General features: G+C 49.0%; 6 protein-coding genes, 1 long non-coding RNA gene, 1 other non-coding gene and 5 pseudogenes across 21 annotated transcripts; 4 read left to right on the top strand and 9 right to left on the bottom strand.

Annotated features, from left to right (window-relative positions):
* Nucleotides 1-39,881: 39,881 nt before the first annotated feature.
* Nucleotides 39,882-41,765, bottom strand: LOC133750461 (serine/threonine-protein kinase MARK2-like). Its single transcript, XM_062180063.1, has one exon. It carries the CDS (start codon nt 41,763-41,765, stop codon nt 39,882-39,884), a length of 1,884 nt encoding a protein of 627 aa, XP_062036047.1.
* A 159,057-nt stretch (nt 41,766-200,822) lies between these two features.
* On the bottom strand, nt 200,823-202,160 carry LOC133750460 (atlastin-2-like; annotated as a pseudogene).
* Nucleotides 202,161-206,567: 4,407 nt separating this feature from the next.
* Nucleotides 206,568-207,641, bottom strand: LOC133750459 (transcription factor SOX-4-like; annotated as a pseudogene).
* A 34,060-nt stretch (nt 207,642-241,701) lies between these two features.
* On the bottom strand, nt 241,702-328,251 carry LOC133750298 (general transcription factor 3C polypeptide 1-like). 4 transcript variants are annotated; one of them, XM_062179835.1, is made up of 17 exons: nt 327,963-328,250; nt 322,609-322,818; nt 320,519-320,695; nt 320,127-320,270; nt 318,488-318,584; nt 314,125-314,248; nt 298,725-298,886; nt 297,249-297,364; nt 296,014-296,323; nt 295,335-295,546; nt 292,807-292,943; nt 291,706-291,859; nt 288,880-289,028; nt 288,295-288,479; nt 286,926-287,183; nt 286,246-286,391; nt 241,702-241,731 (listed from the first exon to the last, which is right to left on the bottom strand). In XM_062179835.1, the coding sequence occupies exons 1-17, from the start codon at nt 328,181-328,183 to the stop codon at nt 241,717-241,719; spliced, it is 2,817 nt and encodes a 938-aa protein (XP_062035819.1). In that variant the 5' UTR covers nt 328,184-328,250; the 3' UTR covers nt 241,702-241,716. The 4 variants fall into 4 exon arrangements, with proteins under 4 accessions (XP_062035819.1, XP_062035817.1, XP_062035816.1 ...); XM_062179834.1 differs by lacking the exon at nt 241,702-241,731 and adding an exon at nt 276,403-278,742; XM_062179833.1 differs by lacking the exon at nt 241,702-241,731 and having other exon boundaries at nt 276,390-286,391; nt 288,925-289,028; nt 327,963-328,251.
* A 136-nt stretch (nt 328,252-328,387) lies between these two features.
* Nucleotides 328,388-518,062, top strand: LOC133750191 (katanin-interacting protein-like). Of its 9 annotated transcripts, none has more exons than XM_062179614.1 (28): nt 328,388-328,490; nt 351,115-351,170; nt 390,025-390,101; nt 399,007-399,176; nt 401,409-401,506; nt 414,011-414,142; nt 441,994-442,243; nt 444,812-444,943; nt 454,997-455,169; nt 456,033-456,110; nt 457,771-457,877; nt 459,420-459,522; nt 464,414-464,629; nt 476,245-476,382; nt 491,616-492,438; nt 497,533-498,255; nt 499,029-499,234; nt 500,945-501,023; nt 505,032-505,209; nt 509,955-510,120; nt 512,329-512,489; nt 513,346-513,410; nt 514,046-514,156; nt 514,853-514,992; nt 515,878-515,979; nt 516,497-516,657; nt 516,754-516,842; nt 517,390-518,062. In XM_062179614.1, the coding sequence occupies exons 1-28, from the start codon at nt 328,484-328,486 to the stop codon at nt 517,446-517,448; spliced, it is 4,800 nt and encodes a 1,599-aa protein (XP_062035598.1). In that variant the 5' UTR covers nt 328,388-328,483; the 3' UTR covers nt 517,449-518,062. The 9 variants fall into 9 exon arrangements, with proteins under 9 accessions (XP_062035598.1, XP_062035597.1, XP_062035599.1 ...); XM_062179613.1 differs by having other exon boundaries at nt 517,324-518,062; XM_062179622.1 differs by lacking the exon at nt 328,388-328,490 and adding an exon at nt 343,220-343,276 and having other exon boundaries at nt 517,324-518,062.
* LOC133751130 (U6 spliceosomal RNA) lies at nt 361,766-361,871 on the top strand. The gene has a single exon (XR_009864764.1). It is a non-coding gene; the product is annotated as a U6 spliceosomal RNA (small nuclear RNA).
* LOC133750193 (uncharacterized) lies at nt 439,095-441,997 on the bottom strand. Its single transcript, XR_009864679.1, has 2 exons — nt 441,454-441,997; nt 439,095-439,346 (listed from the first exon to the last, which is right to left on the bottom strand). It is a non-coding gene; the product is annotated as an uncharacterized LOC133750193 (long non-coding RNA).
* Nucleotides 518,063-522,964: 4,902 nt separating the features above from the next.
* On the bottom strand, nt 522,965-709,607 carry LOC133750192 (germ cell-specific gene 1-like protein). 3 transcript variants are annotated; one of them, XM_062179623.1, is made up of 7 exons: nt 709,283-709,607; nt 633,409-633,456; nt 581,088-581,240; nt 552,874-552,985; nt 540,415-540,582; nt 533,739-533,809; nt 522,965-523,422 (listed from the first exon to the last, which is right to left on the bottom strand). In XM_062179623.1, exons 1-7 carry the CDS (start codon nt 709,605-709,607, stop codon nt 523,325-523,327), a joined length of 975 nt encoding a protein of 324 aa, XP_062035607.1. In that variant the 3' UTR covers nt 522,965-523,324. The 3 variants fall into 3 exon arrangements, with proteins under 3 accessions (XP_062035607.1, XP_062035609.1, XP_062035608.1); XM_062179625.1 differs by lacking the exon at nt 581,088-581,240; XM_062179624.1 differs by lacking the exon at nt 633,409-633,456.
* Nucleotides 709,608-730,555: 20,948 nt separating this feature from the next.
* Nucleotides 730,556-747,141, bottom strand: LOC133750458 (exportin-6-like). Its single transcript, XM_062180062.1, has 10 exons — nt 747,108-747,141; nt 745,549-745,708; nt 740,008-740,152; nt 738,228-738,374; nt 737,260-737,449; nt 736,363-736,421; nt 735,692-735,853; nt 733,544-733,642; nt 733,207-733,437; nt 730,556-730,838 (listed from the first exon to the last, which is right to left on the bottom strand). Exons 1-10 carry the CDS (start codon nt 747,139-747,141, stop codon nt 730,746-730,748), a joined length of 1,320 nt encoding a protein of 439 aa, XP_062036046.1. The 3' UTR covers nt 730,556-730,745.
* A 2,224-nt stretch (nt 747,142-749,365) lies between these two features.
* On the bottom strand, nt 749,366-750,854 carry LOC133750920 (kelch-like protein 26; annotated as a pseudogene).
* A 41,940-nt stretch (nt 750,855-792,794) lies between these two features.
* Nucleotides 792,795-794,681, top strand: LOC133750457 (sperm motility kinase 2A-like). Its single transcript, XM_062180061.1, has one exon. It carries the CDS (start codon nt 792,795-792,797, stop codon nt 794,679-794,681), a length of 1,887 nt encoding a protein of 628 aa, XP_062036045.1.
* Nucleotides 794,682-868,109: 73,428 nt separating this feature from the next.
* On the top strand, nt 868,110-868,260 carry LOC133751115 (U2 spliceosomal RNA; annotated as a pseudogene).
* A 50,771-nt stretch (nt 868,261-919,031) lies between these two features.
* On the bottom strand, nt 919,032-920,495 carry LOC133750456 (potassium voltage-gated channel subfamily D member 3-like; annotated as a pseudogene).
* Nucleotides 920,496-1,153,433: the final 232,938 nt, after the last annotated feature.

Genomic DNA, 1,153,433 nt, shown 5'->3' with positions numbered 1-1,153,433 from the left:
GACTCAGGCCTCAGGACATGGGCTACAAAACACAGTCTACACAACATAGGACACAGGCCACAGGACAAAGGCTACAGGAGACAGGCTAAAAGAAACAGTTCAGTGGACACGGGACACAGATTACAGGACACAGGACACAGGTTAAAGGACACAGGCCCAGGACACAGGCTACAGAAAATAGGAACAGGCTAGGGGACACAAGCTACAATACAGAGGCCACAGGCCAGAGGACACTGGCCACAGGTTACAGGACACATGCTACATGACATAGGACAATAACTACAGGATACAGGCTACACAACATAGGACAAAAGACACAGGACAAAGGCTACAGGACACAGGCAAAAGGAAACAGCCAGTGGACACAGGACACATACTACAGGACACAGGACACAGGTTAAAGGATACAGGCTACAAGACACAGGACACAGGCTACAGGTCACAGGACAAAAGCTACATGAATAGGCAAAAGGATGAGGATGCAGGATATAGAACACAGGCTACAGGACACATAGGACAATGACTACAGGACACAGGTTACAGGACAGAGGCTAAGGGACACAGGATGTAGGACACAGGACACAGGTTACATGACTTAGGACAATGACTACAGGGCACAGGCTATAGGACACAGGACAGAGTCCATAGAACACACCACACTGGCCAAAGGACAAAGGCCACAGGCTATAGGACACAGGGTACAGGACACAGGCTACAAAACACAGGATACACAACATAGGATACAGGCTAAAAGAGACAGGCCATTGGACACAGGACACAGGCATCAGGACACAGGCTACATGAACAGGCTAAATACAAGGATACAGGATATAGGACACAGGCTACAGGACACAGGACACACCACACTGGCCACAGGACAAAGGCCACAGGCTACAAGACATTGGCCACAAGCTACAGGACAAAGGACACAGATTAAGGGATACAGGATACAGGCTAAAAGAAACAGGCCATTGGATGCAGGACACAGATTGCACAAACCAGGAAACAGTTTAAAGGACACAGGCCCAGGACATAGGACACAGCCTACAGGACACAGGGACAAGCTACAGGACACAGGCTACACAACATAGGACACAGGACACAGGGCATAGGCTAAAAGAAACAGGCCAGTGGACACAACACAGGTTAAAGGACACAGGACACAGGCAACAGGACAGAGGCTACAGGACAAATTTTTCAGGACACAGGACACAGACTACATGATATAGTCTACAGGCTACAAGAAACTGGCTTCAGGAATCAGGACAAAGACTATAGGAAACAGGACACAAGCTATAGGACAGAGGCCCTAGACACGGGACACAGGCTACAGGACAAAGGCTAAAGGACACAGGCTAAAAGAAACAGGCCAGAGGACACAGGACACAGATTAGAGGACGCAAGTTAAAGGACACAGGCTACAGGACACAGGCAACAGGACACACCACACCGGGCATAAGACAAACACCACAGACTACAGAACATAGGACATGGGCTACAAGAAAGTGGCTTCAGGACACAGGACACAGGATACAGGAAACAGGACATGAGATACAGGAAGAAGGCCACAGGACACTGGCTATAGGACAGGGGCCACAGGCTTCAGGACACAAACTACAGGACACAGGATACAGGACACAGGCTACACAACATAGGACAGAGTCCACAGGACACAGGACACAGTTTAAAGGACACAAGCTACAGGACACAGGCAAATGCTAAATGACATAGTCCATAGGCTATGAGAAACTGGCTTCAGGACACAGGCTACAGGACACAGGACACAGTTTAAAGGACACAAGCTATAGGACACAGGACACATGCTAAATGACATAGTCATTTAATGCTAATGGCTATTAAATTTTACCAAACCCTTTGTGGAATGTATTCTGTTGCTTTTATGGTATTTTCTATTAATCACCTTAGTTGGTGAACAATGAGGAACTCTTAAAACTTCTGGTGAATATTCCTTTTGATAGTATATCTCTTGAATATATATAGTATATCTTTTTCATAAATGTGTTCTTGAATATATTCTTTGAATGTACATGTGAATTCCTGCGAAACTTTTTTTTAATATTCACTGTGGAGTTCTCACAACTTTTGAATTGGGTATATTATCAATATTTGATGTTTGTCAATACAATTGTATATGATATGGCCTACTATGCAAGCATGAGATAAAGAAGAGTTATAATATTAGAAAAGTGGACTTTAATACATTAAACATTTTTATTTTTTTTATTTTTTGACTGAGTGGACAGTGAGAGAGACAGACAGAAAGGTCTTCCTTTTCCATTGATTCACCCCTCAATGGCCACCGTGGCCAGCGTGCTGTGACCAGTGCACTGCGCTGATCCGAAGCCAGGAACCAGGTGCTTCCTCCTGGTCTCCCATGCGGGTGCAGGGCCCAAGGGCCTGGGCCATCCTCCACTGCACCCCTGGGCACAGCAGAGAGCTGAACTGGAAGAGGGGCAACTGGGACAGAAGCCGGTGTCCTGACCAGGACTAGAACCCAGTGTGCTGGCACCGCAGGTGGAAGATAAGTCTATTGAGCCGCAGCGCCAGCCCATTAACCATTTTTAAAAGGAAGAACAGGGGCCAACATCATGGCATAGCAGGTAAAGCCACTGCCTGAAATGCTGGCATCCCACGTGAGTGCCAGTTAATATCCTGGCTGCTCCATTTCCACTGCAATTCCCTGCCAATGGCCTGAGAAAAGAATAGAGGGCATCCCAAGTGTTTGTGCCCCTGTCACCCACCTGACAGACCCAAATGAATCTCTTGTTCCCGGTACTGGTTTCGCCATCTGGGGAGTGATCTAGTGGGTGAATGATCTCCCTCTCTGTCTACCCCCTTACTGTTTCTCTCTTCCTGTAACTCTGCCTTTAAAATAAATAAATAAATCTTTAACAAAAAAAGGAAGAACATTTGATGAGTGAACAAGGGTAAATACAGATGATAACAAAACGAGCATGTGCAAACCTAACTAATGAATTAACGATAAATCAATAAATCCAAAATCCTATTAGAGAGTGTCTTGTATGTCTTTCGACCCCTGCTAAAATAAGGATACATCTCTGTTACACAGATACAGGAGATCTGAACAATAACACTGAAAAATCTTACCTAATTTGCAAATGAAGAATAACTGTACATCTTAGTGAGTAAACTTACATTATTTTCCAGGGCATAGAGATTACCTGACAAAATGATAATAAAATAAAGTTATTTTTAAAATTCTTAAAAATGCTAGTATTTCAGAGTCTAATCTCTCACAGCAAATAAATTATTTGGAAAAATATTAAAAAATTGATAACTAGTAAAAAAAGATGGTTGTATGGACAAAACTTTCATTAATCCATCATCAAAAAAGGTATCCAAATAGACATTACAAAGTGTTTAATCTGAATGACAATAAAAATTCTGGACTCATGGATATATATTTTGATGCTCATGAAAATGGCTTTAAAATATTTACTAAAAACTGTAAGTTAGGTTTGTATTACAATCTTTTGATTCCGATAGCATTATCATGTACAGACCTCCACTACTGGAATAGAATAGCCATGAACAAATATCTCACATGGCTTTCTTTTTTTTTATTTTATTTTATTTTATTTTATTTTTTTTGACAGGCAGAGTGGACAGTGAGAGAGAGATAGAGAGAAAGGTCTTCCTTTTTTTGCCGTTGGTTCACCCTCCAATGGCCGCCGCGGTTGGCGTGCTGCGGCCGGCGCACCGCACTGATCCGATGGCAGGAGCCAGGTGCTTCTCCTGGTCTCCCATGCGGGTGCAGGGCCCAAGGACTTTGGGTCATCCTCCACTGCACTCCCTGGCCACAGCAGAGAGCTGGCCTGGAAGAGGGGCAACCGGGACAGGATCGGTGCCCCGACCGGGACTAGAACCCGGTGTGCCGGCGCCGCAAGGCGGAGGATTAGCCTAGTGAGCCGCGGCGCCGGCCCTCACATGGCTTTCTACTGCACTCCACTAATCAATTGGTATTGTCATACCTTATTAGTCTTTCTAATCCTATCACCAAGAAGAGTACCATAGAAGGTAGAAACTTGATAAGTATCAGTGGCTGTGGCTAGAAAGAAACCAGAGACAAAAGAATACAAGCAACATATGTAGTCATGAAAAGTAGGTGCAGAAGACTTGAGAGGCTAGGCACTTAGATGTTTTAAATTCTGCATAATATTTCCATAGCTTTTTCCAGGAATTCAAATATACTTATTCATAATGTAATTCAAGTAGGTAATTGGGTTTATCCTCCAGAAATGTAATATTGCTGAATTGCTCTGTGCTCTGTTCCAGGCTTCTAACACTTCACAGTAAGTACTAGTTCTTTTTTTTTTCTTTCTCTGTTTAAAGATTGGTTTGAAAGGCAGAGCTATCCCTAAGGCGGTGCGGGAGAGATCTTCAATGTATGAGTTCTCTCCCCAGGTGGCTACAATGGCCAGAGCTGGGCCAGGACAAAGCAGAAGCCAGGGACTTTACCAGTACTCCAGTGTGAGTTCAGGGGCCCAAGCCCTTGGGCCGCTTCCTCTGTTTTCCCTGGCATGTTAGCAGACAGCTGGATCACAAGTGGAACAAAAGGGAAGGGGGGGGGGGTGCGCAGAGCAGATGAAGCCACCACCTCCAGTACGAGCATCCCATATGGGTGTCGGTTCACGTCCCAGCTGCTCCACTTCCGTTCCAGCTCTCTGCTAGGGCCTGACAAAGCAGTAGAAGGTGGCCCAAGTCCTTTTGGGCCCCTGCACCTGTGTGGGAGTCCTGGAGGAAGCTCCTGGCTCCTGGTTTCAAATCAGCTTAGCTCTGGCTCTTGCGTCCATTTAGGGAGTGGACCTGCAGATGGAAGACTTTTCTCTATCTCTCTTTCCCTCTGCCTCTCTGTAATTCTACTTTTTAAATGAATAAGTAAGTCTTTAAAAAAAGTGTAACAGGCAGGAATCCAGTTGGCATCTATATGGAATGACATTGTTCCAGGCAGTGTCACAACCTGCCATGCCACAAGGCAGGTCCCTGTAAGTACTTTTCTGCCCACTGCATCTTTTTAGCTGAACAAAAACAGGATGTGTGAATTTAATCACTAATATATATTTAATAATTTTCATTATACTTTATGTTTCTGTAGTTATTATAAATTATAACATTTAGTAATTATGGAAGCATTGAAGTTTTTTGTTTCTCTTTGTGTGAATTTTGGCATATTCTACTTTTCAAGGAATTCACACAGTTCATTTATCTTATGAAATTTTTGGTCCTAGAGTTGTTCGTATTCTTCCTTTACATTATCTTGATCATGGGGTCATGGTGTCACCGTTTCATTATTAATATTGGTAATTTGCACCCTTTTTTTCTTGGTTGGTCCTGATAAGAAGTTCACGAATTTTGTTGATGTTTTCAAAGAAACACATTTCAGTTTTGTTGATCTTTGTCTGCAGTTGTACTTTTTACAGTTCCATTAACTAGTACCGCTAACTTTCATGATTTATTTTCTTCACCTTGCTTTTTGTGGTTAAGTTGCTTTTCTTCCTCTCACTTCTAGGGTGAAAGTGTAGCTCATTGATCTTGGTTCTTCTTTTCTAAAATATGCATCCATTCATATAAATTGGCAGGATACAGTTTCAATTTAGTTTGAAATATTTTTTATTTGAGATCTATAAACGTGTTATTTTGAGGTTTGTTGATTTTTCTCCAAGTTTTTGATATTTTCCAGCTTTTTTGTACTGATTTCTCAGGTAGTTGCATTGTGATCTGAGAGCTTACATTGTGTGGCACCTCTTCCTTAGGAGTTGAGGTCTGCTCTACACCTACAAACGTGGTCAGAGTGGATGTGCCGTGTGGGTCTGAGAAGTGTGTCGTGTTCTGTTGCTGTGAACGGAGCATCCTCTAAGGATCCATTTGGCACATGGTTGATTTAGGTGCTTGTCTAACTGCAGATCTGTTAACGAAAGAGATGTATTGATGTCTGTGAGTGTGATAGTGCATTCGTTTATTTCTCTTTGTAGTTTAACAATTGTTGTTTATGTATTTTGGCATGAGGTTTGTTTTTGGACTCTGAATCATACTCCATTGAAATGTGTATCTTCTGTTCTTTCACGAATCCCAAACCATCTTGGTTGTTGTAAGTCTTGAGATGCAGTATTGTGATTTCACCCAGTTCATTGTTAACATTGTGGACATGATAGTCAATTGTATGAGGTTTTCCTGATTACAGTCAGGTTTGTTTTTTTCTCAAAAACCTCTTGCTGGAATTTTTATTTAGAGTATCTTAAACCTATAGAACCATTTTACAAGATGTGGTATCTTAATAATATTCAACCTTCCAATGCTAAGCACAGCGAATTTACTTAGATCTTCTTTAGTTTCCTTCATCAGCATTTTAATCTTCAGCCAAAGTATTTTGTATTTTATTCATAGAGTTATGAGTTTTCATTTTATTATGCTATTTTAATTTTTATATCAGTATCTACCTGTGCACTGATGGTAGTATACAATTGATTTTCTAATAAGTACTTTTTTAGATATTTTATTTATTTGAAAGGCAGAGCTAGAGGTGCTTTTCACTGATGGTAGTATACACTTGATTTTCTAATAAGTAATTGTTTTTTAAGATATTTTATTTATTTGAAAGGCAGAGCTAGAGGTAGAGGCAGAGGGAAAAAGAGACAAATAGAGGTCTTCCAGGTTCACTCCCCAGATTGCTGCAGTGGCCACAGCTGAGCAAATCAGAAACCAGGAACCAGGAGTTTCTTCTGGGTCTTACAGGGAGGTGCAGGGGCCCAAGGACTTGGTCCATCTTCCACTGCTTTCCCAAATCATAGCAGAGAATAGGATCAGAAGTGGAGCATCCAGGACTCGAGCAGGTGCCCATGTTGGGTGCCAGCACTGCAGGTGATGGTTTTACCTGATGGGCCATAGTGCTGGCTCTGCAATTGATATTTTTACATTACCCTTCTACTCTTCATGGTCTTGCTAAAATGATTTATTATTCCTAGTAGCTCTTTAGAAAATGCTTTTGGAAGTATTTGTAGATAATTTGTCTTCCTGGTTTTTTTTAATGGCTTAAATAACAAATGGCTGTGGCCTCATTGTGACCAATGCAAATGGCCCAGAAGTATGTGGAGTAAAAGTCCCTTGCACCTTCTGCACAGTTAGCACCAGTTGCTGCGGGTACACACATATGCTGTATGGATGCACCTGCTTTCTGGATTCTCCAAGCAGAGCACCCTGCCATGAGCCCCATTTTCCTATCTGTGTTTCATAGTGGAGCTGGAAGGTGCAGCTGGAGGTTCTGGGTTGGCTCCAGACTGTGCCCTGTACTGAGTGACTAATTTATTTTCCATGCCTCAGTGTCCCCAATGGGTCCATGGGGTTAACAGCAGTACAACCCCATGAGACTTCAGTGGAACTCTGAGGAATTTTATGGGACAGTGATTTGTGTTATTACTGTTCTTTACTATTATTTATATTATTTGTATCATTATTATTTCATTCTCATGAGTCTTTTGTTTGTACCTTGTTGCTTTCTTCTGTTGGCTTGTTTTAATTTTGAAGGACTGGCATTGAGACAGAGCAGGTTAAGCTGCTGCCCATGCTGGCATCCCATATGAGTGCCAGTTCAAGTCCTAATTGCTCCACTTGCAATCCAGCCCCCTGCACATGCACGCTGAAGGCAGTGGAGAATGGCACACACACTTGGACCACTTACACCCACATGTCTTCAGCCTGGCCCATCCCTGGTTATTGAGGCTATTTTGAGGATGAAACAGCAGATGGAAGAGATATTTCTCTTTTTTCCTCCCCATTCTCTCTCTCTGTATAATGTTGCATTTAAAAATTTTTATTTATATCAAGGGAACAAATTTCATGTACTTCATATACACACTTACAAGAACATAATGATACTTCCCACTACATCCTTCCTCTCTCCCTCACTCCCCCCCTGCTCCTCCTTCCTTTTTTTCTTTTAATTTTTACAATGAAATACTTTAAATTTACTTTACTTAGTGGAGGGTTAAGCTTGTGATTATGAAGAATTCCACAAGTAGTAAGTAGAAAAACTATTCCTCCAGAGTATAGACAAGGGCTATAAACAATAATCAAATCTCAGAATGCCAGTTTTGCTCATAGACATCATGTTCCTTTGGATTATGTTAGTTACCACAAATCAGGGAAAACATATTTGTCATTTTGGGACTGGCTATTTTCAGTAAGCATAATGGTCTGCAGTTGCATCCATTTTATTGTGAAAGACTGGATTTCATTCTTTTTTATGGCTAGGTAGTATTTTATCATGCATATACACCATAATATCTAGTCATCAGTTGTTGGATATTTGAGTTGATTTCCTATCTTACCTATTGTTAGTTGAGGTGCAATAAACATCAGGTTACAGCATCTTTCATATGCTGATTTCATTTCTTTTGAGTTAATTCCCAGGATTAGGATAGCTGGGTCATATGGTAGGTCTATTTTCAGATTTCTGAGGAATCTCCATACTGTCTTCCATGATGATTGTACTACTTTACATTCCCACCAACAATATATTAGGGTGCCTTTTCCCCTACATCCTCACCAGCATTTTTTGATATTTTTATGATAGCAATTCTAATTGGGGTGAGGTGAAACCTCATTGTGGTTTTTTATTTGTATTTCCCTCATGGCCAGTGATCTTGAGCATTTTTTCCTCTGTCTATTGCCATTTGTATCTCATCCTTTGAAACATGCCTGTTCCTATCCTCAGCTCATTTCTTGACTGGATTGCTTGTCTTATTGTTGGTTTTCTTGAGCTCAATATTAATCCTTTATCAGGCGTATAGTTTGCAAATATTGTCTCCCATTCTGTAGGTTACCTCTTTACTTTGTTGAGTATTTCCATTGCAGTGCAGAAACTTCTTGGCTTGATGTAAACCCATTTGTCCTTTTTTGCCTTTATTGCCTGTGTTTCTGAGGTTTTTTCCAAGATGTTTTTGCCTTGGCCAATGTCTTACAGTCTCCCTTATTTATCCCTCTAATAATTTGATGATTTCAAGTCTTAGTTTTAGATCTCTGATCCATTGTGAGTGGATGTTTGCATCAGGTGTATGGTATGATGGGTCTGGTTTCATACTTCCGCATGAAGCAATCCACTTTTTCTAGAATCATTTGTTGAAGATACTGTCCTTTCTTCAGATAGTGATTTTAGCTTATTTGTCAAAGGTTATTGGTTGTAGATGTTATGGATAAAAACTTCTGGGGACCCTAATCTGTTCCATTGGTCTAGACATCTATACTAGTGCAAGTACCAGGGTCTTCTGATTGTAAGTATCATGTCATATGTACTGAAAATGGTGTTCTGATGCCTTCAGGTTTATTTTGTTGTTGTTGTTTAGTATTGCTTTAGCAATTTGCAGTCTCTTGTGATTCCATATGGGTTTTAGGGCCATTTATTCCAGATCTAAGAAGAATGTCTTTGGTGTTTTGATTGGAATCACATTGAATCTTAATTGCTTTGGACAGGGTAGACATTTTGATTATAGTAATTCTTCCATGAACATAAAGATATTTCCATTTGGGGTGGGGTCTTCTATATCTTTCCTTGATGTTCCACAATTTTTCTGTAGAGATCGTTCACATTCTTGGTTACCCAAGCTATTTAAATATTTTTATAGCTATTGTCAAAGGGACTGTTCTTACAAGTTCTTTCTCAGCCATGGGATTTTTTGTGTATACAAAAGTTATTGCTTTTTGTGTGTTGGTTTTGTATCCTGCAACTTTGCCAAACTCTCTTATGAGTTCCAATAATCTTGCTGGTTTTTTGGTTCCCCTATATGTAGGATAACATCATCTGCAGGAATAATTTTATTTCCTCCTTTCCAATTTGTATCCCTTTGATTTCCTTTTTTTGCCTAATGTTTCTAGCTAGAACTTACAGACTATATTGAATCTTGGAAATGCTTCCAGCTTTTCCCCATTAAATATGATGCTGAATGTGGGTTTGCCTTATATTTCCTTGATTGTGTTGAATTATATTTCTTTTTTTTAAATATTTTTTTATTTTTTTTATTTTTGACAGGCAGAGTGGACAGTAGAGAGAGAGACAGAGAGAAAGGTCTTCCTTTTGCCGTTGGTTCACCCTCCAATGGCTGCCGCGGTAGGCGTGCTGCGGCCGGCGCACCGCGCTGATCCGAAGGCAGGAGCCAGGTGCTTCTCCTGGTCTCCCATGGGGTGCAGGGCCCAAGCACTTGGGCCATCCTCCACTGCACTCCCTGGCCACAGCAGAGAGCTGGCCTGGAAGAGGGGCAACCGGGACAGGATCGGTGCCCCGACCGGGACTAGAACCCGGTGTGCCGGCGCCGCTAGGTGGAGGATTAGCCTGTTGAGCCACGGCGCCGGCCGAATTGTATTTCTTGTATATCCAATTTGCTTTAGTTTTCTTAATCATGAAAGGATGCTGTATTGTATTAAATGCTTGCTTTGCATCTGTTGTGATAATAGTATGGTTTTTATTCTTCAATTTGTTAATGTATATTATACTTCATTATTTGCATATGTTGAGTGATCCCTGAATACCAGGGATAAATCCCATTTGGTTGGGTTGAATGCTCTTTCGGATGTGTTCTGGGATTCAGTTAGCTAGGATTTTGTTGAGGATTTTTGTATCTATGTTCATCAGGGATATTGGTCTATGGTTCTTTGTTGTATCATTTTCTGGTTTTGGAGTTAATGCGATGCTGACCTCATAGAAGAAGTTTGAGAGGATTCCCTCCATTGCAGTTGTTTGAAGTAGTTAAAGAAATATGGGGATTAGTTCTTCTTGGTAGAATTCAGCAATGCAGTCATCTTTTCTTTGTTGGCTTTTTTTGTTGGGAGGGTCACTATTACTGATTGAATCTCTGTCTTGGTGATTGGGTCATTTAGGTTTTCTATAAATTTATGACTCAAATTTGGTACATTTTAAGTTTCCAGAAATCTATCCATTTTTTCTAGATTTTCCAATTTGTTGGCAAATATGAATGCTTGTGGTAATTCCTGACAGCTACATGGTGTCCATTGTAACATCTCAATTTTCATCTCTGATTTATGAGAGATTGTTTTATGGCCTATAGTATAGTCTACCCTAGAGCAACTTTCATGCACTGATAAAAACATGTGGGTTCTTCAACTTTGAGATGACATGTTCTGTCAGTATCAATTAGGTCCACTTGGTTGGTCAGTAGTGTAGATTAGCTCTGTTGTTTCTTTGGTTGATCTGTCCACTGATTAAAGTGTAGAATGGCATGTTGGCTTGTTTCAAACTTTTTAAGCATTTAAATATGGAAACCCTAGGAATTCAGATTGAGTTTAGGTGAGAAACTTCCATGGTGTCCCCCCCCACACACACACACGTGTTCTCCAAACATGTGCTCACGCCCAGCTATTGTTTTGGGCCAAGGGCCACAGTGGTCACCAGACAGGCTTGGGCAAGGGAAGGCTTTTCTGGACCAGGATACTGAGTACAGTGGCCATGACCTGTCCCAACGAAGCTGGGCGAGATCCCACTTTGCCTGAGCCTTGGTTCCAAGCACTTACCCCACCATCCTGTTTGACTTTACTTAAAAGACACAAATTCTAGTTAAATTCACTAAGAATGTCAACAGCAAACAGGGTGTTAATCCTCAACCATGAGGCTTCTCTCCTGAGTTTAGAACAGGAACAACTGGACATGCTCATGAAGCAGGCCCTGCATTTTCAGTTCCATAGTTTAAATGGGTTAATTCTGCACTTATCTACAAAACACAACTATGTATATGCACAATGGGGTGTACGCATGTTGATGGCAGTACAGCATGTACTAGTTTATAATTCTCATTTCAATTTTCATTTCCCAGTTTCTGTCAAATGCACATCCTTTCATTTTCTATTTCTGAGCAGTGAGTTTGATTAGGGCAGGGTAACCATGTAATTTGTTACTTGGATATTGTCTTACATATTCTCTAGACAGGCTTCCCACTGTCTTTAACCTTCCAGGATACAAAACTTTTGAAGTTTTAGGTTAGTGAAGTTTATGAATTTTTTAAAAAAATATTTCTTCCCCTGAAAACTCTCAGGTCCCCAAAACATAAACTTAATTTCCTTAATTTTGTTTTATATTTTACAGGTAGGAATCTATGCTTGTTTTATTTTCCAGGCTTATTGCAGTATAACTAACATAAATTGTATGTTATTATATCGCAGCATGTGTTTTGATATGAGGTTACTTAAAAATTCATTGAAATTTCACATTACCTCCATTGTATTTCCACACAAACTTTCTGGAGTCTCCTCATACTTATAATACACTATAAAAGGATAAGCACAATAAAGCTAATTAATCTATCACTTTCGTGGTGTTTTTAAAAGACTCCTGGTCTTAGCAGATCCCATGTATACAATATAGTACGTCAACTGTGGTTTCTGTACTGTATATATTAGATGTCCAAAGCTTTATCTCCTAACTGTAAATATGTATTGTTTGACTGACATCTCCTCATTTCCTTGCTCCCAGCCCATGACAAACACCATCCTCCTCTCTGGTTGTTTGACTTCAATGCATTCCAAATCTAAGTGTGTTCATGTAGTAGTTCCTGTTTCTGTGTCTTATTTCACCCAGTGAAATATCTTCTGGTTCCACACTTTTGGTTCCATGTTATAATTAATATAAAGATTTTGTTCCTTTTTAAGATTTGGAAAGGGTGCCACTGTGTTTCTTAAGCATCTGTAAACAGACCCTTGAGTTATTTTCCGATCTTGCAATTATAATGTTTGATACAGCAGCAGCAGAAGCTGATGGCTTAAGTAGTTGTTTCCTGCTACCACATTGGAGACCAGTATTGAATCCAGCTTCTTCCTGGCTCAGGTCAGCCCTAGGTGTTGTTGGTATGTGGGCAATGGACTGCTGGATGTTTGGGTATCTCTTTGTGGCTCTGGTTCTCTATGCCTTCCACTCAACACTCTCTCCCTATCTCTCTCTCTCTCTCTCTCTCTCTCTCTCTCTCTCTCTCTCCCTCCCTCCCTCCCTCTCCCTCCCTCTCTCTTTCTGTATATGTGTGTGTGTGTGTATATATATATATATATATATATACATACATACATACATACATATATATGTTTTCACCTTTGAAACTGTGGGAAAGTGTTATGGACAATGGTGCCCGACCAGTTAGACTAATCAGATTCCCTGGTGTCACACAATATGATTGGGTGACTATTGTTCACAGTAATCTATTATGTATTAGAAAATGGAAGAAAGGAGCTCGGGGTTCCAACCATAAAATGGTGTCACAAGATAAATGTGCATTTGATCGGTTCAATTTGTATACATATATTGAAATGTCACACTGTAGCCCATAAATATTACAGCTGTTAACAAAAAATGAAAATACCAACATTTTATTTGGTGTATAAAGTTAAGGGGTGATAAAATGTTTAATATCACAACTAATATTGCAGTATTTAGAAACATTTCATTAATACTGGGACAAACATAATCTGGAAGAAATTGGTCTTACCAAGATGAGTGGAAAGGCTACCATGGTTTATTTTAAGTTGGTGGTAAAAATTTATTATAGATTGTTCCCTTCAGTTAAGAAAAATGTAATTAGAGCAATACAAAAATGTGAAATCAAATGATAGACTATTTTTTTAAAGTTAAGATTTTACTGGTGTTGAGAATCAATACACAGACATTTTGATGTGTACACAATTCTTAATATACACACCAAAAATCCTAAAAAGTCATGAATTTTTATTCTTCATAAATTTGATATTATTTTATTTTGAAGATACATATTTTTAATTTATTTTATACTTAAAGGCTTAATGTCCCACAAAAGCACAGTAGAGTTAGAAAGGAAGAATGTATGCAAGGACAATAAAGATTAATCAAATTTAAAAATATCAACTATAGTCATCCACAAGAAATTCACAGTTTTCAGGCTCCTCTCAGGAATGGTGTACCCAGGAGTGTCTGCCCAGCTATAACTGCCACATGTTTTTATGTTTATTTCATGCTTTGGAGAGTTATGTGATCACCACAGAATAAAATCAGCATATTTACATTGATGAAAAGATTTCCTCATTCTCCACCAACACAGATAACTGGTGATTTAAACTTTTCTTAAGAGATTTGCCTTGTCTTACCTGTCTGTATAATTGGATTCATACAGTAGAACAGTGTTTAGTCTTTTGATTCTGATTTCTTTTTTTAAAGATTTATTTATTTTACTTGAAAGTCAGGGTTACACAGAGAGAGAAGGAGAGGCAGAGAGAGAAGTCTTCCATCCACTGGTTCACTCCCTATTTGGCCACAACAGTTGTAGCTGCACTGACCTGAAGCCAGGAGTTTCTTCCAGGTCTCACACGCGAGTGCAGGGGCTCAAGGCCTTCTTCTACTGCTTTCCCAGGCCATAGCAGCAAGCTGGATAGGAAGTGGAGCAGCCGGGACCTGAACTGGCTCCCCTATGGGATGTTGGCACTGCAGTCAGTGCCTTTACCCACTATGCCACAGCGTGGGCCCCTGATTCTGATTTCTGTATGTGTGTTTTTTTTTAGTTTGTTTCTTTAGTGATATGTTTTCTCTTAACTTCATTTTTGACTGCCACATAGAATTAATTGTGAAGATAACACAACTCATTTTTCTCCTTATACATAGACATTTGATGTTTTCCCGTTTGGCTTTCATGAATAGTGCTGGGGCAAAACTGTGAGCAGAATTGCAGGTCAATAACAGTAACTTCATCTAAAACACTTTGAGAAACTACTAAACTGTTTTTCAAAGTGTCTGCACCATTGTAGTGGAATTGCATGAAGTCCTCATGATCCTGAGTCAGATCTGTCAGCACTCATCTCTTGCTGAACCATAGTCATTTTACTGGCTGTGAAGTGGTATCTTCTTGAGGTTTTGATTTGTGATTTCCTGGTGACTAATATTAAGCATATTTTTACATGGTTACTGGAGAATGCATAATTTAATTCATTAAGTGATTTAAAAATTGTTTATCTCGCCGGCGCCGTGGCTTAACAGGCTAATCCTCTGCCTTGCGGCGCTGGCACACCGGGTTCTAGTCCTGGTTGGGGCGCCGGATCCTATCCCGGTTGCCCCTCTTCCAGGCCAGTTCTCTGCTATGGCCCGGGAAGGCAGTGGAGGATGGCCCAAGTGCTTGGGCCCTGCACCCGCATGGGAGACCAGGAGAAGCACCTGGCTCCTGGCTCCGGATCAGCGCGATGCGCCGGCTGCAGCGGCCATTGGAGGGTGAACCAATAGCAAAAAGGAAGACCTTTCTCTCTGTCTCTATCTCTCACTATCCACTCTGCCTGTCAAAAAAAAAATTATCTCCATTGTATTTTGTATTTTTGTATAGTATTAGGGTATTCTTAAAATTTGTATTTCTATTCTTCTTTCTTTTCATGCTATTTTGAATGCTGTTGTTTTTTCAGAGTATTCATTGTTGTACAGAAATACAATTTTTACTTTTATATGTGTTCTATGCCCTGAAAGATTACTGGATTTTACTTTGAATATATACTGAATTCATCAGTATTTCTTTTGTAGGCAGGATTATGTCTTGAGCAATGCAAAGCAATTTTACTGTTTCCATTTGAAATCTGAAGACTTTTTTCTTTTTCTTTTCATGATTTATTTAGTAAAGTTTTCCATTACCATGCTGAATAGAAGTGGTAACAGTATTTGTTTCTTGCTCCCAGTCCCAGCATTTGTAGATTTTCCATGGGTGGCCTTTCCCTGCCAGAAGTTCTCTTCAATTCCTAATTTGTTTATGGTTTTCCTATAAGATAGATTTAGAAAAAAAGAAACCACAAAACTTGTATTTATGGGGTTATCATATCTTGACTTTCCTTTATTTTACTAGTGAGTATAATATTAACTGAATTTTTAAATTTTATTTTTTTTAATTGGAGAGGTTGGGACTGAGAGCTCCTGCATGCATACTTACTGCCCAGATGCCTGCAATGACCAAATCTGAGCTTGCACAATAAGAAGCCCTCAGAAACAGAATCCATGTTCCCAGTGTTGGTGGCAGGAACCCAATTATTTGAGCTATCACCACTGTCTCCAGGGATGTGCATTGGCAGGGAGCTGGAGTCAGGAGCCCAGGCTGGGATTTCATTGTGGGAATCTTAACCAGCATCTTAACTGCTAGACCAAATGCCTACCAGTTCTCTCTTTATTCTATGCCTTTGGTCTGTGTGTCTGATCTTATGTCAATATCACCCTATTTTGATTGCTGTTGATTTGTAGAGAGTTTTGAATTCAGGAAATGTGAGACCTCCAACTTTGTAATTCATTTTCAAACGTATTTTGGTTGTTTGGGGTCCTCTTACATTCTATATGAATTCTAAGTTGTGTTTAAAATTTCTGCTAAAATTAAATGTTGATGTGTTTATAAGAATTACTTTGAATATGTAGATCACTTAGTGTGGTACTAACTTCTTAAAAAGTTTTTATTTGTGTCATGTTCAATTCATTTCATTAACACTATAGTTTTTGGTGTTTAAATATTTTATTTCTTCAGTTAAGTTTATTCCTAAGTAATTCATTCCTGTTGATGCTATTGCAAATCCAGCTGTTCTCTATATTTTCCTTCAAGGTTGTTCAGTTTTGCATATAAAAGCAACCACTTTTTCTGTGTTTATTTTGTATCGTACAGCTTCACTGAATTCAGTTTTTGTACCAGTTTTATTGAAGAATCTTGCATGTTCTCTACATACAAGATCATGTGAAGAAGGCAAAGATAAAGCTTACCTGCAGAAAGTATCTGTTGTTTTCCATATGGGAATTAGAATAACATCTAGTAGACTTATGGACTAGCACTGCTAAAGGAGTCCACTGATTCACCCATTGGTGTATCACTGCTATCTATGTCCCTACACAGACTCCCCAGGAGACTTCTTAAGGAAGGGCCTACACTGACGGATGCCTGTTGGGTGTTGCTGGCAGCTGCATATAAGAAATACGATTGGGGCCAGCACCATGGCTCATTTGGTTAATCCTCTGCCTGTGGCACCAGCATCCCATATGGGCACCGTGTTCTAGTCCCAGTTGCTCCTTTTCCAGTCCTGCTCTCCGCTGTGGCCCCGGAGGGCAGTGGAGGATGGCCCAAGTGCTTGGGCTCCTGCACCCACATGGGAGATGAAGAAGAAGCACCTGGCTCCTGGCTTTGGATCAGTGCAGCGCGAGCTGTGGTGGCCATTTGAGGAGTGAACCAACGGAGAGAAGACCTTTCTCTCTGTCTCTCTCTCTCACTGTCTGTAACTCTACCTGTCAAAATAAATAAATAAAAATCTTTAAAAAAAAGAAAAAAAAGAAACATGATTGATCTCATGTGCTCATTTCAGACATTGGTACCTCCACTGGGTGATCCAGAGCCTTGTGTGCCATGGGATGGTGAGTCTGTGTGCACCACATGATGGCTTGCTGCAACTCAGGTGCTGCTGATATTGGAAATGACCCCCTAAAATTATATCAAAATGTGGCCCTTTCAATTTCCCTATATGCACCATCTGGGATGCCACATATGGTATCTAAATTTGGGGTGCCATATGGTATCACCATATGCTTATTAAAAAATCCCCAATATTAATAATCCCGAGAGGGATCTTGCCTAATATTTAAAGAATTCTAAATACCAGCATAAATAAATGAGGCAGTGTGGTACATTTTAAGCTTTTGTTTAGTGTGAAAGATTCATAGGAGAGTGGGAGCTTTATCTAAGAGAGAGAGGTAAATCTGGGTTCATACTGAGTACCAGCAACCAGCCAAATGGAGGAGCATCTAGGCCAGGAAGCCTAGGGCAGGTGGCCCGAAGGCCACGTGCCCTGGAGATGCAGGGCTACAGCCAGGCCCCTCCTGGCCAACAGGCCTGGGCAAAGAAGAAGGGACGGACACACCATGTCCCAGGCTTTTAACCCACTTCCAAAGGGGAGTAGTTAATTAACCTGATTGGCACTTAGGTGTGGCCAGGTAAGGGTATGAGGGCACACAGAGGTATGGCAAAGGTATCAGGTACGGCGTGAGGTCACACAGGGGTGTGGTGAAGGCGTGGTCTTCCAGCTCACAAACCTAATTTTTTTTAACCTGTATGCCTGCCTACTTCATTCCCCCCTCAGAGACTCCATCCCTTAATCCTAAGGGAAGTTGATGAGCATCAAATCATCTTTTCTGTAACTGCTTCCTGCTTATGAGGGGCATAGTGCAGGCCCTGCCTATACAGGGTCTGGAAGTCTCTGTCTAATCCTATCTAATGAATTTGTTTTGTGAGCTGGAGCAGTTTCGGTCATTGCCAACATCTGTGTCCCACATGGTTAGTTGCTCCCGGAAGTTAAGTTTTGAAACATATAAGTTGTTAATTAGCAAAATCAAAACTGGAGCAAAACCATTTATAGGTAGGGTGCCCCTTTAAACGAAAATAACAAATGGGGACAGGGAAGATCCACTCTGAAGATGAAAATAACAGACTAAAATAATGAAAATATGATTTAATCCCACTTCAGAGGTGAAAATAACAGAGACAAGGATGATCCGCTCTGAAGATTAAAATAACAGACTAAAATAATGAAAATATGATTTAAAATACATAGCTAATGAAGATCGGCTCTGGAAATGAAAAATAACAAACCAAAATAATGAAAATATGATTTAAAATACATAGCTCTATTAACCATTCATGTAGCATGTGGTGGGCCATGTGGACGGCCATCTTGGGGTGGGGTCTGTTGCTCAACTTTATGTGAGGGTGGACATTCCCATAGTGGGCCACCATCTTGAGGCAGAGTCTATTTCCCATCTTCCTGTGAGTGCGGAATTTCCCATGGTGGGCCGCCATCTTGGGGCAGAAGTCCCACCCTCATTGACAGGAAGTAGAGCATCTGCCATGTTTAAAGTTCCTCCTCCCTGACTCTAACGTGTTTCTAAGCAACCAGACCAATTCTCCAACTTGAAATTAGCAATTAAATTCTTGTACAATAAGGCCCAGGGACAAAGCAAAATCTTTCTGAACTTTAGCTGCTGGTACTAGTTAAAAATGTAACCTTAGAAAAGCACGTAAATCGTCTTTGAAACACACCACAACCACTCTGGAATCCTTAGGAGTTTGTCCTCCGTGGAAATCTGTTTTATCTCTCTTTGTACTAGCAATGACACCAAAAGTCCTTAAAGCCAGAAACAGCGAACAAAACCCCATCAATGCCTTCCTTTTTTGAAAACTACTAGCAAAACAAAAGAAAAGAGAAAGAAATAAAAAGAAAAAAATCTCGCTTATCTTTTGTGTGAGCGAGCTGCTCTTCTCCCTCAGGGCAGGGTGGCTCTACTAGGACTACATGTGGTCTACTAGGACACTAGGCTCCTCTTCCCACACCAATATCAGCCTTCTTTGAGTGTGTCCTGGCTGCCACCTTAACACTCTGAACAGTGCACTGGCCACCCAGGTGGGCTATCAAGCGCTCATGTAGGCAGAGCTAGCTCATGCCTCTGCTGAGCCACTGCAGGCCAAACTGGCCTTGGGAAACTCCGCATGGGTCTGCGCTGTCAACACACACAACTTGCGCTCCCACTGAGCCACTACAGGCAGAACCAGCCTTGGGGAACTTGGCATGGGTCTGTACACTGTCTGCACATGCGCGTGCACTCCTGCTGAGCCGCTGTGGGCCAAAACAGACTTGGAGAACTCGGTGTAGCCCCAAGCTCTCATGCAGAGTAGGGACAACATGAGTCTCCACCAGAGGGGCAGCTCCCTGCAGGTAGCCTCCCGGTGGACCTGAGGCTGAGAGCCCAGATCCAGGGTGCCCGCGGTGCCCAGATTTGGCGCTGAGCCTGTGGCAACCTCAGGCTGCAGGCCGGGCCATTGTACCCCTGTCTTGTGACCAGTGCCAAGGCCGAAGAAAGCCATGCACCCCTCCCCTACAAAGGCCGTGCGTGCATCCCCACCTGGGTGTTGCTTTGGACCCCTGTATTCCCATGGACAGGTGCACAGCGAAAACACCAACCCAGATGGGAGAGGGAGAGGGTGCAGGCAGAGAGATAGGGTCAGAAGCCACCATGCTGCCTAGTTTTAAAATTTCTTAAAAATGAGTCCCATTGGTGCTGGTGTATTCTCTTAGGTAGGAAAATGTTTATTTTTGAAAAGTGTTCTTTTAGGATGAGAAAGAATGTTAAACTCCAGTTGGCTGAAGGAGGTTGCATGTATTTTGCTGTGTCTCTTAAGTTTCTCCTTGAATATTTACTATGCTAGAGGTGCAAGTGTGTTTAGCCGACTGTTCTTGAGAGGCCTGGTAGAGAAGATAGGCCAAATTAAGAGCACAGGGGTTCATGGGTGCTACCCACTTCCACTATGCCCCTCCTCAAGAGGGAAGGGAGTATGGCCCCACCCTCTATGTCAAGTGCAGTGTCAGAAAACTTTCGCCAGTCACAAAGGGTCATGACTGAGTGTGTGTGACAAGGTCCTTATTCTTAGCCTGCAGATGAGGTGGTTTGGGCTTGGAAGGTTTACCTGTCCTTTCCAAGGTCATAGGAAGTAAACAGCATGGCCAGGCTTCAAACCCAGGTCCTTCAGGCTACCCAGTCTATGATCTTGTATTTTTAAAAAATTGTTTATATTACTGTTTGATTCACAAAATACAAGCACATTATGTACAAGTGCTATTTATGATTCAATAGTAAAATGAACCCAATATCCCTACAAAACCCCATTTTTTTTCTAAAAGGGACTTAGATATTTTTGGGTGTTATTCTTTAATTTTTTTTTACTTTATTTGAAAGGGAGAGAGAAGATAGGATGTGAGAGAGAGAGAGAGAGAGAGATTGAGAGATTTTCTCATTGACTCATTCTCCAAATACCTGCCACAACACCCAGGGATGAGCAAAAGCCAGAAGTCTGGAACTCACTCAGGTCTCCATTGTGGGCAGGGACCCAAGTACTTGAGCCATCATGTGCTGCCTCCCTGGGTGTACATCAGCAGGAAGCTGGATCAGAAGTGGGGGAATCAAACCATATAGAAGGCAGACAATTCAAGCAGTGATTCAACAGCTGTGCCAAATGCCTGCTCCTCTTTGCAAGTTTTAAAATAAGCTTTTCAAGTTATTCAGAATGCACTGATGAGATTTTTAAAATTGAAATTGCCTTGAATCAATCTTTTTGAAGTGTTTGAAGAATTGAAACCTTTGTCATAATGTATGGGTTGGGCCGGTGCTGTGGCCACTGTCTGCAGTGCCGGCATCCCATGTGAGTGCCGGTTTGCCACCTGGCTGCTCCACTTCTGATCCACTCTCTGCTATGGCCTGGAAAAGCAGTACAAGATGGTCTAAGTCCTTGGGCCCCTGCACCTGCTTGGCAGGCCTGGAAGAAGCTCCTGGCTCCTAGCTTTGGATCATCCCAGCTCGCTCATTGTGGCCATTTAGGGTGTGAACCAGCGAATGGAAGACCCCTCTTTCTTTCTCTGCCTCTGCCTCTCTATAACTCTGCTTTTCAAATAAATACATAAATCTTTAAAAAAAGAATGGTTTTCTATTGATGAAAATGATGTAGCTCTCTGTTTTTGTTGAATTGTTTCTAATGTCCTTCAATAAAATTTTATAATCTTTTTAAAAAAAATCAGTCCCATCTTAAAATCCACATGTTAAATGTCCCTTCGTGGTCACCATATGATATTGGAAATGAGCCCCTAAAATTATATCAAAATGTGGCCCTTTCAAGTTCCCCAGAAGCACCATCTGGGATGCCACATATGGTATCAAAATTTGGGGTGCCATCTGATATCACCACATGTTTATTAAAAATCCCCAATATTAATAAGCCTGAGAGGGTTCTTGCCTAATATTTAGAGAAGAATCCTAAATACCAGCATAAATAAATGAGGCAGTGTGGTACATTTTAAGTTTTTATTTAGCTTCTGCAGTCTTAACCAAAAAGTCATTGCCCCACCTCGTTTAAGAGACGTCTCTCTATGTTTTATTCCAGCAATTTCGTATTTTCAGATCTCAGATTTAGGTCTTTGATCCATCTGAGTTGATTTTTATGTGTGGCAAAAGGTAGACGTTTAATTTCATTCTTCTATATATGTATATCTAGTGTTGTCAGCACCATTTATTGAAAAGACTATGGGATTTTCATCAAAAATCAGCTGTTATATATGCATGTTTGTATTTATGTATTTTTTCTCTGTTTTCATTGATCTTTGTATCCATCTTCATGCCAGTTTCATTCTATTTTAATTACTATACCTTTGTGAAATCAAGTATTGTTATGCCCCCAGCTTTATATGTTTTTTTGTGTGTGTGTGTAGGATCACTTTGGCTGCTCTGGGTGTTCTGTGGCTCCATATGAATGTTAGATTTTTTTTCCTAACTGAATAAATAATGTCATTGGTATTTTGATAGGACTTGCATTGAATCTGTAGATTTCCTAAGGAATATGGACATTTTAATGTTAATTCTTCTAATTGACGAACAGGGATGTCTTTCTATTTGCATGTGTTTTTGATGATTTATTTCATCAGTGCTTTATAATTTTATTGTGATCTTTCACTTATTTGGTTAAATTTATTACTAAACATTTTTGTAGCTACTGTGAATTCTTTTTTCATGTTTTATACTTTTTATTTTATTTAGGATACACAAGTTTCATGTATTTCAAATATACAGATTCAGGAACATGGTCATACTTTCCTCCCTAACCTCCCTCCTGCCCGTACTCCCACCCTTCTCCCTCTTCCCTCTCCTATTCCCATTCTTACTTTTTACAAAGATCTTAAACTTACCTTTACAGGAGGTCATTATTGGTGTATAAGAATACAACTTTTTTGTACATTGATTTTGTATCCTGTGACTTATTGGTTTATCACTTCCAACATACTTTTACTGCAGTGTTTGAAGATTTTCTGTCTAAAATCATGTCTTCTGAAAAAAAAAAGATATTTTTCTTCCTCCTTCCCAATTTTCATCCCCTGTATTTCTTTACCTGAGTATTCTTGTGAGTCCTTGAGATACTGTATTGACTAAGAATGGTTTATGGGATGTCCTTATCTTGTTCCAGAACTCAGAAGAAATGTTTTTAGCTTTTTCCCATTCAGTATGATAGTGGCTATTAGTTTATCATATAGCTCTGATAATTTTGAGCTATGTTTCTCCTGTACTTCGTTAGTTGAATTTTTTTTATCATGAAGGGATGTTGAATATTTCTATGGAAGCATTCTCTGCATCTATTGAGATGTTCATTTTTCTGTTCTTCATTCTGCTGATGTGATTTCATTGATCTTTTTATAGATGTTGAACCACATTTGCATTCCTGTGATAAAACCCACTTCATCACATTACATGTTGTTGTGTGTGTATATATATATCATATATATATATATATCTTTTTGATGTATTATTGCATTCATAATGTTTCCAAAGCCTCACAGCCTAGAAATTGTTTGCAATAAGAGAGCTTGAACTCACTACCCATGCTTTTTTAATCCCAGAAAGTTCAAAACATTTTCCCAAGGTCACAGAACAACAGAATGTGCTAAAGAAAATATTCAAAACCTAATTCCATCAGATGAAAGACCTCTCTCTCTCTCTCTCTGCCTCTGCTCTGTCTGTGTAACTCTGACTTTCAGATAAATACATCTTTAAAAAAATCGTAATCTTCATTCTCAGCTGATACAATTCCACATCTGAGTCTTGATGAAATGGGATAGGGTTTCCAGCCTTGTTGGTTTTGGTGTTTGGGCTGGATTATTCCATGCTGTGGGGGGCATCCTGGACACTCATTTTGTCTCAGAGAACTGCAGCTGGAATTACCCTAAAAATGGCAGCAGGGGAGCCACAAACCTTCCTGAAATAGGGCTGGCTGAGATTCCAAAGACAAGAGTGCTAAATGCCAGGGTAACTCCTGCAAGGCACTTATTAGTCTCACTCTCAGATAAGGCTGCAGCTTCCTTGTGTGGACAGCAAGCAGGGTTCCCAGAGAGGGATATATCATGTGAGGCTCCTGGTTCCTGGCTTTGGTCTGCCCAGACTTGGACATTGTGGCCATTTGGAGAACGATCTTCCTTCCCCTTCTTTCCCTTCTTCTTCCCCCTCATTCTCCTCCCCCTTCCTCTCCCTCTCCTTCTCTCTTCCCCATTTCAAATACATAAATATATAGACCTTTAAAAAAAAGCTGTTCAGGCATAGGGGAGGAACCCCCTGTGGAGGCCAAGATGAATCACTAGAAAAGCCAGCATAGAACCAGGAGAGTCTGGTCATGGAGGCTGGAGAGCAAGAACTTGGAGGCAAGGAGCAGCAGTCTCTGTGGGTGCTTCCCCATGCTGGAGGACAGTGCCATCTCACAGGGAGAGCAGGGGAGGGAGCTCAGATCTCAGGAATTTACCCAGCAGGGAGTCCCTGTATCCCTGGAAGAGCTGAGGATGGCTGGAGGTGGAAAGCAGGGAGTCTGAGCAGCACAGCCCTGGGTTGTAGGGGTGGGTGGTGCTAGAAGGGGAACCCTGGTCTCAGAGGGAAGGCTTCAGTGCAGAGGAGGCTGAGAGAAAGCGTTTGTTCTGACTTCAGCCTTGTGTGTAGGCAGGGGAAAAGCACACAGGTATATCAGGCTGCAGAGGGGCCAGCCAGGGGCTTGGATGGAGTACATGCAGGAAGGCACTATGGTGTATGAGCCAGCCCAAGGCCAGCAGTGTGGGTGCGGGTGTGACAGTTTCCGTGTCCTGTGCCATATGTGTGTAAGGCTGAGAGGCCAGTGGCCTGGGGGTCACGGAAGAGAAGGGCATTGATGAGGGCTGCACCTCCTCAACAGTTTTTCTAAAGTTTTAGAATCACTTTCTCCTTCACAAAGCAATTTTTTCTCCCATTTTGTTTTGGAAACCTGCATCACTTCCATTTTGTCTTTTCTTTTGATTTAATATTGTCTATGTTTGATGGAGACCAAAGGCCTCTATCAGGCAGATTTTTCTGGCCCTCCTGGGAGCAGAGAGAGCAGGTTGTAGCAGCCTGCTGATGAGAGCTGCTGTAAGGCAGTGCCGCTCTGCAGCCCCAGCCGGTCCTGCCAGCTTTCCCATGAGCCTCACCCAACTTTGAAATTAGTGACTCATATTTTATCTACAAACTGTGTGCATGCATTTCCACAACACGCAGACCAAAAGAAGTGTTTGCAGTGGGGTCTGACCAGTTGGCCTCAGACATGGCCCTGCCCCCAGTTTTCCTGATGCTCAAGGGCCAGAGGAAGAGGAGGCGTATCTGAGGTCACTGGCATTGATTTGATATTACAAACTCCTTAGTATCATTGTTGTTCCATGCTACATTTAAGGCCATGTTGGAAACTGCCTAGTCTTGTTTATTTCCTAGGATGTGAGAAGTAACTTGCTGAGTATGCTCTCCAGATGTTTCCTGAGGGGCCAGGGGGTGTTCCCAGGTTTATCTCCTTCCTTCCCTCCCAGCACTTCCCTGGGTTTATGGGTGTTAAATACCTGGAGTAGGTGCCACCCCTGGTGAACTTGCAGGGAAACCTAGAAATGACATTGGCCTCATGGCTCTCCAGGGCCGTAAGATGAACCCTGTGCATCTGCAGCCACCCACAGGATGGTGATGAATGCGTTCCCACCACTGCTCTCCTTGCCGTGATGGCAGCAAGTGGGCTACACTTTTAGAAAAGATAGGAGAGGTAGCTCCTATCTGGAGGTGCCATGAGTGCCCCCCCCCATTCCTCCTCCTGTTTGTCCATCAACAGACAGGACAGTGGCTAGGATGACAAGCCCAGTCTCAGATGCCCTTAGTTTCTGCTTTCTCCTGAGTGTCAGCTGTTGGTGCATGTCCCTTTGCTTCCCCCTCAAGACTGTATGCTGTTCTGTAGGCACCCCACCCCAGCCCTCTGGATCCTGACCCAGCTCCTGTACACAGACACACAGCCGCCTAGTGAGCAATGCGAGCCTAAGAGAGGGCCTCATAGAGGAGCCAGGCAGAGTTTGAATCTGTGGCCATCCCTGAATGGCTCTCTTCCCCAGACAGCTCCTTGGCTGTCCTGTCCCTGGGTGTCCTTGCTGGCTTGTTCCAGCACAGTTCTCAGTGTGGCCAGCTCCCCCAACCATTCCCTGCCATCCTTCGGGTTGAAATTTTCTTGTGCTGTTCTGTGAGATGCTTTCTTCTGTGCTCTCACACCCACATGCCATCCAAGGAACTGAGTGAGGGATGGCATTGCCGATGAAGGGCAGAGGGGGAGGGGAGAGGCGCTTGGCTCTTCAGTTGGAGAGGGGTGAGTTTGGGAACTTCAGAGGCCCCAGAGATGTGCAGGCCCTGATCCCTCAGACCTGCGCTAATGACCTCTCAGGGAGAAGGGTCTTTGCAGACATGCTTAAGGACAGAGGGATAGGCACATCCCTTGGATCATCTCAGCGGGCCCCATGTGGTCACAGGACCTTCATAAAGGGGAGGCAGGTGGAAGAGCTAAGGGAAGGTGGTGGAAGCAGAGCTGGAGTCAGGAGATGCTGGAGCCCTGGCCTTGAAGTGCAGGAAGGGCTGGAAAGGGTGAGGAAACAGCTCTTCCCCCAGGGCTCCACAGGGAACCAGTTCTGCCTGCGCCTGGTTTGGGCCTCCCCAAGTTCTTTCGGATTCCTGTGTGCTGAACTATAAGATGGAAGATTTCTGTTCCTTTAAGTGACTAAATTTTTTCACAACAGCAAGAGAGGAGGACATTGAAGTGTTTTAAGCACACCTATACACATAGGCACATACATATGCACATTTGTGCAGGACCATTTTGGTCATTGGGAGGGGAAGTTTTGGTGGAATCTGTGCTAACAAAGTTTCAGGTATCGCTACATTTTTATTTCATAATACTTAATGCTTGCATTCAAAACTTACTTTTATTTACTTGAAAAGCAGAGATTTCCCATCCACTGGTTGACTCCCCACATTCCTGCAACAGTGAAAGCTGTGCTAGGCCAAAGCCAGGAGCTAGGAATTTAGTTGAGTCTCCTCCAAGGGTGGCAGGAACCTCATTATTCAAACCATTATATCCTGCATCCCAGAGTGAACGTTGGCTGGAAGTTGCAACCAGGAGCAGAGCTAGGACTTGAACACAGGCACCCCAATATGCAATGAGGGTGTCCCAAAGAAAATCTTAACCATTGTTCCAGCGTTTGCATTTTGAGCACTTCATCTGCAATGCTATCTCAGGGTTGTAATGTTTTAAAATCATAAAACATGGGAGGAAAAATGAACTCAATATAATTTATGGCAGTGGTCTGGAAAGGAGACCAGCCATATTATCACAGTGGGGCTTTGAGTACCTATTCCTCATGACTTTAATCCTTTTATTAAGGTGTAAATTAGTGCAATAAAAACTCCTCAGATCAAATATCTACCAAATATCTACCTCTGTGCTACTCTGACCCATGTGGAGATGCAGAGTGTTTCCATCTCCCTGGGAGGTTGCCCCCCTCTCCAGATTCTGACTCCACACCTGAGTGGACAATGGGGCTGTGCCTTGACCCTCCAATGTTGCTTTTCCACCTTTAGTCCCTGGCACCCTCCCTTTCCTCTGTCCAGAGCCTGACCTCCAAGTTTGGCCCTGGGCTTCCATATTGTTGTTTCCTAGAGGAGTCTTTGCGCCTCAGGAGCTCATCCCCACTCAAACACATGTTGGGCCTGATTTCCCTGGTTTATGTTTTTCATAGCACACAGTTTGAAATAGCTTTAGTGTTCCTGCTAACTGGATTCTTGTTTGTCTCCATCTGCTGTGAAATGTCAGCTCCTTGAGGGGGAGGGGAATGATGGTCTTTACCTGTTAGAACATGCCTGCCTCATTCAAGTTGCTCAGGAAACACCTTAAAAGTACATGAATGGCCGGTGCCATGGCTCAATAGGCTAATCCTCTGCCTTGTGGTGCTGGCACACTGGGTTCTAGTCCCAGTCGGGGCGCTGGATTCTGTCCCAGTTGCCCCTCTTCCAGGCCAGCTCTCTGCTGTGGCCCAGGAGTGCAGTGGAGGATGACCCAAGTGCTTGGGCCTGCACCCCATGGGAGACCAGGAGAAGCACCTGGCTCCTGCCTTTGGATCAGCATGGTGCACCGGCCACAGCACACTGCATAGCATGTGCACATGCACACTGTATGGTGCACAGTCATCTTTGGGGGTTGAGAGAAGTGGATGCAGGGTCCCACCCCTGCACTCTGGGGGTGCTTTCGAAGAGCTCACATGATCTTTGGCTGGAGCTGGGTGTCAGTGAGGATGGGACAAATGGAATTGTACCATTACCTGCCTTGGGGTGCTCTTCAGCATCTGTCTGCTGAGTGTCCAGTGGGCTGATATCCCTAGTGGGCCTGGGGTTTCTGTGGGCCAACTACACAGGCATCACTGGGCAAATCCAAGAGGCTACTGCTTGCTACTCTGGGGCAGTTTCTAATCTCCCTGAGTTTGTGGCATTTTCAGTTGTAGCAAGTTTTTGACCCCAAAGGGCAGGGATAGGGGAATCAAAAACTGTCTTGAGCTGCAGAAGCTTAGAGCTTTGGAGAAGGAAGGGTGGAAGTCAGCCTGGACAGATGTCCAGGGAGCTGGGATCTGGCATGGCTGTGTGTACTTCCCTGACAGCCTCAGGAAGGGCTAAACAACCAAAGATGCAATGGAAAGGGAAACAGGCAAACCCACCAGCAAGGCCCAGGGAAGGGCCTTGTATTGCAGCCTAGTATTGCAGAGGGCCCTGGGGCTGGTGATTGGCAGCAGGTCTGTGTGGCACTTCAGGAGACCAAGAGGAGGGCTTGGGCACAGGAAAGTACATGTAAGGGTCAACTCCTAGCCATTGCATGTGTTCAGAGCCAAGTTTCAGGCCTTACCTTGATCTGTTTTGTGCTGCCTTAATAATATACTTGAGGCTGAGCACCTTATGAAGGAAAGGCTTATTTGGTTCATAATTCTGGTGTCTGCCATGTCCACAGAGCATGGCATCAGGTGAGGGCCCCCTGGCTATATAAGAACATGGAAGCAAGAGTAGAGGCTGGCGCCGTGGCTCAATAGGCTAATCCTCCACCTAGCGGCGCCGGCACACCAGGTTCTAGTCCCGGTCGGGGCGCCGGATTCTGTCCCGGTTGCCCCTCTTCCAGGCCAGCTCTCTGCCATGGCCCGGGAGTGTAGTGGAGGATGGCCCAAGTGCTTGGGCCCTGCACCCCATGGGAGACCAGGAGAAGCACCTGGATCCTGCCTTCAGATCAGTGTGGTGCACCAGCCACAGCACGCTGGCCACAGTGGCCATTGGAGGGTGAACCAATGGCAAAGGAAGACCTTTCTCTCTGTCTGTCTCTCTCACTGTCCACTTTGCCTGTCAAAAAATAAAGAAATAAAATAATAATAATAATAATAATAATAAAGAGTAGAGGCAGTGGCCATCTGGGTTTTTTAAAATATACTTTTATTTTTAATGGACATAGTAACTTTCATATTTATGAGAATACAGTATAATTTCATACCATGCCTAAAAAGTGTAATGATCAGATCAGGATAATGTGCATGTGTATTGCACAGGCAATTGCACACATGCACACGTTATTGGCATATTTTATACCTGTATCATTTTTTGTGTTGAGAACATTGAAAATTGTTTTAGTAGCTATTTGGAAATACTCAGCTGTGGTCATCCACAGTTACCTTGTTGTGCTGTAGAACACTAGTAGTTATTCCCTCTATTCAGATGCACCCCTCTACCCACTAACCCTCACCTCTGCTTCCCTCCCACCCTGCACCCTCTGCAGGCTCTGATAACCACTGTTGTATTCCCCACATATCTGTGACCAACTTTTCCACTTCCACATATAGTGAGAACTGTGGTATTTGTCTTTCTCTGTGACAGGCTTATTTCATTGAACACATTGCCTGAAAGTTCCATCAGGTTACAGCAAAAGATAGAATTTCATTCCCTTTTAACATTCCTTTGCATGTGTATATCACATTTGGTATATCCATTCTCCAGCTGACGAGCACCTGATTCTACATCGTGGTTACTGTGAATAGTACAACACTAAACATGAGTGCACATGTCTCTTCAACATACTTTCAGCTCATAGATACATGCCCAGTAGTAGGATAGCTGGAGCATATAGCAGTTCCGTTTCTGGGTTTCTCAGGATTGGCCACATTATTTTCCAAAATAGTGACAGTCATTTCGATTCCTACGAAGAGATCCCCTTTCTCCACACCCTTACCAGCATTTGTTATTTTTATTTTTTTGATCAAACTGTTCTAACTAGAATGAGATGTTGATTTTGATTTGCAGTTCCCTGATGATTAGTGACATATCTTTTTCCATATTCTTGTAGGTTGTTTGTGAATCCTGATTTCAGAATATCTGTACAGGTAATTTCCCCATTTTATAATCAGATAATTTTTTGTATTTCGATTCTTGAGTTTCTTCTTCATTATGGATATTCAAAAATATTCTCAAAAAGAAAGTTCCCTAAGGTGCACTTCTGTGTTTTTCAGTCATTTTAGAAGAGTCATCTTGGGAGCTTCCAGCTCTCTCATTCCCTCTGTTCACTCAGTTGGGTCTGTGACCTAGACTCCAGGTCTTTATCACTTCAGGGCCTCTTAGTGGCTCCAGCCTTGAAGAGGTTTTACCTATAGGTTCTGCATTAACATCCCAAGAGGAACTTTCCTAAACCACAAACTTCATTGTATCATTCCCTAGCCCCTCAATTTATTGAATCCTTAAAGTACACATAGAGAGATGCTGGCAGCAGAGGGATGCTGGCATCGCAGAGTGCAGCTTAACCCAGTGCCCCTCAACATGAGACCCAGGATGAGGGACTTTCTGCAAGGACTTTGGAGGGGTCCATTCACTTCTTCCACCGTGTGAGGACACTTCAAAAGGGGGCCATCTTTTTCCTAATGTTTGGATGTTGAACTGTCATACTGGTGTATTTAAAGGGATACAATGCTCCCTTTCAACTCTTACACATATGGTAAACAGCAGCCTTCCCTTTCATTATCAATTTTTTGAAGAGGGCACCAACATAGAAGCAGAAAGTGAGCCCTTTCAAGTTACTCGATCTGCTGGTCCTCAGTTTTACTCTCCCCAGCCTTGATTACAGTGTGAAAACTTTCAAACCAAGACAAGGTCTTGTTACAATAGCAAAAAAGCACTGAAATCTCTGGGAACGTCTTGCTCTTCTCCCTACTATTTGAAGCATAGGTTTGCGGGCTACAGATTCCTCAGTTTGTGCTTTTTTTTTTTGCCTTCTGCACTGGACCACATCAGCCCACTGCCTTGTGGTCCTCCAGGGATTCCGATGAGCAATCTGTGCATGAACATAGGGGAAATGATGGAAGACACCTCCCTCTCAGCTCTACAAATATGAACAATCCACCGAGCTGTCATGGGCAACAGAACATTTTGTGGTAGTGTCATGATGCCAGGAAAGTGATCCCATCATGCTGAGACCTATCATTCAGATGTTAAAGAGGAAGGAAAGGCTATTTAGGGTGTAGACTTTAGGAGGCAATTGGAACATTCTACATGTGCTAATTTTGCACAAAAAATATCAATTTCTATCACTAACCTAAGCAAAGATCTTTTGGAGGTACTTTCTCTTTAATCAAATGGACAGATACTTCTGGAAACTGCCGTGGAGTATCCCCAGCTGTGATTGGTCCATTTCTGATGTTGGAAGGAACACTGTGATGTCATTCCAACTGCCTGTTGGAATCCCTGGCTGGGCAGAGGATTTTGTCTGTTTTTTCCAGGAAGCAGTTGGATGCTGACCAGTGAGACTTGGACAAAGCTACGTGTTTTTCCATATTTTGTTGTTTTTGCTCTTTTGTCTATTTCTTGTTAGTGTGTTGTTTATTTTGTTCTTTTATTGTTCTGTTCATTTTGTCCTCTCCCTTCCCCCACAATCTTTTACTTCTTATCTGTGCATTTTTATTTTATTTAAATATATCCTCTTTTCTCTTTTGATTTCTCTTGTCATTTCTTCTATTTCTTTTCCATTTTCATTTTCTAATTTTTGAATTCTTGTGTATCTCACCTTCTTTTTCTCATCTGTAATCACTTTCTTTACATAGGAGGATTAGTATTGTAAGTTTAGGTATAAGAGTTGGTGTTTTACTTTCTGTTACAGTTTTCCATGTTTCTGTTTTGTCACTTTTGATTATTTTGTTTGAATCACTGATTAGTGTAATTCATATATAGTGTTTGTTCAAAATATTAGCATAGTGAATAGAATTAATCTTAATAATTAGTGTACTTCATATACTGTTGTTTTTGTTATGCCTAGATGAGTAGATTCCCCAAGAACTTATCAGCGACCCAATCAAAGTGAAATCCGAAAGCAAGGTTTTTATTAAAAGGTACAAGCCGCGACAGGGACCTCATCCAACCAACCGGCGCAGCGAGGAAGGAGGAAAGGCCCAGGTCTTTGTTTGGGGACACTTTTAAAGGGGAGAACATCAGGAAGGGCTTAAGGTAAGGGGCCTTTTGTGATTGGGCAGGGTGGGGGGGTCTCCATTTGGCTTGGGTTCAGGAAGTTACCTCATTTGGTAGTCTCTACTGAGCTACCCTTGGTCTGCTGAGGCCTAGCTGTCCTTGCTAAGCTTTGATACCTCCGGAATGCCTGAATGCCTGCTTCTACAAGGACTCAGGTCTGCTATGGGAAACAGAGGCTGATTTTTATTGTTTCAAAATAGAGTCATGGCTGGCGCCGTGGCTTAACAGGCTAATCCTCTGCCTTGCGGCACTGGCACACCGGGTTCTAGTCTGGTTGGGGTGCCGGATTCTATCCCGGTTGCCCCTCTTCCAGGCCAGCTCTCTGCTGTGGCCCGGGAAGGCAGTGGAGGATGGCCCAAGTGCTTGGGCCCTGCACCCCATGGGAGACCAGGAGAAGCACCTGGCTCCTGGCTTCGGATCAGCGAGATGCGCCGGCCGCGGCGGCCATTGGAGGGTGAACCAACAGCAAAAAGGAAGACCTTTCTCTCTGTCTCTCTCTCTCTCACTATCCACTCTGCCTGTCCAAAAAAAAAAAAAAAAACTAAAAAAAAAAAGAAACAAAATAGAGTCACTTTGGCTCTGCAGTTTTGTCTGTTCTTTTTAGTGCTGTTTCTTTTATTCTTTTTTTAAATTTTGTTTTCCCTCTTTTCTTCCCCATTCCCCACAAATTTTGTTTTTTTTATGTGTGTATTTTATTTAAAAATTTCATTTCTTTTTTGATTTCTCTTGTTGTTTTCATAAAATCACATAGTGAATTAGAATTGGTCTTATTGATTAGTACAGTGAAGTTCATATACAGTTATTTTTGTCTATTTGTTCTTTAAGAGCTTTATTTTTTATTTTTTATTGTTAGTTTTCTTCCCCCTGCTCAATTTTTTTCTTTTTAGCTCTGTGTATTTAATTTAAATATCTTTTCTTTTTCTCTTTTTCTTGTTATATTAGTAATATAATATAGTGAATAGAATTAGTCTGTAGTATAGTAAATGTAGTGTTACCTGTTAGTTGAATTATTCATTTGTTTCTGTCATTTTATTTATTTATTTATTTATTATCATGTTTATTTCATTCATTTGTTTTTGTTTTGTCACTTTTGATTATTTTGTTTGAATTAATGATTAGTATAGTGTAATTCATATATAGTGTTTGTTCAAAATATTAGCATAGTGAATAGAATTAATCTTAATAATTAGTGTAGTTCATATCCTGTTGTTTTGTCTGTTCCTTTTAGTGCTGTTTATTTTGTTTTTGTTTTTTGTTTTTCCTCTTTTCTCCCCCACAAATTTTTGCTTTTTTATCTGTGTGTATTTTATTTAAAAATCTCATTTCTTTTTTATTTCTCTTGTCGTTTCTTCTATTTATTTTCTGTTTCCATTTTCTAATTGTTTCATTCCTGTGTATCTCACCTTTTTAATTTTTTTCTCATCTGTAATCACTTTCTTTACATAGAAGGATTAGTATTGTAAGTTTAGTTATAAGAGTTGGTGTTTTACTTTCTGTTATGGTTTTCCATGTTCTTGTTTTGTCGCTTGATTATTTTGTTTGAATCATTGAGCAGTATAGTGTAATTCATATATACTGTCTGCTCACAATATTAGCATAGTAAATAGAATTAATCTTAATAATTAGTGTACTTCATATACTGTTTTTTCTCTGTTCTTTTCAGTGCTGTTTATTTTGTTCTGTTTTTTTTTCCTCTTTTCTGCCCCTCAAGTTTTTGTTTTATCTGTGTGGATTTTATTTAAAAATCTCATTTCTTTTTTGATTTCTCTCGTTGTGTTCATAATATCACATAGTAAATTAGAATTGGTTTTATTGATTAGTACAGTGAAGTTCATATACAGTTTTTTGTCTATTTGTTCTTTAAGAGCTTTAATTTTTTATCTTCCAAAACAGTGAGTCATATATTAATAATCCTCCATTCAGCACATGGCCTTATGACTGAATGCCTACCTCCACTGGCATCCTTCATGTAGCCTGGTTGAGGAGATGATTCTATGACAGGGCTCATGCAGTGAGGATATTTAGTGACCAAAAAGCTCAGGTAGTAAAGCTATTTCTAGAACCTGCTGTGCAGCAGCGACTTTTGCTGCCTTATCTGCTAGCACATTTCCCTGAATAGCATGGCTATCAGGCTTTCTTGTGTCCCCTGCAGTGAATGACAACCACTTTCTGAAGACTCCAGTGTTACTGAAGGACAGCTAACATCTCTTCTCCTTATTTAATGGGAGAGTTCTTTGCAGTCAGGAGGGTTCTTCCTTTCCAAATTGCTCCATGTGCATGGAACCCAAGGAAAACAAACTGGAGCCCATACATATTAACTCATTAGCTCTTCCCTCATTGCAAGGCTCTAGTTAAAGCAGTAAGTTTGGCCTTTTGCAATCAAGTGCTAATTGGCAATGTCTGAGATTGTATGACCTGAGGAAGACCCACCATGGCATAACCTGCCTTTTAACTCTGTACTTCATGTAACTACTGCCGTCAGTAAACCACTCAGTATCTCAATTTTCTAGAGGTTTTTGAAACTGTACCCTTAGGAGTGAGTCCACAGGGACGAATGAGGAATCACATACAGCTGAAGTTTCTGTAGAACCTGAGAAGACAAACCTTGTTACGCTTATACATGTGATTCAGATCCCTTGTATTAGTTGTATTGGATTCATTACAAAGTTTTTATACCCCAATTTGAGGTTTTCAGTTTTAAGCAGCCTGCCTCCAGGGCTCCCTGTGGGTTGATTTATATCTAAGGGTATCTTCATTGCCCAATGCCCCTGTTAAATTGTCTGAATGAGCATGCCTTACATAATCTGGCCATTTGAAGAGTGCTGCTGCTTTCACAAAGGTGCCAACCCACTCGGGAGCAAACGCATGTATAACTGGGGCATTTTCCCAGCATCCAACATGAGCTTATGGGATGTCATCTCTGTAAGAAACCGATCTCTAGTGGGGCACTGTTCCACATGCCAGGAGGAAAAGCTCCTGGGTTGTAAAAATAACACAGCCTAAGCCTGAGGACCAGCTGCTAGAGTTTGTAAGCCCTGAAGTTTCTGTGCCCTGAACATTCTCTGGGGCTAGGACCAGCATATCTAGAGCTTGTGACCTCAGGTAGCATTGAAACCCGTACCTGGATGTGTATTCCAGGGCAGCAGAAACCAGCATAAAGCTAAGATAAATTGTAGTGCTGCTGACTAGGTACATGGCTTGCACTAGCTATGGGGTCCACCATGGTCAAGTGGGGTCCATTTCCAGCTTCCACTGAAAAACTGAAGCCACACTTGAGGCTTCCATGGTTGGGCAAAGTCCCTCCCTCGGCTCCTGATGAGGAACTCCTGCCTTGTTAGGAAGTACCACCTGCTGACAGGGGGTGTGGCACATATACATTGCACACCTGTTTTGAGGACCACTCCAGTCAGATGAAGAGACGTTTGCTAGCGAAAGGTGAGTTGCTTGGCCCAACTGTCCATCTTAATAAGGAAAACACCATGATTCAAAATCTTAAGACAGAACTTTTCAGCCAGGTGTATTGCATCCAGTAGAAACTAAATGCTGAGTTCCAGGTTTTTCAGCAGCGAGAATGAATTTTAAAAACACTACAAGCTAGAAACACAGATTTTGGGCACATGGCCACAAACTGGCTGACTCTCATCCCGTTTCTCTGTCCAGATCCTCCTTACAAACACATTTCATAGTCACCTTTCATCCTCTACAGCTACGAACTTAGGAAAAAGGTGCCCCCAACTGCATCTTAACAGATGCCTGAGATCAAGAGCAGTGAGACTGAGGGAGACACTTTTGAATTTTCACAAGGAGGTAAAGGCTTAGTACAGCTGAGACAGAGACAAATTGAATTTTACTTACCACTGTTGCCTTTTCAGTTCACTGTTGGGCTTTCTCAGACACCTGGCTGGCTCATCCATAAGAAGTGGAGTAAGTGGGGCTGAATGTGTATTCCAGGTCTGTGCCTTCTTTTAGAGAGGCATTCTAAGTACAGGCACATATACACTGCCCAGTATGAGGAAGTTTATTAGAAAGGTGAAAGAACACATTTGCATGGGCATACTGGGGAGTGGCCAGCAGCATAAACAGCTGGGGGAGGGGAATAGGAGTGGTAGCACCTCCTTCTGTCCTGGTCTCCAGCTGAAGAGCTTGTTTTTCCCAGTGTTGCTGGTGTGTGAGGTTGGAAGGAAAGTGGCTACTCACTTGGCCTCTCACCCTCAGATCACAGGGAAAGGAGATGTGTCCCAGGAAGGGTTGTTTGGTGGACAAGTAGGCTAGAACTGCATGGGGCAGGGGCTCAGTGACTTCCAGCTCCATGGTCTGAACCTAGCTACCTGCTTTGTCCCATGACTTTTTCAACACCCTACCCTTGAGTTTGTAGGACCTGGGATGTGCTCCTAACAAATATAAAACAGAAAACTATGGGATACAGTTCAGCAAATAAACATTGTGGCAGCCAAATGGGCCGAGCAGCTAGAATGCTACTTGGGAGGTCTGCATCCATATTCAAGTGCCTGGACTCTAGACTAAGTTAAGGTTCCCATTCCATCTTCCTGCTCATGTGTGCCCTGGAAGGCATCAGGTGATGGCTCAAATACTTGAGTTCTTTCCACTCCCTTGGGAGACCAGGATGGCGCTCCAAGTTCTGGGCATCAGCCTGGCCCAGCCGTGGCTGTTGTGAGCATTTGGGGAGTGAAGCAGAAGATGGAAGATTCTCTCTCTCTCTCTCTCTCTCTCTCTCTCTCTCTCTCTCTCTCTTTCACTCTCTGCTTCTGCCTCTGTACATTTGCCTTTCAAATTAATAAATATTTTTTAAAAATTAAAAATAAATATCAAGCTATTTTCTTAATTTCCTTATAACCAAAAAAAGATTTATTGATTTGAAAGGCAAAGTCTGTGGCAGGGAGTGGGAAGAGAGAGACAGAGGCAGAGACAGAGGCAGAGACTCCTCCATCTACTGCTTCACCTCCCAAATGACCAGAACAAACAAGCTGGGCCAGGCCAGAGGCAGGAACTTCTTCTGGGTTTCCCATGTAGGTGGCAGGGGCCCAAGTACTTGAGACAACCTTCATGTCTTTCCCAGATGCATTAGCGGGGAGCTGGATTGGAAGTAGAGCAGCTGGAACATGAACTGACTCCAATATGGAGTGTGGGTGTTCCAAGTGGTGACTTAACCTGCTACACCACAAAAGAGAACTGCCACCAAATTTTTAAACATTGAATTATCAAGTAATCCATCTAGGTATATATACATCTAGGTGTATATATATCTAGGTATATGACTCCAAGAATTGGAAACAGGGTGGGTGTTGTGGTGCAGCCAATTAAACTGCCGCTTGGGAGGTCCACATCCCATACTGGAGTGTCTGGTTCCAGTCTTGGTTAATTTGCTTTCAATTCAGCTTCCTGCTAATACTCATGGGAAGGCAACAGATTTTGGCTCCAGTTCTTGGGCCTCTGTCAACTATGTGGGAGACCTAGATGGAGCGCAGGGCTCCTGGCTTTATCCTGGCCTGCCTTCACTGTTGTGGCCATCTGGGGAGTGAGGCAGAGCTCTCTCTCAGTCACGGTGTCTTTCAAATACATGAGTACATACATAATAAAAGAATTGAAGACAGGGTCTCAAGGAGTAATTTGTACCCATGTTCACAGCAGCATTATTCACATTACCCCAATATGCCAACAACCCATGGGACCATCAAAAGAAAGTGAGTGTGGGAAAACAATGTGGTCCAACTGAACCACGGAGTATTATTCAGCCTTTTAAAGGCAGGATATTTTGACACTTGCTACTGCAGGCATGAACCCTGAGGACTGGATAATACAAGGCAGCCACAGAAAGACAAACACCAAGGGCAGGCAGGTAAGATGCCTGTGTACCCTGTCAGAGTTACTGGGTTTCACTCTCAGCTCTGGCTCCTGACTCCAACTTTCTTCTGTTGCAGACAGGGAAGTAGCAGCTGATGTTTCATAAGATTGGGTTCATTCCATGCACATGAGAGGCCTGAATTGAGTTCCCAGCTCCTGGCTTCAGCCCAGTCCAGTACTTGGCATTACAGGCCTGCAAGGAGTGAACCAGCTGATGGGAGCTCTGCCTGTCTCTCTGCCTCTCAAAGAGCAAATACAATGAAATTTTAAAGAGAGCAAATACTGCATAATGCTTGAGACAGAGTTGTCCTATTCATTGAGACAGGAGTAGACCTGGGGGTGCCAGAGGCTGGGGAGGGGGATGGGGAGTGTTTCATGTGGAGGAGAGGAGTGGTGGTGATGTGAATGCTCTTCATGCCACTACTGCATATTTAAAAAGGGTTAAAATAGTAACATTTGTGCTTTGTATTATTAGCATAATTTAAAAGGTAAAAGAATCCCCCCAATATCTATCAATGTAGACCAAAGTTACTCAATTTGACTATAGCTGTCAATACTAGGCTGGACTTGACAGTGACCCCAGACATCACATACCTCAGTGGGCCACTGGGGCCAGCAGCTGCCAATCATCCCCCAAGCAGCCAGCGGCCCCTGCACACATCCCAAAACAGGATGGGGGACTATTTGAGTATAACCTGAGAGTCCAGTGCATTCATGCTAGAAGGAAGGCTTATCTTCCACACGTACCTGGGGATGGATGCATCCAAGCAGGGTTTCCCTGAGCAAGCACATGGCTGGATTTGTCATCCCAGAAACTCCATCCCAAACATCCAGTAACTAACTGTCACAAGGACTTTTCAGAGCCTTCTCCCCAACTTTTTTAGTGGTAACCAGGGCTCAGAATATGGGAGTTACTTGCCCTGTGCTGCACACACCTTGTAGACGTGAAGGCAGGGTTTGTACAGCTCTTGGAAGTCCCAGGGCCTGGTCTCTTTGTTCCTTTTTCTACTTTTTATAGATCGGGGAGATGTTTATGCATACAGTTCTGTAAGTTCTGCTGAATGCACACAGTGTGGCTCTGTCCTCAGAATCCAAATAGAGAAAGGCACCTGAGGCTGGCACTGTGCCCCAGTATGTTATGCCTCTTATAAAGGAGCTTCTATAGTAAGTCCTTATAAATAGATGCATTCCCTACAGCGTTTCAATGTCAGGTGTCTGTTTTTCTGATGGCTAGCAAATGGTCATGGATGCTAACCAATAAAAGTGTTATTCTGCTGACTACTTGAACCATGTGACAACCGAGAAATGTACTGACCTGACACTGAAATGAGGTTTTGCTCACCTGATCAGCTGCTAAGCACATGAGACACAGGACCTGGTGGTGTGGTCTGGTCTGACGCCTGATCCTAGTTCCTCCTATGAGACCCATTGCCTTCACTCCCTGCCTGTTATTTCTTACTGCCTCCCCACAATCCTTCCTCCCAGACAGGGATCATAACTTCCTCTTGGGCATTTCCAGTGCATGAAGCTATGGGGCCACCTTTCTCCTCTGAATTCAGAGGTCTTCCTCTGGGTCTGGCAGGATACAGCACACCCGCAGAAGGCAGTTCAGGATCCTCCTGCAGACCCCCCGGCGGCCCTTGCTCTTGGCAGCTTTAATAGGCGAGGTCCCCGCCTCCTCATCCTGTTGGTTTTCTGGGAGGCTCTCATTCTCTGCCACTCCCTGGGAACAGCTCCTGTCTGCTAAGTAGCCCTCACTGCTGCTGGAGCTGAGAGTGGATATGGAGGACACAGGGCTGTTGTACCTGAGGACTGGCCACGGAATGTAGGTCTTCCTCCTTATCCCAGGTTGGGGACCATCTGTCCTCTCAGCCTCACTGCTGGTGACGCTGATAGTGGCTATGGAGGACAAGGAGCTGTTGTAGCTGAGGACTGGCCCAAGAATGTAGGTCCTCCTCCTTATGACAGGGTGGGGACTATCTGACCTGCAGGTCTCACTGTTGCTGGTGCTGAGAGTGGACACAGAGGACACAGCGCTGTTGTACCTGAGGACTGGGTGAGGAGTGTGGATCATCATCATGCCAGGTGGGGAACCGTCCATCCTGCAGGCTCCATGGCAGGCATTTAGCCCTGACGACTGGTCACCTTCGGGCAGCACTAGGGACATGACGCTGGCTTGGAGACTGGGTGTCAGGGAGGCTGCTTTATGGCTCAGCTGAAAGCCCAGCTCCACCAGGTAGTTTTGGGCCTCAGCATCCTCCGGAGGTGCTAGAAGCTCCACTTCAGTGAGCTCAGGTCTTCCTGCTCCACTGAAGCCCTCTTGGGATTTCCCCCAGCTCAGAGCAGGGCACCAGCAGCCATCCTCCTCCTCACGGCCCAGCTGGAAGAGGCCTGAGAGGTACTTTGGACCTTCAGTAACATGTGAAGGACCTGGGAGCCCCATGTACATTTCACTTACTTCTCCTCTGAGGGAAGCCTTTAGCTGGGCTTGTCCCCACAGGGGGCCGTCCTGTTCTCTGAGGCCCTCCTGAGAGCTCAGGCTCTCCACACTTCCACTGAGGTCCTCGTCCTCGGTTGAACTCAGAGAGTGTTCGGCTGCGTCTTCACTCAGTTTGGGCCCTTTCTGCTCCATGCGGAGCCACTTGTGGCCCATAGCATCTGCCACCGTGGGCCTCTCAGCAGGGTCACAGGTCATCAGCCAGTCCAGCAGCTGCTCCAGTTCTCCGCTTATAGAGGAGGGGATTACGTAAGAGCCAGCCAGGATGGCTTCCTTCAGGCACACAAAGCTCTCTCCTTCAAAGGGCAGCCACCCTTTCACCATGGTGTATAGGAGCACACCCAGGCTCCACACGTCGGCCTTATATCCATCGAATTCTTTTCCTAAGAATTCTTCTGGGGCACAGTATTCAAGGCTGCCACACAATGAATTGAGTTGTTGGCCTTCAGTCAGCCTCTTGCTTAAGCCAAAGTCAATTAGTTTAATGCACATGTTTCTGTCCACAAGGAGATTTTCTAATTTTATATCTCTGTGGACAATGTGCTGCTTATGGCAGTACTCCATAGCTTCTAGGGTCTGACTGAAATACCAACACGCTTCTTGTTCCTGAAGGTGGCCACGCACTGCCACTAACTTTCCAAGGTCTCCCACGCTAATATACTCCATGAACAGGTAGGCTTTTTCTGCAGTGTAGTCTACCTGCATTAGTTTCACGATGTGAGGGTGATGCAGAGAATTCATAATCTCTGCTTCTACCCTTGCCTGTGGGGACTCGGAGGAATCCCCGTGCCCTCTGGCAATGATCTTCACAGCCAACATGGTCCCACTCTCCATATGGCGGGCCAGCTTCACCCTGCTGAAGCTGCCCTTGCCAAGGGTTCTGAGGACCTCATATCCCCGGAACACCTCTTCCTCTGTGTGGGAGGATCTGTCACCACTCATTGTTGGGATATCTTTGTATCTAGTGTACTGGGATTAACACTGGCTAGTCTCCTACAGCACCTACGGTGACCTGGCAATCCAATGAGAAAGAAACAAAGGAATAAGTCAATATGCTAATACTACTAACAGGTAACACTACATTTACTATACTACAGACTAATTCTATTCACTATACGCATATTACTAATATAAGAAAAAGAGAAGAAAATATATTTAAATTAAATACACAAGGATAAAAAGAAAAAAAATTGAGTTGGGGAGAAAACTAACAATAAAAAATTTGGCAGTTTAATGCCAGGAGTTCCTTGGGTATTTGGAGGGTAAAGGCTGCATACTTTCATAAAAACAATACTTCAGCATGTGGTTTAGGTTGCCAAGAGACCTCAGAAACATGCCTTAAATTCTTACCTATTGCCCTCAGGATGAAAGTGGCACCTAAGGCTGTTTAACTAAAATGCTCCATAAAAAGGTCGTCTTCACCTCTGACATTCTCTTTGACTCAGGGATACAGGATCAGATAACAGTTTATTATTAATCCTTTTCCTGTACAAGAGGCTAATGGACTGTGGTAATAAACTTCTCACAGTGCCAGGTCCCAAAAGTCATGAACAGCCTGTCCCCAGGAGACCAAGGCATAAGAGACACTTGGAGCAAAGACTCTTCCTCTGATCCACAGCAGCCTAAATGAAAGGGATCCTACCAGGTGCTCCTCAGCACTCCTACTGAAGTCAAATTCGGGGCATCCCAAGCTGGGTACATTTGTCAAGGGTCTCAGTTCTACCTCTTTAGTCTTCGCAGGTGCACACAGAGAACAAGTCTGCTCACTCTTGTGAATGCATCGATGATCTCGAATACATCTTCAAAGGGCAAAAGGGTGAGTAAAATCTTTGCTTTTATCATATTGAACCTGCTACACTTAATGGCACACATGTTTTACCTATCTTTTATTCTCTCAGGAGGCTCTGTTGTGAGGAAAACTCCATAGTTCTTGTAGTATGATAGTAGGAGGTCCTGCTAGGCCATAGAAAACTATTTAAAAATCTGTTTATTGTGTGGGCCAAACTAGAGCCTACACTTCAGGCCAGATTGAATGGCAATTGCTTGAGTCCATGGGTGCTCTAAGACAGTCATGGACAACTAGCTAGCCATAAAATGCATACTGGCAAAACCAGGAGCATGTGCAGCGATTAATGGAATCTGTGGCATCTACTCTTAACAGTTGTATATTCACTGAAAAGGATCCTACCAGTCTTTATGCCTATGCTAGATGGTTTTATAATCTGGGCAAAGACAATCTATCAATGCCCATGTTTTGGGAAACAGTGGAATATACTCCTCCTATCTTGAAGGGGATTCAACTTGCAATTTATCTTTTTTCCACTTATGTTCATCCTGATTGACAAACTTTTCTGTTTCCAAATTCGACAGCTTCTCAAAATGATGATGACCATGCGGGGCAACAGCGATTGGCCGTGACAGATGAAAATTTCCCAGCTCATGAGATGGATCGATTAGATGAGATAAGGAGAGGTTTCCGAACCCTGGATAGGTAGGGACAACGCCCCTGGCCAGCAGGAAGTAGCTACAGAAGACGGATCATCATCCTTCAGCACCCCCTTAAGATGAAGGGTCGGAAATCTCTGCGGGGGGATGAGATGGGATAAGGCAGGTAGCTAGCTTAGGGCCACAGAGCTGGAAGTCCCAAGTCCCAAGCCCTCGCCCCATGTAATTCTATCCTACTTGCCCAATGAACTGCCCCTTACTGGGGCATGTTTCCTTCTGGGTGGGGCATGTACCATGTGAATAGCCACCACACTTCTACCTGAAAAGCAGCCAGCACTGGAAGAAGTGTGTCCTGCTCTTGGGAGATGGATGCTGAGGTGCTCTCTCTCCACTTCTCCTCTCACATCCGTTTTCTCCTTCTGGCCAACTCCTCACCCACACTCATGTTTCCTTGCTTTATCACCCCTTAAATAAATGTTATCGTTTTGTGTACTGTACATGTTTCTGTGCTTCAAATGCTTCTCTCAGTAGAAGGCAAGGATCTGGAATAAAATTAGACTCCACTTCAGGGTTAAGGTTCTGTTTACAACAGAAGGATCCCATATCAGAGGGCCAGTTCAGGTCCTGGCTACTCCACTTTCTATGCAGTTCCCTATTTAAGCACACTCTGAGAAGGTAGCAGGTGATGGCCAAAGAGCTTGGGCCCCTACCATGTGGGAAAGACAGATGGAATTCTGGGATCTTGGCTTCATCTTGGCCAAGCTTCAGCCATTGTGTCTATGTGGGGAGTGAACTAGTGAATGGAAAATGTGTTTGTGTGTTTGTGTGTGTGTTAGAGAGAGAGAGAGAGAGAGAGAGAGAGAGACTCTGCCTTTCATATAAAGAACAACAAACATTTTTAGAAAACAGATTGTACCAGGAGGTGGGGATCAGCGTTGGCTATCTAAGAGCCTGCCTTCACAATTCAGGCCATGAATGAACCTAGAATGTTCTGTGTGGCACCTGAAACATGTAAACCATAGAAGCAGGAACAAACTCTATGAACAAGGTGCCCTCCAATAGGTTTTCTACCTAATTTAATGGGAGGAGTGAGGCTCAGTGGTGAAGTGAGTTGACATCGATAAGATGCTACTACCAGGGGAGCAAAATTGAGAATCTGGGCCCTTCTCACTCTAAACACAGGCTTTTTCCTTTGCATTTCCCTTTTCTGATTCTCATTAGAGTGGTGTAAGAGACAAACTTGAGGGTGGGCATTTGGCTTAGAGGTTAAGATGCTCCTTGGGACTTCCATGTCCTATATTGAAGTCCTTGGATTGAATCCTGGCTCTGCCTCCAACCCTAGGTTCCTGCTAGTGCACACCCCAGCAAGCAGCAGATGATGGCTCAACAACGTGGGAGACCAAGATGGAGTTCCAGGCTCCTGGGTGTTGCCTGCCATGGCCTGGCTCTTACAGGCATTGGAGATTGAGCCAGCAGTTGGAAAATATCTATGTCTCTCTTTCTTATAGTAATAATAATGATAAATGAATAACATAATAAAAAGCCTAAACCCTGACACTGAGCAGGTGTTGGCAAAAGTTCATTCCAAGAATTTCAGCAAACAGTACAGATACAGGCAATTGCACCTATGCTTACATTGTCATCTCTTCTCAAAACTGGCCTGGAGGCATCTGGGAAATGTCCCAGCTCAGTTAGTGGAGGAAATGAGCACCCAGTTGAGCCTGGAAAAGCCAGCTGGGTGGTTAAAGTGAAGGCAAAGACAGGATGTTGAATCTGCCTCCTCTACTTCCATCACTTGGCATGTCACACATGGTGTGATCACACTGGCCCTGCCAACTCCACAGGCCATTTAGGTTTACCTATGGGGCAGGTGTTTACTTGGAGTTTAAAAAGCCCATGTCCCATTCTGGAGTGCTTGAGTAAAGTCTTTGGATTGGCTCTTGACTCCAGCTTCCTGCCAATACACAGCCTGGGAACCAACAGTGATGGCTCAAGTGATTGGATCCCTGAACAGAGTTCTTGGCTCCTGGTTTTGGCTTGGCCGAGCCCTGGTTGTGGCTGGTATTTGGATAGTGAACCATCAGATGAAAGCTTGCTGGCACTCTGCTGTTCAAATAAATACCTACATGCAAGATTTAAGTAAAAAAATTTTCCCATAATGCTAGTAGGCACTTGCTTTAACCCAGGGATACAGTAACAAGCAAGATGTGTTTAATTAGGGGCTTCTGTTGTGAAGCAGCAGGTTAAAGCGCCACCTGTAATGCCAGCATCCCATGTCAGAGCACTGCTTCAAGTTCTGATGCTCTGTGTCTGATCCAGCTGGTGTATATCTGGGAGAGCAGTGAGGTATGGCCTGAGTGCTTGGTTCCCTACCACCTACATGGGAGACCACAGTGGAGTTCCTGGCTCCAGGCCTAGTTCAGCCCTGTTTCAGCCATTTGAGGAGTGAAACAACCAATGGAAGACCTTTCTCTCTCTCTCTCCCTCTCTCTCTCTCTCTCCCTCCCCCAAATCCCTCTTTCTCCCTCTCTCTACATTTTAAGTAAATAATCTTTTTTTTAAAAAGATTCAGTGATCCAACCATCATCCCCAGACATGCATGTTGATTGCTAAGCATTTACCACCAACTACAGCTAGTGGAGCTGTGTGATTTGGCAAGCTTGCAGCCTTGCAAAATAAAAGTCATCACCCCCACTTTACAGAGAGGGAAAAAGGACAGTCTGACATTTGCCATAGGTGAAATTGGTATAGAGAAGGCCCTACATCCAAGTTTAGCCTGATAGGGCTGCCAGAGTTAGCCAAGAAAAAAACAGAAGTACCTGAAACAATAACACCCAAATGCCCAGTTCCATTTGCATGCTACATAAACATTGAATGACCCCTTAGTGTAATCATATCCCAAATGTTCCATGGAATGCAGTATATTTGTTGTAAGTTTCTTATCCAACCATCTGGCATGTGAATTGATCTGGGTTGATCAGAAATGCAAATACATCTAAATATTGCATAGAATGTTAAATAAACTCACAAATTATGCATTGGTCAACTGTTGTGAAAATTCATCTTGGAGTCCTGTATTTTCTTTTAAAAGATATTTTAAAGATCTATATATTTATTTGAAAGGCAGAGTGACAGCACAGGAGGGAAAGACAAAGATATGTTCCATCCACTGATAGGCTCCTGAAATTCTTGCAACAGATGGGGCAGGGCCAGGCTTGAGCAGCGAGCCAGGGACTCATTCCAGGCCTCCCATGTGGGTGGCAGGAACCCAATTACTTGAGCCCTTGGCGTTGCCTCCCAGGGTCTGCATTAACAGGAAGCTGGAGTCAGGAGCAGAGCCGGGCATCAAACACAGGCACTCTGATGCGAAACAGAGGCAGGGAAACTCCACTTTTTGAATAAGTTATCCTTTCTTTTTTGAATTCCCTGTGGTACTGAGTAAAAAAAATTCAATTTGGCATATTTGTGTGGTCTATTTGGGTTCTCTGTTCTGTCTATGTCCTTTTTCTAGTGTCAAATTCTTGATTACTGCCTCTACATAGTGAGACTTGACATTGACTGCAGTGAATCTTCCCACTTTGTTCTTCCCACTCTCTCAAGACTGTTTTAACTATCCATATGAATTTTAGAATAAGTTCACCTAGACCTGCAAAAATCTTGCTGGGATAATGATGGAATTGCATTAGAGTTATTTACTAATTTGGGAAAATCAGTACCTTTATTACATTTACCCTGTAATCCATGGGGCACAGTACGGTTTCCAGTTCTTTAGATGTACTTCACGTTTTTAAAATCAGTATTTTGTTATTTAGAGTGTACAATATTATACATAGTTTGTTAATACTATCCATAAGCATTTCATTTTCTCAGATGAGTTGAAAATGCTATAGTTAATTTCAGGTTCTAGATCTCCATTGTTAGTATTCAGAGAGAGAATCAAATTTTTCATGTTTTGAAGCTGGAAAACTTGCTAGGGAGAGAGAGGGAGAGAGAGAGAGGAAGAGAGAGAGAGAGAGGAAGAGAGAGAGAGAGAGAGAGAGAGAGAGAGAGAGAGACTCAGGTAGCATGGCCCTTTGCAGTAGCCAGGAGAGGCCAGGCCCACACAGCTGGGACAACCTGTCCCCAAATCATCATGATATGAAGAGAGCAAGTCCCACTCACCTGGACCTGAATCCATCCACGTCTCCTGAAGTTGCTTCCTGCCTAGAAAACACACTCCAGCTCAGCCGGTCACTTGACACAGGAGTGGCCTCTAACTGCTGTAGAATATGGAAGGAGCAGTGCTTGGCAATGGTGACATCATGGAGTGCAGTCACAATGGTACTCTCCTAGATCAGCAGGTCTCAGGGTCAGGGTTCCCAAACCCTGGGGAATCAGAATCCCCCAGCAGTGGGGCCTGTGGTCTCTCCTGGAATCAAGAGAAAAGGGCAGATGTGTGGGAGGTGTGTCATGGGCTCAGATGTCCCGGTGCCCTCTGTCACCCGCTGGACAAGGTCCCGGGTCCCTGCCATACTCCATCCTCCTTTTCCCCCTCTACAATTATATTTTGCATTGACTTTTGAGCATTTGCATTTTGGACTAATATGAGTGCAATGGGTGCCCTCACAATTGGCATACAACTACCTGAGGTCCCCATACTTTGCCCACGCTTGCAATAACCAGAACTGGGGACTCCCAGTGGCCACAACCTCCTGCCACACGACAGGCCTACCCTAGCACTGCTGATCCAGGCTGTGCCTCTTGCCCTCCTCCTGGCTTCTCCTTGCTGCTGCTGTTGCTGTTGGGTATCAGAGTCCAGGGAATAGGGGGAGGGGGAGGCAGGCTGCCTGCCACCTGCCTGGGACCTTGAGCCAGCAGGGACCAGACTCTCTGCAGGAGAGACAAGAACTCTGTCCTGGACACAGGCAAGAGGTTAAGGATTGAGTCACTGTGACTTCACCACCAGGCCCTGACACTGGTGCTGACCACACAGAGGCTGATGGTGTCAGTAAGCATGTGGGAGTCAGGAGCACCCACAATCTCTAGGGCTCCCAGAAGAGGGACATCAATGTCTGGGGACACCTTCACTGTCAGCACCATTAAGCCCCTTCCAGCTCCTCTGCCAGGCATGGTTACCTCTGGCTCCTGCAGGGGCAGTGAATGCCTTGCAGGATTTGTGGAGCCTCCTGGGTCCTGCTGTGGCCAAGCTCCTCACTACTCTCCCTGTCCTGGGGGCCTGAGCTGTAATATCCCACTGGGGACAAGTATGAGCCTGTGTGTGCATGTGCATGTACATGTGCACAAGCCCATGTGTGTTCCCAGCTATGCAGGTTCCATTGCTGCTGTTGTATTCACCAGTCTCCTCACCACCCTTGTCTGGTCTTTCCTGAGATGAGGATGGAGGGAGGCCAAAGGCATGGTCCTGTGAGGAAGCTGGGCCCTGGCTGGAGGAGGTGAGTGTGGTGTGGTGCTGGGTGTGCTCTGCAGAGCAGGGATCCATACCCCACCCCAGACATCACCACATTCAGGGGCTCCAAGGATGAACCACTTCCCAAGGTCTCAGGCAGCTGGGTTACCAGGAGCTGCTGACCAGGCCATGGGTTGAATAATACAAGAAAGATGGGAGAACTCACTTCAGGGACATTGCTTCTGTCACTCAGGGGGTCATACGGGGGCACCTCTGATCTGTCATCCCCTCCTCTGCCATCCACCATCATCATTGGAGACTAAATAGTGCAGAGTCATGGTGAACATGTCCCTGCAGCCTGTCCTACCCTCCTGAGGCCCCACAGGGTCCCACCCCCTGCTCCTTAACCCTGACTCACGTTGTGATAACCCCACACCATTGCTGGCCTGGCCATGGCATGTGGCCACCAGGGTTAAAGAAATGACACAGCTCCTCCCACACAGAGGAGCCTGAAGCCTCCCAGCCCTGCTCCTGCCAGGACAGTCATTCAGGCCTCACCTAACCTGTGCTTAGTCTTGGATCTCACTACACTCCTGCCTGGCAATTCCACATCATTCCCTCACGGTCCTCCTTGTGCTGACCTCCTGTGAGCTCACAGCTTGCCCAGGAATGAACCCACAGTGTCCGGTGTCTCCATGGACTGCACTTCCAGTGTCTGCTCAGGACAGGCCACCAGTGTCCTTGTCCCAAGGAGATCTTCATGTCCATGAACTCACCAGTTGTCACCATCACCCACTGGTCCACTTCTTCTGTTGTCAAATTATAGTATATATAGTAATTATTCTTAGTCAATTTGTATCTGGTTGTATCTAGGTTGAATCCAAGATTTTGTTCAAACAATTAAAAGAAGCAATATTTATAGAAGATAATTCACACTTCCCATTTCTAATGCTTATGTGTCTTTCAACAAACACCGTGTCTTTCCTGTGAATCCATAAAGCGTCTTGTGGTTTTTGGTCCATAACATGAAGCATTTATTGAATGAATGAGTTCTTTTGAAACTACCAAGTGTCTGTTGCAAGATAAAACAATGTAAAAAAGCTCAAATACAAAAATGTTTAATACTTTGTGAAATATACAGTTATAGAATTCTCTAAATATTACCTACAGAATTAGTTTCTCATTTGAAATTATTCTATTAAAACACAAATAACACATTGACAATAACCCTTGTGGTCCAAGAATAGTCCCCATCAATACTAGAAATCCCAAACACATAAAAATCCTACAGATATTATTTAGATATTTAAACCAAACTATGATCACAGTAAACACATTCATTGATCAAGTACAATACATTAGAATTGTGGCTTAGAGACACTAAGAACACAATTATAGGTGTAGTTTCGCCGATTTTCATAAATCTTCTAGCATAGCCCCTTAGCACTGTCTTTGTGCACCCATTCCATATATATGACAGTGTGGCACACATCATACTGAAGACTACTTCCCTTCATTACTTAGCTATTTATATATGTTACTTAAAAATGGGCCAAAATTTAATGCCAGTGAAGACAAAAATTTAAAATTAAAACAAAATCTTGAAAATACATTCTAACTTTTTAAATTGCATGAACACTATTTCATCTAAGCTAGCATCAAAATAAGCAGAAAGAATTTAAATATCAACAAAAAAGGTGAAGGTTTGACTGTTCCTAAAATATTCATAAATATTTTCAATAAAAAAGCACTTTGTCAGTAAAGAAATAATGTCATATCTCTTGCCAATTTTAGAATGCCAGAGATGTGAAGATAAGTGTGCAGTATAAAATACTTGTACCATATTGTAAAATGCAGTTTAAAAATTGTAATTTTCCTGTGACTATATAAGGGAATTTTTTCACAGTGCTATTATGTTAATATTTTAAAGGGATCATCCAGGTAAACGTAGTGTAAACAGCAATATACTTGAATGACTAAGGTTTGTTCCCACTGTATAAACTACAGCTTGTACTCACACGGTTTACCTGGCACTGCTGCTCTTCATTATGGTCGGTCCCTCCATTAGAGAGACTGCAGCAGAGGATTCAATCGTCTAAAACACTTTGAAGCACGCAGTGAGGTCCTTTAATCCATAAGCACTGCCCTCAGCTACTTCTCTGCTGGGAAACACATGAGCCAAACCTGTGATTCCCTCGCAGACTTGTGCAATGGCAACCAGAAGGAAGACGGCAGACAATCTTCTGGCAGGGAAAGTAAGATTCTGTGCTAGCCTTCCTGTGACATATTTGCATGTTATGTGACCTAAACTATGACAACTGTATTTTAAGGACATATTTTCTTTCTAGAGGAATGTTTAAAAGTGGAGTCTAGAATTAAAAATTGTCATCCTATAATTCAGTAGTCTACCATCTGGGTTAAGTTTTCACACATGAGAACGTGCATTCCACAGGCAGAGCAAAAGTTAAACAGTTTCAGTCAAACTCCTTAACTGGCTTCCCTCTTCCTGTTGAGTTCTACTTCACTAGGGCTGGAGGGGAAAGAGAGGGGTGCTCCTCCAATCCACCCCCACCAGCTCCCATCAGGAGCAAGGGCTTTGTAAAGAGAAAGCTACACTCCACCCTGCAAACATGAACCTGCAGCAAGAACGTATCCTTTCTCTAAGGGAAGCCAGGCTGGGGACAACCGCAGGGAGGGAACCAGATGCAAATGCACAGCCCTGCTCCTCCTGGGTGGGGGCTCCCATTGGGGTTGCTCAGTGCTCCTGAGATTACGGTGTCAGGCGCAAGCAAGTCAAAGCAGCTTCCACAACACACATCTCCTATCAGACCAGTGTTGGGGAGAAAGGCGTTTCAAAGGGTGTTTCGTGAAAAGTCCAAGTGGTTGCCAAAATTATACTCCAGTATGTATAAGGGAAATCAGCTAAAATCTTGAATTGTTTAAAAAAAAAAACAAACAAACAGTATTTCAGTTAAGCCCTGCAGTTACACAACATATGTTTTCAAGATCAATGCAAAACTGGAAAATTAGATGCCACTGAAACAATAATGAATCCCCTCAGGAACCCGAGCTGTGCCCTCCGGGAAGCTGACAGGCCTCACCAGACTAGTCAGGATCGAGGCTCTTCATTGAGCCTCTGGGGTCGAACCCATTCCCTGTAGATCTGAAAGCAAGGGATGCATCGCCAGCAGGGGGCACCATGGAGTCTGCTGCCCAGGAGTTGTCCCACCCCCTCCCCTGGTGAAGTGGTGCTAACACTACCAGCTGTCACCCAAAGGCAGCCCTTAGCGGGTTTAACCACCCTAGCATCCCCCAAACAGGCCCAGGTGACTTCTGCTGTGTGCAGCACTTCCTGTTGTTGCATGCTTGCTGAATTCCAAGCCATGTTAGAAGACAGTGCCCCACACAAGCCCTCTTTGAAAACTTGTTTTCTCTCCTGCCTGCACTGCACTTTTCATTTTTTTAAATAGGATTTGTTTATATTTTTGAGACACAGGGTGAGAGGGAGACAAGAGAGAGCATCAGTGCTTAGCGGCTCCAAGAGTTAATTGTATGCCTCCCCTCCCCCACATTCTACATTCACTCCTGTCACCCATATGAAGCCGAGATTTACAGAGTTTATTAGAAATCAAGACTTGGGGTAGAAATAAAGCATGATTCAATCCAGAGGAAGAGCACGAATCCTCATTTTGGTGCTGGCAGGAATGATGGTTATGGTACGTAGAGGTGTGTGCAAAGATTTAATTTTAATCTTTTGCCAAGTTGTCTTTTCTAGTTGAGGAAATTTAAATCGGGTAATTCAGCTACTGCATTTGACAACATTTTCTTTATCTCTGTAGCAATTTTTAAAATGCAAAGTGATTCCTACTGTTTTTCAAATTTTATCTGACAGAAAGACATACACAATGGACAGACACATGCCCACAGAGACAGAACAAGAGCTGCCCTCTGCTGCATTACTCCCCAAAGCCTGCCTCCAGCCAAGGGCTGAAACTGGGAGCTGGAAGTTCAATCCAGGTCTCTCATGTGGGTGGCAGGAACCCAAGCACCTGAGCCATCACCACAGCCTCCCTGGGTCCATATTAGCTGGAAGCTGGCCTCATGGGCTGCTACTCGGAATCCAGCAATGCAGTTTTTTTTTATTTTTTTAAATATTTGTATGTATTTGAGGCAGAGTTACACTCAAAAGAGAGGGAGAGACAGAGAGAAAGGTCTCCCATCCACTGATTCACTCCTTAAATGGCCATAATGGTTGGAGCTGGGCTGATCCAAAGCCAGAAGCCAGGAGCTTCTTCTGGGTCTCCCCTATAGTTGTAGGGGCCCAAGCACTTGGACCATCTTCCACTGCTTTCTCAGGCCATTAGCAGAGAGGCTGATGGGAAGAGGAGCAGCCAAGGCACAATTGGCGCTCTTATAGAATGTGGGTGCCACAGGCAGAGGCTTAGCCTACCACGCCATGGCGCTGGCCCCAAACCCAGGCAGTTTAGTGAGTGTCCTAACCAGTGACTTAACTGCTGGGCCAGATGTCCACCACATGATTCCTGCTTTAAGATGGAGAAGATCCCCAGTCCTGCATGAGACTGAGGTACAGGAGCTAGAGAGCCCATGCATTATTGAAATGGGTAAAGAAATGTTTCTATTACTTTAGATGGAATCACAGATACATTAGATAATTACTGCTCAAGGCTACCAATATGAAATATTGGATCTTTAGCAAAACATTGAAATCAATACTGGCATTAGCCATCCTTGTGTCTAATTGCAAATAGGTGGTTGACTAGATCCAGCAAAAATAATTTATATCTCTTCATGGAATTTTGCTAAGAAGCATTAAAAACCTGTGAAAGATTTGTTTTAGAGGTAATATCCACTAATTCACTAGTGTGAGAAAAAAGTCACATCCAGCACAGACCATAACGATTGTAATATGCACATAAACTGTATTTTAACCTCCAATCTGCACCCGTCACTACCTAATTTTAGTCAATGTATGATTCATTTAAATTATCTCCATCAAAAGGACTACAGCTCACTTCCTGGTGGCCACGCTGCAAAGGCTGAGCACATGGATCTACCCTTCACCATGACTGACATCAATGCGAAGACTCCAGCCTTCCCTTCCTCCTTCCCTTCCTTTGTTCCTTCCCTCCTTCCTCTCACTCTCTCTCTCTCTTCTATCTACCTTCCAAATGAAGTAAAAGTAAATAATTTTGAAAATGATTGTATAAAATTGAGATTTATGAGGCAAATTATTCCAGTAGATAAGTTCCTATCTTATTAAACTTTAAAGAATTATATTTTCTTATGTTCAAATAAAAGAAATATGTATTTTTCAGAAATTACATTTCTTTTGATTCAAAATCCACCACAATGTAAGATTTAGATAGCTTTACAAGTATCTTGTTCTTTCATTTTTCACTTCACAACTTCTCACAGAAAATTTTTCTTTTTTTAACATTCATACTGTAGAACTATCCATAAGTAATCAAATCTTTTTTTTCATTTATTAATCTTTTATTTAATGAATATAAATTTCCAAAGTACAGCTTATGGATTACATAAGTAATCAAATATTTTTTTAAAGATTTATTTATTTACTTTGAAAGTCAAAGTTACACACAGAGAGGAGAGGCAGAGAGAGAGAAAGAGAGAGAGAGAAAGCCTTCCATTCACTGGTTCACTCCCCAGATGGCCACAATCGCCAGAGCTGCGCCAATCCAAATCCAGGAGCCAGGACCTTCTTCTGGGACTCCCACGCGGGACAGGGGTCCAAGGACTTGGACCATCTTCTACTGCTTTCCCAGACCATATCAGAGAGGTGGAATGGAAATGGAGCAACCAAGACTTGAACCGGCACCCACATGAGATGCCGATACTGCAGGTGGCAGCTTTGCCTGCTATGCCACAGCGCTGGCCCCAGTAATCAAATCTTTTATGACTTCTTTTTAAAATATATCACTTTACTCTTAAAAATTAAAGCTAGGCAAATTTCAAGTGTAGCTTGGACATTAATTTCTGTCAGCAATATTACCTTTTAATATCTTTCTTTTGTAGTTTAGTAGATGGTATTGTCACTGTTTTTTTTTGTTGTTGTTTGTTTTGTTTTTTTTTTTTTTTGACAGGCAGAGTGGACAGTGTGAGAGAGAGAGAGACAGAGAGAAAGGTCTTCCTTTTTGCCTTTGGTTCACCCTCCAATGGCCGCTGCGGCCTGCGCATCTCGCTGATCCAAAGCCAGGAGCCAGGTGCTTCTCCTGGTCTCCCATGTGGGTGCAGGGCCCAAGCACTTGGGCCATCCTCCACTGCCTTCCCGGGCTATAGCAGAGAGCTGGCCTGGAAGAGGGGCAACCGGGACAGGATCCGGCTCCCCAACCGGGACTAGAACCCAGTGTGCCGGCGCCACAAGGCGGAGGATTGGCCTGTTAAGCCACGGCACCGGCCAAGTATTGTCACTGTTTTAAGGTGTATTTCTTTTTCTCTCTCTTCTCAATTTTTGCATCAAAGTGGGTAATGCGATTTGACATTTTTATGTTTAATGATCCAAATAAATATTTTTATTTATTTATTCTCATTCTTCTTTTCATATAACTCTGTATTTTTTATTTTCTTGTCCCTTTGTAATGTAGTTTTACAGCACAATACTCCATTTCATTAATACAGTCATCATTTGCCTTTAATGTTTAAACTGCGTGTTGTGTATTTGCTTTTTTGTATTTTTAAAATATTTAGTTTATTTGTTTTCCAAATATCACTACTCAACTTTATCTTAGTATTTCTCATTTTCATTCTTATATAAGTTTTCATTTGATATGTATTTAAATATATAATTCAAATGTCTAATTTCTGTGAACGTTCATTTTCACAGATATTTCTGTGTATGCTCCATTATATCCATTTTGGTTCTCATATTTGCTCTGCAAACTCTGCTTTGTTACTTGCAAAAAGTTAAATAGTTCCTTGCTTCTTAAATTTGACCACAGGGAAAGTTAAATGACCCACACAGGATTGAGGCCCAGGTGGTCAGATAGTGTCCTGAAGGCAACACTTTCTCTCAGTTTAATTTCTCCTCTCAGTCCTGAAGTTGATTGATGTTTAATTGTGGGAAAGTCTCCAATTTTCCCTTTGATGCCCTTGGACATTCTAAGGATTTTTGTAACTCCCTGCATATATTTTGTTGCTCTATTAGAAGTGTTGTGTGTACATGTCATATATGTTTTACCACCTGTATGTATACACCAAATGCACACAAGAGTAGAATATTTCACATCTAGTGTTTGTGGCAGTCGATAGACTCATAAGAAATACTAATTTCTTATTTTTGAACCTCTGAGGACCAAATGATACACTAAACACTAATAATGATTTCTAGATTGTAATTTATTTTAATGTTTTATAAATAATTTACTTTATATAAATTGTAAAATTCTAATTCTTTACATAATTGATTAGCACTAGATTATGGTCACAATTAATATTTTTTATACATAAAAATAATTTTGTGGATATTTGTTACCTGAATTCCTTTTTTTAAAGAAGATTTATTTATTTATTTGAAAGACAGTGCTACAGAAATGCCGAGGCAGAGAGAGTCTTCCACATGCTGATTCACTTCCAAGATGGCCCTACAGTCTGGAGCTGAGCCTATCCAAAGCCAGGAGCCAGGAACTTCCTCTGGGTCCCCCATGTAGCTGTAGGGGCCCAAGCACTTGGGCCATCTTCCACTGCCCTCACAGGCCAAAGCAGAGAGCTGGATCAGAAGCAGAGCAGCTTGGATAGGAGCCAGCGCCCATATGGGATGTCAGCACTTCAGGCTGTGGCTTTACCTTCTATGCCACAGCACTGGATCCCTGAATTCTGTTTTTGATGCAATCATCACAATTCCTATTCTGCAATTTTTGATCCCTTGAAAATAATTTGGATGTTTAATTTGATGCTATTGTTTAATAAAATAACCTTGAATAAAATATGCATGGGTGTAATGCTACCCATAAACACTTTTATTGTAGTTCTCCTGTCATTTCACAATTGATAGAATACAGGATTTGTAGATATATGCTTTTATGATATTATTGGATGCTAAAACTTGAAATTTTCAAAATTATCTGCTAGTGTTGGGAATCAGATTCACTCTCTTGTTTTCATGTTAAAATGCTGTCTATGTATATATTTAATAACCTGTGAATTTTTGCTATAAAATATTTGATATTCATTATAATTATTTATTTATTACATACCAAATAATTTGTTTTGAGATAGTTTTTAATTTTATTTATTAACAAACAATAATTGTCCATGTCCATAGGATATAATGCAACATTTCAATACATGCATATATTTTAATGATCTAATTAGAATAATTAGCATCCATCACTTTATATCTTCAATAGTTTTGAGTTAGTTTGATTTCACCTATGATAACTTAAAATGTGCTAACTGCTAACTCATATTTCATTGAATTTTAATTTTGTATATTTTGAAATGTTTTTAACATTTTCTAAAATTATTTATTTAGTTGAAAGGCAGTTTGACACAGTGGAAGTGAGACACACACACACAGAGACACAGAGACACAGAGAGAGACACACAGAGAATTTTCTATGTATCTCTTGGTTCAGTTCCTAAATGTCCACAAAAGAAGGGGTTGGGCGTGGCAGAAACCAGAAACTAGGATCTCCATCTGAGTCCTCCATGTGGGAGGCATGGACATACATAACTGAGCCACCATCTTCTAATGCACATCTATAAATGTGTGCATTAGCAAGGAAGTGGATGAGAAACAGAAGACATAAGTGTCCCAAGCAGTGGCTTAAACTGGTGCATCTGTTCATTTTACATATTTAAAAACATGATACCTTATGGATATATACATTGATGGCGTTATGCATGTGACATATTAGCATTAAAGACTCTGATTCTTCAAATTTCCATATGCTCAAATAGTTCTTCATCTACAATATTATATTTTTCACTTATTCTGTTTCATTTTCTGAACATTGACGTAAGAGAGGATATAGGTTCAGTTTGTCATCTCAGTAAAATCCAAGGTCAAATGGAACCAATACATTGATTTATATTAGGCAAAGCATTGCATTTTTCTCATAAAGTAAGTCTGAGTAGCATATAGAGCATTTACAAACATTTTCTCCTTACAACAGAGTAAACTGTAACAGAGAGTATTTACAGATTACCTAATGGTTCCTTATTTCACTTTATATTTATTACATTAGCTTCCATGAAATTTAGACATGTGGGATACTACAAAATATAAAAAGTCCATAATAATAAAATTATACTTGACTCAAGGAGAAATATATTAATTGACCATTGAGTATGCATTACTAATTAGCAATCATCATGCAAATAACATAATAATGTAAAATTTCATTTATTAGAGGTCTTCAAAAGTCATGAAGAATGTATATTATGAACAACCTAGGCCCAAATTTCTAAATTTTTGTACCAAAATGTTAATTATATTTTCTATGAACTTTTTGAAGTAACTTGAACATAGCTTGTTTAACATCTGAACAACAATGAGCATAAATATCATGTTATGAACATTAAGGGAAATTAATATTTTATCATCTTAACAGAAAATGCACCTGATTAAATCCATCACGTATTTATGGTTAAAATTCTACACAAAATAAGAATTGAATGGAACTTCCACAAGTTGATTAACAGCAGTTATGGGGAGCAGGCATTTATCCTAGTAGTTACCGCACACATTAGGAAACCTAGGTCCCATATCAAAATGTTGGGTTTTTATTTCTGGTTCTGTCTCCTGACTCCTTATTAATTCAGACACTTGGAAGCAGTGGTGATGGTGCAAGTAGCTGAATTCCAGGCACATATATGAGAGATCTGGCTTGAGTTCCTAGAGCCTAGATCTGACCCTAATCCAACCTTGGCTGTTGCAAGCATTTGTCAGTTAAACCAGCATTTAAGAGATATTTCTGTGCATATATCTGTTTTTAGTCTGTCCCTTTGTCTCTTCCCATGCCTCTTTTTTTCCTTCCCAAACATATAATAAAAATGCAAAAATGGCACCCAAAAAGTCCTAGAGTAAACACCACACTTAATGAAGGGACTAAATGTTTTTCACAGATGAACTGGCACAAAACATACATATTCTATTTTGTGCTTCTATTAAATATCATATTGGAGGTTTTTGCTAAAAATATCCGGTTATAAAATTGAGGTTAGGGAATCTGGATGGTAAAAAGAAAAGTAAAACTTGTTTTTCATGCCGACAGTAAAAGATAATACTGTGTATAAAATATTTAAGAATTCATTAAGAACACACTCTAATTGATAAGTTCAACAAAGTTGCAGTATGTGAGATAAGTATATGAGAATCAATTGCATTTCTGAAAAACAATAGTGAACATCATGAGACAGTACTTAAGAATGTGGTGCCATTCTGAGTTGGACATTGTACAGGAGAGTAGTCTGCTGTTTGGGATGCGAACATCCCATAGGGAAGGGCCTTGGGGAGAGAGCTACCATGCTTCTGATCAAGCTTACAGTAATGTGCCTGGCAGGAAGCAGACGAAGGTCCACGTGGTGGGTTCCCATTAGCCACATAGGAGATGTGGATGGAGTCTAGCTCCTGGCTTTGGTCTGGCCAATCATTACCAGTTGGGAGTAATTAGGGAGTAAGCTAACAGCTGAAAGATCTCTTTCACTCCTTCTCTTCCTCTCTCTCTCTTTCTCCATTTGTCAGTGTATGTTTCAAATAAATAAATATATAGCATTCAGAAAGCAACAAATTTAATGTATGACTTCACATATTTTAAGAAAATTAATCCTAATTTTATAATGAGCTCTACCAAATAAAATGAAAGACCTGGTTTTTAAAAAACAGTGGTTTGAATTGACATATTGCCACAAAATACAGAAAATTTCAATAATTGTGCAATAAGTCCTCAGTAGCATGAATTATTTGAGAACAGTAAATAAAAATTTGAAAAAAAAAAACAGGCTTCCCCTGCTTCATAATAGCTCTAATCCAACGATAGTAAAAGGCAAGTGTTTTCAGGGATATGCAGAATATAATATCATCAAATATTTCTCCTTGGAACATAAAACAGTACAGCCACTTTACTGATGAAATCCTTACTTAGTATATACTGAATCAATCTTCTGTATATAAAGATAATTGAAAATGAAAAAAAAAACTTGGTTTTAAATTGGAAATTGCATACAAAATTAATCAATTTTTTAAAAATATCACATAGGATCTCTGTCCTTAGTGTGCTGTACATTGTGATTTAATGCTATAACTAGTACTCCAACAGTATTTTTCACTTTATGTTGCTATGTGGGTGCAAACTGTTGAAATCTTTACTTAATATATACTAAACTGATCTCCTGTATATAAAGAGAATTGAAAATGAATCTTGATGTGAATGGAAGGGGAGAGGGAGCAGGAAAGGGGAGGCTTGTGGGTGGGAGGGAAATTATGGGGGGGGGGAAGCCATTGTAATCCATAAGATGTACTTTGGAAATTTATATTCATTAAATAAATATTTAAGCACTCACTGCCAAACTGGTGGAGCTAAGCTCTGTGAACATTCTGGGCCCTGAAAATTGTCCAAGTCATGAGTCATTCTTTGTTCAAAAACACAATTAATTTCAATTTCTCAAAACTTTCTTTTCTGGATCTGGTGTTATAGTGTAGTGCACTAAGCCCCAACCTAGGATGGCAGCATCACATCAATGTTTGTGTCTTGGCTGCTGCACTTCAGATCCTACTCCCTCTTAATGTCATGGAAAAGCAGAGAAAGATGGATGAACTATTTGGGCCACTTTCCCATGGGGGTGGTTGGGAGTAAGCTCCCAGCTCCTGGCTTTGGCCGGTCTCAGTCCTGCCCCTTGTGGCCATTTACGGAAAGAACTAGTAGAACTAGGTGGAAGATCTCTGCCTCACTCTCTGTGTAAATCTGCCTCCCAAATAAATATATCCTTAAAAATAAAAATGTTTCACTTCTAGTACAAGTTGTTATACTGTGATTACAATCACATAATCCATTTATATCAACATGCATTAATTTAAAAATGCATGAAGTGTTCACTTACAATGTATGACTGTTGTTATGCTGTTATGGTTTTTAAAATAAATATGTCAAAATGCAAAAGTGATTCAATTACTTTAATACCCAAATTTCAAAACTAGAAAACTGTTTTCATTTTAATAGAGATAGAGATATCTCCCAACTACTGGTTCACTTACCAAATGACTGCCCCTGGCAGGGATTTGGCCAGGTTAAAGCCAGGAGCCAAGTGCTCAATTCATGATTTCCATGTAAGTGGGAGGGTTGAGGTGTGTTAGCCATTGCATATTGCCTTCCAGATTGCACATTAGCAAGAATCTGTGATCAGAAGTAGAACTGGTACACAAACCCAGGCACTCTGAAAGGGGATGTGAGTGTCTCAAAAGACATCTTAACTGCTGCACAAACTATCTGCTGTTTCTAAGTTGTTTGCTTTATTGGTGTGTGTTTCTATATATATTTGTATTTCTATATATATGAGAGAGATATTAATATCATGACTGGTTTTAAATAAATATGAGAGGAAAGGGTGGTTGAAAAGGCAGAGACATGCCATGAGAGATTTTTCAGTGGTGAAATATGTAAAGTGAGCAGAATACTGTAAGGAGTATGAGTGAATAGGAATCATGTGGCTAATTTGACCAGCCAAATGGAATTGGAAGTAAATGGTATCAACACATAAAGTACACGCTGCTGTAATTCAGAATGTTAGTGAAGTGGAGGAAAATATAATGATATTTTCAGGGTAACAATACCCCTTAACAAATAGAGCTCAGAGAAAAAAAAGTTACATAAATGTTTTTGACCACACCCCTGTCCATACAAGGAGTATCTTTTATACTGCTCTCTTCCCAGTGCTGATGCTGCTCTGGTAAACACACATTCCCCAACAATTGTGCCACCTAAAAGTGCTAATATAAAAATTCATTACTGCTACATGTAGACATATATTGTCATGTCTTCAGTATGCAATTGGCTGCTCTGTCATACATTACATATTTTTAGAAAATATTTTATTTAAAAATAATTAGGAAAAATCCATAATTGTATATATAAACTAGCAAAAAAATGTAACTAGCACTTGTCGAAAGGCTTCAATAATTTTGATAGTTTTGCCATAATTTTTAACTGTCAGTCTTAGAGGTAGTTTAAAGCAGATATGACATACTATATCATTTATTATATAAGTTTTTAATACTTACTTCTAATGTAGGAAGACTCCTAACAGAATTCCACATTCATACACAAAACAACGTTTCTTAAGGCTGACACTATGGTGTAGTGGGTCAAGCCACCGTCTGCAGTGTCAGCATCCCATGTGGACACTGGTTCAAGTCCCAGTGGCTCCATTTCTGATCCAGCTCCCTCTTAATGCATCTAGGAAAGCAATGGAAGGTGGCAAAACTACCAGGGTCCCTGCAGCCATGTAGGAGAACCAGAGGAAGCTCCCACCTCCTGGCTTTGGATCAGCCTAGTTCTGGCTGTTATGGCCATTTGGGAAGTGAACCAGTGGATGGAAAATGCTCTCTTGGATGTGCGTGCTGCTCTTACTCTCTCACTCTCACTTTCCCTTGGTCTGTATCTCTTTCAAATAAATAAATAAATCTTTAAAAAATCACATTTCTCTAATATCTTATTGTAACTGAATTCCAGGTGCAAATATTTGGTCTCTCTCTCAAACTCTCAATAAAAATCAAACAATTTATTAAAATAAGAAATAAGCATACGAAAATGTTACCTGAATCCCCATGCTTATTGAAGCTCAATTTGCAATAGCTAAGTTATGGAATCAACCAGATGCACATGAACTGATGACTGAATAAAAATTATGGCTTATATAGAGTATGGAATACAATTCAGCAATAAAATGAATGAAATCCAATCTTTTACAACAAAATGGATGCAATAATTATCCTTTGTGACATGTGCCATACCCCTAAAGTCAAATATAATGGTTTCTCTGATATGTGGCAATTAATACAGAATACAAAAATATATAAAAGTGAAACAGATATATTGTGATATGATTGTTGTCTTTAGCTCTTTGTTATACATATACCTGAGGAATTTCTGTCTACTTCCTGCTTGTTGAGTATTATGGTTAGTGGTGATTTTAGAGTGGATTAAAAGTCTGTTGATGCAAGATTTAAACAAAGAAAGGACAGGGATTGAGGGAGGGGCAAGGGAGGTAGGGAATAATGGTTATCTTCTTAGAATGGTAACTATAAGTTGCATAAAATCTGTTTTCTTTTTAGTAATAAAACCCTAATATAAAATTTAGCTCCAGTTGTTTTTATTATTAAAATTGTAGAAAGTTAAAACTTTTTGAGATTTGATATGGCACACCTTTGCATTGTGTATAAGTTATTTTTCATGGCTTTTCAAAATGAAAGCACTGAATGTACATACTGGAGTTGGTGGCACATAGGCTATGAAAGTTTCAAATGAATAGATGGGTTTTCCAGAGAACTTTATAGCTGCTACAGAATAGAACATATTCAATCTTGGTAGTATTGGAAGATTAATGTATTTTTCAGTTTTCAGATGAAGAGGAGATAGCATTTAACAAAAGTGGCATAAATCTGATGTTTAGGAAAATATTCCAAAAATGAATGAGGAAAAGTTACATGAAGAATGACATTCCCTCAAGTTGTGAGAATAAACTTTAATTTGAAAATTTTAGCAAAAAGTCAAAAACAGTGTTCCAGGAGTTGATGATCAATGTAAGTGTATCCTGTAGTAGAGGATTCTTAGGATGATGAGAATAAAACACACTGAATGAAAAGACACACGGCATTAGGAAGTAGACTCTGCATGTGGCTCAGGATATCATGGAAAAAATGTAGAGAGAATATGTAATAGCCAGTCCCCGTAATGGAGCAAACATTGAGTAGCAAAGGATTAAACTGTGAATTCAGAACTTGAACAATGGTCATTTTACACAAACTGGACTTCACAGGACCACGTAGCTACATTTCCTCCTTGCCTGAAAACTAGAGCCATGCTCTTTTCCTCTGCATATCACATTGATAAGACTTTATTTTCCTCAATTTAGATAACAAATATTTCTTCTAATTTGGGGTATTATTATTTAATAGGACTGAATATACAGAGAATTCAGTGTAGCCTAGGGAGGAGGAGAGTGTGGGCATCTCAGTAAGACACACAGTTAATCAGACAACTGATCCCAGTTGAAGAATTGGAAGTGGTCAAAAATTGTGCATACTCTGCAATATTTTCTATGAAGTTCATCATAGGGACACAATAATTCTTCCCACTGTATCTACCCTCCCACCTACTCTCCCACACTGCTTCCTCGTCCCTCTCTTGTTCCTGCTTTTTTTTTAAGATTTATTTTCATACAACTTTATATATAAAATCTTTTAAAGAATTATTTTATTTATTGGAAAAACAGAGTTACAGAGAGAGGTAACACACAGAGAGAGGTCTTTCATCCGCTGGTTCACTCTGCAGATGTTCCCAATGGCGGGAGCTGTGCCGATCCAAAGCCAGCAGCCAGGAGCTTCTTCCAGGTCTCCCATACTGGTGCAGGGGCCCAAGGACTTGGGCCATCTTCTACCGATTTTCCAGGCCACAACAGAGAGCTGGATCAGGAGAGGGGCAGCCGGGACTAGAACCGGCACTCATATGGGATGCCGGTGCTTCAGGCCAGGGCTTTAACCTACTGCACCCACAGCATCAGCTCCATATACAAAATTTTAACTCTCTTCTAGGTAAAAAGTTTAATGATTTGTATGAGGAAAAATAGAAAAAATGAAAAACAAAAATGAAAACAAAACAAAAAACTGTTCTTCAACAGTCCATTCAAGGGCTGTTCACAGTTACTGCATCTCTATGGTAATCTCTCTTTTCACTTCTTTTACCCTCTTTCTTCTTTTTTGTCCTTCTTTTTCCTATTTCTTCCCCTTTAGAAATGTAATTATCTTTAAAGAAGAACTCAAGAATGATACATCTCTTGTGAGCACTTAGACATAACTATAACTTATGAGATATAAGGATATACTCCACTTAATACACTAACAGGAAATAAAATATGTGTCTGCATATTTTGTAGAGATTTTGAGTAGTTAATTTGAAGCTTCATTGCATTGTGGTCAGAAAAGGTGTATGATATAATTTCATTTTTTTTTAATTTGTTGAGATTTGTTTTATGGTCTATCCTAGAGAAAGTTAAATGCATTGGGGAAAAAATGTGTATTCTGCAACTGTGGGATGTAAGTTTATGTAGATGTCAGTTTGGTTCATCTGGATCATATTGTAGATTAGCTCTATTGTTTCATTTTTATTTTCTTTCTGGTTGTTCTATACATTGATTATAGTGGGGAGGTGAAGTTCCCCATCACTGTTGTACTGGCATCTATGTCTACCTTTAGATACATTAACATTTGTTTTTAAATGGTGTGTTACCCCAGCATTGGGTGCATCCATATTATTATAGCCACATCTTCTTGTTGAATTGACCCCTTAATCTTCACATAATCCCCTCTTTGTCTCTTAACAGTTTTTGTGTTTAAGTCTATTTTGTCTCATATTAGCATGGGGCTATAGCTGCTCCTTTTTGCTTACCATTAGCATAGAATATCTTTTTCCACCCTTTCACTTTCAATATGCACGTATCTTTGTTGGTCAGGTATGCTTCTATTAGACAGCCAATAGATGGATCTTGTTTTTTAATCCATTCATCCAGTTTCTATATATTAATTGGATAATTCAGACTATTTACATTCAAGATTATTATTGATAAGTAGCTATTTGGTCCTACTATTTCCCATTAGTATCCCTATTGTTTGCTTTGAATTTCCTTTGTACTTTCTAAAATATTTAGTAATTTACTTGAGAGCCAGTGTTAGAGATGGAGAGGAGACACACAAAAACACACACACACAGAGGTCTCCCAAGCACCGATTCAATCCCTAAATGACCACATTGGCTAGAGCAGGGCCCATCCGGAGCCAGGAGTAGAGAACTTCTGGATCTCCCACATGGGTGCAGAGGCCCAAACACTTGGTCCATTTTCCAGTGCCTTCCAAGGTCATTAACAGAGGGTTGGACTGAATGAGAAGCAACTGGGATGTAAACTTGTGCCCCGATGGGATGCTGGCACTGCATGAAGATGCTTGACCTACTATACCACAGCACCAGCCCCCTCATCTATACTTTTACTGGGAGAGTTCTGCCTTCACATTGTTTCATAATGATGACTATCTTTCTGAGTTTCTGTGTATAACACATCCTTAAGCATCTTTTGTAATGGTGGATGAGTGGCAACAAATTCTTTCAACTTTTTTTTTTTTTGAATGAATGTCTTCATGTCATTTTCAATAATAAATGAAAGCTTTGCAGGGTAAAGTATTCTAGATTTACAGTTTTTTTAAGCCTTGGAGTACATATCTCCATTTCCTCCTAGCCTATAAGGTTTCTGATGATAAATCATCTGTGAGACTTATTGGAGATACTTGAAATTTATCTGGGGTTTTTCTCATGAATATTTTTTAATCTTTTTCTAGGTTTTAGCATAGAGAGTTTGACTACAATGTGTCATGGTGAAAATCTTATCTGGTCATGTCTTTTAGGATTTCTATGTGTCTCATGAACTTGTCCATTCTTTTATCTCCACATTAGTGATGTCTTCTGTAATTATTTCATTGAATAGGTCTTCTAATGTTTCATTGAATAGGTCTCTCTTTCTATACTTTCAGGAACTCCTAAGTCTCACATGTTGGGATGTTTGATATTTTCTTATGAATCTCCAACAATCTCCACTTGTTTTTAATTTTTCTATTTTTTCTTTTTCTTTTTTTTTGGGGGGGGGGTCAGTCTCATTGAGCCATTTCCAAAGATTTGTCTTCTAGCTCAGTTATGCTTCCTTATGCCTTACCAAACCTGTGACTAAGACTTTCCAATGTATTTATTTGATATATTGAATTCATTTCTATTATTTCAGTGTGAATTCTCTTCAAAATCTCAGTCCCATGAGGAAATATTTTATCCGTGTCATGTATGTATTTTTTAACTAGTAAATTTGCTCCTCAATGATACTGAGTAATCCTATGATCAATCTTTGATTCCTATTCAGAGATTTAATCAGTCTCTTCATCTTCACTTTCTAATATTGAAGGGTTGCTATGCTCCTTTGGAGGACTCATGTTGTCTTCATTATTCTTGTGTCTTGAATTTACACATTAATTTTTAGGCATTTCTGGAAATACTGTTGGTTTTCTCCTCTGATGGCACTTATCTTTGAAATATGCTTCTGTGTCTATGTCTGCCCTTTCAGTGAATACCCAGAGGCATGTGCTGGATGTGACCAGGGAGCTATGATCAGTGCTCCAGAGTGGGGCAATTTTCAGGCTAACACCCAAGGTGGGCATGGCAGATCTCTATTGTCAGCAGAGGGAGGTTATTATCACCTCTGTTGGCATAATCACACCCTCACCTCCTGTCTTCCATGGTGATCAATGCCCAGGGTTAGCCCTATTGGGTGCAAAACTTACCCATGATGGCTCATGAATCCCACAAAAGATCTGTGCAGAACTCAGTGTGAGCACAGATCCTGATGCAATGACCCACCCTGAGCAATCAGGGAGCTTTCACCCTCTGGTGCTGCACAGGGTGATTGCCCAGAGACCCAGCTAAAGCCTTCAGCAACAGAGTTCCCACAATACCAGTACACAATACCAGTACCACAGTCATGGTGTGTGGAAGATCTGATCTGCCTACTAGCCTGTCCTGTCCATGGAGAGAGACAAAAAATTCTGAGAGCCAGCTGCTTGTGAGTACCCCACCTTGCGGTTTGAGCTCTAGAGACTGTGCTATGTTGAGAGTCTTGGGACACTTCACAATCCTCCATGGTTATCCCAGCCAGATTCAAAGTTAGTAGGTAATATCCCCCCCTGTGGTAAAATCCCTGGGTCACACAGGAGATGCTGTAACCACTACTGGTGTCAAAATGTGCCTTTTCTCTGGCAGTTCACTCTCCAAATGATCAAAATGTCTTGGGATGGGTTAGGCTGAAACAAGGAGCCAAGAAATCCATAAGTACCTCCCAGATGAAAGACAGGGACCCAAGCATTGAGGGCACCACCTGCTGGTTTCTGATGTGCATTAGCAAGGAGCTGGATTGGAATTGTAGCAACCAGGAATTGAATCAGTGCTGATATGGGATACTGGCATTGCAGCTGGTGGTTTATCCCATTGTTCCAATCAGTATACAAGAGTTTTTGTGGAAAAAAACAGAAAATATAAATTCCTTTGGGGGAGGAAATAAGATAGAAGTAATCAGCTATTTAGTAGATATTCATATTCATTATATTTTCTGTACTCAAATAATTGAGTCTGGTCCAGAGAACATCAACTGAAACTAAAGGGTTACACTGGCTTGAGAGGAAATCCATGCTATGGAGGAAAGAGACATTAATTGGACCAAAAAATAACACAGTAGAAGCCAGAGAAGGAAACACATCATAGTGAGATGTTTTGGAAAATAATAAAGGACTTTGAAAGTTCCCACATGTCCCTGGAAATCTAGAAAGCCACACTCATTCTCAGGAAGGGGTACATGTTCATCGACGTCCTGAAAAAGGCTAAGCTCCTAAATCTGGCTGAGCTCCATTTCATATAAACTGGAAATGAAGGGGAAAAAAACTGAGTTACAAACTGGTTGACTCAGTGTCACAGGCATGACTCATCACAAAGACTGATAACAGCTGTGAAATGGCAATTATTTTCTTCAGGCATTACGGTTTCAAATTAAGAGATATCAACCAAACTAATATAACAGGAATATCAGTGATGCCCTTAACAAAGACTAGAACCTTAAAAATGCAATATAGTCATCACTCATCTAATATTTGCTACACAAACAAACAGCAATAATAAGTCCTACATTGGGGAGAGAATAAGATTAGCAGAGTTACCACATTGTAATGTTCTGGATATCTAATTTTTAACAATGAAAATTCTGGTTTATATGAAAAATAAGAAAATTTATGACACTCAGATAATAACAAAAATTTAGAAGAAGTTGTCTGAGGAAATACAGACCTTGTACCCATAAGGAGCTAAAGGAAAGCACAGACAAAATTAAAATGAGAAGAAAATGGTTCAGCAACCCCAGCACATCAATAAACAATAAAATTGTATTTTAAAATGAAATTAATAGAAATTGTGGAGTTAAAATGTATAAGAACTGAAATTTTATAAATCTATACAGAAGTTTAAAAGCACATTTGAGTAGGAAGAAGAAATAATGAACTTAAAATTAGGTAATAAAGGAAGCAATGTAAGGGATGAACAATGAAACTTATAGAATCCTTACAATCCTCATGCCACAATTATTTTAATTATTCCAGGCATTGAGTACTTATTTGTGACACAAATTCAGGCCTTGCACTAATTGCTGTGTTGACATCTGAAACCAGAAGGCCTCCAACACTGTAATGTCAAGTCCATCGGATTTCCTTCCAGATACTTATCCTGAGACAGTAGCGTCTGCTATAGCTTCCTCAGTTTTTTGTCCTGCTAACAGTTCAGCCATAATGATGATCTATTAGCCCAAAATATCAAGAAGGTGCTATTTTGACAGCATCAAGATTTTTATTATATTGAGTAGGAAAGTAAACCCAGGGTCATCAGAAGGGAGAGAGTCCTCCAGCTTGTCTGGTACAATTTCTTGGAAATGATTTAAGCAACATTGGAGTACCTGAGCATTGGTGCTGTTTGTTTACTACTTTGACCTGCATGGCTTTGACTTCCCACAACTGGAGGAGACCCCAGGTGAGCAGCTCCATGCTAACAAGCTCTATGCCCCTCTATTTATATTGCACAACTTTTTTCTGCCATTAAGAAAATGGAGGGGCTGGTGTTGGTGGTGTATTTGCTAAAGCCACCTCCTGCAGTGCCAGCACCCCATATGGATGCTGGCTCAAGTCACAGTTGCTTCATTTCTGATCCAGCTCTCTGCTAAGGCCTGGAAAATCAGTGGAAGATGGCCCAAGTCCTTGGGCCCCTGCACCCATGTGGGATACCCAGAAGAAGCTCCTGGCTCCTGGCTCCTGGCTCCTGGCTTCAGTTCAGCACAGCTCCAGCTGGTGCAGCCATCTGGGGAGTGACCAGTGGAGGGAAGACCCCACCCCCTGCTCTGTTTCTGTCTCTCACCCTGCCTCTCTGTAACTCTGCCTTTCAAATAAATAAATCTTTAAAGCAATAATAATGGAAATATCCATCCAAGACAAGATCTGGCCCAAATCCCTAAAGTCAATGAATTTAGCAATTACCTCTTTCAGTGCATAATTTACTCAGATGAGTTTGTGTGGGCCCTGGTATTTTTCACCTTGGCCGTCATATGGGTAGTGACATCCATACCTAGAGGAGGAAAGGAGTGCTTCTCATTTGACACTGTAGATGCAACCTGCATTGGAGCTCAGCTAAGAGAGACTGTATTACCACAAGGATTGAGGTTCAGAATTTTTTCTGATGATTTTTTGCCAACTATCTTACAAAGGACTGTGCAAAGGACTTAATTTTCAAAACTTAATATGAGAGCTTTCTCAGATATCTGAAATGGCTAGAGCTCCCACAGATCCTTCTTTTGTTATATATATATAGATATAGATATAGATATAGATATAGATATAGATAGATAGATAGGTAGCAAGGACCTAGATAGCAAGGACCAATCTGGTTGAATGTGAAATCTGCTTTATAAATAGAGAAATTGGTTGCATTCTGTGACCTTTTCCAAATCTAAGAGGATGTGGGCTATTGGGACACAAAGAGAGAGTGTCTTTGTTGAAGACACAGAGAAAAATGATAAGCAGCTACATCCAGCCACATTGTACACAGATCAAAGTACCTGGGACCTGCTTGTCATATTTTATACCACTTATTTTCTACAAAATCAAGGGGAGTTTATTTTTGCACCATCCCACTCTTCAGAGGATCATAGTAATGCTCAGAGGGCTATAGTGACATTCCCAAATCATAGCTAGTGAGGGCAGTCACCATCATGCCATGGAGTGGACAGATACATATCTGGATGGCTGATACAGAAAATAGGGGTGGTGAAGTCACCACAAGAGCCTACAAAGGTAGAAAAGTACCAGATGGTTCTTCCTGGAATAATGTAACCAGAGACCCCACCAACTTCTCTCTAGTGCAAAAATACTGGAGATTTCATATTTTAAAGATACACATATGTAGAGTACACTCACTTTTGCTCCAAGGTAGACCAAGACTGAAAATAAGTCAGTGTAATTACCAGAAATCACCAGAGAATTGGATTTCTAGGGTGAGAGAAAGCAGATCAAATCACATGGTTAAGAGCATGAGAAGATGACTCATGGATGAGAAAGTCTTTTGAGAGGCATAGAGAGAGAACAAAATTGATAATGAGCAAGGGAGAGAAAGAGAGAGAATGAGCTGGTCCACTAGTTCACTGGGTAACTCCCCCAAATATCCACAATATCCTGTTTGGGGCCATGTCAAGGCCATGAATGAGAACCTCAACTTTTGTTTCTCCCACACTGGTGATGGAAAACCCTGCCACAGTGTGATGGCTTTCCATGTCTGAATTACTCTCATGGGGTTTTTAGCCAGATCAGAATTCCTTAATGGCTGATTCTGAGGTCAGAATCAAAATCACTATTGTCTTTTTCCAGTTGCCAGTGGCCTTCATGACAATGTGCTCATCTTGCATCTGTAGCACTTTGCCCACCTTGTCCAGGTCTGGCATCTAGAGACAGACAGAAGCAGCTAGGGTGCATTGCATTCTGGAATGCAATGTTGGGTGAGGTTCAGGCCTTAAGAATTCACTTAAATGAAGTGAGAAGTATTCTTTATTTGCAATCCATGTGGAAAGGAATTTCTGTTCGTGAACTGTTCTTTTTCAATTTTATTTAAGTTATAAAAGAGTCATGTATTTCATATATACAGATTTGGGAACATGATGTAACTTCCAACCCTCCCACCAATCTTCCGAACTTTCTTCCTCCAACATCTCTTATTCCCACTCTTTTTCCAAAAATCTGCTTTCAGTAGATTTATCAGTTTAGATAAGGAACATAAGGTTATCACTATACTAAGTAAAAGATTTTAACATAGAATAAAAAAATCACTGTTCCTCAACATAAGATAGGGAGGCTGGACAGGAGCCCTTAGACCTACAGCCCCCTGGAATGCCTGTATTCTTGGTACACAGGCTTGTGCTTTGTCATGGGAGAGTTGACATTTCGTATATACAGAGAAAAAAAGATAAGTTATAAAAGGGGTGGGGTTTGGGGAGTTTAGTGGGACAAGGCCCTCCGGAGATGGCACACAGGCATTCAGAGACACAACCTGGGCTCCTAATAAACGAAAAGTTTTTTTTTTTTTTCATAAAGATAGCAGACACTGGCTTGAGCTCAGCTTGACTTTCTGACACATGACCAGGATCTAAAAATTATTTTTAAATTTTGTGGTTAAATTGTAAAAATTGCACATTTTAAGAGGCACAATGCAACTTTTAAACCCACAGATATTGCTTAAACTGACCATACTGGGCACCTAGCCTTCCTACTTCCTTATATTGTCTTAGATTTTGGAGCCTACCAATCTTCTCCTCCAGTTATTTATAGGGAATATATGCATCATCAGGTTTCATATTCACCCTGTCTGGCTGCTGCATACCAGAACATTTTTAATATCTGCATAAGCATTTTGTTATTAAGGCCTCCCTATTAGGACAACTCAATCCCACATGACAGTGTTTGTAAGCAAGTGACCCTGAGACCATGCATCTGAGGACCTCATGGTTCAGACTGCATCAGACCAGCAAGCAAGAAGGGGTTTTTCTTTGTCAAGGAATAAGCCCCTCTATCCTAGAACAGACTTCTGTTATTCCTCAGAACCCAGCCATGGAGGAGAGGCCACAGTGGGCCTGTGAGAATGACTGAATGTCTTCACATATTTGTTACACACTGTATATTTTGGAAACTAATTCAAAATATAATTTTAAACATTTCTTCCCATTCAGTTATTTTTATTGATTATTATTTTAAATAAGCAAATACAGGTTATATAGGTTCATAGTATGCAGTGTGATGTTATGTAAATATACATTTTGTACATCATGACTTATGTTTTCACATTCTTTATAGCATTTGCAGAACAAACATTTTAAATTTGATGAAGTATGTTTTACAAAATTTTCTGTTCTCGACTGTACTTTTGATGTGATGTCTAAGTATTGTTCTCTATGCCAAGATTACAGAAACTTATTCTATTACTTCTCCTGAGAGTTTTTTTAGATTTAGAAATTTTTAAGTTTCTGATCTATATTGAGGATTTTTTTATGCTTAATTTATGTTAGAGGTCTAATGTTATTCTTTTTCAATTGAATATCTGTTTTTTCCAGGATAATTTGTTGTAAGTTCTCTTCTTTCTATACTGAATGTTTTAGAGACAGAGATATAGACACAGTAAAGAGAGTGAGAGGCAAGCAGTCTTCTGCTCTTTCACTCCTCAAATCCTTGAAATGGCTGTGGTGCTCTGGGCTGAGATCTCAGTCCCAGTAGAACTCAACTACTTGAGCCACAACTGAGGCATCAGGGGCTGAATCTGGAATCAAACCCAAGCAACTTAATGGAGAACTTGGATAGTCTAAGTGGATTCTATTTCCTAGGCTAAATATCCACCCAGCCCCAAACATATTTCTTGAGTTAACTTTAAGAATCAATGCGAGTCGCAATACATTTTCTAATTTGTAATATACCATAGTAATGCATTTTCTAGGAAGTTGAATTGTAGAAACTGAGAACAATAATAAAAAAAGAAAAAAAAAACAAGGTTGTAGCCCTATTAATGAGTTACTCAAAATGTTCTGTTGCAGGACAGAAAATATGCCTACAATTAAGGTCCTTGATATTTATTGTGCAAACAAGTGAGTTGTTGAATATAACTTAAATTGGCAAAATTGTCATTTGTATTTGTGTTTTATACAGAGGGCACTGTTTTTCCATGTTATATTTAACTATATTTAAATAAGACAGAAAGTTTATTTTAATGACATAAAAATACAAAATAATAGTGTAATTAAAGAATGCTATGAACAAAAGACAATTTGATGAACCTATGGTTGTTAGTATGTATAATGTGTTCAGCACTGTTCCACACCATGACACATTCATCAGCCCAATTTCTGAGTTCAAAATAAAGAAACCAAATATTCACTGAAAGTCAGTTGGCACATTTTGAATAATGGTGACATATATATGATAGTGAAATTAGCATTTTGATACACAATGAATAAATTAAAATAAATAAACATAAGGAACAAGTTTTATTTTGTGGAATGAATCATATTTAATTCTAGAATCATAAAACAAAGTCAGTTGTAGAAATAAATGACCAGCTTTTTTGGTCAGTAGAGAAAATAACATTTTTTAAAAATAAAGATAAAATATAGTGAGTGGAAAAATGCACCCTTGAAGTGATGACAACAGAAAATGAACAGATTCTATTTCTCTAGGTATTGCAAAATAACAAAGGAAATCATAAAATAAGTGTAACAAACAAGTACTATGTAGCCACAGTCAAATTTTTGAAAGGCCATTTAATTATGTTCTGAACTAAGAGAAAAAAATCCAAATTCAGATATTTTATATTTTTTACTGTCAAGGAAGTGCTGATAAGAAAGTGTGGTAACAAAGATGAAAGACTTGAACTCAGGTAAACAATTCTACCAACAAGAGCTTAGTGTTTTAGAAAAAGAAATATCTTCACTACATATTGTTGCTATTCTCTGCATGGAGTGTTGTGACTTACCAATTTTGAGCAAATATAAAATAAAATTCAAGCAATAATTTTCTAAGCACTTTCTACAATTATTTCATAATACAAAATGTTGTGGTGTTTCAAATGAAGAAACTTGGGATTTTTAACAATATTCTAATGTACATCCCAAAATAACTGCGTAAAATGCTTTGCTCAATGTACAGTGCTTATATTTGTGTTTTTGGGAAAATATTATCCATTCTGAAAATTTAGTGTAGACAGGTAAAATCCTCAGGATGATACAAGAATCCTTAAAATGCAATCAGACATGAAAGTGACATATGTGAACTTTGCAGATATGGGCGTGAAACAAGGGAATGACCCAGAGAAGCAACCAAGAAGCCAGTGTGCAGTCACATATGAGTGACCACAGGGCATCAGTCCCATGTGCCTTTTTCAGTATTGCTGGAAGTAAGTGAAATAAAAAATAGAAATAAAGTGATTACAGAATCTCAGTTGTGGCATGCGCCCCCATCAGCACAAAAGCATACTTAATTTTTCCCTCTGGAAATAAGATATGAGCATTTGGGCTGAGAAGATTTCCATTTGCATAACTCTACATGTAGGAATTATCCTTAAAGTATTTAAGTCATTACAAGATGAAATTTAAGAAACCCAAATAATGTGGAATGAGCAATAAATTATGACTATTAAGCCATATTTGGAAAAGTACCAAAGAGAATGTAAACAAATGAAAACATGATAAATCAAATTAATATAAAACATGGTCTAAAACCTAAGCTGTACAGAGCTGGTGACAGAGCTGGTGAGCTGGGATATTGAGAACAGTGAATCTAGTCAAATATAGTGCAGGGTTACAAAGTCATAAAAAATATGTGCAGAGTTACATAAACAAGAAGCTTTTTGTGTTTACAATTGAAACATTCAATTTTGTCCCTAGAACATACAAAAAGAAACAACATTGACATGCAATTAAAGGCTGATTTAAAAAACTCTGAATTTGTAAATCAGATGTAAATCTTTGGACTACAAAATGCAGTGTGTCAAAAAGACAAATATATATATATATATTAAAAGAAATAATAATCACAGGGCATTACATCAGGAAGATGAGAAATATAAGTGAGTAAGATAAAAATAGAGATCACCCACAGAAATAGAGAAAGAAGACTTCCACTACTTCTATGGAACCACAAAAGACAGATATAAAATTAGTCACGTTGAGAGCCATTATTCAACCCACAGTTGGCTACCGAGTTAAGATATATTAATTGCATAAAGTGAGCAAAACTTTTTTCAAAAATATGCACAGAGATGTTAATACCTACAGATTTTAGAGGTATATATCAAGAAGAAATAAATGCATTCTTAAAATAAAAAATGAAATGAAATATGATGAGATAGGATATGTGAATATCAAACCATGGTACCCATTAGAGTAAAGAAAATACAATCCTTGTTGCATCAAATTTTTAAAAAGTATTTAGATATAATAACATAATTAGACATTATTTAAATCTGATAGAAAAACTTACGCTACTGAATAGTGTAAATGTTGTTAGATTAACACATTTTTCAGGAAAAATATCACATTACCAACTTAATGAAATTAACCAGCCCCACATCACCCTGTTTTTGTAGAACACGGCTTTACATATGAGTCCATTCCAAAAATTCAGGTCCATAAAAGACAAAGGAGCATGATATGAGGAGCATCACTTCATGGACAAGGGCCAAGTGGCAGGTGGTGCATTTGAAGGGCTTAGACCTGGGATCTTGGTGGAGTGTGAAGATGTGAAAGAAAAATAGGAAGGAATTGGTTGAGATTCCAATGACAACTTGGACTGAAAAGTATCTGTTTATGACAACAAATGGAGGATGTGTTCATTTCAACGGCATGTAGGAAATATTTTTACACCTGTAAGGAGAATCAACATTCTCATCGCCAATATTCTTCATAATTTTTGCTTGAGACATATTTACTTCATATAACAAAGCATTTTGATTCAGATTCTTAATAATCCAGCCCTTGAATTATATTATCCTACAAACAATTTATAAATGTAAAACCCTAACATATCCACTCTAGTGATCTTACAGGTTGCACACTGTCTAAATTCCTATTTTATCTGAGCTCATTTTGAGAAATCATATTTATTTATCCTGTATGCACTCACTTATAATTAGCAATAAAATAGTGATAAGAATACAAAATTTCATAGAGGTATCTGTCCAGGGAAATATTTGTAATTTAACACAAACAGAAAAGTAATCACTGAAAGAATAATTTAAAAAGTAATATCTGGCTGTCTGTCAAATGCCATCATTTTGGCAACTTCAAGTGTCTTTCTCTACCTTTTCATCCTCTCATAATTATACTGTACACTCTTATTAATTCAGGTTAATAGCTTAATCTGTAATTAGTATATTAACAGCTTTGACCCTATAGGCAACCATATTTTTCCTTTGTCATGAAATTTCATATACTCATGGTATGTGGAACATCCTTGGGGGAATCATTCTGTTCTCAAAAACCTTACTTAATGTACTATCTAAAATGTTTCATGTTCTCATAGCTTGGTTAGTGTCAAAATATTTTACATGAACTCAAACCATCACAGATAATTCGTCACTATTGCAATGGAACAACAAAACTTTCTTTAGGAATACATGTTAAAAATTCATTGTTGTTTATATGAGTTGTTCATGTTTGACAACGCCCTGGATTACATCACTCTGGTGAGCCATAAAAACGGACACTCACCAGGGTGAGTCTCCAGTGTGATTCCATGTGAAGCAAGGCCCCAACAATGTGGTTATAGGGAAGGGATAGCATCAGCTGCTCTCCCACCAGGCCCATAATTGTCGCACATTTATACAAGCAGGACAACCCTGTGCTTGGGATCATTAGGAATGAGAAGCACCACAGGGAAAACTGAACTTTCCTGGTTCTTGAAGACAGTGGAGCAGGAGCAGCTGGGATCCACAATTACCTTTGAATGAGCTCATTTCCCTAAGCCATGCATGTCTAGGAAGTTTGTCTGCTCACAATCCTTATCAACTGGCAGAAGGAAAACAGGAACCTCACTTTGAAAAAAGAATAATCAAATTGGATTTCTAAAGGTATCCCCAACAAATCATGGGTCTCCTGGTGGGCTCCACATTTGTTTCCCAGTGGTATCAGGATCTCAGCAAGATGATGCACCACCCCTCTGTGAATAGGGAAGATACTTCCTTCTCAGGACATACTCAGGAAAAGTGATCTTTAATTCATGGGAAAAGACCATGAGCCAGAGAACCTGCACTGGAACCATAGTGCAGGTTGCATTTCTCCTTCCCCTGATTAACTTTTTTTATAACAATTTAATACGTTTGTATTTTATTGGTATTTTCATTTTTTATCACCTATTTCATTTAACTTTTTATTAAACTTCTTAAATTTAGTCGATGTTTTCATTTTTAAGTATATATTTCAATCATTTTTATCACATTTTAATAACTTTTCTCACTTTCACTTACAATTCACCTTTTGTGAAATTTTAAGTTTTGAAAATTTGAATCATAATATTCACTTCTGCTTTTTTAAATTTAAGATATGTTTAATATTTTAAAATCAAATAGATAAGTCCCGGTCGGGGCACCGATCCTGTCCCGGTTGCCCCTCTTCCAGGCCAGCTCTCTGCTGTGGCCAGGGAGTGCAGTGGAGGATGGCCCAAGTGCTTGGGCCCTGCACCCCATGGGAGACCAGGATAAGCACCTGGCTCCTGCCTTGGGATCAGCGCGGTGCACCGGCCACAGCACGCTGGCCAAGGCAGCCATTGGAGGGTGAACCAATGGCAAAAGGAAGACCTTTCTCTCTATCTCTCTCTCTCACTGTCCACTCTGCCTGTCAAAAATTTTTTAAAAAATCAAATAGATAAATTTAAATAAAATTAAATTTATTTACATAAAATTAATTTTAATTTACATAAAAATAATTTTAATTTATTAAAATAAATTTTATTTAAATAAAGTTAAATTTAATTTAAATAAGTAAATTTAAATAAAATCAAATTTTATCAGGTTACCATGAGGTTTATTTTTCTTTCATGATAATTATTGTCAGTACAGTGATTTTTCTTTTCTGGATAAGAAACCAGTATCTGGAAATACTACATTCTGTTCATCATTATACACTTATAAAGTTAATGACTGTCCTGAGTTACATTTACCATTAGCATTTTAGATTTTCTACATAAACTCATGTTTATAACAATGCTGTATAATTTGCTGAGATTTGTTTTATGATCAAAGACAAAATACAAATTTCAAAAATATAATTTTGCTTTTTTATAAAAGAATCCTTTAATTTTAATAATTTTGCTCTTTAGTTTTAAGCTTAAATTCTTTATTTGATTTTAACGATGTTTTCTGTGGCCAGCACTGTGGCACCAGCTGCTCCATTTCCAATCCAGCTGCCTGCTAATGTGCCTGTGAAAGCAGAGGAGAATGGCCCAAGTCCTCAGGCCCCTGCACCCACATGGGAACCTGGAAGAAGCTCTTGGATCCTGGCTTCAGATTGGCTCACTTCTTACAGTAAAGGATACAATGTGCATTCACATTTTATATTTTTAATAAGTCAAAATGAGAGTTTCTTTACAACCTGACCAAGCTCTGTTTGACTTCTAAGAATCTGACCATTATTGCCTTCTATATCCTTTCTATTATAATCAGCGCCATGTTTTTCCAAGTTTTATGTTGAAATCCATGTTAGAATTTGCAAATACATTAAATTCAAATACTAGACACCTAATTACCATTAAATTCCAGATAAACAGGAGATGATTTTTCAGGAAAAAATATTTGGTGTATGTCTATTTTCTTCCAATAGCATGGAATTATATTATACTTTTGCTGTAAATGTATTAGAAATTCATATTGAAAGGGTGTCCTGTATTTTATCCAGCTCTCTGCGATGGCCTGGGAAGGCAGTGGAGGATGGCCCAAGTCCTTGGGCCCCTGCACCCATATGGGACAGCCGGAAAAACTCCTGGCTCCCGACTTCAGATTGGCCCAGATCTGGCTGATGTGACCAACAGGGGAGTGAACCAGCAGATGGAAGACCTCTCTACCTCTGTCTCTGCCTCTCCTTCTCTCTCTGTGTAACTCTGACTTTCAAGTAAATAAATAAATCTTTTTAAAAAAGTAATTTGCTTGGATATTTCATTTAGTTACAAATGTTAAGTAAATAATCCTTAACAAAATATGCATATGTCAGAATAAATTCACAGTAACACTTTAATTGGTAGTCCTGCTACTTCATAATTGATAGAATATAATATTTGTAGATTTATGATTTCATGATATTATTAGATCTTAAAACCTTGACATTTTCTAAATTGCTTGTATGTGGAAACTATGTTCACTCTCTGTTTACTATTTATAATATTGTCTATGTGTGTCTTCAAAATCTGTCATCTTTTGTTGTATTTAACATTCATTAAAATTATATATTTTTTCACACCAAAGCAATTGGTTCTGAAATTGTTTTAATGTCACCTATTATAATTTTAAATGTATTAATTTATCTTTTTTCAATGAATTTTTATCATATATAAAATACTGTTAACATTTTCTTAGATTATTTATTTAATAGAAAATAGAACAACACAGAGGATTAGAACATGGAAGACACACTCCCATAGGATGGAGGGTGTGAGAGAGAGATTGAGATCTTACATCTCCTGGTACATTACCCAAATATCCACAACAGCTAGTACTGGCAAGGTAGAAGCCAGAACCTAGCAACTACATAGATGTCCACCACGTGGGACAGAAGGGTCCACATGCCTCAGTCATATTCAGCCTAACAGGGTGTACATTAGCAACAAACTGGATGAGAAGCAGAAATGGAATATGATCTGAGGTATTCCAATATGGAATGCAAGTGCCCAAGAAGTAGCTGCACCTTTAAACATATTATGGCTTATGGATATAAACATAAATGGATATTACGCATTTGACATATTAGTATTAGGAACTCTGATTCATCAAACTGTTGTGTGTTTATACTGTTCTTAATCTCCAATTATACATCTATATATACACACAAATATGTGTGTGCTTTTCTAATTCAAGATTCATTATCTGAACTTCGATATAAAAAAGAATATAGGCTTAACTTGTTATCTTGATAAAACCCAAAGTCAGATATGACAAAGGGAAGTCATAAAATGCTTCTTTTAGTTGAAAATGTAAAAGTACAATACATTATTTTAAGAGAGAGACAGAGACAAACAGACTTCACTGGTATACCTTTTATTATAAAGCATTGTTAGAATTGCTATATTTTGTTCTTTGTTCATGTTGTACTGTGTCTCATTTATAAGTTAAATTTTATCATAGATATGTATTTATGTATAAGAAAAACATACCATCATGTGTCAGTTTCCTCTTTTTCAGACATTAACCTGGACTATCAGAATATAACCCTTGGGAGTAAATTTGAACTATTGTATTTAAAATTATCTACTCTTGTAAACTGCCATTCTATCTCTTTGAGTATTTTTTCTCTGTTCACACCCCTGTGCTCCATCCCACTGAAATAAATGGCTACAGTTAGTGTCATAATGACAAAAAAAAAGTCAAATGACAAAATTTGTTAGTTTATGTTATGCACAATTTTCCTTTGTTCTCATAATATACATCTGAGTGGGATTCAGAGAAATTATTTATTTTGTCCTTCCTACATCAGAGTAAATTGTACAGAGGGTATTCATAGATTGCCTAATGCTTCCTTCTTTTTTATTTTTATTGCATCAACTTCCATGAAAATTAAGGAATGGGAATACTACAAATTATAAAAAGTCTATAATGATAAAATAATCAAACTTGTTGCAAAAAATTAATTGGCACATAACAAAAATACGTTATTAATTAAGATAAAGTTCAGACAAAATAATATAATATAAAATGGCACTTATGAGGGGACTTAAAAAAACTAAAGAATAATGCATATTATTAAAATAATTAGATCTGAAACTCAAAAAACTTGCAGCAAAATGCTAATTATATTTTCCATAAACTGTTTGAAGTGCTCTTGAACACAGCTTGTTTGACTTCTGGAAAACAATGATCATACAATATTATGTTATGAACACTATGAAAACTAACATAATCATCTTATCAGAAAACATACCTGTTGAAATCCATCCCCCAAATATGATTAAAATTCTAGATAAACTAAGAATTCAAAGGAAGTTCTAAATTTTGATAAACAGCACCTGTTGGGAGTAGGAATTAATCCTAGTGGTTAACACATAGATTGAGATTTCCAGGTCCCATATCACAGGGCCTGGGTTCAATTTCTGATTCTATCTCCTGACTCCTTCCTTTAAGCAGTGGTAATGGCTCCAGTAGCTGAGTTCCTGCTACCTATCTGGGAGATCTGAATTAAGTTCTCAACTCATTGGCTCTAACTCTGACCAACCCCAGCTGTTGCAAGCATTTGTCACATAAACCAGCTTTTGGGGGACAATGCTGATGTAAGTCCTTTTTAGTCTGTCCCTCTGTACCTCCTTGTGTCACTTTCTTTGACTCTCAAATTTAAAACAATGAAAAACAGGACGTATAAGAATCCTACAGTAAACACCACACTTAATGATGAATGACTAAATGTTTTCCAAAAATGGAAGGGCATAAAACATAAATATTTTCTTGTAGATTTCTTTCAAACATCATACTGGAGGTTTTTATCAGATGATAAAAATGAGTAAAATGGCCGGCGCCACTGCTCACTAGGCTAATCCTCCACCTGCGGCACCAGTACCCCGGGTTCTAGTCCCAGTCGGGGCACCAGATTCTGTCCTGGTTGCTCCTCTTCCATTCCAGCTCTCTGCTGTGGTCCAGGAGTGCAGTGGAGGATGGCCCAGGTCCTTGGGCCCTGCAACCACATGGGAGACAAGGAGGAAGCACCTGGCTCCTGGCTTCGGATCAACCACTTGGGGGGGGGTGTGTGAATCAACGGAAAAAGGAAGACCATTTTCTCTGTCTCTCTCTCTCACTGTCTAACTCTGCCTGTCAAAAAAATGAAACAAAACAAAACAAAAAACAAAACAAAACAAAACAAAAAACGAGTAAAAGGAATCTGAGCTGCAAAGTAAAGAATAAAACTTAATTTTCATTCCAACTATACAATACTGCTCATAAGGGAAGTACTGAAGAATTCACCACAAGTCCACTCCAATTAATATGTTCCCAAAGTTGCAGTAATGAGATCAACATATATCAAACAATTATATTTCAATTACATTCTGAAACATTACTAAAGAATGAATCATATCCAAGTGTTCACAAAAGATGTATCGTTCTTGGGTGCTTCTTTAAAATTAAGTAATTTTTTAAAAAGATTTATTTATTTATTTGAAAGAGTTAAACAGAGAGAGAAGGAGAGGCAGAGAGAGAGAGAGAGAGAGAGAGAATCTTCCATCTGCCGGTTCACTCCCCAATTGGCTGCATCTTCCACTGCGTTCCCAGGCCACAGCAGAGAGCTGGATAAGTAGAGCAGCCGGGTCTCAAACCAGCGCCCGTATGGGGTGCTTGCACAGCAGGCAGCGGCTTTACCCACTATGCCACAGAGCCGGCCCCTTTCACTCATTCTTTACTTTGAAGCTCTGAAGCAGAACATAGTAAATAGCTACAGTAACATTCTGAAGGGTTGGGGATTTCTATTTTTGTTCTTAGAGGAATGGTCAATGAGATATTTCCTCTCATCTTTCTCTCTTCACTGTTATAATGTGAATGGTAAAATGTAATCTGCCTGTGAGAGGCAGTAATCTGGCTCTGTTTTTGGTCTGTGTTAGCAAATCGAGACGTGTGAATCCAGCTTGACAATTTCTGTGAGCAATAGGAAACTCTGAAAGCAATGTCAGGCTCCAGATCCAGCCAGTGAAAGGTGTTTCCAAAGCTCCTCCAGGAGGTCCTGGGGTGTTTGGCTGCCACTTCACCATCCATCTGAGCTCCACTGAGACTGAGTGCTGCTGAAGGAAACAATGTCTTCACAGGTTGCTTAGTTTTAATTATTATTCAACGAATGAACAAATAAATGAGATGGACTGAACAACACACCAAAGCTCCTTGTCATTCAACCTCATGAGGCCCTTCCTTGATGAGCGTTTTCTTCTTTATGTAGAGGTGCACAACACTCTTTCACATCAGTGGGTACAATTATAATAAGTAGTGAAAAAAAGATGGTTCATTGTCAGGTGGTACTTGGTAATATGAAATTAATAAAGAAATGCAAATGAAAATGAAAGTATTTGAAATGTACGGTCAGAGAAGGCTTCTATGAATGATTTGAGCAGAGCACAAAAGGATGTGAGGTAGGGACACAGTACAAATGTGTTGGAATAGCATCCCACTTGGAGGGAATAGCAACCCTGAAAATAGAAGGGGTGCATTACGTTCAATGACTAGTTTACAGACCCTCTGTTAGAGTAGTGTGAACTAAAGGGCAGTGACAGGAAATGAAGACTTAGATATAAATAATGATTAAATAATATAGGACACTAGTAGGCATGCTCTTTTCTTCGCAATTTGTTGTACATATGAAAAGCATAACCCAGTTTAGGTTGTATAAGTTGTCTAGGAAATCAATAACTCACATTTCTTGGTGTTTTTTCCAAAATGTACAGCATGGGGTTACATTAGGGGTAGGTGCTTTCTTTCTACTTCTTTACACATGGACTTGAATAGTAATTTAAATGCATGACTGTCTCCTTGTTGGCAGTTTTGTTTAAGTTACAACTGATGTTTAATGTTACATTTACAAACTACCAAGAGTAATTACCCCTCTGGTGTCTCCATTTCCTGTTTTCTCATTTTGTTCTTTCCTTTGCAAGGCATAAGGGTCAAGGTCCACTCTATAGCATTATGCTGTGCAGCTACATTTTCTCATTCTTTTGATTTTTGCTTTATATCACTCCTAAATCTAAAACATCTATAGAAAGGAAGTTTGGGGAATGGAAGCAATGCTATCCAGTAGAGAGAGGTCTTCCATTTCAAATTAATTTGTGTTAAAAAGCAGAGAGGAAATCAGTCAACAGTTAACGGAAATACAATAGAAGGGATTACATCATTGGAGGTGGCACTGGGACAGATGACCCTAATGCTCATTCCAACCCTGAGATTCAGTCATTCCCCATAAGATGGAGTCAAATAATAAAGATTTCAAGTATAAAACATGGCTATTTTATTTTCAGTTAGACAAAATCTGAATATTTCGTCTATTATGTTCCTGAGAAGTAGTAAATTTAGTGACTTTTAAATCTGACCCATGTTTCTTCAAATATCTTGTGCTTCTTCTAATGAATTAAAAACTTTTTAAATGTTACATCAATACCCAGAGAAAACTAGAGAGCTCCTCCTAAGTTTCACTTAAGAAGTAATTAGCTGTTTCATGAAAAGCTCTAATAGAGCTTCTTAATAGTCATGTTTGAGTGTTTTCTGTGACAAAACTATGAAAGAAATATATCACCAGTCTTCATTAAAATGAATTTTTGTTGTTTACATTATACTGATATCTGCAAAAATTATAAAATCCATGTGGTCAAATCTTTCTGTGTTTTTGTTAATCTATAGTCATTTTCACAAATGTTTCTATTTTTTAAAAATTAGGAGTAATATTAAATACTGCTTGGAACATCCACATCCCATTTTAAAGTTCCTTGGATTTGAGTCTCATGTCCGATTCAAATCCAATTTCTTGATAATGTTTTAAATTTAAGTAACATTTTAAATTTGACAAACATTTAATAATTTTGCAGTAATTTCTGAAGGTTATTTTCTACTATTCACTGTTTGACATATATGTTTTTTATAAATAAGTATGTGAAATAAGAAAAAGTAGACTTGAAATGTATCAAATTAAAAACAAAGTTAAGAAATAAAATTAAAAAACAAAACTGATAACATCAAGGATAACATTAAATAAAAATATTTTGTAATTATATGAATAATGTAAATATTCTACACTGATTTATAGTTTAGAAAGTTATTTTTTATTTTATAAAACCATCAATGATATCAACATTTTTATTCTCTACTTTTTATAGATTAAAAGGGAAAAAAATGGTCCAGCTAAGATATTGCCATGAAGCTCCATGAAATCATATTTAAATATAAATTTTCTGATTCTATGATAATGCATTCATTAAAACAATCCATTGATGGAGCACCAGTGATAGGACAGACATTGGACTAAGTGAGTGATTGTACAAGAACATCAGACCTCTTATACTATGGAAACAAAAGAAGGTTCTGAATAAACCATAAAGAGATATCTTCAAAAATGAAATAATGTGAGAATGAATTCATCCCATTGTTCCCGTGGCCAAGGTATCAGCCATTCACATTATCTGATAAATAGACTCCCATTTAATTAATTGTCTCTTTTCCCCTGTAAGTTCAATCTTTACTCACAACTGAGTTGTTTGTAGGAATATTTTCCAATTATTTCACACTTCTATCCTTTTTATCATCCATTTTATTCAAGATAAGCCTCACTTTCATTAGCAGAGCACATTTTAAAGTCACTGTAATCTAATTCAACTCAATCTTCCCATACATTTCTTACAAAATTGAAGCTGATTTAAGTGATATGTGAGTCTATTCCTGAATACAATGGCAGTGGATGAGCCCTAATATCCTCCTTTCTTCTCTTTGTCCAAACAAAAACACATTTTAGATTAGGAATTGCTCTTAAAGGCTTTCAAAAGCTATTCAAGTGGCCAGTTCTGTGGCATAGCAGGTAAAACAGCCACCTGCAGTGCCAGCATCCCATATAGGCACCAGTTCAAGCCCTGGCTGCCCCACTTCTGATCCGTCTCTCTGGCCTGGGAAAGTAGTAGAGGATGGCCAAAGTCCTTGGGTCCCTGCACCCACACAGTAGACCCAGAGGAGACTTCTGACTCCTAGCTTCAGATTGGTGCAGCTCTGGCCTTTGTGGCCAATTGAGGGGTGAATCAGAAGATGGAAGACCTATCTCTCTCTCTCTCTCTCTCTCTCTCTCTCTCTGCCTCTTCTCTCTCTGTGTAACTCTGACTTTCAAATAAATAAATAAACACTTAAAAAGAAAAGTGCTATTGAAGTAATTTCTCCTTACCCTATTTATACTGTCTAAAGATTAAATATAAAACATTTAGATTTACACTAATTTATTTTTAAAGATTTTTAAAAATTTATTTGAAAGAGAGTTACAGAGAGAAAGGGAGAGAGGGACTGAGATCCACTATATGCTGGTTCACTCCCCAAATGGCTGCAACATTGGGGCTGTACCAGAAAAAAGCAGGAACTTGCGTCCTCTTCTGGATCTCCCATGTGGGCACAGTGACACAAGCACTTGGGCCATTTTCTACTGCTTTTCCAGGTGCATTAGCAGGAAACTGGATCAAAAGTGAGCAGCCAGGTCTGGAACTGGCATCCATATTGAATGGCAGCTTATCCTGCTTATGCTACATCACTGGTGCCAATTTTGCTTATTTTTATATTACATTTTAAAAAATTATTACATGCCTTAGTAATAACCTACAGGTGAGTAAAGATCACTTTCTATGTATTTGTAATATTACACATTTAATTTAGATACAAGGGGGCTAATGCTGTAGTGTAGTGGGTTAAGTCTCTGCTGGGAACACTGGCATCCCATATGGGCTCCAGATCTAGCCCCAGCTTTGCCTCTTCTGGTCCAGCTCTCTGCTATGACCTGGGAAAGCAGTAGAAGATGGCCCATGTGCTGGAGCCACTGCACCTGTGTGGGAGACACAGAAGTTCTTGGCTGCTTGCTTGGGATCAGCCCAGCTCTGGCCCTTGTAGGCATTTGGGGAGTGAACCAGTAGATGGAAGACTTTCTCTCTCTCTCTCTCTCTCTCTCTCTCTCTCTCTCTCTCTCTCTCTCTCTTTCTGAACTCTCTGCCTCTCTACCTCTCAAATAAATAAAATCTTTAAAGAATTAGATATAAAAGAGATTAAAAATGAATTAAAGTATCTGATTTGTGATATAAATGTATCACAATACCAAGTTAGGGGCCTAAGATCTTTGTTTTTCAAGGGAATCATTGGCTAAACAGGAAACTCTCACTTTAAGAGTATCACTCCGAGGGGGTGAATAATGTCATAAAACTGTAATGAACTTATGCTCCCAGAGGCTACCAAGAGCATGCAGGGAAAGTTTAAGGTTTCGTGCACTGAGACCTACAGGTGTTGATGATTAAGAACATTTCTCCCTGAGATTCCACCTGGCATCTCCTGAATGATCCAGGTAACATTCGCATGAAGGTAGCACTGACTTATTTTGAAACTGAGGTTATCGCAAAACTCCTGTGTTGTTGACAAAGGGCTATGACTATACAGCCCCTTCAGGACATTGAAGGCTAGGAAAATGTGTTCACACGTGAGCAAGTTTGCATCCCAGGTGTTCTTGCTTCCTGATTTTACACTTTTCCCTGTAGTGTCTCCTGTGTGTGTCAATCCCAAAGTCAGGTGACATGGCAATTGTGGGCCAGCTGGGAGATGAGCTCATTGAATCCTTTGCATACAGCCACATGGAGCAAGTCTCATCTCACAACCATAGGCTCTCTGCAGCTTCAGCTAAGTGAGTGCATGCTTGTCAGCTCTGTCAGTGGTGGTGAGTGCTCCACAGGGAAGTAGGTTGCATGGATGTTGTAGGAAAATCTCGATGACATGTAAGGAAAGTACTGCTCTCATTATATCAGCCTTGATTCTTAGAGGTTCACAAGTGAAACCAGAAGATAGCTTCAAACACGAACATCAATTTTATAAGGTTATACATTTTGCAATAAAGAACATTTATAATTAACTGATTCAATGTTTGAACTGGAATTTATTTTTATTACACTTTAATACTTTTTCTCGCTTTCATTTACTATATGGATAATGTGAAATTTTATATTTCACAAAACATCAAGTCTGGCTTAATTCAGAATGCTTGACTTTAGCCATCAGTCCTTTTACAATTAGAATACTTTAAGATACTTTAGGTATTTTGAAATAATTTAAGTCTTTATTTCATAAAATATTAGATTTTTAACTTGAAAATAATTAAATTTTAGGAAGTCACCCAAGAGATTATTTTTCTGCCATTAAAATAATTATCAGTAGAGAGATTTTATTTTCATTACCACAAAACTATTTAGAAATATAACAGCCTGCTCATTATCAAATTTTGGTAAAGCTAATAACAAACTCAGTGCATGTACCACGAGTTAAATGAGTACCATAAATTATATTCACTGTTATTATTTTAGGTTTTCAAATAAACTCTGATTTCTAACAATGCTATGTATATTAATTTGGGTGAAGTCCTTTGTGATGAGAGAAAAATAACAATTTTAAGAACACAGTTTTCTATTTAAAAAAGTAACTTTTGTACATGTGGTGTTCATTTTTAAAGTTTCAAATTTGGATTGATCTTTGAAATATGCTTTAAAATGATCAGTTGATTCCAGTCTTGTTATTGAAACATTCTAAGTTTTATGCTAATGTCTGAATTCAGCAGTTCTCCTGTGTGTCTTTAAATGTCGCAGCATAAAGTGCAGAGTCTCAGAGAGGAGAAAAGCACTGTAGTGATCTGCTGCATAGCACGGAGACTGTGTGTGTAGACACTAGGGGTGGCTCAGTGTCTCAGCAGCCTTCGTGTAGTCCCTGCATTTTGGCAGGGGAATAATAGATGGGGCACCCGCAGCAGGGAGAACAGGTTCCCTGTTCCCTTTCACCCTCTCCTGATTGTGATGCACAGGGAAGCCTCGGTGAAATACTTTGAAGCCTTCGGAAAAAGTGTTATACTTTGCACATTTCCTACCAAATTCTCAAAATTTCTTTGAATTGTGAACAATGCTATTCATAGAATATGGGCAGATTCTTGAGACAAATGTTTTTTATTTGTATAATTTAACAATGAAGCAAAATACTATTTGTAATATATGCTATATTTTCATAGGTTATATCTAACCCAGGCAGAGTTTAATAATTTCTATAGAAATGATATCATATCTAAAGTAACATTTCTTTTTTTTTTAACTTTTATTTAATGAATATAAATTTCCAGTGTACAGCTTATGGATTACAATGGCTTCCCCCCCCCCATAACTTCCCTCCCACCTGCAACCCTCCCCCCTCCCGCTCCCTCTCCCCTTCCATTTGCATCAAGATTCATTTTCAATTCTCTTTATATACAGAAGATCAATTTAGTATAAAGATTTCAACAGTTTGCACCCACATAGAAACACAAAGTGAAACATACTGTTGGAGTACTAGTTATAGCATTAAATCACAATGTACAGCACATTCAGGACAGAGATCCCACATGAGGAGCAAGTGCACAGTGGCTCCTGTTGTTGACCCAACAAATTGACACTCTAGTTTATGGCGCCAGTAACCATCCTACGCTGTCGTCATGAGTTGCCAAGGCTACGGAAGCCTTCCAAGTTTGCCGACTCTGATCATATTTAGACAAGGTCATAAAAGACAGAGTGAGGATAGTAACCAATGATCCTAAGAGTGGCATTTACCAGGTTTGAACAATTATACAGCATTAAGTGGGGAAGAGGACCATCAGTACACACATGTTGGGAGTAGAGCCATTGGTGGTAGAGTAGAGGTTATGATTACAAAGGAATGAGGCCCAAGTGCACTAGACAGGGCCTAGAACAAAGGACAGAGTCATTATTAGAGGAGCTAAGAAAGGTGCTGTCTAAGCTACAATTAAGTTTTCTGATTGAGAGGCAAATAGAACCTGATAGAAGGGGCTTGATAATAATCTGGTGGGCTTTAGGCCTTGTAAGTTAAGAGGCCCAGACCTATCTATCTCTTCACATGGGGTATATCCTAAGGGAGGTGTGAACCTCCTAGGGGAAGGCACTCTGTTGACTCTCATTACTTGGCTGGCCTGGGAGGAGAGCTGGCCAGGTAAAGGCAGGTGGCATCTCTAACAAGAAATTTACAGTTCTGCCTACAATGTTGCTGACCCTACTTGACCATCCCCTCAGCTGCAGTGGTCACTTTGGAAGTTGGGCTGAGTGAAGGGCTTTTCAGCTTAGAGCCAATAAGATCTGTGGCTCTGACCTGGGCATCCTTCGACTCCAGGGCAGGTCCATTTCCAGTGATCCAACTCTTGGCAGAGCTGCCAGGTCTCTTCACAAGCTGACTTCTGCTGAAGCCCAGGCTTACCACATTGAAAGCCACTGCAGTGGACTGGCCTGTTGGGTCTCCTTGAGGGCAGATCACTGTACAGATCAGCCATTAATAGGCCTGCCACCCATTGCTTCTGATGCCGAGCTTTCTTTTCCTCCTGGTTTGTGTTAAAGCAGACCAGAGGATGCAAGTCAAGGGAGTGCCCGTGTCCCATCTCTAATCTTCAGTGGCCTGAACTACAAGTCTATAGTCACAGGCATGTTCTGTAGTAGTTTTTCTAAGGTAGACAATGCCCATGAGGAAAATTATATTCTCACTTTAAAACTTTCTTTCCCTTTGGTCTGAAAGGGAGGTTTTTTCTACTTACTGTATACTTCGCTGATGGCGAAGTGAATCTAGCTATGAGATTATTATTTGAGTTCTTATTTTGGCTATGCTATTGCAGAAAAATGTTAGCCATCTCTTTTATAAGGTCTAAAGATTAAATTGTGCATCCTACAGATTCCTTCATAATAGAATTAGTTTCCTACCTTGAAGAGAATAGAGAAATGAAAGAACAAGTTGGGCTTAGAATAGAGAAATGAGGGAGCAAGTCCTAGATCGCTTGCTGACAATAGCAATATCACATGAATACTTAGCAAACCGTTTCAACCATTAGATAACAACTTAAGAAAACATTTACCAGAAGGTCCAATGCCTTCTATAAATTTTAAGAATCATGTATTTGAAAACACCTCTTAAATATCTAACATGGTGTAGTTTGTTTAACCAGTAAACTTAAGCACAACCATATAAAATGTTTCTAGTTTCTTTCAACCAACAAGTCTAAAACATATGATACACAGATTCAGGTCCCACAAATTAAAATGTATCTATGATTGATTTTAGCAGCTTAAATTTATGGACAATCTTATCTATAAGCCATTTAAAATAAAACTCTTAATAAAATTTCCCCATGTGGACATACAATATGTACACACATATAATATAGCATAATAGACCAATATATCAATTTTAATAATAGCTTTTAAAATCTTTAACTCTTTTTGTAGATTGCCAATTGATTTGAATTGCTTTTTCTTTTTAGTAACCTCAGTTAACCATACTTTCTCTCAGATGGTACTGTTAATACATTATTGGCTTCATCTGTTTACAGAGCCATCCCAAAGTACTGAATACAATAAAAGTGGCTGGAAAAAGTCCATAGGAACCTATAGGAGGACAGCTAAACACAGAACCAACAATGCTTTAGTTTTATGAGCAGCAGATCATATATAACTGTGGATGACAAAAGACTTTAAGTCGCCATGTTTAAAATTATAAACTCATCAACCAACAAGAGGCACTTGCTTACTTCACAGTATTTTTGAAGGCACCTGTAGGATTTTACAAGTATTTAACCCTTTAGGCCTCTGGGGCTTTCTCATTAAGATAACTATCATGTCTAGTAACACAAGATCATTAGATTTTTTAATTCTCAAACATTTGTATTAATAGCATTTTCCATTACAGAAACTTAAAGTCTGGTACCACATCACATCTTGACAGTACTTCTAATATACTCCAAATAGACTGATTAGTTGGTGTCTCTATAAGATGAGAGACATAGGTCCTTCGATTTTTTCAGTTGGGCCCAAACTGGAAAAACCAAAGTCCAGGATTTACTGGAAATTTTAGAGACCAGATTGTTTGAAACTTTGATTTTTTGAATGCCTGTCAAGAATGCCAAGAAGGCTCAAAATCCAAAATATCTGGTTGAAATAAGATTTCTTAAAATCATGACATAACATAGACCAAATCTGATCATTGTTACAAGGTGATTATTCAAATTTTTGAAAAAAGCACATATTTAAATAACCCATAGCTCTTAATAAAAATTCAGCTGTTTTTGAACAATTAGAATTTAACAGACATCAAGAGAACATAATAGATTACTTTAACACATTGCTTTAACAGAGCATCAGAGTTTAATTCTATGTCAAAGAGAAATTGAGCTTCCTGTGATCTTTTGCTGTGAGGTTTCCTTCCTTTACCTTCTTTCATATTGGTGACCATGTTTCTGTGTTTCTGTGTGTAAGACATCTTTAAGCATCTTTTGCAGGGCAGGATGAGTGGCAACAAATTCTTTCAGTTTCTGTTTGCTATGAAAAGTCTTAATTTCACCTTCATTCACAAATGAGAGCTTTGCAGGATATAATATTCTGGGCTGGCAGTTTTTCTCTCTTAGTACCTGGGCTATGTCTCGCCATTCCCTTCTAGCTTGTAGGGTTTCTGATGAGAAGTCTGCTGTGAGTCTAATTGGAGATCCTTTAAGAGTAATCTGACGTTTCTCTCTTGCACATTTTAGGATCTTTTCTTTGTGTTTCACTGTGGTGAGTTTGATTACAACATGTCGTGGTGAGGATCTCTTTTGGTCATGTTTATTAGGGGTTCTATAAGCTTCCTGTACTAAGATGCCTCTGTCCTTCTCCAAACCTGGGAAATTTTCTGCTAGTATCTCACTGAAAATGCCTTCTAATCCTTTCTCCCTCTCCATGCCTTCAGGAACTCCTAGAACCCGAATGTTGGGTTTTTTAATAGTATCCTGTAGATTCCCGACAATATTTTTTAGATTTCTAATTTCTTCTTCTTTTCTTTGGTTTGCCTGTTTCCTTTCCTGTTCTCTGTCTTCTAAGTCTGATATTCTCTCTTCTGCTTCGCCCATTCTGTTTTTAAGGCTCTCTAATGTGTTTGTCATTTGATCTATTGAACTCTTCATTTCATTATGATTTCTAGTCACTATCAGAGTTTCTTGTTCCACTAGTTGTTTCATTTCATTTTGATTCCTCCTTAATATTTCACTTTCACGAGAGAGATTTTCTATCTTGTCCATGAAGGATTTCTGTAGTTCAAGAATTTGTTTTTGAGAACTTCTTAATATTCTTATCAATTTTTTGAGATCCGCTTCTTGCATTTCTCTGATCTCATCATCTTCATAATCTTGAATTGGGGTGTCTTTTTCATTTGGGGGCGTCATAGTTTCTTCCTTGTTCTTGTTAGCTTGGTTTTTGCGTTTGTTGTTTGGCATGTTGGAGATATTTGGTTTCTTCACTGTGGTGTTTTTTCTTGTTACACTATGGCTCTATATTAAGTGGACTGTCTGCTTTCAGTGGAGCCTTAGAGGCTTGAGATGAGTGTGGACTGAGAGCTGTGTTTGGTTCCTCAGGGTTGAGGGTGTGTCAAGGATGACACTCCCAGGTTAGGTGTGGTAAATCTCTTTCTTTTTTTGATTTAAAAGGGAAGTAATTCCGCACAGCTGAACGTAATTGGAGGTAGTTAGCAGGCAAATGATATACCCACAGGAGCCAGAGATTGGAAGCTCTTTCCCAAGGACCACACAGGGAATCTCTGCTGTCCTCAGTGTGGGCTCCAATTCTCCTGCAGTCTCCCACTGGGTTGCCAAGTTAGATGCTAATCTCCTGTTATTTCATCCCTCCCCCCAGAGTCAGGTTTTTCTGCTAGGCTCAGGGCTGGTGCAGACCTGAGGTCACCCTGCTTATGACGTATGTCCAAAATGGCGCCTGCTCTGTCTTGCTCGCCTGTGAGAGGTGAGCGGAGAGAGAGAAACTTGTGTCCGTATCAGTCACTTTTTTTATTTTTTTTTCTCTCTCTTCTAGTTAGCCTGGTGAACTTTTCCCCACGGAGTTTCAAGCCTCGTTCCCTCTAGCCTCCTCTTTCCGCTTGCCTGCTGGTATCTCGGGCTATGGAGGTTCGGCTCACCTCGCGTTCCAGCGCTGGTGCGTTGAGTCTGCCGCTGGTGTCCCGAATCTGGGCTCCCACGCTCTCCACGCAGGTCCACTGTGAATCACTAGTTCCGGAAGAGTTTCCTCTGCTGTTTCATCCCCTACTCTTCCTTGACCCTGCAGTATCTCCACTTATATTAAACTTTCTCTCCCCCTGGACTAAGTGTGCTTCCTGCCTATTCCGCCATCTTGCCGCCTCCTCTCTAAAGTAACATTTCTTTGAAAATTAGATATTATAGAGATCTTAAAAATGACAAAATGTTGTATTTAAAGGTAACCCATTTATTCTTATAAAAGGTTTCTTTATTTTATTGCACTCTCTCTGCGTCCGATCTAAGCTCACAGATGTAGTGGTCAATCTTTGTTCCTGGTATGACTAATTGTGCTATTTTCTCCACTGTAATCCTCAACTATGTATAATCTTGGGGAATTCAAATGTTAAGAATAAAGAAAGAAACAATACAATGGCAATGGACATGACGTACATTATCTGTTTTCTAAAAATTTTCTTAGAGATCATCCTCAGCCCCAGAACAAACTAGTGATTGCTTCTCAAAGTAAAGGCTAAGCCGTGCATTCGCACTTATATAATTTAATGAGGTTGGAACCCACTCTCCTTTACACGTAAAGCAACCTATATTTGTTCTCTTTGGGGATTTGGTCTGTGCGTTGACTTATTTCCTTTCTTCTATTGTATACACCAAGTTATTCCAAAACCCATAATAGTTTGCAGGTTAGTGTTTGCAAATTCAACAAATTAAATTAAAGAAAACCCAAATAAATTTAAATTTCAAGTAACTAATGACTGATATTTTAGGAAAACCATACAATGTGTATCTCTTTATTGTGATAGGAGGGAATTGGGATGTACATTTGATAAAATATGTCTGAAATTCATAGTTAATGGGTACCCTGAATTTTGTCTGGCAATCTCTACTCCAAGGAACCATGGTTCTCTGAAGTCTAGCATCAGCACCAATGCCCTTATAGTTTGACTGAAATAGAGTACATGCACTTCTGTAGAGGAATGCTTGCAAGCAGTGGTAGGCACGCATCAGAAACAATCAGGCAGATATAATGTTGGGTCAGAGAACAAATGCCAAAATTGTTGCCTATAATATTTTCCTAATATCATTTATGATCTCTTTATTTTGTGGTCATTATACACGAATTACCTTAATAAAATAATTCAGGTATATATTTTTAAAACAATACTTCAAATATTAGTGACCTGTGCGTTACTATTTTTGTACTGCTACTGAAGAGGGACCTTTAAAACTTGGAAACCATAGTGTTTGTATCATTAAGTTAATATGATTTCTATGCTTCTCCTGGATTCAACCTGGGAGCAGAACCATGTTTGCTGATGGTAATTTGTTGGAAGTATCAAAATGTTGATTAACTGACAATTCAGATATGCATGTCTGAGGCCAACATTGTGGTTCAGGGAGATAAACTGCCCAGTTACAATGCTGACATCCCAGATCAGAATGCCAATTTGATTCCTGCATGCTTCACTTCTAATCCAGCTCTCTGCCATTTTATCTGGAAAGGCAGCATATGATGACAAAAGTTCATGACCTCCCACCCCATATCCCTGTGGAAGACTGGAAGGAGTTCCTGGCTTCTGTATTCAGTTCAAAAAACTACTGTCTGTTGGGGCCATTTGTAGAGTGAACCAGTAAAGAGAAGATTCTTTCCCGCTCCTTTCCAAATTAATAAATAAATAAATTTAAAAGTTGCATATGTCTATTTAGGAGAAAAAGCTTTGTGATGGTAGAGTAACAGATAACCAAATCCATGGACTTTTCATTATAGATCTGTTTGAACACAGCTACAAATGTCTAAATATGAGCCATTTCTATTTTAATTTACATATTTATACTGATGGGTCTACAGTGCTTAAAGTGGCCCTAAAACATAATTGCACATTCATCCTCCTTATCATATGCTAAATTTTTCTAAATCCTCAGTATGATTTAAATGCCCCCTCTGAAACTCATGTTGAAATTTAACCTGAGTTAAGTTTAAATGTATTGCCCCTCACTCTGTACCTACACTTTTTTCCATGGAACAAACAACAAGGCCATCATCATTTGGTAGTCCCTCCATCTTAGGTTTTTCAACCTATGGAATGCTGAGGGAACACTTTTCTGCTGTTTGTAAATTATTATCTTGTAGCACCATAAAATCAAATGACATCTCCTAGAATAAATTATTTAGTTAACATAATTATTCCCGTAACCAAGGCAAGAACATGCTAAAGTAACTGTGAAATTGTAACATTGCAGCTGCTTAAATAAAACCAGAAAGGATGGCCGGCGCCGTGGCTCACTAGGCTAATCCTCCGCCTGCGGCGCCAGCACGCCGGGTTCTAGTCCCGGTTGGGGTGCCGGATTCTGTCCCGGTTGCCCCTCTTCCAGGCCAGCTCTCTGCTGTGGCCAGGGAGTGCAGTGGAGGATGGCCCAAGTGCTTGGGCCCTGCACCCCATGGGAGACCAGGAGAAGCACCGGGCTCCTGCCTTCGGATCAGCGCAGTGCGCCGGCCGTAGCACGCCAGCCGCGGCGGCCATTGGAGGGTGAATCAACGGTAAAGGAAGACCTTTCTCTCTGTCTCTCTCTCTCACTGTCCACTATGCCTGTCAAAAAAATTTAAAAAAATAAAAATAAAAATAAAAATAAAAAATGAGAAAGGAATTAATTTAAGTATTGTGGATCCAAGAAATTTTAGAAGATAGAGTATCTGTATATTAATTAAATTCCCTGTAGTAGTTAGATTAGCAATAATAATGCACCATGTGATAGTTTTGATGCAATTTCATGTATAATTCACAGTGAAGAATTTATGATGTTTTCCTATTGATGATTGAAAGCTAGACTTTGACAATACCTTCTTGAATAGAAGAAAATTCAAAGAAGGGATTTCTGGGATGGAAACTGAAACCAAGAGAGCTCCAGGACCATTGTGAAGATAGGAAGTTAGAAAGCAAACTTCTGGTAGGCAAAATAATTCTTTCTGATGACATGAGACCTATAATTTTGTGTGTTTACTTTTCAGATATGCATGATATTAAGATGAGCATTCTTGATGTTCCTGTTGCTGTTGATAAATATCTTCTTTTTCAAGCTGGCATTGGAATCTCAGCCAACACCTTCCTCCTCCTCTCTCACATCTTCACACTCCTGTGGGATCACAGGCATAAGCCCATTGACCTGACCAGTTGTCACCTGGCCTTCACCCACGTAGTGTTGCTCCTTACTCTGCTGTTTTTGTTCTCAGTGGACCTATAATTGTATTTTCTTTTCTTTTTATTTATTTATTTTTGTTTGCATGCATGTCATAAATACACATTAGGAACATAGTAAAACATTGTTGTTCAGTACTGTAGTTTGGCAGCTCACTCTTTCAGTTCATTAATCCTCTAGGTACCTGAGTTTAAGTCACTGTTTTAAGTGTGCATTGTGTACTTGCTTACTTTGTTACATTTTGTACTTTCCAAACACAGCTGATCAAATTTATCTTTCCTAGCTATTATTTTACATTATTTTTATTATTTTAATTCTTTCATTTTTCAGTTGATATTTATTCAGATATTTGAAAAGAAATTCCAATAACTAATCTCTTTGAGCATTCATCCAATGCTTATTTATTTGAGTGCTTCACTTTTTCTTTTTTTGACAGGCAGAGTTAGTGAGAGAGAGAGACAGAGAGAAAGATATTCCTCTCCTTGGTTCACCCCCCAAATGGCCACTACGGCCGGCGCTGTGCCAAACCGTAGCCAGGGGCCAGCTGCTTCCTCCTGGTCTCCCACGCAGGTGCAGGGTCCAAGCACTTGGGCCATCCTCCACTGCCCTCCTGGGCCACAGCAGAGAGCTGGACTGGAAGAGGAGCAACTGGGACAGAATCGGGCACCCCAACCAGGACTAGAACCCTGGGTGCCAGTGCCGTAGGCGGAGGATTAGCCAAGTGAGCTGCAGCGCTGGCCTTCATTTTTTCCAATTTGATTTTCCTCTTTGATATCATAAGTCCTTATTTATTCCTGTTGATGAGAAGGCAGTTTACGTGACACACACAGGTTTTAGTATCAAATGAGCAGCCAGTATCCAGAGGGCAGTACTTGCCTCAAAATTTGATTTTTCTCAGTTCTGCTGTTGATTTTTGTTTGATCCTAGGAAATGTTGTATTTTTTCTTTGGGTTCTCTTGAACATTTTAAAGATTTTTATAACTTCCTGAGAGCATTTAGTTGTATTGGAAGAGTTTTGGAAACAATGAGGTAGATGTTTTAGCATATGCACTTGCACACCAAATGCACACACATGTGAGTATAATATTTTAAATGGATTGTGGCAGACAATAGGATCATATGAGAAACAACAGGTTTTGGGCTGATGCTGTGGCACAGCAGGTAAAGGTGCTACTTGTTACATCAGTGTCACAACTGGGCTGCTCCACTTTTTTTTAGGATTTATTTGAAAGTCAGAGTTAGAAAGAGAGAAGAGAGATCTCCCATCTACTTATTCACTACCTAAATGGCCACAATGGCTGGGGCTGGGCCAGGCCAAATCCAGGAGCCAGGGTTCTCTTTGAGGTCTCCTCAGCACAAGGGCTTGGGCCATCTTACATTGCTTTCCCAGTCATGCTAGCAGGGAGCCGAGGTGGAACAACAAGGCAGGATTGGAATTGGCTCCCATACTCAATGCCAACACTGTAGACAATGGCTTAACCTACTACGTCACAGCACTGCCCCCCACCCCCCGCCCCCGGCTTCTGTGCTTTTCATCCAGCTACCTGCTAATGCTCCTGAGAAGGCAGTAGAAGGCCAAGGTACTTGGGACCCTGTAACTCATGTGAGAGACTTGTATGATGCTCCTGGGTCCCAGCTTCAGCCTGGCCCATCCCTGGCTGGTACAGCCATTTGAAACTAATCCAGTTGGGGCCAATGCTGTGGGATAATTAGTTAAACCTCTGCCTGCAGAGCTAGAATCCCATATTACTGCTGGTTTGTGTCACAGCTGCTCCACTTCTGAACCAGCTCTCTGCTAATGGACTAGGAAAGCAGTGGAGGATGGTCCAAGTGTTTGAGTCCCTGAACCCACATGGCAGACCTAGAAGCAGCTACTGGCTCCTGGTTTTATATTGGCTCAGCTCTAGCCATTGCAGACATGTGGGAGAATAAACCAGTAGATGGAAGACCTCTTTCACTTCTTCTCCATAGCTTTTCCTGTATCTCTGGCTCTCAAATAAATAAATAAATCTTAAAAAAATAAAGTGAACCAGTAGATGGAAAATCTCACTCTCTCCCACAATCTCTTTCTCTTTCTATACTCTTTCAAATATATAAATATTTAAAAAGGAAATATCAGCTTACTTATTAAGGAATATTTCATGACTACAATACATACATGAATTATTTGTAGGTTGAAGTGTATTTTAAATGTTTTGTGAATTGAATTTGCACTAATAGATTTGTAATTCTCTATATTAGTTATCACTATAATATAGTCACATTTAATACTTAAAAGCATTCCATTATTTTATAAAGTTACTGACCAGAATTTGTTAATGAATTGAGGTGTAGAGTCCAATAATGCTAATTCCCACATAGCACTTTTTCTTATTCCTGAATCTTTACATGAATGGAAGGGGAAAGGGAGCGGGAAAGGGGAGGGTTGCGGGCGGGAGGGAAGTTATGGGAGGGGGGAAGCCATTGTAACCCATAAGCTATACTTTGGAAATTTATATTCATTAAATAAAAGTTTAATAAAAAAATAATTTGTGTGGATGTTTCATTTGACACAACTGTTAAATATGATAATCTTAAATAAAATCTGCTTGTGTCTAAAAGACTTGTCAGTGGCTCTTTGGTTTGCAGTTCTGTTATTTCATAGTTGATAGAAAATAGGATTTGTAGATGTATTGTATATGACATTATTGCCTCCTAAGCCTTGAAATTTTAGGAATGTATTCCTAGTTTGTGGAAGTAACATTCACTCTCGGTTTGTAGCAGAAACTCATACAAAGAGGCATGACACACTAAAGCTGTTAAGAAAAAACAGCTTTATTCTTCTGCCAGTTGGCTTAGAGGAGAGTTTGGTCTCCAAACTTCTGGGCCCAGAACTAAGCAGAGCTTTGTCTTATATACCCTAGCACAAACAACGATAAGTCTCCTAATACATATTCAGTTATAGAACTTTTAATCAGATATTTTAGTACTATTGCACTGCCCACACAATTGTTACAAAAAGTCACACCTGTGTGCACCTCTGCTGCTTAATAGGTTGGGTGTTAACAGGAATTTGCATCAGAACCAGAGGCAAAACCTGATATGAGGCATTCCAATATGGGATGCAGGTATCCCTAATGCAGCAAAATTTGCTGTAGTGCTTCTTGTTAAACATAAAACAGTAGTATATAACTATCTAGATCTATGTCTATATATCTATGTGAATCTGTGTGTAAAGGATATGTTCTATGTGACATATTAGTACTATTCACTATGATTTGTTAAATTGTCACATATTCAAACTGTTCTTCATCTACAAATTTTTTTACATTTTTTTCTTACTTGTTTCACTATCTAACTTTTGACACAAAAAGGATGTTACATCAATTTGCCTTCTTTAAGGTACAAAGTCAAAAAGGCACAATTTATCAGTTTACATTATACACAATAATTTGTTTGTCTCATCCAGGAAATTTCAGAAGCACATGGAGCAGTTATAGTTACGTTCTCCATCCTATGGCAGGATAAAAAGAAACAAGTTATTCATAGAAGACATAATTCTTCCTTCTTTTACTGTATGTTTATTGTATCAACCTGCAAGAAAATTTAGAAGAGCAAACATTAGAAATTATAAGAAAATCTATAAAGTTATCAGAATTAATTCATAAAGAAACATATTAATTGACCTATAACATGGAAAAAATTAATTAATTTCCAAATCTTCATGGAAAGACTGTGGAATCACATATATAAGGAGTCTTCAGAAAGTTATTGGTAAATGCATATTACAAAAAACCTACACATGATTTAAAAATGTACTACAATGAATTTCTCTTTTTTTAAAAATGGATCTATTTTATATGAAAGACAGAGCTACAGAAAAATGGCCACAATGGTTTGGTCTGGACCAGGCCAAAGACAGAATCCTGTGAAAGGAAGAGCTGATTTTTTTTTCCAAAAATAAACAAAATTGATACTCCTTCAGCTCAGCTAACCAAAAGGAGAGGGAGAAGACCAAAAATCAATAGATTCAGAGATGGAAAAAAATGCAACAATGGATACCACAGCACTAAAAGGACCCTCAAATTTCTACAAAGAGCTGTTTGACAATAGATTGGAAAACCTAGAGGAAGTGGATAGATTCTTGGACACATACAGTCCAGCAAATTTGATTCAGAAAAACAGAAAAATCTAAACAGACTAATATGGGCCACACTTTGGTGCAACAGGTTAAAGCCCTGGCCGGAAGTGCTGGCATCCCATATGGGTGCCGGTTCTAGTCCTGGCTGTCCCTCTTCTGATTCATTAAATGACTAAATATACAGATTATAGGCATTCCTGAAGGAGAAGAGAAGTAAAAAGATGTTTATAACCTGCTTAAACGAAATAATACTTGAAAATTCCCTAGGACTTGAAAGAGACTTTGATATCCAGATACAAGATATTTAAAGAAACCCAGGTAGACTCAACCAAAAAGGCATATGTTCATTAAATTGTCAAAGTTAAACTCAAAGAAAGAATCCTAATGACAGAAATAGAAAAGTGTAACATATATATATATATATATATATATGAAAACTAGATTAATATCAGACTTCTCTGTGGAAACCCTACACACTAGAAAAGAGTGGGGTGACATATTCAAGGTCTTAAAAGAAAAAATAATCAAACCAAGCATATTATATCCAACAAAGCTATCTTTTAAAAGTGAAGGAGAAATGAAGTGTTTTCAAACAAGCAAGAACTGAGACCAGCCTTACAAGAAATTTTGTAGGACATCCTGCATTAGAAATAAACATTATGAAAACACATGATGCCACAAAATTCCTAACAGAGCAGGTTGAATCATTATCCAATCAAGAACATGACAGGTTTTAGTTGTTATCTATCAATACTAACCTTTTTTAAAAGATTTATTTATTTATTTGAAAGTCAGAGTTACACAGAGAAAGGAGAGGCAGAAAGAGAAAGAGAGAGTGGTCTTCTATCCGCTGGTTCACTCCTCAATTGGAGCTGCGCCTATCCAAAGCCAGGAGCCAGGAGCTTCTTCTGGGTCTCCCAGTTGGGTGCAGAGGCCTTAGGACTTGGGCCATCCCCTAATGCTTTCCCAGGCCATAGCAGAGAGCTAGATTGGAAGTGGAGCAGCCGAGTCTCGAACCAGTGCCCATATGGGATGCTAGCACTTCAGGCCAGGGCATTAACACCGCTGCACTACAGCTGGCCGCAAGGGAATTGTGTTTTAAGTGTTATTAGGCTTATTCTATCATTAGAAAAACACAATAAAACACCTTAAATTAAATCATATAGTATGTCACATCTGCTTTTTTATTTCATTTTTTTACATTTTATTTAAGTTTTTACAAATTTCATGCTTTCCATATATCTGTAAATCTGTACATAAATCTGTAGATTTAGTAATATAGTGATTCTTCCAACTATACCCTCCTTCCAATCTATGCTGTCACCTTTCTCTCTTCTCTTTCTCTCCTATTCCCACTCTTAATATTTACAAGTATCTATTTTCATTTCACTGTACACTCATAGGATTAGCAGTGCACTAAGTAAAGAATTCAACAAATGGTATGAGGGGAAAACACAGTTCTTCAGCAGTAGAGACATAGGATATAAAGAATCATTAAATCTCAAAAAGTCAATTTCACTCCTGTACATTACATTATAGATATTCTTTTAGTTACCACAGATCAGGAGAAACATATAGCATTTTTTTTTTTTTGAACTGACTTATTTCACTTAGTATAGATGTTAGGATCATTGGACTTGGTAGTTGAAAATTATTGCAAAATAATGAAAATTATTGAAGTCTTTTGTTGAGTACTAGTCATATTTTGTAATTTGATTATCCATACTATTATTAATTTTTCATTTGCCTAATTATATTTAGATAATGAATGTATACAATTTTATAAAATATGTAATGCACGACACACAAGCCAATTCCATAATGAAAACATGTTCTTTAATGTTTCAGTCATGAATTTTGATATTTAGTCCCAGTTCTAGGTGGCACAATTTCTGGAGGAAAACTGTATGACAATGAAGCATTAGCACAGGAAAAAAAGCACTGTAAAAGTTCTTTTTTTTTATATAGACCGAGGTGCTGTCAAAAACTTTATGCAGCATTGTTCTGTAAAGTTTATTTGAGAAGGGATATTCTTCCCTGGATGATCTCATTATATGTTTCCTCCACTTCACTAAAAGTTTGTGAGTTACAGCAATGTTTTCCTTTTTTAAAAAAAAAATATTTATGAGTTTACCTGATTCACATCAATATTTATGTCATCTTATCTATTCTTTTTTTGAAAGATGTATTTATTTATTTAAAAGGCAGCATTACAGAGAGGCAGAATAAGAGAGAGAGGTCTTCCATCCATTGGTTCACTCCCCAAATGGCCTGAACAGCTGCAGCTGAGCCAATATTAAGCCAGAAGTCTGGAGTTTCTTCCAGGTCCCCCAGGTGGGAGCAGTGGCCCAAGGACTTGGGCCATCCTCTGCCAATTTTCCAGGCACATTAGCAGGGAGCTGGATTGGAAGTAGAGAAGCCAGCAGCAACTCAAACCAGCACCCCTATGGGATGCCAGCAATGCAAGTGGCAGCTTCACGCACTACACCACAGTGCCGGCCCAGCAGTGTAGTCTTGATATGTTCATATTGTTAATATCATTTACTTCCATTTTTATTGGCTGGTCAGATTAGCCACACAGTTCTTGTACACTTGTAATTCTTAAAGGCTTCTGCTCTCTCTGCATACTGAACCACTGAAATAACATTTATGTCATGTCTGTGCCTTTTCCACAACTTTCCTCTTATATCCCTTCATTACCAGATGAGAATCTCTCTCTCTCTAATCTGTCTCCTCAAATATACAATAAATATATTTGGTATATTTGGTGAAGCATTTAAGATGCCACTTGAAACTCATACCGTATTTCACAATACCTGGATTTGAGTCCCTGCTCTGCTTTTGATTCCAGCTTCTGTTACTGTGCTTCCTGGAAGACAGTAGGTTATGGCTACATGACATGGTAATGGCTAGCTTCATCCTGGGAAAAGCAGTGGAAATGAAACAGTGGTTGGAGATCTCTCCCTCCCTCTTTCTTTCTCTCTCTCTCTCCCTCTCTCTCTCTCTCTCTGGGTTTTTGTCTTCTACTCTCTCATTCTTTGTGACACTCTGCCTTTCAACTAAATAAATGAGCATAGAAGTATTAACATTTAAAAATATCTAAGATGAAGATTCATGGAAAAAAGATAAATTATTTAAATCACAATCGGCAATATTAAACTATGAAAAATCAATAAATTTGGGTGTAATAAATATGATTGTAATGAATGTTAAATATTTTATAAGAAATATGGACAAGTTAGTAAAATGCACACATGAACAGCATTTTAATTAGTAAACAGAGAGCAAATATAATTTCCAAATGCAATCAAATAATTTTGACAATTTCAAGGTTCTGTATCCAATAATATAATGAAAGCATAAATCTACAAATCCTATATCCTATTAATTTTGAAATGATAGTAGAACTACTAACTAAAGTGTTACAGATTGCTAAGAAACCTGAATATAGCCCTACCATACAACCCAACCATCCCACTCCTTGGAAATTTACCCAGAAAAAATAACATTGGCAAATAAAAGAGCTGTCTGCACCTCAATGTTTATTTTAGCTCAATTCACAATAGCTAAGGCATAGAATCAACCTAAATGCCCATCAACAGAAGACTGGATAAAGCAATTATGGGATATGTACTCCATAGAATACTATACAGCAGTAAAAAACAATGAAATCCGGTCATTTGCAACAAAAATGGAGGAATCTGGGAAACATCATGCTGAGTGAAACAAGCCAGTCCCAAAGGGACAAATATCATATGTTCTCCCTGATCGGTGACAACTAACTGAGCACCTAAAAGGAAAACTGTTGAAGTGAAATGGACACTACGAGAAACAATGACTTGATCAGCTCTTGCCCTGACTGTCGAGGAACAACTTACTATTTTATTTCTTTTCGTGTTTTTTGTTCTACTTAATACCATTGGCTGAACTCTTTAATTAACACATAATTATTTTTAGTTGTTTAAATTTAACTGAAAAGTGATCCCTGTTAAATATAAGAGTGGGAATGAGAGATGGAGGAGATATACAGTTCGGCACATGCTCACTCGGACTTACCCCTAATGGTAGTGCTAGATACATGCCAGGGGATTCCAATTCAATCCCATCAAGGTGGCATGTACCAATGCCATCTTACTTGTTAAAGGTATCAGTTTAAATTCATAATTGATCAAAAAGATAGGATTGTCAAAGGGATTACATAAATAAGACCAGAGTCTGCAAATAATTGATAGAATTAAAAAGGAGAGAATGATCCTACATGGGAAGCAGGATACACAGCAGACTTATAGAATGGAAAATGCCCTAAACAGCACTCTGGCCTCAGAATCAGCCCTTAAGACATTCGGATCTGGCTAAAAAGCCCATGAGAGTTTCACAGGCATGGAAAGCCAAGACATTGTGGGAAAAAATGACCTAAATAAAGATTTTTTTTACATTTTTTTACATTTTATATTTTTTCTTTGATCATAAAACAAATATCATACAAATTAGTATAATTTTATAAATTAGTAAATTGTTATAAATTTGAGTTTATATAGAAAACTTAAAGTGTTAATATGAATGCAACTCAGGACAATTCTTAACTCATGGTGAATGCGCTTAGATAATGATTAGCTTTACATGTATGTGATAAACAATAGGTTTCATTTCCAGAGAGTACTGTGGTATACAGAAAACAAAAATTCCTGCACTGACAATGATTATAATGGAGGAAAAATAAACTTCTTGTTGACTTGCTATATTTAATTATTTTTAAGTTTTAAAATCTAATACTATAATTAAAAAATTTTAAACAGCTCTGAAACACTTTAAAATCTAAACATAATCCTAAGTTTAAAAAAAAAAAACTAAAAGCAGAAGTGAAGCATATGAACTAGCTCAGACTTGACATTTTTCAAAACATAAAATTTCACATTCTGCATATAGTAAGTGAAAGTGAGAAAAGCTATTGAAAGGTGATCAAAACAACTGAAGTGAAATAAATATTATAAAAATGAAAATGTCAACAAAATAAATACATATCAAATGCAACAAAACAATTGAAATCAATTAAACAAGATGAAAGTACCATCAAAATGAAGCAAAATGGGGCTGAATTTGTGGTACAGCAGGTTAATATGCCTGAAACACCAGCAACACATATGGGTGCCAGTTGGAGTCCCCACTGCTGTGCTTCTGATCCTACTCCCTGCTAATGTACCTGGGAATTCACTGTAATAGGGCCCAAGTGCACAGGCCCCTCTGCACACGTGGGTGACCTATAAGAAGCTCCTGACTCCTGGATTTTTTCTGGCTCATCCCTGGCTGTTGCAGTCACTTGGGGTTTGAACCAGTGGGTGGAGGATCCTTCTCTCTCTCTCCCCCTCTCCCTCCCTCCCTCTCTTCTTTCCTCCCTCTCTGTCACTTGTCTCATCTCTCTGTAACCATACCTTTTAAATAAATGAATAATTCTCAAAAAAGGAAAAAAAGATGAATATGATAAAATCAATTTTAATTTAATATAAAATTATGTAACTATTAATGTCCTCTTGGATCTCTTGGCTACATCATAGCCTCAAAGGACAAGAAACTAATTCATGTCTGAAACCATGTACAAATTTCACTCTTGATTTTGTAAGAAACATGGGTAAACTTATGAGAACAGTCCTTTATTCCCATGTCATTGAGATCTTCCTATATCTACCAGCCCACTTTCCTGTGGAGCACTCACCAACACTGATAGAGCTGAGAAGTATGTACTCACCCATTCATCCAACTGAGTCTCTATACAGAGCCCATAGAGATGATATGAGGCTCCCTCTGTAATCTCATAGCTAGATTCACTTCGCCATCAGCGAAGTATACAGTAAGTAGAAAAAAACCTCCCTTTCAGACCAAAGGGAAAGAAAGTTTTAAAGTGAGAATATAATTTTCCTCATGGGCATTGTCTACCTTAGAAAAACTACTACAGAACATGCCTGTGACTATAGACTTGTAGTTCAGGCCACTGAAGATTAGAGATGGGACTTGGGCACTCCCTTGACTTGCATCCTCTGGTCTGCTTTAACACAAACCAGGAGGAAAAGAAAGCTCGGCATCAGAAGCAATGGGTGGCAGGCCTATTAATGGCTGATCTGTACAGTGATCTGCCCTCAAGGAGACCCAACAGGCCAGTCCACTGCAGTGGCTTTCAATGTGGTAAGCCTGGGCTTCAGCAGAAGTCAGCTTGTGAAGAGACCTGGCAGCTCTGCCAAGAGTTGGATCACTGGAAATGGACCTGCCCTGGAGTCGAAGGATGCCCAGGTCAGAGCCACAGATCGTATTGGCTCTAAGCTGAAAAGCCCTTCACTCAGCCCAACTTCCAAAGTGACCACTGCAGCTGAGGGGATGGTCAAGTAGGGTCAGCAACATTGCAGGCAGAACTGTAAATTTCTTGTTGGAGATGCCCCCTGCCTTTACCTGGCCAGCTCTCCTCCCAGGCCAGCCAAGTAATGAAAGTCAACAGAGTGCCTTCCCCTAGGAGGTTCACACCTCCCTTAGGATATACCCCAAGTGAAGAGATAGATAGGTCTGGGCCTCTGAATTTACAAGGCCTAAAGCCCACCAGATTATTATCAAGCCCCTTCTATCAGTTTCTATTTGCCTCTCAATCAGAAAACTTAATTGTAGCTTAGACAGCACCTTTCTTAGCTCCTCTAATAATGACTCTGTCCTTTGTTCTAGACCCTGTCTAGTGCACTTGGGCCTCATTCCTTTGTAATCATAACCTCTACTCTACCACCAATGGCTCTACTCCCAACCTGTGTGTACTGATGGTCCTCTTCCCCACTTAATGCTGTATAATTGTTCAAACCTGGTAAATTACACTCTTAGGATCATTGGTTACTATCCTCACTCTGTCTTTTCTGACCTTGTCTAAATATGATCAGAGTCGGCAAACTTGGAAGGCTTCCGTAGCCTTGGCAACTCATGACGACAGCGTAGGATGGTTACTGGCGCCATAAACTAGAGTGTCAATTTGTTGGGTCAACAACAGGAGCCACTGTGCACTTGCTCCTCATGTGGGATCTCTGTCCTGAATGTGCTGTACATTGTGATTTAATGCTATAACTAGTACTCCAACAGTATGTTTCACTTTGTGTTTCTATGTGGGTGCAAACTGTTGAAATCTTTATACTTAATTGATCTTCTGTATATAAAGAGAATTGAAAATGAATCTTGATGCAAATGGAAGGGGAGAGGGAGCAGGAGAGGGGAGGGTTGCGGGTGGGAGGGAAGTTATGGGAGGGGGAAGCCATTGTACTCCATAAGCTGTACACTGGAAATTTATATTCATTAAATAAAAGTTAAAAAAAAAAGAAACAAAATGCAATCAGCTCATCTCCCACCTGGCCTGCAATTGCCATGTCACCTGTGAAACACAGGAGTCTCTGGCTTTGAGACTGGAACAAACAGGAGACAGTGTGTGGGAAAAGTGGGAAATTTCAGGCAGGGACAGCTGGGTTCCACATTTCCCCATGTATGATATGCTGTATAATGTCATCCCTTGTCAACAACAAAAGTGATTTGATTATTCTCTGGTTCAGAATAACTCAAATCCACAGCAGATTGCCAATGTCTCCTGCAGAGTCTGGTAAGTTCCCAGTGGCTCTATCATTAATGGAGTAGCCTCCATTATACATCATGTTGTACGCAATGAAAACATAAAATGCAACCTTTTACAAATTAAAACAAAAAGTATTTTCTTCCTCCTAGCTGATTAAATAAAATACACGGGACAGAGTACATGTGAGATAGTTTGTAAATCTGGCCCCATGACTTTCATTGGAAGCCTGGGCTGAAAAACACTTAGCTGAGCCTGTCATATCACTCAGACTTCAATGTTCAGTTGTTATTCATATTCCGACTCTAAGAAATTGTGATCCTGCAGATTTGGAGTGTAGTCCATGAATTGTTATTTAGCATTTCCCCCATTAATGCTGGTGTTCCTAGACCATTATAAGGAGCAGTGAGCTAGGGAATCAAGCTGAGCACAGAGACTGTGCACACAGCTCTGTCAACATGAGTACCATGGGTTCCCAGTGAAAATCTCCAATCATTTTTTGAAAGTCATATTCTTTGCTGGTGTTTTAAATACTGGAAAAGGGGGCCGATTCTCTGACATAGTGGGGAATGCCTCTGCCTGTAGTGCCAGCACCCCAAATGGGAGCTAATTCAAGTCCTTGAGAAAGTGTCTGGGAAAGCATCAGAGGATACATAAGTCCTTGGCCCCTGCACCTATGTGGGAGACCCAGAAGGAGCTTGAGTTCCTGGCTTCTGACTGGCCCAGCTCCGGACACTGTAGCCATTTAGGGAGTGAACCAGAAGATCGAAGTTCTACCTCTCCGTCTCTCCCTCTTTCTCTGTAACTCTGCCATTCAAATAAATAAATAAATAAATACATAAATATTTTTAAAAGACTGGAAAAGGCAGAGATGTCTGGTAAGTCTTTATTTAGGAACCCACATACTTATATTCATCCATGCAATGCTTATTAATCATAGACTACACGTGTATTGAGTAGCACTTGCTGAGGACCACACACATCATGTGAGATATGTTTCATAATGTACTGGGAATTGCATACTAAGAATACTTTAATTACCTTGAAGATTGTAAAGTTAGGAAATATCCACCTTTCTATTTCCTAACTTTCACTACATTGATGTTTATATTGCATATAAAACAGGCAAATAAATTAGTTGGGAAAGATGGAGTAAAAAAGGGTGCAGTAAAGGTGCAGAGTGATGTTTCTTTGCTGTGTAATAGAAAGTGGCTATTTAATCTTCAGGAATAAATAAAAAAAACAGGTAGCATTTCAGAAGCCAAATTTTAATGAAAAAGACATAATGAAACCACCAACATATCTACATCTTTTCCCCATTTCTGCTTCTGGACTTTTGGAGAAGTGGTAGGAGAAGCCACCAAGACTGTTAGCTCCCAATCTGCTCTGAGGGGAGATTCCATGGTGGGGCCCCACTGGAAACAAAGCCTCAGCAGAGAGTGAACTTGAGCATTGCAAATCCCATAATCACTAAGTGTATTTACATTCCCAAGAACAGTGTAAAAGTTCCTATGTCTCCATATCCTCAGCAGCATTTGTTACTTTTCCGCTTTTTGAAAATCAACAATCTTACTAAGGTGAGATGGCAACTCATTGTGGTTTGGATGTTCACTTCCTTAGAGGAGAGTGATATTAAGCAAATTTTCATGCAGATTTTAGCCATTTTAATTTTTTCTTTAAATAAATATATTTCATGCCCCTTCATTATTTTAATTGGATTGTTTATTTTTGATTATTCAGTCATTTAAGCTTTTAGTATTATCTTAGAGTCTGAGAATGAAAGAGAAGCTTTATCTACTTTTTTACTCCTCAGGTGTCCACAACAGCCATAATGGCCCCATGGCATGAACCACGAACATGAACCAGCTCTGCTTTGTGAAAGCCAACAACTTAATTACTTGAGCCATCACCAATATCTCTCAAACTGTTTATTGGTACAAAGTTGGAATCAGGGGGCAGAGCCAGAAACTAAACCCAGGCATTCTGATGTGGATCATGGATGTCTTAAACACTAAGGTAAACAAGATTCACTTTTCTGAGTTTTTTTAATATGAATGTTGACTGTTAATCTTTTCTCAGATTAGTAGTGTAAATTTTTTCCATTGTGTAGATTGCCAATTTATTCTGTCCATTTTTCTCTTTTCTGTAGGAAAGTTTTTTTTACATTCTTGAACTCTTTTTCTTGTTTTTGTCCAGTTGTTTTATAGCAGCAGGTCATGCCTTCAGGTTTTCAATTCATTTTGACTGGATTTTTGTATGAGATGAATAATAGGATTCAAAGTTCAGTTTTCTGCAAATGGAGATCCAGTTATCCCATCACCATTCTTGAGGAAACTGTTCTTTTCCCAGTGTTTGTTTTGGTGCCTCTGTCAAGAACTACATGGCCATTGATTCATGGATTCATTTCTGAGACCTCTAGCACATCTTGTTGTTTTATGTGTTTGTTTTTATGGAACAATATATTCTTTTCAACATATAACTGCATACTTTTTTCATTTGCTTTGTATATGCAAGGTCTTTTGTGTTTACATATGAATGTTGGGATTTTTTTCTAGTTATGAAAAAGTTTCATTGGTGTTTTGATGGAGACTGGTTTGCATCTGTATATTACTGTGGATAGTGTTAACATTTCAATAATACAAATTCTTCCAATTCATGAACATTGGGGATCTTCATATTTTTTCTTTACATTTCTTTTATCAACATTTTAAAATAGTCTCATAGATATATAGCACATCCTTGTTTAAGTTTATTACTATACACTTTGGGGTTTATTGGTAGATACTTTGAATAATACTACTTTCTGATTTCATCAGAGTGCTTGTTTTTATTTGCATATAGAATGCTAATGATTTATACATCTTGAATTTTTATCTTGTACCTTTATTTATGGGTTCTAATGGACTCATGGTGGAGTATTTAAGTATTTCTATAGAGAGAATCATGTCATCTCAAATAGGGATATGTTGGCTTTCTCCAATCCTGTGCATAGGTCTTTTATTATTTTTGTTGCCAAATTTCTAAAATTTTTCCTATATTTAAAGAGCACCGAGAGTATAAATTCTTGTTTTGTGCTAAGCAGTCAAAGAAATACTTTTGATGTTTCCTAATTTATCAGGATATCCACTGTGGTACTGTCAAATACTAGTATAGTATTATTATGTTGGTCGATATTACTACTATACACAATGTTTAACAGATTTTAATCATGAATGAAGGTTGAGCATTGTCAAATGCTTTTTATGCATATATTCAGTTGAGCATAAGATTTTTATCTTTTATTATTTTGTTGTGATGTATTGCATTTATTGATTTCATATGTTGAATTACCTTTGATTCCCTGGGAGAAATCTACCATGATCATGGCAAATTATCTTTTGATGTAATGTTTTATTTTATTTGCTAGTACTTTGTTGAGAATTTCTGAACCTATATTAATTGGTTTATAGTTTTCTTTTTGTTCTAGTTTTTGGTATTAGTCTAATGCTAGCTTTTTTGTTTGTTTGTTTGTTTGTTTGTTTTTTTTAAACTTTTATTTAATGAATATAAATTTCCAGTGTACAGCTTATGGATTACAGTGGCTTTCCCCTCCCATAACTTCCCTCCCACCCGCAACCCTCCCCTCTCCCGCTCCCTCTCCCCTTCCATTTGCATCAAGATTCATTTTCAATTCTCTTTATATACAGAAGATCAATTTAGTATAAAGGTTTCAACAGTTTGCACCCACATAGACACACAAAGTGAAACATACTGTTTGAGTACTAGTTATAGCATCAAATCAAAATGTACAGCACATTAAGGACAGAGATCCCACATGAGGAGCAAGTGCACAGTGGCTCCTGTTGTTGACCCAACAAATTGACACTCTAGTTTATGGCACCAGTAACCACCCTAGGCTGTCGTCATGAGTTGCCAAGGCTATGGAAGCCTTCCAAGTTTGCCGACTCTGATCATAATGCTAGCTTTTTAGAGAGCTTTTTGCAATCAGAGAGAATCTCCCTTATAAGCCTAGTGGAATTCACTAGCAAATCCATCTGGTGCTAGGTTTGTCGTGATTAAGTGATTTTTCTTACTGATTCAATTTCTACATTTGGCACAACTGCAAAAATAAAGGCTTTGGGGGAAATAAGTCTATTACCAGGATTTAGGTATGTGATAAAACGCAGCTGACACAAGCCCAATCCTTAAAATCCACCTTTACAACCACCACCACCACCACCACCTTACTGCCCAGTGCCCCCCACTTTTTATGAAAAGGGATTGAAGAAAAGGAGTGGAGAGGGAGAAAAGTGATCTTTGCTTTCCAAATACAAACAAAAGTAAAAACAAACATCACAACAGGGGTTGGAAATGAAACTGAAATATCCAATTGGAGTTTACACAGCCAGATTCATTGCTCTAGTGCCTAATTAATTCTCAGTTATTTCAGATTTCACTATTGCTATGTGTTGCCAGTGCTTGTTATTATACACGTGGTGATGAACAAAGACGAAGTGCAAAATCAGAGAAGGGAGTGCTGAGGCCCAGAATTTCCCTGCAATCAACTATAGTGTATACCAGGCGCAGACAGCCTGTGCACTCAAAGAGCCATGAGAAAAAAACAGCGGAGTCACTATCAGCTTCCCCGTCACCCTGGTTTTCACCCTCAGGGGCTGCTAGTGCTGCTACTAAAGAGAATCAAGATGGCAGAGGGAAAGGGGATAAGTGATGTGGTGTGAACATTTATTCTGGTGGTGGTCAGAGCAGATTAAGGCCTGGATCCTGACACCCCAGCCCTGCAGTGAGCCTTGCTTTCCCCAGGGGGAGCCTTCCCTGAGAGTGCATCCCTGTTCCAGGTGGTGGGGACTGCGGTGCACCTTTGCTTGAGCATCACCTGAGCAAAGGTGGTGGATTTGTCGCCCAAGTCCCAGGTGGCCCCGGGGACCCCTGGCTTCCAACGCCCAGGCTGCACCCCCACCCTCCCCTTAGGTGGCAGTGACTCACTCTTACTATGGGAGACACAGGATCACTCACTCGGGTCCCTACTCATTTCATTGTGAACACAACTCCTGCCAGGGTGGGAGGCAGGACAGAGTAGATGGGAAGGACCAGTGAGAAGACAAGAAAATAACCATGCTAATAGCAATTACTTTTAAAAGTAAGCCCGCCCACCATCCCCACTGCCTCCCCAAACAAACAAAAAACTCAGTTCCTGTACTCCAGGGTGCTCTGGTCTGTCTCCCAAGGGCGGCAGGCCTGACTCTCCAGCCTCTAGGCACAGCCCAGGGGCAGAGCAGCGGCGGCGGCAAAGTGGAGCGCTGCTGGCAGCTCAGACTGGCGCAGTCAGAACACCGGCAGCCAACTGGGCCACTCCGTGCGCGCAGCGGAGAGCGCTAAGCCCAGCCACTCGCCTTGCTGTGCCCCGCCTGGGACCCATAGTCTGGCTTGGCACAGGCTGAGGCGGCAGGAAGGAGAAGGAAAAGGAGGAGAAATAGGGGGAGGTCGGCGCTGGCGGAGAGGGAGCGGCCTGTCAGCCCAGGACACCCCGGGATAAAACTACTTCAGTGTCAGCCCCTGCTTGCGAATCGCTTCCTCTACAGGCGCTCTTAAGCTCTCTGGAGAGAAGGCAGAGGGGACCAGAGTGCTGAAGCCACAGAGAGGGCACAGGGTCTGCAACCACACAGCCTTGCTCCCCCTCTCCCACAACCTGCGGCTGTGCAAGCACGGGAGGCCTAGGCCACCCCCTCCCAGGTCTGGCACAGTCACATTTCCTATATTTTATACACTGTTTTAACAGCGTAATGATACCTGCCACCCTGCCCGCCCTCTCTCCGACCCTCCATCCTTCTTTTCTTATTTTTCTTTTAATTGTTACAATGACATATTTTCACTTTTCTCTAAATCACAAGCTCAACCCTCTACTAAGTACAAAATTCAACAAGTATTTAGAGAAAACATTGTTCCTCATGAGTGTAGCAAGGACTATAAACAATAATCATATCTCATGAGCAATGCTGCCCATATAAATTAATTTTTATACACATCAGGGAAAAGATGTATTTGTCTTTAAAGCTGGCTTATTTCACTAAGCATAATGAGTTCCAACTGCATCACTTTTGTTGGGAAAAAGCAGGATTTCGTTCTTTGTATGGCTGTGTAGTATTCTGTTGGGTTGTATGTATACACCATAAATTCTTTATCCACTCATCGATTGAAGGACATCTGAGTTGATTTAATATCTTACCTATTGTGAATTGAGCTGCTATAACCATGGTGGTAAAAATGACTTTCATATGCAGATTCCATTTTCTTTTGATAAATTACCAGTAATGGGATAGATCTATTAGCAGGTTTTTGAGAAATCTCCATACTGACTTCCATAATGTTTATTTGAGTTATATTCCCACCAACATGCACATCCTCTCCACCATTTGTAATTTTTTGATTTCTGTATGAGAGCCATTCTAACTGGAGTGAAGTGAAACCTCATTTTTTTAATTTAATAAAGTTTTATTTTTCCAATTTTTCCAGTTCATTGGACCTGCAGGTGCATCTCCACCCTTGGCATTACTGGTGTAAATTAACTGAGCTCTGTGCTTTGAAACCAGTTTGATAAGCCCTTTACTCAGAAGCTCCTACAGCGCTGCCCTGGCCAGAGACCCCTGGATCTTCAGTCTCTGAGACCACAGCAGGGTTTATGAGCTTGTAGTTGGGAACTTCTTAACAGAGCTTGTTTTAAGTAGCTATGTCAAACAAAATTAGGTTATTGAGCTTGTCCTGAACTTTATCTTTGTACCACTTCCTTTTGGCCTTGGCCTCCATTCTTGTTCATGGGGTCATAACTTTCTTGGCTGACTTTCGGCAACCTTTTTTTCTTTTTGTCCTTGGGCAGCATGGCGAGGTGCTGAGAGCAGCAGCAATCACCTCAACTTTGCAAGGTGACGAAAACACAAAACAAAACAAAACAAAAGCACCTCATTTAGTTTTTATTTGCATTTCGTTAATGGCTAGTGGTCCTGAGCATCTTTTCATGTGTCTATTGGCCATTTGTATTTTATCCTTTAAAAAATGCATGGTCATATCATTAGCTCATTTCTTTGCAGAATTGTTTGTTTTGTTGACTTTCTTCAGCTCTTTATAGATACTGGATATTAATCTTTTATTAGCTGAAGAGTTTGCAAATATGTTTTCCCATTCTTTGGGTTGCCTCTGCACTTTGTTGAATGTTATCTTTGCCCTACATAAGCTTCTTAGCTTTATGTAATCCCATTTGTCCATTTTTTTCTCTTTTATTGTCTGTGCTTTTGGGTCTTATCCAAGAAGTCTTGGCCTATGCCAATATCTTTCAGAGTTCTCTTCTCTTTATTTTATCTTTATCTAGTCTGGAATTAAGGTATTGGGGCCTCATAAAGTATTTGGGGAGATTTTCTTTTCAATTGTTTTGAATAGTATGAGATGAATTGGGATAAGTTCTTTACAAGTTTTGTAGAATTCAGTAGAAAAGCTTTCTTGTCCCATGCTTTTCTTTGTTAGGAGGATTTTTATTATTGACTCAATTGCCTTCTTGATTATTGGTCTGTCATATTTTCTATGTCTTCATAATTCAATTTTGATAGATTGTATGTGTCCAGAAAACTACTTCCTCTATATTTTCCAATTTGTTAATATAAAATTGTTTGTAATGATACCTGATGATTCTTTTATGTCTGTGGTATCAGTTGTAACATTCCATTTGCAACTCTGATTTTATTGACTTTGACTTTTTTTTTATTTTTTTTATTTTTTATTTATTTATTTATTTTTTTTTTTATTTTTTGACAGGCAGAGTGGATAGTGAGAGAGAGACAGAGAGAAAGGTCTTCCTTTTGCCGTTGGTTCACCCTCCAATGGCCGCCGCGGTAGCGCGCTGCGGCCGGCGCACCGCGCTGATCCGATGGCAGGAGCCAGGTGCTTCTCCTGGTCTCCCATGGGGTGCAGGGCCCAAGAACTTGGGCCATCCTCCACTGCACTCCCGGGCCACAGCAGAGAGCTGGCCTGGAAGAGGGGCAACCGGGACAGGATCGGTGCCCCGACCGGGACTAGAACCCGGTGTGCCGGCGCCGCAAGGCGGAGGATTAGCCTAGTGAGCCGCGGCACCGGCCTGACTTTTTTTTTTTGGTTGGTTGGAATCATGTCTCCTTTTAGAAACAATAATATTTGTTTGAAATATCCAGGCACCCTGACCTTGTGTGCATGTCCATTAATTAAAGTCACATCTTCCCATTGAATTGATCCTGTAATCATTACATAATGCCCTTTTTTGTGTCTTATAACAGAGTTTATCTTAAAATTATATTTTGTCTGGTATTAGGATCATTGCTTCTGCTCATTTTTGCTTTCCATTACTATTGGATTTTTTCCATTTTTTTTACTTCCATTCTTTCTGTATATTTGTTGATGAAGTGTATTTTTTTGTATGCAACAAATAGATGGATCTTCTTTTTTAATGTGCTAAGCGAATCATGTCATTTGTAATCAAGATTCATATTTTTCTCTTTCCTATTTCTTTTTATCAATATAAAGAGAACAGATTCCATGCATTCCATAGGTAATTATCACTTTGGTACTGCCATTTTTCATAAATATCCTGATTATTTGTTTTGGATTTCCTTTGTACATTTACTAGGAGATTTTCTGCCTTCACATTATTTCTGTTGATGTGTGCAGCACATCCACAAGTATTATTTGTAGAACTGGATGAGTGGTGACAAAGTCTTTCAATTTCTATTTATTTTGGAAGGTTTTTATTTAACCTTCATTTTCAATGAGAGCTTCACTGGGCACAGTGTTTCGTGTTGATAGGTTTTTTTAAATTTCTTTTAGAATTTGAACTATGTCTTTCTTTTTTTAATATTTATTTATTTATTTGAAGGTTGGAGTTACACAGAGAGAAGGAGAGGGAGAAAGAAAAAGAGAGAGAGAGTGTGAGAGAGAGAGGTCTTCCATTTCCTGATTCACTCTCCAATTGGCTGCAACAGCTGGCACTGCACCAATCTAAAGCCAGGAGCCAGAAACTTCTTCTGACTCTCCCATGTGGGTGCAGGGGCTCAAGGAATTGGGCCATCTTCTACTGCTTTCCCAGGCCACAGCAGAGAGCTGGATCAGAAGTGGAGCAGCCGGGACTTGAACCGGCACCCTTATGGGATGTTGGCACTGCAGGCAGCAGCTTTACCTGCTACACCACAGCGCCAGTCCCTGAACTATATCTTTTTATTGTCTCCTACACTGTATAGTTTCTGATGAGAAGTCAGCTGTCAATCACGTTGGAGATCCTTTGATGGTAATCTGGTGTTTCTCTCATGTATGTTTTAGGATCTTTTGTTTATGTTTTAATTTCAAAAGTTGTAGTTGAGTTCATTTCTGTTAATGATTGGAAGTTTTATGTACTTCCTGTGTTTGGATGCCCCTATGTTTCTCCAAATCAGGCAAGTTTTCTGCTGGTATTTCACTGAATGGGTCTTCTAATACACTGTCTATATCCACACCTTCAGGAAATCCTTAGACACATATGTTTGGTTACTTGATACTATCTCATCAACCTCAATCACTATTTTCATTTTTTTCTAATTTTCTTCTTCTTTTACTTCTTATATTTCTCAGATATTTCCAAGGATCTCTCTTCTGTATCTGGTAATTTTTTCTGCCTCATTTAGTCTGACAATAAAGTTTTCTAGTACATATATTATTTGACGTATTGAACAATTCCTTTCCAATATTTCATTTTGATTTCCCCTCAATAAATCCACCTACAAGCAGAATTTCTTTTTTTAAAACTTTTATTTAATGAACATAAATTTCCAATGTACAGCTTATGGATTACAATGGCTTCCCCCTCCCATAACTTCCCTCCCACCCACAACCCTCCCCTCTCCCGCTCCCTCTCCCCTTCCATTCACATCAAGATTCATTTTCAATTCTCTTTATATACAGAAGATCAATTTAGTATATATTAAGTAAAGATTTCAACAGTTTGCACCCACATAGAAATACAAAGTGAAACATACTGTTTGAGTACTAGTTATAGCATTAAATCACAATGTACAGCACATTAAGGACAGAGATCCCACATGAAGAGCTAGTGTACAGTGACTCCTGTTGTTGACCCAACAAATTGACACTCTAGTTTATGGCACCAGTAACCACCCTAGGCTCTCGTCATGAGTTGCCAAGGCTTCCAAGTTTGCCAACTCTTATCATATTTAGACAAGGTCATAAAAGACAGGGTGAGTGGCATTAACCAGGTCTGAACAATTATACAGCATTAAGTGGGGAAGAGGACCATCAGTACACACAGGTTGGGAGTAGAGCCATTGGTGGTAGAGTAGAGGTTATGATTACAAAGGAATGAGGCCCAAGTGCGCTAGACAGGGTCTAGAATAAAGGACAGAGTCATTATTAGAGGAGCTAAGAAAGGTGCTGTCTAAGCTACAAGTAAGTTTTCTGATTGAGAGGCAAATAGAACCTGACAGAAGGGGCTTGGTAATAATCTGTTGGGCTTTAGGCCTTGTAAGTTAATAGGCCCAGACCTATCTCTTCACATGGGGTACATCCTAAGGGAGGTGTGAACCACCTGAGGGAAAGCACCCTGTTGACTTTACCTAGCTGGCCTGGGAGGAGAGCTGGCTAGGTAAAGGCAGGTGGCATCTCTAACAAGAAATTTACAGTTCTGCCTGCAATGTTGCTCACCCTACTTGGCCGTCCCCTCAGCTGCAGGGGTCACTTTGGAAGCTGGGCTGAGTGAAGGGCTTTTCAGCTTAGAGCCAATACGATCTGTGGCTCTGACCTGGGCATCCTTCGACTCCAGGGCAGGTCCATTTCCAGTGATCCAACTCTTGGCAGAGCTGCCAGGGCTCTTCACAAGCTGACCTCTGCTGAAGCCCAGGCTTACCACGTTGAAAGCCACTGAAGTGGACTGGCCTGTTGGGTCTCCTTGAGGGCAGATCACTGTACAGAACAGCTATTAATAGGCCTGCCACCCACTGCTTCTGATGCCGAGCTTTCTTTTCCTCCTGGTTTGTGTTAAAGCAGACCAGAGAGTGCAAGTCAAGGGAGTGCCCATGTCCCATCTCTAATCTTCGGTGGCCTGAACTACAAGTCTATAGTCACAGGCATGTTCTGTAGTAGTTTTCCTAAGGTAGACAATGCCCATGAGGGAAATTATATTCTCACTTTAAAACTTTCTTTCCCTTTGGTCTGAAAGGGAGGTTTTTTCTACTTACTGTTTACTTCACTGATGGCGAAGTAAATCTAGCTATGAGATTATAATTTAAGCTCTTATTTTGGCTATGCTATTACAGAAAAATGTTAGCCATCTCTTTTATAAGGTCTAAAGATTAAATTGTGTGTCCTACAGATTCCTTCATAATAGAATTAGTTACCTACCTTGAAGAGAATAGAGAAACGAAAGAACAAGTTGGGCTTAGAATAGAGAAATGAGGGAGCAAGTCCTAGATCGCTTGCTGACAATAGCAACATCACATGAATACTTAGCAAACAGTTTCAACCATTCGATAACAACTTAAAAAAAAAACATCTACCAGAAGGTCCAATGCCTTCTATAAATTTTAAGAATCATGTATTTGAAAACACCTCTTAAATATCTAACATGGTGTAGTTTGTTTAACCAGTAAAGTTAAGCACAAACATATAAAATGTTTTTAGTTTCTTTCCACCAACAAGTATAAAACATATGATGCAGAGATTCAGGTCACATGAATTAAAATGTATCTTTGATTAAATTTAGCAGTTTAAACTTATGGACGATCTGATCTATAAGCCAATTAAAATAAAATTCTTAATAAAATTTTCCCATGTGGACATACAATATGTACACACATATAACATAGCATAATAGACCAATATAGCAATTTCAATAATAGCTTTTAAAATCTTTAACTCTTTTTGTAAATTGCCAATTGATTTGAATTGCTTTTTGTTTTTAGTAACCTCAGTTAACCATACTTTCTCTCAGTTGGTACTGTTAATACATTATTGGCTTCATCTTTTTACAGAGCCATCCCAAAGTACTGAATACAATAGAAGTGGCTGGTAAAAGTCCATAGGAACCTATAGGAGGACAGCTAAACACAGAACCAAAAACATCTTAGTTTTATGAGCAGCAAATCACATATAACTGTGGATGACAAAAGACTTTAAGTTGTCATGTTTAAAATTATAAACTCATCAACCAACAAGGCACTTGTACAAGCAGAATTTCTCACCCATGTCATGTAGGGATTTCTTTAGCTCCTGTAATGACTTCTCTGTGTCTTTGAGTAATGTTATGGTCATTCTTTTGAATTCCTTTTCAGAAATTGCCTCAATCTCTTTGCCTTCACATTCTAATATCGGTGTGCTGTTTTCCTTTTGTTGAGTCATATTTTCCTTCTTGTTCTTATTTCTTTTATTCATTTATTTTTAGGCACTTGTAGAAATAATTGTTGGTCTTCTCTGAGGGCTTTAATCATTGAAATATGCTTCTGTGTCTTAGTCAACTGTCTGCTGAGTCCAGAGATGTGTACTGAGTGGCACCAGTGTGCTCAGGACAGTGCCTGCTTCCATAAGCAAATGTGTTGAAATCTTTATTTCTTTGCTTTGGTGGTACTGCTCCATGTGCCCAGGGACACATGCAGAGGTTGTAGTGATAATGCAGTCCCCCTGGGAGAACCAGCATGACCTTGACCCTCAGGTGAGGAGCTAGGTGCTTAGGAGGGTGGGCAGTAGGCTTGAGGGTCAAGGGGTGATCACTGGATTCTATTTCTTTCATTAATTTTTTGGGTAATAAATATTTATTTTAGGAATTTAGGTTTCAGATAGTTCTTACTTTTCTGGGTTCTTGAGATGATTTGTTAGTTTTTTGGGTTTTTTTTTTTTTTGAAAATTTTTTTCCTTATGTCTTGGTGCTTATTGTTATAAATTTCCTGCATATTTTTGATTTTGTTTTACCCCAAAAGATTTGACATATTGCATTATCATTTTAAATGTTCTTTCTTTATTTTGAGATGGAAATGTACTTCATATACTTCATAAAAACAGTTTTAAGACTTAACGATAATTCCTACCATAATCTCCCTTCCTCCTTAATTCCTGCCCACTCTTCATATATATATATATATATATACACATATATATGTGTGTGTGTTTATATATATATATTTACATATATATATATATGTTTTTACAATGACATGCTTTCAATTTTCCTTAGAATCACAAGCTTAATCCCCATCCAAATAGAGATTTCAATAACTAGTAAGTTGAAAAACACTGTTCCTAAAGAGGGCGATAAACAAGGACTAATCAAATTTCAAAATGTCCAGTTTCATACATATACCTTACTTTTTTGTACTCTTTTGTACTCTTTTGTACTCTTTTTTGTACTTTTGTATATTATTTAAAACAAATCAGGAAAACATATATTTGTCTTTTTAGGACTGTCTTATTTTAAAATAGTGAACATAATGGCCTCCAGTTGCATCCATCTTGCTACAAAAGAGGATTTCATTAATTTCTATGGCTGAGTAGTATTCCATTGGGCATATATTGCATAATTTTTTTAGTGTAGCATTTTATTTCTTCTATGTAGCTAGGCATATTGTCAACACGTCTCCATGAAAGATGGCAATCAGACACACCGACAAGAAATAAACATCCCAAAATTAAAATTGGACTTTGTGTTAAGTGGCATAGAGGGCGTAAGCATTTTGCACTTGGCTCCAAAGAAGTACTTGCAGCCGTGGGAAATGGAGACAGGGCAAGGTGTTTTGCACTGGAGACTGCTTGGTTTTAACGCCGGAACGAAATACTGCACTGGCGTTCATAATTCCGCGGGAAATGTGCAAATCAAAAGGCTATGGAAGCTGCGACTGAAGGTGGGAAAAGAAAAGGCGAGACATACATCCTTCAAACATTGCCCTCACGTTGTCTTTAAAGGGTCTGCAGCTGATGCTCCTGTGATTTTTGCAAAGAACAAACACAGCGTTTGCCCCCGCTGTGGGATCCAGACACGCACATCCGGTCCTGGCTATGCTGAGTGGTGTGTGCCCTGTCTGAGGGCAATGAGAGCTGATCTGTGAGTCAGCTCCCCGCAGTCTCCAGGTGCGCCCTGCGGGGTCTGCAAGGGGGCAGCGGCTTGATCCTACTCAGAAGGCCTGGGAGGCCCCTTCTCCGCTGGAAGGAGTGGCTAGCGAGATCAGTTTGGAGCCTCCTCCGCGCGCTGACAGTCCAGCAGCCCCGTGGCTGCGGACAAGTGCTGGCCCAGCAGTGCGTTGTCGCTGGGAACTGAGCAGGCGGCACTGTTCTCTTCCTCCCGCTGCTGCTGAAAGGTCCACGCGGCCGCGTTGGCTGCCGGCACGTGCAACAAGGGGACAGCGGCCTGGGCGTGCACCAGGCACAACTGGCACTGCAGCAGGTGACAATAACTCCTCGGGGTCATCGGCAGAATGGGCACCCTCCCTGCACCCTAACCCCTCACCCCTTTCAGGATGCTGTAGTTGTTGAAGGAGGTGCATCCAGCCCTGCGATAGCCACCTGGGGCCTTTGCTCTCCTTCCCAGGCCTGGAACCCTGCGAAGTTTGCACCACCCTCAAAGCACAGGGGGCCGCCACCTTTGTGCCTCCAGTCTTCCTCAGATGGTCCATTTAGGCTTGAGCAGCTTTGATTATTTTCATATTTGCTATTGATATTGAGATTATTTTATTTACCTGTTGGCTATTTGTATGTCCTCTTAAGACAAATTGTCTAGTTAAGTCCTGTGTTCATCTTTAAATTGGCTCATTAGGCTTTGTGCTAATGAGTTGTAGATATTCCTTATATTTTGTTTGTTATCCACTTATCAGACATACTGGTCAAATATTTGTGCCCATTCAATAGGTCTCTTTTTGCCTCTGTGCACTGTTTCATTTGTTGTGCACCACCTCTTTTAAGTTTTATTTAGTTCTAAATAAAAAGGTAAAGTATACAGGACATGCATAAGCCTAAGAATGCATCATTTTTATATTGCACCTATATAGTAAACATAAGGAACAAGAATAGCTAAATCAACTTTAAACAACAAAACAAAGCCAGAGGAATCGCAATACAAGATTTCAAGGAATACTTTAGGGCAATTAAAATTAAAACAGCCTTATACTGGCATAAAAATAGACATGTACACCAGTGGAACAGAATAGGAACTCCAGAACTCAATCCACACATCAACAACCAACTAATCTTGGATATAGGAGCAAAAACCAATCCCTGAAGTAAGCAAGGACAGTCTCTTCAATAGTTGGTGCTGGAAAAATTGGATCTCCACATGCAGAAGCATGAAACAAAACCACTACCTTACACCTTAGGTAAAAATCAACTCAAAATGGAGCACATCTACAACAGATACCATGAAATTACTCGATGAGAACATCAGTGAAACTCTCCAAGATGTTGGCATGGACAAAGAGTTCTTGCAAAAGACCCCAGAAGCACAGACAATGAAATCTAAAACAGACAAGTGTGATTACTTAAAAGCTCAGAAGCTTCTACATTGCATAGAAAACACTGAGCAAAGTGAAGAGATAAATGATAGACTGCAGAAAATATTTGCGAACTATGAAACTGATACAGGATTAATATCCAGAATATATAAAGATCTCTCATACAAAAACCAACAAGTAATAATCGTTGGCAAGGATGTGGAGGGAAAAGGAATCCTAATTCACTGTTGGTGGGAATGTAAACTAGTAAAGACTTGTGGAAGACAGTAGGAAATTCCTCAGAAAGCTGAAAATGGATATATCACATGACCCAGCAATCCCACACCTGGGAATTTAACCAAGGGAAATGAAATCAGAATATGAAAGTGTTATCTATATCCCCATATTTATTGCATCTCAATTCCAAATAGCTAAGAAATAGAATCAACCTAGATATCCATCAAACAATGATGACTGGATAAATAAAGTGAGATATATATATATATATATATGTATGTATATATACTACTTTACATATATAATATATAATACTTTATAAATATACTAAATGGAATGCTACTCAGCATAAAAGAATGAAATCCTGTCTTTTTTAACAAAATGAATGCAACTGGAAACCATTATACTCAGTGAAATAACCCAGTCCCAAAGAGAAAAATACTATATGGTTTCCTTGATCTGTGGTAAATAATAGAGTACAAAAAATGTAATGTATAGGAGTGAAATTGACATTTTGAGATTGAATGAGTGTTTCAGCCCTTATCTCTACTGTTAAGGAACAGTGTTTTTTCTTCTTATATTTGTTGAACTCTTGACTTAGTGTGGAGTTAATCTTATGACTATTAAGTAAATTGAAAGTATATCATGGTAAAAATTAAGAAAGCAATGGAACTGGTACTGTGGCATTGTGGGTAAAGCTTCTGCCTGCAGTGCCAGCATTCCATATGGGCAATTGTTTGAGTCCCAGCTGCTCCACTTCAGATCCAGCTCTCTACTATGGCCTGGGAAAGCAGTGGGAGACGGCCCAAGTACTAGGCCCCTACAGCCACATGGGCGATCCCAAGGAAGCTCCTGGCTCCAGGGTTTGGATCAATACATCTCTGTTGTGGCCATCTTGGGAGTGAGCCATCTGCTGGAAGACCTCTCTCTCTCTCTTTCTTTCTCTCTCTCTCTCTCTCTCTCTCTCTTTGCCTCTCCCTCTCTATAACTCTGCTTTTAAAGTAAAATAAATAAATCTTTTTTTAAAAAATTGAAGGAATAAGAGAGGAAGGAGGATAAATTGTGGGATCATGGATGGACGAGAAAGTACAGTGGGAAATATCACATTGTTCCTAAATCTTATATGTGAAATACATGAAATTTGCTTACCTTAAAAATAAATAAATAAATAAATAAATAAATAAATAAATAAATAAAGCAGTAATGATACTTGAGTCTCATTCTGTTTTTAGACAATTTGTAATCCTATGGTTCTCTGCAGTGTAGATTATCAATATCTGTACTCTCCCATTCTCTCACTAATTTTTGCTGATAAGAAATCTGAGATTTTAGAAACTGAGCCAGAAGACAAAAGAATGATTCTTTACATTTTGATTGTCATTTCTTATAGAATGTTTAAACATATTGGCATAGGAAAATTAGATAAACCTTTTCTGCCTCAGTTTCCTGTTTTTAAACTAGTGATAGCATTTTCTCCAAAATTAATCTAAGAGATAAAATGATATGAGGCAAGGCATTTAATTCCTTAACATGGGTTTTACAAAATACTCAGGAATGTTAGTTCTCTATTCTTGTTACCTGTTTATCTTTCAGGACTTGGAACTAAAGAATGCTGTAAAATTATTTACAAATAACCAAAAACATCAATAAAACACTAAGAGACTATTTTCATGTCTGGACACTAAACTACATCTTCTTCACCCCTAGGAAAGCTGTAAGTCCTCATACTCATTTATTATTTGATTCTTATAGGCAAAAACCCAGAGATGCCTTCCATTACAAAGCAACAGGTAAGATTTTTCTGGAAGAAGGCAGAGTTTATAAAGGAGCCAGGGTATGATGGTCAGTTAGAAGCAGGGAGTGTAAATGTTAAAGATTTGGTTCAAGAAGAGAAGAATCACATCAAGCACACCTTTAGATTTTGGGAGGGAGAAGGAGGGAAAATGTGTAAACAAAAGCAAATGCTGTAGTTTCCATTTTGTATCTACCAGGCTAATGCTGTGGTTTTTTTTTCCTTTTCCTTTCATTTATTCTAAATTTTTCCTAGTATGAAGAAATCAGGTCCCATGTATTTCATAGGTACATTTCTAAGAAGATAACAGTACATCCCCCTTCATCTCTCCCTCTATTTATCCCCCACTTACTTCCATTTTTTTAATTCAAAAGTCATAATTTAAATCCACTGTAAAAATCACATGCTTAATTCACCATTAGCCATAATATTCAGCAAATAAAAAGTAACAAGAGCACAGTTCCACAGGAATATCAATAAGGGCTAAAATCAACAAACTTATCACAACATTCTGTTTCATTCCTATACATTTCTTTTGTGTGTTGATTATTGCAAAAGGTGTAAGGTAGGTGCTACATACTTCTTCATGAGGAGATCAGTTTTTCTTGCAACATTTGTTGAAAAAACAGTCCTTTTTCAAGGAATTGATTTCAATTCATTTGTCAAAGATTAGTTATTTGTGGGTGTATAGATTAATTTATGAGGTTTCTATTCTGTTACATTGGTCTACATGTTTATTTCCATGCCAGTATGAAGCTGTTCTGACTATAACTTTTGTTTCGATTATATCTGTCCTGTAGTATATCTTGAATTCTGGTATTGTGATGCCCAAAGCTTTTGTGGTTTATGATTGCTTTAACTCTTCAGGGTCTCTTCTGTTTCCATATGAATTTTAGTATTGTTTTTCAGATCTGAAAAGGATATATTTGGTATTTTGATGAGGACTACATTAAATCTGTAAATTACTTTTTGTGGTATCAATATTTTGATGACATTAACAGCTTCTCTATGTTTTGAGTAATCTTACAATTAATCTTTTGAATTCCTTTTCAGGCATTTCCTCAACCTCATCATGTATCATGTTCTTTTTTGGGAGTCATATTTTCTTCCTTGTGCATGTTTCCTGTGTTTCTGTGCTTATTTTACACAGCAGGAGAAACGTGTGTTGATATTTGTTCTGAAGTGTTTGCTCTTGGGAATGCACTTCTAGGTATAAAGGGAGGTTTTCGCCACCTTCAGAGGATATCCAGAGATGTGTGCTGGATGGGGTCAGAGAGCTCTCTTAAGAATTGTAGGTGGGGCAAAAGTCCAGAGTGACACCCAAATTATGCATGGTAGCTCTCCTCTCTAGGCTAAAAAGCAACAGCTCTATGTATCATGCACTTAACTTAGCAAATAAGATGCTTGCATGCCGTGTCATTAATTCCTTACCCCAGATCCTGACACCAGATTCCCGAAAATGCACACCCTATGGGGCACAGTGATTGCTGACGTTACTTGTTTTCTGCTACCCACATGTGAGAACTGGATTGAGTTCTGCTCCCCAGCTTTGGGTTACTTTGTTGTTACTAGAATTTTGAGAGTGAATCAGCCAATGGGAGCTCTTTTACTGTCTCTCTTTCCTACTCTCTTTCTCGCTCTCTCCCCTGCTCTACCTACACTCACATTTCTCTGTAATTATCGCTCTCAAAAATAGAATTTTAAAATAAAAAATATTACCACTTTAAATCAAAAGGTTAGGGATTACTAACCCAAGGCAGAGATTTGACTGTGTTCAGTGGAGTAAAGATTTGCCAGAGGTGGAATTATGGCAAAGAGATTTGTGGGTGTTACAGAAACAGAATTTGTTAGTTCATAAGATTCAATTTCTCTACAACCCAGTGTGTGAAATGAGCAATGCTGTGAGTGCATTGGAGATGACTATGTGAGTATGTAGGATGCACTGCCTTGGAAGCCTAGAAGGTCAAATCTGAGGAAGTGACCATGAGCAGGTCAGTGAATTTCTCAGCTCATTATGCTGCTAAAATTGGATGTATACATTCAGTCCTCCAGAAATGAATCTGCTCAATTAGGTGGTTGACAAGGGAAATGAAAACATCATTCAGGTCCCAGTGCAGGGGCTGGATATTGTCCCATGGAGGAAATATCACTTTTCCTGAGTAAGCTTTGTGAATGAAACATTTTCTTAATTCATACAGGAGTACTGCTGCATTTTACTGAGCTCCTAACACAACTGGAAAACAAGTGTGCAGCCCAGCTGGTGTCTCCTGAAGCAGTGGGAATACCTTGAGTGATCTGTTTTGGTTTCTCCTTATTTCAAAGGGAGGGTTACTGTTTTGCTTCTATCTGTCAGTAAGGACTTTGAGCAAGGCAATCCTAGAAACACATAGCTTAGGGAAAGGAGTCCACACATGGGAAATTGTGGAAACCAGCTGCTCCTAATGAGGGAGTTTTAGAGGGAATTTTAGTTTTCCTTGTGTGAATCTTACTCCCAGTGATCCCAAAGATCAGGCTACCTTGCTTCTATAAGTGATGCAACTGTTATGAGCCTGATGGGAAAAGAGCTGATGTCACCCCTTCTCTATAACCACAGCTTGTGGCCTCATCTCACATGGACTCACTTGGGATACTCACCTGGGTGAGTGTCTGTTTCTATGATTTCTCACAAGGAGAGCACCAGGCAGTGGTGGGAAGAAGCAGGATTCATTTATTAGAAGAATCCTCAGCTCAAACTTTCAATCTTAGTTCTTACTATATCATAACTATTCACAGTAGATGTATTCAGAAATATACATATAAGATTCATTAGTTGTGTCAACCATTAATTTAAAATGTATTGGATTATGAAATTTTTGGTGTATCTGGGTTGGAATTTTACTTATTTTTATTAATTTAATTTTATTCACCAAGTAACACATCAATTCTGAACTAATTCACAATGTGATAGAACTATTTGTTTGTTCTTTAAAATGTATAGCTCCCTGTGAAATATTTCATATTTCTCTGAGAATTTTAACCCAAGTTATTGTAAAACATGAGTTGTTTTTAACAACAAGAAATTTTTACATGTGTTCCTAAATAAATTTCTGCTTTTTTTCTATTACATTAGTGATTCCTAAATACAGTAGTATTTAGTAATCCCTAAACCATATAGTGTTCCTAAATAAATTTTTTTCTATTACAGTAGTGACAGTTCTTCTGCTATAATCATTGTAAATACACAAGGAATTTCTGAAACAGTAACTAAACTGTGAGAACCTGGATCATTTTAGGTAGTAAGTGTAATAAGGATTTTGTAACCATAATGATTCCCCCAAGGATGTTCCACATACTGGGAATATATGGGAGTACATTGCAGAAGAAAAATATGGTTGCCTATGAAGTCAGAATTGCTAATAAGATAATTAGAAACTATGATATAAAATACATGATTAAACAGGTGTTTTTATTTTTAAAGAAATAGAGTATGAGCTGGTGCTGTGGCATAGTGGATTAAAGCCCTGATCTGCAGCCCTGGCATCCCATATGGGCACCAGTTCAAGTCCTGGCTGCTCCACTTTCAATTCAGTTCTCTGCTATGGCCTAGCAAAGCAGCAGAAGATGGCTCAAGTCCTTGGGCCCCTGCACCCATGTCGGAGACCCAGAAGAAGCTCCTGGCTCCTGGCTTCGGCTCAGCACAGCTCTGGCCATTGTGAACCAGAGGATGGAAGACTTCTCTCTCTGCCTTTCCTTCTCTCTCTGTGTAACTCTGACTTTCAAATAAATTAATTGATTTAAAAAAAGAAATAGAGTGCATGGAGAAGCAAATACACATAGGAAAAATTTATAGTTAATAAACAATTAAATATTAAAGTATTTCTCCCCAAAATTTCAAAGTCAAATATTTAAATGGTGAATTTTAACATTTAATGAAAAAATTTAATAGCCATTTCTGTGCAAAAAAAGTATCCAAAAATAGAATAGCTTAGACTCCCTAATTCATTGTATTTGGCCAATATTACCAAGATAGCAAAGCTGGACAAAAGCATCACAAGTCACTTTATTGTGCAGCCAGTCAAGGTGCTGTGTGTGAGGCTAGCATTTCATATCAGAGTGCAAGTTCATGTTATAGCTTTTCTGATTCTGATTCAGCTCCTTGCTAGTGTACCTAGAATGTAGTGGATGATGTCTAAAGAACTTGGGCTTCTGAAATCTACATGAGAGACACAGATGGAATTCCAGACTCCTCATCTTGGCTTGACCCAGAACAGTCCATTGTAGCCATCTGGGGAGTGAACGAGTAGATAGAAGACTCTCTCTCTCTCTCTCTCTCTCTCTCTCTCTCTCTCTCTTTCTCTCTCTCCCACCTTTCAAATAAGTAAATACATTTTACAAAGCATTACAAGTCAAGAAGATATTGGACCAATATTCCACATGAACACACATAAGAACCTTACAGATGTTGACATACTGGATCCAGTAAAATATAAAAATTATTATACACTATGATGATCAAGTATTTTGTTTTGTTTTTCAAATTTCATGTTTCAGACTATCAAAGACAAAGTAATGAAAAATATCACTTAAATTAAGGAGCAAAATGATAATTTTATGAGTCAAAGAAAATCATCAGACATATTCATACACATTAGTGATAACATTCCAAGAAACTCATGAGATCTAATATGAAAATCTAATAGGAAAACCTACAGTCAAAATCATATGGGATAGTGAAAGATTCTAGACTTTATCTGTAAGTTTAGGAATAAGAAAACAATTTCCATTTTTTCTAGTCTACTCAATTTTCTTCTGAGATATTTACTGAGGGAACTACTCAAGAAAATTAAGTTAAATTCACACTGCAAAAAAAGAACTGGCTTTAATAGCACATGACATAAGTTAAAAAATGTAAAAAATATACTGGAGGGGGGCTGGTACTGTGGCATAATGGGTAAAGCTGCTGCCTTCTGTGCCAGCCTCCCATATGGGTGCCGGTTTGAGTGCCAGCTGCTCCACTTCTGATCCAGCTCTCTGCTGTGGCCTGGGAAATCAGTAGAACATGGACCAAGTCCTTGAGCCCCTGCACCCAAGTGGGAGACCTGGAAGAAGCTTTTGGCTCCTGGCTTCGGATTGGTGCAGCTCCAGCCATTGCAGCCAATTTGGGAGTGAACGTACAGATGGAAGACCTTTCTCTCTCTCTCTCTCTCTCTCTCTCTCTCTCTCTCTCTCTAACTCACTAACTCTACCTGTCAAATAAAAAGAGAGAGAGAGAGAAAGGTCTTCCTTCTGTTGGTTCACTCCCCAAATGGCCACCATGGCCAGTGCTGCGCTGATCTGAAGCCAGGAGCCTGGAGCCAGGTGCCTCTTCCTGGTCTCCCATGTGGGTGCAGGGACCTAAGCACTTGGGCCATCCTCCACTGCACTCCTGGGCCACAGCAGAGAGCTGGACTGGAAGAGGGGCAACTGGGACTAGAACCCAGTGCCCCTATGGGATGCTGGTGCCACAGGCAGAGGACCAACCAAGTAAGCCACAGTGCCGGGCCCAAGACCTTTCTCTCTCTCTCTCTCTCTCTCTCTCTCTCTCTCTGTGTGTGTGTAAAACTCTGACTTTCAAGTTTTGAAAAATATACTGGAGGACCAACAAATCTGAGGGGAATCACCACATTTACATGAGAACACGGATTTTTCACAAGTGAGCTGGTTACAAAATAGTGAATCCCTGAATGCTTTCCATCCATCATCTAAATGAGAGCCCTGGAAAACTGTTCAGGTGAAAATAATCTATTGAATGTATAGAAGACCTACTTTCATCATCTGAATCAAATCCAATGCAGTCTGACATTTATTTTGTTCAAGGAAAACAAGGAGATTCCAATATGGCTGAATAGGGAAATGTGCTGACTTTGACAAGGAGAAAATGACAGAAGTAAAGCAAAGGACATGCATTCTCCGGGAGAGGTTGAAAGAAGTTTTCAGTGGAAATTTTGCAGAAAGGAGAGAGATGCCATGGAGCATTGTGGACAGCAAAAACAGGCAGCAGTGAACAGGAACACCACACACAACTCTTGCAGCTGGGAGCTAGTGATCTTGTGAAAGAAAAGCCTCCCTTCACGAGGATTTCCTATGACCAGAAGGGAGAAAGCACGTCACAAATCCAGAAGAGACTTTAGCAGATCCGGCACATGGACTAGGGGATTTTATCTGAGGGATAAATCTGTGTTCCCCATTGATGCTGAGTCTGGTCTAGAGGTTTAGCAGTGGGTGGTGCACCCACTTAGGGTAGTAAGGCACTCACACCCCACCTTGCTATCACAGGCTGTGGTGTTCAGATTTTCAAGGAGGAGCAGTCAAATGCATCTGGCTTTGGGAATGCCTTTATTTTCTCCATGGACAGGATGGCACATGGGACTGAAAGTAAATCCCTAGCACCCTGTGACCATGGGAGATTGCATGTTAAGACTGTGAGAATTCTGTTACTACATGATAGGGCATGGGGTGTATCTGAGTCTCTGGCCATCATTGCACCTTGCCTCAGAGACTCAGAACTCCTTAACTGCCTGGAGAGGGTCTTTGCCAAGGGTTCCATGCTCACACTGAGGACACCATAGATCTTTTGTGCAGTTCATGCACCTGCATAGCTGAGGGTTGTAGCCACGATGGGCTAACCACAGGCATTAATCACCATGGAACAGAGGAGGAGACACTGTGCTTATGCCATAAGAGATTATCATACCCTCCCACTCAGCTGACAATAGAGGAGATCTAGCCTTCCTGACTTGGGTGTCACCCTGTAATCTCACTCCACACTTGAGCACTGACCAGAGATCTGTGGCCCCACACAGCACATGCCTCTGGATATCCATGGAAGGAGCAAATTACCCACTCAGTAAAGAGACATAGTTCAAAGAGAAAAGCCATCAGAAGAGAAAACCAATTAAGTAGTTCCATAAATGTCTACACAGAAACTCAAGAAACAAGAACAAGAAGATAATGTGACTTTTCAGAAGAATTCAACAACACTTCACAAAGAGATTGATGAAATGCCAGAAAAATGAATTCAAAATAATGATTGTAAGATTACTCAGAACATGTAGAAACAAAATTTTGAGATAAATAAATCCATACACAATATGGTTGAAAAATTTGCCAAGGGATATATTGAAGACAAATTAAACTGAAATGTTAGAAATAATTAATTCAATATGACAACTAGAAAGTATTGAAGAAGCCTCAACACAAGACTTCATGAAGTAGAAGAGAGAATATCTGTGCTAGAACACAAATCTGTTAAAACAATTCAGTCAGAGAAAAAAATAGAAAAAATAGAACTGAAAATATTGTTTGACATTTATGGAAAAGTATTAAATGAACAAACATACATGTAGAGACTTCCTGAAGGCATTGAAAGGGAGAATAATTTAGAAGGCCTATTCAGTAAAGTAATAGAAAACATCTCTAATTTAGAGAAAGATGAGGCATCCAAGTATAGGAAGCACATAGAACTACTAATAGACATGGTCAGAATTATCTCATCATGAAACAGAGTGAAATTTCAAAACCTGAAGAAAAGATTCTAAAATGTCCATGAGAGAAATTTCAGGTTACTTTCAGAGGATCCCCAATAAGACTAACAGCTGATTTCTCATCAGGACCCCTACAGGGTAGGAGAGAATGGAGAGATGCAGTGCAACTTCTAAAAGAAAGAAACTGTCAACCCAGAATACTATACCCGGCAAATTTCTCATTTATAAATGAAAGTGAAATAAAGCCCTCCAAAACAAACAGAAATCAAATGAATTTGTCACCACTTGTCCTTACAAGTGCTTTACGAATGATTCTTAAGGATGTGCTACACAGAGAAACAGAGAATTATAGTCATCATTATGAAAGAATGTGAAGGCATAAAACCTCCTAGTAAAAGTGAAAAGAAAATCCAAAACAAATAATTGGTATATTTATGGAAAATGGTAAGAGCTAGTCATTACTTAATAATAATTGTGATTGTAAATTGCCTAATTCTAATTCTGTATCTGTAAAGATACAGATTGGGGGCTGGTGCCGTGGTGTAGTGGGCTAAGCCTCCTCCTGTAGCGCTGACTTCCCATATGGCCATTGGTTCTAGTCCCAGCTGCTCCTCTTCCAATCCAGTTCTCCATTATGGTATGGGGAATCAGGAGAAGATGGCCCAAGTGCTTGGGCCCTTGCATCCATTTAGGAGGCCCAGAAGAAGCTTCTGGCTTCTGGCTTCAGATTGGCTCAGCTCGAGCCATTGCACCCATATGGGGAGTGAACCAGAGGATGGAAGACCTTTCTCTCCGATTCTCCCTCTCTCTGTCTGTAACTCCACCTCTCAAAAAATAAATAAAACCACTAAAAAAGAAACAAGAAACAGATTGGCTGAATGGATTAAAAAATCAAGACCTATCTATTTGTTGCCTGCAAGAAACACATTTCACCAACAAATATACATACAGACTTAAAGTGAAAGGATAGAAAAAATATATTCTATGTTATTGGAAAGCAAAATCAAGCTGGTGTAGCCATTCCATAACAGACAAAATAGAATTTAACACATAACCTGTTAAAAGAGACAAAGGAGGTCAGTATGTAATGATTAAGGAATCAATTCAACAGGAAGATGTTGCTGTAGTAAATATATACCCAGTAGTCTCTTAGTGGAGTCCAGTTCCAGGCAGGTACAGATTTTCAATTTCAGATATTTTAGATTCTGACAGGGTTTTTTTCATCTTGATGATCTCTGTAACCCTGGCACCACGTGGCTGCTCCTTCTGAGGAACCACAAAATGGAACTGGTTCTACCAATATCTTGCTTTAGCCCAGTAAGACTCATTTTGGATTTGTGATCTTCAGAACTTGAAGAGAAAAAAAAAGTGTGCTTTCTTTTTTTCTGTATTTCATAAAAAATGAGCATTTTTATTATGTGAAATAAGTTTGATATAGAATGAAAAATAATATATTCAACTTGAGATGATATTTAAAAATCACCTATACATCAGAAGATTGGTATATATAATATACAAAGAATTCTCCAAAATCAGTGGTAAAAAAAGTGAAATCTTGACTTGTGCAACAAAATGTGTGCTTGCTTAAAGCCTGTAAGAGAGTGGTAATTGTTTAAAGTATTCATGATGTACTCATACATATGATCTCTGCATTTTCCTAATAGCTCAAAATGGAGCCCAATGCTTTCTTATTGCCCAAGGAGAATGGCTCAAGTCAGCATGTTGGTGAGTACAGAGAACACCTCTGCAGGGTTTACCCCCCAAGTCCTAAGTATGTGGTGGGTACACAGACAAGACTAATAGGTAACCTGATCACCAGGATTATGTTCCACAAGGGAGATAAATATGCCCAGAAACCATCATGGTAATAAGTGTGCCATGGTAGCTTAATGCCTTTTTACCTCACTTTATATATGAGTATGGTTAGAATTTAGCTCACATGGCAGGAAGTGGCCAAAAAAGTAAACAGAAACTCTAGCTTACCCCATTTAACAAACATAATTATGAAACATGGATATATGATTAAACAAAGTCAATTCAAAAAAAATATTGTTTACATTCCTGGTTGGTCCTTTATTCATTCACTGTGGCAAAGGTTATATAAGAAAACTATGAATTAAAATATTTATCTCTGTCTATATCTGTCTATCATATCATTGTTATCTGTCTATGATCATCATCATCATTATCATCATCATCATCACCATCATCATCTTCATGATCATCTGACTACACAAACACCAGTTCATCCCAGGGACTACCAAAGGTATTTTTCCAGTATGTGAGTGCCAATAACCCTTCTCTCCCATGGTACATTTCTTTCAAGGATAGATGTTAAGAAGTTTAAATTATGAATCTTATAGAAATTTAAAATAACTAAGTCTTATCTATTTTGATTACTGGTTATTAATGAAGGAACCATGAATATATTACTGGTAGTTTCAAGGAGAATCCTAAAGGATGGACACATATGTAACTAAGTGAAACAAAGAGTCAAAGTGCTGTCTTCTATATTGAGGGAAGAAAATCAACTGGTCATACACTGATTACACTTGTATGTGCCTTAAGAAGAATTATTCTGCATTGCTACAAATTGCAAAAAATAAAGTACAGTTATATAAAATATCTGCCAAACAACAAAAGACTGGAAAGTAAAATAGAAGATCCAACTATTGTAGGTAATGACATCTATTTTTCCATATTAGAATAAACTGATTCAGCAGATGGATAATAATTAGGGGAAACATAAAACAGCAATTCCATTCAAGAGATTATCATTGAGATCTGTAAACCTTTTCATTACAGCATTCTGGGGAAAATTACTTCCCAGAATAACAGAATAGTGAGGGAATCTGCCCGTTCTCTTTCTCCTTTCACTTTTTCAGTGCTATAGCTGACAACACTGTCAATATGTGAGTGTGGGTGGCCCTTGCAGGCCATGAGATCCAGAGCCATGGAAAATCTATAAGATCAGGAACTAGATCCCCTCTAATGAGTAGGTCACGCAGTAGAATGATGGGTCCAAGCCCCCAGCTCACTCTGCACTCTTTGGGTGTAGGTGGGTAGGGAGTCATCACTTCAGGTTCCAGGCAGGTGTCATATTAGAATCACTCAGGAGCTTACCTATCTTACACCAGCACCCTTGGTTCTGGGGTCTCAAGCAGCCAGTATCATGCAGAAGTGCTAGGAAGGGCCATTCTTCTACAGATAAGTGATCTTAGATTCCACCTTTTTTGAGTATGGCAAAGGCAGATGGAATACCCCCAGTGTTTTCCAGTTTAGCAAAGAGGAGATATTTCTTGTCATGATGACTGGAAACCATTAGCATCTTGGAGAGGAACTGCCCAGAAAAATTCAGGTTCTTCAAGACTTACACTGAAGCTTGTGCTTTTCCTGAAACACAAGCTCTGTATCCCACCTGTGAGCCTGGGGAGATAGATCCTCCCTTCAGAAAGAGCTGTGTGTGCCAGGTGTGGAATAGCTAAGCCAGACTTTCCAGGCAGTTCCAGAGTAGAGCACACCTGGTAGCCTTGGGCCTGAACATCTAGATTTGTGAGGAAACGTTGGCAAACTGTTTGTAACCAATTAGATCATTTCTGACAACTGTAAAAATAAAAATTGAAGTTCAGGGGATATAATCAGAGATCCTGAGCATAATAGAAGTCAGAGTAAACAGCTATGGCATTAAGACTACCTTAATCACTCTCTCAGCCTCTAGAACCAGATGACACAGCCTAGGCTTGGGATAATCAGAAAGAGTGAGCTCTCACCACTGTCATCATAGACGAATATCATTCTCTGTGTATGGAGGCAAATGTGCTTCCTCTGTCCACCACCACCTTTCTAAGCCATGTGTCTACAGTGTGAGTTGAGTGCCCACAATACACTATTGACCCTACAGGCATGAAACAAGTATTATCACTGTCTTACCCACACCCTAATTGGGAGCACTAGATTTTTCTACATGAAAGATGTACAGTGTTAGGTTTAGTTCAATGTTAGAAACCCATGTAGTGCTGTCTGTGGAGCTAGTGTACACATACTCTGCCTTTAGAATCAAGGAGAGGAGTTTAGACAGCGTATACTTGGATATTGTTTTAACCCATTCTGGCAGTCTGCCCTTTTAAGCTTAACTTTTAATCTATCTATATTCATAGTTACTACTGGCCTGAAGCGCCAGCATTCCATATGGGCGCCAGTTCTAGTCCCTGTTGCTCCTCTTCAGATCCAGCTCTCTGATATGGCTTGGGATACCAGTAGAAGATGGTCCAAGTCCTTGGGCCCCTGCACCCATGTGGGAGACCTAGAAGAAGCTTCTGGCTCCTAGCTTTGGATAGGCGTAGCTCCAATTGAGGAGTGAACCAGTGGATGGAAGACCACTCTCTCTGTCTCTACTTCTCTCTGCAACTCTGTCTTTCAAATAAATAAAATAAAAAAATAAAGTTACTACTGCAATATAGATAACTCATGTTATTTTACTTTTTGTATGATTGGTTTGATGTCTTATATTGGCTTTATTCCTTACTTCCTCCTTTATTATTTGCATTTGATTTTTGTACAGTGTCATTTTGATTATCTTCCAATATCCATTGTGGCATATTTTGTTATTTCATCAGTTCTTTGATTCAATTGTGTTAGTTTGGATGCTCATGACTTATTTTTAATTCTACATTTCAACTACAACCATGTTTTTATTGGATTTTTGTCTGGATTCCTGCTACTCCAAAAGTCAAGTGTCTGGTTCTTGTCATTGCATTATGATCTAGAACCTAGGAGAGAATAAGTGTTTAGTCCCCTTCCTACTCCATGAAAAACAGAGGTGTGAATGCAGTCCCATCATGTTGGAAAAACTTCAAATTCTTACAGAGAGACTTGATATTAGATCTTTGGATGCCTTCTGGTTACAGATGTTAAGGTAACAATTAATCCATGGGCTGACTTTGCGCTTCAAATAAGCATCCAGTGCCTCGAACTTTTAAAACATTCACGATAACATGACTTTTCTAGGGAGTCTAGAATTTCATTTCTCATTTCTTCCATAACTTAATTCATTACCTATTTAAATTCACTATTTCTTCTGCCTTCCCAAATGTGCTTTCTTTTTAAAACATATTTGTTTATTAATTTGAAAGGCAGAGTTAAACAAGGAGAGAGAGAGAGAAAGAGAGAAAGAGAGAGAGAGAATCTTCCACCTGCTTATTCATTAAAAAACTGGCCTCAGTAGCCAGAGATGGGCTTATCCAAAACCAGAGCCAGGAGCTTCTCCTACGTCTCCCACAATGGATCTGAGGCCCAGCCACTAAAGCCATCTTCCCCTTTCCCAGGCACACTGCAGGAAGCCAGATTGCAATTGGAACAGCCAGCACTTCAACCAGTATCCACATGGATGCCAGCACCGCATGCAGTGGCTTTATCTCTCACACCATGGTTCCAGCCCCTCAGATGTGCTTTTAAGCCTATGTACTAATTTTTAAAATTTCAGTTATTATACTGTGATGCTCCAGAATTTCCATGCAATTCATTTTAAAATAGTTTTACTATTTGTATAATCTATTAGGTTAACTTTTTCTACTTGTTTTCTTTTCGTCCATAGCTTCCTTTAACTCTTTATAAGTATGAATTCTGTATTACATGAAAGGCAGTTTCATCTGATTAATTTTTATTTTCTCTGAGTGGCACTTATTTTTCTTATTTCTTAGCATAGATCAGAATTTTTTTGTTGGAGTTTGAATGCTCAGATCTTTACAATATGGCGACTGGAAATCATATTCTCCCCCCAATCTTGTGTTTGTTGTTGCTGTTCACTTAAGTTGCAAATGCTAGTTTAGTGATTATCCTATTCCATTTTATAGGGCTCTATTCTTTGTGATGGGAGCACTGATTCTCTGGTTACATTAGTTTCGTTGCTTTCTCTTGACTTGAAACCTTAAATGTCTGGAGAAAACCACTGCTATATCACAGCTGTAATCTGTCTTTGTGACAAGTAATCCCTATGCCACTGATCCAATCAGTTTGTAATGCTGTTTTTTTTTCTATTCTGTTTCAGTTTATATGTAATAAAAATCAGTCAGATGTAGAAGCATAACCTTTGCATAGCCTTTGTTGAACATGTGCCCCATCCAGAGCATTCTAGATTTCTGGAGATATGAGGAGACATTCCAAAGCCCTTTCTTATTCTCCAAAGCATCTCAGTAGGCTGTGTTTCTTTCCCAGGATCCTAGTGTGTCCCTGTGGGCTCCAATTGAGGTCCTTTGCTCCAGGAGGCAGCAGGATCACACTTTTCCCCCAAAGCATGGATAGCCCAGCTTTTTACTCTGATAGTCTCCAGGTCAACCTCAATCCGTTGAAGTGTGAAAAAGATAACAAATGTGAAAACTGAAAATGATGTTGATTGTCTATCTTTCCATACTTACAAGATTGAGTATTCTCTCTTCTAGTGTGATGTTTTAAGAATAAAGTTGCTTGCCAAAATCCATCTATTCATTTGAAGCCTTGCTTTCCAATCATAGTCTATGTGCCTCTAATGTCAGTATGTGTACCCAATGTTTTCATTTTGATATCCATGCTAAATATCTTATGTATGGATTATATTTTTTTCCATTTCGTGCTAACAGAAAGCAAAAAACAGCAGGATATCCATCTTAATATCAGACAAAATAAGCTTTAACACAAAAAATTATTGAAAGAGACAATGCAGGGCATTATGTAATAAAAATGAAAAATGAATCCAACAAGAATATGTACCTATATTAAATACATATGCATCCATTACCAACTATTTAAAACAAAAATTAATACATCAAAAGGGAGAAATAGACTTCTATGCCCTAATAATGGGGATTTCAACAACATACTTTGATAAATGAACATATCAACTAGATAAAAAATCAAGAAAGAGGGCCGGCGCCACAGCTTACTAGGCTAATCCTCCATCTGCAGTGCCGGCACACCGGGTTCTAGTCCTGGTCAGGGTTCCGAATTCTGTCCCGCTTGTCCCTCTTCCAGGCCAGCTCTCTGCTGTGGCCCTGGAGTGCAGTGGAGGATGGCTCAAGTCCTTGGGCCCTGCACCCCATGGGAGACCAGGAGAAGCACCTGGATCCTGGCTTCGGATCAGAGAGATGTGCCGGCCGCAGCGCGCCAGCCGTGGCGGCCATTGGAGGGTGAACCAACGGCAAAGGAAGACCTTTCTCCCTGTCTCTCTCTCTCTCACTGTCCACTCTGCCTGTCAAAAAAAAAAAATCAAGAAAGAAACAGTAGAGGTATTTTACATGACAGACCAAATGAATTTAATTGATATCTACAGAACATTTAATCTCATGCCTGCAGAATATACCTTCTTTTTATCAGTGCATGGAACTTAATCTAGGGTAGACCAATTGCTGGATCATAAAGCAAGTCTAAACACATTAAACTTGGAAATCATACCATGTATCTTTTCTGACAACAAAGCAATGAAGCTAAAAGTTAACAACTTGAGAAAATAGAAAATACACAAACACATGGAGATTGAAAAACATGCTCCTGGATGAACAATGTGTCTTAGAAGAAATCAAAAGAAAGTAAAAAATTAATGGAAACAAATTAAGATGAGAAAAGACATGTCAAAACTTATGAATTACAACAAATTCAGTGGATGCAGGGAATTTTATACCAGTTAGTGTCTACATCAAGAGGTTGGAAAGCCGTAAATGACCTAACAATGTATCTCAAGGACCTAGAAAAATAAGAACAAAACCATCTCAAAAGTATTTGGAGGAAAAATAATTAAAACTAGAGAGTAACTTATCAAAACTGTAACAAAAAGGGATACAAAAATCAATGAAATAAAGATGTTGTTTCAAAAATTAGCAATATTGAAATACCATTGGCCCAAATAGCAACAAAAATGGGGAAGACGCCAATTAATAAAATCAGAGATGAAAAGAGAGATGTTGCAGAATATATCACAGAAATATAAATAACCATAAGGAATTACTACAAACAGCTAGATGCCAATGAATTGGAAAATCAAGAAGAAATAAATAGCTTTCAGGACACATTTAATCACCAAAATAAATCATAAAATAGACCAATAACCAAGATGGAGAATGAATGTAATAAACACCATTCCAACACGGAAAAGAGCAGATCTCAAAGGTTTCAATTCTGAATTCTTCTAAACTATTAAAGAAGAAACAACTTGAGAAAATGCTAGCTAATCAAATCCACCAATACATCAGAAAAATATTCATTTGGATCAAGTGTTATTTATCTCTGGTATGCTGAAATGGTTCAACATACACAAATCAGTAATCCATGATACATCACATTAACAAATTGAAGACTAAAAGCCAACTACTTCAATAGATACAGAGAAAGGAGCTAATAAAATAAAACATTTCTGTCAGAATCTTAAGTCTGAGACTGGCCCCTGACCATTAGGGGCCAGTACAGACACTCCCCAACAAGGCAAACGGGATAGATAAGGTTCGACGGGTCATGAACACACCACAAGCACCTGTGAGTTCTGTCGAAGCAGGAACCGATTTATTGAAGAAGTATGCAGGCTTATAAAGCTTACAAAAGATATGCACAGTAGGAGAGCCAATCAGCGAAAAGGTCATGCAGGCGTGGGTGGAGCACGCAGAGGGGCATCTTAAGTAAAGTATAGGGATCACACACTGTCCACGTGTCTGGAACTAAAGCGGACCTATCCCTGCTGGTGGTCTGATCATATGTAGCTTAACCGCAGGGGCCGCAGACACGCCCATCAGACATCCATCAAGCACCATACTGTAGTGGAGATTTTAGGCAATGCCCAAAACATTTCATGTTAAAAGCCATAAGCAAATGGAAAATAGAAGAAACATTTATTAACACACTCAAGGCAATATATGACAAACCCACTGCTGGCATCCTCTTGAATGTGAGAAAAAGTTGGAAGCATTTCCACTAATATACAGAACCACAAAAGGATGTCCACTTTCACCATTGCTATTCAGTGCAGTTCTGAAAGCTTTAGCCAGAGCTATTAGGCAAGAAACGGGATTCAAAAGGATACAAGTTGGAAAAGAGGAAGTCAGATTATCCCTATTTGCAGATGACATGATCCTATGTATAGTGGAAACAAAAACAAAAGATTACACTAAAAAACTATCAGGGCCAGCGCTGTGGCTTAACAGGCTAATCCTCCACCTTGCGGCACCAGCACACCGGGTTCTAGTCCCGGTTGGGCCACCAGATTCTATCCCGGTTGCCCCTCTTCCAAGCCAGCTCTCTGCTATGGCTCGGGAAGGCAGTGGAGGATGGCCCAAGTGCTTGGGCCCTGCACCCACATGGGAGACCAGGAGAAGCACCTGGCTCCTGGCTTCAGATCAGTGAGATGCACCAGCCGCAGTGGCCATTGGAGGGTGAACCAACGGCAAAAAGGAAGACCTTTCTCTCTGTCTCTCTCTCTCACTATCCACTCTGCCTGTCAAAAAAATTAAAAAATAAAATAAAGAAACTATCAGAACTCACAAGAGAGTTTGGTAAAGTTACAGGATATAAAACTAACCCATAATAATTAACAGACTTTGGTTACCCAGACAATGCCATGGCTGAGAAAAAATTTGTAAGATCAGTCCCATTCACAATAGCTACAAAACATTTAAATACCATGGAATAAATTTAACCAACCAGGTGAAACATCTCTATGATGAAAATTACAAAATATGAAAGAAGGAAATATAAGCTATAAAAACTGGAAGAATCTTCCATGCTTATAGATTGGAAGAATTAATATAATTAAAATATCCATAATACCCAAATAAATTCAGATTCAAAGCAATCCCAACAACATTTTTTTCAGATCTAGAAAAATGTTGCTAAAATTTATACTGAAACACAAAAGACTCTGAATAGGTACATCAATTAAACAACAACAACAAAGAAGGCATACTACATGGAAGTAAGAAACAGCCTGGTACTGGGTTAAATTGGCATTTTGAGATTTGATTTTTTTTATAGCTTTTGGCTGTACTCTGAGGAACAGTGATTGTTCCACTTCTTACATGTTCAATTGTTTATTTAGTACGGGGTTAAACTTGATTTTACAAAATAAATTGAAAGTGTGTCATTGTAAAAACTAAAAGAAAAAGCAATAAAAGAAGGAGGAGGGGGAAGAGAGCATGAGAGGGAAGACAGTATGGTGTGAAATACCATTATGGTCAAATCTGTATATATGAAAAACATGAAATTTGCTCACCCTATATAAATAAAAAATTAAAAACTCAGCAAAAATATGTTATGCAAAATATTAATATGTGTCACCTCAAATCCCTGGAAGTTTGGGATTTCTACAATATTAATGATAAAAGTGACTGAAACTGAACGTTTAGAAACATTATTTTATTGAACTGAGAAAGAGAGAAAGAGAGAGAGACTGAGTACTTCCATTGACTGGCTTACTTTCCATATGCCCACAGTGACTGTGGCTTTAACAGGCCTGGATTCAGGAGCTGGGAACTCAATCTAGATCTAAACACGAGTTATAGGGAGCAAAGTACTTGTGCCATCACTGCTGCCTCCCAGGGTGTTAATTAACAGGTAACTAGCATCAGAAATGAAGCTGATATTTATGTCTAGGCACTATGATACGGGATTCAGAGATCACAGTTGGTTTTATCCAGTAGGTCGAACATTTGTCCCTGGGACTAATTTACTATAGGATATTAGGAAATGGTGGTGGTTTTTTTTTTTTTCCTGACAGGCAGAGTGGACAGTGAGAGAGAGAGAGAGACAGAGAGAAAGGTCTTCCTTTACCATTGGTTCGCCCCACAATGGCCGCTGTGGCCGGCTTGTTGCGGCCGGCGCACTGCGCTGATCCGAAACCAGGAGCCAGGTGTTTCTCCTGGTCTCCCATGCGGGTGCAGGGCCCAAGCACTTGGGTCATCCTCCACTGCACTCCAGGGCCACAGTAGAGAGCTGGCCTGGAAGAGGGTTAACCGGGACAGAATCCAATGCCCTGACCGGGACTAGAACCCGGTGTGCTGGCGCCGCAGGTGGAGGATTAGCCTATTGAACTGCGGCACCGGCTGGCAATTGTGTTTTAAGTATGATTACTGTATTTTATTAGACTTATTCAGCCTTTAGAAGTAGGCACTAAAATATAGTTTACAAATTCAATGATATAGTGTGTAATGTTTGCATTAAAATATCTCTAGAGAACTGGAATTGGTAGCTGAAAATTAAGGCAAAATAAAGTTACTGAAGCCATTTCTTGAGTACCAGCCATTTTTTTAATTATTTGATTATCCATATTATTATGATTTTTTATTTTCCTAATTATATTTAAGTAAAGCAAATACATAGTACTATAAAAATTTTTAGTGTATAGCACAGTAGCCAACTCTATAATGAAAACTTGAAAATAAGTTCTTTCATGTTGCAGTAATGGAATTTGGTATTTATTATCAGTTCTAGATGGTAAAATTAGCACTGGGAAAGAGAGCACTGCAAAAGTCTTTGCAATTATGCAAAGAGGTGCTTCTAAAACATTTATGCAACATTGTTTCTGTGAAGTTCTTTTGAGAAAGGATGTTCTTACCTTGATATTATCTTTACATATTTCTTCTACCTAACTATCTGTGAGTTACAGTAGTGATAGTTCTATATGATAATATCAATTACTTCCTTCAGGTCAAATTAAACTTTAATTTATGTGCATTTCTACTGCTGGAAGTCTTCTGCAGTCTTTGCAGACTTAACATCACTCATGTCATGTCTGTGTCTATTCCACCACTGTTTCCTGCCATATTCCTTTAATACCAGATATAAATCATGACTATCTCTATCCCAATCTCTCTCTCTCTCTCTCTCTCTCTCTCTCTCTCTCTCTCCCCTCTACATGCTCCCATTTCTGAATGCCTGATCTTGAGTTCCAGTTCTGCTCCTGAATCCATCTTCCCATTAATGTGCATTGTGAGAGGCAGTAGGTGATGACTAAAGTATTTGAGTCCCACCACCCACATGGTAAACCTCGATTGTGTCCATCTTTCCTGACTCAGGTCTTGCCAAACCCCAGCTGTGGCAGGCATTTGGGAAATGAATCAGTGGTTGCTCTATCTCCGTCTCACTGTCTCTCAAATTAATAAAATGAATGCATAATTATACCATTAAAATGAGTGAATTTTTCTAGTTCTGAAACTTGATTGCCATGGGTTTAATTACTTGCCCCAGCTCCTGACTGCAGATTCTTAAAAATGCATACCCTGGGAGGCAAGGTGATAGCTGAAGTTATGGGGTTTCTGCTACTCACATAGGATAATTGGAGTGAGTTTCTGCTTCCTATCTTTGGGGCAATGTAACTCCTGTTATAACAGTTTTTTTAAGAGCTGGAGTTATAACAGGTTTTTTAAGAGCAGGTTGGATCTTTCACTGTGTCTCAGTGTATCTTTATATATATATATATATATATATATATATATATATATATATATATATATATCCAAATCTCTCTATCGTTATTCCTCTCAAAAATAAGTAAGTTCTTTAAAAAAATAAGAAAACAAATGTTATCACTTGAAAATCAGAAGATATGGAATTAATAAACTGGTCCACAATAGGAATTAATAAACTGAGGCAAAATGTTGCAGCCCTAATTGGGGTAAAGGTTCACTTAGTGTGAATAATAAAACAGGGGAGGCTGTGGGTGTTAGAGAAACAAGGGATTTTTTAGTTGGTATGCTTCTGTGCATCTGTATCTGAGTGTGTGAAATGAACAACCTGTGTGTGGAATTGGTGGATATGACTGTGGGAGGACGTAGCGTGCACTGCCATGGAAGCCTGACCACCACATCTGAATAGTTACCAGGAGCAGGTCCCCCACGCTCTCCTTACTGCTGAAAATGGAGATACACGCTCAGTCCTCAGAAATGAACCTGCTCAGTTAGGGGGGTAATAGGAAATGCAGCCTGCATTCTGGATCCAGTGCTGGTCGCTGGCTCAGGATCTTGAACCATGATGAATGATTACTTTTCCAGAGTATGTTTTGAGGAGGAAACATTTTCCTAATTCACACGTGTGTGTTGCATCCTCTTGCTGAGACCCTGGCATAAGAGAGAAGAAACAAGTGTGGAGCCAGCCTGGGGTCTTTCAAAGAAGTGGGGATATCTTGAGTAATCCGATGCAGTTTCTCCTTGTTTCACAGGGAATGTTATTGTTTTCCTTCAGTCTGTTGACGAGAACAGTGGGCAGGCAAACTAGACACATATAGCTCAGGGAAATGGGGCTGCATGTGGTGAATTGTGGAACCCAGGTGCTACTAATCTGTTGTCTCCAGAACCAGGAAAGTTCACTTTTCCCTTTGGTGGCTCTTGGTGCTAATCATTCCAAGCACAGGGCTGTCCTGTCTCTGTAAATGATGTGAAATTTATGGGTCTGGTGGGAGAAGAGCTGATGCCACTACCCTATAAGCACAGTTTGGGAGCCTCACCTCACATGGACTCACACTGGAGATTCACCTGCATGTCTGTTTCTATGGCTCATCGCATGGGGAGGGTAAGGCAATGGTGAAGCAGGATTGTTGTAAATGACATATTACAAGAATTCTCAGGTCAGGATTTTAGTGTTAGAACTCACTGTATCGTGACTAATCTTAGATGTGTAAGGCCATATATTTATTGGTTTATGAAATTTGCTCATTTACCCAAGTTGAAATTTTACTTCATTTCAGGGTCTAGTAAAACATAAACACTGAACTAATTCACAATATGATAGACATGCTTGTTTGTCCTTTAAAAATTACAGGTACTTGTAAAATATTTTATAGTTCTCTAATAGTGTTTCAACCCAGGACATTGTCAAACATGAGCTATATTCATAAATAACAGTCATTTTAAACATTTATTCCTAAACTAATTTTATTTGTTCCATTACAGTAGTGCTGAATTTTCAACTGAGATTATAAGCATTCAAACAAGAAATGTCTGAGACAATAACAATTGTGAGAGCCATGTACCTGGTGATGTACCATATATTGTGAGTATATACAACTTCGTGATAAACAAAAAATATGGTTGCATAAGGCATCAAAATTGTTAAAATACTTATTAGAAACTGGGATGTTAACTGGAGTAGAAGCAATACAAATCCAAGGGTCCAAAACATGTGAAAGAATGAATGAGGCCAGAAGTTGCCAGGGTGATTGCATGTGACAGCTACAGCCAGATACATTTGTTCAAATTTTGTTTTGGTGATTCTTTTCTTGCTTGCAAAAATTACAAATATTTCACCATACAAATATCACTGAGAAATGTTATATTCTTATCACTATTTGACTGCTACCTAGAAGTGAGTGTACACAGAATAAAAAGATATGAATTCTCAAAATGGAAATCAGAGAAAATAGGAATATAGACAGTGGGCCACTAGTGTGGATGTGCTGGGGTTTTACATGTATAAGTTATTTGTTGAAGAAGAAAATACAGGGGCTTAATCAGTAAGATTCTAAATCAAAATGGAATATTATATACAAGTGGTTAACATAAAGATGATAAAGAACACTGGTGATGTGAAAATGATTCTTTCTTACAGGTATAAAACTATTTCCTGTATGTCATTGAAATGAATTCTCATTCCACTTATGCTATCATAAATAGATGTTTTTTATTCCAACTTGGCATTGGGATAGTAGCCAACTCTTTCCTCCTTCTCTTTCACATATTCACACTCCACAAGGATCACAAGTCTCATCCCATCAAATTGATCACCTGTAATTTGGCCCTTGTCCATGAAGTGATGCTCTTCAAAGCACTGTCTTTTATTTTTATGGACCTGGCTGTGTCAGTGAATTTTTGGAATGAACTCATATGTAAAGCCTTATTCTTCACAAACCGGGTGATGAGGAATCTCTCCATCTGTTTCACCTGCATTCTGAGTGTCATCCAGGCTGTCACCATCAGCCCCAGCACTTTCTATTTTGTGAGATGTAAACATAAATTGACAAATTATATTGTTTATGTTTTAATCTTCTTTTGGTGTCTCAATTTGTCCGTCAGTAGTACCATAATCTTCCGTGTTGTGTCTCCTCCTAATGTGACCCCAAATGATCTTCTCCGAATTGGTAAACACTGCTCACTATCTCCAATGAATTCCATCTTTGAGAGGGTATTTTTCATTATGACAACATCCAGAGATGTCCTACTTGTAGGAGTCATGCTGCTCTCAAGTGTGTACATGGTGATTCTCTTGTCTAGGCATCAGAAGAGGTGTCAATATCTTCACAACACCAGCCTCTCTCCAAGATCATCCCTAGAGAAAAGGGCCACCCAGACTATCCTGTTGCTGGTGAGTGCCTTTGTGGTCACCTACTGCCTGAATCTCATCATCATGACTATCTCAGTCCATGTGTTGTGGACATATGATCAAGTCTTTTTAAGTATCCAGAAGATTGTACTTAATGTTTATGCCACAGTCAATCCACTGGTGTTTCTCAGTTCTGATAAAAGAATAATCAATGTTCTGAAAAATATGCAATGTAAGAGCCATTAATTTATACTGATTTAGCAATGGGATATTTTCTTTCTTTTTTAAAGGCTTTTATTTAATGAATACAAATTTCATAGATACAGCTTTATGAATTTAATGGTTCTTCCCCCCACATCTGCTCTCCCAACCTACTCCAATCCCACCTCCTACTTCCTCTTCTATCCCATTCATCATTAAGATTCATTTAAATAACTTTATATACAGAATATGAAAACTATACTAAGTAAAATTTTCAACAATTTGCACCCACAAACACATATACGAAATATAAGTTACTGTTTGTGAAAAGGTTTTACAATCAATTTTCATCGTATAACTCATTAAAGACAGAAGTTCTGTTTGAGGAGTAAGTGCACAGTGACTTCTGTTGTTGATGTAACATTTAACACTCTTATTTATGATGTCAGTGATCACCTGAGGCTCTTGACATGAGCTGCCAAGGTTATGGAAGTCTTTTGAGTTCACAAATTCTGTCACTATTTAGATAAGGCCATAAGCAAAGTAGAAATTCTCTCTTCCCTTCAGATAAAAGTACATACGTCTTTGATGGCCCCTTTGTTCCATTGGGGTCTCACTCACAGATATTTTATATGTAGAACATTTTTTTTGCACTGTGTCTTGGCTTCCACTGCTTGAAGTTCTCTCAGGGTCTTTTTAGCCAGATCCAAATGCTTTAAGGGCTGATTCTGAGGTCAGAGTGCTGTTTAGGGCATTTGTCATTCTATAGGTCTGTTGTGTGGACTGCTTACCATGGTGGAACATTCTCTCTTTTTTAATTCTATCTATTATTATTACCAGACATTGTTCTTATTTATGTGATCCTTTTGACACTTAATCCTATCTATATGATCAATTACAAACTTAATATGATCACTTTAGCATGCAAGATGGCATTAGTACCACCCAGCTTAATGGGATTTGGAGTCCCATGACAAATTTTTAACTTTACCCTTAGAGGTAAGTCCTTACAAATGTGTGATGAACTGTACAACTCCTCCCTCTCTTATTCCCACTCTCATTTTAATGAGATTTATTTTCAATTACTTTATGCACCTATGCTTAATTCTATGTTAAGTAAAGATTTCAACCAGTGGAATTAAGTAACAAACAATAATAAAAAATAAAATAATGAACTGTTCCTCAATAGCCACGTCAAGGGCTGTTCAAGTCATTGCTTCTCATAGTGTCTATTTCACTTCTACAGGTTTCCTTTTAGGTGATCTGTTAGTTATCACAGATCAGGGAGAACATATGGTATTGGTCCCTTTTGGACTGGCTTATTTCACTAAGTATAAGGTTTTCCAGATTCATCCATTTTGAGGCAAATGACCGGATTTCATTTTTAACTACTGTGTAGTATTTCATACAGTACATATCTCATAATTTTTTCTCCAGTCTTCCATTAATAGCATTTAGGTTGATTCTATGTCTTAGCTGCTATGAATTGAGGTGCAATAAGCATGGGGGTGCAGACAATTCTTTTATTTTTTTATTTCATTTTTTTCATTTTTTCAAGCTTTACAAAAACATGTTTTTCATTTTGTTTCATTTTTTATTTCATTTCCCTTTGGTAATTTATTCTATTAGCTCAATATTCTGAGTGGGATGGTTGGGTCAAATGGTGGGACTATATTCAGGTTTCTGAGGTATCTCCAAACTGTCTTCTATAGTGTTTTTAGCAGTTTGCATTACAACAAACAGTGGATTAGGGCACCTTTTTCTGTTCTGGTGAAATAATAACCAATATTTTGAAAAATATGCAATGTAGGAGCCATTAATTTCTACTGATTTATTAATGGGATACATTTATTTATTTTTTTCACTTTGTGTTGCTATATGGGGGCAAACTGTTGAAATCTTTACTTAATATATACTAAACTGATCTTCTGTATATAAAGAGAATTGAAAATGAATCATGATGTGAATGGAAGGGAAGAGGGAGCGGGAAAGGGGAGGGTTGCGGGTGGGAGGGAAGTTATGGGAGGGGAAAAGCTATTGTAATCTATAAACTGTATTTTGGAAATTTATATTCATTAAATAAAAGTTTAATAAATGAAAAAAAAGTTCTTCAAACAGTAGTTAAGTGATTCAATGTCGTAATATTTTCTTTTTTACTTATATAGGGCAAAAAGTTTCATATATATCATATACACAGTTTTAAAAGCCTAATGATACTTTGTCAGATTAAAATATAATGTGTAATTATCTTATTGTATATAAATTCTTTAAAATTTGATGCTTCAAGGGTTATGTTTTTTCTTTACTTCACTGTGAACCAGGGTTTGACATATATAATATCTCTTCTTATTTTATTTTCTTTAATGTAAGAAAATATTTATTTCTTCTTGACATGTATGCTTAAAAAGCTCCTATTGGTAATCATAACTCAGTGTGTATTTTTGAAAGTGTTTTACTCACCGTGGGTTAATAAACATGTTTTAGTTAAGGATCCAACTCTTGCTTGAATAATTGCTCTTGGCATGGTTAATTTGATGTTTCTGTTTTATTTTGCCATACTAGTTGTTGATTTTTTTTGTCTCAATCATATGGTGATGTCTATTTTTACCTTATTATTTAAAAAAAATTTTTTGGCATGAAGAGTTAGACAGTGAGAGAGAGAGAGAGAGGCAGAGAGAAAGGTCTTCCTTTTTCCATTGGTTCACCCCCAAGTGGCTGTTAAGGCCGGCACGTTGGGGCCAGAGCACTGCACCAATCTGAAGCCAGGAGCCAGGTGCTTCCTCCTGGTCTCCCATAAAGGTGCAAGGCCCAAGGACCTTGGCCATCCTCCACTGCCTTCCTGGGCCACAGCAGAGAACTGGACTGGAAAAGGAGCACCCGGGACAGATTCCAGCACCCCAACTGGGACCTGAACCCAGGGTGCCGGCGCCGCAGGCGGAGGATTAACCTAGTGAGCCTCAGTGCCGGCCTTAAATATTTTCATCTTCTTTGATGTTATGTAATGTACTTATTTCTTTATGTGCATTTCTACTTTTTTTCGCTTTTTGGCATACTGCATTTTATAATAGAAGGATTTGGATATGATTTTCAAATATAGTCTAAATCACCCTTTCTTTGATTATTGCTTTTGTGTGTGTTTTTTTAATGTTCTAGAGAAACAATTGGATGTTCAATCTTTCTCATGCTAACCTTCATATTTATGTAATTGTGACATATTTTCTATGATTTTGTATCCCTGCACTGTATTCATTGTTTTTAATATCTCAATTCACCAGCTCTCTCACCATCCCTGTGCAGTTTCTCCCATGTTTTATGTTTTTTTATTCATAATATTTCACCTCTTTTTTCTTTAGAACTTTCCCAAATATGACTTATCAATCTTATAGATTCTTGCTCTTTCCACATTATCTTTTCACATTATTTCCTATTTTTCCTATTGTTATTTGCTTGAATATTTTATGGATAATTCCTATATGTAGAGTTATGTGACTGGAAACTCTTTAGATACGGATTCTAGTATCTTTTTTCCTGAGTGCAAAATAAACTATGTTTTTGTTCTGATGCATGGGTATGTCACAACTGAGATTCTTCAGTCACCTTATTTCTATTGTTTATTTCACTTACCTGTGGCAATATTACATAAGGCGCATGGGTTTGATGTCCTTGCAGTCCTGCAAATCTGAATGGAGCACTAGTTTCTTGGTTGATTGCTCTTCTGTTTCATTCCCTTGGTTCATTCCCATATCTGTGATTTCTTCATGAGCTCCTTCCAAGTTTATTTGCCATTTTAAGTTCTCTTATATCTATCTGAGCATTGTATTTGTTTGCCTTGAAGATTTATACTGGATAATATTTTTTATTCAAAAAGCACAAATAACAACACACTTGTTAGTAAAACATTCTATGTGTTTATTTTTCACATAGATAAAAATCTTGTTAAAAATCTCATATTCTTTATTTGAAATACCCCAATATTCTGTTTTATAAAACAATTTAGGAAGTGCTTATTTATTGTTATTTGAATTTCATTTTATATTTGCTCAGATCTTTCAAATGATAATACCCTATGCAGAAAATAGTAACTATATGTAGCCTAGATAATTTTTTTCTAAAATTGGCAGAATTATATACCTGAGTCAAGTCTTTCATCTGTGTTTACCATGGTTCATTATCAGCAAACTCTGACAGTAAAAATTATCTGAATTTGGATTTTTTCATATAACTCAGAAGGTAATTAAGTGAGCCTTCAATTCAGTTTGCCCATAGTAGTGTCTACACAGCACTTGCTGGTTACTTATTTATGGTTTCTGTTGTTATTTTGGAGGCATAGACAAATATGTTCTGTTGAATTTCTGTTATCCTGCATTCAAGGGCACATCTTTCCATTCACACTATTCTTGTCGTTATTTTTTTAAAAAATCTGCATCGTGTCACCAAAAGTACTACTCATTAATTGTTTTCTTAAAGTATTTATTTATTTATTTATTTTAGAAATAGAATTTCAGATCAAGACAGGGGGAAAGAGGGAGAGGGAGAGAGAGAGAGAGAGAGAGAGAAACAGAGGGGAAGAGAGAGGGAGAGAGAGAGAGAGAGAGAGAAAGAGAATATCTTCCATCCTCTGGTTCATGTCCCAAATGGCCACAATGGCCAGAGCTGGGCAGATCCAAAGCCAGGATGCAGGAGACTTTTCCAGGTCTTCAGCACGGGTGCAGGGGTCCAAGGACTGGGCCATCACCCTGCTTCCCCAGGCCATAGCAGAGAGTTGGATCATAACAGAAGCAGCTGAGACAGAAAACAGTGCCCATGTGGGATGCTGAACGCCACAGACTAAGGTTTAGCCTACTATTCCACAGTGCTGCCCCCTCATTCATTTCTATAACTAATTATCCAACCTTTATGATAATGATATATATCATTCCTTATGCTCATTTAAAAATAATTAATTTACTCTGTTTTATGATTCTAGAAATGGATATGTCTTCACTCCATGAAACAGAATGTGTTTCCTATATCCATTTATTTACTGTGTGTCAAAAATGCTTATGTTATTGCCATGTAATGACACATGTTATGATTAAAAATGTGTCAACTTACTTTCAGTGAATCGTTGGGTTCTTTAAACACTTAGAAATTATGTTGATTACTGTGTCATGGCATGGAGCTGTGTTGAACACATTATGTGTGCTGTCTGATAAACACACTGATTCATCATATTTCCTTCATAATAGTATTCACGTACACTAGTATTTTGTATTTCCTGCCATTTGAGTACCTTTTATGTCTTATTTAAATATCATTGAAAACAGAATATAAACATAGTAGCCTCTATATTAAGTACAAATGCAAGTAGCAGCTGTGGCACTTCAATTTATTTTCAACAACTCACTTGGCTTGCACAATAAATATGGATATTAAGAACCTCAGTTATAGGCATAGTCTCTATCCTGCCACAGAAAATTTTGAGTCACTCTTTAGTCGGATATAGCCTCATGTTTTATTAAGGTTCCCAGTTTCTACAGTTCAACTTCCTGGAAAATACATTATCATTGAATGTTACCTATTGGAAAAAATACTGTGATTGACACAAATAACTAAAGTAAACTCAAGAAATTGAATGTGTGGGGGTGAGGAGGCATTTAGCCTAGCAAGTAAGAGTCTACACAGATTGCCCATGTCCTGCATTGTGGTACCTGGATTTGATCCTAAAACCAGCTCCCAACTCCTCAGTTATGGCTCAAGTTGTAGAGTTTACTTGGATTGTGTTCCTAGCTCAGGCTTCACAGGGATTTGAGGAGTGAACCAACAGATTGGAGATTGCCTCTCACTCTCACTCTCTGGCTCTAAAACAAATGTGTAAAATATTTTTTGATTTTTATTTTTTAAGAAAAAAATCTACCGAGAAACTTGTATGGGCAGAAAATATTTTTTTCAATTAACAATTAAATACAAATATTATTTTAAGTATTTTATGAAACAAAATTCCAAAGGCAAATGTTTTCATTGGAGAATTTTAACACTTCATGAAAAATTAATAGTCAAGTTTGCAAAGAATGTTCCCCAGAATAGAAAAGCTTAGACTTCCTAATTTATTCTATTAGCTCAATATTACCATGATACCAAAGCATGACAATAGCATAACAATGCAGTTTTTTGTGTAGTCTTTTAAGTTGCTGCCTGTGATACCAGGACCCTAATTCAGAATTCTGGCTTCAGTTTAGACTGCTCTGATTCTGATCAAGAGCCTTACTAATGTACCTAGAAGGTAGTGAATGATGCTGCAAGCATAATTTCTAATGGCCCCTGCAACCCACATGGGAAACATGAAAGGAATTCCAAGCTACTCACTTTGGCCTGGTCTGGTACAATCCATTGTAGCCACTGGGGAGTGAACCAGTAGATACATGATCTATTTCACTGTCTCCCCCCTTCCTCTCAGATAAATAATTAAAAATTTTTTAAAAGCAGTACTAATCAGGAGACAACAGAACATTATTCCGCATGACACAGACACAGGAATCTATAAAATACTGGATTCAGTAAAATACAAAAATTTTTATATACTGTGATGATCTATTGTTTGGTTTTGTTTTTCAAATTTCAAGTTAACAAGATATCAAAAAGTCAGCTGAGGTAATGCACAATATCACTTATGTGAAGGAGCAAAATGATAATTTTAATAGTCAAAAAAATTAGAAAAATTCAGTACCCATTAGTGATAATCCTCCAAGAAAATACTAATAGGAGGGACCTTGTGAAATCTCCTGATATTCTTCCATGAAAACCCACAGGCAACATCACATGCAATAGTGAGAGACTATAAGTTTCAGAACACAAATATGGTTTCCACTTTTTCCAACCTTGCTAATACTGACTGAGATATTAACTGGGGAAAGTATTCAAGAAAATGAAATTAAATTATTCAGAATATAAAAGAACTGGCTTATTTGTCATATATTGAATGTTATTGACATACATTAAAACTGTAAAGAATATATAAAAACTCATTATATTAATTTCTCAGTATCATAAGACAAAAGAATATAGACCAGTATTTAACAATGTGAAAATTAAATTAAGAAAATAAATCCATTCACAAAAGGATTACAAGGAATTTTCAGAAACAAATTCAGTAAAAAATCATAAAGACTTCAGACTGAAAACTGCTTTAAATGTGATAGAAGAAATCAAATAGTCAATGAATGAATTGAAAGCCCTCTGATGTTCCAGGTCAGTGATATTAACTACTGTTAAGGATACAACAACCCCACAAGTCGATCTGAAAATTCAGTGCAACCCCTTCCAATTCCATACGTAGTTTTGGAACTCGAAAAACTTGCACGAAACCCATATGGATTTGCAACAGAAACAAAAAATACAAAGTAATCTTTAAAAGGCATAATAAAATATTGTGATTAACTCAGATTGATATAAATTATTATAAAATAACACATCAAATGTGAGATACTAGCATTAAAGATAAATTTATGTAGGTCACTGCAACAGATTTTCATATTCAATAGAAACATTGATAGCAAATTGATTTTGACAAAGGTATGAAATAATTTAATATAAAAAGAAAAGTCTTTAGCAAATGATCCTGGGAAAAAAGTAGATATCCAACTGCAAAAGAATGACTTTGAATTCTCAAAATTGATTAGACACATAAAAATGATTTCTACATCTAAAAAATTCTTAGGGGAGTTAATGGAACAAATTTTTCTGCTCTTGGACTAAGGGAAATTATTCTTAGCTATTAAATCAAAAGCACAACCAAGAACAGAAAATTTGATGAAGCAGATTTCATCAAATTTAAAAACATTTTCCTCCAAATGCTTAAAAACAGGTTACTATTTTATATGTCAAAATGTACACATGAAGATATACAATTTTTGTTTGCTAATTTAAAAAAGAAATTGGTGGGGACCGAGACTGCTTCAGTTCACAAAATGAATTCGTTAGTTAAGATAGACTTAGACTTCCGGACGCAGGACAGGCAGGGCCTGCATTACGTCCCTCATAACCAGGAAGCATCTGTAGAAGATGTTTTAATTCTATGCCCTTCAATATCCCTTAGGATTAAGGGAATGGAGTCTCTGAGAGGTGAATGTTGTAGGCAGGCGTACAGAATAAAATTGGTTAGGTTTGTGAGCTGGAAGACCACACATTCACCATGTCCCTGTGTGACCTCATGCCCCTACCTGGCCACACCTGTGTGCCCACCTGCCAATCAGGATAATTAACCACTCCCCTTTGGAAGTGCATTAAAGGTCTGGGACATAGTGCGCCCAACTGTTTTGGCCTCCTTGCCTCTTTTGCCATTGTAGGCCCTTGCTGTCCCATGCCTTTGGGGGTGAGGCCTTAGGCCACCCCTATGCTTCCTGGCCTGCATGCTCCTCCACATGGCTGGCTCCCAGTGCTTGATATGAATCCAGGTTTCTCTCTCTTAGGGCTATCACTCTTCTATGCATTTCTCCCACTGAATAAAAAGCTTAAATCTTAAAAAAAAAAAAAAAAAACAACTGGGATTTGGAATTGCTAAACAGTAAATGTTCTCCCAGTCCTTTACAGGGTATTTCCATGGGAGGGCATATACAATGTTAGGAGCTAACCCTTACTTCCTGGAAATGTGTAACCGCAGGCATTCCTCCATAGCTTAACTAGCAGCTGGAGTTCTAGGGCCCCAGAAGTCACCATGCAGTGGGGATTGCTGCTGACCACGGAGCTATGGATGTTGATTTTTGCCACCGGACACCAGAGACTCTGCCCCTGTCCTCATTCCATGGCCAGGAACCAGAATCCATTTTTCTTGAGCTGAGGCTCTAATTATTCACAGCCATCAGGAGAAACTGAAGGCCTTGAATACTTTGAATTCCTCAGGTCCCAGGGAAGGACACCATTCTTGTTATGAGTCTATCCATGTGAACAGCATTTATATAATTGTTCTGAGCATATGCAAGGGGAAGCACAGTCATGTGGGTTTGGGACACTGGGACTCTCTGCACAAGCCAGAAAAGATAAATCCCATGCCTTGAGCCAATACCGTAACCTTGTTACATTCTTTCAAGGGCATAGCAGCACCCCTCCCTTTTTAAGGTTTATTTATTTATTGGAAAAGTGGAATTACAGAGAAGGAGAGGCAAGGCAGAGAGAAAGAAGTCTTCAATTCACTGGTTCACTCTTCAAATGGCCATGTTGGCTAGAATCTAGCCAGTTTAAGGCCAGGAGCCAAGAGCTTCTTCCAAGTCACCCACATAAGTGCAGGGGCCCAAGAACTTGGGCCATCTTTTACTGTTTTCTCAGTTGAGTTATCAGGAAGGTGAATTGGATGTGGAAGAGCTGGACCTTGAACCAGTGCCCATATAGTGTGACAATGCTGCAAGCTACATATTACATCATAGCACTCACCTCAAGAAGCCCCCCTCCTGAAACTGAATTCCACCAAGTTTTTAGTTGTCTTCAGGTTCATCACATATGTAAGACTATGGGATGATGCATCCCTATCTTCAGGAGACCAGGGTTTCAAATTGACATTCTGTGGATGTGGCCTGCTTTGAAGGTCTACCAGGAGAGTCTGACTCCCAGAGTACAATCAGGACCCAGGTTTTGGTGTTGCTTCTGTTCATTGAATTTTGCCAAGTGTCTGGAAAAGTAGCTGCACATAGTATGTGAATAATATTTGTTTAATCGATAAACTTCCACCAGAACCTTCAAAAAAATGTGTTTCTGGGGCCCATGTAAAGCTGCCTAGTTACTATTTTCTGTCTACATCAAGGATGAGGAGCTCCTGAGTGGGATCTCAAGCCTCCTTTACTGAAAGGAGAACAGGTTTTTGGCTTAGGGAAAGGCAGTGAGGTTTCCAACTCACAGCACATGTGTAGCAATTTTACCATTGCCATTTGCACAATGCAATCACTCACCTATTTAACAATTGGATCAGGAACTTGTAGGTGGCACCCAAGACCCAATATACAAATGCCCTAGGAAAAGTGTCTATCCTGGAAATTGGGCATAGTGTCTCCACTTATGTCTCAACAGAGGGGATTCCAATTCAATCCCATCAAGGTGGCATGTACCAATGCCATCCCACTAATCCAAGTGATCATCTTCAGTTCACAATTTATCACACTGATAGGACTAAGAATCAAACGGATCACATAAATAAGACTAGTGTCTGAAAATACTAACTGATAGAACAAAAAAGAGAGAGAACGATCCAACATGGGAAGCGGGATACACAGCAGACTCATAGAATGGTGGATGTCCTAAACAGCACTCTGGCCTCAGAATCAGCCCTTAAGGCATTCAGATCCAGCTGAAAAGCCCATGAGAGTATTTCAGGCATGGAAAGCCAAGACACTCTGTCAAAAAAAATGATCTAAATGAAAGATCTCCACAAGTGAGATCCCAGTGGAAAGAACAGGTCATCCAAGAAGGAGGTAACTTTCTCTGAAGGGAGGAGAGAACTTCCACTTTGACTATGACCTTGTCTAAATATAAGAGCCGGTGAACTCAAAAGGCTTCCATAGCTTTGGCAACTCATGATAAGAGCCTAGGGTGATTACTGATGCCATAAACAAGAGTGTCAATTTGTTAAGTCAACAACAGGAGTCACTGTGCACTTACTCCTCATGTTGCATCTCTGTCCTTAATGTGCTGTACATTGTGATTTAACGCTATAACTAGTACTCCAACAGTATTTTTTCACTTTGTGTTACTATGTGGGGGCAAACTGTTGAAATCTTTACCTAATATATACTAAACTGATCTTCTGTATATAAAGAGAATTGAAAATGAATCTTGCTGTGACTGGAAGGGGAGATGGAGCGGAAAAGGGGAGGGTTGCGGGTGGGAGGGAAGTTATGGTGGGGGAGCCATTGTAATCCATAAGTTGTACTTTGGAAATTTATATTCATTAAATAAAAGTTTAAAAAAAGATAAAGCAGCTACCCTGAGTTTCTGATCTCAGTGAATCACACTGAGTTCCTGAGCCTCATTTTTTTCTCAACCATGAGACATTGAGTCAATAGCAGAACCTACCACCCAGACTCCTTGTGAGAAGAGGTGTCACCCAGAGGCACCTCCTGCTTTTGTCCCCTTGGCAGCCCCCAGGGGAGATTGGGACTCACTGGGACTCATAAGCACCCTCTGCAGGTACTGTGGCATCGGGGAGATCTGGGGTTTCCTGAGTCCATGCATGAGGCAGGAGGAGAGGCCTGGGGGAGGAGATGGGTGAGGGAAGCAGAAAGGGAAGCAGGAGTGAATGGTCTAGAAAATGACAGAGTGTGAGGCAATAGCTAGGAAAAGCCATGAGAAGGGTCTTCAGAAAGTTCTGGGAGAGAGATAAGGAGGGGGCCGATGCTAAACTGATGCTTGAAATGCTGGTACATCACATAGCAGCACCAATTGAGTCCTGGCTTCTGATCCAGCTTCCTGCTCATGACCTGTTAATCTCTCTCTCTCTCTCTCTCTCTCTCTCTCTCTCTCTCTCCTGTCTTTCAAATAAATAAATATTTAAATAATAGATTTATCTCTAGGGACTGGAGCCTCCTATCTAATCAGCAGGATATTTCTTGAGTAATAAGAGGAATCAGGGATTTGTCTTCCATGCTTGCCCTTGAACCCACCATCCAGATTGCCTTCACATTCTAGGGGACATCCTCAAGATCTCGTGGCCATGGTGGACACCACACTTGTAGGAATCAGAGTAGGATGGGTGGTTGAGGTTGGGCCCAGCACTGATGATGAAAAGGAAGTGAGAATGGCCTTTTTTTGAAAAAAACTTATTTAGTTTTAATTTATTTGAGAAATAGAGATAGACATATGCAATACAGACAGAGAGAGAGAGAGAGAGAGAGAGAGAGAGAGACTCCAGTCTGTAGGCTCATGCCCCAAATACCCACAACAACCGAGGATGAGCCGAGCTGAAGCTGGGGCCTAGGAACTCATCACACTTGGAACTCAATCCAGATTTCAAAGATGAATGGCAGAGGGGCCGACGCTGTGGCATAGCCAGTAAAGCAACTGCCTGCACTGCCAGCATCCCATATGGGTGCCAGTTTGAGTCCCAGCTGCTTTACTTCCAATCCAGCTCTCTGCTATGGCCTGGGAGGGCAGTAGAAGATGGCCCAAGTCCTTGGACCCCTGCACCTGTGTGGGAGACCCAGAAGGGGCACCTGGCATCTGGATTCAGATCAGCACAGCTCTGGCCATTGTGGCCAATTGTGGAATCAACCAGTGGATAGAAGACGTGTCTCTCTCTCTGTTCTATAGACATCTGTTAGATCCAAAACAAATTATTAATACACAGTTTTAGAAATTCTAAGGGCTGGCACTGTGGTATGGCAAGTAAAGCAGCAGCCTGCAGTGCCGGCATCCCATATGTGCACCAATTCAAGTCCTGGCTGTTCCATTTCTGATCCAGCTCTCTGCTATGACCTGGGATATCAGTAGAAGATGAATCAAGTCCTTGGACCCCTGTACTGCATAGGAGACCCAGAAGAAGCTGCTGGCTCCTGGGTTCAGATTGGTATAGCTCCAGGCATTGTGGCCATTTGTGGAGTGAATCAGTGGATTAAAGACATCTCTCTCTCTCTCTCTCTCTCTCCCTCTCTCAAAAAAGAGGTATAAGTCCCAAATTAAGAGAATCAGAAATGAAAAAGGAAAGGTAACAACAGATACCATAGAAATAAAAAAGAATCATCAGGAATTACTACAAAAAGCTATCTGCCAACAAATTTAGAAGAAATGAGTAGATTCTTAGACAAATACAGTTCGCCAAAATTGAGTCATGAAGACAGAAAATGGAAAGAGACCAATAGCCAAGATGGGGATTGAATCAGTAATAAAGACTCCCCCAACAAAGAGAATCCCAGGACAGGATGGCTTCACGGCTGAATTCTATCAGTCATTTAAAGAAGAACTAATTCCACTTCTTCTCTAGCTATTCAAAACTATTGAAAGGGAAGGAATATTTTCAAACTCCTTCTATGAAGCCAGAATCACTCTAATCTCTAAATCAGAAAAAGAAACAGAAGAGAAAGAAGACAATAGACCAATAGCCTTGATGATCATAGATGCAAAAATCTTCAACCAAATACTAGTTAATCGGGTCCAGAAACACATCAGAAAGTTCAATTGGACCAACTTACCCCTGGTATGCACTGATGGTGCAACATTCACAAATTAGTAAATGTGATCACATTAACAAACTGAACAACAAATCCATATGATTATTTCATGAGAAGCACAGAAAACATTTGATAGAATAAAACATCCTTTTATGATGAACACCTTAAACAAATTGCATATAGAAATAATATTCTTAACACAATCAAGGCAATTTATGAAAAACCGACAGTTAGCATCTTATTCAATGTGGGGAGAATTCAAAACATTCCCACCATTCTTGTCCCAACCAGAGAAAAATGCCTGGTTCTATTGCTGTCACCATTCCTATTCAATAAACCTGGATATTTTAGACAGAACCATTAGGCAAGAAAAAATAAATCAAGGGATACACATTGGAAAGGAGAAGAAAAGCTACCCATATTTGCAGAAGACATAATTCTATATATTGGAGAAACAAAAGACTCCAGTAAAAGACTACTGGAACTTACAAAACTGTTTGGTAAAATGATAGGTATAAAACTAACACAAAAAAATCAGTAGCCTTTGAATACACGGAAAAATGTCATGGCTCGAAAAGAACTTCTTTTTTTTTTTTTTTTGACAGGCAGAGTGGACAGTGAGAGAGGGAGAGACAGAGAGAAAGGTCTTCTGTTTCCATTGGTTTACCCCTCCCAATGGCCGCTGCGGCCGGTGCACCGCGCTGATCTGAAGCTAGGAGCCAGGTGCTTCTGCTGGACTCCCATGCGGGTGCCGGGTGCAAGCACTGGGGCCATCCTCCACTGCACTCCCAGGCCACAGCAGAGAGCTGGCCTGGAAGAGGGGCAACCGGGACAGAATCCGGCACCCCGACCAGGACTAGAACCTGGGGTGCCAGCACTGCAGGAAGAGGATTAGCCTATTGAGCCACGGCACCAGCCTGAAAAGAACTTCTAAGATCAATCCTATTCACAATAGCTACCAAAAAATAAATACCTTGGAATAAATTTAACCAATGAAATCAAAGGCCAAAGATCTTTATGAAGAAAATTACAAAACATTAATAAAAGACACAAAAAATGAAAAAAAATCTTCCATGTTTGTTGATTGAATGAATTAATATCATCAACATGTCCCTATTACCAATGACAATATACAGTTTCAATGTGAACCAAATCAAAATACCAGTGGCATTCTTCTGAGATTTTTTTTAAAAATGATGCAAAGATTCATATGGAAACACAATATACCCTGAATCACAAAAGCAATCTTACACAAGAAAAACAAAGCCTGAGACATCAACAGAAATCAACAAACAAATACTAGCGAGGATGTGGAAAAAAAGGCACACTAATCCACTGTTGAAGGGAATGTCAACTGGTCCAGCCACTGTGGAAGACATTATGGAGATACCTCAGAAATCTTAACATAGATCTGCCATATGATACAGGCATCCCACTACTGGAAATTTACCCAAACAGAAAGAAATAAACATATGAAAGAGTTATCTGTACCCCCATGCGCACTGAAGCTCAATTCGCATTAGCTAAGATATGGAATCAACCCAGATGTTCATCAATTGATGAATGGATTAAGATGGTGTATATACACTATGGAGTATTACTCAGACATAAAAAAATGAAATTCTGTCTTTTGAAACAAAATGGACACAACTGGAAACCATTATACTTAATGAAATAAGCCAGTCCTCCTCCAAAACAAAACCATGCATTTTCCCTGATCTGTGGTAACTAATAGAGTATCAAAAATGTAATGCATGTGAGTAAAATTAACATTTTAAGATTCAATGATTGTTTCAGTACACAATTGATGACAGTCCTTGTTTCTCTGCATTAAAATTTATTTTCCCTCAAAATTATTTCTATTTAAATAACATAATAATGAGGGCCAGCACCGTGGCTCACTTGGTTAATCCTCCACTTGCGGTGCCAGCATCCCATATGGGCACCAGGTTCTAATCCTGGTTGCTCCTCTTCCAGCCCAGCTCTCTGCTATGACCCAGGAGGGCAGTGGAGGATGGCCCAAGTGCTTGGGTCCCTGCACCCGTGTGGGAGACCAGGAGGAAGCACCTAGCTCCTGGTTTTGGATTGGCGCAGCGCTGGCTGTAGCAACCATTTGGGGAGTGAACCAACAGAAGGAAGATCTTTCTCTATGCCTCTCTCTCTCACTGTCTATAACTATACCTGTCAAATAAATAAAAAAAAAACATATTAGCTTCCTTTAATAGAAAATAAAAATTTAATAATCCTTTCGTACATTTCACATTTCAACTTTGCAATAACTGTCAAATTCCTTAATTATCTACTTTGTAATAGTCTAGGAAAACATATGCACACATATAAATGTATATATGACATGAAAATATACATATGACTGTGTATGTGCTCTTTTAACCAAAAGGGAAGTTCTTACCTTTAATTCGAAGGTTTTCTGAATAATATGTTATCTATCTTTATATATAAGCATATAGATTTACCTAATTAATTTTAATGGCTTTTAATGTTTTATATTATTTTTAAACTTTCATCACTATAAAGCATTTTGTGAAATACACATGCATAATTTAACAGTTTCTTATTCATGAGCACTTAAGATATTTCTAGAAATCATTATTTTAGGGGCTGATGTGGCACGAGCTACCACTAGTAAAGCACCCATCCCATATGAATGCTGATTCATATCCCAATTGTTCTACATCAGATCCAGCTCCCTGCTACTAATCTGGGGAAAGCAGAGGAAAATTGTTCAAGTGCTTGGGCCCCTACTACTCAGGTTGGAGACCCCGATGAAGCTCCTAGTCCTGGCCTGGGCCTGGCCCAGCCCCCGCCATTGTAACCATCTAGAGAGTGATCCAGTGGATCAAATATCTCTCAATCAATGTCTCCTTCTTCTGTCTCTGTAACTCTTTCAAAAAATAAATCTTATGAGAAAAAAAAAATTTTGACAGGCAGAGTTAGACAGTGAGAGAGAGATACAGAGAGAAAGGTCTTCCTTTTTCCGTTGGTTCACCCCTGAATGGCCACTGTGGCCAGCCAGCATGTTGCAGCCGGCCTGCTGCACCAATCCGAAGCCAGGAGCCAGGTGCTTCCTCCTGGTCTCCCATGCGGGTGCAGGGCCCAAGGACTTGGGCCAACCTCCACTGCATTCCCGGGCCACAGCAGAGAGCTGGACTGGAAGAGGAGCAACTGGGACAGAATCCGGAGCCCCAACCAGGACTAGAACCCGGGGTGCAGCGCCGCAGGTGGAGGATTAGCCTAGTAAGCCGTGGTGCAGGCCAATGAGAAAAATTTTTTAAAATATTTTATAATGAGATATACAAAAAATGCCTTGTTAATTTTCTTGGCTTGGGAGGAGCATGTCTTTATTGTTCATTTGACTCCTTTTACATGTTTGCTAACTGCGTGCTCATGACTACAACTATTTTTATGATTAATCTTCCTTTGAGTTTTATAAGTTCCCCATTTATTTAGAATAACATTTTACAATGTAAGTGAACTTTATTTTGTCATTCATATTTTTGTTTTTATTTTAACATATAATTTGAATTTTTTACAAAGCAAATTAATATTTTTCATTAATTTTCTATTTTTATATTATGGTCATAAATATCTTCTCTACACAAAAGCTTACATAATAATCTATATTTTCTTAAAGTTCTATTATAAATTATTTACACAGTAATTAAATTTTGATATAAAGCCACTTTTGTTGGTTTCCATGAAATAATATAGCATTAGCTTGAATATCCCAGTGGCAAATCAATTGAAATAAATCAGAGATTTCACCCTATAATAGAGGCACTGAGAAGTCTGATACCAATCTTCTTTTCATTGCTATTTCCTTTTTAATGGATATAATCATTGAACAGGTCATGTAATTTTTAATGGGGTTTCCTATAGTCATGTCCAAATGTTATTTGAAGTGATGACATTCTGCTTATGAGCAGCAGCAGTACAATTTTAATTAGAATAGCATCAAATGGACAGATGTAAACCTAGGGGTTTGAAACCCATTCAGGTCCCTAGGAGATAAATGAGAGATGTGACTGGGGATATGCTCCAAGTTAAAATTAAGTTTCAGGTTATTCCTACTGGCTAAGAGTCAATGGCCTGCTTCCAAAACAGAGATCTGGGAAAGAATGGGATTCGGTTGGGGAGAAAAAGTGGTAAACTATTAAAAATATATGAAGGGATTTTAAAAAGTTTGTGGTACAATATAATTAAAAGATTTTGGGGGCTGGTCATGTGGCACAAAAGGTTAAGCCACTGTCTGCCACACCAGCATCCAGGATCAGAGTGCCAGTCGAAGTCCTGGCTGCTTTGCTTCCCATCCAGCTTCCTGCTAATGCACTTGGGAAAGTAGCAAAAGATGGCTCAAGTACCTGTGTCCCTGTTTCTGGCTTTGGCTTGGCCCATTCCAAGCCATTGCAGTTATTTGATGGAGTGGAAGAGTGGAAGGGAGATCTCTTTCTTTGTCTCTCCCTCTCTGTCACCCATTCAAATAAATAAAATCTATAAAAAGATGTTCATTTTGATGAAAACAAAAATTTGAAATGCATGCATAGCTTTATCTTAATGTGCATTGTTCATGAACTTTTGGATACTCCTTATATTATTGAGACCTATAAACAGCCATTCAAAGCTGGACGTTGTTCTGAGTATTTCACGTGTAGTAAATCATTGAATACCCATATCCACCTATGAGGTCAATGCTGCTATTGTCATAATATGGATGAAGAAAGGGAGAAAATTTAGTGATTAGAAAGATTAAGTTACTGCATATTGATTAAGAGGCAGAAGCAGCATTTGATCCTAGGCATTCTGGTTCAGTAGTCATCACCCTCCATTGAGTTTATTGTCTACAGAGACATGATTTTTCTCATATTTCTCAGTACAATCCTCAGGAAGAAGTTCTTGCAATTGGTCCATAATTTTCTAATCATGTCCTTGTTTGCTATGCTCCTCAATCAGCAGTCAAATGAGCTGTATAAAGTGCTTTACACTTTGTCACATAGTAAGCAGCACCTAAATGTTAATGAATAAAATGATCGAGTTCAATTATATACACTGAATGTTTATTTTGTCACAGGCACTCGGCCAGGTACTAGAAGCACAAAGTTGAACAGAAATATAAAATTTCTTTTACCTTTTACCTACAATTGACTATGGGAAAAAAAAGACACTTAGAATAAACTTCACAAATAAGTATTTCATAAGCTATAAAAAGGGCAAAATATAGAAATGCAATGTGTCTTAAGAGAATTTGGTAGGGAGACATAATATAGCATGGTCTCTCACACAAGATCCTAGGCATGGGGAAATGACCTGAGAACCAAGGTATGGTAAGGAGGTAGACAAAAGAAACCTTTGATGGGAGCCAGACAGAAGGCTTGAGGCAGAGATGAGACTGGCAAACCGGAAACTCCTATACGAAGAACATTGTAGTCAATTCATATAAAACAAAACCAGGGGAAACCAGGAAATCTTCAAATAGGCATCTCCTCTCTACTCAAGGTCTGTCCCTGCCTGTGCCTCACCTTTTATTTAAGTTTGCTTCTCGGCAACGTGTAATGCCATGGATCACTTACTCCCTTTCCCACTAGTCTTCCTTGATAAAGTGCTTTCCCAGTGCTCTGTGTGTGTAGATTATGACCACATGTCCCTCCATGTACATGCTGTGCATCCCGATGTGCCAATCTCAGTCTCCTTCTCTTATACTAGGTGAGCTCCTCCACTGTATCTGGTTCCTGGTGACACTCAAATGTGAACATACAGTTTGGTTCTTGTGCTGAATTCAGAATCTTTCTAGTGAATATTATCACTTCAACATTGCCTCAACATGTCAAAATCTGAACTACTTCATTTCTGCCAGGTTTTTTCCTCTCTCTTTCAATGTTTAGTTAATGGCATCTCTATTTACTCAATTTCCTAAGCCAGAAACCTAGAAATTGTATCTAATTCTTCCTCCCTTTCATACCCAGTAAGTAACTACATACAAACACTTGTAATTTCTTGATATCTTCCAAATCTCCTCACTTCTATGTGCCTTGTTTCTGGTACTTCTTATTTTTGACTCATATTTATAAATTAATAAACTGCATAATTTCCCTGTCATGTGCATTCGCTCACATGATTCATTCTCATAACACTGGCAGAGTGATTATTTAGATCTACAGTATGTTCACATCCCTGCTTTGGCTTAAATCCTTTCAAGACTCCATTGCCTAAAAAATCAAATCAGCACATATGGTTTCCATGATGTAAGTTCCACACTTAGCTTTCCATCCACATTTCTGACCACTGTTGCCCCTTCTGTCTACGGTTTTGTAATTCAAAAATACAACTGGCTTCTGGAATCAACTGATCTTCTTTCCCAAATCTTTTGCAAATGTCCTGTCTGCCTTTTCTCCCAACATTCAACAGGTTAATCCCTACTATTTCATTAGACCTTCTATGGACCAGTACAGGAGCATGATTTAATTCTTCACTTGGGTCACATATAGCTCAACTCTAGCAGGGGTTCCGTGATGAAACATTGAGTCTGCAACTATCAGTGCCAAGTAGGAACCATACGCAACAGTCTCAACGTGTCTAGTGTCCCCTTTTCCTAAGTGTAACAATGTAGGTGGTCAGAGTTGTCCTTGAGGGAGATGAAGAAAAATGAATATCCTGCACACTCATTTGGCAGGACTCTTCTTCACAGATACTTGACTTTCTTCCAGTCTATGGGTACTGAGCCAGAAAGCTGCCTATCTTGGGCACATAAACCGGGAAAGTGAAGAATGTGTGTATCAAGCTTCTGCATTTTCATTGTCTCTAATAGTTCAAAATATGGATAAAATTAATCATGTTACAAATAAGAAAATCATGTCTTAGTGAGGTTATGTAATTTTTCCAGTAAATGCAATTTACAAGTAGGCAGAAACACGGACAGAAAGATTGGCCTCATGGACAGTCCATTCTTTCAACATCCAAAGTTACCCCAATACAAACAAGTAATCCCACTGAAACATGACTTTGCCCTGGAAGTCCCTTTATATTCTCTAAATTCCCAAACTGCTCCATTTACACTGACACAGTAAAGCTCCTTGATTTCAAATTCTTGCTCTTCTCCTTATTACCTGTTTATATTAGGGTAAATAATGTTTAAATACATCAGTTTCCTTCCTTATAAAATACCAATAACAATGGTACATATAAGATACAGTTGTTGTAAGTTAGGTTTGCAGAGAATCAACAGAATAGGGGACTTGAAATGAGCATTCATGTAATGTAAGCTATTATCAATAATACCCAATAATACTATCGTTGTCACTACTAAGAATTAGAATATATATATGTATATATATAGTAACCAATGCAATACATGGCAGAAAGTTATAAACTATTGTTTTTTTAGGTAACATTTTATTAGCTACATGATTATTTTTTATTAGCTATAAATATATTTATTTTTATACTAACATCATTAAAGGTATATTGAATACTAATAGTTAAAAAATAGGTAATATAGATTGAAGTAGTACCTCTTCAACAGTCAGTTTTAAAAAATAGATGTTTTTTATTCCAACTTGGCATTGGGATAGTAGCCAACTCTTTCCTCCTTCTCTTTCACATATTCACACTCCACAAGGATCACAAGTCTCATCCCATCAAATTGATCACCTGTAATTTGGCCCTTGTCCATGAAGTGATGCTCTTCAAAGCACTGTCTTTTATTTTTATGGACCTGGCTGTGTCAGTGAATTTTTGGAATGAACTCATATGTAAAGCCTTATTCTTCACAAACTGGGTGATGAGGAATCTCTCCATCTGTTTCACCTGCATTCTGAGTGTCATCCAGGCTGTCACCATCAGCCCCAGCACTTTCTATTTTGTGAGATGTAAACATAAATTGACAAATTATATTGTTTATGTTTTAATCTTCTTTTGGTGTCTCAATTTGTCCGTCAGTAGTACCATAATCTTCCGTGTTGTGTCTCCTCCTAATGTGACCCCAAATGATCTTCTCCGAATTGGTAAACACTGCTCACTATCTCCAATGAATTCCATCTTTGAGAGGGTATTTTTCATTATGACAACATCCAGAGATGTCCTACTTGTAGGAGTCATGCTGCTCTCAAGTGTGTACATGGTGATTCTCTTGTCTAGGCATCAGAAGAGGTGTCAATATCTTCACAACACCAGCCTCTCTCCAAGATCCTCCCTAGAGAAAAGGGCCACCCAGACTATCCTGTTGCTGGTGAGTGCCTTTGTGGTCACCTACTGCCTGAATCTCATCATCATGACTATCTCAGTCCATGTGTTGTGGACATATGATCAAGTCTTTTTAAGTATCCAGAAGATTGTACTTAATGTTTATGCCACAGTCAATCCACTGGTGTTTCTCAGTTCTGATAAAAGAATAATCAATGTTCTGAAAAATATGCAATGTAAGAGCCATTAATTTATACTGATTTAGCAATGGGATATTTTCTTTCTTTTTTAAAGGCTTTTATTTAATGAATACAAATTTCATAGATACAGCTTTATGAATTTAATGGTTCTTCCCCCCACATCTGCTCTCCCAACCTACTCCAATCCCACCTCCTACTTCCTCTTCTATCCCATTCATCATTAAGATTCATTTAAATAACTTTATATACAGAATATGAAAACTATACTAAGTAAAATTTTCAACAATTTGCACCCACAAACACATATACGAAATATAAGTTACTGTTTGTGAAAAGGTTTTACAATCAATTTTCATCGTATAACTCATTAAAGACAGAAGTTCTGTTTGAGGAGTAAGTGCACAGTGACTTCTGTTGTTGATGTAACATTTAACACTCTTATTTATGATGTCAGTGATCACCTGAGGCTCTTGACATGAGCTGCCAAGGTTATGGAAGTCTTTTGAGTTCACAAATTCTGTCACTATTTAGATAAGGCCATAAGCAAAGTAGAAATTCTCTCTTCCCTTCAGATAAAAGTACATACGTCTTTGATGGCCCCTTTGTTCCATTGGGGTCTCACTCACAGATATTTTATATGTAGAACATTTTTTTTGCACTGTGTCTTGGCTTCCACTGCTTGAAGTTCTCTCAGGGTCTTTTTAGCCAGATCCAAATGCTTTAAGGGCTGATTCTGAGGTCAGAGTGCTGTTTAGGGCATTTGTCATTCTATAGGTCTGTTGTGTGGACTGCTTACCATGGTGGAACATTCTCTCTTTTTTAATTCTATCTATTATTATTACCAGACATTGTTCTTATTTATGTGATCCTTTTGACACTTAATCCTATCTATATGATCAATTACAAACTTAATATGATCACTTTAGCATGCAAGATGGCATTAGTACCACCCAGCTTAATGGGATTTGGAGTCCCATGACAAATTTTTAACTTTACCCTTAGAGGTAAGTCCTTACAAATGTGTGATGAACTGTACAACTCCTCCCTCTCTTATTCCCACTCTCATTTTAATGAGATTTATTTTCAATTACTTTATGCACCTATGCTTAATTCTATGTTAAGTAAAGATTTCAACCAGTGGAATTAAGTAACAAACAATAATAAAAAATAAAATAATGAACTGTTCCTCAATAGCCACGTCAAGGGCTGTTCAAGTCATTGCTTCTCATAGTGTCTATTTCACTTCTACAGGTTTCCTTTTAGGTGATCTGTTAGTTATCACAGATCAGGGAGAACATATGGTATTGGTCCCTTTTGGACTGGCTTATTTCACTAAGTATAAGGTTTTCCAGATTCATCCATTTTGAGGCAAATGACCGGATTTCATTTTTAACTACTGTGTAGTATTTCATACAGTACATATCTCATAATTTTTTCTCCAGTCTTCCATTAATAGCATTTAGGTTGATTCTATGTCTTAGCTGCTATGAATTGAGGTGCAATAAGCATGGGGGTGCAGACAATTCTTTTATTTTTTTATTTCATTTTTTTCATTTTTTCAAGCTTTACAAAAACATGTTTTTCATTTTGTTTCATTTTTTATTTCATTTCCCTTTGGTAATTTATTCTATTAGCTCAATATTCTGAGTGGGATGGTTGGGTCAAATGGTGGGACTATATTCAGGTTTCTGAGGTATCTCCAAACTGTCTTCTATAGTGTTTTTAGCAGTTTGCATTACAACAAACAGTGGATTAGGGCACCTTTTTCTGTTCTGGTGAAATAATAACCAATATTTTGAAAAATATGCAATGTAGGAGCCATTAATTTCTACTGATTTATTAATGGGATACATTTATTTATTTTTTTCACTTTGTGTTGCTATATGGGGGCAAACTGTTGAAATCTTTACTTAATATATACTAAACTGATCTTCTGTATATAAAGAGAATTGAAAATGAATCATGATGTGAATGGAAGGGAAGAGGGAGCGGGAAAGGGGAGGGTTGCGGGTGGGAGGGAAGTTATGGGAGGGGAAAAGCTATTGTAATCTATAAACTGTATTTTGGAAATTTATATTCATTAAATAAAAGTTTAATAAATGAAAAAAAAGTTCTTCAAACAGTAGTTAAGTGATTCAATGTCGTAATATTTTCTTTTTTACTTATATAGGGCAAAAAGTTTCATATATATCATATACACAGTTTTAAAAGCCTAATGATACTTTGTCAGATTAAAATATAATGTGTAATTATCTTATTGTATATAAATTCTTTAAAATTTGATGCTTCAAGGGTTATGTTTTTTCTTTACTTCACTGTGAACCAGGGTTTGACATATATAATATCTCTTCTTATTTTATTTTCTTTAATGTAAGAAAATATTTATTTCTTCTTGACATGTATGCTTAAAAAGCTCCTATTGGTAATCATAACTCAGTGTGTATTTTTGAAAGTGTTTTACTCACCGTGGGTTAATAAACATGTTTTAGTTAAGGATCCAACTCTTGCTTGAATAATTGCTCTTGGCATGGTTAATTTGATGTTTCTGTTTTATTTTGCCATACTAGTTGTTGATTTTTTTTGTCTCAATCATATGGTGATGTCTATTTTTACCTTATTATTTAAAAAAAATTTTTTGGCATGAAGAGTTAGACAGTGAGAGAGAGAGAGAGAGGCAGAGAGAAAGGTCTTCCTTTTTCCATTGGTTCACCCCCAAGTGGCTGTTAAGGCCGGCACGTTGGGGCCAGAGCACTGCACCAATCTGAAGCCAGGAGCCAGGTGCTTCCTCCTGGTCTCCCATAAAGGTGCAAGGCCCAAGGACCTTGGCCATCCTCCACTGCCTTCCTGGGCCACAGCAGAGAACTGGACTGGAAAAGGAGCACCCGGGACAGATTCCAGCACCCCAACTGGGACCTGAACCCAGGGTGCCGGCGCCGCAGGCGGAGGATTAACCTAGTGAGCCTCAGTGCCGGCCTTAAATATTTTCATCTTCTTTGATGTTATGTAATGTACTTATTTCTTTATGTGCATTTCTACTTTTTTTCGCTTTTTGGCATACTGCATTTTATAATAGAAGGATTTGGATATGATTTTCAAATATAGTCTAAATCACCCTTTCTTTGATTATTGCTTTTGTGTGTGTTTTTTTAATGTTCTAGAGAAACAATTGGATGTTCAATCTTTCTCATGCTAACCTTCATATTTATGTAATTGTGACATATTTTCTATGATTTTGTATCCCTGCACTGTATTCATTGTTTTTAATATCTCAATTCACCAGCTCTCTCACCATCCCTGTGCAGTTTCTCCCATGTTTTATGTTTTTTTATTCATAATATTTCACCTCTTTTTTCTTTAGAACTTTCCCAAATATGACTTATCAATCTTATAGATTCTTGCTCTTTCCACATTATCTTTTCACATTATTTCCTATTTTTCCTATTGTTATTTGCTTGAATATTTTATGGATAATTCCTATATGTAGAGTTATGTGACTGGAAACTCTTTAGATACGGATTCTAGTATCTTTTTTCCTGAGTGCAAAATAAACTATGTTTTTGTTCTGATGCATGGGTATGTCACAACTGAGATTCTTCAGTCACCTTATTTCTATTGTTTATTTCACTTACCTGTGGCAATATTACATAAGGCGCATGGGTTTGATGTCCTTGCAGTCCTGCAAATCTGAATGGAGCACTAGTTTCTTGGTTGATTGCTCTTCTGTTTCATTCCCTTGGTTCATTCCCATATCTGTGATTTCTTCATGAGCTCCTTCCAAGTTTATTTGCCATTTTAAGTTCTCTTATATCTATCTGAGCATTGTATTTGTTTGCCTTGAAGATTTATACTGGATAATATTTTTTATTCAAAAAGCACAAATAACAACACACTTGTTAGTAAAACATTCTATGTGTTTATTTTTCACATAGATAAAAATCTTGTTAAAAATCTCATATTCTTTATTTGAAATACCCCAATATTCTGTTTTATAAAACAATTTAGGAAGTGCTTATTTATTGTTATTTGAATTTCATTTTATATTTGCTCAGATCTTTCAAATGATAATACCCTATGCAGAAAATAGTAACTATATGTAGCCTAGATAATTTTTTTCTAAAATTGGCAGAATTATATACCTGAGTCAAGTCTTTCATCTGTGTTTACCATGGTTCATTATCAGCAAACTCTGACAGTAAAAATTATCTGAATTTGGATTTTTTCATATAACTCAGAAGGTAATTAAGTGAGCCTTCAATTCAGTTTGCCCATAGTAGTGTCTACACAGCACTTGCTGGTTACTTATTTATGGTTTCTGTTGTTATTTTGGAGGCATAGACAAATATGTTCTGTTGAATTTCTGTTATCCTGCATTCAAGGGCACATCTTTCCATTCACACTATTCTTGTCGTTATTTTTTTAAAAAATCTGCATCGTGTCACCAAAAGTACTACTCATTAATTGTTTTCTTAAAGTATTTATTTATTTATTTATTTTAGAAATAGAATTTCAGATCAAGACAGGGGGAAAGAGGGAGAGGGAGAGAGAGAGAGAGAGAGAGAGAAACAGAGGGGAAGAGAGAGGGAGAGAGAGAGAGAGAGAGAGAAAGAGAATATCTTCCATCCTCTGGTTCATGTCCCAAATGGCCACAATGGCCAGAGCTGGGCAGATCCAAAGCCAGGATGCAGGAGACTTTTCCAGGTCTTCAGCACGGGTGCAGGGGTCCAAGGACTGGGCCATCACCCTGCTTCCCCAGGCCATAGCAGAGAGTTGGATCATAACAGAAGCAGCTGAGACAGAAAACAGTGCCCATGTGGGATGCTGAACGCCACAGACTAAGGTTTAGCCTACTATTCCACAGTGCTGCCCCCTCATTCATTTCTATAACTAATTATCCAACCTTTATGATAATGATATATATCATTCCTTATGCTCATTTAAAAATAATTAATTTACTCTGTTTTATGATTCTAGAAATGGATATGTCTTCACTCCATGAAACAGAATGTGTTTCCTATATCCATTTATTTACTGTGTGTCAAAAATGCTTATGTTATTGCCATGTAATGACACATGTTATGATTAAAAATGTGTCAACTTACTTTCAGTGAATCGTTGGGTTCTTTAAACACTTAGAAATTATGTTGATTACTGTGTCATGGCATGGAGCTGTGTTGAACACATTATGTGTGCTGTCTGATAAACACACTGATTCATCATATTTCCTTCATAATAGTATTCACGTACACTAGTATTTTGTATTTCCTGCCATTTGAGTACCTTTTATGTCTTATTTAAATATCATTGAAAACAGAATATAAACATAGTAGCCTCTATATTAAGTACAAATGCAAGTAGCAGCTGTGGCACTTCAATTTATTTTCAACAACTCACTTGGCTTGCACAATAAATATGGATATTAAGAACCTCAGTTATAGGCATAGTCTCTATCCTGCCACAGAAAATTTTGAGTCACTCTTTAGTCGGATATAGCCTCATGTTTTATTAAGGTTCCCAGTTTCTACAGTTCAACTTCCTGGAAAATACATTATCATTGAATGTTACCTATTGGAAAAAATACTGTGATTGACACAAATAACTAAAGTAAACTCAAGAAATTGAATGTGTGGGGGTGAGGAGGCATTTAGCCTAGCAAGTAAGAGTCTACACAGATTGCCCATGTCCTGCATTGTGGTACCTGGATTTGATCCTAAAACCAGCTCCCAACTCCTCAGTTATGGCTCAAGTTGTAGAGTTTACTTGGATTGTGTTCCTAGCTCAGGCTTCACAGGGATTTGAGGAGTGAACCAACAGATTGGAGATTGCCTCTCACTCTCACTCTCTGGCTCTAAAACAAATGTGTAAAATATTTTTTGATTTTTATTTTTTAAGAAAAAAATCTACCGAGAAACTTGTATGGGCAGAAAATATTTTTTTCAATTAACAATTAAATACAAATATTATTTTAAGTATTTTATGAAACAAAATTCCAAAGGCAAATGTTTTCATTGGAGAATTTTAACACTTCATGAAAAATTAATAGTCAAGTTTGCAAAGAATGTTCCCCAGAATAGAAAAGCTTAGACTTCCTAATTTATTCTATTAGCTCAATATTACCATGATACCAAAGCATGACAATAGCATAACAATGCAGTTTTTTGTGTAGTCTTTTAAGTTGCTGCCTGTGATACCAGGACCCTAATTCAGAATTCTGGCTTCAGTTTAGACTGCTCTGATTCTGATCAAGAGCCTTACTAATGTACCTAGAAGGTAGTGAATGATGCTGCAAGCATAATTTCTAATGGCCCCTGCAACCCACATGGGAAACATGAAAGGAATTCCAAGCTACTCACTTTGGCCTGGTCTGGTACAATCCATTGTAGCCACTGGGGAGTGAACCAGTAGATACATGATCTATTTCACTGTCTCCCCCCTTCCTCTCAGATAAATAATTAAAAATTTTTTAAAAGCAGTACTAATCAGGAGACAACAGAACATTATTCCGCATGACACAGACACAGGAATCTATAAAATACTGGATTCAGTAAAATACAAAAATTTTTATATACTGTGATGATCTATTGTTTGGTTTTGTTTTTCAAATTTCAAGTTAACAAGATATCAAAAAGTCAGCTGAGGTAATGCACAATATCACTTATGTGAAGGAGCAAAATGATAATTTTAATAGTCAAAAAAATTAGAAAAATTCAGTACCCATTAGTGATAATCCTCCAAGAAAATACTAATAGGAGGGACCTTGTGAAATCTCCTGATATTCTTCCATGAAAACCCACAGGCAACATCACATGCAATAGTGAGAGACTATAAGTTTCAGAACACAAATATGGTTTCCACTTTTTCCAACCTTGCTAATACTGACTGAGATATTAACTGGGGAAAGTATTCAAGAAAATGAAATTAAATTATTCAGAATATAAAAGAACTGGCTTATTTGTCATATATTGAATGTTATTGACATACATTAAAACTGTAAAGAATATATAAAAACTCATTATATTAATTTCTCAGTATCATAAGACAAAAGAATATAGACCAGTATTTAACAATGTGAAAATTAAATTAAGAAAATAAATCCATTCACAAAAGGATTACAAGGAATTTTCAGAAACAAATTCAGTAAAAAATCATAAAGACTTCAGACTGAAAACTGCTTTAAATGTGATAGAAGAAATCAAATAGTCAATGAATGAATTGAAAGCCCTCTGATGTTCCAGGTCAGTGATATTAACTACTGTTAAGGATACAACAACCCCACAAGTCGATCTGAAAATTCAGTGCAACCCCTTCCAATTCCATACGTAGTTTTGGAACTCGAAAAACTTGCACGAAACCCATATGGATTTGCAACAGAAACAAAAAATACAAAGTAATCTTTAAAAGGCATAATAAAATATTGTGATTAACTCAGATTGATATAAATTATTATAAAATAACACATCAAATGTGAGATACTAGCATTAAAGATAAATTTATGTAGGTCACTGCAACAGATTTTCATATTCAATAGAAACATTGATAGCAAATTGATTTTGACAAAGGTATGAAATAATTTAATATAAAAAGAAAAGTCTTTAGCAAATGATCCTGGGAAAAAAGTAGATATCCAACTGCAAAAGAATGACTTTGAATTCTCAAAATTGATTAGACACATAAAAATGATTTCTACATCTAAAAAATTCTTAGGGGAGTTAATGGAACAAATTTTTCTGCTCTTGGACTAAGGGAAATTATTCTTAGCTATTAAATCAAAAGCACAACCAAGAACAGAAAATTTGATGAAGCAGATTTCATCAAATTTAAAAACATTTTCCTCCAAATGCTTAAAAACAGGTTACTATTTTATATGTCAAAATGTACACATGAAGATATACAATTTTTGTTTGCTAATTTAAAAAAGAAATTGGTGGGGACCGAGACTGCTTCAGTTCACAAAATGAATTCGTTAGTTAAGATAGACTTAGACTTCCGGACGCAGGACAGGCAGGGCCTGCATTACGTCCCTCATAACCAGGAAGCATCTGTAGAAGATGTTTTAATTCTATGCCCTTCAATATCCCTTAGGATTAAGGGAATGGAGTCTCTGAGAGGTGAATGTTGTAGGCAGGCGTACAGAATAAAATTGGTTAGGTTTGTGAGCTGGAAGACCACACATTCACCATGTCCCTGTGTGACCTCATGCCCCTACCTGGCCACACCTGTGTGCCCACCTGCCAATCAGGATAATTAACCACTCCCCTTTGGAAGTGCATTAAAGGTCTGGGACATAGTGCGCCCAACTGTTTTGGCCTCCTTGCCTCTTTTGCCATTGTAGGCCCTTGCTGTCCCATGCCTTTGGGGGTGAGGCCTTAGGCCACCCCTATGCTTCCTGGCCTGCATGCTCCTCCACATGGCTGGCTCCCAGTGCTTGATATGAATCCAGGTTTCTCTCTCTTAGGGCTATCACTCTTCTATGCATTTCTCCCACTGAATAAAAAGCTTAAATCTTAAAAAAAAAAAAAAAAAACAACTGGGATTTGGAATTGCTAAACAGTAAATGTTCTCCCAGTCCTTTACAGGGTATTTCCATGGGAGGGCATATACAATGTTAGGAGCTAACCCTTACTTCCTGGAAATGTGTAACCGCAGGCATTCCTCCATAGCTTAACTAGCAGCTGGAGTTCTAGGGCCCCAGAAGTCACCATGCAGTGGGGATTGCTGCTGACCACGGAGCTATGGATGTTGATTTTTGCCACCGGACACCAGAGACTCTGCCCCTGTCCTCATTCCATGGCCAGGAACCAGAATCCATTTTTCTTGAGCTGAGGCTCTAATTATTCACAGCCATCAGGAGAAACTGAAGGCCTTGAATACTTTGAATTCCTCAGGTCCCAGGGAAGGACACCATTCTTGTTATGAGTCTATCCATGTGAACAGCATTTATATAATTGTTCTGAGCATATGCAAGGGGAAGCACAGTCATGTGGGTTTGGGACACTGGGACTCTCTGCACAAGCCAGAAAAGATAAATCCCATGCCTTGAGCCAATACCGTAACCTTGTTACATTCTTTCAAGGGCATAGCAGCACCCCTCCCTTTTTAAGGTTTATTTATTTATTGGAAAAGTGGAATTACAGAGAAGGAGAGGCAAGGCAGAGAGAAAGAAGTCTTCAATTCACTGGTTCACTCTTCAAATGGCCATGTTGGCTAGAATCTAGCCAGTTTAAGGCCAGGAGCCAAGAGCTTCTTCCAAGTCACCCACATAAGTGCAGGGGCCCAAGAACTTGGGCCATCTTTTACTGTTTTCTCAGTTGAGTTATCAGGAAGGTGAATTGGATGTGGAAGAGCTGGACCTTGAACCAGTGCCCATATAGTGTGACAATGCTGCAAGCTACATATTACATCATAGCACTCACCTCAAGAAGCCCCCCTCCTGAAACTGAATTCCACCAAGTTTTTAGTTGTCTTCAGGTTCATCACATATGTAAGACTATGGGATGATGCATCCCTATCTTCAGGAGACCAGGGTTTCAAATTGACATTCTGTGGATGTGGCCTGCTTTGAAGGTCTACCAGGAGAGTCTGACTCCCAGAGTACAATCAGGACCCAGGTTTTGGTGTTGCTTCTGTTCATTGAATTTTGCCAAGTGTCTGGAAAAGTAGCTGCACATAGTATGTGAATAATATTTGTTTAATCGATAAACTTCCACCAGAACCTTCAAAAAAATGTGTTTCTGGGGCCCATGTAAAGCTGCCTAGTTACTATTTTCTGTCTACATCAAGGATGAGGAGCTCCTGAGTGGGATCTCAAGCCTCCTTTACTGAAAGGAGAACAGGTTTTTGGCTTAGGGAAAGGCAGTGAGGTTTCCAACTCACAGCACATGTGTAGCAATTTTACCATTGCCATTTGCACAATGCAATCACTCACCTATTTAACAATTGGATCAGGAACTTGTAGGTGGCACCCAAGACCCAATATACAAATGCCCTAGGAAAAGTGTCTATCCTGGAAATTGGGCATAGTGTCTCCACTTATGTCTCAACAGAGGGGATTCCAATTCAATCCCATCAAGGTGGCATGTACCAATGCCATCCCACTAATCCAAGTGATCATCTTCAGTTCACAATTTATCACACTGATAGGACTAAGAATCAAACGGATCACATAAATAAGACTAGTGTCTGAAAATACTAACTGATAGAACAAAAAAGAGAGAGAACGATCCAACATGGGAAGCGGGATACACAGCAGACTCATAGAATGGTGGATGTCCTAAACAGCACTCTGGCCTCAGAATCAGCCCTTAAGGCATTCAGATCCAGCTGAAAAGCCCATGAGAGTATTTCAGGCATGGAAAGCCAAGACACTCTGTCAAAAAAAATGATCTAAATGAAAGATCTCCACAAGTGAGATCCCAGTGGAAAGAACAGGTCATCCAAGAAGGAGGTAACTTTCTCTGAAGGGAGGAGAGAACTTCCACTTTGACTATGACCTTGTCTAAATATAAGAGCCGGTGAACTCAAAAGGCTTCCATAGCTTTGGCAACTCATGATAAGAGCCTAGGGTGATTACTGATGCCATAAACAAGAGTGTCAATTTGTTAAGTCAACAACAGGAGTCACTGTGCACTTACTCCTCATGTTGCATCTCTGTCCTTAATGTGCTGTACATTGTGATTTAACGCTATAACTAGTACTCCAACAGTATTTTTTCACTTTGTGTTACTATGTGGGGGCAAACTGTTGAAATCTTTACCTAATATATACTAAACTGATCTTCTGTATATAAAGAGAATTGAAAATGAATCTTGCTGTGACTGGAAGGGGAGATGGAGCGGAAAAGGGGAGGGTTGCGGGTGGGAGGGAAGTTATGGTGGGGGAGCCATTGTAATCCATAAGTTGTACTTTGGAAATTTATATTCATTAAATAAAAGTTTAAAAAAAGATAAAGCAGCTACCCTGAGTTTCTGATCTCAGTGAATCACACTGAGTTCCTGAGCCTCATTTTTTTCTCAACCATGAGACATTGAGTCAATAGCAGAACCTACCACCCAGACTCCTTGTGAGAAGAGGTGTCACCCAGAGGCACCTCCTGCTTTTGTCCCCTTGGCAGCCCCCAGGGGAGATTGGGACTCACTGGGACTCATAAGCACCCTCTGCAGGTACTGTGGCATCGGGGAGATCTGGGGTTTCCTGAGTCCATGCATGAGGCAGGAGGAGAGGCCTGGGGGAGGAGATGGGTGAGGGAAGCAGAAAGGGAAGCAGGAGTGAATGGTCTAGAAAATGACAGAGTGTGAGGCAATAGCTAGGAAAAGCCATGAGAAGGGTCTTCAGAAAGTTCTGGGAGAGAGATAAGGAGGGGGCCGATGCTAAACTGATGCTTGAAATGCTGGTACATCACATAGCAGCACCAATTGAGTCCTGGCTTCTGATCCAGCTTCCTGCTCATGACCTGTTAATCTCTCTCTCTCTCTCTCTCTCTCTCTCTCTCTCTCTCTCTCTCCTGTCTTTCAAATAAATAAATATTTAAATAATAGATTTATCTCTAGGGACTGGAGCCTCCTATCTAATCAGCAGGATATTTCTTGAGTAATAAGAGGAATCAGGGATTTGTCTTCCATGCTTGCCCTTGAACCCACCATCCAGATTGCCTTCACATTCTAGGGGACATCCTCAAGATCTCGTGGCCATGGTGGACACCACACTTGTAGGAATCAGAGTAGGATGGGTGGTTGAGGTTGGGCCCAGCACTGATGATGAAAAGGAAGTGAGAATGGCCTTTTTTTGAAAAAAACTTATTTAGTTTTAATTTATTTGAGAAATAGAGATAGACATATGCAATACAGACAGAGAGAGAGAGAGAGAGAGAGAGAGAGAGAGACTCCAGTCTGTAGGCTCATGCCCCAAATACCCACAACAACCGAGGATGAGCCGAGCTGAAGCTGGGGCCTAGGAACTCATCACACTTGGAACTCAATCCAGATTTCAAAGATGAATGGCAGAGGGGCCGACGCTGTGGCATAGCCAGTAAAGCAACTGCCTGCACTGCCAGCATCCCATATGGGTGCCAGTTTGAGTCCCAGCTGCTTTACTTCCAATCCAGCTCTCTGCTATGGCCTGGGAGGGCAGTAGAAGATGGCCCAAGTCCTTGGACCCCTGCACCTGTGTGGGAGACCCAGAAGGGGCACCTGGCATCTGGATTCAGATCAGCACAGCTCTGGCCATTGTGGCCAATTGTGGAATTAACCAGTGGATAGAAGACGTGTCTCTCTCTCTGTTCTATAGACATCTGTTAGATCCAAAACAAATTATTAATACACAGTTTTAGAAATTCTAAGGGCTGGCACTGTGGTATGGCAAGTAAAGCAGCAGCCTGCAGTGCCGGCATCCCATATGTGCACCAATTCAAGTCCTGGCTGTTCCATTTCTGATCCAGCTCTCTGCTATGACCTGGGATATCAGTAGAAGATGAATCAAGTCCTTGGACCCCTGTACTGCATAGGAGACCCAGAAGAAGCTGCTGGCTCCTGGGTTCAGATTGGTATAGCTCCAGGCATTGTGGCCATTTGTGGAGTGAATCAGTGGATTAAAGACATCTCTCTCTCTCTCTCTCTCTCTCTCCCTCTCTCAAAAAAGAGGTATAAGTCCCAAATTAAGAGAATCAGAAATGAAAAAGGAAAGGTAACAACAGATACCATAGAAATAAAAAAGAATCATCAGGAATTACTACAAAAAGCTATCTGCCAACAAATTTAGAAGAAATGAGTAGATTCTTAGACAAATACAGTTCGCCAAAATTGAGTCATGAAGACAGAAAATGGAAAGAGACCAATAGCCAAGATGGGGATTGAATCAGTAATAAAGACTCCCCCAACAAAGAGAATCCCAGGACAGGATGGCTTCACGGCTGAATTCTATCAGTCATTTAAAGAAGAACTAATTCCACTTCTTCTCTAGCTATTCAAAACTATTGAAAGGGAAGGAATATTTTCAAACTCCTTCTATGAAGCCAGAATCACTCTAATCTCTAAATCAGAAAAAGAAACAGAAGAGAAAGAAGACAATAGACCAATAGCCTTGATGATCATAGATGCAAAAATCTTCAACCAAATACTAGTTAATCGGGTCCAGAAACACATCAGAAAGTTCAATTGGACCAACTTACCCCTGGTATGCACTGATGGTGCAACATTCACAAATTAGTAAATGTGATCACATTAACAAACTGAACAACAAATCCATATGATTATTTCATGAGAAGCACAGAAAACATTTGATAGAATAAAACATCCTTTTATGATGAACACCTTAAACAAATTGCATATAGAAATAATATTCTTAACACAATCAAGGCAATTTATGAAAAACCGACAGTTAGCATCTTATTCAATGTGGGGAGAATTCAAAACATTCCCACCATTCTTGTCCCAACCAGAGAAAAATGCCTGGTTCTATTGCTGTCACCATTCCTATTCAATAAACCTGGATATTTTAGACAGAACCATTAGGCAAGAAAAAATAAATCAAGGGATACACATTGGAAAGGAGAAGAAAAGCTACCCATATTTGCAGAAGACATAATTCTATATATTGGAGAAACAAAAGACTCCAGTAAAAGACTACTGGAACTTACAAAACTGTTTGGTAAAATGATAGGTATAAAACTAACACAAAAAAATCAGTAGCCTTTGAATACACGGAAAAATGTCATGGCTCGAAAAGAACTTCTTTTTTTTTTTTTTTTGACAGGCAGAGTGGACAGTGAGAGAGGGAGAGACAGAGAGAAAGGTCTTCTGTTTCCATTGGTTTACCCCTCCCAATGGCCGCTGCGGCCGGTGCACCGCGCTGATCTGAAGCTAGGAGCCAGGTGCTTCTGCTGGACTCCCATGCGGGTGCCGGGTGCAAGCACTGGGGCCATCCTCCACTGCACTCCCAGGCCACAGCAGAGAGCTGGCCTGGAAGAGGGGCAACCGGGACAGAATCCGGCACCCCGACCAGGACTAGAACCTGGGGTGCCAGCACTGCAGGAAGAGGATTAGCCTATTGAGCCACGGCACCAGCCTGAAAAGAACTTCTAAGATCAATCCTATTCACAATAGCTACCAAAAAATAAATACCTTGGAATAAATTTAACCAATGAAATCAAAGGCCAAAGATCTTTATGAAGAAAATTACAAAACATTAATAAAAGACACAAAAAATGAAAAAAAATCTTCCATGTTTGTTGATTGAATGAATTAATATCATCAACATGTCCCTATTACCAATGACAATATACAGTTTCAATGTGAACCAAATCAAAATACCAGTGGCATTCTTCTGAGATTTTTTTTAAAAATGATGCAAAGATTCATATGGAAACACAATATACCCTGAATCACAAAAGCAATCTTACACAAGAAAAACAAAGCCTGAGACATCAACAGAAATCAACAAACAAATACTAGCGAGGATGTGGAAAAAAAGGCACACTAATCCACTGTTGAAGGGAATGTCAACTGGTCCAGCCACTGTGGAAGACATTATGGAGATACCTCAGAAATCTTAACATAGATCTGCCATATGATACAGGCATCCCACTACTGGAAATTTACCCAAACAGAAAGAAATAAACATATGAAAGAGTTATCTGTACCCCCATGCGCACTGAAGCTCAATTCGCATTAGCTAAGATATGGAATCAACCCAGATGTTCATCAATTGATGAATGGATTAAGATGGTGTATATACACTATGGAGTATTACTCAGACATAAAAAAATGAAATTCTGTCTTTTGAAACAAAATGGACACAACTGGAAACCATTATACTTAATGAAATAAGCCAGTCCTCCTCCAAAACAAAACCATGCATTTTCCCTGATCTGTGGTAACTAATAGAGTATCAAAAATGTAATGCATGTGAGTAAAATTAACATTTTAAGATTCAATGATTGTTTCAGTACACAATTGATGACAGTCCTTGTTTCTCTGCATTAAAATTTATTTTCCCTCAAAATTATTTCTATTTAAATAACATAATAATGAGGGCCAGCACCGTGGCTCACTTGGTTAATCCTCCACTTGCGGTGCCAGCATCCCATATGGGCACCAGGTTCTAATCCTGGTTGCTCCTCTTCCAGCCCAGCTCTCTGCTATGACCCAGGAGGGCAGTGGAGGATGGCCCAAGTGCTTGGGTCCCTGCACCCGTGTGGGAGACCAGGAGGAAGCACCTAGCTCCTGGTTTTGGATTGGCGCAGCGCTGGCTGTAGCAACCATTTGGGGAGTGAACCAACAGAAGGAAGATCTTTCTCTATGCCTCTCTCTCTCACTGTCTATAACTATACCTGTCAAATAAATAAAAAAAAAACATATTAGCTTCCTTTAATAGAAAATAAAAATTTAATAATCCTTTCGTACATTTCACATTTCAACTTTGCAATAACTGTCAAATTCCTTAATTATCTACTTTGTAATAGTCTAGGAAAACATATGCACACATATAAATGTATATATGACATGAAAATATACATATGACTGTGTATGTGCTCTTTTAACCAAAAGGGAAGTTCTTACCTTTAATTCGAAGGTTTTCTGAATAATATGTTATCTATCTTTATATATAAGCATATAGATTTACCTAATTAATTTTAATGGCTTTTAATGTTTTATATTATTTTTAAACTTTCATCACTATAAAGCATTTTGTGAAATACACATGCATAATTTAACAGTTTCTTATTCATGAGCACTTAAGATATTTCTAGAAATCATTATTTTAGGGGCTGATGTGGCACGAGCTACCACTAGTAAAGCACCCATCCCATATGAATGCTGATTCATATCCCAATTGTTCTACATCAGATCCAGCTCCCTGCTACTAATCTGGGGAAAGCAGAGGAAAATTGTTCAAGTGCTTGGGCCCCTACTACTCAGGTTGGAGACCCCGATGAAGCTCCTAGTCCTGGCCTGGGCCTGGCCCAGCCCCCGCCATTGTAACCATCTAGAGAGTGATCCAGTGGATCAAATATCTCTCAATCAATGTCTCCTTCTTCTGTCTCTGTAACTCTTTCAAAAAATAAATCTTATGAGAAAAAAAAAATTTTGACAGGCAGAGTTAGACAGTGAGAGAGAGATACAGAGAGAAAGGTCTTCCTTTTTCCGTTGGTTCACCCCTGAATGGCCACTGTGGCCAGCCAGCATGTTGCAGCCGGCCTGCTGCACCAATCCGAAGCCAGGAGCCAGGTGCTTCCTCCTGGTCTCCCATGCGGGTGCAGGGCCCAAGGACTTGGGCCAACCTCCACTGCATTCCCGGGCCACAGCAGAGAGCTGGACTGGAAGAGGAGCAACTGGGACAGAATCCGGAGCCCCAACCAGGACTAGAACCCGGGGTGCAGCGCCGCAGGTGGAGGATTAGCCTAGTAAGCCGTGGTGCAGGCCAATGAGAAAAATTTTTTAAAATATTTTATAATGAGATATACAAAAAATGCCTTGTTAATTTTCTTGGCTTGGGAGGAGCATGTCTTTATTGTTCATTTGACTCCTTTTACATGTTTGCTAACTGCGTGCTCATGACTACAACTATTTTTATGATTAATCTTCCTTTGAGTTTTATAAGTTCCCCATTTATTTAGAATAACATTTTACAATGTAAGTGAACTTTATTTTGTCATTCATATTTTTGTTTTTATTTTAACATATAATTTGAATTTTTTACAAAGCAAATTAATATTTTTCATTAATTTTCTATTTTTATATTATGGTCATAAATATCTTCTCTACACAAAAGCTTACATAATAATCTATATTTTCTTAAAGTTCTATTATAAATTATTTACACAGTAATTAAATTTTGATATAAAGCCACTTTTGTTGGTTTCCATGAAATAATATAGCATTAGCTTGAATATCCCAGTGGCAAATCAATTGAAATAAATCAGAGATTTCACCCTATAATAGAGGCACTGAGAAGTCTGATACCAATCTTCTTTTCATTGCTATTTCCTTTTTAATGGATATAATCATTGAACAGGTCATGTAATTTTTAATGGGGTTTCCTATAGTCATGTCCAAATGTTATTTGAAGTGATGACATTCTGCTTATGAGCAGCAGCAGTACAATTTTAATTAGAATAGCATCAAATGGACAGATGTAAACCTAGGGGTTTGAAACCCATTCAGGTCCCTAGGAGATAAATGAGAGATGTGACTGGGGATATGCTCCAAGTTAAAATTAAGTTTCAGGTTATTCCTACTGGCTAAGAGTCAATGGCCTGCTTCCAAAACAGAGATCTGGGAAAGAATGGGATTCGGTTGGGGAGAAAAAGTGGTAAACTATTAAAAATATATGAAGGGATTTTAAAAAGTTTGTGGTACAATATAATTAAAAGATTTTGGGGGCTGGTCATGTGGCACAAAAGGTTAAGCCACTGTCTGCCACACCAGCATCCAGGATCAGAGTGCCAGTCGAAGTCCTGGCTGCTTTGCTTCCCATCCAGCTTCCTGCTAATGCACTTGGGAAAGTAGCAAAAGATGGCTCAAGTACCTGTGTCCCTGTTTCTGGCTTTGGCTTGGCCCATTCCAAGCCATTGCAGTTATTTGATGGAGTGGAAGAGTGGAAGGGAGATCTCTTTCTTTGTCTCTCCCTCTCTGTCACCCATTCAAATAAATAAAATCTATAAAAAGATGTTCATTTTGATGAAAACAAAAATTTGAAATGCATGCATAGCTTTATCTTAATGTGCATTGTTCATGAACTTTTGGATACTCCTTATATTATTGAGACCTATAAACAGCCATTCAAAGCTGGACGTTGTTCTGAGTATTTCACGTGTAGTAAATCATTGAATACCCATATCCACCTATGAGGTCAATGCTGCTATTGTCATAATATGGATGAAGAAAGGGAGAAAATTTAGTGATTAGAAAGATTAAGTTACTGCATATTGATTAAGAGGCAGAAGCAGCATTTGATCCTAGGCATTCTGGTTCAGTAGTCATCACCCTCCATTGAGTTTATTGTCTACAGAGACATGATTTTTCTCATATTTCTCAGTACAATCCTCAGGAAGAAGTTCTTGCAATTGGTCCATAATTTTCTAATCATGTCCTTGTTTGCTATGCTCCTCAATCAGCAGTCAAATGAGCTGTATAAAGTGCTTTACACTTTGTCACATAGTAAGCAGCACCTAAATGTTAATGAATAAAATGATCGAGTTCAATTATATACACTGAATGTTTATTTTGTCACAGGCACTCGGCCAGGTACTAGAAGCACAAAGTTGAACAGAAATATAAAATTTCTTTTACCTTTTACCTACAATTGACTATGGGAAAAAAAAGACACTTAGAATAAACTTCACAAATAAGTATTTCATAAGCTATAAAAAGGGCAAAATATAGAAATGCAATGTGTCTTAAGAGAATTTGGTAGGGAGACATAATATAGCATGGTCTCTCACACAAGATCCTAGGCATGGGGAAATGACCTGAGAACCAAGGTATGGTAAGGAGGTAGACAAAAGAAACCTTTGATGGGAGCCAGACAGAAGGCTTGAGGCAGAGATGAGACTGGCAAACCGGAAACTCCTATACGAAGAACATTGTAGTCAATTCATATAAAACAAAACCAGGGGAAACCAGGAAATCTTCAAATAGGCATCTCCTCTCTACTCAAGGTCTGTCCCTGCCTGTGCCTCACCTTTTATTTAAGTTTGCTTCTCGGCAACGTGTAATGCCATGGATCACTTACTCCCTTTCCCACTAGTCTTCCTTGATAAAGTGCTTTCCCAGTGCTCTGTGTGTGTAGATTATGACCACATGTCCCTCCATGTACATGCTGTGCATCCCGATGTGCCAATCTCAGTCTCCTTCTCTTATACTAGGTGAGCTCCTCCACTGTATCTGGTTCCTGGTGACACTCAAATGTGAACATACAGTTTGGTTCTTGTGCTGAATTCAGAATCTTTCTAGTGAATATTATCACTTCAACATTGCCTCAACATGTCAAAATCTGAACTACTTCATTTCTGCCAGGTTTTTTCCTCTCTCTTTCAATGTTTAGTTAATGGCATCTCTATTTACTCAATTTCCTAAGCCAGAAACCTAGAAATTGTATCTAATTCTTCCTCCCTTTCATACCCAGTAAGTAACTACATACAAACACTTGTAATTTCTTGATATCTTCCAAATCTCCTCACTTCTATGTGCCTTGTTTCTGGTACTTCTTATTTTTGACTCATATTTATAAATTAATAAACTGCATAATTTCCCTGTCATGTGCATTCGCTCACATGATTCATTCTCATAACACTGGCAGAGTGATTATTTAGATCTACAGTATGTTCACATCCCTGCTTTGGCTTAAATCCTTTCAAGACTCCATTGCCTAAAAAATCAAATCAGCACATATGGTTTCCATGATGTAAGTTCCACACTTAGCTTTCCATCCACATTTCTGACCACTGTTGCCCCTTCTGTCTACGGTTTTGTAATTCAAAAATACAACTGGCTTCTGGAATCAACTGATCTTCTTTCCCAAATCTTTTGCAAATGTCCTGTCTGCCTTTTCTCCCAACATTCAACAGGTTAATCCCTACTATTTCATTAGACCTTCTATGGACCAGTACAGGAGCATGATTTAATTCTTCACTTGGGTCACATATAGCTCAACTCTAGCAGGGGTTCCGTGATGAAACATTGAGTCTGCAACTATCAGTGCCAAGTAGGAACCATACGCAACAGTCTCAACGTGTCTAGTGTCCCCTTTTCCTAAGTGTAACAATGTAGGTGGTCAGAGTTGTCCTTGAGGGAGATGAAGAAAAATGAATATCCTGCACACTCATTTGGCAGGACTCTTCTTCACAGATACTTGACTTTCTTCCAGTCTATGGGTACTGAGCCAGAAAGCTGCCTATCTTGGGCACATAAACCGGGAAAGTGAAGAATGTGTGTATCAAGCTTCTGCATTTTCATTGTCTCTAATAGTTCAAAATATGGATAAAATTAATCATGTTACAAATAAGAAAATCATGTCTTAGTGAGGTTATGTAATTTTTCCAGTAAATGCAATTTACAAGTAGGCAGAAACACGGACAGAAAGATTGGCCTCATGGACAGTCCATTCTTTCAACATCCAAAGTTACCCCAATACAAACAAGTAATCCCACTGAAACATGACTTTGCCCTGGAAGTCCCTTTATATTCTCTAAATTCCCAAACTGCTCCATTTACACTGACACAGTAAAGCTCCTTGATTTCAAATTCTTGCTCTTCTCCTTATTACCTGTTTATATTAGGGTAAATAATGTTTAAATACATCAGTTTCCTTCCTTATAAAATACCAATAACAATGGTACATATAAGATACAGTTGTTGTAAGTTAGGTTTGCAGAGAATCAACAGAATAGGGGACTTGAAATGAGCATTCATGTAATGTAAGCTATTATCAATAATACCCAATAATACTATCGTTGTCACTACTAAGAATTAGAATATATATATGTATATATATAGTAACCAATGCAATACATGGCAGAAAGTTATAAACTATTGTTTTTTTAGGTAACATTTTATTAGCTACATGATTATTTTTTATTAGCTATAAATATATTTATTTTTATACTAACATCATTAAAGGTATATTGAATACTAATAGTTAAAAAATAGGTAATATAGATTGAAGTAGTACCTCTTCAACAGTCAGTTTTAAAAAATGTTAAGATTTACTGGTGTATGGTAACTGTATGAACATTGTTGAAAATTGAATATGATTCTAAAAATACATAATTTGCGATTTCCATGGCCTTAACTGTGGAAGGATCATCAGTGTCCTACCTACTATTCTCAGACTTGGAGTAAAGAGAGGGAGCGGAGCCAGGTGCAGCGCTAGGTGGCGTTCCATCAGCCCCGCAGCCACAGCGAGGGCCTGGCCGAAGCTCGCCCGGAAGCCCGCGGTGTGCTCCTTCTGTGAACCGAGTGGAGGCGCCAGTACTGCTCTGATCTAACTCCAACATGTGCTTCCGTAGGAGAGGACGTGGGCTCGGTGGGGGTACCTCCACCGGATGCCACTCATGTTTATGTATCTTTTCCTCTTCTCAGATACTTTGTCTTGTAACTCTTTTGGTTCTCACACAATCCTGGGAGACAAGTCAAGGCAGGATTATCAAACCCACTTTATAGAGGGGAAGACTGAGGTTCGTGAAGGCTTAATGAATCAGCAAACCCTAGATATTTGTAAAATTACATTGGAGTGAAGATACTTTCATTCAATTCCCCTATCTGGGACCCCTCAAATCTATCACCCTAATAATTAAATCTGACATTGAAATGTAACATAATCTGGCTCCAAAGTTTGGGAAGAGCTCTACTTTAAGTAGTTTCACAGAAATTCTACCAGTGACATTCTTCTGTGACTTAGAATTAATAATATGCATGTCACGTTCTTAGACTCCCACCCTAGGAAATCTGAGGAAGAGTAAAATAAATACAAAGCAGTCATAAGAATAGGAAGAATAAACAGAAAACCACTGAAGCCTAATACCAAACTAAATAAATTGCTGAAATCAAAAGCTGGATCTTTGAAAAACTAACCAAAGAAGATAAACAGAAACTAACAATAAATAACCAACATCAGAAGGAAAGGGGGACATCATTGTAGATCCCATAAACATTAAAAGGATGATAAACATTATCAATAACTTTATGCTAATAAATTCAGAAGCATTAATGAACTGAAAAAGTCCTCTGAAAAACACAAAGTCCAATGCTCAACCAAGAAAAAAGAGAAGAGAGGAGCAGGTAATCATAGTGTGTCCCTACAATGGAATACACCTGAGAGTCCAAATGAGATGGATAGGTTTAGATGATGGTAGGAGGGAATTTATTTAGGAAAACTCAGTTTGAAGTTTGCATGCTCATTAACTGTATTGAGAAGATGTTAGTAGAATGAACTCATAAGCTATAATTGCTTATTGAGAAAATTCTTCATGAGTTGGCCAAACTCAATCATTTAAGATAAAGATATTCTATAGCTATAAATTAATAATAAACAGGATTTAATTAAATTCAGAGTCTATATTGTTAGAAACATAATTGGGAAAAATAAAATACCCACTGAGAAAGAAGTTGTTGAGAATGATGCCTAGACTTTGGTTTAAGTGACTCATGAAGCTAGTAAAAAAAATTGTAGACCAGACTCAGAGTAACTTGATGTGTTCCTTTGTTTTTAGAGGAGGAACTAAGATACTAGAAAAGAAAACAATGAGAAGCTAAAGGCAACAGGAAACATAAATCCATTCAAAGAATAATTAATAACTTAATACTTAAAAATGTTTTAATTATGTATTTGTGAAAATATCTATGAGTAGGCATGGGTATTGTGGCAGAGTGCATTAAGCTGCTGCTTGGGATGCCCAGATCGCACACCAAGGTGCTTAAGTTTCTTTCCCCACCTCTGTTTTCTATTCAGCTTCCTGTTAATACCTAACTTAAGTAGCAGCAGATGATGGCACAAGTACTTGGATCTCTACCTGCCATATGAGAGACATGGACGGAGATCATAGTTCCTGGCTTTGGCTCCTTGAATTAGCAGATACAAAATCTCTCAATCTCTCTCTATCCTCTCTCTCTCTCTCTCTCTCTCTCTCTCTCTCTTTTAAATATATAATCTTAAGAAGTATGTATCTATAAGCAGAGATTGAACAACTGCCAATAGCCATCATGTCCTATCTCTGACTCTCAATATGCAGTTTAAGCTGGAAAGGGAGGCTACAGGGTAGCCTGGTACATTAATTAGGAAGATAGTATAACAATGATACATCCTCCTCAAGATAAGATAAGGAGTAACTACTTGAAATTTGGGTATCCGACTCAGCTGTTTCAGGACCAATGGTCAAAGTCATTTAGGGCATCTTGGACCAGATACAATGCTCCAGAACAAACATCTGTTACATGTGAACAGTTGTTTTAAACTTACCTATCCATTTCTTAATTCAAAATAGTGATCAAAGTCCTACTGTGTGCCAGGTTCTCTTGCAGGTCCTGTCATTCCAAATTTGAAATTCAAGGCATCACCTCTAAATGCAAAATCTAATGAGATGGAGACATGCAAACAACTGTAATAAAATCACATCATTATTTAAGGAAGGTATTATTGAGAGTAAGATGAGGAACTATAACATTCCATTTTATCTTTAGCTGTCTAATATCAGTTTAACTAAAAGAACAGAAAATACTTATTCATGCATCTCCATTTCTTATGCTGTCTTCTGTAATTATGGCTTGTAGATGTTTTTGTTTCCTATAATATTTGTGGAGGGCAATGCTCTTCAGAACATGTTGAGCAATTCTGGAGTTTCCTGTCACCTTCCCAACAATCCCTGTTGAGGAAAGATGGGATTGAGGGCCACTTTAATCAGAGGAGACCATTTTTTATAGATATTAGATTTCATTTTAACATTGTAACAAATAGTTACATGACTGAAAATACAGGAATGAAAATTTTAACAGTATACATTATTATACATATGGATCCTTAATACAAATAAGGCATGTATCATCATTAGGTTCATATTGCTTGTACTTGGTGTAGGGTACCAAAGACATATTCCAAGAACTCTATAGAAGTCATGAAAACCCAAGGAGTTTCTATAACCAAAAAGCTAATGTGAACAGGTCCTACAATGTGAAGGAAAACTGTATTAATAGCAGGAAGAATCATAAAAATTTACTACATCATAAAACAAAACATTTTAAAGTATTTTTCTCCCTTCATAGCATTTATAACTGAAGGGAAGGTGAAAACAGTTTATGACTCTTGTATTCTGACTCATAATCCATAATACAACTAACTGAATGTGAATATCAATACATAAGAGTTAGGGAAATATCACATTTGTAGAGAAAGAAAGATATATGTGAGTTTAAAAATTTCTGCCTCTTAAAATTTAATTTAAATGGTGGATATAGTTAAGAAACTGCTTTAAAAATAGTTACAAATAAATTAAGTCAATAATTTAACAGTAACCCATTCTACCTTGCTCCTTCCAAGAATGACATCTACTTTCTCACTTTCTCTTTTGTGCCTCGGGTTAATGCAGCATATATAATACATGGGGCAACAGTGTATATTCTCTACTATAATGAGCTGAAGTGCCTAAATCTTGTAAAGACCTTGACTAGAAGCTGGAAACTAAAATTAGGATGGAATCATTTAAGACCAAATAATATAATTACCTCTAACATCTGTCAAAAACTTGGCTTTTAATATTACAATTGGAAACAGGTGTTGTCAATTGAAGAGAAACTTCCCAGTTAATTCGGTCACTGTTAGTACTAAAATAAATTTTATGGTGGTTTCATGGTACAATTTAAGTTAGTTCTTCTGTTGATCCCATCACACAGAACAAAGCAGATGCCTAAAAAGCATGACTTTTTTGTTTGTTTTCTTTGTATACTACTTTCTATCATCTTTGATTAGTTTTCAAAAGGAGGAGATGTTATTTCTGTCTTTTGCATGCAAGTATCTAAGTTCTCTGAAGTCACAGATGTCCTTTGAGGGGCTGCTGTGGTGGTGCAGTGGGTTAAGCCACCGCCAGCAACAATGGCATCGCATATGGGTGTGGTTCATGTCCCAGCTGCTCCACTTACAATCCAGCTTCCTGCTAATGGCCTGGGAAAAGCAGCCCAAGAAGGCCCACGTGTTAAGAGATCTTGCACCCATGTGGGACACCTCGATGAAGCCCCTTAGTCCAGACCAACTCAGCCCTGGCCATTGTGACCATCTGGGGAGGGAACTAGCAGATGGACAATCTTCTCTGTAGCTCTTTCCAATAAATAAATAAAACTTTATTATGAAAAAAACAGATGTCCTTTGATATCCAGCATTTTGTCATGGGAATCCCTAACTTATTGGATGCTACTCGCCTTATCTTTTCTCCTTATTCTGTATATTCTTTCTGCAATATTGGCCAAGTGAAGACCAATTACATGGGGGGGGGGACACTAAACACTGTTTCCTAACATTGAGAGATTAATTATAGAATGTATACTAAAATGCAAATTTCAGAAAAGATTATATATTTATTTATTTTATTTGAAAGGCAGTAGAGGAAGAGAGAGGAAGAAATAATCCAACTGGTTTAATCCCTAAATGTCCACAACAGCTAGGACAGGGCCAATGTGAAATCAGAACCAAGAAGTCAACCTATGCCTCCCACAAGGTGGCAGGGTTCCAAGCACTTGCACAATCATATGCTGCCTCCAAGGCTCATTGAAAGGAAGTTAGGTAAGAAGTGCAGGGTAGCCAGAACTCGAACCGACAATCTGATATGGGATGCAGGAGTCCCAAACAGCATCTTAAACTGTTGCTCCAGAGAGTTGGCCCTTTTAATTAGTTCTATTCGATAGCACAAAAATTATTTTTGATATATCATCAAGCTATAATTCAAAACCAGTGTATAATTTAGTGTATAATCAAATACTTTTTATAGTATTTCCAGTAATAAAATTAATACATTTGCTTTAATACAAAAATCCAGTTAAATACAATAAAAATTTTTGAGAACCTGTTGTGTGAAATATACTGAACTAAGTATCATGTCAGATTAAAAAATAAATGAATGTGTATCCCGCTTCCCATGTTGGATCCTTCTCTCCCTTTTTGATTCTATCAGTTAGTATTAGCAGACATTTGTCTTGTTTGTGTGATCCCTTTGACTCTTAGACCTATCAGAGCCATCAATTGTGAACTGAAGTTGATCACTTGGATTGGTGAGATGGCATTGGTACATGCCACCTTGATGGGATTGTATTGGAATCCCCTGGCACATTTCTAACTCCACCATTTGGGGCAAGTCCCATTGAGCATGTCCCAAATTGTACATCTCCTCCCTCTCTTTTTCCCACTCTTATATTTAACAGGGATCACTTTTCAGTTAAAATTTAAACACCTAAGAATAATTGTGTGTTAATTACAGAGTTCAAACAATAGTACTAGAACAAAAAAAAAATACTACAATGGATAAAGTATTGCATTGTACATCAACAGTCAGGACAAGAGCTGATCAAGTCTCTGTTTCTCATAGTGTCTAATGCACTTCAACAGGTTTCCCCTTTGGTGCTCAGTTAGTTGTGGCCGATCAGGGAGGACATATGATATTTGTCCCTTTGGGACTGGCTTAATTCACTCAGCATGATGTTTTCCAGATTCCTCCATCTTGTTGCAAATGACTGGGTTTCATTGTTTTTGACTGCTGTGTAGTATTCTATAGAGTACATGTCCCCTAATTCCTTTATCCAGTCTACTGTTGATGGGCATTTGGGTTGGTTCCAGGTCCCTTAAGGCATTCGGATCTGGCTGAAGAGCCCATGAGAGTATTTTAGGCATGGAAAGCCGAGACACTCTGGAAAAAAAAAAGAAGACCTAAATGAAAGATCTCTGTGAGTGAGATCCCAGTGGAAAGAACGAGGCCATCAAAGATGGAGGTGCCTTTCTCTGAAGGGAGGAGAGAACTTCCACTTTGACTATGACCCTGTCAGAATAAGATCAGAGTCGGCGAACCCTAAAGACTTCCATAGCCTTGGCAACTCATGACTAGAGCCTAGGGAGATTACTGACGCCATAAACAAGAGTGTCAAATTGTTAAGTCAACAACAGGAGTCACTGTGTACTTACGTCTCATGTGGGATCTGTCCTTAATGTGTTGTCCAATGTGAAGTAATGCTATAACTAGTACTGAAACAGTATGTTTACACTTTGTGTTTCTGTGTGGGTGCAAATTGATGAAATCTTTACTTAGTTTATACTGAATTGATCTTCTGTATATAAAGATAATTGAAAATGAAAAAAAAAACCTTGGTTTTAAATTGGAAATTGTATAGAAAATTAATCAATTTTTTAAAAATATCCTGTAGGATCTCTGTCCTTAATGTGCTGTACATTGTGATTTAATGCTATAACTAGTACTCTGACAGCATTTTTCACTTTGTGTTACTATGTGGGTGCAAACTGTTGACATCTTTACTTAATACATACTAAACTGATCTTCTGTATATAAAGAGAATTGAAAATTAATCTTGATGTGAAAGGAAGGGGAGAGGGAGCGGGAAAGGGGAGGCTTGCGGGTGGGAGGGAAGTTATGGGTGGGAGGAAAGCCATTGTAATCCATAAGCTGTACTTTGGAAATTTATATTCATTAAATAAAAGTTAAAAAAAATAAATGAATGAGGTTCAATTCTTTGTTCAAGAGTTTTACAATTTAACAAGGAAAATAAGGTAATCATGACATAACTAAAATACTATAAAACATAAGAATGTGGGCCGGCACCGTGGCTAAATAGGCTAATCCTCTGCCTGCGGCACTGGCACACCAGGTTCTAGTCCCGGTTGCGGCACCGTATTCAGTCCCGGTTGCTCCTCTTCCAGTCCAGCTCTCTGCTTTGGCCTGGGAGTGCAGTGGAGGATGGCCCAAATCCTTGGGCCCTGCACCTGCATTGGAGACCAGGGGAAGCACCTGGCTCTTGGCTTCGGATTGGCATAGTGCGCCAGCTGCAGTGCGCTGCCCGCAGCAGCCATTGGGGGATGAACCAACGGAAAAAGGATGATGTTTCTCTCTGTCTCTCTCTCACTGTCCACTCTGCCTGTCAAAAAAAAAAGAGGTAAGTATGTTAAGAAATGAAAAAATTAATTAGGTTTTCAATAAGGGTTGAGGAGAAAGTTTTTTTTTTTTAATTTATTTGACAGGTAGAGTTATAGACAGTGAGAGAGAGACAGAGAGAAAGGTCTTCCTTCCATTAGTTCACTCCCCAAATGGCTGCCACAGCTGGTGCTTTGCCAATCTGAAGCCAGGATCCAGGTGCTTCTTCCCAGTCTTCCATGTGAGCGCAGGGACCCAAGCACTTGGGCCATCTTAGGAGAAAGTTTTGAGGAAGAAGGTGTGTATTTAAAAGATGGATAACATTTAATTAGCCCTGACAGGAAAGGGATATGCAAAGGCAAAATGTCAAGGAGCATAAGGCACACTGAAGGAAGAGTACATTGTTCCATTTTGCCAATCATGTACCACGTACATAGGTGGGTGCACCTGGTTCCTTCTCCAGTATGCCTTCTCTAGTGAGGAATAGACCACACCAAGTTTGATTCAAAGATGTTCCAAGCACCAATGGAGTCATTTCCTTCCTAAATCTTGGCCAAACCCATTTCAGAGATATGATTTGAGTCAAGCCCTCCTTATAGACATACACATCAGTGTCTTCCCTCTCTTGCTGAGTATTTCCATTTTAATTTATCACTAACTGTGGAGTGAAAGGCTTAGTGAACTATTAAAGGCCTTTGGTTATTAACAAGCAGATGAAATAAGAGACAGGTTCCTACAGGAACAGTTCCATCTAAAGATCTCTGAAATCATAAAATTACATATTTTTATTGCACTATATATGTATACACAACAAATTTTCAATTCTGTACTGAAAATAAATTACAGGAAATAGCTTTAAAAACAACAGAGGACAAAGTCACGATAAACATTTCCATTGAATTCCCTTGGGGGTGAGATTGCAGTGCTCAAGATAAATATCAAGAACTTCCAATTGTCTATGCATTCACACACTGACATGAGCCACAAATATTCTTTTCACAGGGACTGTAGTTCTTAGCCTACCACGGAACCAGATTTTGCCATAAACTACAAAACTTTGAATACAAAATTGTATTTATAGATTTATAATTCATATACATGCCTTATCTGTGATTTTAGAAAATAAAAGCTGCACACTGCACAGACACTCTTAACTCACAGCTGTAGGCAACATTTTTGGATGGAATTTCTCCCCCAATAAAATTAATGGCATATTTTATGCACATGAAGGCTAAACTACAAAAAGGCAGTTCAGTTTCCCAGATATGCATCTCCTTTTAGGGCAGGTTTACGAACTTAAAAAGGCAAGACAAATGTACACCTCAGAATTGCTTCCTTAACTAGGAGAGTGGTCATGTAATTGCAATGGAGGTTCTGATACATGCATTTATGTAATACTGGTACTGAGGCAGTAAAGCAAATATACTGTTAATGTGGTGGCTCAATAAAGGCTTCATTTTCATTCCAATCCGATTCTTGATACAATGATTCATAAATGCTCTACAAATTAAATTTTCAATAGGACACACTATGTTAAAGAGACTCTAAATAGGTTTCATAAAATATTTCCATAAAATATCCTTTTACATAAAATTTTAAGAACATCAGAATAAGTAAAAGAAAACAAAAGAATTAAACAAAGCACAAATGTGCATGAGAAACTAATGCCCCTCAGTCAATTTCCATGTCACAGGAGCCATTAAAAGAATGCCTAAAACCAATAAACAGTTTCACACTCTGTGGCAGCCATCTGTGAAGCCAGTTACACTAAACTACCTCTACAGCTGATTGTAAACTTTGGTTTATTTCTGTTTGAGTTCTCATTGTATAACAAGCACGAACAAGAGGGAGAGTGGAGTCCATAAGTCTGTCTTTAATCGGGCATGGTGTGACACCTGGTCAGTCAGGCCTCCTTTGACAGAGTTTGTTACAGACTGCCTTATGTTTTCCATCTAATTGTCACCCAGGGGCTTCAATACCTGTTCCCAAACTGTTTCAGCAATCTGATCAATCATTGTTCCAATTTCCCTGAACTCCCCAGAGTATTTAACATACATCCAAGTACAGAGAGATGTCAATGCCAACACCATGACAAGGTTACACAAGCTGGCGATCAAGTTCAGGCCAATGAAGCCAGTCAGTCCTCAGATTACATACATTGCAAACATGACCACAAACAGCATGGCAGGAGTGAGAGCAGCATAGGAGATGTTTTTGGCATCCTTGTGCTTTATAAATTGTGCATAGATTTCTTCAATTTCAGCTTCAAGCTGGTCCTGATAACGATGGCAGAATTCATCTCCACCCATTTTTTTTTACAGAACAAAACTGTTTGATTGCCACTTCCTTGAGATCCAAGTGTTTTCGCTCCAGATCTGAAGGTGCAATATAAGGCTTATCCCCACCACAGATCTGTTCCCTACTTTTGCAAAAAAATGTCTTTTGTTCCTACTACTGCAGCAAGATTATTAGCTTCAGCTGTTTCCTGGATGTGGCAGTTCCTCTCCTTGATATATTTTAATGTAAGCCTTAAAATACTCTACGAGATCTCTACAAGTGACTTTAGATCCACTGATCTCTTTTTCTAGCAAGTTTTCAGGGGCAAGAAGCAAGGGAATCAAATGTAGAAGCTCTCATTTAAAGTCTTCATCAATATCTTTCAATTTCCCATCAAAACTAGGATTAGTTGCAACATTAAGACCAGGATGTGGCAAAAAGAAGCAACCAAGAATCGAGAAACAATCGTGAATATGCTTCCTTACATTCTGCTGCTCTTCATGTTGATTTTGTTTTATCCACAATCTTTTTTCAAGAAACTGTTTTTCACCTTCCAAACCATATGAATATTCACAAGGATAACTCCAACCTCAAATCAAAAACATTAACGTCTGAAATGGTTTCTGGTAGATTTCTTCCATTGCAAGTCTTCCATACTCTAAAATTGTGTTTAAGATCATCTTCTTGAATATTCTGAGATAAATTATACACCAGCACAGAGCTGGTCATGGTGCTTAAAGCAAACACTGTGGCACAGACTTTGATCCTTGACTGGCTATCAAAGACACCCTGGGTATCCATTAGCAGCACAGCCACTTTTGTTCCATTAGGTCTGTCAATCACAAATACTTCATTTCAAACTTGTATGCCTATTGTCTTTCTTTCACAACCACCCCGCCATGTAAAGTCAGTCAATGGTTCATTGATTCCACCAATTCAACTTGGATAATCCTTGGGAGGTCGTGGACGAGATGTGGTTAACCTTGGCGCTTGAGTCGCTGGTCCTCCACCGGCGCCAGGGGCCCCCAGTGCGGCTGCTACCTTCGCGCTGCCTCATCCCCCTCCGCCATCTTGTACCGATTTAAAATTAACTCCCCACTAACATAATTACGTCTTATGGCTAGATGTTAGCCCCATTGATAAAAATCAGAGTCAAACAAGGAATCAAAAGGGAATAGTTGAAAAAAACAAAACAAAACAAAAGAAAAACAAAAATAAATAAAAAAGGGAATAGTTTAATGGAAAAAGTGTCAGAATGAGGAGGAGTAGGAAAAAGGAGGAAGAGGCGAAAAAAATAAATTAACTGTGTTAGGAAAAAAGTATATCAACAAATACTTTTCTTTTTTAGCTTTGCAAAGAAAATCCTGCAAACATACTAATGGTCATATCAGTATTGATCCTTCTTCAAAAATGCCTCACTTTGTCTTAATAGAACACTTTAGGGGTGCACCTGCTTTCACAGGCTGGTGGTGTCTGCATCAAAGCAGTTGGTCTTGAGTGCTCAGTAATAGTGCATACATAAGTATGTCCTACCAGGATTTAAAAAAAAATTCATAGCAATGCTCTAGGTGTTTACCAGGCAACATTCCTATGAAATAGAAACAGCTTATAAAATATATAACAGATAGTGAAGTTTTGCCATTCAGAGGACATTATGTTAAGTGGTATCACTTAAGCCCTTCTTATGACCTTTTAAAATCACTGAAATGTCTCAACTACTCCATTCACCATTTGTTAATAAAAATAATTTTCAAAATTTACATGTGAATTGCAGTATCATTTTTAAACTGAGAAGAGGCATTGATATAAAACATGCTTCCAAATTAGACAGACCTGAGTTCTGCTCAATAAGTAACTGAATGAATTTAATAACATCACCAAGCTTCAACTTTGTCATATGCAGAATGTGGAAAATAATTCCTATATCATAGGTATATGGTTAGTACTATATTGTATATTAAATTTTATAAACTTTAATTAATAATCTAAGTGTTTATTATCAATGAGGCAAAGGCATATGAAACCCTTCATGGAAAAACAGCATTGAAAGAGTTTATTTTGTTGTGAAAAATGTTGAAATTTGTCTGAGTGGCCTTAAAAACTTTCATGGAAGGTGAGCATTATGAAAAACTCTGGATTTCAATTTTTTAACAAAATAAATTTATTTTGAATTCTATTTACAAAAACTTTTGGAGGTGTCCACATATTTCGAATGTACTTTACATGTTATATTAGTGAAATAATATTTTAAAAAACTACATTTCAAAGAGCAATAGCATCATTTCCAGAAAGGACAAGTTGTGTTTCTGTTATAGCTAACTCTTGCCATGCATTGTCACAAATATTTAAACCAGTGTCATACATGCCCTAAACCTCAGCTTGACATCCATTTCTGGAGAGCCCAGGCTTCATACACTACTGAATTTGAAAGGAGATTTCCAGTGAAAAAGGTTTTATATTGGCTTAGAAAGGGGTTGGCTAGTTTTTCAAAAACAAACTAAAAAAGGATTTTCTGTATGCAGCTTCTGAGTACTAAGTTTAACTTTTAAGCTGCCCAGTTCAAAGATAATTAAAAGTTATGTCCTTTCCCCTGATTTCCAAATTGGAAAACATACGTAGTGACACTTTGTAACAAAGGTTTTCAAAAATTTTGTAGGATACAAAAGATCAAGGTTGACATAGGCTGCTAATCCCATTGCATATCATACAAATATTTATGTAACAAGACCAGTCAAAAATGATTAAAGCTTTTCCTTTGGCTACACTTTTTCTTGCCCTCTGGCAAACAAAAAATAAGGATTTGGATGACTGATTTTATATCATAAAATCTATAACCACTACCCCAATTGATCCATGAAAAATGGATCCCTAGATTGCCCTTTAACCTGCTGTTCATGAAGTCTTGATAGCTCAGATGATAAGGTTTCTACCACTTCCCTTGCAGGTTAAATCCAAGAAATCATATGTTTGTCAGGAGATAGATCCTGATAGAAATCTTCATTAACCTTTCTTTGCTTTACATGAACTTCTGAACATATGAATAATGCATTCATTTGTCTAGGGATACATAGGTCACAATTTACTCTTTATTAAATGGAGCACTGCTCATATACATTCTGGAAGGTATTAGGGGGCATCAAATACCAGACACTGTTAGTTCAACATATGGATTTTTGACAGTTAAACCCCATTTCTCCAGAGGCCCTCAACATAAAAATCCACTAACAGTCAAGTCTTGGTGGAGCCAAGAAACATGTCTTCAGATGGAAAGGACTGTGGTCTTTTGAATCGTTTGTATAACTTTTTGTTAGCTAGTTAGGCAATAAAGTAACATTTTTAATTCAAAAAAGAGAGAGGGAGGGAGAGAGAAAAAGAGGGGGAGAGAGAGAGAGAATAAATAATCTCAATTCCATGGACCTTACAGTCCAGAAAGAGGCATTAAAGATTCACATCAATGTATTTAAAATTATTATTATACTGTTTCAAAAGGAAAGTAAAGGATACCTAAAAAAGGCATGGTTTGACAGAAATTTATTCAGTGTAGGATCTCCAGGAAGAATTTTGAAGGGAAGTGAAGCAAGAAGGACAAACAGCTGTTAACCAGGGAAACAGAGAAAAGACATAAGCATATCAATCAGAGATACAAATACATACAATCGCCCAGTGAATCTAGAGAGACAGAGTGTATCTGCAGTGCAGAGAGTATGGTATAAGACAGAAAGTACTGTAGCCAATACATTACACAGATGTTATAAAAGGGAAAACAAATTGATCAGACATTTTAAAGAGAATTTTTGACAATAGTACAAAATGAATTTGGGTTTGTGTGAGGGAGGGATAGGGAAAACAATTTAAGAGTATATTGCAATAGTTCATGTAACAATGACAGTAATTTGGATTAATTTAGTGACTAAGAAAAGAGGCAACAGTAATTACAGCTAAAAATTATTGAAACATACTCTGTAGCAGGGAGGGAAATAAGGTGCTTCAGAGTTTTTTTTTTTTTTTTTTTTTTTTTTTTTTTTTTTTTTTTTAGGGTTCAGTTCCAGCTGATTTTATTTCCTTCTCAAAAAAAGTTATTTACAGAAGGTATATATCAACAATCTGACAGGCAGTGAACTTGACATGATTAGCTGGCATTATTTTTTTTCTTTTTCTTTTTCCCCCAAACATTGTTTTGTGTGGCCTTGAATTTTAAGACAAATATTCTACACGGCATATTGCACAGGATGGATGGCAAAAAAAAAAAAAAAAAAAAAAAAAGTTTAAAAACAAAAAACCCTTAACGGAACTGCCTTAGAAGAGCAGACGTCCTAGTGCCTGTCATGTTATATTAAACATACATACACACAATCTTTTTGCTTATTATAATACAGACTTAAATGTACAAAGATGTTTTCCACTTTTTTTCAATCTTTAAACACAACAGCTATAAACCTGAACACATATGCTATCATCATGCCATAAGACTAAAACAATTATATTTAGCGACAAGTAGAAAGGATTAAATAGTCAAATACAAGAATGAAAAACGCAGTACATAGTGTCGCGAACTCAAATCGGCATTTAGATAGATCCAGTGGTTTAAACGGCACGTTTTTGCTTATAAAAAAAGTGCAAAAAAGATGTGGTTTACAAATTAAAGCTACAGGATCCCTTTTTGCTGTAAATGCACCAGTTTTAAAGCCTCTGGACAGAACAGTATTTCTTCTAGACAACTGGTTGTTTTCTGAAAAGCATACAGTGTTCAGCCAATTCTCCCTCCCCACCCCTCTTTTATTCTTTACGAGACTGGGGTTGAAGGGTGGATACTGGTGGCAGGTTAAGGGATACTGTCACTTTAAGAAGCCTGCAGATTGAAGTGTAAACATGGAGAAATTAGGGGCTGATTTTTAAACTGTGTGAGATATTAACCAGCCTCCCTATTATAAAATCAGGAAATCCAAACAGCGATTTACACCGATTAACACCCCCTTTATATATTTTTTACAAAAATACACTGAGAAAATAATCAAACGTTTTCATCTCTCTTGTCTTTTTGTTTTTTAAAAGTGTCAAAAGTCTACATTTAAATATAAAAAATTAAAAGTTAAAACTCTAGCCCTTCAGTGAAGGAGACGTAAAATGGCGTGGGTAACAACAACTACCAAAAAAAAAAAAAAAAAGGCAGAAAGAAAAAGGAAAAAAGAAAGTTTAACAAAAAAAAAAAAAAAAAGAAAGAAAAGAAAAGAAAAAAAAGTAACGAAAGCCCAAGAAGGGAAATAAAAAAGGGATTAAAATAAGAAAAAAAATACGTTTGGCCAGTATAAATACGTCCACATATAAAATGGCATCTGATTACATTTACAAGGAAAAAGAAAAGACGAGGATGGAGTATCGGTGAGGGAAAAAACACGTCTTCTCATTTACACCTCGGGCGTGCAGTAGTCCGGGAACTCGAAGTGCGAGCCGGAGCCCGGCTCGAAGTTAAAGTCCAGGTCCCGGTCGAGCGCCGACGACGAGCTGAAGCTGCCCAGGGACATGCTCTCAAAGTTTGAGCTGGGGTGCAGGTCGAGCAGGTCGTCCTCGAACTCGTCGTCGGAAGACGAGGAGCCCGAGGAGGAGGACGCGGACGACGACGACGACGACGACGCGTGCGAGGGCGCGCTGGACGGGGCGGGCGAGGCGGCGCGCAGGCTGGCGTAGCCGCGGTGGTCGGCGGGCGAGCGGCCGGCGGCCGGCGAGGACGCGGCGCTGCTGCGGCCGCTCAGGCTCGGCGCGTCGGGCGAGCAGCCCGCGCCGCCCTCCTCGTACAGGCCCAGCGGGTCGCTGGGGTCCGCGCCCGCGCCCACGCCGCCCACGGGGGACGCCGCGGCGCCCAGGCCGCCGAACAGGTAGACGCGCTTGACCTTCTTCTCAGCCAGGGGCTTGGCGGGCGCCGCCAGGGTGGCGGAGGCCGCGGCCGAGGCGCCGGGAGTCCGCGCCTTGTACAGCGCGTGGTGATGGTGGTGGTCGGCGGCGGCGCCCAGGGGCAGCAGGGCAGCGGCCCCCGCCTGCTCGGCCGCGAAGGAGGCGGCGGCGGCGGCGGCGGCCGCAGCTTTCCCGCCGCCGCCGCCGCCGCCCGCCAGGACGAGCTTGGCGTGCGGCTTGCTGGCCCCGCCGCCGGCGCTGCCGGCCACTTTGGAGCCGCAGCTCTTCTTCTGCGCCGGTTTGGAGTTGGCGCCGCCGCCGCCCGCGCCGCCGCCGCCTCCTCCCCCCGCGTTGTTGCCGCCGCCGCCGCCCCCGCTGCTGCCACCGACCTTGTCTCCCTTCTCCCCGGGCTTGGAGGCGGCGGCGGCGGCGGCGGCCGAGGAGCTGGCGTTGGCGTTGCCACTTCAGAGTTTTTTAAGAAGATAAGATGGGTGGATTTACTCGTGGGTTGATAATAATACTAAGCATCTGATTTGTAACTTCTATAATGATGGTAACCTTTATCAAACTAGGAACTGCCAGTATGATGGGTCCTCTGTCAATCTATTTGACAATAATCCTTAACATCAAATAGCATCAGATTTAAAAGATATTAGTAGAAAGATCCAGTGAGTTTTCACTTCATCAACATCAAAGCCACCCTCTGGTAAACTCAAAAAGTGACAGGAAGTTATAAGATGTAGAATTTCTAGGCAGCTGTCATTCAAGATGTTCCAATAGTAAAAAGTTAGTGCTAGCATTAATCAGATTTCCATTTATTTTCCAATGGTAATGATTTTTCTAAGACATCTTTTTTTCCTTAGCATGCTTACCATATGCTATCATCAGAATAAATATTTTTTAAGTCCAAGGCAACCAATAGTTCTAGAGTTTATAATTGCAGTAACTTAAAATCTTTTTTGGAATAAAAACAAATAAATAATGATTCTTTTCATTAATTTTCATGTGAATGTATACATTATCCCAGAGGCTATTCTAAGTCCATGGAAACAAGGTGATAAACCAAACTGGCATGGCAATTTTTCCCTTTTGGTAGACAGTGTGTGCGGAGATTAAGAGTTGTCTGAAGAACAGCCTGTACAATTCTAGGGTAGAAATTGGTGTGCCCACTGGGCCAGTTATTTACATTCACATCACAGGTTCTTCATCTGTCAAACAGGAATTGTTGATTTCACAATCAAGTAAGTTGGGGCCGGCACTGCAGCTCACTTGGGTAATCCTCTGCCTGTGGCGCTGGCACCCCAGGTTCTAGTCCCGGTTGGGGCGCCAGATTCTGTCCCGGTTGCTCCTCTTCCAGTCCAGCTCTCTGCTGTGGCCCGAGAGGGCAGTGGAGGATGGCCCAAGTGCTTGGGCCCTGCAACTGCATGGGAGACCAGGAGGAAGCACCCAGCTCCTGGCTTTGGATCAGCGCAGCAAGCTGGCTGTAGTGGCCATTTGGGGGGGGGGGTGAACCAATGGAAAAGGAAGACCTTTCTCTCTGTTTCTCTCTGTCACTGTCTAACTATACCTGTCAAAAAAAAAATCATGGAGGAGACCTGGAAGGATATCCTGCATACTGGCTTTGTAAACTGGCCATTTGGGGTGTGAACCAACATATGGAAGATTTCACTATCTTTGTCTCTCTGCCTTTCAAATAAACAAATAAATAAACATTTAAGAAAGTAAGTTCTGCTTCTCAAGATTTTGAGGAGTGTCTACAGAAATAATATGCAATTCTTAAGACAGAGTCTATGCAAAAACTGAATCTTTTTCTGTAATTTTTTATTTATATAAGGTGAACAAATTCCATGTATTTGATATATACAGATTTTGGAGCACAGTGATACTTCCTTCCCTATCCTCCCCTCCAGCCCATATTCGTACTCTCCCTCCTCCTTTCTTTCTTATTCTTCCTTTTGATTTTTACAATGATATATTTTATTTTACAACCATAATCTTAACCCTCCACTATTAAATAATCCAACAAAAAGTAAGAAGAAAAACACACTGTTCCACAACAGCAGAGATAAGGGCTGTAAACAATAATCAAATCTCAAAACATAAATTTCACTTATATATTTTAAAATTTTTGTACTCTATAAGCTACTACGGATCAGGGAAAACTTATTATATTTGTCTCTTAGGGACTAGATTATTTCACTAAGTTTAATGGTTTCCAGTTGCATCAGATAATGACTACTTCTGTCATTTGTATTGTCAAGCACCAAACAGTAAGCAGTTCAGAAGTAATAAAGTATGTTAAAGAGAAAAATGAATGAAGGGCATATCTGTCACACAGAAAACTCTTTGAACAGTTTGGGAAAAGAAACATGTCTTGCTTGTACATGTTTAGAGCCCATATCGGTACCTTGTATAGAAATGAAACAAAATAACCACTTACTAAGTAAAACCACCTACTTCCATTTGATATATATATATATCCATACTTCAAAAAATATTCTATATGAGCATTGTTTTGTTCCTAAAGACCTTTGGACAGCCTGAAAAACACAACCTACCCACAAACATCAAAAGAATCAATTTCAGTTCACAATTGATCATAATGATAGGACTAAGAGTCAAAGGGATCACATAAACAAGACTAGTGTCTGCTAATACTAACTGATAGAATCAAAAAGGGAGAGAATGATCCAACATGGGAAGCAGGATACACAGCAGACTCATAGAATGGTGGATGTCCTAAACAGCACTCTCGCCTCAGAATCAGCCCTTAAGGCATTCGGATCTGGCTGAAGAGCCCATGAGAGTATTTTAGGCATGGAAAGCCAATTGCAAGACACTCTGGTAAAAAAAAAAAAAAACACACCTAAATGAAAGATCTCTACAAGTTAGATCCCAGTGGAAAGAATGGACCATCAAAGAAGGAGGTACCTTTCTCTGAAGGGAGGAGAGAAGGAGAGAACTTCCACTTTGGTTATGAACTTATCTAAATAAGATCATAGTAGGCGAATTCAAATGGCTTCCAAAGAGCCTAGGGTGATTACTGATGCCATAAACAAGAATGTCAATTTGTTAAGTCAACAACAGGAGTCACTGTGTACTTACTCCTCATGTAGGATCTCTGTGCTTAATGTGTTGTACATTGTAAATTAATGGTATAACTAGTACTCAAAGAGTATTTTACACTTTGTATTCTGTGTGGGTGCAAACTGTTGAAATCTTTACTTAATATATGCTAAACTGATCTTCTGTATATAAAGATAATTAAAAATGAATCTTGATGTGAATGGAATGGGAGAGGGGTTGGGAGAGGGGAGGGTTGTGGGTGGGGGGGGAGTTTTTGGGAGGGGGAAAGCCATTGTAATCCATAAGCTGAACTTTGAAAGTTTATATTTATTAAATAAAAGTTAAAAAATAAAAATAAATAAATAAAAAGGGTTTTCCCCAAAAAAATAAAAAAAAATCAAAAGAAAGAAAAGTCTTTAATTTGGCTATTAGTTCAGTTTATAAAAGCTTTTGTGTGCTCATTTCCATTCATATTTCTAAAGCATCAAGAGAAATTTCACCATCATCACATTTTTCTGGTACAAATGTATCTGCCTGCAGAGGAACAGACTACCATTTCAGGACAAACTATACATTTCAGAGTATAAATACCTACATCCAAATTTGGGAACCAACTTAAATATTTTGTTTATCTCAGTTTTTAAAAATTAATCAACATAAATGAATTTCAACTGATAGGCTTTATATTTAAAATGTAGATTTCTTTTTTTATTAAACTTTTATTTAATGAATACAAATTTCCAAAGTACAGCTCATGGGTTACAATGGCTTCCCCCTCCCAAAACTTCCCTCCCACCCACAACCCTCCCCTTTCCCGCTCCCTCTCCCCTTCCAATCACATTATGGTTCATTTTCAATTCTCTTTATATACAAAAGATCAGTTTAGTATAAATTAGGTAACAATTTCAACAGTTTGCCCCCATATAGCAACACAAAGTGAAAAAAAATACTGTTGGAGTACTAGTTATAGCATTAAATAAGAGTGTACAGCACATTAAAGGCAGAGATCCTACATAGTATTTTTTTAAAAATTAATTAATTTTCTATGCAATTTCCAATTTAACACCAGGTTGCTTTTTTTTTGTTTTTTTCATTTCCAATTATCTTTATATACAGGAGATCGATTCAGTATATAATTATTAAAGATCTCATCAGTTTGTACCCACACAGAAACACAAAGTGTAAAAATACTGTTTCAGTACTAGTTATAGCATCACTGCACATTAGACAACACATTAAGGACAGATCCCACATGGGATGTAAGTACACAGTGATTCCTGTTGCTGACTTAACAATTTGACACTCCTGTTCATGGCGTCAGTAATCTCCCTAGGCTCTAGTCATGAGTTGCCAGGGCTATGGAAGCCTTTAGAGTTCACTGACTTTGATCTTATTCCGATATGGTCACAGTCAAAGTGGAAGTTCTCTCCTCCCTTCAGAGAAAGGTACCTCCTTCTTTGATGGCCCCGTTCTTTCCACTGGGATCTCACTCACAGAGATCTTTCATTTAGGTCTTCTTCTTTTTTTCTTTTCCATGGTATCTTGGCTTTCCATGCCTACAATGCTCTCATGGGCTCTTCAGCCAGATCCAAATGCCTTAAGGGCTGATTCTGAGGCCAGAGTGTTGTTTAGGACATCTGCCATTCTATGAGTCTGCTGTGTATCCCACTTCCCATGCTGGATCTTTCTCTCCCTTTTTGATTCTATCAGTTAGTATTAGCAGACACTTGTCTTGTTTGTGTGATCCCTTTGTTTCTTAGACCTATCCAAGCCATGGAATGTGAACTGAAATTGATCACTTGGACTAGTGAGATGGCATTGGTACATGCCACCTTGATGGGATTGTATTGGAATTCCCTGGCACATTACTAACTCCATAATTTGGGGCAAGACTGATTGTGCATGTCCCAAACTGTGCATCTCCTCCCTCTCTTTTTCCACTCTGAAATTTAACAGGGATTTCAACCTCCCTTGAAGAGGAAGATGTAGCTGCAATGGAACTGGATTTTAGCAGCCCCACTCATATCATCAGTACTGATTTCTGGCTTCCGCCCTCTTCAGAAAGGTTGGAGTTCTCCCTTGTTCTCTAGACATCACTTGACCACCCTCACACCATCACCTGAGATCTCTGATCAAAGGTCACTGAAGCAGATGCCACACACTATGAAAATAAACGAGAGTAACATAGATAGATGAGAGTATTATTTTATTAAAGAGTTCACAGAATGTCAGAAATAAAGATAAACCATTTGAGATATATATGAGTGCAGGCACTAAAATATAACACAAACTTGATGAACTGAGGATCTTTCTAGTTTTAAAATTCTGTAAATTTACATTTCATTAGAGGGAAGAGTTCATATTTAATGATTTTTTAAAATTTAGAACACATTTTCTTAAACATTTACAATATCACAAACAATTTATATTGCCTACTCAGTGTTATGAGATTAATATATGGGTTTCACATGCAGAAAATGTGCACAATGATTTTTGTGAGACTTTATGCCTACTTTAAAAGTGGTAAAATAAAATAATGCATGTATCTCCTTACCTGTTAGGAACTTCCTCATAATCATTTCTTAATATGCAGAAGGAAAAACACCGTAAAGAAAGATACTCCTCATGGATTTTCAAATGGCACTTTTCAGTTCTGGAGAAAGGTGTTGCAATCTAATGGGGTACATTTAGAAAATTTTACTCAGAATCTGATACTTTCTTTACTGAAATGACAGTGTTGGCAAATACTCATCAAAGTGTCTTTTAGGTTGTATTGACCTTGACCCTTAAAAATCATTGGCTACCATGTTGAAAGAAGTTTGACTCCTGAACTTTTACAATGTAGGTTATTAAAATTCAAACTGCAACTGTGGACTCTTGTAGGAAAAAGGTCAAGAATCAGAAAATACTCAAAATATGTCTGGGTTATTTTTGCTAGAGTACTAATAGCTAATGCTATAACATCATATCTGAGACATTATCAACTGTAAAATGAATCAGTACTGCAGAAAATCTGCTACCTATTAAACTATAGCAATACATTCTTTACTTAGAAATTTTATAATATCTACATGGAGATAGCGCTTTCAGACTTATACCGAAATGGAAGAAATTAATTCCAATCCTGTGACATTATGATGCATACTTAAAACAAAAATGCAATTAAAATAAATTCCTGCAATTGCTCTAAACTTCCTCAGGATCTGCATCATCAAATCACTTTAAACTTACAGTCATGATTCTGTTTCATGATAAAAGTGTCCCTAAGTACCGTAAAGAGCATTGGTAATAGGACATCTCTTTTTAAAAATTGCCTAAAACAACTAGATTATATAGAAGCTGATCTCCCAAGGTAGACATACAGTTATGCAAAGTCAAGCCATGTTTTTTTTTTTGTTGTTTTTTGGTTTTTTTTTTTTTTTTTGACAGGCAGAGTGGACAGTGAGAGAGAGAGACAGAGAGAAAGGTCTTCCTTTTTGCTGTTGGTGCACCCTCCAATGGCCACCGCGGTAGGTGCGCTGCGGCCGGCGCACCGCGCTGATCCAATGGCAGGAGCCAGGTGCTTCTCCTGGTCTCCCATGGGGTGCAGGGCCCAAGCACTTGGGCCATCCTCCACTGCACTCCCTGGCCACAGCAGAGAGCTGGCCTGGAAGAGGGGCAACCGGGACAGGATCGGTGCCCCGACCGGGACTAGAGCCCAGTGTGCCGGCGCCGCAAGGCGGAGGATTAGCCTACTGAGCTGCGGCGCCGGCCTCAAGCCATGTTTTGATACTGGCTTTGATATATTCTGAACCTGCCAAATTTACCCCCTCTCCTCTTTTTACCCCAACACTTTGTTTCCTAGCATTAACAACAAAATGCCCCACGAGTGTCTTATCAAACTGCTGACACCTGTTCTACAAGATTCAGCTGGCACTTTGGGAGTTGTTGATCTGACAGTCATTGTAAGATATTATCTACTAACAGAATGTCCTGATTTCTGAGGGTGAGGCTGTACATTACCAGTTTCCCAGCACTGCCTTAACAAAGTATCACAAACTGAGTGGCTTAAATTAGTAGAAGTGTATCTTCTCACAGTTCTGGAGATTATAAACCCCAAATCAAAGTGTTAAAAGCTCCAACTTAAAATATTCACAGGGTCATGCTCTCTCTAAAGACTCTAGGAATGAATTCTTCATTTCCTCTCTCCTGCCTTCCAGTGCCTACTCAAAACCTTTGGCATTCCTTAGCATCTAATCACATCGCATCCATCTCTTCCCTGTCATCATATGGTATTCTCCCTGGGTGTCTCACTGTGTCTTTGGATGGCCTTTTTATGAGGACATTTGTCATTTGATTCAGGGCCCACACTCATCCAGTATGACTTAATCTTAATTAATTACATCTTCAAATAATCTGTTTCCAAATAAAGTCACAGTCTGAGGTTCCAGGTTGATATGAGCTCTGGGTTGAGAGACAATATTCAACTGTATCCAGTATTAGGTTTAATGAAATACAGTCATCACCATGAATGTTAATATAGAGCTATTTAATTTAATAACCACAACAACCATACAAAGTAGATAATTTCACTGTCACAATTTTATATTTCAGATAAAAAGGAGGTTTGGAAAGGTTAAACAAATTTCCCAGAGTCTGGCTAATCACAGGTGAACCCTAGGTTCAAACACAATTTTGTTTGACATGAAAATCATGCATTATTGATTACTGTCCACATGCCATACTAAGGAGTAATAAGAGGGCCCTGCCTAGGGCCAGCATTGTGGCCTGTTAAAGCCTCCAACTGGTATGCCAGAATCCCATATGGGTGTTGGTCCCTGATCCAGCTGCTCTATTTACAGTTCAGCTCACTGTTAATGGCCTGGGAAAGCAGCAAAGGATAGCCCAAATGTTTGGGTCCATATCACCCATGTAGGAGACCTGGAAGAAGCTCCTTGCTCTTGGCTTCCATCTGACCCCGTGCTGGTCACTATGGCCATTTGAGAAGTGCACCAGCAGATGAAAAGCCTCTCTCTGTAAGTCTTTCAAATAAGTAAGTAATTCTTTATTTTAAAAAAATAGTGGTCCTCATTATTTTCCAGTTACCCACTAGCTCCTGCTTCTGCGACCTGCTCTGTGTGCCTGAAGTGGAGCTCTATATGCAGCACTACCCTGGGAGCCTCACCCTCACTTTCACTCTGTTGATGCCAGTGAGAGGCATCATCAGGAGACAGGGGAGTAAGAGCAAAAGGAAGGCTGGGAGGAAATCCTCAGGCACATTTTCTGCCATACCATGGGTTGCCTGTGACTTTCTATGTTGACCTAAGCCTCCTACTCAGTGGCCCATCTCCAAATGCAACATCAGTTTAGTTGCAGTGACTACTCCTTTCAAGCACCAGGAAGTCTCTGGGTGATTTGCCAGCCCTACTGGGTTTCCTAACACTTCCCACACTCATGTAAATAGTTCCTTGACTATATTTTCTTCAGTTATTCCCTAAGAGTTAAATATATTTTCTAATAAAGAAACCAGACTGGATCTAGTAGCATAACATGCCAGGGACAAAACACAAAGTGTAAAATACTGTTTGAGTACTAGTTATAGCATTACATCACAATGTACAGTACATTTAGGACAGAGATCCTACATGAGGAGTAAGTGCACAGTGACTCCTGTTGTTGACTTAATATATTCCAACAATGCTGCTAAGGGAATCAGCAAGGAAAGCTGTGCCCAGAGAACAACTTCAGAGTATACTGTAAGATAATTTGGAGGCCGGCGCCGTGGCTCACTAGGCTAATACTCCGACTTGCGGCGCCGGCACACCGGGTTCTAGTCCCGGTCGGGGTGCCGGATTCTGTCCCGGTTGCCCCTCTTCCAGGCCAGCTCTCTGCTGTGGCCAGGGAGTGCAGTGGAGGATGGCCCAAGTGCTTGGGCCCTGCACCCCATGGGAGACCAGGAGAAGCACCTGGCTCCTGCCATCGGATCAGCGCGGTGCGCCGGCCACAGCGCGCCAACCGCGGCAGCCATTGGAGGGTGAACCAACGGCAAAAGGAAGACCTTTCTCTCTTTCTCTCTCTCACTGTCCACTCTACCTGTCCAAAAAAAAAATTTGGAAAATTACCTTAGGTATAAATCATCCCTTTACAATTTCACTGACCAAGTGTCATAGTTTACTTTCCATTGCTATAACAGAATATATAAGACTGGGTAATTTATAAAGTGGTTGATTTGAGCTCAGAGTTCCTAAGTTGAAGAAGGTGAAGGGCATGACACCAATGAGGATCTTGTGCTACTTTAATTCATGGCAGAACATGGAAGGGCAAAGTGATAATGTAAAGAGGCATAGAGGAGGGATGATCTCACTTTATAAGAAATTTCTCCCCTCATAACTAGCCCTGTGCCTTGAAAGTGAGAACTTACTCCCCCTTAATGACTTAATCGCTTCCCAAAGGTCACACTGCCTGTCAGCATCATTACTTTTGTAATGAAATTTCAGCATGAGTTTTGGCAGGGAAAAAACACATCCAAATAATTGCATCAAGAAATAAAAGAAATTGAATTATTTTCTGGGGAGAATAAAAGGCAGAAATGTAAGGGCCAGTGGTTAAGCCTGCTTAAGGATGCTTGCAAACCATGTAAGAGTGACCTTTCAAGTCCTGGCTACTGTGCATCCAATCTAGCTTCCTGATAATGTGCCTGAGAAGACAGCAGATGATGGATCAAACATTTGAATTCCTTCCACTCACCTGGGGGATCCACATGGAGATCCTGGCTCCTGGCTGCTGCTTGGGCCAGCCCTGTTGTTGTGGCCATTTGGAAAGTGAACCAGGGAATTGAAGATTTCTCTCCTCTCCCCCTTCTTCTCTCTCAAACTACCTTTCAAATAAATAAATAAATCTTTTAAAAATGCAAGAGGAAAATGTGATGGTGTAAGAAGTAGTTGTCAGGGCTATAGTTGAGGGAGTGAGCCTAAACTTCAAAGACAGGATGTGTATCAATTTTTAGAACACCTTTTCCCTGTTACTGCTGAACAATAAAGCCTAATGCTTTGAAGATTTTATTTCAAGGGTACTAACATAATTTGCCATTCCATTAGCCAATCAATAACAGCAAACTCAGTGTTTATATTGCAAAGTGAAACAAAATCTAAATGTTTTAAAAGATTCCATGCACAGTGGGAAAAAAGAGTTGATAAAATTGCCCCCCATCTCCCTACCATTCCTGTTCTCTTTTAAATTATGTTTTATGTATTAGAGTCATCTTTCTAAGCTGTATCAAAACTGACCTCACAGCGACAGTCACTAAAAGAAGAAATAGGGCTTAAATATTTTTAATACTCAATCTTTCTGTGAAATTATAGACTCACTACGTACTAGATCAAAAACAATCATTTAAAATAATGCCAGCTACACATACATACAAATGCTCTGCCTGGGGTAGATAATATGGCTCCATGGAGAGGGAGATGAGACACCAGCTTCCAAAGTAAAATAATCTCATTGTTACTTTTGAGGAGAATGATTTAGAAAGGCTTTCCAATGCCACTCTTATTTTCCAAATTATCTTACAGTATACTCTGAAGTTGTTCTCTGGGCACATTGTTTTCCTTGCTGATTCCCTTAGCAGCATTGTTGGAATATATTAAGTCAACAACAAGAGTCACTGTGCACTTACTCCTCATGTAGGATCTCTGCCCTAAATGTGCTGTACATTGTGATATAATGCTATAACTAGTACTCAAACAATATTTTACACTTTGTGTTTCTGTGTGGGTTCAAATGGTTGAAATATCTACTTAATATATGCTAAATTGATCTTCTGTATATAAAGATAATTGAAAATGAATCTTGATGTGAATGGAAAGGGAGAGGAGTGGAAGAGGGGAGGGTTGCAGGTGGGAGGGAAGTTATGGGGGGGGGCATTGTAATCCATAAGCTGAATTTTGGGAATTTATATTCATTAAATAAAAGTTTAAAAAAAGAGTAAAAAAAGAAAAATGAAAGTCAAGACATTGTGGCAAAAAAAAAAAAACTATATGAAAGATCTCTGTGAGAGAGATCCCAGTGGAAAGAACAGGTACCTGAAGGAGGTACCTTTTTCTGAAGGGAGGAGAGAACTTCCACTTTGGCTATGACCTTGTCTAAATAAGATCAGAGTCGGCGAACTCAAAAGGCCTCCATAGCCTTGGCAACTCATGACAAGAGCCTAGGGTGATTACTGATGCCATAAACAAGAGTGTCAATTTGTTAAGTCAACAACAGGAGTCACTGTGCACTTACTCCTTATGTAGGATCTCAGTGCTTAATGTGTTGTACATTGAGAATTAATGCTATAACTAGTACTCAAACAGTATTTTACACTTTGTGTTTCTGTATGGGTGCAAACTGTTGAAATCTTTACTTAATATATGCTAAATTGATCTTCTGTACATAAAGATAATTGAAAATGAATCTTGATGGTCCAAGCCCTTGGGCCCCTGAAACCATGTGGGAGACCCAGAGGAAGCTCCTGGATGCTGGTTTCAGATTGGTACAGCTCCAGCTATTGCAGCCATCTGAGGAGTGAGTCAGTGGATGGTAGACCCCCTACCATCTCTCTCTCTTCTCTCTGTGACTCTGCCCTTCAAATAAATAATTTTTAAAAAATCCAATGTGGAACACAAGTAGAATAAAACAAATGATATAAAAACAAACCTGATTTGCAGGTGTTAGACAAGTATCTAAACTCAAGTATACATAGTCCCCACCCCACTGGGGGAACGCAAATTAAATTCTACAAAATAGGCAGAGAAAGTCCCTATAAGGCTTCACCATTTCCAATGAGGTCATCCAGTGCAGAGCTCAGTGTGAAAGGTTATGACCAGATAATATTATGCCTCTTGTATTTTTGCACAGTTACTGTGGAGAAATCTTACTGTCCAGAGATCATATTGAGCTTTCTCAAGAATCACTGCCCCCATCCCAAATTGGCATCATATAATTCCACCTAACCTACAAACAACAACCATCCCCTAAATACGAGGGCCTGGCCCTGGCAGTTGATCCTATGCTGGGCCTCTCATCAAGTGCGGGGTTTTCTCACTGTAAGCACCTGCATCTCCCTGGAAATTCTGGTTACAAGGTTATGTTAAAAATTAGGGTACTGAATGATTAACTGACTGAACCAAGGTGTACTTATCAATAACTTGTATAATTATATAAGGGTCTCTAAGGGATAGAAATCAAAGAAGAAACCATATAGCTCTTGCCACCTAGGAACTCAGGTCTTAGAAGATACTTTACATTTACGACTCTTGACTATAACTCTTGGTAGTTGCAGTTGTTTGTAGAACAATAACGTGTCAGGATGAAGTAGGCTAACACAACCAATTATATGTGTGATTTTTTCCTCCAATACAGAATAGAGATAGCCTGCAGATATAAAACTGGAGCAATGATATACTTTTGGTATTTCTACTTACAAGATCTCACACCACTCTCTGTTGCATTTCTGCTCATGTTAGTGTAGTGACTACAAAGAAAACGGTCATCTTTCTCAACCAATACCTTCCAGCACAAGAAATTTGTGTCATAATCAACAAAACATGAGCAGAGGATATCAACTTGCTAAGATTCCATTTTTTAATGTTTATTTGGCAACCATAGTGTGCAAAAGTGCAAATGAAATCTACACAGAATAAGCTTTCTTTTTTAAACTTTTATTTAATGAATATAAATTTCCGAAGTACAGCTTATGGATTACAATGGCTTCCCCCCACCCATAACTTCCCTCCCACCCGCAGCCCTCCCCTTTCCCACTTCCTCTCCCCTTCCTTTCACATCAAGATTCATTTTCAATTCTCTTTATATACAGATCAGTTTAGTATATATTAAGTAAATATTTCAACAGTTTGCACCCACATAGAAACACAAAGTGAAAAATACTGTTGGAGTACTACACAGAATAAGCTTTTACACCAATATATTTCTGGAGAGATAATTGCCCTCCATTAAATATACAACTTACACTGTCTATTTTTAAGAAACTGAACATTCATCAAAAGTCAACACATCCTCACTTGAGCATTCACTAGTAGTGACAGAGAAGATAGACAATACAGTGGTCTTCAAAAACTCATGGAAAGTGTATTGTATGAAAAAACTATGTGTGGATTTTAAAATATTACATGAAATTTATCTTTTTTTTTTGACAGGCAGAGTGGATTGTGAGAGAGAGAGAGACAGAGAGAAAGGTCTTCCTTTTTGCCATTGGTTCACCCTCCAATGGCCTCTGCGGCCGGCGCATCTCTGTGATCCAAAGCCAGGAGCCAGGTGCTTCTCCTGGTCTCCCATGGGGTGCAGGGCCCAAGGCCTTGGGCCATCCTCCACTGCACTCCCGCGCCATAGCAGAGAGCTGGCCTGGAAGAGGGGCAACCGGGATAGAATCCAGCACCTCAACCGCGACTAGAACCCAGTGTGCCGGCGCTGCAAGGTGGAGGATTAGCCTGTTAAGCCACAGCGCCTGCCATGAAATTTATCTTTTAACACCATTTTCAATGAACTTCTTAAAGTTTCCTCACAGCTTTGGTATAAATCAGATAGTTGGGTGGAGACTACACCATAGTTTCTCTTTAAGAAACTTTGAACCAGTTGTGTTTCAGAATTCAATTTATTGGTTTTTTTTTTTTGTTTGTGAATTTAAAAAATATGTACTTCCTGTGTATCACATGACAGAACAGAACAGGGACTAGGGCTAATAACCATTAATAAATATATTACTATTTATGTAGCTTTATATAGGAATATTCACACAGGGTCAGACCAAAATTCCGTAAATCTTCACATGAATTCTGTCAAATTTTCCCCAAAATCAGTTAATAAAAATTCTTTTACAAAGTGATGGATTTTAGAATTATGAAGGGGGAGGGTTTGGGATTTGTGATATTATCAGCAGCAGATATTTCAGTAACAATGTAGTAACTACCATTTTTATTTTTAGCATCTATTCTATGTAATGCAATTATGATAAACATACAGAATTAATAATTCTAAAAATCTTGCAAGATTGGCATGCTCATTTTACAAATGACAAAACTAAGAATCAGAGAATTAAGTTATTTATTTACCCAAAGTCAGCAACAATATTATTCAAATTGAACCTGGTTCATACCATTACTACAGTAATTTAAATAACTCAAGTTATAATCATGTCCAACTAGATACAACCACGACATGCACACAGTGTGTGACAGAGACCCAGAGGGTAGGCTTGAATTATTATTATTATATCCTTCCCCAAAATTCTCAGAACACTATCTGGTACATAATAGTCATTCATGTTTATTTAATATGTGAATTAATGAACTGATTAACTTTTCTTATAATTAAATCTTAATTCATAGTGCTACTTTTATTTTTTTAAATATTTATTTGAAAGTGTTACACAGAGAGAAGGAGAGGCAGAGAGAGAGAGAGAAAGAGACAGAGAGAGAGAGGTCTTCCATCCACTGGTTCACTCCCATTTGGCTGCAACTGCCGGAGCTGCGCCAATCTGAAGCTAGGAGCCAGGAGCTTCTTCCGGGTCTCCCACTCAGGTGCAAGGGCCCAAGGCCTTGGGCCATCCTCCACTGTTTTTCCAGACCATAGCAGAGAACTGGATCAGAAGTGGAGCAGCAGGGGCTTGAACCAGCACCCATGTGGGATGCTGGCACTGCAGGTGGTAGCTTTACCACTATACCACCATCCAGGCCCCCATGGTGCTACTTTTAAATGGCTTTCATTCATTAGTGCACTTACCATTAATATAACCCATCTGAGAAAAAATTTAAAAAAAAAAAAAACCCTCACCCAGGACCTACGCAGTGTGGATCTTACACTCCACAGTGCCTGTCTCAACGTTTTCTAGGTTCCCCTCTTGTGCCTGGAAATAGCCTAAGCAACTATATGATTAACCATATGCCATTTCATAGAATTTTATTCAGTCATTTTCTTTTCAGGAAATGTGTTTACTTAGAAATGTTGATAAATGCATTAATAATTGTATGGAGTGCAGTGCAAAATTTTAAGACATGTACACAATGTGTACTGATCAAATCAGTGTGATTAAGATTCCTCCTCTTTATCATTACTTTATGATTGGAGCCTTGGAGCACTTCTTCTATTTGCTCAGAAAATATGTAATATTTATAGTAAACAATAATCACCCCATTCAGCTGTGTAACTCTAGGAACTGTCTAATACTGATTTGGAAGCCATTAGCCCGCTTCCTTATTTTTTAAAAAAAATTTATTTATTTATTTGAAAGGCAGAGTTACAGAAGAGGCAGAGGCAGAGGCAAAAAGAGAAAGACAGAGAAAGAAAGAAAGAGAGAGAGAGAGAGAGAGAATCTTCCATCTGCTGGTTCACTCCCCAGATGGCAGCAATGGCCATAGCTGTGCTGATCTGAAGCCAGGAGCCAGGAGCTTCTTCTCTGTCTCCCACACGGGTGCAGAGGCCCAAGGACTTGGGCTGTTTTGTACTGCTTTTTCACGCCATGGCAGAGAGCTGGATCAGAGGTGGAGCAGCTGAGACTTGAACCGGTGCCCATATGGGATGCCAGCACTGCAGGCAGAGGCCTTACCTGCTATGCCACAGTGCCAGCCCCAGCCCACCTCCTTCTTATCCCACCACCCTTCCAAGCTTCTGGAAATTGCTGTTCTATATTCAGATTGAAGCTTTTTTTTTAGCTTATATTATGTATATGGTATGATTCAATGAAGTAATATTTATAACTTCATACTAAATTTTTAAAAAAAATTTATTGGAAAGTAGAGAAGGAATAAGGAAATGGGGAAAGAGGGAGGTCAGAGACAGAGACACAGAAACAGATACACAAAGGGAGGTCTCCCATCCACTGGTTCACAACCCAAATGCCAGCAATGTCCAGGGCTGGGCGAGGCCAAAGCCAGGAGCCAGGAGCTCAACATAGGTCTCCCACATGGGTAGTAAGGACACAATCACTTGAATGAGAACCTGCTGCTACACAAGGTATGCTAGAACTGGGAGCAGAGTTGGAACTTGACTCCAGGAACTCTGATTTGAGATGCAAGTACCCCTAATGGGCATCTTAACCACTACATCAAACACCCTAGCCACCTAGATTTTATTTTTAATGCTGTAATATAGTTCACTTCCAACCTATATATTGATATCTTTAGTTACAAATCTCAAACTTAATGTAATGTCCTTTAAAAATTATTTTTTGACAAATAATGCTTTATTTTACACACCTAAGACAAACCAAGTACAGTGTGCCAGAAATGAATGGAGAAAACAAAGAAATACATCTATGTAAGATGAACATTACATTACTAAATATTGCATTAAAGTGAATCTTAAAAAATTATCTGAGAATTCTGCTAATACTCAATAATTTTTATTTATTTATTTGAGAGGTAGAGTTACAGTGAGAGAAAGAGAAAGGTCTTCCTTCCGTTAGTTCACTCCCCAAATGGCCACAATGCCCGGAGCTGTGCTGATCTGAGGCCAGGGGCCAGGTGCTTCTTCCCAGTCTCCCACATGGGTACAGGGATCCAAGGACTTGGGCCATCTTCTACTGCTTTCCCAGGCCATAGGAGAGAGCTGGATTGGAAGAGGAGCAGCCGGGACTAGAACTGGTGCCCATATGGTATGACAGCAACACAGGCGGAAGATTAACCTATTGCACCATGGCACAAGCCCCTCAATAATTTTTAAAGATAATCAATTTTGGGGTCAAGCATTGTGCCAGTCCCATATTTGAGAGTTGGTTCATGTACTGGCTTCCCTGCTGTTGTGGCCATTTGGGGACTAAATCAATAAATCGAAAATCTCATTTCTGTCTCCATCTCCCACTCTCTCTTTCTGCCTTTCAAATAAACTTTTTTTTAGAAGATTGTATTTATTTATTTGAGAGGTAGAGTTACTAACAGTGAGAGGGAGAACCAGAGCTGGCTTCACACTCCTTCAACTGATCAAAGAAAGTGGAAGGGGAAACAGGAAGTGCAAGAAAGATGAGGAAGCTGAACTTGCTTTATAACAACCTGCCTTCCAGGGAAGTAATCCAGCACTGTGAGAGTGAGGACTCACAGGAGAAAGGCATTAGCCCACAGTCAGGCTCTGCCCCCGTGATCCAAACACCTGCCATCTGACCTCATCTCCTAACCTGCCTCATGGGGACCAAGCCACACATGAGTTTTTGCCAAGGTGAATGGTACTAAATTACAGTAGATCCCTCCCTCCTTTTTTTTTTTTTTTTTTTGACAAGCAGAGTTAGACAGTGAGAGAGAGAGAGAGGAGAGAAAGGTCTTCCTTTTGCCATTGATTGAAAGGTAATTCTGATTAACACCATTTTGCTGAGACCCTAAGGTGCAGTCTAGAAGAAACCACCTCCCGTCCCCCACCCCCACTCTGGACCTCTGGACTGTCTGGCTCTGTTAAGGTGTTGGGGTGGCACCGTGTAGCAAGGTGTCTGCAATGTCCTAGGGAGCCAGGCAGGGCTGACTTATGCAGCACCGGTCAGGGCCATGTCCACCAGGTCTTTCTAGGTCTGGTAAGTGACGGCATCCTGATTCCTGCAGGTTCCCTAGATGGTGGCCATCTGATCTGCAAATACGGAGACCCACCCTGGGAGCCCAACACCTGCGCAAGCCCACCGCTCTCCTTCAAGCCGGGGCCGTGCCCACTCTACACACGGCCCCACTCTGGTTTCACGCAGTGGGACCATACCTGGGGCCTTGTGCCATGGCGTCCAGCTGGAGAAAAGCCCTTGTTCCCACAGTCAACAGTGCCGGCCAGGGCGGCTACAGCGCCCACCAGGTGGGGACAGGAGGGGTCACCTGAGCGGCCCAGCTGTGCTGACCACGCGGGCCCGCCCACAGGCTGCAGCTGGCCCCCTCGCTGGCTCCACTGTGCTGTGAGGTGTGTGGGGCGTCCAGCACCTCCTCCACCTGGGACAGGTGAGGTGCGGCGCAGCGGGGTGTGGCGGCGGCGGCGACCGGGCCACGGGCCGGGCGGACAGACGCGGTGATGAGTGTTGGCAGGCACCGCCGTGTCCAGGTAGAGGCGCCGGGGCCCGAACGCCGGCTGCCGGCGGGCGGGGAGAAGCGCTCCTTCAACCAAGCAGCTGGTCCGGAGCAGCCGAGGGGGCGGTGTCGGCGCTGGGGGCCCTTGTTCCGCCGCGCCCTCCTCTGCGCGCTGGTGGGCAGCTTCCCGAGCCGCGTCCTCAAGAGGCTGTCCATGCTCTCGCACCTTAGCTCCGAGGGCGCCGCGCTGGACCGCGGCGGCCTCCGCAGCTGCCTCCCGCCGGGGGCCGGCCGAGCCGCCCTCCTGGGCCTCCGAGCCTGTGCTGGCGGCGGGGCTCTGCAGCCACGGCAACACATGCTTCATGGATGCCACACGGCAGTGCCTGAGCAACACCGAGCTGCTGGCTGAGTTCCTGGCCCTGGCCGGTTCCCGGCGGGCCTGCTGGAGACCTAGCCAGACCCCGAGCAGCCGGCGGGCCGCAGCGCAAAGGGCCAGGACGAGGTCACCGAGAAGCGGTGATGCAAGCCCTCAGGACCCTGGGTACACCTCACAGCACAGCTGCGGCTTCAAGGTGAGCGCATTTGGCACCGGGCCCTCGGGGGGGGGGGGGGGGGGCTCTCCGAGTCCCCATGGTGGTGGTGGAGGCATCGCCGAGCCGAGCCTTCCGCGAAGGGCCCACTTCCCTGCTTGCCCCTAGAGATCTGCCCCAACACCGAGACGGGTCCCGTTGGTTGTTAGGGGCATTCACTCATTCATTCATTCACCGTGTATGTATCCAGCACGCCAGTCCCTGTGATGGGCGTAGAGAAGGGATATTGCCGTGGACAAGACCACCTGCCCTCATAGAACTTGCCTTCTTGTGGGGTGGAGGTGGAAGTTTTGAGCCCGGTCTCAGATGCTGGCACTGCCACTAAGCCGCGGTTTGACCCTGGGTGAGTCACTCAGCCTTTGTGTGCCGGTCTTGCATCTGGTTTCTGACTCCCAAGTTGATGCAGTGCGTTGGACACTGTGAAACAACCTATTTCAGACCCAATAGACAGGCCCTTTTATGGTGTTGGACCTAGTTGGTAAAATGTTGCAACCGTGTCCAGTGTCTGTCGGGTGGATTTGCTCTTCTTTTTTTTTTTTTTTTTTTTTTTAATAGTTATACGCCTTAATAAGTTCAGGAGCTAGCAGCAGCTACAGGTTCAAGGAAGGTAGCACCTGGTGATGCAATCCTTGTGCCTGTGGCTTCTCAAAGCAGGAACTATGGCCCTGGGTGCTCTTTTACTGTTTGCTGGTGTAGCTGGAGGTGTGATGAGAGAGCCAGTGAGAGCCAGTGGTCAGACGGTGTACTAGGGAACTGGGCTGTTACTCCAAGCAGAAGGGGAAGGTGGTTTGAGATAGCAGAGGGGATGTTTTTAGGTGAGACATGGATATGGTACGGAATAAAATGAAATCCCAAAAGGAGAAAGTTAATGCCTCTACCATTCTCTTTCTGTCCAGATAGTGCCAAGAGAAGGCCTCAGCTCGATGTTAGCCGGTTTTCAACACCTCCATCTTATTTCCTCTCTCCCCATCCCTCCCTACCCCCCCCCTTTAAAAAAAGTTTCAAGTTGGCCAGAGCCAGGGCTCACTAGGCTAATCCTCTGCCTGCAGCACCAGCACACCGGGTTCTAGTCCTGGTTGGGGCGCCGGTTCTATCCCGGTTGCTCCTCTTCCAGTCCAGCTCTCTACTGTGGCCCGGGAAGGCAGTGGAGGATGGCCCAAGTGCTTGGGTCCTGCACCTCCTGGGAGACCAGGAGGAAGCACCTGGCTCCTGGCTTTGGATTGGCACAGTGCGCCAGCCGTAGCGGCCATTTGGGAGGTGAACCAACGGAAGGAAGGCCTTTCTCTCTGTCTCTCTCTCTGTCTGTCTAACTCTGCCTGTCAAAAAAAAGTTTCAAGTTGAGAGGCTTTGGCAGGCAGCAGAGCTGGAATTTAATAAGGTTATGTTTTCATTGGGTTTGATTTTTCATTTGTCTTCTATTTATGGCAAGTGGTATTGGTCTTCCATTTGGTGCTATCACGTCATTTTTGAAAATACATTCGTTTAAGGAGAAGATTTGATTAAATGTAAAATGGTTATGAGTGGAGAAGTCTGCACTTCGTCAAGGTTCTGCCCTCTTGGTGAGGAACATTCCTGCCAGCGTGCGTTCCTCCCCTTTTAGTTCTTTTTGCTTAGATTTTGTTTATATATTTTATGTTGCCAAACTGTGGTTTTCTCAAAAAGTAAAAGGATGGTTGATGTTTGATCTTGAAAAAGGAATGGAAATACTTGACTGAGAGAGGGAGATTTCCCAGTGAGAAAGTGGGGAAGCATGGCAGCTGTCTGTTGTGCAACTTTTTAAGAAAGTCTTTGCCTGTAGCTGCCTGGAAGTCACTGGTGCCAAGTGCAAACTTTTTGAGGTTAGAGTTGAGTGTTTGAGTTTAGTTTTCTATTATTTTCTAACACATGGAAGTGAATTTCCACAGCATTTTGTATGTGAACATTTCCATTGCATTTGTGAAGTTATTCTCACTTCTTTATCCACTAAGCTGTGAGATGAAATGGGTTCATAATTCTAGATGTGCAGAGCCTGATGGATAAGCATCCTTCGGCCAAGTTGGACAGATTCTTAGAGGTCATCGCCACTGCTTTGTATGAGGTTGTGCTCACTTTTTCATCCATTAAGCCATGAACAGAAGTGCATCAGTAATTCCAGAAGTGCAGAGACTGATTTACAGGCATCCTTTGGCAGATTCTTAGAGGCTCCTTTTTTTTTTTTTTTTTTAAGTGATCTTCTGAACCTGATTTCGCTGTGCATGTCAGCTGTGTGCACTCAGCCAGAGTTATTAACCTGACTGCATCGCTGCTTCAAGGGGCCTGTTTCTGGCCAATGGGCTTGTTGACCCCCAGGTTCTTTTGATGTCCAAACTCATTGAGTGGCCATGAAGTAGAGTCCAAAAGAATGGTCCAGTAATGCATGGACGTGTCAAGCACCAGAATAATGGTGGTGATCTAAGCTCATCCATCAACCCTGTGTACAAAATGGATCTTGGGGCAACAGTAGTAACTGCCCCACACATGCTGCCCAGGATTCCTGCAACTCCCCTGCCCCAAGGCTGTGAACAGCTCAACAGGCTGTCCCCCTGGCTGTCCTTGTCAATGTAGCTGCTGACACAGGTGAACATGCCAGCCCCTAAAGAGCTCCACAATACCCAGCTGTTGCAGCAGGCCACAGACTTCAGGTGCGAGAACAGCAGCTTGTATGCCTTCACCCTCTCGGGGTACACCTGAGCCATCTTCATGTGTAGACTGATTAGCTGTCAGGATCACGGACAAGTAAGAGTGTAAGGTTCCTCCTCACCTGTGTCCAGTTCCTACACAAGCCAGATGGTGGAAGATGGCTGCCCTGGACAGAAAGGCAGGAGGTGAGCTCCACACTCCATCAGAGAGTGGCTGATATCAGACACCAACTCAGCCCATTCTGCCTCCATTTTTTTTTCCTTCTGAAGAAGTTCTGGGAGTTGAAAAGGAAGTGCCTGACAGGGTTTATCTGCTTTGACAGCTGGTTCCTGCATGGCACTTGCTTCTGGAGTGGCTGTCTCCAGAGACAGGAGGTGGCAAAGGATTGGCACTCACTCACAGCTCTCTGTCCTGAGGGCTTTGGAGGGTCCTTATGATGCCATGTGGATGAGGCAAGGCCCCAGGGACCACTCTGTAGCCCCTGTCCCATAAACTGCATTTTATGATTCTTACACCTTTGCATTTCTCATTGAAATGCAGTCTCAATCTTTTGTGATTCTGCTTCCAAAGTGGCGAGCCAGACCTCAGATGGGTCCAGGGCAAGAAAGTCAGGATGTCAGAGATGCATGGCCAGCTACACTCCAGAAGGACAGCACTCACAACCCCTGTGAGGTCTGCATGAGAGCCGGGAGCCAGGCACCCCCCATGGAACCTTTGTGCCCACACTGGCCTTTCTAACTGTGGCAGCCCTGGCATTCTCAGTGGGGATGAATGGCAAGTGTCGGCTGGACCCAGAAGCTCCAAGTGGTCGGAGATGGCAGAGGCATCAGCATGGGGTTAAGAGAATGCCCCTCCATACCAAGGGATCTACTCTAGCGGCACCCAGGCCTTGTGCCCATGCTCTGGTCCCCTTTTTACTTTAACCTTTTAAAAAATATTATAGTACTGTTCTATGGGGCTGATGCACCAGTCCTTAACTTGGTGGCCTCCTGGCCTTCTGGGCTCTGTGCCTCAGCAGCCATGGAAGCTCAGATCTTGAGTGTCCTGTGGCTGGTAACAATGCAGGACCTTGGGGGACTGCCACCACCATCATTGCTGGAGCCAAAGATCTCAAAGAGGGACAATGTATTTATAAAGATCCAAAAGTAAATGCTGCTACACAAGAGCCAGTTCATTATAAATGCACCAATTCAAGAAACAAGAATAAAGAACACAACACAACATGGTGCCCCCCCCAAAAATACAACACTTCAAAACTAGAATGTGAAGATATTGAAGAAATGCTAGAAATGGAATTCAAAATCATAAGATTACTTAGAAGTAGTCAGAAGCAAAGGGACAAACTAATGAAATCTATACATTACATGAAAGAAATTCCTCCCACAAAATTGAGATCTTAAAGAGAAAACAAATTGAAATCTTGGAAATTAGAATTCAATAGAATAAAAAATGCAGTGGAAAGCCTTAATAACAGACTCGGTAAAGCAGAAGAAAGAATAACTGTCTTAGCAGGCAAATCATAGGAAATTATACAGTCAGACAAAAAACAACAAGAAGAAGAAATTAGAAAATTAAAAAAAAAAAAAACAAACACTGTTGGCAACCTACAGGCTACTATCAAACGACCCAAAATATGGGTTCTAGGAGTTCCTGAGGCATGGAAAGAGAGAAAGGATTAGAAGCCCAGAGCCAGCATTGTGGTGCAGTAGGTTAATCCTCTGCCTGTGGCATCCGCATCCCATATAGGTGCTGGTTCTGGTCCCAGCTGCCCATCTTCTGGTCCAGCTCTCCACTATGACCTGGGAGGGTAGTGGAGGACGGCCAAAGTCTTTGGCCCCTGCACTCATGTGGGAGGCCTGTGGGAGGCTCCTGGCTCCTGGCTTCAGGTCAGCACAGCTCTGGCGGTTGTGGCCACTTGGGGAGTGGACCAGCAGAGGGAAGATCTTTCTCTCTGTCTCTCCCTCTCACTGTCTGTAACTCTAACTCTCAAAATAAATTAAAAATGAAAGGATTAGAAGGCATTTTTAGTGAAATGATAACAGAAAACTTCCCTAATTTTGAGAAAGAGAGGGACGTTCAAGTACAGGAAGCACATTGAACTCCCAAGAGACATGACCAGAAAAGATATTCACCATGACACATTGTAATCAAACTCCCCACAGTAAAGTATAAAGAAAATATTCTAAAATGTGCACAAGAGAAATGCCAGGTTACTTTCAGAAGATCTCCAATTAGACTCATAGTGGACTTCTCATCAGAAACCCTGCAGGCTAGGAGAAAATGGCAAAATACATTCCAAGTCTTAAGAGACTAAAACTGCCGGCGCCACAGCTCACTAGGCTAATCCTCCACTTGCGGCGCCAGTACCCCAGGTTCTAGTCCCAGTTGGGGTGCCAGATTCTGTCCAGGTTGCTCCTCTTCCAGTCCAGCTCTCTACTGTGGCCCGGGAAGGCAGTGGAGGATGGCCCAAGTGCTTGGGTCCTGCACCTCCTGGGAGACCAGGAGGAAGCACCTGGCTCCTGGCTTCAGGTTGGTGCAGTGCACCAGCCATAGCAGCCATTTTGGGGGGTGAACCAACGGAAGGAAGACCTTTCTGTCTCTCTCTCTCTCACTTGTCTTCAACAAGAAGATGTAACTATTTTAATGTATATGCACCAAATTAGAGGACACCTGGTTATTTAAAATAAATGTTAAGGGATCTAAAGGGTGATATAGACTCAAATACAATAATAATGAGTGACTTCGATACCCCACGTTCAGCAATGGACAGATCAATCACACAGAAAAGCAGCAAGGAGACAACCGAGATATTTGACACTATAGACCAAATGGACCTAACACATATCTACAGAATTTTTAATCCTATAATTGCATAATACACATTCTTTTCACCAGTGCATGGAAATTTCTGTAGGATTGATCACATGCTAGGTCAAAAAACAAGTCTCAGCAAATTAAAAAAAAATCAGAATCATACCATGTGTCTTCTCACGCTGTGGTAAAGCAACTTAGCACAAAGTTTGCAGCCAGATCGCTGAAGTTCCAACCCCAGCTCCACTGCTTACCTCAGTCCTGTTTGGCTTGGGGCCTTGGTTTCTCCGTCTGTAAAATGGAGAGAGCAGAACCCTGCCCTGCTAGGGCTGTGGGATTAAAGGTGCTGGTGTCGTGAAGATGCAGCACGGAGCTCCCTAGAGGCCTGGCCCTGGCCGTGCTGCTGACCTGGCCACCCTGTGCACCCCAGTACTCCCCGTTATCACCTCTGGGGGCGCAGTCTGCTCGTCTGGAAAGTGGGCGTGAGGGGCCTCTGAGGCCTCATGGGGTCTCTCGGTGCCCGTTCGGGTTCTTTGGCCGCAGGGGCAGGAGGTGCAGGTGACCGGAGGCTGAGCCTGGCCGCAGCAGAGCTGGTCTTCCCCACCCTGTTTGGCCTCCCGGCCCGGCTCACCCTGAGCGTCTCAGCCGCTGTCAGCGTCGGTGGCCGAGGAAGCGCTGCATACCGGCAGTGCGTGGATCTCTGAGCGGCTATGTCAAGCCCAGGTAGCTGGCCTCGGGGCTGGGGGCCGGGGCGGGGGGACCCCTGCCCTGCACAGCCCATCCTCCTGTTGTGCTTTGGGGCCAAGAGACTGTGAGGAAATCCTGCATCTTGAGCCCACTTTGCAGGTGGGAAGACCGAGACTCAGAGATGGGGTCTCGTGCCCGAGGTCACACAGCAGAGCCAGGTGACTGGGCTTTCCGGCCCACAGCGCCGGCTGCCCCAGTGACTGCGCATGCACAGGTGCCCAGTGAGGTCGCCGTTGTTCCCGCTGTGGGTGGGGACACGGTCGTCCCGGAGCTCACTCTGGCCCCTGTCGGGCATCCATGCCCCCCAGGAGTGGCGCTGCCGTCTGGTTCTGGCTCTGTCGTAGGGGTGTCGGATGTCCTAGTCCAGCTGCGCTCCCAAGGGAGAGCACGGGTCTGGACCCGGACAACCGGAGTGTCCCCGCAGGGGCCCGAGCAGGCGATTTCACCATCCAGGCCTCCGTCCCCTGTGCCGAAGGGGCCGGCTGTCCAGAGCGGCCATGGCTCGAGGCTCCAGACTGCGGAGGACAGCCGGCAGGGGGGTGGGTGCCGAGACGCAGTGGCTCTGCCTTTCCCTCAGCGCCCTGCTCCGGATCTCGGCCCAGATGGGCACGGCAGGCGCCCTGGGGCAGGCCGGGCTGAGGTGGGTGAATGGTAACCGGCGCACTGCCGGCCTGGACGGCGGGACCCAGGCGAGGAAGGGCCAGGACCTCAAGGTGCAGCTGAACGCGCCCCAGGAGACCACGGAGCTTTCAGCTTCAGGTGTGAGCGTGGGGGGGGGGGGGGGGCTGAGGGTACGGGAGCTGGGACATGTGTGTGACCACGGGTGTTCAATGTGTGTGCATGAGGCTGTGCCAGGGATGAGGGATGGGTGGGGGAGGGGAACTCCCTGACTCATCAGCTCGGTTTTTGGTCCCTTTTTGCCTGTTGTCCCCACCGGTGAAGGAGGTGATTTCCTCGCCTGCTGCCCACCCCCTCAGTACCCACCTCCTTTCTCTGCACCTGAAGGTTTACTTTGGGGGTGGCATTCCAGATGGTCCATAATAAAACATGGACAAGGGTAAGATTGTGGCAGTGAGTTTAGCCACCAACTCCTATTGGAATGTTGGGGTTTGGGTCCTGGCTACTCAACACTTCTGACTCAGCCTCATGCTAATGCACCTGTGAGGCAGCAAATGACGGCACAAATACCTGGGTCCCTGACACCACATGAGAGACACAGATGGCAGACAGCACCCAGCATTTGGGGTGCAGAGCAAATATTTCATCAGGCTAAAAACAGACTGCGGCCATGCTCTCTGTCAGAACCATCTGAAGAATATCTTCTATTTGTGTGCATACTTTCTGTGAGAAAAAATATACTTACATATATTTTGTTTGAATTATAGGAAAACTTCTAGAAATCTCTTGTTAATAATAATTAAAAAAATTGGTCTACAACATGGCATAGCATGTGGAGTTGCTGCCTGCAATCCCAGCACCATATAAGGGCACCATTTCATGACTCACCTGCTCCATTCTAATCCAGCACCTCTCTAATGGTCCAGGGAAAGGAGTAGAAGATGCCCCAAGTCTTTGGGCCTGTTAGCCACATAGGAGACATGGATGAAACTCCTGGCTCCTGGACCTGGCTCAGCATTGCACATTGCAACGATTTGGACAGTATACCAGCAGATAGATCATCCTGTCTTTGTCTATCCTGCTTTCTGTAACTCTTTCAAAATAAATAAATATTTTTAAACATGAAAAATCATATTAAATATGTTATTACAAAAAAACTTTGAATTTCACTGAAATTCTTAGTGTGATATTCTTATTTTTCTGCGAAATAAACTACATAAGCTTTTTTTCTTTTTATTTATTTATTTTTTGCTATAACTGAGTACTTGAATTCCCCTTTGGGTTGAAGTTCCATCCCTTGCATTCAGAACCTTAATTCCTCCTGGTAAAGATGACGACCTTTGTTCTCCCCGGCCACTTTGTGCTCTCAGGAAGCTGGCTGCCTTGCCCTCTTCTCTCCATCTTAGGTACTTTCTCCTCCCTACTACAAGCAACGTAAAATACAAGCATTCTGATTCACACTGTCCTTGAAGCTTGCTCTAGGGTTAACTTACTTTCACAAAGATGCCAATAATATTTTATGGTTTTCACAACCACCAATCACATAATATCTACATTTTATACATAGTTTGATGTTGGGGTCCTAGAAATCCCCTTTCTTCAGGAATTTGGGTATGTCAGTTTGGGAAATAAATGTGCAGTGGGAACATAAAACAAAGATTGGAAATAAATATTCACTGAGTGACCCTGAGGCTGTCATTTTTCTCTGGAGAGGAGATCAGGTAGCCATGGCTAACATTATGGGGTTCAGGATTGTAGGCTGAAATCACAGGCACCCCAGGATGCTTTCTTTAAGATTTATTTAATTGAGGGGGTGGTGCTGTGGCACAGTAGGTTAATCCTCTGACTGCAGTGCCGGCATCCCATGTGGGCACCGGGTCTAGCCCCAGCTGTTCCTCTTCCAATCCAGCTCTCTGCTTTGGCCTGGGAAAGGAGGGGAAGATGGCCCAAGTCCTTGGGCCCCTGCACCCACATGGAAAACTGGGAAGAGACACCTGGCTCCTGGCTTCTGATCAGCACGGCTCCAGCTGCTGCAGCCATAGGGGAATGAATTGATGGATGGAGGACCTTTCTCTATGTCTCTCTCACTGTCTGCAACTCTGCCTCTCAAATAAATAAATAAAAATTCTGAAAAAAAGATTTATTTATTTGAAAACCAGAGTGACACAGAGTGAGAAGGAGAGGCAGAGACAGAGAGAGGTCTTCCATCTGCTTGTTCACTCCCCAATGGGCCTTATTTGCCTATATGAAATCTTCACACAAAGACAATTTCTTCTCTTTAAACATTTAAATTTTTTCTTCACTAATAAACTATTGTCTCTAATAAAATACCAATAAAAACTAAGTAAATATGGTACAGGATTTTATGTCTAGTAAAGGATAAGGGGCACATATGCAATTGTGGTGTTTCAAATACTAACTAATAATTAAGTTTAATTTTATAATAAAAAATTAGGGTTTCATAAAAATAACTTTGAGGTCTAGTAATAGTAAATATTTCAACTTCACTGGATAGAAAACAGACCATATATTTATTAAGTGAACTAAAAATGATTGAAGAAGTATATTTATCAAATTATCAATAGTAATATAATTGAAAATAATAATGAAATTCCCTGTATGAAGTTTAACAGCATAGGGAAAGATACAAGGACACAAAGGTATTCTTACTTTTTCCTGAACTTTAATCTTTGTTGATGTATTGTTGACAAAATGGCATGTTTTAAACATGAACATGGGCTGGCGCCTCAGCTCAATAGGCTAATCCTCTGCCTTGCGGTGCCAGCACACCAGGTTCTAGTCCTGGTTGGGGCGCTGGATTCTGTCCTGGTTGCCCCTCTTCCAGTCCAGCTCTCTGCTGTGGCCCAGGAAGGCAGTGGAGGATGGCCCAAGTCCTTGGGCCCTGCACCCCATGGGAGACTAGGAGAAGCACCTGGCTCCTGGCTTCAGATCAGCGTGGTGCGCCAGCCACGGCGGCCATTGGAGGGTGAACCAACGGCAAAAAGGAAGACCTTTCTCTCTATCTCTCTCTCTCACTCACTGTCCACTCTGCCTGTCAAAAAAAATGTACATGACCACTTTCTAATATATTTGCCACAGTCAAGCTAATCACCACATATATCACATCACATCACATCACATCACATCACATCACATCACATCATCACCTATTGATAACTGTAGTCACCATGTTGTACATTAGGTCCTCAGTACTTACTCATCACAAAACTGAAGGTTTATTTCCTTTTATCTACTGCCCTCCCAATTTCATATAATAATCCTTTACTCTTTTTTTTTTTTTTTTTGACAGGCAGAGTGGACAGTGAGAGAGAGAGACAGAGAGAAAGGTCTTCCTTTTGCTGTTCGTTCACCCTCCAATGGCCGCTGTGGCTGGCGCACTACGGCCGGCGCACCATGCTGATCCGAAGCCAGGAGCCAGGTGCTTCTCCTGGTCTCCCAGGTGGGTGCAGGGCCCAAGCTCTTAGGCCATCCTCCACTGCACTCCCGGGCCACAGCAGAGAGCTGGCCTGGAAGAGGGGCAACCAGGACAGAAAACGGAGCCCTGACCGGGACTAGAACCCAGTGTGCCGGTGCTGCAGGCGGAGGATTAGCCTATTGAGCCATGACACTGGCCCTTTTACTCTTTTATTATATGTTAGACTACTTAAAAAATCATCCCACAAAAAAACTGAAATCACGGGTATTTGTCTTTCTGTGTCTTCAGGGTTCATTCATATTTTTGCAAATGGCAAGAGCTTTTGTTCTATTTATGGCTAGATAACACTATTATATATCCATGTGTATATAATATATGCATGTGTATATAATGACATAAACATTATCGATACACATTTTCTCTAAATTTATCTGTCAGTTGAACACTTACATTTTTTCCATATTTTAGTTATTGTGAATTATACCACTATGAACCACAGAATTCAGGTGTGTCTTCAAAATACTGATTTCATTTACACTGTATAAATTTCCAGAAGTGGAAAGGCTAGACCATGTGGCAGTTCTATTGTTAGTATTTTGGGGAATCTCCATCTTGCTTTCCATAGTGCCTGTACCAATTTACATCCTCACTGATAGTACACAAGTGTTCCTTTTCCCACAAATCCTAGCCAAGACTTGTAATCTTGAATTTGTAATAAACTCATCCTAAGAGCTGTGAGGTGGTAACTCAGGATTGTTTTTTCTTTTCCCTCATGATGATTGATATCGGGTGCCCTTTCACATGCCTGCTCACTATTTTATTTGGAAAATGTCTATTTAGGCCCCTATCCATTTTCTAATCTGGTTTAAACACATACTCATTCTTATTGGTCTACCTCAAGTACACTTCCTCTGTAAAGGCCGTGCCATTCTGTCATGTCACTCTATCATTCCTCTGCTTTTAGAACATGTTTATCTTCCTCACTGCACTTTCTTTACTCTGCCTTGTACATTGGACCCATGTTGATACAACCTGAAATTATCTCCAAGGAATGTTGGGTAACAAGTAATTGTTACTCATCTTTGAACTTCAACTCCAAATGTCTAGCATAATATAGGGCCTTGGTAAATGATGCTTTAAATTATTTGAGTTTAGATGTTTATTTAAAATCCCTATAACCTTGCAAAGAGACAAACAGTACATATTTATGTAAGTTACAAATGTTTAGGAAGTGATTAGTCCTTTTTAGAGTGAATGATCCTTCCATGTGTTTCTATTGCACATATCTCATTTCCACTCACCCTGTTTCCTCCTTCTCTAGTATCTGCTTATCAATCCATACAAATGCCACAGTATCAGAATAGCCTTGAATTTCCTCTATTTGAAAAATTTAATGGGCACGTTAAATAATTAAAACAAGAGAATGACTTTTCTTCCATGGAAATGAGCTCTTTTGTGTAAGAAAACAGGAACTGTTTTTTCTAAATAACTATTGATATTCTGTGGTCTTTTTTTCCTCCAGAATTTATTTGGCTACCTATCTCAGTTTCTGCTAACACAATTTGCCACTTATATTTATTAGGGAAGAATTTCACTCTTAGGAAATTAAATCTTCCATATTGAACTTGGGGTAATTCCAAAAGTAGATCTTTGTGGCTACTTTTTAATAAAGATCTTAAGCTTGATAAAGTTTCCCCCAGCAACCTCTGTTTAATGTCTTCAAACAGTAATAAAAATTATTATAATTTTAAAGGTCTTATAGTTTTCTTGGCGGCGTACATAGAAAGTGTTTAAAATACTTTAACATTAAAATAATGTGAATTTACACAACACTTTTACAGACTCCTGCTTGTCTTGTTTCCAAGGAACTGTTTTATCGCTTTTTCAACTAATCTCCTTAAACTTGTTAAGTACTTTCCACCAAAATTTTCTTTTTATTAAGCACTGAAATAGGAACTGTTACATGAAAGGAAAGATGCATGATATTCAGAAAGACAATTAAAAACCAAAAAACACATTGTATCTACACCCACCATAAAAACCGACAAACCAAAAAATGCACTAGAAATATGAATTTTGTTTTTAATTTTGTTTTTAAAGAGAGTCATGAAGTAGGAATTTTGAAGGAGTCCTCCCACTACCAACAATGTCAAATAATGATCAATAGTTTCATAAAAAGTGATGGCAAATATGAGAAAACAAAATTCTCCACACAGAAAGTGAAGAACATTCCCCTCAGTGGATGGGAAAAGCTACCACAAAGCAGAAGAGTGTGAGAAACATTTCAATAAAAAATAATTTTAAAATAAACATAAGCGTATGAAAACCCACTTGAGATCAGAACTTAAAATACTAAGTTGAGACATGGACAACAGCTAGTAGCAAGTGAAAACAGAATTGGTCAGATACAAGAAATGAAAGAAAATCATAAATTACCTCAGAAATAAACTCAACGTTTCCAGGAGATCAGACATGAATAAAATATAAAAAGAACACAAAAAATTAATAAAACAAAGACAATGAAAACAAGATAAAGAAGTAAGCCAAGGTGCTGAAAAAGGCTAACAAAAACAGAATGCCCCCCCAAGAGGATTATCTTTGTTTTATTGGCTGTACTGATGAAGAAAAACTGTAAAAAATAAATGAATACTTGTAACTTTAAAATTCCAAACTCAATAAAAATATTGGAAAGTCCATCGGAGGCTTGGAAAAACAAAAAGAAAACAAGCACAAATGCATATATTGGTAAAATTAGCATATTGAAAAATATCCTAATAACTTTTATGTCCCCCCCATTAAACAATTTTAAAAGCAAAATATAAAAAATAAAATGAATCAGCAGAAGACAAATGGGCCTGGGTGAAGACATCAGCCAGCCACCTAAAACCCCAGAGGAGGCGCAGGGGGCAGAGCTGCGGCTTGGAGCCATCCAATGAATGCACCAAGAGGCTGCAGTTCCGCCGTCCCACACCTGGGGGCGCGGCTCCAGGTGGCCGCCCAGCGCACCGAGGCAGGTGCCTGGCGTGGTCCCCAAGACTGCAATGAGCCAGGAGCCCTCCGGACTGGAGGCTCAACCCCGGGCTCGCTGCGACCCCCGCCCGGCGCGGCGCGGCGACGGCCCCTTGCGTTTCCCCTTCAGGCCGCGAATCCTGACCAGGACCGGTGCGCACGCCGAGCTGCCCTTCCCAGCCCCAGGCCCTCAGCCTGCGCCCCGCGAAGCACCTGCCTGTCCGTCACTTCCTGCAAACGCGCGGAGGCCGCCAAGGACCTCACAGATTCCAGTAACGGGCGTGGCAGCTCCCGCTGTCAGACCCAGACCCAGCGAGCTGTGGCGTTCGCGCTCCTGCGGGACTGCTCTGTACCGCGCTCCAGCGGCCCGGGCGGCGCTTCCGCTCCGGGCTGAGGGGCGGGAGGCCGTGGCGGTAACTTGGGGCGCCGCACCAAGGAAGAGGACGTGGCGGGCAGAAGGGCTTCCGATGACCTGGATCCTCACTCCTCTGCGGGGCTCTCCTGAGCGTCGCCAAGGCTGCCGCTGCACCCCGCTCCTGCGGCCTCCGCGCCTCTGGGCCGCCCCCGCGGCTCCGCACCAGCCCTGGGCGAGCGCCCGGCGCCCCGCGCCCTCCTTCGCTGCCGCACCCAGCTCGCCGCGCAATGCCCGCCGTTTTCCCGCCTCGGAGGTCTGCGCGGTTTTCCTGGAGGCCGCCCCTGCGCCCTGACCGCCGGGGATCCGCTGTGGGCAGCCCAGTCCTCCATGGACGCCTGTGGCTGAACACCTGCCTGCCCCCTGAGGGCAAACCAGAGTCCGGGTCACCAATACCTCTTGGGTGATCCATTGCGGGGTGTGGTACTAAGGGGTCAAGTGTATCTTCCATATGGATATTCAATTGTAATAAGTGTAATACAATTAGTGTGTATGAATGTGAGGGTCTAGTTTTTCCCCCTATGCTGTTCCAAATATCTAATTTTTTAAAAAAACTTTTATTTAATGAATATAAATTTCCAAAGTACAGCTTATGGATTACAATGGCTACCCCCCCATAACTTCCCTCCCACCCGCAACCCTCCCCTTGCCCGCTCCCTCTCCCCTTCCATTCACATCAAGATTCATTTTCAATTCTATTTATATACAGAAGATCAGTTCAGTATATATTAAGTAAAGATTTCAACAGTTTGCCCCCACATAGCAACACAAAGTAAAAAAATACTGTTGGAGTACTAGTTATAGCATTAAATAATGGTGTACAGCACATTAAAGACAGAGATCCTACATGATATTTTTTAAAAATTAATTAATTTTCTATGCAATTTCCAATTTAACAACAGGGTTTTTTTTTTTCATTTCCAATTATCTTTATATACAGAAGATCGATTCTTCATATACTTAGTAAAGATTTCCTCAGTTTGCACCCACACAGAAACACAAAGTGTAAAAATACTGTTTCAGTACTAGTTATAGCATCACTGCACATTAGACAACACATTAAGGACAGATCCCACATGGGATGTAAGTACACAGTGACTCCTGTTGCTGACGTAACAATTTGACACTCTTGTTTATGGCGTCAGTAATATCCCTAGGCTCCAGTCATGAGTTGCCAAGGCTATGGAAGCCTTTAGAGTTCACCGACTTTGATCTTATTCCAATAGGGTCATAGTCAAAGTGGAAGTTCTCTCCTCCCTTCAGAGAAAGGTACCTCCTTCTTTGATGGCCCCATTCTTTCCACTGGGATCTCACTTGCAGAGATCTTTCATTTAGGTCTTCTTTTTTTTCTTTTCCATGGTATCTTGGCTTTCCATGCCTACAATACTCTCATGAGCTCTTCAGCCAGATCCAAATGCCTGAAGGGCTGATTCTGAGGCCAGAGTGCTATTTAGGACATCTGCCATTCTATGAGTCTGCTGTGTATCCCGCTTCCCATGTTGGACCTTTCTCTCCCTTTTTGATTCTATCAGTTAGTATTAGCAGACACTAGTCTTGTTTGTGTGATCCCTTTGACTCTTAGACTTATCAGTGTGATCAATTGTGAACAGAAATTGATCACTTGGGCTAGTGAGATGGCATTGGTATTACCACCTTGATGGGATTGTATTGGAATCCCCTGGCACATTTCTAACTCCATCATTTGGGGCAAGTCCGATTGAGCATGTCCCAAATTGTACATCTCCTCCCTCTCTTTTTCCCACTCTTATATTTAATAGGGATCTCTTTTCAGTTAAAATTTAAACACCTAAGAATAATTGTGTGTTAATTACAGAGTTCAAACAATAGTACTTGAACAACAACAACAACAAATACTAAAAAGGATAAAGTATTACATTGTACATCTAAAGTCAGGACAAGAGCTGATCAGGTCATTGTTTCTTATAGTGTCCATTTCACTTCCACAGGTTTCCCCTTTGGTGCTCAGTTAGTTGTCATCGATCAGGGAGAACAAATGATATTTGTCTCTTTGGGACTGGCTTAATTCACTCAGCATGATGTTTTCCAGATTCCTCCATCTTGTTGCAAATGACCGGGTTTCATTGTTTTTGACTGCTGTATAGTATTCTATGGAGTACATGTCCCATAATTTCTTTATCCAGTCTACTGTTGATGGGCATTTGGGTTGGTTCCAGGTCTTAGCTATTGTGAATTGAGCTGCAATAAACATTAATGTGCAGATGGCCTTTTTATTTGCCAAATTTATGCTTGTCCCAGTATTACACTGTTTTAAACACCTTTGCTTTATAATAAGTTGTGATATCCAACAGAGCTAGGGATTGATTCTCAACTAGGTGCAATTTTGCACCATAGGGGACATATCTTGAGAAATTTTTTTTTGGTTTTCACAAGTGTAGACTGCTATTGACATCTAGTGGGTGGTCCAAGACCACTGACTAACATCCCACAATGCACAGGATAGTCCTCCCTCCTTTCCCTACAAAGAATTATCTGGCCCAAGAGGTCAATGGTGCCAAAGTTCAGAAATCCTATATTAGAGGAAATCCTATTATCCTTCTTCAAGACATTTTTTTGCTATTCTTGGTTCTTTGCATAATTGGCTCACTAACTTCCACAATTACACACAATCCTTTGTGATTTTGACTAAAGTGGGACTGAATCTATAATCTGGTGTTGTCCCATAGAAATAAAATATGAGTCACAAACATGAGCCACACAGGTAATTTAAAATTTTTCTTGTGGTCAGACTGAAAAAGTAAAAAGTTAGGGGCTGGTGCTGTGCCATAGTAGGTCAGGCCTCTGCCTACAGTGGCGGCATCCCATGTGGGTACTGATTTGTGTCCCAGCTGCTCCTCTTTTGATTCAACTCCCTGCTTATGGCATGAGAAAGCAGTGGAAGATGGTCCAAGTGCTTGGGCCCCTGCACCCACGTGGGAGACCTGGAAGAAGCACCTGGCCATTGTGGCTATCTGGGGAACAAGCCAGAGGATGAAAGACCTTTCTCTCAGTCTCTCACTGCCTGTAACTCTGCCTCTCAAACAAATAAATAAAATCCTTAAAAAAAGAAAAAGTAAAACGATAATACAACTTTTTGTTCTTCTGGTAAAGAACAAGTGAAAAAATAACAAATTAACAGGTGGATGTAATTTATAAAAAACCTTTTAGGGGTGGGCATTTTAAGCAGTTAAGACAGCACTTAGGATGCTTGTGTCCCAAATCAGATATCTGACTTCCATATCTGGCTTCTGACTCCAGCTTCCTGGCAACACAGAGCCTTGGAGGCAACAGTGATTGCTCAAGTCACTGGGTTTCTGCTACCCAGGTGGGAGACCAATTATGTTCCAGGCTCCTGGCTTTGGCCCAGCCCAGCCCTGGCTGTTAAGGGAATTTGGGGAGCAAATAGCACATGGGATTCTGCTCTCTCTCTCTCTGAAAGAAATTTCCTGTATGTAACAACATATCCAAAATGCAAGTACTGCCATCTCAAGAAGCAATCAATATATAAAAACAAAACTACCAGGATATTTAATATTCTTTTCTCTGATACTCAATCTTTGAATTCAGCATACAACTCATATTTACAACATGGCTCAATTTGGAGCTACATTTCAAGTACTGAATACAATAGTCAAATGTATCCAGTGGGTACTATAATTGAAACCATCAGTTTATGGAGAAATGGTACATTTATAATTCTGGATCTGCCAAAGTCATGTCCTTTATTTGGATCCTTTAAAATTTCTTTTATTTTTTTATTTCTTTAAAGATTTATTTACTTATTTGAAATTCAGAATTACACAGAGAGAGAGAAGCAGAGAGAGAGAGAGGTCTTCCATTTGCTGGTTCATTCCCCAATTGGCCAAAACAGCTGGAGCTGCACTGATCCAAAGCCAGGAGCCAGGAGCCGGAAGCTTCCTCTGGGTCTCCCACGTGTGTGCAAGGGCCAAGGACTTGGGTCATTTTCTATTGCTTTCCCAGGCCATAGCAGAGAGCTGGATCAGAAGAGGAGCAGCCAGGACTAGAACTGGCACCCATATGAGATGCCAGCACTTCAGGCCAAGGTGTTAACCCACTGTGCCACAGTGCCGACCCCCCTTTAAAATTTCTTAATAGGCTCCAGCATTGTGGCACAGTGGCTCAAGCTCCTGCCTAGCCGGGTTCAAGTCCCGGCTGTTCCAGTAGGACCAGATGGAGTTCCAAGCTTGTGGTTTTGGACTAGATCAGCACTGGCTATTGTGGGCATTTTGAGAGTATCTCTGTTTCTCTGTCTTTCAAACACAATAAAAATAAATTTTTTTTTCAAATTTATCCTTTTTGGGCTTCTTAACTGTGCTTTCTGGTACTGCCTCAATTTTCTATGCTAAATGGGTAAAAGCTTTGCAATGGGAAAAACTAGCATATAAAAGTTAATCTGATAAGTGTGATGGTAGTGTGGTCATGATATTTCGTGAGTGTGAAGGAGGGTTCTGACAAGAGATAGCCCAAGTGTTTGGGTCCCTGCCACCCATGTGGGAAACCCAGATTGGGTTCTAGGCCACTGGCTTTAGCCTGGCCCAGTCCTGGCTGTTGCTGTGACTTGGAAAGAGGACCAGCAGATAGAAGATTTGTTTGTCTCTCTGCCTTCCAAATAAACACAAAAACCAATACACAAAAATCTTTAAAAAGACTAGAGGGAACCGGCCGCAGTGTGCCAGCCGCAGTGGCCACTGGGGGGTGAACCAACGGAAAAGGAAGACCTTTCTCTCTCTCTCACTGTCCACTCTGCCTGTCAAAAAAAAAAAAAAAAAGAGGGAGATTATTTTTTCCTCCTAAACAAACAACAAGAAAAAGAGAAAGTATGGATGACAATTGGGCAGAAGGATGGAGGAAAGCCAGTTAATTCAGAACCAATGGGAGGAAGCAAGACCTCTGGTGCAAGGCTGAGATCCACATTCTCCCTGGTTCTGGCATAGAGTTGTCCTCTGCAGGGTTGGCTATGTTATCCTGAAAGCTGGAAGAAGATGGTTGGAGAAGACTCTCGATGGACATGATAGCTAAACTTTACTAAAAGTGATTTTTTCATTTAGTTAAATATAAATTTCCAAAGTACAGTTTATGGATTACAATGGCTTTCCCCCTCATAACTTCCCTCCCACTTGCACCCCCCCATCTCCCGCTCCCTCTCCCATTCCATTCACATCAAAATTCATTTTCAATTATCTTTATATACAGAAGATCAATTTAGTATATATTAAGTAATTTCATCAGTTTGCACCCACACAGAAACACAAAGTGTAAAATACTGTTTCAGTACTAGTTATAGCATTACTTCACATTGGGCAACACATTAAGGACAGATCCCACACGTGAAGTAAGTACACAGTGACTCCTATTGTTGACTTAACAATTTGACACTCTTGTTTATGGCGTCAGTAATCTCCCTAGGCTCTAGTCATGAGCTGCCAAGTAATTTTTAAAGTAAAAATTTGTGGTATATTCTTCAGAACAAGTTTACACTGATGGCAAGGTGTGTTTAGGAATTTACCTGTGTGTTCAGGGTCCCTGGACCTTCTCTGTCAAAACTGTTTGTAATACCTTAACTCAGGGGAGGAGGAGAGCCAATCAAGTCTGAAGCATGAGCTAGAGATTCAAGTCAGTGGCAGAGAAACAAAAAAGCAAACTGTAGATTCCAATTTCCAATTTATTACTGACATACACTTTCAGGAAGAGAAGATAAGGTAAGTTAGAAATATGCAAGAGATGACGAAGAACAATATAGCTTGGTAATTTCTCTGCCAGAGGTCAGTCACATGATGTGACAGGCCTCCTACTGGGCACACTAGCCCAATGGAACACAAGTGGGGCTGGAACAGGGTAGGCCTCCCAGGCAGGGCCAGGCCAGGTGTTTGGGGCTGAGCACAGGGAGGCTGCACCCAGACAAGAACATACTCTGTTGAGCAGGAGCACGAGAGGCAAGCAGATGAGGCAAGCAAGGCACCATTTTCCTAAGCATCCTGAAACCAGGCTTAAGAGAGGTCAGATTCTCACCCAGTGCATGAGCATCCCAAAGAAAGGCAAGGACAGGAGGGCAAAACTTAGGAAGCAAGGTTAGGACCTCTCCCCAGTGCTTACTTGGGAGCCAATAGTTGCTTCTACAGAGGGAGAGGAGGAAAGGGACTCTCCTGAAAGGTGGGAATAGATCCTAATTCCTTTTTCCAATTTGAGTTACACATTCCCTGGTAAAGTGTATCTTCCCTGAGGAAGAAGAAATGCTTATAAATGCAATAATTTTCATGTCTGTCTGCAGTTTCAAGCATGGCTTGTCAGAGGATTATGCTTACACAATATTAAAACTGTTCACTGCGGAGCAAACTTTCATTGTGTAAGCCTGGAGGATTTCTGATTATACAGATGACCAGTCAATGATAAAATACAGGTAATGACATTAATTTCTTGTTGAATGTGAATTTTCCCTTTGGGGAGCTTGTTCAATGTAACAGTTCCAAAGACTTTATTTAAAATCTATTTAACATCAGTCAAAGCAGCTCCTAAAGTCGAAAGAAGAAAAGGTGCTGGACTTCTGTTAGATTCAAGTAAAACGGAAACTGGGTACAGGTGTCACGTGAAAGATGACAGTGGAATTGCCCCTGTGAAGGACACCTATCATTGTTATGTTGCCATCCATTTTTGTTAAAATAAAAGGAATACAAACTGGTTCACGTATGAATTTGAATAAAGCCTACTTTTTATTTGGAGATTCATTTTACTAGTAAATTTAATCTATTTTAAGTTGTTTATTACTGTGAGGTTTTCCAAATGCAGTATTGCATCTCGTGGAGACAGAAGTGGCACAATATTATGGACTGTATAATTGGAGGGGCAGGCATCTGGTGCAATGGCTTAGGATGTTGCTTGGGACACCCACATCCCATACTGGATTGCCTGGTTCTAGTCCCAGCAGCTCTGCTTCTGATCCAGCTTCCTGTTAATATGTACTCTGGGAGGCAGCATAGGATGACTCAAGTATTTGGGACCCTGTCACACACATAGGAGATCCAGATGGAGTTCCAGGCTCCTGGCTTCTTGGGTATTAAGGGCATTTGGGGAGTAAACCAGGAATGGGAGATCAATCTCTCTCCCAAATAAAAAGAAAACGAAAGTAAAAATAAATAGAATATGAGATGCAATTATTTAATTCAGGCAAACATTTTAGCTACTTGTTATTTGTGCCATAGTGAGGTTTGTCAAAATGTCAATAAATCAGTATGTTATGATTTCATATGCTTTCTATTTTAGTTTCAATTGAGAGTCAGCAACTTCCCTCCAGTAGTAGGCAGGAATCTACGACAGGGAGGCAGGTGAGAACTCAAAAGTAGCTTCACTCTGAATGTGCAACTGGAGTGTATGACAAGAGAGCCAGATATTCAGCTCTAAAGCTTAGGCCAGATCTTTGTGATAAAATTCCAGATTGGGTTTTAACGTTTGCTTTCTTTGAGAAGAAGGGTGCATGAATTGAAAACTTCAGTCCAAAGCCCAGATGTAAAGTGTAAGCTCTTATGAAAGGAATTTGGGGAGAAATGGAATAATTATAAACCAGAAAAGTTCTGAGTAGGTAGGAAGGATGGGTGAAAAGAAAAAAATATATAAGGTGAGGACAAGGGGACAGAGTGGCAATGAAAGTAAACCAGGCCTTGCACATAGTGCAATGCAAATAAATTTCAAGTATTGTCATCACGCCCCTCCCACAGCACTGATTCACTGGTCCATGCAAGCATTTGACTCAACCAAGAGTAACTGATTCTCATTAGGGGGATAAGGCTCAGTACAAAGCAGAGCCCTCTCTCCTGGAATTTGCATTCTATTTAGCAAAATATCAAACCCAGATTCAGAAAAGAGATGAACAACAATGGTTAACACGGAACCATCAGGCAGAGGTAGAACATACTACTCCTGCATTTTGCACTGTCTCTTCAATCCATGAAAGCCAAACTGAATACTGACCAAGTTGTATGCTTTTGAAAAAATTAAACCTGAAGTTATGCATGCCCAGACACAATACCTGTACTTTTAAAACAATCTGTCACTGATAACCATTGCTTCTAAAAGCAACAGAACAATGAAACAGGTACCACCACTACTAGACATTAAGTAATCTAACACTCTATAGAAACCATACCTCATCTTGGAATGACTTTAATCGACCAAGTTTTACACTTTTAATGGGAGAGAGAACAAATGGTGCCATTATGATAAATCAAATGAGGAAGAAAAACTAAATTCCAAGTTATAACTTGTGTGGCAGTCAAATGAAGTGTTCTTTTTTTAAAGATTTATTTATTTATTGGGAAGTCAGAGTTACACAGAGAGAGGAGAGGCTGAGAGAGGAGAGAGGTCTTCCATCCGATGGTTCACTCCCCAGATGGCTGCTCCAGCCGGAGCTGAGCCGATCCAAAGCCAGGAGCCAGGAGCTTCTTTCAGGTCTCCCATGTGGGTGCAGGGGCCCAAGGACTTGGGTCATCTTGTACTGCTTTCCCAGGCCATAGCAGAGAGCTGGATTGGAAGAGGAGCAGCCAGGACTAGAACCAGTGCCCATATGGGATGCCAGCACTTCAGGTCAGAGTGTTAACCTGCTGCACCACAGCACCGGCCCCCAAATGAAGCGTTCTTTCCAGTCAAAACAGCTGAGCAGGAAATCCGTTGTAGGATGATCCCCAAAACAGATCAATTAACCAACCGATTTAAACCTCATTTAACCACTGAAAATGTAGATGAAGCAACAAAACCAATCAGGAGCACAAACTGTGCTGCACAAATGCTCTAAGACTCAGTGAAGGAAATCTGGTCTGGCAGGAAAAGAGATCCTAAAAGGAAACCCAACAAGCATTTACAGTGCTTGCTTCTGGGGAACAGGAGGGAGTAAGAGGTGGGAAGTAGGTCTATTGCTGGCATTTCTTTTAAAACAAACCTAACCGTACCTTTAATAGAAAAAGATATTTTTACAAATTGTAAATCAAACAAAAACCTAACCAAACATATAGCTCAGAAGTATACTTGATTAAAACATCGACATATCAGACACCAGAGACTAAGACAACCTGATAAAAATGTGTAAGAGATATGAATGGACAATTCAAAGAAAAATGAATGCAAATCAATTTTAAACAGACGAAATGATACTCAATCTCCTTCATAGTAAAAACAAATACAAATTAAAGCTACAATGACATACCATTTCTAAACTTTGAGAGAAAAATTCCCCAAATTGACAACGCTGTTAGTGAGCTGGTAAGAAAATGGATCCATCCATGCTATCAGTGGGAACACAAAACAATACAAACCCTGTAAGAGGGTAATTCTTTTTAAAGATGTATTTATTTATTTGAAAAAGCACAATACACTGGAAAATAAGATTGAGCAGGTTTTCAGTGCAAAATGTAAGGAGTTTAGAACATTTCACTCTGTCTTAATAAACAAAAGGCCTAAATCAACAAAACATCAACAACTCTTCTTAGATGTGAGGTCACGGGGCCAACCGCTGACCCCACAACTGAGACCCCAGGGGCAGCAGCAGGCTCTGTGGGAATCCTGGCTGCAGCAGAGAGCCTGGAACTGTAACTGACCAGCAGCTGGAGGCCTAGTGTGTGCAAGTTTGAGAGTGAAAAACTCCAGAGGGGCCCAGTCCATAGGGACCTGTACACCTTTGTGTTTTGCTTCCTGGAATTTACCAGGTTCTCATACTGAATTATCAGAGAAAGAGCTTACACTTCCAGCAGGGGGAAGGGAAAAGAAGCCACTGTGAACTATGCAGAGCTTTCTATTCCTTTCAACAGATCTGTCCTCTCTAGAGAAACTATCTAACCAGAACCTAATCTGTGGAGGTTTGATCAGAGCCTAACTGAACTAGAAGAGGATCACTGCACTCAAATTCCCTCCAGCCATCCAGTCCCACCTATGAGGGTTGAGGGGCTGAGAAGCCTGGCGAAGTTTAGTCCAGAGGCACAGGCTCGACATAGCACACAGAGCTGGAGCCCTGTGAGATTAATCACAGGCTATAGAGCTGCTGTTAATAGGCTCTCAGCACTATAGTTCAATGGTGCAGGGTGAGGGGAAACACAGCACTAAAGTAATAAAGGCTTAATTACAGCAGTTCCTTTCAACCAGTACATCAAGGCTTGCTCGCAACAAAACATTACAAGACAGACTAAGACAAAAAATAAATAAATGAAGTTTAAATAGACTGAGCATACATGAGAACCCAAGTCAGATATGGCAGGAATGTTGGAGGCACTACATCAAGAATCTTACTTAGAAGCTATGATTAATATGAGAGAGTTTTAAAGGAACACATAGAAAACCTACAAGAGCAGATGGCTATTGTAAGCAGAAAGATGGAAATTTTAGGAAAAAAAATTAAAAATAAATGCTAGGTATGGAAAACATGGTAATAGAATGATGAATGTCTTTGATGGGATTATTAGTGTATCAACTGAGGAGAGAAATTCTGAGCTGGTAGATATATCAATAGGAACCTCCAAAATGAAAAGAGAAATAAGATTGAAAAATACAGAATAAAATAGCTGGGAATTGTGGAAAAGCTATAAAAGGTGAAGCATCTGTGTAATGAGAATTACAGAAGACACAGAACCAATATTTGAAGACTAATGATTGAGAATTTCCCCAGTTAATGTCAGACACCAAACCACAGATACAAGGAGCAAAGAGAACACCCAGAAGGATAAATGCCAAAAGAACTATACTGAGGTAGCAAATGGAAACTTTCTGTCTGTCTGTTGCTCTTTCCTTAGATACATAGATAGATAGATAGATAGATAGATAGATAGAGAGATAGATGATAGATACATAGATAGATAATTTAAAAAATCAATAAAGAAGTAGTTCTGAAAGAAGTCATATAAAGAAACATTTTATCTATAGAGAAGCAGAGATAAAAATTACATCAACTCAGAAACCATGCAAACATGGACAGCATTCAGTGAAATATTGAAAGTACTGAGAGAAATACATCATGATATAGAACTTGATCACAAATTTGATCTAGAACTATGAAATTATTCTTAAAGGCTGAAAGAGAAATATAAGACTTTCTCAAACAAAAATAAAGAGAATTTGTGGCCAGTAAACATGTTTTCAAGAATTCTCAAAAGTTCTTCAGAGATGCTAGGTATGAATCCAGAGTTACCTCTCTCTCTTCTAGATAGGACCCTCACTCTCCTATGCATCTTTCTCACTGGATAAAAGCTTAAAATGTAAAAAATAATTCTTCAGAGAGAAAGAAAATGATAAATAATAATTCAGATACAACGAGAGAAGGAAAAAATCACAGACTGAATAAGGTAAAATAAAAAGCTTTAATTTTTATTCTTAGTTAATTTAATGAGTAACAGATTGTTCAAAATAATATAAAGACATATTTGACTTCGTATACTTATGTGTGTGTTTTTGTGTGTGTGTATAAATGTTTAAACATATGATTACATGCAAGTTATATGAACACAGCAAGGGCATTCAGACAAGAGAGAGGAATTAGGAATACTTTGTCATAAGGTACTTGTGAAATAGTATATTGTTTTCTGAAAGTGGATTTGGATTAGTCACAAATGTATATTGCAAACTCTTGGGAAACCACTAAAAGAGGTACCAAGAGAACCATAACTGATATGGTAAGAAAGGAGAGAAAATGGATTTATATAAAATGTTCAGTAAAACCATGAAAGACAGAAAAAAGTGTAAAAGAAAAATAAAAACAAACAAGAACAACTTAAAGACAATATCAGCAAACACAGTAGATATTAATCCAGCTGTATCAATGACCACCTAAAGTGTCAGTGCTGTAAATGTGCCAATTAAAAGAATTTACAAAACAAAAGCAGTGGGGGATTTGGAAAGGGGAACAAAAAGAAAAGAAGTGGTGGGCATGTGGCCTGTTGGGACACAGGTCATTGCTGGGACCTCATCCCCTATCAGAGTGATATGGGTACCACAAGTGATACAGCAGTTCCTTTCCTACATTAATAGCCAATATAAATAAGTACATATGAGTACACAAACCAATGGATGTGAACAGGAATTTATTAGAAGAATTATTCATAATAGTCAAGAACTGTAAGCAATGTGAATATTCCTCAGTAACAGATGAATAAACGATGTCATATCATACACTGAAATATAACAATGAAAACAAATGCACTACAGCTACATACAGCATCATAGATGAATAACAAATACACATAAAGAAAACTGTATATCTTAATTAAAGAATATAAGCTGGTATGACTCTATTTCCACAAAGTTCAAAAACAAGCAAGGCTAGCTTATGATGTTAGCTGTTAAAACAGCAGTCATTTTAGAGAGAAGAATTGCTAATAATCAGCAAAAGATTTGAGGGTGCTACTAATATTCTACTTCTTGACCTATTTGCCGGCTATGTTCATTTTCTAAAATTTCACCCAGCTGTTCATGGAAAGTCTGTACACCTGTCTATGTGCATGACATACTCTGGCAAGAAACCCTATGGAAGATAAAGACAACATATGCAAAGAGCTGGGAGGGGACATTCACACTCTGAAGTCTTTACATGTTACATAAAGAAGTGTTCATGGCTAAACTGACATTTATGTCTATCATTGGGTTCAATGCATTCCACTGCCTCCCTCTCCTCCAAATGTAGATAGACAGGTAAAAAAACAAGAGCTGTGGAAAGCTGACAGTTGTCAAAGCTAAGATGGTGGTGGCAAAGAATTTGTTACATTAGTCTGTTATCCCATGGAATTATAAGCGTTCATAATAAAAAGTTTAAAAATGCACAGTTTTCAGTTAGAATTATGTTGCTTCTAATTAGGCAGCTTTCAGTGCTAGTTATTCTAGATGAATTTATTATATCCCAGGACTACAGTTTTAATTTCTTTTTTTTTTTTTTTTGTTTTTTTTTGACAGGCAGAGTGGATAGTGAGAGAGAGACAGAGAGAAAGGTCTTCCTTTTTGCCATTGGTTCACCCTCCAATGGCCTCTGTGGCCGGCGCATCTCGCTGATCCGAAGCCAGGAACCAGGTGCTTCTCCTGGTCTCCCAGGCGGGTGCAGGGTCCAAGGACTTGGGCCCTCCTCCACTGCCTTCCCGGGCCATAGCAGAGAGCTGGCCTGGAAGAGGGGCAACCGGGATAGAATCCGGCACCCTGACCAGGACTAGAACCTGGTGTGCCGGCACCGCAAGGCAGAGGATTAGCCTGTTAAGCCACGGCGCTGGCCTACAGTCTTAATTTCAATGATTTATCTTGACAGTTACAATTCGAGACAAACTGTAGTTGAGGCTGTGTCAAAACAAGATAAAATGGTCTCCTAAAATATAATATTGACTTACTAGTAATCAAAGAAATGCAAATTGAAGCAGTAATGAGGTGCTGCTTTGGCTTATCAAATTGGCAAAGATCTCTTTTTAAATAGAAATATTCAGTGTTGCCTAGAGTTCAGCATAATGGGCATATCCCTTCAAAATTTCGAACAAAAATTTCGGACAGTAAAATAGCAACATGATTAAGGAACCTGAAAAATATTCAGATATGTTGACCCAGAAATTATGTTTCTGAAAACTTAGCCTATGGAAATGCTAAAAATTGTGGACAAATACTGATGAATAAGAATGTTCATTCTAGCTTTATTTATAGTAATGAGATATTACAAACTCTCAAAGATGCTCAATCCTAAGGAACACTAGTTGATTTATGATACAGCCATTTAACTAATACTAATGATGATATGTCAGAGCAGGGAGTATGAATCTCAGCACATTCAAGGGATGTATTCCTGACAATCGCAGGGCTCAGTGCAGAGGTACTTCTCAGAATGAGAGAAGGAAGAGGGGAACTTGTTATTTGGTACTCATGTTCCCATTGAGAGTAGCCATTTTAGAAGAATGCTTAATGATATGGAGTAATTTTTTGTTATATTGTTGAATTTTTTGTTTTATTGTTGAAATTTTAAAAGCTAAAACCAAAATTTTTATATGCTAAAGAAAGAAAACATGCAGCATGACAATGACATAAATATATATCTACAGGGAAAAAGTCTTAGAAGGAAATACAACACAAGTGGTGGGATCAGAAAACATGCATACATACACACATACACACATACACACTCATGCTTTTTAACAGGAGTCTTTACATCCCTGTTCTCAGGTATACACTATAGCAAACACCTCACACAAAATTTTCCTGCTCAATATTGGAAAGTTGGTGAAAGGCGTAGAAAGAGTTGCCTTGGATTCAGCAGAGCCCGGAAAGACCACACGTATCAACTGGGCTGTAGGGTACTGCAGCCAGAGCTTGAATAGCCATGTACCTACATAAGAAACAGGGGAAACAGAGGAGAAACAAGCACTTGACATCCTCCTGGCAGCCGAGTTAGTGTTCAGGGTGATGCTACCAGGAAAGTGCCACCAGAAGAGATGAGCACAATAAAGCTGAAAAGCACAAAGTGCAAAGGCAAGCGAGGCTAAGAGCAATGGCAGTGGGATGAGACAAGGGGGGACTGCAAGGCAAGTGACACAGCAAGGGCAGAAATAAAATTCCCATTGGAGGTGAAAAAAAGAGCATTAATTACACTTCTGAAAAATGATGAGTAATGCAGAGCAGGGTCTGCCCACCTTTTGGAGGTTCAAAGAGATTGGAAGGGGTGACTTTGCAGACCTTTTTATTTTTAAAGATTTTACTTATTTATTTATTTGAGAGGTACAGTTACAGAGGGAGAGAGAGAGAGAGAGAGAGAGGTCTCCCATCCGCTGGTTCATTCCCCTAACAGCCACAATGGCCAGAGCGGTGCTGATCTGAAGCCAGGAGCCAGGAGCTTCTTCCAGGTTTCCCATGCAGGTTCAGGGGCCCAAGAACTTGGGCCATTTTCCACTAATTTCCCAGGCCATAGCAGAGAGTTGGGTCAGAAGAGGACAGCCAGGAACTTGAGCCCATGTTGGATGCCAGCACTGCGGGTGGAAGCTTAGTTTACTACAGCGCTGGCCTCTCTACTGACAATTTGAATAGGATAGCTTTTCATTGTTAAAATGGCGTGTGCTCTGTAAACTAGCAACACAAAAACTGACAACATGGAAATGCAAGGAAAGGACAAAGAAATGAGAGCACTCAAAGAAAGGGTGATTAATAAGGAAGAGACACTGTGAAAAGACCAAAACAAAATAACTGAAAGAAAAATATAAGAACATGTACAAGTATCACATGGTGAAGAAGAGAAGTATCCTAGCTATAGAATAGTAAATAGAAGTCAAACACACAATGTCATAAAAATCAATAAGAAGATCAAGTGGTAGCCTAAATCAGGATGCCAACTCCAATCACTTAAAGCAACATATAGGGAGCGGGAAAGGGGAGGGTTGCGGGTGGTAGGGAAGTTATGGGGGGGGGGGCATTGTAATCCATAAGCTGTACTTTGGAAATTTATATTCATTAAATAAAAGTTAAAAAATAAAGCAACATATTGACTTGGATGTCCAAGGATATTGACAAAAAGGGAAAATCTCTGGCAATGTCTCTGCAGGCAAAGTCTATCCATCATTCCTGCAGCAGACAGACATGAATAGAAACAGCTGGACCCAAAGTGAGAAGATGACAGGCTATGAGAAAGACATCTCAGCACAGCCAAAATATATTTCACAAAACCACTGATATCCAGTAAATTTGAAAGGAATGTGGCAGTCAAAACACGTATACATGCCCCAAATCAATAAAGCATATATTTCTTGTACCAATCTATAAGCTCAAGTCCAAAATATCATGGTAAAGAGTAACTTCCTGGAAAATTAATTATTCAGATGCCAAAACTTTATAGTCCAGGAATGTTCAGATTATTTTTAACACAGCTATGTACCTCCCTGTGCCTAAGTTTGGCTTTGCAAAAATACAAAAATAAATACCAAACTCATTAGCAGGTGACTCAGTCCTTGAAGTGAGCCTATGAAGTTTCCTCACTGGAAAACTTATTAATGACAACAGGTACCTAAGGGTACAACACTATTATTTCATGTCTGATACATAAGACCGTGAACCTGGAATAACAGCAAGAAGAGTCTGGAAGAAAGAGGAGATGGCAATTACTATCCATGTAATTAAATGCCAGTAATTAAGCCTTTCATCCAAAAATCCCTCTTTATCTAATTTGCATTATTTACTAGATAACACACACAATGGACATACTGTCAAAAGGATTAAATCTAAGTTCATCCTCTGAACCATGCTCACTGCAAAATAGATAAAATGAAAATGAAATAGATACAGCTGGATAAAACATACCATGGAGTAGACTCATGACCTTGGTAGCAAAATAACACTGATTCAAGATAAGCCTGCAAATCACAATTCCAAAACATGTGTAGTTACTGAACATTTCGTAAAGACAACTAACATATTCTATAATTACGTAACAGTGAGGGGTTGGCACTGTGGCATAGTGTGCTAAGCCTCTATCTGTGGTGCCAGCATTCCATACAGGCATCAGTTCAAGTCCTGGCTGTTCCTCTTCCATTCTAGCTCTCTTCTATTGTGTAGGAAAGCAGTGGAGGATGGCCCAAGTGCTTGGGCAACTGAACCTGCGTGGGAGAAAGGAAGAAGCTCCTGGCTCCTGGCTTCCAATCAGCCAGCTCCAGCCACTGTGGCCATCTGGGGGAGTGAACCAGAAGATAGAACACCATTCTCTCTGTCTTTCCCTCTCTGTGTCTGTAACTCTACCTCACAAATAAATAAATATTTAATATTTAAAAAAAGGAAAAATGTAAAAGAAAATTAAAATGATAGCACAGGAAAATTTATGAGATAAATGGAAAACACGACTTAATACAGATAGCAATTTCCCCAAATTTAATTACAAATTCAGTGCATTCTAATCAGTATCCCAAAGATATGTGGGTGAAAATTGAAAAATGTAAATAAAAACAAAAACATAGTAAAGGGCTAAGAAAGATAATTTTGTAGAAAAACAACTTTAAAGAAGACAGATATTTTTTTAAGTTAGATATCAAGGTTTATTACATAGCTAGACTAACTAGGTATGGTGCTATGGCAAAACAGAAAAATTAAGCAACAAAACAGAATAGAAAGCTCACAAACAGATCAATGAATACATGGAAACCTGATTCCATTAGGCAGCCATTTCAAATCACTAGGTGAGACCAGAGATGTGGGTTAAGCCACCCCTTGTGACACTGGCATCTCTCTCTCTCTCTCTCTCTCTCTCTGTCTCTTATTTATTTATTTACTTGAAAGTCAGAGTTACACAGAGAGAGGAAAAGAGGTGTGTGTGGGGGGAGGGTCTTCCAACCACTGGTTCACTCCCCAAGTGCCTGGAACAGCTGGAGCTGTGACGATCTGAAGCCAGGAGCCAGGAGCCAGGAGATTTTTCTGGGTCCCCCATGTGGGTGCAGGGACCCAAGGACTTAGGCCATCTTCTACTGCTTTCCCAGGCCATAGCAGAGAGGTGGATTTGAAGTGGAGCAGCCAGGATTTGAATTGGCACCCACATGGGATGCCGGCACTGCAGGCAGCAGCTTTACCTGCTACGCCACAGTGCCAGCCCCACTGGCATCACTTAACAGAGCACCAATTCTAGTCTCAGCTGTCCTGCTTCGAATCCAGCTTACTGCCAATGTACCTGATAAGGTAGTCGAAGATGGCCCAAGTACTTAGGCCCCTGCTACCCATATGTGAGACTAGGTTAGCTTTCCTGGTTCCTGGCTTCATCTTAACTCAGCTCTGGCTTTTACAGGTATTAGGTAATGAACCATTCTCTCTCTCTGCCTTTCAAGTAGATGTAAAAAATATTAAAGTATGCTTTACATCAATATTTTATATGATATACATGTGAACATCTGCAGAGACTTCAAAGCATACATGGAAAATGTACAACATCTTTTAATTTCATTTTTGGACAAACTTGAAAGAATGAACCCTTGTACATATCTGTATGTGTGTACATACATATTAGAGCTTCAGTCCTCATTAAGAGTCATTTGCAAGTCAATGAAATTATCTCTAAAGAAAAAATAGTAAAGAACCCAAACAGTAATAGAAAAGTAAACAGAAAAGTAATAGAAAGTACAAAATAGAAAATACAAAAGTAATAGAAAAAATAGAAATGGTAGCAAAAATATCACAAATTATTTTAATATCACAAATAACTGAATAAAACAATAGGAGCTTATAAAAATGTTCAGAGTAGTTAATGACATACAAATTGGAAACAATATCAAGGTCATGAACTGTTGAATTAATAGAAATTGTTTTGTGACATATTTACAATAGAATTGTAATGAATTAATCTATTGCTATATACAGAAACATTGATAAATTTGATAGATACAGTGGTATTAAAGAAGCCATATTAAAAATACACCTCTTGAATGATTCAGAATAGTGATTTCCTTTGTAGGTGGGGGATGATAGCAAGGAGACATGAGAGAGGTCCTTGGGGTGCTAGTCATAGAAGTGAAATGACTGTACAAATAAATCAAGCTGTACATTTAGAATTAGTATACTTTAGAGACTTATGTTACACTCCAGAAAAATTAACACTAAAATCAAGCCTAGGTGTAAGTTACTGCTTAGATGGAATATTATTATCCAGAGTTGTTAAGAAAGTGCAGACATGGCATGATCATGTGATATATCCTTACTAAAGGGAAGTTTGGTAACATGATGCAATCCTCCAGATACTAGGGAAAATCTTTTAGCACAATAAGGAATATCTAAAGAAAACCTAAAGCCAATATCAAACTTAACAGTGAGAAACTAGACACTTTTTCCCTAAGACTAGGAATTAAGCCATGATGTTCCTACAACTCTATTCAACATCATACTGTAAGACATAGCCAATGTATTAAAACAAGTAAAGGAAATAAAGGGTACATAAGTGAAAAGGAAGATCTAAAGTTTTAAATTATCTATATATAGGAAATCTCAACAACTGAACAAATAAACCACTAGAAAAAAAGTATTAGCTATAAAATATATGATTAATATATACAAAAGTAAATTGCTTTATTACATACCAACAATGCACACTGTAATCTGAAACTTTAAAAATGTCATTAATAATAGCCCCCAAGAAATCCCACTTCTATGTAAATCTAATAAAACTATGTACAGGAGTTACATGCAGAAAAGTAAAAAGATAAAGAAATCAGCAAAGATCCAAATAAAAGGAGAAACATTATTTGTAAATGAACTGGAAGACTGAGTACTTTTAAGATGTTATTTTTCCCCAGCCTGATCTATAGATTCAATGCAATCTCAATCAAAATCCTAGCCAGCTATTTTGCAGATTCTGGTAAAGTGATTCCAAAATGTATATGTAAAGATAAAAAGATCTATAACAACCGACACAATACTAAAAAAGATGACAGTTGGAGGACCCTCACACTCCCCAATCTGAAGGCTTACTGTAACTATAACAATTAAGACAGTAAGGTCCTGGCCAAAGAAGACAGAGATGAATGGAATAGGAAAGAAATCAATGCACACAAATACAGGCAGCTTATCTTTCACCAAAAAGCAAAGGCAATTCAATACTGAAAAGAGAGTCTTTTCAACAAAGGGTCCTAGAAAAATCAGGCAGTCAGAGTAATAATAATAAATCCAAACACAGAACTTACATCTGCCACAAAAATCAGCTCAAGAGGGATTATAGAGCTAAATTGAAAGACAAAACTCTAAAGCTTCTAGAGGAAAACACAAAAGAAAACCTATGTGACTGTGGATTTGGTAAAGCTTATAGATACAACACTAACAGTACAATCTAACTTCTGCTCTGAAAAAGATGTTATGAAGATGAAAGACAAATCTGACTGAGAGAGGTCTGAGAGAGGATACATATAAAGCTTTCCCTGTTAAGAAATGGGGGAAAGATTTGAACAGCTTACATAAAAAAGATATGCAGATGGCAAGTAAGTATATGAAAAGAGCTCAACATTATTTGCCACTGAAGAATTGCAAATCAAAGTAACAATGAAATACCACTAGCAACTGTGAGAATGGCTAACCACCAAACACCACACGGTACCAAATGCTGTCTCCAATGCAGAGCAACCGTAGCTCTACTTTACTGCTGACAGTAATGAAAGTGTTAACAGTACCTTGAATGCTGTGCAGCACCCTATAAAGCCAAGCATAGACTGAACTTCAATTTAACAATTGTATTACTAATTACTCATCCAACTAATTTGAAAGCTACATGCAAATGTTTAGACAGCTTTATTCATGATCACCAAAAACTAGAGACAATGAAGATGCATTTTTCTTTTTTTTTATTTATTTGAAAGGCAGAGAAGATAGAGACATCTGTTCACCCCTCAATGCCTGCATAGTCAGCCTATGCCAGGCTAAAGCAGGAGAGCCTGGAACTCGATCTAGGTCTCCCATATGGGTGGCAGGGTCCTAACCATATAAGCCATTACTACTACATCACGCTCCTCAGAGCCGCTTACAATTTAAAATGCACACATTGTGGAATTTTCTGGAATTTTCCATTGAGCATTTTTCTACTGCCTTTTTCCACAGGTACCTGAAACCACCAGAAGCAACCGCCTGGGTAAGGGGGGACCCCGGTGCATGCCGTCCAGCCTGGCACAAAGAACAAAGATGGGAGGGAGTGTGTGGGCGTGTCTGCCCCACCACAGGGGCTGTCTTTTCCCCCTCCCTGCATCCTGAGTTAGAGACGCGGCTCCCTCCTTCCCAGGAAAGCCCCGGGGTCTTCCCAGAGCAGGAGCTGCAACTTCACTCTGCAACTTCAGCCGCAGCAGGTAGGTGGGGACCCGGCAGGGCCGTGGGCAGAACCAAGGGAGGTGGCCACAGGCAGATGCCTGATGCTGGCAGAAGGTGTGCAGAGCATCCCGGGCTGGCCAAGCTGCCCTTGGCACAGACGTGCAGGAGCCCAGGTCTTGGCTGGCAGTGGAGGTGCCAGCAGCAGGAGAGAGGAGCACCGGGGAGCCCAGCTTCCTTGGCTGGGTCCCTGCATCCTGGGTCTGAGGACCGTGACTTCAACTGCACACTCACCAGATGGTGTAGCTGAGGTGTCTGCTCAGGGGAGGGCTGGGGGAGGCTGGGCAGGCAGGGACAACAGGGGAAGATGACAGCGCTGGTCTCGCAGTCAGCCAGCAAACAGCCTTTGCTAATGTAGATTGTTCACCTCTCTGTGCCAAGCCCTGTATGTTACGTAATTCACTGATTGCTACAGCGGCAGGTGCATCGCCACCCCCATTTTACAGATGAACAAACTAAGGTCCAGGAAGGTTGAGTCACCCAGCCAGGGGTGGAGCCAGGATTCAAAGCAAGATGGGTTGGCACACAGCCCTTGTTCTGGCCACCACCCTGTACAGCCTGTCTGCAGAGCAGACAGGTTCTAGAAGAATCTGTATTTCTTTAAAGGAAGTCCCGGATGCCCTCCAAAGAGGGCTCCCTGTGTGTCAGGAGGCACCAGCAGTCTTCTTTATGGGGCTGCTTTTCGAGACATGCAGCCAACAGGACCCAAATCTGTCTGGTTCCAGATTCCACAAGAAGCCCCGCCCCCCAGCAGGTGCACAGTGAACCTTCTCTATAACAGACACTTCTGACTTGCAGGGAGGGTGGTGGAGGTACCGGTCCTCGGGCCCCACAAATGGCACTGATGAGAGATGATCTTCACTGCTTGCCAAGGGCGAAAGTCCCCACACCTTGGCTGGCTGGATCCAAGGAATTCAGCAGTGGAAACCGGCAGGAAGGAGGAATGCCAAGGTCTGGCGTGAAGCTTCTCTCCCCATCCAGGCTGGCAGCAAAGCCTTGGCAAGAGCTCCCTTGGAGTCCTCAGAGGCCTCTGCCAGTTCAACTGACAGGGCAGCAGATGGCACGCACTTATCTGCTGATGATATTTTGATTTATTTATCTCCTACAGATGGTACCAGGCCTTGATTTCTGGCAGAAGTCCAACGTGTGGGTCAACATTCTGGGATGAGTCGTGTCTACAAGTGGATGAGATCCTGTAGCCCAAAACCCCGCCTGGCACCATGAATGCCTTACTGTGGCCTCCAGACACCCCTTCCTTGGGCATTTGGGACACTGCTGGCAAACAAAGGGAAGTATTTGTTCCAAAGGAATTTCAAAGCTGAAGAGTCTCAATGCAGATGGAAAACTGACATCCTTGGGGTTCAAAAAGGTAAGAGCTCTGAACCCATTGAGTCCTGAATTCAGGTTCAAGCTCCGCCACTTACAAGCTCCGTGACCCAAGCCCAGACCCTCTGGGTCTCAATTTCCACATCTGTGAAATAGGTACCATCATCATCTGCACCACATCCGCCGTGGCAGAAATGGCTCTCTGTCCCCCCAGATGTGTGCAGCTGTTTCTGGAACGTGCGGTTATGGCTAAGAAGTGGCTGCCTGGCCAGGCTTCATATCTCCCAGCATTCCCTGCCCTAGTCATGGTCAGGTGGCTGCTGCTTGCCTAAATGATGTCAGTGGTGCCAGGTGAGATCCCTCTGGGGAGGGCTCCCAGGAAGAGGAAGTGTCTGGGTCCCCAGATCTCTAGATGGAAGGGAACAGCCACCCACCAGGGTTCACCGTGACCCTGAGCAAGGAATAAACCTGTGTCCAGGTGTCCACATCTGGGAGTTCACAGGTACCAGCAGCACATGGGGTCACCCAAAACACAGGTCAGCTGGGCTCAAACAAGACTGTACGACAACACTGCAAAAAGTTCCTGGACAATGGAGTTGAAGGAGAAGTCTATTTTGGTGCAAAAAAAAAAAAAAAGCATTGAAGTCTACACACAATTTTTTTTTTATAATATGCATTTTCAGTGAACTTTCTCATGATCCCTTGTATGCACTGATTTCAAAATGATCTGCTCCTTTAATGCCATTTTCCATGAAGATTTTGGGGTTCCCTTCACACTTGATAAATGGTAAGGACTCAGTATGCATTGACTATTATTATCATCATCTTTTAAGGAGGCATAATAAATAAAGGATATTGTGATTTTTTTTATGCCACCCATATGTTGGGTTTGGTTACAGCAAGGCAAATCTCTTTCTCCAATATCTCAGTCTTATTTCTGCTCTTTTTAAAAAAACCATTTATTAATTAATTTATTTATTTGAAAGGCTGAGATAGAGAGGGAGACAGAGAGAGGTCTTGCATCTGCTGATTTGCTCCCCAGATGGCCACAACAGCCAGGGCTGGGCCAGGCTAAAGCCAGGGACCTGCAGCTCCATCTGAGTCTCCCTCGCGGGTGGCAGTGACCCAAGTGCTTGGGCCGTCATCTGCTGCCTCCCAGGGTGCACATGGGCAGGGAGCTGGACTCAGAAGCTAGACACCAACATGGGAGGCTCCGGGGCAGCGTCTTGGCCAGCACCCGCCTCTCCACCCCTTTCTGTCACTCTCAGGGATCCCTCCCGAGCCGTCCAGCCTCACTCTGTGAAAGCACTTTCTGCAATTACAAGGAGAGAGGACAGAGGGGGCCCTTGTCTAGTCCTTCTCAGATCTACTCTGGCAATGCCGTGAGATGACAGCCAGCAATGCCTCCCTGCTCTTTTCCCAGGGGACCCCCGCCCCAGCTCTGCTACAGGTGGTGGAGGGAGTGGCGATCATTGGGCCACCGCCCTCATTTCTGGTGGAGAAACCAAACAGCAGGGAGGCCTGCGTGTTCAGAGCTCACCCCATCAGGCGTCAAGCTGAAGCTGGCAGCCAAGTCCTGAGTCTTGTGATCTAGGGTAAGGGCCCCACAATTCCTGGCTACAAAAACACTAATAGTGGCCGAGACCAAGAGTGTACCATGGACCCAGTGCTGTTCCCGAGTTCCATGTGCATTCGCTGGTCTAATTCTCACAGCGGGTGCAGGACCTACTATTATTATTCCCATTGCACGAAAGGAGAAACTGAGGTGCGAGGAGGTTAAGGATTTTACTTGACAAACTGTTGAAATCGTTACCTAATATATACTAAACTGATCTTTTGTATATAAAGAGAATTGAAAATGAATCTTGATGTGATTGGAAGGGGAGAGGGAGCGGGAAAGGGGAGGGTTGTGGGTGGGAGGGAAGTTTTGGGAGGGGGAAGCCATTGTAACCCATAAGCTGTACTTTGGAAATTTGTATTCATTAGATAAAAGTTTAATTTAAAAAAAAAGGATTTTACTCGAGAGCACAGACATAGTACGTGATGGAGGCAGGCCCTCTAGCTCCAGGGCCCTCATGCTCTATCACAGAGTTTATAGAAAGGAAGCCATTGATTCTGCTTGGGCCCAGGAGGCAGCACCAAACCCCACAGACCTGTCCAAGCAATCGAAGAACAGCCCAGCCTCAGAAAAGCTCCTCTCGGTGGCATTCAACTTCCCAAGGGAGCAAGGCTAGGAAAGGCGTGGACCACCATGCGGAGCATGGGGATGGGCCAGGGTTTCCTCAGGTGCCTTGTTGGGAGAGGGGGGAATCATCCTGGGGGATTGTTGGCGTTCAGTTACGCTCACTGCCTTCCTGGGGTGCCAGTCACTGTCCTGTCCCTCCCAACCCTGCAGGTCACTTCCAGGAGAACCTGCAGCTCTGTGCCAGCCTGCCCCCGCCCTCACACCCATTGTAACAGGGGTGAGAAAAGGCCGACATAGCCAGCTAGACTTCGGTAGGATCATCTCTGCTTTACGTACACACGTGCACACGTGCACATGCACGCACACACAAGATGCGTGTTTCTATGTTTCTTTACTCAATGGCAACTTGTTCTGGTTTTCCACTTCAAATCGCGATATGAAGCTTCCCTCTCAAACGTCCTTACGTAAGGCAAACATGAGCCAATGGGGAGCAACAACAACCAAACAATCCTAGCAGAACAGGAATTAATTTCTGAAGGTGACATAAAAATGGCCGAAGTCTGGGCGAGGCTAGGGCTGGGTGAGTTCTCCGCTTCTGGGCTCCATTCCAAGCCAAGAGCTTGCAGGGTCCCCACTCCACACGGGAGCACAACTCACATCAAGGTTTCTACCAGTGACGTTCCCTGGAGTCGTGCAGTGCACAGCCTGCCCGAGTGTACACAGCAGCCATGGATATTTTTAGAGTTACAAGTATCCCAAACAGACACAGGAAGAGAGAGAGAGAATCTTCTGGCCGGCTGCCCTGGAATTGGCAGCCAAGGTTCCTCACTTCAAATTGTATTATTTTCTATTCAGGATCCTCCTGTAGCCTCTCCAAGCACAGGCACCACCAGGCAGCCCAAGCAGCACTGGTCCCCAGCCTGTCCTCGGGGAGAGGAAGGGACGAAACAGGCACAGGGGATCCTCTCGGGGAAGACTCACTCCCGGGGAGCCTTCCAGGAAAATGCACAGCCAGTGAGCCCCCATTCAGGTCCCAAGGCACAGGTGGCTGTTGACAGGAGAATAAGGAAGGCAGGAGCCATCCCTTAAAAAACCAGCTGACACTGACACCCTGGTGGCTCCAGGGGGCGTGAGTCAGCTTTCCATTACTTGAACTAAAATGCCTGCAAGGTGCTCCTTAGGAGGGAGGAAGGTTTATTTCAGCTTACGTTTTTGGAGGTTCACAGTACAAGATCAGACAGACCCATTCAGCTGGTGTCTGTGCAGACAGGGACCCAACAGCAAGCCAGGAAGCAGAGAGACACAGGGTTTCGATAACCAAGCCTCTTGGGGGAACTGCCTTCTCCCAGGGTAAGCCCCAATCACCTAAACATTTCCCAGGCACCATGATTAGATCAGCTGTCCACCCTCAAGTCATCCACCAACCGTTAACGTTAAACCATGACCCACTATCATAAGACTAAGGGGTTTATGTGTCTGTGGAGCTGAATCCTGATCAAATTCAGTAAAGAATAGAAACAATTCATGGTGTAAAAACACCATGGAGACTACATCAACACACTACCAAAATTAAGCCATTGGAGGCTTCGTGGTTGTAACATCTTCATGTAAAAACCACACAAGCAGCACAACTCAGATGGGCAGACGCCAATCACGGCGTGTTCCTTAGAAGAAATCTAATACTGGACACGCCCACTTAGAGACAGCGACAGCACAATCTCTTCCTCCTTCCAGAAAGCAGCAAAGTCCCTTAGCTAACCCAGCCAGAGCCAAAAGGACCAGACGGAACAAAATGGAGAGTAGAACTCAGGCCTGGCAGGTGAACCTAGACGTGGGACCCAGCCCCATGGGTGCTCTAACCCAGCACCACTGAAGAAGCAGCTCTCGTGCTGATTAGAATAAAGGCAACACCAGAAAATCAGCTTACACTCACCCATGCCGGCCAGTCCTGCACACCTTCCTGCCTCTCCTTGCCCCTTTCCCATCTCTTACTCCTTCTCTCACACATACACACACGCATGCACACATGCACACGCATGCACACACACTCACCTCTCTCTCCAGCTCCATGGCCCCAGCCTCTCACCAGCCTCCCTGCCTCCATCAGTGGCAGGAACATCTGCAGAGCTGAGATGTGCCACCTTCCATCCGGGAGCCTCCAGTCGCCTGCCTTCCCACTGGGACGCTCCTGCCTTAACACACAGACTCCTACAGGTGCCTGTTCTCTGTGACACCGCAGTTTCGTTTCTTGGAATTCATCTGCCACGTGCGCATAATGACACAAGGTCAAGATCATTCGTCACAGCCTGATTTTAATAGCAAAGGGTTGGAAATAACCTAAATTTCCATTAATTAAATCAGAAATGTACATTCAATTTTTGGAAGATTCACCCTCATTAAAATGAACAAGACAGCTCTCTCTCTCAGAATATTAACCCAGAATATGAATAGTTATACCGAATGCTAACTCTACACAAAAGACGGGGCCCCCTACTGAAACCCAAGGCCCTCGGCTGTGGTGGACTGAATGCCCCCAGGGCCCCTCCTGTCCAGGGTGGGCTCCTGACATTCCCCCACCAGACACTGTATCCGCTGTCCACTGCCACTGTAACAACTTGTCACCAACGTGATGGCTTTGCCAATACAAAGTTTGCATCTTCAAACTCTACCGCCTCACTGGCCAGCACCAAGGATTCAGCACCACCCTGTTCCCACATGGCCGCTCCAGGGCACGTGCCACCTCCTTGCCCTTTCTGGCCGCCCCAGGCCACCCCCATTCTTTGCCTTCCTGCCTCCCCTCTGGAAGCCACCCCTGCCCATCTCTCTTCTTCACAGATGCGCCTCTTGCTCTGACGACAGCTGGGAAAGTTCTCCATGAGACAAGGACGGAGCCCATTTGGATCAGCTGGGACGGCCTCTCCATCTCAACCCCTCCATGTGGTCACCTCTGAAAAGCATCCCTCTCAACCCCGGGCAAGCAACACGGTGCCAAGTCCTGGTGTTTATGATATGGACACGGTGGACAAGAGGGACGTCACTCCACCCATTACAGCTGCCCATGGCTCCAGCTACTGAAGCACCTCTCGCCTCCCATCAGACGGATCCATCCCTGTGCCCAATTCCTACCCAAACCTTCGAGGCTGACCTCCACAGCCCCCTCCTCCATGAAGTCCTCCCTGATTCTCCCAGGCAGATTCAGTGATGCTGAAGACCCTGCTTCATGACCCTTGTCACTCGGCATTTGAATTATGTGTCTCCGTACCCGTGGGGTCTTCAAAAAGTTCATGGAAAATGTGTGTTATGGAAAAACTATGCACAGGCTTCAAAACCTTTTTTGCACCAAAATAAACATTTTTAATTCCAGTTTTTGTCCCATGAACTTTTTAAAATTCCCTCATATATCTCTCAGTAGTTTGCAAACAATTTAAGAGTTAAGAACTGACTTTCTAAACCCTTCTTTCCTATCTTCAGTTGTATATCTTATAAGATGTGTTTACTTATTTGGAAGGTAGAGTGACACAGACAGAGAAACAGACAGAGAGATCTTTCATCTGCTCGTTCACTCCCCAAATGGTTGCAAACAGCCAGGGCTGAGCCAGGCCAAAGCTGGGAGCCACGAGCTCCATCCAGGTCTCCTGAGTGGGTTGCGAGAACTCAGGTACTAGGGCCTCTATGTCCTGCTTCCCAGGCACACGGCAGGCAACTGGATCGAAAGGAGAGTAGCTAGGGCCCAGTACAGCTTGCTGGCATCACAAGCAGCAGCTTACCCCACCGTGCCACAACCCCAGGCCTTATTTATTTTCATTTTTATTTGAAAGGCGGAGATAGAGATGAGAGACGGACAGACGGGCAAAGAAAGATCTTCTATCTGCCAGTTCCCTCCCCAAACACCCACAACAGTCAGGCCTGGGCCAGACCAAAGCCAGGAGCCCAGAACTCCATCATGGTCTCCTACATGGGTGACAGAGCCCCAAGCACTTGGGCCATCCTCTGCTGCTTTCCCTGGAGCATCAGCGGGGAGCTGGACTGGGTAACTAAACCTGCGGCACCCTAACGCCGGGCACATCCCCCCCCCCCATGCACCACGATGCCTGCTGCACACCAGGGTCTAACAAACACTGGTGGAGCGAATGATTGAGTCCTTTCTATCTGACTACAGTATGCACTGGGTGCAGTGCGCAGCCCCAAGTAGGCTTTCACAAGCACTGCTAACCATCATGGCTGGCCCACAATGCAGACTGCACAAGTCAACACATTCATCCGCCTAGCTGACATTAGCAAGCATTTTCTGTAGAAGCCCCGCCTCTCTCATTTCATTTTCCACAGTAACTCTGCAGGCAGTACTGCCGTATGTGTTTGGGTAGCTCACACTGGCTGCTGGGAGAAACAGCTCCACATCATGGAGGCTTCTTTGTCAGCTGACTCGTCAGCCTGCCTCTCCTCCATTCGGTGTCTCAGGGACCCAGGCCCTTTCCGTAGCATTAGCTGTGCCACACACAGGTTCCTCAAAAAGTTGGTGGGAAATGGAATTCCAAGAGACATTTATTTTGGTGCAAAGATGTTGAAACCCACAGAACTTTTTCATAATACTCATTTCCCATGGACTTTTTGGAGATCCCTCTATGCATGGATTTCAATTTTTTTCTGCACCATAATAAACTTATCTTTACATTCAATTTCCCAAGAATTGCTTAAAGTCCCTCAGATAGGAAAGCGATGCTGCAGACTCACTCACCCCAGCCCAGAAGTGACATCTATCTCTTCCTCTTGTACCCAACTGGTCAGTCTGGTCCAGTGGCCAATCCAAGGGCAAAGCAGCCTGGGAAACCAGAGCAATGAGTGGCTACTGTCACACAAAGCAGCCATAGCTGCAACGAGAATTTCCCCACCTTACAGCTGCAGAAACAGAGGTCGGAGGAACGGAGACCCCGCCCCAGGGCTTCCAGCTCGTGCATGCCAGGGGCAGAGTCAGCTCTCTCTCTCTCTCTCTTCTCTTCCCTCTCTTTCTCTATTTATTTATTTCATGTATTTGAAAGGCAGAGGAGAGAGACAGAGAAAGAGGAATCTCTCATCCACTCCCCCAAATGCTCTCAACAGCAGGGGCCTGGGCCAGGCTGAAGCCAGGAGCCTAGAACTCCATCAGGATCTCTCACGTGGGTGGCAGGGACCCAAGTACTGGAGCCATCACTTGCTGCCTTAGCAGGAAGCTGGAGCTGGGAGCAGAGCTGGGACTCGAACCGAGGCACCTAGCTAGGGGATATGGGCTTCCCGAACAGCTTCCTCATGGCGCTGCCCACCCTCACCCCGGCAAGGCAAGCTCCTGACCGCTGCTCTTGCACATCTGTGCGTACGATGCACTCACAAACTAGACCACCACGAAGACACAGCCTGGGGTCCCTGCAGCCTGGGGATGAGACAGCGCCCCCCAGCGGACAGCCCCCCCCCCCAGGAGGCAGCGTGGCTTCGGCTGGGTCTCGCCACCCCACCATCTGTTTGCTGAGCCCGGCCGCTGTCAGTTTGTTCACTGGCGGCTAAATGATGGCACGAGACAACTGCTGGGTGCTGATTCTTCCCTCCAGACTGCGGTGAGAGGGGAAACAAAACCTAATTTTTTTTAAGCAAGCATCAGATGAAGCCTGAACAAAACCAATAACTCTTTGAAGACAAGCAGCTCCGGAGCCTCCCACAGACGCTCTCTGGGTGTCATTTCTGGGGTTTATTCAGCACTTGTTTACTGTTGGGAGAGAAATATTGCTCCCCTCCGGCCGCCTCGCCTCCCCTGGCCGCCACCTTCCCTAGCCAGGGGATGCCTTGGCCCTTGTGGTTGAAAATGTCATAAAAACATCCCCAAGCCTCCCAGGCCCTCAGCCCAGCCTCGGTTCTGCAGATCCAGGGTCCTCTCTCCAAACCCTGCCAAGCCCTTCTGTCTGGGCCCTGCCTTCCAGCAGCGGCTGCTCCACACTGAGACTCTCGCAGTGACAAGTCAGTTCCTCAATTGTTCAGGGTTGATTACTCATGGAGTGAACTAGTCAGGCATTTTGCGTTTGCTTTCCCCGCACACCTCCTTTCTCTGTGGGCTTCCTGCCACTCTCCACCCCCTCCACTGGCTGGCCAGCATGGAAAAGAAGTTTGCATAACTCCAGGGCTTCAAGGCCAAGTTGCTGGTGCCCCAGGTGCTCGACCAGGCCGGGGCCTGGGACTCTGGATTGCCCGTGTCTGCGCAGCCTCTTCTCTTGGCAAGGAAGCAGAATTTCCCATCCGTCTTCCGCAAAAAGACAGGGACTTTTGCCCCCAGGGCTGCCCCTGTGTGCTCGACAACAGCCTGTGTGCACGCGTGAGCGTGTGTGCGCCAGGCAAGGATGTTGTCAGCCACCGAGTGAGGCTTGGTGGCAGGCGCTGTCTCTTCACAGCATGAAGCACGTCAAGGGACAGCCTGTGATGGCAGATCTAATAAATACAATGGCTTTTTTAAAAAACAAACCAGAGAGAGAGAGAGGAAGACGGAAGGCAAGTCACCACCCTCCCATGAAACAGTCTCCTCAATCGGCTTATCCAATGTGAGAATTGGCTTCAGACAAGGGGCCTCGTCCAGCCACAGCCCCCCACTCCCTGCAGGACTGTGAGAGCCACACACAGGCTCCTGGGCCCTCGGGACCAAGAACAGGCACTGGGCTGCTGGAAGGAGACCCGAGGGCAGCTCAGGCAGAAGCAGAGGGGCCCTGCTCTGGCCACCACCTGCTGCAGCCTGGAAGCCCGGTCCCCACCCCACTCAGCCTCCTTTAGCCTGAGACAACAGTAAGGGTCCTGGGGCCTGTGTTACCAGTGCAGTGGGTTAGGTTAAGTTGCTGCCTGCGATGCCCGTTTGACCCCTGGCTGCTCCCCTTCCCAGCCAGCTCCAGACTAATGCACCTGGGAGGGCAGCAGAACACGGTCCAAGTGCTTTGGGCCTCTGCCACCCATGTGGGAGACCTAGATGGTCCCCTGGCTTCCTCCTGGCCTAACCCTGGCTGTTGAGGCCAACTGGGGCATGAACCAGCAGAAGGGAGATCTCACCCCCACTTCCTGTAACTACGCCTTTCAGGTAAGTAAAGTCACTCTTTAAAAAAAAGAAACAGTCGGGGTCTTGCATGAGAGAATGACATCAGCTGAACTCCATGCTACCTAACCCCTTGACTTCCTTCTTGCATTCAATCAACAAACATTCATTCAGCACCACTTACAGGCTGGAGGCTCTGGGGAATCTGTAGTAAATCAGACATGAAGTTCTCATTCCAACGTGGCAGCTAGACAGTAAACAAGCAAACAGATAAACAGCAGATGGTGATGTGCACCCCGAATGAAACAACACAGCCTGCATGATGGAGTGCCCCAGCGGACGAGGTGTCCTCCGTGAGGACAAGGCGGCCATGTGAAGATCCAAGGGCAGAACCTCCCAGGCAGGAGGCAGGTCAGGTGCAAAGGCCCTGCAGCAGCCATGAGCAGCCCCTGCCCGAGGAGCCACAGGGGCCGTGTGGGCACTGGGGCAACTGGAGGGTGGGGCGGCACTCGAGGTCTGAGCAGGCCTGGAAGCGCTCATAGGCAGGGCCGAGGAGCAGAGACATCTGGGGGCAGGGCAGCGCCCCTCGCAGCCCAACTTCACACCTTGGTACCCAGCCAGGCCCTGTGCTGACTCCGCCCTGCAGTGCCTGATCTGCCTCAGTCCCAGGAGGAAGAAGCTCGGGTCACATATCCGGTTTGCGGGGCCAGTCAGAACGCCCAGAAGGGGCACGGCCAGAAAGAGCTGGGAAAAGAAAGCATGGCTGCCCGCAGTGGTGACGGCTTGAGTTGGGGAATCTGAGAAGCTAGATGGGGCTGGGAAGGGCCCTCCCAAGTGCCCGCTCCTCAGCTATGCCTTGGGGTGGTGGACAGTGCCCAGCTTTGCTCCTCCTGCAGCTCGGGCCTCCTCTCTCAGACTGGGAAGCCATCGAGGGCAGTTTGGGCATCCTAGAACCCCCGCGTGGCTGGGCCTCGGTCAGGTGCAAAGGCCCTGCAGCAGCCATGAGCAGCCCCTGCCCGAGGAGCCACAGGGGCCGTGTGGGCACTGGGGCAACTGGAGGGTGGGGCGGCACTCAAAGTCTGAGCAGGCCTGGAAGCGCTCATAGGCAGGGCCAAGGAGCAGAGACATCTGGGGCCAGGGCAGCGCCCCTCGCAGCCCAACTTCACACCTTGGTACCCAGCCAGGCCCTGTGCTGACTCCGCCCTGCAGTGCCTGACCTGCCTCAGAGTCCCAGAAGGGAGAAGCCAATTGGTTCAGCTCGGGTCACATATCCGGTTTGCGGGGCCAGTCAGAACGCCCAGAAGGGGCACGGCCAGAAAGAGCTGGGAAAAGAAAGCATGGCTGCCCGCAGTGGTGACGGCTTGAGTTGGGGAATCTGAGAAGCTAGATGGGGCTGGGAAGGGCCCTCCCAAGTGCCCGCTCCTCAGCTATGCCTTGGGGTGGTGGGCAGTGCCCAGCTTTGCTCCTCCTGCAGCTCGGGCCTCCTCTCTCAGACTGGGAAGCCATCGAGGGCAGTTTGGGCATCCTAGAACCCCCGCGTGGCTGGGCCTCGGTCAGGTGCAAAGGCCCTGCAGCAGCCATGAGCAGCCCCTGCCCGAGGAGCCACAGGGGCCGTGTGGGCACTGGGGCAACTGGAGGGTGGGGCGGCACTCAAAGTCTGAGCAGGCCTGGAAGCGCTCATAGGCAGGGCCAAGGAGCAGAGACATCTGGGGGCAGGGCAGCGCCCCTCGCAGCCCAACTTCACACCTTGGTACCCAGCCAGGCCCTGTGCTGACTCCGCCCTGCAGTGCCTGATCTGCCTCAGTCCCAGGAGGAAGAAGCTCGGGTCACATATCCGGTTTGCGGGGCCAGTCAGAACGCCCAGAAGGGGCATGGCCAGAAAGAGCTGGGAAAAGAAAGCATGGCTGCCCGCAGTGGTGACGGCTTGAGTTGGGGAATCTGAGAAGCTAGATGGGGCTGGGAAGGGCCCTCCCAAGTGCCCGCTCCTCAGCTATGCCTTGGGGTGGTGGGCAGTGCCCAGCTTTGCTCCTCCTGCAGCTCGGGCCTCCTCTCTCAGACTGGGAAGCCATCGAGGGCAGTTTGGGCATCCTAGAACCCCCGCGTGGCTGGGCCTCAGTCAGGTGCAAAGGCCCTGCAGCAGCCATGAGCAGCCCCTGCCCGAGGAGCCACAGGGGCCGTGTGGGCACTGGGGCAACTGGAGGGTGGGGCGGCACTCAAAGTCTGAGCAGGCCTGGAAGCGCTCATAGGCAGGGCCAAGGAGCAGAGACATCTGGGGCTGGGGCAGCGCCCCTCGCAGCCCAACTTCACACCTTGGTACCCAGCCAGGCCCTGTGCTGACTCCGCCCTGCAGTGCCTGACCTGCCTCAGAGTCCCAGAAGGGAGAAGCCAATTGGTTCAGCTCGGGTCACATATCCGGTTTGCGGGGCCAGTCAGAACGCCCAGAAGGGGCACGGCCAGAAAGAGCTGGGAAAAGAAAGCATGGCTGCCCGCAGTGGTGACGGCTTGAGTTGGGGAATCTGAGAAGCTAGATGGGGCTGGGAAGGGCCCTCCCAAGTGCCCGCTCCTCAGCTATGCCTTGGGGTGGTGGGCAGTGCCCAGCTTCGCTCCTCCTGCAGCTCGGGCCTCCTCTCTCACACTGGGAAGCCATCGAGGGCAGTTTGGGCATCCTAGAACCCCCGCGTGGCTGGGCCTCGGTCAGTGCGGGGGGTGCCCTGGGAGGAGCAGGGGCTGGAGGGGAAGGGGGCGCATAGGTGGAGGAGCAGGGGAGGGGTCCTCAGGCTGCAGGGGGGAAAAGGGGGCTGAGAGAGCTGGAGGGAGGGGCAGAGACAAAGAACCCACAAAGGAGAGAGCTGGAGACCAGGCAGAGAGGGAAACCGGCCATGAGCCAAGGAGGATTGGAATCCAGCTTCGGCAGCTCTAGCCTGCGGGTTGGATTGGCTCACCTGGGCTGTCCCATGATGGGCAGGGACCCAAGCACTTGGGCCATGATCTGCTGCATTCCCTGGTGCTTTAGCAGGGAGCTGGATTGAAGCAGAGCAGCAGGGACAAACTGGCTCTCGGATATGGGATGCAGGTGTCGTAGGCAGCGGCGTAACCCTCTGCAACACAACGCTGGCCCCTGGAATGACTTGGTTTTAACTCAATCGCTTGTGCAAAGACCCCATGTCCAAATAAGCCACATCTGGAGGCACTGAGGGCTAAGATTCCAGCATATAAATGGGGGGGTGGTAAACGCAATTCAACCCATCACATTACCTGCCTTCTCTGTGCCTCAGTTTCGACACCTATAAAATGGGCACAATAATAGCACCTTCCGTGGCGGATCCTTCTGGGGCATAGTAAGCCTTAGTGCATGATAGTTATTATGGCACTCTAATGCCCTCCAAAAATGTCCACGCTGTACTCCTAGGAACCTATGGATATGGATGTGTTACTCTACACGGCAGAAGGGACCTTGCAGACGTGACCGGGGCTGCAGATGGAAAGATCATTCCAGAATACCCAAGTGGGCCCCACGAAATCAGGAACTACAGAGAACATCCCCCGGACTGACCCGACAGTGGGAGACACAGCCATAGCAGGACGAGGGCTTCGCCCACTGGGGCTGGCTTGGAGGATGGATTAAGGTGAGGGCACCAGGGAGCCTGGAGAGCACCCCTCCCCCACCCCGTGCACAGCCAGCAGGGAAACAAGGACAGCAGGCCGAGCACCCCGGGGGCTGGGTGCTTCCCAGAGCCAGGAGGCAAAGACCCCGCCTCCAGCGCTGCCTGCCAGCACTTTGGCTTGGAGATTGCACCAGACCCATGGCCTGCAGAACTGTAGGGTGATTGACAACACGAGCTCAGGGTCGCTGGGGACAGCAGCCGCAGGAAATGGGCACATTCTGAAAACACTATTGAGGTGGGAGGGGGTGATCTGATTGACCAGATGGAGGCCAAGCTGCCATGGGGTCCCAGGGAGGGGCCTGCAGCACCTGGAGGACCCTTAGGGCCAGGGCTGGAGGCTGCACGCTGGCCTTCTCCTTAGGAGTCGGCACAGTATCTGAGCGTGGAGAGGAGGGCCAGGGTGTCTCTGTGCCCACACAGGGAGATGCCTGAGGGCCCCTAGGGATTGAGGGAGCTCCCCCACATCTCCACATCACAGACCCACCCCTGCAGTCATAACCCTGACCGTGGCAAGCTGTGCTTCCCCCAGATGCGATCCTTGGCCTTCCATGGTGAAAAGAACTCCGCAGGGGGCTGGTGCCATGGCACAGTAGGTTAATCCTCCGCCTTCAGCACCGGCATCCCATATGGGCGCCGGTTCTAGTCCTGGCTGCTCCTCTTCCAATCCAGTTCTCTGCTATGGCCTGGGAAAGCAGTAGAAGATGGCCCATGTCCTTAGGCCCCTGCACCCGTGCAGGAGACCCGGAGGAAGCTCCTAGGTCCTGGCTTTGGATCAGTTCAGCTCTGGCCATTGTGGCCATCTGGGTCATGAACCAGCGGACGGAAGACCTCTCTCTCTGTCTCTTCCTCTCACTTTCTGTAACTCTGCCTCTCAAATAAATTAAAAAATCTTGAAAGAGAGAGAGAGAAGAGAGAGAGAGAGAGAGAGAGAGAGAGAGAGAGAGAGAGAGAGAGAGAGAGAGATATCTGATTAAGTTAATGATAGAGAGCGGAGGAGATCAGCTTGGATTTTCCCAGGCAGGAGGGCGAGGGTCGGAGGGAAGCAGAAAACGGGGTAACAGAGCCAGGGGGTGCATGGAGGGGCTTTGTAGATGGAGGAGAGGACCCAAGGCCCGGAGTACAGTCAGCCCCTAGCAGTTGGGAAAGGTAAGTTAACAGATCCCCACCCCCACCCTGGAAGCTTCCAGAAGGAATGCAGCCCCTGGTGACACTTTGCTTTCCAACTGCTGACCACCAGAGCCAAGCCCGGTTCCCTTGCCAGCTGCCACTGCCCGGTCAGCGGGGGCGGGGTCTCCTGGGGCCTCCCTGCCTCCACTCTCATGCCCCTTCCGTCTGCCGCAGCCTGGCTGGCAGAGGACCCCCTAGAAAGGTAAACTGGATCACACCACTCCCCTGCCTGCCCCAAGGACTTCTCATTGCACTTACACAAAAATTCGAGTCCTCACCGTGGCTTGCGGGGGTCTTAGGCAGGAGGGGCCCATCCTTGCTGTGTCACCTGGGGAGCTCTGGCCAACCAGTGCCCCCCAGGGTTGGGGTCCAGGGGACCCTAACGTGCGGCCAGGCCTAAGCTGTTGGCCCCGCCCCACCCCTCTGCCTCATGTACTCCAGACCCCATAGCCACCTGGCAGCTCCCTGCACCTGTCACTTGCAGTCCAGGCTCAGGCACTGCACCTGCTTGTCCGGTTTCCCAGAGGTTTTCCCAACCCTCCGTTATCAAACAGCGTCCCCATGCCCTTGATGGCGCCATGTGTGTCCCGGCAGCCCTCACCCCGCCTGTGGTGTTGGACCTCTCAGTTGTAGAGATGCCCACTTGCTCGAGAGGACGCCCAAAAATCCAGACTCCAGACCAGTTGATGCAAAAAGCACGAGGTTTTTATTGAACGTTTGCGCAAATGGGCCCCCACCTCAGGCGGTGAGGAGCCCTGAGCGGCAGTTACTCACAGGTTATATAGGCAACGAATTAGCATATGGGAGAATGCTGGTAAAGAATGCTGGTGGAGAGTGCTGGTATAAAATGCAGAGGTGGCACGGGATTGGCTGGTTCAGAGGGACAATTAGCATACCGGAGAATGCTGAGGGAGAGTGCTGAGGGAGAGTGCTGAGGGAGAGTGCTGAGGTGTTACAGGATTGGCCGGTCGCAGTGACATCATAAGTGTGCGCCTAGAGACTCTCCGAAGGGAGGGGCAGCTCTGCTCTGGGCGCGCCCAGAGGTTTCCCGGAGGGGAGGGGCAGCTCTGCTCTGGGCATGCCTAGAGGTTCTCTGAAGGGGATTGACTTTTCCTTCCCAGAGAACATCCTGCCCGCTAGACTCTGGGGAACATCTAACCTCTTAAGAAGCCCCTGATATTTGCCCAGGCCTAGTTTCTTGTCCCTCTCCCCCATAAGGGTCCTTCATTCCCTCCTTTTCTTTTTGCAAAGATTTTAATCCTAAAATCTATTGGACCTCGGAGGTCTTTGAAGCTTGACACTGGTACTGTTGGGTCAGCACCAGGGTTTGGACAAGGAAAAGCCTCTCGCGGATAAACTGGAGCAACCTGTTAAGAACACATGGGCCGTCTCGTATAGTAACATTGTGGGTGACATTGCACAAGTGTCGGTGGGACAAGGGAGGATTTCCTACACAAGTACCTTGTCCCGACACCTCTGTAAGAGTGAGACGCGGCCGAAGGGGCAAGAGGCAATTATTTGCCTCTGTAGTGCCATTCCAGGTCCTGGGGACCGCGAGGCCCTCGTAATAAGGTGGACCTGGGGCTAGGCATAGCTAGCAGGACTCGGTCAGCTCCGGATTGGTCTGGTTGAGGGCCAGAAAGGCCCCTGTCAAAAGGTTAAACAGCCGCTATCCGGTTGTACGGGGGCTTGAGGCGTTAGGAGTTAAACTTGCCAAGCTAGGCGAAAGGGTGGCTGGTGGGAGGGTTTGGCCTGGGGAGAGCCTGCCTCACTGGAGGGAGGGAACTCTGTTCTTGCTGGACTGGGTTGGGTCCCACTGACTGGGGACTGGGAGCCATACACGCCCCAATAGTTAAGACTATTTCCAGGGATTTTTGTCAAATTATCCTGGTCAGGTACATCCCAGGTATCTAACCCAGTAACCAGTTGACATACGTCCGGGTATAAGGTGCGCCACCATGCCCCGGGGGTATGTAACCCACTAACAGACCAGGCCACCCGTCCTGTGGAGGAAATTACTTCCCACGTTAACAATTGTGGAGCATGGGAATTGGAAAAACAATGGGGAAAGGCCAGGAACATCACAAATATTCTTAGCTTGAGTGGGTTCTGAGTGCGCTGGAGCTTCCATTTGGCTAGTCTATCCGGATCCTCGGGGCCCTGGGGAGGTGGTGCTCGCTTCACGTGTGAGGCGTGGACCCAAGCAGCGATTCCGTCGACCTTGAGAGCGGTGGGAGTTGTCAACAGCACAGTGAAGGGGCCTTTCCACCGGGGCTCTAGAGTCTTAGATTGGGGCCTTCGGACATACACAGCATCACCGATTTGGAAAGGATGTGGGATGGTTGTCGTCTCGGGTTGGTAGGCTGCTGCAAGAGGTTTCCAGACCTGGTTCTGGATGATCTGGAGCGCTCTCAATCGGGCCTGTAATTTAGGGGCATCTGCAACAGAGTCACTGGCAAGGTCAAGCAAGCCTGCTACTGGTGGGGGCCCTCCATAAAGGATTTCGTATGGCGTCAGCCCGCAATGAGAGGGCGTGTTTTGGACCCGGAACAACACCATAGGGAGGAGTTGGACCCAGTCTTTAACGCCAGTCTCCAACGCTAATTTGGTCAAGGTCTCTTTCCTGAACTTTGGGGTCTATAGGCACAGTGCAATTTCCAATTTCTAGGAAGCCTGCCGGCGCTTCCTCAGCCCCCTGCACTACTGCACGTACCTTGGCCAAATTGGTGGGGCGCTTTCCAGCCCCTCTGAGACCCGCAAGGAGAATCTGGCGGTAAAGACGAAGTCGCTCCCTACCAGCAACGGTGGTGTAGTCCCAATCAGGACGGGTTAAAGGAAACGCCTCCTCGATTTCGTTTGGCAGTAGGGTCGGTCGGCCATCTGCTCCAGGGACGTTTTTCCGTGCCTCAAGGTAGACACGCTGCTTTTCCTCAGTAGTGAGGAGGGTCGGCAGAAGCTGCTGACAATCATCCCAGGTGGGCTGATGAGTCAATAAAGCCCAGTCAGAGCCTGGGGGTCTTGAGAGAAAGAGGGGTTATGGGTTTTCACCGAGCGAAGAGGAAAAGCCTGCGAAGTCCAGACGCTTCCCGAGCCCCCTGCCTGCCCCCGACGGAGGCGCAGGCGGCTGGAGGGCGGGGAAGGCGCTGAGACTTCTTCCCCTGCCCTTGTGGAATCAGGGGATGGTGCAGAAGGTTGCACATCCCGCTCTGGTTGTTGTGGGGGTTCCTGCGGGGGAGCAGGCTGGCCGGGAAGATAGGGTGGGGGAGAGTCAAAGAGCAGAAAGTCCTGATCAGCCGGAAGAACCGGTGGCTTGTCAGGTTTTGGATCTCGAATCTCCTTCAGAGGGTATAGGGAAGAGGTTGGCACAACCGGGATAGGAGGAGGGGGTATCGGGGTCCGTATGGGCTCCGTCGGGAAGGAGAAGGGTTCTATCCAGGGAGGGGGGATTACGTGAAAGATCCTCCCACGTGGTAATGTAGGGCACCTGATCAGGGTGTCCATTGGATCCTGGCTGAAAGACTCGCGCCTTAATCTGTAAAATAATATCAAGGTTAAAAGTGCTGTTCCTTGGCCAGCCGACCTCGAAGGCCGGCCATTCTGAGGAACAGAATTTTGCCCATCGTTTCCTTTTAACCTCCACTGAGAGGTGGTGCGCGCGTTCTCGAACGTCCTTCCAGTGATCTAGAGTGAGACTTAAAGGGGTGGTTATTTGTTGACCCATGGGTGCAAAGATTTCAGCCCAAAAAAAAGAACAGCAAATACACAGACACATACAGTAAACAAGACAAACCACATGGCTAGGACAAATCGAACGCTATTGCGCTATTTTTGGGAGCGGCTGCCTGACCAGCCCTCCCCGGGAAGGAGGGAGACTTGGTCTCCGACCCACCTCCAGACCACCCCGGGAGCGTCTTCCGGGGGAACAGACCGAGGGTTTCCCCTACTGGTCTCACAGACCGGAGCGTCCTCCGGGGAACGGACCAGGGGTTGCTGGGCACGCCTGCCTCCCCCACTGGTCTCACAGAGTCAGGTACTGGCCAGTCAGAACACTCAAGACGAAGAACAACAAACAGAAAACACTTAATCGTACCTCCAACTGGTCCGCAGAGAATGGGTCTGAGGGCGACCTCGAGCCCCACGTTGGGCGCCAAAATGTTGGACCTCTCAGTTGTAGAGATGCCCACTTGCTCGAGAGGACGCCCAAAAATCCAGACTCCAGACCAGTTGATGCAAAAAGCACGAGGTTTTTATTGAACGTTTGCGCAAACGGGCCCCCACCTCAGGCGGTGAGGAGCCCTGAGCGGCAGTTACTCACAGGTTATATAGGCAACGAATTAGCATATGGGAGAATGCTGGTAAAGAATGCTGGTGGAGAGTGCTGGTATAAAATGCAGAGGTGGCACGGGATTGGCTGGTTCAGAGGGACAATTAGCATACCGGAGAATGCTGAGGGAGAGTGCTGAGGGAGAGTGCTGAGGGAGAGTGCTGAGGTGTTACAGGATTGGCCGGTCGCAGTGACATCATAAGTGTGCGCCTAGAGACTCTCCGAAGGGAGGGGCAGCTCTGCTCTGGGCGCGCCCAGAGGTTTCCCGGAGGGGAGGGGCAGCTCTGCTCTGGGCATGCCTAGAGGTTCTCTGAAGGGGATTGACTTTTCCTTCCCAGAGAACATCCTGCCCGCTAGACTCTGGGGAACATCTAACCTCTTAAGAAGCCCCTGATATTTGCCCAGGCCTAGTTTCTTGTCCCTCTCCCCCATAAGGGTCCTTCAGTGGGAACAGATGCGTCTATGTGTGTGTGTTCATCACCTGTGTCCCCATTAGACCACCAGAAGGGCAGGTTTGTGGCTCAGCAGGTTAGACAGCTACTTGAGATGTCCACATGCCAACTGCCAGTGTGTGTCCTGGCTACTCCGCTTCTGGTCCAGCTCCCTGCTAAGGGAGAGGCAGCAGCTGATGGCTCAAGTACTTGAGCTTCTGCTTCCAACATGGGAGACCCGGATGGAGCGCCTGGCTCCTGGCTTCGGCTTGACACAGCCCTGGGGAGTGAACCAGCAAATGAAGGATCTCTCTCTTCATACCCCCCACCCTGTCATCTTCCTACCAAATAAATAAAATAAAAAACAGCTTGGAACTCATGCACACAGAGGTCTTCACAATTTCACAGAAAATGTGTTTTCTGGAAAACAATGCATGGATTTCCAAATTGTTTTTTGCACTCAAGCTCCTATTTGAATTCTGTTTCCACCACCTGTGTGAAGTCCCTCCTATCTGATTGCTGTTGTAAACCAGGGCTTTGCTGTTGCCCCCAGCCTCTGCCATCCCAGCCAGGCTCACCACAGAAGCAAACTCAAGGCCGAGCCCCAGCAAAGGATCTCTGAGGAGGCAGAGCTGCAGCAGGAAGGGGCCTGGCTGTGAAGTCGGCAGGGCTGCCCCCGAGGCTCAGGGCACACCTCCCCAGCGGGGGACCCTGGGGGAGTTGCTGCACTGCTCTCAGCCTCAGTTTCTTCATCTGTAAAATGGGCACAGTGGCCGACTTCTCAGCCCGCTACGCAGGGTGACTGAGTGAAGCGACTGTCTTGTCCTGGCTGCTGGCCCCAGGATTCCTCCCAGGGACAGAAATGACTCTGTTGAGAAAGTGTTCAATGATGTGCCTGCACCAGAGTATCCCAGTGTGTGTGCGGGCACACACATACACACACACCTGCACATGTCACACACCCCTGTGCACATGTACACACCTGTGCTCGTATACACACTATGCATGCCCACACTGCACATATACACACCTGTGCACACATACACACACCTGTGCACATACACACACTGCACGCACCTATACACAAACACACGTGTGCACATGTACACACCTGTGCTCGTATACACACTGCATGCCCACACCGCACATATACACACCTGTGCACATGTACACACACCTGTGCACATACACACACTGCACGCACCTATACACAAACACACGTGTGCACATGTACACACCTGTGCTCGTATACACACTGCATGCCCACACCGCACGTATACACACCTGTGCACATACACACACTGCACGCACCTATACACAAACACACGTGTGCACATGTACACACCTGTGCTCATATACACACTGCATGCCCACACTGCACATATACATACCTGTGCACACGTACACACACTTGTGCACATACACACACTGCACGCACCTATACACAAACACACGTGTGTACATGTACACATCTGTGCTCGTATACACACTGCATGCCCACACTGCACATATACACACCTGTGCACACATACACACACCTGTGCACATACACACACTGCACGCACCTATACACAAACACACGTGTGCACATGTACACACCTGTGCTCGTATACACACTGCATGCCCACACCACACATATACACACCTGTGCACATGTGCACATATACACACACCTGTACACATATACACACTGCACACACCTGTGTACACACACCTTTGCACGTATGCACATTTGTATACACACATACCCACACCTGCACTGAACATACACCAACCTGTGCATGTGTACACACATACCTGTGCACGTATACACACTGCACACACACACACACACCTGTGCCTATGGGGCTGCATGTCCACTGCCACAGGGAAGGCTTGGGGAGTGAGAGGGGGCTTTGCGTGAGTGAGGCAGGAACTCCTTGGGAAGCCCAGGCGGGAGGAGTGGGGCCAGCCAGGTGACAGATGCATAGTGGAGCCGGCGCTGTGCAGCGGGACCTCCCACGGACCTCCAGTGCAGTCAGCAGAATCCTCAGATGCTCTCTGAGAGGCCCTGTCACTATGGAAACCCAAAAGGGGGCAGCATCGTATTCTGATGCTCACTCCCCCGTCAGGAGGGGAGTCACCCATAAGCAACCCAGACCCCACATGCAAAGGAGGCCTCTGGGAAACCTGGGATTGGCAAGGAGGGCTGGGACTCCAGAGAGCCAGTAGTCAACAGGGAATGAGGCCACAGGTATGTGGCTCCCAGAGGCACAGAACCCATGATGGTAGCTGGGGCTCAGGTGGAGCAAACAAAATCAGAGTGCTATGGGGAAGTTTTGTACCACCACAGCCTTGAGGGTCTACCATCCCAATGCCATTTCCTGCCCACGGGGCTTCTGCGCCCGTGAGGAAGCAAGCTTGCCCATGCTCCAGGGGACTCACAGACACCTGCCCAGAACACAGACACCAGACACCCCTGTCCCACCTCACCCTGGGGTCAGAATAATGGAAATGACCACAGCGGCCAGTGCCCCTGTGCAGGAAACCATTCTTCAATGACTGGTCCCAGCAGGGATGGGGAGAACCCATGCCACAGCTCCCACGGGGCTGAAACACAAAACGCACCTGCAGCTGGGCAGGAGCATGGCTCCCTCATGCCTGCATCAGCCCCTTCTGGATGGCATCAGGGGTCTGAGAGCCCCACAGAGGACAGGCTGGGCACACTCCCTCCCCTCTGGGGATGCCCCAGGAAAGCAGGTGCACAAAAATCCCACCCCTATTTCCAAGAAGGTTTCCTTGCAGTCCCAGGATTCTGCAGGTGACTGCACGTGCCAGGGTGGAGGAAGGAAGTGACACTTCCATCCCAAGCCTGGGCTGAGACTGCCCTGAGCCAGTACTGCCTCGTGCCAGCCACTCTGCCTAAACGGGTCCCAGCTCCGTGGCCTCCAGGACATCCTTTGTTCAGGACGTGGCCGTGAACTCACGAGGGGCTGGTGTAGATGACTGATGCCAACCGCCACACAGGGTCAGGGACACAAAAGGTAGTGGCGGAGACTGCGGGAAATTGGAGAACAGCGGCCCACCCTGCGGGGCTGGAGTCCACTGTGGCCACATGCGACCAGTACTGCTGGGTTCTTCCTCCTGTCCCAGAGAAGGCAGAACCTCCTGAATTTGCAAGTTCGGCTGGGAGAAAGACTGTTCTCTGGGCACACTCAGCCCTTCTCTTTGGGGGACCGCCCATGACTTTGGCCACCTGAGACCATGTAGGCAAGGGAGATGCCTTTGGGCCGAGGTGCCTGGTTCCTTTAGATCATGCGAGAGAGAAAATCCATGCTCCTGTGTCGTGTAAGCCTCTGTGATGTTGGGTGTTTGGCTCAGCAACTGGCCTTAAATCCATGCTAATACACTTGGCCACAAATTCCATTTTAAGATCCTGAGTGAGCCCGGCCAAGCCTGCCTGCCTGCCTGCCAGCAAGTGCCAGTTTGCAGCCCGGACCTCAGGCAAGGATCTTGACAGAACCTTCTGCTTCGCCTCACTCCTCAGCTCGCAAGTGCCTGGGAGTTCTCTCCCATCAGCCCAGCTAAGTCCAAACCCCCTGGCACCCCAGAGCGGGGGTGTCCCAGCCAGCGCTGCCTCTGGTCTCATTTCTCACACTCCCACGCATTCCCTGTAGCTGTTCCAACTTGCCCACGGTTTCTGAGCCTTCAAGGTCGCCGCCTCCTCCAGGCAGCCATCGCTCCCCCAGCCTGAGTCAGTCACACCCTCCTCTGCCCTCCCACCACCCCTTAAACATACCCTATTAATACCTCGTGAGAGCATGCACCGTGTGCTGCTCTAATTGTGCAAAGCTGTGAAGGCAAAGGCGCTCACCGGAGGCAGGCAGGCAGAGGCCCCAGTGCCCAGGCTCAGGCCCTGTGTGGGCCAAGGCCAGGGACCCAGCGCCTCCGAGCCTCAGCCTTCTCAGCTGTGAGCTGGTGACAGCGCTGCTTGGAACTTTAACAAGCACAAGACACCGTGTCTCTTGCACCCAGGCATTCTGCTAGGGCTCTGAGCAACCAGAAATGCACCTGTCATCATGGAGCTTAGAAACTCAACAGTGGCAACTGACCTGAAATTAGATCGGATGCAGGGAAAACATTACTTCATGCAGCTGTGCTAACATTTACAAAGGAGGAGTATTTGCACGGGTGAAGGGAACAGTCTACCCTGTCCATGTCTCTTCCTAGGAAGAGACACAAAGTGGGTTCTGGCCAGGCAAGCAAAGAGGAGAGCTGTGGGGAGGGGATTCCAGGAAGCAGGAATGGCACATGCAAAGGCCCTGAGGCATTAAGGTAATTTCCTCCTCCATGAACCCAAAGAAGAAAAAGAATGTGTCAGGGCAGAGCAGCTGAGTGTGTCTTTGGGTCTCCATGGCCCAGAACAGAGCTTGGCACGTGGTAAATGTGACCAGATATTTGCCAGCTGAGTGAGGGACCCTGCTTGTGCCTCCACCCCTGTGCGCTGGCCCTGTGTCCGGTGCTGTACTGGACCAGGAGGAAGATGTGAGGCTGGACTTGTCCTGGATCGTGCTCTCTCAGCCTTTCCACTCCCAAAGCTGGAGACACATGCACGTGGACCCCAAACACCAGGTTAAGGCATCAGAGTTTGTGGCAAAGGCCAGCCGCAGTCACCCAAAACCTGGGCCCCTTCTTCCATAGGACAGAAGACATCTGGGCCTCCTGGGCAGTAACATGGCCCTGCACGGCTCTTGCAAATGGACAGTCCGAGTCAGGGCTGGAGACCCCGGGCAGGTCTCCTCCACCCTCCTTCCCAGCTGCCCCCAGGAACTGGGGCCCTGGAAAGACTGGTGGGGTGTGGCTGTGCCACCTAGGAGAGAAACAGCCCTCTGCTCTGCCTCCCTACTGCAGGGTTGCTTTGTCTGCAGCACAGCCCTACGTGCCTCACATGATGTCTAAGAAAGGGTCAGGGACCTTGGAGTTTGGAGCACTAAATGGCTGCATCGTGAGGCAGAATGGGGTGCGGCCTTGGCTTCTGGTGGCGCCAGGGATGGGTGGTGACTCAGAAAGGGGAGCTTGGGGCCGGCGTTCTGGCATAGCGGGTGAAGCCACCTCCTGCAATGCCGGTCACGTGCTTGGGTCCCTGCCGCCCACGTGGGAGACTCAGACTGAGTGCTGGGCTCCTGGCTTTGGCCTGACCCTGCCCTGGCTGTTGTGGGTATTTGGGGAAGTGAACAGAGGACACAGGATCTCTCTTCCCCCTCTCTCCCTAACTTTCAAATACAATGAAGATAAAGGTTACAAAGAGCAAATAAAATCTCAGCTCAGTTGAGAGAAAAGGGAGGTCACACAGCCAGACACACGAAGCACACAAACACGGCACAGCAAACAAGGACCAGAAGAAAAGGTACTGAAACCTTTAGCAGTGATCATCTCTAAGCGGTGAGGCTACAGTCATTTCTATTTCTTCCCTTTCCTATATTTCTAAAAACATCACACTTCATTGCTGCACTGTAAATTATTTTTTTTTTTACCTACCTGCCTACTGACAAAGAGATGTAGAATAATGATTTTTTATGCAGTTCCCCCGATTATCCACCCAATCACCTGATCGAGTCTACTTATAAGAACACATCCTTGATGCAGTTCCTCTCGATGGACCACCTGTCCATCCATTTACCCATTTGCCCATCCGCCCAGGCAACTCTCGGCCAGGTGAGTGTAGGTCCCCAGCCTGTAGCCGAGGGGCCAGCCCCAGGCTCTGCAGCGGCCCGAGTCGCCAGTACCTTGTAGCTGACTTGCACGATCTGGATGAAGATGGAGAGGGGCAGACAGAGGAGAATGTCGCTGACGAGAGCCCAGCCAAAGCCGAAGTCCCTGTGCACCGGGATAGGAGGGACGTAGCGCATCCATGAGACTTCATTCACGTACACTAGGAACAAAACCCGAGTCACTCCTCGGCAGCCAGGAGCCAGCCATCATGGCGACGGCGCCTAGCAGTGACTCCCTCACTGCCAGCTCGGACAAAGCCCTGCTTGTCCAGGAGGAAGCACGAGGAGATGGGCAGCCCAGGGGCTCTGGAAGACTGGATGGTGTCTTCATTTTGATCAGGGGACTCTGAGGGGATGCCGCCAGTTCAGACGCTGCTTAGACCCACATCTGAGTGGCTCCTGGGTCTAACTTCCAGCTAACATAGATTATGGGGTGCGGCGGTGATGACTCAAGTGCGTAGGTCCCTGTTACCGACACGGCATACCGGGATGGAATTCCCAGCTCCCAGCTTTGGCCTCATCTAGCCGCTCCCCCCACCCCCGCGCCCCCAGCAGTTGTGGGTATTTAGGGAGCAGATCAGCAGATGGGAGCTCTGTCTCTCAAATAAATGAATGAAAATCATTTTTCAACAGGATAAGGAATGTTAGCCATGTCTCGCCCTGGACCCCGCTGTGGGCGTGGCGGAGGCACCCACCGGTCTCCGTGTCGAGCTCCACTTCGGCCTCCCAGGTGACAGTCTCCCTGCCCTCCGAGGAGGCCTCCGCATGCCTTGCAGAGGCAGCCTGGGCCCTCATCCTGCTTGACTCCTGCCGTCGGGACCTCCTCTCGCCGCCGGGCTTGTGCGCCGTCTTGTTGGCAGGGTGCCCGTAGATCAGGTACCACAGAAACATGTGCACCACACGCAGGCGAGGCATCTTGGGCAGAAACCCCAGAGAGCGGCCGAGTCCTGGAACTGGGAGAGAGGGACATGGCTCTCATCTCTGAGAGTTTCGTCTCTCATGCACTAGGACAGGAGGAGGGCTGTCGTTCTAGAGAGAGGCCTGGGAGAGGCCTCCGAGGTGCTAACGGAGTGGACCACAGAGAAACCTATAGACACGCACCCAGGGCAAACTAAGGGGCCTGAGATGAGCGTGTGTCTGAAATGGGTGAGGAAGGGCCCCGAGGCCATAGGGATGGGGTGCAGCAGGAAGGAGTGCGTGGGAGGCCAGAGCACGGCGGAGAAGGGGCCCACCAGCTCAGCACACCTGGCTTCAAACAGACTGTGTCCAACATGCTCAGCCCTGGGCTCTTCTAAAGGAGCATGTTTCTCTGTGGACACAGACAACTTTCCCCTGCCTTTCCCTGGCAGAGAGGGAAGGAGTGAGACCAGGCAGGGTGACAAGGCCCAGCTCACGGAGGAACACACTCACTGCCCTTGGTGTGCTCAGGTGCACGTGGTCCTTGGCCGCACAGCAGCGTGCTTGGGTTTCGCTAGCAGAAGCCATGCTGTGCGACCAGCACCTTGGGAAAGGGAAGTCTTGCAAACCAGCTCTTCTGCTTGGCCTCCCTGGTCTCTGCTTCCCACACTGGACACTGGCTGGGCGGAGCCTGGCACCCTGCTCAGGTCGGGAGAGGAGCCGAGCTCCCCGCCAACCATGCCCTGAGCACCTGCACCGGCTCAGTGTGGGTTCACAGCGCAGTCGCCGTGCCCCGCCAGGACGCCAGGGGGCAGACGACATTGCCACCTCAGACCTGACTCTGGAAAAGCGATGTGAACACTCAAGGGTGACTCTCAAGGGCTTGCAGGACAGTCCAGCCCAAGAACGCTCGCCCGAAGGAACTGATATTTGTGAATACTTCCTCATGCTGGGATCTGACATAATTTTAGCTGCATCTCTGCAGGCTGTGAGAGGGAGAATTCTCCCCATTTGGTGGAGGGAAAGGGAGATGGGCAGAAACCATGGGACTGGCCCAGCACGCCTCAGCCAGTGACCACAGCCCAGGTGGGGAGCACAGGTGACGCACACATCATCCCACCAGCCACAGAGGGAACGCACGCGGCCCGCCCAGGAAGGGGCTGGTACCGATGACGGGGTTGTAGTTCTTCAGCTGGGTGATGCCCATCTTTTCATCTGTCTTTTTCACGCGTGCGCTCTCTACTTTATTGGAGGTGTTCAGCTGGGAGGCTCCCGATGCGCTGGGGGCCTCTGCCACTGGAGTTTCTTCTTCCACTTCCTCTTGGGGTGGCGGGGGTGGGGGAACTTTGGCCCTGTGGTGCAGATACAGGATGCTGTGACTGACGGATGGATGGACAGACAGACAGATGTGCAGCCCTCCACCCGCAGGGGCCATCTTGGGTTTACTCCTAGAAGGAACTTTCCTCCACTGCTGATTCATCTGGCGGCCACCAGTCAGTCTAGGAAGGAAACCACAGAACACCCCTGCAAGGCAACCACACTTGCTGGGAGCCCTTCTGAGACCCAGAGTGTTCCAGACACTGGAAGGCCCGATGGAGCAGAAGCAGCAGGGAGTTTGCTCCTCACAATCCAGACACCGACCCCTGCTTAGACTCGGGATTCGTGAACCACAGACCTAACCCACTGAACCCAGGCCTGCATGCAAAGGTAGACACCAGGGTTTTGTGAAGGGGGCATCGGGCTGGGACTCACGAGCCTGGTGGCCTTGCTGAGCGGTCCTTCCTGTCTGCCACTTGCCTATTGGCTGTGCTTGAGTTGGAGATCCGGAAGCGAACCTGCTCAATGGCACTTCTTACCAGAGGGTCGTTCTGGTCCATGGATGGGTGCACAACCAGATCAACCTGCAGAGAGAGGTCGGGCTGTCCCAGAGGGTCCTCGGGGGACCCTCGGTTCTATTTGATGTCACTGGCATTTCCAAAAGCAAAGAGGAGACGCCAGCAAAATCTGTCGCTCAACGCTCTGTTGTTATAGCAACTGGCACCAAAACCCCTCAAGTGACCAGCGATCAAATCCTGGACGGGAGCCATGGCCCTGTGGGCCCTCGCCGGGCTGTCACAGCCCACTGCTCCCTGCCACTTCCTGACAGGCGGCTCCCCATAGCCCACCCCTGAGAGCTGAGACTTTCCCAGTGCTGCTCGGGAGTCCTGAGGGCTTCCATCTGGAAAAGGTAAGCGGCTTTCATTAATCTGGCCTGGCTGAGAGCGCCACGGTGGGACCCGTGCCCAGCGTGCTCCCAGACAAACCGGGGGAGGATTCAGAGCTGCTTTTGTTGTTTTACCTTTTTGGAGGTACTGAAGCTGAACGGCTGAGGTGGTTCTCATTTTAGGAGAGCTACACGGCTGCAAAATGGAAACCATGGAGAAGGGCAACACTCGGAACACCAGTAGGAGAGGTGGAGCTGAGTGGAGTGGGGGGCGTGTGTCAGCGGTGTCATGGCCTGGGCACCCAGAAAACCAGGTTCCTCTCTCGGTCACTGCTCTGCCCAGAGTGTCAGCTCTGGCTAGCGGCTTCATGCCAAAAATGGGCTCAGATAGGCTGGGGACAAGGAACAGGAAGCAATACCTAGATGAGGAGTCTTAATGGCCATACCTGGCTTAGCCTCTCCCACTCCTCATTTGTGAAACAGGGACCCCTCTCTCCCAGCTGCCAACTCCCTTGTGGTTTTGTGAGACTTGTACAAGAGACAGGAGGCATCTCCAAGATTTAAAAGCACAGTAGAGGGGCTGGTGCTGTGGCATAGCAGGTATAGCTGCTGCCTGTGACACTGGCATCTCACATGGGTGCCTGTTTGATTCTCAGCTGCTCCACTTCCAATCCAGCTCCTTGTTAATGCACCTAGGAAAGCAGTGGAAGACGGCCAGGGTGCTTGGGCCCCTGCGTCCACGTAGGAGACCCGGATGAAGCTTCTGGGTCCTGGCTTCGACCTAGCTCAGCCCTGGCCATTGCAGCCATTTGGGGAGTGAACCCGCAGATGGAAGACCTCTCTCCATGCCACTCCTCTCCACCCCATCTCTCCTTTTCACGACCTCTGCCTTTCTAACAGATAAATAAATCCTTTAAAAAAATCTACAATACAAATCCACAGCGTTCCTGTTTCTACTTTCTATGACTGAATGGCCCAGCTACTTCCCAACGGCCCAATAGCCAGGGCTGGACGGGGGCGGGGGCAGAGGCTGGTGTGGGTGTGGTGACTCCAGCAATGTGGCTGCAGCATGAGCTATGGGTACTACAGAAAGGCTGGGTGAGAAACTGCAGCCCGCTCTGAGGGCACACATCCATACCATAGCCCTTTCCAGCACACATACGTACCACAGCCTTTTCCAGGCTACTGGACTGGCACCTCATGGCCCGGGGTGGGGGGAGGCAGAGCCACTACCGTGCACTTAGATTTTGGAGCTTATGGAATCCCCCAAGGTTCACCTGCTGCTCTCAGATCTCACCCTAGCCTCTCACTGGCTCCCTCTGGCACAGCCTGGTAGACGTGGCGCCAACAGAGCTGGACACACAGCAGGCGCCAGAGCTGGACACACAGCAGGCGCCTGAGCTGGACTGCGGCTCCCCACCCTGACCTGGGGGAGGTGTTCTGCCTTCTGGGACCGCTCTGTGAAGAGCAGCAGAACTCAAAGGCGCTGCTGCAGATGGGCGGGGGGCTTCCCCTGCCCTTCAGAGACAGTGAGAGAGAGTCAGTGCCGGGACCTAGTGCCCCTGCTGGAGGGAGGCAAGGCAGGCTGCCTGGGGGGCACCGCCGATATAAAACCGATGAGAGCGTCAGTGTACTGCCTCTTACGTCGTCTCGTCCCGCTCTGTACTGTTCAAACCCCCTCAAGACAAGCTCAAGTCCAAAAGCAGAAATGACCTTGCCGGCTTATTAAGGAGACAAAAGATCAAAGCAGAGCTTTCTTAAGGCAGAGATGGGAAAATGTCGCCAGGGAAAAAGGTCAGGCAAAGGAAGGGGCCTGTCCCGCTGTGCTGTCGCAAATTGCTCTGACCCCGAAAAACCTGAGCCTGAGATGGCAGAGCTGCCGGGCTGCAGTTGCTATGGGAATGGCCCCAAACTTGAAACTGTACAGAAACAGCCCAGCTGAGAGGAAGAGACGGCTCACTCCCCACTAGAAAACCCTGGCGGAGTGTGCCCACAGAGCCACTGCCACTGTTCTCTCTGGGGATACGTGGCCTCCCACCTCCGTGGAGAACGTTCGCGCTGCTGAGTCCACAGTTCCCACCGTGCCAGGGTTATTAAACATCTCCCAGCAGCACTCTGCCCAACTCGAGCCGCTCGCCTTCCTGCGTCTCCTCCACGGCTGGCCGCGGGGCTGGACGCCTGGCTCGAGACCCGAGCTTGTTACTGCTCTTCTCTCTTTCCAGCGGATACACAAAGTGGGGATGGAAGGCCTGCTTCCCACATCAGGAGGCGAGGTGGGAAACGCCGAGTCCCTGATAACCAGGGCGGGATAGGCAAGCCCGGCGTGCTTCGGGCAGTGTGAGGCTGCATGTGGGCGCCGCGAGGGCCCTGCTCACCTTCTTCTTGATCCCATCGTGGATAACCGTGGTCCGGTAGAGCCGCAGGAGCCCCTCCTCAGAGAGGTTCCGCACCAGGCGGACGATGGACTTCTTACAGCACTTGGTGGACACGCCTTCCCGCTTCTCCTGATCCATGATCATCTTCTGAATCCTGGGGCACCACAAAATAAGCAGCTCATGCTCTCCGCCCCAACAGGGAATGGAGACGCACTTAACGGAGCCAACCAGGCAAGGGGCGGGGCTGGCGCAGGTCTCCCCCACCCGGGCAGATGGCGTAGATCCTCTCTCTCTGGGGTGAATGAGCTGCTACACACAGCCGCTCCATGTGAGAGAGGACTTGCCGTGGGAGGGCGATGGCAGGGAAAGCCAGCACCGTGTGCAGAGCTGTCTTCACCAAGTGTGCGTGCTGGCTGGGCCTCCTGCTACGGAACGCTCCGGTGCGCCACCGTCCCCTCCTGACTGCTCCCTCTCTGGCCACGCCCCCAGTTGCGCTCTCATTGTGTCTCTACACTGGTATTTCTAGAGCACTGGGCACAGAGTGGCAGGGCCTCAAAGGACCTCGCAGACCGAGGTGTCCCCATCCCTCCCTAGCTGGAGCGTGCAGCCCCCATGACCTAGACTGGAGAGCGAAGCTCCTTCCCACTGAGTGGCCGGGAGGAACAGCGGCATGGCCGGTGGGGACAGGGAGTGCCACAGACCAATGGAGCAGAGGCCAGAGCCTCGACTGCAGCCCACACTGAAGTGCCACCTGTACTTGCTTCGGGTTAGCTTCAGGAACAGACTCCAAGCACAATTCTGTCAGTGACACTATCTCACCTGCCTGCTTCTTCCCATAGCCCTCTCTTACCAGCAATTTCCCAGGCATGGAGAAGGGCAAGCCCACTGCCCCTTGTCTCTGTTCTTGCTCCATCAGGGCCCCATTGTCTGGTGTACGGATGAGCCCTGCCGTCTACACTCTCCAAACAGCCACAAAAGGAGACCCAGGGCACAGGAGGCACTCAAATGTCCTTCGGTCATTTCTGTGGCTGGTGCTGACCACCTGGCCGAGAGGTGTGGCCAGTGCAAGAGAGACAGGCGGGCGGGCGAGAGCGAGCTTACGTGAACAAGCTCTCGATCAGACGCAGGTTGGTGACGGCCTCTATGATCAGATTCCTGCGTTTCAGCAGCCGGTAGGTTTCATGCGGCTTGTCCTGGCCGGGGCCATGCTTCCCGCTCTTCTGGGAACCGCTGCTCTCCTGGAACAGAGCAGAGCGCAAGGCACAGGGGTTCAGCAGCACCCGGGGCCTGGATACCACTCCCACGGGCTCTTTCTCCCTTCAGGGAACTCCCACGCCCGTGTTTCAAGCAGGAGGACCAAGGCGTCCATCTGGCCTCCTGTCCGCATCACTGCAGGCTTGGAAGGAGCCAAGGCGTGGGTCAGCAGAGGACGTGGGCCACACAGCTGAGTCCAGAACAGAACTCAGAGGCGTCTGCTACAGCGACCCCAGGCAGCTGAAAGGACCTGCTCCATGTCCCCTGGTTCTTCCACGTGACATCGGTGACAACTCTCCGCAACCTGAGGATGACGGCTCCCACTGTACAGACGTGGAAGCCAGGGTGAGGGGAGGCTAAGGCGCGGTCTGGAGCCACACAGGCTGCACACGTGTGCAAGCTCGGGGCTTCTGGCTGAAGAGGCGGGGAGCCAGGGGAGCACAGGCGGTCTTTGGAAGCCACAGATGTTTCTGAAAGTGATCAGGGTGACTGGTGACAGAGGAGAGGAGAAAAGCTGACCGGCATCTCCTCATTCATCCCTGCCAGAAGGCCCACGCCGTGCTCTGTGTGGCTCCTTCCTGCCTCCCCTTGAGCTTAAAATGCACTTGCTCCATCTGCCCTTGGATCAAAATATTGACAACCCCAACGTGAGGCCCGAACGGGAGGGAAACGCAAACTCTAACATGCTCCCTGCAGACCTCCCACACAGAGCAGGGCCATACGGCAGCCCTGGGCACGTTCCCCTCCACACCTGCTCGCTTGAAGCAGCGTTTTCAGAAAATGTCAGTGCACCCGGGAAGGCTACTCCATCCGACATGGTGGCACGCACAGAGCCTAGCTCCCGTCCCTGCCAACTGTGGACACGCCCGGCCTAGCACACTGCTTCTATGGGAGAAGGGCAGGAGGCAGTGTCCCTAGAGAGGCAGAATACCCCTTGTGCTGCCTTGCGTTTCGGCGCAGAACCTTTGCGGGAAAGCCACACGAGGGCAAAGCGAAACGCGCTCTGTCACCACTTGGCTGAGCAAGGGTGACAAAGTGGGACACAATGCTGCCAGGGACACTAGCGATGGACTTCCGCTGGGCTAGGAAAGAGCAGCTGGATTTCTGAGCCCTGGAGGGAGCAGATGCTGGAGTCACAGGACCTGCTGATGGGGCCCATAGGGTAAGGAAGGCAGGTAAGAAGCTGGGAGACCATCCATCTAGAGAGGAGACCAGTCAGACATGACAGAGTCACGGCAACCAAAGAAAGGGCTGAAAGGGTCTAGAAAAATCGACACCACACCCCATCGCTTCTGTGACAGGGACCCACCAGCACAGGCCTTCATTCCAGACAGGGACAAGTAGGATCAGGCTGGGGGTGCACACACACACTCTAACGTTCACAATACCACTCACCGAGCAGGTGGCTGACCACCTCCCCAGGGCCCCTGCCTTCCTCCTCCCAGAGGGCACCGGTGTTTATCTTGAAGGCTTGTGAAGCCCAAGGGACACAGCAGTGACAGCTTCCAAAACCCACCCCTGCCCCGCCCCATCAGAAGTCCATTCCACACTGAGCAGCTCCAAAGTGCTGGAGGCCCCCCTGGCAGAATCCGGGGCCCGACAAGTGACAAGGTACATGGCACTAAGTGAACCCAATCATATGAAGTCACTTCAAACAGTCAGTGGGAAATGGAGTTAAAAGACGGGTTTATTTTCATGCAAAAAAAATTGCAAAATCTATGCACAGTTTCTTGCTAAAGCACAGTTTGCACCACCCTTTAGAAGAGGTCTGTGTCAGGAGGAGGGAGTTTCTCCATCAACTGCCTTTTCATCCTCCTGATAACACTGACAGAAAGCACTCAGCTGATCCTGCCGCGTCTCTGACGCCGGGACCCAGCGCAGTGGCCAGAACGTGCTGACACGCGCTTGCTTTTTGGCAGTGTTGGTTCTGATTCCCTTCCTTTTTATGGTCAATGATACTGCCCTTTCATCTAAAGTAGGATTTCTCAGCCATGGCAGAGCTGATGTTTTGTTTTGGGCTAGAAAATTCTGGCATGAGGCATTGTCCAGGGTCTGTGTGGGGCTGTTTATCAGCATCCACGACTTGACCTGTGGATGCTGGTAGCATTCCCCTCCCTAAGCGTGACAATCGGAGATGTCTCCGCATTGCCAGATGTCCCTGGGGAACGAAATTCACCCAATAGCCGATCTAAATGAGCCTTACAAATGTTCCTCCTAAAAGGAACACAAGGGAAGAGAGCGAGTTAGCTATAGCCAATGGAAACACCAGGTAACCACTTTCGCACACGGAGAGGCGCCGGCCCACTGCTGGGAACACGTCTCATGTCAATCAGCTGTCCCTGCCAGGGACGCACGCCCTCCCTGCGAGCACTGACCTTGGGGTTTTCCAGCCGGACCTCCTCGATCAAGGCGATGTCGCCAGTGTCATTCTCCATGTGGTGCGAGCCGAAGCTGGGCTCTGAGGAGCTGCTGGTGTCCAGGAGGTTGTCGGTGCCAGCGCGGCTCCCACACGCGGCACCCTCGGCAGCTCCCGCCAAGGCAGGTGGCTGCCGCTTGAGAGGGTTCAGGTTCACGACTTTCCACCCACCTGCGCGAGGGGAGGAGCAGAGTGGGTCAGGGGCAAGCGAGAGGCCGTCTCGGCTGGGCTCGGCAGCCCGAGCAGACTCATGCAGGCCAGGAGACCCATGGAGGGTCGCGTTATAGGCAGCCCTGCCTTTACCTGGACTCCAGATGCCAAATTTGTCCCTGGCCCCCGCCCTCCATATATGCTTTAAAAAAAAAAAAAAAAAAAAAAAAAAAAAAAATCTCTAACTGAGCTAAAACCCTGAGGGATTCTTTAAAGTATTGTTAGAGGGAAGCTTCGAAAATTCAGCCCCTCTCATGATAAAACTACAGAACATTTGCAAAGGAGAGCCGCCTAGCAAGCCGCCGGGGTGGGCCACACAGCCATGTCCACCAAGCCTGTGCACCCCAGACTCAGCACCAGAGGGACCCTCAGGGGCTGCTTCCTAAGAAAGCCCACAGCCCCCGCCCTGCCTGCCCGAGCTCCCCTACCCTTGGTGGGGGTGGAGTGATGAGGCTGGGCCCCCAGCCCGAGGCTGCCGGAGGCCCTGGCGTCCCCCTGGGGCCCTCGGCCTTTCCGCTTGCTGCTGCCGCCCTCGTCCTCGCTGTCCGACTCCGAGAGGAAGGCGTCTTCGCCCTCGGGCGGGAGCGACTCCTCCTGCATGGAGGCCAGGCTCACGGTGGCCAGCAGCTCGCTGCGGGCCTTCTCCCGGGCATACTGGCGGCTCAGGTCGCTCTCCTCGGCGAACACGCAGGAGATGTACTTGGTGGTCCGCTGGCGGCCTTCATCTTCCATGAAGCCCTGGGGGGATAAGAAGTGCTGACCGCACTCCGAAGAGGGCCAGCGACCTGTTCCCCCCACAGTCTGGCTCTCACCAGCACCTTCCATCTCACTGCCTGGGCCACTGGTCAGGCCCATGCATGTGCCCCAGTGGGCCTTCCTGTCTCGTCATCCCTCAATGCCTGGTAGAGCACTCAGCCCCCAGGGAGCGGTCAGTGAGCAGTGAGTGCCTGGCACACAGAACTCAATCACGTCCCCAGGAGCCAGGCGTCAGCGAGAGGCAGCCAGGTGGGGGCTGTGCAGCCAGCAGGGCGCGGCTCTGTCTCCTGGGATGAGGACATAGCAGCCTCCAGCTGACTGTCCCCCTATGCTGCACTCATGTGGCCTGACTTTTCATGCTGACCATCCCTTTTTTTTTTTTTTTGACAGGCAGAGTGGACAGTGAGAGAGAGAGAGACAGAGAGAAAGGTCTTCCTTTGCCATTGGTTCACCCTCCAATGGCCGCCGTGGCCGGTGCGCTGATCCAAAGCCAGGAGCCAGGTGCTTCTCCTGGTCTTCCATGGGGTGCAGGGCCCAAACACCTGGGCCATCCTCCACTGCACTCCCGGGCCACAGCAGAGAGCTGGCCTGGAAGAGGAGCAACCGGGACAGAATCCGGTGCCCCAACTGGGACTAGAACCTGGTGTGCCGGCACCACAAGGCGGAGGATTAGCCTAGTGAGCCGCGGCGCTGGCCATCCCTTTGGTTTTTATCGAGTGCAAACCACAGCGAGGGGCAGACAGAACCTGCGGATGGCCTGCATGCAGCCTGTGTGCACTGGCTTGACGTACAGGGCAGCCGGTCTCATCTCCTGCCGGTCTGAGCCCACCCCCTGCTCCCTTCATAATCACACAGTGCACACCCCGAGACAGGGAACTGGGGCTGTGTGTGTGTGTGTGTGTGTTACCTTGACGACCTTGAACCTCTGGAGGAGCAGACACAGCATTCTTGCTTCCAGCTTCCCCACGTTCATGGCCACGCGAATCTCAGCCTGGGAGATGCCTTTTGTGCCTCTGCGTTCGACTGTGGGAAACAACACGCTTGAGTCCTGGCGTTGGCATGGGGCGGCTCCCACGGCCACAGCACAGCCACTAAACCCTCCCCTTCCTTCTGCACCCAGGACGCGGAGGCTAACAGCCTACTGTGCCAGCAAGAGCGCCAGCGGCCGGTCTCTAAGGCCTTGGCTGACTCCTCCATGGGAACGCACTTGGCGGAGGGAGACTGACCAATGGCCAGTGGACGACCCAGCCACATTGTCTGTGCCCAGGCCTCGCTGTGGGAAATGAGCTCTTTTGCACAAACGGACTTTTTCAGAGCAATGAAATCAGCCGCTTTATGAAGCGTCAAGGAAGGTGACGTTTAATGAAGGGCCTTCTTAAATGGGCTCTGCTCTTTGCTCTCTGCGGTTTGTCACCTCCTGCCCTGTCGCCAGCAGTGGCTCTCGGCCTTGCCGGTGAGGGGAGTGCCCCCGAGGGTCCCTTTCGGTCCCTTCTCCCAAATGGGGACTGAGGACTATGGCGCGGGCTCATTGCTGTCCTGCAGAGATTTGAGGGGGTCCAGAAGGGTGAGGAGGAGACAGATTTTTTTTGCCCTTCATCACCAGAATCCCCAGCCTGTGGTGACTCGGAACCAATCTTGGAAGGTGACAGGTGGCTGTGAAATCTCTGCACAGTAACACCAGCAGCTCACCGCACGGAGTGCTTTCTGTGCTGCAGGCCCTATCCTAGGGACTTGAATACTGTGCTGCTTATCTTTGGAATGTGCTCGAGTCAATTTCAGGCATCAAGTGACCAGGCGAAGAAATACCCAGCGTCTCGGTGCATCTGCAGGACACTGGGCTGTGAATCAGAGGCCTGAGTGGAGGAAGATTCGCTCTCGCTGTGGACAGTGCCATCCAAGCAGCTGGGGCCCACAGGGAGCAAACCCAGAGGAAAGACACAGCCTCCCTCTCTCCTGGAGCTGGGACGAGGGCTTTGCCCTTGGACATCAGAACTCCGGGTTCCTGGTCTTGAGTTGACTCCCCTGGTTCTGAGGCCTTTAGAGTTGGCCTGAGCCACACGGTGGTTTCCCAGGGTCTCAGCCTACAGACAGGCTCACATGGGACTTCTCAGCCTCCTCCATGGTTGCATGGGCCCATGGCCCCAGTTAATCCACTCCCATCTCTCTCCCCATTTTACAGATAAGCAAACTGAGGCTCAGAGATCTCACCAACGTCATTCAGCCTAGCAGCAGAGCATGGGTTCCAACCTGGAGCAAAGGCCTAAACCCTCCAAGGGAAGCCCGGCGTGTCTCGACAAGTCACACTCGGAGCACAGCCCTCTCTGTGTGCACAGACAGGCACCTCAGGTCTCTGGCAGGGAGCTGGCAGGCGGGCAGGACTCACTGAGCTCGTAGGTCTGCGTGAGCATGTCCCGCTCGTACACGATGTCCACCGGCGGCACCGCCTTGGAGATGACCTCCTCGTCCTCGTCATCGTCCTGGTCGTCGTGCATCTTCCGCTTGAACTCTTTCATCAGCTTAAGGCAGCGGACCATGACGTCAGTCCCTAGGAACACAAGTTCCCCGGCCCTGAGTCAGGATGGGGCTGTGCGGGGCGAGGTGACGGGTGCTCACTTGTCACCGCAGAGACTTGTGCAGACACAGAGACACCCCCCCAACCCCCCGCCCAGGAAGGTCACCCACACTGTCACGGCCGGAGTGTTTCAAAGCTGCACATTTGGGGGGATGAGACCTGAACCTTGACAGCGCAAAACCACTTTCCGTTTGGAATGGAATGCAGGAACCAAGAAAAGCAGAGGGGAAGGACTTAGATGCTGAATTGGTCCTGCTAAGCATACAGCAACCCCTTCCCGCTGGAGACGGGTTCCACAGCGACAGGAAACTGTCAGTCCCTTCACAAGGCCTCCGCAGTAATCCACACACAGCCCACACATGGGCAGTGTTTGCCGAGAGAATGAAAGCCACCTGCCTCGTCTTAGGCTGATACCTGCTGTCGGTAAGGTGAGGCAGGAGAGGACAGGGCACCTATACGCTTATAGGACGTTTCAAGGGGACTTCACAGCGATCCCAAGGTGCAAATGGATTCTCAGACTCAAGGGGACGTGCAGGCTACCTCCAGCAGTGATGGGTCCATTCTAGCACCTTGTAGCCTGAGCCCGGTTGAATAACACAAAGAGAGCACCACGGGGGACGACCAGAAGTCACAGGGACAAGCACCCTGCTCTCTGGGACTAGCGCCTGCCTTCACAGCATTGCACTGTTACAACAGCCCAGGCAGTTTCCCCACCAGCCTTAGTCAGCAGACTGATGTGTACACACAGGGATGCTACACCAAGGATGGGGCACTGAGACTGGGCCCTGTAACCCAACCCCTCTTGGCAAGCAGTAAAGTAGTTCAGGGTACTGAACATCAAGGCCACCTTCGGAGACCTCTGGGAGGGCTGGCCCAGGGCAAAGGGTTCACAGGAGAGTGGGGACGATGGCCTCGGGCATCAGCTTGGCACGGAACGCTTCCCTGCTCACAAAGACAGGAAGTCTCCCGTCCCCAGTTTTTGGCGGAAGAAACACAAAGCTCAGGGAGCCTTCATTCCTGCCATTCTTGCCTGGTCCTCCTGCTTTCCCTTCCCCAAGCTTTGCCCTTCGGCCCAGGCCCTGTCTCACCCTCTCCTGCCATTTCTCTCTCTGGATGGGAGCCTCAAGCAACCAGGAAGGGGGCCACGGGGATGAAGGGGCTCTCGGGTACCTGGGATTGGGTCCCCTGCCAGAGACATCCATGGGGAGGCACCTCCAACAGCTGGTGGCCAGCACAGCCAGCAGGCACTGACCACCACCCACCCAGCCATGCCCCATTGGCTCTTCCTCTGGTCAAACCCCTCCCAACCCCTTGTCCCTACCATGGCACTCACAGGGGTGACCGACTGCTCCTGATAACAATACTCGGACCACTCGTCAGCGTGAACCAGGTCCTGGGCACTGCCCCAGCTCTCTATGACCCACGATGACCATCCCACAACCCTAGGGAGGCGCTATCATGCCCATCGTCCACGGGGTGAACGTGACACCTAGGAGCAGTGGATCTGCCAAACCCACATCCCTGAGACGGTGAGGGGCTGGGGTTTACCGGGCTGTGTGGCTCTGCAGCCTCAGGTCTAAACCTTTGATGAGGTGCACCCTGGTTCCAGGAGGGCGAGGGCACTGGGGACAGCCAAGTGGCTCAGAGGCCAGGGGCTCCAGCCTCTGCCTGAGCAGTGGTATAAGACAGCACAGGGGGGGTGGGGGGGTGGGGGGCAGACCTGGGAGGTGCAGCCCGCAACAAGCATCATTCCTTCCTTGGGGGGCTGATGAGCCAGGAAAGGACACAGCCCCAAAGGAAACATGGGGGGAAGCGGAGCAGCGTGGCTGGCGGCTCCTGCTCTTCTCATGGTAAGGGAGCCAAGTTGCCTGCACCCTACGGCAGGCCCTAGCATCTGCCATCACTGCCATCCCGGAAGGGCGCCACAGCCTCCTCTACTGACAGCCGGGGTGGGTGTCTCAGGGGGTGCAGGGATAAACTGGGCTCTGGGGGCAGGCAGGCAGGGTTCTCAGCCCAGCTCTGCAGCCTCCTATTCCAGGGGCCCTGGGAGTCCCTGAGTGTAACACCCTTCACTTTCCGATCAGTAAACGGGCTGACAATGACAAATGTTAGGGGCTCAGAGAGAAGGTGTGGGCAGGGAGGAACCGAGTACCTGCTGTGGGCCAGGCACCATACCAGCGCAGTGCACAACTTAACCTCTCACAAGCCTGCGGCAGGCAGGACCCTCTAGGCTCCATTTTTACAGAAGTGGAAGCTGAGGCACAGAGTGGTAAGAGGATGGCTCAAGGTGGCAGAACTAGGATTTAAGCCCAGGCTCTCTGCCTCCAGACAAGCTTCTCAGCCACTATGAGCTCACCACACCTAGCATGGAATCGGTCCCATCTTTCTGTGGGCCAAGCTCCTTGCTGGACAGTAGTCACAGTGGCCTGGCTCCTGGACAGGAGTGGGACCTCACTCCTGCTCTGCTTCAGAGCATGGGGTTCAGGAAGACAAAGGTGGCTGAGGGTGACAGCTGAGAGCTATGAGCTGTTGCCAGCCTTCACCTCAGCCCAGGACTGACAAGGAGCACGCCACGCAGAAGAGAGCTGCGGGTGGGGCTGCTCATGCACATCCACACTGGGCCCAGTGAGGTGTGCTGATTCCGGGAGGCCTGGAGTGCTGTACCCATGGGGCAGCTGCTGAGCTTTTAAGGCCACGTGCTGTGTGGCTCTAACATGCTGCTGTTTCCGTCAGACAAGCAAGCCCTGTTTGACTTCCCAGGCTGTGTCTGTCTTGTCACGCTGACCACGGAGCTCTCTCCCGGGGCCTCGTCGTTTGGCATCCATGGCAGCAGAGCAGTTCACGGATTGGGGTGTGAGCCCTGCCTCTGTCAGAGAGCTTGGGAGGCTGGGGGACCTCCAGCAGCCTCCACCATCTTGCCTGCAAACTGGAGCTAGTGATGGCATATCCAGCCTCGTGGGGCTGCAGGGGGCACCAGGCGAGACAAAGCAGGTAAAGGAAGAACAGTGCCACCCACACGTCCTGAGTCCACAGGGCCATGCTCAGGGAGTTTCACAGCCCTCTCATCCTTCCCCACTGTCCAGAGTTGTACCAGCCTCGGGTTTTCCATTTTTATGGTGAACCATTCTCGTCTGGCTCATGGGCCTGTCACTCCGTCTGAGCTGCTCCGCCACTACAAGGTAGGCCCTGGGTGGAATTGGGGCCTGCCTGGTCCCTACACAAGGTAAGGCTGGAGGGGGCAGCCAGCCACCATGCATGCTCACAGACACCTGGGGCTTTTGGCAAGACAAAGGCAGGGCAGGCTACATCCAGACACTCCGAAGGTGCAGAGGGGGAGAGGGGATGCAGCAAATCCTTACCGAGCGCCCAGGAAGAACCAGGCATCATGCAAGGTGCTTTTAAAACCGATTTTACCTATCACACAAACTGTGCCATGACCGCCATTTTGGGAAAAAGATGAGGTTCTGAGGGGTCGTGGGGTCGGGCTCGGGTCTTGCAGGTGAGGCCACCTGGTGAGGCTACCATCTCAATTTCAGTTTCTGCCAGAAAGCACCGCTCAGCATCCAGGAAAAGCCAGTGTGGCTGTGAAGGGGACCCAGCAGCCAGCGCTTCTCACATTCCCAGCGAGCATGCGCATTGGGGTGCCTAGCCAAAGGGCGTGAGTAGCCCGGGGAAGAACCAGGGCCAGATGAGAACAGAGGGACTCCAGGGTCACAGGCAGAGGCAAGGTCTGACTGGTGAGCTAGGCAGATGCCCCGGAATACAGACAGTCATCCCCTTTTCCCTGCCCTGACACACACACACACACACACCCTGACCCAGGGCTCAGCTGGTTGGTGCTGGGAATCATTCTGACAGTCTGGGAAATGCCTACACGTGCTCCAGGGACAATCTGGAGGAGGTGACTGCTTTAGGTGACTGCACAGAGACCTGATCAGAGGCCGGGAGTCCAGAACTGAGGGTGGCACTGGAATAATGGAGGAGGGCAACACCCAAGTTAAAAGCCCGGACTCCAAGGTCAGTGTGTGGTGTGCACCTGCTTCTACCAGTCTTTGCTGGCTGTATAACCGTGGCCAAGTAAAAGCAGGCAAGAAAGTAGAACTGCAGGGTCTTATTTTCTGCATGCATAGAGCTTGGAAAGGATAAAGAGACAGGCTGGGGCCAGGCAGGGGAAGGGCGAGCAGGGAGACGACGTCTGGGTGGGATATTAAAGGACATGTAAGATCGGGCTAATGAGACAGAAGCAGATAGGCATTCTGGGCAGGAGGAACAGTCTGAGCAAAGGCTCAGAGGGGAAACGGCCAGGCCTCTTGGGAAGTGGGTGGTGGGGCAGAGGGGAGGAGAGAGAAGAACGAGGAGAAAGGCAGACAGCGGAAGTTGTGCGTGCCATGCAAAGGCCACCGTATTTTTATTTTGTAGGCTTGATGTTCAGGCCTGACTGGCAGCTGTCACTGTGGTGGATGAGGACAACGGGCCGGTGGGATGGAGGCTGAAGGGAGGCCCCGCCTGCAGACTCTCAGGCCCCTGGGAGCTGCCCTCAGCCTCTCTCAGACCCCAGGCACTCCCCTGCCTGACTCCCCCTTTCTCAGGAGTCCCGCCCAGTGTCCCAGGGAGGCAGCACAGGGTGTGGACAGCTGCCAGGCTCCAGACACACACTCCACCCTCTCTGCGGCCTTAGGCTACTGAACTGTGCCTCTGCCTTCTGAGCAGTGAGAGAAAAGAATAACCGGCAGGCTGGGCTGGTAGAAGGATTAGAGTAAAACAGAGAACACGCAGCGCAGGGCCTGCCGCAGGGTCTGCCACAGGGTCTTGATGGGCTTTCTATCCCCACTCCCTTGCCCGCCTGAGACGGAACACAGTAGAACAGAAGAATCTGCCATTATCTCACCTTGTCCCTTCCTCTTTTAAGCAATTATGTCCCATCGTCTTATATACAGGACACCTATAAAGACTTCCACTGGGCAACAAATGTACCACTTATGGTAACTTTGTGATTGCCCCTACAGTGAGCATGGCAATGCTAACCTCTATTCTGAGAGTTTTCACAGGAAGTCACAATTCAGAAACTAGTCCCCAAGTGATTCTTAGACCCAGACAGACTGGAGTCCACCTTTGCCGTCTCAAAGGAAAGCTGGCCCTCGTCGCTGACCAATGGAAGGCAGGCCAAGCGCACTGGGAGCTACCAGAGGCCCACACCCAAGCCTACCACACAGGGCTCAACCCAGCTTTGAATGGCAACACCCAACTGCCTTGACTCCCCCAGGGTGACTCCCCCAGACTGTGCACTGGCAGCTGACTCCTTGCCCTGCACCTTGCAATAAACACCTTTTTCCACCACCCCCCTGCCAGGCATTGCCTCACTTTGCGGTAGGCAAGTGGACCCAGTTTTGCGGTTCTAAGCCAACCCCGCCAACCAGTTTTGGGGATGTCTGACAGCAAGAATCTAAGGTTTTCTTCCTAATCACCTGAGCAAAGAAGGGTGCTGACAATAATCCACACGGGGGCTTGTGAAGGTTTAGGGACCCGTACGAGTCTGAATGTTTTTGGTCTAGCGTTTCAGTGTCACCAGGAGACACCCTGTGCGTCATCACTCCTCCAAATCCGGGGGCCGAGTTAGCGACTGACCCCAAGGACCATAGCAGACCTTTCTCAAGGGCTCGGAGTCAGGTGCTAAGAAGGTAACAGCAGCCGACCACACCTCTGCTGCCAGACCTGTCACCCTGGATGGACATCCATGTGCCCACAAGGGCCTGCACTTGCCTTTGGCTCCTCCTGTCTCAGGAAGCACCACTTCTCAATCCCCCTAAGCCATCAGCAGGCCACATCCTAGAAAGGTCCCTCCTGTCCCAGTCTGATCCCCGGGGATTCTTCCCAGTCCCTTCTGGCCTCCCACCTGCCCCCAGCAGGAGCTTTCCAAAGCAGTTTGGCCAAGCACGTTTTCCTGCTGAGAGGTGATAGCTCCCACTGAGGCAAGCAAGGAGGTAGCTAAGTAAGCAGCGAGGCACTAAGAGCCTGCCAGCAGCACCTGCGCTGTGGCCGCACACTGCACAGCCCCCGCCCCCTACCTGCTGATCCACACCCATTCCCCACCACGCACCAGACCCCATGACACCTTCCCTAGAGATGATGGCAGGTGTGCTCCAGCCCCTGCAGAGTTACCATGGATGCTCCTGAGATTCTCAAAGGGCCAGGGAAGTGAGCAGTACAAGCCCCACCCAAACCCCACCCCATCTGAATAGCTAATTAGGGCACACCCTCCTACCTACAGAAGCAGGATTAAGGAAGAGGAAGGAAAAGCCCAGTTCCTGACAGAGAGCTTCCCAGGTGCCCGGGCATCCTTGGGAGAGCAGGAGGGGAATGTTACACTTCCTGAGTTCCAGTTCTTACCTTTCTTTTACTTTTAAAAATGGTATTAAAATGTTCTTGTTTCTTTTACTCATTTAATTACTTACAGTAATTACTTTTTTTTTAAAGCTAATGCCACTTTTGTCACTTTTAACTTAAAGAAATTATGCTAATTTTAATTGTTTTAACCATTTCCCACTATCACCACTACTTTGAGAGGCTTTTAAAACTTCTGATCATTTTTCCCTATTCCTTTTATGTTTGTTTCACCTTTTATCCTTCTTGTTTGATTTTCAGTTTCTTTGGCTTCAAAGTGGTATAAGTCTTTACATTTTATTTCATTTCACTGTAGTCATTCATAATATGACTCATTTCTCTTTTTTCTCAGCTTGTACACTTTAATCCTATTACAGCTTTACAAATGTCCCCTTTTGCCATTTTAATGACTGTAATTTACTGCACCCTGTTCTTCACTTTGTTTTTACTTAAAAATTTAACAGTCTTATTGAATTTACCCATTTAAGGTGTACATGGCAATGGCTCTTAGTGCATTCTCAGGCTGCATTCTTCACCTGTCCCTTTTAGAACCTTTTCATTACTCCAACCCATTTAACTGTCAGTCCTCTACCCTTGAACTAGCAATCGGGGCCAGCGCTGTGGCGTAGTGGGTAAAGCCGCCACCTGCAGAGCCGGCATCCCACATGGGTGCCAATTCGAATCCCGGCTGCTCCACTTCTGATCCAGCTCTCTGCTGTGGCCTGGGAAAACAGCAGAAAATGGACCAAGTCCTTGCACCCCTGCACCTGCGTGGGAGACCTGGAAGAAACTCCTGGCTCCGGATCAGCACAGCTCTGGCCATTGCGGCCAACTGGGGAGTGAACCAGCAGATGGAAAACTTCTCTCTCTCCGCCTTTCCTTCTCTCTCTGTGTAACTCTTTCAAATAAATAAATAAATCTATAAAAACAAATAGCAATCACTAATTCCTTTCACATGTCCCTATTCTGGACTTGCCTGTAAAGTGGAACTGTTACAGAATTACCCCAAAACTAGCTGAGGGGTTGCCAAAGAACCCCCCAAACTGGGCCTGCACACCCAGAGTGCAGTAAACCAATCATGGGCATCGGGTGATTGGAAAAAAGGAGACATTTATTGCATAACACACAGCACAGTCAGGCAGCCAAGGCTCAACACTTGGGCTCCCCATGGGAGTCAAGGCAGTGAATCTTAGAGTTCCAAGCTGGGGAGGCACGGTGGGATCTGCTTGTGTGTGGGCCTCTGGTTGGTCCACAGTACATGTGGCCTTCCTTTGATTGGGCAGCCTGCTTCCTTTGGAATGGCAAAGGTAGACTGCAATCTATATGGCTCTAAGGGTAGACTGGATATTAGTTTGTTTGATCAGGGCTGTGAGTTCCCAAAAACATCTCGAAGTCTAACATCTGAAGTCTAACACCGGGATATCGGCTTTGGGAGAGACGGATGAACCTTAAGGCCTGCAATCCTGCCTGTGGGTTCTCGCAGAGGCTCTGATTTACAGAAGCAGCACTGAGACCTTCCTCAATCACGCCACTCCCTTAGCTTCCCAGTTAATCTTTCCAGGGGCACTGCGGGCTGAGGTTCTGGGCCTGATAAAATCCACATCAAAGGATACTAGCGACTCAGTACAGAATCTGAATGGCCCTTTGTGAGCCGTCATTCTTTCTCCAGGAAATGACCTTGCCACCCTGTGGAAATGAGCTGACTACAGACCAATGGGTTGATTTCTGGACTCTCGATTCTACTCCACTGATCTACATGTCTGTCCTTGAGCTAGACCGCACTGTTCTGCTTACTGTGACTTTACAGTGCGGGGTTGGGGAACAGTGAGCCCACAAGCCGTTTGCAGCCTGCAAGACCATTTGGTCTGGCCCCGCTAAGGCAACCATAGGCAGAACTCGAAATTCAATAAATCTACAGCAAGCTAATTTTAACAAAGCTGATAATTTTGAATGGCTGGCAAATGATGTCATAACTACCCAAATGGCCCGTGGCAGAAAAAGGCTCCCCATGTCTGCTGCAGTGAGCTGTGAAAGTGAGAAGTGTGAGTTCTGGTGTATTCTTTTTCAGGATTGTTTTACCTTTCTGGGTCCCTTATGATTTTCCTTATGAATTTTAATTTAGAAACAGTCTGACTGCTTCCAGAAAGGACTCAGCTTGAGATTCTGAAATGGACTGTGTGGAATCAGATTAATTTGGGGGAGAATTACCATCCTCATGATGTTAAGCCTTTCAACCTGGGAACATGAGATTTTTTCCATTGACTTCAATTGTAAATTTCTACTCACCACGTTCTGCGGTTTTCAAGGTATACATTTTGTTCTTCTTTCGTTAAATTTATTCTTAAGTTATGGGGAACAGAATTGTCTTCCAAATTTCATTTTCAGATTGCTCATTAGCAGTATTTAGGAATAAAGTGGATTTTCAAACATCTGGTGTCCTGAGATTTTGTTGAACTTGCTTATTTTTGAAGAGTCACGGTGATGTTGGCAAGGAGGAGCTGACACCACCAGCACCTCCCTGAAGCCTCCCCTGGGCTGTAGCCCCACCTGCGGCATGCAAACCCTCCACCCCGTCCACGTGGCAAAAAACAATGCAACTTCTGCAGTGTTTGCTGCTTAGAACTGGCACTGGCTAAAAGCATCCGATACAGCTACTGGCTGCATCCCTGTGCTAACCTTCTGCTCATTATACTAAAATGACCATGGCCGACACTCCCACTCCCATCAGGCACCTGACGCCATGATGCTTCGGCGATTTCTAGAAAAGGCTATACCCTAACCCTGCCCCAGACACACTCTGTATGCCTCTAGGTCAAATAAAGGGATAGACCCTGACCTGGTGCAGTGCAGCTGTCCTGTGAGCACGCCCACACTCCTTCCTGTTATGCCCACTTTGATTGTAAATCACTCTTTAAATCTTGCTTCCTTTCATCTAAGTTACATCCTTGAATTCCTTCTGACGATGCAGACAACAGCCCGGACCCAGCCATCCTCACAGCAAGGTAGAACTCCACGTCATCACCAGGGGAGTGCGGACACCTCACCGTCTGCCACGCACCTCGGTGCAGGACTCTCCTTGTCACCGAACGGAAGAGTCTACAAATGACAGCCGCAGGCCTCAGGCTGCAGGAGCACGATGCCTGTCAGTCACTCCTACCTGTGATCAACGCAGTTCTGCACTGCCTGATTCTACTGTGCTTCTGCAGGACTGTCAAGTTCACATCTATTTCCCTGCCTTCCTTCTCTACACAATTTAATAAACACAGGATGACTGGTAACACTTGCAGGGAAGAATCCCGATTTGCAAAACAGATCAGCTCAGGGTGCTTGTTTTCAAGACCAAGGTTTTTTAGCTTTGTGCAAAACCGAGCACTGCATCTCTTCACACAGTGAAATATGCATTTGGAAGGTGCCTAAACCCAAACTCTTTGTTTTAGGAATTTTCAAGCGAATTCGTGTGTATCCAGGCACACCTGCAAATTTACATGACGTGATGCATCATCTTTATTTATCACTTAAGCCTTTGCTACCCCACAATGCCTAGAAGGAAGGTTTTATGTTAATCTGCAAACCAGAATGACAAGGCTCAAGGCAAAACCCCCTGTAAACTGCAGCCAACCCTTCCACCTGTGCAGGAAAAGTAACTGAAGTGGTGCTTAATTAAATCACGCTGGCTGCGCACCGACTTAGTGCTTGAGCTGTGCCATGGAGATACTGCACAGGCCTTATGGTTAGAAAGTACATAGGGTGGGGCTACTACCCTCGAGAAGCTCACGTCCTAGCTGGGAAAAAGCCACACAGATAAGTAACTGAGACTCCGTGTGCCAGCAGGGGTGGGTGCTGGGACCACCTGGGAATGGGCGAGCCTCTGCTTGCACGTGTGTTACTCATTCTAACCGTAGGCCTGCCCTCTTCATCACGCGAGGAGACACAGCCCCCATTCCTGGTGCTCTCAGTCATGCTGACCCTTCTTCCAGAAGTCTCCTTCTCCCATTCCCATGGATAGGTTCTATGGACAGATACCCCTCCGGGGGCCAGGCAGAGAGCAAAGGGGGTGGTGCTTCTCTGCCCAGCCAATCGCTATTAACAAACTGTCACTCAAGGTTGCCTCATGTTATTTTTACAGAGCACTTCGGGGTCAGACTTTTTGGGTGAAAATTTTTCTTAAATACCAGCAACAAACTCCATGAAAGGAGACAGTGGGAGCCTCAACAAACACACTGGGACAGCTGGCCTGCGGGCGGCCAGTGTGCGGCCCCTGTTCTGTGTACGCCGTGGCCTGTAAGCCTCACAACACCCCTGGAATACGTGTACTGTGGGGAAACTGAGGTGCCGAAGGTCACCCTGACAGGAAGTGAGGAGACGAGATCTCTGCGCACAGGGCTCTAGTGTCAGTCTGCTCAGGCGCCTGTGACCTTCAAGGGGTTCCTTGCATCTCCAGGGGCCTGCAGTCACACAGCAGCCTTCCCTGGGGCCGACTGCCCAGCCAAAGGCTTCTCTAGGGAACTGAACTTGCTCCTTGCTTTCTTTCCACTTTCAAGCAAAACAAACAAACAAACAAACCAAAAAAAAAAAAAAAAAAACAAAACAAAGCCCAAACCAGTCTACACCGAACAACCTTCATCCTACAGGTCAGGGAATAAGACAGGCCCCAGTGGATCATCCCACCTCTGCGGCAGGCACTGGAGAATCCCTTAGCAGCCGTGTTCTCCAAGGCACCGCTTGGTTCCGGGAGCTTTTTCCTCCTCACCATGGGACCCAGCCCTCCCTCCTCACCTTCTCCCCACGTCAAGGCTAGCACCCTGCCCCCCGCGAGCCCGTCATTTAGTCAATCACATATCCTCGCGGCACTGAAGGGGGTGTGAACAACCAGGGATGAAGTTCCACTCCAGGATGGCTGCCCTACCTCCCAGAGGCTTCCTTCCGTGTGCCCACCCATGTGGCCTTGTACTACTGAGGCCCCACCATCTCCCCTACAAGACTGCTTAGCCCCAGGGAAGCTAGACAGGGTGGCCAGGAAACCAAGGGGCAGAGTTCCCATAGACCGGCACTCGCATTCTCTCAACAAATGGGGCTGCCGGCCCTGGCGAGGACACTGGTCTAAGTGTTGGGGACGCTGTGGGTTGGCCCTGGCTCAGTGCACATCCTACTGAGGAATTTGCTGGAACCAGTCTCCACCCACAAGGCCAAGCCCATGGGTCCAAAGCAGTTTTTTCTTGTATACCTTTTCCTTCTCCTTGGAGTCAGTGCCTTTGCTTTTTCATGTTTGCTTGGTTTCCTGCGTGCCATCCACTAATTCATGCTGACTCTGACAGACGAGTAGCTAACCCTAGACACACACACAGAGCCAGGCACCTGTCACTCAGGGCTTTGCTCTCCCCAGGGCCATCTCGCTGGCCACTCGCTGGCCTGGCTTCCTGCCCCTGCTTCTAGAACCCCACAGTTCCCCATCTCTTGGTGTCACCCATCGTTGCACAGTGTACATCCACCAGGAGCCTCTAACAGGAGGCCCTGAGTACAGACATGCCTGAACTTGTCCTGGTTCCTGACCGATGGCAAGGCTCAACACCTCGAACTTCCAATTCCCCCAGCTTCGGATACCCCAGGGCCCTCGGAGGTCTCCTCTCTGGAGGCTTCTTACTCTAGATTTTCTGAAGTTGCAGGGCGTGAATTTCTTTGTGTTCATTAGGACAGGCACTAACAGGCCTTGGGATCTGGAAACGTAGTTCTTTCAGAGCCGAGAAAACGCCTTGCGTCGTTTCTCATAACCTCCTCTTCAGTCCTAGGTGTGCTCCCTTCTCCCCACCCCCAATTATGTAGGTGGAGGGCCTCTAAGCTCAGTCTCTTCAACTTGCTTCTCCCATGTTCTATCTCTTCTGAGTTTTTGTTCTCTCTGGGAGATTTGACTTTATCTGATGGTTTTCTTCAGTAAATCTATCATTGCGATTAGTCCGAATTCTTTTATTTCCAAGTGTTCTTTCTTATTTTCTGCTCATAGCCCCTTGCTCTACTTTCATGGATGCTATACCTTCTCTTTTCTGAGGATCTTTTTCTTATTTGTAAATTTTCTTCTGCTCCCCACTTTGTTTCTACTTCCTGTTTGTTATTTTCTTTCTTTTTAGATTTATTTAATTAGAGGCAGATTGACAGAGAGGGATGAAGAGAGACAGAGCTCTTCCATCTGCTGGTTCACTCCCCAAATGGCCACAATAGCCAGAGATGGACCAGGCTGAAGTCAGGAGCCAGGAACTCCATGCAGGTCTCCTATGTGGGTGGCAGGGGCCCAAGCACTCGGGCCATCTCCCTCTGCCTTCCCAGGTGCATTAGCAGTGAGTTGGATTAGACGTAGAACAGCCCGGACTGGAACCAGCACCCATATGGAATACTGGCACGGCAGGCAGTAGCTTAACCTGCTATGCCCCAACACAGGCTCCCGCCACTCTTTTAATGTTAGTTTTCCTCAAATATTTGGTGAAGCATTAAGATGCTGCCTAGGGGTGGGCATTTTGTCAGGTGGTTAAGATGCCCATGGGGCCTGTGCTGTGGCGCAGTGGGTTAAAGCCCTGGTCTGAAGTGTCAGCATCCCGTATGGGCACCAGTTCTAGTCCCAGCTGCTCCTCTTCCAATCCAGCTCTCTGCCATGGCCTGGGAAAGCAGTAGAAGACGGCCCAAGTCCTTGGACCCCTGCACCTGCATGGGAGACCTGGAAGAAGCTCCTGGCTTCAGATCGGTGCAGCTCTGGCCGTTGTGGCCATCTGGGTAGTAAACCAGCAGATGGAAGACCTCTCTCTATGTCTCTACCTCTCTCTGTAACTTTTTCAAATAAATAAAAATAAATCTTTAAGATAAAAAAAGAAGATGCCCATATCCCACAGTAGAGTACCTGTTCCACCGCTCGCTGAGCCTAGCTTCCTGGGACTGCCCCTCACAGTGGAGTTCAACATCCGACTCTGACTCCAGTTTGCTGCTAATGCAGACCCTGGGAGGCAGCGAGATAGCTCAGTTAACTGAGCTCCTCCCACCCACACTGGGGACCTGGACTGCATTCCTGGCTCCCGGCCCCAGTGGTTGGGGCATTTAGGGAGTGAACTAGTGGCTGGGAGATACCTTTCTCTATTTCTTTCTCTTTCTGCCTCTCAAATAAGTAAAACTATATACATATATACATAAACTAAAACACTGCCGAGGTCCTGTGTTGTGGAGTGGGGGGAGCAGGAGGAGACAGGCTGTCATCGAGTGGGCACCAGTGTGGGCTAAGCCAGCACAGGTGGCTGTTTTGCTGGGAGACCCCCAGATTTCAGTATTGGGAGGACTCTTCTTTCAGAACAGCCAGCCTCCAGCCTTGGCCTAGGGGGCTGCAGTCTGCCTGTCAGTGTCCCAGGAGTCCACGTTCCCTCTTAGGAAGCTACCAGAGGATGTCACCATCAAACGACAGGAGAGACCAAGAGGCAGCGCCACTGGGAAAGGAGACTGAGGGAACTCTCACCAACAGAGACTGTCACTGTCCCCATTCTCTGCACCGCAGTGGCCCCGGCCTGGTCCTATGTCTGCCTTGGGATACCGCCAGACTTCTGTCTTTGTGGGAAAGGCTGAGCACTATAGGGAAGGGGGCCCAGGGGGACGTCTTCTCCCACAGATTGCCAACCAGTCTTCTCCCCGCCAGGCCCATCCACCCTTGCGCCTTCCAAGGTGCCTGCAACCTGCAGCTGTTCCATTTATTTCCGGTTCTGAGCCATCCATCCACACTGCCACCCTTCACAGGCGCCCAGCTCCCCCAGCTGCTCAGTCAGTCACCATCAGTCCACCTGTGTCTGACGTCAAAATCCTGTCACCAGCCCTCCCCCCGCCACTTCCTGTCCCATCTTCTCTTGCCAGCCCCCTCTCTTCACGACCGGGGTGTCCGGGTAGAGGGCAAATGAATGCATTTATTCCTCCTCTTTTACCAAAAGCTCTGACTCCCAGCTTTTAAAATGGTTCTGGCTCATCCGGACTGACAGTGATCAAGAAGGGACCCCAGGAGGTTTTAGGGCGTCCCGTCTTTCATTTCGTTGCTTTAGAAGCTTCAGATCCTATCTCTACCATACAGAGCACTTGACCCTCCTAAGTTACTCGGCATTTTCACTTGAATTTTCTGACATGTGAAACAGTGACAACAGCACTGACCTTACAGGGCCAGGCGACAAGGCCACGTGGCACAAAGAGAGGTTCTTGGAGAAGGCTGGCTGAAGAACAGAGAGGCTTAGTGGAGGCTGCACCCAGAGTAGCTGCAATGCTGCTTTCAATGACCTCTGGAGACTTGACCTAAATAGCAAAGAGTGGATCCGACCTTTGGCGTCAGATTCTGCTAATGCACACCCTGGGAGGCGGTGGTGATAAGCCAAATACTTGGATTCCTGCACCCACGTGGGAGACTGCATTGATTTCATGGTTACTAGCTTCCACCTGGCCCAGCCCTGGCTGTTGCAGGCATTTGGAAAGTGGACCAGCAGATGAAGAGATTTTTGTCTCTGCCTTTCAAATATGTAAAAATAAAATAGCATGTTTTTAAGTCCCCCCCCCCCAAAAAAAGGAGCAAAGGACACCACGAACTTGGCATGTTGGGGGGTGCAAGCCTGCCCCGCTTCCATTCGGCAAACATTCCCCACATGCTTCTTACAGGGAAGGACTTGAGCCAGGCACGGAGGGGTAAAGAGTTGCATAAATAAGTGAATCATCCCACTGCAGGGCAGAGGGTACCCGGAGAGAAAGGCTGGGCTGGGAAGACGGACAGGAGCCATAGGCCAGCCCAGCCCAGCCTACCCGGGACCCGAGCCGAGCCTTGGATCTTTACCTTTCTTGGTCTTACAGGGCCCACATTCAGGGTGAATCTCTTGCAAGGGAAGAGACACGACCTTGGCGAGTCCGGCATTCAGCATGTATTGGTACAGGCGCTTAAACGTCCTTTCACACAGCCCCTGCCAAGACAAAAGCAACTGTCAGGCGCAAGCGAGGAATCCGAAACCACTGGGAGCTGCGGACGTGAGCCAGTGCAGGACCTGAGCTACTGGGCTCTCGAGTGGAGAAACGCTGGAGGCACTGCCCAGCAAACACAGCCAAGGAATGCTCTCAAGGAATAAAATGAGGCCCAGAGCCCTGGTTTCCAAACACCACCTTCTGAGGCCAAGACGGGGACAGGTGTCTGCCTAATGAGATCCCCAAGGGGACCACAGGGTGGGAATGAGGCAGGTGGCCACAGAGATGGAAGCAGACTTTCCACATGGGCCCTTGCACAGTGTGTGGATCTTTTTAACCATGTAAGAATATTAATTAATCATTAATAAATACACACATACATCTCCTACAGGTAGGGGAACAAATAGGAGAAAATATATCTTAAAATGCCTTTTGGGATGTTTTTAAGAAAGTCGTTCAGCTATGAAGTTACAACAAAACGATGAGGGTACATCCAGGGTACTGCTCCTACTTCTGCCCAGGAGGAGAGGACCACAACGATCGCATTCACTGTCTCACCGCAGGGGCCGTCAAAGGCACGCCTTTCCCTCTACGTGTTTATGTATTGATTCGAAAGGCAGAGACAAAGAGGGAGCAAGTCAAAGACAGGGACAGAGGACGGTGCTCCTGTCCACTGATTCACTCCCCAAATGCCTGCAACAGATGGCGGCGGGGCCAGGCCAAAGCCAGGAGCCAGGAACCCCATCCAGATCTCCCATGTGGGCAGTAGAGCCCCAGGTACTGGAGCCATCCCCAGCTCAGGAAGCGGGAATTGATAGTGGCACTGGGATTTGAATCCAGGCCCTCCAATATGGGATGTGGACATCCTAACTAGCGTCTCACTTGCTCTGCCAAATGCCCACGGCTGCGTGTTTCTGAAAAAAGTAATTCACTTCCCAACATCAGGGTGGAAGATTTCATATCAGGGGGACAAAAAACCAGAAACCAGATTCTGGTTTCCCTTAAGATGTAAGATCTGGCAAGCAGTGCCAGAAGTGCAGCTGCCCGAGCCCCCACTGCCCCTGGAGTTGGCATGAGCTGAGGACCGGCTGCTTCCGTTCAGCAGGACATGCCGTCCCCAGGGCCGCGGCCTTCATGCTCCCTATCAGAACCGCGGATGGTGAAACCGAAGGTCAGCTGCTGTTTATTCCCATTTCTGGGCTGCTTTTCTGTAGCTGTCATTGAGAGGAAAGGGCATTTCCTAAGGCGACCGCTATCACAGCGTTGTCCTACACTGGGCCCATCTGGCTCCTGTGTCCCACCCTCCTGACCACTGCTGCTATTGGATTGTGTAGCACCTGGAAGAGAAAGGCAAGGTGCCACTGCTCTAAGGACAGACTGGACTGGAGGAGGCACGCAGGACTGAGGGCTGCTCTGTGCCTCTCCTAGGCTTCCTCTTACCCTCCAAGAGAGAGGCAGTGAGCAGACAGACGCCTGGGGTGGCTTCCTCCACACAGGTGGACGCTCAGCAGAACATATGGGCACCCAAAACCACAGATGACTCCCACGGGGCCCATTCAGACGCAGTGGCTTGTAAATGGCATCCATCGTTAATCTAGCCGGTCCCCCAGCATCACAGAAAGACCCTATGGAAACTTATCCATCAATCCCCCAGCCCTCAACATATGGCACGAGGCCTGGACCACCCTAAGTGAGCAAGGATGATGTAATCCTGCCTTCCAGGGGCTGTCATCAAGGACTCGTACCATCTGCCCAGCAAAGAGAGGGAGCAGCAGCAGGAGCCTCCTCACTCTTCAAGAGACAGCACCCAAGTTCATGGCCCCAGCCTCATCCCAGACTGACTCTTCACCAAACCCCTCTCAGCCTTCTCTGACTCCTGCTGCTGACAGCCATGGCCAGCAGAATGTCCCAGAAGATCTGCACACTCAATAAATCTTAAAATCAAAATTGTCAGGCCAGTGCTGTGGCGTAGCGGGTAAAGCCTCTGCCTGCAGTGCTGGCATCCCATATGGGCGCCGATTCGAGTCCCAGTTGCTCCACTTCTGATCCAGCTCTCTGCTGTGGCTGAAGAAAGCCATTGAAGATGGCCCAAGTCCTTGGGCCCCTGCACCCATGTGGGAGACCCGGAAGAAGTTCCTGGCTCCTGGCTTGGAATGAATCAGCCTAGATCCGCCCCTTGCGGCCTTTTGGGGATTGAACCAGCAGATGGAAGACCTCTCTCTCTCTCTCTCTCTCTGCCTCTCTGTAATGCTGCCTTTCAAATAAATAAATACATCTTTAAAAAAAAAAATCAAATCGTCCTGTGCCTCCTTCTCTCCCAACTGCTGTGTGCTTCATTCATGCATCCATCTGACAAACATCCACCAGGCCGCAACACGGCCAGGCACTGTCCTCTCCGAGGAGCTTCGGCCGAGACCAAACTCCCAGGCACCTTGGCCAGCAGCACCCGCTCTGACCATGGAAGCTACATGGACTTCATCTTCAGGTCCTTCTGCTTCCTGCGCCTCGACATCCTGGCTCAACCACTCACCGGTTCGTTTCACCCCTAAAATGCTTCTCAAAACAGTTCAGGCCTCCCTGGCCACGGCTGCCACCCCCACCCATTTCAATGGCCCTCCCTTGGCCTGTCCATCTTCCCTAAACACTCAGCAGTGCTTTGGCCCAAGGACCAGCATCATAGGTCCCCTTTCTTTTCCAGCCATCCCCCAGCACCCCAGCATCAGCCACCCCCAGTGACCTCTACAAACGTCCCATGGGCTCCCCAATTCCGGGCCTCTGCGTGAGCTGCTCTCCTCGGCTGAAATGCCAATGCACCTGTCCGCCTGGGCAAGGGCCCCCCTGGAGTGTCACTTGCCCTGTGAAGCTGTCCCCGGCCTCTGTCACTGAGCTCGGAGGCATTCTTCGCCTGCCCCTCCATTAGAACAGCTCTGTGACACAGACCCGTCACCCTGGTTCGCTGTTGCCCTCTTAGGGTGGAGCACGGTTCTGACTCAAAGGAGACACCTGCTACGGTGTTTGTTGAATGGATAAGTGAAAGAATGGCCTGCAGCAGTCAACTCTTGTCTCTCATGCAGTCCACAGTGCTGACCCCAGGGCACAGCAGCCCCAGCTCCCTGCCCCAGCGACTCCAGGGCAGAAGTCTCCAATCTCCGAAGTCAGCCAGGGCCAGTGTGGGGGGTCGGGACTTCCTTCACCTCTGCTAGGGTCTCCTGAGAGAGGCCTTCTCAAGCGGCCTTTTATTTCCTACTTTTGTTAGTCAGCTAGAAAGCACAGTGCACGTGATCACAGATGGCGCTGACGCTCGGCCTCGGGGTCTGAGGGTCACACAAAGGAGGGGGCTGGGGGCGGGGGCTGCCCAGTGCACACCTAGCTCCAGCTCACTGTTGTCAGGACAGGCTGCAGGCTCAGAGCTGCGGATTTTTCAAGAGAAGCTGGAGAAAGGAAAATGGAGGTTTTTTTTTCCCCAAATACACACCTAGGTGTGTATATGAAATCTCCATTTTCAAAAAAAAGAAAAAGCTAAGTCAAATTGATTTTTCACAAGCCAGGTGTGACCCACAAGCCTCTGGTTTATAACCTTGGCTTTGAAGAGACTTGGGCGTGCAGTGACCCTGCAGCGAGTTCTGATTTCCGAACGAGGAAATCGGAGACCAGAGCTGCACCAGTGTGGCACAGGAGGACCAGTGGCAACGACAGTCCTCGTGGCTGTGATATGTGACCACAGAGCAGGTCCCCACGAACCTTCACCTCACATGCAACGCTCTGTGCTCCAACCTCCAGGGCTGTCTTGGCGCCCTCCTGTTCCTGACGTGCACTCCTGCAAGGAGCAGCACCCCCCCCCTTCTGCTCTTCCTCTCGTGCTCACTCTGTGACTCAGTCACTGCTCCTGGACCAGAGATGAGGCAGGGCCGAGGTGCTCTGGGCCCTGTCCTCTCCTCTTCTGCTCCGTCATTGCAGCCTAAGCCCGCTGGGGACAATCACGGGAGGAAGTATAAACCTGAGGATTTACCACTCTCCGTGTGAACCTTGACAGCTGGGCCAAGAGCGACGGCTGGGAGGGCAGGGAAATCGGGCCCTGGCATTGAGCCTTTTCTCACCCTCCAAAAGGGAAGACAGCCCGATCCTTTGGGGTGCACCGCAGGGCTCAGGGCTGCAATTCCTTGTCTAGGCTGAGGCAGCTCGCCAGGCTGGGCACAGGTCAGGGTCAGCCTGGCACCCTGGGCCCCCCCCCCACAGCTCACCAGTTCCTCCCTCAGCCTGCCCAGTGTCTCGATGCGGTTACTCCGTGCGCTCAGCATCACCGACAGCTTCTCCATGAGGATGTCGTATTTGCTCCTCCTGCGAGAGACACCACACAGTTGACTTCCTCAAACTCACCGTCTGGCCCAGGCTCAAGGTCTCAACCATCATCCAGGTTGGAAGTGGAGCAGCCGGGACAAGAACCAGCACCCATATGGAACGCCAGTGTTCCAAGTGGTGGCTCAACATGCTCTATGCACCACAATGTGAGCCCTGAGCCCTGACATTTTTATAACACTTTGAAGTCTAGGAAGCTTTTCTTACAACATTTCCTTATAAATCACCCAGCAAAGAAAGATGGAGATAATTACATCGAGAAGTGAATCAGCTTTTTCCAAACTTCAGGTCCAAGACGCTAGCCTGAGTCTTCCTTCCCTAAACCCAGTGCTTACTTCACACCCTCCTGACACTTCGCTCAATCTGGAGCTGCTTTCCACCTGACTTCACAGCGTGCCCGATTCCACCTGTCAGCTCATTTCTATAATGAAGCGGATGTTACAATAAATACTTCCAAGCTCATGGTCACCAAAAGACTCAACTGAAGAGCTCAGGGCTCCTGGCTGCGTGTGCCCTGGGGAGCCCGGAGCAGGGACACAGGTCAGCCACATGAGGGCAGCTTGGCCTGACTCACATCCAAGGGGAAGGAAGAGCACACGGATGAGACCTCAACATTGCACCCACTTCTCAATCGGTGAAAGAATGGATGAAGGGGCAGATATGTACAGCACATGAACTACCATGCGTAGGAGCACTGAGTCATGGCCATCTTACACAGAAGAAACCACAGTCCATAGTGGTCAGCACCTTTGCCCAAGGGAAAGGCAGTAACTGGAGTACAGTGCCTGACTTCATCCGGAGCTTCCTCCCCTTCCCCAGGATTCTCACCCTACGTTCTTTGTAGATTACAGGCCGCCCACCAACTACAAGTGCAGTAACAGCATCATGTAACTAATGGATGGTGTGACTAATTAGAAATCAGAAACCAATTCACCAAACAGAATTCTCTTCAATGCAGGTTTCCAAAACAGAGACTGAAAGATAAACTAGGAGTCTGGGACATTTTGATGGTGGGTGTGCTTGAAGGCGAGTCAGGACTACCAGACACGTGACCGGAGCACAGGGGCAGCTTTTGTTCCTGGAGGTTTGGAGTCAGGACAAGCTGCACATAAGTATCACTTATCCCAGTGGGTGGATTATCACGGTTGTGTTGCAAAAACCTCCAATCTGAAATGGACATAATCCAACCACAACTCTGCCACCACAGCAACTCAAGTTTGATGTTTTTTTTTTTTTTACACCTTTGGTTCTCACCTTTAATGAGAACTAAAAAAGTTCTCACCAAAATGATAAAAGTTCCCATTGTTGAGCTACAGAGTAGCAGGCATTTTTTTTTTTTTTTGTCCTTTTCTAATTTCCAGGCTTTCTAAGTGAGCAGGACTTATTTTCAACAGAAACAGACAACTAAATGTCTTCTTTGGAAAGCCACAGTCATATTCTCATTTGGCCTCTAATGATTTTTGAAAGCATCATGCTCGTGGCTGCAGTACAAGTCGCCGAAGGCTTTGTTCCCTTCTAGCATACCTGTCCACGTGAAAGCGGTTGAGGAGGAGGAGGATCGAGTGCTGCTGGGCTCCAGTGGGCAGCCGGATCACGTGGGACTGCATTGTGATGAGCCCGTTTTTGTTCAGGATTTTCCTGTGATAGTGAAGCTTCCCAGCATCGACCCTGGAGGAGGAGGAGGGGGAAGGGGAGGAGGGTGTGGGTCACGTCGTTTTGGTTTGCTGGTAGTTTTAGCACCACAGTGTAGGGAGTCTCTCCCCCAGACGTACGCACCGACACACACTGACCCAGCCAACCCAAGAGAACAGTCAGAGATTTTTAAAAATCCCCAGGGAAGACAAGGCAGCAGCCCCTGCATTTGGGAGGCAGGTTGTGGTGGTCAGTGAGCCCCACATGCAAATCCTCCCCCTTACTTGAAGGCACTGCTGTGCAGGTCTCGCTGCAGCTCCCCCTGCCACCTGGACCGGCCCAGTCGCTCCAGGATGCAGTAGGAGAAGTCGGGGAGCTTCAGGTCAGGATCCCCCTCCTGGCCTATCAGGGCCCGGTAACGCATGGCCTGGGAGGCAACGATGATCAGCTTCTTCCCCCACCTGCAAGTCAGAAACACCCACGTGAAGAAACAGGTCGAAGCGATTTTATGAAAATGGAAATCTGAAAAAGCAGATTTAGAACTATCGTTTTCTGGGTTCCCAGAAGGCCATCATGTTCCGAAGTGGGTCTGCCATCCTAGAACCCCACAGTGTGCTGAATGAACAGGGCTGACCTGTTACTTCCTGGCTGATGCCCTGCAGGGCTCGCCAAGGCACTCAGACCAAATCCACACCTTCGCCCCGGCCTGGAAGGCCCCCCCTGCCTCGCTCACTTCATCTTCACCCACAGGGGCCTTCTTGTGCCAGTAAGAAGTGTCAGGGTCACTGTCCTGGCTCTTCCGTCTGCCTAGCTGCTGCCCTGTCCCCGATCCTAAGACAGCTGATTCCTTCCCATCACCCAGGCCTTCCAGAAAACGTCAGCCAGAGCTCCAGTCCCACTCAACCATTCCCAGGCTCTTCACAGCACCTAGCACTCACAAACAGCCAAGGGGGGAGAGGGGGGCGGGCAACATTCTCGTCCATCCTCCTTAATTCAAACACAGGCACACCCCCAACTTGTTCATAAGGATATCCTGAGTGCCTAGAATGAGCTGGGCACAGGGTGGGTGCTCAGCAAGTGTACTTAAGTGAATGACCATGCCAAGTGCACTGGACTGATAGACCTTCAGAGTCAGCAACACCCAACTGTGCTGTCAGTGACTTCTCTCTGCTGGACAACAGATCTGATGGGTCAAAGATAATGTCCAGAAAGAAGTAAAAAGTTTGCAAGCAAGGTGCTGCAAGACGCCTCATTCCCATGCAGGGGCCCACAGTCCAAGCTGTCCACCGCTCCCACTGATAGCTGAAGCTCTACCTCCAGCAGAGGCTGGCCTGAGTTAGGCTCATGCCTGGGGCAGAGCGACCCTCCCCATGCACACTCTAGGAGCCCAGCCCTGGCCCTGCATCAGGGAGTTGTACAGGAGGTGCTGTGGAGAGCACGCCCCTTGCTCACCACGTGGTATCATGTTACTGGACCAGAGGCCTCCCTTTCCTGGGTGAAGGAGTCACCAAGGGTCCACATGCCACAGCTCATGGGCTGCCAAGCCCTCGCCTCTCCCTTCTTCCTGGCCCTAGCCTGGCCACACCGCCCAGACCTGTCTAGCCTGATGGCTTTCCTTCCCCCTGATTCCACCACCACGCAGACAAAAAGAAAAAGGAAGAAGCTGTGTCAATACACTGTTTGGGCCTATAATGAGTTGTCTGTGTAAGTCAGCAAGGGCCGTATGGCCTGTCTTCCAAGTGGATGCTAACACATAGTAAACAGAGTCCACATGATGCTCAGGGTGACAAACTCAGGATCCTTTTTCTCAAAACCCTCACTAAGTTAAATTCTAAGAGGTCACTTGGGAGAAAGTTTGAACGCAGTGGAGTGGCTTTGCTGCTCTTTGTTTTCTTCCCCAGATGGCTTTCCTAGCCCACACCATTGTAATTCCAATGACTCTGGACATCATTGGCAATTATCTGGCTCAGTGACTCCTGCTGGTTCTGGTTTGCTGACTGTGACATCAGATACTGCCCAAGCATTGCGCCAAGTGCCAGAACGCTACGATAAACACAGCCGGTCTCTACCTTCAAGAGGCTGACCTCCTGAGGACTTGCACAGGGATGGCTCTGCGGCCCAGGGCCCAGCTAGGACAAGAGAACAAAAAGGCAACTTCCAAATGTCAGCTGCCTGCCGCAACCATGCACACAAACAGAGGGACAGATAGGAGCCCTGACCTCAATCAGCCCAGCTGCAGTGGGGTGAAGCGGGCTGAGAGCTGGCTTAGAGCAGGGTTGGCAACCTCCAAGAGACGCTGGGGCCAAAGACCCGAGCCGAGTGCTCTGACCACACCCCTGACGTGAGGGGTTCCTGACGGGGGTGAACCAGTTACCTGTCAAAGGCTTCCACCATCGTACAACGCGGCTGCAGAGACTTGGTCCTGATGTCGCTGGTGATGTTCTTCCTCTCCTTAAAGTACCGACACGAGCCCTGGATGCCATCCTTGTTCTCTAAGATCATGTGAATGGGGTAGACATCCTCCAGAGGGACCGGGTCCCTCCTGGACTCCAAAATGCCAGTTTCCAAGTCAATCTCCTCGTACCTAGGGGGAAAAGCACAGGCGGCAAACCCAGCTGAGCTTCGGCAATGACGCCTGCGCAGTGAGTGCCTCTGACAGGCTCTAGCCGAGATCAGAGAGAAAGAGCTGAGACTGCAGTGTCCCTACTGCAAGATGCAAACAGCCTTGACAAGCAGGGTCCTGCCTTTTAACAACAGAGAAGAGAGAATGCGGACCTTCCCAGGGTCTCCCAAGCTGGCCCCAGAAGTTGGGTGCTGGGGCCGGCGCCGTGGCTTAACAGGCTAATCCTCCGCCTTGCGGCGCCGGCACACCGGGTTCTAGTCCCGGTCGGGGCACCGATCCTGTCCCGGTTGTCCCTCTTCCAGGCCAGCTCTCTGCTGTGGCCAGGGAGTGCAGTGGAGGATGGCCCAAGTTCTTGGGCCCTGCACCCCATGGGAGACCAGGAGAAGCACCTGGCTCCTGCCATCGGATCAGCGCGGTGCGCTGGCCGCAGCGCGCCTACCGCGGCGGCCATTGGAGGGTGAACCAACGGCAAAGGAAGACCTTTCTCTCTGGCTCCCTCTACTGTCCACTCTGCCTGTCCAAAAAAAAAAAAAAAAAAAAGAAGTTGGGTGCTGGGACCCAAACTGCCTTACTGGCCCCAGTCACGGCCCCCTTTGGTTTCCCTCCAAACGTGGTTGTGGGACTCCAGGCCACCACATTGGGACTGAGCGATTCAGGGCATTCCTCCCCTAAGACATCATCTGTCCATCTCTTGGGTACCCTTATCTACTTCCATGGTGTTAACCATCACGCTCATGTGAACCATTCTCACCTCTGAACCCTCAGTCCTGTCTGTGCAATGTCTCCAGTTGTCTATCAAATCCAAGGTTGTGAGTGCCCCTCCCCCCTCCAATCAAGTACCTCCCTGGTGCGACACTGTCCCTTGGCCTCAGCATCTCTGACACGTGCTTTCTCTCCTAGCCAGTCAGCCCCGTAGAGTGAGCTTTCCTTTGAAATCTCATTCACACCCTGCACCAGTCTAGCTGAGGCTTGGTCCACATCCACTTTTCAAGCCTTTTCTTGCCCCCTCTGGGACCTTTGTGTTCTTCTATTTTTGTTGTTGTTGTTGTTTACTTTTATTTATTTGAAAGGTAGAGTTAGAGAGAGGGAGACAGAGAGAGAGGTCTTCCATCCGCTGGTCCATTCCCCAAACAGCTGCCAACAGCCGGGACTGGGCTAGGCCAAGACCAGGAGCCAGGAGCTTCCTCTAGGTCTCCCACGTGGCAGCAGGGGTCTAAGCACTTGGGCCACCCCCTGCAGAACCTCACAGCCGCACCAGCAGGTGGACACGAACCGGTGTCCATGCATGATGCCCTGCTACACCACAGCGCCGGCCCCCCTCTGCGTTCTCAAATCCCGACTTCTCCCCAGCTCCCAGGTAACCACTCTGGCCAGACTGCCCGGCCCCTCTGCAGTGACGCCTTTCTGTCTTCTGTTGAAGCTCCTCATCCTCCACTCTGTCTGCAATGTCCACGCACCTCAGAGCTCCGCTGAAGGCCGCCGACCAGGACACAGTCCCCACCACGTGCTGCTTTCACTTTTGACCTCGTGCAAAAGTCAACCCGCACACAACCACCCTGCTTGTCACTGCAGTACAGCATTCCATAAACGCCTTACTGCACACCGGGCTTGTGCTGATGATTCTGCCCAGTTGTAAGGTAAAGTGTCCTGAGCACGGTCAGGGTGGCTTGGCTAAGCCACGGTGCCAGGCCGGGTAAGTGGCCTGGATGCACTTCTAACCTAGCCTGGGTTCACTGGGACACAGACCTAACGCAAGCCCAGGAGCACTGGCCCCGCTCTCTCCTAGGGATCATCTCAGCCAACGGCTTTCATCACCAAGGACAGGGGATGACTCACCGATGTCTGGCTCGGTCCCTCCCTCTGACCTGCTTTAGCTCCCGTGAGGCCAGATGTTCACTAAACAGAGCTTGCACTTGGACAACCTGAAGGAGCCTCATCCCAACCCCCAGCCGTGTGCCCCCACCAGACGCACACCTCAAGGCTGCTCAGCTGTGTTCCCTGCCTCAGGGGAGGGTATCGGGATTCACTCAGGGGCCCAACATCCTCCTAGAATCCTGTCTCTCCTCACAGCCGATCAGCCACCAATCCTCTGGACTCCGCCGTCGTGGCTGTCTCGATCCTCTTTCCTTAGCCTCTGTTCCACACCTACGATGGCAAGCTGGCCCCTGCCTCGCTGCTATGACCAGACTGCAAAGAGGCTCTCAGCTTCACTCTTTGTCCGTGTCTGACCCTCCCTTGGGTGGCTTCCCACTGTCCTTTTGATAAGGGAGAAACTCTAGAAATGGGAATAAAGGATGGTTGATTAGCTTCTCCAGTGCAAGGCAGAGTGGATTCTGGACCTAGAATTTCTGCATTCAAATTCTGGGTTCTGTTCTTCCTTATTTATTTATTTATTTAAGAGGCAGAATTACAGCCAGAGAGAGGGAGAGATAGAGAGAGAGGTCTTCCATCCTCTGGTTCACTCCTGAAATGGCCACAACAGCCAGAGCTGGGCCAATGCGTAGCCAGGCACCAGTTCTTCTGGGTCTTCCATGTGGGTGCAGGGGCTCAAACACTTGGGCCATCTTCTGCTGCTTTCCTAGGCCATAGCAGAGAGTTGGATCGGAAGTGGAGCAGCCAGGACTTGAACCGATGCCATGTGGGATACAGGCACTGCAGGTGGATACTTAACCTACTACACCACAGCGCTGGCCCTGTGGGTTCTGCTCTTGCTAGTTGATGACCTTGAACAAGTCATTTTGTGCCTTGATGTTCTTTTCAGGAAAACAGGGGTAACATTACCCACCTCTTAAGGTTGTTGTAAAAATGAAACAACTTACTATATGTAAGAAACTTAGAACAGGGACTGGTATTGTGGTGCAGTGGGTTAAGGTGCTGTCTGTGACACTGGTAGATGCCAGCTCTACTTCCAATCCAGCTCCCCACTAATGCACCTGGGAAAACAATGGAAGATGACCAAGTGCTTAGGCCCCCCGCACCCACCAGATGAAGCTCCTGGCTTTGGCCTGGCCCAGTCCTGGCCGTTGTAGCCACTTGGAGTGTGAACCAGCAAATGGAACACCTCTCTGTCTCTCTATGTAATTCTGCCTTTCAAATAAATAAATACATCTTAAAAAAATAAATAAATAAAAGAATCTTAGGGGGTGAGCCCTGTGGCACAGTGGGTTAAGCCTGGGTCTGCAAACCAGCATCCCATATGGGTACCAACTGGAGTCTTGTCTGCCCCACTTTCCATCCAGCTCCCTGCTAATGCACCTGGGAAAGCAACAGAGGAGGGTCCAAGCCCTTGGGGCCCTGCACCTACATGGAAGACCTGGAAGAAGCTCCTGGCTCCTGGCTTTGGCCTGGCTCAGTCTTGGTTATTGTGGCCATTTGTGGGGAGTGAACCAGTGGATGGAAGACCTCTCTCTGTCTCTCCTTATCTCTCTATAACTCTGCCTTTCAAATAAATAAAAATTTTTTTAAAGAAAAGCAAAATTTATTTAAGACAGAAACCTCCAGCCAGAGTGGCCTGGAGGGGAGCCCCAAGAGAGGCAAAATTCCAATAAATATATCTTAAAAAAAAAAAAAGAATCGGGGCTAGCAGTGTGGCATAGCAGGTAAAGCCACTGCATGAAGTGCTGTTGCAGCCAATTGGGGAGCGAACCAGATGAAAGACCTCCCTTTCTCTCTCTGCCTCTCCTCCTCTCTCTAACTCTGACTTTCAAATAAATAAATAAATCTTTAAAACAAATTAAGCTTCTAAGGGCCGATGCCATGGTGCAGGGAGTTAAGCCTCTTGCCTGCAGCATCAGCATCCCATATGGGCACCAGTTTGAGTCCTGGCTGCTCCACTTCCAATCCAGCTCTCTGCTCTCTGGGAAAGCAGTAGGAGATGGCCCAAGTCCTTGGGCCCCTGCACCGATGTGGGAGACCTGGAAAAAAAATGTTCCTGGTTCGGATTGGCACAGCTCTGGCCATTGCCGCCAACTGGGGAGTGAACCAGCGGATGGAAGACCTCTCTCTCTCTCTGTGTAACTCTTTCAAATGAATAAATAAATCTTAAAAAAACAAAGAATCTTAGAACAGTACCAACTCCTAACATGCATCTGTGTGCCAACCCTTATTCCTTGTTCTGTCCTTCTACCCTACACTCCAGCCAAACTTAGTTCTCTTCCTTCGGCCTTTCACATTCCCGCTCTCTGTCCACCGTTCTCTTTGCCAACCGGCTGCCTAAATCCAACTTCCAAGCCTTGTCTTGGGTATCACCTCTGGGGACTGCCCCCACCCTCACAATATGGCAGAAGAGCACAGACTCTGGGGGCCGGCACTTGGTTCAGGGATAAAGACACCACCAGGCCTGCATTCCACATGGAAGTCCCCAGGGCTCCTGCTTGCCTCAGCTTCCAGTCCAGCTTCCTGCCAATGCACACCCTGGGAGGCAGCCGATGGCTCAAGTACTTGAGGCCCTGCCACCCACGTGGGAGATCCAGATGGAGTTCCAGGCTCTAGGCTTTGGCTAGCCCAGCAGGCCCAGCTGTTGCGGGCATTTGGGGAGTGAGCAAGCAGATGGCAGCCCGCTGTTTCTGTCTCTTGTCTTTCAAATCAATGAAAAGAAAGAAAAAAGACTCCGGAGACATACAGAGTTCAAATCAATGCTCCTTGCTTGTCCCCTGTGCACGCCTCAGTTTACACCCCTGTAAAGTGGGACAGACGACAGCACCTACTTCCAGGGGGTCACGGTGTGGACCGACCTCCCCAAGCTCCTAAAACGGAACTGCAGAGTCGTACCTGGTCCGTGCTCGGGTTATCAGCGCGATTCCTAAACTGGCTGCTGTGCGCACTTGCCCTGGTCCAACCCTGAGCGTTCCACAGGAACTGCCTTCCTGCTCCCGTCCTACGTCCAATTTCATGGAAATACTCTCTGAATGCAGCCCGCCCGGATATAACGGGGTTACCATCAGATGATCCCCAGCTCCTGGGCCCCACCTGGTCCCCACATCAGGTGCTGCCCACCACACTCCGGGTCTGGGTTTCTCCCGCCCCGGTTCGCTCCATTCCCTGCCCCCTCCCCAACCCTATCAGGACCCGGGCCCTGCGCCCGCCCGCAGGCCCAGGCCGCTCACCGATCCTGGAGCTGGAGGTCTGGTCGCTCCCGAGGCTCCTCATAGAAGCTGATTCCTGGGTGCGTGGCAAGGGCCCGCCACAGAAACTCCTGCGTGTAGGGCTCCAACGGCAAAGGGAAAGGCGGCACGCGCGTTTCCAGGCGGCTCCACAGCGCGGGCAGACATAGGCCATCGAGCCCCTCCAGGGCCACCTCGTCCAACAACGACTCCAAGGCGTCCATTGCCGCTTCACTTAGCAGCCCCCGCGGCGCCTGCGCACCGCGGCGCCAGGCGGCCTTTCCCAGCGCGCCTGCGCACAAGGATCTGTGGCCGCCGGAGGCGGGTCGCACCCCGGGATCTGAGGAGGCGTTCTAGCGCGCCTCCGTGACGTCACTCGCTTTGGAGGCGGGCTCAGCAAGCGGCGCTCCACCGCCGTTGGTCGGGAGCCCTGCAGTAACCAGGGGAACTGCAAACAGTGTAGGGGCAGCTTCCGGTTCGAGCACCCGTAACCGCCGTAACCGCCGTAACCGCCGCCTTTAAGGATGGACGGTGAGTGTCTAAGGGCCCCTCCGGGAGGGCGGGCAGTTACTCTTCAACATTCCTGAGTCTTCTTCAGACAAGGGCCTAGGCCGTAGACTCCTGGACCGCCAATTCCTGACTCAAGGCGGTCTCCGATCTGAGGGAAAGGGAGAGTTAGTGGTCCGGGTTGGGGAGAAGCGGCTGGGGGAGTGGTCAGCGGTACCGAACCTGTGGTCGTGTGGGAACCCAGGACTGGCCAGGGTCTCCGGGAAAGGAGAAGTAGAGGGCCGAGGAGGACCTTGCGTGTCCCGGGAGGTTGGAGCTGTGGGATCTGGGAGTTTGGGTAGAGGTAAGTGTGACTGTGGGTAGCTCAGTCGTCGCTCCTGGGAAGGGACTTAGCACGGGAGTGTGCAGTCTAGTGTTAGCAACAGCCCACGAGCACCTCTCTAAGCTTCCTAGCAGCCGTGTGAGGTCAAGGTTATCCCATTTTACAGCGAGGAAAACGGAGGCTCCCGGAAGTTCAGTAACTCCCGAAAGTTGGACAGCCAGCAAGCGGCAGAGTGAGCGGGGAACCCGGGCACTCTGACTCTGGAGCTGGATCACGGAGTCTGAGATGTGGTGTTGGACCTCTCAGTTGCAGAGATGCCCACTTGCTCGGGAGGACGCCCAAAGATCCAGACCAGTTGATGCAAAAAGCACGAGGTTTTTATTGAACGTTTGCGCAAACGGGCCCCCACCTCAGGCAGTGAGGAGCCCTGAGCGGCAGTTTCACACAGGTTATATAGGCAACGAATTAGCATATGGAATGCAGAGGTGGCACGGGATTGGCTGGTTCGGAGGGACAATTAGCATACCGGAGAGTGCTGAGGAGAGTGCTGAGGGAACCAGCTGAGGAGAGTGCTGAGGGAACCAGCTGAGGAGAGTGCTGAGGAGAGTGCTGAGGAGAGTGCTGAGGAGAGTGCTGAGGGAACCAGCTGAGGAGAGTGCTGAGGAGAGTGCTGAGGAGAGTGCTGAGGGAACCAGCTGAGGAGAGTGCTGAGGAGAGTGCTGAGACTCTCCGAAGGGGAGTGGCAACTCTGCTCTGGGCATGCCTAGAGGTTCTCTGAAGGGGATTGACTTTTCCTTCCCAGAGAACGTCCTGCCCGCTGGACTCTGGGGAACATCTAACCTCTTAAGAAGCCCCTGATATCTGCCCAGGCCTAGTTTCTTGTCCCTCTCCCCCATAAGGGTCCTTCAGTGGCAGGGTTTTCGGGGAGCCCTTGAGTCCAGAGGCTAACAAACGCGAGTGTCTGCAAGGACGAGGCTCCTGGGCTGGTTTGGGGCTGTGAACCGGAAGCTGGTCAGGCAGCTTCCAAGCCAGTTGTAGGGTGTTTCTCAAAATACCCAGTTGGCCCACCCGTCTGAAGGCCAGAGGTGGTCTGTGGGCCACCATTCAGGGATCCTTGATTGGAATCATGGCCTTGACCACGGGAAAGAACATGAATGTAAAGTGCAGTGTTATTTGACTTCGCAGATAGATGGGCCCGACTCATGCCTTAGAGTGAGCGCTAGATTCTTTTTATGCCACTGCCCCTGGCGTCTCTGGAATTTGTCCCTGAAGAAATTGCCTGCCTTTGATACACACTGAACACAGCCTGGAAGAGTGCTTTTACTGGAACGTTCTGGCTTGAGCTGTCAAGATACCTTTGCCCTTTGCCCTTTGCCCTTTGCCCTTCAGAGGTGCTCTAGAATGTCTCTCACCAGTTTGCTCCTTGGAAAGGACAACCCACTGTTGCTACCAAACAATACTCAATCCTTCCGGCCTCAGAAAGCCTTTATGCTCCTGCCTCCAAAGGGCTTTGCTTACATGTTTTACATCTGTGACATTTGCCATGTCAGAAATTGAAACAGAATCGCAACACGTTCATTTATGGATTCACTTAAACAGGTCAAGAATAAACCTGTTACATCCGAATATAGATACTATCTTTAATGGACAAGTAGTTGCATTTCCGCTAAAAATTTAGTAAGAAAAATGACTTTTTTTTTTCTTTTTTAAGATTTATTTATTTGAGAGGCAGAGTTACAGACAGAGGGAGAGAGAGAGAGAGAGAGAGAGAGGAGTTTTCCATCCACTGGTTCTCTCCCCAAATGGTTGCAGCATTTGGAGCTAAGTCTATCAAAAGCTTCTCTGGGTCTCCCACTTGGGTGCAAGAGCCCAAGCACTTGGGCCATTTTCCACCGCTTTCCCAGGCCATTACCAGGGAGCTGAGTCAGAAGTGGAGGAGCTGGGACTCAAACCAGAGCCCATAGGGGATGCTGGCACCGCAGGCGAAGGCTAACCTACTGCACCACAGTGCCACCCCTGACATTGTTTTGTATTTTCTCAAATCTCTGTGGTGTCTGGTTTAATAGTAAGGAGCTAGACTTGTGTCAGCTTCAGCATCCCAACTGTTTTGTCATGTTATTTGGGCTGATACAGATGAAGACATACATACGAAGAAATACACACACATATGAAGAAGTACACAAGCACTTGCACACACACATCGTCGATATATCATTGGACCAGGGAGGGATATTTTTAATTGCCTTTTTAGGTAACTGTAGACACTCTTTGATAATATAACAGAACTTAGCAAGTGGCAGTATGTTAAAGCTTAGTCACAATATCTAGACCCTTATCATTAAGCTTTTGTATTCTGTTTCAGTAAAATTTACTGTTCTATCTTGCCCTTTGAAGATTTTATTTATTTATTTGAGAGGTAGAGTTATAGTCAGTGAGAATGGTCTTCCATCTGCTGGTTCACTCCCCAACTGGCCGCAATGGCCAGAGCTGAGCTGATCCAAAGCCAGCAGTTTCTTCCAGGTCTCCCACCTGGGTGCAGGGACCAAGGACTTGGGCCATATTCAACTGCTTTCCCAGGCCACAGCAGAGAGCTGGATCGGAAGTGGAGCAGCCGGAACTAGAACCAGCGCCCATATAGGATGCTGGCACCGCACTCAGAGGATTAACCTACTGTGCCACAGCGCCGACTCCCACTCATAGGATTTTATAACATAAACTATTGGTCACTGGGAAAATGTTGGTTCACTGAAGCATGCAAATCTTCCACAAGTTAACTTTTGAAATGTCATTGCACGGAATCAAAGTCACACTTGTTAATATCATCACCTATCTCACTTTTTAAAAGAGTTTTAAGTATAGGGAAGCCATTGAACTCCTGTAATGAAAACAAGTTTTCCACTTGAATAGTTTTGATCATTGACATAGATACTGTTGTTACCTTGAAGGGACAGACTCATTTGGTTCATATTTGTGAAAATGTCTGCCCCATGCCCAGCTGTGAGTGACTGTAATTTGTGTGTTAGTTGTTCATTCAAGGAAGAATGGCATTCCATACTGAAGGTGGTTAGTTCAGCTGGCAACTCAACCACATGTCGGTTTTCTAGGATCAGCCATTGTTCTTGGCTTGTAACAGAAACGCTTTATGTGTACTTCCCATGTCTTTATGCAGAATCTCATGGGCCGAGGCTCAATAGAATCATTGCTGTTTCCTGAGGACATTCTGAAGTGAAAGTGATTTTTTGTTGTATTACGAGGTTGGGACAGTAAACAATATAATGGCTACAGGTGTAGTTTGGCTGTGCTGCCTTGATTCAAGCTACAAGCAGTTCTAACCCAGGTTACTTGGCTTTGCTTAGGGAAGAAGGATTAGAATTATGATGAGAGCAGTTTTCTCTTTGCATTCCTCTCCTCCTCCTAGGATCTGTGGAACACACTTTGAGAAACGTTGCTGTACCAGGGAAGGCCCAAGAAATTTGGTCTGTCCCCAGCAAGGTAGAACTTGAAATTTAGTAGATCTAAAGCAGGCTGCTTTAGTTGGTAATTTTGTGTGGCCCATGACTGATGTTATAAATGTCCAAATGGCCTTTGGTGGCAAAGGGTTCCCCAGCCCTGGAATAGACCATTTTCAAGAAGCCTGTCCTAGAATATGCCTGTGGCCCCGTGGAGGAATCTGTTGATTTTCAGATTGCTTACAAAGGGGAATAATTTATTCTAAGAAAGTATTTACCCTGAGATTAGCTATGACCTTCAAAGAATCCCATTTTCTTTCCCAATCTTTTTTTTTTTGTAAATAAATAATTTTTAAAAGATTTTATTTATTTATTTGAGAGGTAGAGTTAGAAAGGGAGAGACAGAGAAAGAGGTTTTTTCATTTTTTAAAGAAAGACTTATTTATTTATTTGAAAGTCAGAGTTACACAGAGAGAGAAGGAGAAGGAGAAGGAGAAGGAAAGAGAGTGAGAGAGAGAGAGAGAGAGAGAGAAAGAGAGAGAGAGTTCTCCCATTGCTGGTTCACTCCCCAATTGGCTGCAGTGACTGGAGCTGCGCCGATCCAAACCCAGGAGCTAGGGGCCTCTTCCAGGTCTCCCACAAAGGTGGAGGGTCCCAAAGACTTGAGCCATCTTCTACTGCTTTCCCAGGCCATAGCAGAGAGCTGTATGGGAAGTGGAGCAGCCGGGACTTGAACTGGCACCCATAAGGGATGCCAGCACTACAGGCTGTGGCTTTACACACTATGCCACAGCGCCGGCCCCTCCAAGTCTGTAAAATTGTGATTTATGCATAGTTGTATAGGCATGTATCTATTGGGTAAAGTGAAGCAGGCCTTAAGGAATTGTGATTCTAGCCACCCAGAGAAGCTAACCCTGGCCCTCTTAGAAAGATGTTTACTTCCGGCCGGCGCCGTGGCTCACTAGGCTAATCCTCCGCCTGTGGTGTGGGCACACTGGGTTCTAGTCCCGATTGGGGCGCCAGATTCTGTCCTGGTTGCTCCTTTTCCTCTCCAGCTCTCTGCTGTGGCCAGGGAGTGCAGTGGAGGGTGGCTCAAGTGCTTGGGCCCTGCACCTGCATGGGAGACCAGGAGAAGCACCTGGCTCCTGGCTTCGGATCAGCGCGGTGCACAGGCCGCAGGGCGCCACCGGAGCGGCCACTGGGGGGTGAACCAACGGAAAAAGGAAGACCTTTCTCTCTGTCTCTCTCTCTCTCTCTCACTGTCCACTCTGTCAAAAAAAAAAAAAAAAAAAGATGTTTACTTCCCAGACTGATGAAAGCCTCCCCATGTCTAGCAGGTGCCCCCATCCGGGTTATAGTCTGATTGATTCTGCATGCCAGGATCACTACAGCTTTCTAGGACATTCTCCCTGGCCCGTCGGATTTGACTTTGAGCAGCTCCCGCCTGTCTGTCTCGGTGACACAGTGTGTGATGCGCTGAGGTCTTAGGGGCCGTGCAGCCGTGGATTTGAATCCCAGACATGTCCTTTGTCCTCTTGGAGCCTCAGTTTTTCTGTCAGTGAAATGGGGATGATGAAGAAGACCCCCGTCAGTGAAGAGTGGATGAAAGAGCGTGCGGCCCCGTCTGGTGCATAAAAACACGGTTCTACATGGCGGCGGGTGCTGTGATTGTCTGCAGCTTCCCTCCGCCATGCTCAGAGGAGACGGAGGCACTTCTGAGGAAGGTCTCTAGCAATTAGTGACCTTTGTCATTAGCTCACTCTTTGCTTAAGTCAAAACCCCATGTTTGACATTTTTTTAAATTTACATAAAGGTAATTGGCAGGACTTGAGTCTTCTTTCTGAAAATGCTCACCTTTGTGTTAAAGTCAGGTTTTCCCCAGTGCTTTTAAAGTATGAGATGGTTTAGGGGGAAAAAAAGAAGTACTCGGTCTTTGAGGAACATAATAATTAGACAGCAGTTCAGCGCATCCGTGTAATTAGGGAGGATTTTAAAGCTGTGCATTTGCTTTTGCTGGCCCCAGAGCAAATACTCAACACTTGCCTGTTTGTACTGTTCATTTGCTTAGCAAACTTTCTCAGAGAATTAATAATACCAACATGAAATTTCACCCGGCTTGTCCAAATAATCCCAAACTATAAAAAAGGCGCTGGGTGATTGGTAAGGTTTGGATGCAAGTCTGTGTGTCTGGCCTGTTCTGTCTTGTGTGATATTTACCTGGGCTCCTGGTGATTTGTGTGTTTCTCTTGCTACTCAGAATAAACCAGGCAAAAACCAGACAGAATAAACCCAAGCAAACATTCAGTAGGCCAAATAAATGTGCGTTCCGCGTGGTCTGTGTGTCTGTCCTGTTGTCTTCATTGCTCCTGTCTGTCCATCTGATGCCTGTCTTTTCCTCTCGAAGTTTTTCAGCGTGCGTTCTGCCCCGCCACTTTAGCTTGCTGCTCGCCGGAACCTGGCACACTTCGTTTTGCTTGTTTTTCCCTGATGGTGTTTGTTCCGTGAGTGAATAGCATTTCAGTGCCTTCTGTGCACTGGAATCCAGAGATGCCAAAATGAGTCAGCCAGAGTCCAGGGGAAGGGGAGATAGCAGCTCGCTGTACTGTTCTTGGAACTTTTCTGTAGAGTGAATTTGTTTGAAGATACAAGTCTTTAAAAACTTTAGCCTTGGGGGCCAGGCGCTGTGGCATAATGGGTAAAGCCACCGCCTGCGGCGCTGGCATCCCATGTGGGCAGTGGTTCAAGTCCTGGCCACTCCACTTCCAGTCCAGCTCCCTGCTAATGCACCTGGGAAAGCAGTAGAAGATGGCACGAGTGCTTGGGCCCCTGCACCCGTGTGGGTGACCTGAAAGAAGCTCCTGGCTTCTGACTGGTCCAGCTCTGGCTGTTGTGGCCATTTGGGGAGTGAACCAGCAGATGGAAGATTTTTCTCTGTTTCTCCTTCTCTCTGCAACTCTGACTTTCAAATGAATAAAGAAATATTAAAAAAAAAAAAAACTTTAGCCTTAAAAATAGAGATGTAGCCAACTTGAAAATGAACCCTTTATCTCAGATTGCAAAATAGTCATCCATGGAAGTGTTTCCTTGGCCCGTGATGATTTTTTAAATTTTGAATTAGTTTTTTAAATTAGTTGTCAACATCGAAACAGTGGCAGATTTCTCGTAAGAATCTGATTATGAGGTTTTGTTGAAAATATCGGTAAAATCTGGGGCCAGCGCTGTGGCACAGTGGGTTAAAGCCCTAGCCTGCAGCACTGGCATCCCATAAGGGTGCTTGTTTGAGTCCCAGCTGCTCCACTTCCCATCCTGCTCTCTGCTATGGCCTGGGAAAGCAGTAGAAGATGGCCCAAGTTCTTGGGCCCCTGCACTCACGTGGGAGACCTGGAGAAGCTCCTGGCTCCTGGCTTCAGATCAGCTCAGCTCTGGCCATTGTGCTCATTTGGGGAGTGGGCTAGTAGATGGAAGACCTCTCTCTCTGGCTCTACCTCTCTCTGTAATTCTTTCAAATAAATAAATAAATCTTTAAAAAGAAAATATCAGTAAAGTCTATTAACAGAGAGTCAGAATTCTGCCCGGTAGCCACTCACCACCAGAGCTGAGCGGAGACCGCCCCCTTTAGAAGGCAGGCACTCTCTCCCAGCCCACGGCACGCCTCACTGGCCAGCTCCCTAGTCGCGACTCTGCCCTGCCTGGGCCTGCCGGCATTTGAAGTTACAAGCCTGCTGTAGTGGCAACTTTGAGAACCTTGGAAGTCCCGCTGGGCCTCGTTGTGTGCCACACTGTGCAAGGCCTGGTTTTTCTGGTCTGAAAGACAGACTGTCACTACTGCCTGTAAGAACTTCAGAATCGGGTGGGAAAAGCCAGGCATAGATAACTACAGCCCATCGTGGCAGTCCCTAGGAGATAACGTTCCTCAAGTCCCTTTATTTGTAAATAAAGCTGTACCCACTGGCATCTCGTGTCTATGGCTGTTTTCACGGCATGTTGGCCGAGGTGACTGTGGTGACAGAGACTGTCTGGCCCACGGGGCCAGAATGTTCGCTGGCTGGCCCTTTGCAAGATAAACCTGCTGACTGCTGCCATAGAGAATGTGAGTTGCATTCTTGAAACAGCTCAGTATGGTACCGTGATTGTGCCCGTTTCACACCACACGGTTAGCTAGTGGATGCAGAGCCAGGGCTCCACCCAGACAAGTGTGCACTCTGGAGTATGTCATCAAAGGCCAGTTTCTCACTCCCTGGAGGCTGTGCCCATGGGCAGGGCTTGCCCCGCGGGCTGCTGAATGAACTCCTTGACTTGCCTTGGCTCCTGCAGGGTCTGGCCCTGGGACCACTCCTCTGTTTCCAAGTAGGAGAGGCCTTACAAGGAGCAGTGGTGTTGGTTAGGAGGAGGAGCTTGGAGCTGTTTAGAGAGCACTTTATCAAAGAGTGAGAAAGTGCGGCTGCTGATGCCCCATGGGGTTTTGAACAGCCTGACCCTTGCAGTCTGAACACTTGCCCTGTGGACATAGCACCTTTCCCTGGAGACTGCTGTGGGGAAGCAGTTCCTCTTCAGCCTCCTCTTTAGACACCTGCTTCAAGCCCAGAAGTTTTATACCAGACTGCCCTGGGCCCAAAGGTGTATCTTCCCAGAGTCAGAAATAGTGCTTATAAAAATCTGAACTCTTGTGTCTCCTGATAAACAAGGTGCTTTGGCGAGTGGGCATTTAGTGTAGCAGTTAGGATGCCCATGTCCCATATCAGAGTACCTGAGTTTGATTCCTGGCTTCAGCTACCAATTCCAGCTTCCAGCTAACGCAGACCCTGGGAGGCAGCAGGTGATGGCTCAAGTAATTGGGTCCCTGCCACCCCCGTGGGAGACCTGGATTGTGTTCCTGGCATCTGGGGAGTGAACCGGTAGGTGGGAGCTCTCTGTCCCTCTGCCTTTCAGAAAAGCAAACAAGAAAGCAGAATGCTGGCCCTGAATATGTCAGTAGCCATACTTCCTCATTCTTTGATAAAGTGCTCTCTAAATAGCTCCAAGCTCCTCCTCCTAAGCAACTGGCCCTGCCGTGCCAGTATTGTCACCCAGACCTGATCCCCCAGGGCTGAACAGGGCTCACTCCTTTGACCTTGGAAACAGGCTGATGGTTTGACTCCTTGTGGCTCGTGGTGCCAGTCAGCAGGTGCTCACTTCCTGCATAAGCATACTGGCTTCCCCATAGGCCCCTGAAGCCACTTCTTGAGCACACTACATCCTTTCCCGCCTCCACACCTTGCCCAGGCTGTGTTATCTGCAAGCTGGGTCCTTCCTTGAAGTCACTCCCCCTGCCACCACCCCACCCCCTGGCTACAGATTACAGTGACCTGCGTCCCCTCCCTGACGGCAGGATCCCCTAGAATTGGACTCCATGCCCTGTTCCCTCTTTGAGGGTCAGGGCCTGCTCTTGTTCTTTTGTATGCCCGACATCTGGCACACAGCCTGGCACGTGTTTACTGGGTCGACATGGTAGCCAGGAAAGGGCTGTACCAGCTGGTCCCCTAGCACCTGGCTAGCCAGGCTCATGACAGCACACAGAAAAAAGGCCCATGCTGGCCAGCCCTGTGGCTCAATAGGTTAATCCTCCACCTGCGGCGCCGGCACCCCGGGTTCTAGTCCTGGTCGGGGCGCTGGATTCTGTCCCGGTTGCCCCTCTTCCAGTCCAGCTCTCTGTTGTGGCCCGGGAGTGCAGTGGAGGATGGCCCACGTGCTTGGGCCCTGCACCCACATAGGAGACCAGGAGAAGCACCTGGCTCCTGGCTTCGGATCAGCGCGGTGCGCTGGCCGCAGCGGCCATTGGGGGGTGAACCAACGGAAAAGGAAGACTTTCTCTCTGTCTCTCTCTCTCACTGTCCACTCTGCCTGTCAAAAAATAAATAAATAAATAAAAATAAATTTAAAAAAAGGCCCACGCTTCTGGAGACCTTTGCTGCTCCCTTTGTTTCCAGTGGACAACCGGGGTCCCCTAGATACTGTCCTTTGAATACTTGGAACCTGTCCTAGTACCACAGTCTGGCCCAGCTGCCTTTACTGAACCCACAGCCTCTCCCCCTACTTTCCAGGGGGAATTCTTACCCTCCCCCTGTTTCCAATCCCCGTGAAGTTAACTTTCACTCCCAGCTCCTGCCTCACTTTGGAACCCGCTGTGACCTTGACCACCCTTAGCTGATGGATTCCCAGACTTAATCATCTTCAGAGATGGGAAAGCTGTGGGTGAATGCAATCTGGCAGGAAATTGCCCACCTGCAGAGACTACAGCGCTTTGCTAAACTCTCTGCACTTGCCATGCATTCTCTGTGTGTTCCCTCTTCTAACAGGCCCAGGCTACCTAGATGTAGGAACACACCCATGTCCCATATTAGCGTACCTTGGTTTGATCCCAGCTTCCTGCTGTCGCATACTCTGGGAGACAGCAGGCGGTGGCTCAAGCACTTGGGTCCCTGCCACCCCCATGGGAGACCCAAATTGTGTTCCTGCCTCCTGGATTTTGGTCTTCACCCTGTAAAGGACTTAATAGTTATGGTCAGGCTCCCATTCTGGGGCCCCCAAGGTCTCTCAGAACCCTGAAGACCCCTGCAGGGATCACAATCACAACGTAGAGGCCTGCAGGGCCAGGTTGTATATGAATGACAGCCATAGCAAGGTTAATGTCATTATGCTGCTTCTGTTGGTTTTCTTCCAACACCTAATATACTTCGCATATCTAGGAATATTATTCAGTCTCATAAAGAAATCTGTTGTCTGCTCATTTCTTGAAGCATGTGGCCTCTTCCATTTTTTTCATGTGTAATTAGAGCATGAAATGTGTCAATAGATACAAAGCCCTTAGGTTTGGGCCTGGCACAGTTAGTGTTAGCTGTGGTGATGGTGGTGATAACGGTGATGGTGATGGTAGTGATAATAGTGATAGCGATGGTGATGGTGGTAATAGTAGTGATAATGGTGATGGTGACAATGATAGTGATGATGGTGATGGTGGTGGTGGTGATGATGGTGACAGTGATGGTGGTGATGGTGACAGTGATGGTGGGACTCATTTGTGCTGAAGATGTGGACACATGGATCTTCACTTTCATCTTCTCTTTGGGGGGCACCTCTCAGACTTGCTGGTAAATGGCACCCTGGACTTGACTTTGGTGGCAGGGAGACAACCAGAAGAGCTAGGTTTGGGAATCAGAGAGCACCATGCCAGCTGGTGGGCTGCCACTCTCGGTTCCCTGTGACGGGTGCCAGGCAGGAAGGCAGGCCTTGCACTGCCAGATCTTTTGATTTTTCAAGAAAATCCAGATCTCCAGATTTTAAAATGTGAGATAGTCCAAGTTTTAAATGTTGGCTGAAAAAATTAATTTTTTTTTTTTTGACATGGAGACCAGACAGATGTGTGTGGGCTGGATTCAGTCAGTAAGGGACTTTGGAGCAAGTCTGAACACTGTCATGTGGCAGATGCAGAGGCTCAGGCCCAGGGGAGTTGAGTAGCTGCCCATGGGCAGCCTGGGCTGTGGACACAAGGCCCTGATCAGTTTCAGTCTAGTGCCTTCCACGCTGTTCTCCCCTCCCCCCAACCCCCCCACCAGGGGCCTGTGCTGTGCAAGGCTCTGCCCCTGGCTTCCCTGCACATGGAAGTTTCATTTTTAGGCCTGAGGAAGGAAACTGAAAAACCAGGACAGCAGATGAGTTGATCCTTCTCTCCCTCTCTCCGTGGGCTTGCTGCCCAGCCCTAGCCCTCCTGGTGCTGGAGAGGAAAGGGTGGAGCTTGTGGATGGTTTGCATTCTGACTCCTCTGCCCAGCTCTGTGGCCTCAGGGATCAGTCACGCCCTCTCTCAATGTCTAGGCCCTTCCACTGCAAGTAGAGGTTGTCAAAAGGAGCCTCCTATGGGCGGCTGTAAGGATCACAGGACATCATCTGTCTGAAGCCCTTGGAGGGGTACTGGCGCTCAGTAGGCACACAGTGAACATCGGCGGGGCAGGAGCACATCTTTTCCCTTAGGATTCTGGGAGAGCTCATGACTATATCCCATATTACTCAAGGCAGTTTGACAGATCACTGTGGTGGGGGGGCAAAAAGGCACTTTAATTTGTATCTGTGTACACATGGGGGCTACAGAAAGCTTGTGAGGAAATGGACCTAATGGAGAACGTGAGTTTTTCATGAAGCCCCTCGTCCACACCCATTTTCACAAACCCACAGTCCTCACTTGTATCCTGTGGGGAGCTGGGGTGGGTGGACGGGGCTGGTTTGGAGCGCGGTGCAGGCATGGGTTTAGGTGCTTGTGTGATGGATACAGAAGCAGACGGAAATACATTTCCGCCTGGGAAGCAGTTGTCCCATAAGCCACTGACTCGATTACAGAAGTGTGACATTTACTTATCTTTACCGTTTCAAACAGAAAGAAATCAATACTTTCCAATTATCTCCAAGGGGGTATTAGACTTCCTCTGTCATATTTTGTTTCCACATCCCAGAGGGAGCAGGGGGAAAGGGGCAGGAGGGCACACCGTGAGAGAGCATGCAGTCTCTGTTGCAGCTCCTAGGCCCGCCCCCCGGCCCTTTCCGCAGCGTCCGTTCAGAAACCCCACCATTCACCCATTCGTGCCTGCACCTGTCCAAGCACTCTTCTGGGTGTGGGCCATTCAGTGATGATAAATTCAGGCAGCTGCCTCCGATTTTGTAGTGCTGATATTTAGTGGGGGAGACAGACCACAGACACATTAATAGGAAAGAGATCAGATAAGTGCTGTGCAGAAGATGCAAGTCGGAAGGACGAGTTCGCTGCAAGGAACCGAGTCCCTCTAGCTTGGATCTGATTGCTGAGACCGAGGGAAGCGAGGGCTCCTGAACAAGGGAAAGGAGAAGGCCAGGGCCGGGAGGCGGGGAGGAATCTTGGGTGGAAGGGGCCGAAGATGGGCAGGTGGGGCTGCAGGAGCGTGCCCTCGAGGAAGGAGAGGAGAAGTCTGGATTGTGCCCTGGGCCAGGCCATGCTGAGCCTGGGCAGCCAGGGCAAGCTGTGTGGGTGTTCACAGAGGGAAGCGTTGGAGAGTCAAGCCAGCAAGTGGTATGGTCTTACTGTGCTATGGCTGCTGGAGACCTACTAGATGCCCAGTGAAAAATTCCAAGGAGGGATTCTGGGGGCTTGGAGAGTGGGAGAATGGACACCCTCAGGATATATTTGGGAGCCCAAGTTGCCTAGAACTCACGGAGAGCCTCTGATGGTCGTTTCTGGAGGAGGGGATGAGCAGCTGAGCACCTGCACTACGTAGAGCCCTGTTCTAAGTGTTTGACATGCGCTGTCTTAACCCAGACAGCAGACTCCAGTGTTGGGTCTTAGAGGACTCCCAGGAGGGAATGAGTCCCCAGCCACACGACGTCTTCCCCAGGCTCTCATCCAATTACGAAGCCGGCCCAAGAATGCCCGGCTAAGCATTCCTCAACGAAGCAAATGCGAGGCGCAGTGCACAGGTTATAAATAACCGTTTCTAGCTGCCAGCTGCTGTTTGGGTTTGGAAAGGGAAAAAGGATCTTAGCATGACTTGTTTATCTCAGGTAATTTGGCAGTAAACCGGGCCCTGGGAATTCTGGTTACAGCAAAAATGCAAAGGAAGAGTGACAGGGATATTTTATTTATTTTGACAGGCAGAGTGGACAGTGAGAGAGAGAGAGAGACAGAGAGAAAGGTCTTCCTTTTTGCCGTTGGTTCACCCTCTAATGGCCGCCGCGGTAGCGCGCTGCAGCCGGCGCACCGCGCTGTTCCGATGGCAGGAGCCAGGTGCTTCTCCTGGTCTCCCATGGGGTGCAGGGCCCAAACACTTGGGCCATCCTCCACTGCACTCCCGGGCCAAGCAGAGAGCTGGCCTGGAAGAGGGGCAACCGGGACAGGATCGGTGCCCCGACCGGGACTAGAACCCGGTGTGCCGGCGCCGCAAGGCGGAGGATTAGCCTGTTGAGCCACGGCGCCGGCCGAGTGACAGGGATATTGTTTCAGGCTTTCAGCAGAAAGAATGGAAATTTGGGCTTGGAACCAGCCGGGAGGCGCACGTCGGCAGTGAAGGGAAAGGTTGTGCGGCAGAGCCAGTGTTCCAACAGCCCTGCCCTCTGTCCAGCAGACTTCTGTTCTTTTCATGGGATGGCCTTAAGGAGGTTAAGGAGGTGCCCTCAGAAGAGGCCCAGGGCATCCAGGTTTAATAAATACAGTTATTCCCGGAGTTGTGGGGAAGAGGGATAAGCCGCTGCCTCCAACACCTGCGTCCCATATTGGAGTGTCCGATTCAAGTCCCAGCTAGTCTGCTTCCTATCCAGCTTCCTGTTAATGCATCCTGGGAGGCAGCAGGTGGTGGTCCAAGTACTGGGGCCCCTGCCTTCTACATGGGAGACCCAGATGGAGTTCCTGGATCCTGGCTTGGCCTGTCCCGGCCCTGGATGTTGTGGACATTTGGCGAGTGAACCAGCGGATGGAAGATCTAAGATTGTTTTTGTCCATCTGACTTCCTCATTGTGCCTAGATGAAAATAAAATAAACATAAAAAATTAGTCATTTCCTGTTATCCATGGGGGACTGGTGCTAAGGCTTCCCCCTTCCCTATGCCACAATTCAAGGATGGCCAAGTGCCTTATATACCCTGGTGCTGTGCTAGCAGACCACCTAAACACATCTCCTACGCTTTAAATCACCTGCAGGCGACTTCCATTACTTCCTACGTGTAGATGCTGTGTGAATAGTGGTTAATACCAAGACTAGAAAGAAAGGCCGTATGTTCAGTACAGATGTAGTTTTCATCTGCATATTTTAACATTTATTTTCATTTAATTTAGGAGACAGAGAGACAGATATAGATTGTTCATCCACTGGTTCACTCCCCAAATGCCAGGCTGAAGCCAGGAGCCAGGAACTCCAGCCTCTGCCATGTGGGTGGTAGAGAACCCAAGTATTCGGGCCATCATCTGCTGCCTTCCAGGGTGTACATTAGCAGGAAACTGGATCAGTAGCTGGAGCCAAGACTGAAACCTGTCAATCCAGTGTGGGAGGTGAGCATCCTAACTGCTATGCCAAGCATCAGCCCCATCAGTATTTTCAGCCCAAGGTTCGTTAAATCAGTGGATGCAGAACCTGCAGATATCGAGGGCCGGCTGTCATGGTTTTGAAAAGTGGGATATTTTCTAATCTTTTGTCTTAATTGCCTACTAGATTGAAAATGAGAAGCCTATTTGTTGAGCTTTAAATTTTTTTTTAATTACTTGCCCACATTAAACATGAGAAGCCTCTACCAACGTTGGGACACAGTGGGTTAAGCCGCCACCTGTGACGCTGACATCCCATATGGTCCACAGTTCAAGTCCTGATTGCTTCACTTCCTGTCTAGCTCCCTACTAATGTCCAGGGAAGCAGGAGAAGATGGCCAAGTGCTTGAGCCCCTGCCATTCACACATGAGATCCAGGTGGAGTTCCAGGCTTCTGGCTTCAGTCTGATCCAGCCTGGCTGTTGTGGACATTTGGGTAGTGAACCAGCACATGGAAGATCCCTCTCTTCCTTTCTATCTCTCCTTCTCTCTCTCTCTCTCTCTCTGTCACTCTGCCATTTAAATAAATAATTATCTAAGCAAATAAATAACATTAGAAGCTTTCTCAGAAGACTGGATTTACAATTTATTAAGAAAAATTGAATTCACCAAGACCAAGTCTGTTTTGTCGGGGGGAAGCTGGCAGCTGAAACTAACCAGTTATTCCCTGGATAGGGTGGGCAGCTGCCTCCTCTCCAGGCAGTCCTGTTCCCACCCTGCCACTTCTGTCTGGCGGCTACAGACGTGAGTCTCAGTAAGTGCCAGAATCTTAGTTTCAGGGAGCTTGCAGGAAGTTGGGCTGGAGCTGAGGACGTGCTAGGGTGCGGGTAGTAAGGGCAGTGGGTCCAGGGCTGCTTTTGTTCATGAACTTGGTGTGCAGACAGGAAGCAGGGTGTAGTGAGTGTCCTGAGCACAGGGTAAACCCGTGTTCTTCCCGTTCCTTGCTCTGTAACCTTGAGCAAGTTGCTTTGCCTCTCCGAGCCTTGTGGCTTTGTTGTTGCCACAAACAGGTAGGAAAGCCCAGGAGCTGTGACCCAGGAAAGGACCCTGCAGTGGCAGGTGCACACGAAGCAATCATGAAACCTGACCCAGGTGAAATCACGATTTCCAGAAAGCCCATTTGGACAGATCTTGACTTTTTTTTTTGCCCTTTGTCTTTGTTCCTTTTTTCCTTTTTCATCTTTTCCAGCCATTTCGTAAGAACATGACCCTCACCAGTAGCAGATTGGCTTAGCGAAGAAACGGTTGTTTCAATTTCCAGAAACTGTATTTTGCCATCATTTTGTTCTTATCTCTCACACATTATAGATTGATCTCTTAAAAGAAGGCAATTTGTCCTCCAAAAATAAGGTTTTCTCTTTCTGGCAAGCTGCAGTGTCCTGGGGTTCAGGGAAGCCACTCCATTTCCCTGTGCCAGGCTGCCCACCCGCTCTGGGGTCTACAGCACCTCTTATTATCTTTTTTTTTTAAATTGAGTTCAGCTGTATTAGAGTTTTTCATCACTGTAACAGAACACCTGGGGCATGCTAACTTTATAGAGAAAAGAGGTTTAGTTAGGTCACAGTTTTGGTGGTCTAAGCAGCATGGTGCAGGCTCTGGTGAGGACACCCACCCTCTATTGTGCCCTTTGGCAAATTTTAGAGGCAGGTGTGTGTAGGTGAATCATGTGGCAAGAGAGGAATTAGGAGCCCACGTGGGGCTGGGAACACCAGCCAGAATTCCATGAGAAACACCTGAACCCCTTTTTATAGCATACTCCCAGTTGCCCTAAGGATTTTCTACTAGGCTCCAGCTCCCAAAGATCTACACCATCATCCAGTGCTGCCACCCTGGGAACCATGAACTTGGGGAAGGGAAGGATGCTCAAACCTTATCCAAACCATAGCATCAGCTTTTGGCTGTGTAATATTTTAAGTTTGAGTTTATGGAATAGGAAATAGATCCAAATAAGTCATTCAAAAATTTAAATAATATTAAAGTCTACATGGAGAAGTCACTTCCCGGGTAATTGTTTATACAAATAAAATCAATACGAGTATATATTCTTCCTCACCCGGTTTCTTGGAAAAGAGGTACATGCCCCATATACTTTCTGGCCCCCTCTTTTCTTCATTTAAAATATGGCCATCTCTTAAGGATTTATATGTGGTAGACTATAAGGAGCTTGCTTGGTTTTTCTTCCAGCTTCACGAGCTCCCATGCCATTGTGTGGATTCACCATATTTATTCAGCAGTTCCCTACGGGGATGGATTTCTGGTTTTTTCTGTCTTTGCTATTGCAAATTATGCTGCCGTGAACACCTTGTGCATGTGCGTCTTCCCGTTTGTGGAGGTGTTTCTTCACAGCACATTCCTGGTAGCAATTTAGCTGGCTCAAAGGGAAAATGCATTTGTGCTTTTGACAGTGTTGCCAAGATACCCTCCACAGGGCTGGGCCATTTTGTGCTCCACCAGACCTTGCCAAGAATATACTGGCAAATCTCTGGATTTTTACCAATCCATCTAGGTGAGAGAAAGCAGTCCCTCCATGGGATGTGTGTCATGTAAATTAAATTTCATAGATATATCAGGTGAGTGCAGCAGGAGCCCTCCAATGTGGCCAACAAAAGGACTAAGTTGCCTCGCGTTTTGGTAACCCAGTGGCAGCATTGTCACCCCACTGGAGAGAAGCATGTTCTTTGTGACCGGAAGGTTCCAGCCTAGGCTTTCTTTGCCTATAGGATTTCCTCTGAGCCACCTTTGTTCTCCCAAGTCCAGCCTTTGCTGCCACGGTGGGAGCCAGTGTGTAATGTCAAGCCCACCTCTCCGCATTTGGCTTTGCAGGCACCTTGCTGTCTTCTTTATTTTTATTTTATTTTATTTTTGACAGGCAGAGTGGACAGTGAGAGAGAGACAGAGAGAAAGGTCTTCCTTTGCCGTTGGCTCACCCTCCAATGGCCGCCGTGGCTGGCGCGCTGCGGCCAGCGCACCGCGCTGATCCGATGGCAGGAGCCAGGTGCTTCTCCTGGTCTCCCATGCAGGTGCAGGGCCCAAGCACTTGAGCCACCCTCCACTGCACTCCCTGGCCACAGCAGAGAGCTGGACAGAAAGAGGGGCAACCGGGACAGAATCCAGCGCCCCGATCGGGACTAGAACCCGGTGTGCCGCAAGGCGGAGGATTAGCCTGTTGAGCCTTGGCGCCGGCGGGCACCTTGCTGTCTTCTAGGGCTCCTCAGGGCACCATCTGGCTGGAAGGGAACCCCAACTCCGCTGGGGAGTCATTTTCCTCAACCCCCCTTATTAACTGCTCGGGGAATCAAAGCACAGTCAAAAGGTGCAGCACAGCAGAGTTCCTTCCCACGGGCTCCCTCTCCCCGTGAACTGTTGCGACTGACTTCGTTCTTGCACTGGTCTCAGGACCAGGCTGAGAGAAGTCTAGTCTGTGGTGGTTCGCAGTGCAGGCTCGGGCCGAATTGCCCAGATGGAAAGGGAAGCTCCTCCGCTTGCCAGCTGTGTGACACCGGGTAAGTGTCCTGAACTCTTTGGACTCACTGTGTGCCTCTGACAAGTAGAATAGAGAAGAGTGCCTGTTTCACAGGGTAGCTGTGGGGAGTCAATGAGTTGATGTATTGCTCAGCCTGGAGCCCGGGTGCCTGGCCCACTGTAGATCCAGACTAAAAGTGAACTCCCATGGTGACGGTGATGGCGGTGGTGGTGATGATGGCGGTGGTGATGAGGCTAACATAATGATGGTAATGACGGCAGTTAGCCGCATGCTGAGCCCTGAATCTGCATTTCTGTGACCTTCTACAAGCAGTTCAATCACTGGCCCTCAGCTTGATTCTCTCCCTCTTTGCTTTGTACCCATGAGAACAGAGCTGTGCATCTAAAACAAGAGTCGGCCAGCCACAGCCCTTGGGCCACATCTGATTTGCTGCTTGCTCTTATAAGTGAAGTTGTATTAGAACACAGCCACACCCGTTTGTTTACATGTTGCCTGTGGCTGCTTTTGGGCTCTGGTGGCAGAGCTGAGGAGTTGCATCAGAGACCTTATATCCTTATAGCCTTCACAGTCAAGAATATTTTCTATCCAGTCCTTTACAGAATAAGTGTGCTGAGTGCTGGTCTAAAGGAGTGGTGGTAAAGACGCAGGAGATGATGCCTCTGCATAGGTGCTGGCCGCAGAGTAGGTGCCCAGTATGTTGAAGCTGCATCCGCCAGGCATTCAACTTCTGTGAACTTGGTGCTGGGCCCTTGCCTGCACCCTCATCACTCTCCTCCCACCCGAAGAGGGAAGATGGAGTAGTTACAGTATGAATAGTTTAATTAAGAATACCATAAAATTATAGCTTGCATATGTATTTCTATCATGTACTATACATTTCCATATGCACCAAAATTACACATGCACATTCATCACAGCAATGGCTATAAAAAGCTGTATCCCGAAGGCTGTACTTTTCGGGAGGTGAAGGCTCTTTTTCAAAGGTAATTTTGACACTGATTTTTCCCTCGCCTGATGACTTCTGAAAGTCCTCCGAGGACGATGTGACTCCCCTCTAAATGGAAGCAGTGCTTATTACCTGTATCTACAGAATGTAAAACTGACGCATCACAGTCTTGGGACCATTGAAAGGAAATTCTGAGTGCAGATAAAACCCTTCTAAAACCGTACGTGGGAGAATAGGATTATATTTACAAAGATTCCATGCAGTCACTTTATTTTGTTCGTTCTCTTTTCCTGCAGGCATACATCTATTCTAGAAAGTATAGTACGCACGTATCATTTACATTCGATCTTATTTATTGCTTCCCAGCCCAAGCAGGCAGGTCACCTTGCAAAATGCAGAGGAACACCCCTTAATTTTGCAAGCGGCATATATTGATATTAATGTCACCTTCTTCCACTTCCCTGCCTGAATTGTTGTGAGAATAAATGAGATAGAAGGTAGGAAGATACTCAAAGAAGCTAAGTGCAACAGACAGGCGTAGTGTAACCTGGATGCAGCGTCTAGCTACCTGGAGCAGAGAGGCTCAGGGGTGTGGGGACTGGGCCAACCTGTCTTCCAGGGTGGTTAGGTAACAAATGCTCATAATTAGAGCGAATTATCTTCATTGGAAAGTAAGCGAATTATTTTCCAATTTCATGAGTAAAGAAGCTTCTAATGAACTCCAGTGGAGAGATTTGCGTTCAAATTTCAGTAGTTAAGCTCTGTGTTCTTTGTAGTAATATTTTGTTTTTATGGACCACCTTAATTTTTTTTTTACTGTTCTTTATTGGTGTAATAGAATTTTAGAGATGAAAAGCAAACCTAGAGATGATTCAGCCCAACTCTCATTTGAAAAAGAAAATAGGAGGAATCTATGGCCCTACAAGATCCTGTGACTTATCCAAGGTCCCACAGGGAGTCAGCTTCGGCCAGGACTGTATTCCTTGGAGCTGGTGTGATCAGGAAAGCAAGGGCATCGGCCAGACTGCAGGCGTGGCCACGTTCTTGCTTGGACTGGCTGTGTCCTTCCCACTCTCTGCCCTTGCTCTGGGCCCTGCCGGTGTCTTGCTTGCCCCTCAGCACTGCTGGAACTCTCTGGGCCACTAGCCACCCTGGCCTCCAGCCCACTTTGTCTCTGCCAGCTCAGGCCTATCTCTGGCTCCTGGCTCTGCATCGTATGGCCTATATATGGCTAGCCTGAGGACCCCCTCGGAATCCTGGGGCTGACAGCCAGAGCAGGTGTAGCCAGGGGGTTCTGGGAGCTGGCCATACTAGCTCCTGCCCATGAGCAGCAGGCGTTGGTAGGTCATGATCAAATACAACTACCAGATCTTCTGGGCCCTAAATCCTGGCCTCTTTTTTAAAAAAATTTATTTATTTCTGTTTTGTGTGTGTGTATGTGTGTGTGTACTTAATTGATGGACTGTGTTTTAGAACTTTCAGCAAAATGGAACAGAATGTTCAGAGCGCCCCCATGTACACCGTCCCCATATACAAACTCCCCCACCACCATGGCACGTCCTCCTGGGCTCTTTTCCTCCCCATATCCTAGGCTCTTTGTCTTAAGAGAAAAGAAAATGCATACAGAGAGAAAATAGTTTCCAGTGGGTGCTGTGAGACACAAAGGCAGGCATGCCATCCGTTTCAGATGACCCCATTCTGTGCCAGCATCCTGGCCTTCTCTGCTAATCTGCCCCGAGGCGGGAGGCCAGTGGCTGCTCACAGCATCAAAATTCCCCACGAGCCTGCCCTGCCTCTCTCTCTCTCTCTCTCTCTCTCTCAGAACCAAGTCCAAATTCCTGGGCTGGGATTCTGATCAGCTGCATTTGGGTCAGGTTTGGAGTGTGGGCTCACACACAGGGATAGCTGCCCAGGAGACCCCATCCTGTGTCTAGGGAGTCGAGGGCGAGAGAAGAGGTCTGTTTACATTGTCACTAGGAGCTGAGCAGATAACCCAACAGGTGTCTACCACACCATCATACTGTTTACCTCATGCTTTCTAAATTCTCCAGCTGCATCTTTTCTGAATCTTTTTTTTTTAAGGTTTGTTTGTTTATTTATTTATTTATTTATTTATTTGAAAGTCAGAGTTACAGAGAGAGATCTTGCATTCACTGGTTCACTCCCCAAATGGCCTCAATGGCCAAGGCTGGTCCAGGCCAAAACCAAGAGCCAGAAACTTCATGGGTGCCTCCCATATGGGTGCAGGGACCTGAGGACTTGGACCATCTTCTGCTGCTTTCCTAGGCGCATTAACAGGGAGCTGGAGGGGAAGTGGAGCAGCAAGGACTCAAACCAACACCCATATGAGATGCCAGCACTGCAGGCGGCAGCTTTACTTGCTGTGCCACAATGTTGGCCCCTTTTGAATCCTTTTCTAATTCGGCTCCAGAGTTTGGCCATTTCTAGAGGCCCATCCTTGGGTCTCTTGGAGAACGCTCATCCCTTGAGCTTGGTCATAAGCCATGCCTTCGCCTTGCCCCTCGCTCATATGTAGCCCCCTGTAAGTGACCACATCCAGAGATGAACATCTGCCTTGGGTCTTGGTCCCTACCTGTTGACTCTCATTAAGCTGTCTCTGCCTTCTGAGTGCGCTGACCCGGCGGGACACATGGTGTGGCAGTTTGGGAGATGCACTGATGACAAGCAAGTGACTCTTGTGTCGTATTTTAAAACCAAGGCTGGCCATCAATTTTCCACCCAGGAATCCTGTGTATAATGGACCCCTCCGTAACAGTTGGGAAAACTGCATTGGGAACAGCCTATTTAAACATGATGATATCTGGCCATTGAATTTATGCTCGCTACCTTCAAATGTTAGTCTTCTGAGTTTTCCAAGAAAGGCACCAATTGTCTCAGAAATTGCCCATTACGCAGACTGCCAGTGACGACCGCTCATTCGCGCCCGCACCAGCACGGAGGCGGGGCAGCGCCTCCGTACGCACTCATCAAAGGTTATGTGTATGCACATGGTGGAAGGCATTTTTGCAGAAGGCGTTTTGTGTAATTCCAAACAATTTAATAGAAACGTAATTCAGCTGGGAAAACTACAGTCCGTGGGCCCTTTCCGAGTGCAGATGATGTTCCAGATTAAAGGGCTGCAGGTTGGTTCATTATAGTCGAATCACATGAGTGTGTGAATTACCACTTTCCCTGCTGATGGCCCATTTCCAGAGTGTGCCATTTCCCCATTATAATAATAGGCTGCATTTTCTTAAAATCATTTGATTATGATTGGTCTCGTCTATTCAGTTTGCAAATAAAAAGCTTTCATGATCATAAACTAACGGTGGCCGCACAGTCTTCATCTCTGGTTCTGCTTTTGAACCGCTACAGGTCAGAGCCTGCGAAAGGCTGAGAGAGGCCGGTCCTGCTCCCAGGAGAAAAAGAAGGTAAATGAGTCCCTGGTGAGGGCTGGTGGGCGGCACCCCGTTTGAAAGCACCCAGGGGAGCAGGGTGGTGAGCAGATATTCCTGGGTCTCCCACTCTTTTTGTCCCTTGAGTCACGAGTTGGAATCCCAGACCTGATGGTAGTAGATAGCTTACCAACCTAGTGTCGCTTGTCCTAACAATCTCTCACTGAGTGTCTCAGTAAGCTTCGCCTCTGTGAGAAACCACTCCCAATTTGTAGTGACTTAAAACAACAGCCACGGAACATGGCTTCCAGTTCTGTGCGTCAGCACTTTGGGTTTCCCTGGCTGGTCCTCCTGGAAGTCTGGCTCTGCAGAGCTCAGCTGCAGCTCACCCACGCACATGCACTTGACCGACTGTCAGTTGGGGTGCCTCCGTGCCCCTGCACGTGTTCTCTCATCCTGCAGCAAGCTGGCCAGGGGTGGCCACATGGCCGTGTTTCAGAGGTGTACTGAGGGCGGCAGCCGCTTCTGAGGCCCAGGCCCGTGGCTGGCACAGTGTCACCTCTGGCTGCTTAGCTAAGCTTCACATTGCAAGGTCAGCCCTGATGCAAGGGCTGGGGAAGCAGGCCTCCTCTCCTGATGGGAAAGAGGACAGAATGTAGTGGCCATTCTTGAAACCTCGCCCGCTGAGTATGCCTGCTCCGGGGCCAGGCCCCCTGGGGACTGGAACTAAGGGCTGGAGTTGGAGGAGAGGTGTAGCAGGATGGTTAGAATCAGTGTGAGAAGTGCCATCACGGAAGGATGCACAAATCCGGGCACTGCGCTCTGCCAGCAATGTCAAGCAAGGCTGACAGAAACAGGGGTGTGTAGGCTGCCCCTCAAAGGGGAGTTTTCCAGGCCAAGGAAACAGCGTGGTCAAAGTCGGATGCCACTGAGCTGAGCGTTAAGAGTCAGGACCCACAGGTTGTTAAAGTGCCTTTTTTTTTTTTTGTAAAGATTTATTTATTTGAAAGGCAGAGTTACAGAGAGGCAGAGAGAAAGAGAGAGAGGGTTGGGGGGGGGGAGAGAGAGAGAGGTCTTCCATCTCGGTTCACTCCCCAGATGGCTCCAACAGCTGAAGCTGTGCTTATCCAAAGCCAGGAACCAGGAGTTTCCTCCGGGTCTCCCATGTGGGTGCAGGGGCCCAAGGACTTGGGCCATCTTCCACTGCTTTCTCAGGCCATAAGCAGAGAACTGGGTTGGAAGTGGAGCAGCTGGGACTCGAACCAGCGCACATACGGGATGCCAGCACTGCAGGTGGTGGCTTCAGCTGCTGTGCCACAGCGCCGTCCCCAAAGGGCCCTTTCAAAAAGTCCCAGGCTATTGGGGGTGTGAATTTGAGCCTTAGTGGCCCATCATAAATGTCCACCCACCAGACCTGAAATTCATCCACATCCACATACCGTTTTCATTGTGCAGTGACCTCTTCCCAGTGATTGACAAGGCAAAGGTGGCAGCAAGACTTGTTCCTTCTCTTTCTATCTCTTGGTTCCGCTTTCCTCGCCATTGCCTCCCAGGCAGCTCTGGGGAGGGACCTCGGGGTTGGACTGCGAAGTGCCTGGTGCCCTTGGCAGTGACTCTCGCCCTCCTGTTGTCTCCTTTCTTGACTGTAGCCAGAACAGCCAATGCAGGTTGAGGGCAGGGAGATCATTTTGGAACTTTAATGCTGCTGGAAAGATCCAAATAGTGGCCCAAGTGGACAATCCAGAGGCTGGGCCAGAGTAGACTCTCCCAGTCCCTTGTGGGAAGGTCTGCCTTCCTGGAGGCAGAAGCAGGTATCTGACTTCCTGCAGAGCCCTTCCCGGGGACTCTCAGGCCGAGAAGCTAGCATAGGAGTGAACACAGGCCAGAGGCACAGACCAGCCCCCAAGCCAGAGCGAATCGCGCAGGCCTGCCTGGGCCTTGGGCCCTTGAACAGCAGCAGCCTGTTCATCTGCGTCCAGAAATTCGCTGGGACACCAAGAAGCAGGGCAGGAGGGAACTCACTGAGATGCTTTTTCTTCTCCCCCAACCCGGGATATCCCTCCCCCTCCCCCCGCCCTCCTTGTAACAGGACTCCCCTAATTGTTGCTATCCTGGTCACCAGAGAGCATTTCACATCAGTCTTCTGAAAAGTGCTCAAAGTAAGGGAAAACGGAGGCTGCTTGTAACTCTACCCAGGTCTAACCTTGGAAGGTACTTAAAGCGGTTTCAAGCCCTCTGGAAAAGAGGATGCACTTGCTCTGTCTCTTTTGTTGGCTTTTGTTGGGTTAGAGAAACAAAAGAGAAAAGCCAATAGCGAGCTGCCAGCCCTCTCAGCCGAGAGATGGTAGCAGGCCTTTGCCACCCGCACCTCCCCTCTCGTCTTGGCATCTGGGCTTTTTGGCACGACACGCCTTCTGCAGGATGCCAGGTGTAGATCAAGCTGTGTCACGTAAAAAGCAAGGGAGGAGGCAGACTGTCTCTCCCAGAGAGGGTTGGAACAGCCAGCTGGGGACACACCACGCCTTGTGTTTCCTGGGAGATGAGGTTCTGTGGGCTGGGCCGGCCCATTCTCTGGCAGGTGAGTGTGCTGGTTCTAGCCTGGGGCAGGATTGGGTGCTTCTCTGCGGGGCTGAGGCCTGACCCACAGTGCAGGGAGGGTGGGAGTCTGCTCTAAAGACCTTGCCGAGGCCCAGCACCGTAGTGCAGTGGGTGAAGCCACTGCTTGGGACAATGGCATCCCATATTGGAGTGCCAGTTCGAGTCCCAGCTGCTCTGCTTCTGCTCCAGCTCCCTGCTAATGTGCCTGGGAAAGCAGCAGAGGATGAGCCAAGGGTTTGGGCCCCTGCCACCCACATGGGAGACCTGAATGGAGTTCTAGGCTCTTGGCTCTGGCCTAGCCCAGCTCTGGCTGTTGTGGCCATTTGGGGACTGAACCAATAGCCAGAAGATATTTTCCTTTCTCTGTCACTCTACGTTTCAAATAAATCTTTAAAAAAAGAGAAGAGACATGCAGTCCGGTGCTGTGGTGCAGTAGGTTAATCCTCCACCTGCGGCACCGGCATACCATAGGGGCACCAGTTCTAGTCCCGTCTGCTCCTCTTCCAATCCAGCTGTCTGCTATGGCCTGGGAAAGCGGCAGAAGATGGCCCAAGTGCTTGGGCCCCTGCACCCACATGGGAGACTGGAAAGAAGCTCCTAGCTCCTGGCTTCGGAATTGCGCAGCTCCAGCCATTGCGGCCATCTGGGGAGTGAACCAGCGGGAGAAAGACCTTTCTCTCTGTCTCTTCCTCTCACTATCTGTAACTCTACCTCTCAAATAAATAAATAAAATCTTAAAAAAAAAGGAGAAGAGAAGCAAGAAAAGAGAAAGAGAGAAAGACTGCCAGATCAAATTCAGCCCGAGGATTTGTTTCTAACCTGTATCCTATATAATCCTATAATTTTTTTTTTTTTTGTATTTTTGACAGGCAGAGTGGACAGTGAGAGAGAGAGACAGAGAGAAAGGTCTTCCTTTGCCGTTGGTTCACCCTCCAATGGCCGCCGCGGCTAGCGCGCTGCGGCCGGCACACCGCGCTGATCCGATGGCAGGAGCCAGGTGCTTCTCCTGGTCTCCCATGGGGTGCAGGACCCAAGGACTTGGGCCATCCTCCACTGCACTCCCGGGCCAAGCAGAGAGCTGGCCTGGAAGAGGGGCAACCGGGACAGAATCCGGTGCCCCGACCGGGACTAGAACCCGGTGTGCCGGCGCCGCAAGGCGGAAGATTAGCCTATTGAGCCGCGGCGCCGGCCTAATCCTATAATTTTTAAAAATTAGATGTTTGTATTTAAATGTTGGGAGATTTGTATAAAGCTGCATACTTCTGGCTTGTTTGGAAAATTGGGGGTTGCCACACTGAGTCCTTATTCCCATATGGCCACATGGATGACTGTCATTCGTAAGGCTACCCTCTTTAAACTTTGTTTTAAAATTTACTTTATTTGAAAGGCAGAGAGACGTGGAGAGCTTCTATCTACTGGCTCACTCCCCGAATTGCCCACAAAAGCCAGGGCTGGGCCAGCCATGGTCAGGAGCCTGGAACTCAATCTGGGTCTTCCACTTGGGTGGCAGAGTCTACTTGAGCCGTCATCTGCTATCTCCCAAGGGACACATTAACAGGAAAATGGGTGGGAAGTAGAGCCAGGACTTGAAGCAGGCACTCTGATGTGGGATGTGGGCATCCTAAGTGGCATCTTAATTGCACCAAACACCTGCCCCTGGCTGCCCCCTGTAGATGGGGCGGGTTGCCCTCCCTGCCCTGTGGCACATGCCTGCTTCGTAGGAAACAGGTATACAGTGAAGAGGCCTGTGCTGAGGTCACAAGCTCACGTTGGAATTCCACAGTGGCATTGCCTGTCCCAGTGGCCAGGCCCCTTTGCAAGGCAGCTAAGTCCAAATCTGTGGGGCTGTAACTCGGGCAGCAGGGTTTTTTCATCCTTTCCAAGAGGTTCCAAAGTGCACATGCAACCAGTGCTTTTCCATGTATTAAGTAGCCCTCGCTCTTGGTCAGCTGTTGACCATACACGCCCTGCCCGGCCCCAGGTGTGCCTCCCTGCCTCGTCCCTCTCAGATGCCAGTAGGCACAAATCAAAGAAAGATCAGGGAAAATCCCAGGTAGTGCCAGAGGAGGGAGGGAAGACTTCCTGGAAGAGGTGGACTGAATTGAAGCAATGGGGGAGTTATGGTCCTTGCTGAAAAATGGAGTTCTGATGGTTGGCGTGGAGTCCACAGGTACTTCCAGCTCAGCTGCTTAAAATATTCTCCGCCTCATCTCTTAGCAAGTATTCATGGTTCCTGCCTGTGGATATTGTATAGTGTTTATGGTCCTTGCTCATGAATTATTAATGATTTTGAAATTGTGGTCATTGTAGTTTGCTCAAAAATCATTAGGAAGTAAATTTATCATACAGTGTTTTTAGGAAAAGAGAGAGAGGAGAGAGAGCGGGAAAGAAAACAAATGAAATCACAGAGGAGGAAGAAATCTTATTCATTATCTAATTCATCCCGCCAGGATCCATGCTGGTGCGCAGGCCGCAGTGGTGCTCACGGACAGGGGACAGCGGGCTGCACAGGCCACAGAAGCCCCTGCGACTCTGAATTACCTAACGTAGAGCATCTAACACTTAGCAGAGAACAGCAGGCACTTCCCAGGCACCACTGCATATCCCAAGAGGGGTGCCTCCCTACCCGCCCGCTCCAGGCGCACTTCAGGCTGAACATAGCCCCTCTACTTCCTGGCTGTGTGTCCCCAGGCAAGTGGGCCAAGCAGGCCAGCTCCAGGGCCGCCATCCTTAACCACTCCGAGCGAGCGGTGATCGCCTGTCATCTTGTACAGTTTATTGGAAATTCCTCAAAATGCTGTGGACAGCCCACTCTTCTACAAAATTATTAACCTCCTCCACTTAGGAGAGGTTAAGGCTTCCCCTTGCCTGCATGCACAAGTGTGTACACACACACACACAGACGCGCAGACTCCCTGCTTTTAGCAGACTTGGTAGAAGACTAGTGACTAATTTCATTTTTCCCAAGCAAAGGAGTTGGGGGTCTCAGGACCACCACAGAGGTGGGGGACCAGGACCAAGGTGCTCTCTGGGGATCAGGTTATGTGGACAGCCGTGTCTGTCCCCGCCAAGCACCCCCATGAACAAACCTGGGCGCTGCTCTGAGTCTCTGTACCTTGTTGCCGTCTTGACACTCTTCTCTGAGCGGGGCCGATTCTTCTCTGGAAGCCCAGCTCCGAGGCCAGAGTCTGGTCAGAAGGATCTGGGGGCGTGCAGTGCCTCAGCCCTCAATTCTTCTCTGTGGTCAGTTTCTGTGTCCTTCCAGACATACTGCACAGCTCTGCAACTGTACAGAGCATGTAGTCTGTCTCCTGTGCCCACCCATTCACAGCCTCCCCCGCTCACCACTATGTGGCATGTGGCACACGTTGTTTTGTTCCTGGACACGCCTTGGAGAGCACTCCCTGGTGGGCCATGTGGGCAGATCTTTCCATGGCTACATAGCACTCCCTTGTGCATGTACAGGATCATGCTCCTTTATTTGGAACCAAGCAGATTTAATTTTCAGAAAGTAGCCTTATCCCAGAAGGACCTGGAGAAGCACCTTATGATCAAATACACTAATACAGGGGCTGGCCTTGTGGTGCAGTGGGCTGAGCTCTTGCTTGGTGTGCCCACATTCCACATTGGGGTGTCTGTTTCAAGTCCTGGCTACTCGGCTTTCAATCCAGCTTCCTGCTAATGCACACCCTGGGAGGCAGTAGGGGATGGCTCAAGTAGCTGGGTCCCTGTCAGCTCTGTGGGAGACCCAGATGGAGTTCTGGACTCCTGGCTTCGGCCTGTGAGTCAGCAGATGGAAGAGCAGACTGGGGAGTGAATCAGCAGATAGAAGAGCACACACTCTTTTTCTCTCTGTGTTTCTTTCTCATTGCCTTTCAAGGAGATAAAAAAAAACATCAAATATACTAAGATATGTACAGCAAAATATGAATATTCACACTAAGTGAGAGAAATAAAGGCTAACCAAGTGCATGTCATGTCTATTCGGATCAGACTTTGTACTAAACAATTGCATAAATGTATTACTGGTTCCCGCTTAATGACTATCTAAGCTGTTAATGGTCTTTTGCTACTACGAGAATACTTTAAAGAATATTCTAAAGCAGATATCTTTGTGCATTTGCAGGAATAGCCAAAGGTTAAGTTCTTAAAAGTGGAATTATTGGATCAAAGGTTATGGGCTGGATTTAAACAGATGTTTCCAGTTCGTCTCCTAATGATGCGTAAGAGGGGCAGAGTTTTGATCCAGGCTACCCTACAAAGAGCTGGCCAGATTCAAGTCCGACCGACCGTTTTAGCCGTCCCCTCCTGGGAACCATTCAGTGGCCACCCCTACAGTTCCCTAGTCTCCTCGTCTCCAAGAAGGTGGGAGGAGAGCGGTGCCCTCAGGGTCCTGGAAGTCACCTCAGGTGCTCCCAGCACCTGTCTTGGCTGATGGCAGGAGGCCCCAAGCGTGGCGACTCTTGGTGTACGTTTCCAACTTCACTCTCCAGCGAGCAAACCAGACTTCTGACTTCTCCCTCCTCTTTCTTCCTTTTCCTCAGTTGCGTCCTCAGGGTTCTCGCAACTAAAGCCTTCTGAGGAGTCAGGAGCTGCCCTTTCCGAATTTGCAGATCTCAAGTGCTTTGTTTAACACATTTTTTTTTTTTTAAGAAAATGCATGCTGATGAGGCTGTATTACAAGAGCCTGCTATGACAGTTGACATTCCAAAGTCTGTGCTTTTCCCAGAATTAGTTCATCCTTCTGGGCAGCAAAGAGCCAACGCCACTTCAGATCCAGTTGCCAAATGCTTTCCCAGTCGCGAACGCGTCATCCTTGGTCTTCCTGCTTTTGCGGGTCTTGATCTCTGGCTTTGAGAGCTCCGAGAGCGGGGCCACTGGTGACACTGACAGCTTCTGATTTATGCGGGGCGGATCAGTCCCACGGAAGGTTAAAAGCCGTGGAGCAGAGTATTGGAGCCTGTGGACCTTGGAACCAAACAGCCCGGATTCCTGGGCTGGCTGTGTCACTCAGGCAAGTGAGTTACACTCGTGTGACTCAACTTCACCCCGCTGTAAGGGAGAGAGAGCATAGAACCTGCATCACAGGGTTGTGGAAAGGGTTCGAGGAGTTCCCATGTGTTGTGGCCAGTCTTGTGGTGCAGTGGGTTATGATACCAGCATCTCATATCAGAGCACTGGTTCTAACCCCAGCTGCCACACATCCAACCCAGCTGCCCGGGAAAGCGGCAGAAGATGGTTCAACATGTGAAGTGCTTCAAACAATGCTAAGGGGAAGGCATGTGCCACAGTGTTAAGACCACTTGAGATGCACGTGTACCATATCAGAGGGCCTGGTGACAGACCTGGCTCCTCCAGTTCCAGCTTCCTGCTGCTGCACACCCTGGGAGGCAGCAGGTGTTTGCTCAAGTAGATGAGTCCAATGTGAGAGATCCAGATGCAGTTTCTGGCTCCTGGCTTTGGCCTGACCAAATGCATTTAGGGAATGAACTAGAGGATGGAAGATCTCTCTCTCTGTTGGTTTCTCTTTGTCTCTATGCCTTTCAAATAAAATGAAAATTTTTTTTTTTGAAATTTAGAACAGTGGCTATTATAAAAAAGATGAGTTTATTTTGGTACCAAATATGTATTTTAATATGTATTAATTATTTGAAAGACAGAATGACAGAGAGAGAGAGAGAGATATCTTTCATCCACCAGTTCATTCCCCAAATGATGGCAATAGCTGGGACTGGGCTAGGCTGGGGCCAGGCTGAAGCCAGGCTCCAGGAATTCCAGGCTGGTCTCCCATGTGAGTGGCAGGCACTAAAGCACTCGCGTCATCATCTGCTTTCTTCCAGGCGCCCTAGCAGGGAGCTGGATCAGAAGCCGAGTAGCCAGGTCTCTCACTGGCACTCTGGTATGGGACGGGGTTGTCACAGAGAGTGGCTCCACCTGCTGCCCCACAACGCCCACATCATGATGCCACATACTTAGAAATCTGTGTTTACAGGGAGGTCTTCAGAAAGTTCATGCAACCTGTGGATCAGGAATAAACAGCTTGCAGATTTCAAAATTTGGGGGGCTAAAGCAGACTTAGCTTTTCATTCCATTTTCCCTGAACGTTGTGAAGTACCCTCGTGCTGGGAGCTAGTAGCCTGCTTACTAATCCCTTCAAAGTCCGAAGGGGAGGAGAAGTCAGCGCAGGATGAGGCCTGGGCGGGCGTGCCTGCCCCTTCCTCTGTCGGAAGAATGGCCGGCTTTCCTTGCCGTTCCCTTGCCTCTGAATCCGTGGCCCAGATGTAATCCGGTTGGGAGCTGCAGGTGTGTCTGCAAACGTGGTGCCCAGACCCAGGGTTAACAATGGCCAGGCCTAGCCGCGTGCCTCGGAAAGCAAGGAGAATCAGTTTCTGATAAAATGCCAGGAAGGAGATTGACACGTCTAAAACCTTCCTGATATCAGCTTAGCTTCCTGCGTGAGATTAAACTCTAGGAAAAAAAAAAAAAAAACATCAGAGAGCTGCAGTTTGCGGCCGGAAAGAGAGAATGTTGACAGCTTCCCCTTCCCAAGTCTGCTGTGGATAAGCTGCGTGCCTTCAACGTAGCATCATCAAAGTTGCCTCTATCCTGAGATCTTGGGCCCGAAATTGCCTTTAAAATGTCTCCTTTTGCTTCCTCCCTCCTCGCCAAAAAAACACTCTGGGGAAGAAATACGGAACAAGTATAGAAAAGAGAACTGTGCAAAGAGAAGGCGATTGCTGCAGGTTCAACCAGCCTTGTGAGAACCGTCCCTCAGGGTGGGGTGGGGCGGCTCTGGGGGAGCAGGGCCAGGGCCACAGCAGTGCCATGGCACGCGGCCTCCAGTCCAGGCTGCCGCCCCCCACCCCAATGGCCCTCCTCTTCTCTGACGAGAGCCAGTGGTTCTATGGTGTTGACTCTGCGGAGAGTCACAGGCCACAACTCTCAGACTCTGCTCAGTAGACAGAAGCCTCCCTCGCAGCAGCTACAACCAGAAAGGGGAGATTTGTGGCCTTACCTAACTGAAAAGTGCAGGGACGGACAACATCAGGTGTGGCTGGATCCAGGTGCTCTGACCCAGTTCCTCTGGACTCTGCCTTCTTCTCCCCCAGCCTGTTCCTTGTCGGCGGCATGGTGACTGCCAGCAGCCCCAGGCTTACCCCACAGAGGCCAGATAGTGTAGAGGGACGAGCTGCATGGCCCAAGGAGGAGTCCCCTCTCATCACTTCCCCCCAAAGCATCCCTCCCACTGAGCTTCAGTCCCTTCAAATACAGAACAGGGATAGTGCCAGCCCCCGCCTCACTGGGGTGTCAGAGGTGCTTAGAAAATGTGCCTGGCACATCGAAAGCCCCTTTTCCCCCTCTCCTTCCTGTCATTGGTATCATCCTCTCAACAGCTGCTGCAGCACGAGAGCTCCTGGGCCAGGGCAGCTGTTGAGGCAAGCCTGCGAATTGAGACGCACTAGTTAGTGTCTGGCTGCACAGCCTCCCAGGGAGAAAGGGCGGCTGGGGTCAGTCTCGAAGTAAGCGCACGGTACCGAAGGGTGCTCTCCCAAGGGAGCAATCAGGAGCCCCGTTGCCAGGAGAAGGGAAGATGGATCGTGTGTAGGCAAAAAGCAACAGCTGTCAGCGTCCTGGCTGCTCCGCAGTGGGAGCGGTGCACCTGCCAGATGGCTGGTGGTTAAAAATGGCTTTCACGTCCATTGTCTCCCTCACTCCTCGTGGTCCCCTGGTGAGGTAAGCAGTGTTAGCCGCATCTTGCAAGGGAGGCCATCTAGGCTCAGCGCAGGGAGGTGCCTGCCTCGGTTGACACAGCCAGCGCCAGGCAGAACTGGTTCCGTGGATGCTGGCAAAATGGCAGGAGCGTGGATCGCTTTTGGAGGGCGGCAGCAGAACCTTAGGCAAGTTCCTTAACCAGCCTGGGGCTCAGGCTTTTTTATTTTTTTTTTAAACTTTTGAAAAAGATCTGTTTGCTAGTTCACTCCCCAATGCCCACAACAGCCAGGGCTGGGCCAGGCCAAAAACCAGGAGCCCCAGTGCTTGCTTTGGTAGCCCATGTACTAAAATTGGAACCATGCAGAGAGGATTAGCATGCCTCTGTGCAAGGATGACATGCAATCTCATGAAGCAGTCCATATTTTTCTGACAATATACTCTTCTTTCCCACAAAAAAAGAAAAGGAATGAAGAGGGGGAAATAGCGAGGACTCTAGGGGTACTAGTAATATTTTGTTTCTAATTTGGGTGTTGGTTATGAGTGTGAACAGGGAACAAAAAACTCATCTGTATACTTCCATGCATGTCTTCAGTATGTATACTGCATTTCAGTAAAATGCTTAAAAAAAAAAAAAGCCAGGAGCCCAGAACTCAGTCTGGGTCTCCCATGTGGGTGGCAGGGGTCCAAGCCTTTGAGCCATCATCACCTGCTGCCTCCCATGGTGTGCATTAGCAGGAAGCTGAAATTGGGGGAGAAGAGCCCCGACTCGACCCCAGGTGTTCCATTATGGGGTGAGAGCATCCCAAGTGGCATTTTGTCTGCCGTGCCCAATACGTGCTCTAGTTACTGTGTCTGTACAATGGCGCAGGGCAGTGCTTCCTCCCCGAGGTGTGTGAGGACCCTGCGCGGAAGAGGAGGGAGTTAAAGGTAGGAAGCCTAGCCCTGCTTGGGACGCTGGCTGGCTGTCCTCTTGCCAGGAGCCTGCCGAGGCTCCTAACCAGACAGGAGGATCTCACGCCTAGGACTTCAGGCTTGGACAGGTGACTAGGCAGGCAGGGATAATGGAATCGGGCACGGTCTGATGCTCACCGCCCCCAACTCAGTGCAGTTAACAAGACCTGGATCCGAACTAAAGAGACTGAATACCACCTCCCCACCTGCACTGAATAATTCAAACAAAACCCATGAAGTAAGGGTAGTGAGGTTTAGCAAAGTTCTGGGCTGCTTTTACTAGGATAACTGCTTCAACTTTTTTTCTTTTTTAATATATAAAAACAACTCAGAAAATTTTCTGGGAAGTGGGGGGTACAGATGGGCATTTGGCGCAGCACTTAAGATGCCTCTTGGGATGCCCACACCCCATATCCGAGTGCCAGTTTGAGTCCCAGTCCTGCTTTTAATTCCAGCTTCCTGCTAATGAGCACCCTGGGAGGCGGCACGTGTGTTGGTTCAAGTACTTAGGACCCTGCCACGAACACAGGAGACCCAGGTTGAGTTTTTGGCTCCTGGCTCTGGCCTGGCCCAGCCCTGGCTGTCATGGGCATGTGGGGACTGAAGCAGTAGATGGAAGATCTTTCTTTCTGTCTCTGTTTCTGCCTCCTGGCTTTTCAAATAAATAAAAATAGCTAAATCTTAAAATAAGTATCCTTTGGGCCACCCATGCTTTGTTTTTGCTCTGGGAGGTGACTGGGTACATAAGAGGTAGAACGGCAGAGTGGGCCAGGACAGGACTGGGGTCTGGGTTAGGCGGCCTATGTTTGCTTACTTTCCAGTGTTATTTTTAATTTATTAATTTATTGATATATAATTTATGTACAATAAAATGGACAATCCTAAGCATATACTTCTAGGATTTTTATAGATAAGTACCTCTGTGTTAGCACTGTCCACATAAAAAATAGAATATTTCTTTTTTTAAAAAAAGATGTATTTATTTTATTTGAAAGGCAGAGTTACAGAGAGGCAGAGGCAGAGAAAGAGAGGTCTTCCATCTGCTGGTTCACTCTCCAGATGGCCACAACTGCCAGAGCTGTGTCAATCCAAAGCCAGAAGCCAGAAGCATCTTCCAGGTCTCCCATGTGAGTGCAGGGGGCCAAGGGGTTAGGCCATCTTCTACTGCTTTCCCAGGCCATAGCAGAGAGCTGGATCAGAAGTGGAGCAGCCAAGACTTGAATCGGCGCCCTTATGGGATGCTGGCACTGCAAGCAGTGGCTTTACCCACTATGCCACAGTGCCAGTCCCTAGAATATTTCTTGCACCTCAGGGGCCTTCTGTATGTCTCTCCCAGTTAATATACCTCTTCAAAGATAACCACTATGTTTTATTTTTAAGATTTACTTATTTATTTGAAAGGCAGAGTGACAGAGAGGCAGAGGCAGAAAGAGAGAGAGAGAGAGGTCTTACATCTGCTGATTCACTCCCTAAAAGGCCACAACGACTGGAGCTGGACCAACCCAAAGCCAGGAGCCAGGAGCTTCTTCCAAGTCTCCCATGTGGGTGCAGGGGCCCAAGGACTTGGGCCATCTCCACTTCTTTCCCAGGCCATAGCAGAGAGCTGGATCAGAAGTGCAGCAGCCAAGACTTGAACTGGCGCCCACATGGGATGCTGGCACTGCAGGCGGTGCTTCACCTGCTTTGCCACAGCGCCAGCCCCAGTAACCACTATCTTGACTCAGGTTGCTATAAATGGAATCACAGAGTAAGTACTTTTTGTGTCTTTCTTTTGCTAAACATATCTTGAGATTCATTCACATTTTTAAATGCATCAGCAGTTTCTTCTTAGACCTGCAGTTCTTAGAAACATTAAATTGCAAATTAATTCAAGTTCATTGTCATTATTAGGTTTTCACATTTGCACATGTAAATAACCTCTCCCCTTCAAATTCTGCTCAGTCTCCTTCCTCTCCATAGAAATAACCTTTGTTACCAACTAGATGTTCATCCTTTTAGAGGTTTCTCTAGTCTTGCATCTCCATTCATTGTTTCAGTTAGGAGTCCAAGTATCAGAAAACCCAACCAATAATGGCCTAAACCAAGGGTCAGCAAGGTTTGTCTGTAAAGGACCAGATAGTAAATAGTTGAACATTTGCGAGGTACCCACTGTATCTCACAGGCACTCAACTCCACCACTGAGCGTGAAAGCAGCCAGAGACACTATGTGAATGAGTGGGCATGGCTGTGTCCCACTAACACTTTATTACAAAAGGAGGCAGCTGGCCAGATTTGGCCTGTAACCATCATTTGCTGACCCTTGCCTTAAAAATAGGGGTTGGTTGGGCTCCTACTGCAAGAAACCTGGAAATAGCCTCATGAGGAAAGCAATTTACATCTCTACCAAAAATATTCGAGAAAGCCTATTATCTAAACCTTGCCCATAGTGAATATGGACATCGTTCCCACTTTTTATCAGTCCTCTTTGCGTTTACTCCTGCATTTTGGGTAAATGCCTCCACCTTGTCTTCCAGAGCACCGATTTTCTCTCTATCTGTTTCTATTCAGTGTCTTTTGCTTTTTTTGTTTTGTTTTGTTATAATGATTAAATCTTTTATTTGTGATTTCTTTTTTCTTTTTTTTGACAGGCAGAGTGGACAGTGAGAGAGAGAGACAGAGAGAAAGGTCTTCCTTTGCCGTTGGTTCACCCTCCAATGGCCGCCGTGGCTGGCGCGCTATGGCCAGCGCACCGCGCTGATCCGATGGCAGGAGCCAGGTGCTTCTCCTGGTCTCCCATGGGGTGCAGGGCCCAAGCACTTGGGCCATCCTCCACTGCACTCCCTGGCCACAGCAGAGAGCTGGCCTGGAAGAGGGGCAACCGGGACAGAATCCGGCTCCCCAACCGGGACTAGAACCCGGTGTGCCGGTGCCACAAGGCGGAGGATTAGCCTAGTGAGCCACGGCGCCAGCTCTTATTTGTGATTTCTAATTCATCCTTTTCTGTAGTGGGCTCCTCCTGCTTCGTGGTCACGATGTCTTCTCCCATCCATTTGATCATACGTGATTGTTTTAAATGCCTCCACTTGCATTGTCACCTGTTGTGTGGTTGTTAGTTTTTATACAGGTTGAATATCCTATATCCCAATTGCTTGGGTCCAGAAGCGTTTCAGATTTCAAGGATTTTTGATTTTGGAATATTTGCATACACTTTACTGTTTAAGTGTATCTTATCTAAAAGCCTTGTTTTATTTTTATTTATTTATTTTTTAGTATTGTAACAAATGGTGGATACCTTGTAAGTGTTTGCCAAATTAAAAGCCTTGTTTTATAAAGACTTATTTATTTATTTGAAAGGCAGAGTTATATAGAGAGAAGAGGTGACAGAGAGGGAGAGAGAGATCTTATACCTTCTGGTTCACTCCTGAATGGCCACAACAGAGTAAAAAGGAGAGGGAGGGAGAGAGAGAGAGAGAGAGAGAGAGAGATATCTTCACCTGCTGGTTCATTTGCCAGGTCAAATCCAGGAGCCTGTGGCTCCATCTGGATATCCCACGTGGGTGACAGGAGCTTGGACCATCTTCTCTTGCTTTCCCAGGCACATTAGCAAGGAGCTGGATTGGAAGTGGAGCAGCTGGGACTTGAATCAGTTCTCTAATATGGGGTGCCAGTGTTACAGGTGGTGGCTTTACACTGGCTCCCAAATCTAAATATCTTTTTTTTTTAATTTTTATTTATTTATTTATTTTTAATTTTTGACTGGCAGAGTGGACAGTAGAGGGAGACAGAGAGAAAGGTCTTCCTTTTTGCCGTTGGTTCACCCTCCAATGGCCACTGCGGTAGGCGCGCTGCGGCCGGCGCACCGCGCTGATCCGATGGCAGGAGCCAGGTGCTTCTCCTGGTCTCCCGTGGGGTGCAGGGCCCAAGCACTTGGGCCATCCTCCACTGCACTCCCTGGCCACAGCAGAGAGCTGGCCTGGAAGAGGGGCAACCGGGACAGAATCCGGCTCCCCAACTGGGACTAGAACCCGGTGTGCCGGCGCCGCAAGGCGGAAGATTAGCCTAGTGAGCCGCGGCGCTGGCCTCCAAATCTAAATATCTTCGGTGCCCATGTGATGCTTAAAGAGTTTCAGCTTCTGGAACACTTTAGATTTGGGATTTCTGGTTAAGGCTGTTCAACCTGTATTTGTTAAATTGGGCCCTGTCTTCCATGGTGTTGGTAACCCTGGACCACCTGGAGCTCTTGTGTGTACTGTGACTTCCTGTTTCCTTGTCTGTGGATGGATTGTGTGCAGAGGACAGAACTAGGTAAAGAAGGGTGATGCCAGCCGTCCATCTTCGGAGCTTGCTGTCTTCCTTTTCCCCTGGCCACGTCCTGCCTTTCTGTCTCACAGCACCACAGTCAGAGCTGCAAGGGCTGGATGGACCTTAAAGAGCTTCCTGCTGGTATGCCCATGAGTTTCCAACGAATCTCTTTGACCTTCAGGCTGGACCTTGTCTCCCTGGGGAATGTGCTGTCTCCCTCCTGCCTTTGTAGCAGTCCTGCCTGGCTTCTGCTTCGGCCTGTGTTTCTTTTCATTAGTCCAGTCCTGTCTGCCGGCCATTTCCCAGGGCTTCTTCAGCAGTTTTCACCAGCTGGTGACACCACTGTATTTTCCGTGCTGTCATAGATGTTAAGTGGTGTCATTTCTGGGCACTCGGGTAGGAGAGGCTGAGGGGTGTCCTTGCTCTGGGTCTTCCCAGCTCAGCTTGGTCGCAAGGGGACTTCTTGATAGAGTTTTCACCTTCCCGGTCACCTTCATCTGGACAAGTTCATCCATCTCCAAAAGTACACTGTCTCAGGACCAAACAGAATATTCCAGCTGTGAACCGCTGAGCGCAGAATGCAGGGATGAAGGGCACATCCTAATGAGCACCGAGTTCGCAGTCTGTGCTCCCTCGGTCAGGTCTCCTCACCTCCCTGAGCCTCGCCAGCCTCACCTGTCAAGTGGGGAGGACGGTGATAACGCCCACATCACAGGGCTAGCAAGTGGATCGTCTGGAACAGTGGCTGTCAGGTGTTCAGTGCAGGGCCTGGCACACAGTAGGTGCTCAAGCATGTCTGTGCCCTTCCTCTCTCTCAGTGTGAGCAAGTAGTTGTGTTGGTAGGAGTTTCTGGCAGCCACACCAGCCTGTTGGCTCATACTGAGCAAGCCCAGGAACTGGAAAAACCATCTTGCGTGTCATGAACCTTTCCCGTGCTACCCACCCCTCCCAGCAGCTCCCCTTGTATGGAACCTTTATCTTGGCAGTGACACATTTTACCAAGCTGTTCTCACTCCATCTCCAGCCTGTAGAAGTTGATCTGAACTCAGATTCCGTCACCCAGTTTTTCCCATGTGTTTCTCATCTGAATATCATCCACAGACTTAATAAACAACCTTCCACAGCCAGACCCAGCCATTGATAAAATTACAGTGGTGTAGGACCAAGGACAGGGCCCCTTGGTATGCCCCGCCCCCCTTTCCAGGGAGGACTAATTTAGATGCCCGGGCGAAGTGATTCATCTGTCCCGTTCCTGCAATAGCGTGCCCTTGTGGCTTGCTTATCATAATAATATTAGAGACCGTGTATTGGTTGTTATTTACCAAGGCCAGACACTGAGGGAAGTGTTTTTCATACATTGCTTTCTTATTTCTTAGGGCCACTCTGCAAGGGATTTGTATTACTTAGGACTTGGTTAAAAAAATAATAATAATAAACTCCATCTAGTTTAGCAGAAAGGGAACTAAATTACTGCATCACAGGGCCCTGAAGAGGGGATGTGTCACAGGAGCCCAGAGCGAGGAAGCATCTGGGTGTTAAGAACAAGTGAAGGGGGCAGCACTGTGGCGTCCTACGCTAAGCCTCCACCTGTGGCGCTGGCATCTCATATGGGCACCGGTTCATGTCCTGGCTGCTTCTCTTCCAATCCAGCTCTCTGTTTATGGCCTGGGAAAGCAGTGGAGGATGGCCCAAGTGCTTAAGCCCCTGCTGTCATGTGGAAGACCCAGAAGAAGCTCCTGGCTCCTGGCTTCGGATCGGCTCACCTCCAGCCATTGCGGCTGTTTTGGGGGTGGACCAGTGGATGGAAGACCTTTCTCTCTGTCTGTCCCTCTCTCTGTAACTCTGCCTCTCAAATAAATGAATAATTTTTTTTTTTAAAGCAAAAAACAAGTCAAGGCTGGCATTGTGGCACAGCAGGTTAAGCCACCGCTTGCAGTGCTGGCATCCCATATCAGAGAGCCAGTTCAAGTCCTGGCTCCTCTGCTTCCAATCCAGCTTCCTACCAATGTGCTGGAAAGCAGCAGATGATGGCCCAGGTACTTGGGCCCCTGTCATCTATGCGAGAGACCTGGACAGTTCCTGGCTCTTGTTTTGACCTGGGCCCCAGGCCTGGCTGTTGCAGGCATTTGGGGAGTGAACTAGGAGATGGAAGATCTGTCTATCTCTTCCTCTCTCTCTCTGTCTCTCTCCCTCTCTGTGTCTGCCTTTCCCTCTCTCTGTTGTTCTGCTTTCAAATAAATAAGTCTTGTGTCACTGAGGGCTGGCCAGTGACTCAAGCCAGGGAGCCACCCTGTGTCATCACCATGGTTCAGTTCTGGATCAGGGCTCTGCGATCCGTGGTTGGTTGGTTGGTTGGCTGGTTTGCTTATTTCTTTGGTGGCTTGGCTCACCTCAGCCTGGCCAAGGGCTCAGAGCCAATTTCATGGAGGTATTGATACTAAAATTTACCAGCACAGACTCGAGTCCATCAGGGCTTGGTTCAGACACTAGCTCTGTCACCTGTCATCAGATGACGCTCTGTGCCTTGGTTTCCTTAACTGTGATATGGCGATAATAATGGCTACTTTGGCAGTTGTTGCAATGATTTAATGAAATAATGCCTGCAAGCCACTCAGCAGAATTGATGACTCAGCACAGAGCAATGGACTCTGTAAATAGTAGCATTTTAACAACTGCGCAACAACACAACGGAAAGCATGGGAGGCTAGAGGACAAAGACTTACACTTTAAAACTTATTTATTTCATTGATTTGAAAGGTAGCAAATGGTTCCCTTTCTAACTGCCTCAACAGCCAGGGCTGGGCCAGGCCAAAGCTGGGAGCTGGGAACACAGTCCTGGTCTCTCACACTGGTGGCAGGGACCCACATATTCAGTCATCACCTGCTGCCTGCCAGGCTGGACGTTAGCAGGAAGTTGGCTCAGACTCCAACCCAGGTACTCTGAAATGGGATGCAAGCACCCCAAGCATCTTGTTAAACATTGCACCAAACGCCTACTCCAAAGAGAACATCTTTAACTCAGCCCACAGGACAAGGGGTGGGAAGTGGAGTGGCCAGAAGGTCAGGAGGAAGTGACATTGAAGCTTGCTGGTCTGGAGCCTTGGGGTAAGGTTCAGAATGATGGATAAGAAGTGGGGTGGTGGGTGGGGATGGCATTGTGACACAATGGATTAGGCTACCACCTGCAACACCAGCATCCCTATGGGCACTGGTTCGAGTCCTGCCTGCTCTGTTTTCAATCCAGCTCCCTGCTAACGTGACTGGGAAAGCAGCACAAGATAGACCCAGTACTTGGATCCCAGCACCCAAGGGGGAGACCTGCCTCCTTGTTCCTGTCTTTGGCCTGGCCCAATCCTGCCCGTTATGGCAGATGCAGATCTCTCTCTCTCTCCCTCTCTCCCTCTCTCCCTCTCTCCCTCTCCCTCTCTCTCCTTTCAAATAAGCATATCTTTACACAAAAGAGAAGAGAGGTGGTTACATGAGCCTATGTGGGAGTTCACGGGACCCCTGGGTAGTTCACTGTGGTGGAATCCAGCACGTTTGGAGCAAACGGGTCACTGAAGCTGCCAGCATTCCTCTGGGCCCTATGAAGCAGGCTCTGCTCATCCACTCGGCAGCTGCCAGGTGCCAGGCACTTTGCCCACGCCTGGACATTCCCCATGAACAGCAGACAAAATGAAGCCACACCTTCATGGACTAAATGTGAGGTATCCAGAAAGCCCACGGGTCTTCAGGAAGGCCTCACTGCAAACCTGAGCAGAGACGGTAGGCAGATGAGAGCAGCCGTGCAGATCTCTGGGAAAAGAGTGTGTTGGCAGAGTCAACAGCAAGCGCCAAAGCCCTGGGGCCCTCGGCATCTGTGTGGCTAAAGCAGAGAGGACTAGGGACAGAGGGCTCAAGGGCAGGCCGTGGAGGGCCTCGTGGCCGTCTGTCAGGGCTTGGGCTTCTGCTCTGTGAGAGCTGGGAGCTGTGCTCCCCGCTGTGTGGGGGAACGGACGGGGCGGAGGGAGGGGTTCAAGGCAGACATTGCACAACCTGGGAGGGGTGATGGGGGCTTGTTCTGGGGGGGGGGGGGAAAGCAGGTGAGGTGTTGAAAAGGGGCGGGGCCGGGGCTTGTTGGGTGGGAGAGAACAAAGGAATTAAGAAGGTGCTGAGCTTGGTGTCTGAGCGGTGACAGATTTCTGGTGTCGTGAGATGCCAAGGATTGAGGGCAGGTTGGAGGGGATGTCAGGAATTTGGAGTAAAACCCACAAAGCCCTTGAGTGGGTGATGGATAAGGAACTGGATTCAGGGGAAAGCGTGTTGAGCCGAGATTGTCTGGAATGTGGAGCCACTGATTTTTTTCCCTTTTGGAGGAGAGACATGGGAGGGGCTGAAGTTATTACTCACACACGTGATACCAGAAAGCACCTTCCTCTGAGACGTTCTTTGTAGCCTTCTGCATAAAGCTAAAATCCCTCTGCCAATTCCCATCCCTTCCTGATCCCTTCCTGGAGGAACTGTTGCCATAAACTTGGCATGGATCCTCCCAGAACTTTCTCTGTGCATTTATATACCTGAGTATACCCATAAAATATACAAGGGAGTCTTCCAAAAGTTCATGGAAAATGTATGCTATGAAAAAATTTTGCACCAAAATAAGCATCTTTTAATTCTATTTTCCACAAACTTTTTGAAATTCTCATATATATATATATATATATATATATATTTAATGTGCATTTTCTTACTTTGTCATCACATTGAATGTGTTGTTTGGCAGTATGCTCCTGGAACTTGGAACTGGCCTATTCTTCTTAGACTGTGTGTCTTGAAGATTTGTCCTTGTTGTTATCTAGCCCTTTTAAAAGAACCTATTGCACAATATTCTCTGGTTGCACAGACTGTGGGTCACAGAGCTGTTCCCCACTTGGAGGACTTGGGGCTTATTTCCAGCTGGCATTTGGCACATTCTTGGCCAGGCACCAGTGTGACTCTTTCCTTAGGTTGGATTGCAAAGAGCGGCATGGCCGTGTCTGAGTAGGTTGAAGCTTTGCAGGGTTTGGTTTGGTTTTGTCTTGTTTTAGGGGAGACTGCATCATGGCTCCCCTGAGCACCTTTGTTAACTTACTTGCCCAGGCACGGGCAGGTTCTCAGTGAAGGAAGCCACCAAGCTCTGAGCAGAACACAGTGGCTGTGGGCTGGAAGGAGTGAGCAGGAAGCTGAGAGCACGTGGAATGTGTGGGCTGCTCTTCCACTCTTGGGGACCTGTGTTTGGCAGTGGGCATTTGGCACGGTGGTAAAGACCCAACTTGGGAAACTCACATCTCATATCACAGGGCCTGTATTCAAGTCCCAGCTTTGTACTGATTCCAGCTTCCTGCTAATGTGGACCCTGGGAGGGCACAGGTGATGGCTCTAGTCATTGGATCCCTGCCACCCACGTGGGAGAGCTGGATTGAGTTCCTGGCTTCTGGCTTTGGCCTGGCCTAACCCTGACTGTTATGTACCTTTGGGGGAGTGAACAGGTGGATAATAGAGCGCTTTCTGTCTCTCTGTGTGCCTTTCAAGTAAAATGAAAATAAAGGACTGGCATTGTGGCACAGCAGATTGAGCCATGCATGGCCTGCAGTGCTGGCATCCCATATGCACGCTGATTGGAGTCCTAGCTGCTCCACTTCCTATCCAGATCCCTGCTAATGCACCTGGGAAAGCAGCAGAAGATGGCCCAAGTGCTTGGACCCTGCACCCGTGTGGGAGACCTGGAAGAAGCTCCTGGCTCCTGGCTTAGCCTGGCCCAGCCCTGTTGTAGCCATTTGGGAAGTAAACCAGCAGTTGGAAGCGTGCACTCACTGTCTCTGTAACTCTGCCTTTCAAATAAATAAATCTTTTTTAAAAAAATAAAAATAAGTAAAAATGAACAGAAAATAAAGAACATGTATTTGGAGAGGACACAGGCCACCACGCTAGCTAAGGAGACTCTCCCAGTCCTTCGCTTCCCTCCTAAAAACAGCAGCACAGCCTGCGTGCCTGGCCTTCTTCCCCGCCTCACCAGCTTCAAGTCATCCCCTTTTGACAAACACTGGCAGAGACGTTGTCAGACTCTGTTTTCCTCAGAGTAGACCAAGCCTTCTGTCACCGGGCCCCTTACTCTGCCTTGGTGTCCTGGATCCTGCCTCGTGCCACCACCTGGTACCGTTCCTTGCCTGCCATCCGCGATGACACCTTCAAGGGCTGGTGCACTAGTGAAGTGGTGATTGTCACCGCCTGGTGCCTGTTCTGAGGGTGTGATTGCAACCCCTCTCCCGGAGCCAGGCCAAATCCTACAACCAGCTGCTCTCCCCAGAAACAGTTTAGCTCAGCCACTTCCTACACAGAGAAAGGGAAGTTACATCCTTAAAAAAAAGAGAGAGATGTCATTTTTTTTTTCTTTGCGTGAATTTCAGGTGGGTGTTGGCTTTGTGGTGAAAACTGCTTGCAGGGTTAGCTGAGGGAGCTGGTCTGGGATCACCTGTGAGTTTAGCATTCGCCATAATTAGAAATATTAAAATACCCTTGCTTGCTTTATTTAAGTGGCAGAGAGACAGTGACAGAGCCTAGAGCCCCTATCCACTGATTCACTCCCCTACATGCCCACAACAGCCAGGGCTGGGCTAGGCTGAAACTGGGAGCTGGGAATGCAGTCCTGGTCTCCTCCATGGGTAGCAGGGACTCAGGTACTTGGTGCCATCACCTGTTGACTCCCAGGGTCTGCACCAGCAGGAAATTGGAATCAGGACCTGGAGCTGGGAATCAAACCCAGGTGCTCCTATGTGGAACGTGAGCTTATTAACCAGTGCCTAAACCACGAGGCTGGGCACCTGCCCCTAGAAACATTTCAGTGTTTCCAGTCTAGTCGTTAACATTTAGCAGCCATACATTAGGGGCCAGTGCTGTGACATAGTGGGTGAAGCTGCTGCCTGCAGTGCCAGCATCCCATCCCATATGGGCTCCAGTTCAAGTTGCGGCTGTTCCACTTTCGATCCAGTTCTCTGCTATGGCCTGGGAAAGCAGTGGAAGATGGCCCGGGTCCTTGGGCCCCTGCACCTGTGTGGGAGACCCAGAAGAAGCTCCTGGCTCCTGGCTTTGGATCGGCGCAGCTCCAGCTGTTGCAGCCATCTAGGGAGTGAACCAGCAGATGGAAGACCTCTCTCTCTCTCTCTGCCTCTGCCTCTCTGTAACTCTGCCTTTCAAATAAGTAAATAAACCTTTTTTTTTTTTAAAAAAAATCATACATTATGTGCCAAAAACCATTTTATATTTATATAGTGGAGGTTTCTAATTATCATCCCATTACTTTTGCACATTTTTTTGAGATACAGTTCACATAACACAAAATTTACTTTAAAATGTACAATATTTAGTATATTCACAATGTTGTTCAGCCGTCGCCACCATCTGCTTCCAGAATGTTCTCGTCACTTCACACGGAAATCCTGTACCTATCAGCTGTCAGTCCCGATGCCTGCCTTCCCCATCCCTGGTGACCAGTGATCTCCTCTCTATCTCTATGGATTTGCTTGTTGTGGACATTTTGTAGAAATGCGATCATAAATATGTGACCTTCTGGGTCCCACTTCTTTCTCAGCATAACGCCTTCCATTCCCCCCGTGCTGTGGCTGATAGCAGTGCTCTCCCGCTCCCTGTGACTGCTGTGCACTGGATGTGGTTGGTTCCCAGCGTCTGTGTGGTGCTGAGAGACTGAGGGCCTAAGAGGCATCTGGATCATGAGCGAGCTGCCCCCAGGAAGGGGTTAATGCAGTTCCCATGAGAGCCGGTTGTTAGCAGAGCGAGTGTGGCTTCCTTGCCTTCCGGTCCTGCCAGGCACTCTCTCTTCTCTCCCACACACGCCTGCTTGCTCTTCTGCCCTCCGCCCCGAGGCTCTGACCAGAAGCCAAGCACATGCCATGCTCTCGGCCCTCCAGAGCCATGAGCCAGAATCAGCCTGTTTCCTTTGCACATGACCTAGCCTCAGGTGTTTTGTTATGGCAACAGAAAACAGAGCAAGACAGTGAGCAAGTAAGAGTCCACTGAATGGGCGTACCACAGCCTGTTCACCCAGTCACCTGCTGACCGACAGCTGGGGCCCTTGCACCTTTGTGGCTGTTGTGAATAGTGCTGCTATGCATCATCCTGTGGTTTTGTAATTCATTTTATTTGTTTATTTATAAAGTCAGAGAGAGAGGAAGAAAGAAAAGGGAAGTGAGAGATAGAGGAGAGAGCTGTCATCCACTGGTTCACTCCCTGAATGGCCAAGCACTGGGCCTTCTGTCCGGCTCTCCTCGCTGGGTAGCAGGGCCCACGTGGCTGAGCCAGCACCTGCTTCACCTGCTGGCCCCGAGGGTGCACAGCAGCAGGAAAGTGGCATTGGAAGCAGAGCTGGGACTTGAACCCTGGCCCTCCAGAATGAGATGCAGGGATCCATGCTACACGGCATCTTAACTATGCAGCCAACGCCCACTCCCGTCATCCCCGCTATGACAGTGCAAGTGCCATTTTCCATTCCTCCTGCCAGGCCAGGGTCCGCAGGCTGAGAGCCTTTGGCATCAGTGGACTCCTCTTCCAGGTGCCATTTCTAAAGGGGCCTCAGCATCCTGACCACCCCCTCGGCTGCTCAGCTGGCAAAGGAAGACCCGGTGATTGAGGGCCCTGTGTCCCACCCCTCTACGGTGACCATAGCTCAGAATTAAAACCCGGGGCTGTGACCTGAGGAATTCATGGTGTTTTTGAGACTTGAGTCTGGCCTCTCTGAATTCAGGACTGTGTAGCAAATCCTCGCTGAGTCACGACGATCTGTCCAGTTCACACGCAGCAAGTCTCAGCCCTGTCCTGGGAGCTCGTGGTCAGGGAGGAAAGATGCGCTGTCTCAGGTTCTGCAGGAGCTGTGCCTATGGGTTTCCTGGGGAGGGCTCTTGAGAATGACACCTGTAGAGAGTGAAGGGATGCCACAGGTGCTGGAGGGGATGGCTGGTTCTTCCCAGATATCCCCAGCTGAGGCAAGGAGCTGGGGTCTTTGTAACCTTGGCACCAGGCAGTATCCCACGGCAGGGATAACCCTGGGCATGACGGGTTTCCACCTGGGAAGGGGCCCAGCTGTGAGCCACCAGGTGCCATCCGTGCTCCGGCAGGTGGGGTGTGATGAGTCACCTGGGGCTGCACTCAGCTCAGTGCCTAAGGCCATGTCTGTGTGCCCTGGACAAGTGCTGAGCAGAGGGAGGTCTGGAAATACGTTGGGAACTCAGCTGAGGCAAGGCAGGACCCTGCCTGGGCTGGGTACTAGAAGAGAAGAAGCAGTGTGTCACTGTGCTGCAAAGGCCTGAACTCCAAACGTCCACATGGTGCCAGCCCATGGCTGCTCCCCTTGGGGGCTGTAAGGGCCCTCAGCATCAGTGGCGGCACTGCCTTCCAGTTCCACAGGCCAGAGCCAGACTCATCCGCATTACCTGCTTCCCTACCGCCACCTCTTCCCAGCCCGTCACTAGGCACTTGCCGTGGCCCTGAAAATCCCTTCTCCCTATCTCCTCCAGGCTGGGGACCCCTGTGGTCAGAGCACCTGAAGCAGCCTCCTGCCTGCTCCCAGCACCCACTCTTGGCCACCCCAACCCTTGTTCCAACTCCCACCCACCCCTCCAGTAACACAACGTAGCTTCCTTGGGGTCTGGGTGTCAGGCCAGTGCTCCCTGCCATGGCCACATGATTCTTGTGGTCATTGCCGGCTGCTCCCTTTGACTCCCGGGCTGCAACCCCGCTGGCCTTCCTGCGCCTACTCTGATTGCTCGGGCTGGTCCATGGCCTTCACGTGAGTTCCACTTTGCTGGGCTCACTCTCCTCTCTCTTCTACTTTACTTGTGCAGGCTGCGGTTTTGGTTGTGTTGTCATCCGTGGGGAGGCTTCATCTGTCCTCGTCAGGCATGCATAGTCAGGTCTCCCTTTTCATTCCTCTCATATAACATGCACCTCCACCTCCGTGACGTTGGCATCATGCATTTGATGGTTGGGGGCGTCGGGGGTGGACTTGTTTAAAATCTGCCTTGCTCACTCACTAGACCGCTGGCTCCATGAGGCCAGGGAGTGTGTCTTGGGACAGGATTGGAGGTGCGCCATCCGTCTGGGAGAAAGTAGGCAGCAAAGGAGCTGGGAAAAGGGAAAATTCCTTAGACCAATTAAATTCAGTAGTGTTTATTTGAGCAAAACCAAAACAATTTGAGTCAGGCAGCTCCCAGAACCAGAGCAGGTTCTGAGACACCAGCCCTGGGTGTGATCAGACAGCATTTGTAGAACAAAGAAGAGACTAGAAAACAATTTAATTGGCCACGGCTTAGTCGACCAGTTGGCTGGTTGCAGCTTAACTAGTTCATTGTTTATAGCTTAGTTAGTAGGCCACGGGCCCTCCTGCAACAGAGTAGAGCTCTGTGATTGCAATTAAACTCTGTACTGGCTTGGTCTGTTGGACCCATGCACAGTGCCAAGTCCAAATAAATCCATGGCCTCCTACAATAATCTTATTTAACAGAACAGAGTCCTAGACAGTCAGGGAGGGGACGGGGGCGGTGGTGAGAGGGAACTTACATTATATTTCACGATGGACCTTATCTCACATGGCCAAAATCGTGACTGTGGGGTGTGCAAGCATGAGTCCCATCTGGGACCCTTGAACCCCACCTAGCTGCCCTGGACTTGAGAGCGAGGTCTCCCTCAGCACCTTTGCCCTCACCGAGCCTAAAGTGGGCCCACGATGTCCAAAGCTGGGATCCAGCAGCGTTCTTTGAGCCCACTCCATCCCAGCCCCGAGCCAGGCTCCAGGGTCTCTTGCACGCTGCTTGTGCACATGCCGTTCCCTTCCTGTGTGTCTTCCTAGCCCCTCCCAGGGCCTCCCCACCCTCCAGGTGAGCCCCTTGGCACTTCAGCGCTCTGTCAGAATCCTGCACAGCCCCCGCAGAGTACAGCCAGACCCCTGAGCACAGCCACTGCCCATGTGGCTGGGCGCCTCCTTTCTGTAGCACCTCCCGCTCTGCCCTAGAGCACCAGCTTTCCCGTCTCCATGCTCTTTGAGGATGGTGACTTGGCCTTCCGCCCTGCCTTTCCTCGTGCTCCTCCTCCTTCCTTCCCATCAACAAATCCCTCATAAGCTCCTTGCAAATGCCAGGAACCCATGTGGTGCTGGGAGATGAGGAGCAAACAAGCTGGCACTGCCCGTGGCCCCGTGCATCTGGCATCCCCATGGGGGCTTGGGGAGACCACAGACAAAGGAGGAGAGATGCTCTCAGGGCTGGGGCAATCAGGAGAGGCTCCTGGAAGAGAAGGCCCTGGGCCAAACCTGCTCACTCTTGGGTGGGTGGGGGGGCATTGAAGGCTGGAGAAACAGCCTACTGGGATGGGGTCGGGGCCAGACTAAGTTCATCTCTGTCTGTAATCCTCGGCACAAGGCCCAACCAGGAGGAGCTGTAGAAAATCAGCAGGAGAAGTAGGCTCCTCCCTCTTCAGGGCCAGGGGCAACATGTGGGGATGGGCGCCATCTTGGGAAGGATATGCTGGTTGGGCAGTCCATTCCCTGAGAAGGAAAAGTTCCCTGATGCAAATCGGGTGGATGGAGACGGATTCAGCCATGGCCGCCACTCTGCCGGCAGGCGCCTGTCCTGTCCTGCAGGACTGACAGGCTGTGACAGGTGGCAGCTGCCCTCCGTCAGTGTTGCTGACAGCACCGGCCTGGCCTAGCAATGTGGAAGCAGTGCTGGCCTGCTCCGTCACTGTCACAGGCTGTGCAGTGCCGACCCGGACCCTCTCCCGGCTCTCCTAAGGAGCGGGGCGGCCTCAACCCTGCTGAGCTGCTCTGGCCTTGGCCTTGGCCTTGGCCTTAGCCTTCACCTTAGTAACTTCAGGACTTGCATGAGACTTAGGGGAGATGAGGTCAGCTCTACCCAAAGCCCCCAGCAGCTCCTGGGCTACCTCGGATGTGGCAGGAGTCCCAGCCCCTCTTCTGGCCACACTGGACTCTGAGTGCCTCCAAAGACACGCTGAGCACACCCCAACCTCAGCACCCTCCTAGAAACCCCCTGTGTCTGGATCCCCTCAGGGGTTCACCTCCTGCCTTCTCTGATGCCCCTGGCCGAAAACAGCCTCTCCCCTCCGTCCCACACTCCATAACACTTGGCCATGGACATGCTGTATTCACGGTACTTACTTCTTGAAGTGTTGAGTATTTGGGAAGCAGAGAGAGAGAGACAGACTTCTCCCATGTGCTGACTCCCTTCTCAGATCATCACTAGCACACACACCCATGACCTCAGAGACCTGTGCTCCTTGTTGTCTGCATTGTCCAGATCAGGGCCTGGCCAGAGCAGGTGCTCATTAAACACTGAACAACTGTGAGAATCCCCGCCCCCCCCCCCCCCAAGGTTGTGTGAACTCGGTCCCCTGCGTGTGCTTTGCTCAGGGGGCCTGGCGGCCTTCCCTGTCTTAGCAGCTCCGTATTTATGTCTGTACTTACCTTCTATTTATGGCACGCGCTAATGATTTTCCATTTACGGCGTTAATGGAAAGTTTCCTTTTTAACGTAAACTCATTCAGGATTTACAAAGTCTTCTCTATTTGCCAGGATAAGAGAGTTGATAATACACAATTGCAATCTCGCAAGAAAACTTCCCTGAGCATAAAAAGCAATGCTGATTATTTCCCATCAGATTTGTATTGAAAATGAGTTTTTCAGGGAGCTGTGGAAGAAAACATATTCCTAAAAATACAGTGTCTTTTGTCCTGGAATCTAAGAAATAGATTCTGGGCCTCCATGTATACATTGGTAGTGGTAAAGAGAGGAACATAGCAGGAAAGGTAGTAATAAGTGTGAGGCTAAGACACTCAGAGATAACGCAGACTCCGCCTCCGACGAGCCACCAGGCGTGTGCACAGCATGCAATATTTTGTTAGGACATAACCCACCCCCCAGACTCCGGGAATGCGAATGTTTGCTGCAGCGTTTTCTTGTCTTTCTTTCCACCTGAAGGGGGCAGTATCAGCCACCGCTTTAGGTCTCTGTTGCCTGGCTTTTGTTTGCAACATTAAGAACACTGGATACAAAGTGTTTGTGGTTGCTTTTGGGCGAAGTATTAGCAAATGTAGTGCAAATAGGCTTAGCCTAACAGCTTTTCATTGGACTAATATTCCCTATGGACTTAGCACCCAGCACTGGGACGCAACAGAATCGCCACAACAGAGGGGCTGTCTTTCAGGGCAGGTTTTGAAGGAAGAGTAGGGGTTTGTATTGGCAGGGACGTCTGTGTTGCCTTTTCCTGGGGGTAGGGCCACTGAGAGCATTCATTAAGGTGTCATTTAATCCTCTAGTAAATGCTTCTCTGATTCCTTGGATTCCTCTGATTCGTTTAGTTCAGACACTGCTGAGTATGAGCCCTACCTCTGTGCCTCCCAGGACTCAGGTCTCTCTCTCTCTCACACACACACACACACACACACACACGCACACGCACACATGATTCAAACCGGTTTGAGGGAAGAAATGAACATATTGGGCCATGCGCCTGAATAGTCCAGGCATGGCTGGATCCAAGTCCTGACCACTGTTGCGAGGATCGGGGTCCCTTCAGGTCTGTTTCTCACCATCCTTGACTCTGCCGCCTCTGTGTGGATGTCACTTGGGGCAATGTTTCCTCGTGGAACTAGTTATGTCAGAGGGAGACTTTACCAGCAAGCTCACCCGATGCCTGGGTTAGTCTGTTGGCTGGGCACGCACCTGGCCTGGCATGGGTCATGTGCCTGCCCTTGGAGCGTGGGCGTGTTCTCCGTGTGCGCTGTGTGGGTTGAGGATGGAGGACAGGGGTTTTCCAAAGGGAAACCAAGGTGATGTAACCAGGAGAAAAGGAACAGAAACTGAGCCAACAAAAATCATGCATCTGCTGTCTCCAGGCATGGCCTTCAGGCAATTTGCTGCAGCTTTGTAGGCCTCAGTTTTCTCCTCTGTGAAATGGGGGCGTGCTCCCAGAGCACAGGATTATTGTGGGACCTGACTAAGCACCCACAGAGAGCATATGGGCGGCCCAGAGAGCTGGGCCCCAGGAACCAGGAACATTCTCTTATTACTCATAAATCGTCCCTCAGCTAACGTGGAGCTATGTCACAGCAGATTAAGTCGCTGCTTTGGGACAGCGACATCCCACATCAGAACACTGGTTCAGGTCCCGGCTGCTCTGCTTCCGATCCAGCTCCTTGCTAATGTGACTGGGAAAGCAGTGGAGGTTGGCCCAAGGACTTAGGTCCCTGCCACCCATGATGGGAGACCAGGATGGAGTTCCTGGCTCCTGGCTTCAGCCTGACCCAGCCCTGGTTGTTGTGGCCATTTGGTTTGGGGAGTGAACCAGCAGATGGAAGACCTCTCTCTCACTCTTTGCCTTTCAAATAAATTAATTAATTTTAAAAAAAAAAGGTGTGGAGCTGGGGGAGGGGGTGGGGTTGCTGGAACCCAGGACTGTGAAGGGGCCCTGTGAACCCCGTCCTGGCTGCAGATGCTGCGTCTGGCAGCCTCCTTGTTAACGCACTCTGAGGTGCTGTTTTTCTCTGCCGGGGGCTGCTGCCTGCGAGGTGGAGCTACAGCGTCCGCAAGCCCTGGCTGCCGACTCTGTGCTCGCTCTCAACAACTCGTTAATGCAGCGCAGGCCTCCGCACTCACTAAATCAGCCACGTTTAGGAGAATTCCAATATTCTGGCCTCAGAGGAATACGTGATCCCTGAAATATGGAGTCTGTTGCGCGTCTTTAAGTATAACTGATTTATGATGTTTCTTTCCAATTCAGTTTTCCCTTTTTTTTTTCTTTTGCCCCCAGAGAGAATTAATAACATGGCCATTGATAAAATTCTACGCCTCTTCTAGGGCTAGCATTAGGGGTAACAATGACAAGGGTAGCAAGAGCGACAATGAGAATTTGCCTTCATGTCACATCTCAACTCCTTAGACTGTTCACTGGCCATAGCTCAGACCTGCTAATCCCTCCTTGGTGAAGTTGGGCACTGCCTCTGCCTGGTCGGTGAGCAGCTCATTCTGTGTCTGGTCCCCAAACCCATGCAGGTGCTCGTCCTGCTGCCCGGAGGCCCTGCCCCTTGCTTGCTGCCCAGGCAACCTTTTCCACTTTCAAATCCAAGTCTGCTTTCAGACAGTACTTATCAAAGGGCCCCCCTCGTGGTCAGGTACTGTTCTAGGGGCTTGGAACACACCAGGCACAAAACAGACAGAGCTCTCTGGCATCCAAGGATTTTCATTCTAGCATAGGAACCACGCGGAGGCCTCGTACATGGAAGGTAAATTGGACGTTGTGTCAGCAGGGTTTGAAAGGCAGGTGCTGTATGTGCACAGCTTACAGTGGTCAGGGAAGACCTCACTGAGCAGGAGGCCTTTTTGTTTCTTGTTGTGTGTGTGTGTGTGTGTTTGAAAGGCAGATTAACAGAGGCTGTTCATTTGCTGGTTCACTACCTCAAATTGCCACAAGCCACAAGCCAGGGCAAAGCCAGGAGCCAGAAACTCCATCCGGGTCTCCCACATGCATGGCAGGGGTCCAAGCACTTGGGCCATCTTCTGCTCCTTTCCCAGGCTCATTAGCAGAGAGCTGGATCAGAAGTGGAACAGCCGAGACTTGAACCCGTACTTCGAAATGGAATACTGGTGTCAACAGGAGGCGGCTTTACTCATTGTGTCACAACACCAGCAGGGCCAAGTTTTGAAGAAGGTCTGCAGGTGGGGCAGTTTCCTGGCAACAGAGCACTCCGAGTGGAGGGACTCATGGGTGCTGGCAGTATTGGGATGAGAGGAGGAGTGGAGCGGTGGCAGGCAGGCCAGAGGCGGGAATTGAGATCCTGTGTACAGGGCCCTGAGAGGGCCTTGTCCTTGACTCTGAGGGGGACGAGAATCCACGTGGAGTCCTGAGCTGGAGCCACATGATTCCGCTTTAAATCTTCTGGCCCCTGTGTGCAGTAAGGAGCGCTGACAGCAGGACGAAGGCGGTGCAGGCGGCCAGTGTGGGAGGGGAGGCAGGGAAATGGTAGATTTTGGATAGGGTAGTTTCCCCTTATCCACGGCTTCCCTTTCTGAGTTTTGGTGAGGACTGTAAACCCTACATGGAAAGCTCCAGGAGGTCGCTGAGTGGCAGGATGAAACCCCACACCCTCCTGTTCTGTCCTGCCCAGGACGTGAATCATTCCTTGTCCAGTGTGTCCACGCTGTGTAGGCTGCCCGCCCGTAAGCCATCTCATGTCTACTGTTGCAGTCTAGCAGGGCTTTTGTTCACAGAACCCTTATTTTACTTCATTTGGCCTCAGCGCGCAAGAGTGGTGATGCTGGCAATTCGGATAGGCCACGGAGAAGCTGCTCAGTGCGGTGTGTGTAGGGTTGGTACTCCCCCTGGGGTCTGGGAACGCGTCCTCTGTGGTTAAGGGCGGGGGTGGGGGCTGTATGCAGTAGTTTTCAGGTGGAGCTGATGGATGCAGTGTGGGGGGGGGGAGGGAGGGAGGCGTTGAGAATGGCTGCAAGGATTGGGGCCTGCCTGAGCCCTCAGAGACCTGCCTTGTCCTCTCATTCTGACCGTTGCTACATTTTGTGTGTTTTGTTAGAATTATTTCTCCCCTTTTCTGGGTCACAGGTGCCTTAAGTAGGCTGATGAAGGTTCTGGACCCTGAGACTCAAACACCCTTGTGCATACCTTTATTTATTTATTTATTTAAGATTTATTTATTTGGGGGCCAGTACTGTGGTGTACATTGCTAAGCCTCTGCCTGCAGCGCCAACATCCCATATGGGTGCTGGTTTGTGTCCCAGCTGCTCCTTTTCTGACCCAGTTCTCTGCTGTGGCCTGCAAATTCTGTGAAAAATGGCCCAAGTGCTTGGACCCCTGTACCTACGTGGGAAACCCAGAAGAAGCTCCTGATTCCTGGCTTCAGATCAGCCCAGCTCTGGCCATTGTGGCCATTTGGGGAGTGAACCAGCAGATGGAAGGCCTTTGTCTGTGTCTCTCCCTCTCTCTCTCTTTGACTCTACCTTTAAAAAAAATTATTTATTTATTTGCAAGGCAGAGTGAAAGAGGAAGAGACACAGAGAGAAGAGTGATCTTCCATCTACCGGTTAGCTCCCCAAATGATCACAACAGCCAGATCTAGGGCAGGCAGAACCAGGCCTAGAAACTCCATGAGTGGCAGGGGCTCAGTTACCATCTTCTGCTGCCTTCCTAGGAACATTAGCAGGGAGCTGGATCAGAAGTGGAGTGGCTGGGACTCAAGCCGGCATTCTGATGTGGGCTTCCTGGGTCGCCGACAGCGGCTTAGCTGTGTCACAATGCTGGCCCCTGTGCATTCCACTGAATGGGTGTTCTCAGCACTGGTGAGAGCTTGCATGCTCCATTGCAGTTGCAGCTTGCACATGCGCAGCAGAGGGAGCACTTTGCACACCATACCCGACGTGCCTGGGGGTCATGCAGTGTGGCCCTGGACCATGGACCATAGGTTAAGTACTGTCCACACAGGCAAGTTGGAATCTGAATATACACTAGCTCAGAGCTTCTGGTAAACCCTGCCTACATCCTTAAAGGGGTCGGCCATAGGGTATGCACTTGATAAACATTTGCTGAAAAGCAATGGTGATAAAGTTGGCATTTTGCAGAGCCGCCACCCCTCTGTTGGGTGCCTTGAATGTACATCCCTCCATTCTAGACAACAAACTAAAACCTCAGCAGAATGAAGTGTGCCAGGCTAGCGAGAGGCAGCGGCTGGTGTGTGACCTAGAGTTGTGCTGAGCATTCGCCAGGTTAGGTGTGGAAAGGGTTAGTGATGTTGACACACAGGGAATGCTTAGGCGCCCTATGCAGTTAGCATCAAGAAGCCGGGCAGCAGGGAAGCTAGGCCCAGAGCCCGGCTGTCCTGGCTCCCCGTGTCATGTCCTCTCCTTCCCCATGCTACAGTCTGCCCCCGGGAGTTTGTCATCCACCTGGAGACTCAAGAAGAAGAAGGAAAAAGACCCTGTATTACCTGCACTTGTCTCGTCGTAATCTCTGTAGCAGCCCTGTGGGGTAGAGCGGATTAAATACCCCCGTTTGACAGACGAGGACACTGAGTCTCAGGAGAGACTCACCCCCAGGCTCCAAATCCCCAGGTAATTAGGGAGCAATACAGACTGTAGTTAAGTGCTAGCAAGTTAGCACTTAATTACATACTATTTCACACCGTGTTGTATATAATTTAATACTAATTGCAGGGTTTCAGGAAGAACTGCAGTGAGTGGGGATGAGGGGAGGACTTCGTGGAGACTTTGGGGACTGAGCTGGGCCTTGGAGAGTCTGAGTGGAGAATGGAAGGGCATGGGGAGGGGTGGACTAGGACAGGGAATGGAATGGTGAAGGCACTGGGTTAGGAGCTGGCAAGGGGAAGGGCTCTAGGTAGTGCTGTTCCCATGATGGAATTCTGTAAGTGCAGCTGTAACTTTATAGGGCCAGGTACCACGCTAAGTCCTTTCCACCATCACTGCATCCAATCAACAGTTAGCCCCGGCCGGCGCCGCGGCTCAATAGGCTAATCCTCCGCCTTGCAGCGCCGGCACACTGGGTTCTAGTCCTGGTCGGGGCGCCGGATTCTGTCCCGGTTGCTCCTCTTCCAGTCCAGCTCTCTGCTGTGCCCCGGGAGTGCAGAGGAGGATGGCCCAGGTCCTTGGGCCCTGCACCTGCATGGGAGACCAGGAGGGGCACCTGGCTCCTGGCTTCGGATCAGCGCGGTGCGCCGGCCGCAGCGCACTGGCTGCAGCAGCCATTAGAGGGTGGACCAACGGTAAAGGAAGACCTTTCTCTCTGTCTCTCTCTCACTATCCACTCTGCCTGTCAAAAAACAAACAAACAAACAAAAAAAACAGTTATCCCCATCATGGAAACAAAAGTCCAACCGGACGGCTACTGCTGTTACTCCCATTTTACAGATAAGGAAGCTAAGTGGCGGCATTGTGCCTTGGAACCATGTCTAGACTCCATGTTCTTCCTGACTCAAGTTCAGAGACAGTCTGGCTAGAGGTGAGGGTATTATCAGTAGTGGGGAGTAAGGTCAGCTAGCTCAGGGGCCTTGCTACTCAAGTGAGCCTTACCCAGGAGCTCATTGGAAGTGCAGGTGTGGGGGGCAGACATTTAGCCTAGCAGTTAGGACTCCTGTGTCCCACTTCAGAGTTCCTGGGTTCCATACCCGGCTGTGGCTCCCGACTCCAGCTTCCTGCTAATGCCAACCCTGGGAGGCAGCAGCGTGGCTTGAATGGTTGAGTTTCTGCCACTGATGTGGGGGACCTGGATTGAGCTGTCCCAGCCCTGGCTGTTGCAGGCATTTGGGGTGTGGATGGGATCTCTCTCTCTCTCTCTCAAATAATATATATATATATATATATATATATATATATATATATATATATATAAATTCAGGCTTGGGCCCTCCCCAGAGCTACTGAGTCAGGTTCTGCATTTCCCTGCAATTCCAGGTGACTTGTATGCATGTCAGTGTTTAGGAGGCTTCTAGTCTTTCTGATGCTATCTCCATCCTGGCGGAGGAGAGATAATGCCTCCCGTGGAGGGTGACAGCCCTGAGTGGCCCCTTACTGACGGACATGTCTTTGAAGTCCTGCATTTCATCTAAAAATGTCACTGGAAGTCTCATTCCACACCTTAATACATCCGTGGTCATTTTCCTATTTCAAAATGGTTATGTAAATTGCCATGGAGTAGGCTCCGTGTTCCGGAAGGCTGCATGGATGGGTCTCCTTGTATCTCAAATGGGGTAATAATAACCACTTCAAGAGCTGCTGTGAAGATCAAAGGAGAAACGTGGATACGGAAATGCCACATAAAACCGTTTGCACAGTACACATGTTGTTGTTCTGGAAGGAACCGAGAATCCTCCCTGGACTCAGTAGCCTGCAAACCACTTCTTCCCCAGGGCCAAGGTCTCCTGTGCTTGCCACAGTGCGGGGTGAGGCAGGGCTCAGTCCCAGCAGGGCCCGAGTAATCTCCGTGGGCACCTCAGAAAGCCAGGGAAAGTCACTGCTAGCTTTTTTTTATACTTTCCTGTAATTTCATAGTACCCTCCTTCCGTATTATTGCTCATTTCCTAGTGGTCAGATCAGCCAGCAGGAAGCTCCGGGGAACTCAGGCTCCAGAGACATCAGGAGAGACAATGAGGGCACTGCATCCTGTTCCCAAAGGGAGTTAGGGTTTGAGCAGGCTTTGGTTCCCCAAACTCACGCTGACATGTAAACCCCCGTCTTAGGTTAACTGTCAGTGGTTAGTGGTCAGTGGATTAGGGTGGAGGCTTCATCCAATTACCGTGTCTGTAGGTGGGACCTTTGAGAAGTGACGGACTTGGATTCAGCTGCTAGGGTGGAGCCAGTGAGCAAATCGTGATGGCTTTGTTAGGAGAGACTAAGAGGTGGTAGATGTAGAGGGTGTTTCCTATGTCTCTGCTTGGATCGCCGTGGGGTCCTCTCTCCCTATCTTCTGTCCTCTCCAGATGCCTGAACCAATGAGGCTTGCCCAGTCTTGGACTGTGAACTTCCAAAATACAAGGTTCTTCCTTCCTAGGAAGCAACTCGGGCCCGGGAGGCGGCGGGCTGGGGTGGCGGGGAGGGCGCTGTGGCACATCCCCTATGGGCGCCAGTTCAAGTCCTGGCTGCTCCACTTCCCAAGCAGCTCCTGGCTTCAGCCCGGCCCAGCCCTGGTTTTTGCAACCATCTGGGGAGTGAACCAGCAGATGGACGACCTCCCTTTCTATAACTCTGCCTTTCAAAATCATAAAACTTAAAAAAAAAAAAAAAAAGCAGCAGCTACTCTGGGGTATTTTTTCCAGTAGTAAAAAGCTAACTAATGCATGGGGACAGAGAGGAAGAACTCAAGGAGGAGAAGTGGAGGTGACAGAGGAGGAGGGAAGCAGATGGCAACAAGCTGGGTTCATCTAGGAAACGGGAGGAGAAAGAGCAGGTTGGCTGTCCACACTGATGGCAGAGTGACCTCTGAGTGCCCCGTCCGCAGGGTCCTGTTTCCTGATCAGAGGGGAAAGCAGATAGGAAGAGACAGGCAGATGCTGACCGTCCTCACCTGGGGCAAGGATGCAAGGGCAGGCAGAGAGCTTGTGTAGTCCTGTAGACCGGGGAGGGTAAGAGGGCAGCCTGGGGAAGGGCGCCTCGGCAGTTCCCCCTGGCCTGGAAAGGGTGGAGAGAAGAGACAATGTATGTAGCTAAGGCGATCCTGATTCAGCCTTGGGGAGTGTTCTAGTGGAATACTGGGGTTAAAGACAGATTTGGAGAAGAAAAGAATGATGGGATTGTCTTCTCCCTCCCCCCCCCCCCCCGTGTGCTGTGATAGTCATTAGAATTCCCTCACAAATTGCATTTCCGTTACAGATGTCCTACCTATCAATTAAATCCTCACCTCTTTAATTTGTGGTAACTTGTGACCCCGTACCAAGGTGATACTGTATCTTCAATCCATTTCTTGGCCAAAAGTTATTTAAGAAACAGCAGATTGCAATGCATCATTTGTAGTCCGAGTTCGTTTTGTTTGAAAGCAGCTGTGTGTATTTGTGTGTAGCTGGGTATCTATGTATATTATGGATAGAAGGAAACATCCAGATGAGCCCCTATCATGTCAGTGGAGGGCTATCTTGGTGTGTGCCTGGGTCCCTTGAGATAGGCATAGTTGATTATATATATATATATATATAATATTTTATTTGATAGGTAGAGTTATAGACAGTGAGAGAGAGACAGAGAGAAAGGTCTTCCTTCTGTTGGTTCACTCCCCAAATGGCCGCCACGGCCAGCGCTGCACCGATCCGAAGCCGGGAGCCAGGTGCTCCTTCCTGGTCTCCCATGCGGGTGCAGGGGCCGAAGCACTTGGGCCATCCTCCACTGCCCTCCCAGGCCACAGCAGAGAGCTGGACTGGAAGAGGAGCAACCGGGAATAGAACTCGGAGCCTATATGGGATTCCGGCGCCACAGGCGGAGGATTAGCCAAGTGAGCCACAATGCCGGCCCCTTATAGTTGATTATATATTAATTATTCCTCCGTGAAGCTGTACTAAATCATAATAGGGGTTACGTCTGATGGTCAGATCTTGGCGTAGTTCCTAAAATCGTTGACTGTGGATAATAGAAACTCAGCTGAAACTTATCAAGCAATAGCTGAGGTGTCCAGATAACTAAAGGCATGGAGTCCCTCCAGGGGCTCAACTTACGTCATGAGGAATCTCTCTCGCCCTGTGTTGGATCTGCTATTTGTTTATGAAATGCAGAGAGAGAGAGAGAAAGAGGGATTGTCCATTCACTACTTCACTCCCCAAATGCCTGCAACTGTGGCCTGGCTTGCCAGGAAGTCAGTCCTATCTCCCACATGAGTAGCAAGGACCCAACAAGATGAACCATCGCCTGCTGCCTCTCAGGGTGTGCATTAGCAGGGAGCTGGGATTGGGAGCAGAGGCAGGACTTGAACCCTAGCACTGGTACAGAGTGTGAGCGTCCCAAGCGGTGCTTTAAACTGCTATGCCCAGTGCCTGCCTCTGCTGTCCTTTTCCCAGTTTCATTCTTGGGCAGTTCCAGGCCTGCAGCTCATCAGCTCAAGCTCCCCCAGGAGAAAGAGAGCATCTCTTTCCCAAGGGTATCCGCAGAGCCCTGGGGCTGACTTGGGTCTTGGTGGCTGGTGGGGGAGGAGTGTGTTGATTGGCAAGGCCAAGGCCATGGGGCTCCAGAGGAGAACAAAGGCACGTTCAAGGGCATGTCAGGAGGGCAGTGAGCTGCCAGAAGGTGTGGATGTTTCCTGCAGGCAATCCAGAGCCGGTGCCAGGGAACCACAAACATCCCCTCCATAGGAGCCTGTGCTCTGGGGGGCCATCTATTTCTGTAATGACTCCATGGTTTATAGTTAGCCTGAGGTTCTCTTGCAGCGGCCAGGAGAGAAGGAGCCCCCCTTTGAAACAACTGATTCAGGTCGCATCTGGTCATAATGATTGCCATCACCAAGTGAGAAAACCATGAAGCCCCCCTCTCGTCCGAGCCGCAGTTTTTCTGGGGCACCAGGAGGGACAAACAGTAGCGATGCTGGGGACTCAACTTTCTCCTCTGTGAAGATGATGAAAGCTGTGTGCGTGTGAGACCCGCTGGGCCATCAGCTGATCTCCGGGGCTCCAGGTCGCCAGAGCGACGCGCCCAGGGAGCTGGGCCTTCATCAAGGTCGCCACTGCCGCTGGGCGCGATGCACGGCGCCCTGGCTCCCAGCGAAGACTTCCCTGCATTCCGATGTCACACGGCTCTGTTTCTTCCTTTCAGGGTTACACTAAGGACATGGTGACAGACTTTGATGAGAAACATGATGAGTATTTAATATTGCTTCAGCAGAGAAACCGGTAAGATGAAGCCGCCCGTCGGCAGCCCTTGCTATTAGCCAAATAAAAAAAAATCTGTTTAGATTTATTAACAGCACGTAGGCTCTGCTTCACGTGGGAATGGGATGCAGGCCCACCCTCCCCTCAGAGGCTTGAGAGCATTGTCTGCCAGCCCGGCTCCGGCTCCTAGTTCCCCATTCACCGATTTAATTGCCTCTTTTGATTGAGCCATAGCAAACTGTGGGACGTGTAAGTACCACCCCCTGCCTCCCCGCCTCTGTTGGGGGAGAAGGTAAGATTGTCAGGAAAAGGAATTTGGCAGGGCCTGCACAATAGCCCAGCCTGGGATCTCACAGGCTTTGACAGTCCCTTGAAATCTGAGCCTGTAATCACGCCACCGTGTTATGTAAAGGCGGAGCCCTTTCACACCGGCATTTTGAGATAGGTGGAGATGGCATTAAAGTAAAGCGGGTGCTGGTGTTTGGAAGAGCTTGCAGCAGGTGCAGGGTGTGGTGATGGGAGGGGGGGAGGTCGCAGCAGCATCGTCTGGTTTTCCAAAGAGGCACCGTGAACATGAACGTGGTTCCTTGGCAGAGCAGAGAGAAAGCTCGTTTTCAGGCCGCCGTGGTTTGTCTGCAGGCCTGGAAACTTGCCGTAAGTTAGCCTTGCCGACCTGGGTGCTAGGAGGGGGCCAGGCGGCCAGCGAAGAGCTCCCACAGCAGGGCCTGATCGGCTCAGGTCAGCCGTTTGTGGGAACACGGGCCTCCAGGGGGCCGGATCCTCTGAGTTTGCCAGACAAGCTGCAAATCCAAACCTGTGTTGTGAAGCCTCTGGAGTTTTCAAATGTTGGTAATGAATTCCAGTGTAGGCACAAAATAAACAGAAGAACACCGCAGGCCCACAAGATGGATCTCCAGGAGGGGGAGGCTAATTTGGGCCTTTGCGCTAGGAACGTGGACTTGCGGGCTTGCAGGGAAGAGGGGAGGGCCGTCGTCCTGAGTGTGGATTCAGCTTGCCTGACTAATTGGACCGCTGGTAGTTGTCAGCAGCTGCTTTGGTGGCGCATGGTGCTAGGCACGTTTTATGGCTCTAGGTAGTCCTGTGCGGTGTAGTGGAGCCTCTTTACCCAATTCCACCCAGAGTCCTATGTCCATGGCAACATCTGCCCATATTGCCAGATGCCCCCTGGTGAGGTGGCACCACCTTCCAGGGACAAAATTCTGAATGGGTGAACTTCCCGGGACCGGCCTGAAATGGCAGGCACTGTCCTCTGTGCCTAGGGACCCACCCTGGGGCCAGCTTGGATGTTGATGAGCCCCACGTGAGATTTTCTCGGAGCAGGGCATTTTTATTCCATTCTGGCAGGCCGGGTGGTGCCACCGCACACTTGGGTGACAGCTGTAATCATGTGCATGTGACGCGTCTGGGGAGAGAGTGTCATTGTTCTTTAGGAGCAAATGGCTTCCCGTTAATGAGGGGATCGATAGATGTGCTAAAGAGGGACCCGCAGGTAGCATCCCGAGAATTTCCAGAGATGAGGTTGGAGCTCAAAGGCAATGAGAAATAAATCAAAACAGCTGCCATCAAATGGGATGGGGGTGGAGGTAGTTTGTGCTGTCTACAAGCAGGAACCATCTTTTTTTTTTTTTTTTAAGGTTTGTTTATTTATTTATTTGAAAAGCAGAATTAGAGAGAGAGATCTTCCGTCTGCTGGTTTACTCCTCAAATGGCTGAAGCCAGGAGCCAGGAACTTGATCCAGGTCTCCATGTGGCTAGAAGGGGTCTAAACACTTAGACCATCTTGCACTGCTTTCCCAGGCATATTAGCCAGGAACTGGATCGGAAGCAGAGCAGCCGGGACTTGAACTGGTGCGCTCCTGTGGGATACCGGTGTCATAAGCGGCAGCCTAACCTGCTGCACAATGCTAACTCCAAGTGGGTGCTGTCTTGGTGGCAGGAAATTAGAAGACAGAGCTGGAATGCAGGAACTTCAAATGGAGAGCTGTGAGAAATGGGCGTGCCCCTGAGCTCTGGTCAGGGAGAGCGTGGGCCAGACACCACAGCCCGGCTTTTTATTTTATCTCCACACTGCCCAGCAGGGCAAATAGTAATCATACCCATTGTACAGAAAGGAATTGGAGGCCTGGAGCAATGAGCAACTTGCCCACGGTCTTGCAACCAGGAAATAGAGGAGCTGTTTTATTTTCATGTTGTCAGAAATACCCAAGAGGACAGAATCCTGCACAGTTGCCAGAGGGCCTCAGTGCACTAAGGAGGCATTTATTGGGCAATAAGCTGCAGTCGACTTGGGAATGTGTAGAATCAGGCAGAAAACCAGTCTCTGAGCTTCACAGTGGGCGTCGAGGGGGCCGGAAACCCAGGCTGTGCAACCCCGGGAAAGGGTGTGCAATCACGGGGTGGGATCTTGGCAGAGGTCTGTCCATCAGGGCCGGTGACGTCAGTTCTTGATTCAGCAAGGTCTCACCGAGGGCCCCTAAGTTCTGGCATCCCATTCCATCTAGTGGGAAGAGGGGAGTGGTGCCAGCGAGGAGCGAGGAGCGAGGAGCGCACAGATTGCCTTATTTAGTGTTCCTTTGTTGTAAGACAGAAACCCAAAGCAAAGAACTTCAGCTGCTAGGAAACAGTTTACTGATTCTTTTTTTTTTTTTTTTAAGATTTTATTTACTTATTTGAGAGGTAGAGTTACAGACAGAAAGGGAGAGAGAGAGAGAGGTCTTCCACGCACTGGGTCACTCCCCAGATAGCCTCAATGGCCAGAGCTCTGCCAATCTAAAGCCAGGAGCCAGGAGCTTCTTCCAGGTCTCTGATGCAGGTGCAGGGACTCAAGGACTTGGGCCATCTTCCACTTCTTTCCCAGGCCATAGCAGAGAGCTGGATCGGAAGTGGAGCAGCCAGGACTTGAGCCAGCGCCCATATGGGATGCCGGCACCGCAGGAAAAAGCTTAGCCCACTATGGCACAGTGCCAGCCCTGTTTACTGGCTCTTGAAGTTAAGAAATGCAGCCTGAGACTGTGGCTTCAAGCATACCTGGATGTAAGTGCTGAAATTCCATCACCGAAGTCAGTCCTTCTGCATCTATCACCGGCGTTTTTCCAGGGGACAGGTGCTCCCCTCACAGTAGCCAGGGCAGCCAGTGGAAGCCTCTGCTTAGATCCTACCTCAGAGGGAAGGGAGTAGTTCCTCTAGTTCCTTCCTGTCGGCCGGGTGGGCTCTCACCCCGAGCCAGTCACTCCCTGAGTCCTGCTGGCTGCCCTGCTGAGTTGGGTGTTGGAGTGGGTTCCACCAAAGCATGGAGTTGGAGAAGGAGTGGCCGTGTTTCCAAAGGAGCCCTGAGCAGCTGTGTTTTGAGGGAGAGCTGCTGGGCAGCAGGGAGACCAGGTGCCCGTCACCCAGCACCTGTCCCTGGGGAGCACCCTGGCCACAAGGCCACCTCTAACTACCGGAGTGATGGTGACCCTGGGGGAACACAAGGGTGGGATGGGGCAGGGGGAGGCCCTGCCTCACCCCTGCACAGACCCTGCTGCGCCCTCCCCCCCCGCCCCCGCCACCAGCCACATATCCCTGCAGACTCTTAGTGACTCCAGTCACTCCACCACATGCAAGCTGCAGTCACACCCAAAGCGATGTTGAGGGCCACTGACAAGGTTAGGGCCCTTGCCCCCGAGGAGCTGGCGACACAGGGACCATCCCACCTCTCTCCAGGGAGTCAGTGCAGCAGGTCCAGGCACTCAGCAGTGGTCCTATCATTTGATCCTTGAGAAAGATCGATGGAGGGAAACCTATAGGGAAACATGTCCAGGAGCCGTGCCTGCTGGCCCAGAGGAAAGTACCAAGATCTTTGCCTGCTTCCCCTCGGCCAGCGTCTACTCTGGGGTCTTCACTCGCTGTCCTTTGTGTCCTCATGGCAGCCCGTGGAGGCACAGGCTGCCTCATGCCCTTCTCAGTCTCTTTTCTTTTCTTTTATTTAAAGATTTACTTATTTATTTGAAAGGAGAGTTAACAGAGAGGGGGAGGTAGACAGAGGTCTTCCATCCACTGGTTCATTCCCCAGATGGCTGGGGCTGAGCTCTGAAGCCAAGAGCTTCCTCCAGGTCTCCGACACGGATGCAGGGGCCCAAGGACTTGGGCCATCTTCTGCTGCTTTCCAGGCCATAGCAGAGAGCTGGATCAGAAGTGGAGCAGCCAGGATTTGAACCAGTGTCCATATGGGATGCTGGCACTGCAGGTGGTGGCTTTCCCCGCTACGCCACAGCACCAGCCCCAGCTGTCTCACTTGTCAAAGAGGACATGGGGTCTGGGGAGGGTTAGTGGCTCACCCAAGGTCATAGTCCTGAGCTCCGCCCTCCACATGATGCTCCCTTGGCCTCTCCAGGTGACTGCTAGAGGCTTTACGCTGCCTTCCCTCTCTTTGTCCTTCAAGGCTGGCTGGAAATGGCACCACCTCCAAGAAGTCTTCAGAGGGGAGTATTTGCTCCCTCGCATGAATTGCGCTTGTTTGGAGTCTCCGTGCAGTGATGCCTGGGGTTGGAGGCAAAAAAACGCCGAAGGGGCTAGGTGAGAGCACAGGCTCTGGAGTCCTGCAGGCCCGAACTCAGTTCCTGGCTCAGCTGACTGCTCTGGCCTTGGGGACGTTTATCTGTAAAGCGGGAAGAACCCATGTCTCCCGGCCACTGAAGGATGAAGTGAGACAGGTGCTGGAAGGCCGCCGGAAGCCCACTGCCAAGCCAGTGATTCCCATCACCGTCCCTCTCCTTCCACCCCCCACCCCAACCCTGAACTCTCCCATCTGCTGGCGGCTCTCTCCCCACCTGCCCGCAATAGCTAAAGCTGGGCCAGGCTGAAGCCAGGAGACAGGACCTTGATTGGGGTCTCTCACTTGGGTGGCAGGGACCCAAGTACTTTGAGCCATCACCTCCTACCTCCCAGGGTATGTGTTAGCAAGAAGCTGGGATTGGAAGCAGGGCCGTGACTCGAACCCAGGCACTGTCGTATATAGTGTGGGCACCCCAAGCCGCACTGTAACTGCTGTGCCAGGTGCCTGTCCCTCCTCTTGATATTGAACCTGACTTCTCCCTGAGAAGAATCCAGAGAATCCTTGGCCTTTGGCGAACTCTCAGCTGATCTTTGGGACAACTATGTCTCAAAAAACCATGTGCTGGTGTATGGTCCTGTGGCACCCACACCACCCAGAGCCCAGAGACAGCTCAGTTATGAAGGTGGTCACAAGTGGGCTGGCATCCCATGAGCAGCAAACACGCTGACCTGCCCTTTCAATCCCTAAGTCCTTTTCACCATCTCGAGTCCCTTCTTTGGTGGCCCGTGAGATGGGGAGTCCTCCCCAACCATCCCGGCCATGTCAGCTTGCCACCACATACCCTTATGACCCGAGGAACTCCTAAGTCAGCCTGCCTCCACTTCCCCCTCTGTGCAGCAAGAGCTCTCTGTCCAGGTAACCCCAGAGGCAACCCGGGGATCACAGGAAAGGGATGGCTGCGACGTCAGAGCCTTGGATACCCCTTCATGTTTCCTGCTAGACCTTGAGGTCCTTGGGGCCACTTGTTCCAGAAATGGGCCTCGAGGGCCTCTCCCCCTTGTCCCTCACCCTCAGCAGGCACCGTGGCTGGTGGGACAGATGCCCGTGCCCTGGGGCTCAGATTCCCGTGGGGACAGGAGGAGGAACAGCGAAGCCACAGATCAGTCGGCAGTGTAATAGCAGTCATCCGGGTGCCCTGGTGGCAGGCGCAGGCGGGCAGGGCCCCGCTTCACATAGGGCAGGGGCTGCGTCTGATTTATCTGAGTCTCCTCCACAGAGGACAACTTCTTATGCAAAGCAGGCCATCAATTAAAACAAAAACATTTTTCTTTGATGCCACCTGGATGCTACCGACAAGCTCAGCGGCTAGAGAGGAGTTCCTTTAGCAATTCTTTTCACAAGCTGAATAATTATCTCCTAATTTATCAGTTTCATAAATCCACATTTTCATAAATCACTCTGCTAAAGGCGAGGCACACATGGAGTGTCAGCCTCAGATCCTGGGTAAGGCTATGGCGTAACGGCTAGTGTGGCATCAGGAGACAGAGCAGACTCCCGGAGAAAAGTCGAGGCAGGCTCTCTTCCTGGGTGATCAGACTTCCCACCCCATCGCGGGGCCTCCGCGACCCCGGGCTCCTTCCCTCTCCATGGAGATGCCGGTGCCTTCCTTGTCCGTTGTTGGCTCCTGGGAGTGAGCTCAGCGGTTGTCGTGTTTAGAAATTGCCTCTTGGTTACTTGTGTTTTCCTGTTGTTGCCCAACAATCAGGCATCTCCCCAGCTCCTAAGGCTGGCAGGAGATAAGCAGGCTGTAATAAATGCTCCTGCCGCGATGGTGGGTAAGATGGATGGCCCAGTCGTGGAGAAACATTTAAAAGTAAACAAAGAAATCACCAACAGTGCCACCGCCGTGCTTCTCCCGCTGATTGTAGCTTTGCACTCAGCACCTTCCACTCTGGGACCACAAACGCCATTCTCCAGCTTTGCATTGACCGCACTGGTGCCCCCTTTATTCTGTCCCTTCAGCCCACCGCCCCCCAGAGCCAACCCATCTCCTGTTCACCTGCGGCTTTCACAATGACAGCCATGCACTGCCCGCTGATGTCTTGGCCAATGGTGGACCGCCTATATGACGGCGGTGCCATAAGATGGTCTCAGCTGGTGACACTGGAGCTGTCTTAGTAAGCGTGTCCCATGATGTCGACACAACAGACTTGCCGACGCATTGCTCAGGGACACACGACTGTGTAACACTGCATAACATCCCAGTCTCTGCTTCCCTGCTGTCAGATGTTGGGGTTACTGGCAGGGTTCTGTTATGACTGAATGCTGACCATCTTCTTTTTTTAAAAAAGAAAGAAAAAAACCCCCTACATATATATATTTGAAAGGCAAAGTGCAGAGAGAGAGAGATGTTCCGTCCCCTGGTTCACTCCCCAAATGCCTGCAACAGCCAGGTCTGGGCTGGGCTAAATCCAGGAACTCCATCCGGGTCTCCCACGCGGGTGGCAGGAAATCAAGGAGTTCCTCGAGCCATCATCTGCTACTTGCCAGGCACATTAGCAGGGAGCTGGATCGGAAGCAGAGTAGCCAGAATTCAAACCAGCACTCCGATACAAAATGCAGGCATCCCAAGCAGTGGCTTAATCTGCTGTGCCCCAACACCCACCTCCTGCTCGTCTTCTTGACCAGAGCTGATGCTTGGGAATGTGCTTACTGGACAGAGATGGAACACATGGCATTTTGTATGTTTTCATATTATTTCTGGGATGGGTCTGTGAGTTTCTGGCAGTGTCCAGCTTGCTGGATTCAGCATCATCTCATTACCATTAGAGGCTGTCTTTGTTGTGGTAATGCCTAACTTGGAGCCTTGCCCAGATGCCTAACTTGGCACCTTGCCCCGCTACTGTGTGACCTTGGACAACTTACCCACCCTCTCTGTGCCTCATCTGTAGGGTGGTTGTGAAAACTCATTGTCCTGACACAGTTGATCCTCCTGGGTCCCGGGTTCCCTATCTGTGACTTTGTCTGCTTGGTGGAACTTAACCTGTTACCTAGTAATCAATGTGGGCTGTGCTTTTGTGGTCACTCAGTAACCCGTGAAGAGTCCCTTGACACAGCCGAGGTGGTCCGAGGCAGTACCCTGCTCTCCTACTGTGAACAAGTGTTCTGTCTGTGCCCCGTGCTTCCCAGTTGGGGGCTGTTTGCTGGTGATCTCACTGTCTTGGCCAGCCCCCGGAAAGAGTGCCCACAGCCGTCCAGAATCCCTAAGCATGAGAAGGCTGCAGTGCGCCTGATGGAAACAAATATGTGCGTTGGGTAAGCTTTGCGCAGGCGTAGACCAGAGTGCTCTTGGCCGTGAGGTCAATGCGAATGAGCCGGCAAGGTCCCAAGGTTACGCATTGATTGCTTCATGAAAATGGAAGGAGACGCTTGCAAGAAGCCACCCTGTATTGGCCCCGGGAACAGCGGTTCTGCGTTGGCTAATTAAGCATTCCCAGTGAACTACCACGCATGATGAGACTGTCATACATGCACTGCAAACGGACTTTGTCGGGCCTGCCTTTTATGTGATTCCCGCCATTGAGACATTTTGTAATGTTGCCCGTTTGGTGGGTACTTACTTCGTGACTACAGAGGACGCACACCTGTCGCCAGGTTGTTTGGTTGTCCGTGAATCGAGTTGTAGCGGGGGTGGGTACAGGTGTTTGTTAAAGACACTGGCCCGTTTTGGGTGACAGGAAGCAGTTCTGGGGAGACTGGAGAGCCACGTCAGGAAGGTGGACAGGACCACGCTGCAGGCTTGAGGTTTGGGCTTTAGGGAAAGCTAAACCGCAGCCCTGGCCACGCTCACGCTCAGCCCCTCCCAGCCGGAGTGTGATAGTCGTAAATTACTCGCAAGCCAGGGCCTGCGCTGACGCGGGTTTTGACTGCATTAGAATACAAAATAATATGGCATTTGAGAAATCAAGAGTGAGCGTTTGAAACACATGTATTCACTGACGCAAAAACATTGGCTGCCCAGTCTGACAAGGGGTGTTTCCTGATTTGTAGATGTGTTGGGTGAAATTTCTTAGAACCTGGGGCCCTAAAGCCCCTGTTAGCTACACATCAAAGTGTCGCCAAGGCCACAAAGTTGCTTTATCTTGGAAAACCCAGCTGTGGGCTCGCAGGGCCCGCTTGCTACCTGTGCCCCAGCCCTCCCGGGGCAGGGACCACGTGCATTCCTGCTTGCTGATGTGCAACACCTTCCCTGCAGGGCTCTGTCCCCCGTGGGCATCGTGGGCCTGAGGAGAGACACTCAGCCATCACCACGGTGGTTCACTCCTCCCGGCTTGGGGGTGGCTTAGCAACAAGTGACGGTTTCTCTTCCAGGGTGCTGAAGCATTTGAAAGCCAAGGACCCCATGCAGCTACACCTGGAGCACTTGGAACAAGGGTTCTCTGTCTACGTCAACGGGGCCAATTCGGAACAGAAGCCATCGCCTCGGAAGGCCGTGCGCTCCGACTTCTCCAGGAGTGCCTCGCACGCCGAGGGGACCCACGGTGAGCGCAGCCCCTTCCCAGCCAAGCAGCAGCGCTGCTGCATGGAAGCAGTGAGGGGCTGTGGACCACCGCCTGTGTGCCGGTGACCCTGCCCGCAGAGAAGGCCTTACTGCGCACGCATGCACTACACCTACTTCACCAGAGAGGGCGTGAGAGCGAGGAAGCGAAATCCTTGTTATTTTTCAAGTGGGTCTTGGCCTCCGCTATCCTAGAGCAACACATTTCTAGCTTTTACATTTCCTGGTCTCCAGCGTCAGTCAGTTAAGGAAAAGTGTAGGGTCTTTTCAATTATTCCTGATGTTCGCTCGATCTGTCTTAACTTTAACCCAGATGTAATATTTGATTCATCATTCATTTTTGTATTTAGTTCATCCATACTGTGCACCCTGAAACAGATTTCACATGGCCTATAAAGAAAAACACAGGCATCCTACAGGTGTCGTAGGAAAGCTCCCAACTTAGTGTCTGGCCTAGTGTAGGCATCAGAAATGACTTGGGGGGGGGGGTGGGCGTTGTGGTGCGGTGGGTTAAACCGCCACTTGGGACACCCACATCCTGCAGAGGGCTGGGTTGAGTCCTGGCTCCTCTGCTTCCCATCCAGCTCCATGCTAATGTGTCATGGGAGGCAGCAGGTATTGGGTTAAGTACCTGGGCCCCTGCCCTCACGTGGGAGATTGGGATGGAGTTCTGGGCTCCTGGCTTTGACCTAGCCTAGTCCTGGCCATTGCAGGCATTTGGGGAGTGAGCCAGCAGATGGGAGGTTCCTCTCTCTCCCTCTCTCTCTCTCTCTCTGCCTTTCAAGTAGATAAAACTGAAACACTAAAACATTTTTTAAAATGATTGATAGTTGAATAAACAGAACAGCAGAGCACGTGGTATCAGGTCTTGATTGGGACATGTTACTGTGGGGAAGCCATTCAGTCTCCCTGTGCCTTTATTTGATTGTCTTTCAGAAAGATTTTTTATTTATTGAAAGGCAAAGGGGTGGGAGGAGGAGAGACAAAGAGAGGGGGGAGGGAGTAGATCTTACATCTGCTGGTTCACTCTCCAAATGCTTGCAACAGCCAAGACTGGCCCAGCCCAAAGCCTGGGGTCTGGAACTCCGTCCAGGTCTCCCACATGGGTGGCAGGAACCTGAACTCTTGCGTTACCACCTGCTGCCTCCCAGGGTTGTGCATTAGCAAGGAGCTGGATCGGCAGTAGAGCACTCCAAGCAGTGGCATCTCACCTGCTGTACCTGCCCAGCGTCCACTCTGTTTGCCCGTCTTTAAAATGGAAACTAAAGAGGGTGCCTGTTCCTGGGTGCCAGGGTCCTGTAAGACGATCCTCTTTGTCTGAGTTGCTAGCGTGCTACTGAGCCACAAGAGAAGCATCTGAAACAAGACAGAACGAGATGGGAATGGACCCCGTCACACCACGTTCTAGCTTGGACATCTCAGGCAGTCGGGTCCTGCCTGATCCTCAGTTTCCTCCCCTGGAAAATGGGAATAACTACACCCATGTTGCGGGCTGGCCAGGAAGAGGAAATGCTGTGAGAACCGTAAAGGGTGCGGCACATGGTGACCTCAGTGCGCGTTACTCTGATGCGCTGCTGCCTCACACACATGCAAGATCCCGCGCTGTTCAGAAACAGTGAAAATCACAGCCACACCAAGGGACAAGAAGAGGAAGTGGTGTTCCAGCCTGTTCCCCTGGGAGAACCAGGGCAGCTCAGCATGGCTTAGTCTGAGCTTCCTGGCTCCAAGGGCTGCAAGGGAAACCTGTGCCCCTCCTGGTCCAGGTTTCAGGGAGGAGCAGAGAGCAGGATTCGCCATCCTGGGCGTGCCAGCAATATATTCATTCATTCACCAGTTAAATCTATCCTGTTTCCCTGGCTAGTCCAGCTAGTGACCTGGTGCACAAGCAGTGCCTTCCCAGGCCCCTGTATCTTGGAGATACATGGTTTGCACATCTCCATCTGCCTGATGGGACAGCACATTTTGCTTGTCGCCCTGCAGTGCTGACGTGCTGTGGCTCAGTTCCCCTGGTCGCTGGGTGGTTAGCCTGCTTCCTAACCACACACTCACACACACACACACACACACCGCCACTGCACACAGCACTGCAGGGAGCGTCCTCCCATACAAGACTTTGGGGCACACTGACACGCACCTTAGATGCCTGTTACGAAACACCCCTGGGCGCGAGCGAGCCATCAGCGCCTCACCAGTGTCCTCGCTGCCTCTGCCGCAGATTGCGCACGAAGAACCCTGCTTCGAGAAGCCGAAGACGCCTTGCGACACGGTTCACAGACGGCCCCCAGCAGAGTGCAGCGCCGAGGATGGCACCAGGTCTGTGGCCCCGGCTCCTGCTTTAAAATAGGGCGTGGGACGGTCGAGGGGCTGGAAACAGATCAGAGCGTTTCAGATCCCCCAGGGCAGCCGGTGGGTGTGGCCGGGCACCCTAGTGGTGCCCGTTCTGGGCGCGCCGTCCTCTTTCTGCCGTGTGGTCCTCCCTTCTGGATAGGGTCATCCCGGCCCCACTCGGGAGCGTGGGGAGGTCAGACTCTGCTCCCTCGCAATGACTTAGTCTTACAGCAGATTTTTTATTGAGCACCTGCTGTATGCCATGCATGCTCCTAGACGCCAGGGGCACAGTGAGTGAGTGGCACAAAGCCCTTGCCTCAGAGGATCCAGAGGTCAGTTTGAGTTGCTGCGGATGCGGCTCAGGTCAGCAGCCTGCCTTTCTGAGCAGCTATCCCGGGGACCAGGCGGGACCAAGCTTAGACACCACGTGTGTCTCCTCTCCTCGATCCTGCCAAGAGACCTCCAGGGTGCAGCCCAGTGCCTTCCTGCATGGGAGCTGAGGGGACAGGTGCTCTGAGAAGTTCAGCGAGCTCTTCAAGGTCACAGCTAAGACGTGGCAGGGTCAAGACTCCAACCTAGACCTTTGATGCCAAGTTTCTCGCTCTTGCCCGTGTTGTCCTTGATACCATATCCTGCCGCCACTCGTTCCATACCTGGCCTCAAGGTGGTCCCTGCCTTGACTACCTATTTGAATCCCCTGGGCAGATTTTTCAAACGTGGGTACCCAGGGGCTGGTTGAGCCTTTGCCTGCAGCGTGGGCATCCCATGTGGGTGCCAGTTTGTGTCCCAGCTGCTCCTGTTCTGATCCAGCTCTCTGCTATGGCCTGGGAAGGCACTGGAGGATGGCGCAAGTCCTTGGGTCTCTGCACCCACATGGGAGACCTGGAAGAAGCTCCTGGTTCCTGGCTTCAGAGGGGCCCAGCTCCAGCCATTGTGGCCATCTGGGGAGTGAACCAGTGGATGGAAGGCTTTTCTCTCAGTCCCTCCCTCTCTCTGTAGCTCTACTTTTCAAATAAATAAATAAAATCTTAAAAAAAAATAATAAAAAAAAACACAGATACCCAAGCTCCCCTCCCAGAGACCTAACTTGGTGAGGCTTACACGGCAGGTTTTTAAATTATTATTATTGTTGTTGTTGTTATTGTTATGAACCTTGTGTTCACCAGCATTCAGAGCTGCATTTTGCCCTGTTGCAAAGGTAGGGGGCGATATAAAGGCATTCCTGGGCTTTCTGCACCCCTTTGTGCGGTTACCCTGAAGGTCATTGTGCTGCTGTCCAGACTCGGGTGCCTGGCTGGGATTGGAACCCTGGGCCGGGAACCCCAAAGCCGGTGTGATCTTTCTGCCTCCCGACAAGGGCACGCTCAAGTGTGTGCTTCCTGGGGGAAGGCTGTCCCTGCCTTATCTCCACACCGGTGCAGGCGGCCCTGAGGCCTGCTTCTGTCCCCAGCCATGAATGTTAATTTCTCATTAGCGAGGCCTTTTCTCCACCTCTCACTCCTGACAGTTCTTGGAGTGGTTCTGAGTGCCTTCTATTATCAGGAGCCATATTTGTGTCTTCCTGGCTGTGACTTCATGGCCGGCCCCAGACTCCGCGCCATTTAAAAGACTTGGCCTCGGATTAATTAGCGTCCTTCCCCAGCCTCTCCTTGAGGTCCTCGCTTCGCAGCACCTAATCATGCCTAATTTCCTGGCTTCCCGAGGCTCCGAGGGCTGTGATTGTCCTTCTGCACTCCATCAGTCGGGGTCACTCAGTGCCTGCCCGAAGAGACCACTCCGGCTATTTTAAGCAGAAAGGGCTGTGGTGCAGAGAATCCGGGTGCTGGCACAAGCCTTGGGCCAGCGTGAGGAGTGGGCTCTGAGCTGAGCCTGCGGGAATGATGATGGGAGGGAAGCCACTTAGCCGTCAGCTGCCTGGTGGGGACCAGAAGCAGAAGGTCTCCTGAGCTGCTGTCTGGGAATCAGGAAGCCAACCTTTGGCCTCAAGATGTCCCTGTGCCTGTTAGCACTGACCTGGAAGGAAGACCCTGCCCATGGCCTGGCCACCTGTGCTCAGCACTGAAACAGCCTGCGTCTGTCCCCTCCTTTCCTCACTTCTGCTTTCCCTGTCTTGTGAGGCCACCTGATTGGTGACCCTAAATCATACCCGGAGCCCAAGGGAAACTGAGAAGTACCGCGTTTGGCTCTCTGATCTCTACCAATCAGCCAGGCCCCCTAGGAGGAGAGTGGCACAAAGCCTAACGCCCTTCCCCTGCCATGGGCTCTAGGCCACCCAAATGTGGCTCCCAGAGATTTAGACAAATGGGGACTGGATGGAGGGAGCATTCATTTCGTGAACAAAATCATCGACTAATTTCACCTGCCAGGGCCCAGGCACCGTGCTAGGCTCTGGAGTTACAGAAAAAAATCAAAGAAGGCTCAGCTCCTGCCCTGGGAGTGCTGGCTGTGACCCCGTGGGGAGGCTGCCCAGCCGGGAGGAGGGTGTGACGGTTATGTCAAGCATATGGCCTGCTGGAGCCTGGAAGTCAGCAGCTTGAGGATGATGGGCACACTTGCCTCCAGATCATGCGTGGTGCCCGCAGTGTAACAAAGACCTCGGTTCCTGCCAACATTTATATTTCAAAGTTGTTGTTTAAGTTTTTTTTTTTTTTTTTTTTAACTTTGAAAGAGTTACAGCGAGAGAGGGAGAGACAGAGAGATCTTCCATCCGCTGGTTCCTAATTCCCCAGATGGCTGTAATGGTCAGTGGTGTCTAGGCTGAAGCCAGGAGCCAGGAGTTTCATCCAAGTCTCCCATGTGAGTGGCAGGGGCCCAAACACTTGGGCCATCCTCCGCTGCTTTTCCTAGGCCATTAGCAGGGAGCTGGATTGGAAGTAGAGCAGCTGGGACTAGACCGGTGCTCATATGGTATGCCAGTGTCTCAGGTCGTGGCTTTACCTGCTACACCACAACACTGGCCCCAAAAGATTTTGTATAGAAAATATCTGGAGTCCTATTTCCTTGGAAAAATGGAAGTTGTGGCTCCCAAGCTGGGCTGTCCTAGTGTTAGGCAGCCACCAGCAGTCGTCCCCTGGGAGCAGGGCACAAGGCCTCTTGTTGGCCGCAGGCCCCACCACTCCCTTAGTGCCCCAAAGCTGAGGCCTGTGGCCATTGCAGTTTATTCTCAGGCTTGGGCCGCTGCCTTTCTCCTTCCAGGTTTCCATTTCCCACTGGCTCATGGGGGCATTTGGGTTTTGGGGTCCCCAGACAGTGGGAGGGAATAGGCTTTGGACACTTATTAACTGTGTGTCCTGGAGCGGTAACACAGCATCTCTGAGCCATGCGCCTTGCTAACCCAGCTGTGCGCCCTGTTAGGCGACACAACCTCTCTCGGCTTTGGTCCCGTGGTTGCTGTGAAGGCTGTGTGCAGTGTGCAGTGTGGGAAAAGGGTGGTCCATCAGAGAGGGACTGTCTGCAGTCAGGGTGGGAGCACCTGGGGCAGGTGGCACGTACACCCGAGAAATTGTCAAGAGCAGCCTGGGTTCAAGGCCGTGGCTCCACCCCCCAGTAGTTGAGCGGTCTCAGGTAAGTTGTGTCACCTTGTGCTTTGTGGAGCAGAGTCGGTAACATCGCCTGCCCTGGGCAGAGTCGCTAAGGATCGGCTGGGCCAGTGCCTCGCCAGTGCCTTGTGAATAAGAGGCCTGACCACTGCTGGATTCCATCGGGTCTGGACGGGGAGGGCAGCTGGCCTGGAGACCCCGGGGCTCCTCGCTGCAGCAGGGCCCTGTACCCACTCGGCCCTTCCCTCCGGGCTTGTCCTGGTGCCCCTCCTAAGGTTGGGGCACAGGATGGGTGCTGGGGTCGCAGCAGGCAATGTGGCTGGCCTGGGCCCTGCGCCCCTGGAGCTCCTGCTACAGGGAGTTGGTAGGAGGCCAAGGGCAAGCACGTTGATACACAAGGAGAGAAAACACACGCGTCTGCCGCAGCTTCGTCCCCAGGGGCCCTGGCTGCGCGGAGACTGCGCGGCAGCCCGTGGCAGCCCCAGGGAGCTGCAGGGGAGTGTGCCCCAGGTAGAAGGCACAGTGGGGGGCGGGCAGTGGAAGGGGCTAGGGCAGGCAGCGGGCATGACCAGTACACTGCAGTGGAGAGGGCGCGGGGGGCTTTGGGGTCATAGATGGGCGGGGCTGGATCACACAGTACCTGGAAGACAACCACAAGGAGCTTGGATTTTAATCCAGATGTGAGGAGCTGCCCCAGAGGGTTGAAAGAGGAGGCCATGTCTGGGTGCTTCAGGGATGGTTCCCAGCTGCTGTGTGCACGAAGCACTTTGCAGAGGGCGCTGGGAGCCAAACGCAGCTCTCTTCTCTCCACCTCCCGGCGCAGCCCCCCACTCTCCGGCCTCTGTTCTCTGGCCCCCCGCACCTGCTCCATGTCAGGTTTTCACTCCCTCAATATGCGGTAGTTGACATTTTCCAAGAGCAAGACCACCTGACTCTGCCAGCCCCTCTTCGTTCCTCGGGCGCGCAGCCTGGGTGTGCTGCTCACTCCTGCGTCCGCGGCTGCAGCTGGAGCTGGGGCCAGGTCGTCCGAGGCAAAGCCCCCTGGCCCTCTAGCTGCCCGTGAAGCAGGCACTGTGGGCCCAGAGCTTCTCCTGGAGGAGACGAGAGCCAGGATGGCACAAATAGACTTGGTGTGCCCACCACGCCGATGTCACTGTCACGAGGGAGAGGAGGCTGGGCTGGTCCCTGAGAAGCAGGGTGCTGTGGGGCACATAGACAGTCTCTTTGTCCTAGCCCCTTCCTCATGGGCCCCACCATCCTCGGAGGCAGCCAGGGTGGGCGGAGTGGTTAAGCAGCAAAATCCCCAATGCCCGGTGACCAGTTCTCAAAAGCCACGCCCTCTGGAGAGAGACCACAGCCTTCTCCCAGTCTGGGGGCTTCTCCCAAATGACAGTGCCCACCAGGAGTACCAGCAGGACTGATCACTCCATTTAGGCACAGCTGGGATGACAAGGGACACAGTGGTATGACACAGTGGTCCCAATACACAGCAAGTGCCTGGAGTCGCAGCCGTATTTCCAGCCAGCCCTGTGTTACCCACCCCTCCCAGCTCACCCTCTTCCCTCCTCTACTGGCTCCCCAGAACTCTGTGGCACCCCACATCCCAGGGTCACGGACCACACACAGTACGTTAGCCTCTTCCTGTGGCGCAGGTTTCCCTTCTGATGGTCTTGCACAGCACTAAGGGAGCCCTCTGGGGTAGAGCTGCCTCACAGGTGCCCAGGCCTAAAGGTTCCCGGATCACCAAGTCATTCAGACACCCGTGCCGCTAACACCCTTTCCCAACACCCCGATGCCAGGGCTCTGGAGGTTAATGGTGGCGGCCGTGCAGGCTTCCAGGCTGCCACTTTGGCCGTGGAATAGGCTGTGGTGATAAATGGGCTCTTGCTCCTACTGTCCTTCCCCCCCACCCCCACCCCCACCCCCACTTCCAGGCCTTAGATCTTTCTGCTGCTATCAGTGGATTAAGATTTATGGCTTCCTCAGCCTTGTAATACTTGGGTGGACAGCGGCCTAATCAACACAGCCGTCGTTTACCAAAATGCTGTCAGATTTGATGAACGTCGGCGGCGCCCAGCATTAAATTGGTAGTGAAGGGATTGGCCTTCCACAATTTACTGTGGGGTGGGCTTTCCTTAAAGGTCTCAAAAGCAAGTTCATTGCGATGATTAAAGCAGAGGCTCTGCTCCCCCTCCTCTGCCACATCCGGTTTCTTGTTGTGGCCAAGGCAGCCGAAGTACCTTCTGGAAAGCTCGCCGGTGCAAATGTGAAGCAGTGGGGGCCCTTTCCTTTGCCATCCTCTTTCTCTTTCTGAGCTGCGAAACCCCCACAGTGAGGACAATAAGCGTCGGCCTTTCCCGTGACCTTGCCCAACACAGACCGTCCGCGCAGCAAGCGCTGTTACTTGGAGGAGATCAGACAAATACGGGAAGGACAGATCAAGCGAGGCGCTCCCCACCCCAGGCCTGCCTTGGTCCGCGGTGTCGGGACCCTTCTACCTCTAGAGGGAGCCATTGACATAGCGCACAACCTGCACAACCCTACAGGGCCGCCCCCAGCTTTGCTCTTTTTTTTTTTTTTTTTTTTTTTATGGTACTTGACAGTAAGCTTAGAGCCCGCTGCAGAGAGGGGGGGCAGATACAGATAACCCTGAGTGTGCACTGGGCCGAGCGTGGCCTTGGGCCGGCCAGCGGGGACGTGAGGATTTGGGTGGCAGGGTTCTGAAAGCCTCCCCCTTTGCAGACGTCTCAAGAGTCCGCCCAGGTCTGGGCGCTGCGAGTAGGCAGGAAAGAGCAGCCGCTTGGGAATGCCCACTCCTGGTGGAGCAGCGTGCCAGGCAGGGAGCCAGCCAGGATCATAGTCACCATGCCGTGCACGGGCGTGCAGGGGGTGGGAGGCAGGGAGAGCAGGCCTGCTCATGCGGGCCGAGCGAGAACCTGCCCGTCTCCTCCCAGGGCCTCCCCAGGGCTGGCGGCGGGCGAGCGGGCGAGCGGGCCAGATGGCGGCTCTACTCTTCCCTCCCTCCTCAGGCACCCACTCAGCATGAGACACTCTTTCTGGACCCTGGTCATTTTTTTATATGTCGCTTCATAAGCACATTCTTCCGTTGTGGGTCCAGGGCAGGGCCTCGGTGTTTAGGTGTTCTTCGCCGTCTTGCCATGCTTCCAGAAGCTTCTGTGCAGTCAGTGCTCAGTGAGGACTTTGCCGACTCTGGGCCTGAATGCCCACTGCAAACCTGCGTTTGCCCCTTGGTGATGTTGGTGAAACCAGGGTGTTGTTGAACCGCTGGGAGGCGAGGCTGGGAAAACTGCAGAAGCAAAAGATACCTGGGCCCTCTCCTGGAGTGCTGGAGCCCTTCCCTGTATTTTAAAATTCAAATCAGAGGCAAAGCTGTCTTCTTCCCAACTCTCTCTCTCTCAAATTTATTTTCATTTTAAGGGAAAGACAAACAGAGAGAGAGAAAAACAGAGATCATCCATCCCCTGATGCTGGGCCAGGCTGAAGACTGGAGCCTGGAACTCCATCCAGGTCTCCCACGTGGGTGGCAGGGACCCAAGCCCTTGAGTCCTCTCGAGCTGCCTGCCAGGGTGCGTGTTAGCAGGAAGCTGTGATGGGAAGTGGAGAGGCCTGGGCGCAAAGCAGGCGCTCTGACATGGGACGCGGGCTTCCCAGGCATTGTCTTAGCTGCACCCACTGCCTGGCCCCATCCCGGTTCCATGACTTGCTCTCCTACGTTCAGCTGTGGCTGGGCCCAGCGGCTCAGACCACGTCAGAGGACGCATTGCTTTCAGCTCTGCTTTTCCTCCTGTGCCCCGTGGAGTACCGGGAGTTACCAGAAGCTCCCGCTTCCGATCTGACGCCTGTTGTTGCCTTTCTTGGGTTCCCCTGAACCAGTCACCATGAACCATGCTCTGATTGACCAGGCCTGCGTCACAGCTCCGTCTGCCCCTGGGAGGGAACTCAGTTCCACTTGGATTAGCAGGCCAAGGAGTGAGGAGAGGATTTCCCAGAAGAGCAGGGTGTTTTGCTAGGACACAGGGCATTGCGTGCCAGACAGCCAGACACAGTGGTTCTATTGTTAAAATGCACCTGCTGACTCCTAAGGCGAGGGGCCAGGGGCACTGAAATTCTGCCATCTTCATAAGTCCCTAGGCCCTAGTCAAGGCTGCTCCCTTTCTAGACCAAAGATCAGAACCCCGCGGGAGGGGCTGGGCCCCACCCGAGGCACTGGCTGGTGCTGGGGAGTCAGGCTCCTCCTTAGACCTGGGCTCAAACCTACAGGTCCTCCCCCCTCTTCCTCACACTCTCTCCTCCCCGCCCAGAAGGCTCCTGGCATTTGGACATTACTAGGGGTTCCTGCAGAGGAGGGGGGGCGCTTGTTGAACATGTCCCAGGGAGTCCATCTCAGCAGTGAAGTCAGAGTCTTTACAGCCTCATCCTGGCTGAGGCAGGGGGCCTCCAGGAGTGTCCTGGCCTGGAAGCCTCCAGGGGACCTGCGCCCTGTGAGGTGCTTCCCTCCTCAGATCTTGCTGCTGGCACTTGCTCGGCTGAGAGCGAGTGGGCAGAGCCCGGGAGAAAGCCACGTGTCACTTGGTGCCAGAGCCCAGGGCAGCCAAGCACGTGGTCAGGAGGGCACAGCAGAGTGGGAGGAGGTGGAGGGAACGGCACAGGGCACTCAGAGTCCAGAGGGGCTTCTGGAAGGTTCTGGAAGCAAACAGTGGTACCTTCCTTCTGCACCTCTTCTCTCTGATCGCAAACAGAGACTTCCCAGCTGCTTTTCCAGCCCCTTGCACTCTCTCGTTCCAAGCTCTTTGCCCTGAGTCATCTGTGGCTTACCCGCTGCCTGCCTCCTGTACCTCAGATCTGCGCAGGCAATTCTCTAATCCCGCTTGGTCTCTGCTGTCGCCAGGTGGGGCACATTTATCCCTCTTGGGCCTGCTGAGGCAGTGTCCTGTGGTGGCTTAGAACAGGGATTGGTTGGCAAACTGCAGTCCCTGGGCCGAATCCGGCCTCAGCCTGTTCTTATAAACCAAGTGTGATTGGAACCTGGCCAGCCCATTTGTTTCGGCTTTGTCTGGGGCTGTGTTCGAGCTACAGTGGGACAGTTGAGTATTACAGCAGCGAGCACACACTGGCAGGGTGTGAGATGTGTACTCTCCAGCCGTTTACAGGAAAAGCTGGCCGGTCGCGGTGGGTTGTCTGGCCTCTGGAGCCACGCCACTGGGGTTTAACACTAGGCTCCGCGGCTTCTTAGCGGGGCGACCTTGGATGAGCACCTAATGTCCTTGGGCCTCATTTTCCCCTGGGGGTGTGTCGTGAGCGAATGCACCATGGAGTATTGGGTGACGTGGCAGCTGCAGTGGCAACACTGAGGGGAGCAGGAGGTGTGCCACAGCGTGAGCTTTGATCACTCCGTGGACGTTTGGCACAGGGGTTAAGCCACCAGCTGGGACGCTCACGTCCTGTGTTGCCATGTCTGGTTCAAGTCCCGACTCTGCTTCCCATCCAGCTTCCTCCTAATGTGCACCCTGGGTGGCAGCAGGTGTTGACCCAAGTACTTGGATCCCTGCCACTCATGTGAGAGACCCGGATGGAGTTCTGGGCTCCTGGCTGGCCCAGCCCTGGCTATTGTGGGCATTTGGGGATTAAATCAGCAGATAGGAGATCTTTTGCTGCCTACCTCTCTACCCCTCAAATAAGTAGATTAAATGAATGAATTTGAAGAAGAAGAGAGCCCTGGCCTGAGTTGCAGGTCGTGTGGGGCCATAAGGCTCCAACATGCTACATTTCCTAAGCATGTGGGGAAGCGGAACCTCACACGGGGTGGAAGGGTCTTGCCAGGGCCTCGGGGAAAGTAACGCCTGACTTGCCTTGAACTCGGGTTCTGGAGTCAGGACTCGGGCTCTGTGTCTTCTACCACTCAGCCACAGGACCAGGACAAGCACAGGCAAGGTGCCTCGCGCAGATCTGAGGGGGTCTCATAGTCAGATTTGCATACGTGCACGTTGGCACCCAAGAGTGAGGCCATTTCCAATAGTGCCCTGGGCACCACGCTCACCCCACACCAGTCTGGGCCCTGCTCACAGCCAGATCTGCCTCCAGCCTGGGAACACGCGGCAGTTTCTCCAGCTGATGAGTGGATGATGTTGTTGGCTTGCTTTTAGGGTCCATGTTGGAGGAAATGTGTCCCCTCCTTTGGTAGGGGGAGGTCCGGGCACCTGTGCAGAGCTGTTGGCACATGAGTGGGTGCCTCTCCAGCCCCAGCCTGCTCCCTTGTGTATCGTCCTCACAGCGTGAGTGCCGCTTTGGCACATGGGGAAGCTGGTGCCTGGGGTGTCAGGGGACGTGCCCTGCCTAGGTCATACAGGGAGTTAGCATCAGGGTTCCGGGAACTGAGCCAGTCTGCCTGAGGTTAGATCTCAGGCTGTTCACCACGCATGGCCCACTGTGATACAGCCACAGGAGTGTCACTGGGCTTGAGTTCCCCTGTAAGTAACCATGACGGCTCAGACTGCCGTGTGGAGGCAGGCAGCCTGTAGGAGACGGGTGGTTGGTGCCACCAGCAACCCAGGCTTCCTCTGTTTTTCCTCCGGGCCACCCTGAAATGTGGCTTTCTTCCTTGTCCTCAGGCATCTTGCCACCTCCACAGAATCAGGCAGTGGACAGCTGTTGTGTGGGCAGAGAGCGCTGTCTCCAAACTTACCTAGGATTTGGGTACGTGGAAGAGATTTGGGAGAAGGGCATTCAAATTGGGTGAACAGCATGAGCAAAGGCACAGGGGTCGGAGAGGTTAGGGCACAGGTGAGGGTCAAGACTGTCAGAAGGAACATAATTGCTATTTATGTTGGTCTAAGCCAAAGAGAAAGGGTCACTGGACTTGCTTCAGGTGCAGCTGGATCCAGGGCATCTACACAAATTCATCAGAACTCCACTTCAGCCTGTCAGCTCCTCTCCTCTCTGTGTTAGGACAGGACGGCCCTTAGCAGCTGCTGGCACACTTTACCACTCCTATAGCAGAGAGCTCCTCCCCGTGGCTCTAGCAGGAGTCCCAGGGCCATCCTCCTTGGCTGCCGTGGCTCCAGGCCCATCTCGGAATCTGCAGGCTAGGGCCTGTTGTGAGAGGTGGATGGGCTGATCAGCCAGACCTGACTCTCACTCCCATGCTTGGGCCACACATGTGTTCCGAGTCAGGAGGGGGAGGTGGAGGTATTTCCTGATGGGCGCTCCTCGGCTGCAGGTGGTTCTGTTTGACCCGATTGCCAGGCGTGCGAGTGCGTGCCCAGGAATCAGAAGTGGGGCCATGGGCTGCATCACAGAGGACTCTGCCTTTCTCCATGAGGGCACAGGCCTGGCTGCTCTCACAGCAGGGCCCCGGTCACGCAGGCTTGAGCAGCACAGAAGCTCATGTCTCTGGCAGGACACGGCTGAGGCAGGAGCAGGCAGCCCGGGGATCATGGGAGAAGCCAGGCACCAACTCTGTGCCGTGGCATCTTCCAGATGTCCCTCCCTCCCCACAGCCCCGGACAGCTCACTGCCTCCTCCACCCAGGGCCAGGGGAGCCCAGCTTCTTCCTTTTAAGGGCACAGCCTAGAACAGGCACCCATCCTGCCTCCCACCTGCACCTCGGGGCTCCTGCCCAGCCGCAGGGGATTCTGGGAACTCAGTGCAGGAGGAGAAGGGGACATGGATATTGGGTGTCAGCCCACAGCCTGCCACACCAGGTGTATTAATTCTGCTTTGTGTGGCTCTAAATAAAGCAGCCCAGAACAGTGTCTTGGGAAAGAGAAGGTTTATTTCAGCTTCTGGTTTGCAGGTTGTTGTTCAGGCTCAGGAGGCCCATGGGCTGGCATCCACGTAGGCTGCTCGTAGGAGGTGTGGACGATGATCATGGGGTGAGCCCGGAGTGGAGAGACAAAACCTAGGCTGATCTTGAACTCACAAAATGATCTTTTTTTTAAGATTATTTATTTATTTATTTGAAAGGCAGAATTACAGAAAAGCAGAGGCAGGAGAGAGAGAGAGAGAGAGAGAGAGAGAGAGAGAGAGAGAGAGAGAGGTCTTCTATCTGCTGGTTCACTCCCCAAATGACCATTAACAGCTGAGCTGATCCAAAGCCAGGAGCCAGGAGCTTCCTCGAGGTTTCCCATGTGGGTACAGGGGCCCAAGGCCACAGCAGAGAGCTGGATTGGAAGTGGAGCAGCAGGACTTGAACTGGCACCCATATGGGACGCTGGCACTGTAGGCGGCAGCCTTACCTGCTACGCCAAAGTGCCGCCCCCAAAAAATGATCAAAATCACTTGCTCACAAGGCCCTTTTTGAGAAGCTGAATACTTCCCAAAGGCCTGATCATCTCAAATGGAAAGGGTTTTTTTTTTTTTTTTAAGATTTATTTTATTTATTTGAAAGACAGAGTTACAGAGAGAGGTAGAGACAGAGAGAGAGTTCTTCCATCCACTGGTTCACTCCCCAGATGGCTGCAATGGCTGGAGCTGGGCCGATCTGAAGCCAGGAGCTTCTTCCAGGTCTTCCATGCAAGTGCAGGGGCCCAAGGACTTGGGCCATCCTCCACTTCCTTCCCAGACCATAGCAGAGAGCTGGATTGGAAGAGGAGCAGCTGGGACTAGAACCGGTGCCCATATGGGATACCAGCACTGCAGGCCAGGGCTTTAACCCACTGCGCCACAGCGCCACTGCACCACTGCGCCACAGCGCCAGCCCCAGAAAGGTTGTTTTTAAGAATTCTGTGGCACATACTTGGGAAGTTCCAATAAGAGGCAGTGAAGACTTCTGAGCCCAGGTGGCCCGACCCACGTGGTGCCGGCCTGTGTGAGACCCCCCAGCTGCGCCAGACTCCTGTGCTCAGCCCCTCCCGTGCTAGTCCATGTCCCTGGGAGGAACACAGACATTCACTACCCCCATCTCTGAAGCTGTCTCAATTTTTGTGCATAGAGATCGGTGCAGATCCGAACAGAAGCTGGCTCGAGGCTCCACATCGAACCCCCCGTGGACTACTCGGAAGATTTTGAGTCGACTGAGGATGACGATGCCAAGACCATGGATGTTTCTGGGGATCGTCCACAGGTAGGGATTGGCCGTGGCCTTGTGCCCTGAGCTCAGGGCTCCGGTGGCCCTTGGGACACTTTCCATCAGTTATTCATGCCATTGTCCTCACTCGCACCTGGGTCCCTCCCTCCTGTATTCATCTCAACACACTTTGATGAGCACGTGGGCTGGGTGCTAGATGCCGGTGTCCCCAGGTCAGTGAGGCTGGGGTCTGATACCCCACATAGCCCCTCGATGGCACAGAGCAGCTGAGGAGTGAGAACAAAGCATGGGGGGAAGGGAGGAGGGGACTGGCGTCCAGGAAGGCTCCCCAGAGGGAGTGACTTCGCCCTGGGTCAGAGTTTAGTGGGGAAAGGTAGGCGGGCAGAGCTGGCGCTCAGTCTGTCTACATATGTAGACGTGCACTGTTACTGCCGTAGGCAGCAGAGAATGCAAGCACAAACTGCTGTGGCTCAGGGTCCTCGTGGTCAGTGCGTGACTTTGCCAGCTGCTCACTCCCATCGTACTCAGACTGCCATATCCTCTCAGCTGCAGTAGTAGGAGGGAGTCTTCCTAAGTTCATGGGAACACAGAGTAGGAAAAAACATGCAAAAAATAAGCATCTTTCAATTCAATGTTTCCATGGACTTTAAACTTTTTAAAAATTATTATTTCCTTGAGAAGCAGAGAGAGAGAGAGCTCGCATCTGCTGGTTCACACCCCAAATGCCCACAATGGCTGGGACCAGGGCCCCACTGAAGCTAATCGTAGTCTGAAGCCACATGTGGGTGGCTTCACTTGAACCATCACCTGCTGCCCCCCGGGAAAGGTACTAGCAGGAAGCTTAGGGTCAGGAGCCAGAGGCAGGCTCAAACCCAGGCACTGCGACATGGAATGAGGGCCTCCTACGCTGTGCCTTAACCACTAGGCTAAATGCCCACCCCTCCCCAAACTTCTGCAAGTCCCCTCGTGTATCCCAGTCTTGCCTTGAGCAGGCATCTGTCGTGCACCTGTTATTGGGCTTCAGGCTCTGTCCCAGACACCAGAGACAGAGCAATGGACAGAACTGCTGAGACATTTATTCTTAAACAACTTACATTATTATTCTCCAAACGGGAGACAGACCATAAAGAAAACCAAAGGAACAAGCAGTGAGATCATTTCAGGTACTGATGTATTCTCAGGAAGGTAGGACAGTAAGATGGTATGGGAGAGAGGGAAGGAGGGCCTCTCCTAGGTATGACATTTCAGCTGAATGGTGATGGGTAAGCAGGCGCAGCTTGGGAAGCAGCAATGGGAAAAGCATTCCAGGCAGAGGGAACAGCAAGTGTAGTGGGTGTGAGGCTGGGCTTATTTGGGGAGCAGGCATAGGAGAGCAATGGGATGTGGAATGAGGTGAGGCTGGGCCCACCAGGGGTGCCTGAGGATGGTTACCTGGCATTTACCCCGAGAGCATTGCTTTTATAGTCAAGAGTGTGTGAGTAGATCGTCTACCTGGTTACGCACAGGTGGAATTCTCCAGAGATGGCAAGTGATGGTCAAGTTGGTAAGCTGGCCCCTGGGCAATGGGCAGATTGCACAGCCTCACCACAGGGCCCAAGCCTCACTTCCACCCGGCGATTCCATGCCCCAAAACTGCTTTTACAGAATGAAAGTGGGCATCCAGGCGAGTGGCCTGTGGTCCAGGGAACATGTGTCTGCTTTCCGTGGCGTGTCTGCACTGCCGTGTCTGCTGATGATGGAGGGCCAGGCGAGAAGCGGGCCTCACCTTGTTGTTCCACGTTGGGGGTCCCAGGGGGCTGGGAGTAAATTGTAAATTTTTGTCTTCCTCAAAAACAAAGAGTCCTTGTCCTTGCCTGTGGAACGACTCCGTGTCCTTGTTTCTCTGGCCCACCGGTGAAACGGGAATTAAGTAGTAGGAAAAGCTGTGGTCTTCGTCGACTTGAAAACTCGGGCCACACAACACACACATGCACACACACACAGTATGCTTTTGTCCTCTGCTCAGAATCAGAGTGAGCAAACGGAGCCGTGCGTTTGCCTTCGTCTGTTAGGGAGGCTGATCCTCAGCCACGTTGCACCTGTCGCAGGGCCGGCCTCGCGTCCATGCCCCAGTATGCGTGTGTGCCCTGCAGACAAGGGGCTGTAGCAGTCTGCCGTCGGCCAGGCATCCAGCACCTTCTGTGCGGTGAGCCCGCAGTCCCTCCTACGCAAGCTCCCAAGCTCCCTGCCCCATAAGGCTCCCTCACCTGCTCCTGGGTTCCGTTAGTGTTCCTCTGTGCACCTGCTCAGAATTGGCATGGCTGCTGCTCTGCCAGCATTTCATTTTCTTCCCTGTGAGTGCTTGATTGTATTTCTTTCTCTCCCTTTTTCCAAAAACCCCATCTTGAGGGGGCTCTCCTTAAGGCTTCACAGTCCATTTCCCCTTGGAAATTTCCTGCTAAATAAAAGAGGCAAATGGCAGCACTAGTTTTCCGGGGATGGCAGAAGCCTTCAAGGGATGCAGATGGAATAGGGGAAGAAAAAGAAAGCGTGGGCACACACACTCAGCCGCCTCTCACTGTTTGCAAGCGCAGCCCACAATGGAACAATAGGAAATGCGTGTCCGCGTAGGTACTTGTCTTCCGACCCTCGCTGTTGAAACACACCGGCCTCTTTGCCTTCAATCAGACCCTCCGTGAACTTCAATTTCCCCGTGGCTGTGCGTTCACAAACCTGCGTGCTGCAGACATGTTCTCCTGGCCTCCACCCTGCCGACCTGCACGGTGCTTTTCAAAGATGTGATTTCTCAGCTGACATTTAAGACTCAGGAGATGCCGTGTGAAAGCCTGAGCCAGGGGCTTGCGCTGAAAAATCAGAAGGCTTAGGAGCCACTTTCTTCTACGATAGCAATGAGTGGGGCTGGGGAGCGGGTGTCCCCTTGGACAGGTGTGTGTTCCCCGGTGTGCCGCAGTCCCCACCACCAAGTTCTCAACACTGCAGATAAGACGGATGATGGGGCAGGCATCTGGTACAGCTGTTAAAATGGGCACTTAGGAGGGGCTGGCACTGTGGCGTAGTGGGTAAAGCCACCGCCTGCAGTGCCGGCATCCCATATGGGCACTGGTTTGAGTCCTGGCTGCTCCACTCCTGATCCAGCTCTCTGCTATGGCCTGGGAAAGCAGAAGACGGCCCAAGTGCTTGGGCCCCTGCACCCACATGGGAGGCCCGGAAGAAGCTCCTGGCTCCTAGCTTCAGATCAGTGCAGCTCTGACTGTTGCGGTCATTTGGGGAGTAAACCAGCAGATGGAAGAACCCTCTCTCTCTCTGGCTTTGCCTTTCTTTGTAACTCTTTCAAATAAATAAAATAAAACTTCAAAAAAAAAAAAAATGCCACTTGACACCTGCATCCCACAGCAGAGTGCCTGGTCTTGAGTTCAAGCTCTGTTCCTGATTCTAGCTTTCTGCTGTCGAGCACCCTGGAAGGCAAGGGAGCAGGTGAGGACTCAAGTAGTTGGGTCCCTGCCACCCATGTGGAAGATCCAGGTGGAGTTCCTGGCTCCTGGCTTCTTTGGCCTGGCTCAGCCCCAGCTGTTGTGGGCATTGGTGTGTGTGTGTGTGTGTGTATGTCCATATCTTCTGGGTCTCTGCCTTTCAAAATAAAAGAATTATAAAAAGATGGTAAATGAGTATAGATCAGGAGGTGGTGGGGACTTCTAAGAAAGAGAGCTGAGGTGATATCATGGTAGAGACCATAAGAAGGGAGAGAGTGAGCCACGCAGAGCAGAGCATCCAGGCCCCTGGAGGAGCAGGTGCAGAGGCCCGAGGTGGAACGCTGGCAAGGAGGCCAGCGTGGTTACAGAGCGGGGGCACGGTGAGGAAGAGGAGGTGTGGCCAGGGAAGCAGGCATGGGTCAGGTTGCACAGGGCTTGAGGGCTGGGATGATGTGGGGCTCTCACTGACTGTGAGTCAGCTGGTTTAAACCCTCCAGACTAAAAATGAAAGGTGTCCTTGCACCTAAGGAAAGTCAACCAGGGATGTCCCGGTCCCGTGAAGTTCCCCCAGTGGAGTTATCCAAGAGCAAGAGAAATAAGGGGAAGGTGTGACCCCCGTCCCATGGACGTCTCCTGGAAACCTTCAGGAGTCTGTTCCCATCGTATGGGTTCTGGAGCTGGCGGCCCAGGGGTCTTCCCACGATCACCATTCAACATCATTACAGATGCATACAGCTCTCAGGGCCAAGCATCTGTCCCCTGTGATCAGCGCACCCCACCCCACAGGGCCCTGTAGCAAATCTCTGCAGTTGTCCTTCATCCATTTCAACAGCGATTCTTGAAAAATGCGGGATTGCTTTTTCATAATATTGTATTTATTCATCTATCTATTTAGTTTGATTTGAAAGGCAGAGACAAAGAGATCTTCCATTCACAGGTTCACTTTCCAAATGTCCACAACAGCCAGAGCTGGGCCAAGCTGAATCCAGGATCCCAGAACTCCCACCTGGGTTTCCCAGGTGGGTGTCAGGGATTGAGGTACTTGAGTCATCACCACTGCCTTCCAGGGTGCACATGAGCAGGAAGCTGGAATCAAAAGCAGAGTCAGGACTCGAACCCAGGACTCTGATATGGGAGGTGGGCATCCCAAGCAGCAGCTTAACCACTGTGCGGGACACCTACCCCTGAGGGACCACTTTTAAGGCAGTTCCATTGCTTGGATACTTCTGCCATTTGGGACTACCATGTAATAACTCTTAACTGGGTACCTTTGTAAAAAAAATATTACCATAATATAAAGGGATTGTACTATCCATGTCATTTGATGATTGTACTTTATTTACTTGACACCACCCCATAGCCATCTTTCCATGCCAGCACTCCCCCAACCATCATGCAGCTCATTGGGTCAGAGCGCTGTTTTGGGAGTTGGTAGCATGAGTTTGAATCCCGGTCCTGGTATTAGCTGTGCCTGCAATGGCGCAGGGACAGCAAGAGTGCAATCAGTTCACCTTTGGGAGTGAGAGCAGAGGGTGAGGAGACAGAGAGGGGAGGCAGGGGCCCCAAAAGAAGAATGATGCCTCCCTCATATCTTCAGGACTGTAGGCTGCTTCTACCATGCCTAGGTCTCTGTGCTTGTCTCTATGGCACCACACCCTGTGACTTTAATTTCTCCCTTCTGAACCTACAAGGGCCTAACCCTCCCAGCAGTACAGACAGAGAAAGAATCCTTTTAACTTCTCAGGGTGTAATGGTAAGGTGGAGTCCCAGCATCCTAAGCAGGAAGTTGCCAGCACCTTTCCCATAGCCAAGCTGCTGGGGCAGAAGATGGGCCCCACGAGAGCTTCTGTGACAACCACACAGATTAACAAAAGGATTTGGCTGTAACAGAAAAAACTCTGGCCTGCCCACCAGAAGACTTAAAACACATGATTTTTTTTTTTTTGGCAATGTTTTTTCCCCCCAGAAACCTTTGATTTAAAGAATACAAGCTTCATGCATTTCATAAATACAACTTTAGGAACATGGTGATCCTTCCAACCATACCCACCCTCCCAACCAACACTCCCACCTTTCTTCCTCATCCCTCTACTATTCCCATTCTTATTTTTTACTAAGATTTGTTTTCTTTTTTAAAAGATTTATTTATTTATTTGAAAGGCAGAGTTACAGAGAGAGAGAGAGGTGAGACAAAGAATCTTCCATCCATTGGTTCACTCTCCAAATGGCCTCAAGGAGCAGGGCAGGGCTGGGCTAGCAGAAGCCAGGAGCCAGGAGCTTCTTCCCAGTCTTCCATGTGAGTGCAGGGGTCCAAGGACTTGGGCCATCCTCTGCTGCTTTCTCGGGCATATTAGCAGGGAGCTGGATTGGAAGTGGAGCAGCCAGGACTCAAACTGGTGCCCATGTGGGATGCTGGTGCTGCAGGCAGCAGCTTTACCTGCTTATGCCACAGTGCCGGCCTCACTAAGATCTATTTTCAATTAACTTTACGCACATACGGTTAACTCTTTACTAAGTAGAGAGTTCGACAAATAGTATGAAAAAAACTGTTCATTAACAGTTGAGACAACGGCTATACAAAGTCATTGCATCTCAAAGTGTCAATTTCATTTCTATAGATTACCTTTTAGGTGCTCCATTAGTTATCACAGATCAGGGAGAACAGATGGAATTTGTCCTTTTAGCACTGGCTTATTTCACTAAGTATGATGTTTTCCAGTTGCATTCATTTTGTTGCAAATGACAGGATTTCTTTTTTTTTTTAACCATTGTGTAGTATTCCATGGTGTACATATCCCATAATTTCTTTATCTGATCTTCAATTGATAGGCATTTGGGTTGATTCCATGTCTTAGCTATTGCAAATTCAGCTGAAATTAACATGGGGGTACAGATCACTCTTTCATATGCTGATTTCATTTTCCTTGGGTAAATTCCCAGGAGTGGGATGGCTGGGTCATATGGTAGGTTGATATTCAGATTTCTGTGTTATCTCCATACTGTCTTCCATTGTGGCTATACCAGTTTATATTCCCACCAACAGTGGATTAGGGTACCTTTTTCCTGACATCCTCACCAGCATTTGTTGTTTGTTGATTTCTGTATGAAAGTCATTCTGACTGGGGTGAGGTGAAGCCTCATTGTGGTTTTGATTTGCATTTCCCTGATAGTTTGTGATCCTGAACCTTTTTTTCATGTGTCTGTTGGGCATTTGGATTTCCTCTTTTGAAAAATGCCTATTCAAGTCCTTTTCCCATTTCTTAACTGAGTTGTTTGCTTTATTGTTTTTGAGTTTCTTGATCTCTTTATATACTCTGATTATTAATCCTTTATCAGTTGTATAGTTTACAAATAATTTCTCCTGTCAGTTGCCTTTTCTTCATGATGGTTTTAAAAATGAGAGCAAGAGCTCACAGTACATGAACGTGTACTGAGTGCTAAGCACCACATTGAGGATGTACCATCCGTCACTACATCAGACCTGTGAGTTAAATGCTAACTATCAGGACAAGCATCGTGGCGTAGCAGGTTAAGCCGCTGGCCAGCGACGCTGGCATCCCATATGGGAGCTGGTTATGTCCTGGCTGCTCCACTTCTGATCCAGCTCCCTGCTAATGTGCCTGAGACAGCATTGGAGGATGGCCCAGGTACTTGGGTTCCTGTACCCACATGGGAGACCTAGAAGAAACTCCTGGCTCCTGGCTTTGACCTGCCTCTGCCTTGGCTGTTGTAGCCATTTAGGAAGTAAACCAGTGGATGGAGGTTTTCTCTTTCTCTTTCTCTCTCTCTCTGTAACTCTGGCTTTCAAATAGATAAATAAAAAAAATTTTTTTTAGAAAAAAAATGCTAGGTATCTTCATTGCCATGTTACAGTTTGAAAAAAATTGAAGAAGGGAGAAGTGATGTTGTTCACTCAGGCCTCAGAGAAACCCCGGGCGCCACGATTCCCTGTTCCTTGGAATGAGCAGTGACAGGCTGGGAACGACCCAGGCCTGCATTTGCTTGAGGTTGTGCCACAGTCTGTTGTGAATATTATCGATCTTCTGCCTGGGGGTGAGGTGCTCAGAGGTAGCCATCCATCAGTTAGGCTTCACAGTGTTTTATTTTATTTATTTATTTTTTTTGACAGGCAGAGTGGATAGTGAGAGAGAAAGACAGAGAGAAAGGTCTTCTTTTGCCGTTGGTTCACCCTCCAAAGGCCGCCGCGGCCAGCGCACTGCGGCCGGCGCACCGCGCTGATCCAATGGCAGGAGCCAGGTGTTTTCTCCTGGTCTCCCATGGGGTGCAGGGCCCAAGCACTTGGACCATCCTCCTCTGCACTCCCGGGCCACAGCAGAGAGCTGGCCTAGAAGAGGGGCAACCGTGACAGAATCCGGCGCCCCGACCGGGACTAGAACCCGGTATGCCGGCGCCACAAGGCGGAGGATTAACCTATTGAGCCGCGGCGCTGGCTTCACAGTGTTTTAAACCATAACAGAGGGAACCTCTCCTTAGCCAAATAGCTCCCCAGTGAAGCCATAGCTGATAACGTAGATGAGAAATGTTTTTCAAAAATGAAACCCGATGAGGAAACAACCAGACAGACCCAAGTTGAAGGACAGCTTACAAACCAACTGGCCTGGGGTCTTTGCAGACACCAATGGCCTGAGACCTGAGAAAGGCTTGGGGCCGCACCCGATGAAAGGTAGGTACAGCGAGTTCACCCTCCTGCAATGTGGTCAGAGGAATTGCTCCACTGAAGGGTGGTTTCCCGAAATTCACAAGGCCTTGAAAATGATACTGCATCAACATTACATTTCCTGCATGCATTCATGGTACCATGGCTATATTACTCAGCTTTTGTTACTACAACCTAGAGACGTGAGAGGAGCTACTCGGGAAGGAAGAAAGCTCACTTCAGCTTGCGGTTTGGGCCATTCACAGTCCAAGATCTCAGGGCCTCATTAGTGTGGCATCTGATAGTGGTGGGACACGTATGGAGGGGGGAGCCTGTGGGGAGTGAGGAAGAGAAAGAGAAGCTAGGCTGAAGTCAGCTGATAGCCAGGCCTCTCCCAAGGCCACACCTGAAGGACTTCCTAGAAGGCCCACCTTTGGACTCCAGAATTGTATCCAGTCTCCCCCCTTAATCCGTTGACCATTTACCTAAGGCTTTAGGGACCAAGCCTTCAACTCATGGGCTTCTAGGGGACCCCCAGGCTGTCGGCGAAGCCTAACGGTAGCCTTGTGACGAGTGAATGTCCTGTGCTTGGGACACTGAAGAGTGCAGGCATGAGGGGTTGTGTGGTCAGCAGCCATGCGTCAATGGATCAGAATGAAGGTTATGTATATAACACGGAAGAGGGGAAAGCAGGGGACGAATGTGGCAACATGGTAATTGGCGAACGCAGGCTAGGGGTATCTGGGTGTTAATTATACGATCATGATCAATTTTCTGTGCTTTTACATGGTTTCAAAATAGAAAGGGAAAAAAAAGCAGGTTAGGCATTTTGCAGAGCAGTTAGGACATAGGTGAGGTTGCCTGCCTGCATCCCATATTGTAACACCAAGAGGCGCAGCTCTGCTCTGGACTCAACTTCCTGCTAATGCAGACCTTGGGAGGCACCAGGGTGGCTCAGGTGACTGAGTTCCAGCCACCCACGTGGGACTGAATTCTTGGCTTCTGGCTTCAGCCCCTGGACTGTTTGGGATTTCTCTTTCTGGCTATCTCTCTCTCTCTCTGTCTCTCAAATAAATAAGTAAAATTAAACACAACACTAGCACATTAAAGAAATGAGGTATATCAGTAGAAGCAGAGGCACAAGGCAAGTGAGAGGAGAGACGTAGTTTAACCACCTACTAGGAATGTGTATCAATGCCAGTTTCCCAGTTGTGATGATGTACTACTGTTGTTACAAGACATCACCCTGACAAGAAACTGGGCCGAGGATAGATGGGACCTCTCCGGATTGCTCCTTACAAACTGAGCGTGAAATGCACAAGCAGCTCCAAATCTAGAGCAAAAAAACAATCACGGAAAACACGACCGTGCCGGGCCTGTCCCTTGGAGGTTCTGATTGGGACTCTGTCCTGTCCCTCCTACGAGACTGGCTTTGCAGCAGTGTTTGAGAACCACGGTTAGAAGGAAAGGAGAGCGGCGGTCCTCAAGATCTGACACACACAGGCACCACTTGGGATGTTTGCTAAAGACGAGATCTTAGGGCCTGGCGTTTGGCACAGTGCTTAAGATACTGCGTGGTACCCCCACAGCCCTTACCAGAGAGTTGTGGTTCCAGTCCTGCTGCCACATCCAGTTCCACCTTCCTGCTGGTGTGCACCTGGGAGGCACCGGATGGTGATCCCTGCCACCCCCCAGGGGAGACCTACATTGAGGTCCTGGCTCCTGGCTGTGGCCTGGCCCAACCCCAGCTTTTATAGGCACTTGGGGAGTAAACCCAAGTGGATGGAAGATCTCTATGTGTCTGCCTCTCTCTCTCTCTCTCTCTGCCTTCAAATGAAATAAAAATAAATAAAAATTTTAATGTTGCATATTTTAGGCTGGTTTTTGAGCTAACAGAATTGGCGTCTAAAAGGTAACACGTTTTTTGACAAAAGAACTGCCAGGGATTTTGATCCAGCAGCCTGAAGATTAGAGCACACCTCACATGGAAGGAACATTTTCTGAGTACTTTGAACTCTGTGGCTTGGATTTGGGGAACTACAGAAGAAAGATGTTTAAAAATCAAAGTTAACAACTCTTCTGCGTCATGCCAAATTAGGATGACTAAAAAGTGTGAAAACAACACAGATCCACAGAGGTTCACAGGGGAGGGTTGGGGGCAGGGTCTGCCCTGCTCTTTGGAACCATATCCTACACTTCTGGAAATTCAGGTGGGAGATGAAGTCACAGAAAAACATAGACAAGAAAAAAAAATTGCTGTTGACAACGTCTCACTATAGGTCAACTTCTACACAAATCACTGACCATTAGTATCAAGAAAAGACTAAATGACTTCAAGCTACAGCAATTTCCCTCTTATCTGTGGTTTCACTTTCCGTGGTTCCAGTTATCTGAGGTCAGCTGAGGTGTGAAAATAATACATGGAACATTCCAGAAATAAACAATTCATCAGTTTTCAGTTGCATGCTGTTCTGAGTAGCAGGACAAGAACTCACACTGTCCCCTTCTGTCCCGCCTGGTGGGTGGGTGGGGATCATCTCTTTGTCCACGCATCCACGCTGTCTGTGCTGCCCATCTGTTACTCCTTGGGGGCTGTCTCAGTTATCAGATTGACCATTGAGGTATAGCACATGCAAGAGAAAGCGCATTCATAGAACTGTTATTACAGCATATGGTTATAGTTGTTCTATTTGATTGTTGGCTGCTGTATTAATCTCTTATTTGTGCCTAATTTATAAATTATGCTTTATCTTGGGTATGTATGTATAAGGAGAAATATAGTATATGTAGAGTTTGGTGGTTTAAAGGGATCCACTGGGGGTCCTAGAACACATCGCCCGTGTATGGGGGAACTACAGAACTTTTAAAATTTACTTATTGGGTTAGTGCTGTGGTGTAGTAGGTTAAGCCTCCATCTGTGGTGCTAGCATCCCAAATGGGTGCCAGTTCGAGTCCTGGCTGATCTTCTTCTGATCCAGCACTCTGCTGTGGCCTGGGAAATCAGTAGAAGATGGCCCAAGTGCTTGGGCCCTGCCCCAGTGTGGGTGACCCAGAAGAAGCTCTTGCTCCTGGCTTTAAATCAGCCCAGCTCTGCCCATTGCGGCCATTTGGGGAATGAACCAGTAGATGGAAAAGACTTCTCTCTCTGACTCTCCCTCTCTCCCTATCTGTAACTCTGCCTTTCAAATAAATAAATACATCTTTTTAAAAGTTACTTATTTATTTAAATTTTATTTGAAAGTTAAAGAGATGGAAAGAGTGAGACAAAAATAGAGTTCTTCTATCCACTGGTTCATTCCCCCAAATGCCTACCACAGCCAGGGATGAACCAGGCCAAAGCTAGGAGCTTGTAGCTCCATCTGATTCTCTTTTGTAAGTGGCAGGGACCCAAGTACTTGAGCCATCGTCTGCTGCTTCCCAGGGTCCACATTAGCAGGGAGCTGGTCTGAAGCAGGGGAGGTGGGACACGAACCAGGCAGCATCCTAGCCACAATGCAAACACCCACCCTTACTGTACATTCTAGAAGGCAAGAAAGTCCTGAGATATTCCTGAGACATTTTCATATAAAATTAATCTATGTCTTTACTATTAAAAAGGGTAAACTTAGATAAATTAAAAAATTAATGTTGTGTCATGTGAAGGCATTAATGTGTCAGTTAAATTTTTTTTTCTTTTTTAACTTTGGTCACATTCAAAATATGGCTCAAACTTGAGGGAAAATAATCCGGAGAAAATAGAGGCATGTAGGAAAGCCTTTTTAAATTTTTTAAAAAATTCTTAGGGCTTGGAAAAGATATGCCGAAATACAGAAATGAGTGCTCAGTGGGAGGGGGTATGGCCACAGAGCAGGGCTCAGACCTGGACCTGGACTAACAGGGCCAGCCTCAGCCCCCAGACCTGTGAGCCATCCTGGCGGGGAGCTGAGCTCATCGCTGGTGCTGCTTTGTTGCGAATTAGGAAACTTATTCTGAGCACGCGTCTCAAGTTGTCCCTGGTCTCCACGCCGCCACTCCCCTGGATGTTTTATATCACCTTACATCTTCTGAAGGCATTGGACTTGCAGTTCCTACCTGGGGGAGTAGACAGCAAGTGGCCTAGACTCAGCAAGCCTGGAGACCTTGGCCAAGTCACACAGTCCTCTGGAGGTTTTGGGAGGTTAGGTTATGTTTCCTATGCCTGCCAGGTCTGAAGTCATAAATTCTGGGTCAAGTTTAAAGGAAAACCCTATTCCTGTATGATAATAGCCATAGAGTAGAGGATACATCATAGTTCATGGAACCCTTACCCAAGAGCTATTTTCTTTTTTATTTTATTTTATTTTTTTGACAGGCAGAGTGGATAGTGAGAGAGAGAGATAGAGAGAAAGGTCTTCCTTTGCCGTTGGTTCACCCTCCAATGGCCGCCGTGGTAGGCGCACTGCGGCCGGCGCACCGCGCTGATCCGAAGCCAGGAGCCAGGTGTTTCTCCTGGTCTCCCATGGGGTGCAGGGCCCAAGCACTTGGGCCATCCTCCACTGCACTCCCTGACCACAGCAGAGAGCTGGCCTGGAAGAGGGGCAACCGGGACAGGATTGGTGCCCCGACCGGGACTAGAACCCGGTATGCCGGCGCCGCAAGGCGGAGGATTAGCCTATTAAGCCGCGGCACTGGCCCCAAGAACTATTTTCTTTAAAAGATTATTTATTTCAAAGTCAGGAGAGGCAGGAGCAGAAAGAGAGAGAAAGAATCCTCCATATGCTGGTTCATTCCCCAAATGGCTGCAACAGTCAGGCTGGGCCAGGCCAAAGCCAGAAGCCAGGAGCTTCTTCCAGGTCCCCCACATGAGTGCAGGGACCCAAGCACTTGTGCCATCTTCCACTGCTTGCCTAGGCTATAGCAGAAAGTTGGATCAGAAGTAGAGCAGCCAGACTCAAACCAGTACCCACATAGGATGCCAACACTGCAAGAGGTGGCTTCACTCACTGTACCACCATGCCCATGCCGGCACCCTGTGGTCTATTTCTGTAGGTCATTTGTAAGGTATACATTTAGGGCCTGAAACATTCCTCCCCAATCCAGATCTAAGCTTTATAGAGAACAGAGATGAGCTGCCGTGTTTCTGGTCCCTAGAAAAGTGCCTGGCATAGAGGGAGTATGCAAATCTTTGTTAAGCAAATGAATTGAATAGTTGATTGATTGAATCAATGAGGGAGGGAGGGAGGGAGTTGTTGGTTAGACATCCTGGCCAGCCCACACAAGCCGAGTTCAATCATCACATCACTATGTTATAATTACGGTGACAGTATTTGCCAAACCATGAATCAGGACCCGTAAAACGACAAAGATTTTTGTGCTGCTTCTGGTAGAGGAGTCAGTTGAGAGATACATTTTGGATTCTGAAATATTGGAATTTGGGGCACATGATGATAATTTCAAAGAACCGTTTTAGGCATTTTCTTTCATTTACTTGAGAGACAGAGGGAGACAGACAGAAATCTCCCATCTGCTGGTGCATTCCCCAAATGCTGGCAACAACCAGGGCCGTGCCAGGCTGAAGCTGGCTGCTGGGAACTCATTCCGAGTCTCCTACGTGGGTGACCAGGGACCCAAGTACTCGGTCCTTAGCTGCTGCCTCCCAGGGTGTGTATTGTTAGCTGGAAGCTGGAATGGGGAGCAGTACCAGGCAACAAACCCAGGCCCTCCCATGTGGGATGTGGGGGTCGGAACTGCTAGATGGAATGTCTGCCCTAAAAGACTTTTAAATCACACGAGTGATGGGCCGGCGCTGTGGCGTAGTGGGTAAAGCCACCGCCTGCAGTGCCGGCATCCTATACGGGTGCTGATACGAGTCCCGGATGCTCCACTTCCGATCCAGCTCTCTGCTATGGTTTGGGAAAACAGTGGAAGATGGCCTGAGTCCTTGGGCCCCTGCACCCACGTGGGAGACCTGGAAGAAGCTCCTGGCTCCTGGCTTCGGATCGGCTCAGCTCTGGCCATTGTGGCCATCTGGGGAGTGAACTAGCAATGGAGTGAACTAGCAGATGGAAGACCTTTCTCTCTGTCTTTCCCTCTCTCCCTCTCTCTCTGTAACTACCTCTCAAATACATAAATAAAATCTTAAAAAAAAAAAAAAGCAGTTAGGTGTGTAACAAGTAACAAACCTGGCCCAGGGCATGGTCTGGTGGGCAGTGGAGAGGGCTGTGCAGGACAGTGGTAGCCAGCTGTCACCATGTAGAAATACAAGCCCCGCAGGATTAAGCGCGTTCTGGTCTTCATTAAACATTTGACTTCAGGAGCCAAGTTGCAAGGCTGAGGGTGGAGGAGAGGGTAAGGTAAAAGCAGAAATGACATGAGATAGAGCAATAGACACATGAATAAACGGATGATAAGTCATGAAGTGTGGAAAAACAGAAGGCCGGATCTGGTGGACCAGAGGGTGGAGAGAGCTTTCTGTATTTTGCTCAGTTTTCTTCTGAGTTGTTTGACTGTTTTTTTTTTTTTTAAAGATTTGTTTATTTTGAGAGAGGGGGAGAGAGAGAGAGAGAGAGAGAGAGAGAGAGAGAGAGAGAGAGGTCTTCCATCCGCTGGTTCACTCCCCAGATGGCTGCAACGGCCGGAGCTGCACTGATCTGAAGCCAGCAGCCAGGAGCTTCTTCCGGGTCTCCCATGTGGGTGCAGGGGCCCAAGCACTTGGGCCATCTTCTACTGCTTTCCCAGGCCATAGCAGAGAGCTGGATCAGAAGTGGAGCAGCCGGGACTAGAACCGGCGCCCATATGGGATGCTGGTGTCACAGGCAGCAGCTTTACCTGCTATGCCACAATACCAGTCCCTTGAATATTATTAATACTTTTGTATTAGATGTTATAAAAAAGGCTACAAAATAATGTGAAACTGCCTAACAAACTCTATGACATAATGACTTCTGAACTGATGTGAGAATGGAGCATCTTCTTTATGGCCTGCATGTGTAGTCTACTTAGAGTTCTTAGGCATTTTCACATCATTTTGTAGCCTTTTTAAAATAACACTCAATATGTAAATGCTTTCTTGTTAAACAATATTCACACGGCTCAGAGGAAAACTGAGTAAAATACGGGTTTAATTTCTGCTTTAATTTTAGGATTTTCCACCCTCACCCCTGTAATCCTGGTTCATAAATTATATTTATTTTCAGTCTCCTAGCGTATGAATTTTAAGGTTATACATTTTCCTCTTTGTATAGCTTTGTCCTTGCCTCACAAATTTTACTGTGTAGTGCTTTCATTGTCTTTTATTTCTAATTGGTTTGTGACTTCAGGGTTTGTTTTTCTTATCCATGTTTAGGGAAATTTTTCTAAACATTATAAGTAAATAGTTTTTTTTTAAATAATGATATTTATATTTATAGCATTTGTTATTTTCAGATTTTCGAATAATGTTCATTCTTTTTTTTTTTTAAATTTATTTTAGACAGGCAGAGTGGACAGTACAGGGAGACAGAGAGAAAGGTCTTCCTTTTTGCCGTTGGTTCACCCTCCAATGGCCGCCGCGGTAGGCGCGCTATGGCCGGCGCACCGCGCTGTTCCAAAGGCAGGAGCCAGGTGCTTCTCCTGGTCTCCCATGGGGTGCAGGGCCCAAGCACTTGGGCCATCCTCCACTGCACTCCTTGGCCACAGCAGAGAGCTGGCCTAGAAGAGGGGCAACCGGGACAGAATCCGGCACCCCGACCGGGACTAGAACCCGGTGTGCCGGCGCCGCAAGGCGGAGGATTAGCCTACTGAGCCATGGCGCCGGCCCAGTAAATAGTTTTTGTTTGATTTTTTACTATCCTTTTGTGTTAATTTCTCATTTTTACTACACTGTAATCAGAGAATGGCCTGTTTGTATCTTCCTGGAGTTTACTAAGGCTTTTTTTTTTTTTTAACTAATTTATTTATTTGAGAGGTAGAGTTACAGATAGAGACAGAGACAGAGAGAAAGGTCTTCCATCCACTGGTTCACTCCCCAAATGGCTGCAACGGCCAGAGCTATGCCATTCTGAAGCCAGGAGTCAGGTGCTTCTTCCGGGTCTCCCACACGGGTGCAGGGGCCCAAGCTCTCAGACCATCCTCTACTGCTCTCCCAGGCCATAGCAGAGAGTTGGATCGGAAGAGGAGCAGCCGGGACCCGAACTGGTGCCCACGTGGGATGCTGGCACTGCAGGTGGAGGATTAATGTACTGCACCACAGCGCTGGTCCCTTTCTTAAGGTTTTGTTTGTGGTCAACCAGATCATTTTTATGAATCCTCTATGATATTTTAAAAGAATAATCATTCTCTTTTGGGCACAAAGTTCTCAGCACATCTGCTAAATCAAGCCCTTAGTTATTGTTATCTAGCTTAGAGATTCTTAAAATACAGTTCCAGACCACCCATATCAGAATCGCTGGGGCTGCTTATTAAAAATGTAAATTCTCATACCCTACATACAGAAGTGGATCCGGAGGGGGCATAGAGTACTCATCTTAATCTACATTTTTAATCAGGCTCCTGCAAGTTCTTATCCTCCTTAGCAAACTACTGCAGTAGATCCTTAGCTATTTTTGTGTATGTGACCTGATCGACTCTTGTGATCTTACCCATGTTCCCTTTTTTTTTTTTTTTTTTTTTGACAGGCAGAGTGGATAGTGAGAGAGACAGAGAGAAAGGTCTTCCTTTTTGCCGTTGGTTCACCCTCCAATGGCCACTACGGCTGGTGCATCGCGCTGATCCAAAGCCAGGAGCCAGGTGCTTCTCCTGGTCTCCCATGCGGGTGCAGGGCCTAAGCACTTGGGCCATCCTCCTCTGCACTCCTGGGCCACAGCAGAGAGCTGGCCTGGAAGAGGGGCAACTGGGATAGAATCCGGTGCCCCGACCGAGACTAGAACCCGGTATGCCGGTGCCACAAGGCAGAGGATTAGCCTGTTGAGCCACGGCGCTGGCCACCCATGTTCCCTTATAGTTCTCCATTTGTGCTTCATCTATTTCCAATCTGATAGGGTGTACCTTTGATCCACATGAATCTCTCAGTATCAGTTTGTTTATTGGTTTTAGCCTGTGGGTGAGCAGCTCTGCTGCCTCTTACCTAACACAGCCAGGGAGGGTCAAGCCCTTTAGGGGCTCCCCTCCACCCTGCCACCAGGGGCTCCCCTCCACCCTGCCGCCGCTGCCATTGGACGCCTCTTCACGTGCTTCCTCTTCCTTGACCTCGACTCTGGGCTCAGTACCCCGCCCCGCCACGCACACACCCCGCACTCGATTGCAAATTGTCCTGCCCGTGTCCTGGTCTGGAGCTCCTCTACATTTGGTTCTTCATGGATGTGACCCCATCTGTCTTTCAGGGATTCCTCAGAATTTGTCGTGAGCCAGTGGCCTTCCTTGCTGTTGGGTCTCTGTCTTGCCTTCCCTGTCTAACTTCCTGCTGCGTGATCCTTCCTGCAGCGCACCTGCTCTGGGCAGGCTCGGGCCATAAGACAGGGTGGTCCTGAGGGGCCTGCCCAGGAGCCTGGCAGCCAGGAAACACACGGCAGATCCCTGTGCCTCTGCCTGCTTTGTCCCTGCTCTTTTCTCTTACGTCACTGCTTTCTCGAAGACAGGGATTGAATTTTTTTTTTTCTTCAGTGATGCACTTTAGAGACTGAACTCCAGAGTAATTTTGCTTCGAAAGAAAATTAGCTGGTGGGTAAAGTTGCGGCCATTTGGGGAATGAACCAGCGGATGGAAGACCTCTTTCTTTCTCTGCCTCTGCCTCTCTGTAACTCTGCCTTTCAGAAAAAAAAAAAAAAAAAGAAAGAAAAAAGAAAAAGAAAAAGAAGAAGAAAATTAGAAAAAGAAATTAGACAGTAAAAGGAATCAAAAAGCTAAAAGCATTTGCACAGGTGTTTGAAGCCTATGTGTAACTCAAATTTTCTTAGCCATAGTTCCATCAAAATTGATGTAGGAGACTATGATTTTATCCATTTATTTATTATAGATTAATTTTATTTATTTGAAAGACAGAATTACAAAGAGAGGTAGAGTCAGAGAGAGAGAGAGAGAGGTCTTCCAACTGTTGGTTCACTCCCCAAATGGCTGCAACAGCTGATCCGAAGCCAGCAGCCAGGAGCTTCTTCCAGGTCTCCCATGTGGCCCAAGCAGTTGGGCCATCTACTACTGCTTTCCCAGGCGCATTAGCAGGGAGCTGGATCAGAAGTGGAGCAGCCAGGACTCAAGCTGGCACCCATATGGGATGCTGGCATCGTAGGTGGCGTCTTACCCTGCTATACCACACAGCCCCGAGACAGTGAATTTAAAATACACAAGGGTTGCAAACAAGAACGTGGTCAGGCAATTTTCCCATGTTGAGGTGGGGGCCTGAGGCTCAGCACTTCACCTGCGGGTGAGGGTAGCTAGCGTCAGGGCCAGAACTTGAACCTGACCTGCTGTCCTTCCTAAGTGTAAGTAGAGGTCCAGTATTCCATCCACTGATGCTTACCACACGCTTTGACACATTCAGCGGTCTCGAGGCAGCTTTGAGTATGGATGGGCAGTTTCATCAGCTCCATGCCAGTCCGCGGCCCCGTGCACCTGACTTTCATCCCGCTCCGGAGACTGCTGATTACAAGTTGGTACCAGGCAGGGAAGAAACATGGTCACGAGGCTCAGGGCCCAGACTCTGGAGTCAGCCGTTCATTTATCCAAACCCCGGCCCTCCCATTGTGAGCCGAGTGACCTTGGACTTCCACTTCAGTGCTCTCAGGAGACCTCACCATGCGGTAGTGTGGGGTGCTGACTTGAGATAACGTTCCTGCAGAGGTTAGCTCAGTGGCTGATAGGTTTCAAAGGCCCGGCTGCTGGCAGCTGTCTCTGTTGCTATTGATGTTATCGTGGTTGTTATCATATCGCAAAAATGTCCTGTTTGATGGGCGCCCGGCTCTGCTCTTTGTCTAGCCTAGCACAGGGAAGATGGGGCATTCCAGGGACTAATCCCCTGATCACCAGCCACCTGCTGCTTCCTCCAGCAGCATCTTCCAGTCTCTGCCTGTGTCGGCCGTCCCTCCACAGCCTCCCTGGCTCTCAGCAAAGGGGCAGATCGGCACCCAGTCCTTGTCTTCTGCTCTGTTTGCAGCCGGCCGCCATGCAGAGGGCTTTTCTGTTGTGAGGGCTTGAACTTCACGTTTTAAACACTGAACACCGAAATTGAACATAACAGGGTTTTAAAGAACAGCCATAAAGGAAGTTTTCACAGAGAAAGTTCTGGATGACAACTTCAAAGCACCTGCTACATCTCACAGCACCGTGTCCCTTTGAAGTGTGGGCAGATTGGCTTTCAAAGCGACTAGCCCAAGGTCCTCATCTCCGCAGATGGACAGGTTTTGAGCGGCCTTCTCGAGAGGGTGTTGCTGCTGAGTTCGTCTGCCGTTTGCCTCCAGAGCAGGTGCCTTTACATCACGTGAGCCTCCCGGGAGCCTGGGTTCCTGCAGTTGGCTCATTCTTCCCCTTTGTGAAGGAGGTACCAGCCCTACAAAACCAAGCCTTCTCTCTTCTATGTATTTCCTAAAGACACATGGCATCAAGTTCACTTGAATTTTTTTGCATACATTTAATTGAAAAAAAAAAAAAGAAACCAAATCTGAAACAGGAGAGATTATGGACATTCAAATCTATTACAAGAAATGTTATTTAAAAAAAAATCTATTAGTTTAGTACACTGTGAAGTAATAGTAAGAGGCTGGAGTCGTCATCTTTTTTCAACTCTATTTGGATTTGACTGACTTGATGGCAAAGAAGTCCAGGAGGCATGTGTACTTATGATGCTCTCCTGGTTTTCCTGCCTAAACCGAGGGTTTAGGTTCATAACATGCATAACTTGGAGCCAACATTGTAGCACAGGAAGTTAAGCTGTCGCTGGCATCCCATTTCTGGGTGCTGATTCAAGTCCCAACTGGTCCACTTCTGACTCAGCTCCCAGTTAATGCACCTAGGAGAGCAACGGAAGATGGCCCAAATACTTGGGTCCCTGCTACCCACGTGGGAGACCCAGATGGAGTTCCTGGCTCTTGGCTTTGGCCTGGCCCAGCCTTGGCTGATGTGGCCATTTGTAGAGTGAACCAGCAGATAGAAAATCTCTCTCTAACTTCCTGTCTCTGTCATTCTGCTTTTCAAATAAATATTTTAAATAAGTAACCTAATGTGCATCCATACCTAGAATTTGTTCAGTCTCAGAATGGTGTTAGTGGTCACTTTTACTACAACTTCTCCATGGCTATATGTGTGTGTGTGTGTGTGTGATTTTACTTTATACAAATTTTCTTAAAATTTGTAAAAATTTTTTCAAAAAGAAAAATTCATTTTATTTGTAAGATGGGAGACAGAGAGGGAGAGAGGGAACACTCTTTGATTCCCTGGTTTACTCTCCAAAAGCCCAAAACAGTCAGGTCTGGGCCAGGCCAAAACCAGGAGGCAGGAATTCCATATGAGTCCCTCCTGTGGGTGCTGGGTGCCCAAGGACTTGAGCCATCATCTGCGGCCTTCCAGGGTGCGCGTGAGCAGGAAGCAGCAGGGACTCCGAGCAGACACTCCCACCTGGGACGCGGCGGGTGTTTCAAGCAGTATCAACCACGGACTTGTATCATAATTTTGATCTCTCCTTGTCTGGCCTTTCCCGCTTGGAACTTTTTTCAGGAGGGACTCATGGGAGCTATGTTTCCAGGGTTTCTTCCTCTTTGAGATTGGTGCCCTGCTGCTTTTGAACTTGAACGTGTTAGCTGGATATGCTGTTCAGGAGTTGGTGGCTGCCCTGTTGTCTCCCACCATCGAGTGTGGCTGCTCACTGCCATTGCAGTGACTTTTCTGGGAACCGGATGTGTTCCAAGGGCAGTGAGGCGGCATTTTGCAGACCCCTGGCTGCCCAGGGTCCTCCACACCTCCATTCCCCACCTCTCCTATGGAGAATGTATGTGTAGGAGTGAAAGAATTTAAACATATATGTAAATGCATCCCACTTTTCTAATTACCAAATTGTGTCCATGCTAGTTCAGGTTGAGTGGCCCTTGTGGAACAAGATTGCGAGCAGGAGGGTTTCCAGATGGTGGAACGTTTGCATGGATTCTGTCAGTTGAACATCCGTGAACTGAAATGCTCCAGGGTCTCACTTTGAGCCGACATGTATTGAATTTAGAATTTTGGAGATTTTGGATTTTAGGTTTGGGGAACCTATCAAAAAAAAAAAAAAAAAGTAAAGGAGCCAGCACTGTTGCACAGTGGGTAAAGCCATATGTGTGCCAGTTCAAGTCCCAGCTGCTCCAATTCCAAACCATCTCTCTGCTGTGGCCTGGGAAAGCAGTAGAAGATGGCCCAAGTGCTTGGGCCCCTGCACCGGCGTGAGAGACCCGGAAGAAGCTCCTGGCTCCTGGCTTCAGATCGGCACAGCTCTGGCCATTGTGGCCATTTGGAGAGTGAGACAGCAGACAGAACCCCTTTCTCTCTCTAACTCTGCCTTTCAAATAATTAAGTAAATCTTTAAAAAAAAAGTAAGGCAGAAAATGATGGTCCCCATAACGTGAACCTCTAAAAGAACCCTGTCACTGGCTGGTGTCTGTTTTCTCAGACTGTTTGCATGCAACTACACGCACATATGTGTGTTTTCTGACATGCTTCCTTTCCCTTAAACATGTTTCTTGATATTGACCCGAGGCAGTACGAAAGTTCTACCTCATACTTTGTAGGGGTTTCCTGGGGATCTATGAATGCCCATGCTATTTGTTATTTAATCCATTTATTGATCAACATTTGAATCATTCTCTCCTATAAAGGATGCCTGACTGATCTTTGCACACTTAAGAATAAAGCATAAATTCCTAAGATGGCTGGGTCCAAAGATGTCCATATTGTTAATTCCTTTTTTTTTAAAATGATTTTTTTAAAAAAATTTATTTGAGACACAGAAAGGAAGCTCCCATTCACTGGTTAACTCCCCCAAATGTCCACAATGGCCAGTCTGGGCACTCCATCCAGGTTTCCCACGTGGGCGGCGACTATTCACACCAGCCACCACTGCTTCCCAGGCTCTGCGTAAGCAGGGGGCTGGCGTCCAGCTCGGGTGCTCCAGTGTGGGATACAGGCATCCTTCCCGCTAGCCCAGATGCCTGCCCTCCCCTGTTCATTTCTAGCTAGCCATCACCTTCAGAGTACATCTTCAGGCCACCCCTGTCCCCACCTCTGCTGCCAGCACGGCCTCAGCCCAGCACACTTTCCACCCCGCCCACCTCCCACAGTGCACTGCGCATTCCAGGGCCAGCGCAGTCTCTGAAACAACAGAGATCAGAGAATGTTGGCTCTGCCTGGTCCCTCCGTGGCCTCTCATGGTGCACAGAACACAATCCAGACTGCTCCACGAAGCCAGCAGAGCCCTGTCCCGCACAGGCTCTCCCTCCTGCCCGCCTTTGTCATGGGGCACGTGTGCCCTCCAGCCACTTCTGCCTCCCGGCCCCTGCTCTGCTGTTCCTGCCTGGCATGCTCTTCCTCCCCACCCACCGATGCCCCACCTTCCTGAGCATCTTCCGCTGCGGCTCTGGCAGCCCAGTCACTCTGTCCCACCATCCAGGCTGGGGCCTGCCCTCCCAGTCCTGGCCACGTCTGGATGCCGCATTCATTTTTCTTTCTGCACCTTCTGCCAATCTCCCCCACCGCCCCGAGTGCTCTGAACAGGGCAGAGGGTCTTGCCGTCCCATCCCCCACACTGTTACCTCAGCCCTTAGCACATGTGCGTGCATGAGTGCATTCACAAGGGGTGGCCGCCACGTGGCGCTGCCATCGGTGGAGCTGTGACAGTATGCAGCGAGGGCCTCAGGCATCAGGGCTCTGCCACTTACTTACTGTGAGAAGCTGGACCGGCTTAAAGGCTCATGGCCTCTGTTCCTCAAGTTTTGGGGACCCCAGAAAATTCAGTCGCTGAAATGTGGGGTTGCAACATTGTGAAGGTAATGAGGAGGCCAGCTCAGGTGTAAGAGTCTGGATACTGCCCCCTCCAGTCCTGGAACTGGAACTGGCTGTGGTCAGGGGCTCTCCAAGGCCTTAGACATCAGTGGGGACTGTTCTGGGCTCTGGGAACACCTGGGGTTTCCTAGGCCGAGGCCGGAAGCCCCTGCAGGCTGGCACCCGTCTTCTGATTTCCCCCACCCACGTGACTCAGAGAAGAGTATGGAGATGCAGAGACAGAGACTGGCCCTCTGTGGCTTCTTCACGCAGGCTCGTCTGCCCCACCCCCACAGCCCAGCAGGACTGCAGCTGACTCTCTTTGAGAACGGGGCTGGGCTAAGAACAGGAGCCACAGGGTTGTCCTGTCTCACCAGAACTCAAGTTGTGGCGGGGATTTCTCTCCCGGTCTGTCGGGCTTATTGCAAGGATGAGACAGGCACCGGTCATGTGTTTACAGAGGACCAAGCTGTGGTCTCCTCTACAGGACTGCCAGTTCTGTAATCACTGAAAGCGAGGTTGAGCTGGCTTTCCCTGGGGAGGAACAGTCAGCATGTGGACCCTCCCTGCACCTACTCACTACAGTTGGACTTGGAAGGTGTGAGCCCTGACCTGAGTCTGGTTCTCATGAAGGTTTCTCGGGCCATCTCCTGCAGCCGGAACACCTCTGCTCCTCGTGGCTTTAACTAAAATAGCCGAGAGGAGCTTCTTGGGAAACAAAAGGTGTGTTTCAGCTTACGGGCCGGAGGCAGCAGTTCAGGAAAGATCGGGAAGCCCGAGAGTCCAGCACCCATGGAGGCTGGTCACTCGGCCGGTACGGGGGCGTGATCATGTGGTGAACCCCCAAGGACAGGACGAGAACCTAGGCCAGACTTGAACTCTGGTCATCAAGCTCTTGTGAGAAGCACCCTCCAAGGGCACATCGCCAAGTGACCTAAACACTTCCCACCCTGTCAGGTGTCCACCCTTATCCAGCAGCTGCTCACATAGGCATCAGAGTTTAAATGACTGCATGTGGTTTTATTTGAAAGGCAGAGTGACAGAGAGGGAGAGAGAGAGAAATCTTCCATCTAATGGTTCACTCCTCAAATGCACACAACAACCAGGGCTAGGCTAGACCAGGCTGAAGCCAGGAGCCCGGAACTCAATCTGGGTCTCCCTCGTGGGTGGCAGGGACCCACATACCTGATCCGTTACCTGCTGCTTGCCAGAGTGCACCATAAACAGGAAGCTGGAGTTGGAACGAGAGCCAGGACATGTACCAGGCACTCCAGTATGGGATGCCGGTGTCCCAAGCAACATCTTAACCACTGTGCCAACTGTCCATCCCTTGTGTTACCTTGTAAGTATCAAATGCTGGGTATGTGCTCCTTGTCATCCTGGGTGGCTTGGCCTCAGCGCACTTGATGTTTGGAGCAGATTCCCCCTTGTTGTGCAAAGCTGCTCTGTGCATTCCAGGATGCCTAGTGGCGTCCCTGGCTTCACCTGCTGGGTACTGAGAGCACTGCCACGGCAGTTGCCACCCTAAAGGTTTTTAGTCATTGCTGTCTCCTCCAGGGAGAGTTGCAGTCATCTCTGGATCAAGCCATTGCCTTAATAAAATTTTAAAAACAACTTTTTTAAAAATTTGCTTCTATGTATTTGAAAGGCAAAGAGAGAGACAAAGATTTTCCATTTGCTGGTTTACTCCCCAAATGCCCTCAACAGCCAGGACTGGGCCAGGCTGAAGCCAGGAACCCAGAACTCCATCCAGGTCTCCCAAGTATTAGAACCATCATCTGCTGCCCCCAAGGGACACGTTAGCAGGAAGCTGGAGTTGGATGTGGAGGCGGGATTCAAACCCAAGGACAGTGGTGTATGTGTTGCAGGTGCCCCAAACAGCATCTTAACTGCTGTGCCAAATGCATACCCCATTAATAAGACAATCCTGTGAGGCAGAGATTCAATTGCCCATGTTTAAGCACGTCCAAATGCATCTCAGAGACATGAAGTCACTTTGCAAGAGTCACTGCACTGATGCCGCCTCCAGGGCGTGTGGGTGCATTTCACCCGTGCTTGCAGCCACCACTCTGTTGCTGACAGTTGCTCGGTCGTTCAGCAAATATCTACTAAGCACCTGTTATGTGCCATCAGTGTCTTAGCTGCTCACTGCTACTTGCTCTGGGGGGTGGGAGGGAGAGAACTGTAAAAGGTAAACAGGTGTATTAGTTCTTCCTGCTGCTACAAAAACACTTACCATGACCGTGAACTCAAGTGGATTTTGCTGATCTAAAATCAGGTGTTGACATCTCTGTGTTCCTTTTTGAGGCTCTGGAGTAAATCCATTTTTTTTAAGCTTCTAGTCTGACCAGCTTCTTTAATTCCGTGCTTTCTTTCTCCCGGTTCAGTCCAAACCAGCGTTCTCAGTGGCCCTGTGTGACTCCTGTATCTGGCCCTCAGGTTCACCCTCTTAGACAAGAGGCTCCGCCCTGGATCACTTGGGACTGACCCAGCCTCTGTTCCTTGCATCTGCTTAGATGTCTAAGGAGATCGGTGGGCCCTGTCTATCTCTTGGACAAAGAGCCCACTATGCACTTGGACACTCTGAACTTTGGTCCCTCCTGGGGTTCTAGCCACAGGTAGTGCACCACCCACTTGATTTTCTGCCAGAGCACACTTTCTGACAGCGAAGCTCCTAATCATCACATCTTTTTGCAGCCTGGACCAGCTGAGAGTCGCCCAAATCGTCAAATCCTAGTTCCTCTTCCCTTAGCAGCTCTTCCTCCAGTCTCTCTGCTCTTGCCTCCTACTCTCAGCTGGTAGAAGCAACTTCAACACCTTCCGTGGAAACCTGCTGAGTCCATTTCCAGGCTCATCACTTACCAGTGTGCTTAGCCTGTAACTACAGGCACAGTTCCATGAGGGCTTTGCTGCCGCCTAGCAGGGTTCCCTCTCCCCCAGTTTCCGGTTCCCCGGACCTGAGCCCTCAACAGCGGCACCTTTGATGTCTGTATTTCAATTAATTATCTAATTAGTTTGAAAGGTAGAGTTACAGAGAAGCAGAGGCAGAGAGAGGGGTGGGGGAGAGAGGGAGGGAGGTCTCCCATCCACTGGTTCACTCCCCAGATGGCCACAACAGCCAGCGATGGGCAGAGCTGAAGCCAGGAGCCAGGAGCTTCATCTAGGTCACCCACATGAGTGTAGGGGTCCAAGCACTTGGGCCATCTTCTACTGCTTTCCAGGCCATAGCAGAGAGCTGGATCAGAAGTGGAGCAGCCGGGACTCAAAGCGGCACCCATATGGGAGGCTGGCACTGCAGGCAGCGGCTTTACCCACTATACCACAGTGCCGGCCCCAATGTCTGTCTTTCTATCAAGCAGTCGTTCTAGGATGATTTCCCTGACATATTTCAGGTTTTCTATATGGAGTTCACTTCCTCCTAAGCCTTCTCTGACTGACAAGTTCTAGAGATTAGAATCTAAGTATCTTTGAGGAGCCATTATTCAGCCTACCATAAACACAAAGGTTTATTGGTCAATCATCAAGCCTTCACCGATTGCTTCTCCTTTCTCCAGAAGTATGATAGATACGACAAGGGCTATAGGGCTAGTAGAGCTAGGGTGACTCCATGTACTGGCTCTCCCTGGCTGTTCAGTTTATCCTCTTTCATCTCATCACAAATTTAACCAAGCCTTATTTTCCCCTTTCAGAGAAATGTCCTGGTTTGGATGCTACATTTTTCTGGTCACTCTAAGTATAGCTCTTAATGCCTGACCTACAGTCTCAGGAAGAAAAAAGAAACATAAACATTTGTTTTATCCAGCAGTTAATAGTTAAGTTCTAAAGTAAAAATCTTAACGCTTGGCCTATAATCCCAAGAAGACAAAAGCATCGTTAAAAAAAAAAAAAATCCGCAGGCAGTTACAGTCAAGTGGGAAATGTTCTGACATTTCACATTTAGATGCTGTGCCGCACCCTGCTAGAGGCAGGACAGCCACCAGCAGCTCCCTGCCGGCGTCTCACCGGCTGCACTTTCAGGGTCGTTTGGAGGCCTTTGGGATTTCATTTGCAGAGCTGGCTTCTGGGACCAGCAGCCTGAGCATCATTGGCTTCTTAGAAATGTAAATTCTCAGGCCCCACTGAGTTACAGAATCTGAGGATAGGTCTCCACAATCTGTTTTGTATGAGTTTATGTTTGTATATATGTTTGTGTTTCTAAGTATGCATTTATCTAGTTATTTTCACTTTTATTTGAAAGACACAGCGAGGTCTTCCATCTACTGGTTCACTCCCCTAGATGCTCACCACACCTGTGGCTGGGCCAGGCCAAATCCAGGAGCTTGGAACTCCATCTGGGTCTCCTGTGTGGGCGGCAGGGATCCAAGTACTTGAGCCATCACCTGCTGCCTCCCAGGGTGTGCAGTACCAGGAAGCTGGAGCAGAAGCAGAGGAGCCGAGACTCGAACCAGGCACTCCAATAGGGGATGGAGGTGTCTCAAGCAATGATATAAGCTGAGTACCAAATGCAAAAGCCCTCCCCGACAGTCTGTTTTACCAAGCCTCAGGGTCATCCCTCTTTCTCTCTCTCTCTCTCTCTCTCTCTCTCTCTCTCTCTCTCTCTCTGACACACACACACACACACACACACAGCATCTCAGGTATACAAACACTGCCATTGGTACTGTGAGCACTGCTCTGGCCAGAGGGTCGCTGGCTTTCCTCTGCTCTTGGTTTTGACCTTGTGGAAGGTGAGTGTGCTGGAAACAGATCTTTGGTTCAAATGACTTTCAGAAGAACGGCCCGCCAAGTGCCTTATCTCACTGTGTATCTCTCTTCCTGGCTTTTGGCAGGAGCTGAGAAGAAGCCTGGAACTCAGTGCAAACACACAGAGGAGACAGGGGGATTGTCCCAGCGACGACTATGAGTCTATCGAAGAAGACATCACCTCTGAGCCCGAGCCTGAGCCCGAGGGCTGTCCTGGAGGTGACTGCCCTCTGTCCACTGGGGACAAGGATGCTCCTGAGGACCGGGAGGCAGGTGGACGTCCCCCGCAGGGCCCGGACACCCTCGTTGTGCTGGAATTTAACCCCGCTTCTCAAAGTGAGTTCTGTCTTCCGTGGCATTTCGTTGCCTGTGGCGTCGCTGGTTCTAGCAGGAGGGCTTCGGCTTGCAACGCTGTTTTGAGTTGCGCTTCCAGGGTGGAGTTGTCCATCAGGTCCCTGTTGACTATGGAAGGAAGACTCCCGGATGCTTCCTGAGGCGCCTGAAACTCCAGGTGGCAAATGTCTGGCGAGTACTTGCGGGCGCCGTCCCAAGCCTTGGAGGGAGTGTGGCCGTGTCTCCCTTCCAGTTGGCTCACGCCGGGAAGTTAAGCCAAGGGGACTGTTGCTGGCTCAGATGACAGTAGGGCTCGTTTCTCTTCCCTTCCCCTTCCTTCTCCCTCCTGGCTTTTCTCCCTCTCGTCTCTGCACCCCTCTGTGCTGCTCCCACTTCCCAGGCAGGCTTTCCACCATACAGAGGCACGACTGCCTTTAAGAGACATTGGCTCCGCAGCCCCATCCGAACGTGGACTTGTCTCTCCTAAAAGCTCCAGCATAAAAGTCCCAGGCCTGGCTCTGGAACCCGCCCTGGTCATGAGCTATCCTTGATCCCATCGCTGTGTGTATCCCCGATGGGCCAGGCCTGGCTCTGGAACCCGCCCCGGTCATGAGCTATCCCTGATCCCATCGCTGTGTGTATCCCCGATGGGCCAGATCCTGGCAGCAGCGTGCCCCCAACCCAACCACATGGACCACTGGTGCCACCAGGGTGACTCTGAGGAAGGAGGCAGGGGGCTTTTCAAGGAAGACCCTGCGAAGGAGGAGCCACACAGTAGGTGGGGTCTGGGAGGAAGAGGACCCAGGAGGCAGAAAGAGGCTGCTTCAGACAGTGCTTGCTCCTGTCCCCAAGCTGGGACCCAGCAGGCCTGGCCTCCGCTGCTCCTTCCGTCCACTCCAAGTGTGTCCTCCAGGCTGGCCGTGCCTGCAGAGAGAGACAGGAGGGCAGATCTGAAGCCAGGCTCTCTGTTGGCCTTCTGGCGTGGCCGTAGCTTCTGTCTCACAGCTCTGGAGGCTGGACGTCCGGGGCTGGTTTCTCCTGCCCCTTAGCTTCCTGTGTCCACATACGGTCTGCTTTCCACGGCTCTCTGTGTCCTCAGCACCACTTCTTCTCCTGAGGACACCAGTCAGATTGGATTGGGTCCCACATAACCTCATTTTAACGTCATCGCGTCTCTAAAGACCCTGTATCCAAATACAGTCACGTTCAGGTGGCTGAGGGTTGGGGGAGGAGAGACCAGTGCAGCCCTAGCAGCCAGCCCCAGAAATTCCCCACCCCATAGTGTTCATCTCCAGAGAAGACAACTCCTTCTTCTTTTTGTTTTGGGATGCCAGCACCACAGGCAGCGGCTTTACCTGCTACACCACAGCGCCAGGCCCCTAGTCATTGATTTTTAAAGATGTGTTTATTTATTTGAAAGGCAGAGTGACAGAGAGAGAGAGGGAGGGACAGAGCAAGAGATCTTCCATCCGCTGGGTCACTCCTCAGATGGCTACAACAGGTGAGGCTGGGCCAGGCCAAAGCCAGGAGCCAGGGGCTCCACCTGGGTCTCCCACGTGGCTGGCAGGAACCTGAGTACTCGACCTCCTCCGCTGCTTTCCCAGGCACATTAGCAGGGAGCTGGATTGGAAGCAAAGCAGCCAGGAGTCCTGCTGGCACTTGGATATGGGGCGCTGGAGCTGCCAGCAGCAGCTTAACCCACTGCACCACAATGCCCACCCGCATCTTTATTCTGGGGTGGTTTCCAGCACCGAGGCTTTGACACGCTAGTTAGCTGATCCTGTAGCCATACAGATGAAGATGGAAAACTGCATCCAAAATCTGCCCACTTTGCATCTAGAGTCATCCCCTGGCTCATTAGTGGCTCCGGTCTCCTCCACCGGAAATGCTGAGCTGGGGGAGGGCCAGCCTCTGTGGCGTGCTTGCCAACCCTGCCCTGTCCGCCCCAGCACCCCCTGTTACCATCCAGCCTCCCCATAGGCTCCTCCCTGTGTCTGGGCACTCCTGCCATGGTGCTGCTGGTAACGCCCACCCACCCCCAGAGTCTCTCTCCACTGCGGCCTCCGCACACACCTGCCAGTCACACCCTCCCGGCCATGTGCTGGTCCGTGACCCTGACACCTGCCCTTTCTTCTGTTGGCGCCATGGTCTCTCATGCCTTCAGCTGTGCTGTTTCTCAGCCACGCTGTGAGCTCCTGCAGGGCAGCAGTGCCCTGGTACTGAGTCTTTGAACTCCACTGCATCCTTGCGTGCACCATCACTGCAGGTGCCACGCCAGCCATGAACCCCGTGGACTGTACGATTGGCCCTGCTCAGAAGTGTGAAAATCTGAAAAGCTGGCTGCGCCCGGGCTGTCCCTTTCCTTCCCACACCGTGGTGCCGGGCTCTCAGCACACTTGTTTTGTCGCCTGCATTATTCACCTCGCTAATCCTGAACGAGCAAGGTAGCTGTTCAGTAAATATTTGGTGAACAAGTACGTGAATGAGCAATGAACAGAGGCCCGTACAGAAGGTCCCCGCTCTGCCTGTGCTCACGTCTGCCACGTGTCTGAAGCAGTTGTCTTCCTGCAGGTCACAAAAGGGAAAGGAATTTGTGTGCCAAGCGGAAGGACAACGCTGAGGTCTTCGTTCCCAGCAAACCTGAGCCCAGCCTGAACCCCCAGTCCCCCGCTGCAGGCACAGACCAGGACAGGATGTGCTCCAGTAAGAGATCGGGGACCCTGGGCAGGGGGCAGGTGCTGAGGGCAGGGTGGGGGGCGTGGCTTCATTACTGTCCTCACTGAGGCCCAGCTGTGTTAGCCAGGGTTCTCCAGAGCAGCCGAACCTAAACGATACACATATGTACATACAGAGAGAGAGAGAGAGAGAGAGAGAGAGAGAGAGAGCGAGCGAGCCCAGGATTCTGATTGGGAACGGGCTCCCACAGCTGTGCAGGCTGGCGTGGACAGGCTCAGGGTGGGTCAGCGGGCAGAACTCCCAGGAGGAGCCCATGTTCCAAGACAGAGCATCAGGCAGGAGGAACCTGTGACCGGAGGACCTCTGACTGCCGCCTGCTGGAGAATTCTCTCTTGCCTCGGGGCAGGGTGGGCCTTCTGGTTCTATTGCCTGATTCAAATGTCAGTCTCATCTCAGGATCTCATCACACCCACAGCTAAGCTTGACCAAGTATCCAGGCTCCCCCGGTCCAGTGCTGCATCACCGTGGTGTGTGCGCGCCCGCTGCTCCAGGTGACAGGCTCCTGTCTGCACTGCTGCCACTGTCTGCAGCCTGTGTGGCTCTTTGGAAGCTCCCCCAAAGCCTGTTGTTCAAAACATGAAACCCAGGGTCACGTGGTGCTGTGCGTGAGTCCTCCCGGAGCCCCCAGAAAGGTGGGAGCAGCACAGAGGGAACTGCCTTCCTTCCTTCCCAGCATGCTGCTGTGCCAGCTGGGACAGCCGTCTCTGCAGGCCTGGGCCACCATCACAGTCTCTTCCATATCCAGATAATAAAAGTGCGAGCCAGCAGCACTGCGCTACCTCCAGGCTGTGTGTTTGGCACCGCCTGCCATCCTGCACTTGACTGTCCGAGTCTGAGCAGCCTGATGGATACTGCTGTGATCAACACCATTGTACAGAGGAGACCGAGGCGCAGAGAGGCTGTGGGATGTGCCCGTGGTCCCGCGGCCAGGAAGTGGTGAGGCCCTCAGTCCTCTGCTCTTTGACACTCCACTCTATTAGACCATGTGGCAACTGCAGTCACCTTGAACGCTGGATTAATTTCTCAGGTCTGTCGTCACAAGGGACAGTGCCACACTCCGAGGGGCTTAAAGACCAGAGGTTTACTGGACTGGAAGTCCAAGATGGAGGGTTGGCAGGGCCTCCCTGTGAAGGCACAAGGGAAGGATCTGTTCCACGTGTCTCTCCGCACTTACTGTAGTTCCTTGTTGTATAGCACATAACTCCTACTATTCCTGCCATCCAGCCCGTGTGCATGTCCACCTCCTTGTCCAAACGTGCCTTTTCATAAAGACGCCCATCGTGCTGGGTCAAGACTGACCCTAATGACCTCATCATGACTTGGACGTCTGTGAAATCCTGTTTCTAATAAGATTACGTTCACAGGTACTAGGGTCAGGACCTCAACATCTTCTTAGGGGAACAGTTCAACCCACACCACACACCTTCATGTGTAGCACTTAGAGAAACCAAGCTTGACTGTAAATTGTTAATGTACAATCTGCCTTTCTCCACAAAGTTCTGACATGGTCTAACAAATTACAGATAGCGTGCAGTGCAAGACTTTAGACATTATGTGAGGAGGGTAGCCACTGTGGCTCAGCAAACTAAGCTGCCATGTTGGCATCCCATATCAGTTCAAGTCCTAGCTGCTCTACTTCCAATCCGACTCCCTACTAATGCTCCTGGGAAGCAGTGGAAGGTGGCCCGAGTGCTTGGGCCCCTGCCACCCACACAGGAGAGAAGGATGGAGTTTTTGGCTCCTGGCTTTGACCTGGCCCAACCCTGGCCAACTGGGGAGTGAGCCAGTGGAGGGAAGGTCTCTCACTCTTTGTTTCTCCCTCTCTCTCTGTAACTCTGCCTTTCTAATAAATAAATAACTCTTGAAAAATATTTAAGAAAATTATATAATATATATATATATATAAAATAAAAATATGTGAGGAACTAAAGTAACGATCAACAAGATTACGATTCAAAGCCAGGATGACGAAACATGAGTACTAACTTAAGGTAGCCACAGCTGGACTGAGTTTCCTGGTCTCCATGTCAGACAAGCATGCATCACATTAAAGAGGGGTGGGGGGCGGGTGTCCCTCTATCCATCAGATGAAAATCAAATTATCAGCTGTTTCTGGCATTTGGTTCTTAGAGTGAGTTTTCCCATCAGTATTTTTAGCAGGGATACTGTTTAAGGCAGTGAAATCTTCATTTTGAACAGGTTTGGTGCTTACCCTCTCTATTAAGTATAGGTGACCCCCATATATGCTAAATTAGAATAAATAGTCCTTTTTTTAAAAAAAAAAGATTATTTATTTATTTGGAAGACTGTTTTACACAGAGAGAGAGGGAGAGAGAGAGAGAGAGAGAGAGAGAGAGAGGTCTTCTCTCTGCTGGGGCTGGGTCAGACTGAAGCCAGAAACAAGGAACACCATCGGAGCCACCATGTGAGTGCAGGGACCCAAGCACTTGAACCGTCTTTTGCTGCTTTCCCAGATGCGTTAGCAGGGAGCTGGATCAGAAGTGGAGCAGCTGGGACTTGAACCTGTGCCCATATGGGATGATGGGATAAAAGGTGGTAGCTTAATCCCCTGTGTCATAGCACTGGCCCCTAGAAGGGTTGTGTCACTATAAGGCAAGTTGACAACCCTGGCATCGTCACTGCCCTCCCACTGACATGGCACTACGATGGCACCACAGCTCACCCAGATACCATGAGAAAGGCAGCAGAACGTGCAGGGGCCAAAGCCTACCTTGGAGATCCCCCACCTTGCTGCTACAAGGTCAGCTCTCAGGAAGCCCAGGAGAGGTCACGGGGGCAGAAACCACAGCCTCTTGGTGAGCCTCTGTGAAGCAGTCGGCTTTGGATAGGGTCTAGGTGGTAGAGATGAAACACTGGCAGCATTCCGAGGGCTCTGTGCTGTTTATACCCCCAGAGACACCAGGAACCTAAGACTACCTGAGAGGACAGTGGAATCCGAACCCGGCTCACCTCCTCCAGGCAGCGTCTGCAGGCTGGACTGCTCCCATGGTTTACTTTGTATGGAGGGAGATGGGTCCAAAATGAGTCTACTAAATTAGACTCCTGGGGGCCAGTCTTGTGGGCAGCAGGTTAAGCTGCTGCCTGCGATGCCAGCATCCCACACAAGTGCCAGTTGGTGTCTCGGCTGCTCCACTTACAGTTCAGCTCCCTATATTAGTAGGAACCAGTGGAAGTTCCTGGCTTCCGGCTTTACCCCGGCCCAGTCCCAGCCATTGTGGCCATTTAGGTAGCGAACCAGTGTATGGAAGATTTCTTTCTGTTCCTTTGTCTCTCTCTAACTCTGTCTTTCACATAGATAAATATTTTTTTTAAAAAAATTAGACTTCTGACATCTTGCTGTGAATGGAACTTTTTGTCATTGTGAGCTGCCTCTCTTTCTCCTTAGTGACGCTGTCCGCCTCAGAGCCTGTCTGACCCGGAGCTATTCCAACTTCATTTTGGTTAGTGTTCGTGTGCTGTATCTTTTATTTTATGCTTTGCATTCAAACCTTCTGCATCTTTATATTCAGGTTTGTCCCTAGTAAGCAGCATGTAATTGGTTTTTATTTTTCTCCTTTAACAATCTGTGCGTTTTAATGGGAACATTTAGTCCATTTACGTTTAATGTAACTGCTGATATATTTCTGTTTAAATCTACTTTCTCATTATTTGCTTTTTATTTGTTCTACCTGTTTTATGTTCCCCTTTTCTCCTTTCTTGCCTTGTTTTGAACGGATTGCTCTGCATCATTCTTTCTTCCTTTGTGTTAGCTTGTTAGTTATGTGTTCTTTTATTATTCTTTTAGCCATTACCAGAGATTACAGCATGCATTTCTGACTTCTTCAAGTCTGCTTTAAATGAGCCAGTTTACCATTTCCCTTTCAGTGGAAGGACCTGACGGGTGTTTACTGCCCTCCCGACTGAAATGCTATTGCCACACATTCTCATTCTCCTCTGGTTTAAACCCTACCAGACGTGCTTCTTCTAATTATTCCATATAGTCAGTAATAATTTGTGTTCACCCAAAGTGTCATCCTTTCTATGCCCTTTGCCCCTGGCTGTTTCACCCTGCCCCTCGGACCGTGGCCCCTGCATCTGTCGCGAGCCCTGCTCTGCTTCCCAGCCTCGTGCAGCTGCTGTAGGGATTGCAGCACCTCAGAGGGGAAGGTCTTACAGACGTCAGTTCACCTCCCTGGCTTGCTTTTTCCTGCTTGCCTTGGCCCTGTCATTCTTCACTGCCCTGTCCACTCTCCAGGGCTTCACACAGATTTCTTTTTAAAAAAAAAAAAAAGAGACAGAGAGAAAAGTACCAATTGATTGATTCAGTGGGCAGAGAGAGAGAGACAGCATGCACGAGAGAGAGAGAGAGTGAGAGAGAGAGAGATCTTCCATCCACTGGTTCACTCCCCAAATGCCTTCGACAGCTGGGCCCAGAACTCCATCTGGGTCTCCCACTTGGGTGTCAGGGGCCGAAGCACTGCTGCCTTCCCAGGCACCTTAGCAGGGAGCTGGTTCGGAAGTTGAGCAGGCAGGACTGGAACTGGCACTCCGATGTAGGATGCCAGCATCACAGGTAATGGTTTACTGTGCTGTGCCACAACGCAGGTCCTTCAAACTGACTGTTACAATATTCGGTCCAGATGTCCCAGCTGTGCTCCAGGGAAGGGTTGGGCCGAACGAGCTCGTCGACCATTCCAGAAGGGTAACTCTCTAAGGAGTCATTTCTCGCCTTGCCCCTTTGCCTCCTGCCAAGCTCATGCACCTGAATTTGTAGCAGGTACATGTGCACATGTTGTAACTCTGCGACAGGCCTCGCCCCTCTGTCTCCCTGCCATTGTCCCTACTTCCAATGAAAGGGCCCCGTGGCCTGGGGCACCCCGCAGCCTACCCGTAGCCTCCCGAGAAGCCAGGATAATCTCCCCCTGCAGGCCTGCTGTCTCCTCGAGGGGGAGAGCACATCTGTCTTTAATGCAGAAAGTTTACTGTCCAGGTTGTCAGCGCGCCCTGGCGAGGTGATGTATCTGAACCACTTTTCCCAGACAAGCTGCCAACCCTGGAAATAAAGTAACACCCCTCAGCGGGAGTGAATTAGCGAACCTGACAGCCCTGCAGTTAGCGTTCCTGCCAGGAAAACCTGCTCATTCTGCCTAAGCCCAGAGACTCGTAATGCCTGAGCGTTCGCTAGTAGCAAGTGATGGAAATTCAAGGCTGGGTTAAGCAACAAAGGAAAATGTACGATTGCTCACAGGCCGGCCGCTGTGGCCCCAGGCGTGGGGGGATCCAGGTGCCTGGATGCTGTCACCGGGGGACACTTTGCTCCGTTTTCCTCTGGCCCAGTGGTCCTCAAACTCGAGCGTGCATCAGAATTACTTACCAAGCCAATGAAATCACAGATGGGTGGGCCCAGCGCCAGAGCATGGCAGGGTGGAGCCTAATTCCTAACAGGTTCCCAGGTGATGCCGATGTTGCTGGTGGTCTAGGGGCCACACTTTGGGAACCTTGGTTCCTGGTCGCTGCCAGGCAGGCGTTCCACCTGTGCCCCCGACACGCCCTGCCATCCCCACAAGGTTCAAGACTCCATTTTCACCTGCTTTGCCACCGTGTGGGAAAGAGACCACTGCCTTCCTAATGTCCAAGAACCAGCTTTCCCCTGAGCCGGTCTCCAGGCTCTGTAATCAGGAACAAGTAGTCGTGGGCCAGGAGTGGGGTCAGATCACCCAAACCTGCTCCACACCGGGCCACTCAGCAGTGGGGTCAAATTTCCCCAAACGGCTGAGCGCGCCAGGGAAAGGGTGGCTTCCTGATGGAAAACCAAGGGTGCCGTGAAGTTCATGGTGCCGGGGAAGCAAGCGCTGCTCGCTTCATATAAAAGTCACCTCCGCCCCCGCCGGGACCCCCCGCTGCAGATTCTCCAGAGCAGGGTGTGGAGCAGAGGACTGGAACGTCGGAGAGGAAGGGGCCTCGCTCGCCGGACAGCCGCAAGCATCGCGTGCGTGAAGACCAACATGGCAGCGGCAGATGGGCCCCGTGACTGCAGACAGCACCTGCCATGGGGAGGCCCCAGAACGGGCTTTAGCGAGGAGAAAACGACGAGGCCTTGAGAAGCCAGGTGTGTCAGCCAGCCAGTGCCGCCTAACGGTCCATGGAAGGCTGCAGCTGTGCAGAGAAACGGCCGGTGGCTGGCTAGCTGGTCACAAGCGGTCTCTGGCATGTGTCCGGCAGACTGCTCTGGCCTGGCGACCTCAGCTGGGGTGACCCGTGTGCTCCTGTCCTCCAGCACTGGTGGTCTGCAGGCGGCAGGAGAGGCCCAAGCCCCACCGTGTGCGCGCTTTTTCTAGACTGCCTGGTCACCGTTGCTGACACCTGTCAGCAAAGGATGTTGCCGGGCCAAGCCCAGCAGGAAGAACAGACTCCATCTCACCACCTTCTGGAATTGCTGCCTGGTCACACTGCCGTGTGGTCGTGGACAGGGCTGGAGAGACCTATGGTCGCCTGGCCCAGTCTCCCACAGCGGGGAAGCAGGTGGTCTGGTGACAGCTGCATGGAGGTGGGGGGCACTCAGGTGCAGGTCATCATCTCAGGGTGCGCTTGGATTCCAAGGGTTGGTGAGGACATCTCAAGGCCAAATGAGGCCAAGTCAGCCGTTTGCGTGGACCTGTTGCCATCCAGTGCAGTGGGCGGCATCGTATGCATCAGGCACAACAGCAGGTAGGGGTGCGTGGTGGGAACTGGAACGTTCCTGCCCCACCTACGGGGGGAGGGGCACCACCACCCAGCTCACCCTATGTGGTCATGGGTCCCAGGGTTGCTAGGTTGTATGACTGCTCAAGAGATACCAGGAGTCCCCTCCCTGAAGCATTGCTTTTAAACCTTGGCATCTGTTTCCAATTTAAAAAGGAAGAAATTACACAGCACCGCATCTACAGGCAAGCTTCAGCTTCGTGACCACAATGATGGACACTTAATGTCTTTGGATTTAATATTTGTCATCTAGGTGGGTCCCCAGGGGACCTCCAAAGCCCCTCTGCCCAGACTCTGTGTGAGCTTCCTGGCTGGCGGCGAGCCGGCAGGGGCAGGCTTGCGGCTTCACGGCACACGACACGTGCTGCCTTCACGGTAAAGCTCCGGAACCGATCTGCATCTGGTTTCTCTGTGCAAGAGAAGGGCGGGCGGGCGCTGGCGAAGCGAAGGCAAAGTGAAGTTGCAGGAAGAGGGATGGCTCTCGAGCAAACAAGGGCAGTTTGGGATAAGTTAAAACGGGCAATTTGGCTTTTGCTGGTGGCACAAGTCTACCGTGTGAATAAATCCACATTCCCTAGATCTACGATGAGAATGAATCCGCCGTCCCGTGGCGTTCGGGTCAATGTTCGCCCAAGTGAGGGATGAGAGCGTCACTGAGAGTTTAACAGCGGGTGTTTGGCATGGCAGGTGGGACAGCACGGGAGCAGTGGGACCCGGGAGAGCAGGAGAGCCAGGTGGGAGTGCAGACAGGGCGGGGACAGCGCAGGGCCGACCTTGGCTGGGAGACAGGGCAGTCTGATTTTTTTAAGGCATCCGATCAGCATAACGTGACTCAAAGGGCACAGGCCTCCCCGATGATCATGCAGCTGAAAGAGCACCCTGCCCGCTCCTCTGTGAAAGGTGCTTGGGGGCAGGACTGGGCCCCACTGGGGACTGTCTTCTCAGAGAAGACAGGAAGGGAGGACTGCAGCGCTGGGGACGGAGTGCCTCCCCCATCGACAGGCGGCTTCATCATTACCCAGCGGCGCCCATCCCATCCCAGCCCCCGCCCAGGCCGCCTAGGCCCCAGAGGGACAGCTCTTGCCCATGAACTGGCAGTGAAAAGGTCCGGCAGCCATGCTGCTCTTGGGGAGATGGAGACGGAGCTCCTGGACTGCAGGTCCATGGCCCAGTGCTGCCAGAGCCTCCCGCCACTGCCGGCGTGCTGTCCCCAGATGTCAGGGTGATGTGGTGCACTTGCTTAGCCATAGTCCGTTATTTCTAGAAGCATCCGTAGGGCCTGTGCCTTCCTGCAGAGGATGAAGGGGGTGCTGTCCTTTGACACCAAGATTGACAAGGCTGGGGCTGACGTCATCTGCCAGCCATTCATCCGACAGGTGGCAGGGAAGGGCCAGAGAACAAGATGCACCTTCAGTAATTGCTGAGGCCTGTAGGCTTTACTGGCTCCGGGGCCCCTAACAACTGAGCCCACTGCCTCCCTTGTTCACCTTCCTGCCCTTTGCTCCCCGATTCCAGCCCCGTGCTATTCCTCAGAGTGCACAGCTCTGCTCACCCCAGGACCTTGGCACCTGCTGTTCCCTAGCCACCCTATGTGGCTCTTCACAAGCTCACTGCCTTTGGGTCACCACTCAGACGTCCACTTCCCTGAGCACCGCATAGCAACTAATGGGCGGCCCTTCCCAGCTCTGTACCTGCCTGCCCCATGTCTGTCTCTGGCCCGTGACCAGGGGCTTTGAGGGCAGGGGTGTGTCTGTTCCACCCGATCCCCAGACCCCGAGCAGCATCTCTCTCAGCCAAAGAAGCAGAGCGCAGGCCCGGAGCCTGTGTCCTGACACCCCTTGGCCTCACTGGTGAACCAGGTCTGCTTCTGCTGCCCTTGGGGCCAGGGTGTGTTTGCACGGCTGCAGCTGCAGCTGCTGAGCCATGACCTTGAGCTTCCCTCATTCTGTTTGCTCTGTCCAGGGACCTGATCCCTCTTACACAGAGTGAGGAGGATCTGGTGTGGTCCTCACCACCCTTCAGCTGCCCGCATTTCTGTGACAATCCAGGTATCCCCCTAAACCTCAGATGCTAGCTAGCTGTCCTTGCAAAAAGAGACAAAGAAACAGCATTTGGCAACAGCAAGAGCACAGTCCCTCGTGGCATTGTGGCAGTAGTGGGGGTGGCTCCTTATCCCGCGGCATTTGGCCCTGACATTTGCTGTCACTGCCTCTGCTCTTCCAGGTGTGTGCATTCACAGCCCCTCTTCCGGTGCCTGCTAGAAACTGGCATTCCCGCCTCTTAGCTGAGCTTTGCATCGACACCTGTAGTCCCCATCATCCCAGGACCTGGCTGTGCTGGGAGCCAGCCCAGTGGAGCTTCTGCATGCTTCCTGCCCTCTCCTGCAATGCCACTTTATTAAAAAGTGACTTACTAGGGAGACAGAGAAAGAAAGATAGCTGGCATCCGCTGGCCTGCTTCCCAAATGGCCCAGCAACAGACCAAAGCCGGGAGCCAGGAACTCCATCCGGGTCTCCCACGTGGGTGGCAGGGGCTGCTTTCCCGAGCTCATAGCAGGAAGGTGGATCTGAAGCGGAGTAGCTGAACTCCACCCAGGCCTCCCCTAGGCGGCAGCCATCGCCGCACATCCTTACCCCCATGCCCAGCTCCTGCCCTTGATCTTGCTGCTTGAACGGCCATCCCAACGCGATGCCCTAACAGGTGTGGCGGGAGTGTCAAGCGCATGAACCAGAAACCCTAACAACCAGCCGCATGTGGTTTGACCAGGGTCTCAGTAAGCCTCACACCAGATCAGGGGTCTGCAGCCGTCCCTCTTATCCGAGAGGGATCGGTCCTAAGACCGTGCCTGCCCCTCCCCCGCCCCCACCCCTCATTGCTACTGAAGTGACCGGAACAGTGACTTACAAACCACCAGGAAATGATGTGAAGCATACAAGGGAATGGGCATGGGTTATATGCAAATACTGCGCCATTTTACATAAGGGATTTGCACATCGTGGGCCCTGGAGCGCAGGCCACTGTTAGTTTGCTGCGATTTGGTTTTCCCACCCAGAACCTGGTCCCAGGGCTTGCCCGACACCGCCTTGCCATGCCCACCAGGTCTCCTTTAAGCCGGAACAACAGTTCTCCCGGCTTTCTCTGCCTTTCACGACCTTGACATTTGGGGGGAGGACAGGCTGGTGGTTTTGTAGAAGGTGTCTCCTTTCGAGTCTGATGGATGCCGAGCTGCACCCCGAGGACACAATCTCAAAGAGCACCCTCTGTTTTCTGCCCTCCCAGGACCTGCAATCCGGCGGGAGAGACCCCTCTATGCAACCCGCAAGCCCGTGTGTGAGGCTGAGGACAGGCAGGAAGACGTCTCGGCTGTGCTGAGAGCCATCCAGGTGGAGAACGCGGCCCTGGGGAGGGCGCTCCTCAGCAGGAAGACGGAGCCGCCCACCAGCCCACTGCAGGTGCCAGCAGGCGCAGGGAGGGGACGGAGGGCGCTGGCTCCACAGGGGGCAGGCGGGGTCTGGGCAGGGGTGGCAAGAGCCCGTGGGGAGAAGGGAGAGGCAGGGTGGGTGTCGCTGACCCCAGACTCACCTGCACTTCCTTGTTCAGGGACCTGCCAGGGTTCCCATTCTTTCCCCCTCCTTTCAGCTCTTGTTGACCTCTGAGGGCCCCCTCCTGGCTGCTCACGTGTCCCCAGTTCTGGCCGATTGCCTTGCAAACCCTGAATCCCTTGAGAGCAGGGACTGAGTGGAGTAGACAGCCAAGTCTGGCTGCCCCGGAAGGAGCTCAGGCCGCTGCAGTCCTCGCTGCTCCCCGTTGCCCTGCCCCTGGCTCTCCTCGCTTGTTCCAGGAGCTTCCCTGGCCCTGCAGCTGTTTGGCTTTGCACCTGCTGCCAGGAGGTGGGCGGGGCCAGTGCACTGGGGAGCTGGGGGCAGGGAGGGGTGGGCCTTGGATATGCCTGGGTGTAGGCATCCTTTCTCAGAAGCATGGCCCAGGACTCCCCTGTTGGGAGTAGCCCAGCTCACTCGATGCCCATGGTAACCCTGAAATGGGAAGGCCTGGTGGCATCAGCCTGTTTTGGAGATGTGGCCACAGGCACCTTAAAAGCCAGGTGACCTGCTCAGGCCGTGTCTTTGAAGTCAGCCTGCCTGCAAGCCTAGTCCCCATCCGTGCCACCCATGGTCCCCCAGGCCTTCTGGGGGTTGCTGGGGGCATTCAGAAAACACCTGGAGCTCTTGGGATGGTCCCTGTCCCTCCCTGTGCCCTTGAATACACAGTGGATGGCTTTCCTTCCACCTCACATCGTGTGACTGCACCTTTCCAGGCTGCCGAGGGACCACCAGCAAAACCCTGGGCCTGTCTGCTGACGGAGGAGGAGGTGGAGGAGGAGGAGAGCCTTGAGGTCAGTGGGAGGCCAAGAATGACACCACATCCCCCATGGGCTCCTGAGTTCTTCCCTTGCACGGTCCCCACCCAGTGCAGGTCCCCACCCAGTGTACTGAACCCTGGTATCGTTCTGCCCATTTCACGGCTAGGAAGCTGGGGGCTGGAGTGGCTTGCTCGAGGTTGCAAGTTCAAGCCAGAAGTCGCACAGGCCTGCTGACTCCAGTCCCTCCTTATGTTGCTAATTGCTGGCAAAAGCAACACAGAAGCAGACCTTAGTATCATGAAAAAGGGGGCTCACGCCTGTCTTTCGAGTTCAGGTTCAGGTAGACATGGCTCAGCCAAGGAGGCCAGCGGACAGATACGGACGAGAATGAACAAAGCGCCGAGCAGTGCATGTCTTACCCCACGCACAAGCCTGTGTCTCTGGCCACGATACAGAGGTGGCTGCGGCAGATAAGAACCCCTGGCCTCCTGGAACCTCCAGGCAGTGGGAAAGGAAGCCGGGGTCAGACCCCGGTCACAGTCCCGGCTGCTCCTGAGGGGTGGGGTGAGGGGGTCCCAGGTGTGTCCCAGAGCAGCCATTGTGGTGCAGCAACTTAAGCTGCTCCTTGGGACACTTGTGTCCCAGTTACTCCGCTTCCAGTCCAGCCCCCCGCTAATGTGCCTAGAAGGCAGCAGGTGCTGGCCCAAGTGCTTGCGTCCCTGCCACCCAGGTGGGAGACCCAGGGGGAGCTCCTGGTGCTTGCCTTTAGAAGGGCCCAGCTCTGGTTGTTGTGACTATGTGGGGAGTGAATCAGCAGATGGAAGATGTCTGTCTGTCTGTCTGTCTCTCCCTCTCTCTCTGTCGCTCTGCCCTTCAAATAAATAAATCTTTAAATAATAATAATAATAATAATAATAATAAAAAGGTGTGTCCTATTTGAGCGGAGCCCTGCCTTAAGAAGGCAGCAGCAGCGGGCAGCAGCATTCCAGGGGGAAGGGACACGGAGGAAGCTTTGGGGTGGGAATGCGCCTGGCTTAATCGAGGAACAGGAAGAAGACCTGTGCACGGGAGAGGAGGAGGCAGGCGCGCGCACCAGAGCGGGACGGGGTGGTGGGCGGGACAGCACCCCGGCACCGTCCTGCTGCTTTGCTTTCTGCCTGGGTCCTGCTCGGCCTGTCAGTTCCTGGTCTTCTGAAACTGTCACCAACCCTGCCCACCAGGACTGACCCCCAGGGTTGCTGGGCGACCCGAGCCTTGCCCCCCTCATGGTTTCCAATGAGTGAAATCCTCTGCAGACAGGCAGCAGGCACATTTCCAGTGTCGGTGACAGGGGCCACGGGAGGCAGGAGGCTTGGAGGACAGAGCGTGGAAGGGGCCAGGGGTGCTCCTGGGACCCTCCGTGGAGTCTGGCTGCCCATGAGCTCGTGGAACAGGGATGCCATCACAGCAGTGAGAGGTTTCGCAGAGAGAGAGAGAGAGAGATGGTCTGAGAGTGCACGGAGCCTGACCGTCTCCCAGGCCCTCTCGGATCGTGGGAAGCTGGAATTGCTTGAGAAGGTTCTGGATCTAATCAGCCTTGTATTCCTGGCCCTGGGCCCGACGAGGGGACTGAGGGCCAGGGACGTGCGTGCTGTCACTCTGGCCCGGGAGTGCTACCTCCGACCCCTGTTTAATAAGCATTTTCCATCCCCAGCCGCTTCCCAGCGCACCCATGACCGCCGCTCCAGAGCCGTCCAGGGCAGCAGAGGGAGCCAAAGGCATCGGGCAAGCTCCTGACAGAGTCTGCCTTCTGGGAAGCAGGTACTTCGCCACGCTGGCCCAAAACCCAAACACAGAGCCCAGCACGGCACAAGGAGGCTCTTATCAGCTCACGGTTCTTGTTGCTGCTCCATGTTATTCCAGACCATTCTAAACTGCTGCTTCAGGCCGTGCGCTCTCACCCCTTCCAGCCCTCAAGCACAAAATTCATTTGATTTCTTTCAGGCCAGCTGGCTCCTGGATTGTTCCGTTTGGTCCCAGCCTGGTAAAGTGCCAGGCTTCTGGAAGTTTCCACTGGCAGCACCCCACACAGCCCAAGGGTGGTGAACTTGCTCCCCAGCTGGCCTGGGAGTCGGGGAGGGGCCCAGCAGCACCTTTTACAGTTTCCCTGTTGAAGGCTCAACACCTGTTCCCTTCCTGTCCAGTGTCTGTCATTGCAACAGTCCAGTTTTGTTGTCAAAGGCAAAGCTTCCCCCTAGCCTTGAGGCAAAATTCACCTTCAGAAAGATGCACCGTGGCTGGGAAATCCCTCCCTCACCCGGCGGGCAAGCTCTATCCCCTTCCTGGGCTGAAGCGGCCCCTGCTCTGGCCTCCACTGTGATCCGTGTGCGGGCTGGCTCTGGGATGTGCTCGCCTCTCAGCCAGGCACGTGCACAATCCTGCAAAGCACCCAGCCCTGCACACAGCGGCCCTGGATGTGTGTGTGGGCGCCAAGCCACGCGTGAGCCTGCACCTGTGTGCTCAGAAATGAGATCGGCAGAGCAGACCTGGAGGCCAGCGGGCAGCACACTGTCTCAGACAGGGGCAGATAGCATACACTTCCCGTGTGGCACTTGTTTCTATTTCCACATGTTTGTTCTAGCAGTCTTTAAAAACATAAAGGCTGTTCTTGGCTCAAAGGTCATGCAGAGAGGGGGGCATCTGGCTCAGCAGCTCTGCTTGGGACCCCCATGTGCCTCGTTGGAGCACCTGGGTTCAAGGCCCGGCTCTGCTTCCTATCCCAGCTTCCTGCTAATGCGGCCGCTGGAGGCAGCAGCTGATGGCTCAAGTGCTTGCGTCCCTGCCACCCACGTGGGAGACCTCGATGGAGTTCTGAGCTCCTGACTTCCGCCTGGTCAGCCCAAGCTCTTGTGGGCATTTGAGGAGAAAACCAATGGATAGGAGCATTCCTCTTATTCTCTCTCTGTCTCTCTTCTCTGCCTTTCAAAGAAATAAAAATAAGCACCGTTTTTTAAATGTTTCATGCAAAAGGTGGGCTGGATTTGTCCTGCAGGCCTTATTTCAGCCGGGCCCTGCTCTTGGAGCGAGTTCTCCGTGGCTGAGGGAGGTGAGGGCTGGCTGGCCCCAGCAGCTTTGCTCCAGCTGGGCTCTGATCTCCTCCCTAATTGTCCAGCTGTTGACAAAGGGAGAAGCAGGCCTGCCTGCCTGTGTGAGCCTTGGAACCACGGGCAGGGTGCAGCCTTGCTTCCCACATTGCGACTTCTCCCCGAGGTAGGAAAGTCAGCAGGGGGGCCCTTGATGGGAAGGCCGCCTTTTGTTTATCATCTGTTACTGCCTGGTTGCTAACACGCAGTCCCATTTCAGACAGCAGCAGAAGCTTCTGGAAGTCCTGCAGGCCATGGAAAGCGCCCCTGCCCATCTCGGCGAGGTTGTGTCACCACCCCAGGAGCGCGCACTGGACCCTGAGGTGAGGGCCTTGACTTATGGGGGCTTCTAGATGGACTGCAGGTCCTGCCCGGAAGCCAGGAGTGGAAGCAGCCTCTGAACGCTCACTTCTGCCCTGGTCTCCATCTCCGCTCCTCCCCAGCACACAGACAGACACATAGCTGATGCAGCGGTAGAAAACAGGGAAAGAAAGATGGGGGCCAGAAATTTCTGGAGAGACATAGAACCCGAAGCCCTGAGGGAAAGGCCCCCGCCCCGCTCGCCATCAAAAAATGCAAAGTAAAACAACCCCAGCGTCCCATTTGGTGTGAGAGTTGACAGAGGACTTCTGATGGTGACCCCGAGCGCTGGCAGGGATATGGCCAAGCCGAGGCCGCCGCACCTTGCTGGCGGCTGAGCGAACAGGAAGGGCTCTTGAAAGGCCAGGCGCAGGCAGACAGAGCCCCAGAAATGCCTACGGCTCCTGCGCGGCCACCCCCTTTCTTACCCCGAGGACATCACTCAGCTGCGGGGAAGTAGGCGGAAATGAGGGGCGGGATGGAAAGAGAGGTAACCTAAATGTCTCGTGATAACGGACCTAGGCGGGGAAGTGTGCGATGTCAGCATGGCGCAGGAGTGCGAATGGCTGGAGTGGTCCTCGCGGAGACGCCGCACATAGAACTCCCAAGGGTGTAAGGTCCACTGCACAAGGCGACGTTGGTCTTCATTGAGGCCAAATGGTTGGGTCGGCCTTGCGAAGACTCAGCTGTTGAATGATTTTGTTTTGTTTTTCCAAGATTTTAGTTATTTATTTGAAAGGTACTTATAGAAAGAGAGAGACAGAGAGAGAGGTCTTCCATCTGCTGGTTCACTCCCCAGATGGCCCCACGGCTGGAGCTGCGTCAATCTGAAGTCAGGAGGCAGGAGCTTATTCCAAGTGCAGGGGCTTTCCCAGGCCATAGCAGAGCTGGATCGGAAGTGGAGCAGCCGGGACATGAACCAGCGCCCATATGGGATGCTGGAGCCACAGGCAGAGGCGTAGCCCACTGTGTCAGAGCGCCGGCCTCAGGTGCTGAGTATTGATGGGGCTGGGCACAAACTACAAAAGGCAGCAGTGCTGCATGACCAGGAGCTTTCATATTTTCGCACACTGATTTATTTGGAAGGCAGAGTGACAGAGAGATCCTCCATCAGCTGGCTCACTCCCCAGTGGCAGCAACAGCCAGTAATAGGCCAAGGCCAAAGCCAAGAGCCAGGAACTCCATCCTGGGTTCCCCCATAGAAGGCAGAGGCCCAAGGACTTGAGCCATCTTCTGCTGATTGCTTTTCCTGGTGCATTCGCAGGGAGCTGGATCAGAAGCAGAGCAGCTGGGGCTCTAGCTGGAGCTTATCTAGAATGCCAGCATCTCAAGCAGTGGCTTAACCTGCTGTGCTACAGTGCCGACACATATGGTTTATTTTTAAAATTTTTATTCATTCATTCTATTTGAAAGGCAGAGACAGAGGGAGAGAGCGATCCGTTGGTAATGCTCACACATGCTCCAAATGCTCACACCAGCCAGTGCTGAACCAGACCAAAGCCAGGAGCTAGGACTTCAATCTGGGTCCCTCATGTGGGTGGCACAGACGCAGATACTCGAGCCATCACCTGCTGCCTCCCCAGGTGAGCACTAGCAGGAAGCTGAGATCAGAAGCCGAGCCAGGACTTGAACCCAGGCACTCCTGTATGAGCTGCAGGTGTCCCAACCTCTGCACGCACTGCCTGCCCCTCATCCTGGCTTTAATCTGGTGCCATCACATGGAGATCGTGTGACCTTGGGTGGCTGTCACATAGGAGAAATAACCTACCCACCCTCCCCCCAGGACCCCGCGAGGATGTCACAGGTGTGGTTCAGGGCGGGGAGGAACTGGTACCAGCCTCTGAAAGTTTGCTATCTGCAGCAGTCGGCTCCTTGCTTGCCCTGCCTGGAACAGTTGCTTGCTTAGCTGTAGGGATTCTAAGCGTAGTGCAACTTCAGGCACACGAGAAAGAGCTTGGATCGTTCACATCCCTTTGTATTGTGGGAGACATCAGAAAACGCAGGGCAAACTGACTTAGGCAACAGAGAGGAGAAAGATTACCAACACGTGTCACCACCAGTTCCACGGAGGGGACCGGGTGGGGCTGGATCCGGCAGCTCACACCCTGTCTCTCTGCTGGGTCCCCGCAGCGTCAGCTGCACCCCGAGGCTCCAATCCCCAGTGCTCTCTGCCCAGGTGCCTGATAGTGGGCGGAGCTCCCAGCTTGTGCTGGGAGACTCTCAGACCCCACTGTTGGGAGAGAAGACCGCCCTCGCCCCCCCCACCCACACAAAGCAGAGATTAGGACAGGCCAGGACATCACCGAGCTGTGCCCTCCTGGTGGCCCAGGGACACACACAGGGTGCCCTCCTCGGGGTGGGAAGAGCTCGGTCCTCCTGTGTCTCATGGCTGAGAAGAGAGGAGTGACTTTGCCGCAGGGCAACCATGCGGTCTCAGGGAGAGAGGGGACAGTGGACGCTGGGGGCTTCCCAGCCCGCATTGCCTCCAGACCCCCAGGAGGGGCCTCCGACGGGCAATACAGAAAGCAGGTGGCGGTCCTGTGGCGAGTCGTGATGTCCTGGGTGAACGGGCCCGCAGCCCTCACAGAGCTCAGCTCAGGAGTTGGCACGCATGACGTGGAGCCGGGCAGCAGCCCCGGCAGCCCCCTCCTGCCGTGCAGCCCCTCTGCAGCCCCGCCGAGCCAGGTGAACAGCCTTGCCGCTTCTTCACGCCTCCCAGGCTGCCCACCAGCTCCTGGAGTGCGCCCCACAAGCAGGAGCTCATTACCCTGCCCCGCCTCCCCCACCCCAAGTCAGCCAGGCTGGTGTAAGTCTGTCAGCAGGCCCAGGGCAGCGGAGCACCTGGCGAGGGCCCCGTGAAGCCACAGAAAGGTGACGAGGAGAAGATAACTGTGGATTCTGCCAGCGGCCAAGTTAATCCAAACAGGCCCCCAGTTCCTCCGGGGAGCAGTGGGCTGACCTCTCTGCCGCCTCCCCATCCCTGTGGCCTGGCACTCAAGGCTCGTGCAAACACGCTGAGCGATAGCACGTCTCACTGGCTGTTAATTAAAAAAAAAATAAGTGGGGAACAGTTGCTGTGCATTTGCTCGGCTCCCTGCTCACAGAGCCATTGCAGATTCCCGGGGCTAATTAGCAGGGCAGGTGCACGCAGGGCGCGCGCCATTGTACGAGCGACTGATCCGTGGCGACCAGTGCTGTGCTGGGGCCCCGGAGGCCTCCAGAAAGCCATTCTGCATGGTTGCCATTTGCGTCTTCTCGGGCCACACAGCCTGCCTGGGAAGGTGGCGGGCATTAAAATCAGTGAAGGAGAGAAATGGGGAAAAAAAAATTAAAAGGACACGTAAGTGTGTGCAGGCAGGGCCAGGGCTCATACCTGCTGAATGTGCTTAATGGGAGTCTCGCAGAGGTGATGTCATCCCATCCTCCCTGGCCAGGCTGAAGCGGTACAGTGGCCCGTCCGAGCAAAGCGGCGGGGCCCTTGTTCCCTCCTGTGTTCCTTTGCTGGGGCTGCTATCACCCCACACATCTGTTTCCTCCAGGATTGGTTTCTCCTGAGGCCGCTCTCCTTGGTTTGTAGATGGCCGCGTCCTCACTCCATCCTCAAATGGTCTTTCTGATCATTTGTTTCACTGTTATTTAGCTGAGAGACAGAGAGACCGAAAAACTCGCCATCCGCTGGTTCCCCCCTCCAGATGTCCACAGTGGCTCAGGTTGGACCAGGCCAGAACTGGAAGCCAGGAACTCAGTCTGGGTGTCTCACACGAGGGCAGCAGGAACCCAACTACTTGAGCCATCTTCTGCTACCTCTAAGGCTGCACATTAAGAGGAAGCTCAGGGGCTGGCGCTGTGGCGCAGTGGGTTAAAGCCCCGGTCTGCAGTGTTGGCATCCAATTTGGGCGCCGGTTCGAATCCCGGCTGCTCCTCTTCCAATCCAGCTCTCTGCTATGGCCTGGGAAAGCAGTAGAAGACGGCCCAAATCCTTAGACCCCTGCACCTGCGTGGGAGACCCAGAAAAAGCTCCTGGCTCCAGATCAGCTCAGCCCTGGCCGTTGTGGTCATTTGGGGAGTGAACCAGCGGAATAGAAGAACTCTCTCTCTCTCTCAGGCTTTACCGCTCTGTAATTCTGTCTTTCAAATAAATAAAACAGGAAGCTGGAGTAGGAGGCAGAACCAGCACTTGGACTCCGGAATTCTAAAATGCAGGCATCCCAGGTGGCATCTTAACTGCTAGACCAAACACACTCCCCTAACATGTACTTTCTGTGTGTGTCCATGGTGTGTTCATGATGTGTCCCCGTGGGCCCAAATGTCTTGTCTTAAAAGAACACTGGTCAGATTGGATCGGCACCCACCCTTAGGGCCTCATTTAATCTCTTTAAAGGCATCGTCTCCAGATAAAGTCACCTGCTGAGATTTGGGGGGTTGATACTTCTATGGATGAAATTTGGGGGTACACAATGCGGCCCATGACTCCACCTAATTTGGCAGCAGTCCTGGCTTGCTGGGGACATGATCCCTGGGCAGTGAGGGGAAGAGAAGTACACTTTGTTGCATTGGCCAGGCAGAACCTGATTTTTTGCAAACATCTTTATTTGCAAACTCGTAAACAGAAGACCTGCTAAGCACCAGGGTACACAGTAACCGTGTGTTAAATGCTGTACAAATGCAGGTTTATTTGCTCTTCCTAATAACCACAGGGAGTGGGTGCTGCCCTTCCCCTTCCAGTACAACTGGGGAAACTGAGGCCCTATGTGGTTAGCCGAGCTGGCCAGAGGCCGTCCAGCCCGCCGTGGGCAGCGCAAGCCAAGCCGGCTGTGATTTTCATCCTCCTTGTCTGTTTTCTTTCCCTTTAAGGACGTGCGCAGAGGGAGAGCGGTGGAGGTCAGAGACGCCGTATACGTGACCATGGAGATCCTGTCCAACTGGGGCAGCCCGCGGTGGGTGGGCCTCACGGAGGTTGAGTTCTTTGACTTGAACAACAGCAAGTTGTACGTGTCGCCTCACGACGTGGACATCCGGCACGCCGACTCGCCGGGCGAGCTGGGCCGCCTGGTCAACAGGAACCTAGCTGTAAGTGGGGCGCTTGCGGGGAGCCCTTCCTTGCTAAGTGCGTCCGTGTGAAGTCCGGGTTAAGGGGTGCAGTTGCATGGCGGGGACCTGTCCCGTGGGTTAGGGCAGTGAGGGGGGCCTCCCAGCCTCCCCTCCCTGAGCCCTGGTTTGTGGGGTTCTCCTGGGAGAGACAGTTCACCCACTCTGGCCACCAGCAAACACAGGGCCCCTGGGGTCACTAAGACCCACACCCTCATTTTGTAGCAGAAGAAACTCAGGCTTGGTGAAGGGTGTGGACTTGAAGGGGGCACACAGTGGAAGTTAGTGGAGCGCCCTTCACGGCCATCCTGCAGCCTGGCCCGGGACCCAGGGCCACACCCTCTCGGGGTCCTGCTTCCCCCTACCAGCACCGAATGTTTCCCTTCCTTGAAATTATCTAGCAGGTTTTCACAACCTTGGCATTTTCCCTTCCTGCCACTTGCAAGTCAGACCAAGACAAAACGACCAGCCACAGGTCTTCACCGTGCACCCCTTCGGTTCATTCACAGTTACCTTCAGGGGGGCCTGAGGGACTGAGACGGGGCTGCCTGCAGGCCGGGGCCCAGGGCAAGATGAAGAGCGTTCCTCGGGTGCTCTCTTGTGCCTTTTAAATTCCCTGCCCTGTCCTTGTGGTATCTCTTCCAAAGAAGGGTGCAAAGAGTGTCTTCGGAGCTATAATCCAACTTTGACCTAACTGCATAGTCTCGAGAAGACCAAAGACCCGCTCCCAAAGCTGATGACCTGCAACTTCGGGGCCCCCAAGCCATTCTCCTAACTTCTACTGTAGTTCCCTCATCTGTAAAATGGGCACCAAAAAAAAAAAAAAAGAAAAAAGATTCTTACGTCAACGCAACACACAGGCTCCCGTGTGAGCAGCAGGAGTTTTGCGTGGTGCTTGGGTCTCCTCTGGGCTCCAGATACCAGATCTTGCTGATCACCAAGAGTGATAGCACCAAGGAGTAGACGTCACTAACCCCATTTCAAAGAGAAAACAAGGCTTTAAAACCCCCAGCTGTAGCTAGCCGCATTCTGGTCTTGACTCTGTGGACAGGTGAGAGATGAGGGGAGATAACCTGTTGCAGCTCTTAGACTATCATCAGCAAAACTCGAACCTGGCTCACTTTAGTGCATTTTTAAAAAATAAAGAAGAGAGAGGGGCCAGCGCTGTGGCGTAATAGGTGAAGCCTCCACCTGCAGTGCCTGCATCCCATATGGGCACAGGTTTGTCCCAGCTGCTCCACTTCTGATCCAGCTCTCTGCTAATGCGACTGAGAAAACAGCAAAAGATGGCTGGCCCAAGTGTTTGGGACCCTACACCCACATGGGAGACCCGGAAGAAGCTCCTGGCTTCTGGCTTTGGATCAGCCCAGCTCTGGCCATTGCGACCAGCTGGGGAGTGAACCAGTGAGTGGAAGACCTTTCTGTCTCTCTCTCTCCCTCTCTCTGTCTCTGTCTATAACTCTGCCTCTCAAATAAGTATATACATCTTAAAAAGAGAAACAGAGAAAGAGAGGGAAGGAGAGGAGAGAAAGAGAAAGAAGAGAAGGTGTTTCAAGTCTTTGCTGGGCTCACCACTGCAGCCAGCCCAGAAGGCCCCACGGTCATGGTGGAGTTGTAGTAGTATCCTGGGGTCTGGTCTTCTTTGCAGGGGGAGGGAACAGAGCGTGCCTTTTGGATGGCTGGTCAGTCTGTCCGTCAATCCGTCAGTCTGTTTGTTGGTTGGGTGATTTGTCGATCTTTTGCTCTGCTGGGGATGTACAGTCCCCAGAGAGGAACACTCATGCTCCCCCTGGCTCTGAGAGGGCACCCAGATGCTGGGGCCACCGGCACCCCAGGAGGGTAGGGAGGCATCCTCCTTGAAGAAATTCCAGATTGTTAGGACAGGAAAGGCAGCAGAGACGTGAGACAGCTGGGAACCAGCTGTGCCCAGGCTTGGACCAGGCGGATCTGAGCCCCTTTCCAGGTGAGCAGCCCTGGGAGCCCCACCTCTGAGAGAAACAGGCCCTGTGGGGTCATGGCTGTGTGGATGCCGTGGCCTGCACCTCTCTGCTGTGCCTGCGGATTGGAGTCTGTGGGCTTTGGTGTGTCCTGCTTGTACTCTATCCCCAGTACATAAGAGAGGGCAGTAGTCAGGCACCAAAGCTTGCTGTGGGGTGGCAGTGAGGACTTTGGCCTGTGGTTTGGGGATTTGGGGATTTGTGGCTTCTGTTTTTAGTTTTCTGTCCTGAGGTTGGGACATAAGCAGCTGTGTCTCCCAGGGCCTGCCAGGGGGTGGGCCGGGTTGGGTGCCCCCTGCCTCCTGGAGGGCCATCCTGCATGCCAGGCCTGGGACTCCCAGGACACAGAACCCATCAGAGCCATCAGGTCCACTGTGTGTGCCAGCCAGGGCCTGGCGCACCTCCTCATTCAACCCTCCCCCTGCGATGAGGCTCCCCGTTTTATCCCCGAGAAACCCAAGTCCCATGGCTTCCCCTAACTGTAGAGCACTGGCTGGGGCCCAGCTGACAGCTGAGCTGAGGTCCCCGGGAGTGGAGGCTGGGTTCAGAAGAGCAGGGGCTGCAATGGAGGCACTGGGGGCTCCACCAGACTTTCCTCCATCTATGCCCACCCCCTTTTCTCTCCCTGGCCACGCCCTGGCCTACGGCCTCAAGGTGACCCCTGATTTTATGCCCAGCCCTGCCTGCTCCTCAGAGTCCCCACCATGAATGTCAGCTTGGCCTTCAGAGATCTGAAACCAGAGCTGGAGTCCCACTGCCCCCCACCCACACGTGTCTTCTCCTCTAGGTATATCTGCTCACTGAGCGCTCTGCTGCCCGAGCCCACCCCTTGGAGTCTGTAGGAGTCTGTACCATCAGCGGTTCCCTGTGAGCCTGTGATTAGCTCCAAATCAAAAGTTAAAGTCTGTGCCACACACTTTTCTGTCCTGGAATGCAGTGTGGACAGGACACTGTCCCTACCACCTTCCTGCAGGCCGCCACATCCTATTGCTCCTGCCCCCACCATGGAGCCCGAATCTGGTCCCTTCTCCCTGTGTCTGCTGCCAACTCAGCTTCAGTCGCATGTGGATTATGAAACAGCCTCCATTTCTTACTTTCTTCTGTTCTCGTGCCGCCCACTGCGTTTTCCACTCTGTGTCCAAGGCGATCAGATTGTGCCCTTCCCCACCTAGAAGCCCCGCCGTCACTTCTCATTGCACTGAGGAATAAAACCCAGGTCCCTCTCCTGTGAGCAGGCCCCTCCTTCCTCTCTGCCCTCCTCTGACCTCCATCCCCTACTCGGCAAACACACCCCTTGCACACGGGGCTCCTGCAGCCACAGGCCTGCCTTCTGCTCCTCTGAGCTGCCAAGTTCATTACCACCTCTTCAGAATTTCTTCCCTCCAGATTTCCAAGTGGCTTCTTGACACTCAGATCTCAGCCCCAAATATCACTTTCTCAGCGAGACCTTCCCTGACCCAGCAACTTTGGAAGAGTCCTGGCCCCTCCCCCTATAGCCAATGTCACGTTGTCATTTGTCACTTTCTTCAGAGCACCCTCACTGTGAGACCTGTGTTGTTCACATGTTTACTCTCTGACTTCTCCATTGAGGGCTTAGGCTTTGATTTGTCCTAATTGTACTCTATCCCCAGCACAGAAAAGAGTGCAATACTCATGCAATCTCTTTTTTAACCTTTTTATTTGGAAAGAATTATAAATCCCCAGGAAATTGTAAAAAATAGTCCAGAAACAGAAAAACAATAGAGAAAAATCAATGAAATTAAAGTTAGTTGTTTGAAAGGATCAATAAAACTGACAAATCTAGCTAGGCTTGGGAAAGGGAAAAAAAAGAATGAAAAGATTCATATTAATAAAATCAGGATATTACTACTGATCTTACAGAAATGAAAAAAATTGTAAGAGTCTTATGAATAATTGGATGCCAACAAACTAGATATAGATAAAATGGAAAAATTCTTAGGAAGACGCAAATTACCAAAGCTGACTCAAGAAGAAATAGAAAACCTGAATAGACCTATAGGAAATAAAGAGACTGGGTTAATAATCAAAAGCACTTCCCACAAATAAAAGCCCAGGACCAGATGGCTTCACTGAATTCTACCAAAGTGTTAACCCCTAGTTGGGGCCAGCATTGTGTTGTAGTGGGTTCAGCTGCTGTTTGCAGCACTGGCATCCCTATCAGAGTGCTGGTTCAAGTCCCTGCTGCTGTATTTACAATCCAGCTTCCTGCTCCTGTGCCTGGGAGGGCAGTGAATGATGGCACAAGTACCTGGGCCCCTGCCACTCATGTAGGAGACCAGGATGGAGTTCCTGGCTCCTGGCCTAGGCCTAGCCCAGTCCTGTGTATTATACAACTATGTGAAGATGTGAACCAGTGAATGACAGCTCTCTCTCTCTCCCTCTCTCTACCTCTCTCTCTCTCTCATCTTTTGCTGTCACTCTTTCACACAAATAAATAAAATCTTTTTTAAAGAATGAACACCAATCCTTCATAAGCCCTTCTAAAATGAGGGTATGCTTTTCTTTGAGGCCAGGATTATCCTGATTGCAAAACCAAAGACATTGTAAGAAAGGCAGCTAGAAACCAATATCCCTCATGAAATTAGATGTAAACACTCTGAACAAAGCACTAGCAAATCGGATCTGGCAGTTGATAAGGAGAACTACACATCAAGACCAGGTGAAATTTATCCCAGTAATGCAAAGCTTGTGCAACATTAAAAAAGGTGTGTTACAACATATTAATACGACAAAGGGGGAAGTAGCCTGATGGCATCTCATAGGGGTAGACAAGGCGTTTGACCCTTCGAAGGAAAAGCCACCAGGAAGACAGCATCCTCAGCCTCCCCTTCAACCTTTGGCAAAGGACATCTCTGAAGCCACCACAGCTGACGTCAGACTTCGCAGTGGAAGACCGAAATATCAGGAGCGAAGCAGGAAGGCCTGCTTCCACCACTCCTCTTCCTTGGGCGGTTAAGTGAGCAAATAGAAAGGAAGATATGAAACTGTGTTTGCGGTTAATATGATCTCACATACAGAAAATATACCAGGAAGGCTGAAATTGAGCTCAAGTTTACAAGATAAGAAATCAATATACAAAAATCAGTTGCGTCTCTATGCACTAGCAATAACCAATCTAAAAAGAAAATTCAGAGAACAATGCTGTTTGTAATACTTATCAAAATAAAGAGTTAGGAATAAATTTCACCCAAGAAGTACCACACATGGACACACTGGAAAGTACAAAATATTGTCGACAGAAATCAAAGACCACCTAAATAAATGGGAAAGCGTTCATGTTTATGGACTCCCCAAATTGATCTACAGATTCAATGCAATCCAATCAACAGTCCAGCTGCCTTTTTTGAGGAATTTATAAGCCGATCCTAAATAGGCACATAGGAATTCAAGGGACCCGAGATAGCCAAAACAGTGTTGAAAAAGAAGGACAAGGACTCACACTACTCAGTTTTCAAAACTTACTGCTGAACTACAGTAATCAAAATTGCATGCTCCTGGCATGGATCCTCCGGTGGATCCGTGGAATAGAACTGAAAGTTCAGAAATAAACGCCTGCTTCTACGGCCAGTCGATTTCGACCACAGTGGCAAGGCCATGCAGTGAGGAAGCCATGATCTTTTCAACAAGTGCATTTCCACATCCAAAAGAATCAAGTTGGACTCCTGCTTCAAACCACATCCAAAACCAACTTAATGGATCAGAGACCTAAAGGTAAGAACTGAAGTTCTAAAACCCTTACAAGAAAACAAATGTAATTCTTTGAGCCTTGAATTTTCAGTGGAATCTTAGATCTGACACCCAAAGTACAAGCAACTAAAGAAAAAATTGACAGATCAAGTATTTAAAACGTGTTTGCTTCAGATGCACTATTAAGAAGGTAAAAGGATAACCATAAACTGAGAGAAGTGTTTCCAAACTCATGTGTCTGACAAGGACCTAGTATCCAGAATATATAAAGAGAAGAACTCTGAAATTCCACAGCAACAAAAACCCAATTCAAATGTGGCTAGAGGACTGTTAATAGCCATTCTTCCAAGAAGATATACTAATGGCTAACAAGCACATGCAAAGATCCTCAGCAGTGTTAATCATTAGGGAAATGCAAATCAGTATCACACCTCACACCCACAGTGATGGCTGTCATTCTTACAAATGAAAGAAAAGAGAAAGTGACAAGTGTTAGGACCAGCACCTGGAGAGCTTGGAGCCCCCGTACTTTGCTGTCAGAGATGTGAAAGTTCAGAGATGCAGCCACTGCGGGAAACAGCTTGGCCGTTCCTCAAAGTGCACTGTGGCGTTACCCCATGTCCTGACAACGCCACGCCTAGATCTGTACCCGAGAGAAATGAGAACACTGAGGTATATATTTGACAAGCTTGGGCATGCATGTTCATGGTGGCAGGCTTCATAGTAGCCCCAGTGTCCATCAGCTGCTGAGTGGTTAAGCTGTGTGGTGTAGGGTGTGGTGAGACATCACTCAGCCTTAGGAAGGAAGCACTGATGCCTGCGGCCACGCGCATGACGCCGCAGGAAAGCAGCCACCCAGGAGGCCACATATTGTATGTTCCCATTTGTAAGAGGCTCCCGGGACAGGCGAGTCTAGGGACAGAAGCAGATCAATGGTCGCCAGGGCTTGGAGTGGAGAGTGACCACTAATGGGGACATGGGTCTTTGTGGGCAGTGAACAGCGTTGGGAGAAGATAGTGGTGATAGTTATTAAACTGAAAAAAAAAAAAAAAAAGACAAAACCCTGAATTGTACATTTGAAAATGTTGGGTTTTATGGTATGTGAATCCTATCTCCTTTAAGACAAAAGGGATGGAGAGATGCCACAGGCCCCTGCTCAGCTTCCCTCACAGGTAACATCCTGTGTATGTGGTCAAAACCAGGACCTCAACATAGGTGCGAAGTCCAGACCTTCACGCCCTCACTTGCATGCGATGTGTGTGTGTGTGTACAGTTCCACGTGGCTCCCACCATATCGGTCCAGCCCAGACCCATCGCCGCAAAGGGCTCCCCGTACCTCCCTCTCCGCCGCCGACACTGCTCTCCGTCCCGTGCTCCCTGACGTTTTACGAATGCTGTAAATACGGCCTCCTACGGTGCGCGGTCTTGCCGAGGTGGTCTTTTCCTCTGCCTGCCTAGTGCCCTTGACCTCCTCCCAAGTTGTTAGGTATCTCAGTCATTCTTTCCTTCGTGATGTGATGATTCAGTAAGTTGGAGCTGGTTCTGAGGACAGCCCTGTGTCCCTGTGGGTGACAGATCCTATTAGGAAAAGCTGGACTGGAAAAGCCCCTTAGCTTAGGAGCTGCAGAGAGACTTCCCTGATCATTCATGCCACAGACCCAGAACATTTCTTATTTGCATCGTAGAGTTTAGGCCCCAAAAGAAACCCATGTCCCATTTTTAAAAAAGATTTATTTATTTATTTATTTGAAAGAGTTACACAGAGAGAGCAGGAGAGGCAGAGAGAGAGAGAGAGAGAGGTCTTCCATCTGCTGGTTCACTCCCCAGTTGGCCACAGCAGCCAGAGCTGCACTGATCCAAAGCCAGGAACTTCCTCTGGATCTTCCCACATGGGTGCAGGGTCCCAAGGACTTGGGCCATCTGCTACTGCTTTCCCAGGCCATAGCAGAGAGCTGGATCAGAAGTGGCGCAGCCAGGACTCGAACCAGTGCCCAAATGGGATGCCGGCACTGCAGGCAGTGGCTTTACCCACTACAATGCAGTGCCAGTTCCCCGTGTCCCCATTAATAACCATTCTCCACTCCACCCCGTTGGCAGCCATCAGCCTACTTTCTGTGTCTAGGTTTGCCTGCCCTGGACATCTCTTATAAATGAGATCGTACTGTGTCTGGCTGCTTCCACTCCGTGTCGTGTGCTCCAGGTCCATCCATGCTGCAGCGTGCATCAGCGCTTCCCTCCTTTTTATGGCTGAATGACACCCGTGGCACAGCCAGAGCACATTGGATCTGCCAGTCATCGGTTGCGTCCTGACCCCTGTCGGCTGTTAGGAACAATGCCGCTAGGCACATTCATAGACAAGCCTTTTTTTTTCCCCCTTCTTGGCAGTTGTACTAGTTTGCCCTCCCTGATGGCACTGAGTTGTTCGAACGTCTAATTCTGCTTCCCAGTCAAACTTGGCATTTGTAGGGCAAATGTGTAGCAGATGCTGTTGGTGCCACCCATACTGCTTCTCTCTGCCACTTCAGTGCATACTTGTCGCACCGGTTATCAGTCAGCTTTCGTTATAACAAAGCACCAGGGGCAGCCCGATCAAGAAAAGAGATCTATTTTGGCCTACAGTCTGAAGGCTCGAAATCCCACCACGATGATGCAGGCTCTGGCCAGAGTCCCCATGGGCTACATCTCATCATGGCAGGAGCAGTGTCTGTCTGGCTCTCTCCTTTTTATTTTCTTTTTTTTTCCCCCAAGATATATTTACTTATTTGAGAGGCAGAGTTAGAGAGAGGGAGAGGCAAAAATAGAGAAGAGAGGTCTTCTATCTGCTAGTTCACTCCCCAAATGACCGCAACAGCCAGAGCTGAGCTGATCTGAAGCCAAAAGCCAGGAGCTTCTTCCAGGGGTCCCACGTGGGTGCAGGGGCCCAAGGATTTGGGCCATCTTCTACTGCTTTCCCAGGCCATCAGCAGAGAGTGGAGCAGCTGGGTTTCTTACCAGTGCCCATATGGGATGCAGGCACTACTATGCCACAGCGCCGGCCCCTGTCTCCTTATAAAGCCACCAGGACTGACTCTTGGGGGCTCTGCCCCTACCACCTGGTCCAGTCTAAACACCCCTCAAAGGCCTCACCTCCCGATATTGCAATGCGATGCAGTGGCCGACCTCTGAGTAACCGTTAACATAGGACTTTGCGGCCGGGACTCCTGTGTGAACTAAGAGGCCAAATATTCAAACCCTTGTTCTTCCGACCACCAGCACTGCTGTTTGTCCCCTGGATTTGCTTGTGCTGGTCCGTGGAGTTGCTATGCTGGTTCCTGATTCCCTGCAGGCCTGAGCTCCTGTGCCCACCAGAGCAGCTGGCTTGCTCGCACACCTGTCGCGAGCTGCCTTCCCGGCTCTCTGGCTGGTGCTTCCTGCACTGCCTAAACAAACTGCTTAACGCTGGGCTCCTTGCCGCAGGCTCTGCCTCGGGGGAAAGTCCAAACTGAGGCCGAATGAATGAATGAATGAATGAATTTGTGAAGACTCAATCCGCCATCTTGAGCAGCCTTGGGCAAATCCCAGCCCTGCAGGAGCTCTGGTCTCTGGAACCGCAGCAGGGCCTGCTCCCAGCTTCAGAGAGAACCAGGGGTCTTTCTTAACCACCTGTGGTGGGGAGGGAGGGCACCGCCGGCGGCCGCTCTGCCTGCTGGCCTGGCACCTGGGGCTCAGCCCCCGGCCGCCTCCTGCCAGTGCTGCTCTCGGGGATTCTGTCTGTGGCCAGGAAACATCAGAAGCTCAGCTGCTAATGAGGCCCCGAGCCCCACACAGGTTAATGTTCTCTGACTTTGAACACCACGGCTCCCACTTAGGCTTCCTGCTGTTCCCCCCGCTGACAGCGACGTGAAGGGAAATCCATTACAGCCCACCTTGGAGGGTCAGCGTCCCGTCAAGCAGCCACAGGGACCCATTTTTGGCACCTGCGCAACCAGGGAAGGACACTCCCGCCCTGGATTCCGCACTGCCTTCGCCTCTCGACCCCTGGCAGCTGCCCAGAGCACTCTGAGTCCTTGCGGGGCTGGAGGCTTGGCGGACTTGCTGGAAGAAGTCAGAACCCCTGCGAACTCGTCTCTCCCCCTTAACAGAAGCCGCCTCCTCCCTCCTGACGGGCACTGTTGGCACCACAACAGACCTCCTTTGTCCTGGCCCGCAGCTGGGGCTTGAGCCTCTCCCTCCCATGCCCTGGGGGCCAGCACAACCCCAGCGGCTTTCCCTGGCTCCTGCTAGGAGCAGGCGCAGGAGTCGGTGGAGGTGTTCTCAGATGCAGGGCGAGGCTCCTTGTGCAGCAGGGTCACCACTAGGGCAGTGGCAGGGCTCAGCAGGTGCTCATGCTGCAGCCCCTGAGCGAGGACCCCAGACTCAGCCGCCTGCAGGGGCTGGGCGGGCAAATACAGAGGGAAGTGAGGCAGTAGGGAGTAGTGGGGACTGTGGCCCACTAGAGAGCCACCGCCCTGGCTCCAGGCTGTGGCATGGCAAGGGAGCTGCTGCTTGAGATGCCAGCATCCCGAATCCCAGTGCCTGCGTTCCAGGGCCAGCCCCACTCTCCATTCCAGCGTCTGCTCACGGCCTCCCAGAGTCAGCAGATGACGGCTCGGCACTTGGATGCCTGCCCTCCCAACAGGGATCGGGATTTGATTCCTGGCTCCTGGCTCAGGCCAGGCATCTGGGGAATGAAGCAGCAGTGGGAGATATCTCTCCCCACCTCCTATCTCTGCCTCTCAAGTAAATAAGTAAAATAAATAAGAAGACAGCTGTTAGCAGGTGCATTTCATTGATCCACTCCTTCAGTCATGTCTTCATCTTCCAAAGCTTCTGCTGTCCTTTGTGCATGGCCAGGGGACTGTGCTGAACCCTGAGGGTTCTGGGCTGAGTTCCATACGGGCAGGCACTTCCCTTAGGGGCCTCACAGCTGAGTGGGGAGTGAGGGGTCAGCATGCAAGCAGGTCACGTGGGCCAGAAAGGCACGTGGACATCGCAAGGTGCTGGGTGCAGCCGGGGGCCAGAGTAACCGGGTCAGAGGAAGAGGTGATCGTGCCAGCTGCATCCTGGATTTCCCAGGGCGGGAGGACTACTACAAGGAAGCAGAGGCCCAGCCCGTGCAAAGGCACGGCGGTCGAGCCGGCGTGGACACACCTGGGGACAGCTGTCGGCTTTCCCGGCGGAGAACAGGGAGCTATCTGAAAAGAGAAGCGAGGAGCTGGCTTCCTCCTGATGTGGCTTGCTCCAAAGCGCGTATGACACAGACTGTGGTTGGTGGGAATGAGAAATGACACAGAGGCCCCCTGCCCGCTCTGCCCCTCTAGTCTTGAAGAGTAGCCTTGGCTGCCACTCATGGAGGCGGAAGGCGGGGCGGAAGCTGCAACCCGAGACCTGCAGACTTGGAAACCCTGAAAGGGAACAGAATAAATCCCAAGGCTCAGTGCCATGGCCCCGTTCCCACTGAATGCCTAAGCCAGTTTTCTTTCTTTGCTATTTTTAAATTTGAGAAAACTCGGCAGGGTTTCACAAAAGAAAAGCATATGCTGTGTCTGCCAGGTTAATCAGACAAACAGCCCAAGCAAACGGTGGCTCTTGCCCACCCTCTCCCTGGCATCTCCCCCCAACCTGCACCCCCACCCCCAGGCTAGCGGGCAGATCAGAGGGGCCCACGCGCAGCTTTGCAGGGGGGGCGGGGTCATTAGCATACTGTGAGGCGCGGTCCAGGTGGGGGTGATCTGAGACCCCACCTGCGCTGGGTGGCCTGGAGTCCTGGCCTGGCCCCCTCCTGCTTCCGGTCAGCCAAAAGGTCCCCGCCATTTTCCTCTGGGGAGCAGCTGGAATGTGCCTAACCACCGCCCTCTCTCACTGGCCTTTCAGAGCGCAAAGGACGCCTCCCCGTGGGTGTGTCCCTTCCACCCTCCGCTGCAGCTCTTTTTCGTCATCCGCAACACCAGACAGCTGAGCGACTTCGGGCTGGCCGAGATCAAGGTGTGGAATTACTGGACGGCAGACGACGTGAGTATCTGGCCGGGCGGGTGGAGGCGCTCAGTGGTCAGCCAACAGCCCGATTCCTCCAGTGGCACAGGGGGTCCGAGGAGGCCCCGCTCTTTCACCTGGGTTTGTCAGAGCCCCCCAGGAACACAGCTGAGACTCGGTTAGCCAGACAAGACACAGAGAGGCCATGGAACTGGCCCCAGGTCACACAGCCAGTAAGTGTCAGAGAACCTGAACCCATCAATTGGACCCCAGGCCCAGTCTCTTAGTCATCACCTGTCACACGCGTAGCCGCAGTGACACCGCCACCCTGGGTCTTGCTAAACTGCAGGTTCTCATTCAGCAGCGTCGGTCAGGGCCCAGGATTCCACATCTCTTCGTAGCTCTCAGGCGCACAGTCCTCTGGTATGGGACCCCCCCCCCCCCACACACACACACACACTCTGTGCAGTGGGCCCTGGCCTACAGCTGCCGTGCGCCCCCCAGGTCCAGACCCCACCCTGAGCCCTTCGAGCCTCACACCGTCTCCCCTTCCCTGGCCTTCCCTCCACGCCGTGTTCATTTGTGTTGGCTCCTTCGTTTCGTGTGTATGAGTGAGCACGGACTAGGCGCCGTCGGGCTGCGTGAGAGATTCTGACGGTGCTGTGCTCCGAGCCCTGGAGGAACGCCTTGTCTCACAAGCCGAGCAGACAAGGAAATACAGAAATGTGATGTGCAGATGGCTCCCCCGGCTCCGCATGGCTCCATGCAGGATTTTTGGACCTGACTCTGGTTACAAAAGTGACAGACATTCGGTACAATCCATACTTTGAAGTTTGAGTCTGGATGTTCTACCCGGGCTAGTGACACGCAGTGCGTTCCTCTCTAGCGATGCTGGGTAGCAGTCAGCCCCGTGGTTGCGACAGGGAAACAGCCGGCGCTCCCCAGGGCACAGCGCCGCGGAACACGATGCACTAGGTGAGGCGGACTCTGTGCGTCTGACTTGACAAGTTCAAGCTACGATGGGTGTACCTGGAGTGTGACTAAGGACTCAATGAAAGGCAAAGTCAGACAGCCTGTGACCCGGCAGGTAGCCCAGTGAGGGAGGCGGACGGGGACGCACTCCGCCCACCTGGTTTCCTCTCTCAACAATGGACACAAGGTCGAGAATTGCCATACTGTCCGGTCACCAATAGTAGGAGCTGACCCTCATCCTCAGTATTGTTACAGACAAGAGGGCGTGGTGAGGACTGGCAAGCCCATCCCCCGGGTAAAGAGAAAGCCACTTTTCATCTTCAAGGAATGGTTACTAGGTAGGAGCATGGAGCCAGTGCAGCTACATCTGTTTGTGTTATTGTTCATTTTATCTAAAAGCAGAGCCAGAGACCAGCAATGGTCTCCCACCACTGGCTCACGCCTCAGATGCCCTCAGCAGCCAGGGCTGGGCCAGGCTGAAGCTGGGAGCTTGGAACTGGTTCCAGATCTCCCACAGGTGTGGCAGGGACCCAGCTACTTGAGCCATTACCTGCTGCCTCCTGGGTGTGCATCAGCAGGAAGCTGGATCAGAAGCAAAGGAGGGGCCGGCGCCGTGGCTCACGTGGTTAATCCTCCGCCTGCGACACCGGCATCCCATATGGGCACCGGGTTCTGTCCTGGTTGCCCCTCTTCCAGTCCAGCTCTCTGCTGTGGCCCGGGAGGGCAGTGGAGGATGGCCCCAAGTGCTTGGGCCCCTGTACCTGCATAGGAGACCAGGAAGAAGCTCCTGGCTCCTGGCTTCAGATCAGCTTGGTGCCGGCTGTAGCGGCCATTTGGGGAGTGAACCAGCTGAGGGAAGACCTTTCTCTTTCCTCTCTGTCTCTCTCTTTCTGTCTATAACTCTGCCTATCAAATAAATAAATAAATAAAAATTAAAAAAAAAAAAGAAGCAAAGGAGCTGGGACTCCCACCCAGGCACTCCAGGACGGGATACAGGCATCCCAACCGCACCCTAACCGCTCCTCGGCCAGATGCACACACACCCCCACCCCTGTCTTGTGAGCTTTGAAATATTCCCAGCAAGCGGGAATAGTTAATATTTTGATGTGAGCCTTCCTGTTTGTAAATATCAGTAGCTAATTTCAGTCCTCTTTTTAAACCCTCCTAAAGTTCAAAGAAAACTCATCTTCCAGTTTGCACTGGCCCCTCCCAGATTGCATGGAGCCAACTGCCTCTGACTGGAGGCAATCAGGGAAGGTTCTAGAAGGAGCACATGGCTGAGCAGGAGTGCACCAAGACAGCAGCAGTCAGTTGAGGCAGAGAGGGAGGCAGTATAGCCTGGGTAGCGGGAACCATGCGTGCAAAAGCAAGGAAGTGTGGAAGGAGAAGGCCAGCCCCGGGTCCAGCCTCCCCTCTCTCCAGCAGCTGCCGGGACGGCCTGACCCACTCCTCTGCTGCTTCCAATCCTCAGGGGCCCCTCTTGACCCAGGAGATCCAAGTCAAAGCCCTGAGGTTGCCATCAGAACCTCACCCCCACCCCCTGGCACCTCTCTCCTGCCTGTCCGTGCTGCCTACTCATGGCACCCTGCAGAGTGCCAGCTGCCCGCTGCTCTGTTGCCTGCCAGGCGGCCACGCCTTTCATCCCGGGCCCCTTGGGGCTCAGAATGGGCTTCTCTGCCTCCTAGTCCTGGGAAACCCAGGCCTCACATCCGCCCAGGAAGCTGGCCCTCATGGCTAAGGGGCATCCTCCCCTGCATCAGCACTTACACCTGTCCCCCTCACGGGGCTGTGCACACCTCGAGAGAGCAGGGTCGGAGTCATAAATAAAACCCGAAATAAGCGGTCGAGGAGTGAACGACGGAGCTGCTGCTCCCAGGAGCCCATGAGCAGTTGGGTCATCCTCTGACAGCCGGGTGAGGGCCCGAGAGGATGCGAGAGGTCGGCGGCTTGCACGGGTCACCCAGCAGGCTAGAGGTGGAGCTGGGGAGCCCGGCCGGGAGCCAGGCCGGGAGCCAGGCCTGCCGCCCTCCCTCCCTGCACTTCTCCCACATCCCCGCCCTCTGGCCATCTCCCTACTAACCGCATCCTGAGCCCTTGGCAACTGCTGGCCCCTGCAGCTCAGGAGCCGGCCAGCTCTGTTCACACATGAGGCTGCCCAGACGGATAACGGGAAGCTTTCTCTGATCTCTGTCTTGGTTTTTTTTTTTTTTTTTTTTTTTTTTGGAAGAATTATTTTATTTATTTGAAAGGCAGAGTTAACAGAGAGGGAGACACCGAAAGATCTGCCATTTGCTAGCTCACGCTCCAAATGGCCGCAACGGCCATAGCTGGCCTGGGCTGAAGGCAGGAGCCAAGAAATCCATCCCGTAGGTGGCAGGAGCTAGATCGGAAGTGGAGCAGCTGGGACTCGTATGGGATACAGGTATCACAAGCCGTGGCTTAACCTGTGTGCCACAGCGCTAGCCCCTTGGGTTTTTGTTTGTTTGTTTGTTTTGTTTTTAATAAGCATCTAAAGCTTGAATTTGAGGGAAAGAAGCCCAGGCTGCTGGCAGTTGCGAGGACGTCTTGGTGGGCACGGCAGCCCCCTCCCCCTCCCCTTCCCCCTCCAGGCCCTGGATGCAGCCCCCGCCAGGCCTCTGGGGCCATACGCTCCCTTCTCCTGCTCAGCACTTCCTGGCAGAGGCCCCAGCACCTTCTGGAAGGGGAGATGAAACAGTGCTGGCTGCCAAGCCCATGCCCCGTGGCCCGGCCCCTGCCGCTGAACGCGTAGCTCAGATTCTGTGTGCCGGATTACAAAGCAGATAAGCCTCACCCCTTTTGACCAAGGCCTGCCTTTCTTCTTTAACCTCTGTTCAGCCTGCCTCGTGTGTGTAGAATACAAAACAGGAGCAAGGCCCGGAGTTCTACAGGCACCCAGGGCAGAGCCGCAGTGCACAGGGCGGGGAGGAACTGGCGGCTGCAGGACCAGAGCCCTAAGGTCCTGGGCCCCCCCGCCCCCCCCGCCCCGGACTGGCTGCGGAGGACTGAAACCTGCAAACCTGCCGGCCGCTGCCGCCTGTGTCACGCACAGCCATCTGTTGCCACAACCCAGCAGGGAGTGAAAAGCACAAACAGATGCAGCCGCAGGTTGGCTGGCTTTGATATTCTCCAGAGAAGGCTATCACTGTGTGTTTTAGAGGAGATAAAAGGAGAGTTTATGGGAGACAGGGCTCGGCCTCCCAGACACGGCTTGTTAATACAGCTTCTTTGTGCGTGGGAATCCAGGAAGCAGAGTTCCGTGTGAGAGCTCATCCTGCGCAGGCTTATTTGGCCCAGAAGAGAAGGTGCTAGGAAAAGGGGGGTCTTGCCTGGAAAACGTGCCGCCGGTGAAGTCCTGAGGCTCCTCCCTGCCTCACTAGGCCACATGGTTGCCTGTGAGCCGGCCCCACGCAGAGGGGCTTGGGAGGGGAAGTGAGGACGTGCAGGCCACACTCCATCCACCGCCGTGCGCAGAAGATGGCATGCAGCCACCTCCGCTTGTGACAGCTGCCATTTGTTGAGCGCGGCGGGGAGGGGGGAGGGGCTGGTCACTCAGCGGCTCTCAGCAAGTCCTCCGTGGGAGAAGCGACCACTAAACAAGAGGCACCGGGGCTTGGAAGCCCCTGACCCTGCATGGTGGCTGGACTGTGTCTCCTGCCACCTTTGATTGGCAGTGCTGTCTCGAGCGGGATCTGGAACCTTCCTTCTGGTTCGTCAAGGGTGCCGTGATGGATCATGGCTCAGGAGGAGCATGTGATGACGGGTTTGTCCCCTCTTCTGATGTTCCCAGGTGAAGACCCCCCACCCCCGCCAGAGGGTGTAAGGGACAGGGCTGGGCAGGGACCCTGAGGTCTGTTGGTTTTTTCTCAACACCTGCTGGGAAGAGGGTTGCTACCATCCCACCAGTTTTCCTGTGTGACAGTCCTGGTGCCGCCATCTGCTGCAGTGACGACAGGCACATGGCTGGCACGGGCACTGGCCATGCCACCTCTTCCGTTTTTGTAACTGTGAGTGGGGCAGCTGAGAGGAGCCGGGCAGGACCGGCACCCGGGGTACAGCCACGGTGCTCGTTCCGTTTAGAGTGAATGGGTGAACAGTGTGATCCCCCAGTGTATACGTCTGTGATACATCATGTGGTCTCAGCCAGCACCGCCCATCGGAGTGTGCTCTACGTGTCCTATCCCATGGAGGAGACACGTGACACAGGTGGTGACTGGGAACTTGAAATGTGGCCAGGGCGCCCGACCTGCGAAGCTGCATTTCAAGTGGTGCTCAGCTCTAATTCATGTTGATTTAAGGAGCCCTGCCTGACTACATGTTGGGCCGCACAGCTCTTGGCGCTCAGGACATGGTGGTGAACCTGGTCTGCCCAGCCCTGCCCCTCTGGTGGGGATGGGGGGTGGGGGGAGAGAAACCAGGATGCAAGGGGATGACGAAATACCCGGTAGTGCTAAGAGTTCCTAAGATGATACAATAGCGCAGGGAGAAGCGGGTGCGGTGGGCAGGTGTCTCCGCTGGCCTAGAGGATGAGCTGGAGCCGCCATGGGTAAAGCGTTCTTCATTGGGCTCAGCTCCTGAGACAGGAACTTTGATGGGCCGGCTGTTGAGTCAGTGGCTGGAGGATGGAGAGCAAAGGAGTGTAAGGGCAGGTCCCAGGGGGAGGCAGAGACCAGGTTACGTGGATCTTAATTCGGAGAGAGAGAGAGAGAGAGAGCAGGCTGGGTGATCAGAGCACAGGTGTGCGGCAGGGCACCTACCCGAGGCAGGTCCGTGGGCAGGTTAGTCCATGTCCTGGTGCCCCGGCTGCATCTGTTGAATGGGGAATTGCTGCTCCCCGAAGGGGGGTGGAATGCCTGCCCTTTGTGCCCTCCGTGTGAGTGCCAGCCCTGGGGAGCTGTGAGTGGGGTGAGGAATTTCAAAGACCACTCAGACTTCTATTTTGAGAAGGGAGGACAGGGTGTGGGCGGCCCAGAGAGGAGGCTCATGATCAGGGCGTGGATGAGGACGGCAGTGCCCATGGGTTGTTCGAGGGAGACGCTGTCCCCACCATTTGCATATCAAGCCACGCCTTTGCCCAGGAGGAAGTTTCCAATCGGAAAGTGAGGAGGTTGGTTCCTTGATGGCCCGTGTTTCCATCCCTAGCTCCAGCCATGACCAGCATCCCTGCTGTTCTTGTCCCATTTGTCCCTGTAACATGGGAAGGTAAATAGTAGCTGTCATCCCATTTCAACCCTCAGTACCTTGTGTGTCTTTCTGTAAGCCTAGTGCCGCCAGGATTCTGAACATTTTGAACATTTTGTTCATCTAATATCCACTCTGTGTTTAAATAGCCCAAATCGTCTCAAAAATCATGTGTTTTTTTTTTTTTAACAGGTAGTTTATTTGTATCAGGTTATAAACCAAGGGCAAACATGGCAATGACCTTTAAGTCGGAGTTGTAACCTTCACATGGTCGGCTGAGTCAGTGCAGCCTGCCGAGGTGACTTAGCTTAGTAGGGTGGCCGGTGGAAATGGAACTGGCACCTCACTCCTGGGGTGTTGGCCTCGGGCTCGGGCTGGGCCACTGTGTGTAGCCAGAGGTTGCGCTCTGGTGTGTGGGCTGCAGCACTTAAAGTCCCTGGCTGAGTTCACACTCAGAAACAGGCGTGGTAGCCACAAGGGCCCCCACAGAGGGCTCAAGTTGGAAGCAGCTGAGGGGAATGGAAAGATGTTGGGTTTTAGAGGGAGGGGCCCAACGAGGCGTGCAGGCTCCACCCAGCAGGTTAGAACTCAGAGCTGAGCTGTGTCCCAGGGGCCAGGGCAGGCTGGGGAGCTGACGCCCCTGTGCTGCTGCCGGACCCAGGGCAGGCTGGGGAGCTGACGCCCCTGTGCTGCCCGGACCCAGAGCAGGCTGGGGAGCTGACGCCCCTGTGCTGCTGCCGGGGCCAGGGCAGGCTGGGGAGCTGACGCCCCTGTGCTGCTGCCGGGGCCAGGGCAGGCTGGGGAGCTGACGCCCCTGTGCTGCTGCCGGGGCCAGGGCAGGCTGGGGAGCTGACGCCGCTGTGCTGCTGCCGGGGCCAGGGCAGGCTGGGGAGCTGACACCCCTGTGCTGCTGCCGGGGCCAGGGCAGGCTGGGGAGCTGACGCCCCTGTGCTGCTGCCGGACCCAGGGCAGGCTGGGGAGCTGACGCCCCTGTGCTGGCCGGACCCAGGGCAGGCTGGGGAGCTGACGCCCCTGTGCTGCCCGGACCCAGGGCAGGCTGGGGAGCTGACGCCCCTGTGCTGCCCGGACCCAGGGCAGGCTGGGGAGCTGATGCCCCTGTGCTGCCCGGACCCAGGGCAGGCTGGGGAGCTGACACCCCTGTGCTGCTGCTGGGACCAGGCAGACGCCTGCGCAGAGAGAAATGCCCAAGTGCGCACAGACACAGGCCTGGGGCAGCAAGATGAACCCAGACCTGCTGGTGGACCGGGGGGCTCCGGGGGCCAGGAAGGCAAGGCCCTGAAGCCTCAGGCTACCTCAGGGAAGCAGCCCCGAGCCACTGGCCTCACCCGAATCCTAGGAAGAAAGCCGGGCCCCTGGGGCTGTGCTCGGGCTGGATACACATGGCCCACGGACTTCAGCTGGCTCCCACGGCGTTTTTCCAATTATTTGAATTAATTGCTAACATTTAAAAACGGGGTCCTTTTGCTTTTTTTACTTTTCTTGGGAGCCCAGAGGAGCTGGCAGCACCGGCCACATTCGCCATTCGCCCCTGGGAGCTCTGCTGAAGCTGAGTCATGGCGCCACAGTCGCCACCACTCCTGCTCGCCTCCCTAGCAGAGGGCACAGTGCTGTCCCTGTCCTGTGCAGTACTGGCCTGCACCCTGGATGCACTGGTGCTGGTGACCTCCTCCGCTCCGGGATCCCCAGATCTGCCCCCCACCCCGGCTTTCCCATCCCCCTGCAGCCCCTCTCTCTGGGCCCGTAAAGCTCTTCTTCCGGTGTGCCTTCGCCCCTGCCAACCCCTGCCTGGAGTGCTTGACTCAGCTCATTCCAGACCCTGCCTTCAGAAGCCCTAAGGCTCTGCTTAAACGTCTCTGCACATACGAGCCTCCCCCAGTGCCAGGCTGCCCTGCACCCCTCTGGTGGTCTTCCAGCCCCACGCCTCCCTAGGGTGTCCTCAGTGTCCTGAGCCTCAGGTGTCACAAGCCAGTGTCCCCTGGAAGATATGTTCTGTGTGGTCCTCACGGTGTTTTATGGCTCGGGCATCCTTTGACAGGATCAGGAAATTGGCTTTTGAAGAGCTGGCGGCATTCCCTCCACGCATCCCCTGGCTGGAGCCGAGTAGCCCCTGCTCCCCAGACCTGGGGGTGGGGGCATGCGTCCTGCAGCTCACAGACGCCCACCCCTGGGGCCCCCCTGGCATTGAGTTCACAGCCCCTTCATCTACAGCTGAACGCATGGAGGACAGGAGCTGTGCTTGCTTCTTTTGCCTCCCCCCGGGCCAGGACCCTGACAGCCCCCTCTGCAGTGTCCATTGGGTCAATTAAAATGGCAAGCATAGCACACGCCCAGGCCTTGCAGAGGCTGGCCCTAAGGTAACAAGAAAACGTCTACACCCTTAGAGTGGATGGGGCTTGTTCTGTGCCTGCTGCCAGATTGTGCCAGGAGCAAGACCACGGCACCTGGCCTTAGTGGAATAGGATGTCCCTGGACCCCGCTAGCCTAAGCAGCCAACTTAGCAGGTGCATACATCCAGGAAGCAGACCAGGCCCAAGGCATGATGACAGCTCGTGGTTCCTGAGCACACAGTACAGGGCAGGGGCAGGTAGTACCCCAAGCATGCGCGTCCTATACCAGCTCATTGATTCTGTGCAGCAGTCCTAGGAGGTGGGGACAGCTCGACTTTCCACATGGGGAAATTGAGGCACATAACACAGAGCAGCTTGTTGGTGATCACAGGACTGCCCCATGGCCCTGCCTCCCAACAGAGAGAAAACTGCCTCGCAGCCCGAGGGCGGCCATGACTCAGCACCTGTGTTGCCCGTTGGCCTAGGTTTTCCAGGATGGCCAGAAATGGACATCGTGTTTAAATATGAGCAGCTAGTTCTGAGATTGTTAAGTGTTCTGCGGGCCTTGCCAGCGGGGATTGAGATCTTAAGTGCCAGGTCCCAGCCACGCCCTCTGTCCTCAGAAACCATGACGTTGGCTGCGGTGCGGAGTGGTCAGCTCAGAGCCTGGCCCTGCTCAGTGCCACAAGGTCCCACCGACACCTCCTGCACTCTCAAAGCGCATCCAGTCACCAGAGTTGTGCCCCCAGATGGCTAGAAATGGGCCCCCGCCCTGACCTTGGCAGTCTCCCGTCCTGGCAAGGATAGGCACGCACATGGGGACCCCAGGCGAGGTCGTACATGCAGGGATCCAGGTTGCCAGCCAAACTCTGGGAGACCAGAGGAAGCCCCTTGACCCCACTGGAGTTGGGGGTGCCAGGGAGGGCCAAGAGTTCCTGGAGGAGCCCGCGCTTGAGCCAAGTGCTAAAGACGGGCCGTGGCTCCCTGGGCAGAAACAGCTCACTCCGTGAAGCCCACCACGGCCCCCCCCCCCAAGCCTACAGTGAGGGAGAGAACAGTGAGCCAAGGGGACAAGCCTGAGTCCCCCTGCAGTGTGCGAGTGTGGGACGCCCTCAGCGTGGGCCCCCAGGGCTGCACATGGCCCTAGCGCAGCCAGTGCGCATCTGGCCCAACTCCAGGCGCGGAGCTAACATTCCGTTTGCTTTAAAGGATTCGCCCAGGCATTCGGTATACAGGAGGCCCAGCAAGTGCTTTGCTCCATGGGTCTCTCTTCTGGTCACATAGGCTGCACTGAAGGCGGGCGCCCATCCCGGGAGAGTGATGGAGAGCGCCGAGGCCCCCAGCTCCGCTGTGGCTGTCGTGACCGGTGCCGCTATTAATCTCGACTGAGCAGTCGGTGCGCTCACTGGGAGACACGTGTCGCTCCATGCCAGGGCCAGGGAGGAAGGCAGCCTTGCCAAGTTAATTAAATTGCTTAGATTGAAACAATATTAATATTGTTATATTAAAAATGTGTTATGGTCTTAACACAGCTAGTTCTCATCAGATGCGGGGTGAAACGGGGGCAAGGAAAGGTGTTTTGTGGTTACCCGTGTGCCAGCTGGAGTTTCCAAATGTCCTTGTGAAAATCCGTTGGGAAAGGGATTTGAGGAAGCAGGCATAATGGAAAATGTGGAAAGTATTTGAGGAAGGTGTGATGGAAGGTATAAACATAACCCTAGTTAAACCAGGAAGAAAAGATTCGTTCCAAGGAAATTGGGACACACACACACACACACACAAGTGGCTGCAAAGATGGAGGTAGGCGGCAGGAGAAAGGCTCACCCTAGCCTTCCTAGAAGCAGGTGCAAAGGAGAGAGTGTGGGGTTAAATCCTTGGCTAGTGGATCACAGAAAGCAGGATCGTTCCTGGGGAGCAAACAGCTATTTTTTTAAGTGTGTTTATTTCATCTACTTGAAAGACAGAGCAGCAGAGAGAATCGTCCTCCGCTGGTTCACTCTCCACAAATGTCTATAAGAGCCAGGGCTGAGCCAGATTGAAGGCAGGAGGCTGGAACTCCATCCAGGTCTCCCATGTGGGTGGCAGGGGCTCAAACACTTGAGCCATCCTCCGCTGCCCCCAGGATGCATTAGCAAGGAGCTGGATCGGAAAAAGCAAAGTAGCCAGGACTCCAGCCGGCACTGCAGCTGGGAGATGTAGGCATCCTACGGGGCAGCTTACCCACCACGCCACAACACCTGCCCCGCTGGGATCCCGTCCTAATGACAGCCCTTGTCCAGAGATGTCTGGAGGGACCTGCCGTTCTCCCACCCCGTCTTCTCCAAGATGCCGATGTGGCGCTCAGACAGCTCCCAGGCGTGAGCCTCAAGGGGCAGTGACACTCCCCACCATTGTGGACACCGCCAGAGTCAGCCCCGATATCGGCGGCTTCCATGGCCATGGGCTCTGCACCTGCACATGGATTCAGCCAATCACAGACTGGAAATATTTTTCTTAAAACTGCATCCAGGAGCAGGCTTTGTCGCACAGGGGGCTACGCCACTGCTTGGGACATTGGCACCACACACTGGAGTGCTGGTCTGAGTTCCCAGCTACTCTGCTTCAGAGCCGTCTTCCTGCAGATGCAACCCGGGAAACACAGGTGATGGTTTGAGTGCATGGTTCCCTGCCACCCACCAGGGAGACCCAGAATGGAGTTCTGGGCTCCTGGCTTTGGCCTGGCCCAGCCCTGACTCTTGCAAGCATTTGGGAAGTGAACCAGCAGATGGAAGGTCTCTCTCTCTCTCTCTCTCTGTCTCTCAGTGTGAGTCAGTCTCTCTTTCCCTCCCTCCATCCCCCCCCCTTCTTCCTATTCCTCTCCCTCTCCCTTTCAAATGAATAAAAATAAATACTTTTTAAAAACCTGCATCCTTACTGAACAGGCACAGACTCATTTTCTTGTTGCTCCCTAACAACACAGTATAACCACTGTCTACACAGCACCGGCCATGCACTCTGTGTTCTAAGTCATCCGGAGATGATTTACAGCAGGCAGAGGGTGTGTGAAGCTCCTATGCAAATACCACTGCATTTTACCAAAGGGACTTGAGCATCTGCTGACTTGGTATCCACAGGGGTCCTGGAAACGTCTAGAAGGACCAGAGTGCGCTCTCTCTCTCTCTCTCTCTCTCACACACACACACACACACACACACACAGCACAAAACACTCTAGAAAGATAAGAGCGTGCACAAGCAGGCAGCACACAATACCCACAGTGATCACCTCTGGGGAGGAGGAGGGAGCTGAGATGGGTAGGAGAGAGCTGGCCTGTAGGGACTTAATTTTAAAACATGAGGGCTCCAGTGCCACCACACAGGCGATTCTGCCAGTGCCAGGCTAGCAGGAGCCAAGGCCGAGGCCCGGCTCTCAACGTCTGGCTTGGCCTGCAGGGAGGGGGGTGGCAGTTAAGGCCTCCACTGTGCCAGCCAGCGCGGCTTGCTGCGCCCCAGCCACCGTGTGAACCCCAGAGAAGGCACGAGGCTCAATTTCTTCTTCTGTAAACTGAGGCACGAGTGAACCCTTCGCTGAGGACTGTGTGGGACGCTGCAGCCCTTGGTTTTGTCCAGCGAGGTGACTGACACCTGTTCCCTCCGAGGGGCCTCCCACTCTGGTGACCCTCGGCTCAGACTCACCCGGAGAGGGGGCTGAATGGGACCTACAGGGTGCCGGAAACGTCTCGCATCTCCACGCCTCCCGCTCCCCAACACCACCCCCCCACCTGCCCGACCCCCCACTTTGATCCGCCCGCCTCCTCCTGTGTCCTCTGGGCCACCTTGGTGATCTGAGCAGATCAGATGGTGCTCCCGACTGTTGCCTGAAGGGAGCCGACAAGTGTGGCTAGGCAGACACCCCATCAGGAGAGCCTGGATGCTCACCCCGGGCTGCGCTGTGCATAAAGACCCGCGCTTTCCACCCCTTGCAGGGAGAGCGTTTCTGTCTTCCCTGGTGGTAATTTGGCGGAACCAGTCGCTGAAAGCCGCCCGTGCCGTCCTTGGCGAAGAGCTATTTCCTGATTAATTCTCAGCACGCGCTTGCTCTGTGTCTGCACTAAACAGAGAACACATCCGTATAAACATGTAAAAGAGTGCTTTGAGAATCGGCGTTTCTGACAGCCGGCAAATAGTAGCCTGCCGTCCCGCAATTGGGTGATTGAAGTCGGCTTCCCAGGGAGCTCCCCGGCCTCAAGCCTCTCGTGCTGAATTGAAACCTCTCTGATTCAGAGCACCCGACGTTTCGCCTGGCATTCAGGAGGGCCAGAGGGGTGCTCAGTATACGGTGGACATCTCTGGGGTCACAGAGCGGGCAGCTGGATCAGAAGTGGAGCAACCGGGACTTGAACCGGCGCCCATGTGGGATGCCGGTGTCACAAGCAGCAGCAGCTTAACCCACTGTACCAAAACGCAGCCCTGTAGTGGGACCCCTTTTAAGGTTTGAAAAGACGGAGTTTGGCCAAAATGAAGTAAGAATGCTGTCTGGGGCATGCAGAGGCTGCGAACCGTGACAGAGCGAAAAGCAGCCACGTGGCGCTTGGTGAAGAGGTCGGGATTGGAGATCCGAGTAATTGGGGGGTCGTGTATGAGACACGTAGTGAGGGGGTGCAGGAAGACTGGGAGCCCCGGGTGGAACCTGGCGACGGCGGCCCACTGGGTCAAGGCCCAGCCATAGGGCTTGGGGAGGGGCAGCCAGTGAGGCAGGAGCCAAACCTGGGGAGCTCAGAGCCACAGCAGCCAGAGGCAGGCAGTCGCCTGAGAGGGAGGAGTGGCTAGCGGCACACTGAGCTGCCGTGCCTCCCAAGCTCCCAAGCGCCGAGAATTTTCCACCAGCTTTGGCAGTCCGCTGGCCCCAGTAATGTATTGTCCCAGGCAGGACACTTGGGAGAGTGGAACGATTCCCCCAGGACGGCAGGCGTCCATCAGACCCATCCTGTCCGGGATAAACACTGGGCAGCATGTCGCCCTCCTTATCCCTGCCCTGGGCAGGCGGGGGCCGCAGAGCCCCAGGGACAGCAGCTGTGGGAGAGACCCTGGAGGGGGATGGGCAAACCTCGAGAGTGACTATGCTAAGTGGGAAAAGCCGGCCACACCCAGTACCTGGGGGCCTGAGTCCTTTCCTAGGAAATACTGGAAAATGCGGATGGTCCACCAGTCCACCATGATCCACCGTGATGCGAGGTGGCTGGGTGGTGCCCGCGGCTGGGGGCGCGGAGGCGGGGAGGGAGGGGCGGCGGGGGGTGCCGGGAAGCTTTGGGGGTGAAGGTGTGTGCTCAGTCTCTTGGATACGCACGTGGATGTGTGGGTGTGCATGCTTGTTAACGCTCACCAAGTTGCACACTTGAGACGATGCGTTTCCTGCACGAGGTACGTGTTCTCTTCCTCCATAAAGCTGTAAAACGGAGAGTTTTTCTGTGAAGAGGAAGAGACGAGCCAGGCCGTGACAGGAGGAGGTGGGGCTTCATTTTAGGCACTAACAGAGATGCCTAGAATTCCTGCGTGACACAGGGGCGCTGTGGTTGGGGGAGGAGACAGGAAGGCAAGGCAGGGACCCTTTCGTGAGCCATGTGCTGTGCTGATGGGTTGGGATTCACGTCCCTATGTGAAAGGAGTCCCCCGGAGACTGCCATCGTGGCCATGGTCTTGGTCCCTGTGCCCGGTCCCCATAGCTCGCCCCTGGCTGCAGCCACAGCTGAGCTGGGACAGAGCCAGGTATGGTGGCTGCTGTAGCTGCTTACCAGGCTCTCAGCTTAGCCCGTGCCCCCCGGGGGCAGCCTCCGGCAGCAGTGGGTACATGCCTCGGCCTCCCAGACTGGGGAGGGACAATCATGGGTGCCAACTAGGGGTTCCTCAGGGAGCCACAGTTGCCCACAGCCATGCCCAGCTCAAAAGCACGTTTTGGGGGCAGGCATGGCGGCACAGCAGATTAAGCCGCTGCTTGGGATGCCTGCATCCCATATCAGAGGGCCAGGGTTCCGGTCGCACCTCCACTTCTGAGCCAGCTTCCTGCTGATGAACTCCCAGGGAGGCAGCAAGTGCTCGGGTCCCTGCCACCTGCATGGGAGACCTGGAAGGAGTTCCCACTTCCCGGCTTCGGTCCAGCTCTGGCTGTTGTGGGCTTTTGGGGAGTGAACCAGAGGGTGGTGGAAGGTCTCTCTCTCTCTCTCTCTCTCTCTCTCTCTCTCTCTCTCTATCTGTGTGTGTGTGTGTGTGGCATCTGTTTTCAAATTTAGAATCAAAGGAAACATGTTTGGGGCTCTCTTTGGCCCCTGAGCTGCCAGGCAAGCCGCCCTGTTTGTGGGGTGCCCAAACAGGGACACACGTGGAGCCCAGCAGGTGTACGTCAGGCCTCCCTCATGCAGACGGCCCAGTAACACTGCCAGGGGCAGCGGGAAAGCACAAAGGGCTTCACCACGGGGCAGCGCTGAGGTTGATCTGGCTTAGAGAAAACGACCTTCCAGGCGGAGGCAGCGAGAGCCCTAAGCAGGCCGTCAGAGCTGCGCCGGCAGGAGGGGGCAGCCGAGCCCGGCACTCAGGGAGCCTGTAGCAGCCTGCGTAGAAATGAGACCGAGTCTTATTTAACATCCCCGGGGCCGCAGTTTTCCCAAAGCCCGTGTCTCTAGCGTGTCCCACTTTGCTTTTCTGCCGTCTTCCCCTTCTGTGTGTGCCATGTCCCAGTGAGGCCTCACATCTTCATTTTCTTACAATTTTGTGTCCCCAGGATCTGGACATCGGTGCCAAGGACGTGAGGCTTTATGTCAATGAGAGCCTCATCTTCGCCGGCGAATTGGACAGAGGTGACGGCGAGGCCCCGGCCGACCCTCGCAGCGTCCTGGTGGAGCTGAAGAGCGAGAGGGCAGAGGACACGGTGGCTCCCAGGGTGGCCGGCGCGGCAGGGGCCGGGGACCTCAGTGGCACCTGCTCACAGCCAGCCGAAGCAGCCATGGTGGGCGCCACCGCCTCTTCACAGGGACATTTATTTAGCCAAAGGACAGATTCTGCTGACGGCTGGAAAGAAGTTTTGCCCACCATGGGGGAGGATTCAGAGTCGTTGGCAGCCCCCGCGGGCACGAGCGACGCCCCCAGGGCCTCCTCACCCTCCCCGCCGGGGAAATGCCCTCCCCTGGATGCGGAGCCCTCGGGGATCCAGCAACTGGAGAATCTCACGGGCCGGAAGACACCTGTGCCGCCGGGGAAAATGCCGCCCTGGCTGCAGCCTTCTCCCAGCGGGCAGGGCAGGAGGCAGGGAGGCAGGAAGCCAAAACCCCCGTGGCTCAGTCCGGACAAGCCGCTCCCGGCACACAGCGAGGGCCCTGGAGAGACGGAGGCCGAGGAGAGAGGCCTCCAGCCGGAGCCAGGGCGGGTGACAAGCTGGAGCGTCCTCACCGGGGAGAGGCCCCCGCGGGGGCCCCCCAAAGGCTGCGGGGATGATCTCGACATCTTCGCCCAGCCCCCCATCAGGGAGCGCCCTGCCTGTGGGAGGAGGAGCGCGAGGAAGGAGGCCCTGGGCAGTGGTCACGGGGACGAGCAGCCGGCCAGCAGAGGTAAGCTTGGACCCGGCACCGTCACGTGCCAGTGCCCCCTGGTGGCTCCACGCTGCATGGCTCCCTGGACCCGGATCCCGGCGTGGGGTCACGAGGCCAGAGGCGGTGTTCAAGTGGAAGAAGTGGGCAGGAGGCAGTGTGCATGTTAAACTCCTAGGTGGCCCCGTCATTACCGAGATACATCCTTGTGCCCATTTTCTTATAAGACGTGCCCCACGCCCCATCTAGAGGCTGCTGTTCTGCCCTCGATAGATTCAGTGATCTCCAGTGCCCTGACTTTACTCTCAGCTGTGCTGTTAGAAAACTCACCTAAGCCCCATGAGAAATAGCAGCGGATTTCCTTGGGTGTCGGAAGCACTATAGGGAGTGGTGGGGACTGGGGCAAACTGGCGAGCGAAAGCCCAGCTGAAGGGGGCAGCCGCTGCACCACCCGGGCTTCCTGTGGGTTCCAGGAACGGCAGGCGAGTGCCAGGTCCCCCTGCCTTTGTTCAAGAGAAGCCAGAGATAAGGAAAATGTTGGCTGTTTCAACACTGGCAACTCACAGAGGTTATCTTTAAGCGAACGTGTGTCCACACGGAAAGGCACAAAGCTCCCTGAGGGCGTGCTGGGCATCCCCAGCTCTGGAGGGAGGGGACATCAAGGGCTGGGGGTCGGAGCAGCTGCCCTGAGGTTTCACTCCGGGGAGGAGTGTGGCCTTGTGGCTGAGGCAAACGCATCGGCTGTGTCCACGCGGGTCTGGAGCCTCTGCTTCTGCACCTGCATGACCCCCTGCGGCTTCCCGGGCCTTGGAGGAATGGGTGAGATGCTGGCATCAAGGGTGTAGCCTGCGGCGTGGGGCCCAGGGCGCGCAGTGCTGCCAGTGGTTCCTGCGTGCGGCCTTTCTCCGAGTGCTTGGGTTCATGTCCCGCTCCGCTCTCCGTTCCAGCTTCCTGCTTTGCCCCAATGAGGCAGCCAGTGATGGCCCAGGGCCTGGGTCAGGCCAAAGTCAGGAGCCAGGAACTCCATCCGGGTCTCCCGCATGGGTGGTGGGGACACGAGTACTTGGGCCCTTCTCTGCTGCCACCCAGGCCCATTGGCAGGGAGCCGGCTGGGAAGTGGAGCAGCCAGGACTTGAACTGGCGCTCTGATCGGGGAAGAGGACATTGTAAGCAGTGGCTCACCACGCTGTACCACTGTGCCCAGCCACAATGCTTGTTTTTAATGATCCTACCGGCATCTGCTGTATCAGGGAGTGTCTGGCAGGTGCGTAGATCCTGCCAGGGTCTGCCATTTAGGACATCAGAGCAAGGCCCTCAGATACTCCGTGCCCTCCCGCAGAGCCGACCCCTGTGGCTCCCCAGCCTCACTGAGTTCCGGGGCCCACCCCTGCTGAGATTTAGCCCCGAGACTGGGTGTTGGGGAGGAGAGCAGACTGGGAGAGAAAGACCAGGAGGCACTTGGAGGGCAGGTCCTCTGCAGTCTGGGGGAGGACGATGGGCGGGAGGAAATGCAGTGATTGGATGCCCGGCTGTGGCACAGGTGTGTTCCCCACATGAGTGCTACGCCTCACACGACAGCCCCATTCTACAGAGCAAGCCTGAAGTTCAAGTTGCTTCCCTCGGTGCACACAGCCAGTTAGGGCTAGAGCAGGATCTGAACCCAGGCAGGCCAGCCCTAGCCTCCATGCTTCATGCCTTCATCCTAAGGGGTCCTGGGAGAGCCAGACCAGTCCAAGCCCCCTGGGGAGCCTGTGGGAGTTGCAGGGTGACAGGCGTTGCCGTAAGATGCCTACGTTCTGAAGACTTGGTCTCGCCTGGTTTCTGCCCTGATTTTACTGCTTGGCTCAATGGCATGTTAAGAACCAAGCCCCTGGCCGGCGCCGTGGCTTAACAGGCTAATCCTCCGCCTTGCGGCGCCAGCACACCGGGTTCTAGTCCCGGTCGGGGCACCGATCCTGTCCCGGTTGCCCCTCTTCCAGGCCAGCTCTCTGCTGTGGCCAGGGAGTGCAGTGGAGGATGGCCCAAGTGTTTGGGCCCTGCACCCCATGGGAGACCAGGAGAAGCACCTGGCTCCTGGCTTTGGATCACAGAGATGCACCGGCCGCAGAGGCCATTGGAGGGTGAACCAACGGCAAAAAGGAAGACCTTTCTCTCTGTCTCTCTCTCTCACTGTCCACTCTGCCTGTCAAAAAAAAAAAAAACCAGCCCCTGAGATTCCATGCTCGTTAAGCAGGTCATGCTTAAAAAGGGAAGTTGTGTAGACATTTGGAGTTAACTCATTACCCAGAGCCAGATCCCTTGCCCGAGAGGAAAGGCACAGGGCAAGTCCTCCATCGACCCTCTGAGCCCCTCCCCGGGATCCTGGGTCCAACAGAACAGCCGCGGGGATGACACCTGCATCTCAAGAGGGGCCTCCGCCCCAGGGCCAGTTGATGACGAGTGAATGAAATCTCATCGGCCCAGTTGGGAAGCAGTGAGGGGCCTGTCACCCAAAGGATGCTCAAAGGGCACTCACCCCAAAGGCAGGAAAGATGCTGCCTGTCGCACAGGACTGGAGGGAGGAACCTCCTCCCCACATGGGCTATCTCTGCTCTAGCCCCACAGCAGGAAATGACCTCAGAGCCCTAGTGTGACGATGCCTGGGCTCCAGCTCCAAAGTCTCAGGGCAGAAGCTGATTGGTCCACTTGGGATCAGGTGTCCACTCCTTGTCCAATCAGCAAAGGCAATACCCTCAAAGTGCTTTTGCTCCTGTTTTAGCAGCAATTGAGGCACACCTCGCAGTGGTGCGGTCGACTTTTAGACGTTCAAATTCAGAGCTTGGTAGTTCATATTCATCTCGGCCTGGGAGGGTTTTGGAGTCTTGGATCCCATCTCCTCATAATCGGTGGCCCCTCTCAGACTGCGCTGGCTGCAGACTGATTGCCGCTGTCCGTCCCGATGTAGGAGGGAAGCCTTGGCACCAACAGGGCATGCAGTGACCCCAGCGGCTTCTCCACGCTGGTGGTGCAGGAGCAGAGACACGTGGGGCCCCAGGCCACTGTCTCGGCTCTGTGAGGTCCCGGGGAAACCCGGAGAGCACGAGGCAGGGAGAGTAGGTGAGGAAGCCGCTGCAGAAGGGAAGCCAGGGCCCTGCCTTTTCGCTGGTGCCCCGGGCAGAGAAACACGGGCCGAGTCACTGCCTCGTGAGTTTTGCTGCTGTCTCCTACAGCGCCTGCGAACCAGCCCAGGCTGCTCACGCAGTCTGGGGAAGTCAGGTCACGTCAGCGGAAGTCCTGGCGCTCCAGATGGGGAGTTCCTTCTGCCAGCTGTTAGGGCGCGTGCCTGGGAGGAGAGGATGGAGGAACTGCTGGGATCTTTCCGCTGCACACGAGAAGGGTTGGGGCAGGGGAGAAGACAGGTGCAGGAGGGCTGCCAGGTGGCGGGGAGTCCCTTGGCCCGCAGGCCTGAACCCATGGCGTGCAGAGAAGTGCTGCTAACCAGCCCTCTCTTTACCGACACACACTTGTGAAGCGCTTCTGTGCACCGGCAGTGTGCCAGGGTGAGGTGGCAGAGAGGGCCTCCCCGAGGACGTGGGTGACTAGAAGAGCCAGCCAAGTGGGCACCTGGAGGCAGAGGGCACGGCGGGGGCCAAGGTGCAGAGGCAAGATGGGACCGGCTGTGTCCCCGAACGGAAGGGAACGTGGCGGGAGCAGAGGGATCATGGGACAGGTGCCAGTGGGGTGAGGTCGCAAGAGTCAGCAGGCACCTCACTGAGGTCCCGCGGGCGTGGCGAGGCCGAGATGGCTCTACTCTCAGTGCCAGAGAGAGCGTGTCAGTTAGGTATGTGGGGCTGGGAGTGGCGGAGTGGACGCATCTGGACCTCCGAGTGGTCGCTGGAAATGGCAGAGGATCCAAGACTTGACACAGGAAGTTGAGCAGCACCTATGTGGGAGCCAAGAGCTGGAGGAGGGCGAGAGACAGAGCAGAGGGCTTGGGACACTCCCAGACCTTGGGACACTCCCAGACCTAGGGTGTGGGGCAGCGACCCAGTTGTCACAGACCGTGGGTAGGTGTGGGGGAGCAGCAAGGGATGGAGCCTCCCAAGCCAGTGGGGGGGGGGGGAGGGAAGAAATAGCACATGGCAGAGCCCTGCCTGGGGTACCAGCATGGAGTGAGGACTGAGAGAAGACCGTGGAGAGCTTGTGGGAATCGTGGGATGCCAGTGTACGCGGTGGACAGGAAGGCCCCCAGGGTTTGACTTCAGACACAGACAGATCTGGGAGCTCACATGATGTCATCAGGACTCTCCCAGCACTGTCCTCAGGCCCCGCCCTGCTACAGTGTGGCAGAGTAGCCCCCTGGCGACCCCATGTGACTTCCGGCCAGCCCAGTTGAAAGAGTCCTTCCTTGAGCCCAGCTTGGGAGGGGGCTGCCAGCCTGCACCTGGTGTGCAGGGCTTGCGCCAGGAGGAAGGGTAGTGGAGTTGGGGTAGACAGGACCCTGGCACCACAGGGAGGAAGCAGAGAGCCGGGCGGGGCGGAGGGAGGAAACAGGACAGCGGCCGGCCAGAGCCCAGGGACCGGGTCTGCTTCCCGTTCCTGTCTTCTCGCTTTGGGAGGAAAGATTTATGTGTGTCTGTGGGCAGGGAGGCAGCGGGTGTCGGGGGAAGGAATGATGGAGGATCCTGGAGAGAAGTAATTGATGGACTCGAGCGCCTTAGGAGACAGGCAGGAAACGGAGAGCAGGGCCCAGGGCAACACGAAAGGAGAGAAAACAGAACGTCAAGGCCGTCAGCCACTGCTTCACTCTCTCCAGAGTGACACCGTGGACAGCAGGTGCAGCAGGGCTGCCAGGACAGGCCGGGCATTGGGTGCCCCGGGCAGCGCCCTCTAGGGGCCGTACCCACCTGCTCCGCGTGCCATCCGCCTGGCTGATTGGCTTGCTTATAATAGTGTGGGTTCTTGATCATGAGACGTCCCTGGGAAAATGCCATTAGAAGCTGAGCACATTGTCCAAGGATGCTGCTCGAAGCTTCCTCGTCCGTGCAGGGAGCTTAGGAGATGAAGCAGTTGGAGGTCCCCGCTCCCCTGGGTTCCGTGGCCAGGCCTTCACCCCTCCCGCGACCTGTCTTCCAGGAGACACCTGGTCCACCAGGACCCCGCCGCGCTCCAGGTGGTGCAGTGAGCAGGAGCTCACGCTGCATGAGTCCTGGGACTCCCTCAGCGCCTTCGACCACTCCCACCGGGGCCGCATCTCCCACCCGGAGTTCCAGGGCGACATCCTGGATGAGTTCCTGCAGCAGCAACAGAAAGGCAGCCGGCAGGGGCCGGGCCAGGCCGGAGCGTCGCCAGGGCCGGACACGCGGGGCACAGGGAGCGATGCCCGCGCCGACGACAGCGACGGCGACTTCCAGATCCCTGTCCTGCCTTACGGGCAGCACCTGGTCATCAACATCCAGTCCACCTGGGGGGACAGACACTACGTGGGCCTGAACGGGATAGAGATCTTCAGCGCCCAGGGGCAGCCCGTGCAGATCGCGAGCATCAGGGCAGACCCGCCCGACCTCAACGTGTTGCCAGCCTACGGAAAGGACCCCCGCGTGGTGGGCAACCTCATCGACGGGGTAAACAGGACCCAGGACGACATGCACGTCTGGCTGGCCCCGTTCACACCAGGCAAACCCCACTACATCTGCATTGACTTCACGCACCCCTGCCAGGTCGCCCTCATCAGGATCTGGAACTACAACAAGTCCCGGATCCACTCGTTCCGCGGCGTGAAGGACGTCACCATGCTGCTGGACGCACAGTGCGTCTTCCAAGGCGAGATTGCCAAGGCCTCGGGAACCCTCATGGGAGGTACGGTGTGCCTGCAAGAATCTGCTCGAAGCCCCCTGCCCCCTGCCCCCCGCCCCAGGAAGAAAGATAAGCTCACGGGGCTGGCCGACAATAGATAGGTCTCCTCCCCTCCCACGGTATCTATGGGTGGGCTGGGACCCACCGCGCTTAAACACCTCCTCCAAGTCCCTGTCTTAGCAGGGTTCTTTGGCAAGAGAAACGCCTATGGTCAGGGCTGCAAGGGTTATGGGTGCGGGGAAAAGCTGGCCTCCGCTGACCCCAATTGCGCTCTAGAGAGTGAGCAGATGACCCCCGCCCTGTCTCCCCACCCCTGGCTTGCAGATCATTGATAGGAGCCTCGTGTGCCCAAACTCACCCTTTTAACCTGGTGCTCAGGGGGCCTGAATCCCATTTGCAAATGTTCGAGGAGGATGAGGATCACAGAGCATAAAGGCTGATGGGTTTAGGTCAGGGGTGGGGCATGTCTGGCTCGCGGGCCATATTAAAGCCCCCCCAAACCCTTCGGTCTGGCCCTGCCCCAAGTCAACCGCAGGCAGAATTTAGTACGTCCCCTGCGGGCTCATTTTTCAGCTGGTAATTTTGCATGGCCCGAGAATGATGTTAGAAATAGCCACACAGCCCTGAGTGCAAGAGAAGGCCCCCCCCACCCGGGGGGCTGGGGAGAAGGGAGAGGAAGGGGGGCAGCGGGGGTGGGGCTGGTTAGTTTCCCGATCTCTGGGCCCTCAATGTCTGGGGGTGGGGTTGACCCTTGGCCTTCCCGGTCCTTGGCGCAGCCCCGGAGCACTTCGGAGACACGATCTTATTCACCACCGACGACGACATCCTCGAGGCCATATTCTGCTCGGATGCGACATTTGACCTGGACGTGGAGAGCCTGTGCCCCCTGCAGCCGGACGAGGCCCTGCAGAGGCCCAGCACGGCCGACGGCGAGGGGGACGAGCGGCCCTTCACCCAGGCTGGCTTGTGGGCGGATGGCTGGGTAGGCCTGGGGCTGGGGGCCACGGGGCGGGCACCCCACATGGATTTCCTTCTCCCAACCCGGAGGGCGGCGGGGAGAATTAAGATGGATATCCTTGAGGTTGCTGCTGCTCCTGCTTTGACATCACCCATTTTTCTGCTTCATTTTCTGCCCTGTGTATCATATTTCACTTGCCTCGTTTTTTCAAACCGAAGTGAAGAAAGTATTCAAATTTTAATCAAAGCCGAAAGAAATCATCTCTGTGTCATCTGTGTAATTTAGAGGTTGGCAGTCTCAGGGGAGTTTTTTTTCCCCCCCTGGGTTGCTTTTTGATCACTCGCTGTTGTTTTTGATGGAAAGACCAGAAATGCTTTTAATAGGCAGATTTAGCATTCAAATAAAGCTAATCACAGGGAAAGTTTCCGGAGTGCGCTGGCGAGCCAAGCCCAGGGCACGGTGCTGCCGCGTTCGGTGCCCATGAGGCTGTTCCTATTAGAAGGGACGATGACTGTGCCCACGGAGGAAACCACCAAGGCTCCGACAGGTCACACGTGACTTCCCCCAGGGAGCATGTGAAAGCGTCCCGAGGTTTGAACTTGAACGCTGGATTATAATCTGTATGCTTTTAAAACTGATACACGGCGGCCGGCGCTGTGGCGTAGCAGGTAAAGCCGCCACCTGCAGTGCCCGCATCCCATATGGGCACCAGTTCGAGTCCCAGATGCTCCACTTTTGATGCAGCTCTCTGCTATGGCCTGGGAAAACAGTAGAAGATGGCCGAAGTCCTTGGGCCCCTGCACCTGGCTCCTGGCTCCTGGCTTCAGATCTGCCCAGCTCCAGCCATTGCAGCCATCTGGGGAGTGAACCAGCAGATGGAAGACTCTCTCTCTTTCTCTCTCTCCCCCTCCCCGCCTCTGCCTCTCTGTAACTCTGCCTTCCAAATAAATAAATACATCTTTTTAAAAAACTGATAAAAATTTGTAAAGATGTATTTATCTATTTGAAAGGCAGAGTTACAGAGAGGGAAAGACAGATAAAGAGATCTTGCATCCGCTGGCTCACTCCCCAGATGGCTGCAACAGCCAGGGCTGGGCCAGGCTAAAGCCAGGAGCCTGGAAACTCCATCCGGGTCTCCCAAAGCTGCCGCTGCTTTCCCAGGCTCGTTAGCAGAGAGCTGGATGTGGAACAAAGCAGCAGGGACTCAGACTGGTGCTCATCTAGGATGCTGACGTCACAGGCCGTGGCTCAGCCAGCTGCATGGCAAGACCAGCTCCCTGTAAATAAGAATTTGTAAAGTGAAGTAGGAGAGACCCGTGTGTCTGGGGACGTTGTGGCAGGTGTGAGGAGAAGGGGAGGGGGTGGGAGCAATCCGAACCACTCTCTGGGGCTTGGGTTCCCCCTCCCTCCCTTGCTCACCCCCGCCCTGCCCACACCTCCGTCTACTCACTAGCGTTCTTTCTTGTTTGAGAAAACCTAGCACCTTGCCAGCAGCATCAGGCCCTTCCCCTGCCCCATAAGAACCGCTGCTAACAAGGACTCAGATGTACAAGTGTTTCCAGGCCAGCCCAGGTCACTGGTCACAGAGCCTGCGCGCAGGCCAGAAATGCAAGAAAAGACCTGAGCTGACCTGGGCACAGGGTGGGCCGCGCTCTGGGAGAACAGCAGGTGGCCATGTGGGTGTCACTAAATCACTGGCCTTTCCCTCTGCCTCTCTCCCCGACTGGTGTGCAGGGCCCAGGACCAGAGCTGCCCCCCAGCCCCCCTGTCCCTGAAGTCACCACGCCAGAGCCGGGCATCTACCACGGGACCTGTGAGTACCTCTCCTGGGGTGGTCTCAGGTGGAAGGAGTGCCTGCAGGGGCCGGGGGCGGGGGTGGGGAGCTGCGTGCCTTGGACAGTTGGGCGGGTTGTACACTGTGCAGAGAAACAGCAAACCGTGCGGCGAGCAGGCACAGAAGCCAGCCGGCGCTCCGCTACAAGGCCTAGCAGGGCCGCACACCCTCAGACAAAGCGGCCTCTTCCAGTTTGCCCTCCCAGATGGCAGTGTTTTTGCATTTTACATGCAGATGCATCATGTGTTAGGCTGCATTCGGATCCCAGGGGTGCAGGACGAGAAGGGGTTCAAGCTGTGTCTTCAGACCCCTCACTGAGCAGTGAGACCCTGTATCCTCTGTGTACACTCAGGCTGCCAGGCCCCCAGACCTCTCACAAGTCGGGAGTCCCAAGTTTCATAGGAAAGCTCCAAATTGCTACTTTTTGTTGTTATTGTTGTTAAGATTTTATTTATTTATTTAAGAGGCAGAGCCACAGAGAGTGAGAGGGAGAGACAGAGAGAGGGGTCTCTGTCCACTGGTTCACTCCCCAGATGGCTGCAACGGCCGGAGCTGCGCCGATCCGAAGCCAGGAGCTAGGAGCTTCTTCCGGGTCTCCCACGCAGGTGCAGAGGCCCAAGGACTTGGGCCATCATCTGCTGCTTTCCCAGGCCACATCAGAGAGCTGGATCGGAAGTGGAGCAGCTGGAACTCGAAGCACAATGGCTCCCCTGTGGGATGCCAGTGTCGTAGGCAGTGGCTTTACCTGCTATACCACATCACCAACCCTTGTTTATTTATTTGCAAGTCAGGGGGGCAGAGAGGGAGAGACAGAGAGAGAGCTTCCATCTGCTGGCTCACCCCCAAATGACCACAACAGCCGAGCCAAAGCTAGGAACCAGGAACTCCACCCATGTCTCTCACAAGGGTGGCAGGGGCCCAAGCACCCTGGGCCATCCTCTGCTGCTTTCCCCAGCGCATTAGCAGGGAGCTGGACCAGAAGTGGAGCAGCCAGGACTCGAACCGGCAATCCTTTGGGACACTGGTGTCTCAAGTGGTGGCTTTGCCCGCTGTACTGCAACGCTGGTTGCAATGCCGGCCTCAACAGTCCCCCTCTTAATCCACATACACCTCATCAGCACCTCCATGTCCTAAGGAACCCTCAGGCCAAGGTCACGGCTGACTGTGGGCCTATTTCCACGCCCTGTTAACAGATGCCAGGGACACGATTCTGGCAGTCTGGCTTCCCGCTCCAGTTTTTCCTGAAAACAAGAGCTGTGACGTTGTCACGCTCCCTCTCCCGCCTCCCCACCACCCTCTCCCTCTGGACTGAAGCCGGAACATCTCTGAGCTCTAGCCCGAGCACTTGCTCCCCTGGCCCCTCGCCATCGCTGGACCTCAGCCTGGGAGGCCTTCCCTCTCCGCCCGCCGCTGACACTGCCCGTTCCCTGCTGGGCTGTGAGGTGGTGTTTTGGGGGAATGGGAAGCAGCCACATCAGGGCCTTGGGCAGCTGCACAGGGAGTTGGGAAGTGGGGATGGCCTGGGAGCTACCCAGGGTAGAGTGACAGGCAGGGCCCTTTTGCACCTGTGTGCACACGTCACTGGGTTGGGCTGCCCGGGGAGGAGGTGGGGGGCTCTTCAGGCAGTGCAGCCAGCGAGGGACCCAGGGGTGAGCTGTCAGTGGTCCGCCTTCCCAGCCACTGGAGGGCTGAGCCCTTGGTCAGATCAGTGCCCCCAGTGTCCCCCACACCCCTGCTCTTCCTCATCGTCCCCACTGAAAAGTCACCCCTCCTTCCCCCTCTCCACAAGGACAAATCATCTCTTAGAAAAGAGCACGCCGGCGCCGTGGCTCACTAGGCTAATCCTCCGCCTGCGGCGCCGGCACACCGAGTTCTCGTCCTGGTCGGGGCACCGGATTCTGTCCCGGTTGCCCCTCTTCCAGTCCAGCTCTCTGCTGTGGCCCGGGAGTGCAGTGGAGGATGGCCCAAGTCCTTGGGCCCTGCACCCCATGGGAGACCAGGAGAAGCACCTGGCTCCTGGCTTCGGATCAGCGCGGTGTGCCGGCTGCAGCGCGCCGGCCGCAGCGGCCATTGAAGGGTGAACCAACGGTAAAGGAAGACCTTTCTCTCTGTCTCTCTCTCTCACTGTCCACTCTGCCTGTCCAAAAAAAAAAAAAAAAAACAAAAAACAAAAAACACAGAGGAAGCCGTCTGATTTCGAATCCTCACAGCATCCCAGGGCCATGAAGGGACAGAGCAACTTAAAAGGCCCAGCTAATGTTGGGTGAGGGCCTAGCTGAGGCACCCTCATCTCCCAGGCAGGCGCCAGGCCGGGGCTTCCCTGCCTTCTCCCAGAGAGCGCTCCCAGCTCCTATGATGCCCATTTCCCAGATTAGATAGAGCAGCCGAGGCCCATCACACAGCTGGTACTGAAGCCGGAACGGGAGGAAGCACGTTTGAGAACATGGTGTCCCCATGTTCCTATGTTCATCGGATTTCTTTTCTTTCCTCTTCTCTTCCCTCCCTCCCTCCCTCCCTCCCTTTCTCTCTCTCTCTTTCTTTCTTTTTCTCTCTCTTTCTCGTTCTCTTTCTCTTTCTTTCTTTCTCTTTCTCTCTCTCTCTTTCTTTCTTTCTCTTTCTCTCTCTCTCTCTCTCTTTCTCTCTTTCTTTCACAATGGAATCCATATTCAAGCTGAGTTAACCAAAAAACAGAATTTGGTTTGGTTCCGTTTTGTGCAGCTAATATCTCAGGGCCGCTGGTTTCTCACGTTGCTGGCTCCAGATAAAGGTGTTCTCAGACCGTGGTGCCTCGTGCCACCCCTCTGCTCTGCTTTCCTCCCCGTCTCCCCCCTGCTCTTCAGTCCTGTCCATCTGGGGACTCTTGGAGGTCTGGTTTATTTGCTTATTGATTTTTTATTTATTTAAAAGGCAGAGTGATGCATCAGAGACAGAGAGAGAGGGATCTTCATTAGCTGGTTCACTTCCCCAAATGGCTGCAACAGTTGGGGTTGGGCCAGAAGCCTGGAGCTCCATCCGGGTCTCTGAGTGGCGGGGGCCGTCTTCTGCTGCTTTCCTCAGTCGCATTAGCAAGGAACCTGGAGCAGAAGTGGCACAGCCAGGACTCGAACCGGCACTCGTGTGGGAGGCAGCTTAACCCTGCTGCACCGCAGTGCTGGCCCCTGGAGGGCCTGGGTGTAGAAACAAGCATTTCTGCTTCCTGACAGATCCCACAGCTGTTCCAGGGCCTTCAGCCAATCCCCATGAATCGTGTAGGTGAGGAAGAAGGGAGGCGAGAGGTGGGAAATACAGCTCTGGCCCGGCCCAGCATCAGCCCAGCGCCGGAGCCCGGGGAGAGGTGCCAGCCCTGCCAACACTGTGGATGGGCCTGGGGCGCTTCATCAGGGTCCCCCAACCAGGAGGAGGCGGGCTGGCAGGCTGAGTGAGCACCGGCCGGAAACAGCGCTGGCCCTGTCACCTGCACGGTCCCCAGACGCACTGCCGAGGGTGCAGAGATGGGGGAGAAATCCCACAATGAATTTCCGTTTGCGTAAACACTAATTGATACCCCAGAGGCACGTGGATACAGAACGTGGATGTCCGCTGTAAAAGGAGAGAAATGGCTCTCGGAGCGGCCCCGGTTTAGGCAGGTTCCCGGTGCATCTTGCCAGGCAAACAGAGGCGCCAGGCGGGGGAGAGGCCAGGCTGCGTCCCTTTTGTCTTCACAAGGGAAAGTGGCATTTCTCCTGCCCCCTCTCATCCACGCCCACTCCTTGGCCCGCATCCAGACCTGTCCCTGTCCCACGAACAGCACCCGGAGCCCCTCTGTAACGGGGGGCAGTGGCCTGCTCCTGAGAGTCCCGGGGGAAGAGGTGGCGCCCAGGCGCCGGACACTTCTGTTCTGATCTGGGTTCCAGCAGGTGGGTGGCAGAGGCTGAAGCTCATTCGTTCTCCGTCTCCATCCCCCGGAGCCTGGGCGCTGATGGGGGCCACCCCTCCCTCCTGTCGCAGGCCTGCAGCTGAACTTTACGGCCTCGTGGGGGGACCTGCACTACCTGGGCCTCACCGGCCTGGAAGTGGTGAGCCGGGACGGCCAGGCCCTGCCCATCAGCCTGTCCCAGATCTCCGCCTCCCCCAGAGACTTGAACGACCTCCCCGAGTACACGGACGACTCCCGCACCCTGGACAAGTGAGTAGCGTTGCTCGCAGGACAGCGGGGTTGGGGGGGACCCGTTCTGTCTCTTTGACCTCAGGCACAAACATCAAGTAACATCCCATGGGCCACCTGCTCTCGGCCGTCCCGCAGCCAAGACCCTGTGACCGAGGGAAACTGAGGCTGGGGGGAGGAAGGCGATCCCCCGCCCCCACAGGGCCACCAGGGTCTTGTGCCCGCAGACAGAGCTGTGGTCAGCATGTTCCCCACTATGCTGAGCGCCACGCCTCACACACAGGTGCCAGCTCTGCATTCACAGGTGAGCAACCCCGGCCCCCTGGCAGGGGTTGGAGGTCAGGGCCAGGGAGGCCTCTTTGTGCTGCGTTTGTCAGAGCTCCTAAGCCAAAGGTGGATGCAGTCAGAACTGGACGAGCCGCAGCTGAGGCATTGCTCCCCGGGGACTCTGTCACCCCCTGCTCCAGGGCCTGGGCCCTGCCTGGCGCTAGGAACGAGGGGAGGCATCCAGGGAATCAGGGACAGGAGTTCAAATCCCACCTGTGCCCCATGCCACCCATAGGTAAGTTCCGTAACCTTTCTAGCAAGAGCAGTGATGGTGATGATGATGGCGGTCATACCTGGTGTTGGAGCTGGGTCGCTGTGGGCTCCCGCCTGCTCCCCCAGAAGCTGGCCCTCACCCCCTGCTGGCACCGACTGCCCTTGGGCCACTGCCACCTCGCATCCTGGCAGGCCACCCTCCTGGGGATGTAGACATGGAGCCTGTGTCCCCAGCTCCCGGCCCAGCCTGCTCATCCAGCCCTCTGCCCAGAAGGGCTCACAGCAAATCCCCAGCCTGCCTGCATTTCCCCCTCAATATCCTGGTCTCTAAACCACAGGACTCAAAACGTCATCTCCGTCAGCGTGACTGGGATGAATGTCATCTCAGGACCGGCTCTGAAAACCTCACGGGGATCCCTTGTGTTCCCAGATCCTCAGTGGGGTCGTATTCTCCCTGCCCCGGCCTTTTTAGCCCATTTTGCTTGCCTGGGATGCCCCGTGAGGTCCAGCATCAAGATGGTTTGAGATGTCTGTAGCCTCCCATCACTGCTCCCATAGGTCCAGTTTTTTTCCCTTGTAAATCGCCGTGGAAGGAAGCAGGGTTTTTTTGCCCTGTGCAGTCTGGGTTTTACTGGCTGTGTCTCGATGGTGCTGTTTAGCCTGTCCCTCGCTCCCCGTGTCTCTGGTGTACAGACCTCGTCAGACCGGGGCATCGCTCTGGGGACAAGATGATGGCCTAGAAGTTGCAGTGCGTGGCTGCTGGGACATGGACAGTTGTCCTCCTTATCCATGGGGCATCCATCCCAAGAGCCCTGGCAGGTGCCCGATACTGCAACGGTCCTGAGCCCTGTACATGCCAGGCGTACCCCTGATAAAGTTCACTTTATAAATTAGGCCCAGGGGGCTGGCACTGTGGCGCAGCGGGTTAATGCCCTGGCCTGAAGTGCTGGCATCCCATATGGCTGCCTGTTCGAGACCCAGCTGCTCCACTTCCGATCTAGCTCTCTGCTATGGCCTGGGAAAGCAGTGGAAGATGGCCCAAGTCCTTGGGCCCCTGCACCCATGTGGGAGACCCAGAAGAAGCTCCTGGCTCCTGGCTTCGGATCAGCTCAGCTCTGGCCATCGCAGCCATCTGGGGAGTGAACCAGTGGAATGGAAAACCTCTCTCTGGCTCTCCCTCTCTCTAACTTTCTTTCAAATAAATAAAATAAATCTTTAAAAAATAAATAAATAAATTAGGCCTACTAAGAGATTAACAACTATAAATCCTAATAAGAAAAATTGTGATAACATGTCCTAATAAGAGCTATTGAAAACTTTAGAAATTATTTCTTTCTGGAATTTTCCATGTAGTACTTTTTGGACGCGGGGATCTGAAACTGTGGAGAGTAAAACTATGGGTAAGGGGCGGCAGCTTCTGTGCACGGCGTGGCTGCCAGGGTCACGGTGACAGTGGCTGCCGGTCACACCTGCTGCCTGCAGCTGCCTCCCTCTCAGGGAACCTTCCAGGCCTGCCGGCCGGCCCTTCTCCTGCTCATCTGCTCATGTTACGGCAGGAAAGAGAGCCCTTCCCTTCACCGTGTGTGGACTTGTCTGATTCCCACAGGGAAGGCCACCTCAGCGCTTCAGTCTGCATGCCCTCGTTTTATTTTATTTTTTGTCCAGTTTTTGGAATAACAAGGTGTATCTCTGGCACCCTGGGAAACATTTGTCTGTTTCTTCTGGAGCTCATTAGAAACTCATTAGAAGCATGAGTATAGACGAAGAAATTTTTTTTTTTTTTTGGACAGGCAGAGTGAACAGTGAGAGAGAGAGACAGAGAGAAAGGTCTTCCTTTGCCGTTGGTTCACCCCTCAATGGCCACTGCGGCTGGTGCACCACGCTGATCCGAAGCCAGGAGCCAAGTGCTTCTCCTGGTCTCCCTTGCCGGTGCAGGGCCCAAGGTCTTGGGCCATCCTCCACTGCCTTCCCGGGCCATAGCAGAGAGCTGGCCTAGAAGAGGGACAACCAGGATAGAATCCGGCTCCCCAACCGGGACTAGAACCCGGGGTGCCAGCGCCGCAGGCGGAGGATTAGCCTATTGAGCCACGGCGCCAGCCTAGATGAAGAATTTTAATTCATCGCCATTTTTATCCTTACTGATGCCCAGATTCTCCCCTGTTGGGCACGGGGGCTCCTTTTATTTATTTTTTAATCAATTAATTTATTTGAAAGGCAGAGCAGCAGAGAGAGAGGGAGAGAGAGATCTTCTTCCATCACTGGTTCACTCCCCAAATGGTTGCAACACTGACACTAGGCCAGGCCAATGCCACCAGCCAGAAATTCCCTCCCGGTCTCCCATGTGGGTGGCAGGGGCCCACACACTGGAGCCATCTTCCATTTCCTTCCCAGGCGCATTAGCAGGGAGCTGGATCAGAAGTGGAACAGCTGGGCCTTGGAACCGGCATTGCTAACGGGATGCCAACCTCACAAGCAGCTGCTAAACCTGCTGTGCCGGCCGCAGTGCCAGCCTTTCCCCACCTCCAAGTCCCCTGAGAGGCCTCATCTCTGCCAGCTTCCTCGACTCCCAAGGGTTCGGGAGGCTCCAGGCTCCTCGTGTCTGTTTCTTGTCCAGGACCAGCAATCCAGCCGTTTCCCTGAGAGGCCCTGGTCCCTGTGTGTGGGAAATGGTAGTTAGAGGCCATAATCCAGCCAGTGGGGATGCTCACTGCTACTGGGATGGCCACTGTTTCTAGGCAACACTGGGAATCCGTGTGGATTCCCGAGGGTGTCTCCGCCCTGCCAGCTGTCCGTGCTGGGGGTCATTGTCTGCACGGCCATGCACCTGCTTTGCCGCAGAGGTGACCCCACTTCTAGGACCGACAGGAAATGTTCTCCAGTGACAGCGCTCAGCTCAGCTCCACACACGCCCAGCGGTGAGCGGCTGAACTGCCTCCGTTCCAAGGTGCCAGCAGCTGTAAGACACACCATCCATCAATCTAGTAACAGCCTTTTAGAGCAGGAGAGAAACATGACCTCATTGGATGAACGCTTCGACTGTTAAGATTTATGCCAAACCCCAAACTTAGAAATGTAAAAGAGAAACAAAAGTTTATTTTAAAATCCAACAAACGTGACAGCAGCCTGCATTGCCCAGGATTCCAGGGATGTGGAGTTGGGGGGCGGGGTTGATGGCCGGACCCAAGTCCCAGGGACCAGGGCCTGGGGTCTGGGCTGAGCCAAGCTGGGAAGTCCAAGGTAGCCTGAGGCAGGAGGGTCCTTGGAACAATGGGCAGATTTGGGATGGTGAAGGCAGGATGTCCCACGCAGGGGGGACCACCCACTGGCGAGGGCAGACTTGTCTGGGGCCAAGGAGACAAGTTCAGAACAGTGGCTGGGAAGAGCTTGGGTGCTGGGGGCTCCTGCCTAAGGCCTGGGGTTTCCATGGGATGCCCAGGCCTGTGGCTACGGAGCACAGTGAGGCCAGACCAGCTAGAGTCACCTGCCCCTTCCTGTCCTTGTCCCCAGTCAGGAGTTGTCAAGTCCATCCAGTGCTTGCCCCTCTCTGTCCTGTAGCGTGAGGAAGAAGAGACACATTGCCTTCGGTTTTACAGTCTGGGACATACAGAGAAGAGTCCCCTTCATCCCCCTAACCCGCAAATGCCTGTGCTTCCGCCTCGTCTCCCCTAGGCCTGGTCCTCGTCTCCCAGGCTCACGGTCGGCGTCCCTGCATCCAGGCCTGCCCTTTCCCTGCTCCTGCAGTGTCCTCACGGCCAACACGTCGCAGACCACTGTGCACGCCTGTCTCACTCCCCGCCCCAGCTCCAGATCTTTTATTGTCTTTTTTTTTTTTTATTTTGATTTTCTTACCAGGATAAATAACACTGTTGTGAACATCTTTAGGCAGAGAGCCTTTCCAAGGTGTGGAGTAGATTTTCCAAATGGGCAAAGAAAATCCCAGCAACGGAATCAGGGGGCTAAAGGCTTCAGAAAACGACCCCTGCTCCCTCTCAGCTCCGGGACCGCCTGGGCTGCCCCTCTCCTCCCTGCAGACGCCCTCTGATCTCAGATGAGAGACGCCCCTCACTCTTGGCCTCATTGGTCTCTACGCCGCCCCTTCCTGAGCCCGATCCAGCCTGGCTAGCACTGGGCAGGGGGCTTCGACGGGGTGAAAGGGCAGGGCTGAGTGGACACTGGCCCCTTGGTGATCCCTACCCCGCCCCCTACTCTGGCCCCACCTCCTGCAGATTGATCGACGGCACCAACATCACCACAGAGGATGAGCACATGTGGCTGACCCCCTTCTCGCCAGGGCGGGACCACCTGGTCACAATCCGCTTCGACAGAGCCCAAAGCATCGCCGGCCTGCGCTTCTGGAACTACAATAAATCTCCAGAGGACACGTACCGTGGGGTAAGCCGGCGACGGCGGCCACTGTCAGGGCAGCGGCTCCTTGATGAATGGCCGGTGTGGCAGCGGAGAGGAGCATAAATCCACCCGAACTTTCCAGATGGAGCCGGGGCTGACACCCAGCAAGCAAGGGGGTAGAGAGCCAGCTTCTGGTTCCTCCCGCAAACAGCAGGCGCAGACCCAAGAGCCAGGGGCGGCCTCAGGCGGGCGGGCAGCATCAGAGCCCCGTGGCTTCTGGTCTTGGGGACAAAGGGAGGCGGGAGGGGGGTCTGCCGCAGCTCCCCACCCCCCTTCCAGGAAGCAGTGTGGCGCCAGGCCCATGCTGAGAGCCGTTTTGTTGGCTGCACCACGCAGGCTCTGGGAAGCAGGTGCAACACCCCCATCCGGCAGGGCAGAAAGGTCCCGAGGCCCACCCAGGCCGGCCGGACTTTGGGCCTGCGCCTGTGACTCCCCCGCCCCCCTACCCTCCCCCCCCCGTGCTCTTCCCTGGCTGGGGGCTTCTAAGAAGGAGTCAGCGTTTGTCCCTCCCCTGCTGAGGCCACCACAAGCCCAGCCACACAGCGACATAGCGACACAGCGAGGCCTGGGCACAGGCATTGGAGCCTCAGCTCTGCCCGCTGCCAGTGACCTGATTCCCCTGGGCTGGCGTCGCCTTTGCCACACCACAGCTGACAAAGCAAGGGTGCAGTCTCAGTGGACCCAGAGCCCCTGGCCCTCCCGGCGTGGCAGGGGCAGAGCCAGCTGTGTGTCCCTGTGCCGCAGGGGTCCCGCCTCTCCCCACCTGCAAGGCTGAACCCGGAGCGCCTGCCTCCCACATCTGGCCCAGCAGCCTTGGTGCCGGGGCCGGCGGCCACATGGAGCTGAGGGAGACAAGGGAGGCACACGTGGCCTGCGAGGACAGATCGCCTGGTGCAGTGGGAAAGATGGGGCGACTCCTGTTCCCACAGCCCCTGGCGGGTGTTCAGAAGCCAGGGCCTTGGACTCCTGGGATGGGGCTTCAGAGCCCTTCGGGGGGCCCTGGGCAAATGGCTTTGCCTCTCTGACCGAATCTCCCCAGCTCTAAGGGGGAGGCGATAACGGGAACCTTCTGCCGGGGCGTGAACAGAGCGCAGGGGCCCAGCTCTGCCTGGGGAAGTCAGGGGTGCTGCCTGGAGGAGGAGGTGCGGCCTTGGAGGGAAGCAGGAGCTTCCTGGGCCTCTGTGTTGCTGGATTCACCTTCCGCGACTCCAGCCAGCGGGCTCCAGCCCTGGCAGCGGCAGGCTCACCTGCCAGCGCCGTGTCCAGCAGGGCAGAGAGCCAGCAGAAGCCTGGGAGTCAGTGCCGATGGAGCTGGCCTGGCCCAGGCTGCGAATCCCCTCATCCCCACCCCGGAAGAGGGCAGAAGGGAGACACAGAGTGCGGGACCAGAGCCTGGGGACACCTGAGCCGGGAGCCAGGCTCACTGTTCTGTGCAGGCATTGAGACTGGCCGGCCCCTCCCTACCCCCCCCCCCCGGCACTTAGCACACACCCCAGCAGATCCTGGACACCTAGAATCAGGGGTGGGGCCGGAGGAGGGCTGGCCCAAATCCCTGTGGAAACAGCAAGCCCTTAGACAGATAGGGGGATGGTCTGGCTGGCGTCTGTGCCACCGAGAGACCCAGTGACCACTGAGGACGCCGCTGGCCAGCACCTGCCCAGAAGGAGGCACTGAGCGCCGGGAAAGGAGAGACAGGCGGCTCCTGCTGGCCCAGGGGTAGTGCAGGGAGAGGTGTGGACCTGTGGGCCGGTCTGGAGCAGCAGCACCACAGGCCAGCACGGGGAGAGATTTCCTGCCGGCCACTGTTCAGGGCACTTTGCCCAGACAACCCGTCGTGTGCCCATTTAACAGATGAGGAAGGAGAGGCCTGGGGAAGCTCCGTAACTTGCCCAGCTACCACTAGTGGCAGGTGTCAGAGCACCTGCACCCACGCCCTTGGCCGCCACGCCATTCCCTGGCAGGCTGCTGCCGCTGGCGAGGCTGGTGAGGCCTGAAACTTGGGGGCTGGGAATGGATGCCGGAGCCCGCAGACGGCAGGGCCCTCCGCTCTCTGCCCAGAGCAGCCTCGGACGTGGAGTAGGGGTGATGCTGAGGGTCGGACCTTGGTCTGGGAGACAGGCTACCCGCACCCCCCAGCTCTCGCCCCCACGCCACTTCCTGTCCTTGAGCAGGGCTTGCTTTCTTGTCGGCCAGGCCAAGGTCGTCCACGTGTCCTTGGATGGCTCGCGCATCTCCCCTCCGGACGGCTTCCTCATCCGCAAGGGCCCAGGCCACTGCCACTTCGACTTTGCCCAGGAAGTGCTGTTTGTGGACTACCTGCAGGCCAGGCCACGGCTGCCCCAGCCCGCCAGGAGGTGAGCGCATGGCTGGGGCCTCCGGGGGGCGGGGGTAGGCATGCAGAACCATTCGTAAACGCTGAGTGTACCCCTGTAAACCACACCCCCCCAACCATGTCCAAATGCCACAGGCCATGCGCGTGAAACACAGTGGCTTTTCCCTCCACTGCAGCTGGTCGTGGGGAGCAGTCGCCTCGAGACGGAGGGGGAGCCAGGGGAGGCTGAAGGGTACCACCCACAGACCAGGCAGAAAATCCCAGGGGAGGAGGAGGAGGGGGTGATGTGGAGGGAGGCGAGAGGGAAGAGAAGGGGCCTCTCCTGCCCCAGGGCCAGCTCTGTGCCTGCTGCTCCCAACCACGTGTTGAAGTAGGGGTTGTTACACCCATTTTATAGATTTGTAAACTGAGGCCAAACCCTTCAGCTCCCTCCCTCCCTCCCCCCTCCTCTCCCTTCCCTCTGCCCACCAGGCCCCTGGCGCTTGAGTCCCTCCGGCTCCTGTCTGGGGCAGACACCCCCTGCCCAGCTCCTAACCCCCACAGGGCCTTTGCTCTGCCCCTCCCCTGCCTGGAAGGCTCCCTGGGGCCCCGCCCACAGCTGCCTCCTCGGAGAGATGTAAGGTAGCCTGGCCCCCCCTGCCCATCCCGTCCCATACAGCGTGGGCTCTCTGGGGCAGGCAGCAGGTGGGGGTTAAGGGAGGGGCAGCGGTCCCCCCCACCCCCCGCAGCCTCAGGTCACAGCCCCTCCCACCAGCCACCAGCTGCGTGGCCCTGAACAGTCACCACGCCTCCCTGGGCCCCGGACGGGCATGTGGCCCCTCTGCTCGGCCTGCCCTGGGCTGTCCGGATCTTCACGGAGCTGTGTTTTGTCTTCTCAGGCCCGACACGCAGAGCCTGGAGCGGCCGAGCATGGACTACGAGGCCCCGCTGATGCCGTGCGGCTGTATCCTTGTCCCTTCACCGGCACCTCCCCCCGCCCACGGCAGGGTCTGGGCTGCCAAACCAGCAGGAGCGCAACGCAGGGAAACTGAGGCAGGGGATGGCAGGGCTCCCAGGGCTCTCAGGGGAGGCAGCACCAGGGCCCCCAGCTGGGAGAGGCTGCACAGCTGAGCTGACCGCCTGGCCTGGGCTCCTGCCAGCCTGCTCCTGGGAGTGCAAGGCCGGGAGAGGGCTCTGTGCCGGCCACGGCCACGCCCAGCCCTCCTGGTGCCCACATCTCCCCGCTTAGCCCCCCGTGGGTGGGAATGGGCGCTCTGTTCTTGTCATTTTACAGTCAGGGAAACTGAGGCATGGGCCTCTGTTGAGCCCCCCATCCTGCATGCTCCCTAACCCCGCCCCCGCCCCCTACTCCTGTCCCCAGGGGGAGGGGGCCTGGAGGCAGGTGAGGGTCTCGCGGCACACGCAGTTTAAAGGCAAGGAATCCGGTGCCACGTTTATTTTGATAGACCTCAGTCTCAGCAAGAGAGGAAACGTGTCTCATGGGGATCACCCCACACCCTGGCCCCGCCCCGCCCCCCAAATCCTGCTTGTCACCCTCGTTCTTTGTTCTGCCCCCTCCTCCTTAATCCGCGCTGCCAGTCATTTTCCAGTTCCAGCTGCTCACCAGCTGGGGCGACCCCTATTACATCGGCCTCACTGGCCTGGAGCTGTACGACGAGCGGGGAGAGAAAATCCCCCTGTCCGAGAACAGTATCCTTAATCCGCGGGCAGGGGCGGGGCGGGGCGGGGCGGCGCCAGCCAGGCCGGGCCCCCAGGAACCAGCGCCCCGGGCTTCAAAATGCCACTGGGCTCTGCCACCCCCAGCCACAACCCGGCAGGACGCCCACGAGCCGGAGGCCGCCCCCAGAGAAGCGCAGGCTCTTGGGCAGTCCAAAGGCTCTGACAAGGTCTGCAGCAGTGAGAAGGGGGTTACCGCATTGCGTTCCAGGCGGTGTGAGCCTAACCCAGGAGCCCTGGGCTCATGGAGTGCCTGCCCCAGCGTCTGTCCACTGTGAGCCCACGAGCCCTTCCAAATATTTGACATGAGCTACCGATGTTTCTAGAAACCAGGGCTCGGTACATGGTGCCCCGTTGGCTCTCGTGACAGTGCTGTGGAGTGAGCTGTTGTGCCCCTGTTTCACCCAGCCCCACCCTGTGCCCCACCCCTGGCCACTCCAGGAGCACCGTATCCCCAGCCAGCTCTCTCTACTCCCTTCCCCGTGAACTTGAACCTGGCCGCCCCTGCACAGCCACGCACCCCGGGGCTCTCATCCTCCCCAGAGCGGGTCTAACACAGCTATGCCCTCTCCCACTGCTGCCCAGAGCAGCAGGCCCGCCAGTCCCAGGGCCCTGGGTGCCGGCCGCACACACAGCTCCTGGGTTACAGCCTCCTGGACACAGCCTCAGACATCGCCGCCTTCCCGGACAGTGTGAACTCGCTGGAGGGCGTGTGTGGGGACGCCCGCACCCCTGACAAGCTCATCGACCAAGTCAACGACACCAGCGACGGCAGGCACATGTGGCTGGCTCCCATCCTGCCCGGCCTGGTGCGTGCCTGGGGGCGGGGACGAGCCGGGCCGCTCAGAGGGGTCAGGTGGTCGCTGGCGGCCAGCTGGGGTCACTCCCAGCCCAGCAGCCCTGAGACCTGGCTGCACACAGGGCCGCAGGTGTCGCCTGCAGGTGTGTGCCACTGTCTGGCGCCCCGAGGCCACAGGGCCCAGTGCTCCTGTTGGAGCCCTGAGGGCCGCTGAATTTGATAACCCTGACCTTCACTGTTCCAGGGGCACACCCAGACAGGGCCCTCCCCGCCCAAGCCCGCCCCGCCCCCTCCCACTCCAGACATCCCGAGCATGGCCACAGGCTGGGACCAAGGGTCTGGGACCCACATGGAGTTTTTGCTTCTTCCTTCGGTCTTGCACTGGGGCCCTAATATTTGAGAGCCCTGAGCGGGGGGGTGGAGGGGCGGCTGGTGGAGCCATGGGGGTTTTCCTTTCCTAGCTGGCTTCAGCCGTGCTGGCTCTTCAACCCTGCAGCCCAGGGTCAGAGACAGAGGCTTGGCTTTGCATTTCTGAGCGGGAGAGAGGACAGACAGGGGTCAGAGCCCTGTGGATTCCTGGAGAGGGGGCAGGCAGTGTCTGGGCCCGATCCAGGGGGAAGGCCAGGGACAGTCCCAGCTGGCTGCGGGCACTCCCCGGTGGGCCACACCAGACTCAAGAATGCAGGCCCTCCCCGTGCCAGCTCAGCGGTTTGCTGCAAACGCAGCCACACGTGCTCCGATTCCAGATGGGCTCGGAGGAGGCGAGAGGCGGCGGTGGGGATTCCGGGCCTGGCGCCTCCTCCGAGCCTGGCCACCTGGGCAGCGCCGTGGGGCGCAGCCCCTGCCCACGCCCGGCGCCCCTGCCTCCAGACATGCCCGTCTGCTCCCCCGGCAGGTGAATCGGGTGTACGTGATTTTCGATCTGCCTACCACCGTGTCCATGATCAAGCTGTGGAATTACGCAAAAACGCCGCATCGTGGGGTGAGGGAGTTTGGTGTAAGTACTTACTAGCTGGGTTTGGGGCTCTGGGGTTTTTTGGAGGTAATTATGCTTATTGGTAAGTAGGCTGCCAGCAGTCACCATGTGTGGCGGTCTGAGTGCTGGGAGATCGCCACCCGGAAATGAGTTCCAGACCCCAGAGCTGCCGCCCAAATCCACCTGCCTTTTCTCTTCTGTTCTGATTTTTGGCTTTCGGCGGGAGGTGACTTTTGGCGGGGGTTCTCAAGGACGAGGAAGAAGCAGGGTCCATCCAGGACCTCCCGGCTCGGCCGCCTGGGCTAACCATAGCTAAGGGTTTTCATGGGATTCATAGGCCCTTCGTACCTCGGTTTGCACAGCTGCAGTATGGGGCTAATAGCACTTGCCTTTCCTGCTGGCTGTTGAAGACCCCGAAATCACGCAGGCCCGGGACCCGGTGGGCTCAGGGAGGCGACGCCCATCTCCCAGAGGCCCGCTGGTCGGTGTGGCAGGGAGGACGGGGAGCCCACCGGCCCCGGGGCTGTCGTCTCTGCAGCTCCTGGTCGACGACCTGCTCGTGTACAATGGGATCCTGGCCATGGTGAGCCACCTGGTGGGCGGCATCCTGCCCACGTGTGAGCCCACGATGCCCTACCACACCATCCTCTTCACGGACGACGCCGGCACCTGGCACCAGGAGAGACGCACCAGCGTCAGGTGCGTTCCGGCCCGCAGCCCCAGCCAGGGTGGGCGGCGGGGGCCACGCGGCCGGGGCCGGACGCGACCTCCTGTCTCCGCCCCCCTCCCCCCCAGCACCCAGGTAGAGGACCAGGACGTGCAGCTGACGAACGAGAACCAAATTGTGACGAACGCCAAGAGGAAGCCAGGCGCCGTCGACCCAGGTCAGCCTCCTCCCTCTGCCAGCTGCTCCCGGCTCCCTCCCGCCTGGTCCCGACCCACAAGGAGCCGGCAGCCTCGCCCCCGCCCCTGGCTGCCCACCGGCGCCTCTCCACCACCCAGAAGCCTGCCGAGGGGGCAGGGCGGGGGCGGGGGTAGGTTGGGCCGAAGGGGAAGGCAGAACCTCCCTGAGCAACAAATGACCTGCCCGCAGGCACGGGTGTGGCCTTGTGTAAGCCCGGGGCTGCAGGTGCAAAGGGAGAAAGGCACTCAGAGGAAACCAGTAGGGGATGCCAAGGCGAGGGCTTCCTGGAGGAGGTGACATTGGCACTGGATCCCATGGGATGCGAGGCACCAGCAAAGGCATGCCCAGGGCCTACTCCAGGCAGAGGACAGGCCAGGGGGCCAGGGGGCCAGGGGGCCAGGGGGCTAGGGGCCGGGTGTTTGAGGGCCTGCAGGCCGCCTAAGCTATGGGTTTTCCCACAGAGACTGTGCAGTGCCCTCGCCCCCCAGCGGCTGGTAACTGGCCACCCCCGTGCTCTGCCTTGACAGCCTTACGCCCCAAAACCTGCCTCAGCACGAAGGAGCCGGCGAGACGGTGGCGGTGCTGACCCACGGTGCCAGAGGGAGAGCCAGCTGCCAGCTCGCGGGCGCTGCGGCCGGGACATGGGGGCCTGCCGTTCCGGGCTGCACAGGGCGATCCCCGCCCGCCTCCCCTGTCGGATCCCGCTCAGCCACACTGGGCTGACAGGTGGGGGCATGGTGGGCAGACCAGGGACACTGTGTCTTTCCTAGGGTAGCCAGTGCCCAGTCCTGCCTCCTCTGGGGGCTCAGGGACCAGTGTCTCTCCTGGGTGTTCAGTGTCGGTCGCGGTGGCCACGGCCCACTCTCTAGGGGAGCTCCTGCTGTGTGGGCCTCTTAGGGTGGGTGTCCTGCTGAGGTCCCCACTGTGCTGTAGCCAGGCCCAGAAGGGAGGAGCTGGCCGCCAGGGGGCCGGCAGAGCCCACCCAGACGCTGTGTGGACGCAGAGGCGGGGAGCGCACCCCACCTGGGGCCGGCACACCACAGCCCACCTTGTACTTGAACTCAGCCTGGAGAAGCCGGCCCCCATTGCACTCCCCGGCTGCCCCTTCCGGATCTGTTCTACGGCTCTCCCTGGTCGCTCCTCCCCGCCTGTCGGTGCCCTGCGCCCCTGAGGCCCTGCTGTGGGGTCCCCGCCCCCCGCCCCCCGCCCGCCGGGCCAGCACATCCCAGCGCCCTGGAAGCGAGCCCGGCACCGCCGCTGAGCGACGCCCCGCGCGCATCTGTTTCCATCTCTGTAACAAGCTCGGATCAGGGGCCTAATTGGTTTCCCAGGGGTGGGTAATTTCTCGTTCCAAATATTAATCCGTTGTTCGGCTGGCAGGCAGCCCGGCCCGGGTGCCAGTGTGATCCTATGCGGCCGAGCGCCCCGCAGATACGGGCACGGGTGTGGCTATGCGGATGGGCTGCTGTGCGGGTGCGATCCATCACTCCTCGGGCTTACGTGGCTCCCAGGAGAGACCCAACCAGCTCCCAGGCCCCCCCCCAGTTGGGGCCGTGGCTCTTAGAGGGGGCCTCAGGCGTGGGGACACGGGGGGGGACCCTGGACCGGCTGCACATGGTGGGGAGACAGCCGGGGCGCCGCGCGCGGCCGTTGGCTCCCACACTCCCAACGATGTTGCTAATGACTGATGGATGTGCAGCTTTAGGAAGCAGGGAAGAGAAGCTATACAGGCGTTAACGCTAACATAAATTTCTATTTTTTTTTTCTTCTTGCAAAATCAATAAAAGATGTTATTAAGGCTGCAGCCTGGCGCGCTGGAATGGGGTCAGATGGCGGGAGCCCTGAGTCAGCGCTTGCCGGAAGCAGCCCGCACGACGCCGAGGGCCTGGGCTGAGCCCCTTCCCCACCTGCGGAGTTGGGGGGTGGCCCTGGCTCAGCCTGCCCAGCACACGGCAAGCAGCCCCTGCACGTGGCGTGGTTACCGTGAGCCCGGCGCTGCACGTTGAATCCACGCACAGCCCCGTGGGAAAGGATGCTCCCATCACCCCCTTTCACAGAGAGCACAGAGAGGCTGTGTGACGTGCCCAGGACACACAGCCTCAGAAGCTGTTAGTGCCGAGAGCCGGAAGTGACCACATGACCATCCGTGGGTCTGTCAAGGGCCTGGGGTCTCCCTTCTCCAGGAGGGGGTCCTGGAACAGGAGCCCCCAGGTGCCGGGCACCTGGGCCCCCTCCCCGTTGCCCCCCAGCCCCCCGCTCCCTTCAGGGCTGAGTGTTGGGGCTCTTGGCTTCTGGGTAAAGCAGCCCTGAAAGGGGGCTGCATTGAGGGGGTACTGGCACCAGGTAGGAGGGGCCTTTGGGGCTCCCCGAGTCCCCGGTACTGGGGAGAAGCCTTCAGCCCCACAGGCAAGGCCCCGGCCCCACGTGTGCCGGAACGTTCAGGGACCTTCCTGGCTCCTAGAAGGGGCCCCACGGGCGCGGCCGCCCTGGCGTGGAGAGCGCTCCCCCCTCCCTGCCTCCCTGCAGCCGCGCGCGGGCCTGGGGGCCTCACAGCACCTCAGCCTCCGCAGCCCGCAGCCAGAGCTGTGTGCTGGGTCCCAGGGGCCAGGCGAGCGACCTGCGGGGACCCCAGGCCCCAGGCTGCACAGGCCCTCTCCGTGGGAGGCGTGGCTCCCGATCCTGACCGTTTTATTTATTTTCCACGTGAACTCTAACTTTCAAATATTGACTCAAACAAGCAAACGGAGTAAGCCCAGTACCGCGTGTCTGCGGCAGGCTCGGGTCTGTCCCCCACGATGTGTCACCCACCTGCCTCTGTGGGGACATCAGCCCCACCATTGCTGCCCGCCCAGCCCCCACCCCGAGCTGCAGCCTCCTGGGAGGAAGTGCAGGGAGGGGAGCCCCTCCCCCGGCCCCTCAGCCCCTGTCTGTGCGGACAGCCCCCCGGGTCACTGGAGTGGGCCTTTGGGTCCTGGGGGCGGGGGGCTTCCCCTTTGGACATCTCCACAGCCCCTAGTCCTGGCCGGGTTACCGGACCCAGACCTGGGCTTGGCTGCCCGGGTCTGGCTGACTGCTGGTCTAGGCAGTGTTAATCAGTTAACCCTGGTCTCCCGTGAGAGTTCATGTGCAAGGTCAGATACTCTGCTTCCCTGGGAAGATGAGAAGACCCGGCAACCCAGGTCCCGCGTCCCCAGCTGGGCCCGGCACCTGGGCAGGCAGGGCCCCCTGGCACCCCAGTCCCGCCTTCAGCCCCTGTCTTCACTGGCATAACCTGCACAGCCCGAGGGCGCTCTGAGGCCTGGGCCTTAACCGTCTGGTGTCCACACTGGCACCAGCCAGGCCAGGGGGACTGGGGAAGAGAGACAGGGGCTGGCCTCTGCCCAGGGCGGAGTTTGTGTCCCCAAGGAACCTGGGGGTGTCTGCCACTTGGAGCAGGTGCACGGGGGTGTGCCAGGTCTCCGGGTGCTGTGTGGTGCTCGGATACTGTTTTCGGTCTCCCAGCCTCTGCCTCTGGCCGCCATATTTTGTGATCATCACAGCCAGTACAGACCAGTGCCCCTTGGCAAGTGTGTCACCAAAGCCAGCTGTCAGAGACATCGCAGGCTTCAGCGGCAGGTATGGTTCCTGGGGCCTTTGCACATGCCGCCCCTGCGGTTCCCTGGTCTAAATCAGAGCCTTCCTTGGCTCACCTGCGGACTGCGCCTCACTACCCGAGGGATGGCTGTGTTACGAGGGTTATTTGCATCTCCCCCAGACTGTGCGCCCTGGGAGGGGGGCGGTGGCGTCTGTGGAGTCCCCTTGCACAGCCTGGTGCCTGGCACGCGGAGCTCCCTCGGTGACTACCTCCTGGGTGAGTGGGGCCCACGGCAGGTCAGTGGTAGACTCAGGACTCAAACCCAGGCTCCTGCCAGTCCGCCGCCCCAGGCTCATTCTTCAGCCTCGGACAAACACCCATGAATTCAGCAGACGCTTCCATTACCAGGGGAGCCGGGCACATGGCGGAGAGCATGGCTGGGGCAGGGTAGAGGGAGGCGGCGGGACACAGCCCGGCCACTCCCAGAGGCCACCTCTCACCAGCCTGTGGCCAGGGGAACAGGGCTGGGAGCACACGGCCCACGCACGTTAGCACACACGTGTGTGAGGTCCACCTCTGAGGCCTCCCATGTTCCCGTGTGTGTGTGAGAGTGTGTGACCGGGGAGCATGTGTGCCCAGGCCGTGTGGCTACAGAGACACTGGACGCACGGCAGTCCCGGGCAGTCTCGGCTGTGTGGGAACTGCTCTGGGCTGTGCTGAGGCCAGCGTATGGGCGGCCACACGGAACACGCCCCGGAGCCAGCAGCCAGCCTGGCAGGGTGACGCCACGTCTGCCTAGCCCGGGGCAGGGCTGGTGGGCACAGCTGCTCCATCCAGGCCCCCGGATGTCACCCAAGCCAGGTGGCCTGGGGGGGGGGCGACCCTCTCCCCCCGCCTGGAAGTGCCTCCTTCGATCCAACCAGCAGCCTTCCTGCTGCACAGGAACAGTCCAGGAAGACCACCACCGCCGGCCCCCTTGTGTGCTCTCCCCCTCCCTCCCCGCAGCGCTGTCCCAGGAGCCGCCCCCATAGCGCAAGCAGTACTCACACGATGACTTAGTTCATAGTTTTCTCAAAGCCTTTGTTCTTTTTTTACTGAAATGCCTATTTTGGTTTTCTCCTAAGCAATAGTGTCTGCGAAATCACAGCGCTGATGTGTCCGTTACACATTTTTTTCTAATACACATTTACATAAACACAACTATTAAAATAGATGGAAATGTTGCCAAGGCGCCGGCTCGGTTCTGGGAGGCCTCGGGGCGGGGAGAATCTGGAAGCCCCGCCCAGCCCCCCACCGCCCTGCCCGAGGCCAGGCTGGAGCTCCCTGTGCCCCGGTGCCCGGGGCCCTGAGCTCCCTCCCAGGCTGCGCTCCAGCTGCGGGACTTCCCGGATGAGTGACACGTGAGTTAGCGCATCACTCACTTGGTCCGTCAATGCACGTGTGTTGAGCAAGCCCCTCCACCCGTGTGTCCCCTGGGCACCTCTGAAGCAGAGCCTGTCTCCCCCAGTGGCACCCACCCCACACCACGGAGTTCACGGCCCACGTTCCACTGCGCCCTCGTCAGTCCCTCCAACCCGAGTCCGCCCGGCTGCTCCCTCCCCCAGGCCACCCCCTGCTGTCACTCTGAGCATAGCAAGGGTGCGGAAGGCATCTTTCTGGACCATGTACCTGCTCGCATGCGGTGGCTGGCACAGGCTCTGAGCTTCCTATGCCCCCGCACCCCCGACACCCTCCCCGGCCGGCTCCCCACGGCCCTCCGGCCCCTGCTCGCCCCACCACCTGCTGCCTGGGCTCCCGGCCTCCAGTGCCACTGTCCCTGGCTGCCACTCTGCCCCACGGGTGGGTGACGTGATGGAGAGATGCGTGGTGGGTAAGGCATGGACCAAGGGACGAAGGGACGGATGACGGATGGCTGGGTGGGTAGTGGGTGGGTTGATGAATGAGGATCTGGACGGATGGATGGGCGGGTAGGTGGACAGACGGGAGCCAGCTGGAGGGAGGGGTGGATGGGTGAGCAAGACTCTGCTTCGAGGAAAGCTCTGGAGACCCTCCGGGCAGCGGTGTGGCCTCCTGGGAGGTCTCGGGAGCCCCGGTTCAGGGCCCAGCGCTGCCGTTCGTGGGCTCTGTAACCACCAGCACCGCCTGCCCCCTCATGGTTCCACAGAGAGACACTGGGCACAGGGCCCTGAGGGTCCCCGAGCTCCGGAGAACCGCGGCTCCTTTGCCCTCCCTTTCAGTCCCCGGCCTTGCCCGCCCTCTGGAAGCCAAGGCTGTGCCGTGCCTGAGGCGCCCTCCATCCCCTCCATCTCTGGCCCTGGCCTCGGCACTCAGGGCTCCATGGCGGGTGATGAGGGGGCAGCCACGGCTGGCCCGGCGAGCGACTGGCCTGCACACACCGCCAGATCACAGGTTCAAGACGCATTTATTGAGCCCCTGCTGTGTGCCTGCCGGGTGACCGCCCCCTCTCCCGCTGAGCCAGTGTGCTGCCCCTCCTTCCTTCGGGGGCCCGGCTCCCTGCACCCCCCCCAGGGATCCGCCCCTCTGGGCGCCTCCTCAGCTTCCTGGCCGGCTGTAGGTGCCCCGGCACGCAGTGGTCAGTGGCTGCGTCCATCCGGTGCTCCGGCCGCGCCGGGTGGGCTCTGTGCGTGGTGGCGGACGGTGAAAGTTCAGGGCCGCTGTCCCGAGGTGTCTGTGCGGCCGCGGGGGACCCTTGGACTCATCCTGGCCCCCAATGTCCAGGACCCCAGGGTCCAGGCAGGCAGGAGGCACGAGCCTGGCGTCTCCCCCTACACGCGGGCTGAGTCCACAGCACCCAGGCCGGGCTTCCGGGATGCCAGGGGGCGGTGCCAGCGACGGCCCGAGGTCCAGGGGCCGGGCTGGGGTCTCTGTCACACCCAGTGACCCAGGACCCAGCACTGGCGGCTCAGCTCGGGCGCCTCCTGTGCCGCGCTCCGAGGCCAGGAATCCCCCACGTGCGGCTGGTATCCTGCAAGAGACAAGAGGGCAGTGCCGACAGCCCCTTCCTCCAGCCCCACCCCCGCACGCCCGTCAAGGCGTGGGGGGCAGGCCTCCAGCCTATCAACACACCTGCGTCCAGCACCCACCCCTTCACTGACCAGGTATCCTCCCATGAGTGTCAACCTGCCCATCAACCTGTCTATACACCTCTCTCTCCACCCCATCCTGCCCCCAGCCGCCCCCAACTGCCCCCAGCCGCCAGCTCACCAACACGTCTGTACCCATACAGCTGCTGTCCGCTTACCAACCATTCATCCACCACCCTTGCACTCTTGTCCCCTGCACAACCACCCACAGCCCTAAAAGCCATTCGTGTCCCCTCCCCAGTCAGCACACCTGCCATGCACCTGCTCACCTCCCCCCACCCCCAGAATACACCCTTTCTACACCCACATGCACCTGTAGTCTCAAACACACCACCCCTGATCCAGTGTCCTGTCCCCTACCGACAGCTCAGCCATCCAACAGCTGGCCGCGTGGCCCCCCGCCGTGCACCTGTTCCCACCATCCACCCATCAGCTGCTGCTCTCACAGCCTGGGCAAGAGGGTGCGGCCAGGGAGACCCCCTTCCCCACTGTTCTCCCTCCTTTGTCCTGATTCTCAGAGGATCGAGCCCACCCCGCCCCCACCCTCCCTCAGTGCCAAAGCCGTTCCCATCTCACCGTGGGACCTGCTGACAAGTCCTCGTACCTACTGTCGAAGCCTAAGCACCCCGCTCAAGTGCTGCCTCCTACATGAAGCCTTCCCTGACTTCCTCTCCCTGTTGACCTGCAGGGATGCACCCACCAGGAGCAGCACCCTCCTCCAGCTTCATCCCCAGGAAAGCAGGGGCGGAGCCCACCCCCTCAAGGTGCTGCAAGCTGGGACTGTGGGGGTGGAGACCGAAAGAGGAAAACCCACAGAGGAGGAGAGGAAGGAGAAACCAGCAGTGGCCCACTGGGCTCCCTGCCTGCCCTACGCCTGTGAAGTAGGTTCTGCCCATTTCACAGATGAGGGGGCTGAGGCTCTGCAAGGAGGAGTCGCTGCCTCGGGACTCCCAGCAACGGAGAGGCTGCAGGGGGTTCACTTCTTCCCGAGGGCTCCCCAGGGTTTGGTTTTCCCGCTATGCTGTTCATGGATGCCCCGACATACTTGTCAAACTCTAGGGTCAGATGGGCTCAGCAGAAGGAAGGCACACGGGGGCGGAGCTTCCTAGTGCAGCCAAGCCCCTGCTTGCACAACTCAGAGTGTCCTGTCAAGGTGGGAGATTCTCTCTGGTGATAAGGCTGGGTGGGAAGAGGCAGAGAGTGAGACTCGAGGGGATGTGTGGGTGTGTGGGTGGGTGTGGGCTGTCTCTCCCTTCTGTTTTTAATATTCCTTAATGCTAGTGTATTGCACATTTCACTGTATTTTTTAAGGGGAGGGAAACATTTTGCAAACATTCTGGAATCATTTGGCCTTAGGAAAAAAAAAAACACAACATTTGTTTTGGCCCAGCTACTGAAACAGTTGCAATCTTCTGAGATGCTTGCTGCCAAGATAAAGGTATTTGGGCTTTTAAGAATTTTTTAATCTGGAAGCAAATATTTGGTGCACACGAGGTTTGACTGTCTTTCTAATGGGTATCCAGAAGAGACTGGGGCTGCTTTACGGCCGCCAGGAGGCACACAGTGGAGGGCTTACTGGAACCCAGGGAAAGTGATAATGGATTTAATAAAAAAAAATCCAAAAACCTCTCTCTGTCGTTAGAATTGGGCTCTCTGCCCCCTGGACCTGGAGGCCACACCCCGAGGACTGGGCCTTCCCCACTTCCCTGGCCTCCCAGAAGGGGCTCAGGGCCCGGAGCCATTTACGGAGCGTGCGGGGAGGAGCCCCCAGCAGCCACTGCTTCGCCTCTCTCCCCATCTCCCTGTCCTGCACTTGCAAGCCAGCCACCAGCCAGGGGGAAAAAAAAAGGCCCTGGGCTGTGGACTGGGGCATCGCAACTCAGAATGTCTCCCGGGCCCATGTGAGTCCTGGAGACAGTGAAGTGGGCAGAGGCAGCTGCATGTTGCATGGAGATCGTCGGCTCAGAGCTTCCCGGAGGTTCAGAGGAGTCGAAAACGGGGATTACCAAATACAGCCTCCTGACCTGCGAATGGTGACTACTACGGATTTTTAGAAATAGGAGGGAGCCTCAGACAGCCCATGGGAAATGCAGAGAAAGGAAAACTGCGCATGGGCTTCACACTCTTCTGCACCAAAATAAACTTATCTTTTAAAAACATTTTTATTTCTTTATTTGAGAGTCAGGGAGGGGGAGAGAGAGAGAGAGAGAGAGAGAGACAACAGAGAAAGAAAGCCCTCATCCAATGCCTGCAATGGCCTGGGGTCTGAAGCTGGGATCTCAACCCTAAATTAAATTTTTCCACAAATCTGTTTATAATCATTTTTTTTTGACAGGCAGAGTGGATTGTGTGTGTGTGTGAGAGAGAGAGAGAGAGAGAGAGAGAAAAGTCTTCCTTTTTGCCGTTGGTTCACCCTCCAATGGCCGCTGCGGCCAGCGCATCATGCTGATCCTAAGCCAGGAGCCAGGTGCTTCTCCTGATCTCCCATGCGGGTGCAGAGCCCAAGGACTTGGGCCATCCTCCACTGCCTTCCCGGGCCATAGCAGAGAGCTGGCCTGGAAGAGGGGCAACCGGGATAGAATCCGGCGCCCCAACTGGGACTAGAACCCAGTGTTCTGGCGCCGCAAGGCGGAGGATTAGCCTGTTGAGCCACGGCGCAGGCCTATAATCATTTTTTTAAATTTGAGTCAGAGAGACAGACAGACAGAGCCCTCCCATCTACCGGTTCACTCCCTAAATGTGCAGGAGCCCAGAGTTCGGCCTCAGTCCCTCACAGGAGCGTCAGGGACCCAGGACCTGAGTCCTCACCTGCTGCCCCAGGGTGTGCATCGGCAGGGAGCTGGAGGCGGGTGCGGAGCTGGGACTCGGGTGCTCTGATACCGATGTGCGTGTCCCAAGTGGCATCCTGACCTCCATGTCAGTGCCAGCCCCTTTCCAAAAACGTACTTTTTGAGGTGCCTTTGTATTTTACACAATCCGTGGGTCAGGGAACACCTCCTGGGTCAGACAGCCCCAGGAGGCCGGTGGGTGACCCTTGTCTCCCACTGGGTCTTTGTTGCCCGTGCTGGTCCCTTGCCAGGATTGTTCTTCCCGCCTCTGCTGGCCGCTGGCCTCTGGACCCTCCCGTCTCCTCTCAGATACTTCCTCCTCTGGGAAGCCTCCCAGGGCTGTGGGCAGGGGCCGTGCTCCCCGCCTCTCCCTGTGCCTTTCAGGCTAACAAAAGTCGGGGTCCAGGCTCCACCACCTAGAAGTCACCTGTGTGACTTCTGAAAACAACCTCACTTCTCTGAGCCTGCAGATGGGTGTGAGACGCCCTCCACTACCCAACCTCCAATGCCGGGTGGACGTGACGAGGACACATCGTGAGCTCCGGAGGGGGCTTGGGTTCAACGACCTCTTCACAGCTAGGGGAACGGAAACCCGTGGGTGGGAAGAGATTTGCTCAAGGTCCTGCTCGGTCGGCTGAGCTCCTGTGGAGCCTCCTGGGCTTGGAGAGCATCAGCCTTGCAAATGCGATTCCTCTGCTCTCGTCAAACTAGACAGGAAACCATGAGCACACTTGCTGTCTGGTCTCTTCTGGCCCTGCCTGCTCGGGCCTTCTCCGGGAAAGGACTGGGTCCTGAATCCTCTCCAAGGCACTGAGATCCCAGGGACCAGCGCCCAGCTCTGCTGGATTCAGTCAAGTCACATCGATGGTTCGAAGAATGGATTCACTGGGCTGAAAGGGCCCCTCGAAGACCAAGAGTGTCAATGCTGCTGCAAGTGTGCAGACGGGGAAACAGAGGCAGTCAGAGGGGGACTGACTTGCCCAGGGTCACTCTGCAGCAGTGGCTGCTCCTGCTGCTCCAGACCCATGGCAGCCCAGCCTGGTGGGAGGAGCTGGGGTCCCTTACAAGGAAGGGCCATCTGAGACACTGCCCCAAGGTCGACCAGAAGACCCAATCGTTCCATCCCCGTGGGCAGTGCGCTATTGTGCTGTCCATGTGCTGAAAGCCTCTCCGACTCTCAGGCCCACCCAGAGCCCACCACTGCCCGCTTGGCCTTGAACTCTGCCCTCTGGGCCACTGAGACTGAATGGAGGAGAAAGCACTCAGGGCTGGCACTAAGGAGTTTGGTTTGGAAACTGGTTACCTGGCGACACAACAATGCTCTAGAATGGCACCTCCTCAGTGAGGGCACCTTGACTGCGTCACGCAGTCAGCTTTGCCCTATAAACCTTCAGAGCTGCCAGCATACTTGGAACGTGTTTCCTCACTTCCTCCTCGTCTCTCCTACGGGGCTGTGCTGTGTGTCACAGGGGGACCAAGGCCAGCCCTGCTGTTGCTTGTGGCTGCATCGGCAGCACACAGCCCGGCTCCCAGTGCAGTATGGAGAGCGCCTATCTGTTGACTGGATGAAGAAGAGAGGACCAGAAGGCAGCACTGATTTTCATGGGGTCCATGGGGACCGGGAGGTCCGGTCTTCTGGTCTACCTTGGGGCAGTGCCTCCTAGGTTTCTATCTATTGGAGTCTGCCTGTTTGTGACTGTAACATTGGCCTCTTTCTCACACTCAGGGGCAGGTTGAGCCCACCTAACCTGCTGCTGCTCCCCAGAGCCAGCGATTCCTGGTTCCTTTACTGAGCGTGTGGTGGGCATGTACTGTATGTACGTCAGCTTTTGTACGGGGAGCCGGATCTACCAACGAGAGTGTCACAGGCCTGTCCTCTGGGTGTCCACAGTCCAGGGAGGGACACGGGTGGACACACACGCACACACACACACATGTCTCCTGCTAATGTGCAAGGTGCACTTAAGTGGACTCATTCACGCTTCAAGACCATAAGTGAAGTCCCATGACTGTAGCCATCTCACAGATAAGAAAACTGAGGCTCAGGTAGGTTAAGTCATTTGTCCAAGGTCTCTCTGAGGGGACTTGACCCAGGCAGGCTCATTCCCGAGGTTGTGCTCATACCATTCTGTCTCCCAGACACAGAACACGCCCACCTCTGCCAGGGGCAGGGGCCACTGCTGGCAGCCATGTGAGCTAGGCTCAGAGAGCACCCGCATGCCTCGTGGTCACAATGGCAGGGCTTCACTCTGCTAGGGGAGGACGGGGGAGGTCACTTCAGGCAGAAGGAAAGGGTGTGAAATAGGTTCTTGGCAGGCGAGTGAGATGTTTCAGGAGGTGTGAAAAACACAGCCGTGCAGTAGCTGGGGAAGGAGAGCACAGGGCTGGCGAGGAGCCAGGGTTCTCCCCGCCACAGTAGCCGGGTGTCAGGTGCAGAGGGCCCAGCAGGCTCCCTAGGGTGTGCAGGGTTCTCCCTGCACTGCAGGGGTTCCCCATGTGATAGCAGGGCCCGCCATGCTTCCGGCCAGAGGAGGCTCGCCACGCTAATTTGTCTCCCACGTGTCTCTTAGCATCAGGTGAGATTGGGAGGCGCTTGCCTTGGCCAAAACAAACGGCGCGGACGGCTCTGCTCTAGGCCTGGACCCAGGACAAGTGAGCCCGAGTCTCTTCCCATGGTGCGGAGCTGCTGTCTCCTGAGGACTGAGTGACCCTGCGTGCTGGGCAGCGGGGCTGCCACGGGAACGGTGACAACGAGGTCCCTGTCCCGGTGACACTTCCACTCTAGTGGGGAGAGACTGGGAATACAATAGACAGCGAAGAAGGGTTCTAAAAGCAGCACGGAGCAGGGAGAGGAGGGGCTTGGGCCGAGGGGGCAGGCACGATGAATCGTGCCCCGCAGGATGGTCCCTGGAGCCGGGGCGGGGCTGCAGGGGGCAGGAGCAAGCTCGGCCACTAGAAGATGGATGGGAGGGAGCCCGGCCCTGGAAGCAGCAGTCCCCACGCACGAGTTGCTGAACAGCCCACACAACTGACAGACGCAGCTCCCAGCGGCAGCTTCAGAGGCACAGGCACTGCCTAGGGCCCAGGCCCACTCAGAGGGTGGGCTGTTGGGCCAGCAAACTGGCGCCCCTGCGAACCTGTTAGAAGTGAAGAATCCCAGGCCACCCCAGCCACCCTGAGCCGGGAACACAGAGGGCCAGGCCCGGCCCCCGCGTGACTCCGATGTGGACGTTGGCTTCAGGCTCTCAATCCCCAGTCTCAGGGTCTCAGACGTCTCCAGGCTGCGTGCCCGGCTGTGCTCCCAGCAAATTGGCATTGATATTTATTTCAGAAATACCGGCTCTTTCCATTTCAAGAAAGGAAATAACTGGAGCAGTACTAGACGGGATTGGATTCGGATCTAATAAAAATGCCAGCGTGCTCTGGGGCCAGGAAAAGTCTCCCCCGAACCCCCCTGGGCTATCCTGGGGGACAGCATCGGCAGAGACCCCTGTCCAGACGCAGACAGCGCGCCCAGCAGTCACCTCTGTGCCTGATGAGTGACAGCTCTGGTGGAGCCCAGCCTCCCAGACACACCTGGCCTAATCAAAGGCTTGTCTCGGGCATTGAACTTGACAGCCGCAATCAGCTGCACACCCCAGCGGCCCGGGAAGGGGAGCTGCTAACACCTGTGCCAGATGGCAGCATCGCCGCTGTCAGATGTCACATCTGATGTGCTCCTGAGGTCGCCGGTGGCTCTGCACAGCCCCAGAGGCGGGTTTCCAAAGCAAACTCTTTCTTAGGAAAAAAAAAATTGTGGCAGAATTCATATGACAGTAGCCCAAGGGGAAAAAAAAATAGCAAGTTTGGGGGCAGTTAAGAGAAGCAAAGGTTTATGTAACCGTTTATATAAAAGTGGCTGCTCACACAGGAGGCAGGAGAGACTTGGAGGTGTAGAGCAATGATTGAGCACCTACTGTGTAGCACACACTTCTCTAGGCTCTCAAGACACAGGCACGAATGAGGCTGAAAAGGAGTCCGTTCTCTCCGAACTGAGGGCAAAACCACATCAACCGAGTGCGCCGCAGAAGTCTACAAGAAGATCTACAAGACGTGGGACGTCTGCCTCCATACTGCAGTCCCAGCTCCCACTCCTGACCCCAGCTCCCTCTTGGTGCGCACCCTGGGAGGCAGTGGGTGATGGCTCAGGTGCTTGGTCCCTGCCGCCCACGTGGGAGACCCAGAGGGAGCTCCTGGCTCCTGGCTTCTGCCTGGCTCAGCACTGGCTGTTGTGGGCATTTGGGGAGTGAACCAGCCAACGAGAGCCCTCTCTCCTCTCTGTTTCTCCGTGTCCTGCCTTTCAAATACAATGGAAACGAAGAGATAATTTCAGAGAGGGGCTAAGGCTGCAAAGTAAAGAGAGCTTTGTGTTGACCAGGGAGTTGGTGCAGAGCCAGGAAGGCTTCCTGGAGTAGGGGGCCTTTCAGCTGGAACTTGAAGAAGAGACACAGTCAGCCACGCAAAGATTTAGAGGGAGAGCATCCACACAGCGAGGACAGCAGGTGCAAAGGCCCTGTGGAGGGAGGGAGTTCTGCATCCCAGAACAAGGCAGGCCAGGGTGACTGGAGCAGCGTGGGAGGGGAGGGTGGGAGGAGGGAAGGGCTGGGGTCTGGGGGGAAGCTCTAAATGCCAAGCCAAGTTCTGTCACCGAGGGGAGCAGAGTCCTTCCATGCCCCGGTTTCTCATCTGCCCACGATGAAGGCTCAGCCCTCTTCCTCCTCCTTAGCTGGCAGCCGAGAGCTTGGTACAGATGTGCATCCAGTAAGTGTTTAATAATGCAGCTCTCTGTGATCCCTCTATCCCGGTGCTGCCTGCAGGCAACTCAGCCCGCCTCAGGCTCCGCGCAGAAATCCTGCGAAACGCATCCAGGCATCTCTAAAACATTTCCCTGGCCACAAACCCAGTGGTAGCCAAGGGGCCCGATGCTGGAGACGGCATCATCTCCCTGGGCAGCCAGACCAGCGGCTTCTCTCGGCCGTGAGCTCTGTGAGGGCCGGACCACGCCTGGCTGGGGCCCGCGGCCTCCACATCCTGCCCGGCGCCTGGCAGCTGGAGCCACCAGCTGACACGAGGCAGCTCAGGCAGCAGCCGGGCTGGGGGCTCTGCAGAGTCCAAATCCCCACTCGGCCGCTTCCTGGCTGCACAGTGCTGGGCCTGCCTGGGCCTCAGTCGTCCGCCTCTGGGAAATGGGGCTGGATTCAGAATTAAATGAGTGAATAAGAGTAAAGTCCTCAGAACTTCAACAACTCCATGGGAAAATGAAGTTAAGAGACTACTATGGTGCAAAATGTTTCGAAATCTATGCATAATTTTTCCATAATACACATTTATCTTTTTTAAAGATATATTTATTTATTTGAAAGGCAGAGTTACAGAGAGAGAGAGAAAGAGAGGTGGGAAACAGCTGGCTGCATAAGTAGATGAGAAACCGGAGAAGAGAGCTCCGCCTCCCCCCTGCCCAGGGCCCTGTGCAGAACCAGGGCGCCTCTCCCGCCCTTCCTGCCTTCCTGTTTCCTGGGCCTGGGCACCTCTTTGTTGGGCTGCTCTGCCCGAGCCCCACCCCGGCAGCTCCACCCCAGTTTCCTCAGCCCCTCTGGAGCTGAGCTCTGCCCCAGGTGGCCCCACAGCTCCCCCCAACCCCCACCCCGGGCTGGCCTGCCTCCTTCCCCCCGCCTCCTCCAGCTTAGGCACAGACAGTCCTGGTGAGGGAGCGCAGGCACCCCATACTGGGGGCCAGGGCAGGGGTGAGGGCTGCCTGAGGGCAGCCTGCTGCATTCCCCCTGCCCTGCACCCTTCATTCCTGATGCCAGCCAGGGCGGGCTGTCGGGACCAGACTGGCACCCCTGGTCCCTGCCCTCCGTTCTCAGGGTCTGAGCTCCCCGCCGCCCAGACAAGCTCTGCCCCCAGACAAAACCCCACCTCTGACAAGCCCTGCCCCCAGATAAAACCCTGTCCCAGAAAGCTCCACCCTGGACAAAAACCCACCCCCCAGACAAGCCTCCAGTGTGTCCTGCCCGCTCTGCAGGGGATCCAGGAGACTCAGTCCCAAACAGGGGAGCTCAGCCTGCGGGTGTTCTCCCCTCTGCAGCCCCCAGCCCCCAGGCAGGCGTGCCCAGCCATCTCCATCCCCTGCTTCCTGGCCCCTTCCTCCAGGAAGCCCCCAGGCTAGCACAGCCACCCGGCCAGGAAGGACGTGCAGGTGCAGCGTCCACTTCAGTGCCACCCCTGTTTCTCAGGCAGGCACCCGGCCTTTGGGCGACGCCTGCAGCAGAGGGGAGGCAGCACGGGGCAGGGAAGGGGCGTGTGGGGAGGGGACTGCTGCGCCTGATACCTGACAGCCAGCGGCTCTGCAGCCTGCGGGAAGCTCCCAGACACATGGCTCAGGGGTGCCGGCCAGGGCAGGTGAGGGAGCTGCCGTGTCTGCGCCCCCACGTCCCCGGCACCTGCAGTCTTCTGGGGGTGGGGGCAGCCCCCCTGGCACAGGGGGACAGATTCAGACAGAAGTCACTGCAGTGTCCCACGGGACCTGAGAGCCACAGGGCAGGCTGTGCGACCCTGGGCACGTTGCTCTACCTCTCTGAGCCTTCATCTGTGAAGTGGGCACAGCAATCTTGGCTGCAGGGGTCGAGGGTCAGCATGGAGGTAGGGGGTGGGGGCCAACTGTCTGGGACGCCCGCATCCTGTACTGGAGGGCCCGGGTTCCAGTCGACCCCCTGCCCGATTCCTGCTTCCTGCCAATGCGCACTCTGGCGGCAGGTGGTGGCTCCCGCACTTGGGTCCCTGCCACCCTCGTGGGAGACCCGGATGGAGTTCTCAGCTCCTGGCTGTGGCCTGGCCCAGCCCTGGCTGCTGCAAGCATTTAGAGAACGGAAGAGCTCTGTCTCTCTGCCTTTCAAATAAATTAATATTTTTTAAAAAATCAGGAAGAATCAGGGGACACGTGGCGGGCACTGAGTGGGCACAGTGGACACTGGTGTGTTTGAACTCCCAGCTCCCGCGGCTCCCACCTTTGTGTCCTACACAAGGCCCTCTCCCTCCTCCCCTCTCCTCTCTGCCTTCCGCTCCCAACATGGGTTTTCCTAATGGCGGCCCCACAGTGAGGCCCTTCATGGCCAAGGGCATCCCTGCTGCCCACAAATCCTCTCCACGGTCACTTCCAATCCCAGGATCTCCCCGCCCCGTCACTGCACACAAGGGAACTGCTGGCTGAGACACCTGCCTGGGTTTCCTCATCACCACAGCGGGGGTGTGTGGGGGCATGCAGGGGGCCCGGTGGGGAGGCTGGCCCACGCCCCCTGCCACAGCAGGTGCCTGGCGAGGCGGCCACTTACGGCTGGGGTAGTGCTCGTGACGGCAGTCCAGGTGCAGGTCCTCCTCCTCGCTGCCATCGCCCTTCTCCAGCCTGGGAAGAAAGAAGCAAACCAGAATCTACCACAGGCCTGTCCGCGGGAGGCAGACCCCCAGGAAACGCGGGGCGCCCTCCCTAGCCCGCAGCCCCGCCCCCGTGCTGGAGGTTTGCAAAGCATTTCTCTGCCGCTGCTCCGGAGACCCTGGCCACTAGGCTGGCCCCTCATTTTGCTTTTTAAAATTTAAAAACATTTATATCTTCATCTACTTGAAAGCAGAGGAGAGAGAGAGAGAGAGAGAGAGAGAATCTTCCAATCCATTCCCCAAATGCCTGCAACCTGCAACAGCCAGGGGTAGGCAAAGTGGAAGCCAGGAACCAGGGATTCCTTCCAGGTCTCCCACGTGGGTGGCGGGGGCCCCAAGCACCTGGGCCCTCATCGGCTGCCTCCCAGGATGCATCAGCAGGGAGCTGGATGGGAAGTGGAGCAGCCCGGACTCAGAAAAGCATGGTGATCCGAGATGCAGGTGCCCATGCGGAAGCTTAACCGGCTGCACCACAAAGCCCCGCCCATATTTTGCTTTTAAGATTTTTTTCCCTTTCCTGGAGTTCTTCAAGTATTTCCACAGCTTTCTGTGGCTCACGTATCCCCCCCTCCCGCCCCCGCAAGGCTGTGCTACTCCCAATACGACAATGAATAATAAACATCATTATTCTCCAGAGACACCCTCTCTGCTTGTTATTTAAGTTGACAGGTGCCATTATTTTCATTTGATTGATGAAGCCGCAGAGCCGTTGGGAGGTGACTGGGCTGACCCAGGGCCACCCAGCCCAGACATCGGGGGCAGAGGGGTGCAAAGCCATCGTTCTCACGGGAAGCCAAACACCGAGCATGTGCAAATCTCTCAGACTGTGTGCAGTGTGGCTTGTAGCACAGGCTGTGCACCGGAATGTACTGTAAACCATCAGACAGATTTACCAAAAGCTCAGTGGTGACTGTCTCTATGTAACAGCAACTTAGGGATCAACTGGTGTTTTCTTTTTGCTTTCCTCTATTTTTCGGATTTGGGGGGCTGCAGACTTTTATTAGCAGTGTAACATTTCTTAATTAACTTAAAACATACCCTAAAGAAGATTTTTCTAAAAAAAAATAAATTGTGTGGTTTTAGAAGTATTTGACTGGCATAGAGAGACAGATAGAGCTCTCCCATCCACTGGTTCACTTTCCAAATGGTCTCAACACCCAGGGCTGCGCCAGGCCAAAGCCAGGAGCCGAGAATTCCATCTGAGTCTCCCATGTGGGTGGCAGGGACCCAAATACTTGGGCCATTACCTGCTGCCTCCCTGGATTGGGAATGGAACCCATATTAGAACCCAAGCACCTCAATAACGCGATATGGGCATTCCAGGACTGCTGTGCCAAATGCCCACCCCCTAAAGACAATTACACACACACACACACACACACGGCCCTGGTCTTCCACCTGCTGGCACAAGGCTCTCCCCACCAACAGCAAGGGCCTCCCTCTGGTAAGATCTCAGCAGGCCCAGTGCCTCCATGGGGCACTGGTGACAAGCATGGAGCAGAGGGGACAAGGGCCTGGAGAGTGACATAGTCACGGGACCCTCCCCCTGCCCCATCTTGGACAACTGGGCCAGAGGATGTGAGCGGCGGTAGCCCTCACTGCACGTAGTCATTTGCAACCCAGATAAATCCCAGCGCAGCATGCGGTCCAGTCCAAATGGGCATCACAGTGCCAGCAACGCCATCCAGTCCCCTGAGGCGAAACCAATTTCCTCATCATTGGATCTCCTAGAGAACTCCTTAGCTGTCCAGTCTGGTATCTGCAGCCACACCTCTGGGCAGTTCCCCTGCCCCCTCTCTCTCGGCCTCCCTTCTCTCCAAAGCCAGCGCCCACCTCTGTCCCCTGACCCTTCCCACTGCCTCTTCCTCCTAGCTACGAAGCCACGTGCAAAAGCTTGGGGCTGGAGGAGCAGACGGGGCCCAGGTGGTGCATGGGGAGCAGGTAATGCCAAGGTGACCCTGGAAGAAGTAGGAAGAGAAAGGCTCACCCACTCCCTGTTACGATCACTCATTCATTCATTCACTGCGTCACCAGGAAGTCCCTGGGGACCCAGTCTAGCGCACACAGGCTAGGAAATGATGGACAGTGAGTGACGCCACACAGGGACTGTCACGGTGGCTGGAGCAAGGACCAAACCTGAGCTTCGCAGGGAGGAAACTCTGGGCACGGTTTCCTTTTTTTTTTTTTTTTTTCTTTTTAAATCGATTTACTTATTGAAAGGAAGAATTAGAGAGAGAGGGAGAGAAACTGATGGGGCGGGGGGGGGGGGGGGGGAGGTGTCTTCTATCCGCTAGTTCACTCCCCATATGGCTGCAATAGCCAGGGATGGGCCTGGCCAAAGCCAGGAGCCTGGAACTCTGGCCCTGGAGTGCGGAGGGGTCATGGTTGACCTTGGCTCTGCACTAAGCAGGCAGAGCGACTCCGTGCAAACTGCCGGCCACTCTGAGTCTCGGGTTTCCCGCATGTGCCACGGGTGGAGGTGGCAGGAGCGACCGCCACCCCTGCCTCCCTGGTCACAGTTGGTGGGGTGAGAAGTCCCACTGTGGCCAATCGGAAGTCACTGCTGGGACATCGAAGGATGTGGAGCTGAAAGAGATTCGCTCCCTGGGTGCGTGTGAACAGGTCAGTGTTGGCCCCACCCCTGCAGCTGGTGGGACTGGGACAGCAGCTCAGATTCCTGGGCCTCTGCAGCATGAGCGTGTTTTCACGGCAACCTGTGGACCCCCGCCCCCAGCAGGCAGGGGGCTCTCAGTCAGGACCTGCCCGGGACTCAGCTACATTGTGAGATCCTGGTGGCTGTTGGAGACTCATGACCATGCATGACCAGCTTCCTGGACAGCGGAGACGCCCCCAGCTGCCGGGGTCCCAGTCGCTGCCCTCAGTAACCCAAGACAGTCTGGGGTTCGCTCTTTCAAGAGAAGTCAAGTGACCGGAGCTGGGTAGCCCTGGGGATCCAGAGAGGGGGAATCCGTTGGCTTCTTGGGAACTCACTGGCCTAGCTCCAGGGCTGAAGGTGTCAAGGACATTGGCAGGGGTCCCGACAAGCCTTCTCTCTAACGTCCCAGGGTCAGGTTTACAGCATCCAGGCTGCTGCTGCCCACCTCTTATATTCTGACCTCCTCAAGGCTAGCCCCCCTCTCTACTGTCCCAAGGTCAGGTGCATGGCCCCCAGGCCGCTGCTGTCCGCCTCTTGCATCTGACCCTTTCAAGGCTAGCCCCCATCTCCCCAGCCCCAAGCTCCTCCCCTTCCCCAGCCCTCCAGCCATGGCCTGAACCCACCATCTATAGCACACTGTGCTCCTCCAACTCCACTACCAAGGATCAGGTCCCCCCACTGCCGCAACGCCCCTCCAGCTTCAATCTACCTTGGACCAACCCTTTCTAATAAATAAAAATGAAATTAAAAAAAAGGTTAAACATGGTGTCCCTGCCAACTAAGTTTCCATTTGTCTCAAGTTCTGTTCTCCTACTAGAATGTTTGCACATGGGCACCCGTCCAGGGACCACACTTTGAGTAGCACTGGCCCGGGAGACCTCCCTTTCTCCACTGGCTTCTGCAGGCCACACCCACCTGCTGACCGGCACCTGTCCTTCAGCCTGGGCCGTTCCACACCTGAAGGTACCCAGCAGTCATGGGAGCAGAGTCTGCCTGGGCCTGGAGTCTGCATTTCTAAGGGCGAGGCCAACACGGTTGGTCCCAGATCACGTGTGAGGCCTTGGACGTGTGTGTGTGTGTGTGTGTGTGTGTGTGTGTGTGTGTGGAGGCTTGGCTCAACCCCGGTCTCCAGGATCCTCCCCGCAACCCTGGTTACCAAGGCACATGAACCAGCAGTCCAGCGGAGGTGAATGCTGGGCCGGGACGGGGGATGGGCAGCTGCCTCCCTCTCACCTCCCATTCATACCCCCTGCAGCTGCGGCACAGCAAGGAGACAGCACAGGCATTGGGGCAGCGGCTGCTCCTTCCAGATGTTCCTTCTACGAATCCTCTTTGATCTTTTTCCACTTCAAGGAGTGGCGCATCTCGTGCCTTTTTTGGCCTGCCTCACGCACCGGGCAATGATGGCCATCTCAGATCTGATCCCGTCCGCCCGGCAGGGGCCCTATGATCTCTGCTGGGGAGGCGGGGAGGCGTGTCAAAGGACCCTCCCCAACTCGGCCTCCAACACAGGGCAAGGCAGGGTGAGGTGGCACAAGGCAGGGTGAGAAGTCACAGGTGACCCCGGACGGCAGACGCGTAAGAGAGCACAGGGACTGAACAGGTCGCCGAGGTTAAACACCCAGGAAACAGTCACGGCGGACAAAGAACACGTTGATTCTTCAACGATCGATTCACGATGGAATGAAGAATGGAATTAAAAGGAATTTTGGCAAGCGAATGAGCGCAGGTAGTAAATTAAGATTCCATAACCATCACATCAAAAGGGCCACGGCGAGAGGGAGGGAAATAAATGGGTTTTTAAAAAGGTTCGTTCTTTTTTTTTTTCTTTTTCCCATTTTTAGAGTAATAGCATCATGCTACAAAACATTCGCAACATAAGAGAAGACAGAGCCGTCCACAGTGTGAATGCCCCCATGTATCCAATGCTGGAATTCTTTTTTTTTTCCTCCCACGTATCCAGTGCTGGATTTTAAAGAGAGGTTTCTGGAAAGGAACACCTTGAGACTGCTTTTAGAAATGCACAGGACAGAAATGATTACTTGGAAATAGGAAGAATCCCTAGCACTAGAGGCACCCACCCCCACCCTGGACAACCTCTAGAGGAGCCACCCACAGCGAGATCGCTCTTGACTGATCCCAGGCATCCATGCTGGATGCCAAGAGAGAGCACAGGGGAGCATGGTCACCGAGGGGGGTCCTGGGGAAGCATCGGGGCTGCTCCCAGAGAGAAAAGAGCCCCATAGAGCTCTAGGCAGGAGAACACAGCCCAGCCCCAGCCAGGGATCTGGGAGCTGCAGAGGTCCCCGGGAGGTGTTGGGTGCAGGGGGAGCAAGCCAGCGCAATGCCGTAAGTTTTGGCAAGAGTTGGATGCTGGAGGCCGCCACGGTGTTTAAAACCACAGGTGGGGTTCCAGTGCTTCTCTGGTCCCCACGACAACCTGGGAGCATGAGGACCCCAGGTCCAGATCTGCCGTTCTTTAGTTCTCCAAGAGTGAGCAGGACAGGCTGGGGTGTGGCCAGGGTGCCAGTCAGAGCGCGCTGTCCCATGTCTACCACCACCGATTCAGAGCGGCCCGGGAGGCAGCTGTACTTTAGAGAGAGCCGCCCGGGCTGTGACTGCATGGGGCTGGGTGCACACATAGGCAGGGCTGCTCTCTCCAGCGATGCCAGATGTGCTAAGGAGGCCACCTGCCCTGCACAGCACAGAAGAGACTAGAACAGTTCATAGGGAATAGGTGGGCCCGTGGGAACAGTTTCGGATGGAGCCGGGAGACAGCAGTGCATAGCAAGGTGGACAGACTAGAACCATTGAACTCGCTCTCTAGAGAGAGGGCTCAGCAGTCCAGGTTTCAGGCTGCTATTGCCCTGAGTGGCTTCACCTGAAGATGCTGGGGAGTTCTGTCTAAGGATCTCCCCAGTCTCTGAAATCCTAACAGCTGGACAGTCACATCTTAGTACATCTGTTCTTCCATTCATCCCTCCGCCTTCCCTCCCTCCATTTGTTAATCTATCCACCTACTTATCCATTTCCTTGCCTACCAGCTTATCTAGTCAACCATCTACCCACACACCCATCCATCCATCCATCCACCCATCCATCAGCCCACCCAAACACTCACCTATCAATTCATCTATCCACCCATCAATCCACTTATCTAGCCTACCATACATACATACATATATCTACCTATACATCTACCCAACCACCCATTCATCCATCTACCCAACTATGCACCCACCCATTCATCCATCCACCTATCCATACATGCAGCCAGCCATCTACCCATCCACCCATCCACTCCCCCAGCTAGCCATCCATACATCCATCTGCCCACCCATCTACCCATCCATCCACTTACTCATCCATCCACTTATCTACCCTACCATCCATGCATCCATCCACCCTTGCATGCCTCTATCAAACCCTAAACAATTAACCTACGCAGCTAGCTATCTGTCCATCTATGCACGCACACACCCACCATTTATTGTCACCTCCATCTGTTCCTAGTAGGACGCCAAAGACTCAGGTGTCCCTGGCCAGGAGTCCCTGGCCTTTAGGAGCCACCAGTCCCATTGCTGGGCTCTCTGCATGGTCAGTGCCATGGCAGAGCCCCAGAAGGAAACCTTGGTTCAGCCTCTTTAACACGGCTCTAAGAAACATGAGGCCAGATGTTAGGCTTACACTTGGATCACATAAGCCCAGCACAACCTCACTCCCCATAAAGCATTAAAATGTACCAGCAATTCCGCCTCAATGAATTCCAAACACTGCCTCCCCCAGCCTTTCCATTCTACCCTACACTCCCCCCGGAATACCTCTGTTGGATGATACCAGTTAGTGGGGAGGGACTTTAGGGCCACTGAGACTAGGCTCTGAGGTCCAATGGTGGCTGGAGGTGACCCACGTGCACTGACCTCTCCCGGAAGTACTTGATGGCCTCCGGGTCTACGAAGGTTGGCTCCTCCCTGTAGCCCTGCTCAAAGACCTTGCGTTTGTGCCGGAACTCAATGACTGTCTTGGTGTAGGAGTTGAGCGTGGTGACAGAAGCTGCCATGCAGCAGGTAAAGGAGCCCCACGCCAGGCTGCCGAGAGATTAGGAGAGAGATACCACAGTGAGTAGGGCAGGGGACGGGAAACACTCCCCGCATCCACCAAACACGCATTCGTCCCTACACAGGTGCCTCGTCTGGGCCAGATCCTGAGCAGGTACAGCCACGGAAAAAGAGTAAGAGTTGGTCTCTGCTTTGCCCATAGTCTGGCCTGGGAGATAGAGAATTGCAGCATGAGTGTCAGCCAGGGAGAAGAACATTCTAGAAGAGAGAAACAGTATGTGCAAAGGCGTGGAGGCATGAGGAAGTGGAGAGCCTTCCACACAGTCTCAGGAGTTTGGGACATCAGAGTGAGAAGACAGGAGGAGGTGTGTTGGAGCTGATGACGGAGGAGCTCATTTTGCGTGAGCTAAATTATCTTTGCTCATGGGCGGTCCTAGGAAAGATGCTTAAACTGTCTCATACTCCTTACATCCACTTTAATGGACATGCAACAGCACTACATCACAGAGTTGTTGCAAGGGTTAAAGGAGATGATCCATGAAGCACATCTTAGAACAGCATCTGGCAGCTAGCTGGCTCTCCAGGAAGGCTGGCTCTCCTTGCCCACATCACTATTGTTGACATTCTCACTGCCACACGACTTCGTCTGCAAGTGCTCCCTTGGGAGATGAGCTTATGCTGACCGGCATGACTCTACACTCTGCATCTTTCTCTCTCCACACCTGGGACTGTTGGCTGCCCTCACCTGATATGAATGCTAAGCCAGTCCCTCTGGGGACAATGGAAGGAGGAGATGTAGAGCTAGGAGACTCAGGTGGCCAAGTGCTAATTCTATAAATGGCCACCTGCCTGGTTCCTCTGTCCAAGTCTGTGCTTTCCCATTCAGTACCAGGAGCGGGGGTACCTGCCCAACTCTAGCCACGCTTGGCCTGGTACATGGGCTTCTGCTTCCCAGTCTATGCCCTGATGACTCTTCCAAACCAAGGAGTCCTTTTTGCTGTTCCTACCCGTACTTCCTGGGAGTGCCACTCATCTGGTCTCTAAACACCACCCCAGCATTTCCCCGCGGCAATGCAGCCCACCTCCTGTACCCACTGCTCTTCCCCTGTCAGTCTCAGCAGGAAGACGAGGGGACTCTTCCTCAGAGGGATCTTAAGCAATCATCGCTTTCCCTGAACACCGAACCCATGATTCTTGCACGTTAAGGAGCTAAGTTACATCTTGCAGAAGCCTTGAGTTTTGTAATTGACAGTTTTGGGGTGTCAGCCTGGCCCCTCTAACAATGTCCCTGTCCACCAAAGAGTCCATATCACGACCCAGAGCTCCCAGTTTCAAGATGACTGGACAGGGGCTGAGCATCTGACCACAGCTGGTCCAAGCAGATACTCTCTCCCGAGCAGAATTCTAGCTCAGTCTGGGAGGTCTCTCTTTGTACCAGTATGGCCACAACTCAGAACCTGAGGATTGAGAATGAAGAGTTTTTTTTTTTTTTTTTCCTAGAATCCACGAGGATGTCTATTTTTGCCTGATCCACATCTGTTCTTCCTTCTGGAAACAACACCTGGATTCCACTAAGGCCACTCCTCCCCCTCTGCTCAGGCCATGCGGTTTTTGTGGGTCTGGCACCACTTCCAATCTCTAGGAGTGATCACATGACTCAGGCTCAGCCAGTGAGAATGCTGCTTCCCTCCGACCATGGTGATTGGTTCAGGGATGAGCACGTGACCCAGGTCAGGCTCCCAAGACTCAATCTCAGGACTTTGAAGCTATAGGGAATTGGGGCCCATCTTTCTTGTGGGGTGCTAAGCTGGTGGGGTTCCAGCCAGGAATTACTGGGGACCATCTCACCACCACCCAGATTGAGGAAATGAAGCAGAGTCATGAAAAGTAACTCTTATGGATTGAACAGGACTGGGTTCCCCAAGTTCATGCAGAAGTTTAAACCTCAAAGTCGGGGCCAGCACTGTGGCGCAGCAGGTTAAAGCCTTGGCCTGCAGTGCCGGCATCCAACATGGACACCAGTTCGAGTCCTGGCTGCTCCACTTCTGATCCAGCTCTCTGCTATGGCCTGGGAAAGCAGTGGAGGATGGCTCAAGTCCTTGGGCCCCTGCACCTGCTTGGGAGACCCAGAAGAAGCTCCTGGCTCCTGGCTTCAGATTGGCGCAGCTCCAGCCATTGTGGCCATCTGGGGAGTGAACCAGTGGATGGAAGACCTCTCTTTCTCTACTACTCTCTGTAACACTGTCTTTCAAATAAACAAAATAAATCTTTTTTAAAAAAAACTCAAAGTCTTAAGTTAGCAGTTACTGAATTAATACTAATAGCTGCTGGATTAGCAACTATGGTTTGCTGGATCTTGACCTAACTGTGGAGGCTAGGAGGGAGAGTCAGTGGGTGATCTTCAGTTCACTAGGGGGCTTGATTTGAAAGGTAACTCCGTTTTCTTTTTTCCTTAAGATTTATTTATAGTCTTGAAAGGTAGAGTTAGAGAGAGAGAAAGAGAGACAGAGAATGATCTTCCATCTGCTCGTTCACTCCCCAAATGGCTGCAACAGCCAGGAGCTTCTTCTAGGTCTCCCACACGAGTGCAGGGGCCCTGAGTCATCTTCCACTGCTTTCCCAGGCACATTAGCAGGGAGCTAGATCGCAAGTGGAGCAGCTGGGACTGGAACTGCATCCATTTGGGATGCTGGTGCTGCAGACGGTGGCTTAACTGCACCACAGCGCAGGCCCCAGTAGGTAACTGCCGTGGAGGGTGGGTTATATGGGCTGCTGGGCTTTGCTCTTTGCTTCCTGGCCTCCCAGTGACCATTCCTCTTCATGCAGCCTCCACCAGATGCCAGAATAATGGGATCACCCCAATCCTGAACCATGAACCTCTAAACTGGGTGCCAAAATAAATCCTGTCCTGCCCAAGAAGCTCCTCTTGGGTATTTTCGTTAAAGCCACAAAAAGCTGACTAACGCAGGAGCTAAAGCCATTATCCCTGGACGTATCAATCACAGGAACCCAAATACCTTGTTTGGGATTGTTTTTTTTTTTTTCTTCCCCTTAAGGCAACTTGAATTAGGTTGCTGTCACTGGCAACAGAAGTTCTTACACAATTATTTTCTAAAACCTCCCTTTCCCTGCCTAAGTGCTGTGGGAAGTGAATTTCTGGCCTCCACTGCCAGGAATCTCGATTCTGAACAGGTCCCACTCTCAGCACCAATGCCCCGCACCCCCCAGAGGATGGAGTGGAAACGTTTCAGGCATCCAGATCGGAAGACTGAGCAAGGTGAGAACAAGTGCCAGGCAGCACACACACCCTGAAGCAGCAGCGGGGTCCGGCGACTCGGGGTGGTTGGTGAGCTCTCCGGGGAGGGTGTGCTGTGGGGATGCCAATCTCAGGGGCTCCAGAAACACGCGCTCTAGGCTGGACAGGAGCAAAGGCAGACTGGCCTGGGAAGGGTGCCCCCAGCCCTGCTCTCCATCCGCTGTGCGTGCACCACCTGTTGTTCAGATCAAGTGTGGCCAGGGCTCGCCCCCCACCCCAGCCGGCATCCCACCTTCCAGCCTCATGGCGCCCCTCTACCCCTGAGGAACCCCAAACTCCTCCTCAACTCCCATCCCTAGGATGCTCGGATCTGCTACCTTCCGAGTCCTTCCCAGGATCTTGGTCCGGCTCCTTGTCACCTTTGCACGTCACCTTATGCTTGGTGGGGCTCCCTAAGAAGCCCCCCCCACCTCACTCTACCACACACTGCTGTTTAACTTCATCACATTCCCCAGCAGATCCTGAAATTCTTTTGTCTCTTTTCGACTTTCATTGATTTATTTTTTGCTTTTAAAATTAAATTTAAAAAAAATTTTTAGATACTTGTAAATCAACATGCAGAGAGAGAGAGAGAGAGATCCCAGGTACTTGTTAGCCAGTTTCCTACAAAGGAACCATCTTGCAAAATTAGTGTAACTATAGTACAATCTCCTAGTCACCTTGTGTCAAAATACAGAGCCAGGAGCCCCGGCCACACCCCCCTCCATCCTAACCTCTCCCAGATCCCCCTAACCCCTAACCTGCTCTTCATATCTAGAATTCCGCCACTTCACAGATTTTTTCCTAAATGGAGCCATGCACTATTGATGTCTCCCGGGTTCATTCACCGTAATTCTCTGAGAATCACCAAGGAGTCTGACTCAACAGTTTGCTCCTTTGCATTGCTGAATAGTACTCCTGCCAGGGACAGGAAGCTCCTCCACCTCCTCGCCAGCATTCAGGGGTGTCATTCTTAATATCTGAGCCACTGCTGAGATGTGCAGTAGAGTCGGATGGCGAATGTACTGTGCTGTAGTTCCGCATTTCCCTAAGAGCCGCAGGCGCTCATCTGCTTATTCACTTTGGGCACATTGTGTTTGGCACAATGTCTGCTCATGTTTTTGTTCATTTTCTAGCTGGACTGTTTTGGGGGGGAGGTGTTTAGGGTTTTTTTTTTAATTAATTTATTTGAAAGTCAGTTATACAGAGAGAGAATAGGTGTATGTGGGGGTCTTCCATCTGCTGATTCACTTCCCCAATTGGCCGCAACGGTTAGAGCTGTGCCAATCAGAAGCCAGGAGCCAGGAGCTTCCTCCCAGGTCTCCCACTTGGGTGCAGGGGCCCAAGGACTTGGGCCATCTTCTACTGCTTTCCCAGGCCATAGCAGAGAGCTGGATCTGAAGAGGAGCAGCTGGGACTAGAACTGGCGCCCATATGGGATGCAGGTGCGGCAAGCAGCAGCTTTACCTCCTATGCCTTTATATATCCCAGGTACCAGTCCTTTATCAAATATGTAGTTTATAAAAATTTTCTCCCAGTTTATAGCTTGTCTTTTCGACTTGTTAATAGGGCAAAGGTGTTAAATTTTTATAACATCCAATGGATCAAATTTTTCTTTTATGCTTTTTAAAATCAAGCCTCAGAACTCTGCCTAACCCTACAGTCTAAAGATTTCCCCCTATTCTTTTCTAAACGTTTTACATTTAACTCTGTGATGCACTTTGAATTATTTCTTACAAAAGGCATGAAGCTAGATTAAGGCTGATTTTTTCAGCTGTGAGTGTCCAGCACCACTCATTAGGAATGCTCCCCTCTCCCCCTTCTACTGAATTGCTTTGCACCATTGTCAAAAATTATCTGGGCGTTATTTGAATTGATCTCTTTCTGGATTTCCTATTGTGTCCCACTGATCAATCCCTCCAATATTATCATGCAGTTGCAATGCCTGTAGCTGTAGAATAAGTCTTGAAATTGGGTAGACTGGTTCATCCCACTGTATTCTTTTTCAAAATGGTTTCAGTCCTTCTGTATACATTTTAGAATCATCTTGTTTAGGTCTACTAAAGATACTGCTGGGATTTTTGACAGAAATTGCTTTAAACCTGTATACCAACTCGAGAACCGGCAGCTTTCAGCAGGCTGAGTGTTCTGACTCCCGGACATGGGAACAGCGCTCATCTATTTAGCTCTTGAATTGTTTTTGTTGGTGGTTTGCAATCTTCCATGTACAAGTGCTGTTCCACATTTTGTTACAGTTCCATTAGTCCTGGAGACTTTGCTCAGTTTTTAAAAATTTATTTTCTCTCTGTTTCAGATTTCCATTGTAATTTCCATCATGCTATTTCCAAATGCACTGCTTCTACCATGCCCCCACCCCTCCAATTCTCCTGTTGAGTCCAACTGTTGAATTTTCTATTTTGGTTACTGCATTTTTCAGTTCTAAAATTTCCATTTGGTTCTCCTATCTATGCTCTACTTCTTCCCTGAGATCACTGTGCAAGGTGTTTATAATCCCTCATTGAAGCTCAGATTCCTTGTCAGCTAATTCCAACATCTCTGTCAGCCTTGGGAACTGGAACTCCCTTTTCTCACTCAAGTTGAGATCTTGCTGGTTCTTGGCACAGCAACTAACTTCAACTGCAACCTGGACATTCTGGTCCTTTCAGAATGACATTCTGGATCTTTCTAAGCCGTCTGCTTTCATTGGCTTCCTCTGACAGCGCTCTGGCAAGGCAGGAGGGAGCAGTGCTGGCTGACTTCAGCACAGAGGCAGAAGTCCAGTACATCATGGACATTCAAGATGGGCAGGGCTCCTGGCCACTCCCGGGCACGGATGGGAGTTCTGAGCCTCCACGAGGCCTCTGTGGACACCACCCTGGCTGACAGGGGCATGGGGGCCTCATTGCTGCTCCCTACATTGCTCCTACTGACACAGTGGCTGGGTGGGGGTGGGGTGGTCTCATTACCACTGTGCAGTAGCAAAAATCCCGACTCTCTGGCTAGTTCTCCTGTGACATCCTCCCAGCAGGGAGGGGGAAGGGCACCTTGTTACAGCCTAGCGCAGGTGGAAGTCCACGGTCCCCTTGTGGGGCCAGGTGGGGCTTGTGACTGTCCAGCGGGTATGAAAGCCCAGCTCCCTACTCTGGTGCCAGCCCAGCAAGCAGTGGGTGGGGATCGTGGCTCCCCACTCCCTTGCTAGCCCAGGGCAAGGTGGCACCAGGGTTTTTTTTCTTGGCTGTGGTAGGGCAGTTACTGCTGAGAACATTCTGGCTCAGCAGGAAGGCCCTGAGACTATCGGCTTTTCCCTGGGGCTTGTTTCGTTCCATCTGCACCTCTCGGTATTTCTGAGTAGCTGACGTCTCAGCTCCACATCCAGGATAAGAGACACCCAAAGCCTCACCTGCATGGGGTTCCTGACCCACCTGCAGCCTCCCCTGCACCGTGCAGGCTCTCTGTGGGTCTACCATAGGTAGAACACCCACATCCGTCAACTTTCAGTTCCTATAATGAGATACTAGAAGCAGGCTAACTTTTTGAAGAAAAGAGGTTTCCAGAACAGAGCTCAGGGTCCTGGCACCAGCTCACCCCCGGGGAGGACCTCGTGGGGGCTTTGCAGAGGGGGAGACCCCATCACAAGACAGGAAGCCAAGAGCAGAGCAGGGCATGGGCTCACTCCGTAGCCAGGTGCTCCCGGGAGCACTCGGAGCTCCAATGAGAGCCCCTCCTGAGGGCAGCTCTGCCAGTGACCACAGGCCTGCTACCAGGCCTCACTTCTTAAACATTCTACCATGTCAACACTGCCACACCAGGGGCCAGTACACGAACTCCAGGGGGACAGAGAAACCAGGACGTTGTTCAAGGAGTTCAGCCATCCCGACAGGAGGGATGAGAAGTCTTTCTACTTCCTCCCCCCAGAAGTGGAAGCCTTGGTGCATGTTCTGATCGACTCCTCCTACCCCCCAGCACGGCAGCTGCAAGCAAACAGAAGCCTCGCTTGTTTAGCTCACGACTCCTAGCACGGTGCCTGGTACACAGTAAGTGCTCAGGGAAGAGCCAGGAGATGAACAGTCAAGCATGAACCGATTGAGGGGCCAGCGCTGTGGCGTTGTACAGTAAAGCCGCTGCCTGTAGTGCCGGCATCCCATATGGGTGCTGGTTCAGTCCTGGCTGCTCCACTTCTGATCCAGCTCTCTGCTGTGGCCTGGGAAAGCAGTAGAAGATGGCCCAAGTCCTTGGGCCCCTGCACTCATGTGGGAGACCTGGAAGAAGCTCCTGACTCCTGGCTTCGGATTGATCCAGCTCCAGCCATTGTGGCCATCTGGGGCGTGAACTAGCAGAAGGAAAACCTCTCTCTCTCTCTTCTCTCTCTCTCTCTCTCTGTCTCTCTGTCTCTCTCTCTCTGCCTCTATAACTCTGCTTCTCAAATAAATAAAAAAACTTAAAAAAAAAAAAGGAACCAATTGAAAACAAGACAGAAACACACTGTTCTGGTTTCATTGTGGTGGGGGGCTCAGGTGTACCTACAAGCCCCCACTGTCCTATTCCTTTCACCCCCAGGCCCAAGGAGCCCACAGAGGGCACTGTTTAGAAACATACAGGCTGAGGTACCTGCTGGCACCTTTCTTTTGTTTTTGTTTGCTGCTTGCATTTCTGAGCTGGTGCAGTGAGCTACGTGGGCAGCTGGCCTGGTTTTCAGAGTCCAGAGCAGAGCGGGCATGACGGCGAGGATGGGAGGAGATGGATGCCAGGCCACTCTCCATCCCCTGGGAGCTGCAGGGCGGGGGCAGAGGGACACCGGGGAGCAGTCTCAGAGACACAGGGACGCCGCCTTGCAGTTGAGTCCAGGCCCTGCGTGGCTGGAAGGTGGCAGCTGGGCCCTAAGGAAGGTCAGAGGCATGCAGACTCCTGCGCAGGGCGGCGCCAGGTGCAAACGCCCCATGCAGGCCACTCTTGGGGCCCAGGAGCTGATGGGGCTGGAAGCACGATGACCATGGGCTCTGTGGGCCCCGCGGGTCCCTTGATGGCCAGCAGGGCTCCCTTGGGCAGCCGCCTCCTTTTCTCTGCCCTGGTTTTCTGGGAAAGGAGGCCACAGCCAGCTGCCTCTGGGGGGATGAGCCAGAGCCAGCTTCCTGCTGACCACACAGCAAAAGCGCCCCAGCCGCCGCTCCTCTGGAGTGACTGGGGCGCACCCGCCCCCTCTAAGGCGCCTGCCTGCTGCACCACCAGCTACGGGGTCTGCCGAGAGGGAAGGGGCTGGCCTGCACCTTTCACAGGGTCATGGAGGCTGCAGAGGGAGGTCGCTGTGCTCCAGCACATGACTAAGTAGGGACAGGGTGGGTGAGTGCAAGGCAACAGGGAGTGGTGGGGCCTGGGGCCAGTGTGGAGCCGGTGGCTCCATATTCACCTCTGGAGATGTCAGAAATGTTAGAAACACCGTGCCAGGCTACAGGAACCACCCGCAGGCCTGTGCAGCCCTGCACAGCTGCAGCTCGCCGCGCCTGAGGCTGCGTAGCTCTGGGCCCCGGGGGCTCCCTGAGCCTGTCTGCTGGGCTCTGAACCCCTCCGGCAGAGGGACGGTGGCAGAGAAGCCAGCTCACTCAAGGGCCCCCCACTGTGCCCACACAAGCCAGGCATCCACCGAGTTTCAAGTCAGCCCACACCCTCCCCTTAAGCCTGGGTGCCCACCGGGATCTGGCCTGGACCAGGTGCCAGGTGGACCTGCAGCAGGGGGAGGACTGAGATCGGCAGTGAGAAGCAGGTTGGCGGCTCAGGGCGGGGCATGGGGCTTTGAGGGTGGAGCATCAGCGCAGGGGGCGTGGCCAGGGCTGGAGACCCAGGAAGCCTCCAAAATCCTGGGAGGAAACCCGAGCAGTGAGGCAGGTAGGTTGGAGTATGAAGAGGGCAGAGCCCAGGGACGCCTCACCAGAGGCCATGCTGTCTGTCATGTGGTGCACGCGGGCCTAGCGAGTGAGCACAGCATCTCGACCCACGCTCTCACCGCCGTCTGCAGAGAACCAGGCTGGGGCTGAGATGCAGGCTGAGACCGCAGAGAGCTGGCAGCCAACCTGTGCTAAGGACGCCCAGGCGTCACCTCACCTCCTCCTGGCCGCATTGCATCTCCAACAGGGGACCCCCGGGAGGGCCCCGCCTGGGGTTCACGCTTCCCCTTCACAGTGCCCCCACCCCCAGGACCCTGTCCCCCATGCTGTGAGCAGCCACCACAGCCACCACCAGCACCCACTGCCAGCCTTGTGAGGGCCTACCTTGGGGGCCCAGACCTCCCAGGCCACCAGTGTGTAACCTGAGCCCCAGCTGACATCCAACCGAAGCTTCGCGGAGGACCCAAGCAAGGGCCACCCCGCCGAGCCCACTCAACCCCCCCCCCCACCAAGCCACCAAACTCATACACGTTCCTTTTCGGCTGCCACAATGGGAGGCTTACGTGGAGAACTGGGCCAGTCCCACTCAGGACAGCCCTGGTGGTGGGTATGTGGGCTGTGCCCATGTTACAGCTGAGAATGCTGAGGCACAGAGCCGGCCAAGATCCACTGCTGGTGGTGGGAGCGGAGGCCACGCCCTCTGCTGTGTACCTGGGGCTGCTGGACGCCTAATCTTGGGAACCCCAACTTCCTGCCAAGATGTCCCTTTAGAATCTGGTGCCCCCCAGCCACCGAGCTCCTCTGCACTCCTGGACCACCCCCTCCCCGCCCCTGCTGCAGGGGTGGGGGCAGGGGAGACAGACCCGGCCATTGTCGTCCGTCTGAGCAGGGCTGGGAGCAGGTGGCAGCTCCAGCTGGGGACCCAAACGTTGACAAATGACCTTGCACGTGTTAAACAAGAAAGATGGCCCGGCCAGCCCTGGAAGGCCCCGAACGCGAGGATGAGAAACGGGGCCGATCTGTCATCTTGCGGGTCTCAGTGACAGGGGAAAGGGACCAGCTCCCACAGGGACCGCACAGCAGCCCAGCCTCTAACGAGCCCATTGGAGACCCGGTGCGCCTCAGGAGGCACGGGCGGGAGGCCCCGGGTCCCAGGGAGAGGAGAAAGGCTCCCACGGAGGACATCAACAGGCTGAGACAGCCCCAGGGCGGGGAGCCGGGGACTTGGGGAGAGAGACAGGCAGGAGGCGGATGCGAATCTTGCTGTTTAGGGTGTGGGACCCAGAGCAGGAGACCCCGCGTTCTGAGCCTCAGCATTCACATAGGCGACTCGAGGTGTCGAGGTGACAATGGTCCCTGGGCACGCCCGTTGCGGCGGCGGGTGTGTGTGTGTGTGTGTGTGTGTGACACTGCTCTGCACGTCCCTAAGCGATCCAGCCATTCCCTGGGCATCTCCAAGAGGCTGGGGGTGTGGGCTCCAGGGCCCGCCTGCCTGGGTTGGAAGCCTGCTCGGACAGGAACCCGAGTTCTTGGGCACCCCCACCCACTGCGTTTGCACCTCGGCTCCCCGCTGCGTCAGTGTGCAGGATGTGGGAGGGCCATCGCACGGAAGCACGCTGCTCCCTGCCCTCCCACCCGTCTCCAGCGCAGGAGCTGCTCCACAGGGAAGGGCTGGGTCATGGGAGGCGGGGCCTCGGCCGGCTTCCCTGGGATCGTCCTATTGGAAGGGGTTGGGACCAGAGTTAAAGGGTCAGGGTCCCTTGAAGGCCTGGTCTTCCACCATGTACCCTCCCCGCAGCAATCTGCCCAGCTACCCTGGAGTCAGCGCCCAATAAACATGTGCTAAGTGGCTGCGTGGCTCTGTGGCTGCATGGCTCCGTGGTCCCCAGCCACCAGGACAGACGTGCACGCCCTGCGCCCAGTGGGACACTACTGCCTCCCTCCCTCCAGCACCACCACTGCCATCTGCCTGGGGGCTTCTCACAAGGATCTCTCTGTCCCAGCCGCGCTCTCCAGATCACACGACTCAGGGCCACAGCATCCCACTCTCCCCTGCCCATGGTCTCATGCCATGAGCTAAGCCAGGGCAATGATGACCAGGATTCTGGCCGGAGTATTGGAAGGAGACCCCATCTGTCTGCTGGTATGGCCACAGTTGTAGGATTTTGGCCTAGAACTGTGTCTAGTGAGCCTCTTTGCTGCCACCCACGGAAAGGCTGCTTGAGAATAAACACAAAACACGGGGGACAGAGACAGGGAAGGGGGAGAGGGTGACCCAGTTCCAGATGAAATCTCCTCGTCCCCTGGATCCAGCCGTGCCTGAAGCAGACATTATGGCAGCTCACGCGACATCTATTCCACCCATTCACCATCTGAGAGGCCTGAGTCCTTCTTGGCCCTAGCCTGCGGGAGCTGAGCCAAGGGGGCTCCTGATGCTCCCCTCCCCCACCCTCCCAGCAGTGGTGATGACTCAGCGAGAGAAAATGACCAAGGCTGAGCAGAGGGAAGCTTGGGATTTCAGTCAGTGTGGCAGGAAGAGGAGCTCCTCCTCTGGTGTGCAGCCTTGGGAGGGCTCTCCCAGCACCAAGAGAGAGCACCCCATGCATAGAGCTCACTGGAGCACCGGGCTGCTCTCATAGAGGAGAGAGCTCGACCCCCTGGATCAAGCAGATCCTGAAGCCCACCCACAGCTGCCTTGGCAGTGCAGTGAACCAGCGCCTAGGCTGATGTGGGCGGGGCCGGGCAAGACAAACCAGAGCTCGCTGGCTGCTCCGGCTGCACATGTCGGCTGCACAGACTTGCTCACTGAAGCCGGGCACTCCACGCCCTGCAGACGTAGCTCTGCCTTTCCGGAGCTCAGTACACCCAGGGCCCCCTCCCTCAGAGTCCTCCTCCCCAACTGGACCACCCAGAACCCTCTGCGAGTAGACACCGTGCACGGCTGTGCTCCAAGACAGCTTTAGGTACAGCTGCTGAAGTGCGACTTTCATGCCATTCCACTCATGACGCTTATGTTCTTCTCTGGACGGATTTGCAAACCTTGCCACCTGTGACTGCCATCCTCCTGCCCACGTACCCTCCCTACTCGGATGGCAGAGCTGCTGACGTCCCAGCATGCCTTGGGGCCCCGGACCAAAGGCCGCTTACCAGAAGGACCACCCGTAGTCCCAGGAGTGGGGTCTCCAGTCCTCAGGGCCGAGGCTTACGGTGACCTGGAACACCTGCGTGTACATCATGTGGGCGACCATTCCCAGGAGGCCTGTGGGGCAGACAGAGCAGGGCGTCAGCGAGCTGGGGGAGGACAGGGGACAGAGTGTGGGAGCCACAGGACCACGGGGAGCCCGAGACCAATCACGCACGGCCGGTGCACAGTGAGCTGGCTCTGCAGATCAGCCGAATGTCCCTGCGCGAGGCCAGCAAAGTGAACACTCAGGCTGTTGCTGCCGCCACTCCCCGGCTCTGCTAAGTGTAGCACGGAGGCAGCCGTGCTCACCAGGCAAAGCAATGAACGTGACCATGTTCCAATAAAACTTTATTGACACACACAAGCACGGGGCCGGACGTGGGCGGGGCCCATGGCTTTGCTGCTCTCTGTGTCAGAGGTCGCCTGGGAGCAGCTCCGCCTCATCAGACTAACGGGTTGAGAAATTGTGGATGTTTAATGCCGTCAGGATTTTTAAAAGGGAATCAGATGGGCTAGAAATGTCTGAGACCTTCAAGCCGGGGTCAGTGCTATCCGGAGAAACATGCCCGCTCTGTGCAGGAGAGGTGTGGGTTATCCATGGCAAGAGGAAGTGTGATTTTTCAGTCGTCCAGGAGCCTCTGGCGTGGAAAACATTGGCCTTGTGGGATCTGAGTGCGAATCTCTCCACCATGGTTTTCCTGTGTGACCCTGGGCAAGGCACTCCACCCCTCTGAGCCGGGAGGTGAGGCTACGGCAGTGATAGGAGGCCGGGTGGGGTATGCCAGGGTGACTGTAAGCCAGGGGCACGGCCGGGACTCAGTCATATACACTGAGGCCGAGCTGTCTGTTTTTTAAAGAAAACAGTGAATCCTTTAACAAATCAATCATACAGATGAAAATATACAGTATTGATGAGGAAGATGGGGGTAGACAGAAGAAGAAAGAAACCCAATGATGCTTGTACACCTGTATGCCAAGCATTCCGTCACTCAGTCACCTCCATTATGATCTCTTTAAATCTTCATAACAGCCTTCGGAAGTAAGTACTATAATGAGGGTCACGTACCGTTGCTCAACTTGCCTACGGCACCTCTCCAAAGGGCACCACTCACATCCCAGTCTCAGCACACGCAGCCCCCGGTGTGAAGTCAGAGCCGCACCTGCTAGGCTGGATGTGGCCACCCTGACTCTGACAGGTGAGCAAATGGAAGGTGGAGCCGCAAAGTCTGTCCCGGGTCACGCAGAGCATGGAGGAACGGCTCCGCCGTGCAGGGCTGGCGCCTAGCGCAGTAGCTAAGGCACCATTAAGGCCGCCCACCCCACACCAGAGTGGGCTGGAGTCAGCTCACCTCCCGAGTCCAGCCTCCTGGTAATGCACCTGGGAGGCGGCAGAGGACGACCCCAAGTCCTTGGGCCCCTGCACCCACACGGGAGACCCGGATTGAGGTCTGGGCTCCTGGCTTCGGCCTGACCCAGCCCTGGCTGCTGCAGGTATTTAGGGAGTGAACCAGCATATGGAAGTCAAAGATTCATGGACGGGCAGTGGGGATAAGAAAAATAAAAGAAGCCAACAGTGAATGTGATCCCGGAAGCCAGCCTCTGCCTGCTTGCCTGTTTTTATTTTGGAGGGGTCAGGGGTGGTGTACACTCTGTCTTCTGCAAGTGAAAGCAAATACTTAACTGTTTCTCTGATAAAGGGGGAGGGGCAGGAGAAAAAAAAAAGCCAATGGCCATGGTGTAAATACTCCAGAGGCCGGTTCCAAGATGGCGGCGCCACGGGCCTGAAGGCCGAGCAGACGCTTGTGCAGTCAGTCCCTGAGTTGAGGGGCCAGGGCAGACACATGCGCAGTCAGTCCCAGTGGGCGGGGCCAGGGCAGAGACATGCGCAGTCAGCCCCCCATGGGAGGGGCCAGGACAGAGACATGCGCGGTCAGTTCCCAGTGGGCGGGGCCAGGGCAGACACATGCGCAGTCAGCCCCCCCGTGGGAGGGGCCAGCAGACTCCAGGGCCTGCCGAGACAGCGGGCTGGGTTCGGCCGCCTACGCACGCCTCTTACTGCTCGATGACAGTAGGGCGGGTGAGACATTCTGGGGTCCGGAAACCCAGAGCGAGGAGGGTGACAGTGACAGGGGCTGAAGCCCCCGCCCAAGCCCTCCGCAGTCAGGACTGGGCCCATTCCATGGTTCGAGATGACGGCTCACCACTGTTTATTGAGCCGCCGAGTTGCTGCCCGAGAGTTAGACCACTTGTCATTCATCCCTCGCCATTTTGATGTCTGTGTCTTTGAATCTGCCTGTCTGTACCCCTGGTCAATTTTACCCTAAAAAAAAAAATAATAAAAACAAGACTCCTCCGCGTCAGTCGGTGGAAATTCTGTGTCTCTGGCTACTATTCCTCCATAGATTGCAAATGGTCTTCTGCTGCACTTTTTGTTTTCCAACTGATAATTTAAGAGTAGCTTTTGTTTATGGGGAAATTGGGAGGTACAGAGTTCCAGCATTCTGCCCCGCCCCCACCCCACAATCTCCCCTGGTAGGAATGGGGTGACTGGGGTACAACTTGGGAACCAGGGGCGGGCGTGGGGGCGCGGTGGCTTACCGCACCCCATCTCCCAGTGCCTGGGGTTGAGCCCAGGCTCTGCTTCACAGCCAGCTTCCTGCTGCTGGACCCGGGAGGCGGCACGTGATGCTGCAAGTACTTGGGTCCCTGCCAGCACGCAGGACACCTGGCTGGATTGCAAGTCTCCCCTTTCTACAGAGCAGACACCCTAAATCAAAAAATAGAATCTAAAACACCCCCCCAAATCTGAACACCTTAGAGTGCCGGTGTGCGCATTCCATACCTGACTGCTGAGCCACAGTCAAAACGCAGGTGGCACTACAAGCTGTCTGTATGAGGTGTATGTGAAACACCAAGACGTGGACTTCCGTCCCATTCACAAAATATCTTATTATGCCTATGCAAATATTCCACAAATCTGAAAAAGACAACCCAGAACTCTGCTGGTGCCACTGGTGCTGGGCGTTTCAGATACGCAGTGTGCAACCTGTGCCCCCGCCCCTGCCCCACATGCACAAGAGGCTGTTTCCGAACTCCTTCCCTTCTCCCCCTGCCCACACCTGTGGTTTCCTGATCTTCCACCTCTGACACCACCGATGGAATTCCCAGGCCAAGTGGTGGGGATGCAGGGTGGCTCCTACCTGCTCCCTGGGTGGGGGATGCTAGCCCAGAGGCCAAGTGCAAATGCCTGCTCTCTGCTGTCACACCCAGGGGGCTGGCGTGCAGTCGCAGTTAAGAGGCGATGCCAGGGCCAGCACTGTGGTGTAGTGGGTAAAGCTACCGCCTGCAGTGCCGGCATCCCATATGGGAGCCGGTTCAAGTCCTGGTCAAGTCCTGGCCGCTCCAATTCCAATCCAGCTCTCTGCTATGGCCTGGGAAAGCAGTAGAGGATGGCCCAAGTCCCTGGGCTCCTGCACTCAAGTGGGAGACCTGGAGGAAGCTCTTGGCTTCGGCCTGGCCCAGCCTCAGTTGTTGCACCCATTTGGGGAGTGAACCCAGTAGATGGAAGGTGTCTCTCTCTCCCCATCTCTGTTACTCTGCCTTTCAAAAAGATTAACTAGTACATGCTTTTAAAATAAAACAAAGGAGGGGATGACCACAAGGCCAAGGATGCAGGCAGAGGAGCAATTGTTGGCTTTGCCCACACGGGGGTCACAGGCGACCTTGCCAGCCCCTGTCTCAAGGGCAGAGGCTCAGTTAGAAGGGGCTGGGAAGAGGAAGAGTGGGCAGGAGACGGGAGGCCTCTGCACATGCGAATACATGGGCATGGCTACCTTGCCACACCCACCCAGGACTGGCCAGCATCGAGGGGGTGAGGGCCATGGTGGGAGGGGGTCCTAGGACGCAGAGGGCAGGCTTTGGTGAGAGCTGGGCTGCCTCCCCAGAGCCAAGCCATCGAGGGAAGAATTGTGCCTGCATGAGGGTCAAGTTCCTGGGCAGAGCGGTTTCTCTTCTTTCCACCAAGCAAGGGGAGCGGCTGCCAGGGAGGCAGACGCGGAGGGCAGGGGAGAGGCTAGGGAGCAGGGAGCAGTGGAGAAGCCAACAGACGGGGGATGTGCACGTGGCACGATGCGAGGCGCTGCGTGTGCACCTTGGGAGATCTGTGTCCTTGGATTTAAAGCATTCACGGCAGCCTAGAGACACAGGGTCATCCGGGGATGTCCCAAGTCACCCTGTGTCCCATCCCTGGGAGGAGTGCTGGCTGAGTCCTGAGGCAGCCGGGAGCGCAGGTGACCCCGTCTGAGGCTATCGGCCTGGGTGAGGGCCTGCAGGGATTGTGGTGACCTGCTTTCCAGGGCGCCTCTTGCAACTCGCCCAGCTCTGCTTTGCAGGCTTTGGAAATGTTATGTGCGTGCCACGCTCCATTTGATTGCAACATCCGGGAGCTGGCTGATGAATTGACTTATAATAGGGCTTATTAGGAAAGAGGCTGTCTGAGTTGCCACGGAGGACACTTGGGGAGCACTCAACATCTCCCCAAATGCCCTGGGCATGGACCTCGCGTGGCCAGCATTCCACACACATGCCGACAGGGACTTGAGACACAGAGGTGCTGGCAGGGACTGGAGGAAGTGGGAGCTGGGTGAAGGGCAAGGGAAACCCCTGCTAGCGGCAGTCTGGCATCCTAGCAGTCACTGAGCATCTGTTGAGCACCTACCGTATACACCAGGCTTTTTCTTGTAGGCACGGCCTGGGAAATGGAGAGGTCAGAGAGGATCCTGGAGGAGGTGCCACCACGCGGGGAGAGAAGGGACCGTGGAAGAGGGATGGGGAGCAGGTGTAGCAGCTTGGCATGGCCGGGACAGGTGGGTAGGTAGGGCCAGCGGGAGGCAGCCAGCGAGTAAGCAAGGACGCGTTGTGACAAGTCCTGTGCCCTCTTGGGAGGGCAGCCTGTGCCCTGAGGGCAGTGGGCAGTGGCAGGCATCGCAGTGGGCATCGGAGGTGCTGCGTGGAAGGCAGGAGGAAGGGCAGCCAGAGGGGCAGCGGTGGCTCTCATGGCAGGAAAGGAGGTGGCCAGGCCAGGCTGCCGGGGTGCAGGAGGTGGACTGGGGCCAGCCACAGCACGCTCGGCACCACCGCGATGATGGAGGAGTTCCCAGAAAACCCTCCCTCGGGTCCTGCAGAGCCTGGCTCAGCAATGCAGAGGGACTGGGGAAACGGGGAGTGGCTCCTGGGACCCGCCCAGTTAGCATCCAACCCCCCACAGAAAGAGAACTTTGCAGTCCTCGGGGGCGGCTGTCCATGACCCCAGTCAGCAGGGGGCCGAGGGCCAAGCCAATGCCCTGTCTGCATGTGTCTGAAACAGCCAGATGCTCCTACCACAGAGACCAAAGGCTGCCTCTTCCCCAAGCCCTTCAGCCGGGGTGGGGGAGGGGCCCTCACTGCCAAATGCCTTGCTTAGTGCCCTGCCCGGGGAGCCGGCTGCGGCTATGTGTAAAGCCGCCCCAGACCTATTTTTAAAGCACGAGCTATTTTTAGACTCTCTCGAGAACCCGCAGCAGCAGACTTCAGAGTTTTAAAAGTTCCTCCTTACACGTAACCTCAATCTTTCCAGCTCCACAATTGAAGACGATTGCTCGTTCTGGCCTCGGAGGACAAGTGGGCTGTGGCCGGGGGCACCTGCTGGAGAGGAGTCTCCTGGGGCGTCCCCCGGCCTCTCCCCTCGGCAGAGACCACCACCACTGCCCTGCCCTTTCTCCACTGGAGACGACCGGGGCCATCAGTGTCACTCTTGTTGAATTCTGCCCAGTGACCCAATTCAGAGGTGATGCTGAATGCAAACATTGCAACCCCCAAAAGGGGCAAAACTCCCACAAGCAGTCTGGTCACCCCAGCCCCATTCCCAGCCCAGAAGCAATGAATGGGCTTGGACACCCCCACTGCCACCAAGTGGGAGTCCCAAGTGGGCCCAAGGGCACAGTGGGTGAAACCCCAGCCTACAATGCGGAATCCCATATCAGAACGAGGGTTCTAGTCCCAGCTGTTCCATTTCCTATCCAGCTTCCTGCTAAAGTGCCTGGTAAAGCAGCAGAAGATGGCCTAAGCATGTGGGCCACTGCCACCCACATGGAAGACCCTGATGGAGCTCCTGGTTCCTGGCTTCGGCTTGGTCCAGCCCTGGCTGCTGTAGAATTCGAGCAGTGAACCAGTAGATGGAAGATTTCTTTTTTTCTGTCTCTCCCTCTCTGTGTCACTCTGCCTTTCTAATAAACAAACAATAAATCTTACAAAAAAAAAAAAAAAAGCAGGTGCAGGAGGGTGGGAGCAATGGCAGAGGCCAGCGCAGGGCAGACGGCTCTTCCGAGCCTCAATTATCTTCATAGCTCTCTGCACGCCCCAGCTGAGAGCAGCTGAGAGGGAAGTCACAGCTGCAGATTGGACCGACTGGGAATGGAAAATACTCAGGGAAAAACACTGCCTGTGTACTGAGCACAGAGAGACTTTCCTTCTTGTCATTATTCACTAAACAATACAGTGTAACAACTATTTGCAAAGCATTTACATTGTGTCAGCTATTAGGAGTCAGCTAGAGGTAATTTGAAGTGTAGGGTAGAATGTGCATAGGTTGTTTGCAAATACTGCACTATTATATCTTTTTTTAAGACGTATTTATTTGGAAGACAGAGTGACAGCAAGAGAGGAGAGATGGGGAGAGAGATTTTCCATCTGCTGATTCATTTGTCAAATAGTCCCAGCAGCCAGATTTGGGTCAGGCTGAAGCTGATCAAGAACTGGAAGCTCCCATCCGGGTCTCCCACTTGGGTGGCAGGAACCCAAGCGCTTGGGCCATCTTCCACTGCTTTCCCAGGCCCATCAGCAGGAAGCTGGATCGGAAGTGGAGCAGCCAGGACTTGAACCAGCACTCCGATGTGGGATGCCACCGATGCAGGCAGGAGTTTAACCCGCTGTTCTATAGCCCTGGCCTCAGAAGGGACCTGAGCCTCTGCAGACTTTGGTATCCACAGGGGTCCCGGAAGCCGTCCCCAGTGGTCACTGAGGCAGAACTGTAATTTAGTGCTGAAACCAGGACACTTCTGAGCCTGCTGAGGAGGGGACAAAAGGTGCCTGGGCACAGCAGGAGCACAGGGAACTCCCTAACAACGGAGGAATGAATGAATGAGGGGACGAGCACCCAGCCTGCACTCAGGGCGCCCCTGCCATTGCCTACAACCTTCCCTCTGCCAGGGGCTTCCATACCCCTGTCTCTGATGGCTCAACAGGCCTCTGTGCTGTCTGTTGCACAGGTGACAATGACAGTGGTGGCGGGCACCAGGAGGGGAGTCCACGTCTGTCCTGGCCCATGCCCACTCACTCATTCCAGCACAGGCACTGAGCCAGGCCCTGTGCTGAGGGCTGGAGAAAGAGGGGCAGGGGATGGCGTAGGTCCTGGCTGCTCAGGGCTTCTGCTCCAGGGAGGGAGACAGATGCCAACAGGAAGCTGCCATCGAGGTCTGAGAATCAGGACCTGGGAGGTTTGGGGACCCTCAGAGCTGACCTCGGGGGGCACCTGTTGTAGGGGGCATGGGACGGGGTTTGCAGCTGAACCTGGAGGAGTGAACCAGGCCACAGCTGCCCCAAGTGTGGGTACAGTCCAGGTGGTGCTCAAGCCGATTTTAGACCAGGATTTGTAAATGTTGGCACTACTGACAGTGGGAGACAGGGGGTCCTTTACCAGGGGGAGCTGCCCTGGCCATGGCAGAAGGCTCAGCAGCACTTTTCCACTGTGTACAAGGAACAGCCACACACACGCACACACACACCCATGGGGACACACACACATGGGCACAGACATTCATGCAAGCACACAATGTACTTGCAGACGCACATGTGTACAAACGCACACACATGGACACACATACACTCATGATACACATATGCATATTCACACTTATGGACACACCCATGCACACACACCTATGGGCACACACCTGCATACACACCCCATGCACACACCTATGGGCACACGCGCACACACACCCATGCACACACAGCTATGGGCACACCCATGCATACCCACATCCATGGACACACACATGCACACACACCTATGCACACACACCAATGGGCACACCTTACACACACACCCATACACACACACACACCCATGGGCACACCCATGCATACCCACATCCATGGACACACACATGCACACACATCTATGCATACACACCTATGGGCACACCCTACACACACACCCATACACACACACACACCCATGGGCACACCCATGCATACCCACATCCATGGACACACATGCACACACATCTATGCACACACAGCTATGGGCACACCCTACACACACACCCATACACACACCCATGGGCACACCCATGCATACCACATCCATGGACACACACATGCACACACATCTATGCACACACATCTATGGGCACACCCTACACACACACCCATACACACACACCCATGGGCACACCCATGCATACCCACATCCATGGACACACACATGCACATGTAGCAGTCATAACAATCAGAAAGGTCTCCAGTCATTACCAGTTGTCCCTGGTGAGGGCGGTGAGGGGATCTCTGCCCCCCACTGTCAGGAGTGCCAGGGCTCACCGCTGCTGGTCGCTGGTTTAGATGCTGCATGCACTTTTTTAACAATGGGAAGGTTTTTTTTTTTTTTTTTTTTTTTACACTTCTCTTTATGGCAAGTGACACTGCCTTCTCATTTCCGGCAGGGATTCGAAGTTTCCTTTTGGACTGAATGCAAGCTGCAAAACCAGTGAGGGAACTGGAGGAAAATGCTGAGTCAGTGACGGCACCTGTGCCCTACGGAGGTGCAGGGAAGGCCACGCAGCCCCACTGTGAGGCGCGCTGTCTGCTGAAGGGGGCGGCGGGATCCCATCGGCATGTGGAGGGATTATAACAGTGTCTCACACATGTGTGACGTGCCTGGGAAGCCTCAGCGGGAAGTCGTATGGGCATGCACAGCTGCTCTCTTGGATGGTCAAGGTCGGCTTTCCCTCCACCTAGCAACAGGTGGTCTGTGGCTGGGCACCCGAGGAACAGGTGCACCTAACTTTGAGGACCCCCTAGTGGGGGAGACAGGCATCTTTACACACACACTCCTGGCAGGCAGGGGGCTCTGAGAGGTGGCTGCCCCTGGGCAAGCCCATCTGAGTGCCTCCTGGGACAGGAGCTCATGGCAGGGACACGGGCAGAATCACTCCCTCAGCTTTCAGCTCTCCTCCTGCCTGTCTCTGTCTGTCCTGCCTGTCTCTGTCTGTCCTGCTATCTTGTCTGGTTTCCCACTCTGTCTCTCCCAGAATATCAGCTCCATCTGCCCAAGCTAGAGGCAGGACCATGGGCTGCATTTGGGTCTCAAGGCTGGAGTCCTCCCTTTCCCACTTGGCCCAGAGCCTGCAAGGGGAAACCAGTGAGACAGGGTGGGGAGGGGCTGCAGCTCCAGTCCCCACCCCCTCTCCTCCCCCTGCCACTGGCTGGCTCCTGCTTCCCCTCCTAAGCAACCTGGAGGGCACCACTCCCAGCACTGCCCTTCCTCCCCTCTGGACAGCCTGATAGACAGCTGGATAGACAGCCAGTGGCAGGAGCCCAAATGCAGACCCTGCTTCCTGCAAGTGCAGGAGCCTTGGCGTGACCCTGCAGCCACGCTGCGAGCCCATCCCGTGAGCTTCTCTGCCCACGGAGCTGCCTGTGCACTAAGAAAGTTGGGGGCTAGGCAGCCGCCTCAAACCCCCGGAGAGCCTGAAATGATGGCCTCTCCCTTTCTGGGGGCACTGAACAGTTTGTAAAGCTGTCCTGGCCTTACCCCAGGGAGGCTAGGCTGGGTCACATCCTATTTGATATGCAAGAGGGTGGGGCTCAGAGAGGTAAAGCAGCCCACCCAGGGTCACACAGCATGGAAAGAGCCATGTATGTGAAGCTCCCCAACTCCACATCCATCCATCACAGCCACTTCCCCTCATTCATTCATTCAACATATGCCAGGGTCTCTTCCCAGCTCAGGAAATAAAGGGGAAAATAAGACAAACAAGTTCCCTGCTTTCGTACAGCTGACGTCCTTATGAAAGGAAAGAGTAAATGCAGAACTCTTAAAAATCAGAGTTGGGGGAGCTGGCACTGTGGCACAGCGAGTTAATGCCCAGGCCTGAAGCACCAGCATCCCATATGGCTGCCAGTTTGAGACCCAGCTGCTCCATTTCCAATCCAGCTCTCTGCTATGGCCTGGGAAAGCAGTAGAAGGTGGCCCAAATTCTTGGCCCCCTGCACCCACATGGGAGACCAGGAGGAAGCACCTGGCTCCTGGCTTCGGCTGTTGCGGCCAACTGGGGAGTGAATCATTGGATGGAAGATCTCTCTCTCTCTCTCTCTCTCTCTCTCTCTCCTCTCTTTGTGTAACTCTCACTTTCAAATAAATAAATAAATATTTTTTAAAAAAACAGAGTTGGCGGCCAGCACTGTGGTGTAGTAGGCTAAACCTCCACCTGCAGTGCCGGCATCCCATATGGACAACAGCTCGAGTTCCAGCCGCCCCACTTCTGATCCAGCTCTCCGCTGTGGCCTGGGAAAGCAGTAGAAGATGGCCCAAGTCCTGGGACCCCTACATCAATGTGAGAGACTTGAAAGAAGCTCCTGGCTCCTGGCTTTGGATCAGCGCAGCTCCGGCCATTGCAGCCATCTAGGGAGTGAACCAGCGGATGGAAGACGTCTCTCTCTCTCTGTCTCTCCCTCTCACGGTCTGTAACTATACCTGTCAAATAAATAAATACAATCTTGAAAGAAAGAAAGTAGGGGAGTGTGGCTGCAGCCTGGGCGTAAGACCAGCTCGGGGTGGGGTGGGGGAGCTGGGGTTGTATTTGGAGCACAGCAGAAGCGCCCAGTTGCAGGCAGTCAGCCCTGTTGACTTCCCATCACCCACGAAAGCACAGAGCATGCAGTGGAAGCCTGATGATGGCGGTCGACTCCTGAGTGGCCTCCATCCTGGCAGGTCTCAGAGCCCCAGGCCCCGAGAGGCCATGTGGACAGTGTACGGCTGCTCTCTACACGCTGCCCACTGGATAAACCTGCCTTCCAGCCTCCTGCCCAGAGATAAATGGTGGGCTAGCTTGAACACCGCATACCCTTGTCTCAAACTAGCCCCTGGGGAGTTTCCAGCTCTTGGGAACAGCACTGAAAATATCGTGTGTGAGCGGGAGGGTCTTCAGTGGAGGAGGGTCCACCAAGGCAAGGGTCTCCAAGGGCTCAGCTCAGCCACCTGCAACAGCAGAGCTGTGGCCGGTGGGAGATGGCAGCCGCTGTGGACACCAGGCCCAGGCAGAGACCAGGAGGTCAGGGCAGGGAGGAGGAGCCTCAGAAGGGTCTGGGAGATGGGGTGGGGGTCGGCTTCTGGTGGGGGAGAGGAGCTGGCGATGGTTGTCAGAACAGCACCACCCCTTCTGCCCAGCGACTCCACCTGCAAGAACTGGCACTGGGAGCTGCTGTGTGTGGGCAAGGGCACTGGTGACAGCCCAGCAGGGAACCAGGAGGTGAAGCTATGGTGACAGAAATCTACATCTCGGTGGCACTCCTTTTTCTGCTGCTGTAATGAAAAGACCTGAGGCTGGGGGATACAGAAACTGTTTACGCAGCACACATTGTGGAGGTTCAAGGGCAAGGCACGGACCCCTGGTGAGGGTCCCTCTGGCTGTAATGCATGGTGGGTGGTCTGCTCAGAGTGTGTGCAAAAAGGAACAATCCCCTGGCCATAGGAGAAGCCAGGATGTGATGGGGAGGGGTCAAGAACATGTCCCCACCCCCCAAGGTCCCCTCTGAAAGGGCCTAACATCCTCCAACACTGCCACAGAGGGGACCAAGCTTTCAACCCGCAAACCCTTGGGAGACCATCACCGTCTCCACACCCGGCCTCACCCTCTCCCACTCCTCTGTGGTCACTCTGGCTCCCCTGCTTGTCCATGAATATTCCAGGCATATGCCTGCCCCAGGGCCTTTGCATTTGCTGTTCCAACTACTTGCACTGCTCCTCATCCAGACATCCCTATGTCTTGCCATTTGTTACTTACTTGGGGCTCAGAGTCCAGTCCTCTCCACAGTGCACGTGGCTGGGGCTATTTGGAGCTCAGAGGAGTCAGTGGCCTCAGGGTCTTGTTATCTCTCAGAGGTAAGCCATCTAGTCATAGGGCGTATGTAAGCTGCCACGCCTGCCACACCTGCCACACTGCCATTTATTCTGGTTTGGTTGCTGCCTTAGGTGGCCCCATGCCCTTGGCATGTAATCTTTCCCCCTAACCAATAGGGCCACCTGTGGTGACAGATTGTACAGGATCATGTTACAACAGATCCTGAAGTCCCCACGGTGGGGAGACCACGCCCTCCTTCATGGCTTGAGGAAATGACCTCGCTGGGGGCCACACATCTAGGAACCGGAAGTGGCCTCCAGAAACAGTGGCCTTCCACCACTGTCTTTGCTGGAGACTTCAGGAGCAGAAATCTGACACCAACCACAAAGACCGGAAGTGGACCCTTCCTGGAGGAGTTCCTGGTGGGCCCGGCTCTGGTGGACACCCAGGCTGCAGCTTTGTGGAGCCAGCCTGGGACTCCCAACCCTCAGCGGTGACCTAGTAAGTGTGTGTTGTCTCAAGTTACTAAGTCGGTGGCAATATTATTGCATACCAATAAATAACCCAACAGGGCTGCAAACATTTGGCTGTGGGCCCTGAGCCAGGCCTGACCAGGGCTATGGACTGAGTCCCAGGCAGCTGGTGGGGCTGCAGCCTGCCGCTCTCCTCCTGGGGCTGCTGGGGCAGCCAAGCCTGTGGTCCAGCCCAGGCCACACACACAGTCCTGGTGCCTCAGCAGCCCTGAGGCTAGATCCCTCCAGCCCACATCCCCAGCCTGGCTGCAGCCAAGTTCTCTAGGTCAGCCTCCACCCCACTCACCCCTGCAAACACACATGGTGCAGAGCAACACAGACCCTTAAAGACAGCACAGTTCAAGTCCTGCCCCCAACATGTATGTTTCTGATCTCTTTGTGTGTGCATGTTTCAAATACATGTGTGTTCTGTAGGGATGCTTTTTGGGGTAGTAGGTATAGAATTCCATACTGACTTAATAATGAAAATGTTGTAATTGTATTGTTTAAGAGTTCAGCTGTTCAGATGACTTTTTTAAAAAAGTTTTTTATTTGAAAGAACAACATAGAGAAAGAGATCTACCATCTGCTGATTCATAACACCCCCCACCCCAACCTCACCCCTGCCACCAATGCCTACCCACCCCAACCTTGACCCCTACCACCAGTGCCTGCAATAGCCAGGGCTAGTCCAGGCTGAAGCCAGGAGCCAGGAACTCCATCCAGGCATCCCACATGGGTGGCAGAAGCCCAAACACATTAGCAGGGAGCTGGATGGAAGCACAGAGTAGCCAGGACTGGAACCAGCTCTCTGATATGGGATGTGAGTGTCCCAAATGGCAGCTTAACCCACTGTGCCCCTAGCTAATATTCTGTTTCTCTGTTAGTTTCTGAGGTGTGTGTGTGTGTGTGTGCATGTTAAAAATCTCTACCTGCCACTGTTGATTTACCTACTTCCTCTTGAAGCTCCATCAGTTATTATTCAATATGTTTTGAAGCTTGTGCAGTAGGTAAGGCTGTGCTTATGGAAGATACATTTTTCCTTGTTTTATTATCCTTGTTACTCACCTATAATTTCTTTATTTGTCCCTTATGATCATTTGGTCTTAAATTCTACATTACATTTAGGCAGAGGTGCTAACCCAGCTCATTTTGATACATATCTTCCAGGCATGTCTCACCCCAGCCTTTTCTCTTTTAAAGTGTTCCTCTTCTATTGTTGAATCTAGTTGTTTTCATTCCTACAGCCAAGGAGCCTTGTCTTTTAATTGGCAGATTTAACCCAGTCACATTTACTTTTATTTGGATTCATTTCCACCCACTTTAGCATGCACTCATTCTGTCACTGATGTCCCAGGGGTACACAGCCAAATAAGACAACAGGTCTGAGCGGCCTGGGGGAATAGCATCACTTTCAGGGGACAGCCAAAGGAGAGACCACAACTCAGAGACCACAGAGACACCAGCTCAGGGCATTCCTCTGACATCGGCCTGGCTCCCCCCACCCGCCTTGCACTGAAGACCCCACAGTATTTGGAGCTGAGCTCATCTGGGCTGTATGAGGACTCTTGTGGTCATGAGAGGTGGCAATGTCACCCCAGATGGCCGCAACAGCCAGAGCTGGGCTGATCTGAAGCCAGGATCCAGGAGCTTCTTCCGGGTCTCCCAAGTGGGTGCCAGGGCCCAAGGACTCAGGCCATCTTCCACTGCTGTCCCAGGTGTGTTAACAGGGAGATGGATCAGAAGTGGAACAGCTGGGACTCAAACCTATGGGATGCTGGCATTGCAGGCAGCAGCTCAACCCACTGCACCACACCACCGGCCCCTCCATCCTCCCATCTTAAGAAAATAGCATTTGTGGTGTCGGGCAGTTGCTACAAACATCCTAGAGCTGAACCTTACTGCCCTGATTTCTATTACATGCTCATCCCTGAGCCAGCCATGGTGGCCAAGGGGCTAGGACGCTGTGATGGGACCCTGGGGCCACTTCTGTGGTGGGTGTGGGGGGTGTCAATGTGGCCTGCCTGAGAGCGGGGAAGAGACGGATTCAAAAGAAAAGTCACAGTGCTCTAAGCTAAAGAAGGGGAAAAGCACATGAGAAAGGCAGAGCCACAGGGATCCACAGCAAGTGGCAAGGTGGCTGTCCGAGGCTGGGTGCCGGATGGGCCCCAGCGCCCTCCTCCTAACTGCCATCCCCACAGCTCCCAGCATGGGCCCTGAATGCCGAGGTCACCCAGCCCCTGGGCTTAACATCCTCAGGGACGGCAGCCCCTCCCCTCTGCTCACCGGCAGCCACCACCAGGTAAAGCGAGAGGAAATGACGGAATGACCTTTGGAAAAATACAACTCTGCCTCGGATCAAAGAAGACTCAGCGTCTTGGACCAGAAGACGACCGACCACAAGCCAGGGAGGAGACCAAACAGCCTCTGACACAGCAAAATGCAGGTCACCACGTCCTTGCGTGAAGACTCCCAAGGGAAGCTCTGTGTCCTGGCCCTGGGTGCCAGGACAGAGCCTGGCTCTCTGTGAGGGGACAACTCCTCTAGGACTGCAGCCACACCAGACCTGTAATCCACTCACGTGGTGCCCCAGGCTGCAGACACACGGAGATGAAGGGAACAGGGTCCTGGCTGTGGCTCGGGGTCTGGGTGGGGATGCCTGGCGGGGTATCCTTGGTCTGAGGGCCAACTAGTGTGTCCGGTGCCTGAGTCCAAGATGGCAGCAGCCCACCTGCTCTCCTGTGCACCAGCCCCAGCACCCATAGGCTGGGCCCCTTGAGCTCCAGTCCAGCACTCTCCCTGGACTACCCCCTACCCCACCACCGCCTGGCTTCCACCCCGCAATGGCCCCCAAGCCTCTTACCCTTCATCACCCCGCTCCTGACTGGGACCCTGCAGCCTGTGTTTCTGAACTGGATTCATCAAAACAGAAGCACTGTAGGTTCCTAGGACTTTGCTCTCCTGGTCACTGTGGGGGACATGTCTCCTGCCCCAGTATGACCTGGGCTCTAACTGGCCATCTGTCTGTGTGGCTGGGAGCTCTACTGGCCTTGTCAGACCCTGGGGGACACATGGTGGGCAGAGGAGGTGGACGTGCCTGCCCTGGACAGACATCAACAGCAGGCTTAGCCACCTCCCTCCCTCTCTCCCTCTACTCTCTCTCTCTCTGTGTCCCTAAGTACCATGGTCTGCATGCCCCCTCCCAGATCCCTCTTTCCTTCTGTGGGTCTGACCTGCCCCGTGCCCATCCCCTGTCACATGCACTGCAAGCCTTGTCACCATAATACCAAAAAGCCACTGCACGCTGTTGAGTGTCCCGGAGTTGCCGTGATATTACCTGTTCTATTACAGTCATCATCCCCAGAGTCAGCCGGTGCCCAAGCACAAGGCTAAGCACGTTAAACCAAGGGTGGGGAACATTTCTTCTGCAAGGGCCATTAGGATATTTAGAACATCACTCAGAGGCCATACAAAATTACCAGCTTACGCTGCACCCACATGGGAGACTCAGAGGATGCTCCAGGCTCCTGGCTTCGGCTTCTGATTGGCTCAGCTCTGCCATTGTGGCCATCTGGGGAGTGAACAAGCGGATGGAAGACCTCTCTCTCTCTCTCTCTCTCTCTCTCTCTGCCTCACTGTAACTCTGGCTTTCAAAAAAATAAATAAATCTTTAAAAAAAATTATCAGCTTAAAAATTAGCCTGCCTTAGATGTATCGGATGTCGAGTCCAACCTGAGTGCACCTTGTCAGGGCCAGGCCAAATGATTTTTTTGGGGGGCCTCATATGGCCTGTGGCCCAGACGTTCCCCACCCCTGCCTTAAACCCTCACAACCCCTTCTGTGATAGGCGTCAGTATTATCCCACTTTGAAGTCAGGAGAACTGCGACTCGGGGAAGATGGAGAACTTGTACAAAAGCACACAGCCACCGACGCAGCCATGACCCATGCCTGGGCCCCACACAGCGCCTCACTTGATGGAAGGGATGCAGCTGACCCCACCCCTGCCAGATTCTAGGGATGTAAGAATAACCAGGAAGGAGCAAGTCCCATTCTAAGGCTCCCCCTCCAGGGAGGTCGGGCAGGTATAGACACGCTCACTGCACCGTGTGGCCCTGGGCCCGGCTCCCCTTGCAGCTGAGTGACAAATCTCTGGGCCCTCTTTATCTTATCCCTAAAATATGAGTGAGGGGCCCCAAGATGTTGTCTGGAGCACTGGCAATGGTGGAGGAGGAAGTGGGGCCTGGATCCGTCACAGGCAATGCAGCCTAGTGGGCACCACCCCATGAGCTGTCCCTGGACAGCCTCAGAGCCTGGTTCCCTCCAACTTGGAGGAGACACGGGAGCTGGACTGTCCACTAAGCCCTTGCCTCTGTGTATTAGAGACCCCAAGAGCCTTGCTTCTCCCCCGTCACAGGGCTTCCGTTTCTCTGCTTGGTTCCCTAACAACTCACTCCTCTGGGGCTGCATCCTGCGCCTGTGCTGCCCTCTGCTGGTCGCACCAGGAAGAGGGCACTTACCTCTACCTCAGCCTGAGCAGCTCCAGCTGCCTCACCCTCCAGAGGCCACACCTCTAGGCACCTGCCACTTCCTGGCCACGCCCCTCAGAGTCCAGCCTTCTGGGTGGATCAGTGCCTGGGCCGCCAACACCCCTCCCACCGTGGTGGGATTTACTACATATTTTTATTACACTTATTAAAATTCTGGCTTCTTCCCCAGGTTCCCAGAGTCCCATTTCTGCCTGGCCCTGTGCCTGGGGCCAGGCTCAGGGTAAGGGAGCCTGATGGCCTACATCCTCCCCTTGGTCCCTGCTCCCAGGAGGAGCACACAAAGGACGCAGTGGAATTTAAATCACAGGTGGTCTCAGGGGGCCAGCGACAGGACACAGTGCCCTTCTTCCTGCAGATGCACTGGCTGCCCTTCAGCCAACAGGTCATGGCTCCTGGAATCTTCTAAAACCTTCCGACCCCTCTGCAGACAGCACCCTCGCTTGCAACATGCAGCTCATTCATTCACCTAAGGATATGACGCTTCCACAGTCTGGGAGGTGCTGGCGCAGTCACGGGGAACAAGGTTGCGGGTCTGGGGGACAGGGTCGCGGGTCTGGGGGACAGGGTCATGGGTCTGACCCAGCCATTACCCCCCAAGGGCTAAGGAGGAGAACGACACTCATGGTGAAGCAAAATCAATTACGACAAACACTAAAATAGAAACATGTGCAGCCACGATCAAAAACTGGCAGCCCATGGGCTGAATCCAACCTGCAGATGTTGGCAACAGCTGTAAAACAAAAATAAAAGGGGGCTGGCACTGTGGCGGAGCCGGTAAAGCCACCACCTGCAGAGCCGGCATCCCATATGGATGCTGGTTTGAGTCCCGGCTGCTCTACTTCCGATCCAGCTTTCTGCTGTGTACTGGGAAAGCAGTAGAAGATGGCCCAAGTCTTTGGGACCCTGCACCCGCATGGGAGACCCTGAAGAAGCTCCTGGCTCCTGGCTTCGGAATGGCCCAGGTCTGGCCATTGTGGCCATCTGGGGAGTGAACCAGCAGATGGAAGACCTCTCTCTCTCTCTCTCTCTCTCTCTCTCTCTGCCTCTGCCTCTCTGTAACTCTGCCTTTCAAATAAATAAATAAATAAATAATCTTTTTTTTTTTTTTAAAGATGGTTAAAATACACGATGCGTTTTTTGGTCAACATTAAAAAATCTGGAGGATGTGCCTGAAAACACGGGAGTTGGGGCTTCTCTCGTGAAAAGCAGACACCTGAGCAGCCCCTCGGGGTCCTCACTGGCTGCCCTCCCCAAACTCTTCTGCTGAAACTTCATCCCTGGCGAGCTGTCTCCAGGAGGCGGGGCCTTGAGGGCAGGCCTTGGGGGCGGGGCCTTGGGGCAGGACTTAGGGGCGGACCTTGGGGGCGGGGCCTTGGGGCGGGCCTTAGGGGCTGCTCAGCTGCCTCCACACGTGGAGGCCCTAACCAGATGCCGAATCTGCCTGCCACTCCCGCACCAGCACCCACACTTCCCTGTTTGCTGGCAACTCCTGAGACCCCCGTGTCACTCAGTCATCTGTGTTTCCCCCTAGGCCCCTGCAGGATTCTGTGCTCTAAGCCCTGGAGAGAGCCTGGAGGAGGGAAGAGGCAGGTTTGCCCTGGCCTTACAGGTGAACTTGGAGCTGGGCATGGAGAGATCAGCCTGCATCCCGGGGGTCGGGGAAGGGGAGAGGATAGGGAGGAAGGCAAGGAGGAGGGTGGGGAGGGGTGCCATGGCAGCAGGGGAGGGGGTGAGGCTCAGGGTCCCCTAGCCCTGCCAGAGCTCAAGGGCCCCCGCTTGGATGGGCTCCTGACCTAGGGCGACCCCAGCTCCCACCCTGGTCTTCTGGGACTGCCCCAGGTAGGTGAGAGCGAGGCTGTGGGTGAGTGCAAGTGGCAGAAGGAGGGAGCCCGGGGTCTAGGAGTTGGGGAGGGGGGTGCAGGGGAGTCAGGGACCCTGCGTCCTGGGCTTTGATAGGCGTCTGGTGCATGCCACGAGCTAAGGAAAGGTTGGTCCGTCTGCTGCTGTCTTCTGTGTCTCCCTGCTCCTCCTTCCTCCCTCCCTGGGCCTCTGTCTCTGTCCCTCCCTCTCGTTTTGTCTCTTTCTCCCACGTGTGTGTGTGTGTGTGCGTGTCTTTTTCTCCTGATCTGTGTGTGTGCGCGCGTCTGTGTCTGCCTCCAAGCCTTCCCCATCTCCTGCTGCCTCTTTCCCTCTCCCTCTCTCTTTCCTCCCTGCCCCCCTCCCCCAGGAAGTACTTCCCAACGGAGGGCCTGGCCCCACCCCCACCCCCAGCAGGAGCCCCCCTCCCACCTTCCCACTGTGCTCCTGACCCCAGCACAGTCCCCACCTCTGCTTCTTCTAGGACTGTTCCCTGCCCCTTGGGCCTGTCCCCGGGCCCAGCCAGTTCTAGGCACACGGTGCTCTGTGGCCCTGGCCCCACCTCTTTGTGGCCAGATCCATGTATGGTAACTTCCAGCCAGGCTCACCCATGCTGGCCTTCCCTGCACCCTAGACCTGATCTCACCGAACCTCATCCTGACCTTGTTGCTCCTTCACGTAAAGCCCTCGGGGGTTTCTCAGTGCACCCCACCCCCACCACCCAGGACGAAGCCCCCATTTCCCGGCCTGTTGTCCCAGGCCCCCTTTCCTGCCCTGACCCCATGCTATCCTAGGTGAGGCACCTTCCCTGACCATGAAAACCTTGAGCCGCCCTGGCTTGGGCGGGGCGCAGCTGGCACCTGGCGGGCAGAGGCCAAGGAGGCTGCTGAACATCACACAGGGCACAGGACAGCCCCCCAAAAGGGGGCAGACCCAGACGTCAGCAGGGCCGCGGTGGAGGGCACCCGGCCTGGGGCACTGGAGGCCACCTCGTGGCGCCCAGGGACGATGCACTCACGCACTGCGTGGGGACGTTCTGCTCCATGCCAAGCCTCGACCCCATGCCGGTCCCGGCAGGCTCCGTGGAGCTGAGAAGTGACTGTGGCTAGGGACATGGTTGGCGTGACAAAGTCCCCACCCAAGGCATGACTGGCAGTGAGGCTGGCGTAGACAAACCAGCGGTTTGTTCCATTAGGTAGCGTATGTAGCACTTGACCGTGGCACCGAGCCCACACAGCACTGTCTAGTGCACTTGCTGTGCTAGGTGCTCCTTCCAGTTCTCAAAGAAAGGTTGGGGCAGGCAGGGTGCAGCGGGCGAAGTTTGCCTGGGACACCCACATCCCATATCAGAGCACAAGAGTTCAAGTTCCACCTCTGCTTCCGATCCAGCTCCCTGCTGATGCGCCTGGGAAAGCAGCAGAAGATGGCCCAAGTGTCTGGGCCCCTGCATCCACGTGGGAGACCCGGATGGAGCTCCCGGCTCCTGGCTTCAGCCTGGTCCAGCCCTGCCTGTTGCTGACATTTGGAGAGTGAACCAGATGGATGGTCTCTCTCTGTGTCACTCTGTTTTTCAAATAAATAAATGTCACTCTTCCACGAATTTCTAGAAATGAATTTACTGTGAGCAGTGGCCGTGTCAGGCCAGGCACAGCTGGACTTGACTGCACCAGGAAGCCACGAGCCGAACTTGACTTCCACCTTCTGGGTGTGTGTGAGTAACTCCGCAATGTTCGTCTGGCGACGCATCCCTCGCTGTCCCCGTTTCGAAGGGACCCATGGCGGTTCAAGTTCCTTCACCAGCTCATCGAAAGCGCACGGCGTGCCTCGCGCGACGAGTCCACGGTCTAGGAGCTGTGCTGAAGCAATCAGGCCAGGGAGGAGGACAGGGCAGAAGGGGCCAGAAGACGGTGGGGAGGGAGGGACGCTGTCCCCAGGAGGCGTCACCTGCACCGAGGCCCCAGCACTGAGGAAGGGAGCCAGGAAGCCTGGCGGTCCGAGCGCCAGCCAAGGTGGGGAGGGTGACCTTGGAGACAGGTAGAGGCCCCACCGTGCAGTCACAGTCATGGCCAGGAGCTTGCTTTCCATTCCACAGATGCTTCAACAGGTCAAATTAGGCGGAGTGAGAAAAGACTCCCCTCTATTCTCCAGGGGCCGGGGACTTTGTATCATGCCGAGGGCTGAATACACGATGACAAGCAGTGTGGGGCCCATGGGTAAGGTGCAAATTGATCACAGCCATCAGTCCTCCAGGCCTGCCCGCTCCACATCCCCACAGCCAAGCAACCGGGGCTGGAAACCACTCCAAGGGGAAAAAAAATAATCGCTTCTGTACGGAACACGGACAGACACTGCTCCTCGTCGTGATTCTGTAAACGACTTGTGAGCACCGTGGTTTACAAGGCATTCACAACGCATTTGTCCCACACATGGGAGGGGCAGGGTCTGGGCGAAGACCCCCATGTCAAGGCCCTGAGCACCCTCCGAGTCTGGTACCCAGCAGGGGCCCTGGAGCCAATCCCTCCAGGATACCTGGGCATGGGTTGACGGTATGCTAGCAGGTGCATCCAGATAATATTTTGAGGTTAAGTTATGTTCACTGGTTTGTTTTTTACCCCCTGCTATATTCCCACCTCTTCCCTTTAAGGTTCCAGACCTCCTCGCCCCAGAAGTTTTGCAGGAAAGGGGGGAGCAAAACCCATCTGCCAAAGACTTTGCTCGTTGGCTTTCATTTTCAAAACACCTTCATTTATTGAGAAGCCAGGAGTCTCTGGGAGTGGGGTAGGGGGAGTCATCTTCCAATACTCAGGATGAAAACAGATTGGATTTTTCTCTTGGCTGGGGCACGAGAGGGAGCCGAGGTTCCAGAGTGATGTTGGACATACTTGGAATTAAAGAATTAGTGACAATTGCCATACAATACGGCCGTTCTTCCTCCAGGTTTAAACCCAAGAGAAAACCAAGTGCAGGCCCACACAAAGCACGGGTACCTGAAGGTTCACAGCAGCACTACACACAATGGCCACAAGGTGGCAACAAGCCAAAGGCCCATCAACCGATGACCTGGCAACAAAAAGGAGGGCTACCCATACGATGGGATATTACTCAGGCATGAAAAAGGAGAGAGGCGTGGGCATCTGCTCCCATGGACATGAACCTTGAAAGCCCCACAAAACAGTGTATGTTATTTGAGTCCACTGACACCATCTGTGTAGAGCAGGCATGTCCTGGAGATGACAGTGGGTCAGCAGTTGCTTTGGTGGGGGGACGATAGCGTGGTGCCTTCTGGTGGGCGGGGTTTCTTTGGGGAGGGGATGAAAATGTCTTAAAATCAGATTACGATGTTGGTTTTCAAACCTACCAAATTGTAGGCTTTAAATGAGTGTTGTTTACTATGCGTAAATTAGACCTCCCTAAAGCTATTTTAACTTTTTTTAAATTAAAAATAGTTTTCCACTAATTAAAAAAAACAGACTTGGGTTTTCCTCGAACATGTGCATGTGTCTCTGCGGTAACTATACAGCTGGGATGGGGGGGTCCATCGGTCCCCAGTGAGCCTGTTGGGTTGCATTGGGGTGTTTATGCTGCCTATACGTCTCTGTGGGCACTAGACATCAGGACCCCAATCCAGGGTGACAAGGCCACGGCCGCTGATGTTACCGGTCCCACTCTTCCATCTTGTGGCTGCCTCCAGCCACACAGAGCCCCCAGGGACCCAAGGGGACCATGCGGACAGCTCTCTGTGTGCTCAGCATAACCCACACGAGACCAGGCCCCTAGGAAAGCGCAGGGGCTTGGAAGCCATCTCTGCCATGTACTAGTTCTGTGCCTCAGTTTCCTCAGCTGTAAAATGGGGAGACAGGCATTTAGTGCAGCTACAAGATGCTACAAGAGCCACACACGTTCAATGGAAGCTGCACCTCGCAGGCTTGAATTCCCATCTTTCCCCAGCCTGGCAACACAGGGGTAGGCTGCTCTCGCATGAGACTGGACAGGGACTGGAAGCAGGTGCGGTTCCCAGCGAGCACTGCAGTAACAAAGGTATACAGCCAGCACTCAACAGCACACCGTGTGACCGATCTGGGACACTCAGGGGGCAGTGTCTCCCCCGTACACTCTCCACGTACAGTATTGTTTAGCTTACGAGGGGTTCATCAGAGCAAGGAGGGGAGAACTGGCCATTGGGATCGGGAATTCTGGTTAAAATGCATGACCAAGGGTGATAACGTATGGAGTGCGAGAGATGAGGCATCTGAGCAGCCGTCCAAGGGGAGGCATTTTCGCTAAACTGACCCAGCAGGATTCTTGCTACAAATGATCTGTGTGAGCCAACGACACAGCTCAAGCCCAAGGTTGAGAATCAGTCAGAAAGGGCACTCAGAGGAGCCTGATTGAAATTGGGCCCCAGGAGTAAGTCTGTCATGTGTCAATCAAGTAGGATTAATAGTAACTAGTTAATTATGATAATTAATTGTGAATTCTTATCACTGCTCAAGTACTAGGGACCCGAGGTCCCTGAGACATCAGCTGCTGCCTCCCAGGGTGGGCACCGGCAGGAAGCTGGAGTCAGGAGCCAGAGCTGGGACTGAAACCCAAGCTCTCCAGTACTGGCAGCGGGCATCTCAGCCGCCAGGCCCGATGCCCACTCCCTAATCCGTAAGCTTTGCTTCCTCCTCAGCTCTCGAAGGCACAGACCTCGGCTCATCAAGCAGGCGGCAGACCCCAGCCTCTGCCCAGGAGGGCTCACTCGCTGGCCTCTGCGTGTTGGCACTGCCCGTGCCAGGGGCCACCCCACCTCCTGCTCTTAGGGGCTCCCCCATCCAGCCTCTCCTTTCTCCCAACCCCAGGTCTTGTAGCAGCAGCTGCAATGTTCACCTCTTCCTATCACACCACTCAGGTCTACCTTCTCCCAGGCACAAACGCAAAAGTCCTTCCTCGCCGCCACTTGTCGCCCAGGTCTTATGGCATCATCCGGGTACTATGCACTTCTCAGGGACTGTTGGCTGGTTGGGGCCCGGGCACACACTCCCATAGCCTGATTCTGTGAAAACAGCTCAGGCCTTTGAAGCTGGCTGGAGGCACCTTTTATCCCAGTCCCACACTCCCCGGGCTGTGTGACCCTGGCCATGGCCATTAACCTCTTGGGTCCTGGATTCTTTGTCTGCCTGCACTTAAAGAGACAAGGTCTTCCCAGGAGGGAGAGGGAGGAGCTACTGACCTAGCCCATCTGCCACACCTGCTTTCTAAACTGGAGAGGGCTGCCCTGGACTGACAAGCAGCTTCTGCTTTGTGACCAGGGTCGGCAGGTGCAGGGGGTGGGCTGGGTGCCTGGGTTAATGCAGGGGACTCTTTGTTGTTGGGTGGAGGGAAAGAGAAGGAGAACAGAGGAAGCCCTGGTTGTGGGACAGGAGCCAGGATCCTGCATAGAGCATTGAAACCCAGCCCATCATCCCTCTGCCTCTTCTAATTCCCCATCTGATGAAGCCTCTGTTCGACCTGTCCCAGGGCCCACCCGTGTGAGAAGTGAACCAGTGGTGTCTTTTCATAAGCACTTGGCTTAGCCCAAGTGTAGCCGTGATGCCAGGGCCTAGTTCCCAGCTGCAATGGGTGGGGGGAGGCTAAGTTAAAAAAAAAGCAAAAACAACAACAAAGTGGTTCAAGTGATGAGCTCGCTCAGGGGAGATGGGCAGAATAGGTTGTTGTCTTCGTGCAAGACAGAATCCAGACGTGAGGCAGAGTGGTCAGCCAGGCGGCCTGGCGGAGTGGGGTGGGGCAGCGTCAGAACCAACGGGCACCTCTCCGGAAAGGGACCTGAGGGACGGTGCCTCGCTGTCGTCTAGACTGCAGGTGCTAAGGGACCGGGTTCTCCTTCTTCCCACCACTGCTCCTTCCCCTCCTCCCTCTTCTCCAGGACAAAGCGTTGGCTGCAATTCCTCCCACGGTTTTACTGCTCTGTGTTCTCAGCCTGGGCGGCCCCACCTGGCATGGGGCAGAAGCGATTCCCTGGGGTGCTTTCCTTGGGGGGAAGGCTGGGGCCACCTGCATGGCTACGGGGGCATGGGCAGGGTGTGAGGAACTGGAGGAAGGGGTCCCGGTGTAACAGGCACGAGAGCTGCTGACTCTCGGGGGGCGGTGCCTGCTTCCACCAGCCACTCGCCACTCTCAAGAGCAGGTGCAGTAAACAGCTTGCTTTCTGCTTCCTTGGTGTTTCTGAGTCCATCCTGTGGTGGGTAGGTGGTCACCTGGGCTTACTTCCCACCCCCTCATCAGGGCCTCTGGCCTGTCGGACTTACAGGCATCTTCTCAGAACAGGGTGAGCATCCCTTATGCAAAATGCTTGGGATTTCAGGTTTGGGGTGTGGCTTTTTGGAATATTTGCATATCCGTAATGAGGTATCTTGGGGGTGCAACCCAAGCGTAAACATGGAATTCATTGACGTTACACACATATTTTCTACACAGAGCCTGAAGGATATTTTATGCAATGTTTTTAGTGCACCTGTGTTTCATTTATTTATTTATTTTTTCTTTTGACAGGCAGAGTGGATAGTGAGAGAGAGAGACAGAGAGAAAGGCCTTCCTTTTTGCCATTGGTTCACCCTCCAATGGCCGCTGTAGCCGGCGCATCGCGCTGATCTGAAGCGAGGAGCCAGGTGCTTCCTCCTGGTCTCCCATGCGGGTGCAGGGCCCAAGGACTTGGGCCATCCTCCACTGCCTTCCCGGGCCATAGCAGAGAGCTGGCCTGGAAGAGGGGCAACTGGGATAGAATCCGGCACCCTGACTGGGACTAGAACCTGGCGTGCCGGCGCCGCAAGGCGGAGGATTAGCCTGTTGAGCCACGGTGCCAGCCATACCTGTGTTTTGACTGTGGTGCGCCTCCCCCCCCCCCCAAGGGTTCAGGTGTGGAATTCTCCACCTGTGGCCTTATGTCAGCATGCAAAGACTCTGGATTTGGGGGAATTTCAGATTTTTGTAGCAGAGATGCTCAACTACTACTATATAAGATGATAGAAAGCAGTTACTGAAACACAACAAAATACTCAAATCGGCTGTACAGGGACGAAAGCGCTGCTCCATTAAGGTGAGGCTGGAAGACTCCGTGGAAGCTCTGGTGGGTGTTACACTCTGGAAGGAGTGCCCTTCCAGACCCTTGCAACAACCACAATGCTCCTGTCATGGGTCCTGCCCCCAGAACACCATGACTGACAGTTACAAGTTAGCGAAACAAAGATGCGCACCTCCTCCCGTCCAGGGTCGCAGACTCCCTGAATTCCAAGCACTCCAAGCTGGGACCCCTGGACCTCAGCCCTCTGCTTTCCCTAACCACTCCCCCCCGCAACCCAGGGCAAGTCTCGGTGACTTCATCTCCTGTGTTCTCCCATCCCCACTGCTGCTCCTGGAAGGTGGGGGTGGGTTCACTGTTTCTCATCTGATCACCATGGTGACCTCCTGGCCAGCCTTCCCCTCCTCCACTCTTGCTCCATCCCATCTGTGCTCCACTCTGAACCCGAGAGAGACCACAGACAAATGCAAAACCCTTGATCCGGTCACCCCTTGCCTTGAGCCATCCAGGGCTCCTGTTGTCCATCTAACAACTTCTGCAAGGCACCAAGACCCACCCCTAGCTCTGTGGCCCCACCTGTAGACATGCCCAGCCCCTGCCCCTCCATGCTGACCTGGGTGAAGTCCCCAGAGCACACCTCCTCGCTACAACTCCACCTGTGCAGCTCCCTCCCCGAATCGCCCTCCAAGCCAACCCTGCTGATCCTCCAGGTCTCTGCTCACAGCTTGCCATCCCCATGGCCTGCCCACTGTCCCTACTCCCTGGGCCCTGCCCCCACCTGGAGCACAGGGGTCAGCACGCTGTGTTCCAACCACTCGACAAAGCCCCTCTCTCTCCAAGGCTGCAGACTCCATTAGGGCAAGGACTGGGGCCTCCTCCTTCGACTCCCTCCAGTCCAGCCCAGTGGCCGGGGCCCAGCAGGCCTTCCACAAATGCACGTTGAGGCAACGAATCGAAGATGTTGCAAACAAGGCTAAATTGGCTCTCAGGCCCCGAGTAGCTGGGGATGGGTTAGTGGGCACCAAAATCAATACTGCGCTCTGCCAACAATTGCACGTTTCTCCTCTTCTCCATCGTGAGAGGGACGGTTTCTCACCTCCTGGGAGTGACAGACCTCCCTTGTTGGGGTCCATGGTGTGTGCTCTGCCAGCTTCTTGGGGAACCCCTCTGTTAGATACCCAGACCTCAATTAGGCTGCGACGGTTTCGCTTACCCAAGGCCCCTGCATGCCCATTGGGTTACACAGAGTTCTTGCAAGGCGTGATGAACAGGATCAAATTTATAGAAATTCAATATACACGTGGCTGTTGAGGAACAGTGTCTCCCCCAGCCAAGTCGTGCTCTGTCCCTCTGCAGAGCTTGGAGGCCTCTTTGACTGCCTTCTGGAACATTCCCCCAGTGACCCTTTCTCGCTCAGCTCTGCAGAAATCACTCTGGACACTGGGCCACCCCATGCAGCGGCACCGTCTTGGAGGCCCTCTGGGTCTCCACGCCTCTGGGTTGTGTGATGTTGGTAGCCATGCCATTCTTGGTCCACAGTCCCCCACCCCCACCACAGCCTGGCCCTCAAGCACCCAAGGGGGCCTCATCATTTGACTTCCTACTCGGGTCTGCTCAGGCAGAGTGGGATGTGGCCTCCTCCCCAGCTCGGCTCCCAGGAGGGCCACATGGGGTGTCCACTCTGCACACCCAGCTCTCTCTCTCTCTACCATACAACAAACACCATCCAGCGCCAAGCCCGGTGACTTTGACCTCCTAAAGACATCTCGAAGGAGCCCACCTCTAGGCTTCACCAGGGCCAGAACTGCCCACCTGTCTTCATCGCCATACCCCCTGCACTCGGTATGGAGCCCAGCACACGGCAGATCTCACCAGATACGTGCTCAATGTGCCTGAATGCACCAGTACCAATGGTAGAAGTGGGATTCAGAGAAGAGAAGCGGTTTGCCCAAAGCCGCATCCCCCGCCGGAGGCTCCTGAGCCCAGCCCTCCCCTCTCCTACAAGCTCCTGCTCCTGCTCCGTGGGCCAGGCTCCGCCTTACCTGAGAGCACCGTGAAGACGGCTGCGAAGGCGTTCAGCTTGAGCCCGTCGATGACGTTGCTGGAGTGGAAGAGCTCGAGACACATGAGGCTGAAGCCGACCACCAGCAGGAGGATGTACAGCACCTCGGAGACCACTGACAGCCACAGGACCCCTGGACGGGAAGGCTGAGAGGTGAGGCCCGACCCCTGCCAGACTGCCCCACCCCCGCCACTATCACCCCCACCCCGCCGGGTCCTGTGCTCCCAAGCCCCAGCGTGGGGGGCAGTGGGAGGCTGCAGGTGGCTCAAGAGCAGACACCAGGTCTCCCGGCTGAGACCATTGCCATCGCGCGGCATCCCCGGGGAAGGGCTCGGGAACCCCCGCTGAAGTCACTTGCTGGGTGCCCAGTGCTGGTCCAGGCGGCAAGAGAGAGCGTGCACACTGTGCTCTCCAGATGGGCTCTTTCTGGTAGTCTCGAAGCCACTTTACCCCGCCCTAGTGGCCTGGGATGGAACTACAGATGCCCACGGAGAGCCCTGGGGGCAGCTCTCCCCTGCACCTGGTACCTGAGACAGTGGGGCTCTCCTGGTAGCCAGTCACAGTGAAGCTGTCTGTATCAGGTGTCCCATCTCATCCCTGCTTGTCCTCAGTGGTACTGGAAGTGGAGCAGCCAGGACTCCAACCGGCACCCATATGGGATGCTGGCACTGCAGGCGGTGGCTTTACCCACTACACCACAGCAGCAGTGCCCGATATCCATGCTGTTATCTGCTCTGGACCCTGCTCTTCCAGCAGCCGCGACCCTGCCCCACTGTGCACAGCTGATGGGTCTAACAGATCACCTGACCTAAAACTGACCAATCAACATATTTCTGTTGAAATCTGGGGCATGGAACTACTGAAGTGGACCAGGAGAGAGAGGCTCAGCTGCGAGTCAAAGCCTTTGGACCATGTAAACACCTGGTTCCAGCTGTGCCTGAAGGCCGGCGGTCCCCTCCCCCACAACTGGGCTGCATTCATCTGCTGTCTAGCTTTCTAGCTTATGGGAGGTCTCCTGCCGTTCCCGCCCCTGTTACATCTTCTTCTTCCTGCCCACTTCCCTCTCTCATCAAAACCACGATGAGACAGCACCACACCCCTGCCACAACAGCTGTTTTCTGAAAGACAGCAGCAGATGCTGGCAAAACTTTTTTTTTTTTTATTTGACAGATACAGTTAGGGAGAGAGAGAGACAGAGAGAAAGGTCTTCCTTCCATTGGTTCACCCCCCCAAATGGCTGCTACAGCCGGTGCTGCGCCGATCCGAAGCCAGGAGCCAGGAGCTTCTTCCTGTTCTCCCATGTGGGTGCAGGGCCCAAGCACTTGGGCCATCCTCCACTGCCTTCCCGGGCCACAGCAGAGAGCTGGATTGGAAGAGGAACAGCTGGGACTTGAACCAGCGCCCATATGGGATGCCGGCGCCGCAGGTGGAGGATTAACCAAGTGAGCCATGGTGCCGGCCCCAAATGACAAAACTTTTACACACTGCTGGTGGGAACGTACATCAGGGCAGCCCCCGGGGAAAGCAGTGTGGAGATTTCCTCTGAAAGCTAGAAATAGGACTTCCCCATAGGATCCAGCAATCCCAGTAACTGGGTATAGTCCCAAAAGACAGGAACACGTTGTATCAAAGAGACACCTGCACCACCATGTTTGTAGCTGCTTTGTTCACAAGAGCCAAAATATGGAATCAACGGAGGTGTCCATCATCCACTGAACAGATTAAAAAAATAGATGAGGAACACACACACACACACACACATGGAATACTATTCAGCTACATAAAAGAATGATATTCTAGTACTGACAGCAGAATGGCTACAACTGGAAGATGGTGTGCTGGCTTCCTGGTCTTGTCACTTTCTCATTGTTGAATTCTTTATTTGGCAGAGCCAATAAGCTTTTCAGTATCATATAAAATTATGTTATCTCAAAAAAGTATTTTTTTTTTAGATTTATTTATTTATTTGAAAGGCAGAGTTACAGAGAGAGAGAGAGAGGTCTTCCATTTGCTGGTTCACTCCCCAGTTGGCCTCAATGGCCGGAGCTGCACCGATCCGAAGCCAGGAGCCAGGATCTTCTTCCAGATCTCCCATGTGGGTGCAGGGGCCCAAGAACTTGGGCCATCTTCCACAGTTTCCCAGGCCACAGCAGAGAGCTGGATCAGAAGTGGAGCACCGGGGACTCGAACTGGACCCATATGGGATGCCGGCACTGCAGGCAGTGACTTTACCCAATATGCCACAGTGCTGGCCCCATAAAGTATTTTTTAAACAATGATTTCAGGTCAGGTAGAATACCTTAGATTTATTATTAATATTTACTTCCTAAGTAGCGAATGTGAGGTTTGATGTCAGGAAATGCATTAATAAAATCGGCCCAGTCACTGCAGTTAGATTTCATTTTTATTTTGTGATAATAAAAGTTTTTGTTTCATGGCTGAAAAAAAAAAGATTTTGAAAAAAAGAACTTATGACAGCATACGGTGAGAGCTTACATTGGTGCGGGATCTGCACTGTGGTGCAGTGGGTTAAGACACTGGCCGAGACATAGGCATCCCATAGGAGGCCAGTTCCAGTGCCAGCTGCTCCACTTCCCATCCAGCTCTCTGCTATGGCCTGGGAAAGCAGTGGAAGATGGCCCAGGTGGTTGGGCCCTGCACCCACATGGGAGACCTGGAAGAAGCTCTTGGTTCCTGGCTTTGGCTTGATCCAGAACTGGCTGTTGCAGCCATTTAGGGAGTGAACCAGTGATGGAAGTTCCTCTCTCTCTCTCTCTCTCTCTCTCTCCATCTTTCAAATGAATTTTAAAAAATTGGGTGCACTGCTACATTTGTCACATGGGAGAACCAGTGGTGACAGGAAGTGCAGCCCATGGGCTCATGACTGGGGTCAAGGCTACAGACAAGGTCATGAGGGAGCAAGATGCTGTGTCACATGGTGACATGAGACATGTGGCAAGTAACTGATGGAACCAGGACCATGTGTACGTGACCTGCCTCCCAAAGCCCTTGCTTTTCTTCCCAGCTGGTCCAAGGATGGAAGGATGGAAGGTGGGACCTGACCCAGTCAACAGGGGTCAGAGCCTTCCCGAGGGGCAGCCAGTACCACAGAGGTCAAAGCCAAGAGACGGAGGAAAATTGTGTTCTGATGACATTGCTAGTGCGCCTGGATCCAGCCGTGCCTGAAGCTGCCTGTCCTCTGTTCTTTAATCACATGAGCCAATTAATCCCATATCTGTCTGAAGTGGCCTCCTTATCTTCCGCTTCCCTGTTCTCTGAGGCTGTCAGTCATGTCCTTTCCTTCCCTCTGCCAGTGCCCGAGCTGTGCCAGGGACATGCGACACACACTACTTCTTGGAGGCAGCAGATGCTGAGTCCCTGTCTGCCCCCTACCGAGGAATCTGGGCCCTCAACTGCCTGCTGGCACGCCTGACACTGGAGGGCTTTTAGGGCTTTGGAGAACCTTCTCTCTCTCTTTCCTTTTGGCTACAGGAATATCGCATGTCCTGGGCAATCCCTTGGATTTTCTGTAAGAAAATAATGCGCCCTTGGCAGCCTGGAAGCTGTTAAAACACCACCTGGCACTGCATACTCACAGCCCCGAGGCCAGTGCTGGCCAAGGCCCAGGAGGTGGCAGGGAGAGACCCAGGAGCGCTGAGCCTGCCAGGACAGTGGCACGCCCACCCCACCCAGCAGCCTCTCCCAGGCCTTTCCAGACTCCCCAGGGTGCTGGAGGGGTGGAATCCACCATAATGCACTTGCTGGCTCAGCTGCCTCCCTCCCTTGCCCATGGCCCCCTTCCCGCCAGGGGCCTGCTCAGCGCAGCCCACTGGACTCTGGGCCAGGCCTTCCCCCTCCCCACGCCTCGCCCTCCCAGCAGGGCCCTGCTCCGCTGTTGCAGACTGGAGACAGGCTGGGGTGTGGGGGCGGAGTGTTTCGGAAGTGAGCCCTGGGGAAACAGGGTTGGGATCCCCAATGCTGGGGGAGAGGGGTGTTACAGCCTCAGTGGGGAGGTTCATCTCCCCTGGTCTTCAGCTGACTGGAAGTCTCTGCTCACCCAAGATCCTATGCGCTCTCACTTTAGAGTTTCTGTCTTTGAGGTTCGCCCTCGGGCAAGCGTGAGAGCAAGAACAGGTGTTGAGCGGAGCCCAGGTGAAGACATCTGCTTCCCGCACCGCAGTGCCTAGGCTGGATGCCGACTCTGTGTCCTGAGTCTCCCGCTCCCTGCTAACGCACACCTGTGGTGATGGCTCCAGAACGTGGGCCCCTGCCACCTGCCTGGGAGACCTGGATCGAGTTCCCAGCTTAGGCCCCAGCCCAACCCCAGCTGGCCATTGGGGCATGAGCCTGCAGATGGGAGCTCGTTCTCTCTCTCTCTGCCTCTCAAAAAATCTTTTTTTTTTTTTTAAATTTATTTAATTGAAAGGCAGAGACACAGAGAGAAGGAAAGAGCCAAGAGAGGTCCTCCATCTCCTGGTTCACCCCCCCCCACCAGATGGTTGCAATGGCCAAAACTAAGCTGCTCCTAACCCAGGAGCCAGGAGCTTCTTCCAGGTGGCCCACATAAGTTCAGGGGCAAAGAGACTATGAGCCACCTTCTGCCGCTTTCCCAGGCGCATTAGCAGGGAGCTGGATCGGAAGTGGAGCCGCCTGGACTCGAACCTGCACCCATATGGGATGCCGGCACTGCAGGCAGAGGCTTAACCTGCTACACCACACCCGTCCCCCACCCCAAAATGTTTTAAAGAACAGAAAAGACAGTAACTGGGCACTGACATGACCCACTCTGTGCTGTCGGCAGCCAGTAGCTGCCCAGTGGAGCCCGGTCCTGGGTCTCTGGCTGGTGCGACTGAGCTGAGCTTCACGCAGAGCCGAGGGTCAGACTGGCCTGACACTGTCCCTTAGCTGCACCCCCTCCCTACCCCGGGCTGCATCCACAGTTCTCTCCCCGGCTCTCTAGGGGAGCGCTGACTTTATAAACGGCTTGCACGTGAATCCCCATCTCAGCATCTTCTTCGGGGTGTGTGTGTGTGGGGGAACTTGACCTTAGATAGCAGTCTTCATGCAAATTCCTTCCCAAAATTCTCTAACTACCTCGCAAGGTGGCAACGGATTGCCCATCTCACAGGTGAAAAAGCTTAGGTTCTAGAGACGGCATAGCTAGACCGTGGTATAAGCCAGATTCAAACCCAGACCCCTTTGACTCTGGGAGACATCCTGGGTAGGGAGGGTTGAAACTGCAGGGGAGTGGCCACTTGGCACTCATACCTATTACTCGAGCTGGCTGCCACCAGGTGTAAGCATCTCCAGTCAAGGCTGTCACGCCAGACGTCCAGCATCTCAGGGAGAGAATGGCCCCAGGTGGCATGGAGCGGCCCCCTTGGTTCTCAGCAATCCCAAGCCCACCTGGCCACCAAGGGCAATGGAGGAGGAGCCCAGAGGTCCTGGAGCAACTTGGAAAAAGCCAGGCTGGGCAAGCAGGGCCTGACCCGCGTGCAGGGTCCCAGCAGGGCAGCGACTGTGCTGGGAGGGGTGTGGAGAACAAGAATGGATGGAAAAGAAAGACGGTCCGGGCAGGCGGTGGGACACACTGGAGGCTTCACCAGTGCCTGAGCTGTGGCCATGGCTGGGCTGAGGACCAGTGGGGGAACTTGAGACCCCCTCCCCGGCCCCAACGGTGCACTCAGCAGGCTGCAGACCTGCGGCAGAAAGGGACAAGGAGGCAGAGGGGCGCCACGGACCATGACGCGCTTCAAGGTCTACAGGGACAAGGCCACTGCAGGGAGGTGATGTGGTCACTCCTGGACATGCGAGGTAGACATTCACAGTGGGGCCACCCAGCAGGGATGCCCACCAGGCAGCTGGAGCTCAGACAGATGCAGGAGCCTTGGCATTCACTAAACATCTGCTGATTGTCAGAGAGTGGCCAGAGGCCTGGGAGCCCACAAAACGCCTCTGAAAAGCTCAGGACAACAGGTGGGAGCTGGGGTCCCAGCTGGCAGGTGGGGTCGCAGGGTGCAGCAATCCTTAAGAGGAGCAGCAGGGGTGGGGGGCTGTGGGGGCAGAGCAGACATGGAGGGGGCCCCTATCACGCCCACAGCACCTGGTGCACATGCCCACTTATTAGCAGTCACAACTCCCTGGCCACCTGCGCCCACTCCTCCCCACCGCTGGGGGACCCACACTGCCCTGGCTCTATCCCCAGGGATAGCAGTCAGTCCCCAAGGCAGGTGACAGTGCAGGGCGTGGTCCACACGTCCGTGTTCCCATCAGGGCTGTAAAATGGCACCAAGCCACAACTTTCAACTCCCTGAACCCAAAGGTGAAACAGCCACTTCTCTCTCCTGCTATTTGTGGGTCTCACTACTTCCATCCAAAGAGCCTCCATGGGGCTGGAGCTGTGCGTAGCAGGTAAAGCCATTGCCTGCAGTGCCTAGGCATCCCATTTGGGCGCCAGTTTGAGTCCCGGTTGCTCCTCTTCCCATCCAGCTCTCTGCTGTGGCCTGGGAAAGCAGCAGAAGATGGCCCAAGTCCTTGGGTCCCTGCACCCACGTGGGAGATCTGGAAGAAGCTCCTGGCTCCTGGCTTCGGATCAGTGCAGCCCTGGCTGTTGCGGCATTTGGGGAGTGAACCAGCAGATGGAAGGCCTCTCTCTCTGTCTCTCTCTCTCTCTCTCTCTGCCTCTGCCTCTAACTCTGCCTTTCAAATAAATAAATAAATCTTAAAAAAAAAAAGAGCCTCTGTTTGGTGCTACTGTATTCTTAACACCTGGCTAAGTCTTGTCATTTTCTTTTAAATAAAAAGAGGGCCAGGCTAGAACTCAGAATCTTCCTTTTTTTTTTTTTACAGTCACAGTCCTGTGGCTTACTTTCTCCATCCCCCACCCACCCCCACGTCCACCCCCCAAGCCAGCAGCCTCCTCCATCTCTGTCCAGCTCTGGGCTCCAGGAGACTGTCACACACAAACCCCACGCCCCAACCCTGCTGCTGGGTTCAGCCACGGAACGCCAGCTGCAGATCAGAAGGGGGGGTGAACAGCCAGGGATTTCTTCCCTGCCCCCTCCCTGTCCTGACCCCCCAGCCTCTGGGGAGTCATTTCCCAAAGGGACCCCACAGATGCCTCTGTCTGTCCCTCCTGCTCTCTCACTGTCTCTTATTTAATTTCAAGGAGTCCTGGTTTCCCTTTGGAGCAGTCTCAAAGTGGGTCCCGACCAGCAGCATTGAGACCACCTGGCAACTTGGGGTGCAGAGTCTGAGGCCCCGCCCTGGACCTCACTGAATCAGAAACTCTGAGCAGGACCCAGTCGGCGCTGTAATGGGCACTGCTGGGGACTCTGATGCACCCTTTGACTTGAGACTCTCTGACCTCACACGCACACACACACATGCACACGTGAGACGCACACGCATACGTGAGATGCACAGGAGTCAGACAGGCATGGCTGGTACCCTGGGTCGGGGCCAGCTGGGCCTTACCTTGGGGACACTGGGAAAGGCTCCGCAAAGCTGGGGGTGACTGTCCTGCGGCTGCTCCACTGGCCACCAATGGTTCTATTTGCAGCACAGAACAGGTGACATCAAGGGGCAGAAGAAATGACTTCTCATCAGGTGTGGGCCCGTGGGGTGAGCGGCACTCTCTGCCTTTTTAAAAACCAGCTGTGTGACCCCAGCTCTGCTCCTCCAGCAACGGAATGGATGTGTTGGCAGCAATGGTTTCCTTGTCACCCCATCCGTCCCTCGCTGAGATACTTCCCGGGGCCAGCTCCTCGGCTGAGCAAGAGACACAGGTGGGCACTGTGTCCTGTTGGAGCGACCTCAGCCAGGGGCCTCGCCACCCTGGCCCTCAGTCTCTCCATGTCGCAGACTTTGTCATGAGCCTTACGTGAGATGCCATCTGTAAGTCACGCATGGCTGACTCTTGAAGAGCATGCAAGAAAGCGGAGTGAGCCTATTACTTGCAATAAGTCAAGTTATGGGTGGGGGAGGCAGGTGGTGCGGCTTAGGATGCCTGGATCCCGTATCACAGTGCCTGGGGTTGAGTCCCGACTCTGCTCCCAAGCCACACTTCCTGCCAGTGGGCACCCTGGGAGGAGAGAGCAGGTGGCGGTGGCTCAGGCATTGAAGTCCCTACCACCCACGTTAGAGACCCGCATGGAGTTCCTGGCCGCTGGCTTTGGCCTGGCCCAGCCCTGGCTGCTACGGACATTTGAGGAGTGAACCAGTGGATAAAAGACCTCTCTTTCTCTGTCTCTGTCTCTCTCGCTCTCTTGTTTTCAAAGAAATACAATGAATCAATTTTAAAAAATTATTGGCAATTAGAATAATTACAGAGGTCACCAAGAAAGACACAGAGGGAAAGACCGCGGGTCTTGAGCAGCTTGTCCATGCAGACTGCCCACCCCCAGCTCTGGCAGTGCCTAGGTGGGGAGACCGGGCAAGTGATGGGTCCCCATTAGCCCCAGCTGTCTCATCCATCATTTGGGAATAAATACAGACCCCACTTCATGTACTACTGCGAGGATGAGGGGGGTCAAGGGCTCCAGACAGTGCCTGAGCCAGGGACAGTGTCACGCAAGCATCAGCCGTGGCTGTCATTTCTGTTACAGGCATGGGACCAGGGAGAACTGAGAAGCCTGGACAAGTGCACATCAGCCACCAGACAAATAAAACCTTCACAGGGATCAGAGTGGAACTGTCGCAAAGCCATCAGCTCCCGAGACGCTGTGGCATTTCAAAAGGGAACACTCCCCCCAAAATAAATCCATCTGTTCGATCCATCCAATCAATAAGTCACCGCTCAGTGTGAGACATGAGACGGGTGACACGCCCCCTGGCACGGAGCATGTGCAGCCATGGCAATGACACGGGCCCAGACCTCAGGGTCGGCTGCTGTTGGCAAAGTGTCAATGCCGGGAGCTGGGAGGCAGGGATGGAGCTGGGAGACAAGGGACTCTGGGGGCCGCCGGGTGCTCCGTGTTGGTTCTGCAGAAGCGGAAGCTCGTGCCCGTGTGGGCCTGGGACCTGGCCACGTCACAGAGCAAGCAGGGGGCACAGGCGGCCCGGGGTGGAGGGGTCTTCCTCCCAGCGCTGGGGCTGCCATCTGTTGCGTGGCTGGGGAATGGGCTGGCTCTGTGGGAGCCCCAAGGGTTGAGGAGTGGGGGTGGAGGCAAGGAAGTTTCTGGAAGCCAGAGCTGCAGCGGGACCAACAGGAGGTATGTGCACCATGCGCCAGCAGCCCTGACACCGCAGACTTGTGCACCTCAGTTTCCCTCTCAGTAAATAGTTTTCCAGTCAAGGAGTCGCCAGGCTGAATTCAGCCTTGGTTTGGCCCACAGGATATTTTAAAAATATCTGGATTCATGACCGACATTTAAAAATAGCAGACTACATAAAACACCAGCTTCCTGGAGTGCATTGGCAAAAACAGGTGCACCCTATTTAGGGGCCTTGCGTCCTCACACGGGAATGGCCACAGGGCTGAGCGAGGCCCACGCTCCAGGGTCAGTACACACCCATGGCTCCCAAGAGCACGTAGGTAATGAAGCCCCACCCCCACCCCCAGATGGTGTCGCAAGCCCCTTTGACCCCTGACACCCGGCAGCAGTGCACAATCTCAGGGCCACGTGAGAGTCCTCCTGACACCTGCATGGGGGGTAAACTTTCTAGAAAACTCCAGTTACACGGCTTCCACAGGGTCTAGCCCACACACGAGAGGCTGCCTATCAGAGCCAAAGACAGGTCCCCAGCTCAGAGGCCCAGGCTGGCTTACCTGGGCCACGAAACACGCATCTGACAGCTACTGCAAGAGGCGTCCTGTCCACCCAACCCCAAGTCCGCCTTTCCATGAAGGCACAGAGAGGGCGAGTGACTTGTGCAGGGTCACCGTCACCATGCTTCGACTCTTCCTTCAGGGGGTGAGAAACCTTGGGGGCTTGGACCCCAGGCACAGTGCGCCCTTCCCTCCTCACCCAGAGGCACGAGCAGAACTGGAGGAGGTAAAGGCAGTGACAGCAACTGCAGCCGCCTGGAGGGGCCGCACATACCCAGGCAGGGGCCACTGCCCAGCTCTGGCGGCGGCGTGTGCCCAGGACTGCCAGACTGTCTGCCTTTCCAAAAGAAGCCAGGAATTCGGTTTTTCATGTGACTTCTCCCCACCTTGAGACACCAGCCATGAACTAAATGCCGCATGGGTCGGTGAAACGTGCCTACCAGTTTCCAGCCCTAGCAGAACTTGGAATCCTGACCATAACTGAGAACTGAACCCCTTGCACATCCTTTTTGCAGATGGTAAAAATGCACCCAGAGAGAGCAGGAAGCTGGACCAGGGCCATGCAGCCCACAGCAGAGCAGGGCTCCAACCCGGGTCTCTGCCGGCTGCATCGAGGCACTTCCTGTTGGTGTCTTTTTTTTTTTTTTTTTAAGATTTAATTATTTATTTGAACGGCAGAGTTCCAGAGAGGCAGAGAGAGTCTTCCGTTCGCTGTTTCACTCCCCAATGACCGCAACAGCCAGAGCTGGGCTGATCTGAAGCCAGGAACCAGGAGCTTCTTCCGGGTCTCCCATGTGGGTATAGGGGCCCAAGGACTTGGGTCATCTGCTGCTGCTTTCCCAGGCCATAGCAGAGAGCGAGATCGGAAGTGGAGTAGCTGGGTCTCGAACCTGCACTCACTATGGGATACAGGCACGGCAGGTGGCGGCTTTACCCTCTACACCACAGTGCCCTCTGTCAGCGTTTTTCAGGTATGGGCAGAGTGATGAAAAGGAAGCCAGTGAACACCACGCCACAGGGCTTGTCTGCAAGGGTTCGGGCAGGAAGGAGTGTTCTGGAACACAGGAGGGCCTCCTCCATCCCAGCAGGGCATGGACAGCCACGCCCAACTCCCCACTCCACCTTTGATTCCCCTGCACCTGGGCGGTGGCCCTGCTTCTACCCCTGCCCCTGCCCCCACCTTGCACAAATGGAGCAGGCACTTTATATGACCCAGTGGAGGAAGCTAAAAATATCCAGCCTCCCAACTTCGGGGGTTTTCTCTCTCATCTGGTAGGCACCCATAAAGCTTCTGCCAATATAAATGGCATTTCCTTTGGTATTTTTAAAGATCAGAGAATCCAAGGGAAGAAGCCGGCTGCACCGGGGCCTTTGAGATCAGTGCTTCCAAATGCCTCGAGTTTCAGGTTAAAGAAAAAAAAAAAAAAACAACCAAGAGTTTTGTAAGGAGGTCTTAAAGGTGGGGTTTCCAGACAGCCCACAAAAGAAGAAACCAACTGAGTTGAAGTTGCATGGCAAAATCGATTTGACCTCACTAGTAACAAAACTGAAATGGAAACACTCTTGAGAGAGCTCTTGGAGCCGGTGGGGTAAGCCAAGGCTTTTCAGATCTGGGCTTCTGGCGGAAGTGGCCGATGGCACAGGGGGGTGTCCTGGGCAGGCACCTGTCACACAGAAGCCACGCAGTGTTCTTGTGCCCCCAGCCCCATGGCAGACAAGGGTAGGGGGACACACACCCTGCTTCAGGGACAAGGCACAGAGCAGTTGTGGCTGGAACTCTCCAGTTCTCATGTGGCACCTGATGGAAGCCACAGGTTCAAGAGGTCAGAGTGTACCCTGCCCCCACTGAGTCTGCGGCCCTGGGCACTCTGCCATTCCTTCTAGAATGTTCTAGCCTTTCTGCCTTGCATGGCTGAGGGTTTTTTTCTCCATTCGGGTCTCAGCTCCAACGTGAGCTCCTCGGAGAGAACCCAGAAAGGCCCCAGCCTCCCCTCTCCTGGCCACGGCCCCTTCTGACATCAGTTGGTCTTCCTGGTGACTTTCCCATTTTGAAATGGGCAAATCCTGGTCTCAGTTTCATCATCTGTGAAATGGGCGCTGGGACTCAACCATCCCCACGTGGTCCCTTCCTCTCCAACATGACTCCAGAGACCCTGCCTCTGCCGCTACCTCCTGTGTCCTGGGCCAGCCCAGCTTCCAGCTTATTCCCTCCAGGGTCTGTAGCTCCCCCATTCTCAGGGGCGTCCTGGGGTCAACCCACACTCTCCCAGGTCCCGGGGCTGCACTGTGGGATATGACTCAGCCAGGGCCCACCGGATCCAGTCCTGGGACTTGAACACTGGAACATCTAGCAGGGGCCGCCCCCTACCCACATGGGGGGGCTGCCACACTGGGGAGGGCAGGAACATGGGCAGTCAGAGGCCAGTGCCTTGCCTCTTGGGAATGGCAAAGACACAGGAAAGCTGAGCTAAGCGACCACAGAGCAGCCTCCTGTGCACCTGCTACGTGGCAGCCCCTGGGTGCAGCCATAGCTGCACAAGAACCGCCCCTGCGTTGCTGGCCCCCGCCCAGAACCTCCTCCTGGGGCTCACGCCCATTGGCCATGCGTTTCCTCCCTCCCGAAGCCACAGCAGCCCTTCACTGGCCCTGTCCCACACTGGTCACAGCTCCAGAATGCATAATGCTTGGTCTCCCTCCAGGGCTGTGCACTCCCTGAGGCCAAGGGCAGGGCCTCCCCCACCCCCACCCCCAGGGCCCCTTGGCCCTTCCACAGCCCCACACAGCCGTGGTCAAGTGACCAGGAGCAACGGAAAGCCCCCCGGCTCCAGGCCGTTCACTGGGGAGCTGCTGTCACTCGCAGCAGCCCAGGACTGCGTGATTGGAGCAATTAACCTTTCTGCAGAGGCCAAGGCCAATTACATCCCAGGGACCACTTGGGACATCTGTGTAGCAGACGAAGCGCCACGGCCTGCCCGTCTTGGTTTTTCTAGGACAAACGTAGCAGAATCAATCACCCCTCGGGCCACTGCCACTGCCCTACTCCTCTTGTGGGGGCCTGGAGCCTCCTAACCCCTCCTGCTTCCTGTGGGCCCAGCCTGGCCACAGGCTCCACCCCAGTGGCCCCTCAACTGCATCCTGAGCTTCCCCACCACCACCTTGCATGGCTGACTGTCCCACGGCAGGACCCCCCGTTTCACCACGCCCCCTTGGGTCTGTGTGCCATCGGCCCATCGGCCGGGCCCCTCCCTGCCGTGATTTGAATGGGATGTGGCTCTGAACTCTCTGACAGTTACATTCCAAAGTCTTACGTTGATGGGCAGAAACTTGACCCAACCATGGTGCCTGGGAGTTGGGCCTATTGGGAAGTCGTGAGGTCCTTGGGGGTGTTTTCAAAGCGGGAGCCTGGCCCTGCTGAGGGTTCCTAGAGCAGGGCTCCATCCTGGTCATCCCTGCGGAGACCGGCCTACATTAGCCAATGTTCAGTTTATGCCCAGACGCGGAAGCACAGCGGCCGTCATCCGCAGAGCCATCTCCGGATCTCTGAGCAATAAACGATCGCTCCCGCATTTCTCTGCAGCCTGAGCCGGCCGGCAGGGAGTGCTATCTTGGCAATGGATAGCTACGAACACGGGCTACAGTTCCCTGACTCCCTCAAGGCATTGCTTGTGGTCTTCTCCCTCCTGGGTAGCCCTCCCTGCCCCTACTTCGACCTGTGTCCTGGGCCGTTTGCGCTGTGATTGATCACAAGCCTGTGGCTCAGTAGCATTTACTGGAGAGGTGGAAAGACACAGAGAGGCAGAGACAGAGAATCATCCAGTGATCCACTCCCCAGGCACCTGCGATGGCTGGAGCTGGGCAGGCGCTGAAGCCAGGAGCAGGAACACCACCCAGATCTCCCATGCGGGTGGTGGCAGGGAGCCGGGGCCGGGCTCTCCAATGTGGAACTCAACAAGTGCCTTAAGGAGCTAGGCCAAACGCACACACTAAGCCCTGCTTCGAGCAGCACCGATCTGGTCAGGCAGCCAGATCCAAACACCTGCCAAAATGCCGCTCCTTCCAGTGTTACCACGTTGATGCTTGCATTTCCAAGACATGAACTTTTGGAAGGGACAGAAATACTCAAACCACAGCAGTCTGCCTGGCCAACTCCTACGCACCCCTCGCTGCTCAGCTCAGCTCAGTAACTGCCTCGTCCCACCCCACACCAGGCGCTGCTAGGCCACTTCTTTGTGCTGGACCAGCCCAAAGCCCCCAGAGGATGGCCCACGTGCCTGGGCCCCTGCCATCCACGTGGGAGACCCGGATGGAGTTCCAGGCTCCTGACCTCAGCTCTGGCCACTTCAGCCCATGGTGCTGTCGAGGCCCTGGGGCTGGAGGGCCATTGTGGCACACAGGGTCCAAGGAGTTGAGAGGGGCATCGCAGAGCAACCTTAGCCTGGGGAGATTTGTCAGGCTCAGCCCGGCGGCCCCGGCGCCTCCTCCAGGCTCTCACCCCTGCCCTGCCTGAGCTCCCCCAGCTCTGAGTTTGCCTCTTGTCCTGGGGTCACACCATGAACCACAGGCTACACAAGCCTTTGTCTTTCCATCCCCAAAGCCCAAACACACACACACACACACACCACACCACACCACACACCACGCACACACACAGCTAGCCTGCCTTACTCAAGCATGCCAGTTCCTTGCTCGGAGCCCCAAGCGAGGGTCGGGGACACTGACACCATCTGCAGACCCTGCCCACTTCCTCCCTAGCAGGTTCTAGGACCTGCTGCCTCTAACAGAGTCTCTCGGCCCCAGAACCAAGCGTACCCTTTGTGCAGCCCAGCACGGTGTGGCCCTCTTCCGTCTCTGAACTCAACTCCTCTCCCTCTCCCCCTTCCTCTTTTGGTGGCAAGTATGCTGGTCTGCTTGCAGCTTGATGGGTCTTTGAACAAATCAGGCTTTCTCCCTGCCTCAGGGCCTTTGCACCTCCTGCTCCTGCTGCTTGGAACAGTGTTTCACCAGACATCCTCATGGCCAGCTCTGCCATCTGCCTCAGGTCTTTGCTCAAATGTCACCCTCTCAGGGAGACCCATGTTGGTCCCCATGTGGAATGCAAAGACCCTTTCACTCTCTGACATTCTTTTTTAAAAAATGAATGACTTTGAAAGACAGAAAGAGTTTTCTTTCATTTACTGATTCATTCATTCTCCAAATGGCCACAACAGCCAGTGCTGGGCCAGGCCAAAGCCAAGAGCCAGGAACTCCATCCGGGTCTCCCACATGGGTGGCAGGGGTCCAAGTACTTGAGCCATCACCTGCTATCTTCCAAGCTCATTAGCAGGGAGCTGGATCAGAAGCAGAGCAGTCAGGACTTGAACTGATGCTCGGATAGGGAATGCTGGCATCGCAGGTGCAGCTTAAGCCACTGGGCCACAGGGCTGGCCCCTCTGTGGTTCTCCACCCTTCACCCACTCTGCTCGTCCCCACACTTACCACCAGCTAAGAAAGCCACATGATCAATGACATATCTCTCCGTGGACGTGTAAGCTGCACCAGGCAGACTGCTGTCCCTGTTCTCGACCACAGTTCCCTGGTACCTGGCACATAGTAGACTTCAACACGTGATGAAGAAATGAGTCAGCATTGAGTCCATGCTATAAGAACACAGACCTCCTGCTGTGGGATCCACGTTGAGCCCTCATCACCCCCCACAAACCCTACCAGGACCTAACTCCCACCATTGTCCCACTAGCCACGCACCCAGCTCCCAGCATGCCTCAGGGCCAGGGCTACCTCGCAGGTGAGCTGGCTGCCACTCAGCAAATGCCAATTTTCTGCAGTGTGAGCCTTTAGTGGCCACTCACAGCAGCCAGGGCAGCTGTGCCCTGCCTGTCGGGGAGAGCTGAGGAGGGCAGTAGCAACGCTGACCACTAAGAGGTTAACTGACTTGCCCAAGGCCCCACCTGGTGGCAGGAAGTGCCAGGACTGGAACCCAGTCCGTCTGGCTCACAGCGGGGTTGCACAGGCTGTGCTGGGGCTGTGATACCTGACGCGTCCCACTGACTGTGGCAAACTTATTTTCAAACTCGTGGCTCTTTCTCCAGCACCCTGGATGCTTACCAGCCCCCTGCCCTGCCTTCCACGCTCCACAAAGCCTTCTGCTGGTCAGGATTTCTTAGCTTCCAGATATTTCTTTTATAATGGAAATGGAAGACTGGCAAAGCCTCCCTCCCTCACCTGCCTCTCCTTCCCTACTTCCACGGCCTCTGTGTTGTATGTGTGCATGCACACATGTGCTCGGGTGCACATCCTCTGGGAGAAGAGATACCTCTACCACTCCTCATTCTCCCCTCCGGGAGCTGCCCCTCCACTCTGCCTGGCTCTGCCTCAGCTCTGATCGAGGCTGCTCGGTAGTTGCTTTGCTATGTCTGCAGGGTACACAACCATGTGCCCCTGTTAAACTCACCTGCATGTGGGTGTGGCCAGGGGAAATCTTTAAAATGTTTAGCAGCTGGTGGGCTGCAGCGCTGACCTATCCCCTCCCGCTAATTTATATTATCAATAACAATAGCTTGGGCTTGGGGAATGCAACCTACATGGCTGACTCATGGTGTCAGATGCTTTCAAAGTCCTCCTGTGACTCCACCGGGAGACTGAAGATGAGGAAGCTGAAGATTAGAGGGAGAACCGTCTTTCCTTCCTTCACGGTCAGCACCCTCGAGAGTTCTGGAATATTCCATCGTGTGATACACTGAATCCATATAATAATTCCACACTGCCCCCTCCAACCCCCGCACCAGGCCATTTATAATGTTTCTGGTCTTTTTGCTGGTATCAATAATACAGCCGCGACAGTCTTTACAGCATTTAAAATCCCTTGAAGAATTCATTTTGGATGACTATATAATATTTCATACTGTCAACGAAGACATGTGTACAAGGATACTAATTGCATCGTTACTTATAAATAATAGCAAAAATGGAATGTAATTAAGCCATGCAGAAAAACTGCTCCTGAGATGAAACTGAAGAGTCAGCGTGCTCCTGGTATGGAGGGAGAATGCGTACATGTACATAAGCAAGCAAACAGAAAAACTGGGCTGGGCTCTGGCCTAATGGTTAAGACACAGATTAAAATACCCACGTCCCACATCAGAGTCCTGGGGTTTGAGTCCTGGCTCTGCTCCTGAGTCTAGCTTCCCATTAATGCAGACCCTAGGAGGCAGCCCGTGATGGCTCACCTGGATTGAGTTCCCAGCTCTTGTCTTTGGCCTGGCCCAGCTCTCTCTCATTCTTTCTTTCAATTCAAAAATGTTACCCAGGGGCTGGTGCATCCCATATGAGCGCTGGTTTGTGTCCCAGCTGCTCCTCTTCCGATCCAGCTCTCTGCTATGGCCTGGGAAAGAAGTGGAAGATGACTCAAGTGCTTGGGCCCCTGCACCCACATGGGAGACCTTGAAGACACTCCTGGCTCCTGGTTTTGGCTTGGCCCAGGCCCAGCCATTTCAGCCATCTGGGGAGTGAACCAATGGATGGAAGACTCTCTCTCTCTCTCTCCCTCTCTATAACTGTGCATTTCAAATAAATAAATAAATATTTTTAAAAAGAATCAAATATTTGAATAGATGCAAAAGATAAAAATAAATTCAAAATACTAATAATGTTTATAAAAATAATTTCAAAATACAAATAATAAAATTACCGTGGATCACCAACTTAAATAACCCTTCATTGTCACCAGCTTTGAAGTCCTGGGACTCCCCCTCTGCTCCCAGCCCCTCCTTTTGCTGGGAACTACTCCTGACTTCTGGATTTGACATTCCTTTGCATTTTTTTCATCTAAATGAATAGTTAGAAACTTGTTCATCTAAATGTATAGTTTTTATTATATGTTTGAACTTTAGATAAATGGGATCATGATACTTATATTAGCTTGTTTATAGTGTGCTCTTGAGATGTATATATATATATATACATATATATATATAATATTTATTTATTTATCTTGAAAGGCAGAGAGACAGAGCTTCTACCTGCTGCTTTACTCCCCAAATGGCCACAATGGCCAGGGCTGGGCCAGGTTTCAGCCAGGCACCCAGAATTCCATCTGGGTCTTCCCCATGGGTGGCAAGGCCCCGAGTACTTGGGCCATCATCCTCTGCTGCCCTCCCAGGTGCACTAGCAGGGAGCTGGATTGGAAGAGGAGCAGCCGGGACTCGAACTGGGATGCCTGTATTGCATGCAGTGGCCTGACCCACTGCACCTCGAGGCTGCCTGGCCCATATAATGCACTATTAAGATTCCTTTGTATTAGGGTGGGTGTTGTTACAACAGTTAAGACACTACTTTGGATGGTGGCATCCTATACTGCAGTGCTTGGATTTGATCCTGGCTCTGAGTCTGATTCCAGCTTAATACACACCTGGGAGGCAGCAGGTGAGGCTCACAGGTCCTTGGGCCCCTGCCATGCTCGTGGGAGACCCACATGGAGTGCCTGGCTCCTGGCTTTGGCCTGGCCAGACCTGGCTGTTACAATCACTTGGGGAGTGAACCAGTGTCCCAAGTGGCAGTTTAACTCACTGAACTGCAACACCCACCCCTAATCCCAGAATTTTAAAGAGATGGGTATAAAACCATCTTTTCTTTTGCCCTCTGGATATAAAATTTATACCAGGCCTCTCAGCTGCAAGGAACATAAAACACAACCAGACAGGCTTAAACAGAAGAATAATTTATCATCTGGAAGGTGTAAAGGCAGATCTCGCCTCAGGCACAGCTGGACTCAGGCCTCGGTTTCTTTGTGTTGGCTCCACCTGCCCTTTGCCAGCTGGGGTCTCGGGCTCTGTGCCATTGGTAGATGCCAAGTTGGTACCAAGGGGCAAAAAAAATCACTTGGATGTATAGCAAATATTTCTACTTGGCCAATGTCACTGAACACTAAAGTTGACAGCTCTCAAGGCCATAAAAAATAGCCTTTGGGATCGGTGCTGTGGCACAGCAGGTTAAGGCCTCCACTTGCTGCACTGGCATCTCATACAGGCACTGGTTCAAGGCCCGACTACTCCACTTCCAATCCAGCTCCCTGATAATGTGCCTGGGAAAGCAGCAGAAGATGACCCAGGTGCTTGATCCTTGCACCCTTGTGGGAGACTGAGAAGAAGCTCCTAGCTCCTCCTGGCTTTGATCTGGCCCCGCTCTGGCCGTTCCTGCCATTTGAAAGGTGAACCAGTGGTTATAAGATTTCTCTTTCTCTTTCTTGCTTGCTCTGTAATTCTGACTTTCAAATAAAATAAATAAATCTTTAAAAAAATATTTCTGTCTCATAAACAAACAAATAAACAAACCAGCCCTGGCACAGCTAGATGCCTGTCTTACGACCTTCCACCCACTGAGCACAATTCTCATCCCCTGAGGTTGCAACAGACATCTCATTGCCTCTCCTAGCCTGTGGGCTGGTCGGGGGTCCCTCTTGGCCAATGCCATGGCCATGGGTCCCGGAGGCTTTGATTGACATAGGCTGGATTCTCCTGCTTCACTCTCTCAGTCCTAAAGCACGTGAAGGAAATGACACGCAGGGACAAAACTGGAGTGTGGTTACCAAGAGAAGGGATGCTGGGTAGGAGGCAAACATGACAGATTGTTTTCCTACTAAAATGGCATGAGGACAGGGTGAGGGTCCAACAGGAAAAAGGACAAGCCAAATCTGTGGAGGGGGAACCTGCAGAGGTTCTCCAACTTGCTGGGCCTTTTCATTCCTGGTCTGGGGCTCCAAGCTGCAGATATCTCAGACTTAAAGCACCGTCGAGTGCCACAGGAGACACCTCTGCAAGAGATTGGTCTTGTGACAAAAGATTCACCATTTCCTGTCCTTTACCCAGAGCAGACATTACTAATCGATCATGGCATCCTCCCACAGCGCCAGGGAGATGCTTTGCAATCCTTCTCCGCACTGCTGTCCCGGCAGACATTACCAACGGACGAGAGCAAGGATTGAAGATTCAATCTTTTTGTTCTCCTTGAACTCATTCAGTTCATCATGAGCTGGAGCAGGAACAGAGCTCGTAATGGGGGGGGGGTGGAATGCAAATTCCACAATGCCATGTGGGAAAGCAATTCCACAATGCTGGAATGAGCTTATTCCACAATGCTGAATGAGCTCCAAATTCCCCGTGGTGGCCTGCAAGGCAGCCCAGGACCTTGTCCCTGCCTTCCTCTCCTGCACTCTCCCATCACCCTCCCTCCCTGCCCCAACCATTCTGTCTTTTCATTCCTCAAATCACGACAAGCCCAATCCCACCTCAGAGCCTTTGCAGGATCTCCCCACGTGGCGGCAAAGACGCCTGCTGGCAGCCCCAGGCTAACGTTCCTCCAGCTTTGTCCCCAAGCCCAGGGAAAGGAGATTTGCTCACCTTCTGAGCCCATGCAGTGAAACTGCCCGCGCACGAGAATCCAGGACCCATCGTGGCATCCCAGAAGATGGGGCACTCTGGGCAGCCAGGTCTGAGTCCTGTGTGTTGCCCTTGGGGAGATGGTCAGCTTTACCCTCCAACTCACCAACTAAGAGTAGAGCACTGAATGCCCATGAGGAAGCCACACAGCTTTGGCAGAGAGGGGAAGGGCTCAACACTTTGCTCCAGATGATAACACAAAGCCCACATCACTTGATTTTCACCTGGAAGGAGGAATTTGGGAGACAGGACATCTGGAAAACCCAGACCTGCCAAGGCTTGCTTTTTATTCCAGGTACCGAGATGAGTGAATTCTTCCAATCTCCCCCAGTGACAGTCTGTCCTACCCTGTGACAAATGCTATGTCCAGAGGGGGTTGACTTGGCAAGAGATTAGGAATCCAGAGATTAGAGACTCAAAGCTTGGTTAGAATGTCAACCTTGGAAGCACACCTGAGGCCTTACAATGCCTGTGACAGAAAGAAAAGAAATCTCTCATTGTCTGGTGTTAAGCCATCCCCATGCCCTGGATAGCAAGAATTCACATCCAAGCTCCTAAAACATTCAGGCTTAGTCGTGCGTGATCAATTAGCAATGTCTGCTGTGGGCGGAGGAGTGAGGGGGGAGGGTGGTGTGCCTTCTGTGTATTTGCTGACCCTAGTTACGGAGGTTTTGGACTCCACCGTGGCTGCCTGAGGCCAAAACGATCCCCTCCCTGGACCTGAGCTGTCAGCACACCAGGCTGACTTAATTAAAGTGAACAGCATTACTAAGTCATTATTTAACGAGGTAAAGAGTTTCCAGGAGTCACTGGGAGGCAGGCACCACCTCCAGGGGAACCGCTGTGCTTTCTGTCCGCTGCCCTGTGTGCACCGCGCTCTCCCTTTCATCATCTTCCCTGCTGCAAGTGTTTTCCCCGCTCGCTCTCTGATCTTACAAAATGGGAGTGAGACATGTTTTGCTCAAGAAAATGCAGAGCATCCCAAGGAGCGTGGGCCAGCCACTGGGTACAGCCGCCATGCCAGGAAGTCGCTGTTCATCACCGCACCCGCCTGTCACCCTCCCAGCCGGCAGCCGGCAGGAGCCCTGTGATGGGCTGGAAGGCCCTCGGGGAAGCTGTAATTAAATCCCAGAAGATTGCCAACTCTCCTGCTGGTGAGGGGAGCAGAGAGCGAGGCCCAGCAGGCGTGTCCAGACAGGGCTGAGCAGAGACAATCATGCAGGACAGAGCAGCTCTGGCTGCAGTGGCCATGGGCACAGGCCTAGGGAGACCTGGGGAAATGGTTAGTCCCAGGGACTGAGTGGCCAGATGAAAGCAGGTCATTTCTGGCCGGGGCCAGGAAACGTTTACATTCTGTCGCATGGAAAGAAAGAGCCCGGGGTCTTGCTCATGCTAAAATTCTGTGACCTGCCAGTCCACCTGGCAAACAATCATTTGCTGAGGCCAGAACCAGTTTTCAGATCATAAATCCAATGCTGTCACTCCCTGGTTCCCAGCTCGGGCCTGACTGTCAACTGACAGGCACCTGTGTGGCCATATTAAAATACTCACTCCCAGGAGGGTGCTGTGGCACAGCGGGTTAAAGCCCTGGCCTGAAGTGCCAGCATCCCATGTGGGCACTGGTTCTAGTCCTGGCTGCTCCTCTTCCCATCCAACTCTCTGCTGTGCCCTGGGAAAGCAGTGGAGGATGGCCCAAGTCCTTGGGCCCCTGCACCTGCATGGGAGACCCAGAAGAAGCTCCTGACTCCTGGCTTCAGATCGGCTCAGCTCCAGCCATTGTGGCCATCTGGAGAGTAAACCAATGGATGGAAGACCTCTCTCTGTGTCTCTACCTTCCTCTGTAACTCTGTCTTTCAAATAAATAAATCTTAAAAAAAATACTCACTCCTACACTCGTTCTTACTGGCAAGTAGCTGCTACCTTGAACACCTCCTGACAGGTGCCCCCCTCATCCCCTGCCCCAACACACACACTGCTCCCCAGCTTTCCAGCACCTTTGGGATTTCCCACCCAGGGCTTGGTCCAGCACCATGGCCAGCACCCATGGGCTGGTTGCTGCCTATGTGTTGTTACAGACTGTGAAGAACGCCCTTACCATTTTTTAAAGTTCATATGCATATATTTTTAAAACTCCCCTAGTAAATTTCCCAGCCTCATTTCTCACAAGACAAACACCATGAACCCTAGATACATGAATTTTCCTCTGTTCCCCAAAGGAGATTTCTCTCTTCCTCGTGTTTCCTGCAAAACTCCTACTCAGCCTTCAACAGCCTTCCCAGTGGTACCCTGGTTCACATAACTGGGCTTCCTGATTTACCAGGGAAACTCTTGACAGCTTGGATACTGCTCTGTGTAGAATAAGATCCCTGTCTGGGTTTCTGTTCCAAGTCTCAGCTGAATGATATGTCTTAGGCTGTAGCTCCCTCCCAAGATGAGGACTCTGCCTTGACCGTACCCATCACCTACTACTTTGGACAACAGCAAGAGACAGGGAGATAGACTAAGGCAATTTGTAAAAACTCAAGCCTACCCCCCAAAAAAAGACCACCAGGGGAGGTTTTCTAACCTTCCCCACCTTCGCCAATCTGATCAGTTCTCCAATCAGCTGTGAAGATGAACAGAACATGATAAACAAATTCACCGACATTTCGCTGACTTACTCTTGCGACCAGGCCCATGCGTCTCTCCTTATCCATCACCCATCCCTCCTGCCTCGAAGATGACTTGTTTCTCCCTCCTCCATTCTATGCTAATTCTTCCCTCTCTCTCGTGGCCACAAGAATGTCAAGACTACAGATCCCCCCTTCATCATGCCCGCATCTCTGAGCATCTTGCTGCCCAAGACATTTGTCTCATTCCATTGATCCACATACTCTATTTATCCCAACAAAACATCACTACAAAATATTTCCAAACATGTATGGCCACATAATTCTATCTTGCCTTCAGCTACCCATAATCAAATACATTTTAGAGACTCACTACTTAACCTAATAAGTTTCCCTACTCAATTATAATAGATCGCCCCCCGAATCGATTGTACTGATCACCTCTGTGAAAGATGGGGCCTTTCTGGCAGAGATGCTGACCTGGATTCCCAGTTCCTGTGGCTCCTTTGCCTCTCTCTTTTCCCTTTTGTTCACCCTGTATCCTTCTTTCTCCTGAGAGCCAAGATTTCAGCAGCGTTCTCTGGACTGCTCCTCCATAGCAAGCGCCCCAGGGTTGGCATCCAAGGATGCTCCTCACCAGCTTCTTCCCCAACAAATACAGGCAGAGGCAACCACCCAATGTGGGCACTCAGGACCCCCCCTTCCCCCCCACACCTCTCCACAACTGCTTCAATCTAACATCATTTAGACATCTAATGGCAGAAATGGAATTGACAAAATGAGACAGCATCGAGTGGCACCAGCGGATGGAAGATCTCTTTGTGTCTTTCTCTGTGTCTCTGCCTTTCAAATAAAATGAAAATAAGTAAATAAATATTTGTAAAATAAAGTTTATTTTCTTCTGATTTTTATTTGCATGCACTTTTAAAAAAGATTTATTTATTTGGAAGACAGAATTACAGAGAGGTGAGAGGGAGAGAGTTGGGAGAAGAGAGAGAGAGAGAGAGAGAGAGAGAGAGAGAGAGAGGTCTTCCATCCAATGGTTCACTCTCCAAATGGCTGCAATGGCTGGAGCTGCACCGATCTGAAGCCAGGAGCCAGGAGCTTCTTCTGGGTCTCCCATGTGGGTGCAGGGGCCCAAAGACCTGGGCCATCCTCCACTGCTTTCTCAGGTCATAGCAGAGAGCTGGATTGGAAGTGGAACAGCTGGGACTTGAATCGGCACCCATATGGGATGCCAGCACTGTGGAACAGGGCTTTAACTCACTGCACCACAGCGCTGGCCCTTGCATAACTTTTATATCATGCTGGACCTACAGTTTAGTGTCAGAGTTTTTCATGTAAGTGATGTCAACAACACTGTTTCTTACGACAGACCTGGGTCGACTTAGGGATTCCACTTGAACTGCTCTGGTGTGTTGGGCTATAAGTAACTTGAAGCCCTACCCCAACTCCCTTAAGGAAGAAGGGATTTTCTTATCTCACATAAAAGAAACCTTGGAAGGAAAACATCTCTGGGGTTGATGAATTTAGCAGTTCAGCAATATCATCACAGATAAGGACCTTTCTATATTTGTGCTCTATGTCCCGAGGGTGATGGATGGTGGTTGTTCTTGGCATTGACCCTGACCATGGTAATAAGACTGCAGCCATGCAGTCTGCAGTGGAAGGAGAGGCTGATGTGCAAGTCTCGACAGTAAAGAGCTTTCCATGGTCTCCCAGCTGAACTTGGCCCCACAACTTCCTTCTAAACCAACCACGGTCAAGGGCACAGAGTAACGACGTGGACTTGGAACAATCAGGATTCATCCCTGGGCTGGGAATGTGGGGTCACATTCCCCGAGAGAGGAGAGCTGGACAAAACCAAATTTCTTTTGCAGGAGAGGGAAGATATGGGGGCAGGGGGATGGTGAACAGCGCCACTCTTTTTCCTATTGTGAACGTTTTGCTTGTCTCCAACCTGAAGGAGCGATCGACGCTGAGCAAAGGAGTGAAAACACTTCGGGGAGATGGCGTGTGATCTGGGCTTTTGAAGATGTGTCAATGCCAGCAGTGGGAGGGGCCTCACTTGAGGCTGAAGTTCTAGGGTGAGCAGAGTCACGGAGGTGGGAACTGTGGGGCACATCCCAGGGAGAACGAGGTGACAGGCTGTGGAAGGGAGGGGCGGGTGGAAGGTGAGGGTAGATTTCGGGGTCAGCCTGGGGGAAGGGTCTAACTGCCTACTGGAGGAGGCTGGACCCAGAACAGTGGGGGCCACAAGCAGCCAGAGAGGGATCTCAGAAACGAGCTTGGCAGGTACAGGGTTCTCAGCTGGGGAGAGGTGGCTGAAGCGAGACAGCTTGGGACAACCCATGGATGCCTCAATGGTGGGGGGCCGTGGGCTCACCCTACAGTGATGTTCATGGCAAGGAGCTGACAGATTCCACTCATGAAGAAAGGTGGGCCCCATGGGTCAGGTGGGGGAGTTCATTTCAAGACAGGAGCAGGAAGGCAGGGGGTGACAAAAGGGACAATGGCCTCACCACCAAGCCAGCAAGCAAGAAGACGTATCAGGAACAGGGCCCTGCCTGGGGCGAGCACAGGGCCCTGGTTTTCTGGCAAGCTGCCAGCCCCTTGCACAGCGACAGCAGAGAGCAGCTTAGGAGACTCAGAGAAAACCACATTTATCTGACAACAGAGGGGACAGGCAGATGTGAGCCGAGTGAAGCCATGTGCGTGCTGAGGCTGAGGAGGTGCACTCCGAGGAAGTTTGTCCACGTTCACCAACGTGGAGCTGACAATGCCACCTTGCAGAAGAAACTGTCCCTGTGAATACGCAAGAGTGGACAGCAGTGGCAAAGTGTCATGGGCAGCCGCAAGAGCCATTAAGAAGCTCATGGAAAACGTGCATGATGAAAAAATCTATATATGTGTGGACTTCCATTTTTTGCACCAAAATAAATTTATCTTTTCATTCCACTTTTTTTCCTGTGAACTTTTGGAGCACCCTACTTTCTTCAAGGAAAGGCACTGAACATAGGATGCGGCCCAGGGCAGCTACGTCTGCAGTGTCCCACAGCCACATGGCCACAGGCTGGCCGGGGCCCTGGCTCTAGAGAGTGAAGGATCGGTTCTATTCCCTGATAGAGTGTGTTAGGCACCTGCTGTGTGCCGGGCACTGGGCTGGGCACGGGGATGACCCTCCTTTTTTTTTTTTTTGACAGGCAGTGTGGATAGTGAGAGAGAGAGAGACAGAGAGAAAGGTCTTCCTTTTTGCCGTTGGTTCACCCTCCAATGGCCGCCGTGGCTGGCGTGCTGTGGCCGGCACATTGCGCTGATCCGAAGCCAGGAGCCAGGTGCTTCTCCTGGTCTCCCATGCGGGTGCAGGGCCCAAGCACTTGGGCCATCCTCCACTGCACTCCTAGGCCATAGCAGTGAGCTGGCCTGGAAGAGGGGCAACCGAGACAGAATCCGGCGCCCCGACCGGGACTAGAACCCGGTGTGCCAGCGCCGCAAGGTGGAGGGCTGGCCTATTGAGCCGTGGCACCGGCGGATGACCCTCCTTTACAGTGGAAGAAACTTGGGCTCAGATGGGTTCAGGGTGTGAGTCCAGCACCCAGGTTCTGCTCCTGTCCATGGAGCCCCCTCCCTGGCCCACACTCGCTCCACCTTCGCTCATGCACATGACTGCAGGTGCTTCCTACTGGGAGTCCCAGGCCCACTCGGCTCCCCTACCGTCTGCTTTCCAGCTGCAGCCACAAGGATCTTTTAAAAAAGCAATCTGACCTTGTCACCTGGCACTTGAACCCTTCAAGACTTCCCTTTGTTGTTTAGGGGAGGGGGAGCAAGCACTCGCTCCCTCCCCTTGACTCCACCAGCTTCTGCCGAGCCACACACGCACAAGATCATCTCTCCCACGTGCTGACCTGGCCCTTCCCAGCCTCTCAGCCCTTCCCAAGGGCCCACAGCCCAGTTAAAAGAAAAACAAAATCCTTGTAAGTGGAGTGAAAGCAAAATTAAGCCCTGGCTCATCCTCTCCAGGGTCCGCCTCGCATTGGGCAGAGGCCTCTCACTGGACACTGCTGTGCCAAGTGCCAGCTTTCTGCTGATACTGGGGGCCCCATGGCGGCCACACGGTGGGTGGTAAGGTCACAGGGTCACCACGCAGGCCCCCATCTGTGGCCACCCAGGACAGGGAAGTTAACCCAAGGGCTCGGAGGCCCAGTATGAAGCCACATTGCGCCGTGAGCCATCCTGGTCCCTAGCCCAGCGGGATGGACACCAGCTCAGGGGCTAACAGCCTGTGTTTCTTAGAAATTGGGAGGCTGAGAAAGAACGCAGGCATAGGGGCCCAGGAGGGCAGCAGGGCTCAGCCCTGGCCACAACAGCAGCTCCCGGCCGGCTTTTACACACCCATGATGCTCGGGTCCTGCTTCACATCCATGGCATCCCATATGGGCGGTGGTTTGAGAACCGGATGCTCCACTGCCAATCCAGCTCCCTGCTATGGCCTGGGAGAGCAGTGGAGGATGGCCCAGGTCTTTGGGCCCCTGCACCCGCATGGGAGACCTGGAAGAAGCTCCTCTGCCCATGTGGTTCCAACCATCTGCCTGTGTCACCACCTGCATTCTAACCAGCACCGGCCTTGTTTAGCATCCACCCAACGGGGTTTAACCAGCAGCCAGGCCCCAGGACCCCTGCACTAACGGACACACAGGCTCCTCAGAGGTGACAGCGCAGAGGGAACTCAGCCTGCAGGGTGGGCTCACTCCATCCGCTCCCCCTTCTTCTGCCTGGTTTTCCTTGGGGAACCACCCCTTCCACACCCTCAGTCCCTCGGGGGGGGGGGTCTGGCCTGGGTCACATGACTCAGACTTGGCCAATTGGAGTTTTCCATCTCCCAAATGAATGTAACTGATTCGGGAAGGGCATGCTGTCTCCTCATGGCCCTGGGTTTCTGGGTTTCTCCGAGAAAAGCTCTTTCCTCAAGGAATGGACCCCCACCCCTCCCACCTACCTGCACACACAATCCTTCTACCGTCTCCTAGGGAAAGTGTCTCTGAGAAGGAAGTCATAACAGGAACCTCAAAGCCAAGTGCTGAAAGGAGATGAATTCTAGGGATGTCGTTTGAGTTCCTGGATCCAGCCATGCCTGAAGGCTGCATTCAGTGACCTGAGCCCTCAAATCCCCTTTTTCCCTTCAGTTGTGTTTCTGCTTGGTGTGGTTTTTAAAGGCTTTGGCAGAGCCAGGTGTTGCCGTGACACCTGCTCCGTGGTGAGCCTGGTGAGGAACACGTGTGAGATGGGGGGGGGCATATTCCAGCTCACGCAGCCCGGCATAGCCGGTGCAGAGGAATGGGGAGGTGGGACCCCACCTCTGGGCCCTCCTCCACAGCACCCCTTCCTCACCTGCTCACGGGGGTCTCCTATAGCTCATATCATATCCAGAAAAGACCCCTGTAGGCAGCCAAGCCATGCATAGCTGTGCCGCTCCATCCCGTGATGTACTGCTTAGGGGTACCCCACTCTGTGTGTGCCCCAGAGTCTAGGACCTCTGAGAGCGAGCAGTGTCCTCACACTTGGCACCCTGGGGTCTTCAACCTGGTCCCCATCTGCTCCCAGCAGCTCAGTGACTTGGGGCAGGTCCCATAACCCTTCTGAGTCACCCCTCCCTCACCTACACACAGTAATCATGTCACAGAGTGCCTACTGGGTGTCAGGCACTGCCCTCACTGTTCCTCCTGGGATTGGTCCCCCACGGGTCTAATTCCTTGGGGTCTTTACTCAAACTACACCTTCTCAGAGAGGCCTTCCTGGACTGCCCAATTTACAACTTCAACCCCTCTGCTTCCTTCCATCCACTGGCACACCTCAGTAGACCTACTCTGCGTATCTCATGTCTATTTGCCATCTGCATTACATTGCAATATGAGCTCCAATAAGACAGTCTAATTTTCTTTTATTCACTGTCAGATCTGTGCTTTCCAGTACAGTGCCCAGTACACAGTAGGTGCTCTCATGAAAAGCGTGTTGACACAGTGAATGGATACAACCCTCCCAAGCAACTAGTCTGCCAATCATCCCCAAGGTAACCAGCAAAAGAAAAAGAGTTTGGGGTGCCTATTGTCTATATCTCCAGGACATCCACAATAAAGCAGAAAGTGCTGCCCCTCTGCATCCAAGGGTTGTGTGCATCTGTGGGGCCAACCAACCTCATGTTGAAAATAGAAAGGACACGTGGCAGCCATTTGGGGAGTGAACCAGTGGAAGGAAGACCTCTCTCTCTCTCTCTCACTGTCTATAACTCTACCTGTCAAAGAAAGAAAGAAAGAAAGAGAGAAAGAAAGAAAGAAAGAAAGAAAGAGAAAGAAAGAAAGAAAGAAAGAAAGAAAGAAAGAAAGAAAGAAAGAAAGAAAGGAAGGAAGAAAGAAGGGAAGAAAGAAAATAGAAAGGGTGACCTGTGATGCTGGCATCCCATATGGGTGCCAGTTCAAGTCCTGGCTGCTCCACTTCCAATCCTGTTCCCTACTAATGCACCTGGGAAGGCAGCAGAAGATGGCCCTAGTAGTTGGACCCCTGCTACCCATGTGGGAAGCCCTGGTGGAGTTCTTGGCTCCTGGCTTTAGCCTAGCTCAGAACCGGCCATTGCAGCCATATGGGAAGTGAACCAGCGAATAGAAGATCTCTCTCTCTGTCGGGGCTGATGCTGTGACACAGTAGGTTAATCCTCCACCTGTGGCGCCGGCATCCCATATGGAAGCCGGTTCTAGTCCCAGCTGCTCCACTTCCGATCCAGCTCTCTGCTGTGGCCTGGGAAAGTAGTAGATGATGGCCCAAGTGCTTGGGCTCCTGCATCCATGTGGGAGACCCGGAAAAAGCTCCTGGTTCCTGGCTTTGGATCAGCGCAGCTCTGGCAATTGTGGTCATTTGGGGAGTGAACCAGCAGATGGAAGAACTTTCTCTCTGTAACTCCACCTCTCAAATAAATAAATTAAAAATCTTTTTTTTAAATCTCTCTTTCTCTGTAACTCTGCCTTTCAAATAAATGAAATAATAACCTCAAACAGAATATTCAGAAATAAACTTTGTGCCTGTACTTTTATGTCTGTACATTTCATCATGCAGTTATTCATTAAACAATACTGTAGAACAATGGTTTACATCGTCTAGGTGTTCTGAGTAATCCAGAGATGATTTAAAGGATACAGAAAATTCTTCGCAAACACTTTGCCATTTTGTGGCAGGCACGCGAGCACTGCGGACTGGGGTGGGAACGAGGATCTGTCCCCTGTGGAGACCCAGGCACGACTCTGATTTGACAACTGTTTCTCCACTCAGGTTCTCCCTGGAGCCAATCAAGGCAACAACTCGTTTCCCATCTCAGCGCTGCTAATTAAGGTTAAATAAAGAATGCCTGGGACAGGGCAGGTGCCCCTGGCTTCTTCCCAGCTGAAATCTCCCTCCTGGGTCCACAGATGCCCTGCCCCGCCCTCCTGCCCACTGCCTCCAATGCGGCCTCCACGCTGCTGGATCCTGATCCAGCCCCCACCCCCTCACCCTACAAACCCCCAGCCCCTGGCAAAAGACAGTTTCCAGAAGTGGAAACTTGGTGAAGAGACACTCAGACACGATACTCATCAGAAAATGCAAATGAAGGTGGTACGGGACGGCACAGGGCTCCACACTGATTACACAGGCCAACCCGGGTAAAGCAGGCTGACTCCCACCACTGGTCTGCACCTGGGGAGGCACGGGCGTGACCTGGGCACATGGAGCATCTCCTGCCATCCTGTTCTCACAAGGGTCATCTAGGAGGACAGCCCGGAGGAGGCACTTTGCAGCAGCATTTGTACAGATAGGGAGTTGTTCACAGCCTCAGTATCCACAGCTTAGAGGACAAGCTCAGGCTGAGGCACCCGGCAGGCGTTGGGCTAGGTGCAGACACAGCCGCACAGTGGATCTCAAGCGCTCAACGGAACACTGCCAAAGCAGGAGACCCAGGGCTGGATGACCCTGCAGCAGAATTTATTTATTTGAAAGGCAGAGTTACAGAGAGAGAGAAACAGAGGCAGAGAGAGAGAGAGAGAGAGAGAGATCTTCCACTCGCTGGTCCACTCCCCAAATGACCACAATGGCCGGGGCTGGGCCAGGTGGAAGCTAGGAGCCTGGAACTCCACCCAGGACTCCCACATGGGTGGCAGGGACCCAACGACTTGTGCCATCCTCTGATGCTTTCCCAGGTGCACGAGCAGGGAGCTGGATTGGAAGTGGAGCAGCTGAGGCTCAGGACTAGAACAAGCGCCCCAATGGGATGCTGGTGTCACAGGAGGCAGCAACTTTACTTGCTGAGCCACAATGCCAGCCCCTGACAACAAATATTTTTTAGAATTAGGCGCAAATGGTAGCCAGCATTTGGCTCAGCAGGTAAAGTCTCTGCCTTGCAACACCAGCATCCCATACAGACACCTGTTCCAGTCCTGGCTGCTCCACTTCCAAACCAACTCCATGCTAATGTGCTTGGGAAAGCAGTGGAAGATGGGCCAAGTGCCTGGACCCATGTGGGAGACCCAGAAGAAGCTCCTGACTCCTGGCTTCAGCCCGGCTCCGTCCTGGTTGTTGCAGCCACTTGGGGATTGACCCAGCAAATGGAAGATCTCTCTGTGTGTGTGCCTCTCTCTCTCCTTTAAATAAATAAACAAATCTTTAAAAAACACACTAGGAGCACACACTGAAATAATGATTGAAAATAATGATTGAAAGTATGGTATGGCAAATACACACATAACCCAGCAACGCAGGTGTTTTTTGTCGTCACTTGCTCTGCATCATGGCACACGCTGTGCTTGAAACCTGATGGTTTGTTGACACCAGCATCATCACACACATGAGTCCCCCAAGGATGACCTTGATTTTTTCCCAGGGCAGTGTTCGCTAGGACCTCCCTCCCTACTTCCCACCAGGCCCTTACTCTGAAAGGTCCCCGCACCTGCCAACATTGCCACACTGGGGACCCTGCCTCCACCACCTCCCAGTGTAGCAACGCCTTTACTGCCCGTCTGAGACAGGCTCAGGAATGGGTCGAGGCCCTGCAGCAACTAAACACAGGCCCTGCAGGGCCCCCTGGGTCTGCTAGGGGTTCCGCCCAGGTTCTGCCCGGTGGGAGGACGAAGGACACAGCGGCGTGGCGCTGAGCTGAATCGCTGTCACCATCCCAGCCTATTTCTGTGTCCGCTTCAGCCCTAAGGGGACAGCGATGAGAGCAGGACAGCAGGAGAGAACGAGGCAGCAGAAGGCACCACCTTCCTGGCATAGCCGCTCCCCCTCCCACGTGCCAGGGCCACGCCCCGCTCCTGTCACTTCATTCCAAGTACTGACACCCAGGGGAGGAGGGTCTCGAGGGGCAGGAAGGGAGGGTAGCCTCTAGAAAAAAGCGATGGCCATCACTGTCAAGGACCCAAGAAGGTTCTGGAAGTGGACAGGCAGTTAAGGAAAGCCAGAGCAGAGTGCATCATGCTGGGGCTCTGGCTCTGGTGTGCACCATCCCTGGCAGTGACTCCCGACTCAGGTCCCCTCACAGCGGTGCAAGTGTGGACAATGCACTTGGTTAGCCACCACCAGCCTCAGTGTCCCCTATTTGCAAAATAGGAACACACTAGCACCTCCGTCCTGGGGCTGCTGGGAGGATTCAGGGAGACAATGAGATGGCCCACACAGGGCACGTGGCTCAAGGTCGAGGTTCCACGATGCGTGGTTCAGCACCTACTGGGTGCCAGGCACGGTGCTGGGGTTTGGCCTGGAACCAGGCAGGGGAGGCAGTGCCCCCTGGAGCTCAAGTTCGTGTGAAGAGAACAAGACAGAAACCAGGTGCGTGAGGGCCAGGCCCTAGGAAGAGCACCAGGAAGTATACAGTTGGTGCTCAATAAATACTTGCTGTGCCCACAGCTAAGAGAAAGAACTGGAAGCTGAAATAAGCAAACACCCCAAAATAAGACCAGTTTGGGAGTGTGCAGGAGGTAGTTTTAGACAGGATGGCCGGGGAGAGTTGTCCAAGGAGATGACATTGACGTGACCTTGAGGGTGGGAAGGGGCCCGTTGTGGGAGGCCTGGGTACAAACAGGAGCTGGAGGAGCCCATCCCATCAGTGAATGGCTCCACCAGTGTTGGAATGGCCGCTGAGAACACTTTGGAAACGGCCTGCCCAGCCCACCTGCCCCAGCAGGTCACACGAAGTCAGGAGTCAGGAACTCCATCCAGGTCTCCCCAGTGCGGGGCAGGGACCCAATCACTGGAGCCATCATCCGCTGCCTGCCAGGGTCTGCACAGCAGGAAGCTGGAGATGGGACTTGAACCCATGCCCTCCAACATGGGATGTGGGCGTCCTAACCAGCATGTTAACCACTAAGCCAAGCACCCCTACCCAGTCGTCCTCTGTCTACTAAACCAGTAGTCCACCCCAGTCACTGCCCCCCCTGACCACACCCCCATCTTAATGAAACTGTCCAGGCCTGGCAAGCAGCTCTCTGCACCATGCAATCCCACCTCCTGCCTCAGCTCTTTGGACCTAAGCTGTTTCCACCCTCAAGCTCAACCAATCAGGCTCTCCTGCCTTGGGTTTTTAGAAATGAGACCTAAGACTAAGTTAATAGGGAGTATTGCAGAGCTGAGGTCGGGGTGGACGACCACAGGGGTATGGTGATCATCTGGGGTTGTCACAGATAAAGGATGAAGCCACTATGCAGAGTGGAGGTGACGGTAAGGCAGGCCCCTACTTGTATCTAAGTCCAGCCTTCAAGTACCCCTCATCTGGGCCCTGGGCCAGTGCCCTGCACCCTCTCACAGCCCCCTTTGCACCTGAGCTGGTCCCAGCAGGCTTCTGGCCCTGGCAGCCAATCTTCCTCTATAAAATCCCCACCAACTCCCCAATCCGATGATGACACCAAGGATGTAGGAAGTGCTCCACGGGTCACTGTCCCAGTCTGGCTCCCTTGGGGAATGACCCGGAAGTGAATGGTTGCCTCCCTTCCCCAGTATCAAGGGAGAAGTCTCCTGGGAGGGGACAGGGTCAGGGAAGACCATTGACTTCCCAGGAATCCAGAGTCCCAGGCTCCCCAAAGGTTTGCATTGAGGCCAGCATCCATCAGCACACTGGCTGGGGTCCTGGGAGAGACGGAAGTGGATGCCCCCGTGGAGAAGGAGGTTTCAGGGGCTGCGCATGCAGGATGACGGGGTGAATACCAGAGAGCAGCAAAGTCATCAGGAGCCTACCAGGAGGGGCAGGCATGTGCTGCAGGGGCTGAGCCCGCAAACACTCTGGGGGAGCAAGAAAGAGCTCTTCCCTTCTGTTCAGGACATGGATGACAAAGCAAGGACGAACAGGCTGCCACGAGCCTGGGGTGCAACGTCAAGAGCATGACAGGGAGGGGGCAGGCATTTCCCCTCCGCTGCTTTGTTTCTGACTTCTGACTCCTCTGGCAAGAAAGAGAATAATTTAAAAGGAAAAGGGCATGGGGAGCCCTGGCAAGGTGCAGCCAAAGTTCAAACAGAAGTCAAGGTTCCAGTCCCTCCCCCAGCGGGAACTCAGACCAGGGCCCTGGGACCCTGCACAGGGGATGGATGGGGCCTCTGCTGACGTGGTCAGGACTTCTGGAGACCAACAAGGAGTGAGTAGATTTCCAGCTCCAATTTGCAAGGGAGCATGTCAATTTCCAAAAGAGAGAGAAGCCGGAAGCTGCCACCCTGGCAGTGGCAGAGTCCACAGCCGAGATGCTGGGGTTCACCACGCTGGGACCGAGGCTGGGACCTGCACTGAGGTTTTACCCCATCTGTATTCATGGCTGCCAGGGAAGATGGTGCAGGGGGAAGAGGAGGGGCAGCTCAGGCCACGAGAACAGGATGCCTGAGTTGCAGGAGTCTGGTCTTTCAAATTCAAAGCCGGCCTAGAGAACACTGAGAAAAAGAAATGAAGGTGTGGGTGACTTCCCCCCAACACACCCCATACTACACAAAGTTCCCCCGGCCCCGGGGAAAGAGGACGGGAAAGCAGGGTGTATGACAGACTCCTGTGCACCACCAAATCCACCTCCTTTTCCTTGTAGACACACAATGGAAGTACACTTCCCAGTGGCTCCTGTGGTTGAGCATAGTCATGTGACCGAGTTCTGGCCAATGGAATTGGTCATATAAAGCTCGGCCCGTAGGGACCTTCTTGCCATCCTCTACTAGTTCTGCTTCCCCAACCACTGGCTGAATGGCGAAGACTCCATGAGAGGTGAAGCCAGCAAAGGGAAGGAGCTGAAGCTCTGAGTGAACAGGACTCCACGTGAGCTGAAAGTCCACTTTACCATACAGAAACCTGGAGACTTGGGGGCATGCTTGTTACAACAGCTAGTGCTCCTAATACGAGGGTAAACAAAGAAACTAGAGATGCTGGAATGGACCAGGGCCACCACACACTCCTCCCAAACACACCTGTGTCCACATTGTGTGCGCACGTCCCAGCCTTCCTGTAAGAGAACAGACTCTAGGGCATGTTCAAGCAGAGAGGATTATCCTGCCTCCCAAGGAGAGCAACATGACTCCAGGGTCAGCCTGCACCAAGTGCAGGGCAGGGGCAAATGAGTGTTTGTAGTAGGTGTCCAAATGGACCTGGGATGGCCTCAGTGTGTTTGTTACAAGGCCAAGTGTGGGGTTGATGCAGCTGGAGAATTAACAGAACTAATCAGGCTTGGAGGTCTTGTTTAGAGGGCTTAGTAGGACCTTCTCAGATCAATTCATTTATCCTCAGTACCTGACGTGTGAAAGGAGCTCAACAGGTGCTTACTGGATGGATGGATGGATGGATGGATGGATGATGAATGGATGGATGATGGATGGATGGATGGGCAGATGGATGGATGGATGGATGGTTGGATGGGTGGATGGGTGGATGAATGGAAGGATGGATTGATGGATGATGGATGAGGGATGGATGGTTGGATGGATGGTTAGATGGTTAGATGGATAGATGGATGGATGGATGGGTGGATGAATGGAAGGATGGATAGATGGATGGCTGGTGGATGGATGATGGATGGATGGATGAACAGATAGGTGGATAGGTGGGTTAATGGATGGTTGGATGTTTGTATGGATAGATGGATGCTGGGTGGGTGGATGGATGGATGGATGGATGGATAGATGGATGGATGGGTGGGTGGATGGATGGATGGTTGGATGGATGGATGGGTGGATGAATGGAAGGATGGATGGATAGATGGATGGATGGATGGATGGATTGATGGATGAGGGATGGATGGTTGGATGGATGGATGGTTAGATGGATAGATGGACGGATGGATGGGTGGATGAATGGAAGGATGGATGGATGGCTGGTGGATGGATGATGGATGGATGGATGAACAGATAGGTGGATAGGTGGGTTAATGGATGGTTGGATGTCTGTATGGATAGATGGATGCTGGGTGGGTGGATGGATGGATAGGTGGGTGGAGGAGCAGATACAGGAGTGGACAGACAGATGAATGGATCAATGGATAGGTGGATACATGGATGAGTGAATTAAAAAGCTCTGGGTGTTCCCATGCCTTGTTTTTCCAGGTGTAAGACACTATTTTCTGTACTGAAAATATAATAATGAACAAAGCAATTACAGTCACTTGTTTGCATTACCACCCCATAAAACCCTAGCAGGTAGATGCTGTTTTTATATTACAGATAAGTAAACTGAGGTTCAACAAGATTTAAATCATTTTTTCTGAATCACACAGCTGAAGAGTGGAGAAGGTGGGATTTGAACCCAAGCAGTCTGGTGTCAGAGTCCTATTGCCTCAGCCCTCGGGACATGTTTTAACTGGATGCATTCACACACAACCATGCACACACAGGTGCACACACACAGGTTCAGATGTCCAGTTCTCTTGGCACCAGGCATAGCTGGGCCCATGTGTCTGCAGTGCAACAGCTGGCTGCAGCTATGCAGCAGGTAATCCTCCAGATGGGGGCAGGAACACTCCCTGTGAGCTCCAATGTTTACTGAGCACCCACACATACAGCCCTGATTAAATCCTAGACCCACACACCTGCTTTCCCCATCCAGGCTTTCGACCTGTGTCCTAGAGATGTTTCACTGGTGTGCCTTGGAAGCAGCCCCTTGGATCTTCAACTGTGGGTCCAATTAATGAGGAGCAGGAACCCAGAATGCAGGGAGAGGTTCATGAAAACCATGGGATATGTGTACAGCCAGGGTCAGTCCTGCCTTGGGTCTTGGCAGGGCCTGCAGTTGGGGGTCCCCTGGCACTCTCCCAGAAAGTGGGCAGCAAATAGTAACCAGAAGCGGGGATGGACCAGGCAGGACTGACCTCAGAATGTCTACCAGGCACTTGCTGTAACAGATGCTCAGAACATAAATAAAACTACTGATGTTCATGAACTTGGGATGGGGAAAGTTTGCTTAAGAGACAGACAAAGCACCAATACTAAAGAAAAGCATGGATATATTTAGCAGTTTTAAAATTAAGAATTTCTTTGGGCCCTTACCTTAGACCATATGCAAAAAAATTAACCCAAAATGGATCAAAGACCAAAATGTACAAGCTAAAACACAGAAGAAAACAGAGGAGGAAAGCTTCACGACGCTGGATCTGGCATTGATTTCTTGGATATGAAACTAAAAGCACAGGCAACAAAAGAAAAAGAGATAAATGGGATTAAAAAATTAAAATTAAAACAAGCATCAAAGAACACTTAAGAGAATGAAAAGGAAACCTACAGAATGGGAGAAAATATTTGAAAATCAGATCTCTGATGAGAGGCTAATATCTAGAATACATAAAGAACTCCTCTTATAACTCAACATCAAAAAACAAAAAACAAAAACAACAACAACAACAAACAAGAACAAAAAGAAAAAAACAACAGTGGGGCCAGTGCTGTGTTGTAGAGGGTAAAGCTGCCGCCTGCAGTGCCAGCATCCCATATGGGTGCTGGCTCAAGTCCCAGCTGTTCCATTTCTGATCCAGCTCTCTGCTGTGGCCTGGGGAAGCAGTGGAAGATGGCCCAAGTTCTTGGGCCCCTGCACCCACGTGGGAGACCTGAAGGGGGCTCCTGGCTCCTGGCTTTGGATTGGCACAGCTCCGGCCATTGCGGCCAATTGAGGAGTAAACCAGCAGATGTAAGATCTCTCTCTCTTTCTCTCTGCATCTCCTTCTCTTTCTGTGTAACTCTTTCAAATAAATAAATCAACCTTTAAAAAAGAAAACTCTGATTCAAAAATGGGCGAAGGACTTGAACAGACATTTCTCCAAAGAAGCTGTAAGTACATGAAAAGCTCCTCAGCATCACTAATCACCAGGTAACTGCAAATCAAAACCACAGTGGGGTACTATCTCACACCCATCAGGATGGCCGTTAACAACTAATGAATCAATCTATAGCAGTTGTTGGCCAGTAAGTGGAGAAACCGGAACCCCTGTGCATTGCCGGTGGGAGTGAGGTTGTGTGGCCACTGTGGAAAGCAACATGGTGGTTCCTCAAACAATCAAACATAGGATTTACTCTATGATCCAGCAATTCCACTCCTGGATTTGCACCCCCAAAAATCTGAAAGCGAGGACTGAAATAGATAGCACACAACTGGTGATCATAGCAGCATTAGTCACAAGAGCCCACAGATGGGGAAAAAATCCCAAACGCTCCCAACAGATCAAAGGACAACCAAAATATGATCCAGACCCACAATGGAATATTACTCAGCCTGGAAAAGGAATGGACACCTTCAGCAGCACAATGAAGACAATATGCAAAAGACAAACACCAGACATAAAGGCCAAAGATAGGGATGATGCTATTTCCACGAGACAGTGACAGCAATCAGATCCATAGAGACACGAAGGAGAATGGTGGCTGCCAGGGTTGAGGCAAGGAGAAAACAGAGAGTGATCATTTCATGAACAGAGCTTCAACTTAAGAAGACAGAAAGCTCCACATTAGGGGCCGGTGCTATGGCATAGTGAGCTAAGCCTCTGCCTGTGGCACCGGCATTCCATATGGGCACAGGTTCGAGTCCCAGCTGCTCCACTTCCAATCCAGCTCTCTGCTATGGCCTGGGAAAGCAGTACAAGATGGCCCAAGTGCTTGGGCCCCTGCACCCATGTGAGAGACCCGGAAGAAGCTCCTGGCTCCTGGCTTCGGATCAGTGCAGCTCTGGCCATTGTGGCCATCTTGTGAAGCAGCAGATGGAAGACCTTTCTTTTTCTGTCTCTCTCCCCCTCTGTCTGCTACTCTCAAATAATCTGGAAGGAAGGAAGGAAGGAAGGAAGGAAGGAAGGAAGGAAGGAAGGAAGGAAGAAAGAAAAAGTTCTACAGATGATGGTAACGGTGGCCATGAAGAATGTGAGTGGATTTCATGCCATGGAACCGGACACATGAGAATGGCTAAAATGGTAAATGTCCTACTATGTCTATTTCACTACAATGAAATAACATAGAACTTCCACTCATCAAAAGACATCAGAGAGAAGTCTCGAGATATCTCTGCAATACATAAAAGCAACAAAGGAGTACAGTAGTAGAGACTCCCAGAGATCAATCAGAGAAAGGTGGTCTCATGGAAACGTGGCCCTTCCAGCCAGAGAAGCTCCCAAAAGCCACAAACATCTAAAGAGCCCCAGCTTCATCCATGATCAGAGAAATGCAGGCTGAAAGCCAGGAGATGTCACTTTTCAATGTCCAGATGGGAAAAATGTATAAATCTGATAATGCCAAGGATAGAAGGATACAGTTTTCTTTAAAAAATTATTTTTATTTATTTTGAAGAGAGAGACAGACCTTACATCTGCTGGTTCACTCTCCAAATGGCTGCAAAGGCTGAGGCTGGACCAGACCTAATCCAGGAGCCTTGAACTCCATCCGGGTTTCCCACGTGGGTGCAGGAGCCCAAGCATTTGGGCCCTCTTCCGCTGCCTTCCCAGGTGCATTAGCAGGGAGCTGGATCAGAAGTGGAGCAGCCGGGACTCGAACCTGCACTCTGATATGGGATGTGGGTGTCGTAAGCAGCAGCTTAAATGGCTGCACCTCAACGCCAGCCCTGAGTGATGGAGATTTTCACAGCCCACTTGTGGGGTAGTACACCTATAGCCCACTTTTAGTAAATGGCATGGCTTCACTTGGAGAGGTTCAAGACAGAAAAAGGAAAGTGGGTCATTCCTTGCCCCTGTGTAAACACCAGAACAAGCTGGGGCACACAGCAGCATCACCCAGAAAGCCTGCTCCACACAAATCCCCAGGCTGCAGTGTCCAGCTCAGGAGGTTCCTGGTGGGGCCCAGGACTTGCATTTCTTTTTTTATTTATTTTTTTTTATTTTTATTTTTTGACAGGCAGAGTGGACAGTGAGAGAGAGACAGAGAGAAAGGTCTTCCTTTTGCCGTTGGTTCACCCTCCAATGGCCGCCGCGGTAGGTGCGCTGCGGCCGGCACACCGCGCCGATCCGATGGCAGGAGCCAGGTGCTTCTCCTGGTCTCCCATGGGGTGCAGGGCCCAAGAACTTGGGCCATCCTCCACTGCACTCCCTGGCCACAGCAGAGAGCTGGCCTGGAAGAGGGGCAACCGGGACAGGATCGGTGCCCCGACCGGGACTAGAACCCGGTGTGCTGGCGCCGCAAGGTGGAGGATTAGCCTAGTGAGCCACGGCGCTGGCCAGGACTTGCATTTCTAACACCCTCCCAAGTGATGCTTACGGGGACGACACTTGCACCAGCAGGCTTATTCCTAATAAAAACAGAAAATGACTCAATTACCCACTGAGTGCAGTGACCCATCAGAAGGTGGTGCTCTCATACCACGGAATATTGCACAGCAATGAAAATGAGTGAGCCAAGGACAACAGGCTGTAGGGTCAGATGCATGAAAGTACATGCATCACCCTGAGGCACAATGTTCAGAAACGGGCCAATCTGGAGGGCTTAGGTTGGTGGGCTTGGTGATAAAACTATGAAGCAGGGTCAGCTAACTTTTTCTGCAAAGAGCCAGGGGAGTAAACATTTTGTGTTGTGCAGACCAGACGGTTTCCATGGTGATGGCAGAACTCTCCCATTGCAGCACAGACATGGCCAGCCCGGTGCCTAAAGGAACCGGTGTGTCTGTGTTCCAATAAAACTTTATTGACAAAAGAGGCAATGGGTCATAGTTGGCTGACCCCTGGCGATGATGATTCCCCTTCCAGGGGAGAGGTGAATAATAGCCAGCGAGGAGCTCCCAGAGAATTCTGGGAGATCAGCAATGACCTATTTGCTGACGTCACCCACAACAGTTTTATTTACAGAAATTCTGTAAGTTGTATATGTATATTTTATGTATTTTTTTTCTGAATTGCGCTGTACATCTCAGTTTGAAAGGCTTTTTTAAATTAAATAACGAGTAGATCAGCAAAATGTGCTCAACTCACACCATAGGATATCTGGCAATAAAAAATAACACAGGACTGAGAGCACGAAAATTAACGCAGGAACCGGTGCTGTGGGGCAGTGGGTTACGCAGCCTCCTGCAACACCTGCAGCCCATACAGGCACCAGTTCCTGAGTCCTGGCTGCTCCACTTCAGATCCAGCTCCCTGCCCCTGGGAAAGCAATGGAAGATGGCCCGCAGTGCTTGGGCCCCTGCACCCACATTGGAGACCTGGATGGACTTTCAGGCTCTTGGCTCTGGCTATTGCGGCCATTTGGTGAGTGAACCAGTGAATGGAAGACACCTCCCCCCTTTTCTGTGTGTGTGTGTGTGTGTTTGTCCCTCTCTCTCTGTAACTCCGCCTTTCAAAAAAAAAAAAATAAATCTTAAAAAAAAAAAAAACCCTCCTGGAAAGAAGCCGGATGCCAAAGTCAGCCTTTCATCCCGTGCAATTCTTTAATGCGCTCAGAACAAGTGCATCAATGGGGGCAGAAAGCAGTAGCTCAGGGGCTGCCCAGGTTTGTGGGGGCAGTGGTTGGATGCCATGGGCTTTGCTTTCCTGGACAATGCAAATATTCTAAAATGCAGAGTGGCAATGGTTGCGTGACTCTCCGGATCCATGGGGAACCACCAGGCTGTGCCCCTGAATGAGGGAAGCTGCCTGGAAGAGATCACGGAGCCACACCATGCAGTGATGCTGCACTTGACAATGGGCCGTCCGCACGGCAGCGGGCCTGAGGCCACCATGGGGCTGACCACCTCCCCTCACCAGCGGACACTGCAAATGTCCCTGTGATGTTGCCCGCGTGTTTGTGGTGATGCCACTGTAAACAGATCTCCTGCCCTACCAGTCGTGTAGATCCATGGCATTGCGTAGTCTGTATTCATCACATTGTTAATTTTTTTTCCTTTTCATTTGAAAGGCAGAGAGAGAGAGAGACAGAGATCTTCCATCTGCTCGTTCACTCCCCCAAATCTCAAAATAGCTGGTGGGGTGGCTGGAGGCGGGGGGAGCCGGGGACCCCAATCTGGGTCTCCCACACCAGTGGCCAGGACACCTGCTGCCTCCGGGTGCACGTCAGCAGGCAGCTGGGGTGGAGAGTGGAGCCAGGGCTCCGATATGGGATGCGGACCTCCCAGGCAGGGTCTTCGCCACTGCACCTGCCCTAGGCTCAACCTTTCACCTCTCTTTTAGGGTGTATCCCTTCTACTGATGGAAAAAAAGAAGGTTGGCACGAAGTGTCTTGACTGTGTCACTTTCTCCAGCGCTACATTTAATCTTGGGTTCTGTCCATCATGGTCCCAGAAGCCACAGGCCCCAGCCTGAAGTGAGTGACACGGCAGCCTATCAGGTCCAGGTGTGGACAGGTGCATTTGAAGATGCTGTCACAAGGGCTCATTTATAAAACATGACCCCATCGGGGCTGGTGCTGAGGCATGGCGGGCTAAAGCCCTGGCCGAAAGTTCTGGCAAACCGTATGGGCTCTGGTTCAAGTCCCAGTTGCTTCACTTCCGATCCAGCTCTCTACTATGGCCTGGGAAAGCAGTCGAAGATGGCCCAAGTCCTTGGGCCCCTGTACCCACGTGGGAAACCCGGAAGAAGCTCCTGGCTCCTAGCTTTGGATCATCAAAGCTCTGGCCGTTGCGGCCATCTAGGGAATGAACCAGCAGATAGAAGACCTCTCTCTCTTTCTCTACCTCTCTCTGTAACTCTGTCTTTCAAATAAATAAAATAAATCTTTTAAAAAAATAAATAAAACACAATCCCATCGCTAAGTGACCCATGAGTGGATATCTCAATAATGCTCTTACCAAAAAAAAAAAAAAGGCTTTATTTGAAACAAATGAATAAATGGGTGACCTCTGCCCTCCTCCCTCAACCCCCAGAAGAGATGCGCCAGTGACAGGCAAGCATGGAGACACCAACCAGATGGAAAGCAGAGACGCCAGTGTGTTTCCTGCTGCCCTGGGAGCCGCAGCCTCCACACAGGGCCCCTTCTCTGCCTGGGCTGACTTCATCCACGTTTGTCTCAGCTCCATCTCCAAGGAATCCCACAAGGTCAATGTCCTTAGCCCCACTGTCATCAAGAGAATGAGCAGGGGCCGGTGTGGTGGCACAGCCAGTTAAGCTTCTGCTTGGGATCCCAGCATCCCAGAGCAGAGCACTGGTTCCAGTCCCGGCTGCTCCACTTCCCATCCAGCTCCCTGCTAATGTGCCTGGGGAAGCAGTAGAAGGTGGCCCAAGTGCTTGGGCCCCTGCACCCATGAGGGAGACCCGGAGGAAGCTCCTGGCTCCTGGCTTCAGCCTGGCCCAGCTCTGGGTGTTGCAACCATTTGAGGAGTGACCCAGTGGATGGAAGATCTCTCTCTCTCTCTCCATCTCTCCTGTTCTCTCTGTAACTCTGCCTTTCAAATTAATAAAATAAATTTTTACAAAAAACAAACTAAAAAATACTCAGGCAAAATGGCATGTGTCCTGGGCTCTTCCTTGTCAGTGCTCCCTGTTAATTCTACAGGAAACCACCTGCTAGCATTTTCATCATATTAGGGGCTGTAAGTCACCTGGAGACGTTAAAGTATACAGACGAGTGTTACCCACAAATCCTGTGCCAGTATAAGGAAGGGACTGAGCATCCCTGGATCTGGTATCCAAGGGGGCTCCTGGAACCCCTCCCCCTCAGACACTCGGGGACACCTGATGTCACTTTGTTCAAAAGGAACATGACCAAATAGGAGCACACACTCCCTGCACCCCCCGGGCAGTGTGGTTTAGCAAGCGCAGCCTTGGAGGACGAACACTGTCTTCTTTCCACACTGTCTGCCTCCCCCTGGCACCCATGTACAGTTGCACAGGATGGGCACTGTGCACACGCACGCCATTCACAAGAGAGCACAGGGGGAATCGTGACCCATCCCTCTCCCAACCCAGCACGGTCATTTCTCCCACCAAAGCTTGATAAGACGGTAGAGTCACGCAGAAATTTAAGCGCCCACTGTTTACACTTAGCAGAGCCTTCTCAGCACAGAGAAACTGTTTCCAATTATGAAACATGAAAGGCGGCCACTGTTCGGGGTTAATACGACGGTGCTCCATGAGAGAGCAAGCAGGCGAGACTGCCCAGCCGCCTAATTACTTGGAAAGATAATCTTGAATAATTGGAATTAGAGCAACTAAAGCAATTATTAGATGTTGTGATCTCTGCCAGCAATCGTCCACCAGGCTCAGGGATTTAATCACCTTTAATAAGAGCGCATAATTAGAGGAATCCAGGGTTTCAGAGATGAGAGTGGCAGATGAGCACTTCAGAACCCGGGAGGTGGGGAGGGAGGAAGAGGCTGGGAGCCGGCCGGCGGGGCGCTGATTAAAAGACCCCAGGAGGCTGGAGGGTGAGCCCACTCTAATGTGCACCTGCTGTGTGATCTGCCGCAGGCACCTAACCTCTCTGGGCTGTCCATCCAGCAGCGTCGAGGGACACCTGGGCTCGCCTCCTCTGTGGGGCCGTTCCTTCTCCCAGGAGTGACTCCTCCCTCAAGGCCCACCCCACACCACCTCCACGCAGCCTTCCCAGACTGCCATCTTCCCCTGCAAAGCCTGCTGTCCCCTTTGCTCAGGGACGAGTCCAGGAGCAGGGCTGGGGGCATGGGGGTTGGTTCTCAGCCCCTGGCACACAGCTTGGCATGGAGAGAGGCTGACAAACTGGCCAGAGACGAGGCGGAGGCAGGTGGCAGTAGCCTACACCTGACAGCAGAGCTGCCAGCCATCCTGTTTCCAAGAATCGGTGACCTCTGCAGTGAGTCTATGGAGATGGTCCCACAGTGAGCTCCCGTCGGAAGACTCCAGAACAATACAGATGGCCCAGGGCCATTGAGAGGGCTGCTGACTCCCCCTCCTTCCCCCAGGACAGAGGGCTGGAAGCATCATCTCAGCATCACCTGGAGTGGCAGGCAGGTGCAGCGAGCGCCTGGGCCGGTCTCTGCCTCTCACCGACCGCAAGTGTTTGTTCTCCAGGTATGGGAAGAACCAATTTTGCCGGACTCAGGCTGGCCACAGCCATTTCCCTGGTGGCCTGGTAGCAGAGAGCAGGAAAAACAGTCTGGGGGCGAGGGGAGCTTAGCAGAGATGAGACTTTTGGCTTGGCTGGTGAAGGCAGATGGAGCGATCCCCAGGGAGCCCAGGGTTCACACACAGGGTCAAGGATATGCTGGCCTCCACCCCCAGGGGATGCTCCCAGCCGCAGCCAGCAGCCAATGGGTTCCCAGCGGGGCAGCGCCCGGGGCAGCAGGAGCAGGGGGCTCCCCAAGCCCTTCCCTGCTCCGCAGGATCTCATCTATGCACACTTTAGTTCTATGACATAAATCAATACGATGCACTAAATGAATTAAGTGAGCAGCAGAATTGTAAATCGATTTTGGGTGGAGGAGGCCCAGAGAGGTTGAGGAAAGCAGCAGAGGTGAGGACTGAAAGCGAAGTGAGGAACCGACTCGCGCGGCGCTCGGGGAGCCGACGGCAGAGCCTACCCCAGCGCTGCACATCGCTGAGACGCTCAGCAAATGAAGCCTCTGAGCTTTGGAGATCATGGTCACACCAAGTCCTGGACAGCTGGGAAGCAGGGGGAGGGGGCAAGGGCATCAAAAAGTAAAAACAAAAAACAATAAAACCAGCTCAGGGCCCCCCTGGATCACCTACACACCACACCGGAGGGCCTGGGCTTGAGTCCTGGCTCTGCCCCCGATTCCAGCTTCCTGCTAATGCCCACCTTGGGAGGTGGTAGGTGATGGTTCAGGCACTTGGGTGCCTGCCAGCCACAATGGGAGACCAGGATTGAGTTCCTGGCCCTGGCTTCAGCCTGCACAACTTGGGGGAGTGAATCAGTGGATGGAAGTCTCTCTCCCTCTCTCTCTCTCCTCCAAATAAATACAATTACATAAAAGAAAATTCTAAAAACACAGCTCAGTCTAGATGGGTTAGAGGAGACCAATACTTTAGGAGTTGGAGCCAGGCTTCTATTTTTTTTTTTTAAGATTGATTTATTTATTTGAAAGTCAGAGTTACACAGAGAGTGAAGGAGAGACAGAGGCAAGGGGTCATCCATCCGCTGATTCACTCCCCAACTGACCGCAATGGCTGGAGCTGCACCAATCCAAAGCCAGGAGCCAGGAGCTTCTTCCAGGTCTCCCACATGGGTGCAGAGGTCCAAGGACTTGGGCCATCTTCTACTGCTGTCCCAGGCCATAGCAGAGAGCTGGATCAGAAGTGGAGCAGCCAGGACTGGAACTGGCACCCATATGGGATGCCAGAATTGAAGGCGGTGATTTTACCTGCTATGCCACAGCGCTGGCCCCGGAGCCAGGTTTCTAAGCCCAAATGGGATACCCAGTATCTCTAACAGGAGCCCCCATGCATTCTGCTCTTTCTTTATTCATTCAACAAACCATTACTAAATCCTGGCTCTGTGCAATCCCACTCGGGGCCCTGGGGACTGCAGGGAAGGGTAAGACATAGGGTCTATCCTCAGGAGGGTCCACCCTGGTGGGGGAGAGGCCCTCAATGCAGCATCACAGGTGTACATGGCACTGCAGGTAGGTACTTCTGGGGCTCCTGGGATGGCTGTTTAGAAGGGGGACAAGTCTAAGCTGGGTTTTGAAGGATGAATAGAAGTTCACAAAGCAAACAAGAGGTGGTGGATGCCAGTCAGACTGAGAGCCAGCACAGGGCAAGGCCCTGAGGTGTGAGAAGCAATGGGGTGTCTGGGGGGAGCGGAGGCAGGCCTGGAGCATGGCAGTCCTGTCAGGAGGTGTAGGAGGGGCCCGGGATGGCAGACCAGAGCCCTAAGGAAGGAACGTTAAGTGGTACAGACTAGAGTCTGAGAGGCCAGCTGAGGAAGCACCCCCATAACCAGGGGCAGGAGGAATGGAACTGAAGCTGTGGTGGTGAGGATGGAGAGCAGGTGCAGAAGACACGGAGGGGAGGTAGCCATCAATAACTGGATCCGGCCAGGGAGGAGTTGAGGGTGACTTTCTGGTCCCTGGCTTGGGAGACAGCAGGTGCTGGTGAGGACAGGATGCTGGATGAGGAAGGAAGAGGTTGAAACAGGCTTTGTGGTGTGGCAGGGTAAGCCGCCACCTGCTACACCAGCATCCTGTATCGGAGTGCGGGTTCGATTCCTGGCTGCTCTGCTTCTGAGCCAGCTCCCTGCTAAGGCGCCTGGGAAAGCAGCGGAAGATGGTCCATATGGGAGACTTGGATGAAGCCCCTGGCTCCTGGCTATGGCCTGGCTCAGCCCAGGCTGTTGAGGCTGTTTGGGGAGTGAACCAGCTGATGGAAGATCTCTCTCCCTCTGTCTTTCAAATAAAAGAATGATTCCTGCCATGGACAAGCTGGGAGTGCAGCAGCTGGGGGACATCCGGGAGGAAGCATCCAGCAGGCAGCAGGGGGTGGAGTCCAGAGGCCAGAGGAGAGACCTGGGCCTCGGAAGTCCAGAGCAGCTGACAGTAGGTTGAAGCAAAGGCTTCTGCTCTCTTCTGACACCATCAACCATCACAGTAGCGAATCAGAAAGGCCCAAGTTGCAGGGCACAGGGGACCGAGAGGAGGTGATAACAGACGGAAGTTGGCTGCAACATTTTAACCGCGGGGAAGTTCCTGGAGAGGTGGCCAATGGCTCAGTAGGTGGGAAAAGCCTGGAGGAGGTGGGGATAAGGACACCTCCAAAAGTGCCTGGAATGGCCGGCGTGGTGGCGCAGTGGCTGAGTTAACCACTTGGGACGCCCACATCCCACATTAGAATGCTGGTTCCAGTCTCACAGCCCCATTGGTGCAAGGGGAAAATCCCAGTAAAGGTAGGTGGGGCTGGGTTGACCAGATGGACTCCTTGGGTGAGCAGGAAGCCTAGAGCCAGTATCCCCCCCTCAACTAGAACTTCAAATTCGAAGTCAGCACTGCCCCCTTCAATACGGACATCAGCTAACTGAGGAAGATGTAGAATAGAAAAGATCAAGTTCAAAATGAAAACAGGACAAGGAACTTTGAGGAAACACAGACATGAAAGCATCCAGAGGAAAACAAACAAAATAATTCATATCCTCAGAGAAACAGGAGAAGATATTGTGTCCATAAAACCAAGGCTATAAAAAGGAACATTCCGATAACGAGACAAAGTTCTTAAAATTAAAAATGTAACTGCAGAAATCTTAAAAATAGAATAGCTGAAAGTTGAGTAAATATCACAGGACTAAATAAAAAGCCAAATAATGATGAAAACAGAAAAGCTTAAAAAATAAGAACAGAACATAGGATGTCTTTTTCAGATTTATTTATTTATTTGACAGTCAGAGTTAGAGAGGAAGGGAGAGACAGATACAGAGACAGACAGACAGAGAGATCTTCCATTCTCAGATGGTCGCAATGGCCAGCACTGGGCCAGGCTGATGCCAGGAGCCAGGAGCCTCCTCCAGGTCTCCCACTCATGTGCAGGAGCCCAAACACGCGGGCCACCTTCCGCTGCCTTTCCCAGGCTGTCAGGGAGCTGGACAGGAAATAGAGCAATCAGGACTCAGGACACAAACTGGCACCCATATGGGATGTCGGCACTATTGCAGGACACCAGCCCCAGAAAATAAGATGTTGAAAGTTGGGACCGGTGCTGTGGCATAGCAGGTAAAGCCACCGCCTGCATTGCCGGCATCCCATATGGGCGCTGGTTCAATTCCCTGTTGCTCCACTTCTGATCCAGCTCTCAGCTATGGCCTGGGAAAGCAGCAGAAGATGGCCCAAGGCCTTGGGCCCCTGCACCCACATGGGAGACCCAGAGGAAGCTCCTGGCTCCTGGCTTCAGATTGGCACAGCTCTGGCCATTGCGGCCAACTGGGAAGTGAACCAGCGGATGGAAGACCTCTCTCTCTCTGCCTCCCCTTCTCTCTCTGTGTAACTCTGGCTTTCAAATAAATAAATCTCAGTGTGCATTGGCAGGTAGCCGGACTGGAGACGGAAGCCCGGAGGTGAACCCAGACTCACCAACATGGGTACAGGGGTCCCGACAGCAGCTGACCGACCAGGTCGAATGCTGCCCCCGTTTTAGACTTTCAAAACCACGTGCTTATACCATTTTGAGTTTTTAAAACATGAAAGCACCTTGTTTAAAGGTCCCAGAGGCAGAGGCGGTGGTTGTCAGCACAGTGTGGCTCGGGCACCCACAAAGTCAGGTGCGCCCGTGGAGAGAGGTTAGGACAGGAGTGGGAAGAATGCCTGGGGACCCCCACGGGTTCCACCACCCCAAGCAGGGAGGGTGGAAGCACGTGCAGCTAAGAGGGAAGAAGATTTGGGAAGGCGCACCTGACACCAGGTAAACACTGAACACATCCTCCTGGTCAGGGCTGTCCCTGGTAGCTCATGGACGCCTCCAGACAAGCACAGAAAAGCAGCAGCCGGACGGGGCAGCCAGATGAGAGCCACGGGATGCCGCACGCATTCACCGTGGGAGCCCATCCACCTGCTAGGATCAGCCCCACGCTGACGCCTGGGAATGAGACCTTCCTCTGCGTCCAGCAGCCTGGGACTCATCTTGACTTGGGGATGGTGGGGTGGGGTGGGGGTGGGGGATTCAGACCCTTCCCAGGCTTGTGTGGACCCGAGGTGGGGGTTGCATTACTGGCGTAGCCAACGCCGCGGATGAGAGACGGTCTCCGCCTTTCCAGTATGGTGGGTTTTCCTGGCTCACTGGCAGCCCGCCCACCGCGGCCAGGAGCTGGTGTGCGCAGGTGCTCGGGGAGCATGTGCCCCGGGGAAAGGCACCCGTGGACGTGGCCAGCACAGAGAGGGCGTGCCCTGGGCGCTCCGTGAACAACCGGAGGACGATGACCTCATCCAGGAGCCGATGAGCAGGGGAGACTTCCACAAGCCAACTGATGAGTCACACACACGTGCACGGGTACACACACACACACACACACCGATGCAGCTGGGCCAGTTCCAGCCCGGCCCAGCCTGCCCAGCAGGTATGGAAGATGAAACACATGGCTCAGCAGACTTTCACGCCTGCTCCAGCCCAGACTTATCCCCATGCCCGCAGGGTGGCTGGTGGTGGACTTGGCTCTGTGGTTTGCTTCGGCCAAGGGGACTTGAGTGCCTAGGATGCTAGCAAAGGATGGAGACAAGCGAAGTCACCCTCCTCGTGGCTATTACCCTCAACCTGGCCCCAGATCTGGGCTTGGGAGCCTGGAAGAGCACATGCAAAAGCCCTGGGGCACGCACCAGGAGTGGCAGGGAGCGACGGCAGGAGGCGAGATCCCGCGTATGGGGCCCGGCCAGGCAGGGCTTTTAGGCCATGGTGCGCATGTGTTTACCCTGAGGGAGATGGGAGTGCTTCAGAGTCCCCAAGAAGGCCAAGGGGGCACCATCCAGTCTCGGGAGGTCTTGCTCCTGACCACATCCATCCAACACTCCACGGGAAGTGCAGGGTCCAAGTGTGAGGAGGGGACGAATCCGTGCACGTGTCCCTAAGAGGTACCTCCATGCTCATGTGTGTACATACGTGTCCACGCCCACCCTCACACCGGCATGCACACATGCACATACACTTCCAGGGGTCGCTGCTCAGGGGGACACACACACACACACACAGGCCCTGCTTCTTGGGAGCCAGAGATCAGATTTCCCCAGGCCTGGTGGATTATGGGATGTGTGTACCCGAGGGCCACAGCACAACACACGGGCATGCAGCATGGGGTCAGGGGCCTGCCCTAAAGCCTGGTTTGGCTCTGTGTGTGAGGCTTACATGACAATCTCGCTCAGCCTGCTTCCCCCTCTGTCCAGTGGCACTGAGAATAGCGGCCCCATCCTCAGACAGGGTGGGCCAGCTGCTCACTTCCTGCAGCTTAGGTGCCTGGTGCAGCCATGAGTGTCTCCCAGTGCCCCAGTGGCTGAACCACTCGGGGGCGGAGAGCCCAGCGGGGTCCCTGACACCTGTCCCTCAGCCTCCCAAAGGCTACTGGGCTGGAGCTCTCCAAGGAGGAAGCAGCACCTGCGAGACAGACCCATCACCAGCCCTGGCCCCCCTCTGCCTTTGCCAACCGCCTGGGGGGGGGGAGGGCTCAGTCTCGCCAGCAGGGGGCGCCATGCGCCCAGGACTTAGAGTCCCCTGAGCCAAGCAGCTCCACACTCTCTGTTGAGATGATTGATAGGCCAGCTTTCTGCCTCAGTTTCCCCGCCTCCAACTCCCAGGACCAGAGCCCTCTCAGAGTCTCCAGCACACATGTGAAGGCCTCTGCTCACCTGTTCGCCCTCAGAAACCTTGCCCCTGGGTGGCCCGGCACAGGCAGGTGGGGAGCTGGCCGCACACCCCACGTCCCTGGGCCGGGTCACCCTTCAGACCCACCCCCCTACTCTTCCCTAAGAACAAAACCTGACTTATAGCTGGGCCCGGCGTTGCCCGGGATTAAGCTCCTACATCCCGCCTCCCTGTAGCTAAGTCCTGCCCAAGGAATGCCTGCAGGCGCACTTTGGGGCAAGTCCGGAGAACCTCAGAGTTGACAGATGTGCAGCCTTTGCCCATCTTCCCCTGCTTCCGTTCCACTGCCTGGAATGCTGCTGTGATAGCTGGTGCTCCAGCCACCACCTTAGACCACGAAGACAAAAGCCATGGGTGATGGGGAGCGGCAGAGGACCTCGCCGGGCAGAGCCAGCCTGAACACTGCCTACCTCCAAACTTTCATAAGAGACATTAGTTCTTCCGGGTCACTTACTTGCAGGTAAGCCTGATCCTGACTGTTGTCCCTACTCCTGAGCACGGCAATGGGCTCTGTCTCTGCCGCCGGGCCCCGCACCCCAGTGAAATCCCTGGGGGTGGCAACCTTCAGTCAGACGGGCCCTCCGCACAGCTGACTTCCGGCCACCCCGAGCCACACTTCCGCTCTCCCATCAGCCCTGCGCCTCCCCGCAGTCCCAGCATGCACCGGGCGGGCGGACTCGCCTCCGGCCGCCTCTCCTGCTCCGCCGAGCTTCACCGCAGCGGGGCCGCCGGCACCTGGCGCCCAGGGGAGGCGCCGGGCCGAGAAGTTTCTGGAAGGGGCCACACTCACCTTTCTCCGACGCTGGAGCCAGGTCAATGAAGCTGCGACATTTCTCACCTTTGGAAAGAGAAGAGGGGTTTTTCAGGCCAGATGACGCATGCGCGCTGCCAGCTCTACCTGCCCCCCACCGCACCCCCGTACCCTGGGACCTGGACCCGCAGACATGGCTGCCCCAGCCCCAGGGGGCTTCTTACCCCCCGCCCCCCCTAGCGTCCCAGCAGTGCCAGCCGCCAGCGCCCCAGCCCCCACCCCCGCCGCCCAGCCCCGCACCCCTGCCTCCTCCACAGCCCGGTCCCCTGTGCAGCGCCCTCATCCCGGCCAGGCTCTGCCCACTACTATCCCCAGGCCTCTGCTGTGTTCTCTCCATCCCTCTCCTTGCTGCGGCCAGAGGGCTATTTTCTTCTTCTTCCTTTTTTTTTTTAAAGATTTTATTTATTTTGAGAGCTAGAGTTACAGTGAGAGGGAGAGACAGAGAGAGAGAGGTCTTCCATCTGCTGGTTTACTCCAGAAATGGCCGCAACTGCCGGAGATTGGGCCGATCCGAAACCGGGAGCCAGGAGCTCTTTCCAGGTCTCCTACGTGGGTGCAGGGGCCCAAGGACTTGGGCCATCTTCCTCTGCTTTCCCAGGCCACACCAGAGAGCTGGATGGGAAGTGGAGCAGTTGGGACTCGAACCAATGCCCATATGGGATGCCGGCGCCACAGGCGGGGGATTAACCTGCGCCACAGCGCTGGCCCCAGATATTTTCTTTTTTCAAAGTTTTTTAATATTTATTTGAGCGAGCTAGAGAGAGGTCTTCCATCTGCTGGTTCACTCCCCAAATGCCTGCAATGGCCAGGCTGAAGCCAGGAGCCAGGAGTTTCCTCCCTGTCTCCCACATAGGTGCAGGGGCCCAAGGGCTTGAGCCATCGCCACTGCCTCCCACTGAACCCTCACCATGGACATCTCTGAGCACAGAACTGGGGTCAGGAGCAGGACGTGAATCCAGACCCTCTCTGCAGGACGCAAGTGTTTTAACCAGCATCTGACCGCTAGGCCAAATGCCCACCCCTCTCAATGTTAATATTAAGCAGTGTTTTTCCTAATCTCACAGTCCACTCAACACAGTACTTCTTGGGAGCAGAGCGAGGACTCGCACCTAGGCCCTCGATATGAGATGTGGGTGTCCATGTGGCATCTTAACTGCTAGGCCAATGGACACTTTCAGAACACACAGTTCTGGTTGCATGAAAGGCACTCAGGCATGCCCACCCCGCACAAGCTCACACCAGCTTCACACCCCAAAGGAGAGAAGTCCAGAGCCCCACGGGAGGACTCAGCACTGGCCACACCCCTTATCACGCCCCCTCCCCACTCAGCTCCCTGCACTGCCCGCGCCCCAGCTCACCACAGGGCCTTTGCACATGCTGCCCCTCCCTCCTGGAACACACTTCCACTCTCACAACTCACACGGCACCTTGGCCGTCTCCCATGGGGCACTCAGACGCTGTCACGCACCTGTCTGGGGTGCTCATTAGTGTAGCAGGGTTATAGCCTGCTGGGACGGCTGTCCATAGACAGCTGAGAGCCGCAGGGGCACTGGGAGAAAGAGGAGAGGCGGGGGAAGGAGGTGGCACTAGATGGGGCGGACTCCAGGTGCCTTTGTTAGACGTTCTTCAAGGTTACACTGTTGGAGGGGGTGGAATTTAATAGCCAAGTGGGGTCTGCAGCCATGGCCTCAGTAGCACCACAGTGGGCCTCGGACTCTGCTGCCTTCTTTAAATGAAGCTGAAACTTAGATTCCGCGGCCATGTTGGTGTGAAGATGAGTAGATGGAGCAGTAAGCGTTTCCTTCCCCTGGAAGTGCTGTTCATCCCCCAGCCTTCTGCTTCCAGATCCTTCCTCACAGAGAGATGGAGAGCCCTGAACCCCCACCGTGTGCCACGGCCCTGCACCCTTCTCACTGCCCTGTGGCTCCCAGCCACCACCTGCGCTGCGCCTCCTCCCTCTGCCCCCAGCCACACAGCGGCCAGAGGATCCTATCACAGCCTAAGAGCACTCAGGCCCACTGTTTGCTCACAACCCTCCTGGATGCCCAACCCACCCAGAGTCGGAGCCTGAGTCCTCTCTGTGGCCTGTCCCCTGTCCCCCCGTGGCCTGTCCCCTCCATGGCCTGTCCCCTGTCCCCTCTGTGGCCTGTCCCCTCCATGTCCTCTGTCCCCTCCATGGCCTGTCCCCTGTCCCCTCTGTGGCCTGTCCCCTGTCCCCTCCATGTCCCCTGTCCCCTCCATGGCCTGTCCTCCTGCCCCCTCCATGTCTCCTGTCCCCTCTGTGGCCTGTCCCCTGCCCCCTCCATGTCCTCCTGTCCCCTCTGTGGCCTGTCCCCTGTCCCCTCCATGTCTCCTGTCCCCTCTGTGGCCTGCCCCCTGTCCCCCCGTGTCCTGTCCCCTCTGTGGTCTGTCCCCTCCATGTCCCCTGTCCCCTCCATGGCCTGTCCTCCCATCCCCTCCATGTCCCCTGTCCCCTCCATGTCCCCTGTCCCCTCCATGGCCTGTCCTCCTGCCCCCTCCATGTCCTCCTGTCCCCTCTGTGGCCTGTCCCCTGCCCCCTCCATGTCCTCCTGTCCCCTCTGTGGCCTGCCCCCTGTCCCCTCCATGTCCCCTGTCCCCTCCATGTCCTCCTGTCCCCTCTGTGGCCTGCCCCCTGTCCCCCCATGTCCTGTCCCCTGTGTCCTGTCCCCTGTGCCCTCCATGGCCTGTCCTCCCATCCCCTCCATATCCCCTGACTCCTGCTGTTTGTCCTCCCCCCCAACTCCTCCAAGCTGGCCTCCTGGCTGCACTCTGGGCAAGCTGAGCATGCCCCTGCCCCAGGCCCTTTGCATGTACAACTTCTGCTTGGAGTGTTCAGACAGCTGGATGGTTTACCTCTCCCCTCTCCCCATCACGTTCCTCAAACATTAGCTTTGCCTAACTCAGGATCACAAAGTTTTTTTTAAGGTTTATGTGTTTATTTCAAAGGTAGAGTGACAATACTGAGAGAGACAGATTTCCAACCAGTGGTTCACTCTCCAAATGGAGCGAACAGCCAGGGCTGGGTCAGGCCAAAGCTAGGAGCCAGGAACTCCATCCTGGTTTTCCAAGCACATGGGCCATGTTCCATTGCTTTTCCAGGCACATCAGCAGAGGGCTGGGTATGAAAGCGGAACAACCAAGACTCAACATGGCACGCATGTGGGATGCCAGCACCACAGGTAATAACTGACCCGCTGCACCACAGTGCTGGCCCTGGCTCTGTGGCATTAGTGCTTCCATTTAGGTCTGCTGTGCATTCTGAGTTGAGCTTCATGTAGGGCGCACAAAACGGCTCCCAGACAACTCTGCACGTGGGTCTCCTGCCATCCCAGCACTGTGTGTTAGAAGACTACTCTCTCTCCACTGGATCATTTTGCTACCCTTGTCGAAGGTGAATTGCCAGTGTGAGGGTTGATTCTGTCCTCGCAGCTCTGTCCCACTGACCTACAGGTCTGCCCGATGCCATGACTACACCGTCTTAACTGCCATGACCATGTAGTGAGTTTGAAATTGGGAGGTGTGAGTGCTCCAGCTTTGACTCTCATTTTTAATGTCGTTTTGGCCGTGCCAGGGTTCTAGCATTGCCATATGAGTTTTAGGATCGACTTGTGCATTTCTGCAGAGATGTGCAGGCTGGGACCTTGAGATCACTCTGGGGACCACTGCCATCTTCAGAACATTCTTCGGCCACTCCATGAACATGGTGTGCCTTTCCATTCGCTTAGATCTATTTTAATTTCTTTCAGTGACATATTACAGCTTGAAGGTTCTAAGTTTCGCATTTCTTTTGTGAAATTTACTCCTAAGTACTTTACTCTTTTTTGATGCTGTTAGGAATATAATTGTTTCCTCAATTTTTCAAAAGCTAGTGTAGGGGGCTGGCACTGTGATGTAACAGGTAAAGCCCCAGTCTGCAGTGCCAGCATCCCATATGGGTGCTGGTTCGAGTCCCGGCTGCTCCACTTCCAATCCAGCTCTCTGCAATGGCCTGAGATAGCAGTAGCAGATGGCCCAAGTGCTTGGTCCCCTGTACCCACATGGGAGACCAGGAAGAAGCTCCTGGCTCCTGGCTTCAGATCAGCACAGCTCCAGCCGTTGTGGCGAATTGGGGAGTGAACCAGCAGATGGAAGACCTGTGTGTGTGTGTGTGTGTGTGTAACTCTGACTCTCAAGTAAATAAATAAATCTTTTTTTTTAAAAAAAAGCTAGTGTAGAGAAGTATGATTAATTTTTTGTTATTGATCTTGTACTGAGCAATCGTGTTGAACACACTGATTCATTTAATATTTTTAATGCATTCTTTAGACTTGCAATCTTCAAGATCCTGTCAAACAAAGATCGTTTTACTTTTTCCTTTCCAATCTCAATTTCCTTTATTTCTTCTTCTTGCCTGATTGTTCTGGCTCAAAGCTCCAGTACAGTGTCAAACACCCTTGTCTTGTTCCTGATCTTAGAGGAAAAGCATTCCCTGTTGCTCTGGTGAGTTTGCTGTTAGCTACTTCTTTTCATATATGCCCCTTGCCAAGCTGAAAAGGTCGCATCTGTTCCTGCTTGGTGGTGTGGTTTTACTGTGAAACGGTATTTCCCTTCTCATTAATCCCACACCAACCTGCAAGTTACCTCTGAGAATCCCCATTTTAGAGACAAGCAAACTGAGGCTCTGAATTTTCCTCAACTTGCCCACGACCCTGCTGCCAGTATGGGGGGCAGGGCTCCTCCAGGGCCCATAGACAGCAGAGTCCGTGCCTCCAAACCTTCCCAGCTCTCTGCACTTTGCTCTGTTGCAGCCTCCTCTGCCACTGCAGCCAGCTCTGCCCACTGAGTGCAGTGCCCCATAGGAAACCCCCTGGGAACACAGCTCTCCCTAAACACTTGGGAGATACACGGGAAGCCACCTAAATGGCTCCCACATCCATCTCCGCTGGACACAGATGGCCAAACTCAGCCCATACCACCCATGCAGGGCAAAGCTGAGGCTTGAGGACAAATCATAGAGATGACCAGAGGAAGATGGGCGATTTCAGTGGTTAAAAGCCTGGCGGGAAATCCAAGCACGGGAGAGAGCTTTTCCCTCCACCTCCTCACTCTGCATGCTCGAGATTAGCTAAGCGACCCTTACAGCAGTCACACCGTGTGTGGATTATCATCAAGCTGCTGTGTTTAATTAAAGGACTGATCTGGGGTATAAAACTGAAGACAAGTGCATTCATCAGCATCCACACAGTTCAGAGGAGGCTGATGCTGACCTCAGAGCTGTGGCATGTCGCCGCCACCTGATGGCAGCATGTGTCCCAGGAACCTCAGGAAGACCCTGAAGTCACCCATCGAGGAGTGCTCAGCCCTGGGGAGCCTGGCACCCCCCTCCCACCCACTCACAACTCCAACTGAATTTGTCTGAATGGGATCTAAACATCAGTAGAATTTAAATTTATTTCCATGTTTTATTTGAAAGGCAGAGAGAAACAGATATTCCAACCACTGGCTTATTCCCTAAAGGCCCCCAACAGCTAGGACTGGGCCAGGCCAAAGCCAGGAGCCTGGAACCCACTCTGAGTCTCCCACATGGCTGGCAGGAACCCAACTACTAAAGCCATCACCAGCTGTCTCTCCAGGTACACCCAGCAGGAAGCTGGAGAACAGAGGTGAGACCCGAACCTGGGCACTCAGACATGGCATGTGGGTGTCCCATGTGGAGTTAACCTCCGTTCCAAATGCCAGCCCCTTGGAAGGGTTTTCAAAGCTTCCCAGGTTATGCTAATGTGCACGCTCCACTCTGACTTACAGACAAATGGATTTTCAACATCAGTCAAACAGAAGTGAGCCCCTCCAGCGTGGCTCCTGCTGTTGCACCAGACACCTTCAAGCAACAGTGTACCTGGGCAGGATGGCACGGCGGTCAGGTTCCGATGCTGGCTCTGCACCTCCTGCCACCTGCACGCATCCCCAGTGGCCCTGCGCCCTGACTTCCGTGTTTGTGAAATGGGCAAAGAGCTCAGACACGGTGCCTGGCACAGAGCGGGCGATCAGGAGACACTGGCTCCATCATCATCATCATCATCATCACCATGCCCTGCCTGGGCAGGTCCACCACCCTCCCAGGACACTGCAGAAGCCCCAGGAAGGACACACGGGCTCCATCACACACTAGCACAGGTGGTGGTGTCATGCACTGGTGCAGAGCCAGGAGTCCAGAGGCTCTTGTTTGTGCTTGTGTTTGCTTGTTGAGTGTCTGGGTCCTCTGCAGAATGTGCCACGGGCTTTTCCTGGGCTTTGAGCTCCACTTCCAGGGAACTGTGTGTGGGCTGTGGGCTGTGGGCTGGACCACACTCTGGGCCAGGCTGAGATCAGGCAGAGTTCTATATCTATCTATCTATCTATCTATCTATCTATCTATCTATCTATCATTTAATCATCATCTATAATCTGTAATCTATCATCTATAATCTGTCCTCTATTTTATCCACCATCTATCATCTACCTATCTTATCTGTCATCTATCTGTAACCTGTCAGTCATCTCTCAATCTGTCATCTCTCTGTCATCTATCTGCAGTCTCTCTAGGATCCCCATATCAACTGTCATCTTTCTATGTCTGCCGGTCACCTCTGTGTCTAAGAGAAAGGGAGCACTGACACCACCCAGGTCAGAGGTGATGGCTCCAAGGGCAGCCTCTGGGCAGCCACGTTGAGCCTCCCCTGCCCTGTGGCAGAGGACTGGAGACAAAGAGATGACCTTGAACATCTCCGGACCCTGCCCTCCACCCCCAGGCCCCTCTCTGCTTCTTGTCCCTTCAGGGTCAGGTTAATTCCCTGCCTTTCCCACCCCCATGCCTCAGACCCGGCTACTCCCTTAGCCTCAAAACCTCCTCTCCCTCCATTTCTCCCCACCTGAACTCTCCCCAGCCTTCAAGATACAGCCCAAATGCCCACCGGCGCCCTGGCCACTGACCTGCCTGTTCACCTAGGAGATGGCATCCCCCTGTGTTATTAGGAAACTGGCGCAGTTTTATCTATGGCACGATCTATACCCTGATTTACATCCTGCCACCACTGCTGGAAGCCAGGTGGCCACATTGCCCAATCACCATTGTCAAGCTCCACGCCCATCCTAATGGGATTCGATGCTCCTGCTTCCCTGCCCGTCCTTGGGCAAAGTTTTAAAAGGACCTGTCCCTGAACACGTGGCTCTTGGCTCTTCTCTCCTGCTCTCTTGGCTCCTCTCTCTTGGCTCTTCTCCTCTCGTCTCTCGTCTCTCTCTCTCTCTTATACTCTCTTTCTCTCTCTTATCCTTCTTTGTCCCTCCCCTCCAGCCTGCTGGGTTTTTCCCAATAAACCCTTTCCCTTACTCCGGTGTTTGGTGTGCTTTGTGACGGCTAACATGTGTGAATTCCCCAGGGGTTTTATCAAAGCATCTCTCGTCACATCGACACCTCCTACACCAGGCGCATGGTGATGCCCATGGGGCTGTGAGTGGCACATCTCACACCAGCAGGTGCAGGCTCAATGTCATTCCGTTGCCTTCTGATCCACAATCGGAGACCCCAAGGACAGTGCAGGCCAAGTACTCACCAAGCACCTGGCATCATGACCATAACCATGTGAGGTCAGCATCCCCACCCCCTACCGTCCAGAGCAGGCACCTGAGGTGCCCGAGGCACAGCCTCCTTGCCCAAGGTTATGGCAGTCGGGATCCAGCCTCGAGGCTGGGGGCTCATGTGACCAGACGTGCAGCAGAGGCCTGGGGCCACTCCCCAGCCAGAGCATGTGGGCTCAAAAGACCTCTCTGACATATGTCTGTGATGGGAAACTTCTGTCTCTGTCTGACCTCAGCAGAGAGACGGCTCCGACAGCTTTGGGTCCCCAGCCCCAGCCCCTGTAACTGTCAACTCACAGCCGGTGGTGTCTGCATGGGGTTATTTTGAAACAAATCCCAGAAGTTGGATGTGAAATGTCCTTTTGAAGGGCAGGCAAACAAGATGAGAGGCAGGACATTTTTTTTCCTCGATCTGGTGGCATCATCACCTTAGTGGGCTGTCACAGCGGCGAGGGAACGAAATACACGCTCCAACCTTGACCACTACCTTGTCCGCCCCTCCCCCTTACTGACCCCTCTGACTCCCCTACCCCCCAACCCCCGTTTAGGGTGGGGGGAGCTTGGAAACCACCCTGGAGGCAGCGGCTCCCACATGGAGGCTGGCACGGACCCTTGGCAGAAATGAGACTTCCAGGAACCCACCGGCAGACGCCACAGGGGAGCCGCCTCACTCTGGGTCCACACCCAGGCCTGATTCCAGGAATTTCACCCAAGGTCTCCCTCCACCAGGCTGGGTCGAACTGAGAAAGACGCTCGGTACGCACGGCAGCTAGGGGAGGCATCAGGCGCCCGGGGGGACGGCAGGCCGGGCAGGGTGATTCGAGGCCTGAGCTCTGCTCTCCCGTGGGCCTGAGTTCAGATCCCAGCTCTGCCGCCCGCTAGCTGGGGACTGTGGGTAACGAATGGTTTGCCGCTCTTGAGGCTGGCTTCTCCTCTGCCAGGAAAGGCCACTCACTCCAGCCTCCTGGGGCTGCCTCAGGAGCTAAATGAGGAAATGGATATAAAGCAAGATGTCACCAGTTAGCATTTAAATCAGACAGCATGGGCAGGCGCTTGGCATGGCGGTTAGCGCTCCACTCGGGACACCCTCATTCCGTATCAGCACGTGCTGGAGCCCTGGCTCTGCTTCCGGTCCCAGCTTCCTGCTAACGTGCACCTGGGAGGTGGCAGTGATGGCTCAAGTGCTGGGGCCCCTGCCACCCCCGTGGGAGAACAGGAGGGGGGTCCTGGCTCCTGGCTTTGGCATGGCTGAACCCTGGCTGTGGGGGGCATCTGGGGAGTGAAGCAGCAAACACAAGATCTCTCTCTCTCTCTCTCTCTCTCTCTCTCTCTCTGTCTCTGCCTTTCCAATAACTGAAAATCAATAAGCAAAAATTTTGAAATTAATCAAGCAATCACATTTTTAAAAATTCCGACATCCACTTGACAAATGGACCCTCAGCCCCCAGGGCAGTCGAAACGTTCCCAGGGCTCCCTCCTTGAGTGGGGGTGTGCACAAAATAACAGAGGGTGGGGCTCAAGAGCCACAGGGTGTGAGTTCAAGTCCACCCCGCACCTCCTCCCAGCCACGTGACTGCTGCGAGCGGCTGCACCTCACTGAGCCTTTGCTCCACCCACCAAGCGGAAATCACAGAAGTCACTGCAGGACAGACACCCACCCTCATCTGTGGGAGACAGCAGGTGCACTGCCAATGCCCAGAACCTTGGAGAAGACCCAACCCTCCATAGACTGCACTTGCCCACTCTGCACAGACCTATGGCAAAGTACCGTGTGTGAACTTGGCACAGAGATGGACAGTAATAACCAAGAACACAACAGGACAGTCCTAGCACTGACGTGAGCATGGTCTCTGTCTCGCGCCTGATACTGGGACAGGTAGCGCCATCACTGAGATGGCTGCGGAGTGACAAAAGGGCAAGCAGTGTACCCAGCATGGACACAGGGCACCGAGGGAGGCCTCACATCCCGGGAAGAAAGGAAGGAAGGAAGGAAGGAAGGAAGGAAGGAAGGAAGGAAGGAAGGAAGGAAGGAAGGAAGGAAGGGAGACAGTGCGAAATGTCATCACGCTCCTCAGAGCCGCTTACAATTTAAAATGCACACATTGTGGAATTTTCTGGAATTTTCTATTGAGCATTTTTCTACTGCCTTTTTCCACAGGTACCTGAAACCACCAGAAGCAACCGCCTGGGTAAGGGAGGACCCCGATGCCTGCCGTCCAGCCTGGCACAAAGAACAAAGACAGGAGGGAGTGTGTGGGCGTGTCTGCCCCACCACAGGGGCTGTCTTTTCCCCCTCCCTGCATCCTGAGTTAGAGACGCGGCTCCCTCCTTCCCAGGAGAGCCCCGGGGTCTTCCCAGAGCAGGAGCTGCAACTTCACTCTGCAACTTCAGCCGCAGCAGGTGGGCAGGGCCGTGGGCAGAACCAAGGGAGGTGGCCACAGGCAGATGCCTGATGCTGGCAGAAGATGTGCAGAGCGTCCCGGGCTGGCCAAGCTGCCCTTGGCACAGACGTGCAGGAGCCCAGGTCTTGGCTGGCAGTGGAGGTGCCAGCAGCAGGAGAGAGGAGCACCGGGGAGCCCAACTTCCTTGGCTGGGTCCCCGCATCCTGGCTCTGAGGACCGTGACTTCAACTGCACACTCACCAGATGGTGTAGCTGAGGTGTCTGCTCAGGGGAGGGTTGGGGGAGGCTGGGCAGGCAGGGACAACAGGGGAAGATGACAGCGCTGGTCTTGCAGTCAGCCAGCAAACAGCCTTTGCTAATGTAAATTGTTCACCTCTCTGTGCCAAGCCCTGTATGTTACGTAATTCGCTGATTGCCACAGCAGCAGGTGCATCGCCACCCCCATTTTACAGATGAACAAACTAAGGTCCAGGAAGGTTGAGTCACCCAGCCAGGGGTGGAGCCAGGATTCAAAGCAAGATGGGTTGGCACACAGCCCTTGTTCTGGCCACCACCCTGTACAGCCTGTCTGCAGAGCAGACAGGTTCTAGAAGAATCTGTGTTTCTTTAAAGGAAGTCCTGGATGCCCTCCAAAGAGGGCTCCCTGTGTGTCAGGAGGCACCAGCAGTCTTCTTTATGGGGCTGCTTTTCGAGACATGCAGCCAACAGGACCCAAATCTGTCTGGTTCCAGATTCCACAAGAAGCCCCGCCCCCCAGCAGGTGCACAGTGAGCCTTCTCTATAACAGACGCTTCTGACTTGCAGGGAGGGTGGTGGAGGCACCAGTCCTCGGGCCCCACAAATGGCACTGATGAGAGATGATCTTCACTGCTTGCCAAGGGCAAAAGTCCCCACACCTTGGCTGGCTGGATCCAAGGAATTCAGCAGTGGAAACCGGCAGGAAGGAGGAATGCCAAGGTCTGGCGTGAAGCTTCTCTCCCCGTCCAGGCTGGCAGCAAAGCCTTGGCAAGAGCTCCCTTGGAGTCCTCAGAGGCCTCTGCCAGTTCAACTGACAGGGCAGCAGATGGCACGCACTTATCTGCTGATGATATTTTGATTTATTTATCTCCTACAGATGGTACCAGGCCTTGATTTCTGGCAGGAGTCCAATGTGTGGGTCAACATTCTGGGATGAGTCGTGTCTACAAGTGGATGAGATCCTGTAGCCCAAAACCCTGCCTGGCACCATGAATGCCTTGCTGTGGCCTCCAGACACCCCTTCCTTGGGCATTTGGGGCACTGCAGGCAAACAAAGGGAAGTATTTGTTCCAAAGGAATTTCAAAGCTGAAGAGTCTCAATGCAGATGGAAAACTGACATCCTTGGGGTTCAAAAAGGTAAGAGCTCTGAACCCATTGAGTCCTGAATTCAGGTTCAAGCTCCGCCACTTACAAGCTCCGTGACCCAAGCCCAGACCCTCTGGGTCTCAATTTCCACATCTGTGAAATGGGTACCATCATCATCTGCACCACATCCGCCGTGGCAGAAATGGCTCTCTGTCCCCCCAGATGTGTGCAGCTGTTTCTGGAACGTGCGGTTATGGCTAAGAAGTGGCTGCCTGGCCAGGCTTCATATCTCCCAGCATTCCCTGCCCTAGTCATGGTCAGGTGGCTGCTGCTTGCCTAAATGATGTCAGTGGTGCCAGGTGAGATCCCTCTGGGGAGGGCTCCCAGGAAGAGGAAGTGTCTGGGTCCCCAGATCTCTAGATGGAAGGGAACAGCCACCCACCAGGGTTCACCGTGACCCTGAGCAAGGAATAAACCTGTGTCCAGGCGTCCACATCTGGGAGTTCACAGGTACCAGCAGCACATGGGGTCACCCAAAACACAGGTCAGCTGGGCTCAAACAAGACCGTACGACAACACTGCAAAAAGTTCCTGGACAATGGAGTTGAAGGAGAAGTCTATTTTGGTGCAAAAAAAAAAAAAGCATTGAAATCTACACACAATTTTTTTTTATAATATGCATTTTCAGTGAACTTTCTCATGATCCCTTGTATGCACTGATTTCAAAATGATCTGCTCCTTTAATGCCATTTTCCATGAAGATTTTGGGGTTCCCTTCACACTTGATAAATGATAAAGACTCAGCATTGACTATTATTATCATCGTCTTTTAAGGAGGCATAATAAATAAAGGATATTGTGATTTTTTTTATGCCACCCATATGTTGGGTTTGGTTACAGCACGGCAAATCTCTTTCTCCAATATCTCAGTCTTATTTCTGCTCTTTTAAAAAAATCATTTATTTATTTATTTATTTATTTGAAAGGCTGAGAGAGAGAGGGAGACAGAGAGAGGTCTTGCATCTGCTGATTTGCTCCCCAGATGGCCACAACAGCCAGGGCTGGGCCAGGCTAAAGCCAGGGACCTGCAGCTCCATCCGAGTCTCCCTCGCGGGTGGCAGTGACCCAAGTGCTTGGGCCGTCATCTGCTGCCTCCCAGGGTGCACACGGGCAGGGAGCTGGACTCAGAAGCTAGACACCAACATGGGAGGCTCCGAGGCAGCGTCTTGGCCAGCACCCACCTCTCCACCCCTTTCTGTCACTCTCAGGGATCCCTCCCGAGCCGTCCAGCCTCACTCTGGGAAAGCACTTTCTGCAATTACAAGGAGAGAGGACAGAGGGGGCCCTTGTCTAGTCCTTCTCAGATCTACTCCGGCGACGCCGTGAGATGACAGCCAGCGATGCCTCCCTGCTCTTTTCCTGGGGGACCCCCGCCCCAGCTCTGCTACAGGTGGTGGAGGGAGTGGCGATCATCGGGCCACCGCCCTCGTTTCTGGTGGAGAAACCAAACAGCAGGGAGGCCTGCGTGTTCAGAGCTCACCCCGTCAGGCGTCAAGCTGAAGCTGGCAGCCAAGTCCTGAGTCTCGTGATCTAGGGTAAGGGCCCCACAATTCCTGGCTACAAAAACGCTAATAGTGGCCGAGACCAAGAGCGTGCCATGGACCCAGTGCTGTTCCCGAGTTCCATGTACATTCGCTGGTCTAATTCTCACAGCAGGTGCAGGACCTACTATTATTATTCCCATTGCACGAAAGGAGAAACTGAGGTGCGAGGAGGTTAAGGATTTTACTTGACAAACTGTTGAAATCGTTACCTAATATATACTAAACTGATCTTTTGTATATAAAGAGAATTGAAAATGAATCATGATGTGATTGGAAGGGGAGAGGGAGCGGGAAGGGGGAGGGTTGTGGGTGGGAGGGAAGTTTTGGGAGGGGGAAGCCATTGTAACCCATAAGCTGTACTTTGGAAATTTGTATTCATTAAATAAAAGTTTAATTAAAAAAAAAAGGATTTTACTCGAGAGCACAGACATAGTATGTGATGGAGGCAGGCCCTCTAGCTCCAGGGCCCTCATGCTCTATCACAGAGTTTATAGAAAGGAAGCCATTGATTCTGCTTGGACCCAGGAGGCAGCACCAAACCCCACAGACCTGTCCAAGCAATCGAAGAACAGCCCAGCCTCAGAAAAGCTCCTCTCGGTGGCATTCAACTTCCCAAGGGAGCAAGGCTAGGAAAGGCGTGGACCACCATGTGGAGCATGGGGATGGGCCAGGGTTTCCTCAGGTGCCTTGTTGGGAGAGGGGGGAATCATCCTGGGGGATTGTTGGCGTTCAGTTACGCTCACTGCCTTCCTGGGGTGCCAGTCACTGTTCTGTCCCTCCCAACCCTGCAGGTCACTTCCAGGAGAACCTGCAGCTCTGCGCCAGCCTGCCCCTACCATCGCACCCATTGTAACAGGGGTGAGAAAAGGCCAACATAGCCAGCTAGACTTCGGTAGGATCATCTCTGCTTTACGTACACATGTGCACATGTGCACATGCACGCACACACAAGATGCATGTGTCTATGTTTCTTTACTCGATGGCAACTTGTTCTGGTTTTCCACTTCAAATCGCGATATGAAGCTTCCCTCTCAAACGTCCTTACGTAAGGCAAACATGAGTCAATGGGGAGCAACAACAACCAAACAATCCTAGCAGAACAGGAATTAATTTCTGAAGGTGACATAAAAATGGCTGAAGTCTGGGCGAGGCTAGGGCTGGGTGAGTTCTCCGCTTCTGGGCTCCATTCCAAGCCAAGAGCTTGCAGGGTCCCCACTCCACACGGGAGCACAACTCACATCAAGGTTTCTACCAGTGACGTTCCCTGGAGTCGTGCAGTGCACAGCCGCCCGAGTGTACACAGCAGCCATGGATATTTTTAGAGTTACAAGTATCCCAAACAGACACAGGAAGAGAGAGAGAGAATCTTCTGGCCGGCTGCCCTGGAATTGGCAGCCAAAGTTCCTCACTTCAAATTGTATTATTTTCTATTCAGGATCCTCCTGTAGCCTCTCCAAGCACAGGCACCACCAGGCAGCCCAAGCAGCACTGGTCCCCAGCCTGTCCTCGGGGAGAGGAAGGGACGAAACAGGCACAGGGGATCCTCTTGGGGGAGACTCACTCCCGGGGAGCCTTCCAGGAAAATGCACAGCCAGTGAGCCCCCATTCAGGTCCCAAGGCACAGGTGGCTGTTGACAGGAGAATACGGAAGGCAGGAGCCATCCCTTAAAAAACCAGCTGACACTGACACCCTGGTGGCTCCAGGGGGCGTAAGTCAGCTTTCCATTACTTGAACTAAAATGCCTGCAAGGTGCTCCTTAGGAAGGAAGAAGGTTTATTTCAGCTTACGGTTTTGGAGGTTCACAGTACAAGATCGGACAGACCCATTCAGCTGGTGTCTGTGCAGACAGGGACCCAACAGCAAGCCAGGAAGCAGAGAGACACAGGGTTTCGATAACCAAGCCTCTTGGGGGAACTGCCTTCTCCCAGGGTAAGCCCCAATCACCTAAACATTTCCCAGGCACCATGATTAGATCAGCTGTCCACCCTCAAGTCATCCACCAACTGTTAAACCATGACCCACTATCATAAGACTAAGGGGTTTATGTGTCTGTGGAGCCGAATCCTGATCAAATTCAGTAAAGAATAGAAACAATTCATGGTGTAAAAACACCATGGAGCCTACATCAACACACTACCAAAATTAAGCCATTGGAGGCTTCGTGGTTGTAACATCTTCATGTAAAAACCACACAAGCAGCACAACTCAGATGGGCAGACGCCAGTCACAGCGTGTTCCTTAGAAGAAATCTAATACTGGACACGCCCACTTAGAGACAGTGACAGCACAATCTCTTCCTCCTTCCAGAAAGCAGCAAAGTCCCTTAGCTAACCCAGCCAGAGCCAAAAGGACCAGACAGAACAGAATGGAGAGTAGAACTCAGGCCTGGCAGGTGAACCTAGACGTGGGACCCAGCCCCATGGGTGCTCTAACCCAGCACCACTGAAGAAGCAGCTCTCGTGCTGATTAGAATAAAGGCAACACCAGAAAATCAGCTTACACTCACCCATGCCGGCCAGTCCTGCACACCTTCCTGCCTCTCCTTGCCCCTTTCCCTCTCGCACTCCTTCTCTCACACATACACACACGCATGCACATACGCACATGCATGCACACACACTCACCTCTCTCTCCAGCTCCACGGCCCCAGCCTCTCCCCAGCCTCCCTGCCTCCATCAGTGGCAGGAACATCTGCAGAGCTGAGATGTGCCACCTTCCATCCGGGAGCCTCCAGTCGCCTGCCTTCCCACTGGGACGCTCCTGCCTTAACACACAGACTCCTACAGGTGCCTGTTCTCTGTGACACCACAGTTTCGTTTCTTGGAATTCATCTGCCACGTGCGCATAATGACACAAGGTCAAGATCATTCGTCACAGCCTGATTTTAATAGCAAAGGGTTGGAAATAACCTAAATTTCCATTAATTAAATCAGAAATGTACATTCAATTTTTGGAAGATTCACCTTCATTAAAATGAACAAGACAGCTCTCTCTCTCAGAATATTAACCCAGAATATGAATAGTTATACCGAATGCTAACTCTACACAAAAGACGGGGCCCCCTACTGAAACCCAAGGCCCTCGGCTGTGGTGGACTGAATGCCCCCAGGGCCCCTCCTGTCCAGGGTGGGCTCCTGACATTCCCCCACCAGACACTGTATCCGCTGTCCACTGCCACTGTAACAACTTGTCACCAACGTGATGGCTTTGCCAATACAAAGTTTGCATCTTCAAACTCTACCGCCTCACTGGCCAGCACCAAGGATTCAGCACCACCCTGTTCCCACATGGCCGCTCCAGGGCACGTGCCACCTCCTTGCCCTTTCTGGCCGCCCCAGGCCACCCCCATTCTTTGCCTTCCTGCCTCCCCTCTGGAAGCCACCCCTGCCCATCTCTCTTCTTCACAGATGCGCCTCTTGCTCTGATGACAGCTGGGAAAGTTCTCCATGAGACAAGGACGGAGCCCATTTGGATCAGCTGGGACGGCCTCTCCATCTCAACCCCTCCATGTGGTCACCTCTGAAAAGCATCCCTCTCAACCCCGGGCAAGCAACACGGTGCCAAGTCCTGGTGTTTATGATATGGACACGGTGGACAAGAGGGACGTCACTCTACCCATTACAGCTGCCCATGGCTCCAGCTACTGAAGCACCTCTCGCCTCCCATCAGACGGATCCATCCCTGTTCCCAATTCCTACCCAAACCTTTGAGGCTGACCTTTACAGCCCCCTCCTCCATGAAGTCCTCCCTGATTCTCCCAGGCAGATTCAGTGATGCTGAAGACCCCGCTTCATGACCCTTGTCACTCGGCATTTGAATTATGTGTCTCCGTACCCGTGGGGTCTTCAAAAAGTTCATGGAAAATGTGTGTTATGGAAAAACTATGCACAGGCTTCAAAACCTTTTTTGCACCAAAATAAACATTTTTTAATTCCAGTTTTTGTCCCATGAACTTTTTAAAATTCCCTCATATATCTCTCAGTAGTTTGCAAACAATTTAAGAGTTAAGAACTGACTTTCTAAACCCTTCTTTCCTATCTTCAGTTGTATATCTTATAAGATGTGTTTACTTATTTGGAAGGTAGAGTGACACAGACAGAGAAACAGACAGAGAGATCTTTCATCTGCTCGGTCACTCCCCAAATGGCTGCAAACAGCCAGGGCTGAGCCAGGCCAAAGCTGGGAGCCACGAGCTCCATCCTGGTCTCCTGAGTGGGTTGTGAGAACTCAGGTACTAGGGCCTCTATGTCCTGCTTCCCAGGTACACGGCAGGCAACTGGATCGAAAGGAGAGTAGCTAGGGCCCAGTACAGCTTGCCAGCATCACAGCAGCAGCTTACCCCACCGTGCCACAACCCCAGGCCTTATTTATTTTCATTTTTATTTGAAAGGCGGAGATAGAGATGAGAGACGGACAGACGGGCAAAGAAAGATCTTCTGTCTGCCAGTTCCCTCCCCAAACACCCACAACAGTCAGGCCTGGGCCAGACCAAAGCCAGGAGCCCAGAACTCCATCATGGTCTCCTCATGGGTGACAAGCCCCAAGCACTTGGGCCATCCTCTGCTGCTTTCCCAGGAGCATCAGCGGGGAGCTGGACTGGGTAACTAAACCTGCGGCACCCTAACGCCGGGCACGTCCCCCCCGCCCCCATGCACCACGATGCCTGCTGCACACCAGGGTCTAACAAACACTGGTGGAGCGAATGATTGAGTCCTTTCTATCTGACTACAGTATGCACTGGGTGCAGTGCGCAGCCCCAAGTAGGCTTTCACAAGCACTGCTAACCATCACGGCTGGCCCACGACGTGGACTGCACAAGTCAACACATTCATCCGCCTAGCTGACATTAGCAAGCATTTTCTGTAGAAGCCCCGCCTCTCTCATTTCATTTTCCACAGTAACTCTGCAGGCAGTACTGCCGTATGTGTTTGGGTAGCTCGCACTGGCTGCTGGGAGAAACAGCTCCACATCATGGAAGCTTCTTTGTCAGCTGCCTCGTCAGCCTGCCTCTCCTCCATTCGGTGTCTCAGGGACCCAGGCCCTTTCCGTAGCATTAGCTGTGCCACACACGGGTTCCTCAAAAAGTTGGTGGGAAATGGAATTCCAGGAGACATTTATTTTGGTGCAAAGATGTTGAAACCCACAGAGCTTTTTCATAATACTCATTTCCCATGGACTTTTTGGAGATCCCTCTATGCATGGATTTCAATTTTTTTTTCTGCACCATAATAAACTTATCTTTACATTCAATTTCCCAAGAATTGCTTAAAGTCCCTCAGATAGGAAAGCGATGCTGCAGACTCACTCACCCCAGCCCAGAAGTGACATCTATCTCTTCCTCTTGTACCCAACTGGTCAGTCTGGTCCAGTGGCCAATCCAAGGGCAAAGCAGCCTGGGAAACCAGAGCAATGAGTGGCTACTGTCACACAAAGCAGTCACAGCTGCAACGAGAATTTCCCCACCTTACAGCTGCAGAAACAGAGGTCGGAGGAACGGAGACCCCGCCCCAGGGCTTCCAGCTCGTGCATGCCAGGGGCAGAGTCAGCTCTCTCTCTCTCTCTCTTCTCTTCCCTCTCTTTCTCTATTTATTTATTTCATGTATTTGAAAGGCAGAGGAGAGAGACAGAGAGAGAGGAATCTCTCATCCACTCCCCCAAATGCTCTCAACAGCAGGGGCCTGGGCCAGGCTGAAGCCAGGAGCCTAGAACTCCATCAGGATCTCTCACGTGGGTGGCAGGGACCCAAGTACTGGAGCCATCACTTGCTGCCTTAGCAGGAAGCTGGAGCTGGGAGCAGAGCTGGGACTCGAACCGAGGCACCTAGCTAGGGGATATGGGCTTCCCGAACAGCTTCCTCATGGCGCTGCCCACCCTCACCCCGGCAAGGCAAGCTCCTGACCGCTGCTCTTGCACATCTGTGCGTACGATGCACTCACAAACTAGACCACCACGAAGACACAGCCTGGGGTCCCTGCAGCCTGGGGATGAGACAGCGCCCCCCAGCGGACAGCCCCCCCCCCAGGAGGCAGCGTGGAGTTGGCTGGGTCTCGCCACTCCACCATCTGTTTACTGAGCCCGGCCGCTGTCAGTTTGTTCACTGGCGGCTAAATGATGGCACGAGACAACTGCTGGGTGCTGATTCTTCCCTCCAGACTGCGGTGAGAGGGGAAACAGAACCTAATTTTTTTTAAGCAAGCATCAGATGAAGCCTGAACAAAACCAATAACTCTTTGAAGACAAGCAGCTCCGGAGCCTCCCACAGACGCTCTCTGGGTGTCATTTCTGGGGTTTATTCAGCACTTGTTTACTGTTGGGAGAGAAATATTGCTCCCCTCCGGCCGCCTCGCCTCCCCTGGCCGCCACCTTCCCTAGCCAGGGGATGCCTTGGCCCTTGTGGTTGAAAATGTCATAAAAACATCCCCAAGCCTCCCAGGCCCTCAGCCCAGCCTCGGTTCTGCAGATCCAGGGTCCTCTCTCCAAACCCTGCCAAGCCCTTCTGTCTGGGCCCTGCCTTCCAGCAGCGGCTGCTCCACACTGAGACTCTCGCAGTGACAAGTCAGTTCCTCAATTGTTCAGGGTTGATTACTCACGGAGTGAACTAGTCAGGCATTTTGCGTTTGCTTTCCCCGCACACCTCCTTTCTCTGTGGGCTTCCTGCCACTCTCCACCCCCTCCACTGGCTGGCCAGCATGGAAAAGAAGTTTGCATAACTCCAGGGCTTCAAGGCCAAGTTGCTGGTGCCCCAGGTGCTCGACCAGGCCGGGGCCTGGGACTCTGGATTGCCCGTGTCTGCGCAGCCTCTTCTCTTGGCAAGGAAGCAGAATTTCCCATCCGTCTTCCGCAAAAAGACAGGGACTTTTGCCCCCAGGGCTGCCCCTGTGTGCTCGACAACAGCCTGTGTGCACGCGTGAGCGTGTGTGCGCCAGGCAAGGATGTTGTCAGCCGCCGAGTGAGGCTTGGTGGCAGGCGCTGTCTCTTCACAGCACGAAGCACGTCAAGGGACAGCCTGTGATGGCAGATCTAATAAATACAATGGCGCTTTTAAAAAACAAACCAGAGAGAGAGAGAGGAAGACGGAAGGCAAGTCACCACCCTCCCATGAAACAGTCTCCTCAATCGGCTTATCCAATGTGAGAATTGGCTTCAGACAAGGGGCCTCGTCCAGCCACAGCCCCCCACTCCCTGCAGGACTGTGAGAGCCACACACAGGCTCCTGGGCCCTCGGGACCAAGAACAGGCACTGGGCTGCTGGAAGGAGACCCGAGGGCAGCTCAGGCAGAAGCAGAGGGGCCCTGCTCTGGCCACCACCTGCTGCAGCCTGGAAGCCCGGTCCCCACCCCACTCAGCCTCCTTTAGCCTGAGACAACAGTAAGGGTCCTGGGGCCTGTGTTACCAGTGCAGTGGGTTAGGTTAAGTTGCTGCCTGCGATGCCCGTTTGACCCCTGGCTGCTCCCCTTCCCAGCCAGCTCCAGGCTAATGCACCTGGGAGGGCAGCAGAACACGGTCCAAGTGCTTTGGGCCTCTGCCACCCATGTGGGAGACCTAGATGGTCCCCTGGCTTCCTCCTGGCCTAACCCTGGCTGTTGAGGACAACTGGGGCATGAACCAGCAGAAGGGAGATCTCACCCCCACTTCCTGTAACTACGCCTTTCAGGTAAGTAAAGTCACTCTTTAAAAAAAAGAAACAGTTGGGGTCTTGCATGAGAGAATGACATCAGCTGAACTCCATGCTACCTAACCCCTTGACTTCCTTCTTGCATTCAATCAACAAACATTCATTCAGCACCACTTACAGGCTGGAGGCTCTGGGGAATCTGTAGTAAATCAGACATGAAGTTCTCGTTCCAACGTGGCAGCTAGACAGTAAACAAGCAAACAGATAAACAGCAGATGGTGATGTGCACCCCGAATGAAACAACACAGCCTGCATGATGGAGTGCCCCAGCGGACGAGGTGTCCTCCGTGAGGACAAGGCGGCCATGTGAAGATCCACGGGCAGAACCTCCCAGGCAGGAGGCAGGTCAGGTGCAAAGGCCCTGCAGCAGCCATGAGCAGCCCCTGCCCGAGGAGCCACAGGGGCTGTGTGGGCACTGGGGCAACTGGAGGGTGGGGCGGCACTCGAGGTCTGAGCAGGCCTGGAAGCGCTCATAGGCAGGGCCGAGGAGCAGAGACATCTGGGGGCAGGGCAGCGCCCCTCGCAGCCCAACTTCACACCTTGGTACCCAGCCAGGCCCTGTGCTGACTCCGCCCTGCAGTGCCTGATCTGCCTCAGTCCCAGGAGGAAGAAGCTCGGGTCACATATCCGGTTTGCGGGGCCAGTCAGAACGCCCAGAAGGGGCACGGCCAGAAAGAGCTGGGAAAAGAAAGCATGGCTGCCCGCAGTGGTGACGGCTTGAGTTGGGGAATCTGAGAAGCTAGATGGGGCTGGGAAGGGCCCTCCCAAGTGCCCGCTCCTCAGCTATGCCTTGGGGTGGTGGGCAGTGCCCAGCTTTGCTCCTCCTGCAGCTCGGGCCTCCTCTCTCAGACTGGGAAGCCATCGAGGGCAGTTTGGGCATCCTAGAACCCCCGCGTGGCTGGGCCTCGGTCAGGTGCAAAGGCCCTGCAGCAGCCATGAGCAGCCCCTGCCCGAGGAGCCACAGGGGCCGTGTGGGCACTGGGGCAACTGGAGGGTGGGGCGGCACTCAAAGTCTGAGCAGGCCTGGAAGCGCTCATAGGCAGGGCCAAGGAGCAGAGACATCTGGGGGCAGGGCAGCGCCCCTCGCAGCCCAACTTCACACCTTGGTACCCAGCCAGGCCCTGTGCTGACTCCGCCCTGCAGTGCCTGATCTGCCTCAGTCCCAGGAGGAAGAAGCTCGGGTCACATATCCGGTTTGCGGGGCCAGTCAGAACGCCCAGAAGGGGCATGGCCAGAAAGAGCTGGGAAAAGAAAGCATGGCTGCCCGCAGTGGTGACGGCTTGAGTTGGGGAATCTGAGAAGCTAGATGGGGCTGGGAAGGGCCCTCCCAAGTGCCCGCTCCTCAGCTATGCCTTGGGGTGGTGGGCAGTGCCCAGCTTTGCTCCTCCTGCAGCTCGGGCCTCCTCTCTCAGACTGGGAAGCCATCGAGGGCAGTTTGGGCATCCTAGAACCCCCGCGTGGCTGGGCCTCAGTCAGGTGCAAAGGCCCTGCAGCAGCCATGAGCAGCCCCTGCCCGAGGAGCCACAGGGGCCGTGTGGGCACTGGGGCAACTGGAGGGTGGGGCGGCACTCAAAGTCTGAGCAGGCCTGGAAGCGCTCATAGGCAGGGCCAAGGAGCAGAGACATCTGGGGCTGGGGCAGCGCCCCTCGCAGCCCAACTTCACACCTTGGTACCCAGCCAGGCCCTGTGCTGACTCCGCCCTGCAGTGCCTGACCTGCCTCAGAGTCCCAGAAGGGAGAAGCCAATTGGTTCAGCTCGGTTCACATATCTGGTTTGCGGGGCCAGTCAGAACGCCCAGAAGGGGCATGGCCAGAAAGAGCTGGGAAAAGAAAGCATGGCTGCCCGCAGTGGTGACGGCTTGAGTTGGGGAATCTGAGAAGCTAGATGGGGCTGGGAAGGGCCCTCCCAAGTGCCCGCTCCTCAGCTATGCCTTGGGGTGGTGGGCAGTGCCCAGCTTCGCTCCTCCTGCAGCTCGGGCCTCCTCTCTCAGACTGGGAAGCCATCGAGGGCAGTTTGGGCATCCTAGAACCCCCGCGTGGCTGGGCCTCGGTCAGTGCGGGGGGTGCCCTGGGAGGAGCAGGGGCTGGAGGGGAAGGGGGCGCATAGGTGGAGGAGCAGGGGAGGGGTCCTCAGGCTGCAGGGGGGAAAAGGGGGCTGAGAGAGCTGGAGGGAGGGGCAGAGACAAAGAACCCACAAAGGGGAGAGCTGGAGACCAGGCAGAGAGGGAAACCGGCCATGAGCCAAGGAGGATTGGAATCCAGCTTCGGCAGCTCTAGCCTGCGGGTTGGATTGGCTCACCTGGGCTGTCCCATGATGGGCAGGGACCCAAGCACTTGGGCCATGATCTGCTGCGTTCCCTGGTGCTTTAGCAGGGAGCTGGATTGAAGCAGAGCAGCAGGGACAAACTGGCTCTCGGATATGGGATGCAGGTGTCGTAGGCAGCGGCGTAACCCTCTGCAACACAACGCTGGCCCCTGGAATGACTTGGTTTTAACTCAATCGCTTGTGCAAAGACCCCATGTCCAAATAAGCCACATCTGGAGGCACTGAGGGCTAAGATTCCAGCATATAAATGGGGGGGTGGTAAACGCAATTCAACCCATCACATTACCTGCCTTCTCTGTGCCTCAGTTTCGACACCTATAAAATGGGCACAATAATAGCACCTTCCGTGGCGGATCCTTCTGGGGCATAGTAAGCCTTAGTGCATGATAGTTATTATGGCACTCTAATGCCCTCCAAAAATGTCCACGCTGTACTCCTAGGAACCTATGGATATGGATGTGTTACTCTACACGGCAGAAGGGACCTTGCAGACGTGACCGGGGCTGCAGATGGAAAGATCATTCCAGAATACCCAAGTGGGCCCCACGAAATCAGGAACTACAGAGAACATCCCCCGGACTGACCCGACAGTGGGAGACACAGCCACAGCAGGACGAGGGCTTCGCCCGCTGGGGCTGGCTTGGAGGATGGAGGAAGGTGAGGGCACCAGGGAGCCTGGAGAGCACCCCTCCCCCACCCCGTGCACAGCCAGCAGGGAAACACGGACAGCAGGCCGAGCACCCCGGGGGCTGGGTGCTTCCCAGAGCCAGGAGGCAAAGACCCCGCCTCCAGCGCTGCCTGCCAGCACTTTGGCTTGGAGATTGCACCAGACCCATGGCCTGCAGAACTGTAGGGTGATTGACAACACGAGCTCAGGGTCGCTGGGGACAGCAGCCGCAGGAAATGGGCACATTCTGAAAACACTATTGAGGTGGGAGGGGGTGATCTGATTGACCAGATGGAGGCCAAGCTGCCATGGGGTCCCAGGGAGGGGCCTGCAGCACCTGGAGGACCCTTAGGGCCAGGGCTGGAGGCTGCACGCTGGCCTTCTCCTTAGGAGTCGGCACAGTATCTGAGCGTGGAGAGGAGGGCCAGGGTGTCTCTGTGCCCACACAGGGAGATGCCTGAGGGCCCCTAGGGATTGAGGGAGCTCCCCCACATCTCCACATCACAGACCCACCCCTGCAGTCATAACCCTGACCGTGGCAAGCTGTGCTTCCCCCAGATGTGATCCTTGGCCTTCCATGGTGAAAAGAACTCCGCAGGGGGCTGGTGCCATGGCACAGTAGGTTAATCCTCCGCCTTCAGCACCGGCATCCCATATGGGCGCCGGTTCTAGTCCTGGCTGCTCCTCTTCCAATCCAGTTCTCTGCTATGGCCTGGGAAAGCAGTAGAAGATGGCCCATGTCCTTAGGCCCCTGCACCCGTGCAGGAGACCCGGAGGAAGCTCCTAGGTCCTGGCTTTGGATCAGTTCAGCTCTGGCCATTGTGGCCATCTGGGTCATGAACCAGCGGACGGAAGACCTCTCTCTCTGTCTCTTCCTCTCACTTTCTGTAACTCTGCCTCTCAAATAAATTAAAAAATCTTGAAAGAGAGAGAGAGAAAGAGAGAGAGAGAGAGAGAGAGAGAGAGAGAGAGAGAGAGAGAGATCTGATTAAGTTAATGATAGAGAGCGGAGGAGATCAGCTTGGATTTTCCCAGGCAGGAGGGCGAGGGTCGGAGGGAAGCAGAAAACGGGGTAACAGAGCCAGGGGGTGCATGGAGGGGCTTTGTAGATGGAGGAGAGGACCCAAGGCCCGGAGTACAGTCAGCCCCTAGCAGTTGGGAAAGGTAAGTTAACAGATCCCCACCCCCACCCTGGAAGCTTCCAGAAGGAATGCAGCCCCTGGTGACACTTTGCTTTCCAACTGCTGACCACCAGAGCCAAGCCCGGTTCCCTTGCCAGCTGCCACTGCCCGGTCAGCGGGGGCGGGGTCTCCTGGGGCCTCCCTGCCTCCACTCTCATGCCCCTTCCGTCTGCCGCAGCCTGGCTGGCAGAGGACCCCCTAGAAAGGTAAACTGGATCACACCACTCCCCTGCCTGCCCCAAGGACTTCTCATTGCACTTACACAAAAACTCGAGTCCTCACCGTGGCTTGCGGGGGTCTTAGGCAGGAGGGGCCCATCCTTGCTGTGTCACCTGGGGAGCTCTGGCCAACCAGTGCCCCCCAGGGTTGGGGTCCAGGGGACCCTAACGTGCGGCCAGGCCTAAGCTGTTGGCCCCGCCCCACCCCTCTGCCTCATGTACTCCAGACCCCATAGCCACCTGGCAGCTCCCTGCACCTGTCACTTGCAGTCCAGGCTCAGGCACTGCACCTGCTTGTCCGGTTTCCCAGAGGTTTTCCCAACCCTCCGTTATCAAACAGCGTCCCCATGCCCTTGATGGCGCCATGTGTGTCCCGGCAGCCCTCACCCCGCCTGTGGGAACAGATGCGTCTATGTGTGTGTGTTCATCACCTGTGTCCCCATTAGACCACCAGCAGGGCAGGTTTGTGGCTCAGCAGGTTAGACAGCTACTTGAGATGTCCACATGCCAACTGCCAGTGTGTGTCCTGGCTACTCCGCTTCTGGTCCAGCTCCCTGCTAAGGGAGAGGCAGCAGGTGATGGCTCAAGTACTTGAGCTTCTGCTTCCAACATGGGAGACCCGGATGGAGCGCCTGGCTCCTGGCTTCGGCTTGACACAGCCCTGGGGAGTGAACCAGCAAATGAAGGATCTCTCTCTTCATACCCCCCACCCTGTCACCTTCCTACCAAATAAATAAAATAAAAAACAGCTTGGAACTCATGCACACAGAGGTCTTCACAATTTCACAGAAAATGTGTTTTCTGGAAAACAATGCATGGATTTCCAAATTGTTTTTTGCACTCAAGCTCCTATTTGAATTCTGTTTCCACCACCTGTGTGAAGTCCCTCCTATCTGATTGCTGTTGTAAACCAGGGCTTTGCTGTTGCCCCCAGCCTCTGCCATCCCAGCCAGGCTCACCACAGAAGCAAACTCAAGGCCAAGCCCCAGCAAAGGATCTCTGAGGAGGCAGAGCTGCAGCAGGAAGGGGCCTGGCTGTGAAGTCGCAGGGCTGCCCCCGAGGCTCAGGGCACACCTCCCCAGCGGGGGACCCTGGGGGAGTTGCTGCACTGCTCTCAGCCTCAGTTTCTTCATCTGTAAAATGGGCACAGTGGCCGACTTCTCAGCCCGCTACGCAGGGTGACTGAGTGAAGCGACTGTCTTGTCCTGGCTGCTGGCCCCAGGATTCCTCCCAGGGACAGAAATGACTCTGTTGAGAAAGTGTTCCAATGATGTGCCTGCACCAGAGTATCCCAGTGTGTGTGCGGGCACACACATACACACACCTGCACATGTCACACACCCCTGTGCACATGTACACACCTGTGCTCGTATACACACTATGCATGCCCACACTGCACATATACACACCTGTGCACATGTACACACACCTGTGCACATACAAACACTGCACACACCTATACACAAACACACGTGTGCACATATACACACCTGTGCTCGTATACACACTGCATGCCCACACTGCACATATACACACCTGTGCACACATACACACACCTGTGCACATACACACACTGCACGCACCTATACACAAACACACGTGTGCACATATACACACCTGTGCTCGTATACACACTGCATGCCCACACTGCACATATACACACCTGTGCACACGTACACACACCTGTGCACATACACACACTGCACGCACCTATACACAAACACATGTGTGCACATATACACACCTGTGCTCGTATACACACTGCATGCCCACACTGCACATATACACACCTGTGCACACGTACACACACCTGTGCACATACACACACTGCACACACCTATACACAAACACACGTGTGCACATGTACACACCTGTGCTCGTATACACACTGCATGCCCACACCGCACATATACACACCTGTGCACATACACACACTGCACGCACCTATACACAAACACACGTGTGCACATGTACACACCTGTGCTCGTATACACACTATGCATGCCCACACTGCACATATACATACCTGTGCACACGTACACACACTTGTGCACATACACACACTGCACGCACCTATACACAAACACACGTGTGTACATGTACACACCTGTGCTCGTATACACACTGCATGCCCACACTGCACATATACACACCTGTGCACACGTACACACACCTGTGCACATACACACACTGCACGCACCTATACACAAACACATGTGTGCACATGTACACACCTGTGCTCGTATACACACTGCATGCCCACACCACACATATACACACCTGTGCACATGTGCACATATACACACACCTGTACACATATACACACTGCACACACCTGTGTACACACACCTTTGCACGTATGCACATTTGTATACACATGTACCCACACCTGCACTGAACATACACCAACCTGTGCATATGTACACACATCTATGTGTACACACATACCTGTGCACGTATACACACTGCACACACACACACACACACACCTGTGCCTATGGGGCTGCATGTCCACTGCCACAGGGAAGGCTTGGGGAGTGAGAGGGGGCTTTGCGTGAGTGAGGCAGGAACTCCTTGGGAAGCCCAGGCGGGAGGAGTGGGGCCAGCCAGGTGACAGATGCATAGTGGAGCCGGCGCTGTGCAGCGGGACCTCCCATGGACCTCCAGTGCAGTCAGCAGAATCCTCAGATGCTCTCTGAGAGGCCCTGTCACTATGGAAACCCAAAAGGGGGCAGCATCGTATTCTGATGCTCACTCCCCCGTCAGGAGGGGAGTCACCCATAAGCAACCCAGACCCCACATGCAAAGGAGGCCTCTGGGAAACCTGGGATTGGCAAGGAGGGCTGGGACTCCAGAGAGCCGGTAGTCAACAGGGAATGAGGCCACAGGTATGTGGCTCCCAGAGGCACAGAACCCATGATGGTAGCTGGGGCTCAGGTGGAGCAAACAAAATCAGAGTGCTATGGGGAAGTTTTGTACCACCACAGCCTTGAGGGTCTACCATCCCAATGCCATTTCCTGCCCACGGGGCTTCTGCGCCCGTGAGGAAGCAAGCTTGCCCATGCTCCAGGGGACTCACAGACACCTGCCCAGAACACAGACACCAGACACCCCTGTCCCACCTCACCCTGGGGTCAGAATAATGGAAATGACCACGGCAGCCAGTGCCCCTGTGCAGGAAACCATTCTTCAATGACTGGTCCCAGCAGGGATGGGGAGAACCCATGCCACAGCTCCCACGGGGCTGAAACACAAAACGCACCTGCAGCTGGGCAGGAGCGTGGCTCCCTCGTGCCTGCATCAGCCCCTTCTGGATGGCATCAGGGGTCTGAGAGCCCCACAGAGGACAGGCTGGGCACACTCCCTCCCCTCTGGGGATGCCCCAGGAAAGCAGGTGCACAAAAATCCCACCCCTATTTCCAAGAAGGTTTCCTTGCAGTCCCAGGATTCTGCAGGTGACTGCACGTGCCAGGGTGGAGGAAGGAAGTGACACTTCCATCCCAAGCCTGGGCTGAGACTGCCCTGAGCCAGTACTGCCTCGTGCCAGCCACTCTGCCTAAACGGGTCCCAGCTCCGTGGCCTCCAGGACATCCTTTGTTCAGGACGTGGCCGTGAACTCACGAGGGGCTGGTGTAGATGACTGATGCCAACCGCCACACAGGGTCAGGGACACAAAAGGTAGTGGCGGAGACTGCGGGAAATTGGAGAACAGCGGCCCACCCTGCGGGGCTGGAGTCCACTGTGGCCACATGCGACCAATACTGCTGGGTTCTTCCTCCTGTCCCAGAGAAGGCAGAACCTCCTGAATTTGCAAGTTCGGCTGGGAGAAAGACTGTTCTCTGGGCACACTCAGCCCTTCTCTTTGGGGGACCGCCCATGACTTTGGCCACCTGAGACCATGTAGGCAAGGGAGATGCCTTTGGGCCGAGGTGCCTGGTTCCTTTAGATCATGCGAGAGAGAAAATCCATGCTCCTGTGTCGTGTAAGCCTCTGTGATGTTGGGTGTTTGGCTCAGCAACTGGCCTTAAATCCATGCTAATACACTTGGCCACAAATTCCATTTTAAGATCCTGAGTGAGCCCAGCCAAGCCTGCCTGCCTGCCTGCCAGCAAGTGCCAGTTTGCAGCCCGGACCTCAGGCAAGGATCTTGACAGAACCTTCTGCTTCGCCTCACTCCTCAGCTCGCAAGTGCCTGGGAGTTCTCTCCCATCAGCCCAGCTAAGTCCAAACCCCCTGGCACCCCAGAGCGGGGGTGTCCCAGCCAGCGCTGCCTCTGGTCTCATTTCTCACACTCCCACGCATTCCCTGTAGCTGTTCCAACTTGCCCACGGTTTCTGAGCCTTCAAGGTCGCCGCCTCCTCCAGGCAGCCATCGCTCCCCCAGCCTGAGTCAGTCACACCCTCCTCTGCCCTCCCACCACCCCTTAAACATACCCTATTAATACCTCGTGAGAGCATGCACCGTGTGCTGCTCTAATTGTGCAAAGCTGTGAAGGCAAAGGCGCTCACCGGAGGCAGGCAGGCAGAGGCCCCAGTGCCCAGGCTCAGGCCCTGTGTGGGCCGAGGCCAGGGACCCAGCGCCTCCGAGCCTCAGCCTTCTCAGCTGTGAGCTGGTGACAGCGCTGCTTGGAACTTTAACAAGCACAAGACACCGTGTCTCTTGCACCCAGGCATTCTGCTAGGGCTCTGAGCAACCAGAAATGCACCTGTCATCATGGAGCTTAGAAACTCAACAGTGGCAACTGACCTGAAATTAGATCGGATGCAGGGAAAACATTACTTCATGCAGCTGTGCTAACATTTACAAAGGAGGAGTATTTGCACGGGTGAAGGGAACAGTCTACCCTGTCCATGTCTCTTCCTAGGAAGAGACACAAAGTGGGTTCTGGCCAGGCAAGCAAAGAGGAGAGCTGTGGGGAGGGGATTCCAGGAAGCAGGAATGGCACGTGCAAAGGCCCTGAGGCATTAAGGTAATTTCCTCCTCCATGAACCCAAAGAAGAAAAAGAATGTGTCAGGGCAGAGCAGCTGAGTGTGTCTTTGGGTCTCCATGCCCAGAACAGAGCTTGGCACGTGGTAAATGTGACCAGATATTTGCCAGCTGAGTGAGGGACCCTGCTTGTGCCTCCACCCCTGTGCGCTGGCCCTGTGTCCGGTGCTGTACTGGACCAGGAGGAAGATGTGAGGCTGGACTTGTCCTGGATCGTGCTCTCTCAGCCTTTCCACTCCCAAAGCTGGAGACACATGCACGTGGACCCCAAACACCAGGTTAAGGCATCAGAGTTTGTGGCAAAGGCCAGCCGCAGTCACCCAAAACCTGGGCCCCTTCTTCCATAGGACAGAAGACATCTGGGCCTCCTGGGCAGTAACATGGCCCTGCACGGCTCTTGCAAATGGACAGTCCGAGTCAGGGCTGGAGACCCCGGGCAGGTCTCCTCCACCCTCCTTCCCAGCTGCCCCCAGGAACTGGGGCCCTGGAAAGACTGGTGGGGTGTGGCTGTGCCACCTAGGAGAGAAACAGCCCTCTGCTCTGCCTCCCTACTGCAGGGTTGCTTTGTCTGCAGCACAGCCCTACGTGCCTCACATGATGTCTAAGAAAGGGTCAGGGACCTTGGAGTTTGGAGCACTAAATGGCTGCATCGTGAGGCAGAATGGGGTGCGGCCTTGGCTTCTGGTGGCGCCAGGGATGGGTGGTGACTCAGAAAGGGGAGCTTGGGGCCGGCGTTCTGGCATAGCGGGTGAAGCCACCTCCTGCAATGCCGGCATCCCATGTGGGTGCCGGTTTGAGTCCCGGCTGCTCCACTTCCGGTCCAGTTCCCTCCTATGGGCTAGGAAAGCAGTAGAAAATGGCCTAAGTGCTTGAGCCCCTGCACCCACATGGCAGGAGTTCTTGGCTCCTGGTTTTGGGCCTAGCTTGGCTATTGTAGCCATCTGGGGGAGTGAACCAGGAGATGGAAGCGCTCTCTCTCTCTCTCTCTGTGTGTGTTTGTGTGTGTGTGTGTGTGTGTGACTCTGTCTTTCAAATAAATCAATCTTTTTTTTTAACTTATTTGACAGGTAGAGTTAGACAGTGAGAGAGACAGAGAAAGGTCTTCCTTCTGTTGGTTCACTCCCCAAATGGCTGCTACGGCCAGTGCTGCGCCAATCCGAAGCCAGGAGCCAGGTGCTTCCTCCTGGCCTCTCATGTGGGTGTAGGCGCCCAATCATCTGGGCCATCCTCCACTGCCCTCCCAGGCCACAGCAGAGAGCTGGACTGGAAGAGGAGCAACCAGGACTAGAACCGGCGCCCATATGGGATGCCAGCACCTCAGGCGGAGGATTAGCGAAGTGAGCCATGGCGCTGGCCCCCAATCAATCTTTTTTTAAAAAGGGGTGGCTCGCCCCAAGAAAGGTGGTCAGCCGAGTCACAACCACTCCGATCGGTGACAATTCTGGTCTGGTCTGTCCTGTCACAAAGGAGAGACTGAGGCAGCTGGATGGCAGCCACAGAGCCTCCTCAGCCTGGGGCCTCTGAGCAGGATGTGGCCGTTCTGATCATTCTAGAACACGTCTTCTGGGAAGAGCTGGGTCATGAATGGATCAGGCTTGGGGCACCACAGAACCCCCGTCTCAATCGCCTGGCTCGGACGCTATGGCCATGAAGCCTCCCAGGAAGGAAGCAGTGGGCGTGGCTGTGTTCCAATAAAACTTTATTTACAGACACAGGCAGGGGGGCCCCACGATGGGAGCAGGCCTAGCAGTCCGAGCTGCATACTTGCCAAAGGCTGTGTTGGGGGCGGGGCGTTGTGGCACAGCAGCTTAAGCCATTGCTCGGGACATGGGCATCCGGTGCTGGAGGGAATCCCAGCCACTCCGCTTCTGATCCAGCTCCCTGCGGATGTGTCCTGGGAGGCAGCCAATGACAGCTCAAGTGCCTGGGTCCCTGTCACCTACTTGGGAGCCTCAGATGGCGCTCTGGGCTCCTGGCTTTGGCCTGACCCAGCCCTGGCTGTTGTGGGCATTTGGGGAGAGAACCAGCAGATGGAAGATTCTCTCTCTCTCTCTCTCTCTCTCTCTCTCTCTCTATCTATCTCTATGGCTCTCTCTCTCTCTCTCTCTCTCTCTCTCTCACCCCCCCCACCCCTGTTTCTCTGCCTTTAAATGGTCGAGATGCTAAGTTTCAGGTTATGTGTTTTTCATTGCAATTAAAAAGTAAAATTGAAGAAACAAAACAAAGCAGGATTTGCCTCCTGGGCTCCAGTTTGCCAGGCTTTGTTCCAGAACATCCAAGCCAAGAGCCCCCGCGAGGCACTGGCCGCCCAGCCACGAGGCAGGCTCTGCCGATGCAGCCGATGCCGCCTGTGAGCGGTGACTGGGAGAGGAGGGCTGAAACCATGGGGAGACTGCACAGCCACGGTCCGCCCGCACGTGAGTATTTCTAAACAGTCTGGAACAAGCACAGCTGAAATGATCTTTAGCTGGGGCCGACACTGTGGCGCAGCAGGTTAAGCCACCACTTGGCGACACCGGCATCCCATATCGGAGGGCTGGTTCCAGTCCTGGATGCTCTGCTTCTAATCCAGCTCCCTGCCAACATGCCTGGGAGGCAGCAGAGGATGGCTCCAGTGTTTGGGCCCCTGCACCCACATGGGAGACCTGGAGGGAGCTCCTGGTTCCTGGTTTCAGCCTGACCCAGCCCCAGATGTTGCAGCCATTTGGGGAGTGAACCAGTGGATAGAAAATCGAGCTCTCCCCCCCCCTCTTTCTCTCTCTCTCTCTGTTTTTCTGTCTCTACTATCATCTATATCTCTGCATCAATCATCTATCCATCTATCTGTATCTCTCCTTTATATGTCTCTGCCACTCTTGTCTTTCAAGTAGATACATTTTTTATAAAGAAACCCGTACCAAGATTTAAGGAACTGAAGACAAAAGTTGGGGTCTATAGCAGCCTCAGTAGGTGCTGGTGGTGTTGGATTTGTGGCTTCAAGGACCTCTGAGCTGTCACTGGGCCCTCAGGGGATGCAGCAAGTGCAGATGGAGAAGCCACAATGCCATTCCTGCCTCTACCAAAGCCACCAACTCATGGCCCAGGCCGCCCCGGCGATCGTGTCTGGGATGTGGTTGAAAATGGGCCTGATCCGAGGCAAATGCCCTCCAAGGAGAAAGCAGGCACCCCAGGGCTCAAGGCTGAGATGTCTGATTGACAGCACAGCAGGGAGCAAACGCTCCCCACCCAGGGTCAGCTGTGCTCACGTTTTGATGAGGATCGCTGTTGAGTCTGAGGGTGCTCGGGTGCACGTGTCCCCAGGTCTGGAGCCATCCACCCCCCTCAACTCCATTTTGCTCACAGCCTGGTTCTCGTTGGGATGAGCTTGTGGATTGCGACAACTCACAGGAGAAACGACCCCTCAGTCCCGAGGCAGCCCTGCCTGGGCAGGAACCGCTGACATTCATTCTGCCCCTACGGCATGCTGGCCTGGGCTACGTGACGCATACAAGCCCCGTCCTCAGAAGTGCCTGATGGGACCGTCCCCGCGTTCAGAGAAGGGGAAATGGAAACTCGGGGCAAAGCAGTCTGCCCGAGGTCAGAGGCTGAGTCCTTCCAAGTCCTCTTCCTGCCCGCCGGGGCCCAGGCTGCCTCTCCTAGGTTTGCCCCTGCCTTTGGAGATGACTACTCAAGGTGCCCAGACACAGAGAGCCCGGGACAGAAATGGGACGCTGGCCTTCCGGCAAAGCTCCTGCTGACTTCCTGGCAAACTGAGTGAGGGGCAGCTTTGATGACGGAGAACATCCAACTGGCCCCTCCCCTCCCATTAGAAACTCTAAGGGCAGCAGAACCCAAAGATGAAGGCCAGTGGCGAGGCCTCATTCCAGGGTCCCATGTCACTCGGAGCTGATCTTCTTTTTAGATTTATTTATTGATTTGTAAGGCATAGTTACAGAAGGGGGGGGGGGCTTCCATCTGCTGGTTCCTTCCCCAGATGACCGCCACAGCTGGAGCTGCACTGATCTGAAGCCAGGAGTCAGGAGCTTCCTCCAGGCCTTCCATATAGATGCAGGGGCCCAAGGACTTGGGCCATCTTTTACTGCTTTCCCAGGCCATAGAGGAGAGCTGGATGGGAAGTGGAGCAGCCAGGACTAGAACTGGTGCCCATGTGGGATGCCAGCACTGCAGGTGGTGGCTTTACCCACTATGCTACAGCATCAGCACCTAGGCTGATCATTTTTAAAAGCATGGATCTTGTGGCCCCTGCAATACCAGCATTCCACATGGGGGCACTGATTCAAGTCTCCGCTGCTCCACTTCTGATGGAGCTTATCAGAAGTGCTTATATAAAAATGTGAGCACAGCCAACCCCGGATGGCATCGCTGGCTCCTGGCTTCAGCCTGGCCCAGTCCTGGTTGTTGCAGACATTTGGGGAATGAACCAGCAGACAGAAGATATTTCTCTCTCTCTCTTTCTCTCTCTCCCCTCCTTCCCTCCCTCCCTCCCTCCCCTCTATGTCACTCTGCCTTTTCAAATGAATAAATCTATAAAAACATAATTCAGGCAGACATAGGTGGGAAAACTGTAAGGAACGGCAGGAAATGACTGACCCAGAATGGAGGAGCAACACCAGCCCTGGGGAGAGAATGGAGGGGCACACAGAGCATCTAAGACTCACTCACATTCTAACCCTTAGCTCAAGTAATGAGTACACAGGTCTTTCTTTATTATTCTTTAGACTATAGAGATGCATTCTGAACATTCTTTTGTATCAATGATTTTCTTTTTGAGGCTGAAAGCAGATGTTTAAGGATTGATCCTTAAATGCCCACCACCTGGGTCTTTAATAATCTGAAATTTCTCCTGGAGGCACAAGATGGCTGCTGCAGCTCCTGACATCACATTGTCACCCAACCATTTCTAAATACAGGTGTAGGGAACACCCAGTATTGTAAGGAAGACTTCACTCATCCGTCCTTGTCCTGCCTTCAGGGGAAACATTCCCCCCCCCCCAAAAAAAAAAAATTCCTGCTTACATCCACCTGGCCAAAACCAGGCCACTCAACCACAAGGGAAGCTGGGAAAGCATCTTTTCCATCCATTTGTCAGACAGGAAAGAGGACTGAGAGGGAGAGGGCATGGCCATTGGGCAGGAAGCCTGTCACAATCCACCTCCTCTTCTGGGCAGGTCAAGGGCACTGCCCCACTGTCGATGTCCTCCAGTCCATCAACAACCCTGGCTCCGTGACCCTGGAGCCTGCCCCAAGTGCGCCGTTGACCCTGAGTGATGCCCTGAGTTGCCTTTGACCTCCAGCCCCCAGCTCATGACCGAGCACAGAAACGACAAGCCTCACCGCACCAACTGGTGGACAAAGTCGGAAACCCCCCAGCCCCTGGCACAACGTGGCCTGGCTCAACTCTGCTGTGTGCTGGGACTGCCGTGCTAGAAGCATATACACTGGATGCAAATCGACCAGACAACTCCAAAGTCAAGTTCATTGCAGTGGTGAGCCAGGCTGTCACACACAGCAAGAAGGGGGTGGAAATTATGACGACACTGCCCAGTGGTCCTTGACCCAAGACGGGTGCTCCCCTGTTTGCCACAGTCCCTACCACTCCCTATTGTGCCCCCCATGACACACTCAGGGGCCAACTGCTGTGCCCACGTAGCTCCTCGCACCCCGGGCCACTTCCCAAATGTGGGTCAGTGTCTGGCATTGTGAGCTGACTTGCGTTTTGGTGCCTTGAACTCAAGCACTGAAGGCGGCCGAGTTTCCTGTGCCGAGGTGACAGTACCAAGTCTACTCTCACATCAAGGCCTCTGTCAGCTGCGCTCAGGCATTGATGTCCTGAGTGATTGAAGTCAAAGACTCCCCAGGCCCGTTCCCAAAGACACGACCGCGGGGATCCCACTATCCCGCTGCCACCCTGCGGCATGGCAGACAGGAGAAGCAGCTCGGCGGGGGGCTCAAACACAGCCCCGGAGGCTCCTCCTAAACACTGCTACTCACAGCCACAGTGGGGTGTCTTTCGGGGAAGCCTGAGGACAGAGCTACAAGGACGAAATGCAGAACGAGAACACGGGGAAGCGTGCGCCGGGGTCGGGGAGGCACCCAACTGTGTTCCTGACATGGCTGAGGTCACAGGTGTCCGTGACCCACACCAGGAGGCGTTCACCTGCACCTCCCCAGGGACTCTAGGACGCGGGTCTCAGGGTCTCTGTCTTAGAGATGCCACAGCCAGCACCTGTTGATCACAGCCTTGTGCGTCCCTGTGTGGCCAACAAGGAGGGTGCACGGCAATGGCGTGCGGCTTCCAAGGCTCCGTCATGGAAGGCAACACAGCGCCTGGCCTGGGCCTCCGGGTTGCTTGCTGTCTGGGAAGCTGGCTGTCATATTGTCAGGGGCCTCAGGAGGCCCTGCGGTTCATGTAGGGAAAAACCTGCTAGGCAGCCCCGGCTTGGCAGCCACGTGAGAGCCACCTTGGAGGGACCCTCCAGCCCCTGGACAAGGACTACAGACTTGGCAGCCTCATGAGAGACCCCTCCCCAAAGCCACCTGAAAACGGCTTCACTGGTTATTGGTGTTTTAAGCCACTATGTTTGGGGGGAGCTGGATGAGTGACAGAGGTGGTAAGGCCTGGGAAGCGAGGAAGCAGACATATGGCCTGTGGTTCAAATCCCTGCCCCCTACATCAGAGGACCTGGGTTCGACTCCCGACTCCAGCTCTTGGCTCCAGCACACCCTGGGAGGCAGCAGTGATGGCTCCAGCAACTGGGTTCCTGCCACCCACATGGGAGACCTGGGCTTGTCCATGGCTCCCAGCTTCAGCCCAGCCCCAGCTACTGTGGGCATTTCAGGAGTGAATCAGTGGATGAGTGTCTCTCTCTCTCTCTCTCTCTCTTATACCTCAAATACATTTTCCAAAAAGAAAAAAAAAAAATCAAAACCCAGGAAGAGAGACAAGAATTAAGCAACGTGTCGGATGGTAGAGGGCAGGATTTGAACTCAAGCCCGGCGCTCCAGAACAGCTAGCCACTTGACCACACTGCCAGTCCCGCTGCTCCCAGAAGACTCCCTGCTGCTTGCCCGCGTCCCTCTCCTCTCAGCGAGTGCCTGCTCTGTGCTGCTTAAGCCCCCATCACACACTTCACCCTCCCAACAACTCTGGCCAGCAAGGTCTTATTTTCCCCAATTTATTCCTTCTATTAAAATGTAATCATCCAAATCACGCATCAATGCATTTCTCCCTGAGAAAAATTCAAACAGTGGCTAAGTCCCCCTAAATCTCCTTAGGATACTTCCAGCCCCGCTTGCAGGGCCATCTCCGCGATGGCCGTCATTGCCTCAGTGGGTGCCCTCCCAGACTTTCCATCCTAATAACCCTTGACGTTCCTGTTTATGTCCCCAAATACGCTACCTCGCAGGGCGTCTGCAGGGCGAAGTCCCACAAAGTGACACGGGCAAGGCGCTCTGTCCCAACAGAACCACTGATGAGGCGCTTGGTCCCAACAGAACCACCAATGAAACCGGGCAAGGTGCTGAAACCCAACAGAACCACCGATGGCACCGGGCGGGGTGCTCAAACCCAACAGCACCACCAATGACACTGGGCGAGGCGCTGGGTCCTAACAGAACCACCGATGACACCAGGCAGGGTGCTCAAACCTAACAGAACCACCGATGACACCGGGCAAGGCACTGGTTCCCAGCAGAACCATTGTGTCTATGTAGACACGACCTGCAGGGGACATGATGACACGCGTGCAGGCTCTGGTGGCGGCACCATAATGTGAATCAAAGAACTGACCACCAGAGATGCCAGGATGGCAAGCGTCCCCCATGGTTAAGGTAGCAGGGGCAGGGGTCACGGCCATGTGTCCAGGCTGGTGGCAGTCTCCTAGCTTTGCCTTTAGAGGTGGTTTCCTGAGGTTCAATCTGTCATTAGTCATTGAGCAAAGCCACATGCACATGTTAGGGCTCCCAAGTCTGAAAGATTTTTATCAGGGGACAGGCATTCGGGGCAGTGACTGAGATGTCGCTTGGACACCCGCATCCAGGATCTGAGTGCCTACGATCAAGGTCTGGATCCGCTTCTGATCCAGCTTCCCGCTAACGGACCAGGTGGTGGCTCAAGTACTTGCGAGCCTGTCACTCACGTGGGAAACCCAGATGGAGTTTAGGGCTCCTGGCTTTGGCCTGGAGCAGCACTGGCTGTTGCAGGCATCTGAGGAACAAACCAGTGGATGGAAGATCTATGTCACTCTGCCTTTAAAATAAAATGAAAGAGGCTGGTGCTGCGGCATAGCGGGTAAAGCTGCCACCTGGGATGCTGGCATCCCATATGGGCGCTGGTTCTAGTCCTGGCTGCTCCACTTCAAATCCAGCTCTCTGCTATAGCTTGGGAAAGCGGTAGAAGATGACCCGAGTGCTTGGGCCCCTGCATCCACGTGGCAGACCCGGAAGAAGCTCCTGGCTCCTGGCTTCAGTTTGGCTCAGCCCTGGCCATTTGGAGAGTGAACCAGCAGCTGGAAGACCTCTCTCTCTCTCTCTCTCTCTCTCTCTCTCTCTTTCTCTCTCCCTCCCTCCCTCTCTCTCTCTTTACTGTAATTCTGCCTCTCAAACAAAATATTTTAACAAAATAAAATAAATGAATAAAAATTGCTATGGTTTTTGTTTAAGAAGACACACAATCCTGTTCCCTGGGTTTATTTCATATCAAATGTATTGTTCTACGCTTTCCCCCTGTAGCTTTCTTTTCTTTCTTTCTTTCTTTCTTTTTTTTTTTTGACAGGCAGAGTTAGACAGTGAGAGAGAGACAGAGAGAAAGGTCTTCCTTCTGTTGGTTCACCCCCCAAATGGCCACTATGGCTGGCGCACTGCACTAATCTGAAGCCAGGAGCCAGGTGCTTCCTCCTGGTCCTCTCATGCGGGTGCAGGACCCAAGGACCTGGGCCATCCTTCACTGCACTCCCAGGCCACAGCAGAGAGCTGGACTGGAAGAGGAGCAACCTGGACAGAATCTGGCACCCCAATTGGGACTAGAACCTGGGGTGCCAGCACCGCAGGCAGAGGATTAGCCTAGTGAGCTGTGGTGCCAGCAACCCCTGTCTCTTTCTTAACGCTGCTGTTTCTCAGGTGACAATAAGTCCACTTCGGCTGCCTACAAGGTCGCTCCCTTCCTGTTAGTAGCTGCAGCCTGCTCTTTGGAGAGAGGATTCCACCACTGACCATGACGGGCACTGGGTCTGTCCACATTTCCCTCTATTTGGGGCGAGGCTGCCATGAACGCCTTGTGCACCTGCACGGGCCTCCAGGTCGGCATCAGTCAGCGGCAGTCACGGAGGCATAGGGATGGCTGGGTGTGGTTCTAATCCACATGACCAAAATTTCCCACTGCAGCTACTCCAGGTGCTCTCCCAGCAGCCCCGGGTGGGGAGCCCCGCGTCCCCACATCCTTATCCACCTGTGCTATCCTCAAAGCACTCCTTCTGTTTTGCCATCTCAAGGAGAACAAAAAGTGCCTCATTTGTGCCCATTTCACAGGTGAAGAAGTGGAGGTTCAGAGAGCTTCAAGAATTTGCCCGAGATCACAAAGCAAGAAAGACGCAGGAAAGGGACTTGGATTCAGATCTTTGCCCCCAAAGCCAAGTGCTTGCCAAGGTAGGAGGGTGTTGTTCCTTGAAGAACAAGCATTCCTGAGCTCAACCTTCGAGGCTCACTGCTGTGGGGGCAGATGGTGCCTTCACAGACCCGGGGCGCACAAGCAGGGGAAGTGTGTGGCACCCAGCTCCTGGGCCGGCAGAGATCCTGGGCGCCGAGCAGACCACCGCCTCCCGGGAAAGCCTCAGGGAGGAAATGAGCTGAAATGGAATGGACAAGGTGTTGCTGCCGACTCGGAAGGTAAATTAGATCAGCGTGCCTCTGGCACGAGGCACTCAGAACCGCGCACCGCCGGGCTCTTGGCTGCTCCCAGGCAACAGCCTCTGGGAGGGGAAAATGAAACAATCTATGAGGCTGCACAATGCAATAATGAATGATAACAGGCCCCGGAACGGCAGGGGAGGATTATTGGGAAATCAGCTAAGAGCTTATGCTGATGGCAGGAGCCGGGAGAGTGGCTGAGTGTGGCCTTAAACTTGCAGGCGGAGATGTCTTGGTGGGGGTTGGGGGGTGGCTCCCGCGCTTGCTGGCTGGGGACCTCCAGTTCCTGAAGCTCATGGAGACCCAGCTTCCTCGGCCGTACAACAGGAATGAAAACAGGACAAACGGGATTAAATGAGACACGGGCAGATGACACACCAGCCGGGGCCACCAAGCACAGCTGTTCCGGTTGTGCATAAAACAAGGGCACTTAGAGCTGAGACTGAGAAGGGCTGCAAACTAACCCATTTTCCATGCCCAGAGCTGGGGGCTGGGGTGAGCACTGGGTGCCACAGCTGGGTCACCACTTGGGATGCTCATGTCCCATGCCCAGAGGGCCTGGTTCAAACCCTGGCCCCTCCACTTCCCACCCAGCTTCCTGCTGATGCACCCTCTGGGAGGCAGCAGGTGATGGCCCAAGTACCCGGATGGGGCTCCTGCCTCCTGGCTTCAGCCTGGCCCAGCCCTGGGTGTTGAAGGCAACTAGGGACTGAGCCAGCAGATGGGAGACATCTCTCTCTTCCAAATTAGAAATAAACAAAGTGGGGATTTCCCAAATTTACTAAAGCCCCTTATACAGCACAGCAGCCCCCCAAAGTGCCCGGCACGTGGCAGGTGCTCCCTAAGCAGGAGTGTTGTGATCCCACATTGGGGTTCGGGCTCTTCTGACCCCTGGAGCGACCGGAGCTCTCCAGTGTCCTGACAGCAACCCTCACCGGGAATGAAATGCACAGGAGCCACAGACGAAAGGCTGGGGTGGAGGGGAGTGGTCCCAAGAAGAGCAAATGAACCAGGATCGCGCCCTGCGGACCACATCAACAGGCCTGGGGGTGCCAGAAGGGAAGCGAGGGAGCCCACTCTTGCTGGGGTCATGACCTTGCCTGGGAAAAGCAGCAGATGCAGGAGGATGGGAGCCCCACCTCCAGCACCTTCATTTGGGCTGGTCTCTGTCGAAGGTGCCCACCCCCCTCCCAAGCCCTCCTCCAGGAAGCCCTCCTTGGTTCCCAGAACCCTCACCATGACTACAAGGGCTGGCAGTGTCTTAGACACCTCTGCAACCTCCCCAGCAACGAGATGCAGTTTACTTTCAATACAAAGTGGATAAGAGAGAGAGAGAGAGAGAGAGAGAGAGAGAGAGAGAGAGAGAGGCGTGTGCCTCTTGGGCCATGTGAAAGAGCAGGGAACCCCTCCCCCAACTGACCCTTCATATACTAGGACAGGGAGGGTCTGAGACAGGAGAGGGCTACAGCTGGGTGTGACAATCCTGTTCCCTGTGGCCCAGGGACTGTGACAGGGGGAAAGGGTGACCCGCAGCCCAGGCAGAGAAGCACCAGGCAGGCACTGGGTGAGCTCTGGCAGCTGCGTCTTTGGATGAAACGAAGAACCTGCAGGGTCCCTTCACCTCTCTGGACCGTTGGCACGGTCAGGGTCATTTGCAAAGAGATGAATTGGAAGAGCAAAGGCTCTGGGTCCAAGGCTGGCCATGTTCAGCCATGCCGAGCTCCTGGGTGGGCCTGGGCATGGGGCCGCTGCAGCCCGGGGCCTCCTGCGCCTTTGTCACCTGCCTGGGGCTCTGTCTTCCCATGGGCTGGGAGCCCTGGAAGGGTAAGGACAAGGGTGCGGGCAAAGCCACAGGGGCTCAGGGAACAGTGGTGACTGGATGAAGGCAGGGAGAGGAATCAGGAGAGGACCTCCCCAAATGCCACAAGCCCTCCAACTCCAGCCTGAGATAGGGCTGCAGGGAGCAGCATAGCCTGAGCCGGCGGCAGCAGCAAAGATTCCACGAGCTTTCCCACCCAGTGGCCGCTGGTCACGAGTGGAATGTGCCCGGGGCCGGTGAGGAACTCTTAATTTCACATTTTATTTGGGGCTTAATTTAAGCTTGATTTGATGTTCGTTAACTTACATTTCCAACTAATAGACGCAAGTGGCTAGAGGCTGCCATTGCATGGAACAGATAGAGACAATCTATCTAATAGAATCTTCTGTGCAGCTGGCATCATGGCAAAATGGGTTAAGCTACCACCTCCAACACTAGCATCACGTACGGGCACCGGTTCAAGTTCCAGCTGCTCCACTCAGATCCAGCTCCCAGCTAATGCACCTGAGAAAGCAATGGGGGATGGCCCAGATGCTCAGCCCCTGCACCCAGGTGGGAGACCTGGAAGAAGCTTCTGGCTCCTGGCTTCCGCCTAGCCCAGCTCTGGCCATTGGGGCTATTTGGGGAGTGAACCAGCAGATGGAAGAGATCTCTCTCTGACTCCGCCTTTCAAAGAAAAAAAAAATCTTTTGTGACATTTTGGGACTCTTTATCTAGTTGAACTTGACTCCCAGCTCGACTTTGTACTTTCATTCTTGTTGCTTAAAATACTCAGGAGTCTCCCTTAGGAGCCGAAGAGTCTGCTAATGCCAGCAGCAGTGTCACCTCTACTGATTCAGCCCTACTGTGTGCTGCCAATCGCCGATCACTGTTCACACGTCATTGTGTCAGTCTTTGCACATAAACCCACAGGGAGCTGGGCAGCCAGAGGCCCGGGCATGGACCCTGCCTTTACCTGTTACAGGCTGTGGGCCTTGAGGCAACGTATGGTGCACTCACTGCCTCAGTTTCCTTATCTGGCCCTCAGAGGTGACAAGGTGGGGCTGGGCCAGGTCTCCCATGTGAGGTGCCCAGGACCAGGGCAGGCAGGGAGGAAAAGTCCCCTCCTGTCACCTGTCTTTGTGATTGCCACCTGACCCTCCAGGTATGCAAATGAGGCTGGCAGGGGCAGGGGGAGTGGTAAGTCACCATCCTGGATGCAAGATCGAGAACTGACAGGGCTGGGGCTGGACCGAGGGCCTCTGCGGCCAGGAGGAAAGGCTTCACCGCCACGTGATCCTGCGTGTGGCTTTTAAACGCCGTCCCCGGGAGCCAGGGGCATCGTCTTCAGGAGGGCTGGCGCTCATTGTACACTCAGGAATTGACAGCCAGGGCAGTATGGCTACAGAGTGTAAGGCGTTAACTCTCAGAAAAAGAAAATTATGCCCCTGTTAACACTGCTGCTGCTCCTGTCTTCATCCGCGGGAGCAAGCCTCCGCCCGCCCCGTGCTGCAGCATCTGGAACGCCTCTCACACCTGCTAAGCGCTCCCCAAAACTGACCCTGAACTTAGGCGAGGCCGGGCCTGAGAAAGCACTGCGTGGTTCCAAGAACAGCTGCCAACCGCTGCCCATTTCGTTATCTGACCTGAAGGAAGTGGCTGGCACTAGGGCGCCGAGGGCTCAGCTTCCATGTCCTCTCCCTCCCTCATTCCTTGGGGGCAGGCCTCATCCTGCCCACCCTGGTCACTCACTGCCTAGGGTAGTGGCCGGCATCACACAGTCATCAACAAACATCTGTCCAAGGGGAGGATGTGGGCTTAAGTGGGCAGCTGGAGGAGCAGGAGTAGGGATGCGTGGAGGGAGGGAGGGTGACGGACAGATGGAAGGGGTGTGCTGGGTGCATGAACAGATAGGGGCTGGGCAGGCAGAAGAACCATGGATTCCTGGGTGATGGGTGCTTGATGGAGGGAGAGCTGGATGGGGGACAGAGGGGGACCACATCCAAGTGCTCTCTAGGATACAAGCCTTGGCCGAGACCAGACCTTACTCTGGTACCAAATACTGACACGCAAAGCTCTCACACCACAAGGATAGTGTGAATGTGTGGGTGCACGTGTATGTGTCTGTATGTATGTGTGTGCATGCGTGTGTATGTGCGTGCCTGTGTGGCCTTGCTGGTTGTGCTGTCCTGAGGGCAAATGTGGCAGAGAACACAAGCCACAAGGAGTGGGGGTGAGGTGGGCTGATCAAACAGGAATGTATTTAAAAATGACTTTGGGGGTCTGGTGTGGTGGTGTAGCAGGTTAAGCCAGCACCTGCAGCGCCGGCATCCCATAGGAGCACCAGTTCAAGACCCGGTCACTCTGCTTCGAATGCAGCTCCCTACTAATGCACCCCCGGAAGGCAGTGTAAAATGGTCTGAGTGCTTGGGCCCCTGCCACCCACAGGGAGACCCAGATGGAGCTCCAGACTCCCAGCTTCAGCCTGACCCAACCCCAGCTGGGGATGAACCAGTAGATGGAAGATTCTCTCTCTCTCCGTGTGTGTGTGTCCCTCTCTTCTGTGTCAATCTGTCTTTCAAATAAATAAATAAATAAATAAATAAATAAATAAATAAATCTATCTTTTAAAAAGTAACAGATCTTGGGCCGGCGCCATGGCTCACTTGCTTAATCCTCCACCTGCGGCACCAGCATCCTATGTGGGTGCCTGGTTCTAGTCCCGGTTGCTCTTCTTCCAGTCCAGCTCTCTGCTGTGGCCCAGGCAGGCAGTGGAGGATGGCCAGTTTGGGATACCAGGAGGAGGCACCTGGCTCCTGGATTTGGATCAGCACAATGCGGGCCATAGCGGCCATTTGGGCGGTGAACCAATGGAAGGAAGACCTTTCTCTCTGTCTCTCTCTCTCTCTCACTGTCTAACTCTGTCTTTCAAATAAAAAAAAAAGTAACAGATCTTTTAAAAAAAAAACCAACAACTTTGGACATAAGAAGAGTCCTTTACAGGGCTGGCACTGTGACGTAGTGGGTAAAGCCGCCACCTGCAGTGCCGGCATCCCATATGGGCACCAGTTCAAGTCCTGGCTGCTCCACTTCCAATTCAGCTCTCTGCTATGGCCTGAGAAAGCAGGGGAAGATGGCCCAAGTCCCTGGGCCCCTGCAGCTGTGTGGGAGACCCGGAAGAAGCTCCTGGCTCCTGGCTTTGGATCGGTGCAGCTCTGGCAGTTACAGACATTTGGGCAGTGAACCAGTGGATGGAAGACACTCTCTCTCTCTCTCCATCTGCCTTTCAAGACAAATAAATAAATCTTAAAAAAAAGAGTTCTTTAAAAAGTTCAGGGAGGGGCAGGCGTTGTGGTGCAGCGGTTAAGACACCACCGGGGATGGCTGCATCCACGTCCATGACACTCTGAATGCTGACCTCACCACAGGGCTGGCCCATCACGGTGCCACACTGCTCAGGCCTCAGTGGCAGGTGCAGGGCCTGGCACTGGACCCAAACCTGGTGAAAGAGAGCCTCCCCTGATTTGGGGAGACACAAACATGGAGCCATGTGGCCAGCGCCGCGACTCACTTGGCCAATCCTCCACTTGCGGCACTGGCACCCTGGGTTCTAGTCCCAGTCAGGGCGCCAGTTTTGTCCCAGTTGCTCCTCTTCTAGTCCAGCTCTCTGCCATGGCCCAGAAAGGCAGTGGAGGATGGCCCAAGTGCTTGGGCCCTGCACTTGCATGGGAGACCAGGAGGAAGCACCTGGCTCCTGGCTTTGGATCAGCACAGCATGCCGGCTGCAGTGCCCCATCTGCAGCGGCCATTGGGGGCTGAACCAACGGTAAAGGAAGACCTTTCTCTCCATCTCTCTCTCTCACTGTGTACTCTGCCTGTCAAAAAACAAAACAAACAAACAAAAAAATGGAGCCGTTCACATCACTGCACAATCAGGGCTGTAAGCGAGCAAAATCAACAGAGATGGAGACAGACAAACAGAAAAAGGGACCAAAGGAGTTGAGACACAGAGAGAGAAGGAAACCCAGTGGCATTCTCTGAGCACCTGGATCCAGCCAAGCCTGAAGCCACACAGCCACTGTCCTCAAGGGAACTCATAAAAAATGGACCATTTTGCTTACCCTGGCTTGAGCCAGATTCTGTCACTGGGGACCAACCAAGTTTCTTCATTCATTTTCGCATTCCAGGGGCCATCCTAGGAACTCAGGACCATGGGAATGGAATGGGAAGGTACCAGACTGGACAGGATTCAGCCCCGTCCACGATGCTAACCACACCCACGCCACACTGAGACTGGGAACGCTGCTCCTTGTGCTCACCCTATGAACTTTCCCAGGGCAAAACATCCCAGAGCTCGGGGCCTGTGCAGGCTATAAACAGACAGGTGCACTTGACTGTGGAGGTGGCCTGTGGCCCTGTGACCCCTGCCTGGGCAGGGTGCTGTGCACATAAGAGGAATACACAAATGCCACCACATGCAAATCTCAACATAAAGTCAAGACTCGCTTTCCCGGATGGGAGCAACACTGTTCGTGACAGAAGGCGGACTCCCTGCCAAGTGCCAAAAAGCAGCCATGGAGTATGGGGGCATGGCGGGGGGAGAGGAGCACTTCCCAGTGCCACGCCTGCCAGCTGAGTGGGGAGAAACACACCCCAGGGCCCCGTGGACTCGGGTAAGCAGAGCTGGAAAACACCCAGCCGGGAGAGAGTGAGGACTTCTCAGGGAGAGGGAGCAGGATGTGTCCTGGCAAGGTGGCATCTCCTGGGGACGTGGGAGCCACGGACAAGCAGGCAGTGCTGGCTCCTTGCTGGGAGGCTCCTGCCCGCTCAGCACCCCTGGCTTCCAGGCCAGAAGTAGCTGCAGGTGTGTGACAGGCGCCTTTTTTTTTTCCTTAACGTCAACATCTGTCAGGCTTTCATTCCCAGCCTGGATTACGTGAAGTCACCAAAACACTCAGGAAAGGGGGAGGCATCTGGCTCAGCGGCCAGCCGGCCCCCTGGGACACCTGCATCCCATATCGGAGCACCTGGGTTCCAGGCCGGGCTCCAGCCTCCTGTGTGTGCCCCTGGGATGCAGCAGATGAAGGCCCAAGTGCTTGGGCCCCTGCACCCATGTGGGAGACCCAGAAGAAGCTCCTGGCTCCTGGCTTCAGATCGGCGCAGCTCTGGCCATTGTGGCCACTTGGGGAGGGAACCAATGAACCAATGGCTGGAATACTCTCTCTCTCTCTCTCTCTCTCTCTCTCTCTCTCTCTCCCTCTTTCCTCTCTCTCTATCCCTCTCTCTCCCTCTCTCTCTCTTCCTGTCTGCCTGCCTTTTAAATAAAATAAAAATCTGATTTAATACATACCAATCAAACAAGTAAGGAAGCCTCTAGAATCCAAATACAAGCAGCCACACAACCTCTTCACATTCGCGACAGGCCGTGTCTGCTTTTGGAAATTAGAAAACTACAAAATAGGGGTTGGCGCAGTGGTGTAGAGGGTTAAGCATCCGCCTGCAGTGTTGGCATCCCATACAGGCGCTGGTTCGAGTCCCAGCTGTTCCACTTCCCATCCAGCTCCCTGCTAATGCACCTGGGAAAGCAGTAGAAGATGGCCCAAGTGCTTGGGCCCCTGCTTCCATGTGAGAGACCCAGAAGAAGCTCTTGTCTCCTGGCTTCAGATCGGCGCAGCTCTGGTGTTGTGGCCATTTGGGGAGAGAACCAGTGGATAGAAGACCTCGCTCTCTCTCTCTCTCTCTCTCTCTCTCTCTCTGTAACTCTGCCTTTCAAATAAATAAAAATAGATCTTTTTAAAAAAGTACCAAATAAGTCACAAACATGAGTGAAAATGGCAGAGCCTGTGTGGCTAGGCTGAAACCAACAGAAACACAGTGCAGGGCGCGTCTTCCAGACTGTGGTCCCCGGCCTGGGCCCCTCTCTGGCCTCTGGGACATTTTTTTGCTGTTCCCCTGCAGACTTGACATTCTCTCAGGCTGTCCAAGGACATAACAAACTTCACACATCCAGCTCAGCACTCAAGACCCCTCTGCTCCACTACCTAACCAAACCAGAACAAAACCCACTCCCACCTCAGTCTTCCCCATCTCAGCAATGGGCACAACCTGCTGTGCAGGCCAAAACCTGAGGAGCTGCCTCAGAGCCTTTTTCCCTCACTCCACTTCCAATCTTTCAGCAGGTCCTGTTGGCTCTCCTTTCAAACCATATCCTGCAGCCTTCAGGTTCCTTCCATCTGTGCCCCAGGCCAAGCCACCAGTGTGCCTCGCCCACACCACCACCTGCCCACCCTGCTCTGTCTGCCTCACCCGGTATCCCCACTCATGCAGAAGGATCTCTGATCAAGCGCAAGTCATTTCTGATCAAAGCCTTCGGAGTCACCCCAGTGCCTTTACAAGAAAGTCCAAATTTGACACCACAGCCCATGAGGCTCTGCACGCCAGGTCCTTCCCACATGATGTGGTCTCTCCCGGTCTGCAGCAGCTCATGGGCCTCCTTAGAGTCCTCCAGATCTGCCCACTGGTTCCTGTCCCAGGACCTTTGCACTTGCTGCCCCATCCTATCCCACTCTTGCACCATCCTCTAGGTAACTCCAGTGTCACCGCTCCAGAGAGGCCTTCTCTGTCTGCCCCCGACAGGACAGCGGCAGAATAGAGGACAGACAGCAACACCACTTATTAACCATAGAAGCCAATGAAGGCCTGAACAATGCTACTGATGGCTGCCCCTAGGAGAGGAAGTATGTGTCTGGGCACAAGGGAGTTTTGTGCCATGCATGGTTCTGTTCCTCTGAATTTTAAACCATGTCCACTTATTATTATTCCAAAAATGCTTAATAAAACAGTAGGGGGAAGGCTACATCCCAGTAATAGTCCCGACAACCACGCCCAGCGTCTCTGCCGCTCCATAGGAGCTCAGATAATAACCGTATCTCGAGTCTTACCCAACGTTTGCCCGGGACTGTAAATGCCAGCTCTGGAATTAGAGGCAGGATCACAGTGCAAATGGGGAGGGAATGACCTGGCTGGAGTCTCCAGGCTCAGAAGAGAGAAGGCTGGGAGGAGAGCCACTCCTCCCTGGCTTCCTAGGAGACCTCAGGCCCCAGAGAAAGCACCGCTAATCAGCACAGCGTCTGCTTGGGTCAGCAAACTGGGCATGTGGCCAGCAGCTGGGCGACGGAGTGGACTCTCTGGAGTGAGGCTGCAGCGGGTGGCTTAGGGAAACACAGAACAGCTTGGGAAAGTTCTTCCTCCCCACGCCCACCCACCTGCACACACCCAGCACATCTGTGGGAGGAGAAGGGCTGCGATGACGTCATCTCTCAAGTGGCCAACGCCCCTTGGAGGCTTCCAGGCTCACAGAGGAGACTCAGTCTGCCGCCCTGCCAAATGGGCAGCCAGGCAGGCACCACTCATGTCACCCCATGGCCAGTTCCCAAAGTGGCCCAGGCCCTCCAATGCCACAGGTTTCTTGCTGCACAGCATGGTGCTTCCCTCTGCTCTGGTCTCAATGGATGTTGGTCCACAAAGACCCCAGCTTCATCCTGCTCTCAGTGTCCCAGGCCCTCCACAGGGACCCCCATTTCCCAGAGGGACCTGCCCAGGGATGCACACTGCATTGGCTTGCCATCCTCTCCCACCTCACTGTCCCCTCCTTCACTAGGGGTTGCTGAAGGCCCACCCCCCAAGAAAACTGCTCATCAAATCCCCAAATCCTGGTTTCAGGGTCAGCTTCTGGGGCCTCCCTGGACAGAGGAGTTGAATAGCCCTGTCCGGTTGGAGCTCATTTTCCTTTCTCCCTCTCTCTTGCGGTGATTCTGGGGTGGCAGAGGCCAAGCCAGGACCCTTTGCCGCACAGAAGCCCTTGACACACCTGAAGGCAGCCCCAGATGCTCCCAGACCGCCCCCAGGGCCATGCTTCTCTTTCCCTGGTTTAAAACACTTCTTCCCCCAGCCCTGCCCCTACCCCCTTCTGACTTCACTCCCCACGACCGTGAGTCATGTGCCTGGTTTACACTCCCTGGAAGGCGTGCAGTCAACGAGCGCAGGACCTGTCTCTGCATCTTCTTGAACATGAGAACCACAGGCCGCTAGTGGAGGAGTAAGACACAGCCTCAGTTTCCCTGTAGCTAAGTCACCCCCACCCCTGGTCCCCTCCAGAAGTCCAAGTCCCATTCACTAGCACTACTCTCAGTGGAGGGCACCCGGGACTGAATCTAAACTCCAAGAGCAGAGAGGAGAGTGTCCCCTCCCTTGTGCTACAGGTAATGGTCCTATTGATAGACCCCAAGGACACACTCTTGGTTTGTGGAAACCATTTTTGACTATTGGTGCACAAGAACCGGAGCAGGCACAGTCACAATCACAATAATATAAAAACCCACAGACTCCTCTCTCTCAATCAGCTGCCAGACCCTGTTATTATTGCTGTTGCTGTTGTTGATGATGGCCCAAGGCCTGCCGAGTCTCACATGTTGCTGGACCCACCCACCATGCCCTGTTTGTTGTCACTTTGGACCTGAGTAACAGGCAGGACACTGTTTCCTCTGTGTCCCACGGTGGGGTGCAGCCCCTCTGCCCTCTCCCCATCTCTCAGCACCTGCAGCCCTCCCGTGACTGACTCATGCCCACATATCTGATCTGTGCCCTCCTTTCCCGGCACGGGTCCTGCAGCCAACAAGCCTGCATCAGCATGAAGGACAGCTCCTGGCCAGGCCTTATTCTCCCATATTACAGATGTGGAACTGAGACCCGAGCCCAGCCAGGCCACCCCCAGCCCTGGCCCGCACTCAGCCCCGTCCCCGGCTGCCAGGGTGGGTGAGCTCTCTAGCGCTCTCGGTAAAAACGCGGTGAAGCCACGCACGGACCTATGGCGAAAGGACATCGTGACCTAGGGTTTTGGCTGTGGGCGTTGGATTGGCTCTGTTGTAAGCAAGGTGAGGGCGACTGTAATTCTGGGCTCCTGGAGTCTGCTTTGATCAGACAACAAGGCAGGCCGCCTCCCGGAGCTGGCCCTTACTCCTGACGGAATCGGATCCCACACTGCTGGGGGGAAAGTGCTTTATCTTCAGTGTACAGGTTAGGAGCATGAGGCTCCCAGAGGCCACGCGGCTTAGCTGAGGTCACACTCAGGAAGGGGCAGAGGCAGGACTTGAACCCACAACCCTGGGGTCCAGAGGCTGCCCCTGCATGAGTCTCCTCCCCTCTGCACAAGCCGGAAGGAGCCAGGGTGCAGGGGCATGGGGTGCGCGTGTGAGGTGGACACACATGGGAGGTGGAATCCACTCCACAGGGAGGAGGGGAGTCTGTCTCCATGGTTACGCTGCACCTGAGCAAAACACCACACACAGACTGCCGTAGCCTTGAGCGTCAGGCTCCGTCCTCCCGGCAGCAGCCTGCGAGAGCCGACTGCCAGGGCTTCCACCCTGCCCGCCCGCTCCCAGCGCCTTCCTTTTTCATTAGTTCCGTTATTAAACCTGGCACTTGATAACAGCCCAATGTCTTCTAATTATTTACGGGTTCACCTTCAGAGCACCCCGCGAGAGAGGATCCTGCTGTGCATTTCTGTAATATTCTGAGTTACCGAGATTGTCTCATTGATCCTCCCACTTAAGGCCCTGTCGGAGCTCCGGGAAGCAGTCCGGATGGTCCCCACACACACTCGCAGGGACACCGAGGCCCAGGGGGGCAGGGACCGTGGTTGAGGGCTTGACTGCAAGTCAGTTCTTCTCCCACTCCTAGAAAAAGGGAGAGTAAAGGGGCTTCCTCTAACTGCCAGTCCTGGTCATTGACAATGGTCCCTGGGCAGCTGTGTTAAGAAGGATCCTGAGGCAGCATCCGAGATCTGTAGGAATCAGTCAGGGATGTGGGCTGTGTCGAGGAAGGGGCGGGGCTGGCACCTGTGCCTGTATTTCCCATTCCTTCCTAGGACAGCAGCCAACGTGCCCATAGAGGTTTCACAGTGGTTCCCATGCAGAAGACGCCATGGAGGCTCCCGGACACCCCACAATGCACGGGATGCCCTCACATCCAAGAACGGTCTGATCCCAAATGTGAGCAGTGTAGGGGCTGAGATGCTGAGCCTCACGCTCACATGCACACATACACTCATGCACACACATATACAAACACATCATGCACACACACTCACATGCACACACACATCATGCACACACATATACATTCATGCACACACATATACATTCATGCACACACTCACATGCACACACTCATGCACACACATATACACACATACTCTTGTGCACACACAGATACACCTGCACATATGAATAAGCACACACTCACATCCATGCATACACACATGTACACACACACATACAGTGTGGGTTTCTGTCTTCTGTCCTCACAGACTAGGAGTCAACGTGAGGGGCCAGTGTTGTGACAGCAAGTTAAGTTGCCACCTGTGAGGCCAGCATCCCATAGGAGCACAGGGTCGAGTCCTGGCTGCTCCACTTCCCATCCAGCTCCCTGCTAATGTGCCTAAGAAAGCAGCGGAAGCTGGCCTATGTGCGTGGACCCCTGCACCCATGTGGGAGATATGGATGAAGTTCTTGGCTCCTGCTTCATCTTTGCCCAGGCATGGCCATTTGGGCATTGTGGCTGTTTGGGGCATGAATCAGTGCATGGAAGATCTCTCTCTCTTTGCCTCTCTCTCTGTTACTCTGCATTTCAAATAAATAAGGAAATTGTTTTTAAAATTAAGGTGAGTATCTACACCTTAAAGTGACCACAACAAAATTCCTGGCTCTGTCCTAACCCTGTTCCTCCCTGTTTTCCTGCATCTCGGGGCACAGCATTGCCCACCAGCTTCTTGGATCACAGCCCGGGGGTCACCCCCAACTCCTCCCCTTCCCTCCCTGGCCTCATTGATCCTGCCCCTTCCTCCTGCAGGGCGGCTTCCACGCCCATCTCCCCTCTCCGTGCTCCTCACCATTGACCTGTGTGGAGCCCTGCAGTCACCCAAGCCCCCCCAGACACAGACAATTCCCTGCCCCCACCTCAGGGCCTTGGCACACGGACTGCTCCATGTGCCTGGTGCTCTCCTTGGCGCTTCCTGGGGGATGCTCCGGGGTGACACTCAGGCCTCCCCTCCCAGAGAAGCCCCTTTCCCTGACCACGGAAGTCAGAGAAGCTCCCCAGCCACCCCCAGCCCATCACCGAGGGTCGTTGCTGTCTCTCATGGCAATCCTCGCTCCCTAAGCCCGTCTTCCTTGTTTGATGACTTGCTCCCCCCCCTACCACCCCCCAAAAAATAACGAATAATTCCCAGGAGTGGAGGCCTCATTCTCAGCACCATTGTATCCTCGCTATCAAAACACAACAGCATGGGCCTGGCGCTGTGGCACAGCCTGTAAAGCTTCCATCTGCAGTGCCAGCATCCCATATGGACACCAGTTCGAATCCTGGCTGCTCCATTTCCAATCCAGCTCCTTGCTAATGCATCTGGAAAAAGCCCAGGTGTTTGGGCCCCTGTCACCCACGTGGGAGGCTTGGATGAAGCTCCTGGCTCTTGGCTTCAGCCTGGCCCAGCACTAGCTGTTGCAGCCATCCAGAGAGAGAATTGGAGGATGGAAGACCTCTCTCTCTCTCTCTCTCTCTTTCTCTATCTTTCACCTGACTTTTAAATAAATAAACCTTTAAACACACACACACACACACACACAGAGCAAGGAACCAGGGCCTGGCCCCAGGATGCACTCAAAGCAATTCTTGCAGATGAGTAGGAGCAGTGTCAAGGACACTGCCCTTCCAGCAGCCTGAGACCCCCAGGAGATGCAGTTGGCCCCACAGCTCCCTCCCCTGCCTCTGCCCTGCCTCCCGACCCTGAGAACCCTCCCTCTGCTGGGCTTGGGCCCTCCATGCACAGTAGCCTGGGGACTGGCAGGCAGCTCCAGAGCCCCAGGCAGGGCAGTTGCTGCCTTCCAAACTGTCTCCCCACCCAGGGTCTCCAGCCAGGACCTTCTCTGCATTCCAAGGGCCTTCCTCAGCCTCCGGGGTGGGGTAGATGTGTCCTGTGCTCCCCCCCTCCAGGCTCTGCACCATGCACTGTGCTAGGATCCAGGCCTCTGCGCTGAGCCCTCATTTATTTTCATTTTACTTGAAAGGAGAGAGACGGAGATGGACAGAGATCTTCCATCCACCTGGTTCACCCATCGGATGCCCACAACAGCCAGGGCAGAGCCAGGAGCCTGGAACTCCAGCCTGGTCTCCCACATGGTGATAGGGATTGTAGTATGGGAGCCATCACCTGCTGCCTCCCAGGGTGCACATGAGCAGGAGTCTGGATCTGAAGCAGAGCAGGGACTCGAACCCAGGCCCTCTGATAAGGGATGGTCACTCCATGACATTTGTATTTTTTGTGCCCATTTGCTTGATGGGTAAAATGAGGCACCCCCCACAGTTGAGTCATTTGCTCAAGGTCACCCAGAGTTAGCTGCGGAAGTCCCCCTCACAGGACAAGCCCAGTCAGACCTGTCCTCTCTCCAGCATGACCAGGACAACCGTGTTGGATCCAGATAAAGCCCCTGGTCCCACACAGCATGCAGGACTCATCCATAGTCATGAATGAATGGATCGATGGGTAGACACGTGAGTGAAGGAGTGGACCACCTCTCTAACTCCCATAACCTTGATTCTCAACCCAGGTGGGAGGTCTACCAGGCTCCCCTTCCCCTTCATCAAAAGCTACCTTCAACAGAGGACTTGGGGTTGAGGTTGGGGGCCAGGGGCAGGCACTGGGCCCAGTGGCCACCACACCGGTCAGGACAGCCATGTCCCATATCTGAGTGCCTGGGTTCAAGCCATCTGTGCTTCTAATTCCAGCTTCCTGCCTGGAAGGCGGCAGGTGATGGCTGAAGTGTGTGAGTCCCTACCACCCACACAGGAGTCCTGGATGGAGCTCCTAGCTCCCAGCTTTGGCATGGCCCAGCCTTGGCTGTTACAGGCACCTGGGGAGTGAACAAGCAATTGGATCGCTCTCTCTCTCTCTCTCTCTTGCTGCCTCTCCAATAAATGAATAAATAAATATGGGGGACCAGCCAGGGATATGCAATTGCCCACCTACCCATCTTCCAATAAAAGGGCTCAAGGAGACACAGGAGGCAGTGAAATGTCACCCAGCAACTGGACACGGACCTATTGTCAATGACCTGTGCCAGGCCAAGACGGAGTTCCCTGTCAATCAACCTGTCCTTGGACACAACCGCAAAAGATGATGGAAGGGACCTCACCACCAGGAACCAGGGACTCCACACACACCAGGGATGGCCGTGGGCCTGGCAGAGGCCATGCCCATGTGCGCCACATCCTGGGGAGACCAGGACTGTTCAGCATCCACACCTCCACCAACCCATGCATCCCCAGTGAGCCACGCAGCTGACAGCCTAAGTGGGTGGCCATGGGACCTCATGTCTTGGGTTACAAAGTGAAACCAGGCAAACACGAGAAGAAACACAGGAAGGGGGCATGTCGGGAATGAGAGTTCACCATGTCCACTCCTGTTAAGAAAGGGACTACAGGCCGGCGCCAAGGCTCAATAGGCTAATCCTCTGCCTGTGGCGCCGGCACACCGGGTTCTAGTCCCAGTCAGGGAGCCGGATTCTGTCCAGGTTGCTCCTCTTCCAGTCCAGCTCTCTGCTGTGGCCCGGGAGGGCAGTGGAGGATGGCCCAAGTCCTTGGGCCCTGCACCCGCATGGGAGACCAGGAGAAGAACCTGGCTCCTGGCTTTGGATCGGTGCGGTGCGCCAGCTGCAGCGCACCAGCTGCAGCGGCCATTGGGGGGTGAACCAACGGAAAAGGAAGACCTTTCTCTCTATGTCTCTCTCTCACTGTCCACTCTGCATGTCAAAAAAAAAAAAAAAAGAAAGAAAGAAAGAAAAGAAAAGAAAGACTACAGAGGACTAGGGACAATGGGAAGGTCCAGGCTTCCCACAGCATCCTGGCACCAATTCCAGGACTCCCTAAAGACACCAAAATCTGGGGACGCTCAAGTCCAAGATATCCAAGTGGCGTGGGATTTGCATGTAGTCTACACTTTCAATCGTCTCTAGATCGCTTATAATACCTAATGCAATGGCCGTGCTAGCTCAATAACTGTTACACACATTTAAATAATGACAAGAAGAGACACGTGTACGTGCTCAGTACATGGATGCACTTTTTAATGGTTTATTTTATGTGTTTGAAAGGCAGAGTAATGGAGATAAAGAGAGAGACACAGACAGAGATCTTCCATCTGCTGGTTCACTCCCCAGATGGCTGCAAATGGCCAGACCAAAGCCAGGAGCCTGAAATTCCATCCAGGTCTCCCACATGGGTGCAGGGACCCAAGCACTTGGGCCGTCTTCTGCTGCTTTCCCATGTGCATCCGCAGGGAGCTAGATGGGAAGTGGAGCAGCTGGGGACTCAAGCCAGGGCTCAGCTGGGATGCCAGCCTAGCAGGTGGCAGCTTAACCCACTGATCCACAGCACAGGCCCCGGATGCAATTGTTTAAAAAAATATTTTCGATCCTCAGTTGGTTGAATCCACCCACTGACACCTAGAGCCCACAGCAGTTCCTTTGCCCCTGAAATCAGCAGGAGGTGGGAGAAGGAGATCCCATTTCTAGCTAGCAACGTTGCAAAATGTAAATAAATCCTGGGTGAAAACAAATCTGCTTAGCAATGAAAAGCTGACCAGCTGTCTCACTTCAGGTGCATGGGGGATTCTCTAACAGTGGAAAGTGGGGAGGCCCCAGGGGCATCGTCCCCAGGCCAAGAGAGACCTTTCCAGCCCCCGATAGGAACATACCAGGGAGAGCCAACCACCAACACGGCACTGGAGACTGTTCCTACAAAAGGAGAAGTGAGGTGCTGGTGCTGTGGCGCAGCAGGTAAAGCCACTGCCTGCAGTGCCGGCATCCCATGTGGGCGCTGGTTCGAGTCCCAGCTGCTCCACTTCTGATCCACCTCCCTGCTAATGTGCCTAGGAAAGCAGTGGAGGATGGCCCAAGTGCTTGGGCCCCCGCACCCATGTAGGAGATGAGGGTGAAGCCCCTGACTCCTGGCTTTAGCTTGGCCCAGCTCCAGCCGTTGTGGCCATCTGGGAAGTGGAACAGCAGATAGACGATCTCTCTCTCTCTCTCAAACTCTGCCTTTCGAATAAATAAATAAATCTTTAAAAAAAAAAGAGGAGGAAGGAGGAATGATAGAAGTCACGGCCGACAACACCTGCGCACCTTGGAAATGGACTCGGCGCAGGAAACCCACAATCATTCATGGAAACATGTGCTTGCGTCCCGAAGAAAACATCAACTCTGCCGCTCAGACTTGGCAGATCGGAAGAAAAGGCTGCAGATTTAGCTAGAGCGAAGCTGCCAGAAAGGCAGGCTAGGTGACATGGGAGCCAAATGAGGAAAGGAAGAACGGTCGAGGAGCTAAAAATGCAGAAGCAGAGCTAAAATACACACCGGGAGCCGCAAGAAGCTGACTCCATCCTGCAGAAAACCCCATCCACAGAGCGGAGCGCCAGGGAAACGGAGCGCGGGAAACGCGCGGTTGCACAGGGGGCTTTTGGATGAGACTGGGACCTCGTGGGCACCCCGCGAGGGCAGAGGGGAGTCTTCTCCTTCTCCTGTCTTCTCTGTGCTGGAACTGGAGGCGGGGCCTCGAGCCTTGTCTGGCTCTGGCACCGCCATTGCTGCCCACAGAATCAGGCTGGGGCATGGAGAGAAAGCATGGACGAGCCCTTCCTCCCAGGCAGAGGCAGCACAGTCCTCCTGGGAGTCCTCTCTCACTCTCAAGCACTCAGAAGTAACCAAGAGCTGGAGAAAAAAAAAAAAAACTTGCTAAACTATTCCAGAATGCAAAAGAACGGGACCAAAAGAACATTAAAACAATGGGAGCAGGGCAGGCATTTCGCCCAGGGGTGACGTCTGCTTGGTTCTCAGCTCTGGCTCCAGCTTTCTGCTAACGCACACCCTGGGAAGCAGCGGCTAACGGCTCAAGAACTTGGGTTCCTGCCAACCAAGGGGGGAGACCTGGATTGAGTTCCCGGCTTCTGGTTTCAGCGTGGCCCAGTCCTGGCCATTGTGAGCACTGGGTGAGTGATCCGGTGGGTGGCTGCTCTCTCTTGTTGTCAGTCTCTGTGTTTGTCTGTCTGTCTCTCAAATAAATAATGAGTTAGTTAATTAATTTAAATAGAATTCTGAGAGAGGAAGCCATAAGCCTAGGATTCACCGGCTAGGCTGGGCAGCCACCAGCAACTGCACTCGGTGCTGGTGGGAATGGAAAAGGGAACATGAGGAAATTTTCTATTGTAAGAATGAACAGGGGAAATTATTTTTTACAAGAATTCAAGAAAATTCGAAAAACCAAGTTGCCCATCAAGGAACGAGTCAGGCTGACTTCAACCACCTCTCAGTAGCCATCAGACAAGGGGACCCGGTGCGTCAGAAAGGTTTGAACCCCTGGGTTCTCCAGCCACCCAGCCACGGCACAGTCCACAGCCAATGGCCACGGGGAGAGGAGCTTCTCAGGAAGAAGCACGAATCGTGCTCCACGTGCATCGAGGGCAGAGTCGGCCCGCCAAGGCTCTCCCTGGCTCCTTCTCCCAGCCCTGCTCACCGCCCCCGGCCACAGCAGCCTTCTCTCTGGTGCACCAACCTGCCGAGGCAAAGCTTCGGCAGGGGCCATGCCCTCTGCCGGGATGCCCGTTCCTCACAGGGCTGGTGGCCAGCTTCCTCTCCCAGCCTCATGTCAATGTCTCCTCTTTGGAGAAGAACAGGTTTGCTTGCTTGTGTGCTAAACACACACACACACACACACGCATGGCCACAACTGGAAGCCCCCTGAGGGCAGGAGCCTGGTCACTCTCTCTTCGCCATGGTGTCCAGTGCCCAGCCTGGGGTCTGGCACAGACACTGCCCTGTCCAAGGCAGCCATGATTGATAGAATAGAAGCAGAGAAGTGCACTCAGGGGCCCTGCCATGAGCCATGGACCCAGCTCAGCACAGAATTCAGATGCAAGTATTACAGATACGAATGAAAAAACAGAATTCAAAAGCAACTCGGTTCCTCATCATAGCAGGGAAGATGTTTTTGCTCTCCTTAATTATTAGAGAAACAAAAGTTCAAGTAGTAAACACAGGGGCTGGAGATGTGGTACACTTGGTTAACCGTCCACCTGCAGTGCCAGCATCCCCTATGGGCATCGGTTCTAGTCCCGGTTGCTCCTCTTCTAGTTCAGCTCTCTGCTGTGGCCCAGGAGTGCAGTGGAGGATGGCCCAAGTGCTTGGGCCCTGCACCCACATGGGAGACCAGGAGGAGGCACCTGGCTCCTGGCTTTGGGTAGGCGCAACTCTTGCCTTTGTGGCCACTGAGGGGTGAACCAACGGAAAAGGAAGACCTTTCTCTCTGTCTCTCTCTCTCTCTCACTGTCTGTAACTCTACCTGTCAAATAAATAAATAAAAATCTTTAAAAATGTAGTAAACACAGAACTAACATAGGTACACACATGTATGCCTTCAAAATCAGTAGTACGGAAAAATAATCAAGACCGAATCCATATATTAGACGATAAAAGATGAGAAAAAATGGAAATGATTTAAGAATTGAGAGCACTCAAGAAGTGAGACCAAATGTACTGATTATACTAATTACCAGGATTTGCTAAGACCCTCAGATTGTACCAAAAGTAAAAAAAAAAAAAAAAAAAAAAAAAAACCACAAAAACAAAAAAACCACTAACTCCACTATTCCTGCCAGATATGCACTTAACCCCCCCCCCAAAAAAAAGACACAGAAAAGTTAAAATAAAAGGGCTAGTGAGAGACATATCAAGGGAACACAAACAAATGGATGCAGAGACAGGAATATTCAAATACTGAAAAAAAAAAACAACAGAATTCAAAGCATTCACGGGGGGGAAATAGTCATTTTATCTCGACAAAAGATAAAACCCACAGTTCCACAATGAAAATATAACTGTCATGAATCTTCCTGTGATGAATAACATAGCCCGGAACTTTACAAAAACAAAAACTCTGAGAAATACCAGGAAAGAAAGGAATGGATCCTGTTGAAGACAAAGACTTTGGCCTACCTCATTCAGATTTTAGAAGATCAATCAAGAGAGTAAAGATAAAGAAATAACAACAGAGAACCCTTAAAGAAGGCTACATTTACAGCTGCTTTCAAGTACATGCAGGGAATCTGCCTACTGGAAAAATAAAATATCTATCAAAAAACACCCATGGAGCAGAAATTGAATGGGCCTTCCTCTCCATCATTGAGCAAAATCAGAAATTAATGGGAGGATTTTGAATAAAAGACAAAGCACTGGGAAAAAATTTTAAAGCTCTACTAAATTATTCTTGCATCCGTGAAGCTACAAAATGGAAATTTCAGAACTTTTAGAAACAAAACGCAGACTTTTTAGGATATGCAAGAAAGCATTGCATTTTAGTACTCACAGGATATGGCCAAAGTGGTTCTCAGAGGCACACTCATATCATTAAGTGTACCCATTTATATATATATATATATATATATATATATATATATATATATTTTACAATTACGACAAAGGCTTCCACTTAAAAACTTACAGCATGAACCAAAAAAAGCTCAGAAAAGTTGGTTAAAAGAAAATAAGAGCTTATCAGTAAATGCAAACATAACTGATCAATACTAGAATACTGATTCTTTAAGAAGGAAGTTGGGGAACAGGGAGGGAAGAGATTGACAATAAACACAGCCAAATTGTCCAAGATCTGGACAAACAATAAGCAAAGGAAGACGGAGCGAATTCTGGGGCTGGAGCCCAAGGATGCAGAACCTCAGGACAGACCCCATGGATTGATCCCCCTGCCCAGGTCGTTCAGGCCTCAGCTAAAAGACCACCTGGCCAGTGCTTCCCCAACACCGGATTACAGGCCCTGCCCTCAAAAGCTGCCTCCTGAGCCTGTCTTACGGCCCTGATCTCTACATGAAACCACTGAGCTGTTACATATTGCCTGGAGAAGCAGACAGACAGACAGAGACTTCCACTGATTTCACTCCCCCAAAAGCCCACAGCAGCCAGGGCTGGGCTGGGCCAAAGCCAGGAACCTGGAACCAATCGGGGTGTCAGGGACTCAAGGACTTTCGCCATCACCACTGCCTCCCAGGGCTGGCATTGGTGGGCAGTTGGAATCAGCGGCTGGAGCTGGGTTTTCCCAGTTGGAACCCAGCTGTCCTAACCCATGCCTTAGCCACTAAGCTGAATGCCCAGCCCGACTGGTTATGTTTCAACACATCTATTTTCTCTCTTTGCACTGGGACATCAGCCCCTTGTGAGCAGGAGCCTGGTTTATCAGGTTCACCAAGTGCTCCTGGGTACCTAGCACACAGTAGAACTCAGTGAGTGTGAATGAATGAATGAAAACCAGAAGAGATGGGACAGCTTCCAAGAAATCCTAACAAACAACCTCTTATCGCAAAGGAGGGAAAATCGTTAGAGATGAAAAAACCAACATCCTGGAAAATAAAGTTTGGGACAACTCAGCGGCAGGTGAGGGTCCCCGTGAGGGAAACAGACCGCATGTCTCACAGTGCTGCTCGACACTTGGAAGGGGCCATCTGCAGCCGGCTGCAGGAGTCCAAGAAGTATGCTGGTTGTGCAGTGAATTGGCCCTCTCCCCTCACAAGTGTCCACCGGCTTCCCGAGCCCCTGGGTCCCACGCATCTCTCTTGGCTGAAGTCCAATGCCTTCCAAGATGGGATCAATCACTGATAAATGCATTCTCACTGTCGTCCCTCCCCCAGCCCCATGGGGATGCCAGGGTCGTGTCCTTTAGCCAATCCAAAGGTCAAATCCATGGTGGCCTCAGTAGAAGCTCAACAAACACGGGTGAGAGGCACAAGCGGATCAGCCATCTTGTGTTTCTCTTCCCACTCCGGAACGTAAGCGCCACGGGATCACACACTTCCCTGTAGTGAGCCTGCCGTAATTCCTTCTACCTGCTCAGCGCCCCACACGTAGTAGACACCTGTGGACATGAATGAGGGACGGAACAAGAAACTTCATGAAGACTTCCCTCCTGCGTGACTTCAGCCGCTGATTTCCTACGGTCCCAGAAAACACGGGTTGTGCTGGGGAGATGGGATGTGTGGTAAAGTGCAAGGTCAAGGCCTTGTGAATCTTGAGGGACATCAGGATCAGCAGCCAGGAAGCAGGGCCGAGGGGAGGTGCCCCAGGTGCTGGCCCCTGAGGTAGGGGCGGCTTTGAGGACGGGCTTCCCTGCAGACAACAAGGAGTTCGTGTGTCGGGGATTCTCAAAGTGTGGGCTGCCCGTCGCTGACCAGCTGCCTGTCTGGCGGGGAGAGGTGCCACAAAAGACAAAGCTGAGGAATAAAATAGACATGGAACTGTGGTTTTCAGGGGAGAACCTCACTCGGGAAGGAACATTTCAGCAGAGTGAGGGAGCGGAAATCTGGGGGAGGAGTTTCCAGCTAAGGGAACACCAGTGCAAAGGCCCTGAGGCAGAAGCACACCCAGCGGTATCTGAGCCAAGGCAAGAGGATGGTAGGGGTGGGGGCAGGGGCGGGGGGAGCAGCATGGGCCCCGGATCATGCATGGGCAACCATGAGGCAGAGGACGGCAGCTTTGCAGCCACCATTGCCCACACCCAATCACTCAGCAGGCCATGGGGGACAAGTAGAAGCAGGGGACCAGAGAGGGGGCTGCTGGGGTCCTCCAGACAAGTGATGGTGCTGGCTCCCAGCAGGGCAGCAGAAGGGATGGTGAGAAATGGCTGGACTTTGGATGCGTCCTGAACACGAGGCACCAGGTTTGGCGGGACACAGTTATCTGTTCGGTCACCAGTCTGCCCGGCCCGCCACTTTCCAGGCATGGGGGGAGGGTCTCAGTGCCCAGGAGGCAACCCGAGGCCGCAGGACTTGTTTGGGCCCATGGAGTATGAGCAGGAGGGTCTGGACCACGTCTGGCCAAGAACTCAACCCCTTTTCCTGCCTCAACAGCCCAGGGAAACCCAGAACTGGGGCCTCGCAAGAAGACAGCATGAAACAGAGACCCCAGCTGACTGGCAATGGGCATTGGCACAGGAGCAGCAAACAAGCCCAGCATCCGGGACTTCTGGGATCTGCAGGGTGTGACACAGCACAACCAGCCCGTGCTGGCTGGGGAGGGCAGAGGGGAGAGCACAGTTCGGGTGCCCTCCAAGGGCCGGTGGGGTCGGTCCCTACTGCAAGGCAGTAAGAGGGTGGAGGGGTGGGCATTGAGCAGAGAGGTTAAGAAGCCACTGGCGACACCCGCATCCCATCTCCGGGTCTGAGCCCCGGCTCTGTCCCTGACTCCAGCTTCCTGGTATTGCGCACTCTGGGAGGCAGCAAGCACTTGGGTCCCTGCCACTCATGGGAGAGACCTAGATGGGGTTTGCCACTCCTGGCTTTGGCCCTGGGACACAGTGCAACCCGGGTCTCGCATGCTGTGGTTCCTGGGCATGTGAATGACTAATAAAAATCACACCCTTTTTCCAAATGTTGCTATGATTCTGTGCATTATTGAATTAAGACTTTTCTGCTGTTGTGACTGGGGCCGTACACAGGGAACCAGGGAGCTGAGACAGCCTGAGCCCACCCCCTCCAAACCTGGTCCCCAGTCCCCTGCCCCCTGCCCTGTGCACAAGGGATAGGAACTGGAGGGGGGTGGCCGAGGAGACGGAGGGAGGGGGTGGGCCCAGCTGCCCTGCCTTCCCCACTTTCCCAGGTGGGGCTCAGCACCTACTGTGCAGGGGTCTCTGCCAGCCCAAGAGGTGGGGGAAGGCACCGTGTGTGCTCCCTCCCTGTCCCCGGACTACTCCAGGATGCCCTCACTCCCCCTGCCCCAGCCCTGAAGTGTGCTATGCGTGTTCATGCACATGCATGTGCATGTGTGTGTGCTCACACGAGGGTCTGTCTCTGTACCTCCCTCCTTTTCTGTCTGCTTCTGTCTCTATCTCTGCCTCTCCCTCTGCTTGTGTCTCCCTTTGCCTCTCTCTCTGCCTCACTCACCCCCTTTCCTTACTTCCCTTACTCGCTCTCCCCCCACCCCACCCCAGTCCCCATCTCAGCCTCTCTGCACTCTTCTCTGATTCTGTGTGTCTCCCTCCCCTCTGTGTCTCTGTCTCCTTCTCACCCGGATTCCCTTGGGCCATCTCTGAGACACTGCCTGGAGGTCTGGGATGAAGGGCCCAGGCTGCCACAGCCATTGCTGCTCCCAGGCCCCACCCTTGCCCAGACCACAGCCTAAGCAGCCTCCTCCCCCTTCACCTGCTTCCAGAGAATGAGCTTGGCCTCCCCAGCCTCCCCCAACCCCACCCCTCTCCCTGGGAGGGGGTGGTGCCTCCCACAGCCGAGCCACCCAAAAGCAAGACACCTGGGCCCTGGGGCCGGGCTCACCCTCACACCTGGCCCACAGCAGCACCCGGCTGGGCTCCAAGGGCAGTTCAGAGTCACGGGATGAATTTCCAGAGTGCACAGACCTCTGGGGACAGAGACTACACTGTCATCTGTACAGGGTGCGTGCACTGGGTGTTGCACCTGCCTTCCAGGTAGAGCAGATGGGAAGCCCCAGGAGGCACGGGAGGAGCCACAGCCACCCGGCTCCCCAGGAGGGACTGAGCGCCACAGGGCCTCTGCCCACCAGGAGAGTTTTGGGAAACTCTTGCCCGCTCAGTTCCCAATCACTGCTTCCACCAGCATCCATACCCGACCACCCGGTCCACAGGACCCCCAAGAATCTGCCAGGGCCTCCATGCAGGGGTCAGTGAGGGCCCTGCCCCCTTGCTTCTGTCCAGAGCCCAGGCCCGCCCCCCCACAGCCCCAGAGGGTGTCTGCTCCAGGTTCACTGGCTCACGTCCTCAGTTTGTTCCCAATGTCACAGTGAGCGCTTCCAAGCCACCACGCTCACTCCACAGAAGGACCAGAGAAGGCCTGAAGCAGTGAGACCCTGGGACCAGCTCTCCCACTGTGGGGTTTTGCCACCTCCCAGGGGCCACTGTGTGGGGGTCCCTGGGACACGGCAGCAGAGGAGCTCACCAAATCTCCACTGTGCCTCAGGCTGCTCACTTGAGGGTGAGAGACATGAATGGCAAACACACATAGGAACAAGCCAACCAGATCACTGTGGCCAATGGCCAGTGCCGTGAGGAGACTGAGGTTGGAGGCCACAGCCCCAGCAGCTGCGCCGAGACCTGGGACCGAGAATTCCAAGCGAGTGATTAGCGAGAGCACCAGCCCTTGGGTAGGAAATGAGGCTGGCATGGCCCAAGAACTGCACGGAGGCCAGCATGGAGGAGGAGGGGGCAGCAGGTGGGAGCAGAAGAGAGCCGAGCTGTCGGCAGGCGCTAGATCAAGAAAGATCACCAGTGGGCCGGCAGGGGGCCCTGGACAGAAGCCCATGCCGGCCAGCCCTGCCCACTCCGTACCAGAACACAGGTGCCCAGGGCCTGGCTGTGCGTCAGGAACCTCTGGACAGCCAGCTGGAGATACAGATTCCCGGGCCTCGCCCCAGACCCGCCAGGCAGAAGGTCCAAGGTCAAGGCCCCTGAACAAGTCCCCAGGATGATTCTGCAGCCAAGGCCAAAAGCTGAGCATCTCACTGGAGCGGGCGCCAGTCATGGGCCTTCCAGAAACCGAGCCCAAAGAGCACTCGGGGACTACATGTCATTCGTCACCACCAAGCCCACGGGACCCAGCAATCCAGAATCTCTTTGCTCGAGCACACCACCAGGGCTACCAGGAATTAGGCTGGCATCACAAACTCCTGCAGGTGCCTGATTTCTCCTTGGAGTGCCACAGGGAGGGGACATCAGGTGCTCTTGTCTGCCCCTCTCCTGGGACCAGCCACCTCCCCGCCCTCCACCCTGATCCCAAGTCATCGCAAATGCTTGAATGGCCCTGGTTCTTCACTCTCCCCTGGGGATCCACACCCTTGCTGGTTAGACCTTGGCAGGACCTCCCACATGGAGGCCAGGCTCAGTCAGGTGACTTGCTTTGGCCAATGGGGTGTAAGCAAGCGGGACATAAGCAGAAGCTTGAACAGGTGCGGTGTGGCTGGCTCGGGCCTGTACATCACTGCGTCAGCCTGGTGGAGGGGAAGACAGGGCACAGTGGCCTGCACAGCTCCAGCCAGCAGCCAGCAACCTCCACACAGCCCAGCCCAGCCCAGGCCAGCAGAAGTCACCGGGGATGGGGCCATAGCTAACTGCCACACACCTCTCTTCCATTCTCAGGCACTAGGGCCTGGATGAAGCTGGCCTCATCTGTCCCTGGGCTGGGAGTGTGTTGAGGCCAGGCAGATAAGCCCATTGCAATCAGGGGAGGGGACTAGTTGGTCCAATGAGCACCAACCCTGGGACTTTTGTGTAAACCTCAGGGGGACTGCCCTTGTCCATGGAAGGTGCTAGAAGGGCAGGAGCTAATTTCTATGCTTTCAGGACGGGAGAGGACACTAATCCAGCAGAAAGCAGAGCCAAATCCCAGCCGTGTCGCTCGGTCCTGCCCTGCAACAGTCAAGGTGTTGCTATTCTGAGGCTAGGAAGACAAGACATCAATGCAAGCCACCCCCTTGCTCCCGCCCATCTCAGTGACCCAGCCAGCCGTAGTCCAAATACCCTAAATGGAAAATTCCAGAAATAAACGACGCATACATTTTCATCCGTGCACCACTGCAACTCATGTGCTGAAGTCTTGGCCGCGTGCTGCTCCATGCACACAGGATGTGAGCCGGCCCTGGGCACAGTGCATCCTGTATATCGCTGTATATGCTGTCTGCCCGTTAATCACTTAGGAGCTGCCTTGGGGCACATGGCAGCTGTCACAGCATCACGGGGCCTGCACACAGGATTCAGGCACCCACAGCGGGTCTCAGGATGTGCATCCAGTAGATAAGCGGGAGACCAGTGCACCTCTTTTGGTAGAGGTTCGTTTCAATTGAGCTTCTCTCATGTGCATGAGCCCTGGTGTCTTGATTGACAGGGCTGACTCCTTTTGGGGACAGCTGCCCCAGTCCATTGGCATCTCAAAATTCTGCTCCATCCATGGCAGGACTGGGCTCTGCAGCCCTGCACCCCACCCCCAGCCATGGCACTGAGCTGCACTGACCTACCAGGGTCTCTGTCCAAGACGTGGCCCCACAGACGTGGGAGCTGAACCATGTCTATACCTCTGTCCTGGAGGTGGCAAGCTGGCAGGAGCACGGCCTGTTCACCCCTCACAAGTGTTTGACTTGGGGCTGCAGACTGGGTTTCCTCTTTTATGTTTTAATTCAATTAGTTGCCAGAGGATAGAAATCAAGAGATTGCACATTTAAAAAAAAAGAAATTGCACATAAACAAATAAACAATCTGGAATTCAGATCCAAATGGATAGTTTAGGGGTGAGCATTTGTCTAAAAAATTTATTTATTTGAAAGTCAGAGTTATGCAGAGAGAGAAGGAGGGAGAAAGGGGGGGAGGGAGGGAGGGGGAGAGAGAGAGAGAGAGAGAGAGAGAGAGAGAGAGAGAGAGAGGTGTTCCATCCACTGGTTCACTCCCCAGTTGGCTGCAACAGCCGGAGCTGCACTGATCTGAAGCCAGGAGCCAGGAGCTTCTTCTGAGTCTCCCATGCAGGTGCAGGGGCCCAAGCCCTTGGGCCACCTTCCACTGTTTTCCCAGGCCATAGCAGGGAGCTGCATCAGAAGTGGAACCACCAGGTCTTGAACTGGTACCCATATGGGATGCCAGCACTGTAGGCGGTGCTTTACCCACTACACCACAGCACCAGCCCTGGGGATGAGCATTTGACACAAATGTTAACATGCTGCTAGCGATGCCCACATCCCATATTGCGGTGCCGGGTTTGAATGCGGACTCTGTTTCCGGTCCAGCTTCCTGATAATGCACACCCTGGGAGACAGCAGGTGATGATGGCCCAAGCACCTGGGTCCTTGCCATCCTACCTACATGGGGGACCTGGATGGAGTTCTGGGCTCCTAGCTTCAGCCTGTCTACTGCATGCATGTAAAGTAACATATCTCAGTCCCTCCCTCCCTCCCTCCCTCCCTCCCTCCCTCCCTTCCTGCCTCCCTCTCTCTCTCCCTCCCTCCCTTCTTAAAGAAAAATTTTAAATAGATAGCCTGGCACCCCAGGACCCCATCCTACAATGATGACAGTCACCTGGGCTAGAATAGCAGCAGCCCTAGCTCCCCACCCCTGCCCCGTCTCCATGTTCCGCTCTTAGGTCCCAGGCTGGCCCCTGGAGAAGAGCAGTTGGTGGCTCTGCACTGGGTGGGGGGGTGCCCCATCGGCTCAGGCCTCCAGGAGCCCACAGAGCCCCGGGTCTGACCTCTGAGGACTCGAGCAGCAGCACGGCCCTAGTAAGCTCCCCTTGTGTTCTGATTTGGCACCACAGCTACTTCTGCTGCTTGGACAGAAAAGAGCCCTCACCACCCCCATCCTGCCATTAGCACAGAGCCTAGAGCTCATGGCACCCCCTTCCCAGGTGGCTCTGCATCTGGCACCCCAAAATTTATAGGGTGGGGTAAGTGTGAGGCCCTGCACCTGCTCACTGTGTCCCCCTAAAACACCTGTGCTCAGGGGGAAAAGAAGAGGGTGAGGAGGAGAGAAGGAGGGTAGAGGAGCCATGGGGATGTCAGGCACAGAGCACAGAATGCACGCCTCCCACTGCACGCAGAAGTCCCCAGAAGCTCCCCCCCCACCCCAAAGGCACCGCACCAGGATTCCCCGAAGCCCCACTGAGTGCCAGCTCCTCCTGGCATTGCCTGGAAGAGACCAAGGCCTCCCTCTCGGTTCTAACACCCTAATGAGGGACAAACAGTGAGGACAAATGCATTCTGAGTAGTGGGAAGGCTGAGACTGGAGCCCTGGGGAAGAGAAGGCAGGAGGGGGCGATGTTAAGATGTTACGGGGCTGGGGGAGGATGGTGATCTGGACAGGGTGGTCCAGGAAGGCCTCAGTGAGGAGAGGACAAATAGGGAGCTGGCGCTGTGGTGTAGCAGGTTAAGCCTCCACCTGCAGCACCAGCATCCCATATGAGCACCGGTTTGAGTCCCGACTGCTCCTCTTCTGATCCAGCTCCCTGCTAATGCTCCTGGGAAAGCAGTGGATGGCCCAAGCCCTTGGGCCCCTGCACCCGCTTGGGAGACCCGGAAGAAGCTCCTGGCTCCTGGCTTTGGATTGGCAGGGCAGCTACTGCTGTTGCAGCCAACTGAGAAGTGAACCAGCAGATGGAAGACCTCTCTCCCAGTCTCTGAGCAGAGTGCAGAGCAGATCTGGGTTGGAGGAAACAGGACCCTGCTGGCTACTGGCTGGAGGGGTTGCTGTCCTGGAGCAGGAGTGAGGGGCCAGGGCTCGGAGGACTTGCTCAGGCAGGGCTGGCTTCCATAAGAGAAGCTAATGGGCTGCCCAGTGGGTCCGCTAGAGGGTGCATGCAGAGATGGGTGATGGGGGATGAGTGTGAACAGAGAAGCCAGGGTGCTGGGGCAGGCTGTGGACTTCCTACAGGAGGCACCTGGGCCCAGTACAGACAGATTTCGAGATGGTCCCAAGAAAAGCCATAAGTCACGAAATATCTGGAGTTACAAATGCTGACCACTTTCCCCGGAACACTGCGAACACTGCAGGCCAAATCAGAGAGGCAGGCAGCCCAGACCCGCACCAACGGCTGCTGGCTGGCTGCTTTCGGCATGGGGTCAGAGGGTAGGAAGCGCAATGAACTGAGGGTGCATAAGCAGAGTGCGCGCCAGGACCAGGCCATCCGGCTTAACCCAGGGATGCAATCAGGAGGCCTTGGGCCCCAGCCAGAGAGGGCCTACCCCCACCCAAGGCCACACAGCAGGTGAGTGGAAAGTGGTGGTGTGGAGACCGGAAACAGGATGGCCTGGCTCCAAAGCATGGGGACACCAGGACATGGCTAGGTCACCTCTGCCACCCAGATGGGAGCAGAATAAGACCCTCATTTCACACATGAGGAAAGAAAAGACCGAAACAGAGAGAGGAGAGGACAGTATCCTAGCACGGGGCTGGACTTGAACCTGGAGCTCATGACTCGCCGTGCAGTGCTCTTCCCAACAAAGCTCATCAGAGGGCCCAGGGCCTACAAACAGAGGGCTGTGGTGATGGACGGCATGGGGGCAGTGCTGCAGGCGGAGCTAGGCCGTGGAGCCTGCTGTCCAAGCGCACAGCCCAGCTCGGCCACTCAATAATGTGTTAGCTGGGACAAGTCGCTCAGCACCCTGCACCTGTTTCCTCATCTAGAAAATGGGTGTAACCATGGCAGCTCCCTCACAGAGCTGAGAGGAAGAAACGCTTGGGAAGGACTTAAAGAAATACCTCTCTGGGGCCAGCACTGTGGCATAAGGGGTAAAGCCACCACATGCTGAGCCGGCATCCCATATGGATGCCAGTTCAAGTCCCGGCTGCTCCTCTTCCAATCCAGCTCTCTGCTATGGCCTGGGAAAGCAGTAGAAGATGGCCCAAGTCCTTGGGCCCCTGCACTCACGTGGGAGACCCGGAAGAAGCTCCTGGCTCCTGGCTTCGGATCGGCCCATCTCCAGCCATTGCAGCCATAAGAGGAGTAAACCAACGGATGGAAGACACCTCTCTTTCTCTCTCCCTCTTTCTATCTGCTTCTGCCCTTCAAATAAATAAATAAAATATCTTTTTAAAAAAGAAATAGCTTTTTTATTTTTTTAGATTTATTTTACTTTTTTGAAAGGCGGAGTTGGGGGGCGGAACTTGCATCCGCTGATTCACTCCCCCAGATGGTTGCAACAGCCAGGTTTGAGCCAGGCAGGCCAAAGTTAGGAGCCAGGAACTCCATCTGCATTTCCCTGGGCAGGGGCCCAGGCACTTGGGCCATCTTCCACTGCTTTCCCAGGCATGTTAGGAGGGAGCTGGATCGGAAACAGAGCAGCTGGGACTTGGACCAGCACCCACGTGGGATGCCGACATCTCAGGCAGCAGCTTAACCCACTACACCACAGCACCAGCTCCAGAAAAATCCCTTTGGAAGTCCAAATGTGGACCCAGCAGGTGCTCCTAACACAGAGTCCACCTGGTATGTTACCAACATCTTCCCAAGCACCAGGAATCTCCTGGGTGGGGCACACGTGAGTCCTCAGATTCCTGGAATGTAACAGTGTACCTTAGGGGACTGGCAGGATAGCTCAGATTTTCTGCAGAAAAGCAGAGAAAGAAAGAAAAACATGGGTTGATGAGCTGGTGGCCTCTGCCTCCCAGGGTGTGCACAAGAAGGGAAGGGGTCACCCCATCACCCCCTGCCTCCCTGAGCCTCGTAAGAAGAAACCTCCCCCTTAGAGGGAAGAACTGCACACCGAGAGCAACGGCAAGAACCACAGCCAGCATTCGTCCCACAGATGTTCACTGAGCACCTACTATGTGCCTGGATTCTAAGCACTGGGGAGCCAGCAGCAAATAACACAGACAAAAATCACCCCCTGCCTCCCTGGGCAACACAACAAAACACGTGATGTGGAGGGAAGGCCATGGGGCTAAGTGCTGGACAAAAAAAATTAGCAGGAAACCTGGGTAGGGGTGGGGAGGGGTTTGACTCAGGTGGTCCAAGAGAGCTGAACACAGATGAAAAGAAATGGCAGGAGATGGGTTTGGGTGCATCTGGGGGAAACAGCCAGTGCAAAGGCCCTGAGGTCAGTGTGTGCCTGGTGTGCTCCTGGAGCCCAGTGTGGCAGAAGTGTGGGGACCAAGGGAGCAGCAGGAGAGGAGTTCAGGGGGGTGACGTGGCCAGGGAAGGCTGAGGAATTCCCTAGTAGGCTCTTGGTTATCATGCCGAGTGCCAGGAGGGTCACGGGGGAGGGCCATTTAGCCTGGTGACTACGATGCCCCGGGTACCACCACAGCGTGCCTGGGCTCAGTTCCCCGCGCCAGCTCCTGACTCCAGCTTCCCGCTAATGCAGAGCCTGGGAGGCAGCAGCGATGGCTCAAGTAGTAGGGCCTCTGTACACACGCAGAAAACCTGGCTGAAGCTCCCAACTCCCAGCTCCGACCCAGCCCAGCCCCAACTGCCGCGGGCATCTCTGGAGTAACTCAGCCTCTTTCCTAATAAATGAAAAATGATTTTAAAAAGGATAGGTCCTGACAATGACCGGGCTGGGGCGGGGCAGGGAGAGCAGAGGCAGAGGAGCCACAGCAGGTGCCCCAGGAAGATGTGGGTGGCCGCGGGTGGCTCTCAAGAGTGGCGGGTGAGGTGCACAGACACCACCAGGGGCCTCAGCACTCCCGGCGCTGTCTCCCTGCACCCTCACACCCTGAACAGGTGCTGGCTGCCTCATCCCCAGCTATAGAGCAGCAAACAGGTTGTGTTGGGAGCCACACAGCCATCAGGAGGCAGAGCCCCCACCAGGGACATCCATCTGCCCATCCTCCAAGACAGAGAGGGGTTCCAACCGGCAGCCAAACGCACCCCTTTCCTGCTGCTCTGCCGGGCACACTGGCTCCCAGTCTGGGGTCCACAGAAGCTATCTGGCCTGGCTGCCCACACCCACCCGCCGCCATCTCTCTGCAACCCCACCTCCCTCAGTCCGCCGGGCCTCAGCTCCGCTAACCCCCAGCACACTGGCCTATGCCCACAGCCAGATCCTCAGGAGCACCTAAAGCAGAAGAGAAAGCCAGCGTGTCCCCATGGCTAGGGTAAGTCTGCATGGGCCGAGGCCACGCCCCCCACTGTTCCTGCAAGGACCCAGGGTTCCCACTCGGGGTGGAAAGAGAAAAGATCTCTTTGTGCCCGGGCTGGTGAAAGTGCGTCTGTTTAGAGCAGGCTGCAAAGGGGGGGGGGGGGGGTGATCAGACTTGGCTGCGGCTGCCCCCAGGGGAGGAGAGAGGTTTTGGGGGGGCACAGAGAGGAAGCACCCAGAGCAGCTGCTGCTCCCCGAGAGGTGAGGCTATCTGGGTGATGTTTGTAGGGACAGGGGAGGAGGGGGCGGCTTTGCTTGGTGTTTGGCGGAGTGGGGGGGGAAGGGAGCAAGTCTGCCCTTGATGTTGGGAATCAGGGGAGGGAGCAGAGGGCAGGATTTTGCTCAGGGGTTTTGGGGGGAGGAGGGAAAAAATAAAGCAAAATGATTACAGAACCCAGAAGAAAGGTTGTCATGGCAACCAAAGTTTGTGGCCAGGTACTTGCTGATGTTGTTTTCAGGACCAGAGCCGTGGGGGAGGAGAAGGTGACAGGGGCAATGGGGTGTCAGCAGCACAGCCCCACCTGCCCATGTTGGTTCACACCTGCCCAGCCCCAACCCCCAGCACCTGCTCACACACCCCTGGCCCCACCCCCAGGCTGGTTCACACCTGCCCTGCCCCGCCCCCAGCACCTGCTCACACATACCCCGGCCCCGCCCCCTGTGCTGGTTCACACCTGCCCAGCCCCGCCCCCAGCACCTGCTCACACACATCCCGGCCCCACCCCCTGTGCTGGTTCACACCTGCCCAGCCCCGCCCACACCTGCCCCTTTCTCACCAACAAGCAGCTGATAACTATCACCCAAGTTCCCAGGAAGGAGAGCAGTGATTTTCTCCAAGAGCTGATCTCCCGCCAACACTGGCCAAGAGAAAACTCTGGATTTGTTTTACTTACTTAACAAACCCACCATTCATGTTCCTACTTAACACAGGGCTGGGGGTGAGGGTCTTCTCCTTTCTCCAACCTTCCCCTCCCCCACCGCACCCTTGTCGTCCCCCCATCCCTTCCCTCCCATGTCTTTCCATACCCTCACGCACACAGCCCAACACTCCTTACAAAACCATTCTGGCCAGAACCTCTCTGAGCCTCATGTGCACCCCCCCTAGAAAAGCCCCCCCCCCCCGGAAGTGCGTGTCTCAAACGCGGTGGCCAGGATGCTACAAGACTTGACAGGCAGGCAGGCAGGAAACTGTTACATGGCCTGGGAAGCCCTGTTCCATGAAAGCCAGCACTGCGTTTAAGTGTTCTTCAGTTAGCAAGTTCCTCATCTTAAAAAAATAAATAATAAATAAATAAATATCCTGGGTCAAGCCCTAGTGCACTGCAAGGAAACACTCATAAACACTGGGGTCATGACCCTCAGGGAGCGGTCATTAGACACCCAGAGCGACGGGGAGGCTCAGTTGAGCGGTGGGAGCCTAGGCACCCCCACGGGGCTGTGAGCAGGTGCACGTGGGGGCTCTGTGCAAAGGATGTGCCCGCGCATCGCAGACGGGGTTGTCCTGGGAGCAGGGTCTCCTGAACCCTGGAAACATCACCGTGAACTTGCAGGACGGGCTGTGGAGACCACCACCCCACAGGATGTCCATGTCTGTCCCAGCCAGGTGTTAACCAGGCTTCCGCGTGGGAGGTGAGGGTCGGGCGGATTTGGGCCAAGACGCCTTCTGGGGGCTCTTTAAGTATGTGTGCTTATTATTGCACTCCAGATTCAAACTGCCGGCCCTGGGTGCACACCGCAGCAAGTCCAACGCAGAGAAGCCGGTCAGGGGCAGGGCGCCACTCAAATGCCCATGCCTCTGACTCACGGCAGGCCTGGCTCAGACAGACACTCGGAAAACTTTGGCCCAGGGATCCCCCACCCCCAGGTGAGAGAGAGAGAGAGAGAGAGAGCGAGAGAGAGAGAGAGAGAGAGAGAGAGAGCAGGCGGTGCCCCAGGACACCCCAGCCGCATAGTCTCAGGCCCCACCCCAGCACGGATCCTGCAAATACTCTGTGAAGACCTATTATGTGCGATTCACTCTCCAGAATTGGGACATGAAGCCATCAACCAGAACCACCCAGGCCAGCTCTCACCAAGTGACATTGGGGAGGGCGAGGAGGGCAAAGTCGCGGGGGGGGGGGGGAGGCAGGTGGTGCGGGGTGTGATGAGGGAGAGACAGGCAGTGCAGAGACCCAAAGACCAAAAGGCCCTGCCTGCCAAGGCGTGTTTGCAGGGGGGCGCCAGGCCTCACAGTCCTGTCCAGAGCCCCCTGCAGAGGTCGGAAGGTGGGTGGGAGGTCCCGCTGGAGCTGAGGAGGGGCCGGCCAGGCAAAGAGGTGAGCCAGGGCGTCGGTGGCTTCATTTTACACCTCTGCCCCTTCCTCGACACGCGCACGCGCACACACACACGCCCTTTAAACCAGTTAGGCTACTGGTTCACGCAGGGCAAAGCAGGGACCGGCGTCCACTCCCCCCTCTGCCCTGGAGTGCCCACGGCGCAGCCAGCACATGCCAAGAGCCATGCCCACACGCTCCCCTGTTGACCCTGGGCAAAGGGGCTAATGCACTCCCAAGGGGGTCCCACAGCCGCCCCCCCCCCCCCAGCAACAACATCCCCACCGCCCTGGTCCTGCGGGCCAGCACCACATGCTCTCTCTCTGGCCCCAGCAGCTGTCAGAGGCAGCTGTCCCCTGGGCCTCGCCACCAACCTGGGGGACAGCGACTCCAGCCCCGGCTACCGGCAGAGGAAGGGGCAGCAAGTCCCCCTTCTGAGCCCCTGAGCTGCCCCACAGCCCCGCGCGCGCGAAGCCAAGCCTCCCGGACTCGGAGTTCCCCCGCACGCCCCTTCCCCGCCGAGGGGCCAGGACGCCAAGGCAGGAGGGACCCCCGCGGGACGCCCCCACTGCGCCCCCGGCTGCCGGGTCCTGAGCTTCCCCAGCTCCGTCTGGGAGGTTTCTGCGGGCTAGGCGTTGGGGGGCTCCCCGCCCCCCACCCCCACCAAGGCGAGACAGGGCAGGTGCTCACGGACACCGAGCGCCCCACGGAAAGGACGAGGAGCTGGCGGGCGCCGGGCTGAGTGCGGGCGCGGCCAGGAGCGCGCGCTCCGATCCGCCGCTGAGGTGGGCGCCAGAGCCGCGCCCCCTGAGGCTGCCCGCGTCCCCACAGCCGCCCGGGGGTTCGCCTGGGGGTGGGGGCGGGACGTCCCGCACGCCCCGGGTCCCGGTCTCGGACCTTCCCCTCGCGCGCCCCCGCCCGCCGCCGGCGTCCCCAGCCCCGCGGCACCGACCCGAGTGGCGGCATCAGCGGCGGCGGCGGCGCGGGGGGCCCTGCCCTGCCGGGAGCTGAGGGAGCCGCCCGCCGGGGCCGCGCAGCCCGGGAGCCGGAGCCCCAGAGCCCAGCCCCCGCGGCGGCGCCGCCGCTCACTCACCGCGTCCGCCGAGCTGCTCCTCGCACGAGTACCAGATGCCGGTGTGGAAATTCCTCAGGAGAAAGCGGTCGTCGCCCGTCTCCCAGCTGTAGAGCGCGCCGCCCGGGGGGCCGGGGCCGGCGGCGGGGGCGGCCGTGGCGTTGGCCGTGGCGTTGGCGCCCGAGTTGGGGCAGTTGGCGCTCCCGCCCTGGCCGCAGCCGGGCTTGGGCACCCGCTGCGTGCCCTGGCACCAGTGCGTCGTGAGGAAGGCGGTGGTGGCGAAGAGCAGCGCCAGCAGGTTCAGGGCCACGGCCAGGAGCGCTCGGCCGCGGCGGCTCGTCTTCATGCCGCCCGCGCCGCCGGACCGCGCCGCCGGGCAGCTCCGCGCGCGAAGTTGGCAGCCGGCGCCCCGCGTCAGCGGCCGCTGCCCGCCGCGCCGCGGGGCTCGGGCGCCTGCGATCGGCGGCGGCGGCGGCGGTGGACGCGGCGCGGGCCCATGCCCTCCCCCGCCAGCCCCCACCCGGACGGGGGCGCGGCGGACGCGGGGGGCGCGGCGGGCTCTGGGGGCGCCGGGGCGGGAGGGGGTGGCGGGGAGGAGGGAGGCGGGCGCGGCGCACGCGGAGCGGCTCTGGCGCGCCCGGAGCCCGGAGCGCGAGTGCACCTCGGCGTGGAGCCTCTGGCGCCTGGCAGCGGCCGCGGCGCAGGGACGCGCGCCCCTCCGTGGGGAGACACCTGCAGGCGGCCCGCGACACTGTTCCGGCGCCCGCCCGCCCGGCCGCACGGAGAAGAGAGGGCGCCCCTCGCCGGGCGCGGGCGGGGGACTGGCAGAGGAGGGGACGCCCCCGACAGGGACCCCCGCACCGGAGCGCGGAGTCGGAGGAGCTCAGAGTATCCCAGGCTAGCTGGGAAGGGGCGCGCCGCGGGCGGGGAGGAGGCGTCCACACCAGAAACACGGGCAGAGCCTGCTGAGGCTCCCCAGCCAACGAGGGGAGTGGGCCAGCAGCACCCTCCCCGTACAAGAGGCGCAGTCAGGGTCCCCAGAAAGTTCCCCAGGGGGTGTGAACCACAGGGCTTCCCCCAGGGGCAGGAGCTGGGAGGTCGGCAGGAAGGGACTGGGGCTGCAGAAGGGGCTCTAGGAGGAAGGCATAGTTGTGGTTTGGAAGAGGTACCCGCCCCCAGCTTCTAGGAAGAGCTCCCCTCCAAGGTCGAACAGCCCTCCAGCCAGCTCCTGTCAGAGCTTGGAATAGCAGCAAGGTGCCCCATACCCTGTTGGGAGTAACAGTGGGGACTTCCCCCTGCAGGCTGTGCCCCAACCCCTCATCCCCCACAGCACGACCCAGGGGGTGCCGTTCATCACCAGTGCAAGGGCTGGCCACCTGGAATCATCAAGGCGGCCACACGAGCAGATTGGCCAAGCACGCTTAGGCTTGACCAGCTATGTGGCTTTGAACAAGTCACTTGCCCTCTCTGAGCCCGAGTTTCCATGTCTGAAAGCCAGGCGGGAATTTAATTCAAAGGGACATCACTTTGGGTTGTTGTGGTGAGATCATGTCTATCAACAGTGGTTTGTACACAGTAGGCACTCAATAAATGCCTGCCCCCATCAGTAACGTCTGAACCAACTCAGACGTGAGGAACCTTAGGTTGGCCCCCTGTGGGCACCCTCACCCCTGCTTCTGCTCTCAGGCGAAGGAACCGGGTTCCCTGAATGCGCCCCCCACCACACAGCCCACGGGGCTCAGATGCCCCGGGCCTGCAACCATTAATTGCATGCTGATTGCAAGAGCTCATTTGAATTCTGCCCAGGCTGAGAATTGCTCCAGCAATCCCCGGCTTGCCGAGTGGCGGGCCTCGCAGGCTTCAAGGTTATGGATTAGGCGTTGCCTTACTGCTGTGGGTGGGTGCGTGCGTGCAGTCCGCGGCGGCTGCTGTGTGGCCAGAAGGCAGGTGAGGGTAGGACGCCGTGGGCCCTGTGCTCGTGGGAGGAGCCAGCATGAAGGATGGCGTGGGTCCCCCACCCCTGCTTCTCAGAGTCCTTTTGGGGGGCCCGGGATAAGGAATCCCCAGGTGTTCTGAGTGAGAGTCTTCTTGCAGTCACGGTGATGGTGAGAGAACTGGCTGTCAAGTAAGATGCATTTTGACCGGCGCCGTGGCTCAACAGGCTAATCCTCTGCCTAGCGGCGCCCGCACACCAGGTTCTAGTCCCGGTCGGGGTGCCAGATTCTGTCCCGGTTGCCCCTCTTCCAGGCCAGCTCTCTGCTATGGCCCGGGAGTGCAGTGGAGGATGGCCCAAGTGCTTGGGCCCTGCACCCCATGGGAGACCAGGAGAAGCACCTGGCTCCTGCCTTGGGATCAGCGCAATGTGCCGGCCGCAGCGCGCCGGCCGCAGCGGCCATTGGAGGGTGAACCAACGGCAAAGGAAGACCTTTGTCTCTCTTACTGTCCACTCTGCCTGTCAAAAAAAAAATGCATTTTGACCAAGCTGCTACAAGGAAGGCAAGCAGCACTTTGAAAGACAAGTCCCGTGGGTTAAGCTGCTGCATGCAGTGACGGCACCCCATATGGGCGCAGGTTCGAGTCCCGGCTGCTCCACTTCCGATCCAGCTCCCTGATAATGCACTTGGGAAAGCAACAGAAGACGGCCCGAGGGCTTGGGCCCCTGCACCCATGTGGGAGAGACCTGGAAGAAGCTCCTGGCTTCTGGCTTTTTTGGCTTTGGCCTGGCCCAGCCCCAGCCATTGTAGCCATTTGGTGAGTGAATCATCAGTGGATGGGACATCTCTCTCCCTCTCTCTCTGTAATTCTGCCTTTCAAATAAATAAATCTTAAAACACACACACACACACAGTCCCTCCGAGGTGTGTTTGTGGGCTGGAGTTCATGGCTGGTGTGCATGTGGGCAGGGCGCCATGAGCCACAGGCTGGGCATCTGAAGCCACGTGGTCCCAGGGCCCATGTGTCTCAGGGACCAGTCTCTTAAGGAATATCCCAGGGGAGCTCCGAGGGGGCCGACATTTCCACCCACGATACACCCATCCGCTCACTGAGCTCTCATCTGCAGGCGGTAGGAGCCAGCAAGGGGCATTAGGCAGGGAGGGACAGAGCAGGAGAGCTCCCTGAGAAGGTGACCTTGACAGAGACTTGAAGCAAGGTAAGGAGCTGGCCCTGGGGACTGCCACCAGGGAAAGTGAGTTCCCGGCACAGGTTCAGCCCATGCAAAGGCCCTGGGGTAGGAGCCTGGAGTAACAGACAAGTCTGGAGGAAGAGTGATGGGCGAGAGGCGTCGAGCACTGCCTGAGCGAGGCAGAAGCCTGCGGGCGCTGGGCAGACAAACCAGGGTAGAAGCAGAGCTGGCGAGTGACGTGGGGCCTCAGACCAGACTCCAATGGCTGTGGAGCATCTGCACTGGTTTTCAAGGCAGATCCAGTAGGATTTGTTAAAGGACACAGCGTGGGGCATGAGAGAAAGGGGAGCCCCCACCAGGGTGGGGTTGCTGTTGGCTGATCTGGGGGTGTGGGAGATCAGAACTCTACAAGACTGTGTGCTGGGCCTGCTGCAGTAGGAGGAGCTGCTCTGGGTGCAGACGACTGAAGACCACACGCTGTGCGTCTACACATCCTGAAGTGAATCGGAACTCATGTGCATGTCTACGCATCCTGAAGTGCATCGGGACTCACCTGCAAGCTGCTTGGAGAAGCTGCACAGTTGGAATGACCTTGGCTGTGGACAGAGGTTGGTGCAGGCTGGCATTTGTTTAGGAGGCCAGAAATTGGAGCCCAGAGCCTCGGCTCCTTCCTCTTTAGCCCAAGCCATGGGCCAGGGCCTCCATCAGCTGCACCTGCTGCAGGGAAACCTGCCGCAGCATGCCACCGCTTCGCCTGCCACTGCTCCCGGTGCCCGCGTGCCGGGGGTGCCCACCAGGTCAGAGACACTGGCTTCGGCTCCCATCTCCAGCCCCTCTGTGCACCGGTCATAGCCACGATGCGTGGCTTTGGCCCACCCTCCGCCTCACTCAACTGGGTATCCTTTCCAGGTGCTTGGAAACGGGCCCTGGGGTCAGTTCCACTGGCAGCCTGCAGGCCAGATTCGGCCCCGGGAGTCTATTTGGTTTGGCCTGGGTTGAAGGCAGCATCCACAAGCCTGTTCCATTTTCGCACACGGCCAACATCCAAGAATCATGAGATGTCACATCAAAACCTAGACTTCCTGCCAACACGGGGCCTGTGTCCTTCCTGGGAGTCCTGGGCAAATGTCCCTGTACAGGGGCAAAGGGCCGCAGAGTGTAGCCAGAGATTGGTAGAGGAACGGGCACTGGAGCAATGGCTAAGACTCCTGCATTGGATTTCCTGGATTTCAGCCCCACTTCTGAGACCAGCTTCCTGCCAGTGCGCACCCCGGGAGGCAGCAGGTGACAGTTGGAGCTGGGTTGAGGGCCAAGCTTGTGGCCTCGGCCTGACCCAGCTCCGGCTGTTGCCAGCTTTGCGGAGTGAGCCAGCAGATGGCTGATGTCTCTCTAACAGGCTGCCTCGCTGCTTCTCTGTCTTGAAGACAGGGAAGCCCTTTAAAAAGAGAGCGATAAACCACGTTCCAGTGATCAGGGAGCCTGGCTAAACGCTCACTCCCAGGAAATCTCAGGCTGGGAGGGCTGCTGAGGGGCCAGGGCTCCCCAGGGAGGGAGGAGCCCGGAGCTCTGTGCAATCAAAGACATCCCAGGGGGCAGATTCTCCCGGGGAGAAGCACGCGGTCTCATTAGAACGTGCTCAGCCGGAACTCCCCAGCCTGTTCTTTGAAATTGTCTGAGCTGCAGGGGCGCCTTAGGAAGTAGTTCTGGGCCCCTACCCCCCATGGCTCCACTCTGCGCCATGCACCATGCGCTGGGTGAACCAGACAGGCCAGGTCCACGGCGTCCTGGCACTGTCTACAGGGGGAGCAGCTCATCAATTCTGTGATTGCAGAAGGCGATATATGCAGTGGGGGGCAGGGAGGGCTATCCAGACCCGGAGGAGCCAGAATGTTGGGGACAGGGATGAAGACGCGCCCAGGGATGTGCACACCCCATCACTGGAGTTCGTGGATTTGAATCCCAGCTCTGCTCCAGATTTCAGCTGCTGGGAAGCAGCAGGTGACGGTGCAAGTACCTGAGTCCGTGCCACCTGCGGGAGACCTGGATGGAGTTCCCAAGTCCCAGCTTCAGCCTGGCCCGCCCCAGCTGCCGCGGACATTTTGGAAGTGGAAGAGCTCCCTGTGCCTCTGTGTGGGTGTGGGTGTGTGGGTGTGCTCGTGCCTTTCTAATAAATAAATATAAATCTTAAAAAAAAAAAAATCCCACGCTTCCCACAACACAGTGGGAAGTTCCAAATTTCAGTCTTGGCTCCGCCACACGGGGTTCCGCGTCTTTGGAGGTCCCTGACCCTCTCTGTCAGAGCCTCAGTCTTCCCATCTGTAAAACAGGAGTGGGCGGGGGCAATCAGCATGTGGGGACTGCCCTCACCGGGGCGGGCTGCCACACATCCTCTCCCCTCTGCCCCTCTCTCGGGATGCGTGGGTCCATCTTACAGATCAGGAAACTGAGGCTGCCCGGAGAGCTTCCAGCAAAGGGAAGTGCCTGGGGTGCCGGGGACTGAGGGGGGCTCTTATTGCAGGGCCCCGGAGCTTTGATTCTGCCCTCAGAGATGGGGATCCAGCCAGGGCTGTGGAGCAGAAGCATGGCAAGTCCAGGGCTGCGTATCTGGAAGGCAGCAGGTGTGTGGGTTGGGGGAGGCGAGGGTGATGTCTGGGAGAGGGGCTAGGAGGCTCACGACGACCCCGCGGACCACGCCAAGGACCGAGGCCAGCTCTGCGCGAAGAGAAACCTCAGCCTCGCCACCCAGCCGCGTTCACAGGGAACCGGGCCGAGCCCCGCCAGGCAGGCGCTCCAGCCTCTCCGCGGCAAAGCGGCGGCTCGCGCGTGCACCCTGACCCCAGGTGCGCGCAGGAGGGAAAGGCGGCAGGTCCGGCTGGGGTGGAGCGGCTGCCAGCCACGGGGAGAGCCAGAGCCGCAGCTGCCGCCACGCCGTGCCTGGCCGGAGGGCGGCACGTGAGCCCTTCTGCAAGTCTTGGCGGATCTCCAGGGGAGACGCTGAGGAGCCGGAAGTAGCAGGGCAGGGGCCGGAGCCCCCGCACTCCCCGAGCCTCCTGGACCTCGCATCGCCAGGGCTCAGCTCGGAGCCCCGCAGGCTGCCGTCCTTGGGCCGCTCTCGGCCCTCGTGGTCCTGGGCCAGGAAGGCTGGACAGAAAACAGACATCTGCAGGTCTCGGCCCGGACCACCCTCTTTCAGCTTCGTTTCTGGTCCCTGGCAAAGCTGTGGTTTGCTTCCCTCTGCTGCCCTCTAGGGGCCAAGAGCGGGGCCGCCTGCATTGTCAACCGGACAGCGAGAGAACCAGCTCTCTCGCCACCCGCCCGCCCAGCACCAAGAAGCTGAAACTGCTGGGGTCCCTGGAGTTAATTAAGTGATGAAAAGGTTCCCAAATTGCATAGAGAGGACAAAGATACAATAAACAGTATATAAAGCATGTATAAAACCTAGAAATGGGGGGCGGGCCTATGATGCAGTGGTTAAGATGCCCCTGGGGACACCCACATCCCATATCACAGCGCCTGGGTTCAGGGCCCCGCATCACTTCCAGTTCCAACTCCCTGCCAGTGAGCATCCTGGGAGGTCCCTGCCACCCAGGGGAGAGACCTGGCCCCTGTTGTTGCCAGCACTTGGTGGGTGAACCAGCAGACCGAAGATCTCTATTTCTCTACCTTCCAAATAAAAAAAGTAATTTTTCAAAAAGTTGTATAAGAGAACATAAAGATTAAATAAGCACTTCTTTAAAGTGCTTTTTTCTCTCATTGACTCAGTACAACACGGAATTCCTGGATTTCATTTAAACAGTCTCATTTGTTTCTGGACAGCATTGCAATTGGGTGGGCTTGTTCACATCCTGAGAAGTGTGGGCTACCGCTTCGCATTGTGGCGACGCCATGGTCTCCTCTGACAGTCATGCCAGGCTTGGTCTGCACAGGTGATAGGACTGAAAACCGTGCTGCACTTTCTAAATACTCTGTTTATTTTTTAAAAATATTTATTTGCATATCCACTTGGAAGGCAAAGTGACAGAGAGAGAGAGGGAGAGAGAGAGATGTTCTGTCCACAGGTCCACTCCCCCAGATGGCCACACCCACCAGGGCTGGGACAGGCCAAATCCAGGAGCCAGGAGCTCCATCCGGGCCTCTCGTGTGGGCTGCAGCGCCTCGGCCATCTCTCACTGCCCTCCCAGGCACATCAGCAGGAAGCTGAGTTGAAAGCAGGGCAGCTGGGATGCAGGTCCACTATGAGATGCAGGCATCCCAGAAGGCGGCTTAGCCCAATGCACCCCAACCCCCGCTCCTAGTACTCACACTTTAATCCCGTTCACCAAATAGGGCTGTGCTGGTAACAGTTGTTTCACATACAATCAACCTTCCCCTGCTGTCCATGGTATGTGGTCTAGCCAGTAAATCAAGGGATCAGCGTTGTGCATTTTTAACAAATGGACTTAAAACTCCCTGGAAGTATTTTTGGGGCAGAAGATTTTTTAAATTGCTAAAATTTTCTATTTCCTTGTTCTTAAAGTGCACAGATTTGGAGAGTTTTCTAAAGGAAACATATTTTCATTGCTTTTTGGCAAAAGAAAGCTCATAACAATGGAAACATTTCCAAACATCTGCTTTCAAAATGCTCTCTCCAAAACGTGAGCTCCTCCAGAAGCAGTTGCATTCCGGTTCCTTGTGTGAAAATCACCTTCCTCTCGCAGGGGCAAGCGTGGAGCTGCATCGAGGCGAAGACAGAACGCTGGCAGGCGTGTGCCACGCCACAAGAGGATGGCAAGGCTGGGGACTTGTCTTCTTCTCAGGGAAAACCCAGAGATCCATCTCGAGCCTCAGGGCACGTGAGCCGTCCCCCGGGTCTCCCCACTGCCTAACGAGGCAGCGTCGAAGCGCTCCACCATTGACACAGCTGCGGTAGCTGAATTCATACAGAGAACAGCTTTATTTAGCTCTCAGTTGGGGAGCTTCGAACCCAAGACTGCTGGCCCCATTGGCGGACATGGACGAGAACGGACGTGATGGTGGAGCATGGGAGGTGGCGGGAACGTGTGGCAAAGCAGCAGAGAGTGGCTGCGCCCAAACTCAGGCTTTCACGACCTCCCCAGGACCACCTTCTGAGGGCACACCCCAGTGACCCAAGGACCCCCACTAGGTGCTCTCCTAGAGCTCCCCCTCCCCATAGTATGGGCCTTTGGGAGACATTCAACATTCAATCTCATATCCAAACTGTGGCAAGAATCTTGTATGAAAAGGTCTTTTTCTTTTCAAATTCATTTTATTTATTTGAAAGGCAGAATTACATAGAGGAGGGAGAGATATAGAGAGTAAGAGAGTTATCTTCCATCCACTGGTTCACTCCCCAAATGCCCACAATGACCCAGGGGCCAGGAGCTTTTTCCTGGTCTCCCATGTGGGTGCAGGGGCCCAAGCACTTGGGCCATCTTCCATGGCTTCCCCAGGCCACAGCAGAGAGCTGGATCAGAAGTGGAGCCACCGGGACTTGAACTGGCGCCCATATGGGATGCTGGCACTGCAGGTGGTGGCTTTACCCACCATGCCACAGCACCAGCATAACAGTCTAAGTCCTGAACACAATAAAATGATTGGCTCTGTGTCAGGTGCTCTCAAAGGCAGATTCACAGGTGACAACTCATTACATCCACAAAGAGCCCTGGGGACAGCAGGAGTCAGTGCTCTGAGTTAGTCTGGTTCTCATTACAGCAATAAAGGACTTGAAGGGGCTGCTGGGTCGAGAAGAGGGGCTTATCCTGCTACACTTCTGCCTGGCCCTGGTGGGTGTGCTTGCAACAGAGAAAGATCCTGTCTGCAGACAGGGAGCTTATGAGTGATTTGGGGGTCAGGCAGCGTCTTAGCAAAACTCACCCTTGCAAGAGCTCAGGGATCCCACAATCCCTTGCAAGGGAAGCTCCCCCATGACCTAAGGACCTTCCACTAAACCCCACCTCTTAAAGGCTCCACCACCACCAAGTGGACGCCAGGCTTTGACAGACAAGGAAACTGAGGCACAGGCGTGGCAGAAGGGGGTGGGGGCCCCTGGAAAGCATTTTCAGGTCATCGCTGCTGTGACAGTGACGGATGACCCTGCCAGAGAGGATACTGTGGGCAGGGCAGACGGGCAGGCCCCAGCCTGGGAACCAGAGCCTCTGCCCACCCGGGAGACTCCAGAGTGTCTAGAAGTTTCTGTGGTTGTGGGACAGGCCACCGGGGAGGAGTGAGGCCTGGAGCTCAGCAGGAACAGGGGAATTCTTGCATTCCCCGAGCACAGCCTCATCTTGCCCAGGCTTAGGGTCCAGATGTCCAACACAGAACCCGCAGTCTTGCCCACACAGGCCACCTGACCCAGAGCAGACGTCCACGCATGCGCGTCTGCCCGGCACGTGTTTGTTTAAGAGGAAGTGGACGCATGGAACATCCGCACGGTGCCGTGTGGTACGTGTCACACACTTGCCCTCGGTTCTTCCTATCAGGCACGTGCCCTGATCTCCCCATTCCACAGATGGAAAACTGAGGCTGAAGGGGAAGAGACTTGTCCAAGAGCAGTGAGGCACTGGGTTCACCCCAGGAGCGTGACTCCAGCTCCAGCAGCTCAGGGTGCCTGGACCTGACAGCTGTCACCTGCCCAGCACTGTGTATTCAGAGTTCTTGGCCGGAAGAGAACTTCATTAAGTTAGAAGCAGGAGTCGTGGCATCAGGTGAAGCAGGGACACAGGAACAGGAGTGGGCTGTCACCATTCTGCCTGCCTACAGAGCAGAGCGAGCCAGGCGCGGGGCTGAGTGCAACCGGGGGCAGGTATGGCGCCCCCTGGTGGACGGAGGGTGTGGTGGCGATATCTGATGCCCTGACCGGTACGGGGGGGGGGGGGGGGCGATCTAAGTAGGAGCTTGGCCCGGGTGTGCGAACATACTAAATCTTGGAGCTCAGCCATGTCTTGGGGGCTGCTTGCCTTGGTCACTTACCTCTACGGGGCCATAATCAGTACGAGGTCTCATTCTTTTCTCCTTCCAGCTCCAAGCCCTCTCCCTGGAATGCTCATGGGGTGCCCTCCAAGAAGCCAGGTGAGGATGACCGGTGGTCCCCAGCAGGCAGGGGCTGTAGCCCCGAGTCTCTCATGAGGTACAGGCTACAGAGCTCACTGCCAGCTGTTGACATCTGATCCCTGCCACAGAGCCCACGGGGACCACAGGGCCCTCTCCCCAGGCTGCGTGGGCAGCCTCACCAGGTGGCTCTCCCAGGCTGAGGGACCATACAGAAAGCATGGTGGGTGTGGCAGACTCTTTGTGATCCGGCCTTCATGTCACACACTGCTACTCCCGATATTCCAGGGCTTGGGGAAGGACACTGTGTGGTGGGTAAGGTCCTGCCTGCTTGGGGCACCCAGTCCATATCTCAGAGCCTGGGTGTGATCCTGTTCTGCCTCCCAATCCAGCTTCCTGCCAATGCACACCCTGTGAGGCAGCAGCTGGTGGCTCAAGGGGCTGGGTCCCTGCCACCCATGTGGAAGACCTGCACTGGGCTCTGGGTTCTGAGTTCTGGGTGCCTGGCTTCAGTCTGTCGTGGGCTATTTGGGAAACAAACCAGCAGCTGGAAGATTTCTCACCTCTCTCTGTTCTCTCAGTCACTCTGCTTTTCAAATCTAACAAAATGAGCGATTCTTAAATATAAATAACGAACCAGTCTAGTTCTTTGAACAACAGCCTCTGTGGTTCACAGAGGTCCGTTTTCTCTGCGTGGGAGGGACTGACGCCGAGGGGTGGCAGCAGGAGGCAGCACCACCAGGGCTGGTGAGCAGGCTGCTCGTCGCACCTGGCCTGCTGACCAGCCCTGGGCTTCTCTGCACAGCGCCTCGGGCAGGCCGTCTTTATTGTGCAAGAGCCCCCTCTCCCCTCCCTGTGGCTCTGTTTCTCAAATAAATAATTTTTAAAAAGATTTATTTTATTGATTTGAAAGGCAGAGAGAGAGAGAGAGAGAGAGAGAGAGAGAGAGAGAGAGAGAGAAATATGAGTCTTTCATCTGCTGGTTCACTCTCCAATTGGCTGCAACAGCCGGAACTGTGTCGGTCCAAAGCCAGGAGCTTTTTCTTGGTCTCCCACATGAGTGCAGGGGCCCAAGAACTCAGGAAATCACCCGCTGCTTTCCCAAGTGCATTAGCAGGGAGCTGGATCAGAAGTGGAGCAGCCGGGTCTGGAACTGGAGCCCATATGTGTTGCTGGCACTGCAGGTGGTAGCCTAACTTACTACAGCACAAGGCCAACCCCTAGGCTTCCCTTCCGAGCATAGAGGTACTGTGTAGCAGAACTCTACACGAATGCAAGATAGTATAAAGAATTCTTCAGTTGTCTGCAATTTCACAATCATTTTAAATTCATTTCCGTGGGTAATCCGATGTCTCAATGCAAAATTGTATGCACATTTTATACAATTTTCATTGCACTATACACCCAGTTCTGTGTCTGGTTTTTACACTTGGACTCATAGCACAACCACCGTTCGGCATCATCAGATGTCAGTAACAACAGGAACCATTAATTAACCATCTGGGAATGGTCCAGGCCCTTTATCAAGCTCCCTACATACTTTGTTTAAGTCCATGGAAGTCCTGCAAGTGTGTGCTGCTAGGGTACCAATTGCACAGGTGAAGAAACTGAGGCCTGGGGTCTCATAGGGAAGAAGAGACACAGTCAAGACCCAACCTGGGGCCAGCGCTGTGGTGTAGCAGGTAAAGCCGCCGTCTGCAGTGCCGGCATCCCATATGGGTGCCTGTTCAAGTCCTGGCTGCTCCACTTCCAATGCAGCTCTCTGCTGTGGCCTGAGAAAGCAGTAGAAGATGGTCCAAATCCTTGGGCCCCTGCAACTGTGTGGGAGACCTGGAAGAAGCTCCTGGATCCTGGCTTCAGATCAGATCAGCTCCAGCCATTGCAGCCATTTGGGAAGTGAACCGGTGGATGGAAGACCTCTCTCTCTCTCTCTCTCTCTCTCTCTCTCTCTCTCCTCTCTCCTCTCTCCTCTCTCTCTCTCTCTTCTCCTCCTCACTCCTCTCTCTAACTCTTTCAAGTAAATAAATAAAATCTTTAAAAAAAAAAAAGACGCAGTGTGGTGGCTTCTGTTGGGTTGGAGTGGCTGCAGGATGGATCTCTTGAAACTGACACTGGAGGTCTCTTGAGCAATCTGGTTTCTTCCAGTTTTTCAGCAGACACAGCTGGAAAGCCCAACGTTCACACAGGCTCCAACATCTATAAGAATGTCACAGATGCATCCCTGCAATATCTTGTCCCTCGGGGAGGGCGGTCGTTGGCGGGGGTGGGAGGCGAGCTGGCTTTAAGGACGACTTGCTCCAGCAGCCCACAGACATCAAGGGCTTGCTTCCCCACCAACCTGCTGGCTGATTTCTCAGTACTAGCTTCGTTTCTTCATCTCTTACTCCCCCACCCCCCATGGAAGTCCCATGTGCAACAAAACGGCTGCCTTGGTTCCAGATCTCACACCCTTACCCCACAGCATCTTTAGCAGGCAGCAGAGAAGTTTCTCTTTCTTGGAAGCCCCAGCAAATTGTTCTTGACCTCTCACTCCAGGCAGAGGGATGACGTTCTGATTGGCTTATACCAGTCAAGACCCACCCCTCCAAGCTGTCACGGGGTCAGTCCCCTTCAACTGTCCCAGCTGAGACTGTGACGGAGGTGGCCATAACAGCTGTCTGTCACTGCAGGACAAGCTGCCAAGACTCAGTGGCTGAGCCTCAAGGCTGCGTGAGCTGCACTCCACATGCTGCCTGTTATGAAAACAAAACCCCTGAGGCTGGGGAACTTGCACATAAGAGGTTCTGGAGCTCACAGACTTGGAGGCTGAAAAGCCCCAAAAGCATGGCCCTGGCTCTTCCCAGGGTGCCCCTGGCTGAGCCACCTCACGGCAGCTGGCATCACAGACATGGGAGGTTGAGAAACAGGTGCCGTGGGGAGCTGGGAACTGGGGCAGGGGGCAGGCTCATGGGGAGCTGGGAACTGGGGCAGGGGCAGTCTTGTGCTTCCATCACAAGGGCCCACTACCTTCCAAGTGCAGCCCCTTAAGGACCCAATGACTTCCCTCTGAGCTGCACCTCTTAAAGGGCCACCACCTCCCAACACTGCCATGCTGAAGCTCCCAAAGAAACTGTGTCCCAGCCCAAGAAGCCGACCTGTCCCTGGGATGCTTCCTGGGCTGCTGTCCCCCCCGATGGAGCAGCCAGGGTTATGGAGTGATGGTGATCTTGGCCTTGGGTACGAGGCCTCAGCACTTGTCCAGCTGAGCCTCTATTTCGCACGGTCCCTCCGCCTCTCTTGGGAGCTCAGACGGGGCCCCTGCACCTCATTTTATTGGGCAAAGCCACTCAGCTTGGTGTGAAGGGGAGCTGGGAGGGGCACCTGAGGGTGGCCCCATGCCAACCTCCCAGAGGTGCTCGGGGAGATCTGGGTGGCCCAGGTGACAAGTGACCACCACGAGGGGGTAGTAGAGGGAGGCAGTGCACCCTGGCCTTCCTGGGGTCGGGGGTGGGGGAGCTCCTTCTGCCAAGCCCGGTGGGCAGTGATCTGAGGACAGCGCATGAATGTTCTGGGCCCAATCCCAGAAATGACGTTTGGGAGCAGGGCGGGAGGAGCAGGGGAGCCGAGATTACCTGTCCCTGCCGCGCTAAATTGAGCCATGAAACTTTGATTACAGGGATACGGTCCGTCAGCGCCCAGAGACAAGGCCAGTCTGGACAGGCTCATTAAGAGGACACACTGCTGATGGGATGAGGGAGTGAGGCGGGAGGCAGAGGGCGCCGGCGGGAAGGGCTGCTGATCCCAAGGGCATGCAAAGCGCCTTCCGGGGCCTCCCTTCCCCAGGGCCCAGGTTCCTCTGCAAACAGGAGTGACAGCTGCTCCCACGTGGCGGGGGGCGGGAGGGGAGGCACATGCCAATTCTCCACCCACCAAGCAGAGTGCAGTGTAGCCTTGTCCCCTCTGTTGCCTTCCTGCCCCCATGAGCAAAGACAAGGTGACAGAGACCCCCCAGTTCTCCTGGCTGGAGGTCCAGGGTTGTCTTCCAGCTGGCTGGGCGGGGTCAGAGGGGGTGAACAGAGGCGCAGGCTAGTGGAGTTGTACTGCTTGGGCCGGGTGGGAGCTGGTGCGGATGGGAGGGAGCTCTGGGGTTGGTGGGAGCAGCCAGGTCAGAACCACAACCAGAACACTGCCACTGCACTCCCAGAGGGGGCAGCATTGTCATCAATGAGTTCCAGAGAGAGGAGGTGAGACAGAGAGAGAGAGGGGAGAGGGAGAACATGAGGACGGCCCTCACCAACTCTGCAGCCCGGCACGTGTTCCAGCACACACACACACACCCGCCCCATGTCTCCCCAGTGGCCAAGAACACGGCTCAGAACCCAGGTCTACTGTGGCTCCTGGGAATCTAGTTTGCAAGGGGCTGGTCCCAGGCTTGGGGCTGCTTGACCCAGGACCTCACACATCCCCTCCACCCTGCAACAAGCACCATGGACCTTGGATCCCACCCCTGCCAGTCCCATCCCCTCCTCTCCCCATGGAGAATGCCGTCTGTGATTGTAAGTGGTTGAGAAAAGTCAGAATCAGACTTGGAGGTGGTGGCGTAGGCATTGTGCCCAGCAGTGAAGTCGCCTACCTGCGCTACAATCCCCGGCTCCCGCTCCTGACTCCAGCTCTCTGCTAGTGCAGACCCTGGGAGGCAGTAGTGATGGCCGCCCCTGGGCCCCTGCACCTGCGTGGGACACCCGGATGAAGCTCCTGGCTCCTGGCTTCGGCCTGGCCCAGCTCCGACCATTGCAGCTATTTGGGGAGTGAAGCAGCAGATGGAAGACCCCTCTCCCTCTCTCTCTCTCTCTCTCTCAAATAAATTAATACATCTTTAAGAAGCAGGAGCCCACGCTATGGCACAGTAGATTAAGCCACTGCTTACAGCACCAGTTCGAGTCCCAGCTGCTCTGCTTTCCATTCAACTCCCTGCTAATGTGCCTGGGAAGCTTGGACAAATGCAAATCCTTGTCCCCTGCCGCCCATGTGGTGGGAGACCCAGAGGGAGCTCCTGGCTCCTGGCTGCAGCCTGGCCCAGCCCTGGCTGTTGCAGCCATCTGGGGAGTGGACCAGCAGATGGAAGAGCTGTGCGTGCGTGTGTGTGTGTGTGTGTGTTTCTCCTCTATCACTCTGCTTTACAAATAAATAAATCTTTGAAAGAAAGAAACGCACGGCCGGTGCCATGGCTCAACAGGCTAATCCTCTGCCTAGTGGCGCTGGCACACTGGGTTCTAGTCCCGGTTGGGGTGCCGGATTCTATCCCGGTTGCCCCTCTTCCAGGCCAGCTCTCTGCTGTGGCCCAGGAAGGCAGTGGAGGATGGCCCAAGTGCTTGGGTCCTGCACCCCATGGGAGACCAGGAGAAGCACCTGGCTCCTGCCTTAGGATCAGCGCGGTGCGCCGGCCGCAGCGCGCCAGCCGTGGCGGCCATTGGAGGGTGAACCAATGGCAAAAGGAAGACCTTTCTCTCTGCCTCTCTCTCTCACTGTCCACTCTGCCTGTCAAAAAGTAAAAAAAAAAAAAAAAAAAAAGAAAGAAACGCAGCACTCGGCCTCTGCCCTGGGGCAGCACCGGCGAGCATTTTGTTCCCCGTTTGCCCTGTGACCCTGGTTGCTACGCAGAGCCCCTAAACCCCTTGGGAGTCCCCAAGTGACAAAAGCATCTCTTGTTCCACAAGGGGAACTCCCGTTCAGGCTCAGGAGGGGTCTGGTTGCCAGGGGAGCCAGCACCCGCCCCCGGGGAGGAGCAGGCCTGAGGGTTAAGTTCATCACCAGTGGTAACGTCGGCATCAGCCATGCTCACCTGAAGACGCTTCTAGAAAAACCCAGAAGACGAGGCCAGCAGAGTGGAGCCCCGGGCCCTTCGCCCCTGTCCTCTGTGGTAGCCCAAGCCCCGCCCAGCCCTGGCCCTGGCCTTCAAACCCATCAAATCCCAGGGGGAGTTTGCACGAGGACCGTGAGCACGGTGGGCAGCAAGACGGCGCCAACCCTCACGGAGCCCAAGGCACCACAGCGCCGGGCCCCAAATCGATATTTTTGGTAACCTGGGGAGTGGGCACAGAGAGGGGATCTCCCCACAGGCACATCCCCCCCCCCCCGTCCCGCCCCGCCTCCATCCAGGGCTTTCTGGAGACGGAGATGAGTGGCCTGGGCTGGAGAATGAACAAGCCCACAACCACAGCAGGCTCCACGTTCAAGGTCCAATATCCCAGCAAACAGACCCGCGCTGCTGGGAGCCCCGGCGGGTACTGCAGCCCCTGCCAGGCGGCCGCCGCCACAGGCGCCCTCTGTGCCCCCCGCCCGGGGTTTTAGGCTGCCTGAGTTTGGGGCAGCCACAGGACCAGCTGAGACCTCTTCTGAGCGCTTGCCCCGGCCTAGGCTGTGCTGGGGAGAAAGGGGGTAGGGCTGGGGCAATGCTGTTTGGTTTTCGTTATTGACTAAAATTCCTGTAAAACAGCACATGTACAAATTTAAATAGCACCCAGGGCCCCGCACTCTCCCGATCCCAGCCATATAGGCCTCATGTTCTCCGGCCCGCCCGGCTGGCTCCTGCCCCTGGGCCTTTGCAAGGCTGCGGGAGGAGCGGTCATGCGGAGGTGGGCGTGCGTCCCTGTCCCCATGTCCCCTATCCCATTCCCGAGACACAACCGGAAACGGCCGTCGATGGTTGGTTCGGCCTGCCTCGCTAGGGACCAGGCTCGTCGTGCGCACCGCCGAGGCCCACGGGAAGGAGCCGAGACTCACCGTGCGACGACGGCAGGATGAGGAAGGAGGGCCGGCGAGCAGCGAACCCATGAAGGCCATGCGCCGCCCGGCTGAGGGGCTCAGCACCCCGCCCGGAGGCCGCGGGGACAGAGCACACAGGGTGACGTCACACACAGCGCCGGAGCGCGCGGGGTGACGTCACAGAGACCTATGGAACAGGCGGGCAGGCAGCACACACAGCGTCGTGTGCGACGCCGGAGCGCTCACGGCCTCAGGCAGGGCGCCTGCCACGCGTGAAGTTCCAGTTCCCCGTACATAAGGCGGGGGTGACCTTGCAGAGGCGCGGAGGCCGAAGCTGGACATCCGGGCTAGCAGGTGCCCCGGCAGGATCCCCTCCCTGCTCCGCGCCTGCTCAATGGCTGGGGACTCTGGGCGGGAGGTGTCCCGCGGGAGCGCGCGCTGCTGCTCTGCCCCCCGGGGGGGGGGCAGGTGCCCTTTAGGGGGCTTGCGACCCGCACCAGGTCCTTGGGACCCACGCCCACCTGTGCTTCCAACCCAACGTGTAACCTGGGGGGCGACACTTGACCTGGTGGCTCAAGTGCTTGGGTCCTCTCAGCCACAGGGGAGCCCCGGGGGGAGCTCCTAGCTCCTGGCTTTGGCTGCGGTGGGCACCTGGGGAGCGGACGAGCGGATGGAACCTGGCTAATTTTTCGTGTGCCCCTGAGTCCAATCAGAGTCCATTTTGCCAGCCATCCAGTGGTCACACTCGTGGGCTCGTGGACACGCACGCGTAGGCTGTCCTGGAGAACTCTGACACCAGCTCAGGGCTCCTCTTGCTCCCTGCCTTGCTCTTGACCCAGGATGTGGCCTACCCCCAGCCCAGCCCTGCCTGCACCACCCGCGAGCAAATGTCCAAGCCTAGGGGCACGCAGACCCTGCTGGGGACGGAACCCTGGTGTTCACCAGAAAGCCAGCCAGCCCCCCTGGGGAGGGACCCAGGCCCTGGACTCGTGGGTGGCATTCCTGTAGCAGCCAGGAAGGTGGGGAGAGGGGCAGAGCGGCCGCCCCGCCCCTGGCTGGGGCCAAGGCCATGCATGACCGGGGTCCTGTCCCTCGGGCAGAGACAGATGTCCTGCGTCCCTGACTCAGAGCGTGAGGTTTATGAGTGACGCGGGCACAGGGCGGCCAAGGCAGACCGGCGCTGGGTCTCAGTTGTGGCTGTGTGGCCTTGGGCCAGTCACGCCCCCTCTCTGAGCCCCCAGGTCCTGCTGGCATTTGTGCTGGGCGGCACAGATAATCCCGGGAAGAACAGGCCCAGAGCTTCCGCTGGGCTCCGGCCACTGCCCGGGTGGCTAAGGCTCGCCGGGACGATTAACATGCGGCACACACGCAATCCAGAGTGGGAAGCGCCGCTCCCCATGCCCTTCCAGGCTGGCGGCAAGGTCACCACGACTCCCCAGGCTCCCTGTGGCCGCCGGGGACTTCGCCTCTGCAGTGGGGACAGCGCCCTCCTGGGGCGGGGTGGGGGCTGAGGAGGACATGTGTCTGTCTCCAGTTCCCCCCACCATTGTCCGCAGGGCTCTCAGAAGCTCAGGGCCGGCCCCTGCCACGCCCACACCACCATGGAAGGCCAGGTGTTTGGAGGTACATGCACAGGCAGGCAGGCTACCCTGGGAGATGGTACGGACTGGGGGAGGAGAGGAGGGAGTGACAGGTCACATCAGGCCTGTGGTGGCCCAGGCAGGTGAGCAGCCAGCAAGGACACGGCGTCCCCGCTTGGACGCTGCATAAGCCAGCATGGCGCACTCAGCCTTTCTGGGGGCCCCTGCTCCAGATCAAGCCTTCTGCGGGGTGCTGGAGACACAGACTGGGCCCTGAAGGCTCTCAACGTCGGGTCGGGGCAGTTGCTTCCTTTGAGAGTAGTCCCAGGGGTCAAACCAGTGCCTGGACCCGCCTTCCAAAGAGGAAGGGTTGCCGCTTCTCCCACTGCACAGTGAGCCTGGCTGCCTCGGGTGGGACTACAGGACCCGGTCTGTTTGCACCTGCTGTGCCAGCACTGTCACTGACAAGCTCTCTCATTGCTGAACACGTCCTGGTTGGGGGTTCAGCTGTGGTAATCCCCCTCCCCATAATCTCATGCAGGCTTCCCGGGACCCAAGTGCTTGGGCTCCTGCCACCCACGTGGGAGACGAGGATGGAGCTCCTGCCTGCTGTCTGGCCCAACCCGGCCCATTGTGGCCATTTGGGGAGGGAACCAGCAGATGGAAGACACACCCCCTCTCTGACTTCCAAATAAATAAAGCTTAAAAAAAAGTCATGTTCTCGTAGGCAGTTGTCACCACATAGTGGATAAAAAGGAGGCTACAAAAAAGCAGGAGCTCAATTTAAAAACAAAATGGGGGGAGCAAAATGTTCTCACACTCCAATCTGCACGCATGCAGGGAAATGTGGGAGACGACACATCAGCACTGGTTTTCTGTGGGAACACAGGGTTGGTTGATGACTACGTTAGAGAGTTTTCTGGGGCTGCTGCTGTGGCATAGTGGGTAAAGCTGCCACCTGCAGTGCCAGCATCCCATATGGGTACCGGTTCAAATCCCGGCTGCTCCACTTCCCATCTAGCTCTCTGCTATGGTCTGGGAAAGCAGTAGAAGATGGCCCAGTTGCTTGGGCCTCTGCACCCGCATGGGAGACCCAGAAGAAGCTCCTGGTTACGGATCAGTGCAGCTCTGGCCATTGCAGCCAACTGGGGAGTGAACCAGCAGAAGACCTTTCTCTCTGGCTCTCCCTCTCTGTCTGTAGCTCTGCCTCTCAAATAAATAAATAAAATTTTTAAAAAGGAAACTCTAGCCCTCCACCACCATGAGGCTAGTGGTCAAGAAAGACCCCAGAAATGATGGAATTCTACAGAGGCATCATCAGTTTCCACGGCCAGCGGCTGTGCCAGTGGGGGACGTGGGCCACAAAACCTCTGTGGAGACAAAGAGCCCCTCACCCTCCAAGGTGGCAGGGGAAGCAGTGCCCCTTGTTCAGTAGCCCCCACCTGAGACTGCTCAAAAGGCTCATTGTTGCCCCTTCTATCACCACCCAATTCCTGTGCTCACCCAGGATCCAAGAACAAATCCAAGTCCAGGCTCACGTCCTAAGGCCTGCTCCGGGCCAGGCACCAGAGCACTGAGGGCAAGAAACAGATCAGAGGCCTTTCCGACCTCCCCACTGCCTGGTCCTGAGTCACCCAGCCTCTGCTTGCACACAGCCAAGCAATAGGAGTCCCTCCACCCCACACAGAAGCAAAGCCCTCCCCAAGTCCTGCCGGAGTTCCCTGCTCATGGGTGGGGTTCACAGGCAGCCACTGGGCCAGAGTGTGCCCTCAGCCCTCACCCCCAGCAGGTGTAGGAGTGCACGAGAGCCCCTGCACCTCCCTCTCCTGAGCGGTGGAGCGAGCTCTGACCTGGAGCAAGGGGCTGTGGCACACTCACACGTGTGCGTGTGTGCGCACACACACCCCTCTGCTGCTCACACCTGCCCAGCATCCCCACAGTGATAGAAGCCATCAGCCCACAGCTCTCTCCTTGCATACAGTGACCCCTCCTTTCTCAGGAACTGCACCCCCAACTCCTCCGGGGAGCCCTGCCCATCACACCTACCACAGGAAGTGCTGCAAACTCTAGGATGGGTACCTACCGTGCATGTGGACAGCTGGGAAGGCTCCGGCACTGAGACCTGTCAGGGAGCCCTCCACCCCTGCCCTCACTCGCCCTCCCGCCATCCCCATTCCACCCTCTACCCCTGGGTGCTCCATCAAGAGGCCTCCCCTCCCACATCCATGGAGCCCTCAGCTCTGGCCGGGCATCCTGGGAAGGGAAGGAGTGGGCCTGGATGCCAGTGCTACCTCCCCCACGGGCCGGTTGTCCAGGCCACCACTCCTGCCCTCACTAGAACTGGGGTCCTGGTCCTGCCCATGGCTCCAAGTGTCCCGCAGTGGAGGCCTCAAGCCTCGCCACCCTGCTCTCCAGGCAGGATGCCTGCCAGGCAGAGGCCCGAGTGGAAAGAAGCCCTGCACCAGTGTTCATAAAAACAACATAAGCCTTTCATTGCTCATTAAGCCTCTTAGTCTCTTAGTATCACAATGGAATGCTGAGAAAACAAGAACAAAAACAGGAGTCTCTGTGAATCTCTGACAAAGAGCCTAGATTTCAAGGCGATCGGAGGAGGGGCTGGCAGAGGAGTCCCACAGGGGGGCCGGCGATGTCTCTCCAGGGCTGCGGGGTGGAATGGTGGGAAGGCGGCGCTGTCCTCGGCTGTCCTTGGCAGTTCTGCTCCTGACTGCTAAGTGCACCCTCTGCACAGACCCCCAGGGGATCCCAGTGCCTCCCGGGCACCCGGCATGTGACCCTCTGCCTCTTCCAAGCACCCTGGGAACTCCAACCAGTGCTCCGAGGGCCCCCGCAGAGCAGAGCGGAGGGACGGGCGCAGGCCACACTGCTCGGGTGTGAGGACGGCAGGGTGCTGAGGCTTGTCTGGGCACTCTCCGCGGTGAGGGTGGAGGTGGCGGTGGTGCAGGCGGCATGAGGGGCTGGGCCTAGATCTTCACAGTGCCGGGGGCAGGCTGTGGTTGCAGAGTCGGTAGTAGCACAGGTCGTTGACCAGCCTGTGCACGTTCTGGGTGAACGAGGGCAGGTCCTGGAAGGCAGGGGCACCGCTGTGGCTCCGCCGCCCTCCCACACCCCAGCTCGCCCCCCACCACACCGCGCCAGCTGCTTCCATACCCAGATCCCCCACTGGAGAGGTGCAGAGCCCTGCAGGACAGGGAAGGAAGGGGCGCACCAGGGACAGCCTGCTCCTGAGCCTCCCCCACCGGCCTGCAGGCAGCCCCAATCCACCCGAGTGAGCCAGTGCAGGGGGCACATCCATGTGGAAGCCCCCGCAGTGTGAACCTGGAACTCCAGGACGCACTGCCCAGGCCGCCCCCCTGCCATGCGGGATCCCCTGACGCCTCCTGCATGGCTGCAGACCAGCAGCAAAGCACATGCTCAGCACGCACATGAGGCCCATGTCCAGGTGCCGTCTGCTGTGACCCCGGGACGTGCCCAGGCTCAGAAGCAGCTGAAGGCACGCCAGGCCCTCCTGACCCCAGCACAAGCTGCCTGGGGGACGGCTGCTCCTGCCTCTTCCCTGGCCCCAGCAGGCTCACGCTGCAGGCTCTGCAGCCACCACACTCAGTCTGAATCCTGCTTCCTGGGCTCTGTAACTGCCAACCATCCAGCCTGTGTCATCTGGGAACACTGCTTGCCCAAGCCAGAGCACATAGTGAGCTGGGCACAGTGTGGCCTACAGAGGGCACTGCGAGCCCATCTTCCCAGCAAGACTGGGTGAAGGCAGGAGCTTGTGGCTTCAAACTCACAGTGAATTCATGAACAGAAGGGGCAATGCCTTTTTATCTGAGAGGGAGAGAGCGAGCTTCCATTCACTGGTTTACTCCCCAAAAGGCCACAATGGCTGGAGTTGGACTAACCCAAAACCAGGAACCGGGAGCTTCTTCCAGGTCTCCCACGTGGGTGCAGGGGCCCAACACTTGGGCCATCTTCTTCTGCTTTCCCAGACCATAGCAGAGAGCTGGATCAGAAGTGCAGCAGCCGGGACTAGAACCAGGCTAGAACTAGGGTTGCCTTTTAAACAGCAAATCGGAAGTTCCAGAGTGGAACCTGAGTGTGCTTCCCTATTTTTTCATACACACCCAAGTGCTTCCGATGTGTAAGTAGAAGCAGAAGCCGTGTTTTAAAATCAACAAGTTGACTGAAATTCATGTCATTAGAAACTGATCATTAGTACAGAATCTGGCCTCTGATGAAAGGGAGGCGGGGCAGGGTTGTGGCACAGGGGGTTAAGCCACCGCTTGCGATGCTGGCCTCCCATATGGGAACGCTGGTTTGAGTCCTGGCTGCTCCACTTCTGACCCAGCTCCCTGCTAATGCACCTGGGGAGGCAGCAGAAGATAGGTCAACGCTTGGGTCCCTGTGGAGACCCAGATGGAGTTCCTGGTTCCTGGCTTTCGCCTGCCTCTGACTTGGCTTGGCTGTTGTGGCCATCTGGAAAGTGAACCAGCAAACGGAATGTCCCTCTGTCACTTGCCTTTTAAATAAATTAAATAAATTGGTAATCTTTAAAAAATATATAAGGAAGGAAAAATACCCAAGTAGCTGAAGTGAACTTCCAGAAGCTCAGGAGAGGACCAGACAAACCCAAGTAAAAGATGATCCAAGACAAAGGTAAGTCAGATGTGAGAAGAAGCTACCCTGCCACACATCACAAAGCAGAGTCGTTATGGCTGCTTCACTAGAGCAGCTGCGGCTCCCCATCGGAGGCACGGCCATGCCGTCGGGAACTCCCCTGACCTGACCCGGGATCAGGCAGATAAAGATGAACGCCACTTACTCCACAGGGGAAGCTCCCCGAGTAGCAGGCTGGGCCCCGAGACTGGGGCACCTGCGGCAGGAAGTGAAGGCAGCGCCCAGGAAGGAGGCCATGGCAGACGCCAGGCACCATGTAGCAGCATGGCACACATCACCAGCGATGCTTGCTGCCAGGTGGAGACAGCCCAGGTGCATGCTGTGAGGGTCACTCCCAGGACTGGCGGCCGCAGGTCAGCCCCACTCTAACCCCGGCCCCATGGGCACAGCTGCCGGGCACCAATCTTCTCCACCTGTCTGCAAGTTTGGGCAAGAGTACCCGGCGCGGCTTCTACCACACTTCAGTGCTGGCTCAGAGGAGTGCCTCCCGGATGAGGAGATGAGGGCAGGGCGATGGCACAGGTCAGGACAAAGGAACTGAGTGCTAGGCCCAGGAGGTGGGCACACGTGGCTGAGACGACGATGCAGAAGCCAAGACTGGGCAAGAGTGCCTGCCCCTCCACCGAAAGGCCCAGCCCCGGGGCATCCACTGGACAAGCTGCAGCCAACCTCCAAAATGGGCACAACCAGGCCCGGGCGCTGACGAGACACACACCTGCCGCCTGCCCACACTGGCTCTGCTCTCAGCCCTCCCGTCTCACCCGATCCATCTTGAAATTCCGCCCCAACACGTTTTTCTGGTTGGCATCCACACCATCACAGCCGGTCAGGAACTCCGGCAGGAAGGCCGCAAAGAAGCCGTCGAAGTCCACAGAGGCCATGTTGTAAATGGCGATGCCGATCTCCTCCTGCAGGAGGTCATGGGACTTGTGAACGAGGACCTGGAGCAGCACGTTCACGAACTGGAACAGCATGGTGGTCCGGAAGATCTTCTGCAGGCAGAGAGAGACCAGTGAGTGGGGGCCACGGCAGGTCCCAGTGCCCGACCCGGGGGGCTGGGACCTGGTCCATGGCTCAGGAAGGAGACACAGCATTTACCTTGTGGTACAGCTTCTGCTTGGCATTGAGAGTCTCCAAGTAGAAGAGATTTTGCTTGAAAAGGTGGATGTCAGGCTGGAGAAAGGACTGTCCAAAAGCCTAGGAAATAAGCCCATCATTTTATAAGCAGCATTTACACCCCTCAGACTGGGGCCGGTCCTGTGATGTAGTGTGTAAAGCCGCCGCCTGCGGTGCCAGCATTCCACATGGGCGCCGGTTCAAATCCTGGCTGCTCCACTTCTGATCCAGCTCTCTGCTATGGCCTGGGAAAGCAGTAGAAGATGGCCCAAGTCCCTGGGCCCCTGCATGCACATGGGAGACCTGGAAGTAGCTCCTGGCTCCAGCCATTGTGGCCAATTGGGGAGGGAACCAGTCTCTCTCTCTCTCTCTCTCTCTCTCTCTCTCTCTCTCTCTCTCTCTCTCTTTCTCTTTCTCTTTCTCTCTCTGCCTTTGCCTCTAAGTCTGCCTTTCAAATAAATACATAAATCTTAAACTCCTCAGACCAAGTCTTTCCAGGCCCTCGGCCCTAAGCATGAGCCTGCCCTTACGTGGAGGGCCACGGCGAGGGCACCTGCTGTCCCAGGCCTCCTGACCTTCGCTCAGACCTGAGGAGTGCTCCTCACAGGGCTCAGCCTGAGTCTTCCCCACGGGGTCCTGCTTCTTCTTTCTGCCTCATCTCACACCCCCCTTACAAAGCTCTGAGTCCCATCTTTGGGAACCTGCTGCTTTCACATGGGGTGGAAGACTGAAATCCACCTTTGGTGGTGTCCGTCCCAGCCATGTGTTCCTTTCCATGGCTGAGTTAGCCCATAACACGGATGTGCCCGTTTGTACATCCATTCACCAGCAGATGGGCATCTGCACTTTCCCAGTTTGGGGCAATCAGGAAACAAGCCATTACAAACACCTGCGTTCAGGTTGTATTGTTTGCCTGTGTTTATCTCAGGTAAAATACTCAGAAGTAGAACTGCCCACCAAACCATAGCTACACATAAGCAACTGCCAAACTGTGACGCTGTGACCAGCCCTGAGCCAGGGCAGCACTGGAGAGGGAGGGGGTGGAGAACAAGGACCTGGCTACTGCAACCCAAGCCCTCCAGGCAGGAATTCCCACATGTGTGTTGTATGTTTGTGTGTGTGCACACTGTACATGCATGCCCACACGCATGGTGTGTATTGGCTGAAGGGAGGAGGGGTAGAAATTCCTCTGGCTTCCCCATGAGGAAAAGCGCACAATGAAAAAACAAGGACAGCCCCCCTCATGCCCCCATTAGTCTGGGTCTCAGAATACAGAAGCCCGGGACCCAGCAGGCTAAACAGCTCCTCGTGATGCCAGCATCCCATATGAGCACCTGTTTGAGTCCCGGCTGCTCCACTTCCAACCCAGCTCCCTGCTAATGTGCCTGGGAAGGCAGGGGACGATGGCCCAAGTGCTTGGACCCTGCACCCATGTGAGAGACTCAGATGGAGTTTCTGGCTCCTGGTTTTGGCCTGGCCCAGCCCCAACCATTACAGCCATTTGGGGTGCAGACCAGTGGATGGCAGACCGCACCCTCTCTGTCTCCTTCTAACTCTGCCTTTCAGATAAATAAATCTTCTTTAAAATCAGTCTTTAAAAACAATACAAAAGCCTGACAGCTGAATGCAAAAGGCAGGGAGCATCTGACAGCAGCTCCCAGCAGCCCAGCGCTGCCCACAGGGGCCCCCACTGCCAGGAGCATGGGACCCACACAGCTCACTTTTCTAGCGGACTGAACCATCACCACTGCTCACTCCCAGGGCAGCACCTCTGCTGATGGCTGCCCCCACCCCCCAGTGTGAGTTAGTGCCAGGGGTGGGTGCAGGGAGGAGGGGGGCAGGAGGCTGGCCGTAAGGAAGTGACACTTGTCAAACACCTGTAAGCACTAAACACTTTGTAAATGTGATCTTAGTTACCCCCCCCCCCCCAAGCAGGCAGGATCAACCCCGTTCACAGAAGAAGAGACAGAGGCTCCCTACATAGTGAGAAGCTGGGCTGGGCTTCAAAGACAGGACATGCTACAATGGCCAGGTGGGAGGAGGTGGGACCACATGCCAGGAAGTCAGCCAAGGAACAGGTGGGCCAACGGACCCAGAGTGGGGTGCGCCTGTCCTCGGCCCTTCCCTCACTTGCATGATGGCACTGAACTGGGGCTCGTTCTCCATCTGCTTCTCGGCTAGCCCCCGCTGCACGCTGGCCAGCACGGTGGACTTGAGGAAGTACCTCCAGTTGTGATGGAGGGTCTGGAAAAGGAGCTCAAACAGCTCGGCCTTCACATCCGGGGAGGGCCGCTGTGGAGACACACACGGACGCTCAGCCCTTCCCTTCCCACAGCCTTGGCCCCGCGACAGAGGCCAGAGAGATGCCTGCTGCCAGCAGCAGGGCACCAGCTTCCCACACACACTCTTGTCACCGCCTGTGCAGAAAACCCGAGCCCACAGTGTCGCCGTGCACATCAGGAGCCCTTGGCAGAGACAGACGCCCCCAACAGGGCCCAGGGGCCCTTTTTCTGATGGAAGCATTCCGCTCTACACACCAGGCAAAAAGGCAGCCGAGTGAAGGGCCAATTAGGACCACAGATTCTCTGTTCTGAAAAATGCCAATATGACCGTCCCATCTTGGTTGTGTTGTTCACTTTCCTAGGGCAAAATCTCAATTCCAGCTAACGTGTTGGTGTTAGGCAACCTCTCAGGCTAACAACAAACAAGATGTCTTCAAAGCAGCTAAAAGAGCGAAGTTTACAGAGCACTCAGGAACCACCAAGAAGCCGTCAGGAGGACCTCCTGGGGGAGCCGCACACCGCGCTGATCGCAATGATCGCTCTCTGGACCCGGCTTGCTCTTCCTGGCCTTGGAGATTCTGAGCGCAGCAGGAGAGGGGGAGGCAGCTCAGCAGGTTTCCCAGCTTAGCCCAAAAGCTCCAAATCAGCGGACAACAGGCACTTCACATTATTCCAGAGGTCTTTGAGGAACTCAAAGTTATAAAGCCCAGATATATTAATTCAGTCTTGATTAAAATGAAACCAGCACCAGAGGCCACAGGCTTCCGTTCTTAAAAATAAAGAGGATTCTTTATTGTACCTAATAATTCATGAAGCATTCTACAAATGACATCATCTAAAAATATTTCAACCTTTTCTTACTGTGAAAACAAACTGTATTTTGCAAACATGTTTTACTATCTGCCATTTCAGGAAGACTTTCCAGAAAACCTGACACCACATACTTGAACAAGAGTTCTGGTTCTTTTTTTCTCCCCTCTTTAATATAAACAATCAAACTTCAGGTGCTGTGTGTAAAGATCCCAGGTGCTTTCAAAACCTCTGAATTATTTTATTTGGAAAAAGATCAGAGCCAATCTTGAAAGACAGTAATTCTTTTTCCCAGTGTGAGGAGGTGAATTGCTTTGTTTGTTTTTACAAGTATCAGAAATGGATCAACAGTCACCATGGCTGTATCTTATCGATGGGAAGGCACCATCAACAGTGACATCCACAAATGTCTGTCTTAGTCTCTGGCATGTTGGACACTTACGCCAGACAAGGGGCAACCTGCACTCAGAAGTGGATCCAGCTGACGGGTTCACCGATTTCTACCTGGTGACAATGGACAAAGGACTTCACATCAGGAGCCTCAGGTGCAAATCTCATCTGCCACAAAGAACAATCCTGCCCTACCAATGTCCTTGGGTCACTTACTGTCATCCAGTGGCGCCTTTCCCTGCGGAGTGACGGCACTGGGTTTCAGGTCACGATAGTCCCGGGAGAGTGCGGAGATGAGGCTGGCATGGTTGATGGAGCACACAGGCCACTGCTGCTCATTCTCTGGAAGGTTCGGCCACGGAAGCAGTAAGATGTTAGAGAGGGCTCGGCACACCAACACCTGCGCCTAAAAGAGACCCCAAAGGCATCTATCAGAGGTCAAAGAGAACAGCAAGCCCAACCCGCCGGCACCCACTGCACACTCTGTGCCCAGAGCCCCAGCCGGGGACTCTGGCAGCTCTGTGGTCCAACTCTAAGGCAAGCCAGCGAGGACAGAGGAATGCAGCAGTAAGACCAAGTCTGAGGCTAGGGCACCCCAGTGCCAGGCTCAACAGTCAGTCCTGGCCCCCTTCCTTCCCATCTCATCTGGCACAGGAAGCTCTACAGGGGGAGCAGCCCCTCAGCGGCTGGTTGCCCACACTCTCAGAAGCTGCTGAGAGCAGAGCCGGCTGGCGTCTCTCCCCACCCACAGAGCCGTGGTGCAAGGAGAGCAAAGGGCTCCCACCCAGGCACTCCCCTCCTATTCCACTCCTCTGTTCATTCGAACCTGAACCTCCCAGAAGGGGTCCAAGACACTGCCTGAAGCTCTTCAAAACCACACACACAGGAACAACAAACAAAACCTGGACTGGTTTGGACCAAAAAACCATAGAGAACCCTCAGACCACAGACCAAATTACCAGGTGTCGAGGCTGCAAAAGCCGTCTGCCCGTCAAGAGGCGCCTTCCCACCCCCGACGGGGCCGCACCCTGACTACACTGGAAAGGGCGCTGCGAGGATCGCTGAGGACCACCTGCCAGTGCCGCCCAGGTAAGAACTCTGTGCGGGCACGAGCTGCCCGCTGAGTGCAAAGAGGCCACACTCTTCTTCCTCTGCTTCCTGCAGCTGGGGAGCCCGGACCTCACCTTATCAACCAGCCGCTGGGCAGAGGCATCGGTGATTCTGTTGAACACTTTCTGCACTGCAGGGATGCTGATCAGAAAGACAGGCCGCACAGTGGTGGCCAGTGAGACCAGCAGGTGGCACGCAGACAGCAGCAACTTGTCCTGGACCTGGAAAGGGAAGAGGGCGTGTCAGCTCAGCCCCACCCTGGGCAGACAGGGACTGGCAGAACTACACTGAGGCAGCCATGAGCTGACCCTGGCTCCCAGCTGCCAATCAGAGCACCCAGGCCAGACTCAGTGACGATTCCTGGGATGACTTCAGGCCCGCAGCGCCTGCCCCGAGCCGGGGTCCCCTCCTCCAGCTCCTTCACCGTCCCTGTGACTCTGAACTCTGTCACCCTCAGCTCAGCCATCTGGCAGCCCCCTCAGTCACACGTTCCCACACGACTCCTTGGCACATCACCAAGGGACCCCTTCCAACAGCCTGGGACCCCCCACCCCTGCACTCCTCACGCCCAGCCATCTGCCTCAGTCCCACCGTGTGCACTGCATCAGCCACGCTGGTCTCCCCTGTGCCTTTCTGCTCAACTGCCTATGAACGGCCGGGGACACACACCACGGTCACTTTGAAGTCAGCACAGGGGAGAGGATCTTCTAAGAGTGGCACGAGCATGATGAAAACGGCATACCGCAGGATCAGGACAGGTAGAGTTGTTCAGGAAAAAATATTACGACAATTCCCTAGATCCACAAAATATCCCCCAGTCTCAACCCAGGATCTCCATTTATCTAAGGAGAACACTTAACAGGCTAAAGCAGCATTGGTGAATGCATGCACTGTTTTCAACAGCGGCAGCCTGGGGTCCAGGGATGGCCTGGTGGTTACTGAGCGTGCTGTTAACTCCTACAAATCACAATTAAAACACAACCTAAATTTATGAAAAATAAAACATTGTTCTTACTAAAACAATACTGTGCTAAAAGTGGTACAACATGTTATGCATGGTTAAAACTGTAAGACAACAAAATGAAAACAAACTTCTAACTCATGGGCTCCGGAAAACGGGCACACTGCGAGTGGCAGTCTTCCTGGAGGACAGCGCATTGGACTCTGGCAAACTACAGGACAGGAGCATCTGCCAGCAGAAATCCATCTCACAGCCCCAGCGGCGCAGGAGAAACACAGACAGAAAGGGAGCTCACTTCCAAAACCAGGAAAATCACATACATCCCCCCCCCCCCCCGAGAACAGCCCTGGGCAACGGGAGAGACCAGAGGTGCTCTGCATACACACAGGAGACCCAGGAGCACCGTGAGGCAAACGCAGCCCACCACTGGCTATCTGTGAGCTTTTCCTTCTGCGTAAAAGCCCAGGGAAGTCTACAAAGATATACAACCAATGCTGCCTGTGCCTGCCTTGGAAAGAAAATGCTTTGGAGGGGAAGATTACAGAGTACCACAAACTCTTGAGTCTGTACATGTGAATACGACTTTACTTTTTTTTATAATGAGCACGAAATTGCGTGGGACTTGCAGACCTAAAAAATAAAGCTGCATTTGAACGTACAGGGGCTTTGGAACATTCCTGTTTAATTTGCACTACCTTCGAATTCCATTTGTTCAGGAGCTTTCTGAAAACCCCTTTGCGTGTGAACTACAACTAAAAAGGAACAGGCAATGAGACACATTGCATCAGAATGGCAAGAGCCAGGATCTAACTGTAATTCTGATTTCACGGTAAACAGGCAGATGGACAGAAGGACGGACAGAGGCCCCGGCATGGCCGTGCAGGTTTCAGGACCTTGGTGTTGATCAGAGGTGTGATCGCATCCATGGTGGTGGAGATGAGCGTCACAAACTGCTGCGTGTTCTGCCGATGAGCTTCGCTACAGTACTGTGCCAGCCAGTGGGAGTAGGCCTGGAGGGCGGCCAGGGACTGGGCATGCCTGCGAGAGGAACGAGACAGCTCAGGTGACTTTCATTCCCCTAGGATGCAAGAATTCCATCCACGGCGTGTGCTGGCCCAGGACCTGGGCAACCGCACAGAAATCACCTACTTGCTCACACAGAACCTAAAACCTACAACACTTGTTATCTAAGTACTGCCACCGCCACTTAGAACCCAGCAGGCACTTAAGTAGCAATAGGCCATCAGATTCAGTCTCTCTGTGACACACGCACCTTCACCTGAGAGGATAAATGATAAAAACACAATCAAAGAACTTAGTGACAACATACTGCCTTTAGAGCTAATAAAGCTTTCTTTTTAGTAACATGATTTTTTAAAAAATTATTTATTTGAAAGGCAGAGACACAGAGGCAGAGAGAGAGAGAGAGAGAGAGAGAGAGAGAGAGAGAGGTTTTCTATCCACTGGTTCACTCCCCAAATGGCTGCAACATCAGAAGCTGGGTCAATCCAAAGCCCAGAGCCTGGAGCTTTTTCTGGGTCTCCCACACGGGTGCAGGGGCCCCAGGACTTGGCCATCCTCCATTGCTTTCACAGGCACATTAGCAGGAAGCTGGATTGGAAGTGGAGCAGCCAGGACTCGAACTGGCACCCACATGGGATGCCAGTACTGCAGGCAGCGGTTTTACCTGCTATACCACAGCACCGGCCCCAGAACTAGTAAAGGTTAACATGGAAGGTGTGGACAACTAACAGGTATTACAGCTTTGCAAATAAAGCTTTGATAAAAGATTCTTGGGGTTGGTGCTAAGCCTCTCCCTCTCTCGGTCTGTAACTCTACTTCTCAAATAAATAAACAAATCTTAAAAAAAATAAAAAAGATTCTTGAACTTGAACTTCCTTCATGCCATACATTCTATCTGGTTGGACGATAACTGAGGCGCAGGCTGTCTGACTTCTGTGATCTGTGCACTAAGACAGACATTAAGAAGCCTCACTGCTCATCAGACACAATGAACAGGTCTGTAACAAAGAGAAGAGCTGTCTCAGAGTTTCCAACCCACCTACAATGAATTACTCCCTTGCAGTTACAGCAGTGAGGCCACTGGGGGGCACTCTGAGATGATGTAATATACTGCTCCCTGCTGTCTGGCTCCAGATCCCTGCCTCCACCACTGCTACTCTGGGGGCTGCAACTGGTCTTTCTCCATCTTTCCTTTTCTCTTCCCTGGCTGGCATCCCCTAAGAAGAGCCTCCCTTCCCCGCGTTTTCTGCTAACCCACTATAAATGCACGGATTGTTTTCACTGACCACGGCCTGCTAAACCCTTCCAAGCGTTCTTTTCTCGCGGCTGGGCATTTCCTTCCTTCCTGACTCAACACATTCCCAGGAACTCCTGCTGCAGACTGGGCGCCTTTCTCCTTCCAGGGGAGCCTGTGAGTCAAGTCCAAGGCCAGGCCCGGGGCAGCACTGCTGCGGACTGCCACGCCTTGGAGCTGGGACACAGGCAGACACCACTGTAAAACCAAACTCAGCACCAACAACTACATGGCAAATCCACATTAGGCACCTCCTGCTAGGATGAGAGACACCAGCAACTGTCTAGTAACAATGTTTAACTTGATCTAACACAGTGGACACTGGACAAACCCAGGCTACAGAATGCTCCTTAAAAACAATTTTGTAGGTCTGAATCTCCACAAGGTCAGTCCTTAGTCTCTGCTCGCCAACCTGTGCACACACATGCACAGACGGGAAACTGCTCAAGGTTACAGGTGACACACTTCATGTGTGCTTCATGATTAGTAAAGTCTAGATTAAAAACAGATGAAGATATTCCTGGTAACACCGGGGAAACCTGAACTCGGACTATACTCCACATAGTACATAATATTATGGCATCCATTACATTATTTTGAATGTTGATTATGGCATAATGGTCACATAGGGGAATTATATTATTCCTAGGGGATATGCACATACACTCAAGGATTTATGGACAATGTGATAGGTCTACAAGTTTTTTGTTTGTTTGTTTTAAAGCTATCTTTGTGGGACTGGTGCTGTGGCACAGCAGGTTAAGCTGCTGTGTGCAGTGCTGGTATCCCAGGAGCGCTGCTTCGAGTCCCAGCTGCTCCACTTCCAATCCAGCTCGCTGCTAATGCCCCTGGGGAAGCAGTGAAAGATGGCCCAGGTGCTTGGGCCTCTGCACCCACATAGAAGACTCAGTCAGAACAAGCTCACTGCTCCTGGCTTCAGCCTGGTCCAGCCCTGGCCCTTGCAGCTATTTGGGGAGTGAGCCAGCAGATGGAAGACACCTCCTCCCCCACCCCTGCCCCGCCACCACCGCCTCTGCCTCTTTGTAACCCTGTCTTTCAAATAAATAAATAAATCTTAAAAACAACAACAAAAAAAAAACAGTTGGCAGACTTGTTCTGCAAACCCAGAGTTGAAATGTTCTAGGCTTTACGGTGACATATACTGCACGTCACAGCTGTTCCAAACAGTCAGGGATGACGCGTAAATCAACAGGTAAGGCCGTGTTTCAGTAAAGCTTTACAAAGGGCAGCAGGCCAGATGTGGCACGGGCTCTAGGCCTCGGGACAGGGCCATGTCAAGGACAATGACTCTGGTACCAGACTGCCCCTTTCTCAGGTCAGACTGCCCCTGCACCAGGTTTCCTGGCCCTCAAACTCAAAAAACTCTCATTCTGTTGCCCATTCTTTTCCTCAACTTTCCCACTTCTGTGCATCTAATTGTATATATACTTTAATACAGATCTCGTTTTCTTGGGAGAGCTACTTAAAACATGGTAACACCAGGCTGATTGCAAGGCTCTCTAATCAGAACTTGCCACATGAGTGTTTCTATGGGCCACCAAGGTGTCGTGGGAAGCAACTGATCTGAGGCCAGTGTAACAGGCGGTGAGAGGAATTCCCAGCCGAACACAGAGAGGAGTAAGCAGAGTGAGAGTCATCACAATACGCTGCAAGGGGCAGCGGGCGAGCAGGTTGGGGGTTGGGGGGCTGAGCACTGCTGAGTGCAGACTGCAGTCTGGGAGATTCTCCCTGAGGCACACTGCCGCAGAGCAGGGGCTTTCCCAACACTAGTGCTTTCCTCAACGCCAGGGGCTCGGGCGACTGCCACATTCCACTCTGCCCCAGACAGAGGCAGCAGATGTCAGCACTGCTTCTGACTCCTTCTCTGGCCATCCTGTAACACACAGGAGCCAGTGGGTTCATACTGTGGCCTGCTGATGAGCACAGTCCAGTAACACCCCGTCCCCAAGTCCCCACCCCTCCATCCCTTCCACAGGTTGCTTTCCTGATGGCCATCAACTTGGGAACTTGCTAGAGGCAAACTGTCCCATCCTACCCTCTGGTTGACTGTGCAGGTACAAGAGAGAACTGGAAGTTGGCACCTCTGATAAGTGACCACACTCTGAAAAATGCTCCTCTCTGAAAGGAGGAGAAAGCAGGATTTTACTCCAAATAGAAATATGACAGGTTGGGGCTAGCATGGTAGCACAGTAAGTTAAGCTCCCACCTGCAATGCCCCCATCCCATGTGATCACAGGTTCAAGTCCCAGCTGCTCCACTTACGATCCAGCTCCCTGCTAACACACCTGAGAAAGCAGCAGTGCTTGGCCCCTGTCATCTATGTGGAAGACTCAAATAGGCTTCCGGGCTCCTGGCTTCAGCCTGGCCCAACCCCAGCTGTTGCAATCACTTGAAGAGTGAACCAGCAATGGAAGATCTCTCTTCCTCTCTGCCACTCTGCCTTTCAAATAAATATATGCATGTTTGGAGAAAAAAAAAGAAGAACCACAGATTGTTTGGGGTTGGAGAGCTGTCAGAGAGGGCAAAGTGAGTGTTAATAAAAGCCAAGGTTCATGTGAAGTTCTAGGAAACCATGGCGCTAACTAGGAATCAAAACCATTCTTATCGATAAGGGTTATACAAATGTGCATTTGGTGTAACTCTTCAAAGCCTGTTTGATGTGAAAAACAGATTTCTAAATGTCTTTTAGTACCTCTATGGTAAACAGTCTTTTTTTTTTAACAGATAGAGTTAGACAATGAGAGAGAGTGAGAGAGACAGAGAGGTCTTCCTTCCGTTGGTTCACCCCCCAAATGGCCTCTATGGCCGGAGCTGCTCAGATCCGAAACCAGGAGCCAGGTGCTCCCTCCTGGTCTCCCATGCAGGTGCAGGCAACCAAGCACTTGGGCCATCCTCCACTACCATCCTGGGCCACAGCAGAGAGCTGGACTGGAAGAGGAGCAACCAGGACTAGATCCTGGCACCCATATGGGATGCCAGCACCACAGGTGGAGGATTAACCAAGTGAGCCATGGCGGTGATCCCTGGTAAGCACTCTTAATATTAGGTCTGCCTCACAGACAGCACAGACCCTGCTGATCACGTGGGCTATGGAGATGGCACAGCCCTGACAAGAGCCCCGCCTGACACTTCATTCAAATAAGGTCAACAGCAAGTGTCTCCCATCAAATGATAACTCTAGGGGCTTGCGCCATGGCGCAAGGGTTAACGCCCTGGCCTGAAACGGCATCCCATACGGGCGCTGGTTCGAAACCCTGCTGCTCCACTTCCGATCTAGCTTTCTGCTATGGCCTGGGAAAGCAGTGAAAGATGGCCCAATTCCTTGGGCCCCTGCACCTGCATGGGAGACCTGGAAGAAGCTCCTGGCTCCTGGCTTCAGATCGGCGCAGCTCCAGCCACTACGGGCAATTGGAGAGGGAACCAGTACATGGAAGACCTCTCTCTCTGTGTAACTCTGACTTTCAAATATATTAACAAATATTTTATTAAAAAAATGATAACTCTGGATCTCTCCTACATCACCTCACTGTATACATGAGGTGAAGATGGCTGACAGTAAACACAGGTAATGGGCCTATCCCCGGAAGACACCTGCGCCCCTGGGCCCCACGCAGGAAGAGGAGGAAAGCAAACTCTGCATGTAGATTGGGAAGTACGCAGCATTAGGACTCAGGAAGCTGCTTACCATCCCAGTGCGCCCTCCTGTGAATTATGGGACCCGAGCAGGGTCTTTGCCATCTCTGAACCTTAAACTGTTCAACGATAAAATGGAGCTATCTGTATCTCAAAGAATATGAAGCTAACTAAAGTTTTTTGAAATTTTGTGAAGTTTTTCATCATATGCACTTTCCATGAGCTCTTTGAATACCTCTGTATGCATGCATTTCAAAAATGTTTGCACCAAAACATACTTTTAAATCCATTTTCCTGGAACTTGTTAAGCACCTTGCAGGATGAAATGAGATAAAACGTGCAAAGCCACTTTTGAGAACAGTTTCTGACTGTACGATGCTTTTCCTGTTTCCATGAAAGGGGCACACAGAAGGTGCCCCAGAGCTGAGGAAGGAATGGCCCCATCCCACAGCTGCTGGCCTACCTCTCCACGACCGTGAGGGCGTCATTGAACCTCGCAGCAAACACATCCCCGATAAAGTACTCAGCCAGGCGGCCCGCAGCCTGCAGCAGGGAGCTCAAGTCTCTGAGGGAGCAATGCAGCTGCTGACAGTCGTCATCCGCCGTGATGTTCAGTCTGTGTCCTGGAACACAGCAGCCCACGAGTGTTCAGGGGAAGAACAAGCTTTCATTACGCAAGACCACAGCCTGTGGCAGCAAGACCAACTGCTGAAACCAAGCAAGCCGCTAAGTACTTCCCAGGTCCAATGCCACCCCTTGGCTGCTCCAGGGGCTGGACAGGGACAGACAGCTGGTTGTGCTAATGGGGACCATGGGTCTGATCTGGTTCCTCTTCATCCAGGAAGGTGCAGACCCGGGGAAGACCAGGGGGCTTGCCCAACATGAGTCCTATCTCTGGGGCTAAAGCTAAATCTGTGACTCTAAACCTGCTGCCATTTGCACATGGCCCTGTCTCAGATGGAAATCTGTGGGCTCACAGGCAGGATAGCCTGGCTAAGAGAACAGGGGTACAGTCAGCACCCCAGCCAGGAGGACTGTATGTAGTACAGTACGTACTGAAGGGCACAGAACCTGGGTGCAGAAGACCCGATTCCCTGCCACTTCCTGGCTCTGTGCCTCATCAGACTCTTCTGAGTCTCAGTTTCCTCGTCTTTAAAATGGGGATGTGGGGGTAGGGGTGCTATCTACTACTCCAAGGGCAGGAATGCATTTAGGAGCCTGTAAACTAGGTTTGGATGACTACAGACACCACAAAGCTGGTGGCGTCGAAGACCCCCAGGTCATTCCTTGTCAATGTAACTTCTGAGCAAGCGAGAGGCTTAGAGGAAGGCTAAGGGCATCCTTGTGCCGTCACTTCCTTGCACGGTGCGCTCCCTCTCCTCACCAGTGTCCACAGACAGTGAGCACGACCAGGCCAGGGGAGCCCTCCTGAAACCCGCTGCCCCGGGTGTCTGCAGCCCCTCGGCTCCCTCAGTGTGCTTCCCACCCGCTCTCCACCACCACTTCTGTCTTCACCCTGTTAGGAAGCCAGCAACCAGCCACCCTCCCTCGGGGCTCCTCCACCACCCAGACGGAGCACACAGTTCCCTTCAGCAAGCAGCCGGAGCCCAGAGGCTCTCCCCTGCTAAGAGCCAGGGGCCCAGACTCCCCAGTATCAACCCTGTGGGATGTGGCCTCCTCCCTCCATTCCGTCAGCAGGGCCCACAGAACGTCCTGTGCCTCACATCTCTACCCCTGCATGAACTGTTTTCTCTGCCTTGACTGCACATCATTTCACCCTCTGCCACACCAGGGCCGGCTACGTCTTACGTATGCTTCATGCTCAGCAGGCACCATCTGTTCTAGAGGCCTCCTGCCCCCTCCTATGTTCTTCATGACACCCCACACCCGTAAGGAGGTAAGCTAATGACTCCCGAGTCCCCAGCAGTATGGGTGATGCCCAGCACAGCCCTGCTACAGACCGAGTGGACCACAGATGACTCAGGTGACCTAGAGCAGGATGGGTCTCGGGGCTTCACTTGCTCGTGCTGTCCTTGTGAGCATCCACTTCCACCATTCCGTTCCCAACTGTAAGGGCTGTCAGAACGCACACAGCCCTGGGACTGGCACTGTTTGTAACTGTCAGGAATGAGAGCTGGCAGATGAGGAAGTGACTTAATGCTGCCTCAGATCCTACATTAACTTCCAAGTGACAGGGCTGGCAATAGGGGCTGGGACAGCCCCCCCAGAGACAGGAGCCTGGAAAGGGGGACACCATTACAAGGGATCACATTTCAAAAAGCAGGCAAACAAAACAAGGGGCAATACAAGAAAGGAACTAACTAGAAGAGACACAAAGGCCTGCTTTGACCTGCTCCAAATCACCTGCTCCCTCCTTCTCCACTGAACACATACAGCAGTGCCTTGGTCCAGGAGGCCGGCCTCTCAACCCACAGCAGCCCTACACAGGCCACCGGGAAGGGGAGCCAGCCCTCCACGGGATGAGAGCCAGGAGGGAGTTTTGGCCATGTTTGTCATGTGAGAGGGTCACTGCCTTTGTGGACCACAGAATGACACAGCCCTAATCCCTCAGTTGGCAAAAATACCACAACCACACACCTTCTGAATGTCAATGGGACTTCCAGAGTTACAGCTGGGCAACTGACTCCTGGGGTCGGTTTCTAAAACCTGGGGCTTTACTGCAACCAAACAGGGCTCTGTGGGAAACAAGTCCTCAGGGAAAAAATACACCCTGGTATAGGGGTGTAGGGGTAGGACAGGCCCCCGGGGAGAGGAGGTCCGCTTTTCTTTCAGCAAACAACGTGGGAAGGCTGCTGAGTCAGCAGCAGGAGCCCCTCGCTCTCACTAGAGGCAGCCATCTTCACCTGCACGCCCTCTCCCGCCAGCCTCCACCCGCACCACTAGCTCTCAACTTACTCATTGTATTCATACCTTGAGCCGAGGACCCTCAGGAGTATCTAACCATGACGTTTTTAAATATTTTAAGCATATAAGGGAGACATTCTGTGCTTCTCTTAAAAATAAACCCAAAGCACCTCCCCAAATCAAGTCTCCGTTTGAGTATGGTCCTTAACAGTTATCAAAAAGCTTAAAAATCTCCCTGAGCTAGCTTCCCTCTTCCGCCTATCCCAGCACTTCCCTCCACCGCTTGGCCCTTCTTGTCTCAGCTGCATGCTAGGTAGCTCAGTGCCTCCAGAGGGAGCCATCCACCTTGGCACAACTTGGCAAATGGGGCAAACCTGCCACCTCACTGTCCCCCTCCCACTCCTTGAGGGCAGAACGCAAAGCAAGCCAAAGTTGGCTGAGCCATGACAGCCACGGGGTGCAGGCAGGGGTGACGTTCTAAAGCTCCTCCTGCCTCACATGCAGCCCTGGCTTCCTTTCCTTTTTTTTTTTTCTTCACCATAACATTTTTATTAAATAAAGGGGAAGTGCTCGGCGGCGCCATCCGCCGAGCCCCGAGGTTAATTCACTACACGGCCAGTGGGGTCAGGAGGCGCGGCATCCAATGTCCACGAGCCGCGAGACAGACACTTTTAGTTGCCCCGGGAGTACAAAACCCGTTCGGAAGACGACGGCTGCGGGCTTCTTAAAAAAAAAAAAAAAAAAAAAAAAAAAAAGGAGAACACCACAAAAAAGCCAAGGTTCGGAGGCTCAGACCTCAAAGGGGGCTGCGGCCGTCCCCGGCGGGGTGGGGGCCGGGACAGGGAGGTCAGCCAGGGAGCTGCAGCGTGGGTCGCCCTCCCAGCAAGGAGGGCCCGGCAGGGCCTCCGGGGCCCCGGCCCCACCCCGTGTAGAGCCCCGGGGGAGCCGGGGTGGCCACGTCCCCGGAAGGTGAGCAGCGCTGGCAGGAGGTGCCAGCCTCGGGGTGCATGCGGGGATTGATGCTGGTTGGCTGGGGGGGGGGGGGCTGCATCCTACGGATCCGGGCTCAGCATCAGTGAGCTCAGGTGCGAGCCCGGGTGGAGGCAGGGAGAGGAGCGAGGCAAAGCTGTGCAAAGCCACCACCAGGCACCGCGTGCCCGCCCTCCAGCCGGGGGCCCGCAGGGCAGGCAGGGTGCTGGCAGGCTCCCTGGGCTTCGGGAAGGGAGGAGGAAGGCCAGAGAAACCCCTGCCTGGGAGGGACCCCACCCCCACCCCGACCCCCACCCCGAGCCAGCAGGGGGGCGGAGCACTCATTGCGCATGCGCAGGCCAAGCCGCCCACCCGAGGCCCCCTCAGAGAGGCCCGGGCAGGTGGGCGTCCGGAGGGGGTGGGTGAGGGTGGTCCGGACCCGGGGGCTACCTCCTGGCGCCGCTCTGCGGCAGCAGCACCCGGGCACAGGCCATGCCCGCGAAGGACTCTGGGAAGTGCAGGTTGCGCTCCCACTCGTCCGTGTCGGTGTTGTAGACCTGCACGATACCCGTGACGTTGTTCAGGTGCCAGTTGTAGCCACCCACGATGAAGATCTTGTGCTCCAGCAGGCAGCAGCCGGCCTCCGACTGGCCGGCGTGCATGGGGCTCACGCTGGTCCACTGGTCCGTCTCGGGCACGTAGTACTCGATGGCCAGCACGTCGAAGCAGTGGTCCACGTGTAGATGCGGCCGCCGGCGCCCACCATGGCATGCAGCACGCGCGGCTCGCTCATGGGCGCCTTGAACTCTCACTGGTCGGCCAAGGGGTCGTAGCAGTGCAGCTCCTTCTTGTCCTCCGCCGAGATGCTGTAGCGGCCCGAGATGTAGAGGCGGCCAGCGGCGGCAAAGCCTGAGTGGCCCCAGGTGGCGCTTGAGCGAGCACCTGTAGCCCCATTCCTTGCGGCGCGGGCAGTACCTCTCGACCGAGGCCAGGCTGCCGGCGCGGTTGCGGCCGCCTGTGGCATACACCATGCCACACAGCACGTTCAGCTGGAACTGGATGCGGCTCTCCTGCATGGCTCGCAGGCGCAGCCAGCGGTTGCGCTGCAGCTCGTAGCGGTAGCAGGCGTCCACGGCGCCCTCGCCGCTGTGGTACTGCAGGTGCTGGCCGCGGGCCACATACACGAAGTTGTCGAGCACGACCACGCACGTGTGGCCGCAGGCCAGCTCCATCTCGGTGAGCTCGCGGAAGTGGCGCGCTCCAGGCGTCATGGCCGTGCGCAGCGACTGCATCTCGTGCTGCCGGAAGGGTAGCACCTGGTAGTTGAGGGCCTCGAGCAGATACTGGCGGCACAGCACGTCCTCCACCATGATGTCCAGAGTGTGCACGCTGTCCACCAGCTCCGCCGCTTGCATGAGCGGGAAGCGGATGTGGCGCAGCACGTGGCTGGTGCGCGGGGTGGTGCTGCAGCCAGCACACGGCAGCGCCGAACAGGTCGACCTCGGTGCAGATCTGTAGCTGGTTGCTCTGCAGGAAGAAGACCAGGCGCTCGAGCGGCAGGCGCAGGAAGTCATCCTGCCGCGCGATCTGCAGGAAGTGGCGGAACGTGAAGGCGTCCACGGACTCGCGCAGCGACGCCAGGCTGAAGGCCGTGGCCATCTGGCCGATGTGCAGGCACGTCTCCACGCTCATGGCCGCCTTGAGGAACTCCTCACACAGCTCCACCACGGGCAGCATCTGCAGGAACACGGCGGCACCCAGCACATCCTGCACGCAGTCCAGGTCCAGCGTCACCTCGGCGCTGTAGGCGAAGTTGATGATGTGGTGCAGGCCGCCCTTCAGCTCCATGACGTCCTGGCTCGCCTCTTGCATGCCGCCCGTGAACATGGCCCTGAAGTAGTCGCTGCGGGCCGCCAGCATCACCTTGTGCGCGTGGAAGGCCTCTCTGTTGATGGTGAGGGACACGTCCAGCAGCTGGCCCTGCGTGCTCAGGGCGGCCAGGCCCTGCAGGAGGCTGCTGCTGTGGCCCGGTGCTGAGAAGCTGCACTTGAGGGCCCCGTTCTTGTCGGCCATGCTGCGGGGAGAGCAGAGCAGGGTTCACGGTTGCCCTGGACCGTGCGAGCCGGCCACGCGTGGGGCTCCCTGGGAGGTTAGTGTCCAGAACAGGCAAGTCTAGGGAGCAAGGGGCTGCCAGGGGGCTGGGGGCGGGGCTGCCGATGGGGGCTGGCCAGCCAGGGGGCGGGGCTCCTTTGGGGGTGGGAGGTGAGAGTATTCTGGAACCAGAGGTGACGGCGGCCAGACACCGTGACATACAGAATACCACTCCACTGTACACTTTAAACATCGTCAGATCTATGTTAAGTGAATTGCATCTCAGAACCCTCCGCCAGGTCCCCCAGACACACCAGGCCCTCCCCCAGCCCCACCCCCACCCCCAGCACCATCGCTGCTTCATTCATCAGCTCTGACAGAGGAAACAAAGAATGAGGAGCTGAGGAGGCCTGCGGGCCGCCCAGGGCCCCGGAACGCAGGAGGAGGGGCCCCAGTCCCCGCCCCACCAGCCCCCCTGCACCCCGGCACTTGCTCTCCCTCTGCCCCGGTCCAGCGCCTCCTACAGACCCGGGCCAGGAACACAGGAAAGCCCCAAAGCCGCACAGGCTATTACAGCGCTGATGGCGCACAGGGCACACAGTAGGTCTTCACCCGACTCAGCTGAGCGCACACTGGCTACTGCCCCCGAGGCTACTGGGATTGTGTGGGCGCAGGGGCGGTAGGGCGGGGCGTGGAGTGCAGGCCGCAGCCCGGGCCGGGTGGGGAGCCCCAGAGGAGGTCGTCTGGGCTGGTGCCACGTGTGTCGGTGGCCGGGGAGGGTAGGCACACAGCCCTCCTGGAGGTCAAGCAGCAGAGGAAAGAAAGGGGTCCCAGCAGATGCCGAGACCCCCCCTCCCCCACGCTGGTCTCACAGCCTCTCCCCTGCCAGACAAGGGGAAGCCCACCTCCTGGCCCCTCTCCCTGCTCTCCACCCAGCTGTGACCGCGCTTTCTCCAGGAGCTACAGGCCTGGGACTTGGCTGCTTCTGGTTGTCCCAGTCCCCAGCCACTTTGAGAGTTTGAAAGAGGATGAAGAGAGTCCCGGTTTCCACGAGACCACCTCAGGCTCGGGCTTCCCTCCCTGGCCGACACCTGCCTGGGTATCTCCAGACTCAGGCCTGGTGGGTGCCTTTTTATTTTAAGATTATTTATTTACTTGAGGCAGAGTTAAAGACAGGGAAAGGGAGAGAGAGAGAGAGGTCCTCCATCTGCTGGGTCACTCCCCAGATGGCCACAACAGCTGGAGCTGCACCAATCCAAAGCCAGGAGCCTCCTCCAGGTCTCCCACACGGGTGCAGGGACCCAAGCACTTGGGCCATCCTCCACTGACCTCCCGGGCCACAGCAGAGAGCTGGATCGGAAGTGGAGCAGCTGGGACAGAACCGGTGCCCCAACTGGGACTAGAACCTGGAGTGCTGGCGTTGCAGGTAGAGGATTAGCCTATTGAGCTGCGATGCCAGCCGCAATCTAACTTTTATAAATAACATCTCTTTTGCATGTTTGGCCACCTCTGAGCTATTGAGGAAGGCGTTAGGCATTAAGGCATTGCAAAAATTCCTGTTACAGCCAAGACTAAACAGAGCTCCCAAAAGTTGACTTATTGTGTATAGATGTTAATATTTGTTAAGTTTGAGAGTCAATTATGGTAATTATTTTTCTCTGTCCCCCCAAAAAACATATAGATACTACATGGACATAGAGTGAGGGAGAGGGTGAGGGAGGTATACAGGTGAGTGCAACAGCCATGCCACATGAGCAAGTGAATAACCAGACTCTCCATTCAGCTTCCAAGATAAGTTACGAGTGTGGAGAAGGCGTGCGTGGGAAGGAGCTCCATCACTTTGGCCACCACCTCCAAGCTCTGGTGCAAGTACCACTGCCACTCTGTCTGCTGCTGCAGGGACACACAAAGTCATCAGCTTTCCCAAAGAGGCAGAACCTAGTCACTTTTGCTGCCGATCTCTCTGCTGCCTCAAGTCCACTCTCCCATTCACATTCTGAAGGAATGTAAACTGACAGAACCAGGTTATTTGGTACCATAAAAAAAAACCAAGCCTGTAGTGCCAGCATCCCAAATGGGAGCCAGTTAAAGTCCTGGCTGCTCCACTTCCTATCTAGCTCTCTGCTGTGGCCTGGGAAAGCAGTAGAAGAAGGCCCAAGTCCTTGAGCCCCTGCACTCACATGTGAGACCCGGAAGAAGCTCCTGGCTCCTGGCTTCGGATCGGGGCACCTACAACCGTTGCAGCCAATTAGGGTGTGAATCGGTGGATGGAAGACCTCTCTCTCTCTGCCTCTCATTCTCTCTCTGTGTAACTCTGACTTTCAAGTAAAATAAATAAATCTTTTAAAAAAAAGAAATCAATCAAAAGTCTAAACACTGTTCTACTGTATGAATCCAATTATACAGACATGTAAGACAAGGCAAATCTCTTAAGAAAAGTTTAAATCAACAGTTGTCTGTGTTGGTGGAGAATGAGGAACTGCATAAAATATCTTTTCATCTATGCATATATTCTGATTTTATTCTGTGGTGATCACATAACTCTCCAAAGCATGAAATAAACATTAAAACACATGACAGTTACAGCTGGGCAGACACTACTGGGTACACCATTTCTGAGGAGCCTGAAAGCTGCGAATTTATTGTGGATGACTCTAGTTGATATTTTAAAATTTGATTAGTCTTTATTGTCCTTGCATATATTCTTCCTTTGTAACTCTACTGTGTTTTTGTGAAACATTAAGCCTTTAAGTATAAGATACATTAAAAATACGTATCTTCAAAATAAAATAATATCAAATTTAAGAAAAAAAATTCATGGCTTTTTAAGATTTTTGGAGTGCATATTAAGAATTGTGTACACATCGGCCAGCATTGCGGCTCACTAGGCTAATCCTCCGCCTGCGGCGCTGGCACACCGGGTTCTGTCCTGGTTGCTCCTCTTCCAGTCCAGCTCTCTGCTGTGTCCCAGGAGTGCAGTGGAGGATGGCCCAAGTGCTTGGGCCCTGTACCGCGTGGGAGACCAGGAGAAGCACTTGGCTCCTGGCTTCGGATCAGCGCGGTGCGCTGGCCGTAGCACGCTGGCCGCTGCATCCACTGGGGGGTGAACCAACAGAAAAGGAAGACTTTTCTCTTTGTCTCTCTCTCTCACTGTCCACTCTTTCTGTCAAAAAAAAAAAAAAGAATTGTGTACACATCAAAATGTCTGCGTATTGATTCTCAACACCAATAAAATCTCAATTAAAAAAATAGACTATCACTTGATTTCACATTTTTGCATTGCTCTAATTCCATTTTTCTTAACTGAAGGGAACAATCTAAAATAAATTTTCACCACTAACTTAAAATAAACTATGGTAGCCTTTCCACTTGGCTTGGTAAGACCAATTACTTCCAGATTATGTTTGTCTCAATATTAATGAAATGTTTCTAAATAGTGCAATATTAGTTGTGATATTAAACATTTTAACACCTCTTAACTTTATACACCAAATAAAATGTTGATATTTTCATTTTTATTAACAGCTGTAATATTTATGGGCTCCAGTGTGACATTTCAATACATGTATACAAATTGAACTGATCAAATACACATTTATCTTGTGACTCTATTTTATGGTTGGAACCCTGAGCTCCTTTCTTCTACTTTCTCATAAAGTACGTAATAGATTACTGTGAACAACAGTCACCCAATCATATTGTGTGACACCACGGAATCTAATTGATCAAACTGATCGGGTACCAATTGTCCATAATATTTTCCCATAGTTTCAAAGAATTTTATGTGTCTCAAAGGTGAAATATATATATATATATATATATATATATATATATATATATAAAGAGAGAGAGAGAGTTGAGTGGAAGGGGGAGAGAACCAGAGCCACAAAGAGATACCCAAACACCCAGTAGTTCATTCCCCACATACCAATAATACCAATAACACCTAGGGCTGACCTGAGCCAGAAAGAAGCTGGATTCAATACTGGTCTCCAATGTGGTAGCAGGAAACCAACTACTTAGGCCATCAGCTTCTGCTGCTACTGTATCAAACATTATAATTGCAAGATTGGAAAAACAACCCAAGTGTCTATTGACAGATGCTTAAGAAACATGTGATTAACACACAGTGGCACCCTTTCCAAATCTTAAAAATAAATGAAATCCTGATATTAATTATAATATGGAACCAAACGTGTGGAACTGGAAGATATTTCACTGGGTGAAATAAGACACAAAACAAGAACTACTACACGAACACACTTAGATGTGGAATGCACTGAAGTCAAACAAGCTGGATTGAGGAGAGGAGGATGGTGTTTGTCGTGGGCTGGGAGCAAGGAATTGAGGAGATGTCAGTCAAACAATAATATCTACAGTTATGAGATAAAGTTTTGAACATCTAATATATACAGTACAGAAACCACAGTTGACATACTATATTGTATACGTGGGATCCGCTAAGAACAGTAGTCTTTTAAAAACACCAGGAAAGTGATAGATTAATTAGCTTTATTATGCTTATCCTTTTATAGTGTATTATAAGTGCAAGGAGACTCCAAAAAGTTTGTGTGGAAATGCAATGAAGGTAATGTGAAATTTCAGTGAATTTTAAAGTAACCTCATATCAAAACACACACTGCGATTTAATAATATACAATTTATGTTAGTTATACTGCAATAAGCCTGGAAAATAAAACAAGCATAGATATCCCTCTTTGCAGATGATATGATTCTTTATTTAGGGGATCCAAAGAACTCTACTAAGAGACTATTGGAACTCATAGAAGAGTTTGGCAAAGTAGCAGAATATAAAATCAATGCACAAAAATCAACAGCCTTTGTATACACAGGCAATGCCACGGCTGAGAAAGAACTTCTAAGATCAATCCCATGAACAATAGCTACAAAAACAATCACTAATAAACTTAACCAAGGATGTTAAGGATCTCTATGATGGGAATTACAAAATTTTAAAGAAAGAAATAGAAAAAGATACCAAAAAATGGAAAAAATCTTCCATGCTCATGGATTGGAAGAATCAATATCATCAAAACGTCCACTCTCCCAAAAGCAATTTATAGATTTAATGCGATACCAATCAAAATACCAAAGACATTCTTCTCAGATCTGGAAAAAATGATGCTGAAATTCATATGGAGACACAGGAGACCTCGAATAGCTAAAGCAATCTTGTACAACAAAAACAAAGCCGGAGGCATCACAATACCAGATTTCAGGACGTACTACAGGGCAGTTGTAATCAAAACAGCATGGTACTGGTACAGAAACAGATGGATAGACCAATGGAACAGAAGAGAAACACCAGAAATCAATCCAAACATCTACAGCCAACTTATATTTGATCAAGGATCCAAAACCAATCCTTGAAGTAAGGACAGTCTATTCAATAAATGGTGCTGGGAAAACTGGATTTCCATGTGCAGAAGCATGAAGCAAGACCCCTACCATTCACCTTACACAAAAATCCTATTAAAATATAAATCAAAATTAAAGAAGTTAGGTTTATGTTTTGGGGACCTGAGTCTTTTCATGGGAAGAAATAATTTTTTAAAAAATTGAAAAACTTGGCCGGCACTGTGGCTCAATAGGCTAATCCTATGCCTGTGGCACCGGCACACCAGGTTCTAGTCCTGGTCGGGGTGCTGGATTCTGTCCCGGTTGCTCCTCTTCCAGTCCAGCTCTAAGCTGTGGCCTGGGAGTGCAGTGGAGGATGGCCCAAGTGTTTGGGCCCTGCACCCACATGGGAGACCAGGAGAAGCACTTGGCTCCTGGCTTCAGATCAGATAGGTGCACTGGCCACAGTGGCCATTGGAGAAAAAAGGAAGACCTTTCTCAGAAATAATAAAAATAAAAAAAAATTCATAAACTTTACTAACCTAAAATTTCAAAAGCCTTGTATCCTGAAAGATTAAAGACAGTGGGAAGCCTGTCTAGAGAATATGTAAGACAATATCCAAGTAACAAATTACATGGTTACCCTGCCCCACTCAAACTCACTGTTCAGAAATAGAAAATGAAAGGATGTGCATTTGACAGAAACCAGGAAATGAAAATTGAAATGAGAATTATAAACTAGTACATGCTATACTGCCATCAAATGCATATACTCCATTGTGCATATACATAGTTATATATTGTAGGGAAGTGCAGAATTAGCCCATTTAAACTATGGAACTGAAAATGCAGGGCCTGCTTCATGAGTATGTGAGCAGTCCAGTTGTTCCTGTTCTAAACTCAGGAGAGTAGCCTCATGGTTGAGGATTAACACCCTGTTTGCTGCTGACATTCTTAGTCAATTTGATTAGAATTTGTGTCTTTTAAGTAAAGTCAAACAGGATGGTGGGGCAAGTGCTGGGACTTGGAACCAAGGCTCAGGCAAAGTGGGATCACACCCAGCCTCACTGGGACAGGTCATGGCCACTGTACTCAGTATCTTGGACCAGGAAAGCCTTCCTTTTCCCAAGCTTGTCTGGTGACCACTATGGCCCTTGGCTCAAAGTGATAGCTGGGTGTGAGCACATGTTTGGAGAATACATGTTTGGGGGAGACACCATGGAAGTTTCTCACCTAAGCTCAATCTGAATTCCTAGGGTTTCCATATTTAAATGCTTAAAAGTTTTAAACAAGCCAACATGCCTTTCTACACTTTCATCAGTGGACAGATCAACCAAAGAAACAACAGAGCTAATCTACATTACTGACCAACCAAATGGACCTCATTGACACTGACAGAACATGTCATCTCAAAGCTGAAGAACCCACATTTTTTTTATCAGTGCATGAAACTTTCTCTAGGATAGACCATACCATAGGCCATAAAGCAATCTCTCATAAATCAGAGATGAAAATTGAGATGTTACAATGGATACCTTGTAGCTGTCAGGAATTACCACAAGCATTCATATGCCAACAAATTGGAAAATCTAGAAAAATGGATAAATTTCTGGACACTTAAAATTTACCAAATTTGAGTCATAAATATATAGAAAACCTAAATGACCCAATCACCAAGACAGAGATTCAATCAGTAATAGTGACCCTCCCAACAAAAAAAAGCCAACAAAGAAAAGAGGACTTCACTGCTGAATTCTACGAAAAAGAACTAATCCCCATATTTCTTTAACTATGTCAAACAACTGCAATGGAGGGAATCCTCTAAAACTTCTTCTATGAGGTCAGCATCACATTAATTCCAAAACCAGAAAATGATACAACAAAGAACCACAGACCAATATTCCTGATGAACACAGATACAAAAATCCTCAACAAAATTCTAGTTAATTGAATCCAAGAACACATCCGAAAGAGCATTCACCCCGACCAAGTGGGATTTATCCCTGGTATGCAGGGATCACTGAACATATGCAAATAATGAAATGTAATATATCACATTAACAAATTAAAGAATAAAAACTATATGATTATCACAATAGATGCAAAGCAAGATTTCATAAAATACAACATCCTTTCATGATTAAAAATACTAAAGCAAATTGGATATACAAAAATATAATTCAACACAATTGAGGCAATATAAGACAAACCCACATTCAGCATCATATTGAATGGGGAAAAGCTGGAAGCATTTCCAATAAGATTCAATATAGTCTGGAAGCTTTAGCCAGAAACATTAGGCAAAAAAAAAAAAAGAAATCAAAGGGATACAAATTAGAAAGAGGGAAATCAAATTATTCCTACAGATGATATGATCCTATATATAGGAGAAACAAAAAACCAGCAAGATTATTGGAACTCATAAGAGAGTTTGGCAAAGTTGCAGGATACAAAACCAACACACAAAAAGCAATAACTTTTGTATACACAAAAAATCCCATGGCTGAGAAATAACTTGTAAGATCAGTCCCTTTGACAATAATTATAAAAATATTTAAATAGCTTGGGATAACCAAGAATGTGGAAGAAATCAACATAAAAATTGTGGAACATCAAGGAAAGATATAGAAGACCATACCCCCAAATGGAAATATCTTTATGTTCATGGATTTGAAGAATTACTATAATCAAAATGTCTACCCTGCCCTAAGCAATTTAGATTCAATGTGATTCCAATCAAAATACCAAAGACATTCTTCTTAGATCGGGAATAAATGGTGCTAAAATCCATATGGAATCACAAGAGACTGCAAATTGCTAAAGCAATACTAAACAACAACAACAACAAAATAAACCTGAAGGCATCAGAACACCATTTTCAGTACATATTACATGATGCTAACAATCAAAACAGCCTGGTATTTGCACAAGAACAGATATCTAGACCAATGGAACAATTAGAGTCCCCAGAAGTTTTTATCCATAATGTCTACAACCAATAACCTTTGACAAATGAGCTAAAATCACTATCTGAAGAAAGGACAGTAACTTCAACAAATGATTCTAGAAAAAGTGGATTGCTGCATGCAGAAGTATGAAACCAGACCCATCATACCATACACCTGATACAAACATTCACTCACAATGGATCAGAGATCTAAAACTAAGACTGGAAATCATCAAATTATTAGAGGGATAAATAAGGGAGACTGTAAGACATCGGCCAAGGCAAAAACATCTTGGAAAAGACTTCAGAAACACAGGCAATAAAGGCAAAAAAGGACAAATGGGTTTATATCAAGCTAAGAAGTTTCTGCACTGCATGGAAATACTCAGCAAAGTAAAGAGGTAACCTACAGAATGGGAGACAATATTTGTGAACTATACACCTGATAAAGGATTAATATTGAGGATACATAAAGAACTCAAGAAATCCAGTTAAGAATGGGTTAAGGATATGAACAGGCATGTTTCAAAGGATGAGATACAAATGGCCAATAGACAGAGGAAAAAATGCTCAAGATCACTGGCCATGAGGGAAATACAAATGAAAAACCACAATGAAGTTTCACCTCACCCCAATTAGAATTGCTATCATAAAAATATAAAAAAAAATGCTGGTGAGGATGTAGGGGAAAAGGCACCCTAATATACTGTTGGTGGGAATGTAAAGTAGTAAAATCATCATGGAAGACAGTATGGAGATTCCTCAGAAATCTGAAAACAGACCTACCATATGACCCAGCCATTCCACTCCTGGGAATTAACCCAAAAGAAATGAAATCAGCATATAAAAGGTGCTGTAACCCGATGTTTATTGCAGCTCAACTAACAATAGGTAAGATAGGAAATCAACTCAAATATCTAACAACTGATGACTAGATATTATGGTGTATATGCATAATAAAATACTACCTAGCCATAAAAAAGAATGAAATCCAGTCTTTCACAATAAAATGGATGCAACTGCAGACCATTATGCTTACTGAAATTAGCCAGTCACAAAATGACAAATATGTTTTCCCTGATTTCTGGTAACTAACATAATCCAAAGGAACATGATGCCTATGAGCAAAACTGGCATTCTGAGATTTGATTATTGTTTATAGCCCTTGTCTATACTCTGGAGGAATAGTTTTTCTACTTACTACTTGTTGAATTCTTCATAATCACAAGCTTAAACCTCCACTAAATAAAGTAAATTTGAAGTATTCATTGTAGAAATTAAAAGAAAAAAAGGAAGGAGGAGCAGGGTGGGAGTGAGGGAGAGAGGAAGGGTGTAGTGGGAAGTATCATTATGTTCCTATAAGTGTGTATATGAAGTACATGAAATTTGTTCCCTTGATGATAAATAAAATTTTTAAAAATGCAACATTATACAGAGAGAGAATGTGGAGGGAAAGAGAGAAATATCTCTTCCAACTGCTGTTTCACCCTCAAAATAGCCTCAATAACCAGGGATGGGCCAGACTGAAGCCAGGAGCCTGGAATTCCATTTGGGACTCCCAAGTGGGTGTATGTGGTCCAAGTGCTTGTGCCATCCTCCACTGCCTTTAGCATGCATGTGCAGGGGCTGGATTGCAAGTAGAGCAATTAGGACTTGAACTGGCACTCATATGGGGTGCCAGCATGGGCAGCAGCTTAACCTGCTCTGTCTCAATGCCAGTCCTTCAAAATTAAAACAAGCAAACAGAAGAAAGCAACAAGGTACAAACAAGAGACTCATGAGGATAAAATAATAATGATGCAAATAATATAAACAATAGTAAAAGAAGAGTAATAACACAAATCACTGTACCATAAAATTCCTCAGAGTTCCACGGCAGTCTCATGGGATCATAGTGCTGTTAACCCCATGGCCCCATTGGGGACATTGAGGCATGGAGAATAAATTAGTCACTCAGTACAGGGCACAGTCTGGAGTCAACCCAGAACCTTCAGCTGCACCTTCCAGCTCCACTATGAAACGCAGACAGGAAAATGGGGCCCACGTCAGGGTGCTCTGCTTGGAGAATCCAGAAAGCAGGTGCATCCATACAGCATATGTGTGTACCCGCAGCAACTGGTACTAACTGTGCAGAAGGTGCAAGGGACTTTTACTCCACATACTTCTGGGCCATTTGCATTGGTCACAATGAGGCTACAGCCATTTGTTATTTAAGCCATTAAAAAAACCAGGAAGACATATTATCTACAAATAGTTCCAAAAGCATTTTCTAAAGAGCTACTAGGAATAATAAATTATTTTAGCAAGATCATGATGGGTAGAAGGGTAATGTAAATATATCAATTGCAGGGCCAGCACTATGGCCCATCAGGTAAAGCCACCACCTGCAGTGCTGTCATCCAACATGGGCATCTGCTCGAGTCCTGGATGCTCCACTTCTGATCCTATTCTCTGCTATGGCTTGGGAAAGTAGTGAAAGATGGCCCAAGTCCTTGGGCCCCTGTACCTCCCTGTAACACCCAGAAGAAGCCCCTGGTTCCTGGTTTCTGATTGACTCAGCTGTGGCCACTGCAGCCATCTGGGGAGTGAGCCTGAAAGACCTCTGGAAGACCTCTATTTGTCTCTATGTCTTTCCCTCTGCCTCTATCTCTAGCTCTGCTTTTCAAATAAATAAAATATCTAAAAAAATTACTTATTAGAAAATCAATTGCATACTACCATCAGTGAACAGGTAGATACTGATATAAAAATTAAAATAGCATAATAAAATGAAAACTCATAACTCTATGAATAAAATACAAAATATGTTGGCTGAAGATTAAAATGCTGATGAAGGAAACTAAAGAAGATCTAAGTAAACACACTGTGTATAGGATTGGAAGGTTGAATATTATTAAGGTACCATTTCTTGTAAAATGGTTCTATAGGTTTAAGATAATCTAAATAAAATTCCAGCAAGAGGTTTTTGAGAAAAAAAAAATAAACCTGAATGCAATCAGGAAAACCCAAGATGACTATCATGTCCACCATGAAAAACAAGGAACTGGGTGAAATCACAATACTGCATCTCAAGACTTACAATAAACCTACAATAACCAAGATGGTTGGGATTCGTGAAAGAACAGAAGATACACATTTCAATGGAGTATGATTGTGAGTCCAAAAACAAACCTCATGCCAAAATACATAAACAACAATTGTTAAAGCTACAAAGAGAAATAAACAAATGCACTATTAAACTCACAGACATCAAGACTTCTCTTTTGTTAACAGATCAGCAGTTAGACAATCAGTAAGGATGTAATTGAACAGAAAAGCACCTAAATCAACCATGCGCCAAACGAATCCTTAGAGGATGCTCCATTCACAGCAACAGAACACGACACACTTCTCAGGCCCACAGGGCACATCCACTCTGACCACTTTCATGGGTGTAGAGTAGACCTCAACTCCTAAGGAAGAGGCGCCACACAATGTAAGCTCTCAGATCACAATGCAACTACCTAAAAAGTCAGTATGAAAAAGCTGGAAAATACCAACAACTTGGAGAACAATCAACAAACCTCAAAGTAACACGTTTATAAATCTCAAATAAAAAATATTTCAAAGTAGACTGAAATTGTATCCTGCCAATTTACATTAATGGATGCATATTTTAGAAAAGAAGAACCAAGATCAATGAGCTACGCTTTCACCCTGGGAAGTCAGAGGAAGAAAAGCAACTTAACACTTAAAGCCAGGTGAAGAAAATAAATCATGAAAGTTAGAAGTACTAGTCAATGGAACTGTAAAAAGCACAACTGCAGACAAAGATCAACAAAGCTAAAATTTAGTTCTTTGAAAACATCAACAAAATTCGTGAACTCCTTATCAGGACCAACCAAGAAAAAAAAGGTGCAAATTACTAATATTATTAATGAAACGGTAACACCACAACCCCATGATCAAGATAATGTAAACAAATAGTATGAACAACTCTGACCAAAAATTTCATAAGATAAATGAATTATGTGAATTCCTTGAAATGGAGAATATGCCAAAATTCACACAAAGAGAAACAAAAAACTTGAATGCTTCCATAATTACTAAATTTTATCATTTATAATAACTATAGAAATAATTATAAAGTATAATGAAAATTATTAAATATATATTAGTGATTAAATTCACATATCCTGTTTTTGCTCAGCTAAAATGAAACAGTGGGCAGAACAGTACTTACAGGGACCTGCCTTGTGGCATGGCAGGTTGTGACAATGCCTGCAACAATGTCATTCCATATAGACGCCAACTGCATTCCTGCCTATCACACTTTTTTGTTTTTAAAGATTTCTTTATTCATTTAAAAGTAAAATTACAGAGAGTCAGAGGGAGAGAGAGAGAGAGAAAAGTCTTCCATCCACAGGTTCACTCCCTAGATGGACACAACAGCTGGAGCTAAGCTGATTTGAAACCAGGAGCCAGGAGCTTCCTCCAGGACTCCCACACAGATGCAGGGGCCCAAGGACTTGGGCCACCTTCTACTGCTTTTCCAGGCCGTAGCAGAGAGCTGGAATGGAAGTGGAGCAGCTGGGACTGGAACCGACACCCCTATGGGATGCCGGTCCTGGAGGCGGCAGCTTCATCAGCTCTGCAACCCTACCCCCTTTGTTCTACTTATGATCCAGCTGTCTGCTAACATGCCAGGGAAAGTAGAGGAAGCGGCCCAAGAGCTTGGGCCCCTGAACCGACACTGGACTATTGGATAAAGTCCCTGGCTTCTGCTTTGGCCTGGCCCAGCTCTGGCCATTGTAGCCACCTGGGGAGTGAACCCATACATTGACGATCTCTCCCGCACTGCCTCATCTATAACTCTGCCTTTCAAACAAATCTTTAAACAGAGAGAAAAAAAAAAAAAAACAACCTAGTACTTACTGTGAGGTGTCAGAAGCCTGGAGCAGGCTGGAACAGAGCACAGAGCGATTCTTGGGGTTTGTCTTACATTTTTGCTTTCTCTTCAGTGTGTGCGGCCTGTGAAAAGTCACCAGATTACATGCATATTAATTCAAGCGCCCCATGCCCCTGTGTTCCTGCACACACGTTACACTTCCTAACAACTTGGAAAAGGGAGGCCGTCACGGCTTCTTCTCACGGACGCGACCAAGGATACTTCCGGCCAGGGACAGAAAACCCCAAAAAACGGAACTGGGGCTGTGGGAAAAGTATCTCTCCCAACCTCCCGACCCCCCACCCCGACCCTGGCCCCGCCGCCCACCGGGACTCCTGTCACTCTCCCCCTCCCTTTCCTCTCCCCCAGGCTCATTTCTTCCCCTCCCTTCCTCGCCTCCCCAACTTCGTGCCCCCTTTTCATTCTCCCCCTTGGCCCCCTCTCTCCTCCTCTGTCCCCGCGACCCCTCACACACACACACCCTCCCCGCTTTGTGCACCCGGGCCCCGCCTACCCCGTGACAGGAACGCCACTGCTCCTTAGGAACAGCAGTTGAGTCCCGAGGTGTAGACTTCCAGAAGGGGCCGAAGAAGAGGACCGAGCCCAGAAATTAACAGAAGCCCAAGGAAACGGGCCGTAGCCTCTCCTGATCCCGGCCTGACCCTGGGGGCGCTGGGTCTCCCCAGGCTTGGCGTGCAGCCTCGGTCAGAATGGCTCCTCAGGGCTTGTGCAGCCCCCGGGCAGGATAGAACGCCGCCGACTCCCACCTGAGCACCACCAGGCATAAGAGGCCACGCGTGCGGCTGCACTTCCGGGTCACGGCGGCCGGCGCAGGCGCACTCCTCATGGGCGGCCGCCATGGCGCCGCGGGACGCGTATGCCTCATCCAGCATCCGATGCCGCAGGGCCGCTTCCAGGCCCACTGCTCCAGGCTTTGACCCAGGGACGCAGCCACTGTTGGCCCAGGTACTCTGGACCCTTCCCACTTCTGTCGTGGGAATCCTGACTGGAGCTCCTGCTTCTCGGCTTCTGCCTGGCTCAGGCTAGCCATTGAAGCCTTCTGGGGAGAGAAGCAGTGCAGGGGGCATCGCGATCGCGATCTCTCTCTCGCTCTCTCTCTCTCTCTGTCTCTCCGCGTGATTGTCCATCTGGGGGTTCATCCCCGAGTTGGCTACGAAGGCCGGGGCTGGGCCAGGCCAAAGCAGAAGCCAGGGCCTTTACCTGGCACTCCATTGTGGGTTCAGGGGCCTAAGTCCTTGGGCCGTCTCCCTCTGCTTTCCCAGGCATGGGCTTCACACTGGCCCAATCCTGGCTGGTGCAGGAATTCCGAAGGCAAAGCACGCATGCAAGATTTCTTTGTCTGTCTTTGTTTCTTTGTCTTTCAAATAAAGAAATAAATTAAAAACAATAAATCTGTCTGAAAATATTTTAAAGAAAAAGTAAGTGGGATTGAGACAGGTGAATGTTTAAATGTGCTCTTCATTTCATAATCTTGCCTTCTCAGGTCCTAGAAGTTATTCATTAGTGTCCAGGAATTTCTTAATAGTAAAGATCAGCAGTTTTCTTGGAAATTAAAGATGCTTGTCTTTTCATAAATCACTACCTCAATAAGGAATGCCAGCTGGGGTTCAAGACCAACTGGACACTTGCTGTTTTTTTTTTTTTAACATGTTTGTTTCCACACTCTTGAAAGGGAGAGTAAAAGAAAATGTGAGAACAAGACAGAAAAAAAAATCAGAGAGAGAAGGAGAGAGGGAGAAAGAGAAACTTCGGCTCATTGTTCACTCTCCAAAGGCCCACAATAGCCAGAATTGGGCCAAAGTACAGTCAGGAGCTCAGAAAATCCACCTGGGTGTTCTGTATGGACAGCAGAAGTCAAGGCACCTGGGCCATTAGCCCCAGACTCCTAGGATTAATTAATGGGAAGCTGGATTAGAAACAGAGATGGAGCTTGTCCCCAGGTAGTCCAACGTGGGGTGCAAGCATCCCGAGCACCTGGTTAATTTGCTGTATCACTTTGTCTGCTCCAGACACTTGTTGTTTTCAACCTTTAGGCAGATACTAGATATCTGTACTGTATTTTAACAATAACACACTGAATATGAACCAACCTTGTTCTAGATTTCTCTTCTTGGTGTCTTGAATTTTCTTTTTGATTATAAATAAAATAATTCTTGAATAAAGTACAAAGGCATCCCTAATGTGGAGCAGTACCAAAGACAACAGTTCACGAAGTTGGTCTATGAATTTCCTCAGAGGAATATACACACAAAATGGATTTTACTCTGGTTAATTCCTCAGTTGCAGATGGAATAGGTGCTGTCCATGCTTTCTTTAAAAAAAAAAAAACACGTATTAACAAGCCTCAGATGTTGTTTCTAGCAACCCCATCATTATCATAGGGTTCTTTCTGTGTCCAACCAGGAATATTTCCAGTGGTCTCATGTTCCTGACTTTGGCTGTGGGTTGAACTGCTCAGCTGAAACTTCTGAGATGTCACTGGCTGGAATTTCAGGTAGTTACCACAACTTAATAGCACTATCACTCTAGATACTTTCAGCATTCAATCCTAGCTCTATGAGCATTTGACCCAATTTCCTAGAGAAAGAATATGCTGATTTCATAAACTTTTACTATTTATAATGTATTGTTTAATCCTGAGACCCTTTGAGTTGTCTGTTTTTCTAATGACCATTCAGTTCCCTTTATTTAAGAGATCTTACTGCTCTAGAAATCCACAGTTCTCCCTTCAGTTTCAATAGCTGGGAGACAATTATTTGTCATCACAAAATCATGCTATGTAATGGGAATGTTATTTAGTAACATATCTGACAAACTAATTCTTTTGTAAATACTGGTTAATTTTAATTTGACTACTTCATAATAACATCAAAGGAGGCACCTTGAATATTTCCAAGTCCATTTTAGGCAAGCTCCTTCTGGAAAATTTTCATGCTGTTAGCTCATCTCATCCCTAGTGATTTAATTATTAACAAAAAAGTATTATTTTCCTTAGATTTGCCTATTTCACCTTTTTCTCTAGCTCTCAGTGCCAGTTCTTACAATAAATCTACTGGGAGGCATAAAGTCTTATATAGAGTGAACTCAAGTACAACATGGGGTACTTTCGCATGTTTGATTTTTAAAAATGAGAAAATAATTCATAAAATATATAGATAGCATTCAATTCCTTTTACCACTTCTTTCATGTACCTGATTTAAATCCATCATACTGCAGAGAAATAGATTAAGGTTATTCCAGCAAATATTATTTCCAGATATTTTGATAGTCTCATTATATTTTCAAAATCATTCCTATACAAATGACAAGTTATAGTTTTAGCTTCATGGCTTAATAAAAGTATTATGTGTAATAAACAAAAATAAACTAAAATATGTTGGACCCAAAACATGACATGTGAAGCTTACAAAATGTCTCAGTAATGAGTTCTACAAAATTTTATAAGAAGAGCACGTGGTCAGATGATATTTGAAACAGTTATAGATTGCTGCTGTTGTCTAAATGTATCTGCCTCCTCTGAAACTGTTGTTGAAATTTAATCCCCATTATGAGATATTAAGAAATGGGACCAAGGAGGGACTTTCTCATGACTGGGTTAACCTATGCTTGTGAATGTTGGGTTAACAGATTATCTTGAGAACAGATCAGCAACAGAAGCTCCATAGTGACTGGTGCCCTCCACCTGCAAGATGATGTCTCCACCAGCAAGAAAGCCATCACCAGGTGTGGCCTCTCAAACCTGGACCACCGTCACAAACCAGGGTAAGTCTTTTTCTTGTGTATTTTGCTCAGTCTGTTGTAGTGTGTTGTTAGTAATAGAAACTGCACTAAGACAAATGCCAATTCTCTTAATTTCATTCCCAATTTCCATACTATATACTATAAATCTGTGTTATTTTCTTATTTGGGCTGATGAGATATGAGTCTGGCATTGTCCAAGTCTATGGGGGTGGTTTTATGAACCCAAATTCCAAATTTATAATTTATGATTGAAAAACCAAATTCCAGGCTGGTCTTTTTGGGCAGTGGGTGAAGCCACCACCTATGGCATCCCATATAAGTGTTAGTTTGTGTCCCAGCTATTCCACTTCTGATCTAGCTCCTATTAATGGCCTGGAAATATCAGTGGAAGATGGCCCAAGTATTTGGGCCCTTGCCACCCAAGTGGGAGGCCTAGATGAAGTGCTTGCCTCGTGACTTTGGCCTGGCCCAGACCTATCCATTGTGACCATCTGGGGAGTGAATCAGCAGATGAGATCTCTCTCTCTCTCATTCCAATTTTCAAAATAAATAAATCTTTAAAAAAGGAGAAACAGAATTCCACCTCCAACACCATGCAGAAGATAATATCAGACACGATGGGTCAGCACCTGATACCTACTACTGCTACTATCATTCCGTAAGGAAGAGAGAATGGAATGAAACAGAAATGATACAAGTTAATGGCATGAACCTGAGTTTTTCTTACTCATCTATGCCAAATATGAACTTGAGACTCTTGGATCTTAAAATAAGTTTCAGAAATGACATGCAGTCATTGCTTGTGTAGGAATTCTAGGCACTGTTCCCTTGGTACTTTGAACATAATACCTCTCACCACAATTTACATTATGAATAACTGGGGAGGGAGAAGTGATTGTGTGGGTAGTTAGGAAAAGATTGGGTTTAGTGATAGGTAAAAAAAAGCAAGGTAAGCAAAGTGAGCATTTGAATCTGTCCCACAACCAAGAAGACGCCTGTAACACAGCTTCAGCTAACAATCTATGACATGGAAGGGGGCTTTTTCTGGGTCAATGAGAGAGGCCATGGTTGAAAAATTACAATTGGAAAATAAAACAACTCCATAGATATAAATATGGAAAAGAAGAAATTAATTTCTTTCACATTAGATGAAATATTACTCATGATAATTTTGCTGCAATTATTCAGAGTGAGGTGAAAATCAGCAAATAAAGCAAATATATCAATGACCGACAAACAGAAATAATTACTCCTGATAAGGGCCTTTTCAATATAATTTAGTAGCAGACTAAAAATCTAGATATAGGAAGTTCCTACATAGCTTCTTTATAAAGTCATCATAGAAATTGTCAATATTTTAGAGTCAAGTGTCTTTTATTTAATTATCTTTAGATAATAATTGTTTTGGAAAAATATTGTTATCAATTTCAAACTGCTTAAGATAAAGGTTTAGATGACTACTTACAGCTGGAACAAAATCTCTCTTTATAAGGAAAAATCACTTTCGCAATCCTTGAAGACCAAAATATTTTCTTTTTCATTAGTATTTCAGTATGCATGTCAGTAATTATCTTTTCCAAACATAGCAGATTCAGCTTTGTCTCTAGAGCTGCTTACTCACATATTTCACAGTTTTACTTGGATTTCCCAAAAAAGAAATCCTGACTCCTAAACCTTAATTGTGGTGAAGTCTGAGAGCTGTTATTTTTATGTTTATCTGTACACAGGCTCATGGAATACATGAAGTAAAGCAAGCTCCCACATGCAGTGTGCTGGACAGGTCTCCAGATGGCTTTGGGTTGACACCAGTTCTTCATTTCTCACTTTAGCTTTCAAGAATAACAATTTTGCTGAGGAAAAAGGAGATGGGAGAGGAAACTGGGACCATAGCTGCCTGCTACTGTCCCAGTTCCCTTACAAACAAGTTGTCCTTCAACACTTCAAGTGCATACTCACATGGTCCTGGGGTTCTGGAGCTCTCAAGTGGGAAATACGCAGTGGAGGTCCTGTCATTCCTAGACAGCTGTCCTGAACCTCACTGGGCAGGCTTGCTCTCTGCCCTAGGCGCCTGTTGTCCCTTGCTGTTTATCCATGAGTACTCCACCTGCTTTATGCAACTTGTGTGCATGAGATTTCTGTGCCAAAAGGCCCAGACACTGGTAACCAAGGCATGGTGAGCCTGTTTCACACAAAGTCTGTTTTTCTTTTTTTTGAAAGATATACATAGGGAAGCATAGCCCTGGAGAGCCTGACCATCTGTGTGAACCCTGAGTGATCAGAAACATGAATTTCCCATTCTGACAGTCCACTCTCTAGCGCCTCAGGCTTGTCAAGTGGAGGTGTACTTAACAACTTTACCAGATTCATCTAAGCACATGACATTGAACACAGGTAACTTGAAAGAATATGCCTAAAACATGCAACTTACTTTGTGCCTGTGGACAGCACACACCAAGTCAGTTGTCCACAATCACTGTTTACATGTCTCTTAAATGGGTACTTTTAAGGTTGGAGAATTCTGGTTTAAGTTAATTTATTTGAAAAGCAAAGAGACAGATGGGGGGAAGGGAGAGAGAACTCTCATTATCTAGTTTACTCATAGTGCTCGCAAAGGTCTGGAGGAGCCAGGACAAAAGCCAGAGACAAGAACTAAATCCAGGTCTACCACACGGAAGAAAGGAACCCAACTACTTGAGCTGTTACCTGGTGCTACCAGGGTTCTGCTTTGGTAAATGGCTGGAATCAGCAGTCAAATCCTAACTGGCAGATATCGAACTCTGGCACATTAAACTGGCATTTCAATCCATGAGACCAAACGCCCACTCCAGGAAGGTTATTGTGAAGGAATCAGGGTAGGATTTCATTTTTACTTTACATTATTTTGTTTAATAGCTTTTGACTATGACATTAATTTTGAAATTAAATCAAAGTAAACAAGAAGATGGAACAGTGTTTCTTGGAGCTATTCATGCTATATTCCTTAAAACTAGGAAGAGACAATTATTTTCCAATTCTTCATACATAAGTTAATGACTTCAATTTATATACATTCACCATTTATACTCAAACCAAAAGTTATATGGTTATACTATATAACAAGCAGCCAGTGTAGAAGGTTCACATTCACACCTGCTGACTTGATTATTTTTTTTTAATTAATTTGAGTGGCAGATAAGGAGAGAGAAGAAAAAACAGGGACAGACAGCAGAAAATTCACTTGTTTATTCCCCAAATTCTGGCAATGGCCAAGACTGGCCTAGGCACAAGCTCAGAGTTGAGAACTCTGTCCAGTTCTCCCTCATGAGTGGCTGAATCCAGTCACTTGAACCATTGCCATTGACTTGCAGGTCTGCATTATTAGGAAATTGGAATCAGGAGCTGGAGTTGGAAATTGAACCTGGGCACTCCAATGTAAGTCACGGTGTTCTTAACCATAAGGCTAAAGGGTTACTCAGTTTTACGAACTTTCTCCCTAACATCTCCAAAGTTTTCTTAGGATTAGTCCATAATATGTAAACTTCTACCTCTCTAACGGACTCCATTTACATTTTTGCGTTTCACCAAAGTTTTTAGTTTATGTCCAAACTTTCTTGGTTTACATTGCAATGAGGTTTACTGAATTTATACAGTGGTAGATCCAGCATTGTAACTGAGGTATACATGTTCATCATTCCAAATGTTCCCTGTGTCACTTTACAGTTAGTCCTATCACCTATTCCCATCACTAATCAAATCAGGGCTGGGCAATCACTGTCTAGGTTTCAGTTTCTGTATTTTTCCTCTTCCAGAAAGTCATGTGATTACACACTGCATAAGCATTTATGTCCACATTGAGTTGACTGTTACGGATATTTGGGCCTGTTGTTGCATATGCCCGTGATTTGTTGTTTTATTTGAGTTAATACTCAAAGTATGCATAGGCCACAATATCTCTTAGTCCAAATCCAATTTGTTGAGTATTTGGGCTGTTTTACAGTTGAGGGTTCCTGTGAATGAAGCTTGTAAGTATGTCACCAGCCGTCTGTGCACTTATTTCTTCTCGTCTCCTGAGTTAATAACCAGAAGTAGTATCTCAGGGTCTTAAGGTATGTATAAATTAATAAGACACTGACAGGCTTTTTCCATAATGATTGCATTGTTTGGCATTCCAGCCAGCAATTTGTAATATTTCTAAAAGTTCTGGATCCATGAGATCATATTAATCTTTTGTTTTTTTTTTTTAAATAATAGCTATTCTGGTAGTATGTCATGATACCTTATTGTGATTTTTAAAAATTTATTTATTTATTTGATGGATTTATACAGAGGGAGAAAGTGAGGCAAAGAGAGATGGTGGGGAGAGGTCTTCCATCCAGTGGTTCACTCCCCAATTGGGTGCAATAGCCAGAGTTGCACCAGTCTGAAGCCAGGAGCTTCCTCTGGGTCTCTCATGGGGCACAGGGTCCCAATGACTTGGGCCATCTCCCACTGCTTTCCCAGACCATAGCAGAGAGCTGGATTTGAAATGGAGCAGCCATATGGGATACTGGCACTGCAGGTGGTGGCTTCACCTGCTGTGCCACAACTGGCCCCCTTATTATAATTTTAATTAAGATGTTCAACAGGTATTTATATTCTTAGTTGTAAATCTTCTCTTCTTTGATGAGTTATCTATTCACATGAGTTATCTAAATTTTTAATTGGATGATCTCTATGTTATAAATGTTTTCCATTTATTGCAGATAAAAGATCATTACCAAAAATGTAATTGGGAATTACATTTTCCATAATTCTATGACATGCCTCTCTTAATCATGTGTCAAGATGAACAAAAGTATTGAATTTTGATAATTTCATTTATTAATGTGTGTTTCATTATTGCTTCATTGTTCATAGTTTTTCTGTCATATTGAAAAATAAACCATCCTCTAACCCAATTGTAAAATTATTTTTCTTTCTTATTACTTCCTAAGGAAACTTTATAGTGTTTTGTTTTACATTTAGATCTGTCATCCATTTAATAGTGGATATTATGTACAGTCAAGATATGAGGTGAAGTTACTTTTATGTTAATTTTAATTAAGCTAGCACAATTTGTTGAGAAGACTTCAATTCATTCCTTTTGAAGAATTGGTACTTTTAACTTTGTAAAAATTAGCTGAATATGTATTGTGAGTCTACATCTGAAGTCTATTAATTAGTTTCTATTAAAGTAGTTTTATTAATCCACGTGTCTAATTTTTGGCAGTTCTATACTAACTTGATTATTTTAGCTTTAAAAGTTTATTAAGGGGCTAGCACTGTGGCACAGCAGGTGCACACCCTGGCCTGAAGCACTGGCATCCCATAGGGGTGCTGGTTCAAGTTCCAGCTGCTGCTCTTCCAATCCAGTTCTTTGGCATGGCCTGGGAAAGCAGTAGGAGATGGTCCAAGTGCTTGGGCCCCTGCACCCATGTAGGAGACCCAGAAGAAGCTCCTGGCTCCAGGCTTTGTATCAGCACAGCTCTGGCCATTCCGGCCATCTGGGGAATGAACCATCAGATGGAAGAACTCTTTCTGCCTCTTCTCTCTCAGTATAACTCTTTCAAATAAATAAATAAATCTTGAAAAAAGTTTATTAAAAGATGGTAGGCTAATGTAGAATCTCTGTATAACTATATACAACCTTAAATCAGCTTAACAATGTCTTCAAAAACTCTGTGCTGTTGGGGCCAGAGATTTAGCATACTGGGTTAAGCCTCAGCCTAAAATGTTAGCATCCCATATGGGCACTGGTTCAAGTCCCATGTGCTCCACTTCCTATACAGCTCACTGCTAAGGAATCTGGGAAAGCAGTAGAAGATAGCTCAATTACTAGGGCCCTGGAATCCACATGGGAGACCCTGAAGAAGGTCCGGGCTTAGGCCTAGCCCAGCCCCAGCCATTGCACCATTTTGGGAGTGAACCAGCAGATGGAAGACTCTCTCTCTCTCTTTCTCTCTGTCTCTCTGTCTCTGTCTCTGTTTCTATCTCTCCTTCTCTCTGTATTTCTGCTTTTTGAATAAACAAAAATTTTTTAAAATCTGCTGTTGTTTTGATTGTGATTGCACTGAATATAGATATTTATTGAGAAAATTCTTTTTTTAAACTTTTATTTAATGAATATAAATTTCCAAAGTACAGCTTATGGATTACAATGGCTTTCCACCCCCCCCCCAAACTTCACTCCCACCCGCAACCCTCCCCTTTCCTGCTCTCTCTCCCCTTCCATTCACATCAAGATTCATTTTCAATTCTCTTTATATACAGAAGATCAGTTTAGTATATATTAGGTAACAATTTCAACAGTTTGCCCCCACATAGTAACACAAAGTGAAAAATACTGTTGGAGTACTAGTTATAGCATTAAATCACAATGTACAGCACATTAAGGACAAAGATCCTACATGATATTTTTTAAAAATTGATTAATTTTCTATGCAATTTCCAATTTAACACCAAGTTTTTTTTTTCATTTTCAATTATCTTTATATATGGAAGATCGATTCAGTATATACTAAGTCAGCATTTCATCAGTTTGCACCCACACAGAAACACAAATTGTAAAAATACTGTTTCAGTACTAGGTATAGCATTACTTCACATTGGACAACACATTAAGGACAGATCCCACATGAGATGAAAGTACACAGTGACTCCTGTTGTTGATTTAACAATTTGACACTCTTGTTTATGGTGTCAGTAATCTCCCTAGGCTCTAGTCATGAGTTGCCAAGGCTATGGAAGCCTTTAGGTTTCACCGACTTTGATCTTATTCTGACAGGGTCATAGTCAAAGTGGAAGTTCTCTCCTCCCTTCAGAGAAAGGTACCTCTTTCTTTGATGGCCCCGTTCTTTCCACTGGGATCTCACTCACAGAGATCTTTCATTTAGGTCTTTTTTTTTTTTTGACAGAGTGTCTTGGCTTTCCATGCCTAAAATACTCTCATGGGCTCTTGAGCCAGATCCAAATGCCTTAAGGGCTGATTCTGAGGCCAGAGTGCTATTTAGGACATCTGCTCTTCTACGGCTCTGCTGTGTCTCCCGCTTCCCATGTTGGATTGGTCTCTCCCTTTTTGATTCTATCAGTTAGTATTAGCAGACACTAGTTTTGTTTGTGTGATCCCTTTGACTCTTACACCTATCAGTTTGATCAATTGTGAACTGAAGATGATCACTTGGACTAGTGAGATGGCATTGGTACATGCCACCTTGATGGGGTTGTATTGGAATCCCCTGGCACATTTCTAACTCCACCATTTGGGGTAAGTGCGATTGAGAAAATTACTTAACAATATACATTTTCAGCCCATAAGCACAGGACTAGTATTTGTCTATCTGGGTATACTTTAATTACTTTCATCAATGTTTTGTGGTAAGATACATATGATAATTTCAAATATTTTCTGTGGTTTCACAACTAAGTTTTTCAGTGCTATCATCAATGTTATTTTTTCTATCACTTTTCAATTGTTATTGCAAATATTTGGGTATACACTGGATATTTATATTGATCTTTTATCCTGAAAGCTGAATCAATTGACTTATTAATATTTATTGTTGCTTTTTCTTTGAGAGTTTGTTTTTCTACCATTATTTATCTGACTAGATTTTTCAGTAGAACGATGAATAGAAATGGTAAAAATGAACATCATTGCTTTTTTTTTTTGAGATGTTAGTGGAGAAGAGTTTGATATTCCACCAGTAAGTGAATATAAACAGGCTTCTCTTGATCACCTTTATCAAATTGCAGACATTTCCTTCCATTCCTAGTTTAGTGAAAGTTTTTATAATGTCCATGTATTAAATTTTGTCCAGCATCTGCCTGTATTTGTTGGGATAATCATTTTTTTTACATCTGTTGATAAGGTGGTTCACATCAATCAATTTTTAAATGTTGAATCAAGTTTTCTTTCTTGGAACAAATCCCATATTATCAAAATTATTTTTTCAATACACTGATGGCTTTCATCTACTAATATTGATAAAGAATTTATGTTCGTATTTGTGAGAGATATCAGAGATATCTTTTTTCCTCTTCTTTTCTTGTAATGACTGTCAGATATTGATATCAAGCTAATGATGACCTCATAAAATGAGCTGGAAACTTTTCTGGTAGGTTTGTCAAGAATTAGTATTTTTTTTAAGATATCCTGTAGAAGCCACTTGCTCTAGTTGGCCTGGGGGGTCTCTTTGTGGGAAGTATTTAATAATAAATTCAATTATTTAATATATACAGTACCGCTAATTCTTCTTAGATGAGCTTTGCTATTTCACATTCTTTTTTTCATTTTTATCTAATTTGGTGAATTCATGGAGGTCAAATTAGTCATAATACACTTCCTTCAGTACCTGTAAGATCTTTTATGAAATCCTTTTCATTGATATTTGCAGTTTCTTATTTTTCTTCCATATGTATATTTAAAAAGTAGCTGGGTTTGGCCAATACACATATTAAATCTATTGATTTTTTAAAGAAAAAATTCATTGGTTTTTCTTTATTTTTTCTATTTTTAATTTTGTTGAGTGATTTATTTTGATTATTTTCTATCTTCTATTTAACTTTATATTTAATTTGCTCCTCATTTTCTATGCTCTTAATGGGGAAGTTTACATTATTGCTTTGAGACTGCTGTCTCTTTATTTTTTATTTTAAAAACAGACTTTACAGGGAAAGAAAGGGAGAGAGAGAGAGAGAGAGAGAGAGAGAGAGAGAGAATGAATCTTCCATCTGCTGGTTCACTCCCCAAATGGCCACCACAGCTGGGCAGATCTGTAGCCAGGAGTCAGGAGCTTCTTCTGGGTCTCCCATTTGGGCGTAGGGGCCTGAGCACTTGGGCCATCCTTCTCTGCTTTTCCAGGCACATCAGCAGGGAGCTGGATTGGAAGTGGAGCATCCAGGACTCTAACCATCACCCATATGGGATAAAGGTGTTTCAAGTGTCTATTTTACCCACTATGCCACAATGCCAGCCCCAATTCTTTATTTTTTAATGTAAGCATTAATGGTATAAACTTCTGTGCTTATACTGCTGAGACTTTTTTTAAAGGAGATACATATTTTGTCAGAATTTTTTAAAAAAGCATTTATTTGTTTTAAATAGAGTTGGAGAGAGAGAAAGAGAGAAGAGGAGAGGAAAGAGAAGAGAGGAGAAGAGAGAAGAAAGAAAGATCTTCCATTCACTGGTTCACTCCCCAAATAGCAGTAATGCTCAGGGTTGGTGCAGGTTGAAAGTAGGATTCTGAAACTCTATCCAAGTCTCTGGTGTAGGTACTAGGAGTCCAACCAGTTGGGCCATTTTCCATTGTTTTCCAACATGCATTAGTAAGGAGTTAGGTCAGAAATGAAACAGCTGGAACTAGAATAAGTGTTCATATTGGATACCTGGAGTTGCTGGCTTAACTGGATTTATGCCCCAACACAAGCCCCTATTCTAGGATTTTATGTCACACTCGCTCAATACCAATTTTCAATGGATATAATAAATTGATCTTCTGTATATAAAGATAATTGAAAATGAATCTTGATGAAGAATGGGGTGGGAGTGAGAGTGGGAGATGGGATGGTTGCAGGTGGGAGGGTGGTTATGGGGGGAAAAGCTGCTATAATCTTAAAGTTGTACTTTGAAAATTTATATTTATTAAATAAAAGTTAAAAAAAGAAAACAGGGACAAATGTTTTAATAATAAAGGTGAAAGTAACCAGAAAAAAATTTAAGGAATTAAACAAGATGAGTGGTTTTCAAATCAGTGGTTTGTTGAATTAGCAAAGTTAATATTTTCATTCACTCAATATTCTCATTCATCACCTCCATGGTTGAACCAAAGTGTCTTCATGAACATCTTAATCAACATCTTTAATATTGATACTGGTGCTTATTCTCAATGTCTATTTTCCATTGCTAAAAACACAACAACACAGATTGAATAAATTCTAAAAAGAAAAAGTTTATTCTGGCTGACATTTGTAGCCCAACAGTAGAGGTCCCAGTTAGGAACCACTTTACTGCTGGCAGAGTCCTGAGGCAGTGTACGGCATCACCTAGGCAAAGGCAGGGGCATGGGAGAAACTCAGAAACATCTCATCCAGAACCTCTAGAAAAATAATACTCTGATTCAAAGTATGAGAAAAATACTCTCATAAAAATATTAGGAAAAAATACCCTTGAGAAAATCAAACACATTAATCCTTGACTGGATGCATGCATTAATCCATTCATGGGGGCAGAGCTCTAATCCCCTATAACAGGTTCCACTTTTGTTCTTGTAGTATCTGGTAATGGAGATTACATTTCAAGATAAGTTTCAGAGGAGACAAACCATATTCAAATCATAGCTATGAGAAATTCTGATTCTTCACTAGACTAGTATCTCTGCAGAACAGAAATCTACTTAAACTTGACTTTTCTCCCTAGCTGGAACAATGTATAGTTCATAGTAGATCTATGGTAGAACCATGATACACACACACAGACACACACAGACACATAAATATAAATGTCAAATTGACCTAAGGTGATATCCAACATCTCTTTCAGATCTAAAGACCTAAGGATATATGTTACTGATTGGTACTGCAAATGCAGATGGCGATTTTGTTCTCTGAAAACTGATGCCTGGCTTGTAATGAGCAATGGAACAATTATCTGTTGCATAGAGGAAAAGTAGAAAAAATAACTAAAAAGCCAGAGAGATGCATTTTATACTGTAGAACTTGAGACATGCAATTTTTTTAATTCACCAAAAACCGCTTGTCTGTACTTTTTTCAGAGTTTCTTCAGGTAAAATTAATTCAATCTGGGTCATTTGACATTATAAAATGTAGAAATTAAAGAATTCAGTAATTTTAATGAAATGTGGGCACCTTAGACACCATCAACCTTGTAAGGGTTAACAAATAGTGTCATGTTATTTGAAAATTTTCCTTAAAAATAAACACTTTCATTCAAAATTTTCAAGACTGTATTAATACTATAATCCCTTTCCTAATAGACAATGAGAAGAAATACTATTTAAACATGGTACAAGTATATTACGTGGGGTACATGTGGCAGAAAAAGTTTTATCCAAAAAGCACAGCATAGTTCAGTTTCTTTGAACTGCAAATAGCCAATCTCAACAATCACTCACTGTTCCAGAGAGAAGAGTAAATTTAGTTTAGTTTTGCTTCAAGTTATTTGCATCTGAGGGGACAAACCCTGTGCACACCCATAACATTTTGTCTTTGAACCAGTAACTAAAATGTGTGAAGTTGTTAAGGCACCTTGTAAAAGTTGAGAGGCCAGTGAAGGGTTTGAACCTGAATAACACAGCACTCTTTTCACCTTTTGGTTCAAAACAAACAGAAGATACAATAAGCTCACTGATAGAAAAGCTGTTTTATTTCTCTGCTGTAGGTAATCCACATGGCCTGTTTGGTTCACCTTTCTCTTCTTATAGAAATAGCGCACTCCCTTCCCTTCAGATCCTTCTATGCAGAAGGTTTGTAAGACTGTCTTTTCTGTTGTTGCCCTACCACAGTGCCTATGGTTCTGGGGAGGTATTTTTGCCTACTACAATTCTCAACAATTTCTCTAATGCTACCATTGTACATTTATGCCCATGGGGAAGACAAAAGCCATCCCTCAAATGAGTGTTGTGTATTCATATATTCCAAAAATATTTGTTGAATTCTGACCATGTGCCAGTCAGTATTCTAGGCACTTGTATATACAGTGGGCATCACACACACACACACACACACACAGAGTCTGAACATTGAGCTCAAATTTTTGATTGAATAAATTTTGTTGGAGATGAATATGGTCTTGGCATTGTTGTTAGACCCCTATGGGCAGAGTGTTGTGTGTGTTAGTTTACAGTTGCTTAGTATTTGGAATACTGAATAACTCTTTAAATATAATATTATCTATTTCATAACACTATAAATTATAGCATTATTTTTTTTACTTCAAATACCATCCAAATTGAACTACTGGAAAAGTATTATACTCCAGAATGCTACATTGACATATCTCATGCGTCTCACAGAACCACATTAAAACGTTCCTGAAAAATGGGATTACAATGCAAGTTTATTTTAAGGCAAAAATTTTTAAAGCCATGCATGTGAACAGTCTCCTAAAACTTCATGGAAAATGTGTGCTACCAAAAATAAAAACTATGTATGTAATTCAATATTTTTGCACAAAAATGAACCTATCTTTTAATTTCATTTTCCTTTGAGCTTCTGGAGGTACCTTCACCAATATCTTTTCAAGTTCACAATCAATTTTCGCTTCCTTAGGATCCAAAGACATATAGGTTTTATTCATTTTAGAGGCTGATAAGTGGGAAAGTCCTTTGGATCAAATGTATCTATAAATGCAAATACATGGTAATGGTTCAATCAGATATTATCTCAATAGGAAGCAAAGCATATCATAAGTTTGGAAAAGTACCTTACTTTAACCTCAATGTTAAATTGGTATATTCAAATAAATTAAATTTAGTTGAAATTAGCATGCTAATATATTTCTATAAAGTGTTCTATTCTGTAATATTGGGCTAAAATTTCTTACTTGTTAACTGCAAAGTGGGAGGTGTGAGTGTTGTGGCCCTTGTTAACTGCAAAGTGGGAGGTGTGAGTGTTGTGGCCCTGTGGGTCAGGCTGTGCATTAAAACACTCACATCCCATATGGAAGTGCTGGTTCAAATCTCAGTCACTCTGCTTCTGATTCAGTGACCTTGTGATGTGCCTGGGAAGGCAGTAGATAATGGTCCAAATAGTCGGGTCCTTGCCACAAACATGGGAGACCCAGATGGAATTCCAGGTTCCATACTTCAGCCTGGCCAAACCCCACCTATTTTTGGCACTGGAGAAGAGTGAATTGGTACATGAAAGTTCTCTCTCTGTGTTTCTCATTTTATGTCTTTCGAGTAAAGAAAGAGATCTTTAAAAGAAAAAGTACACGGAAAATATTATTTTCTATGGGACCAATATGGGCAGTAGATCTGTTTTGTTCGACTCTCTTAATATAAATTTTTTACTCTATTTAAAATTGGTAATTTCATATAAAAGAAACAGAGTTACGAATTCTGTGCAGAAATTGCAGACATGAAATCCCAGGCCTACTTTCTCCCAATGCCACAGTGAACTGAACCTGCCCATTTCTTTTATTAAGTATGCTCTCTACAGCTCAATAAAGCCTAATCAACTCCTACTGTTTTACACCTCAACTCAATTTATTTACATTATGTTTCTAGTTGCAGTAGACTTTACAATTTGCTAGAAGTTCCTGGAACCTACTCTCATCATTCAATAGATAGGGCTAATGTAAGACATTTGGGTTTTTTACATTGGTAATTTTAGTTGCTTATAATGACCAATTTGTCCTGGGGGATGACTTTAGTATGTATTTGTACCTTAAGGAGTATAAAAGAGAATTTAAAAACTTAGAAATATATTCATTGGTTAGAATTTTATAGCTTAAAGTAATGTGAATCTAATGCAGAGAGGTTACTAATTTGTGTGCTGTCACATAACCACGTACTTCAAAGCTAAGCCAGGAATAAAGATTTCTTGACACTCAACTCACCTTAAGAAATATTTTTGTCAGATTCACAAACAGAAACTTTTACATTGCATATAAATAGCTATGCAAACATTATGTTCGATGGGACAAAATAATACATGTGTACTGCTTTAATTCTTAATTAATCTGAGACTTTTTATAATACATCATTTCAAATTTTAACATCTTGCTTAAAGTGTATTCCATCATTTATATTATAATTAAAATTATACATAAAAACTAAAATATTCCTACCTTTCAAAATGCATTAAAATGCTTGCCATGAACAAAAAAATGCTGACTCTGGCATTCTGACATATTAATATAATATTAATAATATTAAAATATGGATTAATTTTAATCACTTAGAATATATGGTTCTCATTTGTTCTCACTAGTTTGAAAAACATTGTTCCTGTTGCTACATATTGCCCCTGAGTGAATAATAAAAATGTACAGGATGATAATTATTAGAGTACATAAATCTATTTTCTCAAAATGTCTAGCAGTTCTAGTGAGCTTTATATAGAGGTATGATCTTCAACTAGTTTCAAAGTGTTATTTAAAATTTCAATTCTAAAAGACTTTTTTTATGTTTTATATGCCTCTTTTTTTTAATTAAACTTTTATTTAATGAATATAAATTTCCAAAGTACAGCTCATGGGTTACAATGGCTTCCCCCTCCCAAAACTTCCCTCCCACCCGCAACCCTCCCCTTTCCCGCTCCCTCTCCCCTTCCAATCACATCATGATTCATTTTCAATTCTCTTTATATACAGAAGATCAGTTTAGTATATATTAAGTAACGATTTCAACAGTTTGCCCCCATATAGCAACACAAAGTGAAAAAAAATACTGTTGGAGTACTAGTTATAGCATTAAATAAGAGTGTACAGCACATTAAAGACAGAGATCCTACATAATATTTTTTAAAAAAAATTAATTAATTTTCTATGCCATTTCCAATTTAACACCAGGTTTTTTTTTTTAAAGATCACATCAGTTTGTACCCACGCAGAAACACAAAGTGTAAATATACTGTTTCAGTACTAGTTATAGCACCACTGCACATTAGACAACACATTAAGGACAGATCCCACATGGGATGTAAGCACACAGTGACTCCTGTTGCTGACTTAACAATTTGACACTCCTGTTCATGGCGTCAGTAATCTCCCTAGGCTCTAGTCATGAGTTGCCAGGGCTATGGAAGCCTTTAGAGTTCACTGACTTCGATCTTATTCCGATAGGGTCATAGTCAAAGTGGAAGTTCTCTCCTCCCTTCAGAGAAAGGTACCTCCTTCTTTGATGGCCCCGTTCTCTAAAAGACAGTTTTTAACTCGTCACAGTGAGATTGAATTAATATACTCACCAATGTACTAGCTTGCATTTTTACTGGTTTGTTCCTAATAATCAAGATAAGCTGGGGACTATTTTCATTTATTCTAATGTGTAACCAATAACTATCAATCTGCCCATTAAGTTAATTCCAAGAGACGGGCTATTTTTCTAACAACATATTAGTTAAATATTGTTAGAATGGCAATTTATTTTATAATTTTGTTTTAATTTTGATTATTGATAATGGATTATCTTAGTGACAAAATTAAGTCAGAGTTACTCATTCAAATCTAAAATTGCCATTGATATATATGTCTGTGAAATAAAAATATATAAAAAGTCTATTTTTGCATTCCCCAGGGCTCACTTATTCTCTTTAATTTCAATGTGATATATTTTATCTATTTATTTGAAAGATAGAATGATAGAGTTATCCAGGCAGAGAGATCTTTCATCCTCTGGTTCACTCCCCAGTGCCAGCTTGGTCAGACCTAAAGTAGAAGCCAGGAACTCTACCCAAGTTTCCTTTGGCAGGAGGCTGGATCAGAAGCAGAGTCAGGTCTCAAATCCAGGCACTTTGATATGGGATGTGGGTATCCCAAAGGTATCTTTAACCACTGTGCCAATATGCCCATCCTGACTCATTCTTACTAACAGATATTGCTAAGTACTTTCTTTTTGTTATGGCTAATTTTATATCTAAGGTAATACATTATAAGTTCCTTTCTTAATTTCAAAGAGGTAAACATCATCTGTTGTTTGTTCATTATGGAAAAGGATTCCTCTTAATTATACACTGGCATTGTCTTTTAATGACTTTGTCACTCTATTTGCTCCATAGATCAAGCTTCTAAATTGAAAAAAAAATCTGAAATTTTATTCTCTCTTTTTTCAAACATACACATGTTTTTGATTCTATTCTTTGGATTTTTCTTTTTGGTCTCCTAACTCAATATACAAACTTAGGTATGAAACACGAAGATGTTATAAATCCTTAATATACTCATTACCAGTTATCTATGGAATCACTTTCTATGTGAAAAGTGGAATCACTTTACTATTGCTCACATTATTATGACTATAATGATTTGCTTCTTGGGTGAGACAAGAAATTCACAAGGATTAGATTTTCATCTTTAAGAATTTAATAGATCTAACCTGTGTATCCAAAATACTTCTCTGTGTTTATTAATGAAATTTTACTAATATCCATGTTTAGTTTCTGAATACACTGTGCCATTGTGATATTACTATTCATTAAAGCAATCTAGTATGGAATGTATACACTAAACTCTTTCTCATTAGGCCAGTTACATTCCATTTTATTCCATGTCTACTGTACCTAAAACAAAAGTTGAGCAAAAAGGGACTTTATCTTTGTTGACAAATGATTACAGTGCTTTTTCATTACTTGGATTTATGTTCTACTTTCTTAATCTTTTGGTGAGCTGACTTGATATTAAGAATTTTGAATTTCTTTTCGTTGAATCACAAACACATTTTGGCATATTTCTAAGTTGTATTATTAGGTTTTAACTGCTTTGAATATTTAGAGGTTGGCCTGTTTTTTCATATTTGTTTTTCATCAGATGTGTCACATGCTCAGATGGCCTCTGCTGCCAGGTGGATTCTGTACATTTCTTCATTCTGTTTATTTATGAAATCAATTTCATGTCAGCTGAATCCTGCTCTTTCTGGTCGTCCTAGGCCATTGGGTTTTCTTCCACATCACCTACCTTTGGATAGTCAGTCAGTCACAAACAGAAAGAGCTTTGTGATACTGTATCTCCTTGGGATCCTGATAGCTAAGGAAGCAGTGAGTAAGGATGAGATGTGTGAGGATGGGGGTTACTGAACATGCAAAGGGCAGCCCCCATCTCCTAAGAGTTCAGTCAACTTGTTCAATCCCAAAGTCATGGCAGACAACAGAGAGCAGTGTACACCGCACACTACATGCTACACACTGCATAGTATGTGCACATGCACACTGTATGGTGCACAGTCATCTTTGGGGGTTGAGAGAGGTGGATGCAGGGACCCACCCCTAGGCAACTGGTGGTTGGAGATGGGGGTGCTTTGGAAGGGCTCACATGATCTTTGGGGCTGGGTGGCAGTGAGGATGGGGCAAGAGAATTGTCCCATTACCTGCCTTGGGGTGCTCTTCAGCATCTGTCTGCTGAGTGTCCAGTGGACTGATATCCCTGGTGGGCCTGGGGTTTCTGTGGGCCAACTACACAGGCATCACTGGGCAAATCCAAGAGGCTACTGCTTGCTACTCTGGGGCAGTTTCTAATCTCCCTGAGTTTGTGGCATTTTCAGTTGTAGCAAGTTTTTGACCCCAAAGGGCAGGGATAGGGGAGTCAAAAACTGTCTTGAGCTGCAGAAGCTTAGAGCTTTGGAGAAGGAAGGGTGGAAGTCAGCCTGGACAGATGTCCAGGGAGCTGGGATCTGGCATGGCTGTGTGCACTTCCCTGACAGCCTCAGGAAGGGCTAAACAACCAAAGATGCAAGGGAAAGGGAAACAGGCAAACCCACCAGCAAGGCCCAGGGAAGGGCCTTGTATTGCAGCCTAGTATTGCAGAGGGGCCTGGGGCTGGTGATTGGCAGCAGGTCTGTGTGGCACTTCAGGAGACCAAGAGGAGGGCTTGGGCACAGGAAAGTACACGTAAGGGTCAACCCCTAGCCATTGCATGAGTTCAGAGCCAAGTTTCAGGCCTTACCTTGATCTCTTTTGTGCTGCCTTAATAATATACTTGAGGCCGGTGCCGCGGCTCACTAGGCTAATCCTCCACCTTGTGGCGCCGGCACACCGGGTTCTAGTCCCGGTCAGGGTGCCGGATCCTGACCCGGTTGCCCCTCTTCCAGGCCAGCTCTCTGCTGTGGCCAGGGAGTGCAGTGGAGGATGGCCCATGTCCTTGGACCCTGCACCCCATGGGAGAACAGGATAAGCACCTGGCTCCTGCCATCGGATCAGCGCGGTGCGCCGGCCGCAGCGCGCCTGCCACGGCGGCCATTGGAGGGTGAACCAACGGCAAAAGGAAGACCTTTCTCTCTGTCTCTCTCTCACTGTCCACTCTGCCTGTCAAAAAAAAATAATATACTTGAGGCTGAGCACCTTATGAAGGAAAGGTTTATTTGGTTCATAATTCTGGTGGCTACCATGCCCACAGAGCATGGCATCAGGTGAGGGCCCCCTGGCTATATAAGAACATGGAAGCAAGAGTAGAGGCAGGGCTGGCGCCATGTCTCAATAGGCTAATCCTCCACCTAGCGGCACCGGCACACCAGATTGTAGTCCTGATCGGGGTGCTGGATTCTGTCCCGGTTGCCCCTCTTCCAGGCTAGCTCTCTGCTATGGCCCGGGAGTGTAGTGGAGGATGGCCCAAGTGCTTGGGCCCTGCACCCCATGGGAGACCAGGAGAAGCACCTGGCTCCTGCCTTCAGATCAGCACGGTGCACCGGCCACAGCACGCTGGCCACGGTGGCCATTGGAGGGTGAACCAACGGCAAAAAGGGAGACCTTTCTCTCTGTCTCTCTCTCTCACTGTCCACTTTGCCTGTCAAAAAAATAAATAAAATAATAATAATAATAAAGAGTAGAGGCAGTGGCCATCTGGGTTTTTTAAAATATACTTTTATTTTTAATGGACATAGTAAGTTTCATATTTATGAGAATACAGTATAATTTCATACCATGCCTAAAAAGTGTAATGATCAGATCAGGATAATGTGCATGTGTATTGCACAGGCAATTGTACACATGCACAGGTTATTGGCATATTTCATATCTGTATCATTTTTTGTGTTGAGAACATTGAAAATTGTTTTAGTAGCTATTTGGAAATACTCAGCTGTGGTCATCCACAGTTACCTTGTTGTGCTGTAGAACACTAGTAGTTATGCCCTCTATTCAGATGCACCCCTGTACCCACTAACCCTCACCTCTGCTTCCCTCCCACCCTGCACCCTCTGCAGGCTCTGATAACCACTGTTGTATTCCCCACATATCTGTGACCAACTTTTCCACTTCCACATATAGTGAGAACTGTGGTGTTTGTCTTTCTCTGTGACAGGCTTGTTTCATTGAACACATTGCCTGAAAGTTCCATCAGGTAACAGCAAAAGATAGAATTTCATTCCCTTTTAACATTCCTTTGCATGTGTATATCACATTTGGTATGTCCATTCTCCAGCTGACGAGCACCTGATTCTACATTGTGGTTACTGTGAATAGTACAACACTAAACATGAGTGCACATGTATCTTCAACATACTTTCAGCTCATAGATACATGCCCAGGAGTAGGATAGCTGGAGCATATAGCAGTTCCGTTTCTGGGTTTCTCAGGATTGGCCACATTATTTTCCAAAATAGTGACAGTCATTTCCATTCCTACAAAGAGATCCCCTTTCCCCACACCCTCACCAGCATTTGTTATTTTTATCTTTTTGATCAAACTGTTCTAACTGGAATGAGATGCTGATTTTGATTTGCAGTTCCCTGATGATTAGTGACATATCTTTTTCCATATTCTTGTAGGTTGTTTGTGAATCCTGATTTCAGAATATCTGTACAGGTTATTTCCCCATTTTATAATCAGATAATTTTTTTGTATTTCGATTCTTGAGTTTCTTCTTCATTATGGATATTCATGAATACTCATTCTCAAAAAGAAAGTTCTCTAAGGTGCACTTCTGTGTTTTTCAGTCATTTTAGAAGAGTCATCTTGGGGGCTTCCAGCTCTCTCATTCCCTCTGTTCAGTCAGTTGGGTCTGTGACCTAGACTCCAGGTCTTTATCACTTCAGGGCCTCTTAGTGGCTCCAGCCTTGAAGAGGTTTTACCTATAGGTTCTGCACTAACATCCCAAGAGGAACTTTCCTAAACCACAAACTTCATTGTATCATTCCCTAGCCCCCCAATTTATTGAATCCTTAAAGTACACATAGAGAGATGCCGGCAGCAGAGGGATGCTGGCATCGCAGAGTGCAGCTTAACCCAGTGCCCCTCAACACCAGACCCAGGATGAGGGACTTTCTGCAGGGACTTTGGAGGGGTCCATTCATTTCTTCCACCTTGTGAGGTCACTTCAAAAAGGGGCCATCATTTTCCTAATTTTAGATGTTGAACTCAGTCATACTGGTGTATTTAAAGGGATACAATGCTCCCTTTCAACTCTTACATATATGGTAAACAGCAGCCTTCCCTTTCATTATCAATTTTTTGAAGAGGGCACCAACATAGAAGCAGAAAGTGAGCCCTTTCAAGTTACTGGATCTGCTGGTCCTCAATTTTACTCTCCCCAGCCTTGATTACAGTGTGAAAATTTTCAAATACCCAAGACAAGGTCTTGTTACAATAGCAAAAAAGCACTGAAATCTCTGGGAATGTCTTGCTCTTCTCCCTACAATTTGAAGCATAGCTTTGCAGGCTACAGATTCCTCAGTTTGCACTTTTTTTTGCCTTCTGCACTGGACCACATCAGCCCACTGCCTCGTGGTCCTCCAGGGATTCCGATGAGCAATCTGAGCATGAACATAGGGGAAATGATGGAAGACATCTCCCGCTCAGCTCTACAGATATGAACAATGCACCGAGCTGTCATGGGCAACAGAACATTTTGTGGTAGTGTCATGATGCCAGGAAAGTGATCCCATCATGCTGAGACCTATCTCTCAGATGTTAAAGAGGAAGGAAAGGCTATTTAGGGTGTAGACTTAAGGAGGCAATTGGAACATTCTACATGTGCTAATTTTGCAAAAAAATAAATCAATTTCTATCACTAACCTAAGCAAAGATATTTTGGGGGTACTTTCTTTTTAATCAACTGGACAGATACTTCTGGAAACTGCCGTGGAGTATCACCAACTGTGATTGGTCCATTTCTTGCTGTGACGTGGGAAGGAACACTGTGATGTCATTCCAACTGCCTGTTGGAATCCCTGGCTGGGCAGAGGATTTTGTCCGTTTTTTCCAGGAAGCAGTTGGATGCTGACCAGCGAGACTTGGACAAAGCTACGTGTTTTTCCATATTTTGTTGTTTTTGCTCTTTTGTCTATTTCTTGTTAGTGTGTTGTTTATTTTGTTCTTTTATTGTTCTGTTCATTTTGTCCTCTCCCTTCCCCCTCAATCTTTTACTTCTTATCTGTGCATTTTTATTTTATTTAAATATCTCCTCATTTCTCTTTTGATTTCTCTTGTCATTTCTTCTATTTCTTTTCCATTTTCATTTTCCAATTTTTGAATTCTTGTGTATCTCACCTTCTTTTTCTCATCTGTAATCACTTTCTTTACATAGGAGGATTAGTATTGTAAGTTTAGGTATAAGAGTTGGTGTTTTACTTTCTGTTACAGTTTCCCATGTTTCTGTTTTGTCACTTTTGATTATTTTGTTTGAATCACTGATTAGTAGAGTGTAATTCATATATAGTGTTTGTTCAAAATATTAGCATAGTGAATAGAATTAATCTTAATAATTAGTGTACTTCATATACTGTTGTTTTTGTTATGCCTAGATGAGTAGATTCCCCAAGAACTTATCAGCGACCCAATCAAAGTGAAATCCAAAAGCAAGGTTTTTATTAAAAGGTACAAGCCACGACAGGGACCTCATCCAACCAACCGGCACAGCGAGGAAGGAGGAAAGGCCCAGGTCTTTGTTTGGGGACACTTTTAAAGGGGAGAACATCAGGAAGGGCTTAAGGTAAGGGGCCTTTTGGGATTGGGCAGGGTGGGGGGGTCTCCATTTGGCTTGGGTTCAGTAGTCTCTACTGAGCTGCCCTTGGTCTGCTGAGGCCTAGCTGTCCTTGCTAAGCTTTGATACCTCCGGAATGCCTGAATGCCTGCTCGTACAAGGACTCGGGTCTGCTATGGGAAACGGAGGCTGATTTTTATTGTTTCAAAATAGTGTCATGGCCGGCGCCGTGGCTTAACAGGCTAATCCTCTGCCTTGCGGCACTGGCACACCGGGTTCTAGTCTGGTTGGGGTGCCGGATTCTATCCCGGTTGCCCCTCATCCAGGCCAGCTCTCTGCTATTGCCCGGGAAGGCAGTGGAGGATGGCCCAAGTGCTTGGGCCCTGCACCCCATGGGAGACCAGGAGAAGCACCTGGCTCCTGGCTTCAGATCAGCGAGATACGCTGGCCGCGGTGGCCATTGGAGGGTGAACCAACAGCAAAAAGGAAGACCTTTCTATCTGTCTCTCTCTCTCACTATCCACTCTGCCTGTCAAAAAAAAAAAAAAAAAAAAAAAACCTAAAAAAAAAAAAAAAAGAAACAAAATAGAGTCCCTTTGGCTCTTCAGTTTTGTCTGTTCTTTTTAGTGCTGTTTCTTTTATTCTTTTTTTAAATTTTGTTTTCCCTCTTTTCTTCCCCATTCCCCACAAATTTTGGTTTTTATCTGTGTGTATTTTATTTAAAAATTTCATTTGTTTTTTGATTTCTCTTGTTGTTTTCATAAAATCACATAGTGAATTAGAATTGGTCTTATTGATTAGTACAGTGAAGTTCATATACAGTTATTTTTTGTCTATTTGTTCTTTAAGAGCTTTATTTTTTTATTTTTTATTGTTAGTTTTCTTCCCCCTGTTCAATTTTTTTCTTTCTGGCTCTGTGTATTTAATTTAAATATCTTTTCTTTTTCTCTTTTTCCTGTTATATTTGTAATATGATATAGTGAATAGAATTAGTCTGTAGTATAGTAAATGTAGTGCTACCTATTAGTTGAATTATTCATTTGTTTCTGTCATTTTATTTATTTATTTATTATCATGTTTATTTCATTCATTTGTTTTTGTTTTGTCACTTTTGATTATTTAGTTTGAATTAATGATTAGTATAGTGTAATTCATATATAGTGTTTATTCAAAATATTAGCATAGTGAATAGAATTAATCTTAATAATTAGTGTAGTTCATATCCTGTTGTTTTGTCTGTTCCTTTTAGTGCTGTTTATTTTTTTTTGTTGTTGTTGTTTTTCCTCTTTTCTCCCCCACAAATTTTTGCTTTTTTATCTGTGTGTATTTTATTTAAAAATCTCATTTCTTTTTTATTTCTCTTGTCATTTCTTCTATTTATTTTCTGTTTCCATTTTCTAATTGTTTCATTCTTGTGTATCTCACCTTTTTAATTTTTTTCTCATCTGTAATCATTTTCTTTACATAGAAGGATTAGTATTGTAAGTTTAGTTATAAGAGTTGGTGTTTTACTTTCTGTTATGGTTTTCCATGTTCTTGTTTTGTCGCTTCATTATTTTGTTTGAATCATTGAGCAGTATAGTGTAATTCATATATACTGTCTGCTCACAATATTAGCATAGTGAATAGAATTAATCTTAATAATTAGTGTAGTTCATATACTGTTTTTTCTCTGTTCTTTTCAGTGCTGTTTATTTTGTTTTGTTTTTCCTCTTTTCTACCCCTCAAGTTTTTGTTTTATCTGTGTGTATTTAAAAATCTCATTTCTTTTTTGATTTCTCTCGTTGTGTTCATAATATCACATAGTAAATTAGAATTGGTTTTATTGATTAGTACAGTGAAGTTCATATACAGTTTTTTGTCTATTTATTCTTTAAGAGCTTTAATTTTTTAAATTTTTTATTGTTAGTTTTCCTCCCCAACTCAAATTTTTTTCTTTTTATCTCTGTGTATTTAATTTAAATATCTTTTCTTTTTCTCTTTTTCTTGTTATATTTGTAATATAATATAGTGAATAGAATTAGTCTGTAGTATAGTAAATGTAGTGTTACCTGTTAGTTGCCTTATTCATTTGTTTCTGTCATTTTATTTATTTATTATCATGTTTATTTCATTCATTTGTTTTTGTTTTGTCACTTTTGATTATTTTGTTTGAATTAATGATTAGTATAGTGTAATTCACATAGAGTGTTTGTTCAATACATTAGCATAGTGAATAGAATTAATCTTAGTAATTAGTGTAGTTCATATCCTGTTGTTTTGTGTGTTCTTTTTAGTGCTGTTTATTTTGTTTTTTGTTTCTCTTTTCTCCTCCACAAATTTTTTTTATCTGCGTGTATTTTACTTAAAAATCTCATTTCTTTTTTATTTCTCTTGTCATTTCTTCTATTTATTTTCTGTTTCCATTTTTAATTGTTTCATTCTTGTGTATCTCACCTTTTTAATTTTTCCTCATCTGTAATCACTTTCTTTACATAGAAGGATTAGTATTGTAAGTTTGGTTATAAGAGTTGGTGTTTTACTTTCTGTTATGGTTTTCCATGTTTTTGTTTTGTCGCTTGATTATTTTGTTTGAATCACTGAGTAGTATAGTGTAATTCATATATACTGTCTGCTCAAAATATTAGCATAGTGAATAGAATTAATCTTAATAATTAGTATAGTTCATATACTGTTTTTTCTCTGTTCTTTTCAGTGCTGTTTATTTTGTTTTGTTTTGTTTTGTTTTTCCTCTTTTCTCCCCCTCAAATTTTTGTTTTATCTCTGTGTATTTTATTTAAAAATCTCATTTCTATTTTGATTTCTCTTGTTTGTTCATAATATCACATAATGAATTAGAATTGGTTTTATTGATTAGTACAGTGACGTTCATATACAGTTTTTTTGTCTATTTGTTCTTTAAGAGTTTCAATTTTTTTATTTTTTATTGTTAGTTTTCCTCCCAAACTCAATTTTTTTTTCTTTTTATTTCTGTGTATTTAATTTAAATATCTTTTCTTTTTCTCTTTTTCTTGTTATATTAGTAATATACGTATAGTGAATAGAATTAGTCTGTAGTATAGTAAATGTAGTGTTACCTATTAGTAGTATTAGCATATTGACTTATTTATTTGTTTCTTTCTCATTGGATTGCCAGGTCACCTTAGGTGCTGTAGGAGACTAGCCAGTGTTACTCCCAGTACACTAGACACAAAGATACCTCCACAATGAGTGGTGACAGATCCTCCCACACAGAGGAGGAGGTGTTCCGGGGATATGAGGTCCTCAGAACCCTTGGCAAGGGTAGCTTTGGCAAGGTGAAGCTGGCCCGCCATATGGAGAGTGGGACCATGTTGGCTGTGAAGATCATTGCCAGAGGGCACGGGGATTCCTCTGAATCCCCACAGGCAAGGGTAGAAGCAGAGATTATGAATTCTCTGCATCACCCTCACATTGTGCAGCTAATGCAGGTAGACTACACTGTGGAAAAAGCCTACCTGTTCATGGAGTATATTAGCGTGGGAGACCTTGGAAAGTTAGTGGCAGTGCGCGGCCACCTTCAGGAACAAGAAGCGTGTTGGTATTTCAGTCAGACCCTAGAAGCTATGGAGTACTGCCATAAGCAGCACATTGTCCACAGAGATATAAAATTAGAAAATCTCCTTGTGGACAGAAACATGTGCATTAAACTAATTGACTTTGGCTTAAGCAAGAGGCTGACTGAAGGCCAACAACTCAATTCATTGTGTGGCAGCCTTGAATACTGTGCCCCGGAAGAATTCTTAGGAAAAGAATTCGATGGATATAAGGCTGACGTGTGGAGCCTGGGTGTGCTCCTATACACCATGGTGAAAGGGTGGCTGCCCTTTGAAGGAGAGAGCTTTGTGTGCCTGAAGGAAGCCATCCTGGCTGGCTCTTACGTAATCCCCTCCTCTATAAGCGGAGAACTGGAGCAGCTGCTGGACTGGCTGATGACCTGTGACCCTGCTGAGAGGCCCACGGTGGCAGATGCTATGGGCCACAAGTGGCTCCACATGGAGCAGAAAGGGCCCAAACTGAGTGAAGACGCAGCCGAACACTCTCTGAGTTCAACCGAGGACGAGGACCTCAGTGGAAGTGTGGAGAGCCTGAGCTCTCAGGAGGGCCTCAGAGAACAGGACGGCCCCCTGTGGGGACAAGCCCAGCTAAAGGCTTCCCTCAGAGGAGAAGGAAGTGAAATGTACATGGGGTTCCCAGGTCCTTCGCATGTTACTGAAGGTCCGAAATACTGCTCAGGCCTCCTCTTCCAGCTGGGCCGTGAGGAGGAGGATGGCTGCTGGTGCCCTGCTCTGAGCTGGGGGAAATCCCAGGAGGGCTTCAGTGGAGCAGCAAGACCTGAGCTCACTGAAGTGGAGCTTCTAGCATCTCCGGAGGATGCTGAGGCCCAAAACTACCTGGTGGAGCTGGGCTTTCAGCTGAGCCATAAAGCAGCCTCCCTGACACCCAGTCTCCAAGCCAGCGTCATGTCCCTAGTGCTGCCTGAAGGTGACCAGTCGTCAGGGCTAAATGCCTGCCATGGAGCCTGCAGGATGGACGGTTCCCCACCTGGCATGATGATGATCCACACTCCTCACCCAGTCCTCAGGTACAACAGCGCTGTGTCCTCTGTGTCCACTCTCAGCACCAGCAGCAGTGAGACCTGCAGGTCAGATAGTCCCCACCCTGTCATAAGGAGGAGGACCTACATTCCTGGGCCAGTCCTCAGCTACAACAGCTCCTTGTCCTCCATAGCCACTATCAGCGTCACCAGCAGTGAGGCTGAGAGGACAGATGGTCCCCAACCTGGGATAAGGAGGAAGACCTACATTCCGTGGCCAGTCCTCAGGTACAACAGCCCTGTGTCCTCCATATCCACTCTCAGCTCCAGCAGCAGTGAGGGCTACTTAGCAGACAGGAGCTGTTCCCAGGGAGTGGCAGAGAATGAGAGCCTCCCAGAAAACCAACAGGACGAGGAGGCGGGGACCTTGCCTGCTAAAGCTGCCAAGAGCAAGGGCTGCTGGGGGGTCTGCAGGAGGATCCTGAACTGCCTTCTGCGAGTGTGCTGTATCCTGCCAGACCCAGAGGAAGACCTCTGAATTCAGAGGAGAAAGGTGGCCCCATAGCTTCATGCACTGGAAATGCCCAAGAGGAAGTTATGATCCCTGTCTGGGAGGAGGGATTGTGGGAAGGCCGTAAGAAATAACAGGCAGGGAGTGAAGGCAATGGGTCTCATAGGAGGAACTAGGATCAGGCGTCAGACCAGACCACACCACCAGGTCCTGTGTCTCATGTGCTTAGCAGCTGATCAGGTGAGCATAACCTCACTTCAGTGTCAGGTCAGTACATTTCTCAGTTGTCACATGGTTCAAGTATTCAGCAGAATAACACTTTTATTGGTTAGCATCCATGACCATTTGCTAGACACCAGAGAAACAGACACCTGACATTGAAACGCTGTAGTGAATGTATCCATTTATAAGGACTTATTATAGAAGCTCCTTTAGAAGAGGCATAACATACTGGGGCACAGTGCCAGCCTCAGGTGCCTTTCTCTATTTGGATTCTGAGGACAGAGCCACACTGTGTGCATTCAGCAGAACTTACAGAACTGTATGCATAAACATCTCCCTGATCTATAAAAAGTAGAAAAAGGAACAAAGAGACCAGGCCCTGGGACTTCCAAGAGCTGTACAAACCCTGCCTTCACGTCTACAAGGTGTGTGCAGCACAGGGCAAGTAACTCCCATATTCTGAGCCCTGGTTACCACTAAAAAAGTTGGGGAGAAGGCTCTGAAAAGTCCTTGTGACAGTTAGTTACTGGATGTTTGGGATGGAGTTTCTGGGATGACAAATCCAGCCATGTGCTTGCTCAGGGAAACCCTGCTTGGATGCATCCATGCCCAGGTACGTGTGGAAGATAAGCCTTCCTTCTAGCATGAATGCACTGGGCTCTCAGGTTATACTCAGTTTACCATCCTGTTTTGGGATGTGTGCAGGGGCCGCTGGCTGCTTGGGGGATGATTGGCAGCTGCTGGCCCCAGTGGCCCACTTAGGTATGTGATGTCTGGGGTCACTGTCAAGTCCAGCCTAGTATTGGCAGCTATAGTCAAATTGAGTAACTTTGGTCTACATTGATAGATATTGGGGGGATTCTCTTACCTTTTAAATTATGCTAATAATACAAAACACAAATATTACTCTTTTAACCCTTTTTAAGTATGCAGTAGTGGCATGAAGAGCATTCACATCACCACCACTCCTCTCCTCCACATGAAACACTCCCCATCCCCCTCCCCAGCCTCTGGCACCCCCAGGTCTACTCCTGTCTCAAGCATTATGCAGTATTTGCTCTTTTTAAAATTTCATTGTATTTGCTCTTTGAGAGGCAGAGAGACAGGCAGAGCTCCCATCAGCTGGTTCACTCCTTGCAGGCCTGTAATGCCAAGTACTGGACTGGGCTGAAGCCAGGAGCTGGGAACTCAATTCAGGCCTCTCATGTGCATGGAATGAACCCAATCTCATGAGCCATCAGCTGCTACTTCCCTGTCTGCAACAGAAGAAAGTTGGAGTCAGGAGCCAGAGCTGAGAGTGAAACCCAGTAACTCTGACAGGGTACACAGGCATCTTAACTGCCTGCCCTTGGTGTTTGTCTTTCTGTGGCTGCCTTGTATTATCCAGTCCTCAGGGTTCATGCCTGCAGTAGCAAGTGTCAGAATATCCTGCCTTTGGAAGGCTGAATAATACTCCGTAGTTCAGTTGGACCACATTGTTTTCCCACACTCACTTTCTTTTGATGGTTTCATGGGTTGTTGGCATATTGGGGTAATGTGAATAATGCTGCTGTGAACATGGGTACAAATTACTCCTTGAGACCCTGTCTTCAATTCTTTTATTATGTATGTACTCATGTATTTGAAAGACACTGTGACTGAGAGAGAGCTCTGCCTCACTCCCCAGATGGCCACAACAGTGAAGGCAGGCCAGGATAAAGCCAGGAGCCCTGCATTCCATCTAGGTCTCCCACATAGTTGACAGAGGCCCAAGAACTGGAGCCATAATCTGTTGCCTTCCCATGAGTATTAGCAGGAAGCTGAATTGAAAGCAAATTAACCAAGACTGGAACCAGACATTCCAGTATGGGATGTGGACCTCCCAAGTGACAGTTTAATTGGATGCACCACAACACCCACCTCCGTTTCCAATTCTTGGAGTCATATACCTAGATATATGTACACCTAGATGTATATATACCTAGATGGATTACTTGATAATTCAATGTTTAAAAATTTGGGTGGCAGTTCTCTTTTGTGGTGTAGCAGGTTAAGTCACCACTTGGAACACCCACACTGCATATTGGAGTCAGTTCATGTTCCAGCTGCTCTACTTCCAATCTAGCTCCCCACTAATGCATCTGGGAAAGACATGAAGGTTGTCTCAAGTACTTGGGCCCCTGCCACTTACATGGGAAACCCAGAAGAAGTTCCTGCCTCTGGCCTGGCCCAGCTTGTTTGTTCTGGTCATTTGGGAGGTGAAGCAGTAGATGGAGGAGTCTCTCTGTCTCTCTCTTCCCACTCCCTGCCACAGACTTTGCCTTTCAAATCAATAAATCTTTTTTTGTTTATAAGGAAATAGCTTTATATTTATTTTTAATTTGAAAAAAAATTATTAATTTGAAAGGCAAATGTACAGAGGCAGAAGCAGAGAGTGAAAGAGAGACAGAGACAGAGACAGAGAGAAAGAGAGAGAGAGAGAGAGAGAGACAGAGAGAGAGGTATCTTCCATCTTCTGCTTCACTCCCCAAATGCTCACAACAGCCATGGCTGGGCCAGGCTGATGCCCAGAACTTGGAGCTCCATCCTGGTCTCCCAAGGGAGTGGAAAGAACTCAAGTATTTGAGCCATCACCTGATGCCTTCCAGGGCACACATGAGCAGGAAGATGGAATGGGGACCTTAACTTAGAGTCCAGGCACTTGGATATGGATGCAGACCTCCCAAGTAGTGTTCTAGCTGCTCCGCCCATTTGCCTGCCACAATGTTTATTTGCTGAACTGTATCCCATAGCTTTCTGTTTTTTATTTCTTAGGAGCACATCCCAGGTCCTATAAACTCAAGGGTAGGGGGTTGAAAAAGTCATGGGACAAAGCAGGTAGCTAGGTTCAGACCATGGAGCTGGAAGTCACTGAACCCCTGCCCCATGCAGTTCTAGCCTACTTGTCCACCAAACAACCCTTCCTGGGACACATCTCCTTTCCCTGTGATCTGAGGGTGAGAGGCCAAGTGAGTAGCCACTTTCCTTCCAACCTCACACACCAGCAACACTGGGAAAAACAAGCTCTTCAGCTGGAGACCAGGACAGAAGGAGGTGCTACCACTCCTATTCCCCTCCCCCAGCTGTTTATGCTGCTGGCCACTCCCCAGTATGCGCATGCAAATGTGTTCTTTCACCTTTCTAATAAACTTCCTCATACTGGGCAGTGTATATGTGCCTGTACTTAGAATGCCTCTCTAAAAGAGGCACAGACCTGGAATACACATTCAGCCCCACTTACTCCACTTCTTATGGGTGAGCCAGCCAGGTGTCTGAGAAAGCCCAACAGTGAACTGAAAAGGCAACAGTGGTAAGTAAAATTCAATTTGTCTCTGTCTCAGCTGTACTAAGCGTTTACCTCCTTGTGAAAATTCAAAAGTGTCTCCCTCAGCCTCACTGCTGTTGATCTCAGGCATCTGTTAAGATGCAGTTGGGGGCACCTTTTTCCTAAGTTCGTAGCTGTAGAGGATGAAAGGTGACTATGAAATGTGTTTGTAAGGAGGATCTGGACAGAGAAACGGGATGAGAGTCAGCCAGTTTGTGGCCATGTGCCCAAAATCTGTGTTTCTAGCTTGTAGTGTTTTTAAAATTCATTCTCGCTGCTGAAAAACCTGGAACTCAGCATTTAGTTTCTACTGGATGCAATACACCTGGCTGAAAAGTTCTGTCTTAAGATTTTGAATCATGGTGTTTTCCCTATTAAGATGGGCAGTTGGGCCAAGCAACTCACCTTTCACTAGCAAACGTCTCTTCATCTGACTGGAGTGGTCCTCAAAACAGGTGTGCAATGTATATGTGCCACACCCCCTGTCAGCAGGTGGTACTTCCTAACAAGGCAGGAGTTCCTCATCAGGAGCCGAGGGAGGGACTTTGCCCAACCATGGAAGCCTCAAGTGTGGCTTCCGTTTTTCAGTGGAAGCTGGAAATGGACCCCACTTGACCATGGTGGACCCCATAGCTGGTGCAAGCCATGTACCTAGTCAGCAGCACTACAATTTATCTTAGCTTTATGCTGGTTTCTGCTGCCCTGGAATACACACCCAGGCGCGGGTTTCAATGCTACCTGAGGTCACAAGCTCTAGATATGCTGGTCCTAGCCCCAGAGAATGTTCAGGGCACAGAAGCTTCAGGGCTTACAAACTCTAGCAGCTGGTCCTCAGGCTTAGGCTGTGTTATTTTTACAACCCAGGAGCTTTTCCTCCTGGCATGTGGAACAGTGCCCCACTAGAGATCGGTTTCTTGCAGAGATGACATCCATAAGCTCATGTTGGATGCTGGGAAAATGCCCCAGTTATACATGTGTTTGCTCCCGAGTGGGTTGGCACCTTTGTGAAAGCAGCAGCACTCTTCAAATGGCCAGCTTATGTAAGGCATGCTCATTCAAACAATTTAATCTGGGCATTGGGCAATGAAGATACCCTTAGATACAGATCAACCCATAGGGAGCCCTGGAGGCAGGCTGCTTAAAACCGAAAACCTCAAATTGGTGTTTAAAAACTTTGTAATGTATCCAATACAACTAGTACAAGGGATCTGAATCACATGTATAAGCATAACAAGGTTTGTCTTCTCAGGTTCTACAGAAACTTCAGCTGTATATGATTCCTCATTCATCCCTGTGGACTCACTCCGAAGGGTACAGTTTCAAAAACCTCTAGAAAATTGAGATACCGAGTGGTTTACTGACGGCAGTAGTTACATGAAGTACAGAGTTAAAAGGCAGGTTATGCCATGGTGGGTCTTCCTCAGGTCATACAATCTCAGACATTGCCAACTAGCACTTGATTGCAAAAGGCCAAACTTACTGCTTTAACTAGAGCCTTGCAATGAGGGAAGAGCTAATGAGTTAATATGTATGGGCTCCAGTTTGTTTTCCTTGGGTTCCATGCACATGGAGCAATTTGGAAAGGAAGAGCCCTCCTGACTGCAAAGAACTCTCCCATTAAGTAAGGAGAAGAGATGTTAGCTGTCCTTCAGTAGCACTGGAGTCTTCAGAAAGTGGTTGTCATTCACTGCAGGGGACACAAGAAAGCCTGATAGCCATGCTATTCAGGGAAATGTGCTAGCAGATAAGGCAGCAAAAGTCGCTGCTGCACAGCAGGTTCTAGAAATAGCTTTACTACCTGAGCTTTTTGGTCACTAAATATCCTCACTGCATGAGCCCTGTCATAGAATCATCTCAAACCAGGCCACATGAAGGATGCCAGTGGAGGTAGGCGTTCAGTCATAAGGCCATGTGCTGAATGGAGGATTATTAATATATGACTCTCACTGTTCTGGAAGAGGCAGTTTAATGCCAGGAGTTCCTTGGGTATTTGGAGGTAAAGGCTGCATACTGTCATAAAAACAATACCTCAGCATGTGGTTTAGGTTTTTCTTAGCTCCATGCCCCTTGGAGACTTAGTCATCAAATAAACTAAAAAAGCTAATCATATTCTTCAGATAATCCTGGCTAAGCTTTGCCAAGAGACCTCAGAAACATGCCTTAAATTCTCACCTACTGCCCTCAGGATGAAAGTGGCACCTAAGGCTGTTTAACTAAAATGCTGTATAAAAGGTTGTCTTCACCTCTGACGTTCTCTTTGACTCAGGGATACAGGATCAGATGACAGTTTATTATTAATCTTTTTCCTGTACAAGAGGCTAATGGATGTGGTAATAAACTTCTCACAGTGCCAGGTCCCAAAAGTCATGAACAGCCTGTCCCCAGGAGACCAAGGCTTAAGAGACACTTGGAGCAAAGACTCTTCCTCTGATCCACTGCAGCCTAAATGAAAGGGATCCTACCAGGTGCTCCTCAGCACTCCTACTGAAGTCAAATTCAGGGCATCCCAAGCTGGGTACATTTGTCAAGGGTCTCAGTTCTACCTCTTTAGTCTTCGCAGGTGCACACAGAGAACAAGTCTGCTCACTCCTGTGAATGCATCGAAGATCTCGAATACATCTTCAAAGGGCAAAAGGGTGAGTAAAATCTTTGCTTTTATCATATCGAACCTGCTACACTTAATGGCACACATGTTTTACCTATCTTTTATTCTCTCAGGAGGCTCTGTTGTGAGGAAAATTCCATAGTTCTTGTAGTATGATAGTAGGAGGTCCTGCTAGGCCATAGAAAACCATTTAAAAATCTGTTTATTGTGTGGGCCAAACTAGAGCCTACACTTCAGGCCAGATTGAATGGCAATTGCTTGAGTCCGTGGGTGCTCTAAGACAGTCATGGACAACTAGCTGGCCATAAAATGCATACTGGCAAAACCAGGAGCATGTGCAGCGATTAATGGAATCTGTGGCATCTACTCTTAACAGTTGTATATTCACTGAAAAGGATACTACCAGTCTTTATGCCTATGCTAGATGGTTTTATAATCTGGGCAAAGACAATCTATCAATGCCCATGTTTTGGGAAACAGTGGAATATACTCCTCCTATCTTGAAGGGGATTCAACTTGCAATTTATCTTTTTTCCAATTATGTTCATCCTGATTGACAAACTTTTCTGTTTCCAAATTCGACAGGTTCTCAAAATGATGATGACCATGCGGGGCAACAGCGATTGGCCGTGACAGATGAAAATTTCCCAGCTCATGAGATGGATCGATTAGATGAGATAAGGAGAGGTTTCCGAACCCTGGATAGGTAGGGACAACGCCCCTGGCCAGCAGGAAGTAGCTACAGAAGACGGATCATCATCCTTCAGCACCCCCTTAAGATGAAGGGTCGGAAATCTCTGCGGGGGGATGAGATGGGATAAGGCAGGTAGCTAGCTTAGGGCCACAGAGCTGGAAGTCCCAAGTCCCAAGCCCTCGCCCCGTGTAATTCTATCCTACTTGTCCAATGAACTGCCCCTTACTGGGGCATGTTTCCTTCTGGGTGGGGCATGTACCATGTGAATAGCCACCACACTTCTACCTCAAAAGCAGCAGCACTGGAAGAAGTGTGTCCTGCTCTTGGGAGATGGATGCTGAGGTGCTCTCTCTCCACTTCTCCTCTCACATCAGTTTTCTTCTTCTGGCCAACTCCCCACCCACACTCACGTTTCCTTGCTTTATCACCCCTTAAATAAATGTTATCATTTTGTGTACTGTATATGTTTCTGTGCTTCAAATGCTTATCTCAGTAGAAGGCAAGGATCTGGAATAAAATTAGACTCCACTTCAGGGTTAAGGTTCTGTTTGCAACAGAAGGATCCCATATCAGAGGGCCAGTTCAGGTCCTGGCTACTCCACTTTCTATGCAGTTCCCTATTTAAGCACACTCTGGGAAGGTAGCAGGTGATGGCCAAAGAGCTTGGGCCCCTACCATGTGGGAAAGACAGATGGAATTCTGGGATCTTAGCTTCATCTTGGCCAAGCTTCAGCCATTGTGTCTGTGTGGGGAGTGAACTAGTGAATGGAAAATGTGTTTGTGTGTGTGTGTGTGTGTGTGTGTGAGAGAGAGAGAGAGAGAGAGAGAGAGAGAGAGAGAGAGAGACTCTGCATTTCATATAAAGAACAACAAACATTTTTAGAAAACAGATTATACCAGGAGGTGGGGATCAATGGTGGCTATCTAAGAGCCTGCCTACACAATTCAGGCCATGAATGAACCTAGAATGTTCTGTGTGGCACCCGAAACATGTAAACCATACAAGCAGAAACAAACTCTATGAACAAGGTGCCCTCCAATAGGTTTTCTACCTAATTTAATGGGAGGAGTGAGGCTCAGTGGTGAAGTGAGTTGGCATCGATAAGATGCTACTACCAGGGGAGCAAAATTGAGAACCTGGGCCCATCTCACTCTAAACACAGGCTTTTTCCTTTGCATTTCCCTTCTCTGATTCTCATTAGAGTGGTGTAAGAGACACACTTGGGGTGGGCATTTGGCTGAGGTTAAGATGCTCCTTGGGACTTCCATGTCCTATATCAGAGTCCTTGGTTTGAATCCTGGCTCTGCCTCCAACCCTAGGTTCCTGCTAGTGCACACCCCGGCAAGCAGCAGATGATGGCTCAACAACGTGGGAGACCCAGATGGAGTTCCAGGCTCCTGGGTGTTGCCTGCCATGGCCTGGCTCTTACAGGCATTGGAGATTGAGCCAGCAGTTGGAAGATATCTATGTCTCTCTTTCTTATAATAATAATAATAATAAATGAATAACATAATAAAAAGCCTAAACTCTGACACTGAGCAGGTGTTGGCAAAAGTTCATTCCAAGAATTTCAGCAAACAGTTACTAGAGATATGGGCAATTACACCTGTGCTTACATTGTCATCTCTTCTCAAAGCTGGCCTGGAGGCACCTGGGAAATGTCCCAGCTCAGTTAGTGGAGGAAATGAGCACCCAGTTGAGCCAGGAAAAGCCAGCTGGGTGGTTAAAGTGAAGGCAAAGACAGGATGCTGGCTCTGCCTCCTCCAATTCCATCACTTGGCATGTCACACATTGTGTGATCACACTGGCCCTGCCAACTCCACAGGCCATTTAGGTTTACCTATGGGTCAGGTGTTTAATTGGAGTTTAAAAAGCCCATGTCCCACTCTGGAGTGCTTGAGTAAAGTCTTGGGATTGGCTCTTAACTCCAGCTTCCTGCCAATACACAGCCTGGGAACCAACAGTGATGGCTCAAGTGATTGGATCCCTGAACGGGGTTCTTGGCTCCTGGTTTTGGCTTGGCCGAACCCTGGTTGTGGCTGGTATTTGGATAGTGAACCATCAGATGAAAGCTTGCTGGCTCTCTGCTGTTCAAATAAATACCTACATGCAAAATTTAAGTAAAATAATAAATTTTCCCATAATATTGCTAGTAGGCACTTGCTTTAACCCAGGGATACAGTAACAAGCAAGATGTGTTTAATTAGGGGCTTCTGTTGTGAAGCAGCAGGTTAAAGCGCCACCTGTAATGCCAGCATCCCATGTCAGAGCACTGCTTCAAGTTCTGATGCTCTGTGTCTGATCCAGCTGGTGTATATCTGGGAGAGCAGTGAGGTATGGCCTGAGTGCTTGGCTCCCTACCACCTACATGGGAGACCCCAGTGGAGTTCCTGGCTCCAGGCCTAGTTCAGCCCTGTTTCAGCCATTTGAGGAGTGAAACAACCAATGGAAGATCTCTCTCTCTCTCTCTCTCTCTCTCTCTCTCTCTCTCTCTCCCTCTCTCCCTCCCTCCCTCCCTCCCCCAAATCCCTCTTTCTCCCTCTCTCTACATTTTAAGGAAATAATCTTTTTTTTAAAAAGATTCAGTGATCCAACCATCATCCCCAGACATGCATGTTGATTGCTAAGCATTCACCACCAACTACAGCTAGTGGAGCTGTGTGATTTGGCAAGCTTGCAGCCTTGCAAAATAAAAGTCATCACCCCCACTTTACAGAGAGGGAAAAAGCACAGTCCGACATTTGCCATAGGTGAAATTGGTATAGAGAAGGCCCTACATCCAAGTTTAGCCTGATAGGGCTGCCAGAGTTAGCCAAGAAAAAAACAGAAGTACCTGAAACAATAACACCCAAATGCCCAGTTCCATTTGCATGCTACATAAACATTGAATGACCCCTTAGTGTAATCATATCCCAAATGTTCCATGGAATGCAGTATATTTGTTGTAAGTTTCTTATCCAACCATCTGGCATGTGAATTGATCTGGGTTGATCAGAAATGCAAATGCATCTAAATATTGCATAGAATGTTAAATAAACTCACAAATTATGCATTGGTCAACTGTTGTGAAAATTCATCTGGGAGTCCTGTATTTTTTTAAAAGATATTTTAAAGATCTATATATTTATTTGAAAGGCAGAGTGACAGCACAGGAGGGAAAGACGGAGATATGTTCCATCCACTGATAGACTCCTGAAATTCTTGCCATGGATGGGGCAGGGCCAGGCTAGAGCAGCGAGCCAGGGACTCATTCCAGGCCTCCCATGTGGGTGGCAGGAACCCAATTACTTGAGCCCTTGGCGTTGCCTCCCAGGGTCTGCATTAACAGGAAGCTGGAGTCAGGAGCAGAGCCGGGCATCAAACACAGGCACTCTGATGCATGACAGAGGCAGGGAAACTCCACTTTTTGAATAAGTTATCCTTTTTTTAAAACTCCCTGTGGTACTGAGTAAAAAAAAATTCAATTTGGCATATTTGTGTGGTCTATTTGGGTTCTCTGTTCTGTTTGTCTATGTCTGTCCTTTTTCTAGTGTCACAAATTCTTGATTACTGCCTCTACATAGTGAGACTTGACATTGACTGCAGTGAATCTTCCCACTTTGTTCTTCTCACTCTCTCAAGACTGTCTTAACTATCCATATGAATTTTAGAATAAGTTCACCTAGACCTACAAAAATCTTGCTGGGATAATGATGGAATTGCATTAGAGTTATTTACTAATTTGGGAAAATCAGTACCTTTATTACATTTACCCTGTAATCCATGGGGCACAGTACAGTCTCCAGTTCTTTAAATGCACTTCACCTTTTTAAAATCAGTATTTTGTTATTTAGAGTGTACAATATTATACATAGTTTGTTAATACTATACATAAGCATTTCATTTTCTTAGATGAGTTGAAAATGCTATAGTTAATTTCAGGTTCTATATCTCCATTGTTAGTATTCAGAGAGAGAATCAAATTTTTCATGTTTTGAAGCTGGAAAACTTGCTAGGGAGAGAGAGGGAGAGAGAGAGAGAGAGACTCAGGTAGCATGGCCCTTTGCAGTAGCCAGGAGAGGCCAGGCCCACACAGCTGGGACAACCTGTCCCCAAATCATCATGATATGAAGAGAGCAAGTCCCACTCACCTGGACCTGAATCCATCCCCGTCTCCTGAACTTGCTTCCTGCCTAGAAAACACACTCCAGCTCAGCCGGTCACTTGACACAGGAGTGGCCTCTAACTGCTGTAGAATATGGAAGGAGCAGTGCTTGGCAATGGTGACATCATGGAGTGCAGTCACAATGGTACCCTCCTAGATCAGCAGGTCTCAGGGTCAGGGTTCCCAAACCCTGCGGAATCAGAATCCCCCAGCAGTAGGGCCTGTGGTCTCTCCTGGAATCAAGAGAAAAGGGCAGATGTGTGGGAGGTGTGTCATGGGCTCAGATGTCCCGGTGCCCTCTGTCACCCGCTGGACAAGGTCCCGGGTCCCTGCCATACTCCATCCTCCTTTTCCCCCTCTACAATTATATTTTGCATTGACTTTTGAGCATTTGCATTTTGGATTAATATGAGTGCAATGGGTGCCCTCACAATTGGCATACAACTACCTGAGGTCCCCGTACTTTGCCCACCCTTGCAATGACCAGAACTGGGGACTCCCAGTGGCCACAACCTCCTGCCACACGACAGGCCTACCCTAGCACTGCTGATCCAGGCTGTGCCTCTTGCCCTCCTCCTGGCTTCTCCTTGCTGCTGCTGTTGCTGTTGGGTATCAGAGTCCAGGGAATAGGGGGAGGGGGAGGCAGGCTGCCTGCCACCTGCCTGGGACCTTGAGCCAGCAGGGACCAGACTCTCTGCAGGAGAGACAAGAACTCTGTCCTGGACACAGGCAAGACACTGGTGCTGACCACACAGAGGCTGATGGTGTCAGTAAGCATGTGGGAGTCAGGAGCACCCACAATCCCTAGGGCTCCCAGAAGAGGGACATCCATGTCTGGGGGAGACCTTCACTGTCAGCACCATTAGGCCCCTTCCAGCTCCTCTGCCAGGCATGGTTACCTCTGGCTCCTGCAGGGGCAGTGAATGCCTTGCAGGATTTGTGGAGCCTCCTGGGTCCTGCTGTGGCCAAGCTCCTCACTACTCTCCCTGTCCTGGGGGCCTGAGCTGTAATATCCCACTGGGGACAAGTATGAGCCTGTGTGTGCATGTGCATGTACATGTGCACAAGCCCATGTGTGTTCCCAGCTATGCAGGTTCCATTGCTGCTGTTGTATTCACCAGTCTCCTCACCACCCTTGTCTGGTCTTTCCTGAGATGAGGATGGAGGGAGGCCAAAGGCATGGTCCTGTGAGGAAGCTGGGCCCTGGCTGGAGGAGGTGAGTGTGGTGTGGTGCTGGGTGTGCTCTGCAGAGCAGGGATCCATACCCCACCCCAGACATCACCACATTCAGGGGCTCCAAGGATGGACCACTTCCCAAGGTCTCAGGCAGCTGGGTTACCAGGAGCTGCTGACCAGGCCATGGGTTGAATAATACAAGAAAGATGGGAGAACTCACTTCAGGGACATTGCTTCTGTCACTCAGGGGGTCATATGGGGGCACCTCCGATCTGTCATCCCCTCCTCTGCCATCCGCCCTCATCATTGGAGACTAAATAGTGCAGAGTCATGGTGAACATGTCCCTGCAGCCTGTCCTACCCTCCCGAGGCCCCACAGGGTCCCACCCCCTGCTCCTTAACCCTGACTCATGCTGTGATAACCCCACATCATTGCTGGCTTGGCCAAGGCATGTGGCCACCAGGGTTAAAGAAACAACACAGCTCCTCCCACACAGAGGAGCCTGAAGCCTCCCAGCCCTGCTCCTGCCAGGACAGTCATTCAGGCCTCACCTAACCTGTGCTTAGTCTTGGATCCCACTACACTCCTGCCTGGCAATTCCACATCATTCCCTCACAGTCCTCCTTGTACTGACCTCCTGTGAGCTCACAGCTTGCCCAGGAACTGAGCCCACAGTGTCCAGTGTCTCCATGGACTGCACTTCCAGTGTCTCTGCTCAGGACAGGCCACCAGCGTCCTTGTCCCAAGGAGACTCTTCATGTCCATGAACTCACCAGTTGTCACCATCACCCAGTGGTCCACTTCTTCAGTTGTCAAATTATAGTTATATAGTAATTATTCTTAGTCAATTTGTATCTGTGCTCTAGGTTGAATCCAAGATTTTGTTCAAATAATTAAAAGAAGCAATATTTATAGAAGATAATTCACATTTTCCATTTCTAATGTTTATGTGTCCTTCAACAAACACTGTGTCATTTCTGTGAATCCATAAAGCATCTTGTAATTTCTGGTCCATAACATGAAGCATTTATTGAATGAATGAGTTCTTTTGAAACTACCAAGTGTCTGTTGCAAGATAAAACAGTGTAAAAAAGCTCAAATACAAAAATATTTTAATACTTTGTGAAATATACAGTTATAGAATTCTCTAAATATTACCTATAAAATTAGTTTCTCATTTGAAGTTATTCTATTAAAACACAAATAACACATTGACAATAACCCTTGTCATCTAAGAATAGCCCCCATCAATACTAGAAATCCCAAACACATAAAAATCCTACAGATATTATTTAGATATTTAAACCAAACTATGATCATAGTAAACACATTCATTGATCAAGTTCAGTATGTTGGAATTGTGGCTTAGAGACACTAAGAACACAATTATAGGTGTAGTTTCGCCTATAATTTTCATAAATCTTCTAGCATAGCCCCCTCGCACTGTCTTTGTGCACCCATTCCATATATATGGTAGTGCGGCACACATCATACTGAAGACTACTTCCCTTCATTACTTAGCTGTTTATATATGTTACTGAAAAACAGGCCAAAATTTAATGCCAGTGAAGACAAAAATGTAAAATTAAAACAGAATCTTGAAAATACATTCTAATTTTTTGAATTTCATGAACACTATTTCATCTAAGCTAGCATCAAAATAAGCAGAATTTAAATATCAATAAGAAAGGTGAAGGATCGACCATTCCTAAAATATTCATAAATATTTTCAATAAAAAGAAAATCACTTTGTCAGTAAAGAAATAATGTCATCTCTCTTGCCAATTTTAGAATGCCAGAGATTTGAAGATAAGTGTGCAGTATAAAATATTTGTACCATATTGTAAAATGCAGGTTAAAAATTGTAATTTTCCTGTGACTATATAAGGGAATTTTTTCACAGTGCTATTATGTTAATATTTTAAAGGGATCATCTAGGTAAACGTAGTGTAAACAGCAATATACTTGAATGACTAAGGTTTGTTCCCACTGTGTAAACTACAGCCCATACTCACACGGTTTACCTGGCACTGCTGCTCGTCATCATGATCGGTCCCTCCATTAGAGAGACTGCAGCACAGGATTCAATCATCTAAAACACTTTGAAGCACGCAGTGAGGTCCTTTAATCCATAAGCACCGCCCTCAGCTACTTCTCTGCTGGGAAACACATGAGCCAAACCTGTGATTCCCTCGCAGACTTGTGCAATGGCAACCAGAAGGCAGACGATCTTCTGGCAGGGAAAGTAAGATTCTGTGCTAGCCTTCCTGTGACATGTTTGCACGTTATGTGACCTAAACTATGACAACTGTATTTTAAGGACTTATTTTCTTTCTAGAGGAATGTTTAAAAGTGGAGTCTAGAATTAAAAAATGTCATCTATAATTCAGTAGTCTACCATCTGGGTTAAGTTGTCACACATGAGAACGTGCATTCCACAGGCAGAGCAAAAGTTAAACAGTTTCAGTCAAACTCCTTAACTGGCTTCTCTCTTCCTGTTGAGTTCTACTTCACTAGGGCTGGAGGGGAAAGAGAGGGGTGCTCCTCCAATCCACCCCCACCAGCTCCCACCAGGAGCAAGGGCTTTGTAAAGAGAAAGCTACACTCCACCCTGGAAACATGAACCTGCAGCAAGAACGTATCCTTTCTCTAAGGGAAGCCAGGCTGGGGACAACCGCAGGGAGGGAACCAGATGCAAATGCACAGCCCTGCTTCTCCTGGGTGGGGGCTCCCATTGGGGTTGCTCAGTGCTCCTGAGATTAGGGTGTCAGGCGCAAGCAAGTCAAAGCAGCTTCCACAACACACATCTCCTATCAGACCAGTGTTGGGGAGAAAGGCGTTTCAAAGGGTGTTTCGTGAAAAGTCCAAGTGGTTGCCAAAATTATACTCCAGTATGTATAAGGGAAAGCAGCTAAAATCTTAAATTGTTTAAAAAACCAGTATTTCAGTTAACCCCTGCAGTTACACAGCATATGTTTTCAAGATCAACGCAAAATCGAAAATTAGATACCACTGAAACAATAATGAATCCCCTCAGGAACCGGAGCCGTGCCCTCTGGGAAGCCGACAGGCCTCGCCAGACCAGTCAGGATCCAGGCTCCTCATTGAGCCTCTGCTCCCTGTAGATCTGAAAGCAAGGGACACATCCCCAGCAGGGGGCGCCATGGAGTCCGCTGCCCAGGAGTTGTCCCACCCCCTCCCCTGATGAAGTGGCACTATCACCACCAGCTGTCACCCCAAGGCAGCCCTTAGCTGCCTCAACCATCCTAGTGTCCCCCAAACAGGCCCAGGTGACTTCTGCTGTGTGCAGCACTTCCTGTTGTTGCATGCTTGCTGAATTCCAAGCCATGTTAGAAGACAGTGCCCCACACAAGCCCTCTTTGAAAACTTGTTTTCTCTCCTGCCTGCGCTGCACTTTTCATTTTTTAAAATAAGATGTTTATATTTTTGAGACACGGGGTGAGAGGGAGACAAGAGAGAGCATCAGTGCTTAGCGGCTCCAAGAGTTAATTGTATGCCTCCCCTCCCCCCACTCTACATTCACTCCTTCACCCATATGAAGCCGAGATTTACAAAGTGTATTAGAAATCGAGACTTGGGGTAGAAATAAAGAATGATTAAATCCAGAATAAAGCATGATTCAATCCAGAGGAAGCGCACGAACCCTCATTTTGGTGGTGGCAGGAATGATGGTTATGGTACGTACAGATTTGTGCAAAGATTTAATTTTAAGCTTTTGCCAAGTTGTCTTTTCTAGTTGAGGAAATTTAAATGGGGTAATTCAGCTACTGCATTTGACTACATTTTCTTTATCTCTGTAGCAATTTTTAAAATGCAAAGTGATTGCTACTGTTTTTCAAATTTTATCTGACAGACAGAAAGATATACACAATGGACAGACACACACCCACAGAGACAGAACAAGAGCTGCCCTCTGCTGCATTACTCCCCAAAGCCTGCCTCCAGCCAAGGGCTGAAACTGGGAGCTGGAAGTTCAATCCAGGTCTCTCATGTGGGTGGCAGGAACCCAAGCACCTGAGCCATCACCACAGCCTCCCTGGCTCTGTATTAGCGGGAAGCTGGCCTCATGGGCTGCTATTCGGAATGCAGCAATGCAGTTTATTATTTTTTTAAATATTTGTATTTAAATATTTAAACTCAGGCAGAGTTACACTCAAAAGAGAGGGAGAGACAGAGAGAAAGGTCTTCCATCCACTGATTCACTCCTTAAATGGCCATAATGGTTGGAGCTGGGCTGATACAAAGCCAGCAGCCAGGAGCTTCTTCTGGGTCTCCCTTATAGTTGTAGGGGCCCAAGCACTTGGACCATCTTCCACTGCTTTCTCAGGTCATTAGTAGAGAGGCTGATGGGAAGAGGAGCAGCCAAGACACAATTGGCGCTCTTATAGAATGTGGGTGCCACAGGCAGAGGCTTAGCCTACCACGCCATGGTGCTGGCCCCAAACCCAGGCAGTTTAATGAGTGTCCTAACCAGTGACTTAACTGCTGGACCAGATGTCCACCACATGATTCCTGTTTTAAAATGGAGAAGATCCCCAGTCCTGCATGAGACTGAGATACAGGAGCTAGAGAGCCCATGCATTATTGAAATGGGTAAAGAAATGTTTCTATTACTTTAGATGGAATCACAGATACATTAGATAATTACTGCTCAAGGCTACCAATATGAGAGACTTGATCTTTAGCAAAACATTGAAATCAACACTGGAATTAGCAGTCCTTGTGTCGAATTGCAAGTAGGTGGTTGACTATATCCAGCAAAAATAATTTTCATATCTTCATGGAATCTTGCTAAGAAGTATTAAAAACCTGTGAAGGATTTGTTTTAGAGGTAATATTCACTAATTTACTAATGTGAGAAAAGTCACATCCAGCACAGACCGTAACAATTGCAATATGCACATAAACTGTATTTTAACTTCCAATCTGCACCAGGCCCTACATAATTTTAACCCATGTATGATTCTTTTAAATTATCCCCATCAAAAGGACTACAGCTCACTTCCTGGTGGCCACGCTGCAAAGGCTGAGCACATGGATCTACCCTTCACCGTGACTGACATCAGTGAGAAGACTCCAGCCTTATTCATGTGGATTTCTGCTGCAATCCACAGGAACAACTTTTATGAAGCTAAAAGAAATGAGCCATTATGGAGTGAAAAGAAGAATTCTTTTAAAATTATTTTGGTAAAATACACATATCATAAAGTTATTATCTTAATGGTTTTTTAAGATTTATTTTGTTTGAAAAGCAGAGTTACAGAGAGTGAGTAAGAAAGGTCTTCCATCCTCTGGTTCACTCTCAAATGGCCACAACAGCCGGGGCTGGGCTGACCTGAAGATGAGCCTGTGAATGCTGCTTCTTGCCTTTTGCTCCTCAGTCTCTCCTCCCTTCCTCTGCACAATCACTCTCTCCGTCAGTCTCTCTCCCTTTGTCTCTGGGATTTCTTCTTTTCTGCACCCCACACGTTTTTGTTCCAATGATGTTTCCCTCAATCTTCCTCCTCACTCTTCCTCCCTCCCTCCCCCTCCCTCTCCCTCTGGGATTCTTTCACATCCTCTCCCTGGACTTTTCTGTGACTCAGGCCTTCAGGCCCTCTATTCCACTTTAGCCTTGTCTGTAATTCCCTTGAAAACTCACCTCTGCCCATTTCTCAATAAAGAAACTGCAGGACTTTGGGACTCACAGGGTTTGTCAATCAATCTGTTTCAAATTCAGTTTCTCTCTCTCTCTCTCTCTCTTTCTTTTTTGGACAGGCAGAGTTAGACAGTGAGGGAGAGAGAGAGAGAAAGGTATTCCTTCCGTTGGTTCACCCCCTAAATGGCTGCTACAACCGCGCACTGCGCTGATCCGAAGCCAGGAGCCAGGTGCTTCTTCCTGGTCTCCCATGCAATTGCAGGACCCAAGCACTTGGGCCATCCTCCACTGCCTTCCTGGGCCACAGCAGCAAGCTGGACAGGAAGAGTAGCAACCAGGACAGAACCGGCACCCCAACCAGGACTAGAACCCAGAGTACCGGCACAGCAGGCAGAGGATTAACCTAGTGAGCCACAGCGCCAGCCTAAATTCAGCTTCTCTTGGAGGCCTCCTGGAGTTGGTGCCACTGGGGAGCAGCTGGCAAGATGAAGTCAGGCTCCTGACAAAGCTTGGACCACTGGTTGCACCCTCATGGTCATTACCACCAGGAATGGCTGCCCAGCTCCAGCCTGCAGCAGCAGTTTCTGCGTAGGTTTGGGCTGTGTGAATCACATGGTGTCCACCCCAGGGGGATCAAGTGGCCCTCCCAGAAGCAGACACTTAGGCAAAGGCTGCACCACACAAGGTTTATTAGGGAAATCACTCAGACAGATAAGAGAGGAAGAGTCCTCATGGAACAGGGAAAACATTCAGAAAATGGGCATCAGGTGGCTTTTTGACTCTCAGGCACAGCCTGTTCCGGATAGCTGAGTGTCCTATTCCAATTCCACAATGGCTCTCCTGGAAGACAAAAGAAATTGGGATTGTTTCCCCCACTTACTGACTTCTCTCTTTCTACATTTGTCCTCCGTATTGTGTCTGCTCCTGGTGTGTTCCATGTGCAGCTGTACCTGTGAGTCCTTACACCACGCAAACCAACAGTCCTCACATCTCAGCCACAGACCTCTGCCTCCACCTGTGCACACATTTGCACACTTCTCTTTCACCTTGTAGGTAGGATTTGCATTTTATTACTAGAGAGGGGAACTTTGCCTTTTCTTAGGAAACAGGTTTTGCAAGTCTCTGGGTGTGAGCTATTGCACCTTCAGCTTTACCTAATGTACGTAATGAGCATCTCTTGGTGATCTTGATAGAGGACGGCTGCATATATGTACCAGATATTTGTAGAATACTTTTCCCATGGATTTAAGGTCTTCCTGCTCACAACGTCCTCAGAAACCAATAGGATTTCCATGTCACAGCTCCACAGAGCACTGTCCTCAGGGGCTGGGACAGCGTGGGCACAGGGAGAGAGACCCATATTGCCTGATGTGACCCTGAGAGACAGGGGTGTCTGGAGGAGCTGAGACTCCTGAGGCTTCTTGTTGTGAGGCAGAGCCAGCTGCCTGCTCATCTAGAGCCGACTTCATTGTCAGTATCCTTGGGCATCATAAACTCAGGCAGAACCTGGACACACCCATGAGACTCCTTCCCTTTTCCTTCAGATTGTGGACAGAGGGCTGTAGGGCAACAAGAGCACTCTGAGCAGGATGGTGCCCTGGCCCACACTGGGTCATGAGGACTCTCCTCCAGAAGCTCCGTGTGACCCCAGGCAGCCTCTACCTTCTCTGTTCACACCGCCTGTCCTGCTAGGTCAGCTTTCCAGCCCCCATCTTATGGAGCTCAATGTGACCCAATACAACCCCTCCTCATCTCCTCCTCCTCTTTGCCACCCCCTCATTTACACCCAGGAGATTCACTCCCTCTTTTACACCCTGGGGTCCTTCACTGGCACTTCCATTACAGTGACCACCAGCCCAGTGTGAGCGTTGTGAGTCCCTACCCTGCAGGACCCTGCACTTCTCAAAGCCAAGGCCAAGTCTCATCCCTCACAGAGCTGAGCATACCCCCCTCCCCCACACCGGGTTCCATGCTCTGCCAAACTGCTATTTCTGGCTTCTGTAGATGACTTCTTTCCTCATCTGAACAGACACCTGCACAAGATAGGGCTGTGGTGCAGCCCACTGTGTGCCCTCAGAATCAATCATGAGCAAAGTTACAGAGTCCTCAGGTAGCCTCACCCTTGAAATGCAAAGCCCGGCAGAATCACCCAGGACATTTTGTTGTAGGAATAAAAATGAGAGAAAAGATACAGGTACACTTTGCAAGTCAGTTCATTCAGGATAGATCATCCTACCAAATTCTGGATACAGAGGTGCTGGCCGAGGTCTTGGAAACCACCAGGGTGGAGGAGGTGGCGGATAGCCCATGAAGGATTCTCTGTAGCCCCCCATGTGGTAGGGCATGTAGGGTGGTCTTGGGAAAGGAGGAGGTCCTCCTGCAGCCATGTTGACCTGCAGAGCAGAAGTTAACATTTTGAAGTAGATTAATATCATGGACAACACCAATACCAACACAACTGAATCACAGTACAGCAGGTGATAATGGCTGGTGCCTTCCTCTCCACCAGGTATTAAGTAAGCAGCCTCAGCACCACAAAACTCTCCTGTTCCCCTGGATCCCCACATCTTGAGGAGTGAAGGGAAGTCACAGGATGAACTGCTGTCACCACACATCACTGTCCATGTCTGCAGAGGTATGTCCCAGAGAAACAGTGCCATGGCAAAGTGATAAAGACACACACTCCATACAGACGATCTCCATGCCAAGGACTACCCAATATATCCACAGACATTTCCTGCACATTAAAAAGAGATGATTGGAGGAGGGGAAAGTCCACTGTGCACACATTTGAGGGCCTCTCCCATTCTTCTCTGCTTCCCTCCCTGGCTGAGGGTCTCCTCACTGGGGGTGCTGGCCCTGGACACAGGATCTCCTGGGGAATGCAGATTCCTGGTGTCTTGCAGGGAAACTGGGATTGTGATTTTCCAGAAACCATGTTACCCACTGGAGTTAGGTAGGCATGTGTATTGGTCTTAATTCATAGGCAAGGCTGAATTGGAAGTACTCTGGGAGATGCACACTACTTTGATCTCCTAGACAAACAAGGTGGGAAATAAGAAAGTTAAAACAAGGTACATTTTCATTTCAAACTACTGATGTCTTGTGACATCTGAATGGAGAATCACCAACATCAGCATCTACACACGTCACACGTCACACCTGCATATGGGAACATCAATTAGGCTCTCCTGGGAATTGGCCTTGGAGGTAAATGCTGATGAACATTCTTCACTATCTCAGAGCAGGGGCGCATTTGCTGTTATGCAAACATGATCCCTGAGGCTTCAGAATATTCCACAAGGGCCCCACTGGAGGGTTTCCTGCACAGCCCATTTACCAAGAGAAATGAGACAGTGATTTGCTTTGTCCAAGAGCATTCAAGATTGCAAAAACCACAAAAAGTCATGGTTTCTGTGGGTGAAGATGTTCTGAATGGTTAAACAACCTAAATCAAAACAGGAAAGGAGTTATTTTATTCCAACAATGAAATGGGGCCTGGCCACCTCCCAGGTTATAGAAGCTTGGTGGGAGTCACTGTGCCATGAGGCTGAAGGTCACAGCCATCTTCTCTGCCCGTGATTTCCAGAAACTGACAAGCAAACCTTCAGGCTTCAGCCTGTAAAGCACCAGCACAGATGCTGAGCTGGAAAAGGAGAGGCCCACAGGCTCATGGGGGAAGGCTTGGCTGCTTTGAAAAGTTACACAGAAAAGGGATCACAGCACACACAAGTCAGAAAATAATGGAAGAGAGTGCTGTGTACACAATGATCAGGCTTCAGGAAATCATTACAAGGAAAATGACCACAGCGATTACCTGTTCCTTCCTGGTGTCCTCAGCAGGGGATGAGCCTCGGTTCTTCATGTGACCTGCACAAGTTCTGGAATCTGCCCAACGAGAGACAGCACTGTATGCTTTCTTAACAAAATGTTTACATATTTATTTATTCAAAGGCAGAGACAGATAAATTCCATCTGCGGGTTCACTCCCCAAATGCTAGCAACAGCTAGGACTGAGCCAGGCTGAGGCAAGCAGCAAAGACCTCCATCCAGATCTCCTACATGTTTGTCAGGGACTCAAGTGCTTGAGCCACCATCTGCCGCCTCACAGGCACATTAGCAGGAAGGTAGATTGGAAGCAGAGGCAGGACTCAGTCTCACGCAGTCCACTGATATAGGACACAAGCATCCCAAGAGGCAGCTTACCTGCTGTAGCAAAGTGCCAACCACCCGGGGAGGGGGATTATTCTGCCTCAGTGTTGAGAACACCTACACACACCTTTTCACCCTCTTAAACTCAATCCCATGTTAGGTCTCTGGTTAGAGGCCCCGGTTTACCAGGTGCCTCAGAAGAGCCCTGAGTACAGGGGTGGGGGGAATGTCCTCACTGAGGATGACACCACCTTAGCCTGTGCCAGGTGTTCTCACCACAGTCCAACTCATTGTACCTAAGTCAGAGCTCAAATTAGCTGGAAATCAACATGAAAATGGGTTACCTAATATGTATAGAGGAAATTATAGTTTAAGAATATCCTTGGATACAAAGAATATCAATAAACCCTGGCCATGAGCAGCCCCAGGCCCTGAAATCCTAGGGAAATTCTGAAAATCTTAGTCCCTCTGTAATTGGCCATCTATGTGATCTGTTGTGATGTAACTATTTATAAATGAAAAAGGACTTAACTATATTAATGATGAGAGTGAAAACAAAAGGAAAATGTTTTCATTGGGTTTATTATAAAATTTGAGCATTATAATATTATAGAAGTGAAATTACATAGAAATTTAATTTACTGATGGAGCTCTATAGTTGACAGTAAAGAAAAAAAAAAGCCAAAAAATAACACAGGCTGACTGATGTAAAGCAGAGCTCGCAGAATATTACTACAGGGATGATAGTCCAGGACATTTCCTCTCTTTTTTTTTTTTTTTCAACTTTTATTTAATGAATATAAATTTCCAGTATACAGCTTATGGATTACAATGGCTTCCCCTTCCCATAATTTCCCTCCCACCCGCAACCCTCCCCTCTCCCGCTCCCTCTCCCTTTCCATTCACATCAAGGTTCATTTTCAATTCTATTTATATACAGAAGATCAATTTAGTATAAATACTTCAACAGTTTGCACCCACATAGAAACACAAAGTGAAACATACTGTTTGAGTACTAGTTATAGCATTAAATCAAAATGTACAGTACATTAAGGACAGAGATCCCACATCAGGAGCAAGCGCACAGTGGCTCCTGTTGTTGACCCAACAAATTGACACTCTAGTTTATGGCGCCAGTAACCACCCTAGGCTGTCGTCATGAGTTGCCAAGGCTATGGAAGCCTTCCAAGTTCCCCGACTCTGATCATATTTAGACAAGGTCATAAAAGACAGGTTGAGGATAGTAACCAATGATCCTAAGAGTGGCCTTAACCAGGTCTGAACAATTATACAGCATTAAGTGGGGAAGAGGACCATCAGTACACACAGGTTGGGAGTAGAGCCATTGGTGGTAGAGTAGAAGTTATGATTACAAAGGAATGAGGCCCAAGTGGACTAGACAGGGTCTAGAACAAAGGACAGAGTCATTATTAGAGGAGCTAAGAAAGGTGCTGTCTAAGCTACAAGTAATTTTTCTGATTGAGAGGCAAATAGAACCTGATAGAAGGGGCTTGATAATAATCTGGTGGGCTTTAGGCCTTGTAAGTTAAGGGGCCCAGACCTATCCATCTCTTCACATGGGGTATATCCCAAGGGAGGTGTGAACCTCCTAGGGAAAGGCACTCTGTTGACTTTCATTACTTGGCTGGCCTGGGAGGAGAGCTGGCCAGGTAAAGGCAGGGGGCATCTCTAACAAGAAATTTACAGTTCTGCCTGCAATGTTGCTGACCCTACTTGGCTGTCCCCTCAACTGCAGTGGTCACTTTGGAAGTTGGGCTGAGTGAAGGGCTTTTCAGCTTGGAGCCAATAAGATCTGTGGCTCTGACCTGGGCATCCTTCGATTCCAGGGCAGGTCCATTTCCAGTGATCCAACTCTTGGCAGAGCTGCCAGGGCTCTTCACAAGCTGACTTCTGCTGAAGCCCAGGCTTACCACATTGAAAGCCACTGCAGTGGACTGGCCTGTTGGGTCTCCTTGAGGGCAGATCACTGTACAGATCAGCCATTAATAGGCCTGCCACCCATTGCTTCTGATGCCGAGCTTTCTTTTCCTCCTGGTTTGTGTTAAAGCAGACCAGACGATGCAAGTCAAGGGAGTGCCCGTGTCCCATCTCTAATCTTTGGTGGCCTGAACTACAAGTCTATAGTCACAGACATGTTCTGTAGTAGTTTTTCTAAGGTAGACAATGCCCATGAGGAAAATTATATTCTCACTTTAAAACTTTCTTTCCCTTTGGTCTGAAAGGGAGGTTTTTTTTTTTTTTTTTACTTACTGTATACTTCGCTGATGGCGATGTGAATCTAGCTATGAGATTATTAGTTAAGTTCTTATTTTGGCTATGCTATTACAGAAAAATGTTAGCCATCTCTTATAAGGTCTAAAGATTAAATTGTGCACCCTACAGATTCCTTCATAATAGAATTAGTTCCCTACCTTGAAGAGAATAGAGAAGTGAAAGAACAAGTTGGGCTTAGAATAGAGAAATGAGGGAGCAAGTCCTAGATCACTTGCTGACAATAGCAATATCACATGAATACTTAGCAAACCGTTTCAACCCTTAGATAAGAACTTAATAAAACATTTACCGGAAGGTCCAATGCCTTCTATAAATTTTAAGAATCATGTATTTGAAAACACGTCTTAAATATCTAACATGGTGTAGTTTGTTTAACCAGTAAACTTAAGCACAACCATCTAAAATGTTTTTAGTTTCTTTCTACCAACAAGTTTAAAACATATGATACACAGATTCAGGTCATACAAATTAAAATGTATCTTTGATTGATTTTAGCAGCTTAAATTTATGGACAATCTTATCTAAAAGCCATTTAAAATAAAACTCTTAATAAAATTTCCCCATGTGGACGTACAATATGTACGCACATATAACATAGCATAATAGACCAATATCAAAATCCAAAATATCTGGTTGAAATAAGATTCCTTAAAATCATGACATAACATAGACCAAATCTGATCATTGTTACAGGGTGATTATTCAAGTCTTTGAAAATAAGCACATAGTTAAATAACCCATAGCTCTTCATCTCCTCCCTCTCTTTTTCCACTCTTAGATTTAACAGGGATCACTTTTCAGTTAAATTTTAAACACCTAAGAATGATTGTGTGTTAATTACTGAGTTCAACCAATAGTACTAGACCCACAACAACAACAACAAATACTAAAAAGGATAAAGTATTACATTGTACATCTAAAGTCAGGACAGGAGCTGATCAGTTCATTGTTGCTTATAGTGTCCATTTCACTTAACAGGTTTCCCCTTTGGCGCTCAGTTGTCACCGATCAGGGAAAACAAATGATATTTGCCTCTTTGGGACTGGCTTAATTCACTCAGCATGATGTTTTCCAGATTGCTCCATCTTGTTGCAAATGACTGGGTTTCGTTGTTTCTTACTGCTGTATAGTATTCTATGGAGTACATGTCCCATAATTTCTTTATCCAGTCTACTGTTGATGGGCATTTGGGTTGGTTCCAGGTCTTAGCTATTGTGAATTGAGCTGCAATAAACATTAATGTGTAGATGGCTTTTTTATTTGCCAAATTAATTTCCTTTGGGTAAATTCCAAGGAGTGGGATGGCTGGGTTGTATGGTAGGGTTATGTTCAGGTTTCTGAGGAATCTCCAGACAGACTTCCATAGTGGCTTAACCAGTTTGCATTCCCACCAACAGTGGATTAGTGTCCCTTTTTCCCCACATCCTCTCCAGCATCTGTTGTTGGTAGATTTCTGAATGTGAGCCATTCTAACCGGGGTGAGATGGAACCTCATTGTGGTTTTGATTTGCATTTCTCTGATTGCTAGTGATCTTGAACATTTTTTCATGTGTCTGTTGGCCATTTGGATTTCCTCTTTCGAAAAATGTCTATTGAGGTCCTTGGCCCATCTCTTAAGTGGGTTGTTTGCTTTGTTGTTGTGGATTTTCTTGATTTCTTTGTAGATTCTGGTTATCAACCCTTTATCTGTAGTATAGTTTGCAAATATTTTTTCCCATTCTGTTGGTTGCCTCTTCACTTTCCTGACTGTTTCTTTTGAAGTACAGAAACTTCTCAATTTGATGCAATCCCAAATGTTAATTTTGGTTTTGACTGTCTGTGCTGTTGGAGTATTTTCCAGGAAGTCTTTGCCTGTACCTATATCTTGCAGGGTTTCTCCAATGCTCTCTAATAATTTGATGGTTTCGGGTCGTAGATTTAAGTCTTTAATCCATGTTGAGTGAATTTTTGTGTAAGGTGATAGGTATGGGTCTTGCTTCAAGCTTCTGCACGTGGAAATCCAATTTTCCCAGCACCATTTATTGAATAGACTGTCCTTATTCCAGGGATTAGATTTGGATCTTTGGTCAAATATAAGTTGGCTGTAGATGTTTGGATTGATTTCTGGTGTTTCTATTCTGTTCCATTGGTCTATCCATCTGTTTCTGTACCAGTACCATGCTGTTTTGATAACAACTGCCCTGTAGTATATCCTAAAATCAGGTATTGTGATGCCTCCGGCTTTGTTTTTGTTGTACAGGATTGCTTTGGCTATTCGAGGTCTCCTGTGTCTCCATATGAATTTCAGCATCATTTTTTCCAGATCTGAGAAGAAGGTCTTTGGTATCTTGATGGGTATTGCATTGAATGTATAAATTGCTTTTGGGAGAATAGACATTTTGATGATATTGATTCTTCCAATCCATGAGCATGGAAGATTTCTCCATTTTTTGGTATCCTCTTCTATTTCTTTCTGTAAGGTTTTGTAGTTTTCATCGTAGAGATCTTTAACGTCTTTGGTTAAGTTTATCCCAAGGTATTTGATTGTTTTTGTAGCTATTGTGAATGGGATTGATCTTAGAAGTTCTTCCTCAGCCGTGGCATTGCCTGTGTATACAAAGGCTGTTGATTTTTGTGGATTGATTTTATATCCTGCTACTTTGCCAAACTCTTCGATGAGTTCCAGCAGTCTCTTAGTAGAGTTCTTTGGGTCCCCTAAATAAAGAATCATATCATCTGCAAAGAGGGATAGTTTGAGTTCGTCCTTCCCGATTTGTATCCCTTTAATTTCTTTTTCTTGCCTAATAGCTCTGGCCAAAACTTCCAGAACTATATTGAATAGCAGTGGTGAGAGAGGGCATCCCTGTCTGGTACCAGATTTCAGTGGAAATGCTTCCAACTTTTCCCCATTCAATAGGATGTTGGCCGTGGGCTTTTCATATATTGCTTTGATTGTATTGAGGAATGTTCCTTCCATACCCAGTTTGCTTAGAGTTTTCATCATGAAAGGGTGTTGTATTTTATCAAATGCTTTCTCTGCGTCTATTGAGAGAATCATATGGTTTTTCTTCTGCAGTCTGTTAATGTAGCGTATTACGTTGATTGTTTTGCGAATGTTGAACCATCCCTGCATACCGGGGATGAATCCCACTTGGTCTGGGTGGATGATCTTTCTGATGTGTTGTTGCATTCTATTGGCCAGAATTTTATTGAGGATTTTTGCATCTATGTTCATCAGGGATATTGGTCTGTAATTCTCTTTCAATGTTGCGTCTCTTTCTGGCTTAGGAATTAAGGTGATGGTGGCTTCATAGAAAGAATTTGGGAGGATTCCCTCTTTTTCGATTGCTCTGAATAGTTTGAGAAGAATTGGAGTTAGTTCTTCTCTAAATGTCTGGTAGAACTCAGCAGTGAATCCATCTGGCCCTGGGCATTTCTTTGTTGGGAGGGCCTTTATTACTGCTTCAATTTCTGTGTCAGTTATTGGTCTGTTTAGGTTTTCTATGTCTTCCTGGCTCAATTTAGGGAGGTTGTATGTGTCCAAGAATCTGTCCATTTCTGATAGATTTCCCTGTTTGCTGGCATACAAGTCCTTGTAGTAATTTCTGATGATTCTTTTTATTTCTGTGGCGTCTGTTGTTATGTTTCCCATTTCATCTCTGATCCTATTGATTTGGGTCTTTTCTCTTCTTTTTTTAGTTAGTTGGGCCAATGGGGTGTCAATTTTGTTTATTTTTTCAAAAAACCAGCTCCTCGTTTGGCTGATTTTTTGTAATGTTTTTTTGGATTCAATCCTGTTGATTTCTTCTCTGATTTTAATTATTTCTCTTCTCCTACTGGGTTTGGGTTTGGTTTGCTGCAGATTTTCTAGATCCTTGAGATGACTTGAAAGCTCATCTATTTGGTGCCTTTCCAATTTCTTGATGTAGGCACCTATTGATATAAACTTTCCTCTTAACACTGCTTTTGTTGTATCCCATAGGTTTTGGTATGTTGTGCTGTTATCCTCATTTACTTCCAGAAAATTTTTGATTTCTCTTTTAATTTCTTCTATGACCCATTGTTCATTCAGGAGCATGTTGTTCAATCTCCATGTGTTTGCATGTGCTCTAGGGATTCCCGAGTTGCCAATTTCCAATTTCATTCCTTTGTGGTCTGAGAAGCTGCATGGTATGATTCTAATTCTTTTGAATTTGCTGAGACTTGCTTTATGGCCTAGTATGTGGTCAATCCTAGAGAGGGTTCCATGTACTGCTGAGAAGAATGTAAAGTCCTTAGATGTAGGATGAAATGTTCTGTAGATATCTGTTAGATCCATTTGGGCTATAGTGTCATTTAAATCTACTGTCTCCTTGTTGATCTTCTGTCCTGATGATCTGTCTATCTCTGAGAGTGGAGTATTGAAGTCCCCCAGTACTATTGTATTGGGGTCTAAGTCTCCCTTTAAGTCCCTTAACAAGTCTTTTAAATAAGCTGGTGCCCTGTAGTTAGGTGCATATACATTGATAATCGTTATATCTTCCTGTTGAATGGATCCCTTAATCATTAAATAGTGCCCCTCTTTGTCTCTCCTAACAGTTTTTGTGGTAAAGTTTATGTTGTCCGATATTAAGATGGCTACGCCCGCTCTCTTTTCATTTCTGTTGGCGTGGTATATCTTTTTCCAGCCTTTCACTCTCAGTCTGTATGGATCATTGTTGGATAGATGGGTTTCTTGTAAGCAGCAAAAGGATGGGTTTTGTTCCTTAACCCAATCAGCCAATCGGTGTCTTTTAACTGGACAGTTCAAGCCATTAACATTTAATGTGACTATTGAGAAGGAGTAACTTTGCCCTGCCATTAGCCAAAGATACTTTCTAATATCTGGTTTGAGATTCCTGTGATCTTTTGGTGTGAGGTTTCCTACCTTTACTTTCTTTCATATTGGTGACCGTGTTTCTGTGTTTCTGTATGTAACACATCTTTAAGCATCTTTTGCAGGGCTGGGCGGGTGGCGACAAATTCTTTCAATGTCTGTTTGCTGTGAAAGGTCTTTATTTCACCTTCATTTATAAATGAGAGCTTTGCAGGATATAATATTCTGGGCTGGCAATTTTTCTCTCTTAGCACCTGGGCTATGTCTCGCCATTCTCTCCTAGCTTGTAGGGTTTCTGAAGAGAAGTCAGCTGTGAGTCTAATTGGAGATCCTCTGAGAGTAATCTGGCATTTCTCTCTTGCACATTTTAGGATCTTTTCTTTGTGTTTCACTGTGGTGAGTTTGATTACGACGTGTCGTGGTGAGGATCTCTTTTGGTCATGTTTATTAGGGGTTCTATGAGCTTCCTGTATTAGGATGTCTCTGTCTTTCTCCAAACCTGGGAAATTTTCTGCTAGTATCTCACTAAAAAGGCCTTCTAATCCTTTCTCTCTCTCCATGCCTTCAGGTACTCCTAGAACCCGAATGTTGGGTTTTTTAAGAGTATCCTGTAGATTCCTGACAGTATTTTTTAGATTTCTGATTTCTTCTTCTTTTCTTTGATTTGATTGTTTCCTTTCCTGTTCTCTGTCTTCTAAGTCTGATATTCTCTCTTCTGCTTCGCCCATTCTGTTTTTAAGACTCTCTAATGTGTTTGTCATTTGATCTATTGAATTCTTCATTTCATTATGATTTCTCGTCACAATCACCATTTCTTGTTCCACTAGTTGTTTCATTTCATTTTGATTCCTCCTTAATATTTCACTTTCACGAGAGAGATTTTCTACCTTGTCCATTAAGGATTTCTGTAGTTCAAGAATTTGTTTTTGAGAACTTCTTAATGTTCTTATCAATTTTTTGAGATCTGCTTCTTGTATTTCTTCAATCTCCTCATCTTCATAATCTTGAATTGGGGTGTCTTTTTCATTTGGGGGTGTCATAGTGTCTTCCTTGTTCTTGTTAGCTTGGTTTTTGCGTTTGTTGTTTGGCATGTTGGAGATATTTGGTTTCTTCACTGTGGTGTTTTTTCTTGTTACACTATGGCTCTATATTAAGTGGACTGTCTGCTTTCAGTAGTGCCTTAGAGGCTTGAGATGAGCGTGGACTGAGAGCTGTGTTTGGTTCCTCAGGGCTGAGGGTGTGTCAAAGATGACACTCCCAGGTTAGGTGTGGTAAATCTCTCTCTTTTTTGATTCAAAAGGGAAGTAATTCCGCACAGCTGAACGTAATTGGAGGTAGTTAGCAGGCAAATGATATACCCACAGGAGCCAGAGATTGGAAGCTCTTTCCCACGGACCACACAGGGAATCTCTGCTGCCCTCAGTGTGGGCTCCAATTCTCCTGAAATCTCCCACTGAGTTGCCAAGTTAGATGCTAATCTCCTGTTATTTCACCCCTCCCCCCAGAGTCAGGTTTTTCTGTTAGGCTCAGAGCCGATGCAGACCTGAGGTCGCCCTGCTTATGACGTATGTCCAAAATGGCGCCTGCTCTGTCTTGCTCGCCTTTGAGAGGTGAGCGGAGAGAGAGAAACTTGTGTCCGTATCGGTCGCTTTTTTTATTTTTTTCCTCTCTCTCTTCTAGTTAGCCTGGTGAACTTTTCCCCACGAAGTTTCAAGCCTCGTTCCCTCTAGCCTCCTCTTTCCGCTTCCCCGCTGGTGTCTCGGGCTATGGAGGTTCGGCTCACCTCGCGTTCCAGCGCTGGTGCGTTGAGTCTGCTGCTGGTGTCCCGAACTTGGGCTCCCACGCTCTCCACGCAGGTACACTGTGAATCACTAGTTCCGGAAGAGTTTCCGCTGCTGTTTCTTCCCCTACTCTTCCTTGACCCTGCAGTATCTCCACTTATATTAACCTGGCTCTCTCTCCGGACTAATCGTGTGCTCCGTTCCTATTCCGCCATCTTGCCCTGGACATTTCCTCTCTTATCAGGATGTACAACCTTTATTGTCAAGTACTGTTGGTGCTGCCAAGGCCTCTACCACTGACTCAAGGTGGACAGGGGGATCTGGCCAGGTTCCCTTCTAGGCCCTTATTGTCAGTTAAAAAGAACTGAGTTCAGGTACAGTGGAGGAGAGTCCCCAGTAAGTACTGGGGTCTGAGTTCTACCCTGCATGGTGTCTGGTTGAAGAGCCACTTGCCCAGGGCACATGAGGGAAACAGCACCCGGCCTCCCTGCAGGACAATCATTTCTCTTTGCTAAGTGCATGGAACTCTGCAGGAAATGGAACAATCACTGCCCAGAGTGAGAAGCTGAGGATGTGGAATCTGCAGGGGACATGAAGCTATCACCCTCCTTCCACACTGCTCCTACCTCTCTGTGGAGGGTTCTCCCAGCCAGGTCCCCCTGGCACTGGCTTCTGCCTCCTGGATTCCTCTGCCTGCATTATTTCCAATCTTGAAGACAGAGGAAAAACAGATTTAAGTAACAGAACACACACATACACACCCCAGAACAAGTCCTTTACTAGACACTCAACAACTTAGTCTTAAATCAGAGACACGCTTAAAATGCCTGCTCTTTCATGCACCTGTGTTTCAAGTGGGCAGTCTCCCTCTTCTGCGCCATCAACTCCCGCTCCAGAGCTTGAGCCCTGAGCTGTGGGGAGGAAAACACATGCACATTCAGTTGTGGAAACATGGGCAGAATGGAAAGAAGGCATGAAAAATGTTTACCTCAATGTCACGAGCCTTTTGTTTATGAACAGCAATCTGAAAAGGCCAACACAGAAAGGAGGGCTTAGGGACTCTCAGGGGCCCTTTAACCATCTGCATTAAGACATGGAGCACGGTGCAGTTATTGGGCAGCATGCAGTTACCTCCTGTCTGAAGGTCTCCTTTTCTCGCTGCTGCTGAGCCTGCATTTCTTGCAGTCTTCTCCTGTGATTCAGAATCACTTTCATCAGATGAAGTACAAAGTTGACTATGATTTTAAACAGCTTCCCATGTTACCCTATCCTCAGATGTCAAAAATCTCACCATGATTGTAAAAGTAGAGAGAGTAAACCCTACTGCTGCATCATTTCCTTATCCTTTATGTTATACCTGCAGGATTCCGAGCTGATGTAATCTTATTTCCCTAGTTTTTCCTCCCTTGTGTGTCTTTGATCATAAAAGTCCATTCTATTACTTATATCCTTGCCATGTTTCTGAGGACAGCAAGAACTGGGTTTATAAAATGGGGACAATCATTGTAATGGATTTGATCCATCCTACAATGAGCTGTCTTTCTAAGGATTAGGAAGGTGGATTCTCACCACCCCAAAAAACAATCGAGTTTCCATACAGTCAGGCCAGCATTTGGAATCAGGAACTATGTAGGAACAGTATCACTTGGTCATTTGTAAACTTAAAATACTTGGTATAATCTTGTATGAATCGTGTCTATGTCTCTTGAACATTGCTTACAGTTTTCTTTAACTGGGCCTAAGCATTATACAGTTAATCCAACCATTGTTTCTGGACTGGTTGTTTAGTCTCTGGACTCACATGTAGTTCTCAATTTCTTCTTCAGCCTGTTTCAAATTCTCCTCTTTCTCTGATAGCTTCATCTCCTTTTCCATGCACTCTTGTTGTTTCTCTGCCATCTTCCTAGGATGGGAAAGAAATGCATATTTCCCTGAAGCCCATGTGGGATTATGCCTCCCCACCTGCTAATAGTCTGAGGGCATGACGGGAAAGTCCTCTCGCAGGCATCCGTATAAACACACAGACCCACAAACAGTGCAGAATCAGAAGTGAAGCCTCCCAATGACAGAAGACGATCCACTGGCCAGCTGGCAAGTTATCTGTAATTAGCTCTGTGCTCCTATGCATTAGTAATATCATTCAATATACACAGCACCTGACACTCACTGAGCAGTTGTGACTTTGAAATGCTGAACACTCCTTTGTGGAAAAGCAGGTCAAATCACTTCATCACTAGTAATCCCATTAGGATGAGACAGGGGGTTCTCACTCATCTGCCTCTGCCCATGGAGGAACGTGATTCACAGTCAGCCTGGGACCATGATACAGACAACCTGATCTACAGAGATCCTTGCAGCTCATGGAGTCCCTAACACTGCAGTCACTGTGAACACTGCTATGATGCAGGGGTAGAGCTCCTGCCACCTACAGCTGGGAGCCTGATGCAGAGAAGAGGAAAATCCCAGTGCTGACAACACTGCGTGAAGTACACTGTCCTGAACTGCCACCTTGGTGGGGCTTTCCTCAGCTCCTGTGAACCTGCAGTTTTGTCTGCGAAGCCCTCGGCCCCAGTGCTATTTACTTTTACAAAGTGGCAATCACTGAGAATGCAGGCAGCAAAAGCCCATGGTCTAGAAAGGGTCTCCCTTTGATATCTGCTTTAATCCACATTACCCATAAAATGCCAACAGCTGTGGGACACAGGCACAAAACAACAGAGAGGGTTAATGCCTTGAAAGCCTTCAGTAAATTCTTCCTGTGTTCTTAGGTGCTGAGGATACAAAGTAGAGTGAGGCACTGTTCCCACCTTAAAAACCCACAACATACTAGTAAGGACAACAGCAACACTTGTCTCGGACTTTGGAAATATTATTCCAAGTCTGAGCCATGGGGGACCATAAGGAAGAGTTCTGGTTTTGAACATGGGTGAGTGTGGTTGAAGTCCTGGATCTCCCCCTGAGAACAGTAGGAAACACTGAACAAACATGGGGTACACAGTGGAATACACTGAATCACTAACACATCAGCAATGACACATGGGAGCAACATGGAGAAGAAGGAATCTTGGATACAAGATCGACCTGGCATCTCAGCTGGCATTTGAGGTCCATTTCCCTGAAGATCATGAATGAATTCTCCAGGAGGCTAGAGAGAGCTAAACATGAACAGCCTTTGGAATACAGTGGAGTTCAGGGTCTGCCTGCAAAATCTCACAGCTTTGCTTGGAACACTATGAATGGAGGACAGGACATACACTGGCCTTTGCAGTGAATGACCTCAGCTACTGGATGAATTAACAGGTCCCCTACTGCTAGCATCCTTGCCTGAGGCCATCTCCTTATTTTCTAAAGCAAGATCACGTCACACCACACTTCAATTTTTTTCCCAATTTCTTTACTCAGTGACAGGCGTTCATTAGAAGTGACTAGACACAAGAAGGAAAACAAAATACATATGACCAAAAAACCCAACAATGTAAAGTTATACAAGAGCGGTTGCACAGCTCCCTGCTGATGGCCTGAAAATGCAATGGAGGATTTACTCAAGTCTTTGGGCCCTTGCAGCTGCACCTGGAAGAAGCTCCTGTCTCCTGGCTTCATATTGGCTCAGCTCCCTCCATTGTGGCCATTTGGGGAGTGAACCAGCAGACTGAAGACCTTTACCTCTGTCTCTCCTCTCTATAACCCTTCCTCTCAAATAAATAAAAATTTTTTTTAAAAAAAGAGATAGGAGGCAGACATGGACATTAATGATGCTGGTATCAGTTCTTCCAGTACCCACAAATAAATTACAAGGGAGTGTATAACAAACAGTTGAAAGGGACAGAAAAATCCATATTACGGGAATCAAGGCAAAAGGATGAGCAGAATTCTGTACTGACTGAAATTAGCACTGACATTACTGAGTCGGTTCAGGACATCTTACTTTGCAGCAGCTGCCACCTTCAGTTTGTAGATTTCATGAAAACTCTCCATATTCATCTCCATCAGTTTGATTTCAGCTTCCTTTGTTGCTTTCACGGACTTCAAGGTATTACAGCTTTTTTCCAGTTTCTTTTTGCTTTCTGTAAAGGATAAAAGTTTTCTTTGTGTGTGTGCACATGGACCCAAGGAGTTGGCTGGAGTTGGGAAATAAGAGAGCAAGGACCCTGGAGACAGGAACCACTCTTCACCTTCCCAATGCAGACGTATTTACACTAGACAGGACCTCCCTCTAATGAATTACGTACCTTCCAGCATCCGTATTTTGGCCCTCAAGGCTCTCAGCTGTAAATCCTCGACTCCATCATTTTCATCCTCCGACTTTAACAGATTTTTAAGAAAAGACATTTAAGAAATGGTTGCAGAACAATGCAAATGTCATTACTACTACAGAAATGCACACCTATATTGTTCAATAGATAATTATGCATCACCACAGACTTTGTAGTTAATTTTATTTTAGAAATATTAATTTAAAAAAGGTAAAAAGGAAATAAGAAAGTTCAGTTTTCTGGATCACAGTCTCTCTTCAAGAATGTGACTAATTTTGTTACCTGCTCCTACTAGATTGTCAACTAAGTATTTTACTTTTATAACTTCAATTTCCCTGCACTGAAGCCGGTTTCATTAAAGGTGATTGGATCTTAACTGAAAACACTGTAATTAGTTACTTCACAAGAACAAAATTCCACATAGTTATCATATAAATTTAATCTTCAAAAATGAAATATTTCTCATCAGAGCTAGCATGTTACAATAGAAATATTGAAATAATTATAGAAAGTTTACCTCTGAAATTCCCGAGTTGTTCACTGAAATGACTTCTTTCAAGTTTTCAGTAGATTTCCCTTTTTCAAACACCTGCACATAGGATAGAAACAAAACAAGCGCTAAGGTTTACAAATAGAGGCAGGAGTTTCACATGGTGGTTAAGACTCTGCTTGGGAAACATGTATTCCATATTGGACTACTTGGCTTAATGCCCTGGCTCTGCTCCCATGTTTATCTTCCTGCTAATGCGCACCCTGCACAGCAGCCATTGATGGATCAAGTCCGTGGGTCCCTGCCAACCACATGAGAGCACAAACTGAGTGCTAGTTTCCTATCACTGGCCTGGCTGACCCATGGCTATCACAGGCATTTGAGGGGTGAATCTGCAAATGAGAGCACTCTGTGTTAGTCTGCATCTCTACTTATGAAGTCAAATGGAGAAAGAATTAATTTAGGTGTTTTTTAATTCCATGAAAACACTAGCTGAAACAGCTAAAAAGCTGAAACAGCAACCAAGCACATCCCATGGCTAACTCTATATGTTATGGGCATGTCATGGATCCAGATTGGGTCTAGAAGAAATGTCAAGAATATAATGAAATGAGGGGGAAAACACATTGAAGTAAGAATACTTTGTGGCATAAACACTCTTTCTGCTTAGGAGATAATGAGAGAAATGACTGAGAAGTCAAAAGCAAATAATGTAAACATTTGTGCAAGTCAACCTGCTTGAATGACCTTTTCTTAATGGAACAGTTTTTCTTAATGGAATATCAAAAAGGGAATAAAAATAACTCAGTTTTCACTGAAAATTTTTTACTGAGCATTAAGAGATTAGGGAATGTTTAAGTTTGTCTAAACAGTCACTACCCCCTTAATATCTTCCTTAACTTTTCACACATTTTCTAAGTATCTTGCAGGACAGCAATGAATGTTATGATAATTGCCCAGACAGGAAATCAAACATACTTCTTGGATCCCTCAATTTAAGATGTTACTTTAGCAGTTTTACGATAACATTGAACATTTTTTCAGAAGATGGTTCATCCCCCATATTCTTATACTTTTACTCTGAGAAAAGCAATAGAAAATGTACCAACCAGCTCATTCAAGGGACAAAAAGGTTCAGAAGCCAAATTATGGTAAAATATAGGAGCCAAATTACTACCACATCATGATTCTTAGCATTCTGATCTTCCAAACTGCAGGTTAAATGTACCTTTTATGTGGTATTTTTAGTGTTGTCACATTTTTTGCATTATCTTTCAATAAAGCATATTGTATCAGGAATATTTATTTCTTTTACTTGTTTTTATAATGGAATCCATAAAGGCAAAGGGTTATTACCTTAAGTTTAATTGATTCATCAGAGACCATCTCTTTTTGTCCTTTAGTCTCCAGAAGACACTTTTTCGATTCAGTGATCTATATGTATATGTAATAAAAGAGTCAGAATACAAAAATGTTAGAGGGCCAAGTAAAACCTCTTCATGTGTGATGCATTACACAAGTGAACAGAGCAGCACTTTGCATGCAGGAAGCTGGCTTCACACGTGAAGAGTTTATAGATCTTATGAAGCAGGGCAGTGGATGAAAGAGGGTACAATGGAATACCTGAACTAGACATGGAATTGACTCAAACTGAAAACATGGAAAAAAACAAAAAAACAAAAATTGAAAGGACATTGATACCTTCTGTTCCAAAACAGAAATTTGTTGCATAAGTTCTGCATTTTCCTTCGCAATATTATTGATCTTCTCAGAAATGTGCTGCAAATTAACTAAAGAGAGATAAAAACTAAGGTTACAAAGGATAAAACAATATAATTGAATTGCCTTAATGCATTAGCAGAAATTACTTGTTATCTGGCTTTATGGCCAGAAAATAACTGTCTAGCTTCGCTACTAAGCCTGAAGAAAGCAAACTTTACTTACGGTAATTTTAAAACCAATATAACTAGTAGGAAATAGGAACCAAATCTCTATTATATTCCTTTTTGAAATTATTGGAAACATGGGAAATATGTTTTCATTTAAGTACTCTCATCAATGGAAGATGGCACTTTATTCTTAGAAAATTTCATTACTTCAAATAGTTTTATCTTCATCAGAGAAGAAAAAGAAATCAAACACTCTAGCTACTTATATTTCTATTTCCTAATTATGAAGGCAGATAAATATGTTCCTTTCTCAAATATCATCATTTGAAATTCCCATGAAAGCAGTGTTCAAAGTGTCAAATGATTGGCTACTCCAGGGCCTCCAAAGACTTCCTGCTGCTCTGAGGATTGTCTTTCACAAGAAGCAGAATGGAGGGCTCTGGAGAGATGGTCTTTGAAGTATAGCATAATTTAATACAACCTGTTACCACTTAGTCTCTACGGGATCTGGATGAGCTCCCAACCCTCTCAGATAGGACTTTCCACTACCAAGATCAGAATGCTACTGCCTACCATATAAGTGAACATCGTGCACCCATCCTGTAAGGTGGATGGCTCACATAAACACCTAAAGGACTCCTCTGACAGTCTTTTAGTTCTCTCATCTGACCTCAGATGCATCCTTATTTTTGTTTTGTATTTGCCCATGGTATGAGTTCTGCTGCCCTGAAATCACCCTTCCAAACATGACCAGTGATAAATTTACTATAAGAAAATAAACACTCAGAGCCATTGCTGTGGTATAGCGGGTTCATTCACCACCTGCAATGTCAGGAACCCCTGTAGGTGCTGGTTCATGTCCTGGGTGCTCTACTTCTGACCCAGCTCCCTGCTAATGGCCTGGGAAAATATCAGATGCTTGAGCAAGTGCTTGAGCCCCTGTCACACGTGGGAGACCAGGATAAAGCTCAGGCTTCAGCCTGGCCAGCCCAGCCATTGCAGTCATTTGGAGAGTGAACTAGCAGATGGAATTCTCTCTCTCTCTCTCTCTCTCTCTCTCTCGCTCTCTCTCTCTCTCTTTCTCTCTCTACTCTGCCTTTCAAATAAACTAAATAGATCTGTAAAAATGAAAATAAAACATATGTCGGGCCTACTATGTGTCTGGCAGCTTTGGCTCTCAATAGAAAGCAACACTTATTTATTGCCCATAAAGCCTATATGAAATCCTTCTTCCACCTTGTGCATCATTTCTGCTCATTCTGCTCGGCCTTAAAGACTCTTTCCACGTAAATATACTGACACATCTCCCCGCCCCCCCCCCCCCATAAAAAAACCCCAGCTTCTTTTCTAAGCCTTAAGGTTTTTGATAGGTTCACACTACATAATTTTTTTTTAAAAGTTTTGTCTTTGAAAGAGAGAGAGAAAGGAGAGAGAAGAGATGAGTGAGGAGAGAAGAGAGAGGAGTGAGGAGAGAGGAGAGAATAAAGAGGAGAGAGAAGAGAGAGAGAGAGAGAGAGAGAGAGAGAGAGATAACTTCCATCTGCTGGTTCACTCTGTAAGTGGCCATAATAACCAGGGTTAAGCCAGGCCAAAGCCAGGAGCCAGGAGTTTTATTCTGGTATCTCACATGGCTGATGGGAGCCCAAGAATGTGGGCCAACCTCCACTGCTTTTTTTCAGGGCATTTGCAGGGAGCTGGATTGAAAGTGCCACAGCCAGGACTTGAACTGGCACCCACAGGTGATGTCAGCATTACAGGCAGCAGCTTTACTTGCTATGCCACAATGCCAGCCTCTCAGAGCATAGCTTAATCATATTTCCATTTTTACAAGAGCCAGGTCATGCCACAGTGCTCCTCCAGTGCTTCAGACTCTTAGCATCACTTGCTTCTTAAACATTTCTAGGCAAAACTAAACTCATCTCAGTCTCCTATGCCCATTAATGCTGCTTCTTCCTGGATTTTTACAATAGATCACGAGTCCCTCTCCACTGTCAGGTAGAAACCACTCCAGGAATACTAAAACCTTCAAGAAGTAATAAGCCAGGAAGTTATAAAAATTACTATACTTAGAGCTAGTTTAATAAAAGTTCACATCTAATACCAGTACTGAGAAAAGTATTATAAAGAAAATAGAGGCCAACATTCTTACCTTGATAAACTGGCTGTTTTATCTAGGAGAGGAAGAAACAAAGTTAACCTTATTATAATAATATATGTTAGGAAATACATGTCGTTCCTGATGAAAGTAAAAACACTAATCTAGTGAAATAATAGTCACTTAGCTTAAAGGAATTTTATAAGATTAAAAACAATGAAGTATTATTTCCCACTTTATCATGATCCTTCATTAAACCATTTATGATAGGGCAGAAAAGTAAACAGTTATTTTTGACTAAAAGACCTATTTCCATTTTATTAAAGGAAAACCAATCTATTTCATTTTTATCCTAGAAATGGCAAATTTCACAATTAGAATGCAAATACATTATTTGATTTTTTTTGGGAGGGGGGAACCCAATATCTGTAATGAAGTCTTAAGCAAGAAAAGCCCCCATGAAAACAGAATAAATTCTAAAACATTTGTACTACAATACACCTCTTTGATTCACTATAAAGCACCTTACAAAATTTAAAATATAGTTGGATGGTGGCTGGCACTGTGGCACATTGGGTTAAAGCCCTGGCCTGAAGTGCCAGCATCCCATATGGGCGCCGGTTCAATTCCTGGCTGCTCCTCTTTCAATCCAGCTCTCTGCTATGGCCTGGGAAAGCAGTAGAAGATGGCCCAAGTCTTTGGGCCTCTGCACTTGTGCGGGAGACCACTTGTGTGGGAGGCTTCTGGAATTCTGACTTCAGATTGGCTCAGCTCTGGCTGTTGCAGCCATTTGGAGAGTGAACCAGCAGATGGAAGACCTTTCTCTGTCTCTATCTCTCTGTAACTCTGTCTTTCAAATAAATAAAATAAATCTTAAAAAATACAGTTGGATGCTTATTGAATTGATAATCAGTTTGAAGAAAACCTGTACCTATGATTTGTTTTCCAGATGACTAAAATAAGAAGATTATGAAATCAGAAAGTGAATAAGACATGCCTAGAGAAAATACACTACCAACACCACAAATGAAAGCTAGGTTTTTCTGAAAAAGTAAAAAGTGCTTATCAAAAATAAGTCATCCCTGACAACATCATAGAAATATAATTATATAAAATCTAAGCAGTGTCCTAATTTATTTCATATTGATACATTTTCTTACCCCCCCAATGTATTTCCTATTACAAATTTTCAAATGAGAATCAGATGTTGAGGCCAGATAAAAGCCTTGCCAAGGTATGGAAATACAATTACAACATCAAAAAGCCACATACTACGATACTGTTGTAATAAAGGACCCTGAAAGAGCAAACAGATAATCAAGAATACTCCTTTCACCTCACACCTGACAGAGAAATCTGAATTTCCTGGCCCTCTGTCACCCAACACTGATAGTGGGGAAAATGGGAAGAATAACAGATTCACCAGATATTTAATATTTGTCAAGTAGTAGTTTTCTGAGAATATATAATTGTTTTACTCACTGAGTTTTTCACTAAAAAGATTATGGTACCTAGAAGGGTACTTTTCATTCCCAGTGTTGATTTGTGTTCATGTTGGTAATCTAAAAGTAAGAAAAGGGCTCAACTTGACTTTTGGTCTGACTTGCATGGAGTTTGGAAGATGTCATTTCCATTTATGCCATTAGAAAAAATGCTGAGCAATATAAACATCAAAAGTTCTTACATCAGAGGACTGATGTCACAGGGTAAACTGTTACCTGAAGACTACAAGAGATAGACAAGTGGATCTGGACAATTCCCTCTTACCAGAGGGGAAGCACAAACTCAGAATTCTCAGTGGGAACCAGTACTTCAGGGTAGCAAAACGTACCCTGTAATTGATAAATTCCTAAACACTCGGTGTGGACATGGGTGGGGTGCCACTTTGGTGCAATTTTTTATCTTTTGGGGTTCTAATATGTTCTCATAGTGAATACTGGAGAAAAAGTCCCTCTTGATTCTGGAATGAGGGCGGGGAAAACTAGTCACTCTGAAATAAGCCTAAAGTTTTCCATCCTTCCTAAGTCCTACCCTCGTAAAAATTTATTTTCTCAAAGCCTAACTGAAACTTTCCAGAGACTTAGCAAGCTAAGTGAAGGAAAGTATGGGAATCTAGTTCTTCCATTCTTCCTTTGTTAAATGTAAAGGAAAGCAAAAGGAAACAATCACTAGAATGAAGAGACATCCAACAGAGTGGGAAAAATGTTTGCAAACCACTTATCTGACAAATATCCAACTAATATCCTGAATATATCAGCAACTTAAAAAACTCAACAACAGAAAGACCAACCAATCCAATTGAGAAATGGAAAAAATGACTTCACTAGTTGTCAAAGGAAGAAATACAAATGCTCAACATCACTAGCCATCAATGCAAGTCAAAACCAGGATGAGCTATCACCTCACCTCTGTCAGAATGGCTAAAATACAAAGCACAGAGAATAACAAATGCTGCTGAGGATGTGCGCAAGGGGAACACTTATGCACTGTTGACAATGTAAATTAGTGGTGCTACCATAGAAAACTGTGTGGAGTTTTCTTTAAAAACTAGAAATAGACTTGCCATATGATCCAGCATTTCCACTGTTGGGTATATACCAGAAACACTTGAACATGAAGAGATACATGCACCACCATGTTTATAGCAGCACTATTCACAACAGCCAAAAATTTGGAACCAACCAAGGTGTCCATTATCAAATGAATGTTTAAAGAAAATATGGTATATATACACAATAGAATATTATTCAGCTTAAAAATAGAATGAAATGCTACCATTTGCAACAAAATGGACACAACTAGAGAACATCATGTAGATTGAAATAAGCATGAACCAAAAATACAAATACCACATTTTCCCTTATATGTAGGAGCTAAAATTAAAAAAACCAAAAAACAAAAAACAAGAAATGCCTGTGTATCAGTATTGTTTTGCAAAACTTTGTTTTATACCTTTGTCAAACCAATGGTTAATAGTGTTATACTACTATTGTTTGAGTGTTCTGTGATTACTTTAAAATTACTGTATATCCGAAAAAAAGTCATTTTTCCATTCAATTATTATTTATGGCCATTGTCTCTATTCCCACTAAACTAGAGTCTTTTGATTTTACTTGTGAGACTTCTTATTCAGTGAGGTATTAAGCCTTTTCATTGTAATGTGAATTTTAAATTTGTTATCTCAAAAAAAAAAAAAAAAGAAAGGAAGAAGGAAGAGTGAGAGGGCGGGAGGAAGGGGATATCATTATGTTCTCAGAATTGTATCTACCAATCACACTGAATCTTTTTTTAAAACTAATTAAATTTTTTTTCTTGACAGGCAGAGTCAGTGAGAGAGAAAGAGGCAGAGAAAAGGGCCTCCTTTTCTGTTGGTTTACCCCCCAAATGGCTGCCACGGCTGGTGCACTGCAGCCGGTGTGCTGTGCTGATCTGAAGCCAGGAGCCAGATGCCTCCTCCTGGTCTCCCATGCGGGTGCAGGGCTCAAGGACTTGGGCCATCCTGCACTGCACTCTGGGGCCACAGCAGAGAGCTGGCCTGGAAGAGGGGCAACCAGGACAGAATCCGGCATCCCAACCAGGACTAGAACTCGGGGCACCGGCACCACAGGTGGAGGATTAGCCCAGTGAGCCATGGTGCTGGCCAAAACTAATTAAAATTTTAAAAAATGAAAAAGGAAGGATGACTCCATGCAGAGGGAAGATGTTTCAGGCTTTGGACTCTTCAGCTTTCTATACAGCTGGTCCAACTTATACTAGGTTGTTAAGGAAAAAGGTGAAGGAAACAGCATTTCAAACATCATGATTGTTTCAGTAAGAATAGTAACAAGGAAACTGTCCACTGAAACAGGTTAAAGCTAATGAACTTTAAAATGGAGATGTTAGAAAAAACGAATGATATTAGTGGATAGTGTTAGAATTAAGGTAGTGATAACCTTGGATAGGGAGTAGCTGGGAAGGGCCAAAGAGTGGCTTTTGGGTGATGGCTATGTCTTATTTCATGACCTGGGGTGTGTCCATGAGTGTGAGAATTCATGTACCTGTATACATATGATTCATACTTATTTTGGATGTACATTACACCTCAATAAAAATATAACTTACAGAAAACACCGGACAATATTTGTGATGGTTGCATGCAAGGACACAAGCTCACTGAAAGTCTGAGACTTAACCATCGTCCTATAAATTCATCCCTGCACATGTGACCAGCACAAGAGTAGGTTGCTTATATAATAATCATGGAATACAACTGAAAGTCCTGTGTGTATAAGATATTGTGTAATAAGAAGTCTCTAAGAAACCATAGGGTGACATAGACATAAACTAGGGCAGCAAAGAAAATTTCAATTGCTGCCACTTTCAGTAACTGTAAACTGTAAAGCCAGCTAAACTTCTACCAAGATACCCATAAAATCTCACACAAAGGGATTGTTGAAAGCAGTTCCTTTCACTCAATGTAATGTCTGGATTTTAGCAAAGAATTAGAAGGTATATTAAAAGACAAAAAATCAGTTTGATTTGAGAAAGCAAGCATTAGAATCACACTCAGATAAATTATCCTTCCAAAATGGACACAGACTTTTTAAGAAAAACATCAAAGAACTCTCTATTTAATAAGCCACACTACAAAGATTTTTAAAAGAAGCTCTTCAGATAGAAGGAAGTGAATATATGTCAGCTACTTGGTTCTACATAGTGCAAGGGCAATAGGCAAAGGAGTAAGTGAGGGCAAAGTTGTTATCTTACTGATTGGTTTATCAGACAACACTTTGCTTAATATAACAGAACAAAGTAGTAGTAACAATACATATGGCAATTATAGCTTATGGATTATGGCAATGTCAAGAAATGGGAGGGAGTTTGTGGAGTCACCTTTTACAACATCAATTTCATTTCCTGTGAATTGGATTACTTTTTAAAATGTGTATTTCCAATTCAGGGAGAACCACTTTTGAAAAAGACAACAAAAAAGATAAGTTCAAGTATAACTGATGTGCTAAACACAATGAAATAAAACTTGTAAAATTCTAAGTTAGGCCCTGAGAAGGCATAAAAAGAGTGTAAGGCAAAAAGGGACAATGAATAAAAAGTAGCAATAAATGTGATAGATGTTAAACCAATTATATCATTAATAATTTTAAATGCTAATAAAGTAAATACACCAATTAAAAGACAGTGACTGTAGAGTGGATTAAAAATAATTTCCAACTGATGAATGTATACCAGGAGCCCATTTTCAAATCCAACCTATAAATGCAATAAAAGTGGGTTACAGAACAATGTACAGTTAAAACTAATCAAAGGAAATCTGGAGTAGCTATTTCTTTTCTTTTTATTTGACAGGTAGAGTTAGACAGTGAGAGCGAGAGACAGAGAGAAAGGTCTTCCTTCCATTGGTTCACCTCCCAAATTGCCGCCACGACCAGCGCTGCACTGATCCGAAGCCAGTAGCTGGGCACTTCCTTCCAGTCTCCCATGCTGGTCAGGGCCCAAGCATTTGGGCCATCCTCCACTGCACTCTGGGGTCACAGCAGAGAGCTTGACTGGAAGAGGAGCAACCGGGACAGAATCCAGTGCCCCAACCAGGACTAGAACTCGGAGTGCCGGCGCTGCAGGCAGAGGATTAGCCCAGTGAGCCACAGCGCCAGCCATGGAGTAGCTATTTCAATTGCACACAAAGCAAGTACAATGCAAGGAACATTCAAGGATCACATGGTATTACAATAACGATAAAGGATCCATTTTTCAAGAAGACATGACAATCTTTAATGTATTAATACCTAACAACAGAGCTTCAATGTTCATGCAGCAAAACTGAACTGCAACTAGAAATAGATGAATTCACCCCACTCCTCCCTCAGTCACTGGCAGATCCAGCAGGAAGAAAGTCAGTAAAGGTTTAGAATAACTGAACAGCACTGATGATCTGAGAATCTGTCCACACTACAGAATAATTCAGCCAGCAAAATGGAGTACACTCACGCGGGTTCACACAGCACATTTACTCCATTCGCTCAAGACATAAGTTCACTTTACCAAAAGAAAGGAGTAGGAATCATAGAATGTTCGCTCTCAGGACACAGTGAAATTAAGCTAGAAATCAATCAGAGAATTTGAAAACTACAAAGCATTTGGAGATTATACTACACACTTCAAAAGAACACATGGGTCAATATAACCAGACTTTTAAAAAATGTTTCAATCCAAACTAAAATGAAAACTTTATTAAAATTTGTGGGTTTTGGGGAAAACAATGAATGGAGGAGGACTGATTTTACCAGATGCAAATGCAATTACTATAAAAAGTCCTCCTTATTTATCATATAAAACACACCTAGTATACTCACAATAAGAATAGTTATCCAGAAGAAAACGGCAAATGCCAAAATAGCCACAACTGTAGCAATAATGATAGGCTTCTGAAAAATCTCCCCAAAATCAGTACTGAGCTGAAAATGGCCAGGAAAGTTCCGAGATAGCTGCAATAAAACATTGGAAACAGTGAGAAGATGCAGACATTTACTGTGTTTCAGTTGCTAAGAACCCCAGGTCAGCCTGCAAGAAGTAATCATGTCCCTCAACTGACTCAAGGGGATTTCCTTCCTTCTAGATAGACTGGGGTCCTGGTGTCTGGCACAATGGCTAAGACCCCACTGGTGATGCATGTATCCCACATCAGAGTGCCTGGGTTTGAGTCTTGGCTCCACTTCCATTCTATCTTCCTGATCATGTGCACCCTGGGAGTTAGCAGATGACAGCTCAGGGACGTATACTTATATGGGTGTCCATTGTACAGTTGGAAAAGCTGGACTGAATTCCAGGCTCCTGGCCTTGGTCTTGGCTCATCCTTGGCTATTGTAAAAATTGGGAGAGTGACCCAGCAGGTGAGGTGGAGAACATCTGTCCTTGTCTCTTTGTGCCTTTAAAATACAAATTAAAATTAATTAATTAAAGTTTAAAAATAAACATAACTTGCCAGCCTCAAGTTTCTTGGGTGGTTGGTAGTGTTGTAGATATTTGTGTGGGTGCCTTTGAGCACAGAGGTATTCTGGTTCATTGTGGGCCCTGTACTCTCCTTTGTCTAATACTGGGCGAGTATCCCTCTCCATCACATCTTCTCTTGTGTTGATGATTTCTTTTAAATACCAATACCCATCAAAAATATAAGTGAAAAGCTTATAATGAGAAAATCAAATTTTAATGCTTAAATAAAATCAAAAGTGGCAAGAACAATGGTAGCACCAAAATACAAGATTTCTTTACCAGTTTCATATAAACTCTATTGAACCACTATGTGAATTAAGACAAATGTTTTAGCTAAGTAAGTTAACACTGTTTTTTTGTTTTGTTTTGTTTTGTTTTCTTCTTTCTTTTTTTTCAACTTTTCTACATAGGTTGCTTTGGATTTAACTGTGTATTTCTTGAAATTTGCCACCTTAATCCTAAACAATTCCTATAGGATGGTGAATTAAACAGAGATGTTCATTCAGTAGAAATAACTCCAAAAAAATTTTTGTAACTAAATTAGCTTACCTTCTAATTACATTTTGTATGAAATTTTTGAAGTATGCTCACAGGTTTATGTAACCCCTGGATGGTCACTTTTTTCTCCTTGTCATTATTGATGGTGTCAATTCTCTTGCTTTCCTGACTCACTTGCCAGTTAGATCAGCAGATATTGCTTTATGACTGACTCATATTGCCCATCCACCAGGGGACAGATTTGTGTGTTTCTGCTTCCCTCAGAGTTCCAGATAGTGTAGTATTTCTTTTTTAAAAAGTAGTTATTTATTTGGGAGGTAGACAAGAAGGAAAGAGTGCTCAAACTGCTGGTTTTCTCACCAAATACCTAAACTGACTGGGCCTGGAATGGGAGTAAGTCTGGAGCCAGAAACTTGGCCTGGGTCTCCAATATGGGTAGAAGGAATCCAAGTACTTGAGCCATCATCACTCCTTCCTAGCGTCTGCACTAGCAGGAAGTTGGAGTCAAGTCCCAAAAGAGAGAATCAAACCCAGGCCCTCTGATGTGGAACATGTGCACCCTAACTTCTATACTAAATGCCCCCTCTCTATATAATGATTTTATGTTATTTTTATATTATTATCAATTAATGGTGTCATTCTAATAATAGTTTGTGGGAGATCCTTTGGGGCTTATGGATATACATTGTATGAAAATCATAACTATTTTCAATTATATTTCTCTGAACTAATACCTATCATACAGCACTAAAATTGTACTGATGAAACATCTGTACCTTCCAGTGCTTCTCCTCTAGTGCTAAGTTATGTAAAGTGTATCATATTTCAAAAATGCACTAAAGCCTCTCTTACTAAGGGTCTCTTTTACAAAAGGATACTTTTTAAATAAATCTTAATGTCTATATGAATGTAAAGAAATATTTTATAAAACAATTGTGATGAAATATAGAGGTACTTCTCAAGATTTGTGGAAATTGAATCAAAATATGTTTATCTTGATACAACAATTTTTTTGAAATAATATATACTCATTAGTAGGTTTCTTATTGTGCAGGTTTTCTATATCCTTGTAATAAATGTTGAAAAATCATTGTCTGTGGTTCAATTCTACTTTCATTTCCTCACTTTCCTCTAATAGTTGATGTCAGTTTTTCCTGAGATTCTGCACTCCTTCCTTTTCTTCTTTCTATATCTTCACTTCTCTTTGAGCCATTTCATTAACTGGGATGGCTTCAGACATTGCTGCAATTCTGCTGCTTCCCATATCCCCATGTGCAGGCTGGATATCACCTAAGCTGTCATTCATGTCTGGTTTCCAGTTGAAGTCCCCACCTATTTAACTCCAGAAACGTCAGACATGAGGTGTCCGACATGAGGTGTCCAACCTGAGTCTCACTTCTTCCCATCATATAATTTGTTCTTTTCTCCAAATTTCAATTTGCACTGCCACTGTCTATCCCATCCCTCATGCACACAGAATGGAATTAAATTCCACATTTCATCCTGTGCCAAACAAATGAGCAGTTACCTCTGTTCTTGGTCCCTTCCACCCCTTTTTTCTTATGTACATTGAATTTCTTGTTCTATCTTCTTGCTCTGTGGCCTAACGGTAAGTGGTCATGTTTCACTCTATTTTCTTCTACTCAAAGTACCATTTAGTTCTTCCCTGTCTGCCGATCTGGGGACAATATCTCAAGTGCAAATTTATTCAAGTATCTACCACATTTTATTGGTCCCTCATTGTTTACAGCCTGTGTTTTAGGGAGGGAGCAATAATTTTAATGTTAGGTAAATGATCACTTATTTACCAGTTCCTTGTACACCTTTACTGCCTTTATCTCTCACAAACCAGGACCATCCACCTAGAAGTGGTGTAGTTGTTAGCACTATCACTACCTCATTGATGTTCTTTCTGCTTTTACCAACTGGCTGGTTGCATGATATACATGTGATCGGGGCTGGAAATGTGGTGTGGAAGGTGAGGCTGCCGCCTGCAGTTCTGTCATCCCATGTGGGCGCTGGTTTGGGACCTGGCTGTTCCACTTCCAATCTGGTCTCTGCTATGGCCTGGGAAGGCAGTGGAGGGTGGCTCAAGTGCTTGGGCCCCTGAACCCACATGGGAGACCTGGAGGAAGCTCCTGGCTCCTGGCTTCAGATTGGCACAGCTCCAACCTTTGCGGCCCAGCCAATTGGAGAGTGAACCAGCAGATGGAAAACCTCTCTCTCTCTCTCTCTCTGCCTATACTCTAATTCTGACTTTCAAGTAAATAAATAAATCGTTAATATATATATATATGTATATATATACAGTACACTCAGAAAAATGGAAGAGATTCCCCCTTTGAATGGAGCTGGTCATGTACAAGTGTTGTTCTTTCTCACGGGAAGAGCTTCCTAAGAATCTGATGCTTGCTAATTCATGCAAATTTACTTATATCTATGTGCTGCTCTCAGTCACTCTCCTTTTTCTCCTGGGGATAGGAGAAGTATCATTTTATAACACAGAATGAGTACTTTCCAACAGAAATCTGGCATTTAAGACAGTACAGACTCCTAGGGATAGTATGGCCTGCTAACAGCATGGACTCTTTCTCATTTGGATGAATTAGCAGTCTACGTATAACACAGCTCTTACAAGGAAGGATGATAACTCATTCACCTCTTGTTATGTCACTCTGAGTGTCTCCCCTATTATGAGCATCCTGGCAGGATTCAGGCACTCATTTTCACATCTCATGAGTGTCTCTGGGCTCCCTTCAAACATAGTCCCTAGGGATAGCCTCCAAGAGCAGAGGAAAGGAATGACTCAAAAGTTACCAAAAGGCAACAAAGCAGATAATCCACAGCAGAAGTGACAGTTCACTTTCAACAATCTAGTACTAATACCACCCACTCGGTGCCACTGTTGCAAGACTGCCAAGTGTCAACACACATGAGTCTTATCTCAGTGACACTGCTACATGTGTGATGGAACCAAAGGCACAGCAGCTGAAAGTCTCCCACAGATCCTGCAGGAACCAGGCTAATAATCATGACTCAAGAAATCAGTGTTTCCTGTGTTATTTTCACCACTAGAACATGTAATCCAGTGGCTTCTAGCATATCCACAAATCCTCTTTTGATACTATGAGGTTACTGTTTTCAGGATTCCACCCTGTCAGCCTTTCCTGTTTGTTGATCAAGCAGAAGTTGATGCCACAGGTGTGGCAGAGGTTTTTAAGCCTCGTCACAACACCTGTGATGAGGCCCTTCATCTTTGGAAAGGACTGGATTGCTGTGCAAGAGCCAGTGAAAGGGTGTTATCTAAACCACGGTGGGACACAGACAATAGAAGGAAAGAGACCAAAGTGAATCTGGTGTTTACTCACATTCTGTGCTGTGTGACTGGGCAACCCCAGCACAGGGAGCCAGAAGATCCACCTCCATACCTTCATGTCCGGGTCCTCTCAGTGCACTGAGTTACCAGGAGTGAGAGACTAGGGTAGGGTATAGAGGAGAAGGGTGTGGCTTAGGGCGGGGCAATGACTGAGCTCACAATTGGCCTGCGGACAGGGCAGGCCAGTGATTGGGTATCCATTAGGTGGGGGATGGGATGTGGCAGTAGTAGGTCACAATTAGGTTGGGGATGAGGAGCAGTGTGGCAGGAAGAGGAGAGCAGGGTGAAGATAGTGTCAGGGTCAAAGTAGGGTTTGGGAGCAGGGTTCAGAGATCAGTGGGAGTTAATCCACAGACCAGGAGGGCACACATAAGGATGAGAGTCTCAGGAGCAAGTAGGGATGGCACAAACCAGGACTCTGGGTCTCTGTTCTCTTTGGTGGTCACCTCTCCCACCTGGGATGTTCATACTCTCCTGACCAATTCCCTGCCATGTAACCCTCCCTGATGTGTAGAACAACCCTGCCCAGCTGAGCCATCACAAGGAGACAAACCAAGAGCAGAACCTCTGTAAATTTCTTTCTACTTCTGACTCTGGTTCTTCCTGTTACAGCTCCTCAGTGGCTCCCTTTTGGGTACATCCTTTCTGTTGGAACTCCTCGTGTTTCCCACAGTCACTGTTGGTGGCAAAATATACTAAATAACTGATCACAATACTTCAGGTAGAACCTAACCTACAAGCATAGTGAGACATTTCACAAGTTTCTCTCATGAATGGATTTAACGAGTAAATAAAACATTAGCAAAAAGTATAAGGCCTTGGCAGCAAATCGTCTTAACTCTATCTTTCTATCTTTATAGAAACTCAAATGAAGTTCACTTTTTTTATACAATACAATAGCTTGGGCTTTAAATTTGAATTCCAGTGGGTGGTAGAGGAAAACCAGTCTATCATGATTGACTTTTCAGGTATCTCCAAGGGGCTTGTGCACTCATCAGATTTCCATGTGGGTGACCAATGATATCCACAGCCCTGGAGAACACAACTATGAATGGGAGGCTGAGGGTGGCCCTGGAAATAGATGTTGTCTATAGAATGTGTCTTTATTAACTTGGCAAACCAGTAAAGGCTCTGCTTATGTTCAGGGATAGTCCCTGCCTTCTTTGTTCTTTGCCTGCACACATACAGTTGTGAGGCCACATCCATTTATCCCTGTGCCTTCCCTTCATTCCTCAAGCTGCCAGGACCCAGTGAAAGAGGAAAGTTTTGTGACTCTGATGCTCCTTATTTGATATCAGGTGGAGAAGCACCTATCCCTTCCTCAGGTCTGGTTCAGCATTCATTGGTGTTGCCTGAATCCATCATATTGATATATTTTCCCACGTGAAGTTGTGCTCTGCCCTTCCATATGGATGTAGGACTATCCTCTTCTTTCCTAGGATTCCCCTATTTGCATGAGCCCATGGGTATCCCCTCAGCACCATTCATGGGCACCAGTCAACTCCTACACTCTCGTGGGCTCTTAGGCCTCATCCAGTACCTCTACCTCCAACATCTGGTATGATGATCTACACTGAGGGAACTGACTTGTAAACTATACTGATCTTTTCTCTCATTGTAAATCATACAAAAATGTCCTGGATGGTACCATAGGGATTTATAATAGAAGGGTGAGGCTGTCTGAGGGCCCTGTGACTTGGATCAGTTATCCTGATGACATATAATGGGCTACATCACTACCCCAACAGCAGATGACAGCAGGTTTCCATTTAGATGAGGAAAGAGACGGCCTACAAAAGTGAAAAGATGCAAATATGACATGGGAGAGGGGTAATGTGCCTGGCTCTGGAAGGGGTAAGATCTGTCCCTGACTTTGAAGAATGAGAACCTTACAACAGGGGAGTGACACACAGCACACAGTACAGAGCTGGTGATCACCACAATAGAGGCAACAGTGAAGGGCATAAGAGTACAAAGGAGAGAATGGAGCTCCTGGGTGTAAGTGGTGGTGGTGGTGGGGAATAGAAGGAGGAAGTGAAGAGGTACCACATGGGGATCTGCTGAACTCCTGAAAATAGAGCTAGAAGGGCATCCCAGCAGGGTAGGCAGCATGAGCAGAGCATGGGGAGGCTGAGTGGATCCACATGCCATAGTAGGGGCCATGGAACCTCCTTGCACAGACCTCCCTTATTGCCATTAGCCCTTCACACATAATGAAGGGAAAATCAGGGATTTTCATGGGAAAACTAACCTGCAAATGTCTGGCGCATATTGGCCATTCACCATTCTCACCATTCAAAAGAAAAATCCTCTAACAGAAGGTCACTGAAAGATGTTCATCAAAGTACATTATATAATTCCAAGAGTGTAATATCTCAGACCCAGAGATGTGTAATCCCTTCTCAGATGATAAGGCAAAGTCCCTCCCTATTAAAATTCATATACTACAAATTAAGACCAGAGACTTATGAGGTGTACAAAGATAAACCCAGGAACTATATCTGAGATGTGAAGACTGTTATTTTTCATTACATAAGACTCACAGATACAGCCACAAATTTATTAGAAGCACAGAAATAGAAGATAAAAAATAGATAGGAAAAAATAAGCACATGGAAATAACCCTAATTCTCTGTGCCTTACAGTAGAAATATGTGAAAATTGGAAGAAAACCTAAGCCCTCCTAAAATGCCATGGCTAGCGTATAAATTGAAAAGGTGTCAATATGTTCACTCTGTGCATGTTTTCACTGTCCTGTGCTGCCTCCTCTTCTATCTGTCTTAGTGTTTCCCTTAATATGACCCTTGTGTTCCTACTGCTCTTCCAGTCTCTGCTTCCTGGAAGACCAACTGAAACCCCTGGGCTGTATGTTATGTCACTGCTATTCACACAGTTCAATCGCAGGTAGAAATTATGTTGCTCCAGGCAGAATCATGATTGCCCTTTCTGATAACATTGACTGTGAAAGGGTACAAGGGAACCTTTTGAAATTGGGGACATCCTACATGGATAGATGGGTAGTCATTATGCTAATACACTCTAGAAATATTCACTGAGCACCTGATGTCTGCAGTTTACACTAATGCCTTCTGATCAGATAGATTGGAATATGTCCCAGTGAGGTGCTCAATCTAGATGGTGGCCAATGGCTTCCCAGAAGTGGCTGGAAGAGGCCAGTGAGGAAGACCCCAGTGATCCAGGCTATGTCAGGACTTTTCTATCACTCTGTCAATTGCTCCCCAATGGCACCAATTCTAGGATGGCTCTGAGGACAGCTAAGCTGGGAGGAGAGGTTTCTTGAAAATTCCTACAGCCCCACTTTCCCCCCTTTATTCATGTAATGAGGAATGGTCAGGGTTCAGTTCTAAGAGGAAGCCTCAAAAGGGTTAGAGTGGAGTCAAAGAAAGGGCTGTGGCAGACAAGTGTAAAGGAGAGGGAAGGGCGGGAAGAAAAGAGGTGGCAGCAGAGAGATGTGAGAAAGACAAAACTGGGAGAGAACCAGATGAACGGGAAGAAGACTACATTATTAGTGCTGTCTTCTTCACACTAACCCTGACCCTGTCCCTGCTGTGAACCAGTTTTCTCCCACATAAAATGTGTATCGTGATCTAAGCATTCCAAAACACTGCCAAATTCAGAGCTGACACAGTTAGTGACTGACTTGCCCCACTGACATCACTTTGGGGTTTCTGGGTGTATGATGTGGGCTGCCTGCCTTGAGGTGCAGAGGACTAATAAATGGAAGGAAAGAATTGCCAGCTCTGGTATGCATGGTGACTACCTTGCTGCTGAACACCTCATACAGGAGGGCTGTGCTTTCTCTTGTGATTGGTATTGAAGATTAGTCAGCTTTTCATTACTTTAACATACAAGAGAGGAGCTACTCAGGAAAGAAAATGCTTATTTTGCTTACAGCTCAGAGATCCTTAGCTGAATATCGGACAGCCACAGTAGACTAGTTCTGGAGGCTGGCAACGGTGAAGCCTGTGTGTAGGGATGATCCCATGGTGAGCCTAGAAGCAGAGCGAGAGATAATAGCAAGCATGCCAAGTTTAAATAACCAAACTTCTCATGAGAATCACTCTCTGAGGGCAAGCTCACAAGACCTAAAGTCTCCCCAGCAGACTCACCTAACAAAAGCCATAATTAGAATAACTATCTACTTTAAATCAATCAATTGTTAACATAAGATCAATTGCTAACATAAATGAGTAGGGGAGCAAGTCATATCCAATTCATAATAGAGAGACTTCCATTTATTAAAGGTCAACGATAGTGTTCCACCATTCAAATGACACAGTAAAAAGAGTGTAAAGACAGGCAGAGAAACACAAGTTAAGGGGGATTCCAGAAGTAGCATGAAAAACATATGGCAATATGGACTAAGAAATAGGAAACATGTCAGTGCAGCTGTTCAGACACCTCAGCAGTCATCTGAACGATATAAAACAAAATTTAATCCTCACTTCAATGTGAATAGTAAAGTTATAAATGATGGTCATGGTTTAATATCGAAAGTGAAATCATGTGTATTTCTCCATGAATAATGAAAACCTCAGTTGATGTTTTAGGGAGGAAACTTTGCTGACTGGGTGTCAATTCAAGTGGATTAGCAATGTATCTTTTTTCATAAATCATTTCACCTGTAACTCACTCATTCAAATAAATAAAATAAATCTTAAAAAATCAGTAGTGAGAACTGAAATGTTGATATTAATTTTCTTTTATTCTTCATAGATTTCATGCTAATGTTGGAAGACTATTGGGATTGCAGCAAACTTTTAGCTTATATGTGCTATGGGCCTGATCAAGGTAGAGCATCTAAATTGGTATGTCTCTGCGGCCTGTCATCAACAGCATTGCAGCATACTCAGGGCTGGTGGCTTTCAGGATTCCAACTGTGTTCCGCTGGAGGAAATGGGAAAAGAAAGAAGGACCAAGAATGAAACTAGTGTTAGGTAGTTAAATACTTTAAAACCTTGTTTGGAAGTTGTACTCAATTGTTTCTTACTCAAGTTACTGAAATCACAGATACATAAATGTGAGTATTTCAAAAAGTTGATAAAAAATTGAGTTAAAAGTTTGTTTTGGTGCAAAAAGTGTTGAGATGTAATTCAAAATAATTCATGTAGGAGGTACCTTTCTCTGAAGGGAGGAGAGAACTTCCACTTTAACTATTGCCTTGTCTAAATAAGATCAGAGTTGGTGAACTCAAGAGGTTTCCATTGACTTGGAAGCTCATGACAAGAGCCTCGGGTAATCACTGATGCCATAAAAAAGAGTGTCAATTGTTAAATCAACAGCAGGAGTCACTGTGCACTTACTCCCCATGTAGGCCCTCTGTCCTTAATGTGCTGTACTATGTGAATTAATGGTATAACTAGTACTCAAACAGTACTTTATACTTTGTGTTTCTGTGTGGGTACAAACTGTTGAAATCTTTACTTAGTATATACTAAATTGATCTTCTGTATATAAAGATATTAATTGGGCCGGCGCCGCGGCTCACTAGGCTAATCCTCCGCCTTGCGGCGCTGGCACACCGGGTTCTAGTCCCGGTCGGGGCACCGATCCTGTCCTGGTTGCCCCTCTTCCAGGCCAGCTCTCTGCTGTGGCCAGGGAGTGCAGTGGAGGATGGCCCAAGTGCTTGGGCCCTGTACCCCATGGGAGACCAGGAGAAGCACCTGGCTCCTGCCATCGGATCAGCGTGGTGCGCCGGCCGCAGCGCACCTACCGCGGCAGCCATTGGAGGGCAAACCAACGGCAAAAGGAAGACCTTTCTCTCTGTCTCTCTCACTGTCCACTCTGCCTGTCAAAAAAAAAAAGATATTAATTGAAAATGAATCTTGATGAAGAATGGGATGGGGGTGGGAGATGGGATGGTTGCAGATGGGAAGATGGTTATGGGGGAAAAAGCCACTATAATCCAAAAGTTGTACTTTGGAAATTTATATTTATTAAATAAAAGTTTTTTTAAAAATTCATGTAAAATGTGTAGTACAGGGGTAGACCTGTGGCCTTCCAGTTAATATACCAGTTGGAACATCCGCATTCCATTTCAGAGTATCAGGTTTTGAATTACAACTCCTCTCTTTAAACAAACAAACAAAAAAAAACAACTATTTACTTTGAAATTTAGTGTTTAAAGAGTGAGACAAGGAAGCCAGAAACTAGGAATGTCTGGGCCTCCTACATCAGTGGCAGGGGCCCCATCATTTGGGCCTGCTTCCTCTGCTTATTCCAGACCATTCTCAGGCAGCTGGATGGTAAGTGGAGTAGCTGGGACACAAACCATGGCCCATACAGGACGCTGGGTCACAGGTGGCAGCTTTAACACCATGTCACAACACTGCCCCTTCCCCAGCTCCTCTCTTAATTCCAGTTTCCTACTAATGAGCATCCTGGGATGTAGCAGGTGATGGCACAAGTATTTGAGTCCCTGTAACTCAAATGGGAGACCACGATTAAGTTCCTAGCTCCTGGCTTCAGTGTGGCCCAATCCTAGCCATCGAGAACATTTGGAGTAAGAACCAGTGGAGGAGATGAGGGCACTCGCCCTCTCCCAAATAAATAAAGTTCTAAATTAAGAATTAAACAAAGACAATATTTACCTGGTAGGACTGTTACAAGAGATTGATTCTGTTAAAATTATTTTCCTAACTCAATTAAGATCAAATCCCACTAAGGAATCCTCCAATTTGGCAAAGTAATTAACAATTCATCTTAAATAATGTAAACACTACCAAAAGAACACTAAAAAGAAGAATAAGCAGGCAGAAACTTGATACTGTGACAGACATCAAAATGCTTTATTGATAAAGAAGCAAAGGTGGTGCTGTTCTGTGTCATGAAGCAGACAGTAGCACTCAGAAACAGAACCTAGGGACTTAAGATAAAATAAAGTGACTTTTAACCTAATGCCAAAAGATGAACTGTTGGGTACAAAGAGAGTCTCTGAAAAGCTGTTTTTAGAAGAAGCTCTTAAATATTACGCTATGCTCCAAAAGTCGTCATGGACTAAAGATTTACTTAGGGAAAATCGCAAGAGGTGAAAGAAAACCTTAAAGATAAACCTGAGCCAAAGAGCGAACAACAGGAGGTGTGCATAAGTGGGTTTGCGTGTTTTCTACAAGACGCGCATTGAGTTCTCACAGACTTTCACATAATGACACATACCGCCACACATACTGCAGGAACTCAAGAAAACAGCCTTTTGTTGTGGATCCACTAAACTTCAAGGGATACTGGCTGGGACCCAGAAGGATGTAGAAGGCGCCATAACCGAGGGGCAAGGAGGGTTTTCCTGGAAACCAGGCCTTCAACGGGGTGAAGTTTCCACCACTGGAGTCCCAGGTGAGTGCAGAGATGGCTTGCGCACAGCTATGAGTCTTCCTTTTGCAAAACTTCCCTGACACTCAAGCAAGTCTGACCAACTTTTACAGGCAAAACAATCACTCTGTCTTGGGAACCCCTGGAGCTTGCATGTGAGCAGGGACCTGGCCCTCCTTGCCACCCCACGCCCCCACCCCCACCCTCTCCACACAAGCATTCCACAGTTGCTTGGCTACCCTTATCCGCACAGAGTCAGTCCAGGGCTCCGGAGCCACTGGCAGGGGCGATGAAGAAGATTTTCACATTGCGGGGTAGGAAGAGCCAGAGGCTCTCGGGCTTCTCCGTCGCTACCTCTGAGGATTCCGGGAATCAGTCGTGGCTGGCCTACCGTCCGCGCCACAAGGTCCTCGAGAAGATTTGGCTGGGAGAAAATGACAGGGACCAGAAGAGGTAAGGGGACGGCGAGCTGGCAGTGACGGGGAGAAGCCCGCACCTCCCCGGGCCCTCCTGTCACCGGGATGCAGGGTCACCACCTGTGCTGACACCGCAGGGCCTGGGACAGGGAACCGAGCACCTCGGCCTGGGACAGGGAACCGAGCACCTCGGCCTGGGACAGGGAACCGAGCACCTCGGCCTGGGACAGGGAACCGAGGACCTCGACCTGGGACAGGGAACCGAGCACCTCGGCCTGGGACAGGGAACCGAGCACCTCGGCCTGGGACAGGGAACCGAGCACCTCGGCCGGCTGCTGAGAAGCTACAACAAAGCCAAAACTTCAGCTGCTTCTTGTCTACGCGTAATTCTCCTTACAGACTGCTTTATTGGACACTTAAAGTGGTATCAGCAACCAAACTCGATAAAGCTTAGTGTACACGTTAAACACACACACACACACACACACACACTGCTGCATGCATTATAGCGAAGTGGACATGAGAGAAAAAATTTCCATAATATATCAGATTCCGGGCTGAAATTCTTTGAGTGGAATCCAGTATCCCTTTTATATCCGTGCACACATTTCCTATCAGTGCACACCTGCCCTTACTGAAAGATCTGGGAAGGAAACATTGACGTGGGAAGATTGTTTCATGTTCCTGAACAGGAAGACTCGTTTTTTCTCAAAATGTGAGCTCCTTATCTGTTTTTCTATTTTATATAAATCAAATAAAACAGGAGGGGCTTAAACTTTTTGAGTTACACATGCTCTTATTGTTTTGATGACACTGACTTGTAATATATAAAGAATGGCCTTGTGGTTGTAAAAAATGTGTAAATTTCCATATTTTACTGACCACTGAACAGACCAATAAATGAAGACAAGTGACTAAAAATCCAAATATATGTAAAAATTTACAAGTTGATAGTGGTTACATTTCATATTACTAGGCAAAGGTGGATTATTTACAAATGATGCCTGTTAATTTGGAAAAACTGGCTAGGATTTTATGTCACAAAACTACATTCTTGATGTACTAAATATTACCAATTTTAAATACACAAAACGAGAAAAGTGCTAGGAGAAAACACAGTACCTATCAATAGCTTTGTGTGGTCAAAAGCCTTACTAATGGTTTCCTCAAAAGCAAGCATTCTGAAGGTTCATTGAGTAAAATAAAAACTAAATCCCCCTGGCATTTGGCACAGGAGTTCAGATGCCACCTGAGACACCTGCATTCCATAGATGCCTGAGTTGAAGTCTCAGCTCTGCTTCCAATTCCAGCTTTCTGGGGATGTAAGCCTGGGGGTGATGGAAGTGAAGGTGCAAGTAGTTGGGTCCCTGGCACCCAAATGGGAGACAGAGATTTCTGGGTTCCTGGCTTTAGCATGCCCCAGGCCTGGCTGTTGTGGGCACTTGAAGAATCAACCAGAAAATAGAAAGTTCTTTCTGCCTCATCCACTTGCTATCTCTCTTCTTTTTAAACAAAAAGAAAATAAATAATGAATTTAAAAATTAAAATGACTTGTATAACAGGAATAACAAAATAAATGACATCTATTTGCCAAAACACTTACAAAATATATATTTCAGATGAAAAATCCACTTTACAGAGAATTCTTTGAAATAAACAAAGTGCTTTTTTTTGCCAATTAGCAGCCCATGGCATAGAAAAAAGGATTTATTGCCCTTGGTAAGAGAAGAAATTTTTAATAATTTATTTATTTGATAATTGTCCCTTTGGGACTGGCTTATTTCAGTATGGTGTTTTCTAGATTCCTCCATTTTGTTGCAAATGACCAGATTTCATTTTTTTACCACTGTGTAATATTCCTTAGTTTACATATCCCATAATTTTTTTATCCAGTCTTCCATTGACAGGCATTTAGCTACTGTGGATTGAGCTGCAATAAACATGGAGGTGCAGATAGCTCTTTTATTTGCTGATTTAACTTCCCTTGGGTAAATTCCGAGGCTAGGTCATATGGTAGGGTTATATTCAAATATCATATATCCTCCCTGCTCTGTGACAACTAACTGAGCACCTAAAAGGAAACCTGTAGAAGTGAAACTGACACTATGAGAAGCAATGACTTGATCAGCCCTTGTTCTGACTGTCTAGGAACAGCTTACTATTTTATTCTTTTTAGTATTTCCTTTTTCTACTTAATACCATTGGTTGAACTCTTTACTTAACACAAAATTATTCTTAGTTGTTTAAATCCAATTGAAAATTGATCCCTGTAAAAAATATATTAGTGTGAATAAGAGAGGGAGATGTTCTGTTCGGCACATGTTCCCAAGGACTTACACCTAAGAGTAAAGCTAAGAATTTGTCATGGGACTCCAAATTCCATTATGTTGGCAGGTGCTAATGTCATCTTACATGTTAAAGTGGTCATATTCAGTGTATAACTGATCATATAGATAGAACTAAGTGTCAAAGGGATCACATAAATAAGACCAAGTGTCTGCTAATAATAATAGGTAGAATTAAAAAGGAGAGTGATCCAACATGAGAAGCAGGATATACAGCAGACCCATAGAATGACAAATGCCTTAAACAGCACTCTGGCCTCAGAATCAGCCCTTAGTGCATTCAGATCTGGCTAATAAGGGGTCATCAAAGCAGGATGTACTTTTCTCTGAAGGGATGAGAGTGCTTCTACTTTGCTTGTGGCCCTCTCTAAATACTGATGGAGTTTGTGGACTCAAAAGGCTTCCATAGCCTTGGCAGCTCATGACAGGAGCCTCGGGTGATCACTGACATGAATAAGAGTGTCAATTGTTAAACCAACAACAGGATTCACTGTGCATTTTGCTCCCCATGTAGGACCTCTGTCCTTAATGAGTTGTACTATGAGAATTAACAGTAAAACTAGTCTGCAAACAGTAGTTTATACTTTGTGTGTCTTTGTGGGTGCAAACAGTTGAAATCTTTACTTAGTATAGAGTTGATCTTCTGTGTATAAATATAATTAAAAATGAATCTTAATGAAGAATGGGATGGGAGAGGGAGTAGGAGGTGGGGCGGTTTGGGGATGGGAGGGTGGTTATGGGGGGAAGAACTGCTATAATCCAAAAGTTGTACTTATGAAATTTATATTTATTAAATAAAAGCTTTCTAAAAATAACTTATTTATTTGAAAGACAGAGGTACAGAGATGGAAAAGTTGGTGGAGAGAAAAAGAGAAGGAGGGAGAGAGGGAGGGAAGGAGAGAGAGAGAGAGAAGCAGGGACTTACGGAGGGAGGGAGAGAGGAAGGATGTCTTATCTACTGTTTACTTATCAAATATTCACAACAGCCAAGTCTGGCCAGACTGAAGCCAGGATCCAGGAACCCCATCCTGGTCTCCTACATGAGTTTCAGGGGCCCAGATACTTAAGCCACTTTCCACTGCCTTCCCAAGCACATTAGCAAGAAATAGGATCAGAAGTTCAGCGGGTGGGACCCAAACCAGAACTCTGATATAGGATGCTGGAATTCAGTGACAGCTTAACTCATTGCACTACAATGTCAGGCCTCAAGACAAAAACTTTCAGTTAAAATGGGAATTAAAATATTGTTTTCTATTTATGAATTTGTGAGAATAAAGAGCAGAATGTACAGTGTTTCTTAAAGGTTATGTTGCCTGTGACTTTTAAAATAAACAATTTCATGTTATGTATTGTACCACATTTAAAAATGCATGCATTCTACTCTTCAATTATATTATACAATAGTATATTTCAAAAGTAGCCAAAGATAAATCAATTTATTTACCCAGCACTACTTAAAATAGCAACTTACTAAGAAGAACTCCCAATGGATGTTACAAACTATAATGCATCCACAGGATGCAGTAATGTATGACCACTGAAAGTGGCACAGACAGATAGATATATGTGGGCATGCACAGACATATCTGGTATCCCAAGTAAGAAAAAATCAGTTTATGCATATGTTAGCTAAGAAAATGTACAAAATATGATAAAAGGTGATATTTCAGGCTTGTGATTTATATGTGAAATTTTCTTTTTTATTTGTTATCTCTACAATGAACACACAAAAATTCTAATAAAAGCTTACTAACAGAAGAATCCTTGGAAAGAGGAAAAATATGAATCTTGCAAGATAAAAATGAGTTACTTGCAATTAAATTTTTATGGATTATTTTTACTAACTTTTAACCTCTTCCAAAGTAAAGGAAATCTTTTTATCTGTGTTTCTATTATTATTCATGCTTTTACTTATATATTTTTCATACTATAAACTTTATTGTTTATGTATTGATAATAACCATTTTATATCATGTGTCCTTATGAAAATTTAAAAAACAGCAAATATAAATGGTCATTACTATAGAAAAGTTATTTCTTTACCTTGTGGAGTTTTTCTTTAAAAAGATGTTGAACTTGCCAACTGTATTTAATCATTCCTGCAATCCATTTATCAAATTTGACCTGAACACATATTACATAGTAAACATATTCTCTCAGGACTCTAGCATATTTCAAAACTTTGCCTTTCTGTCTAGTATCAGCAAGTTGAGAATTAAAATTGAAGTAATGAGGGGCAGGTGCTGGGGCAAGGTTAATGCACCCATATGGGCTCTAGTCATGGCTGCTCCTTTTCCAGTCCAGCTTTCTACTATGGGCTGGGAAAACAGTAGAAGATGGCCTGAGTGCTTGGGCCCCTGCACCCACATGGGACACCTGGAAGAAGCTCCTGGCTCCTGGCTTTGGATTGGCACAGCTCCGGCCATTGCAGCCAACTGGGGAGTGAGCCAGAGGATGGAAGACCTCTCTCTCTCTCTTTCTCTCTGTTCCTCTCCTTCTCTCTCTGTGCAACTCTGACTTCCAAATAAATTAAAAAAATCTTTTTTAAAAGAGCAAATTTAATTATATAAAGGATAATCAAATATACAGATAACTGATCTCTCACACTTTTATGTATTTTTCTCTAAAGACTTGACATCAAACCTCATCTTGGTGATCCATTGTCTAAATCAGAAGAAAAAGACTACGATTTTGATGCCAAGGTAAAATACTCTATTATGAAACAAATTTTCTTGGTCAGAATTTAGTTTTATATATTATTTACTTATAAAATTGAGCGGTGCTCTATGTATCATCATCTCATATGTTTGATGGAAAGTTGGTTACAGAAAATAATTTTCTAGAATATGATTAGCTGTAATTTTAAAATGCTTTTAGCTTGGTAAATATGAAAAATTAGTATACACTTTAAAAAAGGTAAGAGTGAAAAGAATGGGCTGAAAAATATATAGGGGAACATTAATAGGAAATACTTTACTGCACTAGAGGGAATATAAAATTTGGTCAAGGATGCATTTGTAAAACACTGTGTGACTTAAATCATATCAACCTTTTAGAATGGGTATGCCTAAACAAATCATGAATGATCCAAAATAGCTGTTATAGTAATCATGGAATCTCCCTGGTGTGCTTCAGTTCTGAAACTGTTAGCATATGTTAGGGAATGTTTTTTCTTTTCTTGGATCTTTTATTTTGCCATCATGTAATTTTTAGGAGACAATTTTCCCCTATTTCTTCTTGGTTCTGAAATTTAACTATTACGATATTACAAATTGTGGAAATTTCAATTTTGGGTCACAATGGATCCCACTCTTTTTTCTAAGTCATTCCATTAATTGCATAGTTAAAACTCTGCATATAATATAATACATGTTTTTTCCCAGTACAATAATAAGTTCTAGAAGCAGAAACTCTTAACGGCATATGAAAAAACTTAATTTCAGAAAAATTTTTAAAGATTTATTTTATTTCTTTGAAAGACAGAGTTAGAGAGGTAGAGACAGAGAGAGAGGCTTCCATCCATGGTTTGCTTCCCAGATGGCTGCAACAGCTGGAGCTGCACCAATCTGAAGCCAGGAGATTCCTCCGGGCCTCCCACATGGGTGCAGAGGCCCAAGCACTTGGGCCATCTTCTGCTTTCCCATGCCACAGTAGAGAGCTAGATCAAAAGAGGAGCAGCTGGGACTAGAACCGGTGCCCATCTGGGATGCCAGCACTTCAGGCAGGGCATTAACCCTCTGCACCACAGCACCAGCCCCAGAAATATTTTGGATTGTTTTTTGTTAAAAAAAAAAATCTACATTAAATCCTTATATCACATTCTAAAGATTAAACTTTTAGAAATTTTTGTATTTGGTACTATAAATATTCATGTAAGTTCCTTCATCACTGAGAGCTATTGGAAATTAGGTAATATTTATACATTTCCTAGAGCACTTAGAAATAAGGTATTAAAAGGGAGATCCAAGATGGTTAAATAGGGAGATACATGTTGATTTTGGCCTGAGAGAGATAAAGAAAAGCAGAGTAACTGCATTCCCAGGAGAAGCTGAAGAGAGGTTTGCAGTGGAAATTCTACAGAAAGAAGAGAGACACCATGGAGCAGTGTGGACAGTACGAACACCCCAGCAGTGAGTGGGGAAATCACCAACAACTCCCGCAGCCAGGGACTGTAGGAGATACCATTTGCCTGAAGTGAAATGAGAGGAGTCTGCAGCAGCCTGTTTGACTGGTGATATCACCAAAGGGAGATCTTTGCAGACTAAACCTGTTTTGATTTTGGCCTGGAGCACTAGCAGGGTCAGGGTGTCCACCTAACTTCATGAAGGGAGAACACATGGTTTTCTTCTGATCCCCCCATAAGGGCACCTGGCAACTAGCAGGGAAGAAACACCATCTTAATAAGACAAGCAGAGACTGTTGTGGCTTGCTCGCATGCACAACTAGGGAATGTTATTGTAGGGATAAACTCAAAGTCCCCACTGACTTTGATTCTGGATTGTTGGGTGGCAGGGGGCAGGAAGCCCACTTAGGCTTTCCGCCCCTTACCCTATCATGTGCACCCAGACTCAACCTACCAAGGTGGAGCACTGACAAGCAGCTGGCTCTGGGAAAACCTCTAGAATGTAGAAGGACAGCCTGCTCCCTGTGCCTGTGGAGCCCTGCATGCTATGACTGAGAATTCTGTAACGCCATGATAGGGCATGGGGGATAGCTGGTTCTCTAGGAAATCACCGTATCCAGCTTCTGAGGCTCAGGTTTCACTGAGGGCCTGGGGTGGGTCATTGCAGAGGGTTCTGGACTCACACTGAGGCAACACAGATCCTTTCTGTGGTTCCTGTGAATGTGTGGGTGGGGAATGTAACCACTGTGGGCTCGCCCTGTGCATGGGAATGGGTGGGGAATTTCATAGTCAGAGAAGATCCTTCTGAATTTGATACTGAAGCTGCTGCCTGAAGGGTAAGAATGCACCATCCCTGTGATAGTCTAGGAAGAGGAAAGAATGCACCGAGTCCTGGAACAGTGGATCTCATTCAAATATCATTTTGTTTTTAGCATTGGGGAATGGCCAGGATATATGAAATGGAATAACTATATTTATTGTCATTTTTATATTATATGTGATAAGAAAATGTGTAAATAAGTGCCTGGCATATTTGGGAAGCTAAGGAAATAAATACTGCTTAAATATTGCTGTAACTTTTTGAAGATATCAACTGGGAAAAATTGACTTTAGTATCAATATATGTTTCTCTTTTAAACTTAACTGCTTTTAAAATTTGAAATTCGTTTATTTGCTTAGAACCTGTGAAGTATTTATGTAACTTATTGTTGACACTAATTATTACAGCATATTTCTAAATGTCCTCTTCAGAAATATGTTGGCAAATATGGGCCTGCTGATCAAAGAAGGAAAGATATAAATGGACAACTACAAGGTAAAAGCTAATTTTTTACAAAATTCATTTGACAGAATGTTTGTTTAAAATATGAGCACAGATAAGTTCTAATAATAAAAGAAACTAACCTATTATAGCATAGTAAGGAAAAAGGTAAGTGAAATGCTGATAAGTTTTGCATTTTACCAGGCATCAACAACAGCTTAAATTGTGAGAGCCACTAAAGAAACTGAATTTTAGTTCCATTTAAAGGGAATTTTTGATATGAGGAAAATCAAGACACAGAGAAGAAGTGAAAAAGAGGAAATAAGAGTAAGAAAGGTAGAGGATACAGGAAGTAAAAAGAAGTAGTTGAAACAGGTATATCGAGTGGAGGATGATAAAATAATTCTATTTTTAACATTTTAAATAGTGAATTTTTCGCAATGACATAATTTTAATCCACTCTATAATCACAGGTTTAATTCACCACTAACCATAACATTCAACAAATAGAAAGTAGGAAGACCACAGTTCCACAGGTATATAAGCAATCATTCCACAAGATTCCCTTGCATCCCTGTAAATTTTTGTATTCTATATTAATTGCCACATATCAGAGAAAACATGGTATCTGTCTTTTGAGGACTGGCTTATTTTAAGTATAATGGTTTCCAGTTGCATCCATTCCGTTGTGAAACACAGGACTTCATTCTTTTTAGAGCCTTGTAGTATTTCATAATGTACATACACCACATTTTATTTCCTCAGTCATCAGTGGATGGACATTTGGTTGATTTCATATCTTAGCTATTATGAATTGAGCTGCAAAAACATGGTTGTACAGATCACTTTTTTTAAACTTTTATTTAATAAATACAAATTTTCCAAAGTACAGCTTTTGGATTACAAGATCACTCTCTCATACACTGATTTCTTTTCATTTGGGTAAATTCCCAGGAGGCAGATAGCTGGGACACTCGGTATACCTGTCTATGTTCAGATTTTTGAGGTATCTCCATACTGTCTTCCGCAGTGGTTATAGCAGTTTACATTCCCAACAGTGGATTAGGGTAACTTTTTCCCCACATCATGTCCAAGATTTTATATTTGTTGATTTCTGTATAAGAGACCTTCTACAGGGGTTTGAGGTGAAACCTCATTGTGGTTTTGATTTATATTTCCCTGATAACTAGTGATCCTGAGCATTTTTTCATGTATCTATTTGACATTTGAATTTGATCTTTTGAAAAATGTCTGTCAAGACCTTTGCGCATGTATTTTTTTAAAGATTTTATTTATTTATTCAAAAGTCAGAGTTACACAGAGAGAAGGAGAGGCAGAGAGAGGTCTTCCATCCACTGGTTCACTCCCCAATTAACTGCAACAGCCAGAGCTGTGCTGATCTGAAGCCAGAAGCCAGGAGTTTCCTCCAGGTCTTCCCACATGGGTACAGTGGCCCAAGGACTTAGGCCATCTCCTACTGCTTTCCCAGGCCATAGCAGAGAATTGGATCAGAAGTAGAGCAACCGGGACTCAAATTGGCAGACATATGGGATGCTGGCACTACAGGGAGTGGCTTCTGGTACACCACAGCGATAGCCCTGACGCCCATTTCTTAATTGGATTGTTTGTTTTGTTGCTGTTGATTTTCTTGAGCTATTTATTTAATTAATTTTATTATTTGAAAGGCAGAGTTAGATGCAGAGAGAGAGAGAGAGAGAGAGAGAGAGAGAGAGAGAGACCTTCCATCCACTGATTCACTGCCCAAATAACCACAATGGCCAGAGCTGGGCTGATCTGAAGTCAGGAGCTTCTTCCGGGTCCCCCATATGTAAGCAGGTGCCCAAGGACCTGGGCTGCCCTTCACTGCTTTCCTAGGCCACAGCAGAGAGCAGGATTGGAAGTGGAGTAGCTAAGTCTTGAACCAGCACCCATAGGGGATGCTGGCACCGCAGACATCAGCTCTACCTACTACACCATACTGTCAGCCCCTATCAGGAAGTCTTTTCCTAGGCCAATGTCTTGCAGAGGTACCCTGACATTTTTCTCTAGTAATCTGATAGTATCATGTCCTGGATTTATATCCTTGATTCATTTTGAATTTATTATTGTAGAAAGTATAAAGTAGGGGTCTTTTTTTTCTTCTGCACATATAGATCCAATATTCCCAGCACCTTTAAGAGACTATCTTTTCTCCAATGAGTGATTTTAGGTAACTGTTAAAGATTAATTAGTTATAGATGCATGTATTAATTTCTGGAGTGTCTATTCTGTTCCACTGGTCTACATGTCTATTTTTGTGCCAGTACTTGGCTGCTTTGATTATAACTGCCCTTTAGTATGTCTTGAAATCTGGTATGGTTGTGCCTCCAACTTTGTTTCTGTTTGAGATTGTTGTAGCTATTCAGGGTCTCATAGCTTCCATAGCAATCTTAACATCCCTATTCTAGATCTGAGAAAAATGTTGTTATTTTAAATGTTGTTATTCATGCTTAATGGCTCTAAAACTTCCACTGAATAACAATGGTGAACATTTACTATTCATTTATTTGAAAGGCAGAGTTGCAGAGAGGCAGATGGAGAGAAATAGAGAGAGAGGGAGGGAGGGAGGGAGGAATCTTCCAACTGCTGGTTTGCTCTCCAAATGGCCTCAATGGCCAGAGCTGTGCCAATCTGAAGCCAGGATCCAGGGGCTTTTTCCAGGTCTCCCATGTGGGTTTGAGGGCTCAAAGAGTTGGGCCATCTTGTACTGCTTTCCCAGGCCATAGAAGAGAGCTGGATCAGAAGTGGAACAACTGAGACTCAAACTGGTGCCTACATGAGATGCTGGCACTGCAGGTTGCGGCTTTACCTGCTACACCACAGCACCAGACCTATGTCTGCCCTTCTCTCTGGCATCACTGAACTTCTTGGTGATGCCCGCTTCACCAGCCCCTATTTTTCAGACAACTACACCCCTGTTTCATGTTTTTCCCTCTCTTGATAATGCTTTGCATGCTGTCACTTTTTTGTGTCCTCTACATATTTTAAACTAACCTCAGTCTTTAAATCTCAGATCAGGAATCATCTGTAAAAGAGTCATCTATGTCATCTTAATTTACATCCTTTAAACCCCAGTGCCTAACACTTATCAGGCACACAATAAAAACTGACTAAAATAAGTAAAGACTCTTCATACAAAGACAGTTATCCTACTCTGCTCTAGAACATTGGAAGTTATTCCTTGTATCCAACTGTACTCCTGAACCCATTTACCAACCCCTCTCCATTCCCTCCCACCTCCTCTTTCTATCCTCTCATAATCACTGTTTTACTTTGTATTTCTATGAGATCCATCTTTTCAGCTTTCACAAGTAAGAAGACACAGTTTTTATCTTTCTTAGCCTGATCTATTTCACTTAATATAGTGTCCTCCAGATTCATCCATGTTGCTTTAAATGACAGGATTTTATGCTTTATTGTGACTGAACAATATTCCACTGTGTTTATCTAACTATGTTTTCTTGATCTATTCATCTGTTCCTCTGTCAATGTAACACCTGGATTGATTCTATATTGTGGTTATTTTATATCTTTATTTTATAAAGATTACAGCTTTTATCTAACTGTTCCACATGGCACATGTAAGTAATTATATAGATCTGTCAAGGAAACTAGTCTTAACAATGCAAATTACAGTATATTAAATGTATCAGACTTAGGACACATTTCTTGCTATAGTGGTCTAGAAAGCCTTTTTATATTTGGAGCTTACCTACACCAAGGAAACACAGCATATGACTACAATAAAAGTCACTATACAAGAACAATTTTTTCTGCTATTACAGACTCTTACAAGAAAACAAAACCAAAGAGGCAAACGATCAAGAAGCTACTATGTGACAATTGGAGTAAAAACAATGATAAACACATAGAACCTGAATTAGAAAAACATAGTTTTTCTCTACCACAAAATGACTTACAAATTACAGCCTGGGAAAAGCAAGAAATTCTTAAAGAAAATCAAAATAACCAGCCACAGGTCTGTATAAACTTAAATTTATAGTTTAATATTTTTAATTTGCTTTAATATATTATTGTTATAGCATAGACCAAGTGAAAATATATTTGATACCAGATTTTAAAATTAATAGATCATAATTTAATAGTCAATATAAAATATTTAGTTAAAAACAAGATTTGGAATTCAGAACTTTGGAATTGAGAAAAAAACCCTAAATATTATTTGCTTTTCCATTCATATATACTTCTTCCATGATGCAAAAAGTAATGTAAAATATTGACTCCTATGATTAAGTCATTAATTTTTGTACAGTTTTATGTTGTTGACCATTGAGTTGGTTGAAAAAGTTATCATTGCCAATGGTTCAAAATTTGCAGTTTTTTATTCCTAGACTTTAATACCAAAGTTAAAAAATTTCATCTGCTTGGAATGTAACCGGCTTGAGCATCTACATTCAGGGAGAGAATTCGGTAAAAAATCAACCCAGTTGCCTTTTTTTTTTTTTTTTTTTTTCCTGACAGGCAGAGTTAGACAGTGAGAGAGACAGAAAGAAAGGCCTTCCTTTTTCTGTTGGTTCACCCCCCAAGTGGCTGCTATTGCAGGTGCTTTGCAGCCGGCGCATGATCCGAAGCCAGGAGCCAGGTGCTTCTCCTGGTCTCCCATGGGGTGCAGGGCCCAAGCACTTGGGCCATCTTCCACTGCACTCCCTGGCCACAGCAGAGAGCTGGCCTGGAAGAGGAGCAACCGGGCCAGAATCCGGTGCCCCGACCGGGACTAGAACCCGGGGTGCTGGTGCCACAGGCGGAGGATTAGCCTAGTGAGCCGTGGCGCCGGCCCCCAGTTGCTTATTAAGAGTCACAATTTCTGGGCGGGGTCGGCGGTGCGGAGCGGTGGGGAGCTGCGGGGAGCGGCGGCGCCGCCTCTGCCTGGTGGGAAGGCCCTGGCCTGAAGGGTCGTTCTTGTGGCGAAGCAGTGAAAGCGGTAATGAGACCAGCTTGGTTTGCGGGCGCGTTTCCTCAGAATAACAATGTGACGTCAGGGGTCGCTTCGGCCACCCGTACCCGCGGGAACAGAAACCTCCGAGGACGGTCCACGCCTGCCCACGAGGCCAGCACTCAGTCCTCACAGATAAGGGGCGCGGATTCGGGATGCCGAGTCGGCGCTGAGCGGGGACTGGTCTGGGGCAAGAGTTGGACGGGCCGGGGCGCCCTGGAAAAGGAGTGGATTTTGGTTCCTGTTTGGCAGAGTTCTAGTCCACTGGTCCACGCCCTGGATTCCTGCGAGGACCTCGGCGTGGGTGGCCGGAACCCGCTGCCCGTCAGCGGTCCGCAGCCGGCATCGCTAGTGGGTTGTGCGGCCTCTCCTGGGGGGGGGGGGTGGGGGCAGCCTTCTGTCTATCAGCATGTCACTTCGTGTGATCCAGGTTCTGACGCTTGGGACGCCACGACCAGGATGTGTGGGGACTGGGCCACAGGCGAAAAGCCCTTCCAGTGAGAGAGGGATTGGAGGACACAGTGGGGCCGGTGCAGCCCCTCTCGTCTGGCTGGGTTTAAGCTCACATCCCATGTTAGAGCGCCCGGGATTGAGCCCTGGCTCAGCCTCAGAGTCCAGCTCTGTCCCTGCCATCACCCAGGAGACCGAGGTCGAGTCCCAGGTCCTCCCCCAGCTCCCACTGTTGTGGGCTTTGGGGGAGTGAGCCCGAGGAGGGGAATCTGTGTGTGTGTCTGGCTCTGCCTTCCAAGTTAAAATGAGAGGTAATAAATATAGTTTAAAAGTAAAAGCTTGCCCAGGATGCCGTCCTGTCTAATAAATTCCCCTCTAGCAAGCAGACGGGAGAAATGTGTTGGCTCTGCCTTCAGAACGTGTTCAGGATCTCACAGCTGCCACGTGATCAGATCCCCATGGTCCGTGTTCTTCCACCGGGTTAGGTTGTTGCAGTAGCCCAACAAGTCCACTCAAGCCTTCACAGTCAAAGCGAGGTGGTTTTTTTTGTTTGTTTGTTTGTTTTCTTTTTTCCTGAGATTCAGGCTGAGTTCCAGCTGGTTCACTCCCTGAAACACCTCCAAGAGCAGGACCGCTGCTGCAGCCGGGAGTTGGCGCTCAGTCCACATTTCTCGTGTGGGTGGCAGGCACCGGACTACCTAGCTGCTAAGTAACCATCTGTCTGGACCCAGGGCACACAGCCGGAGCACAGCTGAGACTGAAACCCCGGCACTCTTGGGTGGTTTCTGGGTGTCCGTCCAAAGTGGCATCTTAACTGCTAGGCCAAGCACCACCCCCAAAATGATCTCTTTTATTATTATTATTATTTGGAAGGCAGAGTTACTGAGAGAGAAGAGAGCAAATTCTCCCATCCACCTGTTTGCTCTCTGCCAGAGTCCAGCTCCAGCCGGTCCAGGGGTTCCCGGAGGTGTGGAGGAATGAGAGACACCTGCACAGCCAAGGCTGATGGCCTGGCTCTGATGAGAGAGCACTAGACTTTATTTTTATACCCTACATTACATCTGCTGTTCATTTTACACATTCTTTACTGTTCTCATACATTTCCATCCACTTTAAACCATTGACCTTGTACTATGTGTAACCCTTCCCTAATTCCTATTTCCATAGCTGTGTAACAATTTCTTTGATTTTAAATATTTACTTGATATTTACGATACAATAGAACAGAGACTCAAAGTAACGATAAATTATATAATAATCGATTAGAAAAAACATAGTGGGGGCCGGCGATGTGGTGCAGTGGGTTGAGGCCCTGGTCTGAAGTGCCGGCATCCCATATGGGCACTGGTTCTAGTCCTGGCTGCTGCTCTTCCTATCCAGCTCTCTGCTGTGGCCTGGGAAAGCAGTGGAGGATGGCCCAAGACCTTGGGTCCCTGCACCCACATGGGAAACTGGAAGAAGCTCCTGGCTTGGGATCAATGTAGCTCCGGCAGTTGAAGCCATCTGGGGAGTGAACCAGAGGAAGACCTCTCTCAGTAACTCAGTCTTTCAAATAAATAAAAATAAATCTGAAAAAAAAAAACAAAACAAGACAAAAAAAAGTCACAATTTCTACCATGGGACCTTTGATAAGTACAGACAACTTTCTAACTTGTTATATTTTAAGCAAAAAAAGCTAAGTATTATAAACTATTTTAGCCACTGTCATTATTGGATATTATAATATAATAGAACTAGACAGGGACAGATTATATGAACAGGTACTTCAAACTGTCATAGTAAATAATTTGAATTAAAGCTTAGGAATTTCTTTAATTAGGATCAATTTATTTTGTCCCCTAATAATTTAACATTTGCCTACCTTGCAGTTAGTTACTTTTCTAAAATACATGTAAATGCACTGTAGGGGATCATTATTGAAGGTATAGTAATGTAAAATGTTTTTAAGTTAGTAAACCTCTATCCTATCAAAAATAACTTCCTAATTCATTTCTCATCAATTTAACACATGATGAACAAAGTTTATTTCAAATAAACACTGACACTATCACTTCTGGGCTTTTTGGCTAAGATCAAGTGTAGTATCAAATAAACACTGACAAAATTAAGTCTTCTTGTTTGCATTTTTCTCTTATATTAAATTAATGTAAGTTACTTTTTACTTTTTTAACAATCCAATGATTTGGGAGTAGCTAAATATACAGTAAGAAGTTCAACAATTGTATTATAATTACTTTCTGTGTTTTATTTGCCCACACTTGATTACATAAATTTCATTTAAGAACTTTCACTGGCAAGTGGCAAGATAGTGGAATAGGAAGGGAGCACACTGATAGTACGGGAAGACACAGTTTAATAAAAGTGGAGATACTGCAGGTTCAAGGATGAGTAGGAGAAGAAACAGCAGAGGAAACTCTTCCGGAACTAATGATTCACAGTGGACCTGTGTGGAGAGCGTGGGAGCCCAAGTTCAGGACACCAGTGGCAGAATCAACATACCAGCGCTGGAACACGAGGTGCCGAACCTCAATAGCCCGAGACACCAGCGGGAAAGCGGAAAGAGGAGACTAGAGTGAACAAGGCTTGAAACTCCGTGGGGAAAGGTTCGCCAGGCTAACTAGAAGAGAGAGAGGGAAAAAAAAGTGACTGATATGGACACGAGTTTCTCTCTCTCCGCTCACCCCTCAAAGGTGAGCAAGACAAAGAGCAGGCGCCATTTTGGACATACGTCATAAGCAGGGTGACCTCAGGTCTGCACCAGCCCTGAGCCTAGCAGAAAAACCTGACTCTGGGGGGGTGAAATAACAGGAGATTAGGATCTATCTTGGCAACCCAGTGGGAGACTGCAGGAGAATTGGAGCCCACGCCGAGGGCAGCAGAGATTCCCTGTGTGGTCCTTGGGAAAGAGCTTCTGATCTCTGGCTCCTGTGGGTATATCATTCGCCTGCTAACTACCTCCAATTACATTCAGCTGTGTGGAGCTGTGTGAGAGATTTACCACGCCTAACCTAGGAGTCCTTCTCCAGGTGTGGAGAAGGACAGAGGCATCTTAGTACAGGAAGCTTATAGAACCCCTAATAAACATGACCAAAAGAGATCCTCACCACGACATGTTGTAATCAAACTCACCACAGTGAAACATAAAGAAAAGATTCTAAAATGTGCAAGAGAGAAATGTCAGATTACTCTCAGAGGATCTCCAATTAGACTCACAGCAGACTTCTCATCAGAAACCCTACAAGCTAGAAGGGAATGGCGAGACATAGCCCAGGTACTAAGAGAGTACTGCCAGCCCAGAATATTATATCCTGCAAAGCTCTCATTTGTGAATGAAGGTGAAATTAAGACTTTTCATAGCAAACAGAAACTGAAAGAATTTGTTGCCACTCATCCTGCCCTGCAAAAGATGCTTAAAGATGTGTTACACACAGAAACACAGAAACATGGTCACCAATATGAAAGAAGGTAAAGGAAGGAAACCTCACAGCAAAAGATCACAGGAAGCTCAATTTCTCTTTGACATAGAATTAAAATCTGATTCTTTGTTAAAGCAATGTGTTAACATAATCTATTATGTTCTCTTAATGTCTGTTAAATTCTAATTGTTCAAAAATAGCTGAATTTTTATTAAGAGCTATGGGTTATTTAAATATGTGCCTATTTTCAAAGATTTGAATAATCACCTTGTAACAATGATCAAATTTGGTCTATGTTATGTTGTGATTTTAAGGAATCTTATTTCAACCAGATATTTTGGATTTTGAGCCTTCTTGGCATTCTTGACAGGCATTCAAAAAATCAAAGTTTCAAACAATCTGGACTCTAAAATTTCCAGGAAATCTTGGACTTTGGTTTTTCCAGTTTGGGCCCAAATGAAAAAATCAAAGGAACTATGTCTCTCATCTTATAGAGACACCAACTAATCAGTCTATTTGGATTATATTAGAAGTACTGTCAAGATGTGACGTGGTACTAAATTTTAAGTTTCTATAATGGAAAATGCTATTAATACAAATGTTTGAGAATTAAAAAGTCTAATGATTTTGTGTTACTAGACATGATAATTATCTTAATGAGAAAGTCCCAGAGGCCTAAAGGGTTAAATACTTGTAAAATCCTACAGGTGCTTTCAAAAATACTGGGAAGTAAGCAAGTGCCTCTTGTTGGTTGATGCGTTTATAATTTTAAACATGGCGACTTAAAGTCTTTTGTCATCCACAGTTATATATGATTTGCTGCTCATAAAACTAAAGTGTTGTTGGTTCTGTGTTTAGCTGTCCTCCAATAGGTTCCTATGTACTTCTTCCAGCCACTTCTATTTTATTCAGTACTTTGGGACAGCTCTGTAAACAGATGAAGCCAATAATGTATTAACAGTACCAACTGAGAGAAAGTATGGTTAACTGAGATGACTAAAAACAAAAAGCAATTCAAATCAATTGACAATCTACAAAAAGAGTTAAAGATTTTAAAAGCTAGTATTAAAATTGCTATATTGGTCTATTATGTTACATATTGTACATATTGTATGTCCACATGGGAAAATTTTATTAAGAGTTTTATTTTAATTGGCTTATAGATAAGATTGTCCATAAATTTAAGCTGCTATAAAATTAATCAAAGAGGCCAGCGCCGTGGCTCAACAGGCTAATCCTCTGCCTTGCGGCGCTGGCACACCGGGTTCTAGTTCTGGTCAGGGCGCCAGATTCTATCCCACTTGCCCCTCTTCCAGGCCAGCTCTCTGCTATGGCCCGGGAAGGCAGTGGAGGATGGCCCAAGTCCTTGGGCCCTGCACCCGCATGGGAGACCAGGAGAAGCACCTGGCTCCTGGCTTCGGATCAGCGAGATGCGCCGGCCGCAGCGGCCATTGGAGGGTGAACCAATGACAAAAAGGAAGACCTTTCTCTCTGTCTCTCTCTCTCTCACTGTCCACTCTGTCTGTCTAAAAAATATAAAAATAAAAAAATTAATCAAAGATACATTTTAATTCATGTGACCTGAATCCTGAATCTGCATCATATGTTTTATACTTGTTGGTAGAAAGAAACTAAAAACATTTGATATGTTTGTGCTCAAGTTTACTGGTTAAACAAACTGCACCATGTTAGATATTTAAGAGGTGTTTCCAAATACATGATTCTTAAAATTTATAGAAGGCATTTGACCTCCTGGTAAATGTTTTCTTAGGTTGTTATCTAATGGTTGAAACTATTTGCTAAGTATTCATGTAATATTGCTATTGTCAGCAAGCGATCTAGGACTTACTCCCTCATTTCTCTATTCTAAGCCCAACTTGTTCTTTCATTTATATTCTCCTCAAGGTAGGAATCTAATTATATTATAAAGGAATCTGTAGGACGCACAATTTAATCTTTAGACCTTATAAAAGAGATGGCTAACATTTTTCTGTAATACCATAGCCAACATAAGAGCTTAAATAATAATCTCATAGCTAGATTCACTTCGCCATCAGCAAAGTATTCAGTAAGTAGAAAAAACCTCCCTTTCAGACCAAAGGGAAAGAAAGTTTTAAAGTGAGAATATAATTTTCCTCCTGGGCATTGTCTACCTTAGAAAAACTACTACAGAACATGTCTGTGACTATCGACTTGTAGTTCAGGCCACCGAAGATTAGAGATAGGACTTGGGCACTCCCTTGACTTGCATCCTCACTCCCTTGACTTGCATCCTCTGGTCTGCTTTAACACAAACCAGGAGGAAAAGAAAGCTAGGCATCAGAAGCAATGGGTGGCAGGCCTATTAATGGCTGATCTGTACAGTGATCTGCCCTCAAGGAGACCCAACAGGCCAGTCCACTGCTGTGGCTTTCAATGTGGTAAGCCTGAGCTTCAGCAGAAGTCAATTTGTGAAGAGCCTTGGCGGCTCTGCCAAGAGTTGTATCACTGGAAATGGACCTGCCCTGGAGTCGAAGGATGCCCAGGTCAGAGCCACAGATCTTATTGGCTCTAAGCTGAAAAGCCCTTCACTCAGCCCAACTTCCAAAGTGACCACTGCAGCTGAGGGGACGGCCAAGTAGGGTCAGCAACATTGAAGGCAGAACTGTAAATTTCTTGTTAGGGATGCTACCTGCCTTTACCTGGCCAGCTCTCCTCCCAGGCCAGCCAAGTAATGAAAGTCAACAGAGTGCCTTCCCCTAGGAGGTTCACACCTCCCTTAGGATGTACCCCATTTGAAGAGATAGATAGGTCTGGGCCTCTTAACTTACAAGGCCTAAAGCCCACCAGATTATTATCAAGTCCCTTCTGTCAGGTTCTATTTGCCTCTCAATCAGAAAACTTAATTGTAGCTTAGGTAGCACCTTTCCTAGCTCCTCTAATAATGATTCTGTCCTTTGTTCTAGTCCCTGTCTAGCGCACTTGGGCCTCATTCCTTTGTAATCATAACCTCTACTCTACCACCAATGGCTCTACTCCCAACCTGTGTGTACTGATGGTCCTCTTCCCCACTTAATGCTGTTTTATTGTTCAGACCTGGTCAATGACACTCTTAGGATCATTGGTTACTATCCTCACTCTGTCTTTTATGACCTTGTCTAAATATGATCAGAGTCGGCAAACTTGGAAGGCTTCCACAGCCTTGGCAACTCATGACGAGAGCCTAGGGTGGTTACTGGCGCCATAAACTAGAGTGTCAATTTGTTGGCTCAACAACAGGAGCCACTGTGCACTTGCTCCTCGTGTGGGATCTCTGTCCTTAATGTGCTGTACATTGTGATTTAATGCTATAACTAGTGCTCAAACAGTATGTTTCACTTTGTGTTTCTATGTGGGTGCAAACTGTTGAAATCTTTACTTAATGTATACTAAATTGATCTTCTGTATACAAAGAGAATTGAAAATGAATCTTGATGTGAATGGAAGGGGAGAGGGAGTAGGAGAGGGGAGGGTTGCGGGTGGGAGGGAAGTTATGGGAGGGGGAAGCCATTGTAATCCATAAGCTGTACATTGGAAATTTATTTATTTATTAAATAGAAGTTTAAAAAAACTTTCACTGTCGTAAAATACATCTGAGAGTCACAACAACCAATTTAATTTTCTACTTTTGCACTGAGACTAGAAATCTCAAGAACCAGAGAAGAATATGGGTTGTGATAAAAATGATACACCTTCTAATTGAATGATTAATAATTTGATTATGGGGAAAAAGATGCGATTGGAGTGTCCATCTCTTTATTAGTCCAGGCATTTCCTGGGGAAAAAAGAACCTAGATTTGAAAATGTCTTTAGGGCTTTTTTATATCCAAAGTCCCCAGAATATACTAGCTGATCTTTCTTATATTCATTTAAGTAAAAATGAATTATAATATGAAAATGATAATAAACATTAAGCATTTTTAACACAAGTGAAAATTTTTGTGATACAGAAAATGGAAAAAAATGAATCCAGAAGTAGCCACAGTTTAAATGAATGAATACCAAGAGTTAACTATCAAATGACACACAAAAAAAATCAAGAGGAATATCACTACTTGGAAGATAGACACTAGATGTATGCCTCAGCCTGGTAGTCCAGAGAAGCTTTTGGAATTTGGGCATACCTGCTCAACAGAAATGAAATGAGGCACATGTTTCAAAAAAAAAAGGGCAATAAAATGATAATACAATAGGAATAAAACAGTGACGGAGAAGGAATACAAAAATGTTTCTAACCCTGAAATTTGCAAAAAAACCTTATGAATATGATTATTGTGCCTTCATATATGTAATTTTATCTGTTTCACTCCAACCATTGGAAGTTATAGTTCACAACCACTCACTTTAAGTATTTTAGATCATGTTGGTTAATAAAGAACAACAAGCCTTGATGAGAATGTTTTTAAATAAATAGCATAAACCATCACCAAAAATTCAGTATTTAACTCCAAAGTAGAAAGTTAAGTTCTGAAGGTACATTGAGTTTTTTTTTTTTTTTTGGACAGGCAGAATGGACAGTGAGAGAGAGACAGAGAGAAAGGTCTTCCTTTTGCCGTTGGTTCACCCTCCAGTGGCCGCCACGGTAGGCGCGCTGCGGCCAGCGCACCGCGCTGATCCGATGGCAGGAGCCAGGTGCTTCTCCTGGTCTCCCATGGGGTGCAGGGCCCAAGCACTTGGGCCATCCTCCACTGCACTCCCTGGCCACAGCAGAGAGCTGGCCTGGAAGAGGGGCAACCGGGACAGGATCGGTGCCCCGACCGGGACTAGAACCTGGTGTGCCGGCGCCGCAAGGCAGAGGATTAGCCTAGTGAGCCGCGGCGCCGGCCAAGTACATTGAGTTTTTAAAACAAAAAATTTAGAAATATTACCTTTAACAGTAAAAGTATATGAGGTTTTTCACCCCCGCATGAAGGTATTCAGTAATTTCCCAATAACATAATCCTAATTTATCTGATTAATTTGATGAATTCATATGATTCTGCATTATGGAATTATATTATCACCATTATAGTGCCATAAAATGCCAAGGAAGGCCACTTTGGGAGCTCTGATCCATCATTAACCCTTCTTTGTGCTAGTCTCATTATCAGTACTAAAATAAATAATTACTTAAATATATTCTAGCTATAAAATTTTACAGTTATTGAATATGAACTGTAGGGAGGACCTCATTTTTTTGACAGGCAGAGTTAGTGAGAGAGAGACAGAGAGAAAGGTCTTCCTTCCATTGGTTCACCCCCCAGATGGCTGCTACAGCCGGCGCTGCACTGATCCGAAGCCAGGAGCCAGGTGCTTCCTCTTGGTCTCCCATGCTGGTGCAGGGCCCAAGCACTTGGGCCATCCTCCATTGCCTTCCTGGGCCACAGCAGACAGCTAGACTATAAGAGGAGCAACTGGGACAGAACCTGTGCCCCAACCAGGACTAGAACCCTGGGTGCCGGCGCCACAGGTTGGGGGTTAGCCTAGTGAGCCATGGGGCCAGTGGAAGGACCTCATTTTTATCAATACCACATTACACTTCAGTAGATTCCCTTTATTACTTTAAGGCAAACTTTGGTTGATATATTTCAGTGACTCCTTCACTTTTTTGATATCCCAGGATGCAAACGAGGGAAGACTTGTAAAAAGCAGCAGGGGAAGGGACTGTTGCTGAGGTTCAGCAGGTTAAGACCCCCACCTGCAGTGCCTGGGCCCCTGCACGCATGTGGAAGCCTGGGAAGGAAGCACCTGCCTCCTGGCTTCAGCCTGGCCCAGCCCCAGTTGTTGAGGCCATTTGGGGAGAGAAGAAGTGGATGGAAGAGAGTCTCTCTCCTCTCTCTCTTCTATCTTCTCTCCCTCTCTCCCCCCTCTTCTTTTCAAATAAAAGAATAAAGTTTTTTAAAAAAGCAGCACGAGTTGGGGGGAGAATAGCTTATTGCAGAGAAGGGAAAGTGTTGTTAGTGAAGCTCCACAATGTCACATCCTCTCATCTGGCTGCTTACTATGAAATCCAGGTGGTGAAGACAGAACACAACACATTTTATGTCTTTGTCTTCTGATTTATGCCAAATAAGGAATAAAAATGTTATACAGTGAAGAGTAAGTGGGAATAAAACAGTAAAATTAAGAGGGGCCCCATTTGGAAGTTTTAAAAATTCAAGAATAATTGTTAATTCTGAAACCAAAAATTTACAAAAACTTCAATGACATGTATTGATGAAACTAAGTAAACTAAAAATATTTACTTGACTGAAATCATGATAAAACTAATAATCAAATAGTAACATCAATAAAAACAAAAAGGTCTTTTTATTGCACAAGGAGTAACTTAATATGAAATTTTTCATTAAAGTTTGAACAAGAAAGGAAGACACACAAAAGTAACAAAGTGGGAACATCAGAATACCTCCCATATGATGATGATCATGGTGCTGGTGGTACATTAATTCAACAAATAGAGAGTGGAAAAACTGATCACCAGCAATTTCCTACTAAAGAGGATAAAGAACATAATGGGTGAGCCAGCAGCAATATTTTACAGATGACCATTATTGTCCTATCAAACTAATTCTGATTTGGGCTAATATTAATGAATATAAAATTCTGCATATGTACTAGGAATCTTCAGTCTTGCCTTATAATAAAAAATACAAATCAATATTTAAATATTATTCTTTTTTTTACAGGCAGAGTGGACAGTGAGAGAGAGAGACAGAGACAGAGAGAAAGGTTTTCCTTGTGCCATTGGTTCACCCTCCAATGGCCACCATGGCCGGTGCACCATGCTGATCCGAAGGCAGGAGCCAGGTGCTTCTCCTGGTCTCCCATGGGGTGCAGGGTCCAAGGACTTAGGCCATCCTCCTCTGCACTCCTGGGCCACAGCAGAGGGCTGGCCTGGAAGAGGGGCAACCGGGCCAGAATCCGGTGCCCCGACTGGGACTACAACCTGGTGTGCTGGTGCCACAAGGCAGAGGATTAGCCTATTGAGCCACAGTGCAGGCCAAAATATTATCTTTCTAATCATATTGATGCATGTTTTATTTTTAAAACAATAACCAAGCAAATATGAGGACAAAAACATTTTCATAGAGTGTTGGTAAATAAAACTGGGAAGTCCTTTTGAAGTGTAACTTAGTAGTATGTATCAAAATTTGGTATATGTTATCCCTTTAACCTTGCAATAGATTCACTCTAGGACTAGGCCCTACTTGAAAACATGGCCTATTTTGCACACATTTGTTAGCACATCCATGATGTATTATACTCTTATCCCTTCATCAGTTGATGGTCATCTGGGCTGGTTTCATATCCTAACTATTTTGAATTCAGCTGGAATAAATGTAGGACTACAGATGACTCTTGTGTATGCAGATTTCATTTGTTTGGGTAAATTCCCAGGAGTGGGGTGGCTGGGTCCTGTGGTAGATCTATTGTCAGATAACTGAGGAATCTGCACATTATCTTCCATTGTAGCTATAATAGTGTGCCATCCCACCAACAGTAGATTAGGAAACTTTTCCTCCACATCCTCGTCAGCATTTATGGTTTTTTGATTTCTAATGAGACCCATTCTAACTTGGGTGAGGTGAAACCTCATTGGAGCTTTTATTCACATTGGCCATTTCAGTTTCTTTTGTACAATGCCTTTTCAAGACCTTTGCACATTCCTTAAGTGGATTTTTTATTTTGTTATAGTTCAGTTTCTTGAGCTCTTTATGGATCCTGGATATTAAACCTTTATCAGCTGCATAGTTTACAAACAATTTCTCCCATTCTATCTGTTGCCTCTTCACTTTGTTGAGTGTGCACTTTTTCCCAGTGTGAAGCGTCTGAACATGATGTAATCCCATTTGTCTATTTTGGCTTTGAATGTCAAAATTTCTGGGAACTTTTCCAAAAGTCTTTGCCAATGTCAATGTCCTGCAGAGTTCCCCAGTGTTCTTCTGTCATTTGATGATATCAGGTCCTAGATTTAGATCTTGACTCATTTTGAGCTGATTTTTGTATAAGGTGTAAGGTAGGAGTCTTCTTCCATAGGATCCATTTTGAGTTGATTTTTGTATAAGGTGTAAGGTAGGAGCCTTCTTCCATACTTTGCAGGCAGAGATCCAATTTTCCCAGCACCATTGTTGAAGAGACTGTCCCTTTCTCCAAGGATTGATTCTAGCTGCTTTGTCAAAGATAAGTTGGTTGTAGATGCATGAAGATGTAGATTTCTGGGGATTCTATTCTGATCCTTTGATCTATATGTCTATTTCTGTGCTAGTGCCAGGCTGTTTTGATTATAACAACCCTGTAGCGTGTATTTAGATCAGGTATCAAGATGCCTCCAGCTTTTTTTTTCTTGTTGTTTAAGGATGTTTTAGCCATTTGAGATCTCTTGTGTCTCTAGCTTTTTTTTTTTCTTGTTGTTTAAGGATGTTTTAGCCATTTGGGATCTCTTGTGTTTCCATATAAATTTTAGCATCTTTTTATTTTTGGACAGGCAGAGTGGACAGTGAGAGAGACAGACATAGAGAAAGGTCTTCTTTTTCCATTGGTTCACCCCCCAATGGCCACTGCAGCTGGCGCACTGCAGCCGGCACACCACGCTGATCCGAAGCCAGGAGCCAGGTGCTTCCTCCTGGTCTCCCATGTGGGTGCAGGACCCAAGCGCTTGGGCCATCCTCCATTGTACTCCTGGGCCACAGCAGAGAGCTGGCCTGGAAGAGGGGCAACCAGGACAGAATCCGGTGCCCCGACCAGGACTGGAACCCGATGTGCAGGTGGAGCATTAGCCTATTGAGCTGCGGTGCTGGCCTAGCATTGTTTTTACCTAGACATAAGAAGAATGTTGTTGGTATTTTGATTAGGATCACATTGAATCTGTAAATTACTTTTGTTCATGATGTTAATTTTTCCAATACATGAACATGGAAGATTTTTCCAATTTTTTATGTCTTCTATTTCTTTCTTAAGTTCTTGTATTTTTCCATGTAAAGATCTTTCACCTCCTTGGTTAAATTTTTTCCAAAGTATTTTTGTAGTTATTGTGAATGGTATTGACATTACAAGTTCTCTCAGCTGTGGCATTGTCTGTGTATCCAAAGGCTATTGATTTTTTTGGTTGATTTTATATCCTACAACTTTACCAAACTCTCTTATGAGTTCCAAAAGTTCCTTAATGGAGTCTTTTGGTTTCCCTATATATAGGATCATGTCATCTGTAAACAAGGATAACTTGACTTCCTCCTTCCCAATATGTATCCCTTTTATTTCATTTTCATGCCTACTGGCTCTAAAACTTCCAGAACTATGTTGAATAGCAATGGTGACATGAACACCCTTGTCTGGTTCCAGATCATATTGGGAATGATTTTCCCCACTCCTTAGATGCTGGCTATTGGTTTGTCCTATCTTGCATTCACTGCGTTAAGGGAGGATCCTTCTATAATCAATTTGATTAAGATTTTTATCATGAAAGTATGTTTTATCAAATGCTTTCTGTGCATCTAGTGAGGTTATCATATGGTTATTTAATTTTAATGTGATGTATCACATTTATTGATTTGTGTACATAGAATCATCCCTGCCTACCAGGAATAAATCCCACTTGGCCCTGGTGAATGATCCTTCTAATGTATTATTGGATTCAATTACCTAGTATTTTGTTGAGAATTTTTGTATCTTGTTCATCAGTGATATTGGTCTTTGGCCCGCTAGGTTCTCCCTCATGCAATATATCCCCAGTGGCATGGGATGCCACAGTCTGCCCTTACTTCACTCTCTAAACCTGGTGTCTCATACAGCCCCCAAGCTGTGAGATTGGTTGACCTTTGTGATACATTTATGAGGAGGACTTATCTCTGACAGGCCATCTTTCAGAAATGAAAATTTGACTTGATTAGTTGGGGAGTGAGCCTAGTAGTCATTAATTAACTGAAGAGATTTAAAACTGGTCACCGGGTTCTAGTCCCGGTCGGGGCACCGATCCTGTCCCGGTTGCCCGTCTTCCAGGCCAGCTCTCTGCTGTGGCCAGGGAGTGCAGTGGAGGATGGCCCAAGTGCTTGGGCCCTGCACCCCATGGGAGACCAGGATAAGCACCTGGCTCCTGCCATCGGATCAGCGCGGTGCGCCGGCCACAGCGCGCTACCGCGGCGGCCATTGGAGGGTGAACCAACGGCAAAAGGAAGACCTTTCTCTCTGTCTCTCTCCCACTATCCACTCTGCCTGTCAAAAATAAAAAAAATAAAAAATAAATAAAAAAAATAAAAATAAAAACTGGTTCTGGGTGATTACTTCTTACCATGGCTACAGGGAAAACTTAGCAAGATGCTTTCCATTTAACAACTGCCTTCAGGGGCAAGCCTAAGCCTAGCAGACAAGATGTCCATTGAGATGTCATCCCCTATCAGAGTACCTGGGTCTGATATCTAGCTTGGACTCTTGACTCCTTTCTTGTTCCAAAATGAATTTCCTACAAGGTTACACTGTAGTCAACAATATGAGCTGAACATACTGAAAAGAAGGACACATAAAATGTATGGGGTAACAAATACTGAACTCTTCAGCCTACTCTTGGATAACAGTAATCAAAGTTTTGTGAAAGAAATCTGAAGGTAGTGTCTCACACTGTAAAGCATTTTTAGAGATACATGTATTTCCTGAAGATTAATCTTTTCTAATCACTATGTTCAACTATAAGTAGCAATCATTAAAGATTCATTAATTTAAATCATCTTTCGTAAATCAAAATTAATTAGGAATATGTGAAGAAAAGGTAATTTTTGACTTGTAATTTTACTTCAAAATTCCTTTTGATAAACTGGTTATCAATTATCAGAACATTCTTTCACCACTACCTTTCAAGTATATCTGCCTTTGGAAGAGATTAAAATGATAAATTAGTAACAGGAAAATTAAAAAGTAAAGATACTTGAGAACATAGTCATTTTATTATAATAAACATACTAAGATCATGATAACAAAATGATTTTTTTAGTTTCTAACAAACTGAATTTTAAGATAAGCATATGTAACTGTATATTTACCTTAAAACAAGTAAAATAAAACAGGTAATGCTCATGCATTGTCTAAAAATTTAGGGAGCAGTTAAGAAGGAAAGAAGAACAATGTAGTAAGGAAGTGACAGTGAAACAACTTGAACTGACCCTCAGGACACTAGAAATGGAATTGGAGGCTATAAGAAATCATTTGAATCAGGTAAATTAATCTTTGCTTTATTCTTTATAAATATCATTTATATATATGTACATATATATATATATATAAAGTGATATATATATGTAGATATATCACTTTAATGTCAGTGTTGTGGTGTAGCAGGTTAAGCTGCTGCTTGCAGATGCTGGCATTTCCATACAGAGTGTTGGTCCCCATCCTCATTATTCCACTTTAGATCCAGTTCCCTGCTAATGCAGTTGCAAAAGCAGCAGAAGATGGCCCAAGTACTAGGGTCCCTGTCATCCCTATGATTCGAGACCTGATTCCTGGTTCCTGGCTTTGGCCTGGTATAGACCTGGTTGTTGCAGTAATTTGAAAAGTGAACCAGCAGATGGAAGGTCTCTTTCTGTCTCTTCATTTCTCTCTGTATGCTCTGCCTTTCAAATAAATAAATACATCTTTTTTTTAAAAAAAAGATATAATTTAGATTTAACATAATACATATTGTTATCCTAAAAGTGAATTATGATATTTACTGCTAAAATTATTGATTGTAAATCATGGCACCTAGTGAGACTCAGTACATGCTTCCTGCATGAAGCAATAAAAGGTGAACTGAGATTAGTCACTCACATGTTAATGTAGACATTTTATGTTAAATAGTTTATAAATGGCTTTTAAATTATAGTGAAGCTAGCAAAATGTTTTATAAATAAACTTCATTTATGATAACATGTGACTGTACTTAAGAAGTATTTTTGCTTTGAAGAATTTGGCTGACATTTCGCCTAATAAACTTTAAATAATTGGGGCAGGTGCTGTGGGACAGCAGGTTAAGCTGCCGTCTGCAGTGCTGACATCCCATATGTGCACTGGTTTGAGTCCCAGCTGATCCACTTCTGATCCAGCTCCTTTCTAATGTGCCTGGGAAATCTGCAAAGATGGCCCAAGTGCTTGGGCCCTTGTACTTATGTGGGAGACCTAGAACAATCTCTCAGTTCCTGGCTTCAGCCTACTCAGGCCCAGACATTGCGGCCATTTGGGGAGTGAACCAGATGAAAATCTGTGTGTCTGTGTGTGTGTGTGTGTCTGTGTGTGTGTCTTCCACCTTGTATTCTGACTTATAAATACATGAATATTTCTAAAAATTTTGAATAATTCAAGTGACAAGAAGGACTTTAGTGGGTTGCTTTATTGTAACATTTATTTTTTCTTAGGTTCTGCTCTTAATCTTTATGATTTTTTCTTTTCAAATGTTTTAAGACCTAAAAGTTAATTAAGTGTGTCTCTAGGTTGAAGAAGAGCAAAACAACACCCAGAGACATCTTTCTGGAAAAGAGAAGGCCATAGTATTCAAAGATGAAATTCTGATCATTCACCTTGGCAAACAAAAAGGGAATGAAATGACTAAAATGAAAATGAATGATGAGGTATTTTTAGTCATTTTGAAATCTGTGTTTTCATATGTATATGTATTCATACAATTGCAAGGATAATTGAAAGTATAATGCATTTTTTTAAACTTTTATTTAATGAATATAAATTTCCAAAGTATAGCTTATGGGTTACAATGGCTTCCCCCCTCCCATAACTTCCCTCCCGCCCGCAACCCTCCCCTTTCCCGCTCCCTTTCCCCTTCCATTCATGTAAAGATTCATTTTCAATTCTCTTTGTATACAGAAGATCAGTTTAGTATATATTAGGTAAAGATTTCAACATTTTGCCCATATAGCAACATCAAGTGAAAAAACTACCATTGGATTACTAATTATAGCATTAAATAGCAATGTACAGCACATTAAAGACAGAGATCCTACATAATTTTTTTTTCAAATTAATTAATTTTCTATGCCATTTCCATTTTAACACCAGGTTGTTTTTTTTTTTTTTTCATTTCCAATTCTCTTTATATACAGAAGATCACTTCAGTATATAATTAGTAAAGACCACATCAGTTTGTGCCCACACAGAAACACAAAGTATAAAAATACTGTTTCAGTACTAGTTATAGCATCATTTCACTTTAGACGACAAATTAGGGACAGATCCCACATGGGGTGTAAGTACACAGTGACTCCTGTTGCTGATTTAACAATTTGACACTCCTGTTCATGGCGTCAGTAATCTCCCTAGGCTCTAGTCATGAGTTGCCAGGGCTATGGAAGCCTTTAGAGTTCGCTGACTTTGATCTTATTCCGATAGGGTCATAGTCAAAGTGGAAGTTCTCTCCTCCCTTCGGAGAAGGGTACCTCCTTCTTTGATGGCCCCGTTCTTTCCACTGGGATCTCACTCACAGAGATCATTCATTTAGGTCTTTTTTTTTTTCCATGATATCTTGGCTTTCCATGCCTGCTATACTCTCATGGGCTCTTGAGCCAGATCCGAATGCCTTGAGGGCTGATTCTGAGGCCAGAGTGTTGTTTAGGACATCTGCCATTCTATGAGTCTGCTGTGTATCCCACTTCCCATGTTGGATCTTTCTCTCCCATTTTGATTCTATCAGTTAGTATTAGCGGATACTTGTCTTGTTTGTGTGATCTCTTTGACTCTTAGAGCTATCAGAGCTATCAATTGTGAGCTGAAATTGATCACTTGGACTAGTGCGATGGCATTGGTACATGCCATCTTGATGGGATTGTGTTGGAATCCCCTGGCACATTTCTAACTCCACCATTTGCGGCCAGTCCGATTGAGCATGTTCCAAATTGTTCATCTCCTCCCTCTCTTTTTCCACTCTTAGATTTAACAGGGATCACTTTTCAGTTAAAATTTAAACACCTAAGAATAATTGTGTGTTAATTACTGAGTTCAACCAATAGTACTAGAACAACAACAACAACAACAAATACTAAAAAGGATAAAGTATTACATTGTACATCTAAAGTCAGGACAGGAGCTGATCAGTTCATTGTTGCTTACAGTGTCCATTTCACTTAACAGGTTTCCCCTTTGGCGCTCAGTTGTCACCGATCAGGGAAAACAAATGATATTTTTCTCTTTGGGACTGGCTTAATTCACTCAGCATGATGTTTTCCAGATTGCTCCATCTTGTTGCAAATGACTGGGTTTCGTTGTTTCTTACTGCTGTATAGTATTCTATGGAGTACATGTTCCATAATTTCTTTATCCAGTCTACTGTTGATGGGCATTTGGGTTGATTCCAGGTCTTAGCTATTGTGAATTGAGCTGCAATAAACATTAATGTGCAGATGGCTTTTTTATTTGCCAAATTAATTTCCTTTGGGTAAATTCCAAGGAGTGGGATGGCTGGGTTGTATGGTAGGGTTATGTTCAGGTTTCTGAGGAATCTCCAGACAGACTTCCATAGTGGCTTAACCAGTTTGCATTCCCACCAACAGTGGGTTAGTGTCCCTTTTTCCCCACATCCTCTCCAGCATCTGTTGTTGGTAGATTTCTGAATGTGAGCCATTCTCACCGGGGTGAGATGGAACCTCATTGTGGTTTTGATTTGCATTTCTCTGATTGCTAGTGATCTTGAACATTTTTTCATTTGTCTGTTGGCCATTTGGATTTCCTCTTTCGAAAAATGTCTATTGAGGTCCTTGGCCCATCTCTTAAGTGGGTTGTTTGTTTTGTTGTTGTGGATTTTCTTGATTTCTTTGTAGATTCTGGTTATCAATCCTTTATCTGTAGTATAGTTTGCGAATATTTTTTCCCATTCTGTTGGTTGCCTCTTCACTTTCCTGACTGTTTCTTTTGAAGTACAGAAACTTCTCAATTTGATGCAATCCCAAATGTTAATTTTGGTTTTGACTGCCTGTGCTGTTGGAGTATTTTCCAGGAAGTCTTTGCCTGTGCCTATATCTTGCAGGGTTTCTCCAATGCTCTCTAATAATTTGATGGTTTCGGGTCGTAGATTTAAGTCTTTAATCCATGTTGAGTGAATTTTTGTGTAAGGTGATAGGTATGGGTCTTGCTTCAAGCTTCTGCAAGTGGAAATCCAATTTTCCCAGCACCATTTATTGAATAGACTGTCCTTATTCCAGGGATTAGATTTGGATCTTTGATCAAATATAAGTTGGCTGTAGATGTTTGGATTGATTTCTGGTGTTTCTATTCTGTTCCATTGGTCTATCCATCTGTTTCTGTACCAGTATCATGCTGTTTTGATAACAACTGCCCTGTAGTATGTCCTGAAATCAGGTATTGTGATGCCTCCGGCTTTGTTTTTGTTGTACAGGATTGCTTTGGCTATTCGAGGTCTCTTGCTTCTCCATATGAATTTCAGCATCATTTTTTCCAGATCTGAGAAGAAGGTCTTTGGGATCTTGATGGGTATTGCATTGAATGTATAAATTGCTTTTGGGAGAATAGACATTTTGATGATATTGATTCTTCCAATCCATGAGCATGGAAGATTTCTCCATTTTTTGGTATCCTCTTCTATTTCTTTCTGTAAGGTTTTGTAGTTTTCATCATAGAGATCTTTAACGTCTTTGGTTAAGTTTATTCCAAGGTATTTGATTGTTTTTGTAGCTATTGTGAATGGGATTGATTTTAGAAGTTCTTCCTCAGCCGTGGCATTGCCTGTGTATATAAAGGCTGTTGATTTTTGTGCATTGATTTTATATCCTGCTACTTTGCCAAACTCTTCGATGAGTTCCAGCAGTCTCTTAGTAGAGTTCTTTGGGTCCCCTAAATACAGAATCATATCATCTGCAAAGAGGGATAGTTTGAGTTCGTCCTTCCCGATTTGTATCCCTTTAATTTCTTTTTCTTGCCTAATAGCTCTGGCCAAAACTTCCAGAACTATATTGAATAGCAGTGGTGAGAGAGGGCATCCCTGTCTGGTACCAGATTTCAGTGGAAATGCTTCCAACTTTTCCCCATTCAATAGGATGTTGGCCGTGGGCTTTTCATATATTGCTTTGATTGTATTGAGGAATGTTCCTTCCATACCCAGTTTGCTTAGAGTTTTCATCATGAAAGGGTGTTGTATTTTATCAAATGCTTTCTCTGCGTCTATTGAGAGAATCATATGGTTTTTCTTCTGCAGTCTGTTAATGTAGTGTATTACGTTGATTGTTTTGCGAATGTTGAACCATCCCTGCATACCGGGGATGAATCCCACTTGGTCTGGGTGGATGATCTTTCTGATGTGTTGTTGCATTCTATTGGCCAGAATTTTATTGAGTATTTTTGCATCTATGTTCATCAGGGATATTGGTCTGTAATTCTCTTTCAATGTTGCGTCTCTTTCTGGCTTAGGAATTAAGGTGATGGTGGCTTCATAGAAAGAATTTGGGAGGATTCCCTCTTTTTCGATTGCTCTGAATAGTTTGAGAAGAATTGGAGTTAGTTCTTCTCTAAATGTCTGGTAGAACTCAGCAGTGAATCCATCTGGCCCTGGGCTTTTCTTTGTTGGGAGGGCCTTTATTACTGTTTCAATTTCTGTGTCAGTTATTGGTCTGTTTAGGTTTTCTATGTCTTCCTGGCTCAATTTAGGGAGGTTGTATGTGTCCAAGAATCTGTCCATTTCGATAGATTTCCCTGTTTGCTGGCATACAAGTCCTTGTAGTAATTTCTGATGATTCTTTTTATTTCTGTGGCGTCTGTTGTTACGTTTCCCATTTCATCTCTGATCCTATTGATTTGGGTCTTTTCTCTTCTTTTTTTAGTTAGTTGGGCCAATGGGGTGTCAATTTTGTTTATTTTTTCAAAAAACCAGCTCCTCGTTTGGCTGATTTTTTGTAATGTTTTTTTGGATTCAATCCTGTTGATTTCTTCTCTGATTTTAATTATTTCTCTTCTCCTACTGGGTTTGGGTTTGGTTTGCTGCAGATTTTCTAGATCCTTGAGATGACTTGAAAGCTCATCTATTTGGTGCCTTTCCAATTTCTTGATGTAGGCACCTATTGATATAAACTTTCCTCTTAACACTGCTTTTGTTGTATCCCATAGGTTTTGGTATGTTGTGCTGTTATCCTCATTTACTTCCAGAAAATTTTTGATTTCTCTTTTAATTTCTTCTATGACCCATTGTTCATTCAGGAGCATGTTGTTCAATCTCCATGTGTTTGCACGTGCTCTAGGGATTCCTGAGTTGCCAATTTCCAATTTCATTCCTTTGTGGTCTGAGAAGCTGCATGGTATGATTCTAATTCTTTTGAATTTGCTGAGACTTGCTTTATGGCCTAGTATGTGGTCAATCCTAGAGAGGGTTCCATGTACTGCTGAGAAGAATGTAAAGTCCTTAGATGTAGGATGAAATGTTCTGTAGATATCTGTTAGATCCATTTGGGCTATAGTGTCATTTAAATCTACTGTCTCCTTGTTGATCTTCTGTCCTGTTGATCTGTCTATCTCTGAGAGTGGAGTATTGAAGTCCCCCAGTACTATTGTATTGGGGTCTAAGTCTCCCTTTAAGTCCCTTAACAGGTCTTTTAAATAAGCTGGTGCCCTGTAATTAGGTGCATATACATTGATAATCGTTATATCTTCCTGTTGAATGGATCCCTTAATCATTAAATAGTGCCCCTCTTTATCTTTCTTAACAGTTTTTGTGGTAAAGTTTATGTTGTCCGATATTAAGATGGCTACGCCCGCTCTCTTTTCATTTCTGTTGGCGTGGTATATCTTTTTCCAGCCTTTCACTCTCAGCCTGTATGGATCATTGTTGGATAGATGGGTTTCTTGTAAGCAGCAAAAGGATGGGTTTTGTTCCTTAACCCAATCAGCCAATCGGTGTCTTTTAACTGGACAGTTCAAGCCATTAACATTCAATGTGACTATTGAGAAGGAGTAACTTTGCCCTGCCATTAGCCAAAGATACTTTCCTATATATGGTTTGAGATTCCTGTGATCTTTTGGTGTGAGGTTTCCTACCTTTACCTTCTTTCATATTGGTGACCGTGTTTCTGTGTTTCTGTATGTAACACATCTTTAAGCATCTTTTGCAGGGCTGGACGAGTGGCGACAAATTCTTTCAATGTCTGTTTGCTGTGAAAGGTCTTTATTTCACCTTCATTCATAAATGAGAGCTTTGCAGGATATAATATTCTGGGCTGGCAGTTTTTCTCTCTTAGCACCTGGGCTATGTCTCGCCATTCTCTCCTAGCTTGTAGGGTTTCTGAAGAGAAGTCAGCTGTGAGTCTAATTGGAGATCCTCTGAGAGTAATCTGGCGTTTCTCTCTTGCACATTTTAGGATCTTTTCTTTGTGTTTCACTGTGGTGAGTTTGATTACGACGTGTCGTGGTGAGGATCTCTTTTGGTCATGTTTATTAGGGGTTCTATGAGCTTCCTGTATTAGGATGTCTCTGTCTTTCTCCAAACCTGGGAAATTTTCTGCTAGTATCTCACTAAAAAGGCCTTCTAATCCTTTCTCTCTCTCCATGCCTTCAGGTACTCCTAGAACCCGAATGTTGGGTTTTTTAAGAGTATCCTGTAGATTCCTGACAGTATTTTTTAGATTTCTGATTTCTTCTTCTTTTCTTTGATTTGATTGTTTCCTTTCCTGTTCTCTGTCTTCTAAGTCTGATATTCTCTCTTCTGCTTCGCCCATTCTGTTTTTAAGACTCTCTAATGTGTTTGTCATTTGATCTATTGAATTCTTCATTTCATTATGATTTCTCGTCACTATCACCATTTCTTGTTCCACTAGTTGTTTCATTTCATTTTGATTCCTCCTTAATATTTCATTTTCATGAGAGAGATTTTCTATCTTGTCCATTAAGGATTTCTGTAGTTCAATAATTTGTTTTTGAGAACTTCTTAATGTTCTTATCAATTTTTTGAGATCTGCTTCTTGCATTTCTTCAATCTCCTCATCTTCATAATCTTGAATTGGGGTGTCTTTTTCATTTGGGGGTGTCATAGTGTCTTCCTTGTTCTTGTTAGCTTGGTTTTTGCGTTTGTTGTTTGGCATGTTGGAGATATTTGGTTTCTTCACTGTGGTGTTTTTTCTTGTTACACTATGGCTCTATATTAAGTGGACTGTCTGCTTTCAGTGGTGCCTTAGAGGCTTGAGATGAGTGTGGACTGAGAGCTGTGTTTGGTTCCTCAGGGCTGAGGGTGTGTCAAAGATGACACTCCTAGGTTAGGTGTGGTAAATCTCTCTCTTTTTTGATTCAAAAGGGAAGTAATTCCGCACAGCTGAACGTAATTGGAGGTAGTTAGCAGGCAAATGATATACCCACAGGAGCCAGAGATTGGAAGCTCTTTCCCACGGACCACACAGGGAATCTCTGCTGCCCTCAGTGTGGGCTCCAATTCTCCTGCAATCTCCCACTGGGTTGCCAAGTTAGATGCTAATCTCCTGTTATTTCACCCCTCCCCCCAGAGTCAGGTTTTTCTGCTAGGCTCAGGGCTGGTGCAGACCTGAGGTCACCCTGCTTATGACGTATGTCCAAAATGGCGCCTGCTCTTTGTTTTGCTCGCCTTTGAGAGGTGAGCGGAGAGAGAGAAACTTGTGTCCGTATCGGTCGCTTTTTTTAATTTTTTTCCTCTCTCTCTTCTAGTTAGCCTGGTGAACTTTTCCCCACGAAGTTTCAAGCCTCGTTCCCTCTAGCCTCCTCTTTCCGCTTGCCCGCTGGTGTCTCGGGCTATTGTGGTTCGGCTCACCTCGTGTTCCAGCGCTGGTGCGTTGAGTCTGCCGCTGGTGTCCCGAACTTGGGCTCCCACGCTCTCCACGCAGGTCCACTGTGAATCACTAGATGCGGAAGAGTTTCCTATGCTGTTTCATCCCCTACTCTTCCTTGACCCTGCTGTATCTCCACTTATATTAACCTGTCTCTCTCTCCGGACTAATAGTGTGCTCCCTGCCTATTCCGCCATCTTGCCGCTTCTCCGAAAGTATAATGCATTTTAAAACCACATCTGGTTGAAAGTGGTGGTGGTGGCATTCTTTCAGTAAATACTGTCTACATTTATTTTCTATTTTTATAAAAAAAGAATCTGCTGGCCGGCGCCACGGCTCACTAGGCTAATCCTCTGCCTTGTGGTGCCGGCACACTGGGTTCTAGTCCCGGTCGGGGCACCGGATTCTGTCCCGGTTGCCCCTCTTCCAGGCCAGCTCTCTGCTGTGGCCTGGGAGTGCAGTGGAGGATGGCCCAAGTGCTTGGGCCCTGTACCCCATGGGAGACCAGGAGAAGCACCTGGCTCCTGCCATTGGATCAGCGCGGTGCACCGGCTGCAGCACGCCAGCCACGGCGGCCATTGGAGGGTGAACCAATGGCAAAGGAAGACCTTTCTCTTTGTCTCTCTCTCTATCTCTCACTGTCCACTCTGCCTGTCAAAAAAAATAATTAAAAAAAAGAATCTGCTAGTACTCATGGATAAATTATATGTAAGTATTACATTTTTGTACTGATGCTAGTATTACAATATGAGACAATTGCTATAGGTTAAGTCTCTACCAAGGAAGTCATGACATTATCGCAGCTTTCTACTCGGTTCACATTTAGGTTGTACTAATATAGCATAAAATGGTATCACATAATTTTAGGTTTTGAAAAAAAATTGTTATGCTCATATCTAGAAATCTAACCTAAAATAGTAAAAGACAAAATGTAATGTTAATGAAAACAACACTACAAAGTTAACTCTTATAAAATCAACAGAAGAGTACAATACCAGGTACCTACAGAAGTAATCCACACCAAGTAAACTGAGTGTGGGGTTGAGAAGTGAACTAGAATGAAGAGACCAACGTATAAATAACCCCAGGGAAGATGTCTTGGTCTAGAAATACAGATTAAGCAATGTAAGTTGAAGCCTTGATATATGAGGAACCTTGAGAGAATTTTTAACAGAAAGTGAAGGAACTAAAATTCAGGAGTTGCTCCCTTTAGCAGTGAAGTGTGTGTAGGGGGGAGGTAGCACTGTGGCATAGTGGGTGAAGCCACCACCTCAGTGCCGGCATCCCATATGGGTGCCATTTTGAGTCTCAGCTGCTCCACTTCAGATCCAGCTCTCTGCTGTGGCCTGGGAAAGCAGTAGAAGATGGTCCAAGTCCTTGGGCCCCTGTTCCCATATGGGAGACCCAGAGGAAGCTCCTGGCTCCTGGCTTCGGATCTGCACATCTTTGACCATTGCAGCCAATTGAAGAGTGAACCAATGGATAGAAAATCTTTCAATCTCTCTCAATCTCTCTCTCTCTCTCTCCACCTTTCCTCTCTGTGTGTAACTCAGACTTCCAAATAAATAAATCTTTTTTTAAGATTTATTCATTTATTTATTTATTTATTTATTTATTTGACAGAGTTACAGACAGCAAGAGAGAGAGACAGAGAGAAAGGCCTTCCTTCCATTGGTTCACCCCCAAATGGCCGCTATGGCCAGCACTGTGCCAAGCTGAAGCCAGGAGCCAGGTGCTTTTTCCTGGTCTCCCATGCAGGTGCAGGACCCAAGTGCTTGGGCCATCCTCCACTGCCCTCCTGGGCCACAGCAGAGAGCTGGACTGGAAGAGGAGCAGCTGGGACTAGAACCCGGTGCCCATATGGGAAGCCGGCTCCGCAGGCAGAGTATTAACGAAGAGAGCCATGGCATGAGGCCCCAAATAAATAAATCTTTAGAAACAAAAAGAAGTGAAGCAGGATTAGGGGAGCAGAGGGTGGGATGTGCTTGCTATTAGCCATTGCCACTGAGAAGGATGTAGAATAAGGACTGAAAGAGTACCAGGTGACCCTTAAGAGTTGTGACTGCAACTGTAGGATTGAAAACCAGATTTTAGTGTAAAAGAAAGCAATAATTGATTTTTAAAAGAGATCTGTGGAGGCCGGTGCCACAGCTCAATAGGCTAATCCTCCACCTTGCGGCGCCAGCACACCGGGTTCTAGTCCCAGTCGGGGCACCGGATTCTGTCTCGGTTGCCCCTCTTCCAGGCCAGCTCTCTGCTGTGGCCAGGGAGTGCAGTGGAGGATGGCCCAAGTGCTTAGGCCCTTCGCCCCATGGGAGACTAGGATGAGCACCTGGCTCCTGCCATCGGATCAGTGCAGTGTGCCGGCCACAGCACGCCGGCCATGCCGGCCATTGGAGGGTGATCAACGGTAAAGGAAGACCTTTCTCTCTGTCTCACTGTCCACTCTGCCTTTCAAAAAAAAAAAAAAGAGAGATCTGTGGATGAGACCATGCATTAAAGGATATGAGAGTCCAACAAAAGACGAGAAACAGTGTAAACGTAATTAGAATCAAGCAAGTTATTTTTTTGTCTTATAGAGAAGACTTAAGCTTTATACCTAAATAGAAATGGTTAATGGAAAAAGAAAAACTAAAGATAAGTAAGGATCAAAAATTTAAAAGCAGCTGGCATTTTAGCATACTGGGTAAGGCTGCCACCTAGAGTGCTGGCATCCTATATGGATGCCGGTTCAGGTCCCAGCTGTTCCACTTCTGATACAGCTCCCTGTTAATGTGCTTGGGGATAAAGTGGAAGATGGCCCAGGTCCTTGGGTCCCTATACCCATGTGGGAGACCTGGAAGAATCTCCTGGCTCCTGGCTACAGATCGGCCCAGCTCCAGCCATTGTGGCCATTTGGGGAATGAACCAGCAAATGGAAGAATGAACTCTCTGCTTCTGCCTCTACCCCTGTCTCTCTGTAACTCTGCCTTTCAAATAATTAAATAATCATCTTTTAAAAAATAATAGATGCGAATTTTCAAAAAACTCTCCATATGAATAAAGCCTACAATATTTTGAAACTCAAATATGTATTTTTCATTTTTTAATTTCTGAGATAAAATTTTGTGTTTACATTACAGTTAAAGATGTAATGCTCCACTAAATAGAGTTCAACAAGTAAAAAGTAAAAATATCATGGTTCAACAGAAATATAGGCAAAGGCTATAAACTGTCATCAAATTAAAATATGTCAATTTCACTAATATGGTGAATTTCAAAATAATCACAGATCATTAAAATTATAGTTGTATACCATTCTTAACAATTTGTTTGAAAAAGATATAAAACCAAGTTGTGAAAAGCATATTTACAGCAATACTGATACAGGCATTTCTCTTTTGTTGTTTATTGTTTTTCACTTTAGCTCCCACATATAAGGGAGACCATGCAGTATTTCTTTTTAATGAAGTTTTTAGGGCATCTTTTGAATGAAAAAGGTAAATTAAAGACATTATTTAAAAAGTAATTCATTAACACTTAAGAATATTTTATGTGCAAAACCTTCTATTTTTCACTTTTATTTGAAATGTAGCTTTGGGGGAGAGAGAGCAATATAGCAAGATTTTCCATCCACTGGGTCACACCTCAAAATCCCACAACTGGGGCCAGTGCTGTGATGCAGTGGGTTAACACCCTGGCCTGAAGCGCCAGCATCCTATATGGGCACCAGTTCTAGTCCTGGCTGCTCCACTTCAGTTCCAACTCTCTTCTATGGCCTGGGAAAGCAGTACAAGATGGCCCATGTCCTTGGGCTCAGGCACCCACATAGGAGACCTGGAGGAAGCTCCAGGCTCCTTGCTTCAGATTGGTGCAGCTCTGGCCGTTGCGGCCAGTTGGGGAGTGAACCGATGGATGGAAGACCTCTCTCTCTCTCTCTCTCTCTCTCTCTCTCTCTCTCTCTCCCTCTCCTCTCTCTGTGTAACTGTGACTTTTAAATAAATAAATGTATTTTTTAGAAAAAATCCCACAATTGCCCAAGCTGAGCCAGGCCAAGGCCAGGGTCCCAGAACTCAACCTGAGTCACCAATATGGTTGACAGGGGCCCAAGCCCATGATTCATAGCTGATGCCTCCCTGGTTACACTTTAGAAGGAAGCTAGATGATTACAGTAACCAGAAGTCAGACAGTGATATGGGATTTGGACGTTCCAAGAAGCAAGTTAACTGCTGTGCAAAACACCTGCCTGAAAATCACTATTTTAACAAATAAACGCTGGCAATTTAAGGTCCAGAAATGATCATAAAAAATGTAAAACAATGTGAACTATTTTAAAAAGTCATTACTTTAGAAACATGCTTAGCATCAGGATTTTAGTGAACATATTGCCCATAACTCATAAAAATGATATTTTCAAGAGTCTTTATAATTAAAAATAATTTTCTTTAAAATATTTTTCAAAGTCTGAGGGTAACTGATTTTGTAAATGAGACAGATATTTTAATGCAGTAAATTCTGGTTTCTTTACATTTAATAGTCTTCCTTAAGCTTATTTCTCACATCAATTCTAGTTTCCACCACTATGTAGCAAGAAGTCTCTTGCCTCCAGGTTTTAGTGTCATTTTCTTCACTGGCCTGAAGCTCTTCCTGTCAGTCTCTTCAAATGCCATTAAGCTTCCACTCACATCTCTTTGAAGTGCTTTTGTTTTTCAGTCTTACTCTTCTATCTTTTCAACTTCTACCCCCCTCTTGTCTGAAGGCATAGTATGTGCTTTAGATCTTGGTTTCTTTCTTTTTTTTTTTTAAATGTAACCCTCCATATTTAGTATCAGTAGTTTTCTATTACCGTGTAGCAAAACATCTCATCAGTCAGTATTTCTGGGGCAGGTGTATGACCTGGCAGTTAAGAGGCCCATGTCCCATATCAGAATGCCTTGGTTTGATCCTTGGCTCTGGCACCAAATTCTAGCTTCTTCCACTGTAGATCCTGGGAGGCACAGGTGATGGCTCGAGTTACTGGATCCCTGCGACCCATATGGGAGACCTCGATTTAGTTCCTTGTTGCTGGGTTCAGCCTCTCCCTCCACATTCAGCCCCCACTCCTCTTCTTTCTTTGACTCTCTCTCCCTCCAAAAAGTAATTCAGTTTCAATGCAACATTTATTTTGTTTGCAAACTTCAATTTAGTCAAGAGTCAAAGGGCCACTCATTTATTATACATTTAGCATCAGCTGAGATGAAGCTGGTGAGCAGAATCATCAAAGGTTTATTTACTAACACGTGTAGCAGTTGAAGCTTGGGTTTGATAGGGTCATTCACTGGGCAATCGGAACACCTATGTGATGATTTGCCTTTGGCTGGGGTTTCCTCACAACATCAGGGCTGGACTCCAAGGGTGAGCTTCAGTAGAAAAACTCAGGTGGAAGCTGTATCACATCTCATCTCCTAACCTAAGGAAGGTCACCCAATATGTTTCATATTCTGTCCAGCAGAAACCACAGTCAGTTCATATTCAGGTGAGAGCACATCATGGAAGAAATGTCATCTTCTCTTACAATTTGATAATGACTATATATAAAGGAAATCAGTTCTTTCTCGATATCACTGAATTTTCAGCAAGTTTTGTTGCTACCATTGTTTTTTAGTGGAAAATATCAAAGGTCGACAAGACAGCTTTATTGACTGAGTTACTTTCATTCAGAAAAATACATAGATCAGCTCATTAAGTTTGTATACTGTGTGATGTGATTTCTCATTAAATCCATTTAAAATATGATATAGAAATTGTTATATTCTTTAATTTTATATATTATTTTGAATTTAAAAATTAAAATTTATTCTACTTTTTTGATTATTGTATTACAAAAGTAGTAACATAAGAATGATTTACTTTTTTTACAATTCATAGTTCATTCATGGGTAACAAGTACATATTTTAAACTTCTTATTTCAGATTTTTAAAAATTGCTCTCTGAATCACTGATCCAATACTAAAGGAAATAAATACACAATAAGTATTCAAGTGGTAATTATTTTTTTAAATTTGCTCTAGGAGCAAGCATCATCCCAAGAAAAAATACAGCAGTTAAAAGAGACTACTAATGCTTCAATAGTGAATCAAAAGGAACTCAGAATTAAAGAACTAGAATATGAACTCTCCAAAATTCAGGCTGTTCAAGAAGATTCTATCATAAGAGAACTGGAAAAATATAAGCAACTGTATCTAGAAGAAGTACAAGTTAGAAAAACATTATATAATAAGCTAAATGAGTAAGTCAAATCATAGGCATAGAAAATACGTTCATTAATATACATCAGGTATAATTCTAATTGAGATATGTTCATGCTATTAGTAGGAATTGAGTTAACTAAGCAATTTCATGAAATGTTACTTGATGAAATTAACATAACTTTAGAACAGTTTATGTAAATATTAATTATTCTAATTATTTTAGAGAAGATTGCTACTTAAACCCACGGGGTCAACTACTACAACAACTCCTAGCACTACTGGCACTAAGTAAATTAACTTTTCTTTCATTGTTATTGCTGACATTATCACTAGAATGTGCCTTGAAGACAAACAATCCTCTAGTGTTTCCATTCTACTTGTGGAATAGGGAAAGTTTACTTTAGAAAAGTGAAGCATAATTCAGAGTGTTTCAAAGTAAAATGTTTGCCAGCTTGAGGAAGTGTGTGGAAGACAGAAAGTCAAAGTCCACCTCTGATGCACTGGAGCAATGTTATGTCCTAAATGCCCTTGGACGTGCTGTGGAGTTTTTGATCACTGACTCAACTATGTGATTCTCCCCTAGAGAATATTGCTCCAAATTATCCCTCAATGCTTAGTTTTTCTCAGGAAATAGGAAAAACATGTGAAAACTGCAGTGGTTCTCAAAGCAAATTCTTGAAACTGTCTTTGAGGATGTGCTTTATTTTTTTTAAACTTTTATTTAATGAATATAAATTTCCAAAGTAAAGCTTATGGATTACAATGGCTTCCCCCCCATAACTTCCCTCCCACCCGCAACCCTCCCCTTTCCTGCTCCCTCTCCCCTTCCATTCACATCAAGATTCATTTTCAATTCTCTTTATATACAGAAGATCAGTTTAGTATATATTAAGTAAAGATTTCAACAGTTTGCCCCCACATAGCAACACAAAGTGAAAAAATACTGTTGGAGTACTAGTTATAGCATTAAATAACAGTGTACAGCACATTAAACAGAGATCCTACATGATATTTTTAAAAAATTGATTAATTTTGTATGCAATTTCCAATTTAACACCAGGTTTTTTTTTTAATTTTCAATTATCTTTATATACAGAAGATCGATTCAGTATATGCTAAGTAAAGATTTCATCAGTTTGCACCCACAAAGAAACACAATGTGTAAAAATACTGTTTTAGTAGTTATACCATCACTTCACATTGGACAACACATTAAGGACAGATCCCACATGAGATGAAAGTACACAGTGACTCCTGATGTTGATTTAACAATTTGACACTCTTGTTTATGGTGTCAGTAATCTCCCTAGGCTCCAGTCATGAGTTGCCAAGGCTATGGAAGCCTTTAGGGTTCACCGACTTTGATCTTATTCCAATAGGGTCATAGTCAAAGTGGAAGTTCTCTCCTCCCTTCAGAGAAAAGTACCTCCTTCTTTGATGGCCCTGTTCTTTCCACTGGGATCTCACATGCAGATATCTTTCATTTAGGTCTTCTTTTTTTTTTTCAGAGTGTCTTGGCTTTCCATGCCTACAATACTCTCATGGGCTCTTGAGCCAGATCCAAATGCCTTAAGGGCTGATTCTGAGGCCAGAGTGCTATTTGGGACATCTGCCATTCTATGAGTCTGCTGTGTATCCCTCTTCCCATGTTGGATCGTTTTTGAGGATGTCCTTTAAATCTCAAAACTGGCTGGCCTTTTAAACAAGCTTTTAATTGTATATATTTAAAGGTTGCAACATGATGGTTTTTATATATTTTATAGAGCAAGAAGGTGATTTTAGTTGAGAAAATCAACATGTTCATCATCTCACATAGTTATCCTTTAAATGCAAGCGATCCAGTGCCATTCCCAAGAATCTTGTAAGTAGAGCCATTCCAGAGGCATCAGGTCAACCATACATCACTGATAGCCATTTTTCTTCCTCTCAATTTCTTTGAATCATCTGTTCTATAGTGAACACCCTAAAACATATGAGCTAATTTTGAATAATTTAAAACCTTTGTGTACAATAGGTATGTCCTGATACACTTTCACTGTTAAAACACTATGTAATAGGAAACGCCACTTACTCTTATGACCAGTTTCTTTAAAATGCAAAGTTATTTGGGAATTATTTGGGGGGAAAATCAAAATACTAAGTGTTTATCTTCTGTAATCTTAACAGGACTAATGTCACATTAGCAGAGGTCAGAACCAAACTTCTTCTGGAGAAGCAGCGGAACAGAGCTTTACTGAACACTCTTACTGTGAGACCCATCCTAGAGTCAACTTGTGTTGGAAATTTCAATAATAGCTCAGTGTTGAATAGAAATCTTACTCCAAAAGAAAACTTAATGATACCAACTTCAAGACAGCAGTCTTCATATAACAGCGTGGTGGACTATTTGTTCATGGTTAGATTTTCTCTTTTTCCTTTGGGTCTATCAGTTTTATGTCATTTTAGTCTTTATTTGGCAAAACACTGAATTTAACTGACATGTATGTTAATGTCATAATTAACACAGAAAGAATATAAATTTTATATCATCAACTTTTTAATATTTCATTCAATAAATTTAACCAAGCTGAAACATTTTAATTTTCTTTTAAAACTGCATTTAAATTGGACTTCAGGAATTGAGTAATTCTGCCTAATAACATGATATACTTTGAATTATTTGGCTCCGTTTCTAGTTGATTTTCACTGTTCTGTAGTTAAAAACACTTTTATCATTTTGTTGCACCATTAGCCCCCTGAAATCATTAGTGAGTGATTGACATACAAACGTCTAACAACAGATGGATGTCTACTGTATAAAGGATTTCAAGATAAACATTTTTATTACACTTGTAGCACTAAAGAAGATCAAGTTTTGTTAAGTTATAATTCTTGGATCTTTTCTTCAGTAACAGTATATCCTTAATTGTTTCTTATTAATAAAGCAGTTTTACCACAATATTTGCAAAATGTGTTTACTGCCAGGAAAATGTACAATGTTAAGTAATTAGATGAAGCAAATATTTGGATTTGTAAAATGAAGTTCACCTATCTTGCCATCACTTGAGTGACTAATGATTAAGGTGGCAACTATCAACTGCAACTACCATCAAACAAAATCAGTTCTCTTCTTTCATCTCAGAATCCTGCATAAAACTGCACATTGTGCACCTCTCCAACAAAAGTGTAATAGGAAACATCAAGTATAAACACATTCATGGTAAAAGTCCACTTTGGGTATGTAGAAATGGATCCCACAGTGACAAAATATATCAATTGTGAAGCTGGTAAAACCCAGCTGACCCAGTTTAAGACATGTGCTTTATGTCTTGACCATTTTTTGACTGGGAGAGATTACAAAACAAGTCAACATTTGTTCAAACAAAAAATAAAGACTCATGGCAACTAGTTTTAAATTTGTATTTTTGCTATTTAATTGATGCACACTGAATTATAGTTTTGATGGTGTTTTCAGGATCCCTGTAATGCAAAGTACATCTGGCTCATGTTAAATGATGACTTTCTATGTCTTCATGACTCAATTTTGGTAGATTGTATGTGTCTAGGAATCTATCCACTTCTACTAGGCTTCCTAATTTGTTGGCATGCAGCTCTTTGTAGGAATTCCTGGTGATTCTTATTTCATTGGGATTTGTTGTTACATTTCTTTTTCACCTCTAATTTTATTGATTTGGGTCTTCTCCCTCTTTTTGTGGTTAATTGTGTCAATGGTGTATTAATTTTATTTTTCAAAAGACCAGTTCTTCATTTCACCATTTTTTTGCATTTTTGTTTCAATTTTGTTTATTTGCTCTCTAATTTTAATTATTTCTTTTCCCCTACTAATTTGGGTTTGGCTTGGTTTTTAGGTCCTTGAGATGCACTGATAGCTCATTTATTTGGTATATTTCCAATTTCTTCACATGGGCACTGATTGCTATAAACTTCTCTCTTAACACTCCTTTTGTTATATCTCATTTTTTATATGATGTATTCATTTGTTTTCAGAATTTTTTTGATTTCTCTCTTGATTTCTTCTATGACCAACTACTCATTCAGGAACATGTTGTTCAGTTCCAATGTGTTTGCATATGATCTAGAGATTCTTGAGTTGTTGATTTCCAGCTTTATTCCATTGTGGCCAGAAAAGACACATGGTATTATTTCAATTTTTTGAACTTATTGACACTTGCTTTATGGCTTAGCATATGCTGTATTCTAAAGAACATTCCACGCACTGATGAGAATGCACATTCTGCCACTGTGGGGTGAAACATTCTGTAGATATTTGTTAGGTCCTTTTGGTCTATAGCGTCAATTAACTCTGTTGTTTCTTTGCTGATTTTCTGTCTGGTTTATGTGTCTATTGCTAAAAGTCGGGTGCTGGTTCCCTGTTACTATGTGTTGCAGTCTTTGCCTCGCTTTAGATCCATTAACATTTCTTTTAAATAGCCAGGCAGCCAGGCACCTTGTATTTAAGTATGTATATATTTCTCATAGTCACATCTTCCTGTTGAATTGATCCTTAATATTACATAGTGCCAGTCCCAGTCGCGGCACCGGATTCTGTCCCGGTTGCTCCTCTTCCTGTCCAGCTCTCTGCTGTGGCCCAGGAGTGCAGTGGAGGATGGCCCAAGTCCTTGGGCCCTGCACCCGCATGGGAAACCAGGAGAAGCACCTGGCTCCTGGCTTCGGATCAGCGTGGTGCGCCGGCTGCAGTGCACCAGCTGCAGCGGCCATTGTGGGGTGAACCAACAGAAAAAGGAAGACCTTTCTCTCTGTCTCTCTCACTGTCCACTCTGCCTGTCAAAAAAAATTACATGGTGCCCTTGTTCATCTCTTTTAACAGTTTTTATGTTAAAGTCTATTTTGTCTGATATTAGGATGGCAACATCAGCTCTTTTTTGGTTTCTGTTAGCAACGATATTCTGTTAGTATATCTTTTTCCATTCTTTCACTTTCAGTCTACATGTATCTTTGCTGATGAGATGTATTTCTTGTGAGCAGAAAATAGATGAGTCTTGCTTTTTAATCCACTAAGCCAGTCTGTATCTTTTAACTGGAGAGTTGAGGCCATATACATTCAAGGTGACTACTAATAAATAATGAGTGCTCGCTTTGGCAGCACATATACTAAAATTGGAATGATAAATAATGAGTTGGCCCTTCCATTTTTCCTTAAATAGTCCTGTTGTTTACTTTGGATTTCTTGTGTACTTGTATTGTGGGATTTTCTGCCTTATCATTCTTTCATAATGGTGGCTATCTTTCTGTGTTTCAGTGTGTAATGCATCCTTTAGCATCATTTGTAAGGCTCGATGAATGGCGAAAAATTCTTTCACTTTCTGTTTGTTGTGGAAGGCCTTTATTTCACCTTCATTCATAAATGATAGCTTAGTAGGATACAGTATTCTAGGTTTATTTTTTCTTTTAGGATTTGGACTATATTTCACCATTCCCTTCCAGCTTGTATGGTTTCTAATGAGAAGTCAACTACAGTCTAAAAATACTCTGAAAGTAATCTGGCATTTCTCTCCTGCACATTCTACAATGTTTTCTTCATTGTTTTACTGTGGAGAGTTTTACTACAATGTGTCATGATGAAAATCTTTCCTTGTCATGTCTGTTAGGAGTTCTATGTGCTTCCTCTACTTGGGCATTCCTTTCTTTCTCCAAACTGGGGAGATTTTCTGTAATTATTTCACTAAATAGGCCTTCAAGTCCATTCTCTCTTTCCATACCTTCAGGAACTCTGAAGACCCATATGTTTTGTTATTTGGTAGTATCCCATAAGTCTCCAACACTGATTTTAAATTTTCTATTTTCTTCTTAGGTTTTCTTATTGTTGTTTTGTTGTTATTGTTTTTGGTCTGACTGTAGGATTTCTGAAGATTTATCTTCTAGTTTGAATATTCTTTTTGCTGCCTCCCCAAATCTACTGTTAAGGCTTTCCACTACATTTTTATTTGATCTATTGAATTCTTCATTTCCAATTTTTTTTATTTCTCTTTAAAATATTAATTTCATGAGAAAAATTTTCTTTCATGTCATGTATGGTTTTCTCTAGTTCCTGAATTTGCTTCTGACTGCTTTTGAGTCATCCTATAATTAACTTTTAAAATTCCATTTCTGACATTTCATCAATCTCTTCATCTTCACATTCTAATATTGAAATGTTGTGTTCCTTTCTGGAGGTCATGATGTCTTCCTTATTCTTGTTTCTTGAATTTCTGCATTTATTTTTAGGCATTTGTGGAGTTAATTTTTTTCCCCCTCTGATGGCTTTTATCTTTGAGCTGTGCCTCTGTGGCTTGGTGGAATGTCAGTGCTTTCCCTGAATGTGAGAGGTATGTGGTGGGTGTGTACAGGGGACTCTGGTAAGTGCTCTGGAGTGGAGTGAGTATCCAGGGTAACTCTCAGATTGAGGGTGTTAGCTCTCCTCTTACTAACCAAAGGTGGGAGGTGGTCATGTCTATTAGTGTGATCACTCCTTCACCTCCCCTCCTTCAAGCTGGGCAGTGATTAGGTGTTAGTCAACAGTTTGCTCAACACTCATTGTCATGAATAATCTGTGGAGTCCTCCCTGTGAGCACGGTTATGGATGCAATGAGCTGCGCCAGCAACCAAGTTGTTCCAATAGTGTGGCTCTGCACAGAGCTTGCCCTGAACCCCAGCTACACCCTGTCCCCTCTCACGTAGTCACAGTGGTTTTCTTTTCTTTTTCTTTTAATTTTATTTATTTGAAAGAGTTACAGAGAGAGGTCTTCCATCCACTGGTTCACTCCCCAGATGGCTGCAACGACCAGAGCTGTACCAATCCGGAGCCAGGAGCCAGGAGCCAGGAGCTTTTTCTGGGTCTCCCACACAGGTGCAGGGGCCCAAGCACTTGGGCCATCCTCTACTGCTTTCCCAGGCCACAGCAGAGAGCTGAATCGGAAGAGGAGCAGCCGGGACTAGAACCAGTGCCCATATGGGATGTCGGCGCTTCAGGCTAGGGCTTTAACCCACTGCACCACAGTCCTGGCCCCAATTACAGTGTTTTCACAGTCTCAGCACCCAGGGATCCCATAGTCAAACAGTGCAAGAGTGCACTCCACCCCGCCCCAGCCTGTATGGTCCATAGAAAAACCGAGGGGTTCCCAGAGCCCAGACGTATGTGTTTCACCTGGGCTGAATGAGTCTGATCCCCTCAGCCAGACTCAAAGTCATTGAGGAATGCAGATTTTTCCCTTTGGTAAAATTTCTGGATCACAAGCATGCACAATACTGACTGTCTGCAGTCCTACTCTTTTCACAATTGTGCTGGGTGGGTACAAGAGGGGATGGGACACTTCCCTTTGGTGGAGATGGCTCCCCCTCTCTCCCCACTACCCAGAGTGTACAGCAGAGCTGTTATTTCCCTGATGACAAGGTGGGGACAGGCCCCACTAACTGACTCAAGCTGCTGTGGTTGCCCCTGCCAACCATCCCTGTTAGATGTTGGGTGTGCATGGAAAAGCTAGAGCAGCTTCTCCTGTTTATGTCCAAAATGATATCAGTCTTTTCCCTGGAGTGGAAGGGGAAGAAATGGAGAGAGGGAAACACACTTCTTTTTCTTCTCTCTGAGTGAGCAGTTTCCCAGCTTCCCTGAGGGTTCCGGGTCAGACTCATTCATGGTGCAATCTACTAATCTCTCCTCCAGCTGTATCAACAGTGGTATGAGCCAGTGCAGTCTGAACTCACCTTGCTCACCAGAGTTGGCTGTTATGTACTTTGTTGTGTTCAAACTCTGCTCCATGTCGTTGCTGCACATTTGTCCCTTCACTGAGGTCCATGCCATTTCCACTGCTTTTGCAGGATCTCCCACTGAAGGTTTCCCTGCAACTTTTCCCTGAGTGTATCTTCTCCACTTTTTCTGATAACTTCATGCAGCCTAGAACAGGCCTCCCTGTTGCTATTCCACCATCTTTATGTAATTATTTAAGGCATCCGCAAGTTAGTCATAGTATTACTTAAAGGTCACATTTTATAATATCTCATTCCAATGATAACTTATATTTAACTTGTTTCAGATTCTGGAGGAGATGCAAACCGATTTAAGTAGAGACCTAGATGAGGTATGTTGCCAAAATGTGTGAATTAAATTTAGAGTAATTGGCCTCTGAAATAAACTATAAGCAGGAAATGACATCACTATCCAATGTTTGGTTAATAGATGCTAGGGTGAACTTCTTATATGCATCTAATAAAATATGTAAAAACAAACATTCAAAATGAGTAATATATTTATTCCTTATTTAGTCATCATGCTCTATAGCTTTTTAAAAATCTCAAAGTCTATGCAACTTTTCTTTCTCTACACTTTCTTGACTTCTGCAATCCATCTGGCATTGTTAGCCTGCATACTGAAACTATTCAAAGAAAACTAAAGTATGGCACCATCAGGTTTTCAGGTGTATAGTAGTGACACAGTAAGAAAAAATCCCAACTCATCTAGAAATACTTAGCCAAGCAGTTAACAGTTCATAAGGTATTACTTGATAGATGGCATTTAACTTCTCCAGTCATTTCCTTTGTCACTGGTTTATCTTTCACCTCCCAGGAAATTCCACATTTCTGAGCATGAAATAAAAAGAGCCAAATTCTTGTCAAGCCAGGCTACACTATTTATAATTCCACAAGTCTTCTTCGTGTCTAGTTATTTTTTTAACTTTTATTTAATGAATATAAATTTCCAAAGTACAGCTTATGGATTACAATGCCCCCCCCCCATAACTTCCTTCCACCCACAACCCTCGCCTTTCCCACTCTCTCTCCCCTTTCATTCACATCAAGATTCATTTTCAATTATCTTTATATACAGAAGATCAATTTAGCATACATTAAGTAAAGCTTTCAACAGTTTGCACCCACACAGAAACACAAAGTGAAAAATACAGTTTGAGTACTAGTTATAGCATTAAATCACAAAGTACAGCACATTAAGGACAGAGATCAAACATGAGGAGTAAGTGCACAGTGACTCCTGTTAGCTTAACAATTGACACTCTTGTTTATGGCGTCAGTAATCACCCTAGGCTCTTGTCATGAGTTGCCAAAGCTATGGAGGCCTTTTGAATTTGCCAACTCTGATCATATTTAGACAAGGCCATAGTCAAAATGGAAGTTCTCTCCTCCCTTCAGAGAAAGGTACCTCCTTCTTTGATGACCTGTTCTTTCCACTGGGATCTCACTCGCAGATATCTTTCATTTCTTTCTTTCTTTCTTTCTTTTTTTTTGCCAAAGTGTCTGGGCTTTCCATGCCTGAAATACTCTCATGGGCTTTTCAGCTGGATCTGAATGCTTTAAGGGCTGATTCTGAGGCCAACGTGCTGTTTAGGACATCTGCCATTCTATGAGTCTGCTGTGTAACCCGCTTCCCATGTTGGATCATTCTCTCCCTTTTTTATTCTATCAGTTAGTATTTGCAAACACTAGTCTTGTTTATGTGATCCCTTTGACTCTTAGTCCTATCATTATGATCAATTGTGAACAGAAATTGATCACTTGGACTAGTGAGATGGCATTGGTACATGCCACCTTGATGGGATTGAATTGGAATCCCCTGGCACGTTTCTAACTCTACCATTTGGGGCAAGTCCGATTGAGCATGTCCCAAATTGTATATCTCCTCCCTCTCTTATTCCCTCTTATATTTAACAGGAATCACTTTTCAGTCAACACCCTTTCATGATGAAAACTCTAAGTGTGTCTAGTTTTTTGCAACTATTCTGCTTCTCCCTCCTTCTGGCATAATTTTTACTTGTCCTGCAGTTATCAGCATTATGTAACCTCCACAAAAATCCTGCAATATTATGAAAACAGGACACATGTTCCTTATGTGTGTTCCAGCAGCACTCTACTCCATTCCTGTCATGTGTACCAATCTATATGGAAACTATCTGTTCATCTGTTTTTTCAGGGGGTTATTGTATAATGGAGGATAGACTGTATCATCTTCATTATGTAATTCCACTTTTCAGCAAATGGTTCCCAATAAATGGGTGAAGAATGAGAAAATTAGAAGCTCTGAAACTTAACTCACAATAGTACCTAATTCCATGTGCAACTATGGGCAAATAACATGTACAATAGTAATTTTGTACTGTAGTTATACATATTTTTTTCTTCAACAGTGATAGAGTTTTCATTTTTATACTGACTTATTTAACTATGAAGTCTTTGACATAAAATTTATTTTTCTTTCCAGATATTGCTGAACTTGGATCTGGATCTTACAGAACCTTTATCTAATGTCTGATGAGAAATCAAACCTAAATCAAGATCGAGTTTTAAAATTAATGTTTACACACTTGAAAGAAATATTATATATTCTGTGAGATAAAAAAAATTTCTTGTGAAATGTTTATATAACACTTTAATGTTTCCTATTTAAAATATGCATAAAAACTTTTACTGAAAGAAAATATCTTTATGTGTGAGGAAAATATATACAGCATTTTATTTTTTAAATTTTAATAATTTGGAATACAGACAGGAAAGGGTGAGAGTGCGTGCCACCAGTACACTCCCACATGGCTACAATGGTCATGGCCTGGCAGACTGCAGCCAGGAACTCAGTCCAGGTCTCTCACAAGGGTCATAGGAAACCAACAACTTGGGTCATCACTTGGGGCCTCCCAAATGTGTGCACTAACAGGAAATTGGAATCAGGAATGCATCTAGGACTCAAACTCAGGTACTCTGATATGGGTGTAGCTGTCCCAAGCAGATCTTAAGTGTTGTACCCAAAGGCCCCACATAGTATGTTAATCTTTCCTTTGGTACTTGAAACTTGTATACCTTAAATAAAAACATATTGAAAAAAAGACACTTCTTGGGACATCCACTTCCTTTTCGAGTGCCCAATTTCATATGCTGCTACTGCACATGCAAGGAGGCAGCAGGTGATGATAATGGCTCAAATATTTAAATATCTGCATCCCTCCAACTCACATGGGAGACCTGGATTGAGTGTCTGCATCTTGGATTTGGTCTGGCAGAGCCCTGGCTATTGCAGGCATTTGCAAAGTCAATCAGCTGATAAGAAGTTTCTCTCAGGCCGGTGCCACGGCTCACTAGGCTAATCCTCTGCCTTGCAGCACCGGCATACCGGGTTCTAGTCCCGGTCGGGGCACCGGATTCTGTCCCGGTTGCCCCTCTTCCAGGCCAGCTCTCTGCTGTGGCCAGGGAGTGCAGTGGTGGATGGCCCAAGTGCTTGGGCCCTGCACCCCATGGGAGACCAGGAGAAGCACCTGGCTCCTGCCTTCGGATCAGCACGGTGCACCGGCGGCCATTGGAGGGTGAACTAATGGCAAAAGGAAGACCTTTCTCTCTGTCTCTCTCTCTCCCATTGTCCACTCTGCTTGTCAAAAAATGCATCATACATCATTTCCATCTTCTTATATATACTGAGAGTTGTTTTATGCTCCAGAGTGAAGCCTACTATGATGCATTTTTTCACATGCACTTGAAGGAATTTGTACCTTGTAGCTACTGGAAGCAGCACACATTTTCCCGAACTTCCTCCTCACTCTTCCCTTCTAGGAATCTGTCACTGTCTCCCTGAAGCCAATGCTTCTGTGAGCATTGTATATTTTCCTGGTGCTAGTTAATTATATTATGTCTCCCACAAAACATCATGTATCTTTCTACCCTCTACAGGCTTCCATTTGAGTTGCAAAGTGAAGATAAATCTCAAGAAACTAGAATTTACAGTTCAGGCATTGCTTGTCAAAAACAAAATAACAATACTAGACCTGCATTTCAGTCCCTTTTCTTCCACTCTTCTGTGAGACTGTCACATCTAATCAGCTGAATTAAAGGAGAAGCAGTGTATCTGTTTCAGACACGAACACCACAGTCAGGAGGTCGATAAAGAGAAGTCTCCCTTCTCTGAATCAGCACACAGTTTGCATGCTACATGATTTTTTTGGTACACTGACTTTTCACATTTTGCATACCTACCAGAAAATGTGCTTTACAAGAATTATAAACCCCTCTCTAACCTATGACTTACAGAATTGACATACTTAAGCTTTGAAAATTCATTTACATAAAGTAAAAGACTAAGTAAATGACAACAAAGGAGCTTCATCCATTTGGCAACAGTGATTGTGGTACACAATTCTGCAGTCTAGGCAAACTGGTATGCTATCAGCATTTGTACTATGATAGTGTGAACCAGATTGGCTGTCTTTAAATTATTCTAAATCCTTCAAGGATATTTCCTACTGGAATTTGAGAACCAACAGGAATATTAATGCATAACTATCACAGTTCACCCGGGGAAAGCATTCCAACTTGCACCTTACAATACTTAGTCTGCCTTGTTCCAGGCAGGACCCTTGGCTGTGAGATGGAGTCTGGAGCAGCACCACAAGAAGTGCTTTGTGAAAACCAGTGGTTTGAACCCCTCTATTGCCCACATTGTCTTCCCTCCCTGCATTCTGCATGAAGGATGCTCACCTTTTCCCATTCTCAGTCCTTGTTCAGGACAATCATTACCAGCCTGGGGTGTACCTGATAGCCCTCCTCAGTGAAGGACAGGTCTTTGCCATCCCATGTCATGTGGACCATAAATTTAGAGAGTGGAAGAGAGAAAGGCACATTTTTAGGGAAGGATCAACGAGGTGTCAGACAAATGGAAAGATGCCATCATCAATGAAAAAGTATAAAAGCACAGTGCTACTACCATCCCAAGTATCCACGAGCTGTGGAAGCACTGGTACCCATTATGGCACAGTAACTGATCCATAACTCTTCTCCATGAATCTGAATTCACACTCAGGAATCACCAATGCATTAGTCACTGATCACAATTAGCACATGGAATGCAACCTCTTTGTCCTTGTCAGATCCAGAGGCCCATGTTCAAATGATTTTCTTTGGCAGATCTGTAACCATTCTGGTGATATGTATTAACTAGCTTCCCTGAAGGAAACTACTTGCAAATAAACCACATGATATTCAACATCAATGAAAGAATATCCTATCCATTCATATGAATTAAACTTATGTTTATTAAGCAGTTGCTACATTTTGTGAATCAGCTAGTTGGCCAGGGATAAAGAAACAAACATGATCCTTGCCCTCATGAAGTTTATAGTCTATAAGAAGAGAAAGGGCAGATAAATTGATTAATCATAGACCTATGGAAGTTGTTATAATAGAAGGTAGGAGGGTTGCTGTGTGAAGGAGAAACAGCAATCAGGCGAGGCTGAGGAAGTACAGTTTGACCTGGGAGATGTGTCCACACTAACCAGGTAAAGAAGATGGAAGCAAGCAAGTGGGGCTGCATGTGCAAAGGCCCTGTGGTAGTGCAGGTGTGGAACTGAAGGCAGAACAGCAAAGCTGAAAGGAGAGAGACAAGCAAATATGGCATTAGGTGAGGCTGAGATGAATGGGGACAGAGAGTGCAGAATTTTGTAAGCCATGCTAAATTTTACCTTTGTCTTAAAACAGTGGGAAGGCACTAGAGGGTTTAATCAAGTAGGCAGCAAATCAGATGTCTATTTTATAATAGCTTATAATCTCATTTGATGTCTGTGTAGAAAATGGATTGGAAAGAGACTAGAGTGGACACAAGGGAACTATTTACTGTGTTCTTGCCATCAAGATGAAAAATACTGGTGGTTTTAACCATAATTGTAGCAGAGAGAAGAAAAAGGAGGAGGAGGAGAAGGCACAGTGCTAGACAGGACCAAGAGAGGAGAGGTGTGGCGGGTGTTTAGAGAGATCAGATGTGAGGATGATACTGGGAGAGATATCAGGGGTGATTCCTGATACTGCCTTGGCGAGCATCCATGCGGTCAACTTTCTGCTTCTGTGTTTTCATATCTACAAGTAACGTCTGTCTGCCTATAGCACTCCTATCTCTGCCACTCCTCAAAGCCACCTTGCCTGTGGTCAGGCTGGACTCAGGGCACCAAGAAAATGCCATCATGACCACTTAGGAGACATGCAGTAAAGTACAGTCTGATAGCCTGCAGCATTCAAAGACACCCCCAGAAAGACACAGCAACTCAAAGCCACAGTATTTCCATGTTTTATATTCCCTTAATGTCAAGCGCAGCTGAATTAATTTTTTAAAAAGTTATGGAAGATCAGGGTACAAGAAATTTCAGAAAGAGGCCACACATCCATCCCTGATCCTCCACAGTACAGAAGAGTCTGACCACACTGTACAGGGGAGAATCAAGTTTCTAAGGACAGAAGGGAAAAACAAAGAACAAATGTTGTGTAAGTATTCAGTGGGCTATTGGGACATTAAAAAAATCAAGTATCTGAACATGAGTTAATAGCATGGAGAAAGTGCTCAGTATTTAATGTTAAACAAGCAGAAAAGAGGGTAAAAGCAGAGCTTGTCTAGTACAAAATGCAAGTGGAGGGGCTGTAAGCTCTCATGATGAGTACAGTTTACAATGGACTATTACATATTGGAGAACTAGAACAGATGTGCTTAAAGGCTCCAAGCAAAGAGAAAGGATAGGAAGATGGAAATTCCAATTATCTGATTCAATATCTACACACTGTTTACATGGATTGAATTATTGCACTGAACATCATAAATATGTACAATTACATGTTAATTAAAATAAAAAAGGAATAAAATACTGTGCTTGTCTGCCCTTTTACCCACATTCATTTAGAGAGAGAGAGAGAGAGAAATGAATCTTCCATCCCTTGGTTCATTCCTCCAGATGGCTGCAATGGCCACAGCTGGGCCAGGCCAAAGCCAGTAGCCTGGAACTCCATCAGGATTTCCGACATGGCTGGCAGGGGCCCATACGCTTGGGCTACCTTCTGTTGCTTTCCCAGGTACATTAGAAAGGAGCTGAACCGGAAGTAGAATTGTTGGTATTTGAACAAATGCTTATATGGAATGCCAGCATCACAGGTAGTGGCTTAACCCACCAAGCTACAATGCCAGCCCCACTCACATTCTTCAGATTCAATGATAAATATTCATAAATGATGACGAGGCCTAGACTCCCAGTTGTTCACTGATGAAGCTGTAAGTGTGAGAAGTTGTGAGAACACAGAGGAAGGGACCCTAACTCAACCTAGGGACCTTTAGAAGGGCTTCCTGGGGTCTCTTGAAGGGTGAAAGAATGGGAGAGGTAGAAGGAGGTATTCTGAGCAGCGGGGTGTCTGAAGCAGAGGCACAGAGTGATACATGTGGGGAAATAGGACAGAACTTAGCAGGGCTGACTGTGGTGTTGTGTGTCACACTGTGGGTTGGGTGAAGAGAATTCCTGAAGCCAGATCATAAAGCTTGTAAGACATTTTGAGTTGTCTGGGTTGTGTTCAAAAGCCCATGGAGGGGCCGGTGCTGTGGTGCAGCAGGTAAAGCTGCCGCCTGCAGTGTCAGCACCCTATATGGGTGCCAGTTCAAGTCCTGGCTGCTCCACTTCTGATCTAGCTTTCTGCTACAGCCTGGGAAAGCAGTAGATGATGGCCCAAGTCCTTGGGCCCCTGCACTTGTGTGGGAGACCCGGAAGAAGCTCCTGGCTCTTGGCTTTGGATTGGCTCAGCTCTAGTCATTGCAGCCGATTGGGGAGTGAACCCACGGATGGAAGGCCTCTCTCTCCCTCTCTCCCTGTTTATCTCTATCTTTCTCTGCCTCTTCTCTCTATGTGTAACTCTGACATTCAAATAAATGAATAAATCTTAAAAAAAAACCATGGAGATCTTCAGATAGAAGATATGCTCAAGTTTTCAGACAATAAAAAAAGAAGTAAAAAGGCTTCTCATTTGTTAATGGTTATTTGTTATCTTCTAAACAACTTAAGCTGGGGATTTTTTATTCCTTCTTCCCTTTTAAGATCCTGGCCAGTGTTTCAGGAGCCAGTAGATGTTGTTCAGACAGGCACACCCAAGGAATGTTCCACTTCAGCCCCTTACTGAGGCTCTTGATTACATACCTGCTTGGATTGGGAGTTTAGAGAAGAATCACACTTTGGTTAAACCTCATTATCAGCAAGATTTCAAAGTGGTTATTTGGAGCCTAAATTAGACTTTTAATTTTTTCAAGCCAATATTTTGGTTTTGTTCTCCATTGTTATTTTTAGCTCTATCACCTTGTCTGGAATAGGGCTCAGTTAGAATCTGGTAGCTGAGAGATTATCACTAGAAATGCCATACATCTGTCAATAATACATTTGCCCATCTATGTATCCATCAGTACAATCATTCATCCATTAATATTTATCTATGTATTCACCCACCAATCCTTCCTTCCTTCCCACTTCCTTCATTCTTTCTTTGCTTCCTTCATTCCTTCTATCTACCCATCAGTACTTCTCTCCCTCCTTCCTTCTTTCCCTTATTCCAACCACTGGTCCTCCTTTCCATATAATAGATATATTTGAGTGCCTACTATGTATCACACAATGTGTAGAAACTTTCTTAGAAACATTAACGAAATACAAACCCACTTTGGTTTTCAAGACATGGAGAGAGACATCAACAATAGCAACAAAGAATACTAACTGTAAAAATAGATATGTACTAAGTTGGTAAAGAGAATAGGGTCAATTCTATTGAGAATCTAAGGCTAGAATCAGGAAAAAAAGCACAAGATTTTTTGGTTGTATCAGGAAGAAACACTAAGGGCAGATGAATGGCAGAGGAAAGGGAGAAGACACTTTGCATGAAGGAAAATGCAAAGTTAAAGGCAGACAACCACAAAACACGATGCATTAAGTAAGTTACAATCAGTTTATAATGGTAAGGATATTCAGTGTATGTGGGGAAGTAACTTGGGGGAATGAAGTTAAGACAGAGCAGGAACTACACAGCTAAGTATTCTATCAGCTATACTAAAGGGTGCACTCATCACCCTGAGTGTATGTGGAATGGAGGTTTGAAGATAAACAGATGAGACTTTGCAGGAATCAAGGCAAGAAATAGTTCAAAGAAAACAGCAGTTGGAGAGGAGACTGGACAGAAAGGAAAGCATCATCAATGGAACACGTGGCTGCTGAAACTTCAATACAAAAATTGCAGATAAAGCCCACCAGTGGTGTTTACCTGAGCTGATAGGAAACTGGCCACCTAGCTCTTGTGTATCTGCTGTCCCAAACTCACAGTTGGTCAGCCCATTCACTTGGGTATTTCTTACTGAATTCAGTGAGCTCTCAAGCAAGGATTTGAATATCCAGCATGTTGCAGGTGAACAGAATTCAGCCTGAATCTACCTAATACAGACATGGATGAAAACTGAAAAATTCTAGTAAATTATTGAGAAGTTTAGAAATGTGTAGTGTGTGTGTTTGGAAAAGGCACACCAGAGAACAAGTATTTTGGGGCCGATGCTGTGGCACCATGGGTTAATGCCCTGGCCTGAAGCGCCGGCATCCCATATGGGCGCTGGTTCAAGACCCAGCTGCTCCACTTCTGATCCAGCTCTCTGCTATGGCCGAGAAAAGCAGTAGAAGATGGCTCAAGTCTTTGGGCTCCTGCACCCACATGAGAGACCTTGACGAAGCTCCTGGCTCCTGGCTTTGGATCGGCAGAGCTCTGGCCATTGCAGCCAATTAGGGAGTGAATCATCAGATGGAAGACCTCTCTCTCTGTGGTGTAACTCTTTCAAATAAAAATAAATCTTTGATCAGACCAAGTGTTTTGATTTTGACTTAGAGCTGTGGCCCTGTGGAAAGCCACTAATAGGTTATGTTCCAGGAACTGAATGTCACATTCTTTCCACCAGGAAGCTACCACATGCTATCAAGCATCTGTCCACCTGCCCTGGGATGGGCACAGGTGGAGAGAGAGGCTCTGCTCCTCTCCCTGGCCAGGAAGATCTCCCAGCCAGGATGGAACAGGGACCAGGGCTCTGTAGCAGGTGAGGGAGACTGAGGGGCTCCTCCTCTTCTGCCTTCTGTTTACATCATGGTGAGGCAGAATAATTGCTGCTCCTTGGGAAGAACTCTATGTTTACTGGTGTGTTTCAAGAAGTAAACCCAAATAAAAGCACAGAGAGCTGGGTAGGGATTAAAAGCACTGAGAATGACTTTGAGAGATTCCCGAAGAAAGTTGTAAAGTGGGTGCCATTCTCAACATCTCCCTCCAGGAGTTGCAGCTGTTTGAACTGCTGGATGGGAAGATACAGCCAATGTGAGTGTCCTGGTGTGAAGCCCCCAGAAAGCTCACATTCCCGCATCCACACACAAACATACTGTGTGAGTTCATCTTCCCTCCCTCCACAGCCCAGAAGCCCTGTCCACCCCTGTCAGATGGTTAGCGTGGCACCTCTGTCCCACTCATGGCAGTGATCACAAGTCTGGTCCCATGCACCAGAGCAAAAGCTCCCCAAGCTCAGAGAGTACTTTCTTCAGCCCTGTATTCCCAATGCCCAGTGGGGACTCAGTAGCTATCTGCTGAATGAGGGGGAATGTCATGTGGAAGGGGCAGCATGGCCAAGTAGCCAAAAGCAGTGACGAAGATAGGTGCAAAGATCCTCTGCAAGAAAGCCCCTGTGGGGCCAGTGCTGTGGCATAGTAGGCTAAGCCTCCACCTGTGGTGCCAACATCCCATGTGGGGGCTGGTTCGAGTCCCAGCTGCTCCACTTCCAATCCAGCTCTCTGCTAAGGTCTGGGAAAGCAGTGGAAGATAGCCTAAGTGTTTGGGCCCCTGCACCCATGTGGGAGACCCAGAAGAAGCTCCTGGCTTCAGATTGGCCCAGCTCCAGCTGTTGCAGCCATTTGGAGAGTGAACCAGTGGATGAAAGACCTCTCTGACTCTTCCTCTTTCTCTCTCTAACTCTGCCTCTCAAATAAATAAATAATCTTAAAAAAAAGGAAAGGAGAGGAGAGGGAAAAGGGGAGGGGAGGGGAGGGGGAAAGGGGAGAAAAAAAAAGCCCCCAGCCTGCTACAGCTGAAGTCAGAACTACTGCATGACCTGCTTGGCCTCCTTACTTCTGCCCTGCCCACAAATGCCCTCCGACATGACAGTGTGGCTATATGAAGCTGGGGAAGCCAGGGGGCCACCCAAGCTGTGTGACTGAGTGAATGTTTACTGAGGCCCACCACAGCCCAGCCCTGGGATAGGCACAAATCATGCAATGATCTCTGGATTGGAGATCTGCCCTCAGAGGGCTCATGACCTGCAGGAGAGATGCACAGGCAGCTCAGGTTAACAAGATGTGGCAACGGCAAGAAAGAGGAGTGCAAGGGCTGTGATGGGAGGCAGGAGGGGGTACCCAGCTCTTGGGCAAGATAATGTGAGGCAGGAGGTGTTCTCAGAAACAGTGGGAAGCATGCTCCAGTTCAAAAGAGAGAACTGAGCAGGTGCCTTATGTTGGACTGATGTGTGATCACAGTGTCTGGTCCCACATAGCCTCCCATGCTGCCAGGAACATAGTAGGCACTCAGTAAACGTTGAACAAATGAAGGAACACAGGTCTCCATCCTGTCTCAGGAATTTTGCACCAGAGAACCATCTGTAAGGAAATGTCCACAAAGAAAACACTTGGAGGTTATTTGTTCCCAGTTAAGTATCCCATGATCAGAGTCCCCTGGGCAGGAGACCCACCACACAGGAGGAACTGCTGGCCAGTATCTAGGACAAGACACTTGGGTGTTGGGAGGGGAGCTTATGGGCCCTGGAGGCAGTTGATGAAGGCAGAGACTTTGGGAACTGAAGGGTTAACAACAATCAGGCCAGGATCTGCTCCACTTACTGGCCCTGGGGGGAGTCCCAATGTCCCATTCTGTAGTTGCCTATATTGATCTCCCAGGCCAGGCTCTAGGCCTCCTGGAACCTCAGGCAGGCCCTCCCAGGATCATATTTTAAAGGGAAATTCGAATCACCTAGGGGATGCTTCATGCTTGGAAGAAGGAAAAATAGATTCCGTTTTTGTTGAAAGTGATTTTGGGGCACTGTCAAACTCTCTCATCTCAGAGCATGAGGTGACTGTTAGGCTGCTGGTATCAACTCCATCACTGAGCCAATGGGGCAGCAACCAGCACTGCTCTGTGACTTCCCCAAGCCCAGGGGATCCAGAGGCATCTGCATTGCAACTTGTGCTCCTTGGCCACAGTCTCCTAAGGCTTTCCTCACTCATGCTACCCACGCCCCCACAGGAGCTTCCTCCCCAGACAACTTACGCAGTCCAGGCCCACTGTGATGCCACGGAAAACCACACAGGAAAATCTGCTTTGAGTCGTTTACATCATAGAATACATCCCCAAACCTGACCCATTGGTGTTATTTAATACTGGAAGTTTCTGTGTTAGCCCTTCCCGCTGTTAACTGAGATAACTGCAAATTTATTTTATTTATAGCATCAATAACAAGCACAGAAATTAATCTTGAATGGTGCAGTTGGGAACACAATTGTAAACAGGGCACCCAGGGAATCCTGGGTGGGAATCACAGGGTCACTAGTGTTGGAGAACATGCAGGAAAGCCACCATCCAGCCCTGATAGGGGTAGGGCTGCTATTGCTCTTTTGTGCTTAAGGTGTTTTGAGATATTAAATAAACAGTAATAACTGGCTCTGGGAGATCCCTCACTGGAAGATAATTGAGTAACTCATCAGCAAGGTGCCAGGAAAGCAGGAATGGCAACCAGAGCTGGGAAGAGCAAATGCCTTCATGGGGCACATCGACTCTTGGCCTGCCAGCCAGTCTCACTCTGCAATGAGCCAAGGATGACCTCTCTGTGCACTAGAAATTGGAATTCAGGGAAAGAGCAGGGCAGGGAGGGTCTGCGAAGAGGAACAGGTGGGGGTCTGTGGGGAGCTGCTGGAGGCAGCTGGACCATCTCTCAAATGCCAGTGTAACAGTACAAAAAAAAAGAAGGGCTTTCTGCAATGGTAGAGCAAGTCTCCAACCAGTCAGAGGAGAGGGAAAAGTTTGCAGGGTTAGGCCTGCAAGACCTCCAATAGAGGTAAGAAGATTCCCACAGTCCTGCAGGTTATGCCTGGTGGTGGATCAGACAGCAAGTAGAAGCCACTCACTTCTCTCTGAGGGGCCTGAGCAAGGGCAGAACACAAGGGTCAAGGGGGCCGAGGGGGCCGAGGGGGCTGCAGGGGCTGCAGGTTCAAGTCCTGGATCCAGCCCCAAGAGAGGGCATGTCTAGAGGGGACCGAAAACAGCATCAGGCTGAGCAAATGGAGAAGGTGCCCCATTTACACTGACCCTTCCATTAAAAAGCATTTTGCCAAGCACCTGCTATGTATAGCCAAGCAACGAGCCTAGTAATGGTGCCAACTGCCAACTCAGGTCAGAGTCAAAGCAGCCTGATCCAGTGCAGAGCTGCCCCACTGGGGTGGAAGGGAAGAGAAAGGCTGCCTTCCTATTACTCCTCTGAGCTGAGGGAAGACACTGCTCAAAGGTTCCTTTCTTGTCCATTTGGCCATGTTACCAGAAGCCTTCTGATGTGTGGGGAAGGGGAAGCAAGCTCGTTTCTGACCCAGTGTGGAGGGAGGGGCTCATGGTCTGGGGAAGCATGGCCCTCCCCAGCGCAAGGCACCCTGCACTCCTTGCTGCCCTCAGTCTGTCCCCATCTCCAAGAAAGAAAGTTTGAGGTCAAGACCGACCGCCCCTTGGTGTCAGACTTGATTCCTCAGCGATGCCAAAGGAAGGCAGCAGCTTCGTCAGTGGCAGTAAAACACGGATTCCAGCTATGAGCAACCACTCATTTCTAAGGCAGTATCTCCAGCTGCCACAAGGGAGTGTTTTGTTCACAGCACTCTGTGTGCCTAGCACAGCACCCAGCAGGCCGTACTCACTGACCTGATGCTGTCTTGACTCAAAAAATGACCAGAACAGAACATCACACCCAGAGGCCATAATAAAGAAAAGTCACAGCCCTGAAGGTCTGACTTCTGTCTAGGCTTCCTGAAGACATGGGACCAAGTCGGCTGTCAGAATGAAAGCAGCAAGGGCACTGGAGGCAGCCAGACTGGTATCTGAAAATCAGCCATGCCTCTTATCAGCTATGTGATGATGGGAAATGTACTTACCCTCTCTGAGCCTCGCTTCTGCGTGTTTAAAGGGTATAGACTTCTTCTTACCTCACAGGGCTGTTCTGAGAAGACTTAAAGATATAATATATGCAAAGTGCTTAGCACACTGCTGACACATAGTAGACACCCATATGCTGTTATACTAATAAAAAGTAATGAGCAGGTGGCCAGCGAGGTTTCCATTGATCGCCCGAGATGATCCCAGTTTAACTCTGATAGCCATCAACATGCCCTGTTTTTCTCCCCACAGCAGGCCAGAGGCGTCCCTCTGCTGTCTTGTGTCCCTTCCAGGGGTGCCTGAAGGCACCAGGGAGTCAGAATCATGGTCCTCCCCACTCTGGGTGAGCAGCTACTGGAAGTGTTGGAGTGGGAGGGAGGGGCAGGATGTGTGCTGTCAGATAGATGAGAGGTAAAGGGAGCAAGCGTGGCCTTCAGAAATGATGTGGACACCACTGTCCTCCCCCCTCCCCGTGTGGCAGAATGACAAATGTCATCATTTTAAAAGGTCCTGTCACCTACCCAGTCACTCTCAATAAGTGCACGCAGCACCATGGAAAAACCGACACCATCACCACAGGGCTTCAGCCAGGGAAAAATCGAATCACTAGGATACCATCAACTGAATTGTCAAAGACCAAATAAAAAGCTTCATGAATTCCCCATTAGCAATATAATGCTTCCTGGTCTAAGCAAACACAGGCCCAGTTTGTGAATTGTGGAGGGTGTCACTTCTGTCACAGTGGCGTGTAGTGGCGCCCAGTGGTGGAAGCAGCAACCCCGAGGAAATCTGTCCCCATAAAGCTGCTTTGATGGGCTCTGATCCTGTTACGGTGAAGATTGTCATCTCCCCCCCTGAGACCACTGCCTCACATTGGGGGCCATGCATACAGGTCTGGGACCTCCGCCAGAGAGGGGGCCTGGAAGCGAGGGACCTGGCCAAGTCCCCCACCACTCCTCTGAGCACCTATCTCCCGCTTAGATGCAGTTGCCGCTCCTGTGTCTGACCGCACTCAGACCTCACAGTCACCCAGGCCGGCCAGGTCACTCAATCACTGACTCAGGCTGAGAGAGACAGCCTGCTCCTCCTGCAGTGAGAAAAAAACCAACAAGGCACCTTGCTCTGCAGAAAGTCCAGTTCCAGAGTCACTTAGAGAAAGCCTGCTCAGAGCCACAGAACCCTGGAGCCTCTGCCAGCAAGGCAGAGGAGAAAAGTCAGGCCAAAGAGGCAACAGCCTTGGGTGCACTACGGAGAAGAATTACGAAGAAGGCGTCCCCTGCCAGTGGAAACCTGCACACTCCTCACAGCACTCTCCTTTCTCCCCACAGCCCTCTTCCTCCCTGTGGCTACCAGGATACACACAGCTGCAGGTTCCAGTGTAGCCACCTGCCCTGGTACTTCACAGCCCCAGGCAGAGAGCAGCTGGAAGAAGGAGCAGTCACAGTTGTTCTACAAAACACAAGACCCTGCCCAAAGAGAAACACTCGATTCAAAGCCACAGGCCACGGACCCATCACTCCTGGGCTTTCTCCTTTTACGGCAACCTGCCTGGCACCCCCCCCCCCATCCAGGGCTCACCTGCAACCTCCTAGGTACACCGCACAGGTGCTGACTTACCCCAGGGTGGTAATGGTGACGATGGTGTACCAAAAGGGGCCAGGATGCCGTGAACTTGATGGCAGAGGAGCCCTTCTCAGTGTAAAACATCACAGTGGCAAAGATGATGATGGCCATTGTGAGGGAGAAGAGGAGGAAGCTGAGCTCTGAGGTGCAGCTCTTGAGCATGTAGCCCAGGATGTGCAGACCCTGCTAGTGGTGGGAGAACTTGAAAATGTGGAAAATGCGCAGCATGATGAACACTCCGGACACACCCTCATTGTTGGTCATGACCAGGCCAATGTAACAGGGCATGCTGGCCACCACATCTATGATGCCCACGATGCTGCAATGAAGCAGTAGCGGCTTGGCGTGGTGAAGAGCTGCAGCAGGTACTCAGCAGTGAAGATCATGATGCAGGCCATGTCCAGGCAGAAGGCCACCGAGTAGGCCGGCGCCGCGGCTCACTAGGCTAATCCTCCGCCTTGCGGCGCCGGCACACCGGGTTCTAGTCCCGGTCGGGGCACCGATCCTGTCCCGGTTGCCCCTCTTCCAGGCCAGCTCTCTGCTGTGGCCAGGGAGTGCAGTGGAGGATGGCCCAAGTTCTTGGGCCCTGCACCCCAAGGGAGACCAGGAGAAGCACCTGGCTCCTGCCATCGGATCAGCGTGGTGCACCGGCCGCAGCGCGCTACCACGGCGGCCATTGGAGGGTGAACCAACGGCAAAAAGGAAGACCTTTCTCTCTGTCTCTCTCTCACTGTCCACTCTGTCAAAAAAAAAAAAAAAAGAAAGAAAAGAAAAGAAAAGAAGGCCACCGAGTAATGCTCACCACATAGCAGCTCCTTGCTCCTGGGCACCATCTCCACCACATTGGTGATAACTGAGACAGCGATGAAGAAGCTCATGATGTAGAAGACGACCAGGGCCAGGGTGCTGGTGTGGGGGTTCTCAAAGGTGCGCCACATGGTCTGGCAGAAGCTGAATGAGGGCATGGACTCCTGGTTGTTCTCCGAGTCATTGTCATCCATGAGGCACTCAGTGTTCTCCCTCTTGTGGTCCTTGTACTCCTCATAGTAGCAGTCACCAATGATCTCAGGCAGGATGCCATAGAAGGCCCGCTCATCGTTGTAGGCCAAGATGTACTCGTAGCATGGGTAGTGTAGCTTGCTCATGTGGTAGAAGTTGAGTACACAGCGGAAGACCTTGGGGTCACGGTCAAAGAAGTACTCCTTGGTGTCTTCATTGAAGAAGAACTCCTTCGTGCTGCCCAGCAGCATGTCCAGGTAGTGCTCCAGCATGGTCCTCCACATCTGGAAGCAGTGCCCATTCACGTTCAGCATGATCAGCTCATCCTGCTGCTTGCTCTTGTTGTCCGGGGCCAGTGGCATGGGGCAGTTGGCCACCAGCATCCACCCAATGGCCACCTCCCAGGTGAAGGGCAGCCATGCTGACTCCCGCACTCTGGCTGCTGGCAGCTGCATGGATACTCGGCACACCAGCTTGGAGTCAGTCCAGCAACCCCTGGTTGGTGGGAGGAGAGAGCAGAGAAAGGGGTCAGTTCTGCTGTCATGGCCACCAGGACTCGCCCTGCATTGCCCTGCAAAATGGGACAGAGCAGGCCAGGCTCAAGTGCCAAGTTCCTGAGGCCAGTGCAGCAGCAGCACGCACAATCACCACCACTACCACCACTGTGGGGAGGACGCCAGGTTCATCTGCATCCTGACCTGCATGGGGAGGGTGCCCAGCATGTGGCAAGGGGGCAGAGCTGCCAGATGTTGCCCACAGCCTGACAAATTGCCAAGTTCCGAGGGGGCTCAGGAGCATGAGCAGGGAAAGCTGCTTTTGCAGGAAGACCTGGAAGAGGCAGGTAATCATCAGCTTTGAAAGGTTATGGCATTATTATGGATTTAAATTGGGAGAGACTCTCCTTCCTGCCTTCCCCAGGCAGCCAGGAGCAAGGGCTCAGGAGGCTTTGCATTCCAGTTCCCAATCAATCCTGAACTTGTGAAAACAAGTCACTGTCACCCTCTGGGATTTGAGTCCTCATCTGTAAAACGAGGGAACTGGACAAGAAAGTGGCAAGGAACCCTCTGGTTCAAATAATCCCTGATTCTGCTGGATCCAGGACATCAACGCTATAGCTCAGGTCTCACGGAGCCCTCATCTTGATAGTTGCCCATGCAAGGTGGGGAGTATCTGGGCTGGTTGCCGTGGTGATGGAGTTGGCCTGTGCCTCTTAGCAAAGGGAATTCTGGGCATTGTGGAACTGGGCATGTTACTGCATCACTTGAAACCCAGGGCAATCCAAGTCCTTGTCCAACCCACAGAACCCTGATCACCCTCCTGGGGGGTAGAGGGGACCAGGCTCCTAGATGCTGGGCCCTGGACCTCTGCCCTTTACAACCCTGTGGTATCCCAGAATGGGGCCCAGAGTCGCACACCTTGAAGGGGTCAGGTGGCCCAGAGCAAGAGACTGCTGACTCAGCAGACACCCTGTGCCCTGACTGGAGGATGCCCTTCCCAGGCCATTCTTGGGGGCTGCTCTACCCTGAGTCCCGTCTCAACGCCATGACCTACCCCTCACAAGCTGAGCCCCAGCCCCTTCCCTGTGCCACCAATCTCCTCCGCTTGAAGGGCCTGAGTGTTTAACACACAACTGTCAGAGGGATACTTGAGAGCACAAGGAGAACAAAAAAAGGAATCTATTCCTTATCGTGAAGTTCTCTGGTCCCAAGGCCAAAGTGTTGCCTCACATGTTAATCCAGCACAATCTCTCTAAAGAAGGCCAGGCAAGCACCAGGCTGTCTCCAGAGGGTCAGAACCTGTCCCCCTTGTAAAAGGTGCCCAAAATGGGGCAACTGCCCCATCAAGATTCTGTGTGTGTAGGTGTATCAGAGAGCACCTGGAGTTTGAACAGGACACCATGCCAGTCTACACTGGCCGTGCCCACCACTCAACCATGCAGGCCTGACCCGGTTCAAGTAGGGCTTCTCCATGGCTCCTGTCACAGTACTCAGCCTTGACAGGCACCGACACCTCCCAGAGCTGGCCTGACTGTGAATTCCTACAACAAGCACAATAGTGCAGCCCCATTGCCAGCCAATGGCACTGCACATGCCTCAGATGCCAAGGTTTTACTAGGACGTGGACACCTTACAAATGAAAAATCAGAAGCTATTTTTGTTTTTGGCAGAAGAGTCTGACAGTGGGAAAGAGGAGGGGGAAGGGGAGCCGAGGAAGAGACCTTCCAAACAAGTGAGCTCCGAAATGACAAAGGCAAACAGTACTGCAAATGGGAAGTACATCTTCCTCTACTGCAGGGAGTCAACTATTTTTTTTAACTTTTATTTAATAAATATAAATTTCCAAAGTACAGCTTTTGGATTATAGTGGCTTCCCCCCACCCATGACTTCCCTCCCACCCGCAACCCTTGCCTTTCCCACTCCCTCTCCCATTCCATTCACATCAAGATTCATTTTCAATTCTCTTTATATACATGAGATCAATTTAGTATATATTAAGTAAAGATCGCAACAGTTTGCACCCACACAGAACACAAAGTATAAAGTACTGTTCGAGTACTAGTTATAACATTAATTCACATTGTACAACACATTAAGGACAGAGATCCTACATGGGGAGTAAGTGCACAGTGACTCCTGTTGTTGACTTAACAAATTGGCACTCTTGTTTATGGTGTCAGTAATCACCCTAGGCTCTTGTCATGAGTTGCCAAGGCTATGGAAGCCTTTTGAGTTTGCCAACTCCAATCTTATTTAGACAAGGCCATAGTCAAAGTGGAAGTTCTCTCCTCCCTTCAGAGAAAGGTACCTCCTTCTTTGATAGTCCATTCTTTTCACTGGGATCTCACTCGCAGAGATCTTTCATTTAGGTCTTTTTTTTTTCCAGAGTGTCTTGGCTTTCAATGCCTAAAATACATGCATGGGCTCTTCAGCCAGATCTGAATGCCTTAAGGGCTGATTCTCGGCCAGAGTGCTATTTAGGACATCTGCCACTCTATGAATCTGCTGCATATCCCGCTTCCCACGTTGGAGATCGTTCTCTCCTTTTTTTTTTTTTAAAGGGGGGGGGTCAACTATTGAAGAGCTTCTGTTTTGGGAGAAGAGGACCAAAAAGTGATCAGACAGCCCATTCTGGGGTCAGACACCTAATCTGAGCATTGATGCAAGCCAGAAAAAGTGTCACACACAGCAAAAGTGTCACGTCACCAAGTTCTTCCCTTCAATGACCTCAGGGGAGAGCATCTGGAAACTGACTTTCCACAATCTCACATTGCATGACATCCCTTATCCCAGAAAGGGGCTGGTCTGGGGGCAGTGGAGGGTTCCCATGGCCCTGGGGGTTTCTTTTGTGTCCACAGGATTTGGGTAGGCAGGCATAAAACTGGCATCATGAAGCAAGCTATGGATCATTGGGCCACAGGCCAGGACACACACACGCATGCACACACACACACACACACACGCTTTCCCAAACTCCTTTCCTACAGCCTCCTTAACAGCAAATGGGTACACGCTGCTAACCTTCTTCTGAGGGTCCCATGTGAATTTATATCTTGTTGCATTCAAACAGTGACAAGGAAAAAGAGAGACATCAACTCCCCTCCAAACACCGGGATGTCCACATGGGGAGATGTACACACACTTTGTATGGAATTCACACACCCAGCAGCCTTTCTATAGACATCAAACATCCAGGCTCCCTTGAAGTAAAGATCAAGAAGGCATAAATTAAACCATCATGTATATTCAAGCAAAACAAAGCCGTGCAAGCTTGGGCTTAGCAACATCACATCGTGCCTAAGACCCTGAGAAAGTTCATGTTGTGCTCTCTTAGGAAAGGCGCAGCACCATCCCTCTGCTCTACGATCCTGGGGGCTGCAACCTCAGCCTGCTGCAGCCTTATCATCAGGGGCTGCCGGGAAGAAAGACTGAGCACCATGGACTTGCCTCCAATGTCCACACTAAGCGCAGGAATTTAGCTGATCCCAGGTAACTTCTCTGTCCAAACCTTTCTGCCCACCACCCAAGTGTAAGCACCTTGCAAAGTTGTCTTTGAACCCTCTCCCTGAGGGCTGCCTTTCCCCAGGCCACTCTCTTGAGGAGGCGGTGGGGACGTGGCACCAGCGAGGCAGAGAGCTGAGTCCGACAGAGGCAGTGGGGCTGCGCCCTCTGCTCCCTGCTGCCCAGTGGCTCCAGGCCCCACCAGAGAGCACTGAGCTGCCAGGCAGTGGAGGAAGCCAGGAGGAGCACCCGCTGGAGGGTGCCCAGGGTGAGGGCCTGCAAGGGGGAGTGACTGGGCATGTGTGTGTGTGCATGCACACGCGAGGATGTGAGGGCATGAGGGCATTTATATATGTGTGTGTATGTGTGTGTGTGTAGAGGGGTACACACGTGAGCAGGGGCCAGGGAGATGAGGCCAAGCCCAGTGCATCTCCCCAGTGAGTGGAGAAATCCTAGGTTGTGACTGGAGGTGGCAGAGTGTGCCTATGTGGGTGTGAGCACCTGTATGGGTGAGGGTGGGCACAGGGGTGAGCATGGCAAGGTGCGCTCGGCTGGGGGCAGGGCAAGCAGCGGGGAGGGTGGTGTGCCCTTGAGTTCAGGGACATGTGTGGCTGGGGACCCTGGGAGAGGTGGCAGGGAGCATTGGCAAGTGTGCTGGTAGGCTGTGTGTGCACCTAGCTGGGTGTCTTTCACATCCTCTGTCCACGTAGCAGCAACACCCTTGAGTCCTTGGATAAGGAAAATGCGGTATATATATAACAATGAAACATGCATGAATGGAAGGGGAAAGGGAGCGGGAAAGGGGAGGGTTGCGGGCGGGAGGGAAGTTATGGGAGGGGGGAAGCCATTGTAACCCATAAGCTATACTTTGGAAATTTATATTCATTAAATAAAAGTTTAATAAAAAAATAAATAAAATTTATCAAGTGCATCAAAATGGATGCAAGTGGAGGACATCTTGTTCCAGAAATCAGCCAGACAAATGCAAATACCACATGTATTACCTTATATATGGAAGCTTACTTTTTAAAAAAATTATCAAAACACCAAAACAAGAAAATAAATGCCAGTGTGTGTCCCTATTGTGGCATATATACTCCTATAAAACTTAGTTTGATGACCTTGACAGACCAATGGTTAAGAACATAACACTGGTTCTGGAATTGTGGCACAGTAGGTTAAACTTCCACCTGTGGTGCCACATCCCATTTAGGTACCAGTTCAAGTCCAGCTGCCCCACTTCAGATCCAGGTCCCTGCTGATGGTCTGGGAAAACAGTGGACGATGAAGAAAAAATATATATGCATATATATATATATTTTTTTTTAAAAGAACATTGTACTGCTTATGTGGAACTGTGGCCTTCCCACCTTCCCACCTTCCCACCTTTTACCTGATAAATACTATGGTTAGTGGTGAAGTAAGCCTGTGAATATAACGTGGACTAAAATTATGTCTTGCACAAGTTGATGAAAGGGAGAGAAACCAAGGAGAGAGGTGAATGGGGAAGAAGAGATAGATGGAGAGATCTTCAGTCTGCTGGTTCACTCCCCAAATGAGCATGACAACTTGGGCTGGGCCAGGGAGAAGCCAGGAGCCAGGATCTTCTTCTGGGTGTCTCACATGGGTGCAGAGAACCAAGCATTTGGGCCATTCTCTGTTGCTTTCCCAAGCACATTAGCAGGGAGCTGGATCAAAAGTGGAGTAGATGAAATTTGAACTGGCTCCCGTTTGGGATGCCACAGCATGGGGCCACCTGTTCTTACTTCTTAAACTTCATATTAGCCCTATTACTGTAATATAAATTTAAAATATATTATCTAAAAATTGAAGGAAGGAACACAGGAAGGAAGCAAACAAGGAAAGAAAGAAGAAAGGAAGGAAGGAAGGGAAACACTGGGAGAGACAGTGTTGGAAGGAGAGCAGATAAAAGGGAATATGGTTTCATTCTTAGAATCATGCTATAAACTATATTGAAGAATTTGTTTAACCCTAAAAATATACACATATCCACCAGAGACAATATCAGTGGTTAATGGAAACTTACAGAAAAAATAAGCAAGCACACTACAGAGAAAATGAAAGATACAACATACACATTAGTAAAATTGTGTCCTTGGAAAATTCTGACTTTTATAAAAATCTAAGTATGAAAATATTTCTGTAGAAATTATCTAAAAAGTAAGAGTAAGATATATAAGTCTGAATATATGTTACTGAAAAATACCCTAAATAACACATCATTTAATGTAACACTTAAGGAAGAATGCACCTTCCTAATACATTTATTTTTTTAAATTTTTGTCTATTATATTATATTTAGATGCTGTGCTAGGTTTTTATTTTCAATTTGACAGATAGAGTCAGACAGTGAGAGAGAGACAGAGAGACAGAGAGACAGGTCTTCCTTCCACTGGTTCACCCCCAATATGGCTGCCACGGCTGGCCTGCGCCGATCCAAAGCCAGGAGCCAGGTGCTTCTTCCTGGTCTCCCATGCAGGTGCAGGGCCCCAAGCACCTGAGCCATCCTCCACTGCCCTCCCAGGCCACAGCAGAGAGCTGGACTGGAAGAGGAGCAGCCGGGACTAGAACCTGGCACCCATATGGATGCGAGCGCCGCAGGCGGAGGATTAGCCTAGTGAGCCGCGGCGCTGGCCTCTTCTCTCACTTTAAAGGAACAGTGTTTTTTTTCTTTATACTATTTATTGAACAATTTTACTTATTGTATGGTTAATCATATGAGTATATAGTTAACTGAAAATAGATAATTATAAGAATTAAGAGTGGGAACAAGACAGGGAAGAAGAAGAAGGGTGGGAGTATAGGCTGGAGGGACAGTTGCATGGGAAGAAGTATCAGTATGTTTTGAATCTGTATATAAGAAATACATGAAATTAGCATACATGACATAAAATTTTAAAAAGTAGATAATCCTCTAACCAGACTAACACAACAAAAGAGAAAAAAACTCCAGTAAGTATAATTACCCATGAAAAAGCAGACATTATAACCAATGTCAATGAAACAGAAGAAATTGCTGTTTGGTACTATATGCTAATAAACTGGAAAAACAGGAAGAAATGGAGAAATTTCAGGATAAAAATATATATATATATACCTACTAAGATTAAATCCAGAAGATTTAAACATCCTAAAAATACATATAAAATCAATAAGATTAAAGCAGTAATCAAAATTCTTCCAGCAATGCAAACTCCAAGACCTGATGGCTTTACTACTGAATTCAACAAAACATTTGAAAGGAACTCCAACACTTTTCATACTATTTCAAAATACTGAACATCACTGAACTCTGCCAAACACTTTTTATGAGGTGAGCATTACTTTGACACAAGAAACTAAGACATGAAATACAAAGAAAACTGTACACCTTTATCCTTAATGAAAGAGATGCAAAAATTCTCAACCAAAGAAATTCGAAGCCGGCACCGCGGCTCACTAGGCTAATCCTCCGCCTTGTGGCGCCGGCACACTGGGTTCTAGTCCCAGTCGGGGCACCGGATTCTGTCCCGGTTGCCCCTCTTCCAGGCCAGCTCTCTGCTGTGGCCCAGGAGTGCAGTGGAAGATGGCCCAAGTCCTTGGGCCCTGCACCCCATGGGAGACCAGGAGAAGCACCTGGCTCCTGGCTTTGGATCAGCGCGGTGCGCTGGCCGCAGCGCGCCAACCGCAGCGGCCATTGGAGGGTGAACCAACGGCAAAAGGAAGACCTTTCTCTCTGTCTTTCTCTCTCTCCCTGTCCACTCTGCCTGTCAAAAAATAAAAATAAAAAAAAAGGAAAAAAAAAAAAAGAAATTCGAGCCAAAGAAATCCAAAACCACATGGACAAGCTCATACATATCCATCAATTAGAATTTATCCCAGAAATGTCATGGTGGTTCCACATTTGCAAATCCATAAACATCGTAAATTAGATCAAAATCATGGAAGAATAAAACCATATTGTCAGGTATGGCGTGATGTTATGGTGGGTTAATCCAGGACATATAGCGATGGCATCCCATATGGCTGCTCCACTTACAATCTAGCTCTCTCCTAATGTGCCTGAGAAAGTGGCAGAGGATGTCCTAATTCATTGGGCCCCTGAAACCACATGGGAGACCCAGAAAAATGTCCAAGGTCCTCACTTCATATTGGCTCAGTTTGGGCATTAGGTCATCTGGGGAGTGTACTAGCAAATGGGAGACATCTCTCCCTTTCTGTCTCTTTCTCTCTCTCTATTTCTCACTGTCTCACTCTCTCTGTTTCTGTCATTTTAACTCTTTCAAATAAATGAAATAAATCTTTTTTTCAAAAAAAATACATTATCATCTCATTAGGTACAAACAACTCTATTGAAAAGATTCAACACCCTTTCATGATAAAAAAAAAAAAACTCCAAAAAACAGTTATAGAAGGAACATGCATCAACATCATGAAAGCTATGTATGACAAAACAACAGCCAATGTCATGCCGAATGGGGAAAAGGTGAAAGCATTTTTATCACACATGTAACAACACAGGATATCCCCTTTTACCAGTCTTACTGGACACAATACTGTAAATTTTCAGAAGAGCAATTAGGGAGAAGAAAGAATGTCCACCAAGATTAGAAAAGAGAACGTCAAATTATAAATGCTTGCAAGTTATAGGATATTGTACCAGGCAAAACTAAAACACCCACCAAAAACACTGCTTGAACTTTTGAAATAACTAATTAAAGTTACAGGTTACAAATAAACATACTGTTTATGCAGCAGTTTTTTTTATACATTAATGATGAATTCACTGACACAGTAATCAACAAAAATCCCACTGACAATACCCACCAAAATAAAATGTTTAGGAATCCATTCAAGCAAAGAAGCCAAAATGCAATACAATGAAAATTACCGTACATTGAGAAAGACACAAAAATGCCAACTCTGAGTCGGCCACATCTGCTCACCAGTTGCTCCTGTCCAGGAGGAAGGCCCGGCTGGGATTGAGCAGGAAGGGGTGCAGTCTCCTGAACTGGATGGTTACCAGGCAGCTGAGCTTAGCATCAACTCTGGGTACAGTTTCACATCCGTGTCCTCCAGGAGAGGGGAGTGGAAGCAGACACCCGCTTCTTGGCTTCCTCACAGCTGAGCCGCTGCCCACCCCCGCTGCCTCTGAAACTTCGGATTTGAAGGGAGAATGCTACTAGGAGGCCCCAGGATCCCGGCTCAATGAAGGTAGTTCTGGGGCATCTCTGTCCCGTGAGGATAAATGCATCCAATCGCTCCCGTATTCTCCAAGCCTAAGGTACCACTGCCGCCAATGCCACTGCCAGCCGACAATGAAGCCACTGCCGTGGACATCGCCTACTTTGCCCCAAAGCCTACTGCACAAGCGTCACCCACCTATCACCCACCCCCTTCTTCCCAGGAAACACAGTTTCAGCAGGAGAGGCCGTGCTGCCATAAAGAATTGGGGGCAGCGGCCTTAGCCCCAGGCCTGGCACTGCTGCCCTGTGCTCACTGCAATCCTGTGTGCTCCAAAGACGTTGTCACTCCTAATCCAGCTGATCAGAAGCTTAGGGAAGTGTGGAGCTCTCTAGTCTTCTGGGCTGACACCCAGCCACTCCTGCATGGTGCCAGTGCTCTGCCAATCTGTCCGTGATCAGGGGTACTGAATGGCAGATACCTGGCCAGCATCCTTGGGCTGATCAGTCCCTGTGGCTGCTGCCTAGAGTCAGACAAGCAAGTGCATGGGACAGGTTGTTCCCCCCAACAGGGAGGGTAGGGTGGGGACAAGCACTGTGTTCCTAAATTTGCATAATTTATGTACTGCATCAAATTTGTTTAGCTTTAATACAAGCTACCAATTAAACTGTGTCCCCTGTCAAGAGTACCTGGGCTCAGTTCTACACTTGATCTTAGACAAAAGGCCAAGAAGCAATGCCTAGATTCAATTTTGAGCTCTGGCTCCCGACTCCAGCTTGCTGCCAAGGCACACCCTGGGAGCCAGCAGCAATGGCAGTAACTAGGTGCCTGCCATCCACGCAGGAGGCCCAGATTGAGATCCTGACATTTAGAGAGTGAGCTAGCATATGTGAGCTCTCTCTCTGCCTCTGTCACTTAATTTAATATATATATGTATAAAAATTAATTAATTTTCTATGCCATTTCCAATTTAACACCAGTTTTTTTTTTTCATTTCCAATTATCTTTATATACAGGAGATCGATTCAGTATATAATTAGTAAAGATCTCATCAGTTTGTACCCACGCAGAAACACAAAGTGTAAAAATACTGTTTCAGTTCTAGTTATAGCATCACTGCACATTAGACAACACATTAAGGACAGATCCCACATGGGATGTAAGTACACAGTGACTCCTGTTGCTGACTTAACAATTTGACACTCCTGTTCATGGCGTCAGCAATCTCCCTAGGCTCTAGTCATGAGTTGCCAGGGCTATGGAAGCCTTTAGGGTTCGCTGACTTTGGATCTCTGCCTTTAATGTGCTGTACACTCTTATTTAATGCTATAACTAGTACTCCAACAGTATTTTTTTTTTTTCTTTTTCACTTTGTGTTGTTATATGGGGGCAAACTGTTGAAATCGTTACCTAATTTATACTAAACTGATCTTTTGTATATAAAGAGAATTGAAAATGAATCATGATGTGATTGGAAGGGGAGAGGGAGCGGGAAAGGGGAGGGTTGTGGGTGGGAGGGAAGTTTTGGGAGGGGGAAGCCATTGTAACCCATGAGCTGTACTTTGGAAATTTATATTCATTAAATAAAAGTTAAAAAAATATATATGTATATATGTCACTTAATTTAAAAATATATCTATCTATATCTATATCTATATCTATATCTATATATAACTTTTCAATGTGAAATGGGAACCTGTGCAGGACTGATAATAAAAGAGGGACAAGATTTTTTAAAAAAGAAAACTTAGTCTTAAACATTAAAGAGGAAAAAGAGACCTGAGTGCATACCAAATGCTATTGTTACATAAGTGGAAGCAACCATGGGCCTTGCCTGTGGTGACAGGTGCATGAGTCATGGACATCAGCTTCAGGGAACTCAATAGCTACAGGAAGAGACTTAGTTGGGACTCCAGCTCTTAGCTGTAAAGAGCTTGCCCCTTAATTTGCCTCATTAGTCACTTAGTAATTTTTAACTCAGAACCCATGTTCCTAAAATATTAGTCAGCTTTAATAACTCAAAACCTTTCAGTCCTATAAAGTTTATGCCTATTTGCAATGGGACATACAAACAGCCTGGTCCCGCAGTCCTTTCCCTAAACCCCCAAGACTCAGGTGCACAGAGGCAGCATCTGCCCCCCTCCATCCAACAGTAAATGCAGCATGGGTGGCACCATCTTCTTCCTGTGACCTCTGTTCTATAGTACATCTGTGTGGTGTATGTTCTCATAACTGTACTTGACTAGTCAGTGGGTTTTAAACAGCTGTTGGCAGAGACACATTGTGAAGGCTGTGGAGCATGCTGTACTGTTCGGTTAAGGGTTCTCGCCTGCCTGGGTATTGTTGTTAAAAGGAATGTCCCGGGATAGAAAGCAAGCAATGGATTTACAGGAAAGGTCAGCCCAGGTGCTAGGCTGAATCCATTTATAAATGGCCCTAAATAGTTCCAGGAACTTGCTCAAAGTACACTAGCTTCATACAGCAAGTGATTCTAGAGAATGTCCCTACACTGCATCCTGAGATGGGCCACTCGGCTCTGTTACAATCCCAGCCCTTCTCATCTGATAAAGATTGCTCAAAACCCCCCAAGTAATTTGAAAATAATCCAAGTTCTTTACTTACATTTCCCAGGTTAAGTACCAGCAAGAGAAGTTAAAATTTCTAAGAATGTATGTAATTTTTCTCCTTCATCTACTTCTCCCATGTATCCCACTTTCCAGAGACATCTCACAGACTGCCTGCAACACTCCACTCCAACTCCACTTGCCTATGTACCGACCTCTTTCTCCTCTCTTCCCAGGTTGAAACTTCCAAGAACTGAAGTGACAAAGGCAGGGCCCTTTGGGACAAGGTCAAGGGAGACAATCAGTGCCCCAGGGTGGGCCATGGTGGAGGGAGGCTCGAGGTCCTGCAACGCTGGCTTGGGCATCCCCAAGCTATCAAGTCTGGAGAGGCACAGGCCACTTGTTTTTTCTCCAGTCTGGTTCTCAGTAGTGACCATGGTGCTTGGCACTGTTTTGCTGCTTGAGAAAGCAGATGGAGAAAGCATGAATACCAGCAGTAAGCTTGGCAACGACCTCATGGGTGTTTGGGTCAGGACACCTGTTTTCACAGGGGCTTCCCAATCCTGCTGGCTGAGAGTAGGTGATGATTTGAGTCACAAGTATGTGATAAGCACACATCTTCAGTTATCCACTCCACAAGTATCTCGGTATTTACAACATTACCACCAAGACAAGGGATTAAAAACTCTCATGGAGCATACAGCTCATAGAGGGAAAGAAAAATATGTGCCAGTAATTTCAACACAATTAAATATTTATTCAGCCCTACCTATGTGCCAGTCACACTTCTAGATACTAAGGACAGCAGTAAACACACAGAAGAAAATCAGTGCCCGTGTGGTTTATGGTATAGTAAACACATGCCAATCTGACTCCCAGCTAACACTACTGCAGCACCTACTATGGGCCAAAAACTGTCCTCGGAGCTTTCAAGTTGCAGCACCTCAGGAGACAGGTGTTGTCATTAGCCTATTAGCAGAGGAGGAAACCAGTGCCCAAGGTCAAGTGGAGAAACACACCAGCAGGCACACATGCCAATCTGGCTGACATGACACTAGCAGGCACACACGCCATTCTGGGGTGACATGACACTAGCAGGCACACACACCAATCTGGCTGACATGACACTACCAGACACACATGCCATTCTGGGGTGACATGACACTAGCAGGCACACACGCCAATCTGGGATGACATGACACTAGCAGGCACACATGCCAATCTGGAGTGACATGACACTAGCAGGCACACATGCCAATCTGGGCTAAGGCAAAGGATGGGTTGGTTAGCGGGAAGTCTTCTCAAACAACACAGAAGCTGAACTGAGTTTCTAACAAGAACAGGTCTTGCACAGGTAAAGCATGTTACACTTAGAAATACACTGAGTTGTCAGAAATGGCTGACATCCTGCACCTCAAACTGCTCAAAGAGAAAGCCCACCTGTAGTGGTAAATACATCATGTGGCCAACGAAAACCATCAAAGTTTAAGAGAAAAATAGCACTCCAGTATAAGGAATTGCCATTGTAAGTTTTCTTATTTGTCACTGGAGTTTTATTTTTAAATGTATTTTTTAGTTATTGGAAAGGCAGAACAGAAAGAGAAACAATCTATCTGCTGGCTCACTCCTCAAATACAAGCAGCAGCCAGAGATGCGCCAGGCTGAGTCAGGAACCTTTTCTTTAGATCTGCCTCATGAGTGGCAGGGACTCAAGGACCTGAGCCATCAACTGCTGGCAGGACTCCATCCCAGGCACTCAATGTGGCAGCTTAGCCCTACACTGCACAACACCTACACCATTTAGTTTCATGGGAGAAATGGATTGATTGATCTATTAACTCAAGTCTCAGGCACCTGAATTTGACAGGCACATGAAGGTGACATGGCAGTCTCCTGCACCAGTCTCCTCTCCTCCAACACAGCATCTGGTTGTCCTGCACTTCAGTGGTGGCTGGTAGTTGGATTTGCCATCCAAGACCTACTCTGACCTTCACCCAATCCTTTGCATGTTTATTCTAGGCAATGTATTCTAATCAGCTGAACTTCCCCCTGAATTCTGACAGGCTGTTAGCACTTCTTTTGTCTTCTTCAAGGACACAGCTGCACCTTGAAAAGGATCAGCTGCTTGCAACGTCAGGCCTAAAATGGGTTAAAAGAGTTTCAAGCATTAGGAATTCAAGTGTTTTAAATTATATTGAGCTAATTTTCTGTTGCATTTGTAGTCTTGGGTTAGTAAATGTTAAAAATGTACTCCCAGACTTGAGAATTAAGAAACTATAGGAGCCGGCGCTGTGGCATATTGGGTGAAGCCACCGTCTGCGGTGCTGGCATCCCATATGGGCTACGGCTCGAATTGTGGTTGCTCTACTTCCTATCCAGCTCTCTGTTGTGGCCTGGGAAAGCAGTGGAGGATAGCCCAAGTCCTTGGGCCCCTGACCCCGCTTGGGAGACCCAGAGGAAGCTCCTAGCTTTGGATTGGTGTACTGGCCATTGCGGCCGACTGGGGAGTGAACCAGATGGAAGACCTCCTTCTCTCTCTCTCTCTGCCTCTCCTTCTCTCTGTGTGTAACTCTGACTTCAAATAAATAAATAAACCTTAAAAACAAGGAAAGTGTGAGGTTTATCTCTAAAAGGTTAATTTACAACACAGAAGTACAAAAAGGCAAATTTTAGAGTAATTGTTAAAACTTTTTTACCCAATGAAATGGAAAATACATACATCATTTCTACTTCTTCCAGGTAAAACATTATAAAAGTAACCCATTCACATAAAAGAAACAGTAAACAATCCAAAATGTGGAGAACAGGCAGTCCCCTTCTCCCTCCTGCCTGACACGTAACCACAGCCAGCTTGATACTATCCATGCAGGAACTGCTGCTGCTCAGGAACTGTTTTAGCCTCCAAAGCTCCAAATAAACAAATAGTTCAGGCAACAAAACTCATCTCAGTGCCACTGCACCCAGCTCCAGGAGGCTGTGCACATGGCTCAGACCAGACCTCCAAGTACAGCCATATTCATGTATTTTACTCCACACATTCTAAGGCTTCCGTTTATTTTTGATTTTTTGAAAGAGAAACCAGCAACATTTTATCTCATTCCCAGAGGCCTCACCTTTATCACAAAAGTTTGAGGAAGCTGTTAACAATCAGAACAGTCAGACACTAAAACAGCGATAAACCAGGAAGAGACTCAAGGTCAGGAAAGTGTTAAGCATAAAATCAAGGCTGGGGAAAATAAGGAGAGAAGCACTTGGGTCTGAAGGGCCACAGTGCTGTCCTTATTCTAAGTTCATGGAGAAAATCAAGCCCAGTAGTGTGCTGGCCAAAATCCAGAGAGAGGGGGACAGAGAAAGAATGTGTGTGTGTGTGTGTGTGCGCGCGCGCGTGCACAAACCCACATCTCCCCGGGGCATTAAAAAGAGGTGGTTTTACAAAATCTACTTAACTGGTCAGAGTTTAGAGAAAGGCTGCTCTTACACAGCGCAGACCATAGTATTATTTGGTGCACCCGTTGATGATTCAAAAAGTTCATGGAAAGTGGAATCAAAAGGCATATTTTATTTTGGTGCAAAAAAATCTAGAGCTGTATTGTATTCTGGGGGAATGTGGAACAACTGTGATTTAAAATGTACCTACTAGGAGCGGACATTTAGCCTAGTGGTTAAGGTGCCCGTTTCCCTGATGGGAGAACCTGGGCTTGCTCCATGGCCAGTGACTCTAGCCTACTGATAACGAAGACCCTGGGACAGCTCAAGCAGCTGGGTTCCTGTCACCACATGGGAGACCTGGACTGAACTCCTACCTCCTGCTCTGGTCCAGCCCTAGCTACAGCAGTCATCCAGGGAGTAAACCAGCAGCTCACTCTTTCTCTAATAAATAATAATAACCATTTGATCTGAAGCCTCCATCTAGGTATTTTGCTTAAGGAAAAACATCATGGGTTTGGGCAAAGCATTTACCTGCAATGATAGCCACTTCACAGCAAAGAACTGGCAAGGATCTATCCACACAAATCTTGATGGAGAACAGAGTGCCGTGGTGTCACAGAATGAGGAAGTACAGAATAGTGACTGACACAGGATGCAGTAGTGAGTGCTTTATCTCTGGGTGGTGGGATGCTGGGTATTATTTCCAGTGTACATTTTCACTGAGATTTGGGAAATACTATAGTACTAGAGGAAAAAAGTGTTTTTTTAAAAACATTTATGTATTTGAAAGGCAGAGTTAGAGAAAGAGAGAGAGAGAGAGAGAATCTTCCATTGGCTGGTGTACTCTCCAAATGGTTGTACTGGCCAGAGCTGGGCTGATCCAAAATCAAGAGCTTCTTCCAGGTCCCCCACACGAGTACATGGGCCCAAGGAGTTGGGCCATCTTCTACTGCTTTCCTGGGGCATAGCAGAGAGCTGGATAGGAAGAGGAGCAGTCAGGACTCGAACTGGTGCCCATATGGGATGCCTGCACTTCAGGCCAGGGTGTTAACCCGCTACACCACAGCACCGGCCCCAGAACTAGAATTTTCTAAAAGATTTGTTCTTTTTCCACCCAGTTAGATTATAACTGAACATGCTTGAGAACAAGTCCCCAGAATTAACCTTCCAGCCTCCCCACAGTCATTCATAGGTTGTTACACATATTTAATCTTGGAGGCTTTTTAAAACCTTTTCTCTGGGACTGGCACTGTGGTTTTGAGGGTAAAGCCTCTGTCTGTGGAGCTGACATCCCATATGGGCTCCAGTTTGAGTCCCAGCTACTCTACTTCTGATCTAGCTCCCTGTGAATGTGGAAGGGAAACCAGTAAAGGATGGCCAAGTCCTTGGGCCCCTGCACCCTTGTGGGAGACCTGGAAGAAGCTCCTGGCTCCTGGCTTTGGATCGGCACAGCTCTGGCTGATGCAACCAATTGGGGAGTGAACCATCGGATGAAAGACCTCTCTCTCTCTCTCTGCCTCTCCTCTCGGTGCTGTAACTCGGACTTTCAAATAAAAGTAAATAAATCTTAAAAAAAAAAGAAAATTCTAGTTTTCATTAAACTGTAACTCACTGACAGTCTTGTTTAAAACTAGCCTGTTGTGCCTTTAACAGTTTAGTAGGTACATTTTTAAGAAAAGTTACATAAAAAGACAGGCAAAGTTACTTTCATTAATACACAGTTAAGAAGAAAATTCAATTCACTGTAACTGCTTAAATAGGCTCAGCTATGCCCTCAACGTCCCTTCATACCAAAACTCTTTGATGTGCTGAGCCCGAGTAGTTTGACAGTCTAATAAACTGAAGTTTATGCTTTACTCTAGAGAGTATGCAACTCCACGTGCAGAGCCACAGCTGCTAGATCCTGGCTCTGTCTTCTGAGGTAAAGAATGAAGGATCTCTAGCCAGGCCCCACGGAGGCTGAGGGTGTCCAGTAGAGAAACAGTCCATCACCAACAGGCCCAGGGCAGTTTTGTTTTGGCTCTAACTTAAATTTTTATTTGCACATACGAATGGGAAATAACAGCTGCTGGCAAAGTCTGGAGCAACCAGAACTCTCTGTAGGCCGCTGGTGGGAATGCCAGCTGGTGCAACCACTTTGGAAAACTGCTGGGAGTTTCTAACTAAAGCAAAATTGTCAGATACACCCATATCTGGCAAATCCACTCCTATGTGGATGCTCAGGAAAAATGGGAGCCCATGCTCATCCACACGCATACTAGAATGCTCACAGGGCACTATTCACAGCCTTCTGGAGTAGTAATTCAAATGCCCAACAAGAGCTCGACTTGATGTAGTCACACAGTGGAACATGACCTAAAGAGCAACAAGAGGCCGGCGCCGTGGCTTAACAGGCTAATCCTCCACCTTGCAGTGCCGGCACACCGGGTTCTAGTTCCGGTTGGGGCACCGGATTCTATCCCGGTTGCCCCTCTTCCAGGCCAGCTCTCTGCTATGGCTCGGGAAGGCAGTGGAGGATGGCCCAAGTCCTTGGGCCCTGCACCTGCATGGGAGACCAGGAGAAGCACCTGGCTCCTGGCTTTGGATCACAGAGATGCGCCGGCCGCAGCGGCCATTGGAGGGTGAACCAACGGCAAAAAGGAAGACCTTTCTCTCTGTCTCTCTCTCTCTCTCACTATCCACTCTGCCTGTCAAAAAAAAAAAAAAAAAAGAGCAACAAGAATGAATGAACTACAACTGCTCGTTCACCAGAGGTGAGTCTGACAAGCACCCTGGGTGAAAGATAAACAACGTGCTGGCACTGTAGCACAGGGGGTTAAGCTGCCACCTGCAACACGAGCATCCTGTATGAGCACTGGTGAGTCCCAGCTACTCCACTTCTGATCCAGCTCCCTGCTAATGTGCCTGGCAAAGCAGTGCAAGATGGCCCAAGTGCTTGGACCTCTGCCACTCACAAGGGAGACCTGGATGGAGCTCCTAGCTCCTGGCTTTGGCCTGAATCAGCCCTAGCTGTTGCAACAATTTGGAGAGTTAACCAGGTTAGAAGATCTCTGTCTTGTCTCTCTCTCTTTCAACTCTGCCTTTCAAATAAATAAATCTTTAAAAATAACTTGTATATTGTTTCAAATTTATTTTAAAAAGTAGACAAATCTAGGAGTTGAGAGAGTAGCCACTCTTGGAACAGGTGTAGTGGACAGAAGGCAGCACGAGGGAACTTGGGGCTCGTTACGGTCCACCTCTTGGTCTGGGTGCCATTTACCCAGGTGTGTTTACTTTGTGACAATTTAGCTCTATACACTTAAACATTGCTTATGTATACTGTAGATCCACAGGGTTTTAAAATACAAATGTATTTCCATGTGTCAACAGATAATGTTTGTGCAGTTTTTATAACCTTTACTTTTTAACTGCAGAATAAATAGTTGTGTGGGATGCTAAAGAAAATAAAAATTCAATTTGTTACAATTCCATGCACATGAAGTTCCCCTTGACAGTCTGTATAAGACCAAAAAAATGAATGCCAAATACTGAAATAACGTCACAAATATAAACTAAAAAGCACCTGAAACTCGTGAACAGTGTCACCGGTCCAAGTGGTCCCAGTTTCCCAGGCTTCCCAGCTATGTTGTTAAGATCCCAAAACCCCTTTCCAGTGAAGAAAGAAATGTTTGTGACAGAAAAAGCAGCCCATCATTTGGCTGTATATATCTTCATTTATCAGACTAAAAGTAAAGTACTGGGCTGTTCAGTTTAATATCCAGTATCTGGTGACCATTCCTGCTGAGGCCTGGTACCTGATTCTCACTGGCGCCCACCCTTTTTAGCCCTCATGGAGCCAAGGGGAAGCTGCCTGGGCCTCTGCAAACCCCATCTTATCTTCAGCACACCTGAAGTAGCAGCATTCCAGGAAAAGATGAAGAGAACAAGCTGCGTATGGCTACAGTGATAAACATAACTAAGAGCTCTTCAAAGTGTTACTTGCTATACCTGTCATCACTGTCCACCCAGGAACCAGCCACGCCAGACTTTCTCCTACGCATCTCCCATTAAACCCAAGTTGAGAAAGAATAAAACCATGGAACAAAACCTAATACTCAGCCGGCGCCATGGTTCAGTAGGCTAATCCTCCACCTTGCGGCACCGCCACACCAGGTTCTAGTCTCCTTTGGGGCGCCGGATTCTGTCCCGGTTGCCCCTCTTCCAGGCCAGCTCTCTGCTATGGCCCGGGATTGCAGTGGGGGATGGCCCAAGTCCTTGGGCCCTGCACCCGCATGGGAGACCAGGAGAAGCACCTGGCTCCTGGCTTCGGATCAGTGTGATGCGCCGGCCGCAGTGTGCCGGCCGCGGCAGCCATTGTAGAGTGAACCAATGGCAAAAAAGGAAGACCTTTGTCTCTCTCTCTCTCACTATCCACTCTGCCTGTCCAAAAAAAACAAAAAACAAAAACAAACAAACAAAAAACCCTAATACCCATGCCCAGACTGCTTGCTTTACCTGACGAAAAAAGAAATGTGCTTAATTTTCTTATTAAAAGGGTCATTAAAATCATCCCAATGACGATAAATTCACAGAATAAAAAAAAAAAAAAGCACTTCAGTGACATCTTAACTGCCCCAGTAAGGAAAAGGTATACAAGCATGGTTTCTGCATTGGCTGGCCCCTCAAAAACAAATTAGTCTGGAGGACTGGTGTGCTGAGTGGCATGTGGAAGCTGGGCCCTCACAGACCCAAGGCCTGGTTCTCAATCTAAGAACGGCAAGCAAGCAAACAAAATACAGATCCACCCCCAGTGCTGATGTCCACTTAGAATGAAGGGGAACTCTGCAAAGTCAGGGAAGGAGCCTAGAACCCAGCACAGGAAACTAAATAAATTGTGTTCATGCATTGAATACACAGGCCCCCTACTGATCTGGGTGCTTGGAATGCAACAGAACAAAACTCTCCCTCTGGTGGAGTCCACTTTGGGGCTGGGAAGATGGCGACAAACATGATATATGACATTGTCTGGTTTAAGAAAGTGCTGGGGGTGGAGACAAACAAGTTAAGGTGGGGTGGGGAGACAGAGGGAATTGTCCAGGATTTTAGATAAGCATTGTTAGGACCACCTTGAGATGGTGACATTCAGAGACCTGTGTTCCTTTGCCTTTCACTCACTGCTCTGCAAGATTAACGTAGCTAGGGCATCCCAGGGATGACACCACACCCATTCTTCCTCAACTTCCTCAGACTTTAACAGTTCGAACTTCTAGGAAGGCTGTGGCTGCCCTTATAATTAAGGAGATTTTTGAACTTTACTTCTTCCTTTACCAGTAAAGCATGTACTCATCAGAAAAGCATACAAGTAAGCTTTTGAAGGCAAATTATGGGCATACTATAGACTACAGTGTAGCAAAGGGGTGGGACCTTCTCCTGAACTCTACTTATCAATGGTAACATTACTTGACATATTGGGGCCTATTACCATGCTATTTGTATGTCAGGTAGTAAAACACATCCTCCTGGGAGTGAGCATGGCTCTCCATGAATCATCTGTAAAGCATGCATCTGATAAAACTCAGCAACTGTGTATGTTTAAGGATATCTGAGACTGACAGCAGAGGGTCACAATCCTTTATAATCCCCCCTTTTTCCTCTAAGGAATTTAGTCCTTTATTCCAAAGCTGGAGAAGTTTGAATATTTAAAAAATCTAAAATCCATTCTGGCAAGTCATAAAATCTCACTTGCAGGGGGCTTTTGTAACCGCACCTGGTTAGGTTGTGTTTCTAGTAGTAAAATACTGTTGATTGATAGGTAACATGAAGGAAATCCCTTTTTAAGACAGCTCCATGCACCACACTGCTGGTGGATTTTTACCGTATTAACCATAAACTTCTTCCAGCTTTGATCACTGCAGGTTGGGGCACACAGGGAAGAACCCAATGAGGTGGTGGTGAAAGGCTTTTCAGGCTTCCAAACAGACCTGTGAGCCTGTAAACCCTAGCACACACGTCCATGACAGCTCAGGCAAGGGCTAGCAGCCTTCGCTTCTTTCACAGATTAAAGAAACCTGTCTGGTGCTGTTGGTTCTGATCCCAGCACCTCCACACACACAAAAATGTGACCCAAAACATCAATGAGGAAACGGTGATTAAACCCAGTAACACTTAGCTTTCAGCACGCCTCCAAACACCTGGGAGCGCCAGGCACTATGGCACAGATCTTCAGTGCAGTGCAATCTTTCAAAGCACGAAAGCCATTTATAAAGACCGGCAATGCTGACAAATATGAACGACCAAGATGATGAAGTCTACACTGTCTGCCTCTGCCCTCGTTCTCTGGGTAATATGACAGGACAAAGTGGCTGACATTTGTGCCTCAAGTACAGCTCCTGCAAGGAGTCATCACTAAAAGCAAAAGTCAGGAAGAGGTGGGAGAAGGAGCAAAGGTGAGCGCGGAGTATGACCGCCCCTCTCCAACCTCAGCTCCCATGAGGAAGGTAAACAGACTGGGTGCCAGGAGGCAGTGGAGGGGAGCGCTCTGGGTTCAGGGGTGCTCCCCTACTCCACAGGAGACTTGAATCCCACCTCAAATGTGCAAAGATCTGCATACCCCAATTACAGGTCTTCCTTAACTGACAGACCACTCCTCCCCAGGTCTGAGTCTAGGTGGGAGTGAGGCTATTTTATTGAGACACTTGGGCAGCAGCCCCACCTCCTGCCCCTATTTCCTCAGGATTAAATATTAGTAACCTCAATACAAATATAAGGGTTTAATCCTTCAAATTTTTAAAGACTGCTCTCCATTAAAGAAATACACAAATAAGGGACAGCTTGTGGCCATAGTTGCTGAGCCCCAAAACAGGGCCAACAGTGTCCACCACATCTACCTCGAACGTATAATTCATATTGGATGAAGGGAGATCTTTTGGACTTTAACAGAGATTATGAAAATATTTTCATGCTCTCTTTTTATTCTTATCCAGTAAAAGTCAAAAAAGCCCTCTGATTTCAGGAACTCACTCAGACTTCACAAACGCAGCTGAAGGAGTAGGGGAAAAAAAAATCCATAAAAACGACCAAACGGAGGGACCTTAAATTGTGGCTCTGGATGAATTTCCAGAACTTTCAAGTGTCACGGGTTCAATAAGTCCAGGCTGAATTAAAACAAAAGTTGTTTTGTATTCTATTAATAGTAGATGATTAAACACATGTCTTATTTCAACTGAAATTCATTCTTAAGTGCTTAAACTTACTAAACTGGCCGCTTAACCCTACGTCTGCGTCTGGAAAAATATTCTAACGCACGCACGTTCAGACACCGACCATCAACGCATTCTTTCAACTAGGGGCAATTTTATTAAAACCTCGGGTGCTCGCTGCCTCCAGGCACCCCACAGAATCTCCGACCTACACACTCGAGGCTGGGCTCAGGGCCCGGGGTCTGCTCCAGCCTCCACCCCCCTCCCCAGGGCCGGGGGCGCCTTCAGGCACGCTAGACTCGCCCGGCCTGCCCCGCCTTCCTGGGTGGAAACCGGAGCTCGGCCCTTGGGCCTCGCAGGGCTGAACCCCGGCGGCCTGGCCGGCACGGTCCTCGCCTCCTCGGACTCCCGCAACTGAGGCGCGGGGTGGGTGGGGGGAGGGGAGTGCGGCTCGCCCGGAGGGACCGCGGGGACGGGCGGGCAGGACCTTCCCCAAGCGTGGACTCCGCGCCGCGGGCTCCAAAGGGTCGGCGCGGGGGTGTCCGGGCGACCCCAGCCCTGGCGCCTCTCGGGGTCCCGAGGGCTCCCAGCGACGCCCCCGACCCTCATCCCCGCCTTGTGCCGCAGCCCCCAGCCTCACCCGGTAGGTGCTCTCCGTGAGCCGGTTCACCTCCTCGGGACCCCGCGACGTGGCTGCAGCCGCCGGCCGGCGAGCGCGGGGCGACTCGGCGGCTCCTCCAGGTCTCCGGACTCCGGGCGGCGGGGGCGTCGGGGCGCCCCTGAGGAGCCCTCGAAGGTCCTCGGCCGTCGGCTGAGAGTGCCCCGCGCCCGTCTCCGCCACTCAAACGTCAAAGCCCACGGCGTCCGCAGCCCGCGAAGAACTGAGGAGAAAGCCCTGATGCTGCCGGAGCGAGTGACAGGGCCGGGACCGGGCGGCCCCACCGAGAGGCGCGCGGCGGGCGGAGTGGGCGTGGCCCGGGTCCCCCGACTGGGCGGGGCGCTCCGCCTGAGGCTGCCCGCTGGGCGGGGCCTGGCGGCTTGGTGGACGGGACGGCCCAATCTGAGGCGGCCGGAGGGGACCCGAAGGAGGCGGGCCGAGCCGGAGTGGGCGTGGCCCACGCCAGGCGGGTGTCGCGGGTGGGGTGGCTGAGCAGTGGGGACTGCGCCGCCAGAGGTGGGCGGGACGGAGGTGAGCGGGCCTGAGGAGGCGGGGCCGTCCCACCTGAAACGGACTGGGCGGGGCGGCCACAGCGCGCCCTCTCCTGGCGCGTCCAGGACCTGGACCGGGTGTGAATCCTGCAGCTCCTGGTGGCCACTGTGCCAAGTGCCCGCATGGTTCTTCCCCCACGTCCGATCTCTTGGAGCGGGGAAGGGGGGGGGGGGTCCCACAGTCCTCAGGAGTTCTTTTCTGTAGTTGAACCGCCCTCCCCCCTTAATGACCCCCAAAAGTTGGAAAGAATCCCCAGGGCTGGGCTGTCAGTTGGAGAAAGGGGACCGCCACCTACAGCTTCAGCATATAAAAAAAAAAAAAGAAAGAAAGAAAGAAAGAAAAAGAAAAAGAGAGTAATCGCCGAGGTCTGCTTACTGAACTTTCACTCAGTGCCAGTCAAAAGACAGCTATGGGATTGGACGACCAGCAGCAGATTGTCACTCACTGGGCAGGTGCAGGTGCGAGGCTCCAGTGCTCTCTGGTCCCCACCCCAGCCCTGCCTCCCCCACACCTAGGGGTGAGACAGCTGCTGTCTCTGGGGCCATCCCAGGTTGTGCACCAAGGGCCGAGGTGGCCAGACCTTGGGGGTCCAGAATGGCTTCTCCCCAGGGGAGTCCTGCTTGGCAGGCAGAACGTTTTAACTCAGATTCCTGAAGGCGGCTCCCTGTCTCTGCCTGCAGTCGCTGTGTCTGTTATGGGCGGTTGGGCTGTGCACCTGTCCATTAGGAAATGCACACAAAGACACTGTGTGGCTCATGGGAACAGCAAGAGAGTGAGAAGCCACTGGACTTAGAACAGACACAACCACGTGGACCCTGGGATGTCTTATCGGGCTTCGCAAACTGTAAAACCTGCAGTGCTGGGGAACCGGAATGTTGTGGGTTCCCTGGTTTGGGGGAGCCTGGATTTCAGGCCAATGCAGTGGCGTCCTCCTTCCTTAACAGATTTCTGGTACTGGGTCTGAGAGCTTCGCCAGCTGGGTTCCGTGTGCCCCCGAGATGCCTTTGTGGCCTCTGAATTACCACTGTTGCCTACTAGACCCTCCAAGTGTGTCTGTCCGTTTCCACTTAAACTTGGCCGTTGCAGCCTTCACTTTGCAAATCTCCTTTTGTCTCGGAACTTGCCCCTGTGCCTTCTGATGAATGAGGTCATTTCACCCTCTGCTGCCAGGCAACCATCCAAGGAGCCAGGGGGGAGAGAGAGAGAGAGAGAGAGAGAGAGAGAGAGAGAGAGAGAGAGAGAGAGAGAATGCAGAGGCTTAACTTTTAAAACCCCACAGCTCAGTGGTGTGGTTGAGAGCCCACAGACAGATGAACGAGACACCATAAACCCAGCAAGCCTCTCAGGTTAGTTCTGGGATTGTGTGCAAGTCTTGAAACACATATATTTGGTCATTCTGAACTCTCATTTAAGTGAATAATTTCCTGGCTAGGATGGCCCTGCTCCTTTAGAAGTCTTATTTTTTCTTTTCTTTTCTTTTTTTTTTTTTTACCATTTATTTATTTGAAAGTCAGAATTACAGAGAAGGAGAGGGAGAGGCAGAGAGAGTGAGAGAAAGAGAGAGAGAAATCTTGCACCCACTGGTTCAAATCTGAAATGGCTGCAATGGCCAGGGCTGGGCCGGGCCAAAGCTGAGAGCCAGGAGCTTCTTCCAGGTCTCCCACATGGGTGCAGGGACCACAGGACTTGGACCATCTTCCGTTGCTTTCCCAGGCCATCAGCAGGAAACTGGATCAGAAGTGGAGCAGCCAGGAATCGAACCAGCATCCATAGGGGCTGTAGGTGCTGCAGGTGGTAGCTTTACCCAGTATGCCACAGTGCTGGCCCCTAGAAGTCTTTGAGAATGGCTGCTTCTTAGTGTGTCTCTGTGTTAGGATTGCTGCAGGCTCTGGCCCCCCACTCCAGGCTTGGCCTGTGGGTGTCTGGAAGGTCTTCATTGAACAAAAGAGCAGGGGTGAAGTGTCTGCTCTGCATAGGTGCTCTGCAGAGGGTGGGGGTGTGCAGAGTGAACTAGGCTGCAGCCATTTTTTTTATTTTTTCAAAGATTTATTTTATTCATTTAAAAGACAGACTTACAGAGAGAGATAGAGAGAGAAGGGGGTCTTCTATTCCCTGGTTCACTCCCCAAGTGGCAACCATGGCTGGAGCTGAGCCCATCTGAAGGCAAGAGCAAGGAGCTTCTTCCAGGTCTCCCACATAGGTGCAAGGGCCCAAGGACTTGGGCCATCTTCTGCTGCTTTCCCAGGCCATAGCAGAAAGCTGGATTGGAAGAGGAGCAGCCAGGACTCGAACTGGTGCCCTTATAGGATGCAGGCACTGCAGGCCAGGGCTTTAACCCACTACACCACAGTGCCAGCCTCAGGAGCCATTCTTTAATATGGTTGCAGAAGGCGAAATTTCAGGAGAATGGCAATGACAGGTGTAACAGAGGTATGGTCAGTCACAACACAGGGACAAAGGCAGACACAGGGATGGGTGCTTGACCTGGCCATTAGACTCTGCTCAAGACACCCCCACCCCGTACCACAGTGCCTGGCTTCAGTTCCCAGCGCTGGCTCCTGACTCCAGCTTCCTGCTGCTGCACACCCTGCAGCAATGATGGCTCAAGTCATTAATTCCCTGACATCTGGTGGGAGAGCTTCAGCCCAGGCCTGGACATTGTATGTATTTGGGGGCACAAACCTCTGAATGAGAACTCTGTTTCCTTCTCTGTCTCTCAAATAAATTTTTAAAAAGTGGGTGAGCTCTCAAAAGGCTGTTGTGGAAGACTCCTCAAGTGTGTGTTTGATTTCCTGTAAAGCTGAGAACCCACAGTGCTAGTTCTTTCTGGGCGGTGTAGAGCTCTGAGGCAAGGATAGTGAATCAACAGAAGAGGTGACTCAGGAGGAGACAAGCAGGCAGTGGACTCCCAGGAAGCTCTGCGGCCCAGCTGCTCCTACCCTGCCCTGCCTGAATCTCCAAGTGTCACCTTCCCAGGGCCAGGCAGCCGGGGCCCCTCCCTCAGCTCCTCCTTGAATCCCCCGAGATCCTGTTGCTGGTAACAATACTGGTAGGACACAATGGTAGGTGACAAGATTTTTGAAAGTCACAACCAGGACAAGCTCTTGTTTGGGGTCAGTGTCTTTCTGAACTTACTGTGAGACCCAGTTGAGGGCCCTCTCTCTCTCTCAGAGCCCTAGGGATGCCCATGAGAATTCTATTCTGTCTTGTGACAAAAGGGGTCCCTTGCCAGTAATGGTAGATCAGGACAAATTCCCATCAAAAAAAAAGAAAAGAAATTCAAGTAGATAAGATGCAGCTTTGCAGTTTTCTTCCTCTGGAAGACTCAAGGTGGACTGGAAACTCATTTGCCTTCCTGTGACTTTTTTTTTCTTTTTTCTTTTTCTTTTTTTTTTTTTGACAGGCAGAGTTAGACAGTGAGAGATGGAGAGAAAGGTCTTCCTTCTGTTGGTTCACTCCCCAAATGGCTGCTATGGCCGGCACACTGTGCTGATCCGAAGCCAGGAGCCAGGTGCTTCCTCCTGGTCTCCCATGCAGGTACAGGGCCCAAGCACTTGGGCTGTCCTCCACTGCCTTCCCGGGCCACAGCAGAGAGCTGGACTGGAAGGGGAGCAACCGGACAGAATCCAGTGCCCCAACCAAGACTAGAACCCAGGGTGCCGGTGCCACAGGTGGAGGATTAGCCTAGTGAGTCACAGTGTGGGCCTTTGTAACATTTCTTCCTATCTAAACGGAACTCACTCCTCCAGCTGCCAAGCCCAGCCCGGGGCTGCAGAGTGCTTTAGTCCCCGTTCTCTCTGCCTAGAACGTTCTCCTGCCCACCCCCTACAGCTCCTCCCCATCCTCTGGATTGCAGCCTCACAGAGACTGTTGTTTGGGACCCTCTCTGCCACAGCATTTTAATTCCAATGGAGGCAGAGCCATGGCTCCCCTAGAGGTGTCTGGTTCTTAATCCACAGAACCCAGAAGGAAAGTCACCACCAGTGGCTAAAGAGGCTCCGCAAATGTGATGTTGGCGGGGGAGAGCATGGGAGGTGGTCCTGAGTGTGACATCGTCACAAAGGTCTTTCTAAGAAGGCCCAGGGGGAGCTGGCCAGAGGAGGAGGTGAAGTGTCACACTTTGAAGACAGAGGCAGGGAGCTGGCAGGAAATGGATCTGCCATTCACACTCTGCAGGAGAAACAGGCCCAAGGAATGCAGCCTTGACTTCAGCCCCTAGGATCCACCTGTGACCCAGAGCCTCTGCAGGAGAATCAGTGTGTGTTGTTTTAAGCTGCTGCAGGTGCAGTAATTTATGATAGAAGCCAAGAGAAACCACTGTGTTGTGTGATTGGGGCTGCCATGAGGGTGAGGGTGGGTTCTGTCTCATTCATTGCAGGTCACTCAATGTTTAGTACACACAGTGAAGAAGATGAAATCATGAGGTAGTTAAGATCTTTTCCTGGGGCTGGAGCTGTGACACAATGGGTTATGCTGTCATCTACAGCACTGGCATCCCATGTGGACACTGGTTCAAGTCCCAGCTGCTCCACTTCTGATCTAGCTCCCTGCTAATGTGCTTGGGAAAGCAGCAGAGGATGGCCCAAGTACCTGGGCCCCTGCACCCATGTGGGAGGTCCAAATGAAGCTCCTGGCTTCAACATGGCCCACTCCTGGTCATTGCAACCCTCCTCTTCCATTTCTTGGAAGAGTTGATGGAATATTAGTATTTATTTTCTTTAAGTGCTTGGTAAAACTCACCAGCTGGACATGAACTTTGTGTTGTGGGGCTTTTTACAATTTGATCTTTTTAGTTGTTGTGGGTCTTTCAACGTTCCTTTTCAGAGGGTTGTTTCCTGATGGTTTCTATTCCTTTGGTTCTTTAATAATTTACAATATTATTTTGTAGTCTCTCCTGGGCAATTCTGTATTTTTCTAAAAAAAGAACATTTATTTATTTGAAAGGCAGAGTTAAAGAGAGATTTAAAGGCAAAGAAAGATGGAGAGCTACTGTCTGTTGGATCATTCTCCAAATGGCCACCACGGCTAACCAGGGCTGTGCCAGGCTAAAGTCACAAGCCTGGAACTCCACCCATGTTCTCCCACATGGGAGAGAGCTGGGCTGGGAGTGGAACCACCGAGGCTTGAGCCAGCATTCCTATGGGATGCTGGCACCACAGGCAGCAGCTTAACCCACGGAGCCACAGTGGCAGGTCTTTGTATTTTTTCCCCCTCTGTTCTGTGTGGTTTGGTGGTGGTGATAGCTGTTTCTCCATCAAGGTGAGTCAATTCCATATTTTTTTATTGCAAAAGTCATCTTTGTGCTCCATATGGCCAGGGTTATCAGGTATTTCTCCAAGAAGTTTGCATCTCTGCCTGCCAGGTGCCCCAAGGACCTCATCACAGCCTAGTGTATACCTGCCCCATGTCACCGGACTGGTGGACTAATTTATCCTAGGATGTTGCCTCTTCCTACTCAAGATCCCAGTCAAGCCAAGCTCCGTGGTCCTGCCCTAGGCCAAGAAGTCTTCTCTGGTGGCCACTTCCTCTGTCCTTGTTACCAGGCTGTTGTCCAGTGACGGTGAATCTCCTGGACTTCTGGATCGGTGCTCTCACCACCAATCCTCAGGCTCCCACATCATCCATGTGCATGCTTGGCTCCCTTCCCTCTGCGATTTTGGTATCTGAGATCATTTTTTTTGGGGGGGGGATTTGTCTTCCAAACTTAGCTATGTATTGAAGCATTTTTATTTTTGTGATTTATCCCTCACTTGAAATATTTGTCCCTGGAGGAATTCTGAATTGTCCAGCCTGCCAGAAACCTCAAGAAAAGGCTCTCTGTTGCCTCCATGGAGACTGTGTGTGAAGTGCTAAGTCCTCCGGACAAGGGGGCCAAGTGTCGTGTTTCCATTTCTCCCTGTCAGGAGGTTGGCCCAGGGAAGGCAGCATTCACTTCTCCATCTGAGTTCTTCACCTTGGAAGTAAGGTTCTTGGTATTCAAGTTACTTCTGATTCTAAAATTCCTATTTTTTTAACTTTTGTCTATCTATTTGGTTCTGAAATCTTTCTTCTCTAGGTGCAAGCTGGCGTCTGTGAGGAAAGGCTGTTTGGCCAAGGTCAAGATAACCTGAACATTCTTTGCTTCTGAAAGGTCAGAGGGGGAGAAAAACTGGCCTGTTGTCCGGCTGTTGCTCAGCCATTTGGGTGAATGGGGAAATGGCCCAGCCAGAGCTGTGGAAGTTGATCTGCCTCCTCCAACCTTCAGCTGACTTCAGCTGACTTGGGATTTCTGTGAATCTCTGAGCACACTACCCTAAGAGTAAAGGCGGCCTGTTCACTAAAAGTGGATGGATCAGCCCTGAGGATCTGGAAATTCAGCACAAAATGAAAATTTCCATTAGGCAAATGCATACAATTATAAATAATTAAGCAGAGCCTTGACTAGCAATTTATATGTTTCTTAAAAAATGTCCCCAATGTATTGATGCCGACAGAGGAGCCTAAGAATGCTTATAAGAATCAATGGACTTAGAATAGAGAAATGAGGGAGCAAGTCCTAGATCGCTTGCTGACAATAGCAATATTACATGAATACTTAGCAAACCGTTTCAACCATTAGATAACAACTTAAGAAAACATTTACCAGAAGGTCCAATGCCTTCTATAAATTTTAAGAATCATGTATTTGAAAACACCTCTTAAATATCTAACATGGTGTAGTTTGTTTAGCCAGTAAACTTAAGCACAACCATCTAAAATGTTTTTAGTTTCTTTCTACCAACACGTTTAAAACATATGATACACAGATTCAGGTCACACAAATTAAAATGTATCTTTGATTGATTTTAGCAGCTTAAATTTATGGACAATCTTATCTATAAGCCATTTAAAATAAAACTCTTAATAAAATTTCCCCATGTGGACGTACAATATGTACACACATATAACATAGCATAATAGACCAATATAGCAATTTTAATAATAGCTTTTAAAATCTTTAACTCTTTTTGTAGATTGCCAATTGATTTGAATTGCTTTTTGTTTTTAGTAACCTCAGTTAACCATACTTTCTCTCAGTTGGTACTGTTAATGCATTATTGGCTTCATCTGTTTACAGAGCCATCCCAAAGTACTGAATACAATAAAAGTGGCTGGAAAAAGTCCATAGGAACCTATAGGAGGACAGCTAAACACAGAACCAACAACGCTTTAGTTTTATGAGCAGCAAATCATATATAACTGTGGATGACAAAAGACTTTGTCGCCATGTTTAAAATTATAAACTCATCAACCAACAAGAGGCACTTGCTTACTTCACAGTATTTTTGAAAGCACATGTAGCATTTTACAAGTATTTAACCCTTTAGACCTCTATCTAGGACTTGCTCCCTCATTTCTCTATTCTAAGCCCAACTTGTTCTTTCATTTCTCTATTCTCTTCAAGGTAGGAAACTAATTCTATTATAAAGGAATCTGTAGGACGCACAATTTAATCTTTAGACCTTATAAAAGAGATGGCTAACATTTTTCTGTAATACCATAGCCAACATAAGAGCTTAAATAATAATCTCATAGCTAGATTCACTTCGCCATCAGCAAAGTATTCAGTAAGTAGAAAAAACCTCCCTTTCAGACCAAAGGGAAAGAAAGTTTTAAAGTGAGAATATGATTTTCCTCATGGGCATTGTCTACCTTAGAAAAACTACTACAGAACATGCCTGTGACTATAGACTTGCAGTTCAGGCCACCGAAGATTAGAGATGGGACTTGGGCACTCCCTTGACTTGCATCCTCTGGTCTGCTTTAACACAAACCAGGAGGAAAAGAAAACTCGGCATCAGAAGCAATGGGTGGCAGGCCTATTAATGGCTGATCTGTACAGTGATCTGCCCTCAAGGAGACCCAACAGGCCAGTCCACTGCAGTGGCTTTCAATGTGGTAAGCCTGGGCTTCAGCAGAAGTCAGCTTGTGAAGAGCCCTGGCAGCTCTGCCAAGAGTTGGATCACTGGAAATGGACCTGCCCTGGAGTCGAAGGATGCCCAGGTCAGAGCCACAGATCTTATTGGCTCTAAGCTGAAAAGCCCTTCACTCAGCCCAGCTTCCAAAGTGACCACTGCAGCTGAGGGTATGGTCAAGTAGGGTCAGCAACATTGCAGGCAGAACTGTAAATTTCTTGTTAGAGATGCCACCTGCCTTTACCTGGCCAGCTCTCCTCCCAGGCCAGCCAAGTAATGAAAGTCAACAGAGTGCCTTCCCCTAAGAGGTTCACACCTCCCTTAGGATATACCCCATGTGAAGAGATAGATAGGCCTGGGCCTCTGAATTTACAAGGCCTAAAGCCCACCAGATTATTATCAAGCCCCTTCTATCAGGTTCTATTTGCCTCTCAATCAGAAAACTTAATTGTAGCTTAGACAGCACCTTTCTTAGCTCCTCTAATAATGACTCTGTCCTTTGTTCTAGACCCTGTCTAGCACACTTGGGCCTCATTCCTTTGTAATCATAACCTCTACTCTACCACCAATGGCTCTACTCCCAACCTGTGTGTACTGATGGTCCTCTTCCCCACTTAATGCTGTTTTATTGTTCAGACCTGGTCAATGCCACTCTTAGGATCATTGGTTACTATCCTCACTCTGTCTTTTATGACCTTGTCTAAATATGATCAGAGTCGGCAAACTTGGAAGGCTTCCATAGCCTTGGCAACTCATGACGACAGCCTAGGATGGTTACTGGCACCATAAACTAGAGTGTCAATTTGTTGGGTCAACAACAGGAGCCACTGTGCACTTGCTCCTCATGTGGGATCTCTGTCCTTAATGTGCTGTACATTTTGATTTAATGCTATAACTAGTACTCAAACAGTATGTTTCACTTTGTGTTTCTATGTGGGTGCAAACTGTTGAAATCTTTATACTAAATTGATCTTCTGTATATAAAGAGAATTGAAAATGAATCTTGATGCAAATGGAAGGGGAGAGGGAGAGGGGAGGGTTGCGGGTGGGAGGGAAGTTGTGGGAGGGGGAAGCCATTGTAATCCACAGGCTGTATACTGGAAATTTATATTCATTAAATAAAAGTTAAAAAAAAAAGAATCAATGGAGGCTCCACTGAGGATGAAATACAGACTTTGTAGTTCTGTTCCTCCTGGCATCCCATTAAAATTTTAGCATCAGTTTGGCTACAGTATCAGGAAATAGGAATCAGAAACTCACCATGCACAGAGTTTCTTAACCATCACTAAGAGGCAGTGGTCAAGGAAAACATTGCATCCCATTCATTATCTGTTGTATTTAAAGAAATTCAAAATTCAAAGCTGCTATAGCTTTGGAAAGGCCAAAGACACCTAAGGGCAGAGATTCAAATTTTTTGTTCTTTTTTTTTAAAAAAACAGGGCTGGTGGTGAGCTTAGAAACAAAACCCAGAAGAAATCACGTGGTTTCCTTATCTTCTGGAAGCCAAAGAAACACATCCTAGCCCAAGAGACAATGTAAACAAAAGTTTGCTGGGAAGGCTAAAATGTGGAATGGTTGGGAGCCAGTAGCCCTTTGCTTGGCCTCCATCCTGGACTGCAGATATGATGTCCACTGAAAGAGTAGCCACCATCTTCCATCTCACATGACAAGTTGCCAAGAAGCTGGGATGTGCAGAGCAGAGAGAGGTGGGGTTCTCACGGCCTCCATGAACATGAAAATTTCTGGTTTTGTTTTAAGATTTATTAATTTGAAAGGCAGAGTGACAGGGTGGAGAGACTACAAGCATCCATCTGTGGTTCACTCCCCAAATGGCTGCAACAGCTAGGTATGAGCAAGGCTGAAGCCAAAAGCCAGGAACTCCATTCTGGTCTCCCACATGGGTTGCAGAGGCCCAAGCCCTTGGGCCATCCTCCACTGTCTTCCCAGGTGTGTCAGTAGGCAGCAGAGTGGTCAGGACTGGACCAGCAGCTCAAGTCCTCCTAAGAGACACAGGCAGTTATCCCTTAGATCTGTTCTGGGATTAGTTCCAGCACCCTTTCTGGGTACCAAAATCCGTGGAAGCTCAAGTCCCTTCCATAGAATGTATCAGTATCCTACATATAACCTATGCAAGTGTCTCTCATAATTTGAATAATCTCTGGATGACTTGCAATACCTAACACCATTCAAACACTATATCAATAGTTGTAATGCTGTATTTAGAGAACAATGACATGTTCACTACACACTCTCTCTTTTTTTTTTTAAGATTTACTTATTTGTTTCAAAGGAAGAGTTATAGAGAGGGAGAGAGATCTGTTGGTTCACTCCCCATATGGCCACCACAGCCAGGGCTGGGCCAGACCAAAGCCAGGAGCCTGGAACTCCATCCAGGTCTCCCATGTGGGTGGCAGGGTCCCATGTACTTGAGCCATCGTCTGCTGTTTTCCCAGGTGCATTAGCAGGGAGCTAGATCAGAAGTGGAGCAGCTGGGACTCAAACTGGCACTCATGTGGGATTGCAGCATTGCAAGCAGCTTAACCGGTTGTGCCACAATACTGGCTCCCATCGATGCTGTCTTTCTTTGCATATATTTATTTAAATTATTTATTTATTTATTTGAAAGGCAGAGGCAGAGAGAGAGAGAGAGAGAGAGAGAGAGAGAGAGAGAGACTTCCATCTGCTGGTTTACTCCCCAAATGGCTGCAAGGCTGGAGCTAGGATCTAAAGCTAGGAGGCAGAAGCTTCCTCCAGGTCTCCCATGTGGGTGCAGGGGCCCAAGGACTTGAGCCATCTTGCACTGCTTTCCCAAGCCATAGCAGGGAGCTGCATTGGAAGTGGAGCATCCAGGACTCGAACCACTGCCCATATGGGATGCAGGCAGTGGCTTTACCCACTAAGCCACAGCGCTGGCCCCATAGATATTGTCTTTCTTTGAGATATTTTATATCTGCAGTGGGCTGACTTTTTGGGTGCAGAGCCTGCAGATGAGGAAGACTGACTGCATTGATCTTAAGCTTGGGGAGAATCTGAGATTGTGTTGAATTTAACCTAGACGAACAGAGTGTATCTTCAAACAAAAAGATCCAGATGGTGAGAAAAGACTTCTTGAAAGTCCTTACACTCAGATTTTTCATTTTGGGGATGGCCATACTTTGGAATTAACCCAAAACCCCCAGGGTCTATGAAATTCGAATCTGATGATGGAGACCAAAATGGGAAACCACTGTGAAAATTTCAGCTCCCCTGAAAGAGGGCCTGTTGTCCGGGAATCTGTCTCCTTTGGCCACTTTCCAAAAGCATTTCACTTCACTTTACCGGAACAACTTCAGTTTACACCCACTTTTTCCAGGGTACAGGGTATAAAGTTCAGCATCGGTTTTTTTCCAAGTTGGCAAGAATTAGCCTTGTAACGAGGAATCACCCACTTTACTTTTGAGTCAGTCGTTGTTATTGCAAAGCTCACAAAGCAATGTCCTCATACGTCCCTGAGTGGAAAAGTTCTCTTGCATTATTTTGAAAAAAAAATGATTTATTTATTGGAAAGGCAGAGAGAGAGAGCGAGAGAGAGAGAGAGAGAGAGCAAGTGAGAGAAATCTCTCATCTCAGCTTGAGCCAGTTGACTCCTCAAATGCCCATAACAGCTGGGGCTGAGCCAGGCCAAAGCCAGGAGCCAGGAACTCCATCCAGATCTCCCACACGGGTGGCAGGGGCACAACTCCTAGATCCATCAGCACTGCCTCCCAGGGTGCGCACAGCCTTCCCCTGCACACAGGAGATGAGATTCTGGCAGTTTACTGGTGTCACAAAATGTCACTCAAAGTTCTTGAGTTTGATAAGATTGGATATTTGGCACTAAAGTTATAAATTATCTGCATTTCTGTCGACTCAAACTAGGCCGGCTGCTTGCTGAATGTATTCCTCCCTCTTATGGGCACAGCAGTTGGGACCTAAGAGCAGTGTTTGTGCCTTTTATTTTATTTTTAAATTTATTTGAAAGGCAGGGTGAAAGAGAGAAAGAGAGAGAGAGAGAGAGAGAGAAGGAGGGAGAGAGGGGGGGGGAGAGAGAGAGGGGGAGAGAGAGAGAGGGAGAGAGAGGGAGACAGGGAGAGAGAGAGAGAGAGAGAGATCTTCCATCTGCTGGTTCATTCCCCAGGTGACCAAAGCCAGGAGCCTGGAACTCTATTCAGATCTCTCACATGGGTGTAGGGGCCCAAGTGCCTGGGCCACCCTCTGCTGCTTTCCCAGGCACGTTATCACAGAGCGGAGTTGAAAGAGAAGCAGCTGGGGCTGGATCCGGCTCTCCTGTGGGATGCTGGTGTCTCAGGTGGTGACAGCCCACTGTGCAAGCTAAGTCCTAGGAAAAGCTCTGCTTTCTTGGAGAAACTGACCTGCTTCCCCTTTCCTGAAGATGAAAATTAAGAAGTTAGTGCAGCTCTTTTCTCTTCAGTTTCTAGGGAGCTCAGAACCAAATTGTAAACTTTATTTATTTTAAAATTTATTTGTGGCCAGTGCCACAGCTCAATAGGCTAATCCTCTGCTTGTGGCACCGGCACACTGGGTTCTAGTCCCAGTCGGGGCACCAGATTCTGTCCTGGTTGCCCCTCTTCCAGGCCAGCTCTCTGCTATGGCCCAGGAGTGCAGTGAGGGATGGCCCAAGTCATTGGGCCCTGTACCTGCATGGGAGACCAGGAGAAGCACCTGGTTCCCAGCTTCGGATCAGTGAGGTGCGCCGGCTGCAGTGCGCCAGCCGCAGCAGCCATTGGAGCGTGAACCAATGGTAAAGGAAGACCTTTCTCTCTCACTATCCACTCTGCCTGTCAAAAAAAAAAAAAGATTTGCTCATCTGAGAGGTGGAGTTACAGAGAGAGGTCTTCTATCCACTGGTTCACTCCACAAATGGCTGTAACAGCAGAAGCTGAGCTGATCCAAAGCCATGAGCTTCTTCCAGGTCTCCCAAGTGGGTGCAGGGGCTCAAGGACTTGGGCCATCTTCTACCGCTTTCCCAGGCCATAGCAGAGAGCTAGATTGGAAGTGGAGCAGCTGGGACATGAACTGGTACCCATATGGGATGCCGGCCCTGCAGGTGACAGCTTTACCTGCTACACCACAGCGCAGGCCCCCAAACTGGAATCTTTAAAAACCACTCAGCTCCACAGAGTCTGCATATTTCCTCCTGCTTTCCCAGTTTTAGTGTTTTATTTTGTCATATGTCTTCTCTCTATAAGTTGTCTTGGTTCTATATGTAGCAGAGCAGAGTGTAGAATAAAGAAATAAACATAATCGCCTGCCTTCCTGCGGTCCCCATGGTTGTGGAGCTCATTTGCAGGTCCTGTGCAGGAAGCTGCAGGGAGTGACAGTCAGTCATCTTGGAGTGGGCTTCTAGGGCAAGAATGCTCAGCTCCAGGTCTGCGGCACCTGGCTCATGCCAGCCACACGGCTCAGACCTATGGGACCTGATTCGCATGGCTGCTGAGGCTTGAGGACCACCATTCTAGAAGAATCCCTGCTGTTGTCCAGAATAGAAGGTGAGCAGGAAGGGAACCTGAGTCCTGGTCATGGACGTGCTTGCTGTAACCTCTGGCAAAGGCCTGAGGGCCCCTGGGCTTGTTGGCCAGCCCTAGGGGAGGCTGTGAATCACCTGGACAGCTTTCTGGATTCCGATGTGGCTACACCTAAGAGTCACTCCATGGTGAAATTTGTGTAGAGTTCTAGAACAGCCAGAGTGTTCATCTGTGATGAGAAAAGAGGGGTGGTTGCTGAGGGGGTGGGAGGTAGATTGATGGGGGTAGGGTAGGACAGAACGTTCTGGTCCCATGTGCTGATGTCACTGCTCATTTTGAAAGTCATCAAAAATAGGATGGTTTGCTAGCAAGGGAGGGCAGTGATTGGGTCGACAGGTGAGTGGCTCACAAGGTGGATCTAATCAACCACTGCAGGTAGGTTAGCATCGAAGTGGTGGTTTATGGGTGATTTGTTGCAAGATTCTGTGAACTGCATATGAAGTAGGGACCTTACTCCCTCCTCTAGTAGTGGGCTGTTTCTTAAACTTCAGCATCTGCCTTTGCAGCATCGAGGTGCAGCAGGTTGAGCCGCCACTGGAAATGCCTGCATCTGCTTTGGGAGCACCTGGGCTCAAGTAGCAGCTCCTCTGCTTGGGATTCCACTTCCTGTGAATGCGCACCCTGGGAGGCAGCAGCTGATGGCTCAAGTCCTTGGGACCCTGCCACTCCCCGTGTGTTCCAGGTTCCTGGTCTGGTCTGGCCCTGCCTTGGCTGTTGTTGGAATTTGGGGGGCAATGTGTGAACCCAGATGGAAGAACTCTTTCTTTCGCTCTCTCTGCCTTTCAAATAAAAATAAACAAATAAATAAACTTGGAAAGTCTGACTTTGGAGGGAGATACATTTCTTTGCCAAGGATTACACACAGGCATGTCCCTGGGAGAAGGGGTGCAGGGGAGGATTTTGGCCCCGACCGTGGACTCTGTGCCCGGGTCACAGCAATGGTAAGGACTGGGTCGTGTTCCTGGCATTGCTGAGCCACAGGTGTACCTGCCCCACCTCCAACACACCACCTTGGGGACCACCTCTGGGGAATGTCTACTTGCCGCAGCCACTCCACCACAACCACCAGGGGGTGCAGTCACCCCACAGTTGCCTGAGGCTCCCCAGGATTCAACCCCACAGCCTGAAATGTGTCTGAGCGACCCCCCTCCCTGAGTGCCTCTCCTGCCCTGTCGATTCAGTCACCCCAAATGACCACATCTCTGTAACTTGGACCCTCTCTCCAGATCCTAACATTCCCCAGTGGGTCCCTTCTCATACCCCTGAGATGGCACCCCCAGCTTCTCTCCCCACTTTGCCTGGCACCTTCTTGTCTGGGGGTTCTTTCTCCTCTGGTCCCCCTCCCACTTCAGAATTAGGGGTACCAATTCTGGTACCCCTCAAGCTTCTCACAGCTTCTCCTAAGACATCTTTTCTCTTGCCCAAAGCCTAGCCCGTGCCCTGCTGTCCCTTACTGCTGCCCGCCGGTCCTCTCTCCATGCCCTGGGGGCTTTCTCTAGCCTCACTGCTGCTTTACTCCCCATGAGGTTGCCACCCACGTCAGGGAGCCACACATACCTTCCTGGCCTCTTGTAGTCTGGGATTCTTGTGTCATTCAGTATGCCATGCAGCAGGGAATGGATGGAGCACAGCCTCAGAGGAGATCCCTGGTTGTTGGACCATGCATGGGCTGCTTGAGTGATGTCCTAGAATTCTCAGCCTCTTGTGTGTAACTGCATCTTGAAGTTCTCCTAGCCACGCCCTCCCCGCCCTCTGGACAGGGGAGGAAGGGTGCTGCCTGTGTCCTGGGAGGAGACCCAAAGGCAACTCATCCAGGGCAACCTGTTTCCAAGGCACCGCCCTATCCAGGGCCTTGTGTGCTGGGCAAGTGCAGGGGCCCCCGTGTCCCTCCCCAGGGGCCTGGGTCATGGTCAAGGGCCTGAATGTACAACCACAGCACGAATGTCAAAGTACATGCTTACCCATCAGATTGGCTCCATGGGCAAGTGGGGGGCAATTGGGGATCGACAGCAGACAGACGGCAGACAGAAGAGGGCCTTGCCTGGACAGCACTGCTGTGGGCCGTGAGCCCAGACAGCAGAAGTAGAAGCCCTGGGCATCTCAGCTGAGGCCCCAGCATCCCGACCTGAAACTCTGGGCCCACTGCTTCCCCTGTCAAGGTCACCCATGGGTGCCGCTTACATATACTTTCTCCCCAGGGACTCATGGTTCCCTTGGAAACAAATGCATGCTGGGAAACTGAACTGTGTTGGGACCACTCCTGAGGTTTCAATGATGACAAAGAACAAAGAAAAAGAAGGCTCCAGGGGTGTTATGGTGTATCGAGTAAAGCCACTGCCTGCAATGCTGGCATCCCATATGGAATCAAGTTCGAATCCCAGCTGCTCCTCTTCTAATCCAGCTCCCTGCTTATGCTCCTGGGAAAGCAGCGGAAGATGGCCCATGTGCTAGGCCCCTGCACCCTCATGGGAGACCTCTCTCTGCTTTCTCTCCTGCCCTCCCACAAGGCCCCACTTCTCACAGGAGCCATGGCAGCACCTGGGCATCTGGGGGGTGAGCTGATTTGCAGAGATAGGTGCAGAGATGGACGGGACAGTTCGGAGTCCGGTACAATTCCTGCTCACTGGCAGTCTCCATTTCCCAGCAGCTCCCTCCCCCTACATCTGTGTGTGTCCACAGGCTGGTTGTGTCAGCAGAGTTTCTGGTTGCACCTGCTCTTGTCAATCTCCCATCCAGAGGTGGGGTCTAGGGATGGGCACTTGTGCAGTGGTGAAGTCACTGCTCGGGCTGCTGGTGTTTGAGTCCTGGCTCCTGGGCTTTAGAGCCTGCTTCCTGCTGATGCATACCTGTGAGGAACCCGATGATGACTCGGGTGCTGGAGTCCCTGCGACACATGTGGGACACTGTGCCTCCCAAGTGGCGTCCCAGTGGCTGCACCGGACGCCTGCCCCAAGGGGAAGGTAACTTCGAAGGACATGCGAGGAAAATCTGAATCCTAACTCCAGTCAGGGCTCTGTGTCCTGCGCTGCTGACCTCTTGGGCGGGGTGCTAATAGGAAGTGTGGACAAAACCTCCATTCACAAGGAAAATGAACTGGGAGAGATTCTTCCAGGGTGCATTTCTAGGCACACAGCACACAGAATTGTTTGTCCAGAAGCTTCTCCCATTAGCATCTAATCAGCTACACTGGGTGCCCCAGGAGACAGGGTCCTATGGGAGGCTGGAGAGCTCACCTTCCATGTTACCTAGCAACCTCCAGGAAGCACCACACCCAAAGACCTCACAAAGAAACCCTCCTTTGGCCCTCAGCGTTCCAGGGGCTTTGAGAAGTGTAGAGAAAAGGGAGGTTGCCAAAGAAACCAGAGTTCTTCTTTTTAACCTGAAGATAAAAAATCACCACCAATGTAGGAATCAGAAAAGCTGTTGCTGACCATGAGGCCCTGGCCGGAGGAAGGCAGGGGTGGGTGGAGGGGACGCAGCTGACTACCGGTCCCCAGGCACTCGTTCTCCCAGGAGCACGGTTTCCTTCTGGCCAGAGTTCTGGCTTGCTTGGTGCAAGGTTTTATTTTCTTGTCTCAGATTTTTCTTTTCCCACTCATTTTCCACCCAGCCCCCTTCTCGTTTGTTCCTGGGGGCCCCGCTCTTGTTCTGGCTTCTGATTATGGTGCACAATCACCATTCCCTTTCCTCTTTAGCAAATGCATTTCTTGATCACCCTACTTCATTTCTGCTCCCCGGGGCTGTTTGCCAATGCAGCAAGATGTTAATGTTCCGCACAACATGCCAAAAAGTGCTAGAAAACAAGGGAAGAGCCCCCCCACCCACACCCTCCTGCCCTGGGCCGAGCAGCCCAGAACAGGTGGGCTTCAGAAGGTGCAGGGGCCCAGCTCCTGCAGGCCTCATGGGTGAGCTCCAGTACTGGGGGCATCTCAGGCCATAGGAGAAGAATCTCCCACCAGCAGGGGTCAGAGAGCACCAAGGGGACCAGCAGGTGAGAGCCACTGCTGCACACTGAACTCTCTCTTCCGGGAGCTCAGGCTCAGGTGGGGTGAGGGGTGAGCAAACACAGCTGCAGGGTGGGACATGAACAGGGGCCGTGGGAACAGACGGAGTGGTGGCCCATTCCGGGGCACTCAGAGTTCTTCCAGAATGTTCCACAGTGCTTCTGTGGCTCCTTGGATGCTCTGTTTTCCCTCATTCGTCCCCAGCCAGGCCTTGCCAGAAAGTGGTGGGGTGGCCCAGTTGGGAGGGGCACAGATGTGGGAGACACTTCTTGGGGTCCTTTTTCTTCCAGCCTGATGGGTACCCCCGGGATAGGCTGGAGCCTGCACTTCCGGGAAAACCCACACACTGGGCTGACACGTGTTGTCACACTTCTGTGGGTCAAGCAGAGTGTCCCAGCCCACTGCCCACTGACCCCGGGGGCCCACTGTCCACTGACCCTGGGGCCTGCTGCCTGGGTTTGCAGCCTGGCTGTACCACTTACGAGCTGGTTAACTCCAGGCAGGTTACTTAAAGTCTGTGTCACAGATTCCACTGTAAAGTGAAAACACAACTTCCTGAAGATAAAATAAGAGGAGATTGTCAAAATTAAAACTTTTAACAAAGATGGTGACCCAGGGAATCAGGATATGAAAGGGGCGACAGGCTGCTTGGGCAGGTGGCTCTGCTCCTTCTTCAGCTCTTGAATCTGCCATGGGCTCTAGCTCAATCCATCCAGGCAGCTGACAGAGGGGTGCAGCTCACATCTGCCGCTTGATTCACGGAATTCCCTGCACATCTGGAGGAGAATGTGCAGCCTGCCTCTGGAGGAAGTGGTGAAATGAATCGTTAAACATCCCTGGAAAACTGCTTCCATATTTTAGTAGATGCAGATGAGCACAGAGATGATGGGGAGACCTGGGTGGGTTGTGACTTTGGGACGGGACCTGGAAGAGTTCACCTGCTTCTTCATCTGCTCAGCCACCCGGCACTTACCTGGCCCCAGGTGATGCAGCCTGAATGACAGCTGCAGGTTTCTGTTCTTGTGGAGCTGTCTCCCAACGACATGCAGCAGGTCCAAGATGTGTCTGAAATGCGTCTTTGTGGGGGGGACATCTTTGGGGGTGGGGTTTCCTCTGAGCACCACTGTCTTACCCATGCCATTCCTGCCATGATTGGAAGCACTTATTAACATTAAAGTCTTCTTTCTCACAATGCCCTCGTTTGCACGTCAAGGTGTTTCTTGAGGGAGAATGGATACAGCTGGGCAAGTTAGCTTTATGTGGACCCCAGCTGGGCAGCCATGGGTCCTGCTTCCACCCAGAATTCTTGGTCCATGGTGGGGGAGCCAGGGGTGGCGAGAGGACACACAGCCCCTAGTTCTCATTGCTCCTGGGGGGCTGGGTCACTGGACATGGAGTGACTGGGCTCTTTCCCACGCTGCCACCACAGTTGTGGAGGGGGTGAGTGAGAGTGGGAAGAGTGGCCTGGCAGCCTTGAAGTTGGGGTTGGCATCTGAAGTGGGGTGGTCTTGCTGGATACTGAGCCCTTAAATCTACCTCTGGGTAGCAGGCGCCAGGATTACATGGCAATAGTCGTGCAGCCGGAAGAAAACCACTCCTTATTCTGTTGTTCAGCCCAGAGATCTCTCTCGAGTGAGTCCTGGTGGGGGCACCACCCATGCTGCCTAACCATCGAAGGTCCTGGTGCTCCAGGAATCATGAAGCCCAAAAGCCACTGGGCTCACAGAGAGGACATCGTGAAAAACACCCCGAGATCGGAATGACTATTTTGGGGAGGATGCACAGATTTGTAGGACCAGATTTTCACACAGATTCATTAAACCAAGGAAGTTGAGATGCCTTGTGAAGGGCCTGAAAGTCATTTTTAGCATTAGCTTAAGATGTGCCCCATTTTTTTACAAAAAAAGATTTATTTATTTGAAAGGCAGATTGACAGAGAGAGGGGGAGAGACAGAAAGATCTTCCGTCCATTGGTTCACTTCCCAAATGGCTGCAACAGCTAGGGCTGGGCCAGGCTGAAGCCAGGAGCCTGGAAACCCCTGTTTCCCTTGTGAGTGTAGGGGCCCAAGCACTTGGGCCATCCTCCACCGCTTTTCCAGATCGTTAGCAGGAACCTAGATTGGAAGTGGAGCAGCTGGGACTCCAACTGCTGCCCGTAGGGGATGCTGGGGGCAAAGGCTGGTTAACCCACTGTGCCACAAGACCAACTCCATGAGGTGCCCCATTTCTCAAGAACTTGGAGATGGAGCAGCTGACTCAAACCTATGCTCATATGGGATTGAGAGACTCCATTTCAGTTAGAAACCGAAGAAGGGTTCTAGAAACCTAGGGGCAGGGAGAAAGGGCTTTTAGAACAAGGAGAGGGAGAGTGAGCATGAGAAGTACAGCATTCTGTGGAGAGAAGCAAGACCTAGCAGGTCCTGGTGGCGGGAAATCAATCAGGGTGCCAATCTGGGTGCTCAATGTTTTCTAAGTCTGCTGACGCAGGCCAGCAGTGAATGGGTCCCTCTGGAGTCTCTTGGGGTCCGTGTTGTTCAGATCCAGAACACACTTTCATCTGGCAGCTTCCTGTTCTGACCTGACATCTGCGTGCCCACTGGCCTGCTCCAGCCAGCCATCCTCCCTGGCTCAGAAGGGGCTCTGGCTCTCGCCGGCCACTCTGTTGGTGTTTCTGGCTTTCCTGCAGCCCCCTTTAAGGAAGAAAGGATGGGGACATAGGCATGCTGGGAGGAACCCTGTGTGGGCCTGGGTGTCTGCCAAGGATAGGCTGCAGAAGGGACCAGCCCCTGTGGCACCTTGGTCTGGGTCCTGAGCTTCCAAAAGGGTTTCCAGTTTCTGGAGCTGAGCAGAGAAGATCTGGCTGGTCTGGTGTCACCTGTTCACCTGGTCCCTGGGTGGTGAGGGCTCTGGTCTCCTGGAAGCATCAATCCTTGTCCAACGCCTCCAACAGGCAAGCAGCAGTCACTTGCTGGGTGCTCCCCCAGAGAGGCAGTTGTTACTCTACAGAACATGGTAGACACAAAGGAGCTAAGCTTCCTCCTGGGGTGAAGGTGGCATGGGTGGGCTTTCCTTGGGGGCTGGCAAGGGTCAAATTCCCTGCTGGGTATGGGGCTGTCAGGATACCAAAGTGACATTTGATCACCATAGGCTCTGCCCACGCACAGAGGTGGTGCTCAGGCCCTGCCCCCACTGCACCCCAGGGGAGACTAGAGTCCTCCTGGAGGCCGCCAGTACAGAGCTGTGTTGACAGCAGAGAGTTGGGGCAGTGCTGAGCTGTGGGGGTCTGGCTGGGCACGTGGAGATCAGCCATGGCCATGCCTCTCCCAGAAGGCCCCAGTGCAGAGCCTCTGAGCTGTGGGTCAGGGTGCAGGATGAGTGCAGAGTGGAGTTGTGTGGATGGCGGGCAGCCCAGCTTTGGCAGTCCAAGTTGGGAGCACACAGGGCATCTGGTTTTGCTGCTGGACATCCTAAGTCCTGTCCCACACACTCATCCAGAAGCTCTGGGAGAGTTGTGTAGGGCAGCGGGCTCACTTCCCAACGCATGCCCCCTGAGAGCACCAGGCCCTCCCTCTTTCCCAGCATGCCTTGCAGCCTGAGCATGCAGCCCAAGCCTGGCCGGTCAGAGACAGCTGCTCTGGATGGAGCTCCTGCTGGAGGCCGCATCACCTTAACTGGGGGCCCTCTCCTCCCCAGGAATAGCTGCATGAGCTCCCTGAAGTCCTTCTCCACAATGGCTCCTCTGAGCACAGTGAGCAGTGTCCACTTCTGCTGCCTGCAATCCAGGGGGTGGCTCTCAGAGAGGGTGTGGAGCAGGGTCTGCCCAGTCGGGATACAGACAGGGCCTGGGTCAGGGTGTGGGGGCCACCCCGTGAGAGCAGACCTGGCCCCAGCCCCAGCACACCCAGCAGCCCTGATGACTTGCCCTGTCCCCGCTGGCTGTGTGCCCCTAGGTTGCAGCTTCATCTCAGTCATGTGCAGGGGAGCTAGCATTGACCATCTGTGGGGCCCCTTCTCACCTTGGCCTCTGCATTTCTGGGTTTGGACCCAAGAGCTCTGGGCTGTCTGTGCTACCTGCCCATGTCCAGGAGCTTGCCTAGAGGCTGCAGACTGAAGCAGCAAGATTCAGCCTGGGCCAGCACCACCTGGCTTTTCTTCCTCTCTCTCTCTCAGCTTTGTAGAAGTGCTGCCCTTGGTGGTGGTGATTGTGGTGGGGCTGTGGGTGGACTCAGCACTGCAGATACTCAACTGTGCACCAACCTAGGAAAAGTGACAGAAAGTCATGGATATCGCACCCCTCCCAGGGCATCCCCAAGGTCAGCCCAGGGCACAAGCAGGCTGCAAGGGCACCCAGCCCTGGCTCAGGGAGCACCGCCTGTGGGCTGGTAACAACAGCAAAAGGCTGCAGCTACTTATAGAATCACACCACTCCCAGGGTGCTCGCTGATTCTCTTTGATTTCTCCTCAGCAGCTGTGGAGGGTCCACCACCTGCCTTCCCACCTGCCGGGGTGGCTGGGAGGCAGGGAGGCTGTTTGGGGCTGGCTGAGAACAGCAGCTTGGTTCCTGGCTGAGCAGATTGCTTCCCAGGGATGCAGCCAAACTTCGAGGCCCTGGAGGGGCGGGGACCTCAGGGATTGGGGGAGGGTGGCTGCAGGGCGGGGGAAGGGGCCCTTTGATCACATCTGCCAGGGGGCCCAGGTGGGCTCCTGCAGGAGAGATGTTCATGGGGGCCTGTGACAGAGAAGGCCCGGTTAGGAAAAGACTCCACTCTGGATGTTTGCAACAGAGATTTTTGGTGATGTAGCTGAGCAGAGAGGGAAAAGCCTTTGCCCTCCCCATTGCCAGGATTGGCAAGACCTAGAGAAGATGGGGGCCATTTGGTGGGAGATGGAGCGTTGCCCAGGTTGACCCCCAGGAGCTGGGACTGAGGAGGGAGGGACCAGGCATCTGGGGTGAGGCTGTTGAGGACTCCAACCAGAATGAGGAGACGAGTGACCTGTTTCTCCCTTTGTCCCATCCTTCAGTTCTTTGACCAGTGACGGCAAAATACATGCCACGTGCAAGTTGCTGTCTGGCCCACTTTACAGGAGACAGCTGAGTGGTGTGACAGACAAGCACACCCTGCACAGCCACCACCACTGCCCACCTCTGGCACTTGTCTGTCTTGCAGAGCTGAAGTTCTGTTCTTTTTTTAATTTTTAACAGGCAGAGTGGACAGTGGGAGAGAGACAGAGAGAAAGGTCTTCCTTTTGCCGTTGGTTCACCCTCCAATGGCCGCCGCGGTAGGCACGCTGCGGCCGGCGCACCGCGCTGATCCGATGGCAGGAGCCAGGTGCTTATCCTGGTCTCCCATGGGGTGAAGGGCCCAAGGACTTGGGCCATCCTCCACTGCACTCCCTGGCCACAGCAGAGAGCTGGCCTGGAAGAGGGGCAACCGGGACAGGATCGGTGCCCGACCGGGACTAGAACCCGGTGTGCCAGCACTGCAAGGCGGAGGATTAGCCTAGTGAGCCACGGTGCCAGCTTGAAGTTCTGTTCTCATCAGACACGAGCTCCCCATGTCATCCAACTCACAGCCCCCGACACCCATGACTCCTGTATCTGCGGCTCTGATGGACTCCCATCCTCAGGTAAGTGCAGTGGCACGGTGCTTGTTCTTTTGTGCCTGGGCTATTCCACTCAGCGTCATGCCGTTAAGGTTTAGTGACAGTTCCGGGATAAGCAAGTGGCTCTGAGAATCTTGCTGGCATGGGTGGACAAGAGGGATCACCTGGCATTGGGGTGGTGGCCAGGATGGGCTGAGAAGGTGCCATTGTAGCACTGCCCTGCCTGAGAACCATGGGCTGCAGAATAGAGTCTTGGCAACATCATTCACATCTGTGCCTCCAGCCACTCTGCCCAGGAGTGCTAATGCATTCCTCCTGGAGGAAAAACCAAGTTGTGTTGAGATTTCTGTCCCTTGCCAACTGCAGTCATGACGAATGGACTTGCCTTGGCCCAAGCCCTGGGCATCACATGCCTTCCTCGCTTCATGGTCCTTGGATGGCAGCAGATAACTGGTCCCTCTGAATACCCCACAGGACTTAGTTTGCACAGAGACAAGCAAGATCAAAATCACACCTGCCCCAGTTCCCTGGCTCAGTAACTTGGCCAAAAGCTGCTTGAAAGATGATGGGCAGAGCTGAGACTGAGCCAGGGGTGTGGCCACTCAGCTGCTTTGCCCACCCCTGGACCCCACTCCAGCCAGGGCTGGAGGTGATTTCTTTGCTAAGTCAGCAAGACAGAGGGCTCTGCCTGTTTTGAAATGGCCACAAAGGGGAAAAGGATCCTGGGCCCACACAGCCCAGGGCCTCCTCAGCCCTGTGCCATCGCCCACCCTCCCTGGGCACTTGGCACATTGAAAAGCTACTTTAGAAGTGGCAGCACATCTGATTCTTCCTGATGCACTTCCAGGCAGCACAGATGTTCATCAATGAAAGAATTTTCCCTGCACCAAAGTGCTTCTGTGGGCCTCCAAATCCTATCCACTGGCACCTACTCTCTCTGGTCAAGAGCGGCCAATGAATTGTGCATTAGATTGCTGCTTGTGGAAGTGGCTGTGGCTTTCGCAAAGGGAGGAGTTGGCATTGTCTGCGGTGGGGTGGGGGAGGGAAGGACCCGGAGCGGGGGTGGGGAAGCAGCGGAAGCAGAGCTGGAGGAAGCAGACCCTGGAAGGCAGAGAGAGATGTCGGCTTGTGCTGTTGAAGCTTGTGGAATCCAGGGCACTGCCACCTGTTTATGAGGCAATGGTGCCCAAGCTGCAGCACTTCCTGCACAGGTGCAGCCCTGACAGACTTGATACTAACGGGAGGACCAATCCTGTGGAGTGGCCCCATATAGAGCCCAGCTAATGCCAGGGAGGTGTGGGAAGGGAATCAGCAGATAGAAAACAAAGCATGGGCAGTGGGAAGAGGAACGGTGCCTCCGCAGGTGCTGAGACTGTGAACGAATACTCAGACAGTGGACAGCAGCATCCGTGGCTCTGTGGCAACCCCCATGTCCAAATGACTGTGCAAAGCTTGTTAAACTATACCAGGGCACAAAGCAAGCACTGCCACTGTCTGTCCCTAAAATGTGTCAGTCAGACAAATGACCGATGGAAGACATCTGATGATTCTGTAGTTTGCAAAAAAAGAGACAGTATTTTGATTTTGCAGGGGAGGTACAAAGATTCGTGATTCGGCCGGCACTGCAGCTCACTAGGCTAATCCTCTGCCTTGCAGCACCGGCACACCAGGTTCTAGTCCCGGTTGGGCACCGATCCTGTCCCGGTTGCCCCTCTTCCAGGCCAGCTCTTTGCTGTGGCCCGGGAGTGCAGTGGAGGATGGCCCAAGTCCTTGGGCCCTGCACCCCATGAGAGACCAGGATAAGCACCTGGCTCCTGCCATCCCATCGGATCAGCGCGGTGCGCCGGCCGCAGCGCCCCTGCCACGGCGGCCATTGGAGGGTGAACCAACGGCAAAAGGAAGACCTTTCTCTCTGTCTCTCTCTCCCTGTCCACTCTGCCTGTCAAAAATAAAAAAAAATTAAAAAAAAAAAGATTCATGATTCAACTCTGAAAGCCATTTTCAAAGTTTTAATTTTTTCCTTAGGCTCAAAAATGTCCCTGGAAAGGAACATGTAGACATGTGTTATTAAAAGGGAAGAGTCTCTCCCTTCAATGAAATGAAGGAGAAACACGACTGCACCAGCCAAATGGATGTTCCCAGAGCAGTGGCTGCCTTGTGGAGGGCCAGAGGAGCCGTGGGTGTTCTCACCACCTGTAGCATGCTGATGACGCACATGCTGAAGGCTCCAGGCTCCTCCTCCAGTCCATCATGTCGGGCTGCCTCCCAGAGGTTTGGGGCTCCCTGTCTTTGAAAGGGGCCTCCCCCAGCGCTATGGCTCAGCACCTACTAAAATGAAGACTCGGGAAGCCAGCAGGAGAATGTGTGAGGCTTGCAGCTCAGTTTACAGGATTCTCTTTGGGAAAAAGAAGACATAAATACATCATAATCTCGGGTTTTGTATGAGTCAGTTTTGTGTGTATGGGAGGGGGAGGAGAGAGCTTCTGTTTGCTGGGTTCTTCCCCCAGAAGCCTTCAAGTGCCTGAACCAGGAGCTGGGGACTCAGTCCAGGTCTCCCACATGAGTGGCAGGAGCCCAGTTTGCACAGCCATCACTGCTGCCTCCCAGAGTGTGCATTAGCAGGAAGCTGGAGTTGGGAGCCAGTGCTGGGGATCTAAACCCAGGAGCTCTGATACGGGAGGGAGGCATCAAAGCTATAAGGCTGAGCACCTGCTCAAAATTAGTGAGCTTATACTACTGGAAGAAGAGGGGTCTATTTAGCTTGTAGTTTGGGAGTTTTAAGGGCAGGATGGCTGCATCATCTCAGTTCTGGAGAGGGCCCTGTGGCAGGGCTGCTTTTTTATTGTTTTAAAATGGAGTCACTTTGGCTCTTCATTCCCCCCTTGTTTTTGTACATGTTTGAAAAACCCAATCATGTGTTTTGGACTGACATTTTATAGGTTTTACAAACATTTAAGGGTTTATATTGGGACCGTTGGACCATTAATTGAACGGTGCCCAATCTGTTTCATAAACTGTACAAGTCTGTTATCAATGCAAGGGCCGAAGGTTAAAATTAAAATCAGAAGAACAAGGGGTCCTATGAGTCCTGATAGTAGGGTGGCTTACCACGGAGAAGAATTGAACCAAGACTCAAACCATCCCTGAGAGGCCTCCTGTTCTCTTTTTTGTTTTGCCAGCCCCTCCCTGACTTTAGCCAGCCATGTTATCTTTTATTAGGCCCGAGTGATCGACATAAAAGCAGCATTCTTTTCCCAGAGTGGCGCACAGCCCACCACATCAGTCGCAGAAGTCCAAGAGGTGCAAAGGGATGATGATCTGTCTTCAGAGCCACCCCTGCTGACGTGGAGCAAAGAGGCACTCTTTGCTGCCATAGGGCGATGTCTTAAGCCACTGTCTCCTGGGTGGGGAGCTGAGTACATTCCTGTAGTAGCACTTGGTTGACCACATGGTTTCAGAAGGCCTTGGTTCACTCCATCACCAGCTGTAAACACTTAAAAAGACACTGTAGTATAGAGACAGGGTGAGAATAAAGCAGATTCCAGCCAAAACCAGAAGAAAAGCCACTCATTAGTGTGGGAGAAGATTATCAGTACACACACGTTGGGAGTATAAACGGCAATCTACTACATAGAACAAAGAATTTACAGAAATCCTCAGCGTTTAATTTCTGCTCTACTTTTATACACAGAATGACTAGTTATTTGCAGCATGTCTTTTAACTTTGTGCATTTACTTTTCCTGAACAAGGCGGAGCTGCTGTTGCTATGTGTAACTGAGACAGTAGTTGATATTTAATAGGAAACACTGCTCACAGAACTGTATTCCCTACTAGTCAAATTTACCTAAAAATGAATTATCTTGATAATGGAGAGTAGAAACCATATGCACTAATTACACAGATGTTAAAGTCACAGTTTTAAACAAAGTAATTTACATTTTGAAGTACACTACTTACGGTAATACTGTTTTTTAGATACTACTGCTGCCCCCATAGGATATGTACAGAATGTCTGTATATCACTGACTTTAATAAGCAACAAAATTATAAAGGAATGAGGCCAAGGAGTGGGCCAGACAGGGTCCAGAACAAAGGACAGAATTGCTATTAGAGGAGTCAAGAAAGGTGTTGTCCAAGTTACAAATAAGTTTTCCGATTGAGAGGCAAAGAGAACCTGATAAAAGGGGCTTGATAATAACCTGGTGGCTGTAGGCCTTGTAAGTTAAGGGAACTAGACCTATCTATCTTTTTACATAGGGTACATTTTAAGGGAGGTGTGAACCTCCTTGAGGAAGGCACTCTGTTGACTTTTATTACTTACCTGGCCTGGGAGGAGAGCTGGCCAGGTAAACGCAGGTGGCATTTCCAACAGCAAATTTAAAGCTCTGTCTGCAATGTTACTGACCCTACTTGCCCACTCTCTCAACAGTGGTGGTCACTTTGAAGGCTGGGCTAAGTGAAGGGCTTTTCAGCTTAGAGCCAATAAGATCTGTGGCTCTGACCTGAAGTCCTTCAACTCCAGGGCAGGTCCATTTCCAGTGATCCAACTCCTGGCTGGCAGAGCTGCCAGGGCTCTTTATAAGCTGACTTCTGCTGAATCCCAGGCTTACCACATCGAAAGCCACTGCAGTGGCCTGGCCCATTGGGTCTCCCTGAGGGCAGATCACTGTACAGAGCTGCCTGTAATAGGCCTGCCACCCATCTTTACATTGCTATTGCTTCTGATGTCCAGTTTTCTTTTCCTCCTGGATCTTATTAAAGTAGACCAGAGAATGCAAGTCAAGGGGGTGCTCAGTCCCACCTCTAATTTTTGTTGTCTAGACTAGAAGTCCAGGGTTATAGGCATGTTTCTTATGAATATTTAGCTGGGCTGAGTTACTCTGATTTCTGAACATGGTTGACCTTTAACAGAACTGACTTATGTCCTTACCCAAATAGCTATGCAAGGATACTGCCAGAGTGTCACTACAAAATCTTACCAGTAACCAGCCATGCTTAAAAAACCTTGCACCACCAGAGGCAAAACAGATATGTTACTGTGTGTGGTGTTGCCTGGCAGCAGCTTTAATTTTCTACACTAGTCTTTAATCCAAGTAATTAAGTAATCTCACAAGGAATAATCATATATGGCAATAGGGTCAAAAGGCAGGGCAGTTCTTTCATACACAAACATTTTAAGAGTAATATCAAATGATGATAGGTCTAAGAATCAAAGGGATCACACAAACAAGACAAGTATCTGCTAATACTAACTGATAGAATCAAAAAGGGAGAGAAAGATCCAACATGGGAAGTGGGATACACAGCAGACTCATAGAATGGCAGACGTCCTAAACAACACTCTGGCCTCAGAATCAGCCCTTAAGGCATTCGGATCTGGCTCAAGAGCCCATGAGAGTATTGTAGGCATGGAAAGCCAAGATACCATGGAAAAGAAAAAAAAAGAAGACCTAAATGAAAGATCTCTGGGAGTGAGATCCCAGTGGAAAGAACGGGGCCATCAAAGAAGGAGGTACCTTTCTCTGAAGGGAGGAGAGGACTTCCACTTTGACTATGACCCTATCGGAATAAGATCAAAGTCAGCGAACTCTAAAGGCTTCCATAGCCCTGGCAACTCATGACTAGAGCCTAGGGAGATTACTGACGCCATGAACAGGAGTGTCAAATTGTTAAGTCAGCAACAGAAGTCACTGTGTACTTACATCCCATGTGGGATCTGTCCTTAATGTGTTGTCTAATGTGCAGTGATGCTATAACTAGTACTGAAACAGTATTTTTACACTTTGTGTTTCTGCGTGGGTACAAACTGATGAGATCTTTACTAATTATATACTGAATCGATCTTCTGTATATAAAGATAATTGGAAATGAAAAAAAAAACAAAAGAAAAACCTGGTGTTAAATTGGAAATGGCATAGAAAATTAATTATTTAAAAAATATTATGTAGGATCTCTGCCTTTAATGTGCTGTACACTCTTATTTAATGCTATAACTAGTACTCCAACAGTATTTGTTTTCACTTTGTGTTGCTATATGGGGGCAAACTGTTGAAATCGTTACCTAATATATACTAAACTGATCTTCTGTATATAAAGAGAATTGAAAGTGAATCATGATGTGATTGGAAGGGGAGAGGGAGCGGGAAAGGGGAGGGTTGTGGGTGGGAGGGAAGTTTTGGGAGGGGGAAGCCATTGTAACCCATAAGCTGTACTTTGGAAATTTATATTCATTAAATAAAAGTTAAATTTAAAAAAAACTGAAAAAAAAGAGAAATATCAAATGAAAACTTAGCAAGCAGATTCAATTATTAGACAACAACTTAGGAAAACACCTACCAGAAGGTCCAATATCCTTCACAAATTTTAAGAATACATGTACTCGGAAACATCTCTTAAATACCCAACATGGTGTAGCTTGTTTAACCAGAAAATTTAAGCACAAATATATAAAATATTTTCAGTTTTTTTTTTCTTTTAACAAGTTTACAGATTTAGGTTACAAGAATTTTTGATCACCTTTAACCTTTTACGGGAAACATTCTGTTACAGATTATGAGAGACCCTAAAATAATGTTAACAAGGGTAAAAGAATTGGGCAGGTTTAAAATGGAGTTGCTGGAGCTAACTGCATACTGTTTTGCTTCTGTGCAAAATGCTTTGGCTTGCAAAATGCTGTTATGAGATAATTGAACTCTAGCTGAACTTGTGGCATGTGATAATTGTTTTAAGTTTTAAAAACCACAAAAACAGAAGTTGATCGGAAATGTACCCAATCTATGTCATGATGACCCCATATTTGTGCTTGCTCAAGTACCTTGTGATCTGTACCCTGGAAAAACCCTTTACCTTGTGATCTTTGGTCATGCTGTTGTTATGCTGTGGAAGTATGCTAATGTTGTGGTTTTAAGCCTTAAATACTTTGTGGGATTGATGATCGAGGTCGTTCTCTCTACTGAGGCGACCCATTTGCAAATGAAATAAACTTTCCTCTGCTTTTGCATCGATTGGAGTGGAATTCGTGCTTCTGGGGGTCTCTCTCTCTGTGGGACACCTGCTTCTGGGGTCCTACATCTTGGGGGCTCGTCCGGGATTCGAGACCCCAGGCCCACGCTCCATTCTCCAATCGGAGGTAAGTCCTTTACGTTCTGTGTACGCTTTACTCTCCAATCTCTTTTCTGTGGTTCTGTAAAATTTTTTGTTGATTGTTTCTGTAGGCGCCTTTTTAATTAAGGGAGAAGTGGGAGGTGGATTTCGTCCCCCTCCTTCTTCGGTAGCGAGCCAGTAGTAGGAGGAGAGGACAGACGTGTCCGGACCCCTGGCTCGGACCGCTGGAGGACGCTCCAGTGGTATAATCTGGGAGGAGAAGGAGGTGGATTTCGTCTTCCTCCTTCTTCGGTACGTTTTGGTTTCAGTTTTGTGGCGGTGTCTCGGGGGAGACTGGCCAGGCAGCTCTCCCACCAGGTAAAAAGTCTTCTTCCCCGGGAGAGGGCTGGTGGCAGCAGCCGCTCCCGTCGGTGGTTTCAGTTTTGTGGGGAAGTTTTGGTTTCTTCTTCCCCGGGAGAGGGCTGGTGGCAGCAGCCGCTCCCGTCGGTGGTTTCAGCTTTGTGGGGAAGCTTTGGTTTCCGTTTTGTGGCGATGTCTCGGGGGAGGCTGGCCAGGCAGCTCTCCCACCAGGAAGGTCTTCTTCCCCGGGAGAGGGCTGGTGGCAGCAGCCGCTCCCGTTGGAAGTTTTGGTTTCAGTTTTGTCTCGGTTTGTTGTTGCGCGCAGTGTCTTTGTGATTGTTTTCTGTGTTCTAATATACTTTCCTTATTTGCCTTTCCCTTTAACATGGGACAGGAATTAACTACACCTTTAAGCCTTATTTTAGATGATCGGGAAGAGGTCCAAAAACGGACCCAAACTTTGTCTGGGGAGGAGCGGAATCGGGCGCTAAAAACAGAGCCCTGCCCTGAGTTGCCAACGACCACCCCGGCGGCGGAATCGGGCCCCAAACCCACTCCCCCCTTATCCGCAACACCTCTAGACCCACAGGTTCTAAAAGAGTCAATTGAGTCCATTTTAAAGGAGTTAATTGAGCCCATTTTAATCCATCAACTAACCTGGGATAATTGGAGGGAGCTTTTTCAAGCCCTCCTAACCACGGAAGAAAAGCTTTTACAGGCCCTCCTAACCACGGAAAAAGGACAACAAGCTCTTGCGAAAGCTCAAGAGAACGTTTCAGGAAACAAAAATAGACCGCGGATAGAACGAGACCAGTGTGCGTACTGTAGAAAAAGAGGACATTGGGTTAGAGACTGTCCAAATAAAAACACCGTCTAACCAGACCAGATTAAAATCTCAATACGGCGGCCGGTAAGAAATGACTCCATCTCTATCGCCAGATTCTCCTGACAGGTCTCAAAGGGGCAGAGAGACGCCCTACCAATTTGGCTAAGGTACGTAAAATTTATCTAACAAAAATCTTGGTCACCGCAGTAAATGTTTCCAGCCAATGGTTGTTACCAAACCTTTTTAATAATTATTTGGCTGCATGTTCCATTTTACACCTAATGTTAAATTGAAATGGTACTCGAAGACGGGTAAGACACTCGGCATCCTGCACCAACCTAAGACAGGGCTCTAGGCCGAGCTGCCAGAGTTGCCAATGACGGGTAAGGGCAGTGATGGCTGAGGGCAACCTAAGACAGAGGCCATTTTCAATTAAGTAAGAAGAAAACGGCACAAGTTGTGGTTAAAAAAAAAAACTGTTAAAAAATCTTTTCGCGGTTTGGTCTACCTAAGGTATTGGAGTCAGACAACGGACCCGCCTTCGTCTCCTGGGTAAGTCGGTTGGTGACCAAGGTGTTGGGGACTAATCGGAAGTTACATTGTGCATGTACACCCCAGAGTTCAGTTCAGGTAAAATGTATTAACAGACCCATTAAAGAGACCTTGACTAAATTAATAGTGGAGACTGGCACTAGAGACTGGGTCAGATTGCTGCCGGTGGTTTTGTTTAAGGCTTGCAACTTTTTATTAATTTGGCTAAGGCTTTGCTTAAATGCTCACCTCCCAGGATTTTAAAAGCTTTTGGAAGAAGCAGTCCCTGACTCTACTCTTCGATCTCTTTGCCATGGAGCCGGCGCCTGAGGCACGGGGCCTTGAGGGACCGGGAAGCTCTGCCTTCCCCTGCTACTTGTCGCCTGACCTTCGGCCCTCAGAGGAAGGCACTGGGACCTGGCATCTACAGCAGCTGGATACCCCGCGCGTCTTTGGGGCCCCCTTGGCCACCACTGTGCCCCCCGTGCGCTTGCCCCCGACCCTGACGGCACCAGGCCAGCCCCTGTGCGTCCCCGAGGCCCCCTTGGCCACCACCGTGCCCCCCCGCAGCCCTCTCCTTGAGGAGCCCTCCCCGGCTGGCTCCTCGCACAAGGACAGCCAGGAGTATCAGCTGAGGCGGGAGCGCAACTCCATCGCCGCGCGCAAGAGCAGGGACAGGGCCAAACACATTCGGGAGCTGCAAAAGAAGGTGCTGGAGTACAGGCTGGAGAACGAGCGGCTGCGCGAATGCGTGAAGCAGCTCACAGAGGAGCTGGGCATCCTGCGCAGCCACTTGGGAGTTACCGTACAGATTTGGGACACTGTCATTACTAAGAGAGTACCGCTGACCCAGCAGTACCAAAGTTAAAAATTAAGAACATAAAAAAAAAAAAGAGTATTGTTGGTAAGAAGGACTAAAGAGAAAAGAGCTTTTTATATAAAAAAAAGGACATGGTTTGTAAGATCCGGATGGCTAGTTTACTCTAGACTAAAATGGAAGTGGTAAAATGTTTAAAGTAAGTCAAAGAGGGTGTGTGAAAGTCACAGTCACAAAAAGTATTTGGGTCAATTCAGCTAAACAGGCACCAGGTATCAACCCAAGTTTGTATGACTTCTTCAGGGATGTGTTTTCTGTTTTTGTCTCTGTTGTATTTTCTGTTTTTAAATTTTGATGCCTTTTTGTAACTTTTTTATCCTGCGGGGCATACTTCCCCTACCCTGCAGCCTTACTTTTGTGCTCATGGAATCTGTGCGCATGGGGAGGCGGCCTATCAGCTTTAACTTATTCAGACACTGTCTACGTTCGCGGGCACTAGATCAAGACGTATCGACCTTGGCTCTGGTTCAGTGGCTGTCTTCTCAACGATCAGCATGGGAGGGGACGGCGGCTGAACAGAGTCGAGGGGCCGACAGCCCTGCCGACGAGCCGACACCAGAATGGAGATTATAATGCACTCAAAACCCATTCAAGATCAGACTCCTATAGACTGTTTAATTCTTGCAATACTTTTATTTTGTCTTACCCCGGTGATGGGCAGCCCACATGTCCCAATGAAGATCACACGGGAGGTAAGATCTGGTACCGCTGAGGTTTTGTGGTCCGTTACCCGCGTGGCCTCTTCTGGGATATGATGGCCCTCCTTGCACCCTGATGTCTGTCAATTGGTTATAGAAAGAGACACCTGGGACATCTCCGGCCTGTCTCATGATCAGACTCCCCTATGGAACAAAGGACCGGGTGGAAGCTTACACTTAATCACCTCTTAATTCTAATTGTTACCATTGTGGGATTTTTCATTTCTTTTCAAAAGAATCTTAGCCATTACAGGACCCTTAGTAAAATAGGGCCTACCCTGCTCCCTTTCTTTATTTCAGGCCTTTACAAAATTTAAAAAGCAATTCCTAAAATTTTAAGATTAAAATTAGTACAAAAAGAAAAGGAGGGAATGAGAGACCCTAAAATAATGTTAACAAGGGTAAAAGAATTGGGCAGGTTTAAAATGCAGTTGCTGGAGCTAACTGCATACTGTTTTGCTTCTGTGCAAAATGCTTTGGCTTGCAAAATGCTGTTATGAGATAATTGAACTCTAGCTGAACTTGTGGCATGTGATAATTGTTTTAAGTTTTAAAAACCACAAAAACAGAAGTTGATCGGAAATGTACCCAATCTATGTCATGATGACCCCATATTTGTGCTTGCTCAAGTACCTTGTGATCTGTACCCTGGAAAAACCCTTTACCTTGTGATCTTTGGTCATGCTGTTGTTATGCTGTGGAAGTATGCTAATGTTGTGGTTTTAAGCCTTAAATACTTTGTGGGATTGATGATCGAGGTCGTTCTCTCTACTGAGGCGACCCATTTGCAAATGAAATAAACTTTCCTCTGCCTTTGCATCGATTGGAGTGGAACTCATGCTTCTGGGGGTCTCTCTCTCTGTGGGACACCGAATTTAGGGTCCTACAATTACAATAAATAATCAAGCTCTACAGCAACATGTAACACTTGAAATAACCTTCTTGTATACAGAACATTTAAACCAGCAGAGACATTAGAAAAACATACATAAGTGATACAGAGGAGTTGATTAGATAGATGCATTTAGCTTCACAGCAAACTACAGTGTCACATACATCAGAACAATAAAGCAGTTTCAGTGATAGTTCTTAGAATCTTTAACCTTTTTTATAAATCACCAATTGATTTGAATTACTTTCTGATCTTAGTAACCTCAGTTAACTATACTTTCTTCCAGTTGGTACCTGTAATACATTATTGGCTTTATCAGTTTACAGAGTCATCCCAAAGTACTGAATACAATAGATGTAGCTGGAAAAAGTCCATTGCAACTTATAGGAGGACAGTTAAACACAGAACCAACAATGCTTTAGTTTTAGGAGCAATAAATCTGATATACAAAACTGTGGATGACAAAAGACCTTAAGTTGTCATATTTAAAATTACAAGCTTGTTAACCAAGAAGAGACACTTGTTTACTTTACATAGCATTTTTGAAAGCACCTGTAGGATTTTACAAGGCACACTTAACTCTTTTAGGCCTCTGGGGCCCCTTCACCAAGATGACTATTATGTTTAGTAACACTAGATTACCAGACTTTATAATTTTCAGACATTTGTATCAATACTATTTTATATCATGACATAATACTGGCCAAATTTGATCATTGTTACAAGGTGATTATTTAAAGGTTTGAAAATTAGCACATGTTTAAATAACCCATAGCTCTTACTAAAAACTCAGTTGTTTTTAAACAATTAGAATTTAGCAGAGACATCAAGAGAGCACAACAGATTAACTTATTGCTCTAAAAGAGAATCAGTAATAGCTTTCGTATCCAAAATTTTTTTTCTTATAACTTTTTGTGACTTTTACACACCCTCTTTAACTTACTTGAAACATTTTATTTTTATACTTGTGATGTTTTTCATCTGTCAATTTTCTTGCTTTACATTTTGAAATAACCTATTAAAAATATTTAAATCAAGACAACATTTTTAAACAAGGTAACACATCGAATTTCAGCATTAATTACTTTTAAGTGATGTTGAACTATTTTTTATATGGACAATCTATGAAAACATGTTAGCAAATTCTAGTAGTTTTTCTATAGAACATAAGATGCTGAAAGCACCAAAGTTTACATTTAGACACTTACCTCATTTGTCTTTACCCAATTTAAATTAGCAGTTACACCTAAATGACTTAAGATGGTGATATTATATATCTCTATCTGAATTTAATTAAAATTAAAATTGTATTTATCTAAAACAAGTGATAATTACCTATTAATGTTTCACTGAGTACTGACCACCCAGAAATTTGTTAAAACAAATTGCAAAATAAGTTCAGCAAGCTACAAAGCATTATCTCCTGGCTTGCATGAGATAAAAGAGAAGAGCCATCAGAAGGGTGGGATACCCGATTTGTTTCATTGGTAAGACAGGGAGAGTAGACTTTGGACCAGACCTGGTTCTAAGGTAAAGTTCAAATTCTGAGATAAGGCAAGGGGGAGGAGAGTTACCCAGTCCATGCCAGCCTCTAAGGCCAAATTCGAATTTTGCGCCAATCTTGTGCGCTGCCATTTTGAGACCAGCCAACAGAGCCTGGTGATAGACATGGAGTCTTTCCTTTACAGAAATTAACCCAATTGTAATTGTCCTTTTTAACATTTACATTGTTCCAACATGCCAGAGGCTGTTCACCTTGGAGACCTGCAGTAGATATGGGTATGGCCTGGCCAGAGATTTACACCCTCTTCCCCAGATTTTTGAGGGCCAGCAAGAGCTCACCGGATGCCGCAGCCGGCCCCCAGGGCTCTCACTGGCTTCTCTGCACTTCCCTGAATTTCTTTACTTTGACATTCAGAGCACTGGGCAGAAATCACATTGTGTCAACACCCGTCACCAGCCCTCACTATGCTTTGTTTTAATTAAACAGTTGGAATCCCCTGGTCCACACCAGTTCTAAGTCAGATGCTAGGCGTTGGCTAAGGCGAGGCGCTGCGCAGAACTGCGGCCCCAGGGGCGGACCCGGGGCAGGGGGAAGACTGCGTGGCACCACAGCACCAGGGGGAAAAGGAGAGGAACAAATGAACAACCCTGACAATGGTCACGCCATTTTAACTACCTCAGCACCATCTTAGGCAACTCTAGTAAAACATTTCCTGGAATTTGGGCCGAAACCATAAGTCATGGGCAGGCAGCTGCGGTTTGAGATAACGGTGCCAGATAAACAGGAACAGGCCGAAACCATAAGTCATGGGCAGGCAGCTAACGGCGCCAGATAAACAGGAACAGGCACGGGAAGTACCCAACCGCCCCTTATCTGTGGGTCCTGGCAGACGGCAAAAGTATGCAAGATATTTTCTGCATGCCCCCCCCATTGTCTTATCGAAACCCTGTAACCACACTTTTTTTACAATCCCCCAGGTATATAAGTGCCCCCCCAGACACTACTAGGCGCGCCTCTCTCCTGCCTCCCACTTTGTCGGGGCTGGAGACGTTGTCCGCGAGCGCTCGTGAAATAAAGCCGCCTCTTGCACTTGCATCGTCTGGTCTGAGGATTTTTTTGAGTCTGGGGTCGCAATCTAAAGGACCCAGCGGGGATTAGGGTCCTTCACAAACACGGGGCCGTACAGAATTTCCGCGGGCAGATTTAGATGATCATTATTACAGAAGGTCTCGATTGCTCCGAGGGCAAACCTCCGGGAGTTTGAAGGAGATCAAAGACCTTACGGATGGGACAAGAACTCTGCAGCAGTCCTTCTTCGTCCCCAGATACAGATTGGATCTTCCCAGGTCCCCAGATACTCCTGTTTACAACTGCTCACTAAACATGGGTTCCAGATTGCCCCTGAAAAGGTTCAAAAGTTACCCCCCTTTAAGGTTCTTGGGGCTGTCTTAGAACTAGATACGGTCTCCCCCACTCGACCGCAGCTTCAAATCCAACAAACCTATTCTTTATCTCAGCTACAAAAACTCCTCGAGGAAATTAATTGGATGAGACCTTGGATCCCTATTAGTACCAAGGAGTTTACTCCCCTGTTTGACCTCCTTAAGGGAGGTACCTTGTATAAGACTATTACTTTAGAAAAAACACACCAACACATTCTCCTTAAGCTCCAACAGGCTATAGACTGTTCCTGCCTGAGGTGTTATGACCTTTCCATGTCCCTATTCTTCTATATCTTCAGCAGAAAATCCCTCATCACGGGCCTTTTGGCACAAGAGGGAGAGCCCATCCTCTGGGTTCATCTGTCCGTGGGAGGGGCCCCCCGGATCTATGCTGCGCTAGACCACCTCGCTGACTGCATCATAAAAGGTAGGAACCTGTCTAATCGTCTCTTTGGTCATCAGCCACATACCCTTGTTGTACCGTTTCGGTTGACTAATTTCGAGTAGTTACAACAAAACAATACCCGCATTGCAATTGCTCTAGAAGGCTTCGAGGGAAAGATTGATTGCCACTATGGCCCCTATAAATGGGTGAACTCCTTCTCCAAACTTGACTGGATACTACCCAAATTATTTTTGGCTGAAGCTGACCCATCCTTTCACACTGTGTTCACTGACAGGGGAAAAATAGGAGCAGCAATTGCCGTCTTTCCGTCCCATATGCAGGGACAAGAAGTGCCCAAAACCGTAGTTCATTATGTTCAAGGGTCGGCCCAATTCAAGGAACTTTATGCCATTGTCCTGGCCTTGAAAACAATACAGGGACCCTTTAACCTGTTTACTGACAGTCTTTACATGGCCAATCTACTCCCCAACCTCCCTTGTTCACACATTAAACTTGATGATAACCCTACCACTCCTTTAATGATTCAAACCAGAAACTTTCTAAAGTCAAGGACTAAGCCTATATTTTTACAACACCTCCAGGGACATCAACATATCCTGGGTATTTTGTCTCAAGGTAATGCCATTGCGGATTCATTGGCGTTCTCATCCCAGTGCTACCTTACACAAGGTGAGGCTATCTCCTTTCACGACCTTACTCACGTCAACTGGAGGGGATTACAACATCGATACCCCCTTGTCCCAACTAAAGAATTAAAGAAAATCGTCCGAACGTTTATAAGACCTGCTCACCATTCATACAGCTACCTCCCTTACAGGGGACTGGGGTCAACCCTCGTGGACTGGCGCCCAACCACCTGTGGCAAACTGACATCACACATTTCACTTCTTTTTGAAAGCTTAAGTATATTTTTGTAACTGTTGACACCTTTTCTCACGCCTGCTGGGCTATAGCCTACACAGGCGAAAAGGCTAAACATGCTAACAATCATTTATTGCAATGCTTTGCGGTTCTTGACATTCCTAAACAAATTAAAACTGATAATGGACCTTGTTTTACCAGCGCCTCATTTGCTACCTTTCTAAAGTGTTGGGAAATTAAACATGTCACTGGTATCCCCTACAACCTTATGGGCCAGGCAATCATTGAAACACAAAACAAAACATTAAAGGCCCAACTTTTAAAACAAAAAGGGGGAGCAACAACCCCTCATGACCAGCTAAAGATAGCATTATGCACCTTAAATATTTTAAATTTTTCAAAGACTGACAACTTCCCTCCTTTCCAGCGACACTGGACAACTACTCTTAAGTACTCCACTGTTAAGGTCCAAGGTCCGATGGAGACACCCACTCATGGGGGCCTGGAGGGGCCCTGATCCCCTCCTAATGGCAGGCAGAGGCTTTGGATGCATCTTCCCCCAAAATGAAGACAAGCCTATCTGGGTCCCGGCCAGAGACCTCAAACACCTTCCCCCCACTGACCTTAATGACCTTAACCCAAGAGCCCAGCCCTCTTGAAGCCCTGTCTCTCTCTCTCTTTCACAGGAATGATGAGATACCTATGGCTGCCTGTTGCAGGGGCAGTCCTCCCAACCCTGCTATTGGAACTGTCCCCTGGTGAGACGTCATCCGGCGGGGGACACTGGGAATATCGGATCTTGGCTATCGGGATCGATCCTCCAGTAGTCCTCAACACTTCCAAATGTACCTCAAAGCAAGTTGAGCTTTACTTTCATGCTTGCCAACCCACCACCGGGTGGGGGTCTTGTGCAGATTGGGAAAAAACTTATGCAACTAACCATAAATACATATGCTAGAAAACATTACAAAAGGGAGATTGTGTGAATAGCCAGGAAGGTATTGCCCCTACTGGAGCTGCCCACATTCACACACAGGGGTCGCTTAAGAGTCCTTTGGAGCTAACTCCACCCAAAGGGGAGCTCCTGTAAAAGAGGAGCTTGCAACCCAGTAAAGTATAAGAAATTCCGATGATCCTAAATGGCTCTCAGGAGAGGATGCAGGAATTCGAGTGGATGGGAAAGGAAGAGACCCATACGGCCTCATTAGAATAATAAAGGTATGGATCCCTGCTCTTACTTCCTCCCCCATTGAGGAAATGCTTCAACAAGCAAAAATACACCCCAGCTAATCAGTAACGTGGAAAACAGAAATAGCCCATATCAGTCACTAACCTTTTTGACCTTACTAGAGATGCTTAACCTTACTTACCAGCTGCTTAACACCTCCACGTTACCTGTCCAGCAAGGCTGTTGGCTATGCGTACCTCACCAAAGAAGACCCCCTATTATGCTCGTTGGCATGGAGTTAAATGCTAGCTCTCTTCTCCCGTGCCCCCCTGACAAATTCCCTGACCCTTGGGCAGGGGGCGCGTCAACCAACATCTCAAAAATAGATAATACAGCCGGCACTGCAGCTCAATAGGCTAATCCTCTGCCTGGGGTGCCGGCACACCAGGTTCTAGTCCCGGTTGCTCCTCTTCCAGTCCAGCTCTCTGCTGTGGCCTGGGAGTGCAGTGGAGGATGGCCCAAGTGCTTGGGCCCTGCACCCGTAGGGGAGACCAGGAGAAGCACCTGGCTCCTGCCTTCGGATCAGCGTGGTGTGCTGGCCGCAGCAGCCACTGGAGGGTGAGCCAATGGTAAAGGAAGACCTTTCTCTCTCTCGCTGTCCACTCTGCCAGTCAAAAAAAAAAACATAAAAAAATAGATAATACAACTCTACTGCCTAATTGGTCTTACTGAGCACCCAAAAATGCTTCCTTCCAATGCCAGCATCTATTAACCTGTACCATGAGAAGTGATCAAACCTGCTCCCCTGTCTTGTTGCTTCTCCACAGGTTGAAATTGCCTTAGCTATTGAGCCCCTTCCGATTCCCCTCACTGGAAAAGCCCGGATAGCCCGGGCGTTGGCCCTTATCCTCTTGCTTGTGGGGTTGGGTGTTTCCGCTGGGGTGGGTACTGGTGTGGCTGGGATCTCCTCCGCCTTTTATCTCAACAACAATTACATTCTCAGGTTTTTGGGGACCTGCGAGAAATAACCCAATTGCTTAGAGTCTTACAGGAACAGATCTCCTCCCTGGCCTCAGTTGTCCTTCAAAACAGAAGAGGATTGGATGTACTAACGGCAAAGGAGGGAGGCCTTTGTGTCTTCCTCAAGGAGGAGTGCTGCTTTTTTGTTAACCAATCTGGAGTCATCCAGGATCGAATTAAACAACTTCAAGACAGCCTTGAATGTCGCCGGTGACGCCTAATGGACTCTTATAATGGCTGGAGAGGGATGTGGGGAGGGTGGCTGCCCTACCTCCTGCCATTGTTTGGTCCAATCACTGCCATAATTGCACTTCTGCTCATAGGCCCCTGTGTGGTTAACGCCTTAGGTTCCTTTGTTAGAAAACAGCTTCCTTCAATCCATGTCAACCAGCTGGAAGTCAGGTACCAGCCTGCCGTGGACCGGCTCTCGCGGAGACACAGTCCGAGGGAGAATGAGGGGGGCGAAGGCCCAGGAGAATCAAGAATCGGCGGGGAAATGACAGACAGACACACACATTATGAGTATGCTGCTGCAGTTTATTAGCGGGGAAACCAGAGTTTATATAGGGAAGCTTACATTGCTGAAGACAAAAGAAATTCCAAGATTACAAAAACTTGTTAAGGTTAATGGGGTTACATGATTAACTTTACAAGGGACACAGGGAGACATTGTGGTGATGGTTCGCAGTCCTATTTTTAAGGAAAGTTAAAGGTCGGGTTACTAGTTAACCTCTCATTATGAGAACCGGGGACAGGGGAGTTATCAGATGGTGGTGCTTGTTAGCCCAAGTCCCATATATCACCTAAGTAAGATTGAATGTAGCTTTCTCATCCCCATGTTGCCTAAATCTTCTGATAACCCGGAATCTAAATCACACCTCAGCTCCCTAAAACTCACACATTAGCTCCCTTTGTTTTATCTTGTCTAGGGTGTGCTGTTTTTTGTCAGTGTTTAATGCCTCCTCGTAAATTGCCCTAATGACTGGTGGGCCAAAGTCTAAAGTGTTTTTTGTTAATTCTTCTGAAATGCTTATTGGCACTATTTGATTCCCTTGTTTCTAATCATGGTGCACTTGTCCTGACGCACTACGCGGCATAACTACTAAGTACAAATAAAGCAAGTAAATCATGCATAATAAAATCATTATCAATGCTGGGACACATTGCTTTATTAACCAGCAGCAATCAAGTCTTCTACTTCTTAGTATGTGAGCCGAGAGCCTTTACGACTGTTGGCTGCACAGGAACCGCCCGAGGTCCCACTCCACGGAGCTCTAACCTCGACCCTGCAGCCGTAGACCCCCAACGCCACAACATTTTGCTACGCAGGTGTCACAACAGCTGTGGGTGTAGCACTTCAATCCATGTCAACCAGCTTCAATCCATGTCAACCAGGCCCTTGTTAGTCAACAGGATACCCCCCGGGTTACTAGCCAAACCTCTCCGCTTACCCCCTCATCTCCTAAATAGATGACAGGTAAGATCCCCCGGGAATGGTCAACCTAAAACAGGATGGCCAGGCGGGCAACTTCCAGCTCCTGGTGGGGACAGCATAAGACAGGCATGGTTACCCTCAAAGTAAAAGCAAAGGGGGAGATGCAGGGGGCTTCAACTGAAAAGGAAACAAGGCTACTAAGCCTTTGCTAGAGTTTGCCGCACTTCCGCATTCCAGTGACTCAGCGTTTCCAACAACTCAAGTTGTCCCCGGGGGAGGTACCTAGCCTGACAGGAGACTTCCATACAGTATGTGCCCTCGGCTGTGATAGGCCCTTGAGGGCGTGCCCAGCTCGTGTCCTGCCTGACCTTTCAGCTGGTTGGCTCGGTTCCCTTGTGCCTTGGACAGCCCCCTTTTTGTGTCTATAAAAACTTTTACCCCTCCCAATAAAGTCCAGAACCCGGCTGTGTGCGCCCTGGGCATTGACTGATCTCCTGGCTCTGGTGTGGTTCCTTTGCTGCCGACACTCATCATCCCGCTTGGCCCCCGAGCTCCCTAGGCTGGCCCTGAGGAGCTCCATCGGACCTGCTGCCCCATAGCGAGCAGCAGGCAGAAGCAGAAATAATGAAGGGTCTGCATCACCCTCACATTATAAAACTTTTGCAGCTAAGGCACACGACAGAGAGAGCCTACACTTTCATGGAGTATGCTATCAGGGGGGACCTTAGGTGGTACATGATAGAACAAGGCTGCCTACAGGATGAAGAGATACATTGGCTGTTTAACCAAACTTTATTAGCTGTGCATTACTACCATGAGCAGCGTATCATGCACAGAGATTTGAAGTTAGAAAATCTCCTTCTAGCTGCCAATCTAAATATTAAGTTCACCGATTTTGGGCTCAGCTGCAAATTGGCTGATGGAGAAAACCTGAAAGATTTGTGTGGGACATTTGAGTATTGCACCCCCAAGGAATTCTTAGAGGAGGAGTTCGGTGGGTACAAGGCCGATGTCTGGAGTCTGGGCATGGTCCTGTACACCATGGTGACATGGGCACTACCTTTTCACGGGGAGGATTTTGTGCAGCTCAAGGAAAACATCTTGTCCAGACACTACCAAATTCTCACCTATGTAAACCTAGAATTTAGTAATCTGTTGGAAAGGTTACTGACCCATGACCTGGAGGTGAGGCCCACAGTGGCAGACACCATGGACTACCAGTGGCTCAGTGTAGGACATGAAGTACTTGAAACAAGTGAAGAGTTTCTGTTTCTCCCCCAGGAACAGGAAATACAGAAATTCCCAGGGGGCCTATGCTCTCAGCTGTGCCTTAAAGAATGGAATGACCCCTTGTCTTCTGTGCCACACTGGGTGAAATCCCAACAGCAGGGCTATAGCATGCAAGAAATACGTGGACATAGTGAAGTGGAGCCTTTAGTATCTCCTCAGGGTCCTGAAGCTCTAAGGTCTTTTGAGGACCTGGGATTCCAGCTGGACCATAAAGCAGGCTCCCTGCCACTCAGGATTCAAGCCAGTGCCTTGTCCCCAGGACTTCAGAAGAACCACAACAAAGTGAAGCCTATGCCTCATGCCATCCCCAGTGTTCAAAGCTGTCCCATTCTCCATTGCCTCCAGGGACACTCAGGCTGCAACAGCAGAGCCCATGAGTGTGCTTCTCTCAGCTCCCAACCACTGATGCTTGCAGAAGATCAATCGGGGCAGAATCCTTGCCATGGGACTCCCAGTATGAGTAGCAGTGAGTCCTGCAGGACAGATAGTTCCCAACTGGTCATGTTGACAAGGACCCCCACTGCCTGTGCAGTCCTTAGCCAGGATCCTCTGACCTCCCTCTCCACCACACTGAGCACCAACAGCAGTGAGGATGATTTAGAAGTCAGGAGCTGCTCCCAGGCAGCATCAGAGAAACAGAGCATCCCAGGCAAACAGCAGCAGCAGGAGGAGGAGGAGGAGGAGGAGGAGGAGGAGGAGGAGGAGGAGGAGGAGGAGGAGGAAGCAGGGACCTCAGACACTCAGGCTAAAAAGAGCAAGGGTCACCCGGGGATTGGCAGGAGGATCATCAAATTCTTCACCTGGATGTGTTGTATCCGGCCAGCCCCAGAGGAAAGCCCTTGAGTCCAGAGTAGAAAGTGGCCTCTCAGTAGCCTCTTGGGTAATGCCCAAGAGGAGGGGCCCTTATATGAGAAGTGAAACAATGAAGGGGTATTCATGGAATCCTGTCTGGGAGGAGGGAAGGTGAGGAGGCAGTAAGAGAAATTATAGGCAGAGAGGGAATATACTGTCCCATTTTTCAGATGGTCAATAAGGTAACATTTTTTCATGGTTAGGGGTCATGACCATTTCCCAAGAGAGAAGATACAGACACGTGGTATTCGATTCTGTTTAGAAAACGAATCCATTAATATCACTCCCTAATTAAACTTCCTGTACCCAGGCCTTATTGGACCCCTCCCTTAGTCCCCCTCCTGGCTAGCAGGAGTATCATTTTCTCAAGAAAACCTACTTTTGCTTTTGCTCCCCCACCCTCATGATCCATGTTGGGATTATTTACTGCTGTGAGACAAAGAATGGACTTGAAATTCCTGCAGCATCATTGGTGCCATGACTTGGATGGACTCAGATACATTGGAAAGGTGAGTAAGGCAGACTGTTTCTCTGGTTTTTGTTGAGGGACTATGTAAATATTTAAATATCAACCATACAACTGGTACTCCATATTGCCCACAACCCCAGGGAATGACAGAGCGAGCCAATCAAACATTGAAAAGTACGATGGACAAATTTACAGACAAGATAGAGACTACTGAGACTCAATTACAATTGGTACTAATAGCTCTTAACAAAAAAAGAAGGGGAGGAATGGGAGGATACACCCCAATGGAGAGATATTATTATCAACAGTGGACTGCTTCTACTCAAAAGCTAGCATTACAAAAACTACATCTAGAAAAATATTCTTACTTTTATCGATTACCAAACAGTAAAGACTGGAAAGGGCCCACGGCCATCCTTTGGAGAGAGGAGGAACAGTAGTGATCGACACACCTGAAAAGGGGATTATTAGCTTGCCCCAATGACATGTTAGGATAGTTCCAGCTCCAGAAGACACAAGTTAGAGACTGCACAAGAATAGACCACAACCGAATATGTTTAGCTTATAAATTAGAAGATCCATACGAAATCTTCCATGGAAATTTAATGAAAAATTGTATGATCATTGGCCATGGACTAGTGCTATTCTAACAACCAAAGATCCTAGGACTATAATAATAGCAAATGGAAAATATGGGAAATTTGACAGGGATGTTAGACCATCAGCAGAGCAACAATGGGTACCTGGAATATATGGGCTTGCTTTGAGGGCAACTAGTTGCTGGTATTGCAAGAAAAGTAAAAATTGGAAAAAGGTGATCAGAACAGGAAAATTGGAAGAAGGTGTGATATGTAGAATATTTTTGGTGTGCTGCTTAACACCTCAAGAAACATTGCAAAGATTGGCAGCCTTAGCGTACACATTGTAACAACCATTGATTTTCGTTTTTGAAGCATGGACACATAAAGGAACCCTTGGATATTCTCGCCTATAAGGACATATATAAGTGTTGGTCTTACCTCAAGAATTGGGAATTTCCAATTAGGCACTAATGGAATATCAACTGCAATTATCCTGTCAAAAGAATTCATGTGTTTGTAAGGAATGTAGATACCACTGTCAGTTGTGCTTTTTACAGAAAGAATTAGGGATTTCATATTCCAGAGCTAGGACTAAAGAACTCCAGAGATGGCAACAGCAGCAGCAAATGGAGAAATGTACATTAAAGGAAGAGAAGCAAAAGACCGCTATGAACAGTATTTACTTAAACAATTAAGTGAGGAAGAAAATCCACCACTTGTAAATCCTTTTGAGGGATTGTCTGAGGACCAACAAGATGAATTAGCAGCCCGACTACAAGAACATCTACAACAGGTAAAAGAAGAACTAAAGAGATGGGACCCAGATAAAGGTAAGTTAATTGAAGGTAAGCAAACACTTAAACAATTTAAAGTATTAGGTAACTTAATGAGATTGTGGGAAAGATTTGAACTACCTATGCTCAGAGCTTATGGATTAATAATGACAATTATCATCTTAATTATATTGCCCAGTGTAAAAACAGAAGAACAAGTGTTAGGCTTAGTAGAAAACCCACCAGCCTATACACACCCTGATATTAATAATGTACCCTTTACCTGTGAATCAAACATACCAAGGTCAGGATGTGAGCCCACAGGGACTCTATCCCTCATTAAGACCAAAGTTAAAAATTATACTATTCTGGGCCGGCGCCGTGGCTTAACAGGCTAATCCTCCGCCTTGCGGCGCCAGCACACCAGGTTCTAGTCCCGGTTGGGGCGCCGGATTCTGTCCCGGTTGCCCCTCTTCCAGGCCAGCTCTCTGCTATGGCCCAGGAAGGCAGTGGAGAATGGCCCAAGTCCTTGGGCCCTGCACCCACATGGGAGACCAGGAGAAGCACCTGGCTCCTGGCTTCGGATCAGTGAGATGCGCTGGCCACAGCGGCCATTGGAGGGTGAACCAGCGGCAAAAAGGAAGACCTTTCTCTCTGTCTCTCTCTCTCTATCTATCTACTCTGCCTGTCAAAAAGAAAATTATACTATTCCTTGGTTAACCCGTGCTAAGGAATTGGTGGGACCTTGGAGAGATTTAATTGAACATTTTTTCTCTAGCAACTGTAAAAGGTCTGAAATAGAATGTGGTAATTATACTTGTCATGCACACAACAATTATACAAATTGGACATGCAGTGGTGTAGTACCAAAATTGACAGGGCCCTTAAATCTAATAACAAAACAAAGTATATCCTTTTGACTGATGCAGGACCCATGGAATGTATAGACATTACAGAGATTAAGAAAAATACCCCCCTTAACTTACACAATGAGAGGATGCCCACTGGAAGGAACTATTTATGAAGCATGTGATGAGTTGAAACAAACAATGTTTGAAGCAGGATTAAGTAGACCGTGTGTCAGAAACCCATTTGCCTTAATTAAATGTTTAGAATATAAGACATATAGCCTCAGCAGAGATGACAAATTTTACTGGGGAAAGCCTAACTGTACTTCGTGGGTAGCAACAACGTGCACAGAAGAAATACCTTTCTTAGGGCCAGATCTAACCCTATTAGGATTAGAACATTCATATTTAGAACCATATGTTAATAATACTAAGGAGAGGATGGATTACTCAGAATGGGAAACTGCATTTGCCCGTGACATAGATCCCAGTCTTACTATAACAAAGATTCAGGGGCATATCAATTGCTCCCGGGTAGCTGTAAAGGACTCTTTAGTGTGGATGACCTTCAAACAAAACAGGGGAGTCCAAATAGGGGAGGGACAAGAAAAGGATCTAGAGAGAATTAGTCATGTAGAGTGTTCCTTCTATTATGAAAATGAGAGTTACTACCTTAATGAATCAAACATACCCTACAATTTATCAACTCCAGACTTTGGATATAGCATGTATATGAATGAGACATATAAAATACAATGGTCAACAATTCGAGATGAGTTTTCTTTCTCTTTTATTTGTAAAAATGGCTCAGAGCATAGATATATTAGATGCAGACCTCCAAGTAATAATCAGTCAACACATTGTTTTTGGCAGGCAGGATATGAAATGTTCCACAAACATTTTGTAAAAACTCCAGTAAGGGAAGACCCAGGAAACTGGACATGCAGGACCGAAGGGGGAGGTATTGTACGCTAGATGCACACACTCATTAGATTCTAAAAAGGAGATCGGTTTTTATATAAGGGACCTGGAATGGCAAGAGAGAATGATAACATTCTTGGTTCCATATATGGTGGTGAAGGCAGCTCCATTCACATATGTACCAGTAAATATGTCTGATTTGACTATACCAATAAAACTGATGTGCAATAAAAAAGAGACTTTGGAGTAACAGCAGCCATTGTCGCTACAGCAGTGTCAGCAGCCGCTGTAGCTGGTGCTGTGACTGGAGCACTGGTTCTAAGCACTACCCAAATACAGGGAGATGCTTTAGAGTCCCTCCTGAAGATAATTCAGGAGCAGCAGGCTCAGCTAGGTGAGCAGTCAGCACTGCTTAAGACACATGCTATGGGGCTCCAGATGCTCGAAGCACGCACAGTAAAAATAAAACAGATAATTACCATACTAGCTTTGGAAAGAGAACTCCAGTGTGAAACTATTGGAAGAGTTTGCATTACCACCATTCCGTGGAACAATCTATCCATTCCTAATGCAACACAACTAGCTGATATGTTCAAACACAACCATTCTACCTGGCTAGAGTGGGTAAATGCAATTGCTCATTTTGAGGCTAACATTACTAAGAGAGCTCTACATATAATACAGCTTCAAAATATAGCAGCATTTAAGGCAGATCAAGTCAAAACAGTGGAACAGACAATAAATACTCTGACTGACACAGTTTCCTCTTGGCTTCCATCCTGGAAATGGTTTAAAATAGGAGCAATATTTTGTATAGTCCTTGTATGCTTGCCTATCTTACAGCACCTCTTTTCAATTGGACAAAATTTCGCCAAGGGATACCTGGCCTTCTGAGAGGAACCCAGCCCACCGGAAATAGAAGAAGAAAAAGAAAAAGACCTCAAATCTGGAAATCAATCCGGGATATGCTCAAGAATGTTCATCCCTTTGGCCCAACGGCTCAACCGGCTTTACAGGGCTATGAGAGCATTTAAAGCAAAAGAAAAGGAAGGACTGTTAGGGATCAATTTGTGACGAAACGAAACTCATCATTTATCAGGGAAAGAAACTGCACTGTAGCAAAGCTTGTAAGAGGAAATGGCCTAACCGCAAATTGTTGTTATAACTATGTAACCGCTGCTGCCATGACTACGGGGCCCATAGGGAGGGAACATAGGCAGGGCTGACCCTAAACAAGTGTATATAAGAAGACTCTCAGATGCTTGTAAATTGGAGCACTACTCAGCCTCCCTCCCTGGTCCATAAAGCCTAGTGCCCGCTGGGAGAAGCTCCTGGTCTGTAGAGCCTAGTGCCCGCAGGAGCCAGCTGAGTGGCCTTCCCTCCTAGTGCCAGTGTAACAATAAAGAGCATTTAACCTTCTCAGTCTCCTGTGAATCCTTCGTCAGCATCCTGGCCAGTCGTTGGTGGCAGGAAAGCTGACAATCATCAAAGACACATGAAAATGGAGAGACATCCTCTGTTCATGAATTAGAAGAATTAACATTAACATGTTCATATTCCTTAGGAACTTTACAGATTCAACGCAAGTCCTATCAAAATACCAATGGCATTTTTATACAGTCAGAAAAAAAATTCAAACATTCATATGGAACTACAGAAGACCAAGAGCAGCCAAATGATTCTACACAAGAAAAAATATACAAAGCTGGGGGCATAACAATACCTGATTTCACAAAGGTATAGTAAATAAAATAGGATGAAAGTGGAATGAACATGGATACAAAGATCAACAAAAACAGAGAAAAAATACATAAATGCAAAATACATACAGAACAGCTAACTGATTTTTGATGAGAGTCCCATAGTCTTTTCAATAAGTGGTGCTAACAATACCAGATATACATATGTAGAAGAATGAAATTAAATGTCTACATTTCACCACACATAAAAATCAACTCAGATGGATCAACGATCTAAATCTGAGACCTGAAAATACAAAATTGCTGGAATAAAACATAGGGAGACATCTCTTAAAAGTGGTAGAGGGAATGACTTTTTGGTTAAAACCCCAGAAGTTCAGGCAGCAAAAGTAAAACTAGATGAATGGGACTACATCAAACACTGAAGCTTCTGTACAGCAAAGAAAACAGTAATAGAGTGAATAAACAACCAATGGAAAGGGACAAAATACTTGCAAACTACTTATCCAACAAAGGATTAATATTCAGAATATATCAGGAACTCAACAAACTCAAAATCAGGCATCCAATGCAGTTAAGAAATGGGCACAAGGGGCCTAAAAGACAACTCTCAAAAGAAAAAATACAAATGGCCAACAAATATATGAAAAACACTATTACTAGCCATCAGAGAAATGAAAATAGGGGCTTGCACTGTGGCACAGTAGGCGAAGCCTCTGCCTGAAGGGCCGGCATCCCATGTGGGCACTGGTTGATGTCCCAGATGCTCTTCTTCTGATCCTGCTTTCTTAATATGGCCTGGAAAGCAGTGGAAGATGGCTGAACTGCTTGGGTCCCTGCAACCACGTGGGAGACCTGAAAGAAATTCCTGGCTCCTCGTTTTGCATGGGCTCAGCTCTCACCATTACAACCATCTAGGGAGTGAACCAGCATATGGAAGACCTTTGTGTGCCTCCTTCTGTGTCTGTTAACTCTGCCTCTCAAATAATTTCAAAAACTCTTTAAAAAAAAGAAATGCAAATCAAAACCCCAAAAGAGTAGTATTACCTCATAATGATAAAATGCCTATCATAAAGAAAAAGTAAAAGAATCTCGCAAGGATATGGAGAAAGGAGAACTCTCGTATACTGAGCATGGGAATCCAAATGAGTACAACCACTGCAGCAAACACTGTGGAGATTTCTAAAAACTAAGAATAGAACTGCCATATGACTCAACAATCTCAATACTCAGTATATGTCCAAAAGACATGAAATCATTGTATCTAAGAGATACCTGCTCCACCATGATTACTGCAACACTGTTAACAATGGCTAAAATATGAACTCAACCAACGTATCCATCAGCAGATGAAGACATCAAGAATTTGTTGTGTATATACTAAATGGAATACTATTCAGCCATTTAAAATGAAATCCTTTCCTTTGCAGCAAAATGTATGCAACTGGAGAGTATCGTGTTCAGTGCAAAAAGCTAGACACAGAAAGACAAATAACACATGCGAACCTTCACATAAGCAAGCTAAAAACATGAATGCATAATGATTAATAAAGGATGGCAGGCACTGCAGGGGATGAAGGGAGTTTTGATGATGGGCACAAAATCAGAGTTAGATCAAAGGAATAAATTCCTATTGTTACACAGCACAGTGAGGAGACTAACTCACAATAACCTAGAATGTATTATATGAACATACAGAAGAAATTCCATGTCTTCCATCATAAAATATTGACAAAGGAAAGGAAATGTTGATTATCTCATTTTTCATCAGGACACTTTGCAGACATGCACTGAGACATAATACTGTAGCCCTTAGGTAGGTGAAATTATTGTTAATGTCAAAATTTTCAGAAAAAAGAACCATACCATGAACCAGCAACACCACCACTGGGTATATGTCCCACAGAAAGGAACTAAGTAGTTCACCTATCTATAGTCCCATATTTGAAGCACATTTTCAGCCATGAAGGAAAGAGCAGGGAGCAGTCTGGTGTGGTTATCAACAATAATAATCACTGGCCTCTTGCAACAGCAGACCAATAAAATCCACCTGCCAGGTGGCACGTGAGAGTAATCACCTCTCCAAATGCCACCATGGGAGAAAAAGGAATGATGTAAGTTTTGTCTGCAAAACAGACATTCCTGGGGGACTTTCCAACTGAGTTGGATGGAATAGGAAAACCACAATCAGAAATCCAAAATGACAGCCATAAGATGTCCCCAAATCAGATATGCCTGGGACAAGAAACTCATTCTGGTACCACAACACGAAAATGTCCCCAAATCAGATATGCCCAGGAGTTCAAACTCATTTTGGTACCACAGTCTCCACTATGAGGGCAGGAATGCAGAAAAAGTAGACTGCACTTTTGCCTCACTACAAGGGAATAGTATCTTGGCAAACAAAATGAGTTGCGAGTTCATCAGACGAAGGGGTCAAGAGTTTGTTGTATATATATGAAACAAAATATTATCTAGCAATTTGAAAAGAATGACACCCTGTCACTTAAGGCTAGATGTATGGAACTGGAGGTAAGTGAAAACAATCCAGACACAGAAAGACAAATACTGTACCCACTCCCTCACAAACACAAGCTAAAACAATTGGGGGCCAGTGCTGTGGCATGGTAGGTTAAAGCTCTGTCTGTGGTTAGAATCCCATGTGGGCACCCATCAGTTCATATCCTTGCTGCTCCTCTTCTGAACCAGCGCACTGGTTATGGGTTGAGAAAGCAATGGGAGATGGCTCTAGTGCTTGGGCCCCTACATCCACTTTGGGAGACCCAGAAAAAGCTCCTGGCTCCTGGCTTTGAATTTGCTCTGATGCAGCTGTTGCAGCCATTTGGGTAATGAATGAGCAGAAGGAAAACATCCCTCTGTCTCTCCCTCTCTCTGTAGCTCAGCTTTTCAAATAAAAATAAATAAATCTTTAAAATATACCTATCAGGATACATAATAATTAATAAAGGATGTAAGAGGTTGGAGGGAAAATGCAAGGAGTTCGGATGATGGGTACCAAATCAGAGTTAGATCAAGGAGTATCTTTCTAATGTTACACAGAAAAATGGAGAGGATAGCTCACAATAACTGAGTGTGTATTGAATGAACATACAGAAGAAATTCCAAGACTTCAATCATAAGTACTGACAAATAAAGGGAAATATTGATCATCCCATTTTTAATCAGGACACACTGCAGACAGGTACCAAAATGTCACACAGTAGCCTCTGAGCATGTACAATTATTCTTAATTTCAAAATTTTCAAAAAAAAAAACCCTTCACATGAACTAGAAACTCCATCACTGTGTAAACACCAAATGGACAGGAACTAAGTATTTCAGATACTTTCTGTCCCATGTTTAATGCATCAGGGATGAAGTACTTAGAATCTGATGACAATTTCAGCCATTAACAAAGAAGCAATGAGAAGTCTGGTGTAGGCTTACATAACAGTAAGCACCTGCCATTTGCTACAGCAGGTCAATAAAATCCACTTGCCAGGTAGCATGTGAATAATCACAACTCCAAATGCAACAATGTGAGGAGAAATGACAGTTTTGTCTGTACAGCGGGTATTCCTGGGAGACTTCCACAATGGACTTGGATACAATAGGAAATCTACAAGCTCAAATCCAAGTTGATAGGCCTATGATGTCCCAAATCATACAAGCCTGGGAGGCTCCACTATGAAAGCAAGGATGCAGATAATGTATAGCGCAGTTTTGCTACATTAAAAGGCAGTAGAATTTTGGCAATCAAAATAGCTGAGTTGGTCAGGGAGGTTAGGCCAGTAGCACAGATATCAACAGTGACCCATCAAAGGAGGTACTCCAACTTAAGGGTATGGATGGTCCAGTTTGAGGCCACACAAAGTCCATTAGCAATTGGTGATGTCCCTAGAATTGGTGGACATGTGAACTTCAAGAAGGCCTTGAGTGAGGGTGGACTGCTTAATGTCAAGTAGGATGATCACAAGTTCTGCCCCTTGAGACACATGACACTACCCCTGTATCTGGAAGGAGGTATCTGATGTGAGATGACTGATGATGGCTCTCCAAATAGACAAACTGTCAGAGGCTGACATCCTCATTAAGGACACAGACTCCTCAGGGTGTGGGTTTGTCTGGGCTCTGAAAATACCACTTCCATATAACAAGAGATTCTCAGTGGCTGGAGGCCAGGAACCATGGGGCACTTGATGCTGAGGGAGGTAGTTCAAACTCTCTGTGAGTCAAACAGTAGCATCACTAAAAGCTCAAAGCTGATTTGAAGTCCTTTACCCATGTGACCCTCAGAACCAAAAACTATCCACAGAGTAGTCCTTAGCTTTCTCTTTGGAAGTGTGCCTGACCAAGGTGCATCCTTGTGGGGGACTGGTGAGATAGGTGGGTCTTAACGTTCACTAGAGGTGAGGAAATTGGTGTTACCAGAAAGTGAAAATGTGCCGGGCTTCCTTGGTTGAAACCGAATCACTGAGGAAAAGGAGATATATGTGGATTTGTTGGGGATTTTTTCTGAATTCCTTTTTCAAAATATATACCAAAAATTTGAGGTTGCAAGCTCTCATCTTGTATGGAACTAAGGTCCACACCCACTTGGTCAAAAATTCAGATGCTGATGTTTGAGGCCCATTTTTCCTCCTCCTCTTGATTATCCATTGAAACGATGTCCTCAACATAGTGTCACAGGTGGATGCTAGGTGATAACTGAAGGCCAGCCAGATCCTATTAACAGACCATGAGCCCCAGAGTACCACAGTCTCATAAAGGTGCATTGTTGGCCTTTGAATTAGAGAGTAAATGGTGGGGCTGGTGCTATCGTGCAATGGATTAACGCCCTGGCATGAAGTGCCAGCATCCCATATGGGCGCCGGTTCGAGATCCACTTGCTCCACTTCCCATCCAGCTCTCTGCTATGGCACAGCAGGTAAGGCTTCAGATAATAATGCTTCCATTTCATTTTGTAGTGCTGGGTCATGCCCCAGCTACTGTATTTCCAGTCCAGCTTCCTTCGAAGGTGCATGGATGATGTCAGATGGGTGATGTCAGATCTCAGGACTCTGCTACCTATGTAGGAGAAGAAGATGGAGTTCCTGCTCCTGGCTTCACCTTGGCTAATCTGTAGCTGTTGCAGCCATTTGGAGAGTGAGGTAGTGGGTTGGATGATATCTCTATGTCTCTCCCTCAATAATATTTTTTCCAAATAAAAAATCATTAAAATATAACAATGGCCAAGGAACTGTGACAGAATTGTTAAGATGCCATTTGGTTTACTCATGCCCCATATCAGAGCTCCTGGATTTCAGTATAATCTTCCTGCTGTCAGGTTTCCTGCTAATGTACACTCTGATGGAGAGCAGGCATTGGGTCAGTTACTTAGGTCTCTTCCACCAATACGAGAGAACTGGATGGAGTTCTTGGCTTCTGACTTTGGCCCAGCCCTTCCATAATGTTTGCAGGCTTTAGGGGTGAGGCCAACAGATGGAGACATCTTTCTCTATCTCACACTGCCATTCTAATCAGAACATAAAGGCATGAATACACTGTATTTGGCATGGCAATTAAAAACATCATTTTTGGTGGCAGCATCCCATCACAGAGTATCTAGGATCAATACCTGTCGCACATTCAAATCCAGGTTCCTGCTCATGCATACCCTGGGAAACAACAGAGGATGGCTCAAATACTTGGGCCCTTGCCACTCAAGTGGAGTGATCCAGCAAATGGGAAATCTGTTTTCTTGTCTTTCAATGAAACATAATAAATAATGCTTAAGTAAGTTAATAAATAATTCCACTGGGTCCAACGCAGCTTGTTTGGGACTGTCCTAGGGGCAGCTTTGCCATTTGGGGGTGGTGGCTGCACATACTTGCTGAAGAATGCCTAACAGCCTCAGTAGCTCTCTTTTGTTCTTAGTTGTACACTGTCCATTGAAACAAAGAGGCTCCTGCTGTAGTGTGGTGTTTCACATGCTCTGGACACCCACTGCAGTAGAAAAAGGGACAGTTTATGTTCACTCACTGTGCCAACATGACACCATCTGTTTGTGCTTTCCAGACAAGTTGGACAGGATCTTGATGTAGTTCAGTGAGAGCTGCCAGCTGCCAACTCTGTTGCCCAGTGATTTATAGACTACTTCCTGTCAGGAACGCAGCAAGGCTGCCCTTCTCAATGTATCCCTGTCCAGTCTTTGAGCAGGCTTTGTGTCTCCATCCACAGCAAGGTGTGTACATCTGTGTGGACTTCGTTGGTGTCTGAGATACGGCACTTCACCATCTGAGCCAGTTGCAGATGAGGCATCAACTTTCTTAACCATGTCCTGGGTGGTACTTGGCAGCATGTGAGGGGCAGCCAGCAGTCATCTGGTGCATCCAGACTTACCATCCCACGGCACACAAGACTTTGCATTACCGAGGTGGAGGTACAAATGTCTGAAATGAGCCCATGAGACCATGTAACTTATATGCTGCTGCCACTAATACTCTGCACACAACCTTGAGTATAGGCCTTCCCTTAAGAAGCCTCACTGTCTCACTGGGAGTCTGTGGAGGGACACGGAAAGCAGTGATAAACCAAAATATTGAGGTTGCAAGCTCTCATCTCCTATGGAACTAAGGTGCACACCCACTTGGTCAAGAAGTCAGTTGCTGATGTTTGAGGCCCATTTTTCCTCCTCCTCTTGATTATCAGTTGAAACAATGTCCTCAACATAGTGTTACAGGTGGATGTTAGGTGACAACTGAAGGCCAGCCAGATCCTATTAACAGACCATGAGCCCTGGAGGACCATAAAGGCAGCTCACTGGAAGCTGTGTGGGTGCATGCACCCATTAGCAATGGTAGTCCACAAGTCTGCCAGGTACTACTCTAATTCCCATACAGCAAATGACAGAGAAATTTTCCACAGGTAACCTTTAAGCCTTTTGACATGCTCTTATATTTATGACATTACATATTCCTCAACACAACTGTTAACAATAACTGAATTCAACAACATTGTACAATACATGATGCTGTGCTTGGAAAAATCTAAACACTCCACCAAAATGGGTCAAGATGAAAAACCAATTCAGTGACGTTGCAGGTTACAAATCAACATACAGAAACAGTATCTTTTTTATATTCTAATAACCAGCTTGCCAAAAATGAAATCTAAAAATTAATCCCATACACAATAGGGACAAAAATAAAACATTTAGGAATAAATGCAACCAATTAAGTGAAAGATATCTACAATGAAAATTCTAAAATGCTGAAGAAATAAATCATCAAGGACTCTCAAAATGGAAAAATATCACTTGCTCGTGGATTGGAAGAATTAGTATAATTAAAATACCTATATTACTTAAAGCAACCTACAAAATAAATGAAATTCCTATCAAACACCAATGACATTTTTTACAGAATGAGAAAATAATCCTAAATTCCCTAAAAAATCCCAAAATATCAAGAATAGCCAAAATGATCCTGAGCAAAATAAAAAAAAATCAACTTGGAGGCGTCAGAATACCTGACTTCAAAGCTTACTACAAAACTATAGCAATCAAAGCAGCATGACAGTGGAAATTAATTAATTAAGTAATACAAACAGGTAGAGCCAATTGATTTTTCATGAAAGTGCCCAGACTATACACTGGGAAAAAACGTATAATCTATTCAGCAAATGGTGCTGGCAAAATTGGATGCATACATGTAGAACTGAATATTACCATACTAAAAAAATGAAATCCTGTTATTAGTATCAAAATCATTGCAACTGGAAGACTTCATGCTCATTGAAACTATCCTGACACAGAAAGTCAAATATTAGATGTTCTCCTTTATACATGGGAGCTAAAGTTTTCTTTTAAACAATCTGACAACAATAAAAGAAAATCAGAAAAGAAACTAATGCTTGTGTGTATCACTATTGCTGCAAATGTGGTTTTGTTAAACTTTGTTTTATATCTTTTTCAAATAAATTCTTAAGAATGGTCATTTTAAAATTTACTGTGTATGAGTATAGTAGACATTTTTATAGAAACCTTTGATTTAATAAACATAAATCTCGTAAGTACAACTTTTGGATTATAGCAGTTCTTCCCCCCATACCCACTCTCCCACCTGCAAACCATCCCAACTCCTACTCCCTCTTCCATCCCATTCTTCATTGAGATTCATTTTTAATTATATACAGAAGTTCAATTCTATACTATGTAAAGATTTCAACAGACTACACCCACACTGAAACACAAAGTTTAAAGTACTACTTGAAGACCACTTTTACCATTAATTCTCATAGTACAACACATGAAGGACAGAGGTCCTACATGGGAAGCAAGTGCACAGTGACACCTGTTGTTGATTTAACAACTGACATTCTTATATTTGACATCAGTGGTCACCCTAGGCTCTTGGTCTTGAGCTGCCAAGGCTATGGAAGCTCCTTGAGTCCACAAATTCCAACATTATTTAGACAAGGCCATAATCAAAGTGGAAATTCCCTCCTCCCTTCAGAGAAAGGTACTAATCTCTTTGACGGCCCTTACTTTCCCCTGGCATCTCACTCTCAGAGACCTTTCATGTGGGTGATTTTTTGCCATAGTATCTTGGCTTTCCATGCTTGAAGTGCTCTCATGGGCTTTTTAGCCAGATCCGAATGCCTTAAGGGCTGATTCTGAGGCCAGAGTACTGTATAGGGTATTTGTCATTCTATAAGTCTGCTGCGTGGCCTGCTTCCTATGTTGGATCATTCTCTCCTTTTTTTTTTGACAGGCAGAGTGGACAGTGAGACAGACAGATAGAGAGAAAGGTCTTCCTTTGCCGTTGGTTCACCCTCCAATGCCCGCCATGCTGTAGCCAGTGCACCACGGTGATCCAAAGCCAGGAGCCAGGTGCTTCTCCTGGTCTCCCATGCAGGTGTATGGCCCAAGCATTTGGGCCATCCTCCACTGCACCACTGGGCCACAGCAGAGAGCTGGCCTGGAAAAGGGGCAACTGGGACAGAATCCGGTGCCCCGACCAGGACTAGAACCCGGTGTGCCAGCGCCGCAGGCAGAGGATTAGCCTATTGAGCCATGGCGCCGGCCATTCTCTCCTTTTTAATTCTATCTATTATTATTAGCAGACACTTGGTCTTATTTATGGAATCCCTTTGATACTTAATGCCATCTTACTAGTTAAAATGATCAGTTTAAGTTCATAAGTGATTGTAAAGATAGGACTTTTAGTGTTTGATTATTTTTATTGCCCTTACCTAGATTCTTCCTTACTAGCTGAACTCTTTATTGAGTGGTTATAAAGCTCTTAAGAGGTAAATTTAAAAATACACTCTTTAGGCCGGCGCTGCGGCTCACTAGGCCAATCCTCCGCCTTGCGGCGCCGGCACACCGGGTTCTAGTCCCGGTCGGGCACCGATCCTGTCCTGGTTGCCCTCTTCCAGGCCAGCTCTCTGCTGTGGCCAGGGAGTGCAGTGGAGGATGGCCCAAGTTCTTGGGCCCTGCACCCCATGGGAGACCAGGAGAAGCACCTGGCTCCTGCCATCGGATCAGCGCGGTGCGCCAGCTGCAGCGCGCCTACCGCAGCGGCCATTGGAGGGTGAACCAACGGCAAAAAGGAAGACCTTTCTCTCTGTCTCTCTCTCTCACTGTCCACTCTGCCTATCAAAAAAAAATACACTATTTAAAAAATAAAAGATTTAAAAAGAATTACAAGCCCTCACTTTTTTTTTGCATTTCCATTACCTATTTATTTATTTACTTTTATTTAATAAATATAAATCTCCAACGTACAGTTTATGGATTATAATGGCTCCCCCCCATAATTTCTCTCCCACCCGCAACCCTCTAATCTCCCCCTTCCTCTCCCATTCCATTCACATCAAGATTCATTTCCAATTCTCTTTATATACAGAAGATCAATTTAGTATATATTAAGTAAAGATTTCAGCAGTTTGCACCCACTCAGAAACACAAAGTGTAAAATACTGTTTGAGTACTAGTTATAGCATTAATTCGCATTGTACAACACATTAAGGACAGAGATCCTACATGAGGAGGAAGTGCACAGTGACTCCTGTTGTTGACTTAACAAATTGACACTCTTGTTTATGGCTTCAGTAATCACCCTAGGCTCTTGTCATGACTTGACAAGGCTATGGAAGCCTTTTGAGTTCGCCAACTCTGATCTTCTTTAGACAAGGCCATAGTCAAAGTGGAAGTTCCATCCTCCCTTCAGAGAAAGGCACCTCCTTCTTTGATGGCCTGTTCTTTCCACTGGGATCTCACAGAAACCTGTGTTTTGTTTTGTTTTGTTTTGCCAGAGTGTCTTGGCTTTCCATGCCTAAAATACTCTCATGGGCTCTTCAGCCAGATCCAAATGCCTCAAGAGCTGATTCTGAGGCCAGAGTGCTGTTTAGTCCATCTGCCTTTCTATGAGTCTGCTGTGTATCCCGCTTCCCATGTTGGATCGTTCTCTCCCTTTTTAATTCTATCAGTTAGTATTAGCAGACACTAGTCTTGTTTATGTGATCCCTTTGACCCTTAGACCTATCATGGTCAACTGTGAACTGGACTAGTCAGATGGCATTGGTACATGCCACTTTGATGGGATTGAATTCGAACCCCCTGGCACGTTTCTAACTCTACCATTTGGAAGCCCTCACTTTTTAAATTTTTGGTTCGTTAAGAATAGTGTGCAAATTGAAATGCCTCTGTAGTGATTCTCAAAAACCAGTAAAATCCCAAATATGAAAAACAGCTTATCTCGGATTCATTGTATTGCTCTGATGCTATTCAATTTCACATACACATGAAAACATACTACCATTTTTCTTAATTAAAGGAAACAATCTAAAATAAACATCCATCACCAACTTAAAACACAGCATGGTAGCCTTTCGACTGAGCATGACAAGAAAGAACAGTTCAGTTATTTACAGGCTCTGGTTTTGCTTGTCTTAATTAACCATTTTCAAATACCATAATATTAGTTGTGACATTAATCATTTAAACTCCTTAACTTTATACACCAAGTAACATGTTGCTATTTTTACTTACATTTTATCAAGAAGAGTTGTACAATTTTATGGGCTAGTGTGACATTTCAGTACTCATATAAAATTTGTAATGATCAAATCTACATTAATCTTTCGACATTATTTTATGGATAGAGCCTTGAGCTAACCTTTATTTCATTTTCTAATAACAGATATAATTGGATTACTGTGAGCTACAAACATCCACCTGTATGATTCTAGGAAATTACTCAATAATCTAATGCTAATGCAATAATCATCCGTGTCCATATTTTCTACCTAGTTTTAATATTGCAATTGGTTTCAATCAATAAGGGGGAGGGGGAGAGAGAGAGAGAGAGAAAGATAAAGACACCACCCATCTATTAGTTCATTACCCAAGTGCCCAAAATACTCAGGGCTGATCTGACCCAGGCTGAAGCTGGGAGATGGTCTCCAATGTGGTAGCAAGAATCCAACTACTTAAGCCATCACTGGCTGCCACTGGTATCCTGAGAATTGTCTTTCCCACTATTGCCAAATGTCTACCCTTCAAAAAACTTCCTGACATACCCTCAAATGGCCCTGGCTTCCAGAGCAGGAGGCCACAGTCCCCTGTCTTGACCCCATTACTGCATGGTCTCCTACTCCCCAATCACCACACATGCCAAGCTCATTCTCAACTCCAGCCACAGCATCTGGTTTAATGGATCCAAATGAAGACACTGGGAACCCTGGCCCACCAGGGTTACCAAACATGCAGTCAATGGACATAAAGGCCCACATCTGAGCCAGAAGCAACCTGGATAATCACATGCCCAAAACTGAAACTGGATCATTGTTATACCACATATTAAAATCAACTCAAAATGAATTGAAAGTCCAAACAGAAGATATGAACACTTACAATTTATAAAATAGAAAATTCCTTGACATTAGCCTCAAGAGTGGTCACTTATGTGTTAACAATTAAACACAGAGAGCAAAAGCAAATAAAAGGAAATGAAACTACAACAAACTAGTAAAGCAATAAAGCAAAGATCAATGAAATGAAAAGACAAACCAATGAATAGGAGAAGATATTAACAAACCATATGTGTGATCAAGGGAGTAATACAAGGAATGCATACACTAAGAAGCAAAGAATACAATTAAAAAAGGACAAAGAACTGAATCAATGTTTTCCAACAAAGACAGACAATGTACCCACTGGGTATGTGAAAAAGTTCTGAACATTGCTATCATCAGCAAAATGCAAATAAAGATGACAATGGTTATTATCTCATACCTATTAAACAGCTACTATTAAAAAGTTAAAAGATAACAAGTATTGGGCACAATGTAGAGAAAACAGAACATACAGTATTGGAGGGAATGTAAATTGTACCATCCATTAGGAAAAGCAATATGGAAGTTCCTCCAAGAAAATTTAAAAATGAACAACCTTTATTAGCCATGAATCCAAAAGAAATTCACCATCTCAAAGAACTGTCTGCACCCCCACATTCATTTCAGCATCATTCATAATTCCGCGATATGGAAATAACCCAAATGTTTGTTGACGGACCCATAATGAAAAATGGGATACACACACAGTGGAATCCTCGCCAAACCTTAAAAAGAAAGGAAATACTACTACTTGTCACAAGATGGATCCAAAAGTATCGAACTATAGGACATTACAAGGAGTGAAACAAGACACAGAAATAAGAAATACTACATGAGCACACTTACATGTGGAATATACAAAAGTCAAACTAACACAGAAGGCAGGATGGTGTTTGTGATGAACTGGGAGCAGGAAAATGAAGAGATGTTAGTCAAAAGATACAAATATATGGTTATGGTGCTGGAGCTGAGGTGTAAAAGCTTGAGCCTCCACCTGGACTGCCAACATCTCCTTTGGGCACCAGACCGAGTCCCAGCTGCTCTGCTTCCCATTTACCTCCCTGCTATGGGAAAGCACTAGAAGATGACCCCATGAATTGGGCCCCTGTGCCAAAGTGGGAGACTTGGGGCCCAGCCCTGCCAATGAGGACATTTGAGGAGTGAAATAATACATGAGATGAGATATCCCTCATCCTCTCTCTCACTCTCTCTTACACTTTCTCTGTTTCCTGCCTTTCTTTTTTTTATTTGACAGGTAAAGTTACTAACAGTGAGAGAGAGACAGAGATAAAGGTCTTTCTGTTGGTTCGCTCCCCAAAAGGCCCCTATGGCTGGCGCTGCGCCGATCCGAAGCCAGGAGCTAGATGCTTCCTCCTGGTCTCCCATGTGGGTGCAGGGGCCCAAGCACTTGGGCCACCCTCCACTGCCGTCTCAGGTCACAGCAGAGAACTGCACTGGAAGAGGAGCAACCAGAACTAGAACCTGGCGCCCATATGGGATGCCGGCACTACAGGAGGAGGATTAACCAAGTGAGCCACGATGCCAGCCCTTGTGTTTCAAATAAATCATTAAAAAATCAAATTTACAATTATGAGATAAGATTTTGAAAATCTAATATATGCATTGGGTAACCAGTTCACACTATATTCTATACTTGTAATTTCCTAGGTCAATATTCTTAAAAAACACTATAAAAAGGATAGGAGTGTAAACGAGAAGGCAGGTATCGTAGGAAGAATGACTATGCAGTTAAAGCTAGATTGATTGAATGCACAAAGTATGTATACCTAAAATAAAAGCTTTCTGGAAAAATACATAAATAAATAAATTAAATAATGTAAAAACACTCTAAGAGTGATAAATTTGTTAAATAGCTTCACTGTACTAATCCTTTCATAGTGTACTGTAAGTACCAGGAGAGTTGCAAGGTTCGTGTGAAAATGCATTATGAAGATCAGACTCATATCAAAACACACATTGCGTGCCTTGAATATATACAATTTTTATTTCTCAGTTACACTGTAATAAGGCTGGAAAAATAAAACATGCAAAAATAGGTTCCTATTCTTAAGATGTAAATAAAATTAAGGAACTTAGGTTAATATTGTGGGGTTTTGGTAGGCTTCATGGGACAGAAATGATTTTTTTTTGACAGGCAGAGTGGACAGTGAGAGAGAGACAGAGAGAAAGGTCTTCTTTTGCCGTTGGTTCACCCTCCAATGGCCGCCTCGGCCGGTATGCGGTGGCCGGTGCACCGAAATGATCCCAAGGCAGGAGCCAGGTGCTTCTTCTAGTCTCCCATGGGATGCAGGGCCCAAGCACTTGGGCCATCCTCCACTGCACTCCCTAGCCACAGCAGAGAGCTGGCCTGGAAGAGGGGCAACCGGGACAGAATCCGGTGCCCCGACCGGGACTAGAACGCGGTGTGCAGGCACCACAAGGTGGAGGATTAGCCTAGTGAGCCACGGCGCTGGCCCAGAAATGATTTTTAAAACATTCATGATTGGGGCTGGCACTGTGGCGTAGCAGGTGAAGCCACCAAATGCAGTGCCTGCAACCCATATGGGCACTGGTTTAAGTCCCGGTTGTTCCACTTCCAATCAAGCTCTCATGGCCTGGGAAAGCAGTAAAGGATGGCCCAAGTCCTTGGGCCCTTGCTCCCCTGTGGGAGACCTGGAAGAAGCTCCTGGCTGCGGGCTTCAGAGCAGCACAGTTCTGGCCATTGCGGCCAACTGGGGAGTGATCCAGCAGATGAAACACCTCTCTCTCTTGGCTTCTCCTTCTCTCTCTGTGTAACTCTGACTTTCAGATAAATAAATCTTAAAAAAAAATTCATGAACTTGACTAAACTAAATTTCAGGCGGTTTATATCTTGAAAATACAGATTTGAGAATTCTATCAAGAGAATATTTAAGACAATATCCAAGTAACATATTACACTGTCATCTCATCTCCCTCAAACTGAAAACTCAGAAATAGAAAAGGAAAGGAAGTGTATCTGAAGGAAACCAGGAAAGTGAAAAGTGAAATGAGAATTATAAATTACTACATGCTATTCTCCCACCGATGGGTGTACATTCCTATGTCCATGTAACACAGTTACATATTACAGGCAGGTTGAGAATTAGCCCAACTAAACCATGGAACTGAAAATGCAGGGCCTGCTTCATCAGGATGTGACCAGTGACACTGCAACTGCACCAAACTCTAAAGAGTATACTCCCTGCTGTCAAAATTCTTACTGAATTTAACTTGAATTTGTGCTTCGTAAATGAAGTCTGATAGGAAAATGGGGCCAGTGCACAGTCTGAGCTCTCACTGACTCACTGGGACAGGTCTTGGTCACAGTCCTCAGGTTCACTGCCCAAAAATGCCTTCCATTTCCCATCACGGGTGACCACTATGGCCCTTGGTTCAAAGCAATACTTGGATGTGGGCACATTATGTTTACAGAACACACGTTTGGGGAGGCACCACGGTAGTTTCTCACCTAAACTCAATCTAAATTCCCAGGGTTTCCATATTTAAATGCAGGACAATTTTTAAACAACACAATCTGCATTTTCAGTTCCTACTAGGAGCTACACATTATGGAGTTAGTTCTGTCAAGGTTTAGAATTTACACTTTCTTTTAATTTTCACAATGACATTCTTTCAGTTCATTTTATAACCACAAGAAAGGAAGGAGGAAGGAGGGCAGGATGCTGGGGGGAGGAGAGGAAGGTGGGAAGTATCACCACACTCCTCAATCTCTTTATATGAAATACATGATATCTGTTCACCTTTATATAAATAAAAATTATTAAAAAAAGAAATTTAGCTGTGAAAACTGCAAGATGAAATATACAAACCAAATGGAGATTCCGTGTATTTAAGTTGAAGAACAAACCAAAACATGACAATACCAAAATATTAAACCAGGATGCTCACAGCAGTATGGAAGGGCTTTCCTCGTGGAATGAGTAGCAGCACAGATCTACAGCATCTTAGTCACCAGGGGTGTAGCCTCTGCCAGGGTTAGAGGTGCTCCCTCTGGACTTGTTTCACTGGATCAATAGGTGGCAATGTATTCACTGTTCAGGTTGCTTTACAGCCCATTTTCATGAATGGCAGGACCCCAGCAGATATCATGAGGTATTTTGCTGGAAAACTGTGGATCCCATTACATTTGTCATGTTATCTCTATGTACCTCAAAATGTAGGGGTCTGCCAAGAATTACTCAAATTCTACCTGCACAGAGCAGAGGGCTATACACCATGAACATTAGTCTACCACAAGAATATTTATTGGGGACGGCACTGTGGCAGAGCAGGAAAAGCTTCTGCCTGCAGTGCTGGCATCTCATAAGAGTGCTGGTTTGAGTCCCCACTGCTCCACTTCGATCCAGCTCTGTGATATGGCCTAGGAAAAATGGAAGATGTCCCAAGTGCTTGGGCCCCTGCACCCACATGAGAGACCCAGAAGAAGCTCTGGGCTCCTGGCTACATATCAGCTCAGCTCTGGCCACTGTGGCCCTATGGGGAGTGAACCAGCAGATCGAAGACCTCTCTCTTTCTCTCTCTCTCTGCCCCTACCTCTGTGTAGCTCTGCCTTTCAAATAGATAAATAAATCTTCAAAACAACCTTTCTTTCCCAATTTGGCACTCACATGTCATCTTCCACGGTAATCAGGGGGGAAATCAAGCAAGGAGATTCATTAGTGTAGAAGACTGTTACCAATCACATAAAGCTCAATGTTTGTTGAAGAAGCAATTTGAAATTTAGCATCATATGTAAGAAACTGTTTACAAAATTTAAATGTCTTTGAAAGCCACACTCTGAAAACTACACATATAGCAAGTCATTGAAGGATTTCCTGGACTCCATGCCTGTTCTCCAACTACAGCACTTCAGTGGAAAGCTTCAAAATATTTCCAATATCGAAATGCAAGTCACAGTTTTAGTTTTCCCATTCATAATTATTGAGGCCTACATAACTCACAAACAAAATTGTATAAAGATGAAACAAAGGCATTGTTTGTAGCAAACTCTCCATCTAGTTTTCCCTCAAAGATCTGACTTTAGTTAAACAGAGGAAAAGCATATTAAGATGTCTGGCATAAACCACTCTAATTTTGGAATTTCCCCAGAAAGCATCTATATTTTAACTTCTTATTTGTACTGCACTAGAAATTGCTAACCAAGGATTTTTGTGGGAGATGCTAAAGTTTAATGGTGGTCACAGGAGCAGAGGTGTAGAAAAGGTGACAGAATTGAGACATAAAAGCAAAAAGCATCACATATTTGTGTGGCTTTGAGAAGGGTGTAGGGACCAGCCAGCCTTTGAGATGCCTGGTGATTGTTATCAGAGAACATCTGTGGATGGGGAGCATGAGAAAACAAAAGAACAGATTTTTCTTGGTGTGTTGTGTGTGAGGGAAAGGAATTATCGAACCAAGGAATCAAGTTTGAAAATGGCCAAAAGGAGAAAACCATGGGCAATATAAACAGGTCTAGCTAATGATGGGAGAAAAAGCCAAGACCTTCCTGAAACACGGTAGAGAGATAAGGCTGTCTAGGATGGGAAGAACAGTGTGAACAAACAGTTAGACTTAACATGGGGTCATTTCAACTTCTGTATTTGAACAATCAGGACCAACAGGATCAGCAAGAGTGGATAATGAGGAAACTGGAACATCCATGAGGGCTTGCCCCAAAGGGTGGTTTCTGAGTAGTCACTGGTAGCATCTCATTAGATGAGGTTCAAGGAATGATCCTCGGGTGTCAACACAAGTAACTGCTAGCCAGAATACCACATACTGTAAGAACCAAACCACAAAACACAATACCTATGGATTTTGAAATTCTGTGTTGTTTAAAACACAAGAACAAATAGGGATTTCATTTCATCAACCAAAGTTTTAGAACCAATTATATGGCAACCATTGTGGATACTATGCAGAAACAATGCCCCTGCCTTCTCAGACCTAAAAATGCCCTAAACATATCATAATCCAAATGATTTCAATATTTCATATTTCAAAATCTAATTCAGAAGTAGAAAGAACCTGTATTGAGTTATTCAGAACCTTATAGTTTTATAACTGAAACAAATATACTTACGAAGTAATGCTGACTTCTACAAATTTCGGTGCCATCCTCTGATCTAGGTGCTTCTGATGATAAACAGAGTCCCCATATTCCTAGTTAATGCAATAATATGACTGGGACATGTAAATTTTACATGATATGTCTCCCCACATAACCACATTCATTAACACAATATAACAATGTATTCCTCAGGAACTTTTTCATAAAATTAGGGAAACACTGGATAGCACAGAGGCAGAATCAGATTTCAGTGGGGCAATAACAACAATATACAACCATCTTTTTGGGTTTACCACTCAATGCTATCACTGCTGTGTGGCAGAACCTTCAATGCCAACTGTGATAACCTATCTTAGCAAATTAGGAAAAACAGGAAGCAAATCCTGAGAGCAGAAACTTCCTTTCTGGAGGACCAGATCCATTTTCTCAGCTCCTATACACTAAGTAGAACTATAAACCCAGAAAATAAAGCAAGAGACCTGGAAATTAACACAGTCACTGGGCATCTTAATTGCCCACACAAAAGAAGATGACTCACCTGCTGGTTCACCCATCCTGGCATCAGAATTCAGCCAGGTAGGCTCACACCTCCTGGAACTGTACGTGATACCTCCAAGCACATAGATGTTTTACAATACACAATTTAAAATCTATTTAGAACATATGATATGAAATTCATAACATATAATAAAATATATAATAATATATAATAAAATATGTAATAATATATAATATTCAATTTATAACATACAATATAATACACAATTTTTTCAAATTTCCCCCTGGCTCCTGAAGGCCCATGTGTCTCCTGCCTGCATCCGAACGGCATATGATACTCACAAACATTTCAAGAAGACTCACCAGGTGAGGATGGTCAAACCTGAGGGTCCTGTTGAGTCCACTGCCACTCCCCGACACCAGCAGCCTGGCCCATCCTGCAGTGTTGTTTTTGGCTGCTCACCTCCTTATTCTTAGTGCCAGGGCTTAGCACATGTTCCAATGAAGAATTCCACGTCGCTGGACACCAAGAAGAGAAAAGGGAAACAGCAGCACTGAGCACCCTTTTTATAAACTCAGAATTCAATGGCATGCATCAGTTCTGATTGTCCAGTCAGAAAACAAAGACCAAGCCTGCACAGGCCTGCACAGGAGGTCTGGCTCCAGGATTCTCCTGAGCTTCTGCTGTCTGTCCCAAGTAGGAAGCGAGGCCAGGCTCCAGTGTGGTGGGGCCACAGGTCGATTGTTTGTTTCACTTTTGTCATGGAATTTATTCCACCATTCCATTTAAAATTTGACAGTTTTTCTCTTTAGGTACCGTATATACTCATCTGCTTTTTCTCCTGAGAGTGTTAAATAAAGTGAAATTGCTTTCATACGACTCATGCCTTCAGAGTGGTGGTTGTTTTTCAACCTCTGGATTACAGAAAGAAGACAAGTATGGGATGCTGGCATTGCAGGTGGTGGCTTAACCCACTGCACAACACTAGCCTCTACCCACAGAATTTTAGAAGCCCAATGATTCAGAAATTGATTGTCTCATATGTGGAAGGAATGCAAATGCATAGTTTTGGTAAGTCAGAATTATTTTCTTTGCAGTAAACAAGAAAACAAAGATATTTCAATTAGATGATGAGGTGAAAGATATCACACAAAGGATTCATTTAGCATCATCGTTACCACTGCTGTATCTTTTCCTCTAACAATTGGTTTAGATGCTTGCTTTAAGTTTGTGGCCAGCCTTGGAAAGCTGGAAATCTTGGTGCTAAACAGATGTGAGATGAAATTTAAAACAGAGGCATACCAGCCAGAACCACAGCCTAGACCTAATTCTAGTGTTTACCTCTTGGCGATAATTGGAAATCATAAACTATATATAAGTAAGAAAACACCATCTCCAGATTCCACATTAAGCACCATGTGCACTGACCAATAATGCTTTACTCCCTCCTCTTTACTAAAAGAAGAATAAGAAAAATAAGTCTATGATTGCTGCACTATGTTTATAAGATACCTCTGCTTAAAGATCCACCATTAAATATAAAATTTCAAAGTTGTATAATAACTCTAAGAGGTTTCTAACTCAGAGAAAGTTCCAGGAGGCAAGGTTAGGCCTATCCCCTTGTCTCTAGAAAAGTGGGAAAACCCTCAGGGCCACCCCCCGAGGCCAACCCCCGAGGGGACTGAAAAACATGTGAGTAATATTGAAAAGTCACAATTTGAGAGACTGTGCACTAACGGAACCCTGCAAACCATCTAAATTAAAAGAGAACCATCATGCAGACATTGTGCAGATACCACACCACCAGTGGGTAAGACTTCCCAGGTGTACACAGGACCAACCCTGGAAATGCCAGTCACGGAGTGTAATGGTGCCCACAGGAGCTGTGCAGTGTGACCACTTTGCCAGTAATAACATCTTTACCCAATAGCTCTCGTGGAAGTTCATGAATATAACAGGTACATCGTGTAAAACATAGCAGAAGTGGGCCAGCGCCGCGGCTCACTAGGCTAATCCTCCGCCTTGTGGCGCCGGCACACCGGGTTATAGTCCCGGTCGGGGCACCAATCCTGTCCCTGTTGCCCTTCTTCCAGGCCAGCTCTTTGCTGTGGCCAGGGAGTGCAGTGGAGGATGGCCCAAGTGCTTGGGCCCTGCACCCCATGGGAGACTAGGAGAAGCACCTGGCTCCTGCCATCGGATCAGCGCGGTGCACCGGCTGCAGCGCGCCTACCGCGGCGGCCATTGGAGGGTGAACCAATGGCAAAAGGAAGACCTTTCTCTCTGTCTCTCTCTCACTATCCACTCTGCCTGTCAAAAATAAAAAAAATAGCAGAAGTGATTTTTACAGTTTCAAAAATATCTACCAGCTCACCTCACACAAGTCAGTATGTGTCATTCCTGGTGAACACTTTATCAGCCAATTTCAACAAAAATTTCAGTCAAGGTTTTAGGCCAGTGAGTACTATGGGTCTGCAAGATTCTTTTTCTTTCTACTTGAGGCTTTCTTTGAATGGTAAAAGGTTCTTATTTTAAAACATTTCATATATTTTAAAGGCACAGTTACAGAAAGAGAGGGAGAGATAAAGAGAAAGGTCTTCCATACACTAGTTCACTCCCCAAAAGGCCACAATGGCCAGGGCTGTGCCAGACTGAAGCCAAGAGCCAGGAGCTTCTTCTGGCTTTTCCACGTGGATGCAGCAGCCAAGCACTTGGGCTACCAGGCTACCTTGTGCTGCCCTCCCAAGTGCATTAGCAGAAAGCTGGATTGGAAATTTAGCTGGGACTTTGAATCAGTGTCCATATGGGATGCTGGCATCACAGGCGGTGGCTTTACCACCTAAGCCACAATGCTGGCAACCAATGTTCTTATTTTTTACTTTAAGATTTACAAAACCACTCAGAAATCTAGAAATTTTATAACACAGCTAATAACTCTGAAAGGATGAGAGTTAATAATGGGTGGAGTCGGGCATTTGGTACAATGGTTAAGGAGAACTACCTGACCTGCTGAGTGGACAGTGCTGTCTGTGACTGTCCCCCAAACCTACTTTATTTCCAGCTGTGAGCACCAGAGCTTTGAAAGCACATTTAATGATGTACAACACAAAGAGGCAGAACGAAGGGCAGTCAGGCACAAGAGTGCACTGCTCTAGTCTTTTCCACACTGAAGGTGCCGAGGTCTGTTCAACACCTGTGTAAATTTCAACAGTCAGCCTTGTGGTAGGGAGAGAGCTGGCATGCAACGCCACTTCATTCTACAGAATGCTGACAGAGACTTGCTGTCTAGTGGTTAAGATGCTGCGTTCTAGTGGTTCAAGTGCTACTGTACATGAACGGCATCACTCTTTCAAAGACACACACATGAGGTTCACAGTTTCATTCGCCTGAACATGGCATTTGACAAAGAAAGTAGGTAGCTCAATTATCTCCCTCTAGCAAATCAAAAGTCAGTGCAGCTCCCCGGCTTCTTCTGGAACCTGCCTGACTGGCTCTTTTCTCAGGCCTTCTGTACTTGCTATTGCCAGACCCAGCTGGATGGGGCCTTCTACAGGTTATCAGTGGGGCTCAGGCTTTACTGCACGTGGGTCTCTATTCAAGAGACCCATCAGCAGAGAACCTTCCAAGACCATCCGAGTGGCATCCTCTCCTGCACCTGGTCTCCCCCCACACACCTCCTCCCTTGTCCTTTTCTCTGCTTTATTTTTCATCTGAAGCCTTCACCATACTTGACAGTATATCCTACTGGATGTGTTCAAGGCTGACCCACTCTATAATGCAAGCTCGTGAAGGCAGAGCATGGTCTTGTTTATCATGCTATTCCCAGGGTCCCTGGCCAGTAACTGCTTTTTTATCTGAATTAATAAACAGGAATGGAAGCCAAACACCTCTGTTTCTAGCTTTGCAGATGCTCACCTCCCTGTTAGCTTTAACAGACTCCTCTACAATGACTGCCAACAGGCAGTGATGGAAGGGCAGCTCTCCCCTTCCAGATGTCTTGTGCTAAAGCAGAGACCCATCACTGAAAGGAATGTGAATTATCAAAACCTGGTGTTGATGGAAAGCACAGCAGATTCACCTCACTGTTTGTGGAAGTGTAGATGGAGGCAACCCTGGAGGATAATTTAGAAGGACCTAGCAACATTTTAAACAGGACTGTACTTGACCTAGTGATTCTCAAATAACACAGGTCATCAAAACAGCAGTTCCAGGGATGCTCAGGTATGGATATTCCAGATTTCTCACTGCAGCATTATTTTAATGGTGAAAAATCAGAATTCTCATACAAAATAGCAACCACTTATGTTGGAATACAATGTAATCTTATGCAGTCACTGAAGAGAATTAGATTTATATGTTTATGATGATACAAAAATTACTACACTGGCAAGTATAAAAGGGAAGATGGAAAACCATCTGTAATAGAGCACAGTTCTGCACAAAGTCATTTCTATGTGCATGTGAGCATTGTACACATACAAATACCCCTCCACACACAAACACAAACACACACTTTTATTAATGCAGGGAAAGCACCTGTAAAAGGGCACACAAAACTGTCAACAGTGCCTTGGCCATCTCCAAATAGAACTGAGGGGTAACTTCCATTTTCTTTTTTTCAACTTCCACTTTCTAAATCATAAATTTTGTAATGTGCACACTTTAGGAACAAGTAAATCACATTCAGAATAACAAAAAACGATGCTAAATTTCATTTAAACTCTAGAGCCAAACATTTTCAATATTTATAAAACTAAAATTCTCGGCTCTGGTATCAAGTTCCAGATGAACAAATGCAGCCACTATTTCAGGCTTTATTTACTCCTGACCCAATGAGGCTGGGAACACTTGTCCTATCCTCTGCTCAGGGATAAAATCATAGGAAGAATTAAAAGCAAATCCAAAACAAACAAAAAACTTAGGGGCGAGCGCTGTGGTGTAGTGGTGACTCCTGTGGTGCCAGCATACCATATGGGCAGCAGTTTGATTCCTGGTACTCCGATTCCAATCCAGCGCCCTGCTAATGTGCCTGGGAGAGTAGCAGAGGATGGCCCAACTCTTGGGCTCCTGCAACCCCTAATGGAAAACCTGGCTCCTGGCTCTTGGCTTCAGATTCACCCAGCTCCAGTCATGGAAGCCATTTGATGAGTGAACCAGAGGATGGAAGATACCTCTCTCCCTCCCTCCCTCCCTCAATTCCTGCCTCCTTCCCTCTCGCTCTCTCTCTCTCTGTCTCTCTCTCTCCCCCCATCTCTCTGTAATTATGCCTTTCAAAAATATCTTTCAGGGGCTGCCGCTGTGGCGCAGTGAGTTAACACCCTGGCCTGAAGCGCTGGCATCCTATATAGGCACCGGTTCAAGACCCGGCTGCTCCACTTCTGATCCAGCTCTCTGCTATGGCCTGGGAAAGCAGTACAAGATGGCCCAAGTCCTTGGGCCCCTGCACCCACGTGGGAGACCCAGAGGAAGCTCCTGGCTCCTGGCTTCAGATCGGCGCAGCTCCAGCCAATGCAGCCAATAAGGGAGTGAACCAGTGGAAGGAACACTCTGACTCTCTCTCTCTCTCTCTCTCTCTCTCTCTGCCTCTCCTCTCTCTGTGTAACTCTGCCTTTCAAATAAATAAATATTTAAAAATAGTTTTAAAAACCCTTGAATTTTGACATTAATTTATTGTTAATGATAACTGTACATCTTTATGGGCTACGGTGTGACATTTCCAAACGCATATATAATGTCTACTGATCAAATCAGGGTAACCAACATTCCTTTGCCTGATACCACTTTTTGGATACTGGAGTCCTGAAACAGCCCTATTCTGTCTGCTTGTTCATGTAACCCATAATGGGTTACTGTGAAGTACAGTCACCTAGCCATGACTGAACACCAGTGATGGGGTTTTTGATCAAACTCTGATTTGGTGTGTGTTATCCAACTCCCTCTATCCCCACCATCCATCTTCGAGTAAACATCATTTTGTGTTCAAACTGAGGTTTTTAGCTTCCACTTCTGAGGGATAATGGGAAATATTTATCTGTCTGGCCTGTTCCACTTAACATCCTATCCTATTGAAACATGTTTAAATGGTTATTAAATCTCAAGTGGCTTATTTTCACTTAACATGATGTCCTTTGAGAAACATTTTTAAATCACTGTTAAGTCTAAAGAGGTCATCACGTATATGCGTTAAGCTTCTCAGGAGCATTACATTTATTTACACCCACGAATACTCTCTAAGAAGTACTTTGGCTTTCACAGAAGAAGAAACTAGGGCAGGGAGAAATTAATTTTTGCCCGAAGAATGCAGAATGAGAATCAAATGCTCTGACTTAAAAATTTGCTCTGTGGGCTAACATTGTGGTAAAGTAGGTAAAGCTGTTGCCTACAGCACCAGCATCCTTTATGGGTGCAGGTTCGTGTCCCAGATGCTATTCTTCAAATCCAGCTTTCTGCTGATGGCCTGGGAAAGCAGCAGTAGATAGCCTAAGTTCTTGGGCCTCGGAAAACACATAGGGGACCTCAAAGAAGCTCCTGGCTTCAGTGTTTCAATGGGTTCAGCTCTGGCCAATGTAACCATTAGCGGAGTGAACCAGTGGATGGAAGACCTCTGTCTGTAACTCTACCTCACAAATAAATACATCAATTTTTAAATATTTCCTCTATCAACCACTAATTTTCACAGAGAAGGTGGATAAAAAGCTGCGCTAGACTCTAAAGCTGTTTGACAAAAAGTACTAAGATTATGATCAGCAGCAGCAGTAAGCAGGCTTTGAACCACTAGATACAATAAAAATTATGGTTCTTATTACGCCAAGAGTGGGTCCGTTACAACTCAAAATCAAAGCAGTTCATCCATGCAATTATGCTCACAAAACATACTTTTATATACCCTAGCAAATACTCGAGATTTACTTTCCAAGAAGAGAAAATGCCAGCTTTGATAAAATGAATATGCCTGCACTTGAAGGGAAAATGAAACACTAAGAAAAAAAAAACAGTGAAACCACCAGATTGTGAAATGGACAGTTGATCCGCCAGCAGGGTTCTGAATCAATTTAACCAAGGATGTGCAATAGCTGAGAATCACAAAAGATTAAAGAATGAAACAGAAGAGGAATCCAAAAAAAATGAATAAATAAATAAAACACAACAACAACAAATGGAGCAGCTTCTGCACTGCCAAAGAGACACTCAGCAAAGTGAAGAGGCAAAAGTTGCATGCTTTGCAACTGATAAAGAATCAACTGCCGGAGACTTTCCAGAAACTCAACACCAGCAAAACAAACCACCCACTCAAGAAATGGGCAAGGGACTTCAACAGGCTAAATATTTCAAGAAAGCAAATCTAAATGGCCAGCAAACACATGCAGAAATGCTCAGGATCACTAGCCATCAGGGAAATGCAAGTCGATACGACAACGGCCTTGAGGATGTGGGGGGAAAAGGCACCCTCATCCACTGCTGGTGGGAATGTAAACTGGTATCGCCCCTGTGCAAGGCAGTATGGAGATAAGTCAGAAATCTGAATACAGGCGTACCATATGAGCCAGCCATTCCACCCCTGGGAATACACCCAAGGGAAAGGAAATGAGCATATGAAAAAAAGAGTGATCTCTGCCCGCATATTCACTACAGCTCACTTCACAAGAGCAAAGATATGCAATCAGCCAACATGCCGATCCCCTGAAGACTGAATAAAGACATTATGGGCTATGGACACCATGACATGCATATACAGACTGCATAGCCTGGCTACTGTGCATCCTACCGCAGTAATAAGCAGAGGCCTGTGAAAACCTCTCTGTCTACACCATGACTTCCTTTCCTTCAATATGTTCCCAGGAGTGGGTACATCCATACAGTTTTCCATGTTGACAGGACTAATTTCACATGAGAAACTGTATTGTTATACAGGCATATATTACAGAATACAGACATTTTGCCTTCAAACACTAGAACAGCAAAGTACATCTTAAGAAACTGGAAGGAGGAAAAAGATTCACGGCAATCAACCCAACGGCACAGCAAATATCACAACAGACATTCAGTGAGACCAAACTACAGGGCTTGAAAACTCAGTCAACCTGACAAAACGTTTATCCACAGGAAGCGGGGGGGGTGGGGGGGCGGGGGGGCGGGGAAGGAGACCAGAATCAAGGGACTTGACAACTGAAATGACAGAGAGGACATCACTACCAACCTTGCCAAAATAATCATCCAAAAACACTATGGAAACAACAAGCCACCAGGATTTGGTCAACCTAGATAGAGTGGATGGACTCGCAGAAAGACGCAAACCACTAAAACTGGATACAGTGAAACAAAAAACTCTGAATACACCTATAATTTGCAAAGACACTGTAGTAGCAGGGAAACCGAACCAAACAAACCAGACAGACATGAAGAAAAGTCCAGGACCAGATGGCTCCACCGGTGAGAACGCCCAGGGAAAAGACAATTAAAATCCGTGATTCGCAAACCCTGCCAACAAGCAGAAGAAGAGGAAAAGCCTTCCATTTCATTCCATCAGAGCAGCCTTAGCCCAGCTTCCAACACAAGCACATCATAAGGGAAATGGCACACACAGATCCGTCACGAATGTGTCACATGCCTCAACAAAATATTACCAGACGCCATCCAGAAGCACAACCAAAGCTTAGCACACTGTGCGCAACCGAGAGTTACTCTGCAAATGCAAGCGTGGCTACCCTACACAATCAATCGATCCCAGAACACAACACACATGGGGAAAGCCCACAAACTATCCCGACAGACACAGAAAACCTAGTTCATAAAAACCTCCATAACTTTTGCGATACTAAAACACAAATCCTCAGATCAGGAACAGAACGTACACCTCGGCCTGACAAGGCTCTTGCATGAAAAGCCCACAGAGCGCTGACATCACACCCAACGCGAGGAACCCGAACCTGGCCTCCGAGACCAGGAAACAGACACGCACTTTCGCTCTCGATCCTCCCAGCAACAGTCTCGGAGGTCTAGAGCAGGGCGGCTGGGCCCTCAAAAAGCAAACCGACGGGGACGCGGGGCCCTTCCGGGAGGAGACCGAGCCACCTCTGCTCTCGCACAGCTGCTCGCACCCTGGGGACCCGTCCAGACCATCCGCACAGCACCACCGCGACTCCACCCGCGCCTTCGGGACCCAAGAGCAACAGGCACGCGGGCAGCCAAGACCCCCAGCGGGTAACCGCAACAGCCGCGCGCGTCACTCACCTCCAACGGGGGCCCTGGCTGCTGCCAGGTCAGAGGTCCGCGAAGGCCGTTGCTTCCGGAAGGAACCAAAGAAGAGCCACGCGCCTGGGAAACGGCGCGGCAGCCTCGGACACGCAGCCTCTCTGATCCCGGCCTGACTCTGGGGCCGCTGACTCTCCCTCAGGCTCGGCCAGCAGCGTTGAGGACGGCTCCTCTCCTCACGGCTTGCGCAGGCTCTGGAGCAGGAGCGGACCCGCAGCGCTGACTGCCAGCGGAGCACCGCGGGGCATCGGCGCCGGGCGTGCGGGTGCACTTCCGGGTCACAGCGCCAGGCGCAGGCGCACTCCCCACGGGCCGTCACCATGGCACCCCAGGACGCACCTGCACACTGCTGCATCCAGCGTCCGAAGCCCCAGGGCCGCTTCCAGTCCGCCTCTCCAGGCTGCGACCAGGGACGCAGACGCTGATGGCCCAGGTTCTCTGGACCCCACCTTCCTGCCTCGTGGGAGTCCTCAATGGAGCTCCTGCCTCCACGCTTCTGCCTGGCCCAGCGCTGCCCTTTCGTTGCAGCCGCTTGGGGAGAGAAGCAGTGAAGGGGGCATCGCCAGCGCGCTCTCTCTCTCTCTCTCTCTCTCTCTCTCTCTCTGAGTGATCGTCCATCTGGGGGTTCACCCCCGCGGTGGCTACAAAGGCAGGGACTGGGACAGAAGCCAGGGGCTGAAGCAGAAGCCAGGGCCTTTACCCGGCACTCCATTCTGGGCCCAGGGGCCTAAGTCCTTGGGCCGTCTCCCTCTGCTTTCCCAGGCAGCTTAGCAGACAGCTGGATCCCACGGCGAACGGCTTCCGGGAAGGTCGGCACTGTGAGGTAGCGGGTAAAGCCACCGCCCGCAGTGCCGGCTTCCCATATGGGTGCCAGTTCGAATACGGCTGCTCCACTTCCAACGCAGCTCTCTGCTGCGGTCTGGGAAGGTAGCAAGAGATGCCCCAAGTCCCTGTGCCTCTGCACCCATGATGACATCTCAGCGAGGCTCCTGGCTCCTGGCTTCAGATACTCTCAGCTACGCCCATTGAAGCCTATTGCTTAATGGACCAGCAGATGGAAGACTTCTTTCCTCTCTCCCTGCCTCCCTGCCTCCCTCCCTCCCTGCCTCCCTGCCTCCCTGCCTCCCTCTCATCTCCTCTGTGTATAACTCTCAATGTCGAATAAATAAAAGAGATCTTCAAGAAAAGTAAAGAAATTAAGAAAGGAAGACATAGCTACACATAAAATACCGCATCAAGGCCAGCTACTAGAGTTTTTTTAGAATTTGGTATTATATGCATTACCTACCCTATTAACCCAGAATTTGAAAAAGAGTTTAACTCGGTCTTAGAAAAGATTGTGGCACCCAGTCATTCTCTTCTTCCTTACAAACATTCTGTGTGGCATTATCTCTGAGTTGCGCATGAGGAAATCTTTGCAATTTATGTATTCAGACACTTACGTACCCACTGGCACAAGGACTTGAAACACCTGTGATCTACAGAGTTCTCCACAGAACACAGGTGTGCTTCCCAGTCACCGCCCTCCACGGTCTAGCCCTGCCTTTAAAGTATGGATCCTGTTGGAAATAGACCAAATCCTGCCGTCCACAAAGCAAGAGAGAATACAGAAAGGAAGCATCTGAGGTCACTGTCGGCATTTTCGGCGTGCACATTATCATGTTGGTACTTTTTCCTCTCATTGCTCAATGTTAGTTACATATTGGGAGGGGGGAAGTCCAACTATCTCTATTTGCAGATGACATGATCTATATATATAGGAGATCCAAAAGATGCCACTAAGACACTATCAAAACTCAGAGTAGGGTGTGCTAAAGTGGCAGGAGAGAACATCAGCAGCCTATTGTATACACACACAATGGCATGGCTGAGAAAGGACTTCAAAGACCAATCCCGTTCACATAGCTACAAAGAAAAGACAATAGCTTGGAATCAATTTAACCAAGGATGTGCAATAGCTGAGAATCACAAAAGATTAAAGAATGAAACAGAAGAGGAATCCAAAAAAAATGAATAAATAAATAAAACACAACAACAACAAATTGAGCAGCTTCTGCACTGCCAAAGAGACACTCAGCAAAGGGAAGAGGCAAACTAACAGTTGCAAAGCATGCAACTGATAAAGAATCATCTGCCGGGGACTTTCCAGAAACTCAACACCAGCAAAACAAACCACCCACTCAAGAAATGGGCAAGGGACTTCAACAGGCTAAATATTTCAAGAAAGCAAATCTAAATGGCCAGCAAACACATGCAGAAATGCTCAGGATCACTAGCCATCAGGGAAATGCAAGTCGATACGACAACGGCCTTGAGGATGTGGGGGGAAAAGGCACCCTCATCCACTGCTGGTGGGAATGTAAACTGGTATCGCCCCTGTGCAAGGCAGTATGGAGGTAAGTCAGAAATCTGAATACAGGCGTACCATATGAGCCAGCCATTCCACCCCTGGGAATACACCCAAGGGAAAGGAAATGAGCATATGAACAAAAGAGTGATCTCTGCCCGCATATTCACTACAGCTCACTTCACAAGAGCAAAGATATGCAATCAGCCAACATGCCGATCCCCTGAAGACTGAATAAAGACATTATGGGCTATGGACACCATGACATGCATATACAGACTGCATAGCCTGGCTACTGTGCATCCTACCGCAGTAATAAGCAGAGGCCTGTGAAAACCTCTCTGTCTACACCATGACTTCCTTTCCTTCAATATGTTCCCAGGAGTGGGTACATCCATACAGTTCTCCATGTTGACAGGACTAATTTCACATGAGAAACTGTATTGTTATACAGGCATATATTACAGAATACAGACATTTTGCCTTCAAACACTAGAACAGCAAAGTACATCTTAAGAAACTGAAGGAGGAAAAAGATTCACGGCAATCAACCCAACGGCACAGCAAATATCACAACAGACATTCAGTGAGACCAAACTACAGGCTTGAAAACTCAGTCAACCTGCAAAACGTTTATCCACAGGAGCGGGGGGGGTGGGGGGGCGGGGAAGGAGACCAGAATCAAGGGACTTGACAACTGAAAATGACAGAGAGGACATCACTACCAACCTTGCCAAAATAATCATCCAAAAACACTATGGAAACAACAAGCCACCAGGATTTGGTCAACCTAGATAGAGTGGATGACTCGCAGAAAGACGCAAACCACTAAAACTGGATACAGTGAAACAAAAAACTCTGAATACACCTATAATTTGCAAAGACACTGTAGTAGCAGGGAAACCGAACCAAACAAACCAGACAGACATGAAGAAAAGTCCAGGACAGATGGCTCCACCGGTGAGAACGCCCAGGGAAAAGACAATTAAAATCCGTGATTCGCAAACCCTGCCAACAAGCAGAAGAAAGAGGAAAAGCCTTCCATTTCATTCCATCAGAGCAGCCTTAGCCCAGCTTCCAACACAAGCACATCATAAGGGAAATGGCACACACAGATCCGTCACGAATGTGTCACATGCCTCAACAAAATATTACCAGACGCCCATCCAGAAGCACAACCAAAGCTTAGCACACTGTGCGCAACCGAGAGTTACTCTGCAAATGCAAGCGTGGCTACCCTACACAATCAATCGATCCCAGAACACAACACACATGGGAAAGCCCACAAACTATCCCGACAGACACAGAAAACCTAGTTCATAAAAACCTCCATAACTTTTGCGATACTAAAACACAAATCCTCAGATCAGGAACAGAACGTACACCTCGGCCTGACAAGGCTCTTGCATGAAAAGCCCACAGAGCGCTGACATCACACCCAACGCGAGGAACCCGAACCTGGCCTCCGAGACCAGGAAACAGACACGCACTTTCGCTCTCGATCCTCCCAGCAACAGTCTCGGAGGTCTAGAGCAGGGCGGCTGGGCCCTCAAAAAGCAAACCGACGGGGACGCGGGGCCCTTCCGGGAGGAGACCGAGCCACCTCTGCTCTCGCACAGCTGCTCGCACCCTGGGGACCCGTCCAGACCATCCGCACAGCACCACCGCGACTCCACCCGCGCCTTCGGGACCCAAGAGCAACAGGCACGCGGGCAGCCAAGACCCCCCAGCGGGTAACCGCAACAGCCGCGCGCGTCACTCACCTCCAACGGGGGCCCTGGCTGCTGCCAGGTCAGAGGTCCGCGAAGGCCCGTTGCTTCCGGAAGGAACCAAAGAAGAGCCACGCGCCTGGGAAACGGCGCGGGCAGCCTCGGACACGCAGCCTCTCTGATCCCGGCCTGACTCTGGGGCCGCTGACTCTCCCTCAGGCTCGGCCAGCAGCGTTGAGGACGGCTCCTCTCCTCACGGCTTGCGCAGGCTCTGGAGCAGGAGCGGACCCGCAGCGCTGACTGCCAGCGGAGCACCGCGGGGCATCGGCGCCGGGCGTGCGGGTGCACTTCCGGGTCACAGCGCCAGGCGCAGGCGCACTCCCCCACGGGCCGTCACCATGGCACCCCAGGACGCACCTGCACACGGCTGCATCCAGCGTCCGAAGCCCCAGGGCCGCTTCCAGTCCGCCTCTCCAGGCTGCGACCAGGGACGCAGACGCTGATGGCCCAGGTTCTCTGGACCCCACCTTCCTGCCTCGTGGGAGTCCTCAATGGAGCTCCTGCCTCCACGCTTCTGCCTGGCCCAGCGCTGCCCTTTCGTTGCAGCCGCTTGGGGAGAGAAGCAGTGAAGGGGGCATCGCCAGCTCTCTCTCTCTCTCTCTCTCTCTCTCTCTCTCTGAGTGATCGTCCATCTGGGGGTTCACCCCGCGGGTGGCTACAAAGGCAGGGACTGGGACAGAAGCCAGGGGCTGAAGCAGAAGCCAGGGCCTTTACCCGGCACTCCATTCTGGGCCCAGGGGCCTAAGTCCTTGGGCCGTCTCCCTCTGCTTTCCCAGGCAGCTTAGCAGACAGCTGGATCCCACGGCGAACGGCTTCCGGGAAGGTCGGCACTGTGAGGTAGCGGGTAAAGCCACCGCCCGCAGTTGCCGGCTTCCCATATGGGTGCCAGTTCGAATACGGCTGCTCCACTTCCAACGCAGCTCTCTGCTGCGGTCTGGGAAGGTAGCAAGAGATGCCCCAAGTCCCTGTGCCTCTGCACCCATGATGGACATCTCAGCGAGGCTCCTGGCTCCTGGCTTCAGATACTCTCAGCTACGCCCATTGAAGCCTATTGCTTAATGGACCAGCAGATGGAAGACTTCTTTCCTCTCTCCCTGCCTCCCTGCCTCCCTCCCTCCCTGCCTCCCTGCCTCCCTGCCTCCCTCTCATCTCCTCTGTGTATAACTCTCAATGTCGAATAAATAAAAGAGATCTTCAAGAAAAGTAAAGAAATTAAGAAAGGAAGACATAGCTACACATAAAATACCGCATCAAGGCCAGCCTTACTAGAGTTTTTTTAGAATTTGGTATTATATGCATTACCTACCCTATTAACCCAGAATTTGAAAAAGAGTTTAACTCGGTCTTAGAAAGATTGTGGCACCCAGTCATTCTCTTCTTCCTTACAAACATTCTGTGTGGCATTATTCTGAGTTGCGCATGAGGAAATCTTTGCAATTTATGTATTCAGACACTTACGTACCCACTGGCACAAGGACTTGAAACACCTGTGATCTACAGAGTTCTCCACAGAACACAGGTGTGCTTCCCAGTCACCGCCCTCCACGGTCTAGCCCTGCCTTTAAAGTATGGATCCTGTTGGAAATAGACCAAATCCTGCCGTCCACAAAGCAAGAGAGAATACAGAAAGGAAGCATCTGAGGTCACTGTCGGCATTTTCGGCGTGCACAATTATCATGTTGGTACTTTTTCCTCTCATTGCTCAATGTTAGTTACATATTGGGAGGGGGGAAGTCCAACTATCTCTATTTGCAGATGACATGATCTATATATATAGGAGATCCAAAAGATGCCACTAAGACACTATCAAAACTCAGAGTAGGTGTGCTAAAGTGGCAGGAGAGAACATCAGCAGCCTATTGTATACACACACAATGGCATGGCTGAGAAAGGACTTCAAAGACCAATCCCGTTCACATAGCTACAAAGAAAAGACAATAGCTTGGAATCAATTTAACCAAGGATGTGCAATAGCTGAGAATCACAAAAGATTAAAGAATGAAACAGAAGAGGAATCCAAAAAAAATGAATAAATAAATAAAACACAACAACAACAAATTGAGCAGCTTCTGCACTGCCAAAGAGACACTCAGCAAAGGGAAGAGGCAAACTAACAGTTGCAAAGCATGCAACTGATAAAGAATCATCTGCCGGGGACTTTCCAGAAACTCAACACCAGCAAAACCAAACCACCCACTCAAGAAATGGGCAAGGGACTTCAACAGGCTAAATATTTCAAGAAAGCAAATCTAAATGGCCAGCAAACACATGCAGAAATGCTCAGGATCACTAGCCATCAGGGAAATGCAAGTCGATACGACAACGGCCTTGAGGATGTGGGGGGAAAAGGCACCCTCATCCACTGCTGGTGGGAATGTAAACTGGTATCGCCCTGTGCAAGGCAGTATGGAGGTAAGTCAGAAATCTGAATACAGGCGTACCATATGAGCCAGCCATTCCACCCCTGGGAATACACCCAAGGGAAAGGAAATGAGCATATGAAAAAAAAGAGTGATCTCTGCCCGCATATTCACTACAGCTCACTTCACAAGAGCAAAGATATGCAATCAGCCAACATGCCGATCCCCTGAAGACTGATAAAGACATTATGGGCTATGGACACCATGACATGCATATACAGACTGCATAGCCTGGCTACTGTGCTTCCTACCGCAGTAATAAGCAGAGGCCTGTGAAAACCTCTCTGTCTACACCATGACTTCCTTTCCTTCAATATGTACCCAGGAGTGGGTACATCCATACAGTTCTCCATGTTGACAGGACTAATTTCACATGAGAAACTGTATTGTTATACAGGCATATATTACAGAATACAGACATTTTGCCTTCAAACACTAGAACAGCAAAGTACATCTTAAGAAACTGGAAGGAGGAAAAAGATTCACGGCAATCAACCCAACGGCACAGCAAATATCACAACAGACATTCAGTGAGACCAAACTACAGGGCTTGAAACTCAGTCAACCTGCAAAACGTTTATCCACAGGAAGCGGGGGGGTGGGGGGGCGGGGAAGGAGACCAGAATCAAGGGACTTGACCAACTGAAATGACAGAGAGGACATCACCTTGCGAAAATAATCATCCAAAAACACTATGGAAACAACAAGCCACCAGGATTTGGTCAACCTAGATAGAGTGGATGACTCGCAGAAAGACGCAAACCACTAAAACTGGATACAGTGAAACAAAAAACTCTGAATACACCTATAATTTGCAAAGACACTGTAGTAGCAGGGAAACCGAACCAAACAAACCAGACAGACATGAAGAAAAGTCCAGGACCAGATGGCTCCACCGGTGAGAACGCCCAGGGAAAAGACAATTAAAATCCGTGATTCGCAAACCCTGCCAACAAGCAGAAGAAGAGGAAAAGCCTTCCATTTCATTCCATCAGAGCAGCCTTAGCCCAGCTTCCAACACAAGCACATCATAAGGGAAATGGCACACACAGATCCGTCACGAATGTGTCACATGCCTCAACAAAATATTACCAGACGCCATCCAGAAGCACAACCAAAGCTTAGCACACTGTGCGCAACCGAGAGTTACTCTGCAAATGCAAGCGTGGCTACCCTACACAATCAATCGATCCCAGAACACAACACACATGGGGAAAGCCCACAAACTATCCCGACAGACACAGAAAACCTAGTTCATAAAAACCTCCATAACTTTTGCGATACTAAAACACAAATCCTCAGATCAGGAACAGAACGTACACCTCGGCCTGACAAGGCTCTTGCATGAAAAGCCCACAGAGCGCTGACATCACACCCAACGCGAGGAACCCGAACCTGGCCTCCGAGACCAGGAAACAGACACGCACTTTCGCTCTCGATCCTCCCAGCAACAGTCTCGGAGGTCTAGAGCAGGGCGGCTGGGCCCTCAAAAAGCAAACCGACGGGGACGCGGGGCCCTTCCGGGAGGAGACCGAGCCACCTCTGCTCTCGCACAGCTGCTCGCACCCTGGGGACCCGTCCAGACCATCCGCACAGCACCACCGCGACTCCACCCGCGCCTTCGGGACCCAAGAGCAACAGGCACGCGGGGCAGCCAAGACCCCCAGCGGGTAACCGCAACAGCCGCGCGCGTCACTCACCTCCAACGGGGGCCCTGGCTGCTGCCAGGTCAGAGGTCCGCGAAGGCCGTTGCTTCCGGAAGGAACCAAAGAAGAGCCACGCGCCTGGGAAACGGCGCGGCAGCCTCGGACACGCAGCCTCTCTGATCCCGGCCTGACTCTGGGGCCGCTGACTCTCCCTCAGGCTCGGCCAGCAGCGTTGAGGACGGCTCCTCTCCTCACGGCTTGCGCAGGCTCTGGAGCAGGAGCGGACCCGCAGCGCTGACTGCCAGCGGAGCACCGCGGGGCATCGGCGCCGGGCGTGCGGGTGCACTTCCGGGTCACAGCGCCAGGCGCAGGCGCACTCCCCACGGGCCGTCACCATGGCACCCCAGGACGCACCTGCACACGGCTGCATCCAGCGTCCGAAGCCCAGGGCCGCTTCCAGTCCGCCTCTCCAGGCTGCGACCAGGGACGCAGACGCTGATGGCCCAGGTTCTCTGGACCCCACCTTCCTGCCTCGTGGGAGTCCTCAATGGAGCTCCTGCCTCCACGCTTCTGCCTGGCCCAGCGCTGCCCTTTCGTTGCAGCCGCTTGGGGAGAGAAGCAGTGAAGGGGGCATCGCCAGCTCTCTCTCTCTCTCTCTCTCTCTCTCTCTCTCTGAGTGATCGTCCATCTGGGGGTTCACCCCCGCGGTGGCTACAAAGGCAGGGACTGGGACAGAAGCCAGGGGCTGAAGCAGAAGCCAGGGCCTTTACCCGGCACTCCATTCTGGGCCCAGGGGCCTAAGTCCTTGGGCCGTCTCCCTCTGCTTTCCCAGGCAGCTTAGCAGACAGCTGGATCCCACGGCGAACGGCTTCCGGGAAGGTCGGCACTGTGAGGTAGCGGGTAAAGCCACCGCCCGCAGTGCCGGCTTCCCATATGGGTGCCAGTTCGAATACGGCTGCTCCACTTCCAACGCAGCTCTCTGCTGCGGTCTGGGAAGGTAGCAAGAGATGCCCCAAGTCCCTGTGCCTCTGCACCCATGATGACATCTCAGCGAGGCTCCTGGCTCCTGGCTTCAGATACTCTCAGCTACGCCCATTGAAGCCTATTGCTTAATGGACCAGCAGATGGAAGACTTCTTTCCTCTCTCCCTGCCTCCCTGCCTCCCTCCCTCCCTGCCTCCCTGCCTCCCTGCCTCCTCTCATCTCCTCTGTGTATAACTCTCAATGTCGAATAAATAAAAGAGATCTTCAAGAAAAGTAAAGAAATTAAGAAAGGAAGACATAGCTACACATAAAATACCGCATCAAGGCCAGCTACTAGAGTTTTTTTAGAATTTGGTATTATATGCATTACCTACCCTATTAACCCAGAATTTGAAAAAGAGTTTAACTCGGTCTTAGAAAAGATTGTGGCACCCAGTCATTCTCTTCTTCCTTACAAACATTCTGTGTGGCATTATCTCTGAGTTGCGCATGAGGAAATCTTTGCAATTTATGTATTCAGACACTTACGTACCCACTGGCACAAGGACTTGAAACACCTGTGATCTACAGAGTTCTCCACAGAACACAGGTGTGCTTCCCAGTCACCGCCCTCCACGGTCTAGCCCTGCCTTTAAAGTATGGATCCTGTTGGAAATAGACCAAATCCTGCCGTCCACAAAGCAAGAGAGAATACAGAAAGGAAGCATCTGAGGTCACTGTCGGCATTTTCGGCGTGCACATTATCATGTTGGTACTTTTTCCTCTCATTGCTCAATGTTAGTTACATATTGGGAGGGGGGAAGTCCAACTATCTCTATTTGCAGATGACATGATCTATATATATAGGAGATCCAAAAGATGCCACTAAGACACTATCAAAACTCAGAGTAGGGTGTGCTAAAGTGGCAGGAGAGAACATCAGCAGCCTATTGTATACACACACAATGGCATGGCTGAGAAAGGACTTCAAAGACCAATCCCGTTCACATAGCTACAAAGAAAAGACAATAGCTTGGAATCAATTTAACCAAGGATGTGCAATAGCTGAGAATCACAAAAGATTAAAGAATGAAACAGAAGAGGAATCCAAAAAAAAATGAATAAATAAATAAAACACAACAACAACAAATTGAGCAGCTTCTGCACTGCCAAAGAGACACTCAGCAAAGGGAAGAGGCAAACTAACAGTTGCAAAGCATGCAACTGATAAAGAATCATCTGCCGGGGACTTTCCAGAAACTCAACACCAGCAAAACAAACCACCCACTCAAGAAATGGGCAAGGGACTTCAACAGGCTAAATATTTCAAGAAAGCAAATCTAAATGGCCAGCAAACACATGCAGAAATGCTCAGGATCACTAGCCATCAGGGAAATGCAAGTCGATACGACAACGGCCTTGAGGATGTGGGGGAAAGGCACCCTCATCCACTGCTGGTGGGAATGTAAACTGGTATCGCCCCTGTGCAAGGCAGTATGGAGATAAGTCAGAAATCTGAATACAGGCGTACCATATGAGCCTGCCGTTCCACCCCTGGGAATACACCCAAGGGAAAGGAAATGAGCATATGAAAAAAAGAGTGATCTCTGCCCGCATATTCACTACAGCTCACTTCACAAGAGCAAAGATATGCAATCAGCCAACATGCCGATCCCCTGAAGACTGAATAAAGACATTATGGGCTATGGACACCATGACATGCATATACAGACTGCATAGCCTGGCTACTGTGCATCCTACCGCAGTAATAAGCAGAGGCCTGTGAAAACCTCTCTGTCTACACCATGACTTCCTTTCCTTCAATATGTTCCCAGGAGTGGGTACATCCATACAGTTCTCCATGTTGACAGGACTAATTTCACATGAGAAACTGTATTGTTATACAGGCATATATTACAGAATACAGACATTTTGCCTTCAAACACTAGAACAGCAAAGTACATCTTAAGAAACTGGAAGGAGGAAAAAGATTCACGGCAATCAACCCAACGGCACAGCAAATATCACAACAGACATTCAGTGAGACCAAACTACAGGGCTTGAAAACTCAGTCAACCTGACAAAACGTTTATCCACAGGAAGCGGGGGGGTGGGGGGGCGGGGAAGGAGACCAGAATCAAGGGACTTGACAACTGAAATGACAGAGAGGACATCACTACCAACCTTGCCAAAATAATCATCCAAAAACACTATGGAAACAACAAGCCACCAGGATTTGGTCAACCTAGATAGAGTGGATGACTCGCAGAAAGACGCAAACCACTAAAACTGGATACAGTGAAACAAAAAACTCTGAATACACCTATAATTTGCAAAGACACTGTAGTAGCAGGGAAACCGAACCAACCAACCAGACAGACATGAAGAAAAGTCCAGGACCAGATGGCTCCACCGGTGAGAACGCCCAGGGAAAAGACAATTAAAATCCGTGATTCGCAAACCCTGCCAACAAGCAGAAGAAGAGGAAAAGCCTTCCATTTCATTCCATCAGAGCAGCCTTAGCCCAGCATCCAACACAAGCACATCATAAGGAAAATGGCACACACAGATCCGTCACGAATGTGTCACATGCCTCAACAAAATATTACCAGACGCCATCCAGAAGCACAACCAAAGCTTAGCACACTGTGCGCAACCGAGAGTTACTCTGCAAATGCAAGCGTGGCTACCCTACACAATCAATCGATCCCAGAACACAACACACATGGGGAAAGCCCACAAACTATCCCGACAGACACAGAAAACCTAGTTCATAAAAACCTCTATGACTTTTGCGATACTAAAACACAAACCATCAGATCAGGAACAGAACGTACACCTCGGCCTGACAAGGCTCTTGCATGAAAAGCCCACAGAGCGCTGACATCACACCCAACGCGAGGAACCCGAACCTGGCCTCCGAGACCAGGAAACAGACACGCACTTTCGCTCTCGATCCTCCCAGCAACAGTCTCGGAGGTCTAGAGCAGGGCGGCTGGGCCCTCAAAAAGCAAACCGACGGGGACGCGGGGCCGTTCCGGGAGGAGACCGAGCCACCCATGCTCTCACACAGCTGCTCGCACCCTGGGGACCCGTCCAGACCGTCCGCACAGCACCACCGCGACTCCACCCGCGCCTTCGGGACCCAAGAGCAACAGGCACGCGGGCAGCCAAGACCCCCAGCGGGTAACCGCAACAGCCGCGCGCGCGTCACTCACCTCCAACGGGGGCCCTGGCTGCTGCCGGGTCAGAGGTCCGCGAAGGCCGTTGCTTCCGGAAGGAACCAAAGAAGAGCCACGCGCCTGGGAAACGGCGCGGCAGCCTCGGACACGCAGCCTCTCTGATCCCGGCCTGACTCTGGGGCCGCTGACTCTCCCTCAGGCTCGGCCAGCAGCGTCGAGGACGGCTCCTCTCCTCACGGCTTGCGCAGGCTCTCGAGCAGGAGCGGACCCGCAGCGCAGACTGCCAGCGGAGCACCGCGGGGCAGTCGGCGCCGGGCGTGCGGGTGCACTTCCGGGTCACAGCGCCAGGCGCAGGCGCACTCCCCACGGGCCGTCACCATGGCACCCCAGGACGCACCTGCACACTGCTGCATCCAGCGTCCGAAGCCCCAGGGCCGCTTCCAGTCCGCCTCTCCAGGCTGCGACCAGGGACGCAGACGCTGATGGCCCAGGTTCTCTGGACCCCACCTTCCTGCCTCGTGGGAGTCCTCAATGGAGCTCCTGCCTCCATGCTTCTGCCTGGCCCAGCGCTGGCCTTTCGTTGCAGCCGCTTGGGGAGAGAAGCAGTGAAGGGGGCATCGCCAGCTTTCTCTCTCTCTCTCTCTCTCTCTCTCTCTCTCTCTCTCTGAGTGATCGTCCATCTGGGGGTTCACCCCCGCGGTGGCTGCAAAGGCAGGGACTGGGACAGAAGCCAGGGGCTGAAGCAGAAGCCAGGGCCTTTACCCGGCACTCCATTCTGGGCCCAGGGGCCTAAGTCCTTGGGCCGTCTCCCTCTGCTTTCCCAGGCAGCTTAGCAGACAGCTGGATCCCACGGCGAACGGCTTCCAGGAAGGTCGGCACTGTGAGGTAGCGGGTAAAGCCACCGCCCGCAGTGCCGGCTTCCCATATGGGCGCCAGTTCGAGTACGGCTGCTCTACTTCCAACGCAGCTCTCTGCTGCGGTCTGGGAAGGTAGCAAGAGACGCCCCAAGTCCCTGTGCCTCTGCACCCATGATGACATCTCAGCGAGGCTCCTGGCTCCTGGCTTCAGATACTCTCAGCTACGCCCATTGAAGCCTATTGGGTAATGGACCAGCAGATGGAAGACTTCTTTCCTCTCTCCCTGCCTCCCTCCCTCCCTGCCTCCCTGCCTCCCTGCCTCCCTCTCATCTCCTCTGTGTGTAACTCTCAATGTCGAATAAGTAAAAGAGATCTTCAAGAAAAGTAAAGAAATTAAGAAAGGAAGACATAGCTACACATAAAATACCACATCAAGGCCAGCTACTAGAGTTATTTTTAGAATTTGGTATTATATGCATTACCTACCCTATTAACCCAGAATTAGAAAAAAGAGTTTAACTCGGTCTTAGAAAAGATTGTGGCACCCAGTCATTCTCTTCTTCCTTACAAACATTCTGTGTGGCATTGTCTCTGACTTGCGCATGAGGAAATCTTTGGAATTTATGTATTCACACACTTACGTACCCACTGGCACAAGGACTTGAAACACCTGTGATCTACAGAGTTCTCCACAGAACACAGGTGTGCCTCCCAGTCACCGCCCTCCACGGTCTAGCCCTGCCTTTAAAGTATGGATCCTGTTGGAAATAGACCAAATCCTGCCGTCCACAAAGCAAGAGAGAATACAGAAAGGAAGCATCTGAGGTCACTGTGGACATTTTCGGCGTGCACATTATCATGTTGGTACTTTTTCCTCTCATTGCTCAATGTTAGTTACATATTGGGAGGGGGGAAGTCCAACTATCTCTATTTGCAGATGACATGATCTATACATATAGGAGATCCAAAAGATGCCACTAAGACACTATCAAAACTCAGAGTAGGGTGTGCTAAAGTGGCAGGAGAGAACATCAGCAGCCTATTGTATATACACACACAATGGCATGGCTGAGAAAGGACTTCAAAGACCAATCCCGTTCACACAGCTACAAAGAAAAGACAATAGCTTGGAATCAATTTAACCAAGGATGTGCAATAGCTGAGAATCACAAAAGATTAAAGAATGAAACAGAAGAAAATCCAAAAAAATGAATAAATAAAACACAACAACAACAAATTGAGCAGCTTCTGCACTGCCAAAGAGACACTCAGCAAAGTGAAGAGGCAAACTAACAGTTGCAAAGCATGCAACTGATAAAGAATCAACTGCCAGAGACTTTCAAGAAACTCAACACCAGCAAAACAAACCACCCACTCAAGAAATGGGCAAGGGACTTCAACAGGCTAAATATTTCAAGAAAGCAAATCTAAATGGCCAGCAAACACATGCAGAAATGCTCAGGATCACTAGCCATCAGGGAAATGCAAGTCGATACGACAACAGCCTTGACGATGTGGGGGGAAAAGGCACCCTCATCCACTGCTGGTGGGAATGTAAACTGGTATCACCCCTGTGCAAGGCAGTATGGAGATAAGTCAGAAATCTGAATACAGGCGTACCATATGAGGCAGCCATTCCACCCCTGGGAATCCACCCATGGGAAAGGAAATGAGCATATGAAAAAAAGAGTGATCTCTGCCCGCATATTCACTACAGCTCACTTCACAAGAGCAAAGATATGCAATCAGCCAACATGCCGATCCCCTGAAGACTGAATAAAGACATTATGGGCTATGGACACCAGGACATGCATATACAGACTGCATAGCCTGGCTACTGTGCATCCTACCGCAGTAATAAGCAGAGGCCTGTGAAAACCTCTCTGTCTACACCATGACTTCCTTTCCTTCAATATGTTCCCAGTAGTGGGTACATCCATACAGTTTTCCATGTTGACAGGACTAATTTCACATGAGAAACTCTATTGCTATACAGGCATATATTACAGAATACAGACATTTTGCCTTCAAACACCAGAACAGCAAAGTGCATCTTAAGAAACTGGAAGGAGGAAAAAGATTCACGGAAATCAACCCAACGGCACAGCAAATATCACAACAGACATTCAGTGAGACCAAACTACAGGGCTTGAAAACTCAGTCAACCTGACAAAACGTTTATCCACAGGAAGCGGGGGGGTGGGGGGGTGGGGTGGGGAAGGAGACCAGAACCAAGGGACTTGACAACTGAAATGACAGAGAGGACATCACTACCAACCTTGCCAAAATAATCATCCAAAAACACTATGGAAACAACAAGCCACCAGGATTTGGTCAACCTAGATAGAGTGGATGACACGCAGAAAGACGCAAACCACTAAAACTGGATACAGTGAAACAAGAAACTCTGAATACACCTATAATTTGCAAAGACACTGTAGTAGCAGGGAAACCGAACCAAACCAACCAGACAGACATGAAGAAAAGTCCAGGACCAGATGGCTCCACCGGTGAGAACGCCCAGGGAAAAGACAATTAAAATCCGTGATTCGCAAACCCTGCCAACAAGCAGAAGAAGAGGAAAAGCCTTCCATTTCATTCCATCAGAGCAGCCTTAGCCCAGCATCCAACACAAGCACATCATAAGGAAAATGGCACACACAGATCCGTCACGAATGTGTCACATGCCTCAACAAAATATTACCAGACGCCATCCAGAAGCACAACCAAAGCTTAGCACACTGTGCGCAACCGAGAGTTACTCTGCAAATGCAAGCGTGGCTACCCTACACAATCAATCGATCCCAGAACACAACACACATGGGGAAAGCCCACAAACTATCCCGACAGACACAGAAAACCTAGTTCATAAAAACCTCCATGACTTTTGCGATACTAAAACACAAACCATCAGATCAGGAACAGAACGTACACCTCGGCCTGACAAGGCTCTTGCATGAAAAGCCCACAGAGCGCTGACATCACACCCAACGCGAGGAACCCGAACCTGGCCTCCGAGACCAGGAAACAGACACGCACTTTCGCTCTCGATCCTCCCAGCAACAGTCTCGGAGGTCTAGAGCAGGGCGGCTGGGCCCTCAAAAAGCAAACCGACGGGGACGCGGGGCCGTTCCGGGAGGAGACCGAGCCACCCATGCTCTCACACAGCTGCTCGCACCCTGGGGACCCGTCCAGACCGTCCGCACAGCACCACCGCGACTCCACCCGCGCCTTCGGGACCCAAGAGCAACAGGCACGCGGGCAGCCAAGACCCCCAGCGGGTAACCGCAACAGCCGCGCGCGCGTCACTCACCTCCAACGGGGGCCCTGGCTGCTGCCGGGTCAGAGGTCCGCGAAGGCCGTTGCTTCCGGAAGGAACCAAAGAAGAGCCACGCGCCTGGGAAACGGCGCGGCAGCCTCGGACACGCAGCCTCTCTGATCCCGGCCTGACTCTGGGGCCGCTGACTCTCCCTCAGGCTCGGCCAGCAGCGTCGAGGACGGCTCCTCTCCTCACGGCTTGCGCAGGCTCTCGAGCAGGAGCGGACCCGCAGCGCTGACTGCCAGCGGAGCACCGCGGGGCAGTCGGCGCCGGGCGTGCGGGTGCACTTCCGGGTCACAGCGCCAGGCGCAGGCGCACTCCCCACGGGCCGTCACCATGGCACCCCAGGACGCACCTGCACACTGCTGCATCCAGCGTCCGAAGCCCCAGGGCCGCTTCCAGTCCGCCTCTCCAGGCTGCGACCAGGGACGCAGACGCTGATGGCCCAGGTTCTCTGGACCCCACCTTCCTGCCTCGTGGGAGTCCTCAATGGAGCTCCTGCCTCCATGCTTCTGCCTGGCCCAGCGCTGGCCTTTCGTTGCAGCCGCTTGGGGAGAGAAGCAGTGAAGGGGGCATCGCCAGCTTTCTCTCTCTCTCTCTCTCTCTCTCTCTCTCTCTCTCTCTGAGTGATCGTCCATCTGGGGGTTCACCCCCGCGGTGGCTGCAAAGGCAGGGACTGGGACAGAAGCCAGGGGCTGAAGCAGAAGCCAGGGCCTTTACCCGGCACTCCATTCTGGGCCCAGGGGCCTAAGTCCTTGGGCCGTCTCCCTCTGCTTTCCCAGGCAGCTTAGCAGACAGCTGGATCCCACGGCGAACGGCTTCCAGGAAGGTCGGCACTGTGAGGTAGCGGGTAAAGCCACCGCCCGCAGTGCCGGCTTCCCATATGGGCGCCAGTTCGAGTACGGCTGCTCTACTTCCAACGCAGCTCTCTGCTGCGGTCTGGGAAGGTAGCAAGAGACGCCCCAAGTCCCTGTGCCTCTGCACCCATGATGACATCTCAGCGAGGCTCCTGGCTCCTGGCTTCAGATACTCTCAGCTACGCCCATTGAAGCCTATTGGGTAATGGACCAGCAGATGGAAGACTTCTTTCCTCTCTCCCTGCCTCCCTCCCTCCCTGCCTCCCTGCCTCCCTGCCTCCCTCTCATCTCCTCTGTGTGTAACTCTCAATGTCGAATAAGTAAAAGAGATCTTCAAGAAAAGTAAAGAAATTAAGAAAGGAAGACATAGCTACACATAAAATACCACATCAAGGCCAGCTACTAGAGTTATTTTTAGAATTTGGTATTATATGCATTACCTACCCTATTAACCCAGAATTAGAAAAAAGAGTTTAACTCGGTCTTAGAAAAGATTGTGGCACCCAGTCATTCTCTTCTTCCTTACAAACATTCTGTGTGGCATTGTCTCTGACTTGCGCATGAGGAAATCTTTGGAATTTATGTATTCACACACTTACGTACCCACTGGCACAAGGACTTGAAACACCTGTGATCTACAGAGTTCTCCACAGAACACAGGTGTGCCTCCCAGTCACCGCCCTCCACGGTCTAGCCCTGCCTTTAAAGTATGGATCCTGTTGGAAATAGACCAAATCCTGCCGTCCACAAAGCAAGAGAGAATACAGAAAGGAAGCATCTGAGGTCACTGTGGACATTTTCGGCGTGCACATTATCATGTTGGTACTTTTTCCTCTCATTGCTCAATGTTAGTTACATATTGGGAGGGGGGAAGTCCAACTATCTCTATTTGCAGATGACATGATCTATACATATAGGAGATCCAAAAGATGCCACTAAGACACTATCAAAACTCAGAGTAGGGTGTGCTAAAGTGGCAGGAGAGAACATCAGCAGCCTATTGTATATACACACACAATGGCATGGCTGAGAAAGGACTTCAAAGACCAATCCCGTTCACACAGCTACAAAGAAAAGACAATAGCTTGGAATCAATTTAACCAAGGATGTGCAATAGCTGAGAATCACAAAAGATTAAAGAATGAAACAGAAGAAAATCCAAAAAAATGAATAAATAAAACACAACAACAACAAATTGAGCAGCTTCTGCACTGCCAAAGAGACACTCAGCAAAGTGAAGAGGCAAACTAACAGTTGCAAAGCATGCAACTGATAAAGAATCAACTGCCAGAGACTTTCAAGAAACTCAACACCAGCAAAACAAACCACCCACTCAAGAAATGGGCAAGGGACTTCAACAGGCTAAATATTTCAAGAAAGCAAATCTAAATGGCCAGCAAACACATGCAGAAATGCTCAGGATCACTAGCCATCAGGGAAATGCAAGTCGATACGACAACAGCCTTGACGATGTGGGGGGAAAAGGCACCCTCATCCACTGCTGGTGGGAATGTAAACTGGTATCACCCCTGTGCAAGGCAGTATGGAGATAAGTCAGAAATCTGAATACAGGCGTACCATATGAGGCAGCCATTCCACCCCTGGGAATCCACCCATGGGAAAGGAAATGAGCATATGAAAAAAAGAGTGATCTCTGCCCGCATATTCACTACAGCTCACTTCACAAGAGCAAAGATATGCAATCAGCCAACATGCCGATCCCCTGAAGACTGAATAAAGACATTATGGGCTATGGACACCAGGACATACATATACAGACTGCATAGCCTGGCTACTGTGCATCCTACCGCAGTAATAAGCAGAGGCCTGTGAAAACCTCTCTGTCTACACCATGACTTCCTTTTCTTCAATATGTTCCCAGTAGTGGGTACATCCATACAGTTTTCCATGTTGACAGGACTAATTTCACATGAGAAACTCTATTGCTATACAGGCATATATTACAGAATACAGACATTTTGCCTTCAAACACCAGAACAGCAAAGTGCATCTTAAGAAACTGGAAGGAGGAAAAAGATTCACGGAAATCAACCCAACGGCACAGCAAATATCACAACAGACATTCAGTGAGACCAAACTACAGGGCTTGAAAACTCAGTCAACCTGACAAAACGTTTATCCACAGGAAGCGGGGGGGGGGGGTGGGAAGGAGACCAGAACCAAGGGACTTGACAACTGAAATGACAGAGAGGACATCACTACCAACCTTGCCAAAATAATCATCCAAAAACACTATGGAAACAACAAGCCACCAGGATTTGGTCAACCTAGATAGAGTGGATGACTCGCAGAAAGACGCAAACCACTAAAACTGGATACAGTGAAACAAGAAACTCTGAATACACCTATAATTTGCAAAGACACTGTAGTAGCAGGGAAACCGAACCAAACCAACCAGACAGACATGAAGAAAAGTCCAGGACCAGATGGCTCCACCGGTGAGAACGCCCAGGGAAAAGACAATTAAAATCCGTGATTCGCAAACCCTGCCAACAAGCAGAAGAAGAGGAAAAGCCTTCCATTTCATTCCATCAGAGCAGCCTTAGCCCAGCATCCAACACAAGCACATCATAAGGAAAATGGCACACACAGATCCGTCACGAATGTGTCACATGCCTCAACAAAATATTACCAGACGCCATCCAGAAGCACAACCAAAGCTTAGCACACTGTGCGCAACCGAGAGTTACTCTGCAAATGCAAGCGTGGCTACCCTACACAATCAATCGATCCCAGAACACAACACACATGGGGAAAGCCCACAAACTATCCCGACAGACACAGAAAACCTAGTTCATAAAAACCTCTATGACTTTTGCGATACTAAAACACAAACCATCAGATCAGGAACAGAACGTACACCTCGGCCTGACAAGGCTCTTACATGAAAAGCCCACAGAGCGCTGACATCACACCCAACGCGAGGAACCCGAACCTGGCCTCCGAGACCAGGAAACAGACACGCACTTTCGCTCTCGATCCTCCCAGCAACAGTCTCGGAGGTCTAGAGCAGGGCGGCTGGGCCCTCAAAAAGCAAACCGACGGGGACGCGGGGCCGTTCCGGGAGGAGACCGAGCCACCCATGCTCTCACACAGCTGCTCGCACCCTGGGGACCCGTCCAGACCGTCCGCACAGCACCACCGCGACTCCACCCGCGCCTTCGGGACCCAAGAGCAACAGGCACGCGGGCAGCCAAGACCCCCAGCGGGTAACCGCAACAGCCGCGCGCGCGTCACTCACCTCCAACGGGGGCCCTGGCTGCTGCCGGGTCAGAGGTCCGCGAAGGCCGTTGCTTCCGGAAGGAACCAAAGAAGAGCCACGCGCCTGGGAAACGGCGCGGCAGCCTCGGACACGCAGCCTCTCTGATCCCGGCCTGACTCTGGGGCCGCTGACTCTCCCTCAGGCTCGGCCAGCAGCGTCGAGGACGGCTCCTCTCCTCACGGCTTGCGCAGGCTCTCGAGCAGGAGCGGACCCGCAGCGCAGACTGCCAGCGGAGCACCGCGGGGCAGTCGGCGCCGGGCGTGCGGGTGCACTTCCGGGTCACAGCGCCAGGCGCAGGCGCACTCCCCACGGGCCGTCACCATGGCACCCCAGGACGCACCTGCACACTGCTGCATCCAGCGTCCGAAGCCCCAGGGCCGCTTCCAGTCCGCCTCTCCAGGCTGCGACCAGGGACGCAGACGCTGATGGCCCAGGTTCTCTGGACCCCACCTTCCTGCCTCGTGGGAGTCCTCAATGGAGCTCCTGCCTCCATGCTTCTGCCTGGCCCAGCGCTGGCCTTTCGTTGCAGCCGCTTGGGGAGAGAAGCAGTGAAGGGGGCATCGCCAGCTTTCTCTCTCTCTCTCTCTCTCTCTCTCTCTCTCTCTCTCGCTGAGTGATCGTCCATCTGGGGGTTCACCCCCGCGGTGGCTGCAAAGGCAGGGACTGGGACAGAAGCCAGGGGCTGAAGCAGAAGCCAGGGCCTTTACCCGGCACTCCATTCTGGGCCCAGGGGCCTAAGTCCTTGGGCCGTCTCCCTCTGCTTTCCCAGGCAGCTTAGCAGACAGCTGGATCCCACGGCGAACGGCTTCCAGGAAGGTCGGCACTGTGAGGTAGCGGGTAAAGCCACCGCCCGCAGTGCCGGCTTCCCATATGGGCGCCAGTTCGAGTACGGCTGCTCTACTTCCAACGCAGCTCTCTGCTGCGGTCTGGGAAGGTAGCAAGAGACGCCCCAAGTCCCTGTGCCTCTGCACCCATGATGACATCTCAGCGAGGCTCCTGGCTCCTGGCTTCAGATACTCTCAGCTACGCCCATTGAAGCCTATTGGGTAATGGACCAGCAGATGGAAGACTTCTTTCCTCTCTCCCTGCCTCCCTGCCTCCCTGCCTCCCTGCCTCCCTGCCTCCCTCTCATCTCCTCTGTGTGTAACTCTCAATGTCGAATAAGTAAAAGAGATCTTCAAGAAAAGTAAAGAAATTAAGAAAGGAAGACATAGCTACACATAAAATACCACATCAAGGCCAGCTACTAGAGTTATTTTTAGAATTTGGTATTATATGCATTACCTACCCTATTAACCCAGAATTAGAAAAAAGAGTTTAACTCGGTCTTAGAAAAGATTGTGGCACCCAGTCATTCTCTTCTTCCTTACAAACATTCTGTGTGGCATTGTCTCTGACTTGCGCATGAGGAAATCTTTGGAATTTATGTATTCACACACTTACGTACCCACTGGCACAAGGACTTGAAACACCTGTGATCTACAGAGTTCTCCACAGAACACAGGTGTGCCTCCCAGTCACCGCCCTCCATGGTCTAGCCCTGCCTTTAAAGTAAGGATCCTGTTGGAAATAGACCAAATCCTGCCGTCCACAAAGCAAGAGAGAATACAGAAAGGAAGCATCTGAGGTCACTGTGGACATTTTCGGCGTGCACATTATCATGTTGGTACTTTTTCCTCTCATTGCTCAATGTTAGTTACATATTGGGAGGGGGGAAGTCCAACTATCTCTATTTGCAGATGACATGATCTATACATATAGGAGATCCAAAAGATGCCACTAAGACACTATCAAAACTCAGAGTAGGGTGTGCTAAAGTGGCAGGAGAGAACATCAGCAGCCTATTGTATACACACACAATGGCATGGCTGAGAAAGGACTTCAAAGACCAATCCCGTTCACACAGCTACAAAGAAAAGACAATAGCTTGGAATCAATTTAACCAAGGATGTGCAATAGCTGAGAATCACAAAAGATTAAAGAATGAAACAGAAGAAAATCCAAAAAAATGAATAAATAAATAAAACACAACAACAACAAATTGAGCAGCTTCTGCACTGCCAAAGAGACACTCAGCAAAGTGAAGAGGCAAACTAACAGTTGCAAAGCATGCAACTGATAAAGAATCAACTGCCAGAGACTTTCAAGAAACTCAACACCAGCAAAACAAACCACCCACTCAAGAAATGGGCAAGGGACTTCAACAGGCTAAATATTTCAAGAAAACAAATCTAAATGGCCAGCAAACACATGCAGAAATGCTCAGGATCACTAGCCATCAGGGAAATGCAAGTCGATACGACAACAGCCTTGACGATGTGGGGGGAAAAGGCACCCTCATCCACTGCTGGTGGGAATGTAAACTGGTATCACCCCTGTGCAAGGCAGTATGGAGATAAGTCAGAAATCTGAATACAGGCGTACCATATGAGGCAGCCATTCCACCCCTGGGAATCCACCCATGGGAAAGGAAATGAGCATATGAAAAAAAGAGTGATCTCTGCCCGCATATTCACTACAGCTCACTTCACAAGAGCAAAGATATGCAATCAGCCAACATGCCGATCCCCTGAAGACTGAATAAAGACATTATGGGCTATGGACACCAGGACATGCATATACAGACTGCATAGCCTGGCTACTGTGCATCCTACCGCAGTAATAAGCAGAGGCCTGTGAAAACCTCTCTGTCTACACCATGACTTCCTTTCCTTCAATATGTTCCCAGTAGTGGGTACATCCATACAGTTTTCCATGTTGACAGGACTAATTTCACATGAGAAACTCTATTGCTATACAGGCATATATTACAGAATACAGACATTTTGCCTTCAAACACCAGAACAGCAAAGTGCATCTTAAGAAACTGGAAGGAGGAAAAAGATTCACGGAAATCAACCCAACGGCACAGCAAATATCACAACAGACATTCAGTGAGACCAAACTACAGGGCTTGAAAACTCAGTCAACCTGACAAAACGTTTATCCACAGGAAGCGGGGGTGGGGGTGGGGAAGGAGACCAGAACCAAGGGACTTGACAACTGAAATGACAGAGAGGACATCACTACCAACCTTGCCAAAATAATCATCCAAAAACACTATGGAAACAACAAGCCACCAGGATTTGGTCAACCTAGATAGAGTGGATGACTCGCAGAAAGACGCAAACCACTAAAACTGGATACAGTGAAACAAGAAACTCTGAATACACCTATAATTTGCAAAGACACTGTAGTAGCAGGGAAACCGAACCAAACCAACCAGACAGACATGAAGAAAAGTCCAGGACCAGATGGCTCCACCGGTGAGAACGCCCAGGGAAAAGACAATTAAAATCCGTGATTCGCAAACCCTGCCAACAAGCAGAAGAAGAGGAAAAGCCTTCCATTTCATTCCATCAGAGCAGCCTTAGCCCAGCATCCAACACAAGCACATCATAAGGAAAATGGCACACACAGATCCGTCACGAATGTGTCACATGCCTCAACAAAATATTACCAGACGCCATCCAGAAGCACAACCAAAGCTTAGCACACTGTGCGCAACCGAGAGTTACTCTGCAAATGCAAGCGTGGCTACCCTACACAATCAATCGATCCCAGAACACAACACACATGGGGAAAGCCCACAAACTATCCCGACAGACACAGAAAACCTAGTTCATAAAAACCTCCATGACTTTTGCGATACTAAAACACAAACCATCAGATCAGGAACAGAACGTACACCTCGGCCTGACAAGGCTCTTGCATGAAAAGCCCACAGAGCGCTGACATCACACCCAACGCGAGGAACCCGAACCTGGCCTCCGAGACCAGGAAACAGACACGCACTTTCGCTCTCGATCCTCCCAGCAACAGTCTCGGAGGTCTAGAGCAGGGCGGCTGGGCCCTCAAAAAGCAAACCGACGGGGACGCGGGGCCGTTCCGGGAGGAGACCGAGCCACCCATGCTCTCACACAGCTGCTCGCACCCTGGGGACCCGTCCAGACCGTCCGCACAGCACCACCGCGACTCCACCCGCGCCTTCGGGACCCAAGAGCAACAGGCACGCGGGCAGCCAAGACCCCCAGCGGGTAACCGCAACAGCCGCGCGCGCGTCACTCACCTCCAACGGGGGCCCTGGCTGCTGCTGGGTCAGAGGTCCGCGAAGGCCGTTGCTTCCGGAAGGAACCAAAGAAGAGCCACGCGCCTGGGAAACGGCGCGGCAGCCTCGGACACGCAGCCTCTCTGATCCCGGCCTGACTCTGGGGCCGCTGACTCTCCCTCAGGCTCGGCCAGCAGCGTCGAGGACGGCTCCTCTCCTCACGGCTTGCGCAGGCTCTCGAGCAGGAGCGGACCCGCAGCGCTGACTGCCAGCGGAGCACCGCGGGGCAGTCGGCGCCGGGCGTGCGGGTGCACTTCCGGGTCACAGCGCCAGGCGCAGGCGCACTCCCCACGGGCCGTCACCATGGCACCCCAGGACACACCTGCACACTGCTGCATCCAGCGTCCGAAGCCCCAGGGCCGCTTCCAGTCCGCCTCTCCAGGCTGCGACCAGGGACGCAGACGCTGATGGCCCAGGTTCTCTGGACCCCACCTTCCTGCCTCGTGGGAGTCCTCAATGGAGCTCCTGCCTCCATGCTTCTGCCTGGCCCAGCGCTGGCCTTTCGTTGCAGCCGCTTGGGGAGAGAAGCAGTGAAGGGGGCATCGCCAGCTTTCTCTCTCTCTCTCTCTCTCTCTCTCTCTCTCTCTCTCTCTCTCTGAGTGATCGTCCATCTGGGGGTTCACCCCCGCGGTGGCTGCAAAGGCAGGGACTGGGACAGAAGCCAGGGGCTGAAGCAGAAGCCAGGGCCTTTACCCGGCACTCCATTCTGGGCCCAGGGGCCTAAGTCCTTGGGCCGTCTCCCTCTGCTTTCCCAGGCAGCTTAGCAGACAGCTGGATCCCACGGCGAACGGCTTCCAGGAAGGTCGGCACTGTGAGGTAGCGGGTAAAGCCACCGCCCGCAGTGCCGGCTTCCCATATGGGCGCCAGTTCGAGTACGGCTGCTCTACTTCCAACGCAGCTCTCTGCTGCGGTCTGGGAAGGTAGCAAGAGACGCCCCAAGTCCCTGTGCCTCTGCACCCATGATGACATCTCAGCGAGGCTCCTGGCTCCTGGCTTCAGATACTCTCAGCTACGCCCATTGAAGCCTATTGGGTAATGGACCAGCAGATGGAAGACTTCTTTCCTCTCTCCCTGCCTCCCTCCCTCCCTCCCTCCCTGCCTCCCTGCCTCCCTGCCTCCCTCTCATCTCCTCTGTGTGTAACTCTCAATGTCGAATAAGTAAAAGAGATCTTCAAGAAAAGTAAAGAAATTAAGAAAGGAAGACATAGCTACACATAAAATACCACATCAAGGCCAGCTACTAGAGTTATTTTTAGAATTTGGTATTATATGCATTACCTACCCTATTAACCCAGAATTAGAAAAAAGAGTTTAACTCGGTCTTAGAAAAGATTGTGGCACCCAGTCATTCTCTTCTTCCTTACAAACATTCTGTGTGGCATTGTCTCTGACTTGCGCATGAGGAAATCTTTGGAATTTATGTATTCACACACTTACGTACCCACTGGCACAAGGACTTGAAACACCTGTGATCTACAGAGTTCTCCACAGAACACAGGTGTGCCTCCCAGTCACCGCCCTCCACGGTCTAGCCCTGCCTTTAAAGTATGGATCCTGTTGGAAATAGACCAAATCCTGCCGTCCACAAAGCAAGAGAGAATACAGAAAGGAAGCATCTGAGGTCACTGTGGACATTTTCGGCGTGCACATTATCATGTTGGTACTTTTTCCTCTCATTGCTCAATGTTAGTTACATATTGGGAGGGGGGAAGTCCAACTATCTCTATTTGCAGATGACATGATCTATACATATAGGAGATCCAAAAGATGCCACTAAGACACTATCAAAACTCAGAGTAGGGTGTGCTAAAGTGGCAGGAGAGAACATCAGCAGCCTATTGTATACACACACAATGGCATGGCTGAGAAAGGACTTCAAAGACCAATCCCGTTCACACAGCTACAAAGAAAAGACAATAGCTTGGAATCAATTTAACCAAGGATGTGCAATAGCTGAGAATCACAAAAGATTAAAGAATGAAACAGAAGAAAATCCAAAAAAATGAATAAATAAATAAAACACAACAACAACAAATTGAGCAGCTTCTGCACTGCCAAAGAGACACTCAGCAAAGTGAAGAGGCAAACTAACAGTTGCAAAGCATGCAACTGATAAAGAATCAACTGCCAGAGACTTTCAAGAAACTCAACACCAGCAAAACAAACCACCCACTCAAGAAATGGGCAAGGGACTTCAACAGGCTAAATATTTCAAGAAAACAAATCTAAATGGCCAGCAAACACATGCAGAAATGCTCAGGATCACTAGCCATCAGGGAAATGCAAGTCGATACGACAACAGCCTTGACGATGTGGGGGGAAAAGGCACCCTCATCCACTGCTGGTGGGAATGTAAACTGGTATCACCCCTGTGCAAGGCAGTATGGAGATAAGTCAGAAATCTGAATACAGGCGTACCATATGAGGCAGCCATTCCACCCCTGGGAATCCACCCATGGGAAAGGAAATGAGCATATGAAAAAAAGAGTGATCTCTGCCCGCATATTCACTACAGCTCACTTCACAAGAGCAAAGATATGCAATCAGCCAACATGCCGATCCCCTGAAGACTGAATAAAGACATTATGGGCTATGGACACCAGGACATGCATATACAGACTGCATAGCCTGGCTACTGTGCATCCTACCGCAGTAATAAGCAGAGGCCTGTGAAAACCTCTCTGTCTACACCATGACTTCCTTTCCTTCAATATGTTCCCAGTAGTGGGTACATCCATACAGTTTTCCATGTTGACAGGACTAATTTCACATGAGAAACTCTATTGCTATACAGGCATATATTACAGAATACAGACATTTTGCCTTCAAACACCAGAACAGCAAAGTGCATCTTAAGAAACTGGAAGGAGGAAAAAGATTCACGGAAATCAACCCAACGGCACAGCAAATATCACAACAGACATTCAGTGAGACCAAACTACAGGGCTTGAAAATTCAGTCAACCTGACAAAACGTTTATCCACAGGAAGCGGGGGCGGGGGGGGGGGCGGGGAAGGAGACCAGAACCAAGGGACTTGACAACTGAAATGACAGAGAGGACATCACTACCAACCTTGCCAAAATAATCATCCAAAAACACTATGGAAACAACAAGCCACCAGGATTTGGTCAACCTAGATAGAGTGGATGACTCGCAGAAAGACGCAAACCACTAAAACTGGATACAGTGAAACAAGAAACTCTGAATACACCTATAATTTGCAAAGACACTGTAGTAGCAGGGAAACCGAACCAAACCAACCAGACAGACATGAAGAAAAGTCCAGGACCAGATGGCTCCACCGGTGAGAACGCCCAGGGAAAAGACAATTAAAATCCGTGATTCGCAAACCCTGCCAACAAGCAGAAGAAGAGGAAAAGCCTTCCATTTCATTCCATCAGAGCAGCCTTAGCCCAGCATCCAACACAAGCACATCATAAGGAAAATGGCACACACAGATCCGTCACGAATGTGTCACATGCCTCAACAAAATATTACCAGACGCCATCCAGAAGCACAACCAAAGCTTAGCACACTGTGCGCAACCGAGAGTTACTCTGCAAATGCAAGCGTGGCTACCCTACACAATCAATCGATCCCAGAACACAACACACATGGGGAAAGCCCACAAACTATCCCGACAGACACAGAAAACCTAGTTCATAAAAACCTCCATGACTTTTGCGATACTAAAACACAAACCATCAGATCAGGAACAGAACGTACACCTCGGCCTGACAAGGCTCTTGCATGAAAAGCCCACAGAGCGCTGACATCACACCCAACGCGAGGAACCCGAACCTGGCCTCCGAGACCAGGAAACAGACACGCACTTTCGCTCTCGATCCTCCCAGCAACAGTCTCGGAGGTCTAGAGCAGGGCGGCTGGGCCCTCAAAAAGCAAACCGACGGGGACGCGGGGCCGTTCCGGGAGGAGACCGAGCCACCCATGCTCTCACACAGCTGCTCGCACCCTGGGGACCCGTCCAGACCGTCCGCACAGCACCACCGCGACTCCACCCGCGCCTTCGGGACCCAAGAGCAACAGGCACGCGGGCAGCCAAGACCCCCAGCGGGTAACCGCAACAGCCGCGCGCGTCACTCACCTCCAACGGGGGCCCTGGCTGCTGCTGGGTCAGAGGTCCGCGAAGGCCGTTGCTTCCGGAAGGAACCCAAGAAGAGCCACGCGCCTGGGAAACGGCGCGGCAGCCTCGGACACGCAGCCTCTCTGATCCCGGCCTGACTCTGGGGCCGCTGACTCTCCCTCAGGCTCGGCCAGCAGCGTCGAGGACGGCTCCTCTCCTCACGGCTTGCGCAGGCTCTCGAGCAGGAGCGGACCCGCAGCGCTGACTGCCTGCGGAGCACCGCGGGGCAGTCGGCGCCGGGCGTGCGGGTGCACTTCCGGGTCACAGCGCCAGGCGCAGGCGCACTCCCCACGGGCCGTCACCATGGCACCCCAGGACACACCTGCACACTGCTGCATCCAGCGTCCGAAGCCCCAGGGCCGCTTCCAGTCCGCCTCTCCAGGCTGCGACCAGGGACGCAGACGCTGATGGCCCAGGTTCTCTGGACCCCACCTTCCTGCCTCGTGGGAGTCCTCAATGGAGCTCCTGCCTCCATGCTTCTGCCTGGCCCAGCGCTGGCCTTTCGTTGCAGCCGCTTGGGGAGAGAAGCAGTGAAGGGGGCATCGCCAGCTTTCTCTCTCTCTCTCTCTGAGTGATCGTCCATCTGGGGGTTCACCCCCGCGGTGGCTGCAAAGGCAGGGACTGGGACAGAAGCCAGGGGCTGAAGCAGAAGCCAGGGCCTTTACCTGGCACTCCATTCTGGGCCCAGGGGCCTAAGTCCTTGGGCCGTCTCCCTCTGCTTTCCCAGGCAGCTTAGCAGACAGCTGGATCCCACGGCGAACGGCTTCCAGGAAGGTCGGCACTGTGAGGTAGCGGGTAAAGCCACCGCCCGCAGTGCCGGCTTCCCATATGGGCGCCAGTTCGAGTACGGCTGCTCTACTTCCAACGCAGCTCTCTGCTGCGGTCTGGGAAGGTAGCAAGAGACGCCCCAAGTCCCTGTGCCTCTGCACCCATGATGACATCTCAGCGAGGCTCCTGGCTCCTGGCTTCAGATACTCTCAGCTACGCCCATTGAAGCCTATTGGGTAATGGACCAGCAGATGGAAGACTTCTTTCCTCTCTCCCTGCCTCCCTCCCTCCCTCCCTCCCTGCCTCCCTGCCTCCCTGCCTCCCTCTCATCTCCTCTGTGTGTAACTCTCAATGTCGAATAAGTAAAAGAGATCTTCAAGAAAAGTAAAGAAATTAAGAAAGGAAGACATAGCTACACATAAAATACCACATCAAGGCCAGCTACTAGAGTTATTTTTAGAATTTGGTATTATATGCATTACCTACCCTATTAACCCAGAATTAGAAAAAAGAGTTTAACTCGGTCTTAGAAAAGATTGTGGCACCCAGTCATTCTCTTCTTCCTTACAAACATTCTGTGTGGCATTGTCTCTGACTTGCGCATGAGGAAATCTTTGGAATTTATGTATTCACACACTTACGTACCCACTGGCACAAGGACTTGAAACACCTGTGATCTACAGAGTTCTCCACAGAACACAGGTGTGCCTCCCAGTCACCGCCCTCCATGGTCTAGCCCTGCCTTTAAAGTAAGGATCCTGTTGGAAATAGACCAAATCCTGCCGTCCACAAAGCAAGAGAGAATACAGAAAGGAAGCATCTGAGGTCACTGTGGACATTTTCGGCGTGCACATTATCATGTTGGTACTTTTTCCTCTCATTGCTCAATGTTAGTTACATATTGGGAGGGGGGAAGTCCAACTATCTCTATTTGCAGATGACATGATCTATACATATAGGAGATCCAAAAGATGCCACTAAGACACTATCAAAACTCAGAGTAGGGTGTGCTAAAGTGGCAGGAGAGAACATCAGCAGCCTATTGTATACACACACAATGGCATGGCTGAGAAAGGACTTCAAAGACCAATCCCGTTCACACAGCTACAAAGAAAAGACAATAGCTTGGAATCAATTTAACCAAGGATGTGCAATAGCTGAGAATCACAAAAGATTAAAGAATGAAACAGAAGAAAATCCAAAAAAATGAATAAATAAATAAAACACAACAACAACAAATTGAGCAGCTTCTGCACTGCCAAAGAGACACTCAGCAAAGTGAAGAGGCAAACTAACAGTTGCAAAGCATGCAACTGATAAAGAATCAACTGCCAGAGACTTTCAAGAAACTCAACACCAGCAAAACAAACCACCCACTCAAGAAATGGGCAAGGGACTTCAACAGGCTAAATATTTCAAGAAAACAAATCTAAATGGCCAGCAAACACATGCAGAAATGCTCAGGATCACTAGCCATCAGGGAAATGCAAGTCGATACGACAACAGCCTTGACGATGTGGGGGGAAAAGGCACCCTCATCCACTGCTGGTGGGAATGTAAACTGGTATCACCCCTGTGCAAGGCAGTATGGAGATAAGTCAGAAATCTGAATACAGGCGTACCATATGAGGCAGCCATTCCACCCCTGGGAATCCACCCATGGGAAAGGAAATGAGCATATGAAAAAAAGAGTGATCTCTGCCCGCATATTCACTACAGCTCACTTCACAAGAGCAAAGATATGCAATCAGCCAACATGCCGATCCCCTGAAGACTGAATAAAGACATTATGGGCTATGGACACCAGGACATGCATATACAGACTGCATAGCCTGGCTACTGTGCATCCTACCGCAGTAATAAGCAGAGGCCTGTGAAAACCTCTCTGTCTACACCATGACTTCCTTTCCTTCAATATGTTCCCAGTAGTGGGTACATCCATACAGTTTTCCATGTTGACAGGACTAATTTCACATGAGAAACTCTATTGCTATACAGGCATATATTACAGAATACAGACATTTTGCCTTCAAACACCAGAACAGCAAAGTGCATCTTAAGAAACTGGAAGGAGGAAAAAGATTCACGGAAATCAACCCAACGGCACAGCAAATATCACAACAGACATTCAGTGAGACCAAACTACAGGGCTTGAAAACTCAGTCAACCTGACAAAACGTTTATCCACAGGAAGCGGGGGGGGGGGGGTGGGGGGGGGAAGGAGACCAGAACCAAGGGACTTGACAACTGAAATGACAGAGAGGACATCACTACCAACCTTGCCAAAATAATCATCCAAAAACACTATGGAAACAACAAGCCACCAGGATTTGGTCAACCTAGATAGAGTGGATGACTCGCAGAAAGACGCAAACCACTAAAACTGGATACAGTGAAACAAGAAACTCTGAATACACCTATAATTTGCAAAGACACTGTAGTAGCAGGGAAACCGAACCAAACCAACCAGACAGACATGAAGAAAAGTCCAGGACCAGATGGCTCCACCGGTGAGAACGCCCAGGGAAAAGACAATTAAAATCCGTGATTCGCAAACCCTGCCAACAAGCAGAAGAAGAGGAAAAGCCTTCCATTTCATTCCATCAGAGCAGCCTTAGCCCAGCATCCAACACAAGCACATCATAAGGAAAATGGCACACACAGATCCGTCACGAATGTGTCACATGCCTCAACAAAATATTACCAGACGCCATCCAGAAGCACAACCAAAGCTTAGCACACTGTGCGCAACCGAGAGTTACTCTGCAAATGCAAGCGTGGCTACCCTACACAATCAATCGATCCCAGAACACAACACACATGGGGAAAGCCCACAAACTATCCCGACAGACACAGAAAACCTAGTTCATAAAAACCTCCATGACTTTTGCGATACTAAAACACAAACCATCAGATCAGGAACAGAACGTACACCTCGGCCTGACAAGGCTCTTGCATGAAAAGCCCACAGAGCGCTGACATCACACCCAACGCGAGGAACCCGAACCTGGCCTCCGAGACCAGGAAACAGACACGCACTTTCGCTCTCGATCCTCCCAGCAACAGTCTCGGAGGTCTAGAGCAGGGCGGCTAGGCCCTCAAAAAGCAAACCGACGGGGACGCGGGGCCGTTCCGGGAGGAGACCGAGCCACCCATGCTCTCACACAGCTGCTCGCACCCTGGGGACCCGTCCAGACCGTCCGCACAGCACCACCGCGACTCCACCCGCGCCTTCGGGACCCAAGAGCAACAGGCACGCGGGCAGCCAAGACCCCCAGCGGGTAACCGCAACAGCCGCGCGCGCGTCACTCACCTCCAACGGGGGCCCTGGCTGCTGCTGGGTCAGAGGTCCGCGAAGGCCGTTGCTTCCGGAAGGAACCAAAGAGCCACGCGCCTGGGAAACGGCGCGGCAGCCTCGGACACGCAGCCTCTCTGATCCCGGCCTGACTCTGGGGCCGCTGACTCTCCCTCAGGCTCGGCCAGCAGCGTCGAGGACGGCTCCTCTCCTCACGGCTTGCGCAGGCTCTCGAGCAGGAGCGGACCCGCAGCGCTGACTGCCAGCGGAGCACCGCGGGGCAGTCGGCGCCGGGCGTGCGGGTGCACTTCCGGGTCACAGCGCCAGGCGCAGGCGCACTCCCCACGGGCCGTCACCATGGCACCCCAGGACGCACCTGCACACTGCTGCATCCAGCGTCCGAAGCCCCAGGGCCGCTTCCAGTCCGCCTCTCCAGGCTGCGACCAGGGACGCAGACGCTGATGGCCCAGGTTCTCTGGACCCCACCTTCCTGCCTCGTGGGAGTCCTCAATGGAGCTCCTGCCTCCATGCTTCTGCCTGGCCCAGCGCTGGCCTTTCGTTGCAGCCGCTTGGGGAGAGAAGCAGTGAAGGGGGCATCGCCAGCTTTCTCTCTCTCTCTCTCTGAGTGATCGTCCATCTGGGGGTTCACCCCCGCGGTGGCTGCAAAGGCAGGGACTGGGACAGAAGCCAGGGGCTGAAGCAGAAGCCAGGGCCTTTACCCGGCACTCCATTCTGGGCCCAGGGGCCTAAGTCCTTGGGCCGTCTCCCTCTGCTTTCCCAGGCAGCTTAGCAGACAGCTGGATCCCACGGCGAACGGCTTCCAGGAAGGTCGGCACTGTGAGGTAGCGGGTAAAGCCACCGCCCGCAGTGCCGGCTTCCCATATGGGCGCCAGTTCGAGTACGGCTGCTCTACTTCCAACGCAGCTCTCTGCTGCGGTCTGGGAAGGTAGCAAGAGACGCCCCAAGTCCCTGTGCCTCTGCACCCATGATGACATCTCAGCGAGGCTCCTGGCTCCTGGCTTCAGATACTCTCAGCTACGCCCATTGAAGCCTATTGGGTAATGGACCAGCAGATGGAAGACTTCTTTCCTCTCTCCCTGCCTCCCTCCCTCCCTCCCTCCCTGCCTCCCTGCCTCCCTGCCTCCCTCTCATCTCCTCTGTGTGTAACTCTCAATGTCGAATAAGTAAAAGAGATCTTCAAGAAAAGTAAAGAAATTAAGAAAGGAAGACATAGCTACACATAAAATACCACATCAAGGCCAGCTACTAGAGTTATTTTTAGAATTTGGTATTATATGCATTACCTACCCTATTAACCCAGAATTAGAAAAAAGAGTTTAACTCGGTCTTAGAAAAGATTGTGGCACCCAGTCATTCTCTTCTTCCTTACAAACATTCTGTGTGGCATTGTCTCTGACTTGCGCATGAGGAAATCTTTGGAATTTATGTATTCACACACTTACGTACCCACTGGCACAAGGACTTGAAACACCTGTGATCTACAGAGTTCTCCACAGAACACAGGTGTGCCTCCCAGTCACCGCCCTCCACGGTCTAGCCCTGCCTTTAAAGTATGGATCCTGTTGGAAATAGACCAAATCCTGCCGTCCACAAAGCAAGAGAGAATACAGAAAGGAAGCATCTGAGGTCACTGTGGACATTTTCGGCGTGCACATTATCATGTTGGTACTTTTTCCTCTCATTGCTCAATGTTAGTTACATATTGGGAGGGGGGAAGTCCAACTATCTCTATTTGCAGATGACATGATCTATACATATAGGAGATCCAAAAGATGCCACTAAGATACTATCAAAACTCAGAGTAGGGTGTGCTAAAGTGGCAGGAGAGAACATCAGCAGCCTATTGTATACACACACAATGGCATGGCTGAGAAAGGACTTCAAAGACCAATCCCGTTCACACAGCTACAAAGAAAAGACAATAGCTTGGAATCAATTTAACCAAGGATGTGCAATAGCTGAGAATCACAAAAGATTAAAGAATGAAACAGAAGAAAATCCAAAAAAATGAATAAATAAATAAAACACAACAACAACAAATTGAGCAGCTTCTGCACTGCCAAAGAGACACTCAGCAAAGTGAAGAGGCAAACTAACAGTTGCAAAGCATGCAACTGATAAAGAATCAACTGCCAGAGACTTTCAAGAAACTCAACACCAGCAAAACAAACCACCCACTCAAGAAATGGGCAAGGGACTTCAACAGGCTAAATATTTCAAGAAAGCAAATCTAAATGGCCAGCAAACACATGCAGAAATGCTCAGGATCACTAGCCATCAGGGAAATGCAAGTCGATACGACAACGGCCTTGATGATGTGGGGGGAAAGGCACCCTCATCCACTGCTGGTGGGAATGTAAACTGGTATCACCCCTGTGCAAGGCAGTATGGAGATAAGTCAGAAATCTGAATACAGGCGTACCATATGAGGCAGCCATTCCACCCCTGGGAATCCACCCATGGGAAAGGAAATGAGCATATGAAAAAAAGAGTGATCTCTGCCCGCATATTCACTACAGCTCACTTCACAAGAGCAAAGATATGCAATCAGCCAACATGCCGATCCCCTGAAGACTGAATAAAGACATTATGGGCTATGGACACCAGGACATGCATATACAGACTGCATAGCCTGGCTACTGTGCATCCTACCGCAGTAATAAGCAGAGGCCTGTGAAAACCTCTCTGTCTACACCATGACTTCCTTTCCTTCAATATGTTCCCAGTAGTGGGTACATCCATACAGTTTTCCATGTTGACAGGACTAATTTCACATGAGAAACTCTATTGCTATACAGGCATATATTACAGAATACAGACATTTTGCCTTCAAACACCAGAACAGCAAAGTGCATCTTAAGAAACTGGAAGGAGGAAAAAGATTCACGGAAATCAACCCAACGGCACAGCAAATATCACAACAGACATTCAGTGAGACCAAACTACAGGGCTTGAAAACTCAGTCAACCTGACAAAACGTTTATCCACAGGAAGCGGGGGTGTGGGGGGGTGGGGTGGGGAAGGAGACCAGAACCAAGGGACTTGACAACTGAAATGACAGAGAGGACATCACTACCAACCTTGCCAAAATAATCATCCAAAAACACTATGGAAACAACAAGCCACCAGGATTTGGTCAACCTAGATAGAGTGGATGACTCGCAGAAAGACGCAAACCACTAAAACTGGATACAGTGAAACAAGAAACTCTGAATACACCTATAATTTGCAAAGACACTGTAGTAGCAGGGAAACCGAACCAAACCAACCAGACAGACATGAAGAAAAGTCCAGGACCAGATGGCTCCACCGGTGAGAACGCCCAGGGAAAAGACAATTAAAATCCGTGATTCGCAAACCCTGCCAACAAGCAGAAGAAGAGGAAAAGCCTTCCATTTCATTCCATCAGAGCAGCCTTAGCCCAGCATCCAACACAAGCACATCATAAGGAAAATGGCACACACAGATCCGTCACGAATGTGTCACATGCCTCAACAAAATATTACCAGACGCCATCCAGAAGCACAACCAAAGCTTAGCACACTGTGCGCAACCGAGAGTTACTCTGCAAATGCAAGCGTGGCTACCCTACACAATCAATCGATCCCAGAACACAACACACATGGGGAAAGCCCACAAACTATCCCGACAGACACAGAAAACCTAGTTCATAAAAACCTCCATGACTTTTGCGATACTAAAACACAAACCATCAGATCAGGAACAGAACGTACACCTCGGCCTGACAAGGCTCTTGCATGAAAAGCCCACAGAGCGCTGACATCACACCCAACGTGAGGAACCCGAACCTGGCCTCCGAGACCAGGAAACAGACACGCACTTTCGCTCTCGATCCTCCCAGCAACAGTCTCGGAGGTCTAGAGCAGGGCGGCTGGGCCCTCAAAAAGCAAACCGACGGGGACGCGGGGCCGTTCCGGGAGGAGACCGAGCCACCCATGCTCTCACACAGCTGCTCGCACCCTGGGGACCCGTCCAGACCGTCTGCACAGCACCACCGCGACTCCACCCGCGCCTTCGGGACCCAAGAGCAACAGGCACGCGGGCAGCCAAGACCCCCAGCGGGTAACCGCAACAGCCGCGCGCGTCACTCACCTCCAACGGGGGCCCTGGCTGCTGCCGGGTCAGAGGTCCGCGAAGGCCGTTGCTTCCGGAAGGAACCAAAGAGGAGCCACGCGCTTGGAAACGACGCGGCAGCCTCGGACACGCAGCCTCTCTGATCCCGGCCTGACTCTGGGGCCGCTGACTCTCCCTCAGGCTCGGCCAGCAGCGTCGAGGACGGCTCCTCTCCTCACGGCTTGCGCAGGCTCTCGAGCAGGAGCGGACCCGCAGCGCTGACTGCCAGCGGAGCACCGCGGGGCAGTCGGCGCCGGGCGTGCGGGTGCACTTCCGGGTCACAGCGCCAGGCGCAGGCGCACTCCCCACGGGCCGTCACCATGGCACCCCAGGACGCACCTGCACACTGCTGCATCCAGCGTCCGAAGCCCCAGGGCCGCTTCCAGTCCGCCTCTCCAGGCTGCGACCAGGGACGCAGACGCTGATGGCCCAGGTTCTCTGGACCCCACCTTCCTGCCTCGTGGGAGTCCTCAATGGAGCTCCTGCCTCCATGCTTCTGCCTGGCCCAGCGCTGGCCTTTCGTTGCAGCCGCTTGGGGAGAGAAGCAGTGAAGGGGGCATCGCCAGCTTTCTCTCTCTCTCTCTCTGAGTGATCGTCCATCTGGGGGTTCACCCCCGCGGTGGCTGCAAAGGCAGGGACTGGGACAGAAGCCAGGGGCTGAAGCAGAAGCCAGGGCCTTTACCCGGCACTCCATTCTGGGCCCAGGGGCCTAAGTCCTTGGGCCGTCTCCCTCTGCTTTCCCAGGCAGCTTAGCAGACAGCTGGATCCCACGGCGAATGGCTTCCAGGAAGGTCGGCACTGTGAGGTAGCGGGTAAAGCCACCGCCCGCAGTGCCAGCTTCCCATATGGGCGCCAGTTCGAGTACGGCTGCTCTACTTCCAACGCAGCTCTCTGCTGCGGTCTGGGAAGGTAGCAAGAGACGCCCCAAGTCCCTGTGCCTCTGCACCCATGATGACATCTCAGCGAGGCTCCTGGCTCCTGGCTCAGATACTCTCAGCTACGCCCATTGAAGCCTATTGGGTAATGGACCAGCAGATGGAAGACTTCTTTCCTCTCTCCCTGCCTCCCTCCCTCCCTGCCTCCCTGCCTCCCTGCCTCCCTCTCATCTCCTCTGTGTGTAACTCTCAATGTCGAATAAGTAAAAGAGATCTTCAAGAAAAGTAAAGAAATTAAGAAAGGAAGACATAGCTACACATAAAATACCACATCAAGGCCAGCTACTAGAGTTATTTTTAGAATTTGGCATTATATGCATTACCTACCCTATTAACCCAGATTTAGAAAAAAGAGTTTAACTCGGTCTTAGAAAAGATTGTGGCACCCAGTCATTCTCTTCTTCCTTACAAACATTCTGTGTGGCATTGTCTCTGACTTGCGCATGAGGAAATCTTTGGAATTTATGTATTCACACACTTACGTACCCACTGGCACAAGGACTTGAAACACCTGTGATCTACAGAGTTCTCCACAGAACACAGGTGTGCCTCCCAGTCACCGCCCTCCACGGTCTAGCCCTGCCTTTAAAGTATGGATCCTGTTGGAAATAGACCAAATCCTGCCGTCCACAAAGCAAGAGAGAATACAGAAAGGAAGCATCTGAGGTCACTGTGGACATTTTCGGCGTGCACATTATCATGTTGGTACTTTTTCCTCTCATTGCTCAATGTTAGTTACATATTGGGAGGGGGGAAGTCCAACTATCTCTATTTGCAGATGACATGATCTATACATATAGGAGATCCAAAAGATGCCACTAAGACACTATCAAAACTCAGAGTAGGGTGTGCTAAAGTGGCAGGAGAGAACATCAGCAGCCTATTGTATACACACACAATGGCATGGCTGAGAAAGGACTTCAAAGACCAATCCCGTTCACACAGCTACAAAGAAAAGACAATAGCTTGGAATCAATTTAACCAAGGATGTGCAATAGCTGAGAATCACAAAAGATTAAAGAATGAAACAGAAGAAAATCCAAAAAAATGAATAAATAAATAAAACACAACAACAACAAATTGAGCAGCTTCTGCACTGCCAAAGAGACACTCAGCAAAGTGAAGAGGCAAACTAACAGTTGCAAAGCATGCAACTGATAAAGAATCAACTGCCAGAGACTTTCAAGAAACTCAACACCAGCAAAACAAACCACCCACTCAAGAAATGGGCAAGGGACTTCAACAGGCTAAATATTTCAAGAAAACAAATCTAAATGGCCAGCAAACACATGCAGAAATGCTCAGGATCACTAGCCATCAGGGAAATGCAAGTCGATACGACAACAGCCTTGACGATGTGGGGGGAAAAGGCACCCTCATCCACTGCTGGTGGGAATGTAAACTGGTATCACCCCTGTGCAAGGCAGTATGGAGATAAGTCAGAAATCTGAATACAGGCGTACCATATGAGGCAGCCATTCCACCCCTGGGAATCCACCCATGGGAAAGGAAATGAGCATATGAAAAAAAGAGTGATCTCTGCCCGCATATTCACTACAGCTCACTTCACAAGAGCAAAGATATGCAATCAGCCAACATGCCGATCCCCTGAAGACTGAATAAAGACATTATGGGCTATGGACACCAGGACATGCATATACAGACTGCATAGCCTGGCTACTGTGCATCCTACCGCAGTAATAAGCAGAGGCCTGTGAAAACCTCTCTGTCTACACCATGACTTCCTTTCCTTCAATATGTTCCCAGTAGTGGGTACATCCATACAGTTTTCCATGTTGACAGGACTAATTTCACATGAGAAACTCTATTGCTATACAGGCATATATTACAGAATACAGACATTTTGCCTTCAAACACCAGAACAGCAAAGTGCATCTTAAGAAACTGGAAGGAGGAAAAAGATTCACGGAAATCAACCCAACGGCACAGCAAATATCACAACAGACATTCAGTGAGACCAAACTACAGGGCTTGAAAACTCAGTCAACCTGACAAAACGTTTATCCACAGGAAGCGGGGGGGGGGGGGTGGGGTGGGGAAGGAGACCAGAACCAAGGGACTTGACAACTGAAATGACAGAGAGGACATCACTACCAACCTTGCCAAAATAATCATCCAAAAACACTATGGAAACAACAAGCCACCAGGATTTGGTCAACCTAGATAGAGTGGATGACACGCAGAAAGACGCAAACCACTAAAACTGGATACAGTGAAACAAGAAACTCTGAATACACCTATAATTTGCAAAGACACTGTAGTAGCAGGGAAACCGAACCAAACCAACCAGACAGACATGAAGAAAAGTCCAGGACCAGATGGCTCCACCGGTGAGAACGCCCAGGGAAAAGACAATTAAAATCCGTGATTCGCAAACCCTGCCAACAAGCAGAAGAAGAGGAAAAGCCTTCCATTTCATTCCATCAGAGCAGCCTTAGCCCAGCATCCAACACAAGCACATCATAAGGAAAATGGCACACACAGATCCGTCACGAATGTGTCACATGCCTCAACAAAATATTACCAGACGCCATCCAGAAGCACAACCAAAGCTTAGCACACTGTGCGCAACCGAGAGTTACTCTGCAAATGCAAGCGTGGCTACCCTACACAATCAATCGATCCCAGAACACAACACACATGGGGAAAGCCCACAAACTATCCCGACAGACACAGAAAACCTAGTTCATAAAAACCTCCATGACTTTTGCGATACTAAAACACAAACCATCAGATCAGGAACAGAACGTACACCTCGGCCTGACAAGGCTCTTGCATGAAAAGCCCACAGAGCGCTGACATCACACCCAACGCGAGGAACCCGAACCTGGCCTCCGAGACCAGGAAACAGACACGCACTTTCGCTCTCGATCCTCCCAGCAACAGTCTCGGAGGTCTAGAGCAGGGCGGCTGGGCCCTCAAAAAGCAAACCGACGGGGACGCGGGGCCGTTCCGGGAGGAGACCGAGCCACCCATGCTCTCACACAGCTGCTCGCACCCTGGGGACCCGTCCAGACCGTCCGCACAGCACCACCGCGACTCCACCCGCGCCTTCGGGACCCAAGAGCAACAGGCACGCGGGCAGCCAAGACCCCCAGCGGGTAACCGCAACAGCCGCGCGCGCGTCACGCACCTCCAACGGGGGCCCTGGCTGCTGCCGGGTCAGAGGTCCGCGAAGGCCGTTGCTTCCGGAAGGAACCAAAGAAGAGCCACGCGCCTGGGAAACGGCGCGGCAGCCTCGGACACGCAGCCTCTCTGATCCCGGCCTGACTCTGGGGCCGCTGACTCTCCCTCAGGCTCGGCCAGCAGCGTCGAGGACGGCTCCTCTCCTCACGGCTTGCGCAGGCTCTCGAGCAGGAGCGGACCCGCAGCGCTGACTGCCAGCGGAGCACCGCGGGGCAGTCGGCGCCGGGCGTGCGGGTGCACTTCCGGGTCACAGCGCCAGGCGCAGGCGCACTCCCCACGGGCCGTCACCATGGCACCCCAGGACGCACCTGCACACTGCTGCATCCAGCGTCCGAAGCCCCAGGGCCGCTTCCAGTCCGCCTCTCCAGGCTGCGACCAGGGACGCAGACGCTGATGGCCCAGGTTCTCTGGACCCCACCTTCCTGCCTCGTGGGAGTCCTCAATGGAGCTCCTGCCTCCATGCTTCTGCCTGGCCCAGCGCTGGCCTTTCGTTGCAGCCGCTTGGGGAGAGAAGCAGTGAAGGGGGCATCGCCAGCTTTCTCTCTCTCTCTCTCTGAGTGATCGTCCATCTGGGGGTTCACCCCCGCGGTGGCTGCAAAGGCAGGGACTGGGACAGAAGCCAGGGGCTGAAGCAGAAGCCAGGGCCTTTACCCGGCACTCCATTCTGGGCCCAGGGGCCTAAGTCCTTGGGCCGTCTCCCTCTGCTTTCCCAGGCAGCTTAGCAGACAGCTGGATCCCACGGCGAACGGCTTCCAGGAAGGTCGGCACTGTGAGGTAGCGGTAAAGCCACCGCCCGCAGTGCCGGCTTCCCATATGGGCGCCAGTTCGAGTACGGCTGCTCTACTTCCAACGCAGCTCTCTGCTGCGGTCTGGGAAGGTAGCAAGAGACGCCCCAAGTCCCTGTGCCTCTGCACCCATGATGACATCTCAGCGAGGCTCCTGGCTCCTGGCTTCAGATACTCTCAGCTACGCCCATTGAAGCCTATTGGGTAATGGACCAGCAGATGGAAGACTTCTTTCCTCTCTCCCTGCCTCCCTCCCTCCCTGCCTCCCTGCCTCCCTGCCTCCCTGCCTCCCTGCCTCCCTCTCATCTCCTCTGTGTGTAACTCTCAATGTCGAATAAGTAAAAGAGATATTCAAGAAAAGTAAAGAAATTAAGAAAGGAAGACATAGCTACACATAAAATACCACATCAAGGCCAGCTACTAGAGTTATTTTTAGAATTTGGTATTATATGCATTACCTACCCTATTAACCCAGAATTAGAAAAAAGAGTTTAACTCGGTCTTAGAAAAGATTGTGGCACCCAGTCATTCTCTTCTTCCTTACAAACATTCTGTGTGGCATTGTCTCTGACTTGCGCATGAGGAAATCTTTGGAATTTATGTATTCACACACTTACGTACCCACTGGCACAAGGACTTGAAACACCTGTGATCTACAGAGTTCTCCACAGAACACAGGTGTGCCTCCCAGTCACCGCCCTCCACGGTCTAGCCCTGCCTTTAAAGTATGGATCCTGTTGGAAATAGACCAAATCCTGCCGTCCACAAAGCAAGAGAGAATACAGAAAGGAAGCATCTGAGGTCACTGTGGACATTTTCGGCGTGCACATTATCATGTTGGTACTTTTTCCTCTCATTGCTCAATGTTAGTTACATATTGGGAGGGGGGAAGTCCAACTATCTCTATTTGCAGATGCATGATCTATACATATAGGAGATCCAAAAGATGCCACTAAGACACTATCAAAACTCAGAGTAGGGTGTGCTAAAGTGGCAGGAGAGAACATCAGCAGCCTATTGTATACACACACAATGGCATGGCTGAGAAAGGACTTCAAAGACCAATCCCGTTCACACAGCTACAAAGAAAAGACAATAGCTTGGAATCAATTTAACCAAGGATGTGCAATAGCTGAGAATCACAAAAGATTAAAGAATGAAACAGAAGAAAATCCAAAAAAATGAATAAATAAATAAAACACAACAACAACAAATTGAGCAGCTTCTGCACTGCCAAAGAGACACTCAGCAAAGTGAAGAGGCAAACTAACAGTTGCAAAGCATGCAACTGATAAAGAATCAACTGCCGGAGACTTTCAAGAAACTCAACACCAGCAAAACAAACCACCCACTCAAGAAATGGGCAAGGGACTTCAACAGGCTAAATATTTCAAGAAAACAAATCTAAATGGCCAGCAAACACATGCAGAAATGCTCAGGATCACTAGCCATCAGGGAAATGCAAGTCGATACGACAACGGCCTTGACGATGTGGGGGGAAAAGGCACCCTCATCCACTGCTGGTGGGAATGTAAACTGGTATCGCCCCTGTGCAAGGCAGTATGGAGATAAGTCAGAAATCTGAATACAGGCGTACCATATTATGAGGCAGCCATTCCACCCCTGGGAATACACCCAAGGGAAAGGAAATGAGCATATGAAAAAAAGAGTGATCTCTGCCCGCATATTCACTACAGCTCACTTCACAAGAGCAAAGATATGCAATCAGCCAACATGCCGATCCCCTGAAGACTGAATAAAGACATTATGGGCTATGGACACCAGGACATGCATATACAGACTGCATAGCCTGGCTACTGTGCATCCTACCGCAGTAATAAGCAGAGGCCTGTGAAAACCTCTCTGTCTACACCATGACTTCCTTTCCTTCAATATGTTCCCAGTAGTGGGTACATCCATACAGTTTTCCATGTTGACAGGACTAATTTCACATGAGAAACTGTATTGCTATACAGGCATATATTACAGAATACAGACATTTTGCCTTCAAACACCAGAACAGCAAAGTACATCTTAAGAAACTGGAAGGAGGAAAAAGATTCACGGAAATCAACCCAACGGCACAGCAAATATCACAACAGACATTCAGTGAGACCAAACTACAGGGCTTGAAAACTCAGTCAACCTGACAAAACGTTTATCCACAGGAAGCGGGGGGCGGGGGTGGGGGCGGGGAAGGAGACCAGAATCAAGGGACTTGACAACTGAAATGACAGAGAGGACATCACTACCAACCTTGCCAAAATAATCATCCAAAAACACTATGGAAACAACAAGCCACCAGGATTTGGTCAACCTAGATAGAGTGGATGACTCGCAGAAAGACGCAAACCACTAAAACTGGATACAGTGAAACAAGAAACTCTGAATACACCTATAATTTGCAAAGACACTGTAGTAGCAGGGAAACCGAACCAAACCAACCAGACAGACATGAAGAAAAGTCCAGGACCAGATGGCTCCACCGGTGAGAACGCCCAGGGAAAAGACAATTAAAATCCGTGATTCGCAAACCCTGCCAACAAGCAGAAGAAGAGGAAAAGCCTTCCATTTCATTCCATCAGAGCAGCCTTAGCCCAGCATCCAACACAAGCACATCATAAGGAAAATGGCACACACAGATCCGTCACGAATGTGTCACATGCCTCAACAAAATATTACCAGACGCCATCCAGAAGCACAACCAAAGCTTAGCACACTGTGCGCAACCGAGAGTTACTCTGCAAATGCAAGCGTGGCTACCCTACACAATCAATCGATCCCAGAACACAACACACATGGGGAAAGCCCACAAACTATCCCGACAGACACAGAAAACCTAGTTCATAAAAACCTCCATGACTTTTGCGATACTAAAACACAAACCATCAGATCAGGAACAGAACGTACACCTCGGCCTGACAAGGCTCTTGCATGAAAAGCCCACAGAGCGCTGACATCACACCCAACGCGAGGAACCCGAACCTGGCCTCCGAGACCAGGAAACAGACACGCACTTTCGCTCTCGATCCTCCCAGCAACAGTCTCGGAGGTCTAGAGCAGGGCGGCTGGGCCCTCAAAAAGCAAACCGACGGGGACGCGGGGCCGTTCCGGGAGGAGACCGAGCCACCCATGCTCTCACACAGCTGCTCGCACCCTGGGGACCCGTCCAGACCGTCCGCACAGCACCACCGCGACTCCACCCGCGCCTTCGGGACCCAAGAGCAACAGGCACGCGGGCAGCCAAGACCCCCAGCGGGTAACCGCAACAGCCGCGCGCGTCACTCACCTCCAACGGGGGCCCTGGCTGCTGCCGGGTCAGAGGTCCGCGAAGGCCGTTGCTTCCGGAAGGAACCAAAGAAGAGCCACGCGCCTGGGAAACGGCGCGGCAGCCTCGGACACGCAGCCTCTCTGATCCCGGCCTGACTCTGGGGCCGCTGACTCTCCCTCAGGCTCGGCCAGCAGCGTCGAGGACGGCTCCTCTCCTCACGGCTTGCGCAGGCTCTCGAGCAGGAGCGGACCCGCAGCGCTGACTGCCAGCGGAGCACCGCGGGGCAGTCGGCGCCGGGCGTGCGGGTGCACTTCCGGGTCACAGCGCCAGGCGCAGGCGCACTCCCCACGGGCCGTCACCATGGCACCCCAGGACGCACCTGCACACTGCTGCATCCAGCGTCCGAAGCCCCAGGGCCGCTTCCAGTCCGCCTCTCCAGGCTGCGACCAGGGACGCAGACGCTGATGGCCCAGGTTCTCTGGACCCCACCTTCCTGCCTCGTGGGAGTCCTCAATGGAGCTCCTGCCTCCATGCTTCTGCCTGGCCCAGCGCTGGCCTTTCGTTGCAGCCGCTTGGGGAGAGAAGCAGTGAAGGGGGCATCGCCAGCTTTCTCTCTCTCTCTCTCTCTCTCTCTCTCTCTGAGTGATCGTCCATCTGGGGGTTCATCCCCGCGGTGGCTGCAAAGGCAGGGACTGGGACAGAAGCCAGGGGCTGAAGCAGAAGCCAGGGCCTTTACCCGGCACTCCATTCTGGGCCCAGGGGCCTAAGTCCTTGGGCCGTCTCCCTCTGCTTTCCCAGGCAGCTTAGCAGACAGCTGGATCCCACGGCGAACGGCTTCCGGGAAGGTCGGCACTGTGAGATAGCGGGTAAAGCCACCGCCCGCAGTGCCGGCTTCCCATATGGGCGCCAGTTCGAGTACGGCTGCTCCACTTCCAACGCAGCTCTCTGCTGCGGTCTGGGAAGGTAGCAAGAGACGCCCCAAGTCCCTGTGCCTCTGCACCCATGATGACATCTCAGCGAGGCTCCTGGCTCCTGGCTTCAGATACTCTCAGCTACGCCCATTGAAGCCTATTGGGTAATGGACCAGCAGATGGAAAACTTCTTTCCTCTCTCCCTGCCTCCCTCCCTCCCTCCCTCCCTGCCTCCCTGCCTCCCTGCCTCCCTCTCATCTCCTCTGTGTGTAACTCTCAATGTCGAATAAGTAAAAGAGATCTTCAAGAAAAGTAAAGAAATTAAGAAAGGAAGACATAGCTACACATAAAATACCACATCAAGGCCAGCTACTAGAGTTATTTTTAGAATTTGGTATTATATGCATTACCTACCCTATTAACCCAGAATTAGAAAAAAGAGTTTAACTCGGTCTTAGAAAAGATTGTGGCACCCAGTCATTCTCTTCTTCCTTACAAACATTCTGTGTGGCATTGTCTCTGACTTGCGCATGAGGAAATCTTTGGAATTTATGTATTCACACACTTACGTACCCACTGGCACAAGGACTTGAAACACCTGTGATCTACAGAGTTCTCCACAGAACACAGGTGTGCCTCCCAGTCACCGCCCTCCACGGTCTAGCCCTGCCTTTAAAGTATGGATCCTGTTGGAAATAGACCAAATCCTGCCGTCCACAAAGCAAGAGAGAATACAGAAAGGAAGCATCTGAGGTCACTGTGGACATTTTCGGCGTGCACATTATCATGTTGGTACTTTTTCCTCTCATTGCTCAATGTTAGTTACATATTGGGAGGGGGGAAGTCCAACTATCTCTATTTGCAGATGCATGATCTATACATATAGGAGATCCAAAAGATGCCACTAAGACACTATCAAAACTCAGAGTAGGGTGTGCTAAAGTGGCAGAAGAGAACATCAGCAGCCTATTGTATACACACACAATGGCATGGCTGAGAAAGGACTTCAAAGACCAATCCCGTTCACACAGCTACAAAGAAAAGACAATAGCTTGGAATCAATTTAACCAAGGATGTGCAATAGCTGAGAATCACAAAAGATTAAAGAATGAAACAGAAGAAAATCCAAAAAAATGAATAAATAAATAAAACACAACAACAACAAATTGAGCAGCTTCTGCACTGCCAAAGAGACACTCAGCAAAGTGAAGAGGCAAACTAACAGTTGCAAAGCATGCAACTGATAAAGAATCAACTGCCGGAGACTTTCAAGAAACTCAACACCAGCAAAACAAACCACCCACTCAAGAAATGGGCAAGGGACTTCAACAGGCTAAATATTTCAAGAAAACAAATCTAAATGGCCAGCAAACACATGCAGAAATGCTCAGGATCACTAGCCATCAGGGAAATGCAAGTCGATACGACAACGGCCTTGACGATGTGGGGGGAAAAGGCACCCTCATCCACTGCTGGTGGGAATGTAAACTGGTATCGCCCCTGTGCAAGGCAGTATGGAGATAAGTCAGAAATCTGAATACAGGCGTACCATATTATGAGGCAGCCATTCCACCCCTGGGAATACACCCAAGGGAAAGGAAATGAGCATATGAAAAAAAGAGTGATCTCTGCCCGCATATTCACTACAGCTCACTTCACAAGAGCAAAGATATGCAATCAGCCAACATGCCGATCCCCTGAAGACTGAATAAAGACATTATGGGCTATGGACACCAGGACATGCATATACAGACTGCATAGCCTGGCTACTGTGCATCCTACCGCAGTAATAAGCAGAGGCCTGTGAAAACCTCTCTGTCTACACCATGACTTCCTTTCCTTCAATATGTTCCCAGTAGTGGGTACATCCATACAGTTTTCCATGTTGACAGGACTAATTTCACATGAGAAACTGTATTGCTATACAGGCATATATTACAGAATACAGACATTTTGCCTTCAAACACCAGAACAGCAAAGTACATCTTAAGAAACTGGAAGGAGGAAAAAGATTCACGGAAATCAACCCAACGGCACAGCAAATATCACAACAGACATTCAGTGAGACCAAACTACAGGGCTTGAAAACTCAGTCAACCTGACAAAACGTTTATCCACAGGAAGCGGGGGGCGGGGGTGGGGGCGGGGAAGGAGACCAGAATCAAGGGACTTGACAACTGAAATGACAGAGAGGACATCACTACCAACCTTGCCAAAATAATCATCCAAAAACACTATGGAAACAACAAGCCACCAGGATTTGGTCAACCTAGATAGAGTGGATGACTCGCAGAAAGACGCAAACCACTAAAACTGGATACAGTGAAACAAGAAACTCTGAATACACCTATAATTTGCAAAGACACTGTAGTAGCAGGGAAACCGAACCAAACCAACCAGACAGACATGAAGAAAAGTCCAGGACCAGATGGCTCCACCGGTGAGAACGCCCAGGGAAAAGACAATTAAAATCCGTGATTCGCAAACCCTGCCAACAAGCAGAAGAAGAGGAAAAGCCTTCCATTTCATTCCATCAGAGCAGCCTTAGCCCAGCATCCAACACAAGCACATCATAAGGAAAATGGCACACACAGATCCGTCACGAATGTGTCACATGCCTCAACAAAATATTACCAGACGCCATCCAGAAGCACAACCAAAGCTTAGCACACTGTGCGCAACCGAGAGTTACTCTGCAAATGCAAGCGTGGCTACCCTACACAATCAATCGATCCCAGAACACAACACACATGGGGAAAGCCCACAAACTATCCCGACAGACACAGAAAACCTAGTTCATAAAAACCTCCATGACTTTTGCGATACTAAAACACAAACCATCAGATCAGGAACAGAACGTACACCTCGGCCTGACAAGGCTCTTGCATGAAAAGCCCACAGAGCGCTGACATCACACCCAACGCGAGGAACCCGAACCTGGCCTCCGAGACCAGGAAACAGACACGCACTTTCGCACTCGATACTCCCAGCAACAGTCTCGGAGGTCTAGAGCAGGGCGGCTGGGCCCTCAAAAAGCAAACCGACGGGGACGCGGGGCCGTTCCGGGAAGAGACCAAGCCACCGATGCTCTCACACAGCTGCTCGCACCCTGGGGACCCGTCCAGACCGTCCGCACAGCACCACCGCGACTCCACCCGCGCCTTCGGGACCCAAGAGCAACAGGCACGCGGGCAGCCAAGACCCCCAGCGGGTAACCGCAACAGCCGCGCGCGCGTCACTCACCTCCAACGGGGGCCCTGGCTGCTGCCGGGTCAGAGGTCCGCGAAGGCCGTTGCTTCCGGAAGGAACCCAAGAAGAGCCACGCGCCTGGGAAACGGCGCGGCAGCCTCGGACACGCAGCCTCTCTGATCCCGGCCTGACTCTGGGGCCGCTGACTCTCCCTCAGGCTCGGCCAGCAGCGTCGAGGACGGCTCCTCTCCTCACGGCTTGCGCAGGCTCTCGAGCAGGAGCGGACCCGCAGCGCTGACTGCCAGCGGAGCACCGCGGGGCATCGGCGCCGGGCGTGCGGGTGCACTTCCGGGTCACAGCGCCAGGCGCAGGCGCACTCCCCACGGGCCGTCACCATGGCACCCCAGGACGCACCTGCACACTGCTGCATCCAGCCTCCGAAGCCCCAGGGCCGCTTCCAGTCCGCCTCTCCAGGCTGCGACCAGGGACGCAGACGCTGATGGCCTAGGTTCTCTGGACCCCACCTTCCTGCCTCGTGGGAGTCCTCAATGGAGCTCCTGCCTCCATGCTTCTGCCTGGCCCAGCGCTGGCCTTTCGTTGCAGCCGCTTGGGGAGAGAAGCAGTGAAGGGGGCATCGCCAGCTTTCTCTCTCTCTCTCTCTCTCTCTCTCTCTCTCTCTCTCTCTCTCTCTCTGAGTGATCGTCCATCTGGGGGTTCACCCCCGCGGTGGCTGCAAAGGCAGGGACTGGGACAGAAGCCAGGGGCTGAAGCAGAAGCCAGGGCCTTTACCCGGCACTCCATTCTGGGCCCAGGGGCCTAAGTCCTTGGGCCGTCTCCCTCTGCTTTCCCAGGCAGCTTAGCAGACAGCTGGATCCCACGGCGAACGGCTTCCGGGAAGGTCGGCACTGTGAGATAGCGGGTAAAGCCACCGCCCGCAGTGCCGGCTTCCCATATGGGCGCCAGTTCGAGTACGGCTGCTCCACTTCCAACGCAGCTCTCTGCTGCGGTCTGGGAAGGTAGCAAGAGACGCCCCAAGTCCCTGTGCCTCTGCACCCATGATGACATCTCAGCGAGGCTCCTGGCTCCTGGCTTCAGATACTCTCAGCTACGCCCATTGAAGCCTATTGGGTAATGGACCAGCAGATGGAAAACTTCTTTCCTCTCTCCCTGCCTCCCTCCCTCCCTGCCTCCCTGCCTCCCTGCCTCCCTGCCTCCCTCTCATCTCCTCTGTGTGTAACTCTCAATGTCGAATAAGTAAAAGAGATCTTCAAGAAAAGTAAAGAAATTAAGAAAGGAAGACATAGCTACACATAAAATACCACATCAAGGCCAGCTACTAGAGTTATTTTTAGAATTTGGTATTATATGCATTACCTACCCTATTAACCCAGAATTAGAAAAAAGAGTTTAACTCGGTCTTAGAAAAGATTGTGGCACCCAGTCATTCTCTTCTTCCTTACAAACATTCTGTGTGGCATTGTCTCTGACTTGCGCATGAGGAAATCTTTGGAATTTATGTATTCACACACTTACGTACCCACTGGCACAAGGACTTGAAACACCTGTGATCTACAGAGTTCTCCACAGAACACAGGTGTGCCTCCCAGTCACCGCCCTCCACGGTCTAGCCCTGCCTTTAAAGTAAGGATCCTGTTGGAAATAGACCAAATCCTGCCGTCCACAAAGCAAGAGAGAATACAGAAAGGAAGCATCTGAGGTCACTGTCGGCATTTTCGGCGTGCACATTATCATGTTGGTACTTTTTCCTCTCATTGCTCAATGTTAGTTACATATTGGGAGGGGGGAAGTCCAACTATCTCTATTTGCAGATGACATGATCTATACATATAGGAGATCCAAAAGATGCCACTAAGACACTATCAAAACTCAGAGTAGGGTGTGCTAAAGTGGCAGGAGAGAACATCAGCAGCCTATTGTATACACACACAATGGCATGGCTGAGAAAGGACTTCAAAGACCAATCCCGTTCACACAGCTACAAAGAAAAGACAATAGCTTGGAATCAATTTAACCAAGGATGTGCAATAGCTGAGAATCACAAAAGATTAAAGAATGAAACAGAAGAGGAATCCAAAAAAATGAATAAATAAATAAAACACAACAACAACAAATTGAGCAGCTTCTGCACTGCCAAAGAGACACTCAGCAAAGTGAAGAGGCAAACTAACAGTTGCAAAGCATGCAACTGATAAAGAATCAACTGCCGGAGACTTTCAAGAAACTCAACACCAGCAAAACAAACCACCCACTCAAGAAATGGGCAAGGGACTTCAACAGGCTAAATATTTCAAGAAAACAAATCTAAATGGCCAGCAAACACATGCAGAAATGCTCAGGATCACTAGCCATCAGGGAAATGCAAGTCGATACGACAACGGCCTTGACGATGTGGGGGGAAAAGGCACCCTCATCCACTGCTGGTGGGAATGTAAACTGGTATCGCCCCTGTGCAAGGCAGTATGGAGATAAGTCAGAAATCTGAATACAGGCGTACCATATGAGGCAGCCATTCCACCCCTGGGAATACACCCAAGGGAAAGGAAATGAGCATATGAAAAAAAGAGTGATCTCTGCCCGCATATTCACTACAGCTCACTTCACAAGAGCAAAGATATGCAATCAGCCAACATGCCGATCCCCTGAAGACTGAATAAAGACATTATGGGCTATGGACACCAGGACATGCATATACAGACTGCATAGCCTGGCTACTGTGCATCCTACCGCAGTAATAAGCAGAGGCCTGTGAAAACCTCTCTGTCTACACCATGACTTCCTTTCCTTCAATATGTTCCCAGTAGTGGGTACATCCATACAGTTTTCCATGTTGACAGGACTAATTTCACATGAGAAACTGTATTGCTATACAGGCATATATTACAGAATACAGACATTTTGCCTTCAAACACCAGAACAGCAAAGTACACCTTAAGAAACTGGAAGGAGGAAAAAGATTCACGGAAATCAACCCAACGGCACAGCAAATATCACAACAGACATTCAGTGAGACCAAACTACAGGGCTTGAAAACTCAGTCAACCTGACAAAACGTTTATCCACAGGAAGCGGGGGGGCGGTGGTGGGGGCGGGGAAGGAGACCAGAATCAAGGGACTTGACAACTGAAATGACAGAGAGGACATCACTACCAACCTTGCCAAAATAATCATCCAAAAACACTATGGAAACAACAAGCCACCAGGATTTGGTCAACCTAGATAGAGTGGATGACTCGCAGAAAGACGCAAACCACTAAAACTGGATACAGTGAAACAAGAAACTCTGAATACACCTATAATTTGCAAAGACACTGTAGTAGCAGGGAAACCGAACCAAACCAACCAGACAGACATGAAGAAAAGTCCAGGACCAGATGGCTCCACCGGTGAGAACGCCCAGGGAAAAGACAATTAAAATCCGTGATTCACAAACCCTGCCAACAAGCAGAAGAAGAGGAAAAGCCTTCCATTTCATTCCATCAGAGCAGCCTTAGCCCAGCATCCAACACAAGCACATCATAAGGAAAATGGCACACACAGATCCGTCACGAATGTGTCACATGCCTCAACAAAATATTACCAGACGCCATCCAGAAGCACAACCAAAGCTTAGCACACTGTGCGCAACCGAGAGTTACTCTGCAAATGCAAGCGTGGCTACCCTACACAATCAATCGATCCCAGAACACAACACACATGGGGAAAGCCCACAAACTATCCCGACAGACACAGAAAACCTAGTTCATAAAAACCTCCATGACTTTTGCGATACTAAAACACAAACCATCAGATCAGGAACGGAACGTACACCTCGGCCTGACAAGGCTCTTGCATGAAAAGCCCACAGAGCGCTGACATCACACCCAACGCGAGGAACCCGAACCTGGCCTCCGAGACCAGGAAACAGACACGCACTTTCGCTCTCGATCCTCCCAGCAACAGTCTCGGAGGTCTAGAGCAGGGCGGCTGGGCCCTCAAAAAGCAAACCGACGGGGACGCGGGGCCGTTCCGGGAGGAGACCGAGCCACCCATGCTCTCACACAGCTGCTCGCACCCTGGGGACCCGTCCAGACCGTCCGCACAGCACCACCGCGACTCCACCTGCGCCTTCGGGACCCAAGAGCAACAGGCACGCGGGCAGCCAAGAGCCCCAGCGGGAAAACGCAACAGCCGCGCGCGTCACTCACCTCCAACGGGGGCCCGGGCTGCTGGCGGGACAGAGGTCCACGAAGGCCGTTGCCTCCGGAAGGGGCCGAAGAGGAGAAACGCACCTGGAAACGGCGCGGCAGCCTCGGACACGCAGCCTCTCTGATCCCGGCCTGACTCTGGGGCCGCTGACTCTCCCTCAGGCTCGGCCAGCAGCGTCGAGGACGGCTCCTCTCCTCACGGCTTGCGCAGGCTCTCGAGCAGGAGCGGACCCTCAGCGCTGACTGCCAGCGGAGCACCGCGGGGCAGTCGGCGCCGGGCGTGCGGGTGCACTTCCGGGTCACAGCGCCAGGCGCAGGCGCACTCCCCACGGGCCGTCACCATGGCACCCCAGGACGCACCTGCACACTGCTGCATCCAGCCTCCGAAGCCCCAGGGCCGCTTCCAGTCCGCCTCTCCAGGCTGCGACCAGGAACGCAGACGCTGATGGCCCAGGTTCTCTGGACCCCACCTTCCTGCCTCGTGGGAGTCCTCAGTGGAGCTCCTGCCTCCACGCTTCTGCCTGGCCCAGCGCTGGCCTTTCGTTACAGCCGCTTGGGGAGAGAAGCAGTGAAGGGGGCATCGCCAGCTTTCTCTCTCTCTCTCTCTCTCTCTCTCTGTGATCGTCCATCTGGGGGTTCACCCCCGCGGTGGCTGCAAAGGCAGGGACTGGGACAGAAGCCAGGGGCTGAAGCAGAAGCCAGGGCCTTTACCCGGCACTCCATTCTGGGCCCAGGGGCCTAAGTCCTTGGGCCGTCTCCCTCTGCTTTCCCAGGCAGCTTAGCAGACAGCTGGATCCCACGGCGAACGGCTTCCGGGAAGGTCGGCACTGTGAGGTAGCGGGTAAAGCCACCGCCCGCAGTGCCGGCTTCCCATATGGGCGCCAGTTCGAGTACGGCTGCTCTACTTCCAACGCAGCTCTCTGCTGCGGTCTGGGAAGGTAGCAAGAGACGCCCCAAGTCCCTGTGCCTCTGCACCCATGATGACATCTCAGCGAGGCTCCTGGCTTCAGATACTCTCAGCTACGCCCATTGAAGCCTATTGGGTAATGGACCAGCAGATGGAAGACTTCTTTCCTCTCTCCCTCTCTCCCTCCCTCCCTGCCTCCCTGCCTCCCTGCCTCCCTGCCTCCCTCTCATCTTCTCTGTGTGTAACTCTCAATGTCGAATAAATAAAAGAGATCTTCAAGAAAAGTAAAGAAATTAAGAAAGGAAGACATAGCTACACATAAAATACCACATTAAGGCCAACTACTAGAGTTTTTTCTTTAGAATTTGTTATTATATGCACCAAGTAGGTTAGCATCGAACACTGGAGGTGCCAGCAGTACCCACAGAGCTCAGAGGTCCACTGGAAGCTTGTATGCTGTTCCTAGGGATCGACATTACACGGGTGGTATTGCCCCCCGCTGCTCTCAAACAATCCCCACTGGGAGTCTGACTGCCAAGCCTGCCCAGGAGCCCGGCCCTGGGCACCACTCATTATGCCCAACTCCCTTATGGGGGAGAAGTCGGGATCTGTTTACCCACTGCCCACTGAGAGGAACACGCAGTGCAGAGGCACAGAGCACTGCACAAACCGAGAAAATCCACCACATCTGATGCTTGAAGCCTGGTAAGACGTCCCCTTGGCTTTCTCCCTTGCTAATGCACCCAGTGCTAAGCCTGCTTGTGAACAACATAAAGAGAATGTTTTCTTAAGCAACAGCACAATCCAAACGAACTTCCCGATGGTTCGTCAAACACTGCAGAGAGACAGCAAATTCTATGCAGGCTGCCATGGACTGAACTGTCTGCTCTGTTCCAGGAGCCCCAGCTGCCCAACACAGAGTAGCAGGAGAGACCCCAACAAGCTCCCTGTTACAGGAAAGCAGATGAAACGGCCGTGCAGGGAGCTGAGCCACAGACGTGCAGAGCAGAACTCTGAGCACTTCAGCAACTGCCCAGAGAAGCTGGGGGGAATTCTGAGGGGGACATGCTCACAACAAAGAACAGGGGCCAAGCCACGGCTCACTAGGCTGATCCTCTACTTGCTGCGCTGGTACCCTGGGTTCTGGTCCCGGTTGCAGCACCAGATTCCATCCCGGTTGCTCCTCTTCCAGCCCAGCTCTCTGCTGTGGCCCGGGAGGGCAGTGGAGGATGGCCCAAGTGCTTGGGCCCTGCACCCGCATGGGAGACCAGGGGGAGGCGCCTGGCTCCTGGCTTCGGATCGGCACAGCTCACTGGCCGTGGCAGCCATTTTGGGGTGAACCAACAGAGGCAGGACCTTTCTCTCTGTCTCTCTGTCTCACTGTCTAACTCTGCTTGTCACAAAAAAAGGAAAGAACAGGAACACAACTCAGAACCCACACACTCAGGGGAGGAGCAGGAGAAAGAGGCCCCGTTCATGATCCACACCACAAGACACAAAGCCCTTGCCTGTCACTGCCAAAACACTGGGAACACAGGACAGAACGAGACAGGGTCCTTGTGCCATGCACCTTCTAAACAATGGCATCTGGCCTAGTGCTTAGGACACCCATGCCACACATCAGGGCTCGGGCTCCTGACTCCAGCTTCCTGCCAGGGCAGACCCTGGGAAGCAGTGGTGATGGCTCAAATAAGTGGGTTCTTGCCACCAATGTCAGAGACCTGGATGGAGTTCCTGATTCCTAATTTCAGCCCTGGGGCCATTTTGGCCATTCTGGGAGTGAACTAGAAAATGGGAGACAACTCTCTCCTCTCCCTCTCCTCTCTCTCTCTCTCTCTCTCTCAGCCTCCTTTGCCTTTCAAATAAGATGAAAATAAATTAAAATTAAATGCCTGTGAATGTGATTTCCTCTAGAGACTTGATATCCATATAGGTACACATTCACAAATACACACACACATATGCAAATAAATAAATTATTACTCATAAGACCCAAAACTCTGAAATGATAGAGAAAAGCAGAAGGAAAGGTCCATAGCATTGGTCTGAGCAGTAATTTGTTGGATGTGACCCCAAAGGTGTGGGTGACAAAAGGAAACATAAACATGACATTGCATACAAGAAAATCCTTCTCGAAGCAATGGAAACAAGCAACAGTTCTCTCAATAGAGAACCGACCCACACACTAAAAGAGGATACTTGAAATCATTTATCAGGTGATGGGCTACCACCAAAGAACTCAAATGAAACAGTAACAAGAAAACAGCCACTGAATGAACATTTCTCCAAAGAAGACATACAAGTAAACACCGCCAATTATCTTAAAAATGCAAATTTTTATCAGAACAGAGAGGCCATTGTTGTGACACAGGGGGTAAGCTGCCACCTGAGATGCTGACATCCTACACAGGCACTGGTTTTTGTCCCACTCGCTTCACTTCCAATCCAGCTCTCTGCTAATGACCTGGGAAAAGCAGTGGAGGACGGCCCACGTGTATGGGCCCCTGCATACAGGAGCTCCTGGCTCCTGGCTTTGGCCTGGCACAGCTCTGGCCATTGTGGCCATCTGGGGAGCAAACCAGCAGATGAAAGAGCCCTCTCTCTGTCCCTCCCTCTCTCTTCCAACTCTAACTTTCAAATAAACATATAAATCTTTAAAATAGATAAATAAAAATAAAACCATATAAGTCACTCCACCAGACTGGCTATTACCAAAAGACCCAGGCCACAGGTGCAGAAAGAGTGGTCTAGCACACTTCTCAAGGGAATGTCAGTCAGTACAGCATGTTGAAAACAAGCATGGAGGGACCCTAAAAGCTAAAAACAACTCAAACTCTCCAACAAACCCACCAGTCCACATCCAGATTTATGTACATGTGCATGTAAGGTGTATATTTACATGCATACATTGTGTGTGATACCTGTATGTGATTTTATATGTGTGATATGTGTAGGTGTATGTGATATGTACATGTGAATGTAATGTGTGTATGTGGTATATACACATGACCACTGCAGCACTGCTCACCACAGTCAAGACAATGGAAACACATGAATGCCCCTTGGCAGGTGAACGGACAAGGAATGGCAGCTGCAACACAGCCAGGAATACCTGGACCCAAAACACACACAGGAGGGTCTGTCATTTACAGCATGTTCATGGAGACAAAAGTCATGCACTGTATATGAGGACGCCAAAGTACTTAAAACACAGGATTGAAATGTTCTTACTGGGGCTGGCGTTACAGCACAGGCGGTTAAGTCACCGCCTGTGTCCCCAGCACCCCATGTGAACACCAATTCAAGTCTTGGGTACTCCACGTCTGATCCAGTTCTCCGCTAATGTGCCATGAAAAGGAGCAGGAGATGGCCCAAGCTTGGGCCCCTGACACACACACTGGAAACCTAGATGGTCTTCCAGGTTCCTGACTTCTGCAAGGCACAGTCGCAGCCATTGTGGCTATTTGGGGAGTGAACCAGCAGATGGAAGATCTTTCTTCTCTCCCTCTCTCTGTGTGTGTGTGTGTATGCAGACGCGTCCTGTGTGTCTCCCTCACCCCACACCCATAACTGCCCTTCAAGTAAATAGAAAATCTTAAAAAACAAAAAAGGGCAGGGAAAGAAATACCAGAGAGCTGATCTGTTACCACCGCATGAGAACAAAGCAAGAAGATGGACGCCCTCACCAGGAACCCAACCATGCTAGCACTTGGGTCGGACTTGCAATGCTGTGAACCATCAGAAAATCAATGCCTGTGGTTGGGACAGGCCAGGTGTGGGGTTTGTTACAGCAGCCTGAGCTGACTAACACACCCCAAGGCCTCCAGAACAGCATGTGACAACCTGACACAGCTGACCCATGAACTCATGTCCCCATACGGCAAGGTCTGGTGTTGCAGCAGATACAATTCCCATTGCCCCCAGCTCCGTCTGCTTACTGGCTCACCAGATGGGAGAACTCCATCATCACCACTGTGTGTCCCACCAACACAGCAGGTACACTTGGGGGCAAAAATCACAGCATTCCACTCCCTTAATAAAACCACCTACCAAATCAGGACAAGACAGTCAAGAGTGGGAGTTGAGATATTGTCTCTATAATGTGCCTGCAGTAAGCCATGCTGCTAACAAAGTGCCGGGGCGAGGTCTTGGATGGGCAAGTCACATGGCCGGTGGCAGGCACCACGGAGAGCTGACTACAATGCACACCTGGGAGCAGGTGAGCTCTTGGAAACTAGGGAGCCGCTTACCGTCACTCAGGTCCTGCAGGAGACCCTCCTGGCAGAAGAAGTCCAGGCTCGCTTTCATGGTGACAGTGAAGGTGGCCACCTGCCCAGGATGCAGGGAAACTGGGTGACGATTTCTTCCAGCTTCCAGCTCAGGAAGTTGCCGTACAGTTTCTCTGCAATGATAACAACAATAGTGATGTTGATGGTGATGGCAGAGCAGAGGCACAATGAGACTGACACCAACCCGGCTGGGAAATTCTGGCACACGCTCAAAACAAAGACGAGAAGCATTCAAGATGTCAGACAGCAAAAAGTCCCAGGAAAAGTCCTGAATCAGAAGAGGCCATGAGGCACAAAGAGGGGGGAGAATGCATCACGCCCGGGCACAAGACCCAGGCCAGGTCACCATCCCTCCTGGGGAGCCATGGGACCTGCGGACGAAATGAAGGCCTGTGGCTCTGGCAAGTGAAGCTAAGTTTCCCCACCATGAACACTTTCTGATTTGTACTGCTGTGAGGGAAACAGACCCACGTTAAGCTGGGTCACCGCTTCAGAGAAAGGAATCCAGAATGAGAAACACACAGCTAAGAGCAGAGCCTAAGGCAGGGCCAGCGAGGAAGCGGCCTTGGGCCTGGAGCACCGTGCAGAATGGTAAATCCTCAGAGCCGATGTTTGTCCAGGACAGCATGGGGGGATGGCCACTGCATCGGGGGCTGGTGTAGAGGCAGTGCATGGTGACCCCTGCAGAGAATGGGGCGGGGGGTCATCATCACTGTCAGCAAGGCACCCTATGGAAGGACAGGAAGAGACACAGGGGACACCCAGTGTGGCCTGGGAAGCAGCTATCCCTCCTTCATTAGTAACTGGGAGTGAGGTGTGAGACATCCAACCAAGGCCCAGTATTCTCTGCAGCCAGCACACCTGGGGAAACTGGCAACCTCCAATGGCTGCACCACAAGGTCCCCTTCCAACTCTGCTCCACTGAGAAGCTCCCAGCCCAACTGCCCTCCTGCTCACAGGGGCAAGCTCATATGCTGCACAGCCCTGAGCAGAGAGGTCCAGTGTTCGGCCAGCCAGCAGAGCAACACACACACACACACACCGATCACATGAAGGTGGGTCTGTCATGGCTCCCAGGCAGTGCACTGCAGAGCCCAGCGTCCAGGTCTGCAGCACGAGGAAACCTTCCAGAGAGACTTGAGTGGAGGAGGAGAAGCCAGGGATGGTTAGTAGGAGGAGGATTCTGGACTTGTGTTGTGTCCAGCACGATCTTGGTATGTGGCACAGCTTAACAGATGTCACGCTCAAAACCGCCTTCACACACTGGCTTTGTGGTCTGCCTCCTGTGCAGCTGCAGCACGTGGGGACTTCACACATTCACAGCAGTTCTCCTTGGTGGGCACGGCACCGCTCTAGCCCACAAAGATTGCTGAAGCCATGTGTGTGTTCCTACTCTCCAGTCTGCACTGCAGCCCTGAGGTCCAAACTATTCCAGGACATCTGCTCTGGGTGCTGTACCAACTCCAGTCAGAAATTATGCCACTCTTACGCACCATGGATGGGACTGAGACCCTCCAGCGACCCAGGAAGTCTACATATTACATGAATTTTAATGAACTCCACTTTTTTGCTTTTTAGCCCAGTCAATCCATTCAAGAATGGAACAGGTACGAGACGCCAGGTGACAGAAAGCCAAGTGGGCCCTGCTTGCTGGGGCCAGTTCCAAGGCCCCAAGAACACAGGAAATGCAAGCTGACTGCCTCCACGGCCTGTGCATGAGCCACACCAGCAGCCTTCCCCTTCCTAAGCACAGCCCATGTCAGACAAGACACCAAGGTCTTGCAAATCCTCACCTCCCAACATCCTCTCCAAGCTGTTTCTAAGAGCACAGTCTGTAAACAGCAGCCACTGTGTCAGCTGCCCGGTTCACACAGCCGGGGATGGGCAGAAGTCATGGGCAGGCTCTGAGCGAACGCACCTGCAGCGGGAGGAGCACACACACTGAGGCGCCTCAGGAGGGCACTCCAGCCCCACATGCTGCCGGCTCTCCTCCAGTAGACTAGCCTGCTGCCTCTGTGGAGAGGTCCCACCTGTCCTACAAAGGCTGCATTCCTGTGGGCCTTGCCCCCCCACACACAAATACACACAACCATTCCATGCCCTGACAAGTAGGACACTATATCCAATGGACTCATTCTCCCACCAATCAATCAATCAATAGAAGGTAACAGCTCCCAGACTGAGACCCAGCACCTGCCTGGAGAGGCAAGTACCGTGAGGGTTAGGAGCACCTGCTTCAGGACAGGACATCTGGGCTCACCTGCCAGCCTTGTCTGTGTGACCTAGGTGAGCCACCAAACTTCTGTGCCTGTCAGTTTAGCCATCTGTAAGATGGGCTGTCATGCCAGGTCAACAAGGTAATGGAAGTCAAGTGCTTAGAACAGAACCCGGACTAGAACAGCACTTGGCCAGTGTTAGTGATTCCTCCCATGCCTCAAAAACCCCTTTCTCCTTGTCCTAAGTCAGTAGTCCCTCCCCAGGGCCATATGAGCATGAACTAGCCCTGCAGAGTGTGGGACCCTGGCCCAGCAGTCAGCAGGTGCACTCTAGCACTAGCTGCCACCAGAGTTCTGCCCCTCCAGCCATGAAAAGGACCTGGCACGGGGGACCAGACAATAGTGACAATAGCGTGGGCCAAGTCACAGCGTTCGGTTTATAATTCAGTTTATAATTAGAACAGATGGAAACAAGTTCCAAGGGGGAAAAAAAAAACAGGATGCCATTCTGAGCATACAATGTAATTTCAAATGCATCAAAGTGCTCAAGTAGAAAAAAATGAAAATATATCTGTACACTAATATTAGTTTGCTTTGAGTCAGGGGATCATGGGTAATTTCAAATGGTTTTGCATTTTTTGAATTTTCTGCAATGAGATTTTATCATGCTTTTATAAAGAAATACACACAAGGATACTTCAAGAAGTTCACAGAAAATAGAATTAAAGGGTAAGTTTATTTTGATGCCAAAAAAATTGGAATGCTTGCATATGAGGAACCTTCAAACCATTCATGAGAAATGTATATTATGAATAAAGCTTGGATTTCAAAAATGCTTGGCACCAAAACAAATTTACTTTTAGTTCTGTTTTTCTTTTTCTTTCCCTCTCTCTTTGTAACTCGGCCTTTAAAGTAAATAAATAAAATTCTTTGTAAGATAGATAGATAGATACATAGATAGATACATAGATCCTACCCGAATATCTCTGATGTCTCCCAGGCACCAGCAGCAAACCTCAGCTCTTGTCCCCACTCACAGGGGTGGTGACACAGCAGTCACTCTTCAGACACTCTGGGGAATTACTCATTCTGGAATTACTGCATGAGGGGAAGACTAGATCCTGGTGAGTAGCCAGTAGGCACCTTAAGCCTCCAGCAGTCAAATGGCTCAAGCCAAGTGAGGCAGCTGGTCACTAGCAGACAACCCAGCAACAGCAACATCCAGGAGAGGGAAACCTGCATGAATCTCCAATTACACTGGCATGGAGTCAGCATTTCTTGTTGAAGAAAAAAGACATCCAGGGGTGTGTGTGGGTGTGGCTACATATGTGCATGTGTCTGCATGTGTGCACACCCTTACACACGTGGATTACAGGACATTTGTTGGAAAGCTTAAACAAACAGTAGACTTTTCTGAATCTGGGATTATTTAAGCAAGAGTGAGAGTTGACATCCTCCCAAGTCTACAAAGGACGACTTGTTGCAGGTGAATTATAAGTAGGAGGGTTAAATCACTAGACAATCCTGGTCTTGAAATGTGGTGGAGTGTAATGGCTCATCTCCCTGGAGGGAATGTGTACACACAGGGACAAGCTTGTCCCCTGAAAGCTTGAGGGGCCCATAAAGGCTGGCCCGATACTTCATAGCACTAATCCTCACTGCACACTGAACATGCAAAGGAATTAAAATAAGCCAGGAGGGGCAGAAGTCGGGCAGGAGAGGGGCACAGTGGTTAAGATGACACCTGGGGGTAGGTATTGTACTGCAGCAGATTAAACCTCCATGTGGGGTACCCACATCCCATGCTGGAAGGCCTGGTTCAAGTCCCAGCTAATCGGCTTCCTCTACCCAGCTTCCTCTGGGAGGCAGCAGATAATGGCTCAATTACTTGAGTCCCTGCCACCAACGTGGGAGATTTGGATAGAGGTCTAGGCTCCCAGCTTTGACCCGGCCCAGCTGCAGCTGTTGTGGGCATTTGGAAAATTAACCAGAAGATGAAAGATCTATTCCTCTGTCACTTTGCCTTTCAAAGAAATATACCAACATTTAAAAAGAAAATAAAAAAGAATTTTATTAAAAAAAAAAAACACCTGGGATGCCTGCAAGTTTGAGTTCCAGCTCCACTTCTGACTCCAGCTCCCTGCTAATGCAGACCCTGAGAGTGAACCAGCAGATGGGATCTCTCTGTCTCTCCTTCTCTGTGTGCCTTAGCCTCTCTGTCTCTGACTTTCAAATAAATTAAATAATTTTTTTGTAGTAAAATAGGTCAGGAAAGCAAGGAAGTCGGAAGGAGGGAAAACAGAACAAGAAACTTTTCTTTCTCTGAGGTTGGTATCTGAAGAATGGGGGGTTATTCAGGGTGAGTGTAGGTGCGTTAAGGCACTGTTGGGGCCCTGCGGGGACCCTCGGTGCCTCCCAGCTGTCGGGCAGGAGCAGGAAAGGACACAGGGTGCCAGCAGGTTCAGCAGCATTGGACACTGAGACCACAAAGGCAGTCCTGCAGAGAGGAGGGTGCACCAAGCACCACAACTGCCAAAGCAAGCCTGGGTCCAGCGCTTCAGTGCCTAGTACTGTCCCCCTGTGTCCTGCATCCTCAGGATGGCCCCAGGATGTGAGAACTGGGGTTGACACTTGTGCAGCACCTGCTAAGTGACAAGCACTGCTCTGGGTTCTCAGGCACGGAGGATGTCACGGTGAAATAAACAGATTACCAGAACACCCACCCCGATAGCCCTCCTGTGGTCACTGGGACAACTTCACGGGGAAAAAGAATGTCAAGTGCCTCACACCTGGTGCAAGGAACAAGCTCCAGGGTGGGAGCTCTTCCTAATATTAAGATAGAAAATAACTACCACCGGCACAAAGAAAGAAAACATTACAGGCACCAGAGAAGCATTCAATCCACAGAGCAGGCATTCAGTAGGCTCAGTGGGCCCAAGGTGAAGCTGAGGCGAGAATGGAAATAGATGCTCTTTAATATCCACAGGCAAACCTGCCGCTGTCGCCATGGCCCCACACAGGAGCCTTGCGCACGTTCCCAGCTTCTAGCACTGGCGGTCATCTGTCACCACTGGCAGCCTTGCTGTGCACAGCAAAAGCACCAGGAATTATTCCCTTTGTATATTCTGGAAGCAGATGGTTTGTTTCCATTAATTTAATTCCACATGTAGAATTGGGAATGCTTGGGAGGAAACTAAAGAAAGAATGATGGCTTTAGTTTTTCACTGGCAACTGTGTTACTCTGAGATGGCTACACCGGGCAGTGTACTACATGATCATCGTGCTTCTGCCTCCTAAGGGTGACTACACCAAAGCTGAGAATCAGGAGACTTTGGTCCTCCCGCTGGGCCCCACCCACCTGCCATGTGACCTTAGTCAGTCACCTCTTCTGCCTTTACTTCCCCTGTCCATAAAAAGGAGGAGAGCAACACAGGCCCCAGCCTCCTAGGCCTAACTAGAGACAAGGGCCTTTGGCCCTTTGGGAGTTAAACAATCTATGGATAATCTTTGTCTCTCTATCTTTCTGCCTTTCAGACAAACGAAAGTAAATTTCTGGCCAGCGCCGCGGCTCAGAAGCACTCACAGGGGCTTCTGAAATCTGGAACTTTAGACAAGATACTGGGCACGGGGTTAGGGGGTGCAGGTAGGAGGCCAGAGAGATGTGTTACAAAGCAAATTCAGCAAAATGCTAAGTATGGAAGCTACACAGCAGGCACACACTTGTTTAGATAGGATTCCTGCAAGTCTCCTATGAATACTGTCCTGATAAAAGGCAGGAAACAAAGGGATGGCTGACATGGGACTGAGTTCCAGAAAAGTTCAAAGGCACAGCAACAGCAAAGGAAACAGCAGCCCAGAAAGGTGGAAAAGCTGCACCTTGGGCTTGGCACTGTGGTGCCGAGGGTTAAGCAGCCTCCTGCACTGCCGGCATCCCAGATGGGCATCAGTTCGAGTTGCAGCTGTTCCACTCCTGATCCAGCTCCCTGATAATGAGCCTGGGAAAGCAGTGGAGGTTTGCCCAAGTGCTTGGGCCCCAGCTATCCACATGGGAATCCTGGATGGAGTTCCTGGCTCCTGGCTTCGGCCTGGCCCAGCCCTCAAGTGCTGAATCAGGAGGCGGCCCTGGGCTGTGGGAACCATGGGATCGGCCTGCTCCTGTCTCCCAGTCTTCCACTCAGTAATCGGTCTGCTGAGGATCTGACCCCTGTTCAGATCCAGTAATGGGAACCAAGGGCACGAAGGGGTCAGCCTCATGCCTGTAGCATGTGGTGTGTGATCTCCAACCCAACCAGGACTGCACCAAACTAAAGGAAGCTTTGAGGTTTTCTGAACAGTAGCTATGTAAAACATTGCTTGTGCAAGGCAACAACACAAACTTCTTTTCCAGGGTCTGATGCACTGACCACACCTACCCTTGGTGGGGAGCAGTTTGAAGGTGTCCAGTGTCTCCAGGGGTTCCAGGCCAATGTTTTCTAAGGTGACGACGAGTTGCTGAGTCTCCCCGTTGAACAGCTGCACAGACACATTGGTAGATATCTCGTCACCAGGAAGGCTGCAACAAATGTGCCAATCTAAACCAAAAGCGAGGAGAATAAACTGAAGGAAGAAACCAACGCTGTGCAGGAATGGTTCACATCAGGGGCCAGTGCTGTAGTGCAGCAGGTAAAGCTGTTGCCTGCAGCACCAGGCAATTCAAATCCCAGCCGCTCCACTTCCAATCCAGCTCTCTGCTAATGTGCCTGGGAAAGCAATGGAAAACGACCCAAGTGCTTGGGCCCCTGCACCCATGTGGGAGACCCAGAAGAAGCTCCTGGTTCCTGGCTTTGTCCTGGCCCAGCCCCAGTCATTTGGAGAGTGAACCAGCAAATGGAAGATGGATTCTCTCTCCCTCTCTCTCTCTCTGGATGATCGATTCTCTCTCTCTCTCTCTCTCTCTCTCTCTCTCTCTCTCTGCCTTTCAAATAATAAATTAAAAAATGATTCACATCAGGTAAAAGGACGACCACATTTTGGCATTTTGACTAGAGAATCTTGGCTTTGAATGAGAAATTCAGGAGCCAACCATGCCGAGAACAAGTCAGGTTCTGTAAGCCAGGCACACAATGTGCCTCGGCTCCAGGCTCTGATCAGAGGCACTTTTTTTCCCAAACCAAATCCTGAGAAAATAACAGCACAACAAGTCGAGGCGACTTCCTCTGTACCATCTGTAACAGCGTTCCTCGCTCCTAGGTCAGGGACAGAAAGCCAATGCACAACCTCCCGGCATGACCCCTGTGTAGCTCACACATCAGTGGCTCCTGGGGGAAGGTGTCAGGAGGTAACAAAACTCGGCCAGGACTAATCACTGGGCGTCTCGCACAGCAGGGTGCCCAGGCCCTCTGTGCTGCAGGGGAGAGGGGCAGAAGGAGGCACCCACAGTGCAGGAGCCCCGGAGCTGTGAGGAACGGTGTCAGAGTGAGACTGCAGCTGGCACTGCTGCAAAGGCACATTTGGGACGTGGCACTGGGACCCAGCTCCCGCCAGCAGCACTGTCCTCCTCAGCCCTGCGCTGGCCCCAGAGCCTTCCCAAGGCAGGAACGGTGTTTCTGTCTGTTTGCTATCAGCTCCTAGCTAGACACCTAGTGTCTAATAGGTATTTATTAAGAATGCACTGAACAGACTGATAAGCATCTCAACCCTGAACCTCCTGTGTGGCACACAAAAGCATCTCATCAGTGACTGCCCGAGCCCAGGACAGAGTGACCCCTGTGTGTTCGGTGGCTGCTTGCTTGGTGCCTGGCCTGGTGCAGCATCTCTCAAGGTGTGGAATGCAGGGGCTGGTGTTGTGGCATAGCAGGTTAAGTCGCTGCATGCAACACTAGTATCCCTTAATGGCTGCCGGTTCAAGTCCCAGCTACTCCATTTCCAATCCAGCTCCCTGCTAATACACCTGGAAAAACATTGGAAGATGGTCCAAGTATCTGAACTCCTGCCACCCACATAGGAGACCAAAATGAAGCTCCTGGTTCCTGGTTTCAACCTGGCCTTTGTGGCCATTTGGGGAGTGAACCTGCAGATGAGATGTCTCTCTCTCTCTCTCTCTCTCTCTCTCTCTCTCTCTCTCTCTCTCGGTGCATGTGTATGTGTGTCTCTCTGTAACTCTGCCTTTCAAATAAAAATAAATCAATCTTTAAAAAAAGAGACTGGAAGGCAGGCACAGCCCCATTATGCCCACACATGAGCCATCAGGCCACGGGCCCAGCCTCAGTCCTCCTGCCAGGCTCTGTGGCCCCCCAGTGCCCACAGGGTTCTGCTCCTTTGCATGCCCAACCCACAGGGAGGCCTGTGCCCACTGTGCCACGTGCTGAGCTCCTTTCTGTCTCTGGGGAGCTGCCTCTCCAGGGCTCTGCATCTGCCCCGTCCTGTTGTTCTAAGTCACATTTCATTCCCTTCCTTATGGTTTGTGTTTGACCATGCTTTGTAAATCCCACACTTTCTATGAGCCTTCCTGATCCCAAAAGACAGGGTCAGCATCCCCTCCTCTGGTTCTCACATTACAGGAGCAGTCAGCAAATCCTGATGATCACACCAACCCCCTAAGCCCCCCATCCCCCCGACAGGGAGCTCTTCTAAAGGGTCATGGCCTAGGTCAGGGTCCTGGAGCACAAGGTGGCGTCCACAGATGCTGGTGTGTGGATTCCACCAGTCACAGGGAACTTTATAGCAGGTTAGTTACAATCAACACTTAATTAATCAAGAGTCACTTGAAAAAACTATTTATATATTTATTTATTTATTTGAAGAATTACAGAGAGAGAGAGAGAGAGAGAGCACTTCCATCCACTGGCTCACTTCCCAAATGGTTGCAAAGGCCAGGGCTGGGCCAGACCAAAGCCAGGAGCCAGGAGCTTCTTCTGGGGCTCCCACACAGGTGCAGGGGCCCAAGCACTTGGGTCATCTGTTGCTGCTTTCCCAGGCCATAGCAGGGAGCTGGATTAGAAGTAAAGCAGCTGGGACACAAACCAACACCCATATGGGATGCCAGTGTTGCAGGCAGCAGCTTTACCCACTACACCACAATTCCCAGTCCAGAGAAAGAGGGGGTCTTTTGAAATATATGTCTTTTACCATTTTTTCAGTAAGAGACAACAGGCAGCCATCCTGGCCTTCGGTGCCCCTGCTGGAGCATGTGTCGGGAGCATGCCTCAGTGCGTCTCTACTGCTCAGCTGCACCCCAGGTGTAAATGGGCCATAGTTGGTTCCCATGTCAGGGCCCTGCTTGCCTGTCTTGCTCAGCGGCAGCCCAGGTACAAATGTGCCACATTTTGTTCAGCCATTTGCCAGGCAATGGGCATCCAAGTTCTGCCCGCTTTCTGGACTATTACAAAAAATGCAGCTGTGAGCATTCATATACAAGTTTCTGAGTCACTGTGTGCTTTCCTCAGCCTTGGTTAGACACCGAATTTCTGAGTCACATGGTCAATATTCGTTCAACATTTGTAGAAATGGACAGGGTGGCATGGAGGTGGCACCCACATGGCGAGGGCGCAGGCTTCTCCAGCACCGCACATGGCTACTGCCTGTCTTCTGACAACAGCCACCTTGGCAGCTGTGAGCAGGAACCTCACATGGTACCAGCTCCAGAAAGACTGATGATGCCGCACACCCTTCCAGGTTGCCCGTTAGCTCCTGGGAAGTCTTCCATGGGGAGAGAGCTAGCCCATTCTTCTGTCAACCTTTCTAATTGAGTTGTTTGCCTTCTTAGTACTGAGTTTGGGTGTTAAGTAGCAGCTCCTTACCAGAGACATAATGTACAAATATTTCCTTCCAGCCTGTGAGTTGTCGGTGTTTCTGGAAGCACAGCCATTTTTAATTTTGATGAAGCCCAATTTATCAGTGTTTTCTTTTGTGGATCTTGCTTTTGGTGACATGTCAAAGAACTCTTTGGCTAATCCAAGGTTGTGAAAACTCTTACCAGCTTTCTTTTCAGAGGCTGGTGCTCTGAGCTCTCAAAATCAGGTCTGAGATCTGCTTTAGAACTCATGTTTCCTGCATTTCATTGCATTCCCCAATCACCCGATGCTTTCTCCACCTCTGACAAATGCTCCCAGCTGCCCACTGCGCGTGGCTAACTCCTGCTCCCAGCTCCTCGTGGCCCCCAGTTAGGTCCCGAGGGCAGTGCCCATGCTGGTTCTGCCTTCTCCATCTCACCCACTGAACACAGCCTTCTTGAGCACCAAGCCCCAGAATGCTGGGCCCACGGTTTCAGCTCTGGCACCCGGCCTGCTGCCTAGCAGGCAACAAACATGCATGAAACACACAAACGAGCTTAAAACCTTTCAGAAAATCCCAGACACATCTGATAAAAATAGCCAAACGATGTCCAAGAAGTGTCACCCCTGAAGGCAACAATGAGAACTCCCCAAATCCAACAGCAAGGAAAGAGTGGTTATGCAATCCTGAGATATCCTCAGGGTGTCCTTTTTTAAAGCAACTAAAAACAAGTTTTTTAAGACTCTGTGAAAGTGTGAGGAAAGGCTTATTAATGTGATTTCACAAAAACTCATCTATGATTCCGTGTTCAGACAAGTGTTTTCTAAAGTGGCAGGAAGCACCTCCAAGCATTTACGGTGACTGGCTCCAGGCCTCCCGATACCTACTTCCCTTTCTCCTTTACACTTCCCTGTGATGCTGAAAATCTTAAACCAAAATAAAACAATCCCATATGGCTGCCAGTTCGGGTTCTCTCTGCTCTACTCCAATCAAGCTCCTGGCTCATGGCCTGTGAAAAGCAGCCCATGTGTTTGGATCCCCACACCTACATGGGAGACCCAAATGAAGTTTGTGGTTCCTGGCTTCGACCTGACCCAACGCTCCCCATTGCGGCCACCTGGAGAGTGAACCAAAGGATGAAAGAGCTCTCACTCACTCTGTATGTCTCTCCCTCTCTTTGTGACTCTTTCAAAATAAATAAACATTTCTTTAAAAAATAAAATAAAATAATTCTGTCAAAGAGAAGAGTGATTTTCTTAGATGCCCTAAGATCCTGACTGTTTTTGGAAGAATAATTTCACATTCGGTCCTAGCCTTGGTATGGGAGATCCTGACTGCTCTAATTTGCTCTGGACAAAACACATGACTACGGCAGACTCTCAAGGCCCCCTCCTGCAGATTCTGGGCCTGCAAATTCTGGACGCATGCAGAGCCTGTGCACCTCACAAGGGAAGGCTCCACAGGGCTGCTCCCTGCCGTAGCTGGACACCTGCACTCACCAGGTACCTGGGCAGGGAGGTGCTGATCTGCAGTCTTGGCAAAGCAGGGATGACTTCCATGGTAGAGCCACTGGTCTTTATTCCCGGGAGGTGGTCCAGGAGGCAGTCACTGACAACACCAAAGACGGTGGTGTGGTAACCTGGGACACAGGAAAACAGAGACGTCACAATTCCCAGCAAAGCTCCGTGCCCTGCGTCCACCTTCGTGTCCACTGCTGAAGTCCCCAACCAGCAAGGGCAACCCTGCAGAAGACCTGGGTCTCGGTGCTGGCTCCATCACCTGCCAGTCCCTGCCCACAGCCTCAACATCCCTCGGGCTCCTCCTTTGTGGTGGGGGTTACAACAGCACCTGTACTCCCATCCCACCAGGCTGACTGGGCCCAAATGGAGAAGCTCCTGTAAGCCATCAATCTCTGCACAACCCGTAGTCAGCATCTCAGCCCGGACTCAATTGCTTTTCAGATTTATCCACCTCCACAGTGAGGATGACGGTTAATATTCCTTCCCGGGATATAATGCAATTTAATGAGTATTTGAAAAATGCTTCAGAACCTTCTGTTGAAAGACGAAAGTTCAAGAGCCAATCATTATTATTGCAGCGGCTGCGTGATGGGGCGAACTGGCTGTGTGTGTGTGAGCACTGCTGTTTAAGATGAGCAAATTTTCCACTGGTGAGATAAGCACTTGAAACTATTTAAGCAAAGCTGTAGAAAGGCTTTTGAAATTTAGCTAATTATTGTCAACAGCATTTACTGTGCAACAAAATGAAACCACACCCAGTGGCTCAAGGCTCAGGTGACAACCTGCCTACACGCGTGTGAGCCTGGGGTGTGCTCAGTGGAGAAGCCAGCATGGCTTTCAAGGGCTCCTGGGGCTCCAGCAGCCTCCTCGGTCCTCCTGTGGCTCCTGCTGGCTGGGAGCTCTCTCTCAACACCACTCCAGCTCACCCTCCCTCAGAGGGTGGGCTTGTCAAAACACTCCTGCAATGGGCAAAATACTATTCTCCCCACAAACCCATACCTGGAACCAGGGTCTCTCACATTTCTCTTTCTATAGGAACCTGATGTATGTTTCGCCTGCTGAATAACCACTATTTTATAATCCCTAATTAGAAACAGGCCTTTCCTTACCATTGCTGAAAATTGCTATCACATAATAGTCTGATGACAAAGACTTGGGGTCCACACATTACTGTGCCCAGCAGTACAGAGTCAGCCCATCTAGCTTCGTGCACAAGACATACCAAAGAACAATGCCAACTACTCTGCACAGAGATCACAGCTCAGGGACCACTAAGCCTGCACACGTAGCAGAGGAAGTGGAAAAGGATAGGGCACTTGCAAGACAGAAAAGGTAGAGGAACAATGTGTAACCCAGCAGGAAAGCTCAACAAAGGAGCACAGAGATGGACCACACAGGGCTGGGGAACTCGGCCTGATGACAAGGGAAAGTGACTCCCACTGGTTGACCACGACACCTTCAGAGGAGAGAGAGGGGTCTCAGAGGAGAGACCGCTTTGTGGAGGGGAAGGCAGTACACTTGGGTTGAACATGTCGAACACGTGTGTCCCACTTGCTGGACACCAGGGGGATAGCTGGGAAGTGCTGGGGCGCAGGCCAGAGAAGGGCACCCAACCCCAGGGGTGGTCAGCAGTCTGCAGGGCTGTGAGGCAGAGAAACGCTGTGGGGCTGGGGACACCCTCACCACAGGTGTCTTACAGAGGACAGAGAGGAGGACAAGAAACACAGAGCGAGGAGCACCTGTCAGAGGGCTGGGCTGCACAGGGACACCTGTACAAGACCAGCAAGACTGAGGAAGAAGGGCCAAAGAGACAGCGGAAAATCTGGAGGGTGTGGTGTCACCGAGGCTGGAAGACACAGCTCGCCACAGATGCAGGGTGACAAATGAGCACTAAAGCTCCAAGCAAACCAAACAACTGGTCCCAGGTTTAGGCAGAAAAACACCACTAGTGACACCACAGCCGTGTTCTGGTGAAGGGATAATGGTTAAACTCAGGATGCGGAGGGGTGCAGGACCATGGCACTGGTGGCAGAGGGGACTCAGTGTGCACAGCCAACTCTCCCGAGAGATCCAGCAGATGACAGGGGCTTCCTGAGAGCACATGGGACATCGTGGCAACAGGAGAGGTCAGGGTGCAGAGGTAGGAACCAAGCCGTTGGAAGACTGTCTGGAGGAGGAGGCAGACAGAGCACAGGAAGGGCCCTGCCCACTGCAGCAGGAGCCTGGCAGGTGCCAATCACACCACACAAACTCGCACCACATCCCAAGGAAAGGCAGTCTTTCCCCATCCCTTGATGGACGAGGACTAACGAGATGGGTGATAGGCTCTGGACCCTGGTGTACGGAACAACAGTGTGGCAGCCCCTCAACAGCAACAATCAGAAAAGCCTTTACCGTTCATGGTGATCGTTCCAGTTGTCTGTGGGAATCCTGCGACCATCACCGGGTACAGACCAGACTTGGCCAGAAGGGAGAGCCCTGCGAGGAGCAACGCGAATTCCACTCCAGTGGTCAGCAGCCCCTGCAGCAAGGCACAGAGCAACGTGAGCAGGACCAGCCTGCACAGCACACATGGCAGCCCAGAGCAAGGCAGTGGAAGGCTGCGGCTTCTTGGAACCCACAGAGAACTGCAGAGACCATGCACATGTGACACCCGGGGCAGTCAGATCAACAGCCACTGTCCTTGATTTTGGTCCTCTCCACCATGTTTCTGATGTTTGGTTTGTTTTCTTCTTGTACCAAATGGGAATATGAACACAAAGGAAAATTTGTATTTATCTTTTTTGGAAACACTTATTTTTTATTTGAAAGCAAGAAGGAAACAGAGACAGAGAGATATTCCATCTACTGTTTTACTCCAGTAATGGCTGCAATGGCCAGGGCTGGGCCAGGCCAAAGCCAGGATCCAGAAGCTTCTTCCTGGTCTCCCACAATCTAAAAGATGTCAACAATCACCAGTCAACTATTGGAAAATAAAATGTTTAAAAAAATGAACAAGACACCAAAAATTCCAACTATCTTGGAGTAAATCTAATGAATAACGTGCAAGATTTCGTCACAGTTACAGAACCCTGCTGAGATAAATTAAGAACTCAAGACACAGAGAGTCCTGCCCTGTTTGTGGGGGGTCCACTTTCCACAGTATAGAGTCAAGGAAGCCCTCAAACTCTCAGATCCAGGGCCAGTATTGGGGTGTAGCAGGTAAAGCCGCTGCCTACAACACCAACATCCCATATTGCTGCTGGTTTGCCTCCTGGCTGCTCCACTTCCGATCCAGCTGCCTGCCAATGTACCTGAGAATACAGCAGAAGATGGACCACGTGTTTGGGCCTCTGCCACCCATGTGGGAGATCCAGACAGAACTCCTGTCTTCAAGCCTGGCTCAGCCCTAGCTTGGGCAGACACCTGGGGAGTGAACCAGCAAATGGACTCTGTGACTCAACTTTGAAATAAATAAATAAATAAATAAATAAATAAATAATATTTTAAAACAAACCTCTCTTATCTGTGGCAGGACAAGGCATGTGAGTGGGGGTGCTGGGAGGAAGGGTGCAAACGTGGAACACAGGAAGGCAAGATGCCAGGCCTCAGTGTGAGTTCAGGTTGTATGAAACCTGCATGCACAGATGTGTGCGTGGTGTAGACAGCTGGGTGCGTGGAATGCACATACACTGTCTCTGTCTCTGTGCACAGGAAACGCTGGCAGCAAAGACACTCTGGGAGCAGTGAGAACGCCTGCCACCCACATGTGATGCAAAGGTGTGATGTGAGCTGTGTGTGTGCGTGTGGAGGGGGTGCAGTGGCAGGGCACACTCAGAGAAGCTAATCACATGCCTTTCATCTCTAACAGACACACTGGACTCTCTGTCTTCTTAGAACAGCCAGGGTGGTGTGGCCACTGCTGCCTGTCTGAAATGTGGGTGGCGTGTGCACGTCTGAAGTGTTCCATGAGTCAGCTTTCGACAAAGCGCCATGGTATGCTGGCTATATCCAAGTGGCGCTCTTCTCTTGTCTAAGTTTCTACCCTTCCTGATTTATTAAAACACATAATTTATTACTTTTAAACCAGGTAAACATGCTACTTTTAAAAATGAAAAAAAAGTATAAGAAACAGCAGCAATCATCTGACACTTTAACTACTTTGGGGTAAATTAACCCCTTGGATTCCAAGAGCCAAATGGCCACAGCAGAGGCTGACCATGGCCATGTCCTGAGGCCAGTGCACCCTTGTGCAACAGTTGGGGGAACACCAGTCCTCAGTCAGTCTCAGGACTGCAGGCTTAACACAGGCTCGGGGAGCAGCCACACACAGCAGGGCTGCCCAACAGTCTTGGCTCACGGAAAACTGTGGCTCCACCCGGCAGTCTGGCCCAGCCAGAAGGGGCGTCTCTCCAAGGCAGGTGCCATGCATCCCCAACACAGCTCATTGTGTTCACAGCAGGGATGAGGCCTATGGGCCCTCGTATCCCCAGGGTGCCATGCACCCTGTACCTGGCTCAGGGCATGGCCCTCAGCAAGACACCAGCAGGAAGAACCTGGTTCTCACCTGGAGCACCGGTTATGATACTGGTCGCAGTACAGAGAACCTTGGGAACGGATCCCATGGTAATCTGAAGGCGGCACAAGTCCACCAAGCAAGCATGGACCCAGGGCGTGAATCTTCCACACCCTACATGGTGCAGTAACACCTCTCTCTACAGCTCCCCCTACACCTCGATCCCTGTGTCACCTCACAGCAGCACAACAATCTCCAGTAAGCTCCTGTGAACTCCAAAGTGCTGACTTCCAATCTCACAGCCAATGGGCAAAGCTCAGTGCGTGTACAAGCCCAGGGTTGCTCTGTGCCTCAGACGTCTACTCGGCAGCAAGCATGAGACACGGTAATGACAAAACACGGACTTCACTCACCAAACACTCACCACCTTGGGCAAAGCAGACATGTGTGCAAGAATTAGTGCCTCTAACACTAAGCAAAGACGCATTTTAGTGACACGCTGGAGTTCTCAGTCACAGAGGCCCCTGGTGGTGGTACATACCATGTTCTCCACTCGGAGCTCAAACGGCATGGGGTTGTACACCATCAGCTGGACTTCACACACGTCCCCTTGAACCCACTGGAAATCTAGACACACACACAAAAGAACCCTGGGGTTAGCAGGTAGTTTTGAACTTCTCATGGGGTTTCAGATAAGCCCACTGATGACTTTCTTCCCACAAAGGCGGTGGCTGCCATGCCCATTGTGAGGTGGGAAGTTCAGAGCTTGGTGTGCCCTGCTTTCTCTGAAACCACGCAAAGCAAGGTATCGCCACTGTCCTGATGCTACACACAGGGTGCCTCCCACGCCCTCTGCAGGCTGCGCTCCTGCTGGCACCCCAAGGCCACCTCACAAAGCTACAGCTGGACCTGGTGTGGCCCCTGACGGCACACAGCACCCCAAGGGCCCACAGGCTGTCAATGCAGGAAGAAGGCTGGGTCATTGGCAAGAGGCCCAGAGTGTGGGTCACCTGTGCCCCCAAGACCATGACTTCTCCACCCAGCCCACCTCCTTGTCAGTTGTAACTCAACAGCTGCTGGGGGAGACAGAACTGTGAAACAACCCCAAGACCCCAAGCAACCCCAAAACAACCCCAGGACGACCTGAGTGTGAACATGATGACCAAGCCACATGACAGAACACAGGTGAATGGTTCCTGTAGAATTAATAGAGGTCCCCAACCTGCTGACAGTGTTTGTCAAAGGGAGATTGCTCTGAATGGGACAGACGTGATCAACTGAGCACATAAAGGGGGCCATACCCGTCCTGGAGAGGTGGCCACTACGAACACAAGCCAGCAGCACAGGGACCTGAGGGAGGGGCTGGGGGCCAGCACGGGTGAACAGGGACCTGAGGGAGGGGCTGGGGCCATCAGGGTACGGGGATGTGATGGAGGGGCTGGGGCCAGCAGGGAACAGGGACATGAGGGAGGGGCTGGGAGCAGCAGGGGTGAACAGGGACCTGAGGGCGGGGCTGGGGCCAGGAGGGTACAGGGACCTGAGGGAGGGGCTGGGGGCCAGCAGGGGTGAACAAGGACCTGAGTGAGGGGCTGGGGGCCAGCAGGGGAACAGGGTCTGAGGGAGGGGCTAGGAGCCAGCAGGAGTGAACAGGGATCTGAGGGAGGGGCATGGTGCCAGTAGGGGTGAACAGGGACCTGAGGGATGGGCTGGGGCTAGCAGGGTACAGGGACCTGAAGGAGGGTCTGTGGGCCAGCAGGGGTAAACAGGGACCTGAGGGAGGGGCTGGGGGCCATCAGGGAACAGGGTACTGAGGGAGGGGCTGGGGGCAGCAGGGTACGGGGACCTGAGGGAGGGGCTGGGGCTAGCAGGGGTGAACAGGGACCTGTAGGAGGGTCTGGGAGCCAGCCAGGTAGGGGGACCTGAGGGAGGGGCTGGGGGCCAGCTGGGAACAGGGACCTGAGAGAGGGTCAGGGACCAGCAGGGGTGAACAGGCACCTGATGCAGGTTCGGGGGCCACCAGGGGTCAACAGGGACCTGAGGTAGGGTCTGGGGCCAGTAGGGGTAACAGGGACCTGAGGAAGGGGCTGGGGGCCAGCAGGCTACGGGGACATGAGGGAGGGGCTGGGAGCCAGCAGGAGTGGACAGGGACCTGAGGGAGAGGCTAGGGCCAGCAAGGGTGGATAGGGACCTGAGGGATGAATTCGGGGCCAGCAGGGTTGAACAGGACCTGAGGGAAGGGCTGGGGCCAGCAGGAGTGAACAGGGACCTGAGGGAGAGCCTAGGGGCCACCAAGGGTGAACAGGGACCTGAGGGATTGTCAGGGGCCAGCAGGGGTTAACAGAGACCTGAGGGAGGGACTGGGGCCAGCAAGGGTGAACAGGGACCTGAGGGAGGGGCTGGGGCCAGCCAATGGTGAACAGGAAACTGAGGGAGGGGCTGGGGCCAGAGAGGGTGAACAGGGACCTGAGGCATTGGCTGGGGCCAGTAGGAGTGAACGGGGACCTGAGGGAGCGGCTGGGGGCCAGCAGGGGTGAACAGGGACCTAAGGGAGGGGTTGGGGACCACCAGGGGTGAACAGGGACCTGAGGAAGGGGCCGGAGGCCAGCAGGGGTGAACAGGGACCTGAGGGAAGGTCAAGGGGCCAGCAAGGTATGGGGACCTGAGGGAGGAGCTGGGGCCAACCGGTTACCGGGACTTGAAGAGGGGCTGGGGCCAGCAGTGGTGAACAGGGAACTGAGGGAGGGGCTGGGGGCCAGCAGGGGAACAGGATCCTGAGGGAGCGGCTAGGGGCCATAAGGGGAACAGGGACTTGAGGGAGGGGCTGGGGCCAGCAGGGGTGAACAGGGCCCTGAGGGAGGGGCTGGGGCCAGCAGGTTATGGGGACCTGAGCGAGGAGCTGGGGGCCAGCACGAGTGAACAGGGTCCATAGGGAGGTGCTGAGGGGCTAGGAGGGGTGAACATGGTCATGAGGGAGGGGCTGGGGGCCATAAGGGGAACAGGGACCTGAGGGAGGGGCTAGGGGCCAGCAGGGGTGAATAGGGACATGAGGGAGGTGCTGGGGCCAGCAGGGGTGAACAGGGACCTAAGGGAGGGGCTGGGGCCAGCAGGGGTGAACAGCGACCTGAGGGAGGGGATGAGGGCCACCAGGGGTGAACAGGGACCTGAGGGAGGGGCCGGGGACTAACAGGAATGAACAGGGACCTGAGGGAGGAGCTGGGGCCAGCAGGCTATGGGGACATGATGGAGAGGCTGGGGTCAGCAGGGGTGAACTGGGACCAGAGGGAGGGGTTGGGGCCAGCAAGGGTGAACAGGGACCTGAGGGAAGGGCTGGGGCCAGCAGGGTACCGGGACATTAGGGAGGGGCTGGGGGCCAGCAGGGGTGAACAGGGACCTGAGGGAGGTGCTGGGGCCAGCAAGGGTGAACAGTACCTGAGGGAGGGGCTGGCGCCAGCAAGGGTGAACAGGGACCTGAGGGAGGGGCTGGGGGCCATCAGGGTACGGGGATGTGAGGGAGGGCCTGGGGCTAGTATGGGTGTACAAGGTCCTGAGGGATGGACTGGGGCTAGCAGGGTACGGGGATCTGAGAGAAGGTCCGGGGCCAGCAGGGGTCAACAGGGACTTCAGGAGGTCCGGGGGCCACCAGGGGTCAACAGAAACGTAAGGTAGTGTCGGGGAGCCAGCAAGGGTAACAGGGACCTGAGGGAGGAGCTGGGGGCCAGCAGGCTATGGGGACATGAGAGAGGGGCTGGGAGCCAGCAGGAGTGGACAGGGACCTGAGGGAGGGGCTAGGGCCAGCAAGGGTGAATAGGGACCTGAGGGAGGAATTGATGGCCAGCAGTGTACGGGGACCTGAGGGAGGGGCTGGGGCCAGCAGGGAACAGGGACCTGAGGGAGGGGCCGTGGAGCAGCAGGGAACAGAAACCTAAGGGAGGGGCTGGGGCTAGCAGGCTAGGGGGACATGAGGGAGGGGCAGGGGGCCAGCAGTGGTGAACAGGGACCCTTAGGGAGGGGCTGGGACCAGTGGGGGTGAACAGGGACATGAGGAGGTGCTGGTGCCAGCAAGGGTGAACAGAGACCTGAGGGAGGGGCTGGGGCCAGCAATGTGAACAGGGTACTGAAGGAGGGGCTGGGGCCAGCAAGGGTTAACATGGACCTGAGGGATTGGCAGGGGCCAGTAGGGGTGAACGGGGACCTGAGGGATTGGATGCGGCTAGCAGGGAACAGGGACCTGAAGGAGGGGCTTGGGACCAGCAGGGAAGAGGGACCTGAGGAAGGAGCTGGGAGCCAGCAGGCCTGAACAGGGTTCTGAGGGAGAGGATCGGACCAGCTGTCGTGAACAGGGACCTGAGGTAATGGCCGGGGTCCAGCAAGGGTAACAGGGACCTGAGGGAGGGCCTGGGGGCCATCAGGGTACGGGGATGTGAGGGAGGGGCTGGGGTTCGTACAGGTGAACAGGGTCCTGAGGGATGGACTAGGGCTAGCAGTGTCCGGGGATCTGTGGGAGGGTCTGGGGGCCAGCAGGTTTGAACACGGACATGAGGGAGGTTCGAGGGCCACCAGGGGTCAACAGGGACCTGAGGTAGGGTCTTGGGACCAGTAGGGGTAACAGGGAACTGAGGAAGGGGCTGTGGGCCAGCAGGCTATGGGGACATGAGGGAGGGGCTGGGAGCAGCAGGAGTGGACAGGGACCTGATGGAGGGGCTAGGGCCAGCCAGCAAGGGTGAATAGGGACCTGAGGGATGAATTGGGGGCCAGCAGGGTTGAACAGGACCTGAGGGAGGGGCTGGGCCAGCAGGGAACAGGGACCTGAAGGAGGGGCCGGGGACCAGCAGGGAAAAGGGACCTGAGGGAGGGGCTGGGGCCAGCAAGGGTGAACAGAACCTGAGGGAGGAGCTGGGGCCAGCAGGGCTGAACATGGTCCTGAGGGAGGGGCTGGGGCCAGCTGGGGTGAACAGGGACCTCAAGTAGAGGCCAGGGTCCAGCAAGGGTGAACGGGGACCTGAGGGAGGGCCGGGGGACATCAGGGTTTGGGGATGTGAGGGAGGGGCTGGGGACAGTATGGCTGAACAGGGTCCTGAGGGATGGACTGGGGCTAGCAGTGTCCGGGGATCTGTGGGAGGGTCTGGGGGCCAGCAGGGGTGAACAGGGACCTGATGGAGGTTCGGGGGCCACCAGGGGTCAACAGGGTCCTGAGGTAAGTTCTGGGGGCCAGCAGGGCTAACAGGGACCTTAGGGAGGGGCTGGGGGCCAGCAGGCTATGGGGACATGAGGGAGGGGCCGGGTGCTAGCGGGGGTGAACAGGGACATGAGGGAATGGCTGGGGCCAGTAGGGTACGGGGAACTGAGGTAGGGTCTGAGGGCCAACAGGGGTGAACATGGACCTGATGGAGGGACTATGGTACTGCAGTGGTGAACAGGGTCTTGAGGAAAGGGCTGGGGGAAAACAGGGGTGAACAGTGCCCTAAGGGAGGGGCTGGGGCCAGCAGGGGTGAAAAGGAATCTGAGGGAGGGGCTGGGGCCAGCAGGGCTGAACATGGTCCTGAGGGAGGGGCTGGGGCCAGCTGGGGTGAAGAGGGATCTGAGGGAGTGGCCGGGGTCCAGCAGAGGTGAACAGGGACCTGAGGGTGGGCCTGGAGGTCATCAGGGTTCGGGGACGTGAGGGAGGGTCCTGTGGCCAGTATGGGTGAACAGGGTCCTGAGGGATGGACTGGGGTAGCAGGGTAGGGGGATCTTAGGGAGGGTCTGGGGGCCAGCAGGGGTGAACAGGGACATGAGGGAGGTTCGGGGGCCACCAGGGGTCAACAGGGACCTGAGGTAGGGTCTGGGGACCAGCAAGGGTAACAGGGACCTGAGGAAGGGGCTGGGGGCCAGCAGGCTATGGGGACATGAGGGAGGGGCTGGGAGCCAGCAGGAGTAGACGGGGCCTAAGGGAGGGGCTAGGGCCAGCAAGGGTGAATAGGGACCTGAGGCATGAATTGGGGGCCAGCAGGGTTGAACAGGACCTGAGGGAGGGGCTGGAGGCAAGCAGGGAACAGGGACCGGAGGGAGGGGGCGGGGGTCAGCAGGGTTCAACAGGGACCTGAGGGAATGGCTGGGCCAGTAGGGTATGGGGACCTGACGGAGGGTCTGAGGGCAAACAGGGGTGAACAGGGACCTGATGGAGAAACTGGGGGCCAGCAGGGGTGAATAGGGACTTCAGGGAGGGCCTGGGGGCCAGCAGGGTTGAACAGGGTCCTGAGGTAAGGGCTGGTGGCCAGCAGGGGTGACCAGGGATCTAAGGGAGGGGCTGGGGCCAGCCGGGGTGAACAGAGACCTGAGGGAGGGGCTAGGGGCCACTAGGGGTGAACAGGGACCTAAGGGATGGTTTGGGGCCAGTAGGGGTGAACGGGGACCTAAAGGAAGGGTTGTTGCCAGCAGGGGTGAACAGGGAACTGAGGGAGGGGCTAGGGGCCACCAGGGGTGAACAGGCACCAGAAGCAGGGGCCGGGGGCCAGCAAGGGTGAACAGGGATTAAGGGAGGGGCTAGGGGCCACCAGGGGTGAACAGGCACCTGAGGGAGGGGCTGGTGCCAGAAAGGGTGAACAGAGACCTGAGGGAGGTGCTGGGGGCTACCAGGGGTGAATATGGATCTGTGGGAGGGGTCGGGGACCAGCAGGGGTGAACAAGGACCTGAGATAGGGGCTGGGATCAGCAGGCTATGTGGACATGAGGGAGGGGCTGGGGGCCAGCAGGGGTGAACAGGGACCTGAGGGAGGGGCTGGGGCCAGCAAGGGTGAACAGGGACCTGATGGAGTGGCTGGGGCCAGCAAGGGTGAACAGGGAATTGAGGGAGGGGCTGGGGCCAGCAAGGGTGAACAGGGACCTTAAGGATTGGCTGGGGCCAGTAGGGGTGAACAGGGACCTGATGGAGGGGCTGGGGCCAGCAGGGAACAGGGACCTGAGGGATGGGCCGAGGACCAGCAGGGAATGGGAACCTCAGGGAGGGGCTTGGGCCAGCAGCGGTGAACAGGGTCCTGAGGAAGGGGCTGGGGACAGCAGGGGTGAACAGGGACCTCAGGGAGAGGCCAGGGTCCAGCAAGGGTGAACGGGGACCTGAGGGAGGGCCGGGGGACATCAGGGTTTGGGGATGTGAGGGAGGGGCTGGGGACAGTATGGTTGAACAGGGTCCTGAGGGATGGACTGGGGCTAGCAGTGTCCGGGGATCTGTGGGAGGGTCTGGGGGCCAACAGGGGTGAACAGGGACCTGATGGAGGTTCAGGGGCCACCAGGGGTCAACAGGGTCCTGAGGTAAGTTCTGGGGGCCAGCAGGGCTAACAGGGACCTTAGGGAGGGGCTGGGGGCCAGCAGGCTATGGGGACAGGAGGGAGGGGCCGGGTGCTAGCGGGGGTGAGCAGGGACATGAGGGAATGGCTGGGGCCAGTAGGGTACGGGGAACTGAGGTAGGGTCTGAGGGCCAACAGGGGTGAACATGGACCTGATGGAGGGACTGGGGGCCTGCAGTGGTGAACAGGGTCTTGAGGAAAGGGCTGGGGGAAAACAGGGGTGAACAGTGCCCTAAGGGAGGGGCTGGGGCCAGCAGGGTTGAAAGGGAACATGAGGGAGGGGCTGGGGTCCATCAGGGTATGGGGATGTGAGGGAGGGGCTGGGGCCAGTTTGGGTGAACAGGGCCCGAGGGATGGGATGGGGCTAGCAGCGTACGGGGACCTGAGGCAGGGTCTGGGGGCCAGCAGGGGTGAACAGGGACCTGAGGGAGGTCCGGGGGCTACCAAGGGTGAACAGGGACCTGAGGTAGGGTCTGTGATCAGGAGGGGTAAACAGGGACCTGAGAGAGGGACTGTGTCTAGCAGCCTACGGGGACAAGAGGGAAGGGCTGGTGGCCAGCAGGGGTGGACAGGCACCTGAGGGAGTGGCTAGGGGCAGCAGAGGTGAACAGGGACATGAGGGAGGGGCTGGGGGCCAAGAGGGGTGAACAGGGACCTAAGGGATGGGCTGGAGCCACAGGGGTGAACAGGGACCTGAGGGAGGGGCTGGGGGCCACCAGGAGTGAACAGGGACCTGAGGGAGAAGCTGAGGCCAGCAAGCATTAACAGGGAACTGAGGGAGGGGCTGGCGCCAGCAAGGGTGAACAGGGACCTGAGGGATTGGCAGGGGCCACAGGGGTGAACAGGGACCTGTGAGAGGTTCTGGAGCTAGCAGGAGTGAACAAGAACCTGAGGTAGGGGCTGGGGTCAGCAGGCTATGGGGACATGAGGGAGGGGCTGGGGCCAGCGGGGTTGAACAGGGACCTGAGGAGGGGCTGGGGCCAGCAGGAGTGAACCGGGACCTGAGGGAGTGGCTGGGGCCAGCAAGAGTGAACAGGGCCCTGAGGGATGGGCTGGGGCCAGCAAGGGTGAACAGGGACCTGAGGGAGTGGCTGGGGCCCATCAGGGTACAGGGATGTGAGGGAGGGGATGGGGCCAGTATGAGTGAACAGGGTCCTGAGGGATGGACTGGTGCTAGCAGGGTACGGGGATCTGAGAGAGGGTCTGGAGGCCAACAGGGGTGAAAAGGGACTTGAGGGAGGTCCAGGGACCACCAGGGGTCAACAGGGACCTGAGGTAGTGTCTGGGGGCCAGCAAGGATAACAGGGACCTGAGGGAGGGGCTGGGGGCCAGCAGGCTATGGGGACATGAGGGAGGGGCTAGGGCCAGCAAGGGTGAATGGGGACCTGAGGGAGGAATTGGGGGCCAGCAGGGTACAGGAATCTGAGGGAATTGCTGGGGCCAGCAGGGAACAGGGACCTGAGGGAGGGGCCGTGGAGCAGCTTAGAACAGAAACCTGAGGGAGGGGCTGGGGCCAGCAAGCTAGATGGACATTAGGGAGCGGTAGGGGGCCAGTAGTGGTGAACAGGGACCCTTAGGGAGGGGCTGGGGCCAGCGGGGGTGAACAGGGACCTGAGGGAGGGGCCGGGGCCAGCAGGGGTGAACAAGGACCTGAGGTAGGGGCAGGGGCCTGCAGGGTATGTGGACCTGATGGAGGGGCTGGGGCCAACCGGGTATGGGTCCTAAAGAGGGGCTGGGGCCATCAGGAGAGCAGGGAACTGAAAGAGGGGCTGGGGGCCTGCAGGGGTGAACAAGAACCTGAGGGAAGGGCTGGGGGCCAGCAGGGGTGAACTGGGACATGAGGGAGGGGCTGGGGGCCAGCAGGTTTGATCAGGGACCTGATTTAGGGGCTGGGGCCAGCAGGGAACAGGGACCTGAGGGAGGGGCTGGGCCAGCTGGGAACAGGGAGCTGAGGGAGGGGCCGTGGAGTAGCAGGGAACAGAAACCTGAGGGAGGGGCTGGGTCAGAAGTCTAGATAGACCAGAGGGAGGGGCAGGGGGCCAGCAGTGGTGAACAGGTACCCTTAGGGAGGGGCTGGGGGCAGCGGGGGTGAACAAGGACCTGAGGTAGGGGCAGGGGACTGCACAGTATGGGGACATGATGGAGGGGCTGGGACCAACCGGGTATGGGGACCTAAAGAGGGGCTGGGGCCAGCAGGGGTGAACAGGGACCTGAGGGAGGGGTTGGGGGCCAGTAGAGGAACAGGATCCTGAGGGAGGGTTGGGGGCCATCAGGAGAACAGGGACCTGAGGGAGGGGATGGGGCCAGCGGGGGTGAACAGGGACATGAGGAGGGGCTGGAGCCAGCAGGGGTGAACCAGGACATGAGGGAGTGGCTGGGGACAGCAGGGTACGGGGACATGAGCGAGGGGCTGGGGGCCAGCAGGGGTGAACAGGGACCTGATGGAGGGCCTAGGGGACATCAGGGTACGGGGATGTGAGGGAGGGGTTGGGGCCAGTATGGGTGAACAGGGTCCTGAGGGATGGACTGGGGTAGCAGGGTAGGGGGATCTTAGGGAGGGTCTGGGGGCCAGCACGGGTGTGCAGGGAGCTGAGGGAGGTTCGGGGACCACCAGGGGTCAAAAGGGACCTGAGGTAGGGTCTGGGTACCAGCAAGGGTAACAGGGACCTGAAAGGGGCTTGGGGCCGCAGGCTACGGGGACAGGAAGAGGGGCTGGGAGGCAGCAGGAGTGGACAGGGACCTGAGGGAGGGGCTGGGAGCCAGCAGGAGTGGACAGGGACCTGAGGGATGAATTGGGGGCCAGCAGGGTTGAGCAGGACCTGAGGGAGGGGCTGGGGCCAGCAGGGTACGGGGACCTGAGGGAGGGGCCGGGGGCCAGCAGGGTTGAACAGGGACCTGAGGGAATGGCTGGGGCCAGAAGGGTACGGGGACCTGAGGGAGGCTCTGAGGGCCAATAGGGGTGAGCAGGGACCTGATGGAGGGACTGGGGGCCTGCAGGGGTGAATAGGGACCTGAGGGAGTGCCTGGGGGCCAGCAGGGGTGATCAGGGAACTGATGGAGGGGCCAGGTGCCAGCAAGGGTGAACAGGGACCTGAGGGAGAAGCTGAAGCCAGCAAGCCTTAACAGGGAACTGAGGGAGGGGCTGGCGCCAGCAAGGGTGAACAGGGACCTGAGGGATTGGCAGGGGCCACAGCGGTGAACAGGGACCTGTGAGAGGAGTCCGGAGCTAGCAGGAGTGAACAAGGACCTGAGGAAGGGGCTGGGGTCAGCAGGCTATGGGGACATGAGGGAGGGGCTGGGGGCCAGCAGGGGTGAATAGGGACCTGGGGGAGTGGCTGGGGCCAGCGGGGTTGAACAGGGACCTGAGGAGGGGCTGGGGCCAGCAGGAGTGAACCGGGAACTGAGGGATGGGCTGGGGCCAGCAAGGGTGAACAGGGTCCTGAGGGAGGGGCTGGGGGCCATCAGGGTATGGGGATGTGAGGGAGGGGCTGGGGCCAGTATTAGTGAACAGGGTCCTGAGGGATGGGCTGGGGCCAACAAGGGTGTATGGGGATCTGAGAGAGGGTCCGGAGGCCACCAGGGGTCAACAGGGACCTGTGGTAGTGTCTGGGGGCCAGCAAGGGTAACAGGGACCTGAGGGAGGGCCTGGGGGCCAGCAGGCTATGGGGACATGAGGGAGGGGCTAGTGTCAGCAAGGGTGAATGGGGACCTGAGGGAGGAATTGGGGGCCAGCAGGGTACGGGAATCTGAGGGAATTGCTGGGGCCAGCAGGGAACAGGGACCTGAGGGAGGGGTCGTGGAGCAGCTTGGAACAGAAACCTGAGGGAGGGGCTGGGGCCAGCAAGCTAGATGGACATGAGGTACGGGTAGGGGGCCAGCAGTGGTGAACATAGACCCTTAGGGAGGGGATGGGGCCAGTGGGGGTGAACAGGGACCTGAGGGAGCGGCTGGGGGCCACCAGGTTTGAACAGGGACCTGTGGGAGGGGCCGGGGCCAGCAGGGGTGAACAAGGACCTGAGGTAGGGGCAGGGGCCTGCACGGTACGGGGAGCTGATGGAGTTTCTGGTGCCAACCGGGTATGGGGACCTAAAGAGGGGCTGGGGCCATCAGGAGATCAGGGAACTGAAAGAGGGGCTGGGGGTTAGCAGGGGTGAACAAGAACCTGAGGGAAGGGCTGGGGGCCAGCAGGGGTGAACTGGGACATGAGGGAGGGGCTGGGGGCAGCAGGGAACAGGGACCTGAGGGAGGGTCCGGGGACCAGCAGGGAACAGGAAGCTGAGGGAGGGGCTGGCACCAGCAGGCTAAGGGTATATGAGGGAGGGGCAGGGGGACAGCATGGGTGAACAGGGACCTGAGGGAGTGGCTGGGACAGCATGGGTGAACAGGGACCTGAGGGAGGGGCTGGGGCCAGCAAGGGTGAACAGGGACCTGTGGGAGGGGCTGGGGCCAGCAAGGGTGAACGGGGACATGAGGGAGGCCCTGGGGGCCATCAGGGGACAGGGATGTGAGGGAGGGGCTGGGGCCAGTATGGGTGAACAGGGTCCTGAGGGATGGACTGGGGCTAGCAGGGTACGGGGACCTGATTTAGGGTCTGGGGGCCAGCAGGGGTGAAAGGGACTTGAGGGAGGTCCGGGGGCCACCAGGGGTCAACAGGGACCTGAAGTAGTGTCTGGGGCCAGCAAGGGTAATAGGGACCTGAGGGAGGCCCTGGGGGCCAGCAGGCTATTGGGACATGAGGTAGGGGCTGGGGGCCAGCAGGCTATGGGGACATGAGGGATGGGCTAGGGCCAGCAAGGGTGAGTACGGACCTGAGGGAGGAATTGGGGGCCAGCAGGGTACGGGCACTGAGGTAGCGGCTGGGACCAGCAGGGAACAGGGACCTGAGGGAGGGGCCGTGGAGCAGCAGGGAACAGAAACCTGAGGGAGGGGCAGGGGCCAGCAGGCTAGATGGACATGAGGGAGGGGCAGGGGGCCAGCAGTGGTGAACAGGGACCCTTAGGGAGGGGCTGGGTCCAGCGGGGGTGAACAGGGACCTGAGGGAGCGGCTGGGGGCCACCAGGTTTGAACAGGGACCTGAGGGAGGGTTGGGGGCCAGCAGGGGTGAACAAGGACCTGAGGTAGGGGCAGGGCCTGCAGGGTACGTGGACCTGATGGAGGGGCTGGGGCCAACCGGGTATGGGGACCTAAAGAGGGGCTGGGGCCAGCAGGGGTGAACAGGGACCTGAAGGAGCGGCTGGGGCCAGCAAGCGTGAACAGGGACCTGAGGGATTGGCAGGGGCCAGCAGGGGTGAACATGGACCTAAGGGATGGGCTGGGGCCAGCAGGCATGAACAAGGACCTCAGGTAGGGGCAGGGCCTGCAGAGTACGGGGACCTGATGGAGGAGCTGGGGCCAATGGGGTATGGGGACCTAAAGAGGGGCTGTGGCCAGCAGGGGGAACAGGAACCTGTGGGAGGAGTTGGGGGCCAGCAGGGGAACTGGAACCTGAGGGAGGGTTGGGGGCCAGCAGGGGTGAACTGGGACATGAGGGAGGGGCTGGAGGCAGCAGTTTTGATCAGGGACCTGATTTAGGGGCTGGGGCCAGCAGGGAACAGGGACCTGAGGGAGGGTCCGGGGACCAGCAGGGAACAGGAAGCGGAGGGAGGTGCTGGCACCAGCAGGCTAAGGGGATATGAGGGAGGGGCAGGGGGCCAGCAGGGGTGAACAGGGACCTGAGGGAGCGGCTGGGGCCAGCAAGGGTGAACGGGGACATGAGGGAGGGCCGGGGGGCCATCAGGGTACGGGGATGTGAGGGAGGGGCTGGGACAGCAGGGAACAGGGACCTGAGGGAGGGTCCAGGGACCAGCAGGGAACAGGAACCTGAGGGAGGGGCTGGGACCAGCAGGCTAAGGGGATATGAGGGAGGGGCAGGGGGCCAGCAGGGGTGAACAGGGACCTGAGGGAGCGGCTGGGGGGCCATCAGGGTACGGGGATGTGAGGGAGGGTCTGGGGGCCAGCAGGCTATGGGGACATGAGGGAGGAGCTGGGAGCCAGCAGGAGTGGACAGGGACCTGAGGGAGTGGCTAGGGCCAGCAAGGGTGAATAGGGACCTGAGGGAGGAATTGGGGGCCATCAGGGTATGGTGATGTGAGGGAGGGGCTGCGGCCAGTATGGGTGAACAGGGTCCAGAGGGATAGACTGCTGCTAGCAGGGTACGGCATTCTGAGAGGGGGTCTGGGGGCCAGCAGGGGTGAACAGGGACCCTTAGGGAGGGGCTGGGGCCAGCAGGGGTGAACAGGGACCTGAGGGAGAGGCTGGGGGCCACCAGGTTTGAATAGGGACCTGAGGGAGGGTTGGGGGCCAGCAGGGGTGAACAGGGACCTGAGGGAGGTCCGGGGGCCACCAGGGGTGAACAGGGACCTGAGGTAGGGTCTGGGATCAGCAGGGGTAAACAGGGACCTGAGAAAGCAGCTGTTTGCCAGCAGCCTATGGGGACATGAGGGCGGGGCTGGTGGCCAGCAGGGGTGGACAGGCACCTGAGGGAATGGCTAGGGCCAGCAGGCGTGAACAGGGACCTAAGGGATGGGTTGGGGCCAGCAGGGGTTTACAGGGACCTGAGGGAGGGGCTAGGGGCCACCAGGGTTGAACAGTGATTTGAGGGAGGGGCTGGGGCCACCAGGGGTGAACAGGGACCTGTGGGAGGGGTCTGGGGCCTGCAGTGTTTGGGGATCTGATGGAGGGCCTGGGGCAAACCGGGTATGGGGACATGAAGAGTGGCTGGGGCCAGCAGGGGTGAACAGGGACCTGAGGGAGGGGTTTGGAGGCCAGCAGGGGAACAGGATACTGAGGGAGGGTTGCGGGCATCAGGGGAACAGGGACCTGAGGGAGGGGCTGGGGGCCAGCAGGGGTGAACAGGGAACTGAGGGAGGGGGTGGGGGCAAGGAGGGAACAGGACCTGAGGGAAGGGCTGGGGGCCAGCAGGGAACAGGGACCTGAGAGAGGTTCTGGGGCCACAAGGGGTGAACAGGGACCTGAGGGAAGGACTGGGGGCCAGCAGGGGTGAACAGGGACCTGAGGGAGGGGTTGGGGCCATCAGGGAACAGGGACATGAGGGATGGGCTGGGGACAAGCAGGGAATAGGTACCTGAGGGAAGGACTGGGGGCCAGCAGGGGTGAACAGAGACATGAGGGAGTGGCTGCGGCCAGCAAGTGTGAACAGGGACCTGAGGAAGGTGCTGGGGCCAGCAGGGGTGAACCGGGACCTGAGGTAGTGGCTGGGCCAGCAGGCTACGGGGACATGAGGGAGGGCATGGCGGCCAGCAGGAGTGAATAGGGACCTGAGGGAGGGTCTGGGGGCCAGCAGGGGTGAACCGGGACCTGAGGGAGTGGCTGGGGCCAGCAGGATTTTTGTACTTGAGGGAGGGGCTGGGGGCAAGCAAGGGTGAACAAGGACCTGAGAGAGGGGCTGGGGCCAGCAGGGGTGAATGGAGGCCTGAGGGAGGGCCTGGGCCAGCAGGGTATGGGGACCTGAGGGAGGTACCGGGGACCAGCAGGGAACAGGGACCTGAGGGAAGGACTGGGGCCAGCAGGGGTGAACAGGGTCCTGAGTTATGGGCTGGGGCCAGCAGGGGAACAGGGACCTGAGGGAGGGGCTAGGGGCCAGCATGGGTTAACTGGGACCAGATGGAAGGGCTGGGGCCAGTAGAAGTTAACAGGGATCTGAAGGAAGGGCTGGGGTCCAGAGGGGTGAACAGGGACCTGAGGGAGTGGCTGGGGCCAGCAGTTACGGGGACCTGAGGGAGTGGCTGGTGGCCAGCAGGGGGAACAGGGTCCTGATGGAGGGGCTGGGGGCAGCAGCGGTGAACAGGGACCTGATGGAGGGGCTGGAGGAAAGCAGGGGTGAACAGGGACCTGAGGGACTGGCTTAAGGCCAGCAGGCTCTGGGGACCTGAGGGAGGGGCTGGGGACCAGCAGCGGTTAACAGGGACCTGATGGAGGGGCTGAGGGCCAGCAGGGGTGAACGGGGACCTGAGGGAGTGGCTGGGGTCAGCTGGGAACAGGGACCTGAGGGATGGGCTGGGGGCCAGCAGGGACAGGGTCCTGAGGGAGGGGCTGGGTCCAACAGGGTTGAATAGGGACCTGAAGGAGGGGCTGGGGCCAGCAGGGTACGGGGACCTGAGGGAGGGGCTGGGGGCAGTAGGGAACAGGGACCTGAGAGAGGGTCGGGGGCCAGAAGTGGTGAACATGGACCTGTGGGAGGGGCTTTTAGCCAGCAGGGGTGAACAGGGCCCCGAGGGAGGTGTCGGGGGCCAGCAGGGATTAACAGGGACCTGAGGGAGTTTTCGGGGGGAAGCAGGGGTGAACAGGGACCTGAGGCAGTGGCTGGGGCCAGCAGGGTATGGGGACCTGAGTAGGGGCTGGGGCCAGCAGGGGTGAACAGGGTCCTGAGTTAGGGGCTGGGGCCAGAAGGGGAACAGGGACCTGAGGGAGGGGCTAGGGGCCAGCATGGGTGATCCGGGACCAGATGGAAGGGCTGGGGCCAGTAGGGGTGAACTGGGACGTGAGGGAGGGGCTGGGGTCCAGCAGGTTTGATCAGGGACCTGAGGGAGGGGCTGGAGCCAGCAGGGAACAGGGACCTGAGGGAGGGGCTGGGCCAGCAGGGAACAGGGAGCTGAGGGAGGGTCCAGGGACCAGCAGTGAACAGGAACCTGAGGGAGGGGCTGGCACCAGCAGGCTAAGGGGATATGAGGGATGGGCAGGGAGCCAGTAGTGGTGAACAGGGACCTGAGGGAGGGGCTGGGGCCAGCAAGGGTGAACAGGGACCTGAGGGAGTGGCTGGGGCCAGCAAGGGTGAACAGGGACCTGTGGGAGGGGCTGGGGCCAGCAAGGGTGAACGGGGACATGAGGGAGGCCCGGGGGCCATCAGGGGACAGGGATGTGAGGGAGGGGCTGGGGCCAGTATGGTTGAACAGGGTCCTGAGGGATGGACTGGGGCTAGCAGAATACGGGGACCTGATTGAGGGTTGGGGGCCAGCAGGGGTGAACAGGGACTTGAAGGAGGTCCGGGGGCCACCAGGGGTCAACAGGGACCTGAAGTAGTGTCTGGGGGCCAGCAAGGGTAACAGGGACCTGAGGGTGGCCCTGGGGGCCAGCAGGCTATTGGGACATGAGGTAGGGGCTGGGGGCCAGCAGGCTATGGGGACATGAGGGATGGGCTAGGGCCAGCAAGGGTGAATAGGGACCTGAGGGAGGAATTGGGGGCTAGCAGGATATGGGGACCTGAGGAAGGGGCTGGGGCCAGCAGGGAACAGGGACCTGAGGGAGGGGCCGTGGAGCAGCAGGGAACAGAAACCTGAGGGAGGGGCTGGGGCCAGCAAGGGTGAAAGGAACCTGAGGGATGGGCTGGGGCCAGCAAGGGTGAACGGGAACATGAGGGAGGCCCGGGGGGCCATCAGGGGACAGGGATGTAAGGGAGGGGCTGGGGCCAGTATGGGTGAACATGGTCCTGAGGGATGGACTGGGGCTAGCAGGGTACGGGGACCTGAGGGATGGGCCGTGGAGCAGCAGGGAACAGAAACCTGAGGGAGGGGCAGGGGCCAGCAGGCTAGATGGACATGAGGGAGGGGCAGGGGGCCAGCAGTGGAAAATTGGGACCCTTACGGAGGGGCTGGGGCCAGCGGGGGTGAACAGGGACCTGAGGGAGTGGCTGGGGGCCACCAGGTTTGAACAGGGACCTGTGGGAGGGGCCGGGGCCAGCAGGGGTGAACAAGTACCTGAGGTAGGGGCAGGGGCCTGCAGGGTACGTGGACCTGATGGAGGGGCTGGGGCCAACCAGGTATGGGGACCTAAAGAGGGGCTGGGGCCAGCAGGGCTGAACAGGGACCTGAGGGAGGGCCTGGGGCCAGCAGGCTAAGGGGATATGAGGGAGGGGCAGGGGGCCAACAGGGGTAAACAGTGACCTGAGGGAGGGGCTGGGGCCAGCGGTGGTGAATAGGGACATGAGGAGGGGCTGGGGCCAGCAGGGTACGGGGGACATGAGGCAGGGCCTGGGGGCCAGCAGCGGTCAAGAGGGACCTGAGGGATTGGCTGGGGCTAGCAAGTGTGAACAGGGACCTGAGGGAGGTGCTGGGGCCAGCAAGGGTGAACCGGGACCTGAGGGAGGGGCTGGGGCCAGCAAGGGTGAACAGGGACCTGAGGGATTGGCTGGGGCTAGCAAGTGTGAACAGGGACCTGAGGGAGGTGCTGGGGCCAGCAAGGGTGAACCGGGACCTGAGGGAGGGGCTGGGGCCAGCAAGGGTGAACAGGGACCTGAGGGATTGGCTGGGGCCAACAAGGGTGTACGGGGACCTGAGGGAGGGCCAGGGGGCCATCAGGGTACGGGGATGTGGGGGAGGGGCTAGGGCTAGTATGGGTGAACAGGGTCCTGAGGGATGGGCTGGGGCCAACAAGGGTGTACGGGGATCTGAGAGAGGGTCTGGGGGCCAGAGCAGGGGTGAACAGGGACTTGAGGGAGGTCCGGGCCCCACTACGGGTCAACAGGGACCTGAGGTAGTGTCTCGGGTCCAGCAAGGGTAACAGGGACCTGAGGAAGGGGCTGGGGGCAGCAGGCTATGGGGACATGAGGGAGGAGCTGGGAGCCAGCAGGAGTGGACAGGGACCTGAGGGAGTGGCTAGGGCCAGCAAGGGTGAATAGGGACCTGAGTGAGGAATTGGGGGCCAGCAGGGTATGGGGATCTTAGGGAGGGTCTGGGGGCCAGCAGGGGGGAAAAGAGACATGCGGGAGGTTCGGGGGCCACCAGGGGTCAACAGGGACCTGAGGTAGGGTCTGGGGGCCAGCAAGGGTAGCAGGGACCTGAGGGAGGGGCTGGGGGCCAGATGGCTATGGGTATGAGGGAGGGACTGGGGGCCAGGAGGCTATGGGGACCTCAGGGAGGGGCTGCGGGCCAGCAAGGGTGAACAGGGACCTGATGGAGCGGCTGGGGCCAGCAAGGGTGAACAGGGACCTGAGGGACGGGCTGGGGCCAGCAGGGAACAGGGACCTGAGGCAGGGGCTGGGGCCAGCAGAGGTGAACTGGGTCCTGAGGGATGGGCTGGTGTCAGCTGGGGTGAACAGGGACCTGAGGGAGTGGCCGGGTCCAGCAGGGGTGAACAGGGACCTGAGGGAGGGCCTGGGGGCCATCAGGGTTTGGGGATGTGAGGGAGGAGCTGGGGCCAGTTAGGTGAACAGGGTCCTGAGGGATAGACTGGCGTAGCAGGGTACGGGGATCTTAAGGAGGGTTTGGGGGCCAGCAGCGGTGAACAGGGACATGAGGGAGGTTCGGGGGCCACCAGGGTTCAACAGGGTCTGGGACCAGCAGGGGCAACAGGAACCTGAGGGAGGGGCTGGGACCAGCAGGCTAAGGGGATATGAGGGAGGGGCAGGGGGCCAGCAGGGGTGAACAGTGACCTGAGGGAGGGCCTGGGCCAGCAAGTGTGAACAGGGACCTGAGGGAGGGGCTGGGGCCAGCAAGGGTGAACCGGGACCTGAGGGATTGGCTGGGGCCAACAAGGGTGTACGGGGACCTGAGGGAGGGCCGGGGGGGGCCATCAGGGTACGGGGATGTGGGGGAGGGGCTAGGGCCAGTATGGGTGAACAGGGTCCTGAGGGATGGACTGGGGCTAGCAGGGTACGGGGATCTGAGAGAGGGTCTGGGGGCCAGCAGGGGTGAACAGGGACTTGAGGGAGGTCCGGGGACCACCAGGGGTCAACAGGGACCTGAGGTAGTGTCTCGGGTCCAGCAAGGGTAACAGGGATCTGAGGGAGGTGTTGGGGGCAGCAGGCTATGGGGACATGAGGGAGGGGCTGGGAGCCAGCAGGAGTGGACAGGGACCTGAGGGATGAATTGGGGGCCAGCAGGGTTGAACAGGACCTGAGGGAGGGGCTGGGAGCCAGCAGGGTACAGGGAGCTGAGGGAGGGGCTGGGGGCCAGCAGGGTTGAACAGGGACCTGAGGGAATGGCTGGGGCCAGTAGGGTACGGGGACCTTAGGGAGGGTCTGAGGGCCAATAGGGGTGAACGGGGACATGATGGAGGGACTGGGGGCCTGCCTGGGTGAATAGGGACTTGAGAGAGGGGCTGGGTGCCAGCAGGGGTGAACAGCGTCCTGAGGGAAGGGATAGGGGCCAGCAGGGGTAAAAGGGACCTAAGGGAGGTGTTGGGGCCAGCAGGGGGAACAGGGACCTGAGGGAGGGGCTAGGGGCACCAGGGGTGAACAGGGACCTGGGGGAGGGTCCGGGGGCCAGCAAGGGTGAACAGGGACCTGAAGGAGGGGCTGGGGCCAGCAAGCGTGAACAAGGAAATGAGGGAGGGTCTGGCGCCAACAAGGGTGAACAGGGACCTGAGAGATTGGAAGGTGCCAGCAGGGAGAACAGGGAACTGAGGGAGGGCCTGGGGCCTGCAGGGAACAGGGACCTGAGGGAGGGGCTGGGGCCAGCAGGGGTGAACAGGGACCTGAGTTAGGGGCAGGGGCTAGCAGGGTACGGGGGACCAGAGGGAGGGGCTGGGGCCAGCAGGGGTAACAAGGACCTGAGGTAGGAGCAGCGGCCAGCAGGGTACGGGGACCTGAGGGAGGGGCTGGGGCCAACCGGGTACAGGGTCCTGAAGAGGGGCAGGGGCCAGCAGGGGTGAACAGGGACCTGAAGGAGTGGCTGGCAGCCAGTAGGGGAACAGGATCCTGAGGGAGGGTTGGGGGCCATCAGTGGAAAAGGGACATGAGGTAGGGGCTGGGGGCAGCGGCGGTGAACAGGGACCAGATGGAGGGGCTGGAGGCAAGCAGGTGTGAACAGGGACCTGAAGGACGGGCTTAGGACAGCAGGGGCTGTGGACCCTAGGGAAGGGCTGGGGGCCAGCAGCAGTGAACAGAGACCTGATGGAGGTGCTAGGGGCCAGCCGGGCTGAACAGGGACCCGAGGGAGTGGCTGGGGGCCAGCAGGGAACGGGCACCTGAGGGAGTGGCCAGGGGCCTGCAGGGGTGAACAGGGACCTGATGGAGGGTCTGGGGGCAAGCAGGGGTGAACAGGGACCTGAGGGAGGGGCTGGGGGCCAGCAGGGGTGAACGGGGACCTGAGGGAGTGGCCGGGGGCCTGCAGGGGTGAACAGGGACATGATGGAGGGGCTGGGGGCCAGCAGGGGTGAACGGGGACCTGAGGGAGTGGCTGGGGTCAGCTGGGAACAGGGACCTGAGGGATGGGCTGGGGGCCAGCAGGGACAGGGTCCTGAGGGAGGGGCTGGGTCCAACAGGGTTGAATAGGGACCTGAAGGAGGGGCTGGGGCCAGCAGGGTACGGGGACCTGAGGGAGGGGCTGGGGGCAGTAGGGAACAGGGACCTGAGAGAGGGTCGGGGGCCAGAAGCGGTGAACATGGACCTGTGGGAGGGGCTTTTAGCCAGCAGGGGTGAACAGGGCCCCGAGGGAGGTGTCGGGGGCCAGCAGGGATTAACAGGGACCTGAGGGAGTTTTCGGGGGGAAGCAGGGGTGAACAGGGACCTGAGGCAGTGGCTGGGGCCAGCAGGGTATGGGGACCTGAGTAGGGGCTGGGGCCAGCAGGGGTGAACAGGGTCCTGAGTTAGGGGCTGGGGCCAGAAGGGGAACAGGGACCTGAGGGAGGGGCTAGGGGCCAGCATGGGTGATCCGGGACCAGATGGAAGGGCTGGGGCCAGTAGGGGTGAACTGGGACGTGAGGGAGGGGCTAGGGGCCAGCAGGTTTGATCAGGGACCTGAGGGAGGGGCTGGAGCCAGCAGGGAACAGGGACCTGAGGGAGGGGCTGGGCCAGCAGGGAACAGGGAGCTGAGGGAGGGTCCAGGGACCAGCAGTGAACAGAGACCTGAGGGAGGGGCTGGGGCCAGCAAAGGCGAACAGGGACCTTTGGGAGGGGCTGGGGCCAGCAAGCGTGAACAGGGACCTGAGGGATTGGCTGAGGCCAGCAAGGGTGAACGGGGACCTGAGGGAGGGCCGGGGGGCCATCAGGAGACAGGGATGTGAGGGAGGGGCTGGGGCCAGTATGGGTGAACAGGGTCCTGACGGATGGACTGGGGCTAGCAGGGTACGGGGACCTGGTTGAGGGTCTGGGGGCCAGAGCAGGGGTGAACAGGGACTTGAAGGAGGTCCGGGGGCCACCAGGGGTCAACAGGGACCTGAGGTTTTTCGGGGGGCCTCAAGGGTAACAGGGACCTGAGGGAGGCTCTGGGGGCCAGCAGGCTATTGGGACATGAGGTAGGGGCTGGGGGCCAGCAGGCTATGGGGACATGAGGGAGGGGCTAGGGCCAGCAAGGGTGAATACGGACCTGAGGGAGGAATTGGGGGCCAGCAGGGTACGGGGACCTGAGGAAGGGGCTGGGGCCAGCAGGGAACAGGGACCTGAGGGAGGGGCCGTGGAGCAGCAGGGAATAGAAACCTGAGGGAGGGGCTAGGGCCAGCAGGATAGATGGACATGAGGGAGGGGCAGGGGGCCAGCAGTGGTGAACAGGGACCCTTAGGGAGGGGCTGGGGCCAGCAAGGGTGAACAGGGAACTGAGGGACGGACTGGGGCCTGCAGGGTACGTGGACCTGATTGAGGGTCTGGGGGCCAGCAGGGGTGAACAGGGACTTGAGGGAGGTCCGGGGGCCACCAGGGGTCAACAGGGACCTGAGGTAGTGTCTGGGGGCCAGCAAGGGTAACAGGGACCTGAGGGAGGCCCTGGGGGCCAGCAGGCTATTGGGACATGAGGTAGGGGCTGGGGGCCAGCAGGCTATGGGGACATGAGGGATGGGCTAGGGCCAGCAAGGGTGAATACGGACCTGAGGGAGGAATTGGGGGCCAGCAGGGTACGGGGACCTGAGGAAGGGGCTGGGGCCAGCAGGGAACAGGGACCTGAGGGAGGGGCAGGGGCCAGCAGGCTAGATGGACATGAGGGAGGGGCAGGGGGCCAGCAGTGGTGAACAGGGACCCTTAGGGTGGGGCTGGGGCCAGCGGGGGTGAACAGGGACCTGAGGGAGTGGCTGGCGGCCACCAGGTTTGAACAGGGTCCTGTGGGAGGGACCGGGGCCAGCAGGGGTGAACAAGGACCTGAGGTAGGGGCAGGGGCCTGCAGGGTACGTGGACCTGATGGAGGGGCTGGGGCCAACCGGGTATGGGGACCTAAAGTGGGGCTGGGGCCAGCAGGGGTGAACAGGGACCTGAAGGAGCGGCTGGGGCCAGCAAGCGTGAACAGGGACCTGAGGGATTGGCAGGGGCCAGCAGGGGTGAACATGGACCTAAGGGATGGGCTGGGGCCAGCAGGCGTGAACAGGGACCTGAGGCAGGGGCTGGGGTCAGCAAGCTATGGGGACATGAGGGAGGGGCTTGGGGCCAGCAGGGGTGAACAGGGACCTGAGGGAGCGGCTGGGGCAGCGTGGGGTGAACAGGGTCATGAGGAGGGACTGGGACCAAGGGGGGTGAACCTGGACCTGAGGGAGTGGCTGGGGCCAGAAGGGGTGAACAGGGACCTGAGGGAGGGGCTGGGGGCCATCAGGGTATGGGGATGTGAGGGACGGGCTGGGGCCAGTATGGGTGAACAGGGTCCTGAGGGATGGACTGGTGCTAGCAGGGTACGGGGATATGAGAGAGGGTCTGGGGGCCAGCAGGGGTGAACAGGGACTTGAGGGAGGTCCGGGGACCACCAGGGGTCAACAGGGACTTGAGGTAGTGTCTGTGGGCCAGCAAGGGTAGCAGGGACCTGAGGGAGGGGCTGTGGGCCAGCAGGCTATGGGGACATGAGGGAGGGGCTATGGCCAGCAAGGGTGAGTACGGACCTGAGGGAGGAATTGGGGGCCAGCAGGGTACGGGGACCTTAGGGACGGGCTGGGGCCAGCAGGGAACAGGGACCTGAGGGAGGGTCTGGGGCTAGCAGGCTAGGGGGACATGAGGGAGGGGCAGGGGGCCAGCAGTGGTGAACAGGGACCCTTATGGAGGGGCTGGGGCCATCGGGGGTTAACAGGGACATGATTAGGGGCTGGGGCCAGCAAGGGTGAACAGGGAACTGAGGGAGGGGCTGGGGCCAGCAGGGAACAGGGACCTGAGGGAGGGGCCGGGGAACAGCAGGGAACAGGAACCTGAGGAAGGGGCTGGGGTTAGCAGGGGTGAACAGGGTACTGAGGGAGGGGTTGGGGCCCAGCAGGTGTGAACAGGGACCTGAGGGAGGGCCGGGTGGGCATCAGGGTACGGGGACGTGAGGGAGGGGCTGGGGCCATTATGGGTGAACAGGGTCCTGAGGGATGGACTGGGGTAGCAGGGTACGGGGATCTTAGGGATGGTCTGGGGGCAGCAGGTTTGAACAGGGACATGAGGGAGGTTTGGGGGCCACCGGGGTCAACAGGAACCTGAGGTAGGGTCTGGGGACCAGCAGGGGTAACAGGGAACTGAGGAAGTGGCTGGGGGCCAGCAGGCTACGGGGACATGAGGGAGGGGCTGGGAGCCAGCAGGGAACAGAGCACTGAGGGAGGGGCTAGGGCCAGCAAGGGTGAATAGGGACCTGAGGGTTGAATTGGGGGCCAGCAGGGTTGAACAGGACCTTAGGGAGGGGCTGGGGCCAGCAGGGTTGAACAGGGACCTGAGGGAATTGCTGGGGCCAGTAGGGTTCGGGGACCTGAGGGAGGGTCTGAGGGTAAACAGGGGTGAACAGGGACCTGATGGAGGGACTTGGGGCCTGCAGGGGAGAATAGGGACTAGATGGGGGGCCTGGGGGCTAGCAGGGGTGAACAGGGTCCTGAGGGAAGGGCTGGGGGCCAGCAGGGGTGAACAGGGACCTAACGGAGGGCTTGGGGACAGCAGGGGTGAACAGGGACCTGAGAGAGGGGCTAGGGGCCACCAGGGGTGAACAGGGACCTAAGGGAGGGTTTGGGGCCAGTAGGGGTGAACGCAGAAGCTAGCGAGGGGTTGTTGCCAACAGGGGTGAACAGGGAACTGAGGGAGGGGCTAGGGCCACCAGGCGTGAACAGGGACCTGAGGCAGGGGCTGGGGCCAGCAAGGGTGAACAGGGACCTCATGGAGCGGCTGGGGCCAGCAAGGGTGAACAGGGACCTGAGGGAGGGGCTGGGGTCAGCAGGGAACAGGGACCTGAGGAAGGGGCTGGGGAGCAGCAGGGAACATGAACCTGAGGGAGGGGCTGGGGCCAGCAGAGGTGAACAGGGTCCTGAGGGATAGACTGGGGTAGCAGGGTACGGGGATCTTAGGGAGGGTTTGGGGGCCAGCAGCGGTGAACAGGGAAATGAGGGAGGTTCGGGGGCCACCAGGGTTCAACAGGGTCTGGGGACCATCAGGGGCAACAGGAACCTGAGGGAGGGGCTGGGACCAGCAGGCTAAGGGGATATGAGGGAGGGGCAGGGGGCCAGCAGGGGTGAACAGTGACCTGAGGGAGGGGCTGGTGCCAGCGGGGGTGAACAGGGACATGAGGAGGGGCTGGGGCCAGCAGGGTACCGGCACATGAGGGAGGGGCTGGGGGCCAGCAGGGGTGAACAGGGACCTGAGGGAGGGCCTGGGCCAGCAAGTGTGAACAGGGACCTGAGGGAGGGCCTGGGGCCAGCAAGTGTGAACAGGGACCTGAGGGAGGGGCTGGGGCCAGCAAGGGTGAACAGAGACCTGAGGGATTGGCTGGGGCCAACAAGGGTGTACGGGGACCTGAGGGAGGGCCGGGGGGCCATCAGGGTACGGGGAAGTGGGGGAGGGTCTAGGGCCAGTATGGGTGAACCGGGACTTGAGGGAGGTCCTGGCCCCACTAGGGGTCAACAGGGACCTGAGGTAGTGTCTCGGGTCCAGCAAGGGTAACAGGGACCTGAGGGAGGGGCTGGGGGCAGCAGGCTATGGGGACATGAGGCAGGAGCTGGGAGCCAGCAGGAGTGGACAGGGACCTGAGGGAGTGGCTAGGGCCAGCAAGGGTGAATAGGGACCTGAGTGAGGAATTGGGGGCCAGCAGGGTATGGGGATCTTAGGGAGGGTCTGGGGGCCAGCAGGGGGGAAAAGAGACATAGGGAGGTTCCGGGGCCCCCAGGGGTCAACAGGGACCTGAGGTAGGGTCTGGGGGCCAGCAAGGGTAGCAGGGACCTGAGGGAGGGGCTGGGGGCCAGATGGCTATGGGTATGAGGGAGGGACTGGGGGCCAGGAGGCTATGGGGACCTCAGGGAGGGGCTGCGGGCCAGCAAGGGTGAACAGGGACCTGATGGAGCGGCTGGGGCCAGCAAGGGTGAACAGGGACCTGAGGGACGGGCTGGGGCCAGCAGGGAACAGGGACCTGAGGCAGGGGCTGGGGCCAGCAGAGGTGAACTGGGTCCTGAGGGATGGGCTGGTGTCAGCTGGGGTGAACAGGGACCTGAGGGAGTGGCCGGGTCCAGCAGGGGTGAACAGGGACCTGAGGGAGGGCCTGGGGGCCATCAGGGTTTGGGGATGTGAGGGAGGAGCTGGGGCCAGTTAGGTGAACAGGGTCCTGAGGGATAGACTGGCGTAGCAGGGTACGGGGATCTTAAGGAGGGTTTGGGGGCCAGCAGCGGTGAACAGGGACATGAGGGAGGTTCGGGGGCCACCAGGGTTCAACAGGGTCTGGGACCAGCAGGGGCAACAGGAACCTGAGGGAGGGGCTGGGACCAGCAGGCTAAGGGGATATGAGGGAGGGGCAGGGGGCCAGCAGGGGTGAACAGTGACCTGAGGGAGGGCCTGGGCCAGCAAGTGTGAACAGGGACCTGAGGGAGGGGCTGGGGCCAGCAAGGGTGAACCGGGACCTGAGGGATTGGCTGGGGCCAACAAGGGTGTACGGGGACCTGAGGGAGGGCCGGGGGGGGGCCATCAGGGTACGGGGATGTGGGGGAGGGGCTAGGGCCAGTATGGGTGAACAGGGTCCTGAGGGATGGACTGGGGCTAGCAGGGTACGGGGATCTGAGAGAGGGTCTGGGGGCCAGCAGGGGTGAACAGGGACTTGAGGGAGGTCCGGGGACCACCAGGGGTCAACAGGGACCTGAGGTAGTGTCTCGGGTCCAGCAAGGGTAACAGGGATCTGAGGGAGGTGTTGGGGGCAGCAGGCTATGGGGACATGAGGGAGGGGCTGGGAGCCAGCAGGAGTGGACAGGGACCTGAGGGATGAATTGGGGGCCAGCAGGGTTGAACAGGACCTGAGGGAGGGGCTGGGAGCCAGCAGGGTACAGGGAGCTGAGGGAGGGGCTGGGGGCCAGCAGGGTTGAACAGGGACCTGAGGGAATGGCTGGGGCCAGTAGGGTACGGGGACCTTAGGGAGGGTCTGAGGGCCAATAGGGGTGAACGGGGACATGATGGAGGGACTGGGGGCCTGCCTGGGTGAATAGGGACTTGAGAGAGGGGCTGGGTGCCAGCAGGGGTGAACAGCGTCCTGAGGGAAGGGATAGGGGCCAGCAGGGGTAAAAGGGACCTAAGGGAGGTGTTGGGGCCAGCAGGGGGAACAGGGACCTGAGGGAGGGGCTAGGGGCACCAGGGGTGAACAGGGACCTGGGGGAGGGTCCGGGGGCCAGCAAGGGTGAACAGGGACCTGAAGGAGGGGCTGGGGCCAGCAAGCGTGAACAAGGAAATGAGGGAGGGTCTGGCGCCAACAAGGGTGAACAGGGACCTGAGAGATTGGAAGGTGCCAGCAGGGAGAACAGGGAACTGAGGGAGGGCCTGGGGCCTGCAGGGAACAGGGACCTGAGGGAGGGGCTGGGGCCAGCAGGGGTGAACAGGGACCTGAGTTAGGGGCAGGGGCTAGCAGGGTACGGGGACCAGAGGGAGGGGCTGGGGCCAGCAGGGGTAACAAGGACCTGAGGTAGGAGCAGCGGCCAGCAGGGTACGGGGACCTGAGGGAGGGGCTGGGGCCAACCGGGTACAGGGTCCTGAAGAGGGGCAGGGGCCAGCAGGGGTGAACAGGGACCTGAAGGAGTGGCTGGCAGCCAGTAGGGGAACAGGATCCTGAGGGAGGGTTGGGGGCCATCAGTGGAAAAGGGACATGAGGTAGGGGCTGGGGGCAGCGGCGGTGAACAGGGACCAGATGGAGGGGCTGGATGCAAGCAGGTGTGAACAGGGACCTGAAGGACGGGCTTAGGACAGCAGGGGCTGTGGACCCTAGGGAAGGGCTGGGGGCCAGCAGCAGTGAACAGAGACCTGATGGAGGTGCTAGGGGCCAGCCGGGCTGAACAGGGACCCGAGGGAGTGGCTGGGGGCCAGCAGGGAACGGGCACCTGAGGGAGTGGCCAGGGGCCTGCAGGGGTGAACAGGGACCTGATGGAGGGTCTGGGGGCAAGCAGGGGTGAACAGGGACCTGAGGGAGGGGCTGGGGGCCAGCAGGGGTGAACGGGGACCTGAGGGAGTGGCCGGGGGCCTGCAGGGGTGAACAGGGACATGATGGAGGGGCTGGGGGCCAGCAGGGGTGAACGGGGACCTGAGGGAGGGGCTGGGGTCAGCTGGGAACAGGGACCTGAGGGATGGGCTGGGGGCCAGCAGGGACAGGGTCCTGAGGGAGGGGCTGGGTCCAACAGGGTTGAATAGGGACCTGAAGGAGGGGCTGGGGCCAGCAGGGTATGGGGACCTGAGGGAGGGGCTGGGGGCAGTAGGGAACAGGGACCTGAGAGAGGGTCGGGGGCCAGAAGCGGTGAACATGGACCTGTGGGAGGGGCTTTTAGCCAGCAGGGGTGAACAGGGCCCCGAGGGAGGTGTCGGGGGCCAGCAGGGATTAACAGGGACCTGAGGGAGTTTTCGGGGGGAAGCAGGGGTGAACAGGGACCTGAGGCAGTGGCTGGGGCCAGCAGGGTATGGGGACCTGAGTAGGGGCTGGGGCCAGCAGGGGTGAACAGGGTCCTGAGTTAGGGGCTGGGGCCAGAAGGGGAACAGGGACCTGAGGGAGGGGCTAGGGGCCAGCATGGGTGATCCGGGACCAGATGGAAGGGCTGGGGCCAGTAGGGGTGAACTGGGACGTGAGGGAGGGGCTAGGGGCCAGCAGGTTTGATCAGGGACCTGAGGGAGGGGCTAGGGGCCAGCATGGGTGATCCGGGACCAGATGGAAGGGCTGGGGCCAGTAGGGGTGAACTGGGACGTGAGGGAGGGGCTAGGGGCCAGCAGGTTTGATCAGGGACCTGAGGGAGGGGCTGGAGCCAGCAGGGAACAGGGACCTGAGGGAGGGGCTGGGCCAGCAGGGAACAGGGAGCTGAGGGAGGGTCCAGGGACCAGCAGTGAACAGGAACCTGAGGGAGGGGCTGGCACCAGCAGGCTAAGGGGATATGAGGGAGGGCCTGGGGACAGCAGGGGTGAACAGAGACCTGAGGGAGGGGCTGGGGCCAGCAAAGGTGAACAGGGACCTTTGGGAGGGGCTGGGGCCAGCAAGCGTGAACAGGGACCTGAGGGATTGGCTGAGGCCAGCAAGGGTGAACGGGGACCTGAGGGAGGGCCGGGGGGCCATCAGGAGACAGGGATGTGAGGGAGGGGCTGGGGCCAGTATGGGTGAACAGGGTCCTGACGGATGGACTGGGGCTAGCAGGGTACGGGGACCTGGTTGAGGGTCTGGGGGCCAGAGCAGGGGTGAACAGGGACTTGAGGGAGGTCCGGGGGCCACCAGGGGTCAACAGGGACCTGAGGTTTTTCGGGGGGCCTCAAGGGTAACAGGGACCTGAGGGAGGCTCTGGGGGCCAGCAGGCTATTGGGACATGAGGTAGGGGCTGGGGGCCAGCAGGCTATGGGGACATGAGGGAGGGGCTAGGGCCAGCAAGGGTGAATACGGACCTGAGGGAGGAATTGGGGGCCAGCAGGGTACGGGGACCTGAGGAAGGGGCTGGGGCCAGCAGGGAACAGGGACCTGAGGGAGGGGCCGTGGAGCAGCAGGGAATAGAAACCTGAGGGAGGGGCTAGGGCCAGCAGGATAGATGGACATGAGGGAGGGGCAGGGGGCCAGCAGTGGTGAACAGGGACCCTTAGGGAGGGGCTGGGGCCAGCAAGGGTGAACAGGGAACTGAGGGACGGACTGGGGCCTGCAGGGTACGTGGACCTGATTGAGGGTCTGGGGGCCAGCAGGGGTGAACAGGGACTTGAGGGAGGTCCGGGGGCCACCAGGGGTCAACAGGGACCTGAGGTAGTGTCTGGGGGCCAGCAAGGGTAACAGGGACCTGAGGGAGGCCCTGGGGGCCAGCAGGCTATTGGGACATGAGGTAGGGGCTGGGGGCCAGCAGGCTATGGGGACATGAGGGAGGGGCTAGGGCCAGCAAGGGTGAATACGGACCTGAGGGAGGAATTGGGGGCCAGCAGGGTACGGGGACCTGAGGAAGGGGCTGGGGCCAGCAGGGAACAGGGACCTGAGGGAGGGGCAGGGGCCAGCAGGCTAGATGGACATGAGGGAGGGGCAGGGGGCCAGCAGTGGTGAACAGGGACCCTTAGGGTGGGGCTGGGGCCAGCGGGGGTGAACAGGGACCTGAGGGAGTGGCTGGCGGCCACCAGGTTTGAACAGGGTCCTGTGGGAGGGACCGGGGCCAGCAGGGGTGAACAAGGACCTGAGGTAGGGGCAGGGGCCTGCAGGGTACGTGGACCTGATGGAGGGGCTGGGGCCAACCGGGTATGGGGACCTAAAGTGGGGCTGGGGCCAGCAGGGGTGAACAGGGACCTGAAGGAGCGGCTGGGGCCAGCAAGCGTGAACAGGGACCTGAGGGATTGGCAGGGGCCAGCAGGGGTGAACATGGACCTAAGGGATGGGCTGGGGCCAGCAGGCGTGAACAGGGACCTGAGGCAGGGGCTGGGGTCAGCAAGCTATGGGGACATGAGGGAGGGGCTTGGGGCCAGCAGGGGTGAACAGGGACCTGAGGGAGCGGCTGGGGCAGCGTGGGGTGAACAGGGTCATGAGGAGGGACTGGGACCAAGGGGGGTGAACCTGGACCTGAGGGAGTGGCTGGGGCCAGAAGGGGTGAACAGGGACCTGAGGGAGGGGCTGGGGGCCATCAGGGTATGGGGATGTGAGGGACGGGCTGGGGCCAGTATGGGTGAACAGGGTCCTGAGGGATGGACTGGTGCTAGCAGGGTACGGGGATATGAGAGAGGGTCTGGGGGCCAGCAGGGGTGAACAGGGACTTGAGGGAGGTCCGGGGACCACCAGGGGTCAACAGGGACTTGAGGTAGTGTCTGTGGGCCAGCAAGGGTAGCAGGGACCTGAGGGAGGGGCTGTGGGCCAGCAGGCTATGGGGACATGAGGGAGGGGCTATGGCCAGCAAGGGTGAGTACGGACCTGAGGGAGGAATTGGGGGCCAGCAGGGTACGGGGACCTTAGGGACGGGCTGGGGCCAGCAGGGAACAGGGACCTGAGGGAGGGTCTGGGGCTAGCAGGCTAGGGGGACATGAGGGAGGGGCAGGGGGCCAGCAGTGGTGAACAGGGACCCTTATGGAGGGGCTGGGGCCATCGGGGGTTAACAGGGACATGATTAGGGGCTGGGGCCAGCAAGGGTGAACAGGGAACTGAGGGAGGGGCTGGGGCCAGCAGGGAACAGGGACCTGAGGGAGGGGCCGGGGAACAGCAGGGAACAGGAACCTGAGGAAGGGGCTGGGGTTAGCAGGGGTGAACAGGGTACTGAGGGAGGGGTTGGGGCCCAGCAGGTGTGAACAGGGACCTGAGGGAGGGCCGGGTGGGCATCAGGGTACGGGGACGTGAGGGAGGGGCTGGGGCCATTATGGGTGAACAGGGTCCTGAGGGATGGACTGGGGTAGCAGGGTACGGGGATCTTAGGGATGGTCTGGGGGCAGCAGGTTTGAACAGGGACATGAGGGAGGTTTGGGGGCCACCGGGGTCAACAGGAACCTGAGGTAGGGTCTGGGGACCAGCAGGGGTAACAGGGAACTGAGGAAGTGGCTGGGGGCCAGCAGGCTACGGGGACATGAGGGAGGGGCTGGGAGCCAGCAGGGAACAGAGCACTGAGGGAGGGGCTAGGGCCAGCAAGGGTGAATAGGGACCTGAGGGTTGAATTGGGGGCCAGCAGGGTTGAACAGGACCTTAGGGAGGGGCTGGGGCCAGCAGGGTTGAACAGGGACCTGAGGGAATTGCTGGGGCCAGTAGGGTTCGGGGACCTGAGGGAGGGTCTGAGGGTAAACAGGGGTGAACAGGGACCTGATGGAGGGACTTGGGGCCTGCAGGGGAGAATAGGGACTAGATGGGGGGCCTGGGGGCTAGCAGGGGTGAACAGGGTCCTGAGGGAAGGGCTGGGGGCCAGCAGGGGTGAACAGGGACCTAACGGAGGGCTTGGGGACAGCAGGGGTGAACAGGGACCTGAGAGAGGGGCTAGGGGCCACCAGGGGTGAACAGGGACCTAAGGGAGGGTTTGGGGCCAGTAGGGGTGAACGCAGAAGCTAGCGAGGGGTTGTTGCCAACAGGGGTGAACAGGGAACTGAGGGAGGGGCTAGGGCCACCAGGCGTGAACAGGGACCTGAGGCAGGGGCTGGGGCCAGCAAGGGTGAACAGGGACCTCATGGAGCGGCTGGGGCCAGCAAGGGTGAACAGGGACCTGAGGGAGGGGCTGGGGTCAGCAGGGAACAGGGACCTGAGGAAGGGGCTGGGGAGCAGCAGGGAACATGAACCTGAGGGAGGGGCTGGGGCCAGCAGAGGTGAACAGGGTCCTGAGGGATAGACTGGGGTAGCAGGGTACGGGGATCTTAGGGAGGGTTTGGGGGCCAGCAGCGGTGAACAGGGAAATGAGGGAGGTTCGGGGGCCACCAGGGTTCAACAGGGTCTGGGGACCATCAGGGGCAACAGGAACCTGAGGGAGGGGCTGGGACCAGCAGGCTAAGGGGATATGAGGGAGGGGCAGGGGGCCAGCAGGGGTGAACAGTGACCTGAGGGAGGGGCTGGTGCCAGCGGGGGTGAAAAGGGACATGAGGAGGGGCTGGGGCCAGCAGGGTACCGGCACATGAGGGAGGGGCTGGGGGCCAGCAGGGGTGAACAGGGACCTGAGGGATGGACTGGGGTAGCAGGGTACAGGGATCTTAGGGATGGTCTGGGGGCCAGCAGGTTTGAACAGGGACATGAGGGTTGTTCGGGGGCCACCGGGGTAAACAGGAACATGAGGTAGGGTCTGGGGACCAGCAGGGGTAACAGGGACCTGAGGGAGGGGCTATGGCCAGCAAGGGTGAATAGGGACCTGAGGGATGAATTGGGGGCCAGCAGGGTTGAACAGGACCTGAGGGACGGGCTGGGGCCAGCAGGGTTGAACAGGGACCTGAGGGAATTGCTGGGGCCAGTTGTGTTCAGGGACCTGAGGGAGGGTCTGAGGGTAAACAGGGGTGAACAGGGACCTGAGGGAGGGGCTGGGGCCAGCAGGGAACAGGGACCTGAGGCAGGGGCTGGGGCCAGCAGGGTATGGGGAAACTGAGGAAGGGGCTGGGTCCAGCAGAGGTGAACAGGGTCCTGAGGGAGGGGCTGGGGCCAGCTGGGTGAACAGGGACCTGAGGGAGTGGCCGGGTACAGAGGGGTGAACAGGGACCTGAGGGATTGGCTGAGGCCAGTAAGTGTGAACAGGGTCCTGAGGGATAGACTGGGGTAGCAGGGTTCTGGGATCTTAGGGAGGGTTTGGGGGCCAGCAGCGGTGAACAGGGTCATGAGGGAGCTTCGGAGGCCACCAGGGTTCAACAGGGTCTGGGGAACAGCAGGGGCAACAGGACCCTGGGGGAGGGGCTGGGACCAGCAGGCTAAGGGGATATGAGGGAGGGGCAGGGGGCCAGCAGGGGTGAACAGGGACCTGAGGGAGGGGCTGGGGCCAGCGGGGGTGAACCGGGAACTGAGGGAAGGGCTGGGCCAGCAAGGGTGAACAGGGACCTGAGGGATTGGCTGGGGCCAACAAGAGTGTACGGGGACCTGACGGAGGGCCGGGGGGCCATCAGGGTACGGGGATGTGGGGGAGGGGCTAGGGCCAGTATGAGTGAACAGGGTCCTGAGGGATGGACTGGGGCTAGCAGGGTACGGGGATCTTAGAGAGGGTCTGGGGCCAGCAGGGGTGAACAGGGATTTGAGGGAGGTCCGGGCCCCACTAGGGGTCAACAGGGACCTGAGGTAGTGTCTCGGGTCCAGCAAGGGTAACAGGGACCTGAGGTAGGGTCTGGGGGCCAGTAGGGGTAATAGGGATCTGAGGAAGGGGCTGGGGGCCAGCAGGCTACGGGGACCTGAGGGAGGGGCTGGGAGCCAGCAGGAGTGGACAGGGACCTGAGGGATGAATTGGGGGCCAGCAGGGTTGAACAGGACCTGAGGGAGGGGCTGGGAGCCAGCAGGGTACAGGGAGCTGAGGGAGGGGCTGGGGGCCAGCAGGGTTGAACAGGGACCTGAGGGAATGGCTGGGGCCAGTAGGGTACGGGGACCTGAGGGAGGGTCTGAGGGCCAATAGGGGTGAACGGGGGACATGATGGAGGGACTGGGGGCCTGCCTGGGTGAATAGGGACTTGAGAGAGGGGCTGGGTGCCAGCAGGGGTGAACAGGGTCCTGAGGGAAGGGATAGGGGCCAGCAGGGGTAAAAGGGACCTAAGGGAGGTGTTGGGGCCAGCAGGGGGAACAGGGACCTGAGGGAGGGGCTAGGGGCACCAGGGGTGAACAGGGACCTGGGGGAGGGTCCGGGGGCCAGCAAGGGTGAACAGGGACCTGAAGGAGGGGCTGGGGCCAGCAAGCGTGAACAAGGAAATGAGGGAGGGTCTGGCGCCAACAAGGGTGAACAGGGACCTGAGAGATTGGAAGGTGCCAGCAGGGAGAACAGGGAACTGAGGGAGGGCCTGGGGCCTGCAGGGAACAGGGACCTGAGGGAGGGGCTGGGGCCAGCAGGGGTGAACAGGGACCTGAGTTAGGGGCAGGGGCTAGCAGGGTACGGGGACCAGAGGGAGGGGCTGGGGCCAGCAGGGGTAACAAGGACCTGAGGTAGGAGCAGCGGCCAGCAGGGTACGGGGACCTGAGGGAGGGGCTGGGGCCAACCGGGTACAGGGTCCTGAAGAGGGGCAGGGGCCAGCAGGGGTGAACAGGGACCTGAAGGAGTGGCTGGCAGCCAGTAGGGGAACAGGATCCTGAGGGAGGGTTGGGGGCCATCAGTGGAAAAGGGACATGAGGTAGGGGCTGGGGGCAGCGGCGGTGAACAGGGACCAGATGGAGGGGCTGGATGCAAGCAGGTGTGAACAGGGACCTGAAGGACGGGCTTAGGACAGCAGGGGCTGTGGACCCTAGGGAAGGGCTGGGGGCCAGCAGCAGTGAACAGAGACCTGATGGAGGTGCTAGGGGCCAGCCGGGCTGAACAGGGACCCGAGGGAGTGGCTGGGGGCCAGCAGGGAACGGGCACCTGAGGGAGTGGCCAGGGGCCTGCAGGGGTGAACAGGGACCTGATGGAGGGTCTGGGGGCAAGCAGGGGTGAACAGGGACCTGAGGGAGGGGCTGGGGGCCAGCAGGGAATGGGGACCTGAGGGAGTGGCCGGGGTCCCTGCAGGGGTGAACAGGGACATGATGGAGGGGCTGGGGGCCAGCAGGGGTGAACGGGGACCTGAGGGAGTGGCTGGGGGCCAGCAGGGAATGGGGACCTGAGGGAGTGGCCGGGGGCCTGCAGGGGTGAACAGGGACCTGATGGAGGGGCTGGGGGCCAGCAGGGGTGAACGGGGACCTGAGGGAGGGGCTGGGGTCAGCTGGGAACAGGGACCTGAGGGATGGGCTGGGGGCCAGCAGGGACAGGGTCCTGAGGGAGGGGCTGGGTCCCAACAGGGTTGAATAGGGACCTGAAGGAGGGGCTGGGGCCAGCAGGGTACGGGGACCTGAGGGAGGGGCTGGGGGCAGTAGGGAACAGGGACCTGAGAGAGGGTCGGGGGCCAGAAGCGGTGAACATGGACCTGTGGGAGGGGCTTTTAGCCAGCAGGGGTGAACAGGGCCCCGAGGGAGGTGTCGGGGGCCAGCAGGGATTAACAGGGACCCGAGGGAGTTTTCGGGGGGAAGCAGGGGTGAACAGGGACCTGAGGCAGTGGCTGGGGCCAGCAGGGTATGGGGACCTGAGTAGGGGCTGGGGCCAGCAGGGGTGAACAGGGTCCTGAGTTAGGGGCTGGGGCCAGAAGGGGAACAGGGACCTGAGGGAGGGGCTAGGGGCCAGCATGGGTGATCCGGGACCAGATGGAAGGGCTGGGGCCAGTAGGGGTGAACTGGGACGTGAGGGAGGGGCTAGGGGCCAGCAGGTTTGATCAGGGACCTGAGGGAGGGGCTGGAGCCAGCAGGGAACAGGGACCTGAGGGAGGGGCTGGGCCAGCAGGGAACAGGGAGCTGAGGGAGGGTCCAGGGACCAGCAGTGAACAGGAACCTGAGGGAGGGGCTGGCACCAGCAGGCTAAGGGGATATGAGGGAGGGCCTGGGGACAGCAGGGGTGAACAGAGACCTGAGGGAGGGGCTGGGGCCAGCAAAGGTGAACAGGGACCTTTGGGAGGGGCTGGGGCCAGCAAGCGTGAACAGGGACCTGAGGGATTGGCTGAGGCCAGCAAGGGTGAACGGGGACCTGAGGGAGGGCCGGGGGGCCATCAGGAGACAGGGATGTGAGGGAGGGGCTGGGGCCAGTATGGGTGAACAGGGTCCTGACGGATGGACTGGGGCTAGCAGGGTACGGGGACCTGGTTGAGGGTCTGGGGGCCAGAGCAGGGGTGAACAGGGACTTGAGGGAGGTCCGGGGGCCACCAGGGGTCAACAGGGACCTGAGGTTTTTCGGGGGGCCTCAAGGGTAACAGGGACCTGAGGGAGGCTCTGGGGGCCAGCAGGCTATTGGGACATGAGGTAGGGGCTGGGGGCCAGCAGGCTATGGGGACATGAGGGAGGGGCTAGGGCCAGCAAGGGTGAATACGGACCTGAGGAGGAATTGGGGGCCAGCAGGGTACGGGGACCTGAGGAAGGGGCTGGGGCCAGCAGGGAACAGGGACCTGAGGGAGGGGCCGTGGAGCAGCAGGGAATAGAAACCTGAGGGAGGGGCTAGGGCCAGCAGGATAGATGGACATGAGGGAGGGGCAGGGGGCCAGCAGTGGTGAACAGGGACCCTTAGGGAGGGGCTGGGGCCAGCAAGGGTGAACAGGGAACTGAGGGACGGACTGGGGCCTGCAGGGTACGTGGACCTGATTGAGGGTCTGGGGGCCAGCAGGGGTGAACAGGGACTTGAGGGAGGTCCGGGGGCCACCAGGGGTCAACAGGGACCTGAGGTAGTGTCTGGGGGCCAGCAAGGGTAACAGGGACCTGAGGGAGGCCCTGGGGGCCAGCAGGCTATTGGGACATGAGGTAGGGGCTGGGGGCCAGCAGGCTATGGGGACATGAGGGAGGGGCTAGGGCCAGCAAGGGTGAATACGGACCTGAGGGAGGAATTGGGGGCCAGCAGGGTACGGGGACCTGAGGAAGGGGCTGGGGCCAGCAGGGAACAGGGACCTGAGGAGGGGCAGGGGCCAGCAGGCTAGATGGACATGAGGGAGGGGCAGGGGGCCAGCAGTGGTGAACAGGGACCCTTAGGGTGGGGCTGGGGCCAGCGGGGGTGAACAGGGACCTGAGGGAGTGGCTGGCGGCCACCAGGTTTGAACAGGGTCCTGTGGGAGGGACCGGGGCCAGCAGGGGTGAACAAGGACCTGAGGTAGGGGCAGGGGCCTGCAGGGTACGTGGACCTGATGGAGGGGCTGGGGCCAACCGGGTATGGGGACCTAAAGTGGGGCTGGGGCCAGCAGGGGTGAACAGGGACCTGAAGGAGCGGCTGGGGCCAGCAAGCGTGAACAGGGACCTGAGGGATTGGCAGGGGCCAGCAGGGGTGAACATGGACCTAAGGGATGGGCTGGGGCCAGCAGGCGTGAACAGGGACCTGAGGCAGGGGCTGGGGTCAGCAAGCTATGGGGACATGAGGGAGGGGCTTGGGGCCAGCAGGGGTGAACAGGGACCTGAGGGAGCGGCTGGGGCAGCGTGGGGTGAACAGGGTCATGAGGAGGGACTGGGACCAAGGGGGGTGAACCTGGACCTGAGGGAGTGGCTGGGGCCAGAAGGGGTGAACAGGGACCTGAGGGAGGGGCTGGGGGCCATCAGGGTATGGGGATGTGAGGGACGGGCTGGGGCCAGTATGGGTGAACAGGGTCCTGAGGGATGGACTGGTGCTAGCAGGGTACGGGGATCTGAGAGAGGGTCTGGGGGCCAGCAGGGGTGAACAGGGACTTGAGGGAGGTCCGGGGACCACCAGGGGTCAACAGGGACTTGAGGTAGTGTCTGTGGGCCAGCAAGGGTAGCAGGGACCTGAGGGAGGGGCTGTGGGCCAGCAGGCTATGGGGACATGAGGGAGGGGCTATGGCCAGCAAGGGTGAGTACGGACCTGAGGGAGGAATTGGGGGCCAGCAGGGTACGGGGACCTTAGGGACGGGCTGGGGCCAGCAGGGAACAGGGACCTGAGGGAGGGTCTGGGGCTAGCAGGCTAGGGGGACATGAGGGAGGGGCAGGGGGCCAGCAGTGGTGAACAGGGACCCTTATGGAGGGGCTGGGGCCATCGGGGGTTAACAGGGACATGATTAGGGGCTGGGGCCAGCAAGGGTGAACAGGGAACTGAGGGAGGGGCTGGGGCCAGCAGGGAACAGGGACCTGAGGGAGGGGCCGGGGAACAGCAGGGAACAGGAACCTGAGGAAGGGGCTGGGTTAGCAGGGGTGAACAGGGTACTGAGGGAGGGGTTGGGGCCCAGCAGGTGTGAACAGGGACCTGAGGGAGGGCCGGGTGGGCATCAGGGTACGGGGACGTGAGGGAGGGGCTGGGGCCATTATGGGTGAACAGGGTCCTGAGGGATGGACTGGGGTAGCAGGGTACGGGGATCTTAGGGATGGTCTGGGGGCAGCAGGTTTGAACAGGGACATGAGGGAGGTTTGGGGGCCACCGGGGTCAACAGGAACCTGAGGTAGGGTCTGGGACCAGCAGGGGTAACAGGGAACTGAGGAAGTGGCTGGGGGCCAGCAGGCTACGGGGACATGAGGGAGGGGCTGGGAGCCAGCAGGGAACAGAGCACTGAGGGAGGGGCTAGGGCCAGCAAGGGTGAATAGGGACCTGAGGGTTGAATTGGGGGCCAGCAGGGTTGAACAGGACCTTAGGGAGGGGCTGGGGCCAGCAGGGTTGAACAGGGACCTGAGGGAATTGCTGGGGCCAGTAGGGTTCGGGGACCTGAGGGAGGGTCTGAGGGTAAACAGGGGTGAACAGGGACCTGATGGAGGGACTTGGGGCCTGCAGGGGAGAATAGGGACTAGATGGGGGGCCTGGGGGCTAGCAGGGGTGAACAGGGTCCTGAGGGAAGGGCTGGGGGCCAGCAGGGGTGAACAGGGACCTAACGGAGGGCTTGGGGACAGCAGGGGTGAACAGGGACCTGAGAGAGGGGCTAGGGGCCACCAGGGGTGAACAGGGACCTAAGGGAGGGTTTGGGGCCAGTAGGGGTGAACGCAGAAGCTAGCGAGGGGTTGTTGCCAACAGGGGTGAACAGGGAACTGAGGGAGGGGCTAGGGCCACCAGGCGTGAACAGGGACCTGAGGCAGGGGCTGGGGCCAGCAAGGGTGAACAGGGACCTCATGGAGCGGCTGGGGCCAGCAAGGGTGAACAGGGACCTGAGGGAGGGGCTGGGGTCAGCAGGGAACAGGGACCTGAGGAAGGGGCTGGGGAGCAGCAGGGAACATGAACCTGAGGGAGGGGCTGGGGCCAGCAGAGGTGAACAGGGTCCTGAGGGATAGACTGGGGTAGCAGGGTACGGGGATCTTAGGGAGGGTTTGGGGGCCAGCAGCGGTGAACAGGGAAATGAGGGAGGTTCGGGGGCCACCAGGGTTCAACAGGGTCTGGGGACCATCAGGGGCAACAGGAACCTGAGGGAGGGGCTGGGACCAGCAGGCTAAGGGGATATGAGGGAGGGGCAGGGGGCCAGCAGGGGTGAACAGTGACCTGAGGGAGGGGCTGGTGCCAGCGGGGGTGAACAGGGACATGAGGAGGGGCTGGGGCCAGCAGGGTACCGGCACATGAGGGAGGGGCTGGGGGCCAGCAGGGGTGAACAGGGACCTGAGGGAGGGCCTGGGCCAGCAAGTGTGAACAGGGACCTGAGGGAGGGCCTGGGGCCAGCAAGTGTGAACAGGGACCTGAGGGAGGGGCTGGGGCCAGCAAGGGTGAACAGAGACCTGAGGGATTGGCTGGGGCCAACAAGGGTGTACGGGGACCTGAGGGAGGGCCGGGGGGCCATCAGGGTACGGGGAAGTGGGGGAGGGTCTAGGGCAGTATGGGTGAACCGGGACTTGAGGGAGGTCCTGGCCCCACTAGGGGTCAACAGGGACCTGAGGTAGTGTCTCGGGTCCAGCAAGGGTAACAGGGACCTGAGGGAGGGGCTGGGGGCAGCAGGCTATGGGGACATGAGGCAGGAGCTGGGAGCCAGCAGGAGTGGACAGGGACCTGAGGGAGTGGCTAGGGCCAGCAAGGGTGAATAGGGACCTGAGTGAGGAATTGGGGGCCAGCAGGGTATGGGGATCTTAGGGAGGGTCTGGGGGCCAGCAGGGGGGAAAAGAGACATAGGGAGGTTCCGGGGCCCCCAGGGGTCAACAGAGACCTGAGGTAGGGTCTGGGGGCCAGCAAGGGTAGCAGGGACCTGAGGGAGGGGCTGGGGGCCAGATGGCTATGGGTATGAGGGAGGGACTGGGGGCCAGGAGGCTATGGGGACCTCAGGGAGGGGCTGCGGGCCAGCAAGGGTGAACAGGGACCTGATGGAGCGGCTGGGGCCAGCAAGGGTGAACAGGGACCTGAGGGACGGGCTGGGGCCAGCAGGGAACAGGGACCTGAGGCAGGGGCTGGGGCCAGCAGAGGTGAACTGGGTCCTGAGGATGGGCTGGTGTCAGCTGGGGTGAACAGGGACCTGAGGGAGTGGCCGGGTCCAGCAGGGGTGAACAGGGACCTGAGGGAGGGCCTGGGGGCCATCAGGGTTTGGGGATGTGAGGGAGGAGCTGGGGCCAGTTAGGTGAACAGGGTCCTGAGGGATAGACTGGCGTAGCAGGGTACGGGGATCTTAAGGAGGGTTTGGGGGCCAGCAGCGGTGAACAGGGACATGAGGGAGGTTCGGGGGCCACCAGGGTTCAACAGGGTCTGGGACCAGCAGGGGCAACAGGAACCTGAGGGAGGGGCTGGGACCAGCAGGCTAAGGGGATATGAGGAGGGGCAGGGGGCCAGCAGGGGTGAACAGTGACCTGAGGGAGGGCCTGGGGCCAACAAGTGTGAACAGTGACCTGAGGGAGGGGCTGGGGCCAGCAAGGGTGAACCGGGACCTGAGGGATTGGCTGGGGCCAACAAGGGTGTACGGGGACCTGAGGGAGGGCCGGGGGGGGGCATCAGGGTACGGGGATGTGGGGGAGGGGCTAGGGCCAGTATGGGTGAACAGGGTCCTGAGGGATGGACTGGGGCTAGCAGGGTACGGGGATCTGAGAGAGGGTCTGGGGCCAGCAGGGTTGAACAGGGACTTGAGGGAGGTCCGGGGACCACCCGGGGTCAACAGGGACCTGAGGTAGTGTCTCGGGTCCAGCAAGGGTAACAGGGTAACAGGGATCTGAGGGAGGTGTTGGGGGGCAGCAGGCTATGGGGACATGAGGGAGGGGCTGGGAGCCAGCAGGAGTGGACAGGTACCTGAGGGAGTGGCTAGGGCCGGCAAGGGTGAATAGGGACCTGAGTGAGGAATTGGGGGCCAGCAGGGTATGGGGATCTTAGGGAGGGTCTGGGGGCCAGCAGGGGGGAAAAGAGACATGAGGGAGGTTCGGGGGCCACCAGGGGTCAACAGGGACCTGAGGTAGGGTCTGGGGGCCAGTAGGGGTAATAGGGAGCTGAGGAAGGGGCTGGGGGCCAGCAGGCTACGGGGACCTGAGGGAGGGGCTGGGAGCCAGCAGGAGTGGACAGGGACCTGAGGGATGAATTGGGGGCCAGCAGGGTTGAACAGGACCTGAGGGAGGGGCTGGGAGCCAGCAGGGAACAGGGAACTGAGGGAGGGGCTGGGGGCCAGCAGGGGTGAACAGGGTCCTGAGGGAAGGGCTAGGGCCAGCAGGGGTGAAAGGGACCTAAGGGAGGTGTTGGGGCCTGCAGGGGTGAACAGGGACCTGAGGGAGGGGATAGGGGCACCAGGGAAGTGAACAGGGACCTGGGCGAGGGTCGGGGGCCAGCAAGGGTGAACAGGGACCTGAGGAGGGGCTGGGGCCAGCAAGTGTGAACATGGAACTGAGGGAGGGTCTGGCGCCAACAAGGGTGAACAGGGACCTGAGAGATTGGAAGGTGCCAGCAGGGAGAACAGGGAACTGAGGGAGGGGCTGGGGGCCAGCAGGGCTGAACAGGGACCTGAGGGAGGAGCTGGGGCCAACAGGGTTGAAGAGACCTGAAGGAGGGGCTGGGGCCAGCAGGGTACGGGGACCTGAGGGAGGGGCTGGGGGGCAGTAGGGAACAGGGACCTGAGAGAGGGTCGGGGGCCAGAAGCGGTGAACATGGACCTGTGGGAGGGGCTTTTAGCCAGCAGCGGTGAATAGGGCCCCGAGGGAGGTGTCGGGGGCCAGCAGGGATTAACAGGGACCCGAGGGAGTTTTCGGGGGGAAGCAGGGGTGAACAGGGACCTGAGGCAGTGGCTGGGGCCAGCAGGGGTATGGGGACCTGAGTAGGGGCTGGGGCCAGCAGGGGGTGAACAAGGACCTGAGGGAGGTGTCGCGGGCCAGCATGGGTGAACAGGGACCTGAGGGAGGGACTGGTGCCAGCATGGTATGGGGACCTGAGGGAGGGGCTGCGGGCCAGCAGGGTACGGCAACCTGAAGAGTAGCTGGGGCCAGCAGGTTTGATCAGGGACCTGATGGAGGGGCTGGGGCCAGTAGGTGTGAAAAGGGACTTGAGCGAGAGGCTGGGGCCAGCAGGAGTAAACGGGACCTGAGGGAGTGGCTGGGGCCATCAGGCTATGGGGACTTGAGGGTGGGGCTGGCGGCCAGCAGGGGTGATCAAGTACCTGAGGGAGGGGCTGGGGCCAGCAAGTGTGAACAGGGACCTGAGGGAGGGGCTTGGGCCAGCAGAGAACAGGCACCTGAGGGAGGGTTCGGGGACCAGCAGGGGTGAACCAGGACCTAAGTTAGGGGCAGCGGCCAGCAATGTACGGGGACCTGAGAGAGGGCTCGGGCCAACCGGGTACAGGGACCTGAAGAGGGGTTGGGGCAGCAGGGTTGAACAGGGACCTGAGGGAGTGGCTGGCGGCCAGCAGGGGAAACAGGTTCCTGAAGGAGGGTTGGGGGCCATCAGTGGAAAAGGGACCTGAGGGAGGGGCTGGAGGCCAGCAGGGGTGAACAGGGACCTGAGGGAGGGGCTGGAGGTAGTAGGGAACAGGAACCTGAGAGAGGGTCGGTGGCCAGAAGCGGTGAACATGACCTGTGGTAGGGGCTTTTAGCCAGCAGGGGTGAACAGGGCCCTGAGGGAGGTGTGGGGGACAGCAGGGTTTAACAGGGACCTGAGGGAGTTGTCGGGGGCCAAGAGGGGGTGAACAGGGACCTGAGGGAGTGGCTGGGGCCAGCAGGGTATGGGGACCTGAATAGGGGTTGTGGCCAGCAGGGTTGAACAGGGACCTGAGGCAGGGCTGGGGCCAGCAGGGGTGAACAGGGACCTGAGGGAGGTGCTGGGCCAACAGTGGTGAACGGGACCTGAGGGAGTGGCTTGGCCAGCAGGCTATGCGGACATGAGGAAGGCCTGGGGGCCAGCAGGGGTGAACAGGGACCTGAGGGAGGGGCTGGGGCAGCATGGGTGAACAGGGACCTGAGGGAGGGCTGGGGCCAGCAGGGTACGGGGACATGAGGGAGGGGCTGGGGCCAGCAAAGGTGAACAAGGATATTAGGGAGTGTCTGGGGCAAGCAGGGGTGAATGGGGACCTGAGGGAGGGCCTGGGGCAGCAGGGAACAGGGACCTGAGGGAGGGGCTGGGGCCACCAGGGGGTCAACACGGACGTGTGTTAGGGGCTGGGGCCAGCAGGGGAACAGGGACCTGAGGGAGTGGCTGGGGCCAGCAGGGGTGAATGGGGACCTGAGTGAGGGCCTGGGGCAGCAGGGAACAGGGACATGAGGGAGGGTCTGGGGGCCCGCGGGGAACAGGGACCTGAGGGAGGGACTGGGGCCAGCAGGGGTGAACAGGGTCCTGAGTTAGGGGCTGGGGCCAACAGGAGAACAGGGACCTGAGGGAGGGGCTAGGGGCCAGCATGGGTTAACTGGGACCAGATGGAAGGGCTGGGGCCAGTAGAAGTTAACAGGGATCTGAAGGAAGGGCTGGGGTCCAGAGGGGTGAACAGGGACCTGAGGGAGGGACTGGGGCCAGCAAGTTATGGGGACCTGAGGGAGGGGCTGGTGGCCAGCAGGGGGGAACAGGGTCCTGATGGAGGTGCTGGAAGCAAGCAGGGGTGAACAGGGACCTGAGGGACGGGCTTAAGGCCAGCAGGCTCTGGGCACCTGAGGGGAGGGGCTGGGGGCCAGCAGCGGTTAACAGGGACCTGATGCAGGGGCTGGGGGCCAGCAGGGGTGAACGGGGACTTGAGTTAGTGGCTGGGGGGCCAGCAGGGAACAGGGTCCTGAGGGAGTGGCCGGGGACTAGCAGGGGTGAACAGGGACCTGAGAGAGGGGCCGGGCGCAGCAGAGGTGAACGGGGACCTGAGGGAGGGGCTGGGGGCCAGCAGCGGTTAACAGGGACCTGAGTGATGGGCTGGGGGCCAGTAGGGGAACAGGGACCTGAGTGAGGGGCTGGGGCTTTCAGGGTTGAATAGGGACCTGCAGGAGGGGCTGGGGCTAGCAGTGTATGGGGACCTGAGGGAAGGGCTGGGGGCCAGTAGGGAACAGGGACCTGAAAGAGGGTCGCGTGCCACATGGGGTGAACATGGACCTGAGGGAGGGGTTTTAGCTAGCAGTGGTGAACAGGGTCCTGAGGGAGGTGTCAGGGGCAGCAGGGTTTAACAGGGACCTGAGGAAGGTGTCAGGGGCCAGCAGGGGTGAACCGGGACCTGAGGTATTGGCTGGGCCAGCAGGCTATGGGGACATGAGGGAGGGCATGGGGGCCAGCAGGGGTGAATAGGGACCTGAGGGTGGGTCTGGGGGCCAGCAGGGGTGAACCGGGAACTGAGGGAGTGGCTGGGGCCAGCAGGATTTTTGTACTTGAGGGAGGGGCTGGGGGCCAGCAGGGGTGAACAGGGACCTGAGGGAAGAGCTGGGGGCAGGAGTGGTGAACAAGGACCTGAGGGAGGGGCTGGGGCCAGCAAGGGTGAACAAGGACCTGAGGGAGTGCCTGGGGCCAGCAGGGGTGAATGGGGACCTGAGGGAGGGCCTGGGCCAGCAGGGAACAGGGACCTGAGGGAGGGACCGGGGACCAGCGTGAACAGGGACCAGATGGAAGAGCTGGGGCCAGTAGGGGTGAACTGGGACCCTGAGGGAGGGGCTGGGGTCCAGCAGGGGTGAACAGGGACCTGAGGGAGGGGCTGGGGTCCAGCAGGGCTGAACAGGGACCTGAGGGAGGGTCTGGGGTCAGTAGGGTACAGGGTCCTGAGGGAGGGGCTGGGGCCAGCAGGGTACGGGACCTGAAGGAGGGTCTGGGGGCCAGCATGGGTGAACAGGGACCTGATTTAGGGGCTGGTGACAGCAGGGGTGAACAGGGACCTGAGGGAGGGCCTGAGGGCCAGCAGGGGTGAATAGGGACCTGAGGGAGGGGCCGGGGCCCAGCAGGGGTGAATAGGGACCTGAGGGAGGGGCTTGGGCCAGCAGGGTACGGGGACATGGGGGAGGGGCTGGGACCAGCAGGTGTGTCAGGGACCTGATGGCGGGGCTGGGGCAGCAGGTTACTGGGACCTGAGGGATTCCACCTCTGGGAAATGGTTGAGGACACCATGAGGGGTATGGACACAAACCTCCCCTGGACAACACACAGCTGAGATGTGGACATTACCTGGGCATAGTACAAAGTATATTCTACTATCTATGAGTATTCAACAAACATTATGCATCTCAGCTGAGCTTTTGGTTATAGATATTTCAGAAAAATATCAAAGTTTGACATTATCCACTGAAAGTATGAGCATGCACTTGTTACTATGATGAAAACCGTATCACAGAGGACAAGAGTGGAAGGCGTGTGGCTTGGTGGTTCAGACACCAGTTGGGATGCCTGCATCCTGTATCAGAATTCCTGGGTTTCAGTCCCTGCTCCACCTCCAATTCCAGCTTCCTGCTAACGTGTACCCCGAGGGGCAGGAGGTGCAGTTCCAGCTTCCTGCTAATGTGCACCCTGGGAGGCAGGAGGTGACAGCTTGGGAACTCAGGTCCTTGCCACCTGGATCATTGAGTTCTGGGCTCCCATCTTTGAACTGGCCCAGCCCTGGCTGTTGTAAGCATTTGAAGAGTGAACTTGTGAGTGGAAGATCTCTCTCCACATCTCCCTCCCTCCCTCACTGTCTCTCCCTTTCAAATAAAATGAAAAGTAAACAAACTATCAGTCCCTGAGTGCCGAGTTCTAAGCCGAGGGAAGGAGACAGGGCCCTGCCGTGCCCTGGCTAGCTGGCTCAGGGCAGGCGATGTGCACCCCTTAGTCTCCACCCTCTCCATGAACAGGCACCTGCAGCATCAGAATCCCACCATGATGAGAACTCCCACCTGGTGTCACCTTTGGGCCTCATTCACGAAAGGAAGCCTCATCAGTTGCTTAAGAACAAAGAACAGAAATGAGGCTGGATGCTGGGCACAAGCCACAAGGGCAGAGACTCCAAGCCAAGCTCCAAGGCCTTGAGTTTAAGGCTCTGATGTCGCTGTCTTTGAATCCTTAATAATGTTGTAACCAGGGGCCCCCTATCCTCTGCTGTGCTGGGCCCCGTGGATCACACAGGTGGCCTCAAGAAGAGGAGCCTGGCCTCCAGCCCCTAACCCCTCTATATAAGTCTGCTCTAGAGCCTCTCTGGCCCTGCCTCCCCAGTGCACAGTCTTTGCTCAGGTTCAAAGGGGAGGTACCCAGGAACACCTCTGCCACCGACAACCTGTCTCCCTGTTCGACTTCCTATGCACTTGTCCAGCCTGCATGAACTGGGTGGGTAGGGGCAGGCTGCACCCCTCTGGCTTAGCTCAGTGCATCCCAGTGTCAACGTGCTTGGAACACTTGCACTAGCCAGAAGCTGGGCTCACATGATTTACCGAACACTGAAAGTAAAGGACAGAACGGTGTACAGGTGGCTGCCACACCACCATGAAGCCAGGACGCTGTACCTGAGCCCTCAGGAGCCAGGCGTCATCTGCAGCTAACTGGGGCCCACACCAGGTGCACGTGCACATTAGAGCAAACCAGAGAGCACCTGTTGGAGTAGGACACTTGGTCTGGGGATGTGTGAGCCCAGCTCTTGGCTTTGCCACTAACCAGCTAAGTAACCTGTAGGAAACCATCTCTCTGAGTCTGTGTTTTTCCGTCTATAAAAGGAGATAAAAATCAACTCCTCCAAAATTAATGTGACAACTAAAGGCACAAAAATACGAGCCAGCCTCTTCTCAAGCAGCATCTGAATGAAGAAGTGATCTCCAGGGACAGAAAGCACAGGTCTGTCTAGGACTCCCACCTTGCTCTTGCCCTGTAGCTGAGCAAACAACTTTTCTTCCAAAGACGCGCTGTTTTCAGAGAGTTCTGACAACCTGCAACTTGTTGGTGATGTTTACAGTGAGGCCCTACTAGGAGCTAAGGCCAGCCGGTGCTAGAATTACAGGAGAAACACTACGATGGTGAGCTCCACACAGCGCTCTGGTGTCCCTTCTGCCGGGGACAACGCGGCACTGCGAACAGCACAGACTGAGCAGCAAGGCCAGTTCCCCTGGCAGTGAGGTCCTGGACAAGCCCTGTCCACTCCATTCACTCTTTCATTGTGCTGTGGCCATTGGGGACGGGGCAGGAAGCAGCACAGAGCTCCCAGCCTCTTGCTACATTGCGGGAGGGAAGCCATAAAGAGGCAAATGTCTAATTGAGTTAAGGAAAGGCACTACTGAGGGGCAAGCTAGGGATGCTGAGGGCAGGGTGGCCTCCAAAGTGCTGGGAGCAGCAGATTCCCCCTCTGAGAAGGCGATATTTGAACAGAGACCCAAGCAGCGTGACTGTGAGTGAGGCAGCGACAGCAGTGGGACGAGGTCCATGCAGAGACCAAAGCCGTGGGACTGGGACAAGTCATGGTGTTCAAGGACCAGAAAGGAGTCATGTGGTGGATCTGAGAAGCAGAGGTGAGAGAGGCGGGGGGTCAGGACAGGCAGGAAGCAGGGGCGGTATGCGAGGCAGGGCCCCTAAGGAATGAAGGTGCCTTTTCCCTAAAAGGAGGCATGGAATCAAAAACAGAAATAAAGAGGCAGCACAGAAAGCACTGAGGATCAAAAACCGAGAGCAAGAGAGCTGCTGGCATCCTTGGGCCTCCACACCAGGAGGGGACCAAGGGCGGTCATCCTCTGGGCAGGGCCCGGCCTTCCCTAAGCTTGGGCTCCTTGTCTAGGAAATGCAGGCCCCTGTCCCTGTAGATCTGTCATGGGGACGCACAGGCCAACCAGCATGACAGGCAATCCCCACCCCACATGCAAGGGGACCCTGGGGTCTGTCTCCAGGGCAGTGAGGGAGAGAGCTTGAGCCATGGCCAGGTCTTGCAAAGGACACCAGGACGCAAGACAGGGAGGGCCTGGGGCACACTGTGCCCTGGGTTGGTGGCAGGAGAGACATGAGCGATTGCAGGCTGGGAAGGGGTGGGGAGCTTGGAGCTGGAAGGGCAGAGGCGAGGTCTTCAAGAGAACCAGGGTTCTGCTCCCCCTCTCCCCACATTCACGGGGAAACAGCACCAGGGACATGGCCCAACCCCGGAACGGAGCGTTCTCTAATGGGTGGGAAGTCAGCACGGACCATGTGAGATCACGCTCTTCTCCACTGCCACTCTGACGTCATCTGTGTTAAGTCTCGATAAACACAGCTCTTTCCAGTTCCTGGGACTTTCCTGAAAATGCCTTCAGTGAAATAGATCTTTAAAACTCAGATCCACAGGCAGCTGCCTGCCAAAGGCAGCAAACCAGACAAGCTTCTGCGGGAGGAAAGGCACACACACGGCCAGCCTGGAGCTTTGCACTGACATCCAGAGGCGCCAGGGGCAGCGGGAGGCAGGGCAGGGGGTACAGAGCTAGGGCCATGGGGCCTACCTATTTTCTTGTTGCGCTCTTCCCCAAGGTTGTGTGTGATGACTGGCAAGTAGATGAAGGGGCTCTTGGCTGACAGCTTCTGATCCAGCAAGCTCTTCATTTTCTGAGGCCGGAGCCTGGCAGGGCGGTTCAACAGCTTCACACGCCTGTTACAAATGGCACAAAGACATCAGCGGCCACGCTGGCCTGGCCTCAGGGAAGCAGGACATGTGGGAGCAACAGGGGATCGGTCAGAGGAGATGAACCAAAGGAAGAGAAAGCACTCAAAGTCAGCAGCAGGGCAAGGTGGCCAAATGCCACACACAGTGAGCCCAGGAATTCCCAGGAACACCCCCTGCCCCGGGATGGGGGCACAGCTACTTTCCCCTGGCCCCACAGACAAGGCCCAGGGTGAGTCCCCACTGCTACTGCAACCAGCAGGCTGGGCAGCCCTGGGCTCCAGGAGGTCAGAGGCCAACAGCACCTCTGCTTTCCCATCAGTGCCACCTGACCCTTACCCTGCCTGCCCGGGGTGGGTCAGCTCATAGACACTCAGAACCAACCCCACACTTCATCTGTGTGGTCTCACTGATGCATCCATCCACTGTCAGCTTGGGTGCCGTTAGTATGATCTCCACATAACCAGTTATCAAATAAGAGATTAAGTGCACAGTCCAAAATCCCATGGCTGGACACGGATGACAGCAAGAGATGCTGGCTCTGAAACCATGGCTGGGGAGGCGGGGTTCTCTCCTGGGAGATTGTCTTGGCAAGGTGGTGGATCAGCTCAGGAATATTGCCGGGTCTGGGACCCAGATGACAAGGAACCCTCTTTGGATGGGGGAGAACAGGCATGAGAGCAACACTGCCGGCAACACACCTGCATGACTCTCCACCCCCGCCTCCCAGATATACGGCCATGGGAGCAGCTCTGGCCACTGCATAAGGGGTGGGATCCATGCAGGTCCCTCTCAGAGGAAGCCCGGGCCTCCTGCTTTCTCCTTCCACAACTGTAAGGCCAGACGCAGGGAAGGTGAAGCAGCCAGGATCACGGAGCAACCCCAGAGAGCTCAGGGGCCTGGAAAAGGGCCCGGCTGGCATCAGACTTCATCGCAGCAAAGCACTAAGACTGCAATGAGACTGCAAGGGAAATTTCTGCTACCGTGTAGCCCAACCTCTACTGGAGAATGAGGACTGCTGTACAAAACCCACGAAGCCACAGCCTTGCCGGGCTGGACAGGGTCTCCAGATGGCTTGTACAGTCCACTCCCCTACCCGCTACATACACTCACATACAGCATCCCCACTGCACCCAGCAAAAACACCCAACAACTTTCCATCCCCATCTTTGGAGAGTCGGGATCACAGCTGTGATTTTCATTCAGTGTCCATGGCATTCGCAGGCAGGAGCTGCAGCTTACAAACCAGCATCCTGCAAACCATGGGTTACATCCAACATGCCCTGTCCACCTCCCTTCTCCGTGGGCACCCTGTGTGGCATTTATCAGGGAGGGTTAGAACCACGCATCTTTTGTCTGCTTCAATTCCGCTGGAAGCTTACAGAGGACAGCTGTGTCAGAGCCCTCTCTGTGTCCCTGCCGGGTGCCCAGTCCTGGACTCTGACTTTGAATAGAATCCCAAGCTTCCACATCTTTCAGAAGCTAAGCTCAAGGCTAAGCAGCTCATTACTGAGTACTGCAAATCCCAGCCCTGTGAACGTTCTGGAAATACCAGCTGCACTCAGCTGTGGACTCAGACGGGCCCCTCTGAAGGCTGGGCTGAGCCTCAGGCCCACGCCCGGCCACCTAGGGGACCTGCCTGTGGCCAGCGCTCACCATGTGCCTGGGAGACATTCTCAGGTAGGAGAAAGATCATGACCACAGGGTAAGGAGTTGTCGGTGTCCAACCCCAGAGGCCACTGGCACTGCGTGGCTCTCAGCTCTTTCACTGGAAAGGTAGGAAAAGTGAGAAGTCCCTGAAAAATAGTAAGATCCCCATGTACCTCAGCAGTCACTCCAAGACTAAGCTGGGTAACACATGTCAGGTACCTGTATTAGCAACTGACACGTAGTGGGTCAACAGAATCCCCTCCTCTGCCCCTCCCTAAAACAACATTTACTTATGCTCACACAGAGCAGAGTCCCTGGTGTAAAAATCACAGCACTGGACTGGAGTGAAGACACAAGGATTCGGATCCCTGCTGCTGACCCCTGGGCTAGGACACGGTTGCTCTGTACCTGAGGGTTAACTCATGTATAAGACACTTTAGGTCTCTTGGGACACAAACATCTTCCTACTCCACACCATAGTCACCATCTAAAAATGAACTTGGCTGTGCTTCCAAGGAATCATCATTGTAAGCAGAGAAAAATCCAGATCCACCTAAAATGTTCTTAAAACATGGAAAAGGGATGGGCATTTGGCACAGCAGTTAAGATGTCACTTGGTACACTAGCAGCCCAGGTCAGAAAGCCCGGTTAGAGTCCCAGACACCCTACCTCCTATCCAGCTTCCTGCTAGTGCACATCCTGGGAGACAGCAGATGATGGCTCAGGTACTTGTGTCCTTGCCACCCAGGTGGGAGCCCCGAGGGAATTCCTGGCTCCTGGCTTTGGCCTGGCCCAGCCCTGGTGGGAAGAGGCAGATAAGTTAATAACAGCCAATAGAAGGGGAAATCTCTTTAAGATGGCACAAAACTCTTCCGTGCCCCCAAAAGCTGCCTTTAGCAAGACAAAAGTGCCAATCCCACTCCTTTCCCATGAGAATAGGAAGGAAGTAGTGATTCCACCCTCTGAGTTTTCAGTTTACAGTGCAAACAGAAAGAAGGCCCTTTTTGTTTTATCATGAGCAGGCGAGACAGGACAGACAAGATTATAAACCCAGCCTTTTGATGTGTTTTGTCTCAGCCTTCTAACTGACTGTTAGCTACTATTCTGTTTTTTATCCCCAAAGTCATACTTAAGAGACTGGACAGACAGTTTCCGGGGGCTGTCTCTCTTGGATAACCCTCCTGGCTGCGGTGGCAGCAGGTTTCTGACTTAAATAAAATAAAGCTCGCTTTGCTCACTGCTGTGTCCAGGTGGAAATGTTTCTTTCACGGGAGACAAAGAATTGACGATGCCTTTCTTCACTGCTGTTTTACCCATAATACTAGCTGTGGCAGCCATTTTGGAGAGCGAACCAGCAGATGGAAGATCTCTCTCTCTCCCCCCCCCTCTCATTCTTATTCTCGCTCTCACTCTCTCTTATTTTCTGTCACCCTGCCTTTCAAATAAAATGAAAATAAATTAAAAAAATTTAAATATGTAAAAGCATTCCAAGGGCTCTTGACGCAACAGTCATGTTTGTTCTTCAGTGTTAATTATGTGTGAGGTCAGAGGACAAAAAACTCATTTACCTGTACACATGTGTGTACTTCTTGGTATGTATACTGTTTTTCAACAAAAATCTTTTCATATAAATGTGAAACTGTATATATTATATTGTGTCTTTTTTATTTATTTATTTATTTATTTTTATTTGACAGGTAGAGTTATATAGAGTGAGAGAGAGACACAGAGAAAGGTCTTTCTTCCATTGTTTCATTCCCCTAATTGCCGCGATGGCCGGCACTATGCCGATCTGAAGCCAGAAGCTGGGTGCTTCCTCCCATTATCCCATGTGGGTGCAGGTACCAAGCACTTGGGCCATCATCCACTTTGCACTCCCGGGCCACAGCAGAGAGCTGGACTGGACTGGGAGTAGTATCCAGTGCCCCAACCGGGACTAGAACCCGGGTGCCGGTGCCACAAGTGGAAGATTAGCCAAGTGAGCCATGGCGCCAGCCTTCAACAAAGTTGTTTAAAAAGGGGTTGGGGGCTGGAGCCATGGCTCAACAGGCTAATCCTCCGCCTTGCGGCGCCAGCACACCGGGTTCTAGTCCCAGTCAGGGCACCAGATTCTGTCCCGGTTGCCCCTCTTCCAGGCCAGCTCTTTGCTGTGGCCCGGGAGTGCAGTGGAGGATGGCCCAAGTGCTTGGGCTCTGCACCCCATGGGAGACCAGGAGAAGCACCTGGCTCCTGCCTTCAGATCAGCGTGGTGAGCCGGCTGTAGCGCACCGGCCACAGTGACCATTAGAGGGTGAACCAACGGCAAAGGAAGACCTTTCTCTCTCTCTCTCTCTCACTGTCCACTCTGCCTGTCAAAAAAAAAAAAAAGAAAAAAGGGGTTGGGCCAGCGCCGTGGCTTAACAGGCTAATCCTGCGCCTTGCAGCGCTGGCACACCGGGTTCTAGTCCCGGTTGGGGCGCCGGATTCTATCCCGGTTGCCCCTCTCCCAGGCCAGCTCTCTGCTATGGCCCGGGAAGGCAGTGGAGGATGGCCCAAGTCCTTGGGCCCTGCACCCACATGGGAGACCGGGAGAAGCACCTGGCTCCTGGCTTCGGATCAGCGCGATAAGCTGGCCGCAGCGGCCATTGCAGGGTGAACCAACGGCAAAAAGGAAGACCTTTCTTTCTCTCTCTCTCTCTCTCTCTCTCTCACTATCCACTCTGTCTGTCAAAAAAAAGGGGGGTTGGGGGCAGTGCTGCAGCTCAATAGGCTAATTCTCCTCCTGTAACATCAGCACACCGGGTACTAGTCCCAGTTGGGGCACCGGATTCTGTCCCAGTCGCTCCTCTTCCTGTCCAGCTCTCTGCTATGACCCAGGGGTGCAGTGGAGGATGGCCCAAGTCCTTGGGCCCTGCACCTGCATGGGAGACCAGGAGAAGCACCTGACTCCTGGCTTCGGATTAGTGCAGTGCGCCGGCCTCAGCAGTGTTTGGGGGGTGATCCAATGAAAGGAAACCTTTCTCTCTGTCTCTCTCTCACTGTCCACTGTACCTGTCAAAAAAATAAAAAATAAAAATAAAAAATAAAAAATAAAAAGGGGGCAGGGCTCTGAGGGCAAGATCAGCCAGTAAAGTACGCATGCTGAGTTGTCATAGCTCAAGTTTTTGCATTTATGTCATTTTATAAAATATGACACCCACCACTACCACAGAAAACTGACCAAGGATCCTGCCCTAAAGGTAACATAATTTGTGTGGCACAGAACACCACAGAACTCAATCACTCAGCCTGTGACACTGCCTATGGCGGGGTAGGATCCCTGGGGTAAGCAATCCCAGAGAAGGAATGTTCTTCCAGATTCTATGTGGAAAGCCTGGCTCTGCTCAGCACAATGTGGTTAACTGGAATCAAGCAAAGCAACAGTGGGATGCTAGTTAGCAAACTAACAGAAAATCAAGTGGATAAGAGGGATGAGACAGGACAAAGAGCACTCCTTTCTCTTCTCCCCTCTTATTTCCTCAGCTTGCCTTGGGGGAAGCGTGGAAGATAACACCAGAGAGCAGGTAACAGAAGGGCGAGAGCTGTGAGAGGCTTAACTTGTCTGCAGGTGGAGCAGCAGGGATATTGAGAGTTACACAAAGAGAGGAAGAGAAAGGGGAAATGAAGGAGGGAGGGAGGGAGGGAGGGAGAGAGAGAGAGAGAGAGAGAGAGAGAGAGAGAGAGAGTCTTCCACCTGCTGAAACACTACCCAACTGGCAGCAGTGAGCTGAGCAGCGAGTATCAGAAGCCAGGAGAACTCCTCATGAATGCAGAGGCACAAAGACTAGGGGCGTCTTCTGCTGTCTTCGCAGACCACAGCAGAGAGCTGCATCGGAAGTGGAGCAGCTGTACTCGAAATGGCGCCCATATGGGAAGCCGGCACTGCGGGCGGTGGCTTTACCCACTACGTCACAGTGCCGACCCTCCCGGAAGCCATTCGCCGTGGGATCCAGCTGTCTGCTAAGCTGCCTGGGAAAGCAGAGGGAGACGGCCCAAGGACGTAGGCCCCTGGGCCCAGAATGGAGTGCCAGCTAAAGGCCCTGGCTTCTGCTTCAGCCCCTGGCTTCTGTCCCAGTCCCAGCCTTTGTAGCCACCGCGGGGGTGAACCCCCAGATGGACGATCACTCAGAGTGAGAGAGAGTGAGAGCGAGAGCGAGCGCTAGTGATGCCTCCTGCACTGCTTCTCTCCCCAAGCGGCTGCAATGAAAGGCCAGCGCAGGGCTAGGCAGAAGCAAGGAGGCAGGAGGCAGGAGCTCCATTGAGGACTCCCACGAGGCAGGGAGGTGGGGCCCAAAGAACCTGGGCCATCAGCGTCTGCGTTCCTGTTCACAGCCTGGAGAGGCGGACTGGAAGCAGCCCTGGGGCTTCGGACGCTGAATGCAACAGTGTGCAGGTGCGTCCTGGGATGCCATGGTGACGGCCCGTGGGGAGTGCGCCTGCGCCTGGTGCTGTGACCCGGAAGTGCACCCGCACGCCCGGCGCCGACTGCCCCGCGGTGCTCCGCTGGCAGTCAGCGCCGCGGGTCTGCTCTTGCTCGAGAGCCTGCGCAAGCGGTGAGGAGAGGAGCCGTCCTCGACGCTGCTGGCCGAGCCTGAGGGAGAGTCAGCGGCCCCAGAGTCAGGCCGGGATCAGAGAGGCTGCGTGTCCGAGGCTGCCGCGCCGTTTCCCAGGCGCGTGGCTCTTCTTGGGTTCCTTCCGGAAGCAACGGCCTTCGCGGACCTCTGACCCGGCAGCAGCCAGGGCCCCCGTTGGAGGTGAGTGACGCGCGCGCGGCTGTTGCAGTTACCCGCTGGGGGTCTTGGCTGCCCGCGTGCCTGTTGCTCTTGGGTCCCGAAGGCGCGGGTGGAGTCGCGGTGGTGCTGTGCGGATGGTCTGGACGGGTCCCCAGGGTGCGAGCAGCTGTGCGAGAGCAGAGGTGGCTCGGTCTCCTCCCGGAACGGCCCCGCGTTCCCGTCGGTTTGCTTTTTGAGGGCCCAGCCGCCCTGCTCTAGACCTCCGAGACTGTTGCTGGGAGGATCGAGAGCGAAAATGCTTGTCTGTTTCCTGGTCTCGGAGGCCAGTTTCCTCTTCATCTGCTTGTTGGAAGGGTTTGCGAACCACGGATATTAATTATCTTTCAAAAGGGCGTTCTCACCGCTGGAGCCATCTGGTCCTGGACTTTTCTTCATGTCTGTCTGGTTTGTTTGGTTCGGTTTCCCTGCTGCTACAGTGTCTTTGCAATTTCTAAGTGTATTCAGAGTTTCTTGTTTCACTGTATCCAGTTTTAGTGGTTTGCGTCTTTCTGCGAGTCATCCACTCTATCTAGGTTGACCAAATCCTGGTGGCTTGTATTTTCCATAGTGTTTTTGGATGATTATTTTGGCAAGGTTGGTAGTGATGTCCTCTCTGTCATTTCTGTTGTCAAGTCCCTTGATTCTGTCCTCCCCCCGCCCCGCTTCCTGTGAATAAACGTTTTGTCAGGTTGACTTGGCTTTCAAGCACTGTAGTTTGGTCTCACTGAATGTCTGTTGTGATATTTTCTGTGCCGTTGGGTTGAATTCCGTTGGAATCTTTTTCCTCCTTCCAGTTTCTTAAGGTGTACTTTGCTGTTCTAGTGTTTGAAGGGAAAATTGGGTTTATGGCTCCGATGGCTGTATTCTGTAGTATATGCCTGCATAGCAATACAGTTTCTCATGTGAAATTAGTCCTGTCAACATGGAAAACTGTATGGATGTACCCACTCCTGGGAACATATTGAAGGAAAGGAAGTCATGGTGTAGACAGAGAGGTTTTCACAGGCCTCTGCTTATTACTGCAGTAGGATGCACAGTAGCCAGGCTATGCAGTCTGTATATGCATGTCATGGTGTCCATAGCCCATAATGTCTTTATTCAATCTTCAGGGGATGGGCATGTTGGCTGATTGCATATCTTTGCTATTGTGAAGTGAGCTGCAGTAAATACGCGGGCAGAGATCACTCTTTTTTCGTATGCTGATTTCATTTCCCTTGGGTGTATTCCCGGGGTGGAATGGCTGGCTCATATGGTACGCCTGCATTCAGATTTCTGACTTACCTCCATACTGCCTTGCACAGGGGCGATACCAGTTTACATTCCCACCAGCAGTGGATGAGGGTGCCTTTTCCCCCTACATCCTCAAGGCCGTTGTCGTATCGACTTGCATTTCCCTGATGGCTAGTGATCCTGAGCATTTCTGCATGTGTTTGCTGGCCATTTAGATTTGCTTTCTTGAAATATTTAGCCTGTTGAAGTCCCTTGCCCATTTCTTGAGTGGGTGGTTTGTTTTGCTGGTGTTGAGTTTCTGGAAAGTCCCCGGCAGATGACTCTTTATCAGTTGCATGCTTTGCAACTGTTAGTTTGCCTCTTCACTTTGCTGAGTGTGTCTTTGGCAGTGCAGAAGCTCCTCAATTTGTTGTGGTGGTGGTTTGTGTTTGCTTGTTTGTTTGTTTGTCTTTGGTGTCCTCTTCTATTTCATTCTTTAATCTCTTGTGATTCTCAGCTATTGCACATACTTGGCTAAATTGATTCCAAGCTATTGTCTTTTCTTTGTAGCTATGTGAATGGGATTGGCCTTTGAAGTCCTTTCTCAGCCATGAAATTGTCTGTGTATACAAATAGGCTGCTGATGTTCTCTCCTGCCACTTTAGCACACTCTACTCTGAGTTTTGATAGTGTCTTAGTGGTTCTTTTGGATCTCATATATATATATATATATATATATATATATATATATATAATCATGTCATCTGCAAATATTGATAGTTGGACTTCCCCCCTCTCAATATGTAACTGACATTAGGCAATGAGAGACAAAAGTACCAACATGATAATGTGCACGCCGAAAATGCCGACAGTGACCTCAGATGCTTCCTTTCTGTATTCTCTCTTGCTTTGTGGACGGCAGGATTTGGTCTATTTCCAACAGCATCCATACTTTAAAGGCAGGGCTAGACTGTGGAGGGCGGGGACTGGGAAGCAGACCTGTGTTTTGGAGAACTCTGTAGATCGCAGGTGTTTCAAGTCCTTGTGCCAGTGGGTACGTAGGTGTCTGAATTCGTAAATTGGAATGATTTCCTCATGCGCAAGTGAGAGACAATGCCACACAGGATGTTTGTAAGGAAGAAGAGGATGACTGGGTGCCAAAATCTGTTCTAAGACCGAGTTAAACTCTTTCTCAAATTCTGGGTTAATAGGGTAGGTAATGCATATAATACCAAATTCTAAAGAAAAAACTCTAGTAGTTGGCCTTGATGTGGTATTTTATTTATAGCTATGTCTTCCTTTTTGAATTTCTTAACTTTCCTCGAAGACCTT

Source organism: Lepus europaeus, chromosome 21 (genome assembly GCF_033115175.1).
Source record: "Lepus europaeus isolate LE1 chromosome 21, mLepTim1.pri, whole genome shotgun sequence".
Lineage (NCBI taxonomy): Eukaryota > Metazoa > Chordata > Mammalia > Lagomorpha > Leporidae > Lepus > Lepus europaeus.
The sequence above is the reverse complement of the archived record's forward strand: the minus strand, read 5'-3'. Positions and strand labels throughout refer to the sequence as shown.

What these genes read in the sequence shown, in the direction of transcription:
- LOC133750461 (XM_062180063.1), bottom strand. Translation starts at nt 41,765, where the DNA reads ATGAGTGGTGACAGATCCTCCCACACAGAGGAAGAGGTGTTCCGGGGA.
- LOC133750298 (XM_062179832.1), bottom strand. Translation starts at nt 328,183, where the DNA reads ATGGACGCCTTGGAGTCGTTGTTGGACGAGGTGGCCCTGGAGGGGCTC. An exon ending in AACCGCTTTCACGTGGACAG is followed by an intron (nt 318,585 to 320,126) that starts GTATGCTAGAAG and finishes TGTCTCTCGCAG; the next exon opens with GAGGAGCAAATACGACATCC. An exon ending in TCAGCAAGGCCACCAGGCTC is followed by an intron (nt 288,480 to 288,879) that starts GTGAGTCCCAGC and finishes TCTGCACCACAG; the next exon opens with GGCCAAAGTTCCCCCACCCC.
- LOC133750191 (XM_062179613.1), top strand. An exon ending in GTCTGCCTTCTGGGAAGCAG is followed by an intron (nt 457,878 to 459,419) that starts GTACTTCGCCAC and finishes GTCCCATTTCAG; the next exon opens with ACAGCAGCAGAAGCTTCTGG. An exon ending in CGAGCAGCCGGCCAGCAGAG is followed by an intron (nt 492,439 to 497,532) that starts GTAAGCTTGGAC and finishes CCTGTCTTCCAG; the next exon opens with GAGACACCTGGTCCACCAGG.
- LOC133750192 (XM_062179623.1), bottom strand. Translation starts at nt 709,607, where the DNA reads ATGAAGACGAGCCGCCGCGGCCGAGCGCTCCTGGCCGTGGCCCTGAAC. An exon ending in GGAGCAGCTCGGCGGACGCG is followed by an intron (nt 633,457 to 709,282) that starts GTGAGTGAGCGG and finishes CTCTTTCCAAAG; the next exon opens with GTGAGAAATGTCGCAGCTTC. An exon ending in ATCAAGTACTTCCGGGAGAG is followed by an intron (nt 533,810 to 540,414) that starts GTCAGTGCACGT and finishes CTTTCTTCCCAG; the next exon opens with GCTGGAGAAGGGCGATGGCA.
- LOC133750458 (XM_062180062.1), bottom strand. Translation starts at nt 747,141, where the DNA reads ATGGTGGAAGTGGATGCTCACAAGGACAGCACGA. An exon ending in GCCCTCACGGTCGTGGAGAG is followed by an intron (nt 740,153 to 745,548) that starts GTAGGCCAGCAG and finishes TTCCTCTCGCAG; the next exon opens with GCATGCCCAGTCCCTGGCCG. An exon ending in CGATCATTGCGATCAGCGCG is followed by an intron (nt 735,854 to 736,362) that starts GTGTGCGGCTCC and finishes GTGTCTCCACAG; the next exon opens with CGGCCCTCCCCGGATGTGAA.
- LOC133750457 (XM_062180061.1), top strand. Translation starts at nt 792,795, where the DNA reads ATGAGTGGTGACAGATCCTCCCACACAGAGGAGGAGGTGTTCCGGGGA.